The sequence below is a fragment of the Hemiscyllium ocellatum genome, chromosome 31, assembly GCF_020745735.1.
Source record: "Hemiscyllium ocellatum isolate sHemOce1 chromosome 31, sHemOce1.pat.X.cur, whole genome shotgun sequence".
Lineage (NCBI taxonomy): Eukaryota > Metazoa > Chordata > Chondrichthyes > Orectolobiformes > Hemiscylliidae > Hemiscyllium > Hemiscyllium ocellatum.
Window position 1 is genome coordinate 25,807,428 of NC_083431.1, and position 1,139,274 is coordinate 26,946,701.

Below are 1,139,274 nucleotides of genomic sequence, written 5' to 3' on the forward strand. Positions count from 1 at the left end.
AACCTCTGCAGAGTCAACTTCAATGTATTTTGGCTTCATTATAGTTAAACTCAGGAACCAAAGATAATTCATGGAGCATCACAAATGATTCCAATGTTATTCTGGACACACAAGCTGTTAGCAATGGGGTGCCTTCCCAGAACAGTTGGAGCTAGTTGAATTCCTTTTGCTGGAGACAGTGTGGGAATTGCCATGAATCCTCTCCTGGAACCCTTTCCAAGTGGTAAGGATGATCTCTGGTAGGCCTTGAGCTCACACACTTTGCTGGGAGGAATTGCAAAGTAAGAGAGATGGATCAAAAGGCTATTGCTTTTCCGGCTGGTCTCAAATCACTCTCACTGTGTTGAAAATACAAACCTTATTCCACACTGAAACTAGGTTATGTGACCTCTCTCTGAAAGTTTTCCAAATTGTACAGCTCCAACCAAGTTCCTTGCTCCTTGCAGTTTTAACATTGATATTGTTGTATCCAATTACCTTTCCATAGCAACATATCCTTTGCTTAAAAATTCAAAATCCACTTATTTGGTCTACATGATATTTTTATAAAGTGGTATTTAGATCACATCTATTCATAACAAGTGATATATGAATCTTTAAGAATTTGTTCAAACATCCTTCACATTATCAGAACTCTTGTGGACAAGAGCTATGGTGGCAGTGTCCTTGTGAATACTTCAGGCTGAGTTAAATAGATTCTTGATCAGTAGGGGGGGAATCAAGGGTTATGGGAAAAGGAAAGGAAAATGAATGCGAGGAATGTCAAATCAGCAACGATCCTGTTGAATGGCAGACCAGTCTCAATGGGCTTAGGTTTCTTATGATCTTAAGCCAGTATGCCTCCAATTATGGCTACTCTATTTGTTTGTTTTAAAAACTTGATCTACATAATCTTCTTCCAATCTGAAGGATCAATCCCTGCTGCAACAATCTATTAATGATGTGGTTCTAAAGAGTTCATACTGCCCCTGTCCAATCTCCCTAAGGACCCTTTGGTAACTGTAGAAACCATTTTAATATTCCTTATTTGTTGCAAAGCAATATCAACATTTATTTTTATATTAATATCAAAAATGTAATGTTTAAGCAGTCTCTTTTGCACCATCTTCAGGATCGAAGAAGACAAATAAAAGTACTGATTTCATATCTTCTTCATTCCCCAACTGAGTATTCCCTCTCATTTTCTTACCAGCTGCATGGACCTCTGAGGCTGGTGAATGGCAGTATCACCAATGGCACAATCAGCGTGCCAACCACAATTGTGCCGTGCACAGGACCCTGGATTAGCTTTGCACATGCACAGCCATGAAGTTTAGAGGCAACATTGCCTGAGAGTCCTTCTAGACTCTTCTTGATTATCTGTCAATGGCTGAAAGCAGTTATCAGTGGTCCACTGCCTCTATAAGTCATTGATAGAGCTGTTCCCATGGTGATCGCAGATGTACTCAGTCCTTTTTTTAAAGAACCCTTCCATTGGGAAAGCTGAAGCAACACTATTGTAAGTGGACAACCATTGGCTGATCCAGGGCACAATGTTAATGTCCCTATCTCTGCGCCAGAAGGTATGAATTCAAGTCATAACATGGTCAAATGAGTTGAATGAAGAGATTTATTTTTGATGGGACTTGCTGATGGTTTCACCTTTCTAACAGTGATGTGGAAGTTATTGAAATAAGTTTGCTGGCAAAGAGGTGAGTTCTATCAAAAGGTTAGAGAAACTCAAGTACAAGGGTAAAAAGGGTTAACAGGGAAACTCAATGAGTACTAAATGATAGAAGCAAGGTTCAAAGTGAATCAGATTCATTGGGCCATGAGGGCACAGATTTCCCAAAAAGTGAATTTAAAAACATACTAAAACTGGGTAAGATGAGTTGACTAAATAGAGAGGTTCAAAGCCTAGCCTGGCAGAAATAATATACTCGAGGGATGGGGTCGATAGGGTGAATAGACATTTCCTATACTTGATTGTAAATAATTCTTCCACTCAGTAAATCATCAGTTGACTTAAAATCGTATTTCTGAACAGCATCTGCTTGACTTCTCCATTCTATGAATCATCAACCCTGCTCTTACTATTTCACTGCAGCTTGCAAAATCTCAACATCTTTTCTCTAACTCCGTTTCCTTTAATGATCTAGATTAGGACTTGGAAAAAGAGTCAAACAGAATTTGTCAATTATCCTAAGGATTTAATGTTGTAATTTTGTAGAAGGTTTTAAAATTGTTAGATTTTTTTGGTTATTTACTATAAAGATCTTCAGTATACAATAAGCACCACTTCTTTGCTCCCGCACCAGGGTATTGTGGATCTTAAGAGATGAAAATAATCTTTAATGAATCCCACAATTCACATGACAGGACAGATTAAAGTGTCATAAGGAGTCACTGACTGTCTAAATGCGAGCAGCAGCGGAGGTAGGATGAACTCGGAAGACTGCAGATAAGGTCAGGCAGTTTTTATTAAAATTACTTAACAGTGGCGGGCAGCGGTGTTTTTCTCTTTCACAGAAGGAGCGGGAGCAGCGGAGGAAGTGACGGGGACCAGAGGGGTAGCCGGGAAGGTAAGCAGTGAGTATAAATACTCACCCTTCGATGCCAACAGCCATTTTAAGTGCGAGCAGCAGCGGAGAAGGAGCGGGATCAGCGGAGGAAGTGACATGGACAGGAGGGGCAGCTGGGAAGGAAAGCAGTGACCATATATATCAGCAAGACAGCTAAACCCAAGACTCTACTATTGTGGTGTCTCCCACCCGTCCTCCTCCTCTAACCTAGTTAATAAGTAGGAAGACCAGGGGATTGCTGGTAATATATCTGGGCAGTGGCTGAACCTGAGACACTACACGTGTTGTGTCTCCCACCACCCCCCCCCCCCAACCAAAAATAGGACTCTGGTTTATTAAGGTAAGGATATTCTATTTCTTTATTGGTGAATGGTTAAAAATTTACTTTTTATGGTTTATCTATTAATTGGTTTTTACAAAAAGACTGTAGCAGAGAGGTATCAGAAAGTATTTTAACTCAAACCCATACAAAGTAATAAAGTAATTAACTAAGCAGAGATGGCTGGGCAGGTGATGTGCTGTAGCTGTATGATGTGGGAGCTGGCTGATCCCATTGTGAATGGCAGTGACCACATCTGCAGCAAGTGTTGGTTGCTGGAAGAACTCCGGATCAGAGTTGATGATCTGGAATCTTAACTTCAAACACTGCGGCACATCCGGGAGGGGGAGAGTTACCTGGACGCTTTGTTTCAGGAGGCAGTCACACCTGGGAGATTAAGTAATTCACACTCAGTTCGTGGTCAGGGACATCAGAGTGTGACTGTAAGTGAGGCAGGTAGGGGGAACTTGAGTTTAGGAGTGCAGGAGCCTCAGCCCTTGATCTTGTCCAACAGGTATGAGATTCTTGCTCCCGATACGATGAGGAAAACGGCTCTGGACAGGATGAGCCAGCTGACCACGGCACCATGGTGCAGAAGGCCATTCAAGAGGGAGGGAGCAAAGAGACAAGTAGTGGTTATAGGGAATTCTATAATTAGGGGGACAGATTGTATCCTTTGCAAGCCGGATCGGGAGTCTCGCATGGTGTGTTGCCTGCCCGGTGCCAGGGTGCGGAACAGCTCCAACCGGCTTGAAAGGATATTGGAGTGAGAGGGGGAGGACCCAGTTGTTGTGGTCCACGTTGGTACTAACAACATAGGCAAAGCTAGGGTGGAGACCTGTTTGGGGATTATCAAGTACTAGGAAGGAAATTGAAGTACAGGTCCTAAAGGGTCATAATCTCCGGATTAGTGCCCGAGCCACGTGCCAATTGGCATAGGGATAAGAAAATTAGGGAAGTAGACACGTGGCTAAGGGATTGGTGTGGGAAAGAGGGATTCCATTTCATGAGGCACTGGTATCAGTTTTGGAACCGGGGAGATCTGTACTGTTGGGACGGTTTCCACTTGAACCGATCAGGCACCAATGTTCTAGCGAAGAGGATAAATAGGGTGGTCAGTAGGGCTTTAAACTTCTGAGTTGGGGAGAAGGGAAAGTGAAAGCGACAGGGAGTATGGAGTTAAATGGAAAGATAAGCAGGAGAATAACATGTATGCAGGTGGATTTAACCTTGAGGCAGATTAGGAATGCAACAAAAAGGAAGGATAACCTAGGACATCTTATGACTGCCAGTATCTCTAATGATAAGAATGTTAGCATTAAGGCACTTTACCTGAATGCTCGTAGCATTCGTAACAAAGCAGATGAACTAATGGCACAGATCATCATGAATGATTATTATGTGGTAGGCATCACAGAGATATAGTTGCAGGGGGTTCAGGACTGGCAGTTAAACATCCAAGGATTTACAACTTATCGAAAAGACAGGGAGGTGGGCAGAGGGGGCGGGGTGGCCTTGTTAGTTAAGAACAAAATTAAATCTATGGCACTGAATGACATAGGGTCGGATGATGTGGAGTCTGTGTGGATGGAATTGAGGAACGACAAAGGCAAAAACACCATAATGGGAGTTATGTACAGACCTCCTAACAGTGGTCAGGACCAGGGACGCAAGATGTACCGGGAAATAGAAAAGGCATGTCAGAAAGGCAAGGTCACGATGATCATGGGGGACTTCAATATGCAGGTGGACTGGGTAAATAATGTTGCCAGTGGATGCAAAGAAAGGGAATTCATGGAATGCTTACAGGATGGCTTTTTGGAACAGCTTGTCATGGAGCCCACAAGGGAGCAGGCTATTCTGGACCTAATGCTATGTAATGAACCAGACTTTATAAAAGATCTTAAAGTAAGGGAACCCTTAGGAAGCAGCGATCATAATATGGTAGAGTTCAGTCTGCAGTTTGAAAGAGAGAAGGCAAAATCGGATGTAATGGTGTTACGGTTAAACAAAGGTAATTATGAGGGCATGAGAGAGGAACTGATGAAAATCAACTAGAAACAGAGCCTAGCAGGGAAGACAGTAGAGCAAAAATGGCAGAAGTTTGTGGGTACAATTGAGGAGACAGTACAAAGGTTCATCCCCAAGAAAAGAAAGATTTTCTGGGGAGGGATGAGACAGCCATGGCTGACAAAGGAAGTCAGGAAATGTATCAAAGAAAAAGAGAGATCCTAAAAAGTGGCCAAGAGCACTGGGAAATCAGAAGATTGGGAAGGCTACAAAAACAAACAGAGGATAACAAAGAGAGAAATAAGGAAGGAGAGGATCAAATATGAAGGTAGGCTAGCCAGTAATATTAGAAATGATAGTAAAAGTTTATTTCAATACATAAGAAACAAACGACAGGCAAAGGTGGACATTGGGCCACTTCAAACTGATGCTGGAAGCCTAATGATTGGAGATAAGGAAATAGCTGGGGAACTTAGTAAGTACTTTGCGTCAGTCTTCACAGTGGAAGACATGAGTAATATCCCAACAATTAAAGGGAGTCAGGGGGCTGAGTTGAGTATGGTTGCCATTACTAAAGAAATAGTGATAGAAAAGCTAAAAGGTCTTGAAATTGACAAATCTCCTGGTCCTGAAGGGCTACATCCTAGAGTTCTGAGGGAGGTGGCTGAGGAAATAGCGGAGGCGTTGGTTGAGATCTTCCAAAAGTCACTGGAGTCAGGGAAAGTCCCGGATGATTGGAAGACCGCTGTTGTAACCCCATTGTTCAAGAAAGGATTAAGACAAAAGATGGAAAATTATAGGCCAATTAGCCTAACCTCGGTTGTTGGTAAAATTCTACAATCCATCATTAAGAATGAGGTTTCTAAATTCTTGAAAGAGCAGGGTCAGATTAGAACAAGTTAGTAAGGGGAGGTCATGCCTGACAAACTGTTAAAATTCTTTGAAGAGGTGACAAGTAGGTTAGACCGGGGAAACTCAGTGGATGTGGTTTATCTAGACTTCCAAAAGGCCTTTGATAAGGTGCCACACTGAAGGCTGCTGAGTAAGGTGAGGGCCCATGGTGTTCGAGGTGAGTTACTGGCATGGATTGAGGCTTGACTGTCTGACAGAAGGCAGAGAGTTGGGATAAAAGATTCTTTTTCGGAATGGCAACCGGTGACAAGCGGTGTCCCGCAGGGTTCAGTGTTGGGGCCGCAGCTGATATTAATGATCTGGATGAAGGGGCTGGGGGCATTCTAGCAAAGTTTGCCAATGATACAAAGTTAGGTGGACAGACAGGTAGTACTGAGGAAGTGGGGAGGCTACAGAAGGATCTAGACAGTTTGGGAGAGTGGTCCAGGAAATGGCTGATGAAGTTCAATGTGAGCAAATGCGAGGTCTTGCACTTTGGAAAAAAGAATACAAGCATGGACTACTTTCTAAATGGTGAGAAAATTCATAAAGCCAAAGTACAAAGGGATCTGGGAGTGCTCGTTGAGGATTCTCTAAAGGTAAACATGCAGGTTGAATCCGTGATTAAGAAAGCGAATGCAATGTTGTCATTTATCTCAAGAGGATTGGAATATAAAAGCAGCGATGTGCTACTGAGACTTTATAAAGCTCTGGTTAGGCCCCATTTGGAATACTGTGTCCAGTTTTGGTCCCCACACCTCAGGAAGGACATACTGGCACTGGAACGTGTCCAGCGGAGATTCACACGGATGATCCCTGGAATGGTAGGTCTAACAAACGAGGAATGGCTGAGGATCCTGGGATTATACTCATTGGAGTTTAGAAGATTAAGGGGAGATCTAATAGAAACTTACAAGATAATACATGGCTTGGAAAGGGTGGACACTAAGAAATTGTTTCCGGTAGGTGGGGAGACTAGGACCCATGGGCACAGCCTTAAAATTAGAGGGGGCCAATTCAGAACAGAAATGCGGAGACATTTCTTCAGCCAGAGAGTGGTGAGCCTGTGGAAATCATTGCCACAGAGTGCAGTGGAGGCCGGGACGCTAAATGTTTTCAAGGCAGAGATTGATAAATTATTGATGTCACAAGGAATTAAGGGATACAGGGAGAATGCGGGTAAGTGGAATTGAAATACCCATCAGCCATAATTAAATGGCGGAGTGGATTCGATGGGCCGAATGCCCTTACTTCCACTTCTACGTCTTATGGTCTTATGGTCTTAATTGAAACAGCATTTATACCCACTCCAAGTAATTAATGTTACATTAAAATTGGTTTGGGATTTGTAATATTGTCCAGAAAAGGTCAATAGCCTGTATTATGTTCACCCACCACATGTAACTCAAAACTTCGGAATTACAAAGCAGAATTGTCATTGCAAAAGGAAGGCAGATATGAGAGTTTAACGTGATAGCAGCATGGAAACCTAGTGTAATCCCGCCCACTTCCAATTTTGGGGAAAGTGAGACTGCAGATGCTGGAGATCAGAGTCGAGAGTGTGTTGCTGGGAAAGCACAGCAAGTCAGGTAGCATCCAAGGAGCAGGAGAATCGACGTTTTGGGCCTCCTCCACTGCTAAACCATTATCACCCAAAGCCTGGAGGAAGAACACCTCATATTCCCACCTTGGGACCCTGTGGATAAATGTGGATTTTAACAGCTTCCTCATTTTCCCTCCCCTCACATTATCCCAGTTCCAAGCCTCCAACTCGGCACCGCCCTCCAGACCTGTCCATCACTCTCCCTCTGACCTATCACCTTTTCCCTCACCTCATCCACTTATTGCTTTCTCAGTTACCTTCCCCCGCAACCCCACCCCCCTCCCATTTATCTCTCAGCCCCAGCTCACAAGTCTCGTTCCTGATGAAGGGTTTATGCCTGAAACGTCGATTCTCCTGCTCCTCGGATGCTGCCTGACCTGATTTGCTTTCCCAGCAACATATTCTCAATGCTTCTAATTTTGAGGCACTGTTACTTTAATCAACGTTTTTGGACATATTGTGACTTACCTCAAGAATAGTTAGGACTTGAACCCACAAACTCATAGAAAATCTGCATTCAAACATTCCCTAAGCTGTATTCAATCATTCCCTAAGCTTCCCCAATCAAGCAAAGCTAGAACTCTTCTAAGCTACACCGAAAATAACGATAGGGTTGAATCTATTAATCATTCTTAGAGCTCAGCCAATTATTCCTAATGAGACCATCTAGCAATGTAATCACAATAATCATGTCATGAGACATTTGTTTCTCCAAGATTACCTCATTATGGATCCTTGGTCAAACTCTAAGAATAGATCATGGACTCAGCCCTGTATGAGTCTGGTTACACAGCCTGAAGGCAGGGCAACATTTGTTTGAGTGACTTTTTTTACTACTTTAATTAAACTGATCTTTTGTTGTTTTTTTTTATTGGCTGAATATCAAGGAGTATGAAGTGGAATAAAAGTTTAGTCCATGGGTGTTTGTTCAACTGACAGCTTTATGACAAGGTGAGATATGCCAGACTTTTCCATAGCAATGTGAATGTCTTTTGTTTTAAAAACTCTTACCTTGAGACAAGGCTTCACTGTGAATCATGATTCTTCTCAGATGCTTTGAAGTATGTTTCCTGACAAAATCGGCCCAACTCCATGAAACCAGCATGCAGTCAGAAATGGCCACCTCATTGGAACTAGCAAGAGCAGGCAACTGTGTGTAGCCTCAACATTAACCTATGTCAGAAAAAAGATACTAAGAGTGAATGGGGGTTCAACTACCAGGATTGAGTCCTTTTATTAAGCTGTTCCATCTCCATTCTGACATGGAAGGGGTGATGAAAAACTGGGCCTACATCCCCACCTATCTCTCATCCCTTACAATGCTTATTGGCGGCACAGTGGCACAGTGATTAGCACTGCTGCCTCACAGCGCCAGAGACCCGGGTTCAATTCCCGCCTCAGGTGACTGACTGTGTGGAGTTTTCACGTTCTCCCCGTGTCTGCGTGGGTTTCCTCTGGGTGCTCCGGTTTCCTCCCACAGTCCAAAGATGTGTGGGTCAGGTGAATTGGCCATGCTAAATTGCCAGTAGTATTAGGTAAGGGATAAATGTGGGGGAATGGGTGGGTTGCGGGTCGGTGTGGACTTGTTGGGCCGAAGGGCCTGTTTCCACACTGTAAGTAATCTAATCTAATTGAGCTTTTGGTCACTCACTCTAATATCGCCTTATTTGACTTGATGTGAAATTTGATTTCATTACTTCTCGTGAAGCACTTGTGGACATTTTATTTTACTTAAGGAGCACTGTGCCTATACAATTTACTGTTATTAAACTGTTGATCATATACTAACAAACTCCAGCAACTGGCAGGATGACTCAAGGGAGGCAGTGTTAATGTCGCTGAGCTAGAAATTCAGAATTCCATTCTAAAGCTCTCCATTGAATCCCAGCATGGTAGATAGAGAAATTTTAATTCAATTGCTTAAAAAAAAACCTAATTGCAACCATTGTAGATTTGTCATCAAAACCAATCTGGTTCACTACTGCCCTTGAGGGAAAGAAATTTGTCTTCCTTACCTGGACTGATCTATGTGTGATTCTAGACCCATTGCAATGTAGTTGACTCTAACCTGTTTTCTGAAATGTCCTAGCAAGCCATAAGAACTAGGAGCAGGAGTAGGCCATCTGACCCTTTGAGCATGCTCCATCATTCAATAAGATCATGGCTGACATTTCTGTTGACCAGGCTGCACTTACCTGCCCTCTCACTATAACCCTTAATTCCTTTATTGTTCAAAATAATATCTTTCTTAACTTTGAAAACATTTACTGAAGTAGTGTCAACTACTTCACTGGGCAGGGAATTCCACAGATTTACAATCCTTTAGGTGAAGAAGTTGCTCCTCAATTCAGTCCTAAATCTGCCCCCATTAATTTTGAGGCTATGCTCTCTTGTCTTACTTTCACTTGTGAGTGGAAACATCCTCTCTACTTCTACCTTATCTATTCCTTTCATAATTTTATATGTTTCCTTAAGATCCCCCATCATTCTTCCAAATTCCAATGAATATAATCCCAGTCTACTCAGCCTCTCCTCATAAGCCAACCCCCTCACCTCTGGAATCAACCTAGTGAACCTCCTCTGCAGCCCCTCTGGTGCCAGTACATCTTTTTTAAGTAAGGAGGACAAACATGCACGCAGTACTCGAGGAGTAAGACAAGCTACAACATAACCTCCCTGCTTTTAAATGCAATCCCTTCAGCAATGAAGGACAACACTCCATTTGCCTTCTTAATTACCTGTTGTACCTGTAGACCAACTTACTGTGATTCATGTACAAGGACACCCAGGTCCCTCTGCATAGCAGCATGCTGCAACTTTTTACCATCAAGTAATAGCCCTTTTTACTGTTACTCCTGCCAAAATGGATGACTTCATATTTATTAACATTGTATTCCATCTGCCAGACCTTTATCAACTCACTTGAAGTATGTATGTTCCTCTGCACACTTTACTCTGCCACTCATCTTAGTGTCATCTACAAACTTTAACACCTAACTAAGTGTTCCCCAACTCCAGATCATCGATATAAATTGAGAATAATTGCAGATCTAACATTGGTCCTTGAGGCATACCACTAGTTACTGATTGCCAACCAGAATAACACTCATTTTTCCCCACTCTTTGCTTTCTATTAGTCAACCAATCTTCTAAACATGCTAATACTTTACCCATAATACCATGCATCTTTATCTTATGCAGCGACCTCTTGTGCGGCACCTTGTTGGAAATAAATGTACACCACATCTACTGGGTCCCCATTATCCATCTTGCTTGTAGTGTCTTCATAGAATTCCAAGATTTATTAAGCATGACCTGCCCTCCATTAACCCATGTTGCCTCTGCCCATTGGGACAATTTCTACCTAGATGCCTTGCCATTGCTTCATTGATAATGGAGCTGAAAATGTGTTGCTGGAAAAGCACAGCAAGTCAGGCAGCATCCAAGGAACAGGAAATTCGATGTTTTGAGCATAAGCCCTTGGATGCTGCCTGACCTGCTGCGCTTTTCCAGCAACACATTTTCAGCTCTGATCTCCAGCATCTGCAGACCTCACTTTCTCCTCATTGATAATGGACTCAAGCATCTTGTCCACTACAGAAGTTAAGCTAACTAGTCTACAATTCCCCATGTTTGCCTTCCTCCCTTTTTAAACAGTCATGTCACATTTTCTGATTTCCAATATGCTAGAACTGACCAAGAGTCCAGTGAATTTGTGCAAGTACTATTTCTTCCGCTATCTCTTTTAGTACCCTGGGATGCATTCCATCAGGGCCATGAGACTTGTCTATCCTTACCTTCATTAACTTGCCCAACAGGACCTCTTCCGTAATAATGATTGTTTCCAGGTCCTCATCTTCCTTCTTCTCTTTGTCAATGATTGACATGTTATTAGCATCCTCCACTGTGAAGACCAATACAAAATACAAAATGCCTCAGCCATTTCATCATATCCCATAACTAAATGCCCCTTCTCATCCTCTAAAGGACCAATGTTTACTTTAGCCACTCATTTTTTGTTTTATATGTTTATAGAACCTTTTGCCATCTATCGTTATATTCTGTGACTCATGGTCTATCTTGCCTTTCTTTGTAGCTCTTTTTATGGCTTTCTGTTGACCTTTAAAGTTTTCCTAATCTTCTAGTTTCCTTCTGATCTTGGCCAATTTGCAGGCCTTTTCTTTCAATTTGATATCCTCCCTTATTCCTTTAGGCACCCATGCAGATTATTCAATCTAGGTTAAGGGCTGATTTTGGCACAGCAAATGATGCCCACATCCCATACATGAATTAAAGGGAAAATTGATGCTTGCGGTATAGCTGTATCATCAGAGTGGTGAGAATGTGGAAAGCACTATTATCACAGGAATAGTTGAGGTAAATAGCATGGATACATTAAAGGGAAGCTCGTTAAGTAAACAAGAGAGAAATAAATCAAAGGATTTGACAGCAAGATGAACTAATTTGGGAAACATCTCTCAAATGAAAGGTTAATTTCTGTTGAAAGCTCCTATTATTATCTTTTGTATTCATCTATTACGACAACATCTGTTATACTGTCTTTCTGAAAAAGTAGATAAAGCTCAAATCTCAATCCTGACTGACAGTCCACTTCAGATCTATTCTGCAGATTTTTGGCATGTTGTATTGTATGGAACATTGTCAACACTCTCTCTTTGTAGAATCTGACAAGTGCAAAGAACACGGTTTCCTAACCCTGTGTTTCAAGAAATGAGAGACCATTCATCACATGCAAGAGTAATATTTTCACTGGAATATCTCTCTTGTGACATGAAATATCTCATGAATGTAGTACACCCTACCTGCCTAACTATCTTGAGATGGAATGCTGATTTAAGAAAATAGGTGCTACCAAAAAAAATCAGGTTCCATTGTACTGCCAGGTCTGAGTGCCCATTGTCTGGTATCAGAAAAGGATCATGCCCAGAAAAATAAACAGTTCCATCACATCTGTCTGCTTATTCAATTGACGTAGGGTGACAGAAAAAAATCATCAAATTCTGAAAAACATAATTAAACCGCAGGGGGTCAAAGCCTTGGGACATTACACTTGCTAATTACAGTTTCTGTGGAGATTCTGTGATTATCTGGAATTTTCCTCACAGGCATTAATTCCAGTGAGAAGATCTATGGCTTAGGACAGTTGGAGGAGATAAATGTTCATTGGGAAGAAGCAGTGAAGATATTAATGCAGCCTACAAAGAATAGACACAGCTGAACTCAGGGCTCCATTTCATGATGGAAGAGAGAGAAAGAGAGAGTGATTGATGGAAAGAATTGCATGAAAAATTTAAAAAACGTTATTAAAGCCAAGAAGTTGCCTTGTTGTGGGAACTTAAGCAAATTACAGATGCAGAGACTGTCATTCAGTGCCTCACAGCACTAATTGACATGTTACTTTAAAACACACAAAATAATTTATCTCACGTACACACTTGCGGGTTTTTCCTGTTAGATATTTAATACTTTCACGTATAATAGGGAGACAAATAAAGATCAAAGACCTCTGTAAAACCACTGACTATATATAAAATACCAAAGTCCAAACATTACACTACAATGGAGAGAATGAAATATTAATGGCCAATAAGAATATTGCTAAGATCCATCAATGCGTCAAAAAGCTGCACAAACTCACAGTACAGGCCAAGTTATTTTCAATCACAATTTCTGACTGCAGTATAACATTTAATTCTGTAACTCTCACTGCAAATGCTTCTATTCATTCTTTGCAAGTTATCTCTAAGCCCACAAGAATCTCAGAACACAATCCATGTCTTATTTCACAGAGGTTGACATTTGAAATTGGAATTACTGCCCTAATCTTTATATTACTGCTATTTCTGCTATAAAAATATCACTCTCAGTCAAGTATTTATTAATTATTTCTTTCTGAGGTATTGATGTGTTGCACAGTTTGATAAAAATCTAATCCTTCTGCGAATGTAATGAACTCAGCTGCTCAGTATCTCATAAGCATGCTAAGATTAATGAAGTTTCAGTGTAAAGACCTTTATTCCTTGGAACTATATCCCCTCTTTCATGACAGTGAAAGATATTCAGGTCTTTCTTATCAGCTTCAGAGGTCTACCTGCATCTATCCAAAGCTTCTCACGAGCCATTGACAGCTCAGAGATTTAAAATCTCATGAAATATGGCCACCCATCCACAGCTGTCAAGCACTGCCTGAGAGAACGAGAAAATCCTCCTTTATATCAAGCAGTACAGTTTCGCCAACAATAAATCACATTAGCAGATTGTGACCTGGAATATACTGCTGATGTTTCACTAAGGTAAATCGCAAAAATGACTTTGGATTATGAAGGACACAATGAAACAAGAGGGGAGAAAGATACACTACGTTCATTTTTTTTTTGAAAAAGTATTTTTAAGTGTTTGCCCTGGGAAGAAAAATTGGCTTATTCACTCACGATCATCCATAAATGTTCCTTACCACTGTCTGTAACTTGAAAGCATGAACACCAGGTGCAGCTGCTGCATTTTTTTTAAAGCCTTCAAGAATGACTCCAAGATGAAAATAATATACCAGTCAGCATGGTTTCTCTTCTCTTTCAGCAGTTGGCTAAATAAATATGACTGCTCCACAAAACTGTCTCAGATTTGATGTGAAGTGGGATGGACATTGGGCCAAAATTCAGTCCTTAAATAGCAAATTAAAGCCACACTTGTTATTTATTAGCAGCGTGCCAGCATGTAAGTGGGGAGTTCAGTCATCTTCCAAACTAACTAGATGTTCTAAATTTGTTTCAATCACTCCATAATTGAGACATAGCATCTATCTTCTGTGAAGCTCTGTGGGATAAGTTGCGTAGTCTCACAGATTTCTCCAATTTGTCAAGAAATGATGCCACTTGTAGGAGCCCACAATGCAAACAAAGAGAGTCTTCTCAGAGCATTCAATGATGGGTGACTGTGAAGATCTCCCCACATTCATGGAGTTATTGACAATCATAATTTTAAAGGAGACTTTATTTCCTAAAGTCTATTTTGAATGCTAATCAAAGTAGCTATGACTTATTGAACATTGGTAGGGTGATTCTTTTAAGCTTACTTACTCCACTGGATGGTCAGGAAATCAGTTTGGCAGCCTCTTCCACATCTCACCAGGTTTTACTACCTCACTGCATTTTGGGAAAGCAAATCTTAGCAGGACTTATACACTTAATGGTAAGGTCCTAGGGAGTGTTGCTGAACAAAGAGACCTTGGAGTGCAGGTTCATAGCTCCTTGAAAGTGGAATCGCAGGTAGATAGGAAAGTGAAGAAGGCGTTTGGTATGCTTTCCTTTATTGGTCAGAGTATTGAGTACAGGAGTTGGGAGGTCATGTTGCGGCTGTACAGGATATTGGTTAGGCCACTGTTGGAATATTGCATACAATTCTGGTCTCCTTCTTATCGGAAAGATGTTGTGAAACTTGAAAAGATTTATAAGGTTGTTGCCAGAAAGAAGAGACCAAAGGAGAAACTTTTTCACGCAGAGGGTGGTACGTGTATGGAATGAGCTGCCAGAGGATGTGGTGGAGGTTGGTACAATTGCAACATTTAAGAGGCATTTGGATGGGTATATGAATAGGAAGGGTTTGGAGGGATATGGGCAGGGTGCTGGCAGGTGGGACTAGATTGGGTTGGATTATCTGATCGGTATGGACAGGTTGGACCGAATGGTCTGTGTCCGTGCTGTACATGTCTATGACTCTATGACTATAAGTGGGAATGAACAGTCTTGTTGGATTGCTGTTGAATTGTGAACATAGCTGTAGATGTACATCGAGAACCTCAACCTAAGCTACAAATCTTCTCAAAGCTCGTGAACATAGCTCTGGATAGAGTTAGACTGAGTTTCACTGAGCAATCATGAAAATGGGAATGGAATTACAGGTAAATGCATACAATTTCCAAAAGGAAGCAAACAGAATGGCTTTAATTTCAGCAATGATGAGCCATAGGAAACTTAGCTCCATTAATAACATGATGTCAGAAAGACGGTCGTTCAGCACAAAGACAGTTGTGAAATTGAAAATGGTTGTGGAGCATTAAAGCTTAACATTATCATCACTGGTCATGAGCTGTGGATACTGAAGGCATCACCAAAGGTCAATATATAGAACAAGAGTGTGGACAACCAAAATTGGAACTTTCCAATACAGTGCTTATTAATTGTATTGTGCAGAGGAAGAATGGCATCTTTCAGAAGCAAGAGTTTAACTAATATTCGAGAATGATACATTGGTTACCTGAATCAAGAAAAGTAGACCTGGCAACAACCAAGTCAGGGACCTGAAAGCAGCTGCAGTAATTGAGGTGCTGGCCTGTTGGTTATATTCTGGGAGAAAGTGAGGACTGCAGATGCTGGAGATCATAGCTGAAAATGTGTTGCTGGAAAAGCGCAGCAGGTCAGGCAGCATCCAAAAAGCAGGAGAATCGACGTTTCGGGCATGAGTCCTTCTTCAGGAATGGCCGAAATGTCGATTCTCCTGCTCTTTGGATGCTGCCTGACCTGCTGTGCTTTTCCAGCAACACATTTTCAGCTCTGATCTCCAGCATCTGCAGTCCTCACTTTCTCCTCGAAGATTTTAATCTACTGCGAATCCTCTTGCAAGGATGCCTTCCTTGAAGAAGCTCTCTTCCTCCCTCTACAAAGATTTTAGTGAGTCCCTCTCTCACTGCACACCCCAGGTCATCTCCTCTGCCCAGAAGCTCTTCAGCCACGTTTTCTGAAGAAGGGTTCATGCCCGAAACATCGATTCTCTTGCATTTTGGATGCTGCCTGACCTGCTGCGCTTTTCCAGCAACACATTTTCAGCTCTGGTTATGTTCTGGGTCAGGTAGACTGATGCCCCGTGGCCATGGGTTCAAACTCTCCCACAGTAGATGCTGCAATTTAATGTGAACAAAAAAAAATTGGGAATTAAAAGCTAGTCTAATGGTGACCAGTTGTTGCAAAAAACTGATCTGCATCACTGATGCCCTTTAGGGAAAGGAATCTGCCAACCTTAGGCAAAAGTGAGGACTGCTGATGCTGGAAACCAGAATTTAGATCAGAGTGGTGCTGGAAAAGCACAGCAGGTCAGGCAGCATGAAAATCGACATTTCAGGCAAAAGCCCCTCATCAGGAATGGATGCTGCCTGACCTGCTGTGCTTTTCCAGCACCACTCTGATCTAAAATCTGCCATCCTTACCTAGTCTGACCTGCATTACCTCCAGATCTATAGTAACTTGGATGACTCTGAAATGGCTGAGTAAAGTAATGGATTGGATTGCCAACTGTTTTATAAATGGTACTTGCAAAAAAATACCTGCTCAATGACCCTTAGTTTAAGTTTCGCCAGGACCACACAGCTCCTGACCTCATTAAAACTTTGTTCTAAGCATGGACAGAAAGTGTTGAATGACAATGTGAAGTGAGAGTGATTACCGATGACATCAAGGCTGCATTTGATGGAGTGTGATATTAAGGCGCCCTAGCAAAGCTGGATTAAATGTGTATCAGGGGATAACTCTTTGCAGGACAACCCAGGACAAAGGAAGATGCTTCTGGCTGTTAGAGATCCATCATCTCAGTCCAAGACAAAATTGTGGGCATTTGTCAACATAGTATCCTCAGCCCAACCATCTTACCTACTTTATCAGGTCCCCTCCCTCCATTATAAGCCAGAAGTGGAATATTCACTGATGGGTGCACAATGTTCTGCACTGACACTACTCCTCAGGTACTGAAGCTGTCTATGCCCAAATGCAGCAAGACCTGAACAGCATCTTGAAAAATAGCAAGTAATATAAGTGCCACACAAATGCCAGGCAATGATTATCTCCAACAAGAGAGAATCTAACCATCACCCCTTGATGTTCAGTGTCATTGGATCATGAAATCCTCATAATCACCATCCTGGAAAATAGCCATTGACCAGAAACTGAACATATCCAACCATATAAATACTGTAGCTTCAAGAACAGGTCAGAGGCTGTGAATTCTGTCTTGAGAACATCATCCGCTGTCTCCCAAAGCCTTCCCACCGTCTGCAAGTCAGGAATGTGAGGGAATACTCCCCACTTGCCTGGATGGGTCTGTCTGCAACAATATTCAAGAAGATTGACACCATCCAGAAGAAAGCTCCCCACTAGCACCTACAACTTCACTCCTTTCACCACCATCATGAAGTGTGTTGCAGCAGTAATGTGTACCAAATACCAGATGTGCTACATTTATACACCAAGTATACACACAAGGGCAACAGATACATGGAAGCGCCATCGCTGAAATATCACTGTAAGAATATTGGAAATATGTGCATCCTGATTTTTTTTGTCGCATGGAGATATGGGAAATGGTGTGCTATGAGCTGCTAACAAATCCAATAGGATTGGTGGTCCAAGCCACACACTGTCCTGACTAGGAACTATATCGCTGATGAATGGCCCGACACATCAGGAATTACAGTGTTTGAGAGGCTTGCTCACTACTAGCTTTTCCAAGGGGATTACAATTGGGCAATAAATACAGGCTTGGCCACCAACATTCATATCCCACAAACAAGGAAACATTTTTAAAGAATTCTGTTTACATATTTTGAGTAGGAATCTGCAGGCCGCTGGTGATGCTGAGCAAGTCAGAGAAATTAGCCAGTGACAACACTGGGAAACAAATAAAGATCAAAGCAGCGTAGCAGAAGATGTGAAAGCATTCATATTGAAGAGGGAAATAAACAGAGAAGGAAATTTAGGGAACAACATACAGTTGACCTTGTTTATAATCTGTGCTTTGTTGTCTGATTCGTCCACTATGTATTGGATGGTATAGTGACTGTCATGAGGTCAGCCAGGTGGACCTCATAGAATATGAGTTCCCTGATTGAGGCTGTTAACCTGGCCTAATCAGGGAGCCCTGGCTGACAGATGTAAACAGGAATGTTAGGGATTTTGTTCACTCTGAGAAGCTGGCTCTTAGGAAGATGAAAGTGAGGACTGCAGATGCTGGACTTTCGAGTCAAGATTAGAGTGTTGCTGGAAAAGCACAGCAGGTCAAGCAGGCTCCTGCCCGAAATGTCGATTTTCCTGCTCCTCGGATGCTGCCTGACCTGCTGTGCTTTTCCAGCACCACTCTACTCTTGACTGTCACCTCCAGCATCTGCAGACCTCACTTTCGCCGGCCCTTAGGAAGTCAGACCAGTAAAAAGAACTATGCAGATGAAACTAAACGGTGAATTGATGACAGGATACATGCCTCTATGGAGTTATTTCAGATCGTAAGGTTATAGTAGATCACAGTAAAAAAAATTCCCCAGATACCCTTCAGAAGATTCAGGATGAATCAGTAGAAGTTACAAAACTAAAGTACATCCAAGTGCATTTAAGGTTGCAGCACATGACTGATGCTGGAGGCTAAAATAAACAAACTACTGTTTTTGAGAAACTCCCTTGTTAAATGGTGTTTGAAAGTTTCATGTTACTTTATAAAAGGCATTTACAAAGGAGGTGAAGTCAGGTCAGCAACTTTTAAATTGATCAGCATGCACCCAGCTGAGCAAGTTTATGTTTTGTTTTCCCCTCCTGTGGAAAATAATACAAGTTAAGGCTTGTTTAAGAATATCCAATAGGATGGATGAATTTCTCTGGCCGCCTTGTGGGTTTTGCCGTGGGGAGCTTCATAGACAAAGCCTGCTTTCGCAACATTGAAGACCTGAGCAGGAGAGAAAAGTACAAGCTTCTCTCTCAGGTTAAACCAGAATCATGGGAAGGGGAAGCTCATGAGGTGTATCTGAATGTTTCCCTGTGGCATTATCTCAGAACGAGGGTCACCCATTTAAGCCAGAAATTGAGAGGATTTTTTTTTCTCTCAGAGGGTGGAGAAGCTGTGGAATTCTTCACTGCAGAGGCTGGGTTATTCAGTATATTCAAGACTGGGATAGATAGATAGATTTCTAGTCATTAAGGGAATGAAGGGTTATGGGGATAAGGCAGCAATGCGGAGTTGAGGATATTCAGAATGGCCATGCTCTTATGGCATGACAGATTGAGCTCAATGGGCCAAATGGCCTATATCTGCTCTTTATGCATTATGAGTTCCATGGTGTCTTTTAGGTATTGCATAATCAATCTGTTCAGAAGTGTTAATACATGGGTCTTGAGCAGGTAGGACTTGAGCCCAGGCCTCCTGTCTCAGAGGGAGGGACACTACTGATGGACCACAAGAGCTCCCTGTTCTCTTTTATTTCTAACTGTGGGAGGATCAAACCTCGGGGCATGTTTGAAGGTCAGCCAACCCTGGAAATCTTAACCAGTATTACTGGGATCTGGTGGTGGGATGGCACACATGCACTTCCACCCACCCACCCCAGCTTCCCCCCCCCTCCCCCACCCCCACCAGCCCCAAACAGCATGATAAAGGCAGTTGTCCCATCTGTTGGGTCCTTCTCACCTCCTTTCATCACCAGGGCTTTCCAGAATGCCAGGAAACTAACTGAAAACAGAAGATGGGTTAAATTTAAGATGCGCACCCTTCTTATCATATTTTAGGAACAGGACCATTTGTGAGAAAGTTGTCACCAGACCCTTGGAAGCAGGCAAGAAATATCACTGTAAGAATATTGGAAATATATGCATCCTGATTTTTTTTGTCGCATGGAGATATGGGAAATGGTGTGCTATGAGCTGCTAACAAATCCAATAGGATTGGTGGTCAGAGGCACGGAACAGAAGGAACTAAATCTTCAGGGACAATTGGGTAAGGACAAACCTTTGGCAATGTCACAGATTCATAGATTCATGGTGTGTTTTCAGCTTGGGAAAAGGCTATTCAGCCCATCATATTCACACTGGGCATCAAGCACCCATATATTCATGACAGCAATAGCAAGGGAGGCTAGAGATTTCCTTTTGAGGGTGGAAGGTGCTCTCCTGTCACGTCTGGCTGAGAAAGATTCTTTAATAATCTGTTGAAATTTTACAGATTTAAGTAGGTCTATTCTCACTAGCAATGGTTAAGTGGTAGGTATCACAGATTTCAGGGAATGGGCAGGAGGCACAGAGGAATTATGAGGAAGAACTTCTTCGCAGTGAAGAATAATGGCTTAGAACTCACTATGGTGGTGGACTCAGAGAGTATGGATGATTTTGAAAGGACTAAATGATAGTATGGACTGATGGCATTGCTCTACAGGGCACTGGTAAGGACTTGATGGGCTGAATAGCCTCCAACCATGCATCAATAAATATATAATGTCGAGACCCAGGACCTATCCCCTGGTTGGTTGATCTCCGAGGGAAGATTTACCTGCTACCACAGCTTCGGCTATTTGCAGACTAAATCTTTTTAACAGCTCTGGACTGGGTCTACTTAAAGGTATTCACACACATCCTTCATGTAGGCATCCTACTTGCCTGCTTTTAAGGTACATTCGGATCCAGATATGGGTCAGAAGATAGTGGAAGGATTTTTTTTAATCCATCTTTGTTTCTGACAGGGGACATTAGAACCATGAGTCTTGAAGTGTGTTTGATCTGGGCTACATGTAGGTTGTGTTTAATGTTAGGGTCTGTGGGGAACTGTTTGTGAGTTTACACCAGAACAATTGATTTGCTATCACTCAGATCCTTGTAGAAACATTCATTTGATAGAGAAAGTGAATGCCTAAAAATCACAGCACAGGATACCACCCCAGACCTGGCTACCTGAATGAAAAATAAAACCCCACTCTTACTTAAAAATAATGCGAGCAAACTTCCACAAGTTATTGTTAAATATTATCGTAAACAATCTCAGTGATTTATGCACAGTTTTCATCCAGCTGTTACTCCAGTCTGCTGTCTGAATAGAGTGGATCAGAGAGAAGTTTGATAAGCGCGGCTATTTCATAATGAAGTTTCACAGCATTAATTAGGATAATTCCATTAACCAGCCTGTCAACTCTTGAAGTAGGTCTTCCCTGAGAGCACACATTTTCTCAGAGCAGAAGCCACAGCAACTTTAATTAGTATTTTCAAGTGAAAAGACTATTTAAGGATGTAAGTCCATTAATTGACTGTTGTATAAAACATTTATGTCAGTAAGATGGCCGTACTCTGGGCAGACGTACAAAATGAAATTACAATGTTTAGCTTCAAGGGCACCAGGTTGTTTTGACAGCAGTTACAAAAAATTAGCCCTTTGGATCATCGTTAATGGTCTAGACTACCTGTTCTCATGGGTAAGGAAGAGTGTTGATTGTCATGGATGGCTGGCTTGTAACACACAGTGATGCTAACAGTGTGAATTCAATTCCTGCACGAGCTGAGGTTACCAGGAAGGAAACTCTTCTGCAACCTTTCCCCTTGCCTGAGGCATGGTGACCCTCAGGTTAAATCACCACCTCATCATTTCTCTCTCTCTCTCTCTTTCTCTCTAACAAGAAAGCAGTGCCAGGTCTGCTAGGCTGTTGGAACTTTACCTAGATAGATATTTGACTTGCCCACATCCTGTGACTTCTTGGATTGATTAAGTCCAGTGCATTTCTCTTCTTTCTGACCATCCCTTTGATGGTTTTGACAATGTAAGTTCTGAGTTGATCGGTTTCTCTGTTAGCTGTGACTTCCCACTTGCTGTCCCTTTACCAGACTTCTGCCCTGGTTATAAAGTTGTCTGATGTTTTTGCCCTGTGCCTGGATTTGGACCCATTGCTTCATTTACTGTGGCTTTTCTCTCATTCCTTTTGTTTGTGGTCTTGAGAGATTATGTTTGTTCTGAGGTGATGGCTCCAAAACTGGTGTAATGGTTTCTAACCACCTTCACTCACAATTCAGCTGGTGAGTACCCACTATTCAATGATGTTTCTTAGTAACTGAGTCCAGCTAATTCCCAGCCTGCATATTTATACATTGGTGTTTTCACAGTTTAATCTGCTCTTTCTACCTCTCTGTTTGACTGAGGATAGATGGACTATTTGTTAACCAATTGTTGCCTAACCCTAATTCCAATGAATTGAATCGATGGCTAGGCTATTTTAGATGACAGTTGCTGCGACATTAGCATAATTCCATCACTTTCACTTGTATTCCGTTCTCCTTGTGATAAATGTAAACATCCTGTTAGCTTTTGTAATGGGCAGTACATGGCAGCTACTGAGTATGGTGTGACTGTCTCTCATTCTGGCTTGGTTGTCTCTCAGTTCAGTGTGGCTGTCTTTCGACCTTGCGCCGCTATTTTTCTGTTCTGTGTGGCTGTCTCTTGGCCTGGCATGGCTATCTCTCGGCTCAGTGTGATTGGCTCTCAGCCCAGTGTGACTGCCTCTCAGCCTGGCATGGCTATCTCTCAGCTCAGCGTGGCTATCTCTCAGCCCAATGTGGCTGCCTCTCGGCCTGGCGTGGCTATCTCTCAGTTCAGTGTGGTTATCTCTCAGCCCAATGTGGCTGCCTCTCAGCCTGGTGTGGCTATCTCTCAGTTCAGTGTGGTTATCTCTCAGCCCAATGTGGCTGCCTCTCAGCCTGGCGTGGCTATCTCTCAGCTCAGTGTGGCTGTGTTTTGGCTTGGTATGGCTGTCTCTCAGCTCAGGGTGGCATCTTTCGGCTTGGTGTGGCTGTCTTTCGGCTCAGTGTGGCTGTCCCTCTGGCAGCATGGCTGTCTGTCAGCCCAGGTGGCCTCAGCATAGACCTCTGGCCTTGAGATGATTCCAGAGTTGTCTCCCGGCCTCAAGGTGGATCCCACTGTGGTCTGGCATCAAGACCCAGCACAGACTAGAGGCTAGGAGCCAGTGTGGACTGGGTTGGAATGGTTGTTGTTTTGAAGTTTTTATTTCCTTATTTTCTAATCTATTCCTATGATCTGTAATGCTGGACTTCTTATTTCTTTATTTTGCTATTTTCTTTCCTAAAAGTTAGTACTTAAGAATCTGTACCGAGGTACCTTTATACATAAGACTGCACAGTAAGCAGCAACTTGTAAACTTTTCACTGTATTCAATTGAGTACATTTGACAATAAAACTAATTCAATTCAATTCAATAATGACTTGCTGTATCTGCATACTAATCTTTTGTTATTCCTGTGTGAGGGCACCTAGATCCTTTTACATCATAGAACTGTACAATTTTTTTACCATATTTTTAATTCCTCCTATCCTAATGGACAATTTCACATGTTCCCACCTTATACCCATTTTCTAGATCTTTTCCCATTCAAATAACCTGTGTTTTTTTAGTCTCCTTATGTTCTCTTCACACATCCTTCCTACCTATTTTTGTGTCATCAGCAAATTTGGCAACCATAGCTCCATCCCTTCATCCAAGTCTTTTATATAACTGTAAACAATTGATGTCCCAGTGCTGATTTTGGTGGCACATTATTTGTAATATCTTGCCAATATGAAGGACATTAATTTATCTCCACTCTCTGTTCTCTACTTGCCAGCCAAGCCTCTTTCTATGCCAATATGCTATTCCCACACTATAACTTTATGGCATATGGATATGGCCCTTCATCTAATGCCTTCTGTAAATCTAAGTGTAGTACATCCCTCAGTTTCCCTTTATCCACAACACATTACCTTCTCAAAGAACTCCAGTAGATCGGTCAAGTATGATTTACATTTCACAAAGCCATGTTGACTTTACTTGAATACCTTGAGCTTATCTAAGTGCCCTGCTATGCATTCTTGAATAATAGTTCCTGACAGTTTCCATGTCTCTATCCTCTATAGTGAAGGCTGATGCAAAACAGCATTCCAAGTCAACTGCCAATTCCTTACTTTCCATTATTAATTAGCTCCAAGGTGCTATACATGTGATCAGCATTGGTATGCCATTTGCAGCACTGACTTCTGGGTCTGAAAGCTACTGCCATGCATGGAGCTTTGAGACCTGCACAGCCAGAAAGAAATTGAGAGATAACGTTGCTTACTATTAGTCTAAAACCCTCTCTATCCCCTACTTATGTGACTGACAAGAACAAAAGCCTAGCAGAGTTCAGATGGGTACTGTCTCATTGGTGCAGCTTCCACTTTCCCAGTGCTGTACCATATGATTCCCTACAGTGTGGAAGCAGGCCATTCAACCCATTGATTTCAGTCCAGCCCTCAAAAATGTCTATCCTATCCCTGCATTTCCAATAGCTAATCCACCCAACCTGTATATTTTTGGACTCTGGGAGGAAACCAGAGCACCCGAAGGAAAGCCACACAGACATGGGGAGAATGTTCAAACTCCAAATAGACATGGAGAGAATGTGCGAACTCCAAATAGACATGGAGAGAATGTGGAAACTCCACACAGACATCCATCGAAGCCGGGTCCCTGGTGTTGAGAGGCAGCAGTGCTAACCACTGAGCCACTGTGCCTCCTTCTCTCCAGGATTCACTTTTTCACACTTGTCTCTGTACCTGAGATTCATTTTCTGGACTGATTTACCCAATAATTTGCAGAGGACTAATACAAAAATCCATAGGCTGCAACTTTTGAGGTTCTCCTTTTCAATTTTGCACCTCGCTCTTTGAAATGACTACATACAAGCGTTCTTTGTCCCACCTTTGTTGGTGGTACCTACATGGACCACAATGACTGGATCCTCCATCTCCCTGTGCAAGTTCCTCTCTAGGCCTGAGTAGATGTCCCAACCATGGCACTAGGCAGACTAGAGAGCTGTTGAAATCATTTGCTTTGCTGTAGAGAACAATGTCAATTCCCCTCATTATACTGTTCCCTACTACCATTACATTCCTTCTTACTTTCCTCTTTGAATGCCTTCATATATTATAGTACCATGGTCAGTTAGACCATCAGAAATAGGTGCAGAATTAGGCCATTTGGCCCATTGAACATTGGCACTCTGTTCATCCACCCTGTAGACTGTATCTTCCAAATAAGCTGAAAGAACCTTAAGCCTGTTGGACAATTGCAAAGGCCGAGTCTTTTGTGTTCTTGCCCTCTTGATCCATTTATCCTCCTCACTTGCAGTCACACTCTTCTATCTCTGCACAATGAATCAGATGACTCAACCTTAAAGGGTATGACTGCCTCCTGGTACAAAGATAAAAAACACACAACATCAGGTTGCAGTCCAACAGGTTCATTTGGAAGCACTAGCTTTCAAAGTGCTGCTCCTTCGTCAGAGAGGAATTCTGTACATTTTCATATATTTTATTTGTCTGTGTAAAAGAAACATTCCAATGACCAAGGAAACCTCTCTTTAAGCTTTTCAAAAACTGTACTGTGGTCTTGATTCCAAAACCATTGCTGAGCTTTCTTCTAAAGCTCTCTTCTGGGCTGAGTAAGACTGGCTACCTTCCCCACTTGATTGACCATGCCTAAGAACTTACACAATTTCCTGCTGGAAATGCACAGATGGCTCTTGCCGTCCTTGGATTCACCTTGTTCTTGGAAAATGGTGTCCTAGAAATGCAATCGCCGTCCCAGAGAACTATCATTCTTCATTAGTGTAAGGCCTGCATTCTGTAATGCTCTGAATGTATCTGCCAGAGCCCTCTGTTTGCATCTAGTTTTGTGAAGCTATCATCAGCGTACAAAATAGAATGGATTTCTCATCTAATTCCTTTGTTCAACTGTATGCGACACACACACACACACACAGTCTTAGTTCTCCATTTATCTTGGGAACTGTTACTAACCCAGAGCACCATTTTGTTGATTCAATCACTGTCAATGTGACACTGCTTTCTATCATGCTGTCTAACTGAGATATTGCCTTTCTCATCTAAGATTGACAGATTTTCCTCAGAGCGTATAAGCTAGTTTAGCATCTTCTGCAAAGTAATGTGATACTCCTGTTTGAAGTTGCCTAAGCATTTGAATAATTTTAGAAATTCTTGGTGAAATTCTCTTCTATCTTCATTCTGGATTATTATATCAACTCTTTCTCTTAGAGACAAGAGAAATACACACATTTCTGTTCAACACTGAAATACTCTGATCTTTCTGTACAGAAGAGTGGCTTACTAAAATTTCATCCTGTCTGATTAAATGTTTCATGTTGTTTTGCTTATGCCCCTGAAGACCTGTCCCTGCTAGACCTTGGCATTTTAATTTGGACAGCCTGACTTAGCACAGATTTTAACAATTGCAAGCCGCCTGCCAGTATTGAAACAGTTGGCTCATGTGCCAACTTTAAATTCTGTTTCAAACCCTCGTATTTTCAAGGTGATGGTTCAGGATTTGTGTTGACTCTCTTTGACCTCAACTAACGATATTGTCACCACCTATTGCTCTGTACTTTTAATTTCTTGAATCTTCTCCTTGTTGTATGATTTCCGTTTGTCTGGAAATTACCCAATTGCAGAACTTACTCTTTATTTTTGAGGTGATTGAAATATTTCAAAAGGCTTCTTCCCAAATGTTGAGTTTGCTGGATTGAATTTTGTCCATTAGCTAAATTTCTTTTGGGACTAAAGCATACATCAAATTATTTAATTAAAGCATCTTACTACATAATTCTTTCTTTCAAGCTTTGCCTTATCGGGACATCATCAGTGATTGGAACAGTAGTGCATAATAATGTGCTGACATAATGGCATTCGGTCCTTTGCAAGTAAACTTGAATTTGTTCCCTAGCACAGAAACTACTACTTTCAGAGCTCTCTAGTGAAATGTCAAAGACTCTCTCTTTATACTCTCATTTTAGTCAGATGTCACCACTCCTACTAATTTCAGTGCCATATTATTTATTCTATCATCATTGACATATCTGATTAGTACATAGTACATTCTTCTGCTTGATCCATTTAGTGTTTGCTGTTTCCAGAAACATTTTAAATAACTGAGCCTGTTTTCATTTCATCTGAGAAGACGACAGGGAAAATCTTTTCAAGTGTTTCAAAATATTGCAAGTTTTTGAGTGGGTGGATAGGGAATGGTGAATCAATAACCAGAGGGCATAGACTCGGGATTATCATTACATGAAGAAGAACTCAGAAAAATGTTATGACTCAGAACATTATTTGAACACAGAACAATTTATCACAAAATTTTCCAAGTGAAACAGCTATTTAATTATATTGCTTTCCGTTTAGTTCACTGTAGTTGCTGCTCACACTGCAGTCCCAGGCAACATATAGACTAGGAAGACAGCAAAAAAGAACTGGCTGACGGATTTGTGTAATACCTCTGTTCAGTCTACAGTATTGACCCTGAGCTTTCAGTTGCCTGTGATTTCAATTCTCTATCTTCCTCCCACTCTGGCCTTTCCAAGCTTGGCATGCTATAGTGTTCCAATGAAGCTCATAGAATAGAATCCCTAGAGTGCAGGGAAAGGATACTTGGCCCGTCGAGTTTGCATCAATTCTCCAAAGAGCATCCCACACAGACAAACTCCTCACACCCTATCCTTGTAACCCCACATTTCCCATGGCTAATCCACCTAGCCTGCACATCCCTGGACACTATGGGTAATTTAACATGGCCAATCCACCTAGCCTGCACATCTTTGGACTGTGGGAGGAAACCTACGCAGACACAGGGAGAATGTGCAAACTCTACACAGACAGTCTCCCGAGGCTGGAATCAAACCCAGGTCCCTGGCGATGCAAGGCAGCAATGCTAACCACTGTGCCACCCCGCCATTTCTACTAGGACTGACAAAGCAACCCCCTCGATATTTGATCTAAAGCTGAATTTTAGACATTCTACTTGGAAAACCCTCCCACATCCAATCTCTTCACAACCTGGTAGGATTTTTATATAAATGACTAAGTGCATCAGTAATGCAAAATGATTAATGTTTACGTAGATACAGGGATAGCAGCTAAATTTGAAAACTATAGGCAAGCTGTTCAATTTTCAATTGACTTAACATGAAAACAACTTTTTCAAGCAATGGCAAATCAACTGGCATTAAGCAGTGAGGCGTATCAATGAACATTCAATAAAGTTTGAAACTGTATTGTCCACAATGACCATTATTTTTGGAAGAGGATTGGTAATGCATGATTGCCTCCTTGCCATGCCCACTCACAGCTCAGGACATGTTAGTCAGCTATTGTCAGTTTCCACCTACAGTACAAGCTCTTCAGAAAATCAAATATTATTGGGCTAGCAAAGCAAAAAATACAGTCTAAACATAAAATTAGCACTTGCACTCATACACGTTAATTAATAGCTTTTTCTCAACCACATTTCCAAATTGAACTATTGAAGCTCTGAAGAAGAAAAACAGGTCAATTAGTCTACATGCTAAAAGTCTCAGAATCTAATCTAATCTAATCTAATCTAACCTCATTCAACTCAGGCTCAAATTTACATTTCTGGTGGCAGATGTAATCACTGGCAGAATTACAACATTGTGTCTTAACAGTGTATTTCAGTACACTACTTAAAGTACATCCAGTACTGCCAACGCACTCCATATAGGTAAGATGGTGGAATAATATACTTCTTTAAAAGCATCCTGCAGAAACTCATGTTCTTTTCAAAATAATGCAAATATTTTTGTTGGCATGAATAGATACGATTTAAAAAGTCTATGGTAGGGATGGAATAATTACATAAATGTTAAAGCTAAACAGTCTCTGCTGTATCAGCATCATTGTTTAGCTCAGCACTCTCTGGCATCCTGGACTCAATGCTTAGTACCTCTAGTTTAGTTAGTGGTGCTTTTTTTTCTCTCTTGTTAGTTTGCTTTTCTCTTGTTTCTTTATTAATCTCTTTACCTTTGCATTTAGCTGTAAGTTAGTCTTTCACACCTCATCTGGGCACATCATTTTTTTATTTCACCCATAACCACACTCTTTGACTTACTTTTAACTACAAATGCTCTTGATAAATCTCTTCTGCTCCTTACTCTATCACAATCTATTTATGTAGATTTACAATATGCTATAGCTATTTACAACCTACATAATGGTTTTGATCATGAGGAGGAAAGTAATCTATCTATGTTTGCTGACAATGTAAAACTAGGTCAGAAAGCAGGTTGTGAGGACACAAAGAGGCAGAATGCACAGGTTAGTTGAGTGGGTAACAAAGAGGCAGATGGCACTTACTATGGGGATATGTGAGATTCTTCACTAAGAAATAGAAAGAAGAATAATTTTTAAAAGGTTGAAACTTCTAAATGTTCGTATCAAAAGGTACAAGGAACACAGAAGTAAGCTTGCAGGTGCAACAAGCATTTGGGAAGGCAAGTTCCCTGTTGGGCCAATACTCTCTGGAGTTTCGAAGAATGAGACACAATTTAACTGAAATTTACAAGACACTTAAGAGGCTTAACATGGTAGACACTGAGATGTTGTTTCCTCTGTCTTGGGAATTTAAACTGGAGATAAACGTATTCTTGGCTTCTCGGGAAATTAAGAGGTATGGGGAACAGATGGCAAAGTGGAGTTGAAGATGAAGATCAACAATGATTGGTTTAAATTGTAGAGCATGTTTGAGTGGCTGTTTGGTCTACTCCCGCTCCTAATTCTTATGATCTTATATCAGACCTTCCCTTTGGTTCTTTTTCCAGCTTTCATCTGCTCAAAACCAGGACATTCCTACTTCTCTTCATTTTTGATGATAGGTCACAGACCTGAAGCATTAATTCTGCACTCTCTGCCCCCCCCCCACACCCCCCATCCAGATGCAGCCTGATTGGCTAAGAATTTCTAGTATCTTCCACTGTTTTTTATTTGAAGGTTTTCAATCCTTGCTACTGTAAGGTTCACAACAAGTCTAGCAGAAGCTATGATTTCATTTCCAATGGAATTGCACTCATCTTTTGAAGAGTCTATGAGGGACAAGACTGGGAAATGAAATTTAAGTTAATTTTCTCCAGTTAACGATGTAGTCAAGTCTATGATAAACTGTTTGATCTTCATCTATGTAATCATTTCTGTAAGTCTATGATTTATGCATTCACCAGAGATGAGTGACCCTGACCAGGAAAAACCCTTGCAGTTACTTTATATTCTGTTTCACAAAAGAACACTGCTTTACAAAAGGACAGGGCCACTGAAAGCTGAAACAACAACAACTCCTGTAAATGATGCCTATTCTGATGGATGTTTTCAACACTATCTGTCCTTTATTTATGGCCATGTGATTTTTATTCTCTACACAAATAAATCAATGGAACCAACAAATGACATTCTCAAAATGTAGCTGAGAATCATGCAATTTGAACATCAGTTGCATTTATTATCCTACAAAAATGTGACAAGTGTAACACGTCTGAAATAATGCTTTATGATTATGGGTCATGAGCATAAAGGTGAGAAATTTAGAATGCCCTTGGCTCTCAAATACTTTACAAAATGAAATAATAGTCTAAGTGGAGGATGGTGTTCACATGAACCAATGAGCTTTATGTTTTATAATGGGGTGTTTATACCATGCAGAGGGTAACACCAGGGCCATTGACTGAATTTGTTAAATCGCATTTTCCTAATCTGTTCTGTGAAATTTTGAGGCTGCTTTGGGGATTGCATTTTACAACTTCATTCATCATTATGTGAAGATGAATTGATTAATCTTATTATTTAATATGTGAATATGCACACATGTATGTGTTTGAGTGTGGTTATCTGATATATATCCCCTTATTTATTTAGTCTTAATTTCTTGCCGTTTTGAGAGGTGAGAATAAACAGCAAAGTAATGTGTATGTTATACCAATTGGAAATGGTTGATATTTAGTTGTACCAAGGATAACAAATGTGCTTAGTTATATTAAAAACAGTTCAAAGCTAGGTCACTCTATCAGGTCTTCCTGGGATTTGGCTGGATGGAGTGTGATTGTTGGGATTTCGCAGAACAAGGCTCTGTCCTTTGATTTGGCATCACCACGGTAAGTGAACTCAGGCTTTGTTAAACTGTAGAAAAATGCACTTCAGGTTTGATAAATCTGGGAGCTTTGTATGAGATTTGGCTCCATGGTCAATTGCTGTCAATCACCAGTGAGAGGATGGGGAGTGGGGAAGGAATGGATATAACAGCTTTGTTCCAAGCGCGGGGTGAGGAGCAATTCCACAGTGAACAGATCTGCATAAAGCTTTCAATTTGGTGCTTTGTGATTTGATCCTTGGGTGTACATCATTGTATCTTGGCCTCTTGTGGTCTCCATGGCTGAGAAGTTTGTACTGAACTAGAAACCACTGGCAAATGGAAAAGGTGAAGGGAACAATTGCCTGATAATGATGGCCTGAGGCTTGTCAGACGTAATTCTTCAGAAAGTTACTGAGCTCAGCTGCCAATTCTCCGATCTTAGTCTGGAGGTTAAGCAAAGACAGATAAACAGAATGGAAATCTAATTGGCAGTTTCTTTGTAATGTAGATAAGTGTCAGATACATTTTGGAAGAAAAATAAGGACAAACAGTTAATGGAGGACACTTCAAAATGATGACGAATAAAATGCCCCAGGGGCTCAAATACTTAATTTGATGAAAATATAAGGGCATGTAGATGAAGCCAAAAAAAGGCAGTTACACTTGTTTAGACAATGACAATAATGGGGAATGTATGCAAATGTTGATCAATCCAAAGGGTAAGCTGAGCAGTTTCGAATGTCCAATTAAAGGAAATCACTACAGTGAATCTGCAATGTACATTTACCAAGACCATTCCAGCATTAAAGTAGCACAGTTTATATGGAATGATTTGACATGCAAGGACAGGAACTAGATGTAAAACTAGATTTAAAGAATATTTTAAATTTTGAAAGATTTTGATAAAGTGAAAAATGGCACTCCCTCAGTTTTGGAGAATTCGTGATGAGAGGTCAGCAATTTGCAATTGTCCCTCAATAGCTCTGGTCAATATACCCCTCTAACTCAAGTACTTCATTCCACTCGCCTCAACATGTTCTCTTGCTGGTGTTGCTCTTGTCAGTGACTCTGAACAGAATAGAATTCTCCAGCTCCTGAAATGGATCTGCTCCAATGATGCACAGTTTGCGTCATTAGCATATGTTGCAGTCCCATGTCTGCCACATTTACATAGGAGATGCATTTGGACAATCAACACTTGTGGCAGCTGCTTGCAAGGCAAGGAGGGCAAGTTAAATGCCAACAATGCACAGTAGGACATTATTTTTTAAAAATGAAATAATATGCATCATGTAGGCATCCTTGTATATTATGGATAGGAGTGAAGCTCGCCCATATAATTACTGGATAGAAGGAGATTGCTGGAGACTGCTTGACTTTTTGAGCATGTATTGTCCCATAAGATTGAATGTGGTTTTTAACCATCTGCTGTGCTTTCAGAAGAAGGTAAACAAATTTTACCAGTTTATGGGATTATTTGGCAGAAAATCTCCAACAGATGAAGCACTAAAGCCACAGTCTAACGTGTTCAGAGACAGTTCCAACTATTGCCAGCTGAGATTTAAATTGACAATCTGCTCTCTCTCAGATGAATGCTTTCATTGCCAACCCTGCCTTCAGACTCACCATGTATTTTTACCCTGTGTTTTCCTGTTCCCAATAGCCGTATAAACTTAATGTAATTTCGGAGTGCAATTGCCGCTAGATATGTTAATGCAATTTCAGAGTTTGTAATGAATTATTGATTACAACCTTAATAAAAAGTAAAGGCCAGAGCAGATCCCGTACCAACTCTGTTAGAGTCCTAAGCAATATGCTATCTCTGGCTATATTCTGTTGACCAGGGATAACGTCTTGCCTCCCAAAGTGGCGATCCAAACTACTCATGTGGTCACAAGATGAAATTTTTGGGTCTATGAGCTCCAAGGTGATAATAGCTACTGTGGGATTCCCTAAGTTCCTGCCGCTGTGCATCTGACCCAACAGGCTCACACTCTTGTAGCTCTTGTCCCTTCTCGTTCCCTCCCCCAAGTCATTCAGTTGCCATTCTCCCCCTCCCAACCCAGTCTCAAATTTCTCACTTAAGGGGTCACAGTGGGAAAAGTAGCCTCAATATGGGGTTATAGAGGGAAAATGTTTGGGAAATACTGAGCGACATAACTAATCAGCAGTTGGACTGGACAGACAGTGTTGCTTGAGATCTTGTGTCAGTGACTGTATTTCCAATGATGCCAGCTGATACTTAAAATAGGCCAGCAACAGAAATCATGGGCTGGCACAGGTTCCCTTGTCTCCAGCAGCCGGGCCCCCAGTCCAAGCATAGCAGTCCTACCTCTTACCTGAATATCAGAGGCCCCCTAACCCCAGGTCCCAGGTACTGGGCCCTGAAGAGCCCCATTGTCCAGACCCCTGACTGAAAGGCCATAGTGGAAACCTATTGGAAGGGTCCAGGAACTGGAGCTTAAATATATGTGATAAGTTTATTCATCTGGCAGTTTACTGAGAGTACTTATCTAGTTGTATTGCAAATATTTATGTTATTTCATACTTGCTCTCTTTTAATTCCATCTACAATAGAATACAATATAAAAATGAATAATCTATGTATCCATTCCTGAAGAAGGGCTGATGCCCGAAACATCGATTCTCCCACTCCATGGATGCTGACTGACCTGCTGCGCTCTTCCAGCAACACATTTTTCAATCCATGTATCCCAACCTATTCACACAAACCAATCTCTCAGTCCCAATTTCTGGTAGCTTGTTTTATAATCTGGGGGCCAGTTGAATGGGAGTCAGCTAAAACATGGATGTTGTGATAGGAAATGAAGCCTCCTTATAGCAGGACCATGTCACAGCTGAACTTCTCAGAGAATCAAATGCCATTGAAGTCAGCCTTACCTCTTAATAGCTCGTTGCATGAAACAGCTGCAGAATCCATTTGATTTATATGTCACCTGAACTTAAATTTAAAATGTATAACGTTGCAAACAGAGGCTTTAGCTGTTTCTTCGGTGAATACATGTTCTCATCTCATGTCTCAATTGATCATGGTGAAAAAAATAGTACCATCTGTGAAAAGAGATTTAAAGGACAGTGTAAATGATAGCTATAAATTGAGCATTGAAACTAAATGCTGCAGTTAGCCACTTTGGCAAGAGGGTAATTTATGCAACAACATATCCCCAATTTTGCACTATTGTTCCAAATGTGACCATAACTATTTCAAGAGAATTTTTGAGTAATTAGTTGCAGTAATTTGAAACTAATCAAGGCATCTTTGGTGTGCAAGTTGTGCTGCTATAATGCATGTTTCGTTCACGTGAATTCATTGTAATGCGATTGACGAATTGGGGGGCAGGCACGTATGTACATAATTTTACAGTAATCTTAGGAAACATATACCTCAGACTATATGTCAGAAATGAATTAATGTATGTAGATCATTGTCAATAAATTTCCAGATATCTGACTCAATACGGAGAGTATAGTTTGAAATATTGTGGTATATGTTCTTAGCCCTAGGAGTTTAATTGCTGCTGAAAGAACAATCCACACCACCAAAGAGCAGCTGGAAAAGTACAGCAAAAATATTCCGATTAAACTGTATTTTACATTTAAAATATTATAGTTGTATCCAAACAGCAGTGGATTTCACCATCTTACATTTACAAAGCGAGAGTGTGTTATGTCAATATTCTTTCCTTTTTGGTGCTGACACCATTTTAAAGCAGCTACAACAAATCAATAAAAACAACTTTAAGAAAACCTAAAGTAGCAATAAGTCGAGCAGGGAATTCAAAAGCAAGAAGCCAAAGATGCAAAATAGACGCATTATAAAACAAAAAGGTTAATTTTCTTCTCGCAAGTGTAGAACGTATGAAAAAGTACGGCAATAATAGAAAGTAGACATTTGAACTTGGACTGACGTTCCAGTGAAATTCTGTTAGAATTCTAATTATTCAAAAAAAGCATTAATCTTCATTATATAGATGAGCAAATAATGTATAAAGAGAAACAGTCTGTCACATTTCTTATCATTTTGGGGAATGATGGTTTCAAAAAAATTGAACCCTTCAATATTTTGAATAATGTAAAATATCCAGATCTGATTTTCAAAGTCCTAGATGTTCAACTTAAGATCTGAGTCGACTTCAGGAGGCACAAGTTTGAGCTTGTGTCAGAGTGTCAACAGCCAGATGAAATTAACAACTAATTCATAGGCAAAGCCAATGTGATGGTCTAGGTTGTGATTTCACTGAAGCTAATCTTATAAAAGGGTGGCGGAACCGGCCACTGTCTCTATACTTAACAAATCTTTCTGAAAGGCACTTCTAGACAAACTTAAAGATTACACTGAGGGCAGTAGGATGCAAGTTTGAAGCAATTGTAGCAGGGCAATGCACAACGCAAGTGGTTCAAGTGCTCAAAGAGACCCAAAGAGCAATACAATTCCTCATATCATTATGTGCAGGAGAACCAAACAAGGAACAATTTCAAATACATTTCCAAACTCCCAGCCATGGCATACAAGTATGTCACTGAAGTCAAAGAGGTACCTACAATATTAAGCTTACAGATTCTGTTCAGATAGCACGTAGGATCACTTTGACACATCCCATGGATGCTGTCAGCAAAGCTGAAGCCTTTACCTCCACCCAGATTATATGTTCCAATAGGAACGTGCAATATGCACTAACATGTTAGTATTAGCCCTGGTACAAGTGCAAGTATGCATTTTACACACGGGCATGGGAAATTGCACGAATTAATGCAGTCCACATGGAATAATCTGGCTACAGCATCAATATAACTGATCAACTGATCAAGTCATGTGAAGTCTGTCAACTCAATTAGCCTCAATGATCATGACAGCCTCTCATTCCAACAAATTCCTTCTGAACTGTGGTGCAAGATTGCAACTGATATTTTCCATATCCAAAAACAGGACAACATCTTGATGAGTGACTATTTTACCACATTCCCTTTTGTGAAAAAAATCAAAAACATCACAAGTGCAACAATTGCTGACAAACTAATTGCCATATTCATTGTGTTTGGCATTCTTCAGCAACTTGAGCCCAATATCGATTCTCAGTACACGACTGCACTCTTCCAAGACATGTAGATGAATATGGGCATTCAACACACAAGACTTCACAATCCTCAATTTAATGGTGTTGCAGAATGCACTGTTTGTACGGTGAAGTCCATGACCAATAAATGCAAAAGGTTTTGCCAAGATTTCTGGATGACCACATTAATTGTATGTACTGCTCCTCACAACAATAGTTTATCCTCATTGGCAGTGTCACATTTGGAAGACAGATCCATACAGTCATTCTGTCACACATTCTTACCACCCAGTCACATGTACTTGCTGTATTGCTGGAAAGAAGGGAGAAGACGATACAAAAGCAGAATCAACAAATATGCAGTTACCCCTAATTGATCCAGAAGTTTGATATCTTTGTACAAATACATGGGTCTATGGAAAATTACTACGATGTTATGTACAGTCCAGGTCATATAACATTGTCAAAAACAGTGGTAAAATATCATAGTGAAGTGGATAGCTGATCCGAGCTGCACATTAGCTATTATCAGTCATACAAGTTGATGACTCTGGTGTTGAAACTACTGTACCAAATAACAACCAGCCATCCATAACATAGGGGACACATACATTTACAGTGACAAAGCATTCCTTAAAGTGACATAGCTGAGCCATAATCATTTTATATTAGATCCAGTCATATTGCATATCCATCAGTGTTGCCTTGATATATAAAGTTAATTTACCATTGTGCACCCTTGTATATATTTATCAGAACAGGATTTCTGTTTTTCAAGAGAAAGAAAGACATGTTGTTTTATTGCACAGATCTCAGAAAGATCTCTATATCCTTAAGACAGGTAGATGACAGCATGATATATGAAGCTGTGGTACAAAATGTCTCCATCTGAGTTGCTGACATCTTACTCTCTATATATTCAAGTTGTAGTCATCCTGCTAATCATCCAGTAGTCAGCCAGTCAACTATGTGTATAATGTAATAGCTACTTAAATAAGTACATAGTAGAGAACATGTTTCACTGTTAATAAAATTTCAAGTATCTGACTCAATACGAGTCTGAATTTCTGTAGTATATGTTCCATATGCTAACTCAAATTGCAATCACGGCACCAGTCTCACTTCCAATTATAATGCCTTGTTAAACAATTTCCTCTTCCTATCTTCAGTGCTTTATGAGTATATGTTCAAAGAAAACCGATGAAACACATCATGCTTTTTAATTACTCGTATGATTTTGAGTTGGCCAATCTAAACGGAGAGGTTTAGATTGACAGTTCAGGGAAAATGAGTTGAAATCCAACACAGCAGTTTCAGAATTTCAGTTCAGTTAAAAGAATCTGGAAATAAAGAGCTGAAGTCAGCTTAGCTGGTGGATTGTTGTCAAAATTCAAGGTGTTCCTGGAGACCTATTGCTAACTCCAATCCCCACTTTTAACTGTATTCTGAGGCAACCTACAAAGGCATTTAGTTTTCTCAGAGAGATGGATTGTAAATGTTGGACTTGCCTCCAATGCCCATCATGAATAACACTGAAGAAAATGTCAAAGAAATACAGCACCAAGCCAGACCAAAGTAACAGTGCCAGCTGTGGTTTGTATTGAGTTCAGGAACAAAGGCTCCCTGTGCTCACTGCTCAGTTGACTGACTTCCAATGTTATAAACATCACGTCTGGCATATCCATTAAGAAGAATTTTAAGTAAGAGTGAGTTTATAAAATTCTTGGCAAGATAAATGCATTTTGTAAACAAGAGAGTTAGACAATAGACTGAAGTTATTGTTGTGAAGTCTAAATCACATGAGGCTGCCAAAAGAAGAGCTCACACCACATGTGCTTTAGTGTAATCAGAAGTTAGATTTGGATCCATCTTCTAAATTATACTGATATTTTCATGCCTATACTGTCATATATTTACACAAATATAGCAACTTTATTTCATGTACAATACCACAAATAATAATCTTAAAAGATTTACAACTCATTAACAAGACTATAAATATACCGTAAAGACATAATGAAGTGAAACATAGGATTTGGAATAGACTATTCAACCTTTGAAGCTGCCTTACTATTCAGCGATATCATTGCTGACCTGTACTTCATTCCACCCAACTGCCTTGTTTCTGAAACTCTTAACCTCCAGCAGAGTGTTTTACCTGAAACTGCAAAGCTTGTATTATCCCTTGAAACATGAGGATGGCACGGTGGCTCAGTGGTTAGCACTGCTGCCTCACAGCACCAGGGACCTGGGATCAATCCACTCTTGGGTGACTGCCTATGTGGAATTTGCACATTCTCCCTGGGTCTGTGTGGGTTTTATCTGGGTGCTCCGGTTTTGTCCCACCGTCCGAAGATATGCAGATTAGGTGAATTGGTAATGCTAAATTGCCCAACAGTGTTCAGGGATGTATAGGTTTGGTATGTCAGTCAGGGTAGGGGAACGGATTTGGGTGGGTTACACTTTGAGGGTGGGTGTGGACCTGTTGGCCAAATGGCCTGTTTCCACACTGTAGGGATTCTATGATAAGGTATTGTGCATGAATATTGTGGTATTGAAGAATCCAACAAATATTTATTATAGCTAACTGTACAGACGGTTTTATATACAAACATTGCATTTGCAGGCACTTAGGTGTTGTTAACATATTAGGTTTCAAAGAAAAATTAGCTTTCAATAGCATATCACGCTTCAAGTGATCCCACAGTAAGGTGGGATATGAACCTTTACAAGGTAAAAACAATGACTGCAGATGCTGGAAACCAGATTCTGGATCCGTGGTGCTGGAAGAACACAGCAGTTCAGGCAGCATCCAAGGAGCAGCAAAATCGACGTTTCGGGCAAAAGCCCTTCAGCAGGAATGCAGAAAGGCTTTTGCCCGAAACATTGATTTCACTGCTCCTTGGATGCTGCCTGAACTGCTGTGCTCTTCCAGCACCACTAATCCAGAATATGAACCTTTACACCCTCAGGCCCATGCTGTGAGGCAATGATGATATCATGAGCATGGCTCATGTAGGTATACTGACAATAAGACATGCTACAACACTGAACAAACAGAAATTTATCAACATGTATTTACATTTTCAGCTGAGCTGCCAGCGTCAGCAGTTTTTGCAGAGGACAGTTGTCGGTCTCCAGTACCTGTTGCTGAGGAAGGGCTGCCTGTCATCTGCTGAACAGAATAGCTTTAAATTTTAAAGTTGTGCCTTTGTGCTCTCCAACGCAAAGAAATAGTCTCTGGCTGTTAACTGTCAATCAGTATTCATGGATACATTCTTTATGGCAACACTTCTCCCTTTCAGAGCCCCCTTGTCAACCAACCAGTATGTCCTTTCCATTCTGTACAATGTTGGTTTTCTGTGTGAAATTGCATTCTTGCAAGATGTCCTGATGAGTGCCAGACAAAAAAGCTTTGAGAAAAGGTGTTTTATTTTCAAAACATACTGAAATAGTTCCCCTTTCAAATCTTTTGATCAACTGACACATCTCAATTTGACTACTGTTAATTTTCTATATTCAGCAGAACACTATCCTTTTAATCCTGGTGAAAATTCTTGCTACTCATAAATGCACCCTGGATATGCAAAGCAGACAACAGATTTTCTTTCTCCTCTTTTCTTAGATACTTAGAAATGGGGATGACTAGCTTCCATTCCAGTCCAATACATTCTGAGACCACTGATAAGTCCAATTTTCAATCTTGCAGTCATGATTTGGAGATGCCGGTGTTGGACTGGGGTGTACAAAGTTAAAAATCACACAACACCAGCTTATAGTCCAACAGGTTTAATTGGAAGCACACTAGCTTTTGGAGTGACGCTCCTTCATCAGGTGATAGTGGAGGGCTCAATCCTAACACACAGAATTTAGAGCAAAAATTTACAGTGTGATGTAATTGAAATTATACATTGAAAAATTGATTGTTAAGTCTTTCATCTGTTTAAATACCATGATAGTTTCACTTCTTTCATGTGTAAATCACAAAGCCTTTTTTAAAAAGTAGCATTCTCAGGTTAGCTGTTAACAATGGGTGATAGCTAGACAATATGTTGAAGGTGTTAGCCCCCTGTGTTCTCTGTCTGTGCCATGATGTTTAGATTGATTCTAATCTAAAATGTGAGATAACAGAGTTTTACATGAATGCATGCAGTTTTTGAGCAAAGTACAAATTAACCCTGCAAGTACAAACTCACCTCACAAAATATATGTGTGCATGTGGGTCTATGTGTCTGTCTGTCTGGGTTGGGTGCTGTGAGTGTGAGAAAGTGTATGTGTGTAGTGAATGTAGAGTGTCTTAAGTCTGTAAAGGGGTGCAAGTGTGAGTGTGGGAGTCTGTGTGTCTGTAAGGGTGTGTGTGGGTGTCTGTGTGCGCGTCTGTGTATATGTGTGTCCATGTGTATGTGCATATAGTTGTGTGTGTGTGTGTGTGTGTGTGTGTGTGTGTGTGTAGTGCAATGGTGGTCACCTGTAATGTGACATTACAGATGACGTAGATGACGTTGGTTTTGTTCATGGGTTGTACTGGGTCCTTTAAATTTGTTGGTTTTTCTTTGTGGCACAAACCCACCAGAACTCTCAAACAAAAACTAACAAACTTAAAAGACCCAGTACAACCCATGAACAAAACCAACATCACTACAAAATTCCATGCAAGGACTGTCACAAATACTACGTAGGACAAACAGGAAGAAAGTTAGCCACCAGGATACACTAACAGCAGCTAGCCACAAAAAAGACACGACCCTCTCTCCCTCGTAGCCCTACATCCGGATGAAAGAAACCACCAATTCGACTGGGACAACACATCTATCCTGGGACAGGCTGAGCAAAGACATGCCAGAGAATTCCTAGAGGCCTGGTACTCCAACCACAACACCATAAATAAACACATAGATCTAGATACCATCTATCAACCCTTCAGAAAATGAACAGGAAATGACATCACCACAAACCCCAGAAACCTCGTCCAGGAGAAAGATATAAATAGAAAGCAGGAGACAACAGCTTCGCCTCACTTGGAGGTCACCACTGATGATGTTACCTAGCCAGGTAGCGAAATGTCTGGATATCAAATCTACAGCTCAGCGAGCAAACCTACACCCTATTCATCATAGATGTTTAAATACAAAACCGAATAGGTGATACTGCTGGAGGCACAGCAATTTGGCTAAAATGGTGCCTTTGTCTGATTGCTCTCCTCAGCATGAATAGTGCCAGGTTATATTTGGGGAAGAGTTCTCCTGGCTTCCCACCTAACCTTTCATACCACCAAAATAAATGATCTCATTTTAATTGGTTGCTCTTTAATATAAAGACATTCGACGGTGGCAAACAGCAGTGACTTCACTCAAAAATAACTCTTTTTGAAGTGTAGCACTTTGCACTTAGAACATAGAAGATGCTACACGAATGTAAGTCATTCCTTCACTTCATTTATAGCACCATCCTGATCTTCTTGTTAATACAGAGTTAGACTTCACTTTGTGAGGGTATGAATAATTTAAATGAGAGGAAAAACTTTGACACAATCGTATCCTTGATGGAGCTGCTTCTGTTCTGCTTTTATAACTGGGCTTAATGCTTCCTTTGAGGAAGTCAAATTTCCTTCCTCTAATAGCTCAGAAAGTCTCATTCTCTACAAGATTTGCCTCCTGAAAAGATCAAATCGTAATTTCTGCCTGTCTGATTTTATCATTCGACCCCCGTATGGTCAATACAAGCATTCGGAGTAATTAATTAATTAAACATTGTGCCTTTTTACTGGGCATGGACTGCCCTCTAGTGAGTAAGTAAAACATTTTGTGAATTGAAAGAGCTTTTTATCTGGAATTTCTCTTCCGAAGTCATTCCCATTTCACGCCTTTGATTTTCATGATCGCTATTTTCTATGGTCCAAATTCAATGGCCATTTTGGTGACTGCCTAGTATTCCCTATTGTAAATGGGAGGGCTTGTTTCTGTCTTTGAAAAAAAAGCTTCTAAAGTCTTGTTCAAAACAAGTGACCCTTATTTGGTCTCTACGTACTAGGAATGTTCCTATTTTCACAAATAATCATAAATTTTCTACCAGTACAGTATCGGAGCAGTTAATTTATATATTTAGAGAGATTTAATTGGCAACTGTGTATTTAATTACATTGTGCCCCACCTTACTGTGACCTGTCTGACTCTTGATTAGTTTATTCATGTGCCTCTGTGCATCCAACAAGCAAATTCTCACTCACCGAAATTTTAAACTCATCATCCCATGATCCCCACATGCCAGTCTCTACTCAACAGCGTTCTTTTTGGTCCTTGGCTCAGGACATATGTTACAGGATAAGCCTCTGTTTGTTGAATAATCCAGGGATACCATAGCCTTGAATAGCTTTAGATTTTTACCTTTCATCCTCTTATGACCTCACCTGTGTTGTGGTAACCAGGTTTAATCTGGGATTGAGGCGCTCAATTCTGAAATAAACTCTAATTTGCTTGAAACCTCTACTCAAAACAAACTCGTTTCTTGTTCCATACTGTTAGCCAGCCAGATGGTTAAGTTTGGATGGTTACATTCTGTAGATTATGTCTAACTAGTCTTCATTCTCCCTAGGCTTGCTCAGTGCTTTGGTTACCATAGTGACTTATTATTGATACAGTCAGTATTGCTGCTGACTCGCTTTGAATTTCTTCCATCTTTTTGCCAATAGAACTACCATATCTACCTCCTCAAGAAGAGTGAGAGGTTTTACTACTCTTCTGATCTTTTTTAGTTTTCCAAGCTAAAGGGCAACAGTCACCTCCCTCACCCAAAAGAAAAGTTTTGAATTCTTCTACACAACATGAACCCATCACAAAGGCTGACATATGAAGTTTCGCGGTCAAAGAGTGTGGTGCTGGAAACGCACAGCCAGTCAGGCAGCATCCAAGGAGCAGGAGAGTCAACGTTTTGAGATTCCTGATGAAGGGCTTATGCTCAGAATGTCGATTCTCCTGCTCCTCGGATGCTTTCTGACTGGCTGTGCTTTTCCAGCACCACACTCTTTGACTCTTTGACTCTTATCTAAAACATTTGCAGTCCTCGCTTTCTCCGAAATGAAGTGTTGCGAAAAACAAGTTTAATGTTCCTGGCATCTCCTAATGACGGAAATTTCAAAACACAATCCTCCATTTTAAAATGCTTCAATGTTTTGTTTACCCAAGTAATAAATTTCACCTGAGATTTTTTTATAGTTTTACAAGACTCACATATTTCTAGACTGGCCTTGTTTGGCTGACTGGCCAATCGGCTGTTTATTCAGACTTCACAATTTCTCCATTTCAGTCTTGCATCTTTTCATGAGGCCTGCTTTAGCTAACTGCAATGGAGCTCATATTTTCTAAATAAGATTATTGACATAAAGTGACATTCAACCTATTCTGCCCAGTTTCTAATCTGATTTAATTAAACGTCCCAGAAGGCCTGGCTTGCAACTTTGAATATTGCTTTTGACCCATTTATGACAATGTTTTCAAATTCATAGCTCCACAAAAAAAATCATCTGTATGCATCATAAAGGTGCCTGAGAGTTGCCCATTCCCTCTTCCATGCTGCCAGTAAAATAGTTCAGGGTCTGTTTTCAACTGGAGAGGGGTTATTAGGCCCTAAGAGCCACCCCCACCTGGCAGGTAGGATTAATTAAGGACAATTAAAGGAGGCCGTTGAGGTTTTCCAGTGGACAGTGTTTGCTGATACCAACAACCACGGGCAACAATGCTTGCATACTTATTCAGGAATGCATGGTTCCAAACATTGATGTCGACTTTACATCATACACAAATGCATTACCCTCACCCCTCATCCTGATCTCTTACCATCCCCTATCGCAATTTCAGTTTTTGTTTCTTATACTCGCATCCTCCCCACAGCGCATAATACCTACCAATGCACAATCCGAAGCGGCACATGTATTAGTGTTGGCAAAAACAGCCTTTCCAGTTGGCCACTGGTTTTCCCCAGAGGCAGAGACTAATGTCAGTGCCTGAAAGCAGGAAGCTGAAAGGCTGACTGAGGTGCCAGGAACTCAGACAGGCTAGAAGCCTTCACTGCGTGCATGCAAGAGTAACTCCAGGCTGCTTTAGAGAACGACTCCCTTATTCCAGCCCCATGGTGGTTGTTTGGCTGCGGTATCTGTGTTTTCATGTGTTGGCACTGGGAACAGCATCCAGAAATCAGCACACCAGCTGGTGTAGATATTTTTAAATCCCAAACACCCCTGGTGGTGAGCAGTGGAAACTCAACCCGTTCAGTTGTGAACATCTGTGTTGTCTGACATCCAAGTCCATCCAGCATAGCTTGACATCCCATTCAGCTCTCCCAGTCCCAGTGTTCACAAGTTGTGCCAGGCAACATACAGTCATTAAGAAAAGACGTTGAGACAATTTAGGAAGATATTCACCATGTCCTGTTACTAAAGGTCATTACGGGACTAGCAAGGATTATCGATGGGTATCTTGTGGGGAAGCAATTGGTTCCATTTTATTTCAGTTTCTTCCAGCCAGTTTTCTAATGAGTGGAACAGGATGTCAGCAGATGGGAATCCAAAAAGCAGGTTGAGAAAAGAGAAACCAAAGGGAAAAATGGTTTGCAATTAAAATGTTTGGAAAGCTAAATTCAGCTGGAAAACAATAAAGGAAAAAGCTTCCCATACCTTAATTTATCTGTGGCTAAAACATATTTTTCTACAATCTGCCATTAACCATATCAATGGTCTGACTTGACACAGTGTGCATTGCAAGCAAGAAGCATAGGATTGTTCGCTTTCAAGTGTTTCTAATGCATTTGCACAATTTTGCTGTGATGTGAACTGACCATAACATCAGCTGCATGGTTCACAGGATTTGAAATGTCTCAGTATACTTCTTCTGTCACACTACTTACTGACTCTGTTAAAATAGTACAAATGCAGAAACTTAGAATCTTAGTGTTGTCCCATTTCCCCACTCAGTCAAAGCAAAATGCTCAGAGACACAGTATGGCTTTACCTCCTTTATCTTTATACCAGGCCCTGGAGGGAGAGAGAATGATCGCCCAAGTGTGCAGGGACATGGGTCCCAATCTTCTCTGGAACAGCAGATTCTTAATGAATTACACAGTCATTTTACAGGGAGGAACATCCAGATGAGGCAACATACATATTGATTGGGTGACTGTTACAATAGTAAAGATTAAGCTATATTGATGCACAATGAATGTTCTTAATCTTAACTGGCTTCACATAATGAATATTTTTCACCTTATCAAACTGACCTTATATACTGAATGCTTCCAATATTGTGAAATGGTTGTACACAATGAATGTTTTTCCACCTTGTTAACCCATTACCCTAGTCTCCAGCACTCCATTGTTAACTGCAAGTTCTTATCTGATCTGAGTCATGCTCAGCTGAACCTCTTGTTTCACAAAACTCAGAACTCAACTCTTTCCCTACCTGCTAATACCCTATACACATACTCAATAGAATCCCTACAGTGCAGCAAGAGGCCAGTCAGCCTATCTGGTGGAGGTGGAAAGTATCAAAATGTTCTCGAAGATAATGTTTCTGAAAGAGTGAATGTTGCAGTTGCAATAACTCCATCTAAACTGCTGACATCACACTGTCTCTGCTAACCTTCCAAACAGCATCCCATCCAGAACTAGCCCATCCCTTTAACCCTGCCTAGGTTTTTTTTTATCATAGCTAACCACCTAACCTGCACATCCCTGGACACTACAAAGCAATTTTTAGCACAGTCACCAACCTAACCTACACATCTTTGGACAGTGGGGCAGTACTGCTAAACACTGTCCTACCATGCTGCCCACTTGATGACAACTAGTTAACTAGAAGAATCAAAGTAGTAGAGAATCATTAATCCCAAATATTACTGGATGCATCTTCTAATGTTCAATCCAATATTGGTGTTAGCAAGGTGTTATCAGGTGGAGATGGAGTGTGACAAAATGTTCACTAAGATAATATTTCTGAAAGAATTAATGTTGAAATTGCATTAACTCCATCCAAACCGCTGACAACATATGGTCTTTGGGTCGAGAAACAGTTAGATTTGACAAGTTCCCAATGGAAACAGACATGGCATATAATTTAATTACACCTAACTAATCAATGGTAATTGTACCTATTTCTATCGTACAGGAAACCACATCTTGTTATGGAAGGCAACTGCCTCCTCTGGTTAAGAGTCTCAAGTGAACTATTCTTTACTCATAATTAGATAGGCCCTTAGCCTCAGCCTACACAGGTAGATTACTTCTGAGCCGTATCTACCTGCTTCAGGAAGGGTTGGTAGATAAGCAAGATACTGGAAGAACACAGCCAGGCAGCACCAGGAGGTGGAGAAGTCAATGTTTTGCGTGAAACCCTTCTCCAGGAAGAGTTGTACTATTCATTGGACTCCAGCTGACTGGAAGTTCCACTGCTTTTGGAGTTCATTCAAATTATCTTCAAAAATTGAGGATCAAACACAACAAAGTGCTGAAGAGAAGCTTACTTCGATCTCAGGCCCCAGAGAGAATGTCACTCTCTGCTGCACCTGGGGCTTGAAACCTAAGCGAAAGAGAATGATCAGAGAGCCAGCGATAGTTATCCTGGCTGCAGAGAGAGAAAGAACTGCTCTTCAGCCATTTGACCAAAACTAACCTAGTTAGATAGGGCAGAGAAGGTAGAACAACTGGTGGAGAGGAGCTCTAACAACCACGCAAACATTTGAAAGATGTAAACATCATCGCTTGTGCACATTTTGTGTAGTTTTAGGAGGTGAGTTTATTTGTGACACATGAGGACGCTGCCTACTGCATTGAAATCAAGAAGTACTTAAATAAAAGTTTAAAACAAGGAGTATTTTCAGTTCGTTTTCTTGATATAAAATATGGACCATCCCTTCAGCTGATTTTAATAATACATGTAACTATTTTGGATAGAAATGGATTAAAAAAAGGGAAAATACTGTCTTAAGTTGACCAAGGGATCAACTGTCCCACACGGGTTCAGCAAACATTCATGAGACTGATATGAAGACCACCTGAGCTGAAATTAATATTTTCTCCAAAGGCAATAAAGCCAGTCAGTCAGTCCCTATGGGAAGCATGTGAAGAGTTATAGCCCCCATTTTATTTACCCCTATGTATTTAGCCCCATTATATTTATTTATCTGATTTTTTACATTTTGGAGACAAGACACTGCCTGCAATTATCAAAACTGAAAAAGATGTCTTCAGCAAGCATGACCTTTACAAGCAACTTACTGCTTTAAAGATTTATTTTCAGTAGCCCCGAGGTGAGGGATTAAAGATGAAAACAGATGAAGTCCTTCTCTCTCTCTTTTTTGTCTTTCTCTCTCTCCCTCTCTCAGAAAGTGAGGACTGCAGATGCTGGAGATCAGAGCTGAAAATGTGTTGCTGGAAAAGCGCAGCAGGTCAGGCAGCATCCAAGGAACAGGAGATTCGACGTTTCGGGCATAAGATTCCTGAAGAATCTCCTGTTCCTTGGATGCTGCCTGACCTGCTGCGTTTTTCCAGCAACACATTTTCAGCACATAAACTGCACAGACAAGTGAGTCCATTTATAAACCTTATACTTTACTATGCTAATGTTAAGATCACCAAAGACTGAACTATTTAATAAAAAATGGCTCCACAGAAATTATTTTGAATCAGACTCTAGTGGGTTAACAGCTACTAGAAAGAATTTAAAGTAGCCCTGCAAAAAGTAGTTAACACTAAATCATTAGACAATTACACATTGTTCGACTGTTGTCTGAAGAAGTCAGCTCCACCCTTACAACAGAACAACCCAAGTCATTCAGTTTGTAAATGCAATTCATAATTCTTCTATCTTAAATAGTTCCGAGTGACTCTTCATCATTTTTCTCTAGGTGATTTTTTTGAAACCGTGTATACATAGAATAGTTCAATCGTGCAATGAGGGGACCTTAGGCTTTTTCCAGATGGATGCATGAAGAATCAGCTGAATAGCTTTCATCATCTGTACCTGTTTAGTGACTTTGTGATCTTATGACAAGGATAATGGTAAAATTGGGGGAAATGTGAATGCAGCCTTAAGTGTGGAAAAATACACTAAGTGCATTTCGTTGGATAAATTTAAAAATGAGAAGTGCTGGAAGATACATCCGTCATTAAACAAAAGGAAAATGCTCCAATCCCCAGATTTTTACATTAATCTTTTATTGTAGAAACTGCATCTTTCTATCACAGTCTTTGCTTCAATGTAACTCAAATTCATTTCAAAAAACTACTTGTCACATTTGTTTTAATTGTTTTGCTACACACCATAGATCCTAATCATGAAATGAGATTATTTCTTGATGCAGCTCACCAACAGATACATTTATTATTCGATATTACTCTGAGTATAAATGAAGAACTTCTCATGTTACATTGCAAGTAGATATAAACTAATGAGGTAAAAGCACAATCCTGACAGCTTTCGAGAATATGTCCTTGCTTATTTTCTAAGCTGAAATAGCTCTGTTGTAATAAACAAAGTTAAATGAATAAAGTAGACATTTTTACAGCACAGAGAGAACACACCTGCTTTTATAAACACAAAAATCTCAAACAAAAGCAAGATTCATTCCCGCAGTAATTGGAAGGTAATGGTGCAATTACAGCACTGTTTATATCTTTCTCAGACTTCAGCCAGTTAAACTGTGAACAGTAACCTTTGTTGATCTCCTGTGACATTGATCATGAATATTTTCTTTTCCTGTTTGGATTATACAACCTTAGCTTGGCCGTGTTGTAAAGGATTGTTCATTTACTAAACCCCAGTTTTACTGGTTCGGCCAGGTTTGACCAGGCATTTAACTGATTTCAAATTTCATTTTAGAATATTAAATGTTCTTTTTTTCAGTAAGGAGTTTCATACACGTGTCACAGAGTGTGTGGATCTGAATTGTTTCTGATAACCATATGAAATATTGTTTTAAAACTGATCACATAAACGTATTGTGCCATCCATGAACACAGGATATGCAGAAGCTCTTCACAATCAATGAGGACTTTAATGTTCGAGTATATTTGCTTCTAGGAGAAAGTGAGTACTGCAGATGCTGGAGAGTCAGAGTCGAAAAGGGTGGTGCTGGAAAAGCACAGCAGGTCAGGCAGCATCTGAGGAGCAGGAGAGTTGACTTTTAGGCCATAAGCCCTTCATCAGGAAAGCCCAAAATGTCAACTCTCTTGTTCCTTGGATGCTGCCTGACCTGCTGTGCTTTTCCAACACCACACTTTTCAACTCTATATTTGCTGCGGTAAGGGTGGGATAGACACAGCTAATTTATGGAATTAAACTCTTTTCATAAAATTATTCATGGCAGAGAATTCCCTACAAATCCCATGAAGTAACCTGGCTACCCATGGGCATTACTCTACAAACTTGCATTTTTTTAACCCCCTTAGTAGGTCAAAGAATTACATAATTTTATACTCAATATAATTCATCTATGTGGGCTTAAAATTCTTTAGAGTTATATTTAAATGCATCTTGTAATCTATTATATGGATAATTGGATTAAAATCATACACAATTGAAATTTGGAGATAGGAGATATCAACTTAATTGATATAAAGTGGGTACTCTGGATCCTAGATACAACTGCTTCTGAGTACCTTTTATCCATCAAGTTGTAGGATGGTGCATTTTCCCAATCATTTCTGCTCTTTATGTCTTATTGTGATCATCCAAACATCGTAGGTCTCCTTACTTGAAGAAAGATGTTCTGTTTATAGTGGAAATGCAGTAAGATTTACCGCATTGATTCTTGTGATGGTGACCTATGAGGATATGGTTAAAAATCACACAACATCAGGTTATAATCCAACAGGTTTATTTGGTAGCACCAGTTTTCAGCGTGTTCCTCCTTCATCAGGTAGCTGTTCTCAATGGCAGGGAAGTTCAGAACCAGTGATCACATTCCAAGAATACAGGATAATCATTTAAGAATGAGATGAGGAGAAATTCATTTTCCTGTAGTGTAGACAGCCTGTGGATTTTGCTACCACAGAGAGCAGTTGAGGCCACAACATTGTCTGATTTCAAGAAGGAGTTGGAGATAGCACTTGGAGCTGGAGACATCAAAAGATATGGGGAAAAAAACAGGAACAGGTTGTTGAGTTGGACGATCAGCCGTGACCATAATGAAGGGCAGAATAGGCTTGAGGGGACAAAGAGCCTACCTCTGCCGCTATTTTTTATGTTTTTATGTTTCATAACAAGAGGTCAAATTACACGACCCATTAAATGTGATGGAGACACGTCGGTATTTATTGATGCCTTTCACAAAGTTATCAAATGCGGTTTTCTGAATAATATTAATATCCTGCTTATTCTACTTAATTTTCCAAAGACTGAAGTCTGGTTTACAGGAGCTTAAGGAACAATTTACAAGGTGATTTCTTGGATGGGAACTATTGTGCGATCCCTTGGCATATGCCCAAAGTAACCTAGACATTCTTGTCTATATAATTCTTGTCAGTAACACTTTACTCTGTAATTATTTTTCAAATTACTTCATACAAGATTTACTGTTACATTTACATTAATTTACCATATTTCAAGATTATCTTATACAAGACAAGCAGTGCCTTTAAAGAAAGCCCACCCCAAAAAACATGTAAACTACTGTCTGTAATATCTCATTGATTACAATGATGCATCGTAATCATTTGCTGATCACAGATATGTCAAATCCGTTTGTGAAACATTCGCTTAAATTGTAGCTTCTCTTCCTCTTCCTTATCTCTCATTCTGGAGTCAAGGATCTGTAGTTCCTTTCTCACGGCCTTGGTCATTCCACTGTCATATTCTAAAACCTTTTCAAAGTCAGCTGTGGCCTCTGCTTGGTTCCATACTTCTGCGTGAGCTTTTCCCCGTAGAAAGTAGGCTTTTACGTTCCCTGCGAAAGGAAGATAGTGATTCAAGAAAATATTAGCGTTGATTTGGTAAACACAGAGGATCAGCTACATTTTATGTGCTGTTTTAGGCAAATTAAACTGAGAATACTGAAGAATAAGATGTACATGTTGTTCTCCATTAGCAATGCTTAGAATTAAGACCACTATGTTTTATGCTCACAAATTTAGGCATTTGTGTTCATCACTTTATATGTCTGACTCTTGCTTTCATTGTTCGCTCTTCCTATTACTGTGACTCTTTTTGTTTTCTTCAGTTTGCTTCCCACCCTTTCTATCTTTCTCCCATTCTTTCAAGACAGTTTTTTTCTTGGTGGGGAACTTGGAGGTTATAATATTTACCTGAACTTACTGCTATTGCTGTTCTAATTGGTAGAAGGTTCAAGGCTAAGAAGGAATTATGGATGTCTTCAACATAGTTTCGTGATTAGTTACTTTGTGATTCATCTGGAATCTGATTGGTTATTTATAGACTTACAGTGTAGAGGAGGTCATTTGGTCCATCGTGCCTGCACCAATCTACAAAGACTGGATTTCACTAATCTCATTTCCCAACAATTAGTCCATACTCCCCAAGGCGAAGGCAACACAAGTGAATACCTAAATGCTAGTTAAATGTTATAAGCGTTTCCAACTCATCCCTTCAGACAGCGAGTTCTAGACTTCCACAATTCTCTTAGTGAAAACATTCTTCTCAACTCTCCTATTAGTCTTTTACATTTTCCTTAAATCTATACCCCAAGATTATTGATCCCTGTACTAATTTTAAAAGTGTCTCCCTACACACTCATAGTCTTATAAACCTCCATGAGGTCCTGTCTCAATCTTCACTGCTGTAAGGAAAACAAACCCAGTCCATCAAATAGTTCTCCTCAGCTCAGGTGCTCCACCCAGGCAGCACTCTGATAAATCTCATCTGCACCTTCTCATACAATCACATCCTTCCTGTAACACAGTGACTGCTCATACACACAGTACTCCAGTTGTGTCCTAACCAGCACCTTATACAGTTCAAGCATAGACTCCCTGCTCTTATATTGTATACCTCTGCGAATAAAGGCAAGTATCCAATATACCTTCTTAACCACCTTAGCAATCTGCTCTAGTACCTTCAGGGATCCATGAATGGGCACAGCAAGGTCTATCTGATATCCAGGATTTTCTAGGTTCCCACCAGTCATTATGTAATCCCTGGCCTTCCTGAAATTGATTACCCAATGTGTGCAGCAGCTCTAAGCTTCTGCACACAGAGATTGGCGGTTTTAGAGCCTGTGCAGCCAGGAAGAGAAGTACAGGGAATGCTGGCGTTGCCTCACACTTTCTCTGGGTTAAATTCTATTTGCTACCGTTCTGTCCACCTGAGCTGTCCGTTGATCTCATCGTGCAGTTTATGACTATCCGTTTCACTATTTACTACCTTACTAATTTTAGTGTCATCAGCGATTCTCTTGATAATACTCCCTACATTTAAATCCAAATCATTAATGATATTCTCTGCACCCTCTCGTACAACCACATCCGTCCTATAACATGGTGACCAGAAGTGAATGCAGCATATCCACAGATCCCTGAAGGTAGTAGGTTGGGAGGACAAAGATGATTACGAATGTATATGAAATAGTTGCATATATTAGCTCCTCAAAAAAATTCAATCAAATTGGTCAAACACAAGCATCCCTTAATAATTCCATGTTAACTATTCCTTATCACTCCATGTCTCTTCAAATGTAGATATATTCTGTATCTCAGAATTCTTTCTAATGATTTCCTCACCACTAAAGTTAGACTGACTGCCCCGTAATTTCCTTGTCTATTCTTTCCTCCTTTCTCACTACATGACAACATTAGCAGTTCTCCACTGGTCTGGCACCTGACCCCTGTCACCAGAGATGTTTTAAAACTAATAGCCAAGGCCCCTGATATTGCCTCTCTTACTTCCCTCAACAGCTTGGATTACATCTCACCTGGACCTATGGATTTACACACCTTTTGGGTTGCTACACATAATATAACCTTCTCTGTTAATTTCTTCGAACATTTCACAGTCATCCACCCTGATGTTTACCTGCATGGTCCTTTCCCAATTTGAAGATTGGCGTAAAGTATTTATTGAGTACTGTGCAAGGTTTGTGAAGGTTTGTAGCTCAGGTTGAGGTTTAAGGTGTAGGTTTGCTCGCTGAGCTGTAGTTTTGATATCCAGACGTTTCGCTACCTGGCTAGGTAACATCATCAGTGAGACCTCCAAGTGAAGCGAAGCTGTTGTCTCCTGCTTTCTATTTATATGTTTGTCCTGGATGGGGTTCCTGGGGTTTGTGGTGATGTCATTTCCTGTTCGTTTTCTGAGGGGTTGATAGATGGGATCTAGATCTATGTGTTTGTTTATGGCGTTGTGGTTGGAGTGCCAGGCCTCTACGAATTCTCTGGCATGTCTTTGTTTAGCCTGTCCCAGGATAGATGCGTTGTCCCAGTCGAATTGGAGTTTTTTTGCATCCGTGTGTAGGGCTATGAGGTAGAGAGGGTCGTGTCTTTTTGTGGCTAGCTGGTGTTTGTGTATCCTGGAGGCTAACTTTCTTCCTGTTTGTCCTACGTAGTATTTGTGGCAGTCCATGCATGGAATTTTGTAGATGACATTGGTTTTGTCCATGCGTTGTACCACCAATTCGACTAGGATAACACATCTATCCTGGGACAGGCTAAGCAAAGACATGCCAGAGAATTCTTAGAGGCCTGGCATTCCAACCACACGCATAAACAAACACATAGATCTATTTACCATCTATCAACCCTTCAGAAAACGAACAGGAAATGACATCACCACAAAACCCAGGAACCCCATCCAAGACAAACATATAAATAGAAAGCAGGAGACAACAGCTTCGCTTCACTTGGAGGTCACCACTGATGATGTTACCTAGCCAGGTAATAAAATGTCTGGATATCAAACCTACAGCTCAGCAAACAAACATACACCCATTGAGTACTGTGCCCACACCTTCTTGGTACACACACATAGATTATCTCAGTGGTCCCTAATTGGCCCTACTCTTTCCCGAGTTATTCTGTTGCTCTTATATAAGTATTTTTAAAAACTCTTTGAATTTTCCTTGATTCTACTTCCTGATGCTTTCTCACATATTTGCTTCACTTTTCCAATTAGCCTTTTAAAAAACCCTTGCACCTTTTTGTATTCCTCAAGGGAATCCACAGCCTTCCACATCTGCCATAAGCTTCCCTTTTTTTCTTAACCAATCTTTTATGTCTCTTGATATCCAGGATTCTCCAGTCTTGATCCCACCCATTGTCTTTGTGTGAACATATATGCCCTCTGCTCTGGTTAATTCCTTTTTGAATACCTTCCACTGCTCTCACATTCTTAACTGCAAATAGCTGCTTCTGATCCATGTGAGCTGAATCATACCTTATTTTTTGTAAAATTAGTCTCCCTTCCATTTGGAACTTCATTCTCATTCTATCCTTATCCTTTTACATAACTATCCTAAATCTAACTGATTTATGGCTGTGATCTCCAAAATACTCCTTTACTCATGCACCTTCTTTCTGCCTGACTCATTTGTGAATATATTAGACCAGGATTAGACATTTCTTTGTTGACCTTTTTATGTATTGGCATAAAATATGGTCTTGGATGCAATTTAAGAATTTTATTCCCTACCTTGCATACTAAAGTTATCCCTGTTAATATTTGGGTAGCTAAAATCCCAACAATTAAGGCCTTATTATGCTTATACTTCCCTGAAATTTGATTACATTTTGATCCTTTGTCTTTCTTGGACTATGTGGGGGCATATAGTGCATAACCAACAGCATGTTGCCTCTTGTGTGATCTTCACTTCCACCAATACGGCCTTACTTGACCATCCTTCCAAGATATCATCCCTTATCACTGCTGTAATTGATTCCTTGATCAAACGTCTTTGATCCCCTCTCTATATCAACGCAATTCCCTATAATTAAAGATGCTGAGCTGTCAATCCTGGTCATCTTGCAGCCAAGTCTCAGTTACAGTTGTGATATCATATTTCCACATGTCTATACGTGTCTCAGCTCACCTGTCTTAAACCCACACATCTTTCGTTAAAATACTTTCATGTCGTGTTGATAAACTCACCTCTTTCTTATCTACTCTATATTTATTCTGTCTTCCAGCCTCATTTCTTCATGTCTAACTCTATTTCCACTTCAGCTTCTCTCACCTTTGACTACTTTCATGGTCCAAACCCTCCCACTTATCTAGTTTACATCAACCCCAACAGCATTAGCAAATAATCCAGAAGGATGTTGGACCCATTCTTGTTCCAATGTAACCTATCTAATTTGTAAAGGCCTGACTACCCCAGAAGTGGTCTCAATATCTCAGATATTGACGGCATGCTGTCCTGCACCATCTTTCTAGCCACACATTCGCAGAATCTAGAACAATTAAGGTGTTGAAAGAGGCCATTTAGCCCATCATGCCTGCAATAGATTCATTTGCACAACCATTCTAAGCTTATACTCACTACTGCATGGCACTGGGAGTAATCAGGAGCTTAGTCTCTTTGAGGGATAGTAATCACCTGGATCTCCATGGTCAAAGTTCTGAACTTTGATTACTTAAAGTTGCAATGGGCTCCCTCTTGTAATCTGATTGTTCGAAGGGACTTGGCAATTGTTCATCCCATAATCTTACAAGTACAACATTTATTATTATTGTTTAATTATTGTAGCTTAAATAATATATAATTAATATTTCAATGTATTTTGTGCGATGAATTTCTGCTTTCATAATTAACCATGTGTCTTGAATGTCAGTATTAATGTTAGAAAGCACTGTTCATAAAGGACTATGGACATCTGGGACATTTTCCACAAGAGTGTGCGGAAAGAAGCTGAGGATTCAGTTGTAGTGGAAATTGTGGAAATTGATAGTGAATTTCCAGTCCCAACTCCACTGCTGAGACAAATTCTGATGTGACCAAGAAGGATTCTCCTTCTCAACCTCTCCCATCGCCTGAAGCTCAGGTTAAACTCACCACGAGTCATCTCTCTTTCTAATAGGAGAGAAGACCTGCAGTCCTCTGGGACTATGGCAATGTTTACAAAACTCTCCTTGAACATTTTATAGAACACAGACATTGGATCTTCATCTTAAGAATTAACAATGCAGTGGGGAGAAAGAATTGATGCCGTTTCATGAGTTCTCCATTGACAGTTTTAAATCATCAATATTTTTATTGTAATATATTTTCCGCGAAATTGAATAGGAAGTTTCTATACTGTACCTTGGTGATTTGCCCATACCTGGATGATTGTTGAGGATGTCTGTTGTTTGCTCCAACACTTCATAGTATTCTTCCATTTTCAAAAGACATTGACAGTAATTCAGAACTAATGTGACTATCATCTTCTCCAGTTTGAGCCATTGAACTTCCCAGGGTTTTTGCTAACATTAAAGACAGAAGTTATTCACCAATATCTTGTTACAAGTCACGATGCTTTAAATCAAGGGGGATGTGTAATGACAGCTTGTTTGGAGGCGTTAAGTGAACAGCAGTTCAGTGAGCAAGTGAGCAGCCCTGAGATGTAACAAAGAATTAAAAAAACGCAAAAAAGATAATGGGATGGAGAGTTACAGTGGAATAGTTCGATTGCACCTTTCCACAGGCGCTAAAAACTTTCTAATATATTTGGCAATCAGGATGTGTGATTGAATTTGACATATTTTCTAGATAAGATTGAAAAGTTACATTTCCATTTGACACTTCCTCTGCACTCTGATGGAGAGTGAATTGATAAAAGCAGGTGGCAAACACTATTAGAACTAAAGTTATCCAGGAATCAATGCTGAACTCTGGGTGCCTCAGTAATCATGTAAAATAAAGGTAGCACTTTCCCTTCTTCATCTGATGCATTGTATATTGACCCTCATAATATGTGACACATTAGGTGATGTGTATAGTTTGTGTGCTATACAATTCAGCATTGAACCAGCTGTTAACACATTCAAAGCACATCATTTTTTTGATGTACATTGCTAACGTTGTGGGATGAATTTTATAGGGATCTGAGAAATGTTGGCTATGGCAATATTTGAGGAGGAACTGGACACAAATTCCAGGAGGTAGCATTTCTACACTGGGAACATTTCATTTCATCTATATGCTATTGATGAGTGCCATGGTAAGTTTCTCACTAGGCAGCGTCACGTTGCCAGTTAAGGGGGATTCTTGGTTGTTAAACAATTTGTTGCTGGCCCAACTCAACCCATTAATGTTCAGCTTTCTCTCTTATCACATTCATCAAACAAGCTAGATGTCAAGAAAACTCAACATGGAAACCAGAGTGGTTGTCTGGTGATGGGCATTGGCATCTGATATGTGCCAACCCATCACAACCATCATGGCACCTCTGCTTGCTGGGGGCATTGGTGACTAGTGTTGAAAGGCTACAGCAAGAGCACTTCTTGTGCATGGACAGTAGCTGGCTCAAGGATTGGACCAGGTTACATCTCAGGGCTGCTCACTTGCTCACTGAACTGCTGTTCACTTAACGCCTCCCTTCATGCTGACAGCACCCTTACCTTACCTTTCCTACCATGGCAATTCAGCCAGAACCAAAGGCTATCCATAACCGCCCTATCAATGAGCTTTCTAGCAGGGACACACAGACAGCTTGTTATGTTTGTCAGGCGGTATCTGTCAAGGGAGGTGGGTGCGTAATGACAACTTGCCAGAGAGTCATTGTATCTGTGGCAGAGCCTGCCAGTTGCTTGCATGGTAAATATATTACATTTTCCTGACAAAGGGTTTATGTCCAAAACGTTGACTCTCCTGCTCCTCAGATGCTGCCTAACCTGTTGTGTTTTTCCAGCACCACACTTTTCGATACTGCATGTTCATTCAACCAAATGGTCCCGCCAGAAAATGGTTACAGGTAGTCCTCAATCCAGTCAAGTCAGGCATCCCAATCACATGCACAGTCCGCACATAGTCCAGCAGCTTGGCCATAGTTTGTCATTGACTTGGGAGATCCACGGTGAGGGAAGTGGTCCCAGTTCAGGCTGGGGACTGGGCAGTACTCAATGGCCACAATAGTCAGGGAATCACATGGCATTAGTCAGGAAACTGCAAACACAATGGTCATGGGTCTGCTCAGTCATATCTAGAGGTTTCCTGTTGAAATGAGTCAGAGATCTGGGGTGAATACAAACCTGGTTGTCGATCTGTTGATCGTTCAGGAGGCTTCAATATGCAGGGGCAACTGGGAGAGATCCCAGCCAGAAGGGTGGGGGGCTGGTGGGGGAGTCAAGGCTGGAGGTGAGGGGAAGCAGAGATATTTGTGGAAGTGAGGACATGGATGGTGACGGAGGGTAGCTGAAAATGTGTTGCTGGAAAAGCGCAGCAGGTCAGGCAGCATCCAAGGAGCAGGACAATCGACGTTTCGGGCATGAGCCCTTCTTCAGGAAGGAATCATGCCCGAAACATCGATTCTCCTGCTCCTTGGATGCTACCTGACCTGCTGTGCTTTTCCAGCAACACATTTTCAGCTCTGATCTCCAGCATCTGTAGTCCTCACTTTCTCCTTGGTGACGAAGGGTACACAAGTTGAATGGGGGATACGTGAAACCACATCAAATGGTATGGTAGATTACGAGAGTGGAAGTGGTTATTGGCAGTGACCACACTATGGTCTCCACAAGACAGCGGAGAGAAGCAGTGTAGGAATGATTAAGGGTAATTAGGCATTCAGGAGCAGAGAGGACAGTTGGAGGTGAATTTCAGCATGGTAGGTTTTTACATGGGCAGTGGGATAGGTGGAAATGGCTGTTGGGGTGGTGCGAGGCAAAAGGGGACATGAAGGCTCATGGAGGGGTACCTGGTGACCAGGCAGGGCCCAATGCTGATGTTACCCACCGTGAGCTGGATTCCCTGCCATCACCTTCTGTTCTCTAAATGTGGAGTGTTGTGAGAAAATGGCAGGAACAGCACCCAGGGTAGTCAGAGCAAGTGTCCGTTTGATGGGCAAAATCACGTGGTTCAATTTATTAAACTCGAGATCCTTGATGTGACAAATACAAGAAGCAGCCTTTTGTAAAGTGCAACTACATTGAACTTGCAATCATTTCATCACCTATAAAGAATTTCCAAAAAAACCTTAACCCAAAACCATTAAGAAGTATATTTATGTTTAAGAATACCAGTGGATTGCCAACTCTAACTCTGAAAGTGTCCTCTATTTATACAACTTACCATTTTATCCTCAACACGGGAGTGCCATTGAAAACCCACATTTCATTTCATGCCCATCCCTAGTTAGTGGTGAACCTTTACAATTGTTTGTGCAGTCATGTGGCTCACTTGATGTCTTCAGAGGGCTATACAGATCTACTATCAGATGGAGAGTCCAGCCATATGTAAGTCAGAGTGGGTGGGAGTGTGGGAAAGGCAAGTTGAATGTTGCTATGTTTGTGATTTATTTTCCTCGTGCTAGCCCACAATTCATTTAATTAAATTTCACAATTTGTCATAATGGAATTTAAAAGAGCAAACTCTATGTTGTGAAATCAGTCTCACACCTACTTCATTGTCTTACCCACTTCATTACACACTCAATATATTACTACATAACTGTACCCCTACATTACCACAGCCCCTACAATTATTATAATTTGTAATTATAATATCATAATTGTATTATTTTTACCACGCACAATGTATTACTGTACCCAATACCTTACAATACCAATTACATTATTCTATCCACTTGGCTTGAAATCCAGAATTTCTCAATGGCACTCCTCTTTTAGTGTAAGAGCAGTAAGGGTCAAGTCTTCATGCATAGTACTTTTCAAGATCAAGCTTAGCCCAGCCAAAAACACCTCCAAACCCTACAACCACCAACATCTGGAAGGACAATGTTGTAACCGCATGACAGCTCACTCCACTCTCTGAACTGTTCATGATTAAGGTTGCTGCTACCATCCTTTTTAAGTAAGGGAAACTACAGGTCTGCTTAGACTACTGTGATAGACTGTGAACCCTTCCTGGGTTAACAGGATATACTTATTGCATTTTACCAACCAGTTGCAACGTATATTTTTAGAATAGACATGGTTACAGAGATTAGGAGAAGGCCAGATGTTGGGTCTTACTCCTGAATCCCAGGCTGTACCTCCCACAACTCTATATGATATCATCCTAGTAGGTGATGCTTATGGGTTAACACTTCCAGACACTTTCAGATTAGGCAGGTCCAGCGTCTATAAGGAATTGGCATCACCACCAAATCACACATCACCTTGACTTGGAAATATTTTATCATTTCATCATTGTCATTGGGTCAAAATCCTGGAAGTCTGTTTATCAGCATTGCAGAGGAACCTCGCCACAAGGACCACAGCCATTGAAGAAAGGACTCATCATCACATTCCAAGAGCTGCTGGGTAATATGATAAAGTTAGCCTTATCAGTAATCCCCACAGCCTGTGATTTCTTGTTTAAATGCGAGGGACCTGGGATCTGCAGTTGGGTTGGTACCTTCCATTCCAACCAGAGAAGGAAACATTGGATCAGGCCATCTTGCCTCTCACGCCAACTCCGCCATGCTAGGACTTGGCTGATGATTATCTCAACACCATTTTCCTGCACTATCCCTATATCTCTCAATGTTATTAATATCTAGAAATTTTCTGGAGGTTCCACAGCCCTCCACAGTAGAGAATTCCAAAAATTCACAAGTCCCCAAGCCAAGAAATTCCTCTTTACCTCAGTCTGAAATGGCTAGTCTCTTATTGTGAAACTCGTCCTGACAGAAGAAACAGCTTTTCGGCCTCGGTTCCAGTGTGGAGCCAGTTTTGATTAACTACACACTTGTGGCATGAAGCCATACAATTTCATAATAGCAATCTGGCATACAGCACTGACAATGCATCAAGAGCATTCCACCTGCCCATGTATCTTCCATCACACACCATGGAATTATGTAACAGCTGCACGGATTCAGTGTCTAAAATAGCCTCTGGCAGACCGACAGGGAGAGGCAGTTTCACAGAGAGAGAGAGAGAGAGAGAGAGAGTTACAGAGAAAGAGTTCACAACGTACAGCCCCACAGCTGTTTGAATATTGAAAGCAAGTGATGCTGGAGATCAGAATTGAAAAGTGTGGTGCTGGAAAAGCACAGCAGGTTAGGCAGGAGAGCTCCTCAGATGTTTCCTGACCTGCTGTGCTTTTCCAGTGCCACGCATTTCGATTCTGAATATTGGTGTCACTAACCAAATAGAGCTAATGCAAGTTCATTAAATTGAAGACTCGCAAACTTCTCCATCTCAGTAACTGAAAGCCAATAGCAAATACATGGGAACCTCGATTATCCAAAACCAATTATCTGAAAATTGGATTATCCGAAGGAGATCTCGAGGTCCCAATAGAAACATTACAGTAAAGACGTGTTTCCAATAGTGATTGCGACTTTTGTTTACAATGATTAAAAAGGCACCATCTCCAAATGACTGACCTCCCGCCCTCTCTCTCTCTTCACACTTTCCCTAGAGTTCTACACAGGAGTGTACCCTAAACCCCCCTTCCCTAGATAATCTCTCCAACATTGTCCTGTACAGGGCAGAGGTGAAACCTGTCAAAAAGTTGCAGGAAAAGGTTCTGTGTGTGGCTGTGGCTGTGTGTGTGCTATTTGGAGCAGGAGCAGGCTTGTTGTTGGTGTCCAGTCCAACTGCCCCAGAGAGGGGATGGCGCTGTGCTGGACGGGGATGGGAGGCCGGGGGGGGGGGAGGTTGCGGTGTTGCACATAGTTGGGATTGGGGGGGGAGGGCAGTGTTGGGGGCAGGAGGCAATATTAGGGGCAGGAGGTGGTGTTGGGAGCAGGAGGCGGTGTTGGGGGTAGGAGGCAGTGTTGAGGGCAGGGGGCAGGGGACGGTGTTGGGGCAGGAGGCGGTGTTGGGGGTAGGAGGCAGTGTTGAGGGTGGGGGGCAAGAGGCAGTGTTGGGTGCAGGAGGCTGTGTTGAGGGTGGGGGGCGGGGCAGTGTTGGGGGCAGGAGGCTGTGTTGAGGTTGGGGTCAGGGGGCAGTGTTGGAGGCAGGAGGCAGTGTTGAGGTTGGGGTCAGGGGGCAGTGTTGGAGGCAGGAGGCAGTGTTGAGGGTGGGGGGCAGGAGGTGGTGTTGGGGACAAGAGGCTGTACTGAGGGTGGGGGGCAGGAGGTGGTGTTGGGGGTAGGAGGTGGTGTTGGGGGCAGGAGGTAGTGTTGATGGTGGGGGGCAGGAGGCGGTGTTGGGGGTAGGAGGTGGTTTTGGGGGCAGGAGGCAGTATTGAGGGTGGGGGCAGGAGGCAGTGTTGGGGGCAGGAGGTGGTGTTGAGGGTGGGGGGCAGGAGGCAGTGTTGGGGCACGGGGACAACGTTGGGCGTGGGAAGGCGGTGTTGCACGAGGTTGCGGGTTGGGGGTGGTTTTGCTCGGGGTTCGGGGTGGGGCGCAGTTTTGGGGGTGGGGTGGCCGGTGTTGGGAGCGGGGTGCGGTGTTGCGCGGTGTTAGGGATGGGGGCAGTGTTGGGGGCAGGGTGCGGTGTTGCACGGTGTTAGGGGCGGGGGCAGTGTTGGGGTAGGGTGTCCGGTGTTGGGGGCGGGGTTGCGCGGGGTTGGGGGCGTGGGTGGTGTTGGGGCAGGGGTACGGTGTTGGGTGTGGGGGGGAGGTGTTGGGGCCGGCAAGCAGTGTTGGGGATGGGGGGTGGGGGTGCGGTGGCCATGTTGCAAGGGGTTGGGGACAAGGGGGGGTGGCCAATGCTGTGGGCGGAGGGCAGTGTTGGGGCAAGGGCGGTGTCGGGGTGAGGGGGGGTGTTGAGTGTGGGGGGCAGGTGTTGGGGTCGGCGGGCAGTGTTGGGGACGGGGGGGTGGGTGGTGCGGGGCCCATGTTGCATGCGTTTGGGGATGGGGGGGGGTGGCCGATGCTGTAGGCAGAGGGCAGTGTTGGGGCAAGGGCGGTGTTGGGGTGGGGTGGGTGTTGGGGCGGGCGGGGTGTTGCATGGGGTTGGAAGTGCTGTTGGGGGTGGGGCTCATGCGCTTTGTGCTGCTGCAGTCTCCTGATCCGGGAGCAGAATTGAAAAACTCCGAGCCCCAAAGCATAGGAATTTAATCGATTAATTGAATAATCGATTATCTGAACGAAATAGTGCCCGCCCATCACATCCGGATAATCGAGGTTCCCCTGTATTGCCATCAGGGGTCAAAGTTTAACAAACATAACCAATAATAATGTTACTGGACAAGTGACCAAGAGGCCCAGTCTAATGATCTGAGGATTAGGAGTCAACTTTCTAATGGCATCCAATGAAATTTTCAGTTCAATTAATGAATCTGGAATTAAAAACTACTCTAATTGTGATCATTAAACTACTGCTGATTGCTGTAAAATCCCATCTAATTCACTAGTGCCCCTTAAGGATGTGCCATCCCTTCCTGATTTGGTCTACGTATATACACTCCAGGCCCACAGCAATGGGATTGACTTTTAAAGTCTGTCTAAAAAGGCTGAGGAAGCCATTCAGTTGTATCAATCCACAATTTAACAGAGATTAAATATTCTAGGGTTGGACAATAAATGTTGGCTTCGCCAGCATCATCCAGATCCCACGCATGAGTTAAAAATAATTTAGGGGTGAGTAGAAATGGACGCAACACTATGCTACAAGAGTTCACGATGACCACTGAACAATGAGAGTTCCACCTTTGTTGTTTCGATACCTTCACTTGGAGGTTCTTTAAGCAGATGACTGCCTCGCGATACTTTGCCAATGCATCTTGATACCTGCCGAGTTTGTACAGTCTGTTCCCCGTTCCATGGAGAAGTGGCACAGCTTTAAGTTTCTCGTCGTCGTTCATGGCCCATGTTTCTCGTTTGTAAGAGCTCGGAGACTCAATCTAATTTGTTTTTGTTAAAAAATGCATTTTAGTCGAATAAAATGAAACCTCCTTGGTTATTTTTAAAGCAGACACAATTTCTTTTTGTTATTGAGTCATATAGTGAAATAAACATTTGGGTGATGCATCTGTAATTACAGTAGAAAACTCTTTTAAAAAATTTTAATTTGCATGCATTTCATATCACCATAAATATAGAACAGCACAGCACAGGTTCAGGCCCTTCAGCCCACGCTAAATTAAACTAATCCCTTCTGTTTGCCCTTAGTCCGTATCCCTCCATATTTTGCATATTCATGTGCTTATCTAAAAGCCCCCTAAATGCCCCTATCATATCTGCCTCCACCACCACCACTGGCAGCACATTCCAGATATCTACCACACTCTGCATAAAAAAAACTTGCCCCTCACATCTCCTTTGACCTCTCTCTCTCTCACCTTAAATGCATGCCCCCGAGTATTATTTCAACTCTGGGAAAAAGATTCTGAAAGTCAACCTTATCTATGAATCTCATGATTTTCGAGACTTCTATCAAGTCTTCCCTCAGGCTCTGATGCCCCAGAGAAAACCACCTGAGTTTTTCTAGTCCCTCCTTAAAGCTCATAACTTCTAATCCAGGCAGCATCTTGATGAACCTCTTCTGCATCCTTTTCAAAGACTTCACGTCCTTCCTGTAATATGGCAACTAGAATTGAATGCAGTACTCTAAGTATGGCCTAACCAAAGCTGTATAAAGCTACAGTATGACATCCTGACTCTTGTACTCAATTCCCTGACCAACAAAAGCAAGCATGCTATATACCTTCTTTACCATCCTATGTACTTGCCTGGCCATGTTAGCACACTTCACATCAAACTTTATGCCCATTATGCATGCTTATTGTCCACATTTCTGATTCAGTGAGTTTCTATTGCCAACTTAACTGCCAGTTTGTCGATTAATTAATTGGATCACCAAAAAAAGTATTTGGGATTGTTTTCATCTGCCAATTTGTTTCTCAGTAACTGGAGATTTTAGGGGAGTTAGTTGATCCTGCCCATCGTTTGACAGGCATCACATCCAACCTACACAGCACCACCCAGATTATAGGGAAATGGATTTGGTGTTGAAGATGTGGAGGAATTGGAACCAGAAAGAAGGGGAACAAAATGGAGTATAGTTCCAAGTCTAGAGTCCAATGCCACCATGATTTGACCCTTCTGCAATAAAAGGCCTCCAGGCAAAGAGAAGATAACTCTCTTGCACAAAGGAATGGCTAAATAATGTTCTTGTTACCCAGACGCTTCAAGAGTCATCCTAACCATTGCTCCCTTGCTCTCTAACCCCTTATTTGAGAAGCCGTTAATTCAGGGCCAACATAATTCTTGAAATGTTCCTTGAAACAGATGCGCAACAAAAGGAAAGAAGAGGAAATTGAAGTGCTAAGAATGAACTCTGACACTCCCCACTCCACTTCCGCCAAGTCAGCAGGTCCATTTCACACAAACTGCAGAAGTCAGTCCTGCACCTAGATGGATTGAGAACGAGAAGGAAATGAATACCTTCTGAGGTCACATTAGTGGCACAGGTGTTCAACTGCTGTACATAAACTGATCTTCGGTGAACGTTGAGGTGGAGAGCAAAGAATGGTGTGTGGAAGATTTTGGGTTGGCATGACCCTGCACTAATTTGGCCTAGGGACGAGAAAAGGCTTTGAGGATCACTGGGGGTGTAGAGATTGACATGGAAGGGATAAATAACCATGGAGGACCGTGAAGAGGATGGCAATATGAGTTCGCATGGATAGGCTATGAGGCATGTCTGGCTATGAGATGCAAGATCAAGAAGGCCCTACTGTTTTTATTATAATTAAGACAAACTCCCAGACCACCAAGGCAATCCTTTTCAGAGAGCCCATCTGGGCAATCAGCAGCCCCTGTGGCTGCCCCTCCACTGTTTACAGAGGGTGGCAGGCTAAACTCTAATTAGCTCCTCAGAGAGAGAATCCAAATCATCTCCTGAGCTGGACTTGAGGAGTCAGGAATGCTGTGCAGCCAACTCTGACAGGGAAGATTCACTCTCTCTCTCATTATCCAGGCTTTTGCAGATGTCACTGTAAAGACTGGCCTTGAAAACATCTTTCTGGTTAATTTTAGAGAAGGAGCTAGCAGTTGGAAGCATCCCTATTCACCCATCCGTTATACTTAAGCTTGGACTTCTCTCTGGAGAGAAGGAGGAAGAGAGATGACCTGATCGAAGTATACAAGATAATGAGTGGAATCGATAGAGTCAATAGCCAGAGACTTTTTCCCAGGGCTGGATTGACTGGTGCAATGGGTCATAGTTTCAAGGTATTAGGAGAAAGATATAGAGGGGACGTCAAAGGTAGGTTCTTTATGCAGAGAGTAAAAAATGAGGTCTGCAGATGCTGGAGATCACAGTTGAACATGTGTTGCTGGTTAAAGCACAGCAGGTCAGGCAGCATCCAAGGAATAGGAAATTCAACGTTTCGGGCATAAGCCCTTCATCAGGATGAAGGGCTTATGCCCAAAACGTCGAATTTCCTATTCCTTGGATGCTGCCTGACTCTTTATGCTGAGAGTTGTGAATGCATGGAATGCATTGCCAGCGGTGGTGATGGAAGCAGAGTCATTAGGGACATTTAAGTGATTGCTGGACACGGACGTGGACAGCAGTGAATTAAGAGGTGCGTAAATTAGGTTATTTTATTTTACATTAGGATTAATCCTTGGCACAAGATCGTGGGCCGAAGGGCCTGTTCTGTGCTGTACTTTTCGATGTTCTATGTTCTATTATACCTAGAAGGTTCAGATACTAAGCATCACCAACATAAATAAGGAAGGTCTTTAGTGGAAAAACAGAAGTAAGATTAAATAATCTACTGACAGGACTAATCTCACTAGTGATGTTGAATTGTGATTTAAGAGGTAAGAATAAATAGGACAGTCTTTACCTTTAACAGCTCCATTACAAAGATAAGTGGCTGAGGTTCTTTTTGCAATTCATCCAAATCATTGTATCCCAGGCTGTGATAGGCAAACATATTGGCAAGGCCACAGGTATGGACATGCCAATCTGTCGGGTCCTTTCCTTCTACAATCATACGCAGACTCTTTGCTACAATTGGATACAGGCCAGTGTGCTGTTGGTGGGGTTGTGGGGAGGAAGAAACATTTATTCCAATTTTGATTAATCTAACAATAGCCATGTGATGCATTTTCACAAATCGCACAATATGAGAAAGAGACATTCAACGGTAACTAGAAAATTGGTATGGAGAAAGAAGAAGTTTGTTTACCCAGGAAAGATTACAATAGATTCCATGACTCAGACGTGTACAAGAAAGGCCTTTGCAAATTGTTATTTCTATCTGCTACTTACATGTTACAGACGAGCTCCAAGCTAACCATCTTAGAGTCACTGTTTGAACAGCAGCTTAGGTTTCAGGGCTAACCCACAGTTACCATCAATATCATTCTGTTCACACATACAAGTTGCATTAATAACAAAATATAGCTGTTTATATCTTAATATGGAGTGTCACACACAGGCAATATTCAATGAGAAATAGAATGCGAATACAGCCAAAATGAGTCAGTAGCTACCTATATGAAGCTTTAATCTGTTTCAACAGGCACAGCAGTCCACCTACAATGTACTGTTGGAAATAACTCTGGGAAAGGTCACTCACTCTTTAAATAGTTTATTCCTCTATTACCCTTTCATTATGTTTTACCATCTAATTTTGCTCCATTTTAAAATGTTACTTTGCCCTTTTGCTGTATGTTTATCTGGCAATAAGATTAGATTACTTACAGTGTGGAAACAACCTTTCGGCCCAACAAGTCCACACCAACCTGCCACCCATCCAGACCCATTTCCCTGCACCTAACACTATGGGCAATTTAGCATGGCCAATTCACCTAACCTGCACATTTTTTGGAGTGTGGGAGGAAACCCTCGCAGAGAATGTACAAACTCCACACAGTCAGTCGCCTGAGGCGGGAATTGAAGCCAGGTCTCTGGCGCTGTGAGGCAGCAGTGCTGACCACTGTGCCACTGTGCCACCCATAAGGCAGGCAAACAGCCTATTTCCCAGCCTGTATCATGGGAAGCTGCTTAGCTCCTCCTGCAGTTTAGTTTTCAAGCAATGGAGAAATCTCTGCCATAGTCCACATACTCAACTAATCCACAGGATGATAAGCTCATATTGCAATCTGGCGAAACATTTTCTCATTAATTGGTTGTGCATTGTTACTGACATCATGGCCTAAATTTTCAGGTCCTGCTGAGGGTGGTAACTATAATAGAATCAACCTGAAAATAATGGGAGCGGGTGGTATGGTATGTTCCCCATGCTGGCCATTGAAGAGCTTTGTTAACCTCATGGGAAGGAGGCTGATTGCCATTTTCCTGTTGGCCTCCAATTTCCAAAACATGCCTGGTGGGGGGTTTACCTGGATGGGGGAGCAACCTGAAGATAGGCATCCATTGACAGGTTGACAGACCAACACTCCAGGCATGTCCAGAGACCCCCTACCTGCCTACGTGCAGGTGCAGTCAAACACAGCCTTGTCCAGAGATCTCTCCCATCCCTCAAAACACATAGGGTGTTGTATGGTTCTCATTTGAAGTTTTAGAAAAACCAGTATTGGGTACATCCATGTTAATTCACTCCCTCAGTTATTCACCCTGCACTGCAGACTTCTGCTTGTCTCAAACTGGAGGGGGTTCTGATTGGGCCTCTAGTTTTAAGATACCATGTCATCCCTTGTTTCATGGTGAGTCTGTCTCTACACCAATTAAATGGGATGGAGGGATGTTCTTTAAGAATTAAGTTAGTTTCCTTCCCCAGATTCCTGTTTTTCACTCCCAAAAGAACATTTTCAGCTTCATATTTCACTGCTCTTCTTTCAGAATATCTGTAACTTGTGAAAAGTATCAAAGGACAGATTATAGGAGCACATATAGACTCGCACATTTGTCAGTACAATGATACTGCAGTACATTGGTTTACAGCGTATTTTGCCATGAGCTCATTGGGTGGGGTGACACTGTTCCAATTTGCTTTCTGCTCAGTTCCAAGAAATGCACCAAGAAATGCCAAACAAAGGCCGCTCATCATTTCTACGTGGTCAAAAAGAAGAGAGAGAAAAATAGATGTTGATGTTTTCAGGTTTGGTGGCCAGCATAAGAGGGCAGTAATGAAAACCTGAGAAGAGGACACATATCTGGTCTCAGTGACTGAGGGGAAGGGGCAACTGAACCTAAAGATAGGTCTGGAACAGCTAGGTGTGCTCCTCTTTAACATATATTCATAATATTCTATACGTTGATTTTTTTTAAGAAAAACATCTCTTCCTTTGCAGTTGATGTTCTCCTTTCCTCCTTTTGTCTGTTCGCTGAGTATAACATACCAGCTGATTTCTTGTTCATGCTTCACATGGGGGCCTGACACTTTAGGATCAGCAGTCTACTCAAGTAATGCCCCTTTTTCAAGAATACTCTGTCCAAGTCACCGGCTTTGAAACAGGGCTTTCAAATATTGACTAAATTACTTCGAGTTTATGGAATAAAACAAATCAACATCAGCACAGCCAACAGACAGTTTAATTGAAACAATTCTTTTGTAAAAGTTGTTAGCTAGCTGCCTGAGCATTAGACTGCAAACTCCTGGTGTAAAGGATAAATGGGAATCCAGATTAATTTTCAGTGTAAAGTACTGGCAAGGATTTACTTTGCTAAACTTAATTCATTGATTTTTTTTGTACAGGGTGGGGGAGGACTCCATGTTTCGGTTGTTATGCATTTTTAAAAATGGTCTCATTCACCTTTTTGAGTGCCACGATGTATTAAGTGACTTCAAATCATCCTTTCACAGCTATAGTATGTCCATATGCTGGCAGCTTAGTTTAATCTGCTTACGCCTGCCTAAGGATCAGAATTAATGACTAAACAGAAAAATGGATTGTGGAGCATTGTGACAAGCAGCATTACTCATCTAAAGATTAATGCAAAACACCGAGGAACTTCATTTCCTTTCGACGCTGTATCATCAATTCACTGCTTCGCCACCCAAACCTACTCTGCAGGCAGCACTTACAATGACATCACACCAGAATTCAGCAACCTCTCCAATCCGCATGGATGATAGTAACATTTCCCAAACTTCCAGTTTAAACATATTGCCGAAAATTATTTCCATTGGTCTGCCAACTTGCTTACTGTCATCGATCACTGTGCGGTCTCCGTCACATTTTATAGTCCGAAAATGAAATGTGACCTTCGTAACAAAAAATAAAGCCAGTTATTTTTTACTTTCATTTCAAAACAAATTTGGTAAATGAATATTACAATCAATATATCTATATGGGAGTACTACGGTCCCTGCAAGTGTACTGGTTGGTAATTACATGCCCAATTACTTCTTGTCTTGTGTTGGCACTGTTGTTATTCAATTTTTTTTCAAATGAATTAACAATTTTGTTAAATTACCATACAAAGAGCTTTTATGTAACCATAAAATCCCATGATGTTTTAATATTGTTTCCAGGCTTTCATGTATTAGTGCAATGTTTAAAATTAATAGGATTGCTTTTTATATCAAAGTGAGAACAAAATACTTCCACTCAGTAATTTAGCAAGCTTACAACTGGAGAGTCAGTTAGCTCAGTTGACTGGCAGCCAATTTGTAAGACAAAGTGATAGTCAGAGTGTGGGTCCAATTCCTGCATCCTTTGCCTGAGGTTGTCTTGAGTGAGTAAGCAGCCCTGTGGTGCAGTAGGACCAAGGCGACTGTATTCTCTTACTTATGTAAGAATTGACCATTTTCCAGGTCTGAGACATTTTTTTTTAAAGGAACACCAATATTGGGTTTAAGTACTTTTGAATTACTAATGAAAGCTCTAGTTAAATATCTATAAAAATTCAAAATGAATTTGAATTATTAAAACATATTGTTGCTTAGACCATACCAAAATTATACTAAATCCAGTAATGTTAGTATGTGGAAATTAAAATACTAATACATCATAAAGGTAAATCTTCACAATATTCTGCCACACATATCCTGCATTTATTTATTTTGCCTCCATTGAACTGGTCTTTTGAAAATATTTTCAGTAAATATTATTGAACACTGAGTTGAACTTACTTTGGATCCTGTGAGAAATTTTGGTAGCTCACCAGTTCCTCCATGGAGGATTGTCTTTTTAATGCCTTCAACATTTGCCAAATATGTTTCCTCCATGATTGGTGTTCATGGAATATAGAATAAGCTTCCAGTTTACACATTCAGTATACAGGTTCTCATAAGCTAAGATTACCTGCTGATCCTCGCTTTATACAAAGGATTAAGCAACCAGCTAGCCAATGGTTAGGAGATGTGATGTAATGAGGCACTCTAGTTGATTAAGAATATTCACTGTTAAATAATTCTTGAGCCTCTTAATAATAGTACCGATTTTTCTGGAAGAAATTAGTGCATCTCTTCATTCTGATGTCAGCTTCAAGAGAATGAAATATGGACATTCAAGAAATCCAATAACCACTCAAGCAAACAAAAGCAGAAATAGCTGGAGAAACTCAGCAGGTCTGGCAGTATCTGTGGAGAGAGAGCAGAGTTTATGCCTGAAGTCCGGTGACCCTTCTTCAGAACTCAAATCGTTTTCCTACCATTGAAAAGGGGGAAAGCTACCAGAATGTGGGATCCAAATCTATAATCCAATGACCTCATTTAGCAACTGCCGATGTGAGGACATATGGTAAATAAAAGGTAAAGACACCAGAATCCCACTCTCTCATTAGAGAGAGACAACTGATGGTAGTTTTGCATACTAGAAATCAGTCATGGTGCCTCCATCATTAAATTGCACGTTGAGGGTGCTTATTCCCTTTTCAATTATATATGCACAGGAAAAATTATAGGACAAATAAGGGTAAATGCTGGGGAGAGAAATTAAACTGGAACTCAAAATCTAAGTGCTTTCCAGTATGTTGCCATGACCTGCCAGAAAATAAATGCCTATAGCTGAATTTGGTTCTATATGTTTCCATGAATTGAACACAGTTATCTGTTTTGTTTTTCTATACTTATCAGCAAACAATTCCACAAGAAAGTGGAGTTGAGAATTATCAGATGTGTCACAAACTCATTGAATGGTGAAGCAGATTCAATGGGCAAAATGGCCTATTTCTACTCCTATGTTTTATAATTTAATTGATACAGGAGTGGACTGCTTATTTGGTACAATGTATTACCATATTCAGCTCAGTTGTGGATAAGCTTGTGCTATGCTCCATTATACTTGTAGACATTTTCTGATCCTCTTGTACTAAGTGATTAGACTTCTTTAGTTTAGATTTCTTTCACAGTTGAGTTATTTTTTTCTACTTTTGGGTTTGAATGTATACAGGATGTCTCATGTCTATGTACTTTTTCTTATTCTTCCATTGGATTTGGACCTTAATAACAAGGCCAACATTTGTCACCAACTGCTTTTGAGTTGAAAGTTGCAAGTCAGACTTGAAGATTATGGCAGATTTCCTTCCATAAAGGACATCAGTGATGGCAGATGGGTTTGTACATTATTGATGGCTTCAGGAGATAAGGAGAAAGTGAGGACTGCAGATGCTGGAGATCAGAGTTGAGAGTGTGTTGCTGGAAAAACACAGCAGGTCAGACAGTATCCGAAGAGCAGGAGAGTCGACGGTGTGGCATAAGCCCTTCATCAGGAATCTCTTCATTATTTCTGATGAAGGTCTTTTGCCTGAAATGTCAATTCTCCTGCTCCTCGGATGCTGCCTGACCTACTGTACTTTTCCAGCAACACACTCTCGCCTCTTTCAGGAGAAAAGTTTCATATTCCAGATTTCATTTTTAAAAATTGAGCTTTAAAAACACAAGCTGCCACAGTGCGATTTCAGCACATACCTCATGGATTACCAGCACAGTGATAACAGAACTATGGCACCACTTTCCCAATGACAACAAAGCTTTTAATTATATATTGAAGAATTTAACATATTGAAGAAAACAACATTCTAATTCTTATTCTCAATATCCTGTGTCTCCACATTAACATTTTCTGTATTTTACCATCATTGTATAGGTAGCAATTTATAGTTGTACAAATGAACAAATTAATTGAACCAATGAGCCAAGGTATATGTAGATCATATATAGAGAAACATAATAACCAATTAATCCATCAAAACAAAAACATTGTTGCAATCTATGTAATAAACTGTTAGTTTCTACTTAATATCCATACAGAGTGTTGCTGTCATTTTCCCATCTTTCAAATTGTGAGGGCTAATTGATACAGCCCAATTCTCTTAAGGTTTCAAATAATTCAACTCAGCCAGTTATCTCTTAACAGCTTGGTGAGCTTTGCTTCACAATAAAGGTTTTGCTGATAAATCTGCTGTATAAAATCTCCCAATGCAGTTACAGAGATTGAATGAAAATGAACTACCAGACAATGGTACATGAAATATGATCAAAGATTGCTGCATCATCGCAATGTAGTCACTGTCAACGTTTAATTATATTGCCTACTGTTCCACTCTTCCCCCAGGCAATGGTTTGGAGAAATAATATAATCAACAACATCATTAAGTCGTGTGTAAATGCACAAACATATGAAATAGGAGCAGCACAAGGCCATTCATCCCCTCAAACCTACTCTGGCATTCAATAAGATCATGGTTGATCCATTTGTGCTTTGAAATCTACACTCCCATTAACCACAATAACCTTTGACTCATTGCCTTACAAGAATCTGTCTATCTCTGCCTCAAGAATATTTAATGACTTTGCTTCCCTCACCTTCTGAGGCAAGGATTTTGCACAACTCTTTGAGAGAAAGGATTTCTCCTCGTCTTTGTCCTAAAAGAGTAGGATCTAATGTTAAAACAGTGCCCATTAGTTCTGGACTCACACACAAGAGGAAAGATTCTTTCCATGTCCACTTTGGTAAGAACATTCAGGATCTCATACACTTCAATCAAGTCACCCCTTATACACCTAGACTCCAGTGGAAACAAGTCCAGCTGGGCCAGCCTATCCTCAAAGGACAACCTATTCATTTCAAATATCAGTCTGGTAAAGGTCCTCTGAATGGCCTCCAAATCATTTACATCCTTCAATAAATAAGGAAATCCAAAATTGCATTGAGTTTCCAAGATTTGATCTCACCAATGTTCTGTACATATGAGGCATAAATCCTTATTTTTACATTCAATCCTCTAGGAGCTATTTTATCAGAAAGTGCATTTTTTTTTCACAAATAACTGTTTTACTGTCAACTACTGTTTGAGTTCTACAAACTTAACACATGCGCTTCACTTCAAACAGTTTTATTATGGTTGGATTTAATGATTGTAAGCCTCCTGCAAGTGGATTTTGTCTCCAAATATTTCGCAGTGGGGATGACCATGTATGTTATAAGCAAACATTTAGCTCAGGGCCTTAAAATTGCTACTTTATCTGTCTTTTCCTTTTATTATTATTTTCTGGATGATCTGAGATTTATTGATATGGTAATAGGAAACAATGGCCAAGAATTTGATGTTTTTAGCAATTCAGCAGAATGGTTGGCTGAATTTCATGCTGTTATACAGCATTCAGTGCAAGATAACTGGAAATGGTCCTTCCCAGTATTCTAAGCACAGTTCTTTTGCTACTTGTGTGCATTTCACAAGAGTTATGCATAAAAATTCATGGTAAATTTTGCAATGGCTGCTTGTCAGATGAAAATGTTACTAATATCTATTAAAATGAAGATAAAATCTAGCAACAACAATTTTTATTCATATAGAATCTCTAACATAGTAAACTTGTCCCAAGCTGCTTCACAAAAGTGTTATCAAAAGTAACATCTGAGGAGGTATTAGGCTTTATGACCAAATATTCGATTAAAATGGTGGGTTTTACAAAATGCCCTTAAGGTGGCAAGAAAGCTTTAAGAAGGGAAAATAAGAGTTTGGGGTCTTGCTAGTCAATGCCAAAGTGGTACAACTAAAACCAGAGATACGCAAGACATGAAAATTTGAGCAACCAGATATATGGCATATGTTGTGGTTGGATTTTAATCAAAGGATGCAAAACTTAGATTAGATTTCCCACAGTATGGGAACAGGCCCTTTGGCTCAACAGGTCCATACCGATCCTCTGCCCAGACCCATTCCCCTATTCTACACTTATCCCTGACTAATGCCCCTAACATTCTGGGCAATTTAGTATGGCCAATTCACCTGACCTGCACAAATTTGGATTGTGGGAGAAAACCAGAGCATCCAGAGGGAACCCACACAGTCATGGGGAGAATAAGCAAACTCCACACAGATGGTTACCCGAGACAGGGATCAAACCCAAGTCCCTAGGGCTGTGAGGCAGCAGTGCTAACCATTGAGCCACCCATTCACAATTGCCAGATCCAGCTAGTGCACATCACTGAGAGCAGTGTTGATTATGAAAGACATATTGGTGTGAAAAAGACAATATGTTAGGGTATGGACAGACAGGTTTGCAGAGCTGTCATTTATGCTGGATAGAAGCAGCATAGGACAATCTAGAGGTGATAAAGGCATGGACATAAAATCTTCAGTTTTTTATTTAACAAAATGCCAACAAAACGATGTGTTTTCGAGTTGAAATCTCCATTTCTTTCTTAAAGCAGGTATGACAACAAAATCCGAAGGTCGGTTCTGATTCTAACTTCAGAAACTCTCCAGTTCAGTGCGTAGAAATCTGCTTTCTCCAGATCATCCTTTTTGGCGATAGTGTCTGGTTTAATAGCATCTTTTCTGAAAACAAAAGATAAGAAGTTGAACAATATCTATCTTCCAACAAGTCAACCCTGGCCCAGTACATATGAGCTATATGGTTCTGGCTTCTGTCATTTCAGCAGAAAGACCATATCTCCAAATGATATCAGTGGCAATGTTTTAACTGGAGAGAGATATATTTGGGTGCAAGCAAGTGTCAAATTCCAAAAAGGTATCACCAGCTCAGAAACCCAACATGACACAACCAGTTTTAAGTTTGAATGGGATACAATTGTAGATGAACAGCAAACTGTTTGGGATGCTGTCAGATAAATCATATCAGTATGGAAATCAAAAGTTAGCCAGCAATTTAACCCAGCTTGCTGGACTTAACAGAAAGCTCACGGGTTTCCCAAGCTATGTCAAACTGGCCAGGATGATCAAAATGATAGAACAAAAGACAGTCACTGGACAGTGAAACTGACAGGCTAGAAAGGCTATGAACAGTGAAACTGCATAACTGCTGTCCTGACTGAAATAGCTCTACAGACGTCAGTAACCTGTCACCAAGTCACCCTTTATTTTCACGTGGAGAGTCCTTGACACTGATCCAGCTCCCTCAGAGCCAGCTCTCAGACTGAACAGGATGTCAGACACTCCTGTTCTTTCTTTTACTTTTTCTTTTTTTTTCTTTTTCTATCTGTTCCTTCTTGATGCAGCTCCCTCAAGAGCCAGCTCTCAGAGTCAACAGGATGTTTAACATCCAGTTCTTTCTTTTTCTTTTTTTTACCCCACACCACCACCTAACTGTGGTAATGTTTATTTTTCCCCAACACCCATGTTGTGTGTGTGCAGCTGTGAGACACAGTGAAAGGCACAAGATGCACGAATCTTTATTCAGTTTCCACCACCAGGAAGAAGAGAAACACCCGAGTGGCCAGTGATAAGCAGTGTCCTTCATAACAAAGGGCAATGTTGTGTGATCAAGCAGTGAAGGGGAGGGCAGGGATTAAATCAAAACACTCCTGTTCTTATCTGTCAGCCAGGGCTCCCTGATGGACCATATTAACAGCCCCAATCAGGGAACTCATATTCTATGAAGTCAACCAGGTTAAACTCATTACAATCACTGTACTGTCTAGCGGACAAGCTATATTCACAACATTCATTCGAAGAGCCTGGTTTCACTGTATTATGGCTAATTTCTAATTATTTGCCATTTATTACACCCACCTTTGAAATAAAAATGCGAATTGTCAGAGAAACACAACAGGTCTTGCAACATCTCAGGATATTGAAACAAAGGTAACATTTTGAGTGTGAAATGACTCCTCTTCATAGCTTATATCTAACTCTAAACTTTAGCTGTGTTTCTCTCTCCCCAGATGCTGCTAAGCCTGCTGAGTTTCCCTCGTACTTTCAGTTTTTATTTCAGATCTCCAGCATCCACAGAATGTTGCTTTTGCTTTATCTCCCTTTGACATTAGTCATCTTGATCGCACTTCCCTGCTGTCAGCTTTGCAGTATGGGTGCATTGTATAGGGCACTGACACAAAGTAATGGGAGTAGACACACCAGCACCAGATGCTTGCTTTATAGCTATACAGTGCTCCACAAGCTCCAGATTGAAGGAGGCAGCTCCCTCAGCTGAGTGAATTCAGTAACCTAGACATGACAGAGCAACAGTGCCTGAGAAAGCTCACTCATTCATTGCAAATGATTGCTGACATCTGCTTGGACTGTCAAAGGTCTCCATAGCCCTGAGTTTAATTTGTCTCTGACTCCTCCGGATATCCGTTCATGACAACTACAGGATCTTTGAATCTGCTGATGACAGGTAATCTCCCAAGTTCCTGTTGCCTTGTTACCCATGGATGAGACCAGTCAGGACAGAAGGCTGTTGCCTTTGCTGTTGTGTCTCGGTTCCCACAGTTGCAAGGAATCACTGACTACATGCTCATGGTCCTCAGGTCAGTCTGAAATCTTCATCAGTTGCAAGAAATACCTTTTCCCTCAATATACAGTTCATTTTGTGACCAAAATACCCTGGAAACTGAATCATTCTGCAGCAGTCACAACTTTTTCACCTTCAAACAGTTTGAAGAATGCTCCAGTGAAGGAAAGGGCTACCTTCTGAGCATCTGGCTAATAACTCTTGCCACAGCAGAGGAGAAGAGCAACTGGAGACACATCTCTAGAAGGAAAACTAAGTACAACTATTAAATGAATCTTATTTGTCTGACATATCTGACACAGCACAAAGTGCAAATCCAATATGGCAATTCATTCGCTTCCAAGTATCTCTATTATTTCATTACTGTATTTACCTCTGGATCACCTCAAGAACAAGCCATTGGGTTGTCTATGGCTCAGGTGACTTGGGAACACTCTTCAGTGTGCTCAAAGGGGATTTGGAATGGCTGTGGTCTACCAGCCTTGCACAGTATCAAACCACAAAAAGGTCTGCAATTATAGGAAAGGGAAGGTGATAGGCCTCTCCCATAAATGAGGGGCTGGAGTTTACATCAGATCCTACAATGCAGAAAGAGGCCATTTTGCCCATCAAATCCAAAGAGCACTCCACCTGAATTCCTAGCTTATTTCCGAAACCCTGCATTAACCTTCCTAACCTATACATGCTTGGACACTACAGGGCAACTTAACATGACGAATCCACCTAACCTGCACATTTTAATTGTGGGAGCAAACCAGGAGGAAACCCATGCAGGCATGAGGAGAACATGCAAACTCCACTCAGACAGTCACCCAAGGCTGGAATTGAATCACAGTTCCCAGCACTGTGAGGCAGCAGGGCTAACCACTGAGTCACCATGCCACCACCATAGCAACTGAAAAGTCCAAGGATAACTCCACCAACCAAAATCCACCTAAGCCCACTGATATTATATTGGGAGCAGCCTGAATTAAGTCAGAATGGGACTTTTCTGCCCTCATCCCAGTTACAGTCCTGCCCTATGGAGTTGCTGGTCAATCAGCCTGTCAAGTAGCTCTGTGTTTGCAAAAATGTCAAAAATCGGATAGTGGCTACTGCTGGGACTACATGCAATCACAGAAGAAGAAGTGTAATGGACAAGAGTCCAGGGACATTGGACCGAGCTGCCTGGTAGGTCCAATCAGAGGGCTGGGAGGGCAGACAGACTGTTTTCTAGAGGCTGGGAACATGCTTGAAGACAATATGGAGATGGTGGATGGTGCCTTCATTAGGCACAAGAGAACTCCCACAGGAATCCCTTTGTGACTGATAGCAGTTCACGCTGTGAGATCTGCTGGGCTGTCCACTATGGCCTCAGTCAATATACTAAGGGAGACAGTTCGGTTTTGGGTGGGAGGGCAGTAGGTAGGTTACCATTCTATATTACAGGCCCCACCCACCTTCAAATACCACAGCAGGAGGCGAGGTGAAAAAATTCAGACCAAAGAGAAGGAAGAGGGGTAAGAGACAGATGTGACCAATAGGACTGGAGCTGTTGGTCTGTCTGGCAATGGAATATCTCGCACAGACATGGGTCAGCAAATCTGAGGACATAAAATCATAACAGTGTATCCATAAGCCTCACTCCTTCAAAAAACAATCTAAGAATCACATCCTTTCAACTTGCAACCTCACAACACTATTCCCCTGCAAGGTACTGTCCAGGTGGAATTTGTGAGGCGATAAAGCAGAGGCTGTAGAATGGGTGGTTCAAATAAAGTGCTTATTTATTGAAGTATACATAAACAGAACACGAAGAGTATTGCTCAAAACAGCTAGGGTAGTTCCCCAGTGCTACCATTCAGTCTTTCTCAGCCATATCCTTTATTCATATGTGAGGCAATCTCTGTGCTTTCAGCTGAGCCAGAAGCAGGCTGCTTATTCCCTGGACCTGCCTCCTGAAATATTCATGGCTGATGTCCTGTGTGTATTGGAGTGTGGACTCCAGCCAGAGACTGGCCCATCTTCACCTGTGCAGGGCAATGTCAGTAATCAAGGCAGGAGACAGCCTGTAGGTCTGTATGGGGCAAGAGATGGAGGCAACAGATGAGAGTTGAAAGCACCTCAAGGAGAATTCTCCCCACTTGCTATGTGTCCTTTCTCCATTTTCTCTATCATCCCTTCCTTGTTGGCCATGAACTGGAGAGCAGACACTGAATCACCAAAGTGAAGCTTTCCTTATAAGGGGGTGGCACAGTGGCTCAGTGGTTAGCATTGCTGTCTCACAGCATCAGGGTCCCAGCTTCGATTCCAGCCTCGGGTGACTGACTGTGTGCAGTTTGCACATTCTCCCGGTGTCTGCGTGGGTTTCCTCCGAGTGCTCCGGTTTCCTCCCACAGTCCAAAGATGTGCAAGTCAGGTGAATTGGCTATGCTAAATTGCCCATAGTGTTAGGTGCATTAGTCAGAGGGGAAATGGGTCTGGGTCGGTTACTCTTCAGAGGGTCGGTGTGGACTGGTTGGGCCAAACAGCCTGTTTCCGCACTGTAGGGAATCTAATCTAATCTAATTTGTCAAGTGGCAGACTAACAATGCAGTTATTGCTCAGGCCCAGCATGCACCTGGTCACTTGCCACATCTGATGGACCATGCAGGTGACAACTCTTTCCATGTTGTGAGCAATAGTTTAATTGCCTTAGACATCATGGTACTATCACATGGACTTGTTGGGCCAAATGGCCTGTTTCCACACTCTAGAAATTCTATGAATTATGAAACCCCAGAATCCCCTCACCAATAACCCCTCAGTAGCCAAGTGACCACAGGCCCAAAGATTGACCCACAGCCCCAGACAGAAAATTGGCTGAGCTAAATTAAATAGCAGCCAGCAGCGATTAGCCACAGAGAACAGTGGAAGCCAAGGTCAAAGAGGGCACAGAACTTCAGGAGGAACCATTTGCAATCAGCAGGCAGGTTCAGTATGGGAGAAGTACTGATCAGACCTTATAGCACCTTGACTTCCAGCCAGTGTCTAAGGAAGTGGATAGCAACATCAAAGGTTGTTGGTGCAATTCCATTGGATGCTTTGAACTCATGATGCCATTGGCCAAAACCCATAGAACATTCAGGGAGGTCCAGGATGAGGGGGAATAAAAATACCCACCTGGAAACTCCCTCCCCAGCGAAGACATGGCAGCAAACAATGCAACAACCCAAGAACTGCCAGAAGGTCCACCCTGACCAATGAGACCAACCTATATCAGAGAGGAAGGGGATTCCAATGGCCAGGCTCAAACAAGTGGATCACTGCGGGTAATTATTGTGGGAATTTGAAAAATGCTCACATGGTGTTTTTAATAGGGACTATTTTGTTAATAAAATCGGGTTAAACCGCAAGCAGAATTGTGACCCTTTGCGGGCCTCAACAAGGGTACTTAGGTAAAATATTTTCAATACGGAACTGGTCCAAGTGCCTAAAGCAGGGACAACACCTCCACTATGGCTCTATCATCAGCCTTGAAGGAACTATAGAAGTTAAGTATATGGTTTAGCACTAACATAGAGAAAGGGTTCAAATCCAGCATAGTGTACACTGTGGCATTTCCGTAAGTGATAACATCAACTCAACAGGAGTGAGTATAATGTGTCACATTGGTGAGTGCTATCTAATCCTATCACAGGTTTCAGAATGGGACTATTTGGTGCCACCCTTTTGGCGCCGATCATTTGGCCCCGCCGTTTTGGCACTAAACTGTTTTGGCGCTCGTTACTTTGGTGCTAAGCTGTTTTGGCGCCAATTCAGAAAACAAAAAAAAGTCTTGCTTGGTTAAAGAAGAGAAACAAACGACAGGCAAAAGTAGACATTGGGCCACTTCAAACTGATGCAGGAAGCCTAGTGATGGGAGATAAGGAAATAGCAGGAGAACTTAACAAGTACTTTGCATCAGTTTTCACAGTGGGAGACATGAGTAATATCCCAACAATTAAAGTGAGTCAGGGGGCTGAGTTGAGTATGGTTGCCATTACAAAAGAGATAGTGCTAGAAAAGTTAAAAAGTCTTAAAATTGATAAATCTCCTGGCCCCGATGGGATACACCCTAGAGTTCTGAGACAGGTGGCTGAGGAAATAGCGGAGGCATTGGTTGAGATCTTTCAAGAGTCACTGGAGTCAGGGAAGGTCCCGGATGATTGGAAGACCGCTGTTGTAACCCCATTGTTCAAGAAAGGATCAAGACAAAAGATGGAAAATTATAGGCCAATTAGCCTAACCTCAGTTGTTGGTAAAATTCTAGAATCCATCATTAAGGATGAGGTTTCTAAATTCTAAGAAGAGCAGAGTCTGATTAGAACAAGTCAACATGGATTTAGTAAGGGGAGGTCATGCCTGACAAACCTGTTAGAATTCTTTGAAGAGGTGACAAGTAGGTTAGACCAGGGAAACCCAGTGGATGTGGTCTATCTAGACTTTCAAAAGGCATTTGATAAGGTGCCACACGGGAGGCTGCTGAGCAAGGTGAGGGCCCATGGTGTTTGAGGTGAGCTACTGGGATGGATTGAGGATTGGCTGTCTGACAGAAGGCAGAGAGTTGGGATAAAAGGTTCTTTTTCGGAATGGCAGCCAGTGACGAGTGGTGTCCCACAGGGTTCAGTGTTGGGGCCACAGCTTTTCGCATTATAAATTAATGATTTGGATGAAGGGACTGGGGGCATTCTAGCAAAGTTTGCAGATGATACGAAGTTAGGTGGACAGGCAGATAATACTGAGGAAATGGAGAGGCTACAGAAGGATCTAGACAGTTTGGGAGAGTGGTCCAGGAAATAGCTGATGGAATTCAACGTGAGCAAATGCGAGGTCTTGCACTTTGGCAAAAAGAATAAAAGCGTAGACTACTTTCTAAATGGTGAGAAAATCCGTAAAGCCAAAGTACAAAGGGATCTGGGAGTGCTAGTCGAGGATTCTCTAAAGGTAAACATGCAGGTTGAGTCCGTGATTAAGAAAGCGAATGCAATGTTGTCACTTATCGCAAGAGGGTTGGAATATAAAAGCAGCAATGTGCTACTGAGACTTTATAAAGCTCTGGTTAGGCCCCATTTGGAGTACTGTGTCCAGTTTTTGTCCCCACACCTCAGGAAGGACATACTGGCACTGGAACGTGTCCAGCGGAGATTCACACGGATGATCCCCGGAATGGTAGGTCTAACATATGAGGAACGGCTGAGGATCCTGGGATTGTATTCATTGGAGTTTAGAAGATTAAGGGGAGACTTAATAGAGACGTACAAGATAATACATGGCTTGCAAAGGGTGGACGCTAGGAAATTGTTTCCATTAGGTGAGGAGACTAGGACCCGTGGACACAGCCTTAGAATTAGAGGGGATAAATTCAGAACAGAAATGCAGAGACATTTCTTCAGCCAGAGAGTGGTGGGCCTGTGGAATTCATTGCCATAGGGTGCAGTGGAGGCCGGGACGCTAAATGTCTTCAAGGCAGAGATTGATAGATTCTTGATGTCTCGAGGAATTAAGTGCTACGGGGAGAATGCTGGTATGTGGAGTTGAAATGCCCATCAGCCATGATTGAATGGCGGAGTGGACTCGATGGGCCGAATGGCCTTACTTCCACTCCTATGTCTTACGGTCTTATGGTCTTAAAACGATTAACTACCCGATGTAATTATCTCAACTAGCAAGCCCTGACTCCCCAGGTTTAGAGGTGACTCCAAACCTCTGTCAATATCAACTGTTTGTGGCATTCTAACAATCTCTAGGTCCATAGCAGCAATTTTGGTGGCTTCAGCTGAAGGTCAGCCCCTGATTTGGTTTCTTCTCACTGGACTTTTAGAGCTCTCTTCCGCAATGAGACAAGCCAGAGAGTTATGAGTGTGAAAAGAGCAGTTGGTGGAAAAGAGCAATAATTTCTACAGAGGATGACTGTGAGGAACTTATATAAGATGTCAATAGGATGAGGGTGAGTATGAATGTTCGTTGTTCAGATGGAGCTTGGAGGAGATACCTGGTCAATATTGAATGAATGGAGCTACATAGTGTGTTGCTGGGAAGATGCTGTGCAGGGGGAATGCAGGGGAGTCACCAATCAATGGTTGGTATACCAGTCATTATTTCTGACCCAATGAGATTATTTCTCAACATAGAATCCATGCCCTTGCGCCCTTCTCCTCCTCACAGTCTGCTTTACTTTTCAGCACCCCTGTTCAATTCAGTTCAATTTCCTACAGAAAATAAAGGAGGAAATAAAGCCTCCCATTGGGGTCACACTGCATCCAACTTAGAAGAAGAGTCAGAGAACCAGGAGACAGTGTTCCCATTATTCTTCCTACCCCTTCATTTCCACAAGGTGTCACAGTAAATGTTTGCTTGCAGTTATTCTGTCCTCTGCCAGCTTGTCTTTAAGTTGATATCACCATCAGACCCACAATCAGTGATAAGTTAGTAAAGTGGAAGCAATATGTTGGCAGTGCCTTGACTGAGGTAAAGAATTGTAAAATCTATTGTTAAAACAAACAAAGGCTCCCATTATGCTGCCAACTCTCACCTCTTCCATCCCCACCCTGCTGCAGCCCATGGTACCCACCCACTGCCAGCTGGCCAGTTTAATTAAACTTCCACTCACAGTTTGTCAGATAGAGTTTAGGAGCTATATTCCTCCACTGAGGGCAGCACAGTGGTCAGCACTGTTGCCTCACAGCAACAGGGCCTGATTCCAGCCTCGGGTGACTGACTATGTAGAGTTTACACATTCTTCCCATGTCTGTGTGGGTTTCCTCCTACAGTCAAAAGGTGTGCACGTTATGTAGATTAGCCACGGGAAATGCAGGATTAAAGCGATAGGATGGAGGAGTGTGTCTGCATAGAATGCATTTCTGAGGAGCAGTATGGGTTTGTTGGGCTGAATGGCCTGCCTCCTCACTGTTGGGATTCTATGACCTTTTGAGGATGGAGGAACCCTCAAACATGATGGGGATGTTGGATGTCCCTTAGTGCAGACATCTGCTATTTTCATATTAAACCGATAATCCTCCACTGAGCTTAGAATGTCCACTTGGAACCAAAAGCAGAGACAAGCACTTACGTGCAATTGAACACACTGCACCCACCTCCATATTACCACAGCTGATTCATCATTGTCACTAATGATAACCTGAAGATTTTAACATGACCTATTGAAAAAATAGGTCTATTCTATCAATCACAAAGCAAACAAGATGTTGCCAATGTACACTATCTATTACCGAAAAGGAGAAACCCTGCAACAACATGGGAACACCATTTGCTCCAAAGTTACTTCCAAGTCATGCACCATCCTAGCATGAGCATGTACTACCATTCTTTCACCATTGTTGGATCAAACCTAGGAATTCCCAGGCACTGGTCATAGAAATATACAGATTGTCCCATTGGAGTCAAAGCACAAAACTCAACACACCTTTTTAGAGTAACTACAATTCAGCAATAAGTGGGATCTTATTCCCACTGCCCACTACTGAATAAAAAACAAATCTATTTCAAAATGCTTCACGAGTACCCTGCTAAAATGAAATGGTGGCTGTAGTGATTGGAATAAGGTTAAGTTGTAGTAGTTAGAACAATGTAAGCCAGATGGACCTCAGAATATGAGTTCCCTGATTGGGGCAGTTAACCTGGTCCAATCAGGGAGCCCTGGCTGACATATGTAAACAGAGTGCCAGGGGTTCTGTTCACTTTCGGAGTTGGCTCTGAGCTAACTGGGTCAGTGTCATGTACTGTGCACAGGTAAATAAAGGGCGTCTTGGTGATGGGATACTGGTCTTTGTGGAGTTATTTTGGTGGTCAATGATGTGTAAAAGAAAAATTAGGAAAAGGAGCCAATATGCAAGGTATTCACATCAAAGAAAAATCTCTTGATGTAGATAGAACAAAGGCTAGTCCAAGATTTTTCATCATATGAATTCATTTCATGAAATACATACTTTACACACAATGGCTCCCTTTATGTTAATTGCACTATATTGTTGTAACATCATTTGTGTTGAATCATACCAGCTTTAAGCCACCTGATTAAGGAGCACTGCTCTGAAAGTTGGACTATTATCTGGTGTTGTGTGATTTTTAGCTTTAAACCATTACCTGTGCAGCCAAAGCCCAAGAATGGAAATGAAGATCACTTTTAAACAATATTTTCATTTGCACACCATGTTTCAGTCATGAGCAAAATCATCAAAACATTTAAACTGACCATTTTTCTCAAAGATATCATTCATTAGGTGCAATGCGAAGACTGAAGTCAACTAGTTATTGTATACCCAGAAATATTTCATAGTGTAGTGGTGAATATCCTGTAGAAGGAGAATGATGAGGTAGTGAGCAAAACATGGTACTCACATGGGCTCTTTATATAAAATTCTAGACATCAAGCAAGCTAGAGCCACAAATAACTTCAGATCCACTTTGAAATCATCACTGATCTTTATCAAATTATACAGTTTCTGAAAGTGGTTTCTGTGCAGTTTGTAGACAAACAGCAGTGCATTTTCCATTTCCTGAAAAATAAATACCGAGTAAAGTGTTACAATGCATGTTCACATGACTGCTATGATCAAAATAAACATTTGCGTCTTTGCATTCTACTATTTATACTACAATATATTTTCTCACTCTTCGGTGGCCATCTCATTTGCAGGGGGTGTTCTGTGTTGGGGAAAGACAGGCCGTTTACCCTCTTGTGTAACACTATTTGACAAGTGGTTTGCTGTAAGTGCAGGAAAGATGTCCAGGGTTTAATTGTGTCATTAACCATTTACTTTCTACCTGGAATTGCTGGACACTGCACATGAAAATCCTTACCAACATCAGAAATAGTGAGACCAAAACTTTCAACTGACCAAGCTGAAGTTGGTTAACTGGGTATAGGCAGGTATTGAACTAAAGGCAGTAGTGTTCAGAGTATAAAGCCTGCCTTGAATAACTAAATGGGAATACCTTCATAAAATGCCAAAAGCAATATTTACTTCAGAAGTAACAGTATTACAGCTGAATAAAGGCACTGATAGAGGCAAGAGGGAGTAGCCGGTTAAAGTTAACTGGGAGAGGAGCTACGCAGGAAAGACAATGGAACAGCGATGGTACAAGTTTCTGGGAGTAATTCAGGAGACACAGCAGAGATTCATCCCGAGGCAAAAGCAGCATGGTACAGGGAGGATGCGGCAACCATGGCTGACTAGGGAAATCAGGGATAGCATAAAAACAAAAGAGAAAGCATATAAGAGGCAAAGGGAAACCACAGGATTGGGAAGCTTCCAAATACCAACAGAGAGCAACAAAAAAATGGAGGGTGAAGATTAAACATGAGGGTAAGTTAGTCAGTAATATAAAGGAAGACTGTAACAGTCTCTTTAGATAGGGCAACAGTAAATATTGGACCACTGGAAAATGACACTGGAGAGATAGTAGTGGGGAACAAGTAAATGGTTGAGGAACTGAATAATTACTTCCCATCAGTCTTCCCAGTGGAAGACATGAGTAATATCCCAAAAAATTCAAGAGAGTGAGGGGGCAGAGCTGAGCATAGTGGCCATTACCAAGGAGAAGCTGCTAGAAAAACTGAATAGCCTGAAGGTGGATAAATCACCTGGACCAGATGGACAACACCCCAGAATACTAAGGGAGATAGCTGAAGAGATAGTGGTGGTGTTAGTTGTGATGTTTGAGGAATCGCTAGAATCAGGAAGGATCCCAGAGGACCACAAAATTGCCAACATGACACCCCTGTTTAAAAAGGGAGTGAGGCAAAATATAGAAAATTACAGACCGATTAGCCTAACCTCTGTCATGGGTAATGTCCTGGAATCCATTGTGAAGGATGTGATTTCTGAATACATGCAAGTCTACCATACAATAGAGCAAAATCAGTATGGTTTCATCAAGGAGACATCAAGTCCAACAAATCTGCTAGAATTCTTTGAGGAAGTAATGAACAGATTAGACCAAGGAGACTTAATAGATGTTATCTGCCTGACCTTCACAAGGCCTTTGACAAGATGCCGCACAGAAGGCTACTGAATAAGACGAGGGCCCATGGTGTTAGAGGCAAGGTGCTAGCATGGACAGAAGCTTGGCTGTCTGGCAGAAAGCAGAGAGTGGGGATAAAAGAGTCCTTCTCAGGATGGCAGCGGTGACAAGTGGCGTTCCACAAGACTCAGTGTTGTAACGGTCTAGATCAAGGAACTGAGGGTATTCTGGCTAAGTTTGCAGATGATACAAATATAGGTAGAGGGACAAGTAATGTTGAGGAGGTGAAGAGGCTGCTGAAGGATTTGGATAGATTAGGAGAGTGGGCAAAGAAGTACAATATGGAGTACAACATGGGAAAGTGTGAGGTCATGCACTTTGTTAGGGAGAATACAGATATGGACTATTTTCTAAATAGGAAGAAAATTCAGAAGTCTGAAATGCAAAGAGACTTGGGAGTTCTAGTCCAGGATTCTATCAAGGTAAATTTACAGGTTGAGTTAGTAGTTGGGGAGGCAACTGCAGTTATGGTGTTTATCTTTGAGAAGACTTGAATATAAAAGCTGGGATGTTCTTCTGAGATTTTATAAGGCTCTAGTCAGACCACATTTGGAGTATTCTGTGCAGTTTTGGGCCCCATATCTCAGAAAGGATATATTGGCCTTGGAGCATTTTCAGAGGAGGTTCATGAAAATGGTCCCAGGAATGAAACACTTAACATACGAGGAGCGTTTGAAGACTCTGGGTCTATACTTAGACAGATGAAGCATGATCTAATTAAAACATACAGAATACTGAATGGCCTGGACAGAGTGGATGTTGGGAAGATATTTCCATTGGTAGGAGAGACTAGGACCTGAGGGCACAGCTTTAGAGAAAAGGGAAGACCTTCTAGAATGGAAATAAGGAGAAACATCTTCCTCCAGAAAGTGGCGGATCTATGGAATTCATTATCACAGAAGGCTGTGGAGGCCAGATTATTTAAGACTGAGATAGATAGGTTCTTGATTGTCAAGGGGATCAAGGGTTACAGGGAGAACGGGGTCGAGAAACTTATCAGTCATGGTTGATTGGTGGAGCAGACTTGGTGGGCTGAATGGCCTAATTTCTGTTTTATGATCTTATGGTCTTATGGTTTGTGTCCAATATTATGAATTCTAAACTAAACTGAAACAACAAGTAGAATTTTTCTTTTGGTGTCACACAACAAGGCTGTCCTATCTTTACATCACTCAGCTCCAATCTGCAACGTGCATTCACACACAGCATCATTGGACAAGCCACAGCTCTATGTTTCTAATGGTTGCTGTGATGAAGATTTGTGATATTTTATTTTGACTATTTGTAAACTAAGGTTCTAATGCATGTAAGCTTTAAGTTTGATTTGCATTTCTATATTCTGTTAGTTAAGGAGTGAATTTCTGAGTTCCATTTTTGTGGTTTGTTTGTATGGTATAGGAGTGTCTGGAATTGTGTTTACATGCATTTAAATAAGGCCCTCTAAAAAAAAAATTAACCTTTCAGCTACTAGTGCAGTGCTTTAAAACAACAAGGCTAGAAGAGAGAGAGAAAAAAAGACTGTTTCCTGGAAGAAAGGGGTCCTATGACATAGGGAGATAGAGACGGAAACTGTTTCATTTTAGGAAGAAAGAACCATCCAGAAGATTAGGCAGTGTACAAGTTTCTGTTTAAAAAAAAAGCTGAGGGACTGTTGGCTTATCAGTTTCCAAGACATTGGATTAAAAAGAAATACTCAATGGTTTAATGTCAGTAAGTGAAAGCTCCAGAAACAGAAGGCTGTGGAAAAAGTGTTTGAGGAATCCTCATTGTTATTGAGGGTGTTAGATTGAAATTTTATTTTGTATCTTTGTGATAAGATCATTTTTACTGTTTTTTATACACAGCAAAGTAATTTGCCAGCACATATAATGGGTCAATAGACCTCTTCCCATGCTTTTATATCTCAATGACTCCATGTAAAAACATGAATTTGTGTTTTTCGTCTTTTTGTCTTTTGTTAAATAAGCATTGGCAGATTTCCATGAATATATTCAGTGACCAACCACCATGTTAATCCGATTGCAAAAGTAAAACTTATGGTCTTTGCTGCCAGGTTTCACCTTGGGATCTGACTTGTATAGTACTCTCATTAATTGGGATCTTAATATTATTTATTTTAGAGGGCATTATTGTGCCAGCATTGTGTTTTTACTCACATAACAAACTCCTCCAAATGTTCTGCTTAAACATTACTTTTCATGATCGTCTTTGGGCAACATCTGTGCTGTAATGTTAAACAAGCTAGGAGGTGTTTTTGACATATTAGTCTCACTTACATTTGATATAACTAATAGAGGGACTTCAATTATTTGCGATACAATTACTGTACTCAGCAAAATGTCAGGCAGAATAAAATATAACTCCAGACTACATCAAAATGATGGGCAAAGAGGTACAGGTTCTTTATTCTAACTGAAGATTACACCATTATTGTGGATAAAGAGGGATTTCGGGGTGAGAACCTTCTCTACAACTGTATCAGTTACATTCTCCAGTAGCAGTGTTGATGATGCCATTAATGTGAACCTTGTAAAAAACTGACAACTGCTAGACTCATGTTAGTTCCCAAATCAGAGTTACTTCAAATTGGAATCTACTTGTAGTGGCCATTTAATCTATTTCCCACCGCACTCTAATGTAGGCCATTTGAGCCAATAATGCAAAACAAAATTGAACAGGGCTGTTCAATTTGCTTGTGGATTAAATTACAAAATAATTTTTGTGTCACATGTTGTTGCGATTATGAGTTGATAACATTGCAGTGAGGGAAACAGGTCTAAACGAACAGAGTAAGCAAGTATGTCTCCCTAAACAATCAGATTACCCACTCATTGGATTGACTGAGCCAGGAGTGGAGACTGAGGGAATTCTCAAGTGATAAGTTCTAAAACTGACTGGCCCTAGAGCAAATTACATAAGCTTTTAACTGGAGTTGTCAGGCTCAATTCAAGTCAGGTCTGTTTAAAAACACTTCTCATTTAGCTAGAGGTCAAGAGTAGTTGTACATAAAGGTTAGCACTATTTTTTAATATAAACTGTTGAATATTCAAACAAGCTGCAAAAAAACTAATGATGCGTTAGATGCTTGCAAGCTCAAACAGCATTTTGTATACCCCATGGTATACTGAAGGTGAAGGAATTGATATACATTAAGAACAAAGAAAAGCACAGGAACAGGCCCTTCGGCCCTCCAAGCCTGCACCGATCCCAGATCTCGATTTAAACCTGTTGTCTATTTTCTGTATCCCTCTGCTTCCTGCCCATTCATGCATCTGTCTAGATACATCTTAAATGACACTATTATGCCAGTCTCTACCACCTCTACTGGCAACACGTTCCAGCCGCTCTGCGTAAAGAACTTTCCACGCATATTTCCCTTAAACTTTATCCCTCTCACCTTGAACTCGTGACTGTGTTAATTGAGTTCCCCACTATGGGGAAAAAAGCTTCTTGCTATCCACCCTGTCTATACCTGTCATGATTATGTAGACCTCAATCAGGTGCCCCCTCAACCTCTGTCTTTCTAATGAAAATAATGCTAATCTAATCAAACTCTGTTCATAGCTAGCACCCTCTATACCAGGCAACATCCTGCCAAACCTCCTCTGCACTCTCTCCAAAGCTTCCACATCCTTCTGGTAACATGGCGACCAGAACTGTATGCATGACCTGTAAGATAACCTTCCAACTCTTGAACTCGGTACCCCATATGATGAAGGAAAGCATGCCATATGCCTTCTTGACCACGTTATCGACCTGCGTTGTCACCCTCAGGGCACAATGGACTTGAACACCCAGATCTCTCTGTACATCAACTTACCATTTATCGTATAGTTCACTCTAGAATTGGACCTTCTGAAATTTGTATTTGCCCAGATTGACCTCCATCTGCCGTTTCATTGCCCAACTCTCCAATCTATCTATGTTCTGCTCCACTCTCTGACAGTCCCCTTCACTATCTGCTAATCCATCAGTCTTAGTGTCATCTGCAAATTTGCTAATCGGACTGCCTATACTTCTTCCAAAAGGTATATCACAAACAACAGTGGTCCCAGCACGGATCCCTGTGTACACCACTGATCACAATTCTTTATTTTGAGAAACCCCCTTCCACTACTACTCTCTGTCTCCTGTTGCCCAGCCAGTTCTTTATCCATCTAGCTAGTGCACCCTGGACCCCTTGCAACTTCACTTTCTTCATCAGCCTACCATGGGGAACCTTATTAAATGCCTTACTGAAGTCCATGTATATGACAGCTACAACTCTTCCCTCATCAATCAACTTTGTCACTTCCTCAAAGAATTCTATTAAATTGGTAAGACATGACCTTTCCTGCACAAAACCATGCTGCCTATCACTGATAAGCCCATTTTCTTCCAAATGTAAATAGTCCCTATCCCTCAGTATCTTCTCTAGCAGCTTACCTACCACTGACGTCAGGCTCACCAGTCTATAATTACCGGAATTATCCTTGCTACTCTTCTTAAACAAGGGAACAACATTAGCAATTCTCCCATCCTCCAGGACCTCACCCATGTTGAAGGATGCTGCAAAGATATCTGTTAAGGCACAGCTACTTCCTTCCCTCAGTAACCTGGGATAGATCCAATCCAGAACTGGGGACCTGTCCTCCTTAATGCCTTTTAGAATCCCCAACACTTCCTGCCTCCTCATGCTGACTTGACCTCGAATAATCAAACATCTCAAACCTCAAATTGCTTGCATAAATGACAACAGTTTTCAACAGTGCCGATGCTGCTAAGGAGACTGTCAGAGACAAAATAGATTTTGCCCATAATCTATGCTTCCTATCCAGTGTGATGTTTCTTTAGGATGGGGGTGGTCATTGCCACTCTGAATGGCAATTATTGGGAAATCTACTTCTTTTTTTTTGGATCTTTTACATGAATCATGCTGAGGGTGGTGCATGTATGGAATGAACTGCCACAGGAAGTGGTAGAGGTTGGCACAATTACATTTAAGAGACATCTGGATGGGTATACGAATAGAAAGGGTTTAGAGGGATATGGCCCGGTTGCTGGCAAATGATACTCAACTAATTTAGGATATCTGGTTGGCATCGAAGAGGTTGGACAGAAGAGTCTGTTTCCATGCTGTACCTTTCTATGACTTTAAGTTATAGAAACTTGAAGTCAGTTTGAATACTGATAGCCATGAAAGTGTGGAAAAGCAAACTCTAGGCTTCTAATCAAGAATGTAATACAATTGGAATGGATCTTGTGTAGGTAGAGTACTAGTTTGATACCACACAAATGCCTTTGTGTGTCTCAGTGATTCTCAAAGTGATATCTGTAAAATAGTAATTCATGTCCTGACATCCAAAACTGTCCACCATCTACAAGGCTCAAGTCAAGAGGGCAATGGAATATCCTCACATGTCTAGATGAGTGAAGCTCCAACAATGTTCCAGAAGCTTGTCACCATTCAGGCCAAAGCAGTCCATTCGATTGGCATGACATGCACATACCTGCATTCTCTCCCCACCTAATGCACAGTGTGTACCATTTACAAAATTTACAAAATGCTGGCACTGCCAGGATTGTCCATATTCATGAATGAATAGAAAAACATTTTTCAAACTAGTGAGAGACCATACACAGCCGAGTGAAAGAATCATTTGCTTACACTGAGTGAGCAATTTTTTGAAGAGTGAACTTGAAAAGCTAAGGTTGGGGAGATTTCCATATGCACTGCTGACTATCTTGAGATCAGTCCGATAGCACTGTTACATTTTGCTACACTAGTCTAGGTTATCATGGAGTAAGCCTACTACCCACAGCCACAAAAATCAATACAGCTCATTGTCAATGGACAGACAGACTCAAGGTCTTGTGGCTCTCTGCCCCTTTTCATCATCCACTGATGAATGAATCCACTGATGATACGTTGGTCTGTTAGATTTGGTAATAGAAGAATAGCCGTAAAGAAAGCACCACAGAAATGCAAAGGAACTGTGCTACGAGTGGAAAGATGTCATTGCTGTCTGTGATGATTTGAAATCACCAAATAATCACAGAATGGTACTTAAATTGGCAGTTTCCAATGTGCAAATCTACTATAATATGCATGTAAAATTTGATAAGCGGTTTGCTCACAAACTGAACATTGATGCCAGGGGAATGTAATTGATGTGCTCATTTGCTCTCAATTCATGCCGAACAGTCACACATTCAATCAAGACATTGATTTAGCGATAGAGTGTCCGGAGGGAGAATACAAAACTCTGTCTTGAGCCAGGTCTTTGCTGAGTTTACCAGCTGGATTAGAAGTACCACCCATGGAATAGCTGTGATAAAACATGTTGAGATTCACATTTTCAGTACGAATGATTAAGTGAACTCTCCACACAAAACAAGCTAAAAATTCCGTGCCTGATATTTGCTTTTTGTATGCTGGGAGTGTACATATGTCCCTGACGTGCTGTGTTATTTGCACATTTCCTTTTCTCTGTGTAATAAATGGGAAAATCAGAGCAGGTTTTAAATTTTAAACGTGGCTGGTGTTAGTTCTGAATCCTTTGATGATTGCTTATTTAGTGATCACATGCAGTAAATCTAGGCAGTTCTAAAGTTCATATGGTATTAAATCAGCATTGCCTCTTGTTCGAATGAATGAAAAGAACCTTCACATGTTTGCTTTACATTATTGTGAGGAGGGAAAAAGGTTGTCAGCCAATGAGTGATAAATTGACACAGAAGTAAGGTCTGAAGGAAAAGGAAATGCAATGGCATTATACATCTTTACATTCCCCAAACAGATGTCGACGAATTTTATGACAAAGATAGCATACTGCAATTTAAAAATTATCTTTCTTGTTTGTCTGTCCAAAGGTACAATAGCTGTCAGGGAGCCTATATACTGTTCTGTCCAGTATTTTCAGACTCTTGCTGTTGCTAACATACATTCATTCCTCTTCATAATCTTCTGAGACAAGATGCTTCTCAATAATACCCTTATGACAGTCTTTATTATCAAATCTTACTTTACTATCCTCTTGTCACAGCACAAGTGGAAGGCATCATGGAATCAGACCCTGCCCAGTCTGGTCCAAAGTTGCAAGCAGGGTTAGAACACTGTCCATGGTCCGGAAGAACGCCCAGCAGTGTTGCAAGGAAGCCAATGATCTCCTCCACTCTGTGAATGTGAGTGCCACCAGTGTCTCTCTGCTGCTTCATGGTTATTCATTTCTGCTGTTACAGCTTCCCCACACCAAGGCCCATGGTTGTCCCTCTCACTATTGCACACAACCTCTTCCGTCACTCACTTTCACTTATTCCAAACCCCCAGATGATGACTGCATATCCTCTATGTTAAGGCTGCCCTTGACTCATTGTGCTGGGACCCCCTAAATGAAAGAGGTTTCCCTTGACTTGATTAACAACTGTACCCCTTAGACTTTGAGAGAAGGCCACTTGATTGATGTAGCTGCAATCTGTTTGGCATGTACATGACTGACCCCTGGTGGGGTGTAAGATTGATATAGAGCTGGAAATGTGTTGCTGGAAAAGCGCAGCAGGTCAGGCAGCATCCAAGGAGCAGGAGATTCGACGTTTCGGGCATAAGCCCTTCTTCAGGAATCCTGTAAGATTGATATAACATGGTACTGTCCAGCAACCTGTTCACCCCCTTGACTGATCACTGCTCTGTTTCTGTACTAAAAGGCAAGTCAAGACAGAAGTACTGTGAGGCTGCAAGATGTAGCTGAGGGGGCAAAATGCTGAAATGCAAGGAAAAGCAGGGATGCTGTGAGCATCCAGGTAGGTGTAAAATGAGTGAGAACTAGGAAAGCAAATGAACAGCCTTGAGATGCAGCCTGATCCAGTTCATGGGCTGGGTCTGTGCCTGTGTTCAAAGTCTCCTTGCTGTAATATTCCAGTGAAAGGTGCCAGAGCAGTGCGGAAACAGATCAGAGATATGCCATGAAGATGTGGTAAGGCTAGTACATGTCAGATGCCATTGTATGTGCCGTATGGTCTCACTTCCCATGAATCATGGCCAGAAATATTGGTGACTGGTGTCTAAGATAGAGGCATGGAGGGGCAAGCAGTGAGTTGGAGTCTGCTCTGATTTTCACATCAGGAGTTCTCAGCATCTAGTTTCTCTCTGCCAGGTGGGATGCTGGGAACCTGCATACTAATGAGGTGGGATTAGGCAGGAATGAGCGATAATCTCTCTTCACAGACTTTTCACTGCCCACTCGTAAGAGCCTCAACTCAATGTCTGGGACTTGAGAAAATGCGACTCTGTTGATGGTGAGAAAGGTCACAAATGACTTCTCCTACAATTCTCGCAAACTTCTTGCCATTGCTGACATCATTCAGGGCCTAGGCAGATTTCGCAATATTTACCTTCTCCCTCTCTCCTTAAGAACATAAGAATGTAAGAGCTCGGAGCAGGAGTAGGCCATCTGGCCCTTCAAGCCTGCTCTGCCATTCAATAAGATCATGGCTGATCTTTTTGTGGCCTCAGCTCCACTCAATTCACTCTCACCATATCCCTTAATTGCTTTATTGTTCAAAAAACATCCATCTTTAAAAACATTTACTGAAGTAGCATCAACTACTTCACTGGGCCCCTCTAATCTTGAGGCTATGCCCTCATGTCCTAGTTATACCTGCCAGTGGAAACATCCTCTCTACTTCTATCTTATCTACTCACTTCATAATTTTATATATTTCTCTAAAATCCTCACTCATTCTTCTGAATTCCAATGAATATAATCTCAATCCACTCTGTCTCTCCTCATATGCCAACCTTATTCACAGCCCTAGTTATACATTCACCAAGACAATGGTGCCAGTCTCGTTTAAGTAGAGCCTACCCCAGCCAAGCAGCTCTCTCTTTCCCGAATACTGGTGCCTGGCCATCATGAACTTAATCCTTTCCCACACCACTCTGTGAACCATACACTTAACTCTCTAATCTGCATAACCCTTTGCCAATTGGCACACAGTTCAGGTAATCATTGGGCAACAGTTCAGTGATAATTGATGGTCTTTTAGGTTTTTAAGAAACTGAAATATTTATAGAAAGGAATTGCACAAAACCTCAAGATACTTGTTTTATTCCATGCTAATATGGAGATAAATTTCACTTGGCCAAGGTAAAATCTCTTACCTTTATATCAATTTGTCCATCTCTATCCTTATCTTGCTTAACAAAGGCTGTTTTGTACAACAAAGTTAAATTTTCATCACAACAGCAATGGGCACTTAAATACTGAGTTGGTGACATGCCTGAAATACAAAGCAGAAAATATTCCAGCTTTATTTAAAGTGATGTGCTACAGCAAGTGGGATTTAAATGCTATTTTATGACTTTTTTTGGTCTTACCTCCCTCCTCATTTAAATTGTCACTATGAATAAACTCTATTTATAAGAGAGAGGAGGAAAGATTTTTGATACTAAAATTATAGCTCATTTTCCAGAGAGATGTTTTAGTGTTATGTTGTGCCCAAGAGCATTAAACAGGAGAAAAATGGTTGCATTATAGACCCATTCTGTCTAGTTTCCACACGGACTCCTCTTCGCCTTTCAGAGTGCTGTGTCTCTTTGGCTTTGAAACCAATTTTCCTCGTCCTTTTCTTATGGATGCCGAATAATATTCGTTAATCAGGTTTTTGCTAGTCACCAGTCAGGAAGGTTTTCAGCGGATGTTGGATTTAACTGCGTGAAGGAGATCTTAGTAATCCCACTGCCCCATTTTTAGGTGCTTGAAAATGGAGTAGTCAAGAGACTGAGATAAGGAAAGTGTGGTGACTGTAACAAGGGCAGTCAGATGAACATTATAGAATATGAGTTCTCTGATTGGGGCTGTTAATCTGATCCAATTAGAGAGCCCTGGCTGATGGATAAGAACAGGAGTGTCAGAAGTTCTGTTTATTCTAAGAGTTGCCTCTGAGGAAGTGTATGCAAGTGTAAATAAAGGGTGACTTGGTGGAGTTATTTCAGAAAGAAACGGAAGTCCTGACTTATGACTAAATTATTGTTTATGCCGTCATTGCTGCATTAAGTGCTTCAAAATATGCTACTTCTTTCTCAACATTGTTGCTTCCTTTCATGTCCATGGCACTATCTCTCTCTTAAAGGTATTGCTGTAAGTGGGTCAAAATTGGCAGCTTTTGATTTCTGATCCAACCCCATCGCCTGCTGTGCCCACGCTCTGAAGATCTGTACGTTGCCAATAGGTTACACATTTCATGCTGCCAACCTCCCTGACTCCTGATAACATGGCAAATCAGTGAAGATCATCTGAATCACTTCATTGTCCAGAAAATTGCTTGTTAGTGCTCAACATTGAATGAGATAATGAACACAACAATCAGTTACCTTCAAGTACCCGAACATCCATGGGTAAGTCAAACCGTATTACGTGTTTGGAAAGATTTACATCTGAAGAACTTTCACTGCCTCCCCACTGATTGGTCTGGAATGAAACAAATAAAACTCGTTGAAAACTACAAATGTTTTCAAATCATTTGCTAACTTATTTTTACATGTTTCAGCATGGAACTGAGATTCAATTCAATAGGAGCTATCATCAAAGGTTCCATTTAAAATTCCCAATCAATGTGGCTGCTTAGACACAAGTCAAAGGTTATGAACAATAATTGAAGAATTTATACCAAATATTTGTTGTGATTTGTTTCAAATATGTCAAAAGTTATGCCTTCAATGCAGTTGGCAACCAACCACAGTGGTTATGAGTGATTTTAGTAATTAATTTTAAATTAGTTACATTTCCTTAATGGTAAGATTTCAAGTTAAAATCAATTGTAATCAACCTGTGAGGATATGAAATCAAGTTGGGCGGAATAACTGGAGGTAAGGTCTGAAAAACAGAATCAATATTCATTCAGATTCTTGTTTATGGAAGACTAGGCTTGTGATGTGTCAGCTCCCTCTGAAAACATATTTAAAAGAGTACGAACTGCATCACAAAGTGATAAAACAGATTTGTATTTCCATTTCATCTTGTTGTCTCTCTTAGAATTGACTCCAGCATTCTGCATACAGAAAAATGATTTTGAATGCCATCTAGAGTTATTCATGGAAACACATTAACCACAGTGAGGTTCTATAAACAGCGCTGAGATGAATGAGGAGGTGGTGAGAGAACCTGGACAAAAAAAAACTTTCGCTATGTATACATAAAAAAAAGAGAATAAATAGGGAAACCATAGGACCACTCAAGGATAAAGGCAGGAACTTGTGCTTGGAGGCAGAGGATGTGAGTATGATCCTAAATTAGTACTTCGCATGGTATTCACCCAGGAGAAGGATATGGAGGATAGTGAGATTTCTGTGGAGCAAGCTAGGGTCTGTGAGATCAAGAAGGAAGTGATGTTGGGTGTCTTGAAGAACATTAAGTTGGATAAGTCCCTAGGCCCGATGGTATCTGCCTCAAGTTATTGAGAGAGGCCAGAGGAGGGATTGCTGGGACCTTGACCAAGATCTTTGCATCATCACTAGGCACTGATAAGGTCCTGAGGTCTAGTAAGTAGCTAATGTTGATCCTCTGTTCAAGAAAAGAAACCGTGATAATCCAGGAAACAATAGCGGGTAAATCTCACACCGGTGGTTGGGAAGCTATTGGAGAGAATTCTTAGAGATAGACTTTACGTGCATTTGGAAAAACATGGCATAATTAGGGACAGCCATGTTTTACTAACTGATTAAATTTTTCAAGGAGGTTACAAAGGTGATTGATGAAGGTAGAGCAGTGAATGTTGTTTACATGAACTTTGGTAAGGCTTTAAACAAGGTCCATCATGGTAAGCTCTTCCAGAAGATTAAGATGCCTGGGATCCACAGTGACTTGGCTGCATGGATTCTGAATTGGCTTGCCCGTAGACGGCAGAGTTTAGTAGTGGAAGGGTATTTTTCAGGCTGGAGGTCTCTGACTAGTGGTGTTCCGCACATATAAATGACTTGGATGAAAATGTAGATGGATGTGTTAGTAAGTTTGCACACAATACAAAAATTGATGGAGTTGTGGATAGTATAGAAAGTTGTCAAGGGATTTAGTGAGATATACATCCATTGCAGATATGAACAGAGAAATGGCAGATGGAGTTTAATTTAGGTCTGTGTGTGGTTCTGCACTTTGGGAGATCAAACATTAAGGAAAGGTATACAGTTAATGGCAGGATCCTGAACAGCATTGCCATACAGAGGGATCTGGGGTTTCAAGCCCATAGCTGCCTGAAAGTGGCCATGCAAGTACATAGGGTGATAAAGAAGGCATAAGCCATGCTTGCCTTTATTGGTCAGGGAATTGAGTACAAAAGTCAGGATGCCATGTTGTAGCTTTATAAACTTTTGGTTAGGCTACACTCAGAGTATTGCATTCAATTCTGGTCGCTACATTACAGGAAGGAAGTAGAGGCTTTGGAGAGAGTGCAGAAGAAGTTTACCAGGATGCTGCCTGGATTAGAGGGTATGAGCTATAAAGAGAGTCTAGACGAACTCAGGTTGTTTTCTACAGAGTGGGGGAGGCCGAGGGGAGACTTGATAGAAGTCTATAAACTTATGGGATGCATAGATAGGGTTGACAGTCAGAATCTTTTTCCCAGAGTTGAAATGTCTAATACAAGGGGCATGCATTTCAGGTGAGAGGGAGAAAGTTCAAAGGAGATGTAAGGGGCAGGTTTTTTTACACTGGGTGCAGTTGGAGGCTAGAAAGCGCTGTCAGGTATGCTGGTGGAGGCAATACAATCGGGCATTCATGGGACTTTTAGATAAGCACATGAATATACAAGGAATGGAGGTGTATGGACTAAGGCAGGCAAAAGGGATGAGTTTAGTTTGGCGTCATGTTCCGCACAACATCCTGTGCTGTACAGTTCCACATTCCGTGTTCTAGTGCAATGAAATTTTTCATGCACATCTGTACCATTAGGTAAAATCATGTCAATGTCTCCTCCACAAGGTGGTGTCTCAAGATAAACAAAAAAAAAGCAAAACTCCCCTAAACTATACTGGAATTTAAAACTAGAAGGATACTTACCGAACCATATCACTGTCAATCAGTCTCATTTTTCCTCATTGTTATTACACACAATGTGCATAATGACAAACTCTGCAAAGTTATGCTAACATATTGAGAGCTCCAAAATAAATGAAGATGTGATAAATATTTTATTTGATGGAAAGTGCAAATCAAAGTTCTCTGACTCATTAGCAACCAAAAGAGTGGGAGAATAAATGCCTCCTCTAATGAACTGGAACAAGCAAAATAAAATGGGCTGGATTTTCCCCACCACTGATGCAGGGTCGGTGTGCATCAGGCAAGCTTTAAAAATGTTGGGAGCAACCAAATCCAAAATTTCTGCTTTATGCTGGATTTCATTAGCTAAATCTCAGTGGGTTAGAGTCAGGTCAGAGGTTAATTTTTTTTAAAATCTCAAAGGTAAAGGCGCCATAGCCCCAGAGAACTGCTTTCTCACTTTGAAGAGATGACTGGTGGTGATTTAATCACGTCTCAGGCGTGGGGAGAGGTTAAGTTGGAGAGTCCTTCATAGTCGCCTCAGCCAGAATAATAACAAATTCAATTATTCAGACAGTTAATGCTTAAGTGTGACCTTTATCTGAGATAAATGATACTCACACCAAACTTCATTAATGAGGAGAAAAACAAAAACCTTATTTATTTTCACAAAGGTATCTTCTAATATGTGGCAAAATGGATTATTAAGTGCTAATATGCAAACTTAAATTGTTGACACTTTAAATTCAAACACAAATTTACCCACAAATAAGCCAGACAGGATAAATGAGACAAATAATTTTCAGGAATATTGCAGGTGGAAAATATAGGCAAAAAGGGAAAAAAAATCTGTGGGTCAAGAGTCCAAACCAAAAGAAATAGAATGAAGGGTCTTTCTCCCATTCTTTTTTGGCTTCTGGAGAAGATATCAGATTGTTCTTGGTTGTGGTGATACTCATTTTAGTCACTTGGTTTAAGTTATAAGTTTCATTTTTGCAAATTCCTTAAGTGGAAAGGGAATAAATGAGACTGATCTCAGATGCTTGCAGAATTTTGGAGGTCTAAGTCAACTGCTCTCTCACCTCTCAGTTCTGTGTCAGACTGTTACTCGGAGAACCAATCTAAAAGCTGTTGCTGAATAGGTTCTTCTCTAACTAACTGCAAAACACCTGGTGCCATTTACTTTCAAATCCAGTTTCTTAAAAACAATTGACTGCCCTTGTATAACTAATGAGTGGCCACATAGACCCACGTTTTCTTCGTGTTGTAATAAAAATAATCCAAGGTCCAATTTTCCAGTTTAGATTTTGAAATAAAATATATGTAGTTCTTCTAACATCACAAAGATAGATGATCTGGTTATTCTGCTTTTGGAACCTTGCCATGTCAAAATTGGCTTCTGCATTTGTGCATTATCAGGATGATTCCATTTTCAAACTATTTCACTGCTTTAAGATATCATACAGTCAAGGAAAGAACTGGTTAAATGTAAGAACCTCATTTCTTTGTAATGGAAACACTTGCAGATCTAAAAGAGGAGGTGAGTGGAACTAATTGCATAAATCTTATCAAAACGGAGAGGATCTGATGAACCAAATGAGTTCCATCTGTGCTATATTATTCTATCAATTCCAGCTTCTGAACTGAAATTTAAATATATCTCTCGCACGACTAGTCTGGTTTTCAAGTTTCCATCTGTTTGAATTTCCCTTCTAAACGTAAAAGACGGCTTGGAGAACCAATGGAGGAAAACAGACGCTCACACGGTGATTCCCAATGCTGGACATGCAACCCACATGCAGAGTAAAACAGGGTAGTCATAATCAGTCTGTAAAGGTGGGAAGATCAACAAAGCTAGTTCCAGAGAGTCGGAAATAGAGGTCAAACTCAGTCACCTCCATGATTGGAAGTGGATTTCTTATGAGCCACATTTATGAAATAGTTCTCAAATCTTCAGTGGGCTACTCTCCAAGTATTGCTCCTCACTTTTGAGAGGATGGTGTGGCTTTGCAGCGGTGAGTTCCCTCAACAGCACAGAAAGACTCACCAATATATACAGCCGAGGCTAACCAGAAAAATGGATCAAGGTTACAGAGGTCTGGGAACTCAGCAGAAAATTCACCCTGTCCAACTTTGGCAGCAATATTACCTCAGTGCGACATCCATCCCATGATGTGATCATGTTATTAGCTGCATATTCTGGTCCTGTTTCTTTCTTCTTTCAATGAGGCTTCATATTAATAAAACAGATGATTTGCTCAATTATCAAACTCTAATTACTGATTCGGTTGATAATGCATCCCAGTAAAACAAATTATCAGTGATTAGGGATGTGACAGTGATTTCACTTCATAAGCTAACAATTAAGGAAGCATAACATGTGAATGTAGTGAATACAAGCCAAGGATTTACGCATGTCTGGCCAATGAAAATAGCCTAGAGGATAATTGAAGTGGGAGAGCAGAGGCCAGGTTTGTCAGGCTGCCCTCAGTTTGACAAGAAATGATCATAATATCAATTACTGCCATCAGCCAATGAAGCTATACATCCTTTTCATAGCAGCTTTTACTGTACAAAACACATTCAGATGAAGGTGATAATACAAAACCCTTCAAAGACTCACATTCCATCAGTATCTGCAATGGCTGCCATCATTCTTGAAAAGGTTAAACCATTTCAAAGTTATTATCATAAATGCAATTCAGCGCCAGCATGCTCCTACAGGGCAATGTTACAATGCTGCTGGACAATTTTAATTCTTTGTGCGGTTTTTTTCACCAAGTCCTGTCTGCATATTGTTTTCAATGGCTGTGGAAGAATTTACTACAGCATTACAGCTTTAATACTATTTCTCTGATCATCCTCAACTAAAGTTAATTAACTTTTGATAACTCATTTGTACACAGTATCTGCGTGAGTAATATTGGGCTAATTCACAATGTAAATAGAAGACAGACTGCATTTTCAATCATCTGCGACTCTTTTTATTAATGCATATCATCTTTTACAAGACAGAATTGCAATGAACTTTATTTATTGATGTGGTTTTGGTTTTATAACCAGAAGTTTAACCCTGTGACATTGTAAGGGAATCAACTCTGCAATCTAAAGAGGAGAAGAGTGACTTCTTTATGTTGAAAAGTTTTAGGTTTCAGGATTCTGCAGTCTGCATTCCTAAGAATGCTCATTTTTGACCTTTTATGTTTCAAATTAATTTGCGGGATGCAAGGTTATTCATTGCCCATCCTTATTTCCCCTTGAGTAGACAGTGGTGAGCCACTGTGTTGAATACAACCAAGCAACTTACTAGGCAAGGATTGTTTCAAGTCAATCACATTGTTATGAGTCTGGAATCACATATAAACCAGACTGGGAAAGGACAGCAGATTAGCTTCACTGAAGAACAGCAATAAAACTGCCACTTTGGTAGTTTTATGGCCATTATTGCTGACACTTACTTTTCACTCCAAACTCATTGATATAATTGAATTCAAATTAGCCAGCCGCTATGTTGAAAATTCATGCCACCAAATTATTCACCTAGGCCTCAGAATCACTTATCCGGTAACAGAATCACTCTGTTAATGCAACAGAAGACCATGAGACATAGGAGCAGAGTTACGCCACTTGGCCCAACGAGGCTGAAATGTTTCCCAACCACATTCTCCTGCCTTCTTTCTTTAACTCTTGATCCCCTCACTAATCAAAAACCTAGCTATCTCTCTCTTAAATACATGTTAAAGACATGTCAGGTAAGACCTGGTGTGAATCCCTTTAGAGGGTAACAACATTCCACACAAACCCATACACTATCCAGCACACAGACCTGTAGTGTTCCTGAGATCTGTTGTTCTTAAACATTGGCTCTCTGGTATACACCTCTCTGCCCCAGACATCGAAGACCACCTCATTCATATCAACAGTTTTGGATATAGAGGCCAGGGAAACAATAGAGACGTTTCTGGGTGAGGGGTGAAGTTGTTAGCAGAACCCATTGCCACATATACACCGTGTTCCTCTTGTTTCTACATGCGGCTCTCATCTAGACACTGATCCACGCTACATCCTGGAAGGACATGTTGTTAGGTATCATGCTTGTGCAGTTACATTCTGGGCTACACAGGGACAGAAATGAACAGATGTATCTCAAAAACAATAGCATTTTCACAAATGCATTACTTCACATACAATGCAATGTCACCTGTGCTACCAGAATGATCTGGAAAGGCTTTATGCCTTTTCTTTCTCTCCCTCTGGCTGGGTTTTCATGTAGTCCCAGCTTCCACAGCTAGGCTGCAGGGAGCTTGCTTGCCAGTGGAGCCCACTGGCCCTGGAAGTTTGATCGGGCAAACCCGGGATGTTTGTGACTGGATGGGCCATCTGCGGGTCTTCTCGCAGAGACACGAGGGCCTCCTCGGCTGTGAGGACAGGAGGAGAGTGGGCAGGGCAGAGGTGGAGCACAGCCTCAAGGACACTTCTAAGGGGCCTGTGTGTCATCCTTCCTCAGGTTCCTTGCACTGCCGTATGTTCTTGTGAGGAAAAGGCAATTGAAGTGCACACCAGGTTCCCTGAGTCCCTTTTGCCATGCTTTCGGTCCTGAGGACCAATAGCTGCGGTGATGGAGTTTCCATACATGTGTGTGCCCCTCCAGCAGACCTTGACAGTGATGGGTTTGACTCTCCATAGCAACCACTAACCTATCCAGATGGTCAGATGTTCGAGGCATCTGGGTCACGGTAGTGGGGCTGCATTGCTGTAGTCTCTGTATAGTGAAGGTGGTTGCCTCCCACAACCCTATCTGTTGCTCCTGTTCCTCCCTGTGCTTGTGGACAAAGTTCCTTGATTTCCAACACACAGAGTCCTCTCCTGCCTGGGGCTGAGCAGGTGCCTGGTCTCTAGAATGACAGAGACCTGGGGGAGTAGGTTCTTTCTCAGCCAGCTGCAGATGTGTCTGGGTAGGATGTTCACCAGCTTGTGCTCCCAACCTTTCTAAGGCTAGAGTTCCGACTGAGGTGTTGGTATCTGAGCTTGTTGGGGGGAGGAGGATACAGAACGCAGCCTTCCCAAAGCCTCCTCGGACTCTTGCTCTCCGAGGTCAAGGAGATGGCTTCCATTGGAACTGGCTATTTCTCTTCAGGATGACGGACATCCCAATAAACCCTGCAAGAGAGAGAGAAAGCATCACAGCCACGAGTTAGAAGTGGTTGCAATGGATGACACGGACAGCGGGGTTAGTGCGAGAGATGAAGTGGAATGAAGAGTGGTACTTACTCAGTTTGCAAGACGTGGATGTCCCAGCAACTCCACAGGAGCAGTTCCCCTGTCCGGGCCAGGATTCTCTCCTTGTGGGTGCTGAGGTGTCTGATGTCCAGCACCTCTCCACCTGTCCAGCATCTTCCTGTGAGCTGTCTCTTCTTCTAGTGAGAGAAAGTGTGGGATTGAATGTGACATAAATGGCTGGCACAGCCATTAGTGCTGGTGCAGTGGTGATGAAGGAAGAACAGAGGGCATGTGAGGTTAGCGATGTGGGAATTTGGGAGTCGGGCATAAAAGAGAGTGTGAAGGGGCAGAACACAGCCCCTGGTGGCACTGTGTGCAGTAACAGAGAAAGAGTGAGGTAGCAGAGAGAGGCTCTTACCCTGGTGGAGTGGAGAAGGTCATTGACCTTCTAATGGCATGATTGGATATTCCACCACGTCATTGAGACAGCACTGATCTGGCAGCTAGGGTGTGTTGGTGTAGACACTTCTGCTGGTCCTCTGGAAAGATGATGGCCCTCTTTTCCACTTCTAGATCCACTTGGGCAACGCTGATTCTCCTCTGCTTTGTTCCAATTCTGTCCATCACTGAGCAGAGCAGCTTTGGGGTGCCAGCGCACATCCAGGTGCACAGCGACCTTTTGAATATGGCACGGGCAGCAGTTACCTGCTGACTGGTGAGTTGTTTCAGGTATAGTGCATGGTAAGATGGGGATGGAATCAGACATGATGGATGCTACAGGCACAGGGTTGATAGTTAGTGAAAATCACTCCAAAGCATGACACAACTTGCTTTTATCCAAAGAAAGTAAGATGCAGCCCCAGAATCATTTTTTATATTACTACACATGGCAGTATTTCTTTTGCTGGTGCTTTATGTCATTGTGAAGGGAGAGGCTAACACCATATTCATTTATTACCTGTGGTAATAGTTGCCTCATTGCAATTTTTAATTTCACTCTAACAGACAGCTAATAATAAAACAAGATCACGGCTTTTAACCATGTTAACTTATCCATAGGATAGCCCCGTGCTTAATTCAATGGAGCCTTTTCATGGAAATTAGATATTTAGGAGGTGAACGACCATCTGTTAGAGTACAGATTTAAATTTAGATCTCAAACCATTAAAGATGAACTAATACAAACCCATTTTTGTAAGTGCTTGTGTGATAACAAAGTCGAGATCTTGGAGATTATCAGAACAAATGAATATCAGTCAGCTCCATTTATCATTATTCACTGAAGTAGCACATTGGAATCAAAATCCCAAAGTCATCATAGATGTGAACATTTGACAAAACCACCACATTGTTCAATTCAACCTAACTTTGTAGGTTAATAAAGGCATACTTAACATTTTCCATTAGGAAGTATATAACTATTTATTGCAAATAAATTGTTTTTGACTAATGGCTCTTCTACAAATGTATAACATAAACTTTACCCTCTTCTTTAAAATTTCCACACTGTACAGACACACAAAGACACAAGACAAGGCACAACTGTTGTGGGTGGGAAAGAGAATGAAATCAAAGCAGCACAGTTCTGGCACCAGTCTGGATCATCAACATTAATGAATTCTATTCTTTCAGCTCCTTTCAACTTCTTCAATTCTCTGGTGATGATATATGGTTGTAAATACCCTGATTCTCAGTCTTTCGTTCACTGGTAGAGAATTTGTCCTTTGAGTACCTCCCTTTTCCCTTCAACACATGACTTACAGAAAGAAAATCCTGCACAGAAAAATAAGGGGGTCCAACTAGCTACTGGGGACTTCCTTTCATTTCTTCACACAGGAGTAAGTGAGGGAGAAAAATGGATACATTCTTTTCACAAGCTGGATTTTCCTGATGTGTTATCCATGCACAAGCCTGTAACCACCAGCTCAGGAGCCAATCAGGTAGTTGTTACTATGACCCCACAACAACTAGTGCTCCTTGAGAAGCCAAGCAAAATGTTGTCACTTGGCACAGTTTTCATGAACATATGTAGACGGCGTCATTCCATCCGAACTGTTCCCTCACTGCTTGAATAAGGTAACATTCTAGGTACAAATGTGTTCCTGTAACTTGTTTGCAAAACTGAAAAGTGACTCTTACAATTTCCTTAGTATAAAGCAATACTCTTTCACATTTTTTAATCCCTCATTCCAAACAAAAATTGAAATAAAAATGGTCATTCCACATCGAAACATTAAGGGACTTGGGTGCACATGGTAAGAATTTCAAACTGCAATTTTAAAAAAATATTGGTATGTCTCAATAGGTATTATTGGTACAAATGCAAATTGAGGAATTTCAAGTCAGTGGACACCGTGACTTAAGGAGTACAGTGTCAGTTTGGATTTGAACTAATGGAATGAGTGTCTTTGTCTATGTGTATGAGGGAGTTTAATAAATAATGTCAGTCGATTGACAGCCATGATCTTTCAGTAAAAAATGAGGTCTGCAGATGCTGGAGATCACAGCTGCAAATGTGTTGTATTCCTGAGATGCTGCCTGGCCTGCTGTGCTTTGACCAGCAACACATTTGCAGCCATGATCTTTCAACCAGTATGTGTCAGAAAGCAGCTGACTGGGGGCTGTACTGTCAATGCTAATAGGAATTTGTTTGTACTGAGAGTTTTATGGTTGGAGAAGGCAAACATTTAAAAGCATTAACTTGTTTGTAACTTTGAGAATCAAGAATTAGAAAACTAGAGATTGGAAAAGGAATTAGTTCAGAATAGTTAGGAAATTGGTTACCTCAATGCAAGAGATTAACTTTGAAAATTCCAGATCAAAAGTGTTTGGTTAGAACTCTGAAGACATTACTTGAAGCTAAGCTTAAGCTTTGTGTGAATATTCAAAAGAAAGGTTATCAAGTTCTCAACACTGAGCATTTGAAAACACCTAAGTTAAACCTATAGATGCAATAGAAAAGGGAGCTCTCTCACAGGTATTTAAGTACTGTAAAGTGACTGTGTTGGGAGAGATCAGATTTTACTCTGCAATGTGTTTCAAATCTTTCATTGTTCTATTTCATCTTGATTTCTTTTGTGTAATAAACTTTTGTTTTAGTTTAATCTAAATCGCAGCAGTATGTGTATTTGTTTCAATGAACGAACACAATGTGATTTTAAAAAAATATATGAACTATCAAGCCAGATTTCAGTCTGGGATCCAACTTGTCCTGTAGTACCATCAGCTGCAATCATAACAATACATCACCCCATAATACATTAAATCGGCTTCTATGGCCAGAGAATAATAAAGAACAACCATCTTCCAAGGATAAGAGAAAAATGCAAACCATGGCATGCAAATAATTGATTGTGGCAGACTAAAACAGACCCAAACTCCCACAAAATGTATTCAAACAGGAGAAGTTCCAGATGATAGATTGGGATCTAATAATGCAAACTTTAATCTGTTTTTGGGCCTATGTTATCCGCCTTAATGAAAAAACGTTGATCAGTGAGTGGCAAAAATTAGCAGAATGAAATTTTGCTCTTCTGCGTAAGATCTAGCAGCATTCTGAACACAGGTAAGTATTAACAATGACCAAAGAATCAAGGCTTTGCATTATAATCATTTTAATATAGCGAATCATGGAGGTTCCAGTATGTTTGACAGAACAAACAAAAACCAAAGAACTGCAGATGGTGTTAATCAGAGACAAAAACAGAAATTGCTGGAAAAGCTCAGCAGGTCTGGCAGCATCTGTGGAGAGAAATCAGAGTTAACGTTTCGGGTCCAGTGACCCAGTTCTGAGGAAGGGTCACTCGACCCGAAGCGTTAACTCTGATTTCGCTCCACAGATGCTGCCAGACCTGCTGAGCTTTTCCAGCAATGTTTAAATGAACTATGAGTTGCTTAGATTATTTTAGCCTGGATTTATCACCTTCTCCCACATAATCATTCATCATGCTGAACTTGTATGTATGACTTGTATGTTTATACGGTTGGAAGCATACCTTTTAAAAAATTTTCTCTCAGTATTTTTAAGAAGAGAAATGATTTTACCCTTTTTTGTTCTTCCACTTCCAATGGACTGGTGATGTCTGTTACTGGGATGTCCTTGGTGCTTGCTAAAGAAGTCACACAATAAAGGCATGTTACACAAACTCATTGCACAAGGAGAACAGAGGAAGCTGGGTAATCCCATTCCTGCAGAAAATCCCTTAACTGATATGTGATAAAGTCATATCTTAAATACAGTGACATCAGGAATAAACTGTTAATTTTGCTATCTCCCACTGTGTGATCTGATAACAGCGAGAGTGAAAATTGAGGGAAAAGTATATATATTTATTATTTCACATTAATGCAAATAATTGCAGTATAAACAGCACTTTAATATACCTCACTGAATGATGTATGCAGCCTCTTATCGACACAGCAGCTGGCCCTATCTGGAATATTAAAATTGAAGACCTACCCGCTTTCAAATTTTCCTTTACCAATGAGCCATAAAAAGACAGAAAAAACAGAATATATTTTAAAATTTTCCATTTATATGTTAAGAGATTTTGCTCTTGGCTATCCAATTCCATACGGTGCTGCTGTCAAAGAGAGCATGAATTCAGCAGATGTATAACTGCAATTGTAAAGCAAAATCTACATAAAATAAGGAATTCATGTGTGTCTGTTCAACCTGTTCCTGCAGTAAAGTATCAGTAAATAAAATATACTGTGAATAAAGTGAGGCTTAATGCCCCAGATGTTTTCTTGATTCACAAAGAAATAAAATGACAATTTTGATGACACCTTTTTAACCATTGCACAGTCAGCTTTTGAAAGAAATTACATTTAATCTTATGTCTGAGCAATTTTTAAATTATTTTAACTGTCATTATGATGCATCCATCTCAATTAAAGTCTGGCCACAATTACCACCCCCCCCAGAAAATGTCATCACATGGGAAAGTGAATCATGAAAAATGGCAATCTCTACTGCCAATCATCTGTCAGTCATTTATTATGCTGATGTTCTACCCATTCCACAGGTAATTTTTCAGCATTCCCAAACCTGTTTGAGTGCTAAAGCCATTATTAATAAATGGACAAGTATAATTAAACATTCCAGAGGTTGATGGGATGTTATATTACAGAGGAGTTGTAATCTGTTCTGCTCAGTATGAGCGATTTCACTCTGATTCCTCTTCCCACAAAAATGTTAAACTAAAACTTTGTCAATTCCTACAATTTAGGTTAGTTTTTAACTTATTTTTCTCAAATAGTGATAACATTCAGAAACTAGGGAAAAGAAAATCTGACTCTGAATCAACCCAGTTAATTAAAAAATACATTGAGGGTGCCCATAAGGGACAGAAGTCCAATTTCGAAAGGTTTGTACTGAGGGATATGAAATCTGTACTGAACATCATTTGGATCAACTGCTCAAAGCAACCTTGCAGAAAAAAAAAGTAAATGCTTATCACCTTGTCAAATATACTTTCACCTTGGGAAGGCCTGATAGGAATTCTTTCTTGATTAGAAGCTAAATTGCAATACAATTTCTAGTGCACTGCACAAATATATATTAATTAACAGCCCAGTTTTACTTACTATAATCAAAGTGAGTTACCTTTAAGAGGGAGCTCTTTTGAGACATGCTTCAGCAGTAAGTTATTTGGGAAGTGTCCGGTTTTACAGATTTCTTGGAGCAGCCAGTTATAGACATCCTGAGCACAATAAGAAGTATGACCTTGTTTCCAAATGCAGTCACATTTCATTACAATCCTATGATAGTCTTTAAAACAGGCAATAAATCATTCAGAATGAATCAACCTAGTCTGCTTCTGACAGGAAGAAACCTTAAAATAGTGAACAAACTTTTAATTTTATTTTACAGTAGCTACTCCAACCAGCAGTAATGGTGCCCTCTAATGGCTGATAAATGCAACATTCAATGGGTATGAACATACTACATTAGATAATGGTTAAAATCTGCATTAATGTTTAAAATTAAATTTGCACTTTTGATGAATGTACAGTTTTATTTTATTGTGTTGCAATGCCAATTTGAATGACACCATAGAACTTTTCTGTCCCACTATAAACTTCACAAGCTTATCAATGTCATTGACATCTGGCACTGCTCACCTCTGTGAAATTGAAGAGAAGTGGGTAGGAGGGTGATGGGAAGGTCACACAGGGAATTTTATGCTCTAACTCACAACTTCCTGTCTGAAGTGTGGCCATAAATTTCTGTCCCATACTTCGGCAATTATCTGGAAGGATTTTCATCTTCTATAGCTGGCTGCTGCTCTTGCAGCCACTAGATATCATACTGACCCAGAGATAGTCAAATAGTGCATTCAAAAAATATCCACGTTCACCTGGTTTCAGCTATAGGAAGAGGCTGAATAAGCTGGGGCTATATTCCCTGGAGTGTCGGAGGCCTTTTAGAGAGGTGACCTTACAGAGATTTATAAAATTATGAGGTGCATGAATAGGGTGAATAATTTTTCAGGGTAAGCGAGTCCCAAACTAGAGGGCATAGGTTTAGGAAAAGAGAGGGGAAAGATTTGAAAGGAATGTCAGGGGCAACTTTTTCATGCAGATGGTGGTACGTGGATGGAATAAGCTGCCAGAGGAAGTGGTGGAGGTTGGTACAATTTCAACATTTAAAAGACATCTGGGTGGGTATATGAATAGGGAGGGTTTAGAGGGATATGGGTGAAATGCTAGCAAATGGGACTAGATTAATTCAGGATATCTGGTCAGCATGGGTGAGTTGTTTCTGTGCTGTACATCTCTATGAGTCTCTCTAACAGAACACTGAATATCATGGGAGGTCATGTAATATGTGTGATACATTTGTTAAGATAAGAGAGAAAGAATATTTATGGAAACTAATTACTGTTAAAACTGAGACCTGTATATGACACAGCAACAGCCAGTCTTACCTCCAGAGTGTTATAATCCAGGAAGACTTTGCTGTACTCCTTGTCTCTGAAATGAGCAATGATCTTTACTGTTCCTTTCTGAACTTCTTCAAGCACACTATTCTTTTTCTTCGTTTGAAGCAAAAGCTGTTTTGAATTCACATAACAAATCAGGTTTTGTTCACACAATGCTTTTTATAACCTGTTAAGATCAAGTTGACAACAAATCTTAACCCTTTCTTGAGCTTGTGAATGTCAACCATCTTGCCTGGTTTACAGTGAGGTTCTGACACATGATCATTTTCTATTTGTGGCCCCCACTAACCGAGAATTTAGGCAGTGACATAAGACTGTCACAGGTACACAGTTTCTTACCTTGTTAAACCGGATCCTCATGTATGCCATCTTTTCAGCAACAGATCTGATATAAGTGAAAGGAACGTGTGTCAATCAGAAGCATAACAGTTGCCTTTTTATTCTTTACTTTTTAATGTGAAGTTTCACTGAATTCAAAATACTAACTTACACTGCAGGAAAATCTCATGGGAGAATTTATACTTCACTATTACCAGATTGTGTTCTTGATATTGTGGATAATAACATAAGAACATAAGACGTTAGAGAAGGCCATTCGGTCCCTTGAGCCTGTGCCATCATTCAATGACTGGCTTGTGGCCATCATTCCACTTTCTCTCCTGCCCCAGCCCACCCCCAATCCTGGACGTCCCTCTCAATCAAAATCTAATTCAACCTTGAATATGTTCAATGACCCACCCTCCTCTGCACACTAGTGAAGAGAAATCCAAATACTATAGCAACTAAAGCATTTGTAAATAACTGGTGAGCAAGAACAGTCCAAAGGCAACTGACTATTGTTCAAACCAATCTGAATGTCTAGTCAATTTTGCATAATGATATGAACATTGTCAGAATTGTATAATGGACAGTGAATGAATGAGGAAGTAAAATAAACATTACTCTTATTTAGTGTTGCCTACCTGACAGTTTATGGTAGCATATGTAGTGTGAATAAAAGCAATTAACAGTAATCATTAGCCAATTACATTGAATAGCTTTGTGTTCTTAGGATTTGGAGTTTTGAAGTTTTATGGTTCAGTTTTGATTGAGGGTTAAAAAGTGTGGTGCTGGAAAAGCACAGCAGGTCAGGCTGCATCCGAGGAGCAGGAGAATCAACATTTCGGGCATAAGCCTTTCTTCAGGGCTAATGCCCGAAATGTTGATTCTCCTGTTCCTTGATTGCTGGCTGACCTGCTGTGCATTTCCAGCGTCACGTTTTTCGACTCTTACTTTGCCAGCATCTGCAGTCCTGATATTCTCCTCAGTTTTGATTGAGCCTTCATGCAGAAATGAAACACAAATGAAGCAAACAATGTGCAACTTGTCAGATATGAAGTGAAATAAATGAGGAAGAACAATGGATAGTGGTTTTTGGGTGTCTAGTTCCTGCCACTCATCCAAAACCATATAGTTAACATAAAACAACCTTTAATAGTTTATTGCCTCAAAGAGCATGAAGTAATACTTCTAAATAATGGCCTGACTCCTAAATAAATGTCTGAAACTGTACTACTATGTCAGTATATGTTTAGTTCAGATTGTGGCAGAGTTGTATCAGCTCCCAGCCCTCACAACACAAGGAATCAATGTAATTATACTAACAACACAATCCACACTCAGCACTAAATGTTAATAGTGGTGACAGCAAGGGTCTGTACAGAAAGCCAAACTCTTGGCCAAACTAACTGAGCATCAATCTGAAAATACATAGACATATTTTTGACTGTTAAACACTTCTGTGTTTATCTATGGGCATACAGTTTAACTGTGATGTTCCCATTGCAGATTAGGATTTGCCCTCATTACAGGAAAGTATTTCTTAAAATTGTATGTAAATAAGGACCACTGGGTGAAATAGCAATAAGGAGAAAACAAGCTCATTCCTGATGACAAGCTTATGCTCAAAATGTCGACTCTCCTATTCCTCAGATGCTGCCTGACTGGCTGTGCTTTTCCAGCACCACACTCTACTCTGATCTTCAGCATCTGCAGTCCTCACTTTCTCCAAGAAGACAACATCATCAGGGGACGTGAAAGAAAATTGACACAAAGAATGAAATGCATTGATTGTATTCTTAGTTTAGTCTCAATTTATTTATGAGATTTACTTCAGAGGAGAAGACGAGAAGTAAAACAAAAGTAGCAAATGCATAACTTGTATAACGGGGGTCTTTTGGCAGTATTTCCAATTCTGGGTTATAAGATAACCAAATAGATTAGATGTTTTAAACAGTTTATAAGTCCTACAACTGTAACTACACTTCAAAACTATTTTATTTTTTGTGAAGTACTCTGGAGTGTTCTGCAGTCATGAAAGGTAGTAGAAAAAGACAGTTTATTTTTTAATTTCAGTGCTAGCAGAATTGAAAAGTTTCTAAAAGCCTAGTAACACCATATTGCTTTCTGTGCTTTTTTCATTTGATAGACCAAAAAAAATGCCAATTTTATTTGTGAAGAAGACTGGTATTAAAAATATACCCAGTAGAATCTAATTGATGGACACTATGTAAAATGTAATTTTAAAATCTTACTGCTTTCCATTTTTCAGAAAGATTCAAAGAATCAAAAGATTCTTTGGAACATCAAAATAACTCACAATTATGTCCACAAAAAGAAGTTATTTCTTTAATGTCAGCAACTTTTACTAAAGATATAAACATCTCTACACAGGCTTTGCACCCTTTCTTAATTTTATTGTTATAAGATAAATAGAACAAGTCATATTAAAACTGGATGTGGCAGCATTTTTGTTTTAGTTGTTTTTAGCTTACCACATGTTTGTTTTTCAACTATTTTGCAGCTTCATGTTAGTGTTTATGCCTTACCTAAATCTCCTCACCCCTGACTTCATCTAACACTATCAGTGCACCGATCAAAACTTCTTCACTGGTGAATAATCGAACAAATATCTGAGCAATATGTGAAACACGTGGTGGTACAACTACAGATTTAAAAACATTGCAGTCTTTCCAATTTTCAGAAAAGCCTTTTAACCAACTATTTTAGAAAGACCTGTACCTTGTATCATAGGCTGCATTCTTGACTCATTAAATAATCAGCATTCAAAATATATTTTCCTTATTGTATTTACCTTGTGGCTGGGTCCATCTCCTGAACATTAGCTGCCCTCTCCATTTATCACCCTCCAATATATGGTCGGACACAGAATATGGTGGAATTTTACATTGTGTAATCTATTTACAATGACATTGAGAAGAATAATCAAACCAAGGGCCAATCTCTTCTGGCCAAATACATTCATTGAATCATATGATATTTTTTACATACATTTCAGTTCATAAGGCATTTCATTCATTACATCTTAATTATAAGTTATTTCATTACATCTAGAAATGTCTGCCTTCATATGACAGGTTAAGCAGGAATTACTTCAGTTAACCATTCAGCACAGTGGCAAGCACTGCTGCCTCACAGCGCCAGAGACCTGGGTTCAATTCCTACCTCAGGCAACTCTCTGTGTGGAGTTTGCACATTCTCTCTGCGTCTGTGTGGGTTTGCTCTAGTTTTCTCCCACAGTCCAAAAATGTGCAGGTTAGGTGAATTGGCCATGCTAAATTGCCTGTAGTGTTAGGTGAAGGGGTCAATGTAGGGGGGTGGGTTGTGGGTCAGTGTGGACTTGTTGGGACAAAGGGCCTGTTTCCACATTGTCAGTAATCTAACCTAACTTGTTAGTCAAGGATCAGTTGGCAAAAACTAACAGTTAAATCTTTGCATGAGGTATCTGTAATTCTCCTTTATATTTTCATTACCTTTGTATGCATGTGATTGTTTAGCTGTTAAGTTATTGAGTTTAGAGATTGGCCAGTTGTTTGAGGTAGTTAATTGCATGTTTCAGGTTTCCTATTGAGATTCACAGTGAAGCCATAACCATAGAAACATGAAGTTATAACATAGGGGTAGAATGTGTGGAGCCTGTGCTGAAGTCCCAACTCTTCAACTGAAGTTACTCTCATCTTGTTACTTTCTTTCCACATCTTTTTATGCGCTTCAAGTTTCAAATGACATAAATTTAAATCCAGGAAAGTCTAGATTTTCGTTCCATTGAAATGGATGGAATAACAATCCAGCAGGTCCAATGAGGGATGTGTAGTCGTCCCGTCCACCTCCCCACCTTTCTCTTATTGTCTGAACATGACAAAAGCCTGATTAATAAAGAACAACATTTACATAACAACTCATTACTATAGCAGGCAAGAGCAGGGTTGTTGTCAAATCACTCCCTTTACTGCACAGGTGGAATCAATGGGTGTTTTAAAGTTTGGAAAAGAGGCTATTCATCCTTATGGTCCAACTATTAGCAGTGACATAGTCTTCTGTCTGTTTCTGAAACTAATTTATTAAAAATCACATTCAGAGCCCTTTCAGACCCTAATATCACAAGGTGCCCTCAACTGATCCAAATAATTAGCTTTATTTACATGATCAATAACAGTTCTGCAGGGTTTGGAACCTCTGCAGTATAATTCATGACTCAGCATGATGAACATTTTCTGTTCAATTAAGTTTATTTGGTTTATCACTTACATCCTTCTTGTTTCTTATCTGACTCTAGGAGTGTGCCTTCCTTTCATTACCAAGTGGCTGATTTTATGTCACCATATATTGTTGCTAAAAAGGGAGTTGTTACATTTCCCTTCACTGATCAAGATTCAAACTGATGTTCTGTTGCCTTAAGTCTACTTGTCCTTCAAAAATAAATCTTAAACTGACGCTGTAGTCGCAAGATATCAACCAGATATGATAGATTGAGCAAAAGCCATCACACATTAACAAATGCTCAATTTAATATTTCTGTGTTCAATCCTAGTTGTTCTCAAATCTTTTCACCACATTGTTAGACAAGGCAAAGGACCCGGCAATAAATGCAGAAAATGCTGGAGAAACTCAGCAGCACTGGCAGCATCTGTGGAGACAGAAACAGAGTTCACATTTTGAGTCTAAAGACCCTTTATCTTACTTTTTGGAACCATTCAGAAGAAGAGTCTTTGGACTCAACTCATTCACCGTATTTCTCTCTCTATAGTTGTTAACACACCTACTGGGTTTCTCAAGAATCTTCTACCTCTCTTTCACATTTCCAGCATCCACAGTACCTGTTTTTAAAAGATTGCAAACCAGCTACTGACTTAATCTACTGGATGTAGGTTTGCTTGCTGAGCTGGAAGGTTGGTTTTCAGATGTTTTGTCACCATACTAGGCAACATCATCAGTGAGCCTCCGGATGAAGCATTGGTGGTATAGTCTGCTTTCTATTTATGTGTTTGGGTTTCCTTGGGTTGATGATGCCATCTCCTGTGGTGATGTCATTTCCCATTCTTTTTCTCAGGGGGTACTAAATGTTATTCTACTTACTTTCACTTCCTGATGTAAAATAACTCATGAGGATTTAATGAGAAGAATTATTTCTCATTCCAAGTTGGAGAGCTTCAACATTCAGCTAAATGTTGGACTTTGTTTGTAGAAGTGAAAATCAGTTCTTGCAGGTGCAAGTTGTTGAGAATGGCAGAAGGATCTTCAGAGTAATGTTGGTAAATCCAAGATGCTTGGGCCACGTATGGAGTCAAAAATTAATTAAACTTTTTTCACAGAATACCAACTTTAGTGTCCACTTGGAGATTCCCTGTAAACTATATTTAGAAGTAGCAGCATCATTAATCAAAGTTTTTGCTCACATTTGCCCTTCAATTAAAAGCACGAAAAACAGGTTTTCTGATCATCTTCACATTGCTGTTTGTGGGAATGTGATGCTGAGATTTGGCTGTCACGTTTCCTCCACCTAAAGTAGTGACAAAAATTCATAAGTAATTATTTGGTTATAAAGCACTTTGACTCACCCAGTCATTGTCAATAGTTCTACATAAATGCAAGCCTTTCATTCTTCCTTTGAAAAGACCATAAGACATAAGAGCAGAAGGTCAATCAGATCACTGAGTCTGCTCTGCCATTCAATGAGATCATGGTTGATCCAATAATCCTCAACTTTCTTGCCTTGTCGCTAGAACTCTGGATTCCATTACTAATTAAAAATCTATCTAACTCATCTTCGCTTATACTTGATCACCCAGCCTCAAAAGCTCTCTGCAATAAAGAATTCCACAACCTGATGACCCTCAGAGAAAAGAAATCCTCCACATCTCAGCCAAAATGACGATCCAGTGACTGTAGAGGAACTCTGAAATGTTACAACTGCAAATGTCAAAGAAGCCTCAAAGGGAGAAATGGAGCAAAAACTGAAGGTTAGTCTTCTGTGAATATCTCAGAACATGGTAGTGAAAAACACAGCAGTCTGGGTGAGAAACATATCTGCATTTTCCTTTATCGAATCTACACAGGGACAAGAGATAAAAATGAGCTTCAGCCCTGGTCTGTGTGTATTAATTCTGCCCTAATGTATGGATTGTAGGGTTCTGGTTTGCACTCAGTAATTTGCTGATTTTAGGTGGTTCGAACCACCCCACAGATCTCTGGTTCTGACACTGGACTTATTTAGGGAAGGTGAAATGAAAAAGGCAGTAAACAGATGTTTCAGGGCAAAAGAACCTCTGCATTACTTACAATACAAAAGGTGAGTATAATACAAGAAATAAAGACGGATGCAATAAACAATGAAATTAGCACAATTAATTATACTGAGAACAGTAATATTATTAAATATTTTATTTGCTAGATTGAACATTAGTAGAACTTAAAACAAGGATTTTAATCACAGAAACTTAAGACCATAAGACATAGGAGTGGAAGTAAGGCCATTCAGCCCATCAAGTCCCCTCCGCCATTCATTCATGGCTGATGGGCATTTCAACGCCATTTATCTGCAGTCTCCCCATATCCCTTAATTCCTTGCAAGACTAAGAATTTATCAATTTCTGCTTTGAAGACATTTAATGTCCCAGCTTCCACTGCGCTCCGTGGCAATAAATTCCACATGCCCACCACTCTCATTTCTCTTCTAAACTGACCCCCTTCTAATTCTAAGGCTGTGCCCATGGGTCCTAGTATCCCTGCCTGATGGAAACAACTTCCCAGCATCCACCCTTTCTAAGTCATGCATTATCTTGTAAGTTTCTATTAGATCTTCCCTCAACTTTCTAAACTCTAATGAATACAATCTCAGGATCGTGAGCCGTCCATTGTATATTACGCCTACCATTCTAGGGATCATTCGTGTGAATCTCCGCTGGACATGTTCCAGTGCCAGTATGTTCTTCCTGAGGTGTAAGGCCCAGAATTGGACACAGTATTCTAAATGGGGCCGAACCAGAGCTTTATAAAGTCTCAGTAGCACATCACTGCTTTTACATTCCAACCCTCTTGAGATAAATGACAACATTACGTTTGCTTTCTTAGCCACGGACTCAACCAGCAAGTCAACATTTAGAGAATCTGCACTAGCACTCCCAGATCCCTTTGTAGTTCAGATTTATGAATTTTCTCACTTGAATCAGGCTTTCTACACTCGGGGTCCTGTACATTGCCACCACCTCCCTTCCCCTCCTTGCTAGCTAGGCCAGAAGCTTTAAGTTCTTGGAAGTCTAAGCTCACCATTGAGGAAAATGCAAATTTGAAGTACAACTGGCTGTACCCACTTGCTGTACCTGGTACCTAGATGAAGACTTCGGACTGCGTAGGCCTTTCGTCTGGTTTGAGTCCGCGGATGCAATATAACGCATAGTGGATCTATTGGGTAAGTACTTGGTTTTCCTTACTTTCTGATGGTTTCGAAGGCCCGGTTTTCACCTTGGGATGTGTCTGAGGCCTGGTGATATTGGGCAGGTCAGTGGTTTTCAGGGTTTGTTAGTTCTTACGAGTACTGGCCATGGTTGGTTACCGTTAGTTCCCTGATTCAGAACACGCCTGTGTCAGTAGCTTTAGATTAGCCACTGGAATTAGCTGTTTAAATTTTTCTTCTGGAGATAGCTCTTTGGAACACTTCTTGGGATCTCTCCTGGGGATAGCTGCTTAGAACGCCTCCTTCAGAAATAGCTGCCTCAGGTGAGGTCGTGACTTGTGATTAAACCAATTGTGGGCCCCTTATCTTTGCACCTAATCTTTGCCTTCCATTGTGTTTCCTAGTGTTTCTTTTGAAGTCAACTGGTTTCCTGATTGTTAAGCGTATGTCTAAATGGATTTTGATTGAAGTTGAATGTTCAGTATCTCTGTAGGCCTCATACTATGTTGTGCTGGCAAAGCCTCGGGTGTAAAAGTTAGTTACAGTCTCAGTGTTCAGTTTGGTTGATTGTTCTCTTAGAGTGGAGGTGTAAATTGGAATTCCAGGTTAAGCAGCACTTTCAGACAGAAATCATTCCAGCTCTGTAGATGTTTGCAGACTGAGGCCTGGATTTTGTCCAGTATTTTAGAAAATGGGGATTTTCACTCAATCCCACAAGACTAATATGATTGTGAGAGTCACAGCTTTGAGAATAGTCTTTAAACATTCCTGCATCACAGGTAAGAAAAGGGAAACATACACTGCCACTCTAAGTGTTGCCAGTTAGCCAGTGTCAAAAGATAGTTAAATCAACCTCCAAAGCCAAGAATCTCAAAATTAACTGTTCAGCTGCCAATGCCAATATTACTGCAATACCCAATATAATTGCCAAAACATGCATTTAGGATGGCAAAATGCCTCACAGTGCCAGGGGCCAGGTTCAATTCCAGCCTCAGGCAACTGTCTGTGTGGAGTTTGTACATTCTCCCTTTCTTTGCGTGGGTTTCCTCGAGCTACTCTAGTTTCCTCCCAAAGTCCGAAGATGTGCAGGTTGCAGTGAATTGGCCATGCTAAATTGCCCATAGTGTTCAGGGATGTGTAGGTTAGGGTGAAGTAGCCATGCTAAGTTGCCCATAGTGTCCCAGGATGTGCAAGCTTGGTGGATTAGCCATGGGAAATGCAGGGTTACAGAGATAGGGAACGGGCTGGGTCTGAGAAGAATGCTCTTTAAGGAGGCAGTGATGACTTGATGGGCCAAATGGCCTGCTCCCACACATCAGGGATTTTAACAAATACTATTCTACACGACTGACCCATAAAGACTGCTCCATATGCCTTTTAATGTTAGTCTTACTTTGGACTCATTCCTTATTTCTAATCTGTGTGCATATGTATTGTGTTATTTTTCTTTCTCATATTTAGTAACTAATAAACTCACTCTTTTGTGAATTCAAGCATGCATTAAATTGACTCCTTTTAAAACGTAAATTAATTTAAGATAGAATCATAATAACCTGGGGAACCTTGGCTAGGGTCTGGTCATTACAAACTTTAAAACTGATTATGAGGGTGTGAATCACCAGAAGTAATCAAAACATTCCTGGATTATTTGGAGATGCGGATGTTAGTTACTTATTAGCAATTTAGCCACTGAATAGTGTGTGGTATATATCGTTGGTCTCAGTTTGGTTATTCCTCACTAGCCATGAGTCAGAGATGTAATAGTACCACTGCACCAGATTAGTAGACAACGGATTTCACATTCGTCCATTACACTCATTCATTGTCTGCTCAATTGACCCTTTTAAACTGTGGGCCTACAGAACCTGTGTCATAATAAACCTCATTCCCTTCAAGTCACTTATCCAGGTGCTATCAATGGTTAATACTAAAATCCATGTAAGCAGCCTTATGTTCATTGCTGCATCCAGGTTGTAACATCCTCCTTTCTGCCATATTTTAGATTAGATTACTTACAGTGTGGAAACAGGCCCTTCGGCTCAACAAGTCCACACTGACCCGCCGAAGCGCAACCCACCCATACCCCTACATTTACCCCTTACCTAACACTATGGGCAATTTAGCATAGCCAATTCACCTGACCCGCACATCTTTGGACTATGGGAGGAAACCGGAGCACCCGGATGAAACCCACGCAGACACGGGGAGAACGTGCAAACTCCACACAGTCAGTCGCCTAAGTCGGGAATTGAACCCGGGTCTCAGGCGCTGTGAGGCAGCAGTGCTAACCACTGTGCCACCGTGCTGCCCATTTTGCCATGTCTTGCAGCAGTTGAAAAGTATAAGATCCTAGGAATTGGGAAGCCACATGAGGTGACTGGTGGTTGAATTAATGACACATTTTTCAAGGGGCATATGTCCTTACCCATTTCCTGACCTTTACAACAGTACTTAGCTATGTGCTACTGGGACTTACTCAAATATCTCTATTTCTCTGTTACAATAGGCAGGGGGAAATGCATCTCAATGTATCTTTCAAACAAGTATGTGATTATCCACAGTCTACAAAGGACCATCGCATCTCTCTGCACTAGAGAGAGACAAATGTTAACATTTAGCTTTAGCGACACCAACTGATGGTTGTGTTTTAACTGTGATTCAAAAGGCACTGTTCTATCTTTGCAATTGCTCCATCTGCTGCCCACATTTAGGAAAACTTCCTTCCCAGTTATCAATCCTTTTACAGCAGGCTGTGATTGACACATATCCTTTTATAAAATGAGTATATCTCATAGTCTGCTAACTTTCTTTCCTTCTCCCATCCTCCAACCCCATCTCTGTTATCTTCTACATTAATTCCTCAAACTTTCTTCTCCACTTTTTCTGATCTTGGTTTCTTTGTGAACTTGATGAGAGAATACTAAAAGCTAACATGCTTTTGTCTACTTGTCTTTAAGTTTCCTCCTCTATGTCAACATCCTGAACTGAACGCTGCAAGGTACAAAAGTTCTCCTCAGAGTTTCCATGTTGTTCTCATCATCTGGCCACTTACACCCAATGTACGTCTGCATAGTTGTTTTAATTATGAAATCCAACTCCAGAATAATCAACCTAATGTAGTGAAAATCAGAAGGTGTACACAAAATCATAAGGGAGCTTTTGAAAGGGAATAAAAGAAACTACAATTAAACTGGTCTATATGTCAGTAACTGTAGAGCATAAAAACCCCGAAAAATGTGATATTAGGTATGTACCTTCATCTGGACTATCTCTGACACCTCTTTCTCCATCTCCATCAAAGGTGACCAACTCAACACAGACATTTTCTACAAACCCATCGACTGCCACAGCTAACTGGATTATACCTTCTCCCACCGTGCCTCCTGCAAAAATGTTATCCCATATTCCCAATTCCTCTGCCTCCACCGCATCTGTTCCCAGGAGGACCAGTTCCACCACAGAACACACCAGATTGCCTCCTTCTTTAAAGACTGCAATTTCCCCTCCCATGTGGTTGATGATGCCCTCCAGTGCATCTCATCCACATCCCACACCTACGCCCTTGAACCCCACCCTTCCAACTGCGACAAACAGAACGCTTCGGTCCTCACCTTTCACCCCATCAACCTCCATATACATCACATCATCCTCTGCCATTTCAGCCACCTACAAACAGACCCCATCACCAGAGATATCCATTTTCCATAAAGACCATTCCCTCTGTGACTACCAGAGAACTAGGAAGAAGGCTGAAAAGCAGAACGTCCAAGGTGGTTATCTCCGGTTTGCTTCCAGTTCCTCGGGCTGGTGTGGCCAGAAACAGGGAGATAATGGACTTGAACGTGTGGTTGGGGAACTGGTGCAGGAAGCAAGGATTTAAGTTCTTGGATCACTGGGGTATATTTTGTGGGAAGCATAAATTCTACAATAGAGACGGTTTGCACCTTAATAGGTTAGGGACCAGCATTCTGGCAGGCAGGTTTTCTACTGCAACACCGCAGTAGGGGGAGGGGGGGGACAAACTGGATGTTTAAAAAGGAAAGTGAAGGGAAAGTTAGAACAAGAGAAGTCAAGAAAGGCAACTGTATCAATGAGGCAGAAAACTCGGAAAGGGATCATGCTGTAGGGTTGAGTGAAATAGGGGTTGATGGGAAGGGTGAGAGCAGTAACACATTAAAAATACTATATATGAACACACGAAGCATTAGGCATAAGACAGGTGAGCTTGAGGCTCTTTTGGAAATTGGCAGATACGATATTGTGGGGATAACTGAGACGTGGCTTCAAGTGGACAGGGCCTGGGAAATGAATATTCAAGGCTATACGTGCTATCGTAAGGACAGTCTGATGGGCAGACGGGGTGGGGTGGCCTTGTTGGTAAGGGAGGATATTCAGTCCCTTGCGCGGGGGGACCTAGAGTCAGGGGATGTAGAGTCAGTGTGCATAGAGCTGTGAAATACTAAGGGTAAAAAGAACCTCTTGGGAGTCTTCTACAGGCCCCCAAAAAGTAGTCTGGATGTCGGATGTAAGATGAATCAGGAGCTGAAATTGGCCTGTCGCAAAGATGCTACTACAGTTGTTATGGGGGATTTTAACATGCAGGTAGGCTGGGAGAATCAGGATGGTATTGGACCTCAAGAAAGAGACTTTGTGGAGTGCCTCAGAGATGGATTCTTAGAGCAGCTGGTGCTGGAGCCGACCGGGGAGAAGGCAATTCTGGATCTGGTATTGTGTAACGAACCAGAATTGGTCAGAGACCTCAAAGTGAAGGAGCCATTGGGAAGTAGTGACCATAATACATTAAGCTTCAATCTGCAATTTGAGAGGGAGAAGGTACAGCCGGAAGTGACAGTACTTCTGTTGAATAAAGGGAACTATGGAGCTATGAGGGAGGAGCTGGCCAACGTTCAATGGTGCAATACCTTAGCAGGGATGACCATGGAGGAACAATGGCGGATATTTCTGCGTATAATGCAGAATTTGCAGAATCAGTTCATTCCTAAAAGGAAGAAAGATCTCAGGAGGAGACATGGACGGCCGTGGCTGACGAGGGAAGTTAAGAAATATATAAAGTTAAAAGAGAAAAAGTATAACATAGCAACGATAAGTGGGAAAACTGAGGACTGGGAAGGTTTTAAAGAGCAACAGAGGATTACTAAGAAGGAAATACACAGAGGAAAAATGAGGTACGAAGGTAAACTGGTCAATAATATAAAGGAGGATAGTAAAAGCTTTTTTAAGTATGTGCAAGGCAAAAAAATGGTTAGGACTAAAATTGGGCCCTTGAAGACAGAAACAGGGGAATATATCATGGGGAACAAAGAAATGGCAGAAGAATTAAATGGGTACTTCAGATCTGTGTTCAGTGGGGAAGACACAAGCAATCTCCCGGAGGTAACAGTGGCTGAAGGACCTGAACTTAAGGGAATCTATATTTGCCAGGAATTGGTGTTGGAGAGACTGTTAGGTCTGAAGGTTGATAAGTCTCTGGGGCCTGATGGTCTACATCCCAGGATACTGAAGGAGGTGGCTCGGGAAATCGTGGATGCGTTGGTGATTATTTTCCAGAGTTTGATGGATCCGGGGTCGGTTCCTGAGGATTGGAGTATGGCTAATGTTATACCACTTTTTAAGAAAGGTGGGAGAGAGAAATTAGGAAATTATAGACCAGTTAGTCTGACCTCAGTGGTGGGAAAGATGCTGGAGTCTATTATAAAGGATGAAATTACAACACATCTGGATAGTAGTAACAGGATAGGACAGAGTCAGCATGGATTTATGAAGGGGAAATCATGCTTGACTAATCTTCTTGAATTTTTGAGGATGCAACTCTGAAGATAGACGAGGGAGATCCAGTAGATGTAGTGTACCTGGACTTTCAGAAAGCTTTTGATAAAGTCCCACACAAGAGGCTAGTGAGTAAAATTAGGGCGCATGGTATTGGGGGCAAAGTACTAGATTGGATTGAAAATTGGTTGGCTGATAGGAAACAAAGGGTATTGATAAACGGCTCCATTTCGGAATGGCAGGCAGTGACCAGTGGGGTACCACAGCTTTTTACAATATATGTTAAGATATAGAAGATGGTATCAGCAATAACATTAGCAAATTTGCTGATGATACAAAGCTGGGTGGCAGGGTGAAATGTGATGAGGATGTTAGGAGATTACAGGGTGACCTGGACAAGTTAGGTGAGTGGGCAGATGCATGGCAGATGAAGTTTAATGTGGATAACTGTATGGTTATCCATTTTGGTGGCAAGAACAGGAAGGCAGATTACTACCTCAATGTTTCCTGATGAAGGGCTTATGCTCGAAACGTCGAATTCTCTATTCCTGAGATGCTGCCTAACCTGCTGTGCTTTGACCAGCAACACATTTGCAGCTACTACCTCAATGGAATCAATTTAGGTAAAGGGGCAGTACAGAGAGATCTGGGTGTTCTTGTACACCAGTCAATGAAGGCAAGCATGCAGGTACAGCAGGTAGTGAAGAAGGCTAATAGCATGCTGGCCTTCATAACAAGAGGAATTGAATATAGAAGCAAAGAGGTGCTTCTGCAGCTGTACAGGGCCCTGGTGAGACCACACCTGGAGTACTGTGTGCAGTTCTGGTGTCCAAATTTGAGGAAAGACATTCTGGCTATTGAGGGAGTGCAGCGTAGGTTCACGAGGTCAATTCCTGGAATGGCGGGATTACCTTACACTGAAAGACTGAAGCGACTGGGCTTGTATACTGAGAGGGGATCTGATTGAGACATATAAGATTATGAAAGGATTGGAAACTCTGGCAGCAGGAAACATGTTTCCGCTGATGGGTGAGTGCTGAACCAGAGGACACAGCTTAAAAATACAGGACAGAGATGAGGAGAAACTTCTTCACACAGAGAGTGGTGGCTGTGTGGAATGCTCTGCTCCAGAGGGCAGTGGAGGCCCAATCTCTGGATTCATTTAAGAAAGAGTTGGATAGAGTTCTCAACAATAGTGGAATCAAGGGTTATGGAGATAAGGAAGGAAGAGGATACTAATTAGGAATGATCAGCCATGATCATATTGAGTGGCGGTGCAGGCTCGAAGGGCTGAATGGCCTACTCCTGCACCTATTGTCTATTGTCACGTCCATTCCACCTAACAACCCACCCTCCCTTCCCAGCACCTTCCCCTGCCTCCGCAAAACCTGCGCCCACACCTCCTCCCTCACTACAATCCAAGGCTTCAAAGGAGCTTGCCACATCCATCAAGGTTTCACCTGCACTTCCACACATGTTATTTACTGTATCTGTTGCTCCTGATGCGGTCTCCTCTTCAGTAGGGAACAGGACACCTACTCGCACAGCACTTCAGAGAACATCTCCGGGACACCCGCACCAATGAACCCCACTGCCCTGTGGCCAAACACTTCAACTCCCCCTCCCACTCTGCCAAAGACTTGCAGGTCCTGGGCCTCCTCCATTGTCACTCCCTAACCACCTGACGCCTGGAGGAAGAACACCTCATCTCTGCCTTGGGACCCTCCAACCCCATGGCATCAATGTGGACTTCACCAGTTTCCTCATTTCCCCACTCCCCATCTTATCCCAGTTGCAATCTTCCAGCTTAGCACCGTCCTCATGATCTGTCCCATCTCTCCATCTTCCTTCCTACCTATCCACTCCACCCTTCCTTTCGACCTATCACCTTTACCCCCACCTCCATCCACCTATTGCACTCTCAGCTACCTTCCACTCAGCCCTGAGGCTCCCAGCCTCATTCCAGATGAAGGGCTTTTGCCTAAAACGTTGATTTTCCTGCTCCTCAGATGCTGCTTGACCTGCTGTGCTTTTCCAGCACCACAACACTCTTGACGTTTATCACATGGTTTGCCCAAATGGAAACAGTAATAGAAACATCATTTCCGATACAGTTATTATTAAGACAGATTTTCACAATAATTGATCACAGAAACACAGAATGATTACAGCAAGCGGCCATTTGGTCCATTGTGTCTGAGCTGACTCTTCAAATGAGCAAAGCATTCAGTGCCATTCCCACATCCTTCTCCCATAGCCCTGCACATTCTTCCTTTACAGGTAATGATTCACTTCCTTCCCAAGTACTGCAACTGAACCTGCCTCCACCGTACTCTCAAGTAGAGCATTCAGATGCTAACAACTTGCTGTTTGACAAAGTTTCTCCTCACGTAAAAGTTGTTTAATTTGTTAGTTATCTTAAATCTCTGGTTCTTGACCCTTCGCCAGGAGAAACAGCTTCTCACTATCTACATTATCCCGGATTTTGAATACTCATATCAAATCCCCTGTCAACATTATCCAAATAAAACTAGCCCAACGTTTCCAACCTATCCACTAAACTGAAGTTTCTCATCCATAAAATCTTGTGGATCTTTTCTGCACCCTCTCTAAAGCTTTCACATCTTTGGAAAGAAATATTCCCGTTCATTTAATCCTTCTTTTGCCTCACCCAACAAACCCCATAACAGCAGAGATAGAGAGAGTGCAGGAAGGAAATGTTTCATCATGATGTTCTTCGGTCATTGTGTAGGCACTCTCGGTGGACCAGCTAGCCTTTCATTCTTGTCAGTTTTACATGCTCATACATAGTGGAACCAGGTGGATAAATCTTCCAGAGAGCCAACACTGGACAATATGTCAAAGCATTATCAGCGGTGCATAACATTCTATAATTCTGCAGTTTTACAATGCACTGTTTTATCAAGAAACTAGCATTATCATCATACCAAACAGAATACTTGTCTGTGAATACTGTTTGTGAATGAATCAAATATGGGTAAGAATAAAAAAATTAACAAATAGAATTGAATTGCATTTATAAAGGTATTCACATAATCTTAGAACTTCAGAGACAAGGATAATATGTTAATATAAATTTTGTAGATGTACATTAGATCTTGTAAAATGTACAGAATTTCATTAGAGTATTTGATAGGTATTTGATTAAGTTGATTATTGTACTTGCATTGAGCAGTTATTCACAAATTGCACAGGGAGGGGGAGCAACTGGAATGGTATTTGATTCGAACGGATTGGTGAAATGATAGGCAGTGTGAGAAAATAGTGATCAACTTCCTCAAAGGCAGAGATTAGTTAGCTGGAAAAATGGGAGTGATCATCAGGCAAATAAAATTTCTCGCAGTGAAATAGACATGTGTGGCAGATTAACTGCAAGCATTTGAATAATTACACACTGTTGCATGTTATTTCATTGTGCACTAGCAAAGAGCTGCAAAACATTTGCTGTGAAGTTAATAGTTTTATTACAACAAAACTAAAAGGGACAAGGAATTATTAAGTGCACAGTAGCATGTGACATAAAATGCCAGGAAATTGTGACAAAATGTCTTACATTTAAAGTAACTGGAGATTTTTTGTTATAGGGCTGGATGATAACTGTGGCTAAATAATTAGTAGGGGGTGTTACAAATCCATCCATTTAGCAGTCTCTTGTGTTTCACTCTTATCAATTTTGCCACTAGATCATGTCTCCATTCACCTTCTCTCTGTGCCCTCTCCCTGAACACAAATCTTCCTTTTGTTTCTTCCCTATCTCAGCAGCTCTGACAGCATCTGTGGAGAGAAACATAATTAACATTTTCAAATCCAGTGACCCTTCATCAGACCTGCTGAATGTCTGTAGTAGTTTATGATTTTGTTTGTTGCAGATCTTTAGCACCTGCTGCCCTTTGTTTTATTTTCTGCTATCTCTGTGTATGCAGGGACATGATAAGCAACAGGGAGGCATTTAGCTGTCTAGGGTTTTACAGTAGAGCTGGCAGTAGTGTCAATGTTGGAAATGACCACATCCTAGAATGCAACATTCTCTGAGGCAAAAAGTTGTTTAAGATTTGACATGGGCCAGGGAATGCAGAATGTGATAATTTCTACAGGGCCAGTCGGGTTGTTGTGGTTTAGTCACAATCCAAGGTGTGAACACCGTTGAGTTCCCAGCTCCTGTAAGCATGTGATGTTCTGGCAGCAGCATTGGCGGGGAAGGTCTGGACAAGTGAACAGTGAGCCCGAGTGGCTAAGGAATTATTTCATGTATGCTAGGAATTTTGGAGGTCATGTTCTTCACAATGGATGGTGCAATAGAAAGCCGCATACTTGTAAGGCTAGATTTGCAGTTTTAGAAGATGACAGGCAGTCAAAGGCATCTTGCCAGCTGCCCAGTAAGATCCTTGTCTCCAATTCCTGAATGCAGGTGGAAAATGCAACTAGTTGCTCCTGACATCAGTATACATATTGTTAACTTTTCAGTGATACTCTCAGATATGGGTGGCACTGTTGCCTCGCTGCACTGGGGAGGTTCAATTCCAGGCGCAGGTGACTGTCCATGTGGAGTGTGCACTTTCCCCTTGTTTCTGCTGGATGTACTAGTTTCCTCACACAGTCCAATGTGAGTTAGCCCTGGTACATGCAGGGTTATGGGAATAAGGAGGGGGCCTGGGTCTGGGCAGAATTTCTCTTCAGAGGTTTGACACAGACATAATGAGCCAAATGTCCTCTTTCCACATTGTAGGGGTTCTACTTCTTGTCCCAGTCCACATCGTTAGGCCCTGTAAGATTTCACCCAATAGTTCCAAATTGTGTTGCCTATTAGATTAGATTCCCTACAGTATGGAAACAGACCCTGCAGCTCAACAAGTCCACACCAACCCACCGAAGAGTAACCCATCCAGACACACACCCCTACCCTACATTTACCCCTGACACACTATGGGCAATTTAGCATGGCTAATTCATCTAACCTGCACACCTTGGATTCTATGACGCTAAGATCGTTCGTGGTGTAGAGACGTTTAACCATATAAATGTCCTGTTAATCTATTTTCATCAAAGTATAAAATCATGAGGGACATGGATAAGGTAAATAGACAAGGTATTTTCTTTGGGGTTAGAGAGTTTAGAACTAGAGGGTACAGATTTAAAATGAGAGGGGAAGATTTAAAAAGGACATAAGAGGCAACTTTTTCATGCAAAGCATGGTGCATGTCAGAGCAAGTAGTGGAGGCTGGTGCAATTATAACAAATTTAAAAGGCTTCTAGATGGATTCATGAATAGGAAGGGTTTAGAGGGATATGGGCCAGGTGCAGGAAAATGGGACTAGATTAATTTAGGATATCTGGTCGGCATGAACGAGTTTGACCAAAGGGTCTGTTTCAGCACTTTACCTCTCTAAGACTGTATTAAGAGCACATGATTCATTTCGGAAAACAGTATGCAAATCCTCCCCACCTCAATCCAAGGAGAACAAACAAAATATCGACCCTCTGTTTAAAATCATATACCGTCATTTGGAAATGACTCTCCCTATCTGCTCCACATCGCATCATGTTGAAAATTCAGTGTTCTGCATAATCTGTGAATCGAAGTCTTGGTACTGGAGTAAAACGAAGAATTGTGGATGCTGGCGATCTGAAACAAACAAAAACAGAAAAAGCTGGAGAAACTCAGCAGGTTTGGCAGCATCTGTGCTGATAGAAAACAGAGTTAACGTTTCAAGCCCAGTGATCCCTTTTTTAGATTAGATTAGATTACTTACAGTGTGGAAACAGGCCCTTCGGCCCAACAAGTCCACACCGACCCGCCGAAGCGCAACCCACCCATACCCCTTACCTAACACTACGGGCAATTTAGCATGGCCAATTCACCTGACCCGCACATCTTTGGACTGTGGGAGGAAACCGGAGCACCGGGAGGAAACCCACGCAGACACGGGGAGAATGTGCAAACTCCACACAGTCAGTCGCCTGAGTCGGGAATTGAACCCGGGTCTCAGGCGCTGTGAGGCAGCAGTGCTAACCACTGTGCCACTATGCCGCCCATCCCTCTTCAGAAATTGATAATGGAAACGTTTTGCCTTCCCGCAGGATTTAATGCACAGATTTTAAATGTGTACCAATGCTTTTCTTAAATTAGGAACTGTGGCAGCAGCCCATTTCTCATGGAATCGGCAGAGGGCGCTGAGATGTCAAGAATGAAAGGGTGATTTCCATCAGCTCCAGGAGAGAAATGCACATCCTGCTTGTGACTTGCTCAGATGCTTTGCTGTTGAGAGACAAAGGCTTGGGAACAGTGGCCAGAGCCCGAGGAGCCCCGCCCAGTGACGCAACCGGCAGCCAATCAGCGCCGGGCTCACCACGTCAGTTTGTCACTCTCACCAATCAGATCGCGGGAATTCCACTCCGCTACAAAGTTGCGCCAAATTCAAAAACAAGAAAGGGACACGCAGAGAGAGAGAGAAGACGTTCACTCCCAGTCTCGGAGATCACAATGACAACCTGGAGAAAACAGCACCAGATCCTGCAGGAAGAAGGCGATAGCCCGCCAGCCGATCTGTTCAGGGAGATGTCCTCGTCCAGCTCCCTTAACACTATCCGCATGTCCTTGAGGAAGAGGCTGCCGTTGGGACAAATGGACTTTAACATCGACCACACCCCGAGCTGGGAGAGTCTAGAGCTCAGCAAGAAACCTAACGCTTTACAAAGTATAGGTCGGACTGCGAGGAACACATGGGGCAACGTCTCTCAGGTAACTTGTCTTTACTTACGCTTGACACCACGGAGAGTAGCGACGGCGTTATTCCATTGAAAATAGCAAGGTTTTCGAAAACTGACATTTCTTAAGAAAAATATGGACTTCAGAATTTTTTTTTAGTAGAAGAGTGTAGAAGTTGTTCGGAAACCATTGGTGTTGCAGTACGGTTATTCAGGTGGCAAAAAAATCCGAGATAAGGTACTTGTGCCTGACCGTGGTAGACTGTAGTATAACTGTTCGGTAAATGTGCACGATTGGTTCAACTGGAATGAGCTGATGTGGCAATTGGCTGCATTCCTTACATTGCAGATAGTGTTGATTCTGCTCACTTCACCATAATGTCCTGATCAATATTTATTTCCATCGCTTAAATAAATGATGTGATTTTTTTTTACTTTATTGCGGAATCCCTGCAATCCTGGGTTCATCCAGAACTCTCTAGGCCCATGTCTTAACTTAGATCAAGTCCTGTTGTTGACCTACACAGACTCCCAGTTAAGCAGCTGCTGGATTAAAAGTTCTCATCCTAGTTTTGTTTTCAAATCCTTTCACGGTCTAGTTTCCCCTTACTACTCTAATCTCCTCAGCCCCACAACCCTCTAAGATATCTGCACTGTGCTAATTCTGGCATCTTGACTGTCCACTGTTGGTGGCTGTGCCTGAACTTTTCTGCCTTTCTACACCTTTTTTCCTCAAAATATCTTAAAACCTACATCTTTGATTTTTTTTCCCCATTTACTTTAATATGTAGATCAGTGTTAGCTTTAGGAACTTGCTGTTTGCAAACTGCTTCCTTGATTTCCTACAGCTCAAAATGATACTTCACTGCTTCTGAGGTGCTTTCAGACTTGCTGAGATTGTAAAAATTGTTACGAAACTGAGTTATTTATTACTTCTCAGGAACTGAAAATGAGCTTGTGATGCCTTCATGAACTCAAGCCACTTTAGGTGTGATGAGAGTGGCTGTATAATGGGTTCTCTTATAATCATTAGGGTAGCTGTAGTTTGTTTGTGAGCAAGCATGTGATTTTAAGTTGACATGATACAAGGATCATGAGACAGAGTACATAAGAGTTCCCACAAGATCAGGAAACTTTAAATCTGAAAAAGGATGAATCTGCTGACAGGTTTAGCAGCAAAAATATCAGTAGATATTTTGTGCTCACTGGTACAGAATGAAGTAAAAGGGAATCACCATGAAATATATTGTTCCAAGCATGGAAGAGTAAGTTCAGAAAGTGCCAGAACTTTGAAGTGAGATAATGTACAGTGGGAACAGTTAATTACTCAGATTTCTGCCCAGCCAGATTGTGATGATTTGAGGAGTGGAGATCACCTGAATCTCTGGAGGATAATATTAGGGGAACAGATTGCAAGATTAGGCTGTTTCTGGAGGAGAATCTGCAGAGAAGGCTTTTGGCTGTTTCAAATATTCTGTTGGGAGAGGCTGAGTGTAAGCAATAAGACTGAAGGTTAGTATCTGCTGAAGCCAACGTACTTGATCCCAATGTTAGGACATGGGAGCCAATACGACTGGTTGGCCGCTAGTTTGTTTCATTTCCACTTTGTTTTGAATTTGCCTGAATATGCAAATAATGATCTCTTAACAACCCAGTTTCTTTCATTTGTATATAAACCAACCATGGTAGAAAATGCTGAATGTTCAACTATGGTTGACATGGTGGTATTTCTGGACTGCTGGGATAAGATTTTGCTAGCAGGCCAGTCAGTTTAACTTCAGTACTGGGAAAATGTTGAGGTGATAATCTGGAATAACATTAACTGTCTTTTGGACAAATGTGGATTCATGCAGGTTTTTTTTAAAAAAGTCAGTTTTTGATTTATTCCCTTTTTTTGGTAAGAAATGAAAGAATTTCAAAGTTTTTTTTTGTTTGGAGATTATTTCTTGCTGAAATAGAAAGTCCAAAACAATATTTCTGGGAGGACTTTCATTCTTAGAATTCTTGCTGTAACAACTAGGTTATTTGGGAAAGGGAAGCTAGTTGGAAGATCAGATTTTGTTGTGCAGTGTCAAAACAGATGGGGATTTTGTTGAAGCTGTGTGAGAGAGGCAACTGAGAGCCACAAAACTTAAGTAAAACTATATACGCTATCCAAGCATACTGAAAAACTGGCTGTTTTTCATCAGGACTGAGCACATATTGTTCATAAGCTGTTAGATGAAGGTGTTGTGGACCAGTCTAAACCACCTCCAAATATATTAAGGAGATAGCCTAGACCCTAATTTTTTATTATTTTAAAGGCAAGTGCCAGGTGTTATGTTCCAGATGCAATTCACCTGGTCCACCTACCAGTCTTGTAGCAAGCCATACTTTATTCATACACTATAATTAAAATACATCAAAAGAAGAAGAAATTGGAATGTCTTAACTCTGTTGGAAAACTTAGAATAATGGAATATTTTACTACTCGATATTAACTGTTTCGATACATTAAAATCCCATATACACACTCTCGGCAGAGGCAAAGTCAATAAAGTAGATTGTCTCATGTGCAATCTAGCAGCCTATGAGGAAAAACAGGCAGAGAGGGAGAGAGGTACTGCAGCTTTCACATACAGCTTCAGAACCCCCAGCAACAACAGCTACTGAAAGCAAAAGCCATAAATCCCTAGTTGTGTGGGAGCTTGACCTCACCCATTCAGGCTGCTTCTATTGTTCCAATATTTTAAAGAAGCCCAAGGCCTCCTAAGCTATTTATTTTATTGGATCCAACAGACAGCTTGTCACAACCTCTCTTTAAAGATTGAGGACAAAATATACCTCTTAAAGCCATAGTATCATCTCAAATGGGATTCTGGAGAGCTACATCATCAAGGTTATGATGAGTTAAGTGAAAGAGGCTCCACAGAAGTGTCTTGTTGGTGATAATCACATCTGTGGATCTTGGATGGAGATATCAGAGGCCACTTGAAAATTAAATACTGCATGACAACTAGTGCCTGATGTGGATAGTGCTGTGAGAGATATAAAGACTGCATGTGATGTCATATAAATGATTGCTACCTGAGAGCTCCTAAGGTTTATCTTGTTTGTATCAATTATTTAAAGTATTCATAGTTTCTATTGAATCCAGATTGCTTGTTACTTCACGTTTTGGTTTGATTTGTAGCAGAAACCTAAGTTTTCAAAAGTGAAACGGTTTCTTCTGTTGCGATTATGTGGAAAGTTTGATTCTTTCATGTTATTAGATTACAGTGTGGAAACAGGCCCTTCGGCCCAACAAGTCCACACCGACCCGCCGAAGCGCAACCCACCCATACCCCTACATATTACCCCTTACCTAACACTACGGGCAATTTAGCATGGCCAATTCACCTGACCCACACATCTTTGGACTGTGGGAGGAAACCGGAGCACCCGGAGGAAACCCACGCAGACACGGGGAGAACGTGCAAACTCCACACAGTCAGTCGCCTGAGTCGGGAATTGAACCCGGGTCTACAGGCGCTGTGAGGCAGCAGTGCTAACCACTGTGCCACCGTGCCGCCCACTGGCGTTATGATCCTCATGAAGACCAATAGTATGAATCAAGGACTGATGAGGGTAATGGAGTTGAGTGTTGTGTACATGCACTTCCACAAAACCAGTTTCTGAGCAACATTGAAGCCTGTGGAATAAAAGGGACAGTGGGAGTGCAGATTTGAAATTAGCTAAATGACAGAAAGCAATCTAATCATGTATGGTTGTGCTTTGGATCACAGAAAGATATATAGTAATGTTCAAATTCACAAATAGGGTTGTTAAATTTCTTGATCTGTATTTCTGGCCTAGACTTGGGGACACAGCTCACAATTTTATATCTGCTGATGTCAGCAACTCAGAAGTCTTGTGAACCTAAGCTCAGTAACGATAGACTTTTTAAGGGGTTTTTGACTGCTGGAATAGGTGAATGTTAATGTTCAAGAGTGCCAGGTGACAAATTTTAATAAGGTCCCAATAATGGATATTCGAAGTATAGGCATTGACTGCAAAAGCAAGGAACCTGCTCAAAGCTTTTATGAAACTGCAGTTTAGCCTTGGCTGAAACACTATCTCCAATTATGGCACTACCCTTTCTTCCAGAGGAACGTAAAGGCTTAAGGGATTACAAGAATGTTTTCAAGGGTGACTGATTTAGCTTTTTTTTTGGAAATTTTGGGCGGCATGGTGGCACAGTGGTTAGCACTGCTGCCTCACAGCGCCTGAGACCTGGGTTCAATTCCTGCCTCGGGTGACTGACTGTGTGGAGTTTGCACTTTCTCCCCGTGTCTGCGTGGGTTTCCTCCCGGTGCTCCGGTTTCCTCCCACAGTCCAAAGATGTGCGGGTCAGGTGAATTGGACATGCTGAATTGCCCGTAGTGTTAGGTAAGGGGTAAATGTATGGGTGGGTTGCGCTTCGGCGGGTCGGTGTGGACTTGTTGGGCCGAGAGGCCTGTTTCCACACTGTAAGTCTAATCTAATCTAATCTAAAGAACAGGAATATAAAATAAAAGACACATATTTTTGTGCAGAAACAGAGAGACCCAAGGACATATGCACACAGATCATTGAGGGGAACAGAGCAGATTGAGAAACTGATTGAAAAGCATACCCGATTCTGGATATTCGAAGTATAGGCATTGACTGCAAAAGCAAGGAACCTGCTCAAAGCTTTTATGAAACTGCAGTTTAGCCTTGGCTGAAACACTATCTCCAATTATGGCACTACCCTTTCTTCCAGAGGAACGTAAAGGCTTAAGGGATTACAAGAATGTTTTCAAGGGTGACTGATTTAGCTTTTTTTTTTGGAAATTTTGGAGAGAGTGGCTGTTCCTCCTTTTGAGAAGAGAAAATTTGAAAGGAGATTTGATGCCTTCAAATATGCGAGGAATCTAGACGGAGAAAAATTGTTCCTGTTGGCAGAAGGCACAAGAACCAGATGATTCTGATTTTAGTGATTGAGCAAAGCAGCCAAGGCAACATTATTTCACGTTAAGTGATCTCAAACATGAATGAGTGTAAGAGAGGGAGATTCAATCTTGGGTTTCACAAAGAAAGGTTTTCATGAGAAGAATTCCACTGCTATTGAGGAAATGTATTGGCCTCCTACACTAATGATTTTTTTTCTTCTCTTCCACCCACCCACCGCTTCCCCCCACCCCCCCATCCCCCAATAGAAACTCCAGAAAAAACGGCAAAGTCGCAGTGAGTCCTTGGTCATCACTCCTTCAAAGTCTCAAACACCTCAAAGATGCAGCAGGGTATCGGCATCAAAGAAAGGCACTCCATCAAAGTCCCATTCGAGCAGGAAGGGAAGAACCAGCGCCACACCATCCAGTGTGAATCACACTCCCAAGTGGAGGGAAGTTGCTCGGTTGCTCGACCAGGACGGGCTGCCTCTAAGGAGATCAGTCAGGTCTGCTGCATTGAAGAGCCCCTATGCCTCACCCACTGGAATTAGTAGGAGGAGGTACAGAAACTGAGCAAAAATCTTCATCATATTTTTCCCAGGGCCAAATGTGTAATGAACTAACAACAGGGGGAGATGTGCTGAAGTGGCTTTTCAATGCCAGTTTGCTTATATCAGTTTGCTTATACAGTCAGAGATATACAGCATGGAAACAGACCCTTCCGTCCAACTCATCCATGCTGAGCAGATATCTTAAATTAATCTAGTCCCATTTGTCAGCCTTCGGTCCATAGCCTTCTAACCACTTTTTTTTTTAAGATTAGATTCCCTACAGTGTGGAACCAGGCCCTTCAGCCCAGCTGGTCCACACCGACCCACACCGACCGACCCACAGACCCATTTCCCTAATGCACCTAACACTATGGGCAATTTAGCATGGCCAATTCACCTGACCTGCACATATTTGGACTGTGGGAGGAAACCTACGCAGACACTGGGAGAATGTGCGATCTCCGTATAGGCAGTTGCCTGAGGCTGGAATCGAACATGGTGCAGTGAGGCAGCAGTGCTAACCACTGAGCCACCATGCACTTCTCATGCATATACCCATCCATATGCCTTTTAAATGTTGTAATTGTATCTGCCTCCACCATTTCCTCTGGCAGCTCATTGCATATATGGACCACTATCTACGTGAAATATTATAATAGCCACAACGTTGCAAAGTTAAAAATCGCACAACGCCAGGTTATAGTCCAACAGGTTTATTTGGAAGCACTAGCTTTCGGAGTGACGTCCTGAAAGCCATTGCTTCCAAATAAACCTGTTGGACTATAACCTGTTGCGAGATTTCTAACTTTCTCCACCCCAGTTCAACACTAGCACCTCTGGGTCATTGCAAAGTTAAACATTGCAAAAGCTTTGACATCAAAACTCTAAGGATAAAAGCTAATATTTCTACCAGTACCAGAGCCCCCCTTTTTTTTTTTAAAACAAAAATCAAAGCATTTAATGCTCTTTAAGTCACCTGCCAAGATATCAAGATTTTAAGTTTGGATGTTGCTTTTAACTTCACAGTCACATGACAATTATTCGATTCAGCCCCGCAGACTCTTTCACGGGATAAAGGACGGGATAAGTAAAGCTCAAAAGTGATTTATAGAAATTTTTAAATTCTCTCAACAGGATCTTACAAGGATTATTTAGTTAGAGCAAATGGAAGTTTATTTTTCTTCCTGATCCCTGTTTGGCTTGTACTGTTCGTGTCTATAGCCTGAAACTGTTTTCTCATTAGATAGTTTATCATGAGTTATCCACAGACCGAGCCCAAGTGATTCTCACGATCTGCAAATGTCATGGGATGTATATTATGTAATCCGCAAACAAAACCATCCTTCTTACGTTTTTCATTCAATGGCAATTGGTTAGGTAAGGAGGAGCTGGCATTTGTTGTACAATCCATTCAAAGTCATTGGCTGGTACAGATGAGGTATGGATCCTGTTGAGAGAATTTAAATTTGTATGTGCCTTTTACTTATTATGGTTAACTGGAGGAAGTATTCGATTAGTTTTAAAGTCCACATTTCAAGATTCAAGATTGTGGGCAGCACGGTGACACAGTGGTTAGCACTGCTGCCTCACAGCGCCAGAGACCCGGGTTCACTTCCCACCTCAGGCGACTGAATGTGTGGAGTTTGCACGTTCTCCCTGTGTCTGCGTGGGTTTCCTCCGGGTGCTCCGGTTTCCTCCCACAGTCAGGTGAATTGGGCATTCTAAATTGCCCGTAGTGTTTAGGTAAGGGGTAAATATATGGGTAGGTTACGCTTCGGCGGTCGGTGTGGAGTTGTTGGGCCGAAGGGCTGTTTCCATACTGTAAGTAATCTAATCTAATTCTTAGATGAAGTGAGTTTGATAGATCTGAAGGAATTGTTTTTTTTTTAAAACCCATGAAACCCAAATCCAATTTGGTCAAAGGATAAATTTATTAAGTGTTTCTCATGCAGGAGGCTAAATCAGTTGAAAATGGGACTGCTTTATAATGAATCTTGTGGTAATGGTGGTGTCAGTTAAACTGGAATTAAGCTCCCTCCATGCAGTTTAGAGGAGTAGGCAGTCTATATTAAGAGGAGGAGTCAATTTTATTTGCAGACAGACAAGATTAAATTGTGCACTTATTGGATATGGGTAGGATTATTTTTCTTCTATTTGAGTGACCGAAGAGCAGTTTATTGTTAATTTTAGTGTTCTTGATAATTTGGGTGAGTTGCCATGCAAGTTGGGCTACTAGTATTTATTTCCTAACAACCTTCCTGGAGCTGAACATCCACCACAATGCTTCCATGTTGTGAAGACTTGCACTCCTGAAGAAAATTACATCTATTTGACTCCATTCTGGCCCCAATCCTGACACAACCAACTGCAGAGATGAGCACGGAATGTGGTTCAGCAATCTCCTCTGTGGCTGTGCTGTGATCTGTGTTTATATACCTGGAGTTACCTATGTGGTCTTAGTGCTCAACCATGGAACTAATGAGCTGTGACTGGGAGAGCCTTTGGCTGACAGTCTTGTAGCTGCTCAGTGTTTTGAGTTTGCACTGATAAACCGAGGGGCTGCAATCCGATTGACAAAAATCCTCCACTTATCATTCCTCATGAAGATTGGGATGAGAGCATACATTGAGAATTAGCATTTCAAAACTGCTGGAATTCAGGAATTCTTGCTTATCTATTAGTAAATGCTTAAAAAAAAACACCAACCCTGTCATTGTTGATAATTTCCCAATCATATGTCCATCAGAAATGCCAGTTGAAGTGTTGATTACTAATTTCTAGGGTGGGGAGGGAAATGCTTTGGATCATGAAAGCTACTCTCATCTTCTAATTAAAACCAAAAGAAGTGTCGATGCTGGAAATTGGGAACAAAAACTGGAATTGCTGGAAAATCTCTGCTGGTCTGGCAGCATCTGTAGAGAGAAATCAGAGTTAATGTTTCAGGTCAGGTGACCCTTCCTCAGAATTCAACTTCTCATCATCTTCTGAGTATCTGATTTAAGGCAACATTGGAATGTCCCAGTGCCAGCCAGCAAAATAAAATTAATTTAACAGAAATATCTGTTATATATTTGAAGAAAGCACACCACCTATAAACACCTCAGTTCTGGATAAAACCAAGGAAGCTCAATACCGTAAATGAGAATATTTTCTACGTTTAGAACATCCTTTTGTCTCCAGAAGGAAAGTGGAGGTAGCATCCAGTGATTAAAGCAAATTACCATGTCTCATTAAGTACTGTGGGTGGCCACTTTGGCCTGGTCAGGAGCAGTCCCATCTGCAGATCACCTGACTTAGCCTTCTACTTTGGCGTCACCAAAGATCAGGTGACTAGGGCTCCAGTACAATTAGGAATTGAGGATTTACTGGTGCTTTAGCCAATATTTGAAACTAGTGAGAAGAAAGTTGAGTGTCTGTGCTGTTCTGGTGGTTATTATAAAAGACTAATTTATTTGTTGGTTTAACCAGAATAGTCCCATTGCAGCCCTTTTCCTTGTAAAATGACTTGTAAAAGCTATAATCACAAAAGATGGGAATCTCCTAAAGTGTGCTTTTATTTTCTGATGACCAGGGACTTTACAAAATATCCAGGAAAATTACAATGTTGCTCCAAATTATTTCAGATTAACAATTGTCTGTTGAAAGGATTTTGCAAACCCAATTTACTTGTACTAGAATCAGCGCCTATCTAATGTTGAAGGTTGAGAGTCCTGATTGTAATGGCTCCAAGTCAGGAACTACAATTGTATAAAATACTCCAAGTACTCATTTGTGTTTGTTAACAGGCAGTTCGATTGTGATCTGGAATCAGTGTCTTTTGGAATTAGACGACTAAAGCGTTTGTCCCAGGTGTTTGATGAAGCCATCACCAAGGAGGAAAGGTATTGTATAGTTAACGTCAATCTTTGTTTCAGTCCCCAGTGGGAGTCCAGAGACCCAGGTAATGTTCTGGTTCCTGGGTTTAAATTTGGGTTATTAGGAACAGTAGGTGTGTGTCTACATTATACATTTAGAAATTGACTTCGCCTGTATGAGTGGGCTAATGCATTTACTGAAGTACAATATCTCCGATTCAGTAGCTGTGTTGAGTCTACAGCAAGGTGACTGAGAACGTGAGGTGGGAGTGAACAGGCAGACCTGTGCCTTTTTTTTTGTTGTTGTTTCCTCTGCAGGACAGATTTAAACTGCTAACAAAGTGGGACAAATCCTGCATTTGCTTTCCTTTGTTACTACTGATCCTAGATGACAGTCTGTAGTTCATATTCTGGAGAGGGCACCCGTACCTGCAACATGGTTAGCATTACGCAAGGGATTTCCTCCTTTGTGGAAACCTTTCCTAGTTCTAGTGTATTCATGTTGTCAAAAGAGCCAATTTAACCAGGCTGCCTTGGGTTGAGAGATGTGAATAATTACTAAAATGCAAGGAAAAATAAAAGTGTGTGTGTGGTTGCATTGAAATTGAGAAGTGAGGGAAACACACAACAGTTTGTAAGAAGATATACAGAGGAACCTCAATTATCTGAAGGACACGAGCAGAGCGTATTACGTTTGGATAATTGAATGCGGATAACATAGTTAGCCAAGCCTTGAGACCTTGCAATCCAGATCCAATAATCTGAAATTCAGTTAATCAAATGCTCGATAATCGAGCTTCCTCTCTATACGAGTCAGTCATTGGTTTGTCTATGAGGATGGTGAAAGGATACAGCAGTTTGATTAGTTGGTTGCAGTGGCATAAACCCCAGTGTTGAGCAGTTTCTCTGAATATTCTTGTTTCCTCACGTTAGCCAAAGGGAGTTGCCTTGTTTCCCTTTTGAATGGTGGCTTTGCTGACTCTAGACTTGCTTCCAGCAATCAGTGAGAGGGAACAACTTTTCTTTTACCCTGCAATTGCTGGGGTGTCCAGTGGATGTTCTTCAGCTACAACCTTCACAACTTGTGGCAGCCATTGGAACTAGAAGACCAGAGCAGCATGCTGAAACCTGTGGTTGCAATTGGGTTTCTGTTTAAACTCCTTGTTTTGGGTATTCCTGAAAGAGGAAAGCATAAACATGTCTTTCACCCAGAATTGCTTGCCTTTTCGGCAGTGTTTGTTCAGACTGGCAACTGTGAGCAACTATGTAAGTGTGTTCATTTGGGAATGGATTGAAACGCTATATGTTATCATCATAGACTTAAATTGGGGATGTCATACACCAAATGCAGTAGTTTGCAGGAAGGGTAAGTGATTTTGAGCTGGGCTTCAGTTGGATGGAGAGGGGTTGCTGCACAGTGTGGCAGGGTGGGTAAGTGGAAGGAGGAGAGGAATCGCTGGTGTGACAAGGAGAGGCCACAAAAGCTGCAGAATGGAGGATTAACAGGCAGGGCCCAGAACCCATGGAGAAGGGGAGGTAAGGATTGACCAAGGAGGGTCCTCTTCCCCCCTCAGTGTCTTTCTCCTTCTGCATTCCACCTCCCCCACTGGTCGTGAGCTCCCTCATCTCGCCACAGTATCTGTGCACACAGTGCACATGTACTGGTGTTAGTGAACACACCCCTCTTTTACCACACATCATGTGTGACAGATAACTGGAAGATCACTCAGTGCAGGATGTTTCTGATGAGATGGTAATCAGCTGCTGTTGTCTCTGTGACCCTGGGTTTTGTATTCTATCTCTTCTTTTGAAGAGCACCTGCCTGATGTTCCTCCTGGTGCAATATTCCCTACTGTCTCTGGGGATTGAGTATAAGCCACACAGGAAATTTCCAGACAGACACTAATTTAAAGGATCGGAATTTACACACTCTTTGACTCGAATGCACTTTTTAAAAAAAATTAACAAAAGCAAAATTTCTTACTTGACTTTAATATGTTTGTAAGTAATCTGGCATAATGATTCATTGGCATGACCCCTTTCTCCAATACTTCTAACTGAAGTTGGGCATGGAGATTACCCATAAGCAACATCTCCAACAACATCCTTCACTTTTTCATGTGTTTTGAAACGTGGTAGCTGAAGAGAGCTGGGTGGCATTCCATAATAGCCGTCAGCAATGACTTTTCTTTAATCTCAAAGTTACAAATCAATTGTACCATTAATCAAATTATTCCAGGCTGGGTTAAAGTTCAGTGTCATTTTGAAACATTGAAAAGCTGGAATAGTATTTACAGTGTATCTTATTCTATAGTTTATCCTTTGGTTAAAAACTGTCTTGGACATGATGTACAAATCCAATTGCACTCCATTCAAAAGCTTCATTCAGCAGTTGGTCTTTGATAAAATATCATAGTTTGAACAGAAATTTTGTACAACTCTACCGGGAGTATTTAATCATTTAGCATTGACCTTGGAATCAAGGAACCTTCTGTCTCTGTCATCCTTGCATTGGCTTATTGAACGAACAGTTTTTAAAAGAGAGGAAAACTTAGCTTAACGCAGCTTTATTCATGACCACTGAGTGTCTCAAAGTGCTTTGCAACCATTTCAACAGTTTAAAAATTGTAGTCATGATTGTACTGTAAGAATCATGGCAGCCAACTGGTGCTGTTGATTGAAAGAAGCTTTGGTCAACACATCATGGGTATTTCCATTGTTCTTCAAAGTAGTGCAACAAAATTTTTACTCTCCATCCAAGCAGCCATCCAGGGCCTAAGTTTAACATTTTATGTGAATGACGCCATCTCTGACAATGCAGCACTCCCTCAGTGGAGTTTCAGCCTTGACTTCTGTACTCCAGCCAAGGAAACGACTTGAACAGAAACCTTGCCTCTCAGAAGGTCATGCACAGCTGAGCTATAGCTGATATTTAATCTGGTTTTGTCCCACCATGGTCCTCCAATGTTTCCTTTTCAATATCCATCTATAGAATCTAATTTCAGGCAGTAAATGCTAGTTGATGCATTAAGCTGAGGTTCCCCATGGGAGATAAATTAGCAAGTTTAAATCTCATGGAATGTAGGGAGAAATAGCCATTTGGATACAGAACTGGCTCAAAAGGAGAAGACAGAGGGTGGTGGTAGAGGATTGTTTTTCAGACTGGAGGCCTGTGACCAGTGGAGTGCCATGAGGATTGGTGCTAGGTCAACTACTTTTCGACATTTATAAAAATGATTTGGATGAGCATAAGAGGTATAGTTAGTAAGTTTGCAAATGACACCAAAATTGGAGGTGTAGAGGACAGTGAAGAGGGTTACTCTTAGATTTCAACAGGATCTTGATCAGATGAGCCAATAGGCTGAGAAGTGGCAGATGGATTTTAATTTAGATAAATGCAAGGTGCTGCATTTTGGGAAAACAAATCTTAGCAGGACATGTACACTTAATGGTAAGGTCCTAGGGAGTGTTGCTGAAAAAAGAGATCTTGGAGTGCAGGTTCATGCTCCTTGAAAAGTGGAAACACCGGTAAATAGGATAGTGAAGTGGGCGTTTGGTATGCTTTCCTTTATTGGTAACTGTATTAAGTACAGGAGTTGGGAGATCATGTTGCAGCTGCACAGGACATTGGTTAGGCCACTTTTAGAATATTGTGTGCAGTTCTGATCTCCTTGCTATCAGAAGGATGTTGTGAAACTTGAAAGGATTCAGAAAAGATTTACAAGGATGTTGTGAGGGTTGGAGGATTTGAGGGTTGGATAGGCTGGGGCTGTTTTCTCTGGAGTGTAGGAGGCTGAGGGGCGACCTTATGGAGGTTTATAAAAAAAATCATGAGGGGCTTGGATAGGATACATAAAAGTTTTTTTTTTCTGGAATGGAAGAGTCCAGAACTAGATTGGGTTGGGCTATCTGGTCGGCATGGACAAGTTGGACCAAAGGCTCTGTTTCTGTGCTGTACATCTCTATGGCTCTATGAACTGAATCTTCCTCTGATTCTTTGCCAATTACCACATCTTCTTTGAACAAGTCTTTGATATAGCCACAGGATATGAATGTACAGAAGAAGGGCGCTTTACAGAACAGGGCAAACTCTGGTTCAAACACTCTTCAGCTCTTTTGTTGGTCAACTTTGTCAGGGATTATTTTCAATATTCCCCTCTGGTGATGTTAGTGACTATCTAGTTGCCTGTTCCTGATGGTCCTCAGTAATTTCTGGCTTGAAAGGTAGTCAAAAAATGAGATTTCAAAATTTGAGCATAAAAATAGCTTGAGACTTAAATACTTAAATAAGCAATCTATTCTAACTGAATATTTTTGACATTCAAATTTTCTCTCTGCATATACCTAGCCCCCACAACCTCCCCCTCCTCTCCTCCTGCTGCTGCACCTTGTCAGTTGGTCTTCCATTTGCATGAATGAAGAATATTTGTTTGTGAGAGGTTCTGGGGGGAGCAAGGATTACCTTTTGACCTGTAATTCCTCACTCATTCTAGTGGAAGAAAGAGGGTAATGCTGAATATAATGAGTGCATCATCTTCACCTGCCTTCAAATAGATTATTTTCACTATGATGTTGGTACTTTTGCCCAACTACAGTGATAAGATTCTCAATGCCTCTTTATTGCAGCAAGGCTTGGTACAATTGGGGTCAGTCCTGCCTCTGGTTCGGATGTTTGCGGTTTCAAGTGCCAGTCCAGGGACTTGGATTTCTAGGCGTTTACAATGCTGCATGAGTACTGCAATTATGGACAATGCCACTGTTGAGATGAGGCATTAAAGTGGGGCTCAATCTGCTCGCATGATTGGATATAAAAGATCCCATGGTGCTCTTTCAAAGACAGGTGGGGGGAGATGCTACCTCCTGTATTAGTCTTGACCAATATTTTTGCTTCAACAAGACAGGATAATCTGACTATTGCCTTCTTGTTTGTGGGAGCTCACCATGTATTCAGCAACATTTGCTACATGACAAAAGAAACTACTTTTCCAGATGTCATTCATTGGCTGAAAAGTTTTGGAGGTTGTGAAAGGTGACATATAGATGTAAATCGTCTTTACATTCAACCCAGTACACCAGTTCCTTTTGACTTGGTAGTAACTATTTCTAAGTGGATGAGTCAGCCTTGAAAGCCCCTATAGGGGCCTTGTAAAATGTTTTTGCATAAAACTGAAGTTTCATTTCCTGTCTCCTGACTGCAGTGATTTAATAAAATGAGAATTCTCTGTCATGGGGTTTCTGTTCTGCTTGCAAAATCAGGTTGCATTAGATTTGAAAAGAAAAATTGATTTGAAAGAATTGGATTTATTTTTGTTTGTTTACAGTCCTGCCTGTATCAGAAAATCTAATGATGCAGGGAGCGAGGGAAAAGAAATATGACATGACTTTCACCAGCCTCAGTTTTCAGATTCATGACCGTTTAACAAGAACTGGGAGAAGACTGTTATCTGATGTCCATCAGACTTCTTTTCCAATGAAAGGATTGCCCCATTCTAATAGAGGCATTGAATAAAGATATTTTGCCTTTCCACAACAAAGTGAGGTAGAGGCAAATGACAAGCATATCAGAGCAGGGTTCTGTGAAAACAGCGTAGAAGGACAGCAGTGAGATAACAGGAAAAAAAACTGTCTGAGAATGTGGCTGTTTTAATAAAAGTACACAATTCTTTGTTTTTTTTTAAGGAAAAAGCACAATTGCTTGTTCATTCAAAGTTGTTAATTCTATACTGCCAGAATTTTCCTCCATTTGTCTTCCTCTACTACGTCTTGTCTTGCCTCTGAATAATCGGTGAAGTTGTCTATGGAATGAACGATTGTAAATGCAGGCTGGGAGATTGTCTCCTGACTTACCAAGTTTGTTCAGATACCATCTTGTACTTGGTCCAATATAATTTGTCACTTTGGCTGAAATTTCATATTTATAAATCCAATGCAATTATGTGAACTTTCTCTGCAGGGGGTCCCTGTATTCCAAGATAGACAATAGGTGCCGGAGTAGGCCATTCAGCCCTTTGAGCCTGCACCGCCATTCAATATGATCATGGCTAATCATTCCTAATTAGTATCCTCTTCCTGCTTTATCTCCATAACCCTTGATTCCACTATCTTTGAGAGCTCAATCCAACTCTTTCTTAAATGAATCCAGAGACTGGGCCTCCACTGCCCTCTGGGGCAGAGCATTCCACACAGCCACCACTCTCTGGGTGAAGAAGTTTCTCTTCATCTCTGTCCTAAATGGTCTACCCTGTATTTTTAAGCTGTGTCCTCTGGTTCGGCACTCACCCAACAGCGGAAACATGTTTCCTGCTGTCAGTGTCCAATCCTTTCATAATCTTATGTCTCAATCAGATCCACTCTCAATCTTCTAAACTCGAGGGTTTACAAGCCTAGTCGCTTCAATCTTTCAGTGTAAGGTAATCCTGCCATTCCAGGAATTGACCTCGTGAACCTACGCTGCACTTCCTCAATAGCCAGAATGTCTTTCCTCAAATTTGGACACCAGAACTGCCCACAGTACTCCAGGTGTGGTCTCACCAGGGCCCTGTACAGCTGCAGAAGCACCCCTTTGCTTCTATATTCAATTCCTCTTGTCATGAAGGCCAGCATGCTATTAGCCTTCTTCACTACCTGCTGTACCTGCATGCTTGCCTTCATTGACTGGTGTACAAGAACACCCAGATCTCTCTGTACTGCCCCTTTACCTAAATTGATTCCATTGAGGTAGTAATCTGTCTTCCTGTTCTTGCCACCAAAGTGGATAACCATACATTTATCCACATTAAACTGCATCTGCCATGCATCTGCCCACTCACCTAACGTGTCCAGGTCACCCTGTATACTCCTAACATCCTCATCACATTTCACCTGCCACCCAGCTTTGTATCATCAGCAAATTTGCTAATGTTATTGCTGATACCATCTTCTATATCATTAACATATATTGTAAAAAGCTGCGGTCCCAGCACGGATCCCTGCGGTACACCACTGGTCACTGCCTGCCATTCCGAAATGGAGCCGTTTATCACTACCCTTTGTTTCCTATCAGCCAACCAATTTTCAATCCAATCTAGTACTTTGCCCCCAATACCATGCGCCCTAATTTTACTCACTAACCTCCTGTGTGGGACTTTATCAAAAGCTTTCTGAAAGTCCAGATACACTACATCTACTGGATCTCCCTCGTTCATCTTCAGAGTTACATCCTCAAAAAATTCAAGAAGATTAGTCAAGCATGATTTCCCCTTCATGAATCCATGCTGACTCTGACCTATCCTGTTACTACTATCCAGATGTGCCGTAATTTCATCCTTTATAATAGACTCCAGCATCTTTCCCACCACTGAGGTCAGACTCACTGGTCGATAATTTTCTGCTTTCTCTCTCCCACCTTTCTTAAAATGTGGTATAACATTAGCCACCCTCCAATCCTCAGGAACCGACCCCGAATCTATGGAACTCTGGAAAATAATCACCAACACATCCACGATTTCCCGAGCCACCTCCTTCGGTACCCTCGGATGTAGACCATCAGGCCCCAGAGACTTATCAACCTTCAGACCTAACAGTCTCTCCAACACCAAATCCTGGCAAATATAGATTCCCTTAAGTTCAGGTCCTTCAGCCACTGTTACCTCAGGGAGATTGCTTGTGTCTTCCCCAGTGAACACAGATCTGAAGTACCCATTTAATTCTTCTGCCATTTCTTTGTTCCCCGTAATATATTCCCCTGTTTCTGTATTCAAGGGCCCAATTTTAGTCCTAACCATTTTTTTGCCTTGCACATACTTAAAAAAGCTTTTACTATCCTCCTTTATATTATTGGCCAGTTTACCATCGTACCTCATTTTTCCTCTGCGTATTTCCTTCTTAGTAATCCTCTGTTGTCCTTTAAAAGCTTGCCAGTCCTCAGTTTTCCCACTTATCTTTGCTATGTTATACTTTTTCTCTTTTAACTTTATATATTTCTTAACTTCCCTCGTCAGCCACAGCCGTCCATGCCTCCTCTTGGGATCTTTCTTCCCTTTAGGAATGAACTGATCCTGCAACTTCTGCATTATACATAGAAATATCCGCCATTGTTCCTCCATGGTCATCCCTGCTAAGGTATTGCACCATTGAACTTTGGCCAGCTCCTCCCTCATTGCTCCATAGTTCCCTTTATTCAACAGAAGTACTGTCACTTCCGACTGTACCCTCTCCCTCTCAAATTGCAGATTTGATTCTCCCAGTCTACCTGCATGTTAAAATCCCCCATAACAACTGTAGTAACATCTTTGCGACAGGCCAATTTTAGCTTCTGATTCATCTTACATCCGACATCCAGACTACTGTTTGGGGGCCTGTAGATGACTCCCAACAGGGTCTTTTTACCCTTAGTATTTTGCAGCTCTATCCACACTGACTCTACATCCCCTGACTCTAGGTGCCCCCGCGCAAGGGACTGAATATCCTCCCTTACCAACAAGGCCACCCCACCCCCTCTGCCTGTCAGTCTGTCCTTACAATAGCAACAATTCAAGAAAGCAGCTTGGCATATTTAATTATTTAATTTCTAATGATTGGTAAAATACATTTTAATTGAATTTCAGTAAAACAGATTTGAACTCAATGATTTTTAATAATGGAATAAATCATGAGGCTTTCTGAAGAGTTACCGAGCAATGTATGCAACATGACCGATCTAATATTTAATATCACAATTAATTTACTGAATTAAATTGAAAACAAATAATGGAAAATGCATTTGAAGTTTACTGCTGACTGGCAACGTAATCTGTTGTAACCCATATGGAAATTAGGCTGTTAGCATTATCAACACAGGACCTCACTGGGAGCAGTAACAAAATGAGCCCATTTGACAAATGGAAGTGAGTATATATTACTCATAGAGATGTACAACATGGAAACAGACCCTTCGGTCCAAACCATCCATGCTGACCAGAAATCCTAACTTAATCTAGTTCCATTTGCCACTTGGTCCATATCCCTCTAAACCCTTTGGTTTCATGTAACCCTTCCAAATACCTTTTAAATGCTGCAATTGTACCAGCCACCTCCAATTCCTCTGGCAGCTTATTCCATATACGCTCTACCATCTGTGTGAAAAGGTTGCCCTTGGGTTCCTTTTATATCTTTCCACCCTCATCCTAAACCTATGCCCTCCAGTTCTGGACTCCGCTACCCAAGAGAAAAAAACCTTGTCTGGTTGTAAGTTTGCTCACGGAGCTGGAAGGTTTGTTTTCAGATGTTTCGTCACCATACTAGGTAACATCATCAGTGAGCCTCCGGTGAAGCATTGGTTTTTGTCTCACTTTCTATTTACATGTCCAATACAAGAAAGCATACCAAACACCTTCTTCACTATCCTATCTACCTGTGACTCTACTTTCAAGGAACTATGAACCTACACTCCAATGTCTCTTTGTTCAGCAACACTCCCCAGGACCTTAACATTAAGTGTATAAGTCCTGCTAAGTTGCCTTTCCAAAATGCAGCACCTTGCATTTATCTAAATTAAACTCCATCTGCCACTCCTCAGTCCATTGACCCATCTGATCAAGATCCCATTGTACTCTGAGATAACCTTCTTCACCGTACAATTTTAGTGTCATCTGCAAACATGTTAATTGTATCTCCTACATTCACATCCAAATCATTTACATTAATGATGAAAAGCAGGGGAGCCAGCACCTATCCTTGTGGCACACCATTGGTCACCTTTTGAGCCAATTTGTGATGAGCAAAGGGAAAAAAAGAACCAGTGAAGCACTTAACTGAAAAGATTCTGATCATTGGTTTAAAGTTTGTGCTACAAGAGGAGGCTTCCAATTCTAAAATTCCAGAAACAATGTTTGCAGACGTTACAGAGTGAATTATTTTCGGTTTGCTTTCAGTTGTACATGAGTGGGATGGGTATTCAACATGGTAGTTCAAATTGTGAGTCGTCTTTGTTTTACTCATTCATGTGATGGAGGCAACACCGGTTAGACCAGTATTTATTGTTCAGAGTGGGGTCTGGAAAAGCACAGCAGGTCAGGCAGCATCCAAGCAGCAGGAGAATCGATGCTTCAGGCATAAGCCCTGTTGAAGGGCGTATGTCCAAAATTTTGATTCTCCTGCTCCTCAAATGCTGCCTAACCTGCTGTGCTTTTCCAGTACCCCACTCTCGACTCTGATTTCCAGCATCTGCAGTCCTCACTTTCTCTAGACCAGTATTTATTGCCAATCTCTAATCATCTTGATGAAACTGGTGAGTTATCTTTCTAAACCACCTGGAATTCTTGGGTGTAAGAACATACATACAGTGCTGTTATGAAGGGAGTTCAAGGATTTTGACCCAATGAAGGAGAAGGTACAGTGACAGTATAGCCATTCTTTCACTGTTGCTGGGTCAATATTACTGGAAATCCCTCTTGCCAACCCTCTGGATGTACCTTCATACCAAAGACTGCAGTGGTTCAAGAAGGTTGCTCATCATCGTCGTCTCCACAGCAATCAGGGATGCGTAATCAATGCTGCTTTAGCCTGTGACACTTACATCTCACAAGTGAATAATAAAAGCTATTTTTCCAAGTCAGGATTGTGTATGGCTTGGAGGGGGACTTGAAATAGATTGTGGTGTTCCCATGGCAATGGCTGCCTTTGTCTTGAGTCAAGGTGGTGGATCTGAAAGTTATTGTTGGGGATGACTTGCTGAGTTACTGCAGTACATCTTGTATATGTTGCACGCTATTGTCATTGTGCAGGGATGATGAAGGGAGTAAATGTTGAAAGGTGGTAGATGTGGTGCCAATCAAGCTGGTTGTTTTATCACTGGTTGAGATCTTTCTGACTGTATTTTCCTCATTTGAATTAAGTATTGATTTATCACTGCTCGGTTTGAATTTCATGAATCCTGAATTGTGCTGCCACATGTGTAATGGGCAGCATTTTGTCAAAATTGACTATTGAAATTAAATAGGAACAATTTATTTTGTTAAAAATGCAAAACTTGGAAAATTCAAAATCTACCAAATACATTTACACTGTTGTATTGTGATGGTGTGATGAACTTTAAAAGAGTCAAACTGCTGCTTTTCTTATCTAGAAATAAGCAATGGTTAGACACAAATCTCTAGCAGGTTCTCGCAGACCGCCTAGGGCTAAATGCAGACACAGAATGCATTATCTCAAAATTCTTGGAAGCTCATTCTTGGAATGCTTTGAGGCACTTCCTCTGGGATTGGGTTGAACCCTTATGAAATGTTCAACTGAAATCTGTTTGAAGGAGTAGTTGGTTTAACTAACAGTCAACATATTTCTGGTTGTGTTGTCTACTGCATCTAACTGTGATAGTTTCAGCATTTTTGATTATGCATAAAAGTTCTATACATCTTTATATCTTTCGCATATCAACCTTTGACCTTGAAGTCATCATCAAATGATTATCTTCAGAGCTCCTGTGTTTGCGCTATATTCATCATACATTTGCCAGAGGTCTTTGTTCCAGATTTGGTTTCCTCTATATTCTCAGTTTGACCTGTCTTTTCAGTACTTTATAATTTACAACAGGAAATGGATTACTAAACCCTCCCATTGAAACAATTCAATTATCTTTTACGAATGACTTTAAGTTCCTGCTAGCACTTAATCTTTTTTTTAAATTGTCATTTGAGTCCCCCCCCTTCTATGGGTAAAATCCTGCCTGCATATGCCAGTAGAACATGTCATTTCTCCCTTTAATTTCTTGTTCATCATTGACTGATCTTAATCCTTAAAACTCGTGTGATTTATAGACAGTTCATACAGACTGTTATTATGTTCAGTAAATCCTAAATGTATTATGGTAAATGATCCCACTAAACATGTTACATATAGATTTATCTGGTGCTTTTCATGTTAAAACGTTTCTGTACTTCACACAGTGACATGGTACAAAAATCAAAGTTGTATACTATATCTTAACATGTTTGTGTTGCTTTGAAATGATCAAAGGAACGCTGTGAAGTTGGACCTGAGCAATGATTAATTAGAGCTGCCAGAGTTAGCAAGGAAAGGCAACATTCAGGCTGTTTTCACAAGCAGATTCTTATCTTCCATAAGACAGAATCTTCATGCAAACCTACAAATAAGAAGGATGGGTGGGCCATTCAAACTCTTGAGTCTGGTCCATTCTTTGATTTGATTGTATCTTCAATCTAACTGTGGCCTCCACTTTCCTTTCTCCCCTTAACTGTTCTATTTGCCATTTGTGAGTTTGAAGGCTGAGGTTCAACAATATACGTGACACACCAGCCTTATTCTGTTAGATTGACTAATCATGCCAACAGTCATTGAGTCCCATAGAATACACAGCACAGAAAAAAGTCATTCTTTGCATCTGGTGTATGTAGGTGTTTATGCTGTAAATGAGTCTCTTCCTAAATCTATTATAACTTCTGATACCTTTCTTTATCCCTCTTTCTCACTCACACATTTAACCAGCTCCCCCAAGTTTGTTCATGCTATTAATCTCAGCTACCCCTAGTGGTAGCATGTTCTATCTTCTAATCAATCTAAATAAAGTAATTTCTCATACATTCCCTACTGAATTTCTTGCTGACAATCTTCTGCTGAGAATATTGGCTCCTATTTTATGAAAATATTTGTAAATGGCAACATCCCTGATTTAACACTTTCGTAATCTTGCAAACCTTTATCCACTCATCTCCTCAGCATTCTCTTTAAAGAAGTTTCCCAGAACAATATAATCTCGCCATTTTGAAATCAGGAAAACATACTCAAGGGTCTAGTTTAGAAGTAATTGTTCTTCATTTATATTGCATGCTGCTTTTTCGAACCTAAATGAATCCATGAGCCTTTTGATTTGTGTTCAGTTCCTTGTGTACTGCAGAGATGGAGAACTTTCATCAGCAAGAGTCCTGAAGTTTTAAAAAAAAATCCTTTTAATATTAAGAACAATCTTTGTCTGTTGAATGCAATTGCAAGTGCTTTGTGAAAGATACTGGAAGCTTGTTACATTCACTGTATCAGAAATAAATTTTGCATACAACTGCTATCTGGGGATTGATGAAGAGCCATGTTGTTTTGAGCTGAACATCCAAACCCTAATCTCTCTTTAGTGAAAGCGTCATATTCAGTTTAAGGAAGTGAATTCTGTATGCATGCTGCTAACTCACTATCAATCTTTTATTCATTATCAGTGACATGACACTTTCTCTAATTGATGACTGAAGAAAATGCAAGTGAGGTAAAGTTTGCGCGTCACAAGCCAATGTGTATTACTTAAAAGGACATTGGTTGGATGGTCTACAAGATGTCAGACATTTATGCAGTTGGGATATTGAATAGGGTGACCACAACAGTTGTAGTATGGAACATTTAGATATCAAAGCATCATTGATTAAATATCTCATGGAAATTTACTCATTGGAATCTATTATTAGTTCTAAAAGCATATGACACTTCCAAGTTGGAATTGCTGGATCACCAGTGATTCAGTATCCCGCTTATAAAATGATCCAGTTTCTGGTTAATATGTTTGATTTTTAATCGTTTTTAATGATTGCAGTCTTCTTGGAATGTTCACTGTTCTAACCAGATGGCCTTTAATTAATAAAAGCATCATAGAAAGCTGTAATTTTGCTGAGCTAGTTCAATGCATTAGTCTTCATTTACAGCTGCCAATGTTTGCATATTAGGTGCTTCAGCTTCTTTCTAAAAAGCATTTTTTTGGCTTCAATACACCGTATCCTCTCAAACCTAGAATTAATATTTTATTCAAGTATATTAAAATGACTTGTGCATGTTTGTCTTAAAATGCTTATACTAATATTTACCACCTTCATCATGAGGCAGGCTGTTGATGACACATTGTACTGCGCTTCAACTTGATCACATCTTGTGTTGCATTGTTCAAAAGTTTAAATTCTACCGCCAACCCCAACCAAACTATTTCCCTTGTTCTTTTCCAGGAAACAGACAATTGAAAATTATCATCACATTATGTCGGAAAACATGCGTCTGTCTAAGATTCAGGGTCAAAAAATGTTGGCTTCATCTTTTAGAAGAAAAGCAAAAAGGCTTCGCTTCACCATAAGCAGGTGGGCAGATGTGGCTTTGTCAAGCATTGCAGAGCAGGGAAAGAGCTTGAACTGAACAAAAATTGCCAAGTAAAAGCCATAGAAGACAATCTTCCTGGAGAGTTTCCAACTACGTGCTGTTTCTGCCTCACTGTTTTTTTTCTGCTTGAGTTTTCTTTCTTCTTCTTTTATTCTAAACATGAATATAATTTGTAGAATTGTATGGATAGCTCGAGTAACTTCATTATAATGACTGTCTCATAATGACACCTGCTACTTTTTGGTCTCATCTGCAAATACGTGAATTTTACTGCAGGGTGAAGCATTTATTCTCCAGTACTTGAACAAAATTATTTTGTATTCTCCATTTATAGTCATTATCGGTGAAGTATTATTTGCTCTGGTTTGGAATTCTGGCCTAAACTATTCACTCCATTCAGGATTAAAGGTTTTGAGAAAATGCTGCTGATGATGACTAGAGTTAGATAGTGATTTATCAACAAGGTCCTTCTATCCTAGCAGCAGTTAGTTTAAGGGGGATGGGACAGGCCTTCTAGAGATCCCATTGTCCCTTTTTATTAATAGAATTTCTAAACAAAATATTGTGTAAATGTTGTTTCTCAGCTACCTGAACTATTTTTTTAAAACATCAGGTCCAAAAAAGCTTTGTGCGTGAAAATGATTGTAAATTTGCCTTGTAGCAGTATGAGGTTTTAAAAGATTACTTATGATCAATATGCTTTAGAAATTGATCACTGCATGAAGGGAACAATTTTGTTTTTGGCAATGACTCTGCATTTTTAATACGAATTATGCAGCACAATTTAAAATTGGATTATTAGGATTATAGACTGGAAAATTTATTTTAGTGTGTTAATGAATTATCAGGCTGCCATTTAAGTGTTATCAAAGCATGTTTAGAATTTCATTTCTTTTTATGACAAGTCTTCCTTGATCAAGTATTATGCATCAAATTCCTTTAACCAAATATAAATGATTAACAACAAAACTCTCGCTTTGAGAGGGAACTGATGTATGGGCTAAACTATAGATTAACAATAAAACTCGCTTTGAGAGGGAACTGGTGTTTGGGCTACACCAAATATAAATATACATATAAATTATATTTGTATTTTAGCATGTTGCTGAAATTGGTTTAATTATAATTTGTGCCAATGAGATGCTACATGCAGTTTGCCAAGTGGTGAGGATAGATACTTTGTTAAGAGTGAGTGTATATTTGTGTTGCTGAACTTTAAATTCTGGAATTGGCTATGATTCTTACAATAGCCTGATCCTGAATGTGACATTTCTCAGTTTAAACTTTACTTTTGTAGCTAGTGTCCACTTTCAATTACTACTGTACAAAGAAAAACATCACTGGTCCCTTCTTAAAGGACTGGATTTTATTTTATGAAAAGTTAATTTTTTTGAAAGACTTGGTAGAGAACAAGATTTGTAAGTGATTTGAGTGTCCTGTCATGTGACTTATGCTGGACTGAAATATAGGAGTAATGGGATGGGAATGCAACAGATTCCAGAAGCTCATATCTTTGGTTTTTTTTACCTGTTTTATGTAAATTTTCATTTCTCACTCGCACTACAATTTTATTTTTGATTTAATTTGAAATTTGGTGCTGGGTGAGCCACTTACACTCAAAGAACTTGCATGACATTGGTTTTTGTATGTGTCAATTCATATGAAGGAATTTAATATGTATTTTTTAATTAACATAAGCTATTCAATGTTATGGTGCAGTTAATACAAGTTACCTTAAGTCGTATGTTTTAAGGATTCTAAGGTTAGCTGTTGGCTAAGCTTTTTTATGTAAAGCATTGTTGTGTTCTACAATAGTGTATCTGTTGTGAAATTTGAACTTTTTTTTATATTTGTAACCAAAATATTTTTAATGTTGTAGAATCTTCTGCTCGCACAATACAGTGCAAGATTATCTAAATGTCTTTTAAATTTTGAAAAAATGAGTTTCATCAATATTGAAATAATTTCAAATATGTAATTACCTATTAATGATTATCATGGAATAGTAGGGGATTGGTTTTCAGCATATCAGAGATTTTGGGAATTAATTACAAATGATTTTGACTATTGTATAAAGAACATGTTGTTCTCTACTGCCAAGACTAGTATTCCATCATAACTTATAGGGATTATTTTGCTATGCTCTGCTTCCAAAAGGAAATTCACAACCATGTAATGATCGGAAAGTACTTTATGAATCCAGAAATAGACTGACATGTAACAGTGAGTTTAATGGACTTAATTTCAAGGGGCTTTCCAGAAATTGTCAATGTAAATGTATTCACTTTGAAAGCAATGTTTATTTCAGATTGTCTTGTAATGTTTCAAAATATATAGTCATTTGATTAAATATTCACATCTGTAACAAAGCAACTTGTGTCCTATAGCTTTTTTTTGGATAAAACACATTTGATCTCATGGCTGATGTTTCCTTAATTGACTGGAATGTTAACAAAGCACCTGAGAAAGTGATTAAATGTTCGATGTCTGCACAAAGCTTGTGTTCTTAATATTTTAATCAGCCACAAAGTTTTAACATGTTTAAAAGAACAGAATATTTAACGTTTGGTTTGCAAGTAAAGGCTGAAGATAAAGATAGACTAGCTTTCATTTCTGACTTGAATCTTTCCCTGCTGATTACATCACCATGTAGCACAATGATTTAAGACATTGTGTAAATTACTAAGGGGTCTGATAAGATGCATCGTAAAAACAAAGTACAATGTTCACTTTTCCTTTTCTGTCCTGGATGAAAAATTAATACATTTTCCACCAACACCACACCACACTCCATCACCAGGAATATACTCGTGGATTAATTTCCTTCCTTTCACAAAGTCTTGGAGTCTAACTGTAGCTTGGCATTTATTAGTATTTGCCTTTGTTCAGCAAGTGGCAGATTACTGCACTGAAAATGTCTGTCTATCACTTGTATTTGTCACTGGACAAGTCTTTAGCTCCATTTTAAATTGAATTCAGCCTCTGCATCCCTACTGAGATGGCAAATCTGAATAATAATTTAGCTATAATGTGCCACTGTCATATCTTGAATCACTTTGATTATACCCTGCCATTTTGTATTAAAACGACAATGTCTATTAACATAAATATTTGTATTAAAGAACCAAGAACTTGAAGTTGTGGATTTGTAATTTAGAGCTATAGACAATATTAAACTGCTTTAATATCAATAAGTTAATATCATGGAAACAGACCCTTCAGTTCAACTCGTCCATGCTGACCAGATATCCTAAATTCTTGGAAAGTGTCCAATACTTCACTCACCTTAAGTTGCACTTTCCTGCTGCCAGCCTTCAGCTCTGCAAGGAAAGAACTTCTATAACTTCAATTTCCATTCTGCAAAGGCAGACAGGTACAAGGTGACCCTAGCAGCAGCATGATGCCTTGGGCAGCCATGCTCCAAAGGACAGTGAGAGCTGGCTGGAAGGAGGTGAAATGAGTAGTAAGCAAATGATCATTCTGAAAGTCAGTGTGAATTCGATTTACTTGAGTCATAGTGAGGAATAATCAAACTCAGAAGTCACAACGCCAGGTTACATTCCTTTAGGTTTATTTGAAATCACAAGTTTTGGGAACACTGTACAGAAGCAGTGCTCCAAAAGCTTGTGATTTCAAATAAACCTGTTGGCCTATGATCTGACGTCATGTGACTTCTGACCTTGTCCATCCCAATCCAACACCGGCACCTCCACATCTGGAATAACCAAAGAATGGAGTTAAGAAAACTGGATGCAGGCTATCCATTAGAATATTGAGTCAATTCACTGAAAAAGAAAATCTGTCTATTTTCATGGCCTGCCACTTAAGGACAAATAACTAATTAAAGATATTTCACCACTATCCACAGAACTAAAAGTTAGAATTCAGTCAGAAGAGGGACCAAAAGATTGGAAATGCAGATTTTTAGCTGGGTTACCTCAGATGCATGCAAAGCATAGGCAACTTCCTCCATAAAAGCCAATGTACAGGAACTGTACCCAGAGAAAGCCAGGAAATAATTGTGCTGGGAACATCTGCTATTATTGAGGTGCCCTCTATTATCCTGTCATGGAATTCCAAGTCTCCAGATTTGATTTATAACATCAATTGTACCAAATGATTTTGATCAAACTGCTTATTCTATTGCTCTAAAAGCGTTAAAAGTGACTAATCTGAATGTTCAAGATTAAACCTTTCAATTTTATGCCACTCATGCCAATTATCCATTTTACTTAGAATAGTGAAAAATAATTTGCATTTTTAATTTCAGGCTTTCTTGTTATTTTGCTGGCCATATTTACTAATTGAATTCCTCTCTTCAGTCTCCCAAAATAGCCCCAGTCCTAACTTGCCAAGGACTAAGAAACCATATTCCATGCTGTTTCTGTACAAAACCACATTATTATTTTAATAAACAAGTGTTCCAAATCATTTAAACAAATAAAACCATTCTCTTAGAAACTGTACTTGCACTGTACAGTTGACTTTTCATCTTGAGTACACGCAATGCAAAACTGTACACATAAAAATCTAGACCACCTGATACACAAAATACAGCATCGGTCTGTCATATCACAAAGGAGCACAAGCAAAACACACTCTTACAATTTTACACCATATACTCTATACAAAAATAAATTATTAAATACTCAACACATTGCACTTCGTAACAGCAAGAGATGAGATACTTTGGTCAAGCAGATATGTAACTACATGGAACACTGCAGTTTTTTAATATAGTGAAACAGTAAGACAATTAATTACCTTTAAACATTTGTGAACAATTATACTATGGTGACCAGGTCAAAAACACACAAGTGTAATGACAAATATCTAACATATTTGTTCCTCAGAAAGAAGTGCTTTATAATATTCATTGTATATGTGTAAAAGTCACACATCAGTCTATACAGGAGTTAAATGAGAGTTTTCAGCATCCTCCCCAAATAATTATTCCTCCAATTTTGTTCCATTAATCTGCATGGTTGATTGAGCTAAAGATTAATGGCTCCCTTAGATAGTAAGTGCAGCTCTGACTTATGGTGTTATTGTCATTTGCAGTTATCTTGTCACAAACTCTCTTTTAGGCTGGCAAATGGTTAGCAGTTCATTGGCTACTTTTGCTGAAGGTTCAGAATGCTGATTATTTTTCAAACTCTCATTACTGAAGAGTCATTATATAAATTGAAACTTCTAGACAAATAAACAATTGGGATTTGGCAACTGGAGTTAGAAAGGGTGGGGAGCAGGGAGATTGGGGTCAATCCACCCAGCCCACCCTGACAGTTTCTGCTTGGTTACATTTGCTTACTCCATAGAGAATCAACTGAGGAATCTTGTCTGCATGCAGTATGTACAGTTGAAGAATGATAACTTGGAAATTCTCTTCCTTTACGATATCTGATAACTTTCTTTTAGAGGTTGCAGTTGACTTGGTCAGTATCCTCTTGCCATTGTTCACATTTACATTTAAAAAATGGTCTTTCTTTACAAATGTACACAAACTAAACAATGATATGGATTTATCATAGGGAATACACAGTAACAGCAGTTCTGTCTGATTCATACACCAAATTGAAATGGTTCTTGTGCCTTAGATTACAGAAGAAGCAAAAGGAATGGTGGACATGTTCTGAAACTGTACTTTACCCCAAATTTCCTTTGGCACATATATATGAGCATTGCAAGCAGTAATGAAAAATATTGTCACAAATAGAAAGGCTTTGAGAGATAGCAAGGTAGAATCATAGAATCCTTGCAATGTGGAAACTGGCCATTCAGCCCATTAAGTCCACACCACCCCTCTGAAGAGCATCCCACTTATACCCACGCCCCCCACCCTATCCCTTCAACTTTGCATTCCCATGACTACACACCTGTGGACACTATGGGGTAATTTAGCATGGCTAATCCATCGAACCTGCACATGTTCGGACTATGGGAAGAAACCAGAGCATCCAGAAGAAACCCATGTAAACATAGGAGAATGTGCAAATTCCACACAGACAGTACAATCGAACCTGGGTGCCTGGTGCTGTGAGGCAGCAGTGCTAAGGTTGGGACCAAGGCATAGGTGGTGTGGTCCATTGAAGGACAAAGGAAGGCAGAATGTGCAAGAAGCTAATTTCGGGAGATAGAACACCATAGTTGGGGATAAAGGTCTGCAGGAAAGTAGATGAGGGACCATGGACGGTGTCAAGATCCAATGTATTGACAGTGGAGCAATGGATATGATTGAAAACAAGCAAGGTAAGTGGGACAGGATGCAGGTGGTAGAATTCATAAACATCATTGTGTATGGACAGTAGAAATCAATAGTTTTGGTTTGTCTGGCTACTTTATAATACTAATTTCAGTAGGGCCAAAACAGTGGGAAACGAATTTGTAACACAGCAGTTTTAGAAGCAATCTTGACACTGGTATCCTTTTAAAAATAATGTTTTTAAGGGTGTGAAGAGTATGCATGTTTTGATGCCATAATAATTTCAGCGGGAGTGGAGGTGAGGTTCAGATGAAGTTAGATATGTTGCAGTAGTAGCAGTGAAGGGACTTAATGATAGATGGTATGTTAGGATCTAAAACTTAGTCTGAATCCTCACTCTGAAGGCTGATGAAGCTGGGAAGGTGTGTGTTAAGATTATGACTTTTTGATGAGAGATGAGAGGAATGGTTTCAATCTTGCCATTTAAGTAGGAAACATTCCGGCACATTTATTAGGAAAAACCATAGCATAGTACTGGTCCTGGAATTGAAGTAACGTCAGAAGCGTATAACTGGAGGCTGATTTTGTATTTATGGACAAGGTCACAACATGGAAAAGAGGGATCAAGGAAGGATGCTCAACTGATCAAAGACATTAATGCAGCTGTGGGAAGAAAACTCACCACCAGAAATATGCTGACTTTGCTGGGAAATATGGGTCAGTCAGTTGTAGTGGTTCTGTTCGCCGAGCTGGAAGTTTTAGTTGCAAACGTTTCGTCCCCTGGCTAAGAGACATCATCAGTGCTGTGGAGCCTCCTACGAAGTGCTTCTTTTCTTCAGTCAGTATCAAGCAGCAATCAACCATTTCAAATTGGCCAGGTACAGATCAAGGAAAGAAAGTTCACCCTTGATACATATCCTATGCAGTTGATGATTTTGGACATAGATTTGGTGCTGTGGATTGAGTAGACTAAAGTAGTTGAACCAGATATGCAAGTGTAGCCCAATAATAATTGTGCATTCAAGAATTTTGAGAAGAGAATGGGACTTTGTAAATCTGGAGAGGATGAAGGGATAAAGGGCAGGCTTTGAGGGAAGAGGGAAGGCCAGGGTTGAAGAGGACTGATGTACAAAGGGATCTAGATCAACAAGCCTCAGGAAATACAATGCTGTTTTTTTTGTCAGGAATTTACTGAAGTAGGAAGAAAATATTTATCAACAAATAAATGCAGCAGAGACTGAGAAAGAAGCTGCAGTTTGCTATGTGACTAAAGCATCAAGGCTAGGACACCAGAAATAGAAAGAGCCCGCGGCAACAGATCGCAAGTCCTCAATCGTAACAAAATGGGCACCTCAGATTTGGGGGCAAAGCTGGAAAGAGCAAAATAAAAGGAGATTGAGGAAAAAATAGTTGTCTTTTGAGGGATCCAGTATCAACTTTGAAGACAGTTTCAGTGAAGTGGGATGAGATGACTGGAGAGAGGGAAAAAGGCACTTTTGTTTGAGGTGGTTCTGCCAGATCAGTAATGGACAACAAGACTGTTCAAACCTTCAACCTCAACATTGATGCTGTGAGAATAAGAAAGATTATGATGGGAAGGAGGGACAGCATAGCATAAGTGATTAATGAAGGCAGATAACATATGTTGGCATCAATACTGAACAATTTTGATTGAAGTGGAATGAAATACAATTCTCGCAGTCAGGTTAGTTTCTAATCTTCTTCACCAACATACTTGTCATAGATACACTTATCCAGCATTGTAGGAATTCTCACTGCATAGCCTTTAAGACTGACCAAGTCTTCTCACCTGAGGACCCCCTCCATTATTCAGAACTGGCAGTCTAAGGAAAACATCTGAGGCATTGTGTGATATCAGGAGTAAGAAGGTTTGTACAAACAAAATCTGCAACCTCATAACCTATACTGTACTTCTCCACCAGCACCTTGCTAGGAAACTTACTCTGGTCCAGCAGGGAGTGCAGAAGAATGTGGCAGGAGCAGCATCAAACACTTAAAATACAATACACATATTGTGAACACCAGAAGTAGAAGGTCGCCAAAAGAATGACACAATTTCACATTTAAAAGCTGGGTATGAAGCCTCCTAATCCACCAGCAGTGCAGAATAGAGCACAGATAACTAACTGAAGTAGGAGACTATATGAATTTTTAACCATGGTGGAGCCCCACAATTTAAACTCAAGGATCAAGACAAAATTCTCTTCAGCTAAAAATGCCCCAAGGACAACCTTTTCCCAGGTCTCCACAATGATAGTTGCCACTGTCTTGCTATTTATGCTCACTTTGCCTGACATTATGAACTGGTTGAGAGAATTGGACATAACAAAGACTAAGTGTGGCCCTAACAGCATCTTATTTGTAATACTGATAGCATCACACCAAATGCTCCTCCCTCAGTCCAACTGTTTGAATAGCTTCTACCATTGGCAACTACCCGGTGTTGCAGAAAATTGTCCAGATAGATCTTGATAGCAGAAAAATGCTAGGGTCGAACTACTGGGGTTGTGATTAATAGATTGATTGATTGTCACATGTATTTGCTACATGTAATTGTTACAAATACAGTGAAAAGTTTTGTATAAGAAGACCATAGGAATGGCATCAAAAGCTATGTACATAAATTCTCTAGGTTTAGCAAAGTTACAGCATGGGATTGCGAGATCCCCTATAGAACTCCAACTGACTAATTCTAAGCCAATCAATTACAAGAGCTATCATCTTCAATAAAGTGATGAAATAAGTCATCAAACAGCACCTACTCATCAATACTCAGTGCAGGGTCCACCAGGATCTTTCAGCTCGACACCTTATCAGAGCCTGCATTCAGAAACAGATGCAAAGGTGGCACGCAAATGGTAGCTTTGAGAAGTTGGGCTTCGATTTCAAGGCAGTGTCTGCCTGGGTACAACAATAAGGCGCTGGGATTGTCCTTCTAATGATTATTTCCAACACACAGCAAGGTGATCATAATTGTCAAGGCCTTTCACAAGAGCCCCAGGACAGCTGCAGGAGTTCCTCAGGACAGTTTCCATTGCCTAGTCAGCTTCAGCTTCTCCAACAAGCAAAGTAACTTTGCTATTAGGTCAGAAATGAGAGTATTTGCTGCTGATTCCAGTGTTCAGCCCTGTTCACAACTCATGCATAATGCCACCTTAGACAACAGCAACATTCAGATTTGGACTAACAAGTGGCTGGTAATATCTGTGCCACATGAGGACCACATAATGGCTACATTCAACAACAAAAAGCTCAATCACTTACACTTGATTTTTAATATTTCTTTCATTCATAAGAACCCCAGCCCCACACTATTTACATCATTTTGAATGATTTGAATTTTAAAAAAAATCTAACTAGGTGCCATTTTGGCTCTGTAAGTTTTGATGAATAACTTGTTCAGGTATTTTCTTTATTTGCAAAATGGTGAATGCTTTTCTCGCAAAGATAAAAATACTGAAAGGGAACCAAATAAAAACCTGTCAATTTTGAAAATATGGAACAGGAATAAAACAAAACACGCGAAAGGGAAGTGAGCAGTTAGCATCTTGAATGTGAGCCCTTTTCTTTATCAAGGACATCTCATAAGAAACATTAACTCACCAAAACAACAAGGATTTAGTTTTTTTGGCAAAACAGGCTTAAGAGAATAATTTTTTTAAAAAAAAATCAAACTTGGCTGCAAAGTGGAAGTTTGCCTCCTGCACAAATAAATACATATCTGACTAAATCATTACAAATTAGCAGGATTAAAGAAAATGATTTAGTTTGATCATGTCCGTAACAAGTTAATCACAGCAAATCTAGTTCGACAAGAACGCTTTACATCATCTCCGTCACCTGGTTGGGTAGCTGAGTCCTTTCCGTTGTACAAATAGTGCTGGGGCCCATGCGCTGTATCACCACAGGTTATACAGGGAGACTGGGTTACACATGATTGTTCAGTCAACCTTATGCCTTGTCAAAGTGGCTTGAACCATTTTTGTTCAACAGTTTGATCTTGGAGCTCGGAGAAGCTTTTCCATTTAAGCAAGTGAGTGAAACAAAGTGCTGTGAAGTCCACCTGATCTTAACCAATCCAATTCTTAGCAACAAATCTTAAAGAAAAGACAGTGGTTGTCTGTCCTGCCAACACTTGCTGTTCAAACTGGGCATCTGGCTTCAAGGTTTCTTCTACAGTTCTGAAAAGCAAAGACCCGGAGTGCTTTTGAGAAAAGTGATAAATATTCAGTTCTTGTCCAGAGGTTCTGCCAATATTACATTGTGTTAATCTTTCTCTAAGCTTGATACACAGAACAAGTATAAATGATCCCGGAGTACCTCATTGGCAACAGAGAATTACAGTCATCTTTAACATGCTGGAAGGACTGGTAATTCACCTGTGCTATAGGTGTGACTGAGGTCTGACTCAATAACTACCTAAAGGCCACGATCACTGGTAAAAATATTCAACTGATGTTATGAATGCATGCTCGCAGTGAGGAAACACACCCATTGGGAGCGCACATTGGGAAACCACAGACATGCTCCTCATGATGTCTACCTGCGAATTCCCCAATATACCCTCCTGGAGGGCAAAGTTTCTCCCTCTACATTGGCAACCTTCCAAATCCTTGGGGACCTCGGCTCTTTTAGTTAAATGAAGATTTGCAGTGGTCAACGCCTGGTCATTTGTACAGGTGGAAATGCTGCCCAACCCACTCCTGCCATTGACTGGACAAAAGAAGAAATTCCAGCCCAATATCTTTTGGAACAAGTATGAGGACCATTATGCACAAGCAGCTTTTCTTGGCCCACCTTCAGACCCTGGACAAAGCCTGGAACTCTCTGTTGCCCATGGTACACTGCTCAAACGCCTGGCTCTGATTTGGAGCCTCCACTCCGGGCCCAGGCTATGCTGTGGGGGTGTCTCTCCTCCTTGTATGATTCTGGTTGGCTCTGGGCTCGCTCGGGTTTGGGGTTGCAGGATGGCGGGTCAGGCTGCTGCACTGACATAGTCCTGCGCAAGTGGTTTCTTTTCCGAAGGAAGTCAGGTTGAGCAGAAAGGCCGAAGCTCCCCTTCCGTAAAATCATTCGCGAGTTGCTCTTCTTTGGGCGGGAGCGATGACTGTACTCTAGCTGGGCCAGGTGAGCAGCATAACCTTCAGAGAGAAACTGCAGGGGAAGAAATGACATTGATTATCAAGCAAAGGGTGTCAAGGAGCCATTCAATGTCCAAATTCTCATTCTGATTTTTACAGTTTTATCAAATGTCTAGGATCAACACGAACAGAATTAGGCTGTACTGTTGTTTGAGCGCTCTCTGCCATTCGACTGTGGCTTATCCATTTCTCATTTCCATGTTCCCACCTTTGCTCCATATGTTTTGATATCCTCACTTATGAACCATTAACAATGTCTGGCTTCAAAGCTTTATTTCCTCCAGCATTAATAGCCTTTTAAGGAAGAGAATTTCAATTTTGTGTGAGAAAGTGATTCCTGATTTTGCTCCTGAGAGGAGCTCCTGTTGAAACCTACGTCCCTTTATCCTCTTTTCCCCCACCAGGAAACTTAGGGTGGAACCTTGTGGAACTGGAAAGAGGCAAGGGCCTCATAACCACCGTTACAGAGGAAAGTCAACTTGCTCGCCTTTTCGTCAGGCACTTGACAGTAGCAAGCATTCCTGTTGAATCAGGACTTTTGCTGGTCCCCAGGCCAAAGGTGAGTGATGGTGGCTGGTGGTCACAGAGTAGGGTCAGCAGGAAGGGCATGTTAGTGATATCCAGTGTGCCATCTCCTTCTAAATGCCAACACTGCATTCCTTTAAAATAGGCACCCTATATCCCCAGGAGTCTGAAAACAAGCCATAACTGGTCTGCTTGACATGCTCTATGTGTTGAGGGCACCAGTCCACTCTTGGATTAATACTGGAAGGGCAAAGATGAGGCCCACAAGTGGGCATTAATTGCCCCATTAGGGGTTTCAATTGGTGGCAAGGAATTGAATAACACAGATGTAATCAGGGTGTACACTCACAAATCCTTGGATCATCTGAAACATCTCAGCGATATCACTCTTTAATCTTCTGCATTCAAGCCCACTCTATGCAATCTGTCCTAATACAGAAGAACCACAATTATCTGAAGGACGTGGGTGGGGATTACATCGTTTGATTAATCAAAGTCTGGATAATCGAATGCCAAATAACACAGTTCAGCCGTACATCGGGACATTACGACCCTGCTGGATAATCCAATATTTGGATAATCAAATACCAGATAATTGAGGTTCCTCTGTAGTTTAATCCTTTTGACCTTTAAAAGTTATGAACTGAAAACAAAAAAGTTACTTGAGTCATAAACTGTGGGCAGCAACATAATCTGGAGGTCTGGACTAAGTCTCTTAAAACAATTGTTTGAATATAGTCTTTCGGCCTTTTGCACCTTTTTCTCCGATGGTGCAGTCTTTGTTTGTGCCACTACAGCCTAAAATAACAAAAATAATTAAAAAGTACAGAATTAACTGGAGGTCTCTTCCAAGTAATTTTAAAGAGATGAAGGCAAGTGAGGATAAAAAGAAGCAAAACAATGTTTAAACCTAAGGATCGTATTGTCGAGAAAAACAAAGCCTGGTGCAATACTGAGTTTCCACCACAAGATGTAGCTCATGATCAGAGAAGAAATGGGCTACAAACTACTTATAGCATACAGTACTAAGGCTGGATTTTAATATTTCTGACCATGTCAGATCAGAAGCAGGGGGATTTAAAAATGGCAGACAGCAACAATAACAAAAATGAAGCAACTGCTAGGTTTCTGTATTATTTTTGCCTGAATGTGTTGGTCCACTTACAGGAGGTAAATATCAACGAGCCCAGGGTGTCACTCTGCCCCTGTACATCCATCTCTGACAGTTCAAAATTTACTGTGCTGCAGACTTGGGTAACAGCGGCACTCACAACCTGCTCAGTTGCACTTTAAGTTTAGGCACACCCTAGACATTGCACCTCTGCTATTTTCATGGATCCGAGCTCATTTTTATCATGACTGATGGTCCACAACTCCTCAAGCAAGTCTTGAACCATTGAATGCACTCAAAAGCCTTTTGAGTTAGAGAGTCATAGAAATTTTCAGCACGGAAACAGACCCTTCAGTCAAACCTGTCCATGCCAACCAGATATCCTAACCTAATCTAGTCCCATTTGTCAGCATTTGGCCCATGTCCCTTGAAACTCTTCCTATTCATATGGCCATCCAGATGTCTTTTAAGTGCATTTGTACCAGCCTCCTCTGGCAGCTTATTCCATACATGTATCCCCCTCTGCATGAAAAAGTTGTCCCTTAGGTCCCTTTTAAATCTTTCCCATTTCACCTTAAACCTATACCCTCCAGTTCTGGACTCCCCCACCCTGGGAAAAAGACCTTGTTTATTCACCCTATCCATGCCCCTCATGGTTTTATAAACATTTATAAGGTCACCCCTCAACCTCCAGCGCTCCAGAAAAAATAGCCTCAGCCTATTCAGCCTCTCCCTGTAGCTCAGATCCTCCAACCCTTGCAACATCCTTGTAAGTCTTTTCTGAACCCTTCCAAGTCTCACAACATGCTTCTTCTAGGAGGGAGGCCAGAATTGAACACACTATACCAAAAGTGCCCTAACCAATGTCCTGTACAACGGCAACAGGACCTCCCAACTCCAATACTCAATGCACTGACCAATAAAGGAAAGCTTACCAAATGCCTTCTTCACTATCCTGTCTACCTGAGACTCTACTTTCAAGGAACTATGAACCTGCACTCCAAGGTCTCTTTGTTCAGCAACACTCCCCAGGGCCTTACTATTAAGTGCATAAGTTCTGCTCTGATTTGCCTCCCCAAAATACAGCACCTCACACTTATTGAAATTAAACTCCATCTGCCATTCCTCAGCCCATTGGCCCATCTGATCAAGGTCCCGTTGAACTCTGAGATGAGCTTCTGCGCTGTCCACTGCACCTGCAATTTTGGTGTAATCTGCAAACTTAATAATTATACCTCCTATGTTCACATCCAAATTGTTTACAAAAATGACGGAAAGCAGTAGACCCAGCACCAATCCTTAGGCCTCCAGTCTGAAAAACAATCCTCCACCATCACCCTCTAACTCCTACCTTTGAGCCAGTTCTATATCCAAATGGCTAGTTCTCCGTGTATTCCATAAGATATAACCTTGCTAACCAGTCTACCATGCAGAACTTTGTTGAACGCCTTACTAGATCAGTTCAAAAGATCATACATTTCCCTCCATGCCTGCTTTATTCCTACTCATTTCCCTCTCCCACTCCTCCATGGCCTATCCCACCCTTCTTGCCAACTCCTTCCATGCCCATTCACACAATATACAACCTTTACAAAAACAGTGAACCTAATGGTAATATAATGGCATATGTGGATCTGCTTACAAATACCCATACTTTTCAATAAAACTAATGATTGTTGCTACAACCCCATCAAAGTTCCAGTCAACCAGACATTTAAAGTATCACTATCAGAAATAATATTCACCTGACACAATTTTATATTGCATACATAAATATTGAACCATTGACAAAAGATATTGCATTAAAAATAACCTATTATGGCTTATTCAAGGTGTTAATTAGAAAGAGATTTCACTTTTCCCCAGTTGTGTCAATAAAGGAAAATCTTTTATGGGAGACTGGACTCTCAACCAAGCATGCATATTAAAGGTCTGTCCCACCATAGGAATTGGAATATGACAGGGCCTTCGGTGTCGATTTCTCGATGTGACGCACCTCTTTATTTCTGTATACCTCAGGTCAGATATTGCAATGTCATTGCATCCTTCAATAGCAGTGTATCTCTCAGCATTCACTACTATTAAAGAAGGCCAGGACTTGACATTTAGTTGGGTAAATGAAATTGGACACATGTTTACCGTTTTTTTGTCCCTATAATGAAAGAGTTAACAGTTAAAATAATTGATTTAGTTTTAAAAAGCTGCTTTCTAAAATAGCATATAGAAGACGTTTCTCCTAAAACGTAAAATATTCTTTTGACATTATTTGCAGTTCAACATTATGTGTGAGGTATGAATATTATGCTGTTAAACATGAAGAGAATGGTCTTAACCATTAATGGAACTAGTAATTGATGGAATAATTGTTGGCATATAAAGATAACAGGGATTAATTACTTATCCAAAATAAATCTACGGAGCAGCTGCTTGTTTGGCAGTGAGGCAAAGTTATGGTCAATTTGATAAATGCAACTGATCACGTATTTCAGAGTAAATGTTGGCAGTTTTTTTTCTTGTAATTTAGCTAGATTCCCTATTATAATTGAAATAAATGCAGCGTAAAATGCTTATGTAAAGTAAAAATTCGGTGACTTGTCATTAAGTGCCTTTGCTCTCTGATATGATTAATTTTGCTACTGTGTTTTATGTCCTTGTGTAATCTGCATGTGAAAATAATTTTAACCTAAATATAGCATCAGGCAATATAACTGAGCATAGGACCATCCTGAAGTGAGCCTTTAGGGCAAATGTTGTTTCTATTGTTGAAATAGGATTTTTTTTAAATATAAAATACTGAGAACAAAATACATTTATTTGCAGTTGCTCAAGACTACTTTGATTGAAAAGAATGATCCCACCCATTGCTTTCCACAGCAGTGCTGGTTTATACCATCCAAATCTCTAACTTCCAGGCCCGTAACTGCCTCATCGTCATTATTGTTTCTCTCCCCAGTGAGTTCCTTTCAAAAGGCTAATAAAATCATAGAGCAGGTTAAAAGTACAGCAATTTCCCCACAGACTGTTCTTTTTTTACTGAACATAGAGACAAAGCTCTAAGTGACAGGAAAGGTAAAGGATAGTTACAACTATTGAGCATCTGGCTGTGAAGTGAAGGAAGGCATCATGCAGAAGGAAGGAAGAACATAAATTAAAAAAGAACAAGAATGGGATATGAAAGTAAGAGAAATTGGGGCAAGTGCAAAGAATGCCTAGTTATTGTAATGAATTTGGACACTTCTTCAGGGGAAATTGACCCTTTTATTGTTATACATGATTTTTTAAAAAAATTTTCATTTTAATTTTTTACTCTATCATGGAATAAACAGACTGTTCACCTGACACTGATTCTGATATTTTTTTGATGGTCGTCCAACAATGTAGATTTGAGATGCCGGCAATCCTAAGACGTTGTAAACTGAAATGTCCTTCATTGAGCCATAGGCAGCAGAGATCTTAATATGAGACTGGAGAGAGACCAAAAATGCAAAGCTATGCATTAGTGAAAAATAATGGCAAACTGAGAACCAAAGAAGCGCCTCAAAAACAGACATAAATTTTAAAACTTATAAACACCTACTTTCCTTTCAGGGATTTTACAGGTAGAATTTACCCGCACTTTAGAGACATAATGGGATGGAAGAAAGCTGTCATATTGGCATGAGAAAATAGTGGGTGCAATGCCCATTGATTTCCCACTGCCATCCCATTTTGCCAATGATGGGAAAGACAGCACATGGCCTGCCCACTAGAAGCCCAATGGAGCCACTTAAGTGTCCACGTAAGGATTTCGTTTCAGTTCAGCTGGCATTTTAGCAGCTGCTGAGGGCTGCTCATCATGTTGAGAATAAAAGCAATAAAAGTGATGTGGATGGGAGCTCTTTTTTTGGACACTTCTTAGTCCAATGATGATAGTGTTGTCTGCCCTCAGCCTTTCTGCCCATTCTGTCAGACCCAGATTACCAGCTGTGTGCCCACATTCTCCAGGTAGTCACTGTCAATGGCAGCATTGGTATTGGTCTTCTGATTGGGCTAATGGACCTTGGAGTCTGACCATCCTCCTTAATATGGATGACAGTCTCAGTTGTCATCTCTCAAGCTTGGCAACTTCCATCAAACAGTAGCAGCAGGCCCCAGTGCCCGCTGAAGGGGATTCACCACCCTTTTTCAATTCCAATGGTGGGACTCTTCCCTGGTCCTCAAAGCTCCGGCCTTAGGTTTTAAGATGAGCCGTTATGAGCAGTTAATTTGAACTAGACCAGAAACAGCAGGTAAAATGAACCTCGCAGGTACTTAGCTTTTTTCAGATAATAGCTAGGTCAGGCCATTCGATGAGGTAAAGAGTATTTGATATATTAAGCATTTGAATGTACAGTATAAGATGTGTATAATGGCTGTACTGTAAATAAACCTATTGTAGACTTAGTACTAGTGTCATCTCTGGAGTACTTTGAGGTAAATCAAACACATCAAATATGTCACAAACCAGCAATTACACAACAGCATCATGAAGTGAAACTATCATTTAGTCTTTGTTTCAAGTCTCATTTAGTCTCAAAAGACAAATAGCTTTGAACTCCCTCGGAAGTCAGCAGAGATTACTCAAACTCATTTCCAACACCGCACAACCCAGATGGCCTCCTTCTTCAAGGACCGCAGATTCCCCCCAGACGTGATCGACGATGCCCTCCACCGCATCTCCTCCACTTCCCGCTCCTCCGCCCTTGAGCCCCGCTCCTCCAACCGCCACCAAGACAGAACCCCACTGGTTCTCACCTACCACCCCACCAACCTGCGCATACAACGTATTATCCGCCGCCATTTCCGCCACCTCCAAACGGACCCCACCACCAAGGATATATTTCCCTCCCCTCCCCTATCAGCGTTCCGCAAGGACCACTCCCTTCGTGACTCCCTTGTCAGATCCACACCCCCCACCAACCCAACCTCCACCCCCAGCACCTTCCCCTGCAACCGCAGGAAATGTAAAACTTGCGCCCACACCTCCACACTCACTTCCCTCCAAGGCCCCAAGGGATCCTTCCATATCCGCCACAAGTTCACCTGTACCTCCACACACATCATCTATTGCATCCGCTGCACCCGATGTGGCCTCCTCTATATTGGTGAGACAGGCCGCTTACTTGCGGAACGCTTCAGAGAACACCTCTGGGCCGCCCGAACCAACCAACCCAATCACCCCGTGGCTCAACACTTTAACTCCCCCTCCCACTCCACCGAGGACATGCAGGTCCTTGGACTCCTCCACCGGCAGAACACAACTACACGACGGCTGGAGGAGGAGCGCCTCATCTTCCGCCTGGGAACCCTCCAACCACAAGGTATGAATTCAGATTTCTCCAGCTTCCTCATTTCCCCTCCCCCCACCTTGTCTCAGTCGGTTCCCTCAACTCAGCACCGCCCTCCTAACCTGCAATCCTCTTCCTGACCTCTCCGCCCCCACCCCACTCCGGCCTATCACCCTCACCTTGACCTCCTTCCACCTATCCCACCTCCATCGCCCCTCCCCCTAGTCCCTCCTCCCTACCTTTTATCTCAGCCTGCTTGGCTCTCTCTCTCTTATTCCTGATGAAGGGCTTATGCTCGAAACGTCGAATTCTCTATTCCTGAGATGCTGCCTAACCTGCTGTGCTTTGACCAGCAACACATTTGCAGCTGTGATCTCCAGCATCTGCAGACCTCATTTTTTACTCATTTCACCAATGGCCCAATCTCTTACTTAGAACCCTCGCACAGACAGGAAAGACTTTCACTCCAGCTATCGCTTTTCAATTGTAAAAGTGTTAATCCATTTCCTTGGTCCACGTTATTTTATAAAAGAACATACATTTTATCAGCCTGATATTGTGAGGTTATTCAGCAATATCAAAGTCTTATGTCCATTACTGTTCTACAATTGCCTTCCTTAGGGTATTCGTACATAATTCCTGATCAGAGATTACCTCTTGCACGAGATTGCGTAAGAAGATTGTCTTTTGTCGTAGGGGATCATGGACCAGGCCTTCAGAGAAGAAGATCATGCCCTGGGGAAAGTTATGCTGACCCAGCCAGGATACCACCCGCTGCTTCTGCATGTCTGGCCGTCCAGTAATATAAATGATGAGATAGCCCAGCTCCTGCCAGTGTCTTTAAAAAGAAGAAACTTCCATTGAATGTAACATTCTTGTACTGAGAAAAATGACTGCATTACAAAGGGGACAGCAATGGAAGAGCTGTTACTGAATTAGATAAGTTTGGGCTGTGTGTTCCAACAACTTCCTGTGGTCTTCCCATTTCCTACATTTACAGCATCAAAATGTTCCAGTTGGATGACTGTGTGAGAATAACGTAGCACTGCCTCTAATAAAGAAAGATTTGAATCTTATGCAGTTTCTGTACCTGACATTTATACCCAGCACCAAGTTTAAAACCTAACCCAATGCTTTTCTTTTTGAATGATCAAAGTAAGGGATCTTAGTCCAAAAAAGAGAAAATGCTGGAAAATCTCAGCAAGTCTGGCAGCATCTGTAAGGAGAGAAAAGAGCTGATATTTTGAGTCTAACTGAGCTTTGACAAAGAGTCAAAACGTGTTTTTGTCACTGTAGCCTTCATAAATGTAGTTTTGTCAATTCAGAGGCAGTTCAATCAAAGTGGAGGTCAAGAGTTAATCCGTTATGAAAGTCTGACTGTCACTCTTAACATTCAAGAGTGAAATATCAGAAGGGAAGTGCAATTCCAGATCATAGGAAACAGGACTTACCACAGTGAAACTATTTAAGGAGAAAAAGGAATTATAAAACTCTAGCCTGAAGCAGTTGAATTAGCAGCTGCACTTTCAAATAAGCTAATCAAAACTCAACACACAGAGATCTGAAGAACAAATTTCTGGCATGGACTCCATCTGTCTTCATTGTTGATGCTCCTTAAAGTCATCCTGTAAATTAGTGATTTCTGGGTTTAAAATACATGTGTCTATCCAACTAGTAAATTGCCTTTAATCAACCTTCTTAGTACAGGAGTATCACTGACAAGGCTAGCCACTATTATCTATCAACTATCACCCTTACGAAGATGGTGGTGAACACAACATCATTACTAAAGGTAATTGAATATATATATATTATTTATATATATGAGTATGTTTGTCACATAAAGTAATGGTTCGGCAGGGATCAATATTCCTGTTACATAGGCTTCACCTAGTCGACTGATACTACACAGTCTCAGGATTTACTCCAGCTTTCAGAGGGAACAGATGAGTCTGTACCAGTTTTCTAAGGTGCCAGTAATGATGCCAGATTAAATACAGTTCTACTTATGGTGATCATGCAATGAATCATCTTGTTATCTGAGAACAATGCCTTTTCTGTAAAGACTCTACAGGGTCTCTATCATGAATCACAATATAGGCTCAAGATAAAGCGAAGAGAAAGGAAGATTCGTGGCAGAGAACTATCTCAATAAACCCTTACCCAGTACCACATACTGATAGAAGTGACAAATATGACAAAGTATCAGGAGATCTGGGTAAATAACATGACATTACTCAGAGTTCATTAATAGGTGCCATAGAAAGCAGTGTCTAGATCATGGAACTGTATTAAAATAATAAACATTGATTGAGATTGCAATATACAATGGCAATCACAAATAGAATAGTGTGATAACTGTTTGGATAGCAGGAATTCTAGCTTGTGAGAAAGAAGCCAGCATTCTTTACATGATTTGTGACGGTTTATAGTCTCAAAACATGAAATGCACAAATGCAATAAATGTGAAAGCTTGTGCACATAGTACCTGACCACATCCACAGCTCCTGCTCTGACCTTCGGGTCACTGCCCATGATAGAGACACTAGCAGCAAAAGAACCATCGATGCTGAAGACAACACATTCCATCCCCTTTGGCAACACTGTAAGGTAGCTCTCTGCATAAGTCTGGTCACCTCTAGTTGGAAATAAAAATCAAGGGTTAGACATTATCGCTTTCGCTTTCTAAAACTTGAATACAATCAAGTTCAATCAAATTTGGATGTACATAATAAAGGTATTTCATTTATCAGATTACACTGAGTAATCACTGTAAATCAGTATTCCTCAGCATTGATTAGTTCCTCTGGGATTCAGATGCAAAAGTCCCTCATAGAGGAAAGTTCAATCATGGCTCAACTGACTAACATTTCATATGCAACATATTTTTGAGACTTACGTAATATTTTTCTAAAATAGTTCTTCCAAAAGTTGAAAAATAAACATGACAAAATCAAAAGCTTGTCTAAATACACTAGAACATTATCATATTCCCTTTAATAACAGTTCAGAACTTTATGATTATTGGCACTGCCAGTCCAAAGAAGTTAACATCAGAAAACATTATCAAAAAAATAATCTGAAGCTGACAAATTTCTACTTCAACTGAACTTTTAACAGTTGTAGAAATGCAATCAAACAGTGAAATACAAACTTGAATTTAAATGTCTTCCCTACTTGAGAATTAAAGCCACTATAGCAGTGTAGTTCTCCTTATTGTGAAGACAATGTATTAAATGGGAGCTACCTCTGGTACAATTAAAAAGCAAGAGACAGACATCACTATTTGATGAAAATTACATGCAAGCAAACTTGCTGGTCTTTATATAATACATAATTATAGCTACAATTGGGATTTTCTAAAGTAATTTTATCAATTACATGCTAAAAGGTCAGTTCAGCAAATACCTCAGCAATTACGTCCCAGGGATTGCTAGTCATTTAAATGAAGTCACAGGATTACTTAGAAGGTTGCTTTAAATGCCCTGTTCCAAAGAATGAATTTATGACTATTATTAAAAAAAGGTCATCTTCACACAACTGAAAAGTAAACATCTATTTATATTTACCTTAGAAGTAAGTTTGCAAACCATAATAACATATTATAAACCTCCATCTCACAATCCCAAACTGAAAAGCAAAATCAAACATCAGGTTTTGGGAAAACAAGAGTTGTAGTGAAATGGGGTTGTAGCTGACTTCTGAGAAATCAGGTTGCGGTCTTTGCTTGTCAAGAAAACAAAAAACTTGTGAAGGAAAATCAAATAAATTTTCAGTCATAGTCAACATAAAAATGCAGACAAGTTAAGGAACTGTGACTGAGAGAGCTAAGAAAGACTGGAAACTAAAGACTGGGTTTAGAAGCAACAAAGGTGGCATAAAAATACTGCCAGTGCTTCACTTTTAGTTCAACCAGAGCTGGCCATGCTGAGTACCACAGTGTTTATGAGTAGTGAGATAAAGCTATGCACTAGGACTGATGTGAGCTGAAAGCATCCTTCTGCTGATCACCATATCCCTGGAACTGGAATCAAGTAAAGCTAACATTGGAGGTGACTTAAGGGTCAAATATGCTGTCAGAAAAACAGTTGGACTCTTCCTGAGGAAGAAAAAGATGTGAAGGATTTTTGCGGCTGCATGTGATGTCATGCGTGTTAAGAGAACTGTCAGTAAATTACTAAGGTCTATCTGTGTTGAGCAGCTTTTTAAAATGTAATGAAATATGGTTCTATTGAACACACACAAGAAGCTGCCATCATCCAGGATAAAGCAGCCCACTTGATTGGCACTACATCCACAAGCATCCACTCCCTCCACCACCAATGCTCAGTGGCAGCAACATGTACTATCTACAAGACGCACAGCAAAAATTCACCAATGATCCTCGGACAACACCTTTCAAATCCATGACCACTTCCATCTCGAAGGACAAGGGCAGCAATACACCACCACCTTCAAGCTCCCTTTGAAGCCCCTTACCATCTTTACGTGGAAATATATCGACATTCCTTCATTGTCACTGAGTCAAATTCCTAGAATTCCCTCCCTTATGGCATTGTGGGTCAATCCATAGCTGGTGGACTGCAGTTGTTCAAGAAGGCAGCTCACCACCACCTTCTCAAACTGTTTTTCTTCCAGCAACTAGGGACAGGTAATAAATGCTAGCCAGCCAGCAATGCTCATATCCCACAAATGAATTTTTAAAAATCCACCTGTTAATTCATGCTTTATTTACCTGTTAAAAAATTGTATTTGGTTTATGTCAAAGCCCATTAAATCATGTTTAAATTTTGTTGATTATGATTTGATTAGTAAGGTAAAAGTGATTTTTAAAAAGTGGACACACACACACACACACACACACACACACACACCATTTAGGAAGTTCAATTCTCTTTTGTTATTTGTCTTCACAGGGAACATAACACAATTGTCATTAATGTGAACCCATACTGCAAGGATCAAGTGACTAATGAAAGGATGTGAATGCACCCTTTCCTGATTTTGTGCATGTTGGTGTTCACACACACTAATTGTAGCAGAGCCCGCTAGCGACAGCAAGAATAGCCGCGGCAGTTCCTTCTGCTCTTTAATCAAGGAGAAGAAAGCAGACAGGATATTTCAAAAGCACTTTACGAATATCACAATTCATTTTTATTATATCTCGAGATGTCTGGATGATTTCAAAACTGATTCCAGTTATATTGTATTGCCTTTGAGATATCTTCAAATGGTTCATTTCCTGCTCCAACAGAAACTCCTTAAATATTTTCATGCGCTTTAAAATAATATTCTACTGCACAGTGTGGGTGCAAGTGCCATCTGGGGTTGGATGAGAACTGATCGGAAAACTCCATTGCAAGCCTCACAAAATGAATTCAAAAGACCTTCAATTTCTTTTGAATCGGTTCAAAATTAATTTTAAATATTTCCAATTGTATTTCTGTGTTATTGGCAACAGAATATGAAGTTTTTAAAAAAGAATTTGGCAAATGTATAAAGGTGAACTCAATTTACATTTCACAGCATTCTACATATGGCTGCACACTGTAGAGCAAAGAATCAGGCCATTTAGCCCAAATAGTCTGTGTTGATGTTAATACTTTACACAGATCTACACCCATTCAAAGTTCTTCATCTATAAAGAGAAGGGCCTATGAATATCAAATTACCAAGACTTTAACATTTAACTATTAAAAATTCATGTGTTATTGAATAATATCAGTATATGGATAACAAATTATATATGTTTGCCATGTTGAGCAGTGATAGATCTTTTAACGTCTCCATACAGTACCATTACCCTATTAGACTTTGACTGATCTGTACTACAACCCCACAGTATCTCTATATTCCTCTGAAAATCTATCAATTTCAGGCTTATGGATTTCAATTGCCCCAGTATTCATAGCAGTTTGGGAGAATGTATTTGAATATAGTTCTTTGAAAAGTATTCCTCTCCGCCCCAGCTATTGTTAACTTTGCTAATTTTAAAACCTTGATTCCCAATTCTGGATTTTTTTCATTAGAGGAATTGGTTTCTGTGTCTACTCTCTCAAATCCCTTTTAAACCCTTCAATTATATCACTGCTAAACTGTCTGAACTCCATGGAAAGCAAATTAAATTCAAGCAACCTTTCTGCCTAATTCAAACCTTTAAGCCCCAATATTAATAATGGTGACTTTTGATAAAAGGCCAACATCCCATTGCTAAGGTACAATGCCCAAAATGAATGCAATTCTCTGGATGGGATCTGCTCATCTGATACATCACCTTCACACTTTTGTATTCCAACCTCCTTGAGGTAAGGTCTGTTGGGTTGCTTTGTACCTGTGAACTAAATTTTAATGACTCACACTGGCACAGAGCCAAACAAGATACCTTCGTAGCAGCCAGAACGTAACTCAAGTTCATTTCAAACCACAAAAGGTCAGCTGTGAAGGGTTTAAAATAACTTGACTCATAAAAGAGCACATGCAATATATAATACCTTACAACCATCTTCACTGGATAAACACCAACACTGAGCTTCTTTCCGTCTGGAATGGTGTATAGGATTCTGCCACTGTTACTGGTGATCTCAGTGTCAAAGTACGCCCACCTCCCTGAGGGTGGCTGCGTCATAAGGAGAATGTCAACCTGCAACAGCACGGTAAACAGCAGAGTGTAAAAGTGCCACCTTGGGAGTAGAATTCATTCGCTGTTATGAAAGAAATAAAAATGATCAATCTTTGCCGTTTGTATCACTGACATGTCTCCCCAAGGATGGAAGCTGCTTCATATCATGGCTGACAGGAGACATTGAGCATCTTTTGATGGCCACAGTATTGAACAGAGGAAGTCTGAAATAATAAATCCACTATCTAAAATAACACAGCTCCCCCGTGAGACACTGCATCAACATCTATACAGCTTTTTGCCAAGTCTAAAAGTCATTGTCAGGGTTCTCTAATTTAAAAACGAAATAATTAGAACATCTAAAACTCACTGGCTGCAGCATCAACAGCCCTGAGAAGAATATACCATGGTCTATGTGTTACGACTTCATAAACACACTCTTTTTGATTATATTTTTGATCTTGCTTCACTCACGCTACAGCAATTCTTCATTCAAGGTGGCAGTTCTGAATTACAGACAGCAATATGTTCCTGAGTTCACTCGAGTTGCAAACTAGTCAAGGTTTACTTCATGGTTAATGATGCAGCCTTCCAGTGGGTGCTATAAATAACACTGATACCCATTCAGTATCCTCTACTGCACACTCTTCAGAGAATTACTCCACTGTCACTGCAGAACAATATATATTAAAAAAAAGTTTAATGTTAAGTTTTAAGAACATCTGAACTAGATTCAACAGTCGGCCATTCAGCCCCTCAAACCTGCTCTGTCGTTTTATAAGATTATGACTGATCTAATTGTTGATTCAACATTGCCTATCCACCAGAACTTGTGACTCTCTTTTCAATGAAGATCCTTAAAAATATTAAGTGACCCAATCTACTCTCTGGAAATGACAATTGGACACATTAGCCCACTCTGTCAGAGAAAAACCTCTCCTCCTCTCCATCTTAAATGGAAGACTCATTAGTTTTAACCTGGCCCTCCTAGTTCTACTTTCTTCCCAAAATCCTTTCACTTTCCACCCTATCAACTGTCCTCACAATCTTATACGTTTCAATAAGATTACCTCTCATACTTCTAAAATCCAATGGACAGTGACTCAACTTGTCCAAACTTTCCTGATAAAATAATCCTTTCATTCCAGAAACCAGTCAAGTGAACTTCCTCTGAACTACTTCCAATGCAAGTATATCCTTTGTCGAGAGCGTGATGCTGGATAAACACAGCAGGTCAAGCAGCATCCGAGGAGCAGGAGCTTATGCCTGAAACATTGATTTTCCTGCTCCTCAGATGCTGCCTGACCTGCTGTGCATTTCCAGCATCTGATCTCCAGCATCTGCAGTCCTCAATTTCTCCCAATGATATCCTTTATAAAGTTAAAAGTCACACAACATCAGGGTATAGTCCAACAGGTTTATTTGGAAGTATAAGCTTTCGGAGCACTGCTCCTTCATCAGGTGGGAGTGCTACTCTTTTGTCTGCTATATGACGGAGCAGCACTCTGAAAGCTAGCACTGCCAAATAAACCTGCCGGCCTATAGCCTGGTGTTGTGTGGTTTTTAACTTTGTCTACCCCAGTCCAACACCGGCACCTCCACATCATCCTTTATGAAGTAATGGGAACAAAATTGAATTAAGTACACGAAATATGGTCTAAGCAACACCCTGATACCTGCAGCCAAACTTTCCTACTTGTATATCCCATTTCTCTTGCAATAAGTGACATTTTATTTGCCTTCCTAAGCACTTACTATCTGCCCAGTTATGTTTTGTGATTCATATACCCAGTGCTCAGACTCCTCTGTAACTCAGCATCCCGCAATCTCTCTCCATTTAAATAATGCCCTGCTTTTCTATTTTTCCAGCCAAAGTGGAGAAGTTCACATGTTCCTGCATCATATTTCACTTGGTCATTTTTGCTCACTTACCTAACCCATTTATATCCCTTTGCAGACTCCTTATGAGCTTTTCATAACTTGTTTCCTGCATTATCAACAGTTTAACAACCATACATTTGGCCCCTTCACCCAAGTCATTGATATTGATTGTAAATACCTGTAATTGAAGCTCCTGCATTGGTCTCTGGTATTGTATTTTTTAATTTCCTTTTACTTTGAATGACTGTCTAATTTTTACTTCATAATTAGACATTATAGTGCAGTATCTGTGATGATAACCTGCCTTATGTAACACATTCCTCAACAGTAATTGTCACTTAAAGAATTAATTCCCTCCTCCTATGGATACCCATTATGATGAATGCAACCATTAGCTATTTTGACTGTGTTTATAATGCGACAGCCCACATGTATTCTCTCACAGCTCATTCATCAATGCAGTATTTCAGAACGGTTTGAAGAATCTGGGGGGCCCGATCTATACAACTGAAATCTAGCAGCATATAGCTGTGTAGTGCTGAATCAACTGAAAACGCCAGAAATTCAACACTCACTGTTCTAATTAATACTGAAATCGTCTTTGCTTTTATAAAGTCGGGGCTTGCAAATGGGTGCTGCTATGATCTGTTTTTCCGCACAGTTACTTAGTTACCCATGGAGGGTGCGACTTTCAGCTCGCCTGCACAACTATCTGCTCAATGAAAGTGCTGAGAAATGTCAGCTATTTCACTAGTTTCTGTGGAGACAAAAATGGAGCTGGTTCAATACAGATCTATGGTTTGATACATAATCTTCTGGTAGAGCAGAACTAGATTTCCAGGACACAAGATATTATTTCAGCCTTTAAACCAAAAAGAACAAGGAAAAATGATTTTTTAAAAGAACATTAGGTTACATGCAGTCAACTTACTGATCATTACATTTGTTTCTAAATTGGAAACAGTAGCTTTTCATTTTCTCTCACAAAAACTGTACATGATACTGGCAGTTACTATTTCGGCAGTGTGGCGGATGCTTTGGACTGGATATAATTGCAGTATATTCTGAATTGAAGTTGAATACACCAGAGGGTACTCACTTTTAGTACAGACACGTTGCGTGTTTCATTGTATTATAGGAATATTGCACAACTTACCACCATTAAAATAAAAGCGTTATTTCCATTTCCCTCAGTACAAAAGTTTAAACTGTGCTATGTATAAGATGAGCAGAAAAGACTGAGTTTGAACATGCACCAATAGAAAGTCAAGGTTCAACACAGCAACTGCTTGGGAGGAGGTGGAGTACAAAACCCAGATTACTGAGAGAACAGAAATGTGAAGAAACATTGCTACAGGCCTTTCTTACTGTCGGTGACTATTGACATTCAGTTTCATTTTTTTAAAGCATGCCTATTTTATGTTTTAACTCTATAGTAAAATTGGTTGGCAAATAACAGATTTAGAAAACAATTATTTCAGGAATTTGACGACTTGATTGCTATTACAGCATTTTACATTAGATTTCCATTTCACTCAAATTAGTAAACTGTAATAAATATACTGTGCATTTATCAGGTCATAGAGTCATAGAGATGTACAACATGGAAACAGACCCTTCAGTCCAACCGGTCAATGCCATCCAGATATCTCAACCCAATCTAGTCCCACCAGCCAGCACCCGGCCCATACCCCTCCAAATCCTTCCTATTCATATACCCATCCAAATGCTTCTCAAATGTTGCAATTGTACCACCTCCACCACATCCTCTGGCAGCTCATTCCATACATGTACCACCCTCTGCATGAAAAAGTTGCCCTGTAGGTGTCTTTTATATCTTTCCCCTCTCACCCTAAACCTATGCCCTCTAGTTCTGGACTCCCCAACCCCAGGGAAAAGACTTTGTCGATTTATCCTATCATGCCCCTCATAATTTTGTAAACCTCTATAAGGTCACCCCTCAACCTCCGACACTCCACGGTAAACAGCCCCAGCCTGTTCAGCCTCTCCTGTAGCTCAGATCCTCCAACCCTGGCAACATCCTTGTAAATCTTTTCTGAACCCTTTCAAATTTCACAACATCTTTCTGATAGGAAGGAGACCAGAATTGCACGCAATATTCCAACAGTGGCCTAACCAATGTCCTGTACAGCTGCAACATGACCTCCCAACTCCTGTACTCAATACTCTGACCAATAAAGGAAGGCATACCAAACACCTTCTTCACTATCCTATCTACCTGTGACTCCACTTTCAAGGAGCTATGAACCTGCACTCCAAGATCTCTTTGTTCAGCAACACTCCCTAGGACCTTACCATTAAGTGTATAAGTCCTGCTAAGATTTGCTTTCCCAAAATGCAGCACCTCACATTTATCTGAATTAAACTCCATCTGTCACTTCTCAGCCCATTGGCCCATCTGGTCCAGATCCTGTCCTCTTTGCTGTCCATTACAACTCCAATTTTGGTATCATCTTCAAACTTACTAACTGTACCTCTTTTGCTTGCATCCAAATCATTTACGTAAATGACAAAAAGTAGAGGGCCCAGCATCGATCCTTGTGGCACTCCACTGGTCACAGGTCTCCAGTCTGAAAAACAACCCTCCACCACCACCGTCTGTCTTCTACCTTGGAGCCAGTTCTGTATCCAAATGGGTAGTTCTCCCTGTATTCCATGAGATCTAACCTTGCTAATCAGCCTCCCATGAGGAACTGAAGTCCATATAGATCACATCTAATGCTCTGCCCTCATCAATCTTCTTTGTTATTTCTTCAAAAAACTCAATCAAGTTTGTGGGACATGACTTCCCACACACAAAGCCATGTTGACTATCCTTAATCAGTCCTTGCCTTTCCCAATACATGTACATCCTGTCCCTCAGGATTCCCTCCAACAACTTGCCCACCACCGAGGTCAGGCTCACCGGTCTATAGTCCCCTGGCTTGTCTTTACTGCCCTTCTTAAACAGTGGCACGTTTGCCAACCTCCAGTCTTCCAGCACCTCACCTGTGATGATCGATGATACAAATATCTCAGCAAGAGGCCCAGCAATCACTTCTCTAGCTTCCCACAGAGTTCTCGGGTACGCCTGATCAGGTGTTGGGGATTAATCCTCTTCTAACCATTTCAAGACATCCAGCACTGCCTCCTCTGTAATCTGGACATTTTGCAAGATGTCATCATCTATTTCCCTACAGTCTACATCTTCCATATCCTTTTCCACAGTAAATACTGATGCAAAATATTCATTTAGTATCTCCCCCATTTTCTGTGGCTCCACACAAAGGCCACCTTGCTGATCTTTGAGGGGTCTTATTCTCTCCCTAGTTACCCTTTTGTCTCTAATATATTCATAAAAACTCTTTGGATTCTCCTTAATTCTATTTGCCAAAGCTATCTCATGTCCCCGTTTTGCCCTCCTGATTTCCCTCTTAAGTGTACTCCTACTTCCTTTATACTCTTCTCAGGATTCACTCGATCTATCCTTTCTATACCTGACATATGCTTCCTTCTTTTTCTTCACCAAACCCTCAATTTCTTTAGTCATCCAGCATTCCCTATAACTACCAGCCTTCCCTTTCACCCTGACAGGAATATACTTTCTCTGGATTCTTGATATCTCGTTTCTGAAGGCTTCCCATTTTCCAGCTGTCCCTTTACCTACAAACATCTGCCTCCAATCAGCTTTCGAAAGTTCTTGCCTAATACCGTCAAAATTGGTCTTTTCCAATTTAGAACTTCAACTTTTAGATCTGGTCTATCCTTTTGCATCACTATTTTAAAATAAGTAGAATTATGGTCGCTGGCCCCAAAGTGCCCCCCCACTGATACCTCAGTCACCTGCCCTGCCTTATTTCCCAAGAGTAGGTCAGGTTTTGCACCTTCTCAAGTAGGTACATCCACATACTGAATCAGAAAATTGTCTAGTATACACTAAGAAATTCCTCTCCATCTAAACCTTTAACACTATGGCAGTCCCAGTCGATGATTGGAAAGTTAAAATCCCCTACCATAACTACCCTATTATTCTTACAGATAACTGAGATCTCCTTACAAGTTTGTTTTTGTTTGGAGTTTGCTAATTTTAATAACATTGAAAAAATGAAGAATCATTGATTTGTCTTAAACTGTATATTATCATCAATCAACAGCTACCTTGTTAAAAAAAAATCAATATATCCCCAATAATGTTTGGTCTCTCAGATCTGCAAACGTTACAGCACATTGGTGCCTGTAGGAGTGCATGAAGTCTTGCACTGTATTTACTACACTCTTGCTAAAATGATAATGGCAAGTTAGTGGTTGTTTGATTTATTTGACAGCTTTTCTGATGAGTAGGAGTTCTAACATCAAATCTATCTGGGCTGCACACAAGCAGTGCCCTTGGTACTGAAAGGACATATGCCATTCAAATACTCCTTTGTCAGCTTTGGATCTGTTGGTAGGTTCCCCTCTCTCAGTTAAAAGGTTATGGGTTTAAGTTGCATCCACAACCTGATCATAGAGATCAAGGCTGATACTACAGTACCGAGTGATTGGACACCAGAAGTTAAAACATAAATGATTTTCTGGTCAGAGTTACATTTCAATTCGCACACATATGACTCCATCTCACTGTTTACAACTTCTTTTGGAATGCTCTAACGACATTGAGGGTCTACCTACAGCAAATGGATTACAGCAGTTCGGAAAGACAGCTCACCACCACCTTCTCAAAGTTAACTGGGGATGGATAATAAATGCTGGCCAGCCAGCGACACCCTGGTCTACTATGTAAATTGGAAAGTAGATACACATGCACTAAAGTTCTCACCCAATTATCATCATCTGTTTTCTAGTTCTACTTGTGCTCAAGTGTCCCCTCCCAGACCTTACCAGATAATAACACTGAGGGAGGCTGCACTGTCACAGATGCTGCCTTTCGGAAGAGATGGTCAACCAAAGTCCTGGCTGCAATTTCAAATGTTGATAAAAGATTTCCGAGAGTAGTAAAAAGTGGAATAGGGCAATTATCTCTGGGCATTCTTCAACTTGCTCATACTGACACCCCTGTCCTCAGAATGGGTTCCAAGATATCCAATATAAAAACATGAGATGGCACCTTATCTTTTGATTCGACATTTTACAGTCTGCTGGTTTCACAAGTAGTCTCATTACGTAGTTTCCTTTTTCTCTGGGTTTTACCAGTTTTTAAAATGGGATGTAGGTGAGGCCAGTATTTGTTGCCTCTTCCTAATTTCCTGTCAGCAAAGTGCTTGATAGGCTATTTCAGAAGATAGTTAAACAACAGTCACATTGCTGTGAGTCTGGAGCCAGACCAGAGAAGGGTGGCAGATTTCCTTCTGTGATCAGTGCATCAGATGAGTTTTTACAATAATCACAGATCACGGAGATCAACTTTCATTCCAGATTATTGACAGAATTCAGATTTGGCAGCATCAGCTGCTGTGCTGGAAATTGAACCTGTGTTCCAAAGCATTAGTCTGAGCCTCTGGATCACCAGACCAGTCACATCACCACAACACTGCCATCTCTTACTTTTATCTCTATTTTGGTTTCAAACAGAAGTTGATCATTATTCTCCCTATCACACCTCACCTCAATACAGTTTTTAAGTGTTGCACTACCAGACCCTCTGATCATCCATCATCAACATTTTCATCATTTAATCTCTCTTGTCTTCTATCTAATCACAGACGTCCCTTTGGTGTTTCTTAGTGGGCGGCACGGTGGCACAGCAGTTAGCACTGCTGCCTCACAGCGCCAGAGACCTGGGTTCAATTCCCGCCTCAGGCGACTGTCTGTGTGGAGTTTGCACATTCTCCCCGTGTCTGCGTGGGTTTCCTGCAGGTGCTCCAGTTTCCTCCTACAGTCACAAAGATGTGCGGGTCAGGTAAATTGGCCATGCTAAATTGCCCCTAGTGTTAGGTAAGGGGTAAATGTAGGGGTATGGGTGGGTTGCGCTTCGGCAGGACGGTGTGGACTTGTTGGGCCGAAGGGCCTGTTTCCACACTGTAAGTAATCTAATCTTTTTCTTACTCCACCTCTCCCATTACCTGTCTTGCACTAAATCTATTAAATTTGTAACTTTTCCCACTTCTGATGAAAAATCATGGATATGAAACAGTCCCTGAACAACATGATTGGGCTTTTAGCACATGTGCTCTGCAGTGATCACTGGACTGATCCTCAAAAACCAATTTGTACAACAGCGGAAGAAAGTACTGGGAAAGGCGACATGAAACCAGATGAAGTGGGTGATAATGGCAGTAAAGTAAATGGGATTAATTTTTGATTGTCAAATATGCCTCAACAGGTAATCAGGAAATGGGAACTGGGGAACAGTGCAGCCTCAGACTGAAGGAAACGACCCTTCGGAAATGAGCTGAGGAGGAATTTCTTCAGCCAAAGATTGGTTAATCTGTGGAACTCATTGCCACAGAGAACTGTGAAAGCCAAGTCATTGAGTGTGTTTAAGATAGATATAGTTAGGTCCCTGATTAGTAAGGGGATCAAGGGTTATGGAAAGAAGGCAAGAGAATGAGGTTGAGAAACATATCAGCCATGATCGAATGGTGGAACAGATTCAATGGGCTGAATGGCCTAATTCTGCTCCTGTATCTATGGTCTTATCTTATGGTCAGTTACTGAATCTGAAAGATCTAAAACATGGTGGAGCATGGTGAAGGTTCCATTAATGTCTCGGTTGTCAGATGAGCTGTTATCTTTCATGATTTCTGACTGCATCCACTGGGAAAACTACATAAACACACAGAAAACCAAAAAGAAGATTGTGCAGACAGGGTTACATAAGATCGGATAAAAAGAGACCTTTTTGGCCAAATGGGCCAGCACAGCTGACTGTTTCAAATGGTCAATTTATATACTGGAGAACGTTATGCCTACTGTCTGCAAGATGCTCCCATACTCCCTAGGTACCACCTCAAAGAAACACCCCCTAACAGAGATTAATGATTAGTAATTTGATTCCAGTCATCACTATAATGAGTACATTCACACGTACAGAGCTTTTAATTAATAACGCTGCATTAGAATTTGTAAGTTCTCATGAGGAGACTTCTCAGAAAAGTTGTTTTGTTCATTGTCAGGATAACACCAGATATCTTTCATCAAAGCTGTTTTCTTTTTGAAATAAATGTCCAATTTTAATATGAAACCTGCTTTTTGCAACCTCTATTCCAACACATTCTGCTCTGTTCTGTCTAAATTCACTACCTTCCAATCCTCCTCCATGTAAACACCTCAACACATAGTCACAAGCACTTTGGTATCTCACAGAGCTTTCCTAATCCAATTGGGTTACAATGTTCGGCTAATTCTGAATTGCATCAAGTTTTATGGAGGATTTCTTGCTGAGAAGCTAAGTGCCTTTTCTTGCCTAATCATAACAAACTTCCCTCATTAATTACTATGCCCCTTGACATCTCTCACAACCAAATTCTGCCCCATCTTACCGTACACTGGAACAGCTCATCACTCACTGGGCATCCCTGAATTCATTTGCATCCATTCTAAATGCCAGTTCTTAGCTGCCCTGCACATGTTGCAGCCATTTGCTCTGGACATGGTAAACAGGGGGAAATCGGTGTTCTGCTTTGCAGGCAAATCTGAGAGGTGCTACTGAACATGGTGATGCACACACATGATTTCTTTTACCCTAGGATCAACAGTAGAGGTCTTAACACAGCCCGGTCTAAGATTGCCACAAGTTTAAAGCAGTGTAGGCTGTGTGGAGGAATACCTACCACAAGAGGAAGTAAGTCAATGTCCTCCCCCACTGCATTAGTGTTAATGCCACCATCTACTCTCCACTACCTCACACTCACTCTATCTCAGCTACTTTTTCCACCTCCCATGAAGGCTCATACTCTACCACTTTCACTTCTGCCTGAAACATCCTCCCTCATTCACTCTTGCCAATATCACTAACACTGCAAGCCCTCAATGCTGTTTCTCAATCATTATGACACCTCCCCTCCCTCGCACCAACAGTAATAACTGTGACACCCACTCTCACCTTCTGCATCTACATAGGCTTGGAATGACTGTGCATTATAGCAGAGAGTGAAGAGCCTAGAGTTGCAGCCTGTCTACGAACTGGGTGTGTATCCCGAACACACAGTGTCCTTGCTGCACATCCTGATAGTGGATCAGAGATGTGCCATGAAGATTCTTAGATGCTGACACATGTTGGATACCAATGTTCATGGATGTGGAGTGCATGTAGCCAGTGTCCGTGTAGTGTGTCTTGAGATGTTGGTGTCTGATTTCCAACACAGAGATCATTTTGGAACAAGTGATGAGCTGAATTCACTAAGTCCTTACTCTGGTTTCCTTGTCAAAGTTTTCCAGACATTTAAGTTGTTCAGTGAACTAAGTAATGTAAGCATCTCAATATTAATGTGGCATTAAGAAAGCATTTAACAAGTGTAAATCCCCATAGATTGGCCACTCCGTCTTTGCCTAGCAAGAATCTCATGGCACACCTCTGATCCACTTGCAGGATGTGCAGCAAAGACATTGTGCACTTGGGATACACACCCCGTTCATAGACAGGCTGTATCTCTAGGCTCTTCACTCTCTGCTATAATGCACTGTCATTGCAAAACTATTTAGATGCACATGGAATCCCTACCTTGCACTGTCTTAGTTTGCCTTTTCACATCTGTGAAAAGCAGAAAAGGTGGCATTGGTTGCTCCTGACCATGAGATGGACATTAATGCTGATTCTGCTAAACATTTCACCATAGCCCACGTTACTCAGACCCCGATAACATTCCTCCTATTGAATGAACTATGCATACAGTCTTCTTTCCACAAGCATCCTTCCTCATCTCCTTCCATTCCCCCAATCATAACTCATGCTTTGCTCATCGCTAAAAACACATCTCCGAAATCACTTACAACTGCACTTTCAAAATCTCCAGAATAAACTTGAACCCATTTACAACATTCTGCAGCTACTCATTTGCTTAACTGCACTGTCACCTCTATCATCGATGCCCTCACTCCAGTAAGAACATTATTCCTGATACAGTCCTCATCTCTGCAACTTTAAATCTAAAGGAGATAGACAAAAAGGTATATGATGGACAATTGGTTCAGTATCAAACAACAGATTCAACACCATGGGCTCCTACTTTCATCTGTTAAAACTATATACTGTCCTAGGATCAATGAAAAGAAAAAACAAGATTTCTTATCCCTTTTTCAATTTTCTGAAACCAGTTTTCATTGTCCCCTCCGTTCATATTTTAACAATATGGATTCATGGTCTTCTTTCTCAATAAGACCAGGACCAATCAATCAGCTGCCTCTGCTAGATTGCTCCCTTTCTCTGTGCCACCTAGTGTAACTGGCTTTAGTTTCCCACTGCTCTGGCCCTGAATTTGCCTCATTCTCTTTTTCCTCCTTTTTGCCCTGCATGCTATGTCTGACCTCATCTCGTCCACGAAACCATCCTCTGCTTCTGTTCTGGCTAAAACTTAAATCAGAATTTATTTACAAGTATGACTATATCACAACACACCACACTGGAATAATTTATTGTACTTCATACTTTTACAGTTTTCATTTATTTTTCACAAGCACTTTTTTTTTAATTCTGAAGAGGTTGTTTTCATTTGTCAAGTGGGCAGGACTGATATCGCGGCAGCAATTAAATGAGAACATTTTCTACTTAGTGTAACCAACATCTTTATACCTTTTCTCCAGTCAGGGTGACCATGTCTAGAGGACCATACATGAATCTTCCCATCAATATCTGAGGGCTACCTTCTGCTGTGATAACATCGTTGGCTCGGTGGTTGGCCGTTACATTCTGAGAAAAAAGAATTTTATAGTGTTACTAATCATTATTCATTCAAAGAACTGCAGACAATATTTTCTCAATAATTGCTAATCAATCACAAGTCCCTTTTTGATTTAGTTTTTCCCCTTCCCATGTAACTTCCTTCAACCAACTTGCCCTCCCACCCTAAAGATACTGTCTTATATTCCAAGAAGATTCCAGTTGCAGAGCCCTTAACCGATTAGTAAAATGTCCAGGATGTTGTTATTTAGAAGTGGGTCTATCTGAGTATGTTCAGACCAATGAACCAAGGGTATTCATCATAGTTTGATTCAGGTCCATTTTTAACTGGATAACCACATAGAGGCATAGAGTAATACAGCACAGAAAGAGATCCTCTGGTCCAACCAGTCCATGACAACCATAATCCCAAACTACACGGGTCCCACCTTCCTGCACCTGGCCCATATCCCTCCAAACATGACCTATTCATGTATTTATCTAAATGTCTTTTAAACATGTTATGTGTAGCTGCATCCACCAATTTCTCTGGAAGTTCATTTCACCACATGAACCACTCTATGCCTCATCTCTTCTTTAAATCTTTCTCCTCACATCTTAAAAATATGCCGCTTAGACTTAAAATTCCCCTCCCTAGAGAAAAGACACTTGCCATTCACCTTATCTATACCCCTCATTATTTTATAAAACTCTATAAGGTCACCTCTCAACCTCCTACGCTCCATTGAAAAAAGTTCTAACTTATCCAGCCTCTCCTTATAACTCATATCCTGCATTCCTGGCAGCATCCTAGTAAATTTCTTCTGGACTCTCTCCAGCTTTATATCCTTCCTATTACAGGGTGACCAGAACTGGACACAGTACTCCAGAAGAGGTCTCACCAATGTTCTGTTCAACCTCTACACAATGTCCCAACTCTAATACTGAGCAATGTTTTCACGTCCACTGAGGATTCCTAGTTAATACTCAAGAGGAGTATTGGCATTGTTTTCTTTTTATTTTTTATCTTTCCAAGCCTAGAGAATTTGAGGTCAGTAGCAGCACCTCTACCACTTGTATTGTGTCTGAATTTGCTAACTCAGTCAATAAGAGATGTGTGTCCATCTGCCTTCGAAACCTCCAGATCAGCTTGAGCAAATATCACACTGAGGGGTTGGAAAAGATCATCACTCCTTTCCTAATCTGTAAATCTCATGCTCAAAATATATCTCAGTGATCTCAGGTTGACAAGAGGTGCAAAACGCATCAATTGTCACAATATTTCCTCTAATTTACAAATAGGATGAATAGAAGTCCAATTATCCTCCCAACTCCATCAGTTAAGCACAGATCAGTGTTTGATAATGTGATTCACACTAAGAATCTTTGTTCTCAGGTACCTGTCAATCAGAATTAAACCCAAGAGAGAACAGTTGAGACCAGAATCTTGATGACAAGATAATAAAAAAACTAAATAACTATCAATACGAGGAAGAACATTTCCTGCTGCTCATCTATTTTTAGTAGCTATCATGAAAAACTGATTTACAAAACTGACCAAATTCTGACTCAATGATTCGCTTTGCATAAAGATGTATCATCCAGGAATGTGATTAAGCAGAATTGATTTTGTGGGTCTCATGTCTCATGGATTTACTCATTTACTTTGAGGGTCAGTAAAAAATATTAGTGCTTTATTATCTTAGAGGTTTCCTCTGCTCATCTGGGAGATTGGATTGGTTAGATACAGCTTATGACATAGTCTACAGATGAAAAATGGTTTCAATTTGCTTGCCTTACTAGTTATTTGAGCAATGGTGTTAAAAGCTCTGCAAAGCTTGTTCAATACATGACTATCTCAGGACAGTAATGTATTGGCAGGCAGGGATAAAGGGGAGCATGCTAACAGACAGGACAGGTACAGTTTAGGAAAGCACAACTGTGACATGTTTCTAGTATTCAGACCAACTGAAAGTAAGGTTCAAACAAGATTCATTTAGTGGGAATGACATTTTACCAATATGTAAAGATTAGTGAACTGTCAAAGACGTTTACATGTCTAGCGCATTTCCCACTCCCTTTTTGAGGGTCAACATTTCTCTTGGCATTATTTCTTAGCTGTTCCTTATTGCTTTAACCTTAGCATTCCGCGTTTACTCATTTAGTTGACTTTTATTCCACCTGGTATTGCTGGTTGAATAATTTATCCTCACTGAGGCAAATGTACTATAATTAAATATAAATGGTGGAATGAGATGATCCATCACTTACATAAAAGGGCAAAAGGAACAGTTTTACAAGAAGGAGTTAAAAATGTAAAGGACCATAAGACATTCCGTCTCAGAGCAATTGTCAGGCTTAAAATCCAACTAGAACACATCATGGTAATTGTTATCCTTCAATAGTATGGCTGCTCTCACAATCTTGCAGCAAGGTGATCCAATGGAGACTATAGCATTCTCATAATAGTCCTGTGGTCATCTTCCACATGTAATGGGATAGGGTTAGCGACACAGACAAAGAGAAAACACAAGGTCCACATTGCTGAAGTTCTACTCCCACATACTTTTCTAGTTATTGATTTCAGATTGGAGTCGGTGTTAAAAACTATTTCTCAATTAAGACTTTTTGAAATCAAGCTGAACTGCACGATTATTGCCCTGACCATAGGTCACAACCCCAAAGTGCTGTGGACATTTTAATCCTTTAATTCCCAAACGTATTTTATTTAAAAGAAGTGGAGGAACTGGTGTTGGACTTGGGGTGGACAAAGTTAAAAATCATACAACACCAGATTATAGTCCAACAGGTTTAGTTGGAAGCACTAGCTTTCAGAGTTTTTGGAGGACAGCTACCTGATGAAGGAGCAGCGCTCCGAAAGCTAGTGCTTCCAAATTAACTTGTCAGACTATAACCTGGTGTTGTGTGATTTTTAACTTAATTTTAAAGAAGACTGCTATAGAGATAAAATAACAAGGAGCTATAAAATCTTCTGTGTGGGACTGATGGAATATAACACCTTAGGGTGTCAAAGAAACTTCAAATGGGCTGAGCTGTGATCTCTTGCAACTATAAAGATAAAGAGGGGCTGACAATCCCAGAGTCAACAACTGATGATTATGGCCCAAACTGCAAACACATTTGGTCTTTTTCACTTTAAGGAATGCATCAGGATGAAGGTTTAAAAGGCAGTCCAACTGCACTGGATTGGACCAGTCGGACTGAATGCTCTCATGTATACCAGCTTGTGTTCAAGTGTTAGTGTGCTGCAAAGATCACAGTCAAAGAACTATCCCCTAGTTACGCAGTAAAGACTATTTTTATCATTCCACATGCCACAAACTAGTTAAAGGAGGAATCAGGACAAACAAACTTCCATCAGTCTAACAATCAAGAATCTTAAAAGTCATCTGTTTGCTAACATGAGCACTACTGATCCAACCCAATTATTCTCATAGCATTGTCTTATGTGCTTTTCACAAACAGTTAAGATACTGATCCATGTAACCTTTTCTTCACTTTTGACTTGTTGGACTGAGTTCTTATTTTAAATCTGTGTGCGTATGTACTACATTACTAATTCTTCTCCTGTGTGTGTTTATACAACATTACTAATTCTCCTCCTGTGTGTGCGCGTGTGTGTGTGTGCATTTATACTACATTACTAATTATTTTCCTGTGTGTGTGTGTCTGTATGTGTGTATATACTACATTACCAATTTTTGTCGTGTGTGTGTGTGTGTGTGTGTGTGTGTGTTTGTGTGTGTGTGTGTGTATATATGTGCGCGTGTGTACTACATTACTAATTCTCCTTGCCTTTAGTAAGTAATAAACTCTGTCTTTGTTAACTCAAGAATGTCTGGGTAAATTGGCTCCTTTTAATGTATAAATTCATTTTGTCTGGAAAAAGGGTATCCACAAGGGAAGGGACGCTGTTTTTGAAAGCTCTGCAAAGCTCTTAACACCATTGCTCAAAGGGATGGGTGCAACAAGAAGCTTTGAGGTATCCTATCTGGAACAGTAATGAATGAGTTGCAATATTATAGTGGAGATTCAGTATGTACTTAATTCTACATGTATCTGATGGAGTTATTGGGAAACGTACTGGGGATACTCTAGGACAGGAGCAGATTAGGAAGGGTGTAAGGCTCTAATTGCAATTTATGGAAGCAACAAGTACACACGTGATGATGTTAATGTTTGTAAATATTGGGTTAGACAGCATTCTGTGCTGATTTTTGCTAACTGTAGTATTTCTTCAGCAGTCTTAAAAAAGTAGATCTAATCTATTTAAAAATAGAAATGGCCTGGTGATTTACTACATAAACCATTACAAGTCATTGGTGGCAAATAAAGCAATTTATTTTGTAAAATGACTGGTCTGTAAAGTACTTTTATAATATAAGATTATGTTAGAGAGGCTAATTGAACTTGTCCCCAATGGTTTTACACCACCCTCTGGTTGATTTATTGGTCCAGATAAATTGTGGTATGATGTGCACTATAATATTATGAGATGAGGCCTAGAATTTGCAATAGGAAAGTAAAAATAAATGTAAAAACCTAAGTAGCTTTCCTATCATTACCAAAGCAGATTAAATACAGCATAATTGAAGAGACTTTGTTAAACATAAATCTGGGAGGAAGGCCAAAGGATAGCAACTTCATTCAACTAAGTGCGTATCCAAGAAGAACTGTGATATACAAACCATATCATTGAGGTTGGAATGAACTGCTTATTCCAAACACCTTTTGCATAACTGACAGGTATCTTGTTTCAAAATAAATTGACACAAGTGCACAGATAACAAATATTATATATATATATATATATACATATATATATAATATATATATGTGACTTAGGTACAGAATATCCACTTGGTACAATTAGTAGTGAGGTTGCAAATAGGTTAAGTTTGCTCTAGTCTTGAGTTGCTCCAAGCTCATTTAAGGTTTTGCTTCTGCTTGCGTTTGAGACGATGGCAGAAATAAATGTTTTCTAAATGGGCTTTTGTATCCATTTCTAGAGAAGATGTTATGACTCAAAGCGCAATTTGCTTATGTGTGCAGAGCAAAGACTTGAATTTAAAATACATTGAAGTAATGGTGCCAATTCTGCTTTTGGCCACAAAATGGCAGCATTGCAGTCAACAAGGGGCTGCAGCACAAAAATCTGTAATAAACAAATTAGAACCATAGATTCCCTACAATGTGGAAGCTTGACATTCAGCTCATCAAGTCCACGCTGACATCTCACCCGGACCCACCCCCGCCACCCCCCAACATTATGCCTGTAACCCTGTATTTTCCGCTGCCAATCCACTTAAGCTGCACACCTTTGAACTGTTGGAGGAAACCGGAGCATCCAAAGGAAACCCACACAGACAAGAGGAGAATGTGCAAACTCCACACAGACAGTCACCCAAGGCTGGAATTGATTAGGGCAAGTCACAAGTACATTGCCTACCAAGAGGTTGTTAGCATATCATCTATTTCTTTATCTATTTCTTTATTTCTCAATCAAACACAATTGGCACAAACCCTAAGCTTCACGTGTGTTCGTCTGCGAAGCCATTTCTCCCGTGGACTTGATTCATTGCACGTGGATGAATCCTTGCTGTCGTTCTCCTTTATATTCACACTTTCATACCTCATTACCTGTAATTGGAAAAGCTTCAGCTATAAATACACCAGCTTCGCCAAAAACACATTGATACAGAGCAATCTCTAATATAATACACATTACTTATTGTTCTTTTACAGAGAAACCATAAAAATAACTACTTCAGTATGCTTTCGCTGTAAGCATAAATGATAGCCTGATAGGCATGGACCATACAATGTATCTTTTACTGAAAAAAAACCTTAAAACAGCTTTAATTAAGCCAGTTCCAATTTTCCAAGTCAAATTTATTAAATTATGTTAAAAGTTGCAACTGAGAATCCCTTTCCATGAAGACAGTGGAATTTGAGTAATGGAATTTATTCAAGGCCAACTTAGATAGATATTTGGCAGACAAGGCTTACATGGGAGGAAACACAAAAGTGGAATTGTAACCACAACTAATTCAGTGATCTGACTGTATAGCAGAGTAGGATCAAAGGGCCACATGGCCTACACCTAAGTCCAGTGTTCCTAAGGCAAGCACAGCATTAATGCAATTGCACAGTTTGTTAGCACAGACCCATTAACATGCAACATTTTATATAAATCTTTGATAGCTCATATCATAAAACAAGTCACAAATGCTTTAAAAGTGTATAGTGAACAGTTTATTTTTCATAAATCAATTAAATGATTACTCTATGCCAGTACCATTTTTAATGACACTAACTCAATGATCACAGAGTGGCTGATCATTATGTCATTACAGCAGACCTTCATTACCTTTATGTAGAAGGTGTCCTGTGTCAGTATTACTGTCACCCACTCTAATCTGCACACTTCAGGTCTGACCCTGCTTTCATTATCAAACCTGCTGACCAGGGTGGTGCTATTGTCAAGAACTGCACCTTACAGAGGCTGAGTGCCAACTTTCATAAATGTCTTCCCGTCTCCACGAGTACCATGACTCCGTAATTGAACATCAAGCTGCTCTTCCAGGGCTGTCAATGTTTTCATCTCCTTTGGGAATCATACCTCCACAGCCTTCCACCTCATAGTTCCCCATTCTCTCATAAAGCCCGCTGCTCCATCCTTTCCAAACTCGACAAACAGGACTGTCCTGGCTGACCCAGCGTTTCAGCCTGTTCCTTCCTAACTGAACTTACATCTTTCTATTTTGATTCTATTTTTTCTCCCTTAAACCGGCCTCCTCACATCTACATTCATGATTCTCCTGATGCTTCATGTCAGTTTCACAAATTTCACTTTCTGGCTTCAGTCATTTGCTCTTCACTATGGGCATGCAATCTTTCTACTGCATTCATCACTCACAATATGGTTTCCCTTACAATACCAAGGGCAGGCACAGACTGGATGTCTATTTTGTGGGAAAAACTCTGTTCTGTTCATATGTATGACCCCACCTTTTCAGTAACTTGTTATTTCATGACACCATCTTGCTTTTATGTTAATGTTTCTGCCCTGGGCTTGCTGTAGTGCTCCAGCAAAACCCATTGCAAGCTGCAGAAACACCACCTCATTTTCCGTTAGGCACTTTATGGCCTTTAGGACTCAACATTAAGTTCAACAACTTCAGACCATGAACACTATCCTCCGTTTGATTACTTCTGTCCCCTACAAACATCCCCATCCTCTGCTGCTGTTTCCTGTTTGAGGTAACTCCACAGAGGATGGTATCCCTTCACCAAGTCACCCTTTATTTACATGCGGACAGTCCTTCGTACTAATCCAGCTCCTTCAGAGCCAGCTTTTAGAGTGAACAGGATGTCTGACCCTCCATTTCTTATCTATCAGCCAGGGTTTTCTGATTGGACCAGAATAATAGCCCCAATCAGGGAACTCATATTCCATGAGATCAACCTAGCTGACCTCATTGCAATCACTACACTTCTGCATGAGTTTGTTTTCAAAGGAAGAGACCTATTTTCTGATATAAATACCTAATGTTACCACCTACTGTTCCTCTATATCGTTCTCAGCTACCTCTCTCTTTGCCTTTGTGAGTAACTTTCCTACCTGTTTAACTTGCTCCTCTCTTCCTACCTTTTCTAAAGCATAAAAAAAAAACAATTTTCCATACTCCTTCAGTTTTGAAGAGAAGTCACACTGGACTCACAACATCAACTCTATTTCTCCGACTGCAAATGCTAGCAGACCTACTGAGTTTCTCCAGTACTTCAAGTGGTTTCCATTATGCCTGTTCCCTGGTTGCCTCTGACCAATCATTTTCAAGCACCTAAATTGGCACACTCTCTATTGTACCAACTTTCTCCTGGTTTGCACCTTGTTACATTCATTCTTTAAGAATGACTAGCTTACCAGAAAGTAAATGGAAACAGAACATAAGCTAATTTTCTCCACCTTAAACATAATGGCACCATAGAAAGTTTTACATTAGATTAGATTTCCTACAGTATGGAAACAGGCCCTTCGGCCCAACAAGTCCATACTGAAAATCCGGAGAGTAACCCACCCAGACCCATTCCCCTACCCTATAGTTCCCTCTGATTAATGCACCTAACACAATTATTGGGACAATTTAGCATGCCAATTCACTTGACCTGCACATCTTTGGATAGAGTGAGGAAACCAAACACTCAGAGGAAACCCACACAAACACAAGAAGAATGCGCAGACTCCACACAGAAAGTTGCCCGTGAGAATTGAAATGGCGCTGTGAGGCAGCAGTGCTGACCACTGAGCCACCGTGCTGCCCACAAGTTGAATGCTGAAAAGATACAGACCAGGACTAAGAGGTCAGAGGTACGATGGGGTTGGTTAGAAGTGGTTTCTGCAGTCTAAGGTTAGTTCCTGGATTGAGTGGAAGTATAACCAATCCAGGGAAGTAGCTATGCTTGGATGAAGATTAACTCAGAGTTGAACTCTGAAGGTGATGATAGGCTGTGACTGGACAGACTTGGGTGTGGAACTGACTTATTGAATCCCTACAATTTGGAAGCAGGCCATTCGGCCTATCGAGTCCACACCAACCTTCCTAAGAGTAGTCCACACACACCCACCACCCTATCCTACCCCTGTAACCCTGCATTTCTCATGCCTAACCCAACTAGCCTGCATATCCCTGGACACTATGAGCAATTTGCCATGGCCAATCCACCTAACCTGCATATCTTTGCACTGCTGGAGGAAACCCACGCAAACACGGGGAGAATGTGCAAACTCCACATAGACAGTTGCCCGAGGCTGGAGTTGAACCCAGCTGCCTGGCACTGTAAGGCAGCAGTGCTAACCACTGAGCCACCATGTTGTCCTAACTCAGGAATGGGTTGTTGCTATATGTAATCAGAAGTAGCTGCTGGTTGACAGGATCACTGTTAACAGAGACAGATGAGAAGATATTGGCAACAACCAATAAAAAAAACTCAAAGCCAATATCTGAAGAGGTTTGACAATCGTGGAATTCCTGCAGACCAATAAGATTGCACCATAGGGTTGAACTCCCATTCACTTTCCTTTGTAGGTCACTCCAAGTTGACAAGTGGACAAATCAAGTGAATAAACAAAAAAAACCCGTGTGAAATTGCAGAGGAATGTTATGCCATATTCATTTTTCACCCAAAACCAGAATCTTCGTTTTAAAATGTACCAGGTTGATGAATGCCACAAGAATGCTCTCGTTATCACCACCATATATGAAAAATTCTTCCCAGTAATTAGTATTCTAGAACATCTATTCACATTATCAGTGTTTAAAATGACAAGATTAGCACATTTACAACAAGCTGATACAATATAAATAACAAAATATTCCTCTTAATTCAAGCTCTTTGATGTATTCTGCCAGAACAGTATTCATAATTTTCCTGAACTATTACAAAAGGCCTCTTGGAAATGACACAGCTACATTTATAAACCTTGACGGGCAGAAAGCTGCAGAGAAAGTGCTAATTCAAAGTTAATTTTAGGCGAACAATGCAGTCCCAGTTTAATACCTGTCATCAGATTACAGATCTTCTGTTAAATGATTATAGCCAACTCATTAACAATCATTTGTTGTTACACTCCATGGCTATAATAGTCATGAAGTAGAACTTCAGCAGGAAGGATGTCGACAGACATGTTTCATTCATTTTTATTTGCATATAGCCAGAGTGACTGTTTCCCTTCATCCACCAAGCTGATTGGGTGAGCTCGGCCCCAGCTCGCTGCAAGAATATCAATGGAAATTAAAACTGTCAAAGGGCAGTCAAAGGGACCACAACGACAGGTCATTGATCTGAAATGTTAACAGTTTCTCTCTCCTCAGATGTGGCCTGAACTGTTGAGCCATTTCCTGCATCTTCTGCTTTGCCTTTATTGACCATAATGATAGGTCTGTGTATCAGAATATATTTATTACATACATTACAGCACAAAAGGCCATTCGGCCTAACAGGTGCCAGCCTGTGTTAGTGCTTCATGAACCTCCTCCTCTCCTTCTTCAGCCATTCTCTCCATTCCATTCTTCCTTGTATTCACCTTACATGTATCAACCTCAATCCATTCAAATTCCTCTTGTGGTCGTGACATTTACGTTCTAATCATTTCCTATTTAAAGAACTTTCTCCCAAATTCCCAATTGGATTCATCGGTCATTATCTTGTATTGATGGTTTGCAGTTTTATGCTCTCACAATTAGGTACTATCTCTGTACCTACTCGGCCAAGACCTTTAACATTCTGAAAGACCTTTGTCAGATCAATCCTCAGGTTTATATTTTGTCTTACAAGTGTGCGTCATAATGACAAATGACAGATTATCCTGCAATACTTTATCTCAATACATTTCACTTTGTGGAAGGACATCCACTAATGGGGACTCTAATTTACAACAATAACTGATAATCCTTTTTATTCCCATAACAGCTATGTTCTATTTATGTTGTACAAATTAATGCATTACTTGGAGGACTCTTGGGGTGCAATGGTAATGTCCCTCCTCCTGGACCAACATACCCGTGATCAAGTCCCACCTGCTCCAGAGATGTATAATAACATCACTGAGCAGGTTAGTTAGAGAAAAACAGATTAATGCATTACTCAGGAGGTGAACTAAGTTCCAACACTGTGTCAGCTTCAGTCTGACAGTTTGAGCATTGGCTTCTCAAGCTCATACCAGCTCCATGTCAATGTGAGTGACAGGACACTACAAGTATTACAACGTTCTGTACATACAATGCTACTACTTGAAACAAATATAAGAGTAAATTTTGTGAGATGAGTTTAGGTAATAAGGCACATCAATGTCCAGAGCAGCAGATGTAACACAACAAGACTACTTCTGACCTTTGCAAACTTCACTCTAAAATATTATTTACTAGCCTGTTTCAAAGAGCCATGACTATTCTTAACAAGAAATAATCTGTGAGAGTTACCTGCCGTAGAACAAATGCCAACACATCAGTTGATTCCCAGTAGCTTGCGTGGAACAAGTGTGGTAGAGCCACAGTTGGGAAAGCTGTTAATGTATCAGGACAATACAGTGCATAGTCTATCCTCTTTGTCCCCCACCATTTTGTAGTGACTGTGGATGACAAATAAATATTTTTTTCTGTAAAATACATCATATTAGCTCAATTCAACTCTACTGAAACAATAATTAATTGTTTTGATTATTCTTAAGCAGACATGTTGAAACAAGCCATTTACAGAATGTAAGATGCGAATCCAATTATATAACTGGCTGTTCTGGGTGTCATGTTATACATGGCTACACTATCAAATGATTTCGAGATAAACAAATCAAACATTTGTATATCTCTGTGACACGATCAGACCTTTTGCCTTCACCTTGTTCTGAGGAGGAACCTGTATAAACAATAGGCATCCACTAAAGCAAGGTATTTCAATTAGAAATAAAAATGGAAAGTGCTGGAGAGATTCAGAAGGCCTGACTGTGGGGAAAGAGTCCAGTCACTTCTTCAGAACTGAAAAAAGGTGGAAACAGTGTAGATCATATCAACCTACCTTTGTGATTCTTTGGATGCCTTACCTAAGGTCAACAATTTCCAGTTTCCTGGCATTAAAGGCCTCCTCTTCCTTGTGGATGTGTAATCTCTCCACGCCTTCACCCAATTAGGGTGATCTCAGGGCTCTCTGCTTCTTCTCTGAACAGAGGCTGAACAGTCCTCATCCATCCTGACACTAGCCTGCCTGGCTGGGCTTGTTCTCCCCTTCAACAATTTTCCCTTTAACTTGTCTCACTTCCTCCAAATAAAAGGCATGGCCATTGGTCCCAACAACAGCTTTAATTATACCCCTTTTTTGTGCGTTTGTCAAGCATCCCTTATTCCAGTTGTACTTGAGCCCTTTCCCAAAAGCTGTTATGCAAATGCATTGATGACTGTATTGCTGCTACTTCCTGCTCTTGTCTGGAACTGGAAATATTCAAAAGATTTGCTGCTATTTTCCACCTTCACTCACCTTCATCTGGTCCCTCTCTGACTCTACACCTCCCTTCCTTGATTTCTTTGTTTCCATTTCTAAGGACAGGCTGACTATCATCATTCATTACAAGTCCAACTAATCCTAAATCCTGATTCCTGACTCCATTCTATTCTCCTAGTTTCTCCATCATATTTATTCCAATGTTGCTGTCTTTCACATGGCATGCCTAACATTTTTTTTTGTTATTATTCATTTTTGTGGGATATGGGTGGGGCTTTGCCTTTCCCTAGTTGCCCTTAAGAAGATGGTGGTGAGCTGCCTTCGTGAAATGCTGCAGTCCACCAGCTGACTCAATGCCATTAGGGAGTCTCCCTTTTTCCTCTAACAAGGAATCCTCTCACTGTATTGGTCAAAGTCCTCAGTTCTCAGGTTTAATTTCCTGCCCTTCCACTTTCATCCCCTCCCCTCCTTCCCAGAAACCTGAAGGGCTTCTTTTGTCTTCATCTTCCATTGCACAGCCTCTTCATTCCAAGGATCATCTGTCTTCATTCCTATTACCTTCAGAAGGATACCAACAAAATACATATCCTCCCCTCCCCTTCCATGTTAGTGCTTCTTAGAGGCACCATAGACCACTCTTCCTTCACTTTCAACACTTCAATGCCTTCGTCCCCCAACCTATGACATCTTCCCATGCAATCATACAAAGAGCAACACTTACCTCTTTACTATCTCCTTCATCATTGTCCAAGGCCACATGCACTCCTTCCAGATGAAACAGCAAATCAGTTTTTGTTCAGACTATTTTACTGCTAACAATGTAGTTCTCTTTTACATTGAGTGAGGCCAAACTCAGACTGGGTGACTGCTTTGCAGAACACTTCTGCTCTGTTCACAAATACAAACCTGACCTTTCTAGTCCTTCACCATTTCAATCCGATGTCTTGTTCTTGAATTCACCTTTTAATTCCTAGGCTTGCTGCAGTATTCTGGTGAAGTCCAATGCAAGCTGAAGGAAAGGCACCTCATTTTCCCATCAATGTGTTCAACAACAACTTCAAACCCTGAACTTAGTTCTCCATTTTGATTAATGGGGATGCAGGAGCAGGCGGACATGGGTGTTAATGGGCACTGATCATTGAAGGTGGAAGGACAGGTAGAGAGATTAGTAAATAGAAGATACAATATTGTCAACATTATTAAGGATGAATAATCCTAATAATGCAGAAGATAAAGTTTGAAAACACATACCAACAGATTCAAGACTAGCTTCTTCCCTGCTGTTATCAGACCAATGAACAGACCTCTCATGTATTAGAATTAATATATATTACTCCACAACTTCTCTGTAGCATGGTATTTTGCGTTCTGTTCTATTACCCTGATGTACTTACGTAAGATATGATTTGCCTGGATAGCATGCAAAATGATACTTGTCACTCGGTTCATGTGTGACAATAATCGAATCAAGTCAAATCAAATATTCATTGGGATACCGAGTACAAAAGCAAGGAGTATATATTGAACTTGCATAACGCACTTGTTAGGCCTCTGTTGGGGAATTGTGTACACTTCTGGATACCATGTTATAGGAAGAGTGCGAACATATTGGAAAGAGTGTAGAAACGATTTATAAAAATGGTTCAAGGGATGAGAAACTTGAGTTATGAGGATAGTTTGAAGAAGATGGGATTGTTCTTCTTGGAGAGAAGAAGGTGAGTAAAGGGTCGTCAGAACTCAACATGTTAACTCTGTTTCTTCCCAAAGATGTTGCTGGAACTGACATGAGGAAAAACCTTTCTCCCTCAGTGAGTAGTTCGGTTATGGAATGCACTGCCTGGAAGTGGGATGGATGCACGTTCAATTGGGGCAATCAAGTCGGCAACAGATGATTGTTTGGATAAAAATAATGTGAAAGGTTATGGGGAATTGGCACCAGGCAATGTTGCTCATTTGAAGAGCTGGTGCAGTCACAATAGGCTGAATTGCTACATTTGGATAGTACGGTGGCTCAGTGCTGCGTCATAGTGCCAGGGACCCAGCTTCCAGCCTTGGGTGAGTATCTGTGTGGAGTTTGCACTTTTTCTCCGTGTCTGTGTAGATTTCCTCCAAGTGCTCTGGTTTTCTCCCATAATCCAAAGATGTGCAGGTGAGGTGGATGGGACATGGGAATTTCAGGGTTATAGGGATAGGCTGGGCATCTGGGTGGGCTTGATGGGCCAAATGGTTTGCTTCCACACTGTAGGAATTCTATGATTCTGCACTGTAACACTCTGTGATTCTTCAAAGAAAACTAAAACATAATCTATCAAGCCACGCTCCTGACTGGGGTCTGTATTGTTCGATTATAACATCTGCAGGGCCACACTGAAGAGAAAGCTCACTGTTTAAAATCAGAGCACTAAGAGTGATTCCAGACACAAATTTAAAACGGGACCACGAATGATAGATAAACTCTGGTAAGAAGGAAATTAATTTTCATAAAATGAGTTCAAAATAGGAATGTGCAAACATAGGAACGATAAAGTTTAGTGATTGAATTGATGTCAAAAAAATTATCATTTTATATCTCCCAGAACAATACTGGCATCGTATACAGATACATCTTGTCCAATGAGGTCATAATACTAACAGATGTTAACAAATCTATTTTTGCTAAAAATAATTGCAAGGTGGTTGGAACATGTAAGGACATTAAGTATATGCCATGTACTGTCTTGGGAGGTGGGGCTAGTGTCTGCTATAGGGATGAGGCTGAAGGTTATTTCAATCAATCTCCAGAACAGTCAAACTGTGCAGATAAACGGCTGCTATTGTTATTAAACCACCTCATAAATATTTCAACTTTATATAATGCTTTAACCATTTTACTGAATGTTTTATTTCAAAACAAACTGATATATCTATTGGTGAAGAGGATTAGCTAGCTGCCTTTGTGAAGTTAGATTACAAACACTGTTTGGCCTTCAAGTTATTTGTAGCCATTTCTTGAATACCATCCCACTGCCTTAAAGTCACCTGAGAATGACAGTGCCTTTTTTTTTATAAGGGGTGGTGGTAATTTTATCAACCTCAGTCCCAGATCACATGCATATTATAAATCCTGTCTGATTTTACTTTACAATGAGTTGCACAGTGATTGTCAGATTACCATCTGGGGGCTAGGCTCAAATTAACCAACAATTTTCTCTCCTTTCTTTCTGAAACCATTTACTTTGCAGACTTTCAATCTTCACAGTTGCTTTCCGCTGCATGACTTGCTCAATCATTGTTCATGTATAAGCCCCAATAGTGCATGTCTCTAGGGTATAAAAATATCACTATTATACCCCTCTTCGCTCAATTGGCCAAAGAAATGCCAAGGGTGGTCAATGGATGGCCATAATGATCCTGACATATTTTCAACCAAAGTACCCAGGCCAAGTGTTCCAATATTGACCCCTCTGGAACATGGAGAATTATTGGCCCCTTGACTCCTCTAAAAGATTGCCTGAGTGTAGTCCTTCCCCACTCTTCAAACTTTCTGTCCATTTAAAATAGTGGATGTTCTAGTGACTTGGTTATAGTCACGTAATCCTTCTCTCCTGATTTTCAGTATTTGCCTCATCTTGGCAATGTTTTACACTTAGATGGTAAGACCAAAAACCTATCCCAATCTTTTCAATGAAGTCATTGCTAAATCTGGCTACTAAAAAAAATTGTACCGTCAAAGTATGGTATGTGGAAACTACCCAAGAGGGAATGGCACAGTAACACATTCCACTTATATATCATGTTTAACATAGCAAGATATACAAACTTTCACAGAAGATCGATCCAACAAAACTGGAAGCAAAATTACTTACAAAAATGTTAGGGAAGATGGCCAAAAGCTTAATTGAAGAGTTAGGTTTTACTAAGCATTTAAATTGAGGATGGATAGGTTGAGAGGCAGAGAAAAAGCTTAGGCCAAGAATTTGAGGGTTAGGAAGCAATAAGGTGAAGGCAAAGATAGAGGCCACCAATGATAGAAGGATAAAAATCGGGGATGCCAGAATTAGAGGGGTGCAGAAATATGGAGAGGAAATAAGGCCATGTTAGAATTTGCTCAGAAGGATGAGAATTTTAGAAATGAAGCATTCATTTCATAGAAATAAAGCTTCCTGGACCAGGAGTCAATAAGAGGTCAGGTTTGGCTAGTGCAAGTTAACATATGGCAGTGGTGATTTGAATGGACTTTAATTCAAGTACAGTCAAAGATGAGAATTGGAGCGGAGTGCATTGAAATTGTCAAGTGAAAAAACAAATGGTTGAAGGGATTATCATCAGAATACTTGAGGCAGAGGCAGAGACAAAATTTGTTATAAAAGTGGAAGCAAGCAATCTTGGTGATGGAGTTCTCATGTGGTTGAAGCCATCTTAAATTCACCATCAACATTGTAAACAGAGATTTTGATTCCATCAAAGTTATAGCTTTAGCACTGCCTATGTTTAGTTGGAGGAATTTTCATTTTGTTCAGTTCCAGAGTTCTGGATGTCAGACAAATTGAGCGAAAAGTCAGAAACAATGGAGGGGGTCAAGAGATATGGAGCTGAAATAGAAGGGTATGTTGTCAATGCATATTTTTTTTCCTTAATAGAAGAATACTTGAATATGGCATTTTTACATCCACAGCAAAGAATGAAGTACCAGACTTTCAATTTAAACATTTTAAATACATTTTAAAATAAATTAGATTATATGATTCATGCAATATGGGTTGAGGTCAATGATGCTGATTTGAAAAACTGAATAAGTTGATCAAGGTAATCAAATAATTGTGAGTTATTTACATACTCCTCAGTAAGGACACACCGGTATCCCCAGTTAGGTAAGGAAGTGGTATCTTTTTGTTTATTTTATTAACAAACTTGTTTTTAATGGAATTGCTAGAAATGCAAGAACACAAGTTTGAGGTAGACCTGCTGCATGAGTATGACTCTCTCAGCAAAGTACCGACTGAATCTTGTCTCCAGTCTGTTCACTTTAATGCAACAGGGGCGGCACAGTGGCACAGGGGCGGCACAGTGGCACAGTGGTTAGCACTGCTGCCTCACAGCGCCAGGGACCTGGGTTCAATTCCCGCCTCAGGCGACTGACTGTGTGGAGTTTGCACGTTCTCCCCGTGTCTGCGTGGGTTTCCTCCGGGTGCTCCGGTTTCCTCCCACAGTCCAAAGATGTGCTGGTCAGGTGAATTGGCCATGCTAAATTGCCCGTAGTGTTAGGTAAGGGGTATATGTAAGGGTATGGGTGGGTTGCGCTTCGGCGGGACGGTGTGGACTTGTTGGGCCGAAGGGCCTGTTTCCACACTGTAAGTAATCTAATACTTAGAGGTGACTCAGAGAAGAGTCATGAAAATGACCCCTAACATCTCAGACGTGAGTTGAAAGAAAAGACTGGAGAAATTGGGATTTTTAAACATGTAAAGAGATGATTTGAATTACTTTATATATCTTTCTGAAGTCATGTTATTAAAAGGGTAAACCTGTAATACTATTTTGAACCAATGTGACACTTGGTCAAGAGGACAAGCTAATTAAAGAAAAATTTAGGACTGATGTTGGGAAGTTCTTGGTACAAAGGGACAACTGGACATGAAATAGACATAAGGGTAAAGGCTAAAACAAAATGCTCTGAATCACTTAAAAACAATTCAATGTTACAATTGAGACATGTTCTGGACGTATGAGGTGAAATGGGGTAAATTGCCTTCCTCATCTTTGTCTAATTTTTGATGATGTGATTAATATTGCCAATTATGTTCACTTTTGTCCAAACAGATTGAAACACCATCTCAAAGACACCATGAATATGAGTTACGTGTAATGGCTGCAGGGCTTCCTCAGCCAAAGATGCTAATTTGCTGATGACTGAGTCATAAAAGAAGTATGAATATTCAGATCCAATGCTGCATATATAAAGACTAAAGAAATGCTGATTAAATTGCCTGCTGTAGGGAGAAATGCTGTGAAAAGTCCAATTACAGCACATTACTGACCGTTGAAAATGAATTACATTCCACATACTTATAAAACATTAATTACAATGTTCATTAAAAAGGAATAAACAGCAACATTTCTAGAAGCAAGCAGAACATTGCACAGACAAAAACAACATAAAAAGACAGGAAGAACATTAATAGTCTTTTTCCTTCCTCCTTCTGTATCTTTCGGTTTTATTAGCACAAACACAGAATATTCTGTTCTAATCACCCATTTACATGGACTCTCCAACCAAGCATTATTCAAACCTGCAGCCTCATATTACTGCTGAGAAGTCTATAGAAAGGCAAACATAGAAGTACTTGTGTTTTAGAGTCCATACAAATCCACAGGGGAAAAAACAGACATATTAAACTAAGAATTTGGGGGCTGAATATTGTAATACATTAACACTATTAATTTGTTATAATGATAAGTAATGATGCAATAATGTGTGATTGTGATATTTTACAGAGCACAGACACTGCTTTACATTCCTAACAATCAGTGATCTGCACCTTCTGTACTTTATCATTCTGATCATGTGTCAGAGCTAGACTTCCCAGATGTAAAGAACAGGTTGAAAGGAATCCATCTCAGTTTTTCCACCATCTATGACTTTAATGGAATTTCAGGAGAATTGTAGTTCCATAGAATATCACAGGACAGGAAGAGACCATTTAACTCATTAAGTTTGCTCTGGCTTTTATGAACAGCAATCCAATCAGTCCCACCCCTGTGCTCTTTCCCTACATTCCTGCACCTTTTTCTCCTTCGAGTATTTATCTTTGGAAAATGAATTTGTATCCACCAACTCAGCATGTTAATCACTTGATGCACAACAAGGTTTTTCCATGTTACCTCTGGTTCGTTTGGTTTAAATCTGTGTCCTCTAGTTTCCCCCTTTTTTTTTAAAGCAGTCGCTGTTGCTTCCCACTTTTAATATTATTTTCCAACCCATGACCGTTGGTTTTTAACTCGTGCTTTCTATTTGCTGATTGTTAATTCCCAACAGTTTAATGATGATGTGTTCCTGTTCTTTGCATGCGAAAGTTTGCATGCAAGTGTGATATAAAATTTGCAGGAAGTAAAGAAGATGCACCAGTAAGTGAAAATAATTGCTTTAGATGCAACACATTGAGTGATTTTTTTTTCATTATTCAATTGAATAATATTCATACTAAATAGAAATTTATTTGGTAAAGGAAAAGTAAATTAGCTGAAAATTCAGCAGAGCCATAGTTGACAGATTAATATGTTCACTTAATTGGTTCAAATTGCACTTTCATAAAAGAGCAACTGTACACTGATGTACAGTCCTAATCAGTTAGTAATGAACAGGAAATCAATTGCCACATTTTTAAAGCTACAAGCCATAGATGGCCATCTAGCTACCAATGGTAGGAAAATGCTGAAAACAGTTTTTATAATGCAAGGTCTTAAAATAAGGTCCCTGATAGTGGAGGCATTAAAAGTGTATATTCACATTTGATTACAAAGCACCCGAAAACACTGACTTGTGAACTTTAACTTCGTTTTTCCTTGCACTATTTTTTTTAGCTCTGTGTTTGTAATCGCTTGGAACATGCACATTCTGTCCAAATGTTAGGGAATGTTTCTCATGCTATGTCCATGATTCTGACTTCATTGTTTTTGTAAAACAGAGTGGCTTATCATATTCGGGTACTGAACTTAGAGGCTACAATAGCAGTGATATGATTATAAATATGGCAATATTTCTAAGTCTATAAAACTCTTTCCAGAACTAAATACTGCACATCTATCATATTTTGCTAACAACCTGTAATGATATTACAGGCCCTCTCATCCCTTCTTACCTAAGGATTAAACAGATAAATTCAGGTTTGATCTTAGCTAATAGATTTGACTGTGACAATTTAGTTTGCAATTGACCAGTGTTAAAGGCTACGTTTTAAGAAATATATATTTGCATTTTATAGAATGGTGCCCATATCGTCTGGAGGGCTCAGTGTCTTAATCTTATAAGTCTTACAATAATTTTAAAATGCAATCCCTGGTGTTACATAAGAAAATGGAAGCCAATTTGTGCACAGCACAATCCCCGATCACAATGAAATAAGAAGCAAGTTAATCTGTTTAGAAGGAGTGACTAAGGAAGAAAAAAATGGTAGAAAAGATACTGGGAGAATTTTCATTTCCATCTTACCTAGTATCCATTATGATGATCTGAACCAGCTTTCAATTTGAGAAATTAGCACAAAGGTTCATGAGAAGCATACATCCAAATTTGGAGATTTGAGGTCAACCTGGAGTTGGACTTCCAAAGGCAGCTCAGCTTTCAAGAGGATAAAATTTTAGGCCCCTACCTTGTCAGCATATTCCAAGAATAAAGGTTGGAAAACTTGGAAATACCACAGATGTGGGTACTACTGAATCAATAATTAACACTGGAGTAGCCACTGGTTAAATAGATTCCTGGGTTGGAATCTTTCATTGGTGCCCAAAGATTTGCCTGCTGACTGGAAATCTGACACGAGACTCCTGCTACACTTCTCAGGAAGGTATCCCAGATCTTCTATCAGACCGAGGGCACTGGCGGGCTTCCCTCTGGAATTTGACCCACAAAAGGGCAGAGCTCCTGTCTGGCAGGATTTGTCAACAAACCAGAGGCTGGCAGCTTCTACAGAAAGACCCTGACTGCTGCTGGGGAAGCAAGCCAGGGATCTAAGGCTCCAGGAGCTATTTAATAATTTAAGAGTAGAATTGTGGAGTATGGGTCACAAGCAGAGGGGAGTAATGGGCTGAAAGAAATGCCCGGGACTCAGTTCTCATTGAGTGGCCTCTTGCCTTGCATCTATGCCCTCAATCAGGTACAAGGTTCCAGGCACTCACAGCTCTGGATGATAAGCAGTGCACGCACTTCATGCTTTTGCTGAAGGACCTCAATTGGCAATGAGGCAGGAAGGACCCTGCTGTTAGAAAGTTAATTCAGTGGTGGCATTTACACCATCACCTTGCCTAATGAAATGCTTTGTCCACCTCCTACCTCTCCTGTTCTGAGACAAGAGGATTCCGCTCCAAAAGAATCCAGGTTAGATCGTTTACTTACTGCTCGCAATATTGGTTGCGAAGATACTCTCAGAAGATCCTGACATTTCGCTGGTAATGCTCGTTTGACTGCCTCTCCGTATCCCTCGTTGCAATTGCGTCAGTAGAGTGTGAGGAGATGTGGGGGCATTCGAAGTTTCCAGAAAGAGAGATGCATGTCTCTGCAAGAGGTCAGCTGTGGGTGTAAAACAGAACAATAACATGCATGGCGTCCTCCTGAATAAAATCATGCTTGGTTTTAGGAGCTAAAGGGAAATTTTTCCATTCATTAATCTCAGTTTCATGGGTTGTACAGCTCAACACCACCAATAGTCGGATAGCATATGCTGACTTGCTAGGCTACTTCTGTACAGGAAGTACTTGTACAGTGACCTTAAAAAGACAGCACAGATTAAATACAGCTTCATCTTTGTTGTGAAATCTCCCCAACCATGTTCAAGACATAACATTGACGTAGATCTGCTGATGTGAACAAAAAGGTTTGTATCAAGAAGGATATTATTCTGAGTCCACCTTTTCATTCACATTAAATAATGGAGGATAATGTGCCCATTTGTCTGTCAATTCATTGGACGCTAATCAGGATGGGGATGATAATCAGTGGGTGACTCTCTTTCACAGAGAAAGAAAGATTCCTAGCTACTCCCATGTTCTAAAACAGGCTGTTTCGGCTTTGCACCATTAAGTGGAAATTAACTGCAGCAAGCTACCAATTTTCATTGCAATTATTAAACTTTCCCTGGCCCGTGGAATGATCACTTTCACCCAAAGGACATAAGTTTTGGAAAATTATCTTTTCTGGCTAATTTCACATTAAGATTGCAGCACATTAGAACTGTAGCTCTACAAACGCGAACTGTGGTTAACATGAAAATGAAGGCGCCAGCACAGATTCAAACCTTCTGGAATTTCAATGCTGTATGCAAATTTGTCTTGCGAAAATATGCCAGCATTTATAAACTGTTAATAAATTAAGAGAACACTGGAGAAAATGCTTCACCTAAGGGTTCTGTTTCTTTTGTTTTTGGTAAATGGAATTTTGATTCCAGTTAATTGTTTAGACATGCTAAAAATGGCTGCAGTACACACTATTTCCTTCCTTTGGCATGTAAGGTTCTAAAGATTTGATGTTAATCTAAACAAAAGAGAAACAACAGGCAGTTTGGTAAAATATAAATTACACAGTTTGATTTTTAATTCAATTTATATGCAAGTTCTCTGAGTAATTTATTTTCTGCCATATTCATTTTTGTTTTGATTTGATACACTTCACATTTTCCTTTCTCTCTCAGTAATTTAGAAGTAACATGTTTTATTCAGTAAATAAGAGCCTGGGTGTCAGAACCTTGTGGAGCCGTCTCAACCAATTGCTGCAGTACACAGGAGTCTATGAGGGTTGTTTGGCACATTGGTAGTGTCCCTATCTCTGGAGTCCTACTTGTCCTGGACATACATCAATAGCATGTTGATTTTGTTTTCTGAGTAAGAGTCTATTAGACTGAATTCCATATATGGTTAATTGTAGTTTGCTGTGATAAAAGGAAATGACATACTTATGTGATCAAGAACCTAAAACAAAACAGCATGGGAAGAAGTTAATGGAAGGGAATATCTTCATGACAGCAATTGTGCTATAATAAATTTTAAAATGTTTTACAGCTAACAGTATCCAACAGTTATTAAAACTATTCCAACTTAATCATATAATAGACACTGCTAGCACCTTTACTACCTTGCATATCTTCTGTGGCACTACCTCAGTAGGTTTGGTAGCTTTGCAACCAGTTACTGCATTCTTTGGATTTCCAGTGTCATTTATGGCATCTGATGAGGCAGCTTTGCTCAGAGCCTATAGCTGATGGGTCTTGAAAGAAGGAATTAAGTGCTATCTTCATAGTCAATTAATTTTGCTTGGGTAGATACTTGTTTTCAAATGTCATGTAATTAGATTCCCTTCATTAGCCTGCATGATTCCAGACCCACACATGAAACACGGTGGCTCAGTGGTCAACACTGCTGCCTCACAGTGCCTCGGACAACTGTCAGTGTAGAGTTTGCACATTCTCCCCGGGTCTGTGGGTCTGTGTGGGTTTCCTCCAGGTGCTCCGGTTTCCTCCCACAGTCCAAAGATGTGCAGGCCAGGTGAATTGGCCATAGTGTTAGGTGCATTAGTCAGGGATAAACGTTGGGGAATGGGTGTGGGTGGGTTGCTTTTTGGAGGGTCGGTATGAACTTGTTGGGCTGAAGGGCCTGTTTCCACACTGTAGGGAATCTAATCTAAATGAAAGCTCTGCAGTTATATCGCACATTTCCCAATTGCAGGACTGCCTAAAACAAGAAGTTTGGAAAAGCAGTCAGTGGTGAAATGCAGGAACTGCAGCTGCCAATTTGTGCACAGCAAGCTCCCACAAACAGAAATTAGTTCAACTTGTTTTTCAAGAAGCTGGCTTATGGAAAAATATTGACTCAAGACACCAAGGAAATTTTGAATTAGTGCTGTGAGACCTTTCAAGTCCACCTGCGAAGGCAGACATGGTCTCAGTTTGATGACTCATCAGATGAATATTTGCAATATTCAAACAACCGGTCGTTAAAGAGACAATAAAAGTTCATTTTTCTGAACATACAATTTTCCTTTGCTACCATTTTCTTGTGCAGCTCTGCCAGGCTTTTTGCTTTTGCCCTACTATGAGCAAATTGGGCAAGTCGTGTTGATTAATGTTATCCCCATAAGCTCTGCTTTAAGTACAAACAGGATCAAATGAATAGGAATCATTGTACAATTAAATCTATATTGTAACATGAGGAAATAAACTGCATAATTTTCACTTGCTATTCCCTCATTTATAGCTACCCACATAGTTTCACCAGGCTTCAGAGTAAATGTCTGCACTGATGCAGTCAGTCTCTCTTTCCAGGAAAGAAATAACAAGATTCTTTGCCCAATCAGTTTGAAGAATCTAAACCAGGAAATATTAGTTATATTTAGATCATATATAGAAAGTAGAATAAAGATGAAGAAATACAGACAGAACTAAGAGATGCAGATTTATTTTTATCATTATTCCAACAATAATTAATTTCTGAAAGATAAACCTTCACACATATAAAAAGAAACTTTCAGGGCCAAAGGATTTGTTTGTCAGTAATTGACAATTTCCATGCTGCTAAATTAATTACTCACTCATGAATGCCCAGCACTAATTTTCTTTCTGGAACTTGTAGTGGAAATTTGTAGGGAAATAGTTCAAGTTTACATCAGTGCACTGAATCAGTGCAGGTCCATTGCTGAGGACTGCTACAATGTGCCATGTGGAGCAAGATGATTTCTCGAGCAGAACTGTACAGTTTCTCTCTTTATCTGTGTATGCACAGATGCCAGAAGTTGCTGTCTGGCTTACTCCATCGTAACTCTGAGGACGGGCAGCTTCACCATTATTTCAAATACAAAATCTGAGCCATTATAATATGTGTCAAGAAGCCATTCCTGAAGAAGGGCTTATGCCCGAAACGTTAATTCTCCTGCCCCTTGGATGCTGCCTGACCTGCTGCGCTTTTCCAGCAACACATTTTTCATCTCTGATATGTGTCAAGTCAAAGTGTGTAACATTTAACGTTCTTGTGCGTGAAATGTAAGAAACATAACAAAGAGGTTACCACCTCCATTTAAAGCAAACATGTTACTACCCCCATTTAAAATAAACAGGTTACCACCTCCATTTAAATAGCAGAGGCAGGTTTTCAAAATTAACATATTAAAAATCCATATAATAACGTTGCTGACAGTAGTTATTGCACCATGCTTATCAAAATGTCACCTTGGTTCAAACTGAAGCAGTCTTAAATACAAGTAACCTTTGCAGCATTCACAATGTTGACTTTCTGCTATTATTTCAAACACTGTGCTGAATACCATCAGAGAGATGTATTCTCAGGACATCAATGCTTCACAAGTATAATAAAAAGTTCTATTTGCTATATTCCAATTGTGGTCTATTTTCTTTCTGAATTACTATAGCATAGGAATATTTTTAAAAATCGAGCTGAATCAGCCATCTTATTAAGTAAAAGCATGTCTGATTCTGTTTCATTGAATCTGAATCTTATGATCTTTCTTGGCTGAGTGCCAATATTGCGGAGTTTCATGAAAGGTTTCTCTCTGTGGGTCCTTGTGAGATTTCTCTCTGTGTCATCCCAAACTTGGCTCATTAACTGCTGTCTTGCCCCTGTGTACTCTTTCCATGCAAGAACTCACTATTCATTGGATTGCCTGGAATAGACTGGAATCCCTGGTGCCACCACCATCTTTAAGCTCCAGCCAATCATTGGCATTACAGAGTTGCCCTTCACCAGCAACACAATGGCACAGCAGCTCCAAAGACACGCTATTGATGACAGAGAGTTGGCATGGCTGACACTTCCTGGTACATTTACTTCCACTTCCTTGCCTAACTCACTAACCCCCAGAGTATCTGACCTGTCCTAAGCCACAACCCACCCTAATACCCTCTCGAAGACTCTGCTACTTTCTCTCTGTCTCGCTTGGCATACCAGCACCTTATCATTTTCCAGTGGGAGACCATCACAGTCAGAAAAGCACTTGGACATTTCTACAAATAAGCTTCTGTTTACAGCCATCAAAACCAACAGAGGCTACCGCTGGCTCCAATAATGATCAATGATTGTTTTACATTCCACAACTGTCTGATGCACCCAGCAACCGGGTATCAATCAACGTAGTCAGCCTAGTCTTCTAATCTTCTTCCTCAAAAAACTTCTCCCATCCTTCCAGTTCCTCACCATCAAAGATGCCAGCATATTACCAGCTCTAAGAATGCATGGTGCAGCATGCCAGGATGTTGCAGCACAGCCCATATAGAGGATATTGCAGACAGTGTCACCCGAGACCATTAAGCATCTCCTTTCACCTTCTCCACCTGTCAACAGTCAACCAAACCATTAAGACTGACTGCTGTCCAGCCCCATGAATACCTTTGACAGACAGTCCCAAGATAAGATTGAACAAGCTCCTGAATATGGCCCAACCCTGAACTGACAACCGCTCCCCTTGTGGTGAAGGAGGATTATTCCCCACCTCCCTTCAATCATGGCCACTTGGTTGAAGCATCATGCAGTGTATTTGCTGTGCAGGCAGCTGCCACACACTCTAGGGGTGAGGCTGATGCCCCATGTACACCTGCTGGACTGATCATTACTGACAAGCAGCCTAGCTTAGTGCCTGCACTAAACAGAATTCAATACGTCGGCACTATGAGCCTTTAGGCTAGGGCTGAGATGCTAGAGCATGGTACAGTAAGGGAAGGCAGATTGATGCAATTAAGTGAATGAGCACTTTGAGAGCAAGATAACAACCCAGGGATGGTGCTTGCACCCGTCCATCAGCTGGGGGCCTGTGCCCTGTCCCTGCACATGAAGTGTCCTTGCTGCAGCTTTTCAATACTAGGTGCCAGTGGGTCTTGAGCTTTAATGTGCAAGAGCGCCTTGCAAGTGGATCAAAGAGGTGGCATGATAGTTCTGAGAGGCTGTCTGTTATCGGATACCAGTATCTATGGATATAGGGAGATGTCCATGGCACATGCCTCGAGGTATTGCTGCTGGGTCTCCAAGATCGTAGCCCCAAGGAGCAAGCAATAAGCTGAAGTCACTGAGTGCCTGCTCTGACTTTCATGACAGAAATCGTCAGGATCGCGAAGGAATCTTCTCAACAAACGGTCAAACGAGATTCAAAATGTTTCTCTCACCACAGATGCTGCTAATCTGTCTGAGTTTCTCCAGCAACTCTATATTTGTTTCAGTAATCCAGAATCCACAGCTTTACAGAATCTAACTAGATTGCTGAAAATGAGGAAGCTCTATTTGGTCTTACATACATAGAAATGCAATTGCGTGCCAAAGCATGAGTCGGAGTCTTGGAAATAATGACTAAAAATATGGTCTAAAAATGCAGCTTTGACACATGACCCTAATAAAAGAGATAGTGAATTATATCACGGCAAAAAGAAAGAAAGACACACTCTCATTTATATAATGTTTCTAGGTGTTCCAATACAATTAGTTACTTTCAAAGTGCACCATTATAATGTATGAAATGCAATTTCACAGCAATTTCCCAGAAACAGCAATGAAATGAATGACCTGATATGGTAATTGAGCGAGTGAGGTAGATATTGTTACGATATGACAGCGAACCCTTCTACTAATTAAACCAAATACCCAGAAGAGCTCACCTCGCCTCAAAATCTGTTAAAATATGAATGACAGAGAATTCCCAAATTCTATTATTTAAAGAAAATAATATCAATTTATTCCTTAACTCTAAAAATGAACATTAAACAACAACTATCCACAACTCTAAGTCCCGCTTTCTCTTACCTGCTTATTACCTGCCTCCAACTCGACAACAATATACTATTCCAATAACAAAAAACTAAAATTACATCAACTTAATTTTAAAACCATACTGTGGCTGTCATCATCAGTGTCTGTCTTCTTTTTGTTGAAGATCTCCCTGGGTTGTCGTCTTTCTTTTACTGTAAATATTTTTCATATGAAAAAGAAAGCTTTGACAGAGAGTGTTTTTGAATGGCAGTCTTTCTCAATGGCAGTTGCTCTGTCTGACTTTCAAAATGCCTGTCTTCTCTATACCCCCAACATTGGATCGTCTCATTAGTTCGATGTTGGCACAAACGTTAATTAAAATTCAATTGGGTTTTTAGTATCCTGGGACATAATTTAAACTGATCGGTTCAATTAGAATTGTTGTCAAAACAGCAACCAACTCAGGTATCTATTTCATGTGCCAAATGTTACATATTTTCAATTTTCCAGTACACACTGTGACTGCTAGCTAGTCATATGACAGGTGCTTGTAAGCTCTCAGTTCAAAACAACATTCACTTTCTCTTAAAGGTACAACACGCACCTTCAACTTCATAACAATAGTGTCCTCACTCTATCCAGCACAATAAATATTTTAGGTTTTTGTCTCTTTTAAAATCAGACATCACATTTCCTTGGCTCAGTAAATTCACATCTTCTTTGAACTTTTCAAATTGATTCATCGCTACCTGATTTATTTACAGGGTCACTTTATAGTATGCTATAATTAACATCAAGACAAAACTCTTGTTGCTAACCTATCTTGTAACAGTGAGTCAACTAAGTGTCTCAAAAAGGTGGACGTGATATGTCTGAGGAATCTTTTTGTGTATCATTTCTGTCTTAACACAATCATAAGGTGAACAACTATGCCATTGAAATCTAGCTGTGTGAATATCTGATCAAAAAACACTGATGTGATCTGTGCAGATTATCTGGAAGAGGCTTATATGGGATTGTAATGGAATAAAACTAGGCTATTTGAATTAGCTGGATAGCCACTAATTCAGGGGAGTGGTCCTGTTACTGGCATCTGAGGATTAAATGTCATACGTTGGTCGAGCATTTCAAATAATTTCTTGAAGAATGGTTAAACTGGTCTGCAAAATTCTTCAATTTGAAAAGATGATTACTTCGCAAAGGAGTTAAAAGAACTTGCTAACCAAATTGTCAGCATGACTGAGTACACTTAACATATTGTCCCAGGTCACAGAATAAAGAAAATTGCATTAGTTAATTATATTGATTCCATATCTGTTGTTAGTATAATTTTGCATTATTCAGTGTTCAGGGTATGAAATACTCGATGATTACTTCCTATCTATCACCTGTTGAAGGCATTAGGAAAGGTCGCTTGGCTGGATGTAGTGATCTTGCGTAATGATCTCTCTTTTTGAGTACATAGATTGAGTTATAGTTGATTCTTTAACACTAATAAGTATTAATGTTGCAATTCAGAATAGCTAAACTATGAAGAATTGAATCTTAAAAAGGAGGTTGTAAGAGTAGGAAGCCATTTAATATTGTGATGGTGGAAAGTCATTCACAGAATAGTTGTTACTTCTTTGTTATTCATACTCAAACAGCATGAGGCCCAAGTACAGTACCAAGGGAGGAATAGTAAGGACAAGGTTACTGAAGGGCAGCCAATAGCTATGGAATTGTACCTCAGCCTTCAGGAGAGGAAGAAGACAGGTAATCTCAACATCCTGTCGCTCTCACTCTTATTCGGCTGATTTTTCTGTTTGTCTTGCTAAAGGGGAAACTCACCCACAGTTCAGGCATATCAGAAAGTGGTGGGCAACGTGCCTGCGATCACAGTTTGGATCATTAGCCTTTCTGTGTGATATCTGGTGCACAGTATGTTCATTGTGGCTGCATAATATGTCCCATGGAGAGTATACCTTGAAGCCCAAAATCAAAAAAAGAGCATAAGCTAACCTGTTGGAAGCATATACCCTGCGGAAAGCATGTGTAGAAGAACCAGCCCTATGATATCTGGCTTCTGATAAGCAATGCGGCTTGCTATGCACCTTCTACCAATTCCATTTCCTGTTATTCACAAGTTCTGCAACTACTTAACATTAAATTTATTTTGAAAATATTGTGAAGATTCTGAGACTTCCAAATACATTAATGATGCCACTTAAATGCAAGTTATCTATGCTGCTGTCGACAGGTTCCTCTATCTTGTACTATGCCTGCTTTATTCACAGTATATCCATTGGCACAGGATTATCCATTTTAATTCTACCCATTTCATTTGGGATTCTATAATTTGAAATACTGAATTCTATACTAAATCAACAACAGATCATCGGGCAGGCTCTTACTGGGAAATGGTGAACTTTGTGGCAGAAACTAGTCAGAAGTCCAGTGAAGGCTATTTTGGCAATGGGAGCAACTTGCTGCACCTGTAATGCTTCTGCTGTGCACTGAGATGAATTTCGCTGGGGAGCAGCGATTTTCCAGCTACAGGGGATTATAACTTGTTAACGGCACAACACCCCTCAAGAATATTTAGCTTCCAAGCTTAGCCAACATGCTGAATGAGTTAATGTTGAGAATTCAACAGCCTCCATGTTGCTTAGTGTCAAGCAGCATCTCAGGGCAGCATCCACATGCACCAGTCCACAAACTTGGGGCATGTGACATTTGTCAACCGCTCATGGCATCTCTCTTACCTACCTGCAGAATGATTAGGAAACCATAGGCCTTCATTGCAGTGTGTACCAGCAAGCTGCTCTAAGGATACTGTGCACAGGCGGAGGCACCCAGCTCATGGACTGGAGCGAGCTGCATCCCAGAGCTGTCCGTTTGCTTCTCTAGTGCTCAATCACTTAATGCTCACCTCCATACTTGCAGGATCGCAATCTTTTCTTGACTTGCCTGTTAATGTATTAGTGCTTCTGGCAGGGTCTGTCAGCGCTCAGCATTGCTGCATTCCATGTGCTCTTTTGTGCAGACACACAGACTTGTCATTCTAGTCAACAGGGATCTGTAGTAGGGGTGGAGCATTTGCTGAATGCAAGAGCGTGTACCAGCTGGGCCTGGTTGGCAAACACTCTGCACTTTAATTCAAGGAAATCATCATGTTGGAAAATGGGTGGGGCCCAGTCCTCAGTCCAGCCTTTGGGAGGTCTATGATGCCCAGGGGGTCCCAGGATCATTAGTCCACAGACAGTCCAGAGGCTTGGCCTCGGTCAATCATCCAGAGGGCCATCACACGTGGTTGGGGAATCACATGTTATTAGTCATGGAACTGCAAACATGGTCAAGTCTACTGGCTGTTAGCAAAGTCAGTTCTAGGATGGAAGGGAATATATTGTTTGGTGCGGTTCTGGGTGGTGATCTTGACAAGGGTATGAGGAGCACGTGGGGCAGTGGGAAAAGGGAGAATTCACTGCCAAAAGGATGGGGAATTCAAGGCTGCAAAGGGTACGTGGGTGGGCGGGATTGGCATATGTAGAAATGGGAACAAGGATGGTAATGAGAGATACCCAAGATGTATGGGTGATTCGTGGGGGATGGGGGGGTGTTGCAGGAGCTTTTCCACATGGGAAGAAAGGATGGAAATAGGGATTCAGTGTAGCATTAGCTAAGAGGAGATAGGAAGGCTCTGACAGGGCAATGCAGTGGCTATGCTAGGGTGTTCACTGTGTTCCCTACTGTTCTCTACATGTGCAATTCATTGATAAATGAATCAGACAATGATCAGGGTGGACACTTCGATAGATGAAAGCATAGAAACTATATCTGCTGGGCATTGAAGGGCAAATATGTGAAGCAGGTGTATGCAAATTTCAGATACATTGCATTTGCAATCACTACCACGTTCATTAGCAACGTGTGCATAAGGAACATAGTAAGGCTTCAAATGCCAGTCACAGGTGATTTGCATCACGCCTTTAGTGTTTGCAAATCTAACGTTAGCATCGCAATGATGCAGAACTTAGTGGCAATGACTTAAAAAGGGGCAAATACTGATCAAACTTCCCATCACTTAGAAATGTCCAAGAGTGCTGTGGGAACATTACTGCATCTTGGGTCATGTAAGTCAATGCATTCCTATCATCAACTTTTTATTGCATTCATTCAGGTGGGTCTGTGATGAGAAGGGTGTTGGAGTACCACAGCCACTCCCTTTTGAATGTGTTCGTCACTCTGCCAGAGTAGCACCTTCACAAAGTTGCTGCAAATGCCCTGACCCGGGCCATGGAGGACTAGGTGAAGTTGTGGACAGCGGAGGGGCTCCAATATGGTTTGGATAGAGTGTGCTGCAACATCCGGGCACGCTGTATTCTGGACAATTGGAGCAGGCAATGAGGCGATGTGATAGATGCACAGGAACTGGGGAAACAGAAGTAGTCTTAAGAAGGGGGAGGATGAAGACATTGAGCTGCAGGAAGCTCTCCTTGTGTATCACAGCTCAACTGCAGTGGGTCTGTAAGTCAGACAGGATCCAATTGTCAGTTGGGTTCCAGTAAGTGAGAGCCGGATGCAGCAGACCATCATAGACTGTCGATAATGGTGGTCGTGATGCCAGCATTTGGTTTGTTTTATGCAGGGCAGCTGCAGATTCTATTTGTTTTGTTTGTGTTCACTTTTGTTGTCTCTAAGTAAAAGCTCACAGTTAGAGTTGTCCAATTACTGGCCTGTATGTGATATTTCTTATTGGATGATGACAAGCTGCAGATTTCCAGTGGCCGTTGGGAACAAGAGTAGCAGTGACTTTGAGAAGGTGTTTACATGCCAGTTTGTAGCTAAGGTTCAGGTAAGGGTGGCACAGTGGTTAGCACTGTTGCCTCACAGCACCAGAGACCCGGGTTCAAGTCCCACTTCAGGCAACTGCCTGCGTGGAGTTTGCACATTCTCCCCGCGTCTGTGTGGGTTTCCTCTGGGTGCTCCGGTTTCCTCCCACAGTCCAAAAATGTGCAGGTTAGGTGAATTGGCCATAGTGTTAGGTGAAGGGGTAAATGTAGGGGAATGGGTCTGGGTGGGTTGCTCTTCAGAAGGTCGGTGTGGAATTGTTGGGCCGAAGGGCCTGTTTCCACGCTGTACGTCATCTAAATCTAAATCTAAATATCTGTCTGGGGAGTTATGTGATGGCTAGAGTGAAAGAATGGGGTTGTAGGTGTCAGGGAGTGTTAGCCATACCACTATGTGAGATTCTCAATGTGCTTAATGCTTACTGTGCCATCGACAGTGAGGGGAAATACTGGTTTGCCAACATTTGTCCGGGTGCACTGCAGCCTTTCAAAGATAGCACAGGCACAAAGGATGCCGAGTTTTTGGCAGATTCCTGCTAATTTGGTTAATTATCCTGGAAACTTTTTTTTAATTTCAAAAATATACTTTATTCATAAAATATTTTGATGATCTGTACAATTGGTCATTCCATACATCCGTAAACATTCCATTTCTTGGTATATAGAGACAGAGTAATCATGGGAACACAGTGCGGCCAGATAAGGCTTAGAAATGAGCATGAGGGACATCATAGGAGACTGGGAGGTAGTTAATGAGGAACATTTGGTAAGTTATGGTGAGAAATCTTGCTCAACCTTGTAGGGGGACAAAACCTTCCAGAAAACTCAATGCAACTGGCACTTAGCCAAAAAAGCACATGATTCAACCCCTCATATCTGTTTTAGGCTTTGGAAAATATTTCAAGTGTCCTACATTAAAGAGATGTATTTATTTTTGTTTACAAAAGCAAATCAAGGGCAACCTCTTTTTTATCATTTATTCTAGAGATTTGGGTGTCACTGGTTGGATCTGCGTTTATTGTCTGTCCTTATTTGCCCTTGAGAAGGTAGTGGTAAGCTGCTTTCTTGAACTGTTGCAGTCCATGTGCTTTAGGTAGAGCCCCAATGGCATTAGGGAGGGATTCTCTCTCAGTAACACTGAAGGAAAGGTAATTTATTTCCAAGGCACAATGGTGAGTCGTTTGTAGGAGAACTTATGAGTAATGATGTTTTAATATGTCTGCCACTCTAGTCCAACTGGATGGCCATGGCCATGGGTTTGGATGGTGCTGTCTATGGAGCTTCAGTGAATTTCTGCAGTGTGTTTTGTAAATAGTACACGCTGATACCACATGTCCTGATGAAGCAAGTGAAATGTTTGTGGATATGGTGCCAATTAAGCAGACTGCTTTATCTTGGATGGTGTCAAGTTTCTGGAGTGTTGTTGGAGCTGCACTCATCCAGGCAAATGGGGAGTATTCCATGACACTTCTGACTTGTGGGTTGTAGAAGGTGGACTGGCTTTGGGGAACTAGAGGGTGAGTTACTCGTTCCAGTATTCCCAGCCTCTGAGCAGCTCCTGCAGTCAATATTTTTACAACTAGGAGAAAGTGAGGACTGCAGATGTTGGAGATCAGAGCTGAAAAATGCGTTGCTGGAAAAGCACAGCAGGTCAGGCAGCATCCAAGGAGCAGGAGAATTGATGCTTCGGGCATAAGAAGGACTTATGCCCGAAATGTCGATTCTCCTGCTCCTTGGATGCTGCCTGACCTGCTGCACTTTTCCAGCAACACATTTTTCAGCATTTTTACAACTAGTCTAGTTCAGCTTCTGATCAATGGTAACCCCCAAGATTTTGATAGTTGGGTATTCAGTGATGATAATGCCACTGAGTAATATGGGATATTCATTAGATTCTTTCCGATTGGAAAAAGCCACTGCCTGACACTTGTGTGATACAAATGTTAATTGCCACTTGTTGGTCCAAGGCTAAATACTGTCCAGGACCTGCTGCATTTGGACACGGACTGCTTCAGTATCTGAGGAGTTGAGAAAGGTACTGAACAGTGTAAAATTATCAGTGAATGTCCCCATTTCTGACCTTATACTGAAGGGAAAGAAAGCTGTTATCAAAGTGATTTTACTAGCTAAACACAAAAACATTTACAAGGAAGAGGTGACTACATCTTCCAGTGTAAAAGGTGCTCTTACAGGAGTGTGAGTTGGTGAACAAACATCAGACTGTTGTAACTTTGTAACCCACCCACACTCCTGAAAGCCCAACTCAAAGGGTTGGATTGATGTGGGTCCTTTGAATTTTCATTATTCCATCATTGAAAGCATTGACTTAACTATCTAAGCCAAATAAGCTTTGAATTTTGTTCCTTACCCTTGAGACTATTTGACCTGTCCTCCTTTATGATGCTCTGTATTACTTATTCTTTATCTGGTCCTATTATATCTTATAGTTCACGTTAAATGTTGCTTGATTAACATTCCTGCAAAGTACCATTATGTCCAAGGCACTATCTCAATGCAAGTCACTGTTGTTCCATGAACTACTTTGCAGCAGAAGCCAATCCTTTCCAGAGTCTATTGCCAATAACATTGCAGTATTTGTCACGAGGTGGCTCGGATTTGATCACATTCTGACAGGATATGAAACTGTAACACACATGCTTATTCATTCTAAATTCCCCATGCAGTAAAATGTACCATGTGCACTTTTCAGTCAACTTCTGTATCTTCTTTCAACCTCTAACACATTGAGGTGGTGTACTTTGTCAGATATCGCACAAACAGTAAAACCTACAAAGCATCAAAGTGGAACTGAGTTCGGAATAATGAAGATCTGTTTGTGGTTCTACTGCTTCTAATTCCCAGCATAAATGTCAGTATTGGCACGTGTCCAATGATCTTTTTGTTTTGCTTTTCCATCAAGAATTAATATCCCAAACTATTATCCATCATCTGCATTGTAAAATGACACCAGTTTCAGTTTCCTTATAATGGACTTGATTCTGTGCTTTAAAACTATTCTGCATGCTTCGAGCTGTAGTCTTTAGCATCTTTTCCAGTTTGGTCACCTTTCTTTGAGTCTATACTCAGGCTTATCCAATCAGGCATAACAACCAGCAACAGCAAACAGGCTTACATAATCAAATACTGAAATATTGAACTCGAAAGTCTGCTTCCTATTTTTAACTGCTCGATAGCAGTAGGAATCAGAATAGCCAATAACAAAAATGGCTTTGGATGTATTCTTGTCTCTCTTGGATGAGAGAGTTCATGAATCCATGTTCTCTTACAGGCAATCTTCTCTGAAATCATCGGCAAGATGAAGCACAGGATTCTGACGCCAGAACAAATTAGACTCGGGTAATCGTTTTCCAATTTCGACAGTGCCTTTCAGTCTTTTCTACCAATTGTGAAGAAGCAATTATTTGCTCTCATCAAATGTACCCACTTTCTTTATTGGACTTTCTTACTGAATAACTTTCAGTATTATTCTTTCAAGTCAATGCTTGTCTATCTTCTCAAATGATATGAATTAAATATCTTCTGTTCGCACACTCACTACTGAGATCCAATTCACCCATTTTCCTCCCTTCATTTCTTTCAATAACTTCTCCTTTTTATTCAGTTTCAGCTTAACAGTCAAGGTTGACTCATCTTCACCACCTATTTCATAGAATCATATAGTATCCTTACAGTGCAAAAAGAGGCCATTCATCCCATCATGTCCACACCTGCCCTCTGAAGAGCACCTGACACAATCCCACCTTATCCCTGTTACACTGTATTTCCCATGGCTAACCCACTCCTCCCTGGACACTATGGGCAATTTAACATGGCCAATCCACCTAATCTACGTGTCTTTGGGCTATGGGAGGAATCCAGAGCACCCAGCAGAAACCCATGCAGAATGTACAAAGTCCACACAGACAGGCACCCAAGGCAGGAATCGAACCAGCATCTCTGGCACTGAGAGACAACAGTGCTAACCACTGAGCCACCCTGGCACTTATAACTTAATTTCTTATAATCCTGTGTGAAGAAAAGAGTAGACTAACTTTGTGTTATTAAGTCATATGTTTCTCATCCTTGCTTCTAACTTAGTAGCAGATGGAAAAATATTTTTCACCGCTTACTCTCTCAAGCTTTTCAGAAGTTTGATCCCTCTTTAACCTTCTTTATTCATTTCTCCTCCTAACTTCTTATTCCTGGTACTGTTTTAGTGAAGCCCTATTGAAGCTTTCCCATAGTTCTGACAGTATTTGGCACTGAACAATAATTTTAAGTTTGTGTTCAAGCATACAAAGCCAGCAACCATGGAGTATTGCAGATACAGTACAGAGCACTGACGTTGGCTAGATAACGATTCATGCGGTGAACTCTGCAGAGTTCCTCATCGTCAATCAACTACAAGTATCAAGTCACAGAGCAACCACACCATGCTTTAAATCTGTTGCGCTTGAGTCACATCTTGTTACAAGATGCATGATCCGAAGTACATGCAGAGACTGATTTTAACACAGCTCGCTTGCACGAACTGGTTGAGCAGTCATTTAGAACTGGCAGGGCAGATAAGCTATTGATGTGTGGCGCCAATTGCTCTTCTAAGCTGGCAGTAAAGGCATTCCTGCAGTTAACCAAATATGCCATGAAAGACCCAATGACACATCTTTGAAACACAATAACGCTTTCAACCTGCGACTCCAGACCCACCGTGATGTGGTTGAACTGCCCTCGGAGTGAATCAGAATGGGCAATAACTGCTGACCCAGCCAGCAACACCCATATCCCAGAAGTAAAAGGACAACCATGGCTGTGGCAGCTAAGTGTTTCCCACCAGCAAAAGGAAACACAAAGTTGATCTGGGACCATTTAAGCCAAGTAGGCCTTTCCCCTGTGGGGTTAGGAGGAGCCCCATGCGGTCACCTAACGTTTGTTTCTGATTACTTTTCCTTTGGTGCTGACCAGCAGTCTCCTGCTGCCTTAATGTTCACATGTTGCTATTTACTGCACATCTCCATCAACCATGTGTAAATGAAGGTCAATAGGTAACCTCATGTTGCTAAGCTTTCAGGAGGGGGTGTGGGGCTATGTGCTAGGATTTAAGCAACCTTTGCCCAACTTTCATTCCCAATTACAATACGTTCACAGTATGTATTGTGTCGTTATATCAGTGATATGTCATATGTGTTTTTACAACAGCAAAGGTTGCCCTGAGGTGTCAATTCCATTGATATATTTCCCTCAAGTAAACACAGCAAACTGGTTATATACACTTGTCTTAAGAATGCACTTAAATATAATTCACTACCTGAAATTTGCTCAGAAATCAGAGTTGGCAGAAGTAAGAAACATCATTTAGCATTGTGTGGCTGGATTACCTAGTGTCTGCTGCTAAATCCTTCCAAATGCCTCAACAAATTTGTAAGCTTAAGTATAAGGTTCGATACAGTTGTTATATTCTAACACACAAGGTAAATCATTTGTTTCTTTTTTCTCTCTCTCACTGACCAAAGTCAGGGATGTCAATATTGGGGAGTGGAATATTTTTTCACTTTTTACACCAAGTGATCATCCAACCCTCCCAAGTCAGCAATAGTACAGCAGAACCACAGGCTGACAACTCCCACAGTCTCTCCAAGAATGTGTTTAACCTTGCCTTCTGAAAAAACACTCCTGCATCTCTGCTGCGTCAGGCTCGGCCTACTTGGTTTTTCATACTAGTTTCTCAACATTTCTGCACATTTATTGGCTTTCTACACTTCTTTTTTGTTTCTGGAGCTTCTTTCAACCAACACCACTGAAAACGCACTGGCCATTATCATCAAAAAAATAGAAATGCTTGAGAAATTCAGCAGGTCTGGCAGCATCTATGGAGAGAGAAACAGAAATAATGTGTCAAGTCTAAAGATTATTCTTCTATAGGGTCACTCCTCAGTCTCCTGTTTTCCAGGAAAAAAGGTCTCAGCCTATCCAGCCTCCCCTTATAATTCAAACCTTCCTGTCTTGGTAACATCCTTGTCAATCTTTTTTGCACCCTTTCCAATTTAATACATAGTACTCTAAATGTGGCCTTGCCAATGTCTTGTACAGCCATAACATAATGTCTCAAATCCTATACCCAATGCTCTGACTGATGAAGGCAAGTGTGCCAATTACTTTTTTCACCATACCATCTACCTGTGATGCCACTTTCAATGAACTAAGTACCTGCACCCCTAGGTCTCTCTGTTTGATAACACTCCCCAAGGCCCTACCATTAACTGCATAATCCTGCCCTAGTTTGTCTTACCAAAATGCAGCCCCTCACATGTAACTGCATTAAACTCCACTGTCATTCATCAGCTGACTGGCTCAGTTAATAAAGATCCCATTTACTCTTAGATAACCTTTTTCACTGTCCACTATGCCACCAATTATGGTGTCATCTGCAAGCTTACTAACCATGCCTCTTATATTGTCATCCAAATCCTTACATAAATGATGAACAGCAGTGGACCCAGCACTGATGTTTGTGGCACACCACTGCTCACAGGCCTCCAGTCAGAACCGCAAGTTTCTACAGCCACCCTCTGTTTCCTACTGTCAAGCCAATAATTTTGTATCCAATTGGCTAGCTCTCTCTGGATCATTTGTGCTCTAACCTTCCAGCCAGTCTACCATGCAGGACCTTGTTGTAGCCTTACTGAAGTCCATGTAGAAAATGTCACCCACTCTGCCTTTATGTATTTTCTCGGCCACCTCTTCAAAACACTCAATCAAATTTGTTGAAGCTGGGAGAATCGAGAATGGTAAAACTGTGATTTACAATTTTTCCATAAGTAAAGAGTTTAATGGTGACAGCTCAAGGCATTAAATGAAGTTAAAACACAATGAGTCTGGGTCAAACTGAATGGCAGAAAAGCACACGGGGTTGTATGTTCTTCTCCAGTTCTTATGAATTTTTGCTCTGACCTCATCTTCTTAGTCAGAGTGAGTTTCCAGCATCAACTGTCCTTCCAGATGGCAGCTGGCTCCAAGTACAGATATCATAGTTAGGCTAGCTTGCCTCGTCAACAGTGGCTCTTGGGTACGTTCCAGAAGGTAAGGGTTGGTGTGGGCAACATGTGCCCCTGCCCTGCCTTGCCCTGCCAATTGGGAACAAGCTTTGCTCAGGGTACCCTCAACACATTTGGCTCCAGAATTCAATATGTGAGTGGCCTGATTGTTTGACACTTCTGCCTGGAATGCTTAGACGTACCATAATGAATATAGGAAAGGCATCAACAGATTCGGCATAGATCTTCCCATTGCTAAGTTTTGCAAATGTCTTACAGCAAATGAGCACAAGGTATATCAATTTGTACTGCAATGTTCCTTCTGGAAACAAAAAGCCAGAACTACAATAGAAAGGACCTTCTGTTCTCAAACAATTTGATACGCTCGAGAGATAGAGACAATGTCTATCACACAATTTGAACTGCAAACTTCAATTTAATGTGTTAATAAAAAAGACAGAACTCAGTGTGAAGCACGCATTTCAACAGGGATAGTCCAAATGATTAAAAGATATTAAAAATGTGAAGACTATTAAAGTCGTTTGATAAGACAGTCTACCTTGAAAAGCACTAGATTTTACTTCCAAGGAGCCCGAGGCAAAATATAGGAAGGAAAGAAAACAAACAAAATACAGGAAGAACACTGAATGGCAGTATAATTCACAAATCCCAATTACTGGAGGCACATTCACCTGTCTCTTGTACAACTGGGCTCATAAATTCATCGTTATAAGCAAGTAAAGAATGCAGCAGGAACGCACAGTCACAATTGGGAATAAATAACTGAAAACAAATAAAACCTGTACAGAATGTGTGAAACCAAAACAACAAATCAAGGAATTCAATAAAATCCAACACTGCCTCAAGAGAAACCCAGTAATGATGGCTCCAGATATAGGGCAAAGACTTCAGATAAGCAATTCTTCAATCGTAAGCCACAAAGTTCAACAGTGTTGCAAAACTACCGCAATCAACCACATTATAATAATTAATATAAATGGGATAGCCTAAAACACAGAACCAAAAGACACAAAAATAATTGACCAGCCTGAGCAAAGCAATAGAACTTGGAATTATTTACAGAAAATGCTAGGAAACAATCAGCAGGTCAGGATTATCCTTCAACAGACTTGAATAATTGACTCTATGTTACTGACTTCACAGGTGCTGTCCAACCTGCTGTCTATTTCCAACAATTTAAGCTTTTAATTCAGATTTGCGCTTCTGTTATAAAGAAGTTAAAGCTCAGCTCTATCTCACCAGCACCTTTCCTGGTGGTTCCTCTGCTGCTAAACTATCAAACTGCGTATCAAATATCCAGTATATGATGAACAGAAACCACCTCCAATTAAATATTGGAAAATCAGGAATTTGTTATTTAGGTCCCTTATATAAACTCCATTCTTGAGCTACTGACTTCATCCCTCTTCATGCTAACCGCTTGAGACCGAACCAGACGCTTTGCAAACTTGGCATCTTTTGATTTGAACTCACGGTGCATTTTTAACCCCCATGTCATTGATAAGACTGTGAAATTCCACCTCCATAATGCCATCTGACTCCGCACTACCTTCACTCACTTGCTGCTAAAACATATCTATATTTTTGTTATTCCAAGGCAGTCCTCATTCTTCGCTGGCATCCTCACTTGTATAAGTGATAAACACGAGGTCATCCAAAACTCTGCTGCCGTGACCCAAATTACGCAGAGTCCTATTTATCCATCAATCCTGTAACTGTTAAGCTACACTGGCTCCAGTCTAGTAATGTCTTGACTTGAAAGTTCTTATTTTTGTTTTCAAATCCTTTCCTGGCCTCGTTGCTCTCTCTCTCTCTCTCTCTCTCTCTGCAATCTCCTTCAGTTGATAACCCTCTGAGATACCTACAATCCTCCAATTCTGGCATCTTGAGCAGCATCATTTATAATTGGTTGTCATCCCTTCAACTGGTAGGCCCTAACTCCTGGAATTTGTTCCCTAAAGCTCTCCCTGCCTCTACTTCACTTGCTTTCTTTAACAGGCCAATTTGTAATGGGGAACAAAAAAACAGGCTGACCAACTAAATACACAGTTGGTTCTGTATTCACAAAGCAAGATGCAAATAACATACCAGGAAGGAACTGAAGGAAATCAGCATTAGTCGGGAAATTGTGTTGGGAAATCAATGGAATTGAAGACTGGGGAAATGCCCAGGACCTAATCATTTACATTCCAGAATACTTGAGGAAGTGGATGTAGAAACAGTGAGTGCATTGGCAGTCATCCTCCATTTCTATTTAAAAAGGGAAGAAGTGAGAAAACTGGAAATTAGAGATCAGTCAGCCTGACGTTGGTAGCGGGGAAAATGTTTGAGTCCATTAGAAAAGCTGAGCACTTGGAAAACAATGGCTGGATTGAGCAGAGTCAGCGTGGATTTACAAATTGACAAATCTACTGGAACTCTTCGAGACATGACTCGGTGTTGATGTGGGTGAACCAGTGGACATGGTTAATTTGGACTTTCAGAACACTTTCGACATAGATCCACATTAAGTGATTGGTGTGTAAAATTAAAGCACATGGAATTGGGGTTATGAGTTGAGATGGATAAAGTATTTATTGGAAGACAGAAAACAAGGCAGGCAATGGACTAATAGACACATAAAATATTTATATTTATGATTTAGATTAGGAAACTAAATGTAACATCTCCAAATTTGCAGTTGACACAAAATTGGGTGGGAAGATGAGCTGTGGCCAGGATGCAGAGATGTGGCAATGTGGTTTGGACAAGCTGTGTGAGGGAGCAAATGCATGGCAGACACAGTATAGTATGGATAAATCTGAGATTATCCGATTCTGGTAGCAAAAACAGGAAGGCAGATTATTATTTGAGTGGCTGTAAATTGAGAGACAGGAATGTGCAATGGGACCTGGGTGTTTTCGTACAACAGTCATTGAATGAAATCATGTAGGCGCAATGGGCGGTAAACCAAATTGGCCTTTATGGTGAGAAGATTCACATACATGGAGCAGGGTTGTCTTGCAGCATTTATACAAGGCGTTGTTGAGACTACTTCGGGAATATTGTGCAGTTTTGGTCTCCTTTTCTGAGAAAAGATATTCTTAATATAAAGACAGTACAGTGAAGGTTTACCAAGGGGTTCCTGGGATGGTAGGACTGATGCATGAAGAGAGTTTGAGTCAGTTAGGATCATATATAGCATTATATTAGGAGCTCAGAAGAATGAGGGGAACCCTATAAAATTCTAACAGGACAGATGCAGGAAGGATGTTCCAGATGACATGGGAGTCCAGTTGTCTCATTCTAAGGACTTATTAGGACTGAGATACAGAGGAATTTCTTCACCTAGAGAGTGGTAATAGGTGGAATTTGCTGACACGAAAAGTAATTGAGGCCAAAACATTGCATGATTTAAAGATGGACTTTCAAAATGAAAGTAGCACTGGAAGCTAAAAGGATCAAAAGGTAGGAGCAGGTAAAAATGAGAACAGGCTATTAAGGGGGAACATTGTCCAAGAAGACAATGAATGATGGAGCAATCACAAAGGGTGAAATGGCCGACACCCGCTCCTATTTTCTATGGTTCTATATTTAAAATTCTTCATGACCAAGCTTTTGGCTAACTGTGCCAGCTCAGTTTTTAACCTTTAGTGTATAACGGTCCTGTGAGGTTCATTGGGATGTTTCATTCTATTAAAGGTGGCAAGTGAATACAAGTTGTTGTTGTTTTCTTATTCTATATGTCAGCTTTTCTGAACATGCACTCCTAGTGTACACTTTTACACAGATGGCTTACAAACAGAGCATTCAGGTTTTGTCTCCAACAGATCCGTTCCATGACTTCTGAGGGCAAATTGCAAGACTGAAAATGTGCAGCAGGTCAGGCAGCATCCAAGGAACAGGAGATTCGACGTTTCGGGCATAAGCCCTTCTTCAGCTCTGATCTCCAGCATCTGCAGACCTGACTTTCTCTGCAAATTGCAAGACCTACATTTTCATTCCGTAATCATCTTACTCAGCGCTAAAGATTAGCAATACAAACGGCATGGCCAATGAAACATGGACAGTCAGGCGACTGTCTGAGTGGAGTTGGCACATTTTCCCCGTGTCTGTGTGGGTTTCCTCCAGGTGCTCCGGTTTCCTGCCATAGTCCAAAAATGTGCAGGTTAGATGAATTGGCCATGCTAAATTGCACGAAGTGTTACGTGAAGGGATAAATAGGTCTGGGTGGTTTGCGCTTCGGTGGGTCAGTGTGGACTTGTTGGGCCAAAGTGCCTGTTTCCACACTGTAAGCAATCTAATCTAAAATAAAAGTGTAATGTGGCCAATTTTCTGGTCCCAAAAATATGGAGATATTGAACAGTAAACATTCTGCCCACTAATAATGCAGAAAACTAATCTTGTAGAATTATCTGATGTCACATCATTACTATAAGCATTCATGATGCCCGACACAGTTTTGACCCATAGCGGGTGGTATCTGCTGTATGCCAGTACTGTCTGCCTCTTGAAGGAGCATCATGGGTTTTTCTTTGATTGCAAGAAAGCAGTGGCCTACAAGAGATAACTGGAGAAAGTGAGAGGGCTGGGAGGAGATGTAGCCACTTCACTTCTGCAATCTACCCAGTAGGATTAGGAGTAGAAATAGGAATTGAGACTCCTCCCAAAACAACTGTGTGCACTTTACAGGACAGGATGATATGTAAGTGTCAACTCTATCTCCTACAGAAGCAAGAATCCATTGTGTAAGCTTTCTTGGTACACAGCTTCTACAAACTGAACTGAGGTTTTAGCAACATCTCAGCTTTTAAAATCAAGGAGCTGCACACTGACTAAGGCTACATGGAAAGCACTTGGTAAGCAAATAGGCCGTGAAAATTTCGATTGCGAAATATTGATTTGAAGAGTGTTCACAGCCGTTCATGATCTACGCTCCTATCTTTCTGCCTGTAAGTGATATGCTTTGGCTTATCCACCTCTTAATCACATAGAAAATGCACAGTATGCATTGAAGCAACAATACAATCCACTCCTAGATGTGGGACAAGGAAGATTTGATATCAAGATACAAATGGAAGTCATTTTGTGAGGTCTCCTTTTCAGTGGTTATGAAATGATTGGAGTCTACTTGAAAATCCACTGGAACCCAGACTACTAGAATAATTTTAAGGCAACAGTTTAATAACAGGTAATTTTACACAACAATACATGAATTCAATTTGGCAAGGCAGCACTTAATATTACAATAGCTTGTTTCTATGTTTCCTTCACTACTGAAAAAAAAAGCCTGTTTTCTTAAACAGATTTGTACTGTGATATCATTCAATGTGTGTAACTATTGAGAGTTGTGAGTTATTGGTAAGGAAATGAATTGGAAGCAATGTTTTACATCATTCCTATTATACGTGCTTCCAAGGAAAGCTAGTTAAGTAAATGTGAGGGAAAAGGAGCAAAGATTGCTGGGACAAGATAAAGAAAAGTCAGAAGAGACTAGTGTGAAGTGTAAATGCTTCTAATGAGTAACCTTTTTCATTGTTTTCGATCCTATGTCATGTATATAATGCTGATTTTCCAAGCCATTTTCTTGGAAGTTTCTGTCAGTGTTGGTTTGATTTTTCCTTCCACTTCAAGGACAGCACAAGGATACAGGTCCCAAGTCTATTGTGATGTGATTTTTGTACATTTTTTCATGCAATTTATTTTAAGTTTGAGTTTTTTTTTTGTTTTCGAGTTATGAACAGTTTCTGTGTGTCTGAAATTAATAATTAACTTGTAAGTATTTGTATAGATACAGCGGTTTATTTTAAAATGGCTGTTGAGGATGAGCCTTTTTTGTGCATCACTGGTAGATTTTTTGTTGTACTTTAGATTGCTATGCAATCCAGCCAAATAAATATGAGGCTTCAAGATTTGTTAGAGATTTAACATTTGATTACATTCCCTACAGTGTGGAAACAGGCCCTTCAGCCCAACAAGTCCACACCAACCCTCCGGAGAATAACCCACTCAAACGTATTTCCCTCTGAATGATGCACCTAACAACATGATTTTCGCTTCCCCGGCCCCCAACACCTTATCTTCATATGGACCTCCAGTACCTATACACCTCCATTCCCCCATCAAAAGGCCTCAAAGCCCTCCGCTTCTTCCTTTCCCACCGTACTAACCAGTACCCTTCCACTGACACCCTCCTTCGACTGACTGAACTGGTCCTCACTCTGAACAACTTCTCTTTCCAATCCTCCCACTTCCTCTAAACCAAAGGAGTAGCCATGGGCACCCGCATGGGCCCCAGCTATGCCTGCCTCTTCGTCGGATATGTGGAACAGTCCATCTTCCGCAGCTACACTGGCACCACCCCCCACCTTTTCCTCCGCTATATCGATGACTGTATCGGCGCTGCCTCGTGCTCCCACGAGGAGGTTGAACAGTTCATCCACTTTACTAACATCTTCCACCCCAACCACAAATTTACTTGGACCATCTCAGACTCCTCCCTCCCCTTCCTAGACCTCTCCATTTCTATCTCGGGCGACCGACTCAACACGGACTCCCACAGCTACCTAGATTACACCTCCTCCCAACCTGCCCCCAGTAAAAACGCCATCCCATATTCCCAATACCTTTGCCTCCGCCGCATCTGCTCCCAGGAGGACCAATTCCAATACCGTACAACCCAGATGGCCTGCTTCTTCAAAGACGCAATTTCCCCTCAGACGTGGTTGACGATGCTCTCCACCGCATCTCCTCCACTTCCCGCTCCTCCGCCTTTGAACCCCACCCCTCCAATCACCACCAGGACAGAACCCCACTGGTTCTCACCTACCACCCCACCAACCTCCATATACATCGTATCATCCTTCGTCATTTCTGCCACCTCCAAACAGACCCCACCACTAAGGATATATTTCCCTCCCCTCCCCTATCAGCGTTCCGGAAAGGCCACTCCCTCCGCGACTCCCTCGTTAGGTCCACACCCCCCATCAACCCAACCTCCACTCCCAGCACCTTCCCCTGAAACTGCAAGAAATGCAAAACTTATGCCCACACCTCCCCCGTTACTTCCCTCCAAGGGCCCAAGGGATCCTTCCATATCCATCACAAATTCACCTGCACCTCGACACATATCATTTACTGCATCCGCTGTACCCGATGTGGCCTCCTCTACATTGGGGAGACAGGCCGCCTACTTGCGGAATGTTTCAGATAACACCTCTGGGACACCCGCACCAACCAACCCAACTGCCCCATGGTGGAACACTTTAACTCCCCCTCCCACTCCGCCAAGAACAAGCATGTCCTTGGCCTCCTCCATCGCCAGACCCTGGCAACACGACACCTGGAGGAAGAGCACCTCATCTTCTGCCTAGGAACCCTCCAACCACAAGGGATGAATGCAGATTTCTCCAGCTTCCACATTTCCCCTCCCCCCACCTTATCTCAGTCCCAAACCTCGGACTCAGCACTGCCTTCTTGACTTGCAATCTTCTTCCCGACCTCTCCGCCCCCACCCTCTCTCTGGCCTATCACCCTCACCTTAACCTCCTTCCACCTATCGCATTCCCAACGCCCCTCCCCCAAGTCCCTCCTCCCTACCTTTTATCTTAGCCCGCTTGGCACACCTTCCTCATTCCTGAAGAAGGGCTTATGCCCAAAACGTCGATTCTCCTGCTCCTTGGATGCTGCCTGACCTGCTGCGCTTTTCCAGCAACACATTTTTCAGCTCTGATCTCCAGCATCTGCAGTCCTCACTTTCTCTCACATAACATTATGGGCAATTTAGCATGGCCAGTTCACCTGGCCTGCACATCTTTGGACTGTGGGAGGAAATTTCTGAACCTATTTCTTTTAAGCTTATGAGGAAACACCTTTAGCTTAAAGAAAGAGGGTTTCTTTTTTGTTTTGAGATTTAAGCAGTCCTGCAAAGTCCTTGGATGAAGATTGCTGTATAGACTCGTGCTCCTGAGTCAGAAAGGACATAATGAATGTAAATTATCTTACTGTAATGAGTCAGTGTTTGTCTTGGGCAGAAGTGTTGGGATAAAACCCTGGAGGAGTTTCTTTAAGGTAATTTCATTTAAGCTCAGGTTTAGTAACTCCAGGAAGAAGCTATCAGCAGTTCCAGTCTATAAGTTAGTCATAAATAACTTAAAACGATTGAGGTCTTAAGAGACAGGGACCTTGGTGCGATTGCTACATAAATGGTGTTTTGGGTTTGATACAAAGTGCATTTTGGGCACTATATAAAACCTGTTCTTTTTCTTTTCAATTTATATTTGGGATTTATTGGATTATATTTTTTAAGACAGAGGTAGAAAGTGTCAGGTAAGGGAATCAAACATTGTCAGGGATAGATGGGAACCTGGCATCCTGAACACAATCAAATTAGCCATGACCCTACTGAATGGAGGAGAAGGAACCTTGAGAGGCTGATTGGCTTTCTTCTGCTCATATATTTGGAGGTTCCTTTACTTACAGTGTGGAAACAGGCCCTTCGGCCCAACAACGACCCGCCGAAGCGCAACCCACCCATACCCCTACATTTACCCGTTACCTAACACTACGGGCAATTTAGCATGGCCAATTCACCTGACCCGCACATCTTTGGACTGTGGGAGGAAACCCACGCAGACATGGGGAGAACGTGCAAACTCCACACAGTCAGTCGCCTGAGTCGGGAATTGAACCCGGGTCTCAGGCGCTGTGAGACAGCAGTGCTAACCACTGTGCCACCGTGCCTTTGTTTTACCCTTTTTTACCCTTTTTTAAAATCCTGTACTCTTGCTAATGAAGGCAGAAAAGGATGTGGTAGTGAATATGAGCAATAGCTTTCAGTTTATTTTACTTTTCCTTTATTCATTTACATGGTGTAAGGCTAGGTTAGCATTTGTTATCCATCTAATTGCCCAGGGGATATTTAAAAGTTAACAACATTGCTGTGTTTATAGAGTCACATGGAGACCAGAGCAGGTAAGGACAGCAGATCTCCTTCCCAGAAGGACATTAGTAAGCCAGTTGCATTTTTATGACAATCAGTAGTAGTTACATAATCATCAAGGCCAGCTCTGTATTCAAGTATTGGACTGGATTTGATTTAATGTCGCGTGTATCTTGTTACAAAATCTACTTTCCGGTAACCTCTTAAAACACAGATATATAAACCAAAACTTAGAATATAAAGGGAGAAAAACGAATAGATTAAAAAAAAGGGTTCAGCTTTACAGTGCTTCTGGTTAAGTGCTGCACCATGGGCTGGTGGCCAGGCATGAGTCCCCTTCGCTGTGCTGCTGCTAATAGAACAATAGTCCCTACACTTTGGCGCCATCTCATTTTTACCACTATGATTCCCCAATGGACCTTACCAATGGAGATACAAACCTCTAAAACCACCTGCCACCTAAAACCCAACTCTGCTGCTGCCATGAGTCCACTTTGGGGCCCACCTTGCTGATGTAGATGCCTCCATGAATCTACCACCAGGAGCCCGAACTTGCCTCCACCGCAGCAGCCATGAGTCAGCGCTAGGATCATCCCATCACTGCAGAAGCCACTAGGAACCTAAACTACCCTCCACCATGAGGCTGCACTGCTGGGCCTACTCACCGCCATTGAAGCCACCGTTGCCACCAAGCTCTTCAACAAGCGGTAAGTACAAGAAAAGAGAGAATATAAGAAAATAAAAAGCAAAGGGAGCAGATGAGCTTCAGGTTCAGAAGCCCTACTCCAGGATTATCTAACCCAAAGAAGTACATTAGTGAATTTAAATTTCATTATAAGCCATGGTGAGATTTGAACCCATGTCTCAACCTTAACCTAAGATTCTGGATTACTAATCTGCTGACATTACCACTCCATCCATTTCATGGTGGTAGAAACAGGAAAACTAACAAGTAACTTATTCTACAGTAGAAATCTATTCATATATGAAAAAGATTGTGGCTTAGTTGTTTGGTGGTGATGAAAGGAAAGAGCTCAATGGTTAGAGGTGGATGATCTCATTGTTGAACAAGATCTGCTTTCTGAAAGCAGGGTGCCACAGTCCCAGAGGATCATCTCTCTCTCATTAGAGACAGAGGTGACTAGTGGTGGTTTAACCTTGGGATCATCATACCTCTGGCGAGGGGGGAGCGAGAGCGAGAGAAGGTCAAACTTTCATTCTAACCTCAGCTAGTACAGGAATAGTAACAAAGAGGATTGATGAGGGCAGAGCGATCTATGGACTTCAGTAAGGTATTCGACAAGGTTCCCCATGGGAGACTGGGTTAGCAAGGTTAGATCTCATGGAATACAGGGAGAATAGCCATTTGGATACAGAACTGGCTCAAAGGTAGAAGACAGGGTAGTGGTGGAGGTTGTTTTTCTATCTGGAGGTCTGTGACTAGTGGAGTGCCACAGTGATCAGTGCTGGGTCCACTACTTTTCATCATTATACAAATGATTTGCATGTGAGCATAAGAGGTATAGCTAGTAAATTTGCAGATGACACCAAAATTGGAGGTGTAGTGGACAGAGAAGAAGGTTACCTTGGATTATAATGGGATCTTGATCAGACAGGCCAATGGGCTGAGGAGTGGTAGATGGAGTTTAATTTAGATAATGCGAGGTGAAGCATTTTGGGAAAGCAAATCTTAGCAGGACTTATACACTTAATGGTAAGGTCCTAGGGACTATTGCTGAACAAAGAAATTCTGAAGTGCAGGTTCATGGCACCTTGAAAGTAGAGTCGCAGGTAGATAGGATAGTGAAGAAGGTGTTTGGTATGCTTTCCTTTATTGGTCAGAGTATTGAGTATAGGAGTTGAGAGATCATGTTGCAGCTATATAGGACATTTGTTAGGTCACTTTTGGAATATTGCATGCAGTTCTGGTCTCCTTCCTATCAGAAGGATGTTGTGAAACTTGAAAGAGTTCAGAAAAGATTTTCAAGGATGTTGCCAGGTTTGGAGGATTTGAGCTACAGGGAGAGGCTGAATAGGCTGGAGCTGTTTTCTCTGGAGCATCAGAGACTGAGGCGTGAGCTTATAGAGGTTTATAAAATCATGAGGGGCATGAATAGGATAAATAGGGGTGAGGGAGTCCAGAACTAGAGGGCATTGGTTTAGGGTGAGATGGGAAAGATATAAGGAGCAACTTCCACACGCAGAGGGTGGTACATGTATGGGATGAGCTGCCAGAGGAAGTGGTGGAGGCTGGTACAATTGCAACATTTAAAAGACATCTGGATGGGTATAGGAATAGGAAGGATTTGGAGGGATATGGGCCAGATACTGCAGGTGGGACTAAATTGGGTTGGGATGGACGAGTTGGACCAAAGGGTCTGTTTCTGTGCTGTACATCTCTATTATTCTATGACTCTACAGCCTCAGCTGCTGGCACTGTATCACAAACCAGCTGTCCAGCCAATTGAGCGCACCCATCCTGAAATCTGGGTGCACACTTTAATACAAAGGTTATGTCTCCAGCTTTTTCTGTCCAGAATGCGCTAGTGTCCAACATCCTTTAACCCCTCTGAGATTAAAACAGAATTTGACTCAAGGAAATGAAATGAAAGGGTTTACCTTTAGCAATCTTCCAAGAGCTAAGCTTTTTTGCACTTTGGATACAACACACTGAAGACAGTAAGCCATCTTCAGATTCAACATTAATCAGCACTGTTTAAGCAGTCACACTTAATAAGAACACATGCTTTAGGTAATGTCACACCCAGGCATCAGAGTAGTCTGAACACTAAAGTATACAATACTTCTGAATTAAACTGAACAGATTAGCAGGCTGTTACGCTATAAGAAAGAAGACAAAATAAATCATGTTCAGTCTTCCTTGCTATCTGTCTATGCATAATTCCAGTAGGAGTCACTTGAAAATCAGTTATACTATTGGAGGGTTTTTCATTATAGGCCTTTTGTGTGGGAAAACTGAACAGCTCAAGATAGCTGAGTCTCATAGACTTACTGGTGTTATTTTATGGTACAGACTGCAGACCATAAAAGCTATGTAAATTTAAGGCAGTTTGATGGAATGACAATGTGATGCTTTACCATTAAAGGATCCATCTCACTTTCAGTAGCAGGTGTGATCATGGTAGCCTGATTGCAGTTACTGTAACTTGACCCAATGCAGTCAGTAAACCCAAAATCCCAATTATGTGAAATTCTGAGATCTTATGGCAATGGAAACAGTTAACATTGTTCATAATTCCTCAGACACCTGTCTCAAGTGGAATTTGTTTTCAGTTATTTTTTACTTTGATGGAGCGTTTCTCCCTCTGAGGCCCAATGGGTTTTCTCACCACATAATACCAAACTTACCTGATTAACTATGGACCACATCCCTATGCAGTCTCACTTGTGCAATTCTCACCCTATTCAGTCACTTGCCACAATCAATCTGCATCCCTGGCACCATCATCATCTTTAACATTTGAACCCCCATCCCCAGAAACCATTAAAGCTGCATGTCCCCTTGTACTTCATTCTCACCCTCTTACCTGGACAGAAAGGAACAGCTATACCATCCACTTCCATCTCCCATTTTCGGTGGAAAACAGACCACACCAGGCCAGCAGGAGAGAAGATGGGGAGTGGGAAAAGCCCAAAAAAAGCAAAGCAAGGCAGGGGTGCTGTAAGTATCCAGGTAGCCTCAGTGATTTAACTCTGTAACAGGGAGCAAAGAGCCTGGCGATTATATCCTGCCCATGAGCAGAGTCTATTTCCCTGAGTACGAAATGTTCTTGCTGCAACAATTTAACAATAGATGCCAGTACAGCCTGAGATGCAGCACTGAATGTAAATGGGTCCTTTGAGGGGATTGGAGATGTTCCATGAGAGATTTTGGAGCTATCACATATTGGACACCATGGGTGTGGGATGCACATTACTCTGTGCCCATGGAATGTAATCTGATTTATTCGTACCTGATACCCAATATGGAGGTCCTTTAGGAGCAAATGGAGAGCTGAATTTGACAGGTACTCGTTCTGACTTCCTTGTTGAACTTTCTGGCTTGTTTGACCATTTGATAAGATAGAAAGTTGAGTACTAATGAGACAGGTTTGGTTGTCAATAGGTGTTTATCAAGCATTAATCCCCCTTCATTGTAAACTCACTGCTGCCTAGTGACAAAACTTACCATAACATTCATTAAAAGCATAGAATATGGTGGGAGACATTTGAGATACGTTTTGCTGGACAAGTCTGCCATAAATCTCACCATGGGCCCATATTGCTCTGACCCCTAGAAGATTCCAGCCAAAGTTAACATTTTGAAGTCTGATTTAACTCCTGTTCAGATCACAGTAGCAATGAGAAGTCATTTAGGGTTCAAAGTGTTTCCCTCGCTGCAGACACTGCTAGATCTGCTGAGTTTCTCCAACACTTTTATTTCATACCTGCAGGACCTGCAGTATTTTGCTTTTATGGAAGTGTTGTGGTTGCTACCAGGATAACAGTCATTCTCTGACAGGATGTTGATGGTATTCATGCCACACCAACTGCATTTTCATGGAAAACTAGCTCTTGTGGCTGTATCGAAATGTGGGGGTTGACAGGCCTATCGTATGGAGTTAAAGGCACCCTGCAATGTTGGGGAATTTTTACAAGCCCATTATAGCCATAAAGTCACTTGTCTTGCTTCTCTCTGGCAAGGAGAAAGATAATGAAGCGCCCTCTGCATCTGTTCAGGACATCAGTCACCTCTATGAAGCAGCAATGCTCTGAGAACTGTGAAATTCTGAAGTGTCAGCCACCAGCATTGAATCAATGGCAATAGAAATGTGTACCACAGTTATCCAGACAACCACTGCTAGTGCGATCCTCGCCCTGCTGTTTGGCTGCAGGTGCAGTTGTAGGAGATGATACAATTCAGTCACCATCTCCTTGGTGCAATGTAAGCACCACGGACACTATCCCTGGCTGAGGTGGAGGTAGCAGAAGAGCTCTCTGTGGACTCTTGATGTGTAGGAACTTTCACTGAGAGCCCGCCTCCTCCCCCTCTCTGTTGCACATGCTCCATCTCCAAGACATGCTGCAGCTGAAAGGATATGCAGGTCCCATTGTGATGTACTTGCCAGTTTGGTGTATATTATACTTATCTCGAAGAAATGTCGGTTATGTCTTCAGTTCTAAGCGTAAACAGTTTATTCACAGGACTTTAAAACGTCTTAAAAGTGATTAGATTAGATTACTTACAGTGTGGAAACAGGCCCTTCGGCCCAACAAGTCCACACCGACCCGCCAAAGCGCAACCCCTAACCTAACACTAGGGACAATTTATCATGGCCAATTCACCTGACCCGCACATCTTTGAACTGTGGGAGGAAACTGGAGCACCCGGAGGAAACCCACGCAGACACGGGGAGAATGTGCAAACTCCACACAGTCAGTCGCCTGAGGCGGGAATTGAACCCAGGTCTCTGGTGCTGTGAGGCAGCAGTGCTAACCACTGTGCCACTGTGCCGCCCCTGTGATCCAGTTAAATTTCCTAGGCAGTTGATGGAAGATCCAGGAGTGTTGTTGAGCGACAAGGGGAGTCCTATTTTGTGAAAATAATTCAGCATAAACGTAACAGGGAATGGGGATTACTCACACTGCAGTCCATACTCACAGGCTATTTTAATGTATGTATTTAAAGAAATACTTGGCGCTCTTTAAGTGCACATTTAAATGAGTGTTCTTCTTAACATTGTTTTCTGTTCACAAGAGATTACAAGTTAATCAGGTTTCCGCATGAACTGCATAATTCCACAATGATGATGGAGCACAGCTGAAAAATGATGTTACAATGTCATGATATTGCAAGCTGTAAAAAAAGGCAAGATCTTAATAGAAAAAAAATGATTAATGTTACCAACACACTACAGGGCACCTGAAACTGATTTCCATATCCCTCAAAGAAGAGAACTGGAAAATGTAAATCAAGACCTAATTTGTCGAAAAAATATCTCTTAGAATTCCATATGTTAAGCAATTCCATTACTTCACAGAAGAAGATTCTCTACTCAGAGGATTAAAATGGTTACCAGGGAAACTGGCTCCAGGGTACACAATTTTATAATGAAATCCTGCCTGAATCATTTGCAAATGAGCTCAAGGACTGCAAAATCAATAAATAGAACATCCAGTGAAACAGTTCGAGGAGTTTGCCATTCTGAGCTAAAATAAGAAAAGATTCTTTTGATTTAGCACATAAATTTGCATTTAAATCATAGTCAGTAACTGCAGACTGACAGCGTTCCAGTCTCATTATTGCAGGCTGTCAATTGTAACAATAGGAAGAGGTTCAATGCAACTCCATGGCCTATCAACGTCAGAAGGGCTCACAAACAGGATTTAATATACTGGCTGTAGAAAGTGATGCAATGCAGCCAAAGTTTCAAAAAAACATTTTCTTTCTAGAAGGACGCATTTATTTTGATGTTGTAAATCAAGGAGCACTATGGATTGTGCGCTAAAGGTTTGGATGTCCAAGAAACATCAGCTCAAGCCTGCATTTACAGCATGTCTTAATGAAAGATCGAAACACATCCCTTCAAAATATGAGCTAGAATAAAGCAAGGTTGTGTAATGGCACCCACACTATTTACAATCTTGCTGACAGATGCGAGTCACCTCATCAAAGATCAAGTCGCCTCTGTTTTTAAAAAAAACCCTACTTTCCAACTTCATTGCAACTGTTGTCACCACATTCCTATACTGCATGAGACCTGTCAGTGACACACAAGAGTACGAAAGAAGTTCTATTAATATTGCCTTCACCACATCTTCCAAGCTCAATGGGAGGACAAATGTAGAGATCTTCCTTGAAGCCAGTCAAACAAACATTCAGACAAAGCTCCAAGAAAGTTAACTTCAAAGAATAGAATCTTGCTAAGTGGCTGAATCTGCCCCAGCAGATCCTGTTTGCTCATCTCTCAGCTCACTCAGACTTCTCAACAACACCTTTCAAACCCACACCATCTATCACCTGGAAGAACACAGCCAGCATGGAACAGGGCTCCATCTCCTGCAGGTTCCCCTCTAAACCACACACCATGGCACGGTGGCACAGTGGTTAGCACTGCTGCCTCACAGCGCCTGAGACCTGGGTTCAATTCCCACCTCAGGCGACTGACTGTGTGGAGTTTGCACGTTCTCCCCGTGTCTGCATGAGTTTCCTCTGGGTGCTCCGGTTTCCTCCCACAGTCCAAAGATGTGCAGGTTAGGTGAATTGGCCATGCTAAATTGCCCGTAGTGTTAGGTAAGGGGTAAATGTAGGGGTAGGGGTATGGGTGGGTTGCGCTTCGGCGGGTCAGTGTGGACTTGTTGGGCCGAAGGGCCTGTTTCCACACTGTAACTAATCTAATCTAATCCTGATCTCACTGTCACTGGGTGATAATCCTGAAATTCTCTTTCTAATAATACTCCAGATACACCTTCACCTAAGGGGCTGCAGCATTTAGAACAGAATACAATCCCAACAGTGTGGAAACAGGCCATTTAGCCCAAGAAGTCCACACCAACTCTATGGAGAGCATCCTCACCCAGACCCATCCCCACCTTATCCCCATAACTCTGTATTTCCCATGGTCAATCCACCTTTCCTCCATATTCCTGGACTCGATGGATAATTTAGTATGGCCAATCCATCTAACTTGCACATCTTTAGACTGTGGGAGAAAACTGGAGCACCCACAGGAAACCCATGCAGACATGGGGAGAAAGTACAAACTCCACTCAGAGAGTCGCTCGAGGCTGGAATTAAACCCAGGTCCCTGGCACTGACAGACAACAGTGCTAACCACTGAGCCACCATGCAGCACACCAACACACTCTCAAGGGCAATAAATGCTGGCCCAGCGAGTGATGCTGTCATCCCATGAATGAATAAAATAAATATCCAGTGATGAGAAATAAATTCTTGTCTCAGTTCACCTTGGTATCATATCTATCTGGGAGATTTGCTGCTACCATCCTAGTCCCTGAGACAGAGCTATAGGACCTGCGTGGACTGGTGGGATAGAAGGAAATCACCTAAATGGAAAAAACCTTCTGTCTTAGACAAGATGTAGTTGATTGCGTGAAAGTTATTCGGTACAAGTTACATTGGTGCAACAGACATTGGTAATGAGACTGTGAGGAATACCTCTATGTCTAGATTAGAGTAGTGCTGGAAAAGCACAGCAGGTCAGGCAACATCTGAGGAGCAGGAATACCTCTACGTTTGGTTTTACTTCGTTGAGATCTAAAGCTGCTCCTCCCTCTCTCAAGTCCACGTGACATCAATGTATTGGGGCAGTGCTTAATGCACTCTTTAGCATTAATTCTGACAGAATCTTACACCATAATGCAATAGCCAGCATTCCAGGGGAGGACAAAGAAAATACATCAAAGACAGTCTGAAGCTCCTTGATATGCAGGAGTGTCAACTACGAGGAGCTCAGTACTAATCATTCAAAATGACAATGATTTGTCCATCGAGCTGGATCACACCTTGAGTTTCAACATCTTTATGATGTCAGCAGCCAAAATGGAAAGCAATTCCCACACTCCAGACCTCATTATGTCACAGGATATCCTGTCCCATGTGCCTGACAATTTGCAGGTTAAGAATTGGCTTATTCAGAAAGACCCATGATCCTGACCCATGGGCATCACCTTTAACTCAGTCAGCTATTGAAGATAATAAGTCAATGTGGCAGAAAATTGACTGCAGATGCTAGACAGCATTACTTTTCAATGAACATTTTTCATTCATAGTTCTCCAAAATTAATCACGCCCATATATATTATTAGAATATAAATGCTCCCTCTATTCTATGTCAACAATAGATCTTAACCGAACCTTTGAACAGGATCTCTAAATTCACAAGAAATAAATGATCCATTTTCCACTCCAGCTGCTTTTGATGGATCTCAAACGGAAACAATTAATTATCGGATGTGGGCAGCTCGACACAGTAAGATTCACAGCCTCTAGGAATATGAGTTTAAATAAAACGTGGAGATCAGAGAAAAGCAGGCCAGTCAGTGTATTAAAGAAGACATACAATGTTTCAGATATATGAAGCGTATCTACCTGAAACACAGCCAGCAAGCTGATTAACATGCTGCACAGCCATTTTTATATCATATCTTTTGAAATCTGCTTTCTCTTTTCTCAGAGACTGGGCTGAGACAGTCCCAAGCTTATTCCAAGTCAAACAATTACAGACAATCTGTCTTTGATTCAGTGAACTCACTATAATCTCCATTGGAGCTGTGTATAATCTCTACATACTGTAGAACATTATATAGGCTTGGTGCTCTCTGAAAAAAATTAAGAATAATTTATCTTTCGATTAGCACATGGCCTGGATTTCCCTGCATCGATGAAAAGCAAAATGTTCAAGATGCAAGAAATCTGAAACAAATACTGAGAGTGACGTGAACACACAATAGGTCAGGCTGCATCTTCAAGGAGAACAGGCAAGTTGAGGTTTGGCGTTCAGATAACCTCCCAGAATAAGTACTGCTTAATCTACTGAGTGTTATCAGCATTGTTGTTTTTTTTCCTGATATCACTGCCCAGTAACATTTTATTGAAGCTCACTGGTATTGGGCACAACATATGAAATCAAGCACAAACAATTTCTTAAGATAACACACAGTAACTTTACACTTGTCATTCTGTATTCCATTTGACAGCACGTCACTTATTGCCAACGTGAGAAGCTACCACTGATCAGCCTTGAGCAAATACACTTTTGGGTGTTCCTTCTTTTGTACAATATAATGGTTCTAAAGAGACTAATTCATTGGCTCCACCCATTCTACTGGTATCACATAGTCTGTGGATGGAGACCAGAAATTCCACCCTCTCTTCTGGAGGTAGCAGATGTATCTGTTCCATCATTCTTATGTCATAATTACAGCTGGCCAAATGTAGCTGTACTTTATATAAATGATTTGGATGAGAATATAGAAAGCATGGTTAATAAGTTTGCAGCTGACTCCAAACTTGGTGGTATACTGGGCAGTGAAGAAGTTTACCTAACAGTACAACGGAATCTTGATCAACTTGGGCTGAGGACTGGCAGATGAAGTTTAATTACGATAAGTGCAAGGTGTTGCATTTTGGTAAGACAAACCAGGGCAGGGCCTACACAGTTAATGGTAAGTCCCTGGGGAGTGCTGTTGAACAGAGAGACCTTCAGGGTCTGGTACATAGTTCCTTGAAAGTGGTGTCACAGGCGGACAGGGTGCTGAAGATGATGTTTGGCATCCTTGCCTTCATTGTTAGATTTACAAGGATTTTATCGAGACTGGAGGGTTTGTTATAAGGAGAGGCTGGAACCTTTTTCCCTGGAGCATAGAAGGCTAAGGGGTGACCTTATAGAAATTTATAAAATCAAGAGGGGCATAGACAGGGTGAATAGCCAAGGAGTTGGGATGTCATGTTACAGTTGTATTGGTAAAGCCACATTTGGAGTACTATATACAATTCTAGTCGCCTGTATAAGTCCCAGCCTATCCAGCCTCTCTTTATAACTGAAACTCTCCAGTCTCAGTAACATCCTTGAAAATATTTTCTGCACCCTCTCCAATATAATAATATCTTTCCTAAAGCAGGCCAGCCAGATGTGTACACCGTCCCAATTCCAAAATGCAACACCTCACATTTATCCAAATTAAACTGTATCTGCCACTCTTCGGCCCAATGGCCCAACTGATCAAGATCCCTTTGTAATCTGAGATAACCTTCTTTACTGTCCACTATACCACCAATTTTGGTGTCATCTGCAAACTTACCAATCTTGCTTCCTCAATTCCCATCCAAATCCTTTATATAAAGAGCAAACCAAAGTGGACACAGCACCGATCCCTGCGGAACACTGCTGGTCACAGGCCTCCAGTCCAAAACACAGCCCTCCATCACTACCCTCTGTCACTTACCATCAAGGCAATTTTGTATCCAATTGGTAAGCTCTCTCTGAATTCCAAATGATCAAATTTTATTAATCAGTCTACCATGTGGAACCTTGTCAAAGGCTTTACTGTAATTTATGTAGACAATGTCTACTGCTCTGCCCTCACCTATATTCTTGGTCACATCCTCAAAAAAAATCAATCAAGTCTGTGAGACCTGATTTTTCATAGCCGTGTTGACTATACCTAATCAATCCTTGCCTCACCAAGTGCATGTAAATCCTATCTCTCAGAATCCCCTCCAACAACTTCCCCACCATTGACACCAGACTCACTAGTCTATAGTTTCCAGGCTTTTCCTTACAGCTTTTCTGAAATAAAGGCAAAACATTAGCACACTCATCTTCTAGCACCTCATCCATGGCTATAGATACACAAATATCTCTGACAGGACCCTGCAATTTCTTCCCTATCTTCCCAAAATGTCCTAGGATATACTTGATCAAGTCCTGGAGATGTATCCACCTTTATGTCTTTTAAGACCTACAACAACTCCTCTTCCATAATGTGGACTGTTTTCAAAGTCAGAAGTCACATGACACCAGGTTACAGTAAACAGGTTTATTTGCAATCACAAGCTTTGGAGCATAGTCCCTTCGTCAGGTGAAGTGAGAGAGATGCACACAGACACAGAATTTATAGGCAGATACATCAAAAAATCATACAAATGGTGTGAGTGGAGTGTCAAATAATAAGTCTCTGCAGATGAACAAAAGTGAATAGTGTGAATAAAGTGTCAACAGATGAATAACAGCATTTACCACTCACACCATTTGTATGATCTTTTGACCTCTCTGCCCTTGATCTCTTTGTCAATAAATTCTGTGTCTGTGTACTTCTCTCTCACTTCACCTGACTGAGGGGCTATATTCCAAAAGCTTGTGATTTCAAATAAACCCATTGGACTCAAACCTGGGGTCGTGTGACTTCTGATTTTGCCCACCCCAGTCCAACACTGGCACTTCTGCATCATGGCTGTTTTCAAGACAAAAATATTTATTTCCATGAGATCCATAGTCTTCATTTCTTTATCCATAAATAAAGAGTAAATACTGACCTTAAATATTTCTATAGCATGTCTCCCATTTCCTATGTTTCTGGCTGTATAAAATGACCTAACTGATCTTTAAGGGGACCTATTCTCTCCCTAGTTGTTCTCTGGCATGTATTTGAGAATCTCTTTGGGTTATCCTTACCTTTATCAGCCAAGGCTATCTTACAACCCCTTTTCGAACTCCTGATTTCCATGTTATGAACATCCCCAAGCCCCTTTTATACTTTTCAAGAGATTCACTTGTTCCCAGTCGTCTACACCTGACATATACCTCCTTCTTGACCAGAACATCAATATCTCTTTTGAAAGCCTCCCACTTGCCAAATGTACCTTCATCTGCAAACAAGTCCTTCTGATAATAAGTTACTATGGTGCTGTAATAGAATGACAGTTAACAGTAGCAAAACACTGCATGAAACTTAAACATTTTACAGCTGATTATCATCAAGTGTCCTTATGTTTCAAAAAGATATGCATGTGCATCAGTTAACTAACTACAAAGACACCCTGCCATATAGCACTAACCACTGAAATTGGTGAATGATAACAATCTGCCTTTTGTATTGGAATATGAACAATGTCTATGTTCCCTGAAATGTAAAGTCTTTACACTTAAATCACTGGAAATGACGTTACCTATTTAAAATAATGGAAACACATTTAATGTTGTCCATTTTGACTTTTTTTTCCTACATTATCAAAGCCTTTGATGTATTTTAAAGAATTGTTGTGTCTTTTCCATTTTAAAGCATGCTGTTGTTCAATCTGTTCAGCAGATTCTTTTCCCAAAGACTGATGCTCATTAGATTACTTAATTTTTTAAAATTATTCACTCATGGGATGAGACCATTACAGGCTAGACCAATCATATTAAAGTGAGTCTGGAGTCACATGTAGTCCAGACCAGGTAAGTTTGACAGTTCCTTCCCTCAAGGGCATTAGTGAACATTAGCAATGGTTTTTTTCTGACAATCAACAATGGTTTCATGGTCATCATTAGACTCTTAATTCCAGATTTTTATTAAATTCAAATTCCACAGAGAGAGGATTCTGGGTAATCCAAGATGGAGGAGAAGAAAAATTTCTGGCTGTAACAGCTGCTCCCTTTTTTTAGATTAGATTAGACTTACAGTGTGGAAACAGGCCCTTCGGCCCAACAAGTCCACACCGACCCGCCGAAGCGCAACCCACCCATACCCCTACATTTACCCCTTACCTAACACTACGGGCAATTTAGCTTGGCCAATTCACCTGACCTGCACATCTTTGTGACTGTGGGAGGAAACCGGAGCACCCGGAGGAAACCCACGCAGACACGGGGAGAACGTGCAAACTCCACACAGTCAGTCGCCTGAGTCGGGAATTGAACCCGGGTCTACAGGCGCTGTGAGGCAGCAGTGCTAACCACTGTGCCACCGTGCCGCCCACTAGGTACTTTAGGTGCTGGAGGTGATTTCCTCAAATTCCAGGAGCAGCAATTACTGTTTTATATGCTGTTGCATTGTTTTGGAACTTTGGAAAAAAAAGTCAAAACAATAGCAGTTTTAAAAGGGAGAGGAATAGACAAATGAAGCACATGGTGAGGTGATTGTAGGAGAGAGAGAGAAAAAAAAACGTGCACAGTTACCGCCTTTACTGTTTGAATTCATGTATTGCTGGACATCGGAGTGCATCTGGGAAAATTAACCAACAGTGAAATTCACAACTGATCTTGGAGGAACTGTTAGGTGAAGTTCACAGCACAGAATCAGATAAGTTAATTGTTGTTTTAAGTGTGGCCTATAGAGAATCTGCAGTAATGAGTAGAGTGGGTTCTTTCTTGATTATATGTTTTTGGAGATATGTCTCTTGATTAAACTTCAAATATAAGCCATAACTATTAATTTAACCTGGGGCAGTGTTTGTTGAGGAATAAGACGGTGTTATTTTCTGGGTCTGTAGACTGTGAAGCAGCAAAAATGGTCTTTAATGGAGTGATATGTACTTCTTGTCAGATATGGGAGTTTAAAGAGAGTTTAAGGGATACTGCGGATTATATCTGCCATAAATGCTATTGGATGCGAATCTTATCAGTTCAAAGTATCAGTGGAGAGACAGTTAGAAGCAATGAGGAATTTTCAACAGCAACAGTATGAGATGGATGGCAGTTATAGAAAGGGGGGAAAGTCTCAGATACAGGCACATAGATGGGTTAACTCCAGGAAAGGTAAGAGAGGTAGGCAGCTAGTGCAAGAGTCTTTTGTAGATATACCCATTTCAAACAGGTATGCTGTTTAAGAAAATGTAGAGGGTGGTGGCTTCTGAGGGGAACGTATCACGAACACCCACGTTTCTGGTATGAAGACTGGCTCTAATGCAACGAGGGGTACGTCTGGTTCCAAGAAATCAATTGTGTTAGGGAATACTCTAGTCCAAGGTACAGACAGACATTTCTGTGGCCAGCAGCAAAAAAGCAGAATGGTGTGTTGTTTCCCTGGTGCCAGGATCAAGGATGTTTCTGTGAGGGTGAAGAATGTTCTCAAGGGGGAGAGGGACTAGCAAAGGGTCATTTTCCACATTGGAACCAATGACATGGGAAGGGAAAAGGTTGAGATTCTGAAGGGAGATTATAGAGAGTTATGCAGAAATTTAAAAAGGAGGTCCTCGAGAGTAGTAATATCTAGATTACTCCCAGTGCTACGAGCTAGTGAGGGCAGGAATGAGAGGACAGAGCAGATGAATGCATGGCTGAGGAGCTGGTGTATGGGAGGAGATTCACATTTTTGGATCATTGGAATCTCTTTTGGAGTGAAGTGACCTGTACAAGAAGGACAGATCGCACCTAAATTGGAAGGGACTAATATGCTGGCAGAGAGATTTGCTAGAACTGGTCGGCAGGATTTAAACTAGTAAGCGGCGGTGGGGGGGATCCAGGGAGATAGTGAGGAAAGAGATCAATCTGAGATGGATACAGCTGAGAACAGAAGCGAATCAAACACCTAGGGCAAGCAGGGATGAGGTAGGACTAATAAATTAAACTGCATTTATTTCAATGCAAGGGGCCTAACAGGGAAGACAGATGAACTCAGGGCATGGTTAGGAACATGGGACTGGGATATCATAGCAATTACAGAAACATGGCTCAGGGATGGGCAGGATTGGTAGCTTAATGTTCCAGGATACAATTGCTACAGGAAGGATAGAAAGGGAGGCAAGAGAGGAGAGGGAGTGGAATTTTTGATAAGAGATAGCATTACAGCTATGCTGAGGGAGGATATTCCCAGAAATACATCCAGGGAAGGTATTTGGGTGGAACTGAGAAATAAGAAAGGATTATCACCTCATTGGGATTGTATTATAGATGCCTTAACAGTCATAGGGAAATTGAGAATCAAACTTGTAAGGAGATCTCAGCTATCTGTAAGAATAATAGGGTGGTCACGGTAGAGGATTTTAACTTTCCAAACATAGACTGGGACTGCCATAGTGTTAAGGGTTTAGATGGAGACGAATTTCTTAAGTGTATACAAGACAATTTTCTGATTCAGTATGTGGATGTACCTACTAAAGAAGGTGCAAAACTTGACCTACTCTTGGGAAATAAGGCAGGGCAGGTGACTGAGGTGTCAGTGGGGGAGCACTTTGGGGCCAGCGACCATAATTCTATTTGTTTTAAAATGGTGATGGAAAAGGATAGACCAGATCTAAAACTTGAAGTTCTAAATTGGAGAAAGGCCAATTTTGATGGTATTAGACAAGAACTTTTGAAAGCTGATTGGGGGCAGTTGTTTGCAGGTAAAGGGATGGCTGGAAAATGAGACGCCTTCAGAAATGAGATAACAAGAATCCAGAGAAAGTATATTCCTGTCAGGGTGAAAGGAAAGGCTGGTAGATATAGCGAATGCTGGATGACTAAAGAAACTGAGGGTTTGGTGAAGAAAAAGAAAGGAGCACATGTAAGGTATAGACAAGATAGATCGAGTGAATCCTGAGAAGAGTATAAAGGAAATAGGAGTATACTTAAGAAGGAAATCAGGAGGGCAAAAAGGGGACATGAGATAGCTTCGGCAAATAGAATTAAGGAGAATCCAAAAGGTTTTGACAAATACATGAAGGACAAAAGGGTAACTAGGAATAAAATAGGGCCCCTCAAAGATCAGCAAGGCGGCCTTTGTCTGGAGCTGCAGAAAATGGGGGAGATACTAAATGAGTATTTTGCATCAGTATTTACTTTGGAAAAGGATATTGAAGATATAGACTGCAGGGAAATAGATGGTGACACCTTGCAATATGTCCATATTACAGAGCAGGAAATGCTGGATGTCTTGAAATGGGTAAAGGTGGATAAAAGGTGTACCCTAGAACTCTGTGGGAAGCTGGAGAAGTGATTGCTGAGCCTCTTGCTGAGATATTTGTATCATCGATAGTCACAGGTGAGGTGCCGGAAGACTGGAGGTTGGCTAACGTTTAAGAAGGGTAGTAAGGACAAGCCAGGGAACTATAGACCAGTGAGCCTGACATCGGTTGTGGGCAAGTTGTTGGAGGGAATCCTGAGGGACAAGATGTACATGTATTTGGAAAGGCAAGGACTGATTAGGGATAGTCAACATGGCTTTGTGCATGGGAAATCATGTCTCACGAACTTGATTGAGATTTTTGAGAAAGTAACAAAGAAGATTGATGAGGACATAGCGGTAGTTGTGATCTATATGGACTTCAGTAAGGCGTTCGACAAGGTTCCCCATGGGGAGACTGATTAGCAAGGTTAGGTGTCATGGAATATAGGGAGAACTAGCCATTTGGATACAGAACTGACTCAAAGGTAGAAGACAGAGTGTGGTGGTGGAGGGTTGTATTTCAGACTGGAGGCCTGTGACCAGTGGAGTGCCACAACGTCCTCTATTTTTAGTCATTTACATAAATGATTTGGATGCGAGCATAAGAGGTACAGTTTGTAAGTTTGCAGGTGACACCAAAATTGGAGGTGTTGTTGACAGCGAAGAGGGTTACCTCAGATTACAACAGGATCTGGACCAGATGGGCCAATGGGCTGAGAAGTGGCAGATGGTGTTTAATTCAGATAAATGTGAGGTGCTGCATTTTGGGAAAGCAAATCTTAGCAGGACTTATACACTTAATGGTAAGGTCCTCGAGAGTGTGGCTGAACAAAGAAACCTTAGAGTGCAGGTTCATAGCTTCTTGAAAGTGGAGTCGCAGGTACATAGGATAGTGAAGAAGGCGTTTGGTATGATTTCGTTTATTGGTCAGAGTATTGAGTACAGGAGTTGGGAGGTCATGTTGCAGCTGTACAGGACATTGATTAGGCCACTTTTGAAATATTGCATGCAGTTTGGTCTCCTTCCTATCAGAAGAATGTTGTGAAACATGTAAATCCTTTCTGAACCCTTTCAAGGATGTTGTCAGGGTTGGAGTATTTGAGCTATAGGGAGAGGCTGAACAGGCTGGGGCTGTTTTCCGTGCAGTGTTGGAGGCTGAGGGGTGACCTTTATGGATGTGTACAAAATTATGAGGGGCATGGACAGGGTAAATAGACAAAGTCTTTTCCCTGGGGTCGGGGAGTCCAGAACTAGAGGGAATAGGTTTAGGGTGAGAAGGGAAAGATGTAAAAGAGATCTATTGGGCAACTTTTTCACACAGAGGGTGGTATGGGTGTGGAATGAGCTGTGACAGGAAGTGGGGGGAGGCTAAATTGCAACATTTAAGAGGCATTTGGATGGGTATATGAATAGGAAGGGTTTCGAGGGATATAGGTCGGGTGCTGGCTGGTGGGACTAGATTGGGTTGGGATATCTGGTCGGCATAGACGGGTTGGACCGAAGGGTCTGTTTCCTTGCTGTACATCTCTATGACTCTCTATCTGTCATGGCGGGATTCAAAGCCAGATCCCCAGAACATTACCTAGGTCTCTGGATTCACAGTTCAGTGATAATACCACTGTACCATCACCTCTACAAATGTTCCATTATCCAGAGTTTGAAAAGGGAAACACTGGATACAGTGGTGACAATATCAGTAAACGAGACTCACTTCTAAAAATATCTAACTAATCAGGTAACTAGTTGAAAATAAAACCATTAATCCACCTGTGCAGTGAAAAATATTTACGAATGAGCAGAAAACCTGGTGGGAAAGTTTAGTCTACATATTCTTGTGTCCATTTTAATTGTGAAAATTTGAAAATCTTGCTCAGAAACGGATTTACTTTTTCAAATAGAAATATTGCATGTATGTTGACAGAGCAAACTCTGAGACCAACAGCTGAAAATAGTGGACAGGGACTTCATAAAATCTTTCGTGATGCATTGGCAATTAAACATCCTCTTTCATATCGAAGCATCCCCAGGTGCTTCATACAATGCTTGGTTTTTTTTGTAGTGCAGCACTTATTATGGCTTTGAGAAAGTGGCCAAGTGAAGCAAGAAAATTGCTGCAATTTTTCCTCATCTTAGTATGGAAGTGAAATTAAAAATGCATTAACAGTTATAATGGCGTCATCCCACAGTAGAATGACAGGCACAAATTAAGAGTGGTTTGGTATGAAATTGAGGAACACCTTGCCTTTTATCCAGTGTGGAAGCCACTAACCAATTACAAAATGACCCTGATTATATAAAATTGTCTCAGGGGCAGCTCACTGGGATGTATGACTTTCTGCCCACTGTACCACCTCTTCAACCAGCCCACTCCCTTAGCTAAAGTTTTATGTGGATTCTACCAACATTATATCTCAGGCAAAGGATTATCCCACTCTGACAATGTATCAGTCCTGCTATGGTTATATTATTCTTCATGACACAAGCCTTTTTTAAAATCTTTGTTCTTAAGTCACTGGATGTGAGGTTACCTATTTAAATTAATGGTGATACACTTTGATTAAATGCTACCAGACGATGTCAGCGTGCACTGGAGGCTTGTTGTGAGATCTACTGATTTGTTTTAACTTTGTACATTGCAAGGTGAATTATTCATGCTTAACTAGCCAGATTATCTGGATATGAACAGGTAACACAGATCCTTAAGGAAATATTCCAATTTAAGATCATGTTGCTGTCTATGTTATACTTCACAGGAAGCAGTTCTTAGCATTTCAGTCCATTTAATGATGGGATGCAAAGATGCTTCATCTCTCTCAGCAAGGAAGTATTCCACAGTGAGGGGTGAATGGCTGGATGTTCTAAGAGCCAAATTGCAGCATCGGACTGTTTACATTCCCAAACCTGAGCTTAGAAAGAACAAAAAGGCAGTGGCCCTTATTATCCATCAGTGATTTCAAAGTAAGATGGTAATCTGTTTAAACTCTTCTTCCCAACACCATCTTGTCTCCTCCCCTCTTGAACTTGAGAGGGTCAATATCAGGGTCAGTAAAGAGGCACAGATTGAAGACAATTGTCAAAAGAACCACACAGGAGAAAAAAGACATGCTTATGCAGATGGTTGGTTATGATGTTGAACAAATTGTCTGAGGTACTAGTGGAATCTATTAGTTGTTTAAGTATATACACTATTTACCTCACGTGTTAATTTAAAATGCACAAAATTAAACTAGTTCTTAGGCAGAAGGTGCATGTGTGTAACATGTAATACTGTAAACGAATGTTTACATACACATTGAAAGATTGGGTCCACTTCTTTCCTTTACAACTGGCTATCGAGGATAAAACATGGTCGCAGAGAATGTTCACCTTATGGCGAAGGTTGGAAACTAACAACATTTTATTCAGATAGAAAACTGCAATCTTATTGGTCATTTGAGAAAGTGGAAGAAAACAAATGTAAATATTTTGGGGTATTATTTTTCACCTTATGTCCTGAGAGTCTGTGTCACATGAATAGTGAAAAAATGAAGTGGATATGTGATTATGGTTACATCTTTCCAGAGAGGTAAAGAGCTATAACCTCAATGTTGCTACTTCCTACAAGAAGCAAAATGAGAACTAAAAGTATTGTACGAGATGAATTTCCATCAGTTCGAAAGGTTTGAGGCCTATAACCAGTATTCATCTCTCAGACAAGGACCCCTTATTGGGTCAGGTGTCTGTTACTTGAAAGACTCCCTGAGTAGCAATCGCTTTCTTCAATGCTCATGAAAAAATATGGGGTATCCTCAGTGACTAAAAGAACAGAACATTCAATGATTGCCAGATATCTATATATTTCAGATAATGGACTTGCACTTTAATACTCACAATGATAAGTTGCAGATAGAATGAAGGTGAAGGCATTTTTAGCAGATATGGTTGTTTCAGGAATAAACAGAATTGGTACAGCATAACTGAAACAAATCACAGGAAGGTCAAAGGGAGAGTTACGGGGTGGCTTCAGGTATGACTTGAAATGTTATTCTGAAATAAATTGGTCAAAGCAGAGAGATAGGGTTCTCTACATTACACAGAGAATTTTAAGGAAGAGGGAAAATTTAATGACAGATCAAACAAAGAAGCCACGTCTCAATGAATTTACATCCTGTGATGCATGTATTTGTCTCAGACAGCCTTAGCTGTGTGAGAGTGCTTGCATTTCGACTACACATGCAACTCATTGTTTAAAATATAATCTTCATTCACTAAGTAAGAGTTAACAAAAAAATTAAGGAGTATCAAAGTACTATTTGTTGTATTTTTGGTGATAACTGCACATTGAAGCCACTGAAAATGATTGTAATGCCATGTAAAGTAATTGGAGTAAGCCAGTTTGTCAACACTGATATAATCTCGGGTGAGATACCCCTGATGCTGCATTAACAAAACTTGACATGGAGCTCCATAAGGCAGTTATTTATGGATAGTCAATGGAGCTACAGTTTATCCAGTTAGAACACTATTCTATCCACTAAAGAAAACCTGATATCTCTCATCAGAATGTTAGACGAGTATTAATGACATCAGCCAATAAGAATCGGACAGAAAATGAAGAAATGATCTCAAAGTTACATAAAAGATTTACTCGGCTCTTACGTGAAAGGTTAAAATTTCTGTTAAAAGCCAGTGTGATAGGTGAAGAATATAAAAGGCTAAAAGAAAAGATTAGTGAGTAGTGTGAGCTCTGTAAAAACTATCACAAGATAGTATCATGGCCTACTGGCATGATACTATAATGATGCAGTTGTCATGAATCTTATAGCATATGAAAAAGACTTAATGGTTTCATTCTGCATTTTGTAGACATGGTGTTCATATTTAACCTATGATAACACTTAGTAAGAACAATGGGGTAACTATAGAGTAAAGCATGGAGAAATGGTATGGGGATCAGAAGTGGGACACCAGCAAAGCTTCTTGACTGTTAGTGCAGGGAAACTTATCAACAATGGGTTCAGAAACATGTGTGAAAGCATGCAACTCATGCCCATGAATACTTCTGATAAGCAATGGACTTTGAGAAAGGAATCGTATGGTAATTGATGAAGTATTGCAGAAAATGTCAGCTTGATCAACCAATCTGCAAGTTTGCAATCACCGTCACATGAAGTTCATGCAAAGCATTACCACAAAATGGGTGAAGGATATTGTTGCTATCAATGCAGAAAAAATCCCAAAATGCCAAATTGTGCAAAGTCTCCCAGCACCAGAAGGTCATACCAATAGTTCTCTTTTTTTCCTGCACATTGAATGCTTTACTTGCTGCAAGATAGTTTTTTTTAATCAAAGCTGAGGTCCTGGATGAAATTCAAAAATCACTGTAACATTGGATAAGACAATCTGAGGGAGAATTCAATTCAAGGGATTTGAAGTACTATGAAAGAAAAGGATTGTGAGGAAGCAAAACAGATTATGACGATAAGACAGTATTTATCAAACATTACAATCAAATAATTAAGATTTATTCCTCATGGTTAATCAGTATTAATTTTAAAATGTCATACTCAGAATGGTTGGTAAAAGTAAACATGGGTAAGTGGTTTTAGAAGTATGTGCTTCTAAAAGCACTCAAAGGAAAAGCAGGCACAGGAGGAAAACGAGGAAGGATAAACAAACACACCCAAGGTCTCAACAAGGCTTCAAGGATGTATTTTTCAGTAAGGCTTGCTTTGTTGAAAATAAACTTATGTTCAACTAAAAGCAGACCCAGTGATATTTCATTGGCATTTAAAAGGAAATGTTTGAGGCATCTTCGTGATGACTATTAAGGATTTCTTATAGGCAGTACTACAGAACTTGAGAAATGTGTTATTAATCAGATTTAGACTTGTGGGACTTTATATTGATTTTGATATTAAGCAGAATAGGTCTGGAAAACTTTGATCAAGAATTCTATTTGGAGACTGTTATTCTCGCCCCAGTTAATCACACTTGATTCTCACAGAAAAAGATGTCAGATCGAAGGAAGAGATTGAGCAATTGCAAACCTTGAACTGGGCCAGATGCTATATTGGAAGTTAAATACTGCAATGAATTATCTAGAATGTTTTCACTATAAAACAATCTTTAAGAATAAAATCTAGACAAATAGTTTGAAAGTTTCTACCTTTGACGACCGCAATAACATGAGACTTGTCATTTTTAGTGTGTTTCGTATGTTAGTCTGCCTGATGAGTCATGCAGGTGATTTCATAATCTTTCTTCTGGGTGAACATAGGAAATGTCACCCTTTAGCTTGGAAAGCTATTCAGTAAAATGAGTTGCTAAAGGTACTTTAGCTGCGGAAAGACTAATTGGAGTGAAGGCATTGGATATGGGATTCTGTCAAAAAATGTTATTTTGTACAATGAGCCTAGAATGGGAGCATGCCCATTGTGTATAACAGGTAATCATATAAGATAATGTACATTCTGCAAAAATTGTACTGTTACTATTGCACTGCCTCTTTAGGTGAAACTTGTAATTTGATTAAATGGGTGATTGGATATTTTGATGGTGGGTTATTAAACAAAAGACCTGAGGTCTTGCTTGGTTCATTTGATGGTGGATTTCTAAAATTAAAAAAGGTAGGCTTTTCCACTGGCCCTGGGATGGATTTGTCATTTGTTGTTTGTAGATGTGGTGATGGTTTATTTTGTACAAGCAGCTGAATTAGGTCCTTTCCCAGTGATGAATTATGTTCTGGACAGAGCAAGGGTCCAGATGGGGAGGGAGGAAACTGTTGTTTGTAATAAACCGGAGATTAGTACAAATTTGGATAAAGGTGTAGGTTGCCTCATTAGTAAGTTTACAGATGACACTAAAATTGCTCGAGTAGCAGATAGTGAAGGGGACTGTCAAAGAATAAAGCTGGGCAGAGAAATGGCAGATGGAGTTCAATCCAGACAAATGCGAGGTGATGCATTTTGGAAGGAGCAATTCCAGAACAAACTACACAGTAAATGGAAAAGTCCTGGGTAAATTGATGTACACAGAGATCTGGGTGTTCAGGTCCATTGTTCCATGAAGGTGGCAATGCAGGTCAGTAGAGTGGTCAAGAAGTCACATAGCATGCTTTCCTTCATCGGACAGGGTATTGAGTACAAGAGTTAGCAGGTCATGTTACAATTGTACAAGACTTCGGTTCGACCACATTTGGAATACTGTGTACAGTTCTGGTCGCCACATTACCAAAAGGATGTGGATGCTTTGGAGAGATACAAAGGAGGTTCACCAGGATATTGCCTGGTATGGAGGGTGCTAGCTATGAAAGAGTTTGAGTAGACTCGGATTACTTTCATTGGAAAGAAGGTGGTTGGTGGGGGACCTAATTGAGGCCTACAAAATCATGAATGGTATAGGCAGGGTGGATAGCAAGAAACTTTTCCCCAGAGTGGAGAACTCAATTACTAGGGGTCATGAGTTCAAAGTGAGGGGGGAAATGTTTAGGGGAGATATACGTGGAAAGTTCTTCACACAGAGGGTGGTGGGTGCCTGGAATGCGTTGCCAGTAGAGGTGGTAGAGGCGGGAACGATAGCATCATTTAAGAGTATCTAGACAGATACACGAATAGGCAGGGAGCAAAGGGATACAGATCCTTAGAAAATAGGCAGCAGATTTAGATGGAGGATATGGGTCGGTGCAGGCTTAGAGGGCTGAAGGGCCTGTTCCTGTGCTGTAATGTTCTTTGTTCTAAACTATGGATTTACAACAAAACCCTTGTAAATCTCTGAGAAGTTTTTTTCTGCCTTGATAAACATAGACATCTTTGGTCTGTTAAACATCCAGCAATACGCCAGTCTTTCCCAATCTGCCATCGCTGATACCTTCCCATATCATCTGGCCTCCCCAACTGAAAAAGACTAGAAATAATTAACAGTCCACAAGGTGCTACCTGACCTGTGAATATTTTCAGGCCTTTCTGTTTTTATTTAAAATTTCTAGCATCCGCAGTGTTCTGGTGAAAGAAAAACATGTGCATTCCCTGGAGTTGAACCACTTCAACGTTCAGTGAAACTCTCTCTTCTCGGCTTGCCAACATTACCTCCTTGATCATGCCACCTCACACAAACAAAATCCCACAGTTTGTTTCTCCTATGTCCTTTTGAAATTTAGCGGCTGTTGTCAAACACTGTAGCCATCCTACATGGACAGCAGTAAGTTGAATAATTATTATGGTTGCTGGGGGGAAGACTTTTGGCCAGGGCATCAAGACATCTTTTTTTTAAGGAACATTGGGGTTTCCATGTCCTTTCAAACTTAACCGAGAAAAGCAGTCCTTTAATATTTCCACTCAAAGACAGCACCTCCGATAATGCAGCACTCCCTCAGTGCTGTCTTGATATCACAGTTTTAATGATGCTCTTGAGCCTGGAGAGGAGATCAAATTCACAACTTCCCCACTCAGAGATCAAAATACTTAAAAACTAAATCAAGCATACAATGGACTTCCTGAGTGCACTAGTTTATGAGCCCTTGTTAAATCTAAACTCTGACGGGTTTATCCATAACTTTCACGTTTTCAGAACATCCTGAAAGACTCAGATGAACAAAAACCCATTGAGCATATTTCATTGTATAATAAAACTGCAACAATACATTGTTTATTGAAACACATTCTAAACAGTACTTAGCATCATCTTTCTAATTAAGAGTGTTCACTGAATTATTTTCAATTGTTAGTGGAAATACAGGTGTCAAATTCCAAATGATTTTTCATGTTCTGCTCCATGATATAGAAAGAACAACCTACCTAGAAGAGCAGAATTCCCGTCTCCCAAAGGATATCGTTGGTACCTTGGAACTGGGAATGGAGGCAGAAGGTGGAATTTTTTCTCTAGCAGTGGTTCTAATCGAGAGGCAGAGGGATCGGCGGAATGGAAGAGGCTGTATACCTGGCTGCAAGCAGGCCGCAGCTGGGATGCTGATAGAGGAGAAAGAGAGGCATAAGAAAACACATCACGCACAAATGGTTATTCTCCTCGGTCAAACAATATCTGGGAACAGTTATTAGGTATGGCAATTTTTCATTCAAGAATAAATATAATAGCATTCATTTCAATGTAAATTGGACAGGCATTGTCAATGAAATGTATACAACAGAAAATAAAAAAAACTAAAATGAGGAGGAGTGAAAGGACTACTTATTCAATCTTCGATACGGTTGTGCAGCGACAACACAAGAAGCTTTTTAACCTATTCCCACCCCATGCATTCCTATCAACACAACTGCCAGTTTTCTTTGGTGGGTATCATCTTTTTACAGCGGACACGTTGGAAGATTCATCAAAATGCAGATCGCATGAAAAACGGTGTTCAGATGGAGGAGAATTTCTGTACGCCACCATGAGGTAATTTGCCCACTATCAGTGAAAAATATAGTTTGTAATTTCCATATTGTAAAACGTCAGCTTTACAATTTTCCAAAATATGCTGTTGCCAGGTGAAGTGCCTGGATCTCTGTGAACTCAGAAAATATAATAACTTCTGCAATCTTACAAATTACCAGTTACTGAACAGTACAAATAACAGCAGATATACATTAACACTGACATATTTTTCTATTCTGACCAAGGAGCAATATTGAGTTAGAGCTTTTTTGAAAAAAAGGTCTCTTGAAATTTTTTTTTCTCTATTGTGTTGAGCCCAGAGAAGGAATAGTAAGAATCCTGCAATGGAATGGGCCAGTTCTGAGGGTGGGGATGTGGAAGCACAGTTGCCTAGTTCCTGTTTACATTCCTCAATTTTCCCAAGGTTTATTATCACCTTTATTTCAATATAGGAATATAATCAGCTGAAACTAGCAAACAAATCCAATCAGATAATTCAAAGCTTCCAAACTGGGATTTGTAAACATTCGCTTTTGCAGGAGAACTGAATGCCTGATTTTTAAAAAAAAGTGATATCCTAAAACAATCGCATCTTCAAGCTTCAGGATTGGGGATACTTTTCATTCATAGGCAGACATTCTGGAAGCAAATATTTACATGTTCTAACACGAAAAGAAAATGAATGCTTATTTGGACACTGTTTGCAGCAACATAATTTACTTTTGCATAATTATCAGATAAATGGATACAATTATGCAAAATTAATCATTACACTAAAAAGAAGCATTGCAAACTATCAAGACAGATCCCGTACAATGCCAAATAATTAATTTAGGGATTATTTGAATAAAAACAATGACTGTGAGCCGATCTACACAGCATGCATGCTGAGTAATCACTAATTCCACACTGCAATCTGCAGCTTTGTACATTTCTCTCAGTTGTCCTTCGGGCCATATTTTGAAGAGTGTCTTGATATTGACTATAAGAACTTACCATCTACTGAAGGAAGTACTGTCCACCTCATTGCCAGAACCAGAGCCAGTGGGGAACCAAAGAGGAAGAAGTCAGAAACATCAAAATCAAATCGAACTGGATTTCCATCCAGTACGTTTGTGCTACTTGTCCTTTGTAAATCAGGGTCATCATTCAGTGCACTGGAGTGGCTTCTGTTTAAATAAAAACAATGTTATTAAGACCAACACATTAATCTTGTAGAAAATTATTTAAATTTTAATTAAATTTTAATTTAATTATTTAAATGTGCTTCATTCATTCAGAGAATGTGGCTGTCACTAGCTAGGCCAGCATTTATTGGTCATCTCTAATCGCCCAAAACTAGGGTCAGCCACATTGTTGTGGGTCTGGAATCAAATGTAGGCCAGGCAAAGATGACAGATTTCCTTCCCTGCAGAACATTACCGAACTAGATGTGGTTTTATAATAGTTGATGGTGGTTATATGGATGCCATTATCTAATATTTTTTCCAGATTTTTTTTGTATGAGTTGAAATATCTTCATCACCATTGTGGGATGTGAACCCACGTCTTCAGAAACATTAGCCACAGTACCATTACATCATTGTCTCCCCAAAACTTCACATCTGTATTTTCTCAAAAGCTGGATTCACTGAAACCTTTCAGTTTTTTTTTCATTTTAATTGAATTATTGAGATCTATATCATGCAATGGACTGAAGTTTCATTTTTTCAGACAAAGTGCTTATTATTTATTTGAGTGAGATTCCTGAGACCAATCTACCAAGGCTCTTAATAATTTCTCATGCAATCTTCTATCCTTCCCCTTCTTATTTATACATCTGGGCTCTAAAGCACCCACCCCCCACAGCAAGAAAAGTGGAAGTGTTTGCGGTTGCTAGGACCTTGTAGCATTCACATGACTTGTGCCATATTTAAATCCCAGCTGCCCGTCAATTCAAATGCTGCATGCTAGGATCTGCCCTTCATACTCCATTATGCCTCAACATCCCTGCTGAGGACCCAGATCAGAAAAAGAAATGAACCCTTTTGTTCATAGACAGTGACCTGGAGGTACTGGTGGAGTAAATGCCAGTGCTGTTGACTGGCAAATGAGCTTAGGCCACCAAACCAAATCAGTCTTGACTCAGAGAAAAGGCCAGGTGACAGACATGTCCTGGGTGAAATGCATTGGCCAGCAGTGCTGGAAGAATGTTAATGATCTGTGTTCTGCAAGGATATGTGCTATGCTCTTCTCTCTGCTACCTCGCACTTACTGGACGACCACTCACTCTAACTCTGCCACTGCACACACTTCTCAACAAAGTATAAGGCCTTCAACACTCACTGTTGCATGCAACATGCTCACTCAACAACTCTCATCCATGGGCTCTTATCTTCTTAAATAGCCTAATATGTGATACCTTATCAACTGCCTTCTGAAAATCCAAATATATTACACCCACTCCTTCACCTTTGTCCATATGCTTGGTACTTCTTTCTAGTAAATATTTCAGATATGGTTTCCCTTTCTTGAAGCCATGCCAACTCTATGTAATCATATTATGTATCTCTAAATGCTCTCTGCTATTATATTCTTTGTAATAAACATGTTTCCAATAATCGATATTAAGCTAATGCAGGGTTGAATGAAGGGTCAGAGATAACTGCTGCCACCAGCTCATCACTCTGATGTTAATGTTGGGAATTGGCACTATTAAGATACTGAAGGAATGACAGGAGAGTTGGAAATGGTATATAATTGAGGTGAGTTGGGATAATCATGAGACTGAATTAGATTCCTTACGGTACAGAAACAGACCCTTCAGCCCAACATGTCCACACTGACCCTCTGAAGAGTAACCCATCCAGACCCATTAACCTACCCCTACATTTACTCCTGACTAATGCACTGAACAATATAGGCAATTTAGCATGGCCAATTCACCTGACCCACACATCTTTGGATTGTGGGAGGAAATTGGAGCACCCGGGAGAAACCCACGCAGACACACAGAGAACATGCAAACTCCACACAGACAGGCACCCAAGGTGGGAATTAAACCCAGGTCCCTGGCACTGTGAGGCAGCAGTGCTAACCACTGAACCACTGTGCCATCCCAAATGCATGGAAATAATGTAGTTTCTTCTTTATAGGAAGATTTTGAACTTGCCATTTTAAGCTTAAAGGGAAAATCAGAAATTATTTTCCCAATGGAAGTTCCAATTTCTTTCATTATTGCCAGATTTTCTCAAATTTTCTTGCCATTGAAGAAACTGCAAGATATAGAACATATAGAACATAGAAGGATACAGCGCAGTACAGGCCCTTCGGCCCTCGATGTTGCGCCGACCGAGTCCTACCTAACCTATACTAGCCCAATAACTTCCAAATGCCTATCCAATGCCCGCTTAAATGAACATAAAGAAGGAGAGTTCACCACTGATACGGGCAGGGCATTCCATGAACTCACAACCCGCTGTGTGAAGAATCTACCCCTAACATCTGTCCTATACCTACCACCCCTTAATTTAAAGCTATGTCCCCTAGTAACACCTGACTCCATTAGCGGTAAAAGGTTCTTAGTATCTACCCTATCTAAACCCCTAATCATCTTATACACTTCTATCAGATCTCCCCTAAACCTTCTCTTCTCCAATGAGAACAGCCCCAAGTGCCTCAGCCTTTCCTCATACGATCTTCCTACCATTCCAGGCAACATCCTGGTAAACCTCCTCTGCACTCGTTCAAAAGCTTCCACATCCTTCCTATAGTATGGCGACCAAAACTGCACACAATACTCCAGATGAGGCCTCACCAGAGTCTTATACAACTGCAACATGACCTCAGGACTCCGGAACTCAATTCCTCTGCCAATAAAGCCCAGTACACCATATGCCTTCCTCACAGCACTATTTACCTGGGTGGCAACTTTCAGAGATAAAGAAACTTTACTGTCCGTCCAGCAAGAGTACAAATAAAAGACAGAGTCGGATTCTATATAGTAAAATTGCAGTATTGCAAAAGATAATGTATTTATAATAGTCATTAAGACAAGATTAAAGCGATCATTGATAATGTTAACCAGTTATAGAAATGAAGGCTTGAAGTATTACAACACCTACTCACATTTAGAATTTTTCACACAGTAATATTTCTCAATGTGCTACACAGAAGTAAAAATTGGTGTCAACCAATATCAAGAGATTAAATGTATAATATAATAAGAATGGATGTGATATTGAGATGGTGATATATATCATGCTTTGACATCAGCAGACATATGCAAGGGATTGTGAGGAAAGGTTGGAATCATTTGAACTCATGAGAGATGTACTTACAAAGAACAACATTATCTACAATCGTGTAACTGAAAGAGCATGCAAAAACTCACCAGAGTTAGTCAGCAGTCACTCACAGGAAACCATTACAGGCCACAAACAACTAGATGAGACATGGATAGCTATTATTCCCAGTGCACAGAACAAAACCCCAAGCCACAAAACTGTGGCAATATAAACTAGTGTAGTGGAGTGGGGCTTCACATCTGGTTGAAGAAATCAATTTTAGAAAGTTTCATCAAGGTGGTAAGAGAGTATCAAGGCAGAAACACTGGAAAAGGATAAAACGTTGAAACAGATCAATTTCTCAGAGGCAGCTGGAAGAGTTGAGAATGATGGCTGACAAACAGACGTGGATAGAAAAGCCAGAAAGTGATTTTTTTGGTGTGGGTCTTCCATCTGATTCTCTGAAGCTGTATTGTTAGTGGAATCCAGAAAGTATTTTGCCTGAAGCTGAAGCTGGTGCCTTACACAGGTTGGATGTGGATCCAATATAGAAATCCAGTGTTAAGGTTGGAGAGTATAAGCACTGGCATAGAAACAATAGGTATATGCTTCTATGCTGCAAAACTCTATAGGAAGGCTCTCAACAACAGAAGGCAAAACATAATGACTGAAGCAGGTAATGTTCTATATTGAGCAGTACACCAACTTCCATACTCTGCTGTTTAGGTGAGCAGTTGTTTGCAAAGTTGGCTTCATTGTTTTTTCAATACAAAATGTTGTTTTGAGTTATATGCCCGACAGATGGGCCATGGAGTACAACAGAGCTAACTGTTATCAGTGCACATAACCCAAGCAGACAAATTATGTTCCTGAAGGATGACTATGAATGATAAAGAAGTGGGGGGTGGGGGAACAGATGGAGCTCTATGGTGCATTACATGTGACTATAAAGGAAAGGTGGGTTTTGTGAAAAAATACAAGCGGATAAGAAGCCTTATTGGAAGCTTTTAAACTGATTTGGTGAAAGAAATGGGAAGTCAGAAATTAAGCACTTTTGGGGGAGATCAAAACCTCCCACAAATGTAAAACCCAACCTCCCCAAATGTAAAAGCTTTTAAGCTTTCTCTTATTCTAACTGGATTATTACTGGCCACACCGGATCTGATGAAGGGCTTATGCCCAAAACGTCGAATTTCCTATTCCTTGGATGCTGCCTGACCTGCTGTGCTTTAACCAGCAACGCATTTTCAACTCACACCGGATCTGATGCTCAGTAATGAACAAGGCCAGGTGTATCATTTAGTTGTAGGCCTGCACTTTGGAGAGAGTAACCATAATTCGGTTATGTTTAGTTTAGCGATGGAAAGGGAGAGGTACATGCCACAGATCAAGAGCTATCGATGGAGCAAAGGCAATTATAATGTGATTAGGTAAGAATTATGATGCATAGAATGGGGTATCAAAATGCAGGGGATGCAGACTATTGAAATGTGGAGTTGGTTTAAGGAACAGATATTGTGTGTCCTTGACAGGCATGTCCCTGTAAGGCAGGGAGGAAGTTAGAAGGTAAGGGAACTGTGGTTTACAACAGAAATTGCATCGCTTGTTACGAAGAAGAAGGGGGTTTATGTGTTGATGAGGCAAAATGGTTCAGATGAAGCGATGGAGAGTGACAGAGCAGCTAGGAAGGATTTAAAGAGTGAGTTAAGAAGACCAAAGAGAGGACATGAGCAGTCTTTAGCAAATAGAATAAAGAAGAACCCTAAAGCTTTCTATAGGTTTGTGAGGAATAAAAGGATGATTAGGGTAGGAATAGGGCCAGTCAAAGACAGAAGTGGGAAGTTGAGTGTGGACACTGTAGAGATCGGAGAGGTGCTAAATGAACATTTCTCATCGGTGTTCACTCAGGAAAAGGAGAATATTGTGGAGGAGAAGAATGAGGTACAAGATATTAGACCAGAAAGGATCGAGGTTAGTTACACACAGGTATTATCAATTCTAGAAGGAGTGAACGTAGACAAGTCTCCTGGGCCGGATGGGATTTATCCGAGGATTCTCTGGGAAGCTAGGGAGGAGATAGCAGAGCCGTTGGCTTTGATATTTGAGTTGTCATTGTCTACAGGTTTAGTACCTGAGGACTGGAGGATTGCAAATGTTGTGCCATTGTTCAAGAAGGGCAGTAGAGAAGATCCAGGTAATCATAGACCAGTGAGTCTTCCTTCTGTTTTAGGAAAGGTTTTGGAAAGGATTATAAGAGATAAGATTTATAACCATCTAGCAAGCAAAACTTTGATTTTAGATAGTCAACATGGTTTTGTCAAGGGTAGGTCGTGTCTCACAAACCTCATTGAGTTTTTTGAGAAGGTGACCAAGCTTGTAGATGAGAGTAGGGCAGTTGATGTGGTATACATGGACTTCAGTCAAGCCTTTGATAAGGTTCCACATGGTAGGCTGATGGAGAAAATGCAGAAGCATGGGATTGAGGGTGATTTAGCAATTTGGATTAGAAACTGGCTTTCTGGAAGAAGGCAGCGAGTGGTGGTTGATGGAAAATATTCAGTCTGGAGTCCAGTCACTAGTGGTGTGCCACAAGGATCTGTTTTGGGACCACTGCTGTTTGTCATTTTTATAAATGACTTAGACGCAAGCATAGGTGGATGGATTAGTAAATTTGCAGAGACACTAAAGTCGGTGGAGTAGTGGACAGTTTGGAATAATGTTGCAGATTGCAGTGGGGTCTTGGATAAACTGCAGAATTGGGCTGAGAGGTGACAAGTGGAGTTCAATGCAACTAAATGTGAGGTGATTCACTTTGGGAAGAATAACAGGAAGGCAGAGTACTGGGTCAATGGAAAGATTCTTGGTAGTGTGGATGTGCAGAGGCATCTTGGTGTACGTGTGCATAGATCCCTGAAAGTTGTCACCCAGGTAGATAGTGCTGTGAAGAAGGCATATGGTGTATTAGGTTTCATTCGTAGAGGGATTGAGTTCCAGAACCGCAATATCATGCTGCAAAAGAATGGAATGGGGAAATGCATCAGCCTTAATATGACAGTGGAGTAAACCCGAGAGGCCAAATAGTGGAGCAGATGTGATGGGCCGAATGGCCTAATTCGGCTTCTATATCTTCTAGCCTTGCGGAGGTTGGGCAAGCGTTGCTAACCCAGCACCAGTGCATTCCTGGCCTCTCATACCTTACCATTCCGGCTTAATGCCGATTCAGTCGACATCCGCCATAGTTTCTGAGATCTATCTATGTGGAGATGAACAAAAACCTATACAAAACACTGGTGCGGCCACATTTGGAATATTGTGTACAGTTTTGGTAGCCCCATTACAGAAAGGACGTGGAAGCATTAGAAAAGGTGCAGAGGAGATTTATCAGGAGGGAAGGCCTTATGAGGAAAGGCTGAGAGACTTGGGTCTGTTCTCATTGGAAAGGCGGTGGCTAAGAGGGGATTTGATAGAGACATACAAGATGATCAGAGGATTAGATAGGGTAGACAGTGAAAGACTTTTTCCTAGAATGATGACATTAGCTTGTACGTGAGGGCATAACTACAAATTGAGGAGTGATAGATTTAGAGTAAAAAGTGAGGTCTGCAGATGCTGGAGATCAGAGCTGAAAATGTGTTGCTGGTTAAAGCACAGCAGGTTAGGCAGCATCCAAGGAACAGGAAATTCGATGTTTCGGGCCAGAGCCCTTCATCAGGAATGAAGGGTGATCAGGGTGATAGATCAGGGTGATAGATCAGGGTGATAGATTTAGGACAGGTGTCAGAGAAAAGTTCTTTACGCGGAGAGTAGTGAGGGCATGGAATGCCCTACCTGCTAATGTAGTCAACTCAGCTACATTTGGGAGATTTAAACAATCCTTAGTAAGCACATGGATGATAATGGGATAGTGTAGGGGGACGAGCTGAGACCAGTTCACGGGTCGGCACAACATCGACGGTCAAAGGGCCTGTTCTGCGCTGTATTGTTCTATGGTCTATGTTCTACTCAGCATCTTTTAACATTGTCCCACCAAAGATATCTGCAAACGGTTTCAGGTTATTACTTTACACACACTGAAGATTTAAACTGCTTGCGGTAAAACAATAGGACATTGTAAGGTACACATGATAAATGTGAGACTTCATGATTCAACAGGAATCTAAAGAAGCATGATTAAGAAGAAACGATAACCCTTCATACAAGGTCTACTTTTTGGGATTTCCCATACAATTCCAGTACAATAAATTGTGCCTTCACTTTGTTTTTAATTTTTAAAATTGCTTGTGATTGTTTCAGTGGATTAATTAGAAAAGAACTGGAATTTTAATCGTGTGTTATTTAAAGTAAGTATTCGATCAATTATTTCTCTGTAACATTATACTTCTCATTTTAATATGGAAAGATGGTGAAAACACAAGCTAGTGAAATTTTAATGTTGGATGGATTTTAATAAAGTTTTATGAAAAAGAATATCAGTAAATTATTTTATATGAATGGAATCTGACGTTATATTTAAAATTCCATAATATATCATATTTCTAATAATTGATCTATCATTCTTCGTGCTTTTAAATCTCATTCACACAGTTACAATGTTAGACAAGGACATCAACCTTCTCTGGTTAGAAAAAGAATTACATCAGAATTAATAATAATATTCATATGATATGGTGGAAATTATAGACTGGAGTTTTGGCAAGCCAAGAAGTCACCACAAGCCTTTAAAAATGGTTCAAGTGGAAATCCCATCCCCAGTTCCAATTGATTGTTGCTGGTCAGGGAAAGTGGGTGGACATGTGATCCACATAGACAGATCTCAGAAACTATGGCGGATGTTGACTGAATTGGCATTAAGCCGGAATGGTAAGGTATGAGAGGCCAGGAATGCACTGGTGCTAGGTTAGCAACGCTTGCCCAACCTCCGCAAGACTAGAAGATATAGGAGCCGAATTAGGCCATTCGGCCCATCATATCTGCTCCACTATTTGGCCTCTCGGGTTTACTCCACTGTCATATCAAGGCTGATGCATTTCCCCATCCCATTCTTTTGCCTTCTCCCTGTAACACTTTATTCACTTACCAATCAAGAACCAGTCAATGACTTGGCCTCCAGAACACTCTGTGGCAATGAGTCCTGCAGATTAACTACCTCTGTCACAAAAAATTCCTCCTCATCTTCTTTCTAAACGGTCATCCTATAATGCTGATGCTGTGCTCTCAGGTCCTAGACTCTCCTCATAGAGGATACATCTTCTTCAAGGAGTCTATCCAGGCCTCTTAGCATTCTATAGGTTTCAGTCATATCCCCCCTTCATCTTTCTAAAGTGCATCAAGTACAAACCAAGAGTCCTCAACCGCTCCCCAGGATCATTCTTACAAACCCCCTCTGGACTCCTTCCAATGCCAACACATCCTTCCTTAGATATGGGGCCTAAAACTACTCTCAATATTCCAAATGTAGTCTGACCAGAGCTTCATGCGGCCTCAGCAGTATATCCCTGCTCTTGTACTCTAACTCTCTTGAAATGATTGCTAACATTGCATTTGCCATCCTAACTGCCAACTGAACCTGCATGTTAACCTTAGGAGAATCCTGAAATAAGATTTTAAAGTCCCTTTGTGCTTCAAATATCTGAACGCTTTCTCCATTAAGAAAATATCTTAACCTCAATTTTTCACACCTAAATGCATAATCTTACACTTTCCCACATTTTATTCCATCTGCCACTTCTTTGGCCACTCTCCTAACCTGTTCAAATCCTTCTGCAGCCTTCCCACTTCTGCAGCCCTACAAGTCCCTCCATGCATCTTTGTGTCATCCGCAAACTTAGCAAGAATGCCCTCAGTTCCTTCATCCAGATCATTAATGTAGAACATGAATAGTTGTAGTTCCAACATGGACCCCTGTGGAATTCCACTAGTCAGCAGCTGCCATCATGGAAAAGACCCCTATATCCACACATTCTGCATTCTGCCAGTCAGCTAATCCCCTATCCATGCCAGTACCTTGCCCCTAACTCCATGAACTTATTCAATTTGCCAGTCTCCTGTTCAGGACTTTTTCAAAGGGCTTCTGGAAATCCACACCCACTGGCTCTCCTTTGTCTAACTGGCTTGTTACATCCTCAAAGAATTCTAACAGACTTGTCAGGCATGACCTCCCCTTGATGAAGCCATGCTGGCTCAGCCTTATCTTACCATGCACTTCTAAGTACTCCACAATCTCATTCTTAATAATGGACTCTAAAATCTTACCAATGACCAAGGTCAGACTAACCCACCTACAGTTTCCTGACCTCTGCCTCCCTCAATTCTTAAACAGGGGTGAAACATTAGCCATTTTCCAGTTGTCTGGGAACTTCCCTGACTTCAGTGATTCCTGAATGATCACTAGAAATACCTCCACTATCTCCTCAGCTATTTCCTTCAGAACTCTGGGGTGTAGTTCATCTTGTCTGGGTAATTTATTCACCTTCAGTCATCTTCAGCATTTCCAGCACCTTCTTCTCAATGACAGCCACTACAATCACCTCCACCCTCTGGCTCTCTTGAAGTTCTGGTATGCTGCTGGTGTTTTCCATTGTGAAAACTGATACAAAATACCTACTCAGTTCTTCCACTATATCTTTGTTCTCATTACTAATTCTCCATCTTCATTTTCCAATGGTCCAATGCCCACTCTTGTCACTCTCTTACCTTTTCAATATCTAAAAAAAACTCTTGGGATCTTCTTTTATATTACAAGAGAGCTTACTCTCATATTTCATCTTCTCCTCCTCCTTATCGCTGTTGTATTTATCCTCTACTGGTTTTTAAAAGTTCCCTAATTCTTTGGCTTCCACTAATCTTTGCCCATAGCATGCGTGTTCTTTTGCTTTTATGCTGTCCCTGACTTCCCTTATCAGCCATGGTTGTTTCATCCTCCCCTGAGCGTGTTTCTTCTTCCTTGGGATGAATTTCAGCTGTGCCTCTCAATTTACTCCCAGAAACCCCAACTATTGTTGCTCCACCATCTTCCCTGCTAGGCTCCCCTTCCAATCAATGCCAGCCAACTGCACCCCCATGTCTTTGTGGTTATCTTTACTCAATCGTAATATCATTACATCTGATTCCAGCTTCTCACTCTCAAACTAGAGGGCAAATTCTGTTCTATTATGGTCACTGTTCCCTCGGGGTTACTTCACCTTAAGTTCCTGGATCAAGACTGCCTCATTACACATCACGAAATCCAGAATTGCCTGTACCCTAGTGGGCTCTACCACAATCTGCTCCAAACAATCTCACAGACATTCCACAAATGTCTTTCCTTGAGATTTGCTACTGACCTGATTTTCCCTTTATGCACCTGCATAAAGTCCCCCATCATTATTGTAACAGTGCCTTTCTTATATCTCTTTTCTATCTCCTGATTTATTTGCCTTCCTAGATCCTAACAAGAGCTGGGAGACCTGTACACAACTCCTATCAGGGTATTTTATCCTTTGTGGTTCCTCAACTCTACCCACATAGATTCTATGCCTTTTGACTCTATATTACTTCTTGCTAACCATTTAATTTCATTTCTTACCGGCCTATTGGTCAGTCCTTTCAATAGGTTGTATTTCCTTGGATCTTTAGGGCCCAGTGAAACCCCCCTGCAGCCACGTCTCTGTGATATGCCCACAATATCATTCCAGCCAATTTCAATCAGCGCAACAGGCTCATTTACTTTAAAAACTGTGTGTATTTAAATACAATGTGACTGTCTTCCTTCTCATAGTTGGCCCCTTATTTGCTGTACCTGACCCTTTACATACTCTCTGCCCTATTACTTGTGCTGCAAACTTTAATAACCTCTGGGGAGTCCTTCCCACTTTTAACTTTGAGCATATCTTTCCATGCAACTGAAACCACTCCCCCACTATTTAGTTTAAAGCCCTATCCCACAGCACTAGCTATGCAATTCACCAGGGGTTACAGGGAAAACCAGCCATTTGGATATGAAACTGGCTCAAAGGGAAAAGATAGAGGGTGGCGGTGGAGTGTTGCTTTAAAGCCTGGTGGCCTGTGACCAGTGGTATGCACAAGGATTGGTGCTGGGTCTACTGCTTTCTGTTATTTACATAAATGATTTGGATGTCAACATTGGAGGTGCACACCACTTTTTGAATATTGTGTGCAATTCTGGTCTCCTTCCTATCGGAAAAATTTACAGGGATGGTGGCAGCGGTGGAGGGTTTAAGCTATGAGGACGGTCTGAACAGGCTGGGGCTGTTTTCCCTGGAGCATCAGCGGCTGAGGGGTGATCTTATAAAGGTTCATAAAATCATGAGGGGCATGGATAGGGTAAATAAACAAGGCCTTTTTCCTAGGGAAACTAGAGGGCATCAGTTTAGGGTTAAAGGGGAATAATTTAAAACTGACCAAAGGGGGATCTTTTTTATGCAAAGGGTTGCGTGTGTATGGAATGGGCTGCCAGAGGAAGTGGTGGAGCCTGGTACATTTACAACATTTAAAAGGCAGCTGGATGGGTATATGAATAGGAAGGGTTTACAGAGATATGGGCCAAGTGCTGGCAAATGGGACTAGATTAACTTAGGATATCTGGTCTGCATGGTCAGTCGTACCGAATGGTCTGTTTCCCTGCTGTACGTCTCTATGACCCTTGTGACCCTGGATCCAGCATGATTCAAGAGGAACCCATTCTATTGGGACAGCTCCCTCCTTCCCCAGTACTGCTGTCAATGTCCCACGTATTCAAATTCATTCCTCCCACAACAATCTTTAAGCCCTGTGTTTGCCTCTTTAATCATGTCAACCCTGCTCGTGGCTCAGAAGGGAAATTGGAGATGATTACCTTTTTGTTCTGATTTTTAGGATAGCCCCAAGCTGCTCATATTTCCTCAGCAAAACTTCTTTCTGCTTTCTACCTACGTCATTGCCACCTACATGGACCACGACAACTGGACCTTTCCTCTCCCACTCCAAGTTCCTCTGGAGCTCAGATGAGATATCCTGAACTGTTACACAAAGATGAACTTTCAGCAGACCCCCCCCCACCCATAATGAAAACTTTGCAATTTGGGGCATCTTTCACCCTGAGATTCAGGAACATGAGCAACCCATTTTCGCAGCCAAAAATCTGACATCTTGAATTTCCATTGGTCATTTTGAATTGCTTGGTCAGTAAAGGTGCTGGAAACTTGGTGAATAGTAATGTGCACATTGAGCACTCCAAAGATTTTGTTGAGTCTGTTATATAAAAAAGGTAAAGTTTCCATATACCTTCTGGATCATAAGATGGCTCTATCATCAGAGAGATTGTTTAACCTAACGGTGCCTTGCCTCAAGCAATGGGAGAGCTTGAGAAGGAGAGTCTTTCATGGTAACTTTAGCTGGTGCAGGAATTGAATCAATGCTATTGACATCATTCTGCTTTGCAAACCAGCCATCCAGTCAACTGAGTTAACCAGCACAGAATCTAAAAAAGCATCAAGAGAGTTTGAAACAGTTCACCAAAGCTATGCATTCACAACTCCAGCATGTTTGTTTTACTGTCAAATTTTCTATCTACAAGAATTACTGGATTGACATCTAAACATCCTAATACATACTGTTGCTCCCTAAATTTGTGCCTTTAGCTTTTAATACCTGTATTCTCCTATAATCATCAGCTCAGTTTTATAGCTAACTTAAATTATGCACTAGTTAATTGATTAAAATTAATGGATTTTATTAAGTGATACAGCACAATGTATCAGAGGGGAAGCAGGATTCTTATCAATTTTGCTGCACATATTGAGTCCCTGATCTCTCCTAAGCTGGCTGGGAAAGGGACTGAATAAAAATAATTAGGTGAAAATAACTCTTGACCTCTTTCCAGCTTTGGATGCAGATGTGCTTTTCAAGCAATGGAACAGAACCAAAAGGCCACAGTAAGTTGGTTCTTGGACCACACCAACCTTATCAGGTTGAACTACAGCCTTCCTGTATTTCTACAGGCAACTTATCCAGCAGAAAGCTTCACCTTACAGCCATTTGCTTTGCTTCATTTGGTCAACTCGCAGAACATGGAATTAGTTCTTATTGGGAGGGTGGCTGGAGAGGACGGACATGCAGAATCATGGAATTGTTACAGTGCAGAATTAGGCTATTTGGCCCATTATGTGTGTGTGCACTTTGTCTTAGGGCCAAGCTCCAGTCTTATCCCCATAACTCTTTGCATTGTTTCTATTTAAATAATTGCCCAATGCCTTCTTGAATGCCTCAATTGAACCTGTCTTCCAAGCAGTGCATTTCAAGGCATAGACTCATAGAGATGTACAGCACAGAAACAGACCATTCGGTCCAACTCTTCCATGATGACCAGATATCCTAAATTAATCTAGTTCCATTTGTCAGCACTTGACCAAATTCCGCTAAGCCCTTCCTATTCATATACCCATTCTGATGCCTTTTGAATGTTGTAATTGTATCAGCCTCGACCACGGCCTCTAGCAATTCATTCCATACACACACCACACCTTGTGTGAAAAAGTTTCCTCATAGGTCTCATTTAAATCTTTCCCCTCTCACCCTAAACCTATGCCATCTAGTTGTGGACTCCCCCACCTCAGGGGAAAGATCTTGTCTATTTACCCTATCCATGCCCCTCATGATTTTATTAAGCTCTATAAATCCTGACCACTCACTGCGTGGAGAATATTTTCTTTGCATTTGCAAAATACTTCAAATGTGTGCTCGCTGGTTCTTGATCCTTTTACAAGCAGAAACAAGTTTTTGCCTATCTACTCTGTCCAAACCTTTTATCATTTTGAAAACGTCTATGAATTCCACACTCAGCCTTGGCATCTCCAAGAAAGACAATCCCAATTCCTAAACCTTTCCTCACAACTGAAGTAACTCATCCTGGAACCATTCTAGAAAATCTCTCCAACATTCTTTCCTGTGCATTTGCATTAAAATCCTTCCTATAATGTGGTGCCCAGAATAGAACACAATAAGCCAGCAGTGCCTTTTCTACTTTCAGATCATTTCCCTCCTTTTGTATTCTACACTAATATTAATGAAGACTAGATGCTATTTGCTTTATTGATAGTTCTCTTTACCTCTCTTGCCACCTTTGATGATATGCACAAATGCATCTCAGTCTTTCTGCTTCTGCAAACCGTTTAGAATAGTATTTCATATTGTTTCTCCACGTTCTTTGCATCATGTCCACTTTGGACTTTATTCACTACCCATTCCACCAACTTATCAATATCTCCTTGAAATCTTGCATTTTTAAAGATTCATTCATGGGATGTGGGCGACATTGGTATAGCCAACATTTGTTGTCCATCCCTAATTGCCCAGAGGGCAGTCAAGAGTCAACTATATTGTAGTGGGTCTAAAGTCACGTGGAGGCCAGGCCAGGTAAGGATGGCAGATTTCCTTGCCTAAAGAATATTAGTGAACCAGATGTTTTTTTTTTCTCAACAATTGATAATGGTTTCATGGTCTAATTCCAGTTTAATTCCAGATTTTCTATTGAATTCAAATTCCACCATCTACCATTGAATTCTAGTCCTCAGAACATTACCTGAGCCTCTGGATTAATAGCCTAGATACCACTGGAGCATCACCTTCCCTGCTCCTCACAGTTTTAAAGTTTCTTCTATGTTTCATAGTCATTCACAAACTTTGAAATTGTTCTCTGCATACAAAAATCTAGATAGTTTACACGTAACAGGAAAATACTGACAAAGTTTCCATTACACTCCTTCCTCCAGGCCACAAGTATCAATTGATCATTACTCTCTATTTCCTATCACTCAGCCAATTTTTATCCCTGTTGCTATTGCTCCTTTTATTCCATGACTTATCCTTTTCCTCACAAGTGTATTGTGTGGTAATGTATCCTTTACAAGTACACACTGTGATGATTCTGTTCCTTCATTCTGTCTTTGACATTTTTTCCAGAGAGGTTGCAAGAGACACAGGCTCTGAAAAGTCTAAGTTGGTTGGGTTTTGGGGCCAGTTTGATTACAGCTAACAGGGACTGCCTCAGGCAAAAGGCTTTCTAGTTAAAAAAAAACACTTGTCCAATGAAAGGGGAGTGGTCAGTTCTCAGCTTTTCTTTGGTTTGGTTTGATTTTTTAGCAGTCTGGCTGTTCACTGAACGCAGTCAGGCAGTTAGAGGCTGCTAGTACAAGAAACAGTTACATGGAAGAGGGTGTTCATGCTGCCATCTCTCTCTCTCCTGTAAGGCCCTGTGTTTGATTTTGTGGCAAGGGTTGTTAATGGGGATTGTTGCAAGTGTTGGGCACAGCATCATTAAATTGGTATCATCTATTGAGTTTTCAGCTAGGTTCGGTTATTATGTATTCTGTTCTCTTTTGTTTGTGTTTCATTCGGTAATCTTGTAAATAAACTCTGTTTTGTTTAAAACTAAGTGGTTTGACCAGCAGCATCCTTCCTGGAATGTCTGCGTTACAGCAGGTTAAAACAACTCGCAAAGTTAGGGTCTGGCTACTTCCTTGAAATATTTTGGGGGTGTGGGGGGGGGGGTTGATTGCTCCGTAGCAACATCAACAGGATTGTACAATATTGGAACCTCTCTGTTACCTCTTCAAATAACTCAAGCAGGTTAATTGAACAAGATTATCCCTTTGGAAATCCATGCTGAGTCTTCTGAATTAGCCCATTATATTTCCATATTGCTGCTAGTCCTATCTCAAATGGTTGCTTCTAGAGGTTTCCCCACCACTGAAGTTAAAGCAACTGGTCTATAATTGCTGTGTTGATCTTTACCTCTTTTGAATAAGAATGTAATGTTTCCATTTCTCTTGTCCATAAGCAGCCCTTCTAAATCTGGGAAACATTAAAAGATAATTGCCAGTGCTCCTGAAATTTCCAGTCTTACTTCCTTCAATGTTCTTAGATGCATCTATCTGCCCTTATTGGTATTTATTGACTTAAACACCAATGATTTATTGTATACTTCCTCGTTATTATTTTTAAACCCTTCTATTGACTGTATATTCTCCTTTGTCATGGCCTAGTCAGCATCTGCCTCATAGGTAAAGACAGATAAAAAGTATTCAGATTAGATTAGATTAGATTCCCTACAGTATGGAAACAGGCCCTTTGACCCAACAAGTCCACGCTGACCCTCCGAAGATTGACTCACCCAGACCCATTCCCCATATTTATCCTTGACGAATGCGCCTCACACAATGGGCAATTTAGCATGGCCAATTCACCTGACCTGCACATCTTTGGATTGTAGGAGCACCCGGAGGAAACACACGCAGACACACGAAGAATGTGCAAACTCCACACAGACAGTTGTCCGAGGCTGGAATCGAATCCCGGGTCCTTGGTGCTGTGAGGCAGCAGTACTAGCCACTGAGCCACCGTGCTGCCCCCAAAGCCTACTGCACCTGATATACCCAGGCAATCTCCCATCCAAGTACTAACCAGGCCTGAGTTTGCTTAGCTTGTGAGATCAGACATTTTCAGACTATTCATAGAGTCATACATCATAGAAAAAGATTTTTTAAGTCCAACCAGTCCATGCCAAACATAATCCCAAACTAAACTAGTTCCACCTAGCTGCACTTGGCCCATATCCCTCCAACCCTTCCCTATTCATGCACTTATCTAAATGTTTTTTAAATGTAACTGTGCCTACATCCACCACTTCCTTAAGAAGTTTGTTCCAAACGTGTACTACCCCCTGGGTAAAATTTTTGCCCCTCATGTCTTTTTTAAATCTCACTCCTCTCATCTTAAAAATATGCCCCTTAGTCCTGGGGAAAGGTCACCTACCATTAACCATTAACCCTAACTATACCTCCTATGATCTTATAAGGCCACCTCTCATGCTCCCATGAAGAAGGTCCCAGCCGATCCAGCCTTGCTTTATAACTCAAACCTTCCATATCTAGCAACATTCTGGAAAATCTCTTCTGAACCCTCTCCAGCCTAATAATATCCTTCCTGGAACACAACAACCAGAACTGCGCACAGTATTCCAGAAGAGGCCTGACCACAGTGTCCTCTACAACCTCACCATGACTTCTCAACTCTGATATAAGGTCTGATCAATGAAGGCAAGCCTGTCAAACACCTTTTTAACCACCTGGAATATATGCAACACAAACTTTAAAGAATGATGGATCTGAACCCTTAAATTCTTCTGTTCTACAACACTGCCAAAGGCCCACCATTTATTGTATAATCCCTGCCCTTTTTCGTTGTACCAAAATGCAAAATCTTGCGGTTATCCAAATTGAGCTCCATCTGTCATTTTTCAGCGCATTGACCCATTTGATCAGGCTCCCTTTGTAACCTTAGAAAACCTTCTTCACTGTCCACCATGCCACCAATTTTGGTGTCGACTGCAAACTTATTAATTGTGCCTTCTATATTCTCATCTAAATAATTTATATGAATGACAAACAATTCTGTTAACACTTCAGCCAGAAATGATGCAATACGTTTCCTATAGAAATAGAACACAGAGTAAGTCAATTCAATTTCCTCTCCTTCTAACTGCAATCCTTCCTGCAGTTGTTTGAAGGGTCACAAATATACTCGACAAAGGACAACATTAATGTGGTCGTGGAAAAGATAAATCGGATGAAGAGAGCAGTTTTTTATGACAATGATGCGCTGTGAAGTTTCTATTCCAGTTGCCTGATTACTGGATCAATTCATCAACATAGCAAGGTAAGAGAGTCAGTGCTAAAATCAAGCTCAGTTGTTACTCTATTACTTCATTGAATAAAGTCTGAAACTACTGGAATAGCATTGCAAAGCAGCACAAGACAGGCAAAAGCACAGGAAAGACACACACTAAGGGAATGCACAGGGTGATTGGTTGACCTTCGTATGAAACATGGCACTGCCTTGATTTATAGATATTTTTAATCAGACTTCTCAGACATGGTATCATACACTTCTACAGCAGGTGGGACTTGGATTTGAACCTTATAGCTCAAATGTCAGGACACTACCATGTGCTACAAGAACCCTATGTTTCATTTGAAGTAAGTGGATTGCAATCGTCATTTTGCAGTGAATGTTCTGGTGTATTGTGGGAAGACGAAAGTTGTGCTGGTCAGTAAGAAAGGGAGTGTAAGATGTGGGCTTTTGGTGATGGGTTAATCGGGATTGCCATTGTTGGCACTGCAACTCTTCAATGGTGACCTGATTAAATCTGAGCTGTCTCAGTCACCTCCTCCCATTGTCCAGTTCCTCATGGTTTTGCACTCCCTCATCAGCAAATCGTTGGTAGGAGGTTCAGTCTTGATGGCAATTCGGTACAGCATTTATTTGTGAGATATGGTCATCATTGGCTAGACCAGCATTTATTCCTTATCCCTAATTTCCCTTGGAGGGCTGTCTTTATGAGTAGCTGCAGTCCATGGGATGTTAGGTACATCTCAAGTGCTGTTGAGAAGAGATTTTGACCCAGTAACAGAGAAGGAATAGCAATATAGTTCCAAGTTGGGATGGGGGTTGTGACTTAGAGGTGGTAGTGCTCCCATTTAGCTGCTACCCTTGTTCTTCTAGGTGTTGGAAGGTGCAACAGGAGCTACTGCAATGCATCTTGTAGATGGTACATACTGCTGCTGCTATGTATTGTGGTGAAAGGAGAACATTTTGAATGAAGTAGATGGGGTACCAACAGACATAGCAGAATGCCACTAATTATGACACACATACATTAGTGCAGCAGGAATCTTTCACAGCAGTCCAGGAAGCAATTGAGGTGCTTCTAATCACCATTGTACTGACTTACCAGATTTTATGTGGTAACATGGATTTCAATTTATGGGTGCTTCGAAAATGTGAATAGATTGTATAAGCAAATTGTTAATCGTGTCACTAGCAGATAGTCCCAGCTACCTCCTGCTTTGTTGCAGTGGCTCAAATTCAGTTTGTTCCTGACAGAATCCAGGATGCTGCAAGAGTCAATGCCCATGGTCAAACCCCAGGTGAGGCTGATGGAGCAGAATCCCTTTCCAGTCCATTATTGGGAAAAGTTTTCATGCATTTCCTGAGAAGTCATGTGCCTATAGTCACTTTCACCCTGTACCACCTGTAGCTTGAGCTGCTCTGCACAGCCTCTGTTCAATCTCTTCAGTCATGCTGCATTCCAAGGACACTGCCTAGCACTGCATCCTGGTCTGCGAGCAACCTGTTTATGCCAAAACCTTGAAATCAGGCGTAACGTCCTTAATGCTGGTCACACCACTCACTGTGGACTTTAAAGAACCTGGGAAGGCACCAAACATTTGTGCAATTGTAGCAACAGCAATCAGCAACTGACCTGAAAGTAGTTGATCGTCCCATTAAATACCACAGGAGCAGATTATGTCCTTTATCTTAATCTTTATTCATAAGATGTAAGTATCATTGGCGAGGCCAATATTTATTGCCTGTCCCTGAATATCCAGATAATGGATAATGAGCCTGCTTCCTGAATTGCTGCAGCCAATGGGGCATAGGCATACACATTGTACTGTTAGGAAAGGAGCTACAGAGAACGAGATAGTTCCAAGTCAAGGTAATTCGTGATCATACATCTTGACTTTTGGGGTGTGGAGGTTGCAGGTACAGTTAAACATGCCTCATCGAGTTGCTGCCATACTTCCCATGAATGGTACACTGTGCACTGGTGTTGGAGTGAGCAAAATGTTAAGCTGATGAATGCAGTGCCAATCAAGCAAACTTCTTTGTACAGGATAGTATTGAGCTTCATGAATATTGGGACAAATGTAAAGGATTCCATCACACTCCTGAGAAGTGGCTTGTAGATAGTGGAAAGGCTTTGTGTGTCAGGAGTCAGGAGAGGAGTTACTTGCTAAAGAATTCCCCGCTCTAACTCAAAGCTTGTAGCTGCACTATTTATGTGCCAGTCCAGTGAAGGATTTTGACACTGGAAGAATCTTCATTGGTAATGCCTTTGCATGTTGAGGGAAGGTGGTTGGATTCTATCCCTGTTGTAGATGGCCATTAACTGGTACTTCGATGGTGTTTGACTGCTGCACAGTTATTCAGCTGTGCAAGGTTAAGTGAGGGTGTTGGCTGGAATTCTGCACTCCAAAATTAGACCACTAGCATCAGATCTAATGTGCCAGCTCTGCATTCAGCTGGTAGTCATTTACCCTGTGTGTTTATATCCTCATTAATTCAGTGCTCTGCACATTTGCCTGAAATGTATGTGAGCATTACATGTGCTGCTTTAAAGATCCAATCATATTGTTCATAAATATAGTTCTACCTTCCAATGAGCAGCCAGTTTATATTTACCATTAAAATTCAAGCTTAATGGACAAGTAGCAAGGAAGGTACTGGAAGGTTGTTGATGTAAAGCATACAATATCTCGACATGAGTCAGGAAACCTTGATATGGATTGATGAATGAGTACTCCAAGTCATACAATTCTATGATAATCTAAACATATTGCCCTGAAGTAAACACCCTAGACCTTCTGACGACCATTGGAATCCATCCAATGGTAATCCAGTCAAAGAAAAACGTAGAATCACCTTCCTATCATATTTAGCAGTCAGGAATTGGAGTGTAGAGGCCTCTATCACAGTTGTTGTTCAGGCCTGAATGCAGTGCAATTGAAGGCAAAGCCTAGCTTTTCTTTACACCCAACAGCAGCAGCAGCAAAGTAACCAGAGAGATCTACACTTAAAGATGAAAGTTTTACAAGTATTACAAGGCATTTTATTATTTTTCCTGGTCGTTTTAAACATTTAGTGCTATTTTTAGTGATAAATTGTAATGTAATGATTTTTAATTCCCAAGATTTAATGTCATTGTTATCTACTAATTCTAAGCATAGTTCATTTATTTCTCATCATTTCAACATTCAATGTTACTTATTGTCTCTTCTAGAGTGTGCGTGTAGATGAGTGAGGTGAATGGGCAGTGGGGATAAGGCAAGTGAGTAAAGTGCATGGCAGAGTGGTAGGTGAATAGGATGGTAGGTGGCAAGGTGGCAGATAGGTGGATGAGGGCTGAGGGCAGGTAAATACGGGTGCACAGACTGATTGGTGGTGGGGTTCAGGTCTGGACAGATTGTCAGGTAGGATTTAGGGATGGAGTTATGTGTAGGAATATCTGAGGGGGTTGGGGGAGGTGTGAGTGTTGGTTGGGTTGAGTATCCATGGGGGATAGTGGGCTTTGGAGCTTAATAAAAGGACCAAGTCAGATTGGAGGAAGTGTCAGGTCCATCAATGGGTTAACTGTCCAAGGGGATTCAGGATTGGAGAAGGTTAATCAAATGGACGGTGGTGTCAGTTTAATCATTATTTAGAAGTTAGGGTAGATTTTAATTTCGCTAACTGTTCCTGGGCAACTATTAAGTAAAGTAAGTCAGAACTACCCGAAGTCTCTAACTCTATCTCAGAGTCAGGGACCTTTTTCAGAAGGTTCCAGATGTTGGATAATGGTCTAATGGAGGTTTAAACTTCTTGGACAATTCTTGTAGATTCAATTTCATAGGGACTTACACATGGTCCCAACATACAACATACACCTATGCAATGACTCCTTTCCATCATCATGGCCAATAAACTTAAGAATACTAGATTTACACAATAAAGTATCACTATTAATTTCCCAACATTTCTGTTCAGTTTTGTGGCCTCTGTGGCTGTTACCTTGTCAGAAAAGCATGGTTCTGTGTAATGGAATCACAATCATGGGTAGAAGAGTCACTCTGTTTCCTTGGCAATGGTTTCCTTGGCTCTTCGGCATCAATCCCTGAGACATCTATGTTGCTTTTGCTAAGTCGTTTGCTGGAGCTTAAGTCAGATCCAGTATCATCTGTTAATAGCGTGCTATCCTTTTGTGGAAGGAAAAAAAAATAACAGTGATGAGCAAACAGATTGTGAAAAACATCGGGCAGAATTCGAGCTTTTTCCAATTCTTTACAGAACCTGTTGCAGATAGAAAACCTTTTTCAAAATTAGACCAATACCTACTGTTCTATCAAAGTGCGAAGAGCATAATTTAGTTCGTGTTGATAAGGAGTGAGGACATTACTATTGTCCTCAAGACAGTTAAAGTCGGCACTATTCAAGAACACAGCGAAAAATAGAGAACATACCGTTTCTTTATGCTGAACAAAGCAGACTTGAATGCCAATTAAATCAGAAACAAATACCTGACAGGTTCAAACCCATTATCATCACTTGCACCTTGGTGCTAGGTGAATTGATTTTAACTTTAGTCAGTATTTAATTGAATACCCTTGTATAATTTCTAGTACCTGTATACTGCCAATACTCCCCCTCCTGCTGCTGTTCTGGCTTTCACATGTCGGATGTGCGCTGTAACACAAGGCATCAAATCCCAGGATACCTCCAACACAGTCCCCAATCAAGCAAACCTATTGTGGATACAACAAAAACAAATGATCATTTCCTTTAGAATGCCACTCCATTTAATGGTTAAGCGTGTTTGAGCTGAAGGGTGACCATATCGGTTTTCATACTGTGTTAAATTGCACCACCTACTCATTGCATGTATCAGGTGAGCCAAATGCAACTGCAGGTTTGGCTCTCGCCCCCAGAGTAATTATCACTCGCCATGTCTTCAAATTCCACAATGGGAGAGCCAAATAATAGGTTTCATCCAGTGCAACTACCATTCCCCACATATTTATAGACACAATGGGACAGCCAAGCATAATAGCAGGTTTCAGTCTATTTAATTACCATTCTCTACAGCCTTGTAGCTTAGACTGGGACAGCCAGATGTAATAGCAGGTTTCTTCCTGTATGAATTATCACATTCCAAGTACTTAAACCTACAATAAAGGAACCAAATTTAATAACAGGTTCCTCCTCGTAATAACTGATCTCCATATAGCTATATTACACATCAGGTGATATAACATTATACATTTCAATATATCTATATTGCACTTATGTAAATTTGTGTCCTACATTTGCAATGCAAACGTATTCTTTGTCCGTAGAGATACCTTTATTTCCTTGGAAGGCTCTGCGACATGGAGGTGTGCCTCCAAACATTTCTACCTTCCCATCCACCTCCCCCTGCACCACCTAAGATGCTCTTTTAGGAACCTATTCAATTAGCAGCTAACTCCACAGTTACATTCCCCAATTCCAAACATGTTCTCTGCTATTCTTGATCATAAGGAGTGACCACTAACTGATCCAAACAGCACGATTTAGTCGTGCCACCCATTTCAGTGACAGGCCTCCTGTGAATTGAAGTTCAGGATTGAGATCAGGAAGGAATGCTGGCCTGTTCTGGAGGGGTGGTGATAGTGGGAATGGCCTGAGTCAATCTGGGTTCTCTTCATCACAATCCGGTGGACCCCCTGCTTCTTGGAATCTTCCACTTTGTTGAAGTGTAATTGTTTGCCTGTTTATCTGGCTAATGGTTAGTGAACAATGTTTGAGAGGCTTACTAGTTTACATCTGGCTCCCTTCCCATGATCTTCAATTATAATCTGCCCTTCCAAATGAGTGGCAATGACAACGCCTTTCCCTAAAAGTGTGGTTGTGCCTGGTGATATTAGTAGGTTTGACTGCTATTTCACCCAGAGGATCCACAATGAAGGAGGTTAAGATCCACAGAGACTGCCTCTGATTCCAATCGTAAGGCTTGACTGTAACTGTTAAAGTCATCCAGGTCCCTATGCTAAAAAGATCAATAGAATTTGGAGTTCACAGTGGCACCACCTGCTTGATTCTCATCCCATTTTTGTTAATGTCAGACATACAGTTATTCCAATCTTCAGTGATTCTCTGTTTGATTAAGTAATTTTCTTTAGTATTGATGCTCCCTGTGTTTAATTAGTTGGGGCAGTATAATGGCTCAGTGGTTAGCACTGTTGCCTCACAGGGAGCCAGGTTCGATTCCAGCCTACTGTCTGCGTGGAGTTTGACACTCTCCCTATGTCTGCATGGGTTTCCTCCGGGTGCTCCAGTTTTCTCCCACAGTCCAAAGATGTGCGGTTTCGGTGAATTGGTCATGCTAAATTGCCCAAAGTGATAGGTGCATTAGTAGGGAGCAGGTGAATGGGTCTGGGTGGGTTACTCTTTGGACGATCGGTGTGGACTGGTTGGGCCAAAGGGCCTGTTTCCTGTAGTGAATCTAATCTAAACGTGGCATTCCAACCAGAACTCTATCAACAAACACATCAATTTAGACCCATCTATCACTCCCTGAGAAAAGGAACCGGAAGTGATTTCACCACAGGAAATAACATCGCCACAGGAAATTACATCATCAACCCAAAGAAACCCAAACATATAAATAGAAAGCAGGAATTTTCAGCATTGCTTCGCGTGAGGTCCACTGAAGATGTTACCTAGTAAGTTTACAAAACATCTGGAAATGAACCTTTCAGCTCAGCGAACAAACCTACATCCAAGAGTAGATATTTTAAAGCACTGTAAGTAAAGTTCCTACACACACACACACACACACACATATTTCTGTATCATTGCTGCATGGCTTCAAGGTATAGCAGTTGTTACCAATGTATAAAACCTCTCATTACTGCACATATAATAAAATTTAGTTAACAAACCAGCAAATACACAGGAGTAAGTACCAGTTAAAACTGCCACCTGAATCTTCATGACTGTTTAGGATCATGTTAATCTCTGTCAACTGTCTATTATTTTTCTTAATATTATTTGAAAGTCTCAAGGACATTATTTATATTTAAACACAAAATCAAAATCGGATGCTATCATGAATATTGACAATGAGAGTGCTTCATGCACTTGATATATGACCACATCTCAACAAATAATTAAATCTGGAAATTATCACTTCAGTTTCACTGGAGCTTAATCTAAGGGTGCCAAGCTAACAATTCACGAAGGTGTCACATACACAACGTAAAATCTGCACTGTAGTAGGGCTTTACTACATCTGTGTCTAAGGCAAAATCATTATATAATAGAAATGTTAGCAAATCTATGTCCTAGAAACTGCAAAGTAACACATTTGGCAAGAATTCAAAGGAAGCTATACACTCCCTGGAAAATCAAAGTTGAAGTGAAGTGGAGAAATAGAAGGATCCGGAAAGACAGCTATGCCGATCATGTGAACACATGATAATCAGGCTATGAAAGACAGCAACAAAAGCATTCAGTATATTTCTGGAGAGACAGAATTGAAAAGCAGACATTGTCCTAAGTACTCACGACCAATATCCAGCAGGTCTCCCCACATCTGTGGAGAAGCTTAAAAAAAAAATTGGATTTTTTGGAGAAACCATGGGATGGAAAAGTGAGAGGTGAAAATGGATGGCAGAACACACACAGGCATGTTGCTGACAGCAATCAACTAAAAACCCATTGCAATCAACTAAAAGCCCAATCAAAAAGGGACAGCATCCTAATCCTAGGAACTGATGGCTTAATCTGACAGGCCAGCAGCTCAGCAGTCCCCCCACTAACAGTGGCGATTGCTGAGGTTGCAGTTCCAGGTCGAGGCTGCCCCAATGGTAGACGATTCTCAATGACAAAGATTCAGGATTTGCCATTCCATGTATTGGGGATTGAGGGGAATCTGCTGACCACAGAGATGCTGCAGCCATGACAGTGGCCATCAAGGACTACGGCATGCCTGTACTGTGGGCCATTACAGCATGCAGATACTGTTCACTCAGCATTTCTTCCACATGGCAACAAGTAACAAACCACTTAAGCAGTTCAATGGGTTTTCCAGTGATCAGTCAACATCCCACAAATGGCAATAGAGCAGTGGCTGCTGTGAGATGTCACACTCCCCTCTCCATACCTTTCCTGACATTCTGCCGATCTTCTGTATTTCCTGTCCATCCTTGAAAGGGCCGGAAACTTCCAACCAATGTTTGATGTCTATGACTTTTCGTTGTGTTCTGATGAAAGATCACAAACCTAAAAGGTTGGCTAATGCGTCTCTTTCAACAAATGCAACCTCACCTACTGAGTATTTAGAGCTTCCTTCTGCTCTTACTTCAGATCACCAGTATCGACAGTAGTTTTTCTCTGGTGGTTGTGAACTTCAAGTAAAACTAAAAGAAGAGACCAGAGGCCAAAGGCAGGCTCTCTTCAAAAAGAAAGATCCATACCAATAGAATGACAGTTTATTTTTGGCAGACTACAGGCCATCAGAGTTGTTAAGCTATTTTAGCAGTCCAAGGAAGACAGGGCGAGAAAAAAACATTGAGTCTTCAAGTACAGCAAGAAAATATCAGTGAGTTAGTATTTAACTGTGCATATCAGGAAAGATAGAGATGGCGAAAATCACATCTGGTGAATGTGCACAAGGTTACCAGAAAGAAATGATTGTGACTGGTCATTTGAGTAAGATAGAATGAAGGTAGGAGTGATACTTTACTGTGGTTGAGTGTCTGCAATGGATATTGCTGAGAGAAAGGATTAAATCTTTGTCTTTGCTGCTTATGATACTGCCTTTCCAAATTGTCACATGCTTTTTCTCCCCTCACTGTTTGTGTAGCTGAAAATGTGTTGCTGGAAAAGTGCAGCAGGCCAGGCAGCATCCAAAGAGCAGGAGAATCGACGTTTCGGGCATGAGCCCTTCTTCCTGATTCCTGAAGAAGGGCTCATGCCCGAAACATCGATTCTCTTGCTCCTTGGATGCTGCCTGGCCTGCTGCGCTTTTCCAGCAACACATTTTCAGCTCTGATCTCCAGCATCTGCAGTCCTCACTTTCTCCTCACAATTTACTTCTTTTATTACCAGTAAATTGATAGTCTTTTGTGAATGCGCTCAGTAACTGACCAGCATGGTCATCAGACTTCCAAATTAAAACAGCTGGATGGAATTTTCCCATTTTCTCACTTTTCTCTGAGTGAGATTTATGTTGCCTGATCCATCGGGTCTCTTGTCACTTTTAGCACATTATCTACTGCCCCTCGCATTTCATTCAATCTGCAAATGGCCTCTTTGGTGCCATTTTGAGGCATCATGCAACAGGAAAGGTTGAAATATTCACCTCTTTGGGAAGGTACAATGTTTACATCACTGGCACCACAGTAAAACCCCATCACCACAGCAACTGGGAGGCAGCAAACCAGGAAATTGTCTTTACACTGTGAGGTACCAGTGTAATCTCTGAGGAGTCCAGTTTTACCTCTGAGGAAATGTCCCAGAAAGGCAAGTTCACTCCATCATTCGCAAGCAGGTGCATAAAAGTGCTGGTGGATAGAGTGATGGAAAGGAGGGCTGTTCTTTTTCTGCTGATTAGTAAAGGAAGCCATCAAACACAATCAGCATGACATGCAGAAGTGCAGGGAGAAGGTTAATTATCTTCAGTGTGAATCTGCTGCGTAAGTCCCATGATCATCTCTCTGCTCCCTTCCATTCACAGCATCACCAGTCATCCCAACTCTGCCACTGCACCAACCACTCTCTAATGCTCATGGACTGCAACTCTCACTACTGCATGCATCGTGTCCACTCAACAATTCTCGCCTGCCTCAGCATCCCAAACTACGAAACATATGCAAAATACCCTGCAAGGACTGCAACAAACAGTACATTGGACATACAGGCAGGAAACTAGCTACCAGGATAGAAGAACACCAACCAGCCACCAATAGACATGACCAACCATCACTGATGTCCATACACACAGACGATGAGGAACACCAGTTCAACTGTGACAATACATCCATCCTGGGACAGGCTAAACAAAGATACGCACTGGTTTTCCTAGAGCCCTAGCATTCAAACTGGAACTCCATTAAAAGGATTTAGATTTAGACACCATTTACCAACCTCTCAGAAACAGAACCAGAAATGATAACACCTACCACAACAAACCAATACAGATAAATAGAAAGCGGGACAGAAAACTAGTGCTTCACGCAGGCCCACTAATGATGTTACCAAGCATGGTGGCAAAACTTCTTATTCATTGACAAATCTTCCAACTCAGCAAACAAACTTACAACCTGAACCATTCAGGCACTTCTTATTCATTTTGGACAACTTATGGCATCCCTTGTTCTTGTGTCATCTTTAACTCCTCTTCCATTGACTGTTATGTTATTGATCTCTCATTTTAGCTCATTGTAGGAAACATCCCTCCTACTATAGTAGCCTGACTGCTGGGCCTGTCATGCCTGGTCAGGTTGTACCTGACCTGCAGGACTGACCATGGCCAGCTCCCCCAGACCGGAGTCCATTGAGATCTCGGCTGTCTGTGGCAGTACCCTCTGACTGACTGTAGTCCCTTTTAACTGGACTAAGGACTGCTCCCCCTTGACTCTCACACATGAAGCACTTAGAATATTTGCCATGTGAGGTGCTGACACATGCTGTGGGTGTGATATTGACATGGCATGCTACAGTACAGAAACATGTTCGACTGCTCACTGCTCTGAATCATGACAAGCTTCATGACTCTCCCTTTGTGCTATAAAGCAACACAAGCCGCAGAAGGTCACAGCTTCCAAGTAAGAATGAACTGAGTGAGTACTGAATATGCAAGCCTTAGGCCATAAGATGCATTTTCTGCATATATACAAGATGCACATGTGTCCCTACATAGAAAGGGACCTGACAGAAGCTTGCAAGTAACAAGTGTCCCAGAGGTCCAAAGTGACATCTTGATAGGCTGACATGGTGAGTGAGTTGGTTTGAAAGCAGGCATGGTAATGTGCTGAGGCTGGTGAACTGCTAATGTCAACTTGCTTGGCTAAAGGGTGGAAAAGGTTAGTGGTCTGTCTAATACAAGGAGCACTGTGGCAAAGACAGTTCTTTTTGTCACTCATGGGATGTGAATATTGTCGGCGAGGCCTAGTTTCTTGGGGATGGAGAGGAGAATTAAAAGCTGCATAGAAATGAAGTTAGTTAATAACAAGATGCAAATGCTTGGCATCGAGGCAGTTGCCATTCATTGCTGGAAAAGCGCAGCAGGTCAGGCAGCATCCAAGGAACAGGAGATTCGACGTTTCGGGCATAAGCCCTTCTTCAGGAAGGGTTTTCCTGAAGAAGGGCTTATGCCCGAAACGTCGAATCTCCTGTTCCTTGGATGCTGCCTGACCTGCTGCGCTTTTCCAGCAATACATTTTTAGCTCTGATCTCCAGCATCTGGAGTCCTCACTTTCTCCAGCTGCCATTCATTAGCAAGATTCTGATTGGGTCATTTCAACCCAAAGGGAAAATCAGACACTACTTTTCTTTTCATCAAGAATCTGATTTTTACTATATTTTCATGCCACTACCCAGGCTGCTGAAAGAGCAGAGCATTCAGTTCATGATCTAGCAATCCAGAGCTCTCTGCTTTCTCTGGAATCCAGCATTACCATAAGCTGGGATCATTACACAGATCAACCTTCACACGAGTTAAGCTTTGGTTGTCTGGGTAACAAATGTTGGAGGAAACAAACCTTTTGCCCGAAAGAGGTGATCAATGGAGAATCAGTGGTCTGTTTGCAAGAAATAAAATTCTGCAGGTGCATCTGAAATAAGATGTTAGAGAGCACTCTTAGAAAGCAAAGTACAGCAATAACACTTCAATCACACTCCAAGCTCTTCATTAGCTGGTCAGAAGAATCGAAACGCAAGTCCTCCCTCCTCAGGTGCCTACTTGCTTTCAGCATTTTCTCTTGTTTTATTACCATTATCTTTCACTCACTGAAAATTATAGGGTATTATTTTGGAATCAATTTTGTTTTGTCAAGATTTATTGATGATCCATATATCTTTTTCTCAAATATCTGGGTTTTAATAGGTTAATTCCTTTCTCGTTTTGATAAAACATAAAGAAGCAGCAGAAAAAACGTGGGTTTCTAAGTCAGCAGTAAAATAGCTTTCATGCTCCATACCTACTCTATAATTCATGTAACATTAACATTAATTACTATCAGCTACAATTTTCAGTTTTTAATATTTTACCAGTACAGAAAATCCAATAGAATACTTGATAGAAGACTATCAGCAGCTATATGTTCTTAATCAATATGCTTTGATAAGCAACAGTATTGTATCATGTGATGTGAATGACAATGATGTTTGGACAAATTCTGTTGAATTTTGCAGAGGAACATCTATATATTACATATATATCTCAATTCTAACTACATGAAGTAATTATGCATTATTGCAGCAGTCCGAGGTTCCGAGATTATATACATGTTCCCAACTGCTTCAGCGTTTGTAGATAAATTAAGTTAGTTTGTACACACAGTGGGAAACAGAAAATCAAAGTGAGATTTTATCTATTCAGGACAAACCATTCATCTTATCTCCCATTGGAATGAATCACCATAAGTTTTGATTCATAGATTCACAGAATCATTCACGAGTGAAATGCAGAGCCCTCTATCCATCCCAAAGAAAATAAATAGCACTGTTCTCTTCAAAGATGCTGTCTTAATCCTTTAGATCTACCTCCCCTGATTATGGTATACTGTACAAAGCAACAAAGAACAAAGAAAATTTACAGTGCAGGAACAGGCCCTTCGGTCCTCTATGTCTGAGCCAATCCAAATCCACTGTCTAAACCTATCCCCCAATTCCTAAGCATCTGTATTCCTCTGCTTCCCACCTACTCATGCATCTGTCCAGACGCACCTTGAATGAATCTACCTTGCCTGCCTCTATTACCTCTGCTGACAACACATTCCAGGCACCTACCGCCCTCTGTGGAAAGTACTTTCTGCTTGTATTCCCTTAAACTTTTCACCTCTCACCTTGAATTTGTTGAAATTAAAGGTAGTACCGTGAAGGGCTTTTGCCTGAAACATCAATTTCACTGCTCCTTGGATGCTGCCTGAACTGCTGTGCTCTTCCAGCACCACTAATCCAGAATCTGGTTTCCAGCATCTGCAGTCATTGTTTTTACCTTACATATTATGTCTGTCTTGAGCTATCTGAGTAGTTTAGCTGTGAGCCTGTCGCCACCACAAACTTAGTTAAAATTACACCAAGCTGTTCCCAAGTTGGATCCTTACAACTAAAAAAAAGTCTGTAGGCGATTTAAACCCATATTAAAAGTTAGTGTGAAAAGCCACAGCATCACATCATTCCCTATCAGTTTTGGTTGCTTGGGTACATTAAAAGGTATAAGAACACTTTCTAGTTATCCAATCTGGCTGCATGAAATGAATACCTCTCAAATCAACCACTCCTTCAACAATTCATCAAATTCTTCCTTTCCATATACCATCTGCCTCCAGTTTTGAAGAAGATTGGAATCGAAATGTTTATTCTGTTTCTCTGTGTACAGATGCTGCTAAAATTGCTCAATTTCTCCAGCATTCTCTGTGATTGTTTCAGACTTCCAGCATTTTTATTATTTGCGACTCTAGTGTGTGTCCAGATAGGCCCTTCCACACATTCAGTCCCCTCCCTGTGAAGTGATATGTACACCAACACGGGAATACTGCCAAGAATGTTATACCATTACAGCTGGGAAATATACAGCTGACTCCTGGACGAACAGGTTCCACATCCCCATATCCATTTCATTCTAAAACCTGTTCATTCTTACATTGGTTGATTAAAAGCCCTCTTTCTCAGGAAATCAAGACTCACTGGCACCAAAGGAGCCGAATCACAGAACAAACTCATTGACACTGGATGATTGCATAAGACCCTTAGTACGTATATCTGCAAAATTGGTAAACTGCAGGTCCTCTGCATTATCTTGACCTGAGAAAAGTTAACATCGTTGTTTATGAAACCATATACAAATGGGACACCAAGTGTAATCAATTCATGACATTTTAACAGTTATGCTGGAGTTTGAACAATTGGCCATTCCGAATCGAGTACTAACCTGGCCATTGAATCCAATCCCATCCGCAGACTTCAGGAACTCATTGTAAATCTGATTTGCTCTACTAATCACTGTTGTGACTGCATCCTGATATTGTGGGGAAGAAATTGCGAGCAGGGGCAGTGCAGCCAATGGAATATGATCCGCACTGCTACTCAAACAGCCTTCATCATAGCTGTACGGATTTAAGCTGCAGAGGAAAGAGAAATCGAAAGTCAAAAGGCTGAATGGTTTAAAGAAAATTAAGCCTGTCCTTTACATTTGATCTGGGATCATGCTGCTTAGAAAAAACTAACTCTTTATCTGTTTCTTTATCTGTGCCAATCATGGGATCTCTGCTGACATTTCCAGAAGTGTATTTACTAAGGTCTAAAAATGAAACAATGCCTCATTCAAATAAACCTTAAATATTTTCTTTCTTTAGTTCAAGAATCACCAGGAAACCAAATGCCAATCAATGATACTATCTTCTCTGTCTGTTGCCTTGAAATATTTTCAAATTTCTATCAGAAAGACACAAAAAAACTTTACAAAAATACAGCTGTAGTACTGGAGGCAAAATAAAAATGAGCAGGCTTCTGCTGAAATCTTCAAACCAATTGTTTGCACAGTCTCAATGGATTTCTCTCTTCATCATTGAATAACACCAGTCTGCTGCTAAACGTATTCGGCTATTCAGCAGCAGATGGTCAAAGACGTGGATGGTAATGGAATGGGAATGCACAGTTACAGTCAGTTCTGCTTAACACGCATTTCTTTAATGCGAATTGGCTAAAACACAATTGAAAAATTTAGGCCATTATTTGTAGAACGTGAACTTGTATTGGCTATAACACGATTTCCTGTCCCATTGGTTTAAATGGTGCTGCTATTACACGATTTTCTTATAATGCGATTTTTTTAAACTCAGGGTCACACAGGAACTGAACAATTGCATTATATCAGGTATGTAGGTATGTAGCATAGTGGAACCAGGGTGGATACAAGAGCTCTTACAGTTTATAAACAAAAACCTTCCCAGTGATGTGCTATCAAATCAAGCTCCATCTGATGGGACAGTTCAGACTTTTGAATCAATAGAAATGGTGTTACAGCACACCGTGCAGAATTTAGTATAAATCCCCAACTAATTGCACAATGACATGCAGCGAATCAGCAAATAAAACCTGACTGAACCCATGTGCAAACTCTCCTTTTTATTCAACAAAGCTTGACTTATCATCTTCCGCGTCCTTGAGAATATTGTTTGAAGCACTTATCCAAGTACCTTTGCAGCACTGGCATGGAACTGATTTTGTGCCAGGTTCCACCAGGGACTGAGCACAAAAATGAAGGCTGACCCTCCAGTGCAGAGAGCTCTGAACTGTCAGTGGTACCGTCTTTCTGACGGGACATTTTTCTGAGGACCCCAGTCTGCCAGACGGATGTCAAAACTCCCATGGCAAGAGAGCCTTTCATCCCCGTCTCCTAGCCAATATTTATCGCTCAATCAACCGCACAAGAAAATAAAAGATGATCTAGTCAATGTCATATTTCTGTTTGTGGGAATTTGTTCCAAATAACCCAATGGCTGTGTTTCCCACATTATAACATTTCATTGATATGAGATGCATGATGATCAAGAAAGATGATATAAGAATATAACATCTTTCTATGCTATATGTAGATGCACTTTCTCCTTTCTTCCTTTCTTTCCATCTTTCTTCCTTTTTTTTAAAAGGTAGTGGCCAATGGGACCACATCAGCTCTATTACAACGAGATCCAAACTCAATAGCAGTGCATCATTTACCCTGCATCCCCTGTGAATTTAAAAATGGTCAGTGCTGAATTTCTGAGCTGTTCTATTTGATACTGTCACTGCACATCTAATTTTCACAAGTCTCTTCATATTTATTAAATCCAAAGTTTGCTTATTTTAGACCATATTAAGGACGAAGTCATTAGAATGCATTATCTGAGGAGTGACTGTGCACTGATCCAGGTGATAAATGATGTTGGTCATCCAGCACCAAACATCTGGTTCACCAACTGCTATTTTATTTTGGTCACCGGGGCTTAATTACCGTTAGAAAAAACATTCTTTTGCTTTTAGTGATTGTGTAAAGTCCTAAAGCACATGGAATAAAAACAGAAATGACTCAGACCATAAGGACTGTGTCCTGCACAGTTTAAAATCAATGTCCATTAATTAGTACCGTTCTACAATTACATCAGCACTGACACACACGTAATGAAAACAAACTTATTTCTCTCTGGTGTAGATTCAGTGTAATGTAATGTAACATTTTTTTAAAATTGTAAATACAGTAAATACCTATTTGAAGTAATATTGCGAAATGTGAAACTTGCAGTATTTTCACCTGATTCTAACAAGAACATCTCATACATCCTGTTAATATTGATCAGTTTTCTAACAGTTCTATTTTTAGATCATCATCTTGCTGTATCATTGCTTTCCTGTGCACAGACATATCGGCAGTATTTTGATGTTAAACATATAAATTTATGGGAATGTGACAAGTAGGCCACCAAAGGAATGAATATTAGATTGATAACAATTCTGTTTCAGTTTAAATTAGGTCTGATTTGCAAGAATCGTTTTTTTTATTATTAACAGCACAATGGTTCCTCAGAGGTACAGGCAATAAATTGCCATTTTAAGGACATTTATTCTTCTTACTTTTAAGAGCAGAGATCCCCAAGGCTCACTTCTGAACTGTATAATTCTGAATCATACTTTGCTTTTGAATTCACATCAATTTTGCAGCACAAGAACAACCTATATGACACAAGTGAAACAGATTTAAATTGATGTGCAAATTGAGTAAGGGTGATGTGAAAGAAAATAAAAATTAGCTCAGTGTGTAGTTAGAGTTGGGAATGCACTCCCTGGAAATGTGGTGGAGGCACTGAGCAGGGCAGTGGTCTGAAGCAGCACATAGAGATATGGGGAAAAGTCAGAAGATTGACATGAGGTCATCTGGACAGTACAGGCATGATAGACTGCATTGTCTCCTTCTAGGCTGTGATAATTCTGTGATTCTGAGAGATTCAGGTTGTAAGTTTGCTCACTGACATGGCAGGTTTGTTTTCTGACCATGCTAGGTATCATCATCAGGTAACACCATACCTACCATACTTACAACCTCAACCTGAGCTACAAATCTTCTCAAAATTCGCATTGTGTGAGGTTAATTATAACCTCCTAGGGAAGGTATAGATCAAACATTTTCATGTTTTTGCACATATTGTTGCAAAACAGAGAGCACTGAAATTAGTAATGTTTGATAACCTTTGTTATGAGCTCTCAGTTTGAAAGTTGGCTTCTGCGTTGTCTTTTTTAGACTGATTCAAAGATGGATGCCTGCAGTGAATGTGCCTCATCGTGAAGATCACATGACCAAATCAAGCAAGGAGCCACATTAGTATACTGCTGCATTTCTATCCCAAACCTTCCTTTTTTCATAAAGAAAAAAAATAAAATGTGCATGCATTATCTTTAACTTTGCAAGTTACCCATGTTAAACGTGATGCATACAACTGTCTTCGTAGGGTCATACGATCATAGAGATCTACAGCACAAAAAAAAGGCCCTTTGGCCCATCGAGTCAGCGCAGTCAAAACCAACCTCATTGCTATCCTAATTCCATTTTCCAGTAGTTGGCCAATAGCCTTGCCATGGCAAGTTTTCAACTAAATATTTTTTTAAAATGTTATGAAGGTTTCTGCAAGGTGAAAAACCTTTTCCTCTCATCCCCTCTGAATCTCCTGTCCCTTTCCTTTAATCTATGCTTCTGGTCATCAACGGTTGTTTCCTGTCTATCCTGTCTCATGCTCCTCTTAATTTTACACATCTCAATCATGACCCCCTCCGCCCCCACCTCCCCCCATCCCCCCACCACCATCCCACCCCGACAGTCTCCTCTGCTCCCAGAAAAACAACCCTAACCATCCAATCACTTCCAATAGTAGTTCATTATCCTCATCAGTCTCTACACATGAATTGCACATAGAGGGTAGAATATTCCCAAGTTTGTGCATAATGGCAAAAGATTTGGGAAAATCACAAGAGAAGTTGAGTCAGGTCTTTCTCGACAGCAGGAGCAACAAGTCACATTATCCTAATCAGTTCCGGATGTTAAGCCAAGGTTCTTGCTTGACAGCGATGATAGGTCAGGGGGCTATTGCTCACTATCACTCTCATTACTACCTTATCTCGCCTCATTAATTTGCAGGGTCCCATTTGCTTGTCTGCTGGAAAGGAAGTAGATACCGAGAATTCCTGGCGTGAAAGTCAAAGTGGGTACTGGCAACTCCAGCTTGCCACTTACTCATCCCAATCTCCATCCTGGACACCTGGGACTAATGTCTCAAGGTATGTGTCATGGGAAGCGATCACAAGCAGCCCACACTCATGGACGGTGGTATCTGGCATATATCAGCCTCTCTGCATCACGGTGGAACATTTCCGATCCAAATCATTGCAGAACTTTGGTGTGCATTTGCACTTCTCATTGATTGGCTGCTAAAGGAACAGTTAGCATGGAGAGACAGGCACACAGATTGGACCAGGTTGCATCTCAGGGCTATTTGCATGATCTCTTAGCGCTCATTCACTCCGAGCCTGCCTAGATGTTCACTGCATCCCTAATGTGTCTTGCATATTAGTGCTATTCTTCACCCTTCCCTATAGCCAGAGCGTAAAGGCTCACAGTTTTTTTTGCATTGCCTTACAGTTTGGAATAGGCACAAAGCCAGGCAGCTTTTCATGCTGGTCAGTGGTCACCAGTCAAGGGGAAGTCATGCTAATCTCATCCTGGCAGCTTATATGGCAAACACACTGCATATGCTGCAAGCAACTGGCCATATCTTAAAGTCTAAGGGGAGTTGTCCAAGGGGAAAGTCCAGAGATTCAGTCAGGGAGACCCTGCACAGTAAGTCAAAGGCGGCCTCAGATGTCAGTCCACAGTCAGTGACCCAGTTGTGGAGGTGACAGTCCTGTGATCTTTACCACTACAATCCGGGGAGTGGGTCAACATCAGCCAAGGTAGCCCAATAGGGGGAGTCTCAGGAACATAGTCATGGAGCTGGTCTGGCCACCCATCATTCACGCCATCCCACTAAGTCACTCAAGGCTGTTGATTTCTAGTCAGTCTGCAGTTTCCATCCATTAAACACCATTGGGCACTTATCAGGGAGCTAGCACTATAAAAGGGAGGTAGGGGAACTAATTCATGGAGACTGGAGGCAGAGCCTCTGGATGCAGAGAGGATAATTCTGTTGAGCATGGCAGAGAAAGGAGTCAGGGTTTGATGATAGTAAGTGACAAATTGGCTGCCAAAGGGGTTATTCATTGATGGATCCTGCCCTGAGCCTGGAATAGGGCCTCAGAAAACTCTGGGAGCTTTAAATTATGCAAAATATATGTATCATGGGAAAAGATCACAGTTGTGCAGGATTCCTTCCTCATGGTCACTGATCATTCTCACACCCAACACTTGGAAATTCATGTTATTCACAAATGCTGCTGGCTGCTTCTATTGAGCTCAAGTGCAATAATTTATCCTTTACACTGCACGGAAACAAAGGATGGCTGTGAAGTCCAATGCCCTTGCCATCTCGCTGTCTTTATCCACAGAGTCATTGATTATTTCATTCACACAATGCAAGAGGGCATTAGTCAGCCCTTGCTGAACTGGTGCCTGATAGTCTGTGATACACCAGGTATGTGACCTGTGAAGCCCTAGAATGCTATAGTAGACATGAGTACTACAGTCACCTTGCAGGTTACAGGTGTGAGGTTCCCATTCCCACCGAATCCATGAGCAGTATTTCAGTGACTACTTCCAGAAGAGTTATACACATCTCTGGTGTCACCTTGCCAACATTTCCTGGGCATTAAATCTTGTCGCTGCATTGCGCCAGTGCCTGTCAGCTACAAAGCCTTCCCTGGATGGCTGCCTCCTGATCAGGCTTCCCCTCAGGTGCGAGCATTGCAGCCACTGTTATTGGCCAACATTGTGCATTCTCTCCTCCAGATCCCCAACTGCACCTTTGATCATTCTTCCATTAATCCATGACCCAACACCTTCTCCACGTTCTTCTACCCCTCACCCATCCCACTTCCCTCACTCACCTCTGTCTCACCTTTGCTAGTCCCCAGCTTTCATACAAGCTGCCATTCTCCTGCTCCTTATGAGCTTCTGATTCATGGAGTAATGAAGAGAATCACTTACATTAGAAATAACTGCTCAAAGCTGTCTGTTGCACATAGGAGAGCCGTGTGCACTGCTGGCTAAATCCTGTAGGTAGGACATAATTCCCAAATGTTTTAATATAATCAGCATTCATAGCAAATAAGCAGCTATCATGGGAAGCCTACAAGTTCACAATCTGGGTTTCCAACCCTCTGTGGAAACCTGAAGTGCAGCCCTCATTCTAACAAGTGTCCACTCCTGGGATAATTCTGCTCTTACAGATCACATAAAATGGCACCCAATCTGATTCTAAATATGATGATCCTTAGTTTCTTATATGTTACTCTCATATGAAGTGCTCATGGTCAGTCCAACAATCACTTTCACTGTTATTAAACCTAATGTGACTTTATATTAAATTTAATTGATCAGGCAGAGTCGTTTAAAAACCTGCATTCTTGTATGTAGTTTGCACCAGTTTGTTTGGGCTTGTTCACAGAGTCTAACAGTGTAGAATCAGGCCCTTCAGCCATCATGTCTACACTGACCAACAAATACCAAATTGCACTCGTCCCATGGCCTACTATGCCCTGGTGTTTAAAGTATTCATCCAGATGCTTCTTAAACGTTGCAAGAATACCTGGTTCCACCAACTCCTCAGGCAGCACATTCTGTATTTTTGCCACGCTCTGGGTGGTGGAAAGAAATTCTCAGTTTTCCTCCAAACCATTTATGCCTCACCTTAAACCTGCCTTGCGGTAAAGATTCTCCTGATCTACTCTATCTATGCCTCTCATCATTTTGTAAACCTCAGCCAAGTGGCCCCTCAGCCTCCTCTGCTCCAGAGAAAACAAACCCAGCTGATCCAATCTCTCCTCACAACTCTTTTCATCCTAGGCAACATCCTGGCGGATCTCCTCTGCACCCTCTTGTGCAATCACATCTTTCCAATAGTGGGGCGTCCAGAACTGTACACAGTATTCCATCTGTGGCCTAACCAATTATTTTTTTAAAAGCTGTAACACAACTTCATTGCCCCTATGTTCAATGCCCTGGTTAACAAAGATAAGCATCTCATATGCCTTCTTCATCACCCTGTCTGCATGTGCTAACACCTTCAGGGATCCAGGAGAAAGTGAGGACTGCAGATGCTGGAGATCAGAGTCACAAAGTGCAGCACTGGAGAAGCAGAGCCGGTCAGGCAGCATCTGAGGAGCAGGAGAGTCAACGTTTTGAGCATAAGCTCTTCATCGGAAATGTGGAGGTGGCTCAAGGGGGCTGAGAGATAAATGGGAGGGGGATGGGACTGGGGGGAAGGTAGCTGGGAATGCAATAGGTTGATGAAGATGGGGTTGAAGTTGATAGGTCAGAGAGGAGGGAGAAGTGAGGAAGAAGATGGACAGGTAGGACATTTCAAGAGGTGCTGAGTTGAAAGGTTGGAGGGAGGGGAGATGAGGAAACTGGTGAAATCGACATTGATCCCATGTGGTTGGAGGGTCCCAAGCTGGAAGATGAGGTATTCTTCCTCCAGTCATCAAGTGGCTCTGATTTGGCGGTGAAGGAGGCCCAGGACTTTCATGTCCTTGGTGGTGTAGGAGGGAGAGTTGAAGTGATCAGCCACAGGGTGGTGGGGTTGTTTAGTGCATTTGTTCCAGAGATATTCTCTGAACTGTTCCACAAGTTGGCGCCCTATCTCCCCAATGTAGAGGAGATCGAGAGCAATGGACACAGTAGATGAGGTGTTTGGAGGTGCAGGAAAATCTCTGCCAAATGTGAAAGGATCCTTTAGGACCTTGAGTAGAGGTGAGAGGGGAACTGTGGGTGCAAGTTTTACACCTCTTGCGGTGGCAAGGGAAGGTGCAGGGAGTAGTAAGTGGGTTGCCGGGGGACATGGACCTAATGACGCAGTCGCCAAGGGAATGGTCTCTGTGGAATTCCAAAAGGGATGGGGAGGGGAATCTGGTGGTGGGGTCTGACTGTAGGTGGTGGAAATGGAGAATGATCAGTTGTATCTGAAGATTGGTAGGGTGGAAGGTGAGGACCGAAGGGGATTCTGCCCTTTCTGGTTCCAATTTCTGTGTCATCTACAAAATTACTAATTATATCTTCAATGTTAACAGTAAGGGTCCCAGCATCAATCCTTGTAGTACAGCTCTGGTCTCAGGCTTCAATAACAAAAACAACCCACCCATCATCACGCCTTGTCTCCTGTTTTCAAACCCATTTTGGGTCCAGTTTGCCAACATGCCTTGGATCCCAAGAGCTCTTGCTTTCTGCACTAGCATTCCATGTGGGACCTTGTCAGAGGCCTTAGTGAAGTCCATTTAAACCACAACAACTGCATTACCCTCAATGTATTTAGTCAACTTTTCAAAAAAAACTCAAAGTAGTCAGGCAGGGATCTCCCTCTAACAGATCCGTGCTGACTCTCCCTGAAAAATCCCTACCTTTAAAAATGTTAATTAATACTCTCCACCAGATATTTTCCCTACCACTAACTGGTCTATAATTACCGGGCTTCTCCCTACTGTCCTTCTTGAACAAAAGAATCACATTTGCCATTCTCCAGTCATCCATCACTTTGAGGCCAGTGAAATATTAAATATCTCCACCAGGTTCCCTGCAATTTCTTCCCATGCCTTTCATAGCAATCTAGGATACATCTCATCAAGCCCTGGGGATTTATGCAATTTTATGTCCCCCAAAAATTCTAACAGCTCCTTATTAATCTTAATCTTGAAACTCACCATTTCAACCGAAATGTTATTCCACATCTCCAGGGCAAAGGGAATTTGAGCCCAGGCTGTTTGGCCCAGAGGAAGCAATATTACCATTGCCTCAACAGAGTCCTCCTGTGTTCCTACAAAGTGTGCATGGGAAATGAGACAATCCTTCTTATATTCTAAATGCTCAAGGAGGCAGAAGAGAAAGTAGTTCCCCTAAAATAGTAATGGATCTCATTATAACACGCAGAAAAAGAACAGTAGTGCAGATATGTAACAACATTTAATCCTTACATTCTGTGCATTCACATGGATGTTCCCCGCACCACACACCACCCCAAACCCCCAAGTGGGTCATTCCAGCTTTTGTGCAGCTGCTGATGTAGCAGCATATACTGCTCTCCTCCAGACATCACAACAACAGGCATGGAATCACTGCCAGACGGAAAAGAAGTACAATGAAACCCACTCATGCATTGATCGATAATATTGCCAAATTGCAGCAAAGTGGAAGTTTATGAGACCATGAATAAAGTCTTGAATAGTTTGAAGTGGCCATACAAATGGGAGAGAAGAAGCTGCTGAAAGAGGCAAACTGACTGTGTCAGGATATGTAGGAATCAAAAAGAGTGGAGCTCTAGATATAAAGTTAAAAATGTCACAACACCAGGTTATAGTCCAACAGGTTTATTTGGAAGCATTAGCTTTTGGAGCACTGCTCCTTCATCAAGTACAACCACCTGATGAAGGAGCAGCACTCCTTCCAAATTTGGAAGCTAGTGCTTCCAAATAAACCTGTTGGACTATAACCTGGCGTTGTGTGATTTTTAATATTGCCCACCCCAGTCCAACACCGGCTCTTCCACCTCTCGAGATATGAGAAGGGACATAATGGCATTGCCTCAGGACATCTTTGACAAACACAACACAACAGACTAGGGGGACTCGTTGGAGAAGCTGGTGAGAAATGGGGTAAATTTAGCAATATGATTTGCCCTCCACTGATTGCAGATGCACAGTAAAATATGAACATGTTTAGAACAAATAAAGCGTAACTAGAATTATAATAGAATTTGATGTTTCTATTCATTTTCTATAAGCTTTCAAAAGAAAGAAGTCTGCCCACTTGTGAGCTCACTTTAAGAGTTGATTGACTTGAAGAATTCCATTCTGGAGTTATTTTGACGTGGGAAAATGAAGACCTGAGGTAACAGGACTAATTCACCATCAATGTAAAGTGTATGGTTAGGCCACTCCAATCCGTTGAAATTCCAATGGACACAGGAAGGACACCACAATTCTACTGCTCACTCTACAATAAACCCTGCATTTAAACCCTACATGATTTGACACAATCCTGGACGAGTGTCAATGATACCAACCCTTTCAGCAATTCCCTTTTTATATTTCCATTTGACCTGTGAGCAATTCCTTTTTTCCTATTGTAAGGAACGCTTGTGGGAAGTGATTGCAATGTTCTGCTTGATTTACTCTGCAAAGCAGTCCAAGGGTAAACTAAAGACAGCCTATTAAACATGCCAGGCTAAATAGAGTCAGAGATAAAGGCAGCCATTTCGCTTTGTGACTTATATTCTATTTTTAAAGAGACAGTAAATTACATCAACGGTAGCCACTGCTGCATCAAGAAGGACTGTAATACTTTGCTCATGTGACCTAGTCACAAATCTGCTTTCTTGGCCGATCCAGTAGTTCCTGGAAAGGCTCAGCACTGTCATTCTGACAAATGAACTGAGTGTTAAAACAGCTGCTGTCAGTGTCAGTGGGTGTGATGCACATCAGTCCCAATGTTTGCTTGAAGTCAGTAAATGCAAGACCTCTTCTTGTTCTCATTTAAATTACTATTTGAAAACGCAACATTTTTGTACAAAGTAATTAAATCTGGCAGAAGGCTAAGGTCAGCTCTTGGCAAGCAATTGCTCCTCATGATTTTCAGGCTCGTCAACCTTTCTCCAGGAAGCAACGGGCTTCCACCCACATCTCCACCAATACAGCTAATACAAAGCAAGTCATCTTTACCAACCTGTGAACAAAGAGCCAGGACTCCTTAAAGGAAACTGGTCCTACTTCAAGGGAGGTAAGGAGTTACAGCTGAACAGCAGTCTAGAGATATCCAGTTCACTTATTCAATTGGTTTTGCATTTCACGAGGCTCTGGCCTGTTGTCATGCACATAGCTAACAGAACACACACCCAAGCAAAGTAGATTTAGGCTCACCCTAAACGGGACCTTCCAAGAATTCTACATCTCCAGATGCAGTGTGTCAATTTCCAAAACATCAATTTTGGGCCACTGCGTCACCAGCAGAAACCCCCAGGGGAGTGACAGCAAGTTGGGGTTGCAACCTATCACAATCCTCAGACCCATCCCTGCTCTTCATGACTCATGTACATCAAGGTACATGTCAATCTTTCATTACCTTCACGATCGTAATTTCTTGTCAACTGTATCCCTTGAAGAAAAACCTGCGCAGAACTGGTCTGGTCCCCTCAGGACAACCCTATCTGGCATTTCATTACAACTAGAATCCTATAATCCCTACAATGTGAAAAAGGTCACTTGTCATCTCCGACCCTCCAAACAGCATCTCACCCAGACCCAGAACTTCCACTCCCCGTGATCCTATATTTCCCATGGCTAATCCACCTGACTTGCACACACCTGGACACGAGACAATCTCAGCATGACTAATCCACCTAACCTGCACCTCACTGGACTATAGAAGGAAACTGGAGCACCCAGAGGAAACCCACGCAGACAGAGGGAGAACATTCAAATTCCACTTTGATTGTCACCCAGAGTTGGAATCTGAACCCAGGTCCCTGGTGTTATAAGGCAGCAGTGCTAACCACTGAGCCACCGTGCAGCTGTTATTTTGTTGCCACCTTCATTTACCTGTCTCTAATTACTTCATTGTCATTATTATCATGTGTGCTTTATCCATAGGCAGGTCCTTGGCTCATGAAGTCATAGAATCATACAGCACAGAAACAGACACAGTGGTCCAACTTGTCCATGCCTAACAAGATTCCCAAACTAAACTTGTCCCAACTGCCTACATTGTGCTCATATCCCTCCAAACCCTTCTTTTTCACGTAGCTGCCCAAATGTCTTTTCAATGTTATAACTGTACCTGCATCTACTCTTCCTTCAGCAGTTCATTCCACATGCGAACCACCCTCTGTGTGAAATAGTTGCCACCCAGGTTCCTTTTAAATCTTTCTCCTCTCACTGTAACATATGGCCTCTAATTTTGAATTCCCTTACCCTAGGGAAAAAACCTTTGCTATTCAGCCTCTCTATGTTGCTCATGGTTTCATAAACCTCCATAAGTCCATGTCTATCCTGTGCCAGTCATTACATTTGCCGATAACTTCCATCAAATTTCAAGCCATCCAGAACTGAAATTACCTTCTTTCCTCTTCTTCCTTGAACCTATCCTCCCTCATCTTTTACAAGTCTGTTTCTTCTTAAGGTACACCCTACTCAATCTCTTGGCCTTTTCCTATTACCGGAAAAGCGCAGCAGGTCAGGCAGCATCCAAGGAACAGGAGATTCGACGTTTCGGGCATAAGCCCTTCTTCCGGAAAGTGAAGTCCGCTGCGCTTTTCCAGCAACACATTTTCAGCTCTGATATCCAGCATCTGCAGACCTCACTTTCTCCTTTTCCTATTACCTACAACAAAATTCTTTGTTCATGCACTTCCCAGAGCACTTGTTACTCTTTCTGACCAATGGATACCGTTCATTCTCCCCTGAGCCCACATTTCAAAACTATTTCACAAGTCAGCCTCCTCCTTCCAAGTTGCAGGTCCAGAACCACACCTCAAACCAACTTCTTTATTATTGGTCATTATTTTGTTTTTTGTTCATCTATTTAGCAATGATATATTCTTTCCCATTTCTATCTTTGTTCTTATTTCTTTGTTACATCTTCCATCTGCAGATATTATGCTTCCAAAATATTTGAAATTTGTACTTAGATTAGATCCCCTACAGTGTGGAAATTGGCTCTTCAGTCCAACCCAACCCTCCAAAGAGTAGCCCATCAGACCCATTTTCCTCTGACTAATGCATCTAACATTATGAGCAATGTACCATGGCCAGTTCACCTGACCTGCACATCTTTGGACTGTAGGAGGAAACCCACATAGAGAATGTGCAAACTCCATACAGACAGTCACTCGAGGTTGGAATTGAACCTGGGACCCTGGCGCCGTGAGGCAGCAGTGCTATCCACTGAGCTACTCCTTGTACTAGCTTGTTTGTAGTTTGTTCTGAAGAAGGGTGACAGGATCCAAAACACGCAATCTGCTTTCTCTCCATAGGTGCTTCCAGACCTGCTGAGTTTCTCCACCCATTTCTGTTTTTAATTTCTGTCTTGCATTTTCCACAGTCCTTTTGTTTAGTACCTCTCCCACACTTATTGCCTGCTGTGGTAACACATTGAAAGGATTTAAAATTTAATGCTCAACCTATTTCACTGCACTATGAATGTACCTTTCTTGACCCACTGATCCCACAGTGGGTCTTGAACCTGGTGCTTCTGGCTTAGAGATGGCCATGTTAAACATGGCCTCTTCCAAATCAGCCAATCATATGCAAGTAGATTTCAAATTTGTTTTAACCTCTGTATGTGAAGAGCAGCTACTGTGCCAGTTATAATTTAGCCAGTTTTCATATTAAACATTTTTGTGTGTGTAAAACAGGCAATAAATATTATCTTCATTAACATACTCAACCTGTTTTAGATAGCTGCCAGGCATGCCTGAAAACCTGCCTGATCCAAGACACATTTCAGACATCTCTGCAATGCAGGGCACAGTCCAGTGAAACTAGTACCTATTCCCTCCTACTCTTCATGGAAAACGCTTTATTATCCAACCAGCCCAACATAAACTGGATGGATCCAAGTGCTTCAAATTCAGAAGGCCAGTAAGAATTGGGATCAAACTAGGTCTGCCTTTTGAAAGTGCAACTTTAACTAACTCTGCTAAATCACTCACAAATTTTATGGTATAACTCAATCAAATTGGGTTTCTATTTTCTGATATCTGTTTGGCTTGACTGTGTAAGGTTATACTTCTGGTATCAAGTTGAGGCATTTAAATGCTGAGAAACAGATTTCCCCATTCTAAGGGTGGTACGGTGGCTCAGTGGTTAGCACTACTGCCTCATAGCACCAGGGATCCGGGTTTGATTCCAGCCTCAGGCAATAGTCTGGTTGGAGTTTTCACATTCTCCCAGTGTCTCTGTGAGTTTCCTCCCACAATCCAAAGATGTGCAGGTTAGGTGAATTGGCCATGCTAAATTCCCCATGGTGTTCAGGAATGTGTAGGTTAGGTGCATTAGTCAGGGTAAATATAGGATGGTAGGGGAATGAGTCTGAGTGGTTTACTCTTCAGAGGGTCAATGTGGACTTGTTGGGCCAAAGGCTTGTTTCCACGCTGTAGGGATTCTATGATTCTAATTTTGATACTTCATAAAAACTAAAAGTCTATGGCCTTCATTCAAGATATTTGACAAGGTGACTTTTCTATACGTTAACATAATTCTTTTTCTTTCCAGCTTTTCTGTCATATAAGGTCACACATTTCTGAAATGTTTGTTTTATTTCTACACCTTTTTATTTTATTTCCTACTACAAGTATAGTGTAATCATGATAAACTAGGAGTCGGTTATTCCAATTATGCCCGAGCTCCCGACTGTTACCACAATCTCGAATTCAAGCGACTTGTGATGAATGCTGCTTCTTTTCTCTCTGTTTTACTTCTGCTAGAGGCAAGATCCAATAGTTCCCCCTGAGTCAGTGAAATCCTGCTGATCTGATGTCTATCATCCATTCTTATATCCATCTCATGCAAGAGCTAACTGCCTCTCTGCTCTATCCTTAAATAACTGAGAATGGCAGCTTTTAAGTGTTCTTCCACCCCATGGTTCCCATTCTATTAAATATTGCCCACACAGACTCATTTTGATCTTGTTTCAGCTATATTTTGATCAGGGTTCACTTTCATAAACTGAAGCAAGCACTCTGATCTTACAAAACTTCCTTCAACGTTGATTTCTGCAATGGTCTTATTTTCTTTATTTCCTCCAATTTATTTCTGCCTCTAAAACACACTTAAATAAAAATCACAGGCAGAACTGGGATAGGGAAATTAATATTACAAAGGCAACTGAAAATCCTTTGTTGTATAAAATCATGTTTCTGATGGGTTAATATTCTTGCTATATTGGCTCCCATTGTACTGATGTCAGACACAGTCTGTGGGTAGAGTCAAGATGTTCCACTTCAGCTTTAGGAGGGAGCAGATATATCTGTACCAGCTCCCTAAGGTCCTAACAATTATACCTGACTAAACACCATTGTTGCCATTATGCAATAAGCCCCTTTGTTAGCTCAGAACAAAGCCTCTTTGGTAGACAGCATACCAGGGTGTATCCTCTCCTGATAATCATGAGATAGGGCCAAGATAAAGCAAAGACAAGAGAGGATTGACAAGGGACTGAACTATCACAACTGTCCTTAGCCAGTTCCTATGGCATCCAAACATTTCATCTATTGTGTCCATTGTTCTCAATGTTGTCCCCTCCACATTGGGGAGACAGGACGCCAATTCACGGAACATTTCAGAGAATACCCCTGGAATAGATGCACCAAATGACCCCAACATCCTGTGGCCGACCACTTCAACTCCCCCTCCCACTCCGCCAAGGACACGCGAGTCCCAGGCCTCCTCCACCGCCAAATTCTAGCCAACTGACGACTGGAGGAAGAATGCCTCATCTTCTGCCTTGGGACTCTCAAACCACACGGCATCCACATGGATTTCACCAGCATCCTCATCTCCCCTCCCCCCACCTCATCCCAGATCCAACCTTCCAATACGGCACCACCCTCTTGAACTGTCCTACTTTTCCATCTTCTTTCCAACTTAATCCACTCTACCCTCCACTCTGACCTATCATGATCACCCGCCCCACCTGTATCTACTTATCGCCTTCCAAGCTATCTTCCCCCCACCCTCCTATTTATGTCTCAGCTTCCTTCCATCCCCACCTAACTCCTGATGAAGGGCTGATGCCCGAACAATCGACTCTCCTGCTCCTCGGACGCTGTGCTTTTCCAACTCCACACTTTTCGACATATGGGTAGAAGTGCAAAATACCATGAGGTACCAGGAGTGGTTATCTGAGAATATACCACACCTTCCATTGCAGTAACATCAACTACAATAAAGAACTCACATTGATATTGCACCTTTTATCTTTCAAAAACATCAAACGTTTGACAGGCTGACCTTCACCTCTTCAGCTTCATGTTTGTATTTTAATACTGGGTAAGAAACAAAATATCCATCCTTCCCATCCATTTACCAATGTTTTTAGAGTTAGTCAAATGTTTCCAGAAACATTAATATTGATTCTCTCATGATCTAGTATTAGTGATCTCTTGTGAAATGACTAGGGAACCTCACAAAGAAAAGACATCACTGCAACGCCAGCACATTTATGGACCTCACGACCTCACAACAGTTTATCTTGCTGCCCATCAATTACGAGCAGTACAAGTACTGAGAAAGGTGCTCTTCCCCTGGTAACCTGGGAAAACTTCCTCCTTCGATTAACACCATGAGAAAAAGACCCAGATTGCCGCCTATTTGGAGGAGTTTGCTGTGTGCAAGTTGGTTGCCATGTTTCCATCACAACAGTAGCTGCACCTTAGAAATATATCATTGACTTTCGGGGATGCGCCAAGGTTGTGAAAGACGCTGTTTAAATAGTACTCTGTCTTTCTTCCATTCTTTGAGGTAATAATTTAAAATGCTTCATAAATGAGGTAAAGAGTTTGGAGACGTTTGTCGTACGGTAGCTTGTAGGTTTTGTTTTCTGATCGGGAGGCAGTTGTTGTTGCTCCTTTGAGTCCTGAACTGTTCATGTCGTGTGGCTCAATAATTGTTTCTTCATCTGGGTCCATCTGATAATCCTGCTCCAGAAAGAAGAAGAAAAACACAGCTCCAACTCTGACAAGAAGGAAATCTGTTCTCAGGATCCTCTACTCTCCCAGGAGAGTTCATAAGCAAAAAATAACTTTACCACAGCTCACTATCTGGAACTGAATTTTATAAGATGGCAGTGATTAAGTTGTGTTGTACCCTGAAACTAGCACAGCATGACCAAGATCCCCCCTCTACTAAAATTCTGAACTTTTTTACCACTGGCTTCTTGCAAGCTGCCACCACAGCTATGAGCAACATCAACCACTCTACTCTCAAAGCATACATTAAACAGTCTTGTTCACCAAAGTAAAATATATTCATGAATATCAGAAGTAGCAAACTGAGTTTGCTGCATATGGCGTGATTTCTCACAGGATTAGGTAGGAGGCAGTGATGCACTGGACTGGCAACCCCACAGCCCTCAGTAAATGGCTTCAAATTCCACCATGACAGACGGAGGAACATAAATTCAATCTTAAAAACCTGGAATTAAAAGCAAGTCTCAGGACTGGTGACCAAGAAACACATGCTGTAAATATTCATTTTGTTTCTTAATTTTCTTCAAGGAAGAAAATCAGCCCATTCTTACCGATAACTCTAGCACTGTATAGGTATTTTAGAGTATGATAATTGCATCTGAAGTAAATGGCTCAAACAAAATTGTAACTTGGATGGTTTCTGAAAACTGAACAGAGGACATATTATTTCTAAAGTTCATACTATTTTCAAAGTAATAAAGCAAAAATATTTTAAATGTATATTTATGATCTGGTCATTTCAGTATTGATCAGGTGATATCGCTCATTAATACAGATGTGGTAAAATGACTGGCCACTTTGGAGGTTCTTGATGTCATTAAATTCAAATTGTTTGATTAGGGCATTTTAAAGGAAGTTTTCAAAGACAAAATCATTCTACACAAGAATCATGGCATATGTTGCCATTCATACATTGCAAGAAATTCTTGATCATGTCCCATTTAGAAGTGTTTCATATTTAACCAATGTACTGCAACGTATATCCAATATACCATTGTTCTAAATCTGCAATAACTACCAAACAATAAAAAAATCACCTATTGCAATAATGCCATCCAAAAGAAACTTCACTGAAAGTCAATGTGAAAAAAAGCGAAACATTTGTTGAAGTATAGTTCTACCTTATGCATTTCACTGTAATACACTTTTTGTATGCTGAGTGAACACAGCACAATATAAATTGAATCATAAATAATTATTTTGCTGAATACAAACTATAATATTGCCCAGCCCCTTTAAGAAAATAATAGGATGCAGCCACAGTTAGACATTGTACTGTTTTGGGACATCATATTGCAAAAAAAAAGTACCAAACATACAACAGTTTGTGCCCACTGGTATCTGATGATAATGGTTGTAATTTACACTATTATTATGGCATTTTCTCAATTCTATTCCGAACAGTACTAAGAGATCTGAAAAAAAACACAGGTCACTAAAATGGCTGAAATTTGTATTCATTGCACTTCCAGAATAAAGTATAAATAGAAAAGGCTGCAGCTGATGGCTGAATACTTAAAATATTGAACAAGCCTAGTCCACTTATTAGAATCCGTGCTTGTGAGTTTAGTATTCAGCATCATGAACATCTCATTCAGGCGAGATAGGGTTCAAAAGCTTAAGGTCAAAACAAGAGCAGGGATTTGGGCATTGTACATTTTGCCTTTTAAAATTTTGCATTCACCAATGCACAACACATTCCCTTGAAAATCTATAACTGGTGATGTATTTACGAGATTTGAACCTCACGTATGTTTTTGCATGTGTGATATTATTCAAATATCTGGTTAAAGTCGGTTGGAAGATCTTAACCAGTCAACTTAGGCTTTCATCATTTTACATACAAACATATATATTCAGAATTTCTTCAACAAAGTTAACAAAACTAGGACATAAACTTACAAAAGAAATCTCACCACTTTTAGTGATAAATGCATTTCAAAGGTCATATTTCACTTTTGTTGGGAGGAGAGATTTACAATGAAAGGCAAAGGAAGGCAACACTTCCAATCTGTATGCACAGCACAACTACAGCTAGCATCTTGTTGGCTACCCATTCTTAGCATTTACGTCATTATGCTCCTGCTGAGCCGTTATATTCTGCTCATCTCTCCCAGACACAGATCTCTAAGCAAATATTCAGATACATGGGGTCCAACTGAGCCACATTATCTGTTACGCTCACTCCACATTTTTTTTTAAGTGTTAATTTAATGCGGAAAAAGTCAGAAGCATATTTTGCAGAGATGTGCAGCAGGTTGACATCTCTGATATCCCACAGAGTTTGCTGAGATATTTAATTTAGGGTGACTGAGACAGTGTCACCCGATTACACCTCTTTATTAATTTCACCCCAAGACTGAAGAGAAGCTATTCTCTCAAACAGCAGGGTTGTTTTTGGTCTTACTTTCATCAGCATTTAATTTGTTTGGGTGGAGATTGCCATATGGTGGAAAGCAAATTAATTAAAGAAACAAACCTAAAATGTGAATAATTGCACTTTGTTTCTGAACCTGGGCGTACTCCTGATAAATACTTGGTTCTTTCACTCTCCTGGTTTCGTGCTGGTCGGATTCAGTTCAGTTTGATTCTTGCTCTCAATTCATTTTATTTTAAGTGTCCAAATTTATTATCTTCCTTGTTGATTTCGAAGATCTGTTGCCATAGCAAAATGAATATAGTGCTGATTCAAAGCTTAATGACCTGATTTGATGCTCGCTGATCCGTGATCATTATTTTACTTCATGTTGTCTGGTGACAGGTTCCATCATTATATTTCAGTTTAAATTTAATAAAGGTAATGGTTTGTTTTGGTTCATATTTAATTACGGGAGAGGATTAAAAATATTACATCAGGGAATTCGTTCAAAACCTATGGACTTAGCTATTACCACTTTTATGGTTGCAATAGCATCCTCAGAGCTACCTGTGAGAGGTGGGACACCTCATTAATACATTTAAAGCAGGATTGTAGAATGATTAAAACAAAACCCTTGCTGTTTGGGTTAATCCAGAGCTCATAAATCCAGCAGTGAAACAAAAGCACAAGTTACAGTTTCAAACGCAAAGTACTTTTTACAACACACCCTGTGGACTAGAAGGATTGGGAATGCATTCTTAAGGAAGCCTCTCATCTCCTGTCTGCCAAGCACAACCACTCTCTCCCTCTCATGAGCCACCATCTGCAGCTCCCTCACTCCCAATTGCTGGATGCTGTTCCCCAAGGTCACCACCTGCAGCTTTGTGGAACTGGGGTTTGCCACACTCTAGCAGTCAGGTCGCAGAAAATACTGACAATTTTAGCAGAATCATCAGAATTCAATAGTTGCCATTATCCCTCACCAGAGATCCTTTGTTTCCAGCTGCCGTGCTGCAACATGCTAAAGCAGATTCAGATGTCCAACTGGACTGAGGCCATCTAACTATGCATTCGTCAACATGTACGTACAAGAAAAATACAAGTGATAGATAATAAATTAGCCATATATGCCCCATGAAGCAAGATAATCTTTTAATCATTGATATTAATATAATAATTACTATGTTACACTTAATAAATATATTTATTAGGTGCATAGAGTCATACAGCATGAAAATGGACTCTTTGAAATACAAATGGTAAATATGGTTTAACTTCCATTACTTTGTGGGCAAGTAATGTTATCACTGCTCCGGTTCCTTCACAGTAATTTTGCAGGATGATGACATTTTGTTCAAACTCACGTCAAATAAACACAGGGAATGTCTCAATGTTCATTATTTCAGCTTGACTGTTGCTGAGCTTTAAGTAAACAATACACAGCACTGAGTTAGCACGAGCTCTGGGGGAATAAAATGAAGACAGATTCATTCTTTGTCAGATTTTTCACTCATTGGATGTTGACATCATTAGCCACACCAGCATATATTGCCCATCCCTACCTGCACTCGAGAAGGTGGTGGAGAGTGGCGTTCTTCACCTACTGGGGTCCATGTGGTGTCAGTACATCCACAGTGCTCTTAGGGAGAGATTTCCAGGACTTGGACTGCAATCAAAAATTGGAACAGCAATAGAGCTGTGAGAAATTTGGAGGGGAACTCACAGGCGATAGTGTTTTCTCACATCCATTGTCCTTGCTCTTCAAGATGTTAAACGTCTCACATTTGAAAGTTGCTGTTCAAGAAGATTTGTTGAGTTGCTCCAGTGTGTCTTGTAATTAATACTGTTGCCACAGTACATGGTTATTGGAGGTGGGGGGAAATGTTTAAGATTGGTGCATGGGGTGATGCTACTGGATGATCTCGAGTTTCTATTGTGTTATTACAGCTACGTCCATCCAAGTGAGTGGACAGTGTTGTAGCACAATCCTGGCTTGTGCCTTGTTGGTGGTGGACAGGCTTTGAAGACTCAGGAGGTGAGCTATTCACTCTAGAATAAAGAGCCTTTCGCATACTTTTTGTTGCCACAATATTTTTTGGGAGGGGGGGGCAGTTAAGTTTCTGGTTCTGAAGATATTGCTGGTCACAAATTTGGTGATAGTTATGCCCTTAAAATCAAAGGAAGATAGCTGAACCTTTTCTTGTTGGAGATGGTCAGTGTCTTTTTCATAGTTGCATGAAGTTCCTTTGTGGCTTTTGCTGACAAGTCCAGTATTTGTCACCAAATCCCAATGGCTCCTGAACGAAGTGGCTTGTGAGGTTAATTCAGAGGGGCAAGTAAGTGTCACTCACATGGTAGTGGTTCTGAACATATAAAGTAGACTGAGCAAAGAGAGCAGATTTTATTCTTGAAAAAACATTAGTGAGTCGTATGGGATTTCCAACCGTCAACATTTGTTGACTTGCTTTTCATTAAAGATTTATGAATTGAATTTAAGACCCACCAGCTGCCATGGTGGGATTTGAACCATATTGCCAAAACATTAGCCTGGGTCTCTAGATTACTAATCCAGTGACAGCACCACTGCACCCCACTACTCCCAGTGCGCATGTTTATGTTTATTACTTGCGACTTACCATTCCAAGTCTGCATGTCATTCAGATCATGCTACATGCAAGCACTGACTACTTTTATCAGAGAATTTGCAAATGGAACTGAATACTTTGCATGATAGCTCCAGAAAGTGGTGACAATATACAACACTTTTCATTGTATTTTGTCATAACATGCATACGATCATAAATAAAATTAAATGAATCAAATCAAAACAAAATCCCTACTTCAAACCTTGTATGAAGGGAAGATCATTGATATAATGGTTGGAGGTGTTTAGGCCTACGACACTTCCCCGAGGAACCACAGTGATGTCTTGGGGTGATTGCTGCCTAATAACTCCAGCCTTTGTGTGAGGTATAATAGTTATGAGTGGTGAGTTTTCCAACTGACTTCAATTTAGCCAGGACTTCTTGTTGTCATGTACAGACCAGTGCTGCCTTTATGTCAAGTGAAGTCATTCTTGCCTCATCTCTGGAATTCAGCAATTTTACTTGTTTTTGGACCAAGGATGTACAGAGGAACCTCGATTATCCGAACATCAATTATCCAAATTTTGGATTATCCGAACAAGATCGCAAGGTCCCTAAGCTTGGCTAAACTATGTTATCCGGACATTCGATTACCCAAACAAAGTACTCCCCACCTGTGTTGTTTGAATAATCAAGGTTCCTCTCTAATGAGATCTGAAACTGAGTGGCCCTGGCAGAACCAAACCGAGGTATTGGTGAGCAGGTTGTCAGTGTGTAAATGGCATTTGGTAGCACTGTCAATGCTATCTTCCATCACTTCACTAGTGATTGGAAATAGACTGACAGGACAGCAAGTGGTCAATTTGGATTTGTCCTATCCTTTATGCCCAAAAATATCTTGAGCAAGTTTTCACATTCCCTGGCAGATACCAGTATTGTAGCACTAAGGGGAACAGCACGATTGGAAGCGAGAGGTGAGATAAAGGTGGATAGGTGCCTATTTCTGAAACACATCTTCAGCACTACAATTGGGATGTTATCAAGGCCCATAGTCTTTGCTGCAAATGGTGTGTTCAGCCATGATATCACATGGAGTGAATCAAGTTGGCATCGGTGATGACAGAGACCACAGGGGAAGGCCAAGCTAATCCCTTTAGTATGTCTGGGATGATGTTGCAAATGGAAGGAGATAAGAAGGATTTAGATCAAGTGATCAGCAATATTCTGTCTTCATTCATGAGAAAATTCTTTTTCATATGGTGTACAATTCTTCCAGCATCACGAGCGTGTAGATGTCACTGACACTCAACTGACAGGTGGCATGAAGCTCAAGAGGTCAACATAGTTTATCAAGGTTACTGTAGTAAATGCAATGTTAAACATGACACAAGTTAGACAGTGGGAGATCTAAACAATTGACACCATCAATTATTATGCCACCTGAGAGCTACCTTCACATAACAGCATATATTTATTTCAGCAGCAACTCACTGCACAAAGCATTCGAGAGTTTCAAGCTTATTTGAAGTCTTTAACAAACACTGCAGGCTAGTCACTCAAGTTGAACTGAAGACTTTGGCAGCAGCAATCACAATCAGTTTTGCAGGTTCAGTGAATGTGTTGTTTGCTTTTCACTGCTAAAAATCACTGAAAAACCCAGGAATTGCATCCATACTAGATCCATTAATTTAATACAGAAAAGCCATGGGGATGCTGGTCATGTGATTTGTCAATGGCTTACAATTGTTTCTCAATCTTCAGTAATCATAAGATATTGAGGTTGTCTTTTTCAAGTACCAACGGTGCATTTCATACCTGCAAAACCACATGGAACTCAAGTGCTGGGTGCTTCTGTCACTCTGTCAGTGATCATGGCACAGCTCAGCTGTCAGTTATTCAGGTAATGGGTGAGGAGCTAATTGTGGAAGATTATCACCAACCCACCCATGACTTCGTAGTTACTTCCTTTAATATCCTCACATGTAACACATCCCTTTTTGGAGCCGTATTGGCATTGAGCCCCATTAGCTTCCCTAGTACTTTTCTTTCTTTCTTTTGTTCTTTGATAGTCATTGTATTTATTCCTTTGTGCTATTTTTGTCCCTTTGATTGAGTATTTTTGCAGTGCTATTAAAGTTCTCTCCTGTGAAGATGATGCAAAGTATTTATTTAACTCGTCTGCCACTTCCTAGCTCCCCATTATTATTTCACCAGCCTCATTCTCTAAGTGGCCTAAGTTCACTTTGTCCTCTCTCTTCCATTTTATATATTAAAAGATGATCTATGCAAGTATTTTTATATTACTAGCTAGTTTATCCAAAACTATTTTCTCTCATTCTATAATTTTTGACATATTTTGTTGACTTTTAAAGCATTCTAAATCCTCTGGTTTATCACTGATGTTTACCACATTGAAATAAAAATGCTGTGCAATCTGATACTCTCTTTAACTTCTCTGGCTGACCATGGTTAGTTCATCCCTTCCTAGGGTCTTCCTTCCTCACTGGGACATATCTTCACTGAGTCATGAACTATTTTGTTAAATGTTTTCCATTGTTTTAATTCTATTCATGGAATGACAGTATGGCTAGACAAGTCAGCATTTATTGCTCATCCATAATTGCCCAGAGGGCAGTTGAGAGTCAACCACATTGCAATGTATCTAGAATCATGTGTAGGCCAAATCACAGCTTCCTTCCCCAAAGGGCATAAGTGAACCAGCTGGGCTATTCCAACAATTGACAATGGTTTCATGGTCAATAGATCCTTCATTTATTGAATTCAAATTCCACCATCTGCCTTGCGGGATTTGAATCTGGGACCCCAGAACATTACCTGGGTCTCCAGATTAACAGTGATAATACCACTAGGCCATGCCTCTCCCTATAATAGCAACTGACTTTGCTGATGAAGGTTCCTGGTCCACTCTAGCCAACTTTGCTCTTACTTTTATGTAATTTTAAGTTTAACATAGTTGTTTCCAATCCAAGTTTCTCCCTCTCCAACTGAATGCTAACCCCTTCCAATGTTATGGTTACTGTTTCCTGGGGGCGTCATTGCCCCCAAGATTATTTATTAAACCTGCCTCATTACACAGATCTAATATATCTTGATCTCTGTTTGGATACATAACATATTGTTGAATGAAACTGTCCCAAGTGCGCTCCATGAACTCTTCCTCAAAGCTACCTCTCCCAATTCGGTTTTCCCAATCTACTTGAAGATTAAAGTCATCCATCATTAACGTGCTGCATTCGTTACATGCCCTCTGCCTCACAGTACAGCTACTACTAGGGTGGCCTATACATTACTGTCCTTTCCTATTGTTATTTCTTACCTCCAGTGTTCTTTACCTTCTACCAAAAGATATTTTATGTCTCATGTTGAGATTGCAGAAACCCCTGGCCATAACACTCACCAGTTTTCCCACACTGAATACATAATAAGCTGAGAAAAATGCAGTTTTGCCAGACAATCTGGCCAGTTCTCAAGCAGATGAACCTCCTGCATTTCAATCTACTCCCACACTTGGTCTGAAAAAAAAAACAAGATTCCACCCACAGAATTTGCTTGCAAGTAGCAGCCAGAATATACATTTACTTCTGACTTTTGTGTTGGAATTATGGTACTAGACTGGAAATTACGTACATGGGCATGAATTATTTTCACACTGACTTGGTTTGTTTTCCCAAAGGAACCACTGCACATGGCAATGAAAAACACCATTAAAATTTGTCATATTAATGCAAAGGGTTCCTCTCTGAATTGGTGTCAAAATAAGAGACAAATCTCTGTCAGTAAAACAGCCCAAGTACAGCTGAGATAGATAAGGAAATGATATTTTTATTTAATTTATGCTGCATAATATGAGCATTGACATTCTATCACATATACACAGAACCAGCATTATGCAAGCTTCAATCAGCAACACAGAAATATTCTTTCTACTCTGCATCTTTCCAAGAAATAAAACATTTTCTATTATATGAGTATCATACTGTTCCAAGTCTCCAATTCGATGTAGAACTGCCTTTCTCCCTCAGATTTACATTGCTACAGCCAGGAGAGAAGGGAGGAATCAGTTTCCTGCGTTCCAACTTGTTGGTAAATCACAACAAATGTTTAAGCTCTTTTTTATGCACACTTATAGCTTTCCCTAGTTCAAAAACATTGTTAACTATTTTTGGTGTGTCAATAAAGATCGAATCAAAGGACCAAAAACAGAAATTGCTGGAAGAGCTCAGCAGATCTGGCAGCATCTGTGCAGAGACATCAGACTTAACTCAGGTCTGAGGAACGGTCAGTGGACCCGAAACGTTAACTCTGATTTCTCTGCACAGATGCTGCTGGACCTGCTGAGCTTCTCCAGCAACGTTTGGTTTTGTTTTTGATTTACAGCATCCACAATTCGTTTTTTAGTTAGCAAATCAAAGGAGTTGAGTCAAAGGAGAAAATTTATTAACTGTTAACCCAAGGAAAATAGTATAAAAGAACCAACACCAGACAAAAGCATTCATGCATTCACTTGAGCCCATATACATGTGATCCAGGGCTAATGTTGATTAGTTGGTTTTGTGGATGCAGCAATTCATAGCAACTGATGCAGGTATTGAACAGTCTCGGTTCCTTGATGATTATTCTCTGTCATTGTTTCTGTGAGGATCAAGTGTCAACTTCTTCAAAGAAAGACAATGGGGACAGAAGTCTATTCAAATCACTGCCAAACTGCACTTGGAAACTCACTCGAAAACTGCTTCCAGTGCACGTTTCCAATAGGTTCTTAGAGTGAAACAAATACAGACATTGATGGAGAGACTCAGCAAGTCTGGCAGCTTCTGTAGGAAGAGGGAGAGTTAATGTTTTGAGTCTGGTGACTCTTCATCAAAACTGTTAGCAGCTCGGAAAAAGTGATTTTAATGCTGACGTCAAAGTTGGGAAGGGAGGGAGAAGGGAAAAGGTGAGCAGATAGATGAAAATGAAGCCGAGAGAAAGAAAAAAGAGAGTGAGAAAGAGAGAGACAGACAGAGAGATGAAAGGGGTAGGTAAACAAGGAAGATAATGATTAGCAGGCCAGAACAGAATAACTGGTAGTGAAGAGCTAAGAAAATAGCTTAGCTATGCTGAATGTGATAATGGGCCTAAGAAGACATGGGATAAGGGGGACTGGCTAATGCAACGTGACATAAAAGGACTGGGTGTGAGGGTGGGTTAAAAAAACATGGAAGGATGGAATCAGGCCCGAAAGATATTGCACTCGATGTTGAGTCCTACAGGCTACCAGCTCCCCAAACTGCACTGTTCCTCAGTGTTGGAACACTGCAGCAGGTCCACAATAGAAATGTAGGCATGGGAACAGGGTGGTATGTTCAAGTGGCAGGCAACTAAAAGCTCGGGGTAGTTTTTGTGGAAACAGCATCAGCGTTCTGCAGAGCAGTCACCCAACCTGCATGAAGGGCTTTTGTCTGAAACGTCAATTTTCCTGCTCCTCGGATGCTGCCTGACCTGCTGTGTTTTTCCAACACCACTCTAGTCTAGACTCTGGTTTCCAGCATCTGCAGTCCTTGTTGTTACCCAACCTGCATGCCATCTCTCTGATGTAGGGGAAACCACATTGTGAGCAGTGAATATAACAGACCAGATTGACTGAAGTGCAGGTAAATTGCTGCTTCACCTGGCAGGCATGTTTGGAGCAGAAAGTGAGGACTGCAGATGCTGGAGATCAAAGCTGAAAATGTGTTGCTGGAAAAGTGCAGCAGGTCAGGCAGCATCCAAGGAACAGGAGATTCGACGTTTCAGGCATAAACCCTTCTTCAGGAGCTTTGTTTGGAGCTTTGGACAGTAAGGAGGGAGGAGGTAAATGAGCAAGCATTGCATCTTCTGCGATTGCATGGAAAGGTGCAGTGGGAGACTGGTGTGAGGAGAGTTGGGAATGGAGGAGGAGTGGACCAGAGTGTCCCAGAGGGAATGATCCCTGTGGAATGCTGACATGGGAGGGGAGAGGAATGTGTGGCTGGTTGTGGCTTCCCTTTGGAGGTGTTGGAAATGGCAGCCTACAATCCTTTGCTGGTAGGATGGTAATTGAGGACCAGAGTGACACTGTCATTGTTGTGGGAGGGAAGAGGTGAGGACAGAAATGTGGGCAAGAGGCCAAAAATTGGTAACGGCTTTGTTGACCAAGATAGTAGAAAATGCTTGTTTGAGGAAAAAGGTGAAGATTTCCGAGACACACTTTCTGGTGAACTAGCAATTTACCTGCACTTCATTCAATCTGGTCTACGGTATTCACTGTTCACAATGTGGTCTCCTCTACATCGGGGAGATGAAATGCAGGGTGGGTGTCCCCTTGGCAGAATGCTGATGCTGTTTCCTCAAAAAATGAACCCAAGCTTCCAGTTCACCACACTACCATGTTCCACCCTTGGATCTGGTTTAAGGTTGGCTAAACTCATCCTACATTGATCTCACAGACTTCATCAAAACCAGCTCTCAAAGGCAAAAGTCAAGTGCTTATTCAAGTATCATCCTTTTTCAGCACATCAGAATTCTCAGCTATGTTCTCCCCATATGACCGTAAATGCTTCTGTTGTGCAAAGACAGAAAGTGTGTATTCCATGTTCCATCTCTGCTATTGTAATAGAGGCACTAACCCGTTTAAACAAAGATTTGCATTAATTTATAGACAGAATACTACAATACACTGTTATGCATTAATACAATGACATAGCATAGTATAACTTTGAAGTTAAAAATTTTGCATTAATTTGGAGACATAGACAATAAAACTACTGGGCAGAAAGCTGGCAGTATTAGATTGGCTGATATATCACCAGGAGAAAGAGAGGACTGTAGATGCTGGAGATTAGAGTCGAAAGTGTGGTGCTGGCAAAGCACAGCGGGTCAGGCAGCATCTGAGGAGCAGGAGAATTGAGGTTTCGGGCATAAGCCCTTCATCTGGATTCCTGCCTGACCTGCTGTGTTTTTCCAGCACTACACTCTCAACTCTGACATACCAACCAGCTAATTTCCATCCTCTAGCAATTTGCACCCCATCCAAACTTTTCCTCACAGCCTCCTCTGTTCAATTTCCATCTGCTGCCAATTGCCAGGCTGCCTGATTGAGACATTGCCTAATTTACAACCCAGCCAATTGCCCCCACACCTGACTTACACCCCATTCAATTAGGTTTCTGTTATGTTCAAAACATCTGCTCAGATTAAATCTACTTGCAAAAATTACTCACCCATAAAGGTTATAGGTTGTTGTAATCAGACAAAACCAGGCTAATTTTAGGAATCACACCACTCCAAGCAGCTCACAAAATAATTCTGCCCAATGCTTGCGTGCTTTCACTAATTGAATTCTGTTTTTTGTCTGTGCTGCTGCAGTGAGGGTCTCCTAAGCAACGTGAAATCTAAATTAAGTAGCTGCTTTAGATAAATGTTCTTAATAAATAAATCTGTGGTGACTCTACCTTTGACATTTTCTCGCAGAATGTTTTTTTTCCTTCATTTACTTAGTTACTTTTACCCATTTGGTGTTGTTACGAAGTGGAGAATGCTTTTATCCTAAGGTCAGTTAAGATTGAGACAGGATGTGAATTTTGTAATTCTCAAAGGACAAAAGTCTGGAATATTAAATATACCTTAAATTCAGCGGTAGTTTTGTATTGTATATGCATAATAGATATAATTATAATTGATAAGCATTTAGAATCAGTTAAAAATCAAATTAGAGGATTTCAATATTGCAGTGAGATCATGGTGTTGACTCTGAAGAGATATTGTATATCATGTGATGTGAGGTGTGTGAAATCTATAAATATATATAAAATCATCTTTTAGAGTTTAGATTTTTAAATCATGGGTTACTTTTATGAAAGGTTATTTGATAAACAAAACTAGGTCAGACAGCCCTTCCAGAATACTGACTTAATCCCACATGTATCAGAGAGCAGGAATCCCTCCCGTGATAATGGAAAGTTGTTTTTACTGTGGCGATTTATGGCAATTCAGGTAAACATTAAAGGACGTCCACTTATTTTTTTGGTTCATGACAATCAAGGATTGATTTTAGTTCAGAAAGCCCAGAAATTGAAAGTTTTTAGGGTCATTCAAAGGAGACCTAACAGTGGTCAGAAGCAAATACAGTTTCTCCCCTAGTAAGGAGTATCAAAAGTTAGTTTGTGAAGCTTCTAAACCATGCGTATCTGGTTAGAAATTTTCGAATTTATGAAAGCTGAGAAGGTCTGAACTCTCAGGTTTGTGAGTATTCATATAAGAAGACTTCATAATTCAGAAAAAATAGCTGAGTATTCAGTTAAGTCAAATTTAAAGATTTGATACAGAGGGGTAATTTCCCTGGATTTAAGTTTCTGTAATGGATATTGTTAGAAACAGAATGAGACTTTGTTTTGCTGTTTGACTTGAGGTCGGTCAAATTGTGTTCTAAGTTTAGATCGCCTCATTGGTTCTGTTTTTAGGTTTCACCTTTTTGCAATAAACTGTTGCATTGTTAAAGAAATTCTTCAGCCTCATGGGACTGTTTCCATGAATGGCCACCATGTGAACTAAAACTTAAAAAGACCGATGATCGATCTCTCATTCTGAAATCTGACTTTGGAGAAAAAAAAGCAAATGATGCATATGGGTCCAACCTCTTTTGCGTACTTCAGAACAGTGCTCCAGTATAAGCAGTACACTCATTTCCAAACATTACTGTGGGTTGAACAGTAGCATCAACGGCAGGATCATAATTACGACTATCCTTTTAACAATCACATTCATGAGATTATCACTGCAACATAGCATGCAACGTGAGGAGATAAAGGCCACCTTACATGGCATCATTTGAAGCATGGTATGCTATTGAAAGCACACTGCTCTGTTGTAACTGCATGGCTCAATACTAGCCCAGAAAGGTCTGTTTCTGGGAATTTAATAATTGTATGTAATAGCCAAATGTAATACATGTGTATGATCCACACATTCTCCCCGTGTCTATGTGGGTTTCCTCCAGGTGCTCTGCTTTCCACCCACAGTCCAATAATGTGCAGGTTAGATGGATAGGTTATACTAAATGATCCATAAAGTCCAGGGATGCACAGGCTAGGTGTCTGTATTATGAGGGGCAATATAATACTGCCATATCAGGTAATATACCCTCTTGGAGACAATATCTGCATTGGTGATGATGTTAGATTTCTTTCCTAAACATTTTTGACCTTCATACAGAGCCTTCTGAAGCCTGTAAATGGTATGTTTAAAACAGAGCAGACATCATATGGCACAGGATGAGGAAATGCACGCAGGATTTCTCGTCGTGCTAACAGAGAACATTGGCCCCTATTTCAGAAGCCACCAGAAGTGATTTTATCACCTTCACTGAACTTCAGGCAAGAAAACCGGGCACAACATTAAGACCAACTGGTTTGGAGAGTGTGGTGGACGGATTGCTGAGCCAGCCAGGATGATGATCCTTATTACTGGTGGGCAGCACTGGCCTGATGGCATGCTTGGAAAGCCAGGAAGACCCTTTCTCTGGCAGCACACAAGTTACATCAAATAACTTGTAAGCTCTTTTGTGGGATAGCCACGAGCAGTTAAGTACCACTTATTATTCCACCCAATGTCTGGTGCACACAGTAGGCCATGCTCAGCAGGAACTGCCCCTATTTGCTCTATGAAAGTTGCAGACTGGGGCTGTACTGTGGCTCAGTTGTTAGCACTGCTGCCTCACAGCGCTAGAGACCTGTGTTTGATTCCACCTCGGGCGTCTGTCTGTGTGGAGCTTCCACATTCTCCCAGTGTCTGTGTGGGTTTCCTCCAGGTGCTCCGCTTTCCTCCCACAGTCCAATGATGTGCAGGTTAGATGGATAGCTTATACTAAATTACCCATAGTGTCCAGGAATGCACAGGCGAGGTGGACTGGTGTTGCTAAATTGGCCATAGTGCATAGGGATTTTTTTTTGTTTAGATTAGATTACTTACAGTGTGGAAACAGGCCCTTCGGCCCAACAAGTCCACACCGACCCGCCGAAGCGCAACCCACCCATACCCCTACATTTACCCCTTACCTAACACTACGGACAATTTAGCATGGCCAATTCACCTGACCCGCACATCTTTGGACTGTGGGAGGAAACCGGAGCACCCGGAGGAAACCCATGCAGACACGGGGAGAACGTGCAAACTCCACACAGTCAGTCGCCTGAGGCGGGAATTGAACCCAGGTCCCTGGCGCTGTGAGGCAGCAGTGCTAACCACTGTGCCACCGTGCGGCCCAAATGTATAGGTGTATAGGTTGATGTAGGAAATGCAGGGTGACAAGGATTGGGATGGGTTTGGGTGTGATGCTCTTTGGAAGGTCGGTGTAAACTCGACAGGGTGAATGGCCTGCAGCCACACTGTAGGGATTCTGTTCTATGGCAAAGATCAGTTTCTCACCAGACACAATGGGCATGATGCCCATCATTCACAAGACAAGCTAGAATTTGTATCAGTTACATCCTTGAGCGCGCACGCACACACACACACCTTGCCTTTGCACCAAAGCAAATCCACCTCAAAATAAAGAAAAGTAACTTTTGTTACTAGTTCTAACTGACATTAATGTAATAGCAAGTTGGACCAAACAGAGTCATTCACCCACCCTCCAAAAATGAGAATTTCACTGGCACTCAACCTCTCTATATAACACAGTTAATTAAATTACGCAGAAGAAAATGCTTTTAATGAGTCAGTGATGAAAGACTAAATGGAATTTAGTAACTTGATAAGGTGCAAAAAGGATTTACAAGGATGTTGCTGGAACTGGAGGGCTATGGGGGGGGAGGTGGTCTGAATAGGCTGTGGCTATTTTCCCTGGAACATGGGAGACTGAGGAGTGATCTTATAGAGGTTAATAAAATCATGAGGGACACGGGTAGGGTAAATAGCCAAGATCTTTCGCCTCAGGTGGGTGAGTCCAAACTAGAGGGCATAGGTGTAAGGTAAGAAGGGAAATATTTAAGAAGGACCTGAGGGACGTTTTTACACAGAGGGTGGTGCATGTATGGAACGAGCAGCCAGAAAAAGTGGTGGACGCCGGTACAATTACGACATTTAAAAGGCATCTGAATGGGTATATGAATAGAAAGGGTTTACAGGGACATGGGCCAAATGCTGGCACATGGGACTAGGTCAGATTGGGATGTCTGGTCAGTGTGGACAAGGTAGACCGAAGGGTCTGTGTTTGTGTTATATGGGTCTATCACTCTATTGCTTTTTTTAGTTATCCTAGTTTTTTAGTTTTTTTAAAAAGGCTTCCCAATCTTCTGGCTTCCCACTAATCTTCACCAGTGTAAGCTTTTGTCTTTTGCTTTTATGCTGTCCCTGATATCCCTTGTCAGCCGTGGTTGCTTTGTCTTGTAGTTAGTGGGTTACCTTTTAAAATGGCTTGTATTATTAGCCTGAAAGGTAATCATTTCCATGAAGCTGTTTCACAGGGGTGCCCTGGCAACCATTAACCTTTGTAACGTAACACGATAATTTTAGTCAGAAGCAAACCTCAGTCAGAAAATAAACAATTGGACTCCTGCAACCTAGTTTTAAAAAACTTTCTACTTTTACTTTAGTACAAGCAACTGGAATTTGAAAGAAGAAATGATTACAGCATATTGTAGCAGTTAAAGGCTGTCTAAGAAAGTAATTTGGCACAAAGTGTAGCTTTATAAGACAGCTGGAGATCTATTACAGACAATGGAATGGTTTATCAACAGTGCTGCCTTGTGACCTTATAATAAATTAGATGGATGCTTGCTTTAATTCCCAATGTATGCAAATTCTGGAGTTCTAATTTTAAATAGATAGAATAGTGAATGACATCAAGCCACCACACATCAATCAGTGACACTAGAGGTGTCAACTCAAGAGTTGCCAGTCCTTGTCATCACTAAAGCACTTAGCATGTAAATTATTTTCTGGTAATCTCGTCAGCTTTCTGTCTTTCTCTCTCTCGCTATGCTGAATTCTGCAAGCTGTTACTGGATCCACAGAACCACAACACAGTAATATTAAATCATTTTAACAAATCAAGTTGAATTCAGAAAGGCCTGATTATAATATTTCAGATTTTACTTGTCTGTTACTTTTTTTAAAGAGGAGTTGCTCATTATAGATCATTCAAAGAACGCACTCAAAATCAGCCACGCTGCAAATTACTAATGGGCAGTAATTTTGCTGCCAGACATACCTTTCATGCCAAATCCAACTCTTATTATATACCATGCCAGGAATTAGTTGGGTAAGTGCATGCTATTGTATTGGTTAATGGGCTCTACTGTCCGGGCACTTCACTTTCTTCACTTTTAGCACCTGAACTGACTACCTGAAAATCACAGGTTACCACAATGATGAGGTGCCAACTGCTGCTACCCCATTCCTCCTCTCCACAATCCAAAGGCTTTCAACTTCCCAGCTCAACCAGCACAGCCTGGGTTCATGTATGATGGGGAGAAAAGGCTCATTTTCATTTGTCACTGCTATCACTCATCCCAGAGATTGCCAGGAGAAGGTTTGATGGTAAGGGATTCATGTCGTTGCTTCATGAAGAAGGCTAACACCTAATGTCCATCCTTCTCTCTCAATCTCTGTCTCATCCCCTTCACTATAGCCTCAAACATTCACCACTTGAAAATCTGGGTCCATTAAAGGTCTTCAGTTATAAATCAAAAAGTCTCTGTAGTGCTTCAGCTCTCTTTAACTGATGTTTCTGTTTTCTCTCCACAATCAGCTGCCAGCAATTGCAGCGGCTACTCCCAGTAGGATGCAGATCCTGCTGGCAATCCTTCTCCATGGTGGCTCATTGTTGCCTCATAGCGCCAGAGTTCCAGGTTCGAATCTAGCCTTGGGTGACTGAGTCAAATTTGTCTGTTCTCCCTATGTCTGCATAGATTTCCTCCGAGTGCTCCAGTTTCTTTTCACAATCCAAAGATGTGCAGGTTAGATGAATTAGCCATGCTAGACTGCCTGTAGTGAGTAGGGATATGTAAGCTAGATGAATTAGCCACGGGAAATATGGGATGGAGAGGATGGGTGGGTTTGGAGGGTTAATGCAGACCTAGTGGACCAAATGGCCTCTTTCTGCACTGTAGGGTTTCTATGATTCTATGGGCAATTCAGCTTTTTATGTGCTTATACATTTATCAAGTACCAGTGGAGTGCCACAAGGATCAGTGCTGGGTCCTCTACTTTTTGTCATTTACATAAATGATTTGGATGCGAGCATAAGAGGTACAGTTAGTAAGTTTGCAGATGACACCGAAATTGGAGGTGTAGTGGACAGCGAAAAGGATTACCTCAGATTACAACAGGATCTGGACCAGATGGGCTAATGGGCTGAGAAGTGGCAGAGGGAGTTTAATTCAGATAAATACGAGGTGCTGCATTTTTGGGAAAACAAATCTTAGCAGGACTTATACACTTAATGGTAAGGTCCTATGGAGTGTTGCTGAACAAAGAGACCTTGGAGTGCAGGTTCATAGCTCCTTGAAAGTGGAATCGCAGGTAGATAGGATAGTGAAGAAGGCGTTTGGTATGCTTTCCTTTATTGGTCAGAGTAGTGAGTACAGGAGTTGGGAGGTCATGTTGCAGCTGTACAGGACATTGGTTAGGCCACTGTTGGAATATTGCGTGCAATTCTGCTCTCCTTCCTATTGGAAAGATGTTGTGAAACTTGAAAGAGTTCAGAAAAGATTTACAAGGATGTTGCCAGGGTTGGAGGATCTGAGCTACAGAGAGAGACTGTACAGGCTGGAACTGGAGCATCGGAGGCTGAGAGGTGACCTTATAGACGTTTATAAAATTATAAGGGGCATGGATAGGATAAATAAACAAAGTCTTTTCCCTGGGGTGGGGGAGTCCAGAACTAAAGAGCATAGGTTTAGGATGAGAGGGGAAAGATATAAAAGAGACCTACGGGGCAACTTTTTCACACAGAGGGTGGTACGTGTATGGAATGAGTTGCCAGAGGATGTGGTGGAGGCTGGTACAATTGCAACATTTAAGAGGCTTTTGGATGGGTATATGAATAGGAAGGGTTTGGAGGGATATGAGCCGGGTGTTGGCAGGTGGGACGAGATTGGGTTGGGATATCTGGTCAGCATGAATGGGTTGGACTGAAGGGTCTGTTTCCCCGCTGTACATCTCTATGACTCTATAACTCTAAGTACTGGACAACAGCTTGCAAGATGCAATTTTATTTTAAACAGCAATAGGAAGTTGTTACGATCTGGAACATACTGCCTCAAAAGGTTTGTGGAAGCAGGTACAATAATATTTTTCAAAAGCAGATTTGGCAATACCTCTTGCGGTAAACATTAGTCAGGCCATGATTAGGAAAGGTTTGGAGGAATATAGGCCAAGTGCAGGCAAGTGGGACAAGTTTAGTTTGGGAACATGGTCGACGTGGACTGGTTGGACCAAAGGGCCTGTTTCCGTACCGTATTACTTTATGGCTCTATGAAAGAGAGCAGCAGATTTTCATTCATTGGGTATCACTTTTAAAGGGTTCAAGGAGCCAGCAGCAACACAATGGGCTGAAGGACCTCCTTTTGAACTTTAGCATTCTATGATTCAATGAGCGAAGGTTAATTGTTTCAAAACTCTAGCTTTTGAAATTGGAATAATTGAGTTTGAGGAGCTAAGGAAGATATGCCCATTGTGTAACGGCATTTCAATATCTCTAAATTAAGGATCTTCAAAACTTCCCTGGATCAACCAGAGAATGAGAAAATGTTTCATACTTTCATCGACTGCTCTTTAGAATTGCCAAGAAATCACATTCATAGATTGTAAACTTCAATTATCTTAGATATTTGAAATGCAGCAAGGTAATTCAGTACATAAAACATGAATCTTTATAGGGACTTCATATATATGCAATTGAGTTTGAACACCTATCTTTAGAAAGGATGAAATTTAATGCATAGATTTCAGAAAACACGTGATGCAGATTGAAATTACATTTCCCTGATTCAATTTGAGTAATTTCATTGCAGTTTATTCAAGGACATATATAACTAGCTTAAATTCCAGGTGTAGATGGACACTGAAGAAAAGCAACTAGCAAAGATTGCAGCCTGGAGCTAAGGCTATAAGGAGGAGCAGGCAAGAGGGTAAGAGGCTGATGAGGAGGAGAGTTGGGAAAAGGTGGATGGAGACTGTTTGTACATGGGGAGAAGGACTTGTCTGAAAAGGGCTAGTGGCCAGGGATTGGTCTGGAAGCATGCTTAAAGTGACACTTCCCCCAGAAGTCCACGAGATGGAGGAGCAGAACTAAGTCATACTGCCCAAAGAGATCATGTGATCTGATGTGCTCCATTTTCCTGCCTTGATTCCCTTACTGAATTAAAACTCTAACTCACCCATGAATATACTTAATAACCAAGCCTGGACAGCCCTCCACGGTAAAGAATTCCATAAATTCACTACCATCTGAAAGAAGTGATTCATCCTCATCTCTGACTTGAAAGTGTGACCCTTTGTTCCTGCTGTGCATCAGCTGCCAGGAATCTGACATATCAGGCCCTTCCCTTACTTATGATTAAATTAATGTCAGGTACAACAATGTCATCGGGTCATGGTTTTAGTATATTAATCAGATCGCCTCCTGTCTGAAATGAAAGCCTCACCCACAGTCTGAATTGTTCAGTTTAAAATTTAAAGGGGGTGTGAATGGGCAATCCGATCCTGACATATTAATTCCAGCCTGACCTCTCCCAACGAACACAGTGTGAGGGAAAGAGCATGCCACGATCAAGTCCATTTTTAAAAGACACAATTGCAAAAAGTATCTTCATTAAACTTTATAGTCTTCTGAGTGTGGGATACCAGAGCTGCAGAAAATAATGCACTCCTCCAAAATTACAATGAGCAAGAGAGGACTGTGACAGCCTTGATGAATGTTCACCAAGTCATTGTAATGGTGACTTTGCAAGGCGAACAGTACAACTTCAGGGCTGCAAACAGCTGTTGTGATTTCTATTGACCAGAAGGAAATTCTAGTGAGTACAAATAGCTACACTCAATGGACGTCAGCAGCTCTGTAATTGGTTCTTCAGGTCACAGTGTCATAGAGTCATAGAGATGTATAGTCCAACTCATTCATGCCGACCAGATATCAAAAATTAATCTTGTCCCATTTGCCAGCACTTGGCCCATATGCCTCTAAACCCTTCCCACTTATATACCCATCCAGATGCCTTATAAATATTGTAATTGTACCAGCCTCCACACTTCCTCTGGCAGCTCATTCCAAACACACATCACCAATTGTGAGAAAAAGTTGGCCCTTATGTCCCTTTTAAATCTTTCCCTTCTCACCTTAAACCAATGCCCTCTAGTTCTGGACTCCCCCACCCCAAGGAAAAGACTTTGTCTATTTATCTTATCCATGCCAATCATGATCTTATAAACTTCTATATGGTCACCCCTCAGCCTCTGACACTCCAGGGAAAACAGCCCCAGCCTATTCAGTCTCTCCGTTCACTCAAACCCTCCAGCCCTGGCAACATCCTTGTAAATTCTTGTTTCAAAGGCATATTGTGGAGGTGCTGGTGTTGGACTGGGGGTGAAAAGGTCAGAAGTCAGATGACACAAGGTTATAGTCCAACAGGTATATTTGATATCACAAGCTTTTAGAGTATTGCCCCTTCATCATCTAATTTCAAATAAACCTGTTGAAATATAACCTTATGTCATCTGACTTCTGACCAAAGGCACATTGAACATTTCAAACAAGTAATCAAACAGAGAAAGTTTAGAGGGATAACATGGCTCCATTATTCCAGGTCACTCATATATTCCCAAGGTTTTAAGCTCAATATGTGTATTTCTACTTGCTGTTGGTATTGCCAACTCCAAAGGTTTACAAGGATTATATTTATCCAATAACGTACTCGCTATAAATAGAAAACTCTTACCAATAAAAGCAACTTTTCGACCAACAGTCACAGATTACAAAGATTGATTCTCAGGTACAAATCAGGACTATAATCGAAGAAATATGATGCAGTTGGGCAATCGATTGCAAGATTATCGGGCAACGTGCATCCAGGCATCAATTGTAAGCTGATCAATATGCGCAGTACGTTAGTGTGTGATCACTCAGTCTTAACATAAGAAGCCTGCCTGATAACGCTTTCAACAATTCAATCCAATTTGTCTCATCGAGTGCAGAACACTCATACAAAGATCACTCAGATGCTGATTCTGAGTCAATGGAAAATGAAGTCAGGCAACCATGAAAGAGGCTGCCAGTTTGCTCTCACCTGCTTTCCATAACTCACCCCAAACCCCCAACCTGACCTGCCAAGGTCTCACAATCACTCACTAGACTATTTGTGTTTACTGCATCTCTTAATCACTCATTAATATTGAGAGCAAAACAGAATGCAATCGAATTATGTATCTCAATTTTCCCTTTTTATTTGCTCTGAAGTCTTTAATGAGGAATTTCATGCAAATGCTCTGACCACGACATGCCACAGCAGATATTGATGATAAAAACTGTACCTTTTCTGTGAGTGGATACACTTACAGAAAAGGTACATTACATTTAATACTTCCCTGCAATTATTTTCGGTAGCATTCCCTACAGTATGGAAACAGGCCCTTAGGCCCAACAAGTCCACACCAACCCTCCAAACAGTAACCCAGCCAGACCCATTCCTTTACTGTATATTTACCCGTGACTAGTGCACCTAACAGTTTGAGCAATTTAGTATGGCCAATTCACCTGACCTGCACATCTTTGGAGCGTGGGCGGAAACTGGAGCGCCCAGAGAAAACACACTCAACACAGACGGTCATCACCTGAAGCTGGAATTGAACCCAGGTCCATGGTGCTGTGAGGCAGCAGTGCTAACCACTGAACCACCATGCCGCTGTGCCACCAAGAGGTTGTAGGAAAGCATTACCGGGGTATGATGGGTCTTTGTTGATGTTGGCAGCCTGTTGACAGCAATGAGCCATGTAAATGGAGTCTATTGATGGTTTCCATGATGGTGTGGGCTGTGCACATAACCTTCTGTAGTTTCTTAAAATCCTGGGCAGAGCAGTTGCCATAACAGACCATTACGCACCCAGGTAATATGCTTTCCACAGTGCATTTGTAGGTGTTGGTAAGGGTCCTTGTGGATGTGCTGAATTTCCTCAGCCACCTGAGGAAGATAAGGTTTTGTTGTACCTTCTTAACAGTCACATCTATGTGAGAAGTCTAAGACAGGTTGTCAGATTTTGTCACTCCACCTCTCATCCTCAGTTCCGTTGATGTAGACGGGGTGTGCTCTCCACTTTTCTTTCTGAAGTCAATTACCAATTTTTTAGTTTTGTCAATGTTGAAAGAGAGGTTGTTCTCCTTGCACCACATCACCAAATCCTCTACCTCCTTTCTGTATTTTGACTCATCCTTATTAGATATCCATCTTATTACGGTGGTGTCATCAGCGAACTTGTTGATGGTGTTTGTTCAGCATTTGGGACATTGTGCATATATAGGGATAATGGTAGGGGGCTGAGAATGCATCCTTGGTGGGGGTGGGGGAGTAGTGTCCAGTGTTGAGTGTTATTGTGGAGGAGGTGCAGTCACCTATCTTCACTGATTGCATTCTGTGAGTCAGAAAGCTGAAGATCCAATTGCAGAGGGCAAAGTCGAGACCAGGTCACAGAGTTATGAGATCAGTCTGGAGGGGATAATGGTGTTGAAGACGGAGCTGGAGTCAATAAGTAGGTGTCTGACGTAGGTCCTTGTTCTCCAGATGTTCCAGAGATAAGTGTAAGGCTAGGGCTGTGCTATCTCCTGTGGACCTGTAATGTCAGTAGACAAACTGTAGGGTCGAGGCAGTCTGGGAGACTGGAGTTGATGTGGGACGTGACCAACTTCTCAAAGCACTGATTATTGAGGTCAGAACCACTGGTGGCATTCATTAAGGCACGTTGCATGTGCTTTCTTAGGCACCAAGATGATCACACTATTAAAAATATACTTACCTCGAAATGGAGAAGCCTTCAATTTTTCTAGTGAGTAGGATGCCTGTAACTCCAGTAATGTCACAATACCAGACCACAGGGTGCTCTCTCTTTAGAGACAGAAAACTGCTGGCGATTTAACTTGAGTGTAACCACGCCTCAGGTAAGGGGAGAGGTTTTGATAGAGAGTCCTTCACGGTAACCTCAGGCAGTGCAGGAATATAATCCACACTGATGGTGTTATTCTGCATTGCCAGCCAGCCATCCAGCCAACTGAGCTAACCTATTACTGTACCACATAGCCCAATGGCAAGTCGCTCAACAAGGCAACATTCTCACACAGCTTTTGGAGGAGCAAAGCGTGTTTCTGGCTTCCAGGTGTAACTGCATATGGGATATCTGAAGTTGTGATCCAAGTTCCACTTAAATTAAATGATAAGCAGTTTTAGCTTCACGCTTATTTCGACAACAAGAATCTAGTGTTTTATATGGAAGTGTCCAGTCATTGAGCAGTAGATGACAAAATATTCACATAGGCACTGACAAATTGGCAACATGCTCACTATTTGTATTATATCTATTCAAAACACAATTATGTGAAGTCAAAACATTAAAATGTCATTATGCAATATTTACTCCTGTGAATTTCCAAAATGAGAATTTATTCTTTTATATGGAAATTGCCCAGCTGGTTGCAGCTTGATGCATGCAAAAAAATCATCTTGTTATTTTGAACAAATTCTGCAGAGTATTTAAAAGTTTACAAAATATACATAGATCATAATCAAATGTTTGAACCAACAGAATTTTGTGCTGCCTCATAAATAAATTTATCTTGTGGTCATTTGGAAGTGCAGAACTTCAATATTGCTGAATAAAGGCACATTTTATCAAAGCTTGTTTCTTCTTTGAGAAAGCTCAATTTTCTCTTTCCCATGTTTCCTTTCCTCCCAATTCATAGCTTCCCTATAGTACAGGTAATGGCCATTCGGTCTATCAGGTCTGCACTAACCCTTCATTGAGTATCTCACTCAGACCCATCCTTTCCCCATAAACCTGCAATTACCATAGCAAACCCACCTAACTATGCACACCTTTGGACACTACAGACAATTTAGCATGGCCAATACACCTAACCTGCACATCTTTGGACTGTAGGAGGAAACCAATACAGACGCAGAGAAAATTTGCAAACTCCTCACAGACAGTCACGCTACACTGGAATCGAACCTGGGTTCCTGGTGCTGTGAGGCAGCAGTGCTAACCCTATTGTGTTACTGGGCTGCCCCAACTTCACAGCTCCCTCTATCTGGGTCCTTGCCAAGGATTTTCCTGCTGCAGTTTCTAGACTGTGTTCTGGAGTACCTTTGAATTACCCTGTCCCTCAAAGTTGGCTTGGCCAGTTGACATTGGTCTCCAAAAGTCTCTCCACCGTTCAGCTCCCTCTACCTACTAATTCACAGTTTATAAACAAAAATGACTCCTCTCTACCTCTTTATAATATGCACATACCCCTCCCTCCACTCCACCTCTGTATGTTCTGTAAACACTGAAATATGCCCTCTGTAGGGATGTCTTGTCTTACAAAAATAAGTAATCGGTCAGAAATACTTTTCAATCATGAAGCAGTATATGACATACTAAGTTTGTACAGGGTACGATATAAATACCATTTCTGAAGGCTCTTGTGGTAGTGGCCACGTGCCCACCACTCTGTCAGGAGGCCATGGTTTAAGGTCTATCTGTTCCACAGGTGTGTCATAACCAGTCCAAACAGAGTGATATAAAAAAAATCTATAAATGCAAGTTATTTCTTTCTTTTCCTATTATCAAGAGAATCTAGAACATAGAATATATGACTAGCAGTAGGCCATTCAGTCCTTCAAGCCGGATCTGCGATTCAATAAGATCATGGCTGATCATCTAACTTATCCTGCATTGTCCCCTTAATTTCTGATCCTTTTAACCCCCAGACCCACTTCTTGACAACAAACAATGTGATTATCAATGGTCTGGAAGGAGCAGAGTATTATATTAAGCAGCAAAATACCACCATTCTTAGTCATTACTTCTCGAAATCTGACACAAGTTCAGGGGTTGACACAAGTGGAGATAAAAGTAAAATCCTGTTTTGGCCTTCATTTGCTGCTGTACCACAGACTGTGCTGTGGAACTCCTGCTCACCTCACAGCCTGTAAGCCGTGAAATCAATTGGTGTGGGGACAGCTTTCCCTTTCCCACTCTATAGTCACAATGAGAAATCCCGATTAAAATCCGTTCAATAACACATAACTGAGTTATTCATGGTAGCCTGAGAAATAAGTAGATGAACAGCTAATGTGGCTCTGAAAAAATAATGGATTGTTATTAAATTTCACTATTCTGATTAATGATTAGATATTTAAACAAATTACATATAAAATTCACTCAGGAAATATCAGCATCTACCTTAAGCTAATTTCTTTGTCCCAATCTTAATTTCATCCTCTGTTGGACCTTTACAAATTAGATTATTACTTCTTTTCCTGACTGACTGTAAGTAGGGGGGGTGGGGTGGAAGATGGGACAGGGTGTAATGGGAGACCAAGGTGTCATGGGCATAAGCTGCCAGGTGGGTAGTGGGTAGGGTGCCAGGGGTAGGATACCAAGTGTGAAGTGCCAGTTGGGAGCATGCTAATTGTATCAGGTAAGGTGCTAGGGTGAAAGGGGGCCAGGAAAGTTGGATGCCTGTGGGAATGATTTAATGAGACTGACCACTTAAACGACATAAGTGGATGGCACAGTGGTTAACACTATTGTCTCACAGTGCCAGAGACCTGGGTTCAATTCCCGCCTCGGGCAACTGTCTGTGTGGAGTTTGCACATTCTCCCAGTGTCTGCGTGGGTTTCCTCTGGGAGCTCCAGATTCCTCCCACAATCCAAAGATGTGCAGGTTAGGTGAATTGACCATGCTAAATTGCCCATAGTGTTAGGTGAAGGGGTAAATGTAGGAGAATGGGTCTGGTTGGGTTGCTCTTTGGAGGGTCGGTGTGGACTTAAAGTCATAGAGATGTACAGCATGAAAGCAGACCCTTCGGTCCAACCCGTCCATGCCGACCAGATATCCCAGCCCAATCTAGTCCCACCTTTCAGCACCCGGCCCATATCCCTCCAAAGCCTTCCTATTCGTATATTCATCCAAATGCCCCTTAAATGTTGCAATTATACCAGTCTCCACCACATCCTCTGGCAGCTCATTCCATACACGTACCACACTCTGCATGAAAAAGTTGCCCCTTAGGTCTCTTTTATATCTTTCCCCTCTCACCCTAAACCTATGCCCTCTAGTTCTGGACTCCCCCACCCCAGGGAAAAGACTTTGTCTATTTATCCTATCCATGCCCCTCATAATTTTGTAAACCTCTATAAGGTCACCCCTCAGCCTCTGACGCTCCAGGGAAAACAGCTCCAGCCTGTTCAGCCTCTCCCTGTAGCTCAGATCCTCCAACCCTGGCAACATCCTTGTAAATCTTTTCTGAACTCTTTCAAGTTTCACAACATCTTTCTGATAGGAAGGAGACCAGAATTGCATGCAATATTCCAACAGTGGCCTAACCAATTTCCAGTACAGCCGCAACATGACTTCCCAACTCCTGTACTCAATACTCTGACCAATAAAGAAAAGCATACCAAACGTCTTCTTCACTATCCTATCTACCAGCGATTCCACTTTCAAGGAGCTATGAACCTGCACTCCAAGGTCTCTTTGTTCAGCAACACTCCCTAGGACCTTACCATTAAATGTATAAGTCCTGCTAAGATTTGCTTTCCCAAAATGCAGCACCTCGCGTTTATCTGAATTAAGGTCCATCTGCCACTTCTCAGCCCATTGGCCCATCTGGTCCACATCCTGTTGTAATCTGAGGTAACCCTCTTCGCTGTCCACTACAACTCCAATTTTGGTGTCATCTGCAAACTTACTAACTGTACCTCTTATGCTCGCATCCAAATCATTTATGTAAATGACAAAAAGTAGAGGGGCCAGCACCGATCCTTGTGGCACTCCACTGGTCACAGGCCTCCAGTCTGAAAAACAACCCTCCACCACCACCCTCTGTCTTCTACCTTTGAACCAGTTCTGTATCCAAATGGCTAGTTCTTCCTGTATTCCATGAGATCTAACCTTGCTAATCAGTCTCCCATGGGGAATCTTGTCAAACGCCTTACTGAAGTCCATATAGATCACATCTACTGCTCTGCCCTCATCAATCTTCTTTGTTACTTCTTCAAAAAACTCAATCAAGTTTGTGAGATATGATTTTCCACACACAAAGCTATGTCGACTGTCCCGAATCAGTCCTTGCCTTTCCAAATACATATACATCCTGCCCCTTAGGATTCCCTCCAACAACTTGCCCACCACCAAGGTCAGGCTCACCGGTCTATAGTTCCCTGGCTTGTTCTTACCGCCCTTCTTAAACAGCGGCTCGTTTGCCAACCTCCAGTCTTCCGGCACCTCACCTGTGATTATCGATGATACAAATATCTCAGCAAGAGGCCCAGCAATCTCTAATCACTTCTCTAGCTTCCCACAGAGTTCTCGGGTATACCTGATCAGGTCCTGGGGATTTATTCACTTCTAACCGTTTCAAGACATCCAGCACTTCCTCCTCTGTAATCTGGACATTTTGCAAGATGTCATCATCTATTTCCCTACAGTCTATATCTTCCATACCCTTTTCCACAGTAAATACTGATGCAAAATATTCATTTAGTATTTCCCCCATTTTCTGTGGCTCCACACAAAAGCCGCCTTACTGATCTTTGAGGAGCCTTATTCTCTCCCTAGTTACCCTTTTGTCCTTAATATATTTGTAAAAACCCTTTGGATTCTCCTTAATTCTACTTGCCAAAGTTATCTCATGTCCTCTTTTTGCCCTCCTGATTTCCCTATTAAGTATACTCCTACATTCTTTATACTCTTCGAAGGATTCACTCGATCTATCCTGTCTATACCTGACATATGCTTCCTTCTTTTTCCTCACCAAACCCTCAATTTCTTTAGTCATCCAGCATTCCCTATACCTACCAGCCTTCCCTTTCACCCTGACAGGAATATACTTTCTCTGGATTCTTGTTATCTCATTTCTGAAGGCTTCCCATTTTCCAGCCGTCCCTTTACCTGCGAACATCTGCCTCCAATCAGCTTTCGAAAGTTCTTGCCTAATATCGTCAAAATTGGCCTTTCTTCAATTTAGAGCTTCAACTTTTAGATCTGATCCAGCCTTTTCCATCACTGTTTTAAAAAGAATAGAATCATGGTCACTGGCCCCAAAGTGCTTCCCCACTGACACCTCAGTCACCTGCCCTACCTTACTTCTCAAGAGTAGGTCAAGTTTTGCACCTTCTCTAGCAGGTACATCCACATACTGAATCAGAAAATTGTCTTGTACGCACTTAAGAAATTCCTCTCCATCTAAACCCTTAACACTATGGCAGTCCCAGTCGATGTTTGGAAAGTTAAAATCCCCTACCATAACCACCCTTTTTTTTACAGATAGCTGAGATCTCCTTACAAGTTTGATTCTCAATTTCCCCCTGACTATTGGGGAGTCTATAATACAATCCCAATAAGGTGATCATCCCTTTCTTATTTCTCAGTTCCATCCAAATAACTTCCCTGGATGTATGTCCGAGAATATCCTCCCTCAGCACAGCTGTAATGCTATCCCTTATCAAAAATGCCACTCCCCCTCCTCTTTGCCTCCCTTTCTATCCTTCCTGTAGCATTTGTATCCTGGAACATTAAGCTGCCAGTCCTGCCCATCCCTGAGCCATGTTTCCATAATTGCTATGATATCCTAGTCCCATAGTCCTAACCATGCCCTGAGTTCATCTGCCTTCCCTGTTAGGCCTCTTTCATTGAAATAAATGCAGTTTAATTTATCAGTCCTATCTTGTCCCTGCCTGCCCTGACTGTTCTGAGCTGTACCCGTCTCAGATCGATCTCTTTCCTCACTATCTCCCTGGGACCCATTCCCCACCTTACTAGTTTAAATCCTCCCAAGCAGTTCTCGCAAATTTCCCTGCCAGTATATTAGTCCCCTTCCAATTTAGGTGCAATCCTTCCTTCTTGTACAAGTCATTTCTACCCCAAAAGAGATTCCATACACCAGCTCCTCAGCCATGCATTTATCTGCTCTATCCTCCTATTCCTGTCCTCACTAACTCGTAGCACTGGGAGTTATACAGATATTACTTCCCTTGAGGACCTCCTTTTTAAATTTCTGCCTAACTCTCTGTAATCTCCCTTCAGAATCTCAATCCTTTCCCTTCCAATGTCATTGGTTCCAACATGGACAATGACCTCCTGCTGGCCCCTTTCCCCCTGTGAGAACATTCTGCACCCTCTCTGAGACATCCTTGATCCTGGCACCAGGGAAACAACACACCATTCTACTTTTTCTCTGCTGGCCACAGAAACATCTGTCTGTACCTCGGACTACAGAATCCCCTAACACAATTCATCTCTTGGAAGCCGACATACCCCTCATTGCATTAGAGCTGGTCTCAATACTTGTTGGGCCAAAGGGGCTGTTTTCGCACTGTAAATAATCTAATCTAATCATAACCATATCATTACAGCTTTAATCTAAGAACCCCAATTACATTTAAGTATAATCAACTGCAGAGTGAGAGTTAGAGGCTTCACCACTGAGACAGTCATATCTCTCATTGTAGCTTTCTTCAAAGTTAGCAGCTGTCACCACAAATTACAGGCTGAGATTTGGTTCCCAACCACAGTTATGATGCCCAGTTTTATGGGCTAAATACCCATGTCATTCATATTCATGCCACAGAGCCAAGTAAGGTGGCAACTTGTGAGCAATTAAAGATAGAGCCCAGTTCCCCCACCCAGGATTGCAAAGGAGATCTTGTCCCTGGAGATCAGCATCCCACCCAGACAGCATATGCCTCTCTGCCCTTCCCCCACGTGGATCTCTATATCCAGCCCCTCTCTGCTGTGAAGTAGCTTGTGACTGAAGACAGAGTAACTAATGCTGGCAGTGGTGTTGCTCCTGATGTGATTGCTCTTGTTGTTATTGCTGCTCTCCAGGCTCTCACCAACGCTCCAAAATAAACCTGCAAAACAGTTTCCATGTTGGACAAAAGGCTAACTGGACAGTGGTACAATACAGAGCTGAAAATGTGTTGCTGGTTAAAGTGCAGGAGGTCAGGCAGCATCCAAGGAACAGGAAATTCGACGTTTCAGGCACAAGCCCTTCATGAAGTGCTTGTGCCCGAAACGTCAAATTTCCTGTTCCTTGGATGCTGCCTGACCTGCTGCGCTTTAACCAGCAACACATTTTCAGCTCTGATCTCCAGCATCTGCAGACCTCACTTTTTACTCGAGTGGTACAGTACAGTACACATCAATATTTTTAACGCAGACAGGTGTAGATTTGTGTCAGGCAAGACAATCAAAGGTTATCAGGGTTAGATACAAATGGAGCATGGAACAGAAACAGATCAGCGATGATCTTATTGGATGGCAAAATAAGTCTGAAGGGGAAGAGGCTTCCTCTTGCTCCTAATTCATAGTGAGTGAAGCCCAATACAAGTGAACTAACTTTCTAACAATGCACTCATTAGGCTGGATGGCTTCTTTCTGTGCTCTAATTATTCAATGATTGTGGCCTACCAAGCAATGAGAGTTCTGTATCAGAAGGATTGCTGTAAGTGACAGTCACTCAGTTGAGGCATGGCTACAGCCCTTCAATTTGGGTAACACCTTCTGAAGGTTTCAATTTCACTTGCTACTGCAGTTGACTGAAAATTTCCACACAACACAGGAAACTGGTATGCTAGCCATATATATCAGAAATCTGAACTAAATGTATAAATCATTGCCTTTTGAATTATTTTAGTTACTTACCTAATCTTTAACATTCTCCAGTGAAACCTGGAAGTGGGAGAGATCTCAGCTTGATGCCATTTTTCTGGGCTTTCACAGCATCCCACCATTCACTATCCACAGTCCCTGTCCAACTTTGCCATTTAAAATTCCAATGGAGAGTGCCCAAATGTAGCCCAACTAAGGTAGAAGGATCATGACAATGTTCTGCATGCTTTGTAAACCCATCTGCAAGTAACTCTGATTGTAACTCTGCAATGGATATGAAAGAGCTCTGATGCACAACACGACCACAGAGTGGAATAGTGGGCAGTTCAGGCCAGGGCTCGGTTCAGTTTGAGGCAGTTGTAGTTGGAGGCAATCAGGTCTTCTACTCCTCGTGTTACCATCAGTAACCTACGAACAGTTTCTAAAGAGGTAACTGCCTCTTCTGCTGAGATGTATTTGTGGTTCATCCTCCATCACAAACTACTAAAAGCCTAAGATAGCACAGGTAGGAGGATTGATGGCAGCATTCTACCTGAGGTACCCTGGCATTAACATCATTACTATAATAACCATGAGGTTTCAGTGAAGAAAGCCATCAACATTTAATAGGGAATTTCCACTAAGTATTTGGCCTTGCCTGTATCTTTCCCGATGCCATCCACAATTTAGTGTTAACATAAATTTTAAATCTTCCATTCAACTCCCAAATCTCACGTCTCAACTATTTGTTCAAACAGCCTCAGTGTGATTGATATTTTAATGACCTTACATAGGCTATGTGCATATGCTTTCTGTTTGTTTGTCTCTGAGTCCTATCCTTTTTAACCTGGGCAGTAGCTTCAGTGGCAGAAGCAGTGGAAATTATGAGCTGCTAGGTATCTGCAAGCGCCTCTCCAGATTCAGACAATGGCTTATGTATTTCTTGACATGTGTTGCCATCCTGGGAGTTAGAAACAGCTGCTATGACCAATCTGAGCTATCCTCTGATACTTAGCAATGAACGAGCACAGACATTTTCAGTAAATCTTATAGCATCAATGAAATCAGAAAAGTCTGCTTCTTTCCTCTTGCTATTAAAGCTCTCAGCCTCTCAAAGCTAGAAGATGTAACTCTTTCACTTTAGAGTACAAGCTTTACTCACACCCATCTGAAGATGCAAGGCTATGCCCAACAAACATTAGGGTGTTCTCCTGTCCAGGTTTTCAGTTCATCATTATAGAATCCCTACAGTGTAGAAATAGGGCATTCAATCCGTCAAGTCCACACCGTCCCTCCTAAGAGCACCCCACCCAGATCCACCCAGTATCCTATCCCTATAACCCTGAATTCTCCAAAGTTAATCCACCTTACCCACAGATCCCTAGACACTATGGGCAATCTACCTAATGTGCACATCTTTGGATTGTGGGAGGAAACTGGAGAACCCAGAGAAACTCACGCAGACATGGGGAGAACATGCAAACTCCACACAGACAGTTGCCTGAGGGTGGAATTGAACCCAGGTTACTGGCACTGTGAGACAGCAGAGCTAACAACTGAGCCATTGTGCCACCCATAAGTTATTGAGGGAGGTTTACTCCTGCATTATGACAGTCCAATACCTGTTACGTGTGCATGATAGTCCCTATTGCTTGAATGACTTTTCATTCACTGTCAATAATTGCAGTTTAACAAAAGCTATTTTAAAAATCCATAGAATTTTAGCTGCAATTAAACATGCAATGAATCAAAATACTTCACTTTGGGAACTACATTTTCAGTTGCTGTGTTTGTTTGAATAGCATAAATATTATTTGTGATATCCATATTGAGCAGAATATAGGCAGGAGTCGCAACTGTAGGAGAAAACTAGTGTCATTCCTTTAAAACAGACAGACAGAAAAATGATTAATAAGTATAATTCTAGTAGACAGCAAATGATTTTATTTTTCCATGTGTTACTCTACTTCAACCTTAACGATTTTTTTTTCCAGTGCAGAAGCATTTACCACAGCTTGAAGCCTTTATAGCTTCATCCCTCCTTGCACAGTAGGGACACGTACAGATGCAATAAACAGCTGGAATTTGTACAATTCTCCAAGGTTGCTGTATGCCTGCTGCCTTTTGGAACATAACTGTCACTGCCTTTCATACTTTGTGCTTACAGGTCATATTATGCATGACAGCGCTGTCATTCTGGAATGTCAGAACACACTTGGTCTCTCCCAGTTTTTCAAATTCCAATATAGAAATCTTCAAAAATAGCCACACTGACAACTTTTCTGTTCTTCATGGCTGTTCTCATTAGTTGAACAGTAAGAGATAGAGAATGATGATCGCTTTCAGTGGCTAATGCATTGGGAGGCCTCATGCTGCGAAGGAATCTTTATCGCAGCACAAAAGAATTACACTATTCCGGGGTTTAGAGAGGGAATGTTATTTTCTACTTATCTCACAATAATTAATATCAACATGCACATTTTACCAAATGTTGCAGTTTGAAAGTTGCTCAATTCACTTCAGTACAAACAATAAGCACAAGTAAAAATAACAATTTTAAAAACTTAATCATTTCTGCAAGCTATTTATTTTTAGATACAGTTGAATGATTTTTTTTGTTAAGGCATTGGATGGCATGGTGGCTCAGAGGTTAACACTGCTCCCTCAAGTACCTGGGTTCAATTCCACCCTCGGGTGACTGTGTGAACTTTGCACATTCTCCCTGTGTCTATGCACGTTTCCTCCGGGTGCTCCGGTTTGCTCTCACACTCCAAAGATGTGCAGGTTAGGTGGATTGGCCAAGGGAAATGTGGGCTGCTCCTTGGAATGTTGGTGTGGGCTCAATGGCCGCTTCCACACTGTAGGAATTCTATAATGCAGAAGCTTTATTGAGTGTAATAGATGCTTTGTCCAAATTTATATCAGAATAACACAATGAGTGCTTCATCTCTGTACAAAATCCAGACTGACATGTCAGTTCTGTAATTATTTAACATAATGAAGCATTGTTAGGTGAGCAGATTGCAGCCACAGGTGGTTTTAAAAGATCTTGTGTTGCTATTTTGATATTTAAAAAAAATCTTCTTCCAGGTGTTCAGGCCAATAGTTATTTCTGAATCAAAAGCACAATTTTTTTTTAAAAATCAGATTATTTAGTCACTATCTCATTGCTAGTTGTGAATCTACTGTGTGTAACTTGGCTGTCTCCCTCTGACATTTATAATTATGCATCATAAAGTACTGTGGAAGCTGTAATGAGCTTTGAGATGGTTTACAGTCACAAAAGGCACAATGAAAATTCATCAGTTTATATTTCTATTTTAATTGTGCCTTTTGTGGCTGTTATGTGTTCAATTCTCTACTGTCAGTGAGAATAAGCCAATCTAGTAAAACATCAGTCCGCCATAGTAGCATCATTAAAATCCTGAAAATGTATCAGACTACCTTCAAAGTATTTATTAGTTTACTACTAGTTTATTATTACTTTACCTGGTTTACTTAGATAATAGATAGGCCGCTTTTGGAATATTGTATGCAATTCTGCTCTCCCTAGGGAGGGGCTGTATAGGCTGGGGCTGTTTTCCCTGGAGCATCGGAGGCTGAGGGGGTGACCTTACAGCGGTTTATAAAATCATGAGGAGCATGGATAGGGTAAATAGACAAGGTATCTTCCCTGGGTTGGCGAAGTCCAGAACTAGACGGCATACGTTTAGGATGAGAGAGGAAAGATTTAAAAGGGATTTAAGATGCAACATTTTCATGCAATTGGTGGTAAGTGTATGGAATGAGCTGTCAGAGGAAGTGGTGGAGGCTGGTACAATTTCAGCATTTAAAAGGCATCTGGATGGGTATATGAGTAGGAATGGTTTAGAGAGAGCTGGGCCAAATGCTGGCAAATTGGACTAAATTAATTTAGGACATGTAGTCAGCATGGATGAGTTGGACTGACGGGTCTGTTTCCATGCTGTACCTTTCAAAATATGAAGCACTTTGACCAATTTCAAACACAGTATGTTTCTATGTAGATAGGTTTTAATATATAAACATTTTCTTCAAATTATTGGATATACAGCAAGCTATATTTTAAGCCAGCATTGTGGCAGTCAGCAACTTCACCCGCTGTCAGTACGTGTCGGATGAATGACATGCGTATTGTCCAGGGAGGCACCATGATAGTTAGAGTTGTCAAAAATCTCATCTGCAATAATATTATCCTATATTTGTTCTTAGTCTGCCTCCTTGCTGGAAGAGTAGGGTTGGTGAATCTACCCTTGAGAGTCCAAACACAATTATAAAGTCAGAGAATCATAGAAATGTACAGCATGAAAACAGACCTTTCGGTCCAACCCATCCATGCCGACCAGATATCCCAACCCAATCTAATCCCACCTGCCAGCACCCAGCACATATCCCTCCAAACCCTTCCTATCCATATACCCATCCAAATGTCTTTTAAATGTTGCAATTGTACCAGCCTGCACCACTTCCTCTGGCAGCTCATTCCATACATGTATCACCCTCTGCGTGAAAATGTTGCCCCTTAGGTCTCTTTAATATCTTTCCCCTCTCACTCTAAACCTATGCCCTCTAGTTCTGGACTCTCCCACCCCAGGGAAAATACTTCGTCTATTTATCCTATCCATGCCCCTCATAATTTTGTAAACCCCTATAAGGTCACCCCTCAGCCTCCGATTCTCCAGGGAAAACGCCCCAGCCTGTTCAGCCTCTTCCTATAGCTCAAACCTTCCAACCCTGGCAACATCACTGTAAAGCTTTTCTGAACCCTTTCAAGTTTCACAACATCCTTCCGATAAAAAGGAGACCAGAATTGCACGCAATATCTGGCAATTGTGTGGTGTTTGCACATTCTCCCTGTGTCTGCGTGGGTTTTCTTCGGGTGCTCCGGTTTCCTCCCACAATCCAAAGATGTGCACACTAAATTGTCCAAAGTGTTAGGCATTAGTCAGAAGGGCGGTGGGTTACTCTTCTGAAGGTCAGTGTGGACTTGTTGGGCCAAAGGGCCTGTTTCCACGCAGTAGGGAATCTGTAAGGAATCTAAATTCCATCTGCCACTTCTCGGCCCATTGGCCCACCTGATCAAGATCCTGTTGTAATCTGAGGTAGCTGATAGAGAAGACGGGAAACCCAATTAAGAGCAGATGCTGTTCGATTGATTACAAGTGCTTCATGAATTCTAAATTACTGGCCAATGAGAGGAGAAATCTCCAAACAGAAATGCTTCCAATTGTACTAATGACTTTCTAAATTAATTATCCTTTTTCCAGGTTATTTTAATAACTCTCTTTTTAAAATTCCAGATTGGTTTATAATTTATGTGGCATTAAAGTGAAATGAAACATAATGATTGGTTATAGTTTTCATAAACATAACAATACAGTATCTGTATAATTACCAGAATGCTGTCAATTGCCACAGCTGAAGAAAAGATATTAAGTGCCTCAAGCAGGTTTCAGTGCTTTTCTTCTCAGATTTTTTTTTAAATCTAACTGGAAAGACACAAGAATTTGACCCATTAATGAATCCTGAGTTCAACCTTTGTACACCTGCATCCTTAGACTGAGCATTGTATTGTGTGTTCATTACATTGTCAGGTCAGTTGGCATGCTGTCTTTCTGATGGCTTTAATCACTACAAGCTTTTATTTATTAATACATCATGCATTTTGTAAACTTATATCCATGTTTGTGACACAGCTGTATTCTACCAAGTTTATTTGAAAATAGAATTGCAGATGTTTTCTGAGGAAAATGCAACGTTCGTGAAATTACACAGTGAGACCTGATGAAGTGACACACTGTTATCAAGGTACTTGGGACCTACAGCAAGGAAACAGTCCAAATTCAGGCTAACTGATCCACGCTGGTGTTCATCTTCCACATCTGATTCTCCTGAGCCCTCTCATGGATTCATCTCTTCCTTTCTCCTTCTCATTCTTGTCTATCTTCCTCTTAAATGCATCAACCTGAAATACCTTCCTCTATTACTCTAGTGGTGTTGTTACATAAATTGAATAAAGCCTTTAAAACAGACCCTCATACAAACAAGCTGAAAATACGTTGCTGGAAAAGCGCAGCTGGTCAGGCAGCATCCAAGGAACAGGAGATTTGACGTTTCGGGCATAAGCCCTTCTTCAGGAAAGAAGAGCTTATGCCCGAAACGTTGAATCTCCTGTTCCTGGGATGCTGCCTGACCTGCTGCACTTTTCCAGCAACACATTTTCAGCTCTGATCTCCAGCATCTGTAGACCTCACTTGCTCCTCATACAAACAATGCTCACATCTACAACAAAGCTGAAGATGCTCAAAACCTTGCAAGACAATGCAGTCCACTTGATTGGCAGCCCACCATCTAGCTTAAACATCCATTCCCACTACCATGCCATGCAGTAATTAGATTAGATTCTCTACAGTGTGAAAACAGGCCCTTCGACCTCAAGTCCACACCGATCCTCTGAAGAGTAACCCACCCAGACACATTTACCTCTGACTAAGGCACTAACACTATGGGGCAACTGAGCATGGCCAATTCACTTATCCTGCACATCTTTGGACTGTGGGAGGAAACCGGAGCACCCGGAAAAAATGCAAGCAGACACAGGGAGAATGTGCAAACTCCACACAGACAGGTGCCCAAGGCTGGAATCAAACCAGGGTCCCTGGTGCTGTGAAGCAGCAGTTTTAAACACTGAGCCACCGTGCCACCCCAATTGTAAAGTGTACACATTTATCACTGCAGCAATTTGGCAAAGAATGTTTAGTAGTAACTTGCAAACTTACAACCAGTGTCAGCTTAAGGGCAACTGCCCTCCAACTTGCAAATCATTCTAGCCAAAATACAAATCACCACTCCTTCATTGTCACTGACCCAATTCACAATTTAACAGAATAAGGGAGAAAAGCTTCACCCCGGACAACAATACCACCCAGCCCTCGTCTTTCTCACTCTTCTTATCCTCTTGTCTTTTCTGGTCTCATTCTTGCACTTTATCCTAATTTACCTTCCCACATACTGAGCTCCACCTAGCTCTTCTCACCACTTTGTTATCTCTAACTCTTCCATTATGGTGCATTTTCTCTCCCAACCTTTTCTGTTTCTCACTAGCATTATTAGCATGAAAAGATTGGAGTTTTAAATGAGAGTGCTGGATGGTTTGGAGTCAGTGAGCAGTCAGCAAGGTTTTAGAGTGAAGCTTACGAAGGCTGGAACATGGGAGGCCAGCAAGAACAGTCCTGGAGTAATTGGGTCCAGTGGTGATAGAAGGAGCATGGGAGGCTGGAGCATGGGAGGCCAGCAAAACTGGAACATGGGATGCTAGCAATAACAGTCCTGGAGTAATTGGGTCTAGTGGTGATAGAAGGCACTGCAGCAATATTGCAGAAATAGAGCTAGATTGTGTACAAGAGTCAGAGGTCAGCTCAGAATAGAACAAGGTACTCATGGTAGCAGTCTAGTTCAGCCTGATACTGGACAGTGAAGGGGACGTAATTGGTATGCAGAGCATGAAATTTTGTTGAAGGTGTTGTTGAGCAATTTTGGAGACTTTGTATTAATCGTTTGGAGACACTACTTTGGATGCAAGACTGATCAGATGAGGACCCTGACAACAGAGGGAATGGAGGAGTGAAGAATAGTGATGCAGGTGGTGGAGTCAGGTATCATCTGGGGACTTTGTATTTTCCTGCTGCACAAAATGAGTGATGAAGGTGTTCACTGAATGAACCATGATGCACCATTCAATTCTTTCAGATCGGTTGAAACCTTTACATAGTTTTCAGGTTAAGTTCAACATTCACTTTACATTATTATGCCTCCCTCTTCCCTGCTCCTCCCAGCCCACCTGAGGCAATTCTGCACTCGTTTATAAAATCATGAGGGACATGGATAGGTATTTTCCCTGGGTTGGGAGAGTCCAGAACTAGAGGGCATAGGTTTAAAGTGAGAGGGGGAAGATTTAAAAGGAACCTAAGGAGCAACATTTTCATGCAGAGGGTGGTGCATGCATGGGACACCGGAAGTGGCACAGGGCTGGTCCAGTTACAATATTCAAAAGGCATCTGGATGGGTATATGTACAGGAAGGGTTTGGAGGGATATGGGCTAAATGCTGGCAAATGAGACTAGATTAATTTAGGATATCTGGTCAGCATGAACATGTTGGACCGAAGGATCTATTTCCATGCTGTATAATCTCTATGACTGACCTGTCACAATGGCAATCCCTTAACAAGCATATTTTTCAATGAATTACTATGGATAAACTATTGTCCAGAAGCAAGGATCAGTTGTTTTCTGTTAGTCTTCAGCTCTGATTTAGATGTCATCACCGTTTTGTCACAATAACAACCCTTCGCCCATATTTAATTGTTTTCAAAAGAATTGAGAAGAGTTTTGTAATAATTACCAAATAATCTATGTCTATAGAAAACATCATTGGGTAGAAATGAATGCCCTCCCATAGTGATTTTAGTAGCAGGAAAGGAGGGCATATAATCAGTCAGTTAGAATGGTGATGGAGAGACAACATCAGAAAGAGGCTTATGGTTAGGAAAGAGGGTTCCAGCTGACAACCATCTCCCATACTTGTTTGCAACCAGCCTTCTCCATAGCCCCAATCGCACAATACCTGTCCATCTGCCATCATTCACAGTACCGGAGTCCCTCAGCAATGCTAGGTTTTGGGTGGGTGCAGTACCAGCTACAGCCACCATTATACCAGTGGCACTGTGAAGTGGATGAAGAGCTACTGGCTGCAGAATTAGTGACAACTGTTGGCAGATGGGACTGCCCATCTTTGGTCTCCTTGATCCTGGGAAGGGCCACCACTGCTCGATTAAGTGCCTGATTAGTGCTTAATGTTGCAGACCTTTCTATGGTTTTTGACGGCATCTCCAGCCAACAGGATGGAGACCCCATTATTTGCATTAAATTCTGTCCATTGTATTATGGAGGAGGTGGCCATTAGGCCAATTTAATCCTGCTGATCTGTTAGAAAATGCATAAGAGACCCAATCATTATAGATGTAAAGTTTATAAGAACAAATACTCAGTGTATTTAGTGGTAAAGAAGGGTCACTAGTCTCAAAACGTTAATTGTGCTTTCTCTCCACAGAAGATGCCAGACCTGCTGAGCTGTTTCTGTTTTAGATTTTCAGCATCCACAGCTCTTTGTTGTATGTGTTGCTTGTGAATAGTTTTTCATTCAACTTACAACATGGGATTTGTGTCTATAAAAAGGATGAAAACAGCCTTCTATTGGCATGTATACAGTTAATTAAAGTATTAGAATTGACTATTGTAGTGATGATGATAGTGATGAAAGTGATGTTCATGCCCTTTGTTTCTATCATATTTCAGAGACAACATATATTCATGTATTCTGCTATTATGCATAAAACCAGCAAAATCACAATAGACATAATTTAATTTCATGTATTTTTAAATGCTCCTCTCACTAATTTTTAAATAGCAATAACAATGCAGTTATTCTGAAATTAGCACAGTGAACCTGGATGTATAATATCACTTCAACCAGCATATTCTCATCATCCCACTGCAAGCGCTTACCCTTCCATGAGTTCAATTGTTATTTCTTTTCATATTTTGTTTTATGATGTACACTTTCATTCATTTTGAGCTGTTCGTTGTTTGTTAATGTATCTCAGGAGATTATATTCTTCTTCAATGCCTATGTTATCCAGGCTACTCTTTCTATTTTAATGTATCTAATAATTGATACATTGGGTTACAGTTGTAGGTTCAAGCTCTTCCAATATTGCAAATAAGGAATACACTTGAAAAATAATCTACTTTGTGAAGCATTTAGATATTAAACGTAGTGTATTTTTGTTTATTATTAAGGATGTTGTCCTGCATTTCTGTCTAAGATTGAACCAGCCTGCCAATATATGCCCTGGTTTGTGCCTGATTTAACCTGATTCCAAAAGCAATGTTATGCTTGCCTCAAGTTGCATTCACAGAACATTCAAAGAAACTCAGTGATTTGCGACATAGAAGGAAGTCACTCAGCTCATTATGTCCACACCAGCTGAAAAGAACTATCCAACCTGATTGCACTTTCCATGTTTGAAAGCCTTGTAGTTTATGCCATTCCAGTGCTTGTCCATGTACCTACAATGCATATGTCTTTCTCTATTACTCTTTCAGTCAATGAGTTGCAGTCCCTCAACACTGTGAGTGAAAATATTCCACCTCAACTCATCACTCTTATTTCTCTTCCAATTACCCTAAACCCATGCCTGCTAGTTATTATGTTATTAACATCAAATGTTATAAGATAACTATGTCTTGGGGCTGTCTCTTTAATTCCAGGTAATGTTGAGGAATACACAGCATCATGTGATCTGCTTTGAGTTCTGCCTGACAAAACTTCCAGGTCACTTGGAGACTGCAAAGCAGAGCGTAACATTGGACTAGCTCCTGTTAAAAGCTACAATCTTACATGGTGCGATATCTGGATTCTGTGAGTCACTTATTTTTTAGCAGGCATCACTGTTAAGTCATTCTGCCCTCATAATCTGTCATAGATACAATGATGGGCTTTTTACCTTCAGCTGGGTATACATACCTAATGAAGTGATAACTATGTTAGCACCCATAATGCAACTAGATATGGGTAATTTAGTATTGAGGGATTCAATATACTTTTCATATAGCACCTTGCATCTACATATATTATAATCACAGGAAATTGTCTGGGCTAAAGCTAACAATTCAGATATAAACTTTAACATATTTCTCTCAGCACATCGTGTTGCACAAGAGCTCAGTAAGATGGAGACTGAACCATTATACCATCAGGTCACATGTTAAGCTACAACAATAATATTGTGCGCATGCTCTTGAACTAGCTGTGAGGCATAACACACTGTGCAGATAGCAGCTGGTGAAGTATAGCTGTGGCCTTAGAGTCATGGAGTAAACAGACCCTTCAATCCAACCACTATATGCCAAACATAACCCCAAACTAAACTAGTCCCACCTGCCTGCCCCTGCTCCATATCCTGCCAAACCTTTCCTATTCATGTTCTTATCCAAATGTCTTTTATACATTGTAATTGCACCCACATCCACCACTTCCTCAGGAAGTTCATTTGAGTCTTGCCAAAAAGTTAAGAGGCTAATATATTTTCTTAAATTTAGTATTTTAGTTGCTTACTGAACAATTTTTGGTCAACGGTGCCTTTAGTTAATTTATTGGAGTAACAATCTTTAAAAATGCCATCTTATCATATGATCCTTTTACCCTGTTACTAGAATTTCAAGTTTCTTGATTAAAGCTTTGCTTATTAGTCTTTACCAGGATCATAACAACTGATACCTTTGCTAAGAGTCTTTCCTATCTAATCTATTTGGTCCCTCATAATTTGACATACATCAGTTAAACAAACCTTCAGCCTCCTTGCTACCAAAGAAAATAACCCCAACTATCTTTTAGATCACACAACACTTAGCTACCTGATGAAGGAACAGCACTCTGAAAGCTTGTACTTCCAAATAAACCTGTTGAACTATAACCTGGTGTTGTGTGATTTTTAACTTTATCCACCCCAGTCCAAACTGGCATCTCCACATCATATTTTGTGGATAACTGTAAGGGTGGCTCATGTATGAAAGACATAAAATGGTCGACAAGGGTTAAACAGAATGAAACAGCCTACTCCAGCATTAAGACATAAAATGGCCGACAAAGGATAAACGGGACTAAACAGCCAGCTCTGGCATTTAAGTAAAACATAATAGTACATTTGAACAGGGCTGCTCCAAGGTAAGCGGGAAGTCCTACAAGTAACCATCCAAGTCAGTTTGATAAAAGGATATCTAAGGATGGACACAAGTTCATTAAAAAACAACAGTGATTGATTCCAACCTCATTAACGGAAAGATGTTGTCCCATTAGGTGAACAGCACTTGTTAGAACAAAAGTGTAAATCTCAGACCATGAACCAATCAGTTGTTTCTTTGAAGTTATTCACCGTATTAAGAAATTGTTTTGTATTAAAAATCCTTCAGAAAAACATAGAAATAGATTTCAGCATATTTATAGAAACACATATAACCAAAGTATAAGAGAAGCAGTAGGGTAAAAACATTTAAACCTAGATGTGAAAGTTAATTAGTCTCATACGCTCACATATACACACCTTCTCACAGACTTATACCCTTTTACACTCACACTCACACATACACACATCCTCTCACAGACATTCATACCTCCCCACACAAACACACACCCACATCATCGCGAACACACACACACACACACACACACACACACACACACACGATTGTGGGGTGTGTTTGTATTTGCAGAATTATATTTTATTTTGCTCAAAAACTGCATGAATCCATGAAAGATTCTGCAAATCCCTTTTTAGAGTAGAATCAGTCTGAATATTGGGGCACAGACAGCCTCACACAGGGCACCTCACACTTTCAATGCCTCATCTGAGCTGAAATGGCACCTATAGTTAAAGTTCACTTGAAAATGTAACTTTAAAAAAATGTTCGGGGATTTATGAATGAAAGAACTGAAACCAACATGGTCATTCTCAAAGATGAGAGACTTAACAAACAATCCAGGTGTCTTTCAATATATAATTTCAGTTGCATCACATTGTAAACTTTTCCTATAAATTCCGTGTCTTACAATCTTATACTCCACAGTTACCTGATGAAGGAGCAGTGCTCCGAAAGTTAGTGCTTCCAAATAAACTTGTTGGACTATAACCTTGTGTTGTGTGATTTTTAACTTTGTACATCCCAGTCCAACACCAGCACTTCCAAATCTTAATTAGTCTCACTTTCCTTATTTCTAAATGCCCTGAACAAAATAGATTTCCACAACTTATTAGTTTAAAAAAGAACAACTAACTTTATAATGGGAAATTAATACTACAAATCTTATAGCAGTTAGTTAAAACCAACCATTGGGACAGTGGAAAATATCAGAGGAATAACAGAGCTTGATAGACATAGCACATGGAATACAATGAATAACAGAATTTAAGCAGTCCTTAGAGCAAGCAAGTCTGGGACAGACCCAAAGGAGTATAACCAATCACTTTGGAATGTGAATTAATAGGATGCATAGAAAGATCCCAAGGTCTGGCGATTACAATGTTTGTTAAATATCTGATCAAGGGAAACTTGGGCTGTTCATAGAAATGTCCATCATTGATTAGGTATTTCACAAGATTCTGTGTATAGAATAAGGGGAGAGGACACAGTGACCATGCCAAGGGTGATTGCTGCAACACAAAATGTATAAAAATGCAGTATTTCACTGTAAAAATCAGACTGTGTCATTGATCTCCTCCATAGATTAAGAGAATGTTATCATGTCGAGTCCAAACTCAGGGAAGATCTTTTAGCCTTCTCCCTGCATCAGCCAGTTGTTGCTTGAATAAAAGTTTGCCAATTGCCTGAAAACCTGCCTACCTCCTGAATCTTTATCCACAGTTTGGGGAGGGCAAGGGGTGTGGGTGGTGGGGGGGTTACGCTCCTAAGATAACATTTCAGATCCTGACAATATTCTTGTAAATCTCCTCTGCAGTCTCTTTAGTGATCACATGCTGAGTGTAGAATATTGCAGTCAATTGCATTTCGCATGTATCTTTAGTTAATATGACAAAATTTAATATTTTTGTTGAACGTTCATGATATTTTATTCTTAAATAAATCAATCACAATATATAAAAGTTCATATCCTAAAACAATATTCGAGCTCACCATTATTCAGTTGTTGCAACATTTAATCAATTTTTTTTTAAACCTTGAGTACCGTGCTGCACCAGTCTTGCTGGTCACTACCGGAAGTCTGACTCCTAAGACTCAGTTTATGCACGGCTTTGGACTGAGGTAAATGGGAATGGGGATGCTGTGCTTGGCTTCAACTAAATGATGTTGGCCATGTCTCAGGTCCTGGTGCACACGATGCCCAATCAGAGTAAGTTGCCAGTCTCCTGGTGAACTCCATGCAAAATCACATGCATTGTATGCGAGATGAGCAAGGTCTTCTCTGCAGTGACAATACTCTGTAGCTGTACTGAGAAATGAGCCACGTCACTGGACAGGAGTATCTCATAGGTAGCACTTCAGTGGTTAGCAGGATGGCAGCTGCCCCCAGACACTGTCAACCATCAGTTCGGCACACCAACAGCTGAGCAGTCCGAATACAAGGCTAAGTGATCCATTGTTAGAATCCTTGCTGATTTTTCATTGATTTTTGTTATATTCTTTTATCGATTTTGGTTTGGAGCTGTGAACTAAGAACTCTGAGCTGAAGATGACCCTTGGACAGTGAGTAGCATCTTGCTCTTAAAACAGAAATTCAAAACATACAAACTGTGGTTTGTTGTGAGGCCAGACCTGGAAGTTAGTGGCACGTCCAATTTTGATCAAAAGGTTCTAAGGACTGTTTGTCATCAGGGAAGAGCATTTGAAGTTTAAACAGATTGCAGAACTCAGCTAGTATTGAGGTCAGTACTTGAGAATTGGTTCCGGCAAGTCTGGGAGAGATCTTATCTTCAAGCAGATGGCAGATGTTGAATGGTAACTGCGACCTCATGGACAGATCGTCGTTGCAACAGGGAGAGGCCAGAACTTTAACTGCATTTTGGACTTTGTTTCCCGAGACAAGGAGTTTGGCAGTTGATGCTACAGCATGAAGATTTGAAAGCTTTATGCCTAACCTCAGAAATTCAGAGAATAAAAACAAATTTATAAGTATCACTGACTTTCCCTGAGTTAACTGAAAAGGTGACCCTGATTAACATCTTTGGAAACTAAACCAAGAAAAATCACCCATTCCTGGGGAATGTTACACATGGAAAGCTATTTTAGTAACCTTGTTAGTTTTATTACGTTATTTTATTTCTCTCATAAATTTATCTGTTTGTCTGTCTGTCATTTGTATGAATAGAGTTGAAAGCAAAGTTTATTGGGATTAAACAGACATCAATTAGGTTACTTTGTTGGTCTTTTCTCTTTGCTGAAGTTACTGTATGGTAATAAATGACTTAATCTTTTGTTCAAGCTGCAAACTGAGTCAATAGTAAAAAATGAAAGCACCGTGAACAATGGAATTCTAAAACAAAAACTGGAAAAACTCTGCAGGTCTGACAGTATTGTCTCCACAGATGCTGCCAGACCTGAAGAGTTTATCCAGCAATTTCTGTTTTTGGTTCTGCTGAAAATAAGTGATTATTCACAGAGTCAAGGATTGGTTATTCAAAATAATCTAGTTAGGAACCAGAAGGGTCCTTTTTGAGGGTATTTGATTAATTTTGCTCCTGCAAAAACAGAAGTAGAAAGACTGATGTGAAATGGCTGTCAGTTACCGTGTTGTGGCGCCGTGCATGCTGGGAGAATCTCACCTTCCTCTCATTCCTTAGCCCTCAAACAGATTCACCATTTACTAGCTGGATCCAACTGACAATGGAAGGCTCTGCCATTTTGCAGGTATTGTGAGAGCCATAATAGAAACCCCACACAACAAGACCAACCACCATAGTCATCAGAGCCATATAATGAGGGAAGGGAGTAACCTGGTTTCACCTCTTCCAGGACAAGAGAAGGAGACTGGAGTGTCATCACATCACACACAACATTGGGTGGTTCACAGTGCTACACAGATAAGTTATATTATATGTTTAAAATTGTAAATGTTTATCATATATGTACACAATATTAGACTTTCCACACAACTAAAAATTTCTCACCTGCTACCTGAGTGTTGTGACATGACTTTATGAGGAAATGTGACTGAAGCAAGAACCCAGGATGTGACTGGCAGCTGCTGTCAGTCTATACTGGAAGTACAAGCTTTCTTGTCCTTTATCACATAGCTAGTGGGGCAGGCTCATAGGACACAGAATTTATAGTAGAAGATCAAAGTGTCAAAGCGATGTATTGAACAAACCTAGATTGCTGTTAAGTCTTAATCATGGGTTGCAGGTTTTGATTCAATAATATGTAAATCCCAGAGCTTCCTTCAAGTCACATTCCTGAGGTAACTCAAGGTTTTATTTTAAAAAAGGTGACATCTCAGCTCAGACAATGCATTAAAGGTTGGCTGTATCACAACCTTGAGTCGGATGGGTCCACCTCCAACGTAGGAATTTATAAAATGCCACATGCACTGCCTGCCTACAGATTGTCTGCTTTTTGAACAAAATAAAATATACCTGCAAATGTAAATTCGCACCATAAACTTATGCATGCATGTGTGTAGTATGAAACTAGTAAGCTTGTGTGAGTAAACAGAAAACTACAACACGGTAATCAGGAGTGATCCAGCTCAGCTGATAAGCTTTCAAGACTCAAGATTTTGCACAAAGCAACTAATCTGCGTTAAAACAATGAGCAAACAGTTCAATAATTCTCAAACTCATGAATGGTTGTTCTGTGCTTTAATTGCTGATTTTTCCCAAGAAGTAGGTAGGACCAGACGGTAGATCCAGTCTTTTCCACCCCACTTTCAGATGGTTGACCTGGCTATCCCTTTTCCTTGTCTACCTGCAATGGCACTGAGTTCAACCAGCACTATGCTGAAAGGGCTCTCTGGTCATTGCCCCACCGTCCTTTCCACAATTTCTGATTGACCCATTTCTATGATAGCTACAATCCATGACCGGCCCACTCCTCTGATGGCAACAGTTTATGATTAGCCAATTTTCACTCCCCACAACCCACTCTGGAGGGGAAACATCCCAGCAGCAACTTGTCAATGTCCTTCTGGATCCTTATTTTGTTGGAAACTGGTTTCAGTTCCTGTATATGTGCAAGTTCATGTCCTGTTTCGTCCACCTGTCAGTCTGTCATTCACCATATCTAGGTTACTCCCTTCCCTCATTATATAGCTCTGATGACCATGGTGGTTGGTCTTGTTGTGTGGGGCTTCTATTATGGCTCTGACAGTACCTGCAAAATGGCAGAGCCTTCCATTGTCAGTTGGATCCAGCTAGTAAATGGTGAATCTGTTTGAGGGCTAAGGAATGAAAGGAAGGTGAGATTCTCCCAGCATGCACAGCGCCACAACACGGTGACTGACAGCCATTTGATAGCAGAGGGGATCCACACTTCCCATATGTCCCCAGCTTCAGTAAACAGCAATACAAAACTTCTGCTTAGCACTACAGACATTGTTTTAAATTTAACATTTGCACACCATCTGGATACAGGAATAGCAACATTCATAAACATTAACCAATGATATCACTATGTTTATAGTCTAAGTGAATGGTTCATCTTAAAGTCATAGTTCTAAGCTCAGCACTTAGCAATTTTAAGTCATGCTTCCCAGGACACTCTTAGTTTAACTATGCTAACTTTATAGATGTACCCCAACAATTCTACACCACTAACAACTTTGTATCGGCTCAACCAGCCTCCATTAAGTCTGGATTTAATGCCAGCAAATAGCAATTGTGAACATTGTTTTTTTTCCCCTAGATACACAAAGAGCTTCAAGGCACTGACCCTTTTATTATATTTGAAATGCAGCAGCTTTCAAAAAGCATTTGCTGCCCACGTAATTCCAGCAGAAAAGGCCCAGAATAAACACACTGAGTCAGTGCGCTTCCTTCAAGAGATATACCCAGACAGATTTGATGCATTAGGAAACTTCAAAGATGATGCTCAATTATACGTCACAGAGATGATGCAATCCTTTCAACTGTCCCACTTAGAAAGTGCAGGGGTTTTTTTATTCACTCAAGGTACATGGGCATCACTGGCTAAGCCAGCATTTACTGCCTTTCCCTCATTGCCGTCGAGAAGATGGTGGTGAGCTGCCTCCTTGAACCACTGCAGTCCACTTGCGAAAGGTAGACACACAATACAATTTGCTCCCAGTAATAAGGAAGGAGCAACAATACATTTCCAAGTTAAGATGGTGAGTGGCTCAGAGGCGAACCTGAACATGATGGTGTTCCCATGTATGTGGTGCACTTGTCCTTCTAAAAGGAATTGGATGTGTGATTGAAAGGTGCTATCTGAGAACCTTTGGTGAATTTCTACTGTGCATCTCGTAGATGGGTAGGTACATACTGAGTGTCAGTGTTAGAGGGAGTGGATGCTTGTGGATGCAATGAAAATCAAACGTGTTGCTTTGTCCTGAATGGTGTTAAGCTTCTTGAGTGTTGTTAGAGCTGCACTCATCCAAGCAAGAGGAATTATTCGATCATGCTCCTCACTTGTGCCTTGTCGATGCTGTCGATGGTGGACAGGTTTTGGGGAGCTAGGAGGTCAGTTACTTGCCGCAGTATTTCTAACCTCTGGCCTGCTCATGTCACTGCTGTTTTTATATATTTTAGTTTCTGGTCAATGCTAATACCTAGAATGCTAATAGAATGATAGCAACACCATTGCATATCAAGGGGTGGTGATTGGATAGTCTCTTATTGGAGATGGTCATCGCCTGGCATTTGTGTAATGTGAATGGTACTTGCTACTTGTCAGCCCAAGCCTAGATACTACTGTCCAGATCTTGTTGCATTTGAACATGGACAGTGGCTCAATGGTTAGCACTGCTGCCTCACAGCACCAGGGACCAGGGTTCGATTCCAGTCCTGGGCAACTGTCTGTGTGGAGTTTGCACATACTCCCTTGTCTGTATGGGTTTCCTCTGGTTGCCTCCCACAATCCTAGGATGTGCAGGTTAGGTGAATTGGCTGTGCTAAATTGCCCACAGTGGTCCAGAATATATAGGTTAGGTGCATTAGTGAGGAATAAATGTAGGGGAATGGGTCTGGGTGGGACACTCTTCAGAGGGTCAGTATGGATTTGTTGGGCTGAAGAGCCTGTTCCCACACTGTAGGGATTCTATCGCCGGAATGTTGGCAGGGCCCATAGACTTTGCAGTATCTAGTGCCTCCAAACATTTCTTGATATCACGTGGAGTGAATCAAACTGCCTTTGATGCTGGGAACCAGTGGAGGAGATTGAGCTGGGTCATCTACTCAGTACTTCTGGCTGAAGATTGCTGCTCATGTTTCAGCCTTATCTTTAGGTTCTTCATTGAGGATGGGGATATTTGTACAGCCTCCTCCTCCAGTGAGTTGTTTAGTTGTCTACCATCTTTCGCAACTGGAGTGGCAGGTCTGCAGAGTTTACATGTAATCTGTTAGTTGTGGTATCATTTAGTTCTATATATCACTTGCTTCTTGAGCTGTTTGGCATGCTAGTAAACTTATTTGGTAACTTCAAGGATGATACCTAATTTTCAGGTAAGCCTGGTGCTGCTCCTGGCAGTCCCTCCTCTACTCTCCATTGAACAAGGGTTGATCCCTTGGCTTGATGGTCATGGTTGAGTGGGGGCTATGCCAAACTATGAGGTTTCAGATTGTGCTTGGGTACAGTTCTGCTGCTTTTGATGGCCCACAGCACCTCATGGATGCCCAGACTTGTATTGCTAGATCTGTTCAAAGTCTGTCCCATTTAGCATGGTGATAGTGCCACACAACACGATGGAGGGTTTTCTCAATGTGAAAGCAGGACTTTGTCTCCATAAATACTGTGCAGTGGTCACTCTTACTGACACTATCATGGGCAGATGCATCTGTAGCTAGCAGATTGGTAAGGATGAAGTTAAGTATGGTTTTCCCTCTTGTTGGTTCTCTCACACCTGCCACAGATCCAGTCTAGCAACCATGTCCTTTAGGACCCGACCATCTCCATCAGTAGACAGAGCCATTCTTGGTGATGGACATTGAAATCCCCCCACCCAACGCACACCCCAGCACTTCCTCCAAGCGTTGTTCAACATAGAGGAATACTAATTCATCAGCAGAGGGAAGACGGTATATGATAAAGAGTAGGTTTCCTTGTCCATTTTTAAGCTAAAGCAATGAAACATCATGGGGTCTGGAGTCAATGTTGAGGACTTCCAGGACAATTTCTTCCTGACTGTAAACCACTGTGCCGCCACCTCTGCTGAGTCTGTGTTGCCGGAGGGATGGGATACATCCAGGGATGGTGATGGAGGTGCCTGTGACATTATAAAGTATGATTCTGTGAGTACAACCATGTCAGGCTGATGCTTGACTCATCTGTGACATCCCCTCTCCTAATTTTGGCACTTACCCCTAGCTGTTAGTAAGGGGGACTTTGCAGCGTCAACAGGAATGTTTCTGCTGTTCTCTTTTCCAGTGTCTAGGTCAATGTTGAGACTTTGTAGTAACTGATACAACTGTGTGGCTGATAGGTCACCTCAGAAGGCAGTTGAGAGTCAATCATGTTGCTATTGGTCTGGAGTCACAGGTAGACCAGACCACGTGAGGATGGCAGATTTCCTTCCCTAAAGGACATTAGAGAACTAGATGGAGTTTTCTGACAATTGCCAATGGTTTCATTGCCAACATTAGGTTAATTCCAGATTTTTTTTATTGAATTCAAATTCCACCATCTGTTTCAGAACATTAACTAAGTTAATAGTTGAACAATAATATCACCAGGCCATCATCTTCCATGTGAGTTTACACCTATAGGAGAAGCTGAAAATTGCATTGGATGACCTGGCATATTATGGTATCAGCACACAGAGTGGTACTTCACGCAGGGTAGAATGATGGCAAAATCCTGGAATGCTCAAACCCAAAAATATCTAAACATTTTTATTAAGTGATTTCCACACAAAATTCCAATAGCAGAGGAGTTGAATCCCAAATTCACAGATACTATATTCTTCTCAAAACCAAATGTCAAACATAAATATTGGTTGGCTCTCATGGGCATGGAATCTCAGGCAATCGCTTCAGGGCACCTTTTGGAAGATACTACTCCCAGGAAGTTTTGGTTTATCTGTTAGTCAGGATTTGTTCCACAAACAAATGGATCGATTACAGAAAATATTCCTGGATGTTGTGTGTATTGCTGATGATATTGTTGGCAAAACCAAAGAAGTGCATGACTAAAATCTACACTCCCTGATGGCAGGAACTCATTGTGAAAGATTAATCTCTGACAGCAAGAAGAGTCAGCTGAATGTGAATCAGATCAACTTTTGGAGCTAGCCAAGTTTAGGCTCCATCTTGATTTCGGTAAAATTGAAGATATGTAGCACATGCCTATTCCCAGTAAAAACTTTCTTTTAAACTTCCTTGCAACATATATACCACACACTGCCAACAAATCATTGTTGCTAAGAGAATTCCTAAGGAAGGACAGTCCAACTGTATGCCAGGGGGATCATCAACACGTGTTCAATCACTCAAACAGGTATTATCAAAAGAGACATGTTTCCTCCAGTACTATGACCCATGGAAAGAGATGGTCCTGGAGGTCAATGCACCTGAAAAGGGATAGAAGCTTGCATCATGCAAAAAGGAAACCAATTGCATTTTGCTTTATAAGTCTATTGCAGGCTCAATCTAATTACTGGAAGGTAAAGTGTGAAATTCTTGCTTTTGTATTCGATATCACAATACTCTTTCCCAGGGCAGAAATGGCTAACACGAGGGGTCATAGTTTTAAGCTGGTTGGAGGAAAGTATAGAGGGGATGTCAGAGGCAGGTTGTTTACACAGAGAGTTGTGAGAGCATGGAATGCGTTGCCAGCAGCAGTTGTGGAAGCAAGGTCATTGGGGACATTTAAGAGACTGATGGACATGCGTATGGTCACAGGAATTTGAGGGTGCATCAATGAGGATCAATGGTTGGCACAACATCGTGGGCTGAAGGGCCTGTTCTGTGCTGTACTGTTCTATGTTCTATGTTCTATATGTACCTGTTCAGTAAGCAATTCATTGGAAACTGATCACAAACCATGGGAAATGATTTGATAAATAGCACAGACCTAGTTGTAACAACTTCTGGTATAAGATGCGTATTCTACAAAACTGATAACATATTAGGATTAGTTATTTCAGACACACTGTGCAGATGACCAAATCCAATAAAGACTATGGAGGTTCTACTAGACTTAAAAAGTGGCCAGCGTAAACATCAAGGAAATAGATGTGCTCAAGGTCAATCTGGTGAGTTTTGATCAATAGAAATGCAACCAACTTCAGGAAGAAACAGCAAATGATCCACAACTGAAGGAATCTTATAACAGAAGGTTGGCCTTGTATGACACAAGTGACAGATATTCTCAGAGGTTTTTGACTAACAGAATATATATCTTGAACTAAGTACCTCAAGAGACATAATTTCGAAAGGAAAACAAGCACTTGCAACTGAAGCTCTACATCAGGTCACACTGTCACAGTTATATCAGGAATATATGGGCATTGAGCAAACAAGGAATAATTTGCATTGGCTGAAAATCAACAATGATATTGAGAAGATAGTGAGGATGCCTGCAAAAAGAACCTCTATACCCTCATGGGATTCCATTGTGTTCCTGGTCTAAAATTTCAACAGATTTATTTGTGACACATTCAATGATCTTCTCGTCACTGATCGCTTTTCCAAGTTACTAACTGTCAGATACTTGAAGGATACCTTGTGCATCTGTGACAGATACTATGAGTGCAATACTCAGTCTGTTCAGTATATCTGAAGAGATCTTATGTGACAATGGGCCACAATACACTGGCACAGCTATGTGTCAAATAGGACATAAACCATATGACCATTATCCCACACCAGCTCAGATCAAACACCCTCACTGGGCAAATAGTTTGCATTACTAAGGCACTAAACATGAAGGTGGTGCAGGGTGACAAAACAGGATCTCCATATTTCTATGCTCCATTGAAGAGTGGCACCTCTACCCATAGGCTTATAGACACCAGCAGAAATCATGTTCAGGATCCAAGTTTGGACAGCCTTTTCAAGTGATCAGTTGTCCAAGGTCTCAGTAATACAGGACAAATGTCTTGAAAAGCAGAGAATGAAAACAGCACAGTGCCTATATGGATGTAGGAGAAAAAGATCGGAGTCAAACACATTCCAGAAATCTCCACAGAAATAACCAAAATGTGCCAAGATCCTATGAAATCTCTATAATTAATGGGGTAACATTAAGAAGAAATGTAGGCCAACCAAAGAACTTATGAACTATAAATAAAAAGTGAAACTGTGGAAGGCCAACGATCGTTTACCTCAATGTCACTGACCTAACCATCTCTGCCTTGGTGATTGAGCTTCAACAGCCCTTTGGAGTAGAGAATTCCATTCTCTGAAGAAAATCTTTCTTATCTACATCTTACATGGCTGTAGGTTTAATCTTTGAGTATATCTGGAATCACCAACCAGGAAAATCGCCCATCACACCATGCAAGAATTTTATAATAAGATTACAACTTTGTCTTCAGAATTCCTTGCAATACAGGCCATCTCCTCATAAAACAATCGCACCAATGTAAAAATTAATGTAGTGAACTTCCAAACTCCCTCTATTCAAGTATATCCTTTATGAGATATGAAATCAAAACTGTGCACAATACTCCACATGCACTCTCACCAAGTCTCTGTAAAATGCAGCCAGTCATCTTTACTTCTGTATTTAAGTCCATTTGAAATGAATATCAACATGTCTATTTCCTTCCTAATTACTTGGTGTCCAACATAATGAATTTTAGGGACTCATGTACAAGGAAAATCACAGTCCTTTCAATATCTGCATTTCCCAACCTTTCACTACTTAAAATTTATTCTACTTTTCAGTTTTTTTTTCCCCACAGAAGTGAATAACTTTGAATTTATTCACATTATATTCCATCTGCCACATTCTACTAAATCGTTCACTTAGTCTGTCCAAGAACCTCCTGAAGCTTCTTTGGATCTTCCTCACAACTTACATTCTGATCCATTTGGTGCCATCCACAAATTTGGAAATGTAACAATGATCCCTCACATTCAAATCATTTATATAGATTGTGAACAGTTCTGGGTCTAGCATTGACCCTTACCCATGAGTACCAGAGTCTGCCATCCTGGGAATGAGTCATTTATTCTTGTTCTCTGCTTTCTGTTAATGAAGTCTTAATCTATACTAGTTGATATCCCCAAACATTTGCACTCAAAGTTAATTTATTAACCTCCTGTGCAAAGTGTGAGAACCATCATTGATTTTTCATTATTTTTTATTATTATACCAATTTTGGTTTGGAGCTGTGAACTGGGAATTATGAGCTGAAAATAACTTGTAGACTTTGTGCTAAAAGTAAAAGTGTATGCCAAACAAGCTTTCTTTGTTTGCGAGGCCAGGCCTGAAGGTTAATTGTGGACTGATTGTTGACTAAAGAGATTCTAAAAGACACAACTACCCTGGGAAGAGCATTTTGTTCAAACTGTTAACAGAAGTTGATTATTAATGAGGTCATGGAGTTGGTCCTGGCAGGTCTGGAAGAGATCCTGTAATGGTTGTTGTTAAATGGCAATTGAGGCCTCGGGAAGAGACAACTAATCTACCAGGGTAGAACCAGAATTGGAGCTGTATTTTTTAAAGTATGTTTTCTGAGGAGATACTTTTGTTTACTGCTGAGACTGCATGAAGATTTGAAAGCTCCCTATCTAATCGATTTCACCAATTTCCAGAAGTTCAAAGTATAGAATGCTGTGTTAGAATGATTACCAAATATCTGAGTAAACTAAGAAGGTGACCCTGATTGGTGGTTCCAGAAAAGTAGTCGAGGAGTTTACACCTATGCCTGTGAATCAGCACATTATGAAAACCACATAAGTAATCTGGCCAATTAACTGGGTTTGTTTGTCTTTTGTGTGAATAGGGATTGTAAGCAAATGTTACAGGTTTAAAGCGCAGGCATTAATCAGCTTGCCTCAATTGCTTCCTGCTGCTTAAAGTTATTGCATATTTAATAAATAGTTTGATCTTTTGTTTGAGATACAAAACCTGTATCTGGAATTAATTATTCATAAAGTCTGGGATTACTTAGTCAAATGTTGTTGGAACTATTGGAGTAACTACTGGAGATCTTCAATGGTTTAATTTTACAGGGTTGTGAAGACAGAGGTAGAAAGGCTGATTTGATTTGGCAGTTTGTCACTATGTCATAACGATGACCTTATCAAAAGCCACCTAAAAATCCAAACACACCACATCCCCGATCCTTCTTTGTATTTAAGACCATAAGACCATAAGACATAGGAGTGGAAGTAAGGCCATTCAGCCCATCGAGTCCACTCCACCATTCAATCATGGCTGATGGGCATTTCAACTCCACTTACCCGCATTCTCCCCGTAGCCCTTAATTCCTTGTGACATCAAGAATTTATCAATCTCTGCCTTGAAGACATTTAGCATCCCGGCCTCCACTGCACTCTGCGGAAATGAATTCTACAGGCCCACCACTTTCTGGCTGAAGAAATGTCTTCGCATTTCTGTTCTGAACTGACCCCCTCTAATTCTAAAGCTGTGTCCACGGGTCCTAGTCTCCTCACCTAACGGAAACAATTTCCTGCACCCACCCTATCCAAGCCATGTATTATCTTGTAAGTTTCTATTAAATCTCCCCTTAATCTTCTAAACTCCAATGAGTACAATCCTAGGATCCTCAGCCGTTCCTCGTATTACAACATGTAATATTCTCAAAAAACACACAATTTCATTTTCATCACTCCAAATTGACTCAATTGATGGCACTGTTTTAAATTTATTTCTAAATATCAATTATCACATCCTTTATAATACAGTCTAGAAGCTTATACCACTACTGGCATCAAGCTGTGGTTAGGTGGTTCTCTGCTCACCCTCCTTCTCCCTTCTTAAATAATGAGGTTAAAGTTGGTACCTTCCAGTCAGCAAGAACTTTTCCAGAATATGTAGAATTACAAAGCATTACAGCAAATGCACCCACTATCTTATACCTACACAGTCTCTTAAACTCTTACGTTCTTTGATCCTGATTCCTGTGTAAATAGTTTTCATAAATCCCCTAATATACGTGCAGCTGCTGAACTTCTCTAACAAATATGCTTGCTGTACAATCCTGAAACAGGTCTTTAAATAGACAGAGTCTATTAGCAATTGTATGCAACATTCTTACGCTTGCATGGTAAACTTCATCAATCCTCATGTGTGTTTGCTTACAGGATGTTTCCAATGTCCTTTCCTGGCTGTTTTAGGTCAGTGTTCCTTCTCATGGCAGGTTCCCATGATGTGAAGCGCTGGGGTAATACAATATCTGTGGTAACAATGGCACCCTGGGTCCAGCCATTCCTGGCCCTGTGCTCTCGGTGAATTAGACATTCCAGGCTGCTGCTGCTGCACTTGTGCCTCTGTGTGCTGTGGGAAGCCTCGAGATGCACCAAAGACAAACTGAAGATTTATGAAGGGTGCCCTGAACGATAAAGCCTCCAATGCTGCAATAGAAATGTTAAGACCATAAGACATAAACATAGGAGTGGAAGTAAGGCCATTCGGCCCATCGAGTCCACTCCGCTTAAACTTGTGCTGGATGTGGTCTGCAGAAATTTCTCCATGACCCCATGCTCTCTTCCCTGGTAGAGAATTCCTGGCAGGCAGACCTTTTAAAAATTGACACAAACACTGGAAAGAAATTGTTCTGTTCCAGTACTCTGCCCGAACTGGGTAAACTCAAATTAGGTGGTGTATTTTTAAAAAATTTCTGACAAAACCACACCAGCACAGAAAAAAATCTGCAAGAGGAAACTAATTTTCCTAATGATCTTACATTGGGAATACTGCTGTCAGAAGTGATTATGCATTTTGTACTCCAGGCTTTCCCAAACCATAAAAAGGCCATGCAAAAATGTCAGTCAGTCAAGAAGGAAGAGCAAAATTGTATTCCCAGCAACAAAGTAAGTTCAGCATTTCCTAACTCCATTTGAATCTTCATTGCAGATTAAAATATTCCCCCCTTTCATAATTTATGCAAATATATTTTTGATTGACAGCGTCTTCTCAATTTAACAATTAATTGCATTAGTTTACTGGGTCTCAAATACTACTTGAGGATGCATCAATCTACATTTTCAAACCAGCAGGTCTGTCTGTGAACTTAGGACTTAGTAATAAGTAGACTATTCAACCCTTTGATCCTGCTCCATCACTTAATAAGAAATGGATGATCTGCTTGTCATCTCAATCACACGTTCACATCTGCCCTCCATAATCCTGGACTCTCTTGTTTATCAAAAAAATTATCCAAATCTACCTTGAACAATTGCAACAACTCAGCCTCCACTGTTTTGTGAGGTAAAGAATTCTACAGACTAAACAACCCTTGGACAAAAACAAATCTCCTTATCACCATCCAAAAAAGGGAAGACCTCTTTGTCTTTAACTACATCTCTTAGTTCCACTTTCCACCTCATGAAGAAATATCTTCCAAGTATCCACCTTCGGAACTTCTCTGTTTCAACAAGATCACTTTTAATTCTTTCAAATGCGAATAGGTAGACATCCAGCATGTTCTCCCTTTCTTCATAACATGAGCTCAGTAGAGAGAGAGAGAATCAGAACATTAAGCTTGCATTGTTGGTGGTTCAAGAAAATTGTTACCTCAACAATTACTTATTTTATGGTTCAAGGTAGCAGTTGTGAACTATTTATTGGAACAAGGAATGGATTAGCTCAACATAATTGAAACCTAGTTTGGTGTTATTTTAGACAAGAATTCTGTATAAAGGATTCATTACTGTACTATTCTATGAATTTTACTTCACTGGTAGGGTAAGTTAAACTTTGGGATAAAGAATAGGGATTCATTTATGAGATAAATCTAATGAACAGAAGCCAAAGATATCTATACGACCATAAGTCATAGGAGTGGAAACAAGGCCATTTCGTCCATCGAGTCCACTCCGCCATTTAATCATGGCTGATGGGCATTTCAACTACACATATCCGCACTCTCCCCGAAGCCCTTTGTTCCTTGAGAGATCAAGAATTTATCAATCACTGCCTTGAAGACATTTAATGTCCCAACCTCCACTGCACTCTGTGGCAGAATTCCACAGGCCCACCACTCTCTGGCTGAAGAAATGTCTCCTCCTTTCCATTCTAAATTGACTCCTTCTAATTGTAAGGCTGTGCCCACGGGTCATAGAGTTCGTGCCTAACAGAAACAAATTCCTAGCATTCACTCTTTCTAAGCCATGCATTATCTTGTAAGTTTCTATTAAATCTCCCCTCAACCTTCTAAACTTTAATGAATACAATCCCAGGATTCTCAGCCATTCATCATATGTTAGGCCTACCATTTCAGGGATCACCTGTGTGAATTTCCACTGGTCACGCTCCAGTGCCAGTAATTTCTTCCTGAGGTGTGGGACCCAAAATTAGACAGTGTTCTAAATGGGTCCTAACTGGAGCTTTATGAAATCTCAGAAGCACATCGCTGCTTTTATATTCCAACTCTCTTCAGGTAAATGACAACATTCATTCGCTTTATTAATCACAGAGTCAACCTGCAAGTTAACCTTTACAGCATCCCAGTCTAGCACTCCCAGATTCCTTTGTACTTTGACTTTATGAATTTTCTCACCATTTAGAAAATAGTCCATGCCTGTATTCTTTTTTCCAAAGTGCAAGACCTCACATTTACTCACATTGAATTATCAGCCATTCCCTGGACCACTCTCCTAAACTGTCTAAACTTTGCTGCAGCCTTCCACCTCCTTAGTACCACCTGCCTGTCCTCCTAACTTCCTATCATCAGCAAACTTCACCAGAATGCCCCCAGTCCCTTTATCCAGATCATTAATATGTAAAGTGAACAGCTGCGACCCCAACACTGAACCCTGCGGGACACCACTTGTCACCAGCTGCCATTTCCAAAAAAGAACCTTTTATCCCAACTTTTTGCCTTCTGTCAGTTAGCCAATCCTCAATCCATGCCAAAAGCTCACTTCAAACACCGTGGGCCCTCACCTTACTCAGCAGCCTCCCGTGAGGCACCTTATCAAAGGCCTTTTCGCAGTCTAGATAGATAACATCCACTGCGTTTCCCTGGTCTAATCTACTTGTTACCTCTTCAAAGAATTCTAACAGGTTTGTCAGGCATGACCTCCCCTTATTAAATCCATTCTGACTTGTTCTAATCCAACCCTGCATCCCGGAAATTTAGAAATCTCATCCTTCACGATGGCTTCTAGACTTTTACCAACCATCCAGAGTCATTACTTCAAATGGAAGTCATAATGTTGTTATGTGGAATGTAATGCTGAAATAATTTTACAGTACTCCCCTTTCTATTGTTTTTGCACCAGCATCAGTTATTTTTTTATTTATCTGTCTCAGACTATTTGCTATGTTATTTTGAATTAGAATTGACTTTCCTCAGGCTTTTTGTGGAAGAATTAAGTAAACAGTCCGGTGGGGATCCCCATTCTGGTTATGTCAGGTACACGTATAAGTTTCTTACGGTGTATCAGAAGCAGGTACACAAGTTATTGGTGGTTTAGCTGCACTATCTATCACAACCATATCGGGCTACCTTGTCACTGACATCATATGTTTGTAATATTTGACATTTAACCTCTCCAAAATTGAAAGCTAAAGTAGGTCCAATGCTCAATGCACCAGTGGCATTTGACAGTTCGAAGACCCCTTTATCACAGCTGCCAGCAAAATGCTGCAAAGAGATTAGATGCCAAGATTTATGGCAAAACTGATAGATTGTGATAACTATCTCCATGCTCAGGGATCTGAGAATATGAGACAGAAGGCAGTAATTTTATCTGCATGAGGAATTCAGAAATCAAGCTGACAAAATGTTCCGTGAGACAGAATGCTGACTCCGGACTGTGATGTGGAAATATGCATTTGTAGATGATGATGTTCAGGTCAAAATTTTTCATTTTAGCATTTTCAAATTTAATAGAAGAAACAATGTCGTCACGGTAACAGTATAATAAGATTTTCAACACCCATTGTTGTGCAGGGACAACACAGGAGACCCCATTTTCTTAAGGTACGTACCCTGGAATGCAAATGGGAAATACAAATGCATTGCTCTCCTGTCTTCACAAAAATCAGTAGTAAAGGATTTTCCTGGGCACTTGGGAGCCACGTTCATTAATCTTTTTAATAAATGCTGTAGAGGCCATAATCAAATCCACTACCAATGAGCAGATTATGTGTGGGGCTTACTCCACCCCTGTGTTTGGAAATTGCTTCAGGGCCCTCCAAATAATTTTGATTCAAGTAAGTTAATAAGGTTTTTAACTTGTCTCCAGGAGAAGTGCCAGCTCCTATTTCTGGACCTCTTTGAATATTGAACCAGCAGACAATAAATGTTTTTCTTCATTTCTAGGTGACTACTGCCCCAGGTTGCAGCTTAAAGAGAGTTAAGAACAAACAGAAATCCCCCCCCCCAATATGTTTTGATGTCAGCCAAATCAATGGAGTATACATATGCTTTATGACTAATGACATTTGGACAAGTGTTACGATCCATGCTTTAAGGAAACATCAATCAGTGGAAAAAATGTTTTTGAGATTATATTGATTTGTGTCCGAGATCGGTGCTGAATTGATCCCTGATTCAGATCCAGATGTTGCATAATTATATGTTCATGATACATATGATGTCTGGTGTACATATTGCAAGATGCCAGAAAGAACATAGAACATTACAGCGCAGTACAGGCCCTTCAGCCCTCGATGTTGCGCCGACGTGTCATACTAATCTAAAGCCCATCTAACCTACACTATTCCATGTACGTCCATATGCCTATCCAATGACGACTTAAATGCACTTAAAGTTGGCGAATCTACTACCGTTACTACTCTCTGTGTAAAGAAACTATCTCTGACATCTGTCCTATACCTATCACCCCTCAACTTAAAGCTATGCCCCCTTGTGCTCGCCGTCACCATACTTGGAAAAAGGCTCTCCCTGTCCACCCGATCTAACCCTCTGACTATCTTATATGTCTCTATGAAGTCACCTCTCCACCTTCTTCTCTCCAACAAAAACTGCCGCAAGTCCCTCAGCCTTTCCTCGTAAGACCTTCCCTCCATACCAGGCAACATCCTTGTAAATCTCCTCTGCACCCTTTCCAAAGCTTCCACATCCTTCCTATAATGCAGTGACCAGAACTGTACACAATACTCTAAGTCCGGCCGTACCAGAGTTTTGTACAGCTGCAGCATAACGTCATGGTTCCGGAACTCGATCCCTCTATTAATAAAAGCTAAAACATGGTATGCCTTCTTAACAACCCTGTCAACCTGGGTGGCAACTTTCAAGGATCTGGACACTGAGATCTCTCTGCTCATGTACACTACCAAGAATCTTACCATTAGCCCAGTACTTTGCATTCCGGTTACTCCGACCCACCGAAAGTGCAGAATTGGACAGACAAATGTAGCCTTGGTTATCACCTCGCCTGCATCATGAGCTGCCAAGAATGCAGTATTCAATGGACTCTCTGTGTGACTTAAGTGTTCTTGAAAAGAACTCAAACTGTACAAATTACTAGTGCAGAAGCAACAATGCTATTAGCCGGAAAAAAATCTTCAACTTTACAATGAGTTTTTAAATATTTAATTACATTCACATACATTTAGCAGGATGAATCAGCTATTTGCTCTGAACGTCTATGAACATGGAAGTCATATGGCATAGACTCCGTGTCTCTTGCCACAGGTATTATCAGGAAACTGACATGATGGATAAACAGATATAAAGTATAGAATGAATTAAGGTCTGACTCATTTAATATTTTAGCAATTAAGAAGACATAAACTTAGATTGTGACTCCTTTGACATAAACAACAATATAATCTTAAGAAAAACTAATTCTAAAATGACTACAGTGTAAAAGGAGTAAACTGCGGTAGTTTGTTTTATACCAAGTCTGAACCTGATAAGTTGATTCCTTTGTTCCAATGGGACTACCTTAAAAGCAAATTGTGTTAATTTGGTGATAAAAGAATGATTTTGCTTTTTGATAAAACTTCATCTTTCCTAAAGTATTGGGATGTTTATCAAGAAGGTAAGAAAACAGTGTTAACATTAATTCTGAAAAGCCCTACTTCACTGTGCTACTGTCCCCAAAAATGGCACTTAAACAGTTTTGCTTAACACGTTGCCTTCAGCTGATTAAAAGATTAACCTTATACATAGTCTGAAAAATCTATGCATAGAACTATTTAGGATTTGGGGAAAAAAAATGTTTTTTAATCAGCAGGTGGGTGGTGGGAATCTAGAATGCACTGCCTGGAAACTTTACGACCTTCAAAAAATATTTGCATGAGTGCTTCAATTATCATATCATTCAAGGATATGGAATAAGTGCAGGAAATCGGGATGAGCACATGGTCAGCAGTAATTATGTTGGTGCAGACTTGATGGGCCCAGGACCTTTTCTGCACTGTACAAATCTAAAAATATGACTAACAAACAACATACAATGCAAGAGAAACATTGATTTGATCAAGATTAATAATTCTGCTCACAAAGCCTTGTCACTTGCAGCAAACCAAAAAAAAACACTCATTCTCGAAAGCTGTCACTTGTTCATGGAATGATATTAAAACAACAACATACACGGATTTTCAAAAACCTTTGCACGAAGCTAGTAAAGCTCTCAATGTGTCTCAGACTCCAAAGGGCAAGTCCCACTCCAGCAACATGAGCACACGATGTAGGCTGACACTTCAGAGAAGTACAGGGAGGCCTGCACTGTCAGAAGTGCTACTGTAAAAAATGAGATGCTAAACAGAGTGGGCAGAAAAGATCCCGCGGCATTATTAGAAGAGTGAAGCAAAATGTTTTCACTTGGCAAATAGTTCACTTGGTGCAAAATATCTTGAGATAACTCGGTGCTATGCAAATGGGAATTCTTTCCTTCAATCTGGTCAGTGAATTACTTTGCAGTTGCCAATGTTTTTTTCCCTGTGTGTCCTGCCTACAATCTTTCCTGCAACTGTATACTGTTATTTACAAATATCCCATTGGAGTCAGTTACTTGATTAAAAGCTCTTCTGTTTTAATTGGTTTTACTGAATAGCAATAAGCTAAAGCTAAGTTTATTAAAAGTGATGACCTGATGCACTGTGCTGACATTAGTGTAAGGCCTTTGGGAGATGCAATGCATCATATTAAAGTGACACAATGATCACTTCAAATATTGCAACTCTTTAATTAAACACTAATGTAAATATTCAAATATGCAATACATATTCGAGTCCACCTTGAATCCATTAATTACGTGAATTATATTATTTAGGGAGCATTTTGTACATGTTGTATCCAAAGCAATTTTGAAATGTTGTCTTATTTAGAAGGGAAGGCTGAACTAGAGATAAACAGACTTTAGGTGGAGAGTTACAGCCTGCACATGTTAATATTACACTTGTTCCAAACATCCTTAATGATGACACTGGGGGCTAATTAATATTGCTAAGTTTCGTAGCAGAGGTAATCTTCACTTCGTGCAGCAAATATTAAAAAGGTATTCATGGTAAAACGTCAGCTGTCTTTGCACAACAGAATTAATTTTCCCTGAGGTTCCCTTCTTTAATACTGTATAGGGAAATGATTTTCTCCCAGACAATCTGGCTGAGATCAACAACTCACTTGACTGAAATTTCCTGAAAATTGGCTTGGTAATGGGACTGGGGCAGAATTCGGGAACTCATGACAAGTTGGCTCTCTGATACAATCCTGCCTCTGAACGATCTTGTGGGAGATACCTGCCGTGAAGAGCTTTTTTTTTGAAATTCATTCAGGGGACAGGAATTTTGCTGCCTGGGCCAGCATTTCTTGCCCATCCCCAAGTGCCCTTGAGAAGGAGGTGGTGAGCTGCCAATTTGAACTGCTATAGATCTACAGGAAGACCCAAAGTACCATTTAGCAGGATTTTGACCCAGTGTCAATGGAGCAGTAACAAAATATTTCCAAGTTAGGATAGGGAGTGATGTGGAGGGAAACTTGTAAGTGGTGTGTTCCAATGTATATTCTGTCACTATCATTCTTGATGGTAGAGGTCTTGGGTTTGGAAGATTCTGTCTAAAGAGCCGTGGTGAATTTCCACAGGGTGTCTTGTAGATGGCATACACTACTGTTACTGAATGTCACCATTGGAGAGACTGAATGTTTGTGGATATGGTGCCAATCAAACAGGCAGCTTTGACCTAGATGGTCTGAAGTTTTGTGTATATTATTGGAGTTGTACTCATCCAGACAAGTGGAGAGTATTCCATCACACACCTACTTGTAACATACTGACTTTGGACAGGCTTTGGGGAGTCAGGAGGTGAGTTACTCACTGCAGAATTCATTGGCCTCTGACATGCTTTTGTCATTTTCATATTGATGTGGCTCATCCAGATTAGTCTGCGGTCAATGATAGCCAGCAGGATGTTGATAGTTGGTGATTTGATGACGGCAATGTGTTGGGTATCAAGGGCAATGATTCAATTGTTCTATCTTGGCCTATCTGTGGCATGAATGCTGCTTAACACATGTCAACCCCAGCCTGAATGTCGTTCAAGATTTGGTGCATTTGGACACAAGCTTCTCTGGTACCTAAAGTTTCAGGAATGGCACTGAAAAACATGTAATCACCAGTGAACATCCCCAGTTTGACCTTATGGTGGAGGAAAGGTCATTGATGAAGCAGCTGAAAATGGTTGGACCGAGGCCATTACCATGAGGAACTCCTACCGAGGTGCCCTGCAGCTGTGGTAACTGACAACTATAACCATTCATCTTTAGCTCCAGAATTTCTCCCCAATTCCCTTTGACTCCTGTTCTGCTACATCTCCTTGATGCAGTCATTTGCAGCCTTGATGTTAAGGGCTATCACTCTCACCTCCCCTCTGGAATTCAGCTCTTTTGTGAAACAAGGCTGTAATGAAGTCAAGAGCTAAGAGGCCTTAGCGGAACCCAAACGGAGTGTCGCTGAGTAGTAATTAGTCAGACTAGATATACCTGAACAATTTTCCATATTCCCAGGTAGATGCCAGTGTTGTGGCTGTACTGGAACAGCTTGGCAATGAGTGTGGCAGGTTCTGGAACATAAGTCTTCAATACTATTACCGGAACATTGTCAGGGCCCTCAGCCTTCAACTATCTTTTGAAATCATGTGGAATGAATCAGATTGGCTGGATATACAGTGATGTTGGAGACCACTAGAGAAGGCAAAGATGGACCAAACACTCAGTAGTTCTGACTGAAGATTATTACAAATGCTTCAGTCTTATCGCTCATTTTGATGTTCTGGGCCTTCCCCAACATTCAGGATGGAGAAATTTGTGGAACCTTTGAGTATTTGAGCGGATCCAGTGAGTTGTTTAATTGTCCACCACCATTCATCACTAGATCTGGCAGGACTGCAGAGCTTAGATCCAATCCATTAGTTATAGATTCACTTCACTCTATTAATTGCTGCTAATGTTATTTGGCATACAAGTAGTTCTATTTTTTATAGCTTCATCAGGTTGACACCTCATTTTTAGGTATGCCTGGTGCTGCGCTTGCACTCTCCATTGAACTCGGGTTAATTCACAGACTTGATATTGATTGTCTAATGCTGCAAATGCTGCAAATGTGTTGCTGGTCAAAGCACAGCAGGTTAGGCAGCATCTCAGGAATAGAGAATTCGACGTTTCGAGCATAAGCCTTCTGAAGGGCTTATGCTCGAAACGTCGAATTCTCTATTCCTGAGATGCTGCCTAACCTGCTGTGCTTTGACCAGCAACACATTTGCAGCTGTGATCTCCAGCATCTGCAGACCTCATTTTTTACTCATTGATTGTCTAATGGTAGATATGCCATGCCATGAGCTTGCACATCATGTTTGGGTTCAATTCTGTTGCTGTCAATGGCCCACATCGCCTCATAGATACTCAGTGTTCAGTTGCTAGGTCTGTTGAAAATCTGTTTCATTTAGCGTAGCGATAGTGGCACACGGCACAATGGAGGGTATCCTCAAAACAGCTACTACCAGTCTTGAAGAAGGTCACTGGACTCGAAACATTAACTCATTTCTCTTCAGAAAGCAGCTGCCAGACCTGCTGTGTTTCTCCATCAATTTCTGCTTTTGTTTGTTTCTGATCAACAGCATCAGCAGTTCTTTGGTTCATTCATCCACAAAATTGCCTGTTTTGAGAAGTGTTTTTCTCCCTCAATTTTTAACTCATGTACATTTGCGCATCACTAAATACAAACTCTGCCATGAAGCAACACATCGTTTTTAGAACAAACATTTGCTTCAGAAACAATCCTTCATTTAATTAAGAATTAGAAATGGTGTGGTTTGTTTATGACAGAAGAAAATGGCTTCATCAATCAAAAATAAACATTTTGATCCCCCTGCTTATCCATTCATGGGAATAAATTGAATTTAAATCACTAAAGTGTATGTTTAATAAGATACAGAACTATTTCCAAGCTATACTGGTTTACATGAGTCAGTTTTAAAATACATTCAAAAGCTTTTTAAAATATTCATCTGACTTTCCTTTCACCAAAAGGAACCAGTTTAATGTGGAGACCCTCTTCAAAGGTTCACAAAGAGAGCGAGCAATTAATAAACATCCCTTTGGTGATTTATTCAGTCTGGGAGCATGGCCAGCTCTGTCATGCACTTCACCATATTGGTCATGCCATTGGAATAGTGATCCTGATCACTGAGCAAGTGTTCCAGTGACCTCAAATCCCACCACAACAGCTGGGGAAATTTAAATTCAATTTTTAAAATCTGGAATGAAGCACTACACTCAATAATAATAATCATGAAACTACTGGATCATTATTAAAAAAAACACATTTGATTCAGTCACAGCCTGTATGAGTGTCATGTGACTCGAGACCTACAACAATGTGGTTGACTCATTCAAGATGGGAAACTTGCAAGCATTGAGTCAGAAAGCGGAGATGGTACCATTTGTTTCTGGGTTTGGCAAAGCAAATTCACAGATGAGCTGGCTAAAAGTTGTTGGGAAAGTTATTACAATTCCTTTATTAACTCAGGATTTAACACAGAATTCTGCCTTTAGCCACTGACGTCCAAGTTTCCCAAGCTGTGCAGTCCTCACCAGGGTCAATCATACAATTCCCTGTAAGAGCAGGGAATGCTTATTAGTGAAACTGACAGACTGGGAAGGTTTTGACAGTGAAACTGAAGAGCTGCAGCCATGCTCAAATGAGGCTGGTGGTCACAGCACTTTTTCTCAGAGTGACCTCTTACTGGTTGACAGGTAAATGAAATTAAATTAATCTGATCCCCATCTAACTTACACCATTCCATTATTATCCATATGTAGGTCCAATGCCCATTTAAAAGCCCTTTACATCCACAAGTCTGCTACTGTTGCAGGCAGGCGTTTCCATGCCCCTACTACTCTGAGTGATGACACTACTCCTTATATCTATTCTAAATCTATCACCCCTCAGTTTAAAGTTTTGTCCCATCGTGTTAGCCTTCACCATCTGAGGAAAAAGGCTTTCACTTTCCACCCTATCTAACCCTTTGATTATCTTATACGTCTTGATTAAGTCACCTCTCAACCTTCTTCTCTCCAATGAAAACAGCCTCAGTTCCTTCAGCCTTTCCTCATAAGACGTTCCTTGCATACCAGGCAATATCCTAGTAAATCTCCTCAGAACCCTTTCCAAAACTGCCACATCCTCCCTATAATGCAGTGACCAGAACTGTACACAATACTCAAGGTGCGGCATACCAGTGTCTTGTACTCTGAAGCATGACCTCTTGGCTCCGAACTCAATCCCCCTGCCAATATACACCAACACACCATATGCCTCCTTAACAATCCTATCAACCTGGGTGGCAACTTTCAGGGATTTATGCATCTGGATACCAAGATTTCTCTGTTCATCTACACTGTCAAGAATTTTATCATTAGCACAGTGGTCTGCATTCCTGTTACTTCTTCTGAAGTGAACTACCTCACACATTTCCGCATTAAACTCCATTTGCCACTTCTCAGCCCAGCTCTGTATCTTATCTATGTCCTTCTGTAACCCACAACATCCTTCGCCGCTATCCACAACTCTGCCTACCTTTACTAACCCATCCTTCTATGTCCACAGCCTGTAGTCCAGGCTGAGAGCAGTGTGTTGCAGGCCAAGCTGACTAAAATTCAAGGCAGCTGAACTGACTTATGGGAAGTTGGAGATCACCTAAAGAGTGGGTCTAAAATGATCTAAAAAGCGGGCTAAGAAGAGCCAGGCGGGGACATGAGAAGTGACAAACAGCAGTTTGTCCCCAAACAGATCTTTGGGGCACACCGCTGGCAACTGAGCTCCAGGATGAACATTTCCCATCAACCACCACCCTGTCTTCTTTCAGCCAACCAATTTCTGATCCAAACCATTAAATCACCTTCAATACCAAAACTCCATATTTTGTGAAATAGCCAACCACGTGGAACTTTATCAGACACCTTATTGAATTCCATATACACCACATCAACCACTTTCCCTTCATCTACCTGTTTTGTCACCTTGTTGAAGAGCTCAATAAGATTAGCTGACTCACAACCTCCCCTTCACAAAACCATGTTGACTATTCCAAATCAAATTGTTCCTTTCCAGATGATTATAAATCCTATCTCTTATAACCTTTTCCAACACCTGACACCAACCGAAGTAAAGCTCACTGGCCTATAATTACCAGGGTTGTCCCGAATCCCCTTCTTATACAAAGGAGCAACATTTGCTATCCTCCAGTCTCCTGGCACTACTCCTGTCAGCAATAATGACATAAAGATCAAAGCCAAAGGCTCTGAAATCTCCTCCTTTGCTGCCCAGAGAATCTGAGGATAAATCCCATCCAGCCCAGTGGTGTTATCTATTTTCAGATGTTCCAAAATTGCTAAAACCTCTTCTCTGTCAACTGCAATTCCATCTCGTCTAATAGCCTGTATCTTCGTATTCTCACTAACATTGCCCTTTTCCAATGTGAATACTGACAAAATGTTTTCATTAAGCGCTTCCCCTATGTCCTCAGATTCCACACTCAACTTCCCACTACTGTATTTGATTGGCCCTAATCTTACTCTGGTCATTCTTTTATTCCCGATATACCCATAGAAGGCCTTAGGATTTTCCTTGACCTCATCCGCCAACAACTTCTCATGTCCCCGCCTGGCTCTTCTTAGCCCGCTTTTTAGATCATTTTAGACCCACTCTTTAGGTGATCTCCAACTTCCCATAAGTCAGTTCAGCTGCCTTGAATTTTAGTCACCTTGGCCTGCAACACACTGCTCTCAGCCTGGACTACAGATAGGAGCAGCTTTTGCATCTCCATCTTGAACTAATAATGAGATGCATGACCACCAGCAACCAGTTTCAGTTACATGTCATTCTATGGGATAGAGTGGATGGGGGCCAAGATCGTGCTGCAAGGACCCTCAGCACATGATCACTTCTTCCTACATACCTGAGCACCAGTGCTTCAGGAGCTCAAGCTTGCATGGCTGGTCATTTCAGGAATCTGCTCACATCAAGCAAAAAGCCTCCTCTCCAGGAACCAGGAGGAAGACTGCAGCGGCTTGTCTCCATCTGTAACCCTGACATTCAGCCTCTCTGTGCTATTTAGGCCTCGTTTCTCCTCTAAGAAAGGAGGGCCGAGAAATGAGAGTGTGAGAAATAGATTGTGTCAAGACGAGGGAAGGTAAACAAATTAAGGGGGTAGTACCAGAAAACAGTGCTAAAGAAATAAACTGGCATCAGTTAACGAGCAGAAAGGTGAAGTTCAGGGTCAATGGACGAGGTTGTGGTCAGTTAATAGGGAGCCATTGGAAGAAGGTAAAAACTTCATCCAGTTCAAGCTGCTGTAAGGTATCAAATATCATTAGGCATCTTTATAATTGTTTTGTAGAATATTTTACAGCTTGCTGTTATGGATTTCTAATAATCTTTTCTACTATAATTAACACCATCTCTGACAGGGGAATATTAAAATTGACTTCTATATTTTGAAACATGTTGAAAAGCGATCTAACATCCATGGATTTGAGAAACCTCACCTCAGCATGTATCGGTGACGCTAGAACTTGTACTAGGCTATCAATACTCTGTATAATGACCATATTCCAATGCACGTGGTTCAGGAAAGAAGCAAATCTCGTAGAGTTAATTGGTAGCCGAAAGGTACCAATAAATGTTCATGATTCTGCTCAAAGGTTGCTGTTGATGTCAAGAGGCAGTTCATGGCAGGAGTAAATGTCTAATGAATAAGAGAATTGTCTCTTCGATGGTATACCGTAGTCAATCAGGCTGACAGTAGACAAATGATCAAAGCTATACCATGTATTGGTGACAATGCTTCTGCATCCTAGCAGTAAAGTGATTTATCTACTATAGTCACATGTGCCGAGATACAGTGAAAAGTGTTGTTTTGTGTGCTGTACAGGCAAATCATACCATACAAAATGCATAAAGGGAGCATTTCTGAGTGCAGAATACAGTGTTACAGCCACAGAGAAGGTGCAGAGAGAGATAAACATTATCTTTTGAACCGACCTCACAAAGGTTAACAGCAGGAAAGATGCTGTTCTTGAATCTATTTGTACATATATACAAACCTTGATACCATCTGCCCGTCAGAAGGGGTTGGAAGAGAGTATAACGGGGTGGGAGGGTCCTGGATTATGTTGGTTACTTTCCCAAGGCAGTGTGAAGTATAGATGGATTCAGTGGATGGAAGGCTGGATGGACTAGGTTGTGTTCGCAACTCTTTGTAGTTTCTTGCGATCTTGGGAAGAGCAATTGCCAAACCACACTGTGAAAACTCCCAATAGGATGCTTTCTATGGTGCATCTATAGAAATTGGTAAGAGTCCTTGTGGACATGCTGAATTTTCTTAGCCCTCTGAGGAAGTAGAGATGTTGTGTTTTCTTGACTGTCACATCAACGTGGATGGATCAGGACAGATGGCTGGTGATCAAGCAGAATGGTAACCTTTGTGCAGCAGTGAGGCTTCATTGGGCTAGGGACCGGAAGGATAATTGAGTGGAGTTTGCATGGCCACGGTATTAATATCTCTCATCCAGATTTACTCAACAACCAGAAAAGGCGAGTCTGATCACAAGCAGCACCTGACTGCTAAAAGGTTTAAGACCTAAAGGGGCTCTGGCCTGGATTAACACAGATTCATTCGCTGTCAAGACAGAGGCAGTAACTGTACAGATTTGAGCTCTGGGTGAAAAGTATCACCTGGAGATCATCCTGCAGAATGCAAGGGCTTGATAGTGGGCACTAGGAGGGGGCCGCTGAAACCAGGGAGGTGTGACAATAAATTGCAGAGATAAGCAGCAGGACAGCTTATAAATGCAGAGTCAGAAGAGGGACAATGGCCCCATTACAGCAGAGAAACGTGAGCACATCTCAAGTGTCAAGACGAAACCTGCAGAGGACCTCTCAGTCCAGCATCTACAACTGTAGATGTCTCCAAGTACATTCCCCTCTCTTGACGCAGCTCCTCACTCCTCTCAACACTCACCTCACCTAATTGCCATGTCGCACGCATTCCTCAGTGTCACCCTTGACAAAATATTGCCTTTCTGCTTTTTCTAAATAGTCAGTTTCTCACATTCCTAGCTCTCCCCTCGCAGGAGAACAAAGTTTAAAGCACAAGGGACAGGCAGTGGGGATGGGGTGGCCCTTCAGTCATCTGGTGTCTGTCAAGGTCCCAACCCAACAACAGTTTTTTCTGTTTTAACCCCCTCAGGCGAGGGATAAAACTCCCCTCCCGTGTGTCCACAAAGCATTGCCTTGGAGTTGGGTCAAAGAGTTATTAGCAGTGTCTCTGGAATAAGAAGAAAATTGGCTAAATCTGGTACTCATGGATATTCATATTTGCAGATTCCAAAGCTGAACATTGAAGATTCAAATGCTAAATCTTGTTATGAAAATTTAATCAGTCAGTGCTTTAAGCCAGAACTTCCATGAGGATGCAGGCCTTCTCAGCAGCCAATTATTTTGCATAATTTCAATAAGCTGCCTAAAAATGAAAGCAGTTATTTCCTAATTTATTTTAACTGTCTTCTTGTTTTGCCATTTAGACAAATTGTCTAACCCAAACCAGAAGGTGACCAGCCAACTGGTGTCTAATCTTCTGCCAATGCTACCATATAACTGACTGCCATAGGTGCTCCAAGCTTATACACCACTGTTTGCAGTCCAACTGGTCTAAAATCATCTCCTCCCCATGTAGCTCAATGGGGATGAAGACATGTTTTCGGGAACTGGAGACTTGATACACCTGTATAATTCACCAATATCACCAACGAAAAGCTATACCTGTCTTTGCAACTGAAGTGGCAAAGAAAACACTTCTATCATTATTTTTAACACTGCTGCTCCTTAAAGACTACTTAAACCTTTAATGGTAGCAGTTTGTGAAACTTCTGCTAAAATAAATCTTGGGGCAGAAGCTTACACCTTGGATGACATGGGCCACGGCAAGAAATCTGAGAGAATTGGAGAAGTTGGCTGAGGCTTTTGTTGAAATTGAGAGCAACTTTATTGCGCTTACGAACAGAGTTCCAGGAGAGACTCTCACTTAGTGAGCAGCAAGGTATTCCTGACTGGGAAGTCAGAGCGGGTATACTCAGCCCCACCCACCCACCTCAAACCTGGCACACAGATGCTGGCATCCATCAAGGCACCTTGCTGATCCATTTGCAAGACAGTTCTGCATTGCCAACACCTCTCATGACAAAGACACTCTGTGATCTGAGACAGGCAGCTAGCTCACAGAATTGGACCTAGCTGCATTCTAGGGCTCCTTGAGTGCTCACTCACCTTAAGTCTATTTGAATATTCACAGCATTCCATGCTTGCCTTGTCTGGCCTTTTTTGTCCCCTTCCCCCTCAGCGATAGCTACCAGGCTAACAGTATTTCTATACTGCCTTGTGATTTACTGCTGAGACAAAGCCAGGATGCATGTCATACTGGTTAGCAGGTAGACAGTCTGCCTTGGCTCTTACTGCCATATTGTGTGGGCTGTTTCCTCCTGGAATGAGAAGGAGCGAGCGGTTGGGTGAGGGGAAAGTGGGTGGCACAGCTATTAGTGCTGTTGCAGATGGGTGAAAGGTGGTGAAGAGTCCCGGGTGAATGAGTAGGCAGTACAGAGACCATGCAGGGTTAGTGGTGTGGTTGATTGGATTGGGGCAGACAGTGAGTGAGGGAAGATGTTGCATGTAACAGTGAGTAGAGGAAGATGAGCCTGCGTGGGAGGCTAGTGCAGTAGCAGAGTTAAAAGGAATGTGAGGTAGCAAAGAGAAGGTGGTGCCACCACTTCCCTTGGCCAATTAACCTTCTTCCTTCACAGGTGGGCATTCCTCCAGACTATAATGACCTGTGTGGCAACCTCGGACTAGCCTGGCAGGATCTCATGGCGTGGCACTCTCTATTGGACCTGGGGGAGAGATAACGTCACTGCCCTGCACTACATCATCCCCAAGGACCTCCAGGTAAACGTCTGCAAAGTGGAGTGCAACAATTCACCTCATCTACCATGCGTGGGGCAAATATCAATCACCACGAAGGGACAGCTCTAGACTGACAATACTTGTTCGGTGCAAATCAGCCTTTTAATGTGAGCACTTGGAATGCCAGTCTAATCTTTGATGTGGCAATATGTTCCAAATATGATGAGATAGCATAATCAGGCCCACATCAGACAGGAGGGGTACCATGGTTTGTGCAATTTGAACTGGAATCAGATTTTCTTGGCGCATGTACTTGAGTATAGGAATACAGGAGGACAGTGAAAAGTGCACAAAGTCACTGTCCTCCGCCACTACCTGAAAATACAAAATCAGAATTTTAAAATAAGACAAAAGAAGAAATCAAAGAAACAGAGCCAAAAGAAAAAGAAAAATATCCAGACCTTCAAGTCCTTATCCAAAAGAAAAGGAAAAACTCCAGATTTTAAAGTCCTATCTCCTTCAGCCTAGCTTTGGCCTGGAGTTTCAGTCAGCCTCCTTCTGGGACATGCTATTGCCGTCGCTGCCACCTCCAAACACCAGCAGGAGTTAGCTCTACTGATGAAATGGCAAGAATCATCCAAGACCTCATTTACAGATACTCGAAGTGAATCTTGTCAGGCTTGACACTTGGCCAAAATGTGCTATGACCCAGCTGATAGCTTTTGTTTCATAGGTATCTCAGCATCATGTGATGGGCGAAAAAAACTCACTATTTGTAGTCAGTGAATCTGATTTAGCTAGACTGCAATGTTGGCACCAACTTTTAAAAACTAGAAGTGTCAGAATTGGTAAGGAACTGCTCCTCCAATCACAAGCTGGTTTCTTCTCATAGGTGCTGCTGATAGGTTCACAAGAGTAAGGAGCAGCCTTTGAGAAAAAATATCTTTTTTTTGACCCAATCAATACTCATGTTCTATACTACAAAGTGTCTAAATTTCAATCTGAGATGCATGGTGTTATCTGACTGGCTAAAATATTCGAGCTTTGTGTTTGCATGACAGAGATGGTTTGCAGATGCTGTATTTGGAGTGATGACATTTTTGAATAGAAGGTTATTTTGATGAATTATATTGTGAACATGTACTTGTTGTCTTGTGCCAATTTAGTATATTAGGAATTGACAATTTCCTCGTGTTTTGTAGCTTTATCTTTCATGAAGGGGCTATTATTATTAAAGCTGTTGATGAATTTGTGTAAATTTAATTCTGTGAGAGTCCAATATCACTGAGATCATCAGTATTTTCCTTTCATTTTTCTGGCTTTTAGTTTGGAACTGTGAGTTAATGTTCAGATTTGGCCTGAAAAGATAATACAGGCTAATTACTGCTCTAAGGATACTGCTCAGGCACTGGCAGCTGCTTGGATGTTGAATCGATCAATCAAGGGAGGGCCAATGGTGACTATCCAATCACAGCAAAATGTTTAAAAAAAAGAAAAAAAACAAAGAGTGAAATGACTCTCACTGGGTTTTTGGGCAGGAGGCAGTTTTTATTTTACAATCTGCCAAACTGGAAACCTGCTTTGTTTTTGTTCTCTCTAGTTATCAACTTGTTGAAAGTTCTGAGAAAAGAACGCATCTGTAAGAAATAAATTAAAAGTCTCAAGAGGCTTGCAGAAGCCGTTTGCATTGACTGATGACTCTGTGCAAAATATACCATTGTACATACCTCTAATACAACACATCATCAAAGGATTTGTGAAATGGTAATCAAACTGGAGATTTTGATTCTTTTATTTTCTGTTAATTTATCTCTTAATTCTGTCTGTCTGTCTCTTAGTGTGTGGGTATTATTTTCAAAGAAGGTTGAAAATAGATCATAGATCTTAGACTGCCTTGTAGTTTATCTATATTCTGCTAAAATGTCGTTATTAATAACAAATTGCTTTTCTTTGTTGAAGTTAGAAACTTGATTTGTAAGATCTATTATTCATAAAGTCTGGTTAGAAAATGGACTGGTTAAGGGTAATTGCACATTTTAATTTCACTGTGCAGAGAATCCAGTGATAGTAGCTGCTTTGGTTTGGCTTGTTACCCTTGGATCATAACAATACGCCATACATCATTATAAGTGTCGAGGCACTGTTGTTACCCAACTGCATTGTCCAATAAATGAGCTATTGGAAATGCAATAGATGCCCCTGAAAACAAAAGAGTCGAAATTAAAATCACCCTCAAAAGAAATCTCAAGACCAATCAAAACAAAATTAATTTTATGATAAAAGCAAAAATTCTGTGGATGCTGGAGATTTGAAATTGAACCATAAAGTGCTGAAGAAACTTGGTACATCTGGCAGCACCTGTGGATACAGAAGTAAAATGGACGTCGAGTTCGTACAACTTTTCTACTGAACAAAAGAGGCTGGAAAATGATGGTGTTTATGCCATTGACAAAGGGGGAGGAGAAGCAAATGAAACAGATGGAGAGGATGCCCAAGGCAAAACCAAAGGCAGTGACAATGGTAGTAGAGGAGAGCTATAGATACAAAATAAGTGTTAATAGTCACTGTTAAAATGGGTCATCTTTGCTGAGACCAAATCCACACAAACAGGACAGTTAATTTTTGCCCTAGATTACAATATATGTAACTGGTGTATGGAGAATTGGAGATGTGTTTACTGATGTCACAGTCAAATGAGCCCAAAATTTATTGCCCAGTGAGCTAATCTGATGGTGGCCTGAATTCCACTCTCCTGCCTGTCACCATAACATTCAACTCTCTTGTAGATCAAATGCATTGTGACTGGAATGCACCTTGGCTTTATTTACAGTGCCCATAGAACAATGTGTCCACTGTCAATGGCACCTGATACATGGGGAAGCCTGCTGTCCTGGCATCACTCCATCTGATCCTCTCTGTAAACAGAGATTGTGTATCACCCCCTCTCTTTTCAGACATTGTACTGCTCACCCTTGCATAACAGTAGACAACGGATTGAAAGATGCTCGATCTGTTTTAGCTTGGAAGGAGCCCATTTGAGGAATTTCAGAACCAAGGTGTCCTTCACAGCCAATGGCAATTCTATTCTTACCCTCTTCTGAGGCTGCACAAGGTACAACTTTCAATGGAGACCTTGCTGGACAAACAGCAACACAATACATCACTCTTCTAAGAGGATGACTCATACTGAACTTGCAATGTTAATTCTGTTTCTCTCTGCACAGATGCTGCCAGACCTGCTAGGTTTCTCCAGCATTTGCAGCAATATAACACAAACTGATCTTTACTGAAGCTGCAATAGAAGAATTGTTCCTTGAAGAACCAGGATGGATATCTCCAATTTGTCTTCCTCTGTGTCACCTCTGCTCATTCTCCCTGACACGTTGCAGGCCATGGAGGAGAGAATGAGCATGATCTGTGCAGAACCCTTGAAGTGAAACTTCCAAGAATCACGGTCCTCAACAGATGTCACGTCACCAAATCCTTCTGGTACACGTACCATGCACCAGCACTATTGACCTTACCAAACTGGCATCTGCACGCTACACAGAAGTATGAATGCGGAGCACAAACCCTATTTCAAACACAGAACAATACTGAAAGCAGCACTCAAAGTGCAGGCACTATGGAGCATATTTTGCGGGATGATTTCAAAAGTGCAGACTGACAATCATAACAGAAGTGTAGAGTCCTGCTGTAGAAAGATGCATTAATATTTTCAAGGATTTTGCAAGAAGTAAAGAGAAAATATAAACTTTACATACTACTGCAACTACTTAGAATAGAATTTATAAATTGCAAAGAAAATAATCAGGACAGTAGGATAGCCTTTCATCTGACTGGCCAGGTGTCAAACTGGTGTTAAGGTTCAAATGAACATGAAAATCAGACAGTTTTAATAATGGGTTGTTGACCAATAACACAAACTGGGCAGCAAGTTGGAAATCAACCCTGGAGAGATGATTGTTTGAATAGAAGATTCTATAATCATTGCATGCCTTGGCATCCCACAGAGTCTATTTACCAGGAAGTATAAAACATCATTCACAATAAGCACAAAATTGGTTGACACACTGCTGCATAAATTGAACATTATCCAAAATGTTTACAAATCAAAATCTAACATGTAAAGTATAACAAATCAAGGCTTTGGAAGTACAGACATAGAAAATCTGCATGGAACTTTTCATCTCATGTGCATTATCTTCAGTTTCAATGCACCACAAAACTCAACGAAAGCTTATAAGAACAAAACGATTAATAAATGAATGCCCAATCTTTGAACACAGACAGCATTTGATAGGTAGCAAGGGTTTAGAATAACAACTGCATCCAAACAATAACCAGTGTTTGCAACAATGCTGATATCACAGCCAGTGAACCATTGCAGCCATGATGATCTCCTCCCTGCCTAAATTCAGATGAATATAAAGGAAAAGGGTTTCCCATACACCTGTGTAACTGGAATCCAATAATGTACTGACCCCATTACATTATTGTAACTGTCTTGTATGTGTGTATGTGAATTTGGATTGTGTAATTCTCTCTGGGCTTGAATGCAGTATTCAACACTATACTGTTTTCACTCTAAATAAATTGCTGGACTTCATAAACAGGGTTTGGGGAAATACACCATTGTATTATTAAAATACATTATTAAAAGACAGGAAAAGAAATTCAAAAACCACCTTTGTTACGGACAGAAGAGGTCAGCAGTAAACATAACACAATTCACCGCTCCCTCTTGTCCATGTAATCAGGTTAATGCTAGTTCTGTGGAATTCAATGATAAATATGGCACAGTGGTTAGCACTGCTGCCTCACAGCACCAAAGACCCAGGTTCAATTCCCACCTCAGGCAACGGTCTGTGTAGAATTTGCACGTTCTCCCTGTGTCTGCGTGGGTTTCCTCGGGATGCTCCGGTTTCCTCCCACAGTCCAAAAATGTGCAGGTTGGGTGAATTGGCCATGCTAAATTGCCTGTAGTGTTAGGTGAAGGGGTAAATGTATGGGAATGGTACTGGGTGGGTTGCTCTTCGGAGGGTCAGTGTGGACTTGTTGAGCCGAAGGGCCTGTTTCCAAACGGTAAGTAATCTAATCTTTAAAAAAAGCATTTTTTCTGAATTGATCCGTACTCATCCACCCTCAATGCAAATTATAGAAGATAAGCATCTATTTACAATAGTTTCTTTTTTAAAAAAACTTTTGATACAATCCATTCATATAAACAGAAACAAGTCACTCTTATCCTGAGTTTATGCTTGCCATTGTAAATAATATTTCACCAGTTTTGTGTTAGATATTCCCGGAAATAACAATACATTCCCTGGATGGGATTATACTATAAAATGGTATGTATTCCTGATGGTGGGCTCTTCATCAAAATTAAAGTGAAAGGTCTGGATTGAATGCACGCCACCAAAAACATCAACCTTTCTCATCTGTTACGGTGCCAAGATTCCTGCTGCCTATTTCAAGCATTTGTCTTCATCTCAGATTTAAAACACTCGTTCCCTTCTCTTTTTAATCTCTACCTTTGCAGACAGACTGGCAGCTGTCAGGCCTATTAACCCGCAGGCCTCAATATACAGAAATGTAGCAATGATCCTGTTGTTCTCAGCAGCGCTTGGTTCTAAAAATAGCTCAGTGGAGGCAAAGTTACATTCTTGAAAGAATCAGCAGAAAATGTGTGGAGACAGGGGAACATGCAGTGATCCTATCAGATATGACGCTAAAACATTTCTCCTTCATCATATGGAATTAAAGATTTCAGAAGCTATTTTTAGCTTTCTTCTGTACAGAAGCATAAAATTCAAAAACCAGACAAGGGAGAAATACATTTCTTTTATTATTTTGGCATCAAAGATCTCATTCACATCTTTAAATATGCAAGTCTATGTTGTTGTAATTAGGGAAGGTGGTAATGTCACTTAGCTGTTCCTCCCCTCCAGGGATAAGGTTTCAGATCTCACCACAACAGTTGTGAAAATTTAAATTTGCTAATAAAGTCTGGAATTCAAAGCTTGCCTCGGTAATGATGACCAGGAAAATGTCTTTGATTGCTGTAAAAACCTATTTGGTTCACCAAATTCTCCGAGGGAAGGAAATCTGTTGTCCTTACCTGGTCTGGTCTACACGTGATCCCAGATCCACAGCAATGTGGTTGACTCTTAACTGCTGTCTGCAATTTCCTTAGCAAGTCATTCAGTTCAAAGGCAATTAGGGTAGGATAATAATTACTGGTTTTGCCAGTGAAATGGAAATATGCATTGAACAAAACCTCTCTTCAGGCAAAAACCATTCAGAAATTCCATGTGTATTTATTAGTACTTCACTTCACTAACACTTAACACCTACAGCTTGTCATGACAGACTTTCCACAGCTGAATCAAGACATTAATTTTGCCTTATCACTCCTGAAATGCTCTTAGTTTAATTTCAGAATGGTGAAACCTTCAAACGTAATAATGTTATCCTCAGATGTTACTATTTTCCTGTTACACGTGTATAAAATGCTATATTTTAAGATCGCATAAACGAACAATAATACAGGGCTCTTTGCATCAAAATGGTAATGTCCATACCTCTGGGCCATGAGGTTCAGTCCCAGTGGCATGTAATAATATTTCTGAACAGGTTGATTAGAAAAAAAATACAATTTACTTTCAAAATAAAGGCACTGAATGCTCTTCCTGGTAGAAGAATTGATTCTGCTTAGTTCTGTACTCAATACTGCAAAGCTTTCATATTTTAACTAAGAGACTAGGCACCTAACAAGGGCAAGAACACAGGCCCGCGCTGCTCCTAGCACAGGTCCTGACCAAAACACAGTTGCCCTCCACCCAATTTGAACACATCGATCTCAACTAAAGCATGGCAGGTGCCCAAGTGTAGTTACTGGGCTCTGGTGTATCCCTTTGCATCAGCCCTGTGCCTAACACACGAACAAAGATTTGGGACAGGAATCGACCTTTCACCCCTTTAGCCAGCTCCACCATCCAATTCAATTATGGCAGGTCTGTTTCTTTTTTGCTCTGTATCCCTTGACCCCAAATCTAATAAAAATCAGTCAGTCAATCTCACTCTTGCAAGTCTAAAATACTCCCCCATATCCACAGCCTGCTGGGTGTGTGGGGGTAAGAGTTCAGGATTTCTACCAACGTCTCCGTGACAATGTGAGGATAAAGGACCTGAATGGAAAGACGTGGTTGATAGATGAAGCTAAAATGAAAAAGGCTATCTAATCTGTGTTAAATGAATATTGAAAAAAAGCACTAGTTACTTTAGTAGTTTAATTTACGTGTTATGTAGATTTAATTCACATCTTGCAAACACTTCCCCAGCCCAAATATTGATTTTTGTGCTTTTTTTTTACAAATGCTTTCACAAGATGTGGCCATCGCTGACAAGATCGGCATTTGGTGTCAGTCCCTAATTGCCCTTGAACTCCGAGGCATGCTCAGCCATTTCAGAGGGCACTTAAGATAAATCTGCTTGATGAGAGTCTCGAGACCCACGTTGACTATGCCAGGTAAACGTGGCAGATTTCCTTTCCTAAAGGACAGTAGTGAAACAGTTGGGTTTTAACAATTGTTGGGGGTTTCATAATCACCATTACTGAAACTGGCTTCCAATTTCAGATTATAAAATCAATTGAATTCCAATTCTATTGTTTGAAATTGAAATGAAATCCCAAGAGCATTAGTCTAGGTTGCTGGGTGACTAGTCCAGAGACATTGCTATAACATTATTGCCTTCCTAATTTGACCAGCAAGTTAAAACAATCCATAAAATCAGATGGCTCAACATATTGCAGACCAAGTTTACTCTTAACAGGTCCACAATTGAAGAAATATTGGGTGGAATGCTTAGGGGTCAGAACAACATGGGCTACAATGAGATGTGTGGCAGAATCGAGTCACAAATGGTGTGCAGCACAACGTGGAAATGATTTCATTCCATTTTTGACAAATATCATGAGCAACGTGGTGAGATTCTCACTAGACAGCAGCCAGATCCTGACTGCCGGTCATTATTGATCGTTGCGTTGTTAATGCCACAACTTAACTCTTCACATTCACAGTCCCATCATACCAAAACTCAAATAAGCTGATGACAGGAAAACACATCACAAAAACCAAAACACTTTCCTCATGGATGTAGCTCACCACCTACTCCAAACCATTGTCACCACCATGTTGGTGGCCGACATAATCTTAGGACATGATCGGTGTCCTAAGACGTGACTCACCAAACACATTCCTCCTCCCCAGTCATTTGTATCTGCCAAGGAGAAAATGAGGACTGCAGATGCTGGAGATCAGAGCTGAAAATGTGTCGATGGAAAAGCGCAGCAGGTCAGGCAGCATCCAAGGAGCAGGAGAATCGACGTTTCGGGCATGAGCCCTTCTTCAGGAATGAGGAGAATGTGCCAAGCAGGCTAAGATAAAAGGTAGGGAGGAGGGACTTGGGGGAGGGGCGTTGGAAATGCGATAGGTGGAAGGAGGTTAAGGTGAGGGTGATAGGCCAGAGTGGGGGTGGGGGCAGAGAGGTCAGGAAGAAGATTGCAGGTTAGGAAGGTGGTGCTGAGTTTGGAGATCAGAGCTGAAAATGTGTTGCTGGAAAAGCGCAGCAGGTCAGGCAGCATCCAAGGAGCAGGAGATTCAACGTTTCGGGCATAAGCCCTTCTTCAGGAGATCAGAGCTGCCAACCCAACAAGACCATCCTGGAATCACTACTGTTCCCTGGCAGTACCCTCTGGAAGCACAAACTTGCATTTCAGGGCACACTAGCAATAAGACTGAAACAGTGCAATGGGGATACTTTGAGTTCAGGGACAGCAGACAGTTTTCAGACTGCACTAGGCTGCATTTCAGGAATAGTTGTTTGATTCCTTAGCTTTTGCTCACCTAACACTTAGCTGCTTGGTCATAGCCTACCTACCTTGCCTTGCTGTGCCAGTCAGTGCTGTCAATAAAGCAGACAGCTTGCCTTGCTGCTGAGCATGCTCAGTTGAGGGACACACATCTTGGTGTACAGCAGTGTACGACATCAATCTCATACTGGCACCATGTACGCAGCAAACACACTGCACATGCAGCAAGCAGATGGCCATGTTTCCAAATCTAAAGGAGCAATCATCAACGATGTCCAAGGCGGCACTCAATCAGGGGATCCGGACACAGTAGATCAAAGACAACATTGTGCTGTCTGAATTCCCGAGTGGTAAGTACAGAGGAGATTGGTGGTGCATGGTCCCACTACCAACTGGTGCCTCCTGGCACCACCTCGTCACCTCATGAGGAAGGGGTTCCTGCAGTCTGCACCTGGTTCCCTGATTCCATGTCTTCAGTCCTGAGCTCCAGTGAGTGAGGTGATGGAGTGTAAGTGTGGGTACCAGTCGCGCAGCCCCTGACACACTGAGCCTGTTTCACCAGGGCAGCTGCCAACCTGGCCGTGGAGGCTGGCAGACGGTGACATGAACCGTTGCACTGCTGCAGATTCCAGGCAATGAGAGTCAGTGCCTCCCACATCCCTGTCTGCTGCTTCTGCTCCTCACTGCGCATGTGATTACTGACACTGCGGGGTCCTCTCCTGCTGGGGGCTGAGCAGGTTCCTAGTCTCTGACAGTCCTCCAAGGGCCAGTGGCCTGAGGTGTTTCTTACTTGGTCAGCTGTGGAAGTACCACAGAGAAAACCATACTCTGTGCATACAATGCCCACCAAGGTCTCTGTATCTGGGCAGCTGGGGGTGTAGGTGGCATCATTGCTGATACTTCATCCAAAGCTTCAGTACTCTAGTGTTGTGAGGTGCATGAGGGAGGTTCTTCCACCACACTCAGCAGCTCTTCCACAGACTCTGCTGAGTGACCTGTAGGTAGGGGGCATGAAGGCATCATGGCTAGTGGTTGCAGGTGCTGTGCGATAACTGAGACTGACAGTTGGGTTCATGGGGGAGTAGTCCGTACTCAATTGGTAGGACACGAATGTCTCAGCATTCCCACAGAAACACAGTCTCTGTCTCCTCTTGCAAGGGTCAGGATGCCTTCCTCATATGGGTTGAGGACTTGGACATCAGGCCCCCTGCCCCCACATTCAGTAGCACAGCTATTAGAGCTTTATGTGTGAGGGAAAAATGATGGGGTGCCCCAAAAGATTGCAAAGGCAACATCAATGGCACGAAGAGTCAGTGAGGGGGAGGACTGGGTGAGGGAATGTACTGCAGACAACAGTGAGAGTAAAGGAGCATGAGCTTTTGAGAGAGATAGGCAACAGGGATTGAGTGAATGTGGGGTGGCAGAGAGAGGATTGTAGCACTTAACTTGGCAGAGTGGAGAAAGTCATTGATGTTCTTTGTGCATTCTTTGGCTGCTCCCCACACCTTGGAGATGACACTGGCATCATCCGCCAGTCCCTGAGGAAAAGGACTCCTCTCCCTTGCACCAACGTGTTCACCAGGACCTCCAGGTCCCTGTCAGAGAATTACGGTGCTATTTTCCCCACCTTCACCATGATCCAATTCTCTCCATCAATGAGCAGAGCAGCTTCGGAATGCTCACACTCCTCTAGGCACACTGTAGCAATTTGAAGATGGCACAGGAACAAGTGATGCCAGTCGTGGTAAAGGCAGAATGGAGAGTTGATTAAGGAAGGGCTCATGGAAAAAGGCGGAAACCGGGTGTGAGAGAGGCCACGGGGTGGGCTAGATAATAAATGCAGTGACTTTGCTAAGATAATGCGAGAAAACTCACCAGGCCTCACAGTGAAAAAACTTTCCCAAAAAAACTGATGCAACATCGACTTAACCAAAAGATTATTTGGACAAATTAATTCTGAACCTGCTTGGCCTGCATCATAGCAGGAGTAAACAGTTAGTCAGCTGGGCATACTTTTGATTCCAGTTTAATTCTTTTGTTTTCAGACTAAAGCAATTGGGACACATTTATGATAACCTGTGAATAAAGCTGAACACAAGTTCAAATGGAACTGAAAACAAAATATTCATAATTTTCATCAGTACTTCACAGCAAAGGCAGAATTCAACAAGGGAACGTCAAAAGAACAAATTATTATGAGACCTTCAACACCATTGTAAAAACAGGGCAGTTGTATCATGCTATGCATTGTAATTTCCTACTGCTCACACAAACTGTAGTTAATGGTCAGGAGCATAGTTGCATACCAGCTTATAAAACTATTCAAGTCAGAGGCAGTGACTAATTCAACAACAACTTGTATTTACATAGAGCTGTTGGCAAAGTGAAACATCTCAAGATGTTTCACAGTTATGTTGGCAAACAGAATTTGGCACTGAGCCTCATAAACACAGCATAGGTTACATTAGCATAGACACAGAGGTCCACTTTAAAGGAAGAGATGTAGAAGAAAAGGGAGGTGGAAGTGGAGGTGGGGGAAATCAGTTCAGCTCAGGAGCAGGGTAATCACCAGAAGAACACTCCAAGGCATCTGCCAAAGGCCACCCATCTTGTACTCGGGGATCTCACAGGTCAAAATTCAAGCAAAATCTTAGTTATTTTATTCCTTTGTTTTTGACCAGTTTTTCTGTTTACCAAAGGGTTTTGTCACTTCGAAAAATTGTAGGGTATCATGGGAACTGTAAGTCAAATCCAAATCCACACTTTAACATTGCACAGAGTGCTGAGTATTTTTGTGAATTGAATACCCTTTTAATGACCCTTTGTTCATTTTTTTATTTTTCACCTTATCCCACCTACAAACCTGATTACCTCAAAGTCGCCCAAATGTCACTTAAGAAAAACCTCTTTAAATATAATGAGGAAAGTCAATTAAACAAAAAAAGCAAATCCATTTGTATCTAACACAAGATTAGAAATATCCTCCAGACAGCACTATTGAAAAATAACAGACTGTCTTTTATAATTAGATGCAACATGGTATAAAATGTTGTATTTAAATATACCTTGAGAGGTACTTACTTAGAAACCAGTGAAAAAGCCTCAGAGCAGATGGGAGGGCAGGGAACAAGTTTGATGAGAAAATGCCCTAGAGCTGCTGGAAAATGAGCCATGGTAACCTTTTCAAGAACTGACTGAAAAGTATTAACGTCAGCTGCCTTGGAGCTTTGGTCTCCTCCTCCAGTGTCCAGAATATTCCCTCCGTGAAGTATTAAGATAAGTACACGAATCTTGCACTTTTCCTGCTGAAACATACAAATCTGAGAAAAACTGCAACTACTAGCGAAAATGTCCAACTGACTTTACAAATATGATGCACTCAATAGTCATTATTTGTAACCTAGAGTGAATAAACCGTGACTCGTCGTACCTGGCTAATGCAGGTTTCCATTTCAACTTCATTATGAATGTATACATTGGGGAGGGGAAAACTTTAAACCCATATTTTTCAATAATATTCTTAGCCAGAAAACTCACCCCTTTCTTCTCCTGAAGACACTGATTCTTAGTCAAGTTTCCTTTCTTTGTAGAGATTATCAGCAGGTTATTCAAATTTTGAAGTAAATTTCCAACAGGAACTGGCATCCAATCCATTATTATAAACTATCACTTAACTTTGTGTTAATTTATTTGTATGTACTCATGAAGGTGAAGATTTTGGGGCTACGAGGCAGGGTAACTTCTATTTTGGTACCGTCCCATTCCATGACTTGATTGCAACTCAGTGCTAAATCACGACACCTTTGTCCTATGCTATACTCACCAGTAACTAATTGAAGGTGGCACTATTCAGTTGTTTTTAAAATAAATTCAACTATGTGACATAGGCTTTGCTGGCTGGTCAGCACTTGTTTGTCCATGCATAGTCACCCTTGTGAAAGTGGTGGTCAGCTGCCTTGTTGCATCGCTGTAATCCACTTGGTGTAGGTAGACCCACAATGCTGTTAAAGAGGGAATTTCAGGATATTCACCCAACAATGTTGAAAGAACAGCAAAATAATTCCAAGGCTGGGTGGTGAATGGCTAGGAGGGGAACTTGCAGATGGTAGTGTTCCCATACATCAGCTCCCCTTGTCCTTTTAGATGGAAGTGGTAATGGGTTTGGAAGGTGCTGTCTAAGGGTCTTTGGTGAATTTCTGCAGTGTATCTTGTAAATGATGCACATTGCTGCTACTCAGCGTCAGTAATAGAGGAACTAAATGTTTGTGGCTGTGGTGCCAATCAAGTGGTCGGCTTTGTTTTGTGTGGTGTCAAGCTTCTTGAGAGTTGTTGGAACTGCACCCATCCAGGGAGTATTTCATTACACTCCTGACTTGTGCCTTGTAGGTGGTGGACAGATTTTGGAGAGTCATGGGTTTTGGACTCTCTTCAGGATTTGTAGACTCTGACCTCCTTCTGTTGTGAAATATTATATATTAGTCCCATTGAGATTCTGGTTAGTCGTAATCTCCGGGGATAGGAGGAAATTCAGCGATGGTAGTTTCACTAACTGCCACATGTTGATGGAAGGATTCTCTGTCATTGGAGATGGGACTTCTGTTGAATGAATGTTACTTGCATTTTTGTCAAACCAAGTCTTGGTATTGCCCAGCTCTTGATGGATTTGGACATAGACAGCTTCAGTATCTGAGGAGTCATGAATAGAGCTAAACTTTGTGCAGCCATCAACTAAAATCCCCACCTCTGAAATTATAATGGACGATAGCAGCTGAAGATAGTTGGGCATTTTATGTGGAATCCTTACAATGACAAGCTAACCATTTTGTCTGAATTTTAACACTGTTGGCTCCTTTTGACCCCACATTCCCTCACTCATTATTTTAATATCAACTACACAATATCATCAATACAAAATCCTTACTGCTTGACTGAGCACAATGTACACATTCATATCATTGTTACTAACTTTACAATAAAAGATTAGATCAGAATAGTCCTTGAAGTCATCATCTTTCAAAAATATGCTGTCTGCTAAACTTTAAAAAAAATCCCACAGAAATTTAGAGCACAGCGAGGCCATTTACACCATTGTATTGATGCTGGCTCATTGACGGATTAATCCAAAACTTACTCCTTATCCCGGTTTCTTCCTGCATTTCAAATGGATCCAGATTTCCCTTATGAAATAGCCTATGCATCAATCATTCCCTTTTGCAAAAGAATCCCTGTTCCACCAAGTATCAGTGTAAAGAGTTATCTCCAAACCCCTTGCTTCTGTCCATTAGTGAGGACATTAAAAAGGTTGACTCCCTTTTTTCAATTTTTTACAAAAACCTTTCATGAACACAACAGAGAGCCATCAAACTAACGTAGTGACACTATTTTTATCAAGTAAAACACATATTTCAGTTTTTTCATTATACTGACCTCCATGTCCTCCTGTCCTTCTATACTTCCTTGCGTACGACATCCTTGTCTAATGAGATTGTCACTGTACATATCACCTGCAAGGAAAAAAAAAGGTTCTTAGCTCTTATAACACAGCACCAATACGCTGGCTGTAATGTGGGCAATGAGGGTTGAGGAGGTGGTGCATTGGTGAGGGGAGAGAGAGAGAGAGAGAGAGAGAGAGAGACAGAGACAGAGAGAGACAGAGACAGAGAGAGACAGAGACAGAGAGAGAGAAAGAGAGAGCGAGAGATACAGACAGACAGAAGCAGAGACAGAAAGAGAGTGAAAAACAGACAGAAACAGAGACAGAAAGGGAGGGAGACAGTAGCCCAGTATAAAATCTGGTTGCTCCTCCAATCCACCCCACACCACCTCCTCCCACTCCACTGACTTGATCCCCAGGAGCCCCAGGGGAATAAACTGCCTTATTGAGAGCATCACGGTTGTTATGGACTCTGAGATCTCTCAAGGTCATTTAATCACTGATCTGCTGTGTCTGGATTGGACATCACGCCCCAAGAACTGCCTGTCAATGAAAGGCCAGCAGCCTTATCATACCAGCACGGGAGTGGTAGCCACTGCCGATATTGTTGTTAAGTCTCCCCAGGGGATCAGTAATGGATCATCCAGAGACGGACAAGCAGCGATTAAGGAGGAGAGGAACTAGTGAGCAGGGGTGGCAGCAGCTGGCATTAAGGGCAAGGGGATGACAACCTGTATGCTCCCCTTTCCAATGTTAGGTGGCACAATTGGACACAGAGTGCCTTTGAACAACGATGTTTTCTGGAAGGCTATAATTGCAGAGCTGCCACCTTGAATGGCCTATTGCCTGCTTGCCACTGATTGAACACCAAACAGTAAAGGACCATACCCTGAACTCGTTAATGGGCTGAAGGCTGCCCTCAAGCCTGCTCTGCCTGGGCACAGCCAGAGGGAGAACGAATCTCCTGATCACACAGCTCAGCTCCAAGAGACATTAAATTTAACAGTTTGACTTAGCAGACAATTGGTACAAATGACTTAGCTGACTAATTTAAACCGTAAAGTCATCAGAGCCCATAAAACAATATACCATAATGCATTTAAAATAAAATTATCAAGTGTAATGTTACTTTTGTGATTTCCATGTCAGACCATTTATTTGTCATTCAAAATGTGTGCACCATAAATCTGAGTCTATTCAGCAGCTGGCAGGTCACATGTTCTTCAAAATCATACTGGGGGAGTACTGCATTACTGTAAGGAGCATTTTTCAAATGAGTCACTAAACCACGGGTCTGTCTGCTCAGGCAGATGTAAAAATGCCATTGGCACTTTTGGAAGAAGAGTATAATATCATGCATATAAAATAAAAGAATAGATTGTTCCAACCTCTTCCCTTGGACAAAATCGAGAACAATGTCAGCAGTTATAAATATAACAAGTAATAGCACCCGGTGCAATCAAATGTGCATTGTTCATGTCTCACTTCATATGAGCGTAATAATTCAACAAATGCCTTCAATATGGACAAAAGAAATGGCCTTCCAAATAGAGGGTGATACGGTGGCTCAGTGATTAGCACTGCTGCCTCACAGCACCAGGGACCTGGGTTTGATTCTAGCCTCGGCACCTGTCAGTGTGAAGTTTGCACATTCTCCCTGTGTCTATGCGGGTTCCCTCCCACAGTCCAAAAATGTGCAGGTTAGGCGGACTGGCATGCTAAATTGCCCATAGTGTCCAGGGATGTGCAGGCCAGATGGATTAGCCATGGGAAATACAGGGATAGGGTGGGATGCTCTTCGGAGGGTTTGTGCGGACTCGATGGGCCGAATGGTTTGCTTCCACACTGTAGGGGTTCTATGTTCCTTTTTTTTTAGAAGTATGGCATGAAGGATATTCATATCACCATCCCCCTCATGGAGAAACTTATAGTTTTGTCTCTGTGCTCATATCAATATAATGATTATATAACTCACTGCAATGTGTGTAAATTAGAATGCCAGGCATCAATTAATTCATAGGAATGAGAAAAGCAAAATCAAACTAAGTTCAAAGCTGACTAATGTTGGTAAGATTGAAAGGTGCAGAAGTTTGTAACTCAAGAGTGGATTTATAGATCTTTATCAACTTGCATGGGCAAGGCCCACAAAGGGTGTGGGTTATGACTACATTTATTGGATATATAGCCGTTAATTTCAACACACAACAAATTGTGATCATTTTCTTCATTTGCCATTGACATAGCACTTGGCAATTTCATTTGTATATTAAATGTGCTATGTCTTAAATCTATCCAGTTGGCATTTTGAGCTTCTGAAACTTTTCAAACTTTGGTGCATTGTTGACCTAGTCAATGAGTAATAATTTGATTCATCTCTGTCAACGATCTACTCATCTTGGATGTAGGTTTGCTCGCTGAGCTGGAAGGTTCATTTCCAGACATTTTGTTCCCCTACTAGGTAACATTTCAGTGGGCCTCAGGTGAAACAATGCTGAATATTCCTGCTTTCTATTTATATATATGTTTATAACCCAAACATACAAACAGAAAGCAGGAATTTTCAGCATTGCTTTGCCTGAGGCCCACTGAAGATGTTACCTAGTAGGGTAATGAAACATTTAGAAATGAACCTTCCAGCTCAGTGAGCAAACCTACATCCAAAACCTCAACCTGAGCTACAAATCTTCTCAAAACGCGCTAAGGTCTACTCATTTTTTCAAAGTTATATTTCCAACATTTTGTCTGCTCGAGACCACAGAATTTGACTTGAGTCGTCTTTACCTCAGGATCAATGAGCAAGCTAAGCACAGATGAATGCATTAATCAGCTCAAAGACTTTTATTCAAAACAGGAACTTACTTACCACAAACACCATATAACATATCAAGATGAGACTGTTTTATTCAATATTCAAATTTTGTATATGACTGTGAAATATTAGATATATTTCACACAGATATATCCATTTATACAAGGAATCTATGTTGATTTTATTCCTTTCTGAGATGCTAGATATATTAACATGTGCTTCTCCAACAACAGCATAACTGGTCCTACCTTAAATGCACCAGCAGCTGATAGTCACAGGATATATTTTGCCTATTCACATAGAAAACAAAGTCAGTGGGAGCAAGAATTGGATTCAGGCTTTGGATTAGCCTGATTTTCTTGCTCATAAATCTTGCTCAGATTTATCACCAACATATGCTCTCCATTAATAGCACATTATATAAGGTATCTGTTACTGACCGTTGCTCGATTAACTAGATAGCATAAACTGAAAAGGTTTCCAAACAATTCAGAACAAATCATCTCAATGGTTGAGAATTTTGTTTGTAGCACCTGACATTGAGAAAATGGTTCCTGAGCAAGGAATAGTAATGACAAGGGGAATACTCCATTTATATTGGTGTCTTGCTGATTTACTCAAAGATAGAGAAACATTTTAGCTGACTCTCAGAGCTAGGCGCATGTATCTTCCTCCAATTAGACTGTCTAGAGGGCAACTATGCACCCCCCCCCCCACCACAGAAGTCAAGTCCCCAGGGGCATAAACCCCACACAGCGAGAGCCAATGAGGCTGGTGGCTCTTACACTCAGCAGTGCCACCTTGGAAACCGTGGCCACTACCAGAAGGATAACCCAAATCACAGGAACAAGGTGTCAAGTAAGTGCTTTTTTGGGGGGAATTATGGGGTGAGACAGGGTGAGAAGAGAGAGTTAAGGGTCATGGGGAGAGATGCAGCAGGAGCTGGAAGCTAGGGCAGGGTGCTGACTCTCAAGAAGACAATCTGTCCTAAAAAAAATTGTTCACCAACCTGCTGGAACATGTTTCTGTGGCCATTACATCCTGAGATGAACTCCATCCTTTTGGCCTAGATGTATGATTACTCTCTGTGTGCCTCAAGACTCTAACCCCCTGCCCTATCTCCTGTCCTCAAATGCACACAAATTAGTGCAAACTAAGGAACGGCCAGCCCACCCACAAACTTACGGTCTGCCTGCCTTAGTTTGCCAATCAAGTTGAAGCTAAGACCACTGCAGCCCAGGATATGGTTCCTAAATGGTCATTTATCAACCACTTTAGGGCCTCAATTGACAGAGGAGTGGGAAGGTTAAGTTTGAGCCTTCCCATCAAGAACTTAATTTGGATGGAGGTGGAGTGGTACTAGGGCACTGGGACATCGCCACACTGCCCCATTAAATTGCCTTCCTGCCTCAGGCCTGTCTGTCACCTCTGAGACTAGGAGTTTCCACCTGAAATTTACTTTGTTTCTGTTCAAAATCCTGAGTCATTTCAACGTCAATGGATGCAAATTGCAAAATGGTCTAAAAACACTTTGGAAAGGTTTCACAGTGATGTGTAAAGTTTCATCACTGGCATTCAAATAGATGATCTTACAATCACTTCAAACATTAAGGTAGTGCTGCAGCAGTTGGCACAAACACAGAGGCCCAACTAGGTATTAGCAATTCTCTTATCGAGTCATTTTAGAAATTACCTTACACCATACCGAGAGTAAAGCCCATGCCCATCACATTAGCCCAGCACAGGATAAAGCAACTCCACACAATTCAACAATCAAAATGGTTTTAAACTGTACCTAGTTGAACTGCAAGTTTGTTGTTTCTTCTGTTGACTACTGGAAGGTAAATTTGTGGACACGGAGATATTTTGAAAATTCTGACCTTGATGCCAGCTTTGCCACCTGCCTGCCCCAAAATGCAATTACCAAGTTGTGGAGATGAAGGAAGTGATTTTAAATGAAGAGACCTTGGTAAGGCATGGACTGGCACAGTTAATCAAGTTTTCTTGACAGAAATATTGACTTGCTTTTTTTTTAAGCAGCAAAAATAAAGTACAGCTTGTCAGTCTAAGGCCCACTGTTGTCTATCTCTATTTGCAGTGAATTGCTTGCTACTAGAGGAGTCATAGAATTCTAAAGCACAGAAGCAGACCCTTCGGTCCAACTCATTCATGATGACCAGACATCCCAATCTGACCTAGTCTCATTTACCAGCATTCGTCCCATATCCCTCGAAACCCCTCCTATTCATATACCCATTCAGATGTCTTTGAAATGTTGTAATTACACCCACCTCCACCACTTCCTCTGGCAATTCATTCCATACACACACCATCCTCTGGATGAAAAAGTTAACCCTCATGTCCTTTTTAAATCGTTCCCCTCTCACCTGAAACCTACATCCTCTAGTTTTGGTCTCCCCCACCTTATTCATGCCCCTCACGATCTTATAAACCTCGATGAAGTCAACCCTAAGCTTCTGACACTTCAGGAAAAATGGCTCCAGCCTATTCAACCTCTCCCTATAGCTCAAGCCCTCCAGACCGGCAACATGCTTGTCAATCTTTTCTGCATCCTCTCAACTTTAACAACATCCTTCCTATAAAACAGCAACCAGAGTTGCATGTAATATTCCAACAGTGGCCTCACCACTGTCCTGTACAGCTTCAACATGACATCCCAACTCCTATACTCAATGCACTGACCAATGAAGGCAAGCAAGTTCAAAACGTAATGTGTGATTTTAAAGTGAACAGCTTAGATTAGATTCCCTACAGTGTGGAATCTTTGGCCCAACTAGTCCACACCAACCCTCTGTAGAGCAATCCACCCAGACCCATTCCCCTCTGACCAGTGCACCTAACACTATTGACAATTTAGAATGGCCAATTCACCTGACTTGCACATCTTTGGACTGTGGGAGGAAACCGGAGCACCCAGACACCAGGAGAATGTGCAAATTTCACACAGTCGCCCAAAACTGGAATCAAACCTGGGACCCTGGTGCTGTGAGGCAGCAGTGCTAACCACTAAGCCACCATGCTGCTCTTATTCTAGTCTGTCTAAAATACTTAAGGGGCAACTTTTTCACACAGAGGATGGTATGTGCATGGAATGAGCTGCCAGAGGAAGTGGTGGAGGCTGAGAAATTGCAACATTTAAAAGGCATTTGGGTGGGTATATGAATCGAAGGGTTTGGAGAGATATTGGCCGGGTGCTGGCAAGTGGGACATCTGATCGGCATGGACGGGTTTGACCGAAGGATTTGTTTCCATGCTGTACATCTCTATGACTCTATGGCAATTTTACAAAAAAAGCTCAGCTACATCTTGACCATAGGAAGGATTTACAGAAGTTAGGTAGTACCATACTGATAATGTTAACCCATCTGGGATAGAGAAAATGGGATCAACAGCTAAATCTGTCCATGGGTCTTACTGACAAAGCCCCATCATCTCTCCACAGCTTCCACTCTTCACCTGCTCTTCCGGGCAATTGAGAGGGACAATTATTGAACGAGAACAGGAATCTTCTGTAAATATGCAAAACAAATCTTTGGAGCTGCTCTGTTGTTATTTTATCCAGAAGTCTACCTGGGGATTGTGGCCAATGTAGCACAAAAAAATTCAGAGTTAGAAGTGACCCCAAAAGGGTATGCATTTTTCTCTCATTTAAAGCTTAAGAGCACCAAGATTGTTAGATGTGATTCACAAAGCACCGCAAGAAAAAAATTGTATTCAGGCTTCTAATAGACACAATGAAGTAAGTGGAGATCTTTCATTTATAGGATCGCTATCTCTCACTTTTTGGTCCATAAAATTTCCAAAGTTTTTTTTCAAAATTACAGTCAGTTTGTTACATAGATTCAGAGCTATGTAATTGCATAGCTTGTAAATAATAATCAATCTCAATTTAACTTGGACAACATGGTAACTCCCCACGGCAAAAGGCAGCAAAGAGTTAAATGATCTCTGTTGCAATTAACTAAAGCTAGAAATTAACTGCTGCCACATTAACTATTCAAGTGACAAATAAGGGCACAGTTTTCAATTGACTTGAGACTTCATTTAAGTTGTCTACCATGCAAAACCAATAACAAGGTAACAACAGCAATAACTTGTGTTTACAATAATAAAACATCACAAGACCTTTCACCTGGGAGTTACAAAGCAAAATTTGACACTGATTCATTTAGGCTAATATGAGGACAGACGGCCAAATGCTTGATAACATGAAAGGTTTAAGGGAGGAAAGAGAGAGAGAGAGAGAGAGAGAGAGAGATGCAAAGGCTTTGGATGGGATTTGGAGAGTTTATGAGCAGGCAGCTTATGCCACCAGACAGAAACAGAAGAGCATTAACAATCGACCACTCCTTTCAATGTTTTTCCTATTCCATGTGATGATATACTTGGGTGCCCAAATTACTTCCCTGAAATTTGCCATGTGTAGAATTACAAAGCACAACTCCATACCTCACTAGGGCATGACAAACTGGAGAACGAATGTCCTATTAAAAATCTGATATTATCCACATTTCTGAAGAAAATATTTAGCATCTTGTGGCAGCTTTCCCAACACGGCTGTGATTGGCATAATCAGACTGTATCGAAAATGTTCAGGGACCTGCTTTTAGAAAGTTCGGGGCAGGTGTACTGAAAAAGGAAGTAAAAGACATTAAGACAGACTGTGAAGAGTGATGAGCAGCTAATGTAAATCAGAGTATAACAGTCTTGAATAGACAAAGAAATTATACAAGGTTCATAAGGGGAAGAGTGGGCTAATCTCAGCTGATTGAGATGGAGGCATGTCTGCACTACTTGTGCAGATTTTGTATCTGTCTAAGCCGAGGAAAAAAATTGCTCCCAAAATCATAGTGAAAGAAAAGGTGATTAAGTTAATAAATGGGCTAAAAATAATAAAAAGATGTCAGAAATTCAGGCTGCATCAAGCCTGATAAATCCCCAGGACCAGGAGGCACACATTCAATGATGTCAAGGGTAAAAGGGTGGAAACTGTAAAGGTTCTGCCCACAATTTTCCAAACCTTCATAGAAAATGGAGGTGATGTCAGAGGACTGGAAAATTTCAAATTACATCCTTGAGTAGGAAAGTGTTAAACTGTAAGTTTAACCTAGCAATGGGAAAGATTTCAGAAGTGACAAGTTTGGACAAGATTAATAAAATCACTTGGATAAATGTGGAAGTAGTTAGGAAAATCAACATGGGTTTGTTAAAGCCAGACTGTGTTTAACCTGATTGTATTTTTGCAAAGAAGCAGTAGAGGGAGTTGATGGGGATAAGTTGATTGATATGGCGTATATGGACTTGCACAGATATTTGATAAAGGGTCCACTTACTAGGCATGTTAGCAAATATGAAGTCTATGGATTACAGCCAACCATGACAGCAGGGACACAAATGGAGCAGAGTGCCAAGAAACCAAGTGAAGGTGAACAACTGCTTTTCAGACTGGAGGAAACAATGCTGTGGCTTCCACAGAGTTAGTCCTGGGACCAGTGTTTTTCTTGATCAACATAAATGGCCTGGACTTGAATGGGCAGGGCACAGTTTCAATATTACAGAGGACAAAGCACTTGGAAGTACACTGAACTGTGAGAAGGATAGCAATAAACTTCATGATGACATGCAGGCTGGTAGGATGGGTGGATTCAACAAATGAAATTGAATGCAGAGATGTTTGCAGTGTCACTTTTCGAGAAGAAGAACAAGGCGAGAAAAATTCTAATGGGGATGAAGGAACAGACAGACATGCGTGCATATGTGCACAAATCTTTAAAGGTGGCAGAGCAATGGTTGAAATCATAAGAAATCTGGACCTTAAGGGCACAGCAGACAAAAGTGAGGAAGTTATGCTGAACCGTTAAAGGACACTGGTTAAATGTCAACTGGCATATTATGTCCAATCCCAAGCACCACTGTTTGAAAAGAAAGGCAATGCATTAAGAGAGGCTACAGAAAAGACTTCCAAGAATAGTTCCAAGAACGAGACACCTCAGCTCCATTCATTGATTAATTAAGTCCTCCTTCCAGAAAAGTGAAAGGATTTTTGAACATGTTCAAGATGATGAGGGATTTAGACAGAGCAGAGAGGAACTCTTCCCATTGATAGAAGGCTGGAGAACCAAAGAAAAATGAATTAAAGTGACCAATGGCAAGTTGAGGAAAAGCTATTTTAAACAAGGAGCTTTCAAAGTGGGATTGGACAAGTACCTGAAGACAAAAGCTTTGCAGTGCCATTGGAGAAGGCTGGGGTCATATAAAGGGCCAGGCTGAGTTGTCCCTGCAGAGGGCTGGCAGAAATATTACAGGCCAAATAGTCGCCTTCAGCCCACATCAATTCTCTGATTCTAATTGCCTTATTTAAGAAAGATGCATTGAAAATTAATGAACAAATGAAAATTCCATTAACATTTAACATCTCTGATGCAAGCACGCTCATTTTGCAGTCACGCTTTCTCCAATCACTCTTCTTTTAACTAATTAACCAGCATCTAATTGGTCTGGAGTCTATGATGGTGCCTTGTGTTCTGATGAAAAAGGAAAATGCCAATTACTACTTTTTATTTACCATGGAGACAAAATGCTTTCAAAGAAAATATGTTTGGAAGCATTTCCTAATATTATAGATAAATGAATGTAAAAAAGTATAAACATTTTATTTACAATTGAAGTTTATTAAATTAATTATGATTGTTACATTTAACCACCATTAGTAGCAGCTGAGCTGAAGACAGTATGAACAGTAAGTAGCAGAGTGTTTAAGTTAATCATTTTTCTATTCTTTCCCTATAAGTGTTTGGTTGGTATTTAGTTTTTTTTTCCCTTGCTGGAATGAGTGAAGAAGCTGCATATGAATTGAAAATACTGCATCTAAAACAAATTCTATTTTCTTTATTCTTTCGTAGGATGTGGGCACTGCTGAATTGTCCTTGAGCTGAGTGACTTGCAAGGCCATTTCAGAGGGCAGTGAAAAGCCAACCTGTAGGACCAGGAGTCAGATGTTGGCCAGACTGGGTAAGGACAGCAAAGTACTTTACCTGGACAACATTAGAGAACAAGATGGAGTTTTTCAAAAATCATTGCTGGTAAACATAGTCACAATTATTGACACTAGCATTATATTCCAGATTTATTAACTGAATTTAAATTCTATCAGCCACCTGGTCGGATTTGAATACATGTTCCCAGAGCATTAACCTGGAGTTCTGAGTCACTATTGCACAGGCGCGACAAGTATGCCCAATCGCTCCCCAGACAATTTCCATTTAGAAATCATGGCCTGAATCTCCACTAGACTAAAGCCTGATTAATATTACTGGACAAGTAGATTGAGTCTCTATAATTGAAGAATTCCCTTTAACCAAAGGGCAAGATCAGCTCCTGTCTCACTAAACAGTGGTAGTTCCTCCTGGCCAGATTTAGTCTGCGGTGTTAGGTATTCATTTCTCATTGCTCCGAGAGGATGTAAGAATGCACATCAAAGAACAGTACAAAAATAACTCCAGGTGAAATGCTGATCACAGCAAAAAAAAACAAATTGAGATTCAGAGGATCTGTTCGATAGTAAGCTACGATAGAAATGATGGAACAAATGGCCTTCTTCTACGCCGTAATGAAACAATTGAAAATCAGTAATGGGATGAAATATTTGAAATTAATACCCAAATCCAAATTAGCCAGGGGAAAAAAAAATGTCTTTGCAACATTGACTTTTTGAACTCAACAAATCCTTGTACTAATTATATATTGCATTTGTGTTTGTGATTTTTGCTTTAAAGTACATCTAAGCTCCAGGTAGGTCTGTTCTAAAATCTGATTTTTTAAACTGCTGACCTGTTGCATTGTTTAAAGGATGAAGAAGCAATTTACAATAATGAGTCTCCAGCACAACAGGCAGTCTCGCCTACAAATCACTGACCTGTCATTTACAGCTCCAGCCTTTTACTTTTACATGAACGAGCAGTGAAAAAAAAAATCTGGCTTGTTGTTTCTTTTCAATCAAACTATTCAAAAGCCACATGGAAGGATATTTTTTTATCTCGATTTGCTTGCTGGGGCATAGATGTCACTGGCTGGGCCAACATTTATTGCTCGTTTCTCGTTGGCCTTGAGAAGGTGGTGATGAGCTGCCATCTTGAACCATAACAATTCCAAGTTTTTGACCAATGACACTGAAGGAATGGCAATACATTTCCAAGTCAGGATGGTGAGTGGCTTGGAGGGGAGATTTTGATGCCATTTTGTCCTTTTAGATGGACGTGACCATGGGTTTGGAAGGCACTGTCTAAGGGATCTTTGGTGAATTTCTGCAGTGCAGCTTGTAAATAGTACACACTGCTGCAACTGAGCATCAGTCGTGGAGGGTCCTGAATGTTTGTAGATGTGGTGACAATCAAGTGGGCTGCTTTGTCCAGAGTAATATCAAGTTTCCTGAGCATTCTTGGATCTTCATTCATCTAAACAACTGATGTTTATTCCATCACATTCCTGACTTGTGTTTTGGAAATGATGGGACATCAGGAGATAGGGTTACAACAGTCAAGGTCTTTTTTCCCAGGGTAGGGGAGTCCAAAACTACAGCACATAGGTTAAGGTGAGAGGGGAAAGATTTAAAATGGACCTGAGGAGCAACTTGTTCACACAAAGAGTGGTGTGTGTATGGAACGAGTTGCCAGAGGAGGTGGTGAACGCTGGTACAATTACAACATTTAAAATGTATCTGGATAGGTACATGAGTAGAGGGATAGGGGCCAAGTGCTGGCAAATGATACTTGACAAGTCTAGGATATCTGGTTATCAAGGCCGTGTTAGACCAAAGGATTTGTTTCTATGCTAAATAACCAGCTCAATCAGTAGTGGTGCTGCTGGGCCATTCTGGGTGCTGGGCATTAAAACTCCCCTCAGCCAGAACACATTTTGTACCCTTGCCACCCTCAGAGCTGGTTCCAAGTGTTATCCAAAGTGGAGAGACACTGATTCATCAGCTGAGGAAGGACAATACATAGCATCAGAGTCATACAACATCAACAGCATGGCCCAGTACATCAACAGCAACCAAAGAAACCAAATACAGCAATCTCATTTATCTGCACTTGGTCCATAGTCAACTATGCCCTAGTGTTTTAAGTACTCATCCAGATGTTTCTTAAACATTGTAAGAATACTTGTCTCCATCACCATCTCAGGTAGCACATTCTATTTTTCGACCTCTGAGTGAAATAATAGTCTCAGACCTCCTCTAAAAGACTTACTCCTCATCTTAAACCTATGTGCCATGGTCTTAGACACATCTGCCATGGGGAGGAGATTCTTACAACCTACTCTGTCTATGCCTCTCATAGTTTTGTACACCTCAATCAGACCCTGCCTCGCCTCCTCTGCTCCAGGTCAAACAAGCTCAGCCTATCTACTCTTTCCACACCATGAGATCTTTTGCCCCAGTCCTGGTGAATCTCCTCTGCACCCAATCCAGTACAATCATATCCTTTAGGTAGCGTGGCGACCAGATCTACACACAGTATTCCATCTGTGACCGAAGCAATGTTTCATACAGGGGCAACAAGACTTCCTCGCTCCCGCATTCTACATCGTGGCTAATGAAGGCAAGCATCCTATATTCCTTCTTCACCACCCTGTCTACGTGTACTACCCATACTGACACCTTTGAGGTAATCAGCAGGAGATTTCTTTGCCTATGTTTGGTGCATGCCAGGAGACTTCATGAAGCCGGCAAAATGTTCATACAGTCTGTTAATAAAACACACTCAGCAGTCAAAAGGAACAATAACTAAAAGATTCAATTAAAGCACATTAAATGGACAAATTCTAATTTGTAACAATTTATCAACAATTTGAGTTGTGTGAGTGAGAATTGCAAATAGTGACAGGTTTTGTTGAGTTTACAATTGAGGTATTAATCAGTATCAACTATCCATTAGGAAATTGGGAGGGATTAAGTTACTCCCAATCCAAGTGATAGCCCATTTGCATTATGTCAGATGATGGATTTTAGATTTTATGTTACACATTAAGTTCTTATTTAAATGGGCACTCTAAAATCATTGCAAAATGTTTTTGTTTCAGAACAGCAATTACACTGCAGAATCAACACAAATCCAGGTCCAGGCCCAATCTGTTATTAGAAAGGAGTAACGTCAGACTCTCAGAGAAGGGACTAATGTCCATAAGGATCTCCAGATCCTCTGTTGTGATTTTGCTTTTTTAGGCTAGTCTAAAAAAAAGTGCTTTTTATTGAATCTGATGCTCTTCAAAATTAATAAGTATTTATTTTTGAAATGATGTCAGAGTGTTTAAAAACAGCTTTAACATCAAAGTAAAAAGCCCCACATACTGACTCGAACTGGCCTTCGGGTATCCTAATTACTAAATGTTGACAACCATCATGATATACTACTCTTTGTGTGTTAGTGCTGTGGTAAGTGACATGCACTAGGAAGTACCAAATATTTCACACAAGAAATTGTTTCATTAAATAAACAGAGCGCATTGGGGTGGTGATGTATCTACACCTGGGTGGAAATAAATGTGTCATTAGACTTGACAAAAATAATTTGTTTTATTCAAAAACATAACAGACTCAAGCAAAACAGAAGTTGCTGGAAAAGCTCAGCAGGTCTGGAAGCATCTGTAGAGAGAAATTAGAGCTAATGTTTCAGGTTCAATGACACTTCCTCAGAAGAAAGACTTAATTTTCAAATAGAGAGAACCTGAAAATTGTGGACAAATGGAGAGGTTTGGAAGACTTGTATATAAATCGATCAATGCTAGTGGATAGGTACCAAAGTGATTTTGAAACCCATTGTATACCACATTTATCTCAGGAGGGCTGTGATGTAAAGGGGTGTAAGTTGTACATAGATAGTAACCTACATTCATTTCTAGGCCATGTCCTTGGAGAGGTTACAGTGCAGATTCATTGGTTTACAGGCAGTCTGGACTAGGTTTGTAATGGCTTGTATATTGAAGACTGAGGAAGGATCTAATTGAGCAGTTTATTCAAAGGATAGATGGGGGAAATGATTTGTCTTTGCATGGTGCAGGAGCGGTGTCCAAATCAAGAGCTGCCACTGCATAACAAGACCGAGGTAATTTGGGGAAAATGCCAAAAAGCATTTCACCTCACAATATGTCATAGGTATCTGGAAAACTTGCCTGAAAACCTATTACTATAAGAACACTAAAATCTAAAATCTGAGACAGAATAATTTTAATCGGGTAATAGAAGTAAGCAGAGATAAAAACAGGTTTTTTTTGAGGTCCTTCGTAAGCCTTCTCAAAGGCTACTTTTTTTGATAGTTGGGACTACATTTTCATTCTAACTAACTCCTTCATTAGGTCAGATGTAGTCACACAGGAACAATATCTGTTATACCTGTGTAAACATGTGGGACATCTGGACTCACACAGTAGTAGTATTAGCAGAATTCAACAACATCCTCTATGTTTATTCCTCCATTAAGCTTAAAACCCAAACACATAAGGAAAGCTTCAACTTCCTAAACACTGCAGATTTAAATTGGAAAAGGCAACAGGCATATGTTAGCAAAAGATATTTTTTCAAAACAACTGCCACACACCATTTAAAAACCACATTAATTTGTGAGGATTTCCTTACCTCACTGATTTCAAATTGCTCTGGCTTCCAGTTAATTATCTATTCCTAGCTTGAAAGGTTTGAAATGGCTTGATAGCCTCACTCCTCCCGTTTTAGCCACTGGTTTCCTCCACATCCTTTGCAGCCACCCACCACTTCAAGTAATTTCTAAACCCACCCTGGCCATGCCTGGCACATCCAGACACCCAATATGATAATCTCACCCAGCAGACTGGCTGCTTCCCTATGACCTCGCTCTGCAGACTGGGAGCTCCACCCAGCCTTGCCCAGCAGATTGGTTGTTTACCTCATGCACTTGCTGCTGTTCGGCTCACTAGTTAACCTATCAGCATCAAACATGGGGAAGAAGTGGCCTGTGATTGGAGGTGCAGCTCCTTTCAAAGTTTCCAAGTTCTACATATGGTGGCATCTTTTTCCTGAACGGTCAGGCTGATGTGATAGCTCCCAGGGAAGAATTTGATTAGAGACAAAAAGACTGCAGATGCTGGAATCCAAGGTAGACAAGCAGGAGGCTGGCACAGTGCTGTGGCAGCTGCCATTGCTGTGAATTGTCAGCAATGGAACAAAGGGAACAAAATCAAAGGAGCTAAGATAAAAGTCAACATTCATCTCACTGAAATTGTTCAATTCTCCGAAATAGACCTCTGGTGCAACGCATACATTTTAGCTAATACCATATGTTTCTCAGAGCAGTGAAATCATTGAAAAGCTATGGCTCAGAAAGGAGACATTCGGTCCATCAAGTTTGCACTGGCCAAACCTTCACCATCAAACTGGGCAGCAAATTCCAGACACCCACTTCTCTCTGGTTGTAAAGATTCTTTCTTTGTCTCGTAGTTTTACCAATCACCTTCACTCTGTGTCTCTGCTAACTGACCTCTCCAATAGGGAACAGGTCTTTCCTGTCTAATGTATCTACATCCATCATTATTGTGCACACTTCAATTACGGGATTGTCCTAATCTCCTTTGTTCAATTGAATTCTTATAATTTTAGGTCAAATTCATCGGGTCATTCTTAGACGTGTGTTTGATAAATGCTTAATTTTATAATAATATTTGTTTGCCGTGTAACACATTACTGCTTAGACCTCTATATTGAGATATTGGTACATTTTACCTATCCTTCAGCACATAGGACATCAATTAACAATTTGGATGGACTGTGGCCAATATATGCATGAGTTCCATTGCTATATTTGTGGAATTGGGTAGGAGCCTATTGCCAAATAAAGGATCCTATCACTGGCTCACACACCTTAATTTATGCCTTTTGGTTGAAAGATGATGGCAATTCAACTCCAGAGGGGCTCTTGTCATATAGTAGTCATGTCCCTACTCCTGGACCAGGATGCCCGGGTTCAAGTCCCACCTGCTTCAGAGGTGTGTAATAATATCTCCGAACAGGTTGATGAGAAAAAATGTTAGTTAAAAATTACAGAAATATTTTAAAAAGAAAACTCAACTCTGCCATGTATTAATATAGTTTATTCCCTGCTCTATTCCTTCTTCGTTCCTATTTTGATAAATAGCCCTATATTCCCCCCGTTCCCCTTTCATTCCTGATCCAACATAATGGGGTAATGCTGCCAACTCCAGCTGAATGTGCATGTGAAAGTTTCTTAAAATTTGTCAAATGTTGCAACAGCCATTGCATACAGCAGGCAGATCATGTTCACATAAACATGTCTACTGTAATCAAAGGGGACGGTAGCATCAAGGTATATTGATTATTAAACAGACAGGCCTAACTAGAAAACAGTTTATCCACTCACTTTGCAATGATGAATTCAGAGACTTGTTCACAGGACCATCAAGTTGTAAATTTGCCAATCACATTCTGCCGAGTGTTTACAATCCTCGGGCGAAGAAAATAAGATGGTAAGAACTTATAGCGGAGGTTACTGATTTAGTGTCTTGATCCTGTTCCGCCATTTGATAAGGTCCATTTTTTTTCATAATTAGTAGCTTCCTTGTTGATCAAAAGTCTGTCCAACTCAACCTGGAAAATATTCAACGACCAACCTCCACCACTTTCTGGGGCAGAGACTTAGGAAGGTGAATGATGCTCCATTAAAATGTTACCCATTAATGGGGCTTTCATCTCTCGAAAGGTAAAAATCTTAGAAAATGTGATAGTTTTTCTTTTGTATTAGTTAATGCCAGGACAAGTTTTTAAAACCTTTTTGAATACAAGTTGTCTCACCAAGCTTCCATTTTCTCTTTCAGTCCAACACCAAAGATGTCCATTAATTTGAAATGTGAGTGTTTTCGAATCAAAAGGCTTTTTTTAATTCATTCAAGATATGAAGTCATCACTGTCTGGATTTGTTGCCTATCCCTAGATGTACTTGGAAAAAGATGATGGTATGCTGATTTGTTTGAACTGCTGCAGGTTTCGATCGACTGACAATGCTATTAGGGAGGAAATTTCCAGTTTTGGACCCAGCAACCTGAAGGAATGGTGATATATCTCCAAGTCAAGATCATGAGTAGCTTGAAGGGGAACTTGTAGGTGGTGGTATTTACGTGTATCTGCTTGTCTTTTCCCTTCTGTATTGTAGCAGTTGTGGGCTTGGAAGGTGTTGTCTAAGGAGCCTTGGCGAATTTCTGCAGTGCATGAATTATAAACTCAGAGCTACTCATTTAAAATAAAGTTTGAACATTTTTAACTTTAGTTTCAGTAGTATTACAATAGAACCCAATAGGAAAGATGCTAGATTTGATTCCTCAATTAAAAATAATGTTTCAGAGGCCATGAACTGACCTTAGGCTCCTTATTGATGAACATGTGCTTCTGATATTAATGTAAGAGGGTAAGTTTGATTGCATGCATTTTTCATTTACTGTGAGACTCCTAAAGTTTCAGATAAGACTATAAATGTAGGATGTACGCCATTCATCCTGCTCCATCAATCACTGAGATCAAACCTGATCTGCTAATCTTTATATCCACTCTCCTGCCTTTTCTCCATAACCCTTGATTCTCTCCCTGATTAAAAATCTATCTCAGCCGTGAATATACTTCAACCCAGCCTTTTCAACCCACATTGTTCAAGAATTCCACAGATTCACTACTCTCTGAGAGAAGACATTTCCTTGTTTCTGTCTTAAATGGTCAACCCTTCATTCTGAGATTATGCCCTCTGGTCCTAGACTCTCCTACAGAGAGAAACAACCTTTCCACATCTACCCTGTCAAGTTCCCTCACAATATTGTACATTTCAACAAGGTAATCTTCTAAATTCCAACCAGTATGGGTCCAATCTACTTAACCACCTCTTGTAATACAGTCCCTGTGTACGTGGTATCAGCCTAATGAACCTTCTAGGGGCCCAGAATTGTTTAGGGTATTCCAGCTGTGGTCTGACTCATGTCTTATATAGTTTTAGTAAACACTTCCTACTTATACATATCCCATTTGCCTTCTTTATTTCCACTGCACTTGGATGCAGGCAACTAGCAAATGTGCCACTCATCGTACTGTTAAGGAATCATTTATCAATACCTGAAGCAAACATATTATGTATTAAACATAAGGGGACATATTGCTTCCTGTCCTCTGTCACGGAGTGGTTAACCGTGTGATCTCCTCCTGTAGCACTGCTTTCTGTCACCTGAATGAAGTTCCAAGGATCAATGTCTGGCACTCCTCAAATCTCAACATTACAGCTCTGCAGAATTTCTCACTTATGGTACTGAATAAATTAAACTGTAATTTTGATACATTTATGTATTTCATGAGAAAATGTAACTGCTTCTTTAAAAATGCAATGAAATGTTCAAATGCCAACGGGCAAGCTCCAGCTAAGCAGAACAGATTGCTGGTTTGATGTAAACCAGCAGGAATTTTTTTTTAACGACTTATTTTCCCATGTTGTGCTGCACTCCACAATTAAATCCACTTTAAAAAACTGAAATTAGCACCAAACCTGACTAGGTCCCAATATTTTTTAAAAATGAATACGCAATGGATGCCTGAACAAGCACTGCAGTCGAACTTCACAGGATAACACTAATCATTCAAGAAGAATGATACTATTACATAAAACCTTCCTTGGTTGTAACATCATTTTTTCATGGCTGTTCAATTCTCAAATGGCAGCAGAAGCAGGATTGGCGGGTTCCCACCTCTCAATGATGTACTATTCTCCTGTTGTGGTCCCAGCTCTGAGCATTTCAAGAAGATCAGAAAGGAGGTGAATAGCTACCTAAACCGCTATTGTTAGGCAGTCCACTACTATGTCAAGTGGAATTCTCCAGGTAATATAAAGGCCCCTCACTGAGGGTAAAACAGAGTCAAGAGATGGAAGCCAGCTGTAGTTCAGCAACTTTTTCCTGTTACAATATTTTTACAATCTATTCAGAGGGCACCTGCACCTTGACCCTTCCTCACCTACATACTTGAGCAGCTGCCACTGAATTCCGATTGGCCTACAGCCTTGGGGTCTACTTATTGCCTTTAATCAGATGACGAGCCCACTTCCTGGCTACTGCTTGTCAAAAATCACATCGTGTACCAATGGGACAATGTTCGAGGAGAAAGTGAGGACTGCAGATGCTGGAGATCAGAGCTGAAAATGTGTTGCTGGAAAAGCGCAGCAGGTCAGGCAGCATCCGAGGAACAGGAGAATCGACGTTTTGGGCATAAGCCCTTCTTCAGGAAAGAAGGGCTTATTACTGAAGAAGGGCTTATGCCCGAAATGTTGATTCTTCTGTTCCTCAGATGCTGCCTGACCTGCTGCGCTTTTCCAGCAACACATTTTCAGTACCAATGGGACAATGCACCCAACATCAGGATCCCAATCCCAGAACAAAAAAGCTCAGACCCTGCGTGTCCAGAAATCCAAAATATCCAAACATATTTGTGCGCACCATAATTGCCACTTTGTATCAATGCAACCATTTCACTGAATTCTCTGTTAATACAAAACAAGCTACATTATTATTTGGCCTGATCAACTACACAGCACAGAATTCAGCTCATGTTATGTCACCAAAAAGCCACCCCCAGGTAAAGTCGGAGAGCACAGTGTTGTATTTTTATAAAGGTTTTAATGTGGTAAATCCTCACAGGCATGTTAGCAGACCAAACGGATTCTAAACCGCATAAAGAGATTTTTGAAACAGGTTGGCCAACAGTTTGGTAAAAGAGGTAGTTATTTTTGTTTTTGAGGTGGCTTTTGTGAAGAGGGTGATGCCCTACATCGCTTACGCAGACTCATGGAATCTTAGATATTTTCAAGATTTCTGTTTTTTTTCAACAATCCATGAACTATTTTTACTCTTCAATTTAGCATGAGCTTTTCATTGTAGCATCTCTCCTCAGAGCCACTATATCATTTGTTCGCTTATCTCATGATTGATGTAGATTATGTCCACATTTGAGTATTAAACCTTTACACTACATCTTCCCCAAGAGAATGCCTTGCTACAATATTTACATCTTCTTACTACTTTAAGAATTATTTTCAAGGATGTAAGTGAGATAGACAGGCCAAGTGGTTTAAGGAGGGAATTTGAGAGTCTAAGGCACAGGCAGCCGAAGGTATGGATGTCAATGATGGAGCAAAAATAATTTTGGAGATGCTTGAAAGTCCAGTTTTGGAGGAATAGAGAGATCCAAGATGGTTTGGGGCTGGACAGAATTACAGAGGTAGGGATACAGCAAGGATATGGAGGGATTGAAAGGAAAGGATGACATTTTAAAATAGAATTGTTGCTGATCTGGGTGTCAACGTGAATCAACAAGACAGAGGTGAGTTAATAGAACTACAGGAGTCCTAAGAAATGATCAAAATCTGGTTGAATGAGTGACCATTTAAATAATTTTGCATCTGAACCTTAGAGCAGAGATATTAATCAAATGACAATGAATTAGGCTTGCATGTAATACCACACAACCGTACAACCAATACCGTGCAACCAAGATGGCCTCACTCTTCAAAGACCGCAGTTTCCCCCCAGACGTGATCGACGATGCTCTCCACCGCATCTCCTCCACTTCCCGCTCCTCCGCCCTTGAGCCCGCTCCTCCAATCACCACCAGGACAGAACCCCACTGGTCCCCACCAACCTCCATATACAACATATCATCCGTCGTCATTTCTGCCACCTCCAAACGGACCCCACCACCAGGGATATATTTCCCTCCCCTCCCCTATCAGCGTTCTGAAAAGACCACTCCCTCCGCGACTCCCTCGTCAGGTCCACACCCCCCACCAACCCAACCTCCACTCCTGGCACCTTCCCCTGCAACCGCAAGAAATGCAAAACTTGCACCCACACCTCCCCCCTTACTTCACTCCAAAGCCCCGAGGGATCCTTCCATATCCGCCACAAATTCACCGGCACCTCCACACACATCATTTACTACATCCACTGCACCCGATGTGGCCTCCTCTATATTGGGGAGACAGGCTGCCTACTTGCAGAACATTTCAGAGAACACCTCTGGGACACCCGGACCAACCAACCCAACCACCCTGTGGCTCAACACTTCAACTCCCCCTCCCACTCCACCAAGGACATGCAGGTCCGTGGAGTCCTCCATCGCCAGACCATAGCAACACGACGGCTGGAGGAAGAGCGCCTCATCTTCTGCCTATGAACCCTCCAACCACAAGAGATGAACTCAGATTTCTCCAGTTTCCTCATTTCCCCATCACCCATCTTGTCTCAGTCCCAACCCTCGAACTCAGCACCGCCTTCCTAACCTGCAATCTTCTTCCTGACCTCTCGCCCCCACCCCCACTCCGGCCTATCACCTTCACCTTTACCTCCTTCCACCTATCGCATTTCCAACACCCCTCCCCCAAGTCCCTCCTCCCTACCTTTTATCTTAGCCTGCGTGGCACACCTTCCTCATTCCTGAAGAAGGGCTCATGCCTGAAACAATCTCTCCAAGCCTACCAAACCCCTTCAGAAACTTGAATGTTTCAATTACAATGCTTCTAATTCTTCTGAACTCCATTGAGACGCAATTTACTCAGTCACTGGACATCCCTTTTATCCTAGGAACCATTTTAATGCCTTCAGTGCAGTTATAATCTTCCATAAATAAAGAGACTTAAACTGTGTATAATACTCCAGATGTTGCCTCTCTAGAGCCTTACACAACTCTAACAAGGCAGTTTTATTCATGTTATCCATGCACAATCACAAGGGAAAAATCTAAAGTCTGGAAAAATGGAGAGAAGCTGTCTTACAGGTTTGAACTTTCCTCTTTCCGATGATAATATGCTTTCTACAATTCCTGTTAACCTAGTGATGAAATCTTGCCTTTCCCTCCTTTGGGAGTCAATGCTAATTTACCAATGAGATTAGGTCCCAGTGCAGTTCCCACCAGGAAGAGTAGCCAGGCAGATGAAAGACACTGAAAGAGGTGGAGAAGTTACTAAAAGGTACAAGGCCACCAAAAAGAACTCAAGCAAAGTTTTTGTAAATTGCAACTGAGATCGAAGCCAACAAAAGTCTGGCCTATTAATTCACAGCGAGGTGGTCCATGCACTACCAAGCCAATAAGTCTCAATATAAGAACTCCAGAACCAGTTGACCACATGCAATGATGCTTTGGTAAGTTCAGAGGAATTACTGGTATATGCAAATTGGACACTAAGGACGAATGACCCTGAGTCTTTTACTAAGGTATGATTTTTGGCTTGGCATGGAAGCATTATTTTTTTAAAGAAAGGAACTTTTGAGATGGGGGAAAATGACCAATAAGATATTGCAAAATAATGTAAGAACTTCAGATGATGTAATGTATTTAACAAGTACAACTCCATTAACAAGCACCTCATAAATTTCCACCTTATCCATTCGAATGGTGACAGCTGTTTAGTTCAGTGTTGGACTAACTTGATGTACTGTGAGGAGTGCAGTTGTTGCACTGTTCTAATGGAAAATTACTTATACACTTAATGGTAAGGTCCAAGGGAATGTTACTGAACAAAGAGACCTTGGAGCGCAGGTTCATACCTCCTTGAAAGTAGAATCATAGGTAGATAGGACAGTGAAGACGACGTTTGGTATGCTTTTCTTTATTGGTCAGAGTATTGAGTACAGAGTTTGGGAGGTCATGTTGCGGTTGTGCAGGACATTGATTAGGCCACTGTTGGTTTCCTTCCTATCGGAAGGATGTTGTGAAACTTGAAATGGTTCAGAAAAGTTTTACAAGGATTTTGCCAGGGTTGGAGGATTTGAGCTATAAGGAAAGGTTGAATAGGCTGGGGCTGTTTTCCCTGGAGTGTCGGAGGCTTAGGGGTGACCTTACAGAGGTTTATAAAATCATGAGGGGCATGGATAAGATAAATAGACAAGTCTTTTCCCTGGGGTGGGAGAGTCCAGAACTAGAAGATATGCCTTTAGGGTGAGAGGGGAAAGAGACCTAAGGGGCAATGTGTTCATACAAAGGGTGGTGCGTGTATTGAATGAGCTGCCAGAGGAAGTGGTGGAGGCTAGTACAATTGCAACATTTAAAAGGCATCTGGATGGGTATATGAGTAGAAAGGGTTTGGAGGGATATGGGCTGGGTGCTGGCATGATTATGGGACTAGGTTATGTTGGAATAGCTGGTCAGCATGGACAAGTTGGACCGAAGGGTCTGTTTCTGTGCTGTACGTCTCTATGACTCTATAAGGGACAGGACAGAGGATAGTGAATCTATGAAATTCTTTACCACAGAGGGTTGTCAACGCTGAGATAGATTTTTAATCAGTAAGAGAATCAAGGATTATTGGAAAAAACCATGACAGTGAAGTTGAGGACTGAAAAGGTCAGCCATGGTCACATTGAATAGTGCAGTAGACTTGAAGGGCTGAATGGTCTACTTTTGCTCCTAGATCTTATATTATTAGAACATTTCAAGTCAAAAGCAGCCATCTGTCATGCTGGAAAAGGAAAAAGACAGTATTAAGGGTCCAATACATAACAGGATTCAGAGTCTTGAATGTATGTAAAGAATTGGCTGAGAGTACCTCTGCAACAGCGAATGACTGGTCTTTCCGAAATATTCACTTTCAATCTTGGCCAAATGCCTAATCTACAGGGAAGACATCGGAGTTTCCCCAAAGTATCTTTGAGGACAAGGATGGAGGGCCAGAGAAAATACAGGCTGCTCCTCATGCACAACATGTTGCAGTGGGATTCAATGACCAAACATCAATGTTTACTCACAGCCTTCCAAGTGCAGCACATCCAGGAACCCTGCATTGGGCAGCTCTGGTATGGAATGCACTGTCTGGAAGTGTGGTGGAGACACATTCAGTTGTAGCATTCAAGCAGGCATTGGATGATTATTTGAATTGTAATAGCGTGGGGCAGAAAGCAAGAGGTTGTCACTATTATAGAATCCTACAATATAGAAACAGGCCCTTCAGCCCAACAAGTCCACACCGACCCTCCGAAGAGTATCCCACCCAAACCCATTCCCCATTACTCCACATTAATCTCAGACTAATGCATCCAACCTACACATCCCTGAATACTGTGGACAATTTAGCATGGCCAATTCACCTAACCTGCGCATCTTTGGATTGTGGGATAAAACCGGAGCACAAGGAGGAAACCCACGCAGACACAGGGTGAATGTGCAAACACCACACACAGAGTCACCCAAGGCTGGATGTTGATTGCATCCACGTGTTTCCACAACCAATCTGGTCACTTACATGCACAGAAAAGCTAGCTCTCATGCAATAGCCAGATAGTCTACCTTCTGCATAGCATGCAAGTCAAAACTCAGTTTCTTTGCAGCTTGCATAATGGTATCATATTAAGGCAAGCCATAACATCATTATCTCTCAGTTATCACTCTTAAGTATAGTGCAATCAAGGGTTATGGGGATAAGGCAGGAACAAGATACTGACTGAGGATGACCAGCCATGATCATAATGAATGGTGGTGTTGGCTCAAAGGGCAGAATGGCCTCCTCCTGCACTTATTGTCTATTCATAGTTAAAAATCACACAACACCAGGTTATAGTCCAACAGCTTTAATTGGAAGCACCAGCTTTTGGAGCGCTGCTCCTTCATCAGGTGGTCAAACCACCTAGTGCTTCCAATTAAACCTGTTGGACTATAACCTGGTGTTGTGTGATTTTTAACTTTGTACACCCCAGTCCAACACCGGCATCTCCAAATCATTATTATTCATAGTTTATGAGAGGGTTGGGTTTTTGGACTATACCTATGTGGGAAAAAGATCTGCCACCTTGCCCACCCACAGCATGGCCACATAAGAAACACAGAAGCTGGGCTGCGCAACACAGAAATCAAGCCTGCCAACACATACAGAACACACCCACAATGCCCCAGTCTTGGCCAAACAGGCTAACAAAGAAACCAGACAATGGCCAAGCTATTCCCAGACCAGAGAATACACTTCCCAAACAACCTTCACAGTAAAGCTCCCAGCCCCCATTAACACTGCCATCCCAATACCCGAAGGGCAGGCTCATTTCCCATTGAAACCGATACAGCATAAACAAAAGGCAGACTGAAAGACGTCCGAAGACTTCGCTTGCAGGAGGAACACAGTGGACATACCTGAACGCCAGAAGAAGGGACACTTACACATATTCACGCCGACGGGAAATACAATGAAAAATCTTCTCGGAAACATCCTCACCCATTCACAGAGGTGGCTGGAATCTCCTGTGTCAATTACAAATGAATTGCTGCTGCCGGCCACTTGATTAATTTCCATTCAGTTTATTCTTGATTTAATCACTTTACAATTTTCACCATTTTACTGTAACTGCTTTACAATGATCACCTTTGTGTTGTACCCCTATAAAGCCTGCCTGCACCTTCTGTTCTGGGAAGAGAGTTCTGGCCATCTGTGCAGAGAATCAGTCCTGTGTCAGCCTGGCCAATTTGTCTTCCATGATATCATTTTGTTTAAGAAACCACTTGTCAATTTCACCGCGGTCCTCATCTGTGGTCTCTGATTCATTGGACTGAATTTCTCCGACAACCTATCACTTAAAGTAAAATGATAGGGGTCAGGTGATCCATCGTGACAGCTTCCTGACAATATTCTGGTTATAGGGCTGTTAAGATTCAAGGTCCAGGTTGTCGTCCTTGGAAGGTGTAAGGTTAAGGTCTAAGTGATGGCAGCAGCCTTGGTGTTGCGGTGGCTAAACTCCTAAATCTTGCATGTTGAACATTTTAGTTTGTAAACAGTTCTGCTTTAAACCATCCAATAAATTGCACAATGGAATAGAATTGGAGTCTAAAGAGAAACTAATCAACATTCCTGTCTAAACACAAGACCCATGTGATTCACCTTGTTAAGGAGATGGACTTTGGGAGGGGAAGGGTAGAGGGGAAATCTTTGTGATATCAGATTATGGACTTTCCCAAATGTCTCTGAATTCTACATAGAGCTCAGAGAGAGATAGAATAGCTAGAGGCTGAAATTAATAAGGAAATAGAAGAGGCTGAAATACTTGCGTACATTATGCCAGGGAAAAATCTCTAAAAAGAAAACATACACTGTGATAGAGTGTACTGAGATCGCAAGTTACCAGACTGACAAAGTAAATGAATAAGTAAACACTCACTTTGTTCACTTTGGACATATTCTTGGAGAACTGAATGTCTGCATACATTAGAAGTAAACAAGAAAGTTTGATTTTGTAATTTAAAGTACAAGTTAGCTGGAAAAATGGTGTTTTTATCACAAAGTAAAAACTGTGAGATGTGAAATCTTGTGTTTCAGCTTTTAACTGGAAATTCAAATTTCCTTTTCTTCAAAGTTATCTGTCCCAATGGAGATTGTAACAAAAAGATACGTTTCTATGTAGATACCTAGAGATCAAAACTCTCTTCACCTGACTACTTAAATGATACTAGTGCATGTTTCCAATAAGAGTTAAGCAGCAATTAAAACGTTATCATAAAGAACACAACTGCAAAGCTGAAAAATCATGTTGTTTTGAAGGCTCTGCCTTAATAGCTTGAAATAGCAGTTCAATAAAACAACAGCCATGCTAAAATTGTACCAACTTAACCAAAATAAAAATTAGTATTTTCAGATTTTACAATATTTTGTGATAGTTTTATTATTTGCCCTAAACTTTTAAGCTGCCAATAGCTTTAGATTAAAAGCACATGCATAGCTACCAGGAAATCATTGAAAAACAATTTAGATTTTATATTAAGAATCCAATGCACTTGTATTCCATCTCGTTATGAGCAAGTACCATAATGCACAACCATAATTCAAGCTGGATCTCATTTTATCTAATGGCTATAGTGGCACATAAACAGTCCAGCAATAATATTTAAATGCATTTGTTAGTTTAGGTGCTTCATAGGTTTATAAAGCATATTTCTGTTTCAGTTTTAGCATTCTATTTTTCAAACCCTATTCCTTTTAAAATGATATTTTTCTCTTCAAACACAGTTCAATTATCGAAGATTATGCCAATGTTACAAAGCTCCTCCACTGGTCATGTCGAGACACAGATCATCACATCCTCAAGTCGTATTGCCTACAGAATGGTTAAATCAATATTAAAAGGATTCCTGAGGCCTCATTTAAGCCGCATAATGAGTGAAGTCCCATGATGAAGCTCAAAGCTTCAAATAAAGGTGTACCCCAGTCCCTTGTCTTTATAAAATGGTGGCACTGGGAATGGAATCAGGTCTGCTAAATTGTTTGTGCCTTCATACAAATAATGCTCAAGCAGATGCAGGAGCAGGAGGCAGGTTTGTGGGAAGCAGTGGGCCACCACAGCACCATGACCACAGGAGAGCCAGGGTACAAGAAGATAGAGTGGAGCCAGGAGGCAGCCAGCAGAAGAGGAACTACATACAGGCCCTCCTAGCAGTCTCCTCTCAGAACACTCCAGAGATGGCAGGGCTTCCCACCTCCAATCTGCCTGCCACCTTCAGTCCTGTGGAAGTCCAAGGTGAGTGGGTGAACTTGTCCTTTCGACACAAACACCTCTGGGGTCGGCCAAACAAAGCTCTACAGCCAATGGCTGCACTGTCCAGCAGGCTCCCTCCTGCCCAGCTATGGTTCACGGAGATGGAATAGGAGGAAGAGAAAGAACAAGACCTTCTGAGGGCACACTGGTGGCACTGGAACAGAAGTAAGTTTTCACATTGGTGAATATACATTCACTTCTGACTAATCATCCATTTGTGAGCAGCTAAAATTGCAACCTTTCACATCAAAGGAGCAATCTTGAAGGTACTGATGCAACCTATTCTTATCCCTAGACAATGTTCCATGGACCAAGGTGTGAGGTGAGCAGTTACTGCACAATGAGCAGTTAATGGGATGAATCACAGATAACCTCGGTAACGAGGCTCCAGTTCTCAAGGAGGGAAGAGATTGCTGTTGCATTCGCTGTTAACCTACATAAAATGGCCAAGGATGTTTGGGTCAAAGAGTTACTAAAGTCTAAGATAATGCTGAGCACACTAGCGTGTTTCACTTTGACTGTCTGGGGTGTCTTCATGAAAAATCCCACATTGTTATAATCTGCAGACCACTCCCTCAGAGATGACAACATTTACCCCAGCCACTCCAAGTATGGTCATGGCCAGTTTTATTTCCATTACACATTTGCGGTTTGAAAGGACAATGGAAGGCAACTGGAGCTGCTCCTCAGACCATGAATTTCAGGCTCTTACTCGCCATTAGGTGAATGCCAAACATCAACATCCCATTCCTAGCAGCCTCCCCAACAACCCAATCGCAACTCCTCAAGTCCCACCCCAACGCCTCCATCGAAGCTGCATCTGCCTGGTTTCCCCAGTAACCTCATTAATAGACATACCACTAATCCCTAGCCAGAATCTCAGCTCAGTGTTCAGAACCTTATTGGAAAATGTAACTAGTTGCTCTGACGCAGAGAAAGATTTCACACAATTCTCCCGGATTTTTCACCATAACCTACATCATTCAGGGCCCTATAAGATTCCACCCACAGAATGTTGAATGTGTTTTCCTCCCCGCCCGCCTGCAGTGAGTTTCCAATGTCCAAGTTAATTATTTCTTTATCTTGTCTGGTTCAAAGGTGTTTAGAATCTGTTGTCTAACACTGAATAAAAGATGATCAATGTCATTTGCTGCTAAATATTTCATTAGTTACACGAACAAGCAAGTATCTGTGAGATGCAAGCTGTTAGCAAGTTGTAATTTAATCGTCACTGAACAAGTCAGCTCTGATGTGTGCAAATATGGCGCCTCCCTGTGCTGATCTGTTGAACTTTAAAAGCATTTGTTGGTAAGAGCCCACTGTGAAGGAGAAGTTTTCTGAATACTTGGATGTGCATAGTAAAACAGGGCAAACTCAGAATGGCTTCATCAAGAGGAGGTCATTGCCTGACAAATCTGATAGAATTCTTTGAGGAGGTAACAAGCAGGTTAGACCAAGGACAGCCAATGATTGTCATCTACTTGTACTTCCAGAAGGCCTTTGACAAGGTACCGCACAGGAGGCTGCTGAGTAAGATAAGAGCCCATGGTGTTAGAGGCAAGGTGCTAGCATGGATAGAAGCTTGGCTGTCTGGCAGAAAGCAGAGAGTGGGGATAAAAGGGCCCTTCTCAGGATGGCAGCCAGTGACAAGTGGTGTTCTGCAAGGCTCAGTGTTTGAGACCACAACTTTTCTCTTTATACATTAATGAATTTTAGATGAGGGAACTGAGGGCATTCTGGCTAAGTTTGCAGACTATACAAAGATAGATGGAAGGACAGTTAGTACAGAGGAGGTGGGGTGGCTGCAGAAGGATTTAGACAGTTTTGGAGAATGGGCAAAGATGTGGAGATTGGGTACAACATGGGAAAGAGTGAGGTCATGCACTTTGGAAGGGGATTGAGAAACTTATCAGCCATGATTGCATGATGGAGTAGACTCAATGGGCCAAATGATCTAATTTCTGCTCCGATGTCTTATAGTCTTATTGTATTGTCTAAGGAACAAAATATACTGTTCCAGATGAAAAGTATGATGTCTACCAACAGCAGGGGAATGCAGAGAGCTGATTGGAGCCTAATCAAGGGCCTCTTCTCATTACTACAGGTACTTTACTGAGCATGAAAAGGCACTTGGCTGTCTGGAGAGAGCAGTGGATATAACGCGGCAGCCAATCAGGCATTCTGTGACCCATGGAAGACTATGCTTAGCCACATCTGCTGAAAGAGGCGTTTTCTGAATTCAAGATTAGTTTTATGTTCAGATACAGAAGTTGCTGGAAAAGCTCATCAGGTCTGGCGGCCTCTGTGAAAAGAAATCAAAGGTAACGTTTCAGGTCCAGTGACTCTTCTTCAGAACTGTTCTGAGCAAGGATCACTAGACCCTAAGCATCAACTTTGATTTCCCTTCACAGATGCTGCCAGACCGGCTGAGCTTTTCGAGCGTCTTCTGTTTGCTTCTGATTTATAGCATCTGTTGTTCTTTTGGTTTTTAACTTGTTTTGTGTTGTTCGTTATGAGATGTCAGCATTGCTAGCTGGGCCAGCATTTAATACTTATTCCAAATGACTGGAGTTGTTTGCTGGGGCCATTTCAGAAGGCAGTCAAGAGTCGAACACATTGTCATAGGTCTCAGATCACATATAGGCCAGACTAGGTAAGGGTGACAGATTTCTTTCCCTAAAGGACATTAGTAAACTAAATGGGTTTTTATAACAACAATTGAATGTGGTCACTGTTTGGCTAGCTCAATTCTAGATTTTTATTGAATTCAAATTTCACTCTATAAAATGATGCGATTGGAACTCTTATCCCCTGAGCACTGGGCTAGCTTTATGGATTCCTAATCCAATGATATTACCACAACACCACTGTACTTCACTAGTGGTGTCTTGTATTGATGACCTCCAATTCGGGCTTTTCTTCATAACAAAATGCATTCTTTCCATTTGGACTGGACGGAAGAATTTTAAATTTAGGTCAGCCATTAGCCTTCTGCTTTCAAAGGAAGAATGAGCTAGGCTGTGAATCCATTACTGAAATGTATACCTACACATTGCTGGTGTCATCCTTGTATATGGAGAGTCTGCAAGTTAGTTTGTTAAATTTATTTACACAGTGAAAGTATTAGTGCCAATGACAGACATTTCTGCATTTCTTTTAAACTTGCTGCATTCATGAAAGAGTTATTAGGGTATGGAATTAACCTTCACAGGGAGGTGTGTTCATGCATTTGCATTGTTCACTTACATTTTGAAAACTTTCCAAACATCTGATTTAATTCTTCATCCAAAAATCACAATGATCGCTCGAATAATCCATTTCTATAGAGCTCATATTGAATAAACCCTGAATCCTCAAAAATAAAAATATGATATCCCTTTGTTGAGCATGACTTAAATGAGGTAAAATGAGAGGATGTTCAGGTGAAATATAATGACCAGATTGGGCTGAAAGCCCTGTCTGTACTACACAGCCTACATAGATCAATGTAGTGTAAGGTTTGACTAGAATTGCACTAATAGTGGTGGGGGGCACGGTGGCACAGTGGTTAGCACTGCTGCCTCACAGCGCCTGAGACCCGGGTTCAATTCCCGCCTCAGGCGACTGACTGTGGGGAGTTTGCACATTCTCCCCGTGTCTGCGTGGGTTTCCTCCGGGTGCTCCGGTTTCCTCCCACAGTCCAAAGATGTGCGGGTCAGGTGAATTGGCCATGCTAAATTGCCCGTAGTGTTAGATAAGGGGTAAATGTAGGGGTATGGGTGGGTTGCGGGTCGGTGTGGACTTGTTGGGCCGACTTGTTTCCACACTGTAAGTCTAATCTAATAGCTGCATTCATAGTTAAGTAGAAAGAGAATCATTTAGGTTGTCCAACATTATTTTGTTTCATCTCTGCAAGTAAATCTCCCTACAGTTTACCTTGGTACCAGACCACGAGCCTTTCCCTCATACTTCAAAACTTCTCAGAGTAATTATCCAACATGCCTTTCATCGAGTGAAATTATAAAATCCCTTCAAGATGCACTGTCAGGTATGATATCAATCAGTATGATTTGCACAATTCATTCATGTGTTGGTCCAAACTCATCCCTTAGTTCAGCATTTTTAACCTCATATTGCTTGGGAAATTCATCCAGCCTTGAATACATTAACCTTTCAGTTTGGTCAATAGCATTGGTACAACCATCTCCCCAGCAAAAAATAATCGCTGAAGCATTCTTCGACAGTGAGTTAGGACTTCTAGTTCAATAACACAATTATGGTTCAAGGCACATAAACAATATTTTTATTTTCCAGAATGGCAAGATGACTTCATCGAAGTATGTAGCGCTGAGGAAAATGTATTATTAAAATTTGATGTACACAAAGAATGCAGATCTTCAGGGAGGATTAGCCCAGTCACAATGGTTGTATGTGCAGTAAAAAAATGGCTGGACAACAGAGTTAAATTTGGCTATACAGAAAATCTATTTTGTAAAACACATGGAAAAGCAGCATGCTGCAGCTTTTGATAGACCAAAGAGATATCTGCATGAGGTAATCTCCCAATTCTTAGCCAGAAACCCGAGGTTGAGTGCCACACTGACACTAGTTATCCATAGAAAGTACAATCACTTTTACAAACAGTTTGATTGTCACCTTGCAAAGCCTTCTAAAACACTTAAGTCAAAGAGTGGGAGAGTTGCCTGGTCAATCAGAACTCCACACATGTAGCTACAGTGCAACAATCTTCAAGACTCCACACTGGCTGTACTCTGTGACGAGCATCCTTCTCACTCCTCAGAAGAAAAAGATTAGGCCTACCCACTGGTAATCCAGGAGCATTCACTGGGACCTCTGACATCTTCAGGGTTCATTTGGTGAGACACTGATGGATATTAAATTTTTATACACTCCATTAAAATAAAAACAATCCAGGAAACAAATTCCCCCATGTGCAAATATAACTGAAACTCATTCTTAAAAAACACAGTATATCAAGACCACTTTTACTTTTCCACTCTCCAATAATGGATGTAAAAAATGTTGCAAAAAGTTACTAAAGATCAAAACTATCATATTCAACACATTTGTGCAACACAAATTATATATTGAATATGTATGTTTGACAAGCAGAGATAGTTAGTATAGATGCAGCCATTATATGGATATATATCATGAAAATAAGCAAGTTTTCATTTGTCCTGGCTTAGTAACTTTTGCATCTAGGATTCAGCTGCATGGTACGTCATCATAATATCTGTAAACCAAAAATGCCGAGACCAAAACAACTGCCATATAATGCCTTTAAATGTAATAAACTATTCCAAGGCACTGCACATGAGCTCAATCACACAAACAATACAGCAAGCCAAGGAAAGAGATATTAAGATAGATGACACTAAAAGCTTAGTGAAGGAGTTAGGTTTTAAGGAGCATCAGTAATTTTAGCTATTATAATTATCACAGTAACAAGCAGCTGTCGTTTACAAATAAAGCATTCATTAAACTGTACAAATTCCATTGACTGAGGCAATATTTAGTTTTCAAGTCAAAAGTTTGAGACTCTACTCATTTCACATCAGCGTCATCTGTTCATATATGAAGTGCAAAGGCTTTCAATTAACAATGCATCGTTAATAAAGTTGCAGATCAAATTTCAGTCAAAACTAGGGGTAACAAAAACAAGGGGATTGCTGAGGTTTGGTGCCACCCTCCTACCTTAATGTAAATGTGAGACCCCTTTTGCTATGCCAACAAGATTTTTGCCAAGGATATGGAGTGAGAATGGGTGAAGTCACAGTCAAATTCATTCCCATTAAGACAAATAGATTATTTCCTTCTCCAAGCCAGGATAGCACACTAGTGGATTCAGTTGTGCATTCCTTATAAAACCTGGTTGACTTTCTCTCCTTTTGATTTAAAAGGAAATTAGATATTCAATTAAGGCAATGGGATAAAGAGAAGTGGAGTAGGATATATTGGATACTTTTTCTAAAAGTCAAATTACTGCCTCCTGCAATAATACCTCTGAAGTCTTCCAAATGGAAAATGTGCTTCACTCAAGGGTATTTTGATGAATTCAATTAATATTTTATTTGCAAGCAAAAAGTGCTCATTGCAATTCAAATTATAACTTAAATTACTGCAAGAAATCATACCAGCTAAAGGTTTCTGGGCTTGAATTTAGTTGCACCTGAAGGCCAATTTTTCACAACATCATGAAATATATTTAAAATACCCAGTGAATACCCATAGTAAGCAACTTTAAGATACAATGTTAAAATTAATAATTTTAATTCTGAAAAATATTGTGCTGTTAAATAGAGTTAACTGTGCTCCACATTGAGTTGTTCAGCTTCTCACAATCATAGATGGTGTGATGTAAGATGTATAAAATAAGTTATTTTAGAGCTTGGATTTGAGCTGGCAGAATGGTAGTTTGGTACACTGTGCCTAAACAGGTTTAAATATTATCTAAGCTGGATGTGCAAAACAATTGTTCCTGAGAAATGGAGATGACCTAGCACTGATAAGAAAGAGGTCACCTTAATTTGAATGTTACAGATCAAAAGTGTTTAGTGAAAACCCTGAAGGAGTCATTTGGAAGCTGAGAAAGTCTAAGCTCAGTTGTAGGTAAAAACAATGACTGCAGATGCTGGAAACCAGATTCTGGATTAGTGGTGCTGGAAGAGCACAGCAGTTCAGGCAGCATCCGAGGAGCAGTAAAATTGACGTTTCGAGCAAAAGCCCTTCATCAGTTGTAGCCAAGTTGCAGGAAGAGGCTATCAAAATATGATACCAACAGCCACTCAACAAGACAGGCAGCATCACTACATTTTAATTTAGCAAGAAGCAAGAAGTTTGTGTGCTGCTCATATTAATTTCAGCAGGCACACATTAACTGCACATCATGATCTTAATGCCCATTTTCAAAGTTTGTCAGTTTTTTTTAGCCTCTCGATGAAGGTTTGGACTAAGACACCAGAAAAGGGAAGTAAAAAGTTAATTTACTCACTAATAATAGGACATGTAGCCAGTCAAGTATGAATGCAGTTTTCACTTTGTTGGGTTGATGTGCAATGTATATTTATAGAAACTTAACTAGACTGGCATATTAATAGTGTGGCTACAAAAGCAATCAGAGACTGAGAAATCTACAATGGGTACCTAACCTCTAGCTTATCCAAAGCTTGCCCACTATCGAGAGACACAAGTCAACAGTGTGAAGGAATACCCCTCATGTCCATGGATAGGTGCAGCTCCAACAGCACTCAACCATCTAGGATAAAGAAGCCCACTTGACTGACATCCCTGTTACCACAGTCATTCACTCCCTTCACCACCAATGCACAGTGACGTAGTATGTAATGTCTGCACTGCAGCAAGTCTCCATAAAAGCTCCTCAGACTGCATCTTCCAAAAGATAGAAGGACAAACACAGCAGATTTATGGGAACACCACCACCTGCAAATTTCCTTCTATATCATATGCCACTTTGACTTGGGATTACATCAGTCACTCCTTCACTGTCACTGGACTAAAACCCTGGAACTCCTTTCTAACAGCATTTCGAGTCTGTCTCAACGAAATGCACTGTAGGCTGAGGGAAACAGTTCAATATCACCTTCTTAAGGGGAATTAGGGAAGGGCAATAAATGCATGTTCAAATCTAAAATGTTTAAAAACACATTTCAAAAAACACAATTTGAAAGGACTTCACATTCCTTGGTGCAGTGAAATCCAGTTAAGGAATTGACAATAAAAGCTTGATGATCCTCAAATCCCTAAGATGATCCTTTGGGAATGTTTCCTATAAAATTCAGTTCCTCCAATAGAAACAAAAACTGGACAGATATTTTACACAGTTATATAACTGGCTTACAACAAAGACTCTATCCTAATTGTTTAGGATATTCCATTTGCTATGTTAGTCATAGATGATAGTTACACATTGACAAACAGCCTCTGTCAAGTTACTACATGATACACACCCATGAACAATGTACTCTTATCTTTCCATATGTACATGTAATGCATTTTAAATGTTCAAACTGACAGAACCTAGAATGATCTTGAATGCCTGATTCTTGACAATTTAAGGATATATCCCAAGAGGACTCCTGATTTCCTCCCAGCTCCAATATCCTAGTAAATGGAGGTATGCCTCTCAAGTTCCCAAGCCCATCGTCTAGCCCACCTTTGTTGCCACTTCAAGCCTACCTCCAGAGGCAACAGCCTGAACTCTACCTTTGACTACTAAACATCAAAGCTTTATGGCAATGTGCAGCCTTTCAGAATTCAGGAAGTGACTCAACTCGAGGTTGCTGAACCATAAACAAAAATACATTCTGGGGTCTCAGACTAATGCTGGACTGAAAGTACAGCACTACCAATGACACAGCACCACAATTACAGGAACTAGGACACAGACTTTATTATGTATCTCATCTGAAAGGCAGTATCTCTTGGCAGTCGTAGCACCCCTTTGAGATTAGAATGTCAGCCTAGATTATAGACTCATGTGTCAAAGTCACAACTTTCTAAATCAAGGGCATGAAAACACCAACTGAGCTAATTAGCCACAAAAGGAAGAATAAACAACAAGAAAAAAGATTGTACAGTGTAAGACAGACTCTTCAATGATGTATTTTTTCTTATAACGAGTATAAATAAGGTAGATATAGAATCTGACATGTCATTTGGCTTATGCTGTATCTAAAGGAACATAATATTTCTGAAGGCCAAATGAAAGTCAAGAAAATTACCTTTGTTAAATATTTTGTTGAATACGCAGTCATAGATTGGAAAAAAGTAAATAAGTGTAGTGTGTTTGATCAGCAAAAGAGAGGTTTTTGTAGTCTCCTTTTCAGTTGCTCAGGGTAGTGTCCAAGACCTATTCATCTTCATTTGCTTTAGCAATAACTTTCCCTCAGTCATAAGATCAGGAGTGGGGTTCTGCTGATGATTACACATTGTTCAGCAGTACGTTGTGAATTCTCAGATACTCAAATTGTCTGTTCATGATCTACATGCAAAATGTGAAATTAAACTATATTTTTTGTATTAATTCAGGGGATACAAGCATTGCTGAGTTGGCGAGCATTTATTGCCTGTCCCTAATTGCCCTTAAGATGGTGATGACTTGCCTTCCTGAACTGTTACAGTCAGTTTAAAGTTGGTGCACCCAGAATGCTATGAGGGAAGGACTTACAGGATTTTCGTCTGTGTCAGTTGAAGTAATGTATTTCCAAGTGAAGGTGGTGAATAGCTTGCAGGTGGTTGTGGTGTTCAATGAAGCCAACTCCATAAAAAGCATGAATTCCGCACTGGATAGTGTGCACTCAAACAAGCGACTTACCTGCACCACAATAATAACTTAGTATCCTAGTTTTAGCTACCCTTCCAAACAAATGAACCCTCATTTATAAAATCCTACTGTACAGAAAAGGAACCCATGAAATCTCCTATATATCCAGAAATAAGCCCGATAAATCTCCTACTGTACAGAAACGAGCCTATCAAATCCACACATTTACTTTGCGTGAACTGCCTAGTTTAATCCCGTTCTGCTTTCTGCCAATAATTTTAATAGCCCTTGTTTTTAAGCAAATATCTAATTACTTCTGAAATAATTAACAGCCTCTGTCTCAACAATGATTTGTGGCAATTTTTCTCCTTCTGTGAAAATAAATCCTTTCCAAGTTCAATTCTTTTAATTCTCTGAATGTCTTACATTTGTGACCAAATATTACCGTCTCATCAATGAAAACATGGGATCACCATTTACAATTGAGCCCAGGATGATCCTGAAGATCCTGATAAACTGTAAACACATTAACTTTTGCAAAACTAGTAACAAAGGTTTTCATTTTTGAGGTTTTTCTTGATTAAGATAATCCTCCCACTTATCTCTGATAACAATGATTTATGATATTTCTTATCCACTTCCCTTATATCCTTCTTCAATCAAATTGCTCAAACGAAATGCAGCAGTCCAACTGCAACCACAATTCTTAAACTAATGAACATCCTTACCATCCTGCTGTATTCAGCTTCTCTAAATACAACCAAGAATTTTCATACCTGCATCTACTTGTAACAGAATTGTAATGGCCTCGATACCTACACGGTGGGGTCTCTCCATTCCATTTATTATCACTCGACCGAATGCCATTTCCATAATACATCACCTCAATTTTCCACATTGAATTGCATCCACTGCTTCTCTGTTAATCTCCTATTCCAGAATGTTATAGCCTCATCAGTTTTTTTTCCTGCACCTACAATTTGGTATCATTAGTTCATTTTGATATTGTTCTCCCACCTGCTAACCCTAGACTATTAAAGTTTATCATACACATGAGCAGTACAACCCTCTGAGGGGCATTATTTGCCTCAAGTTTTTTATTGGGAGAGATTTTATTTTACCCTGATTCTTTGCAACTTGCCTTCCAACCATTTCTTTACACACAATGTTCCTTCATATCACATCCAATCATTTTTGTCAGTCTCTACGTGATATGTTTTAAAACATCTTTTTGTTAAAGACAAAGTAGTTAGAATGATGCTCTGTCGGACCATATGAAATTATTCATGTACATAATATATATTCCACTACATATCCCATTAATATAGTGTTGTGGCACCACCTACTTTCTGTAACGTGATTCTGTAAAATGTGAGCAGTTACACCAAGATGACTAAATTTCCTTCTCACCATAAATCAGAAACTTAACTTGAAAGACAAAATCAAAAGCCACTATTCAGTCTGATCTAGCATTGAAATAATTTTTTTTTCACTTAACCTTGGCCTGATGTGAAGTAATACAATAGCAGAGATTTGTTCTTGCTTTGTTGCCATAGAATTTTCATTTCAAAACACTCACTACCCAAATAAATAGTGGTTCCAATCTGGCAGAGAGGGGGCACGAAAGTAAAAACTGGCATTATGTGATTAAGAAGGTGGTTAAAAGGTTATAATATAATCAATAGATTCAGATGGTGTCATTAACTGTGATGGGCTAATGGAAGGAATTTATCACTTCCTTAGAAATTGTATTACAGCCTTAGGCGCCCTTGTAAGCACCTGTCATCTTATATATAGTTAATCCATGTTGAGTTGTCTGCTACACTATTTTACCAGGAGCATGAATATATCCAGCAGACAGTGATTGACAATATCAAAATAAAATCAAAAACTATGAGGTGTTTGGAAGATAGCAGCAGAAAATCACATGGCTGATGCACTCAGTGTAAGGGCTAAATGGGCATTTCTCATTGTTAGCACTATTTTTGAGCACGTCCAGTGAAAAGCAGCTAAGACTATAATTATTGATCTTGTAGTTTAACTGTGCAAGGTAAGATGCGATACTGGAATTTGACACTCTGACCTTATAGCAGTGAACCTCCTATTAGGGAGTCTTGTTAAGAATGGAACACTGACGTCAAACATACAGTTGAGAGGATTCAGAAGAGTTTCGAGCACAGATAGAAATAACTCACACTCATTACAAACTCAGGCAATGACAAAGCATTTTACAGATGGTGAAGTCAATATCAGAGAAAGAACCTATAGTTTCATTGTCTTCTTTATAAACTCAGAATACTTGAAGCATTTTAAAGACACTTTTGAAACGTAGTCACCATTGAAACTTAGGGAATGTATCAGCCAATTTGATAACAGCATGATCATAACCAGATAACCAGTTTGCTTGTGATGTTGTTTGAAGGATAAAGATAGCCCAGGACACCAGCTGAAATTCGCTGCTCTTCTGCCGGATTTGTATCCACCTGAGAGAGCATGTGGGGCCTCAGTTTAATCACAGCCATAATAGCAATGTAACACTCCCTCAGTGCCACACTCATACATTCAGCTTTGATTCTGTGCTCAGATTTCTGGAGTGCAACTTCAATCTATAACCTTGATGCAAAAGCATGAACACATGAGTCGTGACTGTTATTTATAAGATCATACTAAATACGCTTCAGAAAAAAGATCTAATATAATTGCAAAAATTCATAATTAATTCAATTAATCAAGAAAATTATTGCTCAATTCTGAAACTGCAATGCTTACATTTAATATTTTGCTTGGTCACTTAGTGAGAACAAACTTTTATGTGTACTGTATTTTCATGGTAATTCCATTCTACTGTCAAGATCTCTATATACTGAAACCAGCACCAGCAAACATACAAAGAAATTGGGCACAAAGGTCAGAACCCCTTCTCCGAACACCTTTGAAGAGGGATGATAAGTTGGAAATAGATATAGTGACCATATAGAAAATGGAGCTTAGAATGTTAACTAAAATGGCTGAAGCACATTGGCTGTATTGCCTGGCATGCCGAGCGAAACAAATTGCTAACACAGCAGCTTGTAAGGCTCCCTGCACAAGCTGGATAAACATATCTGATCCCACAGAATCCGAGAATGATATAGTACATAGCACTAGGTCAAAGGGCAGCCATCAGAGGAGTACTGGTGCCTCACGGTCTAGCTGTTACATAGTAATGAGGTTTGAATGTTTACATTTAAGAGCATCTCTGAGATCTGACTGTTACCTTGAAGAGCAGGAGAAGAATAATGGGGGCTAATGTCTGACTTTAAAGATAGTGTTAATATCTTAACCAGATGGCTGCTGGTGTCTGTGTGTTAGATTTAGAGCATTTTTTGATGTGTAAGCTTACAATTAAGTATACTTTGATTAATATACTTTTCGATAGCCTAATGACACGGGACTCTGTATTGCGTGAAAAGTTATGTATAAATGTAACAACTTTCCCTATCAACGGTGAGAGAATCCACTCTTTAGTACCCGGCGTGGTCTAAAGTGGCTTTTCTCCCAGGATTGTTTGTATATTCGTATACTGACAGTCTTGAATAAAAACAGTGCTGTTGAAATGTGTTAATCAAGTGGTGGTTCTCTGTTCTTGGACAGGCGTTCACAAGAAGCCAGGTAGCGTGGCTGAGCTTCCACAGGGAGAAATGGTTATGTTACTGAACTAATAATCTCAAGGCTCAGGTTAATGTGCTGGGACTTGCTTTCAAATTCTATGATGGCAGCTGTTGGAATTTAAATTGAACTGATTATCAAAATTCTGGACTTGAGTCTCAGTCACAGTAACGAAGAAACTATTGTCAATTATCACAAAAAATTGCATGGTTCACTAATGTCCTTTAAGGGAGGGAAATCTGCCATCCTCATGTAGTCTGGTCTAGGTGACCCCCAACTCATAGTTGACTCCAAAAAAATCTCTTGCAATCTTCTTGTATATTACTTGCTAACTTACTCTTATATTTCATCTTCTCCTGTTTTATTGCTTTTTCTGTTTTTTTGTGCTCATTTTTAAAGGCTTCCCACTAGTCTTCACCACTTTTTTTTCCTTTTATTCTGTCCCAGACTTCCTTTATCAGACACGGTTTCCTCCACCTCCTGTTTATATGTTTCTTCTTCCTTGGGATGAATTCCTGCTGTGTCTCCAGAATTACCCCTATGCCTCTGCCATTGCTGTTCCACTGTCTTCCCTGCTAGGCTTCCTTTCCAATTAACTCTGGCCATCTCCTCCCTCCTGGTTTTCAGTATTATAACAGTGTGGTTATTAGTACACTGCATTTAAAGAGCTAACTATATTTAAACTGTTCTTGCCAGACAGCAGATGTTGTGTTGCATCTCATGGTCAGCTTGTCAGCATACCTTGAAGAGACATGCTCATGACATCATCATAGTTCCATAGCATGTGACCTGAAGGTATAGCTATCTCAGATTCCAACATAACCTGGATCACTAGGAGCATGACACACTATTGAAACCAAACTGTTCTTTGTAACTTGATAGCTTAAGGTGAGCTCAGACATTGACATAGCTGTTGCAATATTCATATATAAATATTGATTAGTGATTTAAAAAATCTGTTAGATTCTTCAATATCACATTATTTATACCGAGTTACTTACATTATGGGAGATAACATAAACATGGCTGCATAACTCACATATGGTTAGTAATGGTGGCTGTCTATTCAAACTAAATCCAAGAACTCAGTGGCAGATATTTGGAAAACTGATTAAAGGACAACTCAAAAGCAGCCATGGATATCAATGAGTTTGGGCAATCCACAGTATCACCTTCTCTGAGGACAGCAAGCTAGAGCACTGAGCAACTTGAGGTCAATTTACTTTGCATTAAAAGGTAGTGTCTTTCGAGAAGCTTTGAATATTGCCCAACTTAAAAATAAAATTAGAAAGCTGAAGTTACCAATCTAATCAAACCCAAAGGCTACAGACCTGCATCACCATCTCACTTTCTCTTTAAAAATATATCAAAAGGATGCAATTTTGATTTTTTTTTAAAAAAGGTCCTCACAGCATAGCTACAAAGCTCTCCTGAAGGAAAATGTAGCTTTTAAAACACTAGAAATGCTGTTTTCACACCAGGATGCCTTACCTGTATCTCAAGGATGGATGGTTGTGCAAATTGTTTTCTTCAAATTGGTGCTTACCTGTTTTTTAAAAAGTGGACAATGCCATCACTCTTATTTGGTGTGAATACTATCTCAAGGCAGAAACCTATGACTACGTGACATATTTCCTAAAACAACACTATTACGGGGACCAAGACCAGTAAAAGAGCTACAACAGAAATAATAAAAGGTAAATAGAGCCAGAAAAGAGAAAAATAAAATGAGAGAGAGAAACAAAAGCTGTAAAAGGAATAACACTGCACTTGCCTTCTATAAGAAAGGATCCAAACTCCAAAGAGAAATGAACAGCAAACACTTAGTTATGGTCTGGACATCCAATGACATCTTCTTCTGTATTGCAACTGTACAAATAATGTATGCAGTTTTGTTTTACAGATGAAGCAATTGATGATTCCAAGAAATGTGGTTTAGCATGACAAATCATTTTCAAGGGCTAACAAGTCCTACCACCAAAACTGTTATGCCAAAACATGATCCTCTGTTACATCAGGGACACATAGGTATTGAATGCTCAAGTTGAATCTTTGCACTGGCCAGAAGCATATCAGAATGTTTAATAACTCATGAGACTCATCAAATGTTTCAACCCTGACAGCAGAGAGAATCTCTACATCCATACCTACTCCTTAGATGAAAATAGTTATTGATCTATTCACAATGCACAATGATGGATTACCTCTCTAAATATCATAATGTTTAATGACTTAACAATAAAGCAAATGTGACTGTTGCTGTCACAATGAACAATACATTAAGAGATGAAGGCTCCAGGAGAGAGGCTAGAAAAGAGAGTGAATCGTTTCAAACTTATTAAAAAAGGAACACTTATAACTGGCAGCTAAAAGATCTTGAAATCACTGAAGTAAAGAAACACTTGCAAATGGAAGTGGAATCTTGAGTTTGCATATGTCCAGCTAATATCTGGGAAAAACACATCGATGCTATTGTAGCCAATACCATGTCAATTGTTAAGTTTAAATTGTTAAGCTGGCTAATTAAAATATTACCACTCTGTGAATGTAAGATGGAGATGCACTAGCTGTGACCTCACAAATTCAGAAGATGTTAGGATGATGGTTTTGTGTATGTACAAATGGGTGTCATTTATTTTGAAGAAGTTCTGTTGCTGTCTTGCACCATTTTACTTACTATGTCATTGAGAAAGTCAATATTTCACTTGTGCACTGTGGCATTAATAGATGCTTGATAATTATTGAAGACATTGATTAAGTCTTCTAATTCTGCTTCTGTGTAAGTTCAAATACAGAACACATTGATGCAAAGATAGTAGGTAATGTTACCACATGATAGCACCACCTCATAAAGGAGTGAGTCAGACTTTAAAAATAACACATGCAAATCAATAACAAGCCCCCAAAAATCAAAAGGTACTCTTTGAGAAAATTAATTTGCTGAAAATACTGGATACATGGGATCCTACTGCTTTAATGAGTGGGCCAGGGTGATAGATAATCACCAGAGGTCTGAAAGAGCACCCTCGTGAATACTGCACCTTCCTGTTGTTCACAAAGTGGGTACACCTGAGAATGCACTGTCATTCCACCCCTCAATTGCACTCACAATCTATCACTCACAATAAAACGAATATGCAATATCACTACTAAATTATTGCATAAGATCAATGTTTGAAATTATTGTTTATTAGCTGCTTGTGAAAAATGGCAATAAAAGCAGTCAATTTCATAAAAATGTGGTTAATGGCATATTTAATCATTACATTAATGTTAATTAGGTTATTGGCCAAAATAACGGAGCTCGACTTAACTATTTAGAGTGTAGCATTCTTGATTTTCCATGATCGTTTAGGCTGTTTAAACAAATATTAATTTCCAGTTGCAATATGAGTGTCAGAGTTTGTTTTTAATAATCTAAAGAAATATTAATTTCATGCATGGCATCAGCAAATATAGTCGACAGCGCAGAGATGTATTTCACCATTTAAGACTCTGGGGAATAATAGTCTGATTGGCAATATTTGTTTATGAATAATTAAATAAACAACATAAAATTGTTTAGTATGCATATATCTTCTACACTATTATCTATATAAGGTTTGCAAGTGGAGCTATTCAAGCAGTTATTCAGGATATCATGTAGAATTTGGATATTGATCAAGTCTGGATAAAGTTTGGAAAATGTTCTTTAAAATCATTTTAGAATTGAAATGTACCCAAGTTAGAAATTCAAACTATGTTATGTTGGATATCAATTCAGTTATCAGAATTTACTCAGGATTAATCTCAACTTACTGGCCTCTGTAATAACTCTGATTTTGGAATACAGCAGATACAGGATTTTCAGACAGGAGACCATAATATAAAGAATTTTTATCAGTCCAGGAGACATTTTAGACTTTTTACACTCTGTTTGCTACCTGATTAAAATTTTCTCCCTATTAAGTGGTAAAGGAATTGGGCAGTGGGGGGGGGGGGGGGGGGGGGGGGGAAGCTGTTTGCTAAGTTCAGAGTTGTTGGCAAGAATTGGAACTTGCTCATTTGGATCCAGTGGGTTGCTCATGTATTGGTGACTGCAATACAAGACATTGAACTAAACATGAATCTCCTTCTCACTCCATTAGTTAACCAACACAAGTAACATGAACGTTTGATGCACACAAAGGCCATGGAAAAGAGAAACCATTCATTCTTGAACACACTACTCCTCATATAGATAAAATAAAGCTATAAGCTGTTCTTTGTGATATTCAAAGAATATTTCAATAAATTTGCCTCTGGAGTTCTATCTCTAGATGCAGGTAAGAATTTTAATCTGTGACAACTAGGCAGCCTGGATATCTTTGGAGGCTATCCCAATACATGATTACAGTGCCTTTCCCATTAACACTGCCATTAGCTTTCTCGAACAAAATAACTAATTCATTCCAACCGATTGTTTTTTCAATGAAGCTGCTTGGGTTGAACTCTGAAAATGAAAATATTACCACATTCTGCCATCTGGGAATCCTGTCATAAGAACTAAATGCATATGCATCACAGTTCTCTCTGTTCTTAATAAGATTAGTTGGCGAATTTCATAAGGTTATTAAACCTGATCTCTGGGACTTAGCAAAATGCAAATGCATAACTTAGGATTTCTTCACAGATTTAAAAGCACTAACTCTGTCCTAGCTAAGGCATTGTTAGTTGGAAGTCCCATTGCACTAAAGCAAAATGGATTATTTTGAAACTGGGCTTTGAGAGTTGCAGGTACTGATAACATCTGAAATGTAGATCTCATACTGTGGATGGCAATGCCTATGAAACCTTTCTAGCTTCACAATGCCTGATCGCCAAAAACACTATCTTTGAAGCTATCTATTCCCACATGGTGAACCCAGCAAGCTGAGGTTGTGACTGACTACACAAAATACACAACTTAGGGATCAGTGATACTGGTAATGTCACTGCTACTGATAAATGTTACTGCTACTGGTAATGTCACAACCTTAGTTTCATACTTAGACAGATAACTCGCCAAATTTTCTGGGGTCAGTTGTGTCTGGCTTTTTGAGACCAACCACTGGCAGTGTATGATTGCAATGGGTTTTTTTTCCACCAACTGAGTCTTAAAGAGAAGAGGCTCTTATCCCAAGCAAGATGTCACTTATTGCATGACAGCAATCAGATAAATTTTAGACATTAGTTTTAAAGCTCACTAAGACAAGAGGAGATCTGTTGATAGAAGCCTTAATTCCACAGATCCTGAAGGTTCTGCCTTACCCCCATCCAAGCCTATTTGGCAAAGTTAGACTGGGGTGGAGCCCAATGCAGTCACCAACATTAACCATTTCAGAATAATTTTCCATCCCTCCTCAAGCATTTTTCCCATAATTAACATTTATGTATATAAATGCATTTACCTGTTACCTCATCCACTACTACCCTTTCTCTATTTCCAACTTTAAAAATTCAGGTGGTCTGGAGGCTTCATAATTCTTCAAGAATTCTTTCCCTTCAGACTTGGAAGATTGTTGGTCTTTGGCTTGAGGATTGTTATATTGATTCTGTTCTTGATCCTGCATAGTTTCCCACGTCTCTCATCATTGGAAAACCTTTCTCTCTTGGGAGTTCTTTGCTGAGAATGTCGCTGTTGGTACACTAGATAGTTAGCCATTACCTTAACTGAAGGATCTTTAACCACCTGAATTGCTGTTGCAGTAAAAGTCTTCCCCGCTGAATCAGATAGTTGCTTCATCTGAGAAACAGTAAGGCTCCATTAAACAGGTATTTTATTTTTCTGAAGTTTCCAGACTACTGGGCAGGCAATTTCCTCTTGACCATGTCTTGAATCTGTAGATGTTGGTTGTCTTATCTCACTGTTGTCTTCCATAGGCAGCTAAATCTGCAAAAGCAAATGTTTTTTCTCAATCTGTTCAGACAACAGTACTGAAGGAAGTACGTTTTCTATTGCAATGTGTCGATTAGGTTGAACATCTTTGTTCACCTCCTGTGGTTGCCTTACTGGTAAAATAAATAAATAATAAATAAGGTAAAACCAAGCATATTAACAAAGTTAGTCATGCTCCTTGAAGGTTACTACTGACTTAGCTCTGAGCCCAGCATTGGACAATTCTTCCCTGGAAGATGAAGAATTGAAATTTTCTTCTTGAGCTTGTGTTGTTTTGTCATATGACATTAAAATTGAAGTGGTTATTAAAGTTTGGTGCCACGATGCACTAATGCCTGAATAATTTAAATTTAAGGTTGATTAATGAGCTCCACTGAGTTCTACTGTTTGTTCTTTTATACTTTATTTGCACCTTCTTCCAAGTTTTGTTGGTTTCTGTTAACTGAATTTTCTTCAGCAATCGTTGGGGTTGAAAATGCTTCTGCAAACCCTGTGTATTCACATATTTCCATCTTGTTGATAATATACCAACATAGGTCATCTCCAATCTCAATTCTGTCTTTTTAAGTTCTGCCATGGGTATAGGAAATCTGAGGAAATACTTCTACCAGTTGTCACTTGACCAACTGTTTGTTCCTAGCCCAGCTTTTCTTGGTCTAGTTTGTTTTGGACAGAAACCAAAACCAGCTCTGAAGGGTCACTGATCCCGAAATGTTAACTCTAATTTCTCTCCACAGATGTTGTCAGACCTGCTGAACCTTTCCAGCAATTTCTGCGTTGCTTTTGGACAGATTTACCTTAACCTGGTCACTCTTGACCTGTTCACAGTGTATTGTAACTATCTGAATTCTTTCTGCTTCATCAAAAATGTTAAGGTCAATACAAGCATGCAAGCAGAAGAGTAAAGTTTCTTGGTTATAAATTATATGTACAGTACATTCTTGACTATCATACACCTCTTTGAAGTGCAGAGGTCTTGTAACATGTCTTTAATTTCAAGAGTTGCTCCAACTGGACCATAGTTTCATCTCTGTCTGTTTACCCATAGTAAACAATCTGACAAGCCTGTGACGTTCATCTCTGTATGAAGGTTATAATGAATGAGATGCCCATTGACATAAATAGGTTCTCAAGTTAGTTGGATTATCTGTTCCCCCTTGGATTACATTGGATTTTTTTTTCCATTAAGCTTGCAATTTGGTGAACGGTCACCGTCCAGTTTCTCTCCACTGTCGGGTAAATCAGCAAACTGCACATAAATTAAGATGTATAAAATTAAGAGATATAAAATGGCATGGACAATAATGAATTGTTAATACATGTTAATGCCTCTCAGAACTCACTCGTGAGATTTCCACCTTGCTATAAAAATATTGAGTGGAAAATCAATCTTTTTCCCTCAATGTGGAGAATTCCCTCAATGCCCCCGAACCAGAGGACACAGCTTAAAAATACTGGGTAGACCATTTAGGACAGAGATGAGGAGAAACTTCTTCACCCAGAGAGTGGTGGCTGTGTGTAATGCTCTGCCCCAGAGGGCAGTGGAGGCCCAGTCTCTGGATTCATTTAAAAAAAGAGCTCTCAAGGATAGTGGAATTAAGGGTTATGGAGATAAGGCAGGAAGAGGATACTGATTGAGGATGATCAGCCATGATCATATTGAATGGTGGTGCAGGCTCAAAGGGCAGGATGGCCTACTCCTGCACCAATTGTCTATTGTCTAATTTCAATTTTCCGATCATGCCATTAACTATTGTTGACTTGCTATTGTTTTCTTTCAGGGGCAGGGGAGATTTGACCTCATGGTTTTCACTAAAACTATAAACACTGATGTTCTTCCTTATCAGCAAATTACTTGCACTCATTCTTTTTTTTCATTAGCAACAACTGTACTGCTATTCTCTTCAGCTTAATATCATTGTTTCCTTCTTGAGCTAACCTTAATTATTCTTTTTCCTTAACAAAATTTGAAGCCCTTCTTATTTTTGGCTCCAACATGTATACTGAGAAGGAAGCAAACATGCAAGAGCAAGGCAACCTTGGATAAATATCCGACTGCATCATGGATGTTACCATCTCACATTTTAAAATGATCATATCCACTATTATATTCATTCTGAATTTGCCCCCAGCCAACTCAACGCATCCACAGCAGACATATTGATCCTTGAATAACTGTACGCACATCTTCTCCGTACCAAAATGGAATTTGAGACATGCAACTAAAAAGATTAAAATTGTAGGTTGCCATGGTGCCTGAAGCCCCGAGCCTAAAATAACACGTGTGTTGCCAACAGTAAGATCTTCTTCACAATTCACTGCAAGTGTCAACACCATTATGAAGAACTTCGCAATTTAATTGCTGACTAAAATGGGAATAAACTGTATGGTACTGTTTACACACTAGACATCACTTTGTGACAACCACCCATTTCTGTGGCAAATTTATATTTGCAGACATGGCATCAACTTACAAACTATGTGATGAGTCTTCCATGTAAAAGCAAGCAAAACAAACATCACTAATAGATTGAAGAGCTTTCCCTACAATTATCTCAGAATAATTAGCCCAAGTGTGTATTTTTGCACTCAATCAATTTTCATTGATGTTTAAGCTTCTTTACAAAACTGATAGCTTCCTAAACTCCACTACCTGCTCACTGTTTCCACATCTGCTTGGATTACTGTCTCCACATCCATGCGTTATGGACTAGGCCAGACCACTCAAAACACTCTTAAGCAGGCAGCTCAGACCATAACTTTGCAATTTGTTTCAGTAAGTGTACAGTGAAAATTATTCGGAGTAAGTTAGCAAGGTTGACTGACAGGTTTAAAACAGATTTAAAAAAAACTTATTCCTAAAATTACACAGTGAAACACAAAGAACAGAATAAAGAATCTCCACAGAACTCAGTCTATCCAAATGAAACTTAAGTATGCTGTTCTGAATATACACAACAGTCCCAATAAGCAAACCCCCTTTACAACACAGTGCAAAAAAGGGTCAGATGCTTACAGGGCAGAAGAGAGAGTTTCCACACAGCTCACTGCTGAATTCTCAATCAGTTCTGGACTGAAGTAAACTGCTCAGTTGGAGAGCTGACCACTCCCCTTTCATTCTACAGGTCACTTTTAAAACATGACCACTTTTGCCTGAGGTCTCATCTGTTTACATATAAACAAAAGGCCTATCAAAATCCTTTTAATCTCTGTCCCAAACCAGACTGATCAGAACCCGGCCTGGTTTATTAACCCTCTGAAAAAAATCAAGGACAGAGTATCCTGGAGCCAAGGAACAGCTTTTAGGAAAAAAAGGACTAGCTGTGTGGCACCTCCCCCCTTAAAAAAAGAACCACCAAGACCAAAAGATGGTTTCATTTTTAACCCTTCAAAAACACATATTTACCCTATACTAACTATAAACATGCAAACATGCACAACCACATGCAAATTCAGACCGTGGTACACCCACTACTGAAAGCCACCGTATCTCATTCGTGTCTCGATAACGCATCAGCAATCACGTTGACGCGACCTGCCACATGCACAATTGTCAAATCGAATGGCTACAACACCAAACTCCGTCTAAACAGTCTGGCATTCTTGTCCTTAAATTTTTCCACAAATGTCAATGGGTTGTGATCAGTGTATACGATTGTCTCAGATGCATTTCTGGTAATATAAACACTGAAATGTTGTAAGGCCGACACCAAGTTTAAAGTCTTTCTCCACCGTTGAATATTTCTGTTGATGAACGCTCAACTTCCTGGAAAAAGACCCAATGGGTCATTCTATCCCTTCATCAACCTCCAGCAGGAGCACTGCACTGACACCCACATCACTGGCATGAATAGATCAATAGCCACTTTGAAAGGCTTCGTGTAATCCAGTGTGGATAAAACTGGGGCAGTGGTTAACACTGGTTTTCGGTTGTCAAATGCTTTTGGCAGTCCGCTGTCCACTCAAACTTCTTGACTTTTCTTAAAAATTTGATGAGTGGAGCAGCCACACAGCTAAAGTTTGGCACAAACTTTTGGTAAAATCCACTCAAGCCCAGGAACCATAGTACTGCTTTTCTCATCGAAGGTGTGGGATAATTCCCAAGTTACTTTCATTTTTGCATCTCGTGGGGCCATTGTTTCATGTCCAATAACATGGCCCAAGAAAGTGACTTGGGCTTTGGCAAATTCACTTTCAGGAGAAAGTGAGGACTGCAGATGCTGGAGACCAGAGCTGAAAATGTGTTACTGGAAAAGCGCAGAAGTCAGGCAGCATCCAAAGAGCAGGAGAATCAATGTTTCAGGCATGAGCCTTCTTCAGGAATGAAGAAGGACACATGCCCGAAACGTCGATTCTCCTGCTCTTTGGATGCTGCCTGACCTGCTGCGTTTTTCCAGCAACACATTTTCAAATTCTCTTCCAGCCAGGTTTACGATAAAGCCTGCCTTCCGAAGTCAATCGAACAAGTCCAATAATGCTGTAAATGTTACTTCCATGAGTGACTAAAAATCACCAGGTCAGCATTATACATCTCACAGTTGGGTAATCTGGAAATGACCTTAGTAGTCAGTCTCTGAAATGTGGCTAAAGCATTTTTCATACCAAATGGCATGACTTTGATCTGATATCGTCCATTTGCCATTATGAAAGCAGAAATTGCCTTTGTTGTCTCTGACAGAGGTACTTTCCAGTAACATCTGAGCAAGTCCAACTTAGAAATGTAAGTTGCTTGTCCCAATTTTTCGACACAGTCCTCCATCTGTGGAATTGGATATTATCTTTATAATGGTGTTGACTTTGTGACAGTCCACACATAACCGCTAGGTACCATCTGGCTTTGGCACCATGACTATGTCACTGTAACTCCAGTCACTGTAACTCACTTCGATTATGCCACCTTGGAGCATGCGCTCTAACTCCTTCTGAACCTGTGCCAACTTTAGAGGGTCATGCCTATAAAAATGTTGCTTAATTAGAACAGCATCTCCTATCTCTACATCCCGTACAATTAGGTTAGTACTTCCCAGTTTATTTCCACACATCTCCCCATGTGATTGCAATAACTCTTTCCAGTCATTTTAATTTTCTTATGGAAGGGAACTCAATAATTTAGCCCAATTTTTGACAACTTCCTCATTGTCCAATTTGATTTGAGGAATATCCGATTCAGAATCCTCTGAACTTGGTTCTATCTTCTGTGCTGTAATCATTAACATCTTCTCCTCTTGCTTTCCTTCACTGTCAAAATACCCTTCCAGCATATTCACATGACACTCTGTGAGATTTTGTCTTGCCAGGGATCCTTATCAAGTCGTTCACCTCACTCAATTTCTTCTCAATTTGATAAGGTCCACTAAACATTGCTTTTAAATGCTCACCTGTTGCTGGAAGCAACACTAATACTTTATCTCCAATTGCAAAATTATGAATTTGTGATTTCTTATCCATGTCTTGTTTCATTCAATGCTTTTAAATGCGTCCAGCCAACACTCCAGCTCTACTTAATCGTTCTCTAAAATTTGACACATCGTCCAAATGGGTGGTCTACGAATTCTGATTTACTAATTTTTCCTTAATCAATTTTAATGGTCCTCTTACTTCATGCCCAAAAATTAATTCAAATGGACTAAATTTGATTGATTCATTCAGTGCATCTCTGATCGCAAAAAGTACAAACGGCATTCCTTTATCCAATCATCTGGATAATCCTGACCATAAGTCCTCAACATGGTCTTTAGTGTTTGATGCCATTTCTCTAGTGCTCCCTTCAATTCCGGATGTTATGCAGTAGATTTGAATTGCTTTATTCCCAAGCTATCCATAACCTCTTTGAATAGTTTGGACATGAAGTTTGATCCTTGATCTGATTGGATCTCCATTGGCAGTCCGTATCTAGTAAAAAATGTAAGTAATTCTTCTACACCCCCTTGAGCTGTGATGTTGCATAATGTGATTTCCTTTGGAAATCTAGTTGACACAACCATTATTGTTAATAAATACTTTTTCCTACAATAAGTGGGAACCTACACTATCAGTATAGGAATACACAATCAATCAAGACTCTTTGAAAAGTTTCTCAAATGATGAATAGGTATTAATGATGCAGGTTTTACTACTGCCTGTGGTTTTCCGATTAGCTGAAATGTATGACATGTCTGGCAAAATTCAACTACATCTTTGTGTAGTCCAGGTCAGTAAAAATGTTTTTATTTTAGCTTGTGTTTTCCTCATCCCTAAATGACCTCTAAATGGTAGCTCATGAGCCACTCACAGCACCTCCTTTCTATACCCTACTGGCAAACCAATTTAATGAATCTCTGTCCATTTCTTATCTTCTATGATGCTGCCCATTTCCTCATTAAGACATCAATTGTTAAGTAATAACACACAGGAGCACAATCACTCTCCTTTTCTGTAAATGCCTTTTGATACAACTGTTTTAACTCCTCATCTTTCTGCTCTAATTCAATCAGCTTAGCAGAGCTAGAGATACTTACATATTTACCTATAACTCACTACGTCAGCTTCCTTATTTGTGCCTTTTGATCCCTCTTGCACCGGCTTGTGCCTCTGTGATCTTGTAATCACACAATCAGGGAAAATTCCTGGATAAGCATCCTTCATATTTTCAGTTGCCTGCGACTCCATTGGCTTTTCATCTACAGTAAGCAGCATGCCTACCAGTGAATCAGCTACATCATTTGTAAAGACAAATTGTATTCCTGGAGCTGAGAGTTTGTCCAGTACTCCTACTACAAATTCTCCACTCTTCTCTGGACTCTCTAGCTTCACTTTACATAATTGAGCACTTTTTGTCTCACCATGAATTCCTATTACCAGTATCTTTTCTGGCAATAGTCCCTCAGGAGTACATATCTCCTCGTCCCTCAGCATTACAGACTGAGAGGATCCTGTGTTCCTTAATATTGTAACCTCCTTACCTACTCCTCCTGGCCTATGTGAATAAACTTTACCCTTGCATGCACATTTTTTAAGCAGACCTGGCATTTCCTCTTTAATCAACCTCTGTTCATCTTGTACACTCTGAGGCAATTGTCTAACTTTCCTTGTGCTTTGTGTTACTAGTCCAACAAAACTCTCAGGCTTGTTTGGTTTTCCTACTTCTGGCTTTTTCCTAGCCCACCAACACTGTGATTTCGTGTGGCCCACTTTATTACAATGAAAACACTGGAGCTTTTTAACTACTTTGTCTCCTTCAAGGATTTCTTTTTTTACCCTGTGATAAATCATCCTTATGATCTTCACTGAGATCTACCTTTCTCTTTCTACATGAGGATTTCTCTTTGCCCCAAATTCTACCCCTCATGGACTGAAATTGAATCTGGAAGTCAAACTGTGTTTTATGGACTAGCTCATAACCATCAGCCACGTCAGCGGCTAACCTTGCTGTTTTAACTCTCTGCTCTTCCACGTGAGTTTGCACTACTTCAGGCAGTGAATTTTTGAATTCCTCCAAAATAATTACCTCTCTAAGGGCATCATAGCTTTGCTCAATTTTTAAAGCTCGTATCCATCTATTGAAACTACTCTGTTTGATCCTTTCAAACTCAATATAGACTTGACCAGAGTCCCTCCTTAGGTTCCTGAAACATTGTCTATAAGCTTCTGGTACAAGCTCATATGCACTTAAAATGGCTTTTTTCAGCTCCTCATACTCCCCAAATACCTCCTCTTATATTGCTGCAAATACCTTACCAGCCCTCCCTACAAATTTCATTTGGATCAGCAAAACCCACATTGCTACTGGCCACTGCATTTGTTTAGCCACTTTTCAAATGAGATGAAAAAGGCTTCCACAACCTTCTCATCAAATGTAGGCAATTCTTGAACATACTTAAACAGTTTCTCACTCAGCTTCTGACTACCAGGGGCTTGCTCATCGTCACTCCCTTCCTCACTAAGCCTACCCTCAGCCTTTATCTCCAGCCTTTTAAGCTGACTTTCTTTTTTAAGTCTCAGTTTTTGAAGTTCAAAAGATCTCTCTCTTTTTCTTTCTCTGCGCTCTCCATTTCCCCCTCTTCTGCTTTTAATCATAACTCAAACTGTTTCATTTCTGCTGCTCTTTCCTTCAATTGATGTAATTATTTACAATTCACATTCACTTTAATCAAAACTTTTCCCTTTTGCAATAGAATGCAAGCCACTCTGATTAAGATAGGAATTAATTTGATCTATTTTGCTTTTCCTATGTACCATTAACAGTAAATGGGTAAGACAGAAAATGTTACTCATTTATGGGAGTCATTTAGTTTCAAAACTTTTAAATTGAAGACATAAAAATTGTTTTGAAAGCTAATCTTGAGTGAGACAAGTAACCACATTTCCAAACACCCAGCATTTACCGCCATTCAACCAAAGACCTCCGGGTGCTCTGATTTCCTCCCACAGTCCAAAGATGTGCAGGTTAGGTGAATTGGCCATGTTAAATTGCCCGTAGTGTTCGGTGCATTAGTCAGGGGTAAATATAGAATAGAGGAATGGATCTGGGTGGATTAACCCCCGGAGGGTCGGTGTGGACTTGTTGGGCCGAAGGGCCGGTTTTCATACTGTAGGGAATCTAATCTAATATGCAATATGGTGTACAGTCAGTTACTTACAGTTGAATGACTTGCAAAGGTCTCTGTTTATATGAAAGATATTAACACAGTGAAGAGTGTGCGGATGCTTCTTACAAGGAAATTCCAGGATGAGAAACATCCATTCTGAAAAAGGATTGAAGAAGTTGGGAGTGTTCTCCTCAGAAAAACGAAGGCTATGACAAGAACTGATTGAGGGTTTTAAAATTATGAGTGGGCTGGATAGAGTAGTTAGGGAGAAACTGTTCCTGGTTTGCAAAAGAAATAAGAATCAGCGGGAATAGATTTAAAGTGAATTGCAAAAGAAGCAAGGATGATACAAAAGAAGAAATTCACTCAGCATGTAATAGTTCAGGTATGGAATGCACAACCTAGACGTGTGATGAAAGCAGGAGCAACTGAAGGTACAGCAGGTTCAATGAAGAACTGATTCAATTCAAAAAGGGCAATGAAAAATTATTTGGATAAAAATAATGTGCAAGGGTATGGGGAAAACAGCAGGAGATTTGTACAACATAATGGTGCTCTCCTATACCATAATACTTCTGTGATTCATGTTCATGTAAAAACTCAGATTCAATGTTACTAACTTTGTTAACGCTTTTAAGAATTACAAAAAATACTTGCTGATTATACAATTATTTGTTTACGCAGCACACAAAGATAAATTGAAATGATACCAGCATTTTGAAAGAGTATGAGGAAAGGCATGAGAGTGGCAGAGTAGATCAGTAGTTAACACCACTACCTCACAGCACCATAGACCCAGGTTCAATTCCTGCCTCGGACATCTGTGCAGAGTTTGCTCGTTCTCCCCATGTCTGCATGGGTTTCCTCCTGGTGTTCCAGTTTCCTTTCACAATCCGAAGGTGTGTAAATTGGCCATGCTAAATTGTGTGTAGTATCCAGAGGGTGGATTAGCCATGGTACTATGTGGGGTTGCTGGGTGGGAGTGCTCTTTGGAGGGTCAGTGTGAACTCGATGAGCCAAATTGGCCTCTTTCCACACTGTACGGTGCTATGAAAGGCTCAACCTAATATTTAGCATCAGAACTCAGCCACACTCCTTAAGACAACAGACCGGGCTACATAAATCAATCTTACAGAATGTAAAGAATACTTCAATTTTGTTTTTTTTTATAAAGTTTTAAATAATTTAGCTAAATTGCTATCAAAAATAACAAATCCAACTAACATCCTTGTCTCAGGCTTAGTGGGTCAGAGATCAGGAAAATCCCAAAGACAAACAGAGGAAAGTAGATATTAAGGGGAATAACAAACAATTTCACTCCAGGTAATTGAGATATAAATATCAATGAGTACAAACATAGGAATGGGTACGAGTACCACATGCGCCAGAAGTGAATCAAAATATGCCTGAACAAGTATGACTGATTGAAAATATTTGTTGCCAGAACTCAATATTTAAGGTTCCAATTCTGTGAAGAAGAACTTTGATTCTTAATTCACAGTCAAACTTCCAGAAGCATACAGGGAACAACAAATTACAAATGGTTTTCATTGTACACAAGGTTAAGTTTGAAAGCATAAAAGGCTATGGAGACAGGAATTGATGTAATTTCACATGATCCTAGCATGATCAAACCACATTAATGTATGCTTACCTCAATAGACTCGAAATATTCTTTAATAGCTCAACAAAACTAAGAATATTATAGCTATATTTCCCCCAAAAATGTGGCCAGAATCAGAAATGCAAACATAAGCCATTCCAAATTTCCCCTTTATTTAACTCATTCACAGGATGAGGGTGTCAGTGGATAACCAGCATTTATTGCCCAACCCAGAGGGCAGTTAAGAGTCAACCACGCTGCACATGTAGGCCAGACCAGGTAAGGACAGTAGTTTCCAGTCCTAAAAGACATTAGTAAACCAGATGGGTTTTCACATCAATCAACAATGGATTGCTGGTCATCACAGGCTCTTGATTCCAGATTTTTATTGAATTCAAATTCCACCATCTGCCAAAGCAGGATTCAAAACCCAGGTCCCCACAACATTGCCTAGGTCTCTGGGTTAAGAGTCTAGTGATAATATTACTGGGCCATTGCCTCCCTCATTTGTAGTCATTTGAATTTCAAAATGCCAAAGGAATGATAACATGTACAATTCATATTGCTGACACATTTTATAAAGATTAGCTGCTGTGTTAACAATGTCATTATGTTGAATATATTTTGCAAATGGTGCAATAGCTCTTTTTGAATTTATAGCTCAGGTTTATTTGTTGACTGTTAGAGTTATTAATTACATTTTGAAAGTGCTTAGCAAGCTGTAAAAGCAAATTTCTTGCAGTATTACCTAGTATTGTAAAGAAAGCTGAGCACAAACCTTCTCTGTGTATGTCCTCCTGCCTAATTTCTGCTAAGTATTCCTAGCAATTGTATATTTTACTACTGAGGCTGATGGCCTCCCAGTGTGGCGTCTCTAGGCCCAGCATGGCGTGTCTAGGCCTGACATGGCCTCAGTGTAGTCTCCTGGTCTTGAGGCGATACCAGAACAATCTGCCAGTCTCATGATCCTCAAGGTGAAGCCCGTTGCAGTCTGTAGCATAAGTCTAATTTAACTGCAAATGCAAGCACGCATGGCTCATATCCAGCTTTATGAAAGACAGCTCCCCCCTCCATGCATATAAATCCTCTATGCAAGGAATTGGCTATTTATCCAGCTGTGACAAACAGTTTACTGTTTGTTTCAAATTCTCACAAAGGCAAACTGACCCACCAGGCTTCATAATTACTACAACTAGTGCTGCTCATTCCACAAACTGGACTGGTTTGATGATTGCATGGCTTTCCAGCCTTCTGATGTCTGTCTCTACTTTTGCTCATCTGGCAAATGGCACTGGGTGGGTCTTGCAAAATGGCGGCATTACTTCCTGGTCACCTTGCAAGGAGAACCTCGGCTCCTTCAATAGCCCTGAGGCCTTCTTGAAAAACATCCGGCTATTTAAGCAGCCATTTACTAATCAAAAAATGTTGAGTCAATCTAGGTGAATGTTTCTCAATCAATTTCACCCCATCAAGCTTGAGCCTGAACCTTTTACTACAATCACTGGTAAAAGAACCAGCTGCTTCTCATAAGAGACCAGAGCAGAAGTTGTGCCAGTTATCTGTAAAGGGTTTCCTGTGTCGGTTCTCAGTCCAGCCACGGTCTTACACAAACCTAAGCATTGGAGTCCAGAGAAAATTTTGTTAAAGACTGATTCTGTGATCACTGAAACAGACTCACCCATGTCAACCTCCATTTAGAACCAGGTGACCATTTAACCTGATGTTTATTTTGATTGGTTCTGATTTGGTGGTTCCCAAGCAATTTAACTGTTCCAAACCAGACACAGATGGACCTGCAGGGTGTGCAATCATCTCCTGGGTAATGGCCTTAGATTCTCTTACACAATTTAACTCTAGTGGAACTCCTTTGCTGTCTCACGTCCACATACCGGCACCGACTACTATGGCTTGCCAGCTCATTCCTGAAAAAAGTTGTAACCATTTGGCCAAAAAGCCATTTGCAACCAATGGGCTCACCAACGTCTCCATGGTGTTCCCTGCTGCTTCCTAAATCATATTCTGAGTCATAATTCTTTTCATGCAAAAGCAAAATACTGATCCTGGAGAATCAAAAAAGAAACAAAAATGTTAGAAATAGTCATTCTGCTAACAGTTGTGCCAGAAGTTAAGATTTTTCATCAATCTTCTACCAAAATCTTTTAGCAGTTTTGAAGGCAGATCCTCAAATTGAAATGTGAACTGTTGACTCCCTGTATAATGACCAAGTCCTATCACCTGCTTTCATCGTTTTTTAATTGATCTCATGCAATGGGAAAATAAAACCACCTAAGTATAACAACTCATTACAACAGCTTGTTGAAATGTAGCTACACCCACACACCAGTCCACTGTGCAAACTCTCCCAGCATGTAGCATCTCCATTCACTGGTCAAGGGCATCATCAACCTGCTCACCTTGCACCCTCACACTCAGCACTGATGCAAGCCTCAAACCCACACACAGAGTGGAAGCTCCTTGGTCTGTCAAAGTACGACTTAAATGTTTCCAGTACTGAGAAACACACAATTGATCAGTGACCCAACGTGCTCCTAAAATCAGGATTAAGTTGTGTTCACCACTGGGAAGATCGCAGTGCAGACATGTTATTTCACTGAGCAATAAATCCAGTAGGTGCTTGGAGGTGACTTGCTGGCAGCTCACTTTAAGGAGGCGTCTACACTTATCCTTTACTGAGGCAGCATTGATCAATAGGCTGCTATAGGCTGCTACCCTGTGGGGGAGATTCTCTCCAAAATGGGTGGCCTTGCAGAATTGTACTTGAGCGAATTGTGAACTTTTCAGAGGACACCCCAAACCATGCCAGCATCTGATGTGGAACCTCCAACATGCAGAATGAAGTAGAGGGCCTGCTTCCCCAGGCATCTGGCCTACTATCCTTTCTTGACAATTAAAACAAGAGTGACAGCAAGAGTGACGTTGTGACAGAGAACATCATCCTGCCTCATTCTGAACATTCTGGCCAATGCCAAGGCAGCCACATCACCCAAAGAAAGTGTGTGACATTCACTGACTGATGTCTTCTGGGGCAAGGTACCCTGCATGAAGGCTGCAACACCCAACTAGCAGACTGCAGCATGAAATCATGCCCTCCCTCTGATGGTGGGTATATTCACCATCTCTACAGAATCCATGTCTGTATGAGACTGTGGGAGGTGGCGGGGTTGAAAGGATTGACAATGATGGCATGTTTGTTTCTAAGCCACTTCCTCGTATTCCACTGAGAAGTTCCTCAGAAGGAGTCCTGAGTTCTGAAGAAGAGTCGAAACATTAACTCTGTTTCTCTGTGCACAGATGCTGCCAGACCTGCTGAGTTTCTCACATGTTCTCTGTTTGTTCAACAAACATATACTAATTAATTTTCAATATCGATTCACATTTATTAAATAATTTTCAGTTAGGGTGAAAAATAAAGTCATCATCATCAAAACAGTATTAACTTATTGATAGAATAACTCATGATAAGTGTACACAACAAATAAAATTTTTGGATAAAACTGAGAGTATAAAACAAAAATATTGGGAAGGACGTGAATACAAGTCCTTGTTGCTTTTTTACTTTTATTTTGGCTCCAACCCTTCTTGGATTAATATATCAATTTGCACAAATCCTAAATCTTTTCATCCCTCATCCTCTACAAGAAAATTGTTAAACTGCGCTGGATTATTAGGCAAGAAAGAAAGGATGAGTTGATTCTGGGTTTTCATGCAGCAGACAGTGTGGGGTATGGCATGTTGATAAGAAAACAGCACTACAGGTTCAATGAATCCACTCAGCCATCAAGACACATGAGATTATAGTGTTGCCTTCCTTTCTCTTCAATGATATTCTAAAATTCATTTTCAGGGGCTGCCTTTCCTTTACGCTTCACAAAATAAGCTTTGAAGCAAATAAATGAGAAGAAATCAGAGTTTGAATGGATTTGGGTTTATTGGATGGACTGCAACAGTTCTCAGCCAATTATATGCCTTCACTGTATTTTTCGATTATCTAATCTGTCTACTCGAGCAACAGGCTGTCAATCTTACTATATTTCTCTGACACTGTAATATACATGAGCACTGCAGTACCAACAAGGCTCGATATATCATTTTCATATATAATCACACCCTTTAATCAATCGTTATGTGCATGTCATTTTTGTTTGTCATCTTTATTGCCGTACTAAAGCAAACAAATAAATCGATGATTTCTTGACTTTGCTTGTATAGATGTAATGGCTTTCAGCATTCACTCTATGACTAATTGAATAACTCTTAAAATGAATAATGCTTGCAGAGTTTGATGCTGCAGCACAATTACAATGTTAGAGAAGTCACCCTTTATCCTGAGTGATTTGACACGGGGAGAGAGAGCATTGGGGGTAGCATCATGAGCTTGGAACTGAACCTACATATTTTCTACCGATACTGTTGAATGGGTGAATCACAAGTCAGTGTCCCAAACAGAAAATGTCTCCCAATTTTTCACAGGACAGTTAGCAGGGAAAAACAGGCCCAGAAACAAAAATGGCTACATTACAACATGTGACCAAATACTTGATTGAATAGGCAAACTCGGAAGTCAGAAAGGAGGAGAGGTTTAGAGACAGAATTCCAGAATTTACAGTCTAGGTGTTGAATGCAATGGTACAGCAATAATGCGGAGTGACACGCAACACTCCAGAGTTAGACAAAAATAGACTTCCTGGAAGATTGTTGGAGAATGTCACTGAGATAGATCGATTTAAGACCATGACAGAATTTTAATAGCAGGATAAGAATTTTATAGTTTGGGCATTCATGAACTGGGACCACTGTAGATCAGTGGGCAGAGTGAAGATGCAAGGGTGCAACTCAAAGTATAATGCAGTCGAGTTTTTGATGGGCTCAGTTTATGGAAGCTGGATGACAGGAACCTGCCCAGCAGAGAACTGGAACAGCTCAGTCTGAATTAACCAAACCACGGATGGGAGTTTCAGCAGCAGCTAAGCTGAGATTGAGGCATGACTAACCAATGTTAGAGGTGGAAACAGGGGATGTTTGTGATAGAGAGATTAGAGGGTCAAACAGAACATCAAGTATGTAAACAATCTTGTTCAGTCTATGGAAGTAGCCAAGCAGATGAGGATATCCATGGCAATGTGAAGCAAATGGCAAAGGCAATACCCATTGTCATCCTAATTTTTATTTGAGCTGAAAATGTGTTGCTGGTTAAAGCACAGCAGGTTAGGCAGCATCCAAGGAACAGGAAATTCGACGTTTCGGGCCAGAGCCCTTCATCTCATTCCTGATGAAGGGCTCTGGCCCGAAACGTCGAATTTCCTGTTCCTTGGATGCTGCCTAACCTGCTGTGCTTTAACCAGCAACACATTTTCAGCTCGGATCTCCAGCATCTGCAGACCTCACTTTTTACTCGATGAATTTTATTTAAGTCAATGAAACCTCTGAAACGCAGTTGTAGAAGGATCAATTACATGTTTTGGTCAAGTTTTTGAAGAAAATCTATGATCAGACTTAATCCTCTTCTTAAATATTGAGGTGATGAAATTATCAAACCGGATAAAATGCTACCTAATAGGTTGGTGAGACAAACTGAAGCCCATGGAATAAAAGGGAGAGTTGCAGCAAAAATACACATTTGACAGTGACATAAAACAGAGAGTAGCAGTAAATGATTGCTTTTCTAACGAAGAAAGGTAGACAATAAAATCCCCAGAGACTGGTGTCAGTTTTTGTGACATATATTCATGGCCCATATCGGGAGGACAGTGCAACAATGTTTGCAGATGATACAAAACTTGGAGCGGATGTTGATAGACTTCAAGAAGTTCATGATCTGGGTGGGCAAGGAGCAGACGAACTTTCATATAGCAAAGTGTGAAGTTTTTCATTTTGTAAGGAAGAATGAGGAATGACAATACAAGTGAAAAGAGTGCAGGAAAAGACAGAGCTGTTGAGTACATACATTCATTGTTTGTTGAAGGTTACAGGTGAGTCAGAGAAAGCAAAGAAGAAAGCATGCAGGATCCTGGGCTTTACAACAGAGGCACAGAATACAAAAGCAAGAAAACTATGATGTATCTGCATAATGCATTGGTTCAACCTCAACTGGAGGATTGTGTCAAATTCTGGGCATTAGATTTTAGGATGGGTATGAAGGTTTTAGAGGGAATTCAGGTAAGGTTTATGCAAACAACTCCGACAATGAGGGACTTCAATTGAGCAACTAGATTGGAGAAACTAGAGGTGTTCTGCTTTGAGAAGAGAAGGTTGAGTGTGAATTTGTTTGTAGAAAGATCAGGTGGATGAAACTGTTTACACTGGCAAAATTGTCAAGAAGAAGAGGGCACCAATGTAAGTGATTCACAAGTAAAATGCAAGGATGGATCTTTTTTTACACAGCAAGTGGTTAGGATATGCAATATGCTGCCTCACAATGTGCTGGAGGCTGATCCAATCACGGCTATCAAAACAGCATTCGATAGGCATTTGAAGAGAAAAGAACTTGCAGGTGCACCAGAAACAGACAAGAGAGTGGAACTAGTCCAGTACTCTTGCAGAGCACCATATTTGTATGATAGGCTGAATGGCTTTCTGGTGAGCTGTAAGCTTTCTAGAATTCCAGCTCACACTGGTACATTTGAAAAGTACAATTTTTTAATCTCACCAACAGCTGTGGTTTAAGTAACTGAACCTCAATCAACCTCTCAATGGCAATAAGGGATGGACATTAAATGTTCACCTTACAAATGATGCATGCATCCCATGTACTAACGTTTTAACAAAGTCTTTAACTTCACTAGCGTATTTATCCTCATTAAAGAAGCATTGCATTGTGGATCAAAGGAAGCTGATAACTTATGCCCTCTCATGTGCTATTTTGTCTCTTATACTATGGCATGAAACACGTAACAAAATCCTTTTTATTGCTCAAATCAAAATCTAAAAATGAGACTTATTTATTTCTTTTCCTGCCTGAAGGATTTCAGCATAATACTTAAACATGTTTAGACTGAAATGGAATAAAAGAGAATCTCAAGGTCAAAAGCAAGGACATAGGAGATGCAGGTAATATCCACTAAGTTCAGAAACCTGCTACAAAGCAAGAACACAAATGAAGAACACGAATGTTTTTCCATTGTGGTCTCAAAATTACCCACATCCACCTCCTAATGAATGCATCAGTAACCAAATCTGCTAATCAATAATTAATTTAAGTCTTTTTCTTTCAAATCACGTCACGGCTGTAATGTTACATCAGTCATGCATTTGTTTTCCAATGATTGCCAAAACATTGGGTTAGAAAATTTACTTTCAGTGCCTTTGAAGTCAAATGATAATTCGGAAGTCAATGTGCTCCACTCAAGAGTAAACACTACCCCCATTATTTCTACATGCAATCAACCTTCAAATTTGACAGTTTCTACACAAACAGAAAAGAAGTACTGAAGTACGTTAACTTCCCAAGCTGAATTGCACCTGAAGTAAAAAGCATTTAATGTGTAATGAGTGATACATTTTTGAATGATTGATATTTCTGAACATGCACATGTAGACTTATTTACAAAAAATATAATTATATTGGATATTCTTACAATTACACCCATAAACCATGGGAAATCTCAATGAAAGCCTTCACTTCTTTTGCAATTGCTAGTAAGTAACACAGCACAGAGACACCACAAAAATAAAAGTGCATTACTGTGGATGCTAGAGATCGGAAATAAAGCCAGCAAAGGCTGAAAATATTCAACAGGTCTGGCAGCATCATAAAGAAAGAAACTTTTTTAGTCTAATGACTCTCCTTCAGAACTGAAGGAGGCTGGAATGTTTTTTTGTGTTGTTGACAAAGGAGAAAGTGAAACAGATGGTGAGGATTCCCAGAGCAAAAGACAAAGGGAGTACTGATGGTAGTAATGTAGAAACTGACACGCAAAATGCAAAATAGTGTTCATGATAGGTGTGAACAGTCAGCTCTGCTGAGGACAAAGTCATGCAACAAAACATGGGAGGACGTGGATGTAACCAAAATCGAGGATAGTGTTCATACTGAAGTTGGTGAACTCAATGTTGAGTCCTGAATGCTGAGAAGTGTCTAAGTGGAAAATGAGGTGCTACTCCGCCAGCTCCTCCACCTTCACTGAACACTGCGGAAAGCCGAGCACATAAATGGTATCGTGGGGGCCGGAGGTTATATTGAAATAGGAGGTCAGGACGTCAATACAGACAGGGCAGTGGTACTACACAAAGTCACCACACTCTGCCTTTGCTCTCATCAACGGAGAGGAACACATTGTGACAACAGTAAACTAGACTGAAAGTACAACCAAACTCTGCCTGGAAGGTATGTTTGGAGCCTTGGGAAGTGAGGGAGGGAGACAGTGAAAGGGCAAGCATCACATCGTCTCTGATTACATGGGAAGGCATCATAGAAAGGTGAGGAAGTGTTAGAAGTGATGGAGGAGTGGAATAGGGTGCTACAGACATCATGGTCCCTGCAAAATGCTGACAGTGGAGGGGAGGGGAAGATATATTTCATGGTGGCATCTTGTTGGAGATGTTTGCAAATGGCAGAGTATTTTCCTTTGAATGTAGGGGCTGCTGGGGTGGAAAGTGAGGACAAGGGAAATTCTAATGTTGTAAAGGGAGGAAATGGAAGGGGTGGGAGTAGAATCATAGGAAATGGATCAGGCATGCGAAGGGCCTTGGACATCAGCCTAAAGATGGGAGGATTCTTCAAGAAAAAGTACATGTCAGAGGCACCATACTGCAAGGTAGCATCATCAGAACAGAGCTGGAGGAACGGAAAGAATGGAATGGAATCTCTGAAGGAAGCACAGTGTGAGGAAGTGTACCCAAGTAACTGTAGGAGTGGAGGAGTTTGTAATGAATATGACTGAACAGTCCATCTTCAGAAATGGTAACAGTGAAGGAAAGGAAGAGACAGAGATATGCCAGGGTGAAGGTGAAAAATAGAAGCAAAATCGATCAATTTTTCCCAATCCAGACGAGAGCAGGATGCAGCATCCAATGGTGTCTCCCATGTTTCAAAAAAAGAGTTATGGATAGAGGCTCGAATAGGATTGGAACACGGAATGTCCCTCATATCCCAGAAAGAGTCAGGCATAGCCGGGACCATCTTTTCAGTTGAATGAATTGTGCTGAGTTAAAAGGGAAATCATTCAAAGTGAGTACAAGCTCAGACAGTAAACAGAGTGATGCTGGATACGAATGGTTCAGACTTCCTTTCCAGGAAGGAGCAGACAGCCTGTAGACCAGCCTGTCGGAAGGGTGGATGCAGAAAGGAATTTCACGTCCCTGGTGAACAGGAGATGGCTGGGACCAGGAAACTGGAAATCGTGGTATTGACATAAAGCATCAGAAAACCTTGAATGGCAGTGGAAAGAGACTAAAGATGGGGAAAACAAATAAATTCAAGACAAAAGTAAATAAGATCAGTGTGATAGGAACAGGCTGAAATGTGGGTTTTTTTTTAGATTAGATTAGACTTACAGTGCGGAAACAGGCCCTTCGGCCCAACAAGTCCACACCGACCCGCCGAAGCGCAACCCACCCATACCCCTACATTTACCCCTTACCTAACACTATGGGCAATTTAGCATGGCCAATTCACCTGACCCGCACATCTTTGTTGCCAGGGCAGTTCTGCTTGTGAATTCTGGGAAAGAGGGAGAAACGGGATGTATGGGGTTACAAGACCATCAGTGAGAAGCTGTGTAGGGGAGATCGGTCAATGAGATGAGGCGGCAGTCCTTGAAATAACAGCTTGATGTTCAGTGATGGGGTCATGGTCCAATGGGAGATAGAAGAAAACATCTGAGAGTTGGCATTCAGCAGGGCGCAAGTAAGGACTGTAGATGTTGGAGATCAGAGTCAAGAGTGTGGTGCTGGAAAAGCACAGCAGGTCAGACAGCATCCGAGGAGCACGAGAATCGACGTTTCAGCCAAAAGTCCTTCATCAGGACTGAGGCTGTGAGCCGAGGGGCTGTGGAGATAAATGGGAGGGGCTGAGGCTGGCAGAAAGGTAGCTGAGAGTGCGATAGGTAGATGAAGGTGGAGGTGAAAGTGATAGGTCAGAGAGGAGGACAGAGCAGATAGGTGGGTAGGAAGATGGACAGGTGGGACAGGTAGTGAGGGCGGTGCTAAGTTGGAAGGTTGGAACTGGGATAAGGTGGTGGGGGAGGGGGGGGTGCTAAATGAAGAAACTGATGAAATCCAAAGTGATCTTGTGTGGCTGGAGGGTCCCAAGGCAGAAGATGAGGCATTTTCTTCCTCCAGTCATCGGGTGATTAGGGTGTGGCGATGGAGGAGGCCCAGGACCTGCATGTCGGAGTGGGAGGGGAAGTTGATGTCTTCGGCCACAGGGAGGTGTGGTTGACTGGTGCAGGTGTCCTGGAGATGTTCCCTGAAGTGCTGTACAAGTAGGCATCCTGTCTCGCCAATGTAGAGGAGACCACATCGGGAGCAACAGTGACAATAAATGAAATGTGGAAGTGCAGGTGAAACATTGATGGATGTAGAAGGCTCCTTTGGAGCCTTGGATGGAGGTGAGGGAAGAGATGTGGGCACAGGTTTCGCACTTTCTGCAGTGCCAAGGGAAGGTGCTAGGAAGGTGCCAGTCTCAGCAGGCTAGAGGTAAGCACACTGAATGACAAGTAGCAGGTTTGATAAAAAAAAGTCAGAGTTAGACCTGAGAGATCAGAGTCTAGCGAGTTCACAGGGTGACAGATCGGAGGGATGAAGGGAGTAGAGAAATTATGTCACATCAGCAGCTTTCAATGAAGAGATCAAGTGCAGGCAAGAGGTCAAAGGGAAGGGTTTAGGTTCAAGGAGTATTGGAGATGGGTCTATGGATTGGGAAGTGGACTCATGTCCAAAGAAGAGGGCGCAGAAGTGAACATGATGGAAAAAGAGCTCAAGATCACATTAGGGTCAAAATTCATTGAAATGGTACATAAAGAAATAAAACTCAGTCCTTTGCTGAGCACTCATCATTCAGCATCAGAGAATGGAAGGTCAGGTGTGTAATGAGCAGAGAGCATGAAGTGGGATTGAAAGAAGGGATAGAGGTAAAGAGACAGGGCAAGGAGGAAGAGAAAAGCAGAATTTGCCATTCACATAGGAGCCTCTGATTTAATGAGTGATCTGCGACCATAAAGACATTTATCTTTTGTCTTCAAAAGTCACTTGAAATGCAACCTGGAGAGAAAAGAAAATCTACTTTTTCTCACAGTAAGTGAATTTTTTTGCAGTCCAAACCAGATACTCAAAACAGAAGCAATGTCCCATGTTGAACCTCGCAGTGTGTTATTCCCATTGACTTTGACAGCATTGAATGACTGTGTAGCCAGGATGCTGACTTGCTGTGAGCACACTTCACGATATTGACAAAGGACAATTTTGTCCTCCTTATACATCCTTCTGGACAAAGGTTTAAATGAAGAAAAAGAATTGTAATTTAAAGTTTCACAATGGCATGATTAAACAAATTGATGAAAATTATTTTCTGTCACCTATTATCTTTAGTGAAGTTTTTATTTCAAGACCTCTGCGTCTCCTGAAGTTCATCGAACAAAACCCAACCCGACTCTCAGAAGCTCTCCCAGTGTTGATCCCATTGATTCAACAGTATGACAATTGGACAGGTTCAATTAATGTGTGCAGCCACATTGTCAACCAGAGAGTGAAGCTGACTGCAATGATATGATCTGAATTCAAACCTGTGCAGTTAAACCAAATTTATCAGTCCCATTTGGCAGGATTCAGTAACAATGGAATATTTTCAGAGGTTTCTATTCAATAACTTTTAAAATTTCATTGAACAAAATTTTGAGACCTTCATTTTGAGAAACGTTTATACTGAGCATTTTTAGCATTGTTTAAATAGTGAGGTGTAGGTATTACAGCAAGAAAATAATTCTCTCAACAGAGTATAGTTAAGTGGTGGAGGTGAAAATCTATCTCAGAGTCTCCACCAATCTTCAGTCTATCTTCAACCCTGCTCTTGCTATTTCTAGACACGATTACTCCAAGATTTTCTCAACAGCCTCAAAACTCTACCTTTTCAACCTCAATTATTAAAAACTCTGTAGCATCATATCCAAATCTACAGCAAGTTTCTGCCTAGGCATTGCCCTGGTCTCACTGATCAACAATGATGCAGCAATACTTTCAGTGCAAAATACTCATCCTTATCTTCAAATCCTGCTGTGGCTTCAACCTCGCCTTCTGTTCAATTATCTCAAGCCAGTCCTGAAGTTTGAAGCCAAAAAACTAATTGTGTTGAGTTGTGTTGTGTTGAATTAGAAGAAGTGGATGCTCTAAAAGGCCTATATGTGTGAGTGAGAATCTAATGTCTAACATCCGTAAAAGAGAGATTCCAATCTCTGACACTTTGGAGACACAGAAACAGATAGAGACAGATGGGGGGAGTTTAAACTCTTTGCAATCTGCTGCAGAGCTGCAATGGGGAGTCCTCATCCATTTTAATAGGTTGAGCCCATCTAAATATCAGCAGGCAGCTAGTTCCCTGTCTCCTCAAGGCATTCGGAGGCATTGTGCTTGCTGACTTTCGGTGTTTGAAAATCAGAGAGTCCTGAGACCGTAGAGCGGCACGGTGGCACAGTGGTTAGCACTGCTGCCTCACAGCACCTGAGACCCGGGTTCAATCCCTGACTCAGGCGACTGACTGTGTGGAGTTTGCACGTTCTCCCCGTGTCTGCGTGGGTTTCCTCCGGGTGCTCCGGTTTCCTCCCACAGTCCAAAGATATGCGGGTCAGGTGAATTGGCCATGCTAACTTGCCTGTAGTGTTAGGTAAGGGGTAAATGTAGGGGTATGGGTGGGTGGCGGGTCGGTGTGGACTTGTTGGGCCGAAGGGCCTGTTTCCACACTAAGTAATCTAATCTAAAGAGAAGGATTGGGGACTGGACAGAGACGAAGTTATACCTGAAGCAGTTGCGGACCAAGCTTTTACTTACAGGAGCTGACTGAGGTCCTGCACATATTAATTCTGCTTCCAACATCCGGGCCACATTATAAACTCAAAAGTGAAAATCATATCCAACCTGATTATTAACTTTTACAGCCAGGAACACTACGAAAATTATTCCCTCCTTTTTTTATATTTGGGAGAATTGGATGGCATACCAATCATTTTCTGTCCTAACATCCAGGAAGTTGACTCTCCCACAGGTCTCTCTCTCTCTCTCTCTCTCTCTGTCAAAGTGTTTTGATTCAACAGCCTGTACATATCACAGTCAGATCTTCTTGTCCTTCTTCCCCTCCATTCCCATGAAAGCTCTGTTAGGTAGTTTACTTTGCAATTCATGTGGTCACATGACACAACAACGAAGCAAGATGCTGAATCTCACTTTTTAGCATAGTAATCACGAGCATCAATGTATCACTGCCATTTTGATCTATCAACCAATAAAGTAATCCAATGCAAAGGTCAGTCGGATAGAAAGCCTGGCTATTCTGACAGTCTTATTTTTAATCATATCAGCATTAAACTGGCTGCTCTATTTTAAGGCAAAGACTAAGCCACAACAAAAAAAGTATTTGCCACAGTTTTGGTTAGAGGCATAGTCTAGCAGCAGGTGGCACAAGGCTGGACATAAGATGATTGAAAGCAAATTCTTGCTGCAGTTCTTCCAGTGGTGATGTCATTTGAATTAAATACAGTCATTTCTGCTTCCAACACCAGGAGTTTATTATAAACTCAAAAGTGAAAATCATATCCAATCTGATTGTTCATTTATAGAACCCAGGAACAGTGTGTAAATTATGGACTGGAAAATGATAGAGGTAAATAACATTTTAGTGGTAAATTAGAAATTATGCATCCCTTCAACCAATGATTGTAATGATTATTCACCTCAATAAATTTCCTATTGACTCCCAATCCCTGTTATGTAAACACCACAAGTAATTCCATTCAAAGATCACAAGAAAGGTGCAAATATGGGAAGACATTCAGCAATTTTGAGGTAATGGAGATTAATAGATTTTGTTAGCTGAAAGTATAAAGGGTATAAAAGACAGAGACAGGTATATTGAGTTAGATCACATCTACTACAATCTTACTAAGGGCAGATCAGGCTTGAAGTACCAAATATCTCCTCCTGATTCTGTGTTACTTCATTCACTTACAATAACTATCACATTCATAGAATCCATACAGCAGAGAAGCAGGCCTTTCGGTCCATTGAGTCCACACCACCCTTCTGAAGAGCATCCCACCCAAATCCACATCCCTTCTCTCTCACTGTAACCCTGCATTTCCCATGGCTAATCCACCTAGCTTGTATATCCCTGGACACTATGAGCAATTTAGCATGGCCAATACACCTAACCTGCACATCTTTGGATTGTGGGAGGAAACTGAAGCACCCAGAAGAAACCCATGCAGACACAGGGAAAATGGGCATACGCCACACAGACAGTCACCTGGCTAGAATCGAACCTAGATCTCTGGCACTGTGAGGCAGCAGTGCTAACTACTGAGCCACCACGCCACCTCAATTCACCTGTCACATAACTAAAAAACCCTTGAATACATCTGAGAGATTGATCTTGCATCTGATTTTTTTCTATATTCTATATCCATCTTTTTGTTCTCAGATCTTAGTGTTTTCTGAAACTCCAAATTCATATAATCCATGATTAGCGTACTCCATTAAGTGTTCTAGCTGCTGCTTTCTCCTAATGTTAATATACCAAATTTTTGAGCATATTGCACTTAAAACATTAATTCTGTTTCTCTCTGCATGAATGCTGCTAGACCAGCTGAATTTCTCCAGCATTTTCAGTTTTTATGTCAGATCTCCAGCATCCACAGTACTACAGTTTCACTTGCTACAGGTTTATTTGAAACTAAATCCAACACCACTGATTAGCCTTTTATGTTAACAACATTATGTCTATGACTTGAATGCTCACTTTACATTTTAGTGACCAAACTAAACATGGTCCTAAATGGCCAGAATCAATTTCACTCCACAGTTGATTCAGCAGGAGATATTCTCAAAAGGCACAGGAAAGGAATATTTTCAACAATATTTTCTTCTGCTCCAACTATCCTATTAAAGGTGTTTAAATGTGCAATAATAGAAGAAGATATATTTCACTCAAAAAGCAAATTTGATTCTACTTACAGTTAAGAGGCCAACACTTGAACTACTGATTCTGGATTAGTGGTGCTGGAAAAGCACAGCAGTTCAGGCAGCAACTGAGGAGCAGTAAAATCAACATTTCGGACAAAAGCCCTTCATCAGGAATATAGGCAGAGTGCCTGAAGGGTGGAGAGATAAATGAGAGGAGGGTGGGGGTGGGGAGAAAGTAGCATAGAGTACAATAGGCGAGTGGGGGTGGGGATGAAGGTGATAGGTCAGGGAGGAGGGGGGGAAGGTAGCAAAGGGTACAATGGATTGATGGGGGTGGGGATGAAGGTGATAGGTCAGGGAGGAGGGGGGGAAGGTAGCAAAGGGTACAATGGATTGATGGGGGTGGGATGAAAATGATAGGTCAGAGAGAAGTGTTGAGTGGATAGGTGGAAAAGAAGATAAGCAGGTAGGACAAGTCATGGGGACAGTGCTGAGCTGGAAGTTTGGAACTGGGGTGAGGTGGGGGAAGGGGAAATGAGGAAACTGTTGAAGTCCACATTGATGCTCTGGGGTTGAAGTGTTCCGAGGTGGAAGATGAGGCGTTCTTCCTCCAGGCATCGGGTGGTGAGGGAGCGGCGGTGAAGGAGGCCCAGGACCTCCATGTCCTAGGCAGAGTGGGAGGGGGAGTTGAAATGTTGGGCCACAGGGCGGTGGGGAGACCACATCAGGAGCAACAGATACAATAAATGATATTGGTGGATGTGCAGGTAAAACTTTGATGGATTGGAAGGCTCCTTTAGGGCCTTGGATGGAGGTGAGGGAGGAGGTGTGGGCACAGATTTCGCAATTGCTGCGGTGGCAGGGGAAGGTGCCAGAACGGGAGGATGGGTTATTTGGGGGTGTGGACCTGACCAGGTAGTCACGGAGGGAACGGTCTTTGCAGAAGGCGGAAAGGGGTGAGGAGGGAAATATATCCCTGGTGGTAGGGTCCGTTTGGAGGTGGCGGAAATGTCGGCAGATGATTTGGTTTATGCGAAGGTTGGTAGGATGGAAGGTGAGCACCAGGGGGGTTCTGTCCTTGTTACATTTGGAGGGGTGGGGTCTGAGGGTGGAGGTGCAGGATGTGGATGAGATGCGTTGGAGGGCACCTTTAACCACGTGGGAAGGGAAATTGCGGTCTCTAAAGAAGGAGGGCATCTGGTGTGTTCTGTGGTGGAACTGGTCCTCCTAGGAGCAGATACAGCGGAGGTGGAGGAATTGGGAATATGGGATGGCATTTTTGCAGGAGGTAGGGTGGGAAGAGGTGTAATCCAGATAGCTGTGGGTGCCCATGGCTACCCCTTTTGTCTGGAGGAAGTGGGAGGATTCGAAGGAGAAATTGTTAAGGGTGAGGGTCAGTTCGTCCAAAGAATGAGAGTGTCAGTGGAAGGGTACTGTTGGGGACGTCGGGAGAGGAAGAAATGGAGGGCTTGGAGGCCCTGGTCATGGAGGATGGAGTCGTAGAGGGACTGGATATCCATGGTGAATCACCTCCATCTGCCATGACCAGGGCCTCCAAGCCCTCCGTTTCTTCCTCTCCCGACGTCCCCAACAGTACCCTTCCACCGACATTTTCATTCGTTTGGACAAACTGGTCCTCACCCTTAACAATTTCTCCTTCGAATCCTTCCATTTTCTCCAGACCAAAGGGGTGGCCATTGCACCCGTGTGGGCCCCAGCTATGCCTGTCTCTTTGTTGGCTATGTAGAACTGTCCATCTTCCATAATTACACCGGCACCACTCCCCACCTCTTCCTCCGCTACATTGATGACTGCATCGGCGCCACCTTGTGCTCCCGTGAGGAGGTTGAGCAATTCATCAACATCACCAACACATTCCACTCTGACCTTAAATTTACCTGGACCATCTCTGACACCTCCCTGCCCTTCCTGGACCTCTCTATCTCCATTAATGACGACCGACTTGACACCGACATTTTTGACAAACTCACCGACTCCCACAACTACCTGGATCCTGGATTACACCTCTTCCCACCCTACCTCCTGCAAAAATGCCAACCTGAATTCCCAATTCCTCCGCCTCCGCCGTATCTGCTCCCAGGAGGACCAGTTCCACCATAGAACACACCAAACTGCCTCCTTCTTTAAAGACCGCAATTTCCCTTCCCACGTGGTTAAATTGCCCTCCAATGCATCTCATCCACATCCTGCACCTCCGCCCTCAGACCTCACCACTACAGCCGTAACAAGGACAGAACCCCCTGGTGCTCACCTTCCACCCTACCAACCTTCGCATAAACCACATCATCCGCCGACATTTCCGCCACCTCCAAACGGACTCCACCACCAGGGATATATTTCCCTCCCCACCCCTTTCTGCCTTCCGCAAAGACCGTTCCCACCATTACTACCTGGTCAGGTCCATGCGCCCGACGACCCACCCATCATCCTGGCACCTTCCCCTGCCACCGCAGCAATTGCAAAATCTGCGCCCACACCTCCTCCCTCATCTCCATCCAAGGCCCTAAAGGAGCCTTCCACATCCATCAAAGTTTTACCTGCACATCCTCCAATATCATTTATTGTATCCGTTGCTCCTGATGCGGTCTCCTCTACGTTGGGGAGACTGGACGTCTCCTAATAGAGCGCTTTAGGGAACATCTCTGAGACACCCGCACCAATCAACCACACCGCCCTGTGGCCCAACATTTCAACTCCCCCTCCCACTCTGTCTAGGACATGGAGGTCCTGGGCCTCCTTCACCACCGCTCCCTCACCACCCGACACCTGGAGGAAGAACGCCTCATCTTCCACCTCGGAACACTTCAACCCCAGAGCATCAATGTGGACTTCAACAGTTTCCTCATTTCCCCTTCCCCCACCTCACCCTAGTTCCAAACTTCCAGCTCAGCACTGTCCCCATGACTTGTCCTACTTTTCTACCTATCCACTCCACCCTCCCTCCTGACCTATCACCTTCATCTCTACCCCCCACTCACCTATTGTACTCTATGCTACTTTCTCCCCACCCCCACCCTCCTCTCGTTTATCTCTCCACCCTTCAGGCTCTCTGCCTGTATTCCTGATGAAGGGCTTTTGTCCGAAATGTTGATTTTCCTGCTCCTCGGTTGCTGCCTGAACTGCTGTGCTTTTCCAGCACCACTAATCCCGAATCTGGTTTCCATCATCTGCAGTCCTTGTTTTTACCTACTTGAGCTACTGAGCTGCCTTTAGCTTGTATTACTCATGGAAACCACAAAGAATTTTTCCTAGTGACAGGAGCAAATGGTTAATTGAATTTTGTTCTAAACATTTAAAGCACTATTTGACAGGCCGTGATAAATCTGTGTACTGATACATGAGTTATAGTTTACGGTCTCAGCTCTTTAACATGTGTCTAAAACAAAATAGTTCCATAAGCAGACCCTTATCTCCAATGAATTGATGTGTAACCCATAAACATTATGCAAATGCAACAGCTTATTTTCACAGGATTAACAGTTTCATTTTTGACATGGGAATATAAGCAGAGTTTGTGTGAAATCTCTTTTGCACAGCAAAACACAATTCTGATTTGCAGTTGAATAATTACTATCAGGCTAAAACTACAAACAAAATGTTTTACAAACCATATAATTACAATGATAATGATATGATTAGCCACCAACAACTCAATAATTTTTATGTGAATTGATGGTGAAATTAATCTAAGAGCATCTATTTGATCATCTCCACGGCCCATCAAGGGAAAGCAATTCAAAATCCAAAACACTAGCCAGATTTTTTTAAAACGTTCAAGTTGAGGGTCATTTAAAGTTTAAAGAAAAATGTTTTCTGATAACACATCAACTATGATTAATACTTCTTAGAAAAGGATACTAGAAGTAGTCACTTGTCGATTTTGAATTTAAGTTACTGCTCTCAACTAATTTCCTAAGGACCTACTCTCAATGTTTTCTGAGAGTCAGCAGATCTCTCCAGATTTAAGTGATTAACTCAGAATCCAATATTCTTCTGAAGTAACTTCCTGACTAACTACTGAACAGAGTCAAGAATATAAAAATCAGCTAGGAAAATAGATATAAGGCACATAATATTTTGGAAATACTTAGCAATTCTGTGCAAAAAAACAAACCGAGCCGATGGGATCGATTTTTCAGGAGTCAAGGAGACACTATTCTCTGCCTTTCTGACCTACCTGGACCAGGCAGGTTCTAGTTCTCTGCAATCATCCTGGAGACAGTTTTTAAAGGAAATGGTTTATGGGTCCTTCGACGTATTGTTGTGACATAGTTGGGACAGTCTAGATACTTTAGAAAGGCATATGAAAGCCCTCCATGCCAAGCTATGCCCCTTCAGATTTCCCACCATGGCCCTCATATCCTCCAAGCAACTGGGACTGTCCACACACTCCAATGGTCCCTCATGCCTGCTAAACCAAGCTAAGCCTCTTCTATGTCTCTATCAACCCCACACATGCTAACCATACATGTTAACCGAAAAGTAAAAAGTGAGGTCTGCAGATGCTGGAGATCAGAGCTGAAAATGTGTTGCTGGTTAAAGCACAGCAGGTTAGGCAGCATCCAAGGAACAGGAAATTCGACGTTTCGGGCCAGAGCCCTTCATCAAGCTGATCATCCTGATGAAGGGCTCTGGCCCGAAACGTCGAATTTCCTGTTCCTTGGATGCTGCCTAACCTGCTGTGCTTTAACCAGCAACACATTTTCAGCTTCATGTTAACCGAAAGTCAACAACAGGAAGCATAAAAACTTTTTAAAAGTTATTCACTTATTACATTCTACTCTCTTTAAAAATGTTTTACTGCAGCTTGCTACAATTGTCAGTCGTCCAGACCTTGTAAAGTCCCAACAGCAGAAACTGCGAAAGTTTGAAATCAAATGGCTGAGAGCCCAGACATCCATTAGCCTGCTGAAATAGCTGCTCTCCAGAGAAAATATTGCTTTAGTAACAGCCCTCACTCTGCATTGTGTTTTGTTAACTGACTAATGCTTACTAATATGAAATAAACATCTCCTACAAAGCTATTATCCAGGGTATGTTGATCTACCCAATGTGTCAGATATCTTAAACTGAAAATACAAATAAATCAGTGTTTCACATAGAATGAGTGTTTGAAGTTTAAAGGGTGGAAAAGGAGGTAAAAGGGCATATTTAGAATTTCCTGCGCTTGCATGGAAAAGGAAGGAATATGGTGCATGATTGAAGAAAGGAGGAGGGTGTCACAGTGAGAATGGTCACTTCTGAAAGCTGAATAGTAAAGGGAGAAGAAGATACATTTGATGATGGGATCATGCTGGAAATAACAGAAATTACATATGGAATATGAAGGCTGCTGGAGGGGAAGATGAGGACAAGAGAAATCTTTACCATGGTTCTGGGAGGTAGTGGTGAGCATAATTACATGTAATCGAACAGACATGCTCATAAGTCCTGTCAAACATGATGACAGTGTATTGTCGGTTGAGGGAAGGTGCCCTGTCAGAACAATGGCAGAGAAACTGGATCCCTATAGCCAGAAGGGTGAAAGGAAGCATAGTCAATTCTGGGGGTCAGTGGACTGACAGCAGATATCATCATTAGCCTAGCCCAGAAGTGGAGACAAGAGAAAGCAACGAAAGGAAGAGGCAATGAGAGAACAGTGAAGATAAGAGAAGGATGAACTTTGGAAGCAAGGACAATGACATTTTCCAGTTTTGGACAAAAGCAGAAAATGGACCAAAACAGTGATTAACATGCCAGAAAAAAGGTGAGGGAGGAATCCAAGTAGGACACAAACAGACATAAGCTCCAATCCTTGCCCATGATATCTCTCTTCTGAGTGAAATGAGTGGAGTTTTTGGAGAAGTTGGTTCAAGTGAGAAAACTGTTCTGCCAGGCAGAGAATTGTAATGGTGGATGGGAGATTGTTTTGTCCTCTGTTCAAGAAAGAAGAAGAGACCTCTTAGGCAGCCCTGAGGGAGAATGAAGTGTACCAGAATTGGATGTTATTTATTTGGATCAAGAAACCACAAACTGCTAAAGTGAAGGAAGGCATTGTAAGGGTCATGGCTTGTGTGGGACGTGCTCCTGTTCTTTTCAGTCCATAAACTCTAATTTTGCTCACAGGTTAGATATACACCACTGTACCAATTGCCTTTTGGAAAACCATGTACACCACATAATCCTCTTTGGTGCATCTTCAAAAAACTCTAGCAAAACAGTGAAACACCCCTTTCCCAGACAAAATCTATGTTAACTCTCCTTAATTAAACCAATTTGTCCATGTGAATGATGATGGTCTAATAATTAATTGCCCATCATAAACTGAAGAAAAACATAAATTGGTTTACTGAAAATAGTAAATCACATTATAAATTAAGAAACAAACATTACAGCAAATCAACTAATTGCTCTGTGTACAGTTTGCAGATGCACAGCAGACTATCTGGCAGACAGAATCAAAACATGGTATGCATATAGTACATGGGAGCCCATAAGGTTAGTCAGATACATAACATCATCCTCCTTCCAAAAGAAAACATATTAATTTATAAGTGAACCTATACATCTTCATAATTTGCTGGCAATTTGTCACTATGTACAGATTTCATGATGTAGACTTTGTCTGGACACACTGATTTACCACAGTTATCAGTGATATTGTCTGTCGTTCTAGTTTGTGTTCAGGGTGTTTTGAGAGTTATAAGGTAGCCAGGAAGGATCTAAAAGAGAGGTAAGAGCAGCAAGGAGGGGACATGAAAAGTCCTTGGTTGGTAGGATTAGGGAAAACCCAAAGGCTTTCTACAGATAAGTCAGGAATAAAAGAATGACTAGGGTAGGAATAGGTCCAGTCAAGGATAGTAGTGGTAAATTGCACGTGGAGGCTGAAGAAATTGGGGAGACACTGAATGAATATTTTTCGTCAGTTTTCACTCAGGAACAGGACATTATTGCCGATGTGAATATTGAGTCACAATTAATTCGAATGGATGGCTTTGAGGTATGTAGGGAAGAGGTGTTGGAAATTCTGGAAAGGGTGAAAATAGATAAGTCCCCTGGGCCTGATGTCATTTATCCTAGGATTCTCTCAGAAGCAAGGGAGGAGATTGCAGAGCCATTGGCCTTGATTTTTATGTCCTCGTTGTCTACAGGAATAGTGCCAGAAGACTGGAGGATAGCGAATATGGTTTCCTTGTTCAAGAAGGAGAGTAGGGATAACCCTAGTAACTATAGGCTGGTGAGTCTCACTTCTGATGTGGGCAAAGTCTGAGAGAGAATTGTAAGGGATAGGATTTATGAGCATCTGGATAGGAATGATGTGATCAAGGATAGTCAGCATGTTTTTGCGAAGGGCAGGTCGTGCCTCACAAACCTTATTGAATTCTTTGAGAAGGTGACTAAGGAGGTGGACGAGGGTAAAGCAGTAGATGTGGTGTATATGGATTTTAGTAAGGCATTTGATAAGGTTCCCCATGGTAGGCTACTGCAAAAAATACGGAGGTATGGCATTGAGGGTGAGTTGGAGGTTTGGATTAGGAATTGGCTGGCTGGAAGAAGACAGAGGGTAGTAGTTGATGGTAAAGGTTCATCTTGGAGTGCAGTTACTAGCGGTGTTCCACAAGGATCTGTTTTGAGACCATTGCTGTTTGGCATTTTTATAAATGACCTGGAGGAGGGGCAAAAAGGTTGGGTGAGCAAGTTTGCGGATGATACGAAAGTCGGTGGAGTTGTTGACAGTGAGGAAGGATGTGGCAGGTTACAGCGGGATACAGATAAGCTGCAGAGCTGGGCAGAAAGGTGGCAAATGGAGTTCAATGTAGGTAAGTGTGAAGTGATTCACTTTGGTAGGAGTAACAAGAAGATGGAGTACTGAGCTCATGGTCGGATACTTGGTAGTGTGGATGAGCAGAGGGATCTTGGTGTCCATGTACACAGATCTCTGAAAGTTGCCACCCAGGTAAATAGTGCTGTGAAGAAGGCATATGGCGTACTGGATTTTATTGGTAGAGGAATTGAGTTCCAGAGTCCTGAGGTCATGTTGCAGTTGTATAAGGCCGCATCTGGAGTATTGTGTGCAGTTTTGGTCGCCATATTATAGGAAGGATGTGGATGCACTGGAACGGGTGCAGAGGAGGTTTACCAGGATGTTGCCTGGTATGGTAGGAAGATCGTATGAGGAAAAGCTGAGGCACTTGGGGCTGTTTTCATTGGAGAAAAGAAGGTTTAGGGGTGACTTGATGATTACAGGTTTAGATAGGGTTGACAATGAGAACCTTTTTCCACGTATGGAGTCAGCTATTACGAGGGAGCATAACTTTAAATTAAGGGGTGGTAGGTGTAGGACAGATGTTAGGGGTAGATTCTTTACTCAGCGAGTCGTGCGTTCATGGAATGCCCTGCCAGTAGCAGTGGTGGACTCTCCCTCTTTATGGGCATTTAACAGGCATTAGATAGACATATGGAGGATAGTGGACTAATCTAGGGTAGGTGGGCTTGGATTGGCACAACATCGAGGGCCAAAGGGCCTGTACTGCACTGTATTTTTCTATGTTCTATGTTTTCTATGTACAACAGGACTGGGAAGTATTTAGAAGCTGAAACAGACCTCCTTTGTCCTTTGTTGCATCCCATTGTCGTGTAGGTGGATTTAATGTGATCTCGGTTCTGACCAGTGTCTTGAAACTTTGACTGATTGCTATGTACCTTCTGTGAAATCCTGAATACAAATTTGTTCCACTTGCAAATTTTGACAACTTTGTAGTCACCTTAGTTACCTTCTGTTCCAATTTTGCAAGCTGCTCTCAAGTTTCAAGAAGTACTTTGGGTATGAGTTGGTAAATCTATGGTTTGCCAAATATGAGCCCTATAAGTAATGTAAAGATTGCACTCAGTCATGTCGCTTTTTACTAAGGTATGCCAATCTTGCTTGGTCTGTCAGAATTTGAGGATTAGATTTTTGATTAGGATATTATATGTACAGCTGGACTATTGGACCTGGGATAATGTTGAGAAGAAGTTGCTTGTTCAATGTGACATTTCTCACATGTTCCTGGGATGTTGTTCCGATCAAATGTGGACCATTATCAGTAATATTCTCTCCAGAGATTTCAAATAAAGGGAATAAAATATAACAGAGATAAAAACAGAAATTGCTGAAGAAACTCAGCAGATCAGGCAGTATCTGTGGAAAGAAAGCAGAGCTAGCATTTCAAGTCCAGTAACCCTCCTTCAGAATAAAATAGAATATGTGAGACTGTTGTGCTTTACATATTGTGCAATTGATGACTCTTACTGACCACCAAGTTACCTGACTTGTACCTAATCTCCAGTCATAAATTAAAATCTTTATCAGGAGATGCTGTAGACTTGGTGGTGCACTGTTTTTAGCCAATCACCTCCATGAGTCTGTTGTCAGACTGTATCACAAATAGTTTGCTAATCAGATAGGTATGAAAAAGTATGTCTCCAAAACCTAAAGCCATGTTTTCTTGTTCAATGTGAGAGTACTTGGACTGTTTTGATGCAAATATGGTTTGTCTTTTTGTGGTAAGCATGCTCTCAGATTTTTCCAATACAGTTGCCTCCCTGGAGTTGTAAAATTGTGAGTTTAATCCTCTGTTAATGACTGTTTCAATGAGATATTGATAGCCCTTGTGTGCCATTACAAAAAACATGCCCTTTCTTAATAATTCGCTTAGTGATGAAGATTCTTTGAGTAAAATTGGAAACGTATGGTCTTAAGAAATTAGTCCTGGAACACCTTTGAGCATCATCACTGCCTTGAGGAGTTGGCATGGTTTTTATGTCCTCGATTTTACTTAGATCAAGACATGAGCCCACACTGGAATAAATAGAAACAGAAAATGTTCACACTCAATTCAGTCATTGTCATATCAGCTTTTGGAGCTGCTCCCAAGAGTTATAATATTGAATTATGTAGCCAGTAGTTCAATTCATGAAACTGAGATGTTGTTTTCAATCAGGTAACAATTTGGAAAGCCCAGAACAAAGAGTGGACTTCATTTGTTGAAAGAGAATGATGTTAGAATCTGTAGCTATTGAAACATGGGCCTACCAGATCTTCCAGAGTAGGAGATCCCTGATTGTGGTTGTTAGCCTGGGACAATCAGGAAGCCCTGGCTGACAGTTATGAACAGGAGTCTCAGAGATTCGCACTACTCGAGGGACTAGCTCTGAGTCCAGTCCTGTGCACATGTAAATAAAGGGTGACTTGGTGATGGGATACCGGCCTCCATAAGGTTATTTCAGCATCAGTTACAGCAAATGCGCTATTCCAAGTTCATTGATAAACAACTTAACCAGCAGTAAACATGCAACTGCAGAAGAAATAGCTTGAGGTGAATACAGCAAACTAGCAAAACCAAAACAGTTACTAAGCTGTCAGACTGTGTATGCAATAGATAGTGAGGGAAGCAACATGAGGGAAATTACTACTTGACCTCATCCTTGCCAATCTAGCTATATACAAATGACACTATTAGTGGAAGAGATTATCTCAGTGCCAGTAAATACAAAATCCCATCCACACACTGTGGACACCTCCATTGGATGATATACTATTACTGTCAGGCTCAATTAGAAAGATTTGAAACTAATATAACAGTCCAATAAATGGGTATGTTTATTGTTCTCATGAAGAAGAGCCTAGGACCAAACATCCTCAACTGCTTCATCAATGGCCATCTCTCTATCATAACAACAAAGGTGGAGATGTCCACTGTTAACTACAGTGTTCAGTTTGCTTTACAACTCCTCAGGTGAAGAAGCATTCTACATCTACATGCATCAAGATCATTCACGTTTAGGCTAATGACTGCTAAGTGACATTTGAGCTACACAAGAGCCAAGTGACAACAATTACAACAAAACAGGATTATGCATTTCTTCTTGACAATTATCATTGCAAATCCCTCAGAATCAATATCCTGGGGTCACAAATAGCCAGAAATTAAACTGGACTAGCCATATAAACACTGCACCTGGAATAATTGCTCAGACATTGGGAAGCTTGCAGTGAGTAACTGTTATGGACCAGGCCAGACCCCCTCAAAATATTTTAAGAAGGGAGTCTAGGCCTAATCTTTTCTTATTTTAACTGCAGGTGTGATATGGGCATTCCCGGTGTGATGCAGCTGGTCAAACCATTCGGTTTTAAGTGAAACAGAATCTATTTAAATACTACCGTTGAAACAAAATAAAAATAATAACTTCCCATAGATATACCTCTTGGCAAAAGATAAATTCAAACACAGATTCTTACAAGCACGAGGGGACAACTTCCAAAGAGATTTCTCAGAGAAAGCCAGTAAGGAAGCATCTACAGAAGCTTGGAACCTTTCCCCACTGCAGCAGCTTCTCTGTTACAACTAAACCAAACTAGAAAAAATCTGAACTGGGAGAACTGGCCACTCCCCTGCCATTGTTAAACTAGACTCTTTCCCAGACATTTTGGCACCCCTGCCTTTATGACCTCTCTTTAAAAAAAACCCAAACATTAAATAACCTTGTTAAAGGGCAGCATGGTCACAGTAACTCACATCCTGACTCCCTAAAATGTCTCCCCAGGAGACAGCCATAAGTCAGTATTGTGATAAATTACACTCTATTTACCCAGATGAATGCAGCTCCAAACACTCAATGCAATACAGGGCAAAGCAGCCCACTTGATTTTTAGAACATCCATCAGCTTAGGCATTCAGTCTATTCAACAATGGTGCAGTGGTAAAAGTGTGTACCTTATACAGCATGCACTGCAGCAGCTTGCCAGTAACAGTATCTTTCAAACCAGTGACCTCTCCCCACTAGGAAAACAGAAGAGAAGTAGGCACATAGGAACACCATCACCAGGAAGTTCCTCTCCAAAACACACAACATTGTGACTTGGAAGAGTATTGACGTCCCTTCACTGTCACTAGGCCCAAAACATGGAACTCCCTTTCTAGCAGCATTGTGAGTCTACATACATCTTACCATCTGCAACACATTAAGAATATGGCTCTCACCACCATGTTTGCAAAGACAATTAGGGATGGACAATAAATGTTGTATTACCAGCGACTCCCACATCCTTTAAATTATTTTTAAGTCTCTGACATCACTGAAATTACAATAAATGGATTAACAGTTGCTGAAATAGCAAAGAAAGAATTTAAGTCAACTACTGAACATTCAGATTTTATCAACTACTATGCTATTGTTACAATGTTGCCTCATGACCTTCTTCGCACAACAATGTGAGTACACATGGTTGAAACTATTTTGGGTTATTTAAGAATTACATGGAAGAAACTTAACACATACTGTATTCTTCTTTCTAAAGGCAATAAAACAGCAAATATGATCCTCCACAAAAAAGACTCTTAGTTTAGACGAGGAAAGTTCATCTAGAAGCAGCTTTGGATAAACAACTTTCAACCAACATAATCTACATAGACAGTAAAACAGAGAATTCCTCTGAGCTGCTGTAATGAATATCTACTTTACAACAGTTACATTATGTACTTCCTTAATCCTTTAAGTACAAATTACTGTTTCTATGTTCATGTTCACTGAAATGGAGCCAAGCTAAAAGCAAGTCTGAGAAGATTGTATCACTGAATATCTTTTAACTCTAAACATAACTTGGTGATTTTAGATTAAGTTTGCTTATCTCCTTCACACTATAATTACCTTATAAAATTACTTAATAACGTTTAATGATACCATTTTCAAGAGGATGTTAGAAGAGAGAGAGATATGGGGGTGTCTATGCATTAATCAAAGGTGGCAGATAGGTCAACAAAACAGTTAATAAAGTATTTGGATCCTAAGCACATAAATAGAAGAATATGAAGCTTGGGAATTGCAGTGAATCTGACAGAGTCTGACATCTGACAGTTCAATATGATGCAGGCAGCTTACAAACTTAGCGCAACTAACATGATCACAGCATATCGCCAGCACTGAGCACACTACCGTGAGGCTGCATGTGTATTAGCTGTGGCAATGAATTGTGAGAACCTGGCACAAACTCAAACCGGCCTGCATTATTTCAAACCAGCCTGCCCTTCCTAAAGTGGTGGTGCATTTTAGTAGACCAGGTGCTGCTATTTTAGTAGACCAGGTGCTACTATTTTAGTAGACCAGGTGCTACTATTCTTCGAGCTGGCAAATACAAAGGAATTGAAATACCCTGACAGAGGCCAGTTTTCCATCACAAAGTCACCCTTTATTTACATGTAGAGAATCCTTAACAATGGTTGGGCTTCCTCAGAGCTAGTTCTGAGTGAACAGAACCTCTGACACTCTTGTTTATATCTGCCAGCCAGGAATCCCTGATTGGAACCAGTTGACAACCCCAATTCGGGAAATCATATTTAAGAGAGCCACCTTGCTGACCTTGTTACAATCACTACAGGAATGACAATAACATGGTGGGGAGGGAGTTCCAAGCTGCAGCACTGTACTTAAGATTAAATTACATTACAGTGTGGAAACAGGCCCTTCGGCCCAACAAGTCCACACCGACCCGCCGAAGCGTAACCCACCCATACCCCAACATTTACCCCTTACCTAACACTACGGACAATTTAGCATGGCCAATTCACCTGACCTACACATCTTTGGACTGTGGGAGGAAACCGGAGCACCCGGAGGAAACCCACGCAGACACGGGGAGAACATGCAAACTCCACAGTCAGTCGCCTGAGGCGGGTCTCAGGCGCTGTGAGGCAGCAGTGCTGACCACTGTGCCACCGTGCAGCCCACTGGAATCCTTAGCACTGGGTGTCAATAGGAGGAGTTAGATCCTTCATCCACAGCAGGCTAGGAGATCCTCCAAACTCTGAGAAAATAATGGGAGCAGATAGGTGTCAATCTCTCACCTTATGGTTTGATGTTACAGTACGAGTTTGGATTCTTTACAGACTGGTTGATGAGAAGGCAAAGTCAGGCTTGAACTTCACAGTAACATTATTTATTGAAATGTGCAAAGATCCTGAGGGATCTTGACAGGCAGATGTCAAGTATCTTAGAGATTCATGAGCGAACCACGAACTTGAGTCAGGTTTTAAAAATAAGCTATCTCTATTTAAGATGGAGATCTAAAGGAATTTCTTCTCAGAGATATGTTAATCTTTCAAATGCTTTATCCCAGTGAGCTGTGCAGGCAGGGTCTTTGAATATATATGGACCATAACGGCACACAATAGTTCACCACAATAAATCTGCAAAACCTTTGTTGCTAGAAGTCACCGCTCAGATGTAGCTGGAAAAAAAACAGATTGACGACCCCAAGCAGGGAACACATATTCAAACAGAAACAATGTCCAGTTTTCCATGGTTAAGCAACTTTTGTAAGAAAGTGGGGCATTTCCAGAGAACATGCAATACAGAAACATTTGATAATTAAAAGAGACTTGCAAATGTGTACAAAGAAGTTAACACTTGATGAAAAGCATTATTGAAAATAAATCAATAATATAAAGATCTGCCTTCATTTGAACACATTATCATTTATATAATAATCATGTGCCACTTTTGAAAGATAGAAGCCAACTTTTCTTGGGATAATAGGTGACTCGTCTGAACCAGCTATGACACAAGTCATACAGTTAATAGTTTTCCATCTCCTTTCAAACTTGACCCAGGGTGAATGTGAGTATATTATGTGAAAAACAAACCTGTTGGTTGAAGAAACTAAAATAGCAGCCTTCTCATTTAATACTACATGGAGGATGAGGACAAAAGAAGAAAGGAGAGAGGAAGAGAAAAGAGAAAAATGAAGTCTGCCCAAATATCAGGATGTTAACAGTTATAAAGATTATTGCAATTCAGAGGCTATATACATCGTCCATTGTCAGTAAAGCTTTTTGCTGAAAGCACTGATGCTCCTACATTAAATTCAATACCTCATAAGCAAAGAAAATAGTTGACTGGTTTGAGTAAACTTAAGACAGAAAATAGCATCAAGTATGTTGGAATCCAGTAATATTCATTGTGCCTTCACTAATACAATCGAAGACAGTCTGTGAATTGTAACATTCAGAGCATAGACACGTCCGAGAATTGCCAAGTGTCAGCATTCAATTCTGCTCAGCAATCGTGGACTGGCTTATTGCAAGGTTTTCAATAGGTCACTGAAGGCAGTTCAACAGTCACTAAAGAGGAATTCAAAGGATCCAGGCAGTAAGTGAGGTTGTGAGGCAGAGAGAAGACTCCATACTTGGAGCGCTGTTTTCAGTCATACGTTAGTGAAACAACTGAACTACATGATTTGGAGATGCTAGTGTTGGATGGGGGTGAACAAAGTTAAAAATCACACAACACCAAGCTATAGTCCAACAGGTTTAATTGGAAGCACTAGCTTTCGGAGTGACGCTTGAAGGAGCGTTGCTCTGAAAGTTAGTGCTTCCAATTAAACCTGTTGGACTATAACCTGGTGTTGTGTGATTTTTAACTGAACTACATGTATTGTGCATGAGAATCATTAAAAAGTCAACAACAGCTGGATATTTGTGTGCTATTAGAACTCAGGTAGCAGGCCAGGAATTAAAAGGAAGCTAACTGTTAGAATCAGGACTCAGACACTGCCTTGAGGAGCTGACAAAGTGGGGAAGTGGTTACTCTGTGTTGATGGATGCCTTGAAGGGTTAACCAGTAGCTACAGCTGCACTGAACATCGCATCAGCACTATATTCTTAATGTAACAGAGAAACCTTCAATAGTAGACTGGCTTGATGAGATTATGTATCCGTAAGGAGCTGGAGTTATGCTTGCGAACATAGATGTTAGGGCCAGGAGTTGGCTACTGGACACCTCAAACCTGCTCTGCCATTCATTATGATGAGTATTGAGCTCAATACTCTAATCCCGCCCTCCCTCCATATCCCTTGATCCTTTTAGCCACAAGAGCTAGATCCAGCAAAAGACAGTGATTGCAAAAGTGGAACGTTGTAATCTCTTCTGAAGTCTAACAAGATCAGATAACGCAATGTGTCATTGACATTTGGTGGAGCTGCGGAGAAATCTGCTCGATCACATTTATATTTTGATGATTGCTGTGGGGTGTTTGATCACAATGTATTTCCTTTGTTTAACACACATTAATTCTGACTGTTAGAATAAATTGCATCTGTATTGTCAACTGTGTTACTGTTCCAACTCTGTATACTAGTTTATTGTTAGTTTGTTCAAAACTGTAGACTCTTGTGGCTTTATTCTTCTACTATATCCCAGGAATATCAGACTTAGTCACTTTAAAGAGAAAGGTTACTGGTCCTTTCCCAGACTGTAACATAATTTGACACTCAGGTCTTGGAGCAACTGTTTCTCTTTGAAAAATGTTCTTATCTAATAATAGTTTACTACTTCTCTTGATGGTCAAAGTAAGAAATGATACTCCATCACTGTAGAGATCGTCATAAAAACCAAAACAGAATCCCTGATGTAGTTACATTCATAAATGGCCTACAATTCATAAATGAGACTAAAAACTTTGCAACCTTTTCAGGGTTCCAACAAATGACTAGTTTACAAAGATATCCTCAGTCAAACAGTGAAACTGAGTCCAGTCAAAAGCCTCTAAAGAAGAACATAGGCTTCTTCACAGCTCTAAACTATTTCTCCAGTCCACTTCAAAATGGGTTTTCACTGTCAAATCTACTAATGAGGAGAAAACTAAACACTCAGCTTCTTATCATTCCAAAGCACTTGAATTCCACAACTGAATGGTTTTATAAACACTTGTCAGTAGGAACAGAAATTTTGCCAGCAACAAGTGACTAACCATAACACATAGTTTCACACCAAAACCTTGCCAAGTTTGGATCAAGGTCAAACTTTGTGGATTACTTATCTTAACAAGAAATGGTGCAGTCATGCAACACATACCATATCAGCAATGGGAGCACAAACATTAACATCCCCAGGAGCAGTGGGAGACACAGCGGAGGTGACATGGAGACCATGAGAGTGCCGGGAAGGTAAGGACTTAGTATAAGTTTTGCCAGTAGCTAAACCTGAGATACTACACGTGTAGTATCACCCTCCTGCCCCTCCTCCTCTAACCAGAAGAAAAGACTCTGTAAGGTAAGGCTTTTATTTTTTCTTGTTCTTTCTTTTTCCTATATTTAAGTGCTTTGTTTAGTTGATATAAAGTTAAGGCTTACAATGGTAGGGACCTCAGACCCGTAGCATGTACCTCTTACTTGATGTGGGAGTTCTGTGACGTAGCTGATATTCCTGACTCTTACACTTGCGAGAAATATGTCCAGCTGCAGCTGTTGTTTCACCGCATGTCGGCTCTGGAGCTGTGGATGGACTCACTGTGGAGCATCCGCAATGCTGAGGAGATCATGGATAGCGCGTTTAGTGAACTGGTCATACCGCAGGTTAGACTTGCTGAGGGAGACAGTGAATAGGTGACCAAGAGGTAGAAAAAGAGTAGGAAGGCAGTGCAGGTGTCCCCTGCAATTATCTCCCTCCAAAACAGGTTTACCATTTTGGATACTGTTGGGAGAGATGAGGGAGGGCAGCAGTTGTCAAGATCATGGCACTGCTGTTCAGGGAGTGGTCCTAAGGGAAGAGTATTAAACTGGGCCAAGGCCAATTATATCAAAATTAGGCAGGAGTTATGAAATATGGATTGGACACAACTATTTGAAGGGAAGTCCACATTTGACATGTGGGTGGCTTTCAAAGATAGGTTAAAGACAGTACAGAATCGGCATGTCCTATTGAAGGCAAAGGATAGGAAAGACAAGATTCATGAACTGTGGATGACAGGAGAAATCGTACAGCTAGCCAAGAGGAAAAGGGAAGCTTATATAAGGTCTAGGCAGCTAAGAACAGAATGGGCACTGGAGGAATATCGGAAGAGTAGGACCAGTCTTAATCGAAGAATCAAGCAGGCTAAAAGAGGTCATGAAATAGCTTTAGCAAGCAGAATTAAGGAGAATCCCAAAGCATTTTATTCTTATATAAGAAGCAAGCGGGTAACTAGAGAAAGGATTGGTCCACTAAAGGATAATGAAAGAAGGCTCTGTGTCGAACCTGAGAGAATGGATGAGATTATGAATGATTACTTTGCATCAGTGTTCACGGAGGAGAGGAACATGATGAATGTTGAGATTCGAGATAGAAGTTTGGTGAATCTGGATCAAGTTGACATAAGTAGGGAAGATGTGTTGGGTATGTGGGAGGTTATTAAGGTGGACAAATACCCAGGACCGGATGGCATCTATCCCAGGTTGCTGAGGGAGGTAAGAGAGGAAATAGCTGGGGCCCTGACGATATCTCCGTGGCATCCTTAAACACAGGTGAGGTGCTGGAGGACTGGAAGGTTGCTCATGTTGTACCCCTGTACAAGAAGAGTAGTAGGGATATTCTGGGTAACTATAGACCAGTGACCCGACATCAGTGGTGGGAAAGCTGCAGGAGAAGACACTGAGGGATAGGATCTATTTATATTTAGAAAAGAATGGGCTTATAAGTGATAGGCAACATGGTTTTATGTGAGGAAGATCATGCCTTACCAACTTAATAGAGTTCTTTGAGGAAGTGACCAAGTTGACAGATGAAGGAAGGGCTGTTGATGCTGTATACATGGACTTTAGTAAGGCGTTTGATAAGGTTCCCCATGGTAAACTAATAGAGAAAGTGAAGTCACATGGTGTGCTGGGTGTTCTAGCTAGGTGGATAAGGAACTGGTTGAGCAACAGGAGACAGAGAGTAGTAGTTGAAGGGAGTTTCGCGAAATGGAGAAAGGAGTGGTGTTCCATCAGGATCAGTGCTGGGGCCACTGTTGTTTGTGATATACAGAAATGGAAGAGGGCACTGTTGGTATGATCAGCACGTTTGCAGATGACACGAAGATTGGTGGAGTAGCAGAGAGCACAAGGGACTGTCAAAGAATACAGGAGAATATAGATAGGCTGGGGAGTTGGACGGAGGAGTGGCAGATGGAGTTCAATTCAGATAAATGTGAGGTGATGCATTTCGGCAAGTCTAATTCTAGAGTGAATAATACAGTGAACAGAAGAGCCTTGGGAAAAGTTGATGAGCAGAAAGATCTGGGAATGCAGGTCCATTGTACTCTGAAGGTTGTTGCTCAGGTGGATAGAGTGGCCAAGAAGGCAAATGGTATGCTTGCCTTTATTGGACAGGGTATTGAGTATTAGAGCTGGCAGGTCATGTTAAAATTGAACAAGACATTGGTTCGGCCGCATTTAGAATACTGTGTATAATTCTGGTCGTCACATTACCTAAAGGATGTGGATGCTTTGGAGAGGGTGCAGAGAAGTTTTATGAGGATATTGCCAGTATGGAAGGTGCTAGCTATGAAGAGAGATTGAGTACGTTAAGTTTGTTTTCATTAGAAAAAAGGAAATGGGGGGGGTGGGATCTGATTGAGGTTTATAAAATCATGAAGGGCATAGACAGGGTAGATAACAATAAGCTTTTTCCCAGGGTGAAGGATCCAATAATGAGAGGTCACACTTTCAAGGTCAGAGGTGAAAAGTTTAAGGTGGATAGATGAGGCAAGTACTTTACACAGAGGGTGGTGGGTGTCTGGAACGCGTTGCCAGCAGAGGTAGTAGAGGCAGGCACGGTAGATTCACTTAAGATATGTCTGGACAGATGCATAAGTAAGTGGGGAGCAGAGGGATACAGATGCTTAGGAATTGGATGACAGGTTTAGACAGTAGATTTGGATTGGTTCAGGCTTGGAGGGCTGAAGGGCCAGTTCCTGGGCTGTAAATTTTCTTTGTTCTTTGTATCTCAGAAGGGAGGATGAAGAAACAGCAAATTCCCTTGGGTCTCTAAAGAATGAGAACGCATCATCAGTGCAATGGGATGAATCTAATAAATAATGCCTTGAGCCAGATCAGGCATAATCAACTCCAACATGAGATCAACAGCAAATTCAAATGCCCTCAAATGATAGAAACACAGATCGTCCCAGGCCAACATGGACTGAATTTATGAAGTCAGAAACTGGTGGGAAATGAGGTGGTGATAAAGCACTGAACTAACTTGAAACAATAATGAAAATAATTTAAAATCAGTAAAAAACATGAGCGAGGTAGGTGGGAGGATGAATGGAGATTTTAAGTCAACAATTACAACTTAAAAGGGTTGATTGAATTTACAATATAGACTTCACTCATGAGGCTTTATAAATAACTGCAATGGGGAGGAGCTAAGCATCATGCTGTCCCTATTTCCAATGCACACTTGTGATTAGCTACATGCCGTAAAAAGTGTGGTGCTGGAAAAGCAGAGCTGGTCAGGTAGCATGCGGGTAGCAGGCGAACCAACGTTTCAGGCATATGCTCTTCATCTGATGAAGGGCTTATACCCAAAACATCAACTCTCCTGCTCCTCGGGTGCTGCCTGACCCACTGTGCTTTTCTAGCACCGGACTTTTCAACTCTGATCTGCAGTCCTCACTTTCTACTAGTTAGCTACATGCTGTCAACACTGAAAATAAAGTGGTGACTTGTATCTACTCTTAAATTGAACCTGCCATTGTGAAAGAGATGGTCATGTATCTGAGATAACTGTACCTAACTATTAAATGATATTTAACATGGCAATATTTGCTGACACCAAGGACGACGCACATTAGCAGCAATATCTCTCATAAGTATAGGAACAAATATTTACAAAAACAAATTAATTACATGATTTTAATGAAGCAGTATATCAGATGACAGAAATAAACTGTTGAAATAAAGTAAAACTTTTATTTCAATTTTGAAATATCAGCTTAACATTACGTACTTGCACATACAGACAGTTCTCCTCTAACGCCACAGTTACATTCCAGTGAAACCTTACTTAATAGAAAATCACTTCATAGAAATAATAGGGCCAATGGGAAAAGTAAGATTAGGGGCAGACCAGCAAAAAAAAAACTCGGGATTAGAATTAGAATTAGAGGGGGTCAATTCAGACCAGAAATGGGGAGACATTTCTTCAGCCAGATGGTGGTGGGCCTGTGGAATTCAATGCCACGGAGTGCAGTGGAGGCCGGGACGCTAAATGTCTTCAAGGCAGAGATTGATAGATTCTTGTTGTCTCGAGGAATTAAGGGCTACGGGGAGAACGCTGGTAAGTGGAGTTGAAATGCCCATCAGCCATGATTGAATGGTGGAGTGGATTCGATGGGCCGAATGGCCTTACTTCCACTCCTATGTCTTATGGTCTTATGGTCTCAGTACAAGTACCTCTGACACAAAGTTGCTTTGTTGGCAATTGACATCACACATGCACAGAATGGCACAGAGATTTTGGCATGGACACCACCATATGTGCAGCACGGCATGGACATTGGAGCATGTGCAGAATGAATCGCACTACTGGTAACAGAAGTAAGCAATCTCGAAAATACCGCTCCCTAATACTTCAACGACATTCTAGCAAAATCGCGCTGCAAAAACATGCATTATCACAGAATTACCTATACAGTGTATATGTCAGCAAGATATATCCTTCCTTTGTCCATATTATATGTTTCTTTAAATCCATAATCTCCTTTCCTTCAGGTATGTTCTGAAATCTCAGGAGTAGTCACCACTTGAACTGCTACCCAATCACACCTCCTGAACAGACACAGGTTTGTGCCATCATCTGATCATAAAGGCAGCAATATATGAATATATGGGAAATTTTCAAGTTCCTGACACCCATCCTACAGTTGGGGGTGGGGAGGGAGTTTTGCCCTGAGCCAGTGTACAATCCCTCACCCTTTGGGAAGACTTGGGTTTGATTTTCAAAGCCATTAACTTTGGTACCAAAGTTTAGATGAGGCTTTGCTCTCTCAGAAGTGGTCAAATTTACAAAATCTGATTTCTCCATGAATTTGCTTCAGTGGGACAGGAAAACATAATTATTGGCATTCAGTGGCAATTGCATCTGGGTGGTAAAATCATTAAAACACCACCTTTTTATATCTGGAATATAATTTCAGTCATACCTTTGATGATGGGATGAGTTTGAACATCCTCAATACAGACGTCCCTCATTAATAACCAATGGCTTAAATCCTGGAACAACCCATTCACTATGTTCACAAATAACCATCGAGGACAAGGAAAGGTCATGGACCCTTCAAATTTCCTTATGAGTTATATGTATATACATATGATGCATCGCAGCAACAGCCTCAGTACTCAACACCAAAAACTGCCAATCTCCAAACACCATCCTACAACTCATCCAATTTATCCTCGATCATAACATCTTCACCTTTGACAACCAATTCTTCATCCAGACACACGGAACAGCCATGGGGACCAAATTTGCACCCCAATATTCCAACATTTTTATGCACAGGTTTGAACAAGATTTCTTCTCTATGCAGGATCTCCAACCAACATTGTACACCAGGTACATTGATAACATTTTCTTCCTCTGGACCCATGGCAAGGAGTCACTGAAAAACTACACAGTGACATCAACAAGTTTCATCCCACCATCAGACTCACCAGAAGCATGTGTCCAAGAATGCATCTCCATCAAGGACGGACACCTCAGCACCACGCTCTACCGCAAACCCACAGACAACCTCACAATGCTCCACTTCTCCAGCTTCCACCCAAAACATATTAAAACAGCCATCCCCTATGGACAAGCCCTACGCATACACCGGATCTGCTCAGATGAGGAAGAACATGACGGACACCTGGAACTACTCAAGGATGCTCTCACAAGAACGGGGTACGATGCTCAACTCATCGACCACCTGTTCCAACGTGCCACAGCAAGGAACTGTTTTGACCTCCTCAGGAAACAGACATGTTGCAACTGACAGGGTACCCTTCGTTGTTCAGTACTTCCCAGGGGCTGAAAAATTATGCCATGTTCTTCGTGACCTGCAACACATTATCAATGAGGAAGAGCACCTCACCAAGACCTTCCCCACACCTCCATTACTTGCCTTTAAACAACCGCCAAACCTCAAACAGATCATTGTTCGTAGCAAACTGCCCGGCTCTCAGGACAACTCCATACAACCCTGTCATGGTGGATGCTGCAAGATGTGTCAGATTGTGGACATAGATACCACTATTACGCGTGGGAACACCTCCCACCTTGTACATGGCAGGTACCCATGCGACTCAGCCAAAGTTGTCTATCTTATACATTGCAGACAAGTTTGCCCGGAGGCATGGTACATTGGGGAAACCGAGCAAAGGCTATGACAACGGATGAATGGGCACTGCACAACAATCAACAGACAGGAGGGTTCCCTCCCAGTTGGGGAACACTTCAGTGGTCCAGGACATTCAGCCTCAGACCTTCGGGTGAACCATCTTCCAAGGTGGACTTCAGGACAGGCAGCAGAGGAAAGTGGCCGAGCAGAGGCTGATAGCTAAGTTGGGTACCCATAGGGAGGGCCTCAAACGGGACCTTGGGTTCATGTCACATTACAGGTGATCACCATTGCACTCCACACACACGCAGATATTCCTACATACACACACTCTCACATGCACACGGACACAGGTACACACAGACGCACACACAGACACCCACACACACCCTTATAGACACACACACTCCCACACTCACACATGCACTCCCTCACAGACTTAAGACACTCTGCACTCACTACACACACACACACACTTTCTCACACTCACAACCCCCACCCCAGACAGACACACACACACACAGACAGACAAAGACCCACACACACACATATATTTTGTGGGATGAATTTGTACTTGCAGAGTTACATTGCACTTTGCTCAAAAACTGCATGCATTCATGTAGAACTCTGAGCTCAAAAACTGCATGAATTTATGTAAAACTCTGTTATCTCACTTTTTGGATTAGAATCAATCTAAACATCAGGTCATAGACAGAGAACACAGGGGGCTAACACCTTCAACATATTGTCTAGTTATCACCATTGTTAACAGCTAACCCGAGAATGCAACTTTAAAAAAAGGGTTTTGTGATTTACACATGAAAGAAGTGAAACTATCACTGTATTCTAACAGATGAAAGGCTTAACAGACAATCAATTATTCAATGTATAATTTCAGTTACATCACACTGCAAATTTTTGCTATAAATTCTGTGTTACGATCGAGCCCTCCACAATCACCTGATGAAGGAGCGTCGCTCCGAAAGCTACTGTGCTTCCAATTAAACCTGTTGGACTATAACCTGGTGTTGTGTGATTTTTAACTCTGTAAACTTGTACTTGACTATTCTGGCTACATACCGTAACAATTTATTTTAATATGCTTTTGAAAATTACTTTGCTCCATTGTCTAGCCCAGAATGATGGAATGAGTTTGAGCAGTCTCAATGCAGACATAAGTTCACAGCTCAACAATTTATCAAGGCTGACATTAAATGACTGAAATGTTGGAACAGCTTTCCTGAAAGTGATGTGTGTATGAGTGCTCCCAATTGCCTTTCCAAGTTCTCCTTTGTTAATTCTAATTCATTCATTACGTACTTATGTCTCATTTGTTTTTGCATATTAGCCAAGACTTTATATTTGCTGATCCTAAATTTACACTGACATAGATCTAGCCAATTATAGAACTTACCTTAATCATCTGCAAATCTTAAAATGCAACATTTGGCTCTGCTGCTTGCCATGTTTTTGTATTATTTGCAACTCTGTCAAGTTGACAATATGTTTGAGCAATAGCCAAGATATTCATTTGAATTATTTACATGTTCTCTGGTAGTTGAAATCTCTGACACAATGAGGGCAACTTTGAATTTGTGCAATTGTTTAAAACAGGTCCTCGTGTCCATTTTTCATCTCCATTGAGTAACAACAATGGAACTGAAAATCAGGAAAGATTTAAAACCTACTGCCATCTTGCTGGAATCCTCTTGCTATGAAGGCTGGCATGCCATTTGCCTTCTTTAGCAGCTGTTCCACCTTGAGTTACCAGCATACAAAGATACCCAGGTGTTATTGCATATTCTTTTCCCTCAATTTATATCCATTCAAGCAATAATCTGCCTTTCTATTTCTCCCTTACTGGATAAACTCACATTTATCCACATTGTACTGCATCTGCCGTGCACCTGCCTACTCATTCAGCTTGTCCAAATCACCGAGGTAAAAACAATGACTGCAGATGCTGGAAACCAGATTCTGGATCAGTGGTGCTGGAAGAGCACAGTAGTCCAGGCAGCATCCGAGGAACAGCGAAATCGACGTTTCGGGCAAAAGCCCTTCATCAGGAATAAAGGCAGTGAGCCTGAAGCGTGGAGAGATAAGCTAGGGGAGGGTGGGGGTGGGGAGAAAGTAGCATAGAGTACAATGGGTGAAGGTGATAGGTCAGGGAGGAGAGGGTGGAGTGGATAGGTGGAAAAGGAGCTAAGCAGGTCGGACAAGTCCGGACAAGTCATGGGGACAGTGCTGAGCTGGAAGTTTGGAACTAGGGTGAGGTGGGGGAAGGGGAAATGAGGAAACTGTTGAAGTCCACATTGATGCACTGGGGTTGAAGTGTTCTGAGGCGGAAGATGAGGCGTTCTTCCTCCAGGCGTCTGGTGGTGAGGGAGTGGCGGTGAAGGAGGCCCAGGACCTCCATGTCCTCAGCAGAGTGGGAGGGGGAGTTGAAATGTTCGGCCACGGGGCGGTGTGGTTGATTGGTGCGGGTGTCTCGGAGATGTTCCCTAAAGCGCTCTGCTAGGAGGCGCCCAGTCTCCCCAATGAAGAGGAGACCGCATTGGAATCAATGGATTCGATAAATGATATTAGTGGATGTGCAGGTAAAACTTTGATGGATGTGGAAGGCTCCTTTAGGACCTTGGATAGAGGTGAGGGAGGAGGTGTGGGCACAGGTTTTACAGTTCCTGTGGTGGCAGGAGAAAGTGCCAGGATGGGAGGGTGGGTTGTAGGGGGGCGTGGACCTGACCAGGTAGTCATGGAGGGAACGGTCTTTGCGGAAGGCAGAAAGGGGTCGGGAGGGAAATATATCCCTGGTCGTGGGGTCTTTTTGGAGGTGGCGGAAATCTCGGTGGATGATTTGGTTTATGCGAAGGTTTGTAGCGTGGAAGATGAGCACCAGGGGCATTCTGTCCTTGTTACGGTTGGATGCATGTCCTCATAATTGCCTTTATTTAAAATTTTAATCATAATTTTGTACCCACTCCTCTCTCTGTCAAACTGAATATAAAGGTCAATGTTATGATGGTCACTGCTAGTTAGGAGTATCTTAATTGTGAGACAATTAATTAATCCTATAATGGCATAGTGCCAGATCTAGTTAAAGCAGCATCTCTGCATTCTGCTCCCTGCTTTGCCTTCTCATTGAACTTTGTGTCATCTGCAAATTTGAAGATACACACTACACTTAATTGCCTCATCTAAACTGTGAATCTATATTGCAAAGTTGGGCTCCTAGGACTGATTCCTGAAGTACCCCAATAGTCACTGCCCAGTCAAATATTTTTTCCTAATATTTGTTTCCTGTCTGCTAACCAATTTTCTATCCATCTCAACACACTACTCCCAACCCTATGTGCTTTAATGTTTCACCTTAATTTCTTATGTAGGATTTTGTCAAAAACCTTCCGAAATTCCAAATAAACCACATCCACTAGTTCCCTTTATCAACTCTACTAGTTACATCCTCAAAAATCCAGTAAGTTTGTCAAGCTTGACTTTATCCATAATAACTTCATGTTGACCGTGTCCAATCTTGCCACAGTTTTCAAAATGTTAACCTATTAATTCTTTTATAATGGACTCCACTATCAAAAGCAGACCCACTGGCCTATAATTCCCTGTTTTCTCTCTACGTTCCTTTTGAAATAGAAGAGCTACTTTAACTCTTCAGTCCGTAGGTAGTGTTCCAGAATCTAAAGAATCTTGGAAGATGACCACCAATGCATCCATTATTTCTATGGCCACTTCCTTAAGTACTCTGGGATGTAGGCTATCAGACACTGGAGATTCATCTGCCTTCATAGAGTCATAGAGATGTACAGCATGGAAACAGACCCTTCAATCCAACACGTCCACGCCGACCAGATATCTCAACCCAATCGAGTACCACCTGCCAGCACCCGGCCCATATCCCTCCAAACTCTTCCTATTCATATACCCATCCAAATGCCTCTTAAATGTTGCAATTGTACTAGCCTCCACCACTTCGTCTGGTAGCTCATTCCATACACATACCACCCTCTGTGTGAAAAAGTTGCCCCGTAAGTCTCTTTTATATCTTTTCCCTCTCACCCTAAACCCATGCCCTCAAGTTCTGGACTCCCCCACCCCAGGGAAAAGACTTTGTCTATTTATCCTATCCATGCCCCTCATAATTTTGTAAACCTTGATAAGGTCACCCCTCAGCCTCTGACGCTCCAGGGAAAACAGCCCCAGCCTGTTCAGCCTCTCCCTATCGCTCAAATCCTCCAACCCTGGCAACATCCTTGTAAAGCTTTTCTGAACCCTTTCAAGTTTCACAACGTCTTTCCAATTGCATGCAATATTCCAACAATGGCCTAATCAATGTTCTGTACAGCCGCAACATGACCTCCCAACTCCTGTACTTAACACTCTGACCAATAAAGGAAAGCATACCAAAACGCCTTCTTCACTATCCTATCTACCTGCGATTCCACTTTCAAGGAGCTATGAACCTGCACTCCAAGGTCTCTTTGTTCAGGAACACTCCCTAGGACCTTACCATTAAGTCCTGCTAAGATTTGCTTTCCCAAAATGCAGCACCTCGCATTTGTCTGAATTAAACTCCAACTGCCTTCAATTCTGTCAATTTTCCCAATATCACTTTCTTACTATTACAGATATCCCCCATTACCAAACCTTATTTTCTGGACCCAAACAGAGAGCAAACAAATCTAGATCTGGTACTATGCCATAATAGGATCAATTAATTGTCTCATAATGAAGGTATGCATAACTAGCAGCAACCATAATATGACTGACTTGATATTCAGTATCATGGAGAGAGGAGTGAGTCCAAAATTATTTTTAAAATTTTAAATAGAGGCAATTATAAGGACATGCGAGCAGAACTGGCTAAAGTGAATTACTATTAGTGACGATATTAATTCAATAGAGAAGAATGACCCAAGTTAAAATTACCAGGATGGAGAAGCCATTTGCTACAGTTTAGAAATTATAATGGCAAGAGTTCACTTGTGGGAATGTGCTATCTGCCCACCAAGAGTAACTATATGGTAAGAAGGCATAAAAATAAAGAAACAGTGGTAGATTGTCAGAAAGGTATAGTCATAATTATGAGGAATTTTAATCTACATATAGACCAAAAAAATCAGATGGACTAAGGAAGCCTGGATGACAAAGTTAGAGAATGGTTACAGGATAGTTTCTTTGAACAGCACATTCTGGAGTCAACCAGAGAGCAGACTATACTAAACCTGGTGTTATGCAATGAGATAGGATTAATGAATGACCTCATAGTGAATGTGACCCTTAGCTAACAGCAATCATAAAATGATTGGATATTACATTATTGGAGGAAGAGAAAATTGGATTCAAGATTAATAGTTTAAATTTAAATAAGGAGAATTATGAAGACATAAACGCAAAGCTTGCAAAATTTAACTTTATGTGATATTTAGGTTAATGGATGGGTTCAAACAGATGTAGTGGTAGATAGTTAAGGGGATATTCTGGATTATACAGAATAGCTCTATTCTAATGGGAAAGAAAATTTCAAATGCCAGATCCAGCATTAGTGGTTAACGGGAAACAAAAGTTAGAGATAGCACCAAACGTAAAGAAAAGCAAATAATTTCTAAGAGATGGAAATAGGGTCAAAAGATTGGACAGAACACAGCTCAGGTTATACTGGATGAATTTGCTCTTGGTTCCCTTGTTAGTTGGCACTAAACAATATCTGCTGATATGGCAGATGTTCTTTAACTCCAGGACATATTACACAAAAGAAATGGGAAAAAAGAATCAAAGCTCTAACAATTAGAAAAACCTTAATGCAAACAGCAAAACCAAGTTTCAACCTTTTATGGAAAACTACCCTTTTACAGTTCAATTCCAGAAAATAAAATCTGTCCTTTTTTTTAACTCAACTGACCCTTCCCAGTTTCTTTTCCTTGAACTGTGGAGATAGATTTACTTTTTTTTTTCCTGAGTCCACTAATATGAATATTTCCTGATTCTGATGGCCTATACTTTTTCAGTTCTACCAATTTGAAGACTTCTATCTGAACTCTCCTAGCTTGGAAACACTTTTAACTAAAACACTGCCTGGGATAACTGAATCTTGTGCACAAAAAGTTTGGATCCAAGGAGAAAATATTCTCCTTTTCTGAACTAAACTCTTGATTCTTTTGAGTTCAATGCAAAAGTTAAACTAGTAGTTTAGTCCAGTCTGTTGTAAACTCAGCAATATACTAGTTTCATCCATTAACACTATCGGCATTCTGCCAGGCACTTAACAGAAATCACATGCTTCCTGCAATTGACACACTCTGGTCATTTTTCTAAATAATTCTTTGACCTATTATTAAAAAAAACTTCCTCCACAGAACTGACCACATTCAACTACATGAATTTTAAAATTCAATCCCAAAATATAACATACTAGACAAGCAAGGAATAGCTAAAGAATCAATAAACAGGGAAGAATCAGAATGAGAGAAAGCTAGAAATATAAAACAAGGTAAGTAATGCCTGAGTATCTAACAATGCAAATAAACTGTAACGGAGTGAACATAGTAAATGAGACTGGGGAATTAATCATGGAAATTAAGCAGATGACAGAGGAATTTAACAGGTATTTTACATCCATCTTTGGAGAATACGAGTAACATCTCAGAAGTAGCAGTAGATCAGGAATTGGGAGAAGAAAATCAAGAAAACACTGAGGTGTGGGGGGGGGGGGGGGGGGGAGTGTTGCTGAAAAAAGATTGAAGTTATGGGCTAATAAGTCACTGCGTCCTGATGGATTTGGTGCTATGGTCTTAAATGAAGTGGCTAGTGTTGCATTAGTTTTACTTTCCAAAATTCCCTAGATTTGGGCAAAGTCCTTTAGATTTGAAAATGGCATTGTATCTCCTTTTTTCAAAAAGGATGGGAGACCGAGAGCAGGAAATGGCTGGCCAGTTTGTTTTACATCCATCAGTGGGAAGATGTTAGAGACAATTACTAAAGACATGATAGCAGCATATTTTGAAAATTCAAGGTAATCAGTCAGAGTCAATATGGCTATGTGAAAGGGAGTACATGTTTAAACAATTTGTCAGAGTATTTTGAGGAAGTAACACGTGCTGTAGATAAGGGGGTTATACTGTACTTTGACGTCCAGAAAGCATTTGATCATCAAGGGTTATTAAAGAAAATAAATGCTCAGAGTACAGGGAACAATATTTTTGCATGGTTAGAAGATTGGCTAGCTAACAGAAAATAGAATAGGTGTCTCTCAATCTGTTTCTGGTTGGCAAGATGTAATGAATGATGTTTCATAGGGAGCACTGTTGGGATCTCAACCTTGTACAATTTATATAAATGACTTGAATGAAGGAAGCAAAGGTTTGGTTGCTAAATTTGCTGATAACACAAAGATAGGAGGGAAGTAAGTTGGGAAGCAGGCATAAGGAAAGTAAAAAGGGATACAGATAGATCATGTGAGTGTGCAAAGATCTGGCAAATCTGGGAAATTTGAAATTTTACATTTTGACAGAAAATTATGATAAAAGAAGCATATTATTTAAATGGTGAGTTGAAAGATGCAATATGATCCAGGGGTCCTGGAACATTAGTCAGAAAAGGATAGTACACAATATTGCAATTAAGAAAGCTAAAAAAAATGACATTGCTAACTGCAACGAGAACTGAATAGAGAAGTAGAGGGGATGTGACTCAGTTTTGCAGGGAACTGGTAAGACCACACTTGGAGAAATTTGTTCAGTATTGGCCATCTTATTGAAGGACAAATGAAAAGGTGTTGGATACAGCTCATGGAAGAATCACTAGAGTCATACAGCACAGAAGCAGGCCTTTCTGCCCAATTCATCCATGCTGACTGAATTTCCTAAACTGAACTAGTCCTATTTGCCTGCATTTGGCCCATATCCCTCTAAACCTTTCCTATCCACATACTTGTCCAAATGTCTTTTAAATGTTGTAATTGCACCTGCCTCTACCACTTCTTCTTGCAGTTCGTCCTATATATGCACCATCCTCTTCTGCATGAAAAGGTTGTCCCATGCATCCCTTTTAAAACTTTCTCATCACATCTTAAACCTATGCCCTCTAGTTCTGAATTCCCCTACACTGGGGAAAAGACCTTGGGTATTCACCTTATCTATCCCCCTCATGATTTTGTAAGCTTCAGTAAGGTTACCCCTCAGTCTCATACACTCTATGGAAAGAAGTCCCAGTCACTCCTTATAACTCAAACCTTCCAGTCTCAGTAACATCCTTGTAAGTCTTTTTGCATCCTTTTCCACTTCAATAACATTCTTCCAAGGCAATTAGAATTGTACGTATTACTTCAAATGTGGCCCTACCAAATGTTTTGTACAGCTACAACATGATGTTTCAATTCCTCTACTCAATGCTCTGACCCATGAAAGCAGTGTGCCTTCTTCAACACCCTGATGACATGAGACACCATTTTCAAGGAACTGTGTACCTGCACCCCTAAGTCTTTCTGTTCAACAGCACTGCTCTGGAACTTACCCTTCACCATGAGAGTCCTCTTCCACCACTCTCTGACTCCTACCATCAAGCCAATTTTGTATCCAATTGGCTAGCTCTCCCTGGATCCTATATTTAGATTACTTACAGAGTGGTAACAGGCCCTTCAGCCCAACAAGTCCACACCGACCCGCCAAAGCACACCCACCCAGACCCATTCCCCAACATTTACCCCTGCACCTAACACAATGGGTAATTTAGCATGGCCAATTCACCTAACCTGCACATTTTTGGACTGCGGGAGGAAACCGGAGCACCCGGACGAAACCCACGCAGACAAGGGGAGAATGTGCAAACTCCACCCAGTCAGTCGCCTGAGGCAGGAATTGAATCTGGGTCTCTGGCGCTGTGCTAACCACTGTGCCACCGCGCTGCCCACCTCACTAACCAATCTACTATGCAGAACTGTGTCAAAGGTCTTCCTGAGGTCAAGTTAGACAATGTGTACAGCTCTGCTTTCATCTAGCTTCTTGGTCACATCTTCAAAAAACTCAATCGGGGATCCAAGATGGCGGCGTCCTGTTAGGATCATGTTTGCTGGGCTCCCCACTGCAACACTGACCCGACAGAGCCAGGACCCATCCCAAACACTTTACTGTGAGTAAAAACACATTAAAGGAGCTAGAAAGCTGAAAAAAATCAACTTACCTTTATCCTTGCAGCTGGCGGATGCCAAAGAAAGGAGGAAGCTTGCCCAGAGCAGGGTCCACGGCCCAGCCCTCTGAAGTAGTGGGCTCGCTTACTCATCAGACCCTGAGTGAGGGGCTGGCCAAATCTCACAAGGTTCTGGGAGGCAGATCCAGGAAAAAAATCGAGGAGAAGCTGGCTCCTGTATCTACCATGCTGCAAGATGAGCTGGAGAGCCAGGCTGCAGGAGTAAAGGCAGAGACCGACTCCCCCAAGGGCTGGATTGAAGCCCTGGAAACACAGGTCAAGGATCTGTTGGATCTGGTAGATAATCTCTAAAACAGGGTTAGAAGAAAGAACCTGCATGTTGTTGACATACTGGGGGGGAGGGAAGGTAAGCGGCTGGTGGAGCTCTTAGAGAAGTGATTCATGGAATTCCTTGGTTTGGAGTTTGAGAAGGGAAGGATAACAATTGAAAGAGCCTACTGGATCACAGGATGAAAGCCAGGTATGGATCAGTGTCCACGCCCTGTCCTGGTAAAGTTTCATCATTATAAAGACAAGCAGAGGGTCATGGAAGCCTTAAGAGCCCAGGGAGGGATTCGAGAGCGTTGGTATGTAGCAGCTCCAGGGTCATGCTTTTTCAAGATTTCTCAGCGGCAGTGGTCAGGAAAAGGAAGTCCTACAATGGTGTCAAGGGGAGACTGAGACAGCCTGGGTTCCAGTATTCTTTGTGATTTCCAGCAGTGCTTTGGATCAATCATAATGGATCCATACATTTATTCGACTCGCCAGAAAAAGTGAAGAACTTTGTGGACCCGTTGGCTTAAGCCGAACGGCCGAATACACATAGAGGGCAGAGCTGTTCGGGTGTGCTCTTCTTTAAAAAGGACGAGGTGGATTCTCCTATTTGGTAATTAGTTGCATGAAATGATGCTCAAGATGGATAGAGTATTTGTCTTTTATCTCTAAATGATGTTAAGGGATGGATGACATATTTATTTTTAGTTTATTTGTCTATAGTACCAACCTTGCTTTTGGGTGTTTTTTTATCTCGATCAGGTGGTCGGTATATGTAGTGCGACCCTAGCTGGTAGGAGTTGAGAGGGCAGTTCAGATGGTCAGTCAGGGTGTAGAATGTGTAAGTCCCCCTTTGAATGGCGGGGATGGGTCTGTTTTTGCTGTACATAGTTTTTGTTAAGTTTTGCAGATTTGTTGGCTGTAGTTATTTTAGTCTGTGCAGTTTTTGGGTTTTGTGGATTATTTGCGTTAAAGCTCAGTGATCTGTCATTCAGGTTCTTCCTCTCTAGAGTCTAAATGGTGCTCAAGAAGGTTATGGCTAAGGATGTGTTTAAGTGATACACCTGGAATACTAAGGGGAGTCACTCACTCGTTAAGAGGAAGAAGATACTTTCCATCCTTAAAAGGGAAAGGGTGGATGTTGCCTTTTTACAAGAAACACACTTAGATGATGCAGAGCATTTGAAGCTGCAACAGAATGAGTATGACCGGGTTTATTTTCCTCCTTTCAATATGAGGAGTAGGGAGGTGGCCATTCTAGTTAGAAAGAATTTCCCAGTTATTAGAGTGCATTAAAGACACACGCGGAAGATTCGTAATCCTTAAAGCTTTAATACATGGGGAAGAATACGAGATCTTAAATGTTTATTGTCCCCTGGCCCACCCCCTTAAATTCTTGACAGATGCACTTTCTAGACTGGTTAGCCTTGCATCTTAACATATGATCATAGAAGGGGATTTCAGTTGTCTCATAGACCTGATAGTAGACAGATTGCCCAAAGTCTAGTTGATACCTTCTTTGCGATCTAAACAATTAAGGGATTTGTGTGCTGATTTGGGGTTGGTAGACCGTTGGAGGCACCTTCATCCTACTGGCAGGAACTTCACATTCTTTCCTACCCATAAAGGCTGTACCAATAAAATATGGGAGGATATCTAGGAAAATGTAAGAAGGATCTCGATTTGCAACAGGACCCAGGCCTTGCAACTGAAGATTCTCCACAGGATCCATCTGGCCCCAGACCGCCTCGCTAAATTTAAGGCAGGAGCATCTCCAATGTGTCCTAAATGTAAAGTGAGCATGGGCACGCTTACTCATTGTCTTTGGTCCTGCCACAGACAGCGGGCATACTGGGGCGCTGTGCTTGGCGAAATGGAGAGAGCCTTGGAGACAGAGGTGGAGATGGACTCGGTATCTCATCTTCCTGGCTTTGTTCATTCACTTTCATTAGATGCACACAAAAAAAGGCTTCTCGGTAACCTCACTTTTTGTGCCAGAAAGAACATTCTATGAGGGTGGGTGTCGGAAAATTCCCTGGGGTGGGTGGCTAGTGTAAGCTAGTCATGGAGCATATCCCCTAGGACTTATTTAAGGTGAGTATGGTTCACCTTAAAATGGAGAATTTCTGGAAGGCGTGGCGGCCCTTTTTGGACAACCTGGGTACAGATTTGTCCGCCATACTAATAAGAGCCTTGATATAGCCATGGCAATTCTGTGTAATGGATCCGGTATCCCCAGGGAGGAGGAACTACAAACATATGAATATGTATAAACGTATGCACTTGATGAGCAAGGTCTATTGCTATGTTTATTGTTAAGACTTTTCTTTCTTAGCTTAGTTATTAATTGATAGTTATTTATGTAATTAACAGGTTTGTTTTTTTAATATTAGTTTGAATTGTTTGGTTTCGTACTCATTGTAATACTCAAAAGAAAAAATGTCCTTTTTTTCCAATAAAAATATATTTTTTAAAAACTCAATCGAGGTTGCGAGACATAATTTCCCATGGATAAAGCCATGCTGACTATCTCTATTAGTCCTTGCCTTTCTAAATGCATGCAGATCCTGTCTCTCAGAATCCTGTCCTGCAATTTACCCACCACTGACGATAGGCTCACCAATCTGTAGTTCCTTGGCTTTTCTTTGCAAATTTTCTTAAATGGTGCAATATTAGCCACCTTCCATTATTCTGGCATATCAGCTGCGGCTGACCATGATATAAATATCTTTACCAGGCCCCCCAATTTCTTCCCTAGCTTCCCACAATATCCTGGCATACACTTGATAAAGTCCCAAGAATTTAGCTAACTTTATGTATTAAGACCTCAAGCACCTCCCCTTCTGTAATGTGGACTCTTTTCAAGCATCAGAATTTACTTCCCGGAGTTCCCTAGCTTCCATGTCTTTCTTCCCTGTAAATACTAATGAGAAATATTCATTTAGGATCTCACCCATCTTCTGTAGCTCTATACAGGCAATCTCATGGATCTTTAAGGAGCCTTTTTCCCTCTCTAGTCACTCTTCTGCCCTTAACATACATGCAGAATCTCTGTGGATTCTCCTTTACCTTATCTGCCAAAGCTATCTCATGTTCCCTTTTAGCCCACCTGATTTCCCTCTTAACTATACTCCAATACCCCTATTCTCCTCAAAGGATTCACTCGATCCCAGCTGTCTAACCCTGACATATGCCACCTTCTTTCTCTTGACCAGAGCCTTAATATCTCTAGTTATCCAATGTTTCCTACTCCTGCCAACCTTGCCCTTCACACTAACAGGAGCCTGTCCCCCCTGAACTCTTGTTATCTCACTTTTGAAAGCCTCCCATTTGCTAGATGTCATTTTCTGGCCTCCTCCAATAAACTTTTGACAGTTCCTGTCTATTAATCTTCAAAATTGGCCTTGCCCCAGTTCAGAATTTTAAGTTGTGGACCAGACCCATCCTTTTCCTTGACTATTTTAAAACTAACAGAATTATGGGTAGTGGTCCCAAAGTGCTCCCCAACTGACATCTCAATCACTGCCTTATTTCCCAAGAGGAGGTTGGGTTTTGCCCCTTGCCTAAATGGGGCCATAGAGATATTGATTGAGAAAGTTTCACTGAACATATTTAACAAATTCCACCCATCCAAGCTCTCGCCACTATGGCTGCGCAGTTTTTGTTGGAAAATTTAAATTTCTTAGTAGGACAACCCTACAATCCTTACAGCTTTTCATGATCTCCCTCTGCATTTGCTCCTCAATTTTCCACTGACTATTGGGAGTCCTATATACAATCCCAGTAAAGTAATCACCCCTTCTTGTTTCAACGAGATCCTGCAGAAATATCCTCTCCAAGTACTGCCGTGATGTTTTCCCTAATCAAAAACAGCATGCCCTTCCTCTCTTGCCTCCCCTTTTGCCCTTCCTACAGCATCTGTACCCTGGAATGTTGGGCTGCTTGCCCAGTCCCTCCCTCAGCCATGTTTCTGTAATAACTTTGACATCCCAGTCCCATGTTCCAATCAGTGTCTTGAATTCATCTGCCTTACCTGTTAGGGCTCTTGCATTGAAATAAATATTTAATAATTTGTCAGCCTTCCCTCATTTCCTACCCTGCTCTTGCTTGCCTGCTCTATTTAATTTGCTCTATTTAGCTTCTGCACTAGCCTCTACCTTCTCTTCTATCTCACTACTGTTTAGGGTTCCAGCCCCCTGTCAAACTAGTTATTACTACTAATACTGTGAATAAGTGAGTTATCTTATGATGGAAGGTTAGACATCTATTAGAGTTGGTTTGCATCTATTAGAGTTTAGAAACGAGTAACTGCAACTTGTTTGAAATATGATCCTGAAGGGTTGTGATAGGGTGGATGTGGAGAGAATATTTCCTCAGTGGAAGAATCCAAAACTAGGCGGCGGTGCTGAAAAATAACCAGAAAGGCGGAGAAATGTTTCTCACAGAGGGTTGTGTATCTTTGTAACTCCTTTCCTCAAAAAGCATTGGAAGCACAGACCGAATATTTCTCAGGCAGACATAGATGGATTCTTGTTAAACAACAGGAAGTATAGGTATCAGGGTAAGTGTGAATGTAGAGTATTCAGACTGGCCATAATCTTATTAAATGATAGAGCTGAGTGACCTATTCTGGCTCCTAATACCTATGTTTGTATGTTCACAAGAACGTGAGAAAGTGAGGACTGCAGATGCTGGAGTACCAGAGTTGAAAAATGTGGTGCTAGAAAAACACAGCAGGCCAGGCAGCATCCGAGGAACAGGAGAATCGACGTTTCGGGCATAAGCCCTTCTTCAGGAATGAGGCTGGTGTGCCAAGCGGGCTGAGATAAGAGGTAGAGGGGAGGGAATTTGGGGGACGTGTACTGGGAATACGATAGGTGGAAGGAGGTGAGGGTGAGGGTGATAGGCCAGAGAGGGGGTGGGGGGGGCGGAGAAGTCGGGAAGAAGATTGCAGGTCAAGAGGGTGGTGCTGAATCCGAGGGTTGGGACTGAGATAAAGGTGGGGGGAGGGGAAATGAGGAAGCTGTAGAAATCTACATTCATCCCGTGTGGTTGGAAGGTTCCTAGGCGGAAGATGAGGCGCTCTTCCTCCAGATGTCGTGTGGTCAGGGTCTGGCGATGGAGGAGGCCAAGGACCTGCATGTCCTTGGTGGAGTGGGAGGAGGAGCTAAAGTGTTCAGCCACGGGGCGGTTGGGTTGGTTGGTGCTGGTGTCCCAGAAGTATCCCCTGAAACGTTCCGCAAGTAGGCTGCCTGTCTCCTCAATGTAAAGGAGAGCACATTGGGTGCAGCGGATGCAGTAAATTATGTGTGTGGAGGTGCAGGCGAATTTGCGACGGAAATAGAAGGATCCATTGGGGCCTTGTAAGGAGGTGAGATGGGAGGTGTGGGCGCAAGTTTTGCACTTCTTGCGGTTGCAGGGGAAGGTGCCGGGAGTAGAGGTTGGGTTGGTAGAGGGTGTGGACCTGATGAGGGAGTCACGGAGGGAGTGGTCTCTCTGGAACGCTGATAGGGATGGGGAGGGAAATGTAGATAACCCACACGGGATGAATGTAGATTTCTCCAGCTTCCTCATTTCCCCTCCCCCCACCTTTATCTCAGTCCCAACCCTCGGATTCAGCACCGCCCTCTTGACCTGCAATCTTCTTCCCGACCTCTCCGCCCCCCCCAACCCTCTCTCTGGCCTATCACCCTCACCCTCACCTCCTTCCACCTATCGTATTCCCAGCACCCCTCCCCCAAATTCCCTCCCCCCCCCAACCTTTTATCTCAGCTCGCTTGCACACCAGCCTCATTCCTGAAGAAGGGCTTATGCCCGAAACGTCGATTCTCCTGCTCCTCGGATGCTGCCTGGCTTGCTGTGTTTTTCCAGCACCACAGTTTTCAATTCTGTTCACAAGAACAGACAGAAATGCATGTTACCAACTCAACTCTCTCATTTAGGGATTAACCTGTGGATACATGTATGAACTCCAAAATTAACATTAGCTGGATGGCATGATCATGTACATGCTTTAAACCTTAGAGGTGCTAGACCTCTGTTTATTAACATCAAATACATCATGGACACTTAGATGCCAGTTAACAGATTAATATTGTTGCTGAACAAATTGCTGTAATATTCAGAGGACTATGGAACATATATGGCTTCCTCACACATGCTAGAGCAAAATTTCTCCATATCATTCTGCAGTCCCAGTATAATCTATGAGACAACTTGTTACTATTGTCCACGATACATCCTGTTGTCATGCTATCAAATATATAAGAGAAGATGAATACTAACATCTTTGTATAACAAGCCTTCTGGCAGTTTCACCTACTGCGGGCTTCAATGAGATCACGCATGCTGGAATTATTTTCTCAGTGCAACAGATACGTCAGCTCGGTTTTGACAAAGTTTGACATGTCCAAACAGTGCTAGAAGAAAGCAAGCATGGCCCCCAGCCATGAATGGAGCAAGGTCAAGTGAAAAACTATGTGGTACACACCAGATCTATCCCAAACGGCATTACGGCAGAAATGGCAATTTCTATCACTACAGTTTGAGAATTGATTTTTTTTTAAAAACCTGTATACACATAACACTGCTGACCTTCTGATGATTTAAAAATATTGTACATCATTTTTGTGAAACCTCTGAATGTGTCCTGTCAAAAAAAGATATCTTCAGAAATTTTTGAGCCTTTCAGATCTTTCGGTTTAGCTTTGCATTTATATTCTCTGCAGTGAGGTCACAGGTTGGTGCAACTGCTCCTGCATGAGGGATGATTCTGGGTAATCTCAAGAACCTCTACCCTTTGCATAAATATACCTTCATTTGATATAATCTGTCCCCTTTTCTTGTTGTGAGAATTGGTTCCTGAATTATAATTACAATGGATGCAAAACGATTGTCTTTTGAATTTTTGTTATCTTTGAAAGTATCATCAATCAATGCATTTTTGGGATATTACATGCCTCCACTAATCAATTTGTGTATGTCTTTAGAATCTTTTACAAGCAGATTTGCTTGTCTGGAAACAGTCCGTTGTTATGATTTGTGTAATCTCACTTTGTTTACAATTAAAAAAAAACCTTTTCAATTATAAATTAATCACATTGATTTACCAGTCCTCAGCCATTTAAAATACAAGGGAAAGGATCTTCTGTTTCCAAGTCATCAATCAGTATATGTTTTATTATGTGATTCTACATAATAGTCTAAAGGAAATTTTAATATAAGTTGCATGCTCCATTGCAACAACTGACCCACTTTCCAATGTTACTGCATAAGTTTACAGTAATGCTAGAGCTTTAACTTGTTGAGTTAATTTATCCATGTGATTCAAATTATTCCAATTAAAATAAACTACAACAAGATGTAAATTTAGTTGAGAGAAAGAAAGATGTCATAGTCACAATTATAGTTTAGTGATGTGCAAATATCACATTAATTACGACCAAGATAGCCTTAAATATCTCAGATCAGAAAGCTCATTCCACAGTGGCAGTTTTTCCTTCTCAGTTATGTGATAATCCTAAATATAAAACCACTTCCACTGTCACCTGCTGCAAATTAAGTGCTTTCAAATGTAAGCCAGTTTGTTTTGTTGAAAAGGAATTAAACTATTTTTAAAACATATGACACCCCCATAAATTTTTATTAATCCAATTGTACATGTTCTGTCCCTAAATACCAAAACATTTTAACTAATAATTCTATGTGAGCATCCTCCTTTTACAAAGATACCTGAGTGTTTTCACTGTCCCTGTCAAATAATTTTCCATGACAACATTAAAGCCTTTTCTTTACTTTTATTTATTTTTATACCTTTCCAATTGTTTATTTATGTATGTTAAATATTCTTTTTCGCTTCATCTAATTTTTGGATATCTAACATTAATATGTTTATATTTTGGGACTAATATTTTCTTCATTCTACCATCCCCCACCTGCCCATCCCCATTTCAAATTATCTACTGTGAACAAAGTCCAGAGGGTCTGTCTTTGTGCCTGACATTTTCACCTGCTGCACTGTTTGATTGTCTGAAATCCACCAGTCCGGTGTTTTTCTTTCTGGAAGGATTACATTTTGTCACATTGAAAGATCTTCTTTCTTTAGCAGGCTGTTGATCTTCCATTCCAGAGTGCAATCTGTAATCTGGCAATTCCGGATCTCTTGGTCTTTGGGAGGAACCATCTCTAGGCTTGCTTTCAGACCGCCTGTTATGCAACACTTCTTCAGTAATTTTCTTGGCTGCTGACCTTTCATTTCTAATCCATTTGGAGTCACTGGGATCTTGCTTTCCTTTACTGTAAGATCTGATGGTTGACCTGTATAAGTTTCTGCCCACTCTAGATGTTCCACTGTCAAGCATTTCACATAACACTCCTTCTTCAGCCATTCTGCTGGAATGTGTGCTTACTTTACTTAACACTTTGCTTTCATACTTCTCCAGCCTATGTTCTTCTTCATATGGTATACTAGATGATGCCTCTGGACTTGTTTTTCCAAGATCATAGAGTGGATGTTGTATGTCTCTATGAGGGGATCTGTATTCAGAAAGGCCCTGTTCCGGGGCTATGTTATCTGAATGTTTCTTAGCATCCTGAGATGCTTTATACAGGGATGTATAAAAATCCAGAGATATGTCTGAACCTATTGAATCAGGTGAGGAGCATCGATTTTCATTGTTTCCTTCAGATATGGAACAATTTGAGGATATCAATGAATGTCCACTTCCTTTTTTCTTTAAAACCTTCTTTCCTTGGTAGAAATTATATTCAAAGTTGTCTGACAATACATCCTCATCTCTAACTGCTTTGGGATATGCAATACATTTGGAATCTATTTCTCTAGATGAATGTGATGTATTTCCATTATGGTCCTTATCGTGTTTTGCATCGTAGTCTTTTACTTTGTGGGAATGGAGAGCAGAGTTCTTTAATTGAATAGATACCCCATACTTGACAGCAGCAGGTTTCCTCTTAGGACATTCAGCTGGAACTGTGTCACTTGAATTCTTGTCCAGGGTCAGCACTGAAGCTGTTTGCTTTTGCAGTATTTTCTCCTTAATTTCTGCTTCTCTTCTTCGTTTCCTTTCATAATAGTCCTTCCACACCAGGACAGCATGATTAAGATCAAGTTTTTTCTCCAGTATGCTTTTCAACCCATTAAATGTCTCGGGTGACGCAGTTTCCCACCGTGGAGACTTACCTCCTTTACCAAGACTGGTTGCTGACCACTGTTTCCGACAAGAGTTAAAAGCAGCAGATCTTCTTGCTGGATCACCGGAACCCTCTTTCAGAAACTGCTTTTCATTTCCCACCAAATCTATTTCATTCCCCGTATCCTTTACCATTCTCTCTTTCACAGTTTTCATAGTTGATTGAATTTCGGCTGCTGGGGTCTTGGTTTGTTCTTCTGCAATACTGGACTCTATATTCTCACCACTTAATCCAAATCTTTCATAACCCTGCTCGAACCTCTCCTTACCATCAGTTTTCATTCTGTGACTACCCCATTTTGCACTGCTGGCTCCAACTTTCTCCCAGTGGGCGTGCAATACTTTTACTTCAATCCCTGGTTTTGTCTCATGGTTTCCTTGACTTTTCAGACTGCCTTGTAGAGAGCGACTCTTAGCAGATATCTCAGTTGGTTTGGCTATTTGAACAGAAATGTTTGCTTTTGCCAACTGATGAGAATTTGATTCACTTGCCTGAGTAGATTTTCTAGCCCCTTCTTTATCCCTTTGATCATTGCCATATCCCAAAAATTGTCCTTCAGTCGAAAAGCTTTCTTTCTTACTATTCTTTGTAATTAAATCTTCTGTTCTCAATTCTTCAGCTGAATTACATTGATGTTGAGGAACAGAAAATGACGCACAATTCCGTGCTGACATAGTCTCTGTCTCAACATTGTCAGTACAAGGTGCACAAATGATGTTGTGAACCCTCTGATGATTTAATGCATTGTGCACGTCACTTTTCCGAAACTGCTGAATATGTATTTTGTCAAAAGAGGTATCTCCAGATATTTGCCCAGATTGTTCCAGCATTTCGGCCTTTTTTAAACCTAATTCAGTAAAATTTGTTTGACAGCCTCCATTTTCTGCTGGTACTAATCCAGGGTCGGCTGGTTTCTTCTGGTTTGGTTCTGCTATCACATTCATATTCTCTGCAGTGGGGGCAACAAGTTGATGCAACTGCTCCTGCATGAGAGATAATTCCGGGGAATCTCTAGAATCTTTTTCTGTTGCATAAATATTCCTTCTTTTGATGTAATCCCTACCTTTCTCTTTTGCATCTCGAGAACTGGGTCTATAAATGTAATCACAAATAGATAGGAAAGCATTGTCTGTCACATCTTTGCTGGCTTTTAAAGTATTATCAATCAACTCATTTTTGGGATAACCCTGGTTTGGTTTGTCCAATTCCCTTCTGAATTTAGAATCTCTTACAAGCTGCTCTCCTGGCCTAGTCTGGTGTGCTGATCTGAATGATTCTGTACCATTTGGTTCAGGAATAGAAGATTTTCTCAGTTCTGACTTCTTCACCCCTTGATCTCTGTGCCCTTGACTATTTAAACTGTAAAGGAAAGGGTCTTCTGTTCCCAAGTTACCAGTCACAGTCTCTGTCTTATCATGTGTAGCCTCCGTCAACCTAATACAATCAAGACCAGCAGACATATCCCCAGGATCTTCATGCTGCAGCACTTGTACTTGAACCTCTCTCTTCGATACAATCTCGCCTGCGTCTTCTGATTTTGAGGAGCAATCAGTTTTCTCATACCTTTGCTTTGAAGCAGGTATTTGTGATATGTGAAACCATTGGTACAGATTTGTCTCGGAAGATTTTTTTACCTTTCTTATTGGCTTAACATCAAAACGTCCTTCAGTGGACGAACTGACTGGCATCATCATTTCTGCCAGATCCACGTGCCTTACATCCTCTTCCATTTTGCACTTCACACCCGAAATAGCTTTTGTTCTAACTTCCTCCATTCCCCAGCCTTTTCAAATGCTCAGCTTGCAAAGTTACAAATTATGCACCGCATAATAAAAGCAATTATTATGACTCAGCTCTTTATGATCTGGCACCACATCACAATATTGATTTTGCATCACCGGTGAAATCACAAAGGCACTTTATTTTAATGCTTAATCAATTCTCTCTGGTCAGTGGGGAATTTAGAATGTACTGTTGGAATTGTTTCAGTTGCTCTTACAATGCTAGATATTTCTGGAGCTACAGTTCTTTACTTCCCCATCAGACTCCAATAGGGGTCACTTGGGTGAATCATGCCTGGTCTGTGGAGTCAGTACAGCAGATTTCCCTCTGCTCCCAAACTCAAAGCATGGCTGAAGCATTGCCATAAACCAGTGCACCCTAGTCCACCACAGCCTACCTTTGACATGAGCTTTGGATCTTTAATGTTCCCATCTGATTCACACCCAATTGGGAAGCTGTGAGAATCAGTAGCTCTTCAATTAGGATCCCATTAACTCCTCCCAACTTGAAGGGGGTTGGACAGCAGAGGAAAGGAATACCAAGGGATGGAGTTGGCAACGGAAGCCTTGTCCAGCACCAAAGAACTTTAATTCTCATCATGATCTTACAAATGTCATTAAAAAAGGAAATCACTACTTTAGGAAATCACTAGCTTTCCAGCCAGACCCTATTAGTGGCTACTGGTTTGGCCGCTAGGTGCTGGGTCTTGCCCATTGGCAGGTGGATGTCTGCAAGACCTGATTGGGGCTTGATTTTCAAACCACATCACCATCCTCACCATCTGGACCAGCAAGAAATGGCACTGAGTGGATTGAGAGCAGAAACATGACTGCAAATGGATACTCTACCACATGCCTTTTTGCGTATATAACATTTTTTTCACTCTTTTACAAAAAAAATCCAAGAATGTTATAAAAGTACCAAAGTACAGAAAAGTAAAAGTAATATCGTACTATTTATATTAGAGTAAAAATATCATACTATTATATTACAATAGCGTTGACAATATACTGCCTCCTATTCTTCAAGATATAGTCATCTCATATTTAGTTAACTTAAACCAAATTAGAATGTGGTAGGGTTATGCTAAAGAACAGTCATGCCGGGACACGAAACGTTAACTCAGTTTCTCTCTCTGCAGATGCTGCCAGACCTGCTGAGTTTCTTCAGTATTTTCTGCGTTTGTGCTGCTCAGTACTACTCAGAAGAAGCAATTAAAATTATTCCTACAGAGGTTTCTCCTAATCCTTACTTGAGCATAGTCTGCTATTATAATCTACTCTGTGTCAAAGTAACACTAATGGAATTCTGTGAGAGTAATTGAAAACACAGTCAACTCACTGTCATGGGCTTGAGTTCAAACCAGAGTTCACAAGTTGGGGTATTGTTTCCTAGCATTCCAGATAGTTGAATGCATGCAATTGCTTGCAAAGGAATTGGGGAAGAACTGAGGAGGGGAACACGGCTTTAACATAAAAGTTCAACCTTTAGTGTAGCTGAGTTACCAATTTCAACTGGACTGTTGTGGACCAAATAAAAAGCATTCCACATTCTCACATCTGGTTTCCAGACAATTGGTTCAGGAAAACGTTCCAGAGATTGGAGAAACCAGTGAAAAGATTTCTGAAGACAGAATGAATGCCATAACTATATCAAATAAAATCTTAGAAGTTTGGTTTTCTGAATGATTACAGAATTTAAACAATATCTGCAGTTTGAAAAGAAGTTGCCTTGTGGACTTTTATACCTGGCAACTGAAAGCTGATCAGCTCACTGTTGATGGAAATATTCTGAACTAATTTTTTGCTGTTACGCTGTAAAACTAGCAGCAGATAAGAGACAATTGTTAGTTTGCAGCAACTGGAATTGATGTTGTTAAAAGTCCACAAATACATAGATAAGGAGGTGCATTTCATGGTATGGCTTTCTAATTGATTTTTCAATTTGAGCAGCAAGTCTACAATGTTCTGGCCATTAATCTAGAAGCAGAAAAGGTGGAGGCATCACGTGTCCAGATTCCCAATGTGGTCTTCACAGCATAAAATCAGAAAACCATATCTTTCAGTTGACAATGTCCCAGCAGGAGATAAGAGAAACACTAGCACGTGTGAGCCTTGTAACTATTGGACTATCCTTTATTCTTAATGATCTAGATCACTGCTCTTTGACAAATATTACAAATATGAGTTTTATAAGATTGTTATGTTTCATTGTGTTTTCAATTTAAAGTGAATGATGGGGTCATGTGACCTATTTGGGGCTCTGTCTGACAACAGGGCTGGGTGAAATGGCTGCTAAAAAGTAAAGGGAGGTCTGGTTTGTTTTGTAAAAAGAAGGTGTAGGTTATCATATCTGGAATACAATCGCAGCATCATCTGTGTTTACAATGGACAGATTGCTCATCTCCATAGACTCAGGAAAGTCTTGGTAATGTCAGAATCTAAATTATGATTCTTTAAACCAATCATTCATTCCCAAGAAAAAAGAGGATAGCTCATCAGCATTTCTATCTGAATGCAAGGCCTGTGTAATTCATTTTGCAATGGATCGGACTTTGAGAAGCGAGAGTTCCTAAGAATTAAAAACTGAAAGAAGTACACTTGCTAGAAATACAGAAAGTAAAACAGAAATTACTGGAAATGCTCAGCAGGTCGGGCAGCATCTGTGGAGTGAAAGCACAGTTAAAGGTGGCACGGTGGCTCTGTGGTTAGCATTGCTATCTCACAGCGCCAGGGACCTGGGTTCAATTCCAGCCTCAGGTAACTGTCTGTGTGGAGCTTGCATGTTCTCCCCATGTCTGTGTGGATTTTCTCTGGGTGATCTGATTTCCTCCTACAGTCCAAAGATGTGTAAGTTAAGTGAATTGGTCATGCTAAAATACCCAATAGTGTCCATGGATGTGTACGGTTAGGTGCACTATCTATGGGTTACAGGAAAGGGGTGGGGGGAATGGGTCTGGATGGGATGCTCTTTGGAAGGCTGAATGGCCTGTTTCTACATTGTTGGGACTCTATTTTTAACATCTTGGGTCTAGTAACCCTTCCTCAGAACAAAAGGGTCACTGGACCTGTAATGTTAACTCTGATTCCTCTCCACCGATGCTGTCAGACCTGCTGAGCTTTTCCAGCAATTTCTGTTTTAATTCCATAGAAATCCCTGAAACTCAGAGACAGATTGGTCTTCCAGGATCTGGGAGAGAGAAACAGATAGAGAATATGATTCGGTATGATTCACCGTTGTGGAGTGTGGGTGAGAGCTCACACTCAGATTGAAAAGATCAAATTCACAAATGGGGCTGGAAGAGTTGCCTTGTTGGCACTAGAGGGTGAATCTCCAGAAGAAACCCTCAACATTGAACAAAGTTCTGGGGTTAAAGGTTACCAAGATAGGAAAGGAATGGGATGATATTAGACTCTCAGAAGTTAAGAACTACTTTGGACTGGGCCTGAGAAAATCACATGACTATTTAAGGAAAGGGTTTTTGTGAAGTGGGTTTTTCAGCTGTGTTAAAAGTAAGGGAGTAAAATTCCTTTCTGTAGTTTAAAGCACACGTTGGCCCCAAAATGTGCACAGATTATTTCAGTAGAATATGAAATCTTGTTTTTGTTATTCTCTTCTGATATCAACCAGAGATCAATTTTTTTTAAGCTCTGTCTCCTCTGGAACATTGTGACACTAATTGTTTTCAGATATTAGCATTCCAAATCATTCATTCAGAGACTAATGCTTAAAATCAACAAAAACAGAAATGATCAGATATATCTTCATTTCAAATCCAGATATTACAAAGAAACCCCTCAAGAAGAGTTGAATATCATAATCATCCTCAAGATATAACTCAGAGACAATTTAAAAAAAAACAATTGCTTCCACTTCAACAACACAGGGAAAATTATCACTGTGAAGTTCAGCAACAATTTTCAATTAAAGTTTTATTGAATTCATTCATCTTTCAAATTATAACTCCAAAAACTAATGTAATTAAATTATCTATCAAAAAGAAAGAGCTAATATAACAACTCATACTTGCACGGCCTCAGGAGATCTTAAAGGGGTTTCCAGCCAATGTAATTCTAAAGATTACTGTGCACCAAGATACTCAGGATAATTCCTGGCTTGCAGCGTGTGAAATAGTGTGCATCTGGGATTTAAATATGGCGTTCACTGCACAAAGACAAGAGGGTCCCAGCAATCTCCTTTCTGCTGATTGCAAGACTGTTCAAGAATAGCGGCTTGAGGCAGGATACATAATTAATGAGATGAGCGGTGGACAATCGCATGATTGAACCTGCTACATGAGGCTCACAGAGGAAACCCTGCATGAACTCCTCAACATTGACATTTAGCTAAAAGAAAAGGGAAAATTCAGCCCACAGATGATTAAGGTGCTCCTCTGGAAGTTTGCATGTGACTTTTCATGAACTCTTTTCAACTCTCCAAGCTTCAATCAAATTTGAGGTTCAAAGGTTAAGCATAGGGCTCTAAAATTGCTTGTGCATCTCAAAGTGGTACTGAAGTCAGTTGTTGAGGTAGGGTGGAGGGGGAAATGTTGTTTTCTTTCATTCAGTACACTTCCTAGATGATTGCAATATCATGCTGAATGAATGGTAGATGATATGCAACAACATGAACAGTCTGGGTATTGGAATTACCCTGAGGCACCAGAGTGTTCACATGATCGACAACAAATAGACAACTTCTAGATCACAATACACCAGTATGGAAAAAGTAAGGCCCACTGTAAATATCCAGGCACTGACGCCAACACTCTGCAACATGTAAATGTCAGTTTCCAGACGCAGTTGCCTTTTCACTTTGTCTTGGTGGCTACCTTCATCTGATGGCAATAACAAGTTAGTGTGAAGACAATCTGCACTCTGGAATGGATTGGAATGAGACCATTTTACTCAGAATTGGAACAGAAGATCATTTTCAGGATTCATTGATACTCTTACCATAAAGATAAGGTGTGGTAATTTTTATTAAGAAGTTTTGAGCTTACTTTTCAGAAATATTCCTTTATGAAGTTTAGGTCCAGTCAAGGTGGACTCCATGTTGTTGACAGTTACTGCTTGCAAAGCCAGGGCATGGTCACCACATAAGCAGATGCATGGCCTTCATCATTAGCATGATGCTCATGTAAAGATTGAGGAGCATTAGCAAAAGGGCTGAGTTTTATGGCAAACCAGTGATGTGGAAATAAGGCAACTGACTCTGTTGCCCAAGTTGATATATTTCCACCTATTGCTTATCATTATCTAAAGCATGTGAAATATTTTGAGACAGAGGATTGCCCTTACAAATGTTTAGAAAAATTTACCAGTGCTGGGATCCTGCGCACATCTTACATTTCTTTTCAATGCATGTTCCAAGGACCAACATTCAATGGCAGCAAGTATTGTTCTGCTGAAGGCTCACTTGATCTTTAGAGTTCATTGTCTTCACAAAATGCCACTTTCTTCCATAGATAATATATCCCAGGAGTTTACTGATAATGCAGAAGAATCATACTGGCCGATAACTACTCAAATCGTAAATCAACAATATACTAAATCAGTTTTAGATTAGATTAGATTCCCTATAGTGTGGTAACAGGCTCTTCAGCCCACTCAGTCCACACCGACCCTCCGAAGAGTAACCCACCCAGACCCACTTCCCTCTGACTAATGCACCTATGTGCAATTTAGCATGGCCAATTCACCTGACCTGCACATCTTTGGACTGTGGGAGGAAACCCACGCAGACATGGGGAGAATGTGCAAACTCCACACAGACAGTCACCCGAAGCTGGAATCGAACCTGGGACCCTGGTGCTGAGAGGCAGCAGTGCTAAACACTGAGCCATAGTAATGACCCACGGCGCCCTCCCCACCCCCCCCCCCCCCCCACCCCCCAACAAACTATACTTTTGAGATGAATCTGACTTCCAATTTGAGCAGTCTTTGGCTGATGAAAATAGAAAAAATAGAGATAGCACCTGACCAGTCGGTATCCCTTTCTAAACCAGCCTTTGCTTTGTCATGCTAATGGCACTGGGGTGAACCAGAGGGATTGGAGTCACTGTCCAATGCCGTCAATAATGGATCCCACATTCGATGTTTCTATTAAGCAGGTACTTTGTGCTCATCACCATTTTGACAGCAATGGAATTGAGCTGGACTCTTGAAACCTGACATTCTCTCCAATTAGCAACATCAAGACATTGTTGGACGACCTATGGTCATGTAAAATGACTGAACGAAATTTACAGTAAGAGGCATATTTTCTACTCTGCCTTCAAAATGAATTGAAGGCAGAAGTGAGCTGCTTACCTCATACACCGCATGAGGGGTATTCTGCATTTCCCAACTGAGAATTCTGATTATTTCACCGTGAAGATGTGGAACAAAAACAAGTTTCAAATTTATTCATTCATTTCTCACTACACGCACTGAAACATTAAAATAAATCAGGCTATTTTGTGCCATCAATAATTTTCTGTGACATCATAAATGAAGTAATATATATTTATTGTACCCAATGGGGTGTCAGACAGTTGGCATTATTTGCTGGAAAAGCATACAAATCTGTTGAAAGGGTAAAAGTTATGTGGCCAATCTGGACTAAGAAACCTCAACCCAATGACTATTTACCAAACCAAATTTCCCTTTGCTTTCGTCATCACATGACTGTCAGCTACCACAATGCTTAAGAGAGTCCCCAAATCAAACCACTGAGAAATGGGCACAAGAAAAATATTGTCTTTGCCCAGTACAGAAAGTATATGCTGGGACCAGAATCATGTGAAGTCTTTCATAATTCTTCTAAATATTCTTTTCAAATGACTTTTAGATGTTTGTTCGAGAATGTTAAGTGGAGTAAGCACCCCACTCCTGCTCCACTTCATTGCATCCAATTTGCTAAATAAAGCCTGAAACAAGGGTTAAGCAACTCCTGTGAACACGTATGAAGACCACTACCTGCTGTCACCAGGAAGAAATTAAAACATTCCAATATTGTTCTCAGAAATTGGCCTCTTTGCAACCCAACACTTGTAAATGTCACATTGTGGGGTCCAATATCTACTACATCCTTCATTGAGCAAACTACACAGTGGAAGACTGGTAATAGTAAACCCATAGAGACCCCAAACTTTCATCGAATTTTAACCAGTTAAAACAAGGCAACCTGCAGACAAAGCACATTGGTTAGTTTGTAGCTGCTGGGCCACAATAGCTGTGATGAAATGGTCTTGCAGTGTTATTTGGATCTAAGTGGGTAGAGTTCCAGTTTACTGTAATATCTCTGTCCCTTCAGGACACTTTAATAACCTAGCCTTGCTGAAAAATCAACAATGCCTGAAGTGCTGAAAACCTGGCTGGCTTAATTATCAGATATTAAAGATGCCGCAGAGAATTAACTTAATTCCTGAATGTCAACTTGGAGTTATCTTAGCCCAAAGAGAAACATTTCACAAGCTCCTCAACAATTATACTCTTTCCATTTCATTTTACAATCAAAGGAAGCAGTCAATTTCTTTAGATGAGTCCATTCCTGAGAGGTCAGCTCACGACACAATGCAGTCTAACCTTACTGATTTAGTGTAAGACCCATAAATGCCACCCATATTCTCACTGCGCTGCAATCAAAATTCAATAGATTAATAACACAATGCAGAGAATATACAAAGGTTGAAGGCTAGAAGCTACAGAATAGGAGAATCAAACCATAGTACAAAAGTACAGTTTAAATTGTTCACAATGTCTTGGAATTGTTTTGGTTTGGATTCATACTTCAAGAAGATTTCCAGAATTTTAAAATTTTTGTTCTTTTTATAGCTTAAGGCAAACTGACAGCTTTTTAATAAAACAGCAAGTCAGTGGTGCAAACCATTTTTAAAAAAAATCTGACATATCTTCAAATTCTATAGAAACTTTTTTTAAAAAATTAGTGAGAAAGTACAAAGTTTCAAACTTCATGTCAGTTCATGACACACAATTAGGGAACCGCAACTGGCTACCCAATCCCGCTGATAGAGTGACCAACAAGCAAATCAGGATATCCTCTGACTTGTGACCCAGTGATTCCTGCCTCTCGACACCACTACTCAAAATCACAGGATGCCTGAAATTGCAAAACGCCATCTAAGTACAGTTGAATTGTAGTCACTGTTGTTATGTTTGAAACCAATTTGTATACAGCACACAGTATAGAGCATGATTTCAATGGAATTAAATCTTTTAGGTTCAATAGTGGACAGGTGATCTATTCAGCCAGACTACTGCCCTGTACAATTGCCCTGCACTTCTATTTTTAATTTAAAAAGATAAATAACCGAAGTCAAGAGCACTGAATACAAAACTCACCTTAATGGAACTATCTTACTTGTGTTTTAAGAAGGATTCACTAGATATCTTAGAGAACAGCAATTTCTATTGCAAGAAGGTGAACACCAAATACATTAATCACACTGCAGGCTGCTGTCTAGCAGCCTTCTGGTGGTGCAGCATGCCTAGTTGCTAATGGAACAAAATAGAAAAAAGCAGCAACAATCCCTCAAGAAACTACATTGATCTGCAAGTCATCACTAACCACGTTTCTTTTGTTATTCAGTGCTTGCAATTTTCTGTCATTCCGATGAAAAGGAGAAAAAATTGGTATAGACCAGAGTGTGAGAAATTTATAGATCAGAGCATTGTTTATTGCAGTGAGGATATATATAGATTGTAAAGGCATCTATGTGAGAACACTGGGGATACAAGCTACCACCAAGTTCCAAGGATGTATCTGTCTTTTATTTAATCAAAAGGCTTGGTTAAGAACTATGGTGTGGGGACATGAACAAATTAAAGGAGAAACAAATTTATTGCAGCAATTTAAGTATACTAAGCTTAAAGTTTGAGAGTTTGAAGATTGTAAGAAGTAAATATAAGCAACAAAACAATCTTATGTAATACATACCCAGCAAATGAGAGCCTTATTTCATAATTAATAATCACAAAAGTTCCATTATCAGAGGAGGAAGAGAAAGAATTAATATTATTGGACTTCAAATGACTGTGGGCATTTAATCACTGACACAACAGACTGCAGCAACAGTATGCATTCATGACTGTCGAAAGATCCTGCAGCTCCTCCAAGCATAGACAATGACTTGTGATAAATATTGAGGAATATTTATTATATTTCTCAAAGCTCTAGCTGCCTTTACTGATTTATCTCCAGTGCTTCTGTGGATCCGCTGGGCTGAGGTTTCCTCTGGGACAAGTATGCTGCTGGAAGAGGACGTGTTGTTCACCACCCTAATTTCACCAAGACCCTCAACCATTTTCAAAAAACATTAGCTTCCAGTGAGATCTCTACTGCACAGAACAGCTTGGCACAGAGGGCCACAGGATACAAAAAACACTGCAGTAGAAACTGAAGGAAAAGGAAGGAGTCAATGCAAAAGGGCCCAATGATTGTTTTAGGTTTTGGCTGACTGGTCTGAGGAAGGTTAAAGATGTCCAATAGCGATGCCTTACTCTCCAAAATGCAGCCTGTTGATGAGGTCTTCTCTTGGTTGCCTGCTGTCAGTGGTAGACAAGAAATGAGGCAGTGAACTTTGTATTATATCAGACAGTGGCACAATGGTTAGCACTGCTGCTTCACCAGGGAACCAGATTTGATTCCACCCTTAGGCTGGAGTGGAGTTTGCACATTCTCCCCATGTCTGCTTCCTCCAGGTTTCCTCCCACAGCCCAAAAAGATATGCCAGTTAGGTAGTTTGGCCATGCTAAATTGCCTGTAGTGTCCAGGGATGTATAGGTCAGATGGATTAGCCATGGAAATGCAGAGTTACAGGGATGGGGTAGCATGCTCTTTGGAGGGTGGTGTGGATACAATGAGCTGAATGACCTGTTTCCATACAGTAGGGAATCTATGATAAGATGATTGACTGAATACGCTGCTAAATGATTAAGGGAATGGAGATTTGTGGCTGCACTGGCAGCCGCTGGATAGTGCAGCCAGCCAGGCCAAATATCACCTCATTTCAATTAGAATTATGTAGGACATTCTGACAAGTCTGCCATTTTCATCAGTCTGATTAGGTTAGTTGGGTCAGTCACTTGTTAACCTTTCCCAGTCAAAGCTGATTCGAATATTACTTGCTTAAGGAAGCCACTGCAAATAACAATGGCAAAAGCACTTTTCAAGCACTTACTAAACAATGGGAAAATGAAAATAACTCACCGAACTGGTGACAAAGGACAAACAAGCAGGCTGGCTAGCACAGTTCCAGCAACAACAAGCCCAACTTAACGATAAAGAAGTGATCATTACAGATCCAGTTTCATACTGATTTATTTTCCAAAAGTATTCTTGCACGGGGCACAAATGTACTGTGCGAACAAGCAAAACATGTCATACAATTAACTATGAAAATGGTTTAAGGATAGAAGAACAAAGTTACTGCATCTGATACAAATTTAATGGAGTATTAGAATGATCATTTCTGGGGCCTCTAATACCACAGTATGTAAAGTTAATAACTTGTTGATTGGGTTGTTAAAGTTACACAGATGACAGGCATTCTTTGAATAAGGGCTGGGGTCCCATATAAAGCGAGTCAGAGGCACTCTTGCGGCATAGTGGTAGTATCACTAGCTCTCTGCCAGAAGGTCTGAGTTTCAGCCTTACCTGTTCTGGAGGTGTGCCATGACATGGACAAATTGGTTAATTGCGAGAAATTTATGAAGACAGTCAGCTGGAAAACTTGGGTGGCAGCAAGGGAGCACAAATCTGTCAGGCTGACCCTGTGAATAAACCTACTCCAATGGAAAATAATTCTGTTTTGTTTCAAACTTTTAAATATGGAATTGGTACGTCCACTTTATCACCAGTGAATCAATTCCTTACCTTGTCCTACTCCTCCACTATTCTGTCAATGTCAGAATTTAAAAAGCCATGATGTAGAGGTACCAGTGTTGGACTGGGGTGGACAAAGTTAAAAATCAAGTAATACCAGATTATAGTCCAACAGGTTTGTTTGAATTCAAACAGGGAGGTATATCTCAGACAGTATACATCAGAAGCAAGTCAACCAAGGTCATTCACCACAAACACACACACACACACACACACACACACACATTCCAGCGTGAGAGACCTACATTACTGATTACTGTTTTCTCATTGTAAAGCACCCAGTTTATGATAGCCGGCTCTCCAGTTGGTTCCTTATTGTATTGGCCCAGAAAACCATCCCAAATACACTCTTGGAATTCCACCCCTATGATACTATGGCTAATTTGACTTTCCCAATCTATATACCCATAAGTCACCCATAATTATAGATATTTTTTACTGCATGCGATTGATTTCCTGTTAATGCCATTCCCAACGTCACCTGATAGTTTGGCAGTCTATATATCTTGCCACAAATGGTTTTTTCCCTTTGGTATTACTCAGTTCTCCCCACACAGATTCTCCATTGCCTGAGCCAATATCTTTCCTCAATCTCATGTTTATATCCTCCTTAACCCATAATCCAACTCTTTAACTTGGCGTATTCAAAGCTAATAGCTTTATTACACAAGCTGGTTAATTGAACCGCTCCGAATGTGTGCAGACATGGCCTCTCCATTCAAATAGCTTATGCCTTTTACAAATGCACCAATTTTCCCTGCCACCGACCAGACTCCTTTCCTGTTCTTTCCAAAATGCCCAAGTTTTAGATATATGTCCAGTGATAGGCTAAATTAAATACTTCAGATAACGTCTTAAATAATATTTTAATTAATGCTCACAGATGTATTACTTCAATAATCTTATTGTGTTACAGGGACAGGAGAACTGCTACCACGTTAAGTGGGGCTACGGTAAAGTAGGGACACTATTCTAGATTTCCACCTACCCGCAATATCTCGATATCTGCTGGAGTTAGACAAACAATAGCAGCCTCAGAAATATTTCTGTGATTAACTTGTGCAATTAGCCGTGTCATGTTTATTTCATTTCTATGTTAAATGTTACATTATTTTGTAAATAATCTGCAATATGCCAAATGTTGCAGATTTGCAAATTCACCCATTTTCATGAGTATCTTATTTCACTTGTCTATAGGTCTAAGGTAGACAGCTTGATTGTCTGGGTGTTATAGTTTCTTTGAGTGTTTAAAGAGCTCTTACAGTTCTGGGATGGTGGTTAGAAAATGTGCAACAGGTCAAATTCGTAAAATATATTAACATCAGAAAATGCAGCTTTCTTACCAAGTGCCAGAAATAAAGTACGCTCCATTTGCATCACGATGAGCAAATCTCACAATAACAGAAGATTGCCAATAACAGAAAATCAAGGTTCTTAGAATTAAAGAGATTGATGATAACAGCAGCCTTTGACATGTCACTCTCTCATTCCAGCACTAACATAATGAAAAGGATTGGGCTATATTGGATAGCCCACACATTTAGATACAGAGTTCATAAAGCACCATTATTCTGCACTTGACCAAAATTATGCAGGTAACATGAACATTTCAAAGTGAACTACTTTAACTTCGACTACAGAATTTTGTGAAAGACGCATGCCTACTACCACTGTGCATATCTTACAGGATTGCATTGACTTGATATTTGCATGTGATAGCTCAGATGAGGACACGACTGGGGCAGCCTGTGGAAAAACTCTAATGGGCCTCTACATCAAACTGTTTGGCGGCTCATTGGCAAACCTTCCAGAGAATCTGCTACCATTATGTCAAGACACAGAAGAGCTTGGCTCCAAATTAGTGGATACCATTGTGGAGTGCTTGGTGCTTGTCCTTTCCAAAGTGAAAGTGCTGAATAATTCCATTAGAACAATTCCTGTGGACTCAGCTGAGATGCAGCATCTAGTAAGCAGCACCTCAGCTTCCACTGCAGCACAGGCATAAGCCACCCAAGGGTTGCTGAAAGCGGTCATAAAACCCCAGACTAAGGTTACGATTGCTGTCATCTGGGTGCAGACAATTGACCTAATAATTGAAGATAAGAGTATTCAAGGGAGCTTACACAGTCTCAGAACAGGCCAGTTAATTGGGCATCGTAACTCCTAATTAACAGATAATTAGGATAGCTGAGATGCCATCTGGGGGAAGTATCAATTGGTCTGTGGTATGTAAAATTCCATCCTCTGTCAGAATGACAGTACTCATCATCCTCCCACTACCATTCTATCAATGCACTTGTCATTGCCTATCAGCAGATAGAAGTGAATTGCTGTTCAAGCCCAGGATTCAACTTACACTAAGTATCCTCAACACTGGCACCAGCTAAGGATGTGTTCTCTGCCCCCTACTGTACTCCCTGTACACCCAGGACTATGGAGCCAAATTCCGTAGAAACACCAACTCACAAGTATGCTGCCAACACCATGATGGAAGGCCATATATCAAACAATGATGTGTCAGAATACAGGAAGAAGACAGAGTGCTTGGTGACATGGTGCAATGATAACAATCTCTGTCTCAATGTCTGCAAAGCAAAAGAACTAATCATTGACTTCAGGAAGGAAGGAAGAGGACACGCCACTATCCACATCAGCAAAGCTGAGGTGGAGAGGATCGACAGCATCAACTTCCTAGGAGTGACAATAACTGTCAATCTGTCCCGGACCGCCCTCATAAATGCGATGGTCAAAAAGGCACAACAATGTCTCTTCTTCCTCAGATGGTTTAGGAAATTCGGCATGTCCATAAGGTCCCTCACCAACTTCTAAAGAAACACCATAAAAAGCATACTATCCGGGTGCATACGGCCTGGTACGGCATCTGCTCTGCCCAGGACTGTGATAAACTATAGAAAGTAGTATACACAGCCCTTACCGTCACAGAAGCCAACCTCCCATCAACGGATCCATTTATACTTCTTGCCGTGGAAAGGTTGCCAAAATCAAAGAGATGTCCCACCCTAGTAATATGCTCTTCCAATATCTTCCATCAGGCAGAAGTTACAGAAGCTTACACACACACACACACACACACACGTTCAAGAACATCTTCTTCCCAGCCGTTATTAGACTGATGAATGGACCTCTCTAACTTCAAATGATGTTGGTCTTGCTAATGTTGAACTTGCTTTATGAACCTCCTGTGCAGTGTAACCTTGTTTGCCTCACTCTGTCTAAGCACACTATGCTCTGTATGTCCTTGTTTGCTGTGATCTGCCTGTACTGCTCACAAAACAAGTCTTTTCACTGTACTTAGGTACATGTAACTACAACAAACCAAATCAAAAATCAAATCCTCATTGAGTTCTCTGCCTAGTTAGGACTCTTTAATATGGGCTATTTTAGTTTTTTTTAACATCTAGTCATTCAACAAATTTATCAATGAACATGATAAATACAACAATTAATGAACCTCAAATCATTTATTTTATATGAATTTGAGATTACTTGTGATTCAATAATGGCACATTACATTGAAGAACTGACAGGAATGCAATTGTACCAGCATTCATATGAAGAATCCCTACCTTGGTGATCATCCAACTTTCCTATTGTCTCAATCTGTTCCACCAAATCATTTGAGTTCCATGTGCTCATTCCTAGCAGAAGAGCATTTTTACCTTCCGCCACCTCCTCTGCAAAAACAGATGAGAATTGAAAGGAAGATTACTATTCAGACTCTGTAAATGCCATTCAGTTCTATCATAGAACCATCCTTCAAAAACGTCATTCAATTGAATAATTCTCTTTCTAAAAGATTCAGAAGTCAGAAACCAGCAGAACGTTCAAAGCATTTCCAGCCACACATCAAGACCAATGGCTCATAATAATCTGGATCATCCTGTGCTACTAAATGAAATTATTGTAATTCAATTTCCTCACAAATTATTGTTTAAAATATATAAATGTACATTACAACACAACATAGCCCATGAAATCTTCAGTTTACTGTAATGTCTTTGGCTCAAACACACTAAAAAGACTGTTTATATAATGTTGACTGCTTGTAGTTTTGATATCTTCTGACAACTGATATCAGCAGATGGTTGCACAGCACCATCTTAGCACTTACTTCATAGATGCTAATTATACCCAAGCCATAAATTTATCTGTAATGCCAACACCATTACAGCAAAAAATAACTAGAGATCCAAAAAGAAACTTTGTTAAAAGCGATATAATTCATAGAGTCATAGAATTATACTGCACAGAAACAGATCAGAACTTATCTGAAAAGCTAATATCCTGTCAAATGGTTTTTGACTTGAATTAGCTGATGACTACAACCTACTACGAGATCACAAAAGGAAGATATTGCTGGCACTGAAAATCAGGTGGTGACATTGTTAGATTAGATTCCCTATGGTGTGGAAACAGGCCATTTGGCCCAACAAGTCCACACCGACCTTCCAAACAGTAACCCATCCAGATCCATTCCCCTACCTTATATTTACCCCTGACTAATGCACCTAACACTATAGGCAATTTAGCATGGCCAATTCACCTGAACTGTATATCTTTGGACTGTAGGAGGAAAACAGAGCACCCAGAGGAAGCCCACGCAGATATGGGGAGAATGTGCAAACTCCACATTGACAGTGACCTGAGGCAGGAATCAAACCCGGGTCCCTGATGCTGTGAGGCAACAGAGCTAATCACTGAGTCACCATACCACCCTTCTTGGGCAAGTATAATTGTCACCAACCTGTATTTGTAATATTAGATATTATTTAAAAGGTCTAATCATCCTTTAAAATGGACATAAGTAGTCCTACAAGATGGCTCCCAACTGCTGCATGATTTGTCTTGTGAATGTAACTGCAATCGAAAGCAAACAGACTGTATTACCTTAAGAGTCAATCACAACAGAACATTAAATAATTAAAGGATTGCCCATTAAAACCTCAAAAGGCATGAAGATCCAAAGTTTCTGTAGTGCTGAACAGGAGACAAGAAAGGACATCACAAGGAATCCCAATATAATTGATTTGGCTTTGTTGAACAATGATTCATCAAAGTTAACATTTGCAGCTGAGGACAGCCATTTGAAGAAAAATCATCTGACCACCATGAGGTGTTCACACCTTGAGAAATATGAGGTGATGCATTTGGGCACAACAAACAAGGCAAGGGAACACATGATGAATTGAAAGATTCTAGGAAGCACCCAAAGAGGGATCTTGGTGTACATATACATCAGTCTCTTAAGGTTTCAGGATAGGTGGATAAAGTGGTTCAGAAAGTATATGGTATACTTGCCTTTGTTAGCCAAGGTATAGAGTTTAACAGCAGTGAGGTCATGCTGTAAACGTTGAGGCCACAGCTAGAGTATTGTGTGAAGCTCTGGAATCCACATTCCAATAACACTGAAAAAAGTGCGGAAGAGATTTACCAGGATGTTGTCCATACTGGGGATTTTCAGTTGTGAAAAGAAGATAGAAAATTGATGGCAATGGTTGGCATTAAAAATTATGACTTGACTGTCCTAATGGAGACATAACATGCAGAATGACCAAGACTGAGAACTGGCTATTAAAGGATATGTGACTTTTTGGATAAGAAAAGAAGGCATTTTAATGCCAATAATAAGGGACAGGACAGGTGTGTTAGTAAGAGGGAAATACAATCAGAAGAACAGGATGTAGAATTTGGGTGGAGCTAAGAAACAATGAGAGGCAGCAAATATTGGTCGAAGTGGTATAGGTCACCAAAAATCATGGTAACATAATGTTTGCCTTAATTTAGTAAATTAGAGAGCACATGACAAGGGCAATGTGGTAATCAAGGGTGACTTCAATCCACATATGATCTAAGCCCCAGAGGGTAAAGAATACATGGGAGGCTGATAGGAAACATTTTACACAATTGGTGGTACACATGTGGATGGGTGGAAGCTTTTGAGGCAGGTATATTAACATTTAAAATGTCCCCAGCATTTAAAAGGCATTTGAACAAATATATGGATAGGAAAGGTTTAGAAGGATATGGGCCAAGTGCAGGGAAATGGGGTTAACGTGGATGGACATTTTGGTCAGCATGGACCAATATGGGCCAAAGGGCCTGCCTCCATGCTGTAGGACTCTAGGACTCTATGACTGGGTAAATCTAATGAGTACCAACGCTGTGGAAAGACAATTCCTGGAATGTGTTTGAGATAGTTTTCTGGAGCATTTTGTTGAGGAAACAGGTCAAGTACAAGCTATGTTTAGATCTAGTATTATGCATCATTAGTACACTTGCCATAAAAAAGCCTTCAGAGAATAGTGACCACCGAATGATAGACTGTTCCATTAAGTTTGAAAAAGGCACAGTTCAATCTGAAACTTGGGTTTTAACTATAATCAAAGGCAAATATGAAGGTTTGCTGAGGAAGGTGATTGTGATGGTTTGGTAAAAAAAACATGATTACTAGCTTGTCAGAGAAAGGCAATGGCTGGTATTTAAATCAGTAATGTTTGGTGCTCAAAGATATACATTCCTTTAAGACAAATATCCAAAACAGGAAAAGTGAAAAATCCATGCCTAGTCCCATCATTTAAATGTAGAATTACATTCAGAAAGGAGATTTGAAATATTCCCCAAAAACTGTTATAAGCCTGAGGATTTGAAGAATTTTAGAATTTAGCAAAGGGGGCCCTAAACATTGCCAAGAGAGAATAGAATATCAATATAAAACAGCAAAAAACATAAAATTGGTTTGTAAAAGCTTCTATAGTATGTAAAGAGGAATAGATTAGTAAAGACAAATATGGATAACTACAGGCACACGAGAATTTATAATCGGAAAGAATTTGGCAGAGGAGCTAAATAAGTATTTTGAGTTGGTCTACATAGAGGAAGACACAATACATCTCCTGAAATAATTAAAATCCAAGAGTCAAGGGAGAACGTGGAACTGAAAGAAATTAGTATTTGTAAAAAAAAAAGTGTGGAAATTAATGAGACCAGAAGTTTGCAAATATGTAGAACCTGAAGACCTTGACTCTACAGGACCTAAAGAGATGGCGAAAGAGATAATCACATTGGCGGTCATCTTTTGAGCTTTACCAATTCGGCAATGGTGTCTGCAGATTGATAGGTTGTAGATGTAACCCCCTTGATTAAGAAAGAAGAGGGAGAGATAAACAAGGTAGTACAGACCTGTTAGCCTGACAGTATTGGTACCAAAAATACTTAAATCTATTGCAAAGAACGTAGTGACTGGGTATTTAGATAATAATTGCCTGGTTGGACAGAGTCAACAAAGATTTTTGAAGTGGAAATCAGGTTTGACAAACGTGATTGAGATCTTGAGAATGCTACTTAGCACGGTCACAAAGGGGTTCTGGTGTATTTAGATTTTCAGAAGGCATAGGAGATTAGTAAACAAAGTTAAAGCACATTGGATTGAGAGCATTATGGCATGGATTACGGATTGTTTAACAGTCATAAAGCAGAGAGTAAGAAGAAAGCAGTCAGTCTCAGGTCAGCAGAACGTGACTAGTCGGTTAAAATTCAAGGGTTGGGGACAGCTGCTCACAATCTAAATCAACGATTTGGATATTGGGGCCAACTATAACATTTCCAAGTGGCCAGATGACACAAATCTTATTGTGAATGTGTTTTTATAACAAATTGATAGTTTCTTGGTCATTTTAATTAATATTTATGGAAAATAGGTTTGAAAGATATATTAATCCTGGTAGGATGTGAACCATGTTTCTGGACATTGTTTCAAGCCTCTGAATTCCTAGATACAGTACCATTATGCTCCTGTTCTATCAAAGAGAAATAACATAGGTGCATTTCAGAGAATGCTCTTTAATCTGAAACACAGATTAACTGAACACAGGAATGTCAATTTGCTGAGCCACCAACTAGTATTTTATTTCCATTCTCTAATGCTCGTAAAGTGAAAAGCAAGTTGCTGTGACAAGAAAGCAAAAGGAGGTAGCTTTATTGCTGCATCAGTCTCCACTTTGCTAATGTTTGCAAAAAGAAAATAGGCTCCTGAGTAGCAGAAAATGATTTCTGGTCTTTATTTCTGCACATGCAGAGCTCCAAAATTCAGGTGTCCCCTGTAAACGTATGCAAACTAACTTTAAAAACTAAACTGAGAATGGTATCATAGCGAGGAAGTAATGGAGATAGGACCCAGTAACAACTCGATTGAGCCAAATGGCCCCTTCCAGAACCCCAGGAGCTAATTACACTAATTCAGAAGGAGCCTTTGATGCCAGTTGAGGTATAAAGATCACATTTGCTGAATGCTGTCAATTCTCTTCCAATAATTTTCTTTACTCATTTGTGGGATGTAGACATCGCTGGCTGGATTAGCATATGTTGCTCATCCCCGGTTGCCCTTCAGAGGGTAATGGTGAGCTGGCTTCTTGAACCGCTGCAGTCCATGTGTTGTAAGTAAACCCACAATGCCATTAGAAAAGGAATTCCATGACTTTATCCCAACAATAGTGAAGGAATGGTGATATATTTCCATTTCAGAATATTGAGTGGCTTGGAGAGGAACTTACAGCTGCTGGTGTTCCCATGTATCAACAGCCTTCAAGGTGTTAGTGGTTATGGGTAGGAAGGTGCTGTCTCAGAATTTTCAGTGGATTTTTGCAATGCATCTTGATGAGGGTACACACTGCTGCTACTGAGTATCAGTGATGGAGACGGTAAATGTTTGTGGATGTGGTGCCAATCAAGTGGGCTGCTTTATCCTGGATGGTGTAAAACTTGAGTATTATTGGAGCAACACACATCCAGGAAAGTGGATATAATATAATAGCATCAACTTTTCGATTCACACCAGCCTATAAGGTAGGTTACAGCAACCAAATTTGATGCTGGCTTTATTGTTTGAATAAAATGATACATCAAAAGCATGATGTTGACCTTTGGAAAGTTCTTCCTGGTCATGTAGAAGTGGAAAAAGATACCTCTCCTCTAAAATACCATGCAGCTTGCCAGAGTCAATGAAGCCCTTCCAGATTTGGTTAATCTTGGGCTTGTGCCATGTGTGGAGTTTTGGATCGTTCCCCTGCAAGTCCCTTTCATTCACCAGCTCCCTAAAGACAAGAGGAAATGTCAGGGGAATGCCTACCCTACCAGCACAGGCTGTTTAAATATATATTGAAGAACAAGTGAAAAAATGCAGTGATTTTCAAGACGGGAACTCCCCAAGCAAACCAGAGAACAAATCAATCCTCTGAGTTACCAAACTGCTCTTCATTCAGAGCTCTTTGTAAAACTGCTTTATTAAATTTGCATACAGCTGGTTTGTAAAACAGATTCAGGATGAGGTGGAGGTTCTGAACTATTAAGGTAAATTGGGCAGTGGGGTCATGGAGATTAACATGGAGGAGCTACACAGCAATGGGAATGAGGAATGTGGCAAGTATTCATCTCAAATTTGAAAACTTTGAAGCAATGAACAGGAACCATTTAATGAATACCCACAGCGACTTCCAACAACCCATTCGTTCCATTCCCAACAAGTAGGCAAGATCAAATAATGGGAGAAAATGAGGACTGCAGATGCTGGAGATCAGAGTCGAAGAGTGTGGTGCTGAAAAAGCACAGCAGGTCAGGCAGCATCGAGGAGCAGGAGACTCAACGTTTCGAGCATAAGCTCTCCGTCAGGAAATAATGCCTGGACTTAATTCCAAACCACTAATACAAATTAGAAAGACACTTCCATCCCAAAATTAATGAGTTATTGCTGTGCTTTGTAGGTAAATGTGAGATTAAAGAAAACTAATAGCTGCAATTGAACAAGTATTTCTCTATATTCAAAGTGAGTTATGCACTCTCTTTGCCTGTATTTAATTTGCATTTTCTCCAACTGATCCCTCAGGTTCGGTTAGGTTAAGTTAAGATTTTCTCTTTTTCATCGTGCACTTCATTCCCTTTTTTAGCAGAAATAACATACTCACTTAATCCTTAAGTCTCCAGCCTCCTTTGCTCAACAGGTAGTAAATTTTTGGAATCCTCTGCCTTAGAGAACTTTGGATACTCAGTCATTGACTTATTCCAAATGGAGATCAATAGATTTCTACATATTGAAGGGATATGGGGAAATGTAATAAGTACAAGTTCAGTCTTGATCTCATTAAAAGACAGAGACGGATCAGAGGGCTAAAAAGCCTCCTCTTTTCATTTCTTAGGTTCTTAATGTCAGCTAGGGTTTATGGTCAATGAACAATTGAAGTTGGAGTGGTGATAAGACATACAAGATTTTCAGGTCCCACATTGGAGTTAAGAAGGAATTATTGAAAAAAAAACTGGGTGGAAAGTAGATTTCAATTTGGAAATCTCAAATTGGAATGCTTGTTATAACCTTTTTCCAGAGATTCTACCTCTATAACATGGAAAACGTTCCACCCTTGTGTGGAAATTCTGATCAACAACAATGAGAAATCTTAAAAAAATGTAAAGTTTCCCTTGCTGCAGTGTCTCCTGATAACCAGAAATCAACACTGCTCACGATTATCCCTGTGAATTGTTGAGAGGTTTTACTCCATGCTTGCTGTTGGCTTGGAACGTGCTAGAATTTTCTGCTGTCTCCAAGCTTCTTAATATAAAGATGGAAAATCTACTTATAGAACCCCAAGGAAATATCATAAAAGGATGAACAAAATATTTAATTAGAATCACAATAAACGAGGGGATAAGCACCTTCCACAACTACCATGGCAACCTCTATTGAAAATGCCATTAAGAAGCATCATTAAAAAACAAATAAGGAAGCAATTTGGAGAAAATTTTAAAAGTTATGAAGTGATACAATTGATTAAATCGCTTCCCTTTAGAGACAGAAATAGTTATTCTTTGTCAGGTTTATGAATCCTAATTCTTTCTTGATAATATAAATTTCTTTCATTTCCGCTTTAAAATGCTAATTGATATGCAAATCAGATGTCACAAACTATAATTCGAATATGCTGCCAACATCCACAAAATGTAATCTGAGCTCAATATGGAGAAGAGGGGGCAAAATCTGATTAACCCTTGCCAAATGTTTTCAGTGAAGGTAGCATATCAACGTCATGCTCCTGCTCATTTCAATGAATTCAGAGTCGAGGCTGCACTAACTCCCTCATTAAATGCCCCATTACTATGAAGACTAGCAAACCTGACAGGGAACAGCAATTCTTAAAAGCCTGCTTACAGCTCTTAAAGGAGACGGGTGTTGTGACTGGTACAAGCACTGGTTGTCATTTAGGGAACTCAGACCTGGAAATCAATGAAGGATGTCATATCACAAAATGTAGGATCCAAGGACTGCGCACTGCAGACCTTCAAGACTGTTGTAGAAGGCAGAGATGATCAGCAACCACAGGAGATATTCCCTCCACCACCCTTTCCCCTGTGCCACCTATATGCTCAAAAGGCAGTGGTAGCACATTACATTGAAGGTTAATATAAGAAGTCAGACCTCCAGATTCTGGTTGCAGTGTTGCAAATGTTCATCAGTGTTACCCAAGTGGTCAAGCTCAATGAATACACCCACCAATACCCTATCCACAGCAAGACCAGTTTGAAGCATCATGAAGAAACCTGCTTGATCCTGGTAAGAAAGAATGGAATTTAGTCAGCTCCACTAAGCCTCAGAGACTTTCCTTACTCCCACCTGAATGTTAAACTGCTAATTTTTACAAATGTCATCCTGGAACGAGTCACACAGCCAAACATTTGCTGCCATGCTAATCCTCTCAACCAACAGAAATGTTTTCCTTGCCCTGTGATGAGGTGGAGGTGGCGGATGCAATGGATGGTGAATATCGGAGAGAATATTCTCACTGAGCAGCAGATACTGTGAACATTGTTCTGCATTGAGATTCCAGCAGAAGTGAGCAGATGTGGCCTCAGTGCTGTGAGATCTGCTCCTCCTACTATTCTTCCTCCTCTCTTTTTCTAGCAGCTTTTCCTGCTCCCGATCACTTCTGTTCAATCCCCATGTCATGCTGTACAGAATTCCAAGGGAAATGGCTACTTGTGCACCAATGTCTGGCAACAACAGATTTGTGACGATGACTTAAGTCAGCAAACAAACCTTTTCAGCACCTATTGCACAATGGGTGTAGGCTTCAACAACTTCAAACACTAAAAGAAAGTACCAAACACATGAAATTTTGTAACAACAGGTACGTCAAATCGACCAAGTTGCTGATGATCATTTTAAACAGCATCAATATTCAGGTGCTTCCTGGTGCTGAACATTTGCTCAATGTTGCAAGGTTCACCTTGGTTATTAATTGGCGCACTGAGCTCCAATATGGCTCTGCCAGTGTCAAAACCTGCTGTCGGCCATCATAGTCTGCCTGCTTCGCAAACCTGCAGCAGTTATTCACTGCTCTTGGACTAATGGCTTCTCCAATATCACACCCAATGGTGTTTCGCTCCAACAGGGTATGCAAGCAGCTGGGATACAATTTTGGAATTCTATGACATTAGTAGCCCCCCAAAAGATATGGCGCAAATGATACCATTTTCTGACTCAGATAACCCTACTAATTTAACATACATGCAATTCAGCAACTCTGTGAAAGAAATAAAGTCATAAAGTCATACAGGTGTACAGCACTTGTCCATTTCGATCAGATATCACAAATTAATCTTGTCATATTTGCCAGTATTTGGTCCGCATCCCTCTAAAATCCTTTCTATTCATGTATCCACCCAGGCACCTTTTAAATGTTGTAAATGTACCATCCTCCACCACCTTCTCTGGCAGCTCATTCCATACAAACACCACCCTCTGCGTGAAAAAGTTACCCCTTAGATTCCTTTTATATCTTTCCCCTCTCACCTTAAACCTATGCCCTCTAGTCTTGGACTCCCCTACCCTGAGGAATAGACCTTGGCTATTCACTCTATCTATTCCCCTCATGATTTTCTAAACTTCTACAAGGTCACCCCTCAGCCTCTGACACTCCAGGGAAAACAGTCCCAGCCTATTCAGCCCCTCCCTACAGCTCCAGCTCTCCAACCCTGGCAACATCCTTGTAAATCTTTTGTGGACCCTGTTAAGTTTCACAACATTGACAGATTTCATCTTCACTGCAGTTCATTTCAGATATTCATGATTTTCCAACATGCAAAAATGAAAGTATTGCACAAGATAGCTATGTCAACATGTCAAAAGACGACAATCAAATTGATTAGAGAGTGTTCAAAATTGCTTCAGTCGGCTCAAACCAGTAGATGGTTTGATAAAAGGAATATGCTTCCTTAATTCTCTGCCTATAACGGTGGTAGAAGCAGAAACCCTCATAGTAATTTAAGAAGGATTTAGGTTGTACTTGTGATGCTAAGAAATAAAAGAATATGGATTAAGTGCTAGAAAATGTGATTTTGGATGGCTTTTTTTTTAATCAGTGCAGACTTGGTGGGCCAAAGGGTGACCTAGACCCCTATGACTCTATGGCTTTGCAATTAATTCTCAGCTCCCTTCTATTTTACTCCCATCATACATGATTTTTTTTTGAAGACTACATTTCTAGATTTTATTGAATCATAAGAAATAAGACAGGAGGGGGCTGTTTGGACCTCAATCCTGACCTGACCTCCAAAGTTCAGTGAGTAGGCTGTAACTCAGCATGTGAATATTTATGGCTGTCAAATGTAAGGTTTCCATGCCTTGCTCATCCACATCAGTCAGAGAAGAAAGGGAATGATGGGCACAGAAGCAAGGGAAAGGATGTTGTCCAAATGTAGGAGGTCGCTGGGGTTTGGCAGTGTTAGTCAGTTGCTGTGCAGAATGTAAGGTAGACAAGCAGGAGGCTGGAAGAATACAACAAGTCAGGCAACATCAGGAGGTGGAGAAGTCGACATTTCCAATGTAACCCTTCTTCAAGACTGGAGATTGGTGCAAGGGGAGCTGCATATAAGGAGGGGGTGGCAGGGGTAGGGTGGTGAAGTGGGAATAGGTGAAGAGGATACAACCTGGCTGGTCAATGGGAGGCATGAATCTGTTTGGTGGCTGAGAGGAGTGGAAGGGATTGGGAGGGACTGAGAAGGCAGTCGGGGGATGGGAAGGAAGGTTATTTGAAATTGGAAAACTCAATGTTGAGTCCTCTGGGCTGTAGGCTGCCCAGGCAGAAGATGAGGTGTTGCTCCTCTAATTTGAGCTGTGGTTCATTGTGGCAATGGAAGAAGCCAAGGATGGTCATGTCGGAAAGACAGTGGGAAGGGGAATTAAAATGGGCGATGACTGGGAGATCTAATCGGTCCCTGCGAGCACAGCTGAGATGCTCGGCGAGCTGTTCCCTAAGTTTATGTTTGGTCTCCCTGATGTAGAGAAGACCACATTGGGAGCACCTGATGCAGTAAACCAGGTTGGAGGAGAAGCAGGTGAACCTCTGTCTCACCTGGAAGGACTGTTTGAGGCCCTGGAAGGACGTGAGGGGATTGGTGTACTGGCAGGTTTTTCATCTTTTCCGGTTGCAAGAGAAGGTACCTGGGGGTTCAGGTGGGTTGATGGGGAGAGTGGCACAAACCAGGGAAGACATCCTTGATGGTGGGGTCCAAGTTGGAGTTGGCGGAAGTGTTTAAGAAAAATGCATTGGATGCAGAGACTGGTGGGATAGTAGGTGAGGACAAGGGGGACTCTGTCTTTATTGCGTTGTGAGGGGTTGAGAGCAGTGGAACAGGGAATGGAGGTGGTGTGGTGGAGGGCTGTCTAGATGACAGAGGGGGAAAAGCACGTTGTTCGAATGTGAGGACATTCGAACGTGAGAATGTGAGGACAAGGCAGTGGGAACAGCACAAAATGGTATGCACTATTAGATTCTACACATGCATCGGGCAGACGAAATTCACAAGCAGTCCCCAACACACTGTATCAAATATATGGGACAAAGAGCATCCAGACAGCAGTTAATACGGGACATGGGACAAAGACCCCAGTCACGGGACGATCCCATTAAATTAGGGATGGTTGATCACGTGATATCAATGCAGTTTGCTGAATTGTCTTACCACTTGCCCACAACTTACGGTTCCATTTTAGTTGTCCCATCCTTTCATTTTTGTTCATCGCTGCTTCGTCACTCTCTCTATTAAAATCATTGAAATGTTACCAATCAATCAGAATGTCTTTAGAATTTTTCCTGATCCACATCACATTGCTATACATTATCAGTCACTAGTCCTTTGAATTGCCAGCACTCTTTTTCCTTTTGCCCACACATAGTCTTGTCAGGAGACCAGACAAGAAAACTATGTCTATCCAAATTAGCATTTGGAACTATGAATAATTATGCTAATAGGTTTGTCCTAGAAATTGCCAACTACTTAGACTTGCAGAAGCAGATAACTGTTCAGAACTGAATTGCACATAAAGTGCAGAATGCAGACTACAAGAATCCCTTTGAAAGGGTTTAGTTGTAGCTAGCGCTTGTCTCAAAATATAACATGCAGAGCTGTAGTAGCATAATGATTACTTTATTGGACTAGTAATCCAGGTGTCTGGATTAATTATCTGGGCACATAGTTCAAGTGCTGTTACAGCAAATACAAATAAATCTGGATTAGAAAGGTAGTATCATGCAATTACTGGATTGTTATATAAAACCATCTAGTAATTCAAAAGGAATAAGTCTGTCATGCATGGTCTGACGTATATGTGACTTCAGATCTCAACTGCCCTTTATTATGGTCCAACAGATATATTTAAAAAGGTGGCTCACTGTCAACTTCAAAAACAAACAGGAATGAGAAATAAATGGTAATAGTTCCAGCAATACTCACATCTTTTGGTTGAATGAAAAGAAACCTCTTGCCTCTGAGTTACGGATCCAATTTGAAACTTATTTACAGTACTGAGGACGTTCTCTATTGTCTGGTGTGCTACCTTTCAGATGAGATGAGAACTAAAGTCCTCGCTTCCTGTTCTAGAGATTCAGACTGCACAACATACCAGAATGGAAATATTGCTACTGTTCTTCAAAAAACAAATTGATGATCAAAATTCTCGCCCCAACAAAAACCACCCAAAACAGCTTACCTGTCTCTTGGATTCATGATCAAGGGGATTTGGTGTGTAAATTTCTATTGTGTTTACCTCAAAAGAACCATGCACTAATTTGCTTGTAAAATGCTTTGGATGTCATGTATTACCTAATTTTTATTGAAGACGGACAATTAATTCTAACATCATCCAGTTATGTATGGTTCCATTGCTAACTTTGAAAAACATTTCTTTACAATGGCTCAGACTGTCATAAATCACTTTATATTGCTCTCAAACTCAACATTACGAGGAATGACTGCCGCACTCAACAAACAAAAGGAAAACATAATAAACTGTTCAGATTATAGCTGACAGCACAATGGTGCTTTGTGTTTTGCCTGGAAAAGGGCTCACTGTTATTTTACTTGTTCTCTTCATGCCAACATGGTGTCCTACAACATGTCAGAAGAACAATGTTCAATAGCAAATTTAGGATAGATTTTTTAAAAAATTAAACAAACAAAACGAAACAGCATGTGCACAGAATTCAATACTTCATTGTTCAATGTCATTAGGCTTGCAAAGGGTGCATTATAGATTAGATTCCCTACAGTGTGGAGACAGGCCCTTTGGCCCAACAAGTGCACACCCATCCCTCCGAATTAGTTCCAGAAAACTACCCGAAATTGTGGTTGGTGTTTCTTCTTCGCACTGATCAGTTAACCCTTTGTGTACCTTTCTGGTCTTAAAAGTTATTTTTAGTGCATACTATCTTCAAGTTGAGCTGAAAAATGTGGCGCTGGAAAAGCACAGCAGGTCAGGCAGCATCTGAGGAGCAGAAGAATCGACGTTTCAGCTGTGCAATTTTTAATATTGATCTTGTTAAATTTTTATAACCTCTTGCATACCCTGACAATGGTCTAATCAATGCTGATATCATGAGTTCTTAAATCAACTCAAGGAATCACAATTGTCTCTTCTTCATGGTCAAAATGAACTTTGTTTAACTTTTAAGCGTACACTTTTCATAAATCTTTGTGTAGCCAGTTAAACGTGTTGAGTTTCAGGGAATATCTCCACGACACATGCACTAAAAAACACACCACCCTGAGTGAGTTAAGACAATTGTTATGCCTAAAGTATGGATGAAGAACAAATACCATGAAGTGTGGTAAGTATCAACAAAATAACAAAGAAAATGACTGAAACTGCATACTCACACAACCTCATTTTAAAAAGAAATGTAGACTTACTTCCATGATCATTTTAACTGTGAATTGTTAAAAGATGCCTATTAAGTCACAGGTCACAAAAATTGGTTAGTGCTACTGCTACCAAAATGGCCTCAGTCAAAACATTAGCTTGCTCTCATTCCACGGATAAAGTGAGGACTGCAGATGCTGGAGACCAGAATCAAAAAGTGTGGTGCTGCAAAAGCACAGTCAGTCAGGCAACATCCAAGGAGCAGGAGAGTCGACTCTTCATCAGGAATGTGGGGGGGCCAAGGGGGCTGAGAGATAAACGGGAGGGGGTGGGGCTGGGTGGGAGGTAGCTAGGAATGTGATAGATAGATGAAGGTGATAGATCGGACTATAGGGTGGAGCATATAAGTAAAAAGGAAGATGGACAGGTATGATAGTTCAAGAGTGCCGCATTGGAAGGTTGGATCTGGATAAAGTGGGGGGAGGGAAGATGAGGAAACTGGTGAAATGAACATTAATCTCATGTGGTTGGAGGGTCCCAAGGCAGAAGACAAGGTGTTCTTCCTCTAGGCGTTGGGTGGCTAAAGTTTGGCGGTGAAGGAGGCCTAGGACTTACATGTTCTTGGTGGAGTGGGAGGGGGAGTTGAGTGTTCGGTCACAGGGTGGTGGGTTTGTTTAGTGCGTGTGTCCTGGAGATGGTCCCTGAAACATTCCACAAGTTGACATGTCCCAGAGATGTCCTCTGACATGTTGTGTCCCGGAGATGTTCTCTGAAATGTTCCCTTTCCACTGCAAAGAGGTGTAAAACTTGCACCCACACCTCCATCCAGGGCCCCAAAGGAACCTTCCACATTTGACAGATATTTTCCTGTATCTCCACATATGTCACCTACTGTGTCCATTGCGCTTAATGTGGTCTGCCTTACATTGGGGAGACAGGACGCCAATTTGCAGAACGTTTCAGAGAACATCTCTGGAATACACGGACTAAACAACCCCACTGCCCTGTGGCCAAACACTTCAAGTCCCCCTCCCATTCTTCCAAGGACATGCAAGTGCCGGCCCTCCATCACCACCAAATTCTAGCCACCCGGCATCTGGAGGAAGAATACCTCATCTTCCGCCTCGTGACCCTCCAACCACACATGATTAATGTCAATTTCACCAGTTTCCTCATCTCCCCTTCCCCCACCTTATCCCAGATCTAACCCTCCAACTCGGCACCTCCCTTTTGAACTGTCCTACCTATCCATCTTCCTTCCCATGTATCTGCTCCACCCTCCATTCTGACCTGCCACCATCACCCCTCCACCTTCATCTACCTATCGCATTCCTAGCTACTTTCCACCCCCAGCCCCACCCCCCTCCCATTTATCTTTCAGCCCCCTTTGGCCTCCCCACATTCCTGCTGAAGCGCTTATGCTCAAAACGTTGACTCTCCTGCTCCTCAGATGGTTTCTCTCTCTCTCCATGCATGCTGCCTGACCCGTTGCGATCTCCAGCACTTGTTGTTTTCAGTATAGATTCCAGCATCTGCAGTAATTTGCTCCTCTACGCTGTGTAGAAACAGTTTGATCAAGACTGTTAATGTAGGCTTTATCAGCTTATGCTGGAAACATGTAGATTCAGTAGATTGTGAAATCACTGTGTGTATTTCTGAAATGACACCAGTGGTGCTATTTCTAATTTACCAATCCAGATAGTTCCTTCCATTAAATACTCCCAGCTGTACAACAGCAGGAAGAAACAAATCCCACTCCAGCATGCAGTCTCCAACCTACCCTGCTATCAGCAGTATTCATCAGCATTATCAACTACATTTAGCTTAGTTGCAATTTATACTAGCTCAGTCTGAGTTTATAGAAATGCCGTAAGTTTTCTACTGCTGTTCACAATTGATGAAAGCTATAGAGAGAGGTGTTACACATGAAAACAAGCCTTCAGTTTGATTTTGAATTCTACTCAGACCATTTTTTTCCCAGTTACCCTCCATTATGAGTGGGTCATTCAGAAGAGGCAGAACAGAAAATGGCAGGCTGCTTCAGAGGGAGGAGTAGAAAACAGAGTGAAGGGATTTCCTTGGTCCCATCCTAATTGCCACTACTGACAGCGCACGACTGAGGTTAACACTGCTGCCTCACACCGCCAGAGACTTGGGTTCAATTCCCGCCTCAGGCAACTGTCTGTATGGAGTTTGCACATTCTCTCTGTGTCTGCGTGGGTTTCCCCTGGGTGGTCTAGGTTCCTCCCACAATCCAAAGATGTGCAGGTTAGGTGAATTGGCCATGCTAAATTGTCCGTAGTGTTGGGTAAATGTAGGGGAATGGGTCTGGGTGGGTTGCTCTTCGGTGGGTCGGTGTGGACTTGTTGGGCCGAAGGGCCTGTTTCCATACTGTAAGTAATCTAATCTAATGAAAACAGCCTCAAGTTCCTCAGCATTTCAACATAAGACCTTCCCTCCATGCCAAGCAACACCCTGGTAAATCTCCTCTGCACCTTTTCCAATGCTTCCACATTCTTCCTACAATGCAGTGACCAGAACTGTATGCAATACTCCAAGTGCAGCCGTACAAGAATTTTGTACAGCTGCAACATGACCTCATGGCTCCAAAACTCAATATGCCTCACACCATATGCCTTCTTAACAACCCTAACAAGCTGGGTGGCAACTTTCAGGGATCGATGTACCTGGACACCGAGATCTCCCTGTGCATTCACATTACCAAGAATCTTACTATTAGCCCAGTACTCTGTATTCCTGTTATTCTTCCAAAGTGAATCACCTCACACTTTTCCACATTAAACTCCTTTTGCCACCTCTCAGCCCAGCTCTACAGCTTATCTATTTCCCTCTGTAACCTACAACATCAATCAGCACTCTCTAATACTCCACTGACCTTAGTGACATCTGAAAATTTACTAACCGATCCTTCTATGCCCTCATTCAGGTCATTTATAAAAATGACAAACAGCAGTGGCCCCAAACCAGATCTTTGCAGTACACCACTAGTAACTGAGCTCCAGGATGAATATTTCCCATCAACCACTACCCTCTGTCTTCTTACAATTCGCCAATTTCTGATCCAAACTGCTTTATCACCCTCAATCTCATGCCTCTGTATTTTCTGCAATAGCCTACCACGGGGAACCTTATCAAATGCTTTACTGAAATCCATATACACCACATCCACCTGTTTGATCACCTCAAAGAACGCAATAAGGCTTATGAGGCATGACCCACCCTTCACAAATCCTATCTCTTATAAGCCTTTCCAATACTTTACCTACAACCGAAGAAAGGCTCATAGGTCTATAATTACCAGGGTTGTCTCTACTCCCCTTCTTGAACAAGGGGACAACATTTGCTATCCTCCAGTCTCCTGGCACTATTCCTGTAGACAATGATGACATAAAAGATCAAAGCCAAAGGCTCTGTAATCTTCTCCCTAGCTTCCCATAGAATCCTAGGTAAAATTCCATCCAGCCCAGGGGACTTTTCTATTTCCACACTTTGCTAGAATTTTGATGACCTAGCGCCGCGGAACACTGGTTGGCCTGGGATATCCAACTCCGGTCAGTACGTAGGTGCCGTTTGATCCTGGTCTGGAGCACAGCTGTATGGGCGCCGCCTCTCTCCTTTAATCGCACATGTTCATGGAGAACCTGTTGTAATAGTAATCCTTCTCAGTACGAAAGGGACTGCAGATTCAGACATTTGGTGTATGTGCTTGGCTTAGGAGCCAATGGTGCAAAGCTACTATCTGTGAAATTATGACTGAATAACTTGAAATCAGAACCCCACCTGAACATAACAATTACCTATTACACACTTTCCCCATTCATACCTCAATATACAAATGTATATAACTGCATTACATTTACCATGATTTTATCATGCATGTCTCTGGCTTTTCATTCAGCAATAACCTGAGCTTCACTCTGTCACTGTCATAACAGTGTCCTTTTGACCACAACAGTGAAATAAAAGTCCCCACAAAATACCCATTCCAAACAAATTCTGTTAAACAAACCATCCAACCTACAAATTAATGAATCATGTATGTGCATTTCTTTAGTTCCCATGTTGTAGCCTTCTTTGTCTGCCTAGTTCTTCTAAGCATCACTATCAGTGGCTGCAGTTTGTCTGGTTGAATTCTGATAACTGTCAAAGGGGCAGTTTTGTAGATGGCCCTGCCAGATGGTCTCAAGCAGTTGGAAAGCCTGGTTTTGGAATGTACCCTCTTGGGTGCAACACTGAGTTGACTACTTAGTAGGTAAAAGCAAGGCACTGATGAGTGCCAGAGGTGGGAGGACCAAGTGCTGGCATCCTGAGGGTTGAAGCAGCTTCCTCTTACATTGAGCAATTGCTGCCTGTGTATTCAAACAATTTGTTGGAATACAGGAACCTGCCAGTGCCCTATTTCTTCAGAGAGGGAGCCTTCACTGACACAACATGATGCGAGTAGCCCACCTAAATAAATTTGAATTCACTACCTCCTTCCTGGATATAAATAGAAGAACAGGTGTAGTTCATTCAGCTCTTTGAGCCTGTTTCAACATTCAATGAGGTCATGGCTAATCTGTGGCCTGACTTTATATCACTGTTGTCAGCCCATATTGCTTAACACATTTGCTTAACAAAAATTTATCTACCTCAGACTTTAAATTCAGAACTGATCCTGCATCCACTGTCATTTGTGGAAAAGACATCTACCACCCTTTGTGTGCAGAAGAGTTTTCTAGCTTCTCCCCTGAATGGTCTGGCCCTAATTCTCAGAGTACGCTCCCTAGTTCTCGAATCTTCAAGCAGTGGAAATAATTTACAACATTAAAAATCACACAACACCAGGTTATAGTCCAACAGTTTTGTTTGGAAGCACTAGCTTTCAGAGCGCTGCTCCTTCATCAGGTGGTTGTGGAGAATAGGATCATAAGACACAGAATTTATAGCAAACGTTAAGTGTGACATAACTGAAATTATATACTGAAAAAGACCTGGATTGTTTGTTAAGTCTCTCATCTTTTAGAATGACCATGTTGGTTTCAGTTCTTTCATATGTAAATCGCAGAACATTTTTAAACTTACACTCTCAAGTGAACAATTGGTGTTATGTCGGCCCAGATAATGCATTTAAGGTGTTGTGGTGCCCTGTATGAGACTGACATGATACCAATTGTTAAAGTTCACTAGAGAATGTAACTTTAAGAAAGTCCTCCGATTTAAATATGAAAGAACTGAAACCAACATGCTCATTCTAAAAGATGAGAGACTTAACAAACAATCCAGGTCTTTTTCAATATATAATTTCAGATACCTCACACTGTAACTGGATCTTATGCTCCACAACTACCTGAAGGAGCAGCGCTCTGAAAGCTAGTGCTTCCAAAGAAACCTGTTGGAGTATAATGTGGTATTATGTGATTTTTAACTTTGTACATCCCAGTTCAACACTGGCATCTCCAAATCAGAACTAATTTATCTTCATCTACCCAGCTTTCTCCTGCTAATATCTTGAAGCTTTCCATCAGATCACTATTGAGCCTTCTAAATTCTCAAGAAGACAGGCCTAATTCTTGAGAAGACAGGCCTAATTTGTAAAATTACTCCTCATAACATAAATCCTGAAGTCCAGATATCATTCTTGTAAACCTATATTTTCAAAGGCCAGTATATTCTTCCCAAAGGATAATTCCCAGATCTGCTTACAGTATTTGAAGTGGTGTTTAACTAGGATTTTGTATAACTGCAACATAATTTCTATATCCTTGTAGTCCAGACCACTAGAAATATTAGTTAGTGTTCCATTAGCTCTCTGGATTACCTTTTGCATCTACTTGTGACATTTTCAAGATCTATACAACTGAACACCCCCAACTGTATTTGACATCCATTATATTTAACATTATACCATCAAGGAAGTATCTATCTTTTTTCTGTCCAACTTTCCTTTCAAATTTTTCTCAACACATTACCCAACCTTCACAAATTTGTACCTCTGGTAAATCTTCAAGACATCGCTATTTAATAGTATTCATAATTGGGCTGTTTAAATAAGGTAATGAGCTGCATTAAATTAAATAAAAGTTGTTTGTGAATTTTCTTAAAATTAATACCAATGCATCCCAAAATCCACCATCATGATTTGGTCTTTCAAAAATATTCCATATTCAAGTATACTTTCCAAAAGCAATTATTTAGATTTGCTGAAAACTTGTAAGTTGACTACAAACTCACACTGAAGTCTTCAAGGTAATTGTTTTGCTGGAATTGGTTGTCTACCTAAGGGTCAGGCTTAGTATAATATGAAATTATTGTTGCTCAGCAACATATCCCTTGGCAAGGACAGTACAAAATAGACTCAGTTCTGGTGACTCAGGATAATTAAGTGAGGAAGTATCCTTTTAAGGTAAACTATACTTGCCAATGTTTAAAACATTTTGCCTTGCAAAGTTGTCCAAATATGGCGCGACTTTATAATATTCAAAGAGGTGGAAAAACTTGCAAGAACCTTGACAGCCGTACAAAAACCACAATCTACAATGTTGTACTTTGTGTATTCCCATTATTTTCCACAGGAGTTAATCTGCTGATAAAGTTTAACTGAAGAATGCTCAACACTGGATCATGGAATGCTCAAGTAATGCCAGACTTCTGATTGCACATATGAAATAACTTCCAATAAGTACATTGTTCTCCACATTTTTACAAAATGGTTTCCACAAGCTCTTCATTATTATTTTAGGATAATCCATTAACTTGCTGCTTCAGTGTTGTTCTTCATTATGTCAAGCAACTTTTTTTTTCATTAGTGATAGTCATCTCATTTACTCAAAGATCTTGCTTACGAATCACTTAACATAAACAGAGTCAGGAAAAAGACATATACAAGTTGATATGAGTAACTATGCACCAAGTACGAATGTTTGAACAGTTCTCAAGACCTATACAAGACTTTTTTTTAATTCATGGAATGTCAATGTTGCTGGCTGTCCCTAATCACCCACAGCGCAGTGAAGAATCACACTTAAACCAGACCAGGTAAGGACACAGTTTCGTTCCCTAAAGGATATTAGTGATTTTCTACCTGACAGTCAATAGTGGTCATTATTAGACTCTTAGTTCCAGATTTTTATTGAATTAATTTGCCATGGCAGGATGTGAACCCAGGGCCCCAGAACATTACCTGGGTTTCTGGGTTAATAGTCTAACATTAATACCACTGGGCCATTACGTTACCTAGCTTACCAACCTCTTCATGCATCACATAATAGATTAGTTACTAGCAGGGGCAGAGAGGATCTGATAACGTTTTATGACACTAGTAGTGAATGACAGATATTTTGTCAAGATCTTGTGTTTGATTTAGCGTGCACCAAATGATCTGATGGTGTTTTTAAAAAAAACTTAGGACAGAACTAACTGGTGCAACTTGACTATTATGTTAAATATGATTATATAATTGTACTTAACACCATTCTAAATTAGAATGTAGCTAGTTACCAATTGGCACACTACATTACGGCAACTTGGCATTTATGAAGTAAATTCTTCATTAGCAGCATATTTTTACAACTGCAAGAACCAATGAGTCACTCTTTTATTAAAACTCAATGTATTTAAATTTTATATCCTAAACTGATACATTTAACTTCCCAGTATAATGTTGCTCACCGCATTTAAACTGATTTGGAATATTAGGAGATTACTTATTCAATTAATACCAAGAATGTCCTTGAAATTGGGATGTTTTGCTAAGTTTCAGAACATTTGCATGAACAGTATTGAACTGTAAAAAGGAAAGGGAGAGATTTGTAATTTGACCAAAAAGTGAAAGCGTAAATTTGAAGAAGATGTCATTATTAAATAAATAAAAGGTACACCTTTCCATAAAATATACCACTAGTGCTTTAGTGGTGAAAGATATTTTACAAAGTAGTCAAGTGTCTAATGAACAGCTAATGATATGATTATGCTGCTGTTCTAGGCAAACTTCAATATTTCTATCAGGACCACACCAGGCACAGACCTGGAGTGGTCCATGAACTGCAAATTTGTACAATTCATTTATATCCCCCTTTTAGTGTTTGAATGCTTGAATTTTAAAATAACTAATTTATGCTTCAAACAAAAAAAAGGTAGCTTCTGACAAACCAATTCTGTAAGTTACTTCAGTAAAATGTAATTAACTACATACACAAAGGTTTAAAGTAAGTAAACAGTTCTTCCAAAAGGTGAAAACAAGATCAGGTGCTAGTGTTCCTGCAGGGATGGCTTGTCAAAAATAAAAGGGTTTAAAACTTGAAGTCAGAATTCAGCAACTGTCACAGATTCTGTGATTCCTTTCAAAGGCAGACTAAGCAGGACAGCCTCTGGAAGCAGTTGAGACCCCTGTGTTTTGCTTTTATAGCTCTGCAGATAGTTTGTTTCAGTACACCAATCCTTTGTCTCCCTCAGTCTTCCATCAGAAAGCCCTGACCCTCTCATGATTGGGAGATGCCGGCGACAGGAAGGAGCAGCGCTCCGAAAGCTAGTGCCTCCAATTAAACCTGTTGGACTGTAACCTGGTGTTGTGTGTTTTTAACTCTGACTCACTCAGATAGTATCTTCTTTCTCGGATCGTGTCTCTTTTTTTTTTGCATAAAATGGCTCCTCATAGTCGGTTTGATACAGACCAAAGTCGATAAAGTGTGGCGCTGGAAAAAGCACAGCAGGTCAGGCAGCATCCGAGCAGAGTCAATATTTCATCAGTCCTGATGAAGGGTCCTGCCCAAAACGTCAACTGTCCTGCACCTCAAATGCTGCCTGACCAGCTGTGCATTTCCAGCACCACAATTTATCGACTCTGACTCTCCAGCATCTGCAGTCTTCACTGTCTCTTCCTTGATACAGATCAAAACTTCAAATAGTTCAATCCTAAGACTGAAGAAGCATGCTTCCACACTGGACCTCAGGCATCAGACCTGTGCATTGCCTTTCAGTTCAGATAAAAGATAGTAATTAGTTATCAAGCCAAATGGTATATTGGCTTTCACTGCAAGAGAATTTGAGTTCACAAGTGGGGATATCCTACTCCAGCTACACATAGTCTTGGTGAGACTCAATCTGGAGTATTGTGACTGTTTTAGTCACTAGACAATAAACAATAGACAATAGATGCAGAAGTAGGCCATTCAGCCCTTCAAGCCTGCACCGCCATTCAACAGTATCATGGCTGATCATTCCTAATTAGTACCCTCTTCCTGTCTTATCTCCATAACCCTTGATTCCACTATCTTTGAGAGCTCTATCCAACTCTTTCTTAAATGAATCCAGAGACTGGGCCTCCACTGCCCTCTGGGGCAGAGCATTCCACACAGCCACCACTCTCTGGGTGAAGAAGTTTCTCCTCATCTCTGTCCTAAATGGTCTACCCCCTATTTTTAAGTTGTGTCCACTGGTTCGGCACTCACCCATCAGCGGAAACATGTTTCCTGCTGCCAGAGTGTCCAATCCTTTCATAATCTTATATGTCTCAATCAGATCCCCTCTCAGTCTTTTAAACTCAAGGGTATACAAGCCCAGTCACTTCAGTCTTTCAGTGTAAGGTAATCCCGCCGTTCCAGGAATTGACCTCGTGAACCTACGCTGCACTCCCTCAATAGCCAGAATGTCTTTCCTCACATTTGGAGACCAGAACTGCACACAGTACTCCAGGTGTGGTCTCACCAGGGCCCTGTACAGCTGCAGAAGAACCTCTTTGCTTCTATACTTAATCCAGCATGCTATTAGCCTTCTTCACTACCTGCTGTACCTGCATGCTTGCCTTCATTGACTGGTGTACAAGAACACCCAGATCTCTCTGTACTGCCCCTTTACCTAAATTGATTCCATTTAGGTAGTAATCTGCCTTCCTGTTCTTTCCACCAAAGTGGATAACCATACATTTATCCGCATTAAACTGCGTCTGCCATGCATCTGCCCACTCACCTAACTTGTCCAGGTCACGCTGTAATCTCCTAACATCCTCATCACATTTCACCCTACTACCAGCTTCGTATCATCAGCAAATTTGTTAATGTTATTGCTGATACCATCTTCTATATCATTAACATATATTGTAAAAAGCTGCGGTCCCAGCACGGATCCCTGCGGTACCCTACTGGTCACTGCCTGCCATTCCGAAATGGAGCTGTTTATCACTACCCTTTGTTTCCTATCAGCCAACCAATTTTCAATCCAATTTAGTACTTTGCCTCCAATACCATGCGCCCTAATTTTACTCACTAACCTCGTGTGTGGGATTTTATCAAAAGCTTTCTGAAAGTCCAGGTACACTACATCTACTGGATCTCCCTCATCCATCTTCAGAGTTACATTCTCAAAAAATTCAAGAAGATTAGTCAAGCACGATTTCCCCTTCATGAATCCATGCTGATTCTGTCCTATCCTGTTACTACTATCCAGATGTGCCGTAATTTCATCCTTTATAATAGACTCCAGCATCTTTCCCACCACCGAGGTCAGACTAACTGGTCTATAATTTTCTGCTTTCTCTCTCCCACCTTTCTTAAAAAGTGGTATAATATTAGCCACCCTCCAATCCTCAGGAACCAACCCCAAACCTATCGAACTCTGGAAAATAATCACCAACGCATCCACAATTTCCCGAGCCACCTCCTTCAGTACCCTGGGATAGAACATAGAACATAGAACATAGAAGGATACAGCGCAGTACAGGCCCTTCGGCCCTCGATGTTGCGCCGACCGAATCCTACCTAACCTATACTAGCCCAATAACTTCCAAATGCCTATCCAATGCCCGCTTAAATGACCATAAAGAAGGAGAGTTCACCACTGATACGGGCAGGGCATTCCATGAACTCACAACCCGCTGTGTGAAGAATCTACCCCTAACATCTGTCCTATACCTACCACCCCTTAATTTAAAGCTATGTCCCCTAGTAACACCTGACTCCATTAGCTGTAAAAGGTTCTTAGTATCTACCCTATCTAAACCCCTAATCATCTTATACACTTCTATCAGATCTCCCCTAAACCTTCTCTTCTCCAATGAGAACAGCCCCAAGTGCCTCAGCCTTTCCTCATAAGATTTTCCTACCATTCCAGGCAACATCCTGGTAAACCTCCTCTGCACTCGTTCTAAAGCTTCCACATCCTTCCTATAGTATGGCGACCAAAACTGCACACAATACTCCAGATGAGGCCGCACCAGAGTCTTATACAACTGCAACATGACCTCAGGACTCCGGAACTCAATTCCTCTGCCAATAAAGCCCAGTACTCCATATGCCTTCCTCACAGCACTATTTACCTGGGTGGCAACTTTCAGAGATCTGTGTACATGGACACCAAGATCCCTCTGCTCATCCACACTACCAAGTAGCCTACCATTAGCCCAGTAATCCATCATCTTGTTATTCCTACCAAAGTGAACGACTTCGCACTTAGCTACATTGAATTCCATTTGCCACATTTCCGCCCAGCTCTGCAACTTATCTATATCCCGCTGTAACCTACCACTTCCTTCCTCACTATCCACAACTCCACCGACTTTTGTGTCATCCGCAAACTTGCTTACCCAGCTTTCAAGTCCTTCCTCTAGATCATTTATAAAGATAACAAAAAGCAATGGTCCCAAAACAGATCCTTGTGGTACACCGCTAGTAACTGCGCTCCAAGATGAACATAATCCATCAACTACTACCCTCTGTCTCCTTCCAGCCAGCCAATTCCTAATCCAAACCTCTAATGTATCCTCAATGCCATACCTCCGAAGTTTTAGCATTAGCCTACCATGGGGAACCTTATCGAACGCCTTACTAAAATCCATATACACAACATCTACTGCTTTACCCTCATCCACTTCCTTGGTCACCTTCTCAAAGAACTCAATAAGGTTTGTGAGGCACGACCTGCCCTTCACAAAACCATGCTGGCTATCCCTGATCACGTTATTCCTACCCAGATGTTCATAAATCTTATCCCTTACCATTCTCTCTGATGTAGACCATCAGACCCTGGAGACTTATCAACCTTCAGACCTAACAGTCTCTCCAACACCAAATCCTGGCAAATATAGATTCCCTTAAGTTCAGGTCCTTCAGCCACTGTTACCTCAGGGAGATTGCTTGTGTCTTCCCCAGTGAACACAGATCTGAAGTACCCATTTAATTCTTCTGCCATTTCTTTGTTCCCCGTAATATATTCCCCTGTTTCTGTCTTCAAGGGTCCAATTTTAGTCCTAACCATTTTTTTGCCTTGCGCATACTTAAAAAAGCTTTTACTATCCTCCTTTATATTATTGGCCAGTTTACCTTCATACCTCATTTTTCCTCTGCGTATTTCCTTCTTAGTAATCCTCTGTTGCTCTTTAAAAGCTTCCCAGCCCTCAGTTTTCCCACTTATCTTTGCTATGTTATACTTTTTCTCTTTTAACTTTATATGTTTCTTAACTTCCCTCATCAGCCACGGCCGCCCATGCCTCCTCCTGGGATCTTTCTTCCTTTTAGGAATGAACTGATCCTGCAACTTCTGCATTATACACAGAAATATCCGCCATTGTTCCTCCACGATCATCCCTGCTAACGTATTGCACCATTGAACTTTGGCCAGCTCCTTCCTCATAGCTCCATAGTTCCCTTTATTCAACAGAAACACTGTCACTTCCGACTGTACCCTCTCCCTCTCAAATTGCAGATTGAAGCTTAATATATCATGGTCACTACTTCCCAATGGCTCCTTCACTTCGAGGTCTCTGACCAACTCTGGTTCGTTACACAATACCAGATCCAGAATTGCCTTCTCCCTGGTGGGCTCCAGCACCAGCTGCTCTAAAAATTCATCTCTGAGGCACTCCACAAAGTCTCTTTCTTGAAGTCCAATACCATCCTGATTCTCCCAGTCTACCTGCATGTTAAAATCCCCCATAACAACTGCAGTAACATCTTTGCGACAGGCCAATTTCAGCTCCTGATTCATCTTACATCCGACATCCAGACGACTGTTTGGGGGCCTGTAGATGACTCCCAAGAGGGTCTTTTTACCCTTAGTATTTCGCAGCTCTATCCACACTAACTCTACATCTCCTGACTCTAGGTCTCCCCGCGCAAAGGACTGAATATCCGCCCTTACCAACAAGGCCACCCCACCCCTCTGCCCATCAGTCTCCCTACCCAAGAAAGAATACACTTGCTATAGAAGTGTATAGCAAAGTTCATCAAGCTGTCACCAAAGATAGATGGATAGATTGTCCTGTGAAGAGGGATAAGCTTGATATAGGTATGCGCTAACTAATCCTTAGAAGGATTTGAGGGGATCTGATTTAAACATATCATTTTAACAGGATAGGTTAAATGAGAGGAGGACACTTTCTGGTTGAGAGTCTAGAACCAGGGGTATGGTGTATCCTGTATCCTGAGATTATTTAGGACTCAGATAGGAAAGATCTCAAAGGGTGGTGAACCTGTCGAATTCGGTACTACAGAAGGCGATGGAGGCCAAGTCACTGAATATATTCAAGAAAGACGCAGATAAATGTTTAGATTTTAAAGGCATCAAGCATAATGGAGAGGAATAGAGTGTGTAGCATTAAGATAGAGGATTAGACATGATTGTACTGAATGACAGAGCAACTGAAAGATCTGAATAGTCCAGTCTTGCTCCTAGTTTCTATGTTAATTGTCTCAGCCATTACCTTGGCTAGCTCTCATGTCAGGTTGTGATAAGCTAGAAAGAGCTAGTCCTACCTTCAGGAGAAACACTGTCAAGGGATTTCTGTTCGCCATTGGAAATATTCATTGAATTCTGAGAAGTATTTTGACAGTTCATCCTGAGATACAGGCAAACTAGACCCAATACAAGCTGAAGGTGGTCATGTGACTTCTGGGAACCATTTTGTATGAATCTGCACACACTGGCTCTCTTTACATCATAATGATAGTTGTCATCCTTCAAAGAGAATTCCAACATGGTAAATGGACAACATCTTCTACTAAAAAGTCAATACCACATTATGGGTGTATCACATCTCATGAAAGGATACTGCAGAATGAAACTCAGCCCCCAAGCTGCTTGAGGTTATCAATCATTGCCATTTGAAATGCTCTCAAAGAAACCAATCTCCTTCCCAAGTGTGTTCCCACTGAAAGATGCAGATCATGTTAGTTAAGCAAACATGCAACACAGGGAGTGAAAGGGTTTAAAAGGTGATTCTTAATTCAGCAAGCTAACTGTTATTCAAGCATAAATTGAGTTATTGTAAAGATCTTCTTTCCCATTATTTGATATTAATGTTATTATTAAAATGATTGCAAGACCAATTTGTCTGGTTATCAGCAATGTAATCAGGTCATGGTTGTGAGGTCTGTGATCATTTAGACATCAAGACAACACTGGCACTCAACATTCTGCTATTTGTGCTGGTCCCCTTCCCCATCCTGAACCTAACAGGCTGCCTATGAGTGAAAGAAAATATTTCTAGCAGTCCGTCACTAACACAAAGTTGAAACCAGAAATCACAAAGCCAACCATGGAATAACAAAAAAGACCTAGAGATTATCTACCACCTCTCCCTCTTAAGAAATGAGAGGTCAGCAACTTGGAATGTTAAATCTTTTTCCCTCCTTACAGATATTGCCAAACTTGCTGTATGTGTACACCCTTCCTTCCTTTCTCTTGTCCCAGAAAATGATAAGCTGCTGAAAAGCACTTAACAACAACCAGCCTATAGGAAAGATGTGAATATTTTATATTGAGCTTCTGCACGATTATTATATAATTCACTGCTTGAGTCAAGGGCAATTCACAGCAGGATTTTATAACAAGCACTGGATCATTAATATTTGATTCGGGTTTTGCATCCTACTGGTGTTCTCTGGATGCCCAGAAGAAGCCTAATCCAAAAGATGACAGTGGACATCTGATACAATACTCACACATGTACCATTTACTACGATGGGTCTGAAAGTGTACGTTTCACACCTAAAACCAGGGCTAAACCCTGGACTAACCTGGAAATAACTGATTCAAGGCCTGATTGGCAAAGGTCACTGAGTAAGGTTTTCCTAAAAAAGAACATATGGATTACCCAACATGAAGCAGATTGTTTTCAATGGCCAGGACAGAACAGAACACTGCTGGCAATGATTCGTTCTGTGCTGTTCAAGTATATCCACAGCATGGTATGAAGCAAAGCTTTGTACATGAAACATTGCATTTCCTGTTTATTTATAAAATATTCTAAGTAGTTGAGGTTCCTTTATTTCTCTTATTGGAGATCTGAAGAAGAACATAAAAAAAGAAAAACATAGTCATTTAAATGAAGTTTTAGCAGTGCTGTCGTATTATTCAACTAAAGAGAGGTTTTCGAATTTTCAGATCTTGAATTTGGATATTTCTTTCATTTGTTTCCAGGATATGGAAATCACTGGGACAGTCAATGTTTACTACCCATCCCTAACTGCCCTATTGAAGGTGGTAGTAAGTCATCTTCTTGAACCACTGCAATCTGAATGTGGTAGATACACCTAGAGTGTGTGTGGTTGTGAGTTTTGACCCAGGGACAGTGAAGGAACAGTGAGACTGTTCCAAGTCACACCAGCGTGGTTCAGATGGGACGTTGTTAAGCTAAACACAGGAGCTTGCAGTTTCAAGAGGTTCAATGAGTGAAGCCTTTGGAAAGCTGCTTCAGTGCATCTTGTTGGGGGTACACTCTGCAGCCACAGTGCACCAGTGGTGGAGAGAGTAAATGTTTTTAAGAGCTGGACGGGGTGCCAAACAAATGGCTGCTCTGTTCTGGTGGCTGCCTATTCATTCTGTAAGGAAGAGATTTTGTTGCATGGATATAATTTATTCTGAAGACTTGGGTGATGTCAAAAAGATATGAATTAATACAGTCCCTTACATTTTGTGTCTTTGATAGTCACAATGGAATTCATTTCATTGTTTACTCATTGTACTTTCTAACTCTAGCCATTTAGGGTGAATAAAATAAATTATATGGCCGATTTTTAAATCTGTGACTTCTGCCTCTACTCTTACCGGTCTGCTTATTTACCTGCTTGTATTGATCAAGCCTTGATAAAAACTACTTCTGGGGCTAAAGGTATTTTTTTAACTAGAAAAATGGCTAAATATTGTGGATGCAAGATATCGGAATCGAACACAAAGAATGCTGGAGAAACTCAGCAGGCCTGGCAGTTACTATGAAGAGAGAAACAGAGTTAATGTCTCGAGTCCAGTATGACTCTTCTTCATACCAGACATGCAACATTAACTCGGTTTCTCTCTCCACAGATGCTGCCAACTGTGTTGTGCTTCTCCAGCACTTTCTCTGGTTGTTTCATATTTCAGCTAGACTTGGCTAACTAATTGAGATTGAAACTAAACAAAGGGAGGGGAATAAACTGAAAGAAAGATCACAAAATTTGGATCCATATATTAAAAAGGGTGATAACAGATGCAGTTATGTTGTGGAATATTCTGTGCGAGTATCTTTTCAGAATGGACAGCAGAAGTAGAGAGGTTTTTTACAATGGACAGAAGTGACTGTGACTGATCAATCAAGAGGCAGTATTAATGATTGCCTACAGAGAGCTCCGTAATCATTTTAATTGAATGTTTCAGTGTCAGTTTTTGCTCCAGTATAATCTTATGCTGTGAAATAATGCATGCTATTACAAAGATATTGGAGAGTCAGCTTGACTCAGTTGGTAGCATGTTCAGCCTAGATCATAAAGCGTGTCACACCTGGACTCAAGCCAGTCAGCCAGCCTGACATTGCAGCGACAGTAATGAGGGATGGCACATTCAACCTGAAGCTCTGTCTGCCTGCTCAGGAGTCTGCTGAAGATAAACGAGGAGATGCCTGAGTCAATTGTGGAAACACAAGAGTGATTAGGCAAAAGAGCATCCTTCACCTGAAACCATCTCATTTAAAAATGGTCAAGATAATCCTGACTCATTGAAACAATCTGAGAACAAGCTGTCCAACAGGTAAGTATTACTGGGTGGGGGGAATGCAGAATGATCCACAGCATTGAAGCAAGGGTGGACTTCAGGGGGCTCTGGGCCAGAGTATTCCTGTAGAGACTATGTAGCATTGCTCCTCCTTGCAGCCCACCCCAAAAAACAACCTCTCTATGAAAACGGTCAGAGCACTTCCATTTTATCATATATTAGCACATATATTATCTGCAACACTGCTGCCAGCTTCCCTCAAACCTTTCGGCTATTTTAGAGCCTTAGCTACACCAAAGAATTGGGAGTTTAAATTGCCAATTAAAAAAAAGTTGCATATGAATCCATTGACAATTAACCATTTTGCCGATAGGGGCTGTGAACACTTTTTAAACAATAGAATAATGTCAAAGCAGTTGCAAGTACAAAAGGTGCTATGCCTCTGAATGTTGGGGTCATGATTTAATTAGAGGTTTGTCCTTGTTCCAGTATATGAGGCTGCACTTGAGTGGGTTTGATCAGTTCTCAAGCAAAGGGATTGAGCACGATATTCATGCAAAGCTTTCTGACTCCATGATAGGCTAGTCTAACATCAAATAGCTGCTTTTCTTAAACCTTGATACATCCAAGTGATGATAGGTGGTGCAGATAACGATCACAGAGAGGTTTGCTGCATAAACCACTTCGTATCATTGACTGCTGCAGGATGCATAGCAACACAAGGCTAACAAGCCTGATAATGGAGGATTTGAAGACCAACACAAAACTGAACTGATGAAAAACTGGTCATCAATGGGTCCAGCAACAATGCCAATTTTACCAGTCTTAATCATGAGAACAAATTTTGAAGAATTCTATTTGTAATAATTGGTATGAATATATTTGAGAGATTTGGGGAAGTGCCCTCTCCTAAGTGAATTGTTGCCTTTCTGATGCATTATATTCGATCTCACTATGAGGGGAACAAGCTTTCTTTAAAAGACTGTTTTTCTCTCTTTATGTTCTCCTTCAGATCTCCAGTAGAGAAGTAAAGGAACCCCAACAACTTCGAACATTTTACACAATATTCTAGGAACAATCTTTGGCACCTAGTTTATAAGCAAATTTTTAATAGATTTAACGTTAGAAGTCCTGTTCTGTTAAGGGGAGGGAAAATTAATTCCGCAAAGTGTTCGCTGCTGTTTCTTTATTTCCAAGCTAGCTGAGTGGCAAGGAATTAGCACAACTGAGGAACCAAACAGGTTCGTGATGCTGACCAGGATGTACATAGTGGCTAGTCAACAAGCTGGTTCAAGGGGCCAAATGGTCTACTTCCATCCCTAGTTTGTATTTTTATAAAAGCCAAAAAGCACCAATTGCTGTGATGGGAGATAAAGTCTTGGAATACTAAATCAGGAGTTAACTGTAGACTAACTGTTAAACAATAGTATTAGAGGAGAGCGATAACCTGACCAAACGCATACAGAAATATCATTCAAATATGTTAAGTATTCATGCATTCAAATCAGCAGCAGAAATTTCGAAGCACAATCTCAAAGCTTAGTTTACTACAATTGCTCTGCATAGTTCAGGACAAGGCATTATTAGCACCAATAACCTAGCAGCATGAAGACAGGCCAACAGATCAATGAGAAGTTTTCAATAAGATGCAATTCCTATGTGTATTCTACACCATTTATGAACCCACACTCTTGAGTATATTCAATTGTTTGGCTTTCCTGATTATAAATGTTGAAGAAAATTGAAATATAACATTAGAAATCGTTCAGAATAAATATTATCCTGGGATAATTTATTATCATATACAACACTGGTTGCTTACTCAGAAAAAATAATTAATGGCTTTGGGCCTAAATATATGATGACACTGGAGGCGAAGCTCTGAATAAAACCATTATGCAATGGCCACACAATTTAATCAGTCTGAGATTTTCTGTATCGTCATGAATCTAAGTTGGCTCCACAAATTAGCTGTTAGTAGACAGGTCAGAATGTGTACTGCAGGATTTTGAGAATTTAATTGCAGGCAGAAAATAACTCTCATTACTCAGATCACTCCTATTTCATTAACTGTCAATACACATTTGGACTGTTAAAATGCTTGATGTGCATTTTATATCATTAAAGGCTACACAAGAAAAATGGACATCATTAAATTCAGTCCCTATTTTGGTTCACTGGTAAATCAGGATCTCAGGCTGAAGACAGCTCAACAAGTCTTCCCATTTGCTGTCTGGAAAAGAAACTAACTGACAACAGTGGTTATTGATTTCTTCAGAACAAATAGCACTTCCACAAACCTCGTGCATCGAAGAATTCATCCTCTGAGCTGTCGCCAGAGTCATGCACGTTATTCTGCATCCGCCACTGTGAGTTACTGTGTCGGCAAAAGGCAGCTGTAATAGGAAGAGAGAAATCAGTCAGAGGAAACTAGCCCTCCTATTACCCAAAGCGAACACTGAGGTATTAATGAAATTAATGCCTTTCCTCAAATGAATAACGCTTTCAAATACAATGCTAAGTAATAGAAAACCATTAGATTAGTTTACTTAGTGTGGAAACAGGCCCTTCAGCCCAACAAGTCCACACCGACCCTCCGAACAGCAACCCACCCATACCCATTCCCTGCCATTTACCCCTTCACCTAACACTACACCCAGACCCATTCCCCGACATTTACCCTTCACCTAACACTATGGGCAATTTAGCATGGCCAATTCACCTAACCTGCACATTTTTGGACTATAGGTGGAAACTAGAGCACCTGGAGAAAACCCACGCAGACACTGGGAGAATGTGCAAACTCCACACAGACAGTTGCCTGAGGCAGGAATTGAACTCAGGCCCCTGACGCTGTGGGGCAGCAGTGCTAACCACGGAGCCACCGTGCCGCCCATGTTAGTATATAGTAAGCAGCCTTGAGAAGATTCCTTCGTCAACTACCTTTGTGTAATGTAGACATGAACCTTACATTCCTTTGGCCAAGTTCAATTTCCAACAAGCTTTTTGGAAAGTTTTCTGCCATGAGGTCTTTCTCAGAGTATCTTACTGAACTCACATCATTAACTATCTAACCTGCTCCTATGGCATCTGTTCCACATGATTCCAGCCTCATGTGACCACGCATCATTCACAGAACAATTCGTCACTTACTGGATGCCTGCCAAAACACTGGCATCCCTGGCACACGACATCCTCGAAAAGCCGCCATGAACCCAGAGAAGCATTGACAATGCAGTGCTGCCCCTCACTATAAGACTAATGGTACACAGTCTCCACAAAGCCATGCCACCCACAGCATGTAGCTGGCATGGCTGACTCTCGCTCACACATACAACCCCAATTATTATTTCATCTTCGTCGCCATTTACCCATCATACCATGCATTTTAGCTGGCCATGGATACATCCAATCTGAACACTCCATCCCCAACATCCAGTGCAGGCCCACATCTAGTCACGGTTTGAGCTGAGATAACCGACCTCCAACAACCACGATCATCTTCCTATGCGCCAGGTATGACTCCAACCAGCAGACAGTTTGCCCCTTGATACCCATTGATTTCAGTTTTGCAAGGTCTCCTTGATGCCAGAATCGTTTGAAAGCAGCCACAATGTCAGGAGCTGTCACTTTCACCTCCCTTCTGGAATTCAGCTCTCTTGTCCATGTTTGAACCAAGGCTGTAATGAGGTCAGGAGCGGAATGGCCCTGGCAGAACCCAAACTGGATGTCACTGAGCAGATGCTGCTTGATGGCACCGTTGATGAGACCTTCCATCACTTACTGATGATCAAGAGTAATTAATTGGGTTGGATTTGCCTGGGCAACTTTCCACATTGTCAGGTCAATGCAACTGTACTGGAACAGCTTGGCTAGGGGAGTGGCAAATTCTGGAGCACGAGTCTTGCCAGAATAATATTGCCAGAATGTTGGCAGGGTCAATTGCCTTTGCAGTGTCTCCAATTGTTTCTTGATATCACATGGAATGAATTGAATGAACTAAGACTGGCATCTTTGATGCAGGGAACAAGTGTAGGAGGCTGAGATAGATCATCCACTTAATATCCACCTAAAAAATTGCTTATCTTTTGCACTGATGTACGGGTCTTTTCCATCATTGAGGATAGAGATGTGAATAGTTCACTTGACTACCACCATTCACAACTGGATGTGGCCGGACTGCAGAGCTTACATCTGATCCATTGGTTGTGGGCTCTGCCTGTCACTTGCTACAAATGCCATTTGTATGCAAGTATCCCTGTGTGGTAGCTTCACCAGGTTGACACCTCATTTTTAGGTACGCCTGGGCTCTCAGCAGTGGATTCTTAGGGTGCAGGACTCTCAGTGGAAATGCAAGAAGTGAAAGAGATTCTTAGATGTGGAAGGAATCATTATTGGCATACCCTGCAGCTGGTGCCTGCACACACTCTTCCATTGAGTGAGACATACAGAACCCTGTTAACAAAGAGCTTCTTCAAACAGCTTCAGCCTCAATGTGCGCAGGAAGCCGATGAGGTTGCCGTGCGGTTGTGTAATAAACACACTAAACCAAAAAGGGACTGCCATTCAACTCCTCACTGCATTCAGTATGGATCATCAGTATACATGTACCACAGATGAATCAGCACAGGTGTGCAGCTCCCACAGCACCCTTGGAAGTTTCACAAATAACATTAAAAATCACACAACACCAGATTATAGTCCAACAGGTTTAATTGGAAGCACTTACTTTCGGAGCACTGCACCTCCATCAACCACCTGATGAAGGAGCAGCGCTGCGAAAGCAAATGCTTCCAATTAAACCTGTTGGACTATAATCTGGTGTTGTGTGATTTTTAACTTTGTACACCCCAGTCCAACACCAGCATCTCCAAATCATCACAAATAATGGTTCACCTGATGGCCAGAATTGGTCTTTCTTTAATGTCATTGCCACTAACTTAACCATCATTGATATGCCTTTTCAAGCAGCCATGACATGATACAAATTACCTTTGACCAGCATTTGACTCCTAAGTATCTTCACCTGCCAGTCGGCATTGGAGTTATTGCTAATGTAATGACACAGCCATTTGCAAATGGCTGCTTCATGTATTTGCCCCTCAAACATTCTAATATCTAAGTATGTAAGTTAGCTTGCTGAATTTAAAGGTTTGTTTTCAGACATTTTGTCACCATACTAGGTAACATCATCAGTGAGGGTCTCTGGTGAAGTGCTGGTGGTTTGTCCCACCTCTCTATTAATAGTTTCCTGCTAGTTTGTCCAATGTAGTTTTGTTTTACAGTTCTTGCATGGTATCTTGTAAATGACAAGAAATACAAAAAAAAACACTACATCGGACAAACTAGAAGGAAACTTGCCACCAGGATACACGAATGCCAACTGGCCACCAAAAGACATGACCCACTCTCACTAGTTTCTATACACACAGACAAAGAAGGACACCACTTTGACTGGGACAACACACACTTGCTAGGACAGGCAAAACAAAGACAGGCACAAGAAGTCTTAGAGGCATGGCATTCTTAACAGAACCACATCAATAAATAAGTCAATTTAGACCCTATCTAACTTGCCTAGAAAAAAAATCAGAAATGACATCACCCACCTTAAGAAACCAAGACCTATCAATAGGGAGGCGAACATACCACCAGCACTTCACCAGAAACTCTCACTGATGATGTTACCTAGTCATGGTCATGAAACATCTGTAAACAAACCTTCAAGCTCAGCTACAAATCTTCTCAAAAATTCCAATATCTTGTAGATGTGGATCACGTGATTTTACCCGTTGAACTGACACTGACTCTGCCCACCCTGGGTGCTGTTCACGCCATTTTCTAGTAGCACTTCATATTTAGAGAGAGGAAGGTGATGGCAGGGAATGCAGCTCAGGGTGGGCACCAGCAGCACAGGGCCCTGCCTGGTCACCAGATACCCCTCGATGAGCCTTCATGTCCCCTTTTACCTACCACCACCCCAACAGCCCATTCCCACTCAGCCCCCTGCCCATGTGAAGACCCACCAGGTTGAACTTCACCTCCAATTGTCCTCCTTGCCTCCTGAACCCCAAAATTACCTCTAACCCTCTCTGCTCTCCTGTGGAGGCCACAATGGCAGACATCTTCTTTCCATAGCCTAAAGTGAACTCCTATACTGTACCGTGTAACCCCCATGAACCTGGAGATCCTCTCACACAATGTCGCCATCCTGGTCCTCCCCTCTGCTTCCCACTCCTATGTGGACACCCCCACCCCTTTTGATATTGATCTCCCCACCCCCGATCCCTACATGCTCCCTTGCACCCTCCTGAATACTGAAAGGATCGATGCCCAGGACTTTATTTACCCTGGACCTGAGACCGTTTTCAATAAACAACAACCAGATGTGACAGACCAGTCCGTGACTAAAGGCATACAATTCCCCTGACTACTGTTGCTGGCTGTACGGGACTGACACTGCCCAATCCCCAGACCGTACTGAAACAGATTCCTTTGACGGTGAACATCCAAAATAGATGGCTGACCATGGACAAGTTCCTAGGCTTCGTGTAGACTGTGCCCTTGATTGATGGGACTAGGACCACCCTGACCAACAGCACTTCCCCCACCTTAACTGGACTAAGGACTAGTCCTCACCCAGTTTCTGACATGGCAATTTGGCTGAAAACATGTTTGGTGTGTGTTTGCCAAGCAAGCAACTGGCACTTGATGTACATAACCAGCCCCCTCTTCCTGCCTGACCCCTTTCCAGAAAGATCCCTACTAACAGGCAGCCTGGTGTGTTTCCATACAAAACAACCCATCAACATGGCGTTATTACAAGCCTCTGGCATTGGTCAAAGTGCCAAGGCACTAAATGGCATGACAAGCAAGGAAAGACAGCGATGCTGCGAGTGTTCAGGTAAGCACTAAGTGAGGGGGCAATAACAGAACAAACCAGCAGCCCTGAGTTGCAGCCTGGTCCAATCCTTCAGCTGGGGACCTATTCATGCGGGCAAAGTGTACCTGCTGCAGCCTGTCAATGCTAGTTGCCAGTGTGCCCGGCATTGCAGGTCAGTACTTGCAGAACACCCTGTCAAGGTAGCAGAGGTGCCATGATGGTTCTGAGTGGTTGGCTAATACCAGGTATCAATGTCTGTGGTCAAAGGGTGCAAGCAACTAATGGACATGGATCATGCCAAGATGCTGTTTAGTCTAACAAGAAGGTCATTTTGGAGAAAGTGGAGAGATGAAGCCACCAAATACCCGCTCTGGTTTCCATGTCAAGTTTTCTCAGTACCCAGCTTGCTTGGTGCGTTTGGCAAGATAGAATTCTAAATATTAAATATTAAATTTAGCCATTAACAAGCAATAATCACCTTTCATTGGCAATTCACTGCTGTCAGAGAGAAATTCACCAACCCACTTGTGAAAAGTACAAAAAGATGAGGTGAACCCATGGGCATACAAGTCTGAAAATGTCAGATCTCAGAAGTTAAGCAGATATGGGTGGCACGGTGGCTCAGTGGTTAACACTGCAGCTTCACAGCGCCAGGGACCCAGGTTCGATTCCAGCCTCGGGCAACTGTCTGTGCGGAGTTTGCACATTCTCCCCTTCAGGTCCTCCAGTTTCCTCCCACAGTCCAAAGATGTGCAGGTTAGGTAGACTGGCCATGCTAAATTGCCCTTAGTGTTAGGTGCATTAGTCAGGGGTAAATGGGTCTGGGTGGGTTACTCTTCAGAGGGTTGGTGTGGGCCGAAGGGCCTGTTTCCACACTGTAAGGAATCTAACCTAATCATTCTGGTTACTGCTTGGATTGGAGACTGCCTGGGAATACCATGTGTAGTAGCCGTAAGGGCTCTTGTGACATAGTGACAGTGTCCCTCCCTTAGAGAGGCCTACCTCCTTCAGAGTTATGTTCAAATACATCTGAACAGGTTAATCAAAAGACGGAGTGAGGTACCCCTGACCTAGAGATAGTCCTTGCTGACTTCCAATTCTACCACTAACCTTGCCAGAGCCTACATTACTTAGACTTCTACTAGATTCCTGATGTTTGCTTCTGAAACAGAAGCCATTAAAATAGCTTACCTTATTTTCCGAGTTCATTCTTGCTGGGCTCCTATCATATAAAAGAGGCTTAAGCAAACAGGGAACGAGGTAATCGGACTGCTCTATTATCCAGTTTGTTGTGTAGTGATCATGCAGTCAGCAGGAGTCCCTAGTTTATGCCAATGTAGTTGTGAGTGGTCAATGTGCTACTTCAGGCTGCACAATTCTTGGTGTGAAGAAAAGTAAGTAAGAGGTGTTCCCACTCCTCATTTTTATTTATTGGCCCGTATCAGAAGCAGTTAGTGTATGGACAATATCAGGTGTGGCTGTGTAAAACCACAATTCCAACAACCTGCCAACACCCAGCTGCATGTGAAGAACGATCATATCAGGGACTGCTAGCACTGTGCAACTGTTCCACAAACGAGTCAACACTTCGAGAGAGGAAGCTTGATTGATTGAGGAAGAAAGAAAATTGCACCTGAATAAGTTTCAAGAATTGATAGGCAATTACAGGAATCATGTTGAATATTTTTGAGGAGTCCTGTGTTAGTTATGAACACGATCATTACTGTGCAGTTCAGCTCTGTGCATTGCTCTCAGTGATGTATTTCTTTTCCCAGGGTTTGTGGTTGCTGAAAAGAATTGTATTGTGTGCAAGTGATTCCCTCATCTTTATGCCCACCCAGTGTTGGCCATACTGTGTAACACAGATAGCCGAATTGCATGGTGAGTAGAGAGGATTGGCAGTGAGCTGCTTTCACACAAGGAGCTGGGTTATCTTTGAGCGACGTTAGTAGTCATCCACTTATTGATTAGATATAGATTCCCTACAGTATGGAAACTGGTCCTTCAGCCCAACAAGTCCATACCGAACCTCTGCAGAGTAGCCCACCCCAGACCCATTCCCCTAACTAATGCACCTAACACTATGGGCAATTTAGCATCGCCAATTCACCCGGAGTGCACATCTTTGCATTGTGGGAGGAAACCGGAACACCTGCAGAAAACCTACGCAGCCACTGGGAGAAAGTGAAAACTTCACAAAGCAAGTCACCCAAGGCGGGAATCGAACTCGGGTCCCTGATGTTGTGAGGTAGCAGTGCTAACCACTGAGCCACCACACCACAGTGTGGAAACAGGCCCTTCGGGTTGGGTCACCTTTAGATATTGCAGGAAGTAAGATGGTCAATAGCTACTGAAAACAAAATTCCAAAAGCCTGCCACCACCCACACTAAAGGTATATTCATTGCCACTCATATCTTTTGGATCAGATTGACATTTTACATTGTGTAATGATCGCAGTTTTAAAAATCCTGCTCAAGCTGGATATTTATGGCTTCATAGACCTTTAATCATTTTAAGACAATGCATGTAACAACAAGGGTAAGAAAATAAAGGGGACTCGAGGGGTAAATTGAAACACTGACTTACTATTAAAGTGGAACAAAATAAAGACATGTAATAAGAATAATGCAGGTACACTGAATAGGTAAGATACCGATTCTAAATAATATAACCTGCCACCTTAAAATCAATGCTACAGAATTAATGCAGCTCATTTTCTTCTTAATGTGGCTTTCCAAAACCCGCCAGCTTTCTGGGTGGAGGGGCACAGTTGGTCAGTGGTTAACACTGCCACCTCACAGCACCAAGGATCTGGATTCGATTCCTTGGACAATTGTTTGTGTGGAGTTTGCATGTTCTCCTAGTGTCTGCGTGAGTTTCCTCTGGGTGCCCCAAGTTCCTCCCACAGTCCAAAGATGTGTAAATGAAGTGGATTGGCCATGCTAGATTGCCCATAGTCCCAGGGATGTGCATGCCAGGTGGATTAGCCATGGGAAATACAGAGTTGCAGTGATAGGGTAGGTCTGAGTGGGATGCTTTTTGGAGGGGTTGGTGTGGACTAGAAGGGCAGAACAACCTGCTTCCACATTGTCAGAATTGTAAATGCTCTTTGCACTCTGGGTTACCACAGCATCTGTGATTCTCCACCAATCTACAATCATCTTCCCCACATCAACCTTTCTTTCAGGTGGGTCAGTCTCCAACACTGAGCCATCCTCAAGCCTGTTGTCTGTGACACCGTCATTCAAGGTGTGGGACTTGCAGCAGTATGTTAAAGGAGATCCTGCCATCAAAGTGGACTCAGCCAGTCACTTGACTGTTTGGCTGCCCAAGTGTCCCACTCACTCTGCTGGCTAGCTCACTGATGGTTCAAATCCACCCACAAGATAGTTCAAACAATGCAGTAAATCACTCAACTTTTGTAGACTTTAAGCCTACAAACCCATTGAATGTCTTATAAAACTACCTTTATGATCTCTGAGAGAACCACTTGAAATATTAACCTACCCTTTCTCAGAAGTTGAACAGCTTTCAGAACAGTTCTGATAACTTTTAACCCCATCCAAATGCCTCATCTCTCTAGACTTCAAAAGGATCAGCACTGAGTAATGGATATTGCTCAAATAATTACATATCATGACTCACCACTTAATGTTCTTAAATCAATTCACTTTGATTAAAAAGCACTTGTGCTGTGAATAAAGCATAGAGATGGCCTGCAGCATACTGGACCACCAAACACATACTCCCCTATCCGCCTTGTTAGCATTCCATAAGGACCCTTCCCTCTGGGACACCCTGGTCCACTCCTCCTTATTGCCCAACACCCCCGTGACACCTTCCCATGCAATCTGCCTGTTTACTTCCTCCGTCCTCACTATCCAAAGCCTCAGGGACATCTTCCCAGGTAAAGCAGTGATTTACCTCACTCAATCTAGTCTACTGTATTTGTTGCCCACAGTGTGGTCTCCTCTACACTGAGGAGAGAAAACACAGACTGGAAACCACTTTGGCAGTGCACCTCTGCTCAGTCCATACAAATGACCCCGGGTTTTCAGTTGCCTGCTGCTTCAACACCTCACTGGGATTTCTATGCCAATCTCAGACCTACTGCAATGTAAATGCCAGGCCTAAGACAAGCTGGAGGAACAACACCTCATCTTCCACCTAGTTACCTTACAGCCTCAGGACTCAATGCTGAGTTTAATAATTTCAGGACACAAGCACTTTCCTCCATGTTATCAACTCCCTGTATTTCTAGGTCCTGTTTTGTGTGGGTTGCTCCTGGTTTAGCTGACCAATTTTCAACTATTCCCTCACACTTCCCAATAGCATCCATTCAGCATTTATCTCCCTTCCAGCTTATCAGAAGCAAACTCTTTGCCTGCTTTTCCTTTCTTTCTCTCTCTCCCTGAGGGCATCATTTCTGTCTATCTGAATCACCCCCCAGCCACTGCCACCGCACGCCCCATCATCAGCACGAATACTATCATTTTCCTGTTGATGAAGGATCATCAGACTCGAAACATTAACTCTGTTTCTTTCTCTAAAGATGCTGCCAAACCTGCTGAGTTTCTCCAACCCTTTCTGTTTCAGATAGACTGAAATGTTACCTTTTCTCCTGCTGTGGTGATATCACACAGAAAAATACAAAATACTTTAAGAACTTCAGCTTTGCTGATGCGAATAAGATCAGGGGCAAGGTAGTTTATAATTTTTTTTTAAATTGACCCTTTTTTTCTCATCCATTTGGGAGGATGGTCAATTGAGATCGCTCTCTATTGTCACAGTACATTTAATCACATTTTCCTCAGTCTACTTGCATTGTCTGAGAATGAGGAGAGAGTGCAGGTGTTGTTTTACTTCACTCCGCAGGTACATCTGATAACATATGAGTGCCAACAGTCCAGGCAGTGAAATGTTGCACTTTTCATTTTGAATGACATTGGCACTCCAGGCAATCGTCATTGCTTTGTTGCAGTGGTCGGGCTGCAGAGACTGGCACTCCAATTGCTGACTGTTCCATTACTCTAAACAAGGCCTTCATAAAGATGTTTGGCTTCGCCTTGCTTTAAACAAAGATTTCAGAAGAGCGTTTTGCTATCGACCAGGCAATTTGCTGATAACACCAGAGACTCGTGGAAGAAAGTAAGTCATGATGGACAACTTTTCCACACCTCCTGGTGGCCAGTTACAGTACAACCTACACAATCACACCACATGAGAGAGGAGAAGTTAAAATGTCATGACACCCACACTGGAAGAAAAATGTAAATAAAAATAAAAGGTAAGATTTGAAAGTGTAGTTCACTTCTTCTTCTTAACACCGTAATGCTCATCCCAATCATATTGTCCGACTACTACAAAGGCGAGAATGAAGACAACTTGGAGCAGATGATAGATAAAAACTAGGACTTCATTTGAATAGCTCAGCTCTATTGTGGATACATGGGTAGAACATCCTTATTTTTCAATTTAGTAAACAATATTTAACAATCTTTCAAGAAACAGCACACAGAATTCAATGTACACCTAATATTCCTGCCGATTTATATTACAATCACAATTTGGTCACTTGCACGTCAGGAAGTTACCCACTGAATTCATTAGGTGAATATCATCTTCTATTGTGCATCTACCTGATGAATCAGAAGATACTAAAAGAATTACAAGACAAAATAAATGTCACAATAGCTTTTGTAATTGTGTCTCAAAGGAGCCTAAGCAACTTTATCAACAGGGGAATTTAGTTTATATTTCCTTACTGTGTGACCTAAGTTCTTAAGTGAGCAAATTACAAGGTGTCTCAGAGTATGGAGAATTTAAAGGACACTCATCTCCTGGAGCACACATCTGAAATAAAATGCGAGGGGAGATGATATCGGATTAGAGAAGCTGAAACACGTGCAGAATCTCAACTTGGGAACAGCATGAGGTACAAAGGTAGCACATCTAATGAGGTATGGGAGTAGGATAAAGTACAATAACAGCACAGATGAGCTACAATTTGAAGACACAGTCTGTACAGTAGACTGATGCTAATAAAATGCTAATAGAATTCAAAACAAAATGGTATTTCCAAAAATCGTAACATCAGTAAAAGGATTTGGTGAAATTCTTTCTCAGTTCTCATTTACAACTCCCCAATCTCAGCAGTGGAACTTGAAGCCACAACTTTCTGAATTAAAGGCAAAGCTGCGATCAATCAGCCAAAACTTTGCTTTCTCTTTATGAAGTAAGAAGACAGATTGACTAAAGACTGTAATGACCAAGATTTGCTTTCCCTCCTGTTCTTCTCTCATTGGGGTGAAATCCTCCTTGTTAGGTGTCATTAGCACTGCCTGCAAAAATAATGAGACACCTACTTGCACTTCTGGAAGGAAGCCTTGCGAACTCTTCATCTCATTAGTCACTTGAGTAGACATCAATAAACCTTCCTCCTCTGAGAGGAGACAAAAAGATGTCAAAAAGTAATATTTGGAAATGAATGTGTAGTGACTGGAACAAGGTCAGCTGGGGGACCTCAGAATATGAGTTCCCTGACTGGGGCTGTTAATTTGGCCCAATTCTGCTGGCGAAGACTGGACCCAGTACATGAAAAGAATTCTTTTTTTTTCCCCAGGCAAATGACATTGGGGCAGATGAAAAGCAATGAATACTTCTCCTGACAACTTGTGGGCTTGCAGCTTTTGCAGTTATTAGGAGTGGAGTTTATGTGTTGCAGAGTATTCCAATGGAAGTGGACCCCGTCACCAGTCTGACTGAGCTTGGGGAATACCACTTGAGGAGAAAGTGAGGACTGCAGATGCTGGAGATTAGAGCTGAAAATGTGTTGCTGGAAAAGCGCAGCAGGTCAGGCAGCATCCAAGGAGCAGGAGAATCGATGTTTCGGGCATGAGCCCTTCTTCAGGAATGAGGAAAGTGTGTCCAGCAGGCTAAGATAAAAGGTAGGGAGGAGGGACTTGGGGGAGGGGCGTTGGAAATGCGATAGGTGGAAGGAGGTTAAGGTGAGGGTGATAGGCCGTAGTGGGGTTGGGGGCGGAGAGGTCAGGAAGAAGATTGCAGGTTAGGAAGGTGGTGCTGAGTTCGAGGGTTGGGACTGAGTCAAGGTGGGGTGAGGGGAAATGAGGAAACTGGAGAAATCCGAGTTCATCCCTTGTGGTTGGAGGGTTCTTAGGCGGAAGATAAGGTGCTCTTCCTCCAGCCGTCGTGTTGGTATGGTCTGGCGATGGAGGAGTCCAAGGACCTGCATGTCCTTGGTGGAGTGGGAGGGGGAGTTGAAGTGTTGAGCCACGGGGTGATTGGGTTGGTTGGTCCAGGTGTCCCAGAGGTATTCTCTGAAACGTTCCGCAGGTAGGCAGCCTGTCTCTCCAATATAGAGGAGGCCACATTGGGTGCGGCAGATGCAGTAAATGAGGGAACACCACTTGAGGGAAGACAATTGTATAGCCTCATTCAGGACAAATCCTGAACAGACAAACTCTAGGTCAGGCTATTGCAAAACCCCAAAACAATGCCAAACTTAGGACAAATGGTTAAAACTTTCTCCAGGACTAGGGCCAGCAAGCCACTGTAGTTGCTGCAGGTATGTGGACTCGAGACAGCAAGAGACCCACTAGACATAAATTGAGTAAGAGAACTCGTAGGTTGATATCCAGGAGAGTGCACACCCTGAAAAGCCCACCTACATTTGGTCTGGAACAGTTAAATTACTTAGCAACATCCAAATCAGAACCAATCAAAGTGAATGTCTGGTTAAATGGTCACATAGTAGTAATCAAGGTCAATACCAGCGTGGTTATATAACTGATGGCAGAACTAGTCTTCAACAAAATTTGCTCTGGACTCCAACCTTTAAGTGTGAGCAAGACTTGGCTAGACTGAGACCCTATACCGAAGCCCCTTTACAGATACAGGGTAAAACATCGGTTCCAGTCTCTTATGAGAAGCAGCTGGCTCAGTTACCACTGATTGTAGTAAAGGTTCAGGCCCACTTGTGATGGGGTGAAATTGGTTGAGAAAGATTCACATAGATTGACTAGACATTATTTGATCAGAAAATGACTGCATGAGTAAAGTCCTAGTTAAATAACTGAACGTTTTTCGAGGAAGTCTATGGACTATCAGAGAAGCCAAGGCCACCGTGCATGGTAACCAGGAAGCAATTCCACCATCCTGCAAGGCCTCTCCAGTGCCATTTGCCTTACGGGCAAAACAAAAGGCAGAAATCAGAAGGCTGGAAAGCAAATGAATCATCAAACCAGTTCAGTTTGCGAAATGGGCAGCATCAGCCATACCAAAAGTGAATCTTGATGGGTCAGTCTGCCTTTGTGGGGGTTTTTAACAAACCACTTCTTACAGCTGGATAAATACCCAATCCCTCACATAGAGGTTGAGAAACAAAGCTGGCAGGGGACTGACCCTCACAAAGCTGGATGTGAGCCATGCTTGCCTACACTTGTGGTTAGATGAGGATTCCCAGAAATATGCTACAATAAAACCCATAAGGATTTGCACCAATCTCTGAGACTGCCATTTGGGATATGGTCCACCTGTGCCGTTTTTCAGGGAATGATGAACACTTTGCAAAGTCTACCCGAGGTCACCATTTATCTAGATGTTGTACTAATAACAGGGAAGTCCAAAGTAGGAACACTTAGATAGCTTGGACATAGTCGGTTTACATTTCTCATTGGCAGGTGTACAACTTAGAAGGGAAAAATGTGTGTTCAAGGCACCCCAAGTGATCTACTTGGGCTACAGAGTCACAAAGACTGGGTTACACCCGTGGGACAATTAAATAAGGGCAATTAAAGGTGCCCCGGCTCCCATGTCAGTACTGGAGCTTCGGTCTATCCTTCTGCTGGTGAATTATTACAGAAAGTTCATGCATCTCCTGGCCTCCACCCTGGCACCTTCGCATCAACTCAAAGTGGCTAGATGTGCATAGAGTTCATTCGTCAAACACAGGAAAGATAACAGAAAAAAAGTGAGCATCTTTTGCAGTATATGGACTCCTGGAAGTGTTGGTCACAGATAACGGGCCATCATTTGAGTATTTCCTAAAGTCAAATGGGAATCAACATATAAGGACCGCTCCCTACCATTCATCATTCAATGGTCTGGCAGAAACAGCAATCCAAACTTTGAAGACAGGCTTAAAGAAATAGGCTACAGTTTCACTCGATGGCAAACTGTCCCAGTTTCCATTTGATTTCAAGTCCACCCCTCACACAATGACAGGGATAGCTCTGGTAGAATAGCTAGTGGGGAGAAAATTCCGCACCAGGTTAAGTCTGATCTTCTTGGACCTGACAGGGAGAGGGGGAAACGCCATCAGGAATGCCAATGCCGGACACAAGTCTCCACTTAGCGAGAGAGGCAGTTTACTTCAGGGGACTAAGTTCAGTCATCTTCCCTACTGTTACAGTATCTGTGGGCTCTCCCTCTCCATCAAGCATTGAAGATACTCGGAGTCTGAGGTGGACAGTGGCTATTCCTGCCTCAACCTCTCGGTCACCTGAAGAAGAGAATGAATTTCTTCCAAGACACTCCAGGCACAAGGAGTAAGCTACTGTGCATTACAGGCAGTCTATATCAGAGGCAGAGTTGGAGGAACTTGACCCGGTGCAAAAGTGTCCCAGGAAGAGCTACAAAAAAAAACTATCCTATGTCCTTGGATTCAGAGGGAGAGGGCCGTATTGACTGTAGTGAACTCAGCCAGGAGGACCTCAGAGAATATGAGTTCACTGATTGGGGCCATTAATCTGGTTCAGTCAGGGAGCCCTGGCCAACAGATAAACACCAAGAGTGTCAGTAGTCCTGTTCACTTTGAGAGCTGGCTCTGAGGGAGCTGGATCAGTGTCAAGGTCTCCCCACGTGTAAATAAAAGGTGACTTGGTGACAGGATACCAGCCTCTGTGGAGTTACTTCAGAATGTACTGCTTACACTGAAAAATACAAAATATGTCCAATCAGTATGTGTCATTTGCAAGATTTAATGGCTTGTCCTTTTGGGTCCTTTCAGATGCCTGGAGCTGCTGGCTAACCAAAAGTCTAGCAGCTCCAGCATTTGGCAGCACTAGTGAGGAGGTTGGTTGCTATTGGCACAGCACCTTACAGATTAGAGAAGCGACCAGGAACAAAGGCAGGTGTTGTGAGTGATGGGTGAATTTTGCAGGTGAGTGCCTTGGGGAGGGAAAGCCAAATAGATCAGAAACAATGCATGGAATGGCTGTCAATGATCAAGCCCTTGCCCATGTTTATGCCCTTGATCACGCAAATGGCACTGCAGATTGAAGGCTACCCTCAACCTCCAACTGATCTGAAGCTTGCACTGGTTTATGTAACAAAATTGCAGACAAAAAGGAAATGGACCCTTCACATGAATGTACCATTTAAACATTTTAAGTGGAGGCAGAGTAGTACGGTTGCCCATGAGCCTTTCTGCTGAGGACTTATTTGGCCAGAGACAGCAATCAGAGGGAAAAAACAATAAAAGAAAAAACAATAATACAGGAAAATGAACTTCCTAGTTGTACTGGACCTCCATTCGAACACTACAAGACAGGTAGGTCCAGCATGTGGCTTTTGCAAGTTTTACTGATGTTGCCTTCTGGGTAACACATCAGTGCTCATATGTTATCTTGTTTCCAGGCTTCCATGATCTATCCTTGCTTTGTCTATGGAAGATTAAAATCAATCAGTTTACTCACTGCTGGGCATACATGAAGAATTATATGGTGCAATTTACAGTTGAGTCTGGGATCCTCCCAGATATGTGTGCAAATCTCTACATTGAGATGAAGAACATAAGACCATAAGATGATAGGTTTGGCACAGAATTAGGCCATTTGGCCCATTGATGCTATTCCATCATGGTTGAAATGTTTCACAACCCCAATCTCCTGACTTCTCCCATAACCCTTCATCCTCTTACTAATTAAGAACCTATCACTGTTTTAAATACACTCAATGACTTGGCCACCACATACTTCTGTTTAACAGATTAACCACACCCTGGCTGAAGAAATTCTTCCTCATGTCAGATCTAAAGAACTGCCCCTTCACTCTGAGGCCCTCGAGAAGCAATAAAAGCCCCTGCTTCTAGTCAGATATTATTGGTGCAATGTTTGAAGGGTAGACACCTAGCAAGTTAGATTTTATTCCAATCTTTTGCTCTTATAATCCCAGTCCTGCAGATGTCTTTCCCAAAGCAGTGAAATTTCCAGGCTGGCATGTGTTTTGCTAAAGGTTCAATGCATTGGTTTGCATGCTTTCTGGGTATAAACTGGGCAAAAGTGTACCAGTTTAGCAGGGAAATGGTCAGCTGCCAATCTGCATAAGCATAAATCCCATTGTTAAATACCGCGGCGGTTACTTGTGCATCCAAGCTGCCTGCCTACAACAAGCATTAACCCTCTTAGGTGGCAAATGAGAGGAGTTAATGTATGTCATGGACCGCTTTGCAAAAGGTTTCTGCAATAAGAAAGGTAGACATCGAGCTTTACCCCTCTCAGGAAATCTCAGAAGGGCTTAACGGCTGCCAGGCAAAAATGAAAAACAAAGGTGCTTGATGTTGAAAATAAATTTGTGCAGAGCCAGAGCAATAACAGGACTAAAATGTTCCCAATACTGTACTTTTGGTTAGCTCCACTGAAGAGTCTCACTGACCCCTATTCCTCCTGCAAGACTTTACACCTCTGTCTGCTTCAAATTATCGTCCCATTTTCCCTTAAAACTGTCAGTCTCTGTCTCAATACTCCATGCTCCAACCACTTGCTGAATAAAAGAAAACAATTCTACCACTTCTCCTTATACATCAATCTTTAACTATGTGCAGTTGAGGACCAGTTGCAATTAACTGCCTAATCAGAGTAAACAGTCTTCCTTCTCTCAGTGAGTTAAAATCCTGCATTATTTTAAAAGCACCTCTCAAATCTCACCTTGGCTTTCTCTATACCTAAAGAAATAATCTTACAATATTAAGTCTTACTTCACAATTATCATTTGTCACAACAAGGCATTAAAAACTGCACTCAATATGCTACAAAAAATAGAAATTGCTGGAAAAGCTCATAGGTCTGGCAGCATCTGTGGAAAGAAATCAGAGTTAACGTTTCAGGTCAAGTGACCATTCCTCAGAACTGATGGTAGCTGGAAGAATGTCAGTTTAGATGCATAAGATTGGGTGGGGGGAGGGGGTAAGGAGTAAATGATAGGTGGGGATACAGCCCAAAGAGAAAGAAGAACAGTTGGATAGACAATGAAGTGGATAACGATCTGGCTAGGTTGGTGAATTAATGAAGACTGTTAGTGGCTAAGAATAGGTTATGTGTAATAGCAGACTATGTGATAGCAAGGCCTGTTGTGTGAGCTTTAGGGTAAGGACATGGGAGTCTCAAGTCCACAAGTTACTGAACTCGATATTGAGTCCAATAGGCTGCCGGGTCCCCAAGCGGAAAATGAGGTGTTGTTCTTCCAGCTTACATTGAACTTTGTGGGAACACTGCAGCAAGCCTGAGACAGAGATGTTGGCCAGGGAACATGGCAGTGTGTTGAAGTGGCAGGCATCTGGAAGTTCAGGGTCTTTGTTATGGATAGAACATAAGTGTTCTGTGAAGCAGTCACCCAGTCTACACTTCCTTTCCCCAATGTTGAGGAGATCACATTGTGAGCATCGACTGCAGTAGTTTAGATTGTGTAAAGTCAATATGCTATCTATATTTCAATGGTGTCTTATACATATGCATATTTATCCCTTCATTTTGGTGTTTTATTCGCTTATTTATTAATAGGCTGGATTCCCAAATGCAAATTATCACTTTGTCAAATCCTATTGACATTTCCCAGATCACCAATTGACATGGTATCATGGTATCATGTAGAAACAATGTTATGTGCAATTTTTAAACTGATCTCATGCCCATTAGAATCTCAATTATTCCAAATTGTTAACTCCCTTCAGTCAGCATCATAGTGATGAGAGGACAATGTCAGTAGACCCAACTTCCCCTTTTTAACTGTTACACCATGTTTAACATACAAACTCTCACTGATCAATATCTTTTTTACCTGTCAAAACTGGTAGTAAAGGCAGTTCCTGCTTTCTATCATGCACTGAACTTGGAACTATATGATGTCATCACTCAATGTGAAATGAAAAAAAATCCAATTTTAGCTCTGCCATCCATCATTAGCTCAAGCGAACACAAACAAATGGCACTAAAGTGATTTAGCGTTAGCAAAGGCTGCATGGAACACAAGTAGTTAAACTCTCTGATGGAATAAATCTTTTGGTCTCCTTTGTCAATGAACCAAGAATGAGTGCGTCACTTATGAGAAATCTCTCATTTAGATTGCAGATTTGCAGGTATTCAGAACAAAGATTTGATTTTATCTGTGAATGTTAACAGGTTTTTTTCAGATGTCATTCTTATTTATCTTCTCAACATTAAGTTCTGTAATAAGAGGAGAGGGTTTATTAAGTACGGTATCACACTCTACAAAATTATCAATGAATGTTAAACTGGTGGTATAAATAGTTCTAGACTGAGTGTTTTGTGAATGACACCCATACCAATGACATTTTTGCCTTATCTTAGCAAACATGGCTTGTTAAAATTTTCACGAACATTGCATTTTAAACATAATATTTAAACATTTAAGATTATAGGGACCTGAGCTGATTGATCAAAAATCAAACTCTATTCTGAAAATTGGAATGATGAACCAGCATGTGACCAACTGTATTACCGTACGTTTAAACAGTGGCATCGACTTTCAGTCACATATTCCTGATGCTCTTGGTGAAACCTTCCTTTTCCAGACAACAAATTAAAGCAGTGTGTAAAACTGGCAATGTCATGAAAAAAACAGACAATAAAATGTCAAGCTACAGCAAAGACCCTGCTGCTGTCTTCCTGGAAATCAAGAACACAAACAGAGACAATCTAAAGGAAAGCCTGGAATATACTACCATTAGATAGCTATCAGAAAACATCAAACTTGCCCAACTTCTTCCCATCTCTTGTTTGCCACTGCAGTCCTGCTTGAAGTACTGAGATGTAGAATAGACCCTCACTACTAACTAAATGGTTTCCCTCTGAAATTTCCAACTAGACCTCTCTTATACTTTGCTAAGAGAGACACAGCACTGTTGATACTAAAGCTGCTGTATAATAAATCTGGATTTAATGTGATGCATTTTTTCTTCCAGATTACCAAAGTGGCAGTTATTTTGGTCTGTGTAGGCAGTGGAGTTGTACAAATAAACATAGGTAACAATTTAACATGGTTACTTACAGAACTACAGAGCATAGTTATTTTCATTCTTCGAAGCTGCACATTTTAAATTCAGCAGACATTCCTACAAAGGCTACATCACTACAAGATGTTACAAAGTCAAGCTGCTTAGCATTTATCAGATCATTTATAAATCATTTCTATGAAACCTACCTTTCAGTAACAAAATAAAATCTTTTGTCTTCTTGTATCCAAATATTTAGACAATCGAGTGCAGGAGCACAGAATACAAATCTGAGTGCTTGAGGTTGAACGCATAGAATAAAAGGAGAGGCATAGAAACATAAGGCTCACTCCGTCTCTGTGCGCACTGCCTTAATTGTTAACACACACAAAAATAAGACCGCCAATTAGATTCATCAATATTGTTGGCATGTAGCAACCATCAGTGTCCCTACAGCAAACCAAGGACAGGCAGGGGGAGCAAGAAGCAGAGGCAGAGATAAAACCCCTGGGCTCTCAGACTTCTCTCTCAGCGAGACAACAGCCAATCAGCCGAACAGCAGTAGTCTGTCTTGTACACGCTGGATTGCTTACAGAGGCATCAAGCTGTACAGATAGGTAACTGCCCAATCCGCAACCCGCGTGGGTCTATTCTGTTCAAAGTCAGGAGAGAGCAGGGCCAGTGTCACAATTCAATAAAAGCCTATGCACTGCCGCAAAAGGTTAGTCTGTCAAACTAAATGCACAAGTCTCCGCTTTCTTTCCAAGTCCGGTGATGTAAACACCAGTTTTGAGAAAAAAAACACTTCTGCAGCGAAGACACACAAAAAGAACCCTCTGGAACATGGCTAGTGATTAATTCCTGGGACATACAATGCTTAGTGCATATCATGGAGTTTGGCGTTTTCAAGGTCACTGCAGTGGGGAATGTGGGCTAACAAAGTTTCTTTGTGGAAAGACACAAAGAATTCCATGCTTAGAAAACTCGGCATTACATATAATCCGCACCCCCAAAAATATAGCAGATTGCTGTTTAAATGGTGCCACCCACCTGCCTTTCTCACAGTCTTCCAGTATCTCTCGGTCTGCGTGGAAATTTTATAGTTTTACAATCATTTTTATATAAACACGGTGAGCATTTAACAGGCTGGGAATAATTATTAAATGATGCAGTAAGGAAAACAGTGATCATTAACCTCTTCAATCTTCTTCAGTGAATTAAGTGCGTGCCTCTGTGGCTGCACACATGCTTAGAAATTAGCATTTATGTCGTTAACAGCTTGGGAGGACTCTTATGGAGCACTGGTAGTATCCGTACCTCTGAGCCAGGAGGCTGAGGATCAGTTCCCATATGCTCCAGAGATGTGTAATAACATCCCTGAACAAGTTGATTAGGAAATATGTTTGCGGATTCCCCAGGATGTTTGCTGGAATCCCAAGACAAGACTTGCCCTAATGGCACACCAGATGGAGAACAACACTAAGACAGAAGACACCAACTGATTGATGTGAAAGTGCATAGTTGTATTATGAAAGAATTTCTTAACCTGCATCATTAACTCAGATACAACACAAAGCGGAAGTGATTGTTTGATGCAGACTTAGCAAATAGAATGGATGGCCTCACCTCTGGAACGCAGTGAGATGGTGGAAGATCTCAGCAATATGGATAGTGCACACAGTCAACAGGTAAGAAAGGTCTAGCGCAAAACACAGTTTTGCCGTTCCAGTAATCTATTTTAGATATTTCCTATTTAACCTCGCTGAGAGATGCAAAGACACACATTTGGAGCAGATGGGACCCAGGCTTCTATACCATAGAGGGGCAGGTGGGACCCAGACTTATATACCATAGAGGAGCAGGTGGTGCTGGTGGGACACAGGCTTCTATGCCACAGAGGGGCAGGTGGGACCCAGGCTTCTATACCATAGAGGAGCAGGTAGGACCCAGGCTTCTATACCACAGAGGGGCAGTTGGAGCTGGTGGGACCAAGGCTTCTATACCATAAGAGGAGCAGATGGAGCTGGTGGAAGCCAGGTTTCTATACCATAGAGGAGCAGGTGGAGCAGGTGGGACCCAGGCCTCTTTACCATAGAGGAGCAGGTAGGACCCAGGCTTCGATACCATAGAGGAGCAGGTGGAGCTGGTGGGACACAGGCTTCTATGCCACAGAGGGGCAGGTGGGACCTAGGCTTCTATACCATAGAGGAGCAGGTAGAGCTGGTGGGACCCAGGCTTCTATACCATAGAGGGGCAGGTGGGACCCAGGCTTCTATACCATAGAGGAGCAGGTGGAGCTGGTGGGACACAGGCTTCGATGCCACAGAGGGGCAGCTAGGACCCAGGCTTATATACCATAGAGGAGCAGGTGGAGATGGTGGGACCCAGACTTCTATACCATAGAGGGGCAGGTGGGATCCAGGCTTCTATACCATAGAGGAGCAGGTGGAACTGGTGGGACACAGGCTTCTATGCTAGAGAGGGGCAGCTGGGACCCAGGTTTATATACCATAGAGGAGCAGGTAGGACCCAGGCTTCTATATCATAGAGGGGCAGGTGGAGCAGGTGGGACCCAGGCCTCTTTACCATAGAGGAGCAGGTAGGACCCAGGCTTCTATACCATAGAGGAGCAGGTGGAGCTGGTGGGACACAGGCTTCTATGCCACAGAGGGGCAGGTGGGACCTAGGCTTCTATACCATAGAGGAGCAGGTAGAGCTGGTGGGACCCAGGCTTCTATGCCATAGAGGGGCAGGTGGGACCCAGGCTTCTATACCATAGAGGAGCAGGTGGAGCTGGTGGGACACAGGCTTCAATGCCACAGAGGGGCAGCTAGGATCCAGGCTTATATACCATAAAGGAGCAGGTGGAGCTGGTGGGACCCAGACTTCTATACCATAGAGGGGCAGGTGGGACCCAGGCTTCTATACCATAGAGGAGCAGGTAGGACCCAGGCTTCTATATCATAGAGGGGCAGGTGGAGCTGGTGGGATCAAGGCTTCTATACCATAGAGGGGAAGGTGGGATCCAGGGTTCTATACCATAGAGGAGCAGGTGGAGCTGGTGGGACCCAGGCTTCTATACCGTAGAGGAGCTGATGGGTCCCAGGCTTCGATACCATAGTGGAGCAGGTGGAGCTGGTGGGACCCAGACTTCTATACCATAGAGGAGCAGGTGGGACCCAGGCTTCTATACCAGAGAAGAGCAGGTAGGACCCAGGCTTCTATACAAAAGAGGGGCAGTTGGGACCCAGGCTTCTATACCATAGAGGGGCAGGTGGAACTGGTGGGACCCAGGTTTCTATACCATAGAGGAGCAATTGGGACCCAGGCTTCTATACCATAGAGGAGCAGGTGGAGCTTGTGGGGCCCAGGCTTCTCTACCATAGAGGAGCAGGTGGAGCTGGTGGGACCCAGGCTTCTCTACCATAGAGGGGCAGGTGGAGCTTGTGGGACCCAGGCTTCTCTACCATAGAGGAGCAGGTGGAGCTAGTGGGACCCAGGCTTCTATACCATAGAGGAGCAGGTGGGACCCAGGCTTCTATACCATAGAGGAGCGGGTGGGACCAGGCTTCTATACCATAGAGGAGCAGGTGGGACCAGGCTTCTACACCATAAAGAAGCAGGTGAGAACCAGGCTTCCATCCCATAGAGGGACAGTTGGGACCCAGGCTTCTATACCATAGAGGAGCAGGTGGGTCCCAGGCTTCTATACCATAGAGGAGCAGGTGGGACCCAGGCTTCTATACCATGGAGGAGCAGGTGGAGCGGGGGTGGGGGAGTGGGGAACCCAGGCTTCTCTTCCACAGAGAAGCAGGTGGGACCCAGGCTTCTATACCACGGAGGGGCAGGTGGGACCCAGGCTTCTATACCATGGAGAGGCAGGTGAAGCGGGGGGGACCCAGGCTTCTCTTCCACAGAGAAGCAGGTGGGACCCAGGCCTCTATACCATAGAGGAGCTGGTGGGACCCAGGCTTCTATACCATAGAGGAGCAGGTGGAGCTGGTGGGACACAGGCTTCTATGCCACAGAGGGGCAGGTGGGACCTAGGCTTCTATACCATAGAGGAGCAGGTAGAGCTGGTGGGACCCAGGCTTCTATACCATAGAGGAGCAGGTGGGACCCAGGCTTCTATACCATAGACGAGCAGGTGGAGCTGGTGGGACACAGGCTTCGATGCCACAGAGGGGCAGCTAGGACCCAGGCTTATATACCATAGAGGAGCAGGTGGAGCTGGTGGGACCCAGACTTCTATACCATAGAGGGGCAGGTGGGATCCAGGCTTCTATACCATAGAGGAGCAGGTGGAGCTGGTGGGACACAGGCTTCTATGCCAGAGAGGGGCAGCTGGGACCCAGGTTTATATACCATAGAGGAGCAGGTAGGACCCAGGCTTCTATATCATAGAGGGGCAGGTGGAGCTGGTGGGATCAAGGCTTCTATACCATAGAGGGGAAGGTGGGATCCAGGGTTCTATACCATAGAGGAGCAGGTGGAGCTGGTGGGACCCAGGCTTCTATACCGTAGAGGAGCTGGTGGGTCCCAGGCTTCGATACCATAGTGGAGCAGGTGGAGCTGGTGGGACCCAGACTTCTATACCATAGAGGAGCAGGTGGGACCCAGGCTTCTATACCAGAGAAGAGCAGGTAGGACCCAGGCTTCTATACAAAAGAGGGGCAGTTGGGACCCAGGCTTCTATACCATAGAGGGGCAGGTGGAACTGGTGGGACCCAGGTTTCTATACCATAGAGGAGCAATTGGGACCCAGGCTTCTATACCATAGAGGAGCAGGTGGAGCTTGTGGGACCCAGGCTTCTATACCATAGAGGAGCAGGTGGGACCCAGGCTTCTATACCATAGAGGAGCGGGTGGGACCAGGCTTCTATACCATAGAGGAGCAGGTGGGTCCCAGGCTTCTATACCATAGAGGAGCTGGTGGGACCCAGGCTTCTCTACCATAGAGGAGCAGGTGGAGCTAGTGGGACCCAGGCTTCTATACCATAGAGCAGGTGGGACCCAGGCTTCTATACCATAGAGGAGCGGGTGGGACCAGGCTTCTATACCATAGAGGAGCAGGTGGGACCAGGCTTCTACACCGTAAAGAAGCAGGTGAGAACCAGGCTTCCATCCCATAGAGGGACAGTTGGGACCCAGGCGTCTATACCATAGAGGAGCAGGTGGGTCCCAGGCTTCTATACCATAGAGGAGCAGGTGTGACCCAGGCTTCTATACCATGGAGGAGCAGGTGGAGCGGGGGTGGGGGAGGGGGGAACCCAGGCTTCTCTTCCACAGAGAAGCAGGTGGGACCCAGGCTTCTATACCACGGAGGGGCAGGTGGGACCCAGGCTTCTATACCATGGAGAGGCAGGTGAAGCGGGGGGGACCCAGGCTTCTCTTCCACAGAGGAGCAGGTGGGACCCAGGCTTCTAAACCATAGAGGAGCTGGTGGGACCAGGCTTCTATACCACAAAGGGGCAGGTGGGACCCAGGCTTCTATACCATGGAGGGGCAGGTGGGACCCAGGCTTCTATACCATAGAGGAGCAGGTGGGACCCAGGCGTCTATACCATAGAGGAGCTGGTGGGACCCAGGCTTCTATACCATAGAGGAGGTGGGACCCAGGCTTCTATACCATAGAGGAGGTGGGGCCCAGGCTTCTATACCATAGAGGTGCAGGTGGGACCCAGGCTTCTATACCATGGTGGAGCAGGGGCGGACCGAGGCTTCTCTTCCACAGAGAAGCAGGTGGGACCCAGGCTTCTATACCACGGAGGGGCAGGTGGGACCCAGGCTTCTATACCATAGAGGGGCTGGTGGGAACCAGGTTTCTATACCATAGAGGTAGGGACACTTCCGTTGCACCACAAGAGCCTCATGAACCAGCTTCTGTGGCAAGTAAGATTTTCAGTGAAAACAGCTCCTGAGATTGATATCAGATTTAACTGTGGTGCTATAGTTGCTAACCTATATTGTTGATTAGTCCATAACATCTTGATTTTAAAATTGTCATCCTTGTTTTCAAATGCCTACCTACCCTGACCATCCAGAGCTCTATAACCTCCCCTATTCCGATAGCCCTTCGAGAGCTCATCACTGCTTGAAATCTGGCACCTTGTATGTCCACTATTTTCCTCACCCTCCTCCAGTAGGGGCAAAGCATTTTGCTGCATTGGTCCTAAACTTTGAAAGTCCTTTCATAAATGTCTCAACCTCTCCTGCTCCTTTTAAAACTGAAATGATCCCATTATTCCCTTGTACCGCTGAATGTCAAATGTCATTTGATAATGCTCCTATGAAGCACTTCTTTTTAAAACCACATTAAAATTTGTTGCTGAATGGAGCATCAGATTACCATTACGTTTTTACTGGGTTTAACATTTTTGGGCTATAGTGTAACCAATATTAGTAATGGAGACCATGAGCATCTAAAAAAGGAAATCTAAATAGGGACACTTCCGTTGCACCACCTTTAATCAACAGAAGTACACCACAAGATGTTAGAAAAGTAAACTTTGGATATTGAAAGACTCAAATAAAACAAGCACTGTTACCTCAAAATATTGTTTATAACTACATATCTCATGCACATTTACTTCTTGCATCTTGTAGAATTCTCTAATAAGATACATCAGTCTTAAAGTGATTTACTTCAGAAGGGAAGAGCCATTTGCATTCCACAGCCTCTGGAGAATTCTCCTCAGTTTCAGCCATACTCTGAGGTAAAACTTAGATTTACCATTTCTTGACTGGGTCTCCCACTCCATATCCTGGTTACATTTTCAATATGTACTTCCTAGCCAATTCCTTGGCACAAGACCTTGTGAGGACCACTGTAGATTCCTCCACCAGCAAGACAAGCTTCTTATTCCTTCCCAAAATTCAAACAGAGGTTCAGCTTCAGGCCACTTTCCACACAGTTAATTATGAAGTCAGTCTGTTTTTCACTCTGCTTACACCACAGGTCTATCCAACTATAGGTTAGATTAGATTACTTACAGCGTGGAAACAGGCCCTTCGGCCCAACAAGTCCACACCGACCAGCCGAAGCGCAACACACCCATACCCCTACCCCTACATTTACCCCTTACCTAACACTACGGGCAATTTAGCATGGCCAATTCACCTGACCCGCACATCTTTGGACTGTGGGAGGAAACCGGAGCACCCGGAGGAAACCCACGCAGACACGGGGAGAACATACAAACTCCGCACAGTCAGTCTTCTGAGGCGGGAATTGAACCCGGGTCTCTGGCGCTGTGAGGCAGCAGTGCTAACCACTGTGCCACCGTGCCGCCCTTCACTGTGAGAAGTTATTTTGGTTAACTTCTCACAGTGAAGCTCAAACCATATAAGATCTGAACTGCAAATAACTCTCTTAGCAAATGTACAGTTAACTTGAAAAACGTAAGTCCCTACCAGAGGATGAAGATGCCTCCAAACATCCACCAGCCCCAATTCCACACAGAAATCAACTCATTGCTTAGATTGCAGTTAAATTTTTGGGGAGCCTTTGGGCATTCAATCCACCATGGGATCCATAAGACAGTCAAAATCTCACCCCATAATAATATGCTGTGACACAAGGGAAATCAATTTGGAGAATGCATCTATCTGGAATTTAAGGGGGTGCACTGGGGGACAACAAACATTCAAAATACCATACTCTCCACTGTATATTGAGGCTTTAAGAATTACAAACCACCCATATTCATCTTTAATATGATGTAGTAACTTAAATGGGAGATTCTTCCAAACAAGTATGGACACTCCACTGCTCTTAGTATTCAAGGATGAGAAAAAAACACCCAATCAAATCCACCCTGCTGTAGTTTCAGATATTCCCTATCATCAAGGTGAGTTTCCTACAGTAGGGCAATTTCAACCCTTTCCTTTTTAAGACTCAAAAGTACCTTTTTCCTCTTGACTGGCAAATGACTCCCTTTAATGTTCCAGGTACATTATTTGAGAACACAATTAGCCATGACCCTTTACAACAACCTTTGAACTCCCGAGAGGAAGAATTCAACTTACAAATCGCTGAGTATAAATGGAAAAAAACTCATAGAGCCTAAAAACTACACACACTAAAACTACTACACCTAACAAACTAACAGAACTTTCAAAAACTACATTACAAAAAAACCAAATTAAACCAAATACAAAATACAAAAGGCAGTTAATTGGGGACTCTCCCTCCTGCCCACGGAGGGTGCTTAAACATCCCCCATACACCTCAATTCCTCCTTTCGGCTTGAGCCATACTCCAAATGCAAGCAAAAGTAAGGGAATATTAACAAAGAAGTTAAAATGAGCACTCTACCCATCCCCAACTATACATTAACCCCAAGTAACATCAGAAAAGAATCCAGCAACACTTTCTTTAAGAAAAGGAGAGAAGTACAAAAAAAAGGAAAATATTATTGTCCAAATCCTATAGACCATCCAGTCTGTTTTAAAGTGTCCAGAAAACGTTTCACTTTTTCCAAAGAATCAAGTAACCATACAGACCCATCATGAGTAAAATGAAGCACTACCGGTACCTTACAGAGTATTGAGGTCCCTCAGTCTTCTCTTCATCTCATCAAAGAACTTCCTTTTATGGATCATGGCCACAGAAAAGTCCTGGTAGAACATTATCTTGGATCCTTTGTAAATCAAGGCCTGTGGCTCCTTCACCTGCATTCTGGAAGCTTCCATTACTCTCTGCTTGTCCCTGTAGCATTGAAATTGCACTAGAATCAGGCGGGGGGGGGGGGGGGGGGGGGCGCCCCAGTGACCTTTGTCGACCTTCACCCGGCCTGCCTCGGCCTCCCAACCACAAAATCGCGGCAGCCAGCCTTCAAAAAAACCTGCTGGCTGCTCGTCTTCCACTACCTCCAGCAACCTGACAACCTGGACATTCTTTCTCCTACCTCTGTTTCTGAGATCAGTTGACCTGCTCGGTTAAGGCCCGGACCTGCTTCTCGAAGGCCTTGATCCACTCCATCGTGGACTCGATCATAGTCTCCGATGCTGCAGTCCACCGTTCAACCTCCTCCATTTGCTTTCCGAGCACTTCAAGCTCCTACTTGTGTTCGTGCAGCATGATCAAAATCGGTTCCAGCCTAGTGCAGCTCTCCTCGATCGACACCTCAATCAGCTTCATGAATGCTGCAGCTAAGGTCTGTTGGGTAAATGATTCCAACAAAGTTGCAGAGGAGGCTGCGATCACAGTCACGGGCGTGCCCAATGCTGCCAGTGGATGTCCCGTTTGTTGGGATTTAGTCAAGCCTTTACCTTTTGTCAATTTCACTTACTAAAACAAAAGATTTATAACAATTCCACAACTCTTTAACTATTGAATTATTCTGAAATAACTTAGGTGGGGAGGGAAAAAATCACCACTTCGCCTGAGTTGTGGTGCATAGCTCAGCAGAGTAGACCTTTCAGATTGCCGCCATTTTGGTTCCCCCCATTTTCCATTCTTTTTAATGGAAGAGGACACTTGCTTATACTGTATGTAGCTTTCTGCATGTTGTCTATCTAATTTTTGGGGTGGTATTCTGATGATGAATGCAGAGCATCAGTGATTTTCAGTCATAAATGGTAATAGGACAGTAAACTTAGATTAAAGTGAGACAGCATTCCTAATAGACAGATGTGATACACTGCAGTTTACTTCTATATTTATATTTTCAGTCTCAAGTGATACCTCAAGTTTATTGTGGCTGACTAGTGTCTGGAAGTCTCATATCTAGGATTTTCCAATTAGTGACAATTCTACTAATGATTGATAGGATAACGTATAAAATGGAATTCAGCTTTGGTGCAATCAAGCACAAAATACTCACAAAAACTGTTTGAGTTATCAGTGCTAAGTTTTATTTTCAGCATCTATCGAGCTGACAATTGATGGAGTCTTTAGACTGCCTTTTGTAATCTTTGAGAGACTGAGAATCAAGACTGATATAACTCCACCATCAGCTTCACTGGCAAAGATCAAACTTGAAAACAGAGCAATATCAAAATGTACAGTTAACCCCTTAGTTAGTCAGTTCTAGATTGACTGCAGCTGGTTATGGGAGAAAGTGAGGACTGCAAATGCTGGAGGTCAGAGTCGAAAAGTGTGGCGCTGGAAAAGCACAGCAGATCAGAAAGCATCTGAGGAGCAGGAGAGTCGACAGTTTAGGCATAAGCCCTTCATTCCTAATGGAAGCTGCCTGACCTGCTGTGCTTTTCCAGCGCCACACTTTTCGACTGCAACTGGTGATTCTTCTGTTGGTGTCATCCCGATGGAACTCTCGCGGTGAAAGATTTTCAGCTTGCTTTGATATTTTCACTGCATGGCAACTGCTGTCATGCTCAATTCTTCAGAGCCACTTGATTGGCATTTCTGGATTGCTTTCTGGAATGAGTTATAACATGTTCTGAGAGTTGTAAACACAGTTCCATGGCACATTTAAACCAATGTTGCTCCAATTTGCCTCTGTTAATCATTTAAGAAGGACCCTCAGAGTAATTGCTACATTTACACCATCTCTTAGTGATGCAGCATTTTGATGTTCCCAGGGTCCGTTAATTTTTAATTCCTTTTGGCCATTTGCCTCTTCATCACCTAGCCAGGTTAACCAGCAGGGAGACTACCATTCCCAAACTGTACCTACGCCAGGTCATAAGAAACTATTTGTAAGCAAGTATGAGAGTTGTCGTTCATATCTTAAGTCCAAATTTTAAACCAGAATGATTCAGAATTTGGATTATTAATATGAATTCTGGTTAACTGCTTGTGCTGATCAAGTTGATAATAGTATTTCCTAGACAGATCGATATTCCTTGGAAGTGCAACCAAGTGTTCTGGGAGACAGGATATTTCCTAACCAATCTTGGCAGCATATTTGTCTAAATTAATCTTTACATTATCTGTAATATTCAAAATATTAATCCAGTCATATTGATAGATAGATCCTGGGTAATGTATGAACATCAGACTGAACAGATTGAAGTGCAGTAAAGCAAACGAGTACTATACTTGATCGAGGAAATAATATCTCCATTAACAGTTTTGTTTCCTGTTTGTGCTTCTACACTATTCCTCACTATACAGATTGGGTACACACAGAGTCTTTTTGTAATAATTCCATGTTAAAAGCATATTCTCTCCTGCAGAGTCAAGGGCACTGTACTGCAAGGCACCATGGGGACACACAGTAGTCTACTCATAACTACAGTGTTCAGTTCCAGCCAATTTAACATCAACATTAACAATATAACAACACTTCATCCTCTACCAAGGCACCTTCCAGCCTTCAGGACTCAACATTTGAATTGACCAATTTCAGAATGTGATCTCCCTGAAGCTACTATCGATCACACTTTCTGCTTCCTGTGTGCTCCTCAGTGCATCTAACTGCCACTCCAATTAATCCATGCGGTCTGAGGGGAACTGCAGACGGGCTCACTTCCGACAAACTAAGTCTCCAGGGATACTCGACTGCTCCCTGATCTCCCACATTTAAAAGGAGAAGCATACCACTCCACTCACTGCCATCTCTGCCTCTTTCAGACTATCGGACTTCGGAAAAAAAAGTCTTACCTTGTTGCTCCTCCATTTCTCCCTGTAATTTCTCCCATGATCCGCTTGGCAATTGTAAACTGATCTCTGTTTTAAATAAATTCAATGACCTGATGTCCACAGCCTTGTGTGTCAATGAATTCCATAGATTCAACACTCTCTGGCAAAAGAAGTTTCTTCTTATTTCCGTTCTAAAGGGTCTTCCCTTTTCTCAAAGGCTGCACCCTCAGGTCCTAGTTTCTCCTGCCAATGGAAACAGTTTCCCAATGAGCCCTCTGTCCAGGCAGGTTAGTATACTGTAAGTTTCAATCAGATCCCTCCTCATCCTTCTAACCTCCATCGAGTATAGCCCCAGAGTCCTCAGATGTTCCTCATATGTCAAACCTTCCTGGGATCATTCTTGTGAACCTCCTCTGGACCCACTCCAGGGCTAATACATCCTTCCTGAAGTACAGGGCCTAAAACCGCTCACTATATTCTAAATGTGGTCTGATCAGAGCGTTATAAAGCCTCAGAAGTACATCCCTGCTTTTATACTCTAGTCCTCTAGATGAATGACAACATTTTATTTGTCTTCCTAACTACTGACTCAACCTGAAAGTTTACCTTAAGAGAATCCTGGACTAGGACTCCCAAGTCTCTCTGCATTTCTAATTTCTGAATTTTCTCCCCATTTAGAAAATAGTCCATGCCTCTATTCTTCCTACCAAAGTATATGATCTCACACTTTCCCACGTTGGGGTATTTCATCTGCCACTTCTTAGCCCACTCTCCTAACCTATCTAATTATTTCTGCAGCCTCCCTGCCTCCTAAATACTGCCTGCCCCTTCACTGATCTTTCTATCATCTGCAAACTTAGTCAGAATGCCCTCAATTCCTTCACCCAGATGATTAATATATCAAGTAAAAAGTTGTGGTCCCAACACTGACCCTTGTGGAACACCACTAGTCACTGGCTTACATCGTGAGAAGGACACTTTTATCCCCACTCTGCCTTCTGCCAGACAGCCAACCTTTTAACCATGCTAGTACCTCAACTCTAACACTATGGACACGCTAGTGAAACTAATAATTGCTTATCTGCAACAGACTGTTTTAAGCGTTTTCAAATCACGATTTCAAAATTGATAGTATAGTCAACACAGAGAAGGTTATCTGAGATTGCAACAGGATATTGATCAACTGGGTCAGTGGCCTGAGGAATGGCAGATGGAGTTTAATGCAGATAAATGTCAGGTGTTGCAGTTTGATAAGACAAACCACGGCATGACTTCCGTTGTTAATGGTAGGGTCCTGGAGAATGCTATCAAATAGAGAGATTCAAAGTTTGGGAGAAGGTTTGTAGCTCGGGTGCTTGTTGTTGTGGTTCTGTTCGCCGAGCTGGGAGTTTTTGTTGCAAACGTTTCGTCCCCTTTCTAGGACAAACAGGAAGATAGCTAACAACCCGCATCCATGAACACCAACTAACCACGAAATGACACGACCAGCTATCCTCAGTAGCCACACACACAGACGACAAACAACATGAATTCGACTGGGACAACACTACTATTATAGCGCAAGCCAACAGAGAACAGCCAGAGAATTCCTAGAGGCATGGCACTCATCCACTGATTCTATCAACAAACACAATGACCTGGACCCAATATACCGGCCACTGCAGCGGACAGCAACTGACAACCGGAAGCAGCAGAGACAAGCCACTATAAATGCCGAAGGAAACATGACAGAAGCGCTTCACAGGAGGCTCCCAAGCACTAGAAAGGGGATGAAACGTTTGCAACAAAAACTCCCAGCTCGGCGAACAGAACCACAACAACTAGAGAGAGTTAGGAGTGCATGTACATAGTTCCTTGAAAGTGGCTTCACAGGTAGACAGGGTGGTGAAGAAGGCATTTGACGCATTTGCCTTCATTAGTCAGAGAGATGAATACAGGAGTTGAGACATCATGATACAGCTGTACAAGACATTGGTGAGGCCACATTTGGTATACTACATACAATTCTAGTCGTCCTGCTATAGGAAGGATGTTATTAAACTGGAAAGGGTGCAAAAAAGATTTACAAGGATGTTACTGAGACTGAAAGATTTGATATATAAGGAAAGACTGGATAGGCCTGGGTTTTTTTTCCCTGGAGTGTAGGAGGCTGTGGGGTGATCTTTATAGGGGTTTATAAAATCATGAGAGGGCATAGGTAAGGTGAATAATCAAGGTCCTTTCCCCAGGGTAGGGGAGTTCAAAACTAGAGGGCATAGGTTTAAGGTGAGGGGGGAAAGATTTAAAAGAGACTTAGCATTTGTGTTCTCCTCAGTGAAGACAGATCCAAAGTATTTGTTCAACTGGTCCACAATCTCTTGGTTGGCTATTATGAATTCACTTGATTCTAATTGTAAGGGACCTACATTTGTCTTCACCAGTCTTTTTCTCTTCACATATCTATAGATGTTTTCTGCAAGCTTACTTTCATATTCTATTCACCCCTTCCAAATTAAACCCTTTGTCCTCCTCTGCTGAAGTTAAAATTTCTCCCAGTCCTCAGGTTTGCTGCTTTTTCTGGCCCATTTATATGCCTCCTCTGTGGCTTTAAAGTTATCCCTGATTTCCTTGGTTAGCCATGGTTGACCTATCTTTCCTGTTTTACTCTTCCACCAGATAGGGATGTATAATTTTTGAAGTTCATCCATGTGTTCTTTAAATGTTTGCCATTGCTTATCCACTATGAACTCCTTAAGTATTCTTGGCCAGCTTATCCTAGTTAGTGCATGCCTCATACTGTCAAAGTTAGCTTTCTTTAAGTTCAAGACCCGAGTTTCAGATTTAATTGTGTCACTCTCCATCTTAGTGAAGAATTCTACAATATTATGATCACTCTTCCCCAAAGCCATGCTGACTATCCCTAATCAGCCCTTGACTCTCCAAATGCATGTAAAACCAATCTTTTAGAATCCCCTCCAACAGCGTACCCACCAGTAATGTCAGTCTCACTGATCTATAGGTCCCAGGCTTCTCCTTACAGCCTTCCTTAAATCAAGGCACAACATGAGACACCCTTTAGTCACCCGTGGCTATGGATAATACAAATGTCTTGGCTAGGTGCCTAACAATTTCTTCCCTAACTTCCCATGGTGTCCTGGATTCACTTGATCAGGTCCTGGAGATTTATTTGCCTTTATGTTTTTAAGACCTGCAGCACCTCCTCTTCTGTAATGTGAATTGTTTTGAAGACATTAATAGATATTTTCCTTAGTTCCTTACCCTCCATGTCTTTCTCCACAGTAAACACTGATGTGAAATATTTGTTCAGTATCTCTCCCATCTCCTATGGTTCCATATTTAGGCAACCTCATTGATTTTTAAGGAGCCATATTCTCTCCCTAGTTGCTGTTTTGCTGTTAATGCACTTGTAGAATTTCTTTGGATTATCTTTAACCTCACCAGAGAAGGCTATCTCATAGTCCCTTTTTGCCCTCCTGATTTCCCTTTTAAGAATGCTTCTTATACACTTCCAGAGTTTCATTTGATCCCAGTTGTCTATACCTAACGTATTAGCGAGTTTTGAGAAGATTTTTAGCTCAGGTTGAGGTTCTAGTTGTAAGTTTGCTCGCTGAGCTGGAAGGTTCGACACTTACCAACAGGTGGTCATAGACCCGACCCCACAATTACAGAACCAAATCACTGCCCTACTCAACAACTTCAGAAATCTGGACAATTAAATAAGACAGACTTCCAAAAAATGAAACCAAAAATGGATCCGACACACCATGCTTATATGGATTATCTAAAATTCACAAACCAGGAGCTCCCCTCAGACCCACAGTCTTATTACCTGGAACACCAATGTACAGATTAGCCAAGAAGCTACACCAATGACTAAAACACTTAGTATAAGACACACACTACTCCATCCACTCCACCCAATAATTCCTGAACACATCAAAGACACCACTTTGTCATCACTAAATGAAACAAATTAGAGGATACCTTGAAGACAATCTATAATATCCTTACTGGCATAAAATTCACTAAAGAGGAATCAGCCTCACTTGCACAGTAACAGGAATACAATACCTCTGAACTCTTGTTACCTCACATTTGAAAGCCTCTCATTTGCCAGTCATCTCTTCACCTGTGAACAGACTACTCCAATCAACTCTTGAAAGTTAGTATTACATACTGTCTAAACTTGCCTTACTCCAATTAAGAACTTTTACTTTTATATTTGGCCTATTATTTTCCATAACTATTTCAAAATTAATAAAATTATGATTACTGGTCCCAAAAATGCTCCCCCACTAATAATTCAGTTACTTTCCTTGCCTTATTTCCTAAGAGAAGGTCAAGTTTTGCTTCTTCTCATATTGATAAGGAAAACTTTCTTGAATACATTTAACAAATTTGTCCCCATCCAAGCCCTGAACATAATGGCAGTCCCAGTCCCTGTTTGGAAAATTAAAACCCCTCCTATTACAATCCTATTATTCTTACATATATCTGAGATCTCCCTACAAAGTAGCTCCTCAGTTTTGGGCGAGGGGACCTATAGCACAATCCCATCAAGGTAATCAATTACTTCTTATTTCTCAGTTCCAACCATATAGCTTCACTGGACAATCCCCCATTAATATCCACTCTAAGTACAGCAGTAATGTTTTCCCTAATCAAAAATGCCACTCCCCTTCCTCTCTTGCCTCTCTTTCTCCTCTAAGTGTGTGCCTAGATTTTGTAAAAATATGCTAATAACCTGATCCTCACAAAGTGCCTGATTCTTTCTTTTCCCTTACTACTTCTAAATCCATACTGTTTACTTGCTGCATCATCAGATTAAATACAGTGGCCAGCCATACCATTGATCAGCCCATACCAATGGACTTGCCTTCCTATCCCAAGTCTGTGTATTCCAAATTCTCATTTTAAGCTTATAACTAACACACTTCCATGTCCAAATACCATCCGCCATTCCTCCCTCAGTTGCTGAGCTTCTCTTCTGCAAAAACTGTAGCTGTTCAAAAGCACTGGGACTTCACACTATCATAACATAAGACTAGTAACCAAGCTACGTACTGGCCCTCCAAATAGTGGCAGATATGAATGTTCCTCAGGCTCTGATTCTCTGGGAAGTGTTTGCTTGGATCATCCACCACTCAACCCCCCCTCACAGTTTCTTTCACACCTGGTCTCACTCTCAGTATAGATCCCTTGGTGTTCAACCCGAATATTCCTTGCACAAAACACCATTTTCTTCCCCACAATAAGTTAACCATTCCTTTTGTGTTGTAGTTTTATGTTGTTAGGTCACATCCACATTCATTCTACACCCGGGCTTTTTTGACCTCACACTCAATACCTCTTAGACAGGGTCATGGCCAATGCATCATTAGACTCTCTAACAGAAGTCCTCATTGTATCTGAACTCCATTCTTCATTTTCAGGAACAATGGAAATCTCCTCTAGGTTTTCCTTTCTCCTAGCCTAGAATTATGATTTGACCCAACATCTAATCACAACTTTGCATTATTGTCACAGCTGGATAGAATGGTCAAGAAGGCATATAGTATGTTTGCCTTCATTGGACGGGGTATTGAGTATAAGAGCTGGCAAGTCATGTTAAAATTGTACAAGACATCGGTTCGGCCGCATTTAGAATACTGTGTATAGTTCTGGTTGCCACATTACCAAAAAGATGTGGACGCTTTGGAGAGGGTGCAGAGAAGGTTTACGAGGATGTTGCCTGGTATGGAAGGTGCTAGCTATGAAGAAAGATTGAGTAGGTTAGGTTTATTTTCATTAGAAAAAAGGAGATTGAGGGGGGACCTGATTGAGGTTTACAAAGTCATGAAGGGTATAGATAGTGTGGATGGAGACAAGCTTTTTCCCAGGGTGAAGGATTCAATAACGAGAGGTCACGCTTTCAAGGTGAGAAGTGGAAAGTTTAAGGGGGATACACGCAGTAAGTACTTCACACAGAGGGTGGTGGGCGTTTGGAATGCGTTGCCAGCAGAGGTGGTAGAGGCAGGCACGGTAGATTCATTTAAGATGCGTCTGGACAAATGCATGAGTAGGTGGGGAGCAGAGGGATACAGATACTTAGGAATTGACCAACAGGTTTAGATAGTAGATTTGGATCGGCTCAGGCTAGGAGACCCAAAGGGCCTGTTCCTGGGCTGTAAATTTTCTTTGTTCTTTGTTCCATTTGTATTGTTGGTTATCTGATTATTTCCCATTTCACAGGATTATTTGTTTCACTTATTCTTAGGATGTGGGCATCACTGGCTAGGCAGCACTTGTTGCCCATTCCTAATTGCCCAATAGACAACTAAGAGTCAATTACATTGGAGTTGGCTATTATGTAAGCCAAACCAGGTTCTATCAACTGTAACTGAAACATTAATTCAGAAAGCTGGCATACAGAGGGACTTCAGAGTCCTGGAGCATGAATGGTGAATAAAAATAGGGAGGTATTGTGAAAGCTTTCCAAGAGACTAGTCAGACTGTAGCAGGAATACCATGAACTGTTTTGGGCCTCTTAGCGAAGGAAAGATATACCGGCATTGGAGGCAGCCCAGAAAAACTTTACTAGATTAATCGGCAACAGGGAGGGATTTTTTCAGGAGGAAATGTTGAGTGGTTTGGGCTTGTACTTACTGACATTTATAAGAATAAGAGGAGACCTTATTGAAGCACATATGAGTCTTAAGGACTTCACAGGGTAACTGCATAGAGGTTATTTTCCCATGTGGTCGAGTCCAGGACCAGACAGCATAATCTCAGAGGCACCCATTTAAGGCAAAGCTGAGAAGGGCTTTTTCTGTCAGATGGTTGTCAATCTGTGCAACTCCTTACCACAAAGGGCTATTAAGGCTGGGTTGTTAAATAATTCAAGTCTGAGATAAACAGATTTTTAATCGTTAAAAGGACAAGGATTATGGGGAAAAGACAAGAAAGTAGAGTTGAGGATTATCTGATCAACCATGATCTCATTGAATGTTAGAATAGTAATGATGGGCTGAATGGTCTACTTCTGTTCCTCTGCCTTATGGTCTTCTAATTCACTGTACTAAATTCCTAATAATTATTCTGTAATGTCTCTTTCTCATGCTATAATTTTGCCATAAGGCAGATCACATTTGCATTTCTCTCATTGGCCTTTTAGGCTTCCATCTTTTCCAACTCTAATCCTTTCCTCCCCATTCTACAATTAAACTGGATGGGCCCTAAACCATGTGGCTTTCATTAACCATGGCTTTGAAGGAGTGTTGATCATCCACCCTGCCATCTTCCCACTTGATTCTTCTCTCTGCATATTTCTTTGTGTGGTTCTGAAACCTTGATGTTGCCTGTTATATACTTGTTCAGTAAATCCTCCATGATATACAGACCCTTTTCCTCTGATTGGTTCCTTGTGTCAATTTTATTTTTGATCTCCATTCTGAAGCTGGCCAATTTGTGACATCCAAGAGCTGAGAATCACAACTGACATTTCACCATCAATCCTATAGGTTTCTTGCAAAAATAGTTAAACTTGAAAACAATATAGAGTGATGTAACACATCTAGTTGCAATCTAGTTAGTCATGTTGACTGCAGGGTCATTGAATTCAATCTGACAAAGACAAATCCTTTTCCATTTGGGAGTTCCCCAGTTGATGGTCTTGTCCTGAACAGGTTTTTAGCCTCACCTTATAGTTTGACTGCATGGCAATTCCTCTCATTCTGAGCCACACTCTGATTGTTTTTTACAAACCAGTGATAGTAAGTTCTGAGAATTGTCAGCTTCTTGCCACGGCCAATTTAAACAAAGCTCAACTACTATCCTTAAACACTTAAAGCTAACCTGAGGCCCAGAGAATTTTCACAATCAGTCCACAAAAGATTAACATCCATGAGCTATCAGCACAGAATGAGTAGTGATAGATAGCCCACTCTCCAGGGCCTTGTGAAATCTGACTGGTCCCAGTCCTGAAGAAGCGTTATACCTGAGACGTTGACTTCTCCACCTCCTGATACTGCCTGGCTTGCTGTGTTCTTCCAGCTTCCTGTTTGTCTACTTGTGGTCCCACAAGTATCAAACTTAGCTCCTTAAAGAGGAAGCTCCATTAAACTTGAGGAATATGGAGGCATCAAGGGGAGGAATATCATTGGAAAAACTGGATGGATCCTTCACTAATCAAAAGGTGTAGTGCTGGAAAAGCTGAGCCGGTCAAGCAGCATCTGAGGAGCAGGACAGCCGACATTTTGAGCATAAACTCTTCATCCTTTTCCAGCACCACACTTTTTGACTCTGATCTCCAGCACCTGCGGTCTTCACTTTCTCCCGGATCCTTCACTCAGGAAAGAGTCAGTATTATTTAGGAGGTAGGCAGGAATGTCGAGTTAGGGCCACCATGTCAGAAGTTATTGTTTAATAGAGCAGGCTAAAGAGGCTGAATGGACAACTCCTGTTCCAAAGTGTTCGTTTATATGGATAGGAGCATTTGGAAAAACAGCCAGCAGAGATTCAGCCCCTCAGTACTCAGTAGCACATCACCCAGTGGAAGATTATAATTCTAATTAATGTGGCATTGAACCCCAAATTAAATATTTTAATGAGATTCCTCCTGTTTCAGTAAGGGAGTTCTTTCGGTCCACTTGTAATTCATTTGAAAATTGAGTAGGGAGGATGTTCAGCCAAAAGGAAGCAAATTTCAGCTGGTTACCACCTAATCCACACTGAGAAATGTCACAGTTTCCCAGGCCTGACTGATATATGAGGATATCATTCTAAATTCAAATGACATCAGAAGCAAGCATTGGGTGATTAACAAAGACCACATGAAATTCACAAACTTTTAATTCACTCTCTGGTTGTTTTTGCTATTGATATAATATTCCCTGCTGCTGCTGATTTTTCTTTTGCAGAAAATAAATTTAAAATGGGTCACCAGCTGTGGACTGTCAGCTCTCTGGCAGGCTGGCTGTTGGACATTGCAGCAATGGCATGACTCACTGTTGGAATTCTAGTTTATATGCCTTGGTGACATCATTACTAAATTTTACAGCACCCTGCGATTAACACAGGGTATTACAGTTTGTAACCTTTTGTAATGTCATGACTGGAAATTACAGCACTGCATAATTAACAGTACAGCTATCATGAGGTTTCATTAAGCATATACATATTCATACTTGGATTCTGCTCCCATACCTTGTAGCAAAAGGCCAAGGCATGTAGATGGAGTTAAGATCAGATGAATCATCCTCTCATTAAGTGACAGAACAACTGGAGGAACTGGGCAGACTTCTCCTACTTGTGTTCTTATTTGATGGTTAACTCCTCTTCCTCAATTGCCTCAAGTTTTACTCCTCTTTCCTCATATCTTTATCCCCTCTTTCTATACATCTTATTGACATTGATTACTAATTTATGCTTTCTTATCTTGACACTCCTGAAATACTTCTCATTTATGCATCATCACATCATTGAAATTCAGTCATTCTGGGATTCCCTACAAAGTAATTCTTTGGGGTTCAGTGGTTAGCACTGCTGTCTCACAGCAACAGGGACACAGGTTCGATTCCAGCCATGGGCAACCATCTGTGTGGGATTTGCACATTCTCCCTGTGCCTGTGTGGGTTTCTGCCAAGTGCTGTGGTTTCCTCCCACATTCAAAAGATATGCAGATTAGATGGATTGGCATTGGTAAAGTTGCCCCATAGTGTCCAAGTATGTGTCAACATTTTTCTTCTAAATTTTCACATAGGAATCTATCATACTGAGTTTGCCTGGAAGCTTATTAGCTGCTGATGTGCAACCAGGTACCTATAATTCACTCAAGATATGATGATTCAGAAGGCATTGGAATCCTTAAAAATGTTTAAACACAGTCTTCAGGAACTGTACTTTGGTAAGTAGTAGAGTTGAGGGGGTTGGATTATGAGGAGAGACTGAGTAGACGGGGATTATATTCATTGGAATTTGGAAGAATGATGGGGAATCTTACAGAAACGTTTAACATTATGAAGGGAATAGATAAGAAAGAAGTAGAGAGGATGTTTCAGCTGGCAGGTGAAACTAGGACAAGAGGACACAGCCTCAAAATTAGGGGGCAGATTTAGGACTGAATTGAGGAGGAACTTCTTCACCCAGAAGGTTATAAATCTGTGGAATCCCCTGCCCAGTGAAGTAGTTGACGCTACTTCAGTAAATGTTTTTAAAGTTAAGATTGATGATGTTTTGAACAGTACAGGAATAGTACAGGGTGGATAAGTGGAGCTAAGTCCAAAAAAGATCAGCCATGATCTTACTGAATGGCGGAGCAGGCTTGAAGGGCCAGATGGCCTACCCCTTCTCCTAGTTCTTATGTTCTTATAAAAGGGTGTGTAATTGGTTCCTAAATTATTGTCTGTAGTTGATAAAGTATAAAATGGTAGGAGAACTCATCCTAATGGAATGCTCCTCCCACAGTATGTTGGAAATCAGAGCACTCTCGTCTCCATGTGACTATGTATGTGGGAAGTGTATTCATCTGCAACTCCTGATTTGCTGCATGGAGCACCTGGAGCTGTGGATGGACTCACTTTGGAGCGTCCATCAGGCTGTGAATGTCATGGATAGCACATTTAATGAGCTGGTCACACAACCAGGAAGGACTACACAGACAGAGAAGAGTTGGGTGACCAACAGGAAGATGAGCAAGTGTTGCCAGGCAGTGCAAGAGTCCCCTGTGGCCAACCTTCTCTCAAACAGGTACACCATTTTGGATACTGCGGGGGATGATGGCCTCTCAGGGGAAAGCAGCAGACAGATCAGTGTCACCATGACTGTCACTGTTGTACAGCAGGGAGGGTCGAAGTGTCAGCAAGCAGTAAAGATAGGAGACTCTATAGTAAGTGGCACAGATAGCCATTTCTGTGGCCATGAGCAAGACTCCAGGATGATGTGTGCCTCCCTGGTGCTAGGGTCAAAGATGTCTCTGCGCAGTCACAGAATTTTCTGGAGTGGGAGCGTGAGGAGCCAGAGTTAGGTCCATATTGGTACCAATGACATTGGCAGAAAGAGAAGTGAGGTCCTGCAAAGGGAATTTAGAGAGTTAGTGGGAAATTGAAAAGCAGGATCTCTAGGGTTGTAATCTCAGGAGTACTTCCTGTGCCATATGGTAATGAGATCAGAAATAGGTAGAATCATATAATTGAATGTGTGGCTAAAGAGCTGGTACGGGAAGGAGGGATTCAGATATCTGGATCAGTGGAATCTGTTCCAGGGAGGGAGGCAGCTGTACAAGAAGGACGGGGTGCACCTAAACTGGAGGGGCACTAATATCCCAGCAGGGAGGTTTGCTAGTGCCATTCTAGAAACTTGTTTGAGAGAAGGGCAGGACTGGCAGTTCAACATTCCAGGGGTTCGATGTTTCAGGTATGATAGAGCATGATGTAAAAGGGGCAGAGAATTTGTATCACTGATAAAGGAAAATGTCATAGCTGCATTAAGAGAGGATATCTCAGAGGGCTCATCCAGATGGGTAGAGCTTAAGAATAAGAAAGGTGCAATCACTATGATGGGGTCATACTGTGGCCTCCCAGTGGCCTGCAGGAATTGGAAGAACAGATCTGTAAGCAGATCATGGAAAGGTGTAAAAACACCAAGCTGTGGTAGTGGGTGATTTTAATTTCCACAATATTCACTAGGGTTCCCTTAGTACCAGGGACTTAGGGCAGAATTTGTAAGGTGAATCCAGGAGGGGTTCTTGAATCAATATGTAGATAGTCCAGTGGGGGAAGGGGCTATGTTAGACCTGGTATTATGGAATGAGCCTGGCCAGGTGCTTGAGTTTCAGTGGGGGAGCACATTGGGAACAGTGATCATAATTCCATAAGTTTTCAGATGGTTACAGAAAAGGATAAGACTGGATGTCAGTTAAATGTGCTAAATTGGAGGAAGGCAAATTACAACAGTGTCAAGCAGGAAAATAGATTGGGGGCAACTATTTGAAGGTAAAGCCATATTTGACATGTTGGTGTCTTTTAAAAGGCAATTGACCAGATTTCAGGACCAGCATGTTCCTGTGAGGTTGAAAAATAAGATTCAAGAACATTGGATAACAAGAGATACTGTAAGTTTGTTTCCATAGAAAAAGGAAGAATATATCAGGTTCAGGGAACAAAACACAAACAAGGCCCCCCCATGGGTATAAAAGCAGAAAATAAATTAAGAAAGAAATTAAGAAGGCTAGACAGGACCATGAAATGTCCTTGGCAAGTAGGTGAAACCCAAGGCATTTTATATCTATATTAGGAGCAAGAGAGTAACTGGGGAAAGGGTAGCTCCATTCAAGGTCAGAGGAGGGAATTTATATATGGAGTCAGAGGAAGTGAATGAGGTTGTTAATGAGTGTTTCACATTGGTATTCACCAAGGAGACAGACATGGATGATAATACATTCGGAGAGGGTTTGCTGCATGTCAACATTAAGAAAGATGAGGTATTGGTTATCTTGTAAAACATTAAAACAGAAATAGCAAGAAAAACTCAGCAGGTCTGGCAGCATCAGTGGTGAGAAAGTAGAGTTAATGTTTCGGGTCCAGTGACCCTTCTTCAGGACTTTGTTTTTTTTTGTTAAAGGTAGCTAAGCCTCCAGAGCCTGATGGGATCTATACTAAAGGAGGCAAGGGAGGAGACTTTGTATCAGAGATCTTTGTACCTTCTTTAGCTACAGGCAAGATGTCAGAGGACTGGAGAATAGCCAATGTTGTTCCTTTGTTCAAGAAGGGCAATAGGCCGGTGAGCCTTACATCAGTAATAGGGAAACTACTGGAGAAGGTTCTTAGGGACAGGATTTACTTGCATTTGGAGAAGAATGGATTTATTGAGGACAGTCAACATGGTTTTGTATAGGGGGATTGTCTCACAAACGTTTTCTGGGGAAGTGGCAAAGAGAATTGATGAGGGCAAGGCAGTGGATGTTGTCTACATAGACTTTACTAAAGCATCTGACAAAGTCCCTCAGGTGGGCTGGTCCAGAAAATCCAACGGCATGGTGAGTTGGCAAGTTGGATACAAAACTGGCTTGGCCATAAAAGCCTGAAGGTAGTTGTGGAGAGGTGGTTGTCTGACTAAAGGTCTGTGACCAGTGGTGTTCCACAAGGTTCAGTGTTGGCACCTTTGTTGTTTATATTATATAAGAATGGTTTTGATGACGATGTCAATGGTCTGATTAGTAAGCTTTCAGATTACATGAAAATTGGTGGAGTTTTGGATAATGAGAAAGGATATCAAAGGATCCAGCAGCGAAGTTGGATGGAGAAATGGCAGATGGAGTTTAATCCGGACAAGTGCGAGGTGATGCAAGACAGAGGTCAAATGCAAGAGGAAAGTATACAGTAAATGGCAGGACCATTAAGAACATTGATATATGGAGGCTGCAATTCCATAGCTGTCTGAAAGTGGCAACACAAATGGATAGCATACTTGCCTTCATCGCGTATGGCATTGATTATATAAGCCGGTAAGTCATGTTGCAGCTGTATAAGACTTTGGTCAGGCCACATTTTGTGTATTGTGAACAGTTCTGGTCACCACACTATAGGAAGGATGTGGAGGATTTGGAGAGCATGTAGAAGAGGCTTACCAGGATGTTGCCTGGATTAGAGTGCATTAGCTGTACGGAGAAGTTGGACAAACTTGGATTGTTTTATCTAGAACGTTGGAGGCTGAGGGGCAACCTGACAGAAGGACATAAAATTATGAGAGGCATGGACAAGGTGGATAGTCAGAGTCTCTTTCCCAGGGTGGAATTGCCAAATACTAGGAGACTCAGGTGTAAAATGGGAGGAGAAACGTTTCAAGGAAATATGTCAGGAAAGTGTTTTTCAATAGAAGGATTGTAGATACCTGGAATGCACTACCAGGGGAGATGGTAGAAGCAGATACAATTGGAATGTTTAAGAGGCACTTAGACAGAGACATGAACAAAAAGGGAATAGAGGGATATAGACCATGGGATTAGTTTAGAATAGCATCATTGTTGACACGGACATAGTGGGTCAAAGGGCTTGTTTCCTGCGTTGTATTCTTCTATGTTGTATATATTTAAAAATATGGGGGTAAAAATTAGAAAAAAATCAAATTTCCAAATGTCAGCCAAGTCTTGTGGCTGGTTAAGATTCTGGAATATAAGACATGCATCCAAGATACTTTGCTCTTTGTTCAAAACTCCTATGCCGGAGTATGTTCTTCTGTTGGCTGTTTATCTGTGAGAACAAGCCATGAGCTGGACTCATGGTAAAAAGTGAACGCACTTTCAGTGAAGCTAAGCTGTTCCCACAATGAAAGATGACTGACCTTCCTAGAGAAGGTGTAACAATGGACAAGGCCATTATCCTAACGTTGCCTACCCAAGGATATTACTAGAAAGCATTCAAGTTTTCAAATGATATATTTTTACTGCTTCAGATATTATTCCTTTACATGTTTTGTACCTCAGAAAAACAATTAGTCACACACCGTGGGTTACAAACATGCTTGAAATTCCAGCCAGTTGGCACTTTCACAATGCAGTAAATTTAGCTACCCTGGAGACTACTTCATCTACCTAGAACAAAAGCGATCAAATGCATCTCCAGCACCAGAATATAAAAGGGCGATCAATCAGATATGCATAAAGATTAATAAAGCCTTGACATTGCATCTTGGGAGTATCATGTTTATCCATTTTGCAACATGAATTTCAAAGTGCCTGTCAAACTAGATGCATGGAGGGAAAATGGGTTGTAACCAGGCTGTTTACGGTACTATATTAAATTCCATCTGCCTTGGAATGTGTTTGGACAGTTGTAAAATTTCCCATTCAGAAGATGCAACAGTTACAAGACATTGCTTAATCGTCCCAACTCAAAACATTGAATATCCTGACCAAGTTAAGTCCCAGTTTGGTACTTTTCACCCATCAGAACTGCTGTTCTATACTATCATCAACCACACAAAGCTCAAACATTCTCAGGCAGCTCATGCAGTTAAGGCCAGCTCACATGTCCAGTTTCCTGTCCTCACCAATGTATATGAATGCAAGTTTATAAAGTGGAGAGAAAATGCAGAACTGCTTTCTACCTATGGAGCCCTCTTTGCCCTATAGAAGTTTTATAATACCATTAATGTTTCAAATTACATATTTGTTGGAATTTATTTATTTGCACAGAGAATAACAAGAGACTATCTACCCTTGCCATCAATACAAAGAAAATCAGATAGCAACATCTATCAACCACACAAATATGTTTAAATATCATGATTCACCGGATGAAGGAGCAATGCTCCAAATGAACCTTTTGGACTATTACTTGGTGTGGTGTGATTTTTAACTATGTTTAAATGTGGGCATCGAGAAATTGCTATTGGAGGTGCCTAGCCCTTCACCAAGTACCATTCTGACAGTCCTTGCTGATAGATTCCAAACTGGAAGGCATCCAACGACCAGAGCTTGGAATTCTTATGAATTAATTTCCAATTTTTTTTTACTCACTCAAGGGATGTGGGCGTCACTGCAACAATCTTCAGCCTTATCTTTTCCCATTGCCAGCAAGAAATAGGGCTGGTCCATTCAAGAGGTGATACATTTTTAAACAGCTGATGATTACTTCCGGCAATCTCTCAGACCCTGCAATTTTAATTGTAAGGACATGCATTTTTATTCCTTCAAAATTAATTCAGTGTTCGAGGTCTTCCTTTAAAAAATCAAGCATTTTTTCCTCTTTGCATTTAGCACTTTTTATTCGGGTTCCTGTACATGACTTGAATCTAATTACAACTTCCTGGTTTAGACTTTATGTGGTTCAGTCAACATTCTTCAGTTTGATTGGTCAATGAGGCTTCACTGTTGGGTGCTTTGTTTGTTTTAAAGGTGTCAAGGAGATCTTGTTAAGCGCGTCACACTGGATCAGATTCCGGCTTAGATCAATCTCTGCTCAGAGACAGGTGCAGTGATTTTGATCAACGTGTTCAGACATGTTATGACACATATTAAGGGCACATGCAACTTAATGCGAACATCTAGGCCAGATGTAGGGGCACTGCACTGTGTTAGAAGAGCCCTCAAGGTGTGTGCATACTTGGCGAGGGGCTGTGAAGTGAAAGGTATGTGCCATTTCCTCAGCAAAAATACCGATGACTAATTGGCCCAATTTTCTCCCTGAGTTAAGAGTAACATTGCTCCAATAGTCCAAGGAATTGAGAAGTTTAAGAAGTATTGATTTCCAAATAAAAAGTAACTGTTTTAAAAGAAAATAATTAAAATATAAGTTTTTGGTGATCGTAATTAAATCTCATCAATATGTCCCTAACCTTTAGGTATATTTCAGCTCATTTACTTTTAATTTGTTGATTGAATTTAATTAAATCTACTGACTCAGTTTAAAGAATACAGTTTTAAATTCTACCACCCTGTTCTTGGCAATTATATTCAGTTACTTCTTATTTGTGAAAATGTAAAGGTCAACTCCATTCTGTACAATCCCAGAACAAAATATTTAACAAGAGAGTTTCTTTCATGACGGTTTTAATTGTGATAACTGTGATGAGGACAAAGGCAAATTGGACATGAATTTCATTAAATGGCAGAATAGGTTCCAGAGGCAAAATGACTTCTGTTCCTATGGTTGTCAAGAGAAAGAGATGTCGGTCTTAATTTTAACACAACCATCAGTTTGTTACCCCACCACCATCCTCAGTCTTACTAAGAAGCATGGTCGACTTAAAATGTAGCAAGGGGCGTTTATACACATTCCTAGTCAACAGGATCCTATTGAAGCATGCAGGTCAGGCTCCAATAAGGCCACTAGGACTCATGTGTAATTTTAAACTGAACTGGGTTGCTACTTCCCTTCAACTCGGAGACATGGTCATTTGTTTGGTGCACATACAGTGCTTTTGCTCCATAGGCTGTTGGCTCATTCTGTCAGTGTGACATTGTGATAGCATGGTGCTGCACAGCAAACTGTCTACCCCTTTGATTGATGACTGCTGACAACTATCACAAGCTGCCTGGCTCTCTGTCTGTTTTGGACAGCAAGATAAGACAGAATTACAGTGAGCCTTTAAGCTCTGTTTAAGAAACCAAAGCAAGAAAGTGCAAGGCAGGGATGCTGCGAGCATCCAAGGAGGTATTAATTGAGTGGCTCCAAAAAGGGCAAGTGAGGAATCCTAAGATGCACCCTGCTCCAGTCTGAGAACTGGGTGCCTGTCTTTGTGTGCAAAGTGTCCTTTCAGCAACATTGCAATGAAAGATGTGGATGCACCCTGAAGCACAGCTTTAAAACGCAGAAGCATATACTGAGTGGATCAGAGATGTGCCCTGATGATATGGTGAGGCTACTACATGTCAAATGTCAATGTCTGGGGATGTGGGGCAAGTGCAATCACTGCCATGTGGCGTGCCCTGAGATGGTTAGTTAGTGGTGATGTGATAAGTTCATGTGCCAACAGCAGCATAATCAATAAATTAAAAGAATAACATTTGACTGTGGTTCCTCAGAATGCTCTTTGTTCTTTTAACCCACAGCCCAAATAGCAATAAGTATGCCAAATTGACAGTGTATTATGCGTATGTGATCATAAACTCAGCAAAGCTAAAGGGCAACTGTGATGGAAAATTGGAATTCATCTTCAATCTGTCTGCCCAGCGACAGTCTAACACTGTCAGTTGGTGCAATACACAGCCAACGCCTGAACAAAGCATTCTTACACTCGATATGATGTATGTCAGATGTTATCCTTTCCTTGCATACCAGACTTCAACCAAAACAGACAATTCTGTTTCACACTAGAAATGTGCTTGTTACATTCTTACCCATCATCTGTTTTTCCCAGATAGGAGCAGTCATTTTATGGGAATTTGCCAAGGGCTCAAATTTTAATTGAAATATAAAATGTACCCAAGTGAGCACACTGACTTACCAGTTCACAAAGTCTACACTCAAATGTTAAGGAAACAAACTCAAACACTGAAACCTCTACACACGTTATCTTTACTGTAATGGGTTGTATTGAATACTAACAAAACCAATGACATATACAACTCTTATTTTTTGTTGTGTCCTTAACAAGGAATTTTGCCAAAGAAGTCTTCTTTGTTCAAGGATAATGTTTGCATAATTCAGGCAGGTGTTAAATTATGTTCCATTGATGATTTTAGCTAAATGCAGGATATACCCTGCAGTTGCATTTTTACATAAGTTCAGTTAGATATTTTTAAGGCAGTGGTATGTAACATTGCCAATATTCAACAACCATGCCCTTCCATGGTGTACATTTCTTTAAAACTGGTTGCTCTGAATACTGCTCTTATTACTAGGGAATAAACCAGACTTCTAGCTAATGGTGGATGACATACAAGTCATGAAACTTTATCAAATTATTCACCACGATAGAGAAAATTTCTATTTTACTTGGGATTTAAGAAACATAAGTGCATACTGTTCTGATTAAGTTACAAATCGATTGCAAGGACAGACCACAGATATCATCACAGACAAATGCCCTTTCCAGTGTTGAGTGTAGTAGTGGGGGTTATTTAATCAGGCAGGAGAGGTATGGGTGGGGGTCTCTGCTACTTTCCCACCTCTATCCTAATTAAGTCTGTGACTGGATTGGTTAGAATAATACTCACTGGGGTTTAGAAGAATGCGGGGGGGGGGTGGAGATTTCATCAAACTCAATTCTAACAGGACTAGACAGGGTAACTGTGGGAAGAATGTTCCCAATTACTTCAGGGGTCACATCATATGGATATGGGGTCAATCATTGAGGACTGAGATGAGAAACACCTTCACCCAGAGAGTGGCGACCCTGTGGAATTCTCTGCCACAGAGCAGCTGAGGCCAAAGCATCACATGTTTTCAGGAAGGAGTTAGACATCGTCCTTAGGGATAAAAAGATCAAAATGTATAGAGTGAAAGCAGGTGAGGGAACTGAGTTGGATGATCAGTCATGATCATGTTGAATAGCAGAGCAGAGTCAATGGACCAAATGACTTATGCCTGTTCTTGTTTTCTATGTTTCTATGTTTTTATGCACACATGCAGTGGGAAGGCTTGCAAGTTGAAGCCATTATGTGGGTAATTAGTGCCCATTATGGGTCTCATTCCACGTCTGCCAGTCATGGCCCAGTAACTTGCAGGAGTTGCTTGAAGCTATTGTAATGTTTGTTATTGAAGGGTGCTCAGTACCTGACTGGAGGAGCTGGCATAGGCAAAGGGGAGAGTGCTGAGAGCCGACCCCTTATCCTTATTGATCACACCCCACCTCTTTTGTGATGCCAATCCAATAACAACCCCCCCTCCTGCCATGAGTCACTTGCAGCCTGAACTCCAGAGACAGCACAAGACCCAGGAGGGGCATAGGCAAGGTAGGGAGGAAGAAACTTTCCCCTTGGTGAAGGTATCAGTGATCTTCAGCATAGATTTAAGGGAAGGGGCAGGAGGTTTACAAGGGATATAATATTTAAGAAGTATTTATATGTACATTCGTGATGTCACAACATACAAAATGCTTGGATTACTTACAGTGTGGAAACAGGCCCTTCGGCCCAACAAGTCCTCACTGACCCTCCGAAGAGCAACCCACCCAGACCCATTCCCGGACTGTGGGAGGAAACCAGAGCAAACCCACACAGACATGGGGAGAATGTGCAAACTCCACACAGACAGTTGCCTGAGGTGGGAATTGAACCCAGGTCTCTGGCACTGTGAGGTAGCAGTGCTAACCACTGTGCCACCGTGCCACCCAAGCTGTGGACCAAGTGCTGGAAAATAGGATTAAAATAATTAGGATTGTTTTTAGACTGCAGTAACTCAATGAGCCAAATATCCTTATTGTATAACTCTATGTATAGACCATTTTGGAGCGAGTGGGCATTTGTTGATGTGGTGTCAAGCTTCTTGAATAGTCATAAAATCCCTAAAGTGTAGAAACAAGCCATTTGGCCCATTGAGCCCACACCAACCCTCCATTTCCCATGGCTAACCTATCTAACCTGCACATCCCTTGACACTATGGGCAAATTAGCATGGCTGTTCCACCTAATGTGCACATCTTTGGACAGTGGGAGGTAATCGGAGCACCCAGAGAAAATGTATGCAGACATGCTGAGAATGTGCAAACTCCACAAGACAGTCAGCCAAGGGTGAAATCAAACCCGGGTCCCTGACCCTGTGAGGCAGCAGTTTAAACCTGCTGTGTTGGAACTGGATTAATCCAGGCAAGTGGGAGTATTCTAACACATACTTGACATGCATTATAGATGGTGGACAAGTAGGATTCCTCACTCTGAGCTGCTCTCAAAGCCACTGTGTTTACATGGCTAGACCGGTTCAGTTTCTGGTCAATGGTAACCCCCAAAACGCTGAACAATGTTCCCTTAATATTCATTCAGACAGTGCAAGATTCTGATGTCCTCAAGTGTCAGTGGATTGCGGAACCAGAAGTCAATGCTGGGATCAGTGGCCTGATGCCAATGGCTTTGTGCAGACTCACAGAGCAGCTGTGTGTATTTGCAGCCACACAACTGAGCTGGAATGTTGCCAGGGAGTATTGTGCGGGCTGCACATGTCCCTGGCCACTGTCACGGAACTATGCCAGCTGTAGAATTGGCACCTGTGACCTTAAGGAGAAGCTGGTCATGCTACCACAGTGGTGATAGCTGTGCATCAAGGTGATAGCTGTGCAACTGGTTGCTTCCAAGGTAGCAATGGGGACCAATGTGTAATATCACAATCCTCAACCAACAAATAAACCATGGATGTAAATCATACCATTTCACACCTAGAAATAGGCGCTGGAGGCCATTCTAGATTTACAGTTATGTTTTTACTCCTTCTTGTTATACTTACTCGTAATTCCAGACATTTTACCTAAGTTATCAAATAGATTGTTAACAGTTATCAATATAGCACATGGAATAATCACATTCTCTGCAGGTGAATGCAGCAGATAATTTCCATACAGCAAGGACAACAAAATCAACAGACTGATCATTGATCAGGTGGCCCTATCTTTGGCTATAGTTTGTTGAGGAATTTTGACCAGGCATGCAAAGCCCTTTCTCTGTTTAGCTTAGTGCAATTAAACAAATATTTCAATGAGTAAGTACTTATGACTGTACCATCATTGTCTCAACCAAATATTTGTCCTCCATTCTTTGAGGAATTTTAGGAGAAAGTGAGGACTGCAGATGCTAGAGATCAGAGTTGATAGTGCCAGAAAAGCACTCCTCCTACTGACCCCTCAATCACAACCTTGCCTCCCATCACCAAACCATCATCTCCCAGACCATCCACAACCTCATCACCTCTGGGGATCTGCCATCCATAGCCTCCAACCTCATTATCTGTGCACTGCCCGATTCTACCTTCTTCCTAACAGTCACAAACCTGACTGCCCGGCTGACCCATTGTCTCAGCCTGCACCTGCCCCACCGAACACATCTCTTCCTACCTCAACACGGTCTTGTCCCCCTTGGTCCAGGAACTTCCCACCTATGTTCATGACATCACCCATGCCCTTCACCTCCTTCAAGATTTTCATTTCCCCGGCCCCCAACGCCCCATCTTCACAATAGACATTCAGTCCCTGGACACATTGATCCGTCATGACGAAGGTCTCCAAGCCCTCTGTTTCTTCCTCTCCCACTGACCTTAGCAGTACCCTTCCACCAATACCCTCATTCACCTGATTGAACTGGTCCTCACCCTCAATAACTTCTCCTTCCAATCCTCCCACTACCTCCCTGACCTCAAATTCACCTGAACCATCTCGGCAACCTCCCTCCCCTTGCTGGACCTCTCCATCACCGACCCTGACAACCGACTAACCAAAAACATATACTACAAGCCCAGCAACTTCCACAGTTACCTAGACTAACCTTCTCTCACCCTAGCTCCTGTAAAAACGCCATCCCTTATTCCCAATTCCTCTGCCTCCACCACATCTGTTCCAAGGATGATCAATTCCACCTCACAAAGGCCTAGATGGCCTCGTTCTTCCACGTTCACAACTTATCTTCCCATGTGGTTGACGATGCCCTCAGCACATCTCCTCCACCTAACACACCACCACCTTGAACCTCAATCCTCCCAATGCAACAAGGACTGAACCCCACAGTCCTCACCTTCCACCCCACCATCCTCCTCATATTACGCATCATCCTCCGCCACTTCCATCACCTCCAAATATTCCCCTCCCCAACCCTATCAGCATTCCAGAGAAACCATTCCCTCCACGACTCCCTCGTCAGGTCCACATCCCCCATTAGCCCACACCCCACTGCTGGCACCTTTCCCTGCCACCACAGGAAGTGCAAAACCTGCAAGCACACCACTCCCCTCATCTCTGTCCAAGGCCCCAAGGGATTCTTCCACATCCATCAGAAATTTACCTGCACCTCTATCTTTGTAATCTTCTACATTCATTGCACCCAGTGTGGTCCCTCAACATCGGGAAGACAGGACGCCTTCTTGCGGATCATTCAGAGGACATATCTGGGATACCCGCACCCACCAACCCCACCGCCCCGTGGCAGAACACTTCAACTCCCCCTCCCACTCCATCAGGACATGGAGGTCCAAGGCATTCTCCACCACCAAACCGTTACCACCCGATGCCTGGAGGAGGAACGCCTCATATTCAGCCTTGGGACCCTGCAACCACACGGGATCAGTGTGGATTTCAACAGCTTCCTCATTTCCCCCACATTATCCGAGGCCCAATCCTCCAACTCGGCACCACCCTCCAGACTTGTTCATCACTCCCCCCTCTGACCTATCACCTTCTTCCTCACCTTCATCCATCTATTGATCTCTCTGTTACCTTCCCCCAAACCCCACCCCCTCCCATTTATCTCTCAGCCCCGACTCACAAGCGTCATTCCTGATGAAGGGCTTTTGCCCGAAACTTCGATTCTCCTGCTCCTCAGATGCTGCCTGACCAGCTGTGATCCAGCAGTTCACTCTCGACTTTGAGGAATTTTAGTCAATTCTTGTCTTTCTGAAGCAGAGTATTATAAATATTGACATGCAGATTGTATCATGGCATGGTCAGGGTAGTAGATGAGCAAGGCCACATGGATTTAAACATAAGGCTTTTAAATAAGTTACCTGTACAGAAGTTGATGATCAGTAGTTGCATGGAAATTCCATCTTAAAACAAAGTAGCAACATCAGCATATTGAAAATTATTTGGCAGTTTAGAAAGATTTTCAATGTAGCTTAATGGAGAGGATGGAGTTTAAAGGTAATGAAATGCTATAAAAGTTCCTAAGTACATTATTGGCCAAAATACCTCTCCTAAAACTATTTATTTATCTTACATGCCCTTTACGAGTCCATTACTGATTTTATATTACCTCCCATGGCTTTTAAATAATATTGTCAGTCAGTGAACAATATGGAAATTTCACTGCACTGTTTTACTCTAGAGAGGATTGCAGATTGTAACATAAGCAAGAATACTTTTATTAAGTATGTGGCATTTTAAAGGATGCTGGAAGGTCAGTATTATTATTTTAGAGTGAGTGCCAGTGAATTCTGGCTACCTTGCCTTTTTTTGTTTCTCCACAGAGTTTGCTATTTATTATTATAACCTTTCCATGTAATATTAGTTAAATTGCCTGCTGAGATCTCAGAAAGCTGCTTATGATTAATCACTGCGCTCAAGAAAGGAACCAATGCATTTCCTGCCAACAAGAATGCTGTATTAGCCCAATGTAAAGCAGCCTTTGAGATGGATAAGCTTCTGTGAAACATGTAGATGAACTCTACCAATTAACTCTAACTGATGATTCAAGGTGGAAGTAAAATCTGGTATTACAAAATGCACATCCCACACTAACTTGTCAGGAGCAAGATGGCTTTTAGATTATTGTCTGATTACTAATCCATTCATTCAAGTAAAATTCACTCCTGTGTACTGGTGAGTTGCCTCTCTTATACCACATTTAAACCATAGCTCTGAGCAGCTACAGCTTCATGCAACATTCTGCATGAGTAATCTTTCTGGTGGTCCAAGCATCGATCCCAGTGCCAGGGCTCCATTCATTACAATGCAGCGGAATTCTAGGGTCATCTCACAAAATTGCTAATAGTTAAAGCTGCTTTCACCTCCTGTTTTGAGTTTATAAAGCCCAAAACCCTACTCTGTTCTGCCAAATCATTTTGGCTTGAAACAAGCTAAGCAGCTAATTGATCATTCCTTTCCCCATCCCACAATTCAGTGTGGCCTACATCACACCGAATGCAAAAGTGCTCAGGAATGGAGAGGTACAGTGACAGTGAAGATGTGCAGAATGAAGACAGCCTTGGTGGATGACTAACTAGGTAATCGGGAGGTGGGGAGAGCCCGAAAAAGCAGATATAAGCAAAAGCAAGAAATATCCCAGGCAATGAGAATGGCTACTTGTTGCTTTGAATTGACAGTTATGTTTGATAATCAAGTGTTGACTACCCCATTCTCCATCAAAAGGTACCAAAAACAACAATGGAAGAAATTAAATTACTTTTCCATGATTAAGTTATTTGAAGGAACTTATTGAATCAATAATGGGAACGTAATAAATATGGTGCTTGCAGTTTCTTTAGAATCCATTACTAAGTTGTATTATGAGAGGTTTGTTACAGAACTTCAGATATCAATGGAAAAAAGGTTGCAAGGATATAACATTGAGTGACCCCCAAGAAGGAAAATGGTGGGTAAATGTGTTTTTCAGAATGGTTATGAATTCAAAGTGGTGTCCCTCAGCATGAACACTTTTGTCATCCACATAATATACACCGATTCGTGTGTAGGAAGCAGAAACACTAAATTCGTTGTCAATGCAAAAGTAAGAAACTTGGCAAACAGCCAGGTGGGCTGTAAAAGACTGTAGAGAGAGATAAAATGAACTTGGCAGACAGGTGACAGATGCAATTTATTAAAATGCTACACAAATGCAAGTTGATGTTGTTGAAAGACACTGAAGAACATGGATGAGAAATTGCACTTAGAGTTTCAATAATGTAACTCACTGATTACAATGTAGGTAGATTTAACCAAAACATTGGTTAAATGCCTGAGGCACGGTGGTACAGTGGTTAGCACTGCTGCCTCACAGCACCAGGGACCTGGGTTCAATTCCCGCCTCAGGCGACTGACTGTGTGGAGTTTGCACGTTCTCCCCGTGTCTGCGTGGGTTTCCTCCGGGTGCTCCGGTTTCCTCCCACAGTCCAAAGATGTGCGGGTCAGGTGAATTGGCCATGCTAAATTGCCCGTAGTGTTAGGTAAGGGGTAAATGTAGGGGTATGGGTGGGTTGCGCTTCGGCGGGTCGGTGTGGACTTGTTGGGCCGAAGGGCCTGTTTCCACACTGTAAGTAATCTAATCATTCAACAGCAGTTCAGACTTTAAAAATTGGAGCATAGAATACAAAACTAAATAATCTAAGACAAATCAATCTAAAGTTATACATGCTAAAGTTGGATGATGATTACATTATTGTGAACAGTTCTGGCTATCGATCTTTAGATGCCTGAACTACTCTGTTGCCCATGGGTAACCTTTTTTGACCCATCGTGAATTAAGACCCTTTAGCAATCAATTAATACCCATTTAAGGGCCAGAAGGAACCAATTCGCTGATCATCTATCTGCATTAAGGTAGGTGGTTAACTTCCTGACTGAGAAACCATGGCTATCCTCCAGTGACCTTCTCTCCAGCACAAAATCAAAAGTGGAGGTGTTTGCTGATGATTGCACAGTGTTCAGCACCATTTGTGACTCCTCAGATACTGAAGCAGTCTGTGTTCAAATGCTACAAGATCTGGATCTTTTCTAGGCTTGGGCTGACATGTTGCACGTAACATTCACACCACACAAACATCAAATAATGACCATGACCAATAATAGGCAATCTAACCACCACCCCTTAACATTCAATGGTGTTACCATCACTGAAACTCTCACTGTCAATATCCTTGGGCTTATCATTGACCAGAAGCTCACTACATAAATACCATGGTTACAAGAGCAAGTCAGAGGTTAGAAATACTGCGACGAGCAACTTACCTCCAGATTCCCCAGAGCCTGTCCACCACCTACAAAACACAAGTGAGGAGCATGATGGAATACTCCCCACTCGTCTGGATGGGTGTAGCCCCAACAACACTCAAGACACTTAGCACCATCTAGGACAAAGCAGCCTGCTCAACTGGCACCACATACATAAATATCTACTCCCTCCAACACTGATGCTCAGGAGCAGCAGAATGTACTATCCACAAGATGCACTGCAGAAATTCACCAAAAGGTCCATAGACATTCCAAACCCATGACCACTTAAATCAGGAAAGGCAATGGCAGCAGATACATGGGAACACCACAACCTGGAAGTTCTCCTCCAATCCTTTCACCATCCTGACTTGGGAATATACCATTGTTCCTTCTCTGTCACCAGGTCAAACTCCCTTCATATTGGCATTGTGTCAACCTTCAGAACATGGGCTGCAGTGGTTCAAGGAGACAGCTCACCATTACTTTAAGGTCAACTAGGGATGGACAATTAAAAAAACTCACCTAGCCAGCAACTCCCATGTCCCATGACTGAAAAAAAGAAACCTGCCTGCTGAGTTTGTGTTGGGAGTGGGATGTGGTTGCAGAGTCCTCCAATTGCCCGAGTTGGGAGACAATGGATGGCTTCTGTCAGCCACCCACCTGCTCTTACATTCAAAACCCTCTTCCTGTGATGCCCAGGTGAAGAGTGGAAAACGTACTTACATTCTCGCCATTGGACCCTAGCTAGACAAATGGACTTTAGGACCCAGAGGCTACTGGCTAGTGGACAATTGGATGAGTTTTCTCAGACATGGGGGTGGCATGTTAGTTGCCAATAAATTTGTCCTTTTTTTTTTAAAGTAAGGGAAATTTCCTCCTGTAGTCCTAGGTAACACCTTGGCAGTTCTGAAAAGATGTCAAATCAAATACCAGAGCCCTACATTACAGCCTTCAAATGCAGTATTTACAAGTCAAAACAAATGCCAATAAGAGCACAATTGTGATGGAAGCAACTTAACTTGTTCAAAGTTAAATGTGTTTCAACTTTTTCAAAATATTTATTAGTTTGTGAAGAGTTCAATTAATATTCCTATTAGAAATTACTGAAGTTCAACTGGAAACACTTTCAGTTTGTATTAAATGGGAGACTAATAGATGATCCCTAATGAATGACACATAAATGAAAGAGCCAAGTTCATTGCAGAATAAAGTTTAGTAGAACTTGGTATTAAACCAAAGTTACAGAACACTAATGACTCCAAAATGTTTGGGACAGGTTTAAGAGGCTTGGTAAAATACAGTTGCAGAGTTATAACTTGTAGATCTCTTATGTGAATATAGTTTACACACATCATTTTGTGTAATACAAACTCCACCAAAAGATATTGATCTGAAACAAAACGATCAAGGCAATCTTTGTCTGAAAGATTATTTCACAAACATGTTTCAGTTTGATACCAATTTTGATTTGTTTTGCCACATAGTCTGAGAGTCTACATTAAGGATGACTCTGGAGTGCCAGCAAATCTCGCTGCATACTGAGATGGAATGTAGAATAGATTAGAATGCATTCTTAACAAAAAAAAATGGTCACTTGTTGTTATCTCACTTAAGGAATGAATTATTTGCATTCGTACTTTCTGCCACACTATGGGATATGCAGTGCAGTAGACAACCTATGTGCAATGACCTCCACAATCAATAGCTCTTCCATATAAACACATTGGGGGTTGATTAGCTCAGTTTATTGGATGGAAACAACGTGGATTCAATTCCAGCTCCAGCTGAGGTTAAGAAAGTAACCATCAAAACCTCTCCCCTCACCTGAGGCGTGATGGCCCTTGGGTTAAACCACCACCAGTGGGAGACCAGGCCTACAGTCTGCCAAGACTAGGTGACTTTACCTTTCCATATTTAGATTCTTGTAGAACTGTTTAACATTTATTTGGAAAGTATTTATAGATCGGTCATAATGTGAAAAAAAATCAGAATAATTACCCACTGATAGGACAAAATCGTGTTGAGAGTGTCAGAGATCTTGCCTGGTCAGCTGGCAAACCAGCAAAAGGCCTACACTGATGAAGAATCATCTGGAACCAAAACATTAGCTTGCTTTCTTTCCATGGATGCTGCCTGACACACACTGATTTCCAGCATTTTTTGTTTTCAGTCAAGAGGCCCACATTCTATCTTTATGGGAAGACTGATCAAACTACAAGGCAATCAGGCACTGGTTAAACCAGCGGTGGGCCATTCGTGGGATCAAGATTCCAGGAGCAGAATTGTCAAAGATCTTATGGATTGATGGGCTCCAGTCTCCCAGGATTATCGAGCGAGACAGGCCAGAGGTAAGTGATGTCTCGAGGGGATTTGTCCGGAACATTTGTACAGAAGAAACCTGATGTGGTCACAAAACCGTTATGCGGATGGGATGAATCTGGGAAGGACCAAAACTTCGATGTTATAAATGGTATAACATTTCAAAAAATACAGCAAACGCTCAATAAATTTATCAAAAAACTCACGCTTTTAGTCGAGTGAGGAAAAGTGCCAATTACACAAGATATGAACCAGCTACTCAGAACCAGACCTGCAGTGAGTCAATGGGGAAGATTGAATCAGAGCCTGAGGTAGATATTAAATGTAAGATTAAAAATAGCAAGCTTAAATAATAGCAAAGCATTACAGACAGGTATGACAGCAAATGCGTTACAGAAAAGTATTATTCATTAAAAGGGAAAGTTGAAGAGAAAAGCACTAGATAGAAAAAGATGGCAGACTGGGACCGGGCACATGAATGCAAAAGGAATAGCTGCAAGATTGTTCTAAGAGAAAAGATTGAAATAAAAGCTCAATAAATGCGGCATTTATTACTTATACCAAATGTCAACAATATGCCAGGTTTGTAAAAACATAAAATATTCTGTATAAATGCTGAGTGTTTTTTAACCAGTCAACTTTCAGAGTTAATTACTAAACCCGAGACTGCAGTAAGGATGTAAAAATAATTTTATAGGTAAAGTTTCACAAGTGAAATTAAAACAATTATTTCATGTAGCTATCATGTCTTTTAACATTTAAAGATCATGACAATAATGGTTTTGGAAAGTATTGTCACTATCCGCACAGTGGCTCGCACTGTTGCTTCACAGCACCAGGGACCCAGGTTCAATTCTCGCCTCAAGTGACCGTCTGTGTGGAGTTTGCACATTCTAGGTGTGCATGAGTTTCCTCTGAGTGCTCTGGTTTCCTCCCATGATCCAAAGATGTGCAAGTTAGGAGAATTGGCCATGCTAAATTGTCCATAGTGTCCAGGGATGTTTAGGTTAGGTGTATTAATCAGGGGTAGTGCATAGTAGGGGATTGAGTCTGGGTAGGATATTTTTCAGAAGGTCAATGTAGACTCCTCAGAGAGTTGATGTGGCCTGTTTCCACATTGTAAGGATTCTATTAGATGAAAGAATAGAAAAATGCAAGTGTTTTGTCATTTAAAAAATGGCTCCCATTCTTAGGAGACAGTTTGATCAATTCATCTTCTTATGAACTGGTGAGATTTAAGTCAAGATCATATGAAAGAAAATAGACCCTGTTTTTATATTTTTTAAGTCATCACAGAATGTGAAATGTAGGAAATTGTATTCATCATGCTTAACTTTCATTTCCTTCAGGTCTCTCCTTCAGCACATTGTATGTTAGCCAAGATTATGGAACAAATAGACTTGAGTGATAGTTACGTGTTATTTTTCATTATCAAACTTGTTCAGTGTCAGGCAGAAATCTCTGCTTCAGGGAGAAAAGCAATTCTATTTTTAACAGAACAACAATGGCAAGACAGATGACATTAAAACAGTTGGACTTTGGCAGCAGAAAACATATCTATGGTTCCATACTGAGATGATATTCACTGGGTAAAAGGAAGTATTTTTAATACTTTCCTGATTTGGTGTCAGAGCTGCATTGGTCATTCATCATCTGAATAGCCATGAGACCCTGAAGGCCATGACTCTTATGGTCCTTGTGACATCACATGTGATAGATCAGTCATCATCACAGGATTTCCAGCTATATCTTTGCTGAACCCCCTACAGATTCACGTAAGTATTTGATAACAAGGTAATCTAATTTCAGATCAAGGGAACAACCACCCACAGAGGTATGAATATTTATCCACTGGGAGAACAAGGAATGGAACCAAATTTCAAACTTTAACCGGTCCAATTGAGATGATGTAACATTAAATGAGACTGAGGTGCAGGATGCAAGTCCAGAGCCCTTAGAGGAGGCAAACCACAGATTGCAACCCACCAACCTCCCCGAATCAGTGTTTACTGTGGAGAAGGACATGGAAGATATAGAATGTAGGGAAATAGATGGTGACATCTTGAAAAGTGTCCATATTACAGAGAAGGAAGTGCTGGATGTTTTAAAACCTATAAAGGTGAAAAATCCCCAGGAGTCTTTTCCCTGGGGTGGGAGAGTCCAGAACTAGAGGGCATAGGTTTAGGGTGAGAGGGGAAAGATATAAAAGGGGCCTAAGGGGCAACTTTTTCATGCAGAGGGTGGTACGTGTATGGAATGAGCTGCTAGAGGAAGTGGTGGAGGCTAGTACAATTGCAACATTTAAAAGGCACTTGGATGTGTATATGAATAGGAAGTGTTTGGAGGGATATGGGCCGGGTGCTGGCAGGTGGGACTAGATTGGGTTGGGATATCTGGTTGGCATGGACGGGTTGGACCGAAGGGTCTGTTTCCATGCTGTACATCTCTATGACTCTAAATCAAGTTTGTAAAAATGCCTGAATCCAGCACACAGATTATAGAAGTGGGCAACAAAGGGTAAAGGTTTGTAAATGTGACACAGTTCAGTGAATAAATCTGACTGCCAGTCCAAAAATCAAGTTCTGAACCCAGGTTACCATGAAGAGAGTAAATATAGAAGTATTTGGTCCTAATTTTTATATTGCTATTTCATTCTGACCTTGTAGTTTGTTCAGCATCAACAAAAATGAAGTATTCTTTGCTTTTGTTCATTGTGATTGAGTGGCGTTACAGTCAACATGAAAATGGACTTTGATATTCATCCTCCATCATCCAGTTTTTATACCTACAACCCTTCATGGAATAAAACTGTTTTTAAAAATGCACAAATATTGGCCAAAAATAGCTGTTGTGATCTCCTGACTGCAGATTGAGGCAAAGCTAGGGAATCCAAATGGAATAATGAAATCGGCTGCATTGATATTACCAGGTTATCTAAAGACTGAAACCAGTCAACGGAAACTTAGCAGACAAATGAAGTGGCAAAATGCGAGATTCTGCAAATCTTTTAATTGTCTCTGTTTTACTACTTAAAAGTTACTTTTCACTTTACCAAGCTTAGCAAATACCAATTTCATATCACAAGGTTACTGCTGAGTGACAAAGAAGGAAAAATGATGGGAAATAACATGGCTAATATTCCTACATTACTAGCAATTTATATTCATCCTGCACCAGAAGATTAAGAGAGCTGAAAGTGGATGGGAATCCAGAATAATGGGTTCCTCATCCATCTCCCACTACTTTCTGTCCAAATCTTGAACAGTAATTATAGAATATCTTAGGTTAATACATTGAAAAATGTAATTTTCTTTCTCAAAACTTGAAATTCTTTTCAAGATAGCTGTAGTTTCTACAGCTAAAGCAGTACTTGCCACATTTCCTTCATGTGGTCTAGAATTGCAGATGAAGATGATATACACAATATTGTCCAAGGAAACAACAGGTGGAATTTTCCTTCTCTCTGTGCTGGCAGGAGAAGGTGAGAGAGGTGGGAAAATGGAGTGAGCATGGAAAAAAAGTTGGATATTGAGATAGATTTTCCTAATGTTCTCTTCAAACTTTACATAGTGACTTCAGAATCTTGCATTGAGTGGCAACTACCTTATTTCCACGCACTTGAAACTTATTAAATCCTCAACACACCTTATTTATATTCCAGTTCAAATTCTCCTTCCCTTCCCCGAGAAACCAGGAGCACAAATTGCTGACATGTCAATCTGAGCAGGTACCTGGTGCTGCATCTTACTGCTTTAGTTTGCTTTCTTGCTTTACAACATGCTTGGAGGCTACTAGCCTCTGTCTACATTGCTTTCTTTTCACCTACTCATTGACTTCAGCACTGAGCGATAGACTGTGGGACTCCAAATGCTTTGGTAATTCACAAGGTCTTTATTGCTCAGTTACAGAAAGCTGGGCTTGCATGACTTTGATGCAGAGGAAGAGGCAGGCAGCTTGGGACTGAGGGGAGCACTGAACTGTCAATCTATCAGTTGAGTTAGGGCTGGACATGGTACTCTGCGACATGCTTCTTTGTCAAATGTCAGACCTGCGACATGTGTCAGTAGTATGCATGGCAAAAACAGTAGATGTGGATCAAGCCAATGGCCATGTGTAAAAGTCAAAGAGCAGAAATCCTTTGTGGGGCAAACAGCGACCATGGTCATTCAGTGGCTACTTCCCCAGTCAGTCAAGGGACTGGTCTTTGACTGTATTCCAGTCCAAGGAGGTGGCCAAGTTCAGTCAGGCACTAAATCCAACTAGAACCTGGGGATACACGACATTACAATCAGGGGTTGGAACACAGACAGTTCTGCAAGTCGAGTGCAAGCACTCTGTAGATTATGAGTGGATCCATCAGAATGCTGTGGAGACATTAACCTGGAGGTCAGCCATGATCATTCAGGAAGGTTCTCCCAAGTCAGTCTAGCGAGGGTAGGCCATGATCACTCCTCGGGTTATGGTAAATAGTGGTCAGGGTGCTTATAATAGAGCAATTGATGGCATCCTGGAGAAAGTGAACAACTCCAGGCTGTGGAGAGACTTCATTCTACTAGATTGATGAGGGAAGTTAAATAATGGGGAGGATCCTCATAGCAAACATGAGGTGATTGGAGCTTTAGAAGGTATATTCAAAACGGCATAGTAACTCTGGCCTGAATATGAAGAGAGTGTAGGTCCAACAAGAGCATTAGAATTTCATGAGAAAGATCTTGGAGTGAAATGTAGCTCTGGGTATAAAGTGGTGATATTAATAGTTGTATAAAGGGCTCAAATAAAACAAGGTTTGGCAGAAGCTGGAAGGTCACAGGGCCACAAGGATAGCAGTACTAAAAAGGAAAATGAAGAGTCGGAGGAAATTCATGCACTACAGGCCGAGTCTGCAAGTCACTCACATTGCAACAAAGTTGGAATCATGTCATGTTGGTTAGAAAGTCGACTGCACAAATTTGCTACCATGCAGGTGAGATGGGGGTGGGCTGAGTTATTTTTTTTTCGCTCAAGAGGAGGAATCTTGGAGTAACTGCAGTTATCGTGACTTTGTTGATTTAATAATGCCACTCATCTGACTTCAATTTGCATTTCTCCAGCAGGTCATGCGTTGTCCAAGAACACAGGATAAAATGATGGCCACGAGCAATCATGACTCTTACACTGTGTGCAATAATTGACTTTGTGTCATGTCAACTCAACATCTGCAATGATAAAAAGCCATTAAGAAGGATAATAAAATGTTCCCATTACCCAATCACATTCTAAGGCATCCACTGGCAGACAATGTTTTCCACCTGCCACATTCACATACTGTAAGTATGCAAGGACATGGTCTGTGGAAGGGCACTTTATCATTGGGGCCCATCTTGGAAACTTGCTAGCAGAATTCTATTCCTAATATAGCCTGAAACTTTGCTTATGCAATGGGCAGTTGAATATGGTAACTTAGTTCAGATCACTGACACAGGCTTAACAATGACCTCTTTTGGAAGTCTCTATCCAACACCCTGTGAGGGCATAACATGAGGCTTCATTGTTGTGAATATGAGGGTTAAGGAGTTCCTTCAAAATATTGTGTTGCCTGCCTGACATTCCCAAGGATAATTGGTTCACAAATCTCAAACGGAGAACGTATCGAATGAGTTGTAGTGGCCTTGGTGCAGACGACAATAAAGAAGGAGACAGCAACTACTATTTTATCAGCAAGCCTGGCAAGAACAGCAAAGCCTGCAGTGGCTGATCAGTCTCCAGAGGAAGAAGTAGCTGAGGATCTATGGAGGAGGTGGGGAAGAATAATGAGATCCTGGATCAATAGGCCTTGTTATTGTTTTCTTCAACCCTGAGAGGCAGCACAGGTGCTAATTAACGATGTTCCACCCCATCAACTCTGAATGTGTCAAGATTACATTTGCATGCTGTTCAGGTTAAACAGCTCTTTAGGCTAATCTATGGATATCATATTGAGTGTTATGAGGTGAAGTCGCTCACGCAAGGCAGCAGGTTGACAGAAAGCCTGAGGAAGCTTTTTTTGATCCTTCCATCATAAGTGATCCCTCTCTGTTTCAGAGTGTGCAGTTGCCCTGAAATGTTTGAGCTTCCTGTAGGACAGTTTTGAATCTGCAAAGGCAGCACTTTATGCAATTTTTCTCAGCTTACTGAGTAATGATAGGGCGTTGACTTGTGAGTTATCCATTATAGCTCTCCCAATTTTGAATGGCAGTGCATTCCCTCAAACAAAAAAAGAACATTTCCCTGCACAGATATGTGGAATCATCAGTGACTCAGTACTTTCACTCAAAATCATGGGTGTATTGTTGAATAATGGGAGCATTGCAAACCAGGTCATAGTATATTGTCTGTATATATGGACAACATGGAGGCTAAACACATAACAGTGCAACGTCTCAAATGTAATCCTTGACATCTCGATTCAGGGGGTCAGTTACCTGTAAGAAATGAGCAAAGCTTGGCTATTTTACAGCTTCTCCCATCCTTGGGATGTGTAACGAGGCTGCTTATCTCTCAAATGGATATGACTTAAACATGTACAAAATCAAACATTATACCACTGCAGAAATTTTAACAGTATAGGTCAATGTGTATTTGCAAAAGGGAGCGTTTATTTACCATGATGTTTTCACCCATGATACCGATGTGCCTTCAGTAAGTTTTCTTTTTCCTCTCCTTCCTGTTACACCTACATTTAGTCCTCACCTCTGCAGCTGGGATGGAGGGAGCCTGCCCTGTCATCAGTCCTGTTGGCTTAGAAGACCTGGTCAGTCAATCTCTGGTGCTTGGGCCTAGACAGCCCAAGTCTGCTGAGAGTCTCCTGTCCAAACGCAGACTCACTGGCCTTAGTTTTAACTGTTGTATGACTTGGGACTGCAGGCAGCAGAGGTGTAGAGTGGCGGGCCAGATGATGACTGAGCAGAGAAGACAATCTGGAGTCGTGTGTTGCTCCTCCTCCTTGTCGGTGCCTGCTGACACCATCATGACTCCCTGAGAGCAGAAGGAAGCTGGAGTGAGGTTAAGGTCCCTTGTTGCCCTCTTGCCTTGTTATTGATACTGCGTACCAATGTCTAGACCCATGGTGTGCAGGACTGTTCGCGTATCCAGCAGACACTAACTGAACATGTAGGGCCTGGCTCTCCATGGCACACACCAACCTATCTGTGAAGACAGCCAGGTGCATGGATGCCAGAGCCAGTATGGACCTGTTAATGTAAATAGACTTCTCCATCTTTTAATCCAGCTCACCAAGTGCCTCTGATAAACTTGCCTGATGTTGCACTGCCTGGCTCTGCAGTTTGACCAACTTATTAATGACTGAGAACAGGGGCTCCCTTTGCGACAAAGCCTGGTCCTGAGAAGTCTTCTGAGTATCAGAGATCCTGGGGCACTACTTCCTGAATCAGTGACAGAGATGTGCCAGTGATGTGCTCACTAGACTGCGCTCCCAATGGAGATAGAGTCTATACTGAGATGAAGGTCTCTGAGTTGGTTGAGGGTGCAAGGAAAAACCTGGCCAGTGCATCCTCTGGGGGAACAGAGGCTTCCTCCTCAAAGATGGAGGTAGAGCTGAGGGTCACTGATGCTGGCCTCATTATGGATGTTTGTTGGCTGTTAATAGTGGTTTCCAAAAGAGGTATTTAGTTGTTTAAAATGCATAGAAGCTTGCATGGGCTAGGAATGAGTTAGCCCTGGTGGTAACAGAAAAGCAGCTGAGCCCAGCACAATGTAGCTTACTGGGTTTGTTTCCCATTGAGGTCACTCAGCCTTACATGAGTGTTCATGTTGCTTTCCAGCCAGTTCCATTATGTTTTCCCTGTAGGAAATGAGGAAGCTAACGTCCACCAGACACCTCCCACCAGACTTGGGCCCCTCAGCCCCGTTGCAGGCCACTTATTTCTGCAATGATACAAAGGGAGGGATTGAGTATAATAGAAATGGATGGAAGAGCAGTTGGTGGTGATGCAGGAGTAGGAGAGGTGATGAGGTGTCCTCAGGATTAAGTAGAGAGGTCAGGAAGGGTTAGTGGCTTGGGAGGATGAGGCAGGTGAGATGAGACACGATGCACGCAATAGTGAGAGGTACAGTTCATGAGCTGTCTTGAGATGTATGTACAGTGGCAAAGAGAATACCCTGGCCCCACAAGTGTGAGGTAATAGAGAGAGGGTAGTGGAGAAGCCAACTGACCTTCACTCTGCATTGCTGGGCATTCCTTTCCCGCCAAGACACGGCATTGCCCAAGGCTGCTGTATGTATTCGAGCTAGTTAGGCCTGGCCTCCTGTAACAGTCAGTAGGAAAACAGACTGTCCTCTTCCCCACCACCCCATTCACCAGAAAGCCCCCAGGTCCCTGACAGCAGAGCAGAGAGCCTTTGCCTTGTTCCTGGGCCATGTGTTTGGCAATGGCAGTTGTTCACAGCGTGTGAGGGCAGTTCGTGCCTTGTAGCGTCTGAAGGGGTGTGCAGCTTGGCCTTCAATATGATACCAGATGCGTGCATGCTGAATGTTTATCTGAGATTAACTCACACATCCAGTCTGCAATGCACAGTCATGCCAACAGTGTGGGTTCAATTTCCACTCCAGCTGAGCTCACCACAAAGGACTGTCCTTCTCAACCTCCTCCCTCACATAAGGTGTGGTGATCCTCAGGTTAAACTCATTCCCAGTCATCACTCTCTCTAATGAGAGAGGACTGCAATGACTTTACTGCCAGGATGCACAGCTCTTTGCCAACATCCAGTATGTAAAGAAATCTGGATTTTTCCAGAAACTCGGCAGTTATCCATTCACATCACTCAATCTTCCTTGGTCAGTGATGATTCTCACCTGCCAGGCAATATTGAAACAATGACATAAGGAAGACACAAGGGCCAGAAACTGACCCAATAAATTTATCTGTGAACATCTTCTCTTCTCATTCTATCCATCAATGCTCCTTTTACGTTACCAGCTGTTTCCTTATCATATTAGTGTGCATAATCATATTAAACCATCCTTGTTTGTCAAATAAAAGGTATGGAATTCATGAAAAAGTTTCAACAGAATACACAAAACTAGAAACCAGAACAAATCACAAAAGTTTCAAGAGCTAGATTCCTTCCCACAACTCCCATAACCAATAGGAGAAAATCTATTTTAAATTCATTCCATTACTATTCAACTTGAGTCTCTCTGAAATTTTTTTATGACTTTGTCAGTTCAAATCAATGCACTTCTATCCCATAATCAACAATCAATCCGATTCTTTTTTGAACAAACAACTGAGTTAGTCTACGTGGTAAATCTTCATCTAAGCTTTTCAATGATATCAAAATTCAATCATAAAGAGATTATTGAGGCTGATTAACAGCTATGCAGGATATCAAAGCTATGTACCCTGTAATGAATTTAACCTCTCCAGCCCTTGCCTGCATTCTAAAATCTATGTTCTTTTTTTCTAAACTAAAGCTTGGGAGCATCCTGTAATGATTTCAATGATCTGCCCATTTTTTTTCAGTCTGTCAGTGTTGGGTGCTATACTTATCAGTCTTCACATGAAGTTACTTAAGGAATATTCGAGAAAAAAACATGAGTAACAAAATTAGGAGGATATTACGCAAGCTTGCAATTTGAATGTAAAACCAGACTTCCCTTTCAATTAAATTAGTTTATGGAACTATTTAGAATACAAAAATAGGTTATTATTTGAATTGAAACATACTTTCTTATGTCATGTCAACTTCATGTAGACCATTTTAGTGAATTATGCACCAAGTAGGGGCCCTAAATTTTGTTTGCGAGTCACTGGGTCTTGAGCTGAGCATCTGACAAATGGCCAAGAAGCAGCAAAACCTAAGTTGAACAAGCTAGTATTAAAACCAAAATACTGCAGATGCTGGAAATCTGAAACAAACATAAATTTCTGGAGAAACGCATCAGGTCTGGCAGCAGCTGTGCAGAGAGAGAAAAACCAGAGTTCATGTTTCACCATCGAGGATGAGTCTTCTTCAGAACTGACTGTTCTAGTTGCAGAAAGATCATGACTTTCATCAGGAGAACTCGGTGTCTGGTTTCTGTCTTTCCTCCATCTGCTTTTCCAGCACTGGCAGTGGGACTGGATTAATTTAGCATATCTGGTTAGCATGGATGAGTTGGACTGTAGGGTCTGTTGCTGTGCTGTACATCTCTATGGTACCGGTCTGGGACCGTGCTCAGTCCAATTTCATTCTGTTCCCTCTAATTCTAATTTTTAAAGAATGGGTTTGCATTGTAAGACGATCACTAATATCAAGATATTTTTGCTCTTTTATTCCATTACTATTGTTACAGTTGTAAGAATTTTGTACAATTATATGTTCTCAGATTAGAGATGTAGATGTGCCTGTCTCCAAGTGCCCTGATTCCCGGAGATCTTCGCAGGTTATTGGTCAGTTGCTTTGTTAATTGAACAAACTTTTTTTCAGGTAAAATGTGGGAAAACTCCTCCTTCTGATCACTGTACCTTAAAGGAGGATGTCTTGAGTGAATAGGAAAGCTGCTATACTGTCAAAGCAAAGCTTAAAGTAGCTTGATGGCATCTGGAGAGATTGTAGAAGATAATATCTATGTTTATTAGGCCTATGAACAGATGAGGAACATTATTTAGTATAGAATGGGAAGAACAGACAAAGCATTCATTATTTATCTTTGTAGGACAGTCTATAGGGCAGAACTGTACACACTGCGCAGTTGATCATCTTTCACTTCTTTGAACTCCATGATGTATTTTAATATACTCGCCAAGGTCATGGGGAAAGAACAGAGGTGAAGGCAGAACCAGGATACTGAGTTGGATGATCAGCCATGATCTCAAAGGGCTGAGTGACTCCTAGTCTGTGTCAGGGGTGTGGCACTAATCAGGAGCTCATTCAGAAAGCTAGCACAATCTTGAAGGGCCTAATGGCCTCATTCTGTGTTGAGAGATTCCAAGCCGTGAGGTGGAGGAATAAGCAGCAGTGAAGGAAAAGTGTGAAGTGATGTTCGTTTTTATCCCCACTGGGTTTCTTTACCTAATGCAACAATGCTTACAATATCCCTCGTAACAGATGAGACTGACATGTAGGTCAGGTAGTATGGAAAGGTCATTGACATTCATTACTGTTCAGTTATATTAATGATTAAATTTACAGGCACATGCATATCTGGGCCAGGATTTAGCTTTTTATTTACAATAGAACAGCATCCTTTCGGTGGCCCAAGTTAAGATGGAATCTGAAATCTTTACATCCTCAGGTCATACACAGTGATGATATCTGGTGAAGGTGTATTAGCAGGTATATAAAGCTCTGGTTAGGCCCTATTTGGAACACTATGTCCAGTTTTGGGCCCCACGCCTCAGGAAGGACATCGTGGCACTGGAGCATGTCTAGTGGAGATTCACAAGGATGATCCCTGGAATGGTAGGCCTAACACACGATGAACAGCTGAGGATCCTTGGATTGTTTTCATTAGAGTTTAGAAGATTGAGGGGAGATGTAATAGAAACTTGCAAAATAATGCGTGGCTTAGAAAGAGTGGAGGCTGGGAAATTGTTTACAAAAGGTGGGGATACTAGGACCCCTGGGCACCGCCGTAGAATTCGAGGGAGTCGATTTAGAACAGAAATGAGGAGACATTTTTTTTGGCCAGAGAGTGGTGGGCCTCTGGAATTCATTGCTGTGGAGCGCAGTGGAGGATGGGAGGTTAAATGTCTTCAAGGCAGAGATTGATAAATTCTTGATCTTGCAAGGAATTAAGGGATATGGGGAGAGTGCGGGTAAGTGGCGTTGAAATGCCCATCAGCCATGATTGAACGGTGGAGTGGACTCGATGGGCTGAATGGCCTTACTTCCACTCCTATTTCCTATAGTCTTATGGTCTAACATACTAACATTGAGACATAATACAACAGGGACGGAATTGAAGAGAGCAGGACAAACGGTTTTCTACATTAAAGAATTATATTTGATAGCGTGAAGAAGAATTTTTGCCCAGTTGGGCTTCTTTACTGTAAAGGTCCATGGGGTTCAATAGATTTATCTTCTAGTCAGGAGAAAGACCCAAATACCCTTTTACAAAAGGGGGAGGATCTGGGTTATAATGGTTATCACCGGGATGCTGGAGACACATCAGGTTCTTTGGCAAAATCTCACCAGACAAATGCTGGCACGTCCAAAGTGTGCCTTCAATATTCTGGACTGAGAAATGCTACAAATAGCTCCTGAAGCAGCCTGCAGCAAAAACATAGTTCAGTGCAATAGTAACCTTTAGAGCAATTGGCTGGGCAGTGGGCGAACTCAGTGTTCTGCAGCTCAGCTTGTGGCATGTGCCACAATAGACAGTTAGCTTCCCAAGAAGCCAAAGTCTTATCAGGTCATAGGGGGCTGCTCTTTTGTTAGAAAGAAGCAACTGGTGTGATTTAACCTCAGGCGAGGGAAGAGGGTAAGAAGGAGAGTCCTTCATGGTAACCTCAAACTGGTGATAGGAATTGAACCCACGCTGTTGGCATCACACCTGATCTGCAAACCAAGAATCCAGCCAACTGAGCTAAAACAATTCCCTTGCAAGAAGCAGAGCTTCAATATGCACTGTCCTTGCACAAGGTCAGCAGAGGAGGGTCTGTTTGTTCTGATCAATACCTTATCATCATGTGAGTACCAAATCCTTACTGTGCAGTCTGACCAGCCTGCTTTAGCTGTTTGATCTCTTGTATGTGAACCATGGCAGTCTTTTTCTTAACAGAGAATGTGACCAACAGCAAGTGTAAAGTAGAAATGCAAGCTTATGCTGCTCATCATTCATTCAATTTGAATGATCAGGAGATTGTGTGCAGAATTTCTGAAATGCATTCTTCTTGCCAGAAGTGCAAAAATCAGAATAATCCTCCATATATACTTCTTATTCAATGTTCTTCTGGTTAAATTGAAGCATTGCATAAATGATTAAACAGTAAAAAGATTTATCAATGGGCTCTTGAACTGAAGTTGCTGTTAAACACAGCCAATCTTGATAGGAGTGTAATGTTTCACCACAAACTGATTACATTCATCAAGATACAGCTGTAAATTCTAAATCACCATTTGCAGATTTAACAGTCAATTGTTCAGATCTTATTTTAGAAAGTTATTGATTGATAAAGAGGCCAGAACATAGAGTTACACAAATAGTTGTACAGCTGTCACTCAACAGTGCTTTAAGTTGACCAAGGACTGTGTTCAAAATGATGCAGTGGAGGCTGAATGAAATTCATCCATCATCTTTTAGTGGCCATTAATCATAGTGAAAGAGGGGGAAAGCACACACTCTATTATCCTTTAATCACTCAGTTGCTGTATTCCAGCTTTGGGCTGAGCACAGGTGTGCATTCCATCTGTTCAATGCCTTTTATTTAAAAGGAGAGGCATCGTTTGGTGCTACAATGGGCATTTTAATCATGCTTTCCGTTTAAAAATATCACAGCTGATTCTACAACTGGCAACGTCACACACTACGGATAAAATGTATTCTTCATTAAAAATAACACCATCTGGAGATTAGTAGCTGGCTTTGCCTGGTTAGACTGCATTAAAACTGCTGCCCAAGGCAGAAAAGAAAAATCTTTTGATATATACATCATTCCAATCACTGGATCGTAACTCTGTCACACAATGTGGGGTTCATTGCTTATTTCAGCAGCCATTTCCTGGTCCACTCCTACCTTAACACAGGGAATAGTTAAAACTAACAACATTGATGCCACAGGACTGTGAGGAAAGAGATCAGGACCAACACAATTTGTTTTGAATTATTCCAATATAGAGCTGCAAGGTATGATGGACTGACTGGATTCCTTGGATGCTGCAAATGTCTTGGGCTCTGTAGGCTTCCAGAAATTTCCTTGGTATTTCATAAAGACCAGGAATAGGGAACAAACAGAAAATGGATGATTCTCAGAAAAAGTATCATTATGAAATGGGAGCAAAATATATTCCATTGAATCAATTGAAAATATTGACAGTAATCATTCACTTCAAAATTAAGATCCCTGGAGAAATAATATAGGTCAGGTCCCAAAGACCCATAATTATGATTTAATGCTATGAACATTAGCAGTGCAGGAGTAGAGATTGATAAGAGGGTTACTTCCAGCTTTCAACACAGCAAGGAGAATAATGCTTTCCCCACCATTTCCCCAATTTGAAGGTAGGGAATTTTCCCTTTCTGAAAGGGTCAGCATGAGGCAACAGATTCCTCTTGCAGGCATGAGGAAAGATCACCCATACTGTTATAGATATTTCTAATCAACCTGTTTACAGATGTTATTATGCACTTTGAACGCAGGACCCATGGTGCACAGATAGGGCACCTCTACTCACACTGTTATGTGCTAAACAAGGGTCGTTCAGGCTATGACATAGAAAACAAGGATGTGCTCCTTGTAAGTGCCTCTTTAAGGAGAAATAGTTTGACACATATTATCACCGCACGGGTTGGAAGAGGGGAGCAGATTAAAGCAGGTCAATGATACTGGAAATAAGAGACTTCAAAAAAGTAGCTGATTAATTTCAATAACCATACCAGAAAAGAAACCAACTGAAGTATAAAACTTGAAGCTAATCACAAACAAGGCTTCAGACAGCAAATTAACTGTTTGTTCTAGCAGCCTGCTCCAACTGCTTACTCTTTTTTTTAACCAAACATTTTTAACAGTAGTGGCTACGGCTGTGATAACAGATGATTGCAAGATCTATGATATTTCAATTACAAACCTGTAGATTCAGAGAAAGCATTACTGCTTTTACCAGCACAGCTTTCCCTGCATTTTATCACAGCACCAAGCCCTAAGAAACTGTTTTTAGCCATAAATACACCAATGTCTGAAAGCTGTGGAATCTTCAAAACATCCACTGACAGTATTATTATCACTGATGGTGACATTGCATTGGTGTATTGACATACATATTAACATTGCAACAACATCAAGCTAAAAAACTCACTTGCAATGGGACCACAAACAAGATGCACATTTTGCGCACAAAAGCAGAGGCTCCAAATGCACCCAATGTTCAGCCTCAAGCCTTATTTAAATGAAATTGATAAGCTTGCGGGCGCCTGCTGGGCATCCACAGGCTGTTTACTGGTGAACAGGCTTCAAATTGTGTGCTGCTGGCCCTCAGTTAGATTATTATATGTGAAGGGACTGTGGTGGGCTGAACAAGCAGGAGATGCATTGAGATCATATCCCATTAAGCATTGCCACTTCAGCCAGTTCTATACTGACCCAAAGCAGTTCTGACCAGACTTTTCAAAGGAGACTTCAAACAGATGTGAATCTCCATTCCTTTTTATGTAAACTGAGTTGTGCTCAAGCCATGGACACTAACTTTGTATAGAAGTGTTACACATAGGGTAAACCCTCCTGCTTAATTTAAACCAGCAACACAGAAAAGATTTATACTGTGCAGTAATCTGTGAAATTCCAATTGGCCAAAACTAATTAAAGTATAACACTGAATAATTAGCTAGCAACTATTGACAACTCTTTCCTCTAACCTACCCTTTTTCTCCCCTTCTAGAATAGTAGTCCGATAAAACCCGCGACTAAGATTAAGAAAGTCAAATTTCAAAACTAGCCAGCTGTCGTACCTTCCTCTAGATTGGCTCAGTGTTGGTGTTATTCACTGTGCAAACTCCTTCTTTGGATAGGTACCTCTCAGAGTTCTTACTAGCAGCATACATCTGTTGGTCTTTTGGTATTCTCCCTCAACTGTTCAATTTTTCCCGATCATTTATCCTCAAAACATCAGATTGTGTCATTGGTTTTTAATATTATCAATATACTAAATTCAAAATTGATTGGAGTTTGTTTTTTTTTGGGGCGGGGGTATAATTTAAACTGATTGGCCTAATTCAAATGTGTTTTTGTCTCCAGGCAACCAGCTACCCTAGCTGCTGAACCACATGATACATTGTATCGTATTCAGAACACTTGGTGTCATCACGTAATTCCGCTAGATTTTAAATTTCTTAAAAGTATAGTACACCCACATCTTCATCACCGTCCCTTTTCCCTGAAGAAAAAGATGAACCATCGTAATGAAAAGGTGGCTTCATTTTCTTTTCTACTCTTTAAACATATTACCCTAACATACCGATAACTTTAATCTAAGTTCACCTTAACTTTTTCCCATGTGACATTTATTCGTATTAAATAAATACAAATCTCATCTAAACCTTATCAGTTAAATTAGCGATAACACATCTGCGATTACATTCTTACGACCCACAATATCTACGATTTTCAAATTAAAAGTCTGTAGCATAAGACTCAAATGAAATAGTCTTATATTCTTGTCTTTAAAGCATTCTAAGAATGTAAGCAGATTGTGATCGGGGTATACACAGCCGTCTCTGACACATTGTTCGTGACATGCATATTAAAATGTTGTAAGACCAGTACCAAACTCACTAGTTCCTTTTCGATTGTGGAGTATTTCCTTTGGTAGATGTTGCGCTTCTTTGAAAAGTAACCAACTGGCAGTTCAATCCCATCCTCATCTTCCTGTGGCAGTACAGCTCCAACTCCAACGTCATTAGCATGATGGTGACGTTAAAAGCTTTTAAAATGTTTGGTGTAACTAAAACTGGTTTGGTGGTTAATATTGATTTCAAATGATCGAATGCTTTCTGGTATTGTTCTGTCTACCGAAACTTTGTGTTCTTCTTCAGCAAATCAGTTAACAGTGTCACTACACTGCTGAACTTTGGAACAAACTTCTGGTAGAATCCGCTAAGTCCTAAGAATCAAAGCACCTCTTTCATCAAGGTTGGTCATGAAAATTCCTCTATGACCTTCATCTTTGCATTCCATGGGGCCAACCTTCCATGACCAATGTAATGTCCCAAGAACGTCACCTCTACATTTGCGAATTCAGTTTTATCACTAGTTTTGCTTCTCGTAGTCATTCAAAGAGCTCTGCCAACTGTACCAGGACTTACTAAAGATCACTACATCGTCCAAACTGATACTGCTCATTTGGGATTACAAATGCAGAAATTTCTTTCAGTGTCTCTGATAAAGGTACCTGTCAGTAACCACGCATTAAGTCCAACTTGGTGAAGTACTGGTTTGTCTGACTTTCTCAATACAGTCCTCCAAACTATGAAATGGATATGAGTCCCATTTTGTCCCATATTGATCTTCCGATAATCTATGCAGAGTCATTACGTCTGGTTTAGAAATTAAGACGATTGGTGAACTCCACTCATTCTAGCTTGGTTCGTTGACATTCTCGTCCAGCATGGCCTCCACTTCCTTCTGGACCTGTCTGGCTTTGAAAGGATTGAGCCAATAGGGGTGTTGTTTTATCGGAGCAGTATTCCCTATGTCTACTTCAATACAATAGCATTAGTCAACCCCATCTGATTCTTACATATGTCCTTCCACTGCAGTAACAAATCTTTCAACTGTGTTCTATGCTCCTGAGACAGATAGCTTAGCAACCTATCCCACTCCTCAAGGACTTCTTCATTTTTTAATCTATTTTGAGGCACATCAAAATCCACATCATCTGGATTTGATTCCTCACTCTGCGGGACAGTAACTAACACCTGCTTCTCCAGTTCTTTGTCTCTAGTGTAATACAGTTTCAACATGTTCACATGACATACCCGATACCTTTTTTTCCTATCTGGCATCTTTATTACATAGCTCACCTGACTCAACATTTTCTCAATTTGATAGGGATCACTAAATCTGGCTTTGAAGGGATCTCCTATCACTGGTAACATTACTAGCAAGTCATCCACTTGGGAAAATGTCACGAGTCTCAGAGCTTTTATCTGCCACCTGCTTCATTCTACGCTGTGCCCTCAATTATAACCCACTTGAAAGGCTCTTCAAATGTGGGAATTGGCAACAGAGGTGATGGTTTTATTACCGCCTGTGGCTTACCTACCATTCGGCACATATGACGCATTTGGCAAAGGTTAACTACATTCTTGTGCATTCCAGACCAATAACAATGTTTTTGTACCTTAACCTGAGACTTTTGTACCCCTAGGTGATCTCCTACAGGTAGTTCATGTGCTACCCATAACAACTCCTGTCTGTACGCTACTGGCAACGCAGTCTGGTGAACTTCAGCCCATTTCTCCTCTGCACTAACCTGCCACAGTCTCCATTTCCATCTCAGGATTCTATCTTTCAGATAATAAGCCACTGGAATAGACTCTGTCTTCTTTTCAAAGTACGCAACCATGTATCTATCTTTTATCTGTTTTTGCTGTTGCTAATCCCTTAGCTTTTCAGGATTAAACACTTCTGTCTGACCCTCTGCCTGTTCAGGTTTTTCCTGCACCATTACATCAAACAGGGTATCTGCTAGCTGAACCTTAACTCCTTCATCTTTCTTTTTACTTTTCGCTTCGTATTGTGACTTAGGGATCTGGTTCCCACAGAGTCTGGGAAAATACGAGGATATTTATGTTTTAACTCCTCTGTTTCCTGGTCTTTCTTGGGCTTCTCCACAAAACAAGGGATGTCACTCCCATCTTGGATCCTGCCAAATCATTCCCAAGAACAAGCTGAATTCCTGGAACTGACACTCTGTCAATCACTCCCACTTTAACTTCCCCAGTCTTGAGTTGGCACTCCAACCTGATCTTACATAGGGGAATGCTACATTTCTGTCCATCTATCAGAAAGAGAGCATATTCGCTCGACCCTTACTATCAGCGACTGGTTAGATCCTGTATATATCAAAATTATAACTTCTTGTCCTTCTCCCCCATTCTTTCTGAGTAAACTTTACCCACAGAGGCAAATTCTTTGTAGAGATCAGATACTAATTCCATACCCAGCCCCTACCTAGGCTGTGCACTCTCCTGCAGCTCCTCAGCTCTTCTTGGGGTCTCCTTTACTACCTTCATTAATGCCACTGGCTTAGCTTCTTTTGCCACATCATTTCCCACAGTGCTTTTCTTCAACAACCAGCACTGTGACTTTATGTGTCCCACTTTACCACAATGGAAACACCGAAGGCCTTTCACCTCCTTTCCACCCTCTTGGGCTTCTTTTTTATCCTGTGGTAAATTCTTACCAGTGCTCTCTACTCTTGGTTTCGTAATGTGGGAGCTCCCTTTCTCCCAACTTCCATCCCTCCCAGGAAGAAATTATGGCCAGAAGCTTATCTTATGCACCAACGTGTATTCATCTGTTAATTCTGCTGCCCTTCTCACTTCCTGAACTTTCTGTTTCTCCACATGAGTTCTTATCATCTCTGGAAGTGAATTTTTAAACTCCTCCAGCAGAACAATCTCTCTTAATACCTCAAAGATCCTATATACTTTCAAAGCACGCACCCATCGATCAAAATGATTATGCTTAATTGTTTCAAACTCAACGTAAGTCTGACCTGATTCCTTCTTTGTGTTTCTGAACCGCTGTCTATATGCTTCTGGTACCAATTCATAAGCACTTAAAATAGCCTGTTTAACCTCTTCATAATCTCTTGACCCCTCATCTGACAGTGCAGCAAATACCTCACTCGCTCTGCCAACCAGTTTAGTCTGAACTAGCATTACCCATAAATCTTCAGACCACTCCATCTGCCTAGCCAATTTTTCAAATTAAATAAACAAGGCTTCAACATATTTTTCATCAAAGTGTGGCAAAGTTTTGACATATTTATATATATATATATATATACACATACACATATATATATATATATATATATATATCTACCTTCTCTTTTAATCTCCATCTTGTTAACTTGACTTTTGCTGACTAAATCACAATTTCTCAAGTTCAAATTCTCTCTCTTTTTGCTCAGCTGAGAGCCTTCTCTCTCTCTCTCTCTCTTTTTCCTCTCTCTCTGCCTTTCTTTATCTTCCTACACCATTTTCTTCAATTGTAATTTAAGTTTTTTCTACATCTACTGCACTTGTCTGTTTTTCTGACACACCTCAGTGTTTGAGTAATTCCCTTAACAATTTCAGCTTTGCTTTTGTCCTTGATTAAACCCAAATCTAGCTTATTTGCTAATTCTAAAAGTATGGCCTTTTTCTTTCCTTCTAAACTCTCTTGCAAATTTGGTGAATCATCTTCAAATCCTCAAACCTCTCTAGCAATTTTAAGAGCCATTTCTCTCACTTTTAATTCAATCAACCACAAGTCACCAAAATTAAATAAATTGTCTCACCTACATTTTGCTTAAAGACCTAGGACACTAACCTGAAAGTGTTTAAATCTATTAGGCTTTCTCATACCCCAAATTTATTCAAATCTGTCTAAACCTGTACAAATCTCGAATCCAAGACTCAAACTGTACACATTGCAGACAGAAGCCCCCTAAACTGTTCAATTTCAAGTGATGAGCCTCCAAAACTGTTGCAACATGGGTAAACCCTCCTGCTTAACTTAAACCAGCAACATAGAAAAGATTTATCCTGTGCCGTAATCTGTGAAAGTCCTTAAGGCCAAGAGCTATTTAAAGTAAAAATTAACAACTTTATTTTTTAAAGTATAAAGAGAATAATTAACTAACAGCTATTTACAACTCCTTCCTCTAAACTATCTTTTATTTTCCCTCTAGAATAGTAGTCTGATGAAATTCCCAATTAAGATTTACCAAAAATCAAAATTCAAAACCAGCCAGCTGTCATATCTTCCTCTATAGATTTGCTCTCCAGATCGGTTTTGATGTATTTTTTTCTATGCAAACTCCTTCTCTCGACAGGTACCTCTCAGATTTCTTACTAGCAGCCTACATCATTTGATCTTTTGGCAGTTCTTCCCCAATTTTCTCCCAGTCTTATACCCTCAAAACATCAGATTGTGTCACTGTCTTTTAATATTATCAATAGACTAAATTCAAAATTGATTGGAGTCTGGTATTTTTGGGGGGTATAATTTAATCTGATTGGCCTAATTCAAATTTGTTTTTTTTCTCCAGGCAACCAGCTACCTAATACTGGACTACATGTTACATTGTATCTTGTTCAGAACACTTGGTGCTGTCAGGTAGTTCTGCTGGCTTTTAATCTCTTAAAAGTATAGTACACCCACATCTTCATAACAGAAGGTTGTGCAATTCATAATGAATGCATTCTTCCTGTCCACCATTTGAGGCATTTATTTAGCTTCCAAAAACATGCACAGTATTACTGAATTTCTCAGCTTCAAAAACTTATCTAATCTTGATTTTTTTTCAACAACAATGTTTTAAACAAGACTGAAAACTCAAACCTCAGGCAAACTGTCGATAGGTTACTACTGGTAAAAGTAAAAAAGCTTCAACTAAAAGGAATTAATTAGTTTGTCTATCATGAGCATTAACACATGAAATCCTGAAACACCGACATATAGAACAGCTTGTGAAAGGACAGGGAACAGGAAAACACAGACCTCATTTTGTTGATTTTGAGGAACTGTGACCTGTAAAACATAACATAGTTTCAATATAAGTAACCAACCTTGTCTACATCTTTGTACCTTGCAATACTGACCAAACTACATTCAACGACACTCAGAAACAAATCTGAGGATCCAAATACAAGATGAACCCATTCTACTGATTATGATGGTAACAACACAGCAACATCAAGCTGTGTTTTACTTACCAGCCAACTCTAACTGCACTGTTGACCATAGACTGGCTAGCATTGGAGCAGGAAGCCAATATAGTGAATGGCTAATACCACTTAAAGCATCCCTTGAAGGGGGACTGCATTATACCTACAGCAGATATTAGAAACTGCACAAGAACTGATTGAACTGTAAAACATCGCAGAAAACGATGTGGGAGACAGTTGTACTTGAGACCTTGAAAATGAAACAGGAAGGAGAAGAGATGATCTACAACCACACCTGGCTCCCCAAACACACAAAAGTCTCAAGAACCTTGATGGCTTCAAATTGGTCAATGATCTCAACTGAGTGGCTAATGAATTCATCTTCAAATGTCAGATCCCACCAATTGTTACATTGGCCCTCGACACTACTTGATTGGCCATAGTCCAGCATTGACTCACTGATGATCCTTACAATTGGAACTCCAATCTCATACTCACATGGCCGAACTCACCTTCAGACACTTAGCTCTGTTACAAGCCTCCATTCCACATCTCAAAGATGCCATATAAGCAATTAAACCATGACAGCCTCATCACCCAAATTGCAGGACAGTCACTGTCACAATTCCCCCATTGTTTCAGGATGAAATGGAACACACTGGAAGCAACAGGAACAAGGAAGAGACAGGGGCAGTTGAAGAGGGACCACTGGAAGAGGTGGTCCCAGCTATTAATGAGACAGCTATTACTAATTACAATAGTGGAGCAAAAGCCAACACAATTGGTGTTCCCACACTTGATCCTACTTGTCACATGCCATTGCCTTTTCCTCTCACACTGGTCTGCTTTACTCATTGCAGATGGTGGAAACTTGTGCCATTTACTTCCTCTAACCACTTGGTTCAATGGTACTATACCCTTTCAGATACCCTAGTAATGCAATCTGGACAGACAGTGAAAGAACAGCAAGAAGACATTGACGATACAGATACACTGTCATCGGAGGCTGAGAATTTTGTGGTAACTCACCTGACTCCTCAAAGCCCATCCACCATCTATAATGAGAATTGTGATATAATACTTTCCAGTTGAGTAGATGGATACAGCTCGAACAATACTCAACATCATGAACAAACCAGCCTGCTTGATTAGTACCTAACTAAAATATTCATTCTCTCCAACACTGACTCACCTTCACAGCTGAGTGTACTGACTGTAATTTGCATGGAAGCAGCTCATTCAAGCCTCCTTCAGAAACACTTTGACAAAGACTTCTTAGTCAGCACCCTTCCAAACCCATCTATTACTATCTAGAAGGTCAAGGGCTGCAGATGCATTGGAACACCACTACCTATAAGTTCCCCACCGAGCCACTTACCATCCTGGCTACATTAATGTTCCTTCATTGTCAATGGATCAAAATCCTGCAATTCGTGCCCTTACATCATGGTGGGTGTACTAATACCAGCTGGATAGCAGCAGTTACAAAACTTAGTTCACCAACACCTTCTCAAACTACCAACTCAAGCACTGACACTGGCAGTAACTTAGAGGAAAGGGTCTACATGTGGTGGGCCATCAAGCATGGCAGGGGCAAGAATAAGGAGAGAGTGAGGACTGCAGATGCTGGAGACCAGAGTTGAAAAATGTGGTGCTAGAAAAACACAGCAGGCCAGGCAGCATCCAAGGAGCAGGAGAATCGACGTTTCAGGCATTAGCCCTTCTTCAGGAATGAGGCTGGTGTGCCAAGCAGGCTGAGATAAAAGGTAGGGGGGAGGGAATTTGGGGGAGGGAAGCTGGGAATACGATAGGTGGAAAGAGGTGAGGGTGAGGGTGTTGGGCCGGAGAGGGGGTGGGGGCGGAGAGGTCGGGAAGGAGATTGCAGGTCAAGAGGGTGGTGCTGAATCCGGGGGTTGGGACTGAGATAAGGTGGGGGGAGGGGAAATGAGGAAGCTGGAGAAATCTGAGTTTATCTCTTGTGGTTGGAGGGTTCCTAGGCGGAAAATGAGGTGCTCTTCCTCCAGGCGTCGTGTGGTCAGGGTCTGGCGATGGAGGAGGCCAAGGACCTGCATGTCATTGGCGGAGTGGGAGGGGGAGTTAAAGTGTTGGGCCAAGGGGCGGTTGGGTTGGTTGGTCCAGGTGTCCCAGAGGTGTTCCCTGAAATGTTCCTCAAGTAGGCTGCCTGTCTCCCCAATGTAGAGGAGACCACATCGGGTGCAGCGGATACAGTAAATGATGTGTGTGGAAGTGCAGGTCAATTTGCGATGATATGGAAGGATCCATTGGGGCCTTGGAGGGAGGTGAGGGGAGAGGTGTGGGTGCAAGTTTTGCACTTCTTGCGATTGCAGGGGAAGGTGCCGGGAGTGGAGGTTGGGTTGGGGGGGGGGGGTGTGGACCTGACGAGGGAGTTGCAGAGGGAGTGGTCTCTCCAGAACGCTGCTAGGGGTGGGGAGGGAAATATATCCCTGGTGGTGGGGTCTGTTTGGAGGTGGCGGAAATGGCGGAGGATGATACAATATATCCGGAGGTTGGTGGGGTGGAAGGTGAGGACTAGTGAGGTTCTGTCCTGGTGGCGATTGGAGGGGCGGGGTTCAAGGTCGGAGGTGCAAGAAGTGGAGGAGATGCGGTGGAGAGCATTGTCGACCACATCAGAGGGGAAATTGCGGTCTTTGAAGAAGGAGGCCAGTTGGGTTGTTTGGTAGTGGAACCAAACAGACCCCACCACCAGGGATATATTTCCCTCCCCACCCCTATCAGCATTCTGGAGAGACCACTCCCTCCGCGACTCCCTCATCAGGTCCACACCCCCATCAACTCAACCTCCACTCCCGGCACCTTCCCCTGCAACCACAAGAAGTGCAAAATTTGCACCCACACCTCTCCCCTCACCTCCCTCCAAGGCCCCAATGGATCCTTCCATATCGTCGCAAATTCACCTGCACTTCCACACACATCATTTACTGTATCAGCTGCACCCGATGTGGTCTCCTCTACATTGGGAAGACAGGCCGCCTACTTGTGGAATGTTTCAGGGAACACCTCTGGGACACCCGCACCAACCAGCCCAATCACCCTGTGGCTCAACACTTTAACTCCCCCTCCCACTCCTCCAATGACATGCAGGTCCTTGGCCTCCTCCATCGCTAGACCCTGACCACACGACGCCTAGAGGAAGAGCGCCTCATCTTCCACCTGAGAACCCTCCAACCATAAGGGATGAATGTAGATTTCTCCAACTTCCTCATTTCCCCTCCCCCCACCTTATCTCAGTCTCAACCCCCAGATTCAGTACTGCCCTCTTGACCTGCAATCTTCTTCCCGACCTCTCCGCCCCCACTCCCTCACCAGCCTATCACCCTCACCTTCACCTCTTTCCACCTATCGTATTCCCAGCGCCCCTCCCCCAAATTCCCTCCCCCCTAACTTTTATCTCAGCCTACTTGGCACACCAGCCTCATTCCTGAAGAAGAGCTTATGCCCGAAATGTCGATTCTCCTGCTCCTCGGATGCTGCTTGGCCTGCTGTGTTTTTCCAGCATCACATTTTTCAACCCCAGGGCAAGAATAACTCAGGTGCTTACTTCTCCAAGCGGGAGGTCACATGAGTTCTGATGAAGAGGCAAGACTTTAATGTGGCAATGTACAGAAGAACACTGCTGAACATGCTGAACAAAACACCTCATGGCTGCCAGAAAGCCTGCTTTCAATACAAAATTTCAGACATCAACTTGAACACAATGTAGAATTCAAAGGCCATCTTTTCTAACATGGGAGTAGTGCCCAATTCCAATCTCCCACTTGTGGATATGACCATAATGCAGCCATACTGTTGTTTCCATAACTGAACAGCTAGCAACCATCCAAACTCGGAATGCTCGTAGCTCAGGCTTATTTTTTATTCATTTGTGGGATGTTGGTGGCTCTGGCTGAGCTAACATTTATTGCCCATCCCTAGTTGCCCTTGAGAAGGTGGTGGTGGTGAACTGGCTTCTTCAACTGCTGCAATCCACCTTCTGTGGGTTGACTAACAATGCAATTCAGGAGGGATTTCCAGGATGTTGACCCAGCGGCAGTGAAGGAATGGTGATATATTTCAAAATCAGGATGGTGAATAGCTTGGAGAGGAACTTGAAGGTATCTGCTGCCTTTGCCCTTCCAAATGGAAGTGGTCATGACTTTGGAAGGTGCTGTCTGAGGACTTTTAGCAAATTTCTGCACTGCATCTTCTAGATGTACAGACTGCTGCTTCTGAGAGTCAGTGGTGGAGGGAATGGATACTTGTGGATGTGGTGCCAATCAAGTAAGCTGCTTTGTCCTAGATGGCATCAAGCTTCTTGAATATTGTTGGAGTTGCACTAATCCAGCCAAGGGGGGAGTATTCCATCACACTCCTGACTTGTGCCTTGCAGTTGATGGACAGGCTTTGGGGAGTCTGGCATTACTCACCACAGTATTCCTAGCCTCTGATCTGCTCTTGTAGCTAGGGTGTTTACATGGCGAGTCCAGTTAAGTTTCTGCTCAATGATAACTCCCAGGATGTTTATAGTGGGGGACTATGTGATGGTAAAATCATTGAATGTCAAGGGGCGGTGGTTAGATTGTCTCTTATTGATGATGGTTATTGTCTGGCATTTGTGTGGCATGAATGTTATTGCTACTTGTCGACCTAAGCCTGGATATTGTCCAGATCTTGTTGCATTTGAACATAGACTGCTTCAGTATCTGAAGAGTCGTGAATGGTGCTCTTGTATATTGTACATCCATCAGCAAACATTCCAACTTCAGAGTTTATGAAGAAGGGAAGGTCATTGATGAAACAGTTGAAGATGGTTGGGCCTGTGACACTACCCTGAGTATCTCCTGTAAAGATATCTGGAGCTGAGATGACTGACCTCCAACAAACACAACCATCTTCCAATGTGTCAGGTTTGACTCCAACCAGGATTTTGCCCTGAAACCCCGGATGCTGTTGTCATCAGGCTGTGGATAACAGTAATGAAAGGAGTTTGCAGTGTCACAACAGTTCAAGAGCTCTCCAATAGATCAGTCAAATTGCTGAGACAATTAAAGATTATCAAGGATTTGCAGCAACATAGAAATGGGGTTAAAATCAGATCAGCCATGATCTTTTTGAATAGAACAGGCTAGAAGGGCAGAATGGTCTCCTCTTGTTCATATGCCTGCATGTTTGTATGCTATCCCGAGGATGAAACAATGGTATCATGGAGAATAAACCTACTGCTCTCTCTTGGAAAGAAACATTCATAGTTACCCAACTATGCTAGCATCAGCCAAGCCTTTGAGTGCCAGAGTTGATTCAGGTCATCCTCAAAGTTCATCTGCTGTCTCTGCACAAAGTAAGTACTTACTATCAGTTATACTGGAACTACTGGAGTAGCACTGCATGGAGAGCACTCACCAGGCTAAGACATTGGAAAACAGAGATGAATGGGGTAGAGGAAATTGCTGAGAGATGAAGTGGGTAATTAATGACCATGGTATGATTTCATTTGTAATTTGTTTTAGAATGTTCATTTTGTAGAGACTTTTATGTTTTTATTTGTGGCTAAGGAAACACTCCAAAGGGCAGTGAGACAGTGGAAATTAAGGTCTTAGACAACTAATGAAGAATTCATTTTGGGATTGCAGTTTTAGTTTTGCAGCCTGATGAGACCACAAGACATAGGAGCAGAAATTAGGCCGTTCAGCCCATCGGGTCTGCTCTGCCATTCAATCATGGCTGATAAAGTTCTCCAAAAACACCTTGATCAGAAAACGGAAGTCAAGGTTGCATGCTCCTTTCCTCCTGCACAGCTACTCACAGTGGAGCGGGTGATAAGGCCTATCCCCTTGTAATAACAAAGCTGTGAAGCATGCAGCAGACCATCCAAATCTTGATAACCAGCTTGTCAGGCACTACAGAACTCCTGCAGTACAGCGCAAGCAGTCGAATCATTGTTTCGCAATGCAAGTGCTCTGCTCTATCACATTTTGTTTCTGGATGGCTTATATTGTATGCATTATTCCTACGTGTGCATGGGTTCTTGCCAGAGTCATTAGCCAAGTAGTCTGTGGATAGACCTTATTGTCCAGTAGCTGCCCTTTTATTTGCTTGCTGGTTTGATACAGCTGACAAAGAGGACTGCTGCATGATAAAGGCATCATGATTTATGAGTTTCCCAGTAAGGTCAAGATGCCAGTAATAACTTGGGGGTTAGACAGTGCTAGCTTGTATTATTTAGCACATAAAGGGTCATAGGAAGAGGAAAACCAGCCTCCGCAAGTCTTTCAGTTCCTGTTGAGATACTACAAATTGAATCTGAATGTTCAATCAATTGTTTTCACTCTCTGGACTATAGCAGCATTCATTTCCAGGAATCTTTCCAATTGTCCTTAACTTCATATTTCTCTATTATTATCTCCCTCTCTCAATAGTAATGTATCCTCCAGTATTTCATGAATGGATATTATTAAAAATGTTTGTGAGGACCAGACAAATGCTTCTGATATTAAGGATTGAGGGATGACAGAATCAGATCACCTTTCTTTGATTCTCCAACAAAGCTCTGGGTCGCTACGAATGCCATAAACACATTTCAACTTGTTGTTCTTTTAACAGTCTGAGATAAATATAGGATTCTATTGAATTTGCAGCATCTGTCACAACCAGTTGAGAAGAGGTGTACCAGCTTTCCTTTTTCCAACCTTCTCCATCAATCTCAACAAGGCTTTCTGTTCCTTTGAGCTTAAAGTTGTCCCTCTTTCCAATTAAAAATGCACTTCATTCACCTTAACTGTAACAGAAAGGAAATGAGTTACAAAAGAGCAAGTTTATTTCCTGTCCACCCCAAGTAAAATAATAAAGATGTAACATCAAGCATGCAGCATTTGTGCAGTCATTCAATTCAACCCACACACACACAAAGTTAAAAGAAGATAGCATCCAGTGCAAAATAATGAGTCAAAAAACACTGAAACAAAGAGAGGGCTGCTTCCTGCTTTGAAGGTTCTTTGGTAAGAAGCAGCACAATAAGGACATGAAGAGTACGCACCCCTGATTTTCTATTCATTCTCTTAAATGGAAACAACAGTTCAGGCTTGCCAGCCTCAATTTCCTAATGGCCAGTTTGGAAATGGCATTGGAGCGCAAGAGGATCCTGCAGGTGGTTGAGAACATGTACATGGCCTGTATCGGGCCCACACTGTGAGCTCACGCACAGCGGCAGCAGTGAGTAGGCCCAGCATGGGCTCATGGCGGTGGCATCAGAGAGAGTTTGGGTTTCCAGCAGTGTCTACATTTAGCGCAGATACATGGAGGCGGTGGCAGAGGTGCATTCGGGCCCAGTATGTGACCCTGCGGCCTCAGCAGACTCATGGCAGCAGTGGAGTCAGGTTTGGGCCAGTGGGGTACCCAGCAGCTTTGGTGGCATCTGCATTGGCAAGATCCTTCAAAGAATCATGGTAGGGAGGGCGTTGATGGAGGTGAGATGGCACCAAGGACTGGGGACTTTCGTTCCAGCGGCAGCAGCGAAAGGGACTCGTGCCTGGCCACCCCCCATGGCACGTGACAGAGCACTTAAAAGTTAACACTTTTCTACCTTTATATTCTATGTTTTGGTTTATTTTTATGAGTTTTAAGATGGTGCCAGACAATGGTGACACTATACAACATTTTTTACTGTATTTTGTAACAAGATACACATGACAGTAAATAAATCAAATCCAACCAAACCAGTGCCTCTCTTTATTAGTATGATCTGACAGTGAGTCAGGCATTTTGACTTGATGCCATTGGAACTAGGTCTTCATGATGTGGTTTGAGAGATTGCCTGAGGTTTTTCCATTGTCTTTCACTCTCATATCATACTGAAGTAATCATTGTGCTGTATTCTGCAAATGAGAAATAATCATCTATTTTCAAATATTCTTCATCTATAAAGATAGGCATCATTTGTCATTTATGCTTGGTAGTAGCTATTGATGATGAGTTTGAAGGTTAATTAATGACCTGATAGCATCTTAGCTCACTTTCATCATGTTTTTAATGGTCTCTTTAAGACAAAAGCAAAGGTAGCAGCAGTGTATAGAGAATGATTCAGACACTTCAGAAAAGACCCAGAAATAACACATCAATATCACCTACGTCAGGTAGGGGCTGGTGACAGTAACAGCCATATAGCGTTGGCATTAGCAAATATAAAGCAGCATTAGAGGGGAAGCCACTATTGTTGGACAGAATTAAAGCGAGTACTAATTAGACTCTGTTCAAATACAGTTAAAGTTACCATAATCCCAGAAGACTGATATCTCATTAGAGAGCGATGGCTGGTGGAGCTATAACCTAACAGGCAAGGAGAAATATTGAAGTGGGGGTGGGGGGGCCATATAGTAATGTTAGCCAGTACAGGAATCAAACCTATACTGTTGGTGTCATTCTGCCACATGAACTAACCATCCAGCCATCTGAACTGACTGTGTGCAGTGATACACTTTGGAAGTAACAAGACTAGGGAGTGATCTCCAGCATCTGCAATCCTCACTTTCTCTTAGTATTCAATGAATGGCAGGTAGCTCAGCGGAACAAAGGGATTTTGGGGTGTTTGCCCACAAGGCAATAGGACAAGTTAATAGGGTAGGTATGAAGGCATACGGGCCACTTGTCTTTATTAGTCATGTCATCAATTATAAGAGTAGGGATGTTATGTTAAAGCTTTCAAAACTTTGGTCAGTCACAAATGATATACTGTGTGCAATTCTGGTCACTGCAACATAGGACGCTGCTCTCCTTAGTTGAACGGTAATTTACAATTTCATACAATCTTTGTCTATTAAAATGTTATCACATAGAATCATACAGCATAGTTCAACCAGTCCGTGCCCACCATATTCCCAACCTGAACTAGTCCCACCTGCCTGCGCCTGACCTATATCCCTCCAAACCTTTCTCATTCAGGAACTTATCCAAATGTCTTTTCTGTACTGTGTGGTTCTATGAAATTTGAGAGCCATGCACATACTGATTGATACCTGAGCTTTCACTTTTAGATAAAAAGTGTTGAAAAGTGGGCACTGATTTTCTTAACAGACTGTATGTTTGATTAAATTGAACTTTTTATTGTTGTGTTGTGTTGTTTATGACTGTTAATTTCATCAGACTTAAAGGCAAATTAATTTTCCTTAGTATTCTTATCTAAATGTCTTTTGAATGTTGTACCTGCATCCACCACACTCTCTGGCAGCTCATTCCACACAAACCACTTGCTGTGTAAAAAAAGTTGCCCCTCATGTCCTTTTTTTAAATCCTTTTCCTCTCACCTTAAAAATACACTGTCTAGTTTTGAACTCCCCCACCCTCGGGAAAAGACCCTTGTCATTCACCTTGTGGTTTTATAAACCTTGATAAAGTCACCCTTTAGTTGAAAATGTGTTGCTGGTTAAAGCACAGCAGATCAGGCAGCATCCAAGGAATAGGATGCTGCCTAACCTGCTGTGCTTTAACCAGCAACACATTTTCAACTGTGATCTCCAGCATCTGCAGACCTCATTTTTTTACCCAAAGTCACCCTTTAACCTGCTATGCTCCAGTGAAAAAAAGTTGCAGACTATCCAACCTGTTATTGTGCCTCAAACCCTCCATTCCAAGCAAGATTCATGACACAGCATAAGTGTTTAAATCGATTTTAATTGGTAATTAAAACAGGAGATTAAGTTTAAATTCTTAAATTTTTTTCGGCAAGAGCAAGGATCTTCATTTCAAAGCTACTAATCCCCAGTTTTTCTTACTTTTGTTAGCCCTTCTATCATTCAAGATCCGATCCCACTGATATGATCAGCTCTGCAACAGACTAAATTACAGCGGTGCTGTATTCTCACTTGAACTCAATATGCTTCTTGATCATTTCAATGTTATTACTGGTATTTGTCACTAGTTTGATTTGACCAATATTCCACTCTTGGGTTTGAATTGCTTCACAAAGCTTGAGTGAGGATGAAACACAGGAAAGCAGTCTTATCTTTCCTTACTTTTGTTTATTTTCTAATCAATCCTGCCCGACAAGTGGGAACAGTTGCATTTATATAGCACCTTTTATTGACCAAGACACTCAGAAGAACTCCCCCCGTTCTTCTTTGAAACAAAGCAAATGGATCATTATACATCCAGCTGCGAGGGCATACAGTTTAATGCATAAAGTGAGTCATTTCAGCCTTTCAGGCAAACTGAACCATTCAATAAGACTTCAATTTTGCACTTTGAGCTAAAAAGTCTTCTTCTCTGTACTGAATTTTCTAATGGTCGTATTTCCCTCTTTTAAAGCTATGTATAAACTGCACAGTTGGTAAAAATTAAAATAAGATTAAATAAAAGCGAAGTAGAAAATAATTTAGTTTGTTTCAAAAATTGCTGCACTGACCAGTACCATGCAAAATGTATTAATCATATATTATTTCAATCCATTACACTGAATTTATCTTTCTATCCAAACATAATGTTACCTTCACATTTTCTGACATGAACTAACTAAATCTAAAGACCAATGCACCTTCAATTACACCTTCTCAATCATCATTTTCAAGACAGTTTTAGTGTCAGAAGCAAACTGCATGTTTCTTTAAGAAGAGTCTCTTCAGCTGCAAAAGGTTGACCATGTAGAGTTAATTCCTGAAAAGAAATGCAGTATAATTCCATAAAATAGAATGGATCTCATTAAAATACAGCACCTCCAGCAGTTCTGCACTCCCTCAGTCCTGCACTAAAGTAAATATCTATCTAGAATCTGTATGCAGATGGCTGGAATCTGATTTTTAACCCATGACCTCTGGCTCAAATGCAAGAGTACCATTATTGCTGCATTTGCTGGCATTTCCAGACCCTACTGAGGCTGGGAACAGAACATATCAGCACAGGCCAGTGTGTTCGTTTTCTGAACCTGTTCACAGTGACGGTCATTTTTGCCCCAAGTCAGCAGCCAATTAGCCTCATTCAGAGTCTTGTTAAAAGCCATTACAAAGAGGTAGATTAGGATTTTCCAGTATGCTTCCAGTTTCCCAACAAAGCGGGTAGTTCCAATGCCTAGTGATGGACATCCCATGGCAGGCCAGTGTGCCAGTGCTTTAGCCAGGTCTACACACTTTCCCTGTCTGCTGGTGATGTTGTGGCAAAGGCTGTTCTGCAGTGTGATCATAATCACTTTGCTAGTCTATCCTTTCAAAGGCTGACAAACCTACTGCACATTACTGGGGCCTTGTACATTTTGAAGATTTTACACCTATCCTCCAATTATTCTGCTTTTCAAATACAAGACAGCTGAGTTTTGTACTAATGAGACTGACAGGATGTATCTGTGAGGGAAATTGATCACTGAATGGTCATTACATCGCAATGCTGCAACAGCAAAATACTGAGCTCGTTAATAGCCATGACTCATGACTGCAACACAAATGATATTCCTCATTTATATTACACAAGTGGGAGTTCAAACACTTACTTATGACCTATTATAAAACACTGCACCAGAGCAACAGAGCAAGGCTGTGGGGCTGTGTCATGTGATGACAATGTATCCAAAATGTCATGTCGTTATTAGCCATTGCCTGACGAAAGATAGGTTTACATTTATTGGGTAATTGTGGCATCTCTCATAGCCTCTCCTCAACCCAGAGTGCTTCACAGTCATTATTCTTCAACAGTAATTTCCAGGGTAGGAGCATAGGAAATAGGAGTACAGCATTCACCCCTTGAGCCCATGTAACACAACTGTGCTGATGTCACAACTCAACTGCATTTTCCCGCTCATTCCCCATATCCCTCAATTCCCTGAGAGATTGAAAGCCTGTCTATATTTTATAAAAATATATGAATATGCTCAACAATGGAGCATCTCTATGGGTAGGTAATTTCACAATGGAAACAGAAATTACTGGAGAAACTCAGCAGATCTGGCATCATCTGTGGAAAGAAAATAGAGTTAACATTTCAAGTCCAGTGACCCTTCTTCAGAACCGATAGTAGCTAGAAAAAGGTGGTATATATGCTGAAGATAGGGGTGAGCCTCTCTGCCTTACCATCACTGATGCAACTATAATCTTCCTTATTTGTGAGGACCATGTTGCATTGGGTTGTATAAGACAATGATTCTGAAGTGTTTCATTGTCATGTTACATTGGCCCCATGCTTTCAAGGTCACACACAGTCTGTGGAGGAGAGAAGGCATTCTATTCAAGTTTTCAGAGGGAGCAGATGTACCAGCTCTCTAATATTCAAGTAATTATGCCTGAATGTGTGTAGCTGTACTTCACACAGTTTCTGAGCATGCAAGTCTGGAGTATGTCATCTATCAGCTGAAATCAGTGGTGCTTTCATTAAATCTAATTGACCAAAACTTGGATGCGGAGAAAGCTGTTTCGCTGTCTCGAATTAAGGAACAATATCAGCTTGAATTTTGAGAAAATATTTAATGGGCACATGACTGCGAACTATATGAGCATTGATCCCGCACAATAAGATCAAAGGGCAGCATAACGGCTCAGCGGTTAGCACTGTTGCCTCACAGTGCCAGGGACCTAGGTTCGATCCAGATTCGGGTGACTGTCAGTATGGAGTTTGCACATTCTCCCTGTGTCTGCGTGGGTTTCCTCCGGGTGCTCCTGTTTCCAAAGATATACAGATTCAATGGATTGGCCATGCTAAATTGCCCATGGTGTCTGGGGATGTACAGGTCAGGTGGATTAGCCATGGGAGGTGCAGAGTTACAAGGATGGGGTAGGGGGAGTTTCTGGGTGGAATGTTCTTTGTTGGGTCAGTGTGGACTCAATGGGCTATATGGCCTGCTTCCAATCTGTAGGGATTCTCCGAAAAAAAAGGTGCTGAAATTTTATTTGTCTGTCTGTGTTTGGACATAAGCTGCTGCAGTATGAAAACAATAAATTGTCTGGACAATTCTTTCCTTGGATGGTCACTTGAAAATCTGTGATTAAATATAGTATGATGATGTGTGATCCTTCCGGGGGAGGGGGGCGGGGGGGAGAAATCACGAAATATACCTTCCTGTTATCTATGAACAAAGATGCTCTGCAGTATTTTATCCCCAACCAATAAACAGTGCATAGGCATAAGCACAAGAGAAAGTAAAGACAAAGGAAGATAGGTGACAGAGAATTAGCTCAAACAACTCTTAGCCAGTACCACATGCTAATAGAGGTGAAAATGTCACAGGGTAGCAAGTGTAGTCAGCCGGGAATATTCCAGACAATTGTAACAGGACTTATTTATTCTTGTCCTCCAATCCCCTTGCAATAAAGGCCAACATGCAATCTGTGATGTAGGAAACACAGTAGCAAACATATCCGCAATTATCTGTGGCACAGTGACTGGTTAAACTGTTATGTTAATATTTGAAAATCAATAAATATCAGACGGGACAGCAGAGGAAAAGTCCCCGAACATTTTAAAATAGTGGTATGCGATCATTTAGGGCCATCTGAGTAGACAGATGGGTGCTTGCTTTGACGTCTCAGCTGAAAAATGTTACCTCCAACAATGTAGCACTCCCTCAATAGTGATATATATCAGAGCGAGTAAGACTGCTGGACATTGAGGAAACTCGAGTGGTTGCTCTGAGATTAAAATCATTGAGAGTTTATTTTGCAGCTTGTTTTAGGTGCTTGGGGGAGAGATACTATCTGAAGAAAAATAGAATCTAATGACTGCACAGAAATATACTAAAAGAAACTAGTTATAGTTCTAAGCCTGAGTCTAAGATTGAAGCTTTAGTGTGGAGATAGTGGTAACAGCTCCTTGAGACTTGAATGTCTGTGATAATATTGCTAGGATAAAAGAAATCGCATGAAGCAGAATCTTTTTCTGATCTCTGCACTGAATCTTTCCAAACATTTGTCTAGTCTAACATAGTTCATGTTTATTCTTGTTTAATAAATGTTTGGTTCCTTGTTTTGGAAGTACATCTTGGGAACATCATCAAAAACTGACCACAGGGGGGAAAAAAATTAAGCTAACATCACTGACTTGGCCAGTATTAACATCAGCCGAAATCATAACCCAACTTTAACATCAAGGTATGGCCCAGTTGCTTCACAACAGCATTATAAAACAATATTTAACACAGAGTCTGCAAAGGAGATGTTAGGCTAGGTGACTGAAAGCTTGGTCAGAAAGTTAAGGTTTAGAGCAGGTTTAAAGGGGGAAGGAGAAGTACAGGGGTTTCAGAAAAGAATTGCAGAGCTTGGGGCCTGGAAAACTGAAGGCTTGGCCACCAACAATGGGGCAACTAAGATCACGGATGCTCGAGAGACCAGGATTAGAGGAACGCAGAGATCGTAAATGGGCATGGATATTGCAGACATAAGGAAGTGATAAGGGTATAAAAGATTAGAGAATTTTGAAATGGAGGATCACTTGACTAGAGCCAATGTGGATCTGCACACAGAGGTTAAAGGTGAAAGGGGGTGCGGTTTGTGGGCATAAAGACATTGACATCAGAGTTTGGATAGCCTGAAGCTTACACAGGGAAGAATCTGCAAAGTATACTGCAATTGTTAAGCCAAGTCAGTGCTGTAAGTAAAGCATCTTCTACATGCTGCAACAACAACTGAAAAACACTTTCAATTTCACATAATAGCTCCAAGGACAAACAAGTACTTTTCTACAATAAGAACAGGAAGTACTGGAGAAACCCAGCAGGTCTGGCAATATCTGCAGAGAAAAGAACAGAGTAAATGTCCCAAATCCAATACAACTGTCTTCTTCATAGTTAAAGAATAGTGACATTGAGTCAAAACATTACCTCTGCTTCTCTCTTTCCACAGATGCTATCAGGCCTGTGGGAGCTTCTTCAGTACTTTATGCTCTTATTGCATTTTTCTAGCATCCACATACTTTGCTTTTATAAAGCACCAATAAATACAAACCATAAATTGCTCAACTCCTGCTTGTATGATATAAATTAAGAGATGGACATGCACACTGTGCATGAACTCTGTACATCAAGATATTTGATGAGTTCAATATTTTGTTATTACAGCTTTCAGGAAATGTAATCATCTTCAGCTGCATTAATTAATAACGGCGGCTGATGTCAGTGACTCAGAAGGTTTCCATGAGTCAACATTTTCTGGAGCCTGGGGAAAACAATCTGACTTTAATCAGACAAGATTCTTCAAAGTGACCTTGTTCATTCATTTAAGATGAGTTCACGTACCTTGGAGGTAAAAAGCTAAAAAGCTTTCAGCCTAGGCTGGGCTGAATTCTTATTACCATCATTCTTATAACCTTCTCATGCCTAAACCCAAAATGGTGGAGTCTGTAACAGCCCATGAAATACAGCAAAAGTTTACATTTTCACATTAAGTTTTCACTATTGTTTTCGGAGTAATGAGAACAATTTGGGATTAATAGCATTTACTTCTCTTCCTTTCCAATGACAGCCTCTTTAATTGATACAGTAAAGTACATTGATGGAACTCTAATGCATACATCTACTCTAAAAGAGAACATTTTCATCAATCTCTGGTGTCCCTTGAGGCTTACTGATTTTGGAATCCTATCTCAAAGCTTTAGAGCCACAGATTAAGTTAAATAACCTGCTTGTTTTGAGATTACACATGGCTTTTAGTATTTTAAAGTCATGCATTATCTTCTCTTCCTACAGAGCTTCATCTCCTGAGTTTTACACAGCAGAAGCACTTTATACAATTACTCTCTTCTATCTTCTTCCTAACTATCCAATATATGCTTGCAAGAACTGCTCCACAGAATGAAATCAAACTTTACAATTCAAAACTCTACTTAGTTCTTTCTTTTAAAAAGAAGCAATAAGCTGATTTAGCACAGAATTAAAATGTATCAAACATTCCTACAACCTTAAACAAAATGAATGACCAACCCCAACAAGATCTCTCTTTTGAGTTTGTCATTATTTCCCTCACTTGGCACCGTTTGGTTTTGACCATTCCACAGTTGCCTAAGGGAGCTTCCTATTCATTCCAATGCCACTCAAAAACATTAAGAACAGAAGCAAAGTCAAAGAAATCCAACAGGGTTAGCTTCCACATAAGAGCTTACTATGCCCAGTCCTGTGTTCCTGTCATCTTTCCTCTCAGCCATTGTTGCCATACTGTCCACCCTGTATGATCTATAATTTCCTCCAGTTAAACTTTTGGAAGATTGAAACAATTACCTTCAGCCTTGAAGTTCTCAATCTGAACTTGAACTCATTTTCTCCATCAGAAGGACAACTTACTTTCACCTCAGTAACATCATCTATCTCTCCCCAAACCCCACCAGCCCATCTGCTGCTGAAACTCTTATCTTCCCCTCTTTCACCCACGGGTTCAACTGTTTCAATGGCTGCAATCCTTTCCTCCATCTCTGCAGACTTCAGATCATCCAAAACTCTGACACCCATGTTTCATCCTGTGCAAGATTGCTGTACTAAATGGTATTTATTCATTCATGGAATGGTATTTATTCATTAACGGAATACGGGATTTACTGGCTGAGTCAGTATTTATTGCCCATCCTTAATAGGTCTTGAAAATGTAGTGATAAAGCCATCTTCTAGAATTGCTGCAGTCTTTTAGATTTAGTTACTGTGCTATTAAGGAGGGAGTTCCAGGATTTTGACCCACAGCAGTGAAGGAACAACAATACATTTCCAAGATGCGATGATGAGTGGCTTGGAGAGGAACTTGCAGGTAATGGTGTTCCTGTGTAAAAGCTGCCCTTTTCCTTCTAGATGGAATTGGTCATAGGTTTGGAAGACACTATCTAAGAAACATTGGAGAGTTTTGTAGTGTATTTTGTAAATGGCACATACTTTATGTAGGTGGTGGAGGAATTGATTGTTTATAAACCAAACAGCCGACTTTGTCCTAGATGGCATTAAGTTTCTGGACTGTTGTTGGAGTTACACTCATCCAGGCAAGTAGGCATTGGCTCCTAATTTCCTGTTCTCCATTTTAAATGCTCATCCTGTTGTTATAAAGTAAGACACTTATTCAAACTGAACTTTTTTTGATCACTCTCATTATCTCATTATTTGACTCAACACCTATTTTCTCGATTATATTTCAGTGATTATTTCTACACTAAAACCTTTATAAGAAATGGTAATGGTTGCAATTGTGAAAATAACAGGAATTGTATGAGCAATGAGCGTTTATCGTTACTATCTACGTCTCCTATGGAGATGTTTCTACAGCCAATAAACATACAGAGGGTCTCATTCATCAATGGAATGGAGATTGCAAATTATATCAAGCCCCAAGCTTGAAGGAACTTGAAGGAATATTCAATAGTGGGCGGCACGGTGGCACAGTGGTTAGCACTGCTGCCTCACAGCGCCTGAGACACAGGTTCAATTCCCGACTCAGGCGACTGACTGTGTGGAGTTTGCACGTTCTCCCCATGTCTGCGTGCATTTCCTCCGGGTGCTCCGGTTTCCTCCCACAGTCCAAAGATGTGCGGGTCAGGTGAATTGGCCATGCTAAATTGCCCATAGTATTAGGTAAGGGGTAAATGTAGGGGTATGGGTGGGTTGCGCTTCGGCAGGTCGGTGTGGACTTGTTGGGCCGAAGGGCCTGTTTCCACACTGTAAGTCATGTAATGTAATCTAAAAATGTAATGTAATCTAAAATGTAATGTAATGAACTGAATTATAGAAATAAAATAGACAAGTGAGGAAAATATGCCATTGACATCCATGAGTTGGAAGAAATGGAAAACCACTAAAGAGGATGGAAGCAAAGGAAGGCTCAGGCAATAAGGAAACAAAATTTTAAAAAGTAGAAATGTAAGAAGACAAGAAAATGGGTGAATCTTACATTTTTCAGACTGAGCACAGATTTTTGAAGGGTTTCTCACCACTACGCCTAACAAAATTTCTCATTATATCTGAACAAACTTCCTTCAGTAACTACTTTCCTCACTCCATGGCATTCCTCACATCTGATTCTCATCCTATTTCCGCATTCACAGATCACCACTCACCACTCAACTCAACACTCACCAGATGTCCACCGAAAACTGGAGAAGATGTTTTACCCACACCATCTTTCAAAGCCCGTTGTGCCCACAGACAAGCACTGCCAGTCGGGAGCTGTGATGCACAGTCCCTGAAGTTTGCCTCAGACCTTGCAGCGAAGAGTGAATGAGTGCCCAGCTTGAATGATAGAGCCCTGGAGTTCCTGTTGGATGGGGTAATGCAGAGGACCAACAGAGGGAGCCATGACACCAGACAATGCCAGATTGATCTGAGCTTTCCATCCAGGTCAGTGCAGTCTCAGAGAAATGCCCAGCACAGTAGTAATAAAATCAATGATCTTCTCCACTTCGCCAAAGTAAGTGCCACAACCTTCTCTCCAACACATCACACACTCAATCTCTGCTATTATACCTACTTCCCATTAAGACTCCTACTCTACCACTCTCACTAGTACCTTAGACCTCTTCCAGTGCCCAACAGCAGGAAAATCATTATTTTGGTAATTCTATGACTTTTGCATGTCATTTCACCTTCAGGTTTAAAATGTTACTTATACTACCATCTCCTTCTAATAATTGTGCCTTAGCTGTTACTACTAAATAGATGGAATGACTGCAGTTGTGTGTGTGTGTGTATTGTATCCAAACAGCACTCAGTATTGTGATCATTTAAAAGTAAGTAATGAGCCTTTCTGAAGAGCCGTAACAAACATCCTGTGCTGGTAATTAGAGTATAGATTAGTGATCTCTCCAGAGACCTTGTCACTCTAATTTGTTGTGCACATTGAAAACTTTGTTCAGATTTATTTTTAGAGATTCCTCAATAGTTGAAAATACTTGCACACTTCACTTATGCTGCATGCAGGGAAGAGAGAGAGATGAACACGGGTTGCATGTACTCAATGTAATCTTCATCATGCAGACAATATTGGAACAAAATAAAGGAAGCTAAGGACACGAGTACACTGCTGGAATGAAGGAGAAAAGAAATGCCAATAAGGTATGCTCAATTCAAGACTGGTGGAGGACAGAATGTCATTGTCAAAGGCTAAATGCAGAGAAAGACATTGATCATCTCTACCTCTTGACTGAAAACAAAAAATGCTGGAAATCACAGCAGGTCAGGCATGTCACGAAGAGAGAACAAACTAATGTTTCAAGTCTAGATGATTCCTCATCATCCACTCTAATGAAGAGTCCATCTAGACTTGAAACATTAGCTTGCTCTCTCTCCACGGATGCTGCCTGACCCACTGTGATTTCTGGCATTTTTTGTTTTCCGGACAGATTCCAGTATCTGCAGTAGTTTGCTCCTACATCTGTAACTCTCATCTTGCTTGTCCAACATTTTTTTAATATAAGGCAGCCCACTCATCATAAATATTAGTCTACTAAACCTTCTCAGAACTGGTTCCAATGCATTTACATCCTTCCTTAAATAAGAGATGAATATTGTACACAATTCTCCAGATGTGGTCTCGCCAGTACCCTGTGAAATTGAACCATAATCTCAGTACTTTTGTATTCAATACCCTTTTGATAAACAATACCATTCTATTAGCTTTCCCACTTACTTGCCGCATTTGCATACTAATATTTTAAAATTCATGCACGAGGACACTAAAGTCCCTTTAAATCTATATTCAATCATCACCAGGTACAGGTAAAATATCAGAGGATTGGAGATCTGCAATCATTATACCAATATGCAAAAGGATACAAAGGTTCAGGCCAAATAATTACAGACCAATTCATCTGGCCTCACTGGTGAGCAAATAACTGGAATCAACATTGAGAGACAGGATTAACTGTTACCTGGAGAGGTATAGATTAATCAGGATGACCATGCCGTACTAAAGTAATTGAATTGTTTGATTAAATTAAAAGGAGGATTAAATACAGCAATGTCTAGTGAATATTGTCTATATGTATTTTAGAAGGCATTTGACATGGCCAAGAGAAAGGCTGCAGTAGTGAGTATAGTGGATTCTTTCTTGATTATATGTTTTTGGAGATAAGTCTCTTGATTAAACTTAAAATATAAGCCATAGCTATTAATTCAACCTAGGGCAGTGTTTGTAGAGGAATAAGACGGTGTTTTTTCTGGTCTGTAGATTGTGAAGGAGCAAAAATGGCCTTTGCAGTGATATGTACTTCTTGTCAGATGTGGGAATTTAAAGAGAGTTTAAGGGTTACTGCGGATTATATCTGCCATAAATGCTGTTGGATGCAAATCTTATCAGATCAAGTGAATTGGCTGGAGAGACAAATAGAAGCGATGAAGAATTTGCAACAGCAACTATATGTGATGGATGGCAGTTATAGGAAGGGGGGAAAGTCTCAGATACAGTCAGTCACATAGATGGGTTAACTCCAGGAAGGGTAAGAGAGGTAGGCACCTAGTGCAGGAGTCTTTTGTGGATATACCCATTTCAAACAGGTATGCTGTTTTGGAAATTGTACGGTGTGATGGATTCTCAGGGGAATGTAGTACGAGCAGCCACGTTTCTGGTATGGAGACTGGCTCTATGCAATGAGGGGCATGTCAGTTTCCAAGAGATCAATTGTGTTAGGGGATTCTGTAGTCAGATGAATAGACAGACGTTTCTGTGGCCAGCAGAGAAAAAGTAGAATGATGTGTTGTTTCCTTGGTGCCAGGATCAAGGATGTCTCAGAGAGGGTGCAGAATGTTCTCACAGGGGAGAGGGGTCAGCAGGAGATCATTGTCCACATTGGAACCAACGACATTGGAAGGGAAAAGTTGAGACTCTGAAGGGAGATTACAGTGTAAGGCAGACATTTAAAAAGTAGGTCCTCAAGGGTAGTAATATCTAGATTACTCCCAGTGCTACGAGCTAGCGAGGGCAGGAATAGGAGGACAGAGCAGATGAATGTATGGCTGAGGAGCTGGTGTATGGGAGAAGGATTCACAGTTTTGGATCATTGGAATCTCTTTTGGGGTAGACGTGATCTGTACAAGGAGGACGGATTGCACCTAAATTGGAAGGGGACTAATATATTGGCAGGGAGATTTGCAAGAACTGCTTGGGAGGATTTAAACTAGTAAGGTGGTGGGGTGGGACCCAGGCAAATACTGAGGAAAGAGATCAACTGAGACGGGTACAGCTGAGAACAGTCAGGGCAGGCAGGGACAAGGTAGAACTAATAAATTAAACTGCATTTATTTCAATGCAAGGAGCCTAACAGGGAAGGCAAATGAACTCAGGGCATGGTTAGGAACATGGGACTGGGATATCATAGCAATTACAGAAACATGGCTCAAGGATGGGCAAGACTGGCAGCTTAATGTTCCAGGATACAAATGCTACAGGAAGGATAGAAAGGGAGGCAAGAGAGGAGGGGGAGTGGCATTTTTTGATAAGGGATAGCATTACAGCTGTGCTGAGGGAGGATGTTCCCGGAAATACATCCAGGGAAGTTATTTGGGTGGAACTGAGAAATAAGAAAGGGATGATCACCTTATTAGGATTGTATTATAGACCCCCCAATAGTCAGAGGGAAATTGAGAAACAAACTTGTAAGGAGATCTCAGATATCTCTAAGAATAGGGTAGTTATGGAAGGGGATTTAACTTTCCAAACATCAACTGGGACTGCCATAGTGTTCAAGGTTTAGATGGAGAGGAATTTCTTACGTACGTACAAAACAATTTTCTGATTCAGTATGTGGATGTACCTACTGGAGAAGGTGCAAAACTTGACCTACTCTTGGGAAGTAAGACAGGGCAGGTGACTGAGCTGTCAGAGGGGGAGCACTTTGGGGCCAGCAATCATAATTGTATTCTTTTTAAAATAGTGATGGAAAAGGCTGGACCAATTCTAAAAGTTGAAGTTCTAAACTGGAGAAAGGCCAATTTTGACAGTATTAGGCAAGAACTTTCAAAAGCTGATTGGAAACAGATGTTCACGGGCAAAGGGACGGCTGGAAAATGGGAAACCTTCAGAAATGAGATAACAAGAATCCAGAGAAAGTATATTCCTGTCAGGGTGAAAGGGAAGGCTGGTAACTATAGGGTATGCTGGATGACTAAAGAAATTGAGGGTTTGGTTAAGAAAAAGAAGGAAGCATATATCAGGTATAGACAGGATAGATTGAGTGAATCCTGAGAGGAGTATAAAGGAAGTATGAGTATACTATAGAGGGAAATCAGGAGGGCAAAATAGGGACATCAGATAGCTTTGGCAAATAGAATTAAGGAGAATCCATAGGGTTTTTACAAATATATTAAAGACAAAAGGGTAACTAGGGAGAGAATAGGGTCCCTCAACGATCAGCAAGGTGGCCTTTGTGTGGAGCCACAGAAAATGGGGGAGATACTAAATGAATACTTTGCATCAGTATTTACTGTGGAAAAGGATATGGAAGATATAGACTGTAGGGAAATAGATGGTGACATCTTGCAAAATGTCCAGATTGCAGAGGAGGCAGTGCTGGATGTCTTGAAACGGTTAAAGGTGGTTAAATCCCCAGGACCCCATCAGGTGTACTCGAGAACTCTGTGGGAAGCTAGAGAAGTGATTTCTGGGCCTCTTGCTGAGATATTTGTATCATCGATCATCACAGGTGAGGTGCCGGAAAACTAAAGGTTGGCAAACGTGGTGCCACTGTTTAAGAAGGGCGGTAAAGACAAGCCAGGGAACTATAGACTGGTGAGCCTGACCTCAGTGGTGGGCAAGTTGTTGGAGGGAATCCTGAGGTACAGGATGTACAGGTATTTGGAAAGGCAAGGACTGATTAGGAATAGTCAGCATGGCTTTGTGCGTGGGAAATCGTGTCTCACAAACTTGATTGAGTTTTTTTGTGGAAGTAACAAAGACGATTGATGAGGACAGAGCGATAGATGTGATCTAAATGGACTTCAGTAAGGCATTCGACAAGGTACCCCATGGGAGACTGATTATGAAGATTAGATCTCATGGAATACAGGGAGAACTAGCCATTTGGATACAGAACTGGCTCAAAGGTAGAAGACAGAGGGTGGTGGTGGAGGGTTGTTTTTCAGACTGGAGGTCTGTGACCAGTGGAGTGTCACAAGGATCGGTGCTGGGCCCTCTACTTTTTGTCATTTACATAAATGATTTGGATGCAAGCATAAGAGGTACAGTTAATAAGTTTGCAGATGACACCAAAATTGAAGGTGTAGTGGACAGCGAAGAGGGTTACCTCAGATTACAACAGGATCTGGACCAGATGGGCCAATGGGCTGAGAAGTGGCTGATGGAGTTTAATTCAGATAAATGCGAGGTGCTGCATTCTGGGAAAGCAAATCTTAGCAGGACTTATACACTTAATGGTAAGGTCCTAGGGAGAATTGCTGAACAAAGAGACCTTGGAGTGCAGGTTCATAGCTCCTTGAAAGTGGAATTGCAGGTAGATTGGATAGTGAAGAAGGCGTTTGGTATGCTTTCCTTTCTTGGTCAGAGTATTGAGTACAGGAGTTGGGAGGTCATGTTGCGGCTGTACAGGACATTGGTTAGGCCACTGTTGGAATATTGCATGAAATTCTGGTCTCCTTCTTATCAGAAAGATGTTGTGAAATTTAAAAGGGTTCAGAAAAGATTTACAAGGATGTTGCCAGGGTTGGAGGATCTGAGCTACAGGGAGAGGCTGAACAGGCTGGGGCTGTTTTCCCTGAAGCGTCGGTGGCTGAGGGGTGACCTTATCGAGGTTTACAAAATTATGAGGGACATGGATAGGATAAATAGGTAAAGCCTTTTCCCTGGGGTCAGGGAGTCCAGAACTAGAGGACATAGGTTGAGGGTGAGAGGGGAAAGATATATAAGAGACCTAAGGGGCAACATTTTCACCCAGAGGGTGGTACATGTATTGAATGAGCTGCCAGAGGAAGTGGTACAATTGCAACATTTAAGAGGCATTTGGATGGGTATATGAATAGGAACGGTTTGGAGGGACATGGGCCGGGTGCTGGCAGGTGGGACTAGATTGGGTTGGGATATCTGGTCGGCATGGACGTGTTGGACCAAAGGATCTGTTTCCATGCTGTATGACTCTATGACTCTATGATCACACATGATAGACTGTTAACAAACAAAGGATAAAATAATTTTTTTAACAAATTGTGGGTATGAGGCAATATTACCTGGCTAGTGTTGAGGCTGAAAGGTGATTTATGATATGAAGTAAAAGGCATTTAATGTACCTTTAAAGAGAGATTGAAAGCTGAAAGCTGGCAAGCACCTTTCATGTGATTGACGAGTAATCACAGAGGGGGCTGAAAAATTGAAAGATGTAACATTTGATTGTAACCTAGATACTTCAGCTGTTTTCACAGCATTTCAAATTTAACCAGTTAAATTATAGAGTCATAGAGATGTACAGCACGGAAACAGACCCTTTGGTCCAACCTGTTCCATGCCGACCAGATATCCCAATCCAAAAGACTTTGTCTATTTATTCAATCCATGCCCCTCATGATGTTGTAAACCTCAGACTCCGATGCTCCAGGGAAAACAGCCCTAGCCCATTTAACCTCTCCTTATAGCTCCAATCCTCCAACCCTGGTAACATCCTTGTAAATCTTTTCTGAACCCTTTCAAATTTCACAACATCTTTCCGATAGGAAGGACACCAAAATTGCACGCAATATTCCAACAGTGGCCTAACCAATGTCCTGTACAGCTGCAACATGATCTCCCAACTCCTGTACTCAATACTCTGACCAATAAAGGAAAGCATACCAAATGTCATCTTTACTATCCCATCTACCTGTGACCTCACTTTCAAATGCCCCAAGATATCAAAACCCAATCAAATTTGAATCTTACTGTTTTGACAAAATGAAACTAACAAGACAATCCGATATTTGGGGTGATAAAAAAAAGCAGGCCTTTTGAGCAATTAGCCAGAAAGATAACCAACTGCCATTGAAAGACTGCTATTTGACTTTCTGTCAAAGGTACCTTTCTCATATGAAACATCTTTGCAGTACAAACCGAAGATGACCCAGGGAGATCTATAAACAGAGGAAGATCGACACCAGATTGACAGCTGCTGTCTGGTTTTGAAAATGAAACTGCTGTAAATTTAATAGGGGCTTTATTGGATCAGTTTATTGTTATAGAGTGGGAGGTAGATAACAAATCTTTAAGAGAAAGGAGGCTTAGAGTTATAAAAGAGTTATTGTTTAATGTTCACTTTTAAAAATAAATTAATTTTTTTGGTGAAATACTGGAACTTGGGTAGTTCTCTCTAACTCTTGCTTTAACAAATTACAAGACGAGGTGAGCTTCTCTGTGTGTTTGGTTTAATTAACAGAAGGGTTCACCGTCATGTCATAACACTTAATTGAATTGAATTGAATTGCATTTATTGTCACATGTACCAAGGCACAGTGAAAGGATTTGTCTTGCAAGCAATACAGGCAGATCACAGAGTTAAGTGGCATAGGCAGTAAATAATAGGTAAACAGCAGCAAAAACAAAAACACAGGTACAGGCGAATGTTAAGAGTTTGTGAGTCCATTCAGTATTTTTAACAACAGTAGGGTAGAGACTGTTGAGAGATAAAACAGATTTATTCGTAATTTTTAAAAGCATGCTATTAAGTTTAAAGAGTGTAGAACAATTGTAGGAAATGGGAAACTTAGATCTGGACGCACGGGCCTGCAAGGAGTTGACCAAATCCAGCGCCATCTTGTTCTTGCAATTGAAGTATACTAAATAACAAGGGGCGTTAATACAGTTGACTGGGAAGATCAGTTTCTAATAGCAGAAACAGAAGTCACATGACATCAAGTTATAGTCCAACAGATCTATTTGAACTCTCAAGCTTTTGGAGCGTTGCACATTCACCTGACGAAGGAGCAGCGCTTTAAAAGCTTGGTGTCATGTGATTTCTGACTTCGTCCACCCCTGTACAACACCAGCAACTCCACACAATAGCAGAGAGTTCAATTACTAGGTCAGACAGAATTAAGAATTGGTAGAAGAATTAGAGGGAACATGAGGAAAAACATTTTCACTCAGAAGACGGTAGTTGTCTTCAATTCAGTTTGGTGGTTGAATTGGAAACATCAACACATTTCAAAGGAACTTGGATCTATACCTGAAGCATTGCAACCTGCAAAGCTATAGACCAAGTGCTGTTAAGGTGGAATGAGAACAATGGCAGGTTTATTCAGTTGGTGCAGAACCTATGAGCTAAGTGGCCTGATTCTGAGCTGTACCTTTTGCATAGTTCTACTTCAGAGCTCTGGAATCTCTTGCCATGTGGATAATATGTTTTTATTTTAATCCTCCCTGCCAAAATTGACAATTTCACATTTTCCCACAAGGTAATCCATTTGCTAGCTCTTTGACCACTCTCTTAACCTTTCTATATCCTTTTGTAGCCTCCTTTTGTCCTCTTCACAACTTAAGTTCTTGATTTGTCTGCAAATCTAGCAATCTTACCTTTGGTTACTTCATCCAAGTCCCAACACTGAACCCTGAGGCACACCACTTATTGCATCTTGCTAACCAGAAAAGGACTTGTGTATGCCTACTCTCTGTTTCCTGTTAGCTAGGCAATCTTTTATCAAGCTAATATGTTATACACTGCATGATGAGCCTTTATTTTCCACAATAAAGCACCTTACCGAAATGCTTTCTGCAAATCTAAGTACAGTACATCCACTGGATCCCCTTTACCCACAACACATATTACTTCTTCAAAGTACTCAACTAAAAGTCCTGATGAAGGGCTCTGGCCCGAAATGTTGAATTTCCTGTTCCTTGGATGCTGCCTGACCTGCTGTGCTTTAACCAGCAACACATTTTCTACTCAACTAAATTAGTCAAACATGATTTCCCTTTCATAAAACCAAGTTGACTCTGACTTTATCCAAGTGCCCTGCTATAAAGTCTTTAAGAAATGCTTCTAACATGTTCCTTGTGACAGATGTTAAGCTAATTGACCTGTAATTTCACACTTTCTCCCTTTTTAATAAAGGAATTACATTTGAAACCATCTAATTTGATTAAACATACCCCAAGCCTCAGGAATTTTGGAAAATTAGAATCAATGCATTAACCATCTCACTGGCCATTTCTTTCAAGACTACAGGATGAAGTCCATCAGTAGTAACTCCTTAGTTACTGTAATTTACCTTAATTCCTTCCCCATTTCCATTTCCTGACTTATCTTTATTTCTGAGATGGTACTTGTATCCTAAGTACTGAAGACCGATGTAATCAAAACTGCACAAAATTAATCAGAATGTATCACTTTAATGTTAAAATGCAAAACGTTCCAGGGAACTTGAGTCATTGGTAGGGCAACTTTTAGAATACTGCATATAGTTCTAGTTGCCCTTCTATGTGGAAGATGTTGTTAAATTTGAGATTTACAAGGATGTTGCTGGGACCAGAGAGTTTGAGCTATGGGAAGGAACTAAACAGGCTCGGGCTTTTTCCCCTGGAGGCTGAGGGTTAACCTTATAAAGGTTTATATAATCATGAGGGACATGGATAAGGTGAGCAGCCAAATGTGGAGGAGTCCAAAACTAGGGGGTATAGGTTTAAGAGAGAGGGGAAAGTTTTAAAAAGGTGTAACTTTTTCACGCAGAGGGTGATGCGCGTCTGGAACAAGCTGCCAGAGGAAGTGGTGGAGGTTTAAAATATTTAAAAGGAATCTGGATGGGTATATGAATAGAAAAAAATTAGAGGGGTATGAGCTACATGCTGGCAAGTGGAACGAGGTCAGGTTGGGATATGTGGTCAGTGTGGATGAGTTGGACTGAAGAGTCCATTTCCATGTCTATGACTCAATGACTTTCTAACTGAGTAAAGATGAAAGATTGTGTAGGTTGGGTCTGTTTTCCATGAAGCAGCACAGGCTGAGAGGTGATCTGCTTTGGATGTATTAGATAATGAAGGGCATGGAGAGAGTGGATAGGAAGACTAAGTCAAGTAGATTCAGGTTAAGTGGTAGAAAGGGGTGAGTTAAAGAAAAGTTGTTTTTAACCCAGATGGTGGTGGGAGTCTGGAACTCACTGCCTGAAAGGATGGTTGAGTCAGAAACTTCATAATATTTAAGCAGTATTTAAATAGACATTTGCATTGTCACAGTCACCAAGGTTATGGATGTAGAGCTGGCAAATGGGATTAGTGTAGTCAGATCTTTGGCGCAGACACAATGGGTTGATGACTTCCTTCTGTGCTGTAAACATCTGAGTCTGTGAGAACCTGCCCTTAGAAACAAATGATAAATCTAAATTCTCTGAGCATTTGAATTTTCTTTTCTCATTATGTTTTCACTCATCATGCTCATATACAAATGATGGATGTCTGACATTTGAAGTTATGAGATTCCAGCGACTACATTGTTTTTAATCCATTATAGGTTTATAATGAGCACCGTTCTTGAGGTGAGAGTTTTTTTCCAGCTATAACAGTGTTTTTGAAGCAACTGGTCAGATTGGTACCTTTTTAGTTTGCCATAAATGAATAAAACATAAGAGAACATGTTTTTATTGCATATGATTCCAGTGAAGATTGCTTTAAGTAATTAGACACTACAAAATGCAACATAATTTGTAGATTATAATTGTTATTCCTAGCCACAGCTACACTTCCCACTCATGTCTCAAAACGGACTATGTTGAGACTTCCTATGAGTCAGGTCATCTCAATTATGCCAGCCTCAATCAAAAAAGGTTCGGCAAATAACACAAAATCTCCAAGAACCACAGCAGGGTTGCATGTCTGACTTCAGAGTTGGAAAATCATTAACATCTACACTTCTAATCTGTCACCTCATTTCAACTTTGTCAGACATTTAGAATGCCTAAAAAATGTTCCCCTTGACAAGGAGAAGCAAGGGACAGGCAATTATCCGCAAATCAGTTATTTCTATATTGGTAGATTCACAGTGGCATTCAACATGAAATGAGGCAATAATGGCATAGAATAAAATATACCATTAAAACTAGTAAGGACAATATCAGAAAATCTTACTGAAACCTAAAAAGCAAATATTAAATGGAAGATAATTAAATGCTCTTTTGCAAAGATAGAAAATAGTTCTTTTCATTAGTGCTGGAATAATCACGATTAGCTCAAGTTAATTGAACTGCAGATGATATTAACCCAGTAAGGAAAGAAGGTGCACTTACATAGCATCTTTTATGATAACAAGTATGGTAAATAATTTTTGAAATGCAGTTACAGTAAAAGCCCTGGCAACTAATTTGCACACAACAGGCTCCCACCTACAGTAGTGAGACTTAGCAATTGGGTAAGAAAATAGAGTCAGCCATCATCCTATTGAATGGTGATAGAGTTGGATGGGTCAAATGACATATTCCTGCTCTTTTTTCTCAAGCTATCTTCTTAAATGTCCAATTAAACTATTCTTAACGGTGATAGTTGCGGGCTAAGTGTTGGCCAGAAACTAAATAGGACTTCCCTGCTCTGCTTTAACGTGGTGTCTTCTACTTCCACCTGAGAGGGCAAACAAGTTTAGCACCTGTACTGAAGGTCAGCTCTTCCGACAGTGCAGAACTGAAGTTAGAGTCTAAGTATTTGTGCTCAAGTTGCTGGAGTAGGACTTGAACCTCCAACCTTCAGATTCGGCAGAAAGAATTTCACAACTCAGTCATATTATTATAACATTGGAAAGTTTAAGTGGTGCAATATAAAATGCTATCATATTTTATCTATACAGAGTGTATCAATCTTAAATTTAATTGTTGTATAAGATAATGGTTCTGAAGGGGTTCATTTTCATTTTATGAATATGCCATTTGACACATCCAAGTCTATCACCATTCAATGAGATGACGGCTGACTCTATTTTCTTACCCAATTGCTAAGTCTCACTACTGTATGTGGGAGCCTGTTGTGTGCAAATTAGTTGCCAGGGCTTTTACTGTAACTGCATTTCAAAAATTATTTACCATACTTGTTATCATAAAAGACACTATGTGAGTGCACCTTCTTTCCTTACTGGGTTAATATCATCTGCAGTTCAATTAACTCGAGCTAATCATGTGATTATTCTAGCAGTAATGAAAAGAACTATTTTCCATCTTTGTGAAAAAGCATTTAATCATTTTCCATTTAATATTTGCATTTTAGGTTTCAGTAAGATTTTCTGATATTGTCCACCTGTGCTATTGATATCACAGTCTCCAGTTGAATGTCTACTTTAGCAATTGGAGAGAGTGGATGTACCAGGTCCTTATAGACACAGCAAATCAAATGGCAATGTACTTATTGCTATCATGTAATAAACCACCTTCTTATCAAAGAACAGTGTCTTTGGTATAGGTGCACTACAGTGCTGTATTCTCTCCCACTAATCACTGGATAAGACGAAGACAAAGCAAAGACAAAGGAGGATTAATGGCAACAACTTTACCTGATACCACTTAGAGTTAGAGAGGATTAATGACCCAAGAAACCAGTGTGACCCTCTGAGAAAATACCACAGTTTACATTCTTTTAAAAAATCAGTTATCATCTGCTTAAGAAAATAGTATTTACATTGAGCAGTCTAGCAAGTAGTATAAAGGACAACCTTAAAGCTTTCTATAGGTATATGAGGAATAAAAAGATGGCTAGGGTAGGAACACAGCCAGTCAAAGACAGAAGTGAGAGGTTGTGTGTGGACATTGTAGAGATCGGAGAGGTCCTAAAGGAATATTTCTCATTTGTTTTCACTCAGGAAAAAGGAGAATATTGTAGACGAGAAGACTGAGAAATGGGCTGTACAAAGTTAAAAATCATACAACACCAGGTTTAGTTGGAAGCACTAGCTTTCGGAGTGCTGCTCCTTCATCAGGTGGTAGTGGAGTACACAATCACCTGATGAAGAGGCAGCGCTCTGAAAGCTAGTGCTTCCAATTAAACCTGTTGGACTATAACCTGGTATTGTGTGATTTTTAAACTTTATACAGCCCAGTCCAACACCAGCATCTCCAAATCATGCGATATGGGCTATTAGACTAGAAGGGAATGAGGTTCGTAAGGAGGAGGTGTTATCAATCCTAGAAGGTGTAAAAGTAGATAAGTCCCCTGGGCCAGATGGGATTTATCTGAGGATTTTCTCAGAAGCTAGGAAGGAGATGGCAGAGCTTTTGGTCTTGATCTTTGTGTCATCATTGTCTACAGGTTTAGTACCAGAGGACTGGAGGATTGCAAGTGTTGTGCCCTTGTTCAAGAAGGGCAGTTGAGATGACCCAGGTAATTACAGATCAGTGAACCTTTTGGCTGTTGTAGGAAAAGTTTTGGAAAGGATTATAGAGATAGGATTTATAATCATCTAGCAAACAGCAATTTGATTGAAGATAGTCAATGTGGTTTCATCAAGGGCAGGTCGTGTCTCACAAACCTCATTGAGTTTTTTGAGAAGGTGCTCAAGCATGTGGATAAGGGTAGGGCAGTTGACATGGTGCACACAGACTTCAATAAAGCCTTTGATAACGTTCCACATGGTAGGCTTTTAGAGAAAATGTGGAGGCATGGGATTGAGGGTGATTCAGCACTTTGGATTAGAAACTGGTTTCTGTAAGAAGGCAGGAAGTGGTGTTTGATGGAAAATATTCACTAGTCCGGTTACTAGTGGTGTGCCACAAGGATCTGTTTTGGGACGACTGCTGTTTGTCATTTTTATAAATGACTTGGACGCAGGCATAGGTGGAAGGATTAGTAAGTTTGCAGATGACACTAAAGTCGGTGGAGTGGTGGACAGTGTGGAAGAGTGTTGCAGGTTGCAGGGGAACTTGGAGAAACTGCAGAATTGGACTGAGAGGTGACAAATGGAATTCAATGCAGGTAAATGTGAGGTGATTCACTTTAGGAAGAATAACAGAAAGGCAGAATACTGGGTCAATAGGAAAGATTCTTGGCAATGTGGATGCGCAGAGGGATCTTGGTGTCCATGTATATAGATCCCTGAAATTTTCCACCCAGGTTGACAGTGCTATTAAGAAGGCATACAGTGTGTTAGGTTTTATTGGTAGAGGGATTGGGTTCTAGAGCCGTGATGTCATACTGCAACTGTACAAAATGCTAGTGTGGCCTCACTTGGAGTATTGAGTGCAGTTCTGGTCGCCCCATTATACGGAAGATGTGGAAGCTTTGAATTTGGTGCAAAGGAGATTTATCAGGATGTTGCCTGGTCTGGAGGGAAGGTCTTATGAGGAAAGGCTGAGGGGACTTGGGTCTGTTCTCATTGGAGAGAAGAAGGCTAAGGGGGGGATTTAATAGAGACATATAAGATGATCAGAGGATTAGAGGATAGTGAGAGCCTTTTTCCTAGGTTGATGACATCAGCTTGTACAAGGGACATAGCTGCAAATTGAGGGATGATGAGATTTAAGGCAGATGTCAGAGGCAGGTTCTTTACTCAGAGAGTGATATGGGCATGAAATGTCCTGCCTGCCAATGTAGTTGACTCAGTCACATTAAGGGCATTTAAACAGTCCTTGGATAAGCATATGGATGATGATGGGATAGTGTAGGGGGATGGGCTTAGATTAGTTCACAGGTTGGTGCAACATCGAGGGCCGAAGGGCTTGTTCTGTGCTGTATTGTTCTATGTTCAATGTTCTATTTCCAATTGAGTGAATTGCCTGAGACTTGAGTTTAGTTCACTAAACCTTCTGAAAATGTATCAGAAGCATGTAGAAGAACATCTATTTTAGATCATGATACTTCAAACAGTGATTATGGTTTAAACTGGTTTCAAATGTGTTTTCTTGTATTTTGGCACTTCAAGGCAGCAAAATGTGGGGGGACATTAGGAAAACTGACATAAGACAGGAAATGTCACATTAAATCAGTGGTGCTGAAAAATGAAAGTATTTGAATGTGGTGTGCAGCTTTATAGATGCACAAAACATTCAGCAAACTGTTGGAAAGGAAGAAAAAACCCAGTAAATTGTGATCATCATACACTAACATTGGAAAATGGCACCTTGCCCTTAACTTCCCCATGGGTCCCATCAAATTGCTGCATTTGCACATTAATTGTCCATTAGACTAGCCACTGAAAGCTTAGCAATTAATAGTGTAAGTATGCTTTAGGAATGTGGTGATTATTAAAGACTGCCTAATGAAAAACTTTTGACCAGAAAGTGAACAATTAAAGTGTGATCCTACCAGGTTGAATTGTAAAATGGCAAACTTGAAATCTTATCTCCCCTTCACTTTTTTTCTCTCAATCTAACCTTTCCCTCCCTCACTCCATTTTACTGTCTGTGCCTGTTAAGGAGATGTTCGGACACACATTGTTACCCTGTCTGCTTTGCTGCACCATTATCGGCATTCACAGCAACCAGCAACTTACAAACATAACATACCTGAATGTATTTAATTGGCAGGGCACAGCGCAGAATAACCAGCTCCCAACAAAATCTGGATCAATAAAAAGTAGCGTAAAATGGGCACAAACCAAATAAAATCATGCAGACAGAAGTAAAGGGCAAGCTAATCAATTCTGTTTATATACAGCTACCAACTTAGTTTATTGTGCTTTTCATAGGTTTTGATTGGTTGGCCACTGGGCAATAATTCCCTGTGGGACCATGAATTCTACGAATAACATTTTCTTTTCAATAGCATGTGGTGACAGAAGTGATTTGTCTGCTAATTGCTGTAGTACAGTCTCCTGCCTATTTTATAAAATTCCAGAAAAAGGAACAGAGGGTGACATTTCAGAACAGTACCTGCTGGAGATGAGACCACAGCCATAATTAATATGATCGGCTGCAGTTTTATTGACTGTTTAGCTGCTGCAATGGCCAGAACAGCATCCAAGAGGGGAAGGTTACCATTTTGCGGCTAAGTACATGTTGCATCGAGTTTGATGGAGTGATTCTTGCTGTGAGACAGGGTGAGTCTTCACACCTTTTCTCATCAAACTTGCTGTTTTTTTAATTACAGTTTGAACCCTTACTGCAATAATCACACCCTATTCCCAGAGATTCCCATGCGGCACTCACCAGAGATCCTAGAATTTACCAACATCCCTCAAATCCCCAGCAGCTTTAAAAGCACGTGTGCACCCGGACAAGCACTCTTGGTCCTGAGCTACCATGCACAGCTCCTGACATTTGCCCCAGACATGACAGTCAGGGGGAGACTGTCACCCCTCATGTGGATAGGGACCTGGAGATTTTGCTGGATGAGGTGGCAGATAGGAGAGAATTCCTCATCCACAGAACCCTCAGTGGAGGACAGGTCACCAGAAAGCCCCAGTCTGATCTGAGTTTGATACCCGCTTTCATGCTGTTTCGAGGAATCCTCAGAAATATGGAAGTGAGTCAATTTCTTCTTCACTCTGCCAGCATAGGTACCACCATTTCTATCCAATAGCATTCTACCTTTCTTACTACACCCATCTCCCACCGTGTGCTACCATTCTAATTATTGCCTGCAACATCCTCTCCACTCACTCTCATTCACCCAAACTGCAATAGACTAACCCTGCATACACTCTGTGTTGCCCACTCCCATATCAACAGTAATAACTGTGCCACCCATTTTAAGCTTCCATTACATCCATGCCTCTCTCATTCCAGGAGAAAAACAACCCACAATAGACAGACCGGTGAAGTGTTGCCCACCACTCAGCTCCTCAACCCTTAAGAGAGGTCCTGACTCTGATGCCCCCGGCAGAGCCTGGACTGTTATCAGAGGCTGTCATTGACTCCCTGAGCACAAACTATCCTCCTTGGCAAGACTGAAGCCTGATGACAATAATGACAAATTTCTTGACTTGGTGTCTGCATTAAAAGGCAAGGCAAGACAACAGTAATATCAACCAGGTATCTCTGACTGAGAAGACAAAGCACAAAAAGACATGACAGCAATGCTTGAGTGTGTAACATGATAGTGAGTGAATACAGTATTCTTGGTGCCACATCACAGTGACAGTTGCCAGTGCAGCCTGAGTTGTTAGTACATCATTGGAATGCAGACGCATCCTGTAAGTGGGTCACAGATGTACCATGAGGGTTCATAGAGGCTGGCACATTTTGAATGCCAATATCCATGACATGGGATGCATTTGGCTGGTGACTATGGAGTGTGTCCAAGATGCTGGTGACTAGTGTCTAACAAGTAACAAGTTGAACTTACCAGGAACCTGCTCCACTGTCCATGTCCTGTTTTCCAGATGGTTAGTTTGCCTGGCAAGTTTGTTAAGATCACAACCTCTGGTGCATTGAGCTGTTAACAATACAATTAGCAAGCAATAAAGAGCATCAATCAGCATCTTGCTACTCCCTGACAAGAATCTCCCATACCACTTGGAAACAGTATAGAAGATGTTACAAGATTTTCTCAAGACAACCATCCCACCCAGTTCTACTGCTCATCTTGCCATAGCCCACCTCTTTCACATCCGATAAGCTCCAGCATTTACATATCATACATTTTGAAGTCCCCTATTTTGCAAATCTTTGCTTATATCAAATAGCTCCAGGAGGTTAATCATAAGTAAATCTAACCTCGAAGCAGAAACTCAGGAACTCTTTTATGACTTTTTAAAACGACTGATGAAACCTTATATCCCTTGTGATTTTTCAGCCAGAAAGCTGATTGTCAGTCAAACTTGGAATTGAATGAGTATTCAGCATTGAATATTTCTGTTGGCATTTTGAAAATTAAATTGCATGGAACACCAGACAAACTCATGGCAGTTCAGGAACTCACAAAAAGATCCTGCAACCTTATTATTAGATTAGATTGCTTACAGTGTGGAAACAGGCCCTTCGGCCCAATAAGTCCACACCGACCTGCCGAAGCGCAACCCACCCATTCCCCCACATTAATCCCTTACCTAACACTACGGGCAATTTAGCATGGCCAATTCACCTAACCCACACATCTTTGGACTGTGGGAGGAAACTGGAGCATCCGGAGGAAACTCACGCAGATACAGGGAGAATGTGCAAACTCCACACAGTCAGTCGCCTGAGGCGGGAAATGAACCCGGGTCTCTGGCGCTGTGCGAGCCACTGTGCCACCGTGCCGTCCACATGGCAAAGAGGAAGTATTCACTGCTGACCTCAAAGACATCTACCTTTAAAACTTTTACCAATCGCTGTACTATAGATAGCCACTTTTCTAACATCACTTTGAATGTGTGTCAAGTCAAGACAATCTCCAGATTTCCAACAGCAGTGGAATCACCAAATAGAATCAGAGCCAATTGCAATGAAACATTCTCACAGGCAGCAGATTAGGAAATACAATCTGTAGAATCTCTCCACTTGTAATGTTTACAACTAGTGATAAAAAAGGAAAATTACCTGACAATAAGGTGGAAGCTGAAAATATCACAGCAAACTTTTAAGATATTTTAAAATGGTAGATTTAATAAATGACAACCAATTGATATTCTGCTCTTATAAAGATAAAATGTTGTTCCACTTTACATTGGTAATTCTTGCAACTGTTCTGATGAGTACAAGGTGAAAAACTTTGAAAAAATGTGTCTCTTTTCATCTTTTTTTTCAAATAGTTAATTATGAAATATAAATATAAAATAAACCTGCCAGGCTCAGGACAGTGCTCAGCCGTAATTATCGACAATGCACCAATAAAAACCCAGCCACACTTCACTCAACAGGACATCCAACATTTTCAAGGGGATTTGCAGTGAGTCTGAGAGTATAAAAGGGCAAATTCTCATCAGTTCAATAATTTCAAATTGAGGGCAGTCTTGCATTTCTTAACAATGCATCCTATGGAAAAACTGTAGAATGACGAGCATTAAGTTCTGGATTCCTGTCCATTTCAGAGGAGTCAGTTAAATCATCTTTATATCCTCTGAGTATTTTTCTTTCTGAATCTCTCTCCAATGCCACCTCTACACTATTCTCCTTGTACCTTGGAGGCCAGGGATGCCTACGCCACAGATTTCTCCATAGAAGGTGTTAATGTTGCACTTTAAATGTATTGAAAATATCATGTTTCCAAAAAGTGGGATGTTTTTTAAAATCACCATGAAAAGTGGAGTGCCATGAGGTTCCGTCCAGTTTAATTTTCAAAATGCCAACAAGAATACTCAATGCTGAATGTGAAATCAGTTTCAAGTTTGACCGACAATCAACCTTCCGGCTGAAAATCCAATGCTGTATCACAAAAGGTTATAAGATTTCATCAGTCATTTTAAAAAGTCATAAGATGCTATCAAATTTAAGCCAAACAGTACTGTGACTGTACCCTAAACTGAAATTTCTAGAGTGTTTTTTTTGTCATTCTAAACAACCAGAGAGAAAACTGACCTTTAATTAAACTTCCCTAGCCTGCAGATTGATTTCTAGTTAATTAAAGTTTGAACTATAATCCCAATTAAAGCATGGATATTTTCATCACTCACAAATCAAAGACTATAATTATAACTTTTCCCTGAAAGTTTTGAGTAAAGTTTTAACAATTTGAATATGTCTTCTGCACTGTCAGTGATTCCAGAACCAAAATTTATGAGAAATGATAGAATATAACAACGTGGTAGCAAGATGTACAAGAACATCATTCAGTCGTCTCATTACTGAGAATTATTTGTGTTAAGAATATAAACCATGGACACTCAACCACAGCATGATATTCCTTTTAGATATCTCTCTACAGCCTTTTGAATGAATGACCGTTCTCTATAAACTATCATCCATGACCCAACAATTTTTATTGGTGATAATTTTGTTTGTTACAAAACAATTAAAACACCTATCCTTTCAAGATACAACAGAGCGCCATGATTGTGTCACTTCTCTCCCTGATAGAAGTGTTTTCTCTTGCATGTTTAAGAATACAGCCCATATTTCCAACATTAGGCTTTACTCTGACATTTTGCATATTTCTCACAATAATGCAGTCTTTAAGAAATCCCTCACTCTCCAATATATCTAATTGCACTTACAGATGAATCAAAAATGTCAATAAAGCAGCTCAATAACGTGACAATGTTTTTGCATTTCTTGCTTCCAATGGGCAGCATATGAGAGAGATTTTTATGAGGTTCTCCCTAATGTCTTGCCATGGCCTCAGTGGATGATGATTGAACAATCATTTGCACTAACTTTCTAAGGCTTCCACCAATAAGAAGCCCCAGAAAAATTCAAGTCAATTGTGTTTCACCTATACTTTCTATTTTAACCAGACAGCTGAATTTGCAGATATTCTTTTGTCTACCTATTATTTTGTTTTTTTTTCATGTAGACCTCTCCCATGTCAATTCACCTTCAGCTTTTATAATATTTTCATCTCTCCACATTAGCTCATTAATGATATTTTTATCACCTAACAGTTTTACATTAAGAAGCTTTCAACTTGCTCTACCCGGTTAAATCCTCTGTAATTGGCACAGTTTCTGATTCTCTCCCTTTTCCACTACAATTTTGATAGAATACCAGTTTGTCTTTCCATTCTCAGATTTAATGGACAGGTATACAAAAACATCAAAAATAAAAACATAAAATTCCCAACTGTCCTTTAATTTTATAAATACTATTTCCAACATTTTCCACTTTTATTTTGAAGCTTGTATTTGTTATCCAACTGGGTGTCAGTACAACATCACTATGCCAAGAATTCATCCACTTAAACACTGACAAAACTGAAATTGTCCTTTTATCTCACCAGAAACACTCTATTCTGTCCCAAATCCCTTCCCCAGATTGACCTGGACAATATATACCTTCAAGCTCTTACTTCACCTTGTGTTGGCTTCTATATTTACATATGCCATTGCCAAGATCAGAAGTTACCTCTTCCAAACATAAGCACACTCATCCCTTCTTGAATATCACCACTGCTGAAAACCTCATCCTCATTTATGTTACTGTCAGGCTGAACGTGTTGAATGACCTCCAAGTTTGTGAGAATATCTTATGTGATGTTTTACACTGTCAGGGATCACCACCAACATCCTATCACTTACAATCTATCACTGCGGTCTCACTGACTTCCTATCCTACAGGGCATTGACTATAAACTGCATGCAAAGTCCTTCTTTAACCTTTCTCAAGCTTGTGCCTTTGCTCACACTTGTAGTAGAAGGTAAAGGGCTAACGTTGGAAACTGCATTTGGTTCCAGCCAATCTTACGATGTCACACAGTCCCAATGGAGTCAGATCCATCATCTCAGTTCATCATAGCCTTAGTAGTTGTGTCTGGCTAGGCAACGTACCTTTATGCTATTGCTCCTGTAATATACTACATCTTGTTGTTAAGAGAAGTGCTTCTTTTTTGTTAAGATTCTTGGGTGGTCCATCCTCTATCACTGTTAACCAAACAGGTCCTTAGACTCAACATAGAAACGAGGTGCATTAATGACATCCCTCTACCCAACAACTAGCTAATAATGATTAAACATCTGATAACACTGTCTGCTGTTGTGTGTCTGACTGCTGCATATCATATGTTCCTTCCATGTTTCTTCTAGTCAGAACCTAGGACTGTGCTTTCTACAATTATCATTTTAAACTACTGCTCTTGCTCTCTTGCCCACATGCAAAAAGCATTACAAATACTTCAACTTAGGTTATCTGTTAACTCCCTGAGTAGTCCAAGGCTAATTTAAATTCTGGTTTGGTGTCTGATTCAACCTTTGTAAAATGCACTGGGGCATTTTTGTGTATTAAAGGAAGCTTTGCTACAGTTGTTCCTTTCATTCGCCTCTGTAACTTTAATCAAAGATCACCTTCTATACCATCAAAAGTGCAGAGTAATTAAGTCATGGATGACTTAAAGACAAATTGCTCTTTTGATTACAGTTTTGATTGATAAATCTTTTGTTAAAAAATGATGCATTTTTTGTGTTCATTTTTCTTGTCAGTTATCAGTTGGTCCTACTATTTTGTCATCACCAGCAGAAGCAATTTGACTGTGCAACCAAGTTGACTGAAAGAAAATCACCAAAGTACAATAGGGCCCTTGAATTCATTTCAAAGTTTTGGAAAGATGCAGTCAATGAGATGCACAATATGGTCAGAGTTGAGTGGATGAGGTAAGGGTTAGGGAACTAAATGGTAACTAAGTGAATAGTGACAAACAACTGGACTACTAAACAGATGAATTAATAGTTGACATCTTCAGCTAGTGAACGATCATGAATAAGTCAACCAAAACATCTCAATCTCATCACATTAACAAACTCCTTCATCAGTTATTAAAAGGGGTCCGAATTCAGAACTGTAACAATTTTAATATTTCATTCTCTGTCTCATTCTGGGATTCATGCAAGATGAATATATGTGCAAAAATATTACAAAATAAAATGCATGCAAAACCAATGGTCTGCAGCTTCCTATATTTATCTCTCCTCAATGTCATTACATTGCATACTGTTTATTCATAAGTGAAAGTGACTGGAAGCTATATCCATAAATTACTGGATAGTAAGTTAAACATAGCGTTATGTGTGCTTAGATGTAAATGAAACTGTCAGAATGGCAAGATGTACAACCCAACATCAAAAATAAAGATGAGAGCCAGCTGTGGCACAGCACTACACACGAAATGGAACCTGTCAGTATTTACTCATTCATTCTTCAATACTTTTAAGAAGAGTTCAGTGCTATTTGAAAATGACACGTACAGCAACAGACCAAAACCAGATTAGTCGAAGAGTGAATACAGGAAAATGAACAGGCTAACAGTTACAGAGAAACATAAAAACATAGGAAACAGGAGCAGGGTAGGCTGGTGGGCCCTTCAAGCTTGCTCTGCATTCAGTATGGTCATGGTTGGGTCACCTGTTTCCACTTTCCCCATTTTTTCTTTGATCCATTTAGCCCGAAGAAGTACATCTCACTCCTTCTTGAACATGATAGATGCTCTGGCTTCAGCCATGTTCTGGAAAATTCCATAGGCTCTGGGTTGTGAAGTTTCTCCTCATTTCAATTCCAAATGGCTTAACCCTTACTCTTAAACTGTGTCGCGCAGAAAGTGAGGACTGGAGGTCAGAGCTGAAAATGTGTTGCTGGAAAAGCGCAACAGGTCAGGCAGCATCCAAGGAACAGGAGATTCAACGTTTTGGGCATGAGCCCTTCTTCAGGAATGAGGAAAGTGTGTCCACCCTCACCATCACCCACTCCGGCCTATCACCCTCACCTTGACCTCCTTCCACCTATCGCATTTCCAATGCCCCTCCCCCAAGTTCCTCCTCCCTGCCTTTTATCTTAGCCTGCTGGACACACTTTCCTCATTCCTGAAGAAGGGCTCATGCCCGAAACATCGATTCTCCTGCTCCTTGGAGTGCTGCCTGACCTGCTGCGCTTTTCCAGCAACACATTTTCAACGCTTAAACTGTGTCCTCTGGCTCTGGACTCCCCAGTCATTGCAAACATCCTTCTTGAGATTGCTGTGAGATTCTCCCTAATTCTTCTAAACTCTCATGAATATAGTACTAGCTGATCCAATCTCTCTTCATACATGAGTCTTGCCTTCCCAGGAATCAGTCTGATAAGCTTTCATTGCACTCCCTCCATGGCCAGAACATCTCTCCTCAAGTAAGAGGATGAATACTCCATGTGTGGCCTCACCAAGGCCCTGTATAATTGCAGCAAGACATCCCTGCTCCTGCATTTGAATCCTCTCATGATGAAGGTCAACAGACTATTTGCCTACTTCAACACCTGCTGCCAGGGTTGGAGGATCTGATATACAGGGAGAGGCTGAACAGGCCGGGGCTGTTTTCCCTGGAGTGTTGGAGGCTGAGGGGGACTTTATAGAGGTTTACAAAATTATGAGGGGCATGGATAGGATACATAGACAAAGTCTATCCACTTCGGGGAGTCCAGAACTAGAGTGAATAGGTTTAGGGTGAGAGGGGAAAGATATTAAAAGAGACCTAAGGGGCAACTTTTTCACGCAGAGGGTGGTACACGTATGGAATGAGCTGCCAGAGGATGTGGTGGAGGCTGGTACAATTGCAACATTTAAGAGGCATTTAGATGGGTGTATGAATAGGAAGGGTTTGGAGGGATATGGGCCAGGTGCTGGCAGGTGAGACTAGATTGGGTTGGGATATCTGGACGGCATGGACAGGTTGGACTGAAGGGTCTGTTTCCATGCTGTACATCTCTATGACTCTATGACCTGTATACTTACTGTTACCTGCATGAGGTGGAGGCAATGGTCATGTGGGATTATCACTAGACTTTTAACACAGAGACCCAGGTAATGTTCTGGAGACCTGGGTTCATCCTGCCGTGGTAGACAGTGGAATTTGAATTCAATTAAAAAAATCTGGAATTAAGAGTCTAATGATGACCATGAAACCTTTGTCGATGGTTGGAAAACCCCATAGGGTTCACTAATTTCCTTTAGGGAAGGAAATGGTCATCTTTACCTGGCCTGGCCTACATGTGATTCCAGACCCACAGCAATGTGGTTGACTCTTAACTGCCCTCTGGATAATTAGGATGGAAAATAAATGCCAGTGATACAGTCATCCCACGAATGAATTTTAAAAATCCTTACAGGAATTGATATTGGTGGAGAAACTCAGCAAGTCTGGCAGCATCTGTGGGGAGAAAGCAGAGTTAACATTTCAAGTCCAGTGACCTTCATTAGAACCTTGCAGCAACTGGTATACAAAGACACCCAGGTCTTGTTGCATCTCCCATTTTCCCAGTCCATTACCATTCAAATAATAGACCACCTTCCTGTTTTTGCTCACATTTATCCACATTAAGCTTCATCTATTTGCCTACTTACTCAACTTGTCAGAATCAGAATGGAGCATCTCTGTATCCTCCTCAGGATTTGCTTTGTGTCATCTCCAGACTTACAGATATTACATTAGTCTCTCATCAAAATCATTAATATATTGTGAATAGCTGGGATCCAAACACTGATCCTTGTGGTATGCCACTAACCTTGCCACTCAGAAAAAGACCATTTATTTCGACTCTTTGCTTTCTGTCTGCCAACTAGTTTTCTATCCATGCAAGTACACTACCCTCAATCTCATGGGCTTTAATTTTAAATGCTAATCTTTTATGTGGGATCTTATCAAAAGCTTTCTGAACCATTTCTACCAGCTTCCCCTTATCAACTTGCATAGTTACATTCTTGTAAAATTCTAATAGATTTGTCAAGTCTGATTGTCCAGTCCTGTCATTGTTTTCCAAGTGCTCCACTATTAAACCTTTTATAATGGATCCTAGTATTTTTCCCTCTACTAATGTCAGTCAAATTGCTCTATAATTCCCTGGTTTTTCTTTACCTCAGACCACATTTGAAGTATTTTGTGCAGTTGTGGTCACCATGCTATAGAAAAGACGTGGAGTCATTGGAGAAGGTGCAGAAGAGGTTGACCAGGGTGTTGCTTGGATTGGAGTGCAGCAGCTATAAGGAGAGATTGGACAAACTTGGATTGTTTTTCCTAGATTGTCAAAAGTAGAGGGGTAATCTGATACAGTATATAAAATTATGATGGGGTGGATTGTCAAAGTCTTTGTCCCAGGGTGGAAATGTCAAATACTACAGGGCACAGTTTAATGTAAAAGTGGAAATGTTTAAAGGAGGAGCACAGTGGCTAGCACTGCTGCCTCACAATGCCAGACAGCCAGGTTCAATTCCAGCCTTGGGTGAATATTTATGTATGGATTTCTGCTGGATCCTCTGGTTTCTTCCCAGTCCAAAGATATGCATGGTAGGTGGATTGGCCAAGGCAAGTTGCTCATAGTGTCTAGGGATGTGTAGGTTAGGTGCGTTAGCAATGGGAAAAATGCAGGGTGATAGGGTCTGGGCGGGATCCTCTTTGGAGGGTCGGTTGGGCCAAATGGCCTGTTTCAATGTTGTAAGGATTCTTTGGAGAAGGGCAAGGAAAGTTTTTTTTGTGTAGAGATTAGTAGGTGCCTGGAACATGCTGTCAGGGAAAGTGCTGGAAGCAGATACAATCGCAACATTTAAGAGGTATTTAGACAGACATGAATGGTTAGGGAATAGAGGGACACAGACCATGTGCAAATAAATAGGATTAATTTAGAATGGCATCATGGTTGGCACATTGTGGACTGAAGGGCCTATTCCTGTGCTGTACTATTCTATGTTACTCTAAAATGTAGATTATCGGGCCCTTGAGATATATTATCCTTAACCCCATCGATTTCTTAACATCATTTGCCTACTAATACTGATTTCCTTCCGTTCGTCCCTCTTCCTGCACCTTGTATTCCCCAAAATCTTTGGGACATTATTTGTGCCCTCTTTTGTGAAGAAAAACCTATGAATTTAATTGGTTTGTCATCTCATTGTTCCCCATTCTAACACTTCCCTTGTTTCTGACTGTAAGGGACCTACATTTGTCTTCACTGATCACACAATTGTACAAGGCCCTTGGGCTTAAAGCAGTCTAACGAATGCAGGAGAATGGAACATTGTTTATCTGAATTATGTGGAAGTTCCAGATAAATACTGACATCATTATAGATGTCTCCCATTACTTTCCGCATCTTCAGCCACCCTTACCCAGCCACACGAGATGGCTTATTAAAGATAGGCTGAGAGGATAGGCAAGGCTTTTTTCCAACAATAACACAACTGAAATCTATTTTAAAACCACAGGAAGATACACGGCTTTGGAAACAGGACAGTGTAGTGAGATTAACCTTGTATTATTCAAGCCAAGAGCTGGTATGATACCATGACCCAAATAGTCTCGTCTCATACAAAGAACCTCAACAGCCCTTATGAACTCCTTGTGAAATAGTTGATCTTTATTTGGGATTCAAGTAATTGGAAAATACAAATGTTTTTGATGGAGTTTAGCAATTTTGTTGAATTTTCAAGAATCTCCAGAAACATAAATGGCATGATTCTCGATAGAAATTCTTCAAATTCTCCTGAAGATTGATACACACTCAATAAGGATCAACCTCGCCCAATAATATTCTAAGATTGGCAACATTGCACATGATCTTGTGTTAATATGGATGGCAATGAGCCAAGGACCTTGCATAACATAAATGACAGAAACATGTTAATACTGCATTTACAGGCCACATGATAACTCCTGTGTGATCCACACCACTACTTCAGTACAGTGAATGCAAAGGTCTTGGGCCTTTGCTCAAGGTTGGGAAATATTAATGTACTATTATTAGTATAGCACACTGCTAAACAGTATTACTACCCTACTATCAAAGGATCATTTGTATTGGAACTATTATCAAAACAGATATCGTTAGAAATGCTCAGCAGGTCTAGCAGCATCTGTGGAGAGAGAAGCAGAGTTTCATGTATCAAGTTCATTTATCAGAGCTGCATGTTGAACATTTTAGGTATTACAATTTTCTGATCAGTAGTGGGGTGGGGGGGTGGTGGGGGGGTGGTCACTATCCCAAGTTATATTCATGGCTTTTACGACATTCGCTTCCTGGAATGATGAAACTTCCCACTTATTAATTTCCAGGTACAGGTTACATTTCAAGTTTTATAACAGGTTTGATTTGGAATTCAAATTGCTGTTTTATGTCTTCCAAATATTAGCCCAAAAAGAGCAGGGCTCATGTGAGATGTCCTACACATTTTCACACAATGTCCTCTTGTGGAACATAACTTGAACATATCCTTAAATGCTGGACACTCTCTTGCTTCTTCCAAAGCAAGAGGGATTTTGACCATCTGTTGTTCTTTGTCAGTTAACCTCATCCAGGAAATAAGGATGGATTGTTTCTTTAAAAAAACTTGAAGTTCTAATGGAATATCAATGGATTGCCAGTTCATGGGCTTGACATTTGCTTTCTATCTTTGTTTTATGTAGCATTATGCTCTTTCAAATGTCAGATGCAAACCAGCAGTGCTTTTTGTGTCTTTTTATTTTTGTTTTTGTCTTTGAAAGTGCTTCTCTTCTCTTTTATTTGCTACTGTAGCAGTTGATTTTCTTCCTTTTGTTGTGGCTATAAAAGTAGCTAATATCTTATTGTTTCCTTTTTTGCTGTCCCATTAAAGGCTTCAGAATTACATTTGAAGCTTTTCTGTCTACACTTAATATTCATATCAAAAATTAGTAATGACATCCTTTTTTCAATTTCACATCAATTTAGAAATAGAAAATTATGGAATCATTCAATGTCTGGACGTAAAATAGGGCCGCTTTAAAATAGAAAATGTTTTATTTGGTGTTTTTACTTTTGTTCCAGGACACATTTATTAGATCAGTGCCTCAGCACATTTAAACTGCCATTTTGTTTGTAAAACACATTGTGTTTCAGTGCAGCACTCTGGCTTAATAATATCCTTCCTACTACAGTAACTAGAACTGAACATAGTACTCCAGAAGAGGCCTCATTGATGTCCTGTACAACCTTAACATGACTTCCCAACTTCTGTGGAGTCTCGGAGATGTACAGCACGGAAACAGACTCTTTGGTCCAACTCATCCATGCCGAACAGATATCCCAACCCAATCCAGTTCCACCTGCTAGCACCCGGCCCATATCCCTCCAAACTCTTCCAATTCATATATCCATCCAGACACCTTTTAAATGTTGCAATTTTACTAGCCTCCACCACTTCACTGGCAGCTCATTCCACATACATAACACCCTCTGCATGAAAATGTGGCCCCTGAGGTCTCTTTTATATCTTTCCCTTCTCACCCTAACCCTATTCCCTCTAGTTCTGGACTCACCCACCCCAGGGAAATACTTTGTTTCTTGACCCTATTCATGCCCCTCATGATTTTATAAACTTCTATAAGGTCACCCCTCAGCCTAGCCTATTCAACTTCTCCCTATAGCTCTAATACTCCAACCTTCGCAACATCCTTGTAAATCTTTTCTGAACCCTTTCAAGTTTCACAATATCCTTCCGATAGGAAGGAAACCAGAATTGCATACAATATTCCAATAGTGGCCTAACCACTGTCCTGTACAGCCGCAACATAACTTTAAACTCCTGCACTCAATACTCTGACCAATAAGAGAAATCATATCAAACTCCTCCTTCACTATCCTATCCATCTGCGACTCCACTTTCAAGGAGTTATGAACCTACACTCCAAGGTCTCTTTGTTCAGCAACATTTCCTAGGACCTTACCATGAAGCATGTAACTTCTGCTTTCCCAAAATTAAACTCAATCTGCCACTCCTCAGCCCATTGACCCATCTGATCAAGATCCCATTGCAATCTGAGGTAACCTTCTTCGATGTTCATCGCACTTCCAATTTTTGTGTCACCTGCAAACATAATAACTATACCCCTTATGCTCACATCTAAATCATTTATATAAATGACAAAAAATAGTGGACCGAGCACTGATCCTTGTGGCACTCCACTGGTCACAGGCCTCCAGTCTGAAGGGCAGCCATCCACCACCACCCTCTGTCTTCTACCTTTGAGCCAGCTCTGTATCCAACTAGTTCTCCCTGTATTCCATGAGATCTAACTTTGCTCACCAGTCTTTCTTGGGGAACCTTGTCAAACGCCTTGCTGAAGTCCACATGGATCACGTCCACCAGTCTGTCCTCATCAATCCTCTTTGTTACTTCTTCAAAAAACTCAAGTTTGTGAGACATGATTTCCCATGCACAAAGCCATGTTGACTTTCCAATCCATGTACATCCTATCCCTTAGGATTCCCTCAACAATTTGCCCACCACCGACGTCAGGCTCGCCAGTCTATAGTTCCCCGGCTTGTCTTTATCACCTTTCTTAAATAGTGGCACCACATTAGCCAGCCTCCAGTCTTCTGGCACCTCACCTGTGACTATCGATGATACAAATATCTCAGCAAGAAGCTCAGCAATCACTTCCCTGGCTTCCCACAGAGTTCTAAGATATACCTAATCAGGTCCAGGGGATTTAGCAACCTTTATGCGTTTCAAGACATCCAGCACTTCTTCCTCTGTGATATGAACATGTTTCAAAATGCCACCATCTATTTCCCTACATCCTATACCTTCCATATCCTTTACCACAGTAAACACTGATCCAAAGTACTTGTTTAATATCTCTCCCATCTCCTGTTGTTCTACACAAAAACCACTTCCTGATCATTGAGGGGTGCTATTCTCTCCCTAGTTGCCCTTTTGTCCTTAATACATTTGTAGAAAACCTTTGGATTCTCCTTAACTCTATTTGCCAAAGCTATCTCATGTTCACATTTTGCCGTCCTGATTTCTCTCTAAAGAATACTCCTACTGCCTTTATACGTACCTAACGATTCACTTGATCTACCCTGACATTTGCTTCCTTCTTTTTTCTTAACCAAATCCACTGAGCAATGAAGGCAAGTGTGCTAAACACTGTTTTAATCATCCTGTCTCTGGAAAGGCTTGCAGGGATATGGACCAAGTGCAGGCAGGTGGGACTACTTTAGTTTGGGATTATGTTTGGCCTGGACTGGTTGCACTGAAGGATCCATGTCTATGCTGTTTGACTTTATGACTCTGCATAGAAAGAGTGAACATCAACAGGATGGGTACCTTTATATCAGAATGTCACATGTTAGGATGCCAACTAACAGTCTGAAAGATAGTAGGTCCATTTGGTCTGGAACCTATCCCATACTACTGCTCATATTACCAAGTCAATAAAAAACAGTCCACTCGTTCAGAAAACTCCAGTAAAGCCAATTATCTTCAAGTGGTGTGCAGGGGTGAACATTGTCAGGATTGTGGGTGGGGGGGAGTTGAGGGGAGCTCTGATGTTTCATGGGGGTGAGCATTCTGGCAGGATGATCATTGTTTTGTATTTTACAGGGTGAATAGAAACAGGCCACTTGACCCAACAAGCCGACACCGACCCTCCAAAGAGTGACCCATCCCGACCCATCCCCCCACCTTATTACTTTACATTTCACCCTCCTAATGCACCTAACCTACACATCCCAGGACACTACAGGCAATTTAGCATGGCCAATTCACCTAACCTGCACATCTTTGGACTGTGGGAGGAAATTGGAGAACCCAGAGAAAACCCACGCAGACATAGGGAGAATGTGCAAACTCCACACAGACAGTCACCTGAGGGTGGAATCAAACCCTCATGCTGTAAGGCAGCAGTGCTAACCACTGAGCCACTGAAAGAATGAATATTGTCAAGGAAACGGAGTTGCGCATTGTCGAGGGGGTACGAGAGTGTGTGAGCATTGTTGAAGAAGTTGAATACTGCTCACCCAACATTTGCAGTGCTGGGGCCTCTGCTGTGTTGTCAGGATGAGGAGGGTGCTGCTCAGCTGTGGGTACTGCATTGCTTTGATACTCCAGCAGATTGGCTAAGCTGAGTGGGATTTACACTCACCAAGCAAAGCACAAAGTAAATCCATGTAAAACCCTGTGTAAGTATAGGGCAAACAGCGTAAGTCCAAGTGGATCCACCTGTCATTGGGAATTATGCAGCAGTCTGGGCAATAGAAGTTTAACCTTCCCACGTCAGTACTGCACATGCAGTACATAGCTAATGCAGGGACTCAACACACTTCAGTGGCTTAAGTTGTGTCATTCGCTCCTGACATCAGAATAAATTGCCTCTGCTGCCAATTCCCAGTGAAAAGACAGAAATAGCAGCTTGAACATTACAAGCCAATGCAGGCATTAAGAATTTATAGCATCAAAGGTTGCTAAGACATCTCTCATGTCAGAACATTAACATTCATGTGCCAATTGTACATTTGTTTTCATTGACTGAAGAGGGCCACTTTGAAAATCTCTCAGTACATTTCCATGTTACTGTTCAGAGGTTTAAAACCATATTAATGTAGTTTGGATTGTCCTAATTAATGTTTCAATCACTTTATAATTGAACAATTGTATTCTTTTAGAATTCTATAACATTGATCAATATGCTCATGTGGGATGGTGGCAGTGTCCCTACCTCTGGGCCAAAGGTGTATCATAAAATGTCCAAACAGTTTGTATTAAAAATATGTGCAATAGATATTTATTTCCATATAGAATTTAACAACGTAAATATTAAGCCTGTCAGGCCTGCATCTAATCCTTCGAGTCTTGGCCTTTTCCTCAAGAATTTTAAAAATTAATTTATTTTGAAATGTTAATCAACTCTCCTTAATGTGTTTCCATCATAGTATCTGGTGATAAATTCCTGATAACAATTTATCTAAAACTAATCCCAATTCCTCCCTTCATTCCTTCGACAATGTTGATACATGGCCCCTGGTTCCCTCATGATCAATCATTTAAAGGGTCCTATAATTTTGAAGATTCCTATCAGATTACCTCAGTCTCCTGCCTTCCACATTTGAGCTTCAGGCATGTCCTCAACAGAGAATTCCCCACCCACTGTGGTTGGCAGATTCATAATTGCATCATAATTGCATCCAACGTATTTCCAGCTCTTCTGCCCTCACCCATTGCCCTCTCTCCCAGAATTATGGTGTGACTCCCTTTATCCTCTTTTCACCAGCTTTTGCATTCAAAAGGATCATCTTCGCCATCTCCAGAATGATGCCACTCCCAAACAGATTGTCCCCTCCTGTTGTCTCCCTTGTCAGCATTCCACTCCTCTACCATCCCCAACATCTTCTACCCTTCCTATGGGATCCTCACTTACATTTGCTGGAGGTTTTACCTCCTCCTTCACAACTGTGTAAAGCTTTAAACACTCCCTCCAGGTGAAGCAATGGCTTACTTCTTTCAATCCAGCCTAGTGTAATTGCCACTCACTATGCAGTCTGCACTACATTGGGGAAATCAAATGTAAACTGGGTGACCCCTTTATGGAACTCCTTCATTCTGCCCCTCACCTTCTGGTCACTTTCCATTTCAAAAGAGTATCTTTCTCTCATGCTCACATTTCTGCTCTAGTCTTGCTGCACTGTTCCAATGAAGCCCATTACAAGCTGGAGGAGCAGCACCTCCTTAGGGGAAGGTGATAGACTAGTGGTATTATTGCTGGACTGTAAATCAAGAGACCCCCAGGTAATGTTCTGGAGGCCTAACTTTGAATCACAACATGATAGATGGTGGAATTTGAACTCCATAAAAAAATCTAGAATTAAGAGTCTAATGATGATTATGAATCCAATATGTGTTAGCGAGTTTTGAGAAGATTTGTAAATCAGGTTTAGATTCAGGACATAAGTTTGCTCACTGAGCTGGAATGTTTGTTTTCAGATGTTTCGTCACCATGCTAGGTAACATCATCAGTGAGCCTCTGGTGAAGCACTGGTGTTAGTGACCTGCTTTCTATTTATGTGTTTAGGTTTTCTTGGGTTGGTGACATCATTTCCTGTGGTGATGCCATTTCCTGTTCTTTCCCTCGGAGGTCGGTAAGTGGGGTCCAAGTTAATGTGTTTGTTTTAGAACATCGAACATAGAAAAGTACAGCACAGAACAGGCCCTTCGACCCACAATGTTGTGCCGAGGATTAATCCTAATCTAAAATAAAATAACCTAACCTATGCACCCCTCAATTCACTGCTGTCCATGTCCATGTCCAGCAGTCACTTAAATGTCCATAATGACTCTGCTTCCACCACCACCACTAGCAACACATTCCATGCATTCACAACTCTCTGCATAAAGAACCTACCTCTGATGTCTCCTCTATACTTTCCTTCTAACACCTTAAAACTATGACCCCTTGTGGCAGTCAATCATGCTCCTGGCTCTGGCTATCAACTCTATCCATGCCTCTCATTATCTTGTACACCTCAATCAGGTTATCTCTCTTCTTCCTTCTCTCCAGAGAGAAAAGTCTGACCTTAGTCAACCTCACTTCATAAGACAAGCCCTCCAGTCCAGGCAGCATCCTAGTAAACCTTCTTTGCACCCTCTCCAATGCCTCTGCATCTCTCCTATAAAAGGGCAACCAGAACTGGACACAATATTCCAGGAGTGGTCTCACCAGGGTTTTGTAGACCTGCAGCAAAACCTCACAGCTCTTAAACTCAATCCCCCTGTTAATGGAAGCCAAAACACCATTTGCTTTCTTAACAACCTTATTCACTTGGGTGGCAACTTTGAGGGATCTATGCACTTAATACCAAGATCCAGCTGTTCCACCTCACTGCCAAGAATCCTGTCTTTAACCCTATATTCAGAATTCAAGTTCGACCTTCCAAAATGTATCACTTCACACTTATCCAAGTTGAACTCCATCTGCCATTTCTCAGCCAAGCTCTGCATCTTGTCAATGTCGCACTGCAGCCTGCAACAGCCCTCGATACTATCAATCGTACCTCCAATCTTTGTGTCATCGGCAAATTTACTATTCCACCCCTCAACCTCCTCATCAAAGTCATTTATAAAAGCTACAAAGATAGAGTTGAGAGAGTTCCAGTTGGAATACCATGCTTCTTGGAATTCATATGTGTGTTTCTGTTTAGCTTGTTCTATGATGGACATGTTGTCCCAATCAAAGTGGTGTCCTTCCTCATCTGTATGAAAGGATACTAGTGAGAGTGGGTCATGTCTTTTTGTGGCGAGTTGATGTTCATGTATCGTGGTGGTTAGTTTTCTGCCTGTTTGTCCAATGTAGTGTTTGTTACAGTTCCTAGATGTCACAGTAAAGCATACAGCCAATGGGGAGTTTCAAACAAGCATCTACAGGAAAACAACACATACAGACCAAATACTGAACTACAGAAGCAATCAGCCCCAACACCCACAAATGAAGCTGTATTAGAACATTATTTCAATGGGCCACTACACACTGCAGCACAGAGGAACTACAAACAGCAGAGGAAAATCACCTATACAACGTATTCAAAAAGATCGGGTACGTAATGAACACAGTCTGCCAATTTCTCAGCAACAACCCAAAACAAGCAGACAAAATGTGCCCAGAAACCCTAGCCACTCCCCCCATACATCAAAGACATCTCAGAAATGACTGCCAGACTACTCAGACCTCTTGGCATCATGATAGCCCACAAACCTACCGATACACTTAAATGACAGCTAATGAACTTGAAAGACCCTATATAGACAACAAGAAAAACTAATGTCATTTACAAAATACCTTGCAAGAACTGTAATAAAAACTATATTAGACAAACAGAAAACTAGCCCCCAGTATACATGAACATTAACCAGCAACAAAAAGACATGACCCACTCTCATTAGTAACCTTACATACAGATGAGAAAGGACACCATTTTGACTGGGAAAACACATCCATCCTAGGACAAGTCAAATAGAGACACACATAAGACTTCCTAGTGGCACGGCACTCCAACCAGAACTCTATCAACAAACACATCGACTTGAACCCCATTTACCACTCTCTGAGAAAAAGATCAGGAAATGACATCACCACAGGAAATGACATCACCAACCCAAGGAAGCCTAAGCACATAATTAGAAAGCGGGTCACTAACACCAGTGCTTCACCAGAGGCTCACTGATGATAGTGAGCTTTGAGAATATTTGTAGCTCAGGTTGGGGTTCTGGATGTAGGCTTGCTCACTAAGCTGGAAGGTTCGTTTTCAGACATTTCGTCACCATGTACCGAGTATGATGTTACCTAGCATGGTGACGAAAATTCTGAAAACAAACCTTCCATCTCTGCGAGCAAACCTACAAGCAAGCTTACATCCACTAATCCAATGTCGATTGTTGGAAAAACTCATCTGGGTCACTTGTCCTTTAGGGAAGGAAATCGCCTTCCTTACCTGGTCTAGCCTACATGCGACTCCAGATCCACAATAATTTATTTCACTCTTAACTGCCCTCTGGACAATTTGGGATGGGCAATAAATGTAGGCCTTGTCAGCCATGCATTCATCCCATAAATAAATCTTTAAAAACATTCTATATATGGAAATGTAAGGCTCACGATGCCATCCCTGGGGAACACAATAATAAACTTTCCTCCAGGCTGAAAAATATCAACAACTACAATTCTCTGTTTCCTATTCCTCATCCAATTTTGTATCCACTTTGCTACTATCCCTTTTATTCCATGACCTCTGACTTTCCTCAAATGTCTGTTGTATGGTACAGTATTAATGCCATCTGAAAGTCCACGTACTCCGTAACAACAGTCTGGTCCTCATCAACCCTCTCTTTTACTTATTTTTTAAAAAGACTCCAGCAAATTGGTTAAACATGATTTTCCTGAATAAATCTATCCCGACTCTTCTGAATAAATCCACATTTTCCCATTTAATTTTTGATTCTCTCTTGAATAATTGGTTCCACACATTTCTCTATCACACATTAAACTGACTGATCTGTACTTGCTGGGCCTAACTTTACAACTTCTTTAGAGAAGAGTGTAATGATTGCAGTTCCCCAGTCCTCCTGTCTGACTCTTGAATCCAGGGAATATTGAAAGGTAATTGCCAGCGTCTCTCACTTCCTTCAATATCTTTGGATGTATTTCAGCCAGCTTTGGTATCTTACCAACTTAAAGTACAGTCAGCTTAACTAATTCCTCCTCCTTATCAATCTTAAACTTCTCTAGTGACTAAACTTCCTCCTCTGTCATCATTACCAGGGGAACATCTTCCTTGTGGATAAAGATTGATGTATGATATTCATTTAACACCTTAGGCAGCCTTCACCTTTAAGTGTAATTCCCTTTTGGTCCTTAATCAACCCTACTCCTCCTTTTACTGTTGATTTGCTAATAGAAGACTTTGGGATTTCCTTTTACATTGACTTCCAGTCTTTTCTTATAATCATTCAATGCTTCTCACATCTGTTTTATCACCTTTCTTCTGAACTTTCATCATTCAGCTTGGTTCTCAATTGTATTTACTACCTGATACCTGTCATAAGCACTTTTTTTTTCTTTTTTAAACTTATTTTCTATTACTTTTCTCCTCTTGGAAACTCTGGAATTGTTTGTCCCACCTTTCCCTTCTGAGGGAATATGCATTGACTATGTCCCAACAACTCCCCCTTTGAAGGTAGCTCATTGTTCAGCTATTTTCTTTCTGCCAACCTTTGGTTTCAGTCTATCTGGCCCCAGCTGCATTCTTGCCCCTGGAAACAGATTCCTTGCCACTTTATTATCATTGCTCCCCCATGGTCAATTGATCTACATGCCTACCTCATTTTCCAAGATCCAGACTAACAGTGTCTCCTTTGGTTTTTGGACAGGACACTGTAGAAATCCTCCTGAACACAATCCAGGAATACCTGCCCCTCTCTGGCCCTTACCCCTCAGTACACCACTAGCATCTCAGTCTGTATTTGGAGAATTAAAGTCCCCATAATGACACTGAAATAAACATTGAGGAAATGGTGGAAATATACAGCAACTCTGGCAGCATCTGTGGAGAGAAAAACCAAGTTAATGTTTCAGGTCCTGAACTTCCATCAGAATTGCTATGTAACGTTTTGTTATGATTAACACAATATATAGAATGTATTACTTCCTGGGCCAAGATGAGTGAAACATAACATTGGAACAAAGGTGTTCTAATTGTATGGCCTTGTAATCTTTTGACCATTCCCGTAACTGGATAGGTTTTAAAATATCACCACTTACTAATATTGAAAATGTTATTTGAAAATGCTGATGTAGCAAAGAGGGAGCTGTGGACGAGATAAAGAAGTCATTTTAAAATATTGGTGAAGAAAAACAAATAATTACTTAAACACTGCTGTGAGGTAGGAACCGCTTTTGGATGGGATTCATGCTTAACCATAGAATCCCTACAATGTGAGAGCAGGCCACTCGACCCATCACGTCCACCCAGAGCCAACCCCCTGCCCATAACCTTTCATTTCCCATGGCTAATCCACCTTGCCCGAACATCCCTGGACACTATGGGCAATTTAGCACAGCCAATCCATCTCACCTACACATCTTTGGACTGTAGGAAGAAACTAGAGTACCCAGAGAAAATCTACATAGACATGGGGAGAATGTGCAAATTCCACAAAGACTGTCACCTGATGGTGCAATTGAACCCAGGCTTCTGGTGCTGTGAAGCAGCAGTGGTGACCATTGAGCTACTATGCGTCTTCACAACTGTCTCTAGTTAACTTCTTTTGGTGCTGTAAATCCACCAAAAGGATTTTACTGTTGCACAGAACCTGTAATGTGGAAAATAGGTCCTAATCTTCATGGGTTAATACATAAAATGTCAAACTTACAAGTGAGAATTTGCATTTGACTAACTAAATATTATGTTAGCAATTGGGCTTTGCTATGTTTGCTGTGACATATGAATCACAACTCGCTGTATGATTATTTTGTTGAAGCTATGAATCCTCATATCCTAACAGCATTGTGAAAGGTCATCATCAATTGCTAATTAAGGGCAATGATGTGTCATAAAATAGCTGAAGAAAATTACATGACAGTTGTGGTAACATTGGGAAATTCGTAATTTCTAAGGCCTGCACCAGATGGGTTGAATAATTATTATTTCTTTACCATATCATCATCACTGATACAATGCAGAGTAACTAAATGCTATTATCTTAGAATCAAGCTGGTAACTCAACACCACTTATAGCATTATTTCTGAAATCAATGCTATTTATTTGTCCCATAGATTCTTGACTTTATACCCCCACATTACATATTATTTCTATTTAAATGGAGAGAAGGATATAATTCAATTAACTTTAGTCCCTATAACATTGATAATGGGTAATTAACCTAAGGCCATACGGTGAACAAATAGGCCATCTGGGAGAGAGGCATTAAGGACATGTAGATTTGTCAAGGACGTGGCATATTCTCACAATATGAGTACGTCCCCAACGTACTCACTCCACCCCATCCCATCCAACACCCTCATTCCACCCTCCCAGGTCCTCACTTCCCCCTCCAGCATCCTTACAGCCCCAATGTCCTATCCCACACCCTCATTCCTGTATCCCGTGTCCTCACTCCCCACTGCTAAACTCTACTTTAAAATCTCTTTTCTCATAGTGTGGCCTTTGCGTACAATGTCAGGATGAATTCCACATGATGGCATAGCTGGTTTGGAATTTTACGCATGCCCACTTCTGTATTTGTATTTGCAAATGTCAGCAGACACTATCTAAGAGCATTCTGCGGTCACTCACTGTTTAAATAATATGCTGTCTTTTTATTACTTCTTCAAAAGTGAACGATTTCATATTTTCCCAGATTATAGTCGGTCAGATATTTGCCCATTTATTTCACCTATCCACAACAGTCTGCATTTTTGCTCTGTCATCTTCACATATTTCTATGGCATTGGTTCCATATTGACCGTGACAACCTCCCCTTTCCCACAACAAGCTTGAAAAACTTGGAGGGATTGCAAACTGTCGGTGTTAAACTTCAAAAAGTCATTAACAAGTTGGTGGAGCTGCAAGATAGGTGGCAGATGAAGTTAAATACTGAGAAATAAGGAGATGTACTTTGTACAAAAAACATGGAGAGACAACATAAAGTAACCGGTACTACTCCAAATGGGGTGAAGGTGTACATATGTATGTCATTAAGGATGGCAGGACTGAGGGAGACAGAGCTGTTTAAAAAAAGCAGAGTATTCTAGACTACATTAATAAGGGAATAAATTACAAGGGCAGAGGGACTATGTTAAATTTAAATAGGATTGATGCACATACTGACTTATGCCTCAGCTGGAATATTGAGTACAGTTCTGGGTGTCACACTTTAATAAAGATATGAATGGCTTGGAGAGAGTTCTGAAGAGATTAATAAGAATGTTTCCAAGGGACGTGAAAGTGAGAAACTTCAGTTATGGAGAATAGAAATTGGAGAAATTGGGATTGTTTTCCTTGCAGATTAGAAGGTTAAGGGGCGATTTGATAGAAGTTTTCAAACTCATGAGGGCTCTGGACAGAGTTGATCAGGAGAAACTGCTCCCACTTGGACAAGCATCGAGAACCAACAGGCACAATTTTAAAGTATTTTGGAAAAGAAGCAAACACAAGTAGTCTGAGTTTGGAAAGCACAGGCTGGAAGTGTGATGGAGGCAGGTTCAACTGAGGTAATCAAGAGGGTATTGGATGATTCTTTAAGTGGAAATAACGTGCAAGGTTATGGGGAAATATCAAGGGTCTGACACTACATCAAAATGCACAAAGTGCCGGTGCAGACATGATGAGTGGAATGTCCTCATTATACACCATTACAATTGTGTGCTTCCGTGATGCTAACATCTGCAGAATTTTACTTTTGGATGTTATAACCATAACTTGCCTCAGTGCCCTGACGTGAAGAAAAGGGAAAACTGGCCATTTGCTGCTGTTGTTCACTGCCCAGTGCCTATTCGGGAGAACAAAAGGAATGGGTTCTTGACAAGAACAAGAGAAATATCTTCAAAAATTTGGGAAATTCCACAAGGCTCGCAATATATTGAGATGGAAATCTCTGCCTGTTATGAATCACAAGTTGTCTGCATAATTTCTAATGTACGAGTTGTTTATGTCCCAGCAATTTACTTTCACTTGACATTTATAAATAAGGTTGCAACCTGGAAACCAAGTCCACCCCAGATCACCAGGAGGAGGCAAAAGAAAAATAACCTCAATTAAATTGTCTTGTCATGTTTGACCGTAATAGGGACAAGTCCTAAATATTATGTTTTAATGACCCTAATTAGCTCCATCACTAAAAGATGTTAATACTTTACTTCGAGTGGTAAACAATTCTCATGTGTGTTGGAAGCAGCTGTGAAATGAAGGAACAACTCAATAGCAAATGGTATGAGTATCCACAATTCAGATGAGTCATTTACTCTCTCAGTAAATTAATATAATCTTAAATGTTAACCTGTACCTCATTTGGATAACTGTATCAGATTAAGAAGTTTTTTTAAAAAATAATGTGTTCTAGCTCAGTGTTGCACATCACATATTATACACTAGTTTAAATTTCTATATGAATTATGTCTCTGAACAATGAAAAGAAATATAATGTAAGGTGATATGACTTTCTCTGCCAGATACAATGGAATTAATGTGTCGAGTGAACAATTTTTAAACATTTAAATCCTCTGCTAATTAGCCATATGGTATGAACAGAGACATGCAATCATTCAAATATCTTCAATAATTTAAAAAAATCAGATCAAAAGGTATTAATCAAACATATCACAAGCTTGTTACTGTAACCAGATATCATTGTCTTAAATCATCTAATTAACCTTTCATGCATATTAATGATTTGATGATAATTGCCTCTTACACGCTTAAAGGGGTACTGTAGCCATAAAAGCTGTAAAATAAAACATGTTGGTTGCTAAGACAGGTCACACATGCAAGAGGCACTGAGCCTACTGCTGTGATAATTTATTTAATGTTGTATTCCTTTTGTGCATATTCCTTTCTTTATCCCACATGTCTGTAGCTTACATCTCATTTCAGTTGGTAGCGTAACTTAGGATAAGGTGATGTGCATTTTTAAATTGGAGAGTTACTTGAAAGATAGTTTGCTCATCATTGCAACACTTTGCAGAGATGAAATTTGACAGTGAAGCAGGTTCACTTGTAGATTTGGTGGAGACAGGCTGCTTTATTTTGCTGAAGTTGCGATCCCATGAGGTGTAACTGATGGCTGCTTGCTTGAACAGAGATACATTTGGCAGTTCTCCACCATTTCTTCAGGCTTCATTAATATAACAGCATCAAAGTAGCAATCGCAATTACACCTCATCTTTAATGTAGAAAGGACTCCCATTGTGCAGCACAAGACACAGTCAGACAAAAATGCATCCCAGACTAAAGGATGAGATATTAGAAGCACTGACCAATGGTTTAATCAAGTGAAAGTGTTCTAAGGAGTGGAGAGGTGGAGAGTGGAGCAATTTAAAGAAGGAATTCCAGGGTGTTTGGCAGAGAGAGAAATGCTTCAGGTGATGGATTTGGCAAAATAGAAAGTTTGGGAGTGGATGAGTAGGAGGTCACAGGGATAAGATCATGGAAAGCCAATGTGTGTGTGGTCCTTTCGGTTTGAAACCTGGGAGCCTATGAATTTCCAACTTATTGCCTTGAACTTGCTATTGATTTCATCACAGTCATGCTGCTTAAATGAGAGCTTTAAAAATAACTTTGGAATACTGCAGTCCCAAAGCTAATGTTGGTCAGCAATGCCAGGAATGATGGGTAATTGGACAATAACAGGAGACAATACAAGCAGAGCTTTCAGCGAATGAGAGGATGAGAGGTGAGGGACATGATATCAGCCACAGAAACATTGAAATAGTCAACTCAAGAGGAGCGAGGACTATGTTTGAGAATATTAGCAGCAAACTGGCTGAGGCAAGGATAGCAATATGTTGGAGATAGACTCCACAAAAGTTCTGTGAAAAAGAGAACATGAAGTCAAAAGCCAAACTCTGAGTCAAATGGAATAATGTAGGCGGGACAGTGGGATTAGGGGATTTAAAGAATTTTGTTTAGCCTATGGCTACGAATGGTAAAGAAGAACTAAATCATTAGTTAGAGTTAGAGGGGTGAAAACTTACTGGCACCCAGGTTTCAAATTGAAAGGATGACACACAGAGTAAAATTGGGCATTGGCTTTCATCTAAATGATGTGGGTGAACTCACGTACCTGACGCATTCTCTCTTCTCCAGCAATGACCGCCAAAATGCCTGCCTCTCTGGCAGTAGTAGTAAGAGCTGTGTCAGTACATAGCTGGGGAAGGTGAAATGTCTTGCTGTTACTGTATTACGATCAGGCAAGATTATTAGATCTTGTGGCTCCATTTTCTAAGTTTATTTACTTTCCTTTAGTTGACAGCTGACCTACTCATACTAATCCCATTTTCTTCAAGGAACTGGAAAAAAGGATCAAACCCCTGATTTACATGTATAAAGGCCCTATAGCCTATTGCAGTCAGTCATTAGTGGTATTTCTCAGATATCCTTAACATGTAGGATTTTGGCTCCCAAAATCACACTCATTTCCATCTGTTTCACACATTTATGCAAAATGCTTAAAAATTCCATTCTAATTAGGTAAGATATGCTTCACATTACAAACACTACTCTACGTCTGGTGTTACGAAGAGAGTTTCAAAGTGGTGCATCCTTTGTCATTTGACTACATCAGAGCAGCTGTAAGTTAATAATTATATTATCAATAAAGTCCAATGTGGTTAGGTTTCCTTGTCTCTACACCACAGAAATCATTCTCTCATGTCATCAGAACAGTGTATGTGGGTACATCGACAGAGAAATTAACTTCAAAATCCAAATGGTCAATTTTTGTTTTACTTTTTAAGACCAAATTCACTTAAGCTTCCATTAATTTCATACATTTTTACTGTAACTATTTATCAGCATTATATCTAGCTTTCAAGCCAACTAACTTACTGGGTCTAATTTCCAATTGACTACTTACATGACATGCTCCCTAAGTGATGAGTAATTGGAAGATGCCTCTTGATCCTCACTTGCAATACTACCTCTCTCATACCACCTCCCCCTGCAGTTAATGAGTCCTTATGTAGACCACCACATAATCCTTTGTCCCATCAGATCTGCTTAGGCCAGATCCTCTCTCTCCAGCTTCCACGTCTCTCTGCTTTTAGGATGTTTGACACTTCACTGTTCTGAATTTTCCCTATAAAATATTCCTATCACTCCTTCACACGACACATCGCCAACGTGTGACACTCTCGCTCTTATTTCTTAGTTACATTAACAAATCTTTGCTTATTTTAATTTCATTTCTTCACCTAATGCAGATTCATCTTCAGTTGTTGGTGCACTTTGCTGCCGTTTCATATACAAATGAGCCCACTCTCCCTTTAACCAGCTGTAGCAGTTCAAGCACAGCAGCAGATCTCAACTTCCTTCACTCCCAATGATGATAGACCTCTGAGCAGTAGCATTACAACTGTCATCCGGCTCCACCTTATTAATGAGGCTTTTCTTGCCCAAGCCTGCCAAAAATGTCAACGTGGGCAGAAGCCAGCCTTGTGTACTCTGTAGATGGATATTTAAAATGACAGTGCTTTTCACTGATCAGCCTGCTTCTGAAGAGTGTAACTTACTGAGTCATTACAAATAGATGTTTGACTTATCACACCTCCATAAGTATCTTTGTGGAAGCCATGTTTGGCCTCACTCAGTGCTTTATCTTCCTCACCTTTGGTGACATTCATCAGATCATTGTTGTGACTCCTTTGATTAATAGTACTATTCTGTGCATAATGGTTACAGTTCCATTCAAACAATATGCAGTGACTGAGGCATAGGAGCAATGATAGAGTTAAGCATGTGCTAGGTTTATCCAAAAGAATAAAATCTTTGCAGTCACGACTCACTAAAATATAACAGCAACAAGAGCTTGCAAATTACTGTGATAATAAGATAAGATCGGCTGGTTAATGTGTATAATCAACTTCTTTAGTAATGGACTGCTGAAGCAGAGAATAACCTAGAAATCTATCAAATGAATACTGTAAACAGGGAAACATAAAACTGGTCACACTTGAAGTCAACAGATCTACATCCTGAATGTATAAATAAACATCTCCTATGCATAATACTATTGATTAATTATAGGAAATACATTACAATTACACTTAACATTTCCTTCATTTATGGTCATGAGAGTCCACAGTTTAACCGAGATTCTCTCATTTAGAAAGACTACCCTTATTATTAAAAGCCATCGTTGAAATTCATTTTTCCTTTTTCAGCAAACCCACTTTCAGTGAAGGTAAAAAGTTATCTTTTCCATACTCTGCATTTTTCTTTTCAAAATAGAAAACATAGGCAATGGCTCTTATGTTATTCCGAAAGACATTTTAAAAATAGTTTTCTAGATGTTTTTCAAACACAAATCAAAACATACTAATCAGAACGAAAAAAAGAAGAAACTTTAACCATTCCGAGCAGTGGCACCAGCTTTAGTAAAGAATTTCGAAAATTCAATTTGGGAAGGCCAGTATAATCTCTAACATGTGAAATACCAAATCCAAAAACTCAGATACCACTCTGTCAACAGCAAGAGAATATTTTGAAATAGGCCAGACGTGCAACACAACGGGAAACTTAAATGCTCTTAGCAAGCCCTTAGCATTCAGTACATTTCCAATAAGATAAATGGCCAAATAAATAGAGGGAGATAAGAAGAAATTATGTATTTTTATGCAGAAGATTATAATCTCTAACCCACTGCCTGAAAGGTTGGTGGAAGCAGAATCAATACTAACATTCACAAGGGAACTGGGTATATGTTTGCAAAGGAAATATTTGCATAGCTGTGGGCAAAATGCTGGAAAGTCAGACTAATTGAATAGCTTGTTCAAAGCTTGAGGAGCCAACTATCTCCTTCAGTGCTACAAGTTTCTTAGATTTTAGACAGAGTATTCAGCAGGATGTCGATTGAACAGGACCTAAAGATTCGTCCCCTGCACTGACAATTGGACATAACCATCAGAAAAAGCTGTTTGTTTTTATTGAAACACTCCTGTCCAGAATTAGGACCCCAAGAAGAGCAAAGGTTATGTAGCCACTCACACCTGTTCTGCCATTCAACAAAATTGTGGCTGATTTGTGACAGGACTCCATATACTCACCTTCGCCCCACATATCCCTTAATAACTTTTATTGACAAATATTTATTAATTTACATTTTAAAGTTAAAAATTGATCCAGTATCAATTAACATTTGGCAAACAGTGTTCCAAACTAACAACACCTAATGCCTCCTCCTTACCTATTTACTCTAAATGCTCTTACAAATTCCTTGAACTTCATTTGACTCAATCCTCAAACTTGTAAATTCCAGGGAATACAATCCTAAATTGTGTAATTTCTCCTCAGAATTTGAGCCTTGGAGCCCAGGTATCATTTTAGTCAATCTTCATTGCAGTCCCTCCAAAGATAATATGTCTTCTCAAAGTCCTGGTGCCCAGAACACCTCACTGTACTCTGTGTGGTGTAACCAGGACTTTGCATTGTTGAAATATGAGTACTATTCACTTGCAGATATTAAAACATTAACCATTAACATTTGTTGAATATTTCTGGATCTGTTTGTGATATTTTAGAGAATTGCGTACCTGGACATCCCACATCTCTCCCCAAAGACTGTTTGGAAATCTAATGTTTCTAACGTTGCATGATTTGGAAAGTTTCTTCTTGTATGCTTTATATATATGTGGTTGAGACCACATTTGGTGATATTGAAATCCATTTGTCACAGGTTTTCACAATTATCTGGATTCACCTATATTCTATGTATTCACCAGCCAGGCTGCAAATGCACTGAGCCCATTAGAAGGTAGCCGCATTTCCACATTTACTCCATTTACATGGCCTATGGCTACATCTAAACACAAAAAGCTTTTTAATAGAACCAGGCAGACAATCCAAATTCAATTGGTCTTCACCCTGGTTGCTCATCATGGTGGCTGCTTTATGTCAGTTCCTACATTTCCCTTCTCAAAGTGTTAGGAGGTTGGCTGAAAATGCTCAGCACATCCCCAAAGATGGAAGTGCCAGCTGCAATCTCACAAGTTCAGTTTCTCAGAGTAATTTTCTCCAGGAAATGTTTCCAGTATGAAGACAGTTCATGTCTACAATCATTTTGAAGAAGAATTTTCTCATCTGTGTTGGGGGTTGGGGGGAGAGGGGGTGCACAATGTTTGTCAAATGCACAGTGGAAAAATGAAAACCATCTTGTTTCAAAAACAAATCTATCCAATCAATATTTCTTAACACACAAATTATTTCAGCTACCAGGAAGTTCGTCAAGGAAGTTTCTCTTGGTACCACATGGTTTGAATGTTATGGCATGCAACAAACATTGAGATAGAATATCGAACATTACAGTGCAGTAAGGCCCTTCAGCCCTCGATGTTCTGCCAACCTGCGAAACCAATCTGAAGCCCATCTAACCTATACTATTCCATTCTCGTCCACATGACTATCCAATGACTATTTAAATGCCCTTAAAATTGGCGTGTCTACTACTGTTGCAGGCAGTGCGTTCAAAGCGCCTATTACTCTGAGTAAAGAAACTACCTCTAACATCTGTCCTTTATCTATCACCCCTCAATTTAAAGCTATGTCCCCTCGTGCTAGCCATTGCCATCTCAGGAAAAAGGCTCTCACCGTCCAACCTATCTAACTCTCTGATTATCTTATATGTCTCAATTAAGTCACTTCTCAACCTTCTTATCGCTAACAAAAACAGTTACTCAAGTCCCTCAGCCTTGTTATTCAACAAATCAGGAGCAAACAGAAACTTATGTAGGAATTCCAAAAAAACAAGGATCAAAATTCTGGTCATAAAAGTGCCTTTTTGAACAAACAAAATGATGGATATCCAAGAGATGCTAAAATGAAGGTACAACTGTTCCACAGTCCATAATGTTGGGGACAATTGTATACCCCATTAATGGTTTCCCTTCTTATGATGAGGTGGTCTGAAGCAGTAAAGCTTTATCTGGGATTCACAGCCAGATAGGCTGTTGATCTAACAAACAGAAGACAGTTCTAGGACATGGGCTTACAAAACTTGGAACAGATAAGGCAAGCAAAGAAACATATTCACTCAAACGCATTGGCCCTCTTTACAGTTATAATTGGCAAGAGACCTGGTGCTTCTTAATGTCCGACATACCCAAAAGGTAAAGTGACCATTGAACAAACATTGCAAATGCTTGCTCACAATAACATGAAGCTCTGAAGTATGTGTATGGGGTTGAAAGTGATAAGAAACTTCTCACTTAGATATGTTATGCCTTCAGGATTATTGTGCAGCATTCTCTCTGACAATTTTTATATTGCATAAAATGGACAAATATTCAGCTGGCCTTGGATTGATGCTTGAAGAGAAAATCGAAAGTAACCCTGCTGAATTATTCAATAAATGATACTTGCACAGTAAAGACTATTTATGATGACCTTGACCTTGTAATGAAGAACACAAATGGAACAGCTACCCGATGAAAACAGCATCAAAGCCAATTGTTTCAAATACTCTCCAAACAAAACTTAGTTTCACCCTGTCAACAATGTTTTTTCTATAACAGAAAAAAACAAAAAGTTAGATGCACTGTGCTATGTAAACTATTAGGTATATCTTCTTTCTTACCTTTGTGATTATTGGATCATCTAGGCACAAAGAATACAGGAAAACTAGAAAGCAAGGGGTTCATGACTCTAATACAGCCTGCCCAGGTTTTATTGTAATAACAGTACCCAGATAATCCAGCATCCCCAAGGGCAATCTGCCCCAGAATTCAACAAATATTGCTGCACCTTCTACAGATAAGATCATCTTAAAATTAACTGTGTCAACGAGCAATTTATTCAGGTGATTTGCCAGAACCATCTCTATAACTAGAAATTACTAAGATGACTAATTACTCTATAGGAGACACTTAATTAATGGATGAAATAAGGCAAGTTTGGACATTCTGTACATTCTGTTATCTAAAGTTTTACGAGTGCATGTAAGTCTAACAGTCTAACTAACATGTTTTAAAAGACATCATAATAATTTGCAGACAGAAGCAAAGATACAGGAGTTAAATTGGATAAGACTCTAAAACATTTTTACTACAATGCAGATAGGACATCAACTTCTTGCTGCTTTTTCTTTGAAATGATTGCTGTGTGCAGCCAGAACTGCCCATGCTGCTCACTGGTTGCACACAACAGCAGGGTGCCCTGATTTCATAAGTGCCAAACAGTCCACACAGCAAGTTTAGACTTCTTCAAAGGGAAGTTGTATCCTGGCTGCAGGAGTACAGCTGCAAAAACTTGGAAGTCATCCAGGAAGTGCCTTCATGTTTTCCCACAAATCGTCAAGTTCTGTCCGCTCAGCTTTGAATGCCATAATCTACCAGCTACAATACTCACTTCAACCACTGCTCAATTCAGCACCCTCCCTTCAATCTGCCAAAAATCTCTCAAGCAGGACTCCACCTGAAAATTCCTGTATTTTACCTGACCTTCATCACTTAGTAATTAGCCTCTATTGCGTGCCTCTTTTTTATAGCTTTCACACACTCACAGCTATTCAACCATTAAAGCCTTGAAGAAGGGTTACACCCAAAATGTTGACTTCTCCAAGTCCTGAAGCTGCCTGACTTGCTGTGTTCTTCCAGCCTCCTGCTTGTCTACATTCACCCACTAAAGCCAAGAATGTAAAGTGCGCAAGAGGGACTCCTGTGGAAGAGTGATAGTGTCCTTGCCTCCAAGCTAGAAGGTCTGATTTCAAGTTCCATCTACTCAAGAGTTGTGCAATGATATATTCAAACAGGTTGATTAAAAATTGGTGTAAAGTGGCACAACCCTGACTCATACATTTTCCACGTTCTGCCAGGAAAGGATAGTCATAATACAAGGCAATAGGATATAACCAGAGTGAAACTTTTAATCTCTGTGAAAGAGATAGTACCAGCCAAAATGAGAAGGGATATTTCTGAGGCCACTACTGCCAGTACAACTGAAGCTATTGGTGATGGAGGTATCACCTTCTAACCCATTTCAAACGCAACCCTGAATCTTTTCTGACTGAGATGTTACAGCTGATGTAAACAACTATCCTTGTGTTCCACTGCCGCCCTCCCCCCCACCCCACCACAACCCACCCACCACACCCCACCCAGCACAACATAGCCTTTGTCAATTTTTTTAACTTAACATACTCAAGAACTAGAACTTGCTCAGTCAGTAGAGAAGGAGGACATAGAAGAAAACAAACATGAGTAGTCACTTTAATTCAATCTGTCAGACACAAGTACCAGCTCAGTGTATCACTGTTTATTTTAGAGGTTATAACGTAGGATAGATCTGTACATAATGAAACAACAAGGGTAGGAGTCAGAGTGGGGGAAAAGGCATATGCAAGTACCAAAGATCAAAAGGCAGGCTTAGGCCAAGCTTCCTATTTCCCATACAGTTTTAAGTCAAGTCAAGAAAAGTATTCAAAATTTCATGTAAAGTAAAATGAATAATCAGACCAATAAACATGTGAATAGTTCACAACTCATTTAAAATAGCACTACCTTTTGGGTGAGGATGGCGTAGTATCGGTTGCAGCATGGAGCTCAAAATAGCAATACATTAATTGACACCATGTTCCAAAAGTCAATAAGCACACTTCCCATGAAGACGTTAGTTTACCTGGTTGGTATAGCAGGTACATAATCCTGAACCCACACACAGACATTTCTCTGATAACATTGAAAAGTCATGACCTGGAACATTCAGTGAAATATCAAATTGAGAACCTTCTCAAACAGAAACCCATGACCAAAACTATCACAGGAATTTGATTAGGACCATTTTACATTTTATTGTACTCACAATGTACTTTATACTGCCACAACATAAAGGTCAAAAGAATATCTTATTACCAGGAGAGTTATTCCCTGCAGGTTATTACTGAGTAGAAAATTGTTACAATTGTTAACTCTTCGGCTAAAATCACTGCACAAAAACTTCATGAGATATCATAGACAATTTCTAGCAGCAACTGGAACCAGCAAAATAAACAACATGAAATGGAATTAATTGATTGCAAATTATAAAACGTAAATTCTTACATTGGAACGTTTTCAAGATAATTATCCCATTTTGGAGTACAAATAGACCAATTAGCATTTAGTCTAAGATACCATTAATACTATAACACATGCATGATTGTTCCCTAATAGATATGCTTCACTACTATGAAATCAGTGCAAAATTAGTTTGTAGAGATAACATTCTACTTTCCCTCACATAGAGAAATCATGTACATTTTCAAGAGACAAAATATGATTGTGTATCTTGCTGACATTGAAAAAAAATCCTCACAGCTACAATTCATTACAAATCATTACAAATTCATTACAATTCATTATAAAATCATTACAAATTCATTACAAATCATGGTTTTGTTTCAAGAATGGTGCCCTCATAAGTATTTCACCCAAAACATACAAGCTATGGAAGTTTAAAAATCTAGCATAGCCATCCTTCTCCTTAAAACTTCCTAATAATCCCTTTGATTTAAACAGAACATATCTCCAAAATTTCCTTCCTCATTGAGGCTTTAGAGGCTGCCGTTATCATCGAGCTGTATGTCTTGTTCAGATCCCTTCAATTCTTGTTCGGTCACTCTCACAGAACTGAGACTGTGTTTATCAAAGTTATTAACCAGAGTCTATGAAAGAGCTGTGGATTTGTCCTCTTCCTCTTTCTCAACCTCCTATAGGCATCAGTATAGCTGGCTCTTCCTCTATGATTTACCTCCATTCCACTGCACTCCATGATTAGGTTTGTACCTACATCAGCACTGCCACCACATTTCCACAAGAAGTTTTGCTCTGATCTGCCCATCGCTTTGCAATTCCAATCCTTGTCTGTATGTAACTATTCAGTAACATCATTTACGAACACGAGCTCAGTCTTCTTACGTATCCAGATGCTATCGAGCTTTACTTCACCCCCACCACTATCATCATTTATTCTGTGACTGTCATTGTGCTGGTCACTTGGCTGATTGATAATTAATCACAAATGAACTAGAAACCTTTCATATTGGTAAAGCTAAAGTAGCTCTGTTCACCAGAAATTCTGCACCTTAACTTCTGATCCCAACCCCCTTCAATTCAATGTTCAACTTGAGATGAAGTTTGAACCCAACCTCTGGTTACTTCAGTCTCACTCTGACAGTAATCCTTCCTCATGTCTTTGTTATGTTCACACTAGACTTTTCCAATACATTCCCACCCAACTTTATGTGCTCCACAAATCAAATTTTCATTCAGAACTCTGGCACCCACATTCCATCTCAGCAACATCACTCCATTGCTGAACAAACTCCTGTTGGCCATGACGTTCAGGGCAGTTTCTTCAAAATCTTTGTCGCTTTCTGTGGGTCCTTTCACCAGCTCTTCAATCCAACTTCCACCATCTCTTCCAACTTGACATCCCACCTCACAACTCTGCTCTTTCAATTGCGATCCACTCTGCATCATTCCTGTCTCTATTTTGTCAATGATGATGCAATCTTCAGTCATCTCAATATCCGTTGCAGCTTCCTTCTAAACCCTTCAGCCATGCCATGTATTTTCTTGCCTTCAAAGCCTTCCTGGAAACCAACCTCTCAATTACCCTTTTCTCCCATAATTTCTGTCTCACTGCTATTCATATATAAATCCTATTCTGTTAATTTATATGGCATAAAAAATGTACATTGCGACTTACGGCTGGTGAATATTAATCTTCAACTGACCAAGTGTGTGTCTGCTGAGTGAAAAAGGTGCAAATTAGTTGTTTGGGACAGAGTTTCCCACCTTAAAACAGGAAGAGAGGTGCAACAAAATGATGCCAGCAGCAGCCTACCACCTCCCTTCCCAATTCTGCCACTTTCTAAGGGCAAGTTTGGGCATATGTTACCCACCTGTAATTATTAACACCATCAGGGAGCTCATTACAAGTTTGCTCTCTGTCTTAGGATAGGTGAGGCCAATGGATGCTCCGTATTAAGCTAACCAGTCTGGCAAAACAGGGTTGGCAGCACCATTTTATTTAATTAATGAGTTTGTTGGAATGAAAAAAATGTGCAACTTTAAACCACAAAACTACCAAATAGCAATCAAATTTTTTTTTTTAATAGATATTTTTATTGGGAATTTAACATTTTGACAAATTTATAAAAATAAGCAGAATTTTCAAGCACAAACATTAATATAAAAATAGATCTTAAATATATAGTCATCAAAATTCAACTAATCCACAATCATCCAGAGTGTATAGTTGAGTCGCTTACATCCTTCAAATAAGAGAAAATGTTCTCTAATACACTCATAACAGTATGATTAAAAAAAAGGAAGCTATTTCCAAACAATAAGAACAAAAAAAAAATTAAACATGTTTGAATGGAGATCTTCCCCCTTGTTCTCAGGGGGCCTTACTACCTTTCCAACGTTCCACCATATCCTCTCCCAAACAGTGTCCCACCCTCGACCCGGGCGCTCCTTAATAGGATTTAGATATAATACCGAGCTAGAGTTAACAGTGAGCGCCGCACCCCCACCCCTCCCCACCCATACCTGAGTATATCTAATAGCATCAATGCCACGTACAAACACACATAACTATAAAATTAGAACTCCAACAGATTACAGTTAAGTATAATAACATAGCAAGGAAGACAACCCCGCTCCCAGAGGCAAAAGTAAAGTAGAGTAAAGTATCCATTTCTCCCCACGGAGTGTGGAAGAGGCAAGCCAACATAAATTGTCTCTTACGATTTATTTAACCGAGTCTAAAAGTTTCTTAGCCTCTTCCGATGATCTAAAATTATACTCGGATCCTTCGTGGGTAAAGCATAACGTCGCTGGGTAGCGTAAGGTGTATTGAATATCTAAGTCCCTTAAACATTTCTTCACCTCATCAAACGCCTTCCTTCTTCGTGCCAAAGCCGGGGAGAAGTCCTGAAATAACATAATCTTGGATCCTTCATGAATCATAGCTTTAGGATCCTTTCCAAGCTTTCTGGAGGCATCCAGGAGTATTTGCCTCTCCCTATAACTCTGCAGCCGGAACAGGACCGGGCGTGGGCGCTGGTTTGGGCCAGATCCGCGTACTGCGACCCGGTAGGCCCACTCCACCCTTACCCGGTCAGTTTCAGCCCCCAGGTTTAAAAGCTGGGGCAGCCATCGCTCCAGAAATGCTGCTAACTGTCCTTTCCCTTCTTGTTCTTGAAGGCCCAGCAACCGAATATTCTTTCTCCGATTTCTGTTGTCAATATCATCCATGTAGATTTCAAAGGCCCGGACTCTCTGCTCCAGAGCTCGCACCTGTTCTGCAGCTGTTTGAGCTGCAGCCTCGGAGGTCGTGGCCTTTAGTTCCGCCCTCTCCACTCGGCCCTGCAGCTCCTCCATGGTTTGATTCTGTTTCTGCAGCTTTTCTTCGAATGCATTCCATCTCTGTCTGGATTCTGCGATGAAATTGACGAGTGTCGATTCCAGTCTGGCAATCACCTCTATAAGGCCTGTTTTTACATCAGCTGCAGCCGGAGGAGAGGAGGGTGGGGGAGGGGTCTTTGTTTTCTGAGAGCTGCGGGGTCCCTTTGATTTACTCATTATCCACTCAGTATTAGACTATTTAAATATAATATTCAGCAGCTAATTAAGATTAAAGAAATTTTTTGGGTGGTTTGGCAAGTGTGGTGGGGGCAGGAAACCCACTTTACCCAGGTTTTGGGAAGGGCTCTGTAGACTCAGACTTGCTGAGTCGCCGCCATCTTGGATCTCCAGCAATCAAATTTTAATAACTAACTTTTCCTTATTCTATCCCGGCTCTGGGTTCATTCCGTTTTCCATGTGCTACTTTGAAGATAAGGATGGTTTTAACACCCCACACACTGGGCAGTCACAGCAATGGCTAAGGTGTGGTACCAGAGTGTAGCCCGTTTCCCCACTCTTCTGCCTCCTCACCACTAAAACTGGGTGGAAAACCTATCTCTAGAGTTAATAAAGCTGCACCCCAGTGAAAATCATGCTTCGTGACAGCTTGGCAATGACGGCAGTAATCTGAGCAAGTCTCCCCTTCAATCAGGTTTTTGGTCACATTTTCTGAAAGCGCCAGACCCTACTATTCCAGACCAGACTGGCTGGGTCCATAAAACAGCAACATGACATCATGACATGTAACATTCCAGGACAAAAGGACATGCCTTGCATTCAGTCACCCACTGTGCAATGGACGACAGCGGTGGCTTCAGTCAGTCATGTATGTAACTTACAGTAACATCAGTAAACAAGGAACCCAGACTTTGTGTAAAGCTGTGGTGCAGATGCCTTGTAACAGATATAATTGAAATTTATTAAGAACATTTTCATTCAGTATGCTTTGTGCTTTAGCTTTAATCAGCATCATGAGAGACTTTTATTTTAAAACAGGTTACTTGGATGAGCTCTAATCCCATCCATATGTGTTGCTACAATCTAAATGAGCAGCAACGTAACCTTTTATTTATATATGGTGCTGAGAAGAGATTGCATACAAAATCATTAATTGTACTTTCTCAGCACAATGACAGATCTGCCTACTAATTTCAGATTTCCAACATTTTACTTCTCAAACCTTCACATTTAGCTATATTTGGGTCACAATGCTCCCAACATACGACTTCTTTTGTCTGGTCCTTCATTAATACTTAGTTGAGAAGATATTCAATTTGTCTTCTTTTTCTCTCCCTCTCATACATCAAGTATCAGTAAAGTTAATGTTTTGTATAGAATCCACTAGCCTTTTTGTAATTTTTAATAATACACACATTGGTTCCTGATAGATCTAGATTGTTCAGTAAAAAAAAATTGCATGACTTCTTATCTTTTACAAATACATTGCATTTTGACATGTGACGTGACACTTGGCAGTTCAATCTGAAATTACAACAGCAGCAAGTCCACAGTAGACCAACAATTTGCTTGGAGTGACATCTCTCATTGTTGTGTTAAAGTTGCAGTGTCGATCTTCTCCTGTCAATAAAGCTTATCTCACATCCAGGTAACATGTCGACAACCACATGTCTAGGAATACATTGGTGCATGTTAATTGACGGTTCATTAAAGTGTTCAAGGTATCACACTATTTCCAGTCATTACACATACATTTTTTTTTAAAATGTCAGTTCTGGAAAGGAGAAAAAAATGCTGATCAAACATAGATCAGTCCGTATCTGTTTGTAAGATAAAGACAATTGACATTTTGGACAAAAACAAACCCCAGAATCTTACTCTGGATTAGTGGTGCAGGCAGCATCCAAGGAGCAGTGAAATCGACGTTTCGAGCAAAAGCCCTTCATCAGGAATCACTGAACTGCTGTGCTGTTCCAGCACCACTAGCCTAGAATCTGATTTCCAGCATCTGCTGTCATTGTTTTTACCCAGAATCTTATGAATATTGACTCTTTTACTATGCTTCTTGTATTTTCACCCTTCTTTCTATCCCTTGACAAACATATATAGGAAAATAATTCACAGATTCAGAATTCCTGTCATGACTTCTCTGGGTGTGAGTAAATAAATATGCAACTTCACAACTGAAAACAAGCTTGTTAAAGTATCAAAATTGGAGTTTCATTTTTCCTTCCACTCACCCCCATAGACAATGTTCTAGTTGAATAGTGGACAGTGCAGCTTTATCTAAAGCACAAAGTTGAATAGTGGACAGTGAAGCTTTATCTAATGCACTAAGTTGAATAGTTAACAGTGCAGCTTTATCTAAAACACTAAGTTGAATAGTGAACAGTGCAGCTTTATCTAAAACACTGAGTTGACATTGATGATGGTGCTTTACTTTCATCAGTCTATTAATTGGAAACTTCCAGCAGAGCTCAAAACGACAATGTTTATACAAAGCACTGTCCAGACATTCACATCATTTTCAACATTTATTCTCATAACGTCGTACATTGTCTTTGTTCTTTTGCCTGTGTTTTTCTGGAATTGCTCAGTTTTACAACATGAGGCTTATTCAATATTTATCACAAAGGATTGGCATAATACATCAAAAGGCCAAGATATAACGTTCACCTTCCTTCTTTCTTCAGTTGACGTTAACAGATGTCCTCCTTAACTCCAAATTAATTCATTCACCCATCTTTCCTTCCTACTCAATTAAGCAGCCATTTCTGTTTTTTCACTATTTATCTCACTCCCAATGACCAATTCTTAAAATATCACCACAGATCGTTACTTGATGTATATCCAAAGAACAATATTCAACTGTGTGTGCTAGCATGAGTTCCTGATCCTGACAATTTATCATGACAACCAATGCAAAATCAAATACTGCAGAAGCTGAAACTCTGAAATAAAAACAGAATATGCTTGTCACATTTTCAGATACCACTACCGCTGACTAAAGGTATTCTATTTTTGTTAGTTCATTGCCACCAACCCTCTTTACTCTGAGTCTAGGAATTGTTGAATTATCAGTGGCAGAGAATTGATCAATGGTGCACAAAATGGAAGAGGCACCTGTCTTACATAAAAATGCAGTTTGTTACATGGTATCAATAGGTGCAGTTGGCATCAATCTGTTAGGAATAATTACTAGAGATTTTCAGGAGCTACTCAGAATACATCTGCCTCCTTTAGGTATTCAAAAAGGCCATAACTAGCTCTATCCAAAGACTCTGTGGCATCACCTGATTGGGCAGCTTAATGTAACATCAGTTTATACTCCTTCAGCACTGTTACCTTATAGACCAATAAAGCAAGGCTCTGTCAAAGAGCTGACTTTCCCAGAGCCTATGCATTTCTTTTTACTTGGCTCCTTCACTTACATTATTTGAGGAGGATATGGCCTTGTAATTGCTAACTATCTTCTTCTGTTTTGCTTTCTTTAAATATGCCACCAGACCTGCTGAGTATTTCCAACATGCTTCTGTCTTTATCACCACAACACAACATGATGGTTCAGTGGTTAGCACTGCTGCCTCACCGCTCCAGGGCTCCCAGGTTCGATTCCAGCCTTGAGCGACTGGCTGTGGGGAGTTTGCACATTCTCCCAGTGTCTGTGTGGGGTTCCTCTGGGTGCTGGTCCACAGTCCAAAGATGTGCAGGTTAGATGGATTGGCCATGATAAATTGTACATAGTGTCTAGGGATATGTGGGATAGTTGGAAATGCAGGGTTACAGGGCTAAAGGGGAGGGATGGATCTGGGTGGTATACACTCCAGCGAGTCAGTGTGGATTCGATGGGCCAAATTGCCTCCTTCCACAATGTAGAGATTCTGTGATTCTATGAATTGCCATCTACACCCGCATAGTGACCTCTAGTCTATAGGTGTTTGAGCACTGGATAGAAACTACTTTGAGAGATGTGGTCAGGCTTGGTGAGCATTCGTCACCGAATGAAGTGAAAGCACTGACGACCTTTCTGCGGTGTGGACTGTGGCATTTCCAAGGCAATGTTCAGCTGAAATAGAAAACAAAGCAAAAAGTCACGCATAAGCCCTGTGAAAGTCATGCGTTTGACAGGGATACACCAAACATTGACACCTAGCAACTAAGTAGGAATGAAGTGTATGGGCAGGTGAGGGAGAAAACACAAAATTCAAGACTCTTAAAACAAAATGAAGAAAAAGGCAGTGTTCATTCACATTTTTGTTATCTTGTGTAATTAGGTCTTTTGTGAATGAAATTTTGAGAGGCAGAAAATTGATTAAGTGTTTTTGAGAGGTGTTTAAAACCACTTGATTATGGATGCATTATAGTGAGTGTATAATTTGGGACGGCACGTTGAGTCAGTGGTTAGCACTGCCACCTCACAGCGCCAGCGACCCTAGTTCGATTCCCGTCTCTGGCATCTGTCTGTGTGGAGTCTGCACATTCTCCTCGTGTTTGCGTGGGTTTCCCCTGGGTGCTCCAGTTTCCTCACACAATCAAAAGATGTGCAGGTCAGGTGAACTGGCCATGCTAATTTGTCCATAGTGTTAGGTGCATTAGTCAGGGGTAAATATAGGGTACTGGAATGGATCTGGGTGGGTTTCTCTTCAAAGGGTCAGTGTGGACTTGTTGAAGGGCCTGTTTCCATACTGTCAGGAATTTAATCTAATCTGCACCTTAATCTGCAGATATTCACCAGGCACAAATTTTGTTATGTAAAGAGGTTAAAACAAAGGGTAGTTTTGTTTAAGAATTCAGAGCCAGCAGATCTTCACAATATACTCAAGAAAACCTCTGTACGAGTTAAGAATCCATTAGTGAATGATATTCATTCAGTTTCACAAAACACATTCCTGGCCTCATCTCTTCTCACACTCATTTCTGTCTGTTGAGTCAAGTACTATCTCGATTGGTACAAAAGCAATTCCTGGTTTGTGCCTATTCAAACAATAGCAGCTAAGGCAGCACCTGGACTTGGTTCGTTGACACTACACCCTGGATTAAGATGATGAAATCTGTCAGTTTTGCCATCTCTAAGCTCTAATTCAAGGTAATTTTGCACAGATAACCTGTTAGAGCAGAGTTTTATTCAGCTGTGATGCCTCCTACACTTCAAATGCGAGTATCTGCACATGTGCTTAGCCAGAAATGCGAAAGTTCAACTCTCCGTCCGTCTCTCTGCCTGTCAGTTCTCCAACATTGTAGTGCCTTTGGTGGGAGAGAGCAGATTGCAATATTTGTGATTAATTTTCCCCAGCTCACTGAGTAGTGGGTATGATGCTAAATTATTCATTACCACGTGGAGACTCATTAGGAGTCCAAGAGCAATTATATCCAATTATATGTTAGTATTAGGCTGAATCTATCTGGACAAATCAGCTTATCAGCATACAATCAATTAGGCAAGAGATCTGGGTATACTTAGAATGCAGCTACATTATACAGAATAAAAGCTGTGGACAGTAACCTGGGAAGTTTATTCATTTTCCTTTCCATTATCTGCTCATTTCTCAGCAAATTTTGCTGTAATTATTTTTAAATGAATAAAAATGATTGAAAAACAAGAAAGCAGAATAGCTTTATGATACCCCTATGGCACCCCTTCTACATCATCATGACTTATTGAAATCAAACCCGCTTCTTTCCTCAGTCTTCCAGCTATATTTAAACTTACTTATCACAAATAAATTTTCACCTTTTGTTCATGTTTTGTAGTTTTTCTCCTTTACAAAATTGTCTTGCATCATTCCTCTTTTCCAACCAAGAGAAAATGCCAAAGGTAATCTTTTTTTAAAAAAATAACAGATTGATAGTAGGGAAGCAGCTATACATATTCAGAAGATTGGTAATATTTCAGATGCAATTTGCCAGGGACATTCTAAGATGCACCACTTTTCTAATTGACTGGGTGACAAATTCAGCTTAAATTTGGGTCAATAGATTGATAAATGTGAAATTATTCTTTATAAAACGCTAAGACAAAGATAGTACGTTCTTGACTATTATTTCATATTTCAATGTGTCAAGCAGCTAAATGAGATTAGATTTTTCAAATGGACTGAGAAAAATGGTCATGCTCTTAAGCAAATTCATTTCAATCACACAGGAGCATGTGTATTAGGAGCAGTCTGCTGCACCATTCTAGAATATCATGGCTGATCTAATTATGGTCTCAGCTTCTCTGCCAACCCTTGACTCTCTTGTTAACCACGTACACTTCTACCTCTGCCTTAAAACTATTAAATGGTCTTGCCTCCACTGATTTCTGGAGTAACAGTCTTCTGGAAGGAAAGGTATCCACGTTAAATGGAAGATCCCTTATTTTTAAATTATATCCCTTAGTTCTACTCTCTGCCATACTGGGAAACATCCTTTCAGTATCTACTCTGTCAAGGTCCCTAAAGTTTGTACATGCTTCAACAGAATCACCTCTCAGTCTTCGAAGCTCCAATGAATACAAGCCCAGCATGAAAAGTTTTTTCTCATAAGATACGTCCTTCAGTCAGACATTAGTTGAATAAACCTTCTCTTTCTTACAAAGGAAGACCAAATCTGATCACACTACTCCAATTAGGATCCCACCACCATCCTGTTCAGTTGTACCAAAGCACTTGTAGTTTTATAAAAACTGAAACAACCTATACATCAGAGACAATAAATAAAAATTGCTGGAAAAGCTCAGCAGGTCTGTGGAGCATCTGTGGAGAGAGATCAGAGTTAGCATTTCAGATCAAGGGACCCTTGCTCAGAACTCTGAGAAGTGGTCACTCAACCCAAAACATTAAACTCTGATTTCTCTCCACAGTTGTGTTTTTATATTCGACTCCCCTTTCAATAAATGACATAATAGGAAAAAAAAAGAGATTAGTCTGGGCAAGAGATAGGTTTGTGTTTTTCTCTTTCAAGAACACTTCCCTGCCACCTTAGTTCCCTCAGCAAAGTTAGCTACCATATATTCGGACCCTTCATCTAATTCACTGGAAAAATTTGTAAATAGTTAACAGCCCAGCATTGATAACTATGGGTCTCTAATCGTCACATCTTGCCAATCTGAAAACAATCCAGTTACACCTACTCATTGGGTATCCAACCTTCTATCCATGATAATATAGAATCACCGATTACATGAGCTCTTATTTTGTGATGTACTCTTTGATACTCAAATTGGACTGCACCTGAAACATTCCTTTTACCCGCAGCCTCCTTGTAGACTTACTATAAGAATCACAATGATAAGTAAATTATGAATTCTCTGCCTGAAAGCAGGTCCTTGGCCATTAGTTGCTGAACCCATAACAATGGGCCATGATTTGTTTTGTTTCGGTTAGAGGAAGGGGGCAGAGTTTAGGTCCACCTGAGCCAGAAGACCAGAACCCTGAATCTGCACACCAGCCACTTCACCCAATGCTGCCTACCCTCACCCTGCTGAGTTAACATTAAATAAATAGAGAGATTCAAGATGGCGGCGACTCAGCAAGTCTGAGCCTACAGTGCTCCTTCCAAGACTTGGGCAAAGTGGATCTCCCACCCCCACCACACTCACCAAATCATCTAAAATAGCTCTTATTTAATATAATTAGTTGTTTGGTAGTGTTAGTATTAAATTTAAATAATCTAATCTCTTAGGAAAAATGACTAAAGGGAGGAGAGCCCACAGCTTTCAGCAAGCAGGAACCCCTCCCCCACCCTCTCCCTCTCCAGCTGAGGCGTCCATAGCCGCCCCGGGGGACTTACCGACAATAACGAGCCTTGTGGAGATGATTACCAAGCTGGATGCGAAGATCGACGCGTTTATCGAAGAGTCCCGACATCGCTGGGAATCACTCTCGGCCGAGCTGCAGAAGCATGACCGAGACATCCAGGAACTCGAGCGCCGAGTCGGAGGGGCGGAGTTAAAGGCCACGACCTCCGAGACTGCAGCTCAATCAGCCGCGGATCAGGTCCGGACTCTCGAGCAGCGAGTCCGGACCTTAGAGAATTACATCGGTGACCTCGATAATCGAGGTCGCCGAAAAAATATTCGTTTGCTGGGCCTTCCCGAACGGGAAGAGAAAGGCCAGCTCACAGCATTCCTGGAGCAGTGGTTGCCACAATTTTTGGATCTGGAGGCTGGATCAGGCCAGGTGTGGGTAGAATGGGCCTACCGGGTCGCAATACGCGGGCCTGGCTCGAACCAGCACCCACGCCCGGTCCTGTTCCGGCTGCAGAGCTATAGGGAGAGGCAGATACTCCTAGATGCCTCTAGAAATCTTGGAAAAGATCCTAAAGCCATGATCTATAAAGGATCCAAGATCATGTTATTTCAAGACTTCTCCCCGGCTTTGGCCCGAAGGAGGAAGGTGTTCGATGAGGTAAAGAAGTGTTTAAGGGACTCAAATATTCAATACACCTTACGCTACCCAGCGACGCTATGTTTTAACCACGAAGGATCCGGGTATAATTTTAGATCGCCAGAAAAGGCTAAGGAATTTTTGGACTCTCTTAAATAAATCGTAAGAGACAATATATGTTGGCTTGCCTTTTCCCCACTCCGATTTATATCCCCCCCCTTTTTTTCTTTTTCCTATCTTACTGTTTATTATTATCTGGGGGGGAGAGGGAATTATTTATTTGCTCTCCATTTAACGATTTTCTCCCCCCCTTAGGGTTTTTTTTTAATTTTATTATTATACGTATGTATGTGTGTATGTACATATATGTGTGTATGCGTGTATGTGTATATATGTATATATATAAACCGGGGGGTTTAGTTAAGGTTGGTGGGGAGAGGTGGTTACCTTATTCTATTTTATTTTTGCCTCTAGGAGCGGGGTTATTTTCCCTTGCTATTTTATATTATTATATTTAGTTATAATTTGTTGACGTTGTAATTTTATAGTTATATATGTTTATACATGGTATTGATACTACCAAATATACTCAGGTGTGGGTAGGGGGGGTGGTGGGGGTAGGGTGCTCACTGTTAACTCTAGCTCAGTATTATATCTGAATTCTCCTCATCCTATTAAGGAGCGCCTGGGTCAAGGGTGGGGCACTGGTTGGGAGAGGATATGATGGACCGTTGGAAAAGAAGCGATACCCCCTGGGAACAAGGGGGATAATCTCCATTCAAATATGTTTTATTTTTTTTTATTATTTAGAAATAGTTTCCTTTTTATCATACTGTTATGAGTGTATTAGAGAACCTTTATTTTTGTAAATTCTATATGCTCTTTGCTCGGGATGTTTTAGATAGGGTCTCCCCTCCCGGGGGGTCTCGGATTTACCCGGATGATTATGGTTGATCAGTCGGTTAAGTAGTGCACCTGGAATGTCAAATAGGAAGAGATTATTTTCTGTTCTCTCTTTCCATATAAGGAAAAATATTTTGGTAAACTAGGTGGTTGAAGGTTCCCCTGGATTTTCAAATTGGCATAGATTAATCATGGAATGTATTCCCCTTGACTTCCTTATAAATATGGTGCACCGAAAGACCGAATTATTTTTTCTAAAATATGGCAGCCCTTTTACATAGATATTTTGGCTATCCTAACAAGGGCTTTTATTTAATCGAGATTACAAACATGGCTGGTCCGGGGCCCCTTGGGAGAGGAATCCCATATGAATACGGGTTTTGTTATATATGATGTTAACACATTCCGAGCAAGTATTTTAATATCCAACTTCTATGTTAAGCGTTGGGGTTTTTTTTTTCCCCCCCACTTTTTTTTTCTCTCATTTTCTCTTATTTGAAAGATGTAAGTGACTCAATTATACACTCTGGCTAATTGTAGGTTAGATTAGTAGTTAATTGAGTTTTGTTTTTTCTCTTTCGGTATTTTTCTTTTGTTAAATTTTGATTATTGTATATTTAAGATTTATTTCTATATCAATGTTTGTACTTGAGAGTTTTGTTTATTTTTGTAAATTTGTTAAAATGTTAAATTTCTAATAAAAATATCTATAAAAAAAACATTAAATAAATAAATCAGATTCCTCACAGACCACAGTTCCATTAAAAAAAACTCTGCATATAGCTCATCTTGTCTTTTTTTTTTAATTTTGCAATTCTTCATCAATATCTTAGCAAGCATGCCAGCTGGAGGTGCTGCTATAAAAATCAGTTTGAATAAAACCCTAATGAATATTATATTTTGTGTTTTCACATATTCTGATTAATTTCTCAGTAACTATTTATTCCAACTGTAACTTCTGTTATGATTTGTTGCTGCTTTATTAAAATAAAATTTGAGCCACTCAGCTGCTAAAAATAGTCACACAGGAAAGATTTGAATTTGAACTCATTATGTAAAAGAAATCAATAGATTACATTAGATTCCCTACAGTCCGGAAACAGGCCCTTCGGCCCAACCCTCCAAAGAGTAATCTACCGAGACCCATTTCCCTCTGGCTAATACATCTAGCACTATGGGAAATTTAGCACGGCCAATTCACCTAGCCTATAAATCTTTGGACGGTGGAAAGAAACTGGAGCACCCAGAGGAAACCCACACAGACACTGGGAGAATGTGCAAACTCCACATAGACAGTCGCTCAAGGCTGGAATTGAACCTGGGACACTGGTGCTGTGAGGCAGCAGTGCTAACCACTGAGCCACCATTCCACCATGTACAATACATTGTACATACATATTTATAAGGATGCAATGATTAATCTTATCCTTCTTCGGGATTTCAAAGAAGTAATATCGGACTTATGACATTAACCCGGTTTCTGTCTCCACAGATGCTGCCAAACCTGCTGAGTTTTAGATTAGATTAGATTACTTACAGTGTGGAAACAGGCCCTTCAGCCCATCAAGTCCACACTGACCCACCGAAGCGCAACCCACCCATACCCCTACACTTGCCCCTTACCTAATGCTACGGGCAATTTAGCATGGCCAATTCACCTGACCTGCACATCTTTGGACTGTGGAAGGAAACCGGGGCACCCGGAGGAAACCCACGCAGACACGGGGAGAACATGCAAACTCTCCAACATTGGTTTTTATTTCAGATTTTCATCAGCAGTATTTTGTTTTTATTTATTGACGTATTCCTTTAATTTGCAGAAAATAAGCTCATGGGTATGAATAAGTTATAGAGTCATAAAGATGTACAGCATGGAAATAGATCCGTCAGTCCAACCCGTCCATGCCGACCAGATATCCCAACCCAATCTAGTCCAACCTGCCAGCACCCGGCCCATATCCCTCCAAACCCTTCCTATTCATATACCCATCCAAATGCCTCTTAAATGTTGCAATTGTACCAGCCTTCATCACTTCCTCTGGCAGCTCATTCCATACACGTACCATCCTCTGTGTGAAAACGTTGCCCGGTAGGTCTCTTTTATATGTTTCCACTCTCACCCTAAACCTATACCCTCTCGGTCCGAACTCCCCGACCCCAGGGAAGACTTTGCCTATTTACACTATCCATGCCTCTCATAATTTTGTAAACCTCTATAATGTCACCCCTCAGCCTCCGACGATTCAGGGAAAACAGCCCCAGCTTGTTCAGCCTTCACCCTATAGCTCAGATCCTCCAACCCTGGCAACATCCTTGTAAATCCTTTCTGAACCCTTTCAAGTTTCACAACATCTTTCCGATAGGAAGGAGACCAGAAATGCACACAATATTCCAACATTGGACTAACCAATGTCCTGTACAGCTGCAACATGACCTCCCAACTCCTGTCCTCAACACTCTGACCAATGAAGGAAAGCATACCAAACGCCTTCTTCAATATCCTATCAACTTTCAAGGAGCTATGAACCTGCATCCAATGTCTCTTTGTTCAGCAACACTCCCTTGGACCTTACCATTAAGTGTATCAGCCCTGCTAAGACTTGCTTTCCCAAAATGCAGCACCTCGCAATTATCTGAATTTATCAACCTTTGTGCGTTTCAAGACATCCAGCACTGCCTCCTCTGTAATATGGACATTTCGCAAGGTGTCACCATCTATTTAGCTATTTTCTATATCTTCCATATCCTTTTCCACAGTAAATACTGATGCAAAATATTCGTTTAGTATCTCCCCAATTTTCTGCGGCTCCACACAAAGGCCGCCATGCTGATCTTTGAGGGGCCCCATTCTCTCCCTAGTTACCCTTTTGTCCTTCATGTATTTGTAAAAACCCTTTGGATACTCCTTAATTCTATTTGCCAAAGCCATCTCATGTCCCTGCTTTGCCCTCCTGATTTCCCTCTTAAGTATATTCCTACTGCCTTTATATTCTTCTAAGGATTCACTCGATCTATCCTGTCTATACCTTAAATATGCTTCCTTCTTTTTCTTAACCAAACCTTCAATTTCTTTAGTCATCCAGCATTCCCTATACCTACCAGCCTTCTCTCTCACCCTGACAGGAATATACTTTCTCTGGATTCTCATTATTTCATTTCTGAAGGCTTCCCATTTCCCAGCCATCCCCTTACCTGCGAACATCTGCACCCAATCAGCTTTCGAAATACCGTCAAAATTGGCCTATCTCCACTTTAGAACTTCAACTTTTAGATCTGGTCTATCCTTTTCCATCACTATTTTAAATCTAATAGAATTATGGTCGCTGGCCCCAAAGTGCTCCCCCACTGGCACCTCAGTCACCTGCCCTGCCTTATTTCCTGAGAGTAGGTTAAGTTTTGCACCTTCTCTGATAGGTACATCCACATACTGAATCAGAACATTTTCTTGTACACACTTAACAAATTCCTCTCCATCTAAGCCTTTAACACTATGGTAGTCCCCCCAGTCTGTTTGGAAAGTTAAAAACCCCTACCATAACCACCCTATTATTCTTACAGATAGCTGAGATCTCCTTACAAGTTTGCTTCTTAATTTCTCTCTGACTATTAGGAGGTCTATAATACAATCCCAATAAGGTGATCATCCTTTTCTTATTTCTCAGTTCCACTCAAATAATTTCTATGGATGTATTTCTGGGAATATCCTCCCTCAGCACGGCTGTAATGCTATCCCTTTTCAAAAATGCCACTCTCCCTCCTCTCTTGCCCCCCATTATGCCCTTCCTATCACGTTTCTATCCTGGAACATTAATCTGCCAGTCTTGCCTATCCCTGAGCCACGTTTCTGTAATTGTTATGATATCCCAGTCCCATGTTCCTAATCTTGCCCTGTTAGGCCATTTGCATTGAAATAAATGCAGTTTAATTTATTAGTCCTCCCTTGTGCCTGCCTGCCCTGACTGTTTGACTCACTTCTGTTCTCAACTGTACCAGTCTCAGATTGATCTCTTTCCTCACTATCTCCCTGGGTCGTCGTCGTCGTCATCGCCGCCACCGCCACCGTCACCGCACCCCCTCCACCACCCCCACGCCCCCCACCACCACACCCCCACCCATCCCAGATCAGTTGAGCAAATATGTTGATCATATTTGTATGGACATTTTGAGGTTATGTTTCCTAAACATTGTTTTAATGGCTACTACTTCTAAAGTGAGAGGAGGTTACATATCTATGGCAGGCCATAATTGTGCAAAATCCAAATGCATTTCTCCAAACAAGGGGACAATGGACATCAGGAAAATTCCTCTGTACTTCAAATAAAGTCATTATGCAATAAAAGCAGAAAATACTCAGCGTGTGGGCGGCACAGTGACACAGTGATTAGCACTGCTGTCTCACAGCGCCTGAGACCCGGGTGCAATTCCCGACTCAGACGACTGACTGTGTGGAGTTTGCACGTTCTCCCCGTGTCTGCGTGGGTTTCCTCTGGGTGCTCCGGTTTCCTCCCACAGTCCAAAGATGTGCGGGTCAGGTGAATTGGTCATGCTAAATTGCCCGTAGTGTTAGGTAAGGGGTAAATGTGGGGGTATGGGTGGGTTGCGCTTCGTGGACTTGTTGGGCCGAAGGGCCTGTTTCCACACTGTAAGTAATCTAATCTAAACCATTAAGCTAAATTCGTGAAATGTTCTGATGAAGGATCAACTGACCTGCAATTGTGCTCTGTCCACAAATGCTGCAAGATCTATGAAGTATTTTTAGCATTTTCCTTTTTTAGTTCGGACTTCCAGCATCTGCAGTATTTCACTTCTAAGTATACAGTTAGGTAGAGGCGTTTTAAGGGGGAATCATCACTCTGAAGGTTTCTTTCAGTGTAAGCAATATGTGACTCATTTCAATCATCAGAATATTTTTTGTACAAGTTTGGCTAATGTGAATTCCTCCACAACACTGTTTTGATTGAAGCATTTCTTAAAACACCTACCTTAGCATGGAGTAATTTCATTTGTAAAATGATAGTTCAGGGTTTTAAAACATATGAGTAATACAAAGATTGACAAATAGCTATTATTGCAACATGGGTATCAAGTCAGGTTTGATGAAAGATTACAAGACTTTAATGTAATAACAGTTTCTCATTCCACAGATGCTGCTAGACCTGCTGAGTATTTTCTGCTTTTATTGCATAATGACTTTATTTGAAGTACAGAGGAATTTTCCTGATGTCCATTGTCCCCTTGTTTGGAGAAATGCATTTGGATTTTGCACAATTATGGCCTGCCATAGATATGTAACCTCCTTTCACTTTAGAAGTAGTAGCCATTAAAACAACGTTTAGGAAACATAACCTCAGAAATGTCCATACGAAATTTCAGAGTTGTAGGAGTGCTGCAATAAGCAGCAAGGACAAATTAGAATAGCAGTCTGCAACTTTGAATTGCTAGGTGAGTCAAGAAGGCTGTGAATTATCCAGTCCCTAGAGCCATGTAAACAGAAGCCAATCATGGGCAGAATTGGAGTTACCTCCAGTCTCTGACAAAACTACGAGGTAACTACAGAACTGAACAGGGAGACCGAACAAATAAGGGTAGGGATTGAGTTATCAAATGTTGGGCAAAGCACTTAATCTTACTGATATGCAAAAACTGGAGAAATCTTGAAGGTGCTCAACACAAAGTGAAGCTTTGATTAATGTTATTTATGAATGTTACTGATTCAACATTAGAACTCAACAAGACAGGGAGAATAATAATCCTGGGATGCTGCCTGACCTGCTGTACTTTTACAGCACCATTCCAATCTTGACTCTAATCTCCAGCATCTGCAGTCCTCACTTCACCCAGGGAGAATAATGAGCTGTTCCCTGTGATTTGGTACAATAGCAAGTGGTCATTTACAGGGCAATTCACACCAACCACCCATTATCATGGCACATCTCGGACTCACTCAGTTATCTACTTGAAATCCTGCTGTTTGCAGGAAAAGTGGCACCTTTCACTGCCATGCTACTGCCAAGGATGAGTCCCCATCTCATGCATTGGAGGAGTCTGCATTTCAAGGCTCTTGGTGCCCATTCACTTTGCATCTCCCTGGATGCTCACAGCATCTCTGCCTTGGTTTTTTTTTGCATTTCGCTGCCTTGTTCAGAGCTAACAGGCTCACAGTCCTTCTACCTTGCTTTGTCATTTAGCGCAGGTACAAAGTCAGGCAGCTTGGCATAGATGTCAGCAGTGATCAGTCAACAGGCTGGACAGGTTGTTGTACAGTACCATGCAACGTCAATCTCACAACTACACCATGTGCCAGCAATATAGGTGGCAAACACACTGCATGTGTATCAAACAGCCATGTCTCAAAGTCTAAGGGGAACAGTCCTCAATCCAGTTTATGGAGACTGCCTTCAGGCCAAGGATACTATGACAATAAGTCAAGGATTTTGTCCAATCTCAGTCCAAAGGCTTGGGCATTGACAATCAGCCATTTGGGGTGTTCACAGTCAGGGGGTTCATATCACTATAATCCAGGGAATAGGCCAGGATCAGTCCTGCAGGAGCAGTGGAACCAGTCCAGGACTCGTGGCTTGGAGCATCACAGAAATCAGTCAGGGGTTTGGCCATTCATCAGTCAGCGCTGTCTTTCCAAACTGGTCAGGGGAGTCACTCAGTCCAGTGGGCTCTATTCACTAAATGTCAAGGGCATTATCAGAGTTCTCTGCTGATGAGGGTAAATTGGGAAAATGAGTTGTGGGAATTGGAGGTGGCTTGCTGGGATGCTGTGAAGGAGGTGGAACTCAACATTTCAATGCGGCATGAGAGAAAGCACAGGGGTCCTCTGAGTGACAGTGACCTCGGGTGTTCCTTCCTTGACGGCTGCAGAGACGTGGTAGTGATGTGCTCACCAGAGTGTGCTTGCGACTGTACTCTTCCAGAATACCCAGTCAGTACCTGAGCTGGTGGAGGATGCAGGGAGCAGTCTTGTTTGTTCTTCCTCTGAGGGATCTATGGTTTCTTCCTCAGAGGTAGAAGTGGAGGACATGATATCTTAAGGAGCTACTCTCTTCAGGACAGTGAGCACATAAGATGTCACAGGTGCCAGCAGGAGAGAACAAAATCAGATGTAGAGGCTTGGTCAGGTTTGGAATACATTATTGATAGATCATATGAGAGCAGCACTGCACTTGACAATGGATCTTACTTGGTTGCTAGGACACAGAGATCTCAGCATCGCAACAAGTGCAGCCATGGTCCTCTCCTGCTAGAGATGAATGGCAGTCTTTTCCTTGTAGGGGTGAGAAAATAAAGACCATGCAGCTCCTAACTGTTCTGGCTCTCCCCGCCCTATTATGGGATGCTTCCTCCTAGAATAGATAAAGGGAGGGATCGAGATGAAAGGAGCTGGTTGAGATGGTAGGGAAAGGTGTCTGAATGAGTAAGGAGGCAGCACATACAGGGTTATGTAGAGTTAACAGAGTGTGGGGATGGGGGAAATGGGATTGACTGGGGGAAGATGTTGCATTCAATAGTGAGAGTGGCAAACAGCGTTCCCTCTAATTTTTTTTACTGGCTGCAGGGGCCTCCAAGACCAGCGTGTGGTAGCAACATTCAGAATGGGAAGTTGGTGGGATGTTGGTGGTAGCTTATCGGCAGTGGTGGGAGGTGGGTGACAATGTGGAGTTTAAGTGTGAGGTAGCAGAGAGTAGATGGTGGCGTTTAGCTGCGAGGAGCTCTGAAGGTCATTAACCTTCTTCCTGCATTGTCAGGCATTCCTCTGGACCATATTGGATGGATATTGCACAAAGCTGGGTGGCAACTTCACACCAGGCTGGCAAGATCTGGTGCCTTGGCCTTTTCCAGTGGCTTCCAGGAAAGCCCTCCATTGCATTATCCTGTTCAGCAGGACCTCCAGGTCCCCATCAGCAAATCAAGGTTCCAGCTTGCCTCTGTCAACCATATCCTTCTGATACAGCAACAGTGAAAGGCAGTTCCCCAGCTAGTAATGATTGATCCAGACCAAGTTAGAGCTTAAGTACTGTGCCAGTGACAGAAATCCTGGAAGATCTTGTCAGTGGCAAATAATTCCACTTCTGGCAAATGCTTAATAGCGTAAGAGTGGCACCAGGCAGACGTGGCACGTACAGAATGAGATGAGCACTGAATTGCATGAGAAAACTCAGGTTCAAGGAGAGAAACCTTCCATGCAATTCCCCAAGATTGACATGTAGCCAATTTTTAGCAAAATACAAGGTTCTCAAACCATTAAAGGGATGGCTGTTGGGGTCAAGGACTGCACCATCCAAACACTGTCAATGATATCTTCGTGAAATCCTCAGGTTGACACTGAATGTCGATACAACGCTACCCAGGTTTACACCAGGGCCCTAACAAACAGACCACAGCCCTCCTTAAGATGAGGCTTTGATACCTGAACAATACTGTGGGCGGCACGGTGGTTATCACTGCTGCCTCGCAGTGCCAGAGATCTGGGTTCAATTCCCACCTCAGGCAACTGACTGTGTGGAGTTTGCACATTCTCCCCATGTCTGCATGGGTTTCCTCTGGATGCTCCGGTTTCTTCCCACAATTGAACTCAGCACCTAGAACAAAAGACACTAATGCCTACCACTGTCTGTTTTTGAGTCCAGCAAGCCTAATCAGAAATTGGAACTATAGACTTAATCTTGCAAAGAGCCCCCAGTCTGCTATGGACCAGGCTAGACCCCCCCAAAACATTTCAAGGAGGTAGCCCAGACACTAACATTGCTAGTTGTTTTTGGCAGATATAACATGGATATTCCAGGAGGGATGCAGATGGTCAAACCACTCAGTTTTAAACAAAACAGAATTTATTTACAAGATTACCAAATGAAACACGAACAAAAGAGATCAGAATATAGAATAACAGCCTATCTGAAAACCCAGCAGACTCTCTTGCAACTTAATGATGCTGTTGCAATTTCCTGCAAAATCCCTTAGCATAAACACACCACACCCCTTGGCAAAAAGTTAAATTCAAACACAGGTTCTTACAAGAGAGATGTGTGAGAGAGAATCAGCATGGAATCTCTTTTCACTCCAGCAGTTGTTTCTCCAGGTCCCCAGCTAAAACAAGTGAACCAAACCAGAAAGCTCCCTGAACTGGGAGAACTGGCCACTCCCCTTTCATTGTACAAGCGTTTTAAAGAAAACCTACAAGCCCTGATCTCTGATTGTTGCCTTAGTCCGTATCTGTTCGCCACAATCAAAGTTCCTAATCTTACACACGTTGAAACCACTGCCTTTTACAACTCCCTTGAAAAAAACAAAGCACAACATGGTTAGCACTGTTGCCTCACAGCACCAGGGTCCCAGGTTCGATTCCAGGCCTCTGGCAACTGGCTGTGTGGAGTTTGCACATTTTCCCCGTGTCTGCGTGGGATTTCTCCGGGTGCTCCAATTTCTTCCCACAGTCCAAAAATGTGCAGGTTAGGTGAATTGGCCATGCTAAATTGTCCGTAGTGTTAGGTGCAGGGGTAAACATAGGGGAATGGGTGTGCTTCAGCGGGTTGGTGTGGACTTGTTGGGCCGAAGGGCCTGTTTCCACACTGTCAGTAATCTAATTCCAGTAGAGCCTTGCTGTATAACCCAGAAAGGGTGTGCCACATCATTGTGGCATGGTATTATGGTCTAAAGTGTAATTGAGTGCTGAAAATTATTGAGGACATCCTGCTCCTGTGCAAGTCAAATACCCCAGTCAAAACTGCACAGGACACAAGCAGCAGGAAGCTGCAAGTATGAGAATGTAAATAGAAGTCCCATTCTGAAACAGAAGTTGGTGCGATCTTTACACACCTCTTCGGTAAAAACCCGAGCATTTACATAGAGGCTGAGTTACTAAACAAATAGTTTGCATCTGCCTTCATTGAGGAAGAAGGTGCTGCCAAAGTCCAGGTGAAAGAAAAGCCAGATGGGTTAAAGACTAATGAAGAAAAGAAGTTAGAAAAGTTGGTGTATCTAAAGTTGATAAGTCACTTGGTTCAGACTGGACACATCTAATGATGCTGAGAAAAGAACAGGAATTCCAGGAACTTGCCAATCCTCCTTTGTTTATAAGGCTGTAAGACTATAAGAGCTGAAAATGTGTTGCTGGTTAAAGCACAGCAGGATAGGCAGCATCCAAGGAACAGGAAATTCGACATTTCGGGCACAAGCCCTTCATCAGGAATGAGGAGAATGTGCCAGGCAGGCTAAGATAAAAGGTAGGGAGGAGGGACTTGGGGGAGGAGCGATGGAGATGTGATAGGTGGAAGGAGGTCAAGGTGAGGGTGATAGGTTGGAGTGGGGTGGGGGCGGAGAGGTCAGGAAGAAGATTGCAGGTTAGGAGGGCGGTGCTGAGTTGAGGGAACTGACTGAGACAAGGTGGGGGGAGTGGAAATGAGGAAACTGGAGAAATCTGAGTTCATCCCTTGTGGTTGGAGGGTTCCCAGGCGGAAGATGAGGCGCTCCTCCTCCAGCCGTCATGTTGTTATGTTCTGCCGATGGAGGAGTCCAAGGACCTGCATGTCCTCGGTGGAGTGGGAGGGAGAGTTAAAGTGTTGAGCCACGGGGTGGTTGGGTTGGTTGGATTGAGCCACGGGGTGGTTGGGTTGGTTGGGTTGAGCCACGGGGTGGTAACCACCCCGTGGCTCAACCCAACCAACCCAACCACCCCGTGGCTCAACCCAACCAACCCAACCACCCCGTGGCTCAATCCAACCAACCCAACCACCCCGTGGCTCAACACTTTAACTCTCCCTCCCACTCCACCGAGGACATGCAGGTCCTTGGACTCCTCCATCGGCAGAACATAACAACACGACGGCTGGAGGAGGAGCGCCTCATCTTCCGCCTGGGAACCCTCCAACCACAAGGAATGAACTCAGATTTCTCCAGTTTCCTCATTTCCCCTCCCCCCACCTTGTCTCAGTCGGTTCCCTCAAATCAGCACCGCCCTCCTAACCTGCAATCTTCTTCCTGACCTCTCCGCCCCCACCCCACTCCAACCTATCACCCTCACCTTGACCTCCTTCCACCTATCACATCTCCATCGCCCCTCCCCCAAGTCCCTCCTCCCTACCTTTTATCTTAGCCTGCCTGGCACCCTCTCCTCATTCCTGATGAAGGGCTCTGGCCCGAAACGTCGAATTTCCTGTTCCTTGGATGCTGCCTAACCTGCTGTGCTTAACCAGCAACACATTTTCAGCTCTGATCTCCAGCATCTGCAGACCTCACTTTTTACTGTAAGACTATAAGACCTAGGAACAGAAATTAGGCCATTCAGCCCATCAAGTCTGCTCCCCTATTCAATCATGCCTGGTAAGTTTCTCAACCCCATTCTCCAGCTTTCTCCCCGTAATTCTTGATCCCCTTGATACTCAAGAACCTATCTATCTCAGTCTTAAATATACTCTATCTTACTGGATGTAGTGTTAATGGACTTGTCAAATAAAAATGTTCCACCCTTGCTCAAAAGAAAACATTGTAAGGATCAACCCTGTAGCTATAAGGCAGTCAATTTAACCAGACAGTTTAACTTTGGTGGTGTGAACGCTTTTGGAAAGTACATATTTTCTAGTCAACCTGAGCAAAGATGTTATTGCAAACTCTGGAGTAAGTGGGACTTGAACCTTGGTCTTCTGGTTTTACGTTACCACAATCACCGTACCACATGAGCCCCTAAAGCTTTTGGAAAGCATGAAATGCAACAAAATTCAGGTCAATTGAACAAATGAAATCCAGCCTGGATTTATTAACAGAAATTATACTTAATCAACTTGTTTAAGTTTATTTTTGAAGTAACAGAGAATATTAATAAATACAATGATGTTGTTGTGGGTAAGTTGTTGGAAGGGATTCTGAGAGATAGGATTTACATGCACTTGGCAGGCAAGGACTGATTAGGAATAATCAGCATGGCTTTGTGCTTGGAAATTGTGTTTCACAAACCCAATTGAGTTTTTTTTGAGGACATAACCAAAAAGATTGATGAGGGCAGAATGGTGGACATTGCAGACATGGACTTTAGTAAAGCACAAGGTACCACATGGATGATAATTAGTAAAGTTTGATCATATTGGATTGAGGGAGAACTTGTCAATTGGATACAAATTTGGCTTCATGGCAGGAGACAGAGGGTGGTAATGGACAGTCAATTTTTGGATTAGAGGTCTGTGACCAGCGGTGTTCCGCAGGGATTGTTGCTGGGTCCACTTTTGCTTGTAATTTATATAAATAGTTTAGATGAGACTTTAGGACAACTGGTCAGTAAGTTTGCAGATGACACCAAGATTGGACAGTGAAGAAGGTTACCTAAGATTACAAAGAGATCTTGATCAATAAGGCTAAGGAGTGGCAGGTGGAGTTTAATTTGGATAAAAGTGAGGTATTGCATTTTGCTGGAATAAACAAGGGCAGGACTTATACAATGAATGGTAGGTTCCTCATTAGTGTTGTCGAACAGACAGGCCTAGGGATTCAGGTACATAGTCCTTTGAAAGTTGCATCAGAAGTAAACAGGGTGGTTAAGAAGGTGTTTAGCATGCTTGCTTTCATTGTTCAGATCACTGCATTTAGGAACTGGGACATCATGTTGTTTTATAAGGGATATTGATGAGGCTACTCATCAGTTCTGGTTACCCTGCTGTCAGAAGGACATTTTGAAATTCGAGATGGTTCAGAAAAGATTTACCACAGCATCTCCGTGATTGGAGGGTTTGAGTTATGAGAAGAGACTGGATAGGCTGGGACCTTTTTTCATTGGAGTCTCGAAGGTCTGGGGTGACCTTATAGAGGTTTATAAAATCGTGAAGGGCATAGGGAAGGTGAATAGCAAAGGACTTTTCCTTAGGCTTGGGGAGTTCAAAATTAGGGGCATAATTTTAAGGTGAGAGGAGAATGATTTAAAAGGGACCTGAGAGGCAATCTTTTCTCACAGAGGGGGATTTGTAGGTGAAATGAACTGCCAGAGGAAGTGGTGAATGCAGGTACAGTTAGACCAATTACACCATTTAAAAGACATTTGGACATGAATGGGAAAGATTTAGAGGGACATGGGCCAAACACAGGCAAATGGGACTAGTTTACTTTGGGGAACTTGGTCGGTATGGACCAACTGGACCGAACGGTCTGTTTCTGTGCTGTATGACTCTATGATTTTATAACATTTGTAAAGTGCGATATAAGAATCTTCACAAAAAAGTTAATTGATGCCCATGGATTGAAAACAACAGTTGGGAGTTTGAACACAAAATTGGCTGAGGAATTGGAAACAGAGAATAGAGGTGATCAGCTGATTATCGGACTGGAGGAAGGCTCTCCAGGGACTGGTATCTGCAGCGCTGATTTTCAAGATATTTATTCATGACCTAGATATGGGTATTTAGGACACAATTTCAAAATTTTCAGATAACACAAAGCTTGTAAAATTTGTTAAAGAAAGAAAGCTTTTAGAGGACATTGATAGGCCAGTAGAATGGGCAGACTTATGACAGGTCACACTGAATGCAGGGAAGTGTAACGTGATATTTCTCAGTCTTCCTATAAAAATGTAACACAAAGTGAAGGATACTATTCTATATGGAGTAAGAGAAATACCAGGAGTATTTATGCACGAATCATTAGAAGTGGCAAGGCAGTTTCAGAAAGTGGTTCCAAAGATGTATGAAGTCTTGAGCATTATTAATAGAGGAATAGAGTACAAAAGCAAAGATATGATGAAACTTTATTGAAACTGGTTCAGCCTCAAGACCAATATTGTGCTCAACGGTATGGTAGAGAGGGTGCAGAAAAGTTTGAGATCAGAGACTTCACAGAAACAAATTGATGGAAATGTGGCAGAAGGTTCAATCATGCATTTCAAAAGGGAATTGGTTGAGCAGCTGAAGAGAATAAGGAAACAAATGCAATGCTCCCGGGCGAACATGGTGTCGAGGAAGTAGAAGTGTTCTTGCAGTGGGCAAGCACACCATGTCCCAGCTGTGGTAGAACCATTTCTCTGATCCTCCACAATCCTGCATCTTTGCGCTGACAAACATCATGTGACTCCACAAGTGTGATCCTTGGCATGTGACGTTACTGATGCTGCTGTTTTATAAGGCTAGCAATAGGTTATCTTTGTTTCTATTCACAGTAAATCAGAGGATTCGTTATTTATAAGGTCAAAACAGTGTGGTATTTAGAATGTAGATGTGTGAATTTTCTTCTGATATTACAGCATCCAATTGCTTTTCATAAGCAGTGAGTTCATTTAGAACTCAATTAAAACACTGCAGCCTTGAATATCAACCAGGAGTTCTCACACTAATCAATTAAGAGACTTCAGAATTCTGACTTTGGCATTTCATTTTCCAATAAAGAAAGGTTTAAAGATCAATACATCAAGAAAAAAGTGTAGCAGAGGAATCTGATTACAACACTTAACTAAGAGGACCAAGATTACAGGCTATCTCTACAAGTAACACACCCAAGACCTCTTGTGGCATTAGTCATTAAAAGTCGGCAATGGATCTTCTGTAGAATTGTTTGCCATGAATTGTTATTGGTTGATTTCTGGGAGAGATTTCTAGGTTTGGAAGGATGTTGGAATTTAAGCAGTTGTGTGGCTAATTGTTGCACAAGCAAAATTCATTGCTGACCACCATTTTTAATAGGATGGCTGCAATATTGTTCATCATGGGGTTAGCTTATTGCTGTCATCCTCTTAAATTCTTGTCTTGAACAAGAGGTAGTTTATTGCTTGTCAGTAACTATATACAAATTACTCAGATAGAGAGTCTGAAGAGCACCTGGTTGATCGATCTGACTCATTTGAGATCCCAAGCCACTGTTCTCTCACTAGATTTGTATGACATTATGAGGAGTGATGCCTAAGGCATTCCATGGTATTAACCCTTTCAGACCCTTACATCTTTATACAATAGTAATATGTCAGTTAGAGTGAAGTCATTAGGAAGGTCGAAAGAAGTAGTTAATTCTTAGTGTAAAGAAGAGAATGCAGAAGACAAAAGGATTAACATTCAGTACTCAAACGCAGTCATCCTGAGGCAATAAGTGTGTGAGTAATAGTAATAAAAATTGATATGAGATGTTGAGTGGGAACTTTTGTTGATAATAAGGGTAAATGAACTTTTAACAGGGCTAGTGGGTAATTGAGGAAGGGTATAATTTTGGAGCAGGTAGCTATTGAGTTAAGAAAAGAAGTTGGACAGCTGAGTGGTGACCACTTGCAAAAATTATTAGCCTGGAACTCGGCAAGATTGCCTGCATATCAATGACTATTACAAATGGAATTTGAGAGTTGTGAATCCGCGACAAGACAGTTGTTATTGTCATTCTTGCTTATTTGCATTTTTCTTTTAATACATTTATGCATGTAGGTGTCGATAGTTTAGCCAACATTACTTGTCCATCCCCAAATGCAGATGACGAGGTTGTGGTGAGCTGCCTCCATGAACCACAGCTGTCTTTAAGTTATAGGTACACCCCTACTACTGGTAGGAAAGTAGTTCCATGATTATGACCCAGCAACAGAGAAGCAACAATGTTGCCATTCCAGGTCAGGATGATGTTTGACTTGGAAAGGAACTTGCAGGTGGTGGTATTCCCATACATCTGCACTTTGGTCCATTCAGATGACCAAGCTCATGGGCTGCACATGCACATAGGTGATGAAGGGAGTAAATGTGGAAGGTGCTGGGTAGTCTTCAGCAAATAAAAGAAACTGTATCAGCACTGATTACAAATCAATGATGATGTATTGATTCAGTGATTTGGTGATTTAGTTATGCTAAAATACTTGAGAAAAATGAGTTTCAGTATTACAACTGCAATCCATGTCCTGGATTAACTATGATCAATGTCATGTGAAATCTGCTAATACATTTTAATATTAAAAATGATAAATGCCAGTGTGCTGACAAAATTGTAAAAGTCAGTCACACTCTCACTAAATATAATAACAAGTATGTGACTCATTTAATTACAGCAGTGGAAGATAAGCCATTGCTATTGCCACACCTTTTTTGTCATCATCTCTCATAGTGACCTGTCACCTCTTCCTAAAACACTAAATGGCTAATCTTGCTACCTCATGCTTTGTTAAACATGGCATCCTAATCTGTTAGGTCATGTATTTGCGGGGAATGGATGATTCGAGATTCTACTGGACTTGCCTCTCTATCCAAGAAAAATCTCTCAGTGTAACATCCTACAACATTAACTGACTTGTTCTCGAGGCAGGCTCTTCTAATCTCTCCGCAGCTGTGGTCAGAAGGATCGGAAAGCCTATGAGTGCATTACCTCTTCTCTACTATTCATCTACTCATTGACAGTCTCCAGAGTGCACCTAATATCGAACTGAGCAGAACTTGGACAGGGCAAACATCCAATACAATCTCTCCACCACTTTCCCAAGCTCCAGTATTTCTCCTTGCTCACTTGTGCAATGTGAATCACCAGACAATCAGACTGTCTGTCTGTAAGGTTCCTTTGAGTATCTGATGTGGCCACTAACAGGTATGAGTGCACTCTTGGAAGGGGTCAGTTCCTGAGGAAATATCATGCACTACATCCACCCACAGTTACCACATGCATGAAAACGTGAAGACTATTGGCAAAGTAAGAATGTTGCATTTTTATGAAGATAATCACATTTCACTCACTGAAATGGAGTGAATGGAGTGTCATTTGTCATGCTGCTATTTCTTTCTGTCATCAGGTAGCTGGGTGATTCCCCCATCTCTGACAGCGGAGGTTTCTAAAGAAATGTCATTGAAGGCAGAGCCTTTTCCATTGCACTTGTGAGCCATGAAACCTCTCCCTCCTGCCTGTACATCATTTTGCCCCTTTCTTGCAAAAGAAGAAAGCCCTGTGTCTGTAGTTGATATGGATAAGGGATGTCAAAAGGACACTGACAGTTATATGACATGTACGGAACTAGAAGTAACTTGTGGGTGGGATAGAACACTGCAGAGAGCTAGGAGCACAGAGAGAAGATTTAAATCAGGAGTGATAATATAAGAGAGCAATGGACATGAAATTGAGACAATTAAGAATACTAGTTATAAGAAACATTGAAGAAAAGTACCAAGGAATCTCAGAACATGTTGCATCTGGAGAAAATAAAAGGAAGTGGAACAGGGCTTGATATGTTTATGTAAACTGATATTATTGCTGAAGGAAATAAATAATGCACAGTATAGTAATCAGTCAAGTTTGGATTTCAAATTTTTATATTAAGCTGTTCCTGACTAGATCAAAAGTTGATTTATATGAATACAAGACGTCTACATACTGCTGGATAATCAGCCTCAGTAAAAACACTTCACTTTTAAGCACAAAGTTCACACTTTTCAATCAACACAAAGTTATTAATCAATAAAGTTAGTCATGAAGCTCATTTCATATATAGGCCCAGCACACAATGGTGGTAAACTCAATGGAACAGCATTGTTATGCTGTTGAGATGTAGCTATGATGGGGCTGCAGTAATCCATCCTTTTGTGCATCCCTTTCACAGTATAGCAGCCAACATCCAAAATCGGACCACAGTTCCATGCAACTTCCAGATCCAGAGATTCATTTCAAGCAGAAAAATTAGCAGTTTTAAACAAACCAACTCATAATAAGAGATAAGTTCATATTCATTCAGAGGCAAGGAATTTCCAGAGCTGTAATATACAGGTGTGTGGAACTGGATGGGGGTATTGCCATCTGGTGGCCGTGAAGTGATAGCTTTTTGTAATCGGGCAACGAAGGCTCATGTGCTGTAGCACCAGGGAGGTGGGAAAAGAGAAAATCAGTTATATTATATGAACAACAGTGTGCTATTATTACTCAGGGCTGCTATCTTGTGTTAGAAAATGTTGGCATGAAATCCTTACAGAGATATTAAAAGAATATTTCACATAGTTCTTCAGTGCAAAATGGATAAACCAGAATTCTCAAGGAAGTGAAATTACAGTAATCGTTTGAGGTAATGATCGAATAAATACATTTCTTCCTCACATTCTTTGGTAATCTTGCCTCCTGGTCAAACATAATGGCCAAGTTTACAAACAATATTATTCAGAGATTTTCACATTTTTGTTAGGTAATACATATAAATGTACGCAAGGATTAGCAAATTGACCATTTTCAAAAGCACATATGGTGCTCCATTAATACCTCATTGCTGCTCAGTTTGCAAAATTGTCCTTTACATTGCAGCAAGAATTCACAAACCTTCACTAAAAGCTTTATTCCCATTAAAAAGGTCATTGGTAATAATGTGCATTCTAATAATGAAAGTATAACAACCCCCTTCCTGCAACAGGCCCTGCATGAAATATTTAGTACAGTTTCCAAAGATAGCTTTGCTGAAAATTTGACAACCGATTTGTGAACAGTTTTGAGATTAACCAACATATTGCAAGATTCCATAGTAAGCTCACTGTCTTCCAATCTCTAGCAATAAAAAGCAACTGAGAGGTGTTCTTCTGAGCTTAGTTAATATTTAAAAAATTCTTTAGCCAATTCTAGTTCTAGTTCTAGTTTATAATTATTCCTTTGCTTTCTTCAAAATCCTCAGTGCTCAAAGAATTGAAATAATGGATTTCATCTCCTCTTGATGGAAAGGAAGAGAATATAGCACAAGGAGAGAGAAAAATGAAGAGTTTGGAAAATGAAAATGTTGTATGGAGGGGAAGGCAGAAGAATGAGATGAAGGAAGCTTACTTGTTCACCTAATATAAATTAAAATTGCTACATCAGCCTGGTATCAATTGCAAAATAGCTACATTCACAATCGAGCTGGCTTCACAGAAGAGATGTCTGTTTTCTACATTTGGATAGTGCTGAATAATACAGGATATATAACCTTGCAACTTTCACTGAATAGCTACAGAGAAACAAGGAGAAATGTCAAGGCTTTCTTGATGGATTAGAACACAGAACAGAATCAATAAAATCATTCAGCCCATCATGGTATATTCCTTACAGAAATCTTACCTTACATCTTCAGAGGGTTGAGGGTATAGTAATAGCTGGGAGATAGGATTGGCTGACTGATAGAAAGCAGAGGGTGGGGATAAATAAGTGCTTGTCTAGATGGTGAACTGTAACTAGTGGGGTGCCGCAAGGCTCAGTTCTCGGACCTCAACCATTTACAATCTATAGAAATGATCGGCAAGCAGGGACATGGCAAAATTTGTGGATGATACTAAAATAGGTGGGAAAGTACACCGTGATGAGAAAAGAAAAATGGATATTGATAGGCTAGGAGAATGCCAGAATCTGGCAGATGAAGCTTAATGTGGATAAATGAAAGGTTGTCCATTTTGGCTGGAAAAATATAGTGGCAAATTATTATTTAAATGGGAAGCAGCTTCATATTGCATCAGTACAGATGGACTTGGGTGTCCTTGTGCACGAATCAGAGAAAGTGGGTTCGCAGGTGCAGCATATAATAAATAAGTGGAATCCTGGCATTTATTGCAAAAGGACTGGATTATAAAAATAAAGAAGGGTTGTTATAATTATAAAATGTGTAGGTGAGACAACACCTGGAATACTGTGCCCCAATTCTGGTCTCCTTACTAGAGGTAGAATCTTTAGCACTGGAGACTGTTCAGAGAAGGTTCATCAGATTGATTCCAGGGAGGAAAGGGCTGACATATGGAGGAGTGGTCGAAAAGCTCAGGCTTGTACTCACTGGAGTTCAGAAAAATTAGGGGGAATCTGAATGAGGTAGAAAAATCTAAAGAGGATTTATATGGTGGACATTGAACAGATGCTCCCCCTTGTGGGACAGTCTAGAACAAGAGGGCATGGATGTAGAGTGAGAGGAGGTATGTTCAAAACTGAGATGAGGAGAAGCTACTTGTCTCAGTGGGTTGGGAATCTGTGGAACTCACTGTCCCAGAGTGTGGTGGAAGCAGAATCAATTAACAGGTTCAAGAAAAAAAAACAAGTTAAGTTTCTGATGAAAAACTGGATAAAGGGCAATGGAGAACAGGCAGGAAAGCGGAGTTGAGATGAGGAGATGATTTGAAGGACTGACTGCCTAATTCCTATGTTCCTACGCTCCGATCAACACAGATTTGACTGAACACCCTTAATACCTTCAGCAAAAACAAACTTTCCTATTAATTAAATCAGGCAACAGTTAACAATATCAATCTGATCCATGAGTCACTGGTATGACTGGGTTTCTCAGAACAACATTTCCATAGTTCTGATATGTGCATTCCAATGGTTATCTATGATTTCTACATAAAGTGGGGGAACTTGCATAACTTGCTTGGAGACCAATCTGCTTTGCCAATCCATTGGGTAGATTAGATTGCTTTGATGTCATAGTTTCTTATGAAGGATATATAAGCAATTGGAGACAAATATTATTAGTTCCTTTTCCAGTAAGCTAACAAAAGCAAAACTTCAATCAGGAAATTACGCCAACCTTCAATAGATACGAGTTGAAAGATAAATCCCTTTCCCATTGAAAAATCATTAAATTCACAAGTGAATTCACCAAAATTCTGAACCAAAGCCTATGTAGTTTAAAGCCAAGAAATCAAGCCAAAAAATGATTCACAGGAGCTTGTTTGCTCTGTTTCTGAGCTGCCAAATTAAAATGGATCCTGCCCGTATTCTGTGCAAAATCAGTGGACCAACTCTGAACAAAGAATGATTTTCATACCTGTATGTAACAGTGTGCCCAAAAGTATAATCTGAAAACGTCAATTGTCTTGCTTAGTACCTCACTGAGATCAGAACTCCTAGTCAGTCACTATGAGTTTCAAGTTAACAAACCATTCAAACACCTTCTCCTAGCTGAGTCTGGTTCAGTTTGTAATGGAAAAGCAACAGAAATAAGAAATAAATAAGAAATATGTCCTGTTCATCAGGAAGGTTGGACATTATTAGGAAGACAACTCACCATCGCCTTCTAAAGGGCAATAAAGAATAAATTGCCAGCGATGCCAACATCACATAAATGTATAAAAAAACAGCATGACTTTGAGGCCTATTGATTTATATTTCAAATGACTTCACGTAGCCCCCTTGTGTTTCTGAGACTGTCCCTTGAACTGTAGCAGTGAATATTGTGCCAATCTACAGGGACAGTTTTGAAATTCCCTTATCAAAATGATCAACTGAGAGATAAATGACTGAAACCCAGCAGTGAATGATGTATTGTATGCCATGAATAACAAGCAGGTAAAAGCCAAGAAAGGCTGCGTTATTAAATACGTACAGGAAATTCAGGGCCCCTTAGGATATCTCTGACATTCTCATGCTACTGGTGGTAGCAAGAAAGGTCAGCACAGAATTGAAAGAAAATATGTCACATTATGAGATTAAAATTAAAACAAGGATTTTAAAGATCAAAATTTGACATGTTTTGGTAATAGAGTTAAAATCTGTTCAATGGAAATATGTCCCGATATTAAAATGATCGATGTGAAACCTATTAGCAAATGGCACCAATTGTCTTATTTGGTGTACTTTGGACAAGTGGTGCAATGAATGATTCAAACATCAGCTCAATGCTATCAGTAAGGCCGAGTTTGGATGATCAGGTATCATGAAGAGCAGTTTCTGAGCTGCCAAGTGACTGAAGCTCTGACAGTCAGCTCATCATTTTGTGAAGAATAAAGTATGGTGAAAATCCAGCAAGGATACCACAGAGCTTTATCAGGAAAGGCTGAGTAAGTGAGAGACAGCATGGTATAAAAAGGCTTTGCAAAGGAGCAGATAAAGAAATCCTAAAGGTTCAACAACAAAAAAAATCAATAAAAATGACAGAAAACTACTAAACCCATTGGGATCCCCTTAATCTGCTAGAGCTGGCCATTTTCGATCAAGAGGCACTCATGAAGAATGGAACAAGCACAAAGAATGCCAGCGAAACTCAGCAGGTCTAACAGCACCTGTGGAGAGAGAAGAGAGTTAATATCTCAAGTCCAGTATGACTCTTCTCCAGCACTTCACTTCTTCATCCAGTTCTGAAGAAGTCACAGAATCATACAGCACGGAAACAGACCCTTCCATCCAACCGTCCATGCTGAACATAATCCCAAACTAAACTAGTCCCACTTGCCTGCTCCTGGCCCACAACCCTCCAAACCCTTCCTTGTCATGTACCTACCAAAATGTCTTTTAAATGTTGTAATTGTACCCACATCCACCACTTCCTCAGGAAGTTAATTCCAACACAAACCACTCACTGTGTAAACTCTTTTTTAAAATCTCTCTTCCCTCACCTCAAAAATATGCCCCCAGTCTTTAAATCTCCTGGCCTAAGGAAACAACAACTTCCATTAACTCTATTTATACTTCTCATTATTTTATAAATTTCCATAAGGTTTCCATAAATTTCCATACTCAACCTCTTTCGTTCCAATGAAAAAATGCCCTAGTCTATCCAGCCTTCCTTTATAATTCAAACCTTCCATTCCTGACAATATCCTGGTAAATCTCCTCTGTACCTTTTCCAGTTTAACAGTATCCCTCCTGTAACTGGGCGACCAGACCTGGACACAGTATTCCAGAAGAGGCTTTACCAATGTCCTGTATAACCTCAACATGACTTCTCAACTCCTATACTCAAAGGCCTGATTAACGAAGGCAAGTGTGCTAAATACCTCTATAATCACCTTATCTATACGTGACGCAAACTTCAAAGAATTATGTGCCTGAACCTCTAGGTCCCTCTGTTCTACAACATTCCCCAAAGCTGTACCATTAATTGCATTAACCCTACCCTGTTTGTTGCACCAAAATATAATGCCTTGTATTTCTCCAAGTCATTCTGCCATCAAAACCTTTATCCCTGTCTCTCCACATGCTGCCATACCTGCTGAGTTTCTCCAGCATTCTTTGTGCTTGTTTCAGATTTCCATCTGCAATACTTTGCTGTTATAGGTGAATAAAAGGCAATGATTATCAGTTACTCTGTTGGAAAAATCCACTACAAGAGGGTGTAATCTTATTCTGTTTAATATTCATTAACAGGTTGGAGCATCATTGACTAGGACAGCATGTGCTGCCCATACCTAATTGCCCTTGGGATGGTGACATGGAGCCACCTTCATGAGCCACTGCAATCCATGTGGTATTGTCGGAACCATATTTATCCAGGCAAATGGAAGTATTTTTTCACAAACCTGACTTGCACCTTGAAGGTGGTCAACAGGCTTTAAAGGAGTCAGGAGGTGTGATGATGCTGTTCCTTTAACAAGATTATGATTACATTAGATTAGGTTCTCTACAGTGCGGAAACAGGCCCTTCGGCCCAACTAGTCCACACCAACCCACCGAACAGAAACCCACCCAGACCCATTTCCCTCTGACTAATGCACCTAGCACCAGGGGCAACTTAGCATAGTCAATTTACCTAACCTGCACATTTTTGGACTGTGAGAAGAAACCGGAGCACCCGGAGAAATCCCACGCAGACACGGGGGGGGATATGCAAACTCCATACAGACAGTTGCCAGAGGCCCGGAATCGAACCTGGGACCCTGGTGCTGTGAGGCAACAGTGCTAACCATGTTGTGCTTTGTTTTTTTCAAGGGAATTGTAAAAGGCAGTGGGTTCAACGTGTGTAAGATTAGGAACTTTGATTGTGGCTAACAGATACAGACTAAGGCAACAATCAGAGATCAGAACTTGTAGGTTTTCTTTAAAACCCTTGTACAATGAAAGGGGAGTGGCCAGTTCTCCCAGTTCAGGGAGCTTTCTGGTTTGGTTCACTTGTTTTAGCTGGGGACCTGGAGAAACAGCTGCTGGAGTGAAAAGAGATTCCATGCTGATTCTCTCTCTCTCTCACGTCTCTCTTGTAAGAACCTGTGTTTGAATTTAACTTTTTGCGAAGGGGTGTGGTGTGTTTATGCTAAGGGATTTTGCAGAAAATTGCAACAGCATCATTACGTTGCAAGAGAGTCTGCTGGGTTTTCAAATAGGCTGTTATTCTATATTCTGATCTCTTTTGTTCGTGTTTCATTTGGTAATCTTGGAAATAAATTCTGTTTTGTTTAAAACTGACCATCTGCATCCCTCCTGGAATATCCATCTTATATCTGCCAAAAACAACTAGCAATGTTAGTGTCTGGGCTACCTTCTGGAAATGTTTGGAGGGGGTCTAGCCTGGACCATAACAGACTGGGGGTTCTTTGCAAGATTAAGTCTATAGTTCCAATTTCAGATTAGGCTTGCTGGACTCAAAAACAGCCAGTGGTAGGCATTAGTGTCTTTTGTTCCAGATGCTGAGTTCAATTGATTTAAGCAGTTCTTGGTGCATTCATGGCTCTTTTAGTCACTCAGAGTTTTCTGGGAGGTAGAATAAGTGACTTTGTGGGCTTTACAAAAGATGGATAAAGCAAAACTGCTGCAATTGGCGGTCAAGCTGGAGTTGGAGCTGCCTCCTTCCGTGCAGAAAGGAGAAATAATTACTGCAATAGCTTAGCATTTAAATTTGATGGAAACACCATCAGAACCTTGGGAGATGGTTAAAATGTAATTGGAAATGAAGCAGCTTCAGTTAAAGGCAAAAGAAAAAGGAAGAGGAAAAGAAGTCAAAAACTTTGAAATACAAGATAAAAGGGAAAAACGAATAAAAGGCCCTAGCAGAACAAAAAGAAAAGGAGCAGGAGTCTGAACTTCAGAAATTGACAGGAAAGTCAGCTTAAAAGGATAGAGATGAAGACTGAAGGTAAACCGAGTGAGGAAGAGAGTGAGGATGAGCAAGCCCATTATAGCCAAAGGCCTAATGAGATACCGTTTAAATATATTCAAGCATTGCCTAAATTTGAGGAGAAGGATGTGAAAGCCTTTTTCATCTCATTTGAAAAGGTAACTACACAGATGAAGTGACCAGTGACCATGCGGGTTTTGTTGATCCAAACAAAACTTGTAGATAGAATGAGTGAGGTATTTGCATCACTATCAGAGGAGGTATCTCGGGCATATGAGGCTGTGAAGAGAGCCATTTTAAGAGCAAATGAGCTTGTGACAGAAGCTGACAGACATTTCAGGAATCTAAGGAGGGACCCAGTTCAAACCTACATTGCGTTTGAAAGGATCAAACAAAGTAATTTTGATAGATAGATAAAAGCATTGAAAATAGAGCAAACCTAATGACGTTCTTAGAGAGACAATTATTTTGGACAAGTTCAAAAATTCACCTTCTGAGGTAGTGAGAAAACATGTTCAAGAGCAGAGAGTTAAAACAGCAAGATTAGCAGCTGAAATGGCTGATGATTATGAGTTGCTCCATACTTCAAAGTTTGGCTTCCAACATCAGTTTCAAACCAAGAGGGATAGAAATTGTGGAAAAGAGAAATCCTCTTAAAGGAAAATAGATCTCGCAGAAGATCATAAGGATAACTTGCCACCGGGTAAAAAGAAAACCACAGAAGGGTTAAAAAGTTCAGGTGCTTCACTGCATTAAAGTAGGTCACATGATATCAGTGTTGGTGGGTTAGGAAAAGCACTGGAAAGATAGATGTAGGAAAACAGTGGCTCAGTGGTTATCACTGCTGCCTCACAGCACCAGGGACCCGGGTTTGATTCCAGCCTTGGGCGACTGTCTGTGTGGAGTTTGCACATACTCCACATATCTGCACAGATTTCCTACAGATGATCCTGTTTCCTAACACAATCCAAAGATGTGCAGGTGAATTGGCTATACTAAATTTCCCATAGTGTTCAGGGATGTGTAAGTTAGATACATTGGTCAGGAATAAATATAGGGTAGGGGAATGGGTCTGGTTGGGTTACTTTTCAGGGGGCTGATGTGGACTTGTTGGGCTGAAGGGTCTGTTTCTACACTGTAGGGATTCTAATTCTAAAACAGGATAAGCCAGTGAACTTTGCTGGAGTGGTAACAGAAAGAACAGTGGAGGATAGAAAACTGCACCAGCATATACAAAGCTGACCAGAGGTTGGCTAAGGAGGGAGTGCCAGATCTTCTTAAAACATATACTTGCGAAGGTAAAGTTTACTCGCGTAGGCAAAGACTAGAAGGTAAAGAGGTTACAATATTAAGAGATAGAGGATCCTCTCAATCTGATGTTGAAGGATAAGGAGGTACATACCTCTGAAGGCGTATTACAGAAAAGGTACTAGTAAGGGGAATTCACAGTGAGACAAGAAGAGCTCAATTATACAGAGTGAGCTTAGAGTGTCCAGTGAAGAGTAGAGACGTCAAGGTAGGAGTACTGGACAAACTCTCAGCTCCAGGATTACAATTTGTCCAGCTGGTTCACAGGTAGGAGTGCTGCCTACTGTGGTTGAAAAGCCAGTGGAAAAATCAGGCAACTGAGCTATTACAGGAAGCATGTCCTGGAATCTTTCCTGACTGTGTGGTAATGAGTTCAAAAAATCACCAGTTGAAAAGGGAGAGATCAAAGAGTACAGATAAGGAAGTTGAAGTAGAATTATCAAATTGTTGAGACAAACCAAGAACCGATGGATGACAAAGTAGATGTATTTAGTTCAGAGAAATTAGCTGAGTTATAGCAGAAAGATAAAAAAACTGAAGCAATTGTATCAAAAGGCATACACAGAAGGAGAATCTGAATGAATTGGATTATCTCAAAAATGATGTCTTTATGAGGAAGCTGAGACCATCGTATATTCAAGCAGATAAGAGATAGGCTGAAGTTCATCAAGTCATATTGCCGGTGGGTTAGAGAATGGAGGTCTTGCGGATGTGCACATGAACTACCAGCAGGTGGTCATTTAAGGGTAAGAAAAACTCAAGCTAAAATACAAAAGCATTTTTACTGGCCTGGACTGCACAAAGATGTAGCTGAATTTTGCCAGGCATGTCATACATGACAGGTAATTGGAAAACCACAGGCAGTAATAAAATCCACCCCTTTAATACCCATTCTAGCATTTGAGGAACTTTTTAACAAGAGTCTTAATTAATTGCGCAGGACCCCTTCCTAAAACAAAAAGTTTGTTAACAATAATGGATGTGTCCACTAGATTTCCAGAGGTCATTCCATTTTGCAATATCACAGCCAAAAAGATTGTAGACGAGTTACTTAAATTTTTCACGAGATACAGACTACCCAAAGAGGCACGATCAGATCAAGGGTCAAACTTTATATCAAAATTAATCAAAGAATTTATGGACAGCTTTGGAATAATAATTCAAATCTACTGCATACCGTCCAGAATCACAGGGAGCATTAGAAAGACATCAAAGGCCATATTAAGGGCTTACAGTCAAGACTATCCAAACGATTAGGATAAGGGTATTCGGTTTGTACTTTTTGCGATCAGAGAGGCCAAATGGATCGACCAAATTCAGTCCATTCAAATTAATTTTGGGGGATGAAGTGAGCAGACCATTAAAATTGATTGAGGAGAAATTGGTGATTCAGAATTCAGAGGCCACATATTTTGACTATGTGTCAGGTTTTAGGGAATAATTAAATAGAGTGTGGGAGTTCTTGAGATAGTTTTAAATGCTATCATACAATGAAACAGGAAGCAAACAAGAAATCAAAGTTTCGCAATTTTGCTATCAGAGATAAAGAATTGGTGTTACTTCCAGTGATAGGTGAACCTTTAAAAGTAAGGTTTAGTGGACCTTATCGAGTCAAAAGGTGATTGATTGAGGTGAACTATTTGATAAGGATCCCAGACAGAAAGAGATCTCACAGACTGTGTCATATGAATTTGCTTAAAAGGCATTTTCAACTCGGACAAAGTGAGGACTGCAGGTGCTGGAGATCGGAGTCAAGAGCGTGGTGCTGAAGAAGGAAAGGGCTCTTGTCCAAAACATCAACTCCCCTGCTCCTCGGATGCTGCCTGACCTGTTGTGCTTTTCCAGCATCACACTCTTGACTCAAAGTATTTTGACAAGGAAGGAAAGCAAGACGAGGCTGTGTTACTGGTTACAACACAGTGAAGAACTAAGTTCACAGGATTCTGAATTGGACATTCCTCAAATTAAATTGGACAATGAGGAAGAGGTCAAAGATTACGATAAATTATTGAGTTACCTTCCACAGAAAAATCAAAATGACCTTAAAGAGTTATTACAATCACATGGGGAAATAAGTAGAAATAAGCTGGGAAGTACTAACCTAATTATATATGATATAGATATAGGAGATGCTGTTCTGATTAAGCAACATCCTTATAGGCTCAATTCTCTAAAGTTGGCACAGGTTCAAGAGGAGATTGAATGCATGCTCCAAGATGACATAATCAAAGTGAGTTGCAGTGACTGGAGCTCACCACAGTCATGGTGCCAAAACCAGATGGTACCCAACAGTTGTGTATGGACTATCCCAGTTAATGCCAGTACAAAGTCTGATTCATATCCGATTCCACATTTGGAAGGCTGTATTAAAAAGGTGGGACAAGGAACTTGTATTTGTAAGTTGGACTTACTCAAGAGGATACTCACAGGTACATTTGTCCAAAAAAACCAAAGACAATTTCGGCTTTCATAACGCTGAATGGACTATATCAATTTCATGGCATGCTGATTGGTATGAAAAATGCACTGGTCACATTTCAGAGACTAACTAATAAAGGCATTTCTAGATTGGCCAATTGTGTACTTTGTATTGATGACCTGGTGATGTTTAGTCACACATCCCCAAAGGAAGATTTGCAACTTGATCAAAATTGTTCGATCGACTTCAGAAGACAGATTTTGTGATAAACCTGGCTAAAAGTGAATTTGCTAAAGCCCAGGTCACCTTCTAGGGCCATGTTATTGGACACGGACAAATGGCCCCATGGGATGTAAATGTAAATGTAAATAGGTAATTGGGGAGTGTCCCATACCATCGACAAAATGAGCAGTACTATGATTCCAAGGATTGAGTGGGTTTTATCTGAAACTCGTACTAAATTTTCGCAGTGTGACTGCTCCACTCACTGAATTATGAAAGAAAGGCAAGAAGTTTCAGAGGACAGTGGGCTGTTAGAAGACATTTGACAGCCTGTAAGCTGTGTTAGCCACCACCACAATACTAGCCACACCTAATTACACAAAGCCTTTCAAGATGGCTATCAATGCAAGTGATGTGGTTATCAGTGCTGTGCTCTTACAGGAAGACGATAAGAATTAGAAAGACCTATCCGGTATTTCTCCAGGAAATTGAACATTCATCAGCAGATATATTCGACTGTTGAGAAGGAGACTTTGAGCTTGGTGTTGGTGTTACAACATTTCAACACTTATGTTACCACTAATGTGTCTGAAACAATCACACGTGCTGATCATAACCCATTGATGTTTGTGAAGAAATTTAAGGACAAAAAATCCAGACTGTTTGATGAAGCTTGTTATTACAGCTATTCAATTTGAAAATTGTGCATATGGTAGGACGAGAAAATGTGATTGCCGATGCATTGTCGAGACTTGGATAAAAAACTGAGGCATTCAATGGCAAGAGTAAACGGACTGAAACAGAATGGATTAGTGCATATTTGCATGATTATAGTCAATGCGATGCACGTGTATGGTAGTACACTAACACTGCAAGATTAAGGGATTTTAAAATAAAGCCATCTTTAGATATAATGGTTCTTTATTTTTAAAGGGGGGCGGGGAGGGAGAGGTGTGATGATACTGCTTCCTTTAACAAGATTATGTTTTTTTTCCCCAAGGAGGCTGTAAAAGGCAACAGTTCCGATTTGTCTAGCATTAGGGACATTGATTGTGGCTAACAGATACTGACTCAGGCAACAATCAGAGATCAGGACTTGTAGGTTTTCTTTAAAACCCTTGTACAATGAAAGGGGAGTGGCCAGTTCTCCCAGTTCAGGAAGCTTTCTGGTTTGGTTCACTTGTTTTAGCTGGGGACCTGGAGAAACTGCTGCTGGAGTGAAAAGAGATTCCATGCTGATTCTCTCTCTCTCACATCTCTCTTGTGAGAACCTGTGTTTGAATTTACCTTTTTGTCAAGGGGTGTGTTTATGCCAAGGGATGCTGCAGGAATTTGGTACAGCCTCATTAAGTTGCAACAGAGTCTGTTGGATTTTCAGATAGGCTGTTATTCTATATTCTGTTCTCTTTTGTTAATATTTCATGTAGCAGTCTGTAAATAAATTCTGTTTTGTTTAAAATGGAGTGGTTTAACCATCTGCATCACTCCTGGAATATCCACCTTGTATCTGCCTAAAACAATGAGCAATGTTAGTGTCTTGGTTATCTTCTTGAAATGTTTTGAGGAGCTCTGGCCTGCTCCATAACAGAGATGAGTTACTTAACACAGAATTCCTACCCTCTGATTTGCTGTTATAATCACAGAACGTATATGGGTCATCTAGTTCAATTTCATTCAATGACAACTCTCAGGATACACAAAGTGGGAATTTAGTAATGATAACATACAATAGGAGAGAATAGAATAGAACAGGACAGAACAGAATATCCTTTATTGTCATGTCATTCATGTCTAGGAGCGATGGCTGGATTCTTTCTTGTTGGAGAGTCATTGCCTGGCATTTGTTTGACAAAAAAAATTACTTGCCATTTTTCAGCCCAAGTCTGGATAAGGTTGTGTTATGCATGCATCAATCTTAGGAGTCATGAATTGTATTGAACATTCTGCAAACATCACTGAATGTTCCTACTTCTGACCTTATGATGGAGATATGGTCATTGATGAAGCAGTTGAAGATGGTTGAGCCTGGAACATTACCTTCTTAATATTCTTGCTTGAATCATGAGTACAATCAGCCATGGTAAATGCAGTTCCATGGGGATTCTGGGTGGCTTGCTCTTCAGAGGGTCGGTGCAGACTCAATGGGCCAAATGACCTCTAACTGCACTGTAGGGATTCTATGAACAAGCTCAGGAAATGAGAGAGTCCCACTCCAGTTCCTACGAAGACTACAAACAAAAGCAGAGAACTGCAGATGCTGAAAATCTGAAACAAAAATAGAAAGTGCGAGAGAAACTCAGTAGGACTCGCAGTATCTGTGGGTAGAAAAAAGAGAAGGGTCAATTGACCGGAAACATTAACTCTGCTTTCTTTTTGTTCCTATAAAAGGCAGCACAGGACATAAGCCGGAGACATGAACCAGCCCCAGTACCCTAGCTAAAAGGCAGCTAGTTGAGAAAATCTGCAAATCATTGAAGCAGCACTTTCAAATAAATACTGCATGTAAATAATCCTATCCATTTTATCAATGAATTATAATCTGCAATTTTTATTTTAAAATTAGCATTCATGAAGGGCAATAACCTTCAGAGTTATTGTTTCTCAAACAGCTATACATGCATCATGACAAAGGATTAATTCCTTTATCTCAGGCATCAAGTCAGAAAATCTTTTGACTTGCTTTCAATTTAGGGCTTTCCAAGCTGTAAATGTTCTCGGTATCCATTCTGAAATGAGATATGAAACAAATGAAAAATCCTGCAAGACCAACTTGCTTTACTACTTTCCTGCACATGTCAATGGAGGAAATCCAATTTTCCTATCAAATACAGCAATGCAAATTGAAGCTTTCTGTAAGATGAGCCCATCGAGGGGAAAACAAAATCATGTACTGTCTTAAGCGTACCATGATCTGCTTACTATTCTTGGCCGACTGCCAAATAACACTGCTTTGCATATAATCATAACAGATGACTTCAAAAGACATTCAGTTATAGGAAACTCACAATGGGGCTCAGAAGAACACGTTGTACAATGTATAGTTTGGTGCCCTTGTAAAATGCCAACTTCACCCTCTGTAGTCACATAGTTTTCTAGAATTTTCTGAAAGGTGTTGGTAATTCATAATTCTTTGGATGTGTGTCAGCATGGTGCAGCTCTCTCTTAGGCAATATTTTGAAGGAAAAAGGAACACTAATAGACTACTTACTGTTTTTGGGAAAACAAATAAAAAGAATTGCCTCCCAAATTAAGATTAACTTTCAGAGAAACAGAGGAAACATTCCATCCTGTTCAGATGAAAGCAATTATGAAAATTCCTGAACAGCTCAGAGCCCAGAATCTCTTCGCACACATCATTTTTATTTTTGGACAGTGGCCTAAAAATGGGAAGAGATATTGCTTTAAGCCAAGGGACTATGGAAGATGATGTTGCAGTTTATTTTAGAAAAGCAGTACTATCAGAATGGCTATGTGTAATACCTACGAGTTGGCCTTACTCCAACAGTAATATCCAACACAAATTCACCTGCACCTCCACACACATCATCTATTACATCCGCTGCACCCGATGTGGCCTCCTCTATATTGGGGAGATGGGCCGCCTACTTGCGGAACGCTTCAGGGAACACCTCTGGGACCCCGGACCAACCAACCCAACCACCCCGTGGCTCAACACTTTAACTCTCCCTCCCACTCCACCAAGGACATGCAAGTCCTTGGGCTCCTCCATCGCCAGAAAATAACAACACGATGGTTGGAGGAAGAGCGCCTCATCTTCCGCCTGGGAACCCTCCAACCACAAGGGATGAACTCAGATTTCTCCAGTTTCCTCATTTCCCCTCCTCCCACCTTGTCTCAGTCAATTTCCTCGAACTCAGCACCGCCCTCCTAACCTGCAATTTTCTTCCTGACCTCTCTGCCCCCCACCCCACGCCGGCCTATCACCCTCACCTTGACCTCCTTCCACCTATCACATCTCCATCGCCCCTCCCCCAAGTCCCTCTTCCCTACCTTTTATCTTAGCCTGCTGGACACACTTTCCTCATTCCTGATGAAGGGCTTGTGCCCGAAACGTCGAATTTCCTGTTCCTTGGATGCTGCCTGACCTGCTGCGCTTTAACCAGCAACACATTTTCAGCTCTTACTCCAACAGTAGTCACCTTAGCTCAGTGAGTATGCGCCTGTATGTATGTGTGTGTGTATGTATACAATACAGTTTTGTACAGTAGCAGACTTTTGATTGGTTTCACAAACAGTTATGCTTGTTTAGGAGTACTCAGCATGATAACAACTTCTTGATTAGTTCATGGGCAAGTTTGCCTGCCTTTGGACAATACATCAGAAACATCCAGCCCTGTGAAAGAGAAAATCTCAATTGCTCTTGAGAATGGAGAACTGAAGGAAATCCTTGAGCAGCTAGCTACATTATCTCTGCAAATTCCCTTGCAGAAAGAGGAAGGGGAAGAAAGACACCTGAAAAGGTGAATCCTCAACAGTTGAATGAAAAGTTGAGAATTGGTGCCTTGACAATCTGGTATCTTCCTCAAACTGGTCGAAGGAAAATATCTCATCGATGTCAGTAACCTGGACTAAGGCCAGAACTGTCCTTCACTGACTTTTTGACCCTTTCCCCTCACCCCTTACCCTCAAAACTTGTGTTTCTTGTCTTGTTACTTTGTATGTTTGTGTGCATAAGGGAATTTCTTAACAGTCAAATTTAACTTAGAGTTTTACTCAATAATTCATGCTGCTTTTCTGCCACTGGCTAAAAATCTGTTTGTGATAAACAGCTGTTTTCTACTCAAGTGCAGAATCCTGATGAGTATTTGCTTTTAACCTGGGTTCAGTCAAGATTTTTGATCATGTGGTTAAACCTGTTCACATTTTTGTTGACTTCAGGAATAGTGAGGCTTGATCTCCAGCATACTATCACAGTGACTCATGATGCCATGCCTGACAGTAAAAATCTCAAAACATATAGTTGCAGACATTGTTTTCTTTTCAACAAGAAATGAGGAAATGGTGATTAAACCTGTGGTTTAAGATAAACATCTGACTCTCACAGTAAAATGCAAGGGCTGAATACATACTACAAATTCTATGTTACTGAGCAAGTGAAATGCACATACAGTGTGATACAATACCTTCCAAAGCCATGATCTCTTCCACCAAGAAGGAAGAATGCAGCAAAATGCATGGGAACACCACCCACATGTTTCTCTCTTAGACACACAGCAGCCCGACTTGGAATTATTGTCACCATCACTTCACTGTCATTTGATCAAAATCTCGGAACTCTCTTCATAACAAACTATGAGTGACATTACATCCTCTCGAGTTCAAGAAGGTAACTTGCCACCACCTCCTGTAGGATAATTACTGATGTGCAATAAATGTTGGCCCAGCCAATAATGCCCACATCCATGAAAAGAAATGAATATACAAGATAAGAGCACAAATAGGCCATTTGGCTACTTGAGACTGTCCCACCATTCTGGAAGAAGATGGCTTTGTATTTTGAATTCCATCTTCCCATCCAGCCCTGATAACCTTTGATTCCCTCGATGGAGTTTAGAAGGATGAGGGACGATCTCATTGAAATTTGCAGAATGCTGAGAAGCCTGGGTGAATTGGATGTGGGAAAGATGTTTCCAATAGTAGGGACACTAGGATCCAAGGGCACAGCTTCAGAGGATGACCTTTTCAAACAGAGATGAGGAGAACTTTCTTCAGCAAGAGGGTGGTGAATCTGTGAAGTGCATTGCTACAGAAAGCTGTGACGGGCAAAGTCATTGAGTGAATTTAAGACAGAGACAGATAGCTTCTTGATTGGTGATGGTATCAAGATTTATGGGGAGAAGGCAGGAGAATGGACAAGAAACAAAATCAGCCACAATCAAATGGCAGATCAGATTCAATGGGCTAAATGACTTACTCTGCTCCTACATCGTATGGTCTTACAGTACCTTGCCTTAACAAGAATGTGAACATACGAATACTATTTCAAACTAGAGCAATACATTTGCAAAATAAAATTCAAAACTGGTATAGAGTCAGAGTCATAGAGATGTACAGCATGGAAACAGACCCTTCAGTCCAACCCGTCCATGCCAACCAGATATCCCCAATCTAGTCCCACCTGCCAGCACCCAGTCCATATCCCTCCAAACCCTTCCTATTCATATACCCATCCAAATGCCTCTTAAATGTTGCAATTGTACCAGCCTCCACCACTTCCTCTGGCAGCTTATTCCACACAAATACCACCCTCTGCATGAAACAGTTGCCCTGTAGGTCTCTTTTACATCTTTCCCCTCGCACCCTAAACCTATGCCCTCTAGTTCTGCACTCCCTGTCCCCAGGGAAAAGACTTAGCCTATTTACCCTATCCATGCCCCTCATAATTTTGTAAACCTCTATAAGGTCACCCCTTGGCCTCCGATGCTCCAGGGAAAACAGCCCCAGCCTGTTCAGCCTCTCCCTATAGCTCAAGTCCTCCAACCCCAGCAACATCCTTGTAAATCTTTTCTGAACCCTTTCAAGTTTCTCGACATCCTTCCGATAGGAAGGAGACCAGAATTGCATGGAATATTCCAACAGTGGCCTAACCGATGTCTTGTACAGCCACAATATGACCTCCGAACTCCTGTACTCAATACTCTGACCAATAAAGGAAAGCACACCAAACACCTTCTTCACTATCCTATCTACCTGCAACTCCACTTTCAAGAAGCTATGAATCTGCACTCCAAGGTCTCTTTGTTCAGCAACACCCACTAGGACCTTACCATTAAGTGTAAACATCCTGCTAAGATTTACTTTCCCAAAATGCAGCACCTCGCATTTATCTGAATTAAACTCCATCTGCCACTTCTCAGCCCATTGACCCATCTGGTTAAGATCCTGTTGTAATCTGAGGTAACCCTCTTTGCTGTCCACTACACCTCCAATTTTGGTGTCATCTGCAAACTTACTAACTGTACCTCTTATGCTCGCATCCAAATCATTTATTTAAATGACAAAAAATACTTTTCAGTGAATAACAAAATCCCAGTTTCTTCCACAATACATCCTTATCTTTGCTTCAGTCCCAACATACCATTCTCTGAAAAGTTACACAACCCCTTAAATAACTAAAGAACATGCTAACAATGCTCACAGGGGTGATAGTTTACCTGCGAAATTAGTCAAAGTCACCGTAATTCTGAGGCGATGCACACTGGAAATCCCGGTGCAGTTTGTAATTGAATCTCTTGATATGTACTACTCCCAACAGTTGGGAGTCCCAGACTCACAGAATTAAAAACCTACCCATTCATAGTCAAAGATTTTTACTGTCTGATGTTTGGTTTCTACCCACATTTTGTGTCTTCTTCCTGAAATTTTGTCTTCTAATCTTACACCATTCTGGAACTTCTTTTTTGTTGAAACCAACTCATGACTTAAAACCCCAACACAAACATTGTTGCTTTTTGTATCTCTTAACAAGATTAATCATTTAAAGTGCCCAAAATCTTCATAACTGAAATATATCACTGCTGCTGTCCCTTCTGCCTCAATATTCTTTTGGAGGTTTTCACTTGCGCCTTTTTTTAAATAGAATGCCAATGACACGGTGTTATAAATTAAAGTTGGACAAAATGCAATTAAATGCCTTCGAGTTATTGTGGTGACAAGTTAAACTTAGAAATTTCTCTAAAGATATTAATCCTGAAGGGCTGCACTGGAATTTATGCATTAAACCGTAATTTTTTTTTACAAATTCAGAAACAGCTGGAGCTCAGAAACTTTTATAAATTTCCCTAATTCTCCTGTACAATGTTACTTGTTGCGAGACAGTTATTTCTACAAACTAAAAATGTTTGATCTTCCAGCATTAGAAAATCATACCTTTGAAACCAACAGCATTAGGAATAAGTAAACAGGACAAATGGATACTGCAACTGCTCAGAAATATTTCACTATAAGTTTTAAATGAAAGCGTCCTTTAGTTTCTTACTAAGTAAGCAATACCACTTCCCATACTCCTTTCAGAAATAATGCATTAAGCAGTTTGTCACTTTGTTGTACTGCGGCAAGAAAATAAATCATTTAGTATGATCTAATTTAAACCAGAGTAAATAAAAGTAGATTTGGTTTTGTTTCAATATGAATTGAATCTATTCTTGGAATGAAAAATAGCTTTCTCCTTGATACTGATGTCAATAATGGGACTTCACAGGCAGATTAGCTTCACTTTTTGTCTTAGGCAGGGTGCTAGAAGGGAGAATTGGAAATGTGCAATGCGATCACCTCAACAGGCATCAGAATTATTATAAGACTTATAGTACAGCTTTGGGGAAAGTAATTCTTATTATCATCGACCAGGCTGAACTTTCTGAAGGAGGAGGAAATCCAGGTTAGTGTCTCACATTTGAGGCATCATCAATAAGCTTTCGATAAACGAACCAGGGAAATAATTCAATTTGGGTGGAACTGTAAAGCCACATACCATTAACATAACCCCTCAAGAAGTCAAAGGGTATTCAAAAGATATTACGTGCCCAAAGAATGATGAAATTGTGAAAATTGTTGCAACAAAGAGTAGTTGAGGCAAATCACATATCTGCAATTACAGGAAACTCAGAGAAAGGAATAGAAGTTTATGTTGATAAAGGTAGCTTTAGAAAATGCAAGACGACTTAAGTGGATCTTCAAATGTCAGCATGTTGTTAGTCTCTGGACTGTACAGCTTATGCAATAATTATGTTCATTCTGATTCCACAGGGTAAAATAAACGCAAAGACATCTTGTTCAAACATAAATCTGCGACAAATCAGCAAAACATGTTTGATTTCTCACATACATCATTAAATTGTGTCGTCTAACTGCCAGACTGAAATAATATTTAAAGTGTAATGACTTTAGAATTACTGTTCAAATGCCCAGGTTAATCACAGGGGCACTTTTCAAACTGTTCAGATAAATGGTACTTCAATACATTTCATTACGCCAATCCCCAATAAAACAGAAGTTTGGCAAGATTAGGCTCCCAAGGTTGCACACTCTGGAATTATCTTCCTTAAACTTTGTCACATTGCCATTTTCTCTTCGTACCCATCAATTTAACAAAGCTCTTGGTTTTCCGGCCACTCATTTTCATTTCTACCCCATTTGTCTCAGTATTTGCTTTAACTTCATTGCATCTTTGTGCATCATCTTGGATCAGCTTTTACACTTAATATGCTAAATAAATACAAGCTTTTGACTTGTTTTATTCCCAAATTTGAGTTCAGTATTCATACTAAATTGCTTTTCCACAATCTAATCAACACATTCACTATAGATGAAATAAATTTGAATTTATATAGCATTTTTCCAAATCTTTGGGGTGTGTCAAAGTCTTCAGAACCAACAAACTCCTTTTGCCTTGTTGTCACATTAACTTTGCAAATGACAATTTCTGCCAAGGACCCTACAGAAGAAAGAAATGACTGACAGTTTTTTTTCTTTTTCATGGAATTGATTTAGAAAGAATGCTATAGCATTTGGGCTGAAATAAATTCCCAGATGTTCTAACAACTATGCTGTGCAACCCTTTACCTGTATCTGAACAAACAGACTGAACCTCAGTTTAACACCTCATCTGCAAATACCACATTACCTCAGTACAGCAATTAAATGATGGCTGACTGTAATGATTTGACTTTTTTTTCTACGTGAAATATAAAAGAAGCCCCTTCCATTTCATTTTCGCTCAACATTCATATTGTAACATACTTCCAGCAAACGTTCTTGCTTATCCTAAGCATCTTTCTTGATTTATTTCTCCATCTCTATCCTTGTCAACTTCATCAATCATTGAATTTAGTTTATTAACTAGTCCTGCTTCCTTCAAACTTGTTGATGACTCAGCATAGGGCCGAAAAGCTTTTTATTTTACACAATTACACTCATCAAGCGACTTTGTGTCAATGATTCTGTCAGCCAATATATTATGCAAGATCGTCACTCATCCAAAGAACAATAATTGCTTGCAATGTTATTTCATGTTTAGAGCTAAGGTGCAGTCAGTTCAACTATAACGTGGTAGTTCCATTCCCGTGCAATCACGCGTTGTAAGAAATTTATTTAATAGCAGCACCATTTAAACTAATGGAGCTAGAAAGGCATTATAACCAATACATGCTTTAAAAGTTTGTGCTTTAGAAACCTTGCCCCCAATTCATCAATTATGTTAAAGCTAATTTGCATTAACGAAATACATGTTATAGCTGAACGACCTGTATGGACATTTCATAAAACTTACTCACTATTGAAAGTTTGGAGGAGGTAGTCATGCACTGGTAATGTCACTGGGCTAGCAATACAAAACCAAAGGCTAACATAGATCATGGGTTCAGTCCCACTATGGCAGATGGCGAAATTTGGATATCAATTTTTTTTTTACAATCTGGAATTAAAATCTGTAACTTATCATCATAACAACCCCTCTACTTCACTCTTGTCTTTTATGGAAGGAAACCTATTGACTTAAATAAAATAAGAAACTGTGGATGCTGGAGCAGAAAAGCAGAAATTTCTGGAGAAACTCAGCAGGTCCACAGGGAGAAAGCATGGTTAACATTTTGACTCAAATTCTGATGAAGAGTTGCTGGACTCAACATGTTAAGTCTGCTTTCTCCCCACAAATGCTGCCAGGCCTCCTGAGTTTCACCAGCAATGTCGGAATCTGTCGCCTATATCTGATCTGGCCTACACAGGACTTTAGAGTCATAACAACTGCTTCTTGAAATGGCATGAGCAAGGCACTTAGATTGAAAAGGGTCACTAGCGATGGAAACTAAATGCTAGCCCCTCCTGTGACACCCACATTTCATGAATGAATTTTACAAATATTTCACATGCTTCCCAAAGAATGAAGAGGTCAGTCATTAAATGGTGCAAAATCAAAATTCAAATGTCACAGTTAGTTGCCAGTTGCTGTTAAAACTTCCCAATTCCATCACAGTCCTTACAAAAGAAGCCCCTGTACAAAGGTAACCCAATGGTGAATAAAATTCATTGTGATCAAATCAATTTTATACTATTCTGTATTATTCCGTATTATTCTACATTCACTTAAAATGCTGACAAGACTTGTCTCTTCCTCATGTTTTACAATTAAAACAAAACCTCATTCTTTCCGTTTCTCTACTTCCTAACATGCTGCAGTCCCTGGGCTACAATGCAGACACTGGCCCAAAGACACTCTTTTTACCTGATCATTGAAGGAACAGCTCTCACTGTTTAATGTGAAAATAGCACATCAATAAGATAGTGCTGGAAAAATATGTTGAATTCACAGCGGTGAATACAAGAATTTTAAAAAAACTTGTTCTAATTGTACACGGCTTTGTGTGACCGCACTTGAAGTACTGTGCACATTTTTTCTTTTTATATTTAAAGGGAAGGGTGTACTTGTACTGGGGATAGTACAGTGAAGATTTAATAGATTGTGTTTCTGGGATGAGTAGGTTATGTTCTGAGGAGAAGCTGAGGAAATTGGAGCTGTGTCCTGGCGTAGAAGGTGAGATGGTCTTACTGAAGCATACAATGGGCTATTTTAGAAGAGACTGAACTAAGTGGCCTATGGCGCGACTTGTGTAGAATCAGAAGTCCAGCAAGGCCTCTCAGAAGAATCTCATTAATGCTGTTATCAAGCAGGGTCATAGGTTTCCAGCTAGCCAGCAGCAATTTGCAATGAAGAAAGATTATTGTTTGTTAACTGTCTTATTAATGGATTTCATTAATATTCAACTTCCTATCTGACCAAAGACACCAAATAAATTAGACATCAAAAAATCTAGTTGGGGACGTCCATGAGAAAAGCTGGTGACTTCAGCTCACCACTTGCTTAGAAGGGCCTTCATGTTGGATACTGGGCACCAACACACAATGGGCACCAGCCACTTGCACTCTTCTTCCATGGACACTGGCATCTGACATGTGCCAGCCTTTAAGGGCCCTCATGGCAGATCTCTGATCCACTTGTAGGATGGTTCTGCACTTGAATGCTGTTTCTCGGGCAGCACCAATAACTGTAAATGGAATGCTGCAGCAAGTACACAGTGTACTTGGGGGTGGGTGGGGGGTGCAGAACAGCCTCCTCATGGACCGGAGCAGCTGCATTTCTGGGTTCATCACTCACTGTATTAGTGCTCACTCACTCTGAGCCTAACCAGATGCTCACAACAACACTGTCTTGCATTGCCTTGCTTTGCTCCCTCTGCCAGAGCTACCAGGCTCACATTACTTCGACATAGCAAGTAGCACAGACACAAAAGAAGGAAATGTATTGTGATTGTAGCTGAAAATGTGTTGCTGGAAAAGCGCAGCAGGTCAGGCAGCATCCAAGGAGCAGGAGAATCACCGTTTCGGGCATGAGCCCTTCTTCAGGAATGAGGAAAGTGTGTCCAGCAGGCCAAGATAAAAGGTAGGGAGGAGGGACTTGGGGGAGGGGCATTGGAAAAGCGATAGGCGGAAGGAGGTTAAGGTGAGGGTGATAGGCCCGAGTGGGGGTGGGGGCGGAGAGGTCAGGAAGAAGATTGCAGGTTAGGAAGGTGATGCTGAGTTCGAGGGATTTGGCTGAGACAAGGTGGGGGGAGGGGAAATGAGGAAACTGGAGAAATCTGAGTTCATCCCTTGTGGTTGGAGGGTTCCTTGGCGGAAGATGAGGCGCTCTTCCTCCAGCCGTGGTGTTGCTATGGTCTGGCGAGGGAGAAGTCGCCAGACCATAGCATCGCCAGACCATAGCATGTCCTTGGTGGAGTGGAAGGGGGAGTTGAAGTGTTGAGCCAAGGGATGGTTGGGTTGGTTGTTCCGGGTGTCCCAGAGGTGTTCTCTGAAACGATCTGCAAGTAAGCAGCCTGTCTTCCCAATGTAGAGGAGGCCACATCGGGTGCAGCAGATGCAGTAAATGATGTGTGTGGAGGTGCAGGTGAATTTGTGGTGGATATGGAAGGATCCCTTGGGGCCTTGGAGGGAAGTGAGGGGGGAGGTTTGGGCGCAAGTTTTGCATTTCTTATGGTTGCAGGGGAAGACGCTGGGAGTGGTTGAGTTGGTGGAGTGTGTGGACCTGACCAGGGAGTCACGGAGGGAGTGGTCTTTTCGGAACGCTGATAGGGGAGGGGAGGGAAATATATCTCTGGTGGTGGGGTTCGTTTGGAGGTGACGGAAATGACGACGGATGATACGATGTATATGGAGGTTGGTGGGGTGGTAGGTGAGACCCAGTGGGGTTCTGTCCTGGTGGCAATTGGAGGGGCGGGGCTCAAGGGCGGAGGAGCAGGAAGTGGAGGAGATGCAGTGGAGGGCATTGTTAATCACGTCTGGGGGGAAATTGCCGTCTTTGAAGAAGCAGGCCATCTGGGTTGTACGGTATTGGAACTGGTCCTCCTGGGAGCAGATGCGGCGGAGACGAAGGAATTGGGAATATGGGATGGCATTTTGACGAAGGAATTGGGAATATGGGATGGCTTTTTGATGAAGGAATTGGGAACCTCAATACACCAAGGTCAGATAGCCATTACCCAATGGGGGGTGGCTGGCACAGTAGATCCAGGGACAACCCCCAATACCAGTCCAGCAACTGGGATGGTCAGAGAGCCATTCAGGTTGGCCAGAGTCAGGGCGTTCTCCACATAAAGGGGTGAGGAGCCAAATGTTGGGCAGCCTGCCATTTGGATTGTCTTTTCATTCCATCGGGTGCTGCTTTCCTCCTAGAAAATAAAAGGGAGGGAGGCAGGTAGACTGGAAGTGAAAGTAGATGGCACAGTTTCTGTACAAGCTGGGGAGGTCCCTGCAGCAAGTAAGGAAAAAAGGGTACAGAGGGAGAAAAGAGGACTCCTCAAAGATCAGCAAGGTGGTCTATGTGTGGAGCCGCAGAAAATGAGTATTTTGCATCAGTATTTACTGTGGAAAAGGATATGGAAGATATAGACTATAGGGGAATAGATGGTGACATCATCTAAAATGTCCAGATTACAGAGGAGGAAGTGCTGGATATCCTGAAACGCAAAAAAAATGGATAGATCCCAGAACCTGATCAGGTGTATCCAAGAACTCTATGGGAAGCTAGAGAAGTGATTGCTGGGCCTCTTGCTGAAATATCTCTATCATTGATAGTCACAGGTGAAGTGCCGGAAGACTGGAGGTTGGCTAATGTGCCACTACTTAAGAAAGGTGATAAGGACAAGCCAGGGAACTGTAGACTGGTGAGCCTGATATCGGTGGTGGGCAAGGGAATCCTGAGGGACAGGATGTACATGTATTTGGAAAGGCAAGGACTGATTAGGGATAGTCAGCATGGCTTTGTGCGTGGGAAATCATGTCTCACAAACTTGATTGAGTTTTTTTGAGGAAGTAACAAAGAGGATTGATGAGGACAGAGCGATAGATGTGATCTATATGGATTTCAGTAAGGCATTCGACAAGGTACCCCATGGAGACTGATTATGAAGATTAGATCTCATGGAATACAAGGAGAACTAGCCTTTGGATACAGAACAGGCTCAAAGGTAGACGACAGAGGATGGTGGTGGAGGGTTGTTTTTCAGACTAAAGGCCTGTGACCAGTGGAGTGTCACAAGGATCGGTGCTGAGCCCTCTACTTTTTGTCATTTATATAAATGATTTGGATGCGAGCATAAGAGGTACAATTAGTAAGTTTGCAGATGACACCAAAATTGGAGGTGTAGTGGACAGCGAAGAGGATTAGGAGAAAGTGAGGACTGCAGATGCTGGAGATCAGAGCTGAAAATGTGTTGCTGGAAAAGCGCAGCAGGTCAGGCAGCATCCAAGGAGCAGTAGAGTCAACGTTTCGGGCATGAGCCCTTCCTGAAGAAGGGCTCATGCCCGAAACGTTGACTCTACTGCTCCTTGGATGCTACCTGACCTGCTGCGCTTTTCCAGCAACACATTTTCAGCGAAGAGGGTTACCTCAGAGTACAACAGGATCTGGACCAGTTGGGCCAATGGGCTGAGAAGTGGCAGATGGAGTTTAATTCAGATAAATGCGAGGTGCTGCATTTTGGGAAAGCAAATTTTAGCAGGACTTATACACTTAATGGTAAGGTCCTAGTGGGTGTTGCTGAACAAAGAGACAGGTTCATAGCTCCTTGAAAGTGGAGTTGCAGTTAGAAAGGATACTGAAGGCGGCATTTGGTATGCTTTCCTTTATTGGTCAGAGTATTGAGTACAGGAGTTGGGAGGTCATGTTGTGGCTGTACAGGACATTGGTTCGGCGACTGTTAGAATAATGCATGCAATTCTGGTCTCCTTCTTATCGGAAAGATGTTGTGAAACTTGAAAGGGTTCAGAAAAGATTTACAAGGATGTTGCCAGGGTTGGAGGATTTGAGCTATAGGGAGAGGCTGAAAAACTGGGGCTCTTTTCCCTGGAGCGTCAGACGCTAAGGGGTGACCTTATAGAGGTTTACAAAATTATGAGGGGCATGGATAGGGTTAATAGGCAAAGTCTTTTCCCTGGCGTCAGGGAGTCCAGAACTAGAGGGCATAGGTTTAGGGTGAGAGGGGAAAGATATAAAAGAGACCTATGGGGCAACATTTTCACGCACAGGGTGGTACGTGTATGGAATGAGCTGCCAGAAGAAGTGCTGGAGGCTGGTACAATTGCAACATTTAAGAGGCATCTGGATGTGTATATGAATAGGAAGGGTTTGGAGGAATATGGGCCGGGTGCTGGCAGGTGGGACTAGATTGGGCTGGGATATCTGGTCAGCATGGATCGAAGGGTCTGTTTCCATGCTGTACATCTCTATGATTCTATGAATAGGCAGTACAGTGGCCAAGCAGGGGTTAGGGGTGGTGGGGGTGAGAGCGAGTGGGCAACAGGGTTGCAGGCAACAGTCAGTCTGGTACAGCATGCGCCTTAGTACGATATAAGTGCAACAGCAGAGATACAGAGAGTGTGGGGTATGGAAGAGGAAATGGTGGCACTTACCCTGGCAGTGTGAAGGAGGGTGTTGACCTTCTTTCTACATTGCTAGTACATCAGATGGCCAAGACCTGCTTTAATACAGGTGGCAGCCACAGGTAGGCATGACCTAGTGAGTGACCTGCACCACTCATTTTGGGGAGTAGGACCAGCATCCAGCAGGACCTTGAAATCTCTGCCGCACAAAGCAGGGAACTGAATTCCCTCCATCTCCCACATCAGGGGCACATGTTAGGGCAACTCCAGACTGATAGCGCTTGTCCAATTCATAACAGGCTTTTGAAGATGTCTGGGCAAATGGGATGTGCCCACAACTAACTCTGTGGCATCCTGACATTAAAGGTTGTCCCAGGTGAATGTTAAGACAGAGCTGGAATTGGACAGGAGGGATGCTATTGGATGGGGTAGATGGTTAACAAGGTGAGATTGGGAATATGCAGTGAGAAAACCCACGAAGCCTCACAGCAAAAATCCTTCCAAAGACTCAATGTAACTCACACTTAACCAACACAAACACAGTCAGATTTAGACTTTTGTTCTAAATAAACTCAACAGGGTAAAGAATGAGGGGTTGTGCCCTAGTTGGGGAGGTTAGAAGGGCAGCACGGTGGCACAGTGGTTAGCACTGCTGCCTCACAGCGCCTGAGACCCGAGTTCAATTTCCGACTCGGGCGACTGACTGTGTGGAGTTTGCACGTTCTCCCCATGTCTGCATGGGTTTCCTCCGGGTGCTCCAGTTTCCTCCCGCAGTCCAAAGATGTGGAGGTCAGGTGAATTGGCCATGCTAAATTGCCCGTAGTGTTAGGTAAGGAGTAAATGTAGGGGTATGGGTGGGTTGCGCTTCGGCGGGTCGGTGTGGACTTGTTGGGCCGAAGGGCCTGTTTCCACACTGTAAGTAATCTAATCTAATCTAATTATAACATCCAGCTTAGTCTCAGCCCAAGTCTTTCCTTCCCCATACAATGAGCTTTTCACTTCCTATCCATGGAAACACTTCTAAAATCCAAGGAATCTCAAAACATCAAAGCCTATACTTCTACCATCTCTTAAGTATCTTTTCTTAAAGTCTCGAGTTAGGCCAACAGCCTCCAGCATTGCTGATATTTAGCTCTTACATTTTCAATAGTATTTCTTACCAAGTTTCTCATTCTTGCAAGAACCTTAGTTCCTCACTGATTCCAAAATCTCTTGTACCATGAAGTCATAAAAAAGACATCCAATGTTTTTTCTGTTTCCTTATTCATTACAAACTTGTCTCGTCTCTGCCTCTTGATGGCCAACATCTAATCTCTCATGGGCTGAATGGCCTTCTTCCACACTTATGTTTCTATGCTGTAAATTATTTTTTAAATGTTTGTCATGTCTTATCATATTTCCCCCCAGACATACTTCTCATGGCCATGTCATTCAAATTGTTCAGATTTAAAAACCTGATTTTAGACTTAACTACACAACCCACCCTCCCATCCTGGAACCTTCCCCTGTCACCGCAGGAATTGCAAAACCTGCGCCCACACCTCCTCCCTCACCTCCATCCAAGGCCCTAAAGGAGCCTTCCACATCCAAAGTTTTAACTGCACATCTACCAATATCATTTATTGTATCCATTGCTCCCGATGCGGTCTCCTCTACATTGGGGAGACTGGTCTCCTCCTAGCAGAGCACTTTAGGGAATATCTCTGGGACACCCGCACCAATCAACCACACCGCCCTGTGGCCCAACATTTCAACTCCCCCTCCCACTCTACTGAGGACATGGAGGTCCTGGGCCTCCTTCACCGCCGCTCCCTCACCACCAGACACCTGGAGGAAGAATGCCTCATCTTCTGCCTCAGAACACTTCAACCCCAGGGCATCAATGTGGACTTCAACAGTTTCCTCATTTCCCCTTCCCTCACCTCACCCTAGTTCCAAACTTCCAGTTCAACACTGTCCCCATGACTTGTCCTACCTGCCTATCTTCTTTTCCACCTATCCACTTCACCCTTCCCCCTAATCTATCACCTTCATCCTCTCCCCCACTCACGTATTGTACTCTATGCTACTTTCTCCCCACCCCCACCCTCCTCTAGCTTATCTCTCCACCCTTCAGGCTCTCTGTCTGTATTCCTGATGAAGGGCTTTTGCCCGAAACGTCGATTTTACTGCTCCTCGGATGCTGCCTGAACTGCTGTGCTTTTCCAGCATCACTCTAATCTATAACACTTTAGAACACATTATTAAATTCGATCACAAACATTACTTTTATTATCTAGCCTTATCCAAACTGCAGTTCTACAGTATCAACATTTCTCTTACTGATTTAGAATTTAAGCTTTCCGGAATTCTCCCACTCCAACATCATTCACACAAAATCTTCTTTCCTCCCCAGTTATTTAATTCACTGGGTGATTGTTCCCAAGCTGGATAAGTGGGACCCATCCCAATGGTACCACTTATACTAATGGATGCCAGTGATCATGAGCAAAACCCCTGCCTTTCCCACCCTGTCGCTATGCAGTTAATCTTCCAATTTGCATGTGACTAATTCAAGAGATATTTAATGGTGAGGTTCTGTATTTTAATTTAAACTGAAGACATCAAAGTCTCCTGGATATTTTTTTTTAAAATGTACTTTATTGATTGATGTTGCATGTGGGTTTGAGAGAATGCCCATAAAGGGCCTCATTGTATAATGGACACAGTCAGCATAGCGAGTTCAGAATCTCCCTAATGAACAGCAGTTACAATTCCACATGTTTGCATCTCCTAATTTCTGTGCAGCTTCCAACTCTCCACTTCTTCCTTCCGATACCAGATGATATGATATGAAAGGCTGTATGGTTGCAAGGCAGCAGTAGCTCACTGCCTTTTTCTCCAGAATGTCATCCAGTTCCATCGTCACCACCACAACCCTCCATGGTCCATGGGCACCATCCTTCTCCATACTTTGTCCAGACGAGTTGGCAACACGGATATTCACACTGTCATGTAGATTTCTGGGCAGAACAAATTCAGGCTATCATAGGAGTGAGGCTGGACATCTGATCCTCCTTAAAGTCTTTGTTTCAAAGTGAATTATATCAACAAAACCTGCAACTAATGCTTAAATGCAATAGACCACAAATTGGTAAATAGAAGAAGATCTTTTAGTGCGATCAGGAAGTGGGTTTCTCCAGCCACGCTAGACCAAGCAGAACTTATAGTTTCCTACAATTAACATAAAAGAGAGCTTGGGAGCTGCAACCTTTATCTTGAGCAGCAGTGTACTGTGAGAGCACAACCATACAACAATGTCCTGGTTGGAACAGAAAGAAAAAAAATGCAATATCACTGCCATATTGGGCACAAAACATTAACTTTATTTCTTTTCCTCCGGAGATGCTACTAGACCTGATGACTTTCTCCAGCATTTGCTTTTATTTAAATATCTTTTTGCTTAAAAATTATATATGTTTGATTTACTTTCTTCCTCGTTGCACATTGATCATTTTCAGCTAAAGAGAGTTCTTCTTTCAGAAAAGAAAAAAATCTGCCATGTCCCAATGTATAGTAAATGCCTGTCTTTATTGATTTTTCTTATTGACTTTTCCTATGTGATGATAACAAGTTACCATCTGTGAGTTGACGTCTCAATAGTCCTTTTCGGTGCTAAACAATTATAACTTTGAAAGACTACAAAATACATTTTTTTAAAAAGCAATTTGTGTAAATCAAGAGAATTATTCACGGCTTTTTAGAAAATAAAAGGTCACTATCCTGAAATATGAGGCAATTATTGAAAACAACCTAAAGGAAAATTTAAAGCACAAAATCCTGTTATTGAGATTAAAGATCCCTGGGCTATATTAGAACATGCGCCTCGCAGCTCAGAAACAAGAAATCATTTCATTCTTCGATAACAAACTCTGAAATGCCATTCTTTTTCCAGTCACTTCTGCACTGACCTTTACACAGCAGGGCCTTGGATCCTGGGAAGGTGGGGATGGGCTGGGAAGGTGGGGATGGGGGGGCTTTTCAAACCTCTAACATTCAACTGCCCAGTTTAAAAGTGTGCAACCTTCTGCTGCACAAGAGAAAAAAAAGATAATTTCTTTCTTGCGTCACTCAAAAAATATTGCCAGATAAGTACACACTGACTGCTTCACAGTGAGGCCTTTGGGAAGGTTTCAGCCAGAGGCTCATGTTTTTACCGTCAATTGGGAAAAGACATTAGATTCAGTAGAAGTTAAAAGAAATGTTTGTGGTGGTTAATTAAATCTTAGATTAGATTAGATTCCCTATAGTGCAGAAACAGGCCCTTCAGCCCAACAAGTCCACACCAACCCTCTGAAGAGTAGCCCACCAGACCTATTCCATACTAATGCACCTATCACTATTGGCAATTTAGCGTGGCCAATTCACCTGACCTGCACATCTTTGGACTATAGGAGGAACCTGGAGCACCCGGAGGAAACCCACACACACGGGGAGAATGTGCAAACTCCACGCTGACAGTTTCCCGAGGCTGGAACCAAACCCGAGTCCCTAGTGCTACAAGGCAGCAGCACTAACCACTGAGCCACTATGAAATGGTAACAGTGTGTCACTAAACCTTATGCTTGGTGCATTATAATATTTCAAATTGTATTGCATGGCTTGCTAGGGTACAAGAAAAATTAATTTAAGAATATTTCTCCAATCATCAAGTGGAGGTTGACCTTGACTTTGGTCACTAGGAAACACCAGACAGATCTGGACACAGTTTACAAGGATTCTGTGAGTTAGAGGTCACAGAGTGCACACAAAGTTCTACAAAATGAAATAACATTAATTTACATGAATACTGCAGTTCTTTAAGAGAGATTCACCTTCAAACACAGTAGCGACATCAAGATGCAATTGCTTCATATTCTAGTGGTGGTGGCGTTACTATAAATGCCATCTCTCTAAAGGTTACTCTATTTAGCTTCAACATCTCATTCTCATTAATCTCGACCATGCAGAGACATTAAAAACACCAGAATTCTGAAGCGGCAGGGGAGGAAATGACATCACATGATGTAATTTAGAAAGGCATATGCTAATTGTTGCAGCTGCAGAAACACATTTCTACACTCCCCACATGCCAGCAATTGTTTAATAGGTCCCATTCCTCAGACTAGCGCAAGAAATAATCATGCAAATGGAGCGCCTGGTTTTCAGGCTGTACGCTACAAAATACAACAGCTGCATTTCCTATCAACACAAAGTGAAAACAAACTCTGCCCTGGCTGGGAGTACTGTACACAATGGCAGTTCATTTTGGTTCGGTTGTTTATTCATTCATAACACTTGTATCATCTTCTGCCAAAACTCAAACAGCGAGGTGAAGAAGGATATAACACCATAAGAAGTAGGAACTGACGCAGGACACTCAGCCCTTCCTTGCCATTCAATAAGATCATGGCTGGCCTGGCATTCCTCACTTCCGCTTTCCTGCCCATTCCCTGTAATCCTAGATTCCCCTCCTGGTCAATAATCTAACTCAGCCTGGAATATACACAAGGACTCTGCCCCCACAGCTCTCTGTGGTAAGGACTTTCAACCCTCAGAAGAAATTCCTCCTCATCTCAGACTTAAATTGGCACCTTTATTCTGAGATTATGCCCTCTGGTCCTGGTCTGTCCCATACAGGAAGACATTCTCTCAGCACTTACCCTGTCAAGTCCCTCAACAATCCTATGTTTCTCAATGAGATCACTTCTCATTCTTCTCAACTCCAATGAGTACAGTCCCAATCTTTTGCTCATAAGATAATCCATCCATATCGGGGATCCATCCTAGTGAACCTTTTCTGAACAGCCTCCAATGAAATAATCAGGAGGCCAACTCTTTGCTCATTTGCAAACTTGCTTACAGAGATACACAGCATATTGAGCATCCCATGTGGACACAATGCTGACTAATTAAATACAATTAACACATGAATGAAATTAACGTCCCTCAGTATACCCTCACGGGCAGGATGAATTAAACGGTAGTATTGTCCAAAGCACCAGCAGCTGGTGGCTGCTGCAATTCAGGGAAGTGTTTCTCTTTCTCTTTCCCCATCCTAATGAATGAAAAGAATCCAAGTGAAGATAAATTCTCATAACAGACAGCCTTGAAAAACAATTTAACAAGCACAAGCACACAGCAAGATCCCACAAACAATTAAACAACAATTCAATAATCTATCCAATGAATGAGAATGCTACAGTTCCAGCTTGAATTTGGTTGTATCATTTTTCAGCTGACCACTGTCTGAAAATGAACAAAGAGATATTTTCTCAAAGATCAGCTTTCTCCGTAAGGAAATGCTTATGTAATTAAATTCTGTTAACTTAGAAAGATTGTGGAAAGGCTCAAGTCAATAATTACAAATTTAAAGTCAGAGTAAACAGCTTCCCAGTGACCTGGTGGATAGTGAGTACTTTTCTGTTATTCATTCAAAGGATGCAGGCATTGCTGGCTGGGCCAGCATTTCTCGCCCAGCCCTAGTTACTTGAGAAAGTTTCAGTGATCTGCCTTCTTGAACTTTTATTTGGCATAGGTAGACCCACAATGCTTTAAGGCAGGGAATTCCTGGATTTTGACCTAGTGACACTGAAGGATCTGTGATATGTTTCCAGGTCAGGTTAGTGAGTGGCTTGGAGGGGAACTTGCAAGTGATGGTGTTCCCATGTATTTGCCGCCCTTGTCCTTCTAGATGGTACCGGTCATGGGTTGGCATGGTGCTAAGGAGCTTTGGTGAGTTTCTGAAGTGCATCTTATAAACTGCACACCATTATTACTAAAGTCATGCAGATTCCAAGTCTACAGTTTGGATTCTGGGATGGCAGCAGAAGGTATACGAAACTTTACTGGTATCAAGTCTTGGTTACAAAACAGAAGATCAAACATTGACAATGAACAGAAATAACCTCAGCTGTGAAAACGTGTGCAAATAGCCTGCCCTCAATTTACACATTCTTTATGCCCGAACCCTGGCATTTCATAGACAATAGACCCCCCCACTGAACCAAATCTCAAACAGAGTCAATGCCTCCAAGCAAAAGGAAAAGGCACCCAAAAATAAAGAGATGTCCACAACATTCACCTTGACATGATAACAATTCTCACATACACTGCTGACAAATTGTTGTAGCAGTTTGGAGAAATCAAAAAAGGCTGAGTAGACAAGCACATTACTCTATTGCAAAGTTACAAGAATATAAGGGAAGACTTGGTGAATTCAAATTCAACTCCGTATAATAAGGCAAGAACAGAAAAAACAACTATCAAGATCAGGTCATGCAAAGGAATAAGTCAGACAGAATTGACGCCAGCATGACCATCTGCTACAGCAGTCCAGAGGGGGAAAAACCAAGTTTTTAAAAGATTAAATGTAAAGACAAGGCACAAAATTTAAACAGAAAAAGATCAAGTACAAGAAGACAGAGTAAACTAGAGGTGTGAATAGGAGATAAAAGGGTTGACAGCTCAGGAGCAGATGACTGATGCTCAAGGCTTGGGACAGCAAATGGACTGGTAAGTGCTCTGGGACAGAATCTGTTACAAGCCAATCGAAAAGGAAAGGCAGCAAGTGTGACGGAGGAGAAACCAACAACATCAATGACCAAAATGCAAGGTTGGGAAAAAGCAAACAAGTAAAAAGTGAAAACAGAAGCCTTGCCTTTACAAAAGCTATACTTGAAATTCCAAAGAATTTATTTGGTTTTCATGTGGCTTGCCATTTATCCAAAAATAGAAATCACCTGGAGTCAGTCGCTCAGATCAAACCTTCATTGAAATGTGCAGTGTGTTACATGTGGTTTTAAACAAGGTTTGTAACTGACAGCAGCTGCACACTTATTGTGGGTTTTACCAGCTCTCATCCAATCAGCCATGGTAAGACTAGCGATCTAATTTGGATTATTTTCGTCTCAAAGCATTATAAATAGCCCAAGCATAGTGACAGTGTGATTATCGCAGCAGGGCTTAAAAGAGCTTGACTGAGCAGATGCCTAATACTTTCATCCAAATTTTTTTCTTTGAACAAAAAAGGTGCTTCTGCAACTACTCCATTCTGGTTCAAGTATTATTGACCAGACTGCTCTAGAAGGATGGTTGTTCATAATCACTTCTCAGGTTATCTTTGTCTATGCTCTAGCATCTGACTGTTATATAAAACTTACCACTGCAACCTAGGATTGCTATTATATAAAAACAAAAACATAAGATGGAATCTTCTGTTCTGTCAAGTGGCAATCTTGGAAGCAGAGAGAGCATTAAAATAGGCAAGGTGTTGGCACAACAGAAACCCATCAACTTCCTGCTTCCCCAGAATTAAGTTCAAGGCAATGTTTTCACCAAAATGTGCAGGCACACCTCTAGATGAGGTAGGCCTTGAAACCAGAACCTCTGGCCTACAGGTAGGGACACTCCCAGTGCAACACAAGAGCCCTCCTTAAGTTCTAGGCAAGAGGATCCTATAGTCTGCCTGCTGCTAAGGGCCTTAAATTGCCACTATCATTGGCCTGACACAGAATTGGGGGGCAACTGTGACTTCAAGGTGGGGGGAATAAATCCCCTCAAAGGCACTTTGTGCAGGGGCTTGGGTAAGGCGTAGGGTCTGTTGAAAGCCATTTCTGCCAAGGAGTTGCTGCCCATCTCTGGATAACCTGGGGTGGGGCATGTCCAAGGTAGATGGGCAGAAGGGCCTTGGCAGAAATGGCAGCGGTGATGGCTTTCAGCAGACTTTGCCCACACCCCCGCACCTTCCCAATCCCTTCACTGTGCCTTTGATTGAGGGAGGGACACCATTAGTGCAACACAAGAGCCCTCCTTAAGTTCTAGGCAAGAAGGTCCTCTGGTCTGCCTCCCTGTCTGCTGCTAAGGACCTTAAGTTGGGCATTTTTCCTTCAGTACTGCTGCATAAGAACTGCCGACTTCAGACTGGCTGGCAGTTCCACTGCAGATGGAACTTATGCCCCCTATGACTCACTTGTGTTGGTAATGTGGACAGCTCAATTATATCGCCCCTGCACTCCTGGCCTGCGCACCGGTGGTCTTTCTCAAAAAGGAACAGGCAATAGTGGTCTCTCGCCAGCTCTACTTTGGGGGGCAACTGTCTCCAAGGACACAACAAGATTCTGCCCATTATTTCTCTTTAACCTGAATCCAAGGTATTCCCCAGCCAAGCTGAGTTCAAATCTGGGTGTCAGTTTATTGAGATTTCAACATTGTCTTCAGTATAATAATCGGGACGAAAAAGGCAGAATAATGACCGTTATCATACCAATTGCAAATGGCTTTCATCAGCAAAGCATAGGGGTATTTAGCTTCTTGCTAGGAAGCAACAACGCAAGACCAACCTATGTAATTGTTAATATTCAAAATCTGGTCTTTAACATCATTCCTACCACCAGATTTTATATTTTGCTTTTAAAACTAAATAAAAAGCAAATTTTGCAAGTGTTGTGTGATGGATTCTTTTCACATCTGTCAGTCAACTTGGTGAGAGTAGGGTGTAAATGCAAAATCTCTCACAAGCCCAAGTAATTGTGGGGGCTGTCTTCTCTGACCACATTAGACAATACATTTGTATCTAGCATTCCAGTTTCCAACACCTATCTGGTTGCTCCTGAAAGACAACACTGCCCACAGATCTGTAGCTGAAGAATTATTAGCCATGATGTTTGGAAAGGATGGATTGCAGTGGGCCAAGATATCCATAGATGCTAACACACACTTGATTTTTGGAAAGCATCCTCCTGATGCAGGTTCCAACTATATCTGTGCAACTTCTTGAGAAGTTGTTTGAAGTGTTCATTTATAATGAAATTTGTACCCCTTTGGCAATTAGCTGGCTTAAGATTCCAAAACGTCTTTGCTTGTCATGAATTAATTACAGAGAGAAATTCCTCACCAGCCTTTGTTTTCTGTCAGTCTACCATTATTCTGCTGCTGTTGATTGAGGGTAACACATGCATTCTTGTTCAAGAGTGAGAATTTTTGATTGCGATGTCTGTGTAGATCCTGTACTATCTGATACTTGCTATGTTGCAGAGTTGCTTGTAGCATATTTTCAATCTTGAGAGCTCTATTTCCAAGAAGTGAATAAAGTCCCTTGGAAAATTCATACTGGTTGTTGAAAAGTGAGCCCTTCAGCCTATAGGTATTGTAAAACTTCATACAACCATTGGTTATGTCCCTCACAATCTCACTGTGCATTACTACATCATCCAGGTGGCATATGGTACCTTGTAACCCTTGTAGAATCATGCACATTACCTTGGACCCAAAGATAGTCCAACAGATTAATCTTGAATGGGAAGTACAATCTTCCAAACAGAGTTGTAAACATAGTCAAATAATCAATATTGCCAAAACTCACTGTTGGCATCAAGTTCAGTGAAAACCCTACTTTTAGACCCATCAAGTTTGGATAAACTAATCATGCCCAAATGCCAATTTGGCTGTATCAGGGAAATAACACACATTCTATGCAACTCGCTTCTGAACTGGTTTCTTTGAATGATGTTGAATCCTCCCAAGTGTTTGGAAACATAATAGCTTAGCATCTTTCTTTAGCTTGATGCTGTGTTCAATATTAAGCTTCCTCAATCCTGCAAGCATTGTAGGGTACTTCTCATCAAAAAGAGCTGCACATCTTTCTTCAAAGAAGATTGAGGGTAACACATGCATTCTTGTTCAAGAGTGAGAATTTTTGATTGCGATGTCTGTGTAGATCCTGTACTATCTGATACTTGCTATGTTGCAGAGTTGCTTGTAGCATATTTTCAATCTTGAGAGCTCTATTTCCTGGGCCATGTAATTGCACTGTTGTAAGCTGTAAATAGTAGTTTCTTCAGCAGTGGTACGTGATCTGATAGCACTCACCACTGTATAAAACTAATAATTAGTGAAATTTCCACTTCACATCACAAAGTTTGGTTTCTATCATTATTTGCCTTAGGAATACCTTTCCCATTTCTTCTATTGTAGTCGGTTTTACCTCATTAACTTCTTTGTGTAAGTAGCTATTTGACATTTTTGCTGCACTGTAACTGTGTCCTACTTCTACACAGCTTTACATTATTGCTTTACAGATTAAGCATGTTTTAAAATAACTGGGCACTGCTGGTGCCTGTGAGGTGCCTCACTTCACAGTGTTGACTTAATCACTGTTGTCTACCACCTGTATTGGCTTCTTACATGCATCTTTAGGAGTTATGCATCTCAAGAACAGAATAGATTCTACTGACCGCCCTGTGAAAAAGTTCATCCTTCCCTCTAAGTTTAATTTCCCCGACAAAGGAGCAGCACTCCGTAAACTTGAGATTTCAAATAAACCTGTTGGACTATAACCTGGTGTCATGTGACTTTGAGCTTTAGTTAAAATGGTTTAGATTTGTGTTATTTCCCCCTCCATTTACACATGCAATGCACTAACACACAAAGTCTAAAAGTAAAATTGCTACAGTCCTCCCAGACCATGAGGCTGTTCTCTCTCATTAGAGAGAGACGATGATGGTGATTTAGCCTGAGGGTCACCACAGCTCAGGTGGGGGAAGAGGTTGAGAAGGGCAGTCCTTCTTGGTAGCCTCAGCCAGACGTGTTACTCAGCTGTCCCTCAGTTTTTTCACCTTTGCTCTCAAACTTGTCAATTCACCATAAAAACAGGAAATCATGTTTTAAAAGCAAAAGCGCAATAATGCAGGTGCTGGGAATCTAAAATACTAGAAATATAGTTGGGACAGACAGCATTGGTGGAAAGAGAAGCAGAGTAAATGTTTCAGATCTGTGGACAGATTTCTGACAAAAAGGACTCCAACCTGAAACAGTCACTCCACTTTCTTTCCACAGATGTTGCCTGACCTGTCAAGCATTTTCAACATTCTGCTTTTAAAATGTTTCAAAATCCATCTGCACACACCCAGCTCAAATTCATTCGTGCACAGCTTGTACATTTTTAGGACATACTTAAATGCCCCAATGAATTTGATATTATTATGCTTGAAAACCCAAGTGCAATGTAGCTAATGCACTGTGTTAATAAACTTTCTATGCAAGAACTTGATAACTCAAGTACTAAAATTAGATTTTGCACAGTTATAACCCTCTATACATCAGAGTCAATTTTCATTGCCAAGAAGAAAAGTGCCTTTACCAATTAAGTACTGATTTACATCAGCAACACAGATGGAGTTTATCAAGCACGGAACAGGGAATCTGTTGACTAACTAATTACCAAGTTAATTAAAAATGTGTTGATTATGAATGGTTCATATCAAACAATACCATATCTAGATTCTGAAATTTGTCTTGTGATACTGATCAATGAATATTTATCATACTTGTATTCAGCTATTCAAAGTAAAATAGATTACTATTTACATACTAAAATGGTTTATTTAACAGACACACTCAGATATGGCAACTGACAAAAATATCCTCTAGCTTCAGAAAATTTCAAACACAATTAAAATAAAAATTTGTCAACCAGTTTCTTGACAGCAGAAAATTAATCAAAATATAACAACCACAATAAGGCTAAAACAGTGTTTCCTTGTTGATGATAAGATTATCTTAATATTCAAATCAAAGAAAACAATATAAAAGCAAAGCATTGTAGATACTGAAATTCCTGACCTTCCCTTTTTTTTCCATGCATCCCACTATTCAACAGCATAAAACCCATTATAATTCCATCTCTCTTCAGTACCAAAGAAGAGTCATATCAGACTCAAAATGTTAACTGTTTTCCGGTGTCTACACAGGGTATCATTTTTGCCAACCTTCTCTGTTTATTTCAAGACGATATTGAATATACAAACCTACAAAATAGGGGCAGGAGTAGGACATTCAGCCCTTTGAGCCTGCTCCACCATTCAGTATCATGGCTGACATGTTTGTGTTTTGATTTCCACATTGCTATTCACTTGGATGACCTTGATTCCTGAGCTTAATAAGGATCAATCTAGCTCTGCCTTGGAAGGGTAACCCTACCTCTGCTGACTCTTAAGGTAGAGGCTTCCAAAGTCTCACAACTCAGAGACAAAAATAAATTATCCTCATTTCAGTCTGAAAAAGTGTGGCACCTGAGTTTAAAACAGTGCTTTCATCTTCAGACTCATTCACAAAAGCAAACATCCGTTCCATATCACCTTGTGAAGACCTTTCAAGATCTTAGAGACTGGGAGAAGTGTGCAGCAAATCAGCATCAACGTTTCCTCTAAACTGTAACGGTGCACGCATGTGCAGCCTCTCCGATGTTCAACGTACAGAGATTGGCTTCAGCACACTGATCATGGCATCGACTTCTAGTTCTGGAAGTAACTACCACATATGGGCCTAGGAGACTCGCACAGCCAGGAAGAAAATTGGAGTGAACACTGATCAGTATCACATTGAATAGCAATTACAACACGATAGGGGGAAGCCACATGGGTCTGAAATCAGTGTCCTGAACTGAAAGAAGGACAATTGCAGGGTATGAAGAAAGGCACCTAATGTTAGCTGGATAAGTAAAAGGGGAAAGTCAGTGGATTTGATGCGGCAGATACGCAAGTAGATACTTTCTAATGCTGAGCAAAAATTGATCAGTGAAAGAGAAGGAATCGATGAGAAAGAAGAAATATGTACAGTAACAAAGGATTAAAAAGCTCATAACATGCTCCCAAAAAGGGACAAAATTGTATGTAACTATATTAGCAAGAAACAAAGATAAACAGCAAGAGTTTCTAAGGGTATGTAAAACATAAGACAGTAGCTTTATGAAGAGGAGGATGTGACTGGGAAATTGATAACAAGGAACTGGGAACTGGCAAATAACTTAAATCAATATTTTGCACCAGTCTTCATGGTGGCTCATTGTAAACATCCCAAAATAGCAAATAAGCAGTGTGAAAGGAAAGGTTTTGTAGTAGCCTTTTTCATGAAGGACAAAGTATTTAAAGTAATGGGTCTGAAGGCAGACCCAAAGCCCAAGGCAATAAAGGAAGTGGCTACAGAGATAATGGAGGCATTGGACAAAATATCCGAGAACTCAGGGGATTCTGAGACAGCTCCAAAGGGTTGGAAATCCACTAACGTGATGGCACCATTCGAGAAGGGTGGGAGACAGAAAGCAGGAAGCAGTAATCCAGTTAGTCTACTATATCATCAGGAAAATTCTGGAGCGCATTTGGAAGGAACAAGTAGCAGGGCATTTATAAAAGTTCAATACATACAAATCAGAGTCAACATGATTTTATGAAGGAGAAATAATTTCTGACAAATTTTATTTTAGGATACAACAAGCAAAAAAACAAACAAACAAAGGTGAAATAGGATATGTAGGGCATTCGGATTTCCAGAAAGCATTTGTTAGAGATGCCACATCAAAAAAAATATTGTACCATCTCATGGTACTGGAGTAATGCATTAATATGATATGACGATTGGTTAATACACATGCATGTGGAGGAAGTAATTAATGAGGAAAATGGAATTTTTGCCTTTATTGTGAGGAGGTTGGAGTTTAAAAATAGGGAAGTCATGTTGCAACTGTACAGAGCTTCATCTGGAATATGGTTCTGGTTCCTGGTATTAGAGGCAGTTCAAAAACAGAGGCAGTTAAGCCTCTATTCATGAGTGTTGAGAAGAATGAAAGGCGATTCTATTGAAAAGAACTAAAATCTGAGAGGGCTTGACAGGGTAGATCGTGAGAAATGTATACATAGTCAGAGTCTCACACTGAGGGACACTTATTTAAAATTGAGGAGTGAAGTAATATCTCCTCCCGGTTGCCCGGGACCTTGGGTTCATGTCACATTACAGGTGATCACCATTGTAGTATACACACACACACACACACACACACACACACACACACACACACACACACACACACTCACATATGCCCCCCCTCACAGACTTAAGACACTCTGCACTCACTACACACACATACACTTTCTCACACTCACAACCCCCACCCCAGACAGACAGACACACACACACATACAGACAAAGACCCACATGCACACATATATTTTGTGGGGTGAATTTGTACTTGCAGAGTTACATTGTACTTTGCTCAAAAACTGCATGCATTCATGTAGAACTCTGAGCTCAAAAACTGCATGAATTTATGTAAAACTCTGCTGTCTCACTTTTTAGATTAGAATCAATCTAAACATCATGGCATAGACAGAGAACACAGGGGGCCAACACCTTCAACATATTGTCTAGCTATCACCATTGTTAACAACTAACCCGAGAGTGCAACTTTTAAAAAAAAGGTTTTGTGATTTACACATGAAAGAAGTGAAACTATCACTGTATTCTAACGGATGAAAGGCTTAACAGAATCAATTTTTCAATGTATAATTTCAGTTACATCACACTGTAAATTTTTGCTATAAATTCTGTGTTACGATCGAGCCCTCCACTATCACCTGATGAAGGAGCGTCGCTCCGAAAGCTAGTGTGCTTCCAATTAAACCTGTTGGACTATAACCTGGTGTTGTGTGATTTTTAATTTTGTATACCCCAGTCCAACACCGGCATCTCCAAATCATATCTATTCGTATGTCTAGAAGATGAGAGATAGAGTCTAATTGTGTGTAACACAACTTAAAAAGCGCCTTTAAGGACGGGGTTCTCAATTATAAACATCTGGTGCACACCACAGGAAACATTTACCACATGTTAAAATCGATTGAAGTGACTAAAATGAATCTATTCTCTCTTCATTCAGAGGACAATAAATTACATCAAAGTTGCTCTTTCCATTTATAACAAATGAAAAAGTAATCCAAATGTGTCATGCATAATTTCACTGAATGGTGATAGGATTAGCGCTTCTTCTGCAGCAAATTATCACTCAATACGTTGATTCTAGGACTCATTTAAAAACCCAATGAATCCGTCATAGAGGAGATTTCATATCATTGCCACTTGTGCTTCTACAAAGAGTATCATGTTTATAAGCGAACAGTCTTAATACAGCACTCCAATGGCCCAGATTTATTGACATTATGTTCATGTACAATTTTCATAATTATCCTTTATTTCCCTGTAAAGATTGGTACAAGAGGAAAATATGCAGAAGGCAAAAAGGCTGCAAAACCCCAAATACTGTACTCAGTGATAATATTAATGAAAGAAAAATGTCAAAATTAGGCAACAAAATTATCAAAAGTAGCCATGCACTGAAAAGCAAAGGATAAAAGGTCCAATGTTGGGTCTGTTATTGTGGCAATGCAATATTAAAAGTAAGGCAAAGTACCAAATCCCACCTTCCACAGTTATCTGTCCCTTTGAATATTTTTAAAAAAGAATCTGTGCGGCACACTGTAAACTCAAAACTGGACCCTGGCAGCTTCTCATAGGGGAGAGACTAGAATGAGTTGTCCATTTAAGATGATGAGAGGAGATTTTTTTTCTCACTGAAGGTGGAGTGTCTCTGGAATTCTCTTCACCAATTGGCAGTCGAGTCATTGAAAATCTTCAAAAGCAGATGACATCTTGAAAAATGTCCATATTACAGAGGTGGTAGTGCTGGATGTCTTGAAATGCATAAAAGTGGATAAATCCCCAGGATCTGATCAGGTGTACCCTAGGACTCTGTGGGAAGTGATTGCTCGGCCCCTTGCCGAGATTTTTGTACCATCGATACAGTGATAGGTGAGGTGCCAGAAGACTGGAGGTTGGCTAACGCGGTGCCATTTAAGAAAGGTGGTAAGGAAAAGCCAGGGAACTATAGACCAGTGAGCCTGATGTCAGTAATGGGCAAGTTGTTGGAGGGAATCCTGAGGGACAGGATGTACATATATTTAGAAAGGCGAGAATTGATTCAGGGTAGTCAACTTGGCTTTGTGCGTGGGAAATCATGCCTCACAAACTTGACTGGGGCTTTTGAAGAAGTAACAAAAAGGCAGAGCGGTGGTCGTGATCTATATGGACTTTGGTATAGGTTAGATTAGATTCCCTACAGTGTGGGAACAGGCCCTTTGGCCCAACAAGTCCACTCCGACCCTCCAAAGAGCAACGCATGCTGACTAATGCACCTAACACTATGGGCAATTTAGCATGGCCAATTCACCTAACCTGCACATCTTTGGACTGTGGGAGGAAACCGGAGCACCTGGAGGAAACCCACACAGACACGAGGAGAATGTGCAAACTCCAAGCAGACAGTTGCCTGAGGTGGAAATTGAACCTGGATCCCTGGTGCTGTGAGGTAGTAGTGCTAACCACTGTGCCACCATGCTGCCCCATAAGTATATATTCAATAAGTTTCCCATGGGAGACTGGAGAGCAAGGTCAGATCTCATGGAATACAGGGACAACTAGCCATTTGGATACAGAACTGGCTCAAAAGGTAGAAGACAGAGAGTGGTTGTGGAGGGTTGTTTTTCAGACTGGAGGCCTGTGACCAGTGGTGTGCCACAAGGATCGGTGCTGAGTCCACTATTTTTCGTCATTTATATAAATGATTTGGATGTGAACACTGGAGGTATTGTTAGTGAGTTTGAAGATGACACCAAAATTGAAGGTATAGTGGGCAGTGAAGCAGTTTACCTCAGAATACAGTGGATCTTGATCAGATGAGCCAATGAGCTGAGGAGTAGCAGATGGAGTTTAATTTAGATAAATGCGAAGTGCTGCACTATAGAAAAGCAAATCAGAGCAGGACTTATACACTTAGTAGCAACATCGTGGGGAGTGTTGTTGAAGAAAGAGATCTTGGAGTGCAGGTTCATAGTTCGTTGTAAGTAGAGTTGCAAGTAGATAGGATAATGAAGTCGACGTTTGGTATGCTTTCCTCTATTGGTCAGAGTATTGAGTATAGGGCTTGAGAGGTCACATTGCGGCTGTACAGGACATTGGTTAGGCCACTTTTGAAATATTGTGGACTTCTGCCTATCAGAAGGATGTTGTGAAACTTGAAAGGGTTCAGAAAAGATAAACAAGGATGTTGCCACAGTTAAAGGATTTGAGCTATAGGGAGATGCTGAATAGGCTGGGGTTGTATTCCCTGGAGTGTCGGAGACTGAGGGGTGTGGAGAGGGTAAATAGACAAGGTCTTTTCCCTGGGGTGGGAGAGTCAGAACTAGAGGGAATAAGTTTAGGGTGAGAAGGGAAAGATATAAAAATGGACCTAAGCAGCAACATTATCACACAGAGGGTGGTGCGTGTATGGAATGAGCTGCCAGAGGAAGTGGAGGAGGCTAGGACAATTGCAGCATTTAAAAGGCATCTGGATGGGTATATGAAATGGAAGAGTTTAGAGGGGAATGGGCCAAGTGCTGGCAAATGGGACTGGATTAGGTTAGCATATCTGGTTGGCATGGATGAGTTTGACTGAAGGGTCTGTTTCCATGCTGTACATCTCTATGACTCAGTTAGACAGATTCTTGACTAACAAGGGAGTCAAAGGTTATCAAGAGTTGGCAAAGAAGTAGTTGAAGCCACAATCAAGTAAGCCATGATCCTGTTGAACGGTTGAGCAGTCTCAAAAGGACATAGAAATGATGCAGCACAGAAAGTGGGACATTCAGTCCATCTTGTCCATGCCGACCCAAAGAGACCAAAATGCTTCTTTTAATCCCAAAGGCCTTTTCCTGCTCCTAATTCATATGTTTTTGTGCTCATAAAGTCTACCTTCAAAACTAAACCCCAAATTAGTTAAATTGTTAAAGTCTTAAACTGACAAATGTGTGCATCAGGGTTCATATGTGAACAAAAATATCAGGTGCATGAGCTGATTTATGGGAGGCATGTGTTGCAGTGCTCAAAGCAGAATCTGATAGATGGGAGTCAAAAAGCTCTGTACAATGACATCAGTTAAAACAATTAGATTGGGTAAGATTCCCGGGAATATCAATTGTGAAAACGAGAAGTATTTTATACTATTAGAATGTTGAGTAGAAATCAAAAGCCTCTTAGACTACATTTTGCATAGTATTTGCTGTTTAGGTGAAAAACACTAATCCTAGAGATTATAGAGAGAAGGGAATAGAAGTTGTCAAACATCAAGAGTTTAAGCCTTAAAAGTTGCCATTATTTATATACAAGTAAAGTAGGCTTAGAGGGGATATAGAGAAAGTTTTCAAAATAACTTGAAGATTATACTGTGTTATATTGACAGATATTCTATTATCACAGCAGGAATCAGTCTAACATCCATAATTGCATACAAACTCCAGGCTGCTCTCATATTAAAATCAAAACTGCCCATTCTAAAGTCTACAGTAATCCTTTTCTTCCACTTGCAATCTATTCATAGAATTCCTACAGTGTGGAAGCAGGCTCTTCAGCCCAGCGAGTCCCCACCAACTTCTGAAGAGCACCCCACCAGACCTTCCCACTACCCTATCTCCATAACCCTACATTTGCTGCTAACCCATCTGATCGGCACATCCCTGGTCACAAAGGCCAATTTAGCATGGCCACTCACCTACTCTGCACATATTTGATCTCTGGTCATAGTGCATTTAGAATATTATGAGCAATATTGGGCCCCATATCAAAAGAAGAATGTGCTGGTATTAGTGGGGGTCCAGAGGGGATTTGCAATAATGTTCCCAGGGATGAAGGGCTGGTCATACAACGAGATCACGACGAAGAAAGATTTTTTGGGTGGTGGTGGGGTCGTGGTGTGTCCATTTGAGAATTTAAGAATACAGAGGCCTGGATAGAATGGACATGAAGATGATGGTTCCACTGGTAGGAGAGATTAGGACCACAGGTCACAACCTCAGAGTGAAGGGGCAACCCTTTAGGATGGAGATGAGGAAGAATTTCACCAGCCAGAGGGTGGTAAATCTGTCAAATTCATAGCCATAAAAGGTTTTCAAGGTCATGTAATTTGAGTGTATTTAAGACAGAAATAGATAAGTCTTGATTAGTAAGGGGATCACAGGTTCTGTGGAAAAGGCAGGAGAGGCAATAGAGGAATATATTAGCCATAATTAAGTAGAAGAGCAGACTTGATGGGTCAAATGCTCTAATTCTGCTCTGTTATCTAATGGTCTAACACAAAAGTGAGTCAGACATTATAAAAATTGATTCATTCCTACCATTATGAAACAATGCTTGCAATAAAAAAAATTCTCATTTATGAATTATATCTAATTCTCACCTCAAAATATTACCACTTTTGTTTGCACCTGTTCACATGTATCAAACACAGGAGTCCCAATCTAATATTTTCAAGCAAACACTTTTCATCAACTTCCTAACATTTTTTAGTCCTTTATCTACCTTTCATTCCCTCCTAGACATTATCCCCAGGTGAAATGTTCAGAAAATCTACACCAAGCTATATGAATATTAGCCATCATTTGTGAGCATCTGATGAATGGCAACAGCTTAATGGGATTCTGCCACCAATTTTCCATCCTATATACAAAGTTCAGATTCTGCTTTTGTCACCTCCTGCTGCTGTTCCTTGTCGCCATGTGGACTTAGAAAGTGAAAATCCACATCATACCACTGTGGAGTTACAACAATACTCAAAGACATACTGAGAATAAATTAAGGACATTATATAAAGTTGTTTGGTAGTACAGCATTTGAATAATGCCAAAGCATTTTACCGTGCACCTGCCAGGTGGGTTGACACTGATTGGTCACACTGCGTATCGTTTCAACTTGAACAAAATAGGTGACAGCCAGTGCTCAGGTCATGTCTCAGAGCACCTATTAGATGTTATCTGTTAGCTCTTGCTAATTATCACATATGTTTTCCTTACCTGTGTGACCTCAAAGTGGTCTGTCCTAGTGGGCGGTGATATTCCAACATAACAGAATGAGAATAGGTTCTGTGGTTTAGAAAGTGAAAAGCAAAAAAGGCCAAGTGGACTGATGTTTCCTTGCCAAAATATTGCATGTATTAATCAGTTTCTTTACACACAGGAGTAAGAAATCCACCATGTTAGATGTGCAGTAATGAGGTGGCTTGGGATCCTTGGGGATGACATGTTGATCTGGCAAAGGGTTGAGCACTCGAGTTTTGGATAATGGATTCTATACACTTAGTACAACATTGCCATTATATTGATGAAAGTTACATTGTACTAGAAACAGTTGGGGAAAATGTTAGCTTAAGAAAAGGAATATTTTCCTGGAAGTGTGCATATCGAAATCAGATTTTCAATCTGTCAAGCATTTGTCTCATTGAAGTGAAAGAAACACATTTAAAACGGATGCGTTTATAAATGGTTTGATTAGGTTAAAAAATTCCATACATGTAGCAGTGATCTGTGACCAAAGAATACTGTAAAATTGATACAACTGTGCAGTATCCCCCATTTCCAACATATGATTCTTTCAGGCAACTGCCCTCACCAGCACTGTGGAAATCACTGAGTTTAAGCTAAAATGTAAAAAGGTTAAGAGCCTCTAGTGGAGTATGAAAAACTCTCTTGTTCATCTGTTGGATGATAAAGTAATCATTAGGGTTAGCTATTTTGTCAAATTTAATTTAATTAATAAATGAAATAGATTTGGAATAAACTAGCTACACGGGAGTGTTTTACAAGCTTATTACCCGAATTTCTCCAAAGAATATTTTGCAAGCAAAGGAAAAACGTGTTGCGGTGTAAATATCTGGAATGAGATCAAGCCCTATTGACCAGTGTACCATATTTTTCATAAGCAATCAATGACAGAATTCCATCTGCCTGCCTTTTTAACCTATAGTTTTCCACAGTTTATACACAAAGATATCCAGGTCCCTCTGCACTGCGGCACTCTATTTAGTTTCTCTCTATTTAGATAAATGGCCTTTCAATAACCTGAGAAAAAAAATCTAACCAGTCTTAAATGGGCAACCCATTATTTTGAAACAGTGACCCCCTAGTTCTAGATTCTCCTATAATAGGAGGCAGTTTTTTCACATCCACCTTGCTAAGCCCAACTCAATATATGTTTCATTCAGCCATCTCTTCTTAGCTCCAATGCGTAAAAGCCAAGTCAATCTTTCCTCAGGAGACAATCTGTCCACTCCATCTAGTAGTCTAGAAAACATTCTTAGTACTGTATCCAACACATATTCATCTTTTATTAAATAAAAATGACCATACTAAACATAATACTGTATTCCACAACTGTCAGATAATTTCCCATTTTTGTATTCAAATCCCCTCACGAGAAATGATAACATTCTATTAGCCTTCCTACATACTTGCTGTAATTGCATGTGGAGCTCTATCAATTAATTCACTGGGATACCCAGAGTTCTGCAACCCTTAACCACATAGATAATATGCTTCGTTACTAGTTGTAGAAACTTCTACTATCTGTTCTTATACTTATAGTTAGCCTTCTCTTACACTCTCATTTTCCTTCTTATTCATCTTTCTATTTTCTTTAACATACACAGTCTAATTTTCTGTCCTCCCACACATCAGTAAACTTAAAGAAAAAAGAAACATATAATTGTTTGATACCATTTTAAAACTTTAGTCAAACACAGATGTTGGCCTCCACTCATTGGAGTTTTCTTTCTCACTGTAATGCATTTAATCTGTATAAACATTCCACCAAGTGCCTACCACTGCAATTCTTTTTTCACGTTTCCCCTTAATCTAATTTTCCTAATCATTTTATGTAGTGCTGCTTTTTTTGCCTTCATAACTGCCCTTAGCAAAATTTAAAATACTAGTCTTGGACCCACTCTTCTCTGCCCAAAACAGAATATGAATTCAATCATGTTAGGATCACTGCTACCTCAGTAGAACTTAAACTGATTCCACCTTGTTACACAATACTAAGCTTGGTATAGTCCAAACTTTGGTTCACTCCAGAATGTGCTGCACAATGGAATTATCCAAACAACATTCCAGGAGCTCCTCATACTGACTCCCTTTATCTGTCTGATCTTTCCAGTCTTTGCAAATTAAAATCCTCCATGTTTTTCAGCATTCCTTTCTGCCAAGCTCAAATTATTTATTTCTTTATACTCTGTCCTACTATGTTGTTAGGGGACCTACACAACACTCCCACAAATTACTTCTTGCCTTTAATCATTCACATCTAGCCAAACCATTCCTTCATCAAGATCTCTTGAACTTAGATCACTCTCTCAATTAAGTTAATAGCTTCATTAATTAACAAAGACAACACACCACCATTTCCTAGTTTCAAGTCATTCCTAAATGTCACAAACACATCATTATTCATTTCTCAAACTATGCCATCCAGTGACCATATCTCTATACTGGCTATCAAATCATACTTACTGATTTGTTTGCACAGTTTTATCTCTTTTGTTTTGGATGCTATGAATATCCGGATACAAAGCCTTCACTAGTGTCTCTTTATTATTGCAATCTTGAGTTACTCTTAGATATGGATTTTAGTAAGGCGTTATGGATTTTAGTAAGGCGTTCGATAAGGTTCCCCATGGTAGGCTAATGCTAAAACTTCGGAGGTATGGCATTGAGGATACATTAGAGGTTTGGATTAGGAATTGGCTGGCTGGAAGGAGACAGAGGGTAGTAGTTGATGGATTATGTTCATCTTGGAGCGCAGTTACTAGCGGTGTACCACAAGGATCTGTTTTGGGACCATTGCTTTTTGTTATCTTTATAAATGATCTAGAGGAAGGACGTGAAAGCTGGGTAAGCAAGTTTGCGGATGACACAAAAGTCGGTGGAGTTGTGGATAGTGAGGAAGGAAGTGGTAGGTTACAGCGGGATATAGATAAGTTGCAGAGCTGGGCGGAAATGTGGCAAATGGAATTCAATGTAGCTAAGTGCGAAGTCGTTCACTTTGGTAGGAATAACAAGATGATGGATTACTGGGCTAATGGTAGGCTACTTGGTAGTGTGGATGAGCAGAGGGATCTTGGTGTCCATGTACACAGATCTCTGAAAGTTGCCACCCAGGTAAATAGTGCTGTGAGGAAGGCATATGGTGTACTGGGCTTTATTGGCAGAGGAATTGAGTTCCGGAGTCCTGAGGTCATGTTGCAGTTGTATAAGACTCTGGTACGGCCTCATCTGGAGTATTGTGTGCAGTTTTGGTCGCCATACTATAGGAAGGATGTGGAAGCTTTAGAACGAGTGCAGAGGAGGTTTACCAGGATGTTGCCTGGAATGGTAGGAAAATCTTATGAGGAAAGGCTGAGGCACTTGGGGCTGTTCTCATTGGAGAAGAGAAGGTTTAGGGGAGATCTGATAGAAGTGTATAAGATGATTAGGGGTTTAGATAGGGTAGATACTAAGAACCTTTTACCGCTAATGGAGTCAGGTGTTACTAGGGGACATAGCTTTAAATTAAGGGGTGGTAGGTATAGGACAGATGTTAGGGGTAGATTCTTCACACAGCGGGTTGTGAGTTCATGGAATGCCCTGCCCGTATCAGTGGTGAACTCTCCTTCTTTATGGTCATTTAAGCGGGCATTGGATAGGCATTTGGAAGTTATTGGGCTAGTATAGGTTAGGTAGGATTCGGTCGGCGCAACATCGAGGGCCGAAGGGCCTGTACTGCGCTGTATCCTTCTATGTTCTATGTTCTATGTTCTATGTCCACTCCATCCCTTATCATAGTCTATCATTTTCCACATCAATAAATTTCTCTCTTGCTTGGTCTCTATTTTTCATATCTTCCTAAATGTGATCTTTTGCACCACTATTTAGTTTAAAACTCTTCAGAGTTTCCTAATTATACAGCTCCAGAACACTGGTCCCAACACTGCACAGGTGCAATGGTACAGAACCACATTCCCTAGTACTGGAGTTAGGGCCCCATGAACTGGAACCCACTTCTACTGCACCACTCTTTGAGCCATGCATTAACTCTCTAATCCTATGTGCCCTATGCCAATTTGCATGTGACCAAAGATAAAAATCCAGAGATTATAACCTTTGAGGTTCTGCTTCTGAACTGGCTGCCACATACCTCATTAAGAACTTGACAGGACTTCTTTCTTCATCTTGCCTATGTTATTGATATCTTAATGAACCATGATGACTGGATACCACCCCGGAACTGCAAGATCCTTTCTAGCCGTCAGCGGATGTTTGGAATCTTGCACCAGATAGGCAACATCGCCTTTTGGACTTCTGACTCTTTGGGCAGAGAATAGTGTCAATTTCTCTCACTACACAGACCCTTACTACCAATAATTTGATGAACTGCAGTAGCGAACATATTTGAGTTTTATAGGCAAATCTGAGACTGAAGCCCAACACCACTTCATGAATTTCTACTGGCTCATTTAAATTCTTCAAAGCTTGTCCCAGGTCATTAATCAAATGAATTCCTGAAGATCTGCAAGTATAAACAATGGATCTACGCCACAGATTCCTTTTGACCTTGTCCATCTGCTTAGGAGAAAAATGATTCACTGTCCGCATTGCAGCATCTACAGTGTGGGAAAAATAAACATTATTAAATTTCAAGTCAGACTCCTGAACTTTTTGACCATATCTCTCCATGCAGACTGTTCATTCAGCTGCAAGCTTGATACAACAGGAGACACAAGCGTGCTGAGGGGACCTTTCTACTCCAAGACAACTCAAAGCATAAGTGTCAGGACTTACTCTAAGCATATAAAAGCACAAAAAGTTCTCATCTACTCCTAGGGAGTGTTGCTGAACAAAGAGACCTTGGAGTGCAGGTTCATTGCTCCTTGAAAGTGGAGTCGCAGGTAGATAGGATAGTGAAGGCGGCGTTTGGTATGCTTTCCTTTATTGATCAGAGTATTGAGTACAGGAGTTGGGAGGTCATGTTGTAGCTGTACAGAACATTGGTTAGGTCACTATTGGAATATTACGTGCAATTCTGGTCTCCTTCCTATCAGAAAGATGTTATGAAACTTGAAAGGGTTCAGAAAGATTTACAAGGATGTTGCCAGGGTTGGAGGATCTCAGCTACAGGGAGAGGCTGAACAGGCTGGGGCTGTTTTCCCTGGAGTGTTGGAGGCTGAGGGGTGACCTTATAAAGGTTTACAAAATTATGAGGGGCATGGATAGGATAAATAGACAAAGTCTTTTCCCTGGGGTTGGGGAGTCCAGAACTAGAGGGCATAGGTTTAGGGTGAGAGGGGAAAGATATAAAAGAGACCTAAAGGGCAACTTTTTCATGCAGAGGGTGGTATGTGTATGGAATGAGCTGCCAGAGGATGTGGTGGAGGCTGATACAATTGCAGCATTTAAGAGGCATTTGGATCGGTATATGAATAGGAAGGGTTTGGAGGGATATGGGCCAGATGCTGGCAGGTGGGACTAGATTGGGTTGGGATATCTGGTCGGCATGGAAGGATTGGACCAAAGGGTCTGTTTCCATGCTGTACATCTCTATGACTCTATGTCTCTAATGCTTAATTCAAATCACCAATGGACAGAGGGATTTACTGATGCAAATCTAACCCAAACCTGCACAATCTGTGGCCAGAAGTCTTTAAATGCAAATTTTCCAAAACAGCTTGGATGATGGTAGAGAAAGAAGTGGAAAAGTAAGAGAAAGAGCACACAAAAATAAACTTTAAGAGATGTACAAAAGCTTACCATATTTTTGTTGCTCATAAAGTCAAACCAAGTCTCAACTGTATGATGGAGATAGGCTTGCTGCTACCATTCTCTTAAGAATTAAAATTAGGATTAGATTTTATTGTCACATGTAGTTAAGTACAAGGTTACAGGAGTAGTGAAAAACGTACAAAGTTGCACTCTCCAGTACTATCTTAGGTACAAAAAACCAAAATTAACAGAAACAACCAGCTTAGACACAAAACCAAAACAACCTTTTTAGATACAAAAAAACAGAATAATAAAAAAAGTAGAAATACAATAAAGTAGAATAAGAATGTTTCTCTGTTTAAGTATACAATTGATAGGGCATGATTAGCCTAATGTGATGGCGGAAAACCACTTATGGGTCTAACTAGAAGGGGTCCTTTTATGGAACTGCAGGTGAACAATTAATTACAGATTACATTAGGCATTATTACAAACACTATGCAGGACATGAATGTTAGGTCTCATTCCTGTCATAATTCCAGTTGATGTTACTGTCAGATCACATAAAATGTGTCTTGATAGATCATCTTTCATTTTATTTAACATGGTGGTCATTCGCAGAGAACATGGCTGCAGATTTTCTTTAATGAAACAGGAGTTTATTGCATCAAAGAAAATATAATAAAACAAACAAAGCTTTCTATACATAGAATACAACTTAAAAGACCTGGAAACACACAGGAGAACAAACTTTCATTTATTCTCCAACATCGTCATTTTAATCACTATTGCTGTGAAATTACCTTTCTAAACCAAATTTTTAGGCTTGAATTAACTGTTTCTCCCCAGTTGTGAACTGTGAATCTTCTTCTATGAATACTCTCAAAACTGATAGCTTCAGTCATTTAATAATCTACAGATTCCGAACCAAAAACTTCTGTTCTGAAGGTTTCACAAGCCAAACTTTTACGTCATAATAACTGTCTTTCCCGGAATTGTCCTCCACTCCATTTTTGGATGATTAACTATATTTGCTTCTCAAAAGCTATTTTCAATCCCACGGTTTTCTAAGCTAAAAATCAATCTTTGAACATTCAAAACCACAAGCAAGATAATGCCTTTCAATGTTTACTGTCCCTGTCATAAACCTCACATAAATCAACAATTTTTCATTTACAAACCAAGGGTTTTGGAGATATATTGAATAACATCATTGCTCCAGAAAGGACACTCTGATCTGTTTTTTTTTGAAAGAAAAAAACCTTCACAAAAGTAACCAAAACACATTCATGCCACTAATCTCAAATGCAAACAAAAATAATTCGCAGTCCGCATGACACCATTGCAGTCCTTAAGCAACTGCTTAGTATTAACCACGTCCGACCCATACATCCTCACACAATAATATTTTGGTCACAATGTGGTTAGGGTCTAACTACACACAATCCTTTACTTATGAGAAATGAAGAGTGGTGAAGGAAAAACAATAAGGCCAAGATTTCTTTCCTCATTAAAAAGTAATAAAAAGTCATACTGGGGGGAAAAGTTAGTTCTATTTAGAACTAGATTGCTAAAATTAGTTATGCAGCAAGCTTTTATTGACTGGCACCACTGGGAGCAGGAGGGTATTGGTCGATCAAATATTCTGGTTGATCGAAAGGTTCACATAATCAATGTAAAAACACGCGGTAAGTAATAGAAATGTAAGGCAGGGATCATTCACATCACTTATCGCTGTTATCCTTTATTTACAGCATAAATCACTTAAATAATAACTCAGCTTTGCCTTAAATAAAACTTACTGACAAACACCTTTCTCATTCACATCCCCACCTGACCATTCGGACATCACAGAGATCAGGGTAATACAGTATCATTCCAGTATTTGGGGTATGTAATTTTTGCCGGTTTTATCAAGCATGCCAGTTCACTAACGGCGTGGTGGTTCAGTGGTTAGCACTACTATCTCACAGCACCTGGGACCCAGGCTCAATTCTGGCCTCGGTAGACTATCTGTGTGGAGTTTGCTCATTCTTCCCGTGTCTGCATGGGTTTCCTCCAGGTGCACCTAACAGTCCAAAGATGTTCAGGTTCGGTGCACTGGCCATGCTAAATTGCCCATAGTTTGCAGGGATTTGCAGGCTGAGGGGGCTAGACATGGGAAATGCCTGGGGGGGGGGGGGGGGGAGCGAGTCTAGAAGGGATGCTGTTTGGAGGGTCAGTGTGGACTCAATAGACTGAATGGCCTATTTCCACGCTGTATGGATTCTATTAGAAGATACCAGTTAAAACAAAGTTTGCTGTATTTATATTTCAAAACAAAACCCACACACAGACATGCTACCTTTCCATGGGGTGTGGATCACATTAGTTAAGCCAACATTTATTGCCCATCCCTAATGTCCTTCAAGAGAGATGTACTGAATTGCAATCTTGCAGTCCATATCATGTTAAGTAGGCCCAGAGTGCTTTTAGGAAGGATATTCCAGCATTTTGACATAATGACTACAAGAGTCAGAATGTTTTATCCCATGGCTCTTCAATATCTCAATAAATTGGACCCTAGCCCAAATGCCTGAAGCAATATGATACTGTCCAGATTGACTGTGACAAATCCTATTTCTGCACACATTTTTATACTTTTAATTCAAAGTCCTTGGAAAAGGTTTTCACTGCTGCAGATAAATTGCTTCAGTTTACAGGCTGGTCAAATGTTGCAGACTGTCAAAAGAGATTTTTTATTGTAGACTATTCCTGATTGCAGTAACAATGTTGCTAGAACAATATCTTGAGTATGTAATGGAATATGTAGCATTACAGGCAACACTGGAGATTATGATGATGACGATAGATTACTCATGGGAAAGCTCATCCCTACGGTAGTTGCCAGGAATTGGCTGGATGAGGGTCAACGGAGATTGTGGTGTTATGGACTAAGATGAGATTATTACTCTGGGAACATGAGTTCGATTCCCAATGTGATGTCTGGTAGAGTTTGAATTTAATTAGTAATCAGAAAGTTGGTCTCAGTGATGGTGACCATGAAACAAAATTGATTTTTTTTTACAAAAAGCTTAAGACCATAAGACACAGGAGTGGAAGTAAGGCCATTTGGCCCATCAAATCCACTCCGCCACTCAATCATGGCTGATGGACATTTCAATGCCACTTACCCACACTCTCCCCATAGCCCTTAATTCTTAATTGTCTGGTTCACCAATACCCTTTCAGAAAAGAAATTTGCTATCATCATCTGGTCTGGCCCGTATTGTGACTTCAGATACAAAACACTATGCCTGACTTTTTACAGCCTTCTGAGAGCTCTCCGAGTTCAAGGGAAATAAGTGTGGGACTTGCCAGCAACACCCACATCTAATGAAGGAAGAAGGTGACTGTGACTGATGGATCAACATATTTTACCAGCATCCCACTTTGTTTTTTTTTTGAATTTAAAACAAAAGAAATTGATAGAAAATTTAGAATAATTCATTTTCCTTTGTTCTGACTAATTAATATTTAATGATGAAAGATTGTTAAACACTGCACAATGCAAACGCTGCTTCTCCTGGAAACATTTTCCTTAAGGGTTTTCAACCATTAAAATGTGAGACAGCAAGGGGAGGGAGAGTATGAGAGGGAGTGCAAGAGTTCAGTTTTGATGGTGTAAACTATGTCCCTGGCAGTAACGATCTCTCATTTAACATGTTCGGTGTAGGTGACAGAATCCTTTATAACGTCTTTCCAAAGAATCTTCAAGACACCTCATGCCTCCTCATATGTAATGGTGAAAATGCATTTAATACCCCCAAGGCAAGCCAGGCACTAGATGCATCATTTCGTGATGCTTGGAAATTGCCTCAGAGAACTTTAAAGTGCTGCTCATCACTATCTTTCCAAGGCATTTAATGCCTTTGCTGGCCATTCTACTTGGTAGGGCTGAATGAGTTAAAAGATAACAATGTAATTGATTTTATGGGATCTTTATTATTGCAGTGCTAAGGCTTTCAACCAAAGGTCACCTCTCACCGACTGCAAAATGTCAGGTCCATATTCAAAAGATGTCCTGAATTTCTGACCAATATTTATCCCTCAAGAACTACTCCTAAAATAAATGAATTGATTATTAGTCACACTGCTGACATTGGAGACTTTGTTGCATTCAAACGTTTCTGCCCTTCAGAAGTAATTTGTTGACTGTGAAATGTTTTGAGTATACCCTGAGAATATGCAGATATGAAACTAATGCGAGTTCTTTCTTTCAATCCGTTTTGATCAAGACCACAAGATCATCTTAGAACCAAAATAAAAGGCTTCTGCAAGTCAGCTCCAAATCCCCACTGTTTGAATGTCATTCTGAAGCTCCCTATTTTTCACTGATCTACAATTATGCAATGCATTACACCGTATTTACAGGACAGACACTGGGCTTTGGGCTTAATATGTAACTATGCACCGCATACACATTCTATTATACTTAATGTCCTCATGTATTTATCTAGCTTCCCATGGAATGCATCTATGCTAGTCAACTGAACTGTTCCTTGTAATAGTGCTCTCCATGTTCTCAACATATGCTCAGCAAAAGAGTTTCTAAACTTGAATACTGCAGATAAGTGCCATGCTACCAAAGCTTTTCAGCTTTAACATATTAGGACAATTGCAAGAGTACAAAACATCTTCTACTGGAAGATGAAAATCATGCCAATTAGTTGGAAATCAACCCTGACTGACTGAGGCATTGCTGTGGAGAAAGAACATGGAACTTCAGACTCTACTCAACGGTAACTCAAAGAAGCAGGTGCCTTTTATTTGGAAATTGTAATTCAGTGTATAAATGAATGCCGCTTTGAGTGATCATAAATGAACCATATCATAAGCTTGACTTTATTGCCTTAAATTGGTTGTTAGTGCAGCTATTAAACATGTATTGCTCAATTGTAGAACTCACATGTAACAATATACATTCTTGTTAACTAATCAGTGCTTGCAAAATTTGTGTTCTGCTATTCAAACAACCAAAGGAATCTGCTGCTTGTTTCATACAGTATTGATATAATTTTAGCAAATCTTTCTCTTCTTTTTTCCGAGCCCTCCATAATTATTTTCTAATAGAGTCCAACAAATTTACAGCACTCCAAGTGTGGGATGTTGTCCACCTATACATATCCAGTCCGTAACTACAATTTGAATGATTTTAAAGAATGAATTTATTGTCATGTATTTTACAGTGAGTAAAAATAGAGTGAAAAGCCACGATCCGGCGCCATTTTGAGTGGTTTAAGAAAAAGAAAAACATTGTAAGAATAGCTTAAAGAGAATTCATCAGTTTTCAGCCAGCTCATCATCAGCAACGCCTGCACCACCATCCCTCCTCCACCACCCCGCAGCAGTCTACACCAGACACAACCATGATTGAAGTTGCCACTCTTCACTGAGACACTTATCTTCCCAGGAATATGTGACATCAGTATGCTCACTATGAAAATATGTTCATACTTATCTACATTTGTCATTTACATACTACTCAGAACTTAAAATATCTCCCTGAATTTTAACATAATCCTCTATTATTTATATCCCTAACTTACTGTTACCTCAAAAATTCCCAATACAAGAAATAGACACAAAGTTTACTATTGTGTGGACTCGCAGGCTCAGAAAGAGCAGCTTCTACAGTGTAGTGACAAAGTTTGCTACACTAACCTGTTTAAACTTAAGGAATTACAGTGCCTAGAGTGGCCAATGCTGTAGAGGAAAAGAATGTGCTAATCCAACTAGAAGAATCCCTCGTAGTTAATAAAGTACGGTTAGTTGCACATTGACAACTAGTTATAAATTATGATAAGATGGAGGTTTTAGAGAGTTCAAAGAGAACCAGATATTAGGTCTCCTTCCTTTGACTAGTGGAAACAGTATCTTGAATGCTTTCAGGACCTTTTTCATTCAAGTGAGATTGCCTCTCAATTTTCTAAATTCCAGTCTGTGTATGCTCACTCATCCAATCGGAGACCAGAGGAAAACCTCCACCCTCAGCCCAGGCACCAACTTAGTGAATCTTCACTGGCATTTCCAGTGCAAATATGTCCTACTTCTTCCTTAAGTATGGAGATCAAAATTACATATCCTCTAGATGTGATCTCCTCAAATCCCCTACAAGCACACTCAGATGTCTTTATTTCTATATTCTAATCCTTTTGTAATTAAGACCAAATACTGTTTGTCTTCTTAATGGATGCAGGCTGCACCTGCATTTCTTTTAAAATAGAAAACCATTGAAATCTCATTGAATGTCAACATTTACAAATTCTCACATTTTTTAAAAAATTTATATTTTTACAATCAAAGTAAATAATTTCATACTTACCCACATTAGCTGCTATCTTATTGCCTACTCACACGACCTAAGGATATCTCTTTGCGAATTCCCCCACCTTTCAGCCTGACTTTGCATCATCAGCAAACTTAGATAAATGGCAATATTAATTATTTAAACAAGGAGTTAGACTGTCTCAGAATGATCTTGACAATATTTCACTATTCCCAGTAATGAATTGAAAATGCTCCATTTATTTATTCAATCATGGTATTTGGATGTGCTTAAGGGCGTCAGTTAACTCAGTTGCTTGGATAGCTGGTTTCTGATAGTGTGGGTGAGTTATTATGTCGGATTTTCCTTCTGAATCCCTACCACCCCTGAGCCGTGGTGATCCTGGGGTTAAACCACCACCAATTGTCTCACTCTGATGACAGAACAGCCCTATGGTTTTACTTTTACTTGGATGTGCTATGACATACCTCTATGACCAACACATCTTGAGATGGGACTTAAGCTCAATGTTTTTGGCTTTAGACATTGGGAAACTAACCCAAGACCCAGACCATTCTGCTTCCTGTCCATTAACCAATGGTGAAGTAAAAGGCATTTGAAAATGCCGTCCATTAGTGATCTCAGAGATGATTGTAAATGAACTCATACACTCTTACATAGGAGTAATTCATGTTTCAAATCAAATACTTATGCCTATATAACACTCACTGAATAGCTTCCCCAATTTTGGAAGGCTTTCATAAAATAAGTACTTTATAGCCGTGCCTTAAAATACACTAGAAGAAATAAAACTGCATAGCTCCTGCAACAGTAAAAATTGATAACTATTAAACTAACCATTTCTGGCTTCTCCCGAAAATCTGATGAGAATCATAAGTCTCTGAACAAGTGCAATTGCAGGAACCAGTAGACAGCTTCCATAAATTTTGGGAGGAGGTAGTTTTATTAGCGATGCTTTCAGATAGAGAGAGAGAGAGAGAGAGAGAGAGTGCATCAGATTAATAGATAACAGCAGATGAAAATTGAGAAGATTTGGACATATTATAGTTACGCATCTAACTGCCCTACAATCAAACTTTTATCATCTGTTATGAAAACCAGTTTGCATACAAGTTGTACATGTCTCAGATTCAAAACAGTGAGGAAATTCAAGACAGGCTAAATAAGATGCTTAACAAACACTATTTGAACTTAGTTGTAGGGTTATAGTTACTTGCAAGCATTGAGCATATTCCAGGGATTATAAACTGCATTGAGACCAATATAAAGTGGCCTTCAACTGTGAGCAAGTTCATCAAAATGAAGAAATTTAAAAGGGTCTTGTAGACATGTGCCAATTGAAGAGATTTGCTAGAAATAAAGAGTTTAAAATTGAAGCAGTTTGGGATAACAAACTATCAGTTTCAATAAAGTCAAACACTTAGAATTTTCATTATAGATGTAAGAGGCAATTAGCCATACAGCAAAATAACATCAAGTGCTTTCAAGACTCGCCAATGGCAAAACAATTGAATGGCTAACTTTTGCTTTATTGATCCTGAACTCAAGTGCAAGTAATGGATTTTCACATAACATACCTGCTTCAGGGGCTTAAAATAACATATGCTCCCAGAGAAATCATTCTGTCTGCTTTGTAGTTTATGAACTATTGAATTTTTATGTTACTCAAAATTAATTTACTTGTTGCTCCCTGCCATTATTTTACTCTAGCCAAAGCACCAAAGATATTTCAGTCTCCAATACTTTTTGTGCATTTAATCGTTCACTTAAGCTGACTACAGATAAAATCAATTGTTTTGCAATTTAAAGATAATAAATTTGGTATGATTTTAAGAAAGCAAATGATTTGATAACTTCAAATAAATTCCATTTTTAATTCACAGAAACAAAGATTTTGATCTGAATACCAACTTTGATTGAAGCAAATCATTTATTTCCTGATTTACTCCATCTGTTTCTGACCAATACTGCATCCTGTCCTTTGATCCTTGTTTATTCACTCCGTTTCTCAAAAGAAAATTTATTTATTTAAATATAACACACAAGGAAAGAGTACAGTAATATAGTGAAAAGAATTGTTCCGAACAAACACACACACACACACACACACACACACACACACACACACACACACACACACACACACACACACACACACACTATTAACTGATGTAACAGCAGCTTTGAATGGACAGAACAAGGATGAAAGCTATTCTGTTGAATGTCAAGAACACATAGCACTTTCTTAACCGCATTTAAAATGAAACTGTTATACACATTAGTGGAGATTCTGACAGAGCACCTGCAACATTTTGCAATACACAACAAGCCTCATATCTCTATACACTTGTTATATTAAATTTTTCCATTAATACATCAACATTTTTGACACACATTATTAATATGATTGCAATGCTTCACCTTTCCCCATCAGTACTTGCACTGTAGTACACCCCCATCATCCATAGTAGCTTGTTGCAACAAACTACATTTCTGCTTCCAATCCTGCCACAAGCTTTATCAAAAAACTAGAATAATTAAGACGAGCAGGGAATATTGAAACAACAGCTCGGTTATTTCCCAATAATACCTCAACCTCATTTTGCCACTGAAGCTAAATAAGAATTGTACTTGGAGAAAAAAGAATCAAATGTATACTGCTTACAGTTAAAATACAGAGAAAATTCACCTTCTAAATTTCAAACGTTTGGGTTTACTAGTAACAGAAATAGGCCATTCTGTCCCTCAAAACTGTTTTGCCATTGAATTAGATCACAGTCAATGTAATACCTTAACTCATTGTCATTACATGGAACAAGAGGAGCAAGTCACGAGAAAAAAGAAACAAAGGAAGCAGAATGCTTTGTAATTTCTGCTCCAAGTTGCAAACTATCCTAACTTAGAAAGATGTCAACATTTCCTTCGTTGTAACTGGAGCTTGTTCGGATTTTGAAATACGGCCTTTTCAAACTGCAGCCAATCAATCAATTGCTACTGAGAGCTAAAGGATCAAGTCACCATAGTTCTACTGGATGATAGGGCTGCTCTCTCATTACAGAGTGATAGCTGGTGGTGGTTTAACTTGAGGGTAATTATGCCACTGATGGAGGGAGAGGTTAAGAAAGTGTTTTTCAGCCAGAGCAGTTGTCTTGATGTCCTGCAGTGAAGGGCCACCCACAATCCGAACAAGCTCCAGTTACAACGAAGGAAATGTTGACATCTTTCTAATTTAGGATAGTTTGCAACTTGGAGCAGAAATTACAAAGCATTCTGCTTCCTTTGTTCAAGGCGGCAGAGGTATTGGGGTTTGGAAAGTACTGTCAAGGAAACTTTAATTTTATTTGGTGGTAAATATTCACCAATGCCGATGTACTCCAGTGGTGGATGGAGATTCAATCAAGTGGATTGCTTTTTCCTGGATCGTGTCAATCTTTTTGAGTGCTGTTGGAGTTGTGCTCATCCAGCCAGCTGGACAGTATTCTGATACACTCCTGTAGTTGGTAGAAAATATTTGCAATATCACAAGATCAGTGATGCACTGTGGGGGAATATGCTACTTTTGACCTGTTCATATAACAGAAGTATTCATACATATGGGCTCTAGTTAGCTCAGTTGGCCAGATGATGGAGGTTCTGTTCAGATTAATGCTAACAGTGTAGGTTTGATTCTTGTTCTGTCTGAGGTAAACTTGGGACCTGCCTCCTCACCCTGCTCTTGGTGAATGGAAGGCAATTGCAAACCACCACTGGCAAAACTTACCAAGGATGGAAAAAAAAAGTTCCTAATGAAGTACTTACTTACAATGGGCTAAGCACCTGTTTGTGTTCAGGCACAGCATTCACAGAATGGAAATATAGTGTCTAGTCCTGTTGGGACATGCCTAGGATGAAGATGGGAGAGGATTTAATGATGATGATGCCATGGGGAGGTGGTTAGATTCTTTCTTTATGGCAATGGGAAGGGACTGCTACTTGCACATCCATTCATTATAACATCAAGAACCAGAAGGCATCAATTTAAAATAACTGGTAGAAAGTTTAGGGCAGGAAATAAAGATGGAGAACAAACAGAAAATACCTGTCTATTGTCGAGAAAGATCTTGAATGGTGGTTGACTACAGAAGTTCAGGAGGAATATAGGAACTCAACAACAAAATTGTGCCAACAGTCAAATCAGGACTGCTGTCATAAGATTGACCTGATCAATCACTGGGCATCGTGGAGAGACAATATTGACAGACGAGACAACCACAGGTGACCTCTGGAATGTGTAAACAGTGGGTAACTGATTGAGTTGTAATCCTGGTAATTTTAATCAGAATACTAAATATAATGAAATATTGCTTGAGAAAGCCAAGTGCTAGGTTTGTCATTGTCCCAAGGGTGGATACTTGGGATTATTTACCAGAGGGCATGCTTATCCCAAACATCAGGGATAAGGGGGAGGGCCAGGGGGAATATGGAGGTCTGAGAGAATTAAATAAAAGTTGAGGAGTTGTTTTCTTTCAGCCAGATAATGGTCTGAAGCTCCATAGCAAACAGAAAATAAAGTGGAAGCAGATATCATACTGCATTTAAAACAAAAGAAACCTGTGATACTATCAGTTAAAGTGTATGCTCCAAGACTGGAAGTAAGCCAGTAGACCGCCAAGTATAAAACAATCATTATTGGAAAAAAATCCAAAAAGGCCATGTGTTAAGTGGAACAGCATGACTGGGTGCTGGTCACAAAAGAAAGACAATTAAAGTTTATAGCAGATAAGTCCCTGAAGCAGTCCATCAGTACTCGGTTGCAGTAAAAACCGGAAAAGCCAAATTAAATTAAATTACTGTTTAAGATATTGGTTAGACAGGAGATATACTAAGTGCAATTTTAATAGAAATAATACTGAGGGTAGCAAAACCAATGGTGCCTATTATTTTAAAAAACGGTGAAGACAGCTTAAGGACATTGGGTTTGTTTATCCTGGAAATAAGAGTTTGAAGAAGAAACCAAAATTAAAGTTTAGGAAGGGAATTAACAAACAGCAGATTCTGGGAAGAATCAAAAAATCTCAATATTAAAATAGGTGTGGGAGGGAATTCATGTGGAATGTCTTCACCCAAAGTGTACTTATGTTCTAAAATAAATATTCAATCAAAGTAATTCAAGTCAATAGCTTAAATGAGTTCAAGGGACATCTGAACATGTGGTATATAGTGTGAAGACTTGTTGCTGTAGTCAGTCAGGCGAAAGTGGGTATTGCAGATTAGAGTCAAGATTAGAGTACTGCTGGAAAAGCACAGCAGGTCAGGCAACATCCGAGAAGCAGGAAAATCAACATTTCGGGCAAAGGCTCTTCATCAGGATGAAGGACTTTAGCCCGAAACGTCGATTTTTCTGCTCCTCGGATGCTGCGACCTGCTTTGCTTTTCCAGTAGTACTCTAATCTTGGCTGTATTCAGTCAATCAGAAACAAAAGGAGGGCTGGTTGGCTGGAGTGATCTTTTCCTGTTCCAAAAAGCATTATAAGTGAAAGAGGACTACTCCTATTATTTTTCTCCAAGTAGCAGACCATATATATAGCATCCAAAGATTAAATAGAATCCACAGATAATGATGCTGCTTTTTAATTAATTTGTACATTTGTATGACATTGTAGACAGGAATCTCTGGCTCTGTGAAAGCAAACTGTTGTTAAAGCATGAGTCAGTGCCAGTGCTGCTTTCACACCTCTTTTTCTTCCCACAAGCTCCTGGTTATTTTCCAAAACAATGAGCTTTCTGCAATAAGAGTTACCATTAAAATAAATGTATTCAACATGTGTGCCTATCAGGTAATAATGAAGTAATTCCCAATTGGCCTCATTAAGTAAGCTGTTCAGCAATGCTTATGTGTTGCTCAGTTTAACAAAAGAGAAAACTTTCAACACTTTTTTTCTCAGTGAAAAAGGAAACAGAATTGTCATGCTGAAGTAATGGCATGGCGTGAGTTTGCTACTTCCAATCCAAGAGTGATGATTTACTGTATTAGAAAAACCAGCTTTATGTGTTGTTCTGTAAATTGAATAAAATGTGATGGAACCATTTCTCACATTTGAAGGGAGTTAGCAGGACTATCATAACGACATTTCTATGAGCTATTTTATTGAACCAATTGATGCACCTACCTGTCCCAGACATATTGGTACATAACAAAGGTGGTAGCAGGGACCACTGCACGAATCCTTATGGAGATGAGGGCAGTTTTCCCATTAAAGGATATCCTCCCAATAATATGTGACATTATGTTTGATTGGACAGATTTCAAACACACCTAGCAACTCTAAACTGGGCATCCATGGAGGGACAGTGGGCCATTAATGGCAGCAGTGTTGGATTCAATCACATATGATCTAATTTCATGGTCCAGCATATTTTCCCACTCTACCCTTATCATCAAGATGGTGGATCAAATCTGGTTCAAACAGGTAATACAAGAGGAGTAGTACCAAACATACCTACAAATGAGGTGCCAACCTAGTAAAAGCTACAGCATATGTCTACCCGCAGTTAGAGCCAAAATAATGACATTTTCTGGAGGGCTATTGTTTGATTTTAGAATCTCTGTGATGCAGCCTTGTAGACACCAAAAGATCTTACCCCTCAGTATCTTCTCCAACAGCTTCCCTACCACTAAGCTGCAATTGCTCCTGTATTTGCATTGTCATTGAACTTACACAGAAGCAGAATTAGAAGAATTCATAATATCCTCAATAAATTACCACCCTTTCGTTAAACCAAACCACGATACACAAGCAAACCATTCATGTGGTTTTGTTTAATGAAAGAGTCGTGATTTATTGAGATATTATGAATTCTTCTAATTCTGCTTCTGTGCAAGTTACAATGACCATGCAAATACAGGAGTTATTGCAGCTCAGTGGTAGGGAAGCTATTCGAGAAGATACTGAGGGATAAGATCTTTTCTCTTTTGGAAGAAAATGGGCTTATCAGTAATGGACAGCATGGTTTATGAAAGGAAGGCCATGTCTTCCAAAACTAATAGAATTCTTTGAGGAGATGACAAAGTTGATTGATGGGGGAAGGGCTGTAGATGACATATACATGGGCTTTAGTAAGGTGCTTGATAAGGTTCCCATTGATAGGCTGATGGAGAAGGTGAAGTCACATGGGTTCCAGGATGTTCTAGCTAAATGGAAAGAGAACTGGCTGAGCAACAGGAGACAGAGTAGTAGTGGAAGGGAGTTTCTCAAAATGGAGACCTGTGACCAGTGTGTTCCAAAGGGATCCATGCTGTTGTTTGTGACATATATAAATGATTTGGAAGGTAGTATTGGTTGCCTGATAGCAAGTTTGCAAATGACACTAAGATTGGTGGAGTAGCAGAGAGTGAAAGGGACTGTCAGGGAATACATCAGAATATAGATAGATTGGAGAGATGGACAGAGAAATGGCAGATGGAGTTCAATTTGGGCAAATGCGAGGTGATGCATTTTGGAAGATCCAATTCAAGAGCGAACTATACAGTAAATGGAAAAGTCCTGGGGAAAATTGATGTACAGGGAGATCTGTATATTCAGGTCCATTGTTCTCTGAAGGTGGCAATGCAGATCAGTAGAGTGGTCAAGGTGGCATATGGGCATGCTTTCCATATTGGATGGGGTATTGAGTACAAGAATTGGCAGGTCATGTTATAGTCTTATAGGATTTTGGTTCGGCCGCATTTGAAATACTGCGTACAGTTCTGGTCGCCACATTACCAAAAGGACGTAGATGCTTTGGAGAGGATGCAGAGGAGGTTCACCAGGATGTTGCCTGGTATGGAGGGCACTAGTTATGAAGAGAGCTTGAATATATTAGGTTTATTTTTATTGGGAAGATGGAGGTTGAGGGAGGGCCTGATTGAGGTCTACAAAATCACGAGAGGTATAGACAAGATGGATAGCAAGAAGCTTTTTCTCCCAGAATGCAGAACTCAATTACTTGGGGTCATGAGTTCAAAGTATGAGAGGAAAGATTTAGGGGAGATGTGCGTGGGAAGTCTTTTACTCAGAGGGTGGTGGGTGCCTGGAACACATTGCCAATGGAGGTGGTAAAGGCGGGAATGATAGCATCATTTAAGATGTGTCTAGACAAATACATGAATGGGCAGGGAGCAAAGGGATGCAGATCCTTAGAAAATAGGTGGCAGGTTTAGATAGAGGTTCTGGATCAGAGCAGGCTTGGAGGGCCAACGGGCCTGTTTCCCTGGGCTGTAATTTTCTTTGTTCTTTATGTCATAGAATGCACAATATTAAAATTGGTGCAAGACAAGGTGCATAAATTGGATAAGGTTTTCCACAAAAAAAAAGCTATCAGTCTAACCATGCCTTTCAAATTGGTATGGTCACAGCTATTAGTGTTTCCATCATAGATATTCAAAACTGAACAAAATTAACCAAGCAGTTATTACCTTTTTACTGTTTAGCAGATAACATAATGCTTAGTACAACATTCATTACAGTAGCATCCATTCCATTCCCCAATACACATGCACAAAGGGCTCCTGAACTTATGAAGCCTTAAGTTCGAGATTCATTTACAGGGGGTTTCAATATCACAGTGATTAAGGCTCTCAGTTAGCTTAGTATTTTAGTGACAGGTTCAAAACTGTTCTCTTAACTTTTTAATCATGCTTCACGCACCTCCTTGACAAAAGCAACCCATACTGCACAACAATGGCCTCAACATTCCCAACTTGACATCTGCAATTTCTCTGCAAATGGCCCGGGCTCATTCCTTCAATCACAGGCTATTACATTCCCATTTTTATTACTAACCACAAGCATAGCAAAATAAATGAGTTGTTGGAAGAGCAGCTCCACTCAGATTCTGCCTCTTCCACATCTGTTATCTAATACAGTTATCTAATGCAGTTATCTGATTGGCCACCTACATGACTGAAATGTGGTGGGGTTAATTTGGCCTCCGCCCCATATATTTCTGAGCACAGATCTGCATGCCAAAAAGTAGAAGCAACATATGATTGACAGAGCTAAGCAATCTCGCAACCAACTGATCAGATTTGACCTCTACAGACCCGCCACATTCATGCACAGCAGGACATGAACAGCTTCAAGCTTTGGCTGATAATTAGCAAGTAATATTTCGTGCCACCAAAGTGCCAGGCGATGACTATCTCCAAACAAAGAGAATTTACTCATCTCACATTGACATTCAATGGGATTACCATCACTGAATCCCCCATTATCAACATATAAATCCTGTGGCCAGAAGAGCGGATCAGAGGTTAGGAATTCATAGGTCAATAATGCATCTCATAACTCCCCAAAAGTCTGTTCGCCATCTTCAAGGTACAAATCAGGAGTATGTTGGAATATTCTCCATTTTTCTGAATGAATGCAGCAGGGACTACAACATAAGCTGCTTAACATCATGCAGGACAAAGCAGTCACCTTGACTGGCACCCCATCCACTACTGATCCATAACAGCAGCTGTGTACACAAATGCAAGATATCCTGCAGCAATTCATCAAGGTTCTTTCAGCAGCATCTTCCAAATGCATGATCTCAGCCACCTAGAAGAACAAGAGGAGCAGATGCTTGGAGACACTTCCATTTGCAAGTTCCTCTCCAAGTCAGGCAGTATCCTGACTTGGAATTCCGAGTGTTTTCCATTACTGTTACTGGGTTAAAGTCCCTTTCTAACAGTATTGTGGGAGTACCCCAACCCTCTCATGGACTGTAGCAGCTCACCACCACGTTCTCAAAGGAAATTCTGAATGGGCAATAAAAGAATGCTGTAGCCAGCAACATCCAAGCCTTGGATCAAATAAATACTGTGACATAAATTTCCTTTATTGTATGGGTCAATGAAAATCAAGAAAGAATACTTTTGTTAAATATTCAGTAATGTTAAACTAGCTTTTTACAAATGTTGATTCTTTGTAATAATAACCAGGACCTTGGTTCAAAGTTATATAATGTACTATGCAGAGAAATAAAGTTTGGTGATAAAAGATTGAAAAATATATTTGTATTAAATTCAGTTTTGTCACCATGTGGAATTGAAGGGGTTACTACATGTCCACATCCCGTTCCAGTTTTAACTGTGTGTGATCCTCAAGGTTAAAGGCCTCAGCTTCTCAAAGAGTAATTCCACATCTCCGGCTCTGTAAGCTCAGATTTTGGGATTTCTCAAGTAAAGACTAATATGTACCTTTTTGCTAATAGAATGATTGTATAGTAGCATTCTTTACAACGCTGCAGGTCATGCTAAACAAATCTCATTAAAAATTTTAATTCTTCCCATCCTTCAAATTCACTTGATAGAGATGGAAATCGAATATTGTAATGGTTCCTACTCTACCCTTCCCAACAGAGTTCCAACATTGTGCTACCTTAATCTCCACAATTATGTTTTCTTCCTCCTGCCCCACCCCCACCCTGTACATTGCTACGATCAGGGGTTTGGAAACAACTGACCACAAATTTCCATCCTTTGATCTTTCTGAATTTTTGCCCAATTTATTTCCAGTACCTAATCACCCTAAAAAACCTCTCCTCATCCTCCTGTATCATATCCTGCCTTGACTATCAATGGCCACGACTCTTGAATAATTCTCTGGAACATCCAGAGCTGAGAGTTAATTTCTAAGGTCACAAAAAGGCATTCTTCCCCTGCTGTAGGTAAATGTGGAGGCTCTGCAGATTGATATTCAACCTGCTGTAGGTGCTGGGGGAGGATCTATAGACTGATAGTCAAACTGTTTGATCACATCGTGAATTCACCTTCCATGTAGCCATGTAGACCTGGAGTGGAAACTTGCACCTATAGTTTCTGGCTCAGGAGGTAGAGCTATCATTTGTGCCACAAAACCAATATGTGCAATTTAACAGATGCTTAACTGGGCTGAATAGTTTACCAAATGTAATCCAGATGAGAAAGGACTTTCTTTTCATCTAATCAGATTCTTTCACACTTGGCAACATTCCAATGCATCCACAATTTTCCAATATCGTAGAAGGCCATTCAGACCATTAGGTCGGTGCAAGTCCTCTGCAAGAGCAGTCTAACTGGTCCCATTATTTCTTTGCATAACAATGCAACGTAAAGTACATTATTCAAGAGAAAGGAAGTGTTTCCTCTCACATTGTGGAAGTTACTTGTCCCATTCCCTATACCATTTCCCACTCAAACTGGTGGGTTGAGTATTGAGTTAACACGTGTTAAGTTGCTTCTTTTAAGGGTGAACATGAATAGTAGAAATTCACATGTGCACTCCCGATGTTCCTTCACCCTGTGAGAAATAAGCCTTGCCCCCAAACTGATTTGGGATGGCACTGGGCTCAGTGACTGTGTGTGTCTGTCTGTCTGTGTGTGGTTTACACCATTCTCCCCATGTCGATATGGATTTCCTCCAGATGCTCCTGTTTCCTCCCACATGCAAAGATGTGCGGGTTAGATGAATTGGCCATGCTAAATTGCTCAGAGTATCCAGGGATGTGCAGACTAGGTGGATTAGCCATAGGAAGTGCAGGGTGGTAGGGTAGGAGGTGGTTCTGGGTAGGATGCTCTTTGGAAGGTCAGTGTGGACTCAAGGGCAGAATGGCCTGCTTCCATACTGTAGGGATTCTATGGTGCCTGCCCAAAGGTGGACATAGTTTGTCAGGTAGAGAATTACTGTGGAGACTGCACATCCCACCTCCATGTGGAGAAACGGGTTATATTTGAGGTTACTGGTAAATTTTTCTTTGCTGAAGCAAAACAAATGGTTTGCCTGTTTTCTGTTGACAATCAATGGATATTAATTGCAAAACCAATGCTGATAAAGTGGGAATCAGTAGGAGCCACAAAAGGGAGCACTGGTTTCCATATATAACCATTACATAATGAAAGGTTTTCACTTCTCATTTTGCAGGTTGAAAAATTATGCTATAACAAAGCACATTATACTGAACAACTGGCATAGTGAGCAATGCTAATGAAAATTATTAATGGTGAGCAAAGCAAAACCCTAGAGATACATTACACCAATTAAAAGTTGCATGTATTACAGAACAATTTCCCTACAGTGTGATTTCCATCGCAATTAGAAAAATGATGATAGCTCACTATGCTATATCTGGAAACCTTAGGTAGCTGATTGAACTTGGTCATTCACCAACTGCAGGATATAGTCTTGATTTTGTTAGAACTGATTTTCTGAGATTGACAATACAAGGGCATGAACCATCATCTGCAAATACCAAAAAGCAGAAAGAATTTCCACTGTGACACTGACATTGTTGATCAGTCTTTTTGGCTTAGCCATCTAACAATCCAAGCAAAAAGATATTTTACAAATTGCTTTTGAATTAGTGACAGATCATAAGCAGAACTGAAAGGCAGTTTATAAAAATCACTCAACAATTCATCGACCAGTGTCTATAAATAGTCTAGCGAAGTACCTCCCATGTCAGAGATACACTGAAGATTTATTTTTGTCATTCAACTCAACAGCAGCTCAGACCAAATGTGCTATCCTAAGGATTTTGACAGTATAAGGACAATACAATCCAATTGTAAAATGAATCCAATTTTAAAGAATGTATTCAAATAAAAGGAATCATTAAACCAAATTTAGGGGGTAGACTAACTAGAACTTTCTAGAAAATAAAACAGAAATGCTGGTGAGATTATCATTTACAAATGAAGGTCAGAGCTTAATGACAAGTCAGTACCATTACTGGTTAAAATTATATTATGAAATCATTATTATTGCAATCTTCTCTGTTATTATATGGACGCTGGTACACTAAACCTTAAAAGAGCAAATGCATACAAGAATGCAAAGTTCATCGAACCTGCACATCAATTTAATACTCAAATATGAATTACAGGTTAGCCATACAAGTATAAAAGCTAAAAAAAAATTGTCCACATGCATGGAGAGACATTTGACAATATTAACGATTAACTATTGCAATAGACAATCTTTGTGCAAAACCTGTTACTTCAGCTTGACTGATCTACTGATTAGTATGCAGATTAAAAGAATGACATTTAAACTGGACAAATTAAATAGGAGTAGATTGAGGAAAGAATGCAGGGGACGAATGCAATTATTATTGAAATAAATTGTTCCCACATTTTAATTACTTGCCACAATTTAGTACAGCACAATTTCTATGCAAGAATTCTGCATCAATTTCACATCAAAAAGGCTAAAGAGCAGGACAATCATAGAAAGTAATAAAAAAATCTTGAAGCACAATAAGATTTTAACCAAGGATTAATTGTTATTTGGAGCAACAATCTGGAGGCAATGGTTGACCTCATGAGAAGTGAAAAAGTAACTTAATAGATGGAACAGTTTAAAAAATGTTTCATCCTATCACTCTCCAATAATTGTATTAATTACCTTGATTATCTGGCCCAAAACAGCAAATCACAGCTGACTGCCAGAATGGCCACTGCTAAAAGGAACCAGGCTCCCGCTCCCTCTGAACAGAAACTGAATATCACAGGATATGAATCTTCACCATAACCCATTAAATTCTAGAAAGATTGCCTTCACAAAGCTGAAAAATATCAAGAACCAATTCTCTTTGATGTAGTGGAAAATTCTAGGTTCGCTCCAAATTCCTTAAGGGGTCAGTTACTGCATTAAGGAAGGATGTTCTCTTGGAAGGGTCTTCAAATGAGGCTTAGTGGGTACAGTTTAGAAATAAAAAGGTAGCATGCTGGACGTCAGTGGGCAACAGAGGACCAGATATGTAGACAATTCACTTAGGTGTGTAAAAACCATAATAGGATAATTATTTTATTGGATTTCAACTTCCCCAATATTAATGGGACCATCATAGTGAAAAGGGTTTTGAAAGGGCAGATTTCTTTGCAGGAGAGTTTTTTTTTAATATCAACATGTAGAAGGTCCAACATAGGATGATACTGTGCTGGGCCTAAAGCTGGATAATGAAGCCAGACAATGATCAAAATGGCATGGAGAGAGCATTTTAATGATAGTGACCACAGCACTGCATAGTTTTTGTTTGTCATGGAAAAGGGAAAAGGTGGTCTGCAAAAAAAAAGGGCTTTGTATATGGGGAAGACAGATGTTATTAAAATAAGGCAGGATCTCGCTAATGTAGACTGGGAACAGCTAGACAAATCTGCAGCAGAACAGTGGGTGGGATTCAAAGTAGAATTGGAGAGAGTACAAACCCAAATGTAGGGGAAACAAACCCAGAGAGATCTGATGCATAGGAATATTCAGAACTGGACAAGGAGGAAAAAGAAAAGCTTCCTAACAGACACAAAGGGAACAAATCAACAGAGGTCCTAATGGGGCATGGAAAGTGCAGAGGGGAACTTATAAAAGCAGTTGGGAGAGCAAAGAGGGGCATGAAGAAAAACTGATGGGCAAAATTAGAGCGAATCCCAAGATACTCTGTAAATATACCAAGGGGAAAGAGGATAACCAGGGAAAGGTAAGAGCCTATTTTGGACCAAGGGGGCAATGTGTGAAGAACCAGAGAACATTGAGTTAAATGAGAACTTTATATTAATCTTCACTTCAGAGAATGAGGACGTAGGCATAGAATTCGCAAAGAGGGACTGAAAGGTTCTTAAACAATGTGACACAGGCATGAGGAGATACTGGAGATTTTGGAAAGATTAAAAGTAGACAAATCCCCAGGTCTGGATGAGTTATAACTCAGGTTGCAGAAGGATGACATTACAGGGACTGTGATCTAAATTTTTAATTTCTCTCTGGGCAGAGGGGAGTTGCATGAGGACTAGAGGAGAGCTAATGTAGCCCTGCTTTTCAGGAAGGGTGGTAGAGACAAACCAGGGAATCGCAGACCAGTGAGTCTTACATCAGTGGCAGGGAAACTATTGGAGAAAATTCCAAAGGAAACAATTAATCTCCACTTGGAGAGATAAGGTTTGATCAGCGACAGTCAATATAGCTTTGTCAGAGAGTGGTCATGCATAACAAATTTTGGGTCATTTCTGAGATGACCAGGTATGTAGATGAGGACAGTATAATTTTTGTAGCCGATTTGGATTTCAGCAAATCCTTTTACAAGGTCCCACATGGAGACTGATAAAGAAGTTAAGCACACATGAGATCCAGGGTAACTTGGCAAGTTGGATCCAAAATTGGCTTAGCAATAGGAAACAAAGGGTGATGGTAGAAGATAGTTCATGAGACTGGAGCCCGGTGTATAATGACATACCACTGGGTGCAGTGTTGGATCTTTTATTGCTCATGATATACATGCAAATGGTATAGAAAACATGGAGGCAGGAGAGATGGTAAGTAAGTTTACAGATGGCATAAAGTTTGGCCAGGTGGTTGAAAGCGAGGAAGAAGGTCTTGGGTTACAGGAGGAGATGGCGGATCAGTCAGATGGGCAGATTAGTTGGAGGTAGAAGTTAACACTGAAAAGTATGAGGTGATGAACTTTGGAAGAAGCAACAGGCACTTAATTAATGGCTGCACACTAGAAAGCTCAAAGGAAACAAGGGATCTTAATGTGCTTAGAAGGCAGCAGGATGGATTAATAGATTAGTTAAGAATGCATATGGGACACTTGCCTTTGTTAGTCATGGCACAGATTATAAGAACAGGGAGGTTATGTTGGAGCTGTGTAGGGTATTGGTTAGGCCACACTGGAGTATCACGTGCAGTTCTGGTCACTGCACTATAGTAAAGATGCGACTGCACTGGAGGAAATGCACAGGAGATTCACCAGGATGGTGCTCAAGTGGAATGTTTTAGCCATGAAGAAAGATTGATAAGCTTGTGTTGTATTTTTAAAGCAGAGAGGAACTGATTGAGGTGTATCATATTGAGGTGGCATGGACAGGCAGGATGGAAGGCAACTTGAAGGTTCAATATCAAGGGAACCGAATTTTAAGGTAAGGGCATGAGGCTTAGAGGGAATTTGAGGGGAGTTTTTCTCACCCAGAGTTTGGTGAGAATCTGGACTGCACTGCATGGGCGGGTAGCTGAGGTGGGAAACCCCACAGTCTTTACAGGTAGTTGGATGACCAGTTGAATAGTCGTAACAAGTCCTAAAAAATGGAATCAGCATAGTTTGAGTAGATGTTCATTAGTGCAGACTCGATAGGCCGAAGGATGGTATAGAAGAGGCCCTATGTCAAAAAGATAATTTTACCGCCTGGAAAAATGCAATCATGCATTTTGTGGGATCCATCCTAAATCATAATTTTTAATATACGAAGATGAATAGTCATTCAAGCAGCAATTCAAGATATAACTATATCTGTTGGAAATACAAATGTTACTCTCTTAAAAGCAGAGGTTGCCATAAATCTTTTATTCACATTTAATGCAAACCATTCCAAACAAACATTGAGAAATGTAAGGCATTAGTGAATAAATTAAGAGTCATCTACAAGAAAAATTCACTGCACTATCATGTTGCTTAAAAATGACCAAAAGGACATTTTGTTTTGTTCTGGAATGAAAATGATGGTAAAACTATGGTTCTTCTTTCTAATGAAGACTCACTGGACTCAAGATGTTAACTCATAATCTTCTATGGGGAAAAAAATGTATACTTCATGGTTTTGAGAAGCAGATTCCCAACAACCGTAATAAATGTAGAATTTCAGTTCAAAGTCTTAGTTTTACTGGTAAGTAGAGAGACTTAATCCAACAGCTTGTTTAAAATTATGTTGCTAATACAGAACTCGAGAAATTAAATCTGTTAAATTAGCTTCAACTTCTAGAAATTCTTTGCCAAGACAAATGCAAGCCAAGATCAACTCAGGGGTGCTGCAAGTAAACTGGTTGGAAGAATTGGAGTCACAGATTTTATCCTTCTGGCAGCCTGCTCATTCAGTAAAAACAAAATGATCTAAATTTGTTTGTGTATGCACACACGTTGGAATATACTGTGCCATGCACCTGCACACTAGTAGACTACATGAGGTCTGCAGCCAAGACTGAATAGCAAGTAGTCACAGCATGCCTCACAACATAGTTTGGAGTTTGTTTGAGATTGGAAAAAAAATTTAAAGGGACATTCTTTCCACTGTGCAACTTAGGTGCATTGGTCTTTGTAAAAAGATAAAAGTTGTATCCATTTCATTTATTGTACTGAAATACTTTTGCAATTTAGTCCTAAGCAATCAAATACAGACAGCAATAACCTTTGCTGATCTTAAGCTATGCCAAACAACGACAATTAGCTCAAGTTTGAAACTTGGATTGAGAGATCATCTCAGCTTTATCACAGCTTATAGGGCTCACGCAGTGCAGTGATCACACTCTTCATCTGAACCAGGAGGTCTGAGTTCAAGTTCCTCTTAATCCATAAATGTATAATAACATCTCTTAACAAGTTGATTAGAAGTATCTATAACCATGGGGAGCAGAGGGGATAAATTATAAATTTTCAATCTGCTGCTATATTTTAAGTATATTCACTCATCATTGCATAATTAGCATGTTTGCTTAGAGGGTGTGTCACCAGTGGTTTACACGACATTTATCTGAAATCCAGTTTAATTGAAAAAACATAACAATCAAGAACTAGATATATGCAATGCCCAATAGTCATCAGATCCTAAATGCTATGATCGATAATTAAAGTGCAACACAGGTGCTTATCTAGATGTGAGTAACTGTCTTCAACTGAGACCTATTTCATGACAGATTGCAACTTAAATTTTAACCTGCAGATTTTGAACCCATCCATAATTCAGAAATTCACTCAACTTCATGGCCATGTTGGCCCACAACCTCTCCCTCGCCTTTGCTCTTGCTGCTGCTTCTTACTTTCCAGCCTCAGGGATAACAAGTTTCAACAACTCTGAAACTAATGCTTCTTTGGATTCTTCTCCTTCACCCTTCACTTAAGTCCCATCCCTCTAGTCAGGTTTAGACTATCTAACCCCAAAATTATCATTCCTCAGCAAAACACACAGCTTCATTCTACTAGGCAGGCACTTTCCTCCACCATTTCAATAAATTTCTGTACAACGTTTGATTCTTATGCTATTGTGTTGCCTTCACATTTACTTCTTAACTGAGTGTCCCCTTAGCATAGGGTGGCACAATGGTTAGCACTGCTGCCTCACAGCGCGAGACACCCGGGTTCAATTCCCGACTCGGGCGACTGGCTATGTGGAGTTTGCACGTTCTCCCCGTGTCTGTGTGGGTTTCCTCCGGGTGCTCCGGTTTCCTCCCACAGTCCAAACATGTGCAGGTCAGGTGAATTGGCCAAGTTAAATTGCCCGTAGTTTTAGGTAAAGGGGTAAATGTAGGGGAATGGGTGGGTTGTGCTTTGGCGGGTCGGTGTGGACTTGTTGAGCTGAAGGGCCTGTTTCCACACTGTAAGTAATCTAAATAATCGATGTTCCATCTAGACTGTACCCATCTCTCTGGTCACTTGCCTGCTTCATTGTCAGTGTCACACTAGTAGTTCACAACAGTCAAATTTTGATACTCCCCATACTTGAATTAATCTTCTGAAGTTGCTATAATCCATTCTCAGCCAAGCACGGTATTATCTTTATATCGAATAGCAATAGCATTGTCCTTGTGAGCAGATGAACTGACCTTTCTATTGCAGTGGCTGTATGCTAACTCTCTGGGGACGCCTTCTGGACCATAAACGCATCATGAATATCAAGTTATCATTTGTCAAATCATAACGAACATCAATTCCTCTGCAGATCGCACCCATCCCCTCTACAGACTTTAACCCATGTCCCACAACGTACAAGCTGTTCCTATAACTAGCGCAAAATCAACAAAGATTACATTGATACAGGAAATACAGGTCTATCTTCCTAGTTTAACTATTCCCTTTCTTTATCCAATCTCTTCTGGCCTTGGTAATCCAACTCTTCCAATGGTTTCTGCCTCTTCTGTTTTCTAGTTTTCAGGCCTGAGTCATTTTCTTTTTACTGCAGATCTATAATTTCTTCTTTGAAGGGAGTGCCAACTGCTTCCCCAACACTGCCAACCCCTTGCATCAGGCTGAACATATTTTTAATTTGAACAACTTAAGTTCCACAAAATAAAAATGTTGCTTTGGAAACTATAGTGGATCATAGCAACACCTGACCTTTTATTTGATAGAATTTGATAGAATTTGTTCCAGTCTTAATCAAGATCACATCTTCACTTGATTCCCCCCCCCCCCCCCCCCCCCCAGGAATGATTGAATGCATTATGATAGTTTCCTGCTTCTACCTGAAATGGAAACTTTCAGTATCTTTGCTTCCAATTTCCATCACTCCTTTGCCTTCGTACAATCTACCTCCAATCTTGATCTTTATTTCCTCAGAAAGGCTATGTCAATATTTGCTTCAAATATACAGGCACCCAAAGCTACCTTGACCATATATCCTATCAGAAGAAAGTGAGAACTACAGATGCTGGAGATCGGAGCTGAAAATGTGTTGCTGGAAAAGTGCAGCAGGTCAGGCAGCACTCCAAGGAACAGGAGAATCGACGTTTCGGACATGAGCCCTTCCTGAAGAAGGGCTCATGCCTGAAACGTCGATTCTCCTGCCCCTTGGATGCTGCCTGACCTGCTGCGCTTTTCCAGCAACACATTTTCAGCTCATATATCCTATCAACTCACTTCCCTGTAGGAGTTCAATTTCACTCTCCCAATTTCTCCAACTCTTACTTCTGTTCAAATAGTATCATTTTGCACACAAACTTCAGGTTGGTCTTCCTTTTTCCTAAATCACATTCATCCCATTTCCCAAACTTTTGCCCTGAACCACTCCCTGAACCATCACAGAGTTCTTATCCTCAATTTCCACCACACAGCTTTCACATTCAATCGACAATCCTTTATCAATCATGTCATGCCAATACATCATTTCTTTCTGAAGAGGCTGTTTTCTCTACAATATCCTAGACTACTTTTCAAATCATCCCAACATCCACACCACTTCCACGAAACATCTCCCTAAAACAATACCTGCCTGTTCACCTCCTTTTCCAGCATCCAGAAACTAACACTACTTCTCGGTGAAACATTGCACATCTTTTAATTTACTTCTAGGATCCACCATTCACAATGTAATCACCTACATCGGAGAGACCAAATGCTGGAGCCCTAAACCAGATTTGGGCTGTTTGAATTTGTTATGCTACTTTGACGACCTCAACTCCTCCACTGTTCCAATGAAGTTTAACCCAAATTTGAAGAATGCCATCTCATTTTTCCATAAGGTACTTGATAATGTTCTGAACTCAACATTCAGTTTAATAACTTCAAGTCATAGTCACTGTCTTCACTTTGGCAAATCTCCAGCACCCATTTAAAATAAAGGAGGAGCAAATTTCCACAGATGCCTGAATCTGTACTGAAAACAAAAAAAATGCTGGAGATCACAGGAGGTCAGACAGCATTCATTGGGGGACAGCAAGCTAATGTTTGGAGCCCAGATATCTCTTCCTCAGTCAGCTCTGAAGAAGAGTCAACTGGACTTGAAACATTGGCTTGCTCTCTGTCCGTTTAAAATAAAACCTCGCCCCATTCCCGAACTCCCCTTGCCTTTGCACTTTCAAACCCTATTGTTATTCAAATTATTCTTGCCTTCCACAGTCTGCACGACCAGCGAAGAAATGGTTCAACCTTAACACAATTTCCTGTAATGATCCAACAGTGATCTAGAATCGAGTACTACCGCTTGGGTCAACGATAAACTCTCAAACATCATCAGGTTGATGTCAAGTGGGGGCAACGGTTCGACATCTACTGTACTGAAACATGTGAACAGTGAAGAATCTATCCCTTGACCCGATCTATTATTTTTAGGCCAAGCCAGAAACTGCAAAGCTATTTTCTGAATGGAAACGGCAAATTGTGTGCATCAAATACTGCTCAAACAGATAACATAGCACCCAGGAGTCAAGAGCAATTAGCTACAATGTCAGACTATGGTAGACACTGCTGAACGAGCTGTCAGCTGCAGTAGTATCTCAGAAAGCCAGTGAGATAAATCATTTTTGCTGCATTCTTCACAGTTTTAGTGTTTACTGAGCAGATGTGGTTATCACCGCCTGGTTCCCTCCCTAGGATTTACTGATGGTATGCATATGACGTGAATCCGGACAGAACCCCAGTGAAGAAGCAGCACATGGGGCGGGGGAAATAGGAAACAGCCTGCCCCTTCCACACAGGTGATGCCAACACATCCTTTGAGTTTGATAACAAACACTCGACATTGTTTGCAAAACAAATTGCCCACACACGTGATGTTTGTCATCTGCCTGCAATACAACTGGCTTATTCTTATACTGTCCATCAATTCGGAAAAGACAAACGAAGGGACGTTAAGCAACAAGTATTTACCAGCCCATACATTATTCACTGGACTTAATGCTGTGGTTCACCTTTGGTCGTGTAATATATAGCGAGATTTAAAAATAAGAATTAGATGTAATTATAAGGGATAAGTGGTTTACAATAAGGGATTAAATGATAAAAGGTTGTCACGGGAAAGGTTTAGTTTAAGGACGTACCAACGTTGAGGAGTGATAAATAACAACACCTCTTTGCATCCCTGAATATGGAACACAGAGGATCTATCACTTTACAATCACGTTGCGATAATACGCAAATATTTCGCGCATCGTAACCACCTTGCAACAGACTGAATGTGCGATCAGCGATTGTAGATATTCCACAGTTACAGCTCGGGAGTTGGGCTACTTTGAATGGCCCCCTGCATTGGGGGAATAAAAACAGTCTTTCATTGCAATAGTTTCATACTTTTCCAGAAGTCCGCGTATAGAAAAAAAAAGATCTTCTACAACAAACACACAGTCACAGAAATGTAAGGAAATCGGTGTCACTTGCCTGTGTCAGATGTTTTGGCCATTTCCCAGCAGTGTATCGCGAGCACTCTATGCCTTGCAGTTCCTCTGACAGCACGGACCTATAGTGGCAGGTAGTAGTGTTTGAGTCCCTGGTTTGGGTGAGCCTTTCATTACCAGCTGCCTCTCTCACGAATAGCGACGTTTGACTGCCCCCAGTGGCACTGCTGCGGAAATGTTTCTACCTGTGCGCTGCAAATAGCTTTTGGATTAGTGGTACTGAAAGAGCACAGCAGTTCAGGCAGCATCCGAGGAGCAGCAAAATCGACGTTTCGGCCAAAAGCCCTTCAGCCAATTAACTCTCTGTAGTTGTGCGATGGTTCGTAGATCCAAACAGAAGACTACAACAATAAGTTGAATTTATGTAGAGCCTCTAATGTATTAAAACGGCCCGGGTCGCTTCACAGACGCAACAAACAAAATCTGACATGTCTGGAGATATTCAAAGAGGTGGCCAATCCGGGGTCAAACAAGAAACAGCATCTTAGGGTGTCTTACCGAGTCATGGAGGCTTAGAGAGAGAGCACTTCAGAGCTCAAGACCGAGGAGGTTCAGGGCATGTCGGCCAGCGGAAGAACAATTTAAACTCGGGAATGTGTAAGAGGCCAGATTTGGAGGAGGGCAAAGGCTTCAGGGAGTTATAGGGCTGGAGAAAGTTTCAGAGACAGAAAGGGACCTAACCCCAGGGACATTTGAATGTTTTGAACATTTCTGTGACTGTGTTTGTTAAGAAGACATTTTTATGTGAAAAAAAACTTGTTGCCAGTTTCAGACCAGACAATTGGGGCCTGTTAAACTTGGACAGACATAACCCTGCTAAATTTGTATTTCAGTTACTGTACTACATGAATGGAAATCCTAAATAGTATTTCACGATGTGCCCTCCTTCTATTCTCAAAGATATATCCTCACATTTATCATGTGAGCAGCACGGTGGCACAGTGGTTAGCACTGCTGCCTCACAGCGCCTGAGACCTGGGTTCAATTCCCGACTCAGGCGACAGACTGTGTGGAGTTTGCACGTTCTCCCCGTGTCTGCGTGGGTGTGCTCCGGTTTCCTCCCACAGTCCAAAGATGTGCGGGTCAGGTGAATTGGCCATGCTAAATTGCCCGTAGTGTTAGGTAAGGGGTAAATGTATGGGTGGGTTGCGCTTCGGCGGGTCGGTGTGGACTTGTTGGGCCGAAGGGCCTGTTTCCACACTGTAAATCTAATCTAATCTAATAATATCTTCTAGCATCGCTTTCATATAATGTTTTTCACTGTCTTCTGGTGGGGATCCTCATATTTTAAAAAAAGTATTATTTAATTCAAAAGTAATGTTTGCTATGCTCTTTCCCTTGACACACGTTTTTTGGGTCTTAACCTTCCTCTAGTATCCAAAATCCAGGTAATCTGAGCCAAACAATTACAGGCCTGATGGTAATCAAAAACATTTTGAGGTTTAACTAAGTCCTTGATGTCTGACATCATTACACCAAATTCTTTACCTGAATAAGTCTCTATCCACATACCTGGCCATGTCCTTGTGTCTGTAATATGAGTATCCAGCATTTGTACACATAGAATCTCAGCATTGCATCCAGATTGTGAGGCAGGAATGAAAATTATTCCTCTGGTCTTCAGTTGCAATTGATTGCATTTTTAAAATGTGTCCATTTTGTAGATTATTATGCCACAATGGACTTTGACAAATGAAGACCTTTCCTGATTTCTGGCTCTTAAATATGCTGTCTCTGACGTCAATGAATGACCATTAAATAAGTTGGAATTTACATTTTCGTACTAAAGAAATACATGTTGTGAGCTCGGCACTTACTGCTGATTTACAACCATTTTAAGCTTACGCGTGCTGTATTTGGAGGGAGAAATATTGGTGTTACGTGACATTGAAAGAGCATTGGATTTTCAGATTTAACCCACAGTTTGTTCCTAAGATGGAAAATGAGGCCTTTATGTAGATTTAAATCAGAATGGTTCAGCATTCATTCTATCTAGTGCTTAGTTTGCACTGCCAGGAAAGTGGCCTAACAATACACTTTCTATTTTCCAAATGTATTTTCCACATGCCTTCTTTGTTTTAAGGAACGGGGAAAGGGCTTTAAAATAAACACAGAAAGTGCTAGAGAAATTTTACAAGTCTGTCAGCATCATGTAAAAAGAAACAGAGTTAACTTTTTAAATCCAGTGTGACTTCTTCAGAACCCAATGAATAATGGAAATGCTGATTGATTCTGTCAACCATACTAAAGGAATAAATAGGGAGGTGTCTTCTGGATTAAGAGTTGAAGTTAGTAAACTTAATCCATAGTTTGTGCAGACCTGAAGCAGGGCTAGATTTCAGAAACAATGGCCAAGTGGTATTATCACTAGACTATTAATCCAAAGACCTAGGTCATGTTCTGTGAACCCAAATTCAAATACCACCATGGCATTTAGCGAAATTTGAATTCAATGAGAAACAGATCTGCCATTAAGAGTCTGATGATGATCATGAAACCATTGCCAATCGTTGGAAAACCCCATCTGTCCCACTTATTTCAATGCAAAGAGCTTAACAGAAAAGGCAGATGAACTCAGGGCATGGTTAGGAACATGGGACTGGGATATCATAGCAATTACAGAAACATTGCTCAGGGATGGACAGGACTGACAGCTTAATGTTCCAGGATACAAATGCTACAGGAAGAACAGGAAGGGAGGCAAGAGAGGAGGGGGAGTGGTATTTTTGATAAGGGATAGCATTACATTTGTACTGAGGGAGGATATTCCCAGAAATACATCCAGGGAAGTTATTTGGGTGGAACTGAGAAATAAGAAAGGGACGATCACCTTATTGGGATTGTATTATAGAATCCCTAATATTCAGAGGGAAATTGAGAAACAAATTTGTAAGGAGATCTCAGTTATCTGTGAAAATTTGGGTTGTTATGGTACAGGATTTCAACTTTCCAAACATAGACTGCTACTGCCATAGTGTTAAGGGTTTAGATGGAGAGGAATTTGTTAAACATGTACAAGAAAATTTTCTGACTCTGTATGTGGATGTACCTACTAGAGAAGGTGCAAAACTTGACCTACTCTTGGGAAATAAGGCAGAGCAGGTGACTGAGGTGTCAGTGGGGGAGCACTTCGCGGCCTGCGACAATAATTCTATTAGTTTTAAAATAGTGATGGAAAAAGACAGACCAGATCTAAAAGTTGAAGTTCTAAACTGGAGAAAGGCCAATTTTGATGGTATTAGGCAAGAACTTTCAAAAGCTGATTGGGGCCAGATGTTCGCAGGTAAAGGGATGGCTGGAAAATAGGAAGCCTTTAGAAATGAGATAACGAGAATCCAGAGAAAGTATATTCCTGTTAGGGTGAAAGGAAAGGTTGGGAGGTATAGAGAATGCTGGGTAACTAAAGAAATTGAGGGTTTGGTCAAGAAAAAGAAGGAAGCATATATCAGGTATAGACAGGATAGATTGAGTGAATCCTTTGATGACTATAAAGGCAGTAAGTGTATACCTGTACTTAAGAGGGAAATCAGGAGAGCAAAAAGGGGACATGAGATAGCTTTGGCAAATAGAGTCCAACGGGTTTTTATAAATACATTAAGGACAAAAGGGTAACTAGGGAGAGAATAGGGCCCCTCAAAGATCAGCAAGGCAGCCTCTGTGTGGAGCCGCAGGAGATGGGGGAGATACTAAATGAGTATTTTACATCAGTGCGAACTGTGGAAAAGGACATGGAAGATATAGAATGTAGGGAAATAGATGGTGACATCTTGAAAAATGTCTGTATTACAGAAGAGGAAGTGCTAGATGTCTTGAAATGCAAAAAAAGTGGATAAATCCCCACAACCTGATCAGGTGTACCCTAGAACTCTGTGGGAAGCTAGGGAAGTGATTGCTGGGCCTCTTGCTGAAATATCTGTATCATTGATAGTCACAGGGAGGGTGCCGGAAGACTGGAGGTTGGCAAACGTGGTGCCACTGTTTAAGAAAGGTGATAAGGACAAGCCAAGGAACTATAGACTGGTGAGCCTGATGTCAGTGGTGGGCACATTGTTGGAGGGAATCCTGAGGGACAGGGTGTACATGTATTTGGAAAGGCAAGGACTGATTAGGGATAGTCAGCATGGCTTTGTGCGTGGAAAATCGTGTCTCACTAACTTGATTGAGTTTTTTGAAGAAGTAACAAAGAGGATTGATGAGGGCAGAGCAGTGGACGTGAACTATATGGACTTCTGTAGGCGTTCGACCCGGTTCCCCGTGGGACATTAGTTAGCAAGATTAGATCTCATGGAATACAGGCTGAACTAGCCATTTGGATACAGAACTGGCTCAAAGGTAGAAGACAGAGGGTGGTCATGGAGGATTGTTTTTCAGACTGGAGTCCTGTGACCAATTTAGTGCCACAAGGATGGGTGCTGGGTCCACTACTTTTCATCATTTATTTAAATGATTTAGATGTGAGTTTGAAGTTTGCAGATGACACCAACATTGAAGGTGTAGTGGACAGCGAAGAAGGTTACCTCAGATTAAAACAGGATCTTGACCAGATGGGCCAATGGCTGAGGAGTGACAGATGGAGTTCAATTTAGATCAAGTGAGGTGCTGCATTTTGGGAAACCAAATCTTAGCAAGACTTATACACTTAATGGTAAGGCCCTAGGGAGTGTTGTTGAACAAAGAGCCCTAAGAATGCAAGTTCATAGCTCCTTGAAAGTAGAATCACAAGTAGATTGGATAGTGAAGAAGATTGGTATGCTTTCCTTAATTGGTCAGAGTACTGAGTACAGGAGTTGGGAGGTCATGTTGCAGCTGTACAGGACATTGGTTAGGCCACTTTTGGAATATTGCATGCTATTCGGCTCTTCTTCTTTTCGGAAGGATCTTGTGAAACTTGAAAGGGTTCAGAAAAGATTTACAAAATGTTGCCAGGGTTGGAGGATTTGAACTATACGGAGAGGTTGAGTACACTGGGGCTGTTTTACCCAGAGCGTCAGAGGCGGAGGGGTGATCTTAAAGAGGTTTATAAAATCATGAGGGGCATGGATAGGATAAATAGACAAAGTATTTTCCCTGGGTTGGGGGAGTCCAGAATTAGAGGGCATAAGTGAGAGGGGAAAGATATAAAAGGGACCTAAGGGACAACATTTTCATGCAGAAGGTGATGTGTGTGTGGAATGGGCTGCCAGAGGAATGATGGAGGCTGGTACAATTGCTACATTTAAAAGGCATCTGGATGGGTATATGAAAATTTGGAGGGATATGGGCCGGGTGCTGGAAGGTGGGACTAGATTGGATTGGGATATCTGGTCAGCATGGATGAGTTGGACCAAAGGGTCTGTTTCCATGCTGTACATTTCTATGTCTATGTCCATGTCTATGAGAAAGAAATCTGCCATTCTTATCAGTTTGGCCTACATGTGACTCCAGACCCACAGCAATGTGGTTGACTTTCAAATGGGCAATAAATACTGGCTGAGCCAGCAATGCCTTCATCTCATGAATGAATACATTAAAAAAAAACACATGATTTTGTGTGGTCCCAGTAAAATTGATTATAATGCACACAAACTACATGTAAATGTTGGCTCTAACTAATCCAATATCTCAAAATGCTGTCAAATGCTGTTATAGTGACATGAGGCAGATTTGACATAACTGTTGTCAGTACTGATAACTATTCGCTGCTGTGGAAAGGCCCAGAATATTCTTGTTGGTTAAGGCTAAATAATTCTTAAGCATTCGGATTACTTTGGCATGTGCTCGGGTGATGTGGAAATGCCGTTCCTGATGTCTGTTGATGTGGGTACACTCTGACAGTGGGTACAAGAAGACATCCTTACCACATTTCATTCACCAATTCTGTTACCAAATGTTCACTTTAAGAGTTATTGATTTAAGTAAGCAGTAGTTTACCTTCTAGTTCTGTCTTCATTGTCTCAAGTGCACTATAGTGATATATCACCAATCTGATGCACTATTATTCTAACACTACACTACACTACACAGTGACAGTCATTTCTAGAGAAATACATCATTAGGCTGATTCACTGACTTTTACATGGCAGTAGATTTTGATTTCTGAATATCTCAAAAGAGGAAAAATATTTCCTTGATATTAGTTACTACATAATGAAGACATTGACAGAATTTGGTAAATATACCAAAGTAAACATGCATTTACACTAAATGTTTGATACTGACAATCAATTCTTGTTAATATTTTGTTCTACATCTACACAAGTAACCAAGAACTCAAGGATGTTACTGCAACAAGCCTGTGTTTTGAAGATTTTTTAAAGTAGGATAATATGGCATGTTGGAAATTTGAAACAAAATAGTTATTGGAAAGACTGAGTAGGTTAGCATCTGTGAAGAGTTAAGTTCATGTTTCAGGTATGAACTCCTCAACACAACAATGTTTTAATATAGAAAGCAAAAAGGTGCTAGAAATCAGCTATGATGCAGAGTCATCTAGACATGAAATGTTAGCTTGCGCTCTCTTCACTGATGCTGCCTCAACCATTGTAATTTCCATCACATTTTGTTGTCAGTACAGATTCCAGCATCTGCAGTAATTTGCTTATCCAATATATTTTAGTATAGTTGGACTAACAACCAGTTGTTAATGCACTGCATAATTTGGTGGACAGTAGTGCACATCATGACATGCTAAATGTCATATTGACAATAGTTTAATAAATTAAATATCTGGGATTGCACTTTACAGAGATGTTAGCATGTTCCAGGGAAACAAAGAGAGCTATTTTGTGATGTGGTCAACCACATCACATTAAGGGTCTTGTGCAAAAGTTATTCATCTTCCCAGAAGCATGCAAGACATTGCTTTGCGTCAACTGGAAGACTAATAATTAATAGTTTAGCTGGCATTATGTTTTGCAGTGTCATCTGAACCCTGTACTGTGTACAAATATCTTATCCATTCACTTTCAGTTCAAGTCCCACTCTAGTGTTTGATCATGGGAATCAAGGCTAATACTCCAGTGCAGTACTGAGTCAATGCTTCCCTGTTTGGAGATGCCACTTTCAAATAAGATTTAAACCGTAGTCCGTCTGTCTGCTTGGTTGGATGTAACTTATGCTAACCCTGGAATGATTCAATGAAGAGAAGAAGGGGACTTATCCTTGGTGTCCTGGCCAATGTTAAACTCTCAGGCAACATCACAAAAAACAAACCATTTGGTCATCATCATATTTGCTGTTTATGGAACATATAGTGGGTGGCATTTCCTACACTATACCAGTGTCTAGTCTTCAAAAAAAGTGCTTCATTGGTTGAAAAATAGTTTAGATTCTCTACAGTGTGGAAACAGGCCCTTCAGCCCAACTAGCCCACACCGACCCTCCCAAGAATAACCCACCCAGACCCATTCCCCATAATAACCCCTGACCAGTTCATCTAACCTGCACATCTTTGGACTGTGGGAGACACAGGGAGAATGTGCAAACACCACACAGTCACCCAAGACTAGAATTGAACCCAGATCCCTGGCGCTGTGAGGCAGCAGTGCTATCCACTGAGCCACTGTGCCACTCCAAGATTTAAGGTGTCCAGTGGTCGTGAAAAACATTATATAAATGATAGTCATTCTTTGATGTTTATTACATAACATAGATATAAAAACTGTCTGTTTAATTAATGAAAGTAGTTCTCGGTAAATGTAGTTTATTCTTTGAAGAATCTTTATATCACTAAAATATTTAATATGGAGATTTGAGAGGTGAAAGTGACTGCTACTGACATCAAAGCAGTGTTTGATGGAATGTGGCATCAAGGAGCCAGAGCAAAACTGGAGTCATAAAGTCATAGAGATGTACAGCACAGAAACAGACCCTTTGGTCATCCATGCTGACCAGATATTGTAAATCAACCTTGTCCCATTTACTAAACCCTTCCTATTCATGTACCCATCCAGATATCTTTTAAATTTTGTAATTGTACCCGTCTCCACCACTTCCTCTGGAAGCACATTCCATTTATGCATCACCCTCTGCATGAAAAGGTTGTACCTTAGGTCCCTTTTAAATCTTTTTCCCCCCCTTACCTTAAATCTATGTTGGGAAAAAGTGAGGACTGCAGATGCTGGAGATCAGAGTCGAGAGTGGGGTGCTGGAAAAGTACAGCTGATCAGGCAGCATCTGAGGAGCAGGAGATTCGACATTTCGGGCAAGAGCCTTTCATCAGGAATGAGGCTTGTGAGCCAAGGGGCTGAGAGATAAATGGGGTTTGGGAGGGATGGGGGGAGGGGGGTGTTGAGGCTTGGGGGAGTGTGGGGGGTGGAGGTAGCTGAAAGTGCGATAGGTAGAGGAAGATGGGGGTAAAGGTGATAGGTCAGAGAGAAGGGTGGAGCGGATTGATGGGAAGGAAGATGGACAGGTTATGGAGGTGATACCAAGTTGGAAGATTGGAACTGGGTTAAGGTTGGGGGGGGGGTTAGAAATGAGGAATTTAGTGGAGTCCACGTTGATGCTGTGTGCTTGGAGAGCCCCAAGGCGGAAGATGAGATGTTCTTCGTTCTGGCATTGGGTGGTTAGGGTGTGACAGTGGAGGAGGCCCAGGACCTGCATGTCCTTGGCGGAGTGGGAGGGGAAGTTGAAGTGTTCGGCCACGGGGCGGTGGGGTTGGTTAGTTCGGGTGTCCCAGAGATGTTCTCTGAAGTGCTCTGCAAGTAGGCATCCTGTCTCCCTAATGTAGAAGAGACTACTTCGAGAGCAATGGATGCAGTAAATGACATGAGTGGATGTGTAAAGGGTGGTGCATGTGTGGAATGGTCTGCTAGAGGAAGTGGTGGAGGCTGGTACAATTCCAACATTTAAAAGGCATCTGGATGGGCATATGAATAGGAAGGGTTTGGAGGGATATGGTCCGGGTGCTGGCAGGTGGGACTAGATTGGGTTAGGATATCTGGTCGGCATGGACGAGTTGGACCAAAGGGTCTGTTTCTGTGCCGTACATCTCTATGACTCTGTGACTCGATGTATAAGGCTCCTTTTGGGCCTTGGACAGAGGTGATGGTGGCGGGGCGGGGGGAGATGTGGGCACAGGTTGTGCAATTCCTGCAGTGGCATGAGAAGGGGAGGAGAGAGTAGGTTGGTAGGGGGCATGGACCTGACAAGGGAATCGGGAGGGAATGGTCTTTACAGAAAACAGATAGGGTTGGGGAGGGAAATATATCTCTGGTAGTGAGGTCCATTTGTAGTTGGTGGAAATAGCGAAGATTGATGCAATGTATCAGCAGGTTGGGAGGGTGGAAGGTGAGGATCGGGGGTGCGGGGTTCTATCCTTGTTGCAGTTGGAGAGGTGGAGTTCGAAGGTGGAGGTGCAGGAAGTGGATGAGATGTGCTGGGGACATCATCAACCACATGGAAGGGGAAATTGTGGTCTTTGAAGAAGGAGGCCACTTGGTGTGTTCCATAGTGGAACTGGTCCTCCTGGGAGCAGATGCGGTGGAGGTGGAGGAATTGGGAATAAGGGACAGTGTTTTTACAGAAGATAGGGTGGGAGTAGGTGTAGTCCAGATAGCTGTGGAAGTGGGTGGGTTTGTAGAAGATGTCCGTGTTGAGTCGGTCACCATTGATGGAGATGGAGAGGTCCAGGAAGGGGAGGGAGGTGTCTGAAATGGTCCAGGTGAACTTAAAGTCAGGGTGGAACATGTTGGTAAAGTTGATGAACTGTTCCACCTCCTCGTGGGAACACAAGGTGGCGCCAATACAGTCATCACTGTAGCTGGGGAAAAGGTGTGAAATGGTGCCGGTGTAACTGTGGAAGATGGACTGTTTTACGTAGCCGACAACGAGACAGGCATAGCTGGGACCCATGTCTGACCCTTTGGTCTGGAGGGATTGTGAGGATTAAAAGGAGAAATTATTGAGGATGAAGACCAGTTCAGCCAAAGGATTGAGTGTGTCAGTGGAGGGGTACTGGTGAGGATGCCAGGAGAGAAAGAAATGGAGGACTTGGAGACCATCATCATGGCAGATGGAGGTGTATAGGGATTGGATGTCCATGGTGAAGATGAGGCATTGGAGGCCAGGGAAATGAAAGTCTTGGAAGAGTGGAGGGCATTGGTGGTGTCCCAAACGTATCTGGGGAGTTCCTGAATGGATAGAGATGAATTCAGTGGGGCAGCCGGGATAGTCAGGTCTGTGAATCATTAGTAGGATGTAATCGGGTGGTGAGGGGTTCCAGAACTATGAGGTTGGAAGCTGTGGGTGGGAGATTCCCTGAGGTGATGAGGTTGTAAACGGTCTGGAAGATGATGGTTTGGTGATAGGGTGTGAGGTCATGGTCAAGGGGGCAGTAAGAAGAGTTGTCTTCAAGTTGGCGCCTGGCTTCACCAGAGGTCAGTGTGCCAAACTACCACTGGAACCCCTTGTCTGCTGGTTTGATGGTGAGGTTGGGGTTGGAGTGAAGGGAGTGGAGGTTGGAGTGTGTGAGGGGGGTGGGCAGGTTGAGGCAGTCGATGTCTCGGTGGCAGTTTGAAATGAAGAGATCGTGGGTGGGTAACAGACTGGCATGGGGTGTCCAGATGCCCCCTCAGCTCACAATCTTGCCCAAAATGTCAATTCTCCTGCTCTTCAGATGCTGCCTGACCTGCTGTGCTTTTGCAGCGCCCCACTCTCGACTTAAATCTATGCCTTCTAGTTTTGGACTCCATACTCTGGGGAAAAGAGCTCAGCTATTCATTTTATCCATGCCCCTCATGATTTTATAAACCTTTATAAGGTCACCCCTCAACTTCTGATACTCCAGAATAAAAAAAAGTCCCAGCATATTCAGCCTCTCCCTATAGTTCAAACCCTCCAACCCTGGCAACATCCTTGTAAATCTTATCAGAATATTTTCAAAATTCACAACATCCTTCCTATAGCAGGAAGACCAGAATTGCACACAGTATTCCAGAAGTGGCCTAACAAATGTACAGCTGCAACATATCCTCCCAATTCCTATACTCAGTGCACTGACCAATAAAGGTAAAAACAATGACTGCAGACGCTGGAAACCAGATTCTGGATCAGTGGTGCTGGAAGAGCACAGCAGTTCAGGCAGCATCCAATGAGCAGCAAAATCGACGTTTCGGGCAAAAGCCCTGATGAAGGGCTTTTGCCCGAAACGTCGATTTCGCTGCTCGTTGGATGCTGCCTGAACTGCTGTGCTCTTCCAGCACCACTGATCCAGCACTGACCAATAAAAGCCAGTGTACCAAACAGCTTCTTGACTACCCTGTCTACCTGACACGCCAATTCCAAGGAACTATGAACCTACACCTAAGGTGTCTTTGTTTAGCAACCCTCTCCAGCACGTTACTGTTAAGAGAAAACTCTCCACTAGCTTACATTGCATAAAGGAAAATTGTTAGAGACCAACCATCTTGGCCCTTGAATGTTACAATCAAAGAGTTCCTCAGGGTTATAGGCAATCAAATAACCATTTTCCGGTATTTCATCGCTAATGTTATTCAGCAGTCGAGAAGAGAGGTAATCTTATAGAATGATGATTCTGAGAGGATTTGACATGGTAGATGCAGGGATGATGATGTTTTTGTGGGGAGTCTAAAGTAGGGGGCAGGTGGCACAGTTTCAGAATGTTGGCTCTCCCATTGGAGATGAAGGGGAATTTCTTTTCACAAAGGATCATTAATTTTTGGAATTTTCTGCCTGAAAGCATTAAGTATATTCAAGGCTGAATTTGGTAGATTTGTTTTAATCTATAAGAATGAATGGTGTTGGAGAACAAGCAGAAAAGTGGAATTCAAGCCAATATTACCTATTAAATAACCTGATTGAATCATGAACCAGCCTGAAGGGGACTGAATTGCCTACTTTTCTATTTATTGCTGAAACGTGTGGATGTTCCTTGACAGTTTTACAATATTCACCACCATTTGTGATTCTTCAGATGCATTCAGGTTTGTTTGTTTGTGTGTACATGTATGTAAAAGATAAACTGTTCTTGTAAGAAACTAACAATACAAAATATATTTCTCGCATATTTAACCAATCATTGCTTATTGTTCAACTTGCTTTGTATCTTTGCACCATTGGATAATAGAAACTTTCTACACATTAAAAGTTGCTCTCCAAACAAAATGGAAGTGATATTCCTATCTGATCTCTGTGGCAGTGGTTAAAACATTGCGATGATGTTTTGCTCACATAAATGAATTGAGAAAGATTAGATTAAAATATACTAGGAAGACCCAAGGACTGCCCATTGTAATGCCAAGCCAATTATGAATAGTTTATAAGGGCTTCTGACTCACTCTTCCAAAATCAGCATAGCTTTTCTATGCAAGGAGCATAATTATCATATTCAAATGAGTTTGAACAGTGGCTAAATATACAGTAGCGCCTCGATTTACGAACTTAATCTGCTCCAGGTCCCGGTTCGCAAACCGGAAAGTTCGTGAACTGAATCAATTTTCCCATTGTTCGGATATTCAAAGTGCGCATAGCAAAGCAGAACAATTACAATGAAACCACGGGCTTTTTGTGTTCGTACCTTGAATTTCGTACGTACATTGAAGCAATATTTTATGTACAATTCTGTTTGTAAACCGATTTGTACGTGAACAGGGTCGATTGTATGTCGAGGCGCTACTGTATTTATGAAGAGCTAGGTTAAGATTCCAAAAGAGAACTAGTGAGGCTGACTTGGCAAAATTTCTGATTCTGGTTCTTTTTCCCACTAGGTCAACTGAGAAGAGACTCTTTCCTGCCCTGACCCATAGTAAATTTGCAGTTAGGTACTAATGTCAATGCTGGAGGCTGAACGATATTATCTGGGGAAGTACCCAGCTAAGTTCAAACTGTTGGCATTCTCACCTGTTCAAAAGAGCAGGCTAAAAACCTAAACAAGTAAGGCATTGGTAGATGAGCTGCCAGATGATTTTCACTGCATTCCACCCAGCTTCCATGGGGTTGAAAATCCTTCTATTAGATGAGCACATATTTTTTTTAAACAAGCTGTAATGAGTCCAAGGCCATTATTTACAGAAAACGTAAAGTCATTGTGATCTTTAATCAGGATTTTCCAAATTATTTTATTCCTAATTGTAAATATCACATCACAAGTCATACTGGCTATTTTGTGCATTTCAAGGGTAACAAGACAAGGTTTGGCCATAACACTCCACAAAGCTTAACATCTTTGGGGCAGTACTGTGGCACAGTGGTTAGCACTGCTGCCTCACAGCGCTAGAGACCTGGGTTTAATTCCCACCTCAGGCAACTGTCTGTGTGGAGTTTGCACATTCTCCCCGTGTTTCCTCCCACAGTCCAAAAATGTGCAAGTTAGGTGAATTGGCCATGCTAAATTGCACGTAGTGTTAAGTGAAGGGGCAAATGTAGGGGAATGGGTACGGGTGGGTTGCTCTTCGGAGGGTCGGTGTGGACTTGTTGGGCCGAAGGGCCTGTTTCCATGCTGTAAGTAATCTAATCTGTAAACGCTTGTCATCTAGGCTCACTGACTGGCCATTTTATCAAGGGGTCAGAAGTCTGTTGATAATGGAGGTATTGTCCCTAGTGCAACTTATTGTCTTCAGGAAAGAAACACAGGGACAGTAAATGTAAGAAGTGACCACTTTAATCATATTTCATTAGCTCACATAATGGGAGATATAAAAGCATCAAAGTTTTGTTTCTTTCTCATCGGTCACAGGACCATGTTTAGTCCGTCTTTACAAATCCTCTGAAATTTGATAAAGATGTAATACTGCACATTCAAATACATTAAATTTATAAATCTGGTTCCAGTACCTGTATCCGTAATACTCCGTCACTTCTGAGGAAAGACACGACTGCAATAATGCCACTCTTTACAAGATACAAGTAAAATTACACTGCCACCAAGTGGCAAGAACCTGTTCATTGACCGAGAGGAGAGGAGCATTTTCAAAGGCAATGAAAGACAAAAGGTCAATGGAAAATTGAGGAATTGAATAGAAAATCTGAATCTCAAAGCAGATCATAATAAAAAGTTAGCCTGTGGTTCTGATCAGCACAAGAAGTTCAGACATTTCTAATGTTCACTGCGCATCAAAACAGGGGCCTGTAGCATTAGTAGCCCCTATTTGTTATTTATGTTCAATTATTAAAAGGTGTTCAAAATCATGGGGAAAATGTTTCCATTTTCAGTTGAGTTATTTTGAGGAGTGAAATGCATGCAGCCTTTTCTCTGCAGTCTTCTGCTCTTCATCTCATTGATTATTCAAACTTGCTCATGGGTGCCGTTCTCAGGCAATCACACAGCAGGGGAGGTAAAACTGCTCACGTTGCAAGAAACTTACAGCATTCAAACCACTGGAGCCATATTTTAAGCTCCGCTAATGCCCGGACAAATGCAGCCTTGATATCAAGGACTATCGCTCTCACATCCTCTCTGGAATTCACCTCTTTTGTCCATGTTGAACCAAGTCTGTACTGAAGTGAGGAGTTGAGTGACCCTGTCGGAACCCAAACTGGGCGGCACTGAGCATGTTATTGCTGAGCAGGTGCTACTTGACAGCACTATTGATGGCACTTTCCATCACTTTACTGATGACTGAGAGTAGACTGATGGGGTGTTAATTGGCTAGGTTGGGTTTGTGCACAGTACACACATGCACAATTTTCCACCTTGTCACGTATTGTAGTTGTACTGGAACAAGTTGACTAAAGGTGTGCAAAGTCTGGAGTACGAGTTGTCAGTGCTTTTGCCAGAATGTTCTCAGGGTTCAATGCTTTTGCAGTTTCCAGTGCCATTGAGGATATGGGCACCTGGGAGGCAGGACAAAATGGCTGAAGGAACTGCACAAAATGGCTTCTGCACTGTTAAATTCCACTGAACCAGACAGAAACAAGGAACCATCAAAGTTTCATCTGCACATCCACCAACGTTATTTATTGTATCCACTGTTCCTGATGCGGTCTCCTCTACATTGGGGAGACTGGACACCTCCTCGCAGAACGCTTCAGGGAACATCTCTAGGACACCGCACCAATCAACCCCACCATCCTGTGGCCCAACATTTCAACTCCCCCTCCCACTCTGCTGAGGACTTGCAGGTCCTGGGCCTCCTTCACCATCACTCCCTCACCATCCGATGCCTGTAGAAAGAACGCCTCATCTTCCACCTCGGAACACTTCAACCCCATGGCATCAATGTGGACTTCACCAGTTTCCTCATTTCCCCTCCTCCCACCCTACCCCAGTTTCAACCTTCCAGCTCAGCACTGTCCTCATGACCTGCCCTACCTGCCAATCTCCCTTCCCACCTATTCACTCCACCCTCTCCTCTGACCTATCACCTCCATCCCCACCCCCAGTCACTTATTGTACTCTTTGCTACTTTCCCCTCTGACCTATCACCTCCATCCCCACCCCCAGTCACTTATTGTACTCTTTGCTACCTTCCCCTCTGACCTATCACCTCCATTCTCACCCCCATTCACCTATTGAACTCTTTGCTACCTTCTCCCCAGCACTCCCGCACCACCCACCCCCCTTTATCTCTCCATCACGGAGGCTCCCTGCCTCTATTCCTAATGAAGGGCTTTTGCCCGAAATGTAAATTTTCCTGCTCCTTGGATGCTGCCTGACCTGCTGTGCTTTTTCAGCACCACTCTGATCTAAACTCTGGTTTCCAGCATCTGCAGTCCTCACTTTTGCCTAGAAGCAAGAAACCACAGACTGATGTAGATCCGATTAATTGATAGGTTAAGACAAGAAATCATGAGGGCCTTGCACAATTTGATTGGTTGTTACTATGAGATCATGCTCCATGTTTGACTATGAACAATGTAGATAAACCCTATGCAAACTCTGTAAGTCGTCAGATTCATTTGCTGGTCTAGCAGTACTCATACTTCTGGGCTGCTCTGCCTCCTGACCAACCATATCAAAGAATAAACGATTGCTTGTGTGATGGTCAAAGAGTCATTTACAGGTGTGTTTATTGATTGATTGCGGAACCGAGAGACCCCTGAGGGCTCAGATCTTCACCACCGGTTGTTTCTTGATATCACATACAGCAAGCTAGATACCCTGGAGACTGGAAGCTGTTATGCTGGAAATCTTTAGAGAAAGCCACTATGCATTATCCACTCAATAGTTTTGTCACATGGATTGCAAATGCTTCAGCCTGACCTGTTGCACTGATGTGCTGGGCTCTCCCATCAATGGGGTTGGGGATATTTGTAGAGTCTCCTCTTCCAGTGAATTAATTGCCCACCACCATTCACAAGTGATATGGTCAGAATGCACAGCTGAGATCTGACCTGGTGGTTGAGTAATTGCTTCACTCTGTCTATCTCTTGCTGTTTATGCGGTTTGGCATGAAAGTAGTCCTGCTTTCACAGCTTCATCAGGTTGACACCTTATTCTCAGATCTGCCTGCTGTTGTTCCTGACATGCTCTATTGCACTCTCCATTGAACCAGATTTGATCCCCAGACTAGATGGTAGAGTGTGGAAAATGCCAGACCATGAGGTTGAGTATAATTTTGCTGCTACTAATGATCCACAACACCTCACGTGTGCCTAGACTTCAGTTGCTAGACTCTGAAGTCAATCTTAATAAACACAGTGATAGAGCCATCTCTCATTGTGAAGATAGGGCTTTGTCTCCATAAGGACTCTGATCATCATTCTTATCAATACTGCCATGACCGGATGCATCTGTGGCTGGCTGAAGTTGAAGTCAAGTATGTATTTCCCTTTTTTTGGTTGCTTCGGCACCTGCCTCAGATCCAGTCCATGCCATTTAGAATCCAATCGGTACTGGTGCTGCTGGGCTGCTTTTGTTGGTGGATTTGAGGTGTCCCAACCAGAGTACTTTCTATGCCCTTGCCAGCCTTAGTGCTTCCTTCTGGTAATTGGATAATGATACGTGGTAATCAGCAGGTATCCTTGCTTGCGTTTAACCTTAAGCAAGGAGGCATCATGGGATCCAGAGTCAATGTTGAAGGCTACCATGGCAACTCCCTCCCCACTGTACACCACTGTGCCATACCTCTGCTGGGTCTGTCCTGCCAGTGAGACAAGGCATATGCAGGAATGGTGATGATGGTGTCCCTATAAGTTATGATTCTGTGAATATGACTGTGTCAGGCTGTTGCTTGACTCGTCTGAATTGTAGCCAGTAGCAGTGGTGAACTCTCCTTCTTTATGGTCATTTAAGCGGGCATTGGATAGGCATTTGGAAGTTATTGGGCTCGTGTAGGTTAGGTAGGATTCGGTCGGCGCAACATCGAGGGCCGAAGGGCCTGTACTGCGCTGTATCTTTCTATGTTCTATGTTCTATGTCTGTGAGATAGTTGTCCCAAGTTTGGTACTGGCCCCTAAGTTTCAGTAAGGAGGAATTTACAGGTTCAACAGGACTGCATTTGCCATTGTCATTTCTGCTGCCAGTGTTGATGTTAGGTGGCTGATCTCGTTTCATTGCATTTTTGGAACTTTCTCATGGTTAAAAGAATGGAAGGCTATTTCAGAGTCCAATTCAAGGTCAATTGCATTGCTGTGGGTCTGACATCACTTAGAGGCCATACCAGGTAAAGATGGCAGTTCTCCATCCCGGAAGGGCATTAGTGTTTACAATGATGTTCACCATCCTACACTTAATTCTAAATCTTCATTGAATTTAATTCCTCCATCTGCCATGATAAAGTTGAACTCAACTCCAAATATTGCCTCACCACTTACTGCCTCACTCCAAGTATAAAAATGGCAATAAAGTATCTATGCTTTATTTTCTCTACACCTTAGGTCAGGAATGGCATAGGTTAGTTAAGCCATATTACATGATAATTGTTCCAAAAATTAAAAGTGAAATATTCAACAAATAATTTATTTGATTGTATTACATTTGACCACAAGTGACTGCACAGCACATTTTGATTTTTGTCAATGCCAAACTAATGCATGTTGGAAAAATTCTGGTTATAAAATATACTTTCAAATATTTCCTGACCTTGGCCCCTTAGACAAAGTTTGGATCCATTTTGTCTGGCCTTTGCTCTAAATTTCATGCAACTTACCAAGGGTGAAGAAGAATTCAGATCTCACAAGTTACTGGGCAGTCCCCTAACCAAATACAGCATTAATTTCAATTGCAAAGTCCTTCCAAGTTCTTCAGAATAGAATTCCAGCTGCTTTCCTTTGAAGACTAATTTTTAACTGACAGTAAATCCCAATCAAACAAAGTTCCATAGCCATGGGTTTCATTAAAATACCATCCTTCTTCAGAAGCCCTTCTCTTGCGCTGTCTTGATGTAGTGGGTGCACTAGCATTACCTTGGTCTGAATCCTCAGTGACACATCTGAATCAGCAAGGCTGATCATTTTAAATGACAGAAAAAGAGACAGCAACCTGGCATTTGGCTGTTTCCAGTTTCTGAATCCTTTGTCTTCTTCAGTCTCCTTGCACTGCATCACTGGATTATCGGATCTGCTCTTTGACCTTACAACACTAATTGTGAAGCCTTTATTTATTCTTAAGGTGGAGACCTAAATAATTCATTACAGTATAGTACAGCCTGAAAGTGCATATAAATGAGGATTCAGTCATTTGTGCAGATCTGCCTATGCATGAACATGGATACTGTAATTGTTCCTGTCAGCACAATTAGTGTATACGGGCTCTTTTCTTCTTAACTGTTCAATTACTTTGGCATCACAGTGAGTAAAAATTCCAATAAAATCCACCACACTGTTCACATTTGTGCCAAAAATAGCACATTAGCTGTCATTACGATCAAGAAACACTGAACAAATATTTCACATATATCATCACAGAAGAAAATACAAATTACTTAACAGAAATGCAGGTCAATTAAAGAACTAAAAGAGTAGCTTCTTAAATTAATTAATATCGGAAGAAAAAAAGATATTATAGAAAACGAAGACCAATATCTAACAAATCCCTAGAACCTGATAGCCTATTTCCTTTAGGACCCTAAAACAGGTAGCAGTAGAAATGGTGAATGCCTCAGTTGTGATTTTCAAAAAAATTCCTTGATTCTATGCTAATCCCAGTGAATTGGAAGTTAACACATGTAGCTATTATTCAAATAAGGAGGGAGAGAGAAAAAAGCAAACTGCAGTCTGGTTAGTCCAATATACTGCAATCGACTGAGGTCTTAATTATGCACTCAGAGAATGCAGCATGATGAAAATCAACATGTTTTACAAAAGTGGGAATAGTGTTTGACAAATAGATGGGAGTTTTTTTGACAAAGTAACTAATAATTTACAATAAAAGGGTCTAATAAATATGGTGTGCTTGGATTACCAAAATAGAGTTGATAAGGAGCATGATAAAAAGCTAATATGCAAAATAAGAGATCCTGGCATTGGACACAATATGTCAAAGGCAAATGGAGGATTGGTGAATTGGATGCAGAGAGTCAGAATAAACCAGGCATTTTCATGTTTGTAGGATTTAATTAGAGGAGTGATGCAAAGTCATAGTTGGGACCTCAGCTATTTATAATCTGTATGAATTAGTTCAAGATACTAAGAATATGTATCAAGTTTGCTGATGCTACAAAGCTAAGTGGGAATGTTCAGTGCGAGGAGGACACAAAGACTTCAAAACATATATATGCAAGTTGAGTGAGTGACAAGGTGACAGATGAAGTATAATGTGGGGAAGTGTGTGAATATTCACTTTTGGTTGGAAGAATGGAAATGTAGAGATTGCTTTTAAAATGCTGTGAAACATTGTAAATGTTGCCATTCAGAAAGATTTTGATGTACTTGTACAAGCTACATGAAGTTAGCTTGCAGGCACAAAAGCAAACAAAGACAAACAACCTTTCTTATAACAAGACTGGATGACAAAAATAAACAAGGAAACCTCGCTATAATTGCTAGGACATTGTTAAGATGCCTCAAGGACTGTGTACAGCTTCGGTTTCCATACCTAAATAATGTACCTGCATTGGAAGCAAGAATAGAGGTCCCAAAATTGATTTATTGGATGAGAGGACAGCCTGTAATGAGGGGCTGAAAAAAATTAGGTCTACACGCTAGAAGATTGTGTGTCATCTCGCTGATTTATACAAGGTTCTAATTATGCTTGATAGGATGACATGTTTATTTCTTTGACTGGAGAATTTACCAGTTGATCATTTAAGACTGACATGAGTAGAAAGGTCTTTATCAGAGTTAAACATTTTTGGAATTTTAAAAGGCTGAGGATTGTGAATGATCTGCCATTGACCATATTCCGACTAAGATTGGCAGATTTTAGGTTCTCAGAAAATCAAGGGATCTAAGCAGCAGGCGGGAAAGAGAAGATGGGATAGAAAATCAACTTTGATGATACGGAATGCTAAAGCAGGCTCCAGGAGCCATATGGTCTACTTAGTTCCTATTTCTTATGCTATGTTAATTTGTCCCATTTTATCAAGGAGACCAGAAAACATTCTACATTAGAATCTCCATTTGTGTGAAGTTTACCAATTTAGCTAAGACAACAGTACCCAGAGAGAGAATAACAGATTAATTTAGCACATTTTGGATTGTGATCACTGTGCAGTAGATCAGGATGGGATTCAACTTTATTTTGATTTCCTTCAAATCCACTACTGATAGCTTTGTTAAGGAATTTCTTGTACAACCTATTGGTTTTTCATTCAGAGCTTCTCACATCAGGTGAAAGAATATCTTACATAGAGAAATTGTGTGTATTGAAATACATAAATTTGAAGAACTGAGATTCCTCCAAACCACAAGTACCAGAAAACAACACAAAAATGTTTATTGCATAAACATTTATAGATATAGAAAGCAATTCTTCACAAAATGTTTGTCACCCAAAATATATCATTTAAAAATTCATTCCAAAACATGAATACATTTTCCAGTTAGATATTTACAAATATACCTGTCAATGTTAAAGCTGTATTAAATGTCCAAGGAATTGAACCTTCCAAAAAAATTTGAAAATGTTATTAACACAAAATTGCAGCATTAAAATAATTAGCTACAAGCAAACATACAATTTCAATAAGGTTTCATATATGGACTGAATGTCTAATCCAAACTTATGCAAGGAAGTTGAACTCTACATAAAGGACTTCAAGAGTTATGGTGTTGTCAGGTTAATACTTGCCTCTAATCAATTAACTATCTCTCCCTCCATCCCCCGAAAATATGTATTCTGATTTCAAACTCTGGACTTCTTACTGCATATAGTCAGTCAGAGAGCAGCACATAGGTAAAGTTACCAATGGAGTAATGAACTTGAATGGTTGGCATTTTTTCAAGGTGCAAAAATAATTCAGAGGTCATGCAACTTCATGAGAAATACACCCTTTCACTGAGGAAAGCATGAAAACCTTTGTGGTAGCTTATGAATTTTGAATTTTAGCTTAAGATCAATGTAAGGGATCAATTTACCAACTTCAATGCACACAAACTTCAATCTGCCATTCCTCAGCAAATAATTACAAATCTACAATATCTCAAACTAATACTATTTAAAATTATGTGTTCCTCCACAGAATCAAAGAATCATACCTTTTAACATTTATAATTTGTGTAAAGATCCACTTAAGTTATTTAACTTTGAGTTCTCCTTTTTTGAGCAGCAAAAGCTAGGTTTTAAAAACTCATTGGGAATTGCTTGCTTGAATGAAAAGAAATACACAAGGCACACACATTTTTCAGATGAGAGGATTATCGTATAAAGAAGTTGAATACTCTAGGCCTACAATTTAGAATAAAAATAATCTAACTTAAATATACATTTTGAACTTGACACCGGAAATGCTTAGAGCATCTTGCACCAAGCTAGAAGTTCTAGACCTAGAAATCACTGTCTCTTAATAAGGGATTAACCACTTAAGTCTGAAAGGAGCAGAAAACTTATTCACTGGGTCAGTGGACCTTTGAAATTCTCTATTGTGAGTGCTGTTACTTCTCACCCATCACATATATTCAAGACAGAGATGGATAGATTTTTGGACAGCAATACTCTTATCAATTGTGCAGGCTCATACAACCAAATGACCTTCTCCTTTCCACTAATTCCTTACAGAAGTGTAAATAACAATCAAAAATCAATTATTTGTGTGAATGTTGCAATTAAATTTCATTTAAAAACAAAATTATTTTAGTTCATTTTCAGAACAGAAAAAAGGTTTCCCAAATCCATTATTTTATTTTAAATAGTGACCTGTGTTTCTAAGTGTTTTTCCATTTCCAATTGAATGGTTGTACGCATGGTATTGAGACAAGATTCACAGCATACCACACCCAGGCTGCATCAGGAGTTGTTGCCAGAATGATGATGCAACACATCTTTGAGGTATAATTGGTCCATCTGTGTGGCTGCACTTGCTGCACACCTATTCCTTTTAATAATATGAACTTTCACTTGCCCACTTACATTCAACATATGCATCATGCTAAATGTTACATTCAAAAATCAGCTTGAGAAGTCCCGGTTATTTTACAACAAATTGTGGGGAAATTAAATCATTTTACCGGGTAAAACTCAGCTGTTTATAACATTATCTATTAGTCAATTAGTTCAAATATATATTGTTTGAATAACTTGCACCTGTAGCTCTTAGACAAGTTTTGATATAGGACTTATTTTCAATGTTAGAATGCATGATCTAAAAATGTACCTTGGATGCAATGAAAAGGTTTAGCTTTTAAATATGCTGTGGTTTCAGTGAAGTATAAAGTTATATGCACACATTGACATTTTATCCAGAACTAAGCATATTTGGACCTGCAAAATCTAATATTTCTTACTTACCGAGGCACCCAGTTGACAAATTCATCTGAAAAGTTAGATTAAACGTAAGCAAAATTCCTTCCAAGTTAATACAAACACCCCAGAAAGTTTCTAATAATGATCAAGCAAAGGAAAACAATCATTTTACGCTGTCAGGTCACTGAACAAGGACGAAGATGCTCAATGACCTAAATAACGATTAAAAAATTAAGTGGTTGTTGTGAAGATTTCAGTTTGAAATTTGAAAACAATGCAGATATTGGATTCAGTTAATGCTTCTGCCATGTTGCTAATAAAATAAGGAATCTCTTATAATCGTAAATTTAATTCCAAAACATTTTTGCCAAACAGGAACTAATATTCAATTCGCTAAGCCTCAAATGCCAAACTAGGGGGTAAACTTATCACTCTGCCATCAGTAACAGCCTAAAACTTTTGATTTGGACATTTGCCACAAGATTTCTTACATGCAAGAATCAATAGTCTTTGAAGGACAGACAGCTTATTTGTAATTATCACCCAAGTCTACATAATTTCATTCCAATACAAACATGTCGTTTTCTCAACATACATATTATGACTTCTCTCAGAAACATAAGAGACATTTAACACAATGAGTTACTTTAAATGCTGTTTTAGCTCTTTTAGTTCTTATTTAGCTACAATTCTAATGGAGCTACATTTACATTTTATGTCCAATAGCTTACGCTCATTGCAAATTACTCACGCATGTAGTAAACAGGTGGGAATAGCCAGGAAAAGTCAATACAGTGTAGATGTAATATAAGACCAATTTCTAGCACAACATGCACTCAATAGAGGAAGCTTGACTTTTGTAGATCTGAAACTAAGTGGTGTGACTGCTTGACAAGGAACTGCAGCTGAAACTTAGCATGGGTTCAAGAAAAAAGTGCTCTTTTTGTGTGAAACAGTGGAAAGCAATATTTCAGAAAAGCAGGCCACATCAGTTCAGCACTAGCAGCAGCAACTGAAAGCACTTTGAGATCTCCATAGATAAAGAAAAACTAGAAAGTATTCCAAAATTAAATGTTTCTAAAGCCAAAGATAAACTAAGCTGTAGAAAATCACCACCCCCCTCCCCAAATAAGATCTCCATCAATCCCATCCAACTCAATACATGTAATTATAAATGCTTTATTTGTTTCAGACATAAGTCTGGCTGCCTTGGTTCACTGCTACCAAAACATTAGACCTCACAAAAATAGCAGAGATGATGATTCAGATAAATATAATGTTATGGATTGTTTGATCTCATCTTTCTGTACCCATTAGCTATAATGCGATTCCAGACCCATTGGTTTAAATAGCTTGGCTATCGTGCGATTTTCTTATAATGTGACATGGTATGAGAATGGAACTATCGCATTGTATCAGAACTGACTGTATTACTATCTTCCCATTATAGGATTTTGCCATTCCTGTAAAAAAAATCCAGTATCCTGAGTCAATCAACCTTACTCCAGCAATCCATTCCAATTACAAACTATTTTCTGCATAATGAAACACTTCCGGGCATCTATCCTGAAACCTGACATTTAACACTAACCTTCACATTTTGGCTACAAGTGCACCTTATTCTACTGCTTTTTATTATTCTAGACGAGAGCTACAGAAAGGTGTTACTAGTTGGACACCTGGAGAGTAAGAGAACAAATATACACAACAACCATGAAATATCACCATAAAGTTTGACTTGAAGACCAACAGAAAAACAAATATTGTACGTGTACAGGAAAACAGGGTACATAACTGTTGCTAAATAACACTCAAAACTGGAAAAAGTAAAACTGTGAAAGCAACAAGCATCTTTAATTGTCCTGAAGGGGAAAAAAATCCAAAGTAAAATTTCATTTACACATATACTTCTTGGTCACCAGGGATGATGAGATTAATGTGTTCAGTATTCACTGCAACAGGGAAATATATTGATATAAATCGTACAGAAGACATGGTCCATTCATCCAATCTGAGCACGGACCACAAATCAGTTTTTAAAATGTCAAAATGGCACACACTTTGAAATGAAACAAGGGAAATCTGGTGAAAGTAGGCAGGTTTTATATGGCTTTAAAAGTCTACTTTGAGACATGTTAAGTTAATTAAAAGAAATTAATGCCTTAATACTTTAAATCATTAAAAATTTATGACAAGATTAAAGGTAAAATAAAAGAATTGTTATACATTAAGTTGAATTTGAAGAACAATCAATGCAATCATTTGTAATGAACATTACATGTACAATGTACAAGTTATGCTTTAGTCATGTGTTTTCAGGTGATAATTTCTAGGCTTCTTTGGAGAATTCAGGAGACGCATTAAATATCCCGCTGCCAGTGACGCTAGGGCATGTTCAGTTTTGTTTTGTTTTTCACTCTACAGGCGGCACAAACTCAGAAGTGAACAAGGCTTCTGCATACTCCTCACATACATTTTGCAATTCAGCTGCTACATCACTTAGACCTTCATCCATTAGCTCTTCAGCCAAGCTAGGAGAGAGATAGAGAGAAAAAAAAAGGAGGTAACAGTACGTATCAGCAGTTAACCAGTCCATCAAGTGAACTTGTACAGATTGAAATTAACAACACAATAATAATTGGAATGCTTATCCTGGGTTAGCAAATAGTCTTGGATTATGAAATTACATTCACTATTTTGCATCCTGTAATAATATTCTTGCTTAGATTTTTCAACTGTTTCAATGCGTAACACTTCCAGAAAAAAATTAAAGCTACATTTAGCATCTCATTTCAAACCAAGACAATCATTTTATTTAAAAGAATGGATGTATTCAAACAAACTAAATATAAAATGAAGATTAAAAACTTCTGCAGAGGGCTATTGCTCTCTCAAGCATGTTGTGTGACGCTGATCTACTGAAAGTCCAGGGTTATAACTTCATTGTAGGAGCTACATTTTCATCAAGAACATTTTCATTAAGAGCTACATTTGCATTTAACAAGTTCATCTTTTGATTTATCAACATGTTATAATGCTTCAGGAGAATAGATTCTATTATTACTTAACCATTCATATTTCGAAGAAATAGGGAATTTCGGCACAACAGAAATTTGAAAAATGTCAGAGCGCACAAATACATAGCTGCACAGCAAAATGGGCCATTTCAGCTTGTAACCATTTTCATTGAAAATTATGAATATCATGGTTCTGCACCAAGCATTCCTTGAATGATGTAGAAAGACGCCCGAGATACCTGCATTTAGCAGCACGTAAAAGTAATACATTCTGGATTCAATGGAGGTTACAAGAGAGCCACTCAAAGAAATCTTTTTCATTCACTCCAGAAAAGTTATTAATGGTCAGAAGATTGATATTTCTAACAGGAAAATTGCAGGTAAAAATTTAAATACCATTGTATAAATTATTTGTAAATGACCATATCAACATTATGTTTTCATCTTAAAAGGACTATGCCTTTTGGAACACAACTAAGATGGTTAATTCTCCAATAATCAGTTAAACAAAAGCCAATACGTTCTGATGTTTATGGGGTTTAAAGTTCCTGGAAGATTTAAGTATTTTTATACTGGAGTTGGGAGGTCATGTTGCAGCTGTACAGGACATTGGTTAGGCCACTGTTGGAATATTGCATGCATTTCTGGTCTCCTTCCTATCGGAAGGATGTTGTGAAACTTGAAAGGGTTCAGAAAAGATTTATAAGGATGTTGCCAGGGTTGGAGGATCTGAGCTACAGGGAGAGGCTGAACAGGCTAGGGCTGTTTTCCCTGGAGCGTCGGAGGCTGAGGGGTGACATTACAGAGGTTTACAAAATTATGAGGGGCATGGATACGATAAATAGACAAAGTCTTTTCCCTGAGGTCAGGGAGTCCAGAACTAGAGGGCATAAGTTTAGGGTGAGAGGGGAAAGATATAAAAAAAGAGACCTAAGCAGCAACTTTTTTTACGCAGAGGGTGGTACATGTATGGAATGAGCTGCCAGAGGATGTGGTAGAGGCTGGTACAATTGCAATATTTAAGAGGCATTTGGATGGGTATATGAATAGGAAGGGTTTGGAGGGATATAGGCTGGGCACTGGCAGGTATGACTAGATTGGGTTGGGATATCTGAACAGCATGGATGGGTTGGACCGAAGGGTCTGTTTCCATGCTGTACATCTCTATGACTATATGACTGTACTGGAATAAAAAATTGCAGATCATAGGCCTGGTCTCCATTAGTAGATCTTCCAGCTGTTTTTGTTCTGCAAAATCCTGCAATGATTAAAAGCTTGTGCAAATTAAACTGGTTATTTCTATCAGCAGGTGCTTAAATTGGTATCCTTCCAGCTGAGACATAATTTCACAATCTCTAACTACTTCAGATAATCTAAAACAAAATTTATTCTATAGAAGATAATTTGTTAACGTGCACAAGATTTTTGTGTTTAATTCATCACTAATTAGCATGGTCACTCCCTAATTTCCCAGAGGGCAGTTAAGTATAAAACACATTGCTGTCAGATCAGATAAAGATGATAAATTTGCTTTTTTAGTGAACCAGTTGTATTTCTGCAAAAATGGACAGTGGTAACATTACTATTTCTCCAAATTTTTCTTTAATCCAACTTTTACCATCTCGCATGTTGGGATTTAAAACTAAATCCCAAAACATTAGATTTCTAGTCCAATGACATTACCATAACAGCATCATCTCCCCAACTGATGTTAAGCAGAGAGGCAAATGTATTTAACCAAATCTCTCAACTAATGATAGTCAAACAAAATTACCTTGCATATTTTTAGAATGAATGACAAGACAGCAGACAATATAATTACAAACATTAACTCCAGACAAGGCAAATCAAATTAAATCTACCATACAATCATTATCTAAACTTGAGAATTGCATCTATTTAGTTAGTTATTTGAAACACATTCAGGTGTGATCATTTTGAAACAAATTCTATTTTTAACCATGCAAATACATTAAGCAATTACAATTAATATCTCCTGTGGTTCAATTTTTTTTTGAAAACCTGTCTTGAATAGCTAAATAAAAGCTGACAACATCTACAAGCTCTATTTGTTTAGTACTATCTCAAATACCACACATTTCAAATCACTTTGAATTTTTGTCTATAGAAATGCATCACCATTTTCAAAGTTGTAGCAAATCAATGAGCACATAAAGATCATATTTATAATATCTACACGTTCAAAACAATCTTTGTTCAAGCTGGAATTTATAAACAAAATTGCAGAAAATGCTGGATACATTCCACATTAAGCCACATTCTCCCTTTCTTCCGATCCTAAAGGCATAACTTCCTAAAGGTGCAATTTCTTACAAGGACAAATATTCCTTTTCCCATTTCCACTTCAAACCAGCTTGAAGGAAAAGTAAGCAATTTCAAAGACCTGCTGATACTGTACATAATAGAAAGTTATTTTTGAAGTGAAAAATAAATGGCAGATAATTGAAATTTGTGTAGTACTTAGGGTTAAGTACTGTAAAGGAGTGATGAAACTTGGAACAAACTCAATTGGTTTTGCAAAACTATAATGGGCTATTTAAAAATGCTTTCATATACATAAAGTAATATAAACTAAACAAACAATAAGGACAATATATGGAGTACAATACTTGCCCAAGATGCAATTTATTAATTACCTTTCAGTAATTAACCATGGATTAAAGCTCCCTACAGCCTCATGTGAAATCATTTTTAGATGCTGGTCAAATCTTTCACGATAGTCAAGTATATGGTGAAACATTTTTTGTGGTATTGAAAGTTCAATCCCATTCTGCCTCTTCCTGGATAATCTCTGGGTTAATGGCTCCAACAGTGAAGCAGGTTCTGGCTTTCCACTCAATTCCAAATCTTCAGCAGGGCTGAATTAAAATAATAGTATGACAGTAACACATTTATTGTTATTAAAGCAAATTTAAACTTGACCTTGATCATAATTTATAAGTGACAGGAAACAAATTTCATTGTAACAGATTGATCATGAACACTCATGGAAAATGAAACGGTAATCTCCTAATACCCAATGACAACCTCCATATTTCACCTTCTATAAATGAGCACTCATCCATCTGCACATCTTTGGACTGTGGGTGGAAACCAGAGCACTCAGAGGAAATCTATGAAGACACAGGGAGAATGTGTAACCTCCACACAGACAGTCACCTGAGTCTGGAATCAAACCCGGGCCCCTGGCGTTGTGAGGCAGCAATGGTAACCACTGAGCCACTGGGCCGCCTCTTACCCACTGGGCCACCATTATGCATGGTCCTTTCAAGACTTCCCTAGAGCCGATGTCAGGGGATTTAAAACTTTAATTCTGTTTCTCTCTCCAGGGATGCTGCCTAGCCTGTGATTCACCAACACTTCCTGTTGTTAATTTAAATTTCTAGCACTGCAGTGTCTTGCTTTTATTTCAGCACCCTCTCCTCATGCTGTATAAATTGTTTCCTTTTCAAGTTGTTTTTCTTGTGAATCAATCCTAATGAATGCAAGGTGAAAAGCTTCAACTTCATGCATCTATTTAGCGTTGTAATTATTTCTAAATTATTTCAAGTATTCACAAGATTTCAAATAAAATAAAAAGGTCACGTAAAGGTGCATCCTTTGGATGCAGTAGAAATGACATGTGAATATTTTCTCAATACCATGCACAGATTGTTGTAATGGTTTATTGATAGGATCAATCCACTGATAATTCCAACTAGATGTCTGGGAATAATATTCAAGTACCTGTTTTTAATGTCATTTCAATAGCAGTTACAACAGCAACTACATCTGTAATGTTTTAGAAACTAGCATGGGGACACAGAGAGAGCAAGGGATAGAAGGCATTACAAATATATTACCAAAATGAAGCACTACATTTACAACTTACTCAGCTTCCAAAGACTTCTGAGTTATTCTGTCCAATGTTGGCTCACTTTGTTCAACTGTTCTGGTGATCCTGATAGGTTGCGGAGTATGTGGCTTTGTATCAATTAAAACAAACTCTCTTTCTGTGAAAACAGAAATATCAGTTGAATGTACATCATATACAAGTGAGTTTTTCTTTCCGCCAAAACATTCAAAAGCTGAACAGGTTTCATTTCTGCACTTCATAAGCATGGATGCCTTTTGCACAGATTCTAAAACTCCGCATTATGTTAAAAATCACATAACACCAGGTTATAGTCCAACAGGTTTAATTGGAAGCACTAGCTTTCGGACCACCGCTCCTTTATCAGGAGCAGCCTCTGAAAACTAGTGCTTCCAATTAAATCTGTTGGACTATAACCTGGTGTTGTGTGATTTTTAACTTTGTATACCCCAGTCCAACACCAGTATCTCCAAATCCGCAAAATGTTGTTAGTGATAGTTATTTCCTATAGACAGGAGTACTGACAAACCACGATACCTTAAAAATAAATTATATTACAATATTATTGGCAATTTATTTGAATAAATCATTCTGATGAAAGAGTTATTGTCTCGTAATATTTCCGTTTAAATTCAATAGTTACCACAGATTACAATTTCACTATATTACATCACAGTTTCTCATTTAAAATGTAACTACAGAGTACAGAGCTCTGGATTCCAATTATAGTTTAGCAGTGGAACAAACACAAAAGGGTCTACAAAGATGATAACAGAACTAAATGGTAACACTCATCAGTAAGGGTTGAAGGCTGAAGCTCTTCCTATAAAGAAGGGAAAGCTGTAATGTAACTTAATAAGTCTCTTTAAATGTTACAGAGACTTAGATAGGATAGATGCAAAGAGGTTCTGTTGATAAGAGGGGTCAAAATATTGGACCATAAATACAAGATAGTCACTGTTTTAAACGCAACAGTCAATTTGAACACCAAGACAGCATGATAACCTGATCATCCACATTTTAGATGTTGGTTGACAGCTCCTGGCTTGCAATGTCTGAAGTGACATATAGCTAAGCTTTAATAAGGCACCAGCAGCACAAACATCAGAAGATCCTAGCGGTGGCAAGCATTTTGTGCCACATACAGGGGAACCTCGATTATCTGAATACCAATTATCTGAAAATCAGATTATCTGAAGATGATCTCAAGGTCCCAATGGAAAGATTACATCAAAAATGTGTTTCCAATAGTGATCGTGTCTTTTGTTTAGTGATTAAACAGGCACCGTCTCCAAATGACTGACTGCCCGCGCTCCCTCTCTCTCTCTCTCTCCCCACACTTTGCCTGGAGTTCTACAGAGGGGTGTACCCTAAACTCCCCTTCCCCAGATAATCTCACCAACATTGTCCTGTACAGGGCAGAGGTGGAATCATAAAGTTGCACTAGAAAGTTGTGTGTGTGGCTGTGGCTGTGAGTGTGCGACAAAGGCAACTGCAGCAGCCTTGTTGTTGGTGTCCAGTCCTGCTGCCCTGGGAGAGGGGGCAGGGGTGTATAGAGTTGGGGGGTGGTACCGGGGGCGGGGGGGGCAGTGTTGCACAGGGTTGGGGCAGTGGCCATGTAGCATGGGGTTGGGTGCGGGTGGGCGATGTTGCACAGGGTTGGGGGTAGTGTTGGGAGCAGGAGATGGTGTTGTAAGGGGTTGGGGGAGGGGTAGTGTTGCACAGATTTGGGACGCTGTTGGGGGTTGCTGCTGCAGTCTCCTGAACCGGGAACAGACTTTAAAAACTCCGAGCCCCAGAGGAAAGGCATTTAATCGATTAACTGAATAATTGATTATCCGAATGAAATAGTGTCCGCCCATTACGTTCAGATAATCGAGGCTCCCCTGTAATTGCATGACAAAAATACCAAAGAACCCAGTAGCATAAATACTGCTCTCCACCTTGTTATGTGTGTGGCTGGACAACCACCAGAATCAGGCTAATAATTATCATGATGCTTTTAGGTTTCTGAAAATGTACATCAATTCATAGCTCCACCCCAGATTATATCAACACTACAGTAACTTTTGTAAAAATGATATGTCAGGGGAGGAAATCAAATGTTTGATTGATAAGGAATATTACTTCACCAGAGAGAAGACAAAAATAAAAGTTACTTCACTGTGTCGGAGGAGATCGCTTACAAACAACTTTTCAAATATTCTTCATGGAAGAAATATGCAATCTTTTCTTCTTTCTAACCTCTTCCCTTTCCAATCAATGCCACGGAACAGCCAAATAAATATTCCATTTGAAGAACACTCAAATGCTAAATCATTTCACCATGGTCATTCTTATCATGAAGCAGATATTTGAAGCAGATTTAGAATTTAAAAACGACTACAATTAATTATAGTTTCCTATGATGCCACTTCTCCACAGACAATGGCCTTAAAGAAACAGACCAAGTTAGCAAATAAAGGTCAGAACAATATTCTAAAGTCCAAGCTATTTTAGAATACATAAGATTCAGAGCTTCATGGTAAATTACCTTGCTTTTCTTCCTCAGCCCAGAAGTCTGGGTCAGCATATTCAATCTGGCAAATTCTTCTGCAAACTGCCTCTTGGTACCTCTGACAAAAATATTGAAATAAAATAGTTAAAGAAAGCATAAATTCAGTCATACTGTTACTTTTACAGAACTCAAATACTAAAAAGTAATTTGTAAAACTATTAGAAGTCTCTCATGGTAAATTCAAATGGTGAAATTTTATTTAAGGACTAAATTTTCTATTTGAAAACAATATAATTAATGCATTTTTCCTTTAGCAATGAGCATTTAAACAGATTCAATACTACACTGGATGTTTCAATATAACTTGTTACCTTCCAATCAATATATTGATTTACAAAATAAATTTAATGTTAAGCACTGCAATCCATGGTAAAACCACATCAAGGAGGAAAGTAAAACTTACACCACAGAAATAGATCTTTGTGGGCAGCTTTCTTTGAAGTTATCAGCAATGTCAATACCTTGCAGTGAGTGCAAAATCATATATACTTACTTCCATTTCCTCTATTCTTTGTAACATGTTCTCTAATGTAGTGCCTTCTTGCATCATCAGAGCTTCTGAATGAGTTTTTGCATTTAGTTCCAAATTCAATAACTCATGTGCTGTGTCTTCCAGCAGCTCATCCAATAGCTTTTCACTAAGGAGGTCCACACTAGCTGCAGCCTGTAAGAACAGATTATTTTTATAATTAACATGCAACTGCATTTGTAATATATTCTCAACAACTGGATAGTTAGGATGGTTATGCTTTTACAGGGAAGATGTATGCTAAAAATGAAAGTAATTATCTTTTACTTTTGAAATTCTACAGTACAAATATTCTGTCAAAGCACCACAATTTGTGCCGAATTAGGTTCAAGCTGAACATTTTCACAAAACAATGCCATTACTTTTGTGTCAATCAGCGAGTGAGATATTCAACCCATTTCCTTAAAAATATTAGGATTTTTGGGAGTCCCTAGTCTATATTTTTTAAACAAGCCTTTGAAATCGTGGACTTATCCTTTGTATTTTAAGAATTTCAATGTGATTTCAATTATTTTTAAAAAGGCAGAATCAAAGAACTATACGCCAATTAGTTTATCTTAGTTATAGGTGCTCAAGTATCTTATAAGAGGTTGCAAATCAAGACAAAAATTGGATAAGGTCACAGATTAGTCATTGCCTGCCTGGATATTTACAAGGCCTAAATATTACATCATAAGATTGAATATAATGAATTGTCGACAAAAAGTTGAAACATGCATGCACAAATGCATAGAAAGAGTTGGCAATGATAAAGACAGATATAGAAAATACAACATTGTTTTATAAAACAATCAAGAATTCCTACATTTAGATTTCTGACATTCTCAAACTTGAAAACACTGATGATTTAAAATATTGAAATTAAATAACTGTACATTCATTAACAAATAAAAAATTGACAACACAAGTTTTACTTTTCTAAGGCAGGTACCCAAGTTACATATTTGCCCAGTTTGTGATGGAATCTGGTATCAAATCTTGTGTTCTCTAAGTCACATTCTAATGGAAAATGGAAATAGAAAAAAAACTCGCTCTCCCACCTGCTAAGAAAAACGAAGACTGAAACAGATTTGAAACCAAACATTTTTTTTTATTTAAAACTATATAAAAAAAAAAGAGAGGCAGTGCAATCAGAGCTCTGTGAAAGTTGAATCCACTTGCACAGAAAAGGCAAGGTGAAGATGAGGGGCTAGGTGTAAAAGTTGAGAATAAGCAAAGGCACAGTGGTTGCAGCAGTCTGTGTTACTGAAAGGTAACATTGCTGGATCGACACTGTCCACACAAACGAGAAGAGGTTCTGCACATGGGTGCCATTCTGGGTGAAGATCATGCCCACAGAACTTGGAGCTAGCCTGATCCTATTATGGCAGCATCCATAACCAACCCTAGAAGAATAATTCAGTTCTATGAGGAAGTCAGAGTTTCAAAGGAATTTTGGCAACATTTAACCATGCGGCCAATTTATAGGCTCCATTTTAGTTACATCTGCAAAATAATATGAAATTCAGTTTAAAATTGAGGGCAACTCATGTAGTTATATGGATTCTCCCTTTCAGGTTATAGGAGATTACCTAAAACAGTATTTAGTGTTGGTGTTGTTTGACTCTATGGTTAAAAAAAAGTTCGAATCTGTGGAATCATGATGCTTCATTCTTGCACTACACAGTTGGGATTTCAAATTTCTTTAAATAACAAGTAATAGGTCTCGTCCAAGAATGTGACAAAATGACAGGCTCATCCAGCAGTGTAACAAGTTCAAATTTTACATTGTCAGCTTGGATGTGAAGTGCCATTCATTTTTTCATAAAGCTGTTTACCTTTTCAGCAACTTGTAATGATAGTTGATGTTGCAGTGAACACTCTTTGCTTCGAGTTCTCTTTTCCCAAGAATCACTTATAACCTATTGAAAATAAACAACCCACATTTCTATAGCATTATGACACATCTGCAGGTTAATTCAAAGACTAGCACTTCATAACCTTTTAAAATGCAGTCACTCATATTTTCATGTTGGCACTTCACATTGTTTTATCAGTCCTCCTAGGCTGACAAACATGTGACAGCCATAAATTCTACTAATGACAGATTTCAAAATTTTGCTGCAGACAATCTAAGTGGATTTGACCCAAGAAATGGCATTTGAAATCCCTCCTGACTGAGGCGGAGAAATGAGCAACTTAATTAAAGAAATCGGTAGTCAGCCAAAGATATCTCTGAGTTATGCTGCAACACTGTAAATGGGATATCTTATGCCACTATATTTAGTATTGCATTTAAACTTTAGTAATTTCACAAGTTATTAATGCATTACTATTGTTCACATTTCCAGCAAAATTCATCACTTTCCAAACCCACAACCACTTCCACCTAAAAGGACAAGGGCAGCAGGTACTTGGGAACACCACCATCTGCAAGTTCCCCTCCAAGCCACTCACCACTTTGACTTGGAAATATATCGCTGTTCCTTCACAGTCATTGGATCAAAATCCTGGAATTTCATCCCGACCGGCATTGTGGATCAACCCACAGCAAGTGAACGGCAGTGATTCAAGGAGGCAGTTCACCACCACCTTTTCAAGGGCAAATAGGGATGGGCTATCAATGCTGGCCAGCCAGCAACACCCAAGTCCCATTAATGAATTTTTTAAAACTTTCATGGCCCTTAATTTTGATGTTCAAAAAGTAACTATGTCACCATATTTTTCTGCCAAAGTAACTGTGAAACTACCAGTACTCACTAATACTTAGCGTACAAATTTCCAGCAAACAGATGATTGGTCAAACTGACAAATGCCCAGGATGCAGCTCTCTATCAATACATTATGAAAACAGCATCTCTGGCTCCTTCCTTATAGGATTGCAATGACGCCATTCACATTACTGTATTTGCATGGTAGATATAAACTAATCTTACCAGAAAAAGTCAAACCTTGTTACTTAAAAGATCCATAAATGGGAATGGACAAACGTTTGATGAAGGGCTTAAGCCCAAAATTTCGATTCTCCTGCTCCTTGTATGCTGCCTGACCTGCTGTGCTTTTCCAGCACCACACTTTTTGACTCTGATCTCCAGCATCTATAGTCTTCACTTTCTCCAAATGTCTGTAACAGTCAACCAACCTCTCCAGCACTGACAATTGGCCATCACTAGTATGGAATCTCATTCCTCAGGTTTTAATAAATGAGAGTTTTTTAAAAATATGAACAGTTACTTAGACCATAACAAATAGGAACAGGGGTAGGCCATTTGGCCCTTCCAGCATGGTCCACCATTCAATAGGTTGATGGCTGGATCACTCATGCCCACTTTCCTGCCCTTTCCCCATAATCATTGATTTCTCTAATATTTATTGATCTCGGTGTTAAACATATACAAGGACTTTGCCTCCACAGCTCTGTGGCGAGTTTCAAAGACACTCAACCCTTTGAGAGAAAAAGATTCTTCATCTAAATCTTAAATTTGTGTTCCTGTATTCTGCTACTATGCCCTCTGGTCCTAGATTCTCCCATGAGGGGAAACATCCTCTCAACATTTACCCTATCAAGCCCCTAAAGAATCCTATATGCCTCAATGAGATCACTCCTCATTCTTCAAAATTCCAATGAATAGAATCCCATCTTGTTTAACCTTTGCTTGTAAGATAATCCATCCATACCTGGGATTATTCAAGTGAATCTTGTCTGAATATCTTCCAATAAATTATGTTTTCTTAAATAGCTCACAGTACTCAAAATGTGATCTCATCAGCACCTCGTACATTTGCAGTAAGACTCCTCTACTCCAGTAGGAGAAAGTGAGGTCTGCAGATGCTGGAAAAGCGCAGCAGGTCAGGCAGCATCCAAGGAACAGGAGATTCGACGTTTCGGACATAAGCCCAAATCTCCTGTTCCTTGAATGTTGCCTGACTTGCTGCGTTTTTCCAGCAACACATTTTCAGCTCCTCTACTCCTGTACTCCAACCACCTTGAAAAAAAGAGCCAACATTCCATTCGCCTACCCAATTACCTGCTGCATCTTTCTGCTAACTTTCTGGTTTCACGTACAAGTAACCCAAGTCCCTTTATGTTGCAGCTTTTGGCAGTTTTTCTTCATCTAAGTCAGAGTCATACAGTTTGGAAACAGACCTCGAGTCCAAGCCAACCATTTTCCCAAATCAAACTAGTCTTACTTGCCTGAGTTTGGCCCATATCCCTCCAAATCTTTCCTATTCATGTACATATTCAAATGTCTTTTAAATGTAACTGTACTGACATCCACCATTTCCTCTGACAGTTCATTCCATATATGAACAATCGTTTAAAAACAGTTGCCCCTCATACAGTCATAGTCATAGAGTCATAGAGGTGTACAGCATAGAAACAGACCTTCGGTCCAACTCGTCCATGCCGACCAGATATCCCAACCCAATCTAAATCTTTCTCCTCTTACCTTAAAAATATGCCTAGTTTTGAATTCACCCACTGTTGGAAAACACCTTTGCTATTCACCATATCTATACCCCTCATGATTTTATAAACTTCCTATGCTCCAGGGAAAAAAGTTCCAGTAACTCAAACTCTCCATTCCTGACAACATCCTGGTAAATCTTTTCTGAACACTCTCTGATTTAATATCTTTCCTATGACAGGGTAAAAGAACTGGACACAGTACTCCAAAAGTGGCCTCACCAACATACTGTACAACCTCAACATGACTTCCCAACTCCTATACTGAGTTACAGCAAATAAAGATCTGAGCAAATAAGACAAAGTTGCTAAATACCTTCGTAACCACCCTGTCTACATGTGATGCAAATTTCAAAGAATTATGGTCTCTATGCTCTGTATAGTCTCCCGGGGTCTCTGTTCTACACCAACACCCAGGGCTCTCCCATTAATTGTATAAGTATGTTTTATCAAAATTAAACTGCAACTGCCACTCCTCAGCCCACTGACCCAATTGATCAAAAATCTTCCTCATGATTCACTGTACCACAAATTTTGGTGTTATCCGCAAACCTAATAAACATGCCTCCTAAATTCTCATCCAAATGACCTTTCCAAAATGAACACTTCACATTTCTCCATATTGTATTCCATTTGCCAATTTTTTGCCCACTTTGATCATAAACCCTACATGTAACATTCGGAGAATGCTGTCAGCACAACTGTTTAGGTTTCTGCAATATTATCAGCAGAGATCAAGTGCTAGATCCAATATTTACAATAGCATTTTAATAGAAGATAATGAGAGGATTGTAAATTCACAATACACACAATTTTAAAAAGTCTAATTGTTCCAACAGCAAAGTGAGTAAGAACTATATCACTTAGAAGTATTAGTTATTTGATACCTGTGCTTTGTCCAGCAAGGGCTGAAGTTTCTCACGAATTTCTTCTTCTGCTTTTGCAATCCATTTGTTGGGAGAGTCAGCTTCAGCTCTGAAGAAAAAATACTAAATAATATTCTAAAATCATCCATAGTATCACTTATGATGTTTTAATCCTCAACTAATTTGAAAGGAACCTGAATTTGCACCAGAAAAGCAATAACCTGCAATGCTACAGACCAGGTGCTGCAAAGCAGAATTGGAATGGACAATAGTTTACTCAGCTGGCAATCATGATGAACTGAATGGCCTCTTTATGTGCTGTAACTTTTCTGTGGCTTAATGATCCAACTTATTCCCCTCAAAATTATAAATAACTGGAAGCACCGAACACTCAAATGAAATTCACCATTTCCCTTCTCAAACTAGTTCCTCATACTTTGCATAAAAGTCACCAATGATTAAGATCTACATAAAAATTAGAAGTTACAGAAATTGTACCTTAATTTCTTTCTTCGGTCTGTTTCTTGTATGCAGAGTTTATTGACCTCCCTCAGCCTGCGGGCAGTCTCAGAATCAAGCCAAGCCAACCTAAAATCAGTTTTCACAAATAGGATGCATTAAATTTGCCTCACATTAAAACAGCATTTAGGAGTATTTTCTCCTCCATGAAAAAAAAATTGAATGCGCTCTCCAACCTACATTCTTGTAATAAAATGGTACTTGTGTCTTCCACAGAGCAAATCACACAGCAGTAAAAGGTTTCTGCTATTTGACACATTTTTTGACAATTCATACCAGTTAGAAGTACAAGACACCATTACTTGTTGACTTTGTAAACACAGATTATTGCATTGCATTCCAGGGGATAACATAGAAAGTTATGTATAGAAAATCATGGAATTGGAAAGGAAATTAATAAAGGAACTGCAGTCTTTCAGTTTCTGTCCTACTAATCTATTTCTTACAAAAGAAAACAGTAATAAACCTCAACCTTGAGAATAACAGTGCTGTAAAAAGAAATAACACTAAAGCACTCCATGGACAGTGGCACATGATTAAGAAGAAATAAGTACTGTCTATACTTTCACTTAAAGAAAGGCACTGCATTATTGTTTCCCACACTAGCAATCCTCACTCTGTCAAATTTAGGATAGTTCTGTGCTGTCGACTGAAGAACAGTGTGATCTATTTAGGATTGAGTCCTCCACTACCACCTGATGAAGGAGCGTCACTCCGAAAGCTAGTGTGCTTCCAATTAAACCTGTTGGACTATAACCTGGTGTTGTGTGATTTTTTAAACTTTGTACCCCCCAATCCAACATCAGCATCTCCAAATCATGGGATCGGACAAGTTTAGTTGTAACATCAGGTGGGATCATAACAAGACCAAGTCACTGCACATGCCTAATGAAGAAATAGTTTTCTCGAGATGAAAGTGGCAATATTCATGGAAAGATTGAGACAATGCGGCACTGAAATAGCGGATTAGCCATGATCACACTGAATGGTGGAGCAGATACGATGGGCTGAAAGGCCCACTCCTGCCTCTATCTTCTTTGTTTCTGGGTTTCAGTATATAATCCATCTTATTAATTTAGATTAAACTGCAGGAGCAGAATACATTTCACACTAGCAAAAGATAATTTCAGTATTGATGTCTACTCTTGGCATAGTGAGCTATATGTAGAAAATCATGAAATATTAGAAGCAAAATCCCTGGAACTATTTGATAAAGAACAGAACATTACATTTGAAAGGATTCAAGTTTCCTTGAATAAATGAAAATGGGCCAAATGGCTTTCCTCATTTGTAATTATCCTATGAACCAGCAACGGCTACCTGATTGCTTCAGTGTTAGCAGCTTCTTGCCTTTCTTGTTCCATCTCCTTGAACAAGCAAATTTGACTTTTGTCTGCTGGTTTAGATTTCTGGCTCTCCAATTTTGTTTTCTGTTTCTTCCACGGAATTCTAAGTAACCAGAAAAATGTTTATTCACCGATGCATTAACATTTTAAAGCATAATTTATGTAATCCATCATTTGAAGAATAGGCAAAATTCATATCTCACTGCTGCAACCACAATAAAAACACAATTTCATACTTATAAAATACTGCTTTAAGATGAGAATGGTTCTTTTAAATAACTAAAAGACTTAATTTTTGTAATTAACACAGTAAACAAAATAACTATGTTCAAATGGAGGATATATGCACATTTGTTAAAACATGATAATATGCTTGGTTTTTGTACACAGATTACTTGCCGTTTAGAAGGTCCAAGAGGACAAGTGGGATATCCTGGAATCCACGGAGGTCTGCTTTCTTTAGGTGGTCCCTGATACCTCTTTAGTTCTGAGCTTACTGTGGATTTCTGAAAACAGGCTTGCATTTCAAGATTATTCTGTCCTCTTGGCTGCTAAAATTAATTCCATAAATTGAAAGGAAAATAAATATAAATGGCATTTGACTAAATTACTTCAGCTTTCAATATAATCAAGAGACTCAATAAAGTAGCATGGACAATCCTAAAACAGCAACATAAAGCCAGATGTTCAAGAGCCAGCAATATACCTGGCAATTATTCATTATATAATCTCAAAAGACCTAGATAATACTGCATGTATGTTGCACGTACTGGTTTGAAACTAATCTCTGCTCATAAAAGTTTAAAGCTGACAATACTGAGTTGCACTGCTGCCTCTGTATTTACATTTAGTCAGAAATGCACATACATCTGCTCACTTGCACCCAAATATTAGATTCAAGTTCTAATGATAACAGCTGGTTATTTGCAAACATTATGAACTTTAAAAATGAAGATTTGGAACTTTTTCCCCCACACTGATTACAGTTAAGTGACAGCAAAGTCAAAACTATGAGAGATTATCTTCCAGGAGTCAATTCCCTTGGATTCATTTGCACATTGTAAATTCTGTGCTGACTTGAAGCCATTCAAATCTGAATGGTCATTCATTGTTACATTGTAATTTGTCCACCACTGTGTCTAGTGTCTTGTCTTGTCAGGAATTACTGTGCTGTCTTGCATGTTTTTGCACTTTTCTATGCAGTTTATGCTGTTCTGTGTATGATTGTACTCTTGTGTAATCTGTGTGTTCATATAGCATTTTGGTGCTGGAGGAACGCGGTCTCACTTTTATTGTATCAGCTGTATATGGCAGAAGCAACAAATAAAGCTACTTTACTCTAACCTACCTAAACTAAACAGGATGTGTAACAGGGTAGTGAAGCAAAAAGCAAATTTAAGTAATGTCTTAAGTTAACTTGAACATATCTATCCCATCTCCAAAGCCTTCAAAACGAAAAAGGAGTTACATTAATGAATGTCATTTTTTTAAAAAAAATTAGTGTCAAAGCAGAAGGTTAGGGTTAGGAATTCCAATGGACATTAGTGGAATTTCCACCAGTAATTCCACTAATTCATTCTCTAATTTCTCAAAGTTGTATACTTGAATTTTTGAAAATTATTTTACAGAACATGGCTCAGCTAATGTTTATTGCCAGTCTCTAATTATTCTGGAGGTGGTGGTGATCAGCTGTCTTCTTGAACCAACTCTTATAGAAATACTCACAATGCTGTTCAGAAATGATGATATAGTTACAAGTCAATATAATATGCGACTTTAACGCAATTCATATTTACTAAATGTTAGCTAAATCAAATAGGGTTATCAATTTGAAACCATGGGCTGGATCTCATGACTTTTTTTGTTTGGCTAAGTGTAAGTTGTGTTGTATTTCTTGAAGAGTTTTTCCACTGTGAGGCCGAGTGAGATTTCTCACCATAGCTTACCAAACTTGCCTTAATAACTATGTATCCAATCTCCCATTGCGTCCTGCACATCCAATTCTAACTCCATCTTTCTATTGCTATTCCCGGCGGCACGGTGGCACAGTGGTTGGCACTGCTGCCTCACAGCGCCTGAGACCCAGGTTCAATTCCTGACTCAGGCGACTGACTGTGTGGAGTCTGCACGTTCTCCCTGTGTCTGCGTGGGTTTCCTCCGGGTGCTCCGGTTTCCTCCCACAGTCACAAAGATGTGTGGGTCAGGTGAATTGGCCATGTTAAATTGCCCATAGTGTTAGGTAAGGGGTAAATGTATGGGTGGGTTGCGCTTCGGCGGGTCGGTGTGGACTTGTTGGGCCGAAGGGCCTGTTTCCACACTGTAAATCTAATCTAATCTAATTAATCAATATCAGCATCCTTTGACCCAAACCATCTTTGGAAGGTTATTGTGCAGGCAGTCAAGTGTTGGCAATCAGACATCGTCCCTAACTGGCAATGTAATGGCATAGCAGTCGCGAAACTTGCTGCTCTATTTAAACACCAAGCAACACATTTTACCCAGCCTTCGCTACATCTTGTCTAAACACCCTCTTGAAATCACTGCTATTCTGTCCCCAGTATTCACTTACAATATATCATCATTGAACACAACTTACATATGACCTGGTAGGCAGTAGCACTCCTTTCTTTGTTGCTTTTCTTTCCATAGCAGATTTTTTCAAGGCTCCAACACGTTGTAAGGCATCTAATCCAGCTCTCAGCACAGTACCCCTGTCAGGAGTTAGAGGACCTTCTTCCTGCTGTTGCTGCTCCTCCTGGATAGGCAAAGACTCTCTATCACATAGCTGAGGTCTGGGAGATTCAGCAACATTCGAACTTTCATCTGAGCAGAAAATATATTTTAAAAAACATTTAATTGAAAAACCACGTTAATCAATAAAAATTTTACTTTTCTTTGATAATTCAGTTCAAATTATTAATGCAAGTGTATTCAAACCATTTTTTCATATACTAATAAAATACTTCTTTATTTCTGAACCAAACTCAACATAAAGAGGAATTTTATATCATTTTTCATGTACAAGCTTCAATCAGTTACATTCAGAAAAGAATTTTTTCAAACGAACTATCTACATGACCAAGTTCTCACAATTAACTTAGACATTGCAGAATTTTACAGATCAAAGGCAATTGAAAATTAATGTTTGCAAATCCAATACACTACAGACAGGAAGAAAAACAGGAACAGGCAGATATCATGAATCTTATTAAAATAGCCTAAGAAGTTGTTGAAAGAAACCCAAGTTTCAGTAAACATGACCTTCATTAAGTCCAACTAACGCAGAGCAAAAAAGTCTGCAGATTATTGAACTACAACAAGCTAACTTAAAAGGTTAAAGGGAATCATGATTACATTGGATAATGCTCTCATCCACACCTCGAGTGGCATCTAATTTTGATCAAGAAAGGACTTGCTATAATTATCAGCTATAAAGGCAGAAGTAGAATAACATACTTCTGCTCACACCAAGTAGAAGTTTTCACTTACATTTCACTAACAAATATTATTTTAGTAGAGATAATTTATTAACTTATGTGATAAGCAATTGGTCACAGCACAAACACCCACTTTAAGTTATTCCTCTTCTCATCAGATTTAAAAGAGATTTTTGTTTCAAGAAATGAACTGACTTACCAATCTGCACTGTCTTAAGAGGAGGCAATTGTTTCTGTGCATATGAAACATTGTGCTTTGTAATGGATGGTTTTTGTAATCTTTCAGCAGAACGGCTTCTGTGTCTACCTGGAGGTCCTTTTCTGTTCGGGGGTGAAACACTACGGGCTCTCTGTAGTAATTGATTTGATTTCCTTTGAGGAAGTTGGCTCCCAAGCAGTGAATCCAGGTCCTGATAAATCCACAAATAAACAACTTTGAAGTCAAGGGAGACCTAATATTCATTTGTGCAACTTTCGCCCTCTTTTTTTACATTTGAGGCTTCCCAAAACATTGTCCATCCCTAAAAATTTCATTCTCCATAATACACCCTATTAGATTCTTAATAAGTCACAATGATTCCTTTTTTTAATCTTGTCTGATAATGTAGAAAGCACAATGCCTCTCCAAAGTGGAGTTGTGCAAATTATTCTAAGAGGAACTGGAGAGTAAGTGAATGTCCTAACAATCCATGAAGCAACTTGGGGCGGCACGGTGGCACAGCAGTTAGCACTGTTGCCTCAAATCGCCAGGGACCCAGGTTCGAGTGACTGTGTGTGGAGTTTGCACATTCTCCCCATGACTGCGTGGGTTTCCTCTGGGTGCTCTGGTTTCCTCCCACAGTTCTAAGATGTGCAGGTCAGGTGAATTAGCCTTGCTAAATTGCCCATAGTGTTAGGTGCATTAGTCAGAGGGAAATGGGTGTGTGTGGATTACTCTTCACCCAGAGGATTGGTGTGGACTTGTTGGGCCGAAGGGCCTGTTTCCACATTGCAGGGAAATCTAATCTAACTTATGGATGTTCAAAATGTTTCTACTTATTGACGTTAATGTTTTATCATGATTCGTAACATTTTCAAATTTTAATTATCTGTTCTTTGTTTATTATGCCCAAAAACTTGACAAAAACTGTCCCTATCACACGTATTAGTATTAATACTATCTATCCTTCATAATCAGCGAAAAGCAAAATAGATCAGTCAAATGTATTGTGTCTAAGTCTTACAACTTACAAAGCCTCCCCATTACAGTGTACATGCAAGTCACTGATTAGCAATCATGCCATTTGGGTTCAGTCACAGCTTCTCTGCTCGAAACACTTGTAAATCAGAGTTACAGCTAGGGAACAGTCAGATAACAAAAAAGGATATGTTTAGCAGCTTTAGTGTCCAATTGCCCAAATGGTTGACTGCACACAATATCTTCTCATAAATACCTCTTTTTCCCAAAAATTCAAAATATTACTGTGCATACTGGCAAGAGTTTTCCAGGTATAGAACTTCGTGAACTGCCTGACATTGTCAGTGCACTTAAGTTTTCAGTGAAGCCTTTACAATTGCCGAAAGCAGAAGATGGGGTTTCATAAAATCAGGCCAATGAAACAAGTTTAGAGATCAGAAAAATACATAATAACTTGATGAACTGAGGTTTAATACTCTTCATGTTGCAGCAGTAAATTAAACTCTTTTACAGTGAATGAAAGGAGCCATTAGGTAGGAGAGAAAAATAGTAATGAATTGATATCTATTTTGGATGTTTGTGTGCTCATAAATACCATTAAAAAGGCACCCATGTTACACAGAAACTCAAATTCAAATTTATTTAAAGTTGTAATATTGCATTTTAATGTTTCTAAAATTTTTATTAAAACTTACCTCAACTTGCTGAAGGATGTTAATAATGGTTTCTGGTATAGAAGCATCCATGTCACTTTCCATTTTGGCAGAGCAAAGAGAAAGTTGCCGAATTAATTGACCCAGTTCCTTATAGTAAGTAGGAATCTGCTGTTCGGATTGTCCAGAAAGTTGACTAACAAACATTTGCAATGCACGAACAGCTCCTCTATGTGCAGCTGCTAACCGAGACATGGCGCGAGACTGAAACATAAAAAAAACTACAATAATACCTTTTCAGAAACAGATATGTTGAAGTTGAAGACAAAAACATGAATTCAAGTAGAATCATTTTTTTTGTTAACTCAAGCTCCCAGGAATTCTGGGTAATTCAAGATGGAGGATGGAAACATTTCTGGCTGTACCAGCTGCTACGTTTTTTTTTGAGATATCTTAGGTGTTGAAGGTGATTTCCTTGAATTCGAGGAACAGCAATGACTGTTTTATATGATGTTGCATTGCTTTGGGACTTGAGGGGGAAAAAAAGTCAAAACAATCACATTTAAAAGGGAGAGCAACAGACAAAGGAAGCACATGGTGAGGTCAGTGGAGGAGAGCGAGCGAGAGAGCAACCCACATTGCTAACTGTCAGTTAGCAATTACTGCCTTTGCTGTTGAATTAATGTATCGCTGGACATCGGAGTGTGTCTGGAAAAATTAAAATACAGTGAACTTCACAACTGATCTTGGAGAAACCTGTCTGGGAGCGGTCACAGCACAGAAGCAGCTAAGTGGATTTAATGCGTGTCCTTAAAATAAGTTTGTAGTAGTGAGTAGAGAAAGTTCTTTCTTGATTATATGTTTTATTGAGCTATGTCTCTCGATTAAACTTAAAATATAAGCCATAAGTATTAATTTCACCTGGAGCAGTGTTTTGTAGAGGAATAAGACAACGCTATTTTCTGGGTCTGTAGATTGAAAGAAGCAAAAAATGGCCCTTAGTAGAGTGATATGCTCTTCTTGTTGGATGTGGGAGTTTAGGGAGTGTTTATGGGTTACTGAGAATTATATCTGCAACAAATGACGTTGATAGCGAATCCTATCAGATCGAATGGATTGATTGGAGAGGCAGATGGAGGCAATGAGGAATCTGCAAGAGCAAGGGGATGTGATGGATGGCAGTTATGGGGGGGGGGGGGGGGGGGGATCTCAGATACAGTCACATAGATGAGTTTACTCCAGGAAAGTTAAGAGAGGTAGGCAGGTGGTGCAGGAGTCTTCTGTGGCTATCCCCATTTTGAACAAGTATAATGTTTTAGAAAATGTAGGGAATGATGGATTCACGGGGGAATGTAGCACGAACAGTCATGTTTCTGGTATTGAGACTGGCTCTAATGCAATGAGAGGTACATCGGGTTCCAAGCAATTGATTGTGTTAGGGTACTCTCTAGACCAAGGCACAGACAGACGTTTCTGTGGCCAGCAGCGAAAAGTCAGAATGGTGTGTTGCTTCCCTGGTGCAAGGATCAAGGACGTCTCAGAGAGGGTGCAGAATGTTCTCAAAGGGGAGAGGGGCCAGTAGGAAGTCATTGCCCACATTGGAACCAATGACATTGGAAGGGAAAAGGTTGAGATTCTGAAGGGAGATTACAGAGAGTTAGGCATGAATTTAAAGAGGAGGTCCTTGAGAGTAGCAATATCTGGATTACTCCCGGTGCTACGAGCTAGTTTGGCAGGAATAGGAGCATAGAGCAGATGAATGCATGGCTGAGGAGCTGGTGTAAGGGAAAAGGATTCACATTTTTGGATCATTGGAATCTCTTTTGGGGTAGAAGTTACCTGTACAAGAAGGACAGTTTGCACCGAAATTGGAAAGGGATGAATATACTGGCAGGGAGATTTGCCAGAGCTGTTCAGGAGGATTTAACCTAGTAATGTGTGGGGGAACCCTGGGAGATAGCGGGGAAAGATTTCAATCTGAAACAGGTACAGTTGAGAACAAAGGTAAGTCAAATGGTCAGGGCAGGCAGGGACAAAGCAAAGCAAAAAACAAGGTAGAACTGATAAATTAAACTGCATTTATTTCAATGCGAGGGGCCCAGTAGGGAAGGCAGATGAACTCCGGGCATGGCTAGGAACAGGGGACTGGGATATCATAGCAGTTACAGAAACGTGGCTCTGGGATGAACAGGACTGGCAGCTTAATGTTCCAGGATATAAATACTACCGGAATGGCAGAAAGGGAGGCAAGAGAGGTGGGGGAGTGGCATTTTTGATAAGGGATAGCATTACAGCTGTACTGAGGGAGGATATTCCCGGAAATACATCCAAGGAAGTTGTTTGGGTAGAATTGAGAAATAAGAATGGGATTGTATTATAAACCCCCTAGTAGTCAGAGGGAAATTGAGAAACAAATTTGTAAGGAGATCTCAGTTATCTGTAAGAATAATAGGGTGGTTATGGCAGGGGATTTTAACTTTCCAAACATTGGTAGTCCCAATCTTGTGTTAAGGATTTAGAGGGAGAGGAATTAGTTAAGCATGTATAAGAAAATTTTCTGATTCTGTATGTGGATATACTAGAGAAGGTGCAAAACATGACCTACTCTTGGGAACTAAGGAGGGCAGGTGACTGAGTTGTCAGTGGGGGAGCACTTTGGGGGCCAGCGACCATAATTCTATTAGTTTTAAAATACTGATGGAAAAGATAGAATAGATCTAAAAGTTGAAGTTCTAAATTGGAGGAAGCCCAATTTTGCCAGTATTAGGCAAGAACTTTCAAAAGCTTATTGGGCGCCAATGTTTGCAGGTAAAAGGACAGCTAGAAAATGGGAAGCCTTCAGAAATGAGATAACGAGTGTCCAGAGAAAGTATATTCCTGTTAGGGTGAAAGGAAAGGCTGGTAGGTATAGAGAATGCTAGATGACTAAAGAAATTGAGGGTTTGGTTAAGAAAAGGAATGAAGCATATGTCAGGTATAGACAGGATAGGTCGATTAAATCCTTAGAAGAGTATAAAGGCAGTAGGAGTATACTTGAGAGAGAAATCAGCAGGGCAAAAAGGAGACATGAGATAGCTTTGGCAAATAGAATTAAGGAGAATCCAAAGGGTTTTTACAAATACATTAAGGACAAAAGGGTAACAAGGGAGAGAATAGGGCCCCTCAAAGATCAGCAAGATGGCCTTTGTCCGGAACTGCAGGAGATGGGGGAGATTCTAAATGAGTATTTTGCATTAGTTTTTACTGTGGAAAAAGACATGGAAGATATAGACTGTAGGGAAATAGATGGTGACACCTTGCAAAATGTCCATATTACAGAGGAGGAAGTGATGGATGTCTTGAAATGCATAAAAAGTGAAGAACTCCCCAGGACCTGATCAGGTGAACCCTGTGGGAAGCTAGGAAAGTGTTTGCTGGGCCTCTTACGGAGATATTTCTATCATCGCTAGTAATAAGAGAGGTGCAGGAAGACTGGAGGTTGGCAAGCATGGTGCCACTGTTTAAGAAGGGTGGTAAGGACAAGCCAGGGAACTATAAACCAGTGAGCCTGACGTTGGTGGTGGGCAAGTTGTTGGTGGTAATCCTGAGGGACAGGATGTACATATATTTGGAAAGGAAAGGACTGATTAGGGAAAGTCAACACGGCTTTATGTATGGGAAATCATGTCTCACAAACTTGATTTTTTTTGAAGAATTAACAAAGAAGATTGATGAGGGCAGAGCAGTCGATGTGATCTATATGGACTTCAGTAAGATGTTTGACAAAGTTCTTCATGGGAGACTGGTGAGCAAGGTTAGATCTCATGGAATACAGGGAGAACTAGTCATCTGGATACATAACTGGCTCAAAGGTAGTCGACAAAGGGTGGTGGTAGAGGGTTGTTTTTCAGACTAGAGGCCTGTGACCAGTGGAGTGCTACAAGGATCGATGCTGGGTCCACTACTTTTCATCATTTATATAAATGATTTGGATGGGAGCATAAGAGGGATAGTTAGTAAGTTTGTGTTGACACCAAAATTGGAGGTGTCACAGCGTGGACAGCGAAGAAGGTTACCTCAAATTACAACAGGAACTTGATCAGATGGGCCAATGGGCTGAGAAGTGGCAGATGGAGTTTAATTTAAATAGATTGAGGTGCTGCATTTTGGGAAATCAAATCTTAGCAGAACTTATACACTTAATGGTAAGGTCCTGGGGAGTGTTGCTCAACAAAGACCTTGGAGTGCAGGTTATTAGCTCCGTGAAAGTGGGGTCGCAGGTAGCTAGGATAGTGAAGACGACGTTTGGTATTGAGTACAGGAGTTGGGAGATCATGTTGCAGTTGTACAGGACATTGGTTAGACCACTTTTGGAATATTGCATGCAATTCTGGTCACTTTCCTATCAGAAAGATGTTGTGAAACTTGAAAGGGTTCAGAAAAGATTTAAAAGGATGTTGCCAGTTTTGGAGGATTTCATCTTTAGGGAGAAGTTGAATAGGCTAGGGCTATTTTTCCCAGGCCGTTGGAGGCTGAGGGGTGACCTTATAGAGATTTATAATATCATGAGGGGCATGGATAGGATAAATAGACCAAGTCTTTTCCCTAGGTGGGGGAGTCCAGAACTAGAGCGCATAGGTTTAGGGTGAAGGGGAAAGATATAAAAGAGACCTAAGGGGCAACTTTTTCACTCAGAGAGTGGTAAGTGTATGGAATGAACTGCCAGAGGAAGTGGTAGAGGCTAGTACAATTGCAACATTTAAAAAGCATCTGGAGGAGTACATGAATAGGAAGGGTTTGGAGGGATATGGGTCGGGTGCTGGCAGGTGGGACTAGGTTGGGTTGGGATATTTGGTCGGCATGGACGAGTTAGACCAAAGGGTCTGTTTTCGTGCTGTACATCTTTAAGACTCTATTAATAAAGTGCTAATGTAAACAATTTTTATATTAAACATTGCCCAAGCAATTGAAAATTATACACACAACCTTCTCATTCAGCAGACCATTTTGTTACAGCACAATTTTTCACTAGAATAACTTTCGCATGTTGCACTTATTTAATTCTGGTGAGTGGTTAAGTTGCTCAAATGCAAGTTGAAAATGTTGCAGCACGGGATACAGAGTATTTGGAAACCAAGCGAACAGGTCAAGCAATTAGGTAGCCCCTCAACCAATCAGAATGAAGAAATGCAAAACAAATACAGCAAGGGCAAGGATGAAGTACAAATTACAGTGTATGAGTTTGAAATAGAAGAAGTAAATGCATCAAAAGAAGACTGCATTTAGAAACAATCAAGTTTTAAACTTTTTTCATAGTTTCAAGTCTCCAACTGAAAATAATACTCTATACAGTACTTGTAACAATTAAATTTTAGTGCCAGTGAAATTGATTGCTAATAGTGACCACATAGTTAAAATTACTTAAACAACTTTTAGTGTTACATTCAGTGCAGCAACTTTGTGTCATTGAATTAGTTTAATCCAAGGCAAGTTGCAACGCTCTGTATTTGTGAAGTTATGGTGCAGCAGCACAATCAGAACATCATTTTATGGTTATGTGAATTTAACTACACTTCTTCCTCGCCTTCCCCCTTTCATTTGCAGTACCATGTCCATTTATGTCAATGATGAGCACCGTTAGCCAAACTTATTTTGACAGGAAAATCAGGTACAATGTAATCCAGCAGTTGGGACTCGAGCAATAATTTAGTAAAGTCTATAAACATTGTTTTTATGCATTCTTTAGAATTCCAGTCGAAGTATCAGACCAAATTTTCTTTCACTCAAGAGCATGTTAGTCTTTACTACAACATAATACACGTCGGTCAACAAAATCAAAACATTTTATTTTCTTACCTTTTTGGTATGTTTTATTTTATGTGGACTTTGTTTTTCTATCTCTTCTTGTATTTCATTTACCTTAATTAAATAATAAAAGCTAAATGCATGGTTAAGAGAAACAATTGCCCTAATCACATGTAAAAATATTATTCCATTAACAATGTTTTAAGTCACTTCTAAAAAGAAACTGCTACACAATCAGTTTCCAAAAAACATTAAAGAGGCACATATCTCCATCATGTGTAGGTATTACAATGACACTGCTCTTCCTTTAGTTTTTCCCTTCCTGGTTAATGCTGTGTAACTATAAAGCTGAAAATAGAAATCTCAGTGAGCTTTTATCTCCCTAAGCAAGCTACAGGCCAATGCATATCAAACAACCTGCTCTGAAACGGTGTTCAGATTTTAACAGTTGTGAACAATTCCAATACAGTAGTTGAGACCCACAAAATTCTAAAGCAAAATCAACAATATTGTTAAAAGACAATTCATCCTATCTGCTCTACAATAAAACGTTCTGCAATCAACATATAAAACCAAACCTAAAGTAAAGCTCAAATCTGCCATTACTGGTCACAATAAAGAAAATCAGAATGTTGGTTAAGATTTTAAGCTCAGCAGCCAATTCACTACTACAACAGTGCCACTGCAGATTATCCAAATAAAGGAGGTGTTCTAGAGTAATTTTGGCTTTTGCAAGTGGTGAATTTATATTCCTTGCTGAACTCTCACTTTCCATATTAATAAGCTTGAAAACTTGTGTCACCTGGATTTGATCTGTAATAGAAAAATTGACAATTAACAATGCACTTGTTAACATTTAATCTCAGTTCTCACTTGCTGCTGCAAAACATACAGCATCCTTGCCGAACGAGAGGCCTGTTCTTGTCTTTTTATCTGCATTCTCCGCTCTTCTTCAGGATCCAGGATATCTGTATATTTCTCTAACAGAAGAAAACACATCTCATGTATGCACTACCAGGGAACTCTTAAAAATATTGTTTCATTTATGAAAAATGTTTCATCATTCATAGAGTTGTTTTATTGGAAAGAAAGGTAGCAGGATCAATTTGTATACTGCTAACTGCAAATTCCAGGTTAGACTCTATTGTCAGCTATATCTGTATAAGGAATCCAAGAACTGTGTGAACACAACAAGCAACTATGTTTCTTAACCAGAACGAAGAATCCTTGATGATCAGTGCAAAGTCTGAATTGAGTATCACTATGATTGGGATTATTTATTCAATGACAAATCAGGTACAGACAAAAAGACATAGGAGCAGGGTAAAATAGATGGGAATAAGAGACAAACAGAAAAGCCAGGCATACAGAAAGGATGGGTGGAAGGGAAAAAGGAAAAAGAGTTGTAATGAATATTTTTAACTCTTTAACAATGCTGAAAGTTTGTTTACCAGTATTCATTAAAAGTTTACTTACATTTAAATCTACAAACACTAAGCATTTCACTTTTTTTCTTGGAATTACACCATCAGTAGCTGGCCTGCCATTTATTACCTATCAGCCAAATGGCTTCTAGGCTTTTTCATAAAGTCAAAGTAATACAGCATGGAAACATACAACTTGTCGCAATGACCAGACATCCGAAACTGATTTAGTTCCATTTGTCAGCATTTGGCTCAAATCCTTTTTAACTCTTCTTATTCATGTACCCATTCAGATGCCTTTTAAATGTTGTAATTATACTCAACTCCAGCACCTCCTCTGGCAGCTCATTCCATTTACTCACCCCCTCTTCGTGAAAATGTTGCCCCTTGGGTTCCTTTTAAATCTTTCCCTCTCACCTTAAGCTAAGCCTTCTTGTTTTGGACTCCCCTACCCTGTGAAGACCACCTTGGTTATTCACCTTACCTATGCCCTCTCATGATTTTATAAACCTTTGTAAGGTCCCCCCTTAGCCTCCGACTTTCCAGAGTTAATCACATTGCTATGGGTCCAGGAGTCCATGCAGGACAAAATGGATAAGGACATTAGTGAACCAAATAGGTATTTGCAACAATCAACAAGATGGGGATTTTGTTGGCATTAAAATTCAGTCTTCAGTTCCACTCTAACTATTCTTAATATTCATCTCCTTTGAAGGAGGTAAAGTAGTTATTTTTTCTAATGCCCATAAAGATGTTTCAGTAAATTAAGAAAAGATATATCTGACAAAACATATGGTTATACAAATTAATAACAAAGGGTCACTGGACTCAAAGCTAACTCTGTTTCTATTTCTAGTGAAAAACTGTGCTGTAACAAAATGGTCTGCTGAATGAGAAGGTTGTGTGTGTAATTTTCAATTGCTTGGGCAATGTTTAATATAAAAATCGTTTACATTAGCACTTTATTAAAAGAGTCATAGAGTCTTAGAGATGTACAGCATGAAAACAGACCCTTCGGTCCAACTCGTCCATGCCGACCAGATATCCCAACCCAACCTAGTCCCACCTGCCAGCACCCGACCGATATCCCTCCAAACCCTTCCTATTCATGTACCCATCCAGATACTTTTTAAATGTTGCAATTATACTAGCCTCTACCACTTCCTCTGGCAGTTCATTCCATACACTTACCACCCTCTGCGTGAAAAAGTTGTCCCTTAGGTCTCTTTTATATCTTTCCCCCTCACCCTAAACCTATGCGCTCTAGTTCTGGACTCCCCTACCCAGGGAAAAGACTTTATCTATTCATCCTATCCATGCCCCTCATGATTTTATAAACCTCTATAAGGTCACCCCTCAGCCTCCTATGGGGAAAATAGCCCTAGCCTATTCAACCTCTCCCTAAAGCTGAAATCCTCCAACCCTGCCAACATCCTTTTAAATCTTTTCTGAACCCTTTCAAGTTTCACAACATCTTTCTGATAAGAAAGTGACCAGAATTGCATGCTGCCAGACATGGTGGGGTTCTCCAGTGCTTTGTTTTAGGTTAGGATTTCTAGCATTTTTTAAAAATAGATTACTGTTACACAAATTAAGACGATATGGCTCTACTGGAGGAAGACAAGCAATTGTATGGTTGTAAATGGCTGTGCACATTTCTCTGAGGTAAAGGAAACAGAGGGCTAAGGAATCTAATGCACATACACCGAGAATTGTTAAAGAAGACTTTCCACAACTCTTAAAACTGTGGTCTCAACAGAAATCCTTAATCAATAGCAATTTTATACAACATAACTAAAATATCTCTATACATCTTATTTAATTTGTCTCTTATACAATTTTAATTAAACCAATGTCTTAAATAATGTGAATGCCTCATGATGCTGACAGCTTACAGATTTGGATTTAGAAATCATGCATTTTTTTTTGCTAATGCACTAAAAATAGCCCTTTTCAAATTTTTAAACTAAAAATCCAAGTAGGCAATTAAGCAACAAGAAATATGTTAAGTCAGTCTATTAAATCTTGGGAGCCCATGAATAACCCCTGGATCACAGTTTAGGTATATGATTTGGAAGGGGTTAGAGAGTTATGGGCCAAATGCTTGCCAATGGGACTAGGTCAGATGGGGATGTCTGATCGGCGCAAAAGAGTTGGGCCAAAGGATCTGTTTGCATGCTGCACGATGGCATGAATCTATAAGATGCCTGTTGGGGGATTCAAGATGGCGGCGATCTGAATAGGTCTGAGCTCTGCACCTCATCCCAAGGTAGTAATATTTTTTCATCACCCCCCACCTTTAACAATATTTTTTTCCAAAAATAAACTAACAGTAAAACAATGTTTAAATCCTTGATTAGTCATTCCCACATGCTCAAGGGGAAGAAAATGGCCAAGTCTCAACACTCAGGAGACTCGAAAACAGCAGGGGTCCTGAGACTGTAATGGGGGATGTAGCTGAAGCTCCCTCCGTGAAAGAAATGCCTGCACAGCAGAACATTGTGGAGGAACTTGGAGCGATCCGACAGTTGACCTAGGAGCACAAAAGCATGAGGAGTTGGAAGGGCTCGGAAAGTGAGTTGAAGAGTTTGAATGGCGGACCACGGCATCTGAGACAGTGGTCCAATCCTCGATGGGGCAGATCCATGCCCTTGAGAAACAGGTTCAGGCCCTGAGTAAGTCGATGACCAGGAAAATAGAGGAAGGAGGTAAGGCATTCAGGTCATTGGCCTGCCGGAGGGAGTAGAAGTTTTTTTGAAGACTGGTTGCCATAATTTCTTGGCTGGGATGCAGAGGCGGACTGGGTGAAGGTTGACAGAGCTCACCAGTTTGTGGTGCACAGATTCGGTTAGGGTCAGTGCCCCCGTCCGGTTTGGATACAATTTCAATTCTACAGGGACAAGCAGAGTGTCATGGAAACTTCTAGACAGTCAGGGAGAGATCCGCAGGCCTTGACCCATCAGGGAACTAAGATAATGATTTTTCAGGACTTTTCTGCAGCAGTGATCCACAAGTAGAAATCGTTTGATGAAGTCAAGAGAAGGTTAAAGGTTAATATTCGATGAGGTACCCAGTAGTGCTTCGTATTACTTACAAGACAACTGTATGGTCACTTCATTCCTTGGAGCAAGCCAAAACCTTCTTGGACACTTTAAAATAATGTAGATGTATTTATGGACATGGATAATAGTGTCTGGGTTTTTTTTGTCTTGCTTTTATTTCTTGTACTTTCACACTTTTCCCAAAGAAGTTGTTGTTGGTGAATGTTCTTTTCTCTCCGAGCGGTGTGAAATTGCTTATTTTTTTTGGGGGGGGGCGGGGGGGCAAAGTGCTCACTGATTTAGTTATATCTTTGTGTTTACAATGTCCTTTGTTTGGTTTCTTCCATCGCTTGGGTTTGGGACGCTGCTCAAGCTGGAAGGGGGAGATGCTGAAGTGTGTGGGAAATGTAAGCACCGTCTGTGGGCAGGTGTAGTGTCCTCCATTAAGTGCCTTTTGTGTTCTGTAGGGTTTTTTTTGTTTTTTGCAAATAGACTCCTTTTGAGTATACTCAGATGAATTCCGCCTCTTGGCAGATCAAAGGTGATTGCAAAGGATCATGGTTAGCAGCATTCTTAAACGGTGCACCTGGAATATCAAAGGGATTCATTCGCCAGTTAAAAGAAAAAAGGTGTTGTTGAGCCTTAGAGAGAGCGGATGTTGCCCTGTTACAGGAGACTCATCTTAATGACAAGGAACACTTCAAGTTACAACAGGGTGGGTTTGACTGGGTGTTTTTCTCATCTTTTAGTAAAAGGAGCAGAGAAGTGGCAATACTCATCCGGAAGGGTCTCCCACTTAATTTAATAGATTGTGCTGAAGATGAGTATGGTCAGTTTGTTATTCTTAAGATCTTATACATGGTGAGGAATATAGTAGTTTGAATGTCTACTGTCCTTTGTCCCACCGTTGTAAATTTCCGACTGATATACTAAGCTGATGGCCTTGGCCTCGTGGCATATTATTATGGGGAGGGATTTTTAATTGCTTTATGGATCTTGTGGTGGATAGAATACCCGAAGGCGCCCCCCCCCCCCCCACCAAAGCTTTCATCACAATCTAAGCAGTTGGGTGATCTATGTGTGGAATTGGAGTTGGTCGATGTTTGGAGATATTTACACCCTACTGGCAGAGATTTTATATTCTTATCCAATCCTCATAAATGGCACACAAAGATGGATTATTTTCTAACTCCAGCAGCTTTTTTAGATTTGGTAGTATCCTGTTCGATTGGGAATATTACCATCTCTGATCATGCAGCAGTGTATTTAATGGTTAAGATTAAGGGTGATGCGATGGGCTCATGGTACTGGCAAATGGATCCCTTCATCGCCAAGGACAGCAAGTTTGTAGAATACCTCTCTCAGGAATTTGAAGCTTTTTTGGCCACCAACTCAGATAAAGCTAATAATCTGTCCATTCGTTGGGAGACTGCTAAGGCCTATGCTAAAGGGATAATTATCTCATAATCTGCCAGTCAGAAACAACAGAAGGGAGAGCAGCAACGTCTGCTTGAGGCACAACTAAAGGCAGCTAAGATGGCATAGGACATATAAGATGGCCTGTGACGAAACTGCAGCAGATCACAGCTCTCCAATCCACCTTAACCTCTAAGCTAACGCATACAGTAAGGAAAGAACTTTCCTTTGCGAAGCAGAGGCTGTTTGAGCATGATGATCGGCCAGGTAAATACTTGGCATATTAGGTCAGGAAGAAAAACACCTCCCTGTCTATTGCTTTTATTAGGGAAAGGAACGGGACTCTTACTTATGATGCTAAAATGATCAATGAGGAGTTTCGGAGGTTTTACTCTGAACTTTACCAGTCTGAATGCTGTGAAGACAGATGGAATAAGATGGAGTTTTATTTAGGAATGTGGATCTTCTTGGGTGTGTCTGCTGAACAGGTGTCTCCCTTAGTGCTCCCTAACAGCCCAAGAGACATAGGATGTGGTGAGGCAACTTCAAAGTGGAAAGGCGCTCGGCCTTGATGGCTTGCCCAGTAAGTTTTATAAAGAATTCGTAAACATACTGTCAAGACCGATGTTAGACATGTGTAACTGTTCACACACAGCTGAAAATGTGTTGCTGGTCAAAGCACAGCAGGTCAGGCAGCATCCAAGGAACAGGAAATTCGACGTTTCGGGCCAGAGCCCTACTACTAACTGTTCATACAGTCAGGATTGCCTCCCGCCATCCTTGAGAGAGGCTAATCTCTTATCATCAAGAAAGGGAAGACCCCAGAAGAGTATACTTTTTACAGACTGATTTCGCTTTTAAACTCTGACTTTTAAAACTTTATTGAAGATTCTGGCATTGAGGTTGGAGAGGGTGTTCCCTCTATTGTTAAAGAGGGTCAGACGGGCTTTTTAAAGGGTCGCAGATCTTCTAATAATGTTAGGAGACTGCTTAACATGATTGAAGTATGCCAGCAAAAGTCAGTTCAAGGGTTGGTGGTTTCCTTGGATGTGGAGAAGGCATTTGATTGGGTGGAATGGCCACACCTTTTTTATACCCTGGAGCGGTTTGGCCTGGGTGAAGTGTTTACTAGATGGGTAAGGGACATTTACAGTGACCTTCTGGCAGCAGTGCTCACTGATGGTATAAGGGGACTGATAATTTTAACATTGGTAGGGGCAGTTGGAAAGGCTGTCCCCTCTCACCTTTCCTCTTCACATTTGTGATTGAGCCACTGGCAGAGGCCATTCATAGGGATTCTAATATAGTTGCCCCAAAGATAGGGTCGAAGGTGCAGAAGATCACATTATATGCAAATGATGTTCTCATTTTTCTTTCAGTGTCCCAGTTGATACAACGTATTAAATCACTTAGCTTTTTCTTAGGTTACAAGATCAATTTTTCAAAATCGCAGGCTATGCCTATGAGGGGGTCTGAGGAAAATACCAGACATTGAAGGTGGGTTCCCCTTTAAGTGAGTACAGGGAGGCTGTCTTTATTTGGGCCTCTCTGTTACCCCTAGTTTTGATCAGTTATTCAAGGCTAATTTGTTTAAATTGTTTGACAAGATTAAACAAGACATTCAAAGCTGGGGGGCCCTGCCAACATCATGGCTAGGTTGAGTTGCTCTTATTAAAATGAATGTTCTTCCTCACTTATTATACCCTCTGTGGGTGCTTTCTTTGCTTTTTCCTAGATAAATGTTTAGGAAATTAAATGGTCGGTTTAGTTCTTTTATGTGGCCCCATAAGCAGCCTCTTATCAAGCTTATGAAATTGCAAATGCCCCAGGGGTTTGGAGAAGTGGCTCTCTTGGATGTCAGAAGACATCAATTGAACTCCCTTTTATCTTTTGACAATGATTGGGCCTGTGAGGATTCAACATCGATATGGTTGGACATCGAGGCCTCCCAGACAAAGTGTCCTCTTATTAACCTGTTGTTTCTGGATAAAATGAGGATAGTTGCGGAACATTGCCACAATACAATAGTTGCTAACACTGTCAAAGCATGAAGGGCAATACGTCTAAAGCATCTTTCCACACTGCCATAATTGGTATGCCAGGTTTTTGGCCAGGGACAATGGATCCAAGGTTTAATCCTGGGCGGATAGGGGAGTCTCTTGTTTGCGTGACCTGTTTGAAGATGAAATGCTAATGTCATTTGATCAAATAACTCGTAAGTATGGATTATTGAGCAAGGACCTCTCTTGTTTTTCTCAGATCAGAGGTTTTATCTGAAAAGAGACCACGCTTCTGACTGAGTCTTATAGATCTAATATGGAAAAGAGGGTGCTTCAGCCTAAGAGCTCTCCATCATTGGTTTGGAGGAGGCTCCTCAGATGACATTGAACGATTACGGCAGGTCTGAGAGAGAGAATTAGGGGTGGAAATCACTCGGGAAACTCGGGAGAACATTTGTGAGGAGTGTGAGGAAGATTTCAATAAGTAATCAGACCCATGCTATGCAGTTAAACATTTTCATAGAGCTCATCTGTCCCCAGATCGTCTTGCAAAATTTAAGCAGGGTACGTTTTCAATGTGCCCCAAATGTAAAATAAATACAGGTACCCTCACTCATTGCTTGTGATGCTGCTACAGACTCCATACGTACTGGGGTACTGTGGCAGGAGTAATACAGGGGGTCTTGGGGACTGAAGTTCAGGTGGACTTGGTTTCTCTTCTCCAGGGTTTGTCGAATTTATCTCCCTTAGATTTATATGAGAGAAAGCTTTTTAGCATCCTCCCTTTTTATGCGAGGAAGAACATTCTGATGTGCTGGCTGTCCGAGAACCCACCCCCGGATCTGTTGGGGTGGCAAAAGTTAATTATGGAACACATTCCTTTGAACTTTCTTACAAATATAGTGCACCAGAAAATGGACAAATTTTATAAGATATAGCAGCCCTTTTTGAATTATTTGGAAGCAAATCAGTCCGCCATTTTAATTAGGGCTTTTGTCTACCCATGGAGGTTTGATTTAATAAGCCTAATGTCCTGGAGAGGAAGAATTTCAAGCAGATGTGAGTTTAATAATTGATGCTCTCGAAGGATGAAAGCTGAGGTCTTGTCCGGCTGAGCGGCATTATTTATTTACTTATTGATGTGTAATGAGTGTAGTTGTGAGTTCTTTTATAGTAGAGTCATAGAGATGTACAGCATGGAAACAGACCCTTCGGTCCAACCCATCCACGCTGACCAGATATCCCAACCCAATCTAGTCCCACCTGCCACCACCTGGCCCATATCCCTCCAAACCCTTACTATTCACATACCCATCCAAATGTCTCTTAAATGTTGCAATTGTACCAGCCTCCACCACATCCTCTGGCAGCTCATTCCATACACGTACCACCCTCTGCGTGAAAAAGTTGCCCCTTAGGTGTCTTTTATATCTTTCCCCTCTCACCCTAAACTTATGCCCTCTAGTTCTGGACTCCCCAACCCCAGGGAAACGACTTTGTCTATTTATCCTATCCTTGCCCCTCATAATTTTGTAAACCTCTATAAGGCCTCCCCTCAGCCTCCAATGCTCCAGGGAAAACAGTCCCAGCATGTTCAGCCTCCCTCTGGAGCTCAGATCCTCCAACCCTGGCAACATCCTTGAAAGGGTTCAGAAAAGATTTACAAGTTTCACAACATCTTTCCGATAGGAAGGAGACCAGAAGTGCACAATATTCCAACAGTGGCCTAACCAATGTAGTTGGTTTATTCTTTATCATTGCTGTTTTTGTTGTTATAGTGTTCTAATTTTCATTTTTTAAAATTTTATAATTTTGTAAAGAAAATTTTTTCAATAATTTTTTTTAAATATGCTTTTTAATAATACCATAAAGGCTTGGTTTGACCTCCAAAATGCATGGAGTTTAAAAGATATTTCCAGTCTCCAACAATGCCTTGGTTATGCAACATCATACAGTGTATGCATGTAAATCACAAATTTCATAATTTGGTATTAATTTTAAATAAAATTTTGTACCTCTCTTGGACAGCTCCTCAATTTTTTGAAAGTACTTGCTGAGCTCTGTTCTCAGCCTACGAATCTCTTCAGCAGTTTTGCTGCCCTGGTTCTGACGATTCAGATCTGGGCCTGGGTCATGCGTTGGTGGTGAATCTGTGCGAGCAGGCCTGGCTTGGCTTTGGTCAGACGTGCAAATATAAACTCTGGCACTAGACTTTGTAATGCCTTCTTTTGAAGTTTGGTTCTTTTGCTGTTTCAGCTTTGTAAGTGTCTCCATTTTCAGCCGATTCCTGACATATGCAGCATTCTCAAAAGACTTCCCCTTCACTCGATTAATATACTTTGATGTTTCTGCTTGATCTTGCTCAAGTTTATACAAGTAATCCTTCATTTGTTCTTCCAGATGCCCTTTTTTTAGATCACGCTTTGCCATCCGAACAGCCATATTCAGTCTCTCTTCAGACACAGAAGAAAATGGCACAGAGTTGCTCATACTCTGAGCATCATTCTGAACATGCAGATCACAAGGTTGGCGTAACTTTTCAATTATAATTGGACGAGGTTCGGTGACTGTCGCAGCCAGGTTGGATACAGTACTTAGTGCATCTTTATTGAATTTTAACTAAAAAAAAAGTTTAAGAAAAGCTTTACCAATTCAAAAATTTCTTATTGTCCAGTCTTACTTTATTATAAGTAAGGAAACACAAGCTTTTCCTTCTTCTCCTTCCAGCACTAGCAGTAGAAACCTGCTTCCACAGTATTAGTTTGTAAATAACCCGGGCAGTCACAGTAATTCAGAATCCAATTCTTTCCAGCAACATGAGGGAAGTGTTGACCATCACCTCAGTGCCTTATCAGGTCTGACACAAGATATGGAATTTTTACTGTGAAAAAGTCACAGAGATTAACGTCATCATTATCAACATGATCAGCCATGATCTGTTTGAATAGCAGAGCAGGCTCAATGGGCCAAATGGCTTACTCTTGATGGGCCGAAGGGCCTGTTTCCACACTGTAAGTAATCTAATCTAATCTAATCCTACTACTATATTCTATGTTCCTATGCTGTGGCCCACAATGCATTATTCCACCAATGCATGACTCTACTCCTGGCTACTTTGTTTGTTAATATCTGATATATGCAACAATTTTTTCCTCTTTACACAATGGAAACAAACAGATGAAATAAAGAACCCTATCGCAAACAAAGTAATAATTTTGAAATACAGCTTGTTCAAAATTTGCAGTTTCCTTCTAAAAATAAATTTCATAAATTTTACAGTTCATTAACATTCTTTAAATTATTGTCACAGCATTCTTTTTAAGTCACAGCACTATACCTTGTTAGGCATATAATAAACCTGATAACAAATACATACCTGATTCTTGTAAAATTGTGATCCACTCTGTACATTCCTTCCAACATCTTGTCCAGCTGATACGGAAGGCACCCAAGTCCCAAAGGAGTGCGCTGAATTCAAGATCTGCGTTTGGTGATGCTGAATCTTTGTGGCCATGACCAAAGTGATTTAACTAAAGTAGCCAAACTCTACATTAAAACAAACACAGAAGCTATCAGGTAATTCTTCACAACTTAACTTAAAACCAAAACAACACAATGACATGGGGCGACTTTTTTGTGAAGAAAGTAGTTAGAACAGAAACAGGAAAAATGGGGACAACTTAAAAATTAAATGGGCAAGAGCCAGCCTTATGAAATTGGGAAACGCGAAGAGGCGAAAATTAATTAACATTTGGAAAAGAGTAGGTTAATAAATGAAAGTCAGCACAAGTGAGCAAATAAATAGTTAATTCACGTTTGACTAAGCTGATTGAGTTCTCGACTACAACAGCCCGCCCCTTGTTCAAGCTCATCCCTTAACCAGTGATGCGAAGATAGGGAGCTGCCCAGGACATTGCGACCGTCCACTTGAGGCCCAAGGCCAGGCTATCGGTCTGCAGACGTCACAGGACCAAAGCGCCCGCTGTTGCCAGGCGCCCGGTTGCTAATCACCGGGTTCCTGTAGTTGGCGTCACCCGGATCTGCCCCTGTAGAGGCTGCCGGGACTTGCCTGCACTCGCCGCACGCATGCGTATCCCTTAAAATGGGAGATGGAAGCAGAGACCTGCTATCGCGCATGTGCCTCTCTTTGAGCGGGCAAACGTCTCGAAGTTGCGCGTGCGCACGGCGTCGCTCTAACGGACGCCGCGGCGGGTTGAAGGTCGGGGAGCTGTGAAGATGGTTTTGTTGGAGGTGTCTGGATACGATGAGTTTGTGAAGGCGGTGGACGCTAACAAGGAAAACACAATCTTCGCGTATTTCACCGGGTCGAAGGACCCGCAGGGTGTGAGCTGGTGCCCAGACTGTGTGACAGGTGGGGGGTTTAAGCTGTTCAGTGTTTCCCGGGGAGGAGGCTGTTTAAACTCTGCTCCTGGGAACATTCCTGTGGAAAACTCTCGTGGGCCAGAGGGTGGTGTGGAGTCTAGCCTTAATAGCAACCAACAAGGTGACTCCAATTAAAACCATGATAGGGCCAGTGCTGTTCCGCTGTTAGTTTAAAAGGTTCAATAAGACCCGATTAACTGGAGAACTTTTATAACTTAAAGTCTGGCAATAGTTAGTCAACAGCTATGGAGAGACGCACTCATGTGAACTTTAATACAAGTTTGGCTCCTGCTGTCTTTCTTTCGAAATGATGCTGGGGTTTGGTGACCAGTCCATTCCTGAGGGTGCATGTCTCACCTGCCCCAGACGTTTCAAAACGTATCTGAACAAATGGCCATTCTTCGTGTGTAGACGAGATGGACTCAAATGTTGCTTTCCTTTTAAAAGCTTTTAACCCTGCATTCACTTGCCCCAAAGACATCCATTCAAAAACCAATCTAAATCTCTAATCTGGAAGGTCACAGTCTGACACCCCCCCCCCCCCCCCCTTGTCCAGCTCCCAGGTAATCCACAGATGTCCCAGTTTCAGAATGTCCCAGACTGAAGCTTGGGGTCATGAACTTTGAGCCTGTTTGACAATTAATAGTTGGGATGTTAATTTAGAGGTGAATTCTGTGCACTTTGTTCACCTGGTGCCTCAGTACCTGTGGGGAAATGGAATGTGTAAGTCATTCCAAGATTATTGTGCTCCCTTTTAAATATGAAAGGTATGCAACAAAGGTACATAACCATGAAAGAAGCTTATCAAACTAAATGATATTCCACTCTTGTGACTTTTTAAATATTCTGTAGATTTTTGTCCTGGCCATTGATCACAGATGGCCTCACGTGACTGCCAGTATATGATTTATTGCATGTTGTCCAAAATGTTTTAATTTCCATTGATTCTATGGACTAAATTTATGCCAGTCCATCTATAGCCATTTCAGATTTTTACTATGTGTGGAGATAGTTGATACGTTTGGAGCCGATGAGAGACAAATGCATTCCTTCTACGCCAAAGGCAGAGGCATTACCACTGTATCTTAAGAGCCCTTCTATGTATGTGTATAAATAATAAAAGTAGGTGTGAAGTAGTCTTGTGTTTTTTGGTGATATGACGAACATGATAATTAAGTCAGACTTGGGTGTTGAAACCTCTTACTGCAATGAGAATAAATCTCAGCAGTTTTGACTAGCCTGTGCCAAGTGTTGGATAACAGTTAAGCAATGAGGTCACCTCCAGAAAAGGCCAGTTGTTTTAGGTGAGGAGTGGCTTGGGAAGGAATAATAGGATTTTTCACCAAGAAAAGCAATCACATAGGTAGATAAGTAATTTTGTAATTTACTGAAGACATGCTCACATTTGAGCTATGCCAGCAGCTGCAACACTTTAGCTCTCAAATAAGAGTGCCTGATAATAACAGTTGCCTGATGTCAAGGAATGAGCAGCCAGTATTTTGCTATTGTGCAAGTTTTAACCATGATAGCCATTAAGAAATGCTAATTTACTGTGAACTTGGACAGTTAAATTCAAAAGATATGGATTTCAGTAAATATAAATTGTTCCATTCACCCATCCAGTTGTCAGTGAACTGTACCAGTTCTTGGTATTTGCCTCTATAGGCATATTTGGGTTAATATTTCAATGAAAATGAAATAGCTGATGTCCAGAGTATTATGATCCAATGAGTTTTATCTTTCTTTAGCTGAACCAATAGTCCGTGGACTGCTGAGTGAATTGCCTGAAGGATCTGTCTTCATCTATTGTCAAGTCGGTGACAAGCCATAGTGAGTTATGTGTTTTTTAACTGTCAAAAAACTTGCTTCCAATTGTTTAGAAAACATTTCAGTGAACTGAAAACCCAATTCTGTCATCTTTTAAGAGCAAAGTTACATTAGATCATTAGATATTAAACTTAACCTATTATGACAGATTGCCTAATCAGAATTACATCTTTACTCTGGGTTTCCAATACAGATATTACTTCTACCCAATTCAAATTTAGTCCTAGTTATCCAACTGAACAGCGACGATACAAAAGATACCAAACAATAATAATGATGGAAAAATTATGTCGCCAAGTGAGATTTGAAAGATGGTGTATAAATAACTTCTGAAATACCTCAGAATCTGGTTATCTTTGAAATTGGAATTGCTGAGTGAAGTTTAACCTCTTTTTTTTAAGTTAGATGTATTCTTGTGAACTTAATGTAGGTTGGAAATCCCGGTTATGATTTTACCTTTGACCCAAGGTGAGTGATGATGTGATGTGTATCTGAACAAACAGTGAACCTTTGTGTATGTGTTTTGTAGACAAGAAGAGCTGAAAATATTGCTAGGTTCTTAAAAAACCTTCCAACCTGCATTCACTTGCCCCAAAGAGACCAACTCAAAATTAAATCTGAAAGGTCACAGCATGACATTCCTTCAGCAACCCATCTCTCCAGTACAATTCCCAGCTAATCAACAATGTCCTAACATCAGCTGCCACTTATCAGTCTGGTTACCAGTGACTACAGCTTTATTGCCCAAAAGCTATGGCTCAGCAAACTCTGAGAGGCGATTTCAGACAACTAAATAACTCCAGTGCACTACTACGCAAAATAATATCAAAATTAATCATAAAATCACCGTGGTAATCATAAATAGCCTACTCATAGAAAGTAATAATAAATGCATCCTTTGACACCTGTGGTGATGCTTTTCACTGAAGGTAATGCACTTGTTTATTATTTCTCTGACCAGTTGGAAAGACCTTAAAAACGAATTTCGAACGGTTCTGAAAGTGAATGCTGTACCAACTCTCATGAAATATGGCACAGTGAGTAGAGAATAATCTTCAAGGCTATTTCTTCCCCTCAGTTTGCTACTTTATTGACCAGATGGGAATTTCTAAGATGCAGCTGCAAACAATGGGAACATAAATTGTATTGAACTTCAAGTCTTATGTAGATTTTAAGTGTAATCTTTGTTCCACTTTTTGGATTATTTAATTTTGTTTTTGGAATACCGAATGGACTCTTTTTCTTTTCAGATCATTCAGCAGATGTAATGTTTGAATTTTCATCTTGGAAACTTTAAAGTTGGGAGCTTGTTTTTGATTAATTGTCCATAGAATTTCTATATTGTTCCCGTGTTTGTACTGCTCTTTATGAAGAGTTTACAGGATTTCTTTGGGTTACTTTGCCCATTCTTATTCCTGTTGCAAATGCATATCAAGAATTGTTATGCTTAATCTGATTTCCTAACAACAGAATTGAAGCGATCTATGGATCGAGATGGTCAAAATGACAAATTCAGTCCAATTAGTTCACACCAGCTCCAAGATATCCTACTACTAAGGGGAAAGGTTTCTTAAAATCTGTTGGTCATAATTCTGTGTACACCTCCATCAGGTCACAATCAGCCTGCGCTGCTCTTAAAACAATTGCAGGCAAACTGTCTCTAATCATAACTGAAGCACTCCAGCCCATGCAATATTGTGGGACATCTCCTCTGCACGCTCTCTGGAGCAATAATTTTCTTCTTCTGGAGTGGCAACCAGAACTGCAAATAGTAACTCGGCTGGCCTAAAATTGCCCATTGTGTTAAGTGCATTAGTCAGGGGTAAATGTGGTAGGGGAATGGGTCTGGGTGGGTTACTCTTCAGAGTGTCAGTGTGGATTTGTTGGACCAAATGGTCTGTTTCCATACTGTAGGGAATCTAATTTAATCTAATCTAACCTCTTGCACAGCTCCACCATATCCTCTTTTTCCCTTACATGCATGTCCTTGCCTTGGTGCTTTCTCAAAATGCAACTTTTTCCAGATTAATTTTTGCCACTGTTTTTTGCCCATCTGAACAGACTATATTGTCCTGCAGTCTAAGATTTTCTTCCTCACTATTTACCATGCCAAGAATTTGTCAGCTGTGACGTTACTACATTGTCTCTATCATTAATGTACATTACAATGAAAGATCCAGCACCAAACCTTGCTACTGTACACCGGTGTCCAGTCACACAAACAACTTTCCACTGTCACCCTCTGCCTACTGCCACTAAACCAATTTTGCATCCAATTTGTTAACCTATCCTGTATCCCATGGACTCTTGCATTCTTGATCAGTCTCCCCATACAAGAGCTTGTCAAAAGCCTCACCTCCCACTTTCTATATACCTAATCCCACCTTTCTTTTTAAAAAAAAAATCAAACCAGACATAATCTTCCATTTCAGTCATAATTAACTATTCTTATTTAGTTCTTGCCTTCAGATTCTGTCCTGCAGATTTTTCCCAAAAATCTCCCTGCTACTGATTTTAGTCTCCCTGTTCATAGTTCCCTGGTTTATCCCTACAACCCTTTTGAGTAATGGTAGTAGGTTAGCTGTCCTAAGGGAATTTATTTTAAAAACCAGGCTTCTTGGAAGATGAGGGAAATAGAGATTATGAAAGACATCAATGTCAGATGTATTCTACAAATAACAGGTGAAATACAATTGTTGGGGAAAAGCAGTGAGTAAGAATAGAAGTGACAGTTAACATAGGGCAACCCAAAAAAACTATTTACATATTGGTAGATGGTGATAAGCTGTAGAAAGGCTTTACCAGGATGAGACCAGGTCAAATACTGAATGAATTAATATCACAGTTTAACCAGGACAGAATAATTTAACAAAAAACCATAGGCAGAGAGTGGAAGAAATGAAGTGTGAAAATCAAAAGGCAGGCTAGGCTTGATAGCTTGTCATGAAAAGGACAGGGGGAACTGGAAATAAATGCTTCGGAACTGGGAACAAGCCAGTTTTTAAGATAAGATTCAAATATGGCAAAGTAGACTGGGACTGTCTAGTTGCATTGGAAGTCTTTCAAAAAAAATTGTGCGGGCCAACACATTCCAATAAAGATGGAAAATGGGGCACGTACAGGGAAATCGGAATGTCGAGGAATGCACAGGATTAGGATAAGGTAAAAGTAAGGGACTTTTGGGAGATACCAATTGCTCAAAACACCTGAAGCACTTTCTAGATGCCTCTGGGTTAAGAGGCTGGTTGAAAATGAACTTAAAGCAAAAAAATCATAAAAGGAAAATCCAATGCTCTTATTTGACTTAAAGGCATTTTGTAAGTATATTGCGGTATGAGTTCAACCAGGCAAAGAATAGGGTCCATCCAAAGTAACTAAACAGTTTAAAGAGCCAGAAGACACAAGTGAGGTTTCAAACTCATTTTGCATTTTGTACTCATGATAGAGAAGGAAAACGCAAGTTTTGAAATCAGGAAGAAGGATTGTGATCTAAATGGATTATAATCAAGGAGCATTTAGCATGAACAATTTTAGCGGCTTTGAGATAAATATTAGCCATTGCAGTTAATTTTTCAATTGGTACGGTCATCTTGCACAAGTTTGTCATTTCCTAGCTGTTCGTCAACCTATCCTTTCCACTATTTGGACACAATCTTTTGCTTCTCAACTCTAACCAAATTGACTGTTCTTTTCCCTGCAATTAATTTCAAGGACATCCTCTCTTCCCAACACAATGCTTTCTCTATTCACTTTACTTTATGTCAATCTTTAAAATACAGGGTGTGGATTAAAAAGAAATGAAACTTGATTTGAGTTTGATCATTGTTGGAATAAAGGTGTCACCATGTTGGAAAAAGTGCCAGAGATGTTTACCTTAAGCACTAGAATAAAGCCAAGAATAAGCCTTTAGCACTGTAAATCACCTGGAAAACTAGGACACTTTTCACAAACAGAACTGGATGAATGTTCAATTTCACGAGGGTGTGGACTCTTCTGTATTGAAAGTGAGGACTACAGATGCTAAAGATCAGAGCTGGAAAAGGTGTGTTGCTGGAAAAGCGCAGCAGGTCAGGCAACATCCAAGGAGCAGGAGAAGCATAAGCCCAAAACGTCGATTCTCCTGCTCCTTGGATGTTGCCTGACCTGCTGTGCTTTTCCAGCAACACACTTTTTTTCAACTCTTCTGTATTGCAAAGGCAAGAGCAGAAAGTTAAACCACCTTTAAAATCATTAGACCATGGAACACTTACTAAACTAGCAATTTCAGATGGTATGAAAACAATCATCTGGAGCAAAATTCAAAATGAGCAGTAAAGATGCAAAAGTAAATGAATTTAGCAGCATTAGTGTTCTTGTTCCTGTAACTACGTAAACCACAATTGTTTAGCTGTTAAAATTAAATGATTTTAAATTTCTAATGAGGAGAGAATTAATTTTTTTTTGGCAAGTTGGTGCTAATACAAAACTTAATCTTTCAATTTCCAAACTTATTCTTGTTTCAGTCCCAAAAGCTGGTGGAATCAGAGCTGTTCAAGCCAAATCTTGTGCAAATGCTGTTGTCGGAGGATTGAAAGTTTCTTACTGTACCAGTCACAATCTTCAAAGCAAATGAGAATAAATTTGACTTTTGGTGAAAAAATTAAGTACAACCACATTCCGCTATGACTGTCTTGAAGCTTAACATGCAAATGTTATTGGGAGCCCTTCATCAGGTTATGATTTAGTTAGAACATGTGCTAAATTGTTCTTGAATCCTTTTCAAATGTTCAAAGAATAATGCAAGGGAAATGTAATTGTTATACCACCTTCATGAAATCAGAGCTTGAATTTTCCTGAATGTACAAGATTGTAGAATGTATTAAGCTGTGCAAAATTGATAGTTTAACTAACTATTGTCTTTGAATTCTGAATTTAAAATGGAATCAGTTTCAATTAATGATATCCAGTTCCAAATAAACTGTATAGTTTTTTTGTAAGAGACTCTGTAAAATTTAGTGTGGAGAATCTTCAATAACTAAAACCTGTTACAAAACAATGGTTCCTTGAAGCAGTATTTCTTTGGCATTTTTTTCTGGATTTAGCCCTTAAATTAACTTACCTGTAGATGACATTCAACATGGCTGAAGATTTTGCAGATGGATGGATAATCAATTTATGCTGATGACTAAAAATCAAAGGCAGTAGAATAACATTTGTGCAATAATGGTTAAGAATTGGAATAGGCTACCTGCATAGGTGGCCAGACTGCATTGGGTTTCATAACTACCTGAAAAAGGAGCTGGAAGTGGAACTAGGTAAATAAGTTGTCATCACCAGCCACTAAAGGGCTCTAGTGTTAAACAGTGCTCTCTATGGAGCTATAAGCAAAATCTGGGCACTACCTATACAATAAAGAGCTAATGTTGTCTAGAACCATAATCACTGGATAGATTAGCCCTTTATAACATTAATGGGTTTGTCTCAAGACGTTTAGTTGACTTCCTGGTAAACCTGAAAGTACTGATGGGGCTTCCTTCCATTTGGCCAATGGAGAAACTGGTGTTTTGTTATAACCTCAGTTTGAGGCTGTACAATTGGCATGCTTTTCTGCTGCCTGCAGACCTTGTTTCATAATTTGCTTTTAAATTAAAGCAATTGTTGGTCTTAAATTACTCTAAATGGCCCTAACATCCTAAAAAGGGCTGCCAATAAATAACATACCAAGCAAATTCACAGCAATTTGAAGAGTGGGTCTTATTTGATTCTGGCCTTAACAGAAGGAATACGTCAATGTCTTAAAATAAAAGCTTTATTAAAAATAGTTTAGTCTTAGTGTAAGAGTTACAATAGTTAATTCCTGTTAGTTGGAAGTGAATCTAAAATTTTGTATATTTCAAAGCAGCAAGTAAATCAAGCCATATTGAAAGACTATGTACAGAATTGTTTTCCCCCCTCAGTTTTATTCTTTGGTTTGTGAACATTCCTCATGCAAGTTCACTTCCTTGGGGCCAATGACTTCCCAAGCTTCAGCTGAGGTTGTGGTAGTTGATGTTTTCGCACTGTTACCGCGATAAAGAAATCCAAACCTGTATGAACAAAACATAAGTATGCAACAGGAAGTCAATTATAATAAAGATGCCACCCTCCTCTTGGCTTCCAATCCACATGGTACCATTCATTTATGTAGAAAAAGTGTGGGTGTTGCTGGTCATGCTATTTAGCATAATGGCACAAGCTCCTCTTCACACGCAGCTGTCTCCTCCAACTGATAACTGAAGTGCCAAATGGCTATATTTCTCCTTGATCAAGGGACAAAACGGATATAAAAAATAACAGTAGCAGAAACTCATCTTACTTTACTTTGAGCTTGATGATAGTAAGTAATGTGTATTGTTTTACAAACTGACAGTTTTAAGTCTCAAACTGAATATAAATCAGTCACAATTCAATGGCATCCTGTCCCCGGATTGGAAGTTTGAAATGCTGGTGAAAAAAAGGTAGAACCTTCAACATGTGCACTGGCAAATTCATATTTCAACCCACTGCATTTTTTTTTTTAAAAAACATTTCATTTCAAGGCCAGGATGGTTTATCCCCTGTAAATAATTAATACCAGAAAGGCCTGGGACTGCAAACACGTCTTTAAGTTTTGCTTCCCAGGTTGAGTGTGGTACTTAGCAATACAAGTCAAGAAAGTGCCAGCATCAACTCTTCTTGCAGGCTGAATTACCCAATTTTAGAAAAGGTAAATGTAACCATACAACCGTAAAGCACAGTACTGGACTGTCTGAAGGTGGTAGAAAAATCTGCCATTTCCTTGCTCTGGATATTCTTTTGACCCCTGGTGAGAAGTTCATATAATATTTTGAAATATTTGGCTGAGATTACTTTTAATTGGATCATCTGTAGTACAGATACTATACATGCAAGCAGAAAGATTTTAGTAGTAATAACCAGAGGTGAGAGAGACAGGGAATTGGAAAGAATGTCTCTCCTCTCAAAAAGTAGTGTTTTAAAGCATAGCAGCCCCATTCAGGTTCCGTGAACTGGAGCCCATATGTAAACCACCTTATACTTGCTACATATCGACACTTGGACTCTGATTAGCAATAAGAATAGCTGTAGTTAGAAACACAGCTTTATACAGGATATTTTAAAAAAGAACTACACAAATTCCAGTGTCCAGTTTAAGAACTCTGGTAGGAGGTCAAAAAGCAAAATGCTGCAGTTAAAAAAAAACAAAATAGGTTACAAATACTTAGGTCAGGCCACAATTATGCAGAAAATAAGTTGAGTTTCATATTGGAGCATCACGATAATCTGGTTTTGACTAAGTCATTGAAGATTCTATTCAGTCGATCATTCCTTGAAACCATAGATGCATTCTTAAAAACAAAAGATGCTTTATGGAAAGGATTATAGTGCATTTGGCTACATTCATGTAGATAATATGATAACATTTTTGGTTTTTACATTATCTTAAAGTTGAACATTTTACTTCATTCAGGAAGACACCCAACTGAGAAAGGTTGAGGAATTCCAGATGGACGATAAGTTCTAAATTATCTTGTCTGTCAGCAAGTGGCATGTCAGGCAATCATAAATTATTTCCTACACAGCCAGACAAATCCAGAAGGGCCACTGTCTAGCAGAACCCACCTGAATTGCATGTGACAACTGGTCATGGAGGGATATTGATGGCTGACGTGGGAGAGTCTGAACTCCAGACCATCCCACCCTCTTAGATGGAGAAGGATGTGTGGAAAAGGGTGACCTGTAAAGCGAGGGATACATAGTGAGTGGGAAATATTAGAAGCTACTTTATTAGTTACACAACAAATGATGTGCAATAATATTTGACTAAAAACTAAACTCTTAAAAAAGGTTTTCTCAGCTAAAAGAAAATTTACAAATAGGTGAAGTTTTGGCTAACAAATAATGGTTTGAATCCACTTGGATAACCATGGTCTATAGTTTGCCTCTCATCTGGTGGATGGTACTTAAGATGGTGTGGTGTACTCACTGCTACAGTTATGTATCAGCATAGACAGGCTAAGTGGAACTTTAGTCTGCAGCCTTCATACATAGGCAAGGTTGTTACTCACTGAACCATGTGAAGGACATGGATATAGAGAATGTGGGGAAATAGATAGAGACATCTAGAAAAATGTCAATATCACAGAGGACATAGTGCTGGGTGTCTTAAAATAAAAGATGGATGAGTCCCCAGGGCCTGATCAGGTGTACCCTAGAAATGTGGACAGCTACAGAAGTGTTTGATGGGCCCCTTGCTGAGACATTTGGATCATTGATAGTCACAGTTGAGCTGCCAGAAGACTGGAGCTTGGCTAACGTGGTGCCACTATTTAAGGAAAGTGGTAAGGACAAGCCAGGGAACTATAGACTGGTGAGCCTGACGTCAGTGGTGGGCAAGTTGGAGGGAATCCTGAGGGACAGGATGTACATGTATTTGGATAGTCAACATGGCTTAGCGTGTGGGATATTTTGTCTCATTAGCTTGATGTGAATTTGTTCAAGAAAAGTAATGAATACGATTGATGAGGGAAGAGACGTGATAGTGATCTATTTGGACTTCAATAAGGTGGTCGACAAGGATCCTCATGGTAGACTTGTTAGCAAGGTTAGATCACAAGGAATATAGGGACAATTAGCCATTTGGTTACAGAACTGGCTCAAAAAGGTAGACAGGAGGCAGTGGTGGATGGTTGCTTTTCAGACTGGAGGTCTGTGACAAGTGGTGTGCTACAAAGATCAGTGCTGGGTCCAATGCTTTTTGTCATTTTATACAAATGATTTGAATGTGAACATAGGAGGTACAGTTAGTAAGTTTGCAGATGACAGCAAAATTGGAGGTATAGTGGACAGCAAAGATTACCTCAGACTGTAATAATGATCTTGATCAGATGGGCCTGTGGACTGAGGAGTGGCAGATGGCACTTAATTTAGATTAATGTGATGTGTTGCATTTTGGAAAGGCAAAATCAGAGCAGAACATATGCACTTAAAATGGCACAGTCCTGGGGACGGTTGCTGAACAAAGTGATCTTGGTGCACAGGTTCATAGTTCCTTAAAAGTGGAGTTGCAGGTAGATAGGATAGTAAGGATAATTGGTGTACTTTCCTTTATTGGAAAAATCGTTGACTTCCCAAGTCCTATAGTCATTGTTGCTGCTATACAGAACACTGGGTGCACTGCTTGTCCCCCTCCTATAGGGGGAATGTTTATGAAACTTGAAAAGATTTCAGAAAAGATTTACAAGAATGTTGCAAGCGTTTGAGCTGTAGGGAAAGGCTGAATTGGCTGGGGTTGTTTTCACTGGAGCGGAGGGCAAGGGGTAATCTTATAAAAGGCTTATAAAATCATGATAGGATAAATATGCAAGGTATTTTCCCTGAAGTAGGGGTACCCTTTAAATTGGTGAGATTCGGTACAAAAGAAATTTTTTTCTTCAGACAGAAAAGAATAATAGGAACACAATTTGTAAGATATGTTGGATGGGGGGGGGGGGGGGGGGGGGGGGTGAGGGTGGGCGGGGCAGAAGACTTTATATATAATTATTTTGGATTTGACTTTTAGGCTTATGACATGTCGATTTTGAAACTCCTTCAAAAAGTAAACTAAACTTGGTCATCTTTCGAGGACAATGATTTAAAACTCGTACATGTCAGACAGCTTCCAGAAGTGTCAATAGAAGTACATTTATATCATGTGTTTTCTCTCCCCTAAGCAATTAGCTGTAACAGAATCTAGGATGAGCAGTTTTTAAAAATTTAAAATACTTTTGGATTCAGTTTGAAGGAGACCCAATTAAAGTCAGAGGAAAAAAAACACGACTATCAGGGCAGGACCATTTGGTCAAAATGAAAGCGCAAGCTGATCAGATATCTCAGTGTACTAAGAGACACAAGTTTTAACTACATCATGTTTTACAAAAGTGATCTTTCTCAATAAAAAGGAAACAATTACTTTAGAGGACTATTAAAACATGCAGCAGTATAGCTAGAATAATATCTACTGAATTAACTCCAACGTTATGGCATGGAGGTTATTGAAAAGGCTCCTTCTGCAATGCTGCAGAACTGGTTCCACCAATCCCATTGGGTGCTTCTCTATGTGAATGTATTTATGAGAGGTAGAGAGATAATTTCAAGCACATGAAAATGTAACAGTTTTATAATGCAAGTGACAAAGAACTAAAAACAGTTTTTAAAGTGTGCAAAACAAACTTGGAAAACATTATGCAGTACTCAAAATACAAAATCAAAAATTAAGATGTTTAAAATCACCACAAGCCACTCTAACTATTCTGACCATTCATGAGGGTTATGGACAGGGCGAATAGGAAGCAGCAGGGGGAAACCTAATTTTGTTTTTAAAAAAATGATAGGCAGTAGGTCTGAAGGGGATTTAAAAGAAAACGCTCCCAGAGCGTGGTGGGAGTCAGGAACTCACTGCCAAAGGAGGATAGTAGAGACAAGGGCATCCAAGTACTGAACGATTTGATGAACTCTTGAAATAAAAAAAGGTCATAACAAAAACCTAGGTGCTGGTAAGTGGGACTTGTGTATTGTATTTACTCAAATGTTCATAAAATTAAGCCTTCCAGCCAGAAGCAAGATTCACCATCCAAATGCTGAAAATACTGCTAGATATTAAGAAAGGAGGGGGAAGGACAGAATCCATTAGGAGAATGGTTTCATCTTTCCCCACAAAGATATCGGATTGGGAAAGCTAATTTTAGTAAAAAAAACCAACATGTGGGTTGAACATCTATGGCCCATTCATAATTGTCCTGGAGAAGTTGGTGGAAAGCTGTCCTCCTGAACCATTGGATCTGCTCTCCTGGTCTGTCTAGCTGGTAGACGATGCAGGTTTGGAAGGCGCTGTCAAAAAGAAGCCTTGGTGAATTCCTACAGTTAATCTTCTAGTACACTACTGCCATTGAGCAGTGAAGGGAGTGAATGCTGAAGATCATGTTCAGGATTCCAATCAAGTGGACTGTTTTGTCTGATTCTGCAGTGTTGTTGGATCTGCACCCATCCAGACAGATCTTCTCTTATAACAAGATTATCTATATGGCCGGTCCAATTCAATTTCTACTGGTGGTCAGATTCTCTTATTGGAGTTGGTTATTGGTTGACAAGTAGAAAGTGACATTCACATCACACAAGTGCCAGGCAAAGACTGGATGTTGTCCATGTTTTGCTGCATATGGACAGACCGCTTTGGTATCGAATATTCACCATCAGCGAACAGCCCCAATTCTGACCTTATGATTGAAGCAAAGTCATAATGAAGTAGCTGAAGCTGGTTGGGGGTAGGATACCAGCCCAAAGGAGTTCCTGCAGTAAAGCACTGGGACTGAGATGATTGGCCAACAGTAACTACCTTCCTTTGTGCCAGAAAGAAATCTAAGCACAGCAGAGGGTTTCTCTCACCTTCTCCTCCTCCCCCATCGCCTAACAGATTCCCACTGACTCCAGTTTTGGTAGGGTTCCTTAATGTCACACTTGGTCAAACGTGGACTTGATGTCAAGGGCAGTCACTCTCACCTGGAGTTCAGCTCTTTTTTCCCTCCACAAGGAGGCTAAAGCTGCAATGAGATCGGGAGCCAGATGGACTTGACAAAATCCAAACTGAGCAGTGAACAGGTCATTCCTTTGCAAGTGCTGCACAATATATCACAACAGATGACACTTTCCAACATTGGGAAAGTGATCTCAGGAAAGATGTCACTCCTGCCACACCGGTAGGTAAACCGAACAATAAAAAAAAGGTAGTTACATAGCACCGTGGTGTTAGAAGGAAGCAGAGTAAGGTAGCCTTGCAATAATTGGGCAGGTAAAGATACTACATTGAAGTATGTGCAAAGCAAAGTCTATAAAAATCACTTCATATAAATGGGGATAGAATACACCATTATTACTGCTATATTATTAAAAAAACTTCAAGCTATTCTTTGTATCATTTGGTCAAATGGCATTGGCTTTTTTAGGTAGGTGCAGGGAGTGGGGAGGCAAATTGTTAGACATAAACCAAAGGCTTACGTATAACATAACATTTAGTCTCATGTCGACCTTTGGAGAAAACCTCAAACTTATACTCTCAACAGCAAGGCTCAGTGAAGCCACAGCTAGAAATGCTGAGCAAATCTACAACTAAGAGTACCTTCTTGCATTGCTCATCCACTACAGCCAGAGCACATGTAAAACAGTGTATTACAATCGGAGTGAACAGACAAGAACAGCATAATCATGACGTCTAAAAATGGATGACTAATCAACAGTCAATCGTGTTGTGAGCATCCATGTAGTTATCAACCAGAAAGACAATTCCTTCTGGAGTGGCAAGGAACTTTCTCATTTAAAGTTTAAAATTCTCACCAGAAAGCCAGATATAATCTAAGTGACAAGTATTAAGTGTGGGTTGTTTTCTGTGTGAAATCTAAGCCATTCATTATAATGCAAATTGATTCTTTTTAAACTGAAAATAACAATCTGAATGTAAAACATAAGCTTTGTTCCCCTTTTCCCAATAACTTGCCCATTTAATTGTGTAACTCTCCAGCTGATTAATGTACAATTACAAATAACTAAAAAATTAGTTTTTACTCATACCATGCCAGGAATTTCCTCAAAATGACAAAGTATGTATAATCAGTTATTCAATTCTTAAAATTAGTTGTTAGACATATTAAAATGACTGGATATTTCTTAAATGGTTTGGAGGCTCAAGCCTTTTGGATGGATGACATTTCAGTCAAATGAAAAAAAAGGCACTAATAACCAGGCAGAGGAGCTCAGTAAATAGATATGGAAATGGCATCTAATAGCAAGTGCACAAGTTTTCACCGTATGTGAATAGATTTGGAATGAATGATCGAGTAAGTCATCCAGTTTGGAGTTGCACCCAATAGGAATAAACCAGAAACTGCTTTGAACTCTACTGAATACTCAAGTGTTCATACAATACAGATTTACAAAAACGATATCAAATTATACTACTTTCAAACATGGGGGTTACAAATTAGCAGAACAGATAAAAGTCATGCAGTTTTATTTACTTTTCCCCTATTAAGAAATACTTCCTGATCTGAAAGAGGAGATCATTTGGATCCAAATTACAGAAACAAGTCTAAACTTTTATGTATTCGTTTTAAAAGATAAACTTATTTAAATAGCGTAATACTTGCATCAGTTGATTTTGATAGTGCCACTCAAAAGTACCTTTCATTGCTCATTACCCACCATCCTGGGAATCAGTTTAGCTCAGGTGGCTGGATTGTTGGTTTGCAGAGTAGTGTGATGCCAACAGCATGGGTTCACATTCCAACACCAGTTTGAGGTTATCATGAAGGACTCTCCTTCTCAACCTCTTCCCTTGCCCGAGGGCTGGTGGCCCTCAGGTTAAATCACCATCATTCGCTTCTCTCTAATGAGGCAGCAAGCCCTATGGTCTGGTAAGACTATGGCAACATAACCCACTGCCCTGTCCTCTGGTTCTAATAATTTTCCCAGGCAGTAGCAACCGTAGTTTTTGAACATCTGTATACTTTTAATGTTCTCTACAAACTTGAAGTTTATTCCTCTATATAGTTATCTGTATAAAATAAATCTCACATTTACCTGGCGGAAAGTACTTTGCAAAGCAGTTCCAAAATCCAGATCTGGATTTCTTGGGAGACAATACTTTGCAAAGTAGTTCTAAATTCTGGAGATGGATTTCTGGAAAATAAATGCAGATATATTATGCACTAGCAACAATTTCCTCAAAAATCAATTAAAATACACCATGTTGTTCTGCAAAAAGTTAATAATTATTTATGAAGTACACATTAAAGATTGAATCCAGCATTTGATATGTATGGCAGTGAAATTTTAAAAAAAAAGTGATTGCTCTGAAATATAACCCAAAATTTCAGAGATTCCTCATGGCATTTGTAATGGTATACTCAAAATATTATCCGAGAGGATATGCATTAAAATGGTTTTCACAATTGGTCAGCCTTCTGGACCATGCTTCCAAAACTAATTGTAAAATGAAAGCACAAGACCACAGCCACCAACGTCACTCCTGGCCACAGGTACAAAGTCTTTCTGGATTTCTCCCTTCCATTAGGGAAGACAGAGTTGGATAGACTGGTCCAGAGTTCAAGGTCTTATCAGGTATGACAACTGTTGGAAATATTTGTTCAATTACGCTCCTCACCTACCCACATACCAAGATAAGAGACTGCCAATTCAGAATGGAGTGAAACTTTGAACACTCCAAATATTTAAAATTCTACAGGCCTGTTAAGACCTATGGGTTACACCTTCCAGCACAAACAGTGTATTACAATCTGAGTAAACAGACAAGAACAGCATAATCATGAGGTCTAAAAAATAGATGACTAGTCAATTGTGTTGTGAGCATCTATGTAGTTATCAGGCAGAAAAACAATTCCTTCTGGAGTGGTAAAGAACTTTCTCATTAAAAAAGTTTAAAATTCTCACCAGAAAGCCAGATATAAGCTGGAGGACTGCACACTATACAAATCAGACTAGTGCACAAGATTCCCTACCCATCATATTGAGGAGATGGAAGAAGAAAAAAAGTGATGACCCAGAGTGTCTTAATTCCTACATAGGATATTCTGCATTGGAAATACTAATTTGCAGAATTTAGCCCATGCCTCAAATCTACTAAACAACAAATATGAAGCTAAAGTACTAATCTTATCCAGAGGATTAATGAAGCATTGTATAATTTTTATAAAATGCATCATGTTTAATAAGTTTCAGTAATCAGTAAAACGTCCCATGAGCAGAGAGAACACATCCTGGTGTGGTGGTGGTCAGGATTGGAATGCAAGAGTATAAAAGGCAATAAATCCAAGGCTATCTGTGCAAGTCCTAGCCACTTGCCAAAGTCATTACCGCTCAAGGCCAAACAGCAGGCACACAGGACATCTTCAGTAAAAACAAAGTCATTTAATATATTAAAGTCATAAAGCTTAGATGTTTCACATTTTACCACAGAATAGGACATTGTTCAGCTTAAAATGACAATATTAGACAGAATGTTTTGGATTAAAATGGATTATTAGAGAGAATTTGATAGCAAAAGTATTTATGTAACATCTAAAAGAAAAAAGTCCCAGAAAAATCACTACGGTTATTGAAGTATACTCAAAAATACAATTACTGGTGTCATATCAGGAAACTGCACCAAATTACACAGAACAAGATCCCACAAAACAATCTGATGCAGCCAAAGAGAGAAAAAAAAAGTGCTTTTTCTTCAAATAGTGCAATGGAACCCTTTATAAAGCTCTAATGCTTCACCAAGACAGCATCTCAGGTTTCAGTCTCAATTGAGAGAATGTTCAAGTCTCTACAAAGGAAAATTTACATTTACATCACCTTGCTCTCCACAAATCTCAAATCAAAAAAAAAGAGAAATTTATAAAAGAACACAGCAACTTCCTGTAAGATTGCTAGCAGGAAAGTCAGGGTAATTGTAACAAAAAGAGAAAGTGGTTTGGGTTGGGGATGGGGTGGAGCAGGGGTGAAAATCACTGCAGAATGGTCATATTACCATGGCTGGGTTCTGCTCTCAAAAGCAAGTATTAGCAGCAAACCAAATCCAGACTGGATTAAAGATCCACATTTTCCTACTGCAACCGTGAGATAAAAATCAAACAAATCTGACCACTCACTCGAGTCTCCTTGGTTGGAGACTGAAGTGGACAATATCTGCTTTCACATCTGGTCCATGGGTTTGTACCTAGAATGGTGCTGAGTGGTTTGGTTTTGTAACCCAAGTGAAGAGTTAAAACGCAGATCTCTATAAAGAGTCCAAGAGCATTACTGTCCACAGAAAAGATAGGTGACAGCAAATATCATGGAGGGTTTCCTGAAGATTTTTTGCAGATTAGTAAGTAATTTCCATGTGAACAAACCTCCAGTGATGGATTGGCAACAGTCCAAAATGCTCAATCCTGTTTATCTGCAACTCCTTGTTCAACATTAAATCAAGTGATGTCTACAACCTCTATCAACACATTACAAGACTCGAGGGGCCTTGGAGGATGAATCTTGCCCTGGAAACACCGATGCTCAAATTTCCACCCAACCTCCCAATCCCCAAAATTGGTGTACAGAAAGCACAGGTGTGTTCCTGATGGAAATACTGAACAAGGATAACTGGTGCCCTTTTACACATATTTGAAACAGGGGTTAGTCCAGCATATGTATAAAGCCCATTGCCTGCTGGATATCCCTGTTGCAACATTAGTTTGCTAGGAGGTAGCTGCTGCATGTTGGACACACTCAGGAATCAAAATTCAAAATTACCTACAGAAAACAGATTTTCTTACCCATCTCCTTGATCCTGGTCTCATCAGCACCTCTATGAATCCATGATTTATAAACTAGAATTAGCATGATTTCCTTCACTCAACACCCACTGTTCCACTTGTGGGTGCTCAGATATCATGCCAATAATTTTTCTAGGTTATAACACCAAGCTATTATCAAACATATTAGAAACTGTACAGAATCAGGCCATTCATTCAGCAAACCAGTCCATTCTGGCATTCAAAGCACAAATCCACAACCTTTTGGGGCCTACTCCCTTCCCACATCTTTCCTCCTTCTCGAACCAGCTAATTGAAAGTTTCAACCCTTCATTTGGTCATCCACATGACATTCCACATCAAAAAGAATCTCTTGTTCTGATAGAACGTTTGGATATTTCAATCTTGTACTGCTGCTCCCATGTTCCACATCCTTCAAATCACTGGGAGCATCTATTTGAACTCAAGGCGCTGTTTGTAATTTTAAAACACTGCTGTCAAGCCATATCAAATCTCCTGTTCTAGATGTAAAAAAAATTTTTCAAAGCACTTTTTTTGAATGCAGTTCCCCATATTACACAGCATCCTAATGAATCTATAAAGCATCCTGCCAGATTTGACAAAATGTAGAACATTCTATATTTCTGTAAGGCTCCATTACAGGATCTCACTTTTAAAATGGAATACTTATTCACATTTCAAACGGTGTTTGAAAACTCTGCTGGGGAGGACAGCCTTGGATTTACTGGAATGCACAGACTGAACGTACCTACTTGGTCACTATGACTAAAGAGCTGTAGCCATAAAAATACTCCAGTATCTGACACCCACCTAATCTCAAACACAGTCAGCCAAGACAAGCAAGAAGAAAGTTAGGAAATCCTGAACAGAGACAATAACCAATCTATCTAAAAGACTGAATGGATTGAAAACTCACATGGATTTGATTTTTGACTCTGGCGGCTTGGCATCCACTTCATCTGGTGTGAAGCAGGGAAGGGCAAGAGCTTCTTGGTCATCCTCGTCACTGTGTAGAAACAGGAGTTTGTCTTTACATATTTAAAAAAAAACGTAGTGAATGGCAATCATCATCTGCTCTTGTAGCCGGAATTCCTCAACATGTGAAAATTGTTGACATTCCAGTAATCAACTAATTATGACCTGTGCAGAAGTTGACAACATTTAACCTTGGTTATAAATGTAGTTGCTGCACTGAATGGTCGCTATATTGGACAATTTCAACTAAATCACATTTTCCTCTCAGCCCCATCCCCAAAAAAAAAGGCACATTTCTCCTGAAATCAAGTGCAATTTGAAAAGGTAACACCAGAAGTTCAGAAACTGACCACACCCCAACCTCTAACACCACAATTGACTAAATCTATTCACCACCTTAAAAACATTCAATCCCTCTAGTACCACGGCATATTGAAAATAATGCGAAACATCTACAGGAGCCATTGCAGCAACTCGCCATCTTCTTTGCCAGGAATCTTTCAAACACATGACCTCCTATATCTAGAGGAAAGATGCATGGGAACACCCAGAGCTGCTGATTCCCTTCCCAATCCTATATTGTTCAAAACAACTTTACGAAAACCATCACTACTCCTTCGCTGCAATTCCTGTCCTAACAAACTGCTGCAGGACAATATCAAGGAAGCAACTCACTGCCACTTTCTCTCACTTTGGCCCTTCAAATGTGATCGTGGCTCATCATCCATCGCAGTACCCTTTGCTACTAAAGTAGGCAATCTCACATATTCCAAACAATGGACACATCTGGAGATGGACTAAATCAGAGCGAGCCAGGTTGCTATTCAAATATAACCAAAAAAAAAATTAAATACAGGACTGGTTTTAAAACTGTATTCCAAAATGCTGTCTAAATATGGTATCTAAGCTGCAGGAACACAAATTAAAGTTGAGCAGAAATGGAAGCAAAGAAAATTCAAAACTGTCACCATTCAGCGTTATTTGCACTTGATCCAGTCAATTATACCCAAAGACAGAAACTTAGCCATTCTGTTCCACACTCTTCAGGGTCCCCTACCTCAACCTGAGCTACAAATCTTCTCAAAGCTCACTAGTTCCCTACTGCCCTTTATTAGGCTGCACGGAGTCAGATGTATAGCACAGAAACAGACCCGTTGGTCCAACTTGTGTATGCCAACCAGAAATCCTAGCGTAATCTAGTCCCATTTGCCAGCACCTGGACCATATCCCTCTCACTCCTTCCTATTCATATACTCATCCAAATGACTTTTAAATGCTGCAATTTGTACCAGCCTCCACCACCTCCTTTGGCAGCTCATTCCATACACGTACCACCCTCTGAAAAAGTTGCCCCTTAGATATGAAAGGGACCTTTCTCCTTTCACTCTAAACCTATGCCCTCTAGTTCTGGACTCCCTTGCCCCAGGGAAAAGACCTTGCCTATTTACCTTATCCATGCCCCTCATTTATAAACCTTCTTAGGGTCACACCTCCGCTTCCAGGAAAGCAACCCCAACTTATGCAGCTTCTCCCTATAGCTCAAATCCTCCAACCCTGGCAACATTCTTGTAAATCTTTTCTGAACCCTTTCAAGTTTAACATCCTTCTGATAGGAAAGAAACCACCAGAAAAAATATGAAAGAGCTCCAGGTGATGACAAACATCAATCTAAATTTTCCTTCTCTCCTTCAAGGAGAGCTCAATCACCACAAACCATTTATACTTCTGCAAAATAAAACATCCAAAACCCACAAGGAAATGCCAGAAGTGTTCAATTGTCAAATAACATCTTGGTTATTAGTTATTTGTGAAAGTTAGGATGGCTATGAAAAGATAAATGAACAATGATTATCCCCTTTATAGAACAAGAAAAGTGCAAAATAGCAAATTTCTTCCAATTGCAACAAAAAGAGAAGAGAATCTGTTAGGAGAAAAAAGCTAAGCTTTTAATACTCAATTTGTGTAAATTTTAAGTTCTTCCTGCAGGGTTCCAAAAAAAAAGAGCTACTTTTTGCCAAATCATAGAATTAATTATGTGCACCTTTTAAGTGTAATCTTCTAGTAGGGAATCCAAACCTGGGGTTGAAAAAGGTGGTGCTGGAAAAACACAGCAGGCCAGGCAGCATCCGAGGAGGAGAAGCATCGACGTTTTGGGCATAAGCCCTTCTTCAGGAATGAGGCTGGTGTGCCAAGTGGGCTAAGATAAAATGATAGGGGGAGGGGCGTTGGGAATACGATGGAAGGAAGGGAGGGAGGGTGGGTGAGGGTGATAGGCCAGAGAGAAAATTGCAGATCAAGAGGGCGATGCTCAATCCGGGGGTTGGGACCGAGATAAGGTTGTGGGGGGTGGGGGGGGGGGTGAAAGAGAGGCGAGAAAGAGAAGAGAGAGAATGAGGAAGCTGGAGAAATCTACATTCATCCCATATGGTTGGAGGGTTCTTAAGCGGAAGAGGAGGCGCTCTTCCTCCAGGTGTCATGTGGTCAGGGTCTGGCGATGGAGGAGGCCAAGGACCTGCATGTCCTTGGCAGAGTGGGAGGGGGAGTTAAAGTCTTCAGCCACAGGGCGGTTGGGTTGGTTTGGTTGGTGCAGGTGTCCCATTCAACCACACGGGATGAATATAGATTTCTCACTCACCTCCCTCCCCCTCCAGAATCAGCACCACCCTCTTGACCTGCAATCGTCTTCCCGACCTCTCCGCCGCCGCCCCCCCTCTCCGGCCTATCACCCTCACCTCCTTCCACCCATTGTATTCCCAGCGCCCCTCCCAAATTCCCTCTCCCCTCCCCTTTATCTCAGCCCGCTTGGCACACCAGCCTCATTCCTGAAGGGCTTATGCCCGAAACATTGATTCGAATGCTCCTCGGATGCTGCCTGGCCTGCTGTGTTTTTCCAGCACCACATTTTTCAACTCTGGTCTCCAGCATCTGCAGTCCTCACTTTCTCCTAGTTAGTCCAAAACTGGGAGCCATTTAGGAGATAGCTACCAACAAAAAGTCAGCAAGGAATTCAGTTCAAGTTTTTTTTAGTGTGCAGAAAATAGAACTCGAGTATTGACGATTGTCTAGTGGTATTATCACTGGAATGTTAACCCAGAGACCCAGGTAATTGTCCTGGGACCGAGGTTCGAACCCTGCCATGTCAGATGGTGGAATTTAAATTCTGGAGTTGAGAATCTAAGGATGATCTTGAATCTGTTGCAGATGTCAGGAACTGACATCCTTGCCTGGCCTCCAAGAGACGCCAGACCCAGAGTAATGATTGACAGGCAATCAATGCTCACCTAGCCACTAGAGTGATGGGGAAAAAAAAACTCAAGATGTAGCTGAGGCACATAGTTTAGACCAAGTTAAAAATAAAAACTTTATTTTAAAAGTTCATTGTGCCTCCTTTGAATAATTAGTGTGGTGCTGGCAGACCTTTGGCCAGCTCAATGCTCCCCAGGCTGCCTTCCTGAAGCAGCTGTGGATTAAAGCAAATGACAGCAAGATAGCAAACTTACCTGGCAGCAAATAATTAATGCAGCCTGACCATAAAGTATATGTGCTAGAGGGGGCTGAATGGCCTACTCCTAATGCTTATCAATGTGCAAGTGTCAGCAGCAAGTGTCTCATGACAAAAATCAAGTCACCAGATCGGGAACAGAGTCTTCAGCTCTCTGCATTTAAGAGAGTGTCAGCAGCAGCGCATGGCTCAAGAGGCCAAAAGAATTTTTTTTGAAAAGATAAAAAAAAAAGTTGAAAAATAACCATTCCTACAAAAAAAAAACAGGCTCTTGTGAATGGGTTGTGGAGTGGTGTGTGTGGGAGAGGACATCATTGTTTCCCAATCTAACAAAATGACCAAAGTAGCATTTTCAGCCATCACCATCCCTACAGTAGCTAAAGAAAAACATCACTGCTGGATAGAGGGCAGAAAGAGAAGGAAGAGACCAAGGCTATCACTACTGTGAAGAGAAAACAAAAAAACTGGCATTAAAAAAAGGTGAGGCAAGTGTAAAATCAAGATCAGATTTTGAAATGAGAAAGTGGAGGCAGAATGAAGTGTAATGTCAGATGTGTCTCTTCAGATGGTCTTTTCAGAAGAAAGCACTCACCTGCTACACAGGTTTTCTTGTATTCCCAACATTTTGGCCTTCACTTTTTTCCTCTGCTTTTTAATTGCACTCTTGATTGCTTCCATGAAAATTGCCGGACACTTCTCATCATTGAGTATCTCTCTGCAACACCAAACAGATCTAAGTCACTGACAAAAGTCAAAAGCTGAAGCTTCATTTTAATTGTTCTGCCTCTCAAACAAGTATACAAAGCTAAAAATGCATTTGCATTAACCCTTAATTAGGGGCTTTTGGTTGCAGCCCATCCAATTGTACAGGTGGAATGACTCTGCAATCCATCTTTGGGAGCTAAGAGCTGCTGAGGCAGAACATTGAGATCAATGGCTATGTGCACTAATACACCCTAGTATGAGACAAATCCCCAAACATCCCTGAGCTTCTCCCCACATTACCCAATGCACACAGACCTCTGATAGTAAGCTAGTTCTTCTTGCACCAGGAACAAGTTTGCCTTTAGCTCATTGCGCTCATGCAGAATCTGTCGCATTTCTTGTTTTGTGAAATAAGGCCGGTTTGGATCATTCACATCAATGATGATTTTATCAGCCATGTTGATTGTTGATACATCTATGACCTTTTAAAGGGAAGAGATAAGAGAATAAAGGCATTCTCAATATCTGCACAGCAATCTAGCTACAACAAACCAAAAGAGAACAAGTTTAATTTTTCATTTCAGCTGGGGTATTCCATTTTCAGTACTTGAAGATACAGCATTTTCTCCACTGACCTATGAGGTGACATTTTGGAGAGATATTTTACACCAATCTTTGAAGCAGAAGCACGAACTCAGATATTCTGACTGATAAAGGGGAGAGTGTTATTACCAGGAGATTAAAATACCTTTTCGCCAGACTTTTCTGCCTGAACCTCAGTCAGGTTGTGCTGCAGTCGGTTTATTTCTTTCTCCTTTTGCTGCACTGTGACTTCTAATTCTGCCTTCTTCTCCAACACATTTCTCAACTGGGTTTGGACAACATTTATTTTATGCCGCAAATCATCGTTTACCTTCAGAACGCGATCCAGCTGCTGTTGAAGCTAGAATAAAATAATCTATTGTTAGATCAAAAGTCAGACAGACTTGCTTTCTGTCTACAACTGCCAGTCTAAACTGCCACACAGTCAAACAGCCTTGCTTCCAAAACTTTTTAAAAGCCACTTAGAGCATTCAAATCCAAACAAACAAAAAAGGGAAGATTTTTCTTTTAATGTCCTTTTGAAATTTTCTCCTGGCCCCATTTGTGGGTGTGCCAGAAAGATTATGTTTTAATTCCTTAAGAGCTCCTAACTTTGGGGTTTGGTAATTTTATCTGCCATATTTCCATGGCAGCTAGCTATACTGGCACCTTGCCCTAATACTCCAACTTCAAAAACAAATAACTTTTGATCAGTCCCGCTGAAAATAAGTCAATTATTCACACACTTTCCCAGAGTTATTAAACAAAGCAAAAAACAAGCAGTAGAACACAGATAACAAGTCTACGTTTGCCATATCTCCTGCAAAATATATCTTCAAACCAAGTCACTTACCCGATTATTCAAAATGCAGCCAGAGTCTTGGGCTCCATCTGACGTCCATATGTGGACACTTTCCCAGCACAGCAGGATGATTGGATTTGTTCCCTCCCATTTTTTTGGATTCCTAATGCTATACACCCAAATGCACTTTAGCATTGCAGCTGGGGTTCTTATGACACAGTGGTTGTATCCCTCTCTCTAGGTCAGAAGGTCTAAGGCCAGAATCCCAAGGGTCAGTGAACAGATTAAGACATCTGTGTCAAACGTGCTGGTACTTGGGTTTAAAAGCACCAACATAAAAAAGTTGGGATTGACCATAAGAGAGAGGAGTGGAATAAGGCCATTCGACCCATCGTGTCCATACCCCATTCAAATCATGGCTGATGGGCATTTCAATGTCACTTATGCACACTCCCCATATCCCTTCATTCCTTGAAAGATAAGAATTTAATCAATCTCTGCCTTGAAGACATTTCGCGTCCCAGCCTCCACTGCACTCTGTGATAATGAGTTCCAGAGGCCAAGCACACTCTGGCTGAAGAAATGTCTCCTCATTTCAGTTTTAACTTGACCCCCTCTAATGCTAAGGCTAAGCACACAGGTCCTAGTATCCCCACCTGACAGAAACAATTTCCCAGTGCCCCCCCTTTCTAAGCCATGAAGTGTCTTGTAAAGTTTCTATTTGATCTCCCCTCAATCTTCTAATGAATACAATCCCAGGATCCTCAGCCATTCATCGTATGTTCGGCCTACCATTCTTGGGATCAAGAGTGTGAATCTCTGCTGGACATACTCCAGTGCCAGTATGTCCTTCCTGAGGTGTGGGACCCAAACCTGGACACAGTATTCTAAAGCAAGACCATAACCAGAACTTTACAAAATCTCAGTAGCACATCACTGCTTTTACATTCCAACCCTCGAGGTAAATGACAACATTACACTTGCTTTCTTAACCACCGACTCAACCTGCAAGTCAACCTTTAAGAGAATCCTGTACGAGCATTCGCCGATCCCTTTGTACTTTGGCTTCATGAATTTTTTCACCATTTAGAAGAAATGGACTATTTTCTAAAGTGCAAGACCTCACATCGAATTTCATCAGCCATGTCTTGGACTAGATCTGTCTGCAGCCTCCTTACCTCCTCAGTACTACCTGCCTGTCCATCTAACTTTATATCATCAGCGAACTTCACCAGAATGCCCCAGTCCCTTCATCCAGGATTATTAATATATTAAAAGTATACAGCTCCAACCCCAACAAACGAACCCTGCATTGGAAATGGAGGGGTGACATTACAGAGGTTTACAAAATTATGAGGGGCATGGATAGGATAAATAGACAGAGTCTTTCCCCCGGAGTCAGGGAGTCCAGAACTAAGGGGGCATAGGTTTAGGGTGAGAGGGGAAAGGTATATAAAAGAGAGACACCTATGGGGCAACTTTTTCCACTCAGAGGATAGTATGGGTATGGAATGAGCTGCAAGAAGTGAAAGAGGCTGGTACATTTGCAACATTTAAAAGGCATTTGGATAGGTATATGAATAGGAAGGGTTTGGAGGGATAAGGGCAGGGTGCTAGATTGGGTTGGGATATCTGGTCGGCATGGACAGGTTGGACCGAAGGGTCTGTTTCTACGCTGTATATCGGACTATCTGGCTGATTCTGGAGAAACTTTCCTTTGAGGCAGCACAAATTCAGATCACTTGATATTATACATAACTATTATTTCAACAAGGATGTTAAACTCAAGCCAATTAGGTCAATGAATAAAAACAGTATTGCTTTTTAAGAGCAGGAACATTCTCCCCCTTTGTCCGGTCCAATTTTTGCCCATGAAATTAACAGCTCAGAAATCAGATGACCTGATCATTGACTGTTGCATTTCTCTGCATTACAACAATGACTACTCAGTCAAAGATGTTGAATGAGAAAAAGTAGTGTTTGAAAGTGTTCTGACATTGCGGAACTCACTGTATGAAGAAAATCTGTGATAGAAGTTTGTGATTAGATAGTGTAAATTTGATTTACTGGTTAACCAGAGAGGAATGCCAAACATCTAACAGCACAAAGTGTATGATGGGAAGTACTAAAATTTGTTTGATAGAGTATAGAGTGCAGGTCCCATAGAAGGAGGAAAAAGATAACCTGGTGTTGTCTGATTTTTAAACTTTGTCCACCCCAGTCCAACACTGGCACCTCCAAATCCTGAGAATCGGGGTGTGGGTGTGCTCCCACTTTAACATTACTGCATCTTTACACCTACAATCTTTGTTCCAGTATAATTTGGATTTGCTGCTGAAAGGACCACCCAGGATTTGGTAACACTCACGTGATAGTGGCAAATGATGGAAAATCATGGCCAGTTTCCAGTTATAGTAACAATACTTTAGTGTGTCCTTGGTTCCAAGACATTTCACTTTTTAAATTGATTTATGCAGTCACTAATACGGCTGGCTGCTAAAAGTTTCTTTTTAACCAATTTACTCTTAAAAATCTCAAAGTAAAGATTAGGTGAGGGACTGAAAGTGACTATAACAATCGCAGTGCTGTGATATTTCCCCCTTACTCCCACAATACCACCTAAGTGCATAGTGCTTATATTTTCTCCAGCACCCATGTCATGTGTGTGCACATGTGTAAGACACCGTGAAAGACAACAGGTGTACAAATCTTTATTCAATTCCAACCACCAGGAAGAAAAACCAAAAGGTGGCCAGTGACAAGCAATGCCCTTCTCGAAGGGTAAGGATTAAAATCAAAATAGTGCTGGAGGGGGAAAATAAAGCACTCCACTCACTGCAGTGCCCACCTCAAGGGAAACAGCAGATTTAGTCCAATAGGTTTATTTGGAAGCACTGCCTCTTCGAAAAGCTAGTACTTTCAAATAAACCTGTTGGGCTACAACCTGCTGTTGTGTGATTTTTAACAATGTGATTCTCAGTGACCTCATGCAGTGACAGTATAATCTTCCCCAGAAATATATTATAGCTGTGGCTTTCTGTCTGCTTACTATTTTTGGCCAAATTGGTAGTTCAAAAATTATAGTTTGCTCAAAATCTTAGTGGCATAACATCCTCAAGACCTCAATTATTGAGTGTGTCACTAACCCTTTAATGACTCAAGTATTTTGGGGAGGGAGAAACATGAAGCCCAGTGAAGCTTTCCACTAAACGGTGGAAATTATTGCTACAGAGTCAGGAAACTGAACAGAACTGAAAAAATTGGCTCTGAACAGAAGAAAATGCTCGAATCAAAGCAAAATACTGTGAATGCAAGAAATCTAAAATCAAAATGCTGGAGAAACTCTCAGATCTGACAGCATCTGTGCAGAGAGAAGAACAATTAAAATGTCAAGTATGACTGGAGTCCAACGGAGCAGTCATACCAGATCCAAAACATCAAAATTTGTTTAACCAGCATGGTGTTTGTTACAAGAAAGCATGATTGACTCTTAATTCTACCATCTGTTGTGGCACAATTCGAACCTGGATTCCTGGAACATTAGTTGGGTCTCTGGATTAACAGTCCAGTGATAATACCACCAGGCTATTGCCTCCCCAAGAAAGCACAATATTCTACATTAGCTCATCAGGAACACAATTGTAAAAATCAGATGCCATGTCTGAAGCCTTTTCAATCACCTGAAGTAAAAAAGGTTGCTATGCAAATGAAGTTTGTTTTTAAAAAAAAATACATTGAAGAGTATTCTAGAAGGGATCATTGGCTCAAGTTGCATAAGTTGATCATTTCACCTTATCTCTTTACAATGTAAATGAACTAATCAATTTAGAATTCTAAGCTAATTAACTGTCACTCAATTTAGCAACACTTGGAGTTCAAATTGTTTTAAAAACACAAGGCTAGTTTGTATTTAAATTAACCCAAACCATTTCAAATCAAACAACAAGATACAGACAATGAAGCATAACATCCATTTGTATTTCATTAGTTGCACACCATAAGTGGTGTCTAAGCAAGGACAGAAGCAACCACCTTTAAGAATAGAATCCTTTACCTCTCACAGCACTCACCACAAAAGGTAATAAGGGCTATGAACAAAATGGTCTTCACACCCACAGCTCAGAAACCTTTTGTCAACTGACAGAAAAAGAGAATATAAATTCAAGATGTGGGGCATACATCAGTAGTTATGCCTTCTGCTGTCCTAAATCATTCTGGAATTATTTTTCCATATACTTAACTGCTCTTCCCAGTGTCAAAAATCTTAAAACCACCTCTAACTTTCAATTGTTCTTTCTTAATTGGCTTGGCATCCATTTTATTTCAGTTTACTGGTTTTCTACATTAAACGGAATACTCCTATACAAATGATTTTTAACATTTGTTGTTTTAGCACAAATAAAAAAAAAGTGATGCAGTTTTAAAAAGGTGAAATGATTCAGAACTGTGCACAAAATCTTGTAATTGGATGATCCAAGATTTTTTAAAATTATCTTCCAGCAGGAGGTGGATAGACAATTGGACTTTGTTTTCTTTACAAAAATATTCCCTTATTGTTAAATGCAGCTTCTATTTTAGAATTCTTCACTAAACTAAAGAAACTAAAGAAAACCCAAAGCAGCAAAGTTTCTTACTTACTGCATCGACATCTTCATTCTTGCAATAGATCTCATGGCCTTTGGCTCGAATCTCATCTCGTTGTTGATCAACCACTTCTTTTAATTTTAGCATTACTTCTCGTTCCTTCTTGGAAAGGCTGTCTAATAAAAGAAAGGCTGTCAACACATCGGTCCTTGGATTACAGAGGCAGAGGCATTCTAAATATATAGTCTCCTGCAGGGTTTGTAAGAGTAGATCAAATCTTTAAAATGCACAAGATGCAATCCCACTCAAGCCATGGAAGGGTACATTAATGTATTCGGTGGCAGATATCATAACCATATTACTCACAATTAACAAGTTTTGAATTTGCCTCAACTCCCTTCACATGCAGGCAAGCCATGTTTTGAACAAAGTTCTTCCTTCAGTTGTTAAATTCAGCTTTAATTATATCACCAGTGCAAAGTGCTCTCAAGCTCAAATTTAACTGTCTAGCTTTTGTCTATCAGTCCTTTACTGTGCAAAAACAGTTGACACAATACAACAGCCTGAGGAATGTGTTATCAGGGACATTGTAGCTACAATGTTACAACTTACAACTCAAAATCTGGGAGGCCGGAGTTCGAGTTCCAGTCATTTGTAATCAGGCTCTTTTGGCTGATTTCTGGCACGTGGTAGACAACGTGATTAAGACAAGGAAGATAGAACAGGGGTGAGGGGGAGGCAAGAATTCTTTTCTGGCTCAAGGACACTTCCTGACACAGAAAAACAACAATGACAACAGTGCTGGCAATACTTCTGCAAAAATCTGATAAGATGGATTTTACCTTTTTGCCCATGGGGGAAATAAGTGCTATATTGGGAGTGGACCAAAAAACCCTAAATATTTAAACCTAAATGCTGTTATGATGAACTCTGATCAATGAAGCAACATGCCAAAAATCAAAGTGTTCAGATCCACTAAATATATAGGGTCTCTGAACTCTCACTTCTACACTTTGACACACACACACACACACACACACACACATTCACCATCTCATTCTCACTTTCACACGCTCACTCTCTCCAAAACTCTAACATTGCATGTGTCAGAAAAACAATTATTTCTCTTGCGCAGGCTCATACTACACACACTCTCATGGCAGTGGTTAGCATTGCTGCCTCACAGCGCTAGAGCCCTGGGTTCAATTCCCACCTAAGGCGACTGTGTGGAGTTTGCACATTCTCCTAGTGTCTGTGTGGGTTTCCTCCGGGTGCTCCAGTTTCCTTCCACAATCCAAAAATCCGCAGGTTCGGTAAATTGCCCGTAGTGTTAGGCGAAGGAGTAAATATAGGGGAATGGGTGTGGGTGGGTTGTGCTTCAACGGGTCAGTGTGAACTTGTTGAGCTGAAAGGCCTGTTTCCATGCTAAATATCTAACCTAAAGTGAAAAGCAGTTCACCAAAAGAAAACACATCAATCTCATGCTGCAGCAATTGCTTTAATGGGGCTGGAGTAGATTACCCACCAAACCTCAACCAACATTTATCAAAAAAAATGAAGCAAGCACACAGTAAGAGTTTGCTTTCTCTCTCCAGAGAGACTAGTTGACCTGCTGAATTTCTCCAGCATTATGGAAACAACCTGAAAATGGCAGTTTTAAAAAAATGTTATTGCGGGCGTGAATGGGATGAGCCACCAGATTTAGAACACAGTTACATTCTAAGTATGGCCAAGAAGCCGCCTCTTCAGGACGATAAATGTTTTAAACTACTTGAAGATATGGTCAGACAATATAGATTTTAACTAAGGAACTAAAAGCTGGTCCCAATGGGCCATTAAAAACAACAACCATTCATTCAGAGCCAGCATCTGCTGCCTGTTCTCAATGGCCCTCAAGTGGTTTCCTAGACCATTTCAGAAGATACTGAAGAGTCAGTTAGATTGTTAATCTGGAGTCTTACTTTCCAGACTAAGTATGGATGGCAATGTTCCTAAGAAAATTGATGAATTAATAACTGTCTCAAAAATCATTAACACAGGCTAATATTACAATCCTGATTTATTAAATTACATTAGAGTTGCTGGAATTTCAAGCTGAGTGACCAGAGCACTACCCTGGGCTTCAGGATTGCTGGTCTAGTGAAAGTTTTAGAACAAAAGTCACAACACCAGGTTACAGTCCAACAGGTTTATTTGGAAGTACAAGCTTTTGCAGTGCTGCTGCTTCATCAGGTAGCAGCCTGATGTAGGAAGGAGCAGTGCTCCAAAAACTCATACTTCCAAGTAAAGCTGTTGGACTATAACCTAGTGTTGTGCGATTTTTAAAAATTTTTCCACCCTAGTCCAACACTGGCATCTCCACACAGTCCAGTGAAGTTATCATGACACCTCCATCTTCCCCTAATAGATGTTGTTTTTAGTTGACACAAGGTATGAAGTGTTATGGAGGAGCAGGCATGAAAGTGAAGGCTACAGTGAATTCCATAGAAGCAGTGCACATGCTATTTTGAAGGCCTCAGGCTTCTGCAACATTAAGGAGTCAAAATTTTACATACTCAATATCTTTTACAAAGTCAGTCAGTCTGCTTGCTTAAGGATGCAGATGCAGGAGTCCATGTAACCAGAGATTTGATTTACCTTCCTGAGACTGAATCTCAACCAACTGGTTAACAAGACGCTGGTTTTCATCTGTCAGTTGGGAAATCTGTTTCTGTAGTTCCTGGATTGGTTTATGCCACGTGCTTGTTTTATGATCCAGATCCTGAAACAGAGCAGGGATGAAATGTACTGCATTTCGTAATACGGTTTACAATACACAGTTTTGGAGACAGTAGGTTAGAGCTCGCTTAATTCTGGCACTAGAAACTGAAGCCAATCCTAAATACAAGATTTTTGGGGCATGGAAGAGACCACCTTGAACTCCAGGCTACTCACTCACGATTTGGGAACATACTTATGAATCATCCCTCCCCAACATTACAGGAATCACAAGGACTGCAATAGTTTGAGAAAGAAGGCATCCTGCTATCTTAAGGAAAGTAGGTGTATAATGTGGATAATCTATGTTGTCAGATCAATACTACACATGTCAATAATGATCATAAACAGAATCTGTACTGGACAGAGTTAAAGCACAGACTAAAAAAAGTACATGAAATAGGAAACATTCACATGGTACAACACAGTGCTGACTTTGTCACTGTGTGCAGATGTCAGTCAGTCAGTCAGTCAATGTAATGGCAGCATTTCCAAACTGCAGTCTGGAGGAGCAGGCTTAAGATCCCACAAGCCATTGTTATTAGTACAAAGCAGGCTCCCAGTTTCTGGAGACAGAAAGAGGAGTAACTTACTCCTACACTCCAAAGAGATACGCATGGGTATTTTTTTAAAAAAGTATATTTACAAAGAGGTAGAGCAAGATAAATAGTTTGAAAAAGGATGAATAGAAACAAATGTTGATAATGTTAGCTGAAGTACAGGGTACTCCTGAGGAGCATTAAAAAAATGCCTTGGGCCAGTAGGGCCAAATGGCCTGTTTCTGTGTAATAAAATGTTAATATTCTAATTAATTCTCCATGATTTAAGAAGCTAGCTAGAAAATGTATAACCAGATAGTAACAGTTTCTACATGTACCTGAAAATGGAACAGTACATAAAGTGAGGGTTGACATGAGAGGGAGTGAAAGAGAAGGAGGGCACAATTCAGGAACATTGAATGTTTAGTTGAAAAGAAAGGAAAACATATGTAAGGTTTAGGAAAACAAATTAAATAAGATCCTTGAGGAATGTAAATGGAAGTAGGAAAGCAAAAAAATGGGTCATTACATATCCTTGGCAACCATGCTGAAGGAGGATGCCAATGCATTTTGTACATATTAGAAGCAAGAGAGTAGCTAGGAAGAGGTTGGTCCACTCAAGGACAAAAAGGAGGGAATTTATGCATACAGCCAGAGGAACTGGATAATTGTCCTTAATGAGTACTTCATACTCAACATTCACCAAAAAGAAGGGTACGGATGATGGTAAAATGAAGAGAGGCACATTAATATTAAGGAGGTGGCATTGGAGGTCTTGAAAAACATTGAGGGGGGATAAGTCAGCCAGGGCCTGTGGGATCTATCCCAGGATAAAAGAGGAAGTAAGGATGGAGATTGCTGGGGGCTTTTCAGAGAGATCCTTGTACCCTATTCAGCCACAGAAAATCTCAGGACTAGAGAATAGCAAATATTGTTCCTTTGAACAAGGAGGGAAGGAGGGACAATACAAGAAATTATACATCTGTGGCAAGTAAAGTATTGGAGATTCTTAGGGACAGGATTTACTGGAAAATAATGGACTGATAAGGGATAGTTAGCAGGGCTATGTGCAAGTTTTTTGAGCAAATAATGATGATTGAAGTGGGAGTTGACAGAGCATGTTGACCCTGGGCACACAGATAAGATGGCCACTGAGCTATTACATGGAAAAAATACATTAAAGCATACACAATACTGCCTGAAGCCAACAGGCTACCACAGCACAATAGACAGAGCATAGATGATTAGTTTAAAAAGGCAGGTGGGGGAAAAAAGAGAATGCACATCGGTAACGTCTACTGCCTGAAGTGTCTGAGACCACCTTAAATAGAAATGTGAACCACCTGAGACTGCTGGTGTACAAATGTTAACAGCAGTATTGGAAAACAATCTTCCTGCTCAGCAAGAACGATCACAACCACTGAAACGGACAATGATTTTGTAATGTTTTCTGTAAAAAAAAATATCATGTTGTACAAACAGACTCGTACTTGAAGTTTTGTACCACAGATGTATAAAATATCATGACACGTGGTCAGAGAGCAAGGAGACTCACAACTTTGTACAATAAACTCTGTCATTGAATCCTGATTCTGACTCCATGACTGGCGATTTTCCCCCACAACATTGGGGGTGCTGTGAATATTATCCACAAGGACTTTAAGCATTTGACAAGGTAGGCTGGTCCAGAAGATTAAATCACAGGATCCATGATGAGTTGGAAAGTTAGATACAAAATTGGTTTGGTCATAGAAGACAGGAGGGTAGTCATCGAGAGGTCTTTTCCAACTTGGTGTTCTGAGAGGATCAATGTTGAGATTTTTATTGTTTGGATGAAAAGGTCAGTGGTCTGATTAGTAAGTTTGCAGATGACAAAAATTGGTGGAGTTGTGGATAGTGAGGAAGGTTGTCAAAGGATACAGCAGTATATAGATCAGTTGGAAAGTTGGGCAAAAAAAAAGGGACTTGGAGTTTAATCCAGACAAAATGTGAGGTGATGCATTTTAGGAGATCAAATGCAAGAGGAAAGCATGCAGGGTCCTTAGAAGCATTGATATTTAGGAGGGATTTTTGGGGTGCAAGTCCATAGCTCCCTGAATGTGGCAACGCATGTGGATAAGGTGATAAAAAGGTAGCACACAGCATGCTTGCCTTCATTGGTCAATGCATTAAGTGTAAAAGTTAGCAAGTCATGTTGATAGATAAGAATTTTAGTTAGGCCACCATTTGGATTATGTAAAGTTCTGGTCACTACACCATAGGAAGAATGTGGAGGCTTTGAAGAGGGTGCAAAAGTGGTTTCCAGAATTGAAGTGCATTAGTTAGGAGGAGAGATCAGACAAAATTGGATTGTTTCTACGAGGTATTGTAGGCAGAGGGGAGACCTGCTAGAAGTACATGAAATGAGGGACATGGATAGAGTGGATAGTCAGAACCTTTTTGCCTCCAAGTGGTAATGTCAATTTTGTTTGGGGGGGGGAAATATATAGGTTTAAAGGCAAAAATAAGACATGAAGCAAGAGGATAGTGGGTTTGTGGAACACATGCCAGGGGAGGTGGTAGAAGCAGATAAAATAGCAGTAATTAAGAGGCATTTAGACACAAACATACAGAGCAGAGAGATATGAAGCAGATGGGACAAATTTAGAATGGGATTGTGTTTGGCACAGATATGGTGGGCAGGTGGGCCTGTTCCATAATAAAGAAAATGTGATGCCCACATCTCAATATTGAAAATAAAAGTTAAAGTGAACAAGTGGGACTGAGTTAACTAATGGATCTGTGGCTGGCACATCTCCAAGTCCAGATAATGTCATCTTAGGATCTTAAGAGATGATAAATGCATCGGCGTAAATGTTTCAGAAGTCCCTACACTCTACAGAGGATCCATTTGATTGAAAGCTAACAAAAATTTAGCTCTTGGAGACAGAAAGCAGGGGGAAAAAAAAAGAAAATCACAGGTCTGTTAGCTTGACATCATGAGGCTTTGTGTTTGAATCAAATTTAAAAGTGGTTATAGTTAGCCATTTTGATATATTTAGGGCAAAATCAGAAAGTCAGCAAAGGTTTTGAGAAAACAAAGTCATGTAACCATACTAGATCAAGTCTTGGTCTTCTGCCTGCCAGCCAGGGAAATGCAGCAAGAGATTTTTCTGAGCGGCAGGATAAGACCAAAGTTATTCCACAGGGGTCTGTTCTGGGGCCTCAACTTCTTACATCAGTGACTTGGGAGAAGAGAAAAGACAGTGGTTTAACTTGTAGAAGATAAAGATAGGTAAAGGATGGTGTGACAGGGTCAGGAGTTTTCAGGCTTACATAAGTAGTTGAGAAATTAGGCAAAAATCCAGTAGTTAAGTAGCAAAGGGAAAATCGAAGGTTTTTCAGTACAAAGCTGCAAGAAATTTAAAAACAAAAAAAAAAAGGGGAGTGTATTGCTTGAGAATGATTGCAGAATTCTGAGCCACACAGGATGTTCCACTACTCAAACCACAAAATGCTTAGGTCCAGTAAGTAATTAAGATGGCTAAAGGAATGCTATTCTTAATTTATAAAAAGAAATTGAACATAAAAAGCAAGGTTTACATTTCAGTTACACAGGTAACTGGTAGTCCTTGTCCTTCTGGATGGCAGAGATCACAGCTTTGGAAAATGCTGTCAAATTGGGAAGTTGCTATAGTGTATCTTGATGGTACACTGCTGCTATGGCCCGTGCTCAATGTAGTGTTGAAGGTGTTGGAGCTGCACCCACCTGAACAAGAGGGGAGTATTCTGTCACACTCGTTACTTGTGCCTTCTAGTGATAGGAAGACAGAAGGGGAGTTAGTCAGGAGGTATAGTCACAGTATTTATATGCTTAGCACAGTTCAGGTTCTGCTCAAATGGTAACTTCAGCATGTTGATAATGGAGATTAGTGATGGTAGTACAACTCAATAATCAAATGGGAAATGGTTAGAATCTCTTGTTGCAGTTAGTTATTGCTTGGCAAATGTGACACGAATGTTATTCAACATTTAACTACCGAGCCTGGATTCATCCTGATCTTGCTGCATATGGACAAGGTTTGCTTCAATTGATAGTGATCAATTTTGCATTGAAAAAAATCAATTCACCACACAAATATGCAGTACACAACTGTAAATTCTACTATTAAAAAAAATGTATTGTAACCACAAAGTTTAGTGACAAGTTTGGGGTGGCACTGCACCCAGGTTCTATTCCAGCCTTGGGTAAGTGTTTGTGTGGAGTTTGCACATTCCTGTGTCTGTGTGGGCTTCTTCCCACAGTCCAAAGATGTGCAGGTCAGGTGAACTGGCCATTCTAAATTGCCTATATAGTGTTAGGTAAGAGGGAAATGGGTCTGGGTGGGTTTCTCTTTGGAGGGTCACTGTGGACTTGTTGGGCCGAAGGGCTGGTTTCTGCACTGTAGGGAATCTAAGCAAGAAAACAAAAGGCTTTTAGAATTAGGTGGTGAGGAAATTGGAGTACAAGCAAAAACTAGTCTGCACACTAGATACAAATTGGCTGAGTCATGCCTGCTCCTTAAATAAAAGAGGAGAAAGTGAAACTTTCCATATCTCTGCTCAAGGTACAGCAGATATGATAGGTGAGGTGCTGGAAACAACCAGGGAATTTCCAAGCCAAAACCTCCATAGAACACACTTTCACAACTGATATAATGACTTTGCAACCAGACTTGCAGCAACATAGGTCAATGTTTGATAGATTAGCTGGTCACAGACTGAGATGAAACAGCAGCTGCCCCCAATGCTTGGGGCTTTTTAAAAACACTTTAGCAAAGGTCAATGTTATTTTGCTGAGACGTATAGATCACATGTGCATTTTGATATCACCGCAAGCAGAACATCTTAAAATTTTAGTTTCCCATTGACTTAGAGAAGCATTTCTGAATAAAAAAGGTAATTCCTTGGATAGTACAAGTAACCAATGATTGTGGGAATAATTAAAATAAAGATATTAAGTAAAAACAAAAAAGGTATAGTCAGACACCAATGAATGCACGTTTAGCAAAAACCAGGAGGAATACAATACCAAATGGATCAAAGTGCTCTGTTCTTGAAAGCAGGTTAGTGAGTATAAAGGAGAGCTAAACTCAGGATCAAAAGTGCAATTTAAATAACCAAAACAAGACCTCACTGCAATCCTGCATTGGACACAAAGGACAAAAGCTGGGCTTCAATAAAGAAGTCAAAAGGAATACTCATTAACTAAGTGATCAAAGGTTAGAAATGGATAATAAAAAAAAAGACACTTTCCTGGGGAGTGGAAAGCTTTTCTGACTGGACTCAAAGGCCACAAGAGCAATCTGCAAATCCACCAAAACAATATAGTTGATAGAAAAGTTAACATTCCCCAACTTGAATGAAGAAAAGAGGTAAAATATTCAAAAACACAGCATCAGGAGATTGCACCAATAGCAAAGAAAAAAGGACTTTAAAAAATATTACAAGCATACATAATGTTGGCAGAGTCAAATACTGCTGGTGAAAGAATGAGTGCAAAGTTATGGTCATATCACATTATGTCATTTCACATCCTAAAAAAACAAAACATGGTTTGTACTTTGGCCTGGGGAAAGATGGCTGAAAGATCTGTGGGAACTTACTAAGCTACTTAGTCTTAAGTTGCTGGGAAAGCATTTGTGCCCTTCTCTGGGAATAATTTCAAAACAAGTAATTTGCCCAGAACTGAACACAAGGAAACTCTGCACTAGAAGGTAAATTGCCAGTGGGAGCAGAAAGGAGTCCACAGTCAATTTTAAGATTACATTCCCAGATGACAATGGTTTCTACTTTTTTTGATGGGCTTTACCCTCCTAGTTCTCAGCAACACTGCAGCAGCTCCCAATGTAGCTTTTACCTGCCTTTGCTGCTAGTGTCATACAGGCAATTCTCACCACGAGGTGTTCAACACCTCTTACTGGACCCAAGTCAGCCTCCTGCCTAAATAACCCCATTTACATTTCAAAATAGCACTGTCAGAGCAAAGTGGTTCTGGCACTAGGTAGAAAAGCCAGAATTCAGCAGGTGCTTGACCTGGCTTTGAAAAATCAGCCCCCTTGCCTGGCAACGTGACAAAAGTTAGTTGATATTTGAAGTCTTACTGGTTTGAAAATTCTCTGCAGGTAAACCAAAAATTAAAACAGACATTATATTTCACTAATCTGCCTTTGCCCTAAACTAGAAGAGTGTGGAAATAGCAATGAGGTCCGGCGTTTTAGGTCTTCCAGATTTGCTGGAGTTGATGGCACAGAGTTTCAGGTGGTTTAACATTTTACCTCTTAGTTGTGGCTTTAGGTAAAAGGTTACTGCTGGAAGAACTAAGACTTTTTTTTAAAAAAAAAGCGAACAGAATAATATGTTAACTTTATCTGGTGGCGCCAAGTTTGCTTCTGTACAATTTTACTTCCTTAAAAAAACTCAGAATTATGAAACTTGAATTAGATATTCAATTTGGCTTGGTTTGCTTTTTTTGAGAGGTTTAGGAAACCTATTGGTCAGGCTATACTATTTCCAGCCAATAGTTAAAGAAGTTCATTGTTTGCTGTGCAGACCTGTTTTCTCAATACTGTGCAGCTCATGCTTGCTGTAGGTTTAGTAGGAAACCAAAAATTAAGAGTACTGTGTGGTGGTGGTGGTGGTGAGGAGGATGGCGCGGGGGGTTGGGGGGGGGGGGGGGGGGGGGAAGAGGAGGAGGAGAGGCAGGGAAGAGAAGGAAGAGAAGAAATTGTAATAACTGATAACAAGCAAAACAAATGTGGCAAACAAAATTCAAAATCTGAAATGAATTACCAGATGTAGAAGTCCAGAAATAAAAACACAAAGTGCAAGAGAAACTCAGCAGATTTGGCAGTCTGCAGAGAGAAAACAGTTTATGTTGAGTGCATGACTTGGGAGCTGCCAGTGTTGGACTGGGATGGACAGAGTTAAAAGTTGAGATTTTAAACTATATGGAGTCCAGAAAGACTTTAAACTCACACCTAGATATAGTTTATCTGAGGGGAGAAAAAGGCAAATAACTGCATATATATAAAAAAAAATTGTCTGGACAGTTAAAGAGATGAGGTAATTTTGTATTTGAGCAATTGTAACCCAAGCAGCAAGTTCTGTTTAAATGGACACATGGTACTTTGCTCTATAGCTGGTCTTAGAGAGAAAATTCTCTGTGTAATTGGTCTCCACACACTGCGCTTAGCAAACATGGCACATTACACAACACAAGATTAAAGAAGCATCCCAAATCTATTGCAGATTTGGAAAATTGGATGCTGACTTTAAACAGCTGCACTGGGGCATTTTAGCTGGATTAATGGAGTAGGAATTCTGGACTAAGTGTAGGAGCAAACAATTAGCGCTAAATGTAGTGCAAACAGTGAACAGCTTTCTTACCAGAACTATGCTAATCAAACCTCCTCCACTTGTGGTTGGCTATGAAAGGGAACATTAAAAAGGGAGGCTTGTAAGGGTGTGACAATGGAAACAGTGACATAGCAAAGAAGTTTCAAACCGCAGTTAGAATGGTCTGCCCTATGGGAGGTGGAAAATATGGTAAAGAAAAGGATTGGGAACATTCAAAATAAACTTTGGCCTGCTGGAGACATGGGCATTAAGCAATCAGCTTAAAATAGTGCAGTGCTATCATGACAAAGTGGATTTTTTGTTTAGAAAAGCCCACCAGTCTCTCAGACATGTTATGACATACCTTGTGGTGCTTGGAGTTCAACCTACACCTTCTGGCCCAGAGCTAGGAACACTAACCCTGTACCACAAGACCCTTTGTTGAAATATTGTTTTATGAACAAACTGTGTGCATTAACTGCAGCATACAAATTTTCAGAATGGAATGCAAATTCCAAAGAAAGGAGGATGTAATTTTAAAAAATTGTCTAAGACATTTGCTACACTAACCAAATCATTAATGCATGCGCAACTGAAATGAAGTTTGAATTGTGACCCAAACCATTCCTCAATTAAAATGCACCTCTAACCAGAACTATTCATTAGTTGGTAATCAGAGTGTATACCAGGAAGTGTTCAATGACTTCAATATTCCATAAGCTGTCAATATCATCCAAATTCTATGCTGCCGTAAAAGACCTGGTATTTGTTCAGGGTCACAACCATAAATAATGGCGCATTTGTGCAAAAGAAGTTTATTTATTGTAGTCAAATGATGCTTGCATCCATTTGTTGTATTATCCTATCTAACATCAAGACAAGTCTCCTCCGCATGTTTATGAAAATAAACAAATTACTCCAACCGTTATTACTTCTAGCACATTCTCCACACTAACTACGTCAGCTGAACCAGAGGTACTCTTTTTGATCTGTTAAAAGTGAACACAACAAATAAGCAGAACATACTGAGAAAGTGTCAAGTTTCACAGACAGCAATACAAAAGTCCAGTTACGGTCACACTGGGCTGTATTGCCTCCACAGCTGGAGGACTGTGCACATCTACACTTTGAGATGGCTTCCATATTCTATTCTTCTTTTCTTTCTAACCTTCTTGGCCCTCCTTTGCTGTATCTTAAAAATTTCCCAATCCTCAGGTTTAGTGCTCTTTCTGACTGCCTTTTCCTTTATTATACAATCCTCAACTTCCTTTGTCAGCCATAGTTGACTGACATTTTAGTTATATTTCCCAATCCAACTTAGTCAATTGAGCCTCACGCTTTCCTAATTTCCTTTATTCAAATTTAAACACTTGCTTCAGCTAGAACTCGCTCACCTTCAAATAATGTAAAACATAATATTGTGGTCACTCTTTCTTAGAGATCTTGTAAAAGAAACTTTAGATGTACCCTTTATCATTACATCATATTTAATCCAACATAGCTGACTAAAAGACAGGCTATTTGACAAGCTGCTCTAGAAAAGCATCCTTAAGGCATTCCAAAAATATCCTCCACAGCTTTAGTATGAAATTGGTTTAACCAGTCTATACACAGGTTGAAGTCACTCATGATTACTGTTGCACACAATATAGGCTTGTCATCTCAGACTTGCCAGGTCCAACATCAACTCAACCACTATCACTGCTATTTAGCAGCCCATAAATCACTCCAACACATGTCAGCAGCCCCTTGCTGTTTCTTAGTTCCACAAACAGATTTAACATTGGTAAGTGAGGAGCTCCAACTGGAAAGAACAATGTACAGATCCCATCTTGTATTATCAGCACAACTCCAGCTTCTTTTCCTTCTCATTTGTCCGTCCTAAAATGAGAAATACCCATGAGTATTCAGCTCTTAGTCCTTTATATTGTTAGCATTACTTCTTGGTGCCTTAAAAACCTACCTCATGTGCAGCATTCTTAACATTCAGGTAGGGAGGGCACCCTCAATTTTGCCACTATTCTGCATTCAAGACATGTCCATTGTTCGGCGGTGTTTCTTCTGTCTGCTAGTCTCCCTCACAGCTTTTCTACTTCCTATTACCATCTTAACACCCTTCCAATTTGGGTTACCCATCAGGTTCCCATTCCTCTAACAAGCTCATTTAAACAAACCCTAAAAGCATTACCAAATCTCGTTGCTAGGATCTCAGTCCCAGTCCTGTTAAAATGCAAGCCATCCATCTTGTACAAGTCTCACCTGCCTTAGACTTGACCCCAATGCCTCAAATCTGATGCCCTCCCTCCAATACCTGCTCACCAGCCACATGTTGAGTCAATCGAGCCTCCTGTTCTGGTAGTCACGAACACGTGGCACTGGGAGGAATGAACAGATTGCTTATTTAGGTCCTTGAGTTTTATTTCTAAAAAAAAAGTAGTTGCCTTCTTAATACACCAAATTTGGATTTCTGTACCTATGTCATTAGAAAGATTGCAGACCACAACTTTTGACTGATACCAGAAAAGATGTCCTCCAACCACTCAGACATCCCGAACCCTGGAAAAAAAGTGACGCAACATACCATCCTGGAGTCATGTTTCATGCTGCATAAGTGTCTGTCTGATCCCCTGACTAAAGCGATCCATGGACTGGCCTCTGGCTGTATTCTCCTGGAATACAGATTGGGAAGCACCAGAGACTTGGTGGACTCACACTACTTACATCAGCCTTTAATGTCAAAACTCATCAGTGCTCCCTCACAGAGGAGCATGATTCTCTTCCACTCCTAGGAGGAGTTCACAGGTGGTTGTACAAATCAATGCAGTTACAGCAGGTTCTGTTACACTTGAGGCAGGTGGTGGTCATGGGAAAGGGTGGGTTCAGCACAAGTGTAGCAGCACATCCCTTCTGCTCTTTGCCTGACCTCTATCTTCTCCTTCCCCACCCCACCCAAACAGCAAGTCTCCAGGTGCTAGATGCTATCCCAGATGCTGCTCCTCCACTTTGGATGGTCTTAGGCCAGTGATTCCCAGGTGTCTGTGGAAATGCTGCATGTCACCAGTGAGGCCTTGAAGGTATCACTGAAGCACTTCCTCTTTTTAAAAGAGAAAGTCTACAAAAATGTGGCAGAGAGTCTACAGAAAGATCAGAACTGCCCAGGATAAGCTAGAATTTAAAATGTTAAGAGCTTCCTCTTTAGCACACAGTCCAGCTACATTAAGCACTAGCCAGGTGTGTTGGTTGTAATAGTACACATCCTGTACTCTGACAAAAGCCACAATAGAGAACCATTTCAGTTGTTTCTTGTGTAACAGAATCTCACTTCTCCCCAAAACATTTCAAGATGACAATATTATTTTGTGTCAGAGTCAAATATTGCAAGTCCTTCATAGGACTAAAACATGAATATCTGCAACTAAAAAAAATTATATTTTAGCATTTCCAGTAACCTATTCTTTACATTCCCAATTTCTGGAACAGATCTGCTTTTAGTAATTCTAATCCAAAATCATGTGTTCAAATTGATAGCAATGAAAGGAATGGACCTTTACAGAAAAAGCCTTCAAGCAGAAGATAGAGATTGTAACGTTTCTCCAATAGCAGATTGTCACTTAATGACAATATTAAAGGAGGGGAAAAAAAAGTGTCCTAATGAAGAAAATCAATCTGGTCCAATGTAATTGGTGAGTTTGTGGGATATTAAATGGCACTGTTGGAGATGCAGATGAACAGGTTTACAGTTCAGGTTGTAAGTTTGCTCACTCAGCTGGATGGTTTTCAGATGTTTCATCGCCATGTAGGTATCAGTGAGCCTTTGGTGAAGTGCTGTGTTCTGTCCCACTTTCTATTGGCATCTTGGTCTGTTCAGGTGGGTGATATCATTTCCTGTTCCTTTTCTCAGAGGTTGGTAAGTGGGTTCCAAATCAACATGTTTGACAGAGTTCCAGTTGAATGCCAGGCCTCTATGAACTCCTGTGCATACCAACCTCTGAGAAAAGGAACAGGAAATGATATCACCCACCTTAACAGACCAAGACACAAATAGAAAGCAGGACAGAACACAGCACTTCACCAAAGGCTCACTGATACCTACATGGTGACAAAACATCTGAAAACAAACCATCCAGCTCAGTGAGCAAACTTACAACCTGAACCTTAACTACAAATCTTAAAGAAATAAATTGCAAGGTGTACAATTATTGAAAAGGAAGCTACACAATTGATGATTGATATCATATATAATAGAGAGACAAGACCAAAGTTACTTCTGAGCTCCATTGTAGCAGAGTTGGTAAGAAAGAAAGGAACATGCAATACATGATGGAATCCTAAATGTTTGCAGCAAGTTTGTTTGGGGTCTCACTGGCTTGGCCAGCCCATTCCTAATTGTCCAGGGGGCAGTGAAGTCTGTCACATGTGGGCCAGACCAAGTAAGGATGGCAGTTTCCTTTCGCTAAAAAAACCTTAATCATTCATATGGAATTTTCCCCACAACCAGTTTCAGAGTCATCATTAAACTCTTAATCCATATTTCTAATAAAAAATGCCAAGGCAGAAATTTGAACCCAGGTCCTCCATTACCTGAGTCACTAGACTAATGGTCTAATAATATTACTAAGCCATCCTACAACTGGCAAATGACAAAATGAATGGCAAAGAGAAGAAAGTGGTTGAAGACTATTTATGGGATTGATTCAAGCAGAGCTGGAGTTTCTTGCTCTCAGCAAATTTCATTCAGAAAGTGAAAGCGCAGTGAAGACAGAAAGGGAACTGGCAATGTTTGTAACAGAGGTTCAGTGAAGTCAGTTTGGTGGGGGAATGGGGAATGTGTGTGGGGCTGTATGGAAAAGTCAGTCAGAATTTCTCAAAAGAGGTGATCAATAAGTAGGAACAAGCACAGGCCATGCAGACCCTGGGGCCTGTTTGGACATTCACTATAAATGGTGACTGACCCTCAGCCTGAACCCTACTTTCTCACACTCCCATTTTCTGGAAAATTCCCTGATTTGCCAGTTGCCTGACGTGAAACATTAGCTCAGCTTTCTTTCTACAAATGCTGCCAGACCTGCTGAGTTCGTCCAGCAATTTCTGTTTATGGCTCTCCATTTCCACTCCATCCCCAAGAGGAGGAGGGAAAAAAAAAAAAGAGACAACCCTATCCATTAAAATCAGTTCGAGAGAGAGTGTTCACTTGATCACTAACACAAAGTGTGAAGTTGGAAGGGAGAAAAGTATGACAGCCAAGAGGGTACAGAAGATTCTGTCAAAAAAAAATTAACTTTGTACAGCAGGAAGGTGCTGGAAAACAAGCCTGCTCAGGGAGTGAGTGTGTAAATCATGACTGTAAATAGATGCCTGGGAATCAGACATCACATTGTAATCCAGAAGAGGAAGCTTAAATTCAGGAACTAGTCATCTGACAGTAGAGAAACTGGAAGCTTGCATTAACTATTTCCTTAGCACTCCAGGGTACGTACATTTAGCCATTAACTTATCAATTTGGGGGGGGGGGGGGGGGGGATCTGCCTTTCATCACATCACACTTGGATTTCCTTGCTCACAAACCAATTCTGTAAAGATAATGTGCATGCTGCAAGACAAACAAAAAAATCTTCAGTTCATTAGGATAATAATAATAATAATAATAATAATAATAACTTGTAAATGTATCTGTAGCAAATATGCTGTTGTGTGTCAAAGGGAGGAGTACACTTAAATATGTTGTTATTGCCTCAGTCATGCAATAGTTTGCTAATGTTGAGTGCAAACCAGTGTTCTCACTATGGTCAGCAGCTCACAAACAAAACCAGAAATTGTTGCAAAACCTTAGCAGGTCTGCCAGCATCTGCAGAGAGAAAACAGTGTTAGTGTTTCAGTTCCAGTGACCTTTCAATTGTCAGAACAGAAAAGTTTTTCCAGCAATTTCTGTATTTGTTTGTGATGTCCAGCATCTGCAGTCCTTTGGGTTTGTGTTTAAGTTTGTAGCTATTATATGACATGCCTCACATCCTTTTGCGATAAACCTTTAAGTGACATATTTATAATATCACCACCATAAGTCACAGAATGTGACCTGATGGTATAAAACACTCAACCTTCATCTTACGATAGCCACTTGCAACATGACACTAAGGAAGTTACCAACAGTTTGAACAATTGTTGCAGAACTAGACCACTTAGGATAATGCCTATGACTGTAATAAAGTCTATTGAATCTTTCAGCATTACATTGTCCACATCTGGTTTTTTAGCTATGGGAGCTAAAGTATTGTGCCATCAGTTACAGATACTCCAAAGACAAATCTGAAATCCTGCATCAATGACAAAACAGGGCATATCAAAATCAGCAGGAATGTGGAGCAAGGCTACAATCAAATTAACAGCAACACAAGTTCATGGGGTCAAATCATCTCGTGTTCAACCAACGCAAAGGGCTCCAACAGAGTAAAGCTGTGCAGAACGAAAGAATACCCAGATTTGGCTTTGTCAGGTAATGCAATTCCAAGTGGGCTCCAGGAACATCTGACCATCTTCGGTATTCTAAGAGATTTGAGAAGCAAGCAGATAGGTGACAGAAGATTGCTTTTTAACAGTGTACAGTCTCCCTATGCTGGTTATGCAGTGTAAACAAACAGCCAGTGCTCAAAGCATATTGAACATTGAAACTTAATCTTTTAAATGCACCAGTAGAAAAGCAAGGAGCAACAGAAGGCATGATGCAAGGGTTAGATGAAAAATGGATAGGAAGCAACTTAGTAGAGCATTAAGGCAGAAACCAAGCTAGGCCAGTGACTTTTTTTCTATACTGTTAACTCATTGTTACTAGATTTTAATCTCAACATCTCCAAATAAAACTGAAAGTGCCAGAGAAACACAGCAGGTCCAGCAGCTTCTGTGGAGACAGAAAAACAAGTTTAATGCTTCAAGTCCAATGATACGGGTTCTAAAGATTTTAGTTTGGATCTCCAGTGTTTACAGTACTGTACTCAACTTTTACCAAAGTCATCAGCGTTGGTTTAGGAAAACCAGTCACTCTATAGCAGAGGGATGTCCGACAACCCCAACCCTACAATGTATAAAAAAAGTGGCATTGTATAAGCAGCAGACTTAGTTATTTAGCCACATATGCTTTGAAGACCACGCTGCATGACTGTACGCGAATTTGGGGGTGGGGGATGGCTAGGAATAGCCGATGCAAAGTTATTCAATAGGAGTTCCTTTTTTTAAAAAAAACATTTAAATTCAGCATTGTGCCCGGAGACACGCACCTTGTAATGGCCCGTGCTTCTCTCTCCATCTTGCAATCTCACGAAAGCTCGGATCAGCTCCTGCTCGGTGTTCCCGTTCCTTGTCACGAAACTTTCCAGCATTTCCAAGATGCGGACAATCTTAGGAATCAGACCTTCCACGACTTTCTTCCCGTGGCTGTCGATTAGCTTCTCCAGCTCAGTGCCGATCAACTTGGCGATCTCGTACACATCATTGACGCCGAGGTTAGAGGCGGGTTTGTCCAGGCATGACAGGAGACAGGCTTCTGTGTCCATAATGCTGCTGATTCGATGATGGTCCGGGGATGGAACGTTGCCCGAGAATAGAATGTTGCCCGCAAATGGAACGTGACCCGGGAATGGAATGTTGCCCGTAGATGGAACGTGGCCCGGGAGGATGGAGAAGGACGTCCTTTGACTGGCAGGATCAAGCTGCACGGTGGCACTCCATTGAGAAGAAGTCGCTGGGAAGATGTTTTCCCACTGCAGACAGTCTCTCAGCTCCCGGACTTTTATACTGCGCTCCTGTTTGCACCTTTCCCTTGGCTTTAATTGTCACGTGGCACCCCTAACAATAACGTGTCGGCGTCATTTGGCCCAATCACCAGCCAGTGGCAGCCCCACGCCTGACAGGTTCCCAGCCTAGGCCCACCCCGAATCACAAGAGCGAAACCAAGCTGACGAGAGATTGTGGTTAGATTTCTAACAGAACTCTTCAACAAAGTTAACATTAGATAGCACATAACACTCGAGCTAAAATAGCGTATGTGCTCGGTCCCTGCGTGAAATCGATTCAGTGCATGCATTTTTAAAAAAATGTTGCATTTCTCAAATTGATCAGAGGATGCGAACCAATATGTCAATTGCATTTTTTGTGTGTGGTTTTATAAACACATCCATAAGTTTTGGTTTAATACGGACTGATAGAGAAGACAAGGTCAAAATTTAACTGGTTTGGGTTTATTTTTAAACATGTTTCTTACATATAAAGACTGAATACTGTATCAAAGATATGACAAGCTGTTCCATTATTGAAACAATGTTCCATAAACTCAATCACCTAATACCAGTCTATTCCAAATGCGACTCTGTAAATGTTTCTAACATTCATATGACTGGACTTCATGCTTCTGTTTAGCCTTCCATGTTTCTCTCTTAACCACTCCACACTTATTAATATCCACCGAGAAATGGCTCAATGACATCATCGCAAGGTTGCTCCCGGGTCATAAAGCCCGACTTTAGCCTTTTAACCACATATCGTCTCCCATGATAAATACTATCTCCTTTTACCTCTTGTCTGTGCGTTAGCTCACCTCTTCTAAAACCTAGTGTTGTCTTTTGTTTGTCAACTCATTAGAAACCTGCTGGGATATGTTTACTCGCAACATTTAAAAAGTATAAACTAAGAGCTAGCTTAGGCCATTTCATTCCCCCCACCATTTAGTAAGATTATAACATCAACTCCACATTAGATAACACATAACAATCGAGCTAAAATAGCGCATGTGCTTGGTCCCTGCGTGAAATCGATTCAGTGCATGCATGTTTAATCTCAACATTTAAATATATAAGCTAAGAGCGAGCTTTGGTCATTTGATCCCTCCCCCACCCCACCATTTCGTAAGTCATGGCTGATTAACTCCACATTCCTATTTAACCCCCAAAATCTTCCACCTCTCCCTGAGCGTTCCTTTTACTTTTCCTTCCAACTGCGTGGATGTCTTCCGTAAACAGAAGTCAGTGCAAGCTAAAGCCAATTGCCATACACAGAATCTTGGAGCGACTTAATTTCATTTCCTCAACATTCTGATTATATTTGTAACATGACATTGGAGTATTTACTTGGGGACTTACAGATTCACACTCTAGGGAGAGATTAATTACTTTAAATTGACATCACAATTGGGTGTGTTGATTCAGTTCTCTCATATCACTGAGTTCCTTGATTGCCAAAACCATTCTCTTGATAATGTTATCAGTATTCATTGTTAAATAAAAGCAGAACATAGCAGCAAAACGTCCAAGTGATTAAAATAGATCTTTCTTGTTAGTAAAACATTTAAATAATTTTAAAAATGCTTTATTTTACAAATTATTACTTGCTCAGCAAAAGAAGTAGATTGAGCTCCAGGTCTGCCCTTATTGTGAGCATGAGTTCCTTCAAGCCTGAATTGAACAAGAGCTGGTCTCCTTCAAACATAAATATTTTTTATACACTGGACAAAGTTGGAACGATGTTTCCCTCTGCTAGGCTGGGAGTTGGGGTGGAAGTGAGTTCTCCAGGAGACACAATCTGATAGGACTAATTACGATTGAGATGAGGAGGAACTTCATCCATCAGAGGGTGGCCATCATTGGAGTTCTCTGCCCCAGATGGCTGTTTAGGTTCAGTCATTGATTATGTTCAAAACTGAGATTGATAACTCCCTCCATGTTAAAAACATTAGGGGATAGTGGAGGAAAATGGCATGGAAGTAGAAGCAGTGTTAATGTTTCAGGTCCTGGTCTGTTTCCAGTGCTTTCTGCTTTTGTTTCTAACATCCAGCACCCACAGACCGTTGCTTTCTTTCAAAGTAGAAGATCACTAAGACTGACATATTCGAAGGACTGAGTATTGTCCTCTTGCTCCTGTTTCTTACATTCTGATTTAAATTCAAAGCTTCTAAATTATGCTGAATTTGATGTCCTTCATAATACAAACTAGTTTACTCTATTCTCATAACAATTACTTCTTTTAAATTAGATGGCTGTTACAGCCGTGATCTCTGATCAACTAATGAACCAAAGAACAATTTCCGAAGATGAATTATTAGACTTGAAATGTAAACCATGATTTGGAGGAGCCCACGTTGGACTGGGTTGGACAAAGTTAAAAATCACACAATACCAAATTATAGTCTACCAGGCTTATTTGGAAGCACTAGCTTTTGAAGCGCTCCGAAACACAGTGCTTCCAAATAGACCTGTTGGACTTTAACCTTAGAACTCTGTGGGAAGCTAGGGAAGTGATTGTTGGGCCTCTTGCTGAGATATTTGTTTCATCATTAGTCACAGGTGAGGTGCCGGAAGACTGGAGGTTGGCTAACATGGTGCCACTGTTTAAGAAGGGTGGTAAGGACAAGCCAAGGAACTATAGATCAGTGAGTCTGATGTCGGTGGTAGGCAAGTTGTTGGAGGGAATCCTGAGGAATTGGATTTACATGTATTTAGGAAGGCGAGAATTGATTCAAGATAGTCAACATGGTTTTGTGCATGGGAAATAATGTCTCACAAATGTGATTGATTTTTTTGAAGAAGTAATAAAAAGGATTGATGAGGGCAGAGCAATGGACATAATCTATATGAATTTCAGTAAGGCGTTTGACAAGGTTCCCCATGGAAGACTGGTTACCAAGGTTAAATCTCATGGAATACAAGGAGAACTAGCCATTTGGATACAGAACTGGCTCAAAGGTAGAAGACAGAAAATGGTGGTGGATGGTTGTTTTTCAGACTGGAGGCCTGTGACCAGTGGAGTGCCACAAGGATTGGTGCAGGGTCCACTATTTTTCATCATTTATATAAATGATTTGGATGTGAGCATAACAGGTATAGTTAGTAAGTTTGCAGTTGACACCAAAATTGGAGGTGTAGTGGATGGCGAAGAAGGTTACCTCAAATTACAATGGGATCTTGCTCACATGAGCCAATGGGCTGAGAAGTGGCAGATGGAGTTTAATTTAGAGAAATGCGAGGTGTTGCATTTTGGGAAAGCAAATCTTAGCAGAACCTATGCACTTAATGATCAGGTCCTAGAGAATGTTGCTGAACAAAGAGATCTTGAGTGCAGGCTTATAGCTCCTTGAAAGTGGAGTCACAGTCACAGTTAGCATAGTGAAGAAGGTGTTTGATATGCTTTCCTTTATTGGTCAGAGTATTGGGCACAGGAGTTGGGAGGTCATGTTGCAGCTGTACAGAACATTGGTTAGGTTATTTTTGGAATATTGCGTGTAACTCTGGTCTCCTTCCCATCGGAAGACTGTTGCGAAACTTGAAAGGGTTCAGAAAAGATTGACAAGGATGTTGCCATGGTTAGAGGATTTGAGCTATAGGGAGAGATTGAATATGCTAGGGCTGTTTTCCCTGGAGCGACGGATGCTGAGGAGTGACCTCATAGAGGTTTATAAAATCATGAGGGGCATGGATAGGATAAATCGACAAAATCTTTTCCCTGGGTTGGGGGAGTCCAGAATTAGAGGGCATAGTTTTAGGGTGAGAGGGGAAGGATATAAAAGAGATCTATGGGGCAACATTTTCATGCAGAGCGTAGCACCTGTGTGAAATGAGCTGCCAGAGGATGTGGTGGAAGCTGGTAAAACTGCAGCATTTAGACTGATTAGACTTACAGTGTGGAAACAGGCCCTTCGGCCCAACAAGTCCACACCGACCCGCCGAAGCGCAACCCACCCATACCCCTACATTTACCCCTTACCTAACACTACGGGCAATTTAGCTTGGCCAATTCACCTGACCCGCACATCTTTGGACTGTGGGAGGAAACCGGAGCACCCGGAGGAAACCCACGCAGACACGGGGAGAACGTGCAAACTCCACACAGTCAGTCGCCTGAGTCGGGAATTGAACCCGGGTCTACAGGCGCTGTGAGGCAGCAGTGCTAACCACTGTGCCACCGTGTAAAAGGTTAAAAGTCACACAACACCAGGTTATAGTCCAACAGGTTTAACTGGAAGCACACTAGCTTTCCTAGCGCAACTCCATCACAGGTGATTGTAGAAGACACAACTGCAAGGCACAGAATTTATAGCAAAAATTTACAGTGTGATGTAACTGAAATTATACATTGAAAGATACCTTGATTGTTTGTTGAGTCTTTCATCTATTCGAATGCCATGGTAGTTTCACTTCTTTCATGTGTAAATCACAAAACCTTTTTTAAAATGTTGCATTCTCGGGTTAGCTGTTAACAATGGTGATAGCTAGACAATAGGTTGAAGGTGTTAGCCCCCTGTGTTCTCTGTCTATGACCTGATGTTTCGAGCATTTAAAAGGCATCTGGATGAATAGGAAGGGTTTGGAGGGATATGGGCCGGGTGCTGGTAGGTGGGGCGAGATTGGGTTGGGATATATGGACGGGTCGGACAGAAGGGTCTGTTTCCACGTTGTATATCTCTGTGACTCGAACCTGGTGTTGTGTGATTTTTAAAGTTGAAACGTTAATACAGTTTGTCGACCAGCAGATACTGCTAGACATGATGAGTTTCTCCAGAACGTTTTTTTTAAATTTACAGAATCTTGCATTCAAATATAAAACTGATAGAAACAATTTCAAAAGTGCGTCCTTTTCCTATTCACCTCCCCCGCCCCACACCTGACATCTGTTGAAAGATGCTTGTAAAATGATCACAGTTGAGGACTTGGAAATGCCTTTGCGCTTGAAATGTGCATTGTGAAAGCTCTTAACGAGCGATGCACTGGGGGATTATTCGCACAATTACTGAAACTTGAGATTGTTTTCTGCGCATTCTTGAGGTCAGCCAGCAAAAACACTCCAGAACTCCGCGGGTGGAGATTCAGCCACTCAAACCATCCACCAGCTCCTCACAACTGTCAACTAAATGCTGGAGAAATACTCAAAAAATGCTGGAGACCATAGCGCGTCAGGCAGCATCCATGGAGAGAAAGTACGGTAACGTTTCGCGTCTCGATGACTCTTATGAGACTGCTTGACTACATTTAGCCTTCCGACCATGAATACAGAACATGGGAAATATGGATTGAAAATAATGCAGCACTGATTGTTAGAATCCTGAAGAAGGGTCCTGCCCGAATCGTCGACTCTCTTGCGCCTCGGATTCTGTCTGACTGGCTGTACCTTTTCTAATGCCATGCTTTAGCTGCACTGACTCTCTAGTACTTGCAGTCCTCACTTAAGTCTGTTAAACGCTTCCCGTTCTCGGTGCCGTGGCTTAGTTGGTTAAAGCGCCTGTCTCGTAAACAGGAGATCCTGAGTTCGAATCTCAGCGGTGCCTTTCTCTGAGTGGTATTTTAAAGCATTCCGACAATTCTGCACATCCTCTGCTTAGTATTTGAGAAGAGTAAATACTTCCGCACGCATAAATCAGTAATATAGATGTTTATATGATATGAGTTATTCCAAAAACTGAGCCTGTTAGCTTGTTATCGTTTGTAGGCGAAAGTAAGAACTGCTGATGCTGGAGATCAGTCAAAATTAGAGCGGTGCTCGAAAAGCACAGACGGTCAGACAGCATCCGAGGAGCAGGAAAAGGATATAATACTCTTTTTCAGTAAATGCATGTTACTAAAAGGGAGAAAATGAGGATTACAGATGCTGGAGATCAGAGTTGAGAGTGTGGTGCTGGAAAAGCACAGGTCAGGCAGCATCTGAGACTTCTGTCCGAAACATTGATTCTCCTGCTCCTCGGATGCTATGCGGTTCCAGCACCAGACGCTCAAAACTTGTTACGAAAAGCCTATGGACGTTTGGGAGATAGTCAAATTTTCGCTAAGCGTACAGGATTGTTTTGAAATACGGAATGACGGGTAAAAGCTTCCAGCTGTAGGCACCGCTGAGATTCGAACTCAGGATCTCCTGTTTACTAGACAGGCGCTTTAACCAACTAAGCCACGGCGCCAAATGCGAAGGCCCTGTTTGTGATCAATAAAGATAAAATGTAGTGCCGCACAGTAATTAGTGATGATTTGAAAGTTATTGTCTCAAAGAGTGAAGGGGCCATATGCAGTGGTAATCTTGAATATACGTTGTTCACAATATGTACAAGATTATGGTTCAAGAGTTCAGAAATGGAATAATGCCTTATTCTGAAATTACTTCTAGGCCAAGTGCTGACTAAATGGGGCAAGTTGTTTCCTTTGTTACTGTGAATTTTATTTTTGTGTGATTCATTATTTGAATAAGTGAAGCCTCTCACTGTCGCCACTATATGGATAACGATCACCAGCAGTTTCTCAAGGCCAAACAGGGATGGGCAATATTGATGTGAGATGAATTAACTTCTTTCGTAAAAGTTCAAACGCGAAAGGAAACACCAAGGTGCTTAACTCGGAGTTACCATCCTGGAAAATAATTAATCGAGGAATTCCTTGAAGGTGGCGCCGTGGCTTAGTTGGTTAAAGCGCCTGTCTAGTAAACAGGAGATCCTGAGTTCGAATCTCAGCGGTGCCTTCTGGGGTTGGTATTTTAATGTAATCGAATAATTCTGTGTGGATTCCCCCGCCCAAAACACTGCATAGGACAAACAGGAAGACAGTTAACGACCCGCATCCATGAACACCAAATAGTCACGAAACGACACAACCAATTATCCTTAGTACCACACACGCAGATGATAAGCAACATGAGTTCAACTGGGACAACACTACTATGATAGGACAAGCCAAACAAAGAACAGCCAGGGAACTCCTACAGGCATGGCACTCATCTACAGATTCAATCAATAAGCACATCGATCTGGACCCAATATACCGACCACTGCACCGCACAGCTGCAACTGACAACCGAAAGCAGCAGATGCAAACCACTACAAATGCCGGAGGAAACATCACAGAAGCGCTTCACAGGAGGCTCCCAAGCACTGAGGATGTCACCTAGACAGGGGATGAAATGTCTGCAACACAAATTCCCCGCTCCACGAACATAACCACAACAACGAGCACCCGAGCTACAAATCTTCACCCAAAATTTGGGTCAGTGCTAGCAAATGAGATTAGATTAAATTGGGATATCTGGTCAGCATGGACGAGTTGTTTCAGTGCTGTACATCTCTTATGACTCTATGACTAATAATAGGAAACAAATACATCTGTCTTTTACCAAACTCCTTAAACCTATATCATCTAGTCACCAACCTTTACATAAAGAAAATAAGAACTAGGAGCAGGAGTAGGCATTTCAGCTCCTTGAGTCGGCTCTGTCATTCCATATGGTCATGATGTGGAGGTGCCGGTATTGGACTGTGGTGGACAAGATCAAAAGTCACACTACACCGGATTGCCGTCTACCAGGTTTATTTAGAGCCATAGAGATATACAGCATGGAAACAGACCCTTCGGTCCAACTCATCCATGCCAACCAGATAACCCAACCCAATCTAGTCCCACCTGCCAGCACCCAGTCCATATCCCTCCAAACCCTTTCTATTCATATAACCAGCCAGTTGTCTTTTAAATGTTGTAATTGTACTAGCCTCCCCCACTTCCTCTGGCAGCCCACTCCACACACTCACCATGCTCTGCGTGAAAAGGTTGCTCCTTAGGTCTCTTTTATATCTTTCCCCTCTCACCCTAAACCTATGCCCTCTAGTTCTGGACTCCCCCACCTCAGGGAAAATACCTTGTCTCTTTACCCAATCCATATCCCTCATGATTTTATGAACCTCTATAAGGTCAACCCTCAGCCCCCAATGCCCCAGGGAAAACCACCCCAGCCTTTTCAAGCTCTCCCTTTTGTTCAAATCCTCCAACCCTGGCAACGTCATTGTGAAGCTTTTCTGAACCCTTTCAGATTCTACAACATCATTCCGATAGGAAGAAGACCGGAATTGCATGCAATATTCCAACAGTGGCCTAACCAATGTCCTGTACAACTGCAACATTACCTCCCAACTCCTGTACTCAATACTCTAACCGATAAAGGCAAGCATACCAAATGCCTTCTTCAATATCTATCTGCGACTTTACTTTCAAGGAGTTATGAACCTGCACTCCAAAACCTCATCCTGAGCTACAAATCTTCTCAAACTCACTACTCCAAGGTCTCTTTGTTCAACAATACTCCCTCAGACCTTACTATTAAGCTATCACAAACTTTCACAGGGTTACTCCTTCATCAGGTGAAGTGAGCACCCAGGCACAGACTTTATAATCAGAGAGATCAAAAGATCACACAAATGGCGTGACTGAAATGTCAACAGGCCCGAATAAGAGGTCTCCTCAGGTGATCAAGAGTGTCAGACAGTGTGATTTAAGTGTCAACAGCTGAATAACAATTGAAGGGATGACCTTCAATCTGATTAATTAAGGCAGATATATAATTACAAAAAATTACAGAAGATTTTTAAAAAATTCTCTCCACCTAATTTTTAATATTTTGCAATTATCTCTCTGCCTCAATTAATCAGATTATAGGACATCCCTTCACTTGTTATTCAGCTGTTGACACTTTACGCTATTCTGGTGTCATGTGACATTTGATAATATGATCATGACTAATCTCATCTAAGCCTCACCTCCACTTTCCTGTCTATTCACCACAACCCTTCAAACCATTCATCAAAAATCTAAAAATCACACAACACAAGGTTATAGTCCAACAGGTTTAATTGGAAGCACTAGCTTTCGGAGCGACGCTCCTTCATCAGGTGATTGTCTCACCTGATTGTCGCTCCGAAAGCTAGTGTGCTTCCAACTAAACCTGTTGGACTATAACCTTGTGTTGTGTGATCTTTAACTTTGTACACCCCTGTCCAGCACCGGCATCTCCAAATCATCACAAATCTATTTATCTCCACCTTAAATTTACTCAATGTATCAGTTTCCACCATACTCTAGTGTAGTGAATTCCACTGATTTATGACCCTTTGCGAGAAGTAGTTTTGCTTCATCTATTTTAAATCTGCTCCCCTTCTCTTAAAACTATGACCTTTCACTCTATGCTCCACATAAGTAAACATTCTTTCCAATTCAACTTTGTCAATCCCCTTTAGCATCTTTTATACCTCAATTACATCTTCTCTCGTTCTTCGAAACGCCAGTGTATAGAACTATAACTGCTCAGTCTCTCTCCGTAAAGACAACTCGGAATAAGGGTGGGGGGGGAGGGGGAGTTGCATAGTCTGGTCTCACTAATGCCTCGTCCTGACAGTTTACCCCTGACATTCTTGTGCGTTTCTATTTTAAGAACTGCCAAGCTATCAAGTTCCTCCGGATTTATTTTACCTGACCAAATACCGTTTCATAGTTAGAATCACCTTTTCTAATGATGCCAAATGCAAAGTACTTCTTTAATACCTCTCGCCATGCCTGAAGAATATATCATTTTTGATTCCTAAATTAGCTAGTATTCGTTTGAATACGTTATAGCTATTTATTAGTCTTATATTTTAGCGCTAATCTTTTGCTTTTGGCACTGTAAATGACACTTGTTTTGAATATTTTCCCTGTACCTTCTACATTCAACTTGCTTCTGAGCTGTATTATGAACATTACACTTGTCAGAAACCTTCTGTTTCGTTCGCGCAGAAAACTCAACCTTTTAAAGAAAATATTCCATTGTTTCTTTATTTTGGATTCTTCACATTAAAATGTATCGTCTCATGCTTTCTTTTGCAGAAGAGATTACTTAAAATTCGAAGACAAAGGCACCGCTGAGATTCGAACTCAGGATCTCCTGTTTACTAGACAGGCGCTTTAACCAACTAAGCCACGGCGCCCAAGTTGCACAAAATGTCGATACATTATGCCTCTGATGTTACTATCTGGTTTGAGGTTTGCTATTAATCAATTTTCTTGTATTGCGATATTAGCTGGAGTTCCACATTTCTCCTTATTATTTTGTCTGCTTATTCCTGATATTTTTTAGACAGCAGGAGTACGGCTTATCTTTACGGATAACTTCAGTTTATCAATTACAGAAATAAACTATTTGTTAAAAATCTTGAAATTATAAAAAACACATTGAAAACAGATTCTGTTAGTTTTTTTTCAAAAAGGGCGCTCACTTTCCAAACTTCTGTGACACATGACGGGTGTCTTTCGTACCTGTTTCGGATTTCAGGATTCCAGTGCGGATTCCTATGCGGTTGAGTGAGTTTGCAGAAGTTGGTGAAAGGAGATGCTGTTTAAGATTGTTTGTGTGGGGTGAAGTTCACTTTGTAGAGAGGATGGCATTGGATAAATTGATGCAGAGACATATGAATGGGGAGGTGTTTAAGCAAATGTGATGAAGCTCGAATTGTTAAGATTTGGCCCGATCCCAATCAAAACGCCACTCCCACAAACTGCTTTGTATTGCTGAGATGATTGGATTCCAGTCTGACAGGAAGACTGGACCTGGTCTGGAACTAAAGAATTGGAGAACGCTGCAAAAACAAGGTGGCCTTTTCAATGGGGGCAGTAGAATTTGAATTTGGGGCCGCAAGCAAAGGAGGATAGTGTCGAAGTGAAGATATATATACAAGGTGGGTGTTTGGAGCAGCGTGTTGGAAGGCAGCACAATGGAATTTAAAGGTACAGAAAGGGAAATCCGTGAAGTATGAACTCAGTCCATGAGGTAAAAACAATGACTGCAGATGCTGGAAACCAGATTCTGGATTAGTGGTGCTGGAAGAGCACAGCAGTTCAGGCAGCATCCAACGAGCAAAAGCCCTTCATCAGGAATAAAGGCAGTGAGCCTGAAGGGTGGAGAGATAAGCTAGGGGAGGATGGGGGTGGGGATACCCCCATTCCAGCAATGATTCTGGGGACGGCATATGGTGAAAGCCTGAATTCGCTGCAGGGCTGCAAAATAGATAAGGCATTGTTCCACAGGTCACATTGTTGTCTGAGGTGATGAGCGGAGTGGGAAACGTAGAACTTTGGGGAGAATTCGGTGCTGTCGGAGAGGGGACTGCTCCTGTTTGACTTGAACGCTTTTAGTGGTTTCTGTAAATTCGAGACACTGAGGATAACGGCATTTTAACAGCGCACGAAAACTAGCACCAGTTTGGGAAGAGCAGAAATCAGAAGAGCCAAGTGGCATCTTTGTCAGCACAGGATGTGGAGCGGGGAAGTTGGAGACAAATAAAAATTGTCCTGGACTTTAACGGTTAATAGTTTTAATTTGGTAGTTAGAGCTTTAATAACAGCTAAATGACTAGAACAGCTAAATAAAGTCAAAACGAATTTCTGCACAAATCTTAACCGTAATTAAATATGATTTGGAGATGCCGGTGTTGGATTGGGATGTTCAAAGTTAAAAATCACACAATACCAGGTTATAGTCCAGGTTTAATTGGAAGCACTAGCTCCTTCATCAGGTAGTAGTGGAGGGCTCAATCCTGACAGAACTGATAGCAAAAATTTACAGTGTGATGTAACTGAAATTATACATTGAAAAATTGATTGTTAAGCCTTTCATCTGTTAGAATACTGTGATAGTTTCACTTCTTTCATGTGTAAATCACAAAACCTTTTTTTTAAAAAATGCATCTCAGGTTAGCTGTTAACAATGGTGATAGCTAGACAATATGTTGAAGGTGTTGGCTTTCGGTGTTCTCTGTCTATGCCATGATGTTTAGATTGATTCTAATCTAAAAAGTGAGATAACGGCATTTTACATGAATTCATGCAGTTTTTGAGCAAAGTACAATGTAACCCTGCAAGTGCAAATTTATAACTATAACCTGGTGTTGTGTGATTTTTAACTGTGGATAAATATGGACTGAGATATGGCAGAGCAGTTTATAAGGACTCTGCTGCTGCTCTAGTTGGTCCCAATTCAACATCTCCTGTTCAGAGCAATGGGGTGTGAGTTGGAAATACTCTTGACAGGACGGCCGAGGAATCGCTAGACAGTCTGGTCACACCAGGAGAATTGCAGGCAATCGAATGCTGGATAAACTCAGCAGGTCTGGAAGAGAAAAACATGAACACTTTGTGTCTGTTTTGAGGGAAGGACCCTCAAGGTTGTGAGGTTTCCCATCAACAACTACCCATCTCAGCAGTGTATTCCAGACCCCCATCTCTCAGAGTGAAAAACATTTCCTCAAATGTCCTCTAAATCTCTTGCCTTTCACATTAAAATTATGCCCCCTTGTTATTGATCCTTCCAATAAGAAGAACACCTGCTTTCTATCCACTTCTCCAAGCCCCTCAAAATCTTATATTGGAGCCAACAACATAGCAAGGAAGTTTACTCCAGAGATTTCTGGGAGCTAAATAGAAAACTGGTCCTAAAATGTTAAGGCTAAATCGCCATAGTTCCACTCTCTTATTATAAAGAGGTAACAAGTGGTGATTTAAACAGAGGGTCACTACATCTCAGGCAAGGCAAGACCTTCATAGCAGACTCAACCAAAGCCAGAATTGAACCAACACTGTTAGTATCAAAACCAGCCATCCATTCAGCTGAGCTAACCAATCCCATCAGAGGAAGATTACATAGGACGAATAGATTCTCGAGGTTACCACGTGTTATGAAACTGTGGATGTGTTATACCTTTAAGAGAGTAAAGGCTAGCAGTGACAGCATCAAGTGTTCTCAGTAAGACACAATGTATCATGTGCTCCAGCTACTGTGGTAGCTAGTTGCCTGGAGATGACAAAACAGATTCAAATTAGGTCAATCAGTTTAAATTATACCCTGAAAAATATCAAATTCCAGTCAAGTTTGAATTGAGTATATTGACAATCTTAAAAGCCACTCGGGTGTAAGTTTGCTCGCTGAGCTGAAGGTTTGATATCCAGACGTTTCATTACCTGGCTAGGTAACATCATCAGTGATGACCTCCAAGTGAAGCGAAGCTGTTGTCTCCTGCTTTCTATTTATATCTTTCACCTGGATGGGGTTCCTGGGGTTTGTGGTGATGTCATTTCCTGTTCGTTTTCTGAGGGGTTGATAGAAGGCATCTAGATCTATGTGTTTGTTTATAGCGTTGTGGTTGGAGTGCCAGGCCTCTAGGAATTCTCTGGCATGTCCTTGCTTAGCCTGTCCCAGGATAGATGTGTTGTCCCAGTCGAAATGGTGGGTTTTTTTCATCCGTGTGTAGGGCTATGAGGGAGAAAGGGTCATGTCTTTTTGTGGCTAGCTGGTGTTCGTGCATCCTGGAGGCTAACTTTCTTCCTGTTTGTCCTACGTAGTGTTTGTGGCAGTCCTTGCATGGAATTTTGTACATGACGTTGGTTTTGTCCATGGGTTGTACTGGGTCTTTTAAGTTTGTTAGTTTTTGTTTGAGCGTGTTGGTGGGTTTGTGTGCTACTAGGATTCCGAGGGGTCTTAGTAGTCTGGCTGTCATTTCTGAAACTTCTTTGATGTAAGGTAAGGCAGTTAGAGTTTCTGGCTGTGTTTGGTCTGCTTGTCGTGATTTGTTCTTGAGGAATTTGCGCACTGTAGTTTTTGAGTATCTGTTCTTCTTGAATACGTTGTATCGGTGGTTCTCCCCTGTTTTCCTCAAGAACAAACCATGACAAGCAGACCAAACACAGCCAGAAACCCTAACCACCTTACCATACATCAAAGAAGTTTCAGAAATGACAGCCAAAATTCAAGGAATTTTGATCCCAGCTGATATTAATACTGGATAAGTCAGTGAAGTCTGACATGTTAGATCTGAGATTTTTATTTCTTAATCATGGCAATCAATTACTGAGCACATTCATAAGAGGTGCCAGGATACTTTTAACACAGAGAATATAAGTTCATGAAATAAGGAAAGATACAAAGACCTGTGGCATCAGACAAGTAGTTTAAAAATACTTTATTATAAACACTAGGAAAAGATTGAAATTCATACTATTCCTTTTATCCCAGCAATACCCTTGCAACACCCAAATGTCAATAAAGATTCATTATTATCTCCACATTAAGGCTTCTTCAACAGGCTGATATGCTGTAACTGGTTTCCTTTCAGGAAATTTCTCTGCATTTATTAAGATGTTATAGAGTCATAGACATGTACAGCATAGAAACAGACCGTTCGGTCCAACCTATCCATGCTGACCAGATATCCCAACCCAATCTAGTCCCACCTGCCAGCACCCAGCCTATATCCCTCCAAACTCTTCCTATTCATATAACATATACCACCTTCTGCGTGAAAAAGTTGCCTCTTAGGTCTGTTTTATATCTTTCCACTCTTACCCTAAACCTATGCCTTCTAGTTCTGGACTCCCCCACCCCAGGGAGAAGACTGTATCTATGCCCCTCAATTTTATAAACTTCTATTACATCACCCCTCAGCCTCCGATGCTCCAGGGAAAACAGCCCCAGCCTGTTCAGCCTCTCTCTATAGCTCAAATCCTCTAACCCTGGCAACATCCTCAAACATTTTTTAAATTAATACTTATTCCCCCCTCCAACTTTTTAATGCTCTAAGTTCTTTGGTGTAAAATTTAATTAAAATGTATGTAAATAAATAGAATGCATGGAGTACAAGGAAGAATTTGCATGAAATATAGGTGCAAATTCAACTTATGCGGGTATGACGTAATATCTATTATTGAGGCATTGCTGCAAGACTGTTAGGAATGCAAACTGCAGATTCGAAACAGTGATAAGACTTACATGATAGGGAATCAATTACAGATGGAGGAAGTGTTAATGATTAAATATGAAATCCATTCAGTAAAAAGGAGAAACAATAACTGGCAATCTAACACTTTATGGTTTGAATTAATATATAGAAAAGAGCCTGAGAGTGTATTGGTAGAGGTATATACGTCCCCTGGTAGAAACTATGAAATAGAATAAAGATTAGATAAGCATGTAGTAAAGACAGATTGGTTTTAAAGGGGATTTTGAACTTGCATTATCAAATGCAATAAGCAGATGAGCTAATGTCAGAAAGTCAGCAACGTCCAGGTAGTTTTCTGAAATGATACGTCTTTGATCTAACAGTGTGTGTCATATTAGTTTTACTAATAAACAATTACCCAGATGCTTCTAGCACCCTAACTGTGTATACAATTATCAAATAGCAAGCGTAATATGATTGAATTCAATGTTGGAGTTGAAAGTGAGAAACACAAAACAGCTACTAGGCTTTTAGATTTAGATAATGCTGACATCAAAAGGATGTGATAGAGACTGCCTGTGATGAACTAAAGAAATTTGCTAATGGTTAAAAAGATAAACGATCAGTGGAAGGTATACAAAAAAAAATCATGTACAGAATCTGTTTATACCCAAGGAGCAATAGCTGGTCCCACCAAAGCAAAGCCACAAAGAGGCAAGAAACAACATAAAACCAAGTTTAAAAATTATACAATATAAAACAAAGCATATATCCTAGTGAATAGAAAAGATATGAAGAACAGTAAAGGTTGTCAAAACAGATATAGCTTTAAAAAGATACATGAAAAGAAACTTGCAAAAATACCAAAACTCAGCATAATGTTTACAATAATGTTAGAAAAATTGGATTGTTAAGAGTAATATAGGCCCCTTAAAACTGGCAATGCAACATGATAAATTTGGAATAAGGAAATAGCAGACACTTAAGATCCTTGTGAAGTTTTGTAGCTCGGGTTGTGGATGTGGTTGTAGTTAGCTTGCCAAGCTAGTGGGTTGTCATGCAAACATGCTCGGTAACATCATTAGTTCCACTTCTGTAAAAATTGATGCACTACTCCACTTGATATTTATGTGTCCCAGTTTAAGATGGGTGGTATGACTTCCAGTTTTTCTCTGCAGTGGTTTGTATGTGGGATCTGTCAACATGCTTGTTAGTGGCATTGTGGGTTGAAAACCACGCCTTTACGAATTCCCATGCATGTCTCAGTTTACTTGTCCTAGCTTGCTAAAATTGTCCCAGTCGAATAGTCGGAGATGAGTGAGAACTGGTCATGCCGTTTTGCTGCTAGTTGGTGTTCACGCATCCAGATTGCTAGTTTTCTTCCAGTCTGGCGGGTGTACTGCTTGTGGCAGTCGTAACATGGAATTTTGTGCAGCATGTCATGCGTATGGTGTCTTTCGTTCTTGTGAGCAGATTGGCATAGTATGGCTGTGGGTTGGTGTGTTCTTATAATTCCTAGGAACATCTCTGAAGTACTGTGTTTAGGGTATCACCCATAGAAATATAGTGGCCTTGGAGAGAGTACAGCATAACTTTACTAGAATGATACCGGAGTTAAATTGCAAGGACACATTAATATCTCCAAAGGCTTGAATGCAACCACACAAGTGGGACAGATAGGAACCTTGGGCAGATGGTGGAGTACCTCTCATTGCACTTCAGCAATCCGTCTAGTGTAAGCAATGAATAAATAAGTTCCAGGACTTTGACTCAGCTACAGTGCAGAAATGTGATATAATTCTAAATTAGGATGCTGTGGCTTATAGGGGAGTCTGCAGATGGGTTCCTCTGCATGTTACCCTTTGTCCCTCCAGACATTAGAAAATCCTGCAAATCCATGAAGACAGATGCAGCAACACCAGCGCCCTCAACCAGAGCAACCTCCTGAGCATCAAGGCACTGACCCCTCTTGATTAGCCATGATGGGCTGGGCACATTGTCCATATGACCAACTCTCAGCTTAAATGGCAGGCGAGCCAGCAGGTGCCTGAGAGATACCCTCAAGGTCTCAGTGGCAAGGTCCAGCATTCCCACAGAAAGCTGGGAATCACTGGCCCAAGACGGTCCAAACTGGAGGAGGAGCATCTGGGAAGGAAAAGGCAGAAGCCAGGTGAAAACTGTGAACAAAGCATACTGTTGCACCAACGTACCACCCACCTATTTCTGTGACCACCACCTGCCCCAAGTGTAAAAGAGCCCGCAGTAACCACATTGGTCTGTACAGCCACCTATGGACTCACTCAGCGTCAAGGAGAGTCATCCTTGCCTGTGATGGACGGCCAATGACTGAGATATTAGAAGAGTTAGCTTAAGGTGCTGCTAAAGAAGCCTTGGTAAGTTGCTGTAATGCAACTTATATTTTGTACACACTGTTGTTAGTGGTGGAAGGACTGAATGTTTAAGATGGTAGATAGAGTGCCAATCAAGTTGGCTGCTTTATCCTGGATGACATTGAATATCATGACCATTTTTAGACCTATACTTACCTAGGAAAGCAGACAGTATTCCATCACATACCTGATGTGTGCATTGTGGATGGTAGGCATGTTTTGAGAAAGTTAATTGCTGCAATTCCCAGATACTGACGTGTTTTATAGCCATCTTTATATGGCTAATTTTGTGATTGTGTCCAAGTTTTGCTTTTAAAAGGCAGGGACTACTTCAGTCTCTCATAAATAATCTCTTTTCAATATCAATAAGCTTAACTTAAGTAAGATACAATTTCTCAAACAGGACCCTCACCATCTTGACAATTGCATAATAAACTACTCTACGGATAAGCACATTTTCTACTAGCAGCCATCTCTACCAGAACTGACTGACTCTGTGACAGTTGTGCCTGTTCTGAAATGCACAGTCATAGAGATGTACAGCAAGGAAACAGACCCTTCGATCCAACTCATCCATCCAACATAATCTAGTCCCACTTGCCAGCACCCAGCCCATATCCCTCCAAATCTTTCCTATTCATATATCCATCCAGATGCCTTTTAAATGTTGCAATTGTTCTAGCCTCCACCATTTCCCTCTGGCAGCTCATTCCATACACACACCATCCTCTGCGTGAAAACGTTGCCCCTTAGGTCTCTTTTCTCATCATAAACCTATGCCCTCTAGTTCTCAACTCCCCCACCCCAGGGAAAAGACCTTGTCTATTTACCCTATCCTTGCCCTTCATGATTTTATAAGCCTCTGTAAGGTCATCCCTCAGCCTCTGATGCTCCAGAGAAAACTGCCCCAGCCTCTCCCTATAGCTCAAATCCTCCAACACAGGCAACATCCTTGTAAATCTTTTCTGAACTCTTTCAAGTTTCACAACATCTTTTTGATAGGAAGGAGACCAAAATTGCATGCAATATTCCACAAATGGTCTCACCTACATTTTGAGGGTCAGTTCCCAGCCAGTTGTGTTCATAATATGTTCACCACCTCATTGAATTCTAAACCTCACAAAATAAACTCCATGTAGGTTAAAAAATTGTTTAAGCTTTAATCTCTTCTACAGTGTAGACATCACTGCACACAGAAAATTACAGAAGTACTAGCGCATTTAAAACTTTCAGCTCATGTATACATACCATAGTTTCAGGCAATTTTTAAACATAAAGCTACTTTGTTTCACATATCACAAATTTTGGAGTTTACATATTCTACGAACAAAATCTGGAATTTAACAGAGACCACAAACTGAACTTAAATTCATTTGTTGAATATCAACAGTACAGAAGTTCCATTGTAAATTTCTCGTCTTTTTCTAAGAGTACATGTCCTCTCTGTCTGCATTGTAGATCTCGCCCTCTTGAAGCGAAGCAAAGTTCAAGAAATGAGATGGTCTGTGAACTTCATGGTAGAACTCTTTAGGATTGGCCAAATGCAGCTCATATTTCATGTTGGGATCATGGCGAACACCTAATAAAAAAGTTAAATATTTAAGCTAGGAGACTACTTTAAGAAGTGTCAAAAATAAAAAGCTTGGTGAGGAATTACAGAGGAACATCATTGTCTTCTTTGAGTGATGAGAATGTAAAAAAGATCATGAAGCTTTGGACTACTCATCCTAAGTAGGTTTATTTCATTTAATATACTTTATAAAGAGCATTTAAACTTCCTACAAACAAAATGAGTTTGGGATCCTAGGAAACAAGTCTCAATAAGCACAATAAAAACTACAGCCTTCGTGAGAAAATGTAAGTTAACTAAAGCAGGAAACTTTATCTTTAGTTCCCAGTTCAAATTCAAGCCAGTGACCTCAGATATACTGCAGGTTAGCACAGGAACACTGACCTGAGACTTAACGCAATTGCTCATAATCAGTGACCTTTCCTGGAACTGCATATATGTGAGGACTGGATTGAACACAGCCGATTACCTTCTTTCTAGTTGAGACTTAACATTGCCGACATTAAATACAAGTGGATGGTGCAGTCTATGGTACTATATTCTAGTATCAGAAAAGATGATGGGCAGAATGGCCTGACTAATGAACACTGTTTTTAAATCATTACAATAACATGCAAATAGAGATCAATGTTAATATACTGAGCTTAAATTTGGCACAGCTGCCCAACGGCATTTAGTAACATTGGTGCAATGCAACTTGGGTATTTAAAAAAGGATAGAAATATTCTTACCCATGAAATTGTAATTCCAGGAGCTCTGGCCAGGGACCATGAAGAAGCCAAGGAATCTATCTGATAACAACATCTGAACTCTTTCATAATGGGAAGGCAGATATCCCTTTGGATTGTTTCCTTTGTCTGTGTTCTGTCTGCCCCATTCATATCCACTTGGAGTAAGCTTGTATGCTGTCAGTGTGCATGAACCTGGAGTAAAGCTGAATAAAATATCAATTATATATTACCTACCGGATAAATGCCTGGGAAGTGTTCTCAACTGTCACTGTCATCTTACATTCTAACCTTTTCGCTGACAAGTTCTCTTCCCAGACCATTACCAATCTTTGTATATTTTAGAAAAGTTTGTTTGTTAATTACTAGTTCTTCACATTTTGCTACATTTTAAAAAATTCCATCTAAACTCAAAAACTGGAGTCAAAATAAAAAGTGAAAATAGAAGTATAATATTTAGTTGAAGTGTGTAATTTGTTAAGATGTAAATGCCATGCCAATGAAAGGATTAAGCTTACTTTAGTTATGGGCAACAGCATTCAATACATTCTTGGCATAGATTTTTAAATTATTACTTGTACAATTACAATTTTAATAACTTAAATTGTTCATTTTCTTTATGAACTAAACTAAATACATGAAAGCACTCTACCTGATTAAGTTGTGAACAGAATAACAAACAGTTTCACCCATTTCAAATAATACAGAAAATGCCATCGAATTTGCTAATATCTACATCACTGCACATTATAAAGGAACATTTGAAAAAAGTTAAAATTTTGTTCTGGTAAAGACTAATTGCTGTAGAACATTGCAAAAAAGAGTTCCTCAAAGGGCATAGTTGGGAAGATATTTTGCCAAATTCTATTACTTGTCAATTGCAAGTTTTGAATCCAGATACACAAGAAATCCTACCGCTATGTGCCAAGGCATTTAAGTTGACCAGGAAGAGTTAGCCTTTTTACCTGCATGTTATGATGATAGTCTTTTCTCCATCCCAAGATGGATTGTCAGCCATTATTTTAGCATGGGTGGTGACATCTTGAGGTGACAACTGAGGAGACTCATTGGGTTGAGTGTGAATCCAACCAAGAGGTTCCATTTCCTTAAGGAATAATTTCATATTAATATAGACATGAATAAAGTGCAATACCAAGAATAAAAGATAAAATATATTGCTGCCTCTAATAAAATTAGAAACAAACAGGAAGACCAATTATTTAAAATGTATTTCTACACTGATAAAATCCTGCACATTTCAGGAATATGAACAAAAGCATTAAACTTGTATGCAGCTGAAATTTCTAATTTGCAAGATGAATAATTTATCGTACACTTCACACAGCATATTGTATTAAAAATGAGGTGGTGAAAGTATACAGAATTCATGCTGAATACATCATTTCCATGATATTTATAAAGCAGTGGTAATCTATACCTTCAAATATTCATGTTGTGGCAGCTGGTTAGGCAAATGCACAGTCTGATGGGTTCCCCATTGTGGCACCATCACAATACATCTGATTTCCTTCACTTGAGGGTTATCTGGAGGACTCACACCATACAGATATCCTGCAATCTACAAAAGAAAACATTTTTACTACAGTCTACAAATTTCAAATCAATACCTCAACTAAACTTTCCTCATCCATTTACTAACAAGGAGCACAAAATTATTTAATTAACTGGGTCACAAAGAGTTTCTAGCTGCACTCTGTAAACATTACATTTAGTCCAGGTGTAAAAGTACATGCAAACTCCCTTCATTGGGTAGTGGATAACTGCACTGAATTGAATTCATTTGGTTATAGGTGACAATACCACAATTAGCACAGTATTTCCAAACTGTGTTGAGAAGACGTGAGAAAAAGAGTCCAAATCCAAATTATATCCACTACTCAGTGAACTGAGGTGGATTGCACACTTCTCAGGACTGGACTTTAGATGCAATGCTTTGTCATTGATTAAACTATCTTCTACTGTATGATATGCTACGATGCTCATGCCAAGAATGGGCCATTGCTTCCAGGGAAATGGGAAGAAAACTAGTGTGTATTGTGACTTGGAAATGCAATACGAAAATATCTAAAAGATTTGACATCTGTTTGATTTAATTAGTTGGTATTATCCATGTAGTGAAGAAAGTGAGGACTGCAGATGCCAGAGATCAATGTCGAAAACTGTAGCGCTGGAAAAGGACAGCAAGTCAGGCAGCATCTAAGGAGCAGGAGAATCAATGTTTCAGGCATCAGCCCTTCATCAGGAATGTATCATTCCTGATAAAGGGCTTAGAGTTGTAGAGTCATAGAGATAAGCATACCAGCTCGTCCATGCTGACCACTGACCAGATATCCTAACCTAATCTAGTTCCATTTGCCAGCACTTGGCCCATATCTCTCTAAACTCTTCCTATTCATATACCCACCCTGACGCCTTTTAAATGTAATTGTACCAGTCTCCACCACTTCCTTTGGCAGCTCATTCCATACACACACCAAAAGTTGTTCCTTAGGACCCTTTTAAATTTTTTCCCTCTCACCCTAAGTCTATGCCCTCTAATTCTGGACTCCGGTGCCCCAGGGAAAAGATCTTTTCTGTCTATTCTATCCATGCCCTCATTATTTTATAAACCTCTATAAGGTCACTCCCTCAGTTGCCAAATCTCCAGGAAAAACAGACCCAGCCTGTTCAGCTTCTCCTTGAAGCTCAAATCCTCCAACCCTGGCAATATCTTGTCAATCTTTTCTGAACTCTTTCAAGTTTCACAACCTCCTTCCAATAGGAAGACCAGGAAGAAGGGCTTATGCCCGAAATGTCGAATCTCCTGTTCCTTGGATGCTGCCTGACCTGCTGCGCTTTTCCAGCCACACATTTTCAGCTTTGATCTCCAGCATCTGCAGACCTCACTTTCGCCCCGTAATCATTTCCCTATCTTCTTTCAGAGTACTTAGGTACACCTGATCAGGTTCTGGGATCTATCCACTTTCATGCGTTTTAAGCCATCCTCTGTAATATGGACATTTTTCAAGATGTCACCATCTATTCCCTCACATTCTATATTTTCCATGTCCTTTTCCACTCCTGCTCCCTGGATGCTGCCTGACCAGTTGTGCTTTTTCAGAGCCACACATTTTGACTCATTACTCATGTAATGTTTTGTTCGGTAAAATGCAGAGAGCCATGCATCATAATTTGAGAATTTGAAAATTTTCAAACTGAAACTTATCATGTAGATGTTAATATTCATTCTTTGTTATGGCTGTTACAGACAATTGGTAACCAATAAAATTAAATTTAGGTCATAAAATCGTATTTTTCAGCTTTAGATTTGAGGTAAATTCCCATTCATACTAGTTAACAAAAAATATTAATTTTCAATCAACACAATTCAAAGTGATAGTTCAAGGATTGAAAGCCAAAAACTTTCAAGTTCATGCTATCCATATTTTCTGATACCGTAGACTGTGGTGCAAATTGATGAGCCGGCACCCTTCAAGTTATTTTTCAAAAATTCTCCAAAACTCTTCAAATCATTAAGAGACACCTAATTTATTCGAGAGATTGGTGTAGTGGTGATATAACTGGACTAGTTATCCAGAAGAGCAGGCTAGTGCATAGCAGCTGCAGTATTTGCTGTGGAAGGGTTAGCGTGGACTCAATGGGCCGAATGGCCTGCTTCCACACTGTAGGGATTCTATGACTTTGATTCTACGACTTTGATTCTACTTTGAATTTAACGGAATACGGAATTGTAAGCTATTCTTAGTAATGATAACAAGAAAACAATTTATGTTGTGGAAATCTCTCTGGTATAGGGAAAAGAAATCAACTGTTTTTATCCAGTTGCCTTATGCATCGCTCCAGACCACAGCGATGTGATCTGAATCTTTAAGTGTCCTCTGAAATGCCTAGCAAGCCACTCAGTTTAAGGATAGTTAGGGATATGCACCAATTGTTGGCTTAATAGGGGAATTTACCTGTGCTCTCAAATCTGAAATGCAAATAAATTTCTTCAGCACATTCTTCGGCAGAATATAAGTATAACCAGTCTCTTTGATGTCATCAGAGGAAACATAGATATGATTGGTACGTAAGTGAAGGTTGGCCGCAGATATTGCTCTGTGCAGAATAAAGAAAACAAATTAAAGGAAACATGAGCCAATCCACCATTCAGTAATTCTTTGACTGCAGAAATTTTCACTTCAAAAGTTCTGTTTACTGCAATGGGTCCAAAAGTTCATGATCAGATTATACCAACTGATACCAAGACTTTATATATTGGCCTCTTCAATTCAAATCATAGGAGAGGCATCACTTCACATTTTTAAAATTCATTCACGGGATGTGGGAATTGCTGGCTAGGCTAGCATTTACTGCCATCTGTAACTGCCCTGCGAAAGTGGTGCTGAGTTGCCTCCTTGAACTGCTGTAGTTCTTGAAGGGTAGGTACACACAGTGCTGTTAGGAAGGGACTTCCTGGACTTTGGCCCAGCAACAGCGAATACAATTCTAAATCACATGTTGTACACTTCACCTAGTGGTAAGAATATGCACTGTCAAACCCCAATCTCCAAACACTATGCTTATGTTTTAAATGTTTACTCTCAATATTTACAAATAGTATTTTCCAACATTACTAAAAGGCCATCAAGGTTTTCTCCATTTACATTTACGTGTGAACCTGATGGTTGTGGCTAACTTAGCAGTAGCTGATATGGTATGTCAATAAGGAGAGGCATCAGTAATGTCCCTGGATCAATAATCCAGAACCCCAGGACATGGTTTCAAATCTCAGCAAGGCAGATGGTGAAATTTAAATCCAGTGAAGTCTGGAATTAAAAAGCTAGCCTAATGGTGACGATCTTATCAATTGTTGTAAAAACCCAAGTGGTTCACCAACACCTTTAGAGAAAAACAATTGCTATCCTTACTCAATCTGGCTGACAAATGACTCCGACCCAGAGCAATTTGGTTAATTCTTAATTGCCCTGAGCAATGAGGGATGAGCATTAAATGCTGGTGTAGCCAGCAATGCCCACATTCTGTGAACTCACAGGCATTTTAAAACAAAGAGATATTTTGAAATGTAATCTGTGATGTGGAAACAAGTTCTTTTCTTGTTTTAGCTTATCATCATCGTGAGATACAATAATGAGCTGCAGTTTATGCTTTAAACTAGAAGACTCTAGCTTCATTACCTATCCCACCCAACCACCTCATCCAATCAATAAAGAAAGAAGTATTACTTATGTTAATAGGCAACAAATGCAAAGAAGAGAGATTATATCATAGCATTGTTTCTTACAATACTTTAAAAAATTATATATAAATATTATTATTTGTGATGGGAAGTTTTACAAATATTATGCTGCAAGTACTTCTAATTTTGGGCAGACTTGTCAATGTTATCTATATTTACACACCACAAAACCTGATTGCAAGGTGCACTGAAGATCATGGTTCATTCACACCATTATCTCAAGTTATCTGCACATTATAATCTTGAGTGCCTCATCTCTAATTAAACTTGCTTCATTACAATTTGGAACCCTTTATGCAACTTCAAAAAGAGGGTATATTGCAACCTGAAATCTTAAAAGAATACTGAACTTCATTATTTCAGATAGTGACATATAAACTTATTTGATTTATTGAAAATTAACGAAGTTTATATACGAACTTTAGATGTCATTCCCAAATCACTGATGACTACAAAAAACACAAATTACAACTCATTTACTGATTAGTGTTCCAAGTTTAACTTCCCAGTTCACCCCAATATGTTAATGCTAAAAGAAATCATACCTGACTCTCCATTCAGTTTTGGATGAGAAGGTTTGAGTCTCATAGTTACTGGTTGTGGAAGTGATGATTTCATCACCGTGCTTATTTACAGTGCGCGTCTGGGTGGCTGTCAACTGAGACTGCTCTTTGGTTTGCTTTTCAATTTCAGCAATTTGTTGCCTCTGTTGTGAAGGTGCTGAGATCTCCATACCCAAAATAATGTCACGAATCTCAGATTGAGTCAAAGATGCTACGTTCACACTTGAAAAATAACAGGTAAACTTAAATACAATATGGCTCATTATTAACAAGATCTGGTTGCTGTCAGTGGAAATAAAACAGAACAAACTGTTTAGTCAATAACTAAGTTTGATTGCAACTGACCTCGAAAATTCTAAAATATCAAACAGACCACTGATTCTGTAAGTTTGCCCATCAATTTAACAAAGAATTATTTTGAGAAGCTTCAAAGCACAAGCATCTGCTGTGATTTCAACAAGCTAATAAAAATATGCTGAGAAACATTAGCAAGGTTCCCTTTCACTTGCACTGCCATAGTCACTCACTTGTTTTTCTTGCCATAGTCAGCTAGAATAAGGTCTTTCAACTGCACTTCCACTTTTATCCATTCTTCATCAGTCAGAGTTGGCCAGATGTGATGAGGCTCTGTTATCGTGGTTTTGTCTGGTTTCAGGATGACTTTTGCACGATCATTGTTCACATGTAGTGCTCGAAGAATTAAAATCAGACGAGAGAATGCCTACAAACACACCAGTAGGGGGAAAGAAGAGAAAAAGCTTATATGTTGGTTTTTGAAATTCACTAAATTAAATGTTTTGCATCAGTAAAAATGTTTGCAATTTCTTCTGACTTCCCCATTGATAAACATCACGTGGCAGTCACCGAATTACACTGACTTGCTATTTACACAGAAGGAAGCCATGGTAATTACTGTTTTAAGTCATAAATTTTGGCATGTTTGTATACCATTCACTTCACCCCCTCACGTCTTGTTGCTTAACAATTACATTTTGTAATGATGTTCCAATTTCTTCCCGCAAGCTCTACTTTTTCCTTTTTGTGCTCCCAATGCTCTGTGATGGTAAACTATCCAATCAGAACAATACCTGTATACTCATATAGCATCTGTTAAGCTTGGACTCTTGCAAATGTACAATCAAGGTCTCTCTGTGTTTAAGTTGACAGAATGCGTTTTTATGGTCATGGTGTTTGCACTCCAGATCAGATAACCCACTTAGATAAATAAAACATGTCTACTCATTACCTTTTACAGTATCTGTAGTTAACTGTGCCACAAGAGCTGTTTATCTAGTTCTGTTTATTAAAATAGTAGCTTAACAGTTACCAATTTCTGTTGCATTTTAATAACTCTGCTAAAATATGCACAAATCGCAAGGTGGTGAAGCTCTAACTTACATTTCTGCTGTACTTTGCATATTTTGAAAAACAGTGGACTTTGAATAAATGGAAAGAGGGAGGACGATTAGGCAGCACAGAAAAAGAGTTTGCAAGGTAATTGCAGAATTGAGGGAACACCAAAGGACAAGACGATATAGTGAAAAGAAAACAAGCAGAAAAAGTAGTGGGAAGACGAGGAGTAACCTGTTGTCAAGTAGGATGGGAGGGGAGGCTCATTCAGCTATGCAAGGCTCAATTTGAATGAGATGAATTCATACAATCTTCTGAAAGTGACAGCAAGAATTGTGAAATAATTACACTGACACAACAGTGATATTTACAGAAAATAATAATAATGATGTACTTGTGGCAAGCCATTGACAGAATACAGACTGCAGGGCTCAGAATAAAGTGTAGTGATGGCCAACCACGTGAATTGCTTAGCCTCAAGATTTTGGCAGAGATCCACAGTAGTAATGTTGTACAGGTGCAAGAAAGCAATGCCTTTAGACTGGATGTGAGGGAGGAAGCTCAGCATTGAAGAATATGCCAAGGTGATATCTGAGAAACATGCAAACAAAGGTAATACCACTTCAGTGACAGTAGATCAAACACTCAAGACATAGATATGTAATACTAGCCCAATTAAAGAAATGCTGCAAATTTAAAAGAGGCTTTGTTCATTTAAAAAAAATCACAAGTTTGCAGACTTCTAAACAGCCATCTTCATTCAATCTAGTTCACTGAATCCAAATGCATAGTTAAGGAACTGATGAACAGCCAAGTCGATTAAAAACAACAGAAGCACTCAACAATGGAAAATATACAGATCATCAGACTGGATATACAATTACATTAAAATAGACCCAAGCTTCTTTCAAAAGTCCACCATAGCAAATAATCTTAAAATATAAAGCATTTTGTCCCTTACTTCACTGCAAAAGTAGGATTAATACTTACATTAAGAAATCAAGCATTCATTCTGGATTTTAAGATGCGAACAAGCTAATCGGTAGACTTGTAGAAATCACATCTCCCCCCACCCTCCCACCTAAGTTATTTTGGTCCAAAGCGTATAGGGTTTAAAATGCTAAGTTTAGCATACTGCATTTTACAAAAATGACAGAAATTCAGTAGATTTGTAAAATTTCCTTATGACCCTGAAGGCTGAATGAATTATTCTCATGCTCTGCATAAATTAACTGTAGTCAATATAGAATGGTACTAAAAAGAAGTTTCAGAGTTGGAGAATATTTTAAAATCCCTAGCTCAAGTCTTTTAGATTTCGAATCCCTACAATGTGGAAACAGGCCCTACATCCCAATAAGTCCACACCAAGCCTGTGAAGAGTTACCCATCCATTCCCCTACCCTGTATTTACCCCTGACTACCTGCACATCTTTTTGACTGTGGGAGAAAACCGGAGCACCCACGCAGACACGGGGAGAACATACAAACTCCACACAGTCACCCGAGGTTGGAAACAAACCTGGGTCGCTGGCGCTGTGAGGCACCAGTGCTAACCACTGAGCTACCGTGCTGACCCAACTTGTAACATGCAATAGCTTATTTTGGAAGAGGATGAAGAGTGTAAAACAATTAAGCGTCATCATCACTGATGTATGCATGGATTTTACTTCCCACTAAAAAAAGCATAATTTTACTTACAGTATAGGAGGAAATGGTCTTCAACCAATCATCATACAGGTTAAATAAAACCATCTGGGGCTCAGTTGCCTTTAAAATCAAATCACCAAACTTCTCCACTTTCAGACAAGCCTGGAATGGCAATTGCAGCTCAGATCCTTTGATGACAATGTTAGGGAAATCCAGCAAATGAACCTAAAACAAGTAAAAATGCCCACTTAAAAATTAATTTTGACAGAGTACAAAGATTGCTACCAAAGTTTTTCCAAATTATTTAAAAATGCAAAACAAGCTGTTTCCAACAGAATGTAACAAGGCAAACACATGTTCCACCAAGGTTAAGGATTATATTATCCATAGGTTTCTTGGACTCCTCTTACCTAAAGCATCACTCAGTTAGGTTGATGGCATCAAACTGATATTTAATTTCAATGCAGGAGTTAGGATACTGTCATTTAAAATGCCTGCCATGATCTGTTTCTGTCTATGTAGTTGCAATCAGCCTTTATAATACTTGGAAACCCGTTAGTAGTAAACAGCCATCATAATTAATAAACAACAAATGCTACAGCATGATAAATAATTCATTACACCAAAAGTATTTAGATTTGCAAGGAGAACTGTTTTTCAGTCTGCTCATGAGTGTGTGGTATTCTATAGTATTCTTACTTCTAACAACTAGTGTGACTCTGAGCTACACGGACACTTGTATGTCAAACCAGTATTAGATGACTTGTTTGATCAATGGCACTTTACCGCTGGATGAGATTTTAAAAGATATGCTCCAATTTTACACAAGTGCACACCATCACACAGGGCTCCACCTAGCAGTGGTAATGGTCATAAACATGGCTATTTAAATTTATACAGACATCTTTTCACAAGACCTCTATTTATGTACACTGCTTTGGCATGGCAATCTTTAGTTCGTCCCTCATTTTAAATACCAGTTCTAAATGCAGCTCATTACAAACTTCTGATTTCTATTCCACTTCAAATTTTAAAGCAAGTTATCCCGAAATGCAAACAAGGTTTACTCACTTCCAATGGATCTAACATGCCCTTCCTTGTAACAATGATCTGTTTAGGCTGCTCTTCAACTGGAAGTGATCGGATCAAGGCAGCCACTTCTTCAGCAGTTTTCCATTTTGCTAGCTGAATACAAGAAGAACTGATTATTATTTGCACATTCAGAATATAAAAACTAAAGTTTAAAGTAATAACTCTAATATAAAAAATATTTGGATTCTGGTCCACGTGAAAGTGATTTTACACTTATACCAGTTTGCAAAGTTCTGACATTCCCATCACAAAATTATTTTTATTCATTGTTTCCTTTTGCCTTGATCAAATGGGACTGAAACATAAATGACATTGCTACACTATTTTCAAAGTTAAACTAAAACATTAAAATGTGTACAATCTACATTTCTTTTTATTGTTGATGCTTTTGGTTTGCTACACAGATTGGGAAAAATTGCATCTGAATATTACCTGGCCCAAACGCTTCTGCCCAGCCCAAACTGAGGTGTGGATAATTTTAAGGAACAACTGTCCTGTCCTGGGGTTGAAAATAAAAATGGCTCCATTTATTGGTTTTGTTGTCAAGTTGCCTTCAAATGTCTAAGGAAAGAACATATTTATGACAGATTAAGTTAAGTGAAATAGTATAACAGAAACAACACAGTTAACAATTAGAAACACATTAACTCAATCTTCTTTAGAAAGAAGTTTCAGCTTCTAGAATTAATTAGTCAAACATAGCTACTGGAGACTTTTCAATGAAGTTTTATTGTCAGTATTTTTTACCTTATGAATGGTGACACGGTATACATTTGTATCATCCACAAACCAAATTATTTGGTTGGAAAAGAGTTCACCATAATTTTGTGAGGATAGATAAGGCTCAGTTGGCTCTGAAGAATATAGCTGTAAACCTTTTCGAATACGTTCTCTCAACACGTACAAGGCAGGGTTAGCCTTCATGATCTTTGCCATTGCCTGCTGGATCAATGGTTTGGCACCTGGAAACCAGTTACCATAAGCACTGCAAAGTGAAGTAAAAGTAATATCAGCAAATTTTCAAAAAGAGATGGCAGGACATGCAAGATCAAATGAATTTAATGTTTGTTGCAATTTGGTGCAGCTAATAGAAATATGATACAGACAGTATACACTAAATGTACACAGAAAAGGGCTGCTCACATTCCTATCCAAGAATTTTTTGCTTGCAAAAAAAATGAATACAGTACAAACAATGTTTGAGCAACCAAGTAATAATGAGGAAAATGAAAGAATTATATATTTGTTTGCTGGAGTACATTATAAATTCAGCAAGATTGGTTTCAAGCCTATTAGAATACTTACCTATGCAAATTATAGGCCAGATCAATAGCAATCAATACACCAGTAGGTGAAGGGTAGATACTCATGTTATCTGTTGTATAGTCCAAGAACTTGGCTCTGGCGTATCTCTCAATATCATGAGAATCATAGTCACCCCAGCGCAACTGAATATCTATCCAATATTTTTGAGTAGTAGTGCTATCCATCACATCTCTTTTAAAATCAGAAGAGATAATTGGTTAGTATATACAATATGATTCAAAATGAAAACATAAAAAATGAAACTGGAGGTTTTTTTTTACAATTAATATGAATGTTAAGAACATGAAAATGGTTCAAATATATATCATACTTCAGAGCTACTATTCTTGAACAAAATGGTAGAATGGACATACTTTGAGTCAGCAAGTAGTGATGGTCTAGAAACATTCCACTTGTATGATGCAAATAGCAGAATATCAGCACAGGAAGAATTCATCTTATAGGATTTCCTAGGGTGAATAGTTTCTTTCTGCACAGTCTCAATCTCTAAAGCATCCAACTCTTGATCAAAGACCTACAAAGAAAATCTCATCATTTAAAATCTAATCTGATATGGCAATTCTCGAAAACTTACAAACAAGACAATCTGAACTTTATACATGATTCTGAAGATTAAACTGCTCACTTCATCTTTTTCCATGCACATTCTTTTTTAAATTGATTTCCCCTTGTTGCGAAGTTTCAATGACAACACCCACCATAAACCAATAGAAAGGTCTTCTGAAAATAAAACAGTAGCCCAAACACTGACCTGACATAAATCCATAACAATGCTCTCGTGAATCTTCTGCCACAAATGGGCCCTGAAGATCTGGATCAAAGAAATCTTGAGAGTAGGGATTTTGCCGTGCATGAAAATTCCTGTCAGATCTAACTGCACCTGGAAGCCTACATAAACCTGAGGGTGAAAAAATATTTTCAGATCATTTTTGACAATTTACTTTGTAAATAAACTTAGGATTACTTCACAAATTTACATTAGCCCTGTTGATAGTTGGTGACCACCAAAGAGTGAATCTTCTGTTGGGAATCTGATTCAAACCAGATCGCTGGGCATTAGTCAGCTTCTTCCACTTCATAGATTCCTCAAAGCCACTTGCTTTCTCCCTGTAAGGATAGATTTTAAGAAAAATTGAAAACCCATTGCTGATAACCACAAATCAAACATAAAACAGAAGTTGATGCAGATGTTCTTTTCTCAGAGTTACATAAAGGTCAAATGATCAGAAACAAATCAAGTTTACAGAGAGCCAAAGGATCTCCTCTATAATGTGCTTGTTTTTGAAAATAAACCTCATACCAGAACAGGCCTTCCCATGTTGGAAAATAAGTTCCCTTGAAGAGAGTGTGCTCTAGAATGCCTTCAACACCGCCTAGTGCTTGGATCATGTCAGTACGATAGTTATTCAAATTCCATAGCTTGCCATCATGTCTCTGATGGGTCCACCAGAATGGATTCTGTTTTAACACCTGGGAACAACAAAAAATGTTAGCTACTTATATCTTTCAATAATTAAGGAATTATTTTCTTAACCATTATACATTTTCTTAACCATTATTACACCGCCTGCTATAATTTGCCTATTCCATACGTAACGGTACGTAAGTATAAGCCACTTTTATAAGTCCAAATCCCAGTTGGAAATTTTGTTAATGCCTAACTTCACTGTTTGAAATTTATTTCCCCAATACTGAAGTTATGCTATTCACAGCTGAGACAAAATAATTAGAGTACCTGGTTGCATAAGTGTAGGTATTGCTGTGTGCATACAACAGATGGGGATAAAACGTTGAAACAAAACACCAACGTACTAATTCTATAAGTTAAACTCCCCATATTGCATTCATCTCACAGAATAAATAAAAATAGTAATTAATGTTTGTGGGATTTGTTGGCTAGGCCAGAAATTCTTGCCCATCCCTAGCTGCTTTCAGGATGGTGAGCTGCCTCCTTCAACTGCTGTAGACCATGTGCCATATATACACCAAAATGCATTCAGGGACAGCGACAAGACAATGATAATAGTTCCCAAGCCAGCATGGAGTTTGGCGTGGAAGAGAGCTGCAGGTTATGATTTTCCTGTGCATCTTATGCCCCTGTTCTTCTAGATGGTGAAAGTTATGGGTTTGAAATGTGTTTTTGAAGGAGTCTTAGTGAGCTGCTGCACCTTGTAGACAAAGGTATGCAATATTGCCATTGGTTTGTTGGTAGCAGACAGCATGAACAGTTTGCCTAGTTAATGGGCTACACTGTCCTAGATAGCGTTGAGCTTCTGCAATGCACAGAAATGGAGAGTATTCCATCACACCTTCAACTTGTTGACTTGTACTTTGTTGTTGGTAGCAGGCTTACGGAAATCAGGAGACAAATTATTGCCACAGAACTGTCGTCCTCTGGTCTGCAGTTGAATATTTACATGGCAGGTTCCTGTTCAGTTTCTGGTCAATGGTAACCTCAGCATGTTGATAGTGGAGGATTCAGTGATGGTAATAGCCATCACAAGATAAGGGGACATAGTTCAAGATTCTCTCAACAGAGATGGCTCAATGTAAGTGTGGCATTTAGCAACCCAGCCTAAATACTAAATTCAGTATTGGGAGGACATTCCCTTGAGGAATACCCAAATGGACATCCAACAGAAGTAAAATCTGTCGGATTTCATCTTAAATGGCCAATTCCAAACTTTTCTCTTACTCCTCCTCTTCCTCAAATGGCGGGTGAAACAGAGTCTTTGAATTATTTTAAGACGGAGGTGGATAGATTATTTTTAAGCAAGTGGGTGAAAGGTTATCATGGTTAAATGGGAATGTAGAGTTGAAGATACAAGCAATCAAAGCAATCATTATCTTATTAAAAGACTTAACAGACTTAACAGGCTAGATGGTATACTCATATTCTTAATTCCCGTGTTGTGACACAGGGTGGTAAACTTTTTTTTAAACAATTGATTTTGGGCATCTTCTGCACAAGTGTCAAGCTTTGAAAATAGCGCTAAGGAAGGGCTGCAAGCTGCTATGTTAATACATCCATTAAGATGGCAATCCAGTCAGAAGAGCTAAATAAATGATAGCTTGATGAACTGATGTTCACAAAAACATTTTTCTTTTAAGAAATCATACCTGGTACTGTTTAAAATCAGTTCTCACTCTCCAGCCCTTATCATAAGCTAGTGTGTGTCTGTCCTTCTGGAACAATGTGTTGATGCGTGGAATACCTCTATCCCAGGAGTCTTCCAGATCTTCCAAAGTTAGGCGTCTGAAATTAGAAATAGTTTGTGAAATAACCAAACTACCATCAAAATTTTATTACCACTGTTGTTTACAAAATGACAAAACTGACCTATTTTGTGCAATAGCTTCCTGTCGTTTCAGTGCATACTCTGCCCATACTCTCTGTGAATCAATGAACTCACTCTCCCAAGGCTGAATGTAACGATAAAGATTAGGAATCAATTGGTCCTCTTCATGACTCATTCCTGATCGAAAATGAGTGATGCCCACATCTGTCTGCTTGGACCACCTAAAAAAATGTAAAAGCATTGTGCTTAAATCGCCATGTAACTTAAAATGGAAGATTTCTTTATAAAAAGTTACAAGGAAAATGTCAACATTATGTTAAATAGATTTGCACAATGTTACATGCACACCTTTTGTGAATTGCTACATCACACATTTTGTAGTACATTGCGTAAATCAGTGAAAAGGAAATGTGTTTTTAGTACCTTAAGTCAGATTGTGGGATGAGAACGTGGCCCATTGAGAGCATCCCAAGACCACCCAGCTCCTTAGGTGTGTAGAACACCACAGGTGGAAAACGACTTGGCATCTTGGAGTTCAAACCAATCTTAATACGTGTCTGGATCTTGTTCTCACATTTCACTAAAAGATCTAATAACTCCTGTGTGTTAACCACTGCTTCACGGAAATAGGTCATCAAGCCAATCAGAGCAGTGTTCCACTTATTCACAATCTAAAAAGCACAAAGATTATGATACAGATTATTTAAACACACAGTAACTAAGATCAGGATTAGGCCTTTCAGCCCATACCACCCTTGATAGCTGACAATCATGGCTGAACCTCTATCTCAATGCCATATTCCCAGTTCATCCACATACACCTCGATGATTAAAGTTGATGGCTTAAAACCTTTTGCAATTAATTTCAAATTACTACATCCTATTGTTCAAGTCTTACACCTTTTCTGCAAAAAACAGTATATATTTGTCCCTCACAACACAATAGGCCCAGCAGAGAAATGATGGCCCAAATGACCAATTCAAAAGTTAAGAGTTAATTGAATTTTTTTTCCCTTTGACAGTTCTTCTGATGGAGAACTTAGCAAATACATAAATCCTTGTTGAGAATTGCATGGAAAATCTTTAGATAAGACACACCCTCTTTTGCAACATCAAACAGGGGACAAGGTTGTCAGTTATATAGATGTTACACATGCTTTTTATCTGTCTGACATTTTCTGGATAACTATCCAGACAAGTAAGTTGGAACACTATGAAGTCTATGACTTCAAATCTGAGCTGGAGACTTTTTCAGAGCATTTCTGGATGTAGGGGAATTAACATTGGAATGTAAACCTTCCAGGCAAATCCCAGTTTGGACTTTCGAGCGGTCCCAACACATAATTTTCAATAAAAGGGTAATTTTCAAAACTTTCCGACAGAACTCACATCCACTGCAAACACAGGCGACTTAGTTAAAGCCGCAGTTTAAAAACATTCAACATTCCATGTTACTATTTCAAACAAAAATGCTTGATGCAATGTCAGTACAAGAAACATACCTTAGTGAAAGTGGTGGAGCCAGAAGCCATGAGGATCTGACGTACTCTGTTATGGAATCGTTGCATGGATTCATCATCCACTCGGAGAAAGCACTGAGCTGTGCGTTCTTTGGTAACCTGCAATACAAATTAGAGAAAAAACACTACTATAGCATTGCTTAAAACACTTAAGACATTAATCCATTTCATAGACAATAAAGGTAACTTTTGAAGTACAGTCATTGTTATTAATATCCAATTTACAAATTATACAATATCCATGAGTTGAAGGAGTCAATTACCTTCATTTTTTTGAAATACAACTAATATTTGGGGAATTCAACAAATTGCTAATGAAATTCTAAAACACAATAGAACTGTATTTCTATATACTGCTACCTGTATTTATTATACTGGATTCCATGGCTTTCAACAACAGAGAAACCTCGATTATCAGATGGACACAGACAGGCAGTATTTTGTTCGGTTAATCGAATTCCGGATAATCGATAGCTGGATAACATAGTTTAGCTGAGCATCAGGACATTGCTATCTTGCCAGATAATTTGATATTCAGATAATCAAATGCCAGATAATGAGGTTCCTCCATATACTACACTTTTCAATATTAAGAGTCACACTTTCCCCAGTTGCTTTCCTGCTTTCTGATTATTTTTACCATATTCAACTGATATCCATTATTTTCTCAAAACATGTGATACTGAAGGTCAAGTGATGGTGTAACAGGTCAGATCAGAAATGTGCTTCCTATTAGGTACAGAATTACTAATATTATTACAATTGCAAAGTTTGTACCTCATTTTGTAAGTTCCAGACTCCATCTTTGTGAGTAAATTCCTCATAGCTAGTACGACATTTAGGAAGAATGCGGCACTCAAAACCAGACATGTTGAATAGCAGGTTGGGATTGTCTTTGCTGTATACAGATACAAAACTGTTCTCCCACTGAATAGTGGTAACAGACCTAGGTAGTCGATTTTTAATATCCCAAAACACAGCTCGACCACTACGAGAGAGTAATTTATCAGCAATTAATAAACACAGGCATCAAGCATGAATGAACAACCCTTCAGTGGCAGCATCAAATTGTGTTAACTGGTTTAATCTTTTGCTCATCCCTTCTGGCAGTTCACTTAAGATTTTGAATGCAAACTTCTAACATTAAAAAATTTCGAAGTGATTTTAAATTCCACAGATTTCTATGCTTAGTTTAGAAGATAGTTAGTGTCCATTCAGCCCGGTCCTGTTCTTTTACAACATTGCAAAAATCTGTGCTGAGTTGTGACACATTACTAACATCATCAGTCAATTATAACAAAGCTGTGAAGCACAGTAAAATTAATAAATTGTTGTTTCTAAATTACAAAACTCCTTTGTAATCTCTTAATAATTTTCTTTTGACAACAAAGCTTATCAATATAGTTCTTAACAATCTTTTATGTGCAATGCTAACACACTAATTTGGACACACTAATCAATTTCATCGAGAGCCAGCAGTACATCTTGAGTGTAGAGTTTGGAACAAATCTGTTCCTGATCTTAGTCAGTTGTGACACTGGTCCACGAAAAGACAGAAAATACCAATATCGGAAGGAGAAGGAAAAGGACTAGCATTACGTAGCATGTTATTAGAAAGACTCCTCTGCTTGGCTGTTCTTCAAACAGTAATGAGACCTTCCACATTCAGCTGACCAGGGAGCCTCTGTCTTAATATCTTATTCAAATGACAGCACCTTTTACAACCTGTACGAAGTCAGAGTTGGAATAAAGCTTATGCATTCAAGATTCAGGAGAAAGTAAGGACTGCAGATGCTGGACATCAGAGTCGAAGGGTGTGGTGCTGGAAAAGCACAGTAAGTCAGGCAGCATCCAAGAGGCAGGAGAGTCAATGTTTTGAGCATAAGCTCTTCATCAGGAATGAGGGGTGGACCAAGGGAGCGGAGAGATAAATGGGAGAGGGGTGGGGTTGGGGTGTTTGGGGGAAGGTAGCTGGGAATGCAATAATAGACGAAGTGGGGGTAAAGGTGGTAGGCTGGAGAGGAGGGTGGAATGGATAGGTGGGAAGGAAGATGGACAGGTAGGACAGTTCAAGAGGGCAGTGCCGGGTTGGAAGGTTGGATCTGAGATAAGGTGGGGGTAGGGGAAATGGGGAAACTAGTGAAATCCACATTGATCTCTGTATGGTTGGAGAGTCCCAAGGTGGAAGATGAGGTGTTCTTCCTCCAGGCGTCGGGTGGCTAGCATTTGGCAGTGGAGGCAGCCCAGGACTTGCATGTCCTTGGTGGAGTGGGAAGGAAGGAGACTTTAAAAAATCCGACAGTGATTGCAATGTTTATGTAAAAATTAAGCTTAGGTTTGGGGTGAAGACATATGTCAGATTCATGACATGTAGCATAAATCAAACAGGCAACCAGCAGGTAAATGTTTGCAATGGTCAATAATGATTAGATAAGACTTTTGACACTTACAGGTTGACATCATGCTTCATAAGCCTCATACGAGCATCTCTAGGCCAACACTTCTTGTTATTGTATCCCACAATGTTCTCATTGTTTGGATCAGGGTGTTCTGTAAGATAGCGCTGAATCAAGTCTCTGGCTTCATCAGCTGTAAACCTGAACATTGAAAGATTTTATTATATGCACTTGAAGAGACATATTCACTCATCAGCTCATTGGCTGCCTAAGTTATAACTAAGCCATCCAGATTAGAGGATCGTAACTAATTTTCATGGAGAGAGAACCTATACCATAGAATTCACTGCCCTGATCAAATTTCTTAGAACACGGTACCGGGATAAAGGATTTGTAAGGTTCAGTCAAACCATTCAAAAGGAAACATGACAATTATTTGAAAAAGTACAATGTGCAAAGTTACAGGTAAAGATAAGAAAATACACTAAAGGAGCTGCTTGTTTGGAGAGCTGACATAGACGAAATGGGATGAATGGCTTTCTTCTGTACTGTAATCATTATGTGAATTGCCAATTTGTATTGAACAGCAGCAACTGGGGTGCTCTGCCAAGGCAAAGCAGCTCTCTAAGAGCAAAAGATCTCTCATGGATCAATATCTAATTGTCGTCAAATGATGTGTTAGAAAGTCTGTGTGTTTATTCAGTGGGAAAAAAAATTGGCTCAGAACCTGAGAAGTACATTCACACCCACTGTCTAAATGTACAAACGACGGAAGATAATTTAGATACACTTGAATAGTTGTGGACCACGAAAGCAGCAGCAGACCATGCTTTCAAGCGAAGAGAGCATGATATAAAAAGTGCTTTGAAATTTAAGTATTCCAAAAGCAAAATTAATGTTCCAAAATTATTTTGCAATTAGCAATGTCAGAAGCTTACATAATTGGGCTTGAAATTAACTGCCATTTTTTTTACCAAGAAATGCAGCCTTTTACAATATTTGAGAAGGAAATTCATTATTTTGCCTGTGTTTTTGAATTGATGAAATTCATACATTATTTTTCAAGGTTAAGGAAATATTTTCTTACCTGAAAAAAATGTGTATACGCTCAATATATCTGCAAAAAAGTCTGACAGGATGAGCAACTTCTGTGGCAACGTCCTGGTAACTCAGAAAATCATTTGGCATTTGTGGTGGGCCAGCCATTTCACTGGCTCTGTGGAGACCCAAGACAAGGAGATCCAGCACAAGCCCATAGTACTGGACAATGAAGGAGGCAAACTGGAGCCCTCGGATAATGCCATAGGAATTGGTGTGGTTCATGTCCTTTTGTATAAAAGGAAAGAATAAGTCTGTCCCAAATAGAACATTTCAAAACACGACCGAAGCTACAATAACAAAATTACCACCAATAATGCGCTCTATTTCAGAAGACATTCAATCCAATTGTAAACGTGACAACTGCCTAATTTTTGGAATATATTCAACTGCAAACCTCAGTTAGCCTCATATTACCACAATGGAACAAGATTTCAGGAAAACAGCACTACAAAGGTACATAGCAACAATCAAAGTAGCAAGAAAGCAAATTAACTCTTGTGCCTAATAAAGAGATGGAGTACAAAAGAAACAGGTTATGTTCAAGGTTTGTAAAACATTGATTTAGCTTCATCTAGATTATTACATTTAAGGGATGGAATTCAAGTGTATTGCTTTTATCCAATGGTGCTGAGGTTAGAGTACTGTTGGAGCTGTAATCATCAAGGCAAATTGGGGATTTTTCATCACACACCTGATTGGTACCTTGCAATGGTGGACAGGTGGTGAGTTACTTGCTGCAAGATTCCTAGCTTCTGATCTGCTTTCATAGCTATAGTGTTTATACATCTTGTCCATTTCTACTTCTGGTCAATGGTAATACCCAGGATATTGATAGATGGGAATTTTATGACGATAATGCTGTTGATGTCAAGGGCAAGGTAGTTACATTCCTTTTGTTCGAAATGATCTTAGCTTGGACACTTATATAGTGCAAATGTTACTTGCTGTTCATCAGCCCAAACCTGTAGGTTATTCAAGCCTTGCTGTATATGGACATGAACAGCTTCAGTATCTGAGGAGTCACAAATTGTGCTGAACCTTGTTTACTTCTCAGTCAACATCCCCACTTCTGATGTTATGTTGGATTTAAGGTCATCGGTAAAACAGCTGAATATGGCTGAGAGTTACAACTGCAGTGACATCCCAGAAATAAGACCTCCATTAACCCAGACTACTTTTGTACCAGATAAGACTCCAAAGTGCGGCAAGTCTTATCTCCAAAGATTGTTGTTTTGCTAAGGCTCCTTGATGCTACACTAGATTCAAAAGTTACCCTGCTATCAATGGAAGCCATTCTTACCTCAACCCTGGAGTTCAGCTTTTTTGTTCTTATTTGGACCAAAACTGTAATAGATCAGGAGTGGTTCGGAGTAACTGCTGCTTGATGGTACGAAGGAAATTCCTTCCATTACTTTGCTGATGAATAATAGGCTGATCAGGTAGTAAATGCTTTTCAGGGCAGGAAATACCTGGGCAATTTTTCACATTGCCATTGTTACCGCTGTACCGGAATAGCTTGGCTAGGGGCACTGCTATTTCTGGAGACTAGTGCTTCAGTACTATTGCCAGAATGTTATCAGGACCAGAACCCTTTGGAGTATTCAGTGCTTTCAGTCATTTCTTAATATTGTGACATAAAACAACTGGAAACTGAATATATGATGCTGAGGGCTTATGGAGGATGCCGAGAAGATGAGGTATTCAAAATCATAAAGAATCCAGACCAAGTAGATGAGGAGACACTTCTCCTATGCGCAGGAGTAAGAGCAAGATATGATTTTTCAAATGGGAATAAGTTTTTTAAAAGAAAAATATGGCAGGACTGTGGGATGAAGGATGGAACAGTGGGGCTAGCCAAGTTGTTCTCGCAAACGCATAAAGAGCGAAATGGCCTCTTTTTGTGCTGTAAACTTCCTATAATAATATCATAGTTTGTCTGACAGGTTGAAACCACACATCACTTCTTTTACAGTCATCAAGGTTTGAAATAGTACATCATCAAAAATGCATTCTGCTATAGAAAACCTCATGCATTTTTAATTTCAAAACCTAACAACATATGTAAAAAAATTTCTATTCCACTGAAATGTTGTAACAATTCTATACTTGCATAATTTTGACAGTCAATATCAGTCTATATTCGATGCAGTTTGAAATTACTTATCAATCAGCATATCAGAAAATATGCAAACCTTGTAATTGATGACCACGTTGTTCTTGGCTGTCATGTAATCAGCAATGTTGTGATCTACAATTAGACGCAGCAATCTGTTCAGCAAAGTCAAGTCAATTTTCTCATACATTTTCTCAAATCGCGACTCTAACATGACATTGCATTCACCATCAGTTGTCTCCCACACATCCTGAAGATTGTTGATGCCTGTGTTAAGAAACCATTAAATAATAATAAATCCTAACATTAGCTAAATCTTTCAGTTCTACAAGGAATACATAGATTTCTAAAAATAAGTTGGAACTTTCTTTTTATCTTTTTAGATGAACGCAAATCGGTTAATTTTCTCAACAGGATTGACCTAAAAAGTTTGCACTGCATTAAATATGTAATAGGTCACAACTAAAAAGATGATATGTTGCTGGAAGAATATACAAAATTTCTCTTCCTCATTGGAAGCAACTTTCCACAAATGAAAGTTTAGCAATACTTGAGTTGTGCCACTCAAGGAGTATTTGTCTGCGTGGTAACTTAAAATCCATGCTTCATATTTCTATGCAAGTTAAATTTGCATAAGACGTTCGCTGCAACGAATATTTGTTACAAAACTTGCAAAAATATCCTTACACAGTGCCAAATAATTTGGCAAAAATACTTTTATCTGTTGAAATACATTTTTTCTGTTGTCCACAAAATGAAATTAAACAAATGCTTAATGAATGCTGTCAAAATCTACAAAAGACAAAGTTTCAACATGTAATATTAACATACCCTGGCACCACTTATATACAAGAGATGGAGGAGGCTCTGTATCAGCTGGCTTAATCCATGGAGGGAATAACCGTCGCTTGTCAGCTTCATACCACAAATACTGATCAAGGTAAGCATCAGTGATCTTCTCCAATGGTTCAACGTCATAAACTGGTACCAAGTGGCTGTACAAATCCATAAACTCAATACCAACCTTTCAAAGGAGAGGTTAAAAAAATCTAACATTATGATACTGAATAATACTTCTGTCATAATTAAATGTGCAGTTACAACATGACAATATAAATGGTTAGAACTGGGTAGGCACAATGTGGAAATTTATAATATCGCTACAAACCTCTTTGAAAGCTCTCTGAGTAAGTAAGTGTCGTTTAATTCTGGATAAAGCCTCATGAGGGTTATCATAGGCTTGCTCAATTAGACCCAGTTCCTCTCTCTGTGACTGGTTTAGCCTTGATTTCACACTGAAATTAAGTGCACAAAATGAAAGAAAAACATGTGTAAAATTAAGTAAAGTTTGACATTAATGGTTTTAATCATTTCAATTTACAATTTCAATTACAAGCATGCATTTTTACCTGTAAGCTTCTTTCAATCTTTCTAGAGCCAGGATCAGAAGCTTTGTGTCATGCTTGTATGAAAGAGGAGGGAAAGGAATTGGAGAGAAACGCCTGCTCTCTAGCCAATGCACAGTCGTGGTGTAGATGGCAACGGCTTCTTCCGCAGTGATGTAGGGACCATCCTATTAAACAGATTATTATTACTGCCAAGTAATTAGATCATTCTGGCTTTTAGAGAAAATGTGCAACATGACCAAATAAATGATATGACTATTGGATCACTTATGTGAAATACTTTATTATTAGTACTTTTACAAATAGTTTATTATCCCCCTAAATGAAAGTAGTCGTCCAAATCTAGGAGCACTCCATGCAATGTTTTGGAGTAGCTTCATGTTCTGAAGCAATTATGTAGTTCTATTTTTAAAAATATTCACTGAATTTGCTCTTTTATGAGCAGCGGATATAAATATGTTCTTTCAAACAAGGATGTTTTTACTAATCAGTAGAGGACTACATTTGGTTATCCACACTGCACTCTAAAGATTTTCAGCACATCTTGCAATGCTGTCACGTTTTCCATTAATATACAAGACACAGAGAACTAACCTTCAGGTAGTTGTGCTGTCTTTCCTGCTCTGCCTTCAAGTACAATCTGGTTAAGCGACCCAGATTCTTCTTGCACACAGTCTTGTCCACAGTTGCACCACGGCGAATACGTTCTCTGTTGTAATGTGCAGTATTTGTCCACCAGTCAGCTTTGGCTTTCACGTACCTAAGGATCATGTTCTCAATTGGAGTTGGCAGCCCTGGAACCTATTATAACAATACCAAGTCTCAACAGGTCATATTTTTAAATTTTTGTTTAACACTTAAAACCTCAGATACATGTAAACTATAAGGCAACTAGAAAACTTATGGATTCAAAATTAAGTATGGATTCTTCTTTAAAATGCATGCTCATAATTAAATCCTGAGCAGAAAATAAATCTTGCCCATCTCAACAGCTTCACTTAGAGTGAAAGAGTCAGAAGTAGTGCCAAAAATGCACACTTCAACACACAGCTCATAAATAAATAATTAGTCCCAAAAATAAGCTACATCTTTAGAAAGCATAGGACTCAACATTCTATTTTGGTGAATTTAATAACGTAGTGCAAAAGAATTGAAGACATATGTAACTGTAGAGTTTGTAATGGGGGGAGGACAGACTTGACTGGTTTAAAAGTATATCTGAGAACTGTGGATACAGCCAGGATTCTATGCTTGCTTGGATAATGACAATATTCAAAGTATACCTAGAAACAAACAAGACATCCAGTTTTTTAATTTAATGGAACACAGAACTACTGTCTGAAGAAATATTTTCGAATAGCATATTCTTGCTCATACAATATTCACTCATAGGCCATTATTCAAGTACATACCTTCCAAGGAATATTCGCCTTCCAGCATCTCCAAGCCTCACTCAAATGTTGCAAGATTGTCCTGGCCTTGTTTTGTTTGATTCCTTCAGGCATCATATCGAGGATATCATGCATAACAGCAGCTCGCAACTCCAGATCAAAGTGAGATTCCACACGCTGTTTGGTTACAGTCTTAGCTACTCCCTTGGAATGGCGACCTGATCAGAGTGGGTTGAGAGAAGTGGGAGATATTTTGGTTAACTAAGATTGGAGAATCTTTACAAATGTCTTCAAGAGCGATCAGGAAGGAAGTACAATTGTTACGATTTCAAGAACATTACACCTTTAGAGTATGTACAAGTTTTAAAAAAAAAAATACAAATCTTATTAACCTTCAAACTGTCTGGCAAGCAGGTTTCCCAACCACCTCTCCAGCAGTGGAGTTATACCCCTCATGAAGAAAAGCCACACTCTCCAGCCAGCAGCCCAAAATCCACAGCCAGGCCCTTTGCCTACTGGTCCCTGCAAAATTAAATATGGACCGCAGTTATTAGAAAACTACCAGTGGTTTTAACAGCACATAATATCAAGTAAACACATTGCATTGAATTTACAAACAGTTCATGCTATATAAAAGAAAACGATGTCAGTGCAGACTACCACTCGAAATGATTTTCTCTGTATTCATGGATCATGATTATCGCTGACTGGCCAGCATTTATTGCCCATCCCTAAATTTCCTCGAGAAGGTGGTGGTGATCTAGTTTCTTGAACATCTACAATCCACATGCTAAGAGTAGACCTGTTGATCAACGAATGACTTGCTCCGCCATTTCAGAAGCTAATAATCTAAAGGTTGTTTTATACCACTGAAGATTCAAATTATACTGAACAATCAATCAATTACACTGAATGATGGAAAATTATTTTCAAATGGAGAAGAAAGAAAAAAAATACATCATAATCTTGCAACAAGGCACTCGAGAACAGCAGGGGCTAAGGTGTGAAAACAACATCAACCCACACAACTACTGAAAGATATGATTTTGATAGGTAAGGGTAATGTCAGAAGAGAAAAAGTATTTTTTTCAAAATGTTCCAAAAAATGTATCAAAACATCATAAAATTGCTGACAAAATTACAAGAACAAATAAAAATTACATTAACATTTACAACTCTTGATAGACCATGGTGAGACCAATTAAAATGTGCAATGGGAGCCTTACAGAACAAAATATTGCGCTTACAGTGTTAAATCTGTAATAGATAAGGTGCTTCAGATCTTTACACATTCGGATTTGTCGCATCAGCTTGTACTTGTATCTGTACATTCCAGTCAACTGTCCAACATGAGCAAAGATATACTGCAATCCATCTGACAACTAGAGACAGAAAACAAATCATACTTAATTTTACAGCATAGCCAATGTCTTATTATAACTGACACAAAATGTGATTCTTTTCCTTGTTTGCACAAAATCATGCCCATTTAGACACTACAAGTTTAGCGCTGATGTACAGCTCCACTGAACGTATAGTGGGTGTTAAGGCTTAAAGTGACACAAAAGCTAAGTGAAGGGTAATGTTCATTCAAAATATCTCAATCCATCTCACTCCAATCTGACAGCCCAAACTCAGGCTTCCACTGCAACACAACTGCACTAGCAATACAGTGCAAAACAATTTTGTTGCAGTTTTAGCCTAAACAATTAACACCCAAAATGCATATCAATTCCCAACTAAGACACTAAATGACCAAAATACATATCTGTACTACATTTAAATTATTTTTCTCATGTTAATACATTCAAGTGATTACTTATTCATGCAATCATTCTATAATCTGTTTGTGGCATAATATTACACAAACCTTCAAATACCTGAACAGCAAATTCTTCAAATGTAAATAAAGTCAATACTCTTAAACCCAATTGTTAAATGCCATTCATAGATTAGTTTGAAAAAGACAAAGTAAAAGGTAGCAATTCCAAACTGGCATAAGAAAGGAGAAAGTCGACAGTATTTGCATTATTTCCAAGTTGAAATTTACTGTTACAAGACCATAACAAGAGCACGCAATATACTTGAAGTAGCTGTTTCCAAGTTTTGTTTTTAAATTGACATACCTGGAAGGCATCCACATTCCCCAGCCTGTACTGTACATGACTGTCAACAACAAGCTTTGTCAAACGTAGCACTTCACGGCATAAATGGAATGCATTGCCAAATCTGGATTTTTTACGTTCCTGTAAAAATGAACATATTGGTAGTTTTTTTCCCTTACTTTCTTTAAAGACCACAACAATTGTTCAAAACCTACTTCTGCTTCAGTTTAAATCAAGATAATTACATGTATGATTGTAACAAGGTCTGCCAGGTAGACCTCAAAATATGAGATCCCTGATTGGGGCTGTTAATCTGACAAATACAAACAGAAGTATCAGGCATCATGTTCACTCTGAGAGCTGCTCTGAGGAAGCTGGATCAATGTCAAGGACTCTCCACTTGTAATTAAAGGGTGACTAGATACCAGCCTCTCTCGAGTTATTTCATTCTTGGCTTCACAGATAACATGACATCTGTGAACAATAACAAATTGTGCACAGAAATGATTAACTGGACAGAGAATTTGTTTCTAGCCAAATGATATTGTTCCCCTTTGGGGAACTTTTCTTTTCCTAATCAAAGGCCACTATTGGATTTCCAACTTGATGTGTGTGTTGGCAGAGATTTAACATGCTATTTGAAAGATGACATTCCCTTAGTACTGGACTGAAGAGTATTAATGCAAATCACTGAAATGACATTTACACCCATGATAGTCAGACTCAGTTATTACTGAAGAACCAAAGGGTTTGCATTTGAATAGACTATCTAACTGGATAATTTAACAGAGTTCATTGAATTAAAAAAACACAAATACTTTGAAAATGTAGTGAATCTGATAGACTAGCCTTGAAGTCTGTTTATGGGTACAAATTTCCTTTTATTTTAACTGCTTTAGTCTATATTTATACACAGTTTAGGTAAATTACAGTAAAGACTTTTTTGTTCTTGCAAATTGCAAATAATATTTATAGAGGCATCTATAATAGGGTTTCTATGCAGAATGTGCCGGTTTGAACGGCAAACTACCTAGACCCAACAACATATTGGTTTATCAGATATCTTCAGTACAAAAGAAAAAGAAAATATTGAACATAAGTTTTTAGGGCAAAATGATAAAGTAGATCAAAGTGTAAAATAATTTTCCATTGCAATAATTTTGAAACAGCTATAATATTCATTAAGTGAAATCTGAAAAGAGTTAAAATTGCCAAATGCCCGATTCGGTTTAGCAGGTTTCCTCCAAATCATAACTGCAAAGTCAAGAGACTCTTCACTTGAAAAAGATGGACCAAGATAATCTTTACCTTAGTAGTGAGTGTTTTCACTGGCTTTAAGTTGAAGTTGTAGTCCAGATGCAGATAATTCAGATTCTTACGGTGAATTAACAAATTCAGCATGTTGTAACCTTGACGGCACACCTGGAGGCCTACCTCTACCCAATCGAGTTTGGTTGACTGAAAAAACTTAGTTGATTTGAATGAACGGAATAAGTACCTGAAGTGGGAAGAGTTAAACATCAACACCAAAGTGAAGTTGGAAAATGTAAAGAACTAATCATTTTTCCTCCCAAACAAGGAACCCATTTTACTCTACAAGAGTCCCTGTCAGCCCAGAAATATTTTTCTGCATGGCACATTTATGTCAATGTTAGAAGATATAATAGCCAAAGCAGAAAATGGGACCATCGTTTTCCCTCACACCATGACATGAATGGCAAATCCAGGATGTTGGTGCCTGTTAAGACTGGGTATTGTTTGCCAACCTGAGTGCAATATAATCCATTAAAACTTTCAAAATTCTGCTAACATGGCTTTGAATACCATCAGATTCACATTGTTCATGCAATATCAGTCACAAGAAAGATCCACAATAAGGAGAGAAATAGGGCAACTAAATCATAAAAGTCCAAAAAGAGAGAGGTTGGAATGGCACACTTGACCCTGAATATGATCAGAACAGAAAGACCTAAGATCAGCCTATCACCTGTGTATTCCCACAAGTGCTGTACCATGCAAAGGAGTGGTTACCAAGAATGGATAACAAAAACAGAAATATTTTCTCCAACATCAACATCTGCCACCATCACAGCTACATAAAAAAATCCTCCACTTTTTTTTTTAAAAACAGGAGTCATTTAACATTTTTACTTACGAGGGACAGTGGGCTTGTTATGCAGTTAACACTTGTCAGGGATAGCAAAATTATGGTGAAAGCAATCTAGTGTCTTTTGTCATTCTAACACCATTGAACAGGCCAGCATTTATTCTTAAACAGCAGGCATGTTAAAGTGCCAGGCAGTCAATGAACAATCCTTCATCATCTGTATAACAAACTGGTACACTAGCACTGCTGACCACTAGTCTCTCTTTCCCTCCAGTGCAACTGGAATTCCCTCTGACTTTACTTCAGACAATACTAATTCTCAAAGCTGAAGTATAAGACAAGCAAGTTCAATTAGAGAGATGCAGAATATCTAATTTTCCAATGAATTGATTTACATGCTTTGAAAACACCAAAATTACAGAACCAACCTTTTCTTTTGTGCTTTCGGTGGTCTGTGTTTAAGTGCATTCAGTACATAGTACTTCAGGAGTTTCTGGTAAGAAACCCTAACTTTGACTGGTTGACCTGCTGGACAGTGCTCACGGTACCAGTTCTTAACTAAGGGAATGTCAAGTGCTCTCCTTGTTTTTCCAGATCTCAAGTTAAATGGTCTTGGTGCCCAAAGCAACGCTATGCCATTGGCGGTATGATCTGAATATAAAGGAGAATCTTTCAGGAATGGTTCCATACAATCAGGAAGCTCAAATTCTTCATCATCATCAGGCAATGGTTCCTGGCTCTGAAATGAAATGCAAAAAAAACATGTGATCATCTTTTGCTCATTTTATTTCAAAAGTAGAAATTCATTGCAATAGTGAAGTTACTCCAATGTAGACACGATTACCTTAACAGAGTGTCTGTGAGAGATTGGGTTAATCAATGGATCAAAGTAAAAAGCAGGCAAATCTGGATCTTCTGTTTTAATGAAGACAACATTTGGCGTGTGATACCTTAAATCCAAAGAAGAGGTTAAATGAGAGCCAAGATAACAGCAAATATCAAATTTAGCAATCTGTACCCTAACCTCAAGAATGCACATTTTCTTCATCATTTCAAAATTAAAGTATTATGGAGAACAGATTCATGGTTTTTTGCCCCATCCAAACCAACATGAGTCACACATGAGAATATAGGAAGGCGATTTAGTCAGGGGGGTACCATATCAAGAACATTACTTAATACCCATACATCTCTAATTTCAAACAAAGTTCATTGGATAGCAAACAGGAGAAACATGACTTTCTTTCTCCTCTCAGGACCTGGGTTACTAGAGACAAAGGATACCATATTTCAACTCTAACTTACAGGACATCTGCTTATTTAGCAAAGTAGAAATGTTGACTGAATCTTCAATTCAGTGTTTATACCCTCATTGACTGAGTTAGAGTCAGAGTCATAGAGACGCACAGCATGGAAACAGACCCTTCGGTCCAACCCGTCCATGCCGACCAGATATCCCAAACCAATCTAGTCCCACCTGCCAGCACCTGGCCCATATCCCTCCAAACCCTTCCTATTCATACACCCATCTAAATGCCTCTTAAATGTTGCAATTGGACCAGCCTCCACCACATCTTCTGGCAGCTCATTCAATACACGTACCACCCTCTGCGTGAAAAAGTTGCCCCTTAGGTCTCTTTTATATCTTTCCCCTCTCACCCTAAACCTATGCCCTCTAGTTCTGGACTCCCCAACCCCAGGAAAAAGACTTTGTTTATTTATCCTATCCATGCCTCTCTTAATTTTGTAAACCTCTATAAGGTCACCCCTCAGCCTCCGACGCTCCAGGGAAAACAGCCCCAACGTGTTCAGCCTCTCCCTATAGCTCAGATCCTCCAACCCTGGCAACATCCTTGTAAATCTTTTCTGAACCCTTTCAAGTTTCACAACATCTTTCTGATAGGAAGGAGTCCAGAATTGCACGCAATATTCCAACAGTGGTCTAACCAATGTCCTGTACAGCCGTAACATGACATCCCAACCCCTGTACTCAATACTCTGACCAATAAAGGAAAGCATACCAAACGCCTTTTTCACTATCCTATCTACCTGCGACTCCACTTTCAAGGAGCTATGAACCTGCACTCCAAGGTCTCTTTGTTCAGCAACACTCCCTAGGACCTTACCATTAAGTGTATACATCCTGCTAAGATTTGCTTTCCGAAAATGCAGCACCTCACATTTATCTGAATTAAACTCCATCAGCCACTTCTCAGCCCATTGGCCCATCCGGTCCAGACCCTGTTGTAATCTGAGGTAACCTTCTTTGCTGTCCACTACACCTCCAATTTTACTAACTGTAACTTACTAACTGTACCTCTTATGCTCGCATCCAAATCATTTATGTAAATGACAAAAAGTAGAGGGCCCAGCACAGATCCTTGTGGCACTCCACTGGTCACAGGCCTCCAGACCGAAAAACAACCCTCTACCACCACCCTCGGTCTTCTAACTTTCAGCCAGTTCTGTATCCAAATGGCTAGTTCTCCATGTATTCCATGAGATCTAACCTTGCTAATCAGTCTCCCATGGGGAACCTTATCAAACCTTACTAAAGTCCATATAGATCACATCTACTGCTCTGCTCTCATCAATCTCCTTTGTTACTTCACCAAAAAACTCAATCAAGTTTGTGAGACATGATTTCCCATGCACAAAGCCATGTTGACTATCCCGAATCAATCCTTGCCTTTCCAAATACATGTACATCCTGTCCCTCAGGATTCTCTCCAACAACTTGCCCACCACCGAGGTCAGGCTCACTAGTCTATAGTTCCCTGGCTTGTCCTTATCACCCTTCTTAAACAGTGGTACCACGTTTGCCAACCTCCAATCTTCTGGCACCCCACCTGTGACTATCAATGATACAAATATCTCAGCAAGAGGCCCAGCAATCACTTCTCGAGCTTCCCACAGAGTTCTCGGGTATACCTGATCAGGTCCTGGGGATTTATCCATCTTTAACCATTTCAAGACATCCAGCACTGCCTCCTCTGTAATCTGGACATTTTGCAAGATGTCACCACCTCTTTCCCTACAGTCTATATCTTCCATATCCTTTTCCACAGTAAATACTGATGCAAAATATTCATTTAGTATCTCCACCATTTTCTGTGGCTCCACACAAAGGTCGCCTTGCTGATCTTTGAGGGGCCCTATTCTCTCCCTAGTTACCCTTTCGCCCTTAATATATTTGTAAAACCCCTTTAGATTCTGCTTAATTCTATTTGCCAAAGCTATCTCATGTCCCCGTTTTGCCCTCCTGATTTTCCTTTTAAGTATACTCCTACTTTCTTTCTACTCTTCTAAGGATTCACTCGATCTATCCTGTCTGTACCTGACATATGCTTCCTTCTTTTTCTTAACCAAACCCTCAATTTCTTTAGTCATCCAACATTCCCTATAGTTACCAGCCTTCCCTTTCACCCTGACAGGAATATCTTTCTCCACAGAAACGTCTGTCTGTACCTCGGACTACAGAATCCCCTAACACAATTGATCTCTTGGAAGCTGACGTACCCTTTGTTGCATTAGAGCCAGTCTCAATACCAGAAACTTGGCTGTTCGTGCTACGTTCCCCTGAGAATCCATCACCCCCTACATTTTCCAAAACAGCATGCCTGTTTGAAATGGGTATATCCACAAAAGACTCCTGCTCTAGCTGCCTACCTCTCTCACCCTTCCTGGAGTTAACCCATCTATGTGACTGTATCTGAGACTTTCCCCCCTTTCTATAACTGCCATCCATCATATACTGTTGCTATTGCAAATTCCTCATTGCTTCTATTTGTCTCTCCAACCGATCAACTCGATCTGATAAGATTTGCATCCAACAGCATTTATGGCAGATATAATCCGCAGTAAGCCTTAAACTCTCTTTAAATTCCCACATCTGACAAGAAGTACATATCACTGCAAAGGCCATTTTTGCTCCTTCAAAATCTACAGACCCAGAAAATAACACCATCTTATTCCTCTACAAACACTGCCCCAGGTAAAATTAATAGCTAAGGCTTATATTTTAAGTTTAATCAAGAGACTTATCTCCAAAAACATACAATCAAGAAAGAATCCACTGTACCTACTACTGCAGCCTTTCTATTGGACAGACTTAAAACAACAATGAACTTATCTGATTCTGTGCTGTGAACTTCACCCAACAGTTCCTCCAAGATTAGTTGTGAATTTCACTGTTTGTTAATTTTCCCAGATGCACACCGATGCCCAGTGATACACAATTTCAAACAGCAAAGGCGGTAACTGTGCAGGTTTTCTCTTTCTCTCTCTCTCCCCTGCACTGTCCTCACCATTTGCTTCCTTTGTCTGCCCTTCTCCCTTTTAAACTTTTGGGAGCTTTGAAAGAAAATGTCCTCATATAATACAAGAAATTTTAATAGTGCGTTAACTTTAACTTCCCAAGTCTAGGTGTGCATTCAATATTTTCTTTAAAGGTTATGTACTTTCCACAGAGCCATTCAAAGTTGTTTTAGATAATCCTATCTGGGAAAATAAATCCACTGTCATTACAAAACCCACTGCTCAGCATTCTGACAACTTTTCCTTGCACTGTCATTCCATAGACAAAAGGAAATTTACAAGTTTGCTCACATACCGAAAGAACTTGAGAGACTGAATGGATCTCAAATAATCATGAGATCATACAGATGATTTTATTTTTAAATATGCAAAGCAAATAATAAAAAATGTACGGTTGAGAATTATTACAAATCATGCCAAGAGTCATGCTGAGCTAAACAGCAGTAAGTGAGGACTGCAGATGCTGGATATCAGTCAAGAGGGTAGTGCTGGAATGACATTGGTAGAGGTACAGGTGAATTTCTGGCGGATGTGGAAGGATCCCTTGGAGTCTTGGACGGAGGCGAGGGGAGTGGTGTGGGCGCAGGTAGAAGTACAGGTGAGGCAAACAGCAATACTAAACAGATTACAAGATACAACGAAATGCTACTACTGACACAGAGAAATGTAATATAGATGATGGATATATCAATTTTTCTAACTTCTTGGCTATTAAGAGTCATTGTCATAAAACATGGAAACAGATCCTTTGGTCCAATTAGTCCACATCGACCATGTTCCCAAACCAAACTGGTCCCACCGCCTGCATTTGGTCCATATCCCTCTTAACCTATCCTATTCATGTACTTATCCCAATGTCTTTTAAATGTTGTAACTGTAACTACATCCACCACTTTCTCTGGCAGTTCAATCCACACACTAACCTCTGCATGAAAAGTTGCCCCTCTTGTTCTTTTTAAACCCTTCTCCTCTCAGCTTAAAATCTTCCCTAGTTTTGAACTCCCCAACTTTAGGGAAAAGACTGTTGCTATTTACCTTATCTAGACTCATGATTTTATAAACCTCTATAAAAGGTCATCTCTCAACCTCCTATGCTTCAGTTGAAAAAGGTCTCAACCCTATTTTTATAACTCAAACCCGCCATTCCTGGCAACATCCTGATAAATCTTTTTTGAACACTGTCAAATTTAATAATATCCTTCCTATAACAGGACAACCAGATCTGCACACAGTACTCCACAAGAGGCCTCAAAAACATCCTGTATAACTTCAACATAATGGCCCAACTCCTTTGCTCAAAAGGTCTGAGCAATGAAGGCATGGGTGCTAAACGCGTTCTTAAGCATCCTATCACCCTAAGACGCACATTTCAAAGAATTACATACCTGGACTCAGGAGGTATTTATGTTCTACAACACCACTCATGGAACTTCCATCCTAACAATATTGTAGGTGTATCTGCACCAAATGGGCTGCAGTGGTTCAAGGTGGTAGCTCATCACCATCTTCTCAAGGGCAACCAGGGATGGGCAACAAACACTGCCCAACCTGCAAAGCCCACAGTCCTTGAAATTTTTTTTAAATCAAGAAATTTTGCTGTTTGTGTTGTTCTAAATCTAGGACAAATGGCAAATAATTTACACTTATCTACTTACCAGGTGAGATGAACATGATGCGGGAGGTTATTATACAAATATGGGAATGCGATTTTGTATTCTGTTCTAATTGGCTGTCTAATGATGATCTTGTTGATATCATTGAATTCATTCCAGTCTTCATCCCTAACAAAAGGAAATCAAACACAAACAGTCAAAGTTATAATGTTTTAATTTTACATAACTGGAAAGTTGCAGATTATGAAAATCAAAGAAAATTGACTTCCTGTAATTTCCACATAATGGCCCAAATCTTCTAATACAAGCAATTCAAAGCTCTTCAGCATATTCATAAATGCAAAAGTGAGAACTGCAGATACTGGAGATTAGACTCTAAATTAGGGTGGTGCTGGAAAAGCACAGCAGGTCAGGCAGCATCCAAGGAGCAGGAAAATCGACGTTTCAGGCAAAAGCCCTTCATTCTCGATTTTCCTGCTCCTTGGATGCTGCCTGACCTACTGTGCTTTTCCAGCATCACTCTAATCCAGCATATTCATAAATATGAGGTAAAGCGAGTGGGAATGAGGTTAGTGCACAAAGGGATGTACGGTGAATATAGTTAGCATGAAGTTAGAGCAGGTTTGAAATCATTTAACCTTTTACTGGCTGGCTATTTAGGTAAATAAATCAGAACCACTCAAGTTTTCAACTCTAACTTGGAATTGGGGACACTTTGCGTGGTTCCAATGTTTGAACTTCCCAGGCTAATTACAGTATAGCTGTGTTTTGGGGCGTCCTAGCAGTTTTGAAGCCCATCTTTCAGAGTGCTTTTCATAGTTGACTATCTGAATACCTGGGCTAATAGCTCATATGACAAATTACTTAAAAAAAATGTACAATTCAAAAACATTTGCTCAAACTGACTTTCCACTGGGTTATCAATCAAGTACCAGACATTGTAGGGATCATACTTTGATTTTCCCTTCACTTTTTCCCCCAAATTAAAGGCAGATGCAATGGCCTTTAAGAGAAAATAAACTGGCTGGGACTTGACTCTACATCTATAGTTTCACCATGACACAAGGTCCTCATTTATAAACTTGCCCTTTTGTAGCTTACAATTGCTATACAGCAATGACAACTTAAATCATGTACGCATTAGTGTGGAATCTGTTCATTTCCATGCTACAAATGTACTGCTCATTAGTGAACCAAATATGCACAAAACCGTATTGAAGTTGTACAGTACAGCAGTGAAATACATAGATTAAAGAAAATGTAGTTCAAGATTAGTATTAGAAAGGAATGAGAAAAGGAACAACCATATGGCTGGATATTTGCAGAAAAGAAAGCAAAAAGACAGTGTATAACCTGCCAAGTGGTGACCCATAGACATTTATTTTAAATTACAATACACAAATAAAACATGCGCAGGAATTGAGAAACTATAAACAGAGAAGTAAGGCAGATTTAAGAGCAACATTTTACAAAAATGAAACAGAAGAATTTTGCTGAAAACATACAAGTAATGATGTTACAAGATATGCCTTTAAGAAGGATTTCTTCTGTCAATATTTTTAAGAACAAACATTGCAAGCTTGCAGCTGAGCTGCCTTCCCTGAGCCCAGATAGCTTTTGATTTAAAAAAAAGTTGGAATAATAGAAGCAGTATGAAGGGGCAGGATCAAGCAGAACCAGGATTTTAGTTTCAGCTTTCATTTGCTGTTGAGGTTTGGAAACTGTTATACATTTCTCCCTGTCACAGCAAAACACTTCGCTCAATAACATTAGAATCTGAAAAGACAGTTAGCAAACATTGAAATAGGATTCAATTAGATGATTCACATGCAGGAAAATATTGAAGACTTGATAAATGGAATGCTACTGAACAATGGTGAAGCATGTTGTAGTTGTAGTAACCATTGTTCAACCTAATAGAAATACTAACAGAAAGCAGCTAAATTTTCTGATAATATATAATATCTTGATAATGGATTTTAAAAAGAAAAGTCCTTACTGAAGATTCACATCCCGAACCAGAGGCTCAAACTTAGGTCCACCCGGAATTGCCATGTTGAGAGCTTTGGATGTAAAAAATGCTTTCAGATCAAACAGATAGAAGTAGTTGTCATCCACTAAATCAGTTAGCAACTGATTAGCCAGACGATAAAGAGTGGACATCATAGGTAAAGTAAACTGCCAGCGACGATAAGTCGATCCATTAACATACCTATATTAGGACAGAATAATTCTCAATTTAAACACTTTATAAGAGAAAATTACAACTTAATATCATAGCAATTCACAAGTGGATAGTGATTTTTGAATACAATAGGAAGCTGAATAGATTAACCTAATTCTAATTTTCCAATATGGAGAGCTGTGGTATTACTTTTTTGTTTCATTATTAACAAAAGCCCAACTTTTATCAACCTCAACAATTCCTCTCCTAAAGCCAGTCTATGGATTCCAACAAGTTTCTCGTACTTCGTCAGTGATCATACACAAGTCTATAAAATTAAACATTAACATGCTATTTAACTACAATGGCATCACTAAGCCTAACCATGCTCTCACCCAAGTGCCAACCTATCCATTTCTAGCAGTTACCACAGGTTAAGACCATAGCTGAACAAATGTTTCTTTTACTTTAGTTCTCTAGGCTACACACACACACAAACAAACACACACACACTGTTTCCCTATGTTTTGTTATTAGCTAAATTCTGTTGTCAGTAGGGGAGAAGGTGCTTACTACTGACCTTAAATGAAACTATCCAAAAGTTCAAGTGACCATTGTGGTGTGGCTTTCACCTTTCCCAATGGCAGTTTAAATCAAGTGCCAACTTAGGGAGATTTCACAACATGCAGCAGGAGTGATGACAGCAAGCAGCTAATCACAAAGTATTCTTTCAGTCAGGAACCAATAAACCACTATCTATAGTTTAAACTGTCAGTTTTCAAATAACTAAATAACTCACTTTAAAGCAAAGCTAAAATGGCAATTTGAACAAATTGTTTTAAAAATGTGGAATTTATCATAATGGGGAAGTTGCCATCCCACAAATGTCTTGTTATAAGGAGAGGTTGGACAAACTTGGATTGTCTTCACTAGAGCGTCAGAGGCGCAACTTGATGAAAGTATATAAAATTATGGGAGGCATGGATAGTTGCCCAGGGTGGAAATGTCATATGATAGGGGACATAGGTTTAAGATGAGAGAGGAAAAGTTCAAAGGAAAGCTTTTTTTTAAATACAGAGAGTTGCAGGTGCCTGGAACATGCTGTTATGGAAGGTGGTAGATGCAAGATGATTTAAGAGGCTTTGATTCAGACACATGAAGAGGCAGGGAATAGAAGGATCTGGACCATGTGCAGGCAGATGGGATTATTTTAAAATAGCATTATGGTTGGCACAGGCATGGTTGGCCAAAGGGCCTGTTACTGTGTTGAATGTTCGATGTTAAATACCTTTCCAGGGTCAGTGAATGTTTACTATTCATTATGAATTTAGTATACAATTAATTGATTATGGAGAAATTTATCATATTTTTAAACAATCACTAATTGCTTTGGAATTGTTGAGAGGAGTGTAAAATCACTGAACTATAACCATCACAAATCCAGACCTTCAGATTAAGAATTGTGAAGTCTAGTTGTGTATTCTTGTCAAAATTTTGGCTTTTTGATATTTCTCTACAATAAGCCTATTAAGTTGAATTAAATCTAAATTTACTTGTACCAAATAATAAGGTTGTTGAGCATTATTACTTAGTCATAGAGTAGTGTAGGATGGAAACAGTCCCTTTGTTCCAACTTGTCCATACCAACTAGACATCCTAAATAAATCTAGTCCTGTTTACCAGTATTTGGCTCATATTTTTCTAAATCCTTTCTCTTCATATTCCCATCCAGATGCTGTAATTGTACAGGTCGTTCTTCTATAATGTGTGTTTTGTCAACGCGAACTGGCTGTAACGTAAATGACGAATAAGGGACACTATTTCCAAAGAGCGAACTTTTAAAATGTGTGTGGGCTATAACGCGATTATATCACCAACACTTTAAATTCCATTTGTATTACGTAATCCTTGTACAGCACGGGGTCACACAGGAACAGAACTATCATGCTATGGAAGAAATAACTGTACCAGCCTCCACACGAAAAGGTTTCCCCTTAGGTCCATTTTAAATGTTTCCCCTCTCACCTTCTGTAATCAGGAGTTATTACTTTTATTCACAAAGAATTAAAAATAAAAGACCATGATTTGATGTCCAATTGAAGAGTACTGGAATAAATAACCCTTGACTGAATTTTTAAAAATTTTTCATACTGAAGCCAATGATTGGCAAAGAAGGACCATTGACAAATCAAAATTGTAAAACAATCTTTGGAAGTCTTGTGGTGCAGTGGTAGTGCCCTACCTTGGGTTCCAGAGGTGTATAATTACAACTAACCTGTTCAGAAATGTTAAGTATGTAAAACATCCCATACAGACAACAGGCTAAACTAAAGGAACTGCTCAAATTTCCAAGAAAGAATATTCCATGACATTATTTTTATTTTAGATTGTGAACTGACCATTGGGTCCTTGTGGACAGCAACAAACATAATATCAAATTTATGTCGAGTTGGTTGAACCCGTTAAACCTAACGATGTCATAGTTAATTGTTCATTCACAAGAAGTGAAGTCATTTTAATTAGTTCAGGTGTAACTTTCCTAGCAGTACAGTATAATTTGCCTATTCTGTAAATACTTGTTAATAATTTAAAATCAGATAATTGTTTCCATGTCACTTTGCTACTTTGTCAGGCCTTCAATCTTTTATGACATTAACACAGTGGACTCTAGACACAAAGCCTTACTTTGGGTTGTCTTTCAGTGGTTGGTGATCATATAACCACTCTGCCACTGGTCCATCCTCTTCTGAATCAAGTTCCATCTGTATTGCTTCAAGTGGCTCCACGTCTAGTATATTATCTGCATAATCCAGTGGAGGCTCTTCATCATCAAAAGGAGGAAACCGCATCCTTTTAAAGTGTCGTCTATCACGCTTTTCACGTCTCATCATAATCCACATGGTTCTAATGAGAAATGAATCTTTGGTTATTGCATTCCAGCACAAAAATATCCTCTCGAGTATAAAATGCTATTCCTGATTATATGCAATGGAGCAACAGGGTAAAGATTTACCCACTGAAGTTTAAAATGCACTCAAAATATGCTTATCTAAATTGAAATTACAGTACATTTGAAAATTCTTTCATGCATGAAAAATATCCAAGCAAATAACTTTTGAATGCATGATCTATCAACAGGATATCTCCTATCTTCCACTGGAATAACTGAAATCACTGACATCCAGGAGGACAAAGTCGAAATCAACAAGGCTAATCTTTAATACAAATAACAACAGGTATTAAGGCCTATAATTTTGACAAGCATCTTGTCCTACTACTTTTGTATGAATAACTAATAACTACAACATTGACTTCCTTGTATCATTCAACTTGATTTGGAAATTGTCATGGACAGAAGAACACAAAATACTTTACAAGTGAATGAAAGCATATTTTCATCAAAAGCTCTTGAAAAACTCAACACTACTTACCCCCACTGAGATATATAAACTGGTTCAATAACCCAGGGTATTTCATTAACAAATGAGATTGCGCCTGTGATGTGATACAAAACTGAAACATCCCTGATCTGTTCCCATGGCATAGGCATATTCTCCAGTAGTTTCAGAACAGCATGCGGCATATACTTCAAAGCACTATGGAGAAAGGGAAAAATACAATTGCCAATATATTAGCTTTAGTCATACAGTTGTATAGCACAGAAACAGATCCTTTGGACCAACTCGCCCCTGCTAAACAGATATCCTAAATTAATCTAGTTCCATTTTTTAGCATTTGGCCCATATCCCTCTAAGCCCTTCCAATTCATGTACCCATCTAGATGCCTTTTAAATGGTGTAATTATAGTAGCCTCCACCACTTCCTCCGATAGCTCATTCTATACACACACCACCCTCTATGTGAAAAAGCTGCTCCTTAGATCCCTTTTAAATCTTCACCCTCTTACCATAGACCCATGCCCTCTAATTTTGGACTACCTTAGTCTGGGAAAAAGACCTTGACAATTCACCTTCTCCATGCCCGTCATGATTTTATAAATTTCCCTAAGGTCACCTTTCAGCCTCCGATTGTCCAGGAAAAAAAAAGCCCTAGCTTATTCAGCCTCTTCCTATAGCTCAAACCCTCTAACCCTGTCAACATCTTTGTAAATCTTTTCTGAACCCTTTCACGGTTTCACAACATCCTTCCTATAGCAGAGAGACCAGAACTAAACACAGTATTCCAAAAGTAGCCTAACCAATGTCCTGTCCAACCGCAACATGACCTTCCAACTCCTATAGCCAATGCAGTGACCAATAAAGGTAAATGTAGTAAACCTCTTCTTCACTACCCTGTCTACCTGTGACTCCACTTTCAAGGAACTATGAAACAGCACTAAGGTCTCTTTGTTTGGCAACACTCCCCAGGACCTTACCATTACATGTATAAGTCCTGTCCTGATTTGCTGCTCCAAAATGCAGAACCTCACATTTATCTAAATTAAACGTCATCTGCCACTCCTCAGCCTATTGTATTCTGAGTCAAACAGCCTCACTGTGATGACAAGTCTAATGACTGATATTAAGGATGCATACTTCTCATTGTATTTTAGAGCAAATCAATTTTAATTCACAAGATAAACAGTTACATCTAATATTTTGGATAAGTGCTATATTTTAGAATAATTGGTTGGCATATAAACTGGAATACAAAATGGCACTTTGCAAGTTTGAAAATGCATATATTTCAATGATGAAGCAAGAACTGAATTAGACTACTGCTTGATTAGAGATAGACTTGAAGTCCTCTTTCAGCTGAATGTATACAAAACTGTCACTAGCGTGAAAAATAGATTTGAGCAACTGAAAATCTAGAACTATTTAAAAGGAAGACCTAAATAGTACACAAGCATATGAAAACAGAGCTGTGAGAGTGCAATATTTAGGAAAGTTATCATGACCTGTATACTGCATATATTATGTTCCATTCAGTTAGTCACTGCAGATTTCAGATCTTTACTCCCCACTGCCATCACAACATCTCTTCCCTTCCCAGCTCCATACAGAACATTACTTTTCACAGCAGTCTCTGCATAAACATTCATACTCAACAAGGTGAGCACTGAAGGTCAAGCCATTTATTAAAAAAATCAAACAAGTACTAAAAATGCTCTGGACTATCAATGAACCACTTGTTATTGAAACAAAAACATGCTTCAATTAAATAGTAAAATTAAAAGTTCAAGTAAAAATCATTCAGCATCAAATCTCAGAGGATAATTATGGGCTTAATATTAAAATGCTATTGTCCTTCGTATTGACAAAATGCTTACCCAAGATAGACTCTCTTGTCATGCCTGAATTTCCGGTTTGTCATGTCACCATGATCACGAATGATCTTTCTGACATGTTCAGGAGGCATGTCCTCTTTCTGAGCATCCACAAAGCCAAACTTTCTCTTCTCAGCATACCGTTTAGCCTGAAGTTGTTGCCATTTCCTGGCTGGAAAAATAATTTAATACACTGGCAAGTTTATAATTGAGCACAATCTCAAAAGAAAGGTGACATAACTTCTTTAAATATATTCCATGACTTAATCAACAGCTTACTTAGCTACGTGATTTGCCTGTATCGATTGCAAGACAAAACTTTTCACTGTACCTCAGTACACGTGACAATAAATTCAATTCAATTCAATCAAAATGAATATTGGAGTATAAGCAGAAGTCAAAATTTAAAGTCAACAGAATGTCCAATACTTTGTCTACTACAATGTTAAAGTTATTCCAATGTTGTTACACAAAGTTGTATTTTCCTCTTCAATGGAGGACAGGGCAACATGGTGAATCACACATTATGGGTGTCCTGAGATATCAGCATCAAACTCAGCCATTAATACTAATCATTGAACTTTATTTTTAAACTCAGCTAAGCATCCATTGGGTTGACTGCAGTTAACAGAAGACATGGAGGCAGGATGATGAATTTTTCATTGCTCAGTGAGTTATAAAAGCTGAGGAAATGAATTTTAAAAATCACAGCTAGAAAAATATTGAAATAACCATGCTATATGGTTGGTCTCACACTGAGTTTCATTGAACTGAACTGAATAAGGCTGAACATCCTTCCCATTCCTGGATGGCATGCTCCGGACTTAAATAGAACATACGCTCAGTTACGAGTTCCAAAAACTAATAAGGATGCCTAGCTGAGGTCAATGGCAACTAGCATATATGCAACAGCACTTGAGAGCTCTAATTTTTAGGCTGCAGCACCCAAGGGCAGCAATTCACTGTGTTGTTTCAGAACTAAATGCAATATGTGCCTCTTTTTCATAGCTTTGAAGGGTGGATCACCACTATCCAAAATATCCATTCCTAACTACACACAGCACATGGATTTGCAATCCTCTAGCTGAAGCTGATATGCTGTCCTACTTCTAGAAACCAACAACAATTCAATTGTAAAATACATCTGCTATGTAAATCAGTTAGTTTGGAATATCCAGTGAATTTTCAAGCTAACCTGACTACAGAGAAAAGACCCAGCTTCTAAAGGCAATGAATAAATTTACAGACTTATTACAACCTGCTCAATGATGCCCAGTTGGGTCACTCAACTCATGATCTCATTATAGCCTTGGTTCAAACATGAACAAAAGAAACGAATTCCAGAGATGAGGTGAGAGGACTCATCTTGACATCAAGGCCACATGTGACTGATTGCAGTTTCAAGGAGCCCTAGCAAAACTGGGGAAACGAAAATGGGAAACGAAAACAAAAATTGCTAAGGAAAATCAGAGATAACTTTTCAGGATGAGTGACCCTTCCTCAGAATTGAGGAAGTCAATGGGAAACTGCAGCAAATCTTGTTGTTTGGTGTCATACACGGCACATAGGATGACGGTTCTGGTTATTGGAGGGCAGTCATCTCAGTGTCAGGACATCTCTGCATGAATTCCTCAGGAGAATATCCTATCCCAACTATCTTCAGCAGCTTCATCAATCAAAATTAGAAGTGGGAATGTTCGCTAGTGTTTGCACCAAGTTCAGCACCATTCATAACTCCTCAGATATTCAAGCTATCCATACCCAAATGCAACAAGACCTGGAATTACCCAGGCATGGTCTGAAAAGTGGCAAATAACGTTTGTGCTACACAAGGAAGGCGACGGCCTAATGGCTAGACTATTAATCCAGAGACCCCAAATAATGTCCCAGGAACGAGGTTCGAAACCACCAACAGCAAATGGTGGAATTTGAATTCAAAATGAAAATCTGGAATTTAGAATCTAAAGATGACCGTGGGACCACTGCTGTGTGTTGGAAAAACCCATCAGTTCACTGATGTTTATCAGGAAAGGAAACCTGAAAGATATGAAACCAGAAGGATTGCCAGGCATTTACCTTGGCACCAGAAAAGACAATGACAAATGGGCGGCACGGTGGCACAGTGGTTAGCACTGTTGCCTCACAGCGCCTGAGACCCGGGTTCATTTCCCGACTCAGGCGACTGACTGTGTGGAGTTTGCACGTTCTCCCCGTGTCTGCGTGGGTGTGCTCCGGTTTCCTCCCACAGTCCAAAGATGTGTGAGTCAGGTGAATTGGCCATGCTAAATTGCCCGTAGTGTTAGGTCAGGGGTAAATGTATGGGTATGGGTGGGTTGCGCTTCGGCGGGTCGGTGTGGACTTGTTGGGCCGAAGGGCCTGTTTCCACACTGTAAGTAATCTAATCTAATCTAAAAAAAAACACTCCTGTCTACTATGTAAAGTCCTCCTCACTAACATTTATGGGCGGCACGGTGGCACAATGGGCGACACAGTGGTTAGGACTGCTGTCTCACAGCGCCTGAGACCCGGGTTCAATCCCTGACTCAGGCGACTGACTGTGGGGAGTTTGCACGTTCTCCCTGTGTCTGCGTGGGTTTCCTCCGGGTGCTCCGGTTCCCTCCCACAGTCCAAAGATGTGCGGGTCAGGTGAATTGGCCATGCTAAATTGCCCGTAGTGTTAGGTAAGGGGTAAATGTAGGGGTATGGGTGGGTTGCGCTTCGGCGGGTCGGTGTGGACTTGTTGGGCCGGAGGGCCTGTTTCCACACTGTAAGTAATCTAATCAAAGTAATCTAATCTAATTTGAAGGCCAGTGTCAAAATTGGGAGAGCTGTCTCATAGATTAATCAAGCAACAGCCTAATATGGTCATATTCATGCAATCAGACCTTACAGACAATGGCGAAGACACCATTAGTTCAAGGCTGCCCAACATCACCTTCTCAAGGACAATTAGGGATGGGTAATAAATACTGGCCAGCCAGCGACACCCACATCCCACAATATGAATAAAAAAAAGCCTGGCAATGACATTCTCCAAATAAGAGATAATCTGACCATCTCTTGAACTCTAAAGGTGGCACCATCAATAAATCCCCCACAATCAACATCTCGTACATTTACCATAGACTAGAAGGTGAACTACACTAGCCATACAAATATTGGTTACAAGAGCATCTCCTGACTCTGCAAATTTTGTCCATCATTTACACAGTAGAGTCAGGTGTGCGATGAAATATTCCATATTTGCTTGGACGAGTGCAGCAACAATAACACAAGAACCCTGACACCATCCAGGTCAAAGCAGCCCACTTAATTGGTAGCACACCCACAAATACTCACTCCCTTCACACTGTGAACACTCAACAGCAGCAATGTATACCATCTTCAAGATGCACTGCCAAAATTCACCAATTGTTTCTTAAGCAGCCCTTCAAAACCCAGGACAATTTCCATCTATGATGTGGAGATTCCAGTGTCGGACTGGGTAGACAAAGTTAAAAACCACAACAACAGGTTATAGTCCAACAGGTTATTTGGAAGTACCGGCTTTCAGAGCGCTGCTCCTTCACCAGGTAGCAATTTCCATCTAGAAATACAAAGGCAACAGACACACGGGAACACTACCACGTAGAAGATCACTTCCAAGTCACTCATCAGCTGGACTTGAAAATATATCCCCATTCCTTCAGTATCACTGGATCAATCCCTCAACTTTTGTCCAATACAAGGAAAGATAAAAAGAATATGCAAGTTTTTGAGTATTTTGGGTGCCCTTGAGGTGTAAGGTTTTAACACAAGATCACAGTCAATTAATTGCTTTTTTAAAGATGCTGTCAGCAGTAGTGAATAACGCAGTTATCTTTTCAGTTTGTGATTCTCTGATGCACCTTTTCAGTCAGAGCTGAAGCGCTGGTACTTTTCTTCTGCAGATAGAGGGCGCCTTCTCAGTCCATGCTCGGTTCTACATTCTTAATTCCATCTCTCCTTGGTCTACCAAAAGTACAGCATTTGAAACACAGCTGTTTTATGATTCTGTATAACACTGAGGTTATTGCTTCAAGGTTTGGTAACTGCAGATGTTTCATCTCCAATATGTGAGGATTGTCATAATTATGTAAATCAAGTAAGAGATGAGGACCTTTTCACATTTCCTATTTAGCCTGACTGGCTAATTTCATTGCCCTTGGGGTAATGTTAATTTCAAACCAGATTGCCTTTTGGGTAATCCATGTCAACTTCATGACATTTAGCCAATCTGTGCTGCTCAGGATATGCTTGTGGCTACTTAGCACACCCTTTTACAAAATCTTTTCAGTCAATATAAGTCCCAGATAATTAAATCATTCAATGGAAGTCAAAAAATCAATACTCTATATTTCATATAATGAAAACTGCAGTCTTGAAAATTTTCAATTTAAATTTAATTATTAGAACAAAAGGTGCTACCGTATTAAAAACATTTTTAGTTCTAAATCTCCAAAGTCATGCCTCACAGCTTTGAGTATTTGTCACACAATGGGCACCCAAGTGCACAAAAACCAAATAAAATTTAAATTTTAACATGTAGGGCATTAATAATGAGGTAAACTTTTGTACACATAATTGTATTACTTTCTATATGTTAACTGACCAGATTAATGTAGAAATGTCTCACCTTTCTCTTGTAGTTTTTCCTCAGACATGTAATCAGGTAGAGGGACTGGAACGGGATTGGGCCCAGGTGCAGCCCTGTATGGAAATGCTGCCATTTTTGTAGATTCTGAGGGAAAAGACAGATTTAATTCTTTTAGCTATTTGCAAATCCATTATTTATAATTTGCAGAGGGATTAAAGTGAGTTTCCCCTTTAGCCTAGGACGTGAGGCACCTTCCAATTAAAATTATTTGTGCGCATAGATTTCAGATGCCTATGTGTGCAAAGTTTTTAAAAATTTTATAAATATATGAAATGAATAATAAAATGCACAAGATACAATTTGGTGACGAGCACAGAATTAATGTTTACACAGATTGCAATAACACACATCCAAACCAGCGGGAATATGAAAATGTATGTGAATTAAACTGGCTCTGATTACTTATAAACGCAGCCATATATACTGACATCCAAAGTTCATTTTCACTCAATTCGGGCTGCAATCCAGATACAATCTGCAACTACAGATCAGAGGATCCGAAAAAATTTCCATTTTCAGTAGAAATGTTTGATCTGTTATTTTTGTCCAGATAAATACATTTATTATGCTATCCTTCTGATATCTTAATGCATACCTGTGGATGTACATGCAGTACAGGTAACTGCTTAAATAACACTTTCAACACCTATATACTCAATTGTTTACACTTGAAAACATTCATTTCAAGACTTTCTTCAAATGTTTTTGAATCTGTAAATTGGGAGTCAAACTTTGGACATTATGTTGCAAAAAACAAAATCAATATTTCTCATGGAACACTCAGATGCAAGTGATACGTCAGTTTCAGTAGCTTATTTTGAAAACAGCCAAAAGATTAAGGAATTAACTTTGAAAATGGAACCTGAATTCATAATCTCTTGACAATCACGCCGAACAAAGCATAAAAACTGGAGCAAACATCAAGTTCCCTAGTACAATTTGAAAAGTTATGTGCAATTGCTTTGGTGCCCTCAGAAACAGACTCCTCTTAACCAATCCCACCATGAAATAAACATTTATTCATCCCATTGCTGCTGTATTAGATTTTGGCACAGAACGGCTGATGCATTTACTTACATGCAAAGCCTTCCAAAGGGATATGTACAACTAATGAATACCAACTAGGTTATTTTAGGCAACATCATGAAAACCTTAATGGGATTTATTACAAAACCCAAGCTTTTCCAAAAATACCGTCTAGCCAACTGACGGCATTTCTGTTAACTTAGATGCCTAGAATCAGCAGCTTCCACAGCATACATGATTTGCATTAAACTCTTATGTTAATATACACTCTTATGTTAAATTCCCTCAGGACCTAGCATGTTTAGGGCATCAGTTGCAACATTTCAGAATTCTGGAGACAGTGGAAAAGCAACGTACTTGTCTATGGCTATTCAGTAGCTCGACTTTTGAAGCTATAGCAACATCCAGGATTTTGAAAAGACCTTCTAGCATTATCTTGAAAAACTTATCTTGTGGGCGGCATGGTGGCACAGTGGTTAGCACTGTTGCCTCACAGCACCAGAGACTTGGGTTCAATTCCCGCCTCAGGCGATTGACTGTGTGGAGTTTGCACTTTCTCCCTGTGTCTGCGTGGGTTTCCTCCCACCATCCAAAAATGTGCAGGTTAGATGAATTGGCTGTGCTAAATTGCCCGTAGTGTTAGGGGTAAATGTAGGGGAATGGGTCTGGGTGGGTTGCGCTTTGGCGGGTCGGTGTGGTTTCCATACTGTAAGTAAACTAATCTTATTATTAAAGTTACATTTACACATGGAAGCCACATTTCTATATGTTCCGCATGCCAAACTAAATACATATGATCATTCTGACTGGGATCCATATCACTATTCTCTAGGTCATAACCTGGAACTTCCTTTCTATCAGCACTGCAGGTGGCCCTACACTCCAATGGCTGCAGCGATTCATAAAGGGTGCTCAATTCCATCTTCTCCAAAACAATTAGTGATGGACAATAAAAATGCTGGCCTAGTTTGCAACACCTACATCCCATGAAGTAACTTTAAAAATGTATACTTGAAAGGGAGATTTAAATCTATGCTAAAAATGTGAGTAAATTGTACAATCACAAAACACAGAAGGAGGCTATCCAGGCTATTGCACTCATCAGCTCTTTGAGAGAGCTTGAAATGAACTCTGACAAAAGATCATCAGCCTGCAACATTAATTGTTTTTGTAGTCATCATGCTTCTTGATCTATTTCCAGCATCCACAGTATTTTTCTTTTACACCAATTAATCCCACTTGTTCCCATAACATGAGTGTGCTGATGGAAAAGCCCAGCAGGTCAGGCAGCATCTGAGGAGCAGGAGAATCGACGTTTCAGGCATAAGCCCTTCATCAGGAATCCTGCTGTGCTTTTCCAGCATCACACTCTCAACTCTGATCTCTAGCAACTGCAGTCCTCACTTTCCCCTTGTTCCCATAACTACAACTTTTTTTCCTTATTGAGATCTCTTTTTGATATAGGCTTGAATTTGCCTGCCTTGTCCTTTTGAATAGTGTCTTGATGAGAAATTTGCACCAGTGTTAAGCATGTTTAATAACAAATTCTAAGCACATCATGTCATACTCTTCTGGTGTGAATGATGTGGCTGGAGGGAGAGAAACTGGGACAAAGGGTGAATTTACACTGAACAGCTACACTTCTGTTGAATGGTAGGACCAAAGGAAATACAAAGGATCAGAGGCACCTTTGCGTGCAAGTCCATATATTTATGAAGGCAGCAGGGCAAGTGTTAAGAATGCATGAGATATTCGACTTTATTCAAAGCATTGCATACAAGAGCAAGGTGGTTATGATGGAGTCATAACATTTATCAGTTAAACCACAGATGCAATACTGTGGGCAGTTCTAGTTGTCACATTATAGGAAGAATCTGATTGCACAAGAGAGGGTCCAAAGGAGGTTTACCAGGATGCTGCCTTGGCTGAAGTGAAGAGAGGCTCTTCAGCTATGAAGAGAGACCAGAAGGCTAAGGTTGTTTTCCTTACAGCAGAGAAGGCTGAGTGGGTGACCTTCATCGAGGTGTAAGTTTGAAGAACATAGGGTTGATAAGGAGAAACATTTCTCCTTAGTAGGGACATCAATAACCAGGATGCAAGTTAAGGAGCAGGGGGTTCAGAGGGGATTTGAGGAAACGTTTTGTTCACCTTGAGTGTGGTGGCTATCTGGAATGCACTGGTTAAAAAGTATGGTAGAGGTACAAACCATCCAGACATTGAAGAAACATGTAGATGAGCACAAGGTTACGGGCCAAATGTTGGAAAATGGGATGAAAGTTAATAGATGACTGAAGCACGGATACGACTGGGCCAATCTTCTTTGCTGTAAAAAGGCGATGACTTCTCCTGGAAGGTTCCAGCGCGGCATGAGCAGCGAGTCCCCGCCTGAGCTGCTCTAGACCGATGCCTGCCGAGCACCACAATGGAAACCAATAGGCCGCAGGCCCGGCCGGGCCAGGCCGAGCTCACGGGGCTTACCCTCGACCCAATCCCACCCTGAACCCCGACCCGCGTGCCCGGAGCACACAGAAATACCTACCCTGAACGCAGCTGCGACGGCAAGGGGAAAAAAGCGAGAAGATCGATTTTTCTCCCTTGGCCTTAGGCCTCAGGGCCTCGGCGCCATTAACTCCGCGAGCGAGTGAGGCGTCAGTGCAGAGTGCCCGGATACTGAAGGCGGGTCTTCCGCTGTCTATGCGAGCTTCCCATTGGTCAATCAGCTGGATTGATGGCCTCTGCAGCCACTCAGAACACAGCAATCTCCAGGTAGCCCACTGAAAACAAGCACATTGAGGGATTCAGTCAGATTTTATAAAATGAAGTGCACAGCAAATGAACTTTTTTAAAAAATTACGCTTAAGATAGATCCTATGTCAACTATTGCAATTAAACAACGTCTGTGCATAACCAAAGTAATATTGAGCATTTGTTTTAAGAAAATAGTAATACACAGGGGGTACATTGAACACTCAATTCAAAGGAAGAGATGTGACCAAAAGCTTAAAGAGATGGGCTACAATAGGACTTGAAGGAGCTAGGAAAAGCAAATAGCTTAAAATCGGAAATTCCAGAGTGCAACAGCAGGTTGGCCAAAAGCTGCTTATGCTGCAGCTAAAATTGAAGGAAGTGTGAGGTTGAAGGGAATTGTAGAATTGGAAACATTTACAGAAATCAAGATGCAGAAGGGATCAAGTGGAAGCAAAGTGAATTTTAAATTGGATACATTAATGGGCATACATTAAACTAGGTTGAATTTCAACAAGGTCCCATAAGAGATTAGCATGTAAAGTTAAATCACATAGAATTAGAGGTAGTGTACTGTCACGGTTAGAAAAGTGGTTGGCAGGCAGTAACAAAGAATGGGGAAAAACATGATTTTTTTCAAGTGGCAGGCAATGACTCGTGAGCTACCACAAGGATCTGTGCTCCTACCCCAACTATTCACAATACATATGGATGATTTAGACGTGGGAACTACAAACAATACCTCCAGAATTGTTCTGGACACAAAGCTGAACTGGAGAAATATGAGGAGGATGCACAGATGCTTCAATGTGATTTGGACAAATTGAGTGAATGGGCAAGTGTCTAGCAGATGAAGTATAACTTGGATAAATGTAAGATTATTAAGTTTGCTAGCAAAACTCGGAAGGCAGATTGTCATGTGAGTGACAATAAATAGCAAAAAAGGAAGGTGCAATGAGATCTGTATGCCCTTGTAGATTAGTCAATGAAGGTAAGCATGCAGGTGCAGCATGCAGTGAAGAAGGCAAATAGTATACTGGCCTCATAGTGAGAACATTCGAATACTGGAGTTGGGATGTCTTGCTGCAATGAGGGCCTTGGTAAGACCACACCTGGAAGGAGAAAGTGAGGACTGCAGATGCTGGAGATCAGAGCTGAAAATGTGTTGCTGGAAAAGCGCAGCAGGTCAGGCAGCATCCAAGGAGCAGGATAATTGACGTTTCGGGCATGAGCCCTTCTTCAGGCTCTTCAGGTTTTCTGAAGAAGGGCTCATGCCCGAAACGTCTATTCTCCTGCTCCTTGGATGCTGCCTGACCTGCTGCGCTTTTCCAGCAACACAAGACCATACCTGGAGTATTGTGTATAGTTTTGGTCTCTTTATCTAAGGAGGGATGTTTTGTCTGTGTAGGGTATGCAACAAAGGTTTAACCAGACTGATTCCTGTGATGACAGGACTGAGGTATGAAGAGAGATTGGATCAGTTAGGACTATAATCACTGCACTTTAGGAGAATGAAGAAGATTCTCATAGAAACCCATAAAATTCTAATAGGACTGGACAGGATACGCTCAAGAAGAATGTGCCCAATGACCAGAGATTATAGAACTAGGGGTCACAGTCTAAGGATATGGGTTAGGGTATTTTGTACTGAGAAAGGGAGAAATTTCTTCACCCAGAGATTTGTGAGCCTGTGGAATTCTCTGGCACATAATTAAAAATCACATAATATCAGGTTATAGTCCAACAGGTTTATTTGGACGCACTAGCTTTCGGGGTGCTGCTCCTTCATTAGGTGGTTGTGGAATATAAAATCGTAGGACACAAAATTTATAGCAAATGTTTACAGTATGATCTAACTCAAATTATATATTGAAAACACCTGGATTGTTTGTTAAGTCTCTCATCTTTTAGAATGGGCATGTTGGTTTCAGTTCTTTCATATGTAAATCCCAGAACTTTCTTAAAGTTACATTCTCAATTGAATTGAATAGAATTTATTGTCACATGTACCAAGGCACAGTGAAAAGCTTTGTCTTGCAAGAAGTACAGGCAGATCACAGAGTTAAGTAGCATAGATGGTAAATAAGGTAAACAGCGACAAAAACAAAAACACAGGTACAGGCAAATGTTAAGAGTTTGTGAGTCCATTCAGTATTCTAACAACAGTAGGGTAGAAACTGTTATGAAACCAGTTGGTGCGTTTGTTCAGGCTTAAGTGAACTTTAACAACAGGTACTATGTTGGCCCAGATAATGCACTGAAGGTGTGAGGTGCCCTATGTGAGGCTGTCTGTGCCTCAATGTTCAGACTGATTCTAATCTAAAGAAGGGATTTACAAAATCTTACATGCATTCATGAAGTTTTTGAACAAATACAATGTAATTCTGCAAGTACAAATTTACTTCACAAACTTATATATGTGTGGTGTGTGTGTATGGGGGTATGAGTTTCTGTTAGAGAGTGTGTGTATGTGAGTGTAAAGGGATATAAGTCTGTGAGAGGGTGCGTGTGTATGTGTGAGTGTGGGGGTGTATGTGTGACAGAGTTTGTGTGTGTGTGTGTGTGTGTGTAGTGCATTGGAGTTACCTGTAGTCTGACATGAACCCAAGGTCCCGGTTGAGGTCATCCCCTTGGGTAGCGAACTCGGCTATCAGCCTCTGCTTGGCCACTTTGTGTTGTTGTCTGTCCCAAAGTCCGTCTTGGAGATGGTCACCCAAAGGTCTGAGGTCAACTGTCCTGGAACACTGAAGTGTTGTCCGACTGGGAGGGAATGCTCTTGTCTGTTGATTGTTGTGTGGTGTCCATTCATCCATTGCCACAGCCTCTGCTCGGTCTCACCAATGTACTACACCTCCAGGCATCCTTGCCTGCAGTGTATGAGATAGACAACGTTGACCAAGTCACACGGTACCTGGCATGTACATGATGGGAGGTGTCTTCATGTGTAATGGTGTAAACTCTGCCACATAAAATAGTTGAGGCCAAAATATTGAATAATTTCAAGAAGGAGTTAAATTTAATTTGAAGGACTAAATGGATCAGAAGGTATGGAGAGAAAACAGGAAGAGAGCACTAAATTGGATAATCAGTTATGATCATATTGAAGAGCCGAGCAGGTTTAGAGGCAACTGGCCAAATCCTGCACCTATTTTCTTTGTTTTTGTAGATAGATGTAGGACAGGTGAGGAAAAACAGCATTCTAGGTTTTTTTTATGTTGATGTTCAGCTTTTATTTGCCAAATAAGGTCCTTTGATATGGCTGAAGATGTTGGTTTCAGTTTCATTTCCAGTGAAATGAAAAGCATAGTCAGGTGCTTGGAGCTGATTAGAGTTTGTCAGAGGCTAAACAGTATTTCCTTTAAATGTCTAAGTCAATCTTGTAGACCTCTCGCAGCTTTGGGAAAGATCACAGGTTAATTGTGCTGACTATTTGAAAAGTCGTAGCAAACTCCTCAGATTGTTGAAGAATATGTCCAGATGATAACTGCAGTATTTAGCTTCTGTGACTGCTTTCAACTCAAATCATTTAACTGGAAACAAAGTTAAGTAATGATAAAGTGTGGGGAATGATTTTGGTTTGAACTGGAGTTATAGAATTCTTACAGTATGGAAGCAGGCCATTCAGCCTATCGACTCCACACGGACCCTCCAAAGAGCATCTGACCCAGATCCACCCCCTACCCTATCCCTGCATTTCCATGGCTAATCCACTTAGCCTGCACATCTTCAGACTTTAGGAGGAAACCGGAGCACCTGGAGGAAGCAAACTCCACACAGACAGATGCCCAAGGTTTGAATTAAACCCAGGTCCCTGGCACTGTGACACAGCACTGCTAATCACTGAGTACTGTGCCACTAATAGGATGAGACAATGTAGAACATGCAGATTCATAATAGGCAGAGTGAAATAAAACTTCAAAAGGTGGCTAATTGCAACAAACACTTCAGCATCTTGTAAGTTTGAATCAGCTGTTCCTGTAGACCCCACAGTGCATAGCATACCTACCTCTGAGCCAGAAGCTCAGGATTAAAGTACCAGGACTTGATGACCAAGTAAGAATAAGAATATGGCCAAATAGGTTGAATCTTAAGTTGTAAATCCTTACAACATACACCAATGACAGATGGTAAGAGTGTGATGGAAAGAAATGGGATCCTTAGCAACCATTACTCCAGGCAACAACAGCGATGTAAAACTTCATGTTGCCTTGGCAACTTGCACTCTGTAAAGGTTTGACTGGCTGGTCTGGATCAGATTTATGCCATTGCTGCGGTGCATTCTGGACCTGCTGCCTTGCTCCACTCAGGGTGGAGATTGCAATGCTGTGGACTGGAACTCCCCTCTTGCAGACAACTCAAGAAGAAGATCAACATCTGTTTAATTCCTGTGAATGTGAATAAATGCCCATTTATGAATATCTATACCGTAATAGATGGCTTAAAGCCTGCCTCTGCTATTTCAAAGGGATTTATAAAAATACATATGGATAACTTTGATTTTGTTCCCATATGTAAGCTCACATCAAAATTGCATGTTCACAAGATAGTACTGAAAATGACTTAAAAGAACAGATAATGGGATAGATAACAAGCTTTAACAAGTGCAGAAAGAAATCTTGCCTTTAAAAATAGCATTCTCATTTTCCAAAATAGGTGTCATTAAAAATGTTTTAAAATATAGGTAAGTTAATTAAGAAACATATTTATAGAGAGTAATCTAGTATCTTTATCAAAACTTATAACTTTCAGTTCTGCTATTTTAACTTTGTTTTTAGTAATCGCAGACATGATAAAATTAAGGAATTTACATTAAAATTATGGACTGCACTCACATAAATACGTATAAACATTTTATCAATATTGCCTAAACTATTGCTGAACATAAACTAAGCTGTTCGGGATGCCTGCTGTTAGTTGATAATATGATTCACATTGTCAGAAGAAACAGATATGCTGCAAGTTTATTAAAAATTAAATTCACAAATTTATTGAAACATTCATGAGAATGCAGTGTAAGAAATGGGAACTCCTGTGAAGCATTTCTTTAACATTTAAATGATAGTTCTTTGGTGCAAATCCAAAAAGAAGTACCAGCTGATCTCCTGTTGCATTACTTATGGTGTGTCTAGATGTCTGTAGCACATTTGTAATGTTTAACTGCTCATGGAGCCAACTCTCCCTTCTCATTTGTAGTGCTATTCAGAACAGGACTGATTTCTTCACATGCTGTAGTTTCTGTCTTCTATCTTCTGTCCTTCAAACAATAGCAATTGTCACAAGCCTTCAGTTCAACAGACATATTGTCACAAAGCATTTGAGACAGAGATTGTTAAAGTCCCTTTTAAAGCTCACACAGAGCTTCCACCAAAAATATCTTCCACAAATGCTCTCCTGAGCAGTATTATTTTCCCTATGTGTATCATTTGATAGCAGCAGAGAAAACTGATCACAGTTTACTGAGAATCCCATTGAATATCTTATAACTATCCAAGTAAGAGTGTCACTATTAACAACTGGAAACATTGATACATGCGAGACCTTAGTCATCGTTGAATGGGGAATAGTTGCTCATGCACTCATACCACTGTAACTCAAATTCACTTCTTGCAAGGTGATGGCTCTCCACTCCCTGAAGGAGTATGCAAAGATCAGATGGAGCTGGAAGTGAAAGCTGAAAACTACAATGAAGCAGAAGAAGTAACAGGAAATTATGAAAAGTGGAATATACTTACTGGAGAGGTTAAGGCTCTACTAGATATTTGTCCAAGAGAGAGTAGTATGGAGGAACTACTGAATCAAGTGAATGAAACATTTAGAACTGACGACAGCCTAGTCATGGCATCGGTAATCAGATTTATATATTATATTATGTATTATATATTACCAACACCAAGAAGTGCAGATTTGTTGCTTCTGTCAATTTACTTGTAATGTGTCCAGAAGATTAAATGAAATGTTATTAGATGCTAATTATTTTAATTAGATTGTATGCTTTCAATGAGAAATGTTTTATTTGTAAAATGTTGTTTGCCATCAAAAAATATGCTGTACCTTCCAAATTTGTCAATGTTCACTAATACTGCAATGAAATTGGACAATAATATTTGTTTTAATCCCATCTTGTATCCCCAGCATGTATTTGACACACCGAACATCACATTCTTTATAATATTTCTGGCAAGTATAATGTACTAAATGTTATTCAAACTTAAGGAAATTCTGATGGAGAACGTGCTACTTTCTCAGTTGTATTTTGGAATTTCAAAGACTTACCATGGAGTATTTTTATGCCCTTAATTAGAATATATAATTTAGCAAGCATTTATCTGATGTTTCAGGCACTACTTTATCTGTATTTGCATCTTAAAGCACAGAAAACAGTCAGTTGTTGCAAATTAACCATTTCCTTTTTGCACTTTCTTTACCTTGTGAAAATGCTGTATCACGATACTTTTCTGTAAGATCAAAAGAAATTTTTATTTTTTGTTGGCAATTTAATGGATTGGATTGGAATGAAAATGTTGCAAATGAGTAAAAGGAGGCAATGCTGTTTTAGCACAAAAATTAAATATTAATGGCCATTTTAGGCTCTGCCAAATGAAATAGTTTGTGTGTTTTGGTGGAGAAACTGTTCCATTTTATAAGTTAATCTTTCAAATCTGAAGTTATTCACACATTACTGAACCATAATCAGAATTCATATGGGGCAATATTTCAGCTAAATATATATCTAAGAGATTTTTCTCTCTGCAGTGCAGAGTTCAATTTAACAACTGGACCACCTATTTCGATATCTTAATTTGAAATTGCCACTGGCAAATATAGACATTACACTGCAGTATTATTCTGTTACTAGTGCAAAATAAGCTTGTGGTGAATTCACATGTTGAATGTCACTGTGACGTGGTCTTAGATTTATATAATGACTGTGTATTTTGGATGTCATGATCAAACTGATTCTGAACTCAAGAAATATTTACCATATATGCTGACTTTACAATTAAAGAGGCATGTACTCTAAAAATGCTGTTTGCCTCTGTATTGAAGCTTAAAACAGATAAACACATTTCAATGTGCAAACATCTTTGATCAGTTAAAGTTCAAATGACCTGATAGCACTTCTTACTAAATAATTAGACATTGTGTTTTTATTTAACATAACAATAATAGAGTGCATAGTTTTTTTTGTTTGAAACACATGGTAGAAATATTATTCTGTTAAACTGAAACACCCCTTTACAGACCCAAAAGCACCCCTTGTACAGTACTCACTCCAGAGAATACTCTGTTTGTAACACCTCAGTGGGTTTATTTAACTTTGACTTCAACTCCCAGTCCAGAACATCTGATAGCCTTTTTCCTGGAGCTTCACATATTTAAGATTAAATGAACTGGAATTCAAGTAATCTATTTAGACTTTTATTCAAACATTTCTGGTCTGAAATTATTACTTATCCCCTTGCACTTGCTTTATTTTATTATCTTCTTCCTTTCTCAGGAGCAGTTTTGTACATTCGTCTTCATCCAACAACCTCTGCAAAACTGCCACAAAATAGAAATTTTAAAAAAAAGAAATTTTTTTCCCAAGCTCTGGGTGTTTCATAACTTCTGTGGCACTGCTGCTTCATTTCTCTCTCTCTCTCTCTCTGGCCAGTATGATACAAGTTCTGCTAATTTTATATATAAAGTTGATGCATTTTACTGAATCTTTCAGATCTTCAAAGCAACATATTGATAATACAGAATAGAAATCGGCTATATATGTGCATTGGAGACAACATTTGTCAACAATGAGAAAAGAAAATTATACTGATTGCAACTAGTGATCCCAAAATGCTGATTGTTATTTAAAGACAGACTGAATTAGTTTACATGATTGTACTAAGAATTGTGGTAGGCTAGAAATTGGTTTTGGTGACATTAGGGAATGCATTGGGTTTTATATTCTGGGATATGAGTATTACTGGCCAAATCAGCATTTGTTGCCATTCCTAATTACCCATGAAGAAAGAAGTGGTGGTGACTCTTCTTGACCAATGTAGTCTGTATAGTGTGAAGGAATTCCCAGCATTTGACTCAAGGACAATGAAGGAACAATGAGATGTTGTGTGACTTGGAGGATTATCTTCAGCTGGTGGTGTTCCCATGTGCCTGCTATCCTTTTCTTCCAGATGGTAAAGAATACCAGTCCTTTAAAATAAATGAGTGATAGATGGAGAAACAAAAACAGAAAATGCTGGAAATGCTCAGAAAGCCAGGTAGCATCTGGAGTGAGTACTGTGACAAAACAAATAGATTTACAAATTGAGCTCAACAAGAATTTTTTTTGCCTTTATTTCAGGTTTGCATCATCCACAGTTTATTACATTTATAATGGTTGAGGGACTATTGTTTGAATGAGTTACGTATTGTGTCATTAATGCTACCAGCAGCAATTTCTAGTTTACAATATTTGTAAGATACATTTTATTTTTAATAGGTATCAATAAGTTATTCAATTATAAGCACAAGACAATTTTTTTGAAATTCAGAACTATCATAGCATTATAGAAGAGCTTCAGCTGACTGGTGAACTCTGGGAGGATCCTGAATTTCTCCCTAAACCTTCATCACTGACCTATGAGGATGTGCCACCAGAAGGAATCGAATGGATCCGTACCTTGGTAACTATATGATGCTTTCATATAAATTAGCCACTGTTAGTTGCAAATAACAAGTGTAATATTAGAAATTTGTAGCTTCTTCTCCAAGATAAAACAGCTGAGAACATTTGAATTTTCTGCAACATGAAACATGGACTATTTTGAGGTGATGAGAAGATAGAAATTTGTTTTGAACAACTGTGTAAAATATGAATGATCACAAAGCTCCCAAAATATATCAACCCCAAGTCAACATATTGGGTGTGAGGATGGAGCAAAAACAGGCAGCCTATATGATACTGTCTCTTTAGCATAATTCCCAATGACTAAATTCTACATTATTGTTTCCTACAAATAGTTTAAGGCATTATGTCCCTTACACAATTAGCAATGGAAAACAAGTGGTTCATCATAGCAAGAAGCACTTGATATAGTTTTATTAAAGTTTTATAAAACTGGTAGGCAGAAAGCAACATAACTGAATAAGATAAAAACTGAAACTGCTTCAGTGTCACAATCTGCCAGGGCATTAAAAAAAGCAGATAGATTGACCTTTTTACCTGTTAATGAGAGTACAATTTAAGAAAAATTTCCTTGGACCAAGATTCATTCAAAATGTAATGCTATCAGCTTAATATCTGTGCTGTCAGCTCATTTCATTAAATTCTCAACCTATCAGCTTGTTTCTTTCCAAAGTGAAGTATCTTGAGGATTTTCATTATATTAAGGATGTTATATAATTTGGAGAAATACTTAACAACAAAAAGGTTATAGGATATATGAGGAAAGAGCAAGGATATGGGATTAATTAGGTAACTTGATCAAACAGCTGGGGCAGGTTCACTGGGCCAGCTAGCCTCTTTTTCTGCTACATTGCTATATGATTTGAAGCAATGCAAGTTGTTAATTATTCATTCCTTATGATTGAAATAGCGAACTGAGAGGAGTGACACATTATTTAAATTAGTTATTTCTCTGTTACTAGGATCTGCACGAAAATGCCTTCTTTGTGACAGATGGAGTTAGCAAAAGTGACATTATACAGGGGGAGTTGGGAGACTGCTGGTTCTGGGCCTCCGTGGCTACAATTGCTAATTGCAAAAGGCTGATAGAATGGGTTATTCCATCAGGTGAGAATTCATCCTTTTAAAATTTAGATTTAGAGTTAATACTAATTTTTATGTTTTGTGATCACATTTTAAACAAAAGAATCAAAAAAGAGCTAGAAATTTAAGCTTTATAGAAATATAATGTCTACTGTATTACGAATAATTTGACCTGACCAAGAACTGACCAATGGTCATCGATTCTTGTTTGAAATGGGACTCCTGATTTTTGAAAAGTGATGCCTCGTTTTAGATTCTCCCACAAGTGGAAACAACCTCTTCACATATACCCTATCAAGACCCCTCAGGATCATATATGTTTCAATCAAGTCATCTCTTATTCTTTGAAAGTTAAATGGATACAAGCCTAGCCAATCCAACCATTCTTTATAAGACAGTCCACGCATTTCAGGTATTGGTCTAGTAAACCTTCCCTGAAGTACTTCTAACACATTTATATTTTTCTTTTCATCATGAGATCATTACTGTCTGCAACAGAGTTTGGAGGGCACATTCCAACAATTCCAACTGTGTTATTGGTGAAAATCTACAAAACAATGGCTTTGGTTATGGCACTAAGTCCAGTTGTTTTAAAGACTGGATCAGCAATTAACAAATATTAGGATTGGGGTGCAGCTGGAGGCTTTTAGCTAATCCTCTGAATTGAATAAGCTTCACCGCACAATCAGTCTCATAATTTAGTTTATGATATCTCCTAAGTCAGGTTACAGATTTGTTGGTCATCTTAAAATTATTATTGGGACATGTTTACCAAATTACATTCAGTCGTGAATCATCTGACACTCGTACTATCTTTAGCTTTGGATTATTTTTATATAGGTATTTAACCATTATTTTTAAGTAATTTAATACTTGTTTAAAAATAGTACAAAAGGGAGGTGTAGTTATGGCTAAAATTCTGGTTTTCTTAGTGAGTGTGTTTTCCTTTAGTGGGCCAATGATTATGGCTATCCCTAATTGTCCTTGATTGAACACCTTCTTGAACCACTGCAGTCCATACATCTGCAAAATGGCAGCAGAAAGTTTTGGAGGGAAGTCTAACATTTTCTGACAGCCATGAAACTTTTCTGAAGTAACCTTGTTTTTTTTTCACGGGTTCCCAATAATTGAGGCATCCCCTCTCTAGAACTGCAGAATCTGTTAAACTGGTCCACCAGATTTTGGTGGCTATTGTCAGTTAATTGGTCATTGCTAGTAATATATAACAGGTTTCTCCCTTTCAGCCCTGGTGAACAGGGCTTACCAGCAATAGACAATTCGGTAATATAGCAAGGTCTACTTGCATTGGAAAAGGTTATTTGACTGACTGAATTCCACACAGACCCCCTCCCTCCACACCCTCTCTGTCCCCGCCCAAGCCTCCAATGTAATAATCATCTCATTGACCCAACATGGTGTCACCTCAACATTGCAGCAGATCTCCTCCATCTATGGATGTATTTTACTATAATTAGCACTGTACTCAGCATGTGATAGCACATTTTTACATCTTCCTTCAAGTCTTCATCCACAGTTCTCTTATTGAAGACTTAGTGGCGAGTTGATGTTGAAGGTGTTGGCTCCCTGTGTTCTCTGTCTATGCCATGATGTTTAGGTTGATTCTAATCTAAAAAGTGAGATAACGGAGTTTTACACGAATGCATGCAGTTTTTGAGCAAAGTACAATGTAACCCTGCAAGTACAAATTTATAACTATAACCTGGTGTTGTGTGATTTTTAACTGTGGATAAATATGGACTGAGATATGGCAGAGCGTTTATAAGAACTCTGCTGCTGCTTTAGCTGGTCCCAATTCAAAATCTCCTGTTCAGAGCAATGGGCTAACACCTTCAACATATTGTCTAGCTATCACCATTGTTAACAGATAACCTGAGAATACAACTTTTTTTAAAAAAAGGTTTTGCGATTTACACATGAAAGAAGTGAAACCGTCATGGTATTCTAACATATGAAAGGCTTAACATACAATCAATTTTTCAATGTATAATTTCAGTTACATCGCACTGTAAATTTTTGCTATAAATTCTGTGTTACAATCGAGCCCTCCACTATCACCAGATGAAGGAGCGATGCTCTGAAAGCTAGTGTGCTTCCAATTAAACCTGTTGGACTATAACCTGGTGTTGTGTGATTTTTAACTTTGTACACCTCAGTCCAACACCGGCATCTCCAAATCATGACGACAATTCCACAAACATGCTTTGGTATCCTGACAAAGTGAGTATCATTCATATGTTGATCTTGGAAGTGCATATTGACAAAACATTTCTCTCACTATCATTCAAAATCCTACAATATTACCAGGGATCACTGTTATAATTGTGCTAAACTTGGTGATTTGTTTTCCTCCCTAAGCCAGATGCTGTAAGGACAGCACTTACAGTAAATTAATTAATATGACATTGACCAAGGAGATCAGGTGACTATGGCAACCATGCAGATTAAAGAGGTATCCTAACCTTCCTGAAATCTAGTTCTGGCTGTGCAAAATCTGGATATAGAAATCCATTACCATGTATAAATTATCTTGACTTCCATTTGCTCTGGTTTCCTCATACAATCCAAAAATGTGCAGGTCAGGTGAAGTGGTCATGCTAAAGTGCCCATAGTGTTAAGTGCATTAGTCACGGTATAAAAATAGGGTAGGGGAATGGGTCTGGGTGGGTTATTCTTTGGAGGATTGGTGTAGACTTGTTGGGCCTGTTTCCATACTGTAGGGAATCTAATCTAATCTAATATTTATTAATGTACAGTTTTCCAGAAGTGTCATAATAAAGCAAATTTCTTTCTGTAAAGGTCATGCCTCATCAAAACTGGACTGAGACTTTTGTTAAGTACCGCATTACCTCTAGAGCTCCCGCGGTAAATCAATTAAGTACCTGATTGCCAGAAAAGTATGTCGTTAACATGTTTCTTTGCTACATTTGGGCATTAATTGCACCAAAATTCACAACAGTGCTGAGACTGATTGGTGCCAGCACCATAACAAGAAGATTGTCATCTCATTTCACTGAGTATGTACCTGATAAAATATTCATACTGTTTAATTTAGTGCAACAGCAGATAGTATGGTTATCCATGCAGATTTATCATGCTGTTTGAATAGGGCAAATGAAATAAGAAATAGAAGGAAGACACTAACTCGAATTTTGTCAACAAACATTTCAAATCAAATTATATAAGTAAATCTGTAACTGGCAGATGTTGACTAAAATGCAATTTTACCAGTTAAAAACAAATAAAAGTGCAATTTATTAATCATAAGAAGTGAAGGCAAATATTAATACCGTGGTAATATAATGGAACCACTGAGGGAGCTCATGCATGCCAGCTGTCAGAAACATCTATTCACTCAGTACTTTTCCTCTCCCCTTTCCCAGACTCTTTAAAATATTTATTTTTTGAAATATTCATTCTCCACCCTCATAAAATCTTGTTCAGATTCTATTTCCACTGTGGTTTCTGATATGGCATTCCATGCCTCAAAAGACTACTGTGGATTTTTTCTTTTCCAATTTACTTTTCTTAGAAGCCTTCATAATTTCACAGCATCATAGAACTGTGACAGTGTAAGAAGAAACCATTTGGCCCACTGTGTCTGCATTGACTGACCAAATGAGCAGTTAACTTGGTGCCACTCTCCTACTTTCTTTCTGTAACCCTGTATATTCTCCCTTATTAGATAAAGCCTACCTCCCTTTTGAATGCTTCAATCAAACCTGCCTCCATCACACTTTCAGACAGTGGAGTCCAGATCTTAACCACTCGCAGTGTTTCCTCATGTCGCTTTTGTTTCTCGATCATTTCGCAAATTGGAACAGTTTCTTCCTATTTACTCTGTCCCACCCCTTCATGATTTTGAATACCTCCATCAATCCTCTTTCAGTCTTCGTTTTTCCAAGGAACTCAGTACCACCTTCTGGAATCTACCTTAATAATTGAATTTCCTCATCTCAGGAACCATTCTCATGAATAATGAATTTTTCAGCGCCTGAGTCACTTCATCTGAAATCCTTATGATTTTGAACACTTCAATTAGACTGCATTGAAATTTTAATTTGGAAAAAGTGTATGAGTGTCCATAACCTCTTTGCTTGTCTGAAGTCTTTAAAAAAATACCTTTCACGTTTGACATCTTTCATGAAGCAAGAGATGTAAGATTAAACATGATAACCCAACTAAGTGCAAGTTTAGTGATCCCCACCTTTTACTTTTGTACTCTTTGTGCTTTGTTTAATGTTACTGTATTGCTTAGCATAGAAATGTTTACAATGTATTCAGCATTTCATTTGAAAGAAACATTGTTGAATGTACAAGTTGTCCCCTTTGTGAGATTAGAATGTACAAATGTGCTTGTTTAAGATTCTTGGACAATTTCTGTTTTTCTGAGGTGCTTGGCTTCATCTTCAGGAATGCATGCAGAGAGTCAGTGGCCTGAATATTCTGGGGTCATTGGGACGCCTATGCTCGGATCATGTATAGGTCCTGACCCTTGTGATGTCAAGTCCTGCTGACTGCATGAGGATCCTGGAGACAGCCAATTAACAGGCTGTTGGAATGCCAAGCAATTAGAAATGGGGGGCAGGCTGCAGGTACAGGTTTGGGATAGCCATCAGCCCAACTGGGAGAAATACATACTGCAGATGTAGGTGGACAAATGCAAGGGAAACTCAAGGTGGTAGCTTACAGCCCGGCCAGTGGCCACTGATTAATGTAGGTTCAAGAATGGGATTTTTGGAGGAGAAACCTATGATGCACAGGATTGCTGCTAAAAGGCTGCCTCAGAGAGTTGGTGGGCTCCATATTCAGTGTGCAGCTCTGAAAGCAGGAAAACCACCTCAGAAAATGGTCTCTATTTACGCCCTGCAGTGACACAATTTACTGCATTATTGGAGCTAGCTGCCAATTTTGTTCCACACCTCAGACAAGGTGGAAATATATTGGAGAGAAGTCCTCGTGTAGATGTTTACCTTTTTTCAAACTCTCCTGCTCCCAGCCCGAATTCCCTGGTGTCAGGAAAATTCTGCCTGGTGCGTGCAAATTGTCATTTTTATTTGTTTGTATTTCTTCTTTTCATAATAGAGGTCTTTCTGCTATAATGCAACAGTTGCGTTCCTCTGCAACGTCCCTCTATAGAAATTCGTGCTGTGGAAGCTTGGTCTAGAAAATTGCTTCGCCCGTTCAGCAGAAAATTCCACAATTCGTCATCCGTTATTGCCAATTCGCATTGACGAAATGCGTGCTATGCCAGAACGACCTGTATAATCAACACTTCAGAAAAAAATAACTTAAGATCTGGCCCAACCTCAAGATGACCTAAAGTGTTTTAAAGTCAAAATACTTTTGAACTGGAGTTACTGAAGGCAATATCATTGTTTTGCATTCCTGTTTATTTACAATGCTACTGCTAATTAATTCTCATAGTTTCCTAAAAGACCTGTTGCTAAAAATGGAGTTGAAAAATGTGGCGCTGGAAAAGCACAGCAGGTCGGGCAGCATCCAAGGAGCGGGAGAGTTGACATTTCCATGATGAAGGGCTTATGTCCGAAACATCGACTCTCCTGCTCCTTGGATGCTGCCTGACCTGTTGTGCTTTTCCAGCGCCACACCTTTCAACTCTGACTCTCCAGCATCTACAATCCTTGCTTTCTTCTTGTTGCTAAAAATAGATTTGGTACATTTTATAAGTCATGCTGATCCAACACTGGGGTATTGAGTTTGAAATTGGTTCTGTCCAGTTTTTTTATAATCCCCACTGTGTTTGATAAGCTGCAATAGCAATAATTGCTGCTGTTCATCCATTAAGGTTACAATAGAATAAACTCTAGAAATCCAAGCATGACTTGAAATATGCCCATTTGGGTGTCTTTTGGCACAGTGTACCTGTATCAGGGTCAAAAGTGTCCCACCTCACACAAGTGTGTTGTAACATGTCGAAACAGATTGATAAAAATGAATGTCTTTAAAGATGATATGTAAGGGAAAAAGATCTGTCCACTTTGAAATGTTAGGGCAAGTGAAAGAACTATTCTGATACTTTCTCATCCTCCCTCTAATTGGCATCATATATAACCACAACATGATTGTGCCTTGATTTGTCAAACATATTTAGTTAATACTTTAATGCATTACAAAATCCTGTTGACCTGTTGCTCTTGTGCAGCCTTGTAAGTATGCTTTGACTGAACAAAGATCTTGAGGCTGGATTAGGAATACGTCTGAATAGATGATAACATAAAAGTAGAAGATATTTGAAGATAATTAGTTGGACCTGTTATTTACTTGAAAACAAGGAAATGTATTCAAATATCTGTATCTAATTATCTATTATTATGACTACCCAGTACAATATTCATATTCTTTGGTGGTTAAGAAAAAATGTTCAAAAATCCAAGAAGTGTTATTAGGATGAGTTACAGAAGGCAGTTCTAAAAATGTGTTTTTTTGGCAAGCATTTATAACAGGTATAATCACAGAAGCCATACTGTCATATTATGCATTAAGTACTTTCTTCCGATTCATGTTACTGGATTATTCTGCTAATATTTCTAGGAAAATGAATACCTTCTACATAATACAAGTAAATACAATAGCTGTCAAATTGATTGCTAGTATGTTTCAAGTGAATAATGAGTACATTGCAAGCTCATCCATCAATTCAACATGTTCTGAATGAGGGACAATTGCTTTGGATGGCATAACATTGGTTTGAGGAATGAGCCAGAGAATTGCTGACACCTCTTTTGTTCAGTAGAAATAGAAGCAGTATGTATCCATACTCCCTGTCAGCAAAGAGCAAGCTTGTGTATTAGCATATGATGCTTCCTGTCCACACCAGTACACTATTCTACAAGTTTGACGGACAACTTTAAATGGTTGTCAGCGTAAATCTTGGCGCTCTCAGGAATGTTTAGTACAGCATGCAAACAGACCTTTTGGTCCAACTCTCAACAATGATCAGGTATGCTAAACTGATCTAGTCTTATTTGCCAGCATTTGGCCTATAGCCTTCAAACCCTTCCTATTCATGTAACCACACTGATGCTTTTAAAATGTTGCAATTGTACCCACCTCCACCACCTTCTCTGGCAGCTCCTTACATACATGCACCACCCTCTGCATGAAAAAGTTGTCCCTCAGCTCCTCTTTAAATCTTTACCCTCTCACCTTCAACCTATGCGATCCAATCATAGAACCATAAAATCCTTACGGTGTGGAAATAGGCCATTTAGCCCAACACGACCACAACAACCCTCCGAACAGTATCCCACACAGAATCATTCCCCCACCCTCTTACTCTACATTTCCCTGACTAATGCACCCACCCTACACATCCCTGAACACAATGGCAATTTAATATGGCCAATTTAACTAATCTGGATTAGTGGTGCTGGAAAAGCACAGCAGTTCAGGCAGCATCCGAGGAGAAATAAAATCGACGTTTCGGGCAAAAGCCCTTCCTAGTTTTTACCTAATTCACCTAATCTGCACATCTTTGGACTGTGGGAGGAAACCAGAACACCCAGAGGAAACCCACGCAGACATGGAGAGAATGTGCAAACTCCACACAGACAGTCGCCCGAGGCTGGAATCCTGGAGCTGTGAGGCAACAGTGCTAACGACTAAGCCACAGTGCAGTTTTGGACACCCTGATCCTGGGTAAAATATGTTAACTATTCATCCTATCTGTGGTCCTCATGATTTTAGGAACCTCGCTGTAGCTCAAGCTCTCCAACCCTGGTCATAGCCTTGTAAGTCTTTTCTGAACCCTCTCAAGTTTCACATCCTTTCTACAGCTGGGAGACCAGAACTGAACGCAGTATTGAACATGAACGTTAAATCACATCTAATACTGGATATTTTGTTTCAAGTTTTGCATGTGCAGGATGGTTGTGTCCAGTCAGAACCTTGCCTGTTGTGAGCAGCCAAGGGACATGTTAAATGCAATGTACCAGCAGTGTTTTGGATGTACTGCCTAGCATCATGAGATAAATTGTAAAGATAAATGTAGCTATTATGCATTTTGACACTATGTAATACAATAATACAAACTTCATTAGTAAGTGTGCAGAAGAATGCGTGCCGAAGAAGTTAATCCAAGTAATCCCCCAACCAAAATCATAGATCTACTGAAGTCCAGGTCTGAGGTGTTCAAGTTGGGTGACCCTGACCTGTACAGGAAATCCAGGCTGACCTTCGCAAAGCCATCAGAAATTCCAAAAGGCAATACCAAACTAAACTTGAGACTGAGACTAACCACACAGACACTCGTCTTTTGTGGCAAGGCTTACACTACATAACAGGCTATGAAACAAAGTCGAACAGAATTGCAGGCAACAATGCTTCCCTACCTGATGATGTATGTGGATTCTACACTAGCTTCAAACAGAAGATCAGAACAATGTCACCTGTCTCAACAGACTCAAATGCACTTGTACCCATGGTCACCACCACAGATGTTAGATCGACCTTTTTAAAAGTAAGCCCACAGAAATGACTCACCCAAATGGAGTGCCCAGCCATGCACTCAGATCCTGTGCAGACCAGATGGCAGGAGTATTTGCAGACATCTTTAACCTTTCCTTACTACGATCTGAAGTCTTCACCTGCTTCTAGAAGACCACCAACATCCTTGGTGCCAAAGACAATTCATGGAGCGTACCTCAATGACTACCATCCAGTGGCTCTGACCTCGATAATGATGAAATGCTTCAAGAGGTTAGTTGTGGTTCACATCAGCTTTAGCCTCCCAGATTGCCTGGATCCTTTGCAATTAGCCCTCCACTGCAACAGGCCCACAACAGATGCTAGCTCCATGGCCTTGCACTCATGCCTGGAACATCTGGATACAAGGATACCTACATCAGGCTCCTACCTATTGACTACAGCTCTGCCTTCATGTCATAATTCCAAACAAAATCATCTTCAAACTATGCGACATAGGTCTCAGCTACCCTATCTGTAACTGGATCTTTGACTTCCTGACCCATAGAGTGCAGTCAGTAAGCATAGGCAACAACACCTCCTTCATGATAATCCTCAACACGAGTGTCCCAGAGGCTGGGAACTCAGACCCCAACGATACCTCTTACACCCTCACGACTGTGTGGCCAAATTCCCACCCAACTCCATTTACAAGTTTACTGACAACACTACCATTGTATGTCGGATCTCAAACAATGATAAGGTAGACAACAGGAAAGAGATTGTGTCCTTAGTGGCATGGTGTAAAGACAATAATCTCTCCATCAAAGTCAGCAAAATGGAGGAGCTGGTCATTGACTTCAGGAAGTGGAGTGGAGGATACACCCATGTCTGCATCAATGATGCTGAGGTAGAGATGGTTGACATTATCAATGTCTTGGGAGAGATGATCACCAACAATGTGTCCTGGTCCACCTAAGCTGACGCGACAGTTGAGAAAGCACAACAATGTCTCTACTTCGTTAGGAGGCTAAGGAAATTTGGCATGTCCACAAAGACTCTTACCAATTTTTATAGATGCATCACAAAAAGCATCCTATCTGGGTGCATCACAGCATGTTACAGCAACTACTCTTCCCAAGACAGCAAGAAACTACAAAGCCCAGTTCTTCACACTAACCAGCCTTCTATCCATTGACTCCATTTATAATTCCCACTGCCCCCGGAAAGCAACCAACATAATCAAAGACCCTTCCCATCCTGGTTATTCTCACTCTACCCTCTTTCTTCGGGGCAGAAGATAAAAAAAGTTTGAAAATACATACAAGCAGAAGAAGAGCTTTTTCCCTGCTGCCATCGAACTTTTGAATGCACCTCTCAAATGTTAATATCAATCTCTCTCTCTCTCTGCAACTTCTCTGTGGTTGGAATGCTGTATTCAGCTCTCTGTTCTGCTACCCTGATGCACTTTGTAGATAAGATCTGTCTGTACAGCACACAAAATAATTCTTACCACTACATCTTGGTACATGTGATTTAATCAAATCATTTTAATCTCACAGATGACCTAATGTATTATGAAACATTGCTTTAGTTTCTAAAACAGCAGGGTTACTGTCTAACAAATATATTCTAATCCCTACAGGCCAGTATATTACTGGGAAATATCCATACTATGGAATCTTTCGATTCCGATTCTGGCAATTTGGGAAATGGGTAGAAATTTTGGTGGATGATTATTTACCAACAAGAAATGGACGACTTATTTATGCCAGATCAGAAGCTGAGAACGAATTCTGGCCATCGCTTTTTGAAAAGGCATTTGCAAAGTAAGTGCATTTAAACAATTCATTGTAAATAATGTGTTTCGCTGTTTATAAATATACCTATTCCAAATGCACTATGATGTAGTGATGTACAGCATAAATCACTATTCTGGTAACTCTGTCCCCCGAAGATTAGAATTTTCTGCTGTGTGGTCCAGGCAACAGAAATGCATCTTCAGAAAACCAATTGTGTATTCAATGATGATCCTAGTGGATCAGAGGGCAGCATTGTAACACTGTTTAACGTCTAGCTGAAGATTGTAGACTGGTGGCATTAGTTATGCCTTCTGGGGCTAACCCTTGTTATCCATGAGGCAGCTCTGGAGATAAAGGGGTGTACTACAAGTATTTGCCAAACCTGGGACTCGTGCAGAATGTAAGCGTTGTGACAGCTCCCTGGATAGGGTGCTCACACACACAGAATTTGCTGTCTGTGGTCACTAACAACGTGAACATTGAGGGAATGAAATTGCTTCCTGTTGAGAAATCTGGCTGGATGATGCCATGGAGCTCTAAGTGCCACATGTGAGTAGCTGAGGCCTCATGCTCCTGAAGAGTCTGCTGTCTTTGGTACCCTGGCTCTGTGTGTCCATGGTGAACTGGAAAATGTGCATTGTTTTCCTGCCAAGGGCATTTGTAAAGGCTTGAAATGAGAAGGTAAACAGACAGAAATCATTGTCCATATTGGCACAAATGACACAGGAAGGAAACGTGACAAGGTCCTGCAATGTCAAACAGAAAGTTAGGTAATAAACCAAAAAGCTGGACCTCTAGAGTAGTCATCTCAGGGTCACTCCCTGTGCTACATGTTAGTGAGGCTAGAAACAAAGACAGGGTACAATTGAGCATGTGGGTAAAGAGCTGGTGTAGGGAGGAGGCTTCAAATATTTGGATCATTGAGATGTTTTCCATGGAAGGTTGGACCTGTTCAATAAGGACGACTTGCACTTAAACTGGAGGGGCACCAGTATCCTGGCAGAAGATTTTAACACTGCTACTCAGGAGGGTTTAGACTAATGTGGCAGGGGTGTGAGAATCAGAACAGCAGGTCAGTACATATAGAGACAGGAGAAGAGCTTGAATCTAAGGCAAAATAGCGAGGAGGAATAGAAGTCAGGGAAAGGTTGCTGAGATCAGGGGAATAGGAAGCTTGGATTGTATTTGCTTCCATGCAAGAAGTGTTAACAGGTAAGATGGATGAAATTAGAGCTGGATTAATGAATGCAATTTTGATATTGATGCTATCACAGACACATGTTTGAAAGATGCTCAGGATTGTTAGGTTAATGTTCTGGGATATTGATGTTTCAGACAAGACAGCGAAGGAAACAAAAGAGGTGGAGGAGTTGCATTACTGGTTAGATAGCATATCACAGAGGTGTTGAGGGAGGACAACCTGAAGGGGTCTTGCAGCAAGGCATTATGGATATAGCTCAGGATTAGAAAGGGTGCAACCACAGTTCTGGGATTGGACTAAACACCTCCCAGCTACCAGCAGGAGATAAAGGAAGAGATATATAATCAGATTCTGGAAAAATGTGTAAATAACAGGGTTGTTGTGTTGAGTGATTTTACCTTTGACTGGGATTCCTTTAATGCTAGGGTTTGGATAGGAAGCAATTTGTAAAGCATGCCCTTGAGGATTTTTTGAAACAGTATGTGGCTAGTCCAACGAGGGAGGGGGCTATATTGGATCTGGTATTGGGAGATGAAACCGACCAGGTGATCAAAATTTGAGTGGGGGAACATTTGTGAATAATGAGCATAATTCCATATGCTTCCAGATACTTACGGATAGGACAAGAGTAGATCTTGGATAAAGCGGTTAAACTGAGTAAGGCCAACTACAACCGAAATAGAATTGGAGAATGTGGATTGGGAATGGCTGTTTAAGAGTGACATAGAATCCATACAGTGTGGATGTAGGCCATTTGGCCCACTGAGTCCACACTCACTCTCTCAACAGCATCCCACCCAGACTCTACACCTCTACCCTATCCCTGTAACCTTTCATTTCCCATGGCTATTCCACCTAGCCTACATCCCATATGGGCAATTTACCATGGCCAATCCACCTAACCAGCATATCTTTCGACTGTGGGAGGAATTTGGAGTGCCCAGACGAAACCCACGCAGACACAGGGAGAATGGTCAAACTCCACAAAAACAGTTGCCCGCTGGTGGAATTGAATCAGGGTGCTTGGTTCAATGAGGCAGCAGTGCTAACCACTGAGCCACTGTACCACTACTAGTGTGGGAGTCTTTTAAAAGACCAATTGACACAGTGCAGGACGGACATGTTCCTGTGAAAATGAAGGACAGGAATGGCAGAATTTAGGATTCTTGAATGACAGGAGATTTTCAGCTTAGTCAGAAAAATGAAAGTATACCTAAGGTCTAGGCAATTAAAGACAGGTGAAGTCCTTGAAAATTATAGAGAAAATAGGAAGGAGCTTAAACAGAGAGTTAGGCAGGCTAAAAAGTGCTATGAAACATCCTTGGCCTGTAGGATTAAGGAGAATACCAAGGCATTTTATACATTTTTTATACATTTTGTACAGCAAGAAGGTAGCTCGGTAAAGAGTGGATCCACTCAAGAATAATGGAGGGAGGTTATGTGTGGAGCCAGAGGAACTGGGTGAGATTTGTAATGAGTATTTTACATCCATATTCACTTAAGAAAGGGACAAGAGGGATGTTGAGGTTAGGGAAAGGTATGTGAATGCTCTTGTGCATGTCAATATAATGAAGGAGAAAGTGTTGGGTGTCTTGAAACACATTAAGGTAGAAAATTCCCCAGGGTCAAATGGGATCTATCCTGGGAGACTGTGGGAGGCAAAGGAGAAATAGCTGGAGCCTTAACAGATATCTTTATATCCTCTTTGACCTCAGGTTAGGTTCCAGAGGATCAGAGAATGGCCAATGCTGTTTCTTTGTTTAAGAAGGGAAAAGAGATAATCCAGGTCATTACATGCCTATTAGACTGACTTCAGTGGTGGGGAAGCTGTTGGAGAAGATACTGAAAGACAGGATATTCACATTTGGAAGTGAATGGACTTGTTAGTGATAGGTAGCACGGGTTTGTGTGTGGGAGGTCATGTCTCACCAATTTGATTAAGTTGTTTGAAGAGGTCTCTTATTGGTCTATATTTCCTGCTTTCCTATTGTGTTTTACCTGCAGATTACATGGCTCCTACAAGGCGATTGAAGGAGGATATACATTGGATGCTCTGACCGATCTTACTGGGGGTGTTGGTGAAATCTACAGATTTTCAGAATTTGCAGATGGGTATGAGGAACTGTATAACCATCTCTCTGCTGCTTCCAGGAAGAATGCTCTCATGGCCTGTGGAACAGGAAAGGTCAGACATGTGGTATTGCATCAGTTTCAACCTCGATGATTCATTTAGGAGGTTTAATGTAATTGTTGTGCATCAGTTATGTCCCTGTCATTTTACTGCAGCACAAGTTCAACAGATTCAAGTCCTCCACATTTAATCACTACATCGTGTGGCTTTAAGAAACAGACGAAATTCAACTGAGGAGGATACCATTATTAATTTCTCATTTTCTAAATAATCTCAACCTCGTACATAGGATAATAAAAGCAATAACTGACTTTTGGATGTATTGCTAACTAATGTTGAAATATTTTTCAAATGATCTTTATTTGCCTCCAATGGTTGTTGTGTTAAACAAAATCGCAATCATAAGACTTCAGGTTTCCTGTTATCTTCATCATCGATGACAGACTTGCTGATAGCAGCTTCTTCTTTCAATAATAAGAAAATATTAAATACAGGAACACCAATGTTTATAAAATAAAAACGTAAGTTTTAAAGATGAAAGGAGTTGAAATTGATATTCTCCTTAATGTTGTTAATTAGTTCTTTGGATAGCACCTACTGCTGGTGAAGCCATTTTCCTGTGGAAATGAACTGTTTTTAAGGTAACATGAAATGGTTGCATTTTTCACTCATTAAACATCTTGTCAGTTGCAATATCGTTCCCTTCATTGACTTTAATGGAATGACAATTGGGCATGTTGTGTAGTGGGCAGATCGTTCAATATTGTCCAGTTCACTGTTTTGTCCAAACCTTACTTTCTCCTCTGCCATTGTTCTCTTGGTCAGTTAACCCCAAGATACTCTGCTCCATTTTCACTTTTTCTTTTGTGTTTATGGAGTCTGATCCAGAATTTTAAAATTAGCTTGTTCATAGATTCTATGTGTAATTTGTTTTTAAGTGCAGTGCCCAGTGCTTTTGTCTCTAGCTCTTTTTCTTGAGGATTTTTCCCTGCTCACTATAGTTTTCTCTCCTCCTATCCTGACTGCCAATAGTCTTTCCACACAGCAATTTGTGGTGCGTGATCTTACTCAATTGGAAGACCATTATAGCCAAACTAATTCATTGAGGTAGTGATTAGGATTAAAGAATGCTCGCGCTAACTTTATCAAGGACTGACTTGGCTAATCACAAGTTTCAAACATTTATACTGTCTGAGATCAACTAGTTCAGCCTAGATTCAGAGATGAATCTGAATCCTCCTCAATGCCTGGCTCAATTCTACGTTGCTAAACTAATTGGAGACATCTATGTCTTTGATTCATAAAGACAAATTTAAATTACATACAATTACACTACCATGAAGAGACACATTCTTATATCCAATCTACCTGAATTAAACAATAACATGAAATTATTGCATTTACGTTTGCATTTAATTCCAACTTCAACATTTCTATTAAAACATTGTGTTGTGATAATGCTTGTAATTTAAGAAGTTCCTACTGCTGGCAAGGTTCCACTAAGCTTAATGACAAATTGTCTGCACACTCTCTGAGACTTTTACTTGTTGTTTTCGTGAACGGAGTAGCTACTGGGTGAAGCTCCTTGATAGCAGTACAAACCTGGAATATTTAACTGTCAGGATCAAAGCTAAGTATTTAATCATAACACCACAAGCAATAGATGAATTCCTATAATTTCTTTTGCAGCATTTGTGACTTATCACTGTCTCTATCTAAATGTTATACAGGAAGTTGAAAGCTGTGGAAAGCAAGATGGCTTAGTAGCTGGGCATGCTTATAGCGTCACAGCAGTAAGAAAGGTAAACTGTTAGATCAGAAAGTATTTTCTTAGTGCAAAATTCTCCCGTTTCATTATGTCCCCCTGAAATCCCCAACCATCACGGTCTACTTTAAAGGATGTGTTGACCTTTTTTCTGACAATGTAGACCTGCACATATTAGACAAATATTAATAATTAATTTATGATGTTGCAATTAAGTCCATTTATCCTGTGATTTTTTTTATCTGTCTCTCACTTGGTGCTTCCAAATTCTGAGAGTCTCGATTATGTCCTGTGTGAGAGCACGAAGCTTTTGAGGTATCACTGTTGTGACGTGCTGGTAATCTATTTGTCTCTTTCTCCTGCCACACTGGACCATTGAATTTTGTCTGTCTCTGATCCACAGATTCTTATCCTCTCTTGCCCTTCTCAGTTTATCTCTTTTTCATTTCATACCCAAAATTTACCTCTTCTGATATGTATCAATTTCCCATTCCTTTCTGCACTGATATTTGACTTTGTCTGCACCTGGCTCTCTGTCTCTGTCTCTTTGTTTTATTTCTTTCTACCTATCCCCAATTTCTCCATGTGATCCCATGATGTTTTTGTTTCTGACTCTCCTGCTTCCCTACCTACCTCAAACATTTTGTTTTTCTCTTCAGCTTGGCTTCATTTTACTCCCATGCTCTCAGTACCACCCAAAAGAAGACATCAAACACTGGTGAAGCAATATGGAGATGGGGAATGCCACAAACAGCTGCTCAAAATATTATTTGCTCTCAATAGAGAAAGAGAGAGAGCAGCAGGCACAATGGGCTAAGTCCCCTGAGTTTTATAGCTATTCAAAGACTTAGCTTGAAGTAGAATGTAGGGAGGTGCACAGTGGGGCACGAGTTGGATGAAGTAATGAAAACTGCAGAAGGATCTGTGGAGACAGAGAAGGTTGTAAATTGCTGAACAAAAAAATTACCTGGCGAATTGGGGAGGAAGAGGTTAAGGAGGACAAGGGCTTATAGAGGAGTTGGATGGAGGTAGGGAGGCTATATTGCAGCTAGCACATTGGGAATAGCACAACCTGGGTACAATGGGAATAGGACGATGGTTACAATATAATTTATTAAATAACCATTAATTGTCACAATAACAACAAACTTCATTTATTGTTGACAGGTGCAGCAAGCTTTGAGTTTGCAGGAATTATAGATGGAAGAATCAAGTCAAGATATCTAAGCACACTATAGAATTTAAAGTACTTATAAGCAGGAGTTATAGTATTGTCAGATCAAATTAATATTGGTATGTATTATTCATCATTACAGAATAACAGAGCACTATTAAATCATGACAAAGCAAAATAGGTGCTAGCATAAATTGTTTAAAAGCATTAATCTTTTATTTTAAAGAATTAAGGTTCTGATAATTTTCAAGAAGGCTAGAAGAATGGGTTTGTGTGGTTGCATTTGGTAGTAAGTATTCAATTTCAAATATCATTTCTGCTCACTGTAAATAATAAACACAGAAGAGACCTTCTTTGTCATTGCAAGATTAACTTCTATTTATATAGAATCTGATCCCTTCTTCAGGAATTTCTAAAGCATTTCTTCATCAGTGAATTTTTTTTGAAATGCAGTCACTTTCGTTAGATTAGCAAATGTAATAAATTGAACACAAACTTGCATTTCTATAAAAGTATATTATGGAACATGGCAAGATCAGAAACAATCGAGATGTTGATATTAATTGGCTTGGTTTATTCTGGGAGATATTTAACATTTGTGTCATTAGTTCAGCATTCATAATGGATCGCCATAGCATATTGATCACATTAATTACCAATGGAGCTGTATTGAATCTTCAATACAATGACGTTTTCCACTCATATTTTCTTAAGTTCAGTGCATGAAGAACAAAATAGCCCTTAGTTCCCTGTGCTTGAAAACATGGAGTTTCAGTGGCTAAAACTTCATCATCGTATAAAATATAACCCTCAGTTATCTGAGTATTGTGTCTTACATGACTTAACATCTCCTTCCCAAATACAATAGCAAGTGTTTGGCTTGTGTTCTGTAAAATTTACATGAGGAACTTGTCTGATGATGGTAGTTAGAAGCTGATCCCTCATGTTATGTGGTATTGGAGCATTGTGCTGTTAGACAGTTTGGATTATTTTGGATCAGTCCACTGTTCTTTTATTCTGTATAATCTATTAATCATCCACTATTGCTGGAAAAGTTTTTAGCTAGTTGTTACACTATGTTAAAAACAAATTGATCAGGCCATATAACTGAGGCCCATGTATCAGCCTTGCTATTTAATTGTGTGATTGTATCTTTCTCTCTCCCACCTTTCTGTTTTTGCATTAAGAGTATTTACACTGAATGATGGACTTTGTTTCTTAACTTGTAGTGTTAACACAGCTGAGGCAATTCCAATCACAACCTGCTATATTTCATACACACTTCCAGTGATTCCCCCCCATCATTCTCTTGGCCAAAATAAATGTGAAACAATTTTTGAAACACAGCAGTTTGTTTTGTTCATGTATATTTCTGCAGCTAAAGGGGAATATTTCCCCTTTTTTGTGCTTTAGTGTCCTCCCAGCTCTCACTGATGTTGATATAAATGATTTGCATTGTAAGATACCAATTATACTTGTTAAAACATTTTTTGTTTTAGCTAACCACTCCAAAAGGGAGGGTGTCCCTTGTTCGGATTCTCAATCCATGGGGCTCAGGCCACAATATGGAATGGACAGGTGACTGGAGCGATGAGTAAGTGTCATCAATACCGCACTGCTGTAACTATATTGAGCTATAACAGGGGACAGCTGACCAAGTCGTGTTTTCACAGTAGAATAGGTAGTCTGACAATTAAATGGGGATTAGGGTGCTGAGTGAAGAGTAAGGTGCGGGGTTGTTGAAGGAAGGAACAGTTGTGTGAGGGTGGTAGGGGGAACAGAAGTAGTTGGTAGGGTGCCAGGTAAGTGGATGGGGGCTCTGGTTAGGATAGGGGTATTTGGGGGTTTTCTGATGTGTTCAGTTGTGGAGTTAAGGATCATGGGAATTGGGGGTGATTGGAGTCAATCAGTTCGTGGATGAGGGTCAGTAAGGGTGGGCGTCAGAACCTGCGAATGTGCTCGAGAGTCAGGTGTGGAGAGTCAAGGGGACGGGGATCCATGTGGGATAGTCACAAGGCATTGTGCGTCAGACTGGTTGCGATGTCAAGTCATAGGGAGTAGCCGGGTTAAATTCAAGAATCAGGTTTTTGGGTTGGGTGCTGGATCCAGGGAGGTGTGGGTTGGCTGTTTGCCAGGGTTAGTTTTATATTTATCCAGGAATTACAGCAAGTTTTAATCCCTCTAATTTTACCCTGGCAAACTATTTATGTAAATAAGTCAGAACTCTTCAAAAGTTCCAAATTTAACTCGTCATTTAAAACTTCTTCAATGGGGTCCAGGCACAGAGGAATAGCCCATCGAAAATTTCAACTTTCTGGGTAGCAATTTGGAAGATCTGGGCCTGTTAGATTTGTGTTGTACATTTATTAATATTTTTATTTCGAAAACATAAGAACCTCATATTTCCAATACTGATCTCACACTGTGTACAAACATTTAGAGAAACAAATGAGCAGTATTGCATCGGAATATTGTGCAACACCAAACCCACGATGCTTTAAGTCACCTGGCTGTCCAGTTTGAAAAGCAATAATTTGTATTTATGGTCAATGCTTAATATATAAAAATGCCACAAAACATAAGTTACAGGTGACAGAATGTGCTAAGGAGTTGTAGAAGGATCAGAGAAGCAGAGTTGAAAAGATGGAAAAGAAGGTAAAAGATCCAATAGTACTTTGACAGTTGATAGGTGACAAGCTCTGCCGTAAATTAAAGATTTTCTGGTGTCAATTTAAACAGCTCTCAAGCTTAATGTCAGCATCCTTGTTTAAGCACATGCTGAGTTGAATGTTTAATGTGACTCAGGATCCCAATACCCCAGTGCATTCGCACCTGATGCTCAGTTTTTGATGACCATTATTTAGGACAATAGGAGATCCTCCAGCACTATAAGATCTGCAGATTTACTGTTGTGAGTGAGAGCTGCTGATGTAGGGTGGAGAACAACAGACCATCTCCATCTCTTGACTGTATTTTAATTTCGTCAATGGGAGTGGGGTGTCTTCATGCCATTTCACAAATGCTGAAAACCTATATAGACCCCTTAAGTGGCCCAGTAGTCCACCTGCTCTTTGCAGACAGGTCGTCACCACTCCTCTGATCTTCCCTGAACTAAAATGGCCCAGAGTTTGGAAAGGGTGCAGTGGATACAAAGCAGTGGGCCTGGCATATTCTTAAGGTAGGAGGAGAAAGATTTAAAAAAGACACGAAGGGCAATTTTATTTTACACAGACAGTGATTCATGTGTGGAATGCATTGTCAGAGTAAGTGGTGGATGCGGGTACAGTTACAATGTTTAAAAGACATTTAGGTAAGTACATGAATAAAAAATGTTTGGAAGGACATGGGCCAAACACAGACAGGAAGGTTAGTTTAGTTTAGAATTATGGTCAGGGTGAACTAGTTGACTGAAGGGTCTGTTTCCGTGCTGTATGTGTTTATGACTCTATCTATCTCTAGTACTGCTTCCAAAGCCATCTGAAAATTTGGCCCGTTTTAAAATATTTTTCAGTTTTATTTCAGTCCACTAGATGGCTTTATTTACCTTAACATTGGCTAGTTATAAGATTGGTAGTGGCACATCAGCTTCGCTTTACGAAATCAATTTATAACTAACTTGAGTCCATCAGCTATGATTTAGTTCATGTTTTATGCTTGATCATATTCAGCTTTGTATTATTTTACCTTAACATTATTTTACAATTTTTGGCCATTTTTCTGTTTTGTTTTCTCTTGCTAAGTCAAGTTACCACGTATTATAGCATCTGCTCCTTCACTGTGATTTAACATGCAATGTTATACATTGGAATATTTCTGGAATCCAGGAAATTCCAAGGGACTTTCTGCTGCACATATATCTACCAATAGCCATAACTTCTCATATCACACTTTGAAATGAGGACAGGACTTTTGAAAGTCAGAAAACATGAACCAGGAAGACTATTCTACATTTCTCAGCTCACCAACTCTTCAACTTCGGAACTCGACTGTATCACTCCTCACATTGCCTCCAGTATTTTTGCTTCCATCATTCCCAATATCACATGTAATTACTACATTTTTGTGCAATAAAAAGTTATACACTCTAAAATTTATATTTTATCATTGTAACCAGCTCCATCTCATCCTAATATCAAGCTTGATTTGATGGAATCTTTGGAAACCAATTTTTCTAAAGTTTTCATGCATATCTCAACATCAGGCCTGTCTTTGTTGGACCCTTTCAAGAAATAAGAACCCAAATTCTCCAATATATGTCTTTCATCCAAACTCAATCATGTGGAACAATTCCAGAGACTGGATATCACTTCTGTGGGTTGGTGACAAAAGTTTAGATTTAGATTTAGATTACTTACAGTGTGGAAACAGGCCCTTCAGCCCAACAAGTCCACACCGCCCCGCCGAAGCGCAACCCACCCACACCCCTACAGTTACCCCTTATCTAACACTACGGGCAATTTAGCATGGCCAATTCACCTGACCCGCTCATCTTTGGACTGTGGGAGGAAACCGGAGCACCCGGAGGAAACCCACACAGACACAGGGAGAATGTGCAAACTCCACACAGTCAGTCACCTGAGGCGGGAAGTGAACCCGGGTCTCTGGCGCTTGAGGCAGCAGTGCTAACCACTGCTTGATCATATCTTCAACCCTTCCGTAGCATCAGATTGGATTGTCAACTTTCCTTTATGTAATTCTGACTGAGAGGATATTAATGATTATAGAACTTGAATGAGAATTGAAGCACCCTTATTGCACAGGAACATTGCCACTTTTAAATACTCATTTTCCCTAGACTCAATAGTTGATTGAATGGTGGAGCAAACTCAATGGGCTGAATGGCCTGGTTCTGCTGCTATGTCTTATAGTCTATTATCAACACCCTCACAGGGAAAATAAGATTTGGGTTGTAAGAAGAAGTTCAGGAGGCATCAGCATTGGTATCATGCCCAATTTTGGTGTCTTTGCTATTTGAATTGGATCTCAATTGGCTTTGTAAATGTGGGCTCCACTGTGTTTTAAACAGGAATCTACAGATAATACTTGTTATTGTTGATTTAAATAATAAAAGGCACTTATGCTGCCCTTTTTGTGAAATATTGCATTGAAGGAATGTGACAGTATTGCATTTTTACTGTTTGTTTTGCAAACCTATCAGATCTATTTGATAGTTTCAGCACTTTGCTAATACATGTCTGGAATGAATCATTTTAGTTCATCTGGTTGGGCCCACAGGTTAAAAAAAAATACCATTTCTTACCAGGACGCTACAATTGTGAGAAATTAAGTTGTAGGACAAAGTGGTACCGAGGTTTGTTGATGCTATAGAAGGCACAGCAGCATTGCATGATTGGAGTAGGGGTGTTCCTCAGAGGTGAGGCTTTATAGCATGTTGGAGGAGAATGCAGAGCAGTTTTTATGTTTCCTTTAGGTTACCTCATTGAATGTTTTAAGTTAAAGACAGAAAGAGTTTTGAACAGGAAGGGAATCAAGGGTTATCGTGAGAGGGGGGGTAAGTGGAGCTGAGTCCACGAATAAATCAGCCATGATCTTATTGAGTGGTGGAGCAGACTCGATGGGTCAGATGGCCTACTCCTGCTCCCATTTCTTATGTTCTTGTGTTCTTTCAATGTCATCTTACACTCTCACTGAGAGAACTTGTTGTTAATGGGGTACACATGATCAAAATATTTCATCTCCAGTACATTTTTTTAAAGTTAATTCACGGAATGTGGATATCACTGGCAGGGTCAGCATTTATTGACAACCACAGCTGCCTGAGAAGGTAGCAGTGAGCTGTCTTTTTGAAATACTGCAGTCCATTCGATACATACATCCGCAATGTCAATGGGGAGGGTGTAACAGGACTTTGACCCAGTGACACCGAAGTGATATATTTCTAAGTCAGGATGGTGAGTGGCCTCAAGGGAAACTTGCAGGCGATGGTGCTCCCATGTATCTGCTACCCTTGTCCTACTAGATGGTAGCAGTTGTGTGTTGGGTAAGTGTGGTCTCTCAGGACCTTGATGAGTCTCTTGTTTATCTTGTGGACAGTACTCACTACTGTGCCCGAGCAGCAGTGGTGGAGGGAATGAATGTTTGTGGATGTGGTGCCAATCAAGCGAGCTGTAGCAATGTACTGGAGCTGAGATGACTGAAATGTCAATTGCAACCTGATGCCAAGGACAGTCACTCTCACCTCATCTCTGGAATTCAATGCTGTGATTTATATCCGATCTTGCATTTCATATTTTGATGAGTTTGAATAAATGTTTAATCCACAGAAAACAACTATCTTCATTTGAAATTAACATTTCCTCAAGTATCCGTATTTTTGAGAGCTCTTTTTGTGTTAGAAAGTCTGCAACCCTGAAATTCTGAATAACTGTGCCTTTTTGAAAAGAGGGCTATGATAGCCAGCATGCTTGTTAAAAGAAATGAATGTCAACGTGATGTTTCTTCCTTTTGCAAAGTTCTCCTCTGTGGAACCAAATTCCAATCTGGACCAGAGAAGCATTTGGATTCACCAAGAAGGATGATGGGGAATTCTGGTAGGACGGGTCATTCCATCAGTTTTGTGTTATTTAATAACTGTAGTTTTGCTGGATATTTTCTTGGTCGATCTTCTAGCCACCACAGTCAAAGTGCTATCTTATTTCACAGGATGAAGTTTGATGACTTCTGTAAAAGGTTTACAACTGTTACAGTATTGACTCTGGGGCCTGACTTTGATGGTGATGGAGGTGCAGGTAATGACAAGAGCTGTATTAAGGAATATTACTACTTTTTTGTGCATGGAGGGAACTGCTATTCATATTTAAAAAGGACAGAAAAGAACAAAAAAAAGAGGACTTTTTGGCTGCTAAGTCCAATCAAGATATTCACCAAGATGGTGGAAGGGAGGCTGAGGGGTGGGGAGGTGTTGCGAGGGGAGGGGAATTGAGCAAAACCTGAGGTCAAGGCCAGATCACACATTATTTGAGCAGGAATCAAAAATCACTACAATGTTGACAGAAATGAATACTTCAGAAGAATCTTTTGTTGCCCATAATCTGTACAGTTCCCTTTGCCAGGTATATCAATGCATCAGGAGAAAGGAAAGGCAGCAACCTATTACAGAGAGGTTTGTGAGGCATGTAATCAACAGAACAAGCCAGATAGCTGATCAGCCATGAAAGCACATCTGTAATCTGGGTATGGTTCAAAAGCAGGGCATGGTGAGCATGGCATTATTATCCTCAATGTGGACACCCCAGCACTCCACCTTCATACCAGACTGTGCTTCCAGGCATCCATGGGGACATCGGGGAATTGAACACTTTTCTGTGTGCCACTTAATTAGAAAAGTATCTGACACTTAGTTTATCCACACAGCACATATCTGTTTAAATCAAACTCTGGCAATTGTAGCAGTACAAATAGTTTCACCAAGTTGTTGTTTTGCCAAGATTTAGAAATTATTGACCACTACATTTGCACATGCTCATTCATGCACCTATTGGCAAACCTGAAATCTACTGAAATGGCAAAGGCTATTATTCCAAACCCTTGCTTTATGACTGTACACAGACCTAAATGTTCTGAACACATAACATTGAACAGGAACTGTAGCCCAAACCAGGACATATTGGAAAATCAAGAGGAATGTGCCAAGTGAAGCAAGTGTGATTTTTTATTAATTATCTGTACTTGATGATGTACTCCCTGGGTAGTGTACATGGGATGATGCATGACCATGTGTGGAAGTGATATCTTAAACAAGGAAATAATGTCGAGTGAGTTACTATGTAACATAAAACTTATTTAGTACTATAGATACATTTGAAACTTGAAACATTTACTTTCAGAAAATTTAATGGCAAATTAATAAAGTACAATCAGAATTTTTGCTTATCCATCATTTGATAAAAGGTCAGCTTATTGTTCACACTTAAACGCTAGCGAGGCCTCTCTTGTAGCCTCATGTAATTCAAATTTGCAAGGGCACAACCTCCGTCACCACCCCTTCAGCCATTTACCACAGCACTAGTCAAGTATTTTAAAAATTATTACACCCACGTGCCTTTTGAAACGAACTGCACTTGGTGCTGTTTGTGCCGGAGAACTTTCCCTTTCACCAAATCTCTTATGTTGAGAGTTAATTATTTTTCACACAATGCAATAGAATACCATTTTTTAAAAATGATGCTGTCAGAGCCAAAAATGCTATAATGAAAGACCTGTTATCATTTTTCCTTCTCTTGTCTTCACAGATGCTGGCAGCTTGCAAGAGGTAAGGGGTCAGTGGGTGACTGGAATTAATGCAGGTGGATGCAGAAATAATATAAAGAAGTATCGCTGCAACCCTCAGTATCCCATCACTATCACAGCCCCAGGAGCAGGTAATAAAACATCTCCTGTGCAAATACCTCACTTCCCAAAATTGAGATGTATCTCTTGGACGTTTTGGTAATTGTGATTGCCTTTGAGTTCTTCAACTAAGGTGAAGAAATCTTTGCAGAATTAATGTTGTAGATGAAATTAGTTAGAGACTAGTATAAAAAATGAATTGGGGTGGGGTGAAAACAGGTTGTACTAGAGCTTGGCCTCTCTTGTGCTATGATTACATATAAAGGATATGTAGCAGTCAATTAGAACAGAAGACATAGAGAGCAAATTAGAGACTGGGAGCTAATAATATCTATAAAGCTACATAAGTGCCTGAAGACTATGTTGATAGTGTGAGGTAAAGAGGGTGGAAAAAGTATGAAATCGAACATAAGTCTGATACAGATCAATAGAGCCAAGTGATCTGTTTCTATGTTGTAAATTCGCTGTAAAGGTGAATTATCTTTGGCAAGGGCCAGATGTTGGAGTGAGTTGCAATCAAAGCTCTAGGCCCAGATATTTTCAGCACTGGTTTTTAACTCCTTGCTTTCTTTTTGTTTCCCATAAACATAACTGGTTTCTGTACATCTGGCAGTTTCTGTATATCCTGGGACCAACAATGACCTCAGCTGCAGTAACCTGCACACCAGAAATTACATACATCTACACGATGTTTTCAGTTTCCTTAACTTACCCTGATCAAAACAAAATGTTTATTTTAAATGAAAAAGGGTCAGCATCAGAGTTAGACGGTGTGAAAACATTCGAGTAATTAATTGCACTCCTCCTTTGCAAAGTAAAGAATTACTTAATTTTTTGAGATGTGAAGGAAATGGGGATGAATGACTTTAGTGATGTGAAGAAACTAGAGAAGCTGGGATTGTTCTCCTTGCAGCAGAGAAGGTTATGGAAATAGTTAATTGAGATGTTCAAACTCATGATGGGTTTTTATTGCGTAAACAAATAAAAACTGTTTTGATACCAGAGAGTTGGTAACCAGAGATTACAGATTTTGGGTTATTGGCAAATAAACAGTGTGCAATATTAAAACTTTTTTTTTAATGAGTTGTGATGATTAGGAATGAAGATTCAATGTGAAATTTCAAAAGTGAATTGGATAAAATGTTGATGGGAATAACTTTTGTAGGATTCTGGGGAAGAAACATCGGAATGGGACTAATTGCAAAACTCTTTCATAAAGCTTGAGCACATATGACAGGAGAATAGTCCCTTTCTATGCCGTTTGATTCTCCATGTCCAGTCTGCCACTCAAAGGTCAGACTGCTGCTTCAGATTGGCCACATTACAAATATGACAGCATTCTCCTTAAGTGAACAAGGTTTGATCCAAAATTAACATTAAGTTATGTCATGACTAAAGACTCCACTGAGTCACATTAGTTTTGCCTAGATTTGTCAACAATGATTAAATCTATTCCTTAAGGTTTCAACACATGAACTTCTCCCATGCCATTAGTCAGCCAATACGTTCATCCTTATGACATACTGTTTTCTAATGGCAATTGGAAAACAAAAAAGATTCAATACCTGATTGGATGATGCTTGACTCTCAATCAGCCTTTTTCAATATTTTTAAATCTGGAAAAGAAAAACTGTTTTTAATGCTGTTCTGATTTTTCTCCTGGGCTGTACATAGCAGTGCTCTGGAGATTGATCTTATGTCTTGTTTTATCCATTGCATGGGGAATTGATATGATCTGATTATCATTCAAATCAAAACATTTCGAATACTTATCTAGCATTTGTGGTGATAAGAACAATCCTAGACATGAGGACAATGAGTTATGTAATGATTATATCTGTTTGCAAGCCTCTTAAAGAGACGTAATAGAATGACAGCTCCCTTCTACCACCCTTTCATGACCACCTGATGGGACATATGCTGGTGCAGGAGGTTGAAGCTTTATTTCATCTGATATCTCATTTGAAATTTGGATTACACCAAGTTTGTATAAAAGGAAAACTGCAGGTGTGAATCATGACCTTCAGCTCTGCCATGATAGTAAAGCTGTCTATTTACAAACAGCAGGCCGCCTTCAATGTGGCCAGGTGTTTGAGAAATTTCTTTACAAGTAATGATTTTATTTTTCATCATACTGAAACATTTTGTTTAACTTTTTGTTCTGTTTGTGTGGTTACTCAGAAATTTCATTTGTTCCAACTGCACCTATTCCATGAAATAAACAGCATGTTTCCAAGCATGTTATCTCTGTCATTCTATAGATACTCCTTCAAGCAATGATGAAGACAATGTAGATGAGACATGCTCTGTTCTGATATCTTTAATTCAGAATTATCGGAGGATGGACAGGAAGCTGGGCATCTCAATGCTTCCTATTGGGATTCAGATCTACAAGGTAAATTGAGATTTCTTAGATGGTCAAGGAAGCCACATTTCTTTGCTAGAAAATCTATTCAACAATGACATTTTGTTCAGATGAGTTCGATGTTTGAGGGGAAATAAATGTTTGTAACGTAGTCTTCTTTCCAAATCCTCTGCCAAAGAGAAACACCGATCTGTATAGCATCTTAGTATCTCACAGGAAACAGTAGCCTCCTTCAATCCAACTACTTACAGTGAATAATTATTATCATGGTATTGCATGCAGATCAGTTGTGTCTATAAAATGGTCTGTGGACTGCGAATTCACACAGTTCATTTAGCCCCATTTTTAGGTTTGAGTGTTCCAATTTAAAACTAACCTGCAATAATGCTTTAGTTTTAAACAAAATAAAGGTTACTGTATTACAAACTACAGCTGAAAGTTACTAAGTCAACATGGTATAGTTATTAGCTAAGAATTCATCAGATGTGATGGCTCCTGTAATGGAATAGTTGGAGGTGTGACCCACATGGACTGAGTATAACAGATTTTGGGAGGGAGGCAATGTTCCTTTATTTCACATTTATGGTACTACAGGTTGTGCTACTAGGAGTCTGGTTAAGTGCAGCAATCCTGTAGCAGGATCCTTTGTCGCTTTGTTGCGAAAACTCTACCTCTGGTGATACCTCTTGGAGCTCTTCTTAGAGTTCTGCCTGTGGTGATATCCCACAGCCTATTTAACACTGATCAAAATCTTAAGATGACTGTTGTGTTAACTTTGACAAATCATTGTTCCACAAAGCAAAATCAATAACTCTGGAATTTCCTGTAGTGTCCTTTTAGTTGTTCTCAGAAGCTTTGAATTCTCTCACCTTTAGGCAAACCCATTTAGTTGTCAAAGGGTTAATTAAATCCCAATTGTCTTCAGTTATTGCTGGTGGCAAGATAATATAACAGTCTTTTGGCTGACAGTAAAACAAGGACAGCCATATGACTAATGGGAGCTATTTTTCAAGATGCTGTGTTCGTTTTAAAAAGTCAGATTAGTTTTCTCTACAAAATATGCTTACTTTTGTCATGCCTATGTAGTTATAAATTTGGTGTCGATTCTGCTGCAAGGCTAAGCTTTCTTTACTCAGGCGCAAGGGAATGTAAATTAGTAAATGGCACAATATTATTCATCTTGTAGAAGGAGATCACAATCTATTAGCTGTCAATAATCCTGATGAAGGGCTTATGCTCGAAACGTCGAATTCTCTATTCCTGAGATGCTGCCTGGCCTGCTGTGCTTTGACCAGCAACACATTTTCAGCTGTCAATAATCAAACCAGGCATATTCCAATCTTCACATCATCTAAAGAATACATTGATTTTGTTTCAATGTACTTGCTAACAAAAGATGTACTGTGGATTAGACAGGTGCTATCACAGTCAGATGTTATCACGTCCAAAATGGACGTTCATTTTGTAATCTTCACAAGAACATCTATTACAAAGAAGCAAATTATGGTGATCTCAAATTTTTATTTCTTTTTCATTCCAATAGTCCTTCGACCCACAACTGGTTCTAACCACAGAGCATTTTACACATCATAAAACAATTTTGGATTCAGGAGCCTATGTGGCCCAGAGAAGTATAAACCTCCGCAGTAAACTTGCATCGGGACACTATGTAATCATTCCAAGTACCTTTGCACCAGATGCTGATGGAGCGTTTATGCTACGTATATTCACTGACATTCCAATTCAGTTTCATCAGGGATTCAACCTTGTAACAGAAGGAACAGTCTGAACTTCTGTTAGACCTATGTGTTTTGACCAGCACACTTGTGACTGGAAGAGGAAGAAAAGATTCTGCTGATTAGTGATAAAATCAACTAGGAGTTCAAAGAGTCTCATACATACATGTGATACAAGGAAGTACAGGTGTATACAGGAGGTACAAATAACAAGATGATACAAGAAAGTACCTTTTTCACTAAGATTTCAGTCATCTCACAGGCCATTTATTTACAAGAGTTCAATGTGATTGTTGTATTAAAGTTGAATACAAGCTGTCTGTAGATCAATTCTGCCTAAATAAAACACTAATTGAAGTATAATTTCCTATTTGGTTCTCTTATATAGACCATGTCTTTTTATTTTTTGCAGTTTTGATTGTGGACTGAAATGAGAAACTGTTTAAAAAAGCCAAGGATTACTGGGGGATTATATTTTTTAAATGGCACATGGGATGTAGGCTTTACTGACAGGGACAGCGTGTATTGCCCAACCCTATTACATTTGAACTGAGTGGCTTGCAAGGCCATTTCAGCGGGCACTTAAGTGTCAACCATATTACTGTGGGTCTGGTATCATACGTAGGCCAGATCAGGTAAGGAGGCAGATTCCCTTCCCTCTCGGAAATTACTGCATGTTTTTGAAAGCAAGTAGCCTGACATTCATTGTATGGTGCTCAAGTTTTCACAGGAGCTTGAACAAGCTGTAACTGAAGTATTGTTTTCAGATGAGCTGGAGCTGTAAATACAATTGAACATTCAGCTGGCAACAAGTAGCTGGTTTGTCTCTGGGCTAGTGACCAGTTATCAATGACAAAGGCCTTCTAACTGTAACTAGTTCTCAGGGAGCTGAACAGATTGGGGATGTGAACAAGACAGTGAAAAACCAACTGCTTCTCCACCAGTTCAGAAGCTCTCTCTGTTCTCTGCAATAAAAGCCACTTTAGTTCTGAAGCAAGCTAGTTTATCTTTCCTTCAGCAGTTGCTGTACCTTGTGATTTTTAATGAATGAGTCAGAGATCCTTTAAAATTGTGAACCAGACAATCTGTGCCTCCTGCGAACCAGTGAAAACATCCAGAAAAGGAAGACTAAGGAACAGCATTCTGATCAGCACCAGAACCATCTTAATAGCTCCTGTGAACAGAGACCACTGAGCTTTCTCAGTTCTCCAACTGTTCAAAACACTGTTTGGATTCAACCTATAGTGCTAACTATGTCCAGAACTTGATCACACCAAGCGGATCATTGGCAATGTCCTTGACCGACTGTGGCAGCACTCCCTGTGTGACTAGGTCACCCTTGATTTGACAAAGGACTCCTCTCCATTTGGTTAATGCACATGCAGTGCATTTGTTGTGCAAGCTGTTGATAATACTATAGCTGTGACAGTGACATAGTGTCGAGCTGTATAGCAACATATCCACGGTCTGGTCATTGCCTGCAAACATTACAAACAGCCTGGGTTTTGTTCTGCGCTAAAAAGACAGCATTCTATGTAACACAATCCAGTCACATTGGGGATTCTTTATACATTGCAAACTATTTATTTTTTCCTTCTCCTACTTTAATTTCAGCCTTACAATGTGCAAAGGTACCACAAATAAATAAATAGATAGGTTTCAATCCTATTGATAAAATAACTTAATACAAGCTGCTAGTTCGAGCATGCAATGGGAAATTTAATTGAAATTTAAAAGCTCAATTAAATGTAAATTTGACAATTTCAATTTGAAACGAGAGTCAATGAAAACAGCCGAGGTGGTTTTAATTTGCTTTGAAAATTAGGAAAGATTGTCTGGGAAGGTATCAGTTGACCAGTAATTAAATTTGTCAGGCCAAGAACACTGCCCAGGCTATCGACAAAAGAAACCCTGAAGTCAATTGGTGCCATGTTTGAATTTGGATTAACATTGAAAGAAGGAAAATTCAAGCATAATCTAGCCAATTATTCGGGAAAAGAAAATTGCACTTTTTGTCAGAAAGAACATCAAAGAAGAATTTGGTCATGCCTGGAATCTTTCAGTCATGTTTTATTTCTGTTTTAAAGATATTATGAAAACACCTTTTGAAAATGGAAAGCAAGGTTTCTTCAGAGCTCTTGAATCAGAGAGATTGGTAATTAATAGGAATGCCTACTTAGAATAAAAGAATAGTGTCAGGGAAAAAAATGACAGAATCAAATGGGAATAGGAATATCTCAACTTAATTGGAGTCAAATGGACTCTATCAACTGAAAGTGAAGTAACAATGAAACAAATTAATTAATAGTTTTCTCTTGGGAAATATTTGTTCCTTTGCCTATGAACTTTTCTTTGAAGATAACTAAATTGAATGATTTGGCCACCAACCAAAACACTGGGACAAAACAAAAAGGATACACATGCCCCAAAACAACTTTTAATTTTTTGAAAACATACTTGAAAATGAAAATTGCATGGCACGATTTTGGGACGCTGGTGTAAGCATGTAGAAGTGATTGTTACATTTAAAGTACCTATCTTAAAGAATACATTAGGAGAATGCACTGAAGAATAGGTCTCAGACATATACACCAATTAAAAGATTGGTTACTGTGACCTGAAGAGGAAGAAAACAGTTTAAATGAGAAGGCATTCATACGTAATCCAAAGCGAACCTGACTTTAAACAATCAATGTGGTACTGGTGAGAGAGGGTAAGAATTAAAGTAAAAATAACTTTGAGTTAAGATGATTGAAGGCTAAGTTGGGGGGGAGGGAGAAGTTGTAATAAGAAAAATCCTAAGTATGGATACAGGTGAAGGCAGAGCTGAAATGTTTATAATTGCACGCATAATCAATTCTTGCAATCTAATACACAGTAATCAGCTAAGAATGAATTCAAATTCTCATAATATGATAGCATAGTTTCGGCACAGAATAAGGGAGAAGGGGAGGATCTATCTAACATTTTTTTATTCTCTTGAGGGATGTGGAATTGCGGGGTGGCTGGTATTTGTTGTGTATCTCTGGTTGTCCTTGGGAGGTTGGTGGTGAAACACTGCAGTCTGTTTGCTGTGGGTGGGCCTGCGGTGTAGGTGGGGATTCCAGAATTTTGACCGAATGTCAGATGAGATATAGTTGGGATGGTGGGTGGTTTGGAGGGTGACTTGCAGGTGTGTCTGCTGTCCTTGTTCTTCTGGATTGGGAGGGAGAGGTGTTCTGGGTTTGGAGTGTGATGTCTGGCGATAGTTGGTAAGTTTTTGCTGTGTGTCTTGTGGATGGTGCACGGTGCTGCTGCTGTGTGTCAATGGTGGAGGAATGGATGCTGTGCTAGTCAGCAGGCTGCTTTATCCCGGATGGTGTCGGGTTTCTTGGGTGTTGTTGGGGCTGCATCCTTCCAGGCAGGTGGGGAATATTCCATCATCCTCCTGACTTGTGTGGTCTTTAGGGGATCTGGAGGTGAGTTATTTGCTGCAGTATTCCTAGCATCTGACCTGATCTTGTACCCAATGTGTTTATGTGGCTTGTCCATTTCAGTTCCTCATCTATGATAACTGTCTCCACCCCTCCCCCCCCCCTACACACACACACACCCAAAGTTGATGGTGGGGTGTTCAGTGATGATAATGACATTGACTCTCAAGGAGGAATGGTTAGGTCATTAGAGATGGTCATTGACTGAAATTTGTGTCATGCAAATGTTACTTTCCACTTGTCAGCACAAGCCTCGATATCATCCAGGTCTTGTCGTATTTGAGTATGGACGGTTCAGTATTTGAGGAGTTATGAATGGTGCTGATAATTGTGCAATCATCAGTGAACATCTGGAAAGCAAAAGCAACAGGGAGTTTGGAGTCAAGTAGAAAGATAAGCAGCAGGTTAGCATGTGTGCAGTGTTTAAGTTCAAGGCAGACTTGGAATGAAGGAAAAGGAAGGATACCGTAGGACATCCTACGTGGGCGGCATGGTGGTTAGCACTGATGCCTCACAGCATCAGAGACCCGGGTTCAATTCCCGCCTCAGGCGACTGACTGTGTGGAGTTTGCACATTCTCCCTGTGTCTGTGTGGGTTTCCTCCCACAGTCCAAAGATGTGCAGGTTAGGTGAATTGGCCATGCTAAATTGCCCATAGTGTTAGGTGAAGGGGTAAGTGTAGGGCTATGGGTGGGTTGTGCTTCGGCGGGTCGGTGTGGACTTGTTGGGCCGAAGGACCTGTTTCCACACTGTAGGTAATCTTAAAAAAAACATATTACTAGAGGTGATGGAAATCATGTGGATAAGAAAATTAGCATTAAGGTGCTTAACCTGAATGCTTATAGTATTTGTAACAAAGTCGATAAATTAACAGCACAAATCAACGTGAATGATTATGACGTGGGAGGCATCACAGAGACGTGGTTGCAGAGAGTTCAGGACTGGCAGTTAAACATCCAAGGGTTTACAATTTATCAAAAAGACAGGGAGGTGGGCAGAGGGGGCGGGGTTGCCTTGTTAGTTAAGAATGAAATTAAATCACTGGCACTGAATGATGTAGGGTCAGATGATGTAGAGTCTGTGTGGGTGGCATTGAGGAACCATAAAGGCAAAAAAAACCATAATGGGAGTTATGTACAGACCTCCCAGCAGTGGTCAGGACAAGGTGCGCAAGATGTACCAGGAAATAGGTAGGGCATGTCAGAAAGGCAAGGTCATGGTGATCACGGGGTCTTCAATATGCAAATGGACTGGGTGAATAATGTTGCTGGTAGATCCAAAGAAAGGGAATTCATGGAATGCTTACAGGATAGCTTTTTGGAACAGCTTGTGATGGAGCCCACAAGGGAGTAGGCTATTCTGGACTTAGTGTAATGTAATGAGCCAGACTTTATAAAAGATCTTAAAGTCAAGGAACACTTAGGAGACAGCAATCATAATACGGTAGAGTTCAGTCTGCAGTTTGAAAGAGAGAAGGCAAAATCGGATGTAATGGTGTTACAGTTAAACAAAGGTAATTACAGGGGCATGAGAGAGGAACTGACTAAGATTGACTGGAAGCAGAACCAAGTGGGGAAGACAGTAGAGCAACAATGGCAGGAGTTTCTGGGTGTAATTGAGGACACAGTACAGAGGTTCATTCCAAAGAAAAGAAAGATTACCCAGGGTGGAATTAGACAGCCATGGCTGACAAAGGAAGGCAGGAAATGTATCATAAAAAAAGAGAGAGCCTATAAAGTGGCCAAGAGCACTGGGAAATCAGAAGATTGGGAAGACTACAAAAACAAGCAGAGGATAACAAAGAGAGAAATAAGGTCGTGTTCCAGGTACCGGACGAAGAGGCACTTACAAATGGTACCTATGCAGGTGCCCATATCTAGCCCTTTGGTTTGAAGGAAGTGGGAGAATTCGAAGAAGAAATTATTGAGGATGATGATCAGTTCAGCCAATCGAATGAGAGTGTCATTGGAAGGATACTGGTTGGGTCGGCAGGAGAGGTAGGAACAGAGGGGCTGGAGGCCTTTGTCATGGAGTACAGGGACTGGATGTCCATGGTGAAGATGAGGCATTGGGGGCCAGGGAAATTAAAGTCATGGAGGAGGTGGAGGGTGTGGGTGGTATTCTGAATGTATGTGGGTATGTCCTGGACCAAGGGGGACAGGACGGTGTCAAGGTATACAGAGATAAGTTCGATTGGGTAGGAGCAGGCTGAGACAATGGGTCCACTGGGGCAGTCAGGTTTGTTAATTTTGGGGTAGGAGGTAGAACTGGGTAGTGCAAGGTTCCCAGACTATGAGGTTGGAGGCTGTTGGTTGGAGATCCCCTGAGGTGATGAGGTTGTGGATAGTCTGGGAGTTCCGCTCAATGCTACTTCCCACCCTGAATTGAAATATATCATCGTTCCTTCACTATCGCTGGGTCAGGATCCTGGAATTCCCTGTGGGTCGGCCTGCACCATATCGACTGCAACAGTTTAAGAAGGCCGCCCGCCACCACATTCTCAGATGGCCCATGAGCAAATGGACGCTGGTGGGCCAGCAATGCCAATCTCCCACAAGTGACTAAAAAAAAATTCACCACATTTAGTAGCTCACTCTGAAGTTGGTTGTAAGACATCTTGCGCCAGAAACCTATCTGTAACATTGTCTGTTAACTCATCTGCCAGGTTACCTTTGCCAGTCTGATTCACCAATCTATATGGAGAGTTAAATCACTTCTGATTATCAAACTCAGTTATTGGTAAAATGTTAGAGTGTTTGGCAAATTTTGAGAAGATTTGTACCTCAGGTTGAGGTTCTGGATGTGGGTTTTCTCACTGGGCCAGAGGGTTCGTTTTTGGATGTCTCGTCGCCGTGTTCAGTGGTGTCGTCGTGAGCCTCCAGTGGAGGCTTTGCAGGGGCTCACTGGTGGTGTTGCCTGGTGTGGTGGCGGGGCATCTGGGGGCAGGCCTTTCAGCTCTTTGAGCAAACTTACATCCATGTTAGAGTCTGTTCCAAATAATGTAATAGCAGTGCATTTAGAAATACTTAAGCAGAGTCAGCATGGACTAAGTGTGCCTGACAAATTTATTAGAATTCTTTGAGGATGTAGCAAAAAAGGACAGATAAAGGGAAAGCAGCAGTTGGAATCCATTGGATTTTCAGGAGGCATTTGTTAAGATGGCAGGGGCTCCCCTCCTGACTCTCTCTGCAGCCTGTTCATTATCTGCTGGGCGCAGATTGGGAATGTGATGCTCCCGACTTGCCTTGTTGGATGCGGCTGCAGCGCCACTCAGGAGGTTTGGCATCGCCAGGACGGAGCGACCTGTTTGATTGGCGGCACATTCACAACAATCCACTTCCTCCACTTTCCTGGCCCTCAGTGGCAGCATGTGTGTGCTGCCTACGGAACATGGTGTGGGAATTCACCGGGGATCCTCGGACAGTACCTTATGGGCCCATGGCCACTTCTGTCTGGAAGGACGGGGGTTGGGGGATGTGTGGCTGCACCGCCAACTGCAGGTTCCTCTCTAGGTCACTGACCATCACAGCTGGGAAATGTATTGCCATTCCTTTGGTGTTGCTGGGTTGGAATCCTGGAATTCCCTCCCTGGTGGCATTATGGGTTGGCCTACACAAGTGGATGCAGAGATTCAAGATGACAGCTGACTGCCACCTTCGCACAGGAACTCAGGATGGGCAATGAATGCTGGCCTGTCTGTGATGGCCACATTCAATGAATGAATGAAAATATATGTAATACTTGTTTAAATTCTAGCCACTGACTGTTCAATTTCAGGTTTTTAAATGTACTTTGTTAATCAATGTATTTGCTATTCAAACTTTACTTTGTTTAACTTTAAGACTCCAGTTTCAGATCAAACCATCTCAATTGCAAAAGAATTTAAAATGATACAATGTTAATGTCACTATTTCTCAACACTCCATCACAAGAATTTTAATTATTTATTTCTTGCTACTTACTACGTTTAAAATATCCCAATTTTTGGTTGATTCCTCAACATACCATTCCAGGAATTTATGTTTCACAGTATTAGTGCTAATTAGGTTTACCCAGACTACATGCAAATTGAACTTGCCCATTATTACTATGTTACTAATGTTACATACAACCCCAATTTCCTCATTGCTACCATGCCCAACATTACCACTCCTGCTTGCTGGCCTATAAACAACTCCCCTTGCTATTTATTATCTCTACAAATCTGATTCAATGTCTTGATCATTTGATTGAAGGTACTGCCTTAGTATTATATTGATTGTGTGTGGGAAATCGTGTTTCACAAACTTGATTGAGTTTTTTTGAAGAAATCACAAAGAGGATTGATGAGGGCAGAGTGGTAGACATGATCTATTTGGACTTCAGTAAGGCATCCGACAAGGTTTCCCCTTGGGAGATTGGTAAGCAATGTTAGATCTCATGGAATACAAGCAGAACTATCGATTTGCATACAAAACTGGCTTGAAGGTAGAAGACAGAGGGTGGTGGTGGAAGGTTGTTTCTCAGACTGGAGCTGAAAATGTATTGCTGGAAAAGCGCAGCAGATCAGGCAGCAACCAACGAGCAGGAGAGTCGACGTTTCGGACATGAGCCCTTCTTCAGACTGGAGACCTGTGACCAGTGGAGTGCCACATGGATCAGGGCTGGGACCACTACTTTTAGTCATTTATATAAATGATTTGGATACAAGCATAAGACGTAAAGTTAGTAAGTTTGCAGATGACACCAAAATTGGAGATGTAGTGGACAGTGAAGATGGTTACCTTGGAGTACAATGGGATCTTGATCAGATGGGGAAATGGGCTGAGGAGTGGCAGATGGAGCTTATTTTAGATAAACGCGAAGTGCTGCATTTTGGGAAAGCAAATCTCAGCAGGACTTATACACTTAATGGTAAGGTCCTAGGCAGTGTTGCTGACTAAAGAAACCTTGGAGTGCAGGTTTATAGCTCCTTGAAAGTAGAGACACAAGTAGACAGGATAGTGAAGGCATTTGATATGCTTTCCTTTATTGGTCAGAGTACTGAGTATAGGAGTTGGGAGGTCATGCTGTGGCTATACAGGACATTGATTAGGCCACTTTGGAATACTGTGTGCAGTTCTGGTCTCCTTCCTATTGGAAAGATATTGTTAAACCTTAGAAAAGTGTTGCCAGGGTTGGAGGATTTGAGATCTATGGAGAGGTTGAATAGGCTGAGGTTGTTTTCCCTGGAGCATCAGAGGCTGAAGGGTGCCTTATAAAATCATGAGGGGCATGGATAGGATAAAGAGACAAAGTATTTTCCCTGTAGTGGGAGAGTCCAGAACTAGAGGGCATAGGTCTAGGGTGAGAGGAGAAAGATATAAAAGAAACCTAAGGGGCAATGTTTTCACGCAGAGGGTGGTACGTGTGTGGAATGAGCTGCCAGAGGAAGTGGTAGAAGTTAGTACAATTGCAACATTTAAAAGGCATCTGGATTGGTATATGAACAGGAAGGGTTTGGAGGGATATGGGCCAGGTGCTGGCAGGTGGGACTATATTGGGTTGGACCGAAGGGTCTGTTTCTGTGCTGTACATCTCTATGACTCTATGACACAATTTAGACTCATTCTCAACATTTAGATAATCATATTACAGGAGATAGATTTCAGTTACATTGATAATTTTTTCTGCTATTATTTCTTCATCAATGGACAGGATCTATTAATTAAGAAGAGGTGGATCTAAGTAAGAAATCATCTTTGTCAGGTGAAGTAAGATGACTTCATCTTATGAAGCAGCAGTGTTCCAAATGCCTGTGATTTCAAATAAACTTGAACTATAACCTGGTGTTGGATAACATCTAATTTTGTCCACCCCAGTCCAACTCTGACCCCTCCACATGCAGATTAATAGGCATAAATTTGACTAAATAAATATTTCAGATTTAATATTCTTTTGATTACATTCTACAGATTGTAAATTTGGAAAACATTTTTAAAAATAGCTCACAGATTGATCTCAAAACTAGTGGTTCACATTTTAGTCCTGTAAGAAATATATGAATGTTGTGCACAACAAAATTATTTCACATAAAAGTAAAAAATGACTATTTTCTGTAAAATTATGTCATTACTCTCAGCTCTATTTTACTATTTTAAAACCAAACAAATAATATAAAGGAAATCAAAAAAAGTGTAGGTGGTTATTGATATGTTACAAATATATACGTATATATCAGTTAAAAAATTATTGACATATTATAAATATATTACAGCTTTTGTGGCTGTGTACATTCAAGATGAAATTATATTTTCATTTGTCCACATTATATCTATTTAGACTATATCCTACACCACTCACTCAAGATTTCTATATAGCTATTTGAAACATGCCATTTCTATGTATAAAATTAAGTAAGTCATCAAACAGGGGCGACACGGTGGCACAGTGGTTAGCACTGCTGCCTCACAGCGCCAGGGACCTGGGTTCAATTCCCGCCTCAGGTGACTGACTGCGTGGAGTTTGCATGTTCTCCCCGTGTCTGTGTGGGTTTCCTCCGGGTGCTCCGGTTTCCTCCCACAGTCCAAAGATGTGCGGGTCAGGTGAATTGACCATGCTAAATTGCCCGTAATGTTAGGTAAGGGATATGGGTGGGTTGCGCTTCGGCGGGTCGGTGTGGACTTGTTGGGCCGAAGGGCCTGTTTCCACACTGTAAGTAATCTAATCTAATCCAAGTAATCTAATTTATATAAAATGAAGACATTTGGTAAACAAATCTCACACTTTGCGTGAGTAATCAAATCATTCATTATTTGTCAGCATACTTTTGATGGGCTACTGTCTCACTTCCCGGCTCATTAATCTGACATGCTTATGTTTAAATTGTTACATTTGAAAGGCCAGCTGAGCAACTGACAACTACAGACATTTGTGTATAATTTACTAAGTTTTCAGCATCAAAACCAGCATGGAATTATTTAGAATGATTAGAATGAATCCTTTTGGGAGTGGTAACAATAATTGCAAGAATTAAACAACAAACACTGCAAGCGTTAAACATTGCCCGATAGTCTAACACTTGCCTAATGTAGTTTGAAGTGAGGTACTGTAAGATTATGGCATTTAATTTTGTCACATATTTAACTGCATTTATTTAAAATGTTTAGAAAAGAAAGCATTAAAAATGTTATATCATTTTCATTTTTTTATAACACTTGTAACATCATAGATTAAATACACCACCTTTCAAAATATTAGAATTAATTTTAAAAATATATTTACAATTAAGCCCATCAGGTTATCCAGAATTACACTTAAGTGAATGGGACCATTTACATTCGAAGGGGCTAAAGGTCCCTTTTCAGCTCTTCCTTCAGAAATCTAAGCACGAGCATTGGAGAGGAAACACCACTTCAATTTTACTTCTCCTTTTCCTTCTTCCCTTCCCAGCTAGATTTCAGAAAGTCACTTCTTAGTAGTCGATAGAAAAGCACAATATTCATTAAAGTCATGATGGCCATTCCTATACTCCCGATGCTGTAATTTATTAGAGGGATGTTGTCACGGTTTAGGACCAGCCAGCGTGTCATCCAGGCCAGCGTGCTAATACGGAAGACAACATAGGTTCCCAGATTGATGATGCTGTTAATGCGGAAGCAAATGGTTTTGTTCATGTTGGCCATCAGAAGAATTTGCCTCAGGTGCAGGAAGATGGAGTTGATTTCAACCAGTAAAGCTACGACAGCAAACCCAACGTAGCTGAAGAGGCTCACAGAAATTCCAAAACAAGTGATTACCTAGGGAAATAAACAACATTTCGGTATTTTGGACTTCACAGAGATCAGAATCCCTTAAAGACTTCAAGAAAGCATAGATAATTCAACTAATGGGTTTTGTGACCAATCACACAATCATTTAGCCTTTTCATTTTTTTGCTGCTTTATCCATGAGAAAGGTTAGATAAGCACCAATTCTGTGGTTGAGAATGGTAAGTCAATGGAAAGCCTTGAGATGAAGAAATTATTTAAAATTATTAATTACTTAAATTATTTTCTTACAGAAGAGGCACTGAAATAATCCATGAATGCAGGTCAGCTGGATGATATTAAATGTCAGAAATTAAACATTTCCACCAGAACAGCTATTAGGAAGGAATTCTTGAAACAATTGATCAGACTGATTAATAGGTTAAAATCACTGATGTAAAAAAAGGCCAAAGGTTACAGTGGGAAAGCTACGAGAGAAACAAACTTGGTGAGGATTGACAATTTTATTAGAGCTCTTTAAGGCCATAACAAGCAGAGCGGAAGAAGGAGAACAAGTTGATATATTGTATTCTGAATTTCCAAAAAGCATTCAGTAAGGTGCCACATAAACGGTTATTATACAAGTATAACAGCTCATGGTGTTGGAGATATTAGCCTGGATAAAGATCAGCTAGTTAACAAGAAACAGAAAGTCAGAATATTTGGGTAATTTTCACTTAGGCACATTGTAGCCATCACAAGCATCCACCCCCTCCACCATGGACGCTCAGAAGTAGCAATGTGTACTATCTACAAGATGCACCTGCAGAAAATTCACCAAAGCTCATTAGATAGCACCTTTCAAACCCATGACCATTTCCATCTAGATGGACAAGGGCAGCAGATACATGGGAACACCATTGCCTGCAAGTTCCCCTCCAAGCAACTCACCATCCTGATTTGGAAATACATTGCCATTCCTTCACTGTCACTGGGTCAAAACACTGGAATTCTCTCCCTAAGGGCATGTGGGTCAACCTAAAGCATGTGGAATACAGCAGTTCAAGAAGGCAACTCACCACCACATGCTCAAGGACAACTTGGGACAGGCAATAAAAGCTGGCCAGCCAGCAACACACACAAATTAATGAAAAAAAAGGGTGTCACAGGGATCAATGCAGGGACCTCAACCACTTCCAAACTATATGAATGTTTGGATGAAGGAAATGCATTGTAGCCAAATGTGTTTATGATACAAAGGTAAAATATGGAATCAAGTTGAGTGGAGGATGCAGAGTCTGCAAAGGGACATAGTTTAATTGACAAATGAAATTAGATGGAATATAATGTGGGAAAATGTGAGGTTGTCCATTTTGGTAGGAAGATTAGAGAAGCAGAATATTATTGATTTTTTTTATTTGTTCACAGCATATGGGCACTTCTGGCTAAGTCAGCTTTTAATGCCCATCTCTAATTACCCTTGAGAAGATGGAAGTGAGCCATCTTCTTGAACCACTGCATTCCATAAAAGGTTGGTATACTCACAGTGCTGTTAGGAAGGGAAGTTCAGGGTTTTGGTTCAACAACAGTGAAAAAAATGACAATATGGTATCAGATAGCAGAGAAAGTCATAGAGATGTACAGCACTGAAACAGACCATTCAGTCCAACTCATCCACACCAACCAGTTATCCTAACCTAATATAGTCCCGTTTGCCAGCATTTGGCCCATATCCCTCTAAACCCTTCCTATTCATATACCCATCCAGATGCCTCTTAAATGTTGCAATTGTACCAGCCTCCACCACTTCCTCTGGCAGCTCATTCCATACATGCACCACCCTCTGTGTGAAAAAGTTGCCCTTTAGGTCACTTTTATATCTTTCCCTTCTCATCCTTACCCTATGCCCTTTCTGGACTCCCCCACCCCAGGGAAAAGACTTTGTCTACTTACCCTATCCACATCCCTCATGATTTTTATAAACCTCTATAAGGTCACTCCTCAGCCTCCAATGCTCCAGGGAAAAGAACCCCAGCCTATTCAGTCTTTCCCTATAGCTCAAATCCTCCAATCCTAGTAACATCCTTGTAAATCTTTTCTGAATCCTTTCAAGTCTCACAATATCCTTCCGATAGGAAGGAGACCAGAGTTGCACACAATATTCCAAAAGTGGGGTGGGGGAGACCAGAACTAGAGGGCATAGATTTAGGGTGAGAGGGGGAAAAATTTAAAAGGGACCTAAAGGGCAACTTTTTCATGCAGAGGGTGGTGCATGTATGGAATGGGCTGCCAGAGGAAGTGGTGCAGGCTGGTACAATTACAATTCTGTACAGTTGCAACATGACCTCCCAAATCCTATATTCAATGGTCTGACCAATAAAGGAATGCATACCAAATGCCATCTTCACTATCCTATCTAACTGCAACTCCACTTTCAAAGAACTATGAACCCGCACTCCAAGGTCTCTTTGTTCAGCAACACTCCACAGGAGATCGAGACTCTCCAGAATTTTGTGGTTTAGAAGGATCTGAATGTCTTTGCACAGGAATCACAAGAAGTTAACACACTTCCCAGTAATTATCACACAAAAAACACTATGGGTGGCACAGTGGTCAGCACTGCTGCCTCACAGCGCCAGAGACCCAGGTTCAATTCCTGACTCAGGCGACTGACTGTGTGGAGTTAGCACATTCTTTCCGTGTCTGCGTGGGTTTCCTCCCACAGTCCAAAGATGTGCAGGTCAGGGAAATTGGTCATGCTAAATTGCCCATAGTGTTAGGTAAAGGGGTGGGTGGGTTGCATTTCGGCAGGTCGGTGTGGACTTGTTGGGCCGAAGGGCCTGTTTCCACACTGTAAGTAATCTAAAAAAAAATCAGCCTTTATTATATGAGGAGTTCAACACAAAAGCAGGGAAATCTTTTTAGACCTGTACAAGCAATGTGTGGGAGTACTCCTTACAGTTCAAGTCTCCTTATTGAAAGGGGATATATCTACATTGCTGACAATTTAGAAAAGGTTCATGAGATTGATTCATGACATAAACGGATTGTTGTAAAGCTGAGCAGATCCAGAGGGTGCTTTCTCTCATGGGGAATCTAGAATGATGAGCAGGGCTTCATAATAAGGGGTCTCCCATTTTAGATTTGAATGAGGAATTTCTTCTCTTTGTGATTGCTTATCTTTGGAATTCTCTTCCACAGAGTGCAGTAGAGTGGCGTCGTTGAACATGTTCAAAGATGAATGAAATTTTTGACTTAGAGGGGAGTTGAACCAAATGGGGAAGAGATAATTACATGGCATTAAAGCCTTTATTGGATAAGCCATGGCCTTACTGAATAATGGGGAAGGCTCAAAGGATCAAATGGGCCACCTCTGTCCCTATTTTTATGTTCTTTTGACTTTTCATATATTAGTAAATTAACAAAGTAACTTGAAGGGAAGAATGAAAGCAACAATGCTGGAGAAACAAGTAAAATCTACAATGCTGGAGATAAAATAAAATGGACAATGCTGAAATAAAACAGTAAATGCTAAAAAGATGCAGTTATTAACTTCAAAAGAATGCAGTCCAACATTTGAACAAAAATCTTCACCCCAAATTTGAAACATTTTTTCATATTTCCATTTGTTCCATTACTTACCTGGTTAGACCCTGCTTGGAATACTGTGAACAGATGTGGGCACCATACCTTAGGAACATATACTGGCCTTGGAGTAAGTACAATGTAAGCTTAGAAGAATGATGCCAGATGTTAGATATTATGATGAAAGATTATACAAATTAGGCCTGTTGAAGGTTGACAGGTGACCTGATTCAAGTTAACAAGATATTAATATCTTTCAAACTTCAAAGACAAGGCAGATAAAAATAAGCTATTTCCACTGGTTGGGGAATTCTAGAACTAGAGGGCATAGTTTGACACTTAAATCCAAACCATTCAGGAGAGATGTTAGGAAGCATTTCTACACACAAAGGGGCTAGATGTTTGGAATTATCTTTCACAAATGGCAATGGATGGTGGTTCAGTTGTTAATTTTGAATCTGATGTATATAAATCTTTGTTAAGCAAACACATTCAGGGATATAGGCCAAAGACAGGTATATGGAGTTAAGCCATTGGTCAGCCAGAATCTTATTGAATGCTGGAACAAACTTGAGGGGCTGAATGGCCTACACTTGTTCCAATGTTTTTCTAACTCCGATTCTGTTTTTTTTAATATAATTTGCATCATATTTATTCCCTCGTGCAGTCTAGTCACCCATATGTTGTAAAATAAAGCCATTCATGTAGAACAGGCTCAGCTGTTGAATGCTAGTTGTGCAGCAATCAAGCTTAAGTATTCAATTAATTACAGTATTGCATTGGATTTCACAGCATTTGCTGTGGATTAGACTCTAACCTTAAAATAATCCACAATCTTTCCTTGCAGCAGCTGTGCAATACAATTAATTGCTAGTTTTCATCAAGAGTGTGTTACGCATGAGAAATAAAACTAGTAATTTTCAACAGCAGCACTGCACTGTGATACAGCACCAATGTTTTGAAAAATGAATTAACAAGCATCATGTTATTAATGAGAAAGTAACAGCTGACTCTTGACATTAAGCAGTTCACCTGCATCATTAAGAGGCTCAAATAAGTAAATCTCAGCCACTTTAAAAGGAATGCTACTTCAATTTAAAACAAAATGATTATGAGAACAGGAAACTTTCTAGAATGTGTAAGTTAGAGCTGAAAGAATTAGTTTATTTATTCACTAAGGATGGAAGTTAGCAGTAAGGGCATTCTTCAGATCAAATCTCATTTTACCACATGCGCCCAGACCAGATGTCATTGTTTGATGAGAGGAAGCGAGTACTGAATCAGGGAAGAAATGAGGAAAGACTTGTCTGGTTCCACACCTCTGTGTGATGGTTCATCGGGGGAAGCAAATGTCAGGGCAAATACAACTGGACAGGTCAGAACAGAAATCTCAAAAAAAAACTATCCAATTCTTCTTCTAGTCATTTCCTTCCCTGTGTTTCAGAAATAAACATTCCTAAAAAGAGACATGAGCAAAATTTTCATCTTGTATTCAAGGTACATAAGATACTACTAGGGTAACTTAGAAAGTAAAAACCAATTACTGTATACAACTTGAGATAAAATGCTGATCAGTTATTGTCAGCATGGAGGTGGTGTAGGAACAATTAACCGGCTTAAGTTAGCTGCTCCACCAGCATCTAATGAGGATACTGAGGTCCCCAAAGTGCACCTCACAATCTAGCATGTGCATAATATGGGATATCCACAACTTGGCAGATTTTCATATGCAATGCAAATATCTCATAGTACTGCAGGAGTTCAAGGCCAACCGCAATACATATAATTGCATTCCCAGAGTCTGGAGTAGTCATACATGCAAACGCAACTATATTAACAAATTCTAGATATTATCTGTATCAACCTGTTCAGAGATGTTATAACACTTCTAGACCAGGTGGCACTTGAACCCAGGGTCTCTGACTCAGAGCTAGGGTCACTAACTACTGTGCCACATGAATTATAGATATTTTTTGTGATACTCTTTGTCTCCAAAGAGGATAGAACAGAGGCTGTTCACTCTAAAGTCTAGAAACTGACTATATTGCTTGTTGCATGCCTGTGTTATTTGAAGATTGAACCAAGGACAATATGTATAAGGTCTAGCTGCACTGGATGGGTGCTAAAGGGCTGAGTTCTGCTCCAGAAACTTTGGCACATACACAAATTATACCAGAAAATGTTAAGATAAGTATGGGCCCATGAAGAATATTGTTCAGCAATTAAGGTATTTCCCTGAAAATGACTGAATTTCAAAGCACGCAGGAATAATTACATCTTGTAATTCAACATCTTTTAATTTGTTGTTTTGATTTACTTAACTAACCTTTACAGAATCTGAAGTTGAGTACACAGTGACTTCAACAATAACATCCTAAATATTCCAATGTACCTTTCATGATGTAGAGCAAAGAGTAATAAGTGAAGATGGATCAGAACACAAAGCACAGTCAAACAAAACTTACATGAGGTTCAATCTGATGTAAACAGTAGTCACACTATGGGCAGAATTTTCCCTTCCCTGTGTGATGTAAACAATGGTGAAAAAGATGGAGAAATACCGAGAGACTGAAAAGAATTTAGAATCTTAACATTGAGGAAAATATTGGTGATTGTCCCCTTGACCCTTAAATGGCAACTTCCAAATGACAGTGACTAACTTGCTTCCATGTATTTACATACCTCTACTCACCTTACTTGTACACCACTTCCAATTCTCCTCTCTTTCTCATTGTGTCAATCAAAGCAAGTACCTGGCAACTACAGCTCACTGAATACTTGTCATTGCAATCATTTAACTGCTTCTTCAGGGCAATGTGCTCCATGGTGACTAGCTTCCTTAATGCGTCAATAACTCAAGTTAGCACCAGTAAACCACCAGCCTCAGCACATCGTCAATCTGACTGTTAGACCAACTCACACATCACTTCCACCTTGAACACTTTATTCTGGTGCTCAGGGACAGCTATAAGTTGCATGCTTCTACCAAGTTGCTTTGCACACAGGGTTATCTGCACATCTTATGCATCTGATCAGGGTGCTTTGTACTACTCTTAGGTTGCTTTCTTCATGGTCACTCTCTTTGTACTTACTTAAATGCTGCCAGCCTTTATTTACTTCATGCTGCTTTTTTTGCTGTCACTCACTGATTTCAGTGCTAACTGATGGAGTCTTAGTCTCTGTGTAGCTCACATTGCTTTCTTCGAGCGCAGGGTCTTCAGTTTTCAGTGACAGGCTACTAGCCTCTGTGTGTTGCATTGCTTTACAGACTGGCAGTCTGTAACGGTGGGGAGCATTGAAAAGTCTAGGAGGAAGACATGCTGCTGTGTGGCACTATGTTATGTTAATGTCACACCCTGCAGCATGTGCCAGTACTTACATAGCAAATACATTACGTTTGCTTCAAACAAATGGCCATATGTGAACGTCAAAAGAAAGTTTCTTAATAGGTGAAAAGTGACAATGGTCAGGTATGAGATATCACCAGAGTCAGTCAAGACGTTTGTCTGATACAATCTGGTGGATGGGATAGTTTTTCCTAAATTTAAACAAAGTGAAGGATTGAGTATTGTGTAAGGAAATGAAAAAGCTTTAGTGGTGATTCCAGAGCAGGAGTGGTGATGAGATATCCTCACTGAGTGAATTATAGATATTTTTTGTGATATTCTTTGTCTCCAAAGAAGATGGACGAGAGTTATTGAGTGGACATGTTGCATGCTGTAGTGAGAGGTGTAGTCCATGAGCCTTGATGAGATATGTGTGCAGTGGCAAAGTTAACATGAGTGGTGGCGCTGTGAGTGTGCAATATAGCAGAGACAAGATGGTGGCACTTAGCTTTGCAAAGTGCAGAAAATCACTGGCCTTTCTCCTGCACTGCTGGATGTCCTGCTTCACCCAGGACATAGCACTGACCTGGCTTGGTCTGGTAGCAAGGCCATATGTGGCTGTCTGCAGGAAATAGGTCCAGCTTCCTCTCTCCCACTAATGCCCCCTGTCCATAAAGCTGGAAGAGAGTTCTCCTTTATTCTGGGCCAGGTCCTTGAACAGCAGAATGTGCAGGCTAGTTTTCAGCTTGCAGCATTTGAAGTGATGTGCAGTTGGTCCTTAAATAGGAACGCTGGAAGGTCACAGCAGTGGTGAGTGAGTCTGGCTGTCCTGCCACGCAATTCCTCAAGAAAGGCACCCAAGAGCCTCGCTGTATTATTAATGAGGCAGAAGAATTGTATGAGAAATATCACTCCTCAACATGATGGACCAACACCATGAATCTAACTCAACAAAATACTTCAACTGAAAACTGGAAAATTCCATCCAATGTTTTTAATTATTGATTAGAAATATTGGACCTATGACCATTAACTAAACCAAATATCATTGTAATATTGCAAAAATACACAATAGTCTGAAAACACATTTGGCTTAAAATCCAAATAATTTCCTCAAGTCATTCACCAACACCAATGTGAATTTTGCAATGTTTTTGATTGATACCTCATTTGACAAATGTGCTTAAGTATTAATACAATCTATTTCATCAAATTGTACTAACTGTACAATTGAGCTGAAAATGTGTTGCTGGAAAAGAGCAGCAGGTCAGACAGCATCCAAGGAGCAGGAGAATCGACGTTTCGGGCATGAGTCCTTCTTCAGGAACGTCGATTGTCCTGCTCCTTGGATGCTGCCTGACCTGCTGCGCTTTTCCAGCAACACATTTTCAGCTCTGATCTCCAGCATCTGCAGTCCTCACTTTCTCCTCCAAACTGTACAATTGCCAATCTGCAAGTCCTTTCAAATATATGGAGAAGTGTCCTGTTCCACCTAAACTCTAATTGAATTTTGGAATAGAAACTTTAGTTAAACTGTAATCTTGCCCTGAGAAAAACAATGTTATATTTGAAAACATGAGAGTTCAAAATGGTGACAGGCAGTTCTGAATACTGCTGTGGCTTTACAATATATCCATCTAACAGTGAAGCTAGGAACTAACAGGGATATACAATGTCGCAATGTAATCCGCTGCCCAACTGTTTGTTTAATAAGACCAGTTCATTTATTTGGTTAATTTACTCCCATTTTCTTGTATTAAGAAAAATTGTAGAGTTAAATTAAATCCACAGTTAGAATGCTGACACATACACAGGCAGCTAGGCACATGCATAGTTGGAACTAATAGTAACCTCTGAGTCCTTATCAGCCACCTGAAGGCTTAATAACCTCTGCACCATTCTGAACTACTCAACAACTTAATGATGCCTCACAAAGCTACAAGATTAATAACAACAATAACAAGCAGGTTTTGGAGGAGAGATAAGGGCAGCATCTGAAAAATAGGGGTGATAAATAATATCAGAGTTGCCAGACAACCTGCTTCCTAGGATTTTTAATTAAGTCAAATGTCAGAAATGTCATGTTGGAATTCAAGAAATGTACTACTACATTTTTCTCAATTTTTCAGATCCTTTCTGTACCTGAGATTACTGAGATTATTTTATACAATAATCTACTACACCATTATTATGAACAATAGCATGCTTGAAATTTGAAAACCTGTCAATTCTAACTATGGTATGTTTCAAACAAGAGCCTTTAACAGCTCAGGAGAGGAAACAGCTAATGCATAAAATACACTGAATATGTATACAGTTCCTCAAACACCTGCACAATAAAAATATTTACTGAAGGTATAATTCTGTTTCATGTGCCATTACTTTATCAAGTAACTGATAAGAATTCAGGTTTAATCTCACTATAGTGTTTTTAAACAAGGACTAGTTTATGTTCTGCAATAAAGATGTAATTTCCTTTTATTTATATAACCTCTCCACACTTCTAAAAGAAGTGCATTAAAATAATAAACTGTCCCTCCTGATTCTAGTGCTTTCAAATTTGCCAAACTCTGAAACTATAATGTGGAAAATGAATATTTACGATGAGAAATGGATAACTAACAGTCACCATTTGACCTACGTCTCTGAGATTGAAGAGTGTGGGACAGAAGCCAAGGTTTAATTCAGCAGTATTATAAAATCAGTAAAGTTAGATGTCAGAAGTCTTGAAAGACTGAAAGACGATTTCCAGAGTATTGAGGTACTAGAAAGAAGGATGGACCGTACAAGGAGACAATCATATAAACTAAATAACTCTGCTCCTGGCTTTCCTCACTGTTTAAAAAAAATGGGTGGCATGGTGGCTCAGTGGTTAGCACTGCTGCCTCACAGTGCCAGGCACCCATGTTCAATTCCAGCCTCGGGCTACTGTCTGTGTGGAGTTTGCACAATCTCTCTGTATGGAGTTTGCACAATCTCCCTGTGTCTGCGTGGGTTTCCTCCCACAATCCAAAGACGTGCAGGCCAGGTGAATTGGCCATGCTAAATTGCCTGTAGTATTAGGTGCATTAGTCAGGGGTAAATGTAGGGGAATGGGTCTGGGTGGGTTACTGGGCCAGATGGCCAAAAGGGAATCTAATCTAATCAAAGAGTCTTAATTTCCCTCAGTGAAGACTTGTGGAACTGGTAATTCTGTAATTGCATCACATCACTGCATCTGAAGTCAAAATGAATGGGATTATTGAATAGCTCTCCTCGTGATCTGCAGCACACAGGATACATCATAACTGATCTATGTGCTATCATAAATCAGATCTTTGCAAAACACATAACGAGTTATTCAGTATTATACAATTAAAGACAGAAATGGTAAATGCTACTTAAATCTTAGTACACAATCTTCACATCAGTAACTGGATATAAATTCAAACTCTCAATTATTTAGAATAAACCTTTGTGCAATGTGATCATCACTACATCGCATAAACTTTAATATAAAGAAAATTAGAACCACTAAAACATTCTGAGAGCTTTGCCACTTTTTCTCTCTTTCCATCCTCATTGTTTCCATTCTGCGTAAGGATAAAGGGTTCAAAATACACGGAGGCACCAGCATGGGAGCCAGAATTTGAGAGGTGTTGTCATTTCAATACAGATTCTGGCTCTCCCAAGTTACTGCTTCAGCATCTCTAATCACACATCCATTCTTCCCTGTCCTTTTCTTTTGATTGTTTCATTTTGCCTTTCTGGGGCAACAACACAGCTTGGATGTTGGGGAGAACCAAATGCAACCTGAATATGTGATATCTTCCCAACAGCTTTCTGACCCTGAATGGTGAGCTGGAGATAGAAGTAGATGATGTAGATCTCCTCCTTGGCCTGGGTCACATTGCTGACCAGCTTCAGGATCTTGATAGTGGTCAGGTAGGTAAGACTTATGGATTTGATAAACATTGCATAGTAACTCTTGTGTACCATGGAGTGGATGCAGCAAATGGGGAACTGGAGAATTAACCCTTGGTTTTGGGCTGCATAGGCATCATTGCCTTTCAAGGAGGAGTCAAAGAAGGTGCTGCACTCCCTGTCCTGTGCTTGATTCTCTGTTCATGGGTGCTTGTTAGGCTCTGTTTCTGAACCCTGGGATCCGTCTATCACTGTGTCTAAGTCGAGTGTTAAAATCAGCACTGTAAGCAGCAGCACAGTTTCTGTGTACACATGTTGTGCTCACTTCTGTGGAGTGTACAGAAAGATGGCAGATTGTTATCTCACAGTTCTGTGTTATTAAATTATTCTTAATAACTTTGTTCATTGTATTAATATTTCCAACAAAGTGTCATGAAACAGAATTCAGTAGAAACTATTTTATTCATCCTGAACAGTGAGGAAACACTGTGATAAGCTGTCAATGAACCTTAACTGGTTTACTATTGAAATGCTTGATGGGATTACAATATGGAATCTCAATCATTACATTAAACGTTTACTCCAGATTCACACTCATGCTCTTTCTCAAAAACCCTGTGATTTGAACCATGTAGAGGTTTCAGTATAAATCTGGCCAAGATTAGTTATCAGCACTGAAACTCAAAACTTCCTGAATAATAGAACTCAACAGCTCGCTAGGTAAGTTTTCTCACTATCCCAGCTGGTGGTATTACTGAACAAGTGGGGATATGGACCAAATGATAGTAAATGGGACTAGATTAATTTAGGGTATCTGGTTGGCATGGACAAGTCGGACCAAAAGGTTTGTTTCTGCGCTGTATTTCTCTATGACTCTATAAGTCATTTCACAGAATGAAATCTGGCTTGATAGATTGCACGCATTTTTCTGGTTGGTTAACATAGGATGGTTAACCTCGGAAAGATATTCACATGAAACTGCAGAAGTTCTTTAACAAAACACTGAAGAGCAAAAATAAAAATAAATCTACACAAAATAAAGGTCAGTCATGTAGATCTTAACTCAAACATTAAAACAAAAGGTTCAACCTGTTTTCTAACATCATCTAATGGACTCAGTCCCAGAGAATTATCAGTCCTATCTCAGTTTTTAAAGATTTTTACTGATGCTTTCAAGTTCCTTTCCTTTGGACTGTATAGACAACTTTAGGACTCCTTTCTGAGTACACTTGCATCAATCTCCCACAATTCTACTGGGCTAAACTTCTACAGTTCTAACAACTTGAATATTTCTACCCAAATTCAGCTGGCTTGGAAGCTCCACTGAAGTGAAATCACTTCTGCTGAGATAACTGGCTCTCCTGAATAGACTGGATTCTTCTGCTCAGAGAAACAGTTCTACTTACATGTGCTTACTCTGTATGCCAATAAACACAACGGTATATATATTTCATCTGTACTACAGGGTTTCTCTCAGGCATTCTATTGCAAACACATGCTTTTTTGGAACTGATGTACTTAAGTCACTGTTCCAAATTGACTTTCTGACCATGTTAAATAAAAACCCTCAGAGTTCATCCACATCCATCTGCCTCTATTTTGAAATCCAATATAATATATAGTATACATGTTTCATGCTCACTTGCTTAATCATCAGAGGAGTTCCTGAACAAGATTGTATTTGAAATCAAAAACAAACATCTCATAGGACTGTCAAATGTAATTATCCAGTATAATAATGGCAGTGTCAACAAAGAGTGATTAGATTATAGCTGTTTATTAAACTGTAACATTAAAAAAGTTCAACAAAAATGTGTTGATTGTGGAAGGGCATGCATACACACATATACATTTTGGGGCAGTCTGAATTATTGTTTAGTAAAAACAAAAGTGGAGGAGATTTATCTTGTGAACCTAGGTTCAGAGCATAACAAGATGTATTGGACACTTAAACAGTAGTTCACTTAACATTTAGAAAATCATGGTATAAAGGAGAATCAGAGGCGGTAGTACACTTGAATTTCCAAAACACCAGAAGACAATACCAATTAAGCTCATTATCATATCAACCATGATCTTACCAAAGGCAGAGCAGACTTGATGGCCTACTCACTCTCCTTATGATCTTATGAGCGACAGCAATTTGGAGTCAAACATTATTCATTTCTAAAAAATGATGCTTCTCAATACGAACATATGAAATAGGAACATAAGTAGACCACTGAACCTATCAAGGGCTGCTCCACTATTCAATAAGAACTATTTTCGGGATTCCATCACCATTAAAAAGATCCTTCCTGCAGCTAACTTGTCTAGTCTTGTTTTATAGATTTCTATGAGGCCCCTCCTCACTTTTCTAAACTCCAGTGACTACAATTGCAACTGAATCAATTGTTCTTTATACCTCAGCCCTTGCATCCCTGGAATCAATTTGGTAAGCCTTTGCTACACTTTATAAGGAGACTAATCCTGCACTCAATATTCTAGGTGTAGCCTCACCAATGGACAAAATAATTGCAGCAAGACATCTTACTCCTGTACTCAAATCTTCTCACTACAAAGGCCAACATGCAGCTCGCTTTCTTTACTGCTTGCTTCAACTGTGCACGTACTTTCAACAACTGGTGCATAAAGATAAGTACCTAGGTCACATTGAACATTCCCCTCTCTCAATTTTCAGTGAAATGACAATCTGTCTTTCTATTTTTGAAACCAAAGTGGATAACCTTACAGTTATCCACATTATACCTCATCTGTCAAAATCACAACATCTGTGAATCCTCTTCACAGCTTACCTTTCCACCCAGCTTTGTGTCATCTGCACATCTTGAGATATTCTATTTAGTTCCCTCAACTGAATCGTTAACAGATATCGTCTATTGATGGGGTCCTAGTTCTGATCCCTGCGGTGCCCCACTAGTCACTGCCTGCCATTCAGAAAATGACCTATTTATTCTTACTCTTTGTTTCCTGTCTACTAACCAATTTTCTATCCATCTTAATATGCTTCCCCAATCCCTTGTGCTTTAATGTCCCGCATTAATTTTTTAAGTGGGATTTCGTTGAAAACCTTCTGAAAGTCCAAATAAACCACATCAACTGGCTCTCCCAATCAACTCTACTAATTACTTCATCAGAGAATTGTAGTAGATTTGTCAAGCACGATTTCCTTTTTGCAAATCCATGTTGACTGTGTCTTATTCTACCACTGTCTTCTAAGTGCTCTGCTACAAATTCCTTGATAATAGATTCTAGCATCTTCCTCACTCCTGACGTCAGACTCACTGGTCTATAATTCCATTTTCTCTCTACTTTCCTTCTTAAATAGTGGAGTTACATTAGCTACCCTTCAATATCTAGGAACTGTTCCAGAGTCTAAAGACAGTGTCATAGCAAGTGCATCATACTAAAAAATCTCAACCAATGTGGAAATCTAAAATCATAATATATGTAGAAAATATGCCATCTTCAAAGTTTCATCAGATGAATCAGGAAATTTATTCCTCCATCATTAAAACGGTATGGCCAATATGACTATAAAGAGAGATAAAAACTGTTTTAAAAAGAAAAAAAATAATTTAAGGAATTCCTACTGTATAGGTTGAATAGTGCACGATATTTGCTGCATGTTCTACAACTCAGATTACTAGCTAAGAAATTACATTTTAACAATAAAATTGTCACATGGCCTAATCCCAAAATGCACCTTTACCTGTGCAGCCAATGAAATACATTTGAAGTGAGACAATATTGAAAGTTAGGGAACATTCAGTGGTAGCCCAATTTCACAGCAAAACAGTTCATTCTCACTGAGGTAAATCAGATCAAGGATTGGCTAAAACACCTACTGAAACATTTTAGTTTAAAAATAACAAACTCTATTCTTTCAGTCAATGCATCAAGCTTCACTCATTCATTCTATGAATCAAACTGCATTCATTAATTCAATGAATTAAACTTACTAATACAGATTGCACAATGTACAGTTACATTATGTTTAAAAGACATTTGGACAAGTTCATTAACAGGAAAGGTTTGGAGGGATCTGGGCTAAGTGCAGGCAAATAGGACTAGTTTAGTTTGGGAACACGGTTGGCGTGGACTGGTTGGACGGTGGATGTGTTTCCATGTTGTATGATTCTTTGACTCTACATGTAACATGGAAAAAATAACACATCTTCAAATCACTCAAGCTGACTTTGAATCAAGCCATTCCAAATAGTGCAAGTAATATTTTCTTACAATTCAATGTTTTCCATCAGACATATTAGTCAGTGACATTTCCATTCTTCTTTCACATTATGCTATTGAACTAGAGGATGACTCCAAATTGTCAAATGATAAACACACTCAAACATGATAAAATTACTCAAACATGATAACATTTTAAAAATGAATAAAGCTAAAATTACAGCAAGGGAGATAAAATTTAGATAGATGGCAGGGGCGAGTCCCAACTCATGAGAAACACTTATGGAGGTAGGGGGGCAGGAAACGTTCTGCTGAAGTGTTAGGCCAGCCCCGCAAGTTAATTCTACCTCCACATAGAGCTATCTCCCAGGAGTGTGCAAGGTCTGATGCTGGCAATCCAATGGATCTTTAATTGGGGTTCTGATGCAGATATGTGAAGGGCACTTTCCCAGGCTGAGGCAATTTTGCCAGCACTGCACAGGCCCGTTGCTAAGCCAGTTGCCCCTCCAACCTAGAGAAGGCAACTGAGGCCAAAGCTGTGAACAATTTGAAGAGTTTTAAATATAAAACTGCAAAACAAAAACAGGCTGGAGACTGATACAGTGATAGCTGGTAAAGATGATACACCCACTGTGTTCCTGCTGCTCCTGTTACTTCACCCTTAGCAGCTCTCAACATGGTGAGACATTAAGGCTGCCAGTCTCCCTAGCCATGACCACACTGTGTCAAACCCCTGTCTGTTGCACTTGCCAGCCTTCCCAAATTGGATGGAAAACACAGAAGCAAGCTGCTTATTGGTGAACTGTACACTAGTGAAGCAATGTACATTAGGACTGGAAATGGTCCTGGTAGTGGAAAAGCTTTTAATGTCAGAATCAGAGTTTTACAGGACGGAAACAGACCCTTCTATTCAACTCATCCATACAGATAGCCTCAACCGATCTAGTCCCGTTTTCTGCATTTAGCCCATATTCCTCCAAACCCTTCGTATTCATGTACTCATCCACATGCCTTTTAAATTTACTTGAAATTGGTTCCTGTGGCCACAGTCCTGTCACTGTTCAGCCAGCTCAAAGGTTAAGTACAGCATAACAATAGCAATGTTTATTAACCAGCTTGCTTGGAAATGCTGCAGCATGTGATCAAATGATTTGGATTTTGAAACATTGACCTGTTAAAATGTTCGAAACAGTCACAATGAGAAATGCTTGTCAGCCTTCATTTTACGATTCACGTGGTCATGGTAACCACACACCCAAACTCATCAACATACAATGGTTTCCAGTTCACCCTAATGTTGAAATTCTTATCATGCGTTCAAACTGCTGAGATGTCTTTCCTCCTTATCTCTGTAATCTCTTCCAGCTCTAAAACCTAAGAATGCTGCCTTCCTCGAAGTCTAGTTTCTTGTTAATACAACATCCTTCATCCCTTATTGATTATTTTGCTTGCATCAATCAAAGCCAACAGTCCCTAAATCCTGCAGGTTTCTTTGCTTGTAGATGTTTCTTCAATCCTAACTCTGTGTAAAACTTTTGCCATCTGCCCAAATTCCCCTCCTTCACAGCGTATCAATTTCTGTCTGATAGCACTGCTGTGAATTTATCACTTCACTACATTAAAGGACACTGTATGAAAGCAGATAATTATTGTGGGTACAAGTTGTGAACTGAATGACTGAGAGTTCATTCAATGCTTTAAGTGATGATTATTTTGGTTTAAAAATTGTTTAATCATTAATGAATAAACATTGCTTGCATTAAAATTAATTTACACATTATCTAATCGTTACAATGATAAATTTCTGTACTACCAGTTTGTCAACATTGAAGCTTAGATCATAACCAAATCTCCACAGCAAGCCAATCGTCTAATGTACCCCATACATTTCTGCTAATTCTGTGTTCATCCTCATTCTAACTTCCATTTATAATTTTGATGTAGTACTGTCATTAGTCAATTAGCCTCTACCCAGATGTAACAGCACTTAAAACTCTTATGATAGCTTGATTCAAAATGCAAATCAAAGAATCTGAAGAGAAACAAGTAGCATGCTTATTACCCATGTATACTTCAAGTGTTACAACCACTGTCCGTGCAGATCAGCTGCACTTAGAAAAGCAATAGTCAGTCAGTTAAATAAAGCAGATAGCACTAGCACCATCCAGTAGTAAATACTTCAATGATTAGATCACTTTCCTTTGCAGCATTTCATGCAACAATAAAGCCTGTTTACTGGAAACCCGTTGCATACACTGCCAATTCTGATTGGGAAAATAATATATCTAGGTTCATGTTGAGATCTATTGTGCAATGAATTCATAACATATAACCTTATGAGGTTGTCTTTAACTTTGGTCAAATACACAAGTGAAGTTATCATCAATTCTGCTTAAAAAAAACAATCACTATCCACTTTTTAAATAGTATCTTTAATATTCTATTTCATATATATATGACACTCAGCACTATCTCACCACAGAATCACAAAGTTTACCATGACGATGGAAAAGTAAGGGGGCCATTAGGCCACCATGTCTGCGCTGGCACTTTGAGCATTGTATCTTAGTGCCAATCTCCTGCATTATCCATGTAATTATGCAAATTGCCTCAATCATTAAATGTCCTCTTGAAAGCCTCAATTGAACCTACCGTGTGAAGGAAGATTTTTTTTCTTACCTTGCATTTGCTTCTTTTGCAGAACACTTGAAACTGGTTCACGATCCTTTTATGATTGGAAATAGTTATCATGGTGCTTGTTAAACATCCTATACTGGATGTGCAGGAACTTTCTACAGTTAAGCATTGGAAAGACCGAAGACAATACCACCACCAGCACTCACTGGAAACTTTGCTCCTTAGCCATTGAATCCAAATATCTCCCTACTTTTCTTGAGCTGAAATAGACTATTTACACCCTTGGCATCCTTTGTAACCATGCCCAAGCTTCTGACATCCTATACAACACCAAGATTGTCGACTTACATCTTTGCTTCCTCTGCCCATTTTTGGCAGCTGCATCTTCAACTGTTCAGCCTCTAAGCTTGTGAATCCCAATCTGAAAATTCTCCCTGCCTGTTCTTTTGAGATGCTTCTCAAAACCAAAATATTTTGGCAAGCTTCTAGTCACCTGCCCCAATGTCTCCTTCTTTGTCTTGATGTCAATTTCTGTCTAGATCATGCACCAAGAATGTTAATACATTTTCCTATTTTAAAGGTTCTACATAAATGCAGTGTGTGTTTGTGTGTGTCAATCCAAATGGAAAAAAATTAAGAGGAACTGCAATACTTGTTTGGAAAGGTGTGTTTTAAAGAAGTTCATTAGGGAACTTCAAAATGCAAAGTACATCAAATAAAATTATGATACTGCGACGATTAGCATTGGAAATCTTCATGATACTCTTAATGATCGGAACTTCTGGAAACATTAAAGAGCAAGCTTCAGTGAAAGCAAATTAATTTAATCATAGGACCTTATAAATTGGTTGCCAAAGCAACATAATGCTTGATTTACACCTCCAGGAAAGCAGCAGGTACAGGCATGTGACCATTTTTCTTAGTTAAAAGCAGATAATACTGCTTTACCCATAAACAGTTCAGCATTAATACAAAATAGTTCTCTACACAGTGATACAAAATCCCAATATGATTTCTGAAGCACAGCAATGACAGGTTTGCTTGTTGTTAACAGCACCTATTAGAATCACTGGAGCCTGAAACCAGTTTTAAAAAGATTTCTGTGGTTCCTCTAAACTGTTCAAGACTTAACTGAAGCAATTCTTTCCTTTAATGTTTAAGAGCTCTTGCTTGCACTCCAAACATTTAAAATTCATAAGACAGGAGCAAAGCTTGGACAGCACAAATGGGGATTCACACTCCTTTGCAGAGTAGCTGTGTTACTTATTAGAGATTAAGTCAGGCAATCCTTAGTAATTTACTACTAAGGTGATGGTGTTCACATGGCAGATCTGTGCAATGTTGATACATTCACAACATTATAGTGCACCAAAGACAGATATACTTCACACTACAAGTCAGTTGATTATTATAATTAATATAATCCTTGGTTGGGAGGGGTTGAGTCAACATACGTTCTTTAGCATTTATATTGCACACTTCTTGTCCTGGTCTTGCCCATTGAAAGTACACACATTTCCTAAAGTTGACAATTTTATACGTGTATCACAATTGTTGACAAACAGATTGTGCAGAAACGCATTTAAAGTTTACCCAAAAGATTCAAAGTGGATGTTGCTGTAACAAATTTCAAATACATATCTTAAAATCAACAATGACAAGAATGTTGAAATGTGAAAGTTTAAATGAAACTAAATATAAATATGAATTAAAATCAGTGATTTTGACTTGATAACAGATCACATCAGTTCAAACTGCGGAGATGGTGAAACAGGATCCTGGGCTAGAAATCTAGTGACTTTGGTTCGCATTTTCAAATAAAAACAATTAGACAGTTGTACTCAGGTGCATTGCTAACCAGGGATAGTTTACATTGTGTAAGATTATTCCTTACTGCACATAAGTTGAAGGGCAGATTTAATTTTTTTCAATATTCATTCACAGGATGTGAGGTGTGGGTGTCACTAGCTGGGCCAGCATTGATTGGTAATCACAAGCAGCCCTTGAGTAAGGTGATGGTGAGCTGCCCTCTTGAATTACTGCAGTCCAAGTGCTGTTATTAGACCCACAGTGTTCATTCTTTTGTGGGCACAATTTTTAAACATGCAGACTGAGCATATTGTGTCATAAGAATTTCAGGGTAGGCAGTGTTGTAGTGGTAACATTACTGCACTAGTAATTCGAAACCTCAGGTACATGTTCTGGAGGAATAGGTTTGACTCCCACCATGGCAGAATTCAATTAAAAAGTCTGGAATTAAAAAGCTAGCCTACTGGTGACCCTGTTGATTGTCACAGATCTGGTTCATTAATTTCCTTTAGAAAAGGAAATCTACCATCCTTACCTGGTCTGACCCACATATGACTCCAGATCCACAGTTGACTCTCCATCATAGCTTCCAAAACCCTGTTTTCCAGATGTAGATTGGATTCTGAAGCTGTCGTCACACACCATTAATTTTCTTTTACATCAGCTATAAAGTTAATATCTGGCAAGTAGGAATTCAAATTGCTCACTACTTCCTGGTAGACATGGGGGCAAGGGTGGGGGAGCTGTGGGGTGGGGGAGGAGTAGGGAATTATTAGAATTATAATGTATGTCACCATATCCCACCACAAATCAAAACCAAACACCAGGGCAGTCCTGCCTCTCCTATTAGAACAATGACACTTTCCTTTGAATGAATTGAAAAGACATCTTGCAAGTAATGAGTCACAAAATATGCTAGTCTCCCTTGTGGGACGCAGGAAAATACTGGCTGGAAAAACTGTGAGGAACTCGATCCAAGATCTGATGATTTGTTTCCACGTACACAGAACAGAAGCTTCAGTTCCAAAATTAACAATAACAAATGTATAACTTTAAGTTCCACTCTAGGAGTTGATGGTCAAGGAAGACACATTCATAATGTGACCAAATAAATTGAGTATCGAGTTTGCAAGTTCTGCCAACATACACAAATGGCAGACAGTAAGAGCAGGAAAGATTTCTGGTCAGTCACCAGATGGACCGAAATTAGACCCTCTCACTGTTTGTAGCTCCAGGCTCCAATGTTCACGATAAGATGCATGTTGCTGCAGCAACTTGAACTCTCTGAGGGTTGGGGGGAGGGCATCAGAAGTTTGGATGGACAGTGTGGACCAGATTGGTGCCAATAGTATGCGATTTAGTTCCTGTTCTGGCTGGGGTGGATGAGGGTCAGACCTGTCTTTGGGCAAACAGGCTCATAGAAATGTTTATTTACGACATTAATACTAAACCACCATCTGTAAATCACCACCCCCATCAAGCTAGAAGAACCCAAAATTCAATTCCAGCATGCAGCACAGATTAACTTTATCAATGACCAGTGATTGCTTAAGTGTGTGCTCATAAGGCTGCTGGCAATAATTCAGCCATAATCTCAGGGCACAGACCCTGTAAACTCTTGTGTTAATGCAGTCCTCATTCTGCTGAACTTCCTGTAATTGAATATGGACTGCCCTTATGCAAAGCAGTTGTTACTGCACTAAATGGATGTTCGTGTAGCCAATTTTATCATGGAAATAGCACATTGTCAGTAATGATACACCAAGTTCCTTGAATTCAGCACTTCAATCCACATAATTATATTACTGCCAACAGACATCCTGCTTTGCAGAGCAGCTCTATTCATTGCCAAAGTATTGAAATACGTATTAGCCGTACTTTTAATTGTATAGTAACATTAGGAAGATGCATAGACCATTCAGCCCTGCTCTCTTCATCGATTAGCTCACCAAATGGTCAGCAATGTAGTTCGAAATCCTCACGTTTGCTGTACATCCCTTGTTAACCACACCTACAAAAAAACTAACTCTCTTAGTCTGAAAAGCTCCAACTATCCCATGTCAGCATCCAAACTTTTTAACAAGTACCACATATTTGCATTGCCCTTCAAGTGGCTTACGATTTCTTTCCTAAATAACTCAGTTCTACATTTAATGTGACATTTTACCATTAGTCAAGGAGGAGAAGTGATGTGAAAGATCCATGGCAGTATTTCAAAAGAAAGAAGGGGAGCACCCCGACTATCATCGTGAACATATCTCTCAATCAAAAGGAAAAGGTGAGGTGCAGCATGTGTGCGTGTGTGTGAGAGGGAGAGAGGTCAGTATTCCTGACATATATTAATTCTGGAAAGTGTGAAAATAGATAAGTCCCCTGGGGCAGATGGGATATTTCTTTGGATTCTCTGGGAAGCCAGGGAGGAGACTGCAGAGCCTTTGGTTTTGATCTTCATGCTATCATTATCTACAGGAATAGTGAAAGAAGACTGGAGGATAGCAAATGTTATCCCCTTGTTCAAGAAAGGGAGTAGAAACATTGGACCAGTGAGACCACACAAGACCAGTAAGCCTTACTTTGGTTGTTGGCAAAGTGTAGGAAAAGGTTATAAGGGATAGGATTTATAATCATCTAGAAAGGAATAAATTGATTCAGGATAGTCAACACAGTTTTGTGAAGGGTAGCTCATGCCTCAAAAACCTTATTGAGTTATTTGAGAAGGTGACCAAACAGGAGGATGAGGGTAAAGCGATTGACGTGGTGTATATGGATTTCAGTAAGGCATTTGATAAGGTTCCCCACAGTAAGCTATTGCACAAAATACAGAGGCATGGGATTGAGGGTCATTTAGTGGTTTGGATCGGAAATTAACTAGCTGAAAGAAGGTGGCAGTTAATGGGAAATGTTCATCCTGGAGCTTGGTTAATAGTAGTACTGCAAGGATCTGTTTTGGGGCCACTGCTGTTTGTCATTTTTATAAATGACCTGGATGGGGGCATAGAAGGATGGGTTAGTACATTTGCGGATGAGATGAAGGTTGGTAGAGTTGTGGATAGTGCCGAAGGATGTTGTGGTTAACACAGGGTCATAGATAAGCTGCAGAGCTGGGTTGAGATGTGGCAAATGGAGTTTAATGCAGAAAAGTGAGAGGTGATTCACTTTGGAAAGAGCAACAGGAATAAAGAGTACTGAGCTAATGGTAAGAGACTTGGTAGTGTAATTGAACAGAGACATCTTGGTATCTACGTACATAGATCCCTGAAAGTTGCAACCCAGGTTGAGAGGGTTGGTAAGAAGGCACACGGTGTGTTCGCTCTTATTGATGGAGGGATTGAGTTTCAGAGTCATGAGGTCATGTTGCAACTGTACACAATTCTGGTATGGCCGCACTTGGAGTATTGTATACAGTTCTGGTCACTGCATTATAAGGAGGATATGGAAGCTTTGGTTTGGGTTCAGAAGAGATTTACTAGGAGGGAAGGCCTTATGAGGAAAGGCTGAGAGACTTGAGGCTATTTTTGTTGGAGAGAAGAAGGTTGAGAGGTGACTTAATTGAGACATATAAGATAATCAGAGGGTTAGATCGGGTGGACAGTGATAGCCTTTTTCTTCAGATGGTGATGGCTAGCACAAGAGGACATAGCTTTAAATTGAGGGGTGATAGATATAGGGCTGATGCCAGAGATAGGTTTCTTTATTCAGAGAGTAGTAGGGGCATGTAACGACCTGCCTGCAACAGTAGTAGACTCGCCAACTTTAAAGGCAATTAAATGGTCATTGGATAGACATATGGACTAAAATGGAATAGTGTAGGTTGGATGGGCTTCAGATTGGTTTCACAGGTCAGTGCAACATTGAGGGTCAAAGGGCCGGTACCACGCTGTAATGTTCTATGTTCCATGTTCTATGACCCAGACCTTGGTGTAAAAGTCGCAATTTTAAAATCTGTGAATGATACAAACTTGGGAGCACAATGAACTGTGAGGAGGATGGTGTCGAAATTCACAAAGACAGTTTGAGGAAAAGGTAGAGAAATAGCAGGTTAAATTTAATGCAGAGAAATTTGAAGTAGGAAGAATGCAGTGGGTATAATTGTCAAGAAGACACAGGAGCAAAAGGACTTGGGTGTAGGGGTATGTGCACACAAATCATTGCGGGGGGGCAGGAGGAGTTTGGAAATGCTTACAAATAATATGGAATCCTAGGCATTAGCATGAGACAGAGAATACTAAAGCAAGGACATTATGTATGAAATGCTGTTTCAGCCTCAGTTGGGTTACTGCATCCCATTGTTGATGCTGCATTTTAGAATGGATGTGAAAGCAAAAGGGTAGGTGCAGATCATTGTTGTAGGGATGAGGAACTTCAGTTATGGAGATTAATTAGTGATGTTGGGACTGTTTTCCTTGGAAAAAGAAAGTTGGAAAGGAGATTTACTAGAGGTATTGAAAATCATGAAGGTTCTGGACAGTGCAGTTCATAGAAACTGTTCCCTTTGGCAGAATAACTGAGAACCAGAGGGTATAGATTTAAGGTGATTAACAAAAGAAGCAATTGTGACATGAAGAAATTTTATTCACAGTAGGTGCTTAAAATCTGAATTCCTTGGACAGGGTCGCGTAGCAGCGTGCATTGGGGCTTTCAAAAGGAACTTGTATGTCTGAAAAGGAACGGAAGTGGGATTAAGTGAATGGCTTCTTAGAGGGCTAGAATAGACAGGTTGAATGTCTCCCTTCTGTGCTGTAACCATCTCTGGATGACTTAGCAAAACTGATGAGAGGTTTTGCTAGGAGGCCGAAGAAACTATGTCCTCTGATGCGTGGGTCAAAGACCTGAAGACATAGTTTAAAAATCACCGGCAGACAACAGAGAAGACAAAAATATTTTTTTAAAAACTCTAAGCTGACTGCTTGAAAAAAGTTGTGGAACTGGAGTTCATAAATAATATAAAGAATGGTAGACTGGTATTGGAAGAGTACAACAGCTCACGAACAAAAAACAGGGATGTGATACTAAACACAACAGCTCTTTCAGTGAGCCAGCATACGCACACCAGATCAAATAGTTGCTGTCTATGCTGTTAGTCTATGATTCTACATCGCCTCATGTTTGATACCTCCAGAAGAAACAGTTTCTTTGTTTTAACCATAAAATAACAACACATTAAATATTTGAATGGATCAGTCCTCCACTTCCTAAACTTGAGGAAATGTAAGCCATGTATATTCTAGATTTGGAGATGCTGGTGTTGGACTGGGGTGTACAAAGTGAAAAATCACACAACACCAGGTTATAGTCGTACAGGTTTAATTGGAAGCACACTAGCTTTCGGAGCGACGCTCCTTCATCAGGTGATTCATGCAGTTTTTGAGCAAAGTGCAATGTAACTCTGCACACTGCATACATTCATGTACAACTCTGAGCTCAAAAACTGCATGAATTTATGTAAAACTCTGTTATCTCACTTTTTAGATTAGAATCAATCTAAACATCATGGCGTAGACATGATTTACACATAAAAGAAGTGAAACTATCACTGTATTCTAACAGATGAAAGGCTTAACAGACAATCAGTTTTTCAATGTATAATTTCAGTTACATCACACTGCAAATTTTTGCTATAAATTCTGTTACGATTGAGCCCTCCACTATCACCTGATGTATATTCTAAACATACTTATTTTAACACAGTCATTCCAGTATACCTGAGAGACTCTGCAGCACCAGAATAAAATACATCTTTACATAAAGTTAAATGGAATTGCTTCCCCTCCTGCTGGATAATGCTTAGGTCTGCTTTAGAAATGCTCTGATATTTGACTGTGTCGAATCACACATTGTCTCCCATGCAAGACCAGACATGAGTATTATAAGTACTTTTAATATCACACACACACATCACACACACTTATTTCTTTCCTTTCCTTCACCACTAGAAGTGGTGAAGCCGTATTTAACCCTGTCATCACTGTCAATCTGTAATTCAGCCAAGTTCAGAGTAATACTTAAAGCATTATTGGTTCCATATCCCAGGCCTGCAATTATTTCAGAACAAGTGGCGAGGAAGGATAATTAAAAACATAATCAAATTGCAATGAAGCTAAAGGAGATCTCTAATTTCAGTCTTTAAATGTGTATTTCTTCACAATTATACAAATGTAGCTTTCAAAATTGCTGTTTGTAGAACTTTTCCAAATGCAATTTGGCTGCTCCACCCATCACTTAATGAGCGACAACAACTGAAAAGTAATTGAAAGGATCTAAGATATGCAAGTTGATTCATTCAAGCATTTTTATTAATTATGAAAGGGATCTCTGGGGGATAGACATTAGTGCTAGCTTCCAAATGAAAATATTCACATTGAAACTAACTGCAGGAGGTAATAGTTCAAAGTGGAAATTATGTCTGACATTCTCCTATGAATTCAATATTCTTCCAAATTAGTCTTCGCTATTTGACTGAAGTAACTGATGAGGAATACCATTTAAAACCTCCACAAGACATGTCCGTATTGGAATTTGGTTTGGGTGTTAAGACTTCACGTGAGAACAGTACCAATACATTTGCCTACATATATAATCCAGTAATTAATAAAGAGATACAAAAATAGATTTAAACATAATAAATTGAAGAAATTCTCAGAATTGCATTTAAATTACACAGAAGGATTCTACCATTGCAGGAATTTCCTGTGGGAGGCAAGGCTGCATAAAGTCCATTAATTTGGCTGCTGGAAATCATATCCAGTTGCTATTATAAACTGGAACAATCATATTGAGAGATCAACCTCTGACACTTTGGTTAAACGGTTGAGGAATATTTCTTCACACTACAATCTTATTAAATACATATGTTGTTTAATTGCTTTTAATCAAAAATTGAGACAGAGGTAAGCAATCAGCAAAGCTGAAAATGTGTTGCTGGTTAAAGCACAGCAGGTCAGGCAGCATCCAAGGAACAGGAAATTTGACGTTTCGGGCCAGAGCCCTTCATCAGAAATGAGGAGAATGTGCCAGGCAGGCTAAGATAAAAGGTAGGGAGGAGGGACTTGGGGGAGGGGCGATGGAGATGTGATAGGTGGAAGGAGGTCAAGGTGAGGGTGATAGGTTGGAGTGGGGTGGGGGCGGAGAGGTCAGGAAGAAGATTGCAGTCAGCAAACCCAATTTTACATTGCTGCTGGTTTGATTTGGATCATAAGAAAGGGGAGGAGAGTGAGGCACAGGCTCAGTGAATGAGCTTTGGATCTTTGCATTTTTTGGAATTAGGACAGCTGTTCCACAGCCCATCCTGTCCAAGAAAGTGATCCAAGGGTGGGATGGGGCCAGCAAACAGCTGGCAGCACACACTTCATCAATCCATCCTTCTCTGTACTCATCCACTAGTCATGCCTCATGCAGCCTTGTATTTCAATAGGTGACCAATTGCAAGGGTGGCTCAATAGTTAGCATTGCTGCCTCACAGCACCGGAGACTTGGTTTTGAATGCACCCTTTGGGTGATTGTCTGTATGGAATTTGCATATTCTCCTCCCCGTGTCTGCTTGGGTTTCCTCCAGGTGCTCTGGTTTCCTCACAAAGTGCAAGTTAGCAGACAATACAAAGATCAGTGGAATTGAGAATAGTGTAGAAAGTTGTCAAAGGATACAGTAGGATATAGATCAGTTGCAGATATGGGAGGAAAATGGCAGATGGAGTTTAATTAGGGTAAGTGTGAGCTGCTGCACTTTGGGAGATCAAATTTTAAGAAAACGTACACAGTTACCATCAGGACCCTGAACAGCATTGATGTACAGAGGGATCTTGGACTTCAAGTCCATAGCTCCCTGAAAGTGGCCACGCAGGTACCTAGGGTTGTAAAGAAGGCATAAGCCATGTTTGCGTTTATTGGTTAGGGAATTGAGTACAAGAGTCAGGATGTAATTTTGCAGCTTTATAAGACTTTGGTTAGGCCACACTTACAATTCTGTTCACCACATTACTGGAAGGATGTGGAAACTTTAGAGAGAGTGCAGAAGAGATTTACCAGGATGCTGCCTGGATTAGAGGGTTTGAGCTATAAGGAGAGGCTAGAAGAACTTGGGCTGTTTTCTCTGGAGCGGCAGGGCCTGAGGGGAGACTTGATAAAAGTCTGTAAAATTATGATTTGCATAGATAGAGTTGTCAGTCAGAATCTTTCTCCCAGAGTTGAAATGTCTAATACTAGGGGGCATGCATTTCAGGTGAGAGGGGGAAAGATGTGAGGGACAAGTTTGTTTATTACACAGAGTGTGGGAACAGTCTGATACTAGGAATAGTTTTGGAGGCAGATACCTTAGTGGTATTTAAGGGACTTTTAGATAAGCACATGACTATGGAGGGATATGGACCAAGAGTAGGCAGAAAGGATTGGTTTCATTTGGTGTTACGTTTGGTACAACATTGTGGGCCGAAGGGTCCGTTCCTGTGCTGTACTGCTCTATGTTTTCTGTGCAGGTTAGATGGATTGCCATGTGTTACAGGGATAAGGTAGGGGGGGTCAAGTCTGAGTAAGATGCTCTTCTGAGTGTTGGAGTGGACTCGATGGGCTGAATGGCCTGCTTTAACAGTGTAGAGATTCCAATAAGGAGCTCTACAGTCCATGTTACTTTTTTCCACCACCAAATCACCCATGCTAGATTTTCATCTATTAACCAAATCTTTCATTTTACTTATTTTTCTCATCAACCTGCTCAGAGTTATTATTACATGCCTCTATAGTAGGCAGGACTTGAATCCAGACCTCTTGCTTAGGGGTAGGGACACTACCACTGAGCCACAAGAGCGCCCAAAGAAATCTAATTGCAATTTATCTCACCTGTAGCTTTTTAATTAATGAAAGGCATTCCCAACTGCTCCTGGCTCTCCACAACTTTCTTAATGGCAATCAGGGATAGGCTAAATTGGTGATAGAGTCAGCAACACCCACTCATTATGAAAGAATACATTATCAAATGTTTTCTATGGGAAATACCCTGCATTATCATCATTTCACAACATCTCCCCACCATCCATTCACCAATTTGAGAGACCAATATTTTACACCAAAAATCATAAAGTCAATTTATATGAGTAATGCTTTTGAGGAACTGATGTGTGTTTAATCAATTCCATAAAAGCTGTTACAATAGAGAACATAATAACCAACAACACTAAAGAATCCAATGATTCCCTAACGTTTATTTACTTTGTACACAATGTATATAATTTATTGTTATAATGTACAATGAGTATATCCCATAACAAATTAACTATATCATTTCACATTAAATCCTTCAAAATCCATCTGATTATCATCTCAATCACCAAACATTTAATTCAAATAACATGGCTGCATAATGCCACATGTATCTTCCCTGACTTCATCATCATCAGTGGCACCAATAACTTGGGTGCTAATATTCCAAGAGTAAATGGCACTAGGATAGTTGAGGACATTTTGGAAATGATTTTTGACAGCACTGGGATCAAGTACATTCAGTACCTCTATGATCTATTGGCAGAATGGTTTTTGTAAGGGTGTCAAATATTTCTGCCTTTAGTGAATGTTCCTTCATCTAACAGTATTCATAAAACTGCCAGGGACAACTGAAATGTTGATGTTGGTTGATTTCCCATCACCAATTACATGATCAATAAGGTGGGATTTGAACATGTCCCACCTGAATAAACATTTCTATTTATGTAGTCCTTCTAGTCTCAAATGCCACATTCCTACTAGCCATTTCATAGGAATGCCAGCGTTCATCCCATCTTTGTTATTAGGTCACAATGCCTTTCTGAAATTTCTCTTTGGAAGATGGTAATTGTAAAAGTTCTTTCAAAGGTATGCAATGTGTTTCTTCCTTTGCTTTGTTAATCCTTCCCTGCTTTCATAGATCACCCAAATTTGTGAAAGTAGAAAACAGGATATTTGATTTGCCACTGTGTTGACATTCTGTACATCACAGCTGTTGCTTTGAAATGAGGAGAACTTTGCATTTGAAGATGACCATCAGCTTTCAGTTTATGCCATTCACCATACAAGATGGAACTAGGGTAAACTGCACTTTCTCACCACCAACCGTTTTTACGAAGATTGATTTTTCACCTCTTTTGGTAATGGTATTGTGGACGGTGCAGTGGCTCAGTGTTTAGTATTGCTGCCGCACAACACCAGGGACCCCAGATACAATTTCAGTCTCTGGTGACTGTTTGTATGGAGTATGCACATTCTCCCCCTGTCTCTGTCGGTTTCTTCCAGGAGCTCCAGTTTCCTCTCGGTCCAATGATGAGCACATCAGATGGATTGGCTATGCTAAATTGTCCAGGGATGTGTAGATTAGGTGGATTAGCCTTGGAAAATGCAGGGTTACAGGTATAGGGTAGGGGGTGGATTGGGTGGGATGCTGTTCAGAGAATCAATGTGGATTTATTGGTGTTTCCACATTGCAGGGATTCTATGTCTATGTCAGTATTATTTGATGGCACATTGAAATTTATCAGTGATTCAACCATTTTTCCAACGCAGGACACCAATATGCATTCTTCACTCAACGTCAGATGACTAGACAGTGGAATTTGATGATTTGATGTTGAGTTCAGGAAGGACAGAGTGTGAATTTTTTGTTTTCTGATGGGGTACTAAAATGCACCCTGCCTATTCTTGAATTCTCAAAAATCATTTTCTTAATTTCTCTGGGGGGTACAGAGTTGCAAGCCTCAGAGGGTGACAATATGAACATTTTGCTGATATTTGTTAACCCATTCTGCCATTTTGGAGTTGAGTTTAAAATGAGCTGTGCGCTTGTTATACTTTCGCCAAGGCAGTGTGATCTATCAGTTGGTACATATAATTCTCGAAAGTTGGCTGGAAAATTGCCTCTAGAGTTAGTGGAAAGGAACTCAAAAAATTACCATGCATGTCTCGAAATTGTAGCAAGTAATAGACAGAGTGTAGTTTGCTCCCTAAAAGAGATTTTACATGAGGTACATGAAACGTTTATTTTCTAAAACTAAAAACCATGAGTTAACTTATATTAGTCCATATGCTACGTTCCCTGTACATTTTAAGTATATTAACATTTTTGTTTTGACAGTTTCCACTGACAGGAGCTTAATACAATTACAATATCACATTCAGGCTTGTCAATCCTTTCAGGATGGCTTATATAATAGCAGTACGTGGCTACTGGATTGATCCTATACAAATAAATGCTAGCTGCATTTGATATAGTTGCCAACTGATAAACTTAATAACCTTTATTGGAGCTTTCCTGCACTAACTATTGTGCAATGACAAAGTTTTTTTTAAACTGGGTATTTATACCATGACTGACATTGATATAAATGCCCTGTTTAAACAGATTCCAGATGTCAGTTTTTGAACTAATTTATAGGAGGTTAGGATGCAAAGTGGCAGAAGTGGGCGGCACAGTGGCACAGCGGTTAGCACTGCTGCCTCACAGTGCCAGAGACCCGGGTTCAATTCCCGACTCAGGCGACTGACTGTATGGAGTTTGCACATTCTCCCAGTGTCTGCGTGGGTTTCTGACTAAAAGGGACTAATTGACACATCCCTTCTAGGTTTCACTGAATTACTGATCAGTCATCTAGTAACGAAGAGTCACAAACTTCCATTTCCACGATTGCTTTGATTATGGCCAAGGCGTCTTCTTTATGGGAATTGCAAAAGTTATTTCAAAGAAATGTAACACTCATGTGTTCCTTTGCTATCTTTCAGAGATCATCCTAATCTGGGAACATAGAAAGCAAGATATTTGGTTTGCAGCTGGGTTGATGTTCTGTACATCACAGTTTGATGGTTTGAAATGAGATAAGATTGAAGAGGAGCTGCACCTAGCAAGTCAAAGTTCACTGGTTTCCTAACTCTGACAACAAGAATGTTTAATGACTAGGAGGTATTGACATTCCTCGGAAAGATAAAAATCTCAGAAATTGTAATGAAATCAAAATCAATTACATCATAGGTTGTACATGAAAATGTTATGAATGCAGGACTTTATAAAATGTGATATTTAAAACTGTCCCTAGAACAGGAACTATTTGGAAAGGAGACAAAATCTGCCCAAAGGCAAGCCCACGTGATCATCTATGAAATCTACCCAGAGATGAATCCACATGGCCTTATGGAGTCCAAAACTCAAATGAAACTTAGTCAAAGTCAGGTTCAAGTTTTAACACCGTGTCACAAAGGAGGAGGCAGATGGCCTGGCTACTGCCCAAATTCTCAGTCAGTCAGATCGCAAGACTCAGGGAATAAAGACCCACAACAGTTACTGCTATTCCAGACAGGCAAAAAGGATCGTCTTTGGATAGATGAGCAGGCTGAGCGCTGGTGAGAATGATTCTTGATTTAATGAAGCGAAGCTTGTCAAGAGTTAAAAGTCCCAGTCCCCTACTACTGAAAGTCCAATTGATTATACACAGATCAGGCAAAAATTGTAATGGAATTATACTCAATTTACTAAGTATATTAACAATCAAACAGATTGCGCTCAATTATAGTCAACCGTTAATCATGTTTAATGCTCTGTTTTGTAACTATTGTGAACCATGCTAACATTCCATTATATAAATAGTCTGTACTAAATAGTCTTCATTGTGATTAGTTTTAATTATTTTAAACTGTTCATGTCAACTAAGAATTGCTAACCTATGACTGAAAACCTCAAACCCTTGATTTTAATTCCATTTTCAAGAAGTCATATGAACTTTGGTTGAAACATGACCTTTTGACTCCCAATACTATTGGCACAGGAAAATTGCTTAGATTTACTTAAGGACCATACATGGTCCTGCCCAAGATACCAAAGCTTTGTTAAAAAGTCATGTCAATATTTGATTTTCTGTGTTGGATTTTAACTTCTGAATGATCTTCCTCATTGAAAACTATGCATTTGCCCGTGTATAAAGAAAAATAGATCCAACTAGTTTGAAATGATTTGTATATCAAAATCAGACCATCCCTGAAAGGGGCCAGGAATAACTTATTTTCATTAAGTTAAAATCACATTTCACCAAACCAACATCAGCACTGGAAACTTTGTTTCAATGGATACTGGAAGACTCGGTTTGATGGGATGGGGAGAAAATTTCCCGTTAAAGTTGGAAGATTGGGATTTTAAAGATAAAATTCCATTTATGCTGAGGGAGCAGTGTAACATGTAAATGTGGAGTTTTTGGTTTATTAAGAAGTTAATTGGGAATTAACTTCGTAGTTTAGTACATTAATTAGGTTAATAATATTTTGTCAGTGTTGATTTTAGTTTGTTTGTAACAACAAAATTCCTAGAATGTGAAATCTTGATCAATTTCTTCATTAGGAAATTTTGATTTTGTAAAAATGATCATCTCCATAATGAATGCCTTTCATAACCTCAGGGCATCACAAAGCATTTTATAGCTAATAAGATACATCTTGTATTAGGCATTCTGTGGCCTCCTGAAATTTATCTCATCACATCTGTTCACTTCCATTGATGCCCAGATCCATATTTCTACAAGACGCTGTTTCTGCCTAATGTCAAAATCTGATGCAGAGCCCACACTATTAATATCCTTTGTCTTGGCTTTGCCACTCAATGTACTTAAAAGTACATTGTTGTACTTTTTAATGCCATTTTACAAATACATATTTATTATTCCAGGACTTATAACAGAAATGCTGAGCATTTTTTCCTCCATTACAGGCAGATTAATGTGTTTTGGCTTCAGGCCTGTGATTCATTCGCACAGAATTTGAAAGATGCAGCAACATAATTTCAAATATTCCCATCGCCAACACTCCACTCATTATTATACCCATTGCTCAGCACTCGGACTGAATAACTGCTCGGTTGTTGTACACCAGCAGTGGTGCCAATCATCCTATCCACCCTCATGCTACTGCATGCATTCAGAACTCAGTTATTATCACTGGTGTGCACTACTCCAATACCAGTCATATTATTTCAATAGCATTTCTCACTCATCTTTTAAATTAGGTTGCTGAACCTTTTGCCCAGCATCAACAAAGAAACTCAAGTCAGACAAAGGACAGAAGTTCACTCTTTATCTCAACAAGCATCAAAAAGAATTTGATTCTGGGTCTCAAATTTTAGGAAAGCTACCAAGTCCTTGGTGTGGGTATATAAACAATTGCACAGAATGATACCAATGATGTAGGATTGCAGTTACATGCTGGAGTTGAAGAAGCTGGCATCGTTTGCTTTATAGTCTAGAAAAGTTTATGGGAAATTGGATGGGAGTGTTCAAAAGTATGAAGTGTTTTGTTGAAGTAAATAAAAGGGAAATATTCCAGTGACAGAATGGACAGTAACTAGACAGATATAGATTTAAGGTGATCAGCAAAACAATCAGGAGAAAGTGAGGACTGCAGATGCTGGAGATCAGAGCTGAAAATGCGTTGCTGGAAAAGCGCAGCAGGTCAGGCAGCATCCAAGGAGCAGGAGAGTCGATGTTTCGAGCCCGAAACATCACCTCTCCTGCTCCTTGGATGCTGCCTGACCTGCTGCGCTTTTCCAGCAACACATTTTCAGCAAAACAATCAGGACAACTCGAGGAAATTTTCTTTTTTAGCAAAACAAAAGAAGTTATTTTCAAGAATATCCAATCTGAAAAGGAGGTGGATGCATATTTTTTAAAAATTGAGCAATTACCTGAAGGGTAAAACAATAAAACTGTCAAAAAACAGGTGGAGGAGGATTAACAGGATAGCTCTACCAAAAATCTAGTCTGATGGGCCAAATGACCACCTTCTGTGCTGTGTCATTCTATAACTCTAAATAATATTTAACATTAACATATTTAAAATCAAATCTGTAATCTCACAGAGAGATTATGCTCATTTGAAAACGATCCATTTACATTTATACTAAAAGACCAGGATGTTGTCTAGAAACCATATTCCTTGCACTGCAGGTCTCAGCTACACAAATCGATGACACCATTTCAATTACCTACTTTACTATATGCTTGTGATACTTATTGCACTCCTGTTGTGTACTGATTATCAAAACACTCACCCAAGCTTTGTTTACATGGAATCCCTGTGGACATGTTTAAATCAACTGTGCTCCTCTGTACTTGAGTTTTCCAGCAAATGACATCTACAAATAACTGTAACGTTTGAGACAATACTGTGTGCACACATTCCAATCGGACCTGTTTTTAAAAATGTCTGAATAGATTTTTAATCTTCTGTAATGCTACACATATTAAATCAGTAGCATACAGGAAAAAAAAAGTTAAAAATCACACAACACCAGGTTATAGTCCAATAGGTTTAATTGGAAGCACACTAGCTTTCGGAGTGACGCTGCTTCCACCTGATGAAGGAGCAGCGCTCCAAAAGTTAGTGTGCTTCCAATTAAACCTGTTGGACTATAACTTGGTGTTGTGAGATTTTTAACTTTGTACACCCCAGTGCAACACCGGCATCTCCAAATCAGGAAAAAAAAAAGACCACTTGGTTAGTTGACAAATGGAATATTTCACCAGTGACACTGATTTGAAAAGGTTACCTAGATATACATTTAAATGTTGCTGAGATACTGACTTAAACAGCCATTTTCACAACAGTCACCAGAGCAATCCTCAAGGGCTGGCCATGTGATTTTAATCTTATATCCCTAATGGTTTCACTTCCAACTCATCATTTCCCTAAAGCACTGCCTTCAGTCATCTTACACACTTCATACACTTACGGTCCCTATTTCCTCCTCAGGATTCCCTGAAACTGCTTTCAAATGGTGTGATGCACTCTTGGAAAAGCAAAATACTGTGGATGCTGAAATGTGTAAAAAAAGACCCAGAATGCTGGAGAAACTCTGGAGGTCTTACAGCAATTGTGGCAAGAGACACAGTTAATGTTTTGAGTCCAAAGACTTTTATTGAAGAAAAACATCAACTCTGTTTTTCTCTGTACTCTTAGTCTGCCGAAGGTCTTTCAAATTGAAACTGGGAAGCATGTTTTCACACAAGAGGATTATAGAAATCTGGAACTCATCTTGAGTTGGGTGTCAAGAGATACAGAGAAAGGGCAAGGTTTTGTGGTACAGATCAGCCACAATTGAACAATCTCAAGGGTCTGCATAGATGACTCCTCTTTCTGTGTTCCAAATCGCTGGTGCACTCCTAAACCTTCAATCTATGGAAGTACTGTCATATTTCCCAACCTTGCCTTTCTGTAGCTAGCAACCAAACATTAGTTGAGAGGGCAGATAGCTTAGGACATAATTTCAACATTTCGATCATTTAGAATTTCAAATATTTCCAATCCCTTATTTGAAAATTGCTTCTATGTTCAGAACTCAAATCCAAACTATACACCACCAGCCACTCTGATTTTCACAACCCATTGTTCGTTTGTTGTTTGAAACATTTATTTTTTCTGTGAGCCTTCTTCTTTCTCATTCATACAATAGCAAGTCTCAGATACACAGTCACTTCTAAACCAAATCGGCAAATAAAACAATTAAAAGTTGGAAGACTGAAACAAAAAAAAGATATTAAAAACAGCAACAAAAACAGAGCAAGTGCAATAAGAAGTTAGCTCATGTTGTTTTGGGAATGGATGTTTCATCAGACCATACTTTTCTTTCTATCAAAGATCTCAAGGTCAAAAGGGTTTGTGTGCTTTGATGTTTTAAGTACAACCAATTGCATTAATGTCCAAAAATGAACTCATATTATGCATTATCTGTATTGTTCTATCGCTTGACAAGTCAGATGAAAGTAGATGAGGTTTGCAAACAGAAAGCTCAAATGATTTCTTTGAGCGTTATTTGTTGCTATCGTGCAAATAAAATGCAGTTTATTTCAAGTACTTTTATCACAATCAATATTTTATATTTAGTTTTGAATATTAAAATAAATACAATTTTCAATTACTTCAGGCTTCTCTATTAATGATCAGCCAGCGATCTAAGGCAGCATTCTCAATGAATGCTCATTTGAGAATTCTTACACTCTATTTTTAAGAGTCAAAGTAAAAGAAGTGCTCCTCATAACAGCCAAGTTGGAAAAAGTAATGTCATTATGTGAAGTGCCAATCAAGTGCTCCAGTTCAACTTCAGGCTTACAGCAGATCATTCTCTAATAAAACCTTTACAAGGGATACACAGCAGTTTACAAGCAAATTTGAAGAATAAACACTTTATGTACATTCATAAAAAATTCTTATGCAATGTGACTTTAGCAATAAGTTCACAAGATGGCAGTGCAAATTAACTTCAAGTGTTTATGGAGCTATATTAGTTAAGCTTCTCTTTTCATTCCAAGGTAACCTCTGTGAGCCAACTTTAGATTAAAAAAAACTTTAGCGATGTTATAGCGCAAAACAAAAGATCTTATGCACTTGCTTATTGAAGTCTCGTACTCTGTTTAATTGAGAAAAAAGGCAACACTAGGGACAGCAGAGAAACAAGAATGAAAGAAAAATAAAAACAAAATTGGGCACTGCCTTTTTTCAGTTTTGCACTGACCAGCCATCCCTGTGAAATTTCCAGCAATAAAGAGCAAAATAGGCAGGGAAATATGCTTTTGGAGTGCATACACATACACAAAAGAGTAAGCCCTTCAGCCCATCAAGTCTGTTCTGACATTTAACTACTCTGCAGCTCATCCATCTATTTGCCCTGGTTCCACATCCTTTTATGCCCTTGTCCAGCAAACATTCACTCATCCCTTAGTTAATTGTGGCTGTTTTTGAGGAAGGGAAATCCATACATCTATCCTGTGTGTGACTATTTTCCAACTTCTCAGTGGCCTGGCTCTGATTTAAAGAATATGAACCTTTGTCCAAGACACCCCACCCAGCAGAAAAAGCTTCTTTCTCCACAGCCTGTAAATTCTTTAAAAGATTACAAAATATTCAATTAAATAACTCTTATAGTAGGCATACATTACCATGATATTTACTACTGTGGTGTTAGTAGTCTTTCATTGAATAGCTGAAGCAAATAAATCACAGACAGAGTCAGAAAAGTGGACCCAAAGTCTTCTCTTCACACATCACTATTTCACCGCCATTAGCACCGCTTTTTGTTTGCTCTGGACACCAGCCCAATCTGTTCTACTCGTTCCTCATCCCTCTTCTGTCAACAGCATAAAAAAAAACTTTTCCAGTCCATTTCAGTTCTGAAAAAGAGCCATGTTGGATTTGAAATAATAACTCTGTCTCTTGATCCACTGATGGTGCCTGACCCAAGTTTCCAACATTGTTTCTAACAGCAATTTTAGCTAATATGGAACCACAATGAATGTCTACTGAAATTCCATATTTATCATTTTCCTTGACAATTTCCTGCCTACCACTTAATATCCTCAATAAGCTTTATTTGTGAGCAGACATGGCTTCCTCTTTAGAAATCCACGTTGTCTCACTTTAAGAAGTTCAAGTTCTTCCAAGCGTTCAGTCATTCCATCCTTAAATATAAATTCAATAACTTTCCTACCACAGAGTTGACTGAAATAGTAATTTTGCAGTTTCTCCATCTTGCCTTCCTTAACACATTAAAAACACATTAAGCAGCTGAACTGCTTTTTGCAGGAAACTTGGAAATATTCACTCTACTATATGAAGGTACTTCAGAGGTTCACATCATATGCAATGTAACGGATTATCAGTATGTATATTGGTTAAAAAGTTGCTTGCTGATTTGGATTATGGACTAATTAAGGACAGACAATACTACCCAAGTTACAATGATGAAAGGACCTGGGCAGGAAGCAGATTGTCATGTACAAGATCTGAGACTAAATGAGAACTGAGCTTATTAAAAGCGACAGGTTTTTAAGAAATACTTACCACAGCATGGTGAAAAAGCAGTTCCCAGGAATGTTGAAATTTCTGGTTCAACAGCATGTCTATAAAATCATGAATGAAATAACCTGCAAGCCAAGAATAAATAAATGCCACAAACTCAGAATATGAAAATATTGGAAATTAAATATATAAAATTAATCTTATTATCATATTCAATTTTCAAGGTAAAAACACCAAATGAAGTCGATCGATAAAAGGAGCTGAATACATCTACTGCTATTTGGAAAGGTAAGAACTGATTAAGGATAGTCAACATGGCTTCGTGTGTGGGAAATCATGTCGCACAAACTTGATTGAATTTTTTGAAGAAGTAACAAAGAGGATTGATGAGGGCAGAACGGTAGATGTAATCTATATGGACTTCAGTAAGGCGTTTGACAAGGTTCCCCATGGGAGACTGGGTTAGTAAGGTTAGATCTCATGGAATACACGGAGAACTAGCCATTTGGATACAGAAGTGGTTCAAAGGTAGAAGGCAGAGGGTGGTGGTGGAGGGTTGTTTTTCAGACTGGAGGCCTGTGACCAGTGGAGTGCCACAAATATCGGTGCTGGATCCACTTTGTTTCGTCATTTACATAAACGATTTGATGTGAGCATAAGACGTATAGTTAGTAAGTTTGCAAATGACACCAAAATTGGAGGTGTATGGGACAGCGAAGAAGGTTACCTCAGATTACAACAGGATCTGGACCAGATGGGCCAATGGGCTGAGAAGTGGCAGATGGAGTTTAATTCAGATAAATGCGAGGTGCTGCATTTTGGGAAAGCAAATCTTAGCAGGACTTATACACTTTATGGGAACGTCCTAGGGAGTGTTGCTGAACAAAGAGACCTTGGAGTGTAGGTTCATAGCTCTTTGAAAGTGGAGTAGCAGGTAGATAGGATAGTGAAGGTGGTGTTGGGATGCTTTCTTTTATCGGTCAGAGTATTGAGTACAGGAGTTGGGAGGTCATGTTACAACTGTACAGAACATTGGTTTGGCCATTGTTGGAGTATTGTGTGCAACGTTGGTCTCCTCCCTATCGGAAAGATGTTGTGAAACTTGAAAGGGTTCAAAAAATATTTACAAGGATGTTGTCAGGGTTGGAGGATTTGAGCTACAGGGAAAGGTTATACAGGCTGGGGCTGTTTTCCCTGGAGCGTCAGAGGCTGAGGGGTGACCTTTATAGAGGCTTACAAAATTACGAGTAGCATGGATAGGGTCAATGGGCAAAGTCTTTTCCCTGGGGTCGGGGAGTCCAGAAGAGGGCATAGCTTTAGGGTGAGAAAGAAAAGATGTAAAAGAGACCTAAGGGCAACCTTTTCACACAGAAGGTGGTACGTGTGTGGAATGAGTTGCCAGAGCAAGTGGTGGAGGCTGGTACAATTGCAACATTTAAGAGGCATTTGGATGGGTATATGAATAGAAAGGGTTTGGAGGGATATGGGCCAGGTGCTGGCAGGTAGGACTAGATTGGGTTGAGGTATCTGGTCAGCGTGGACGGGTTGGACCAAAGGGTCTGTTTCCATGCTGTACATCTCTATGACATACTGGAAATATCAAGATAATTTTCAGATTTGCCACTTGCAAGATGAATACAATGTGGAACTTGATCAATACAACAGAAGAGTTTTTGAATGGCTAAAAGAGATCTCTAAAGTCAACGCATATACAGCAGTAATATTAGATGTTATAAATGACACTATTACAAAAGGCACTATTACACAGCAGACTGATTACATTTATAATCAGTCATGATGGTAGAAACTAGGTATTTAATGTTAATTATTTATTTCTTATGGTTACAGCTGCTGGTAATATTTGATAAGTCAATTTCTAGAGTGAAAACAGCTTTTGTGACACTGTGGTAGTGTCCCTATTTCTAAGCATGGAGGCCCGAATTCAAAATCTACCTGCTCCAGAGATGTGTAATAAATCATTGAAAATATTGATTAGGACAATCAACATATTTTCCAGAATGAATTCTAGCTTGACAGACCATAAAATTTGTTTTAGCAGTTTTGGTTAACAAATCTTATTCATTTTCAAATTATTGTCATTTTTATTTCAGTCGTTATTTCTTTCACCACTGCAAATACACCACCCTGACTTATCAAAGTATCTTTTTAACATTTTGATGATAATATATTTTCTGATATTTTCTCCTGTTCAGGGTACTCACTGCCAATGTCCTTGTTAACATTGTTTTCATCTGCATGGGTCCCCAAGGTCTGTGCATAGCAACAACTTCAGGAGCTATAAAATCAATGCTGTGGATGGCATTGGTGCATTGATCTCAGTGCAGGGACTCTTGACTTGCTGTAGCTTAGCAGGAATATCGTTCACAGTGTAATTCAACATAATTAATTCTCTTTTTGACTGAATATGGTCCTGTGAATCTCACTTTTAATACTTCCACAGGGACAGGGAACAAGATAAACATCTTGACTCTGCTCACATAATTAATTGCTTCAGCTTTTAAAAACTCTCCTCTGGTATTCATTGTTTGTTGTGCTCTTTTCACACGCTTTGTGGCCAATTCTCTCATTTTAGTCAGCTCTTCTCTGAAACTTGACGTAGGGATTGCTAATAGTAAACACTAACAAGGGGACTCCTTCAAACCAATGACAAGGACATTCTTGACAATAACATCGAATCATAGTCTTTAAAGTCTGATGTCATCTTTCTAATGCTTTTCATAATTGTGAATGATAAACTGAAGACATAATTGTTTTATTCTCAAACTGCTCATTATTTCTTTGAATATTTGTGGTAAAGTTCAAATATTAATCTAGTTGTATTTTGTTGTTCAAAATAGGGCCATAACATTTTTACATTTAGCTGATCAACCTCTGCAACTTCTATGTAGGTGTTTGACAACAATTTTAAAAGGTTCACTGCTATTTATCAGGACTTTTAAGTTTTGTGACTTTTGTGACCACCTTTTAAAAGAGAAAATTCCCATTTATTTGACATGGTATAGTTACAAGCTGCCCAACAGCAAATGCTGGTGTTACATGCCATCCAGATTCCACTCATGGCAGTGAATTTTATGGGGTAGAGTATTGTTAGAAATCTAATCAAATCTGATTTGCAAATTACACCAGCATCCCAGCAGCACTAGAACTCAGTAATGGGTGCTGCTAGCACTGCAAGCTGCCCAAGGAGAACATCAATGGTGCCTGGACACAGTTTACTCATAAGTTATTGTGGTGGGAAGAGATTGGGTACCATGGGGAGAGGAGCAAGGGGATGGGTTTTGCAAAGCCAGGCATGGTGATCACCAAGAATGGGTATCAAATCGGGGTTTATAGTGCAAAGTACACTCACAAGTGGGCCACATGGTGGCACATTGGTAAGCACTGCTGTCTCACAGTGCCAGAGACGTGGGTTCAATTCCCACCTCAGGCAACTGTCTGTGTGGAGTTTGCACATTCTCCCCGTGTCTGCGTGGGTTTCCTCCGGGTGCTCCAGTTTCCTCCCACAGTCCAAAAATGTGTAGGTTAGGTGAACTGGCAATGCTAAATTGCCCATAGAGTTAGGTGAAGGGGTAAACGTAGGGCAATGGGTCTGGGTGGGTTGCTCTTTGGAGGGTCGGTGTGGAATTGTTGGGCCAAAGGGTCCTGTTTCCACAATGTAAGTAATCTAATCTTAAAAAAAAAGATACATGTACTTACTTCATGCTTTTTCACCCCATTATGGGATAGGCAGTGAATTATTTGGGTCAATGAGCTTGTTAAACAAACTTAATTGCTCCAGAATGTTTTTATTAAATGGCAGGCAATTTGTCAAGTTGATGCCTGCCATGCTGTATTGTGGGAAACTGCACATTTATGTCAGTTTTTGAGTCAAAGACAACACCTGGTTTAACTAATGTGCCGGACAGCTGCCGACCCAATTTCCAAGTAAAAACTCCAGACCAGCACTCTGTTCTTCTCCACCTCCGAACCCTGTTTTATCTGACTCAGCATCTCCAGAGTTTCAAACCAAATTTTTTGGGCCAGCTAATGTGCAAAGCTTTTTTATCATAATTATAATGTCCTTCTCCCTGCTATAAGCATAGTAAGTCTTCACGACATTATAAGCAACCTGGCACGATGGCACAGCGGTTAGCACTGCTGCCTCACAGTGCCAGAGACCCGGGTTCAATTCCCGCCTCAGGCGACTGATTGTGTGGAGTTTGCACATTCTTCCCGTGTCTGCGTGGGTTTCCTCCGGGTGCTCCAGTTTCCTCCCACAGTCCAAAAATGTGCAGGTTAGGTGAATTGGCCATGCCCGTAGTGTTAGGTGAAGGGGTAAATGTAGGGGAATGGGTCTGGGTGGGTTGTGGGTCGGTGTGGACTTGTTGGGCTGAAGGGCCTGTTTCTACACTGTAACTAATCTAAATAAAAATTAGAATGTAAAATGTAACTTTGAAATTTCACAATTATTGTGCTAATTGCTAAAAATGCAGGATATTAATAGATGACTAAATGTTTTAAGCCCATTTACTCACACTTGCATAAATTTAATGCAACGACAAATTGGATAGAGTGCGTAAAACAAGTAGCTGATACCAAGAGTCTCCGCCCACCGCAGAAGTTGCTTCCCCTCTCGTTAGCAAATTGACTTCAATGTTATTAATCAGAAAGTAATAATGAGGTTTTCTAAAAACATGTATTCATTTTTGATTGGCAGTGGCGAAGAGCTGAAATAGCACTTCTCCAGCAGATCCTACACCACAGCCTGAGCTGAAATATGCAGATGTGGATGGGGATTGTGCAAATAAAAATGGCAGAGAGAAAAGGAAAGAATATAGGCTGACCAGTCACGCGGGAATTTGGTGAAAGTGGAACAGAGTTAAATTATTTGTATTTCAACCCAAGGGCAGGACTGCATTAATTATAATATTGACAGCCTGGACTAGCCGGAGTCTTGAAGGAAGAAAAGCATTAACTTAAAGTTGCTCAAACTAAAACATATCAGTTTCAGTTGGTACAGTTGTCATCCTTAAGTCTATATCTGTTAGCAAAAAAGTTTTTCAAAATACAATGCTACCATCCCCATTAATTCTTCCATAACAGTGGGAGGGGTCATCAAGGTCAAAATTTATACCACTCCACAAATCCTTTCGGAAACTCCAATTCTGGAGTGAAACAGCAAATCCAGTTTATATCACACAGCACACAGGAATAAAATATTTGAAATTATGAAAGTTTTGAAACTTACAAGATACTGGATAAATACTGGAATAGAAAATGAACATTTAAAAACAAGTCTTTAAAGAGCTAAATAATTGTGCCAATTTCAACTGAAACATCTGGGGACAATTATGTGGTGCTGCACACAGAGGTTTCAAACGTCATAAATTTCAGTGGCATCTGAGGCTCCAACCTACTTCCTTCTGTTGAAAGTTTCAGCCAATAATTCCATCATTTTTGCATTGGATTGAAGCCAAATTTACTAGGTTCCCTAATCTACTGAGCTTGAGACTGTGCAATGAAACATTCTATTTTTAACTGAATGTTTTAGCCATATTCAAATATGCTTAATGGATGATCCATCTTGGCGTTCTCCCAAGGGCCCCAGAACCCCACACGCCAGGCTTCAAGTATTTTTATTCACTTGATGGTATAAAGAACTGGCTGAAGCACTGAGCACTGTAAAGGATATGGACCCTGACAAATATACTGAAGACTTGTAGAGAATTAGTTGTACCCCTTTACAAGCTGTTCCAGTTGATGACAATTCAACTTGGTTCATTAGTGTCCCTCCAGTCTCCTTAGTAAGGGTACAATTGCTGAGATGAACAGGTTCCAACAACACTCAGCATCATCAAGGACAAAGCAGACCACTTGACAGGTGCCCCTTGCATTATCTTAAACATTTATTCCGTGCACCACCAATGCATAGTGGTAGCAATGCATACCATCTACAAGATACGCTGCAATATCTCACCATGACAACTTCAATGGTCATACATCTCTATTCCTCTACACCTCTCAGTACCCTATTTATAACGATTTTCTTTGCCTTATCTGTCCTTTCCAGCTGAATTACCCCACATTTCTCTGGGCAGAAATCCATTTGCCATTTTCGGCCAATCTGATCAATCCATTTGTATCTTCCTGCAGTATCCAATTTCATTCCTCATGATCAAACAAATCATCAGCAAACTTCATAATCATACCCCAACATTTATAGAATCATGGGATGGTCAAAGTACAGGAAGCCATTTGGTCCGGTGTGTCCACGCCAGCTCTCTGCTGGAGTAATTTAGCTAGTTCCATTCTCATGAGCCTTCTCTGTGAAAATTCCTCTTCAATTTGTCATTATTACACTTGCAGGCAATACACTCCACAACTTAACAACTCATGCCTAGAGAAGTGCTACTGTTGGTTCTTTCGCCAGCACCTTATGTTGGAATTCTTTGGTTCTTAACTCTTCTGCTAAAAGGAACACTTTTTAAATTGATTTTCTTAGAATACATTTGATTTTAAGCCTCTAACAAACATCCTTTCCACCTTCTGGAAGGGAACAGCCCCAGAGTCGCTGACTTTTCATGTGACTGGGACTTTGGGTTGAATTTTCATGATGGAACGGAAAGTGCCGATCAGGCAAGGCTCAAATACACAACCCTATCTCAATTCAGGAGGCTCCGGCCTACCATATTCAATCTTGGCAGTATGATGTGCCTGCCTCCAGATGAAAACTGAAGAGCCCAGCAGACCAGAGGGCACACCTCTGTTTACTGGCACATCAATGCATTTGTAACCATGGTCATCAGGCTCTCACCCATCCTCAGTGCACCCTACATTTCCTACACCTTATTCTGAGACCTTCCATCACCCTATTGTCCCCATTCTGCCAGTGTGTACCATGTAGAGAACCAATGAGCTGTTGGGAAGTTTGGCAAATTTTGAAATATTCATGAAGCTGACAACGTATGCAGAAGTGAAAACCAAAAAAAAGTGTTGGAAATCACAGCAGATCAGACAGCATCCAGGGAAAGAGCGCAAGCTAACAGTTCAAGTCTGGACGACTCTTCATCAGCTCCGATTTCCGGCAATTCTTGGGTTTTCAGTACAGATTCCAGTATGTGTAGCAATTTCCCACAAAATGTAAGCAGAAGCTTTGATTCAAAATGTCAATATGAGAAGCTTTTATCTATTTCTGATCTGTCAATCGTGTGCAAATAAACACAGATATTGAAAAACCACAAAGAATGACTTACTTCAAGATAATAGAGACCTGAATCACCACTCTCCTCTGCAACTGTGTCAACATTGCCTACAGAGCTAAATATCTTATTAATTTTCAGAGTTCGGCCATTAATAATTTGGCCACTGATAGTTTCCAGATTGCCATATGATGAATGAGAAGCTAAAAAAGTTCAAAGAAAATGTTGGATGACTGTTTTCTCAAAGTTTATTTAACTCCACAGCACAAGAGTGGGGAGCAGGTAAATGAAAATTTGCATGACGTCTAGTGGCTGGGGTGTATATAGAATGTGTGACAGGAAAAGTGGAAGAGGGAGGTATCTGGGCAGCACACTGGTTGCGATGAGCAAAATAGGGAGGATGTGGTGTCCTGAGCGTGGTAGGTGGGGGAGGGATTGTAGTTACAGAGAATCAAGCAAAGAAAGTAAGTTCCCTAAAGGGCAGGGTCAGTACTGTGCAAATTCGTGTGCGGGTCTTAGAACGCTGACTGGCAACAGGGCTTTGGGTTTACCTGCATTTTCAATATCCTCACTAATCTCAGACACTCTCTTTTAAAAATGCATACATTGGAGCTGCAACTCAGCCTGCAAATCCAATTATTTCCCATAGAGTTGCAGGTACAGCAATATTGGACAATAACTGAACACTCATGAAAAACTGAACAAGAAAAAACAGCACAACATGGGTAGTCAATCCTCACTGCATTCTGGAAATTTTGGAATTGCAATTCTTCAAAATAAAAAGACCAAATGTTCTGATACGAGTAAAAAGTGGTGTTAAACTTCGCCAGCATCTGCAGTGAAAGAAACAGAATTAACACTAAGTCCAAGATGACTCTTATTCAGAACTGACCTAAAGAAAAGTCATATTGGACCTCCATACATTACTCCTTTCTGCATAAATGCCGTCAGACCTATTTGCTAACTTTTTCAGCATTTTCTGTGTTTTTTTTAAAATTCAGTTTCCAGCAGTAATTTGTTTTTATTCCAGAACATTCTGAATCATGATACTATTTACCATAAGAAATTTGAAAACTCCAGCTGAGAGTGAAGAGGTCTATTAAAACTCAAATTTATGAAAATCAAAGCTAGCAAAACAAGTGCACAAACTTGCAAGAATTTGTCTATTCCCTGCTTGCCCTCGAGAAGGTGGTGGTGAGAAGCCTTTTTGAACTGTTACGGTCCATATGGTGTAGGCAGACACAATGTTGTTCAGGGATATCCCAGGATTTTGACCCAGTGACACTGAAGGAACAGTGATATACTTCCAGGTCAGAATGGTGGGTGACTTGGAGGGGATTTTGGGTGGTGTTCCCATGTATCTGCTGCCCATGTCCTTCCAGATAGTAATGGTAGAACTCGTAGTGAATCTTTGCAGTACATCTTTCAGATGGTTCACACTGCTACTACTGTGGGTCCAATGGTGGAGATTACGCCAATCACCACATCCTGGATTGTGTCAAGCTTCTTGAATGCTACTTTTCCACAAGAAAGGAAATGTCCACCTCACCTCTAATCATCACCATGTGTCAACCATGATGTGTGCCAAAATGTTTAATTCTCTGATCAAAAAAGTTCTGATGATGCACACATAAATAAAAATGAAATCAATGTAGTGTGAACATTTGATCAAAATTTCATTTTTGAAAAGACCTGTAATCAACGTTGTGCTCTCGAGATTTCTGTTAATGGCAACAGAGTTCAACAGGAAGGGTTTTGTCATAATAGAGAGCCTTCCTGTTTAAGCAGGTGACTTTTTCATAGCCCACCTATAGGGGATGGTGGGGTTCACCAATGGAGAACATTCCCAGTGTGTTATTGTAAGTGCCTCCCATGCACTCTGCTGACAGTTTACATTTTAATTGCAATCACAGGGAAAATGGGAATAAGAGATCAGAGTTCTGGTTACACCCTACCCTGTGTATAAAGCTCTTAACTTGAGGCAATATTAGAGGCAGGAATACATTGGAGCAAAAGGATCATCAGGCATTTGTAAAAGATTGTCGACTTCTGTTCATTTTATACTGTGTGGGTAGCTCACTTATGCCAAAGATTTGCCCTATTAGCCTTAGGATTTGAATTACACCTGGACTGCATGTGTTTCTGGGTACAAATGCACAGGAAATTCCATGTACATCTGTGGGAGGTGGCACACAACAAGTAAATCATTCAGATATGAACATTCATGACATCTTAATGAGTCACGTGGGTGACCAATCCGAGTTACATTCAGGGAATTTTTGGAATTGCTCAATTTCTTTAAAAAGTAAACAGAACTTCCTGACACTGTGATGCAATTCAGCAATGTGACAATTTTGAAAACCCCAGCTGGGAATAAAGAGGTTTATGTAAGAACAAAAACTAACATTTTACATACAAACTAGGAGCAGAGTAGACCATTCGGCCCTTTGAGCCAGCTCCACCATTCAATATTATTATGACTGATACTCTATCTCAATGGCATTTTTCTTGTTTCTTCTTATACCCTTTGATACCTTTATAATCTAAACATTAATCTATCTCTTTATTGAACATATTCTTTGACATGGCATCCACAGCCTTCTGTGGTAGAGAAATTCACAGGTTCACTACTCTGAGTGAAAAAGGATTTCTCATCTCAGACTTATATGGAGGTGGGGGCTGGGGGTTGGTCACACCATAGCCTGAGCCTGGCATCTGGTTCTAGAGTCCCCAAACAGGACAAACATCCACCCAGCATGTAGTTTGCCCAGCCCTGCTGAAATTTTACGTTTCAATCAAATCCTTCTCATCTGTGGTGAAATGCAAACCCAGTTGAACTAATCTCTCCTCATAGGGCAGTCCTCCAATCCCCGGTATCACACTAGTTAATCTCTGCACCACTGTTCCCTATGGCAAATATAATCTTTCTTGTGTAGGGAGACCAAAACTGGAAGCAATCCTCCAGGTTTGGTCTGACCAGGGCCCTGTATAACTGATCTCAGATATCCCTGTTTCTGAATTCCAATCCTCTTGCAATGAAGGCCAATTTACCATTTGCCTTGCGAATTGCTTGCTGCACATGCACTTTCATTGATTGGTGTACAAGGGGACACAGGTTCCTTTCTACATCCACACTTCCCAATATATCACCATGCAACTCTGATTCTTTTTTAATGTCTTTCCTTATGTTTCAACCAATGTTTGGGGAATTCCTAATATTTTCTGTTCCTTAGTGTTCCTCATCTCCATCCATACGGAGTCCACATCGTGATTTTCTAAGCCAATGTCTTCCTTGCTATTGCCTTGGTTCACTCCTTTACTAATAATGCTACTCCACTTCCTTCCCTTTGCGTATGTTCTTCCTATATAATGAAATATCCCTTGGTCATCCTGCAGCCATGTCCCTATAATCACAACTAACAACCGTTTCTATCTATTTGCGCAGCTAATTCATCTACCTTATTATGAATGCTCCACATAATAAGGAACAAAGTCTTTAACTTTTTTTAACCTTCTTCGTTATCTTAGCTTTATTTTGGTCAAATTTGTTTTTCACCCTTTCATTTCTCCTTTCCACTTTTTGCTGCTCATCTTTCTGTCTTTTGTTTGCGTACTTGTTTCTCCCACATCTATCTTTCTCTTCAGACATCCCTTTGACATTCTAATTTAAACCCAGCTGGCCAGCACGAGCAACTCCACCCCGAAAAGAGATAGGTCCTGGTCCTGCTTGTATTAGTCCCACTAACTAGTCCTCATGTCCCAAGAATTTATATTTTTCCCTCCTATATCTTTTCTCCAGCCAAGTATTCACCTGGCATAGAACATAGTACAGGCTCTTTGGCCCTTGATGTTGTGCTGGCCTTTTATCCTACTCTAAGCTCAGACTAAACACATATCCTTGATTGTACTATCTTCCATGTGCCTATTCAAGAGTTGTTTATATGTCCCTTATGTATCTGACTCTACAACCACTGCTGGCAGTGCATTCCACACACCCACCACTCTCTGTGTAAAGAACCTATCTCTGCAATTAAAGATTCCTGCAATTAAAATTATGCCCCTTCATGATAGACATTTCCACCATGGGAAAAAGTCTCTGGCTACCAGTCTGTCTATGCCTCTTAACATCTTGTACGTCTTTATCAAGTCACCCCACATCCTTCTTCACTCCAATGGGAAAAGCCCTAGCTCCCTCAAACTTTCTTCATAAGACATGCCCTCCAGTCCAGGCAGCATCCTGGTAAATCTCCTCTAGACCCTCTCTATAGCTTCCACATCTTTCGTATAATGAGGCAACCAGAACTGAACACAATATTCCAAGTGTGATCTAAGCAGGACTCTACAGAGCTGCAGCATAACCTCACGGACCTTAAACTCAATCCTCCTGTTAATGAAAGCCAATACACCATATGCCTTCTTAACAATCCTATAAACTTGGGTGGCAACTCCAAGGGATCTATGGACATGGATCCTAAGATTGCTCTGTTCCTCCACACTGCCAAGAATTTTGCTTTTAATCCTTCAAATATGACCTTCCAAAGTGAATGACTTCACACTTTTCCAGGTTGAACATCATCTGCCACTTATCAGCCCAGTCCTGCATCCTGTCGATGTCCTATTGCAACCGAAAACAGCCTTCCACACTATCCACAAATACACTAATCTTGTGTCATCAGCAAACTTACTAACCTATCTTTCCACTTCCGCATCCAAGTCACTTACAAAAATCACAAAGAGCAGAGGTCCCAGAACTGATCCCTGAGGAACACCACAGGTCATCGAACTCCAGGCTGAATACTTTCCATCTACCACCACCCTCTGTTTTCTATGGGTTCACTAATTCTGTATCCAGGCAGCCAGATTTCCCTGTATCCCATGCCTCCTTACTTTCTGAATGAGCCTACCAGGGGGAACTTCACATCAAACGCCAAGTTAAAATCCATGTACATCACATCCACTGCTCTACCTTCATCAATGTGCTTTGTAACATCCTCAAAGACTTCAATAAGGTTTGTGAGGCATGACCTGCCCCTAATCAAACTATGGTTTTCCAAGTAATCATAAATTCTGTCTCTCAGAATCCTCTGCAATACTTTGCCTACCACTGACTTAAGACTGACTCATTTGTAATTCCCAGGGTTATTCCAATCCCTTTGTTGAACAAGGAAATAACATTTGCCACCCACCAATCATCTGGCACTATTCCAGTGGACAGTGAGGAAGCAAAGATCATTGCAGTAATCTCTTACCTCGGGTATAGCCGATCTGGCCAGGGGATTTATCCACCCTTATGTTTTTCAAAATTTTCAGCACATCTTCCTTCCTGACATCAACTTGCTCCAGCATATCAATCGGTTTCATGCTATCCTCAGAAACGTCAAGGTCCCTCTCAGTAGTGAATACTGAAGTAAAGTATTCATTACAGACTGCCCGGAAGTCCTCCGACTCCAGGCACAAGTTCCCTCCATTATCCCTGTTCAGCCTTACCCTCACCTCTAGCCATCCGCTTGTTCCTTCACAAAAGTGTAGAACGCCTTAGGGTTTTCCTTAATCCTACCCACTAAAGTTTTTTCATGCCCCCTTCTAGGTCCTAAGTCCATTCTTCAGTTCCTTCATGGCTACATTGTAACCCTCTAAAGTCCTGTCTGGCCCTTGCCTCCTCAGCCTTAAGTAAGCTTCATTCTTCCTCTTGACTAGATGTTCCACATCCCCTATCACCCAAGGATCTTTCAACCTACCATCCTTTCCTTGCCTCAGTGGAACAAACCTGTCCAGCACTATCAGCAAGTGCTTCCTAAACAACCTCCACATTTCTGTTTGCATTTCATTGAGAACATCTGTTCCCAGTTTAAGCACCACAGTTCCTGCCTAATTGCATTGTAATTCCCCCTCCCCCAATTAAATACTTCCCCATGTCATCTCCTCATATCCTTCTCCACGAGTAGAGTAAAGGTCAAGGAGTTGTGATCACTATCATCGAAATACTCTCCCAAAAGAGATCTGACACCTGGCATGGTTTGTTGCAAAGCACCAAATCCAATATGGCCTCCCCTCTAATCAACCTATCTACGTATTGTTTCAGGAGCCCTTCCCGGACACACCTGATAAAAACTGCTCCATCCAAACTATTTGAACTAGAGTCATAGAGTCAGAGATGTACAGCATGGAAACAGACCCTTCAGTCCAACCTGTCCATGCTGACCAGATATCCCAACCCAATCTAGTCCCACCTGCCAGCACCCGGCCCATATCCCTCCGAACCCTTCCTATTTATACACCCACCCAAATGCCTATTAAATGTTGCAATTGAACTAGCCTCCACCACTTCCTCCGGCAGCTCATTTTATACACGTACCACCCTCTGCGTGAAAAAGTTCTCCCTTAGGTCTCTTTTATATTTTTTCCCTCTCACCCTAAACTTGTGCTCTCTAGTTCTGGACTCACCCACCCCAGGGAAAAGACTTTGTCTATTTATCCAATCCATGCCCATCATGATTTTATAAACCTCTATAAGGTCACCCCCTCAGCCTCTGATGCGCCAGGGAAAACAGCCCCAGTCTGTTCAGCCTCTCCCTACAGTTCAAATCCTCCAACTCTGGCAACATCCTTGTAAATCTTTTCTGAACCCTTTCAAGTTTCACAACATATTTCCCTTAGGAAGGAGACCAGAACTGCATGCAATTTTTCAAAGGTAGCCTAACCAATGTCTTGTACAGCTGCAGCATGACCTCCCAACCCCTGTACTCAATACTCTGACCAATAAAGGAAAGCATACCAAATGCCTTCTTCACTATCCTATCTACCTGCGACTCCACTTTCAAGGAGCTATGAACCTGCACTCCAAGGTCTCTTTGCTCAGCAATACTCCCGGGGACCTTAACATTAGGTGTATAAGTCCTGCTAAGATTTGCTTTCCCAAAATGCAGCACCTCGTATTTATCTAAATTAAACTCCATCTGCCACTTCTCAGTCTATTTGCCCATCTGATCAAGATCCCATTGTAATCAGAGGTAACTTTCTTCGCTGTCCACTATGCCTTCAATTTTGGTGTCATCTGCAAACTTATTAACTATACCTTTTAAGCTCATATCCAAATCTTTTATATAAATGACGAAAAGTAGAAGACCCAGCAACAACTCTTGTGGCACTCCACTGGTCACAGGCCTCCAGTCTGAAAAACAACCCTCCACCACCACCCTCTGTCTTCTATGTTTGAGCCAGTTCTGTATCAAACTGGCTAGCTCTCCCTGTATTCTACGAGATCTAACCTTGCTCACTAGTCTACCATGGGGACCCTTGTCGAACGCCTTACTAGATAGGGTGTATAGCGAAAGCCTTTATCCTTGGATGGTAAAGGCTAGTATGAGGGAGCATAGCTTTAAATTGAGGGGTCTTAGGAGCAGGACAGATGTCAGACAGAGGTTCTTTACTCAGAGAGTAGTAAGGGTGAGGAGCAGTAGTTGTAGACGTGCCAAATTTCAGGGCATTTAAGTGGTCATTGGATAAACATATCTAATGGAATAGTGCAGTTTAGATGGGCTTCAGATTGGTTTCACACATTGGCGCAACGTCAAGGGCCAAAGGGCCTGTACTGCGCTGTAATGTTCTATGTTACTCCCTTTCCCTACCTATGTCATTGGTATCGATGTGTACCACGACATCTGGCTGTTCTCCCTCCCCATTAAGAATCCTGTAGACTCGATCCAAGACATCTCTGACCCTGGCACCCGGGAGGCAACATACCATCCAGGGAGTCTTGCTCGCAACCACTGAATCTCCTGTCTGTTCCTCTCATGATTGAATCACCTTTCACTATTGCTTTCCTATTCTCTCCCTTCTCTTCTGAGCCACAGAGCCAGGTTCAGTGCCAGAAACCTGGCCACTACGGCTCTCCCCTGGTAGGTCACCCACCCCAACAGCATCCAAAACAGTACACAGGGGAACCTCAAAATTATCTGAACAAGATCACAGGGTCCCAATGTTTGGCTAAACAGTGTTACCCGACATTCGACTATCCAAACATTTGATTCTCTGAACATAACATTCCCTGCCCTGTCGTTCGGATAATTGAAGTTCCTCTGTACTTAATATTGATGTGCGTGGCCACGGGGGGTCTGCACTGTCTGCCTATTCCCTTTCCCTCTCCTGATGGCATATCCTGTTATTTTCACTCACTCTAGCACATGGCACTGACAACAAACCTGAGATTACCACCTTTAAGGTCCTTTTCTTTTTAAATTTACACTCTACCTCCTAATATTAAGTCCTAATTTAAACTAAACTATTTCCAGAAGATTCTAGAACCAGAGGACATATCCAAGAACAAGACCACTCAGGAAAGATGTTCGAAAGCACTTCCACATATAAAGAGTGGTGGAGGTTTGAAACTCTCCTCAAAATGTTAGTTGATGCTAATTCAATTGTTAAATTTAAATGTGAGATAGACAAAAAAAAATTAAGCAAGGGAATATGGGCCCAAGGCAGGAATATGGAGTTAGATTACAGGTCAACCAAGTTTTTTTATTGAATAGCGATGCTGGCTTGACTAGCAGACTGTTCCTATGTTCCTCATTTTAAGAACCAATAGCGCACATACTTAAACCCCTCCCAGTTAATATCCCCGCGAGTTAAATCACATGGGTAATTGTATAATGTGATGACAAATGCCCGCTGCTTCTGCGTAACTCGGGGTTGTGTAACAATAAGGTCTTAGAATGAGATCAGTTAAAGAGGAGAAAACCTTGCTCCAATCCTTGAGCCCTGAGTCCCGGCGTGAGTTAGGACTCACCTATGGAAACAGCTACGAGACCGTGAGAGGCCGGGGAGTATGTACCGATCAGATCCTCGGCCATCCGCGGCTGCAGATAAAAGCTGAAAAGAGGGTCAACGAGTTAGAATTCACCGTATTTGTTGAAGGAGTTAGGTTTAGCATATGCTCCCCACCCCCCCAAAGGTTACACAATAGCCTATTGACAATTGACACCCTTAAGAAAAATAATTTCCGTGAACACCCTGTCCAAAACGAAACCCAAGTCATCGATCAGTATCTAAATTTACAAGGAATCACCGTGTTTCAAACCTGACAGACAATGAGTTTGACACTCACCACAGGATAGCCCAGATGCCTGTTACCACACTGTGAACCATTGAGGTGCAGATGTTTCTCCACTTCCAGGTGTTCCTCAGGGCAGATTCTGGAATCGGGAGATATGCCACACCTCGACTGATCAGTCTGAAACCCCCAAAAGAGAGCCCTACAATTAAAACCCCGGGATTCCACCCCGTGGTCATATTTCATACCCGGTGCACACCGAAGGAATATACAGATTGTCCCAACTAAAATAAAAACTGGACAAGGTTATTGTTTTGACATGATTTGCTTGCAGAGTGTGTGCAAGTCCTTTCCCCAGGGGCTCCAAGTGTGGTTAGGAGAAGAGCTCAGCTTCCACCAACCTTCCGAAAGACCCACCAACAAAGTCTCCGTTCGCGACGTGCGCACACTGGGCGGGATCGGGAGCTCTGAGGAAAGCTCACTGTTTGTTTCCCGCCCACAAGTTATGTGTAACCCTCACACAAACAGAGATTACATGGAGCTGGCAACCAGGCGACGACTTTTGCCGCGAAGCGTCAATCATCTTGGCATTCTGAGACAGTGACAACAACAAAACCGGACAAGGGAATCAATGACTCACCATTACACCCACACACACTGGTTTTTCACTTCAATTTGTTGCCTACCAGTTGGCCGACACTGTATCCGCGTTTTTGTACCGCCCGAGATGGGAGCTAGATCCTCCCCTTAGCAATAGGGATCCTCCCAATTGTTTGAGACAAATAATAATCCCGCCTGGTACCTCAGAGTTTCCCCACTCGCCGTTAACCAGCAGTATATTCCTTTCGGCTGAACTTTCAATAAATTGCTGCTCTTGTTGAATCTTACACTGACACCTGGTGACAACCAGGAGTTAGTTTTTTTTGGTTCCACTGTACTTAAAACGGCTACTCCCAACTTAAGTTGCAATTTTTAGAATTTAACGAAACGTTCATGACGCATGGGTTATCAGGCAGACTCACGGAGTGGAGAAATTAGCTTATATTCGAATATGCGGTAACACATCAAGCCGAGACTCCATTTAGATTGTAGGAGCAAATAACTGCAGATGCTGGAAAGTGCGCTGAAAACAAAACAAAATGCTGGCGATCACAGCGAGTCAGGCAGCATCCACAGAGAGAAAGCAAGCTACCGTTGCAAGTCGAGTTGACTCTTCATCAGAATTACATTGGCCTGTTAATGATTGCAATTATGCCAACTCTACTGGGACTCCACACAAACTCAATAGGTCCACAATACTATGCCCATGCTACAGTTCATCTACGAACTATCCTTTACATTCTCCTGTATCTATATTCATTCAAGGCATTAAATATGTGAATATAAAATGCTAGTTGGTTTGATCAGGAGATATTTAGTAGGTGACATGGAGGATGCAGGTTTTGCCACTGCTGATTTGGTGACCATGGAAGAGGATGAGGGAGGAGGCAAGTAACACAGTTGTCCTATTCTGAGGTAAGTAGCTTACTTCCACCTTCTCAAGGGCAATTAGAGATGGGCAGTAAATACTGGCCAATACCTGTTTAGCCATACTACTAAAATAAATAAAGTGGAATGCATCATTTCCCCCTCCAACTCTATTTTGATTTAATCCCTGCCCTCCCCTTCACTGTTTGATCACACAGCATTGCCCTTTGATGTGAAGGGCACTGCTTGTCACAGGCCACTCGGGTGTTTCCTTCCTTCCTGGTGGTGGAAATTAAATAAAGATTTGTGCACCTTGTGTCTCACAACTGCACACACACACCATGGGTGCAGGGGAAAAAATAATCACTACCGCAGTTAGACAGTAGTGTGGGGGAAAGAAAAGAAAAAAAGAAGAAAAAGGAGAAGAAAAAATAAACAGGAAAAAAATAAATAAAATAAAGTGGAGTGCATCATTTCCCCCTCCAACTCTATTTTGATTTAGTCCCTGCCCTCCCCTTCACTGTAAAAAAAAGAAAAAATATATAAATAAAATAAAAATTTCAAATGTAATATATGAATCACACAATATTATTTTGCAGACAAACAACTAATCAACAAAATGTGCTTAAAATACTCTGAAGGTCTGGCAGCATTTATGGAGAGGAAAACAGAGTTAACATTGAGAATGATTCTTCTTTCAACATTGTTTTTTCTCTGCACCATGTATTGGTCAGAAGACATTTCTGCACATTGATGAATGTGTTAGTGGCAGAATCTTTCAATTGTGCGGTGTGAGGCAGTGGATGCTTGACTACACTGTATCGAATAGTCTGTTACAATGTTACTTTGGCTCTGAGTAATAAGGAATGGGTCAAAGTTAGGAATTTGAGAGTCCCACCATTTTCAGATTTGGGAATGATAATGAATTCAAATCTTTAAAAAGGTTAGTTCATTCTTTGTAAAATAGCTGGAATCCATTATTTTAATCAGATGTCACGTCCTGTGAGATACCAATATCATCGAATAACTTGAAGCTCAATATGGAAAATGACACCACTGTCGTATTTGGAAAATCTGTGAATTTGCAATTTACAAACTGAGACACTTTCTTTAATGGAACATATGCTTTGCACTAAAAAAAATTAAAGGGAAGGGTACAAACTTAGAAGACAAAATTATGTTAAAATTACATAGGCAATTAGCCCCTTTATCTCTAATAGGTTAAACATTTCAGTGAACAAAGCAGGAATTTGGGATGGGGAGTAAGCTAAGCTCATAGAAGAATCTTAAAGCTTTATCAGAAATAAATGATCAGCCTGTAGCTTGGGAAGGGGCCACAATTAGTTCTCCAGCCTTAAAAAATGGAGAAGGTTGAGAAAGATTATTGGTTCAAGTTAGAAAAATAATTATCGTACAGCATAAGAACCACACCATTTGGGTACACTTACTGACAATGTGAAAATTGCAGATATGTCCTGTAGAGAAAAAAACGCAGGACAAATCCAACTGAGCTAATTACTGCCCCACCAGTCCACTCTTGGTCACCAGTAAAGTGATGAAGGTATCATCAACAATGCTATCAAGCAGCACCTGCTCAGCAATAACCTGTTCATTGAAGCCTAGTTTGGATTCTGCCAGAGCGTCTCAGCTCCTGACCTCATTACAGCCTTGGTTCAAACATGGACAAAAGAGATGAATTGAAAACGTGTTGCTGGAAAAGTGCAGCAGGTCAGGCAGCACCCAAGGAATAGGAAATTCGACGTTTCGGGCTGAATTCCAAAGGTGAGGTGAGAATGCCAGCCCTTGACATCAAGGCTGCATTTGACTGAGTGGGGCATCAGGAAAAACTGGTATCAGGGGGCAAACTTTCCACTGGTTGAAATCCTACCCACCACATAGGAAGATCGTTGTGGTTGTTGAAGGTCAGTCATCTCAACTCCAGGGCATCTCTGCAGGAGTTCCTCAGAGTCCTTGGTCCAACCGTCTTCAGCTGCTTCATCAATGATCTTCCCTACATATAATGTCCAATGTGGGGCAACTCACTGATGATTACACAATTACACCATTAGCAACTCCTCAGATACCAAAGCAGTTCAAATTTAAATGCAACAAGATCTGGACAATATCCAGCTTGGGCTAACAAGTGGCAAGTAATAGTTGTGCCACACAAATGCAGGCAATGACTATTCACAATGACCACCACAAGATCCTCCACTATCAACATCCTTGAGATTACCATTGACCAGAAATTCAACTGGACTCACCACATCAACACAATGGCTACAAGAGCAGATCAGAGACTAGGAATACTTCATCACTTTACTGGTGACCAAGAGTGGACTGGTGGGGCAGCAATTAGCTCAGTTGGATTTGTCCTGCGTTTTTTTTCTCTACAGGACATATCTGCAATTTTCACATTGTCAGTAAGTGTACCCAAATGGTGTGGTTCTTATGCTGTACGATATTATTATTACTTGGAATAGAATAGAATCTCCTTTATTGTCATGTGATCTTTTTTAAAATGGCTGCCTTTAATGGTGCCATATTATGTAGAAGTAGCTAGGTACAAATTTTAGATACAAAAGAGAAATAAAATGACAAGTAGTAGAATTATTTACAGGATCTAAAGAATTAGTTAGAAATAAGATAGCTGTAACATAGTTAAAGGGAAGACATTAGAGTGCGGTAAGGAATTTCAAATAGCAGCAGCTCAGCACATGGTTTGACTGCATGTGCCAGGTCCCACTCCAACAATAGTGCCGGTCTGTTCCAAGCTTTCAGTCTGCTTCACACTGGCACTCAGCTGCACCAAGGTAAGTTGCGCTGCAACAGGACTCACTTCCCCTGACACTGCTCTGGGACTTGCTTCCCCTCGCACAGCACCCACACTCACTTCCCCTCACACTGCGCTGGGAGTCACTTCTCCTCGCACTGCACTGAGACTCAATTCCTCTTGTGATGTACCGAGAGTACATTCCCATCACCCTACACTTTGAATCACTTCTCCTTGCACTGCACCAAGACACACTTCCCCTAGTCCTGCACTGAGACACAATTCCCCTCGCACTGCACTAGGACTCGCTTTCCCCCGGCGCTCCACCGGGTCTCATTTCCCGTCATGCTGCTCCAGGAGAAACTTCCCCTCACATTTCACCAAGACATGATTCTCCTTGGACTACGCCGAGGCTCCCTTCCCTTCACACTGCACTGGGACTCCCTTCCCTTCACACTGCACCCGGACTCACTTCCCCTCGAGTTGCAGCGGAACTCAATTCCACTCGCGCAGCACTGGAACTCACTTTCCCTCGCACTGCACTGGGACTCACTCCCCCTCACACTTCATCGGGACTCCCTTCCCCTTGTGCTGTACTGGGACTCACTTCCTCTTGTGTTGCACCAGGACTCACTTCCCCTCACACTGCACCGGGACTCACCTCCCCTTCACGCGGCACCGGTACTCCCTTCCCCACGCGCTGCACCGAGACTCCCTTTCCTTCACACTGCACCGGGACTCACTTCCCCTTCACACTGCACCGGGACTCACTTCCTCTTCACACTGCACCGGGACTCACTTCCCCTTCACACGGCACCGGGACTCACTTCCTCTTCACACGGCACCGGGATTCACTTCCCCTCACACTGCACTGGGACTCACTTTCCCCTCGTGCTGCACCGGGACTCACTACCCCTTACGCTGTAGCGGGACTCACTTCCCCTCACGTTTCACCGGCACCCCCTTCCCCTCACACTGCAGCGGGACTCACTTCTCCACACTTTGTACAAGGACTCCCTTTCCTTCGCGCTGCGGCGGGATTCACTTCCCCTTGAGTTGCAGCGGAACTCAATTCCACTCGCGCTGCAGTGGTACACATTTCTCCTCACACTGCACCGGGACTCACTTCCCCTCGCACTGCACCGGGACTCACTTCCCCTCACACGGCATCGGGACTCACTTCCTCTTCACACGGCACCAGGACTCATTTCCCCTCTCACTGCAGCGGGACTCACTTTCCCCTAGCAATGCAGCGGGTCTCACTTCCCCTCTCACTGCACCAGGACTCACTTCCCCTCGTGCTGCACCGGGACTCACTTCCCCTCGTGCTGCACCAGGACTCACTTCCCCTCGTGCTGCACTGGGACTCACTTCCCCTCTCAGTGCAGTGGGACTCACTTCCCCTCGTGCTGCACCGGGACTCACTTCCCCTTCACACGGCACTGGGACTCACTTCCCCTTCACACGGCGCCGGGACTCACTTCCCCTCTCACTGCAGAGGGACTCACTTTCCCATGGCAATGCAGCGGGACTCACTTCCCCTCTCACTGTACCAGGACTCACTTCCCCTCGTGCTGCACTGGGACTCACTTCCCCATACATTTCACCGGGACCCCCTTCCCCTCGCGCTGCAGCGGGACTCCCTTCCCCTCACACTGCAGCGGGACTCCCTTTCCCTCGTGCTGCAGCGGGATTCACTTCCCCTCGCGCTGCAGCGGAACTCAATTCCACTCGCGCTGCAGTGGTACTCACTTCCCCTCTCACTGCAGCGGGACTCACTTCCCCTCACACTGCACCGGGACTCACTTCCCCTTCACACGGCACTTGGACTCACTTCCCCTCGTGCTGCACCGGGACTCACTTCCCCTCCTGCTGCACCGGGACTCACATCCCCTTCACACGACACTGGGACTCACTTCCCCTCACGTTTCACCGGGACACCCTTCCGCTCGCGCTGCAGCAGGACTCCCTTCCTCTCACAATGCAGCGGGACTCACTTCCCCTCATGTTTCAACGGGACTCCCTTCCCCTCGCGCTTCAGCGGGACTCCCTTCCCCTCGCGCTTCAGCGGGACTCCCTTCCCCTCACACTGCAGTGGGACTCCCTTCCCCTCACACTGCAGTGGGACTCCCTTCCCCTCACGTCGCACCGGGACTCCCTTCCCCTCACGTCGCACCGGGTCTCCCTTCCCCTCGCGCTGCACCAGGACTCACTTTCCCTCACATTGCACCCCAACTCACTTTCCCTCACGATGCACCCGGACTCACTTCCCCTCGCCTTGCAGCGGGATTCACTTCCCCTCGCGTTGCAGCGGAACTCAATTCCTCTCGTGTTGCAGCGGCACTCACTTCCCCTTGTGCTGTACTGGGACTCACTTCCTCTTGTGTTACACCAGGACTCACTTCTCCTCACACGGCACCGGGACTCACTTCTTCTCGCGCTGCAGTGGCACTCATTTCCCCTCACATGGCACCGGGACTCATTTCCCCTCTCACTGCAGCGGGACACACTTTCCCCTAGCAATGCAGCGGGACTCACTTCCCCTCTCATTGCACCAGGACTCACTTCCCCTCGTGCTGCACTGGGACTCACTTCCCCTCTCACCGCAGCGGGACTCACTTCCCCTCGCGCTGCACTGAGACTCACTTCCCCTTGTGCTGTACTGGGACTCACTTCCTCTTGTGTTGCACCAGGACTCACTTCTCCTCACACGGCACTGGGACTCACTTCATCTCGCGCTGCACCGGGACTCACTTCCCCTCCTGCTGCACCGGGACTCACTTCCCCTCCTGCTGCACCGGGACACACTTCCCCTCACGCTGCACCGGGACTCACTTCCCCTCATGCTGCAGAAGGACTCACTCCCACAATGTTGCACTGGGATTCACTTTCCCACACACGGCACTGGTGCTCACTTACCCTCGCACTGCACCGGGACTCACTTTCCCTCGAGTTGCATTGGGACTCCCTTCCCCTCACACTGCAGTGGGACTCCCTTCCCCTCGCGCTGCACCGAGACTCCCTTTCCTTCACGCTGCGGCGGGATTCACTTCCCCTCTCACTGCACCAGGACTCACTTCCCCTCGTGCTGCACTGGGACTCACTTCCCCTCGTGCTGCACCGGGACTCACTTCCCCTCGTGCTGCACCAGGACTCACTTCCCCTCGTGCTGCACTGGGACTCACTTCCCCTCTCAGTGCAGTGGGACTCACTTCCCCTCGTGCTGCACCGGGACTCACTTCCCCTTCACACGGCACTGGGACTCACTTCCCCTTCACACGGCGCCGGGACTCACTTCCCCTCCTGCTGCACTGGGACTCACTTCCCCTCACGTTTCACTGGGACACCCTTCCGCTCGCGCTGCAGCAGGACTCCCTTCCCCTCACAATGCAGCGGGACTCACTTCCCCTCATGTTTCAATGGGACTCCCTTCCCCTCGCGCTTCAGCGGGACTCCCTTCCCCTCACACTGCAGTGGGACTCCCTTCCCCTCACACTGCAGTGGGACTCCCTTCCCCTCACGTCGCACCGGGTCTCCCTTCCCCTCACACCGCACCGGGACTCCCTTCCCCTCACGTCGCACCGGGTCTCCCTTCCCCTCGCGCTGCACCGGGACTCCCTTCCCCTCACGCTGCAGCGGGACTCACTTTCCCTCACATTGCACCCCAACTCACTTTCCCTCACGATGCACCCGGACTCACTTCCCCTCGCATTGCAGCGGGATTCACTTCCCCTCGCGTTGCAGCGGAACTCAATTCCTCTCGTGTTGCAGCGGCACTCACTTCCCCTTGTGCTGTACTGGGACTCACTTCCTCTTGTGTTACACCAGGACTCACTTCTCCTCACACGGCACCGGGACTCACTTCTTCTCGCGCTGCAGTGGCACTCATTTCCCCTCACATGGCACCGGGACTCATTTCCCCTCTCACTGCAGCGGGACACACTTTCCCCTAGCAATGCAGCGGGACTCACTTCCCCTCTCATTGCACCAGGACTCACTTCCCCTCGTGCTGCACTGGGACTCACTTCCCCTCTCACCGCAGCGGGACTCACTTCCCCTCGCGCTGCACTGAGACTCACTTCCCCTTGTGCTGTACTGGGACTCACTTCCTCTTGTGTTGCACCAGGACTCACTTCTCCTCACACGGCACTGGGACTCACTTCATCTCGCGCTGCACCGGGACTCACTTCCCCTCCTGCTGCACCGGGACTCACTTCCCCTCCTGCTGCACCGGGACACACTTCCCCTCACGCTGCACCGGGACTCACTTCCCCTCATGCTGCAGAAGGACTCACTCCCACAATGTTGCACTGGGATTCACTTTCCCACACACGGCACTGGTGCTCACTTACCCTCGCACTGCACCGGGACTCACTTTCCCTCGAGTTGCATTGGGACTCCCTTCCCCTCACACTGCAGTGGGACTCCCTTCCCCTCGCGCTGCACCGAGACTCCCTTTCCTTCACGCTGCGGCGGGATTCACTTCCCCTCGCTCTGCACCGGGACTCACTTCCCCTCACATGGCACCGGGACTCACTTCCTCTTCACACGGCACTGGGACTCACCTCCCCTTCACACTGCACTGGGACTCACTTCCCCTTCGCACTGCACTGGGACTCACTTCCCCTTCGCACGGCACCGGGACTCACCTCCCCTTCACATGGCACCGGGACTCATTTCCCCTCACGCTGCACCGGGACTCCCTTCCCCTCGCGCTGCACCGAGACTCCCTTTCGTTCGCGCTGCGGCGGGATTCACTTCCCCTCACACGGCACCGGGACTCACTTCCCCTCGTGCTGCACTGGGACTCCCTTTCCTTCGCGCTGCGGCAGGATTCACTTCCCCTCTCACTGCACCAGGACTCCCTTTCCTTCGCGCTGCGGCAGGATTCACTTCCCCTCTCACTGCACCGGGACTCACTTCCCCTCGCGCTGCACTGGGACTCACTTCCCCTCTCACCGCAGCGGGACTCACTTCCCCTCGTGTTGCACTGGGACTCACTTCCCCTCACATTTCACCGGGACCCCCTTTCCCTCGCACTGCAGCGGGACTCCCTTCCCCTCACACCGCAGCGGGACTCACTTCCCCTCATGTTGCACCGGGACTCCCTTCCCCTCGCGCTGCACCGGGACTCCCTTTCCCTCGCGCTGCAGCGGGATCCACTTCCCCTCGAGTTGCAGCGGGACTCACTTCCCCTCTCACTGCAGCGGGACTCACTTCCCCTCACACTGCACTGGGACTCACTTCTCCTTCACTCGGCACCGGGACTCACTTCCCCTTCACACGGCACTTGGATTCAATTCCCCTCGCGCTGCACTGGGACTCATTTCCCCCCTCACTGCAGCGGGACTCACTTCCCCTCGTGCTGCACCAGGACTCACTTCCCCTCCTGCTGCACCGGGACTCACTTCCCCTTCACACGGCACTTGGACTCACTTCCCCTCGCACTGCACTGGGACTCATTTCCCCTCTCACTGCAGCGGGACTCACTTCCCCTCCTGCTGCACCGGGACTCACTTCCCCTTCACACGACACTGGGACTCACTTCCCCTCATGTTTCACCGGGACACCCTTCCGCTCGCGCTGCAGCGGGACTCCCTTCCCCTCACAAGCAGCGGGACTCACTTCCCCTCATGTTTCAACGGGACTCCCTTCCCCTCGCGCTTCAGCGGGACTCCCTTCCCCTCACGTCGCACCGGGACTCCCTTCCCCTCACGTCGCACCGGGACTCCCTTCCCCTCACGCTGCAGCGGGACTCACTTTCCCTCACATTGCACCCCAACTCACTTTCCCTCACGATGCACCCGGACTCACTTCCCCTCGCCTTGCAGCGGGATTTACTTCCCCTCGCGTTGCAGCGGAACTCAATTCCTCTCGTGTTGCAGCGGCACTCACTTCCCCTTGTGCTGTACTGGGACTCACTTCCTCTTGTGTTACACCAGGACTCACTTCTCCTCACACGGCACCGGGACTCACTTCTTCTCGCGCTGCAGTGGCACTCATTTCCCCTCACATGGCACCGGGACTCATTTCCCCTCTCACTGCAGCGGGACACACTTTCCCCTAGCAATGCAGCGGGACTCACTTCCCCTCTCACTGCACCAGGACCCACTTCCCCTCGTGCCGCACTGGGACTCACTTCCCCTCTCACCGCAGCGAGACTCACTTCCCCTTGTGCTGTACTGGGTCTCACTTCCTCTTGTGTTGCACCAGGACTCACTTCTCCTCACACGGCACTGGGACTCACTTCTTCTCGCGCTGCAGCGGGACTCACTTCCCCTCCTGCTGCACCGGGACTCACTTCCCCTTCACACGACACTGGGACTTACTTCCCCTCACATGGCACTGGGACTCACTTCCCCTCACATGGCACCGGGACTCACTTCCTCTTCACACGGCACCAGGACTCACCTCCCCTTCACACTGCACTGGGACTCACTTCCCCTTCACACGGCACTGGGACTCACCTCCCCTTCACACTGCACTGGGTCTCACTTCCCCTTCGCACGGCACCGGGACTCATTTCCCCTCACGCTGCACCGGGACTCCCTTCCCCTCGCGCTGCACCGAGACTCCCTTTCGTTCGCGCTGCGGCGGGATTCACTTCCCCTCACACGGCACCGGGACTCACTTCCCCTCACACTGCACTGGGACTCCCTTCCCCTCGTGCTGCACCGGGACTCCCTTTCCTTCGCGCTGTGGCAGGATTCACTTCCCCTCTCACTGCACCGGGACTCACTTCCCCTCGCGCTGCACTGGGACTCACTTCCCCTCACATTTCACCGGGACCCCCTTCCCCTCGCACTGCAGCGGGACTCCCTTCCCCTCTCACCGCAGCGGGACTCACTTCCCTCGTGTTGCACTGGGACTCACTTCCCCTCACATTTCACCGGGACCCCCTTCCCCTCGCACTGCACCGGGACTCCCTTTCCCTTGCGCTGCACCGGGACTCCCTTTCCCTCGCGCAGCAGCGGGATTCACTTCCCCTCGAGTTGCAGCGGGACTCACTTCCCCTCTCACTGCAGTGGGACTCACTTCCCCTCTCACTGCAGCGGGACTCACTTCCCCTCACACTGCAGCGGGACTCACTTCCCCTCACACTGCACTGGGACTCACTTCCCCTTCACTCGGCACCGGGACTCACTTCCCCTTCACACGGCACTTGGACTCACTTCCCCTTCACACGGCACTTGGACTCATTTCCCCTCGCGCTGCACTGGGACTCATTTCCCCCCTCACTGCAGCGGGTCTCACTTCCCCTCGTGCTGCACCGGGACTCACTTCCCCTCCTGCTGCACCGGGACTCACTTCCCCTTCACACGGCACTGGGACTCATTTCCCCTCTCACTACAGCGGGACTCACTTCCCCTCGTGCTGCACCGGGTCTCACTTCCCCTCGTGCTGCACTGGGACTCACTTCCCCTCACATTTCACCGGGACCCCCTTCCCCTCGCGCTGCAGCGGGACTCCCTTCCCCTCACAATGCAGCGGGACTCACTTCCCCTCACGTTTCACCGGGACTCCCTTCCCCTCGCGCTGCAGTGGGACTCACTTCCCCTCACGTCGCACCGGGACTCCCTTCCCCTCACGCTGCAGCGGGACTCACTTTCCCTCACATTGCACCCCAACTCACTTTCCCTCACGATGCACCCGGACTCACTTCCCCTCGCGTTGCAGCGGAACTCAATTCCTCTCGTGTTGCAGCGGTACTCACTTCCCCTCGCACTGCACTGAGACTCACTTCCCCTTGTGCTGTACTGGGACTCACTTCCTCTTGTGTTGCACCAGGACTCATTTCCCCTCACATGGCACCGGGACTCACTTCCCCTCGTGTTGCACCGGGACTCACTTCCCCTCGTGCTGCACCGGGACACACTTCCTCTCGCGCTGCACCGGGACACACTTCCCCTCACGCTGCAGCAGGACTCACTTCCCCTCATGCTGCAGAAGGACTCACTCCCCCAATGTTGCACTGGGATTCACTTTCCCACACACGGCACTGGTGCTCACTTACCCTCGCACTGCACCGGGACTCACTTTCCCTCGAGTTGCATTGGGACTCCCTTCCCCTCACACTGCAGCGGGACTCCCTTCCCCTCGCGCTGCACCGAGACTCCCTTTCCTTCGCGCTGCGGCGGGATTCACTTCCCCTCGTGCTGCACCGGGACTCACTTCCCCTCACACGGCACCGGGACTCACTTCCCCTCACACGGCACCGGGACTCACTTACCCTCGCACTGCACCGGGACTCACTTCCCCTCACACGGCACCGGGACTCACTTCCTCTTCACACGGCACCGGGACTCACCTCCCCTTCACACTGCACTGGGACTCACTTCCTCTTCACACGGCACCGGGACTCACCTCCCCTTCACACTGCACTGAGACTCACTGCCCCTTCACACTGCACTGGGACTCACTGCCCCTTCACACTGCACTGGGACTCACTTCCCCTTCACACGGCACCGGGACTCACCTCCCCTTCACACTGCAGCGGGACTCATTTCCCCTCACATGGCACTGGGACTCATTTCCCCTCTCACTGCAGCGGGACTCACTTTCCCCTAGCAATGCAGCGGGACTCACTTCCCCTCTCACTGCACCAGGACTCACTTCCCCTCGTGCTGCACCGGGACTCACTTCCCCTTCACACGGCACTGGGACTCACTTCCCCTTCACACGGCACCGGGACTCACTTCCCCTTCACACGGCACTGGGACTCATTTCCCCTTCACATGGCACTGGGACTCACTTCCCCTCACGCTGCACTGGGACTCATTTCACCTCTCACTGCAGCGGGACTCACTTTCCTCTAGCAATGCAGCGGGACTCACTTCCCCTCTCACTGCACCGGGACTCACTTCCCCTCGCACTGCACCGGGACTCACTTCCCCTCACACGGCACCAGGACTCACCTCCCCTTCACACGGCACCGGGACTCACCTCCCCTTCACACGGCACTGGGACTCACCTCCCCTTCACACGGCACCGGGACTCACCTCCCCTTCACACGGCACTGGGACTCACCTCCCCTTCACACTGAACTGGGACTCACTTCCCCTTCACCCGGCACCGGGACTCACTTCCCCTCACACTGCACTGGGACTCACTTCCACTTCGCACGGCACCGGGACTCACCTCCCCTTCACACTGCAGCGGGACTCATTTCCCCTCTCACTGCACCAGGACTCACTTCCCCTCGTGCTGCACCGGGACTCACTTCCCTTTCACATGGCACTGGGACTCACTTCCCCTCACGCTGCACTGGGACTCATTTCACCTCTCACTGCAGCAGGACTCACTTTCCTCTAGCAATGCAGCGGGACTCACTTCCCCTCTCACTGCACCAGGACTCACTTCCCCTCAGGCTGCACTGGGACTCACTTCCCCTCTCAATGCAGTGGGACTCACTTCCCCTCGTGCTGCACCGGGACTCACTTCCCCTCCTGCTGCACCGGGACTCACTACCCCTTGCGCTGCAGCGGGACTCACTTCCCCTCACGTTTCACCGGCACCCCCTTCTCCTCGCGCTGCAGCGGGACTCCCTTCCCCTCACACTGCAGCGGGACTCACTTTGTACCAGGACTCCCTTTCCTTCGCGCTGCGGCGGGATTCACTTCCCCATGAGTTGCAGCGGAACTCAATTCCACTCGCGCTGCAGTGGTACACACTTCCCCTCACACTGCACCGGGACTCACTTCCCCTCGCACTGCACCGGGACTCACTTCCCCTCACACGGCATCGGGACTCCCTTCCTCTTCACACGGCACTGGGACTCACTTCCCCTTCACATGGCACTGGGACCCATTTCCCCTCTCAATGCAGCGGGTCTCACTTCCCCTCACACTGCACCAGGACTCACTTCCCCTCGTGCTGCACTGGCACTCACTTCCCCTCTCAGTGCAGTGGGACTCACTTCCCCTCGTGCTGCACCGGGACTCACTTCACCTTCACACGGCACTGGGACTCACTTCCCCTCGTGCTGCACTGGGACTCACTTCCCCATACATGTCACCGGGACCCCCTTCCCCTCACAATGCAGCGGGACTCCCTTTCCCTCGCGCTGCAGCGGGATTCACTTCCCCTCGAGTTGCAGCGGAACTCAATTCCACTCGCGCTGCAGTGGTACTCACTTCCCCTCTCACTGCACCGGGACTCACTTCCCCTCGTGCTGCACTGGGACTCACTTCCCCTTCACTCGGCACCGGGACTCACTTCCCCTTCACACGGCACTTGGACTCACTTCCCCTCCTGCTGCACCAGGACTCACTTCCCCTTCACACGACACTGGGACTCCCTTCCCCTCACAATGCAGCAGGACTCACTTCCCCTCACGTTTCACCGGGACTCCCTTCCCCTCGCGCTGCAGCGGGACTCCCTTCCCCTCGCGCTGCAGCGGGACTCCCTTCCCCTCACGATGCACCCGGACTCACTTCCCCTCGCCTTGCAGCGGGAATCACTTCCCCTCGCGTTGCAGCGGGAATCACTTCCCCTCGCGTTGCAGCGGAACTCAATTCCTCTCGTGTTGCAGCGGCACTCACTTCCCCTCGCGCTGCACTGAGACTCACTTCCCCTTGTGCTGTACTGGGACTCACTTCCTCTTGTGTTGCACCAGGACTCACTTCCCCTTCACACGGCACCAGGACTCACTTCCCCTCGCACTGCACCGGGACTCACTTCCCCTCACACGGCACCGGGACTCACCTCCCCTTCACACTGCACTGAGACTCACTGCCCCTTCACACTGCACTGGGACTCACTTCCCCTTCACACGGCACCGGAACTCACCTCCCCTTCACACTGCAGCGGGACTCATTTCCCCTCACATGGCACTGGGACTCATTTCCCCTCTCACTGCAGCGGGACTCACTTTCCCCTAGCAATGCAGCGGGACTCACTTCCCCTCTCACTGCACCAGGACTCACTTCCCCTCGTGCTGCACCGGGACTCACTTCCCCTTCACACGGCACCGGGACTCACTTCCCCTTCACACGGCACTGGGACTCATTTCCCCTTCACATGGCACTGGGACTCACTTCCCCTCACGCTGCACTGGGACTCATTTCACCTCTCACTGCAGCGGGACTCACTTTCCTCTAGCAATGCAGCGGGACTCACTTCCCCTCTCACTGCACCGGGACTCACTTCCCCTCGTGCTGCACCGGGACTCACTTCCCCTCGCACGGCACCGGGACTCACCTCCCCTTCACACGGCACCGGGACTCACCTCCCCTTCACACGGCACCGGGACTCACCTCCCCTTCACACTGCAGCGGGACTCATTTCCCCTCTCACTGCAGCGGGACTCACTTTCCCCTAGCAATGCAGCGGGACTCACTTCCCCTCTCACTGCATCAGGACTCACTTCCCCTCGTGCTGCACCGGGACTCACTTCCCTTTCACATGGCACTGGGACTCACTTCCCCTCACGGTGCACTGGGACTCATTTCACCTCTCACTGCAGCAGGACTCACTTTCCTCTAGCAATGCAGCGGGACTCACTTCCCCTCGTGCTGCACCGGGACTCACTTCCCCTCCTGCTGCACCGGGACTCACTACCCCTTGCGCTGCAGCGGGACTCACTTCCCCTCACGTTTCACCGGCACCCCCTTCTCCTCGCGCTGCAGCGGGACTCCCTTCCCCTCACACTGCAGCGGGACTCACTTTGTACCAGGACTCCCTTTCCTTCGCGCTGCGGCGGGATTCACTTCCCCATGAGTTGCAGCGGAACTCAATTCCACTCGCGCTGCAGTGGTACACACTTCCCCTCACACTGCACCGGGACTCACTTCCCCTCGCACTGCACCGGGACTCACTTCCCCTCACACGGCATCGGGACTCCCTTCCTCTTCACACGGCACTGGGACTCACTTCCCCTTCACATGGCACTGGGACTCATTTACCCTCTCAATGCAGCGGGTCTCACTTCCCCTCTCACTGCACCAGGACTCACTTCCCCTCGTGCTGCACTGGCACTCACTTCCCCTCTCAGTGCAGTGGGACTCACTTCCCCTCGTGCTGCACCGGGACTCACTTCACCTTCACACGGCACTGGGACTCACTTCCCCTTCACATGGCACCGGGACTCACTTCCCCTCTCACTGCAGAGGGACTCACTTTCCCCTAGCAATGCAGCGGGACTCACTTCCCCTCTCACTGTACCAGGACTCACTTCCCCTCGTGCTGCACTGGGACTCACTTCCCCATACATTTCACCGGGACCCCCTTCCCCTCGCGCTGCAGCGGGACTCCCTTCCCCTCACACTGCAGCGGGACTCCCTTCCCCTCACGCTGCACCGGGACTCACTTCCCCTTCACACGACACTGGGACTCACTTCCCCTCACAATGCAGCAGGACTCACTTCCCCTCACGTTTCACCGGGACTCCCTTCCCCTCGCGCTGCAGCGGGACTCCCTTCCCCTCGCACTGCAGCGGGGCTCCCTTCCCCTCACGTCGCACCGGGACTCCCTTCCCCTCGCGCTGCACCGGGACTCACTTTCCCTCACATTGCGCCCCAACTCACTTTCCCTCACGATGCACCCGGACTCACTTCCCCTCGCCTTGCAGCGGGAATCACTTCCCCTCGCGTTGCAGCGGAACTCAATTCCTCTCGTGTTGCAGCGGCACTCACTTCCCCTCGCGCTGCACTGAGACTCACTTCCCCTTGTGCTGTACTGGGACTCACTTCCTCTTGTGTTGCACCAGGACTCACTTCCCCTTCACGCAGCACCGGGACTCATTTACCCTCTCACTGCAACGGGACTCACTTTCCCCTAGCAATGCAGCGGGACTCACTACCCCTCTCACTGCACCAGGACTCACTTCCCCTTCACGCAGCACCGGGACTCATTTACCCTCTCACTGCAACGGGACTCACTTTCCCCTAGCAATGCAGCGGGACTCACTACCCCTCTCACTGCACCAGGACTCACTTCCCCTCGCGCTGCACTGGGACTCACTTCCCCTTGTGTTGCACCGGGACTCACTTCCCCTTGTGTTGCACCGGGACTCACTTCCCCTCGTGCTGCACCGGCACTCACGTCCCCTCGCGCTGCACCGGGACACACTTCCCCTCACGCTGCAGCAGGACTCACTTCCCCTCATGCTGCAGAAGGACTCACTCCCCCAATGTTGCACTGGGATTCACTTTCCCACACATGGCACTGGTGCTCACTTACCCTCGCACTGCACCGGGACTCACTTTCCCTCGAGTTGCATTGGGACTCCCTTCCCCTCGCACTGCAGTGGGACTCACTTCCCCTGCGCTGCACCCGGACTCACTTTCTCTCACGTTCCACTGGGTCTCAACTTCCCCTCATGATGCACTCGGACTCACTTCCCCTCACGCTTCAGCTGGACTCACCTTCACTTGCGCTGCAGCGGGACTCTCTTCCCCTCGCGCTGCAGCGGGACTCACTTTGCCCCATGCTGCAGCGGGACTCTCATCCCCTTGCGCTGAACTCGGACTCACTTTCTCTCACGTTCCACTGGGTCTCAACTTCCCCTCATGATGCACTCGGACTCACTTCCCCTCACGCTTCAGCTGGACTCACCTCCCCTCGCGCTGCAGTGGGACTCTCTTCCCCTCGCGCTGCAGCGGGACTCACTTTGCCCCATGCTGCAGCGGGACTCACTTCCCCTTGCGCTGAACTCGGATTCACTTTCCCTCGCGCTTCAGCGGGACTCACTTCCCCTCGCACTGCAGCAGAACTCACTTCGCCTCGCGCTGCAGCGGGACTCACTTCTCCTCACATTGCACCCGGACTCACATTCCCTCACGATGCACCCGGACTCACTTCCCCTCGCGTTGCAGTGGGACTCACTTCCCCTCGCGCTGCAGCGGGACTCTCTTCCCCATGCGCTGCAGCGGTACTCACTTCCCCTTCACATGGCACTGGGACTCCCTTCTCCTCGCGCTGCAGCGGGACTCACATTCCCTCACGATGCACCCGGACTCACTTCCCCTCGCATTGCAGTGGGATTCACTTCCCCTCGCATTGCAGCAGAGCTCAATTCCTCTCACGCTGCAGTGGTACTCACTTCCCCTCGCGCTGCACCGAGACTCATTTCCCCTTGTTCTGCACTGGGACTCACTTCCTCTTGTGTTGTACCAGGACTCACTTCTCCTCACACGGCACTGGGACTCCCTTCCCCTCGCGCTGCAGCGGGACTCCCTTCCCCTCGCGTTGCAGTGGGACTCACTTTCACTCGCGTTGCACTGGGTCTCACTTCCCCTCGCGCTGCAGCGGGTCTCACTTCCCCTCGCGCTGCAGCGGGACTCACTTACCCTCGCCCTGCAGCGGGACTCCCTTCTCCTCCTGCTGCAGCGGGACTCTCTTCCACTCGCGCTGCAGCGGGACTCTCTTCCACTCGCGCTGCAGCGGGACTCACTTCCCCTCGCCCTGCAGCGGGACTCACTTCCCCTCGCCCTGCAGCGGGACTCTCTTCCCCTCGCGCTGCAGCGGGACTCACCTCCCCTTGCGCTGCAGCGGGACTCCCTTCCCCTCGCATAGCACTCGGACTCACTTCCCCTCACGTTGCACTGGGACTCACTTCCCCTCGCGCTGCAGCAGAACTCACTTCGTCTCACGCTGTAGCGGGACTCACTTCCCCTCGCGCTGCACTCGGACTCACTTTCCCTCGCGCTGCAGCAGAACTCACATTCCCTCACGATGCACCCAGACTCACTTCCCCTCACATCGCAACGGAACTCAATTCCTCTCGCGCTGCAGCGGTTCTCACTTCCCCTCGCGCTACACCGAGACTCACTTCCCCTTGTGCTGTACTGGGACTCACTTCCTCTTGTGTTGCACCGGGACTCAACTACCTCTCGCGCTGCAGCGGGACTCACTTCCCCTTGTGCTGTACTGGGACTCACTTCCTCTTGTGTTGCACCGGGACTCACTTCACCTCACACGGCACTGGGACTCACTACCTCTCGCGCTGCAGCGGGACTCACTTCCCCCTCGCGCTGCACTGGGACTCACTTCCCCTCTCACCTGCAGCGGTACTCACTTCCCCTCACGCTGCAGCAGGACTCACTTACCCTCGTCCTGCAGCGGGACTCCCTTCTCCTCGCGCTGCAGCGGGACTCATCTCCCCTCGCGCTGCAGCGGGACTCCCTTCCCCTTGCAACCCACTCGGACTCACTTCCCCTCACGTTGCACTGGGACTCACTTCCCCTCACGCTGCAGCGGGACTCACATTCCCTCATGATGCCCTCGGACTCACTCCCCCTCACGTTGCACTGGGATTCACTTCCCCTCACATTGCAGCGGAACTCAATTCCTCTCACGCTGCAGCGGTTCTCACTTCCCCTCGCACTGCACCGAGACTCACTTCCCCTTGTGCTGTACTGGGACTCACTTCCTCTTGTGTTGCACCGGGACTCACTTCACCTCACACGGCACTGGGACTCATTACCTCTCGCGCTGCAGCGGGACTCCCTTCCCCTCTCACTGCAGCGGGACTAACTTTCCCCTAGCAATGCAGTGGGACTCACTTCCCCTCTCACTGCATCAGGACTCAGTTCCCCTCGCGCTGCACTGGGACTCACTTCCCCTCTTACCTGCAGCGGGACTCACTTCCCCTCGCGCTGCAGCAGGACTCCCTTCCCCTCGCGCTGCAGCGGGACTCCCTTCCCCTCGCGCTGCAGCGGGACTCCCTTCCCCTCGCACTGCAGCGGGTCTCACTTCCCCTCACGCTTCAGCGGGACTAACTTCCCCTCACGCTGCAGCGGGACTAACTTCCCCTCGTGCTGCAGCGGGACTCACTTCGTCTCACGCTGCAGCGTGACTCTCTTCCACTCGCGCTGCAGCGGGACTCACTTCCCCTCACGCTGCACTGCGACTCACTTCCCCTCGCGCTGCTGTGGGACTCACTTCCCCTCTCACTGCTTCGGGACTTACTTCCCCTTGCGTTGCACCCAGACTCACTTTCCCTCACATTGCACCGGGACTCACTTCCCCTCAAACGTCACCGGGACTCACTTCCCCTCATGTTGCACCGGGACTCAGTTTCCCTCACGGTGCAGCGGGACCCACTTCCCCTCATGTTGCACCGGGACTCATTTCTCCTCACGCTGCTCCGGGACTTTTGTTACTTCTTGCGTTCCTCCGGGTCTCGCTTCCCTTCGCGCTGCTCTGGGACTCTGGTTTCCTCTTAAGCTGCATTGGGACTCATTTCCCTTCGCGCCACACCAGGACTTGAGTTTCCCCTCACACTACTCAGTGACTGCTTCTCTACATGCTGCTTTAAAAAAAGGAAAAAAGGCAAAGAAGGACAGGCAGAGCAGAACAAATCCAGGTGAAACATCTTACTCTGCCACCATCTTGCCAGAGGTTTATCACCGGTAGTTCATCAATCTAAAAGTTGAAGTTCTAAATTGGAGAAAGGCCAAGTTTGACGGTATTAGGCAAGAACTTTATTGGGGGCAGATGTTCGCAATAAAGGGACGGCTGGAAAATGGGAAGCCTTCAGAATTGAGATAACGAGAATCCAGAGAAAGTATATTCTGGTCAGGGTGAAAGGAAAGGCTATAGTGAGTGCAGGATGACTAAAGAAATTGAGGGTTTGGTTAAGTAAAAGAAGGAAGCACATGTAAGGTATAGACAGGATAGATCGAGTGAATCCTTAGAAGCATATAAAGGAAGTAGGAGTATACTTAAGAGGGAAATCAGGAGGGCAAAAATGGGACATGAGATAGCTTTGGTAAATAGAATTAAGGAGAATCCAAAGGAGTTTTACAAATACATGAAGAACAAAAGGGTAACTAGGGAGAGAATAGGGCTCCTCAAAGATCAGCAAGGCGGCCTTTGTGTGGAGCTGCAGAAAATGGGGGAGATACTAAATGAGTATTTTGCATCAGTATTTACTGTGGAAAAGGATATGGAAGATATAGACTGTCGGGAAACAGATGGTGACATTTTGCAAAATGTCCAGATTACAGAGGAGGAAGTGCTGGATGTCTTGAAACGGGTAAAGGTGGATAAATCCCCAGGACCTGATCAGGTGTACTCGAGAACTCTGTGGGAGCTAGAGAAGTGATTGCTGGGCCTCTTGCTGAGATATTTGTATCATCGATAGCCACAGGTGAGGTGCCGAAGACTGGAGGTTGCCAAACATGATGCCACTGTTTAAGAAGGGTGAATTATAGACCAGGGAATTATAGACCAGTGAGCCTGACCTCAGTGGTGGGCAAGTTTTTGGATGGAATCCTGAGGGACAGGACGTACATGTATTTGGAAAGGCAAGGACTGATTCGAGAGAGACAACATGGCTTTATGCGTGGGAGATCATGTCTCACAAATTTGATTGAGTTTTTTGAAGAAATAACAAAGAGGATTGATGAGGGCAGAATGGTAGATGTGATCTATATGGACTTCATTCAGGCGTTTGATAAGGTTTCCCCATGGGAGACTGATTAACAAGGTTAGATCTCATGGAATACAGGGAGAACTAGCCATTTGGATACAGAACTGGCTCAAAGGTAGAAGACAGAGGGTAGTGGTGGAGGATTGTTTTTCAGACTGGAGGCCTGTGACCAGTGGAGTGCCACAAGGATCAGTGCTGGGTCCTCTTTTTGTCATTTACATAAATGATTTGGATGCGAGCATAAGAGGTACAGTTAGTAAGTTTGCAGATGACACCAAAATTGGAGATATAGTGGACAGTGAAGAGAGTTACCTCAGATTACAACAGGATCTTATCCAGATGGGCCAATGGGCTGAGAAGTGCCAGATGGAGTTTAATTCACATAAATGCGAGGTGCTGCATTTTAGGAAAGTAAATCTTAGCAGGACTTATAAACTTCATGTTAAGTCCTCAGGAGTGTTGCTGAACAAAGAAACCTTGGAGTGCAGGTTCATAGCTCCTTGAAAGTGGAGTTGCAGATAGCTAGGATAGTGAAGAAGGCATTTGGTATACTTTCCTTTATTGGTCAGAGTATTGAGTAGATCATGTTGCAGCTGTACAGGACATTGATTAGGCCACTGTTGGAATATTGCGAGCAATTCTGGTCTCCTTCTTATCAGAAGGATGTTGTGAAACTTGAAAGGGTTCAGAAAAGATTTACAAGGATGTTGCCAGGGTTGGAGGATTTGAGTTACAGGGAGAGGCTGAACAGGCTGGGGCTGTTTTCCCTGGAGCGTCGGAGACTGAGAGATGATCTTAAAGAGGTTTACAAGATTATGAGGGGCATGGATAGGGTAAATAGGCAAAGTCTTTTTCCTGGGGACAGGGAGTCCAGAACTAGAGGGCATAGGTTTAGGGTGAGAGGGGAAAGATATAAAAGAGACGTAAGGGGCAACTTTTTCATGCAGAGGGTGGTATGTGTATAGAATGAGCTGCCAGAGGAAGTGGTGGAGACTGGTACAATTGCAACATTTAAGAGGCATTTAGATGGGTATATGAATAGGAAGGGTTTGGAGGGATATGGGCCGGGTGCTGGCAGGTGGGTCTAGATAGAGTTGGGATATCTGGTCGGCATGGACGGGTTGGACCAAAGAATCTGTTTCCATGCTGTACATCTCTATGACTGTAATGGCAGAAAAAACAATCTTGAAAATGTTCAAAGTTTTGTTAATAACAAATGCTTGGGAGTGCAGTTCGATTGATATTAAGTTTTCAGTTGTGCAGAGAGACAAGGTCAGGAGGGAAGTATTTCTTTGCCCTGCAAAAGAGACACCAAGTGTAGGAGGAGACATTCTGGGAGTTAAATAAATATGTACTATGATCTTAAAGATCCCTCTATGGTTTCTCATTAAAGTCTGTCTTATTAAAATTAGATTGTCCTCAGTTAAAAGTAAATCCTACCATGTTTTGCTGGCACCTTTGGTGTGCAGCTTTCAGTCATCATTATGATGCACCTAAATGATTTCTCATGGATGGTAGCAGAGAACTTGAAGATTCATAAATAGGTCGAAAGCAAAATTCAAAATTGTAAGTCAGATTTCTGGGGGTTTTAAGTACATTGGATTGGAATCAGGCAGAATGGATCAAGTGTCACTTTGGATCAGCAGTCTTATTTGGAAAATGTCAAATTGAGGCCTCACAAAAAGATGCAGTGCTTCTAAAACTGAATGGAGGCAACGCGAAAACTGAACTGAAGACATTGCAAAGTCTAACTGGACAGGTGAGTTGGGCTTGGGTACCCAAACAAGGCCACATTAGGTCTAGATTCTTGGAGTTGAGTACAGTCGTGAACAAATCCAAGGTGGAACTTAGTATTCAGGTGAAATAAAAGGAGATGCCAAGAGTAAGAAGCCTACTTATTCGTGAAGTTTGTTAGAATTAAATAGAATAGGATAGAATAGAATAGCTTTTATTGTTTCGTGCACTTGAATGAGTTCAGTGAAAAGTTTGTAATGTCACCTCTCTGCGCCATCTCAGGTACAGGGTACTTTGGTACAGATAATTGAAGTGTTTGTTACAGAATTGAAAGACTAAAACCAAAGATCTAGCATAGGATTACAAAGTTTCAAAAAGTACTTGAATTATAGTCCAGAATAAGAATAAAAAGTATCTTTATAAAGTGCTTATAGTCCTTATCGCAGAGTCTGTGCCTGCTACGTGCTGACCTCTAGCCTGGACTTGCCTCCAGGACTCATCTCAGACTTGCTTGCAGGCCAGCTTGAACTCAGACTGCCTCCCACTCTGGGCTCCGGCTGCAACTCACATCTGGGACTTGCCTCTGAGATAGTCTCCAATTCGTCGCCCACGCCTGGCTGGACTTGGACTCACTTCCATTCTCCATTCCCTCCACTTGGGGTAGTTTAAGAAAATAAAAGTTGGGGGAGGGAGGGAAACACTACAGAAAAGAGGAAGAAAAGGAATTGGTGAGCAGAGCAGAGCACCCTAATCTGCTGCCATCTTGAAGCATATTGTTATGCAAATCTCAGATGCTTTCTTAAGTTCAAAGGAATCATAAATTTTATTTTGGGGCAACGGAGGTAAATGTTGCCTTTTAGTTTGGAAAGCTAAAAAGATCAGAAGAGCATTAACAAGTGACAGAAAGTCTTGCTCTCAGTGAGGCAGTAGAGATGGTGTTGTTTTAGCAGAAATATGGGAAGAAATTCTATAAAGGGATTC

General features: G+C 41.0%; 8 protein-coding genes, 1 long non-coding RNA gene and 3 other non-coding genes across 15 annotated transcripts; 3 read left to right on the forward strand and 9 right to left on the reverse strand.

The window, feature by feature from the left end:
• Window positions 1-50,936: 50,936 nt before the first annotated feature.
• Window positions 50,937-71,335, reverse strand: aipl1 (aryl hydrocarbon receptor interacting protein-like 1). Its single transcript, XM_060847781.1, has 6 exons — window positions 71,240-71,335; window positions 70,190-70,369; window positions 67,040-67,228; window positions 63,908-64,084; window positions 56,466-56,607; window positions 50,937-51,148 (listed from the first exon to the last, which is right to left on the reverse strand). The coding sequence occupies exons 1-6, from the start codon at window positions 71,333-71,335 to the stop codon at window positions 50,937-50,939; spliced, it is 996 nt and encodes a 331-aa protein (XP_060703764.1).
• A 58,796-nt stretch (window positions 71,336-130,131) lies between these two features.
• Window positions 130,132-133,482, reverse strand: LOC132830374 (uncharacterized). Its single transcript, XR_009646363.1, has 3 exons — window positions 133,329-133,482; window positions 132,067-132,193; window positions 130,132-130,344 (listed from the first exon to the last, which is right to left on the reverse strand). It is a non-coding gene; the product is annotated as an uncharacterized LOC132830374 (long non-coding RNA).
• Window positions 132,956-159,077, forward strand: LOC132830373 (protein PIMREG-like). 2 transcript variants are annotated; one of them, XM_060848030.1, is made up of 5 exons: window positions 132,956-133,309; window positions 138,474-138,766; window positions 142,543-142,638; window positions 155,790-155,836; window positions 156,561-156,644. In XM_060848030.1, the coding sequence occupies exons 1-4, from the start codon at window positions 133,052-133,054 to the stop codon at window positions 155,818-155,820; spliced, it is 678 nt and encodes a 225-aa protein (XP_060704013.1). In that variant the 5' UTR covers window positions 132,956-133,051; the 3' UTR covers window positions 155,821-155,836; window positions 156,561-156,644. The 2 variants fall into 2 exon arrangements, with proteins under 2 accessions (XP_060704013.1, XP_060704012.1); XM_060848029.1 differs by lacking the exon at window positions 155,790-155,836 and having other exon boundaries at window positions 156,561-159,077.
• A 7,656-nt stretch (window positions 159,078-166,733) lies between these two features.
• Window positions 166,734-829,821, reverse strand: pitpnm3 (PITPNM family member 3). Its single transcript, XM_060847742.1, has 19 exons — window positions 829,680-829,821; window positions 569,243-569,338; window positions 536,374-536,481; window positions 406,752-406,828; window positions 404,406-404,626; window positions 300,332-300,521; window positions 290,817-290,936; window positions 290,206-290,390; window positions 268,292-268,464; window positions 266,719-266,889; window positions 214,435-214,608; window positions 204,332-204,480; window positions 198,873-198,989; window positions 193,242-193,358; window positions 181,506-181,654; window positions 177,503-177,652; window positions 175,669-175,852; window positions 173,044-173,172; window positions 166,734-168,085 (listed from the first exon to the last, which is right to left on the reverse strand). Exons 1-19 carry the CDS (start codon window positions 829,699-829,701, stop codon window positions 167,780-167,782), a joined length of 2,838 nt encoding a protein of 945 aa, XP_060703725.1. The 5' UTR covers window positions 829,702-829,821; the 3' UTR covers window positions 166,734-167,779.
• Window positions 829,822-850,587: 20,766 nt separating this feature from the next.
• Window positions 850,588-892,527, reverse strand: kiaa0753 (KIAA0753 ortholog). Of its 2 annotated transcripts, none has more exons than XM_060848471.1 (18): window positions 892,318-892,527; window positions 891,880-892,049; window positions 890,519-891,122; window positions 881,496-881,602; window positions 880,674-880,736; window positions 874,881-875,102; window positions 873,208-873,418; window positions 872,168-872,394; window positions 869,971-870,119; window positions 869,546-869,674; window positions 868,205-868,294; window positions 867,728-867,815; window positions 864,211-864,294; window positions 862,358-862,528; window positions 861,841-861,922; window positions 859,326-859,446; window positions 858,091-858,312; window positions 850,588-854,947 (listed from the first exon to the last, which is right to left on the reverse strand). In XM_060848471.1, exons 2-18 carry the CDS (start codon window positions 892,015-892,017, stop codon window positions 854,830-854,832), a joined length of 2,826 nt encoding a protein of 941 aa, XP_060704454.1. In that variant the 5' UTR covers window positions 892,018-892,049; window positions 892,318-892,527; the 3' UTR covers window positions 850,588-854,829. The 2 variants fall into 2 exon arrangements, with proteins under 2 accessions (XP_060704454.1, XP_060704453.1); XM_060848470.1 differs by having other exon boundaries at window positions 869,971-870,122.
• Window positions 892,528-892,650: 123 nt separating this feature from the next.
• On the forward strand, window positions 892,651-899,615 carry txndc17 (thioredoxin domain containing 17). Its single transcript, XM_060848474.1, has 4 exons — window positions 892,651-892,875; window positions 894,635-894,716; window positions 895,675-895,750; window positions 899,216-899,615. The coding sequence occupies exons 1-4, from the start codon at window positions 892,740-892,742 to the stop codon at window positions 899,282-899,284; spliced, it is 363 nt and encodes a 120-aa protein (XP_060704457.1). The 5' UTR covers window positions 892,651-892,739; the 3' UTR covers window positions 899,285-899,615.
• Window positions 899,616-900,483: 868 nt separating this feature from the next.
• On the reverse strand, window positions 900,484-940,681 carry rilp (Rab interacting lysosomal protein). Of its 2 annotated transcripts, XM_060848472.1 has the most exons (9): window positions 940,145-940,681; window positions 924,862-924,985; window positions 922,279-922,400; window positions 917,005-917,199; window positions 916,572-916,738; window positions 916,144-916,266; window positions 911,991-912,080; window positions 902,352-902,466; window positions 900,671-900,778 (listed from the first exon to the last, which is right to left on the reverse strand). In XM_060848472.1, exons 1-9 carry the CDS (start codon window positions 940,418-940,420, stop codon window positions 900,755-900,757), a joined length of 1,236 nt encoding a protein of 411 aa, XP_060704455.1. In that variant the 5' UTR covers window positions 940,421-940,681; the 3' UTR covers window positions 900,671-900,754. The 2 variants fall into 2 exon arrangements, with proteins under 2 accessions (XP_060704456.1, XP_060704455.1); XM_060848473.1 differs by lacking the exon at window positions 902,352-902,466 and having other exon boundaries at window positions 900,484-900,778.
• Window positions 940,682-946,726: 6,045 nt separating this feature from the next.
• trnat-agu (transfer RNA threonine (anticodon AGU)) lies at window positions 946,727-946,800 on the reverse strand. The gene has a single exon. It is a non-coding gene; the product is annotated as a tRNA-Thr (tRNA).
• A 477-nt stretch (window positions 946,801-947,277) lies between these two features.
• Window positions 947,278-947,351, forward strand: trnat-agu (transfer RNA threonine (anticodon AGU)). Its single transcript has one exon. It is a non-coding gene; the product is annotated as a tRNA-Thr (tRNA).
• Window positions 947,352-950,542: 3,191 nt separating this feature from the next.
• trnat-agu (transfer RNA threonine (anticodon AGU)) lies at window positions 950,543-950,616 on the reverse strand. Its single transcript has one exon. It is a non-coding gene; the product is annotated as a tRNA-Thr (tRNA).
• An 8,324-nt stretch (window positions 950,617-958,940) lies between these two features.
• On the reverse strand, window positions 958,941-1,010,482 carry prpf8 (pre-mRNA processing factor 8). The gene is made up of 42 exons (XM_060848413.1): window positions 1,010,363-1,010,482; window positions 1,006,777-1,006,881; window positions 1,002,126-1,002,294; window positions 1,000,285-1,000,449; window positions 999,539-999,757; window positions 996,689-996,901; window positions 994,732-994,857; window positions 989,604-989,709; window positions 989,188-989,498; window positions 987,961-988,150; window positions 986,674-986,793; window positions 985,795-985,929; window positions 984,940-985,069; window positions 984,569-984,765; window positions 983,751-983,957; window positions 983,160-983,323; window positions 982,919-983,045; window positions 982,582-982,774; window positions 981,830-982,017; window positions 979,624-979,862; window positions 978,591-978,737; window positions 976,918-977,128; window positions 976,123-976,239; window positions 975,044-975,291; window positions 974,662-974,841; window positions 974,442-974,577; window positions 972,622-972,791; window positions 972,299-972,428; window positions 972,073-972,219; window positions 971,675-971,835; window positions 971,301-971,492; window positions 970,743-970,980; window positions 970,428-970,556; window positions 969,975-970,088; window positions 968,955-969,128; window positions 966,434-966,627; window positions 965,889-966,128; window positions 964,061-964,202; window positions 961,522-961,662; window positions 961,049-961,188; window positions 960,087-960,289; window positions 958,941-959,364 (listed from the first exon to the last, which is right to left on the reverse strand). Exons 2-42 carry the CDS (start codon window positions 1,006,868-1,006,870, stop codon window positions 959,210-959,212), a joined length of 7,002 nt encoding a protein of 2,333 aa, XP_060704396.1. The 5' UTR covers window positions 1,006,871-1,006,881; window positions 1,010,363-1,010,482; the 3' UTR covers window positions 958,941-959,209.
• Window positions 1,010,483-1,058,696: 48,214 nt separating this feature from the next.
• On the reverse strand, window positions 1,058,697-1,115,417 carry tlcd2 (TLC domain containing 2). Its single transcript, XM_060848103.1, has 4 exons — window positions 1,115,000-1,115,417; window positions 1,114,682-1,114,764; window positions 1,098,737-1,098,819; window positions 1,058,697-1,060,514 (listed from the first exon to the last, which is right to left on the reverse strand). Exons 1-4 carry the CDS (start codon window positions 1,115,182-1,115,184, stop codon window positions 1,060,137-1,060,139), a joined length of 729 nt encoding a protein of 242 aa, XP_060704086.1. The 5' UTR covers window positions 1,115,185-1,115,417; the 3' UTR covers window positions 1,058,697-1,060,136.
• Window positions 1,115,418-1,139,274: the final 23,857 nt, after the last annotated feature.

Excerpts from the sequence above, each read along its gene's own strand:
- LOC132830373 (XM_060848029.1), top strand. The coding sequence starts at position 133,052 with ATGACAACCTGGAGAAAACAGCACCAGATCCTGCAGGAAGAAGGCGAT. Across the intron at positions 133,310-138,473 it reads CATGGGGCAACGTCTCTCAG|AAACTCCAGAAAAAACGGCA; the intron begins GTAACTTGTCTT and ends ATCCCCCAATAG. Across the intron at positions 142,639-156,560 it reads GCCATCACCAAGGAGGAAAG|GAAACAGACAATTGAAAATT; the intron begins GTATTGTATAGT and ends GTTCTTTTCCAG.
- tlcd2 (XM_060848103.1), bottom strand. The coding sequence starts at position 1,115,184 with ATGACCACGGGGTGGAATCCCGGGGTTTTAATTGTAGGGCTCTCTTTT. Across the intron at positions 1,114,765-1,114,999 it reads GGCATCTGGGCTATCCTGTG|CTTTTATCTGCAGCCGCGGA; the intron begins GTGAGTGTCAAA and ends CCCTCTTTTCAG. Across the intron at positions 1,098,820-1,114,681 it reads TCTCGTAGCTGTTTCCATAG|GTTATTTCATTCATGATTTT; the intron begins GTGAGTCCTAAC and ends CTTGGCTTGCAG.
- kiaa0753 (XM_060848470.1), bottom strand. The coding sequence starts at position 892,017 with ATGGCCACAAAGATTCAGCATCACCAAACGCAGATCTTGAATTCAGCG. Across the intron at positions 880,737-881,495 it reads TGTATGTTTTGCAGCAGCAA|GTAAATGAAATACAAGAAGA; the intron begins GTGAGAACTGAG and ends TATTTAATTAAG. Across the intron at positions 869,675-869,970 it reads CCTCTTGGACCTTCTAAACG|AATTCCGTGGAAGAAACAGA; the intron begins GCAAGTAATCTG and ends CTGGTTACTTAG.
- pitpnm3 (XM_060847742.1), bottom strand. The coding sequence starts at position 829,701 with ATGGCCAAAACATCTGACACAG. Across the intron at positions 536,482-569,242 it reads TGAATTCTTCGATGCACGAG|AGGAGGTGGCGGAAGGTAAA; the intron begins GTTTGTGGAAGT and ends CTGTTTTTGCAG. Across the intron at positions 268,465-290,205 it reads AACCATGCTTTTCTGACAAG|AAGCCACTCCAGTGCACTGA; the intron begins GTAACAGCCACA and ends TTATTTAAACAG.
- aipl1 (XM_060847781.1), bottom strand. The coding sequence starts at position 71,335 with ATGGAGGAAACATATTTGGCAAATGTTGAAGGCATTAAAAAGACAATC. Across the intron at positions 67,229-70,189 it reads AATTCTGGTGTGATGTCATT|CACACTGGCCTGTATCCAAT; the intron begins GTAAGTGCTGCC and ends CCCCACCAACAG. Across the intron at positions 64,085-67,039 it reads TTGTAATGGAGCTGTTAAAG|ATTGAGTCTCCGAGCTCTTA; the intron begins GTAAAGACTGTC and ends AAAACAAATTAG.
- rilp (XM_060848472.1), bottom strand. The coding sequence starts at position 940,420 with ATGGACACAGAAGCCTGTCTCCTGTCATGCCTGGACAAACCCGCCTCT. Across the intron at positions 902,467-911,990 it reads GAGTCAAAAATCAAATCCAT|GTCACCCTTTTCCACACATC; the intron begins GTGAGTTTTCAA and ends CTCGCTTTACAG. Across the intron at positions 900,779-902,351 it reads AGTTGTCACATGCAATTCAG|GTTTGGATTTCTTTATCGCG; the intron begins GTGGGTTCTGCT and ends TTGTTCATACAG.
- txndc17 (XM_060848474.1), top strand. The coding sequence starts at position 892,740 with ATGGTTTTGTTGGAGGTGTCTGGATACGATGAGTTTGTGAAGGCGGTG. Across the intron at positions 892,876-894,634 it reads GTGCCCAGACTGTGTGACAG|CTGAACCAATAGTCCGTGGA; the intron begins GTGGGGGGTTTA and ends ATCTTTCTTTAG. Across the intron at positions 894,717-895,674 it reads CAAGTCGGTGACAAGCCATA|TTGGAAAGACCTTAAAAACG; the intron begins GTGAGTTATGTG and ends TTCTCTGACCAG.
- prpf8 (XM_060848413.1), bottom strand. The coding sequence starts at position 1,006,870 with ATGGCAGCATTTCCATACAGGGCTGCACCTGGGCCCAATCCCGTTCCA. Across the intron at positions 976,240-976,917 it reads TCTGGAACTTACAAAATGAG|GTTACCAAAGAACGCACAGC; the intron begins GTACAAACTTTG and ends TTTGTATTGCAG. Across the intron at positions 972,220-972,298 it reads CAACTATCAACAGGGCTAAT|GTTTATGTAGGCTTCCAGGT; the intron begins GTAAATTTGTGA and ends TTTCACCCTCAG.